Genomic DNA, 1,077,384 nt, shown 5'->3' on the forward strand with positions numbered 1-1,077,384 from the left:
TCTAGAAACTATTATTTTAAAAATTGCATAACTATAGGCGTTGCAACCGATATTATTGCAACCATTATTCTAAAAATTGCATAACTATAGGCGTTGCAACCGAAAGATTTCACGGTCTAATCTTTAACTCTTTATTTTGATTCTGATCACTCGTATTTTCGTTTCATAAACTGCTGCAAGCGAAACAATCTTTTTGGAGTGTCTGATAAATTGATCTTTGTCAGACAATTATTTTACGAGTTTATTTAACAATAATATTTTATGTCAACCTTCAATCAAACATGACATTTTTCATTATATTTAAACGACAGCAACACAAATTTTCCTCCAATCCAATTCATTGTAAATTTATACTGCTTCTGTTCCATCGCCATTCCAGCAACCGGAAACCCAGATTGATGCAGGGAACCACCTCAACATGGATCCCTCATCGGCACCGTTATGTCCTTCATTGAAATGGAAATTCTGAATGTGAGTATTATTTAATAGCCTATCGTACCGTTACAGATATGAAAAACACGACAAAAAATAACATTGGGGACAGTAATGTTTCTGTACCCATCGGAAGCGCTATGAGCGCACCCGTACTGCCTTCGTTTTGTGAGCTTTCAAGACTACACGAAAAAAAAAAACGATTGAAAAGGTTTTGTTTACAGCAGCGCGAAAATGTAGGGGAAAAAAAGCGGTGGAACTCTTTCACTGTCATTATTGGAATTGAATGTCGGATGATGTGTTGCCAAATGCCGCGGGGTAAATTTTTCAGCATCCGTTCCCGAGAACGAAGGTTTGTTGTTGACCCGGAAAGAAGCTTCATGCCGTTGCCTTTCACGACACAGGCACTCAAGATGCGAGGCTCGAAGTGGACAGTGAAGGGGGGAAAGATACTCGTATATGAATGTGGAAGTATAATGCTCTGTACAGTAGGTGACAACGTGCTCCTACGATCGACCTGAAGGTAAACTCCTGCAAACTGTAAACGGAAACTTCCTACGCGCAAAAACTGGAAACCCCGAACCAGAAACCACAATAATCACGGTGAACCAAAGCACAACAACACCAGCAAAGAAAAACGAATGTGAATATGGGGTGTAATGGGAGGCAAAAGGATTTTTGCCCGACTGCATAATTTATGGTGCTTTTGAAGCCACCCTTGGTATTCTTTTAGAACTTGGGAAGCCCGCCACCGTTTTGGGGGCTTTATTTGGGTGGCGCAATCTCTCTGCCTGGCCAAATATGACATAGAAAATTGCACGGAAAACAATTCCTGACGTTGGGATAAAGTTGTTGCAAAACTTTAAACCGCCGGTTCGTTTTGTTCGCTCTGCTGTGGATTAATTATTTAACTACGGCCTAAAGTTTGCAGGTTTAATGCAAGATTATCGTACGTCTTTGGTGAGTTTTTTTTTTTTTGGCCATGCTAGAATACCAAGCTTCGTACTTTGTGCTCATTAAGCCCAATTATATACGGGAAGTTTGTGGCTCACGCGAAACGAGCTGGACAGCAAGGAGGATGCTATTGTACGCACTATTAAGGGTGAATGGGAAGGTTTTTGGTGTTACAGAATATTAAGTTCGGATTAACTTGCCAAGACATTCGATTGCATTAGGGGAAAATGTCCTTTCGGGTGGGTTGTAACGAACCCGGAAATGTGTAAGTGAGTGAGAATGTAGGACGGTAAGGTTTAATGAGGCGTTAATGGGTAATGACGCTTGAGGACTCTTCAAAACCAGATTATAGCACCCCACATTAGCTAGCGTCAAGGTTACAGCCTTACTTACTTTATCAGGTGCTATTTCTCCTTACGTTGTCACTACAACGTCAGGAAGGCTCAGCTTGATAGTTCTGTCTTGTAGTGTAAAAGACTTCGTCTGCCATTTTTGTGATTTTTAAACACCAATTAGCTATGTATAAAACTCACAAATAACTTTTAATTGTCTCTTTTCAGCATAGTTTTCTGAATTTTCCAATGTACCAAATAAACCTGGAAAATTTCCAATAATAGCCCTGAAAATTCCCTAACATGAACAAGGCCATCTTTCAAACTTTCATTTAGTTTCCAATTAAAGCTCCTTTAATGTTTCATTTCATTTATTTATTTATATTGTTATGCTGTTATTTGTTATGCTGGATATCCTGCAATGGATGTCTGTAGAGCAAAGGATTTTGTATCAGACCTTGTATATCGACTTTTGAACAATCTATTGCCAGTGTATCTGGGATAGTGCGGGGATCTGACGTTCACAGGTACTGAACACCCAGAGCTGGTCCCCCCTGGAGGCCAGAGTCTCAAACTTACTATCTCATAGTGCTAAATTTCAAAGGGAACGCCACAACAGAATGCCCAGAGAATGTGCATTAATTGCATACTTTTAGGCGTACTATTATAGCTTTCTAGTTTAATTTGATTCGAAAGCATTGTGAAAGTTTTTTTAAAGAAAAAATACTAAAATCAAAACTATAATCAATTCATCGAGTCAATTTCCTTGATCATATCGCACGTGGACGCTTGAAACATTCAGCTTCGTGATACTGCTTCGGCGAAATTGTACAACATAAACAACTACAACCATACGAAACCGATGTTCCGATTATTTGTTTTTGTTCATTCGACCCGAACTCTGCACTCCACGTTGCAGATGAACACGCAACACCGACCGGCAAGCATGCGCAAATCGTCGTCGACCGCCAATGGAAATGAACCCATTTGTTTACATTCGTGCCACTTGTTCGGTCTGCAAATCCGCACAACAGCACCCAAAGGGACAGTCGCTAGAGTGTGTTCCAACCAGCCGCACGTACACGTCGTGCTCCAATGCACCGAGAATCTTTCGTTTAGCATGGTGCGACCTGCGTTCAGTCGTTTCAAGTGAAGTGTCTAAGTGGTGAGAATTAAGTGCGTGTTAATGCGCCGTCTAGCATGCTTGCTGTTTTATTCACTTCCACTTGTTCCGGTGTTCGAAGCCATGCAGGCTTTCTGCAGTACTATTTCGCTCTGATAAGCGAGCTAAGGTTGGTAAAACGCCAGCAGCCGGATTATTTTGCGCAAAAATTGATAACGAACGACGCACACACTGGGACGAAACGTTTGTTGCGCTTGTCTGCCTGCACACATCAACCACGAAAACGGGACTCCAAACTCCATTCATCGATAACGGTGAAATCACTTCTTCAAATGAATTTGCTGTTAATTTTGCAACCGCTCGATACCGCATAGCAATTAGTGGCGGCATAAATTATTCACCCGTCCGAGCGGGTACTTGCACTAACGTTGTTCTTGGGTTTTGTATCAAATCAACCGTACATCACCTTCACCTTTAAAGCTAAATACCATCCCCGTTCTCTCCATCAACGGAGGACACATTTGTGGTAAGAAACAGTTTGAGAAAAGGAGTATAAATTTCCCCGTGAGACATAAGCAAACGATACGCAAGTGACGGTTGCCGAAAGTCCGTGGTGAGCGGAGAAAACCACAAGTGATGTGACTTATTCTTCATTCTCTCGTACGTCAACCAAGCGCGGGAAAATGGTGTTTTCAAACAAAGCAATCACGGTGAAGCCATAAAAGTATCACAGGCGGTTCCCTTGCTTCAAGGAAGGCCTGCCCGCGCGTGTGCATGTGTGACGAAATTAAAAGCTTGCGATTTAATGATTATTTTTAATTATTTACCTTGTTAAAAAGTGAAATTAACGAACGAGCTTTCGAACAGGGCAGAAAAAAGTGCATCGAGTGCAGAAGAAAAATGCATTGAATGGATTGAACACGGCCCGTGCAAGAGTGCACACATATACCGTCTCATACGTACGATTGAAAAGCGGTTACGCTTAAATCACAACCAAACATCAAACACTGCAAAACAAACCAGTAAAACACATCCGCAAGCACACACACACACACACACACACACACACACAGGGGATCGTGGAAAACCCGGTAGTGTGGAAAATGAATTGGACCCGTAATCGAATCAATTATGTATAGAGTTGCATTGCTGCTTCCGGTGTTGCTGCTGCTGCAGCTACCATCATCCGTCGCACCAGCACTCGGTAAGTGTTAAAGTAGATCGGGGAAGGGAAAAGCTGGGAAGAGAATCATCCGTTTGCACACCAACACACATTACTGTAACGCCATTGCACTTTGGCATTACACCGGCACGGTTTGTGGTTTTACTTTTCTGAAGTTCAACACAAAAAAATGAACAGAAGTACAAAAACAAACACTCTTCAACTGGCAAGTACGAATACACGAAGAAAATAATTAATTTGACATTCATTCGGTACGTTGATGAACATAATTATTTATGGGCCTACGCAGCCCGCGCCACGGTGAAGTCTTGTAATGGCAATTGTAATTAATGCTTTAAAAAAAAAGGTTTTTAAAAAACAAATCCCCGTCAATTACTATCAAATGGCAACTTTTTGTTTTGTATTAAACTCTCTCAAACTCTCTTTATTTCTTGTACGCTTTTGAAACTAACGGTCTCAAGTGAAGAGTTTAATATGTAATTATTGTCCCTTTTCTGAGTGCCTACTGTTGTACTTGACCAACCCAAAGGACACATGCTCATCATGTTGGCTCTTCTTTTGTTTGACTATTATTTTTTGTTTTATTGTTACGGTTTCACACTCTCACACAGTGATGATGAAACAAATGCTTCTATGCTTTGCTCGTCTAGCTATGCAAAAAAAAAACTATTCTGAGGAGAATGATATTAATGCCGTGATGTTGTGACATTTCCCGCAAGGGAATTTAGTGGCATGAACAGAACAAACCTGAAAATGGTAGATAAACACGCAAACTGTAGGCTGCCTGAGTGCGAAAACTAGTATTTGGGCTTTACAGCTGGGTTTCAAACTATTTGCGTATGTTTCTTTGCACAATTTTAATGATGTACAATTGAGTTTGGTTTGTAAATGTTTTAAATGTTTTAAATGTTTTGCAGTCAATTTAACTTCAAAATTATATCCGGAATTTTTGAGCCAGTACTTTGTAAACAAATGTAAATAAATATATGAATGTAAATATAATGTAAGCAGTACTGATCTACGATTTGCCTACTTCGTGGCGTAAATCATCACATTTATTTATGATTGTTTCTGATCATCCAGAATGGACATTTGTGCAAAATGTTTTTAATATAAATTCTACACATTATATGTCACTTTTCATTTTTATTTGAGTGGTCTTTAAAATAAAAATAAATAAATAAATAAATAATAATTTTGTACTATGCCCTAAAATCTAAATCACTTCAACTCTTATTAGAGGATAACAACAAATTCATTTCATTAAGTGTAAAAAAAGGAGTATAAGTGAAAGAAGTGAAAAGAAGAAGAATATAAGAGAAATTTGAGATTGCGAGTCTAGACCCGAAAGCAGTTAGAGACGAATTAAAATCAAAACAAGTATTTTCGATCGTATGACAGCGATTTCCAAGAGTGGTTTGCATACTTTTGGGCGTATATTAAAGACGTTCCACACGAAGCGCAACTCGCAGTGCAACTCTGATTTTGCCACAAAAAATGCTGTGAGTTTGATACGAAAATGTATCAAAAATCGACAGCATTTTGACAGAAAATCCGTGTTGCGCTACGAGTTGTACTTCGTGTGGAACGCCTTTAATAATTTTAAATCATTTTAACGTTGACTGCAATCATATTCTTCTTCTTGAGCTGTGCAGTCCAGCAAAGAGATCTGAGCCTGCCATTGCTAACTTCGTTTCCCGTTTCCCGATTACTGACTTCGTTTTTCCCGTAGCAGGATAATTTGTCCTGCGTATGGCAAAAAGTTTAGGAGGGATTTGAGACCTAGTTCTTCTGTGTGTTCCACGACCGCTGCGGCTTCCTTGGATTGATCACTGACCTAGTATGTAGTTAAATGGTAAATTCTGCGTACAGGTACACATTCGAGCTATGAAGGAACAAAACGTTCTTACGCAAATTAATCTTATATTTCATTACTTTAGAAATTCAAATATGTCATAAAATTACTACAATCTTAACTAGTCCCATGTGCATGCCGTTCTTTTGGAATAATAATAATATAACTTGGAATAATAGTAACTTGTCATACATGCTTGTCACATACTTTTAGGCTAAATAGTTATTTTTTGTTCCTAAATATCTCTCATTCATTTTGAGGTTATTTTTATGAAATTAGAAAAGAAACGACGTACAATACCTCACCTTTTAAGCCCAAAAATGTGAAACAATTTTAATTTGCTAAATAATAATAATAATAAAGCATAATAATCACAATTTTCAGCATTAATATTTGACCGAAGCTCTACAGCGATTATCATTGTTAAAACACAATAACACGTACAAAAGTCAAATTCACCATTCACCTCTTGTCAAGTTAACCCGCGACAACAAGCGCCTCTGATTATCGGTCCAACGGATTTCGAAGTTAAACAGCAAACAAGCACAAACAAACGCCATCACATACCCTTTCGCTGCAGCGAACTGCATGCATGCAGTTAGCAATGACAGCACAACATTGCAGTAAACAAACGACCGTCCTGCCTCGGCTGGCATTGGTTTAACGAAATTTTATTAAAGTGCTCACCAAACCCATAGGCTGCTCGAAATGTAAATTCGCTTGCTAAACTTTTCCCCTTTTCCCGATGCTAACAAGTGCTGTGTGGTGCTGTGCTTTTTGTGCTTACAGTTGCAACTTGCACCCTCGAGAACAGCAGGTTGCATAACCGGCACGGCGTGATTGGATTGGAAGTGGTGGACGAGGTGGAGGTATAAATTTTCTTGCCATGCTTTCCCCACACTTGGCAAGGAAGAAGGGTGTGCAGGTTTGCTCGGCTCGTACAGGTACGAAAAGGCGACAGGAATCGATTCACCCACGGTAGCCGCACACGCGGTAGCGTTTCAAGCTAATTATACTTTTTAGTTTTAATTACATGTTTTATTGCAGTCATAATTAACATCATAAAAGTCGGTCGCGGGCCCGCTGTCATCGAACCGCGTTTCGTGAAAATTGTAACGAGATAGGTCTCTTGTGTGTGTGTATGTATGTGTGCGGTTCGCTGGTTGAAATCTCCTGTCCGTGCTGAATCGGCCGTCAGGTGCAAAACTCAGTATCTGTGGTCGATTTTCGCGCGATTTTCCTGTACGCCGAGGCAAACTTTTAGCACAAAATGCTCTGATTTTGTCTACCGCGTACACTTGAATGGATGGAAATAATTTTTCCCAGCACGCAAACACCCGGTAGGGGCTGTGGGTTTGTGTATTGGGTGTGGCGGGTAATTTTCCTACACTGCCCGGAAAATGCTCGTTATGACAAACCATGAGCAACTAGGCGCCTCCACCAACTCACACCACACCCGGGGCCAAATTCGAAAAGGATGCGTGCTCTGCGTCTGTGGACACCTGGTTCGCTTTAATGTCACACAGGGCAGGTCCGCTTCGCAAAGAAGTGAGGTGTAATACGTGGGGACACATTTTCCTTCTCCCCCCTCATCCCAGCTAACAGCAGCATTCACGGAAAGCGCTTGCTTCATTCGTTCTCTAGGCCGCACTAAATTTTCCGCTCGTTGACAATTTATTTCGGGGTGCTGCGGTCATAAATTTCCACTTCAATTAGCTTACACGGGGATATGAAAACTTGCCTGCCACATTTTCCTTTTACGCCCAAGCCCGTTCACCCGCAGCCTTCAACCCTCTTAACCGACGAGCAGGTTGTATGAAAACTTGCCCAAAGGGCCGATATGCTCCAAGCGTTACCCTTGCTAGTTCTGTTCATATTCGCTCTTTCCCGCGGAAGCCCCTGGAGGGTTTTGATGATTTTCCAATTGTTTAGCGACTGCACAAGCGTGTGTGTGCGTGTGTTTGTGCTACTCTTCCGTGCTTACGGCGGCATACACAAGCGGATCGTGTTTTTGCTGCACGATTTCACGCTTTTAATTTTCAGCACCTAGTAGCACGGGGTCGTTTTAGTGCGTTGTTAGCCCTTTGCAGTATTTTGCAAACACGTACACTCACACAAACTGATTAAACGGTTTATGTATACACTACGTGCTGCAATCGCTACAGTTCGTAGCTTTAGCACTGTATATTAGGCTTACATGTATAATCGATTTTATGGTTTTTCTATTAAATTTCTAAATTAGTTTAAAGTCCTAACATCTTAATTCATCTCTTCAATTGCATACTGCCACGTTGTTCTGCATTCCCACTAAAAAGATCATCGTTGACTCATTTTTTAGCTTGTTAAACGCCTGAAAGTATACAATGTTACTGTTCATGTTTTGCAGTCTCCCTAAAGGGCGTTGGGAAACCATTGTAATTCTTTTAGGCCAAGGACAGTCGACGGCTCTGCCAGCCCCTTTGCTTACATTGAGCTACTGGCGACAGTAGCAAATTTGGTGCATACTTTTAGGCGTTGCACATTCGAGAAACAAACTAGAGTCAAATACAGCGAATATCATAATTAATTAGCACCTTTTAAAAATGTTGCATAAAGTGAAAAAAAGTGCGTTAAAAAACTCCTCTTTATGTATAATTTACATTTAAAAAAATACAATATTACATACCTTTTTATGTTGTTTTTATTTCACAAAACTTTAAATATAGTCAAAAGCTTCTGTAAATTAAATCATAAGCACTTTAGCCACACAAACCCAGCACACACTTAACGGATATAGAGCCAACGATACTTAGAGCGATAAAAATAAGTGCATTCACGTAGGTTGCTTCTCATTACGTCGCTTTTCACGGATCGTTTTTCCGTTTTCTCCATCGTGGAGGTCGTTTTTTTTTTTTGTGCCGTTACACTGTTGGTGTTTGCAACTGTGACAAGCGTACGAAGCCCCACAAAAGTCCCTTGCGGAACACACCAAAGCACACACACACACACACACACACACACACACAAATTTGCAAGTACTAAAGATTAAGCGGTATATGTTAATTTGAATGAATTTATTATCGTACATTTCGCCCCACCGTTCGCATAACATAAGGGAAACCAAAATGAAATGCACTCGGGAGTCGGTACACTGCCGGTGGCAGGCAGTTTCCTCGTGGGCTCATTTTCCTTTCCTGCTTCGTACGCAGGAGGAACGATAATTATTTTTGTTATTCTAATTATGGTATTTTGCAAGTAGCAGCAATAAATACTGCACCTCACCTTTGCTGCCCGCCGGGTTTCGAGGTTTTCCGCTTTGGAGCTGCTCATGGTGATGGTAAAACTGTTGAGCTTTTTTTTCGATCCTTGCCTACATGGTAGCGATCGCACAAGATAAGCGCAAGTGTGAACATGGGTAGTTTCTCGTAATCAAGTAAACTTTACAATTAACACCTTGGAGATGGTGCAAGAGGCGTGCTTTATACGCATTTATGTTTTTAGATTGTTGTTTTTGATTGGAGATTTGAGATGTAAGTTGTCGATTTATTGAGATATCTCGGAGTACTTACTTCGTTTAATTTATTTTATAATTAAATATTTTCTCATTAAGTTATGTTACTGAAATGTACATTCTATGAGGTAAGTCCAATTCGTTTTTTGTAGCAGTAATCAAAGAGTTCAATTGTAGCATAAAATGCTGTAATAATTAACACAGTATTCAATCAATTTACATCGATAATCAACACTGGATTGTGGAAATTGTGTATGCCCGCAATGGAATGGTTGAATAAATACAAACAAATCTAATATTTGCATTCGGTATTGCATTTCATCGAAACTGTGTGTCATTTATTTGCCTCAATTAGCAATCAGTGAGTGAAAAGCTGAAATAATCAATTTTGTTCATCATCACTAAACTTACAACAACAAAAAGACGGTCTAAACTATACTTTATAAAAGGTAAAATACTCAAAAAGGTGGCAATTTGTTCTGCACTATAAACGCCTACATGTATGCAAAATGCAACACATTCCGCAAAGGACATAAAGCGATGTTTCAATGCAGTCAAAAATTGACACTCATTTGACGGCAACATGTTAATGGCTTATTCTCGATCGTCCGTTGATTGAACAATCCGGTCGATTTGTTACCCATAGCCCTTATATTAAGAATCATTTTTATAGGAAGCTTTGTCCTGGGCATAGACAATCTACAGCATAGACAAATGCTAGTTTAGAATCATTTTCCATCTTTGCTGTTCTAAACTTAGATACCAATAATTACTATACAAAAATGGTTTTCTACATCAGCTATCTGAATAGCTTATCTGAATTGATTTTTCAAATGCAAAAACGGAAGAAATTTTTTTTTAAATGCTTGAAAAAATATCATCGAAAATTCTTTAAGTAGACTTCCACTCCCAAATAACCTTCCACAAGAACTATTCTTAAACATTTACTCTCGACCTTGGAATGTGGTCGCTACCACATTCACATTCTAAAACAACGATTCATCCTTGTCTTTTCGTATGAATTTTGGTGACCGAGTTCCCCATCATCAACATCAGCATCATAACATGTTTGCACAACCTAGTTGATGAATGGTAATACCTTAAATCGCTTCTCCTTTCGCCACTATCACCTGACTGCACTACCAGACCACAGCGTGCAACTGCATATGTCCTCGGGATAGGAACGAAAGATCTCATACCTTTCTAGAAAAAAAACACACCCTTCCACAGATTCTCTCGTTTCATTCACAATCTTAAAATCAATGTCAGCATAAAAGAAACGGTAAAGCATCCTCAACATCATCATCATCATCATCAGCCTCATCGTCGTCGTTTGTCGTTGGCTTTCTGCTCCGGAGGCAATGGCAGCAAAAGCGATAATTTAGCATGACCATTATCTTTAGAGGATAATGCTCCTCCACGTGGTGTATGTGTGTGACACCCGGTCGTATCTTTGGCGAATAATTTACCCCTAGCCCTAGATAGTGCTGTCAAGATTCCGACAAGCGAAGCTTGTTGCATGCGGGCGATAATGAGGCTGATTTTTGGCGTCTCCTCCCTGTCGGATAAGCTTCGGCTGCCTCTAACATGTTCTGTTTCCCATTTTCCGAAACGATAACCAACGCGTGTGCAATACGGCAAATCTTTCTTTCGTGAAACAGATCAATTTCGTTCCTTATCTTGTTTGCTGCACACACGAGCACGGTTATCTTGCGGTTTGCAAACATTTTGGGCGAACAAAACGCTTCATCCAAACACGCTCCATTTCACCTGTATCCTGTACCGGTGAGAATCGTTCCGAAACGGATACAACGGCACACCACGACACACCACGGCATATCCTTCGCACCAAACGTAACCCGCTAATCCGCAACCGGTTCGGATTGCAATAATTTAAAGTTTGAATGAAAATTGATACCGTCAGCAGCGCGCTCATCGTACAACATGCTTCAGCATGCCAGCTTTTTCGTTACTAATGCCTGAACGGCAGGTTTCTCTTTTTACTCCGCAAAGTCTCGGTACGATATCTGCAACGATTACCGAAACTATCGGTTATCATTTTCTATCATGATCTACCCACCGTTCGCCCACAATCAAGCTGAAACCTCGGGCTGGAATTATCTGGCGGAACAGATTATTAGTGAGTGTGAGGGAAGGAAAGAGAGAAAGAGAAAAAAGGCGAATGCACCGGGGCATGTGGTGCAACTTCACCAATAAGCCATTTCACTGCGATTTTATTTTGCTGGCCTGGATGGTACACCAAAAAAAAAAATAACCGAAAACGCAAACTGTTGGTGGCATTTACGCTTTGTGCTGTCAGAGTTAACGGTTGGCCATTTCTTGTTCGCGTTCGGTTTGCAGTAAAAGCGGGTGCATTGATTGTAAAATGGGATTTCTGTATTGCTCGTGTTTGTGTGTTTGATGGTCACTGATTTGTTTGTTTTGTTCTTCTCTTGGTTGGGACGCCACGGAACCGGACTGAAGGGTGTGTGTGTGTGTGTGTGCTTACAAACGTTGATTATTTTAAAATCTGATTGTGCATGAAGCGAACGAGAGAGGAAATATTCTTAATAAGTGATGTTTAAATGTTTGTGACATTTTTTTTTAAGCTGTGGCTTTTCAAATAACAAAAGCATCGCTAAGCTATTGTTTGCAATTTTTGTTGTCAGTCATATATTTTGCGTAACCAAAGAACTCAAAAGCATGTTGTCCTGAAAATGTCATGCTATGAAGCTTGTCATGGATTATAACAAAAAGCCTTCTTATGTTTCTTGCTGTATTTTATATCAGATTCCTAACATATTAATTGCAAACATCCTGCCTATCCATAACTGCAGATACAGATTTATGATTATAAATTCGAAGTTTACTTGCTGTATGGTCCTACTCAACAATAAATGCCTAAAAGTATGCAATTTATTAAATTTTCCAAATTATATTTATTACAATCGAAGTATCTTGTTTCTATTATTCGGGCAATTTTTGCAGTATGATAGTGCTAAAAATATGGTCCAATTTTCATTTCTATTCATGATCTCAATACATTTTATGTACATTTTATGTTATTCATGATCTCAATACATTTTATGATCTCAATACATTTTATGTAGACGAAACATCATAGACGAAACCACAGTTGTCATTTTTAAATGTCGTTCCGTATCCTTTAATTCCTTAAAAACTCATTCAAGATTCAAGAACTCATGCAGAAGAGCGTCTTGCATAAAATCACATTTAAAATTTCCAATGAATTTTTATCATTAAGCCTAAAAGTATACAAATTTTAACATATGAACGATGTGTATTGCGATCTTCTTAACAATGCGTTAGTCCTTTTCGAACAATGTATGATGCTTCTAATTGGAACAATTCTGTAATCTACACGTTTATTAATTTAAATTAAATTTCTACTATTACAAAATATTTGGAAATAAAATAGCTTAAATCAGCTGCATCCATTTCAACCCCATGTATACATACAAACCACACACTAAATGGGCTAAAAATAGCTCCAAACCTATCGTTAAGAACATTAAAGAACGTTTAAATGCCTCCACATTGAACCGTTTCGCAGAACAAACCTGTCAAACGCACGGTTCCCCAATCTTATCCCCCCCCCCCCGTACACGTTTCCGGCACCAGCTTTAGCACCCACCCTGTTAGGCAAACCCCCGTGCACGTTCACAATTTCCGTGCGCAACGTGCTCCATAATGATGAGCCTGCCACCGGGAGACATCGTCTGCGCTTACGATTCCGTTTAATGGACTTTGGACCACCACCGGTGGGCTGCAAACGAGCAGGGACCCGCGGTGTACTTCATGCCGTAGGGTGTCCCTGACTGCTGTTCCTGCTCAGTTAGGTTTCGGATCGGATGTCGCTTTTCAGCGAGCTTTCGGCGAAAGTGTACCCGGCACATGGAGTCTGCACGTTGCGAAACTATGGTATGATAATTTCAAACAACCCTCGGGAGGACACCCAGCGCCCATTATGGGAAGCTTTTGTGAATTCCGTTTTTTTTTTTTTGTTCCCTTCCTATTTGTATTTCTTGGAGCGGATCTGGTTATTCCGATGTAAAACTTTTACCAATTTGTCCAGCGGGTGTGCTGGAATATTTTGCGAACCATCGAAAAACAGTTCACTTACCGGAAATGGCCACTCGCGCCACGTATCCATTTCCACCTACGAGTGAGAAACTTTGTGCTCTCGTTGGATTGGGCCTCACGATTGGGAGGCATAATTTTATCGATATTAATTTGCACTAATTTCTGTGCCACTCGTGGTGGGCTTCCTTTTCGTACTGCTTGTCTATCGCATGAGAGTTGAGCCCTGGGGCGCTATCTTTTGTGGTGTATTGGCATACCCAGGAAATGCCCGATGATGAGCCTTTGCTTCATGTCGAGCAGCTTTGGGGGTTGTTCGGTGCAGGTATCCGAGGCGTTGACTGTAAGCGAGCAGGTTTCTGTTGTTGCATAAATAATATTGTCCGATGCTTTCCCCAGGCAGCTGCTCTAACATGGAAGGACACATTCAAATGAAGCTACTGAAACGTTCGTAAACGATGTGTGTGATCTAACGTGTTCAAAAATGTACTGCAAGATGCAGCAGACTTGAAAGAGATGTTCAATTTAAAGGTCAATACATGGAGTGAAATAAATGCGTGCATTTAAATTTTTAATGGCTTGTACTTAAAAACTATTTTGAAGCTTTCTAATGGATTTTACACATAATTTTCGAACGACTTGTACGTAAAGGATAAATTGTATGTGATGTCACACTAATTGCATACACTTAGGCTATTTGCTTATTATTTTCTTAAACGTTTGTTCATAACGATTTCTAACCCAAAAATTTAATTGAGTTAAAGTTTAATATCAACTGTTTTTCGCATGTAAAATCACACTCACAGTGATGAAACTAATTAAAGTGTAAAAAGTTGGCAAATTAATTAACCATCACCTGCAACTGTGCATAGATTGTTCAATAAGCTTCATTCGATAAAGTAACCCATTCCATGAAGTGCACTCCATTCCAAAACACCAAAAGTGTCCACAATGCACCAGCAGTACACACCGACTGTATCCTGGCCAATGTTGGCCGAACCAGTCGGATGAAAGCAATTTAAATAAACAGTCAGCATTAGCTTTAGCAGGGGCAAAGTTTTTGACTTCATTCTGCAGTCAAATGTAAATGAAGTGTGCAAACAACTCCTCTCCATTCCTTTCCGCTACCATATGTTACACCACCCGGGTGCCAGAAGTCAACCACAATTAGTCTGGCACGGAATGTTGTCTCCACTATCTCCACTTTTTGAACATAGCACAGGCAACAGCAGCACGAATTAGCCACCAGGAACATCCCACACACCATGGCGTTAGTTTTAATCGCAACTTTAACAACCATTTTCCACCCGAAACACATATGGGATCGCCCTTCGCTTTTTTCTCGATCTGAATCGTTGGCTCGATGTTAGGGACGATTCTGAGGACTAACGGACTTGTAGTGGAAACCGAAAAAAAAAACTTACACTCCTGTCATGCACCAACGCTATTGCACTTTTGGTCGAATTTTCGTTCGGTCCTGTACCGAGCGGGGCAACTTTTCGCATTGAAAAGTTCGACTACGTACCAGCGCCCTAAACTTTCTGCACACTGAATCACAAAGATTTAAAGGCCTGCTTTCTTTTTTTGCTTTCGTCTGTAGCAAGATTGCCAGCTGTTTAGCGAACGGAATGTAGTTTTGTTACAAAGAGCTAACGGAAACAGATGCGACTGTGATAAAGACTTCGGAGCGGAGTATGCGATGTTGTCTGTGGAGTAAGTTATCGAATAAAAGACAGAATTATCGAAGAGAGAGAGAGAGAAACGCGGCATGTAAGACGAACTGAAAACTGCAACAAAAAATATTCAAAAATACACAAAATTCTTAAGAAATCCTGATCGAAGCATATTCACTGCCTTGTGGTTGAAAGTTTCGCAGCGCCTAACAGTATGCAATCGATATTATTAGCATCAGTTTTAATCCTTCCCGTCTGGCTAGCCAGCAGCACAGAGTTCGAGTTGAAGGCAACCGATCATCAACTTCAAAAGTTTTCAACCTCCTTCCTCACGGTCTCTATCGAGGCAGACTGTTTCAAATATACAAAGCATAGCTCCAGATGTTAAGCACCCAATCCATAAGTCTCGAAATATTCAGTTTATCGAGTTATTGGTTAGCGAAAATTGAAGAAGAATAAGGATGAATCTTTAGCTTCATTATTCGTCAAGTATTACCATTGTTAACTTTGAAAAATGATTTACTTTAAATCGTTCTCTGTTATCTTGATCGATTGTGTTGTATTTTACCAATTTTAATCATTCGCACACGCTTCCTTTTTTAATATTTTATTCCACAGTTAATCTTTCCCCCTTTTTCCACTTAGAATTGAAAGCATCCCAACCGATATCAACCGACCGCTTTCGTTGCGGCTGAGATTTGTGCCCTTATTTTCCATTCTTTTGCTCATGTTTCTCCCAGAACCATTCTCTTGCTTTTAGTTTTCTCCAGTGAAACAAAGAATTCTCCTTACGGTGCTCGGGAAAAGCTCCTGCATAGGGTGGGAAGAAGGGATGTGGGACGGGTCGAATTTAAAACTACTCGCTAACTCTCGGCAAAAACCCATTTCGCATGCCGTATTATTTACAGCCGTCCATGAATTATCGTTCCTGGTGCTAAGTCAACCGGCCCGGTTCAATGCCGCACGGGCCCAGCAGCTGAAGCGAAGCATCGCCGAGCAGATAAGGGAACTGGATCAGGTGAGTAAGCATGGTCTGGCAGTCTGGCGATCTCCCAAGCGTATGCTTCTGGTTCTGCCGTTTTAAAAGATAGTCCGATGGCTCCGAAAATTGTATCAGAAAATTTAATTTAGTTTTATTCTAACTTTCGTACACTTTCTTTTGAATTTTTGCTTTAATTATTCGTCTTAAATTCAATTATAATTTATTGATAGCAATATGGCCTGGCCGTCCTTTATAAATTTATCACATAATTTATTGATAATTTTTTATATTTATTTCTTTAGCAATACGGACATACCTATGTAAGGATTTAAAAAATTCCTTGTTCTATTTCTTTAATCATACGATTCTTTAGTATCATGAATCATGTACTTAAATTTTTTGTTGATTGATTTTGTAGCGCCTCAAAGTATGCAATTCTGCTTACAAAAGCACTTTTACTGTATGCAAACCATTCACAGGCTCAGCTTTAAAGATTCCTTCAGCTCCAACTATGTTATTATAGGTTTAAATTAAGTCTTGTTACAAAATTAATAACTATCTCCACACCACAGTAACAGTATTTGTTTACCAACCTCGTTTGCAGTAAGCAATTGGTCGCAAACGCAAATGCTTATCATGAAATTTGATATTTTAACCACCAAGCGGCCCCAGCGGGCAAATTCACTCGAATCGATTTATTTATTGCATTTCGATCAAAAACATAACCCAATTTGCGATGTGTGCAGCTGTGTGTAGTATGTCCCTGCATAGAAATTCAATATGCTGATTCGTGTTAAAAATATCTCTGTTGGCGCTTAATTGCACAGTTCCGGCTAAAAAAAAAAAGTAACTCCCACTCCAATTTTACCCTGTTAATGGTCAACACATCACCAATTGCATCGGTACCGCAAAAATCAATTGCCCCTTTTTTTTCATCCCAAACCGAATTCCTAATTTGTAACCAAACACACCGACCCATCTCATGGCGCCTAGCGTCCCTTTTGCCGAGATTTATCCACCCCGGATCGCTTAAATCATATACCTGCACCAGTTTCTAACCGGGATCTCTCGGTTCGTTCGCTTGCTGAACTCGTGACCACAATGTTTTCCTCGCACAATTTGTCAACAAAGCGAGGGGCGATTCGCTAACGTAATTTATTCTACCTTACCCATCAGAAAATGGTACGCTTGGGGTAACGTTCATCACGGCCACAAATGAGCATGGGTAACTGAGGTGTTTTTTCATAATTCCTGAACGGAATGGGCTTCTTTTTTGTTTTCGTGTACCGTACAATCCATCCTGTCCCGCAGGACTCGGTTATTTTTGTCCCCGTTATCTCCATTTAGTTTGGGGTTCAATTTATCGCGGATATTCTACCCGCAAGCTTCACGCAGTATTTGGGACACTACACGGGAGAACACAATTGGTAGGGTGGAAGGATGCATTTCACGTTGTTTATAAAATATGCAAAAATTGATTATCCCACCGTTTGGAGGTTTTGGAGCAACGTGTGCGTGTTTTTTTGTTGTGTTCCTTCTTTTATTTATCCCCAAAAATACTGTACGTACTCCAGCGTGAATTTAATACTGCTACACCTTTTGTGTTGTGTGCTACTGCTGCATGTATTCTAAGCCCTCTATTTTTTTCCCCCTTTTCATCTCTTAACCACATCCAACCTGACAGGAAATTGCACCAACACGGCCGGATAGCGTGTTTCTCACGCACGAGCTATTCCCCGAGCAGGAGGGTGCATGGGCGATTACACCGATCCTTGGCCACATCCGGACAGCTATCCTGAAGTCAACGCACCGTACCGCCCGCTGGTTGATCGTGTGCGAGGAGCAGAGCCACGTCAACGTGAGTCTATTAGCGCACCATTTGGCCAACGAGGATTACCGGGAGGTAGGTAGGGAAGATGGGGTGTGCGAGGCAGTGATATGGAGATTCTTTCATTCCGATGGGAGTGTAGAAAACATGCAACACGGGTTGCAAAGTGTTTGTAAGAAAAAGGTTTATTGTTACGGTTAAGAGTAAAACAAAGATTAACGTGCAGGAACCGCCTAAAAGTATGCAATGCTAATAATTTACGTTTTTCTAGATTTTTTACTGTTAGAAGATCACCGTTTAAGACATCGAGTCATTACTTTTTGTGAAGAAAATGTCGGTTTTTATCGAATTAAGAAAATCGAGGGTGAAATCGATCTTTCAAACTCTGAACCAAACACGAATGTGAATTTCAAACATTTAAAAAAATAATTTCACTATTGTTTCCCTCAGTCTTTACATTAATTATTTTACAGACTGATGGTCTCACCCTTCCAATTCTATTACAAAACATCCGTTCAATTTTGATGACCTGAAGCTGAGCAAAGATAATAAGACAGTCGAATTTAGAAGAATTGACGTGATGTTCGTTGGAATATTTCACCGATATTGGATCACATAATCAAAAGGTACTCTCTACTGGTTCAAATGGCTGGCATATGGTTATTGAAAAATAAATATTAAAAACAGATATTATAATGTTTTAAGGTAGTGGTACTCATTCAAAGAAATATTCTTGTATTGTGCAATCACAAAAAGATTAAAGTTAATTGGATTCATAGAATCGGAGAAAGAGTCAACCAAAGTCAGCTTGGCAGAGTAAAAAAAATTAAATTCTCCAAACATAAATTGCATACTAGTAGGCGCTGTTATTGAAAGGATTTGTATCCCATCTTTAAAAAGTTAGCTTGTTTACAGCCCAATAACATTTCATTCTACTCACTTGTCAACCAAAAACACATACTAAACTCAGAAAGGGTGTCTATATACCCGTCACCGCACGGAATGAACGGATACTCGTCCGAGAAGATCACGTCGGTTTCATCAACCAGTACGAGCCTGTTGGCACGTGTTGACTCACATTATACTATTCTAACGGGTTTTTTTTCTCTTCTTTCTCATTCTCTCTCTCTCTCTTTTATGCTCCATCCTACTCTGCAGAAACTTTTCCTCGGCTACCCGCTCTACGATCGGGAAGCGACCATAATTCATCATTTCGCCTTTTTCAAAAACCCATCCAGCTTTCTCTATCCCTATCTGCGTGCCGGTATCGCACTCACGGCCCCACTGGTCGATCACCTGGTCCAGCTGCTAGCTGACGGTGCGGCCCGGCCCGCCCTGTCCGACTTCTTCATCGATGCGGCCCACGAGTTCGCGCTGGCCGTGTGGCAGCATGGTCAGGGACTTCCGTTGCAGCCGCGTCGCTACTTTTGCGCCAAAGCGCTTCCGACCTGTGCGATCCACCCAGGGAGCGTCGCTCGTGTGGAAAAGGATGAGCAGCTGAGTTGTGTGAGTGTTACGAGTTGTCTCGTAAAAGGCCTCCTTTCGGGGCATGCACAAGTACATACCTAATTTAGCTTGAGCTTATTTAATGTCACAATGGAAAGGGATATCCGTACGTACGTGGTTCTCATCGTTTCGAGCGTGATATCCTCCTTTCGAGCGTGATATTTGTATAAACGAGGTTAATTTTTTCTAACTGGCACATAATCTTACACTGAAGTAGACAGGCGACAGGCGACAGGCAACAGGGGACAGATAATGGTACATGGTAATCCGATAAAGTCTTGGCCGAGTCGTTTCTGAGATATGAATTAGGATGAATTCTTATTAGATTCTTAGATATTTATGTTTTCTTTTGTCATTTGTATAGTGCGTCTAGACACATTTATTAAAGATGGAACCTAAGCAAAGAGATTCAAGTGAGCTTTAACTAGCTTGCGTACTGTAATTTTGATGCACGTTTAATCAACCTGGATGTCCATCAGATGGCAACAGCAGCTCAGAATTTATCAAGAACAAGATAACATGAAGATACTGAATTCAAGAAAAACTTTCATAAATCTTATTTTTCTTTCATTTGCGATTACTTCCATGCATTGCCTACCTTTAGGCGTATTTACAAAGCTCCATAAAGAAGGGCCCAAACGTATGTAAAAATTGCTCACTTAAAATCAAATTTCTTGAAATCATCTACCCACCAGACTGACAACCCGACCGATGTCGATCAGATCATGTTTGCGGTAAAAACATGCGGCAAATATCACAAGGATCGTGTTCCCGCATTGAAAAACACTTGGACCAAGTACGTGCAGCATCTGAGGTACTTTAGCGATGTCGACGGTGAGTAAACCCGTTTGTTTCCGTCATATATTTTTTTTTTGCTATCTGTCCCATTTCCTGCACGAATCGTTCTCGTTGTCAAAACCAATTCCACAGATCCTTCGATACCGACCGTCGCTACATCCGTGCCCAACTATAGCGCCGGGCACTGTGCCAAGACGTTGGAAATTTTACAGCTGATCGGGGATGAAATTCGCTACAATGGAAGCCTTCAGGCGATCCGGTGGGTGATGCTGGTGGACGATGATACGATCCTCAGGTAAGGCTTAAGGGCAGCTTTAAATGTGATTTACATATTCAAATGTAATTACAAGTTAATGGGGAGCCGGCGGAGTTTCGGGCTTGGTTTCGTTGGCTTGCCGTTTGAGGAACGGTTCCTCCAGATTGATTTACAAAGTTGTGCTGATCATGAATGCAGATTGGTAGTGGTCCCTGACTTGGGGTGACCACAATTAGTGCACACAAAACCCAGTGTCTTAACAATTACCGAACCGTCCAGCACCAAACAGGAACACACTCTACACTGCCAAGCAATTGAATAGCAAACGAAATCATTACTAAGCAAACTAAGTGTGCTGCAAACAGGTGGAAATGTATGCATACAGTGTCCATCGCGACTGTGTGCCCACTGCTCCGTGGGGGTGATGGTCAATTTATGAAACCATAATTCCTGAAATAGCTCACAAATCCTTGGGCCATTCGGGTTTAGTTTGACCGGCATCTACAGCACTGCTCCACACACCACTCAATCCTTTATCGAAAATCCTTTAAGGCATCAGTAAATTTACCCCGCGTCTGGTTCTTACAACCTTTCTCCTCGTCTCATACTGAAGCTGGAAACGAAACGGTAAGGGAGAACCAATGCGGCACTCATGAAATATTCAACGCGCAATACTCAAACTGACACCTACCGCACACGTTTGCCGGCCGACGGCGGTTGCACGTTTCCGGCGATAATTTTGACCTATTGTCGGTCCGATAGGTTTTGGGTTTCGGAACGGATGGGTGGATAAAATTGACCATAGCATGTTTTGATGGGCGGTGGTGAGTAGTAGTTCTGACTACTGACCCCAGCTCTAGATCGCTGCGAGGATGCGGCATGATGGCAGTTTTGATGTATGGAACCAGCAGCGCAGCATTTCCGGACGTGTGGTCGGTCTGTGTTTTCCATTCCATTTTGTTAGTCCTTGGCGGTTCTTGGCGGTTACGTTCAAGAAGCTCGTAAACGTGCAAAATTGTTGATAAAAAGGAAAAGTCGTACAATTAAACTTTAAAACTATTTTTAAAGTATAAAAAATTAAGAAAAGTAAAACAGGAAAAAGAAAAACCAGTAATCAAACATAAAAAATACTTAAAAATGAATTTAATTATCAAACTTTTCTTATATGTTTCAGTTTATCTTTGAAAACTTTATGCTAGTTTAAAGCTTTATTTAAAAAATTTAGGTAAATTTTATGAGAAATTCTTCAAATATTTCTATATCTTTATCTTTTTTACAGTGTTTAAGAGCATTTGAAACATTTTATTGTTGGTTGAGCAGAAAACATAAGCATTAAATAAATAATCAAAATAAAAAATAAATCATCAATCAAACAAAAGTATCTAACAATGCAAAAAGAATAAGGTTAAAGCTATAGGAAGATGTATAAATATGTAAAAATAAGGAAGTAATCAATAAAAAAACTAATGATACATAAAAAACAATAAATAAATAAATAAGAAAAAAAATTAATATTTACAACATTGCAAAAAAGTGACACAACACAACGAACACAAAAATACTTTTTCTTCTATGTATCTTCTCTTGTTTGATAGTTGCGTTATTTATCTCCAAATACTTCAACCCAATTTTCAAGAATTCTTGCATATTCAAACTGATGTATAGAAAATGGTATTTTTCGAGCAAAACAAGAACATGGTGCTTTAACAAAATTCGTACCACTTAACGCCCGCGTATGGTGCCCTCAAAACCCTGACTTCCGGAAATGGCTCTTTGCGCACAAACAAATTAAGCAACGTGTGTCGGTTGGTACGCAGAATTACCTTCCAAAAACCGGCCGCTGATGCGTATCATAAATTCTGTGTGTTGTCCTGTGTTTGTTTCATTCATTCATGTTTGCCTCTTTGCATTCGTCTCGAATTCTCTCGTCCGCAGTTCATCGTCGTTGGCGCGATTTCTGAGCTGTTACGACCCGAGCCGAGATTTGTACCTTGGCGAACGGTACGGTTATCATCTGATGGGCCCCGCTGGCGGTGGTTACAATTATGTGACCGGTGGCGGTGGCATAGTGCTGAGTGTGGCCATCCTGGACGCATTGCAGCAAACGTGCGAATGCCCATCGGCATCCTCACCGGACGATATGATACTGGCGGCCTGCCTACAGCGACTGGGCATCAGACCGATCCACTCGTCCCTCTTTCATCAGGCCCGCCCATCCGACTACGCACCGGAACTGCTTGACCGGCAGGATACGGTGTCGTTCCACAAGCACTGGCAGATTGATCCGCAGCAGGTGTACAACAGGTGGTTCCGCCAGCAGGATGAACGTTATTCGCAACTACAGGCACGTTCGACCTACTCCTATCCAACGGTCGCGCCGAACGAGGACATCTGCAAACACTCGAACAGTGTCCACAAAAGTGTGGAGTCCGAACCTAACCTGTGCCGGCACAAGGATCATCATCTCGATCCGTACCTGCGTCCGACGCGACCCAACGCCAGCGTTCGCAACGAGAACAACAGCGTACGTGAGCAACGGATAGGACCGACGACGACGAACGAGGACGAAAATAAACGGTCACCTCAACAATCCAACCATAATGACCGTCATCAACATCCGGAACGAGTGTTACGGTTCGGTACGAAAGCGACCAATCGTAATGTGCCCCCGATGGACACACACAACCCTACCAGTGGTGGCGGACCGGCGGTCGACAGTACTGGCCAGCCACCGCCGCCACCACCACCAACACAGCAACATATCCCTCGCAAACATTTGTGCGAAAGTAATGAGCTTCAATCAAACGGCAACGGTCTTTTGCTGAGACGGCAAAACCTCCAAGAGTCGACAAACATAATCAAACACACCGATCTGTAGAGCATGGGGCTCGGTCGAAGGAAGGAACCCATTTGGAGGAGAAATTAAATGTGAAAAACAGGTCTCCCCACCACCACCAGCTCTACCGGCGTGTGACAGTCACGTACAACCGTGCGCAGTGTATGTATGTAGATTTGTAATGAAATGCTAGGTTCCAGTCTTTCAACCTACGAAGGCTCTTCATCGCACGATCTGGGCCTGTAATGTGCTTTATAAATAAAATGGAAATTTAAACAAAACACAACAAAAAATGCATAACATACACCTGGCCATAAGGATACTTACTGTAGGACCACATCAAACGTGGACGTGACTTGCTTATACGTTGGAAATAAAGATTATCATGGGACCGTACCATGCGGTCCAGTACTGTAGCGAGTGGTTGAAAGTGTTTTTTTTTTTTACTTTGGAAGATGATTGGGACTTGAGATGGTTCATCCGAAAAGACATAAAACTTACTTAAATTTACTCGTTTTAATTGTTTTTTTTTTATTAGTAGGATGATTCCTGGAGAGCACATGGGCCACTAACACCTTTCTAAAGAGTCTTCTATAGAACTAAACCACATTTTTCTGTTGAAATGAATACGATTACGTGTTGTAGGATGTTAGCTTTTATCCAAATGCATTTGTATGATTTTAATTAAAATTTTGACTTTACGTTTAAATTTAGAAAACCATTAAAAATCTGATATTGTACCCTTACCTTCTATTCTACTATTTGAAGGTGTCTAATGTTGTCTTCTTTGCAGTCTTAATTAATCTTTAGCGAGTTATGCTGAAATATATGACTACGTAAGATTTTAAAACAGGAAGATGAATATACCAGACAATACGGCACTGGACCGTCATATTCAATTGTAAATAAAATAAATAAATAAAGATGAATATACCTGAAACCCAATTTAACTTAATTTTAGATCAAGCTTGGCTTTAACTTGAAGTTTTCGGGACTATTATTTAGATCTTTAGATTAGAGATGTAGAACTTCTTTTAGATATAACCATAACATAGACGTCATAAGGTGCTGGTGCACACCCTACCTTAGTATACCCTTAAGCAGTGATGGGAAGGTTCCATTTTTTCGAATCGGAATAGAACTAGTTTCTTTTCCGAAAGGAGCGGAACAATCCTGGTAGAATTGAGAGCATTTTTCCAGTATTCGCCGTCGCTTCTGAGACGTGGTTTCTATCCAAAATAAAAGACAAATTCAATCGCATTATAGACACTTTCTTTTTTTTATTAATAATACAGTATTGTTTAAACAATGTTACCACGAAACAAATACAATGTTGTGTGTTTGTGTGTTATGTTTTTTGATTAAATTTTGTCCTAATCAACTTATCGCTCTTCCGCTTCTTTAATTTGCTTACAACCGAAAAAAAAATCAATACCATCCGTTTTACATCCTTGCTTCTTCTCCTTTCCTTTCCTTTGTTTTTGTTCGCGCAATACTAATTCCCTCGTGGTGCTGCTCCTCTCTCGCGGTGAAAGAAAGGTCGCATTCAGGGCTGGATCGCTTAAAACATAATCGCACTCACGAGACCTAGTTGAGAACACGTTCCGTTCGACAGTCTTCCAACTGCTTCATCAGTTCCGCCTGTAGTGCTAGCAGTTCGCGCGTACGCTGATAGATTGGATCCTGCTGCCGCATGCTCGGATTCCACCGACAGTAAAGCCCCTTCCACAGGCGAATATGCCGCATGCTAACGACCGGTCGCAGTACGGTTTGCACTGGCATCGAGCTGAGATAGTTGCTTAACCCACCGTACAGTGGATTGCGGTACTCTTCGTGCGACGAGTTAATGAACGACCACAGCGAGACGGTGCGATTTTTGAGATCTACGAAAAAGAAATAGATTTTTATAAAGGAAAAAAGCACATTTGCTCTCCCAAGAACAACGGTAAGCTTACCGTTCGATACACGCTCTCGTTCGGTGTTGTACAGGAACGTTCCGAACCGACACGAGTACAGATGATCGAGGATCGTGATTAGAAAGTATTCGTTGAATTCTAGCGCATGTGGGAACTGTTTCGATATCTGCCACACACAATCAATAAACTGTAGGAACACTGGCGATCGGTCCGCATCCGAGTGATGATTGTCACCGTGGCCGATGCGCTTTGCAGGAGAGATGAGATAACGACAACGTTTGGTTGAGAGAAGATTAATTATTGGTTTAAAATAAGGGTATTTCAGGGGGAAGAATTAAACCGCAAATGACTATGTACAATCGTTTTATTACTGAACAATTTTTTCGACGAACTGCTCGTTTAATTATTATGTGCTGTGTTTCCTCGTTCACTTTATAGAGCTTATAATGAACCAGTTGTAAAATTCAAATTCATTCTTAATAGTTTTTCGCATTCTGTCCTTAAAAGTTAGATCTTTTTGAGTCTTCAAACATATTTCAGGTTTTTTCCAATAATTTCCATGTTTGTATTCCTTAGAAATGACTAAACACTTCACGTATGAGGTCAGGTACCAGAACGATAAATTCACTTAGTCTTCAGTTTTCCCTCATTAAATTTTTGATCCATTTTACAATCGTACAAATCTGTCGGATAAGCAGGATTTGGAATAATTTATAACCAGTGGGCAGAACAGCTCAGAATCGAATCGGATGGTCACCACTAGTGTTGGGTAAAATAGCTCTGTTTAAAGTGAAGAGAAGCAGCTATATCGTGAGGGAGCTTTTTGAGAGCTCGAAGAGTGTAAAGAGGTACCTCGTGAGGGCGAAAAACAACGTTTTTTAAATAGAAAAGTGCGCTCAGAGTTCTCACTTTATTCAGATGAGGCCTCCTGGTAGCTCTGCTCAACACTGCCCCTGGCCACGACCAGGGGCCTCAACTACAAGGCTTCGGCTACGGAATTCGAGGGCCCCTAAACGAGATCCGAAGATCTGCACAAAGATCATGCGATTCGGCATTACTCACCTGTTCAAACTTGTGTCCAAAGCTAAGCCATTCCTTCTCGATCAGCACCTCGAAACCTTTCAGCGTACGATAATACGGATCGAGCAGCAGCATCGACAATGCCGTCAGCTGTGACGTACGGTCCCACCCGTCCGAACAGTGTACCACCACCGACATTCGCATGTTTTCGATCTAATTTAAGCGGGACATAGAAAAGAAAAAATATAAAGAACATTACTCATTCGTTCGCAATTGGATCACGCTTACTCCCATCCATCATGTGCTTGCTCTGCTGTCGCAATTATGTTAATTCATCATCCCCAAACTCACCCGATCGACAATCCGTACCGCACCGCCCAGTATGCACTTGATGTGTTTGAGCCACAGCGTACTCTCCACCGCCGACAACCATTTGTGGTCATCGTTGGCCGGGAAGCAAATTTCCTTCAACTTGCGCAAACTTTCCCTCATCACGTGTATGTTGTGAATGTCCAGAAACGTTAGTTCCACGTTCTTGTACGCATCTTCCGACTCGTAGCCACCACCCTTCGCTTTGTTTGCGATCGCATTCGCACTCGGTCGCGCATCAATGATCGACAGCTTGTCCGATTGTGCGTTCGCTTCCATGATGAGATTGATGTACGTTTCATCCGCCTCGCTACGCTTACCACCGACACCGACCAGTGGCTGGGAGCAGCGCGTTATGGTTGCGAGAGATTTCGGATGAATCCAGCACAGTACCGGAAGTCGGTTGCGCGATCGAAACGCACCGACCTGCTTTAACAGATCATCCTTTGCCGTCTTCGGTACGGCCCACACCGAGGGGTAGCTGTCACAAATTTCGTACCCTTCGTTAATCCGTGTAATGCGCCACGTATCGTTGTTTGCACTGTTCACACCCATCCGGCGTAATTCGGCCACCGGTTCGTAAACGGTCCACCCATCTTCGGGGAACTTTTCACGATAATTAAACGCAAACAGTTGACCATCGTTGGCACGCGGGAACGCGTACAGCTGGAGTTTCTCGAAAACGGTACGCCGGGAATGATTTTCCTGCTTGTGGGCGAACCGTAAGTTGCGCATATCTTTACAGAAAATGTCTATTCCGTAGGAATTTTCTCCCCGAGAGCTTGCACCACCAACCTTCTCGATGCGGCTAACTGCACCGAGCGGACAGTCGACTACGATGACCGGATCCTTGTCGGATGCAGGTTGTGATCGAAAGTGAAGACGATAATTGGTGATCGTGAGTGTGCCGATTGCGGGCCCACTATATGGGCAGATGTACGATACATCACTCTTCCGGTCCTGCATGTTCTCGCCGGAAAGATACGTAAAGCCGTTCTCGTTTGCCACCTAGAAAGAGAATGAATGGTTTAAATTAGCTTGAACAGTTTCGCTTTAAAGTATGTCCCCTAGTAGTAAATACTATTTTTTCCCGGAGTCGGATTAATTCGACTTCGAGGCATTCCGGAGTTTACTGTGGGCTAACTACGGAATAATTACGGAATCCGGAGTTCTCCGGAGTCAACTGCTGATTTTACTTCCGATTCAAAACCGAAATCGCTGTCGATTTCGGTTTTGAATGCAATGTAAAATCAGCAATCGAATCCGGAGTTATTCAAAGTAAAATGCAATTGATTCCACAATGCACTCCGGAGTATAATCCGGTGGTAATATCGGAGATTACTCCAGATATCTTCGGATTTCTCCATAGTCAACTCCGCATTACTCCGGAACTCCCACCACTAATGCCCACCCCAGATTAAGGCTTACAATCGTGTCCATCCCGTGCTTGGAGTTGAGCGAACTAGACTTTGAATCGGAATCGAGCGAATTGGAGCTACGATGAAAATCCGTACCGTGGTGCTCCATCGTACGGGTGCGCCCTGTAAGGTGTGTGCGTGTTGTCCGTCCGGTGCGAACGAAGCGTATTACTATCGGTGATTTTGGTGTTTTGTTTACCAAATACACCCTATCATCGAAGTAGGCCGAAAACCAGACAGTTCTCCTTTTTTAGTCGCCTATTTGATTTTTTTTTTTTGGTTTCTGCCGGGATGGTTTAGTCACACCCACCACAGTGCACTATCTTCCGGAACCGTACGCGAAAGACGACACTGCGCGTCACACTAATTGGATTTGAATGAAACCACGGCAGTATGGTGTTGCTGTGCGTAGGGGGGAATGGGGAGGTTACTTGCTTATCGCACTGGTTTTCCTCCACGAGACCACTGCACCGCCCAGTCCGGTCCCTGCCATCGGTGAAAATTTCTCGCTTGGAATGTTGGGTGTTTTTTGCTTTTTTTGTGAGCGACACCGAGTGAGATATCGCCAGCACCGTTTGTACGCAACCCGATTCCACCTCACACTCGGTGCGTCGCGCCTTGAAGATGTGAAATGCACTGACGTCAGCCTGTCCCTTACAATCGGATTCGACAATGCGATGCGGGCGGTAGAGATTGGTCTGCGTGAACGAATGCAACGGGATTTCGGGAGCCGGGAAACAGCTGGCAGTGCAGTAAATACGGTAATATCGTTAAAGACAGATTAGCGATAAACACACAAACAGCTGGATGCACTTGACTGGGAATGGGTGCGTTTTGGGGTGCAATTCAGGATGCTATTTGCTTCACTTAACACTTATCGCGTGGATCCTTCTTTGCGGAACAAACAAAGAAGTAAGGCATATTACTAAAGCTAACAAAATACTTTTTATCGGAACATTAACCTAATCTTCCAGCTATTTCACTAGCACTCCCCGAAAGCCTTTGTTATTGTCTGGTTGGTATGTGTCAAACTGAACACGGTAAATTTGAAGCGTTTTTCCGTATTTTGACAACAGAAACGCTTCAGCTGTTTTTTCACCGGGGCACACTTGACAGCTGATTGTTTTGCTTTTGTTGGTGCGCAAATTACAGCACAGCGGTAAGATAAGATTTTATTGCTCCTTTTTTTGTCGATTAATTTACAACTATTTCGCCTGGATGTAATAATCTCTTCAATTTGTAACGTTAATTTTACCAACAGATCCATAAAGAGGCATTCTTTCGTCCTTAAACACACCCAATACACCGAACAAGCAAAATGGCTGCATGGAGAGCTGCCGGATTAAAGTGAGCAGTGAAATCCAACGGTGTTATCACAATCACCTAGCAAACAACTAAACTTGTTTCGCCCTTTCTTTTCTACATTAACTATTCAGCTACATCAACTATTCCAACATTGCCGCACGTTTGCTGCGTAAGGCACTGAAGCCGGAACTTAGAGCGCAAGCTGCCCGACGGGATGATTCGCACATCAAATTTACCAAATGGCAGGGTGGCAAGCCGGAAAGTAAGTAAACATTTCTTCAAAGCGAGGATTCCCTGCGGATTAGTGATCCACCGTGGATAAGCAATAGTGTAATCATATCGCAAACGAGACAAATAATCGAAAAAATCCCCGTTTTTCATCTTGCAAGAGTACCTATATTGCGTCACACATGCCAAGATCCTAGTGACAATGCGCGGTCCATTAGTACAGTGCTTCTCAAACCAATACACGCTTGTGCCGCGTTTAACATTTTTATTTTTTTGCCGGAGTATTACAATGTTTTATTATTTTTGCAGATGAAAAATAAGTTCTCTATCCAGTTCGTAAGTTTTCAACACCTTCAAATCTCGAGTGTTTTTTCCTAGTGTTTGCATTCGGAGTGGCAAATTAACACATCTTGTGTGATTTTATTCGATTCTAACAATGACTTAACAAACTCCCCGTTTTGATGTTTTCCTTCATTAATTTGAATGCGTTTGCTGAATTATATTAAAAAATTTCCAATCGTGTCATACTCCTTAACGTAATAATCCATCCTGTTCTCTTTTGCAGAGGTGATCAGTGAATAAACTGGATAATGCGGCCATCATGCTGGAAGTAAACCAATAAATCTGGTAGTGTAAAAAAAAAAAGTGAGTTTGTAACTTTGCCGATCCACAATCGGATCAACGTTCTGTTCATTTGAAAAGAAAGAAAATATAGCTACTAGCGTTTTTTTATATTTATTTATAGAGGCTTTAAGTCTCGCAGACTACATTCGCCTCTCTAACGTATATATACAATGCTAGTGCGTAAAAAAATAAGGTGGTTCTGACGCAGTTTTCGGGTGAAAGGATTGTCGAGTAATCGGGTTGTCGTGTATCCCTGGCAATCGGTGAGAACGTAGTGGACAGCGATGACAACGCCGCGGAAGTTGCAGAGTAGGGGACTAGATTTATTGATGATGTAGGAATGGGTCACAGCGCGTCTATCCTATTCGCAGGAGGGATAGGACTCGTTGATGGTGTGGAGGTCTAAGTTGTGCCAGGTGGTGTTCCAGTGTTGGGAGATTATGGTACTGGTGCAGCAAATGTCATCATGGCGGGAAAGTATGGTGTCTACTTCTGCTGGACGAAGCCGCCCTCTTTGTTCGAGACTTTCTGGTTTCCGCTGCTTCCGGCATGACCTGAAGTCTACCTGATCACGATTGTCGGGGATGCTGGGCTCGAGTCTTGGAACTGAACGCTTTAAAACTTGTGTCAACTTCTATCAACTAGAATTAATCTTATGGAAATAAGAATATTCCACGTAAGTTACAAAAGAATCTAGAACATTAATTAAAAGACCTTTCGAAACACATTTACAATTCAGAAATTAGTTTTTTGAACACAGTTCGAGGCAGTTTGCGCGAACGAACATGAGCTTGAAGTTTTATCAAAAGAAAGCAATGCCTTATAATCTGTTTTCTAGTTACAATCTCTCTCTCTCTCTCTCTCTCTCTCTCTCTCTCTCTCTCTCTCTCTCTCTGTTTGGCCTAACGACCTTATAAGGTCACGCCGGCCATTGAACATTGGCTTACTAGATACCACGATGGCTTGCTGATACTACCATTGGTTAGTCAGTCCTCACTATGGGGGAACGGTCCGGATGGGATTTGAACCGCGGTCCTGCCATATGACCAGCGCCATTATCGCAACACCAGCCTAGTGACATTTTTATATCAATTCATAAATTTGATGAGTAAATAAGAGGATGAGCAAATATCTAAAATGGCCTTCACGAAAGAAGATTTTCAACTACTAAAACATATCTAAAAAATTCAGAACAATATTTTCATATTAATTTTTTCCTTGAGAAATGCCAAACACTTGGAAAGCGCTGTGCTGTTGCGTAGAAGCGCACTTGAAGATCACATCTCATTCTATACACCTTGCGTGCTACATGTCAAGTGCTGATAAAAGAATAACATTGATGATCATTGTTGGTGCGCGCTGATGGTGATGATGATTGCTTACTAATCCTCCATGAAAGTGCAACACAATACGAAAGTTAAATGTGCGTCCCCGTTTGTGGTGCTGCAATCCCTCCCGACATAGCATCAGACCGTGTGTGGATATATCGACTATCCCGTTCCGTGTTGAGTGTGTTGATAACCCGATAAGCAAACAGGCTCGTTTTTGCACCTAAAATCCGCGAAAGCCCCGATTGATCCCACCGCCATCATGAACTCGTTCCTACGTGGATCGATGAACTATGTCTGGTGTACGACCAGTGTACTGGGCAAGGGTTCGACGGGGGCCGTCTTCCAGGGGGTCAACAAACACAACGGTGAACCGGTGGCGGTCAAAACGTTCAACCAGCTCAGCCACATGCGACCGCAGGACGTGCAGATGCGTGAGTTTGAAGTGCTGCGGAAGGTGAATCACAACAACATCGTCAAGCTGCTGGACATCGAGGATGACCAGGAGGGACGGGGCAAGGTCATTGTGATGGAACTGTGTACGGGTGGCAGTTTGTTTAACATACTGGACGATCCTGAAAACACGTACGGATTGCCACAGAAGGAGTTCCTGCTGGTGCTGGAGCATCTTTCCGCTGGGATGAAACATTTGCGTGATAACAATCTGGTACATCGGGATTTAAAGCCGGGCAACATCATGAAGTACATCTCCGAGGATGGACAAACGGTGTACAAGCTGACGGATTTCGGAGCTGCTCGGGAGTTGGGCGAGAATCAACAGTTTGCTTCCCTGTACGGTACGGAAGAATATCTTCATCCAGATATGTACGAACGTGCCGTACTTCGGAAGTCGATCAATCGTAGCTTCACGGCCAATGTGGATCTGTGGTCGATCGGTGTTACACTGTACCACGTAGCGACGGGCAATCTACCGTTCCGGCCGTACGGTGGACGCAAAAACAAGGAAACGATGTATCATATCACAACCAAGAAAGCTCCGGGTGTTATTTCCGGTACCCAAACGAGCGAAAATGGACCAATCGAATGGTCGAAACATCTACCGGCTCACTGTCAGCTGAAGGAAGGGTTGAAGCAACTCGTCACCCCACTGATGGCCGGACTGCTCGAGGAAAGTCAGGGCCGTATGTGGTCGTTTGATAAGTTTTTTCTCGAGGTGCAAAACATTCTCAACAAAACGGTGCTTCACATATTCTACGTTAATCGGGCGACCTCGATCGAGGTGTACCTGGAACCGGAACAGACGCTTGTCCATCTGCGGGAACATATACTGGCGCAGACCGATGTACCGCAGGCTTCGCAACTGTTGCTGCTAGACAATGAACTGTTTGCTACGAAGGTGGACGCCAACACTAGTGGTAAGTTTGGTGGTTTAGGTCCATTTAATCATTTTTCGCTTCTAATCGATCACTTTGCTCCCTTCGTCAGCACGCGGCTATCCACCGACGGACGCCAGCAATCCGGTGATGCTGTTCAACATCGAAAACTATAACGTTATTCTACCGACTGAATGGGATCTGCCCAAATTCCCTACATTCCCGAACGGCATTTCGGTGGAGAACGATGCGAGCCTGGCGAAGGTGGCCTGTAGCGTGGGGCACGAGTGTAAAAGGCGGGTCGAAAGCTTGTCCCTGCTCGATACACTGATGAACAAATCGGTGCATCAGTTTTCCGGCTTTTTGGCCGGTTTTCTAGTAAAGTTACTTAAGTAAGTTGAGTTGGGTGAGGTCTAAGCCATTTACACGAAGACAGACGAATGAGCAAAAATAGATACAGAATCACCACTGAAAAATAATTATTTATACGCGTGCAATTGACATGAAAAATGAAATTTGATAGGCGGCCTGATTTGTTTCCACGCGCTTCCATAAATATTTTAGGTGATTCTGCATCTATTTTCGTATCGTCTTTTTAATCAGAAATGTGTTAGGTGTTTCTATACAAATAGTTGAGGATTGTCATTACCACTTGCGCTATTTTACAAAGTTGGTGCGCCAAACATTATCATTTTTCATATTGAAAATTGAGGACTTAATTCACTAATTTCCCGCTTCTTCCAGACGAACCCGCCACTTGGAGGATATTGAAGGATTAATCTCGGAACTTGCGAAGATGTTTGAAGTTGCCGCATCCAATGTAATCGATCGATGTTTTTCCTTCCCCTTTTTATCATGCTGATGACTTCATGTTTTTTTTTCTGTTCCCCTTTTACAGCACGAAACATACCAAAAATTAGGCACAACCATATACGCAAGCTACGAAAAGCAAAAGACAGATTTTCAGCGTGTTTCCGAACCGATCCAGCAGCTGTACGGACGCTTCGTTAAGGAAGAATCGCTCGTGCGCGAATGGAACTCGGGCTATCGAGCGTTGCGCACACCGAACAAAAACCGGGACAGTGAAAAGGCTAAATCACTCGTCGATCGGCTACGCGACTCCTGGCAGCATATGTTGCGTGATCGTGCCACACGCTCGCTTACTTACAATGACGAACAGTTCCATGTGTTGGAGAAGGTTAAAATCGCGGAAACGGGTAAACGGCTAAAAACACTCCTGAACGATGGTGTTCGGCAGGCGGTCGAACAGGAAGCTGAATGTTTGGCCGATTGGTACAAAAAAGCGCAAACGATCTTCCTGCAGACCCAGTTCCTCATGAAGGACGTCGGTGCGTACGTGGACGCGCTGTACGATTTGCGCGAACAGTTAAAACAGCACCGGGAAGATTTGAAGGAAGAGATCAGCACGGACGGTGAGGTGTCGAAGACGATCGCGGGCAAATCGATACCACCGACCACGACGTCTACCGCAACGGCAACGATCCCGATCGTGGGTGAGATGGATGGCAGTGAGAAGGGGCTAACGGCGCGCCAGAATCAGCTTAAAGTGATGTGCTTCGTGGTAAGGGAGGGAATTATTATTCGAAAACAAGGAGGATTAAAGTATTCATTATTGATTTTTTTTCCAGAACATGTACAACCAAATCAAAGAGGTAAAGAAAATGCTTCAACAAAACAGTGATATACTGGCGGCAACGCAAGGATTGCTTCCCGACACCGGTGATAGGACTGCAACGTAGAAGCTGGCTCGCTACCTAAGTTCCTGAGTTTGAGTTTTTCAGATATAAGCTTAAAGACCTACCGTCAAAGAATTGTTGTGTATATAATGAAATCCTTTCTTATACAGTGCTACAGTATTCTGCTAGTATGTACTATAACGATTATGACTATTAAGTGTGCCTGAACTGGGTATGAATATATATATGAATATTTTCCAATATTTTATATAATAAATTAGCTGTTTTATTATGTTCAAGAATGTTGAGAAATTCCGGGACGGTGTTGTCCAATAGCTAAGCTAAGCTTATCAGAATCATAAGAAAAGCTGATCCGTTTGCTACGTTTAATAAGTATTCTATAAAACTAATATATTAGCTAGCTTCAGCATAGCTGTTATAAAAAATCATTTTTCACCTGTTTCGAGAAGGTAGCGTTCAATTAGTGCTACTTCTTGACCACAGAATCCTTGCACAAACATTTTTTCTGGTTGAGAAAAAAATGATATTCGTGGATTTTCTATAACAATGTCATAACAATCATGTCCAAGATCCAAGGTAAATCCAAGAACCAAGGTGCGGAATGATGAAGCGAACAAGCTTTTATTTTTTTCTGTCCACGTGCATCAGATTCGGATGCAGACCACAACTTACAAGACTGCCAAATAGTCCCCCACCGGAAATCAGGAAAAGCACATGAGGATCTCTGTGGATGGAGTGAAAAGTATATTATCAGAGTTGGACATTGTATCTAGGATTTTCCCGACAATAGTTCTTAAATCATTAAGATCCAATTGTGACTGCATATCGAACCTCACGGACAACATGGCTCCTTGAACGACAAGTCCCCTCTTGAGCAATGTTTCTTCTTCTTCTTCTTCTTGGGTTAACAACCTCTAAGGTCATTCAGGCCATCGAAAAGGCTTTCTAGATGGTCTAGATAACCACATAGTTGGTTAGTCAGTCCTCACTACGAGGGGACGGTCCGGATGGGATTTGAACCCTGGTCCTGCCGAATTGAAGACCGGCGCCGCTGTCGCCTACACCACCGGGCCGCCCCTAGCAGCAAGCTTCATGTACTGTTAATTGCGATGATCTTGTTGGCTTAACAACCTACTAGATCACGCCAGTCATCGAGGAACGGGTCGAATGGGATTTGAACCCTTCCTATATAGAGGTCATTTCCCATTATTTTAGCAGGTCACAAAGCTCCAGTCTTTGGTAGACCGCCATAGCCGAAGAACTTCCACGACCGTCTTTTTCTTCCTCGTGATCTCTAGGATCATGCCGGATAGTCAGACCTCATTACGGAGAAAAGATTCAGATGGGATTGAATACACGATACTGAGTCACCTCACCGCACCAACACCAAATAATGTGACCTTGGCAATATTTCAAAATCTAGGACACACCTAGCAACTAATTATTTGACTCTACAAGTAATATCAGCGTTTGCCTATAATACCATTGTGGTTGAGTGGCTTCGAAGCAAATCAAATAGATGGACAAGTCTTATGCGATAATCTCACTACTGCCTCCAAACACTTTACTCTCCAGTCTCTCCAGCCAACCCATTGGTTTCGATGCAGGGCGAACTCTCTTTGCTCTAATCCAACCTATACCAATCCAATCACTGTACAGCCCGCGTACAACAGCTGGGAAAAACGTTTAAGATATCGATTTTTTCACACCCCACAGCTTCATGGAGTTTTCCGAACAAACACTCACCCGCCTGTGGGTTTGGTTTTTCTGCTTGATGGTAATCTCGCCGTATAGCAACACTGTTTTTCTCGGACAATTTTATAAGCTTGCAGAGTGCTGTGTACCAAGTAATGTTCACATGTTTCTTGTAAAAGTTTCAACTATTGAAAATAATAATAATGTGGCCAAATTTTTTGCAGTTAAAGCCGCAAAACGGTCTTCAGCTAGATAGATGTAACAAATCGAAGCAACCATGAAATGCTTCCCTGCCTACTTATCTAGCAAAAGCCTGTAAATAAAAACAAACCCATTAGGGCAACATTCTTCCAAAACATATGATGACACATTTCATGCTGCGTTTTTTTTATTATATCCGCTATCGTCACAAGGTTAAAAGGCTCGTACATTTCACCCTACCCACGAAAAACATCTTCTATTCTCGCCAGGACAACAACAAAAAAACAATCCCACCTTTTTCCACCCATCATCAGTCATCACGTGGTATGGGTGTCCTGGGTTTGGTCCGCGCCAGACAGAAATCTTTAGCGAGCCTTTCATCTTCCCCTTTTTTTTTCTTGTTACTACTGTTTTCGACTTTCCGCCTCCCATGCGAAGAAAGGATTTTTGTGTTTGCGGGAAAACGAAAAATCGAAACCAACTAAACCAGACGGGCAAATGGTGGCTTTGGATGGTAAGGTCGCGGTTGCGGGCGACATGCGGTTACTGCACTGAGGAAGAGAGAAAATGCGACGCCCATGGGGCATTATGGGGATACATCACCATACTGATGATGATGGTGGGGTGGGGCGGTGGTCTGTGAAGTAGGGTGTTACAGGATGAAAAAAAGCACAGAAAGGTTTTTCTTGAGGGAAAAAGGATTCACGTGAGAAACACAAAGAGAGTGGAAAAGGTATCACTTTCTCTTTCGGCTGAGAAACGGTAAGGATATGTCTTTTGCTGTGCTTGTATTAAGGGAAGGGTGGTACGGTGGGACAAATTGTTTCTTTGGCAAAACATGAATGTGGCTGAGCTTTTTGTTTCTTTGAAAAGAAACGCTTTTTGTTGTTCGTTTTACTGGAAAGCCTTTCTTTCGGTGCAATGGTTAGCTGCACGTGGCCGAATGATTTAAATTGCGCAAGCGTTACACCAGGTCAGGTAGGGCATGTGCTTCCAGAACAGGTAGCAAAGTAAGGTGGTTTTGTTGTTGTCTATATTGTAGAAGAAAACAAAATAAATGAGGTGAAAGAAAATAGAAAATAAAGCAAAAAATACACATTGTTATGAAGCTATTTTTCTTTCCTTCCAAAAATTAAAAGGACAACATGCAACACTGATGCCGGTTAAAGACTTTTGCTTTGCTCTTGCATTATAGTTTACAAGTGAGAGCAAGAAGAGCAAGAGCAGGAATAAAGAGAGAAAGAGATAAAAAAATACCTTTTTTCCACACGCTTTGTTTTTTTTATCTGTGCATGTGTTTGAGAGAAAGAGAAAATTGCATAGAAATTTGTGTGAATGTGTGCGTATACCCTTTGCCCTTCTTCATTCCCTTCCAATAACACACACTAATGTGAAGCGTGAGGAGCATAAAAACGCTCTCCCGCTACGTGTGTTGTGTGTGTGCGTGCATGGCGTGGAGCAAAGACGCAACCGGCGTATTAAAAATTCAACACAACAAATGCGATAACCTTCACCGTTGTGAAGGGCCTACCCCCAAGTGGCTGTGAGTTCCGGCCGGTAAATTAAAAAGAGCAATAGGAAGAGCGATCTATCAAACCATATCTTTTGGCTGCTGAATTTGATATTTTTTTTTTTTTTTTGGACTGCTGCTTACCACTACCGCCACCAGGGGACAGTGCGCAAGCGGCCGACATTTTGTCGAAGCACGCTCCCCGCGAAAAATTCAATACCGTACCGTTCTGTCTCTTTCTAGCTAAAAGAAAAAATATGGGAGATTGGGGAGAGAAGGGAGCACACTTCACACGCACACGCGTAAAGTGGAGCTTATCCGCAACCGAAATCATATATCCACACGCACAAAAACAGAGAGAGAGAGAGCGAGAAGGAAAGCGAAAGAGGGAATTGGAAGCCGGTGGAGGAAAGGGTTTGAAATAGAGAAAATTCTTCCAAAAACATTTTTTACTGTATAATGCCCTTCTCCGAAATATCTGTTTATGTTCGCTGCCCAGAAAATGACACAATGTCAACAAACGTCCCACAAACGTGTTCAGCCATAGAAAATACGCTGAAACGCCACTTCCTCACACGTACGCAGCCAATTTGCTATCGCTCTCAATCGGACCGTTAATGTGAGCGAGAGTGAGAGATAGTGTGAAGAACGACGCCTTCAAGCGTGGAACTTTTTTATCTCTTGCACAACACACCAACACATACTACCAGTGTTTGTGTGTGTATGTGAAAGGCTGCTCCCTTCTTCTTACTCTCCCTTTTTTCACAATCGCACGCACAGTTGTTTTGTTGTTATACCGCGTCATTCCGCCTCTCCCTCTCACGTGAACCAAGCGAGGCAGAGCACTCGTCATCTTCTCTACCGCTCTAGGAGCGGCGCTGCTGTTGCTGTACTCTTGTGTGTGTGTTTTTTTCGTTGGTTCTATTCCGCCTGGCTGCCTGCCTGCCCCGTTGGCGCTGTTGGGAGTGTGTGTCTGTATACTTGGTGCTGATGTCGATAAAAGTTTTCATTCCACGGGAGACATAATACCCCCGTTAGCCCCCGTCGCAGACGGACAGTGTTCAACAGTGAAGCGGGTAGAGAAGAGCTTCAGCAGCAGCAGCTCCGGCTCCGGCAGCATCAGCAAGCAGGCAAGCAGCAGCAAGCGGTGCAATTGAAATGTGAGTGTTTTGGTTTGTTTTACATCTTTTTTTTATTGTTGCTGCTGCTTTCTTTCTCACTCTCTCTTGTCTATCAATTTTCTTTGGGTGGACTACTTGGTGGCGCGATAGGCTCTAGGAGCCATCGTTTACATATTGAGAGATATACTTGTATATGGAAGGCTTTTTAACGTTAGGATGTTCTCTCTGTTTTCCCTTTTTTGTGTGTTTTAAGTCACTTTTTCCGAAGTACACTTTATATGCTGAAAATGATAGAATTAGTATATCTGGAACATCTGATAAATTCAATTATCCAGCTTCGGACCGTCGTTCCACAAGTAATCTCAAATGCAGCAACAACAGAATAAAAAATGCGCCATAAACATATAGGAAGCAAAACTCCAAAAATCTTTTCCGTCATCGTCATCGCCGCCATTCCGCCTCGCAAGTTCAATTCAGCAGCTCAGCAGAGACGTCCGCGTGTGAAGCGCGCGAGAAAGAGAGAGAAGCGCAGCAGTGTAGTTCTTTTTCGCTCTTTTCGTGCGGGAATAGTGTGTGAGAGAGAGAGAGAGAGAGAGAGAGAGAGAGAGAACGAACGGCGTGCTGTAATGTAGTCAATGTGTGCTCGTGTGCGTGCTAATGCTTGCGATGATGAACGCGTTGCAGGGAAGCGAAAAGGTCGCCATGACACTTTTCTTCGTCTCGCCCGGGAGACGTCCATACGTGTGTGTGTGTGTGTGTATTAATCATAGAGAAGCCACCACTCTTTTTAGGCTGCTGGGGTGTGTACAAACACAAAGCAAACGTACACGAAAAAAAAGGATTTCTTTCATTTTTTATACTACAAGTGAGAAAGAGAGACAGAGAGCGTGTCTGATGGGCGGAAAAGGGGAGCAACATTTTGGCTGAGTCCTTCCCCGTTCGTGCTATTTTTTTTTCTTTTGCTACTTACTCTCCCTGGCTTTGGTCTGGCGTTGGTCCTGGCAGGCGGCGACTCCTTTTTTCGAACCACTCGGTACAATCATCACACCTCGCACATATCCAATCTAGTAGTCGGTGTCGGTCAGCGCGGGTCGGTTCCCCCGGCTAAAAGTAGTGCGGTGCTTCTAACCCAAGGAGTATAAAAGCCAACAAAAAAAAAAAAAGGTTTGGAAAATAGTCATCCTATAGAAACGCGCTCAGCCTTTAAAATACAACACACCGAACCCGGCGAGAGCTTGGGCCTTTGGTTTGTCCCTCTGCACTTTTTTTTATGTCATCGGTCGGTCGGTCGGTCAGGGTTGTTCTCCTATTAGCAAGGTGTCGTCGCGGTAGCAAAAGTATGTTAACCTTTTGTGGCGGTGTACGGGGAGAACACAAATTCACTTTCCGCGGAAGACAAAGAGGTGGCTTTAGAGTTGCTGCACAACAAGCGCGCGCGCACACACACACACATCAACTTCCCACTATAGAGACCGGAAGAAAGTGCAGCACAGCGCGCGTACAGCCGCTGGAAGAAAGGTGGATTTGTTGTCGGTTTGTAAAAGCTGCTGCTGCCTCACAGGTGAAAATATGATTCGGAAAGTATATGGAAAAGCAACACTGTGTGTGAAAGAGTGTGTGGTGTTAGGTGCATAGACGGAGGACACCCACAACAAGCATAATAATAGCGCCCTTGTTTCCCGATGATGTCACAACGTATATCGAAATTGTGTCGGCGTCTACTATGTTCACCGTTTTTCCTTCATCCATCTGACACTGGTGATCGCGCCCTGTATGTTGAGTGTCAGCGGTAACAGCAGAGAGAAGCATTTCATTCAAACCTGTGCCTGCCGGTATATTATTGTTTGTTAATTGTGCGCGCCTTCGTTACCCCAACCCCGAACGTGTGTGCGTATGTGTGTATGTTTCCTCTGTCCGACTAGAGATTTGGTGGGTGTGTTTTATTTATCTTATCAACCGTCTGGCAGCAGTAGTAGCAACCGCCCCGTCCCCACAAAGCAAGACGAGTGCGTAAACAAATTAGCTGCTGTCAAAATTACGGTGCGATTCTTTGTATGTGTGTGTGTGTGTTGATGTGGTAAAGTGCATTAAAATGTTACCCGTCGTGTAAAATTCCTTGACCTTTGTAATAGCGTAGTGTTGTGTTGTGTGGTAACTGTTGTGTTGTGTGGTGACTTTTACTTGGTGGTGCTGGTAAAGAAGCAGTGATGGGAACTGGAATCGGGACTCGGATTCGGATAAGGATTGGTATAAGCGTAACAGGGTTTCGAAGAATCGGGAATGGTTGTGGAACCTCTGCTCAGCTACAAATCGAAGTAGGATATGAATTCGTATTACAATGCAACTGAGTTCTACTTAGTCCAAAACTGTCACAAATTCTTCTTTTTGGCTTAAGGACCTTCTAGGTCACGCCGGCCATCTATTGGCTTGTTAGACTCGCAGATTTCAAATAGGTGGATAGTCAGTCATCACTGTGAAAGAACGGTGCGAATGAGATTTGAACCCCGGTCCTGCCTTGTGAAGACCGGCGCCGTACCACCGGCAAGAAGGATCTAATAGGTCCGAGTCTGTCGCAAATTCTTCTTCTTTGCCTAAGGATCCATCTAATAGTTTATTAAACTTAGATGATCTGATACTACGCAGTTGGATAGTCAATGCTCAGTAGGGGGGAGCCAACGGGTCGCCCCTCTGTCACATCATAAACCTTATAACGGCCCCTCCACTGGTACTTGTGATTCGAATCGGATTCGAAAGATCGATCCCCACCGAGGAACAAGATCGGTCGGATCGAAACCCTCATGGAGAGCGTTTTTACCCAACACTAGTTGGATGAGGAGCCAAAACGGCGCGAATTCCATATGTGTCAGATTATTATCCTTGGAGCAGTTGGATAGGCAGTCCTCAACTACGAAGGAATGGTCCAGTTGAGATCTGATCCCCGATCCTTCCATGTGAAGACACCATTAGGGCGTCCTATGCAGACTATTCACATATTCTTATTACATTCGCTTATGAAAGCTACCTGATGGGGGAAACGGGCCAAGACGATCCAAGTCATCTCATGCCCCCACCCCCGACTGTTCGATAAAGTAATTATCATCTGGAGTGTAAAATTCGCACCAGAGTGTTAGAAAAGCCAGAGATTTCTCCATGGTCATCCAATCCTGGTTTCGCTCGTTTGCAATGCCTATTGCAAACTGCAAAATTTATCTTTTCCAATGTCTTTTTGATGCTAGAGTTATACTAGGGTTCTAGCGAGCTGTAAGATTGCGCCTCAACTGCACGCCCAGCGGCAGTACAGGAGAAAATGTGTGTTAAGTTTTATTTTTGCTTCACATTTTTCGCTCCCTTGTTCCGGTTTTTTCACAGACACACGCGGGGGCGCGTGCGTTCTCCCACTTTGCTAGCGTTTCTTTTTTTTCCTCCGGTTTTTTTTACATTTTTCACGCAACGAGTTGGAAAAGGGAGGGGAGCGGGTAGGTATTTTCTTTCGGAACATGCGCACGACACGCCGAGAGAGTTGAAGTGCAGCAGAGCAAATGCGTGTGCCTTTTTTAGAACAGAGACGCGTTTAGAGAGAGAGAAAAAAGCAAAGAGAGATTGCGAATTTCCACCAAGTTCCGGAAGATGAAAAGTCACTTTTCCACTTCCCAAAAGGTAAAGCTAAAAGCAAACGTTCACTATCGTTGTTTTCTCTTGCACCCGGCGTTTCCTAGTGTGTCCGGGGAGATCTGGTCCTCCCGTCCATAATGGCGACATATTTCGCATTTCGTTATATCTCAGTTGCGTCCCGCCAGTAAAGAAAGGGCGGCTGAGGCTGCTGCTACTACCCTTGCAGTTAGTTTGCCCGCATGCTGCAAATGCGCCTGCGCCCACTTCCTATCCGTGCACCCCAATATCATCTCATGTTTGCATCATCTTTTGGTCTCTCTTTCTCACGCGAAAACGCAACCCGGTGGCTCCTGCGTTGGGACGGTGGGAGCCATCTTCTTTCTAGCGAACCAGCCGTGTGTATGTGTGTGTGTGTGCGTATGTGTCGCGTGTTTCGCGAGAACTTCAGCAGTGAACGATTTGGGCGGTGTAGTGATGATGTACGGCTGCTGCACGGAGTGAAAATTTCATACCTCCTTCCCGGGATGTGTATCTGTGTGTGTGTGTGGTGTCCCCGCGTTTCGTTCGTGTGACTCGTGATGCATTCACGTGTGTTTGTGTGTGTAGTTGAGCAATCGTTGCACCGCCGCCACCAAAGTGATGGACGTATTCGCGATTTACCTCCAAGGAGGCCAGATAGTAAGGCAATGTGCGGTGCTTGAACTGCAATCCGGCGTTTCTCAATGGTAACACAACGGCTTGCTAGATCAGTTACCGGCGAACTTCATGCTTGTGAAGAGAGTAGTCTCTGATGTGCCTAGCACAGAACAGTGTGGCGGTAAAAGTGAAGTTTCTATGCTGATGAACGTAACGATTGAAGCCTAACCAATCACTGTTGATAACGGGTTGTTGTGGACCCAACTATGTCGGATCAGGCTGTCATCAGTGTTTTTAACTAATCCCGGGATTGATGAGCAATCTGGTAATGTTTGATCCAATTTCTACTTTCTGTTCAAGATGAAGTAGACAAAACAACAAGTAGAACTGCGAAGAACAAGGTTTACACACAATGCAAAAATGTGCATAGTGTGGATTGTCATCGAAATAAAAAAAAACGGCGCCGTCTTCACACGGCGGGACCGGGTTTCACATGTTATCCGGATCGTTCCCTCGTAGTGAGCACTGGCTATCTATCCAACTACGTGGTAATAAGATAATCGAAACCAAGACCAAACCAAGAAGAAGCTTGGACAATGATCTTAACGCTTTACAATGTTTTACATTCGTAAGACTACAGCGGGTTACTGACCATGTTATTATGATTGCAACTCCCGGCTTTCGCCGTAAAATCATTTTGAGACACCCAAAAGTGTTACATTACACTATAGATGTTAGAATTAGTCCAGAGAGCATTGTCGACGGGAAGACCATGTGCAGCGTGGTCTTCCCGTCGACACAGCAATGACAGTCATTTTTCTAGGGTACCTTACAGGGGGGATACACGACACACCGAGCCACCTGCCAACTAGACACCGATTACACGACAATTCTATCACCCTTCATCAAAGTTCATCAGAACCGCCTTATTCGATTTTTACGGATCAGTCATTTATATAGAGGAATTTAAGCAATAGTTTTAACTTATCCAATATCATATGCTATAATCGCAATAGTTTTCCATAACATTTAAGCCACACCTGCAATTGTTTTGTATTAGATTATACCACTTACTTGTACAGTAGAGAGACAATTGTAGTCTCTAAGACACAAAGCCTCTTTAAATAAACGATAAAAAAATTCAATTGAACAAATCACTTTTTCCAAAAAAAAAAAAAAAAAAAAGGAATTGACCCGTGTACATTTTTGTGCGATGATTTTTCTCAACTTTCGACGTGGATTATCAACACAAAACTGCTTTGAAGAACTCACATCTGTGTATGGCAATGAAGCATCATTCTATAACGCTGTTAAAAACTGGTATATTGAATTTATTCGCGTCGGCCGACGACGAATTTCGAGAAAGTCGTCCAAAAACGGCCGTTGTGCCTGAAAACATTGATGCCGTAAAAGATCTTCTAATTGCACAAGATCGTCATGTGACACACTGCGATATACAGGCATACTTGGGCATTTCTTCCACCAGCATAAACACTATTTTGGACAAACACCTGGCTGCGCACATATTAAAAAAATGCGTGGTCAACGATTTTTGCCCCCAGAAGATGCTGTTGAACCGTTCAAAAACCACGTTTTGGAGGTATCTCAACCAGAGTGGAAAAAGTACTTCGACAATTGGTTCGAGCGAATGCAAAAGTGTATTAGTCGTGCGGGAGAATACTTTGAATAAAACAATGTTTGATGATAAATAATTGCATTTTCATTATTAGGCCAGAAATACAAAGCCTACGTATAACATAGGACAACATAGTTAGCAAATCCCTTAGGGATTTGTTTTTTCACATGACGCGGTACTGACTATGCTGGTACGGTTTGATTCCTATTCCTAGGACAGGTTTGCCAAAATGTTAGCGACCTCGAGTCCTCTCGTTGGGAGGGTAACGATCAAGGTCAGACAGAATGTCATGGTAGGCTACATACGCGAAAAGCCTCCATGTTTTCTTTGAAGATTCGGATATGTCTGGTGGAGCGGTGAATATTCCAACAGTTGCCATCGACAAATTGGTCAAACACCTGCAGCAAGTCCTTAAACGAAGGCAGCAGGTAGTTTTACGGAGATATATGATTAACACAATTGGCCCAATTTATTCTACGGGCGGGCAGCGGGCTACTACTGTAAAAGGAAAAATAGAGAATTTCAACAGAACCCACCAGTAGTGCAGTAAGCGGCGGATTGTCGGCTTTCATCGATTAGTGATGATTCTTTGTGCGTGCCACCATCATCATCCCCGCTCTCTCTATCTATCTGTGCAGGTGCTGCGTGTGCGTGCACATCTTTTTGGCACCGCTCACACAACCTGGGGTTGGTGCAATTTTATTGCTGCGCGCTGCTTTTTCGTCGACTAGGGGGGCCTTCTTTTCCTAGCCCAAGGACATTTTTCTCTTCCTCAATGTGAATCTGGTTGCGAAGGTTTTTCGTGTTTTGGTGGCTGGTGAGGTATGTGCGCACGCCTCCTAGGATGGTTGTCAGGCTGTCTTTTTCATTCTCGTTGCCTATATCTCGTTCTCTTTCGTTCACTTCTGCGATATGTGTGGAAATTGTGTGTAGCTGTGTGTTTACATTGCCGGGGCAGCTCTCTCTCCCTATGACGATTGTGGCTGGTGGGCTGCTCGAAAAATCCGGTTCCTCTTCGCCTTCATTTCTATGCGGGCGTCTCGGCGACAACATACACACACACATATTCACAGGAGGAAGCGAGAGAGCCTGATGTAATAAAAACCATCACCCACCGAAAACCGCACCATCGAGCGAGAGAGGGTTAATCGCAGCAGGCGCGTCGCCTCGTTGTAAAACGAACTGTCCGTCCCTTCTAGCGGCTGAAAGGCATTACCGCGAAGGGACTGGGAGAAAACGAAGAAGTAATGATTGAACTGTCGCGCTCGTGTGCGTGTGTGTGTGTGTGTGTGTGTGTGTGTGTGTGTGTATCACTGTTTGAACAAGAATGGACGTGTGGTGGTAGGTCGGTTTGCTCTCTGCGACATGGCTGGCTAGCTGGCGACTCTTCAGCTCGCTTTTATTACTGCTGAATAAAGCGATATATGCTAGGGGGGCCAACTCTATTACACGGGACTATACTTCCATCACTTGCAGTTTTTGAAACATAAGCTTTATGCTCTTTGGCGCTTGTTCATGCTTTAGTATCAAAAATAATTTTCTTAATTAACTCATTTTTACGTTGATGCAACGAGAGCGGGAGAGAAGAGCAAATATCTTCGTTTTCCTTTTCGTATTCCTCCGTCGTACTCGGAAGCACGATTTTCATCAACCCACGCAATTCTCAGAAGATTTTGTCTGGTCTGGTAGGTTGTCGGTATGCAAGTGCAACTGCATTTTTGAGACTGTAAAAAAGGGTTGAAACAATGTTGCGCGCTTATGCGCTTTATTACACGCGGTAAAGCGTGTGTCGGGAATTTTATTTTATTCTTGCCCCGAAGGGTTTGGCCAAAACCAGAAAGTGTGCATAAAAATGACACTAAAAAAGAGGGAAGCGAAAAAAACACCCCTAAAAGAATGAAAAAAAAACGACACGGTTGAACGCGGTTGAATGAGCAGAGAAAAATGTGTGCTGAACAGAGAGAGCAAGATGGAAAGAGGGAGAGCGAGTGAGTGAGCAAAAGCAAGGAAAGGAAGAGAGCGTGCGCGCGCGCGCACCGCAGAACCGGTTGCGGACCCACAAAATCTTTGGAATGGCTGGCGCGCACCCTCATACTTTCTGTCTCTCTCCCTTTTATGCGTTGCGCTGTGGTTCTGAAGCGCCGAGAATAGAGTGAGACAGAGAGTGTGCGGGGACGGTGTGAGAGCGCGCGCGCGCATACGCACACCGCTCTTCTTCCACTGAGTGTCAGCGCGAGAGAAGAGCAGAGCGTGCGCGCATTCCTCGTTCGCGTAGAACGGAACCCTGGCGGGCCCATCCGTTGGATGTGGGTTGCGTGTACGTAACAGAGAGGGATGGATCTGAAACTAACAGAGCAAAAGAGAGGAAGGAAGCAAAGAAGCTGTGATGTCAGAGCGTCATCTGGCACTATGGGGAATGTTTGGACAGAAGTATAGTTTGAAGTATTTTGTTAATTGTTGAAGAAAATCATTTTAGAGAACAATTTAATCATTTAATTTATTGTTTAAGCCACTTCTCCATATTGGGGGCGAATTGAATTGTTTCGTAATGTTTTTGTAACTAACTTGTGTGTTTGCTATCCTTTTAAGAAGACTTGACATGAATCAATACAAATTTATTGTTGAAATATTATGGGATCCAGTCCCTGGATGAAAGGATGGTGAACGCCAGGCGATTGTTCGTGGCGGCTCTGCTAAATGACCACGTTAAATGTCCCGTGCTACTCGGCTTTCAATCTCTACGCGCCTGCCCGATTGTTACGAGCACGGTCCTTGGTCTAGTGTATTCCTAGCGTTGTGGTGCGTTCGAACCTGGTATGCCTAACTTCTTATTGTTCTGGACATAACGACCTCTTAGAAATAGAGGTCGTCATAGACCTCTCATAGACCCCAGTATCGAATCACATCCCGACCGTTTCTTTGTAATCAAATCAAGGAGATTAGATATGGCTAGTTAAGTACTCTGAAGGATGTATGGCCATAGATTAAGTAGGTTGTTTTCTGTGTAAATTTAATTAAATTTTTAGAAGTATTGGCAACAAAAATCTTTTGAAGACATGTAAGGGTGCACATATTCGGATCAGCTTTTTTTATAGATATCTAATATATTCCTCCTTGACACTGCGACGTAGAGCCGGCCTACTGAAATACAAATATATTTATTCCTGCCGCAAATCATGAAAGCATCGTTGCCAATCCTTATTTTTCACACTGTGCACCGGTTTCCCCCGATGCGCGTGCCCTCTCTCTTTCGCTCACACGCTCATGTTAGAGGCCATTCGTTCTCCGAAACCCGCTCGCCGTCGTCGCGGCGCTGTCGTCGTCGTCGTTGTGTCGCTCTCAGGTTCGAACCGATCGCGGCGCGGGTTTAGAGAGCAGTTTCTCACCACACTCTGCCGCGCACCGCCGTCTAGGATTTTCGTGTTCTGTGAGTTTCAGATATATATATTGGTGCTGTTGTTGTTATTGTTGCTATTGCTGGTGTTGCCTAGTGTACAATATCTTTGGGCTAGAGCTTGTGCTGCTGCCTGCTGCTTTCTGCTACTTTTACCTATAGAGGAGGGCGTCGCGCACATGACGGCGATGATGGGACCCGCTCCCTGCAGTTCCCTGCTACCCTTAGTGTGCGCGGTGGTGTGTTAAAGATCAGAGGCAAGCGCTCCTTTCGTTTGGTACTGCTGCTGCTGCTGCTGCTTGCCTTCCTACCGCAATTGGTGTGCACAGTAAGGGAGAAGTGAAGTGCGCGTCGCCATTTGCCTTTTTTCCGTTTTTGTACTACCTGTGTGCCCTTTAAGCAATGTGCAGCACTGCAGCGCAGGCGATAATGAAGGTAGAAGAGGCGAAACGAAGTTGACTTTCGATTGTGTGTACCAACACCTACCCTGAGGAAAAGAAGGGAAGGTAATCTAGGTGTGTGTGTGTGTGTGTTTTTTTTTGTAACATGTTACACAGTCTAAATCCACCACACCAACCGCGCATACCTATCTACCTACCGTTACCTTTTTGATTCTGTTTTTTGTTGTTATCGTTCGAATAAGAATAGCTAATCGGTTTCCTACTTTTTGGGACAAAATTTTAGTTCGTTGAGATGCGCTTTTAGGAGGTTGATGTGAGGTAATTGCGTTGTGACCGAGCACACCCCTGTCCCCACTCTCTCTCTCTGTCCCTTGTCGTAGCGCGAGTTTGTATGCGTGTATGTGTGTCAGTGCGCTTGTGAATTTATATCGTACATACATCACACAACCTATCTTCTTGTCTTCTAGTCCTCAGGGAAAAGTGCGTTTACATCATAAACAAAGCTCCCTTCTTCCCTTCGGTTTGCGTTTTTTTACGGCTGGTGGTTTACAGGCAGGCAATGCTGTGTTGCATAGAACACATCGCAAATATAATTGCTCTAGCAGATAAATTTTGTTCCAATTGGCTTGTCTGTTGTGGTTTAGAATAAATTTTCTCGGATTCGAACGATTATTTCTTAAAAGTACAAAAAAAAAACGTTTCCTTTCAAAATCGATTTTAATTTGTCATCTAATTACCCACCGTTCTGGTTTGGTTGACTTTAGAAAAATTCAATTCCTCTCTCCATCTCGCTCTCGCGTGCGTACCCGCTTATTCTCTCTCTCACTCTCTCGTCCGAAGCAGGCGTTTTATTCATTTATGCTCTGGGGATCCGAGCGGAGGAAGAGTGTTTAAAAATAGATTTAGAATTTATATTTTACACCACCACATCCACCTCCCCCCCATATGTACTTACCACCACCTTAACCATCCCTCACCCCCCGTGTTAAAGGGAAACCTGTTTCGATCTCATTTACTCTCGCGTACCTCCTCACCGCTCGCTCTGCATCCCCTATTCCACCGAAAGCGTTACTTGGGGCAAGAAAGAGCGAGAGAGTGAAAGGGAAGCTAGGTGAGAGGAACAGGAGATGTGGTAGAACTTATCGAAACCAAAAATGTACTATTAAAATTGTAATATTGATCCAAAAAGTAGAGCGGGATGAAGTAGTTCATTGTGTGTGGTTTATGAGTTTCAATTGAAATTGGAACCGACGCTGTTTGTCACATAAATTAAAACTTCCTATTAAGGTGCGTGCATTCGTACACACATATGCATGCATGAGGGTTTATGTTTGCGTGTGTGTGTATGTGGAAGGTATGTCAGTCAGTGTTGACTACGATTCTAATTTTATTTTAATGACATTCACCAAACGCAAAAATGCATTTTTGGACTTGACTCTCCCCCAAACTGTGCCAGAGGGGCGCCATTAAAAATGACGGCGGAATAAGAGAAGTGACATTTGGCAGAATTTTTGTGTTTGCATATTTTTTAACTTTTCTCCTATTTTTAATCAGGCTCTTTCTCAAAGCCGTCCTGAGAGGTTGAAAAAATGGGGAGATTTCCATCTTCCACCCACTAATCAACCAGTAGACCCCATCATTACGCACATATGGGAGACATATGGAAGAGTAGGGTACATCGACTTATGGGAAATTTCAACATTTTCGCTTGTGAATGTTTTTAGCTTTGCAAAACTTTTGTCAAATATTTTTAAAAGACTTTTTTTTAATAAGATGTATATGTCCCCTGATGATGGAAGCCATTACGGTAGAGGGAAGCAAAGGGGTGTGTGTGTCTCCGTGCGTGTATGAATGCTGGTTTATACAAGTGCAGTCCGGTTGGGGTGGGGTCCCGGTGTGAGCGCTGTGGTGTTCGTATTTTTCATCCCCCTGAGGGGTGTAGAAAAAGGGAAGCAAGAGAGAGAGCAGTGCGTCACCATCACCACCACTAGCTTCTGCCATGTACACGCACACACACACACATATGCACGGCAATACCCTCGTCCGGGGCTAATCGTCGTCACCAAGCCCGACATGATTATTGGAATCGTAGTAGCCGTGGTCGTCGGGTAAACGGATGCGAAAGGAGAGAAAAGGGAAAAATAAAGAAGATGAGAGGGGTTGGAAAGCAGCGCGGCCCCCATAGAAACAGACACATAAACATAAAATGTGCCACCACCACTACCACTACCACCGTCGCTTTACGTCTCGATCATGAGCAGTACACCGTACAGACTGAGTATACCGGGGGAAGGAGCGCGCTGGCTTGATGCGTGTACAGAACGCGTTTTTCCTTTCTATTGTCTTCTCTTTCTTTTAAGGGCTCTCTCGTTCTCACTCTCGCTTACTCATTTCTCTATAGTTCTGCGGGTGGTTTAGAAGGGGGTGTTTTGTTGCTGTTTAATGCAACCCTCTCTTCTGCACCCGCATCGCATTATCAGCAATATTCAATCGAACCAAGTAAAAAGCAAAAAAAGCATTTTTTTGTGTGTGTTAAACTGCTACTAATTTTTTGTGTGTCTCTTCCTTCTTTCCACAGAATGTACCGCAAAAGCTAGAAACACAAATTCAAACCTGTAGCGCGCGACCAAGTGTGTGCAAGTGCAGTTTTATCTAAAAAATATAGAGGAAAAGTCCCTTCCACACAGCCGCAGCAAAAAAAAAAAAAATTACCACCCCAGTGAAAGTGTGTGCGCGCGAATTGCAAATGCAGTGTGCAGTGAATTAAAAAAAGCGAATTTTCTTTTTTCGTTGGAGTGTGTTTATAGTATTTCCCTTTTTCTCCGCGATTGTTGTACGAGTTTCCGACCGTTTCTGTATTCTCGCCATCATCGCGCGCGTTTGTGTGTGAGTGCGTGGGAAGGAAAAGGGAAGTTTGTGTGTCGGTCGAAGAAAAAAGTGCATCTGCATCCCGCGTATTGTGCGCATCCATCATATCGTGTTCGGGGCGTTTATATCCCTTTTCCCTCGATCGGCTTTTTCGGTCACCATAATTTGGCTATTTTCTTTTCTTGCTAATCACCACTCCGTGAGAAAAAGGGCGCGCGCGCGTTTGTGTGTGAATGTGCGTCGTTTTTTAAATTGATTGTGCGTGTGTTGTGCTGCAAGTGGTTTGGAAGTGAGAAGGGAGGAAGGAGCGAGTGAAAGAAGAAAAAGCGTGAAGTGCAGTGTGTGTATGTGTGTGGGGGAGCATAGCTCCGAAGAAAGTCTTCATCTCGCGCTAAAACCTCTGCTAGAAGGGAAGGGAGGGGAAGAACGGTGTGTTTGGAAGCCGCGGTTCTGTTGCATCTTTTCCCTCAAGAAAATAGCCCATACGACGGCGGAGAGAGACGAGTGTGTTGGAACGTTGTTGTTAGTAGAAGGGTGCAAGAGAGTGCAAGAGGCGGTTAAAAACAATAACACACCCGGTAAGTTGAAAATGCCGCTAGAGTTGTTACACAGTGCTTAAAGGGTTAATTTTTTTTTTTCAATTTAAATTTAAACCTATCAATGACAAACATCGAAAAAAGAGTTTATTTAGTATTTATGCAACAAAAAAAATCTAAATATTCCTGTTTGCCTGCTCTCAGTACGCAGCCTCAACTGCAGCCTAAACGTACGCAGCCTTTTCTTCATATAACCTAAACGCCGCCGCGTGTGCTTTTCCATCTTTTCGATTTTCACTGCCCCCTCGATCGACACACACACACGCGTACACTAAACGCTTGGTTGCGTCCCTCGTTCACCACCACCACCAACCCGCACAGAGTTTATGATTAACGCGGTGAAGCGCGACGCCGCGAGCTCGCACACAGCTCCTTCTCCCACATAGATTTATGAAAAGAGAACGATAGCATCGATGTTGGTGGTAGTGTGTGTGGTGATGGGAAGGGTGCGTTCATGTCGCGTACCACCACCACCACTGCCGCCGCCATCTTTTATTGTTCACCCCGTCACGCACCACACGCACACAGCCATCCATCCATCAAGTGTGCATAGCGGATAGCCGCCCGTACACTAGGGTGGTGGTGGTGATGTTGCGCGGTGGAAACATATCGCGGACGCGAGCGAAATGGCTGCCGCGCGCGCTGCGGTTTCTCTACGCGGGCGGGTTGCGTCTTACCACCAACATCTTGAAGCGAGCGGGCACACCGAGGGAGAGCTATATGGAAGCGTGTGGCTCCGTGCGTTTGTTTTTTGTGAGGAATTTAGTTTTTGTCCACTGCAATTTTGATGTTGCACATTTTTGATGATTATATCGAATTAAGTTGAGTGTGGGCGTAAAGAAGGTGATATATTATTTTAACAGAACCCTAACGGAGGGACGAGGTGGGGTGGGGGGGGGGGGGTTTAGCTTTCAGGGAGGAGAATTTATGTGGGTTGGCTGATGGTGCGCTTCGGTATGAGTTATTTATTTATGCTATTAGCATACAGGCTACCGCGGCGGATAATGTCAATGAACTTTACAATTTTTGCAAATTTTTGTATTCCATTTGAGTTATGGTTTTCCCGTTTAAAATACATAGAATTAATTGCAAGTATTTTAGGTTTTTTTTTTAATTTATTCAAAACTTTAATCACAATAATGTACTTAGAAAAGATTTGAATGGTATGAAGGACCAAATCCCATCCAGACAGTTTGCCCCTAGTGAGCAATGACTACTCTAGTCAGTATTGAACTAGGTGGTATCAACAAGTCTAGTGAGCCATTCGATCACAGAAACCCCCTAAATTCAGGCTCAGACAAAAATGAAAAAATTTGTTACTTTGGTAAAATTTTAAACTGTTTTAATAAATCGTCCTTGTAACTTATCTTAGAAAATGTCTTTATTGTTTAGTTTATGGAGTAAAAGTGTTGGTTCACCCTTAGAGAGTGATTATTCTGATTATCCGCCTAGGGTGGTATCAGTAAGGTGTCCCCTATGCCATTTTAGATGGCAGACATGACGTTAAGCCAAAAAGAAAAACAAGTAAAGTCCAGAAAGTCGCGATGAATTTCTATCCAGTATCCAAATCCGGGACATCATTACATGCATTTGTAAGCCATAATTTTATCTCTCTGATAGAAAGTGAATCTGATTTGAACCTCTTAATAGACGAAATATTTGTAAACCAATTTTGACGACAATTTCTTAAGGACATGATACAGGACATACAGAGATCATCATACAGTTCGTACAGCTCGTTTTTGAAGAACAGTTTATGTTATTAGCTCTTATTTTATACGTAAAAAAGGGTGCCAAAACTTTGATGGAGGCCCAGGACCTGCCATATTTCGGATCTTTTTGGTTCTCCCTGTGTTAGTGGGGCGTATGGAATTTGATACTGATTTCCTCCTGTCAAGATACTCAGCGTGTTTGTGTTAATACATTGAATGAAATCATTGTGAAACTTCTAACTGATACTTCCTCATTATACACTCTCTGCCATAATTTCCCCGAACATTGCTCAGTGCGGATATTTGAAACATTTGTACCGACACACGACTATGTCATTAGTATGAGAAGTCACAGTATGATCCGATAAAAAAACACACAAACAAAGCTTTATGCAAAGAAGCTCCCGAAAAAAGCGTGCCGAAAAGACTGCTTCTGCTCTTCGGGATCTTTAATCCGGAAACCGTGTGATCAAAAAGCCATCTTCTCAACGAGATATTTTCTGAAAAGTCTGTTGTTGTTTCATCGCAGAACAAAAGAGTCAAAATGAAAACATTTGTGTGTGTGTTCCCCCCCCCCCCCCCCCCCCCCCTCATAAAGATTATTCGGATAACGCGCGAACGCACTCTTGTAGCGCGCGGGCAGAATGGATTTACTTCAATGTTGTCTGTCGCCTTGCCACACACCGATGGGGTGGATTCCTTCAAAGTAAGCATCCCAGAAGCACCACAAAGTAGCAAAACGAGCGAATTCGAAAAGAACGCGCTTCTTTAGACGAGAGCCGCCCGCGCACACGCCCTACAGAAGGAGAAACGAAAAGTTCGCGCCGCGCGTATTAGACCGGCATTGTTGTGCATTGTTTCGTATGATGTGCTCCGTTGGTCGAGCTTGATGGAAGGGTTCGGCCCTGATTTAAAGGCAGTGGATTTAGGGGGTGTGAGATTCACCTCTTCCATCCTCTTAAATATACATTGTGTTGAGTGCGTTGGCGGTGTGGCGTTGGTTGTGTTGTGTGTCGGCGTTTTAAATGTTTTTGTTTTGCTTTTGCTATTTGTGTCTGCCTGTTTTTTTTTTTTTAAGAGGACGGCAAACGAAGGTGTATGCTTATATTCAGCTCCTTTCAGTATACATCCTCTACCTCTACATAATGGTCGGATGTTAGGAAGGATGGGAGCTTTTGATGGATTAGCAGTGAAAACAAAGGATATCCCGAATTCCGTGAGAGGTGTTATAGAGGTCACAATGTGTGTGTGTGTTTTAGAAGATGAAATAATACTTTCTCTTCTCGTTTTGTGTTCTATCGGCTGCCGGAATGACTTCTCAACCCCTTTTTCCGCCTGGAGAGGTGTAAAGGACGGTTTTTTTTGGATTACATTGTGGTTTTGGTCTCGTGCGTTTTTAATCTCTTTTCCAACGACTTGCGGGATGGTGCCACGCATGAGATGATCGATGTATTGCAAGTTTTTTTTTTTTGGTATGCTTTACTACACACACTAAAACATGTTCCGGAGGCATTGGAGCGTACAGAGAATCATCGGTTTTTAGGTGATCATCTTTTTATCAAACAAAATTTCTTTTTGCATGTGCAACACACGTTTAAGATTTGTTGCGAGTAGTAGTGATTGGCTGATTGCCATTTTGGTTCGGAATCGATTCCGTGGAGCTCCGAATTTTTTGACACCGTTTCCGGGTTTGGTAGGGTTTGGAATTCTGTACGGAATCGGATACGGAATCAGATTCTGTATCTGAGTTGAAATCGAATTCTAGAAACAGGATCACAAGGATGCTTCCTGTACCTTTCCTGGATGTCTGTACGTTGGACTGAGTAGCCAGCTTCGTAAGGGTAAATTGAGTCAAGGAAGTCAGTTAAGGCAGGCCAAGACCATCAAGGGATGTCGAGCCAGGAATTATAAGATTATAATTATAAGATTAAGAATTCCTGTGAAAATATTTAAATAATAAGAATGCAGGCGCAGCAATACGGCCAGGCCGCTCCCAAAAATTTAAATAAATTAAAATGCATATGTGTCGAATGGCTTAATGTAATCGCGAATTTTTAACTTACTTCTTGGCTTGACGACCTTTTAGGTTACGTCGGCCATGGACTTACTATAAATCCCGGCTCTGCCGCCGGGTGAAGAACGCTGTCGGCACATCACCGGGTTGCTTCAAGGCTCCAAGAATTCCGATCTAAAATGCTTAAACGGTTGCTTCTGAGTGCCCAACACTAGTCGGGAGCATTATCAACAATATGTGTGTGATGCGGGTTTGATGGTAGTTTTTTATTTTTATTATTATGTCCAGTCCTTTTATGGCATATATCCTTTATGCTGTATTCGCTCGGTGGAGCATTAAAAATCCACCTAACATAATACGATATCAATCAATTTAAATGTGTATGCTTCAGTGCAGTAGGGCCCCCAGCCTAACTACAGTCCAATTCATTATACTAACAATGAGGAAACTATTTTATATGTGTGTGAGTAATAAAAAAATCTGTAGATTTTGGGCTCAGAGAGAAGAAACGAAGGAGAGGGGCGACGTCGGCGACGAGGCCTAAAAACAATGGAACAATAAAGTTTTGCGAGAACAATAAGAGTCCCTCCGTCGCAAATGCGAAAACGTCCATAAAATGTATGTAGCTGTGAATGACTGTGGAAGCGAGGAAAGTGTTGTGTGGAAGAAGCAGCGAATTGATGCTGGAACATGTTTTCCAATGTGTTGTGGAATGGGTGAATGAGGGAGAAGAAGGTGAAAGGGGGAGGGAAGGGCATGTCCTTTGGAGCGTAAAGTGTGCGTGTGTGTGTGTGTTCCTCCCCCCCAAAAAAAAGGGCCGAAGCAGCAGAGCCCGCTTCGTGTCGGCTTCTACAGAAAACGAAATAAAATCGTTGTAATGTATTTTACTGCTTTGGTCGAAGGGCGGGCAGAATGAGGGAGCAGCAGAAGGAGGAGGAGCTTCTCTCATGTTTTAAACAACTCCCACCCTCCCTCCCTCCCCGCAATCCAACCACTACCACCTCTTTTTGCGAGTTCTCATGTCCGATGTGGATGACAAAGATGATTCTCTCGCTCTCGCTCTCTTTATATTCCTACGAACGAATTTCTGTATAGGGGCTGAATGTCGCTCCTCAAACCACCAAGCTTCATCCCACTCCAATACCCCTCTCCCTCCCCCCAGTGGGGTGGGTGGGGCTTTTTGTATTTTATTTCCAAGCAGCAGCTCCCCGCTGTGATGAATTGCTTGTGTGAAGGTAAGAGGAAGAGTTGGCAAAGGGGGAGCAGGGTTGGAAGGGGCGTCTGCATCATCCTCTCCCCCTTTTGTCTCTTTATTTGAACATTTATGTCCCGCTGTGCTGTGTATCTCTGTGTGTGTGTTTATGTGCCAGGGGGAGTGAATGAGATGGAAGAACAAATGAGAGAGAGCGAGCGCGGACGCGCTTTGAAATGAAACAAGAGAACACCCCCCACCCACCATTCCCCCGGCGAAGAAGAGCTCACGTTGTGTTTGGTGGGTTGTACAACGTGTGAGGGTTTGGTCGTCGTCCGTCGTGTCAGCTTTTGGGGCTTGGTCCTCATCCCCCCGCCAGCATGTGGGCGGGGTGAGTTGGATGGGGAGTGGATGTGGGCAGGAAATTAAAAAATCTATACCCTGTGTTCCGTCCTCCTCCTCCTCTCTTCCCCACACACCAGGCTTGATTATTGGTGATGCTCCACTGGCTTTGCTCGTTCCTCGTTCTCTCCAACAAAGCGAAAAGACGATTTCGCGGCATTTTTCGATCAGACGAATTTTCGCGCGCACCTTCTTTTCATTTTCTCCATCGTTGTTTTTTTTTTTGTTTTACTTTTTCGCGACTCCCCGCCAGCATCCGAAGTAACATCAGGAGTGGGAAGGTTTGATAAAATCGGCCCCCATCGTACGTCTTACTCTCTTTCGCCCTCAATTTCGTTTGCGAATCGGTAATTGAAATGAAATTGCAAAGCGGTTTTTCATGACTCGTTTTCTTCGATGTTTCCGATGCATGGTTTCCACCACCATCGTCTCATTTTTTTTTTTTTTGGTGCATGATCTCTTTTGACTGCGGTTATCTGGTCTGGTTCGGGGTTTGGTTTTCTCACATCGTTTTGCGAAACTGATGATAACCTATTATTAATTTTTCGCGCTCTTTTTTGACGCGCTTTTCGTTTTGTTCCCTCTGTCCTCTGTGCGCCAACAGGAAAATTTGCATTTCTTGGAGCTTTGCGCGGGAGATTATTTGAGCTACAATTTTTACTTCTTGCAGTACTTCGAGAGCCCCCCGAGGCTGATGTCTTCACACGGCAGGACTGGAATTTAAATCCCATCCTGACCGTTAACCCGTAGTGAGAGGACGGACTATCCAATTACGTGAAATCATCAAATCTAGTAAGCCATTAGATGGCCGGCGTGATCTAGTAGGCCAAGAAGAAGAAGACTTGAAGACTTGAAGAGCCCTTATTATTTTGATGACTTTTCTTTGATGACTGACCTTCCCAGGCCACGCCGGTCATCGAATAGCCAATCCTGATCATATTTATGACAACCGGCTCGCTTAAAATCTTGTTTTTATATCATCCGAACTAGCATTCTTCTATTTTCTTAAACGCCAACTTCAGTCCAGTACAATCTCAATATTAAAAACCTCTTAAACCAGTCTGGCATATACTAGATATCTGTTGATTCGCCCCAACGGTTTGCAGAATGAAGCATCGTCCCTAAAAGTCTTCCGAGTGACATCATCTCGAGCTGCATTCGTTGTTGCACACGTGTGTGTGTGTATAGCGGCAAACGTGCCAAATGCTTCTCCCACTCTCGCTGAACCACCACAAGTCCTCCTACCGTTGGTAGTGCGCCACATATGTTGCTTATTATAATTTAACGCCGCCATATCCCAGAAGGGAGACTTGTGTCTAGGGGTCTATCGGTGCAAACCAAAGCCAATATTGCACCCGGTAAGCACCGAGTTGGTGATGACGGTGTTGCGTGTGCACGTGTTACATTGATTTGGGGGTTATTGAAGTTACGTTATCCCCGTGTAGGATAGAATAAATTATGCTGAATAGAGAAGAAGCGAAAGGTAGAGGAGTTTATTGAGATTTCCGCCCGTCACGACGCGCGAGTTTCAAGACCGCGTGTAGGAAAGAGAAGGAGAGAGAGAGAGAGAGAGAGAAAGAAAGAAAGAAAGCAGAAGCCTCCAAAGGGAGGGAATTAGATGAAATCTTGTTTGTACGCGCAAGCGTTTTTCATCAACCCCCTCCTGCTGCTCTTGGTTTGTAAGCTGAAGAGACTGTAAAGATGGGAGGAGTAAGGGGAGCAGCAGATGTGTGTGTGCGCGCGAGAGAGCGAAAGAGATAAAGCAACCTCCGCCCCCTCCCACTTGATGCGCGCATGCTCTCGCCCTAGCGGTTGAAATTGATCAGCGCAAAGACGGCGACGACGACGACGACGATGGTGGTCCTCCTCAAAATTTGCCCATCCTACCACCCAGACCACCCACCACCCTTAGGAGGAACATTGCGAAGAGAAAGGGGGATGTGGATGAAAGAGTGGGAGGTCTTTGCAAGTGTGTATGTGTGTGCGGTTCGCGTTGTAATGGTGTGTTAGTAGTTCGCGGTTTGGCGCGCACCCTCTCGCTGCTTGTTGGGTGATATTGCAATAATAATCAAGCGCGCTTGTTCGTTCGGTGGCCGGTGTATGTGCGCGCCTTTTTTTCTACCTTCTCTCCATGTTTGGCATCAACCCCCCATCCCTCCCCCCCCCCCCCCCCCTTCAAACCGCCACAGTATCACCGGTCTCACATCCGCTTCTTCAGACTGTATGGGTGTGTGTGTGTGAGGGCGTAGGAGGCGGCTTCTTCTTGTGGATTCAGCGCGAAACGATGACTTCTCGATGGAGCCGGCGTTTTCCATACTCCACCCACACCACCCACTTTTAGAAAGGGATGGTTCTTTGCTCTCTCTCTCTCGGTCTCGCTCGCTTTTGCATCAAGAGTTTCTGTTCGCCAAATGTATAATAGATGGCGCGAAGTTTGGCGCGACTTTTTGGTTTAGCCGGTATACAGCTTATGCAGGTTGAAAGGAAATTGGGTGGAGGATATGATATGCGGAGAGGAGGGTGGGGTAATGATGGTGGTTTTGAAGAGTCATCCACCACCGGACGTCGGACGGTTCCACCGTTGTTGTGTACGGTCGTGTGTGTGTCTGGACAAAGCAGACGGCAGCGATAGGGGTTAAAAATTGGCGCGAAAATTTAGCTTGGATGTGTTCCGTTTTCTCGTGTGCTGCTCTTACTTTAATGCGGACGAGAAAGCTTACGCTGAGTGTTTTGTAAGAGGAGAGAAAAGATTATTAGAAATTTCTTGTGTTTGGTAGGAAGGCAGAAAATATCAAGGATTCTTTTTTGGTTGCTTAGTCTGGATTTATAGTTGTTTAACGATTAAATAATTTAACTGTTTTATTTAAATTACTTGTGGTAGGGATAGGGGCGCTAATCCTTTGCACGGCATGACCGAAATTCGGATCGTTCCCACATTAGTAGGTGGTAATTATTCGCTTAAAAAAGTGCAAAAGTCCAATTATAGTGTTAAAGGAATCCAGTTATGACAGGTCAATACCTCCAACAGGTTCTAGAGCTAGGGCTGGAGATAAAGTAGAAGTTTCTCCTCTTTCCATGCACATATTTCGCTCCGAATTCGCTGTTGTTTCTATTAATGAAGCACAAAAAATCGAACGTAGAAAAAATAATTTCTAATGCATTTTCAACCTTTTTTAACAAATGATTAGGCCTCAAGCTACACATGCAGATTCTCGATCCGTATTTCTTCTTCTTCTTCTTCTTGGCTTAACAACCTCTAAGGTCATGTCGGCCATCGAAATGGCTTACTAGACTGCCGACTACCACGTAGTTGGTTAGTCAGTCCTCAGAACGGGGCTACGGTCCGGATGGGATTTAAACTTCGGTTCTACCGTTTGAAGACCGACGCCGCTGTCGGCTATACCAACGGGCCACCCCAAGAATCTTGCATTATGTTAGGAAATATTTGCCAGCGTTTAGTACTCTCCTGGTTAAGCGAAAATCATGAAAAATCTGAGTCAATATTTCGTCCTCAGCAGCATGTTGTATCATCAAAAAATATAACACAAAAATTAACTGGAAAAGTTCTTTTTACTGCTGCTTCTGTTAGCTTGCAAGCCTGGTTTGCCAAAACTAAAACGATAATGACAGAAAAACGAAGCTCATTTACAGGGTTCCGATCCATCGATTGAAATTATCGAATCACTTAAGGGAATGTATCAAAAGGATAGTGACATTTGTCCCCACTTTCTGTAGCTTTGCCATCACTTCATGGGAAATTTGCAAAGCAACTGTGGAGTTTTGCCACCAGCATTGGTGGGTTTAACTATAAGTGGATTGAGTGGCCGCGTGGGACCCCGAATCCACATAGAACCTTCCCTCCCGGAGCGCTGCCTCGTCTAAGGCAGTACTAGTCCCCCGTGCTCAGTACTAGCTTCACAGGACATCAAAGGGGAACCACATTCTACAATTTGACCGGGTTTTGGACCTAACGCTTGGTAAAAAATCCACAGTTTATTGCCAGGTTCAACAGACGAGTTGCAAAGTTCCCTTTTTTGAAAGCAAGATTCCACTATATGGTTTCAAATGATTCTTTTTAATGTATCGGAAGTGATAATTAATTAAAGTTATTGGAGTTTATTACTAATTTACCAATCTTTTGCCGCTCAGCCGAGGATTCTCCCTAGCTCGGCGATTTTTCGTATATTTTGGCATTAGATTTGTTGGTATAAAAATCTTGCTTTACTGTCGTTGTTGAACATTATAATTTCTGTACAAAACGTTGTTATGCAAAAGCTAGTTTATATTTTTATTTGATCCATTTATTAAGCATATTAAACTTTAACTAATAATCTTCTATTTTATCCACTTCTTTCATTACAGTTCGCTGTTTGATATAATCATCCTGTCGTTGCGTATATTCCCGCGGTAAAGTCTACCAGCAGTGTGCACCAATGAAAGCACTCAAAGTGTTTCGGGTCCACGCGGTATCAGCCATTTTAAGTAAAACGTCAAAAAATCCAATTGCCAGTAGTCAACGGCGGCGGCACACACAGTCGTAGATTCGATTGATGTGATTTATTAGTTTAATTCGCTTATGTTAATATCCCAGGTATGTAGTTGATACTATTCGGACAAGCGTTCGCTTAATAAACTGATGCATCCGTTGTTACTGGCTTTCGCTTTCAGATGATCTCTCTCGACGATTGCAGTGAAGAATCCCACCGGCGACAGTGACAGGTGTATTGTTGCCAGCTAACAGCTAACCTAACCCGTGATAATAGTAGTCATCGGTGTGTTAGAATACACACCTGGACCACATACGCCATCCAGTGTTATCCCTTTCGCGATAAAACGCGCCCATCGAGCGAGGCTAAACGTGGGCCTCGCCGGGAAAAACTTTTCCCCCCAGTTTTATTCGTACGAGCAGGACCGGCGGCGCCGGGCCTCTCGCATTTTTCCGCGGGTAGCTACCCGTGACCTTTTTCCGTTTGGCGCGGCAGTTCCGACACCAGCGGGTGTTGGAACTTAAAAGGCGCCATCATTCCTTCCACAATAGGTAAGCAAACGAAGGGCATATGTAAAAACGAACCTCAGTCTAAACGAACGCTTCCTTTACTGTTTTACAGGGTCGTCACACCTCACCAACCTGTCTGGCCCTGCTGCTACACATAGTAGCAGGGGCAGCACAGGCCATCTTCCTCCACCCCCGGGGTCGCACCTTCAGGTAAGCTTTCATCAGCATGTTTTGAGGTGTTATGGTGCGAAATTGCGTTTGCTAACTCCCACTTCCAACCATTTCTCCAGCAACTCCATGGGTCTGGAGTCCTTACGGATCATACAAAATTACAGTATTTGGGCAACATGCAGGTAAGTGGTGCATAGTGAAGAAAGACCGCATGGCGCACAAACGATCCAAATGACTAAATCTCCACCTCGGGGGTTTTTTTCTTCTTCCTTCTCCAGGTCCATCCTGCACACAGTGGCAGCGGAGGACATCATCCGCCACCACCGCCCACCCAGGGACCGCCCCAGTCCGCCCATCCGCCACCACCGCAACCGATACCGATCGTGAAGCCGGAGTTCAAGGTGCCACCGATACCGGCCCACCTGATGGATGTGCGTGGTCCGGATGGGTCGCTGGTCAAGATTAACATGCCGGAGCATCACGATCCGAGCAAACCGCCGAACAATGTGGAAATGCTGAAGGTGAACATTGAGGATCTCAGCCAGTTTCTGTCATACCACGAGGTGTTCGGCAAGCTGCCCTCCGACATGCTGACGGGCCCGTCCGCTAGTTTAGTGCCATCGTCCTCTACCAACACCGCAACGACCAGTGCGCATAGCAATGGTAAATGTGAGTCACCAATGCCAAACATTCATGATGCCACATCCTGTCTTTCTCCCTGTTTTTTTTTTTTTTTGAATACCAACAAGTAGTGGAGAAGGGTAGAAATTGCGCCCGGCTCTTAAGTTAGAAATTGTTTAAAAAACTTTTCTTCTAAATTTAATTTTACGTCCTTTTTTTAAACATTATTATTGCTCAAGTTAATATCTAATAATTGATTTAAAAATTATGTTCAAATTCGTATCGGAGCGAGCCTATGACTTTCTAGTTCTTCGCACTACTGAATTTTCATCTTTCATTTTAGTATTAATATGTTTTGTTCTGTAGCCTTAAATATATTATATTTTTACAATACGTATTATCTAATCATCATCGTTGTCTGGTGATCAAGATAAACGTCTTTATTAATAGTATTTATCGATCATATTATATTAATCGAAAGGATGAAAGTATCAGCGTGAATCAATTCTTAAAGAGATATCCTTTGGAAGTGATGTTCGTTTAGTTTGATTTGAGCAGAATTTGGTTTTTGAATAGAAATTTAACCAAATTCTACACTCGTTAACATTTTAAGCAAAATTTTAGGATTGGATTTTTTTCAAATTCCAAGATCCTTTAATCTTTTTTTTTTGTTTTAATTTTTGTACAGTAACTAGCTTTTTCCGTAGGTTTCCGTTTTGATATATTGCTGTTGAAAAAAAAAAAACAGTTTATTAGTAGAACTGTTGTTTTAATGAAATTATGGTTGTGTGACATTTTTCTAATTGCGTGTATTCTCTCTCTCTCTCTCTCTGTCTCTCTTTCTCTTCTTTTTCATTGAAACAAAAAAATACAAAAAAAAAAAATCAATTGTGGTACTTCTGTATACGTGAATTACAAATATGGATTTCCGTGTCCGTTTGTCCACGGACGGGATTGTCTTCTTCAAACCCACCTACCGGGCGGTGTGTTTATCCCTTGTCTCCGATTTTCACGTTCGTCTTGTTTTGCACCAAACCACCAATCGTAATCCCGTGCCAATGCAGTAAATCACATCCGTCAGCATACGGGCGAATCTCCGTTCAAGTGTAGCTACTGTGCGAAAAGCTTCACCCGTAAGGAACACCTGACTAACCACGTTCGCCAGCATACCGGTGAATCGCCTTACCGATGTCCGTACTGCGGTAAAACGTTCACCCGAAAGGAACATCTTACGAACCATGTCAGGTGAGTGTTGCCGTTTTGACCAAGATATCCATCAATCCCCGAAAAGAACAAAAAAAAAAGACACCATAAAAACAAATTGTTTTGCTTCCTTATGCGAGTTCTTCCCCCACCCTGTCAACCCTTTAAAAAGACCCTCCCTGCTCTATTCCGTCCTCTCCGCCAAATCTTTCTCTCTATCTCTCTCTCTCTGTGTTTTTTTCTTCCTGATGTTGTTGTTGCGATCATGCTGTGCACAGCACACACGTGTTGTTTTAGCACAGATGATCGCGAAACAACCGTTAGCAAACAACCGAACAACCGCGCGCGTGTGTTGAATAAGGAATGTAATACCTCCTATACAGACACACCTCGCACACGCTGCCCTTTCTTCTTGTCTCTCTGTCTCAGGCTGGTAATCCGAAGTCAGCTCCTACTTTCAACTAGCTATCGTTTAGTTATTGTGCCGGAATGAACGGAAAGATGTGCTCAGTACAATAGACACTTGGCTCATAAACTGTAGATAATCCTCCTCGATTCGACCATCATCTTTATCGGTTCCTACGATGTATTGAGTCTGCTGGGTTCCAAAAGTGGTTCCAACGAAAATTTGAACTAGAATTTTTTCAAAATTGTGTTTTTTTTTTGTATTGCGAAGTGCGTCATTTTCTCCTAAATGCCTGGGTTCTTCCTAAAAGAAAATTAATTCCATTTTAAAGTTACACAATTTACTAATTACGGTCTATCTTACTTCTCTCCATCATATCCTGGATGCTCCGTAATTTGTTCCTTTTTCACTCTTAACTGTACATCTGCTCGGGGTAAGATTTTCGACCAAAAACTGTCGACAATGGTGGAAAGGGGCGAAACAGGATCCGTCGCGTACAATTTTGCCAGCTTCGTATGTCCTTTGCAATTGCCTGCAGAGGCGGCGTCCCAGTTTTCCTTCTTCCGTTTACTCCGTTGTTGCGTTGGTTACGTTTGACAGGCGGACGTAGTAGCAGGCGTTTGACAATTCGCCCTAAATATCTGTCATTTTGAGCGTGCAGTATTCGGTTAATCGCGGCATCGTGAGAGTCGTCCTCTACATCGCTTGAAGTGGTGCCCCTATTAGACGATTTTTTGGGCATCGTTTCGTTGATTTCTTCGAGTTAAAGACACAGTCCAATTATTTCCCTCCGTGTATGTGTGTCACTTCCTTTTTCCACGTCTAATTTAGTGAAGCAAAACACTTGTTGTGATTGTGTGTGGTGTTGGTAAGCTGCAAGTCCCTTTTTTACTTGGAATACACGCATCCTTGGATGACTTTATTCCGCGTGCGAGTTTTAATCGTGTCGTTTGATATGTTTTGTGTATGTGTGTTGGTGTGTTGGCTTATCTCCACGTTTACTCGCTGGATTGCAATTTGATCCGAGAAACAAAAGGGAGATATTGATGGATGCACTCGCTTAACAGCTTAAACCCGGGGAAGCTGCCATTGAATGTATTTTTGTTCTAGCAAACAAATAGCAAAAAAACGAAACCAAATATCCAAGGATATCTTTGATTGATTCACGCTGTTTCTCTCTTTTCCCTTTCTCTCTCTCTCTCTCTCTTTGTATCTTCCTCGAACAGATTGCACACAGGCGAAACACCCTACCAGTGCACATACTGCGGGAAGAAGTTTACGAGAAAAGAACACCTTACCAATCATGTCAGGTGAGAGAATGCTTCCTTTCTTCTTGCTTTAATGATTGATACCCCATTCTCACGATTTTGCGTGCGTGTGTCTTTGTTGTTCGTTTTTTTATTCTACTTCAAACGACCACAACGCACCCACCACCACCCAACAAAACTCTCTCACCCACCATCGTTCCCTCGGGACCGGGTGGGTGTGTCGGGGAGGGAAAAGTTAGCTTTTCCGTTTCCGATCAATCGGAAACATGGATAACAAAGGAGGCGAGTTTGGTTTTTTTCGGCTTAAAAACGCAGGTTTCAAAATTTATTTTTAATACATTTCGCCCATTTATGTGTCGCCGGTGTACCGGCGATAAGGATGATATATCTCGTGTGTCCAATTGGAAAGGGTGGATGGGTGTGTAGGGGGTTCGTTGATCAGAATGTTTTTTCATCGATCATAAAATATGATTCACATGTTGACAACACTGAGAAACTCGCACTCAAAATCTCCAGTGGTCCATAGTGCGTTTCCCTCTTACACAGCCAGAGAATGCTTGCTGTCGTTTTACGTCACATTCAAAGGCAACGGACAGATTCTAATAGATGCAATTTTGTTGTTTTTTTTCTTTTTCTCTCTCTCTCTCTTTTCCATTCTCTTCATTATCCATCTCCTTCCCGATGATGACTGCGTGCTGCTGCCGCCCTACTATACATGAACAAAATGTTTAATTAAATTGTACAAATTTCAAACCTGTCAAACAATAATTTCCTTGTGCTGTCAACGCAAAAAAAAAACTTTTTAAAACAACCAACTCTGTGCATAAATCGCGCAGATTGCATACCGGTGAAACGCCATTTCAGTGCACTTACTGTGAGAAGAAATTCACTCGCAAAGAGCATTTAACCAATCACACAAGGTGAGCGCATTAATAGCCGTGCAAAACATGAACCAACAACATGGACCATGCACATACACGGACGGAGGAAAAAAAAAGAGAGAATATTGATATTTTTAATACATATATCCCCGCAGCGAAACAGGATTAATCGTTAACGTTGTTGCAGATATTTGAGAGTTTCCTTTGCGTCAATATTGATATATATATTGATGTGTCCTGCTACTACTCTCCAGGAAGTGTTCTAATGAACGAACTGTTTTCAGATCATCACTGCCACGCGAAGAGGAGTCCAGAAAGAATACCAGTTGAAATTGATGTGATTTGCGTAAATTTCCCCTTAATCATAGCTTTTCATTTACAGGATATAATTGTGCTACGCATTATTGATGGTTGGATACAGTTAAATGTGTTATTTGCCGTTGACAAAACATTTTTGGGTAGTTTGTTAGGTATTTTCGCCTAAAAGTATGCAATCACGGGACATGGGAATCTAAGAGAAAATTAAGACAAAAAGATTGCATACTTTGAGGGTGTCGTAAACCTAAGAAATAACCCAACAGGTTTGATGATTGTTTTAAAGGTTCAAAAGAGTTTATTGATGTTATTTGATTATGAATTCAACTCTTTAATTTTTCTCATTTCAAATTGGTCGAAAATCTTACGTACCCTGCAAGAGTACGCTGTACAGTTTCGCTTACTGGGGTAAAAAGTTTTCTTGAATTGAAATATCTAATTCAGTCGGTCTCCTTTCTCTCGCGTCCTTGCTGGTTGGTTCATTAAGTCGTCCACCTAAAACTAATCCTTCAACACGAATGTCTTTTCTCCTGTCCACTGTTTGTGGTTGTTCAAATGACAGCGTCCTAGGGGGTGGGATGTTGTATATGAGTTCCTACGATCCTCTCATGTCCAATTGTGTGCGTGTGTCCCGTACAGAAATCTGTCCGTAGCGTGCTTTCGGTAGCGTTTACTAATCCAAAACCAATACCGCTCTTCCATTCTTCTCGACAGGTTGCACACCGGCGAGACTCCTTTTCAATGTTCTTATTGTCAGAAAAAGTTCACTAGGAAAGAACATTTAACGAACCACGTCAGGTGAGCTGCGATCGCTCAAAACACGCAAGACACAGTTTGATCCATTCTTGATCCCGCTTCCATCAATTGTTCTTTCCCTTTACCCTTTATGTCCTAGAAAACAGATTGCGAATCTGTTGAGCATTAAGAAACATGTAACCAATATGCCTCTCTCCCGTAAAACTCCGGAGGATATATGAATGCTCGCTAGCACACTCTTCCTTCTGTGTGGCGCTTGCACCCGAGAGATGTTCGAGACAAAACAGGCGAGTCAGCCGCCAACTGCGTTGCTTCCTCGGATGTGAGGTTTCCGATGTAGGGATGGGATGGGATGGGATATGATGGACCATAAATACGGGGTTCACCTTTGTGACCTAGGTGATACCAGTCCTATCGTTCACAATACAATCTGGAACTGGTCCGTTATGCGTGTGTGTGTGTGCGTGCGCGGTGTTTTTTCTTCATTCATGAGGCAGCGGTGGTTCGGTTTGTTTCGAAAATCCTCGGAGCTATTGTGCTTTCATATATTCCTCAACCACACATCCAGGGGATGATATATTACACTCCCAACATCTCTTGTCGCTTCCTTACATTTAGAAGAGTCTCCCCATCCTTCCTATCCTTTTTTCCCCTGTGTTTTCAATGTGTTTAATGCAAAAAAAAAATACTAAATTGGAGCGAAACGAATGGCGGCCCAGTGGCGGTGTTACTAATGAAAACCATCCTGATCTCCCTTCTTCGACAGGTTGCACACCGGCGAGACACCTTTTCAGTGTTCTTATTGCCAGAAGAAGTTCACTCGCAAAGAACATTTAACGTACCACGTCAGGTGAGCTGCGATCGCTCAAGTGTTTGGCGACCATTTGGGATACTTCAGATGTGTCGCCATCACGATTTGTTGTGTTCCATTTTTCTTACCTCCTTTTTTTGTGTGTGTGTGTATATCAGTTAGCTCTCCTCAAGAGCGCGTACCTCTTTTAAGCTAAAGAAAAAAAAACTAGAAAAGAAAGGCAAACACGTCCTCTTGAAAATATGATCGAACCTTAACGTGATTACGGAACAGAAAATAATTGCTCGGGGGATATGTGTGAGTAGTTCTTCTCGCGAGTACTGTCGGTTTTTTTTTCTTTTTCTTTGCAAGGATAAATTCACGATTGTATTGTTCGTCCAAGTAAAAAGTTTATATGGCGCAAACAGGGAGAGAAACAGGTATTCACAACAGTTCCAGATGACAAATACTGATCGAAGAAGTGTCAACCCTCTACTTTCGAGTTGTGTGGGACTATCATATTTTCAAACGGACGGGTTTGCGCTTTTTATCATCTAGATTTGATTTAATGTCCATAATTAGCGCCCGCCTAAGTAAGAACCAAAGGAACAAACATTCGCTCCCAATCTCACTGCCAAGGACGAATGGTTCAAGATATCTTGTGTCCACAATGGTGGTGTGGTTTGTTCGTTTGCCTTTGGAATTTTTTTTTGTTGACCAAAAAGAAAAGGCGCGGCAACATACTACAGCATCGCTACGAATTGCTGGTGCGCTCTGCCGACACTGGACACTAATCATAACCATATATCCCGCTCTCCCTTCTTTGACAGGTTGCACACCGGCGAGACTCCTTTTCAATGTTCTTACTGTCAGAAAAAGTTCACTAGGAAAGAACACTTAACGAACCACGTCAGGTGAGCTGATCGCGCTTTCACACATTTATCTTCCTTGTCTTGTCTTGACGCACACACACGCACAACCCCAAAGAATGGGGGAAAAATAGTAGAATTGGTTTGTTTTTGCTCTCTTTGCCCCCACACACCGTTCGGTTCCCATCGCTCGCTCACTCTCCGCTGAGCCAGAGATGAGCCTCTAGTAGCGATGGGAACAGGTGACAGGGCCTTTACCGGCCATGTGGCGCGGAACGGGTGTTTTCGTTCTGAACTGAAGAAAATGGCGGGCCAGAATGGAGAATTGGTGCGAAGAGCTAAAAGCGAGCGAAGAAAAGGGAAAGAGGTTAGGGAGATGAAGAGCAAAGAAAAACAGAAGGAGGATATATCCCGATCGAGAGAAGGGAAATAGTAAGGAAGGAAAACGAAAAACCATGAACGATAAGGCGCCTCCATCTCTCTCTCTGTTTGTTTCTGCTGTTGCTGCTGCTGCTGCTGCAAGGAGTATAGTAGGAAAGAGGGGTTTGTTTTGTTTGCTTTTTCAGTGAAGCGCTCATTATTGTTAGATGAACGTGCGCTCTAATAAGGGTTGAATTCGGCTTCTTTTAAACATGTTTACGTTTTGTTACCAACAGGTTTATTAAAACTTTACAGCGAGCTTGGTTTTTTTTTTATTTGAAAGCTCCCCTATCCGAGTTGGATGAACATGCTAATATCAATACAACAACGGAAAACTGCAACAATCCCAATCGATGGTAGATAGGCCGGATCAACGAGAGCTGGGCATGGGAGAAACCACGGCAACAAAAGCAACGAAGTCTTTCACACTTGCTCACTTGCAACAGGCGAGCTGCGGAGGGTCCCGGCTGTCGGGTTTGGGGTGAAAATTGTGTCTTGATCCTTTCCTTGAACGAGAATTTCCTTTTTTTATTTTCTAACCTAGCAGGGCAATACCTCTGCAATGGGCACGTTTTGTAGCTGGAATGGATCCTCCTGTGTGCTTGAAATATCAAAGAATCTGGTACAATGTTAATCCACTTGCAATATTATCCTAAAACGGGTAATCTGTGTGCCTAGATGTGCGAATGATAATTCTCCAACGAAAGGGTGGGTACAATTTTCTCCCAACTCTGATCCCTGGACGTGTGGATACAAACAAGAGAAATAAGGGGCTGATTCCTGTGTGAATGTTTCTCTTTGTCTTTTTTTACTTCTCTGGGTGCGATCGTTGGGATTAAGCAGTTCACACCCATCGTCACAACTGACACAAAGTGAGTGTGTATGCTCTGGGCGATCTGTGTCCGTCGCTTCCAAATTTTGCTTTTCTTTCTTCTTCCTGTTCCTGCCTCTTTGTCTGCTTCCTGTCGTAGAGATTTCTTGTCTTTTGATAATGCTCCATGTTGTCGTTTTGATTCTCACGAAAAAAAAAGACAACAACTTCCAATTCCGCCTCATTTTTGGTCTTGCAAATATTTTTCCGTGGAACGAATACGACAATCCCTTTCGCTGAAGATTGCAAATGCAAATCAGTATTCCACAGCACCATGCACAAAATAGCAAGAGAAAACTGACCTCCAAAGGAAGCGAAGAAGCTCCAGTTTTCCCTACAGTGCATTCTTTGTTGGGTGTTAATGTGGCCCCTGGTGCGTCAGAATGCAATGCTGTGAGCCTAATGTTTAATCGACAAAAACCGTTTTCTTTTTTTTTTTTTTGTTCCCCAACGAAATCCTACTTCCTCATTATTCCCTCTCCATGTCATACATCCACCTTCTCCAACAGGTTGCACACCGGCGAAACTCCTTATCAGTGTACCTATTGCGACAAAAAATTCACTCGCAAAGAGCATTTAACCAACCATGTCAGGTGAGCGCGTGAGAGTCTATGTGTTTGTCCACCCGGTGGTGTGTTTGTTTTCTCGGTTTCAATTTCAACTTTAAGAAGGAGGGTCTCCGCGCATATTATATTGCCTTCCACTTTCCCATGTGACGCTGTGTATTGTCAGTTATCACACACGGTTTGGGAGCGTGTCGATAAAGTTTTTTTTGGTTGCAACTTAAGCAAACGGTGATCATAACACGTTTCGGTGCCTTCCTTTTGTCCTTCCTTGTGTTGTATTTTGAAGGAAAGGAACCTTTTCTAGGCGGGAAAACACTCTTTCTTTCCCATGTTCAGGGTTATGATTGAACTCTCTTTCCACTTTGGTTTGTGTAAAGGTTCCCGAATATTGTTGTACAGGTGGTAAAGGAACAAGTGTACAGAATTGCTTCACCTCTACTTCGTAGCAGCAGATTGGGGATCTTTTAAAAAGGTGTTTGTTCTGACAGAATGCACTAATGTCTTCACAGGTTCACTTGACTCGGCTAAAACAGAATCGCAAAACAAAAAGTTGGTTTTGGGTGGTAAAAACTCACGTAAAACAGAATTGTATGATATTAGTATATTCTGCACAGTATTACTAGATGGTACCGTAGGAAGAAACTATACAATCTTGTGTAGTGTGTGGTGCATCCTTAAGAAAGAAAAACCCTTGATAATGTAATATTTCAAAAGCATTGGGATGAATTTATTTTGCTTGTATATATTTTATGGAATATTTTTATAAAATTTTTGTAAAACATTGTTTGCGAAGAAATGATTTGGGTTTAGTCTTGCTTAAAACTCCACGAAGCTGGTGTGTTTTTCGTTAAAGAACTTTCTTAACGAGAGACTTTAAAAACAAACAAAAAAACTGGTCAAAGAGGCAAGCGACGAACCCTTGTCTGCTTTCACCTATGGCTTTCCCACCAATTTGTATTGCCATTTTTTTTTTATTAAGGGAACCTCTTTCGTAGCTTTTTCTAACCGCTTATCAGTACTACTGTGAAGTCTTCCTCCTCATATGCCCCGAGAACAAGCAAAACAAAGCAAAAGAAAATTAGAAAAAAACTATTTTCCGTAATTTTTCTTAAAAAAAAAAAAGAAGAACAGAACAATCCGTTCGTCTTGTTTTATACCGAATGTTGTTGGTGTGTTTGTTTTTTAATTAATGTTGTGTCCCATTGTTTTTTCTCTCTCTTTTTCTCCCTTCTCGTTCTCTATTTCTTCTCTCTCTCTCTCTCTCTCTCTTTTTCTCTTTTTATTCTATCCTCTTTTTCTTATATCATATATATCATATGAAAATTATATTCTTAACCGTTAATCCGAAACAGAATACACACTGGAGAGACTCCCTATCGGTGCACGTATTGTGAGAAGAAATTTACCCGAAAAGAACGTTTAACGTATCACATAAGGTGAGCGCTTCGGCCAAGGCACACACCGCTTCGATAATTTTATAACAGCAAAACAAGCAAAACAATCAAACCTGCTCTATTTATTTTTATTCGTATTGTACATGCATACTACTACTTCTACTCTATAAATTACTATTGCTTATTAGAAGTGAGTCTTTTGTTAAGAACAAAATTGTGCAAAAACACATTACCAGCTCAAAGTTGTCCTTTGATGGCTGGTGGAGAAGGTGTTTTTTTTTCTTCGAAATGTAGCCAAGAAAAAAAAGCTAAGCAATAGTTAAAATTTCTTAAACGAACGATTCTCTTACTTTCAATGGCAAAACAACACGCTTCATAAAATGGTGGCAATGAACAAAACTGTTTGGCAAATAGTTGTTGTTTCGAACTTCCTTTTTCGATCCTCCCGTAACAACAGTCTCTAAAATAGTTTGACGGACGGAACAATCATATACAAATTTTGGCAGGTTATTTATAATTTAAATTTATATATCGTTTTCAAAAAAATAGAACTAGCTTTATATTTGAATGACGACTATTGAAGCTTTGATATGTGTCGCGTTGCGTTTCTCTCTCTCACACACACACAGCACCCGTATTTGAATCGTGCCCTATATTTGGCAACAAAATTCTATCCTTTGGCAATAAAACGACAAGAGAACTAAATTCTATAAAGGCTCAAGAAAAAAATTATCCGCACTTTATCAACTCTCCGAAGTGTTTGATTTTTGGGAACACAAAATTATATTTAAAAACAAAACCATTTGGCAATTTTTATTGGGATTGTGATGTGCGGTTTTCTCGTGTGCCTTTTTAGAATGTAAATCTTCCAAATTTCCCTTATTCAAAATTTGTAAAACGAGCAAAAAATCTTTTGGGGCAATACATTTTAAACAGACAAACAATGGGAAAATAGAAGCACAACACAACACATTCGGACAGCAACAATTTAAACGAACGTAAACTTTCAAATGGACAAGGAAAACAAAACACTTCCGTGGAGAACAGACGGGGTGTGGTACGCTTGTCTTTCTACAATGATTTTCCACTGTCATTCTTGTGTGGAAAGAGAGTGTTGATCAAAATTCAAAAGTTAAAAACCATCAACTGGCCTCTCTCGGTCGACCCGAGAGCAAAACCCGCTGAATCTTATGATGCGTGTGTTTCTTTATAGTTTGTTTGTTAACGTCTTTGTAAAATTGTGGTTTCCTTTTTGCTTATTTTGTAATTGTTTTCTCCTATCTTCTCATATCGGCAAAGGAAGCAATAATAATTTTCGATTTTGTGTTTTCATTTCTGGTTTTGTTCTGGTGGCTGGTTTAGAAAAAAAGCTATCCATAATACACAAAACAATCACTAAAATTCCTTCTTAGTTTGTATAAAATTTTTATTCGTGTACCAACAACGAAATCACTTACACAAGCTCTAACCACGTCGAGGAGAGGTTCAAAGGCACAACCTCACCGCGGGGGCGGTGTTTCTCGTGTGGTTCGCACGAAAAATTGCGTCCCCATTTGCTCTGCTGTACGCGCGCCTTAATCCCGTTGACCAGTTTGGAGACGAACTGTGTTTAAACCATTTTTAAGAGACAGCTTTATACAACGTGTTTTTCTTTCTTTTTTCTTCTTATTTTCTTCCACCCCGTTTAACCGCTCTTTTTCCATGTGTGCGCCCTCCCATACGTCAATCACATCAACAACGAACATCGAATATCGGATGACCAAATTCGAACGAAAAAACAAACTGAATGATGAAAATGTTTTTCCTTATCCATGGGAAATTCTGCGTGTGGCTGTAACATCTCAACGTCGGTGTGTGGTATCGTTGTTGTGTGTCGTCTACGAATATTATGTGGCTGCGTTTTAAAAATGATTCACACACTCCCACACACATGAATCCCTCAACATAAACATGCTCGCCCCGCCCCACACTATGTCCCTTCCCTTTTAACCTTCATCCTTTCCCCCTTGTTGCATCGAATGGCGGCGGGAAAACACGTGTTCACGTGTAACATCGAAGATGGCACACGGGAGAGACTCCGTACCATTGCACGTACTGCGAGAAAAAGTTCGCCCGCAAAGAGCACCTTACTAATCACGTCAGGTGAGAGTCCCGGACACATACATTCCACATCCACACATACAACACACCTACACACCTATACATACAAAAGAAGGACAGAAGAACAGAATGTTGCGTGGGGAACAACCCACCAGGAAGAATGGGTTGTGTCCCTCCTGCGTATTATGACGTTTGCTTGTTTGTTTGTTTGTTGTTCACAATGATAAGACGAAATGCAAATGGAGCTGCTCATCTCAAGCTGCTCCTCACACAACCGATTTTCCATCTCCACCCCCCCCCCCCCCCTCGCCCCCTTCACACATGACTCCATCACCAGCACCAACCACCCTGTGCTTTCTCGGAAAAAGCCGAGACGACGAGACAGAAGAGAAGAAATCGCGCGTTTGGGCGCAAAAGCAACGAACAATGAAAATTATGTCCCTCCCAAAAGTTACCATTTTTTCACCTATCCGCATCCCCCCACCCCCCCCTTTTTTGGCGGTCATTTACTGCTTCTGTGAATAGTGGAACGAAAGGCTAGTAAAAGGATGTCGGAATGTCGCATGTTCGGGGGTCCTCGAGTAGCTTAGCTGCGTTTTAATATTCATTCAAGCAGGAAAGCATGGCGTGTGGGTCCTGTTCGAAACTATCTTTCGGTTGTCATTGGATTTTTGTTGGGAAGAAATCGCTTTTCCGGCTATTGAAATTTATTGAGAAGAATATTCTCATTGCTCATTTTCTAAGGAAGAATTAGAAAAATGAAAAAATATTCCTCTATTTTATTGTCCATTATCTGCTATGATTTATTCCTCATTTATATGTTTATCTATGTTTTTGGTTTTATTTTTAGTCCCGTTACTTAAGCCTTCTGTTAATTTCTTTTTCATTTACTTTGATTTTGTTTAGTTGAATTTATGTCGGGAATATTTTACATTTTTTTTTATTATTTTAATTGATGTTTTTCGTTTGTAACAGTCGGTTTTCAATTTTAAACTGATTACGGTTTCATTATAAGTTTTAATGCATTTTTGATCGTTTTTTTTTAATTCAAAAAGCGTAAGAAGTTAAAATGGTGTCTGACATATTTTTGGTAGTAGGAAAAACCATTTATTGCTACAATTTCCATGACATCCGAGAGATGTGTTGAACAGCCTCTTTCTTGTGTCGTGTCCGTGTCTCATTTCTTTCCACTTTATCCTCGCATCCCTTCTCAACCCTCCCATCCCCCGGTCCCTTCTCCCCTCCTCGACTCGCCCGTCTCAAGCTCTTCCCCATCGCAGTCTTTCTTTCTCTCTATCAATGATCTTTCTCTTCTACAGATTGCACACAGGAGAGACCCCTTATCAATGCACATATTGTGAAAAGAAATTCAGTAGAAGAGAGCGTTTAACGATTCACACAAGGTGAGCGTTTTGCATTTGATTTAAGTTTTATTTGACCTTGCACCCAAAACAAACAAAAAACAACAACAACGACAACAACAACAAAAACCAAACTGAGAAGATAAGCAATAAGTGAAAAAGCAACAAAGGGGGAAAAAATGACCAAAACTACAACCAAACATTAATAAACGAACATGAAACGGTAAAGGACGATTTTTCGAATGTAGGCAACATGCGTGTTACAATCTCTCTATTGTTTGGTGAAGAAAAGAACCACACAACGTGTTCTTTGTGTTGTGTTCTATTTTTGAATTTTCTTTTTTTAAAACCTTCCCGCCCCCTGGTGTTGTAATCGAGCCTTCTTCTCTATTATAAGCGTGTGTGTGTGTGTTTACTGTACGCACACTGGACTCGTCCTTACACAAGAAAGACTCACCATAAAACCAAGGCGAACCTCTCTTCCCCGAATGTAAATCGTTTAGATTGAGAGCCGTAGCAGACACGCTGTTGCAAATGTTTTTTTTTTATTTATTGTTTAGAGTTTTGTTTTTGCTACGAAAAAGGGACAAATCTGTGGGACAAAATGTGTAGAAGAGAGAGAATATGCTAGGGGGTGGGGTAGGAGGGCATGGAAGGAGGACGAGATCTCATTTGTGCTCTTTTCGCTGTGCTGTTGTTGTGTACCGCTATTACTACTATTGCTAGAATTGTTGTCACATTGCGGCGCATAAGGCAAACGCATATATGCATTGTTCGCTGTGGTTATGAAGGAGCGAAGAGACCTTGACTTTGAGACCAGCTCCTGTATATTGGTTTGCCGGTTTTGCTTCCCCCACAGAGGGGTTGGCTGTCGCTTATGGGTGCTGCTTAGGGTTGATAAGCTATTGAAGCAAGCAAACTTCTAAACTTTCAGGGTTTGTCTATGCAGTTTTTCGTTGTTGAGAGACCTCTGTTGAAGCAACTGCAAACAAGTACGATAAAAACAAAATTTCAATCAAATTAAAATTTTTATAGCGCCACTTCATCAGAGCTTACGTTTTATGTTAGTAATGTTAGCGTTTTTATTGGTTCTATGATTATTTTTTTTACGCAAAAGAATTATGTTTTTTTGTTTTAAAATTCAGTTTATAGATTTTATTTCATATCTTGCTGATATGACTGCTTTTACTTCGAAGAACAACGATCATGTTTTCTTCCATTGCCATAATACAGGGATATATTGCCCTACCACGTTAGCAGCAACTCCAAACAGCAAAAATGTTTAGAAATCAAGTTTAAAGTATAGGAAAATCAGAACGAAAGACTCTTCCACCACTAACCCACCAGTAAACAACCAAAACCAAAAGAAGAAAAAAAAAAGAAGTTAAAATAAGAAGAGCAAAAACTAGAAGAAAACAAAACGCCAAAAACAACAACCAAACAACAACTCATAATTCTTCCTGTTTTTACATCTATAAGTCAAACATTGTTTTAATGCCAACCGTTTTTTTCTCTCTCTCTCTTCTCTCTCTCTTTTTCTTCTGTTAAACAACAACAAAAAAATCACTGTTTTTCTTCATTTTCCAAACCAAACAGAATCCATACCGGAGAGACTCCGTACGCATGCACATATTGTGATAAAAAATTTAGCCGCAAAGAACGATTAACGTATCACATAAGGTGAGCGCCTGTTCCATCAGTCTTATTTTTTTTTCTCCCCCTCTCTCTCTCTCTCTGTCTATCCCCCCATATCCACCACAAACACCACAAATACTCCCGCTCACTCTTATACCAAAACATATATACAGAACCATTCCTCTTAAATTTTATTCATTATTTTAAAGAAAACAAATATTCAAACAGCCTACAGCAGTCACACACATGTATGAGCTATGTTGTGGTGTATGCTCGTATGTGTACTGTTAGGTTTATTTCATTTTACTTAATTTTTATATGAAAATATTAAGTAACAAAATACACATAGTAAACATTATTACACATCACACAACACTCATCACAATTACACACGGATACCCACCTACACACATCTTCCCTTCACAATGTCCTTTTATATTTTAAACCATTTTTTTTTGTTTGTTTTGGAAGCAATTTGTTTCACAACTTTCTGTATGGGGAATATTAAATGAGAATAACAAAAGAGGATACAAAGTCTGCAGCATACAGCCATTTTGTACAGACAACTTTGTGAATAGTTCACTAAGCTAGTTGGAACATTTTTCTCTGCACAATTACTTTACAACTCTGTAAACGAACTTGAATTTGTGTTCCAATTTTGCCTCTTTGCGCTGCAGCATTTGTTTTAAAGCAGATTTAATTTTCTTTTCAAATTCCTCTCATGTTTTACATTCATTGCTTCATATCAACTTACTTATTTATGCACACTTGCCTCCCCCTAGTCCCGATCCACCATCACCCCAAGTGTGTTTCCTTTCCTTTTCCTTAAAAGTTTAATTTTGTCTTGCGCCGATATATTTATATGAAACATTGCCTACATTGTATCGATTATTTAATCACATACCGAAAATGAAATACCCGAATTTGCAGGACAATATTTTAACATTTCCCTCTGCGATACTATTGTTACCGGTATATTTATTATATATACAAACATATTACTCAAATTTGTCTAGCCATCTGACACACCGTGTTGTTGTTGAAAAAGCGTATGATTTTTTTGTTTTTATGTACAAAAAACCATTTTATTATTTTCTTTCTATGTTCTGTTGTTTGTTTTTGGGATAGTAACGATGTATTTATACGTGTGTGTTGTTTACTTTTCTCTTTCTTCTACGATCAAATTGCGCGATATTGGGGGCCGGTTGGCGACCGCACATTCTTTGCGTGTTGTTGCTGCCTTGCTCTAGTTCTAGTCCTTTAAGCGATTTTACCACAGGAAAATATGCTACGGATAGAAATGCTATCTCTTCGGAAGTTGAATTGAGCATTCTACAGTGCTTTATTTATTTAGAGTGTATATGAACAACGAATTAAACAAATTAAACAAGTATAGAACCTGAAACTGGGCAATACGTTTTTCAAACAATTAATTTACTTACTGTGTTTTAAGTGAGTGGGAGGGAAATAATGTCAAATATTCTACTCAAATTCCCATTAAATGCTTATCAATCCGTACTCCTTTATTATCCTATCGTACACAATATCAGTCTCATCAACAAATTGTAATCTTTCCATTTTATTTTATCATGAATGGTTAAAAGGCCTGCAAAATGCTTGACTGTACATGAAAGTTGAAAACCATTGCTTGTGTCTCATTGTTGATTCTTCTTCTACCCGCATATTTCTGTTCGTGACATGGGTTGCGTGATCAAAACCACATTCGATTTCAATATCCAGATTACACACCGGAGAAACTCCCTATCAGTGCACGTATTGCGAGAAGAAATTCACTCGCAAAGAGCACCTTACAAATCACGTCAGGTGAGAATCATCGAACTGTTTACTGTTACTATTTTGTTACCGAATTAATAGAACAATACGTGATGTCAATAATTTTAAGTGCTGCCTTTCTTGTTTCTTTGTTTGGGCGAGCCATTACTTAGTTTAAAATTTGAACTCGAAACAAGTGGAATGTTGACAGAAACATTCGAAATTGCTTCATCAATATGTTATTAGTACAGCTTCTCATTAACAAGAAGCACAGCATCACATACCGGCAAGAATTTAATTCTCCTTTTGTGCAATTGACATCTTAGCGTTTGTTTTATTTCTTCAACGAATGGTGTAATTTTTTTTTGTGAAAATACGTTATCAAATCGTCTTAAATTTTTATGTTTTTGTTTTTATTGTTCTTCTTCGAATATATGATCGTGGGCTCACAAAAAATAACCTCGAAAAATCAGATTGCACACCGGAGAAACTCCCTATCCGTGTACGTACTGTGAAAAGAAGTTCACACGCAAAGAGCATCTTACCAATCATGTCAGGTGAGAGAACCGTTTTCCTCCTATGGGATGAATAAATCGGGGAGGAGTGAATCGAAAATAGGCGCCCAAGACACTGGTATATCCCCATTTTGTTTCCGGGAAAGCGATAATGTTTGTTTATTATAATTTTCGCACAGTTGCTGCGTTTTTCCCAGCTCAAACTGAATATTCTTTGTGATGAATTCTACCGTAATGAATTTTAGTGTTCATGAATATTATTGTATAAATGAATTTTACCATGAATGATCGTTACCGTAAATAAATATTCAGAAAAAGTGATACAAATTGTGTCCAATTTAAACATTTTAATGCATTGTCTGTCCATCCCGGGACATAAAATGGTGTGGCATATTAGTGGTGTATGGTCATCCTTTTTTCGATGAACTCGCCAAGAAAGAAGCCTTTTTCTATAAGGCTTGATAACGAAAACAAAAGTTTATGAACCGGTTACTTATACATAATTTTCCTCTCTTTTTCTCTTTTTTTATGTTTTTTTCCCCACTCTCTCTGTTACATCAAAAATCAACGCTTACATAAAAAAAAAACTCGTCGATCTTCGTGCGATCCTAACAAACATAAAACACCTCCTTGATACAAACTTCCGTTCCTCGTCGTTCCGTGTTTTTCGCGCCAATCCCGCCTTCCCTTCCGCTGTTTCCTGTTTTATTTTCATTTTTGTTTCTGGACAGATTGCACACCGGCGAGACCCCGTATCAGTGCACCTATTGTGACAAGAAATTCACGCGTAAAGAGCATTTGACTAATCATACAAGGTGAGCGTCGTTCGTGTCGCGTTTGTTTTGTAAACGAGTCGCTTTTCCGCAATCAGTCTGAGAAAGTGATTTAAAAAAAAAAACAAACCTCCCTTTTTTAATGTTTATAAAAGTCACACTACTCCCAGATTATCCTCACCCGAATTCATATTAATGAACCTGTTTAAGGAACTGATTAGCGGTCTATTGTAATTTTGTCGAAAAATTTGTTTGCTTAGTTTAGTGGATCGATTTAAAGCGATCAATTTGGTTCGAAAAATGGATATTTAATGTAGAATTTTTTTCTTGTTCTTGTAAAATATAATAATTAATTATTTGTTATCAATTGTTCCATATTTGTGACACGAAATTGGTCGTTTTATTTCGGCAAAAATAATATTATGGCATTAGAGGCATATTAATTTCAACTAACAAATATTTTTGGCAGTTTTTGAAGGCAACGTGTTAAATTTGGAATCGTTTTGTTTTGTAGTAAACGGGATAAATCTTAGTGTCACTTTCCTTTGTTTTGTTGTTTCCTTTTTCCTTACTAAAATTATTACCCACGCATACCATCCCATCCTGTCCCCCATCACCAGTGGATCCTTTTTCCTTGCCCGAAAGGATTCCTCGCTAGAGAGCAAGGAAGCAGTAATCGAGCTAATCAATAGAGCCTAACATCATTCATTTACAAACTCCCACCGGCAACCGGCAAGTGCAACGACAATGAAAAAAGAAAATCATAAAAAGTTTTACTTCTACCGAGCGAGAACAATTCCATCCTTTATTTTGCTCCTAAACTGTTGATGAATAATGTGTACAGCAAATTTGCGTGTGATGCTCTGTGTGACGGTTTACTTTGGAAGGGGGTGTTTGGTCAACTTTTACTGTTTCTCATATATCCTACCGTTTTACCGACAGATTGCACACCGGAGAAACTCCTTATCATTGCACCTATTGCGAGAAGAAATTTATGCGCAAAGAACATTTAAAGAACCATATCAGGTGAGAGGGGGTTTTTGTTGTTGTTTGGTGCGCTGCGCGAGCTATATCCAAACACACACGCACATACACAAGCACATCCACACACAAATCTACTCCACAAACTAGTTTTACTCGTTCTTTTACTATCATTAGAAGGGTTTTCCTATCTTTTATATTTTTGTACTCTATCTTTTGTGCTCAAACACTCCAATAACAACTCATGTTTGTTTTTGTGACAGTTGCTCCTGCTCTGTTTTACTAGTGTTTCATACTATTCAAGCTCTTTCCTTTGTGTTGGGTTCTTTCTTTCACTTTCATTTAAATTTCGTTTCCACTCTCTCTCTCTTAACAAGAGTTAAATATTTTACAAATTTCTCTGGGAGTTCATCTTATCATCGGGAGATGTTGTTGTTTATCATCATGCCTCCATCGCATATCCTTCCATGAACAGAGTTTGTTAGTTGTTAGTCCATGTTTAGACTCCCCCATGTTATAGAAAGGCACCCTTTCAGATGCCCTTTCCACTACTGCTGATTGTGTTGTGTCTGGTCTAGCTCTACTGTTATCGTTTAGCAACTGTTGACTACTGTTAGTTTTTGTGATTTTTCCTTTTTTACCTTGTGTTATAGTAGAAGTGCTCGTGCGCCACACACTTACACCTCACTCTCAACCTTTATCGCTGCTTGTTGTACCGTATTTGTGCAATCGTGTTGTTCATCATCCTTAGTGCATAATTATTCCTCGCTCATTTCCCCAATTTTTTAATTACCCGGGAAGAAAGTTGAACAAAAATTAAACAAAATTTTCATATGTTTTGTTATTGATCGTTTGTTGTGTCAGACAAAATTATTTCTCAAAAAGCTTATAGTGCTTTAATGTGATTGGACGATTGATTTAAAAATTATATTTTGGGAGAACAAAAACAAATACGATAATAACAATTCATATCGGTAGCATTCGCCTGTTAATTGTGTACCAGCCTCATCTAAAACAAATTATGTATGTCACACTTTGTTTGGGGAGGTCTCATCATCAAGCATGAATCGTTGTTACCTAAATTCTCCTTCCTTTCCTAATATCTAACGCCTGCCGCCACTTCACTAGTGTTTAGGTAGTGTGTTTGGGTCGGATATAATCATTACTCCATTACGCGTGCCATGCTTTACTAGATCATCATCATTTTACTGTCATCTGTCAAAAGCCAAACCCCGTTGTTCACACTCTACTAGGCCAATTGGGAAAAATATGTCCGTTTGATGGGAAAAAAAATTGTGTTAGGGACACTTTTTTGGAATTCATTTGATGCAAAATTAATGTATTTGGTAGCAAGCGAAACGCTTCACTACCAACATTTTCAAAATTTAAAAACATTCAAAAGAAAAAAAAAAGCGAGTGTGACCAAAAGAGGTCAATAGTAAAATACTTCTCACACCTTCCACCATTTTCGTGGCTGGGAAGGAGGAAGCGATCGTAGAAGATTTTTATCATTTATTTTTTCATCTTGCTGCTGCATCCTTTACGTTTAGTTTCCTTCAATTATTCCCGTAGGTCCTGTACATTACCATTTATCATGTTTCTTTTTTTTACTATTAGTTCATATTATTTACTCTTTTGTTGCTTTTTTTTTGTAGCGTGAACAAGCATGTCCTTTTTAACATAAACTCATCAACTTCATAAGCCAGTGTGTCTCGTTCCCGTTTGTAAGAATGTCCGTGTAACACGTGTTGAGCTTTTTTTGTTAGTAATAGTTCATACTACTCAACAACAAATAACAACTACTCATTTTGTTAGAGTTATTTCATCAAACCCATGTCCCCTTGTGCCATAAAGAAGTTACGATCGTTGTAAATGATCCGTATTTGCACTGCCGTAACCTTTCATGCCATTTATCGTTGTGTTGTTTCATCATCCGTTCATCGAATTTTTGAGGGCTTTCCATTGGAGTGCGCGATAAAATGAGGGAAATAACGTACGAATAGAGTGTTGAAGATGGGGCACTTCCCTGCATCATTCTTTATCATCTCTACGTTGTTATTTGTTGCATTTTATTCATTGGGCTAGTGAATCCAATCAGTTTTTGCGGCTCTCCTTTAGCTTTTTATAATTTGGTGTTTCGCACAGTTGTATGTTCGCGAGGGTTTTTTTTTTAATGTTATTTTAGTACATTTGCTTCAATGTTTAACAAACCCCAACGATTCCATGCATTTTTTTCCTTACATCTGACCGAACTTCTCTATATCGAACTATTATTCATCGTCATATTCTTGGCAGATTGCATACCGGAGAAACTCCGTACCAATGTACGTACTGCCAGAAGAAATTCACGCGAAAAGAGCATTTAACGAACCACACCAGGTGAGGAAAAAAAAAGCAAAAAGCAAACGAAAAAAAAAAGCCATAAAGAGTGAACAAAAAAAAAAGAAAACATACACCAAACGAAAAAAATAATACTTTCAATCAAAAAAGAAATATCGATTAACGCAAGAATAGAACGAAAGAGCACTTTTGTTTAGTTAAATGTTGTTTCTTTACTGGTTTTGTTATGTCATGTAAGAGACTGTTTTTATTTTCGCGTGCTTTTGCTGAAAACGACAAGAGATTTTCCATAGTTTTTTTGTTACTGTGAATGGGTGTTGTGTTCTCTCCATCGTTTACAAGTGCGCGCGTGTACTAGTGAATGAAGTTAATGAATTTTAAAATATTTATCTGTACTCTTTCTTCCACTTTTATCTTCACTTTATCATCACTACTATCTCCACGGAACTCTACGTACTTGTGTATAAAAAAAAAAACTATTAAAAATACGCACCCACACTACACTACTGTCGAATGATCGTGTACATACACAAAAAAACTACCCCCGGTAGATTGCATACGGGAGAAACACCTTACCAGTGTTCTTACTGTCAGAAGAAGTTCACCCGCAAAGAACATCTCACGAATCACGTCAGGTGAGAATCGTTTCACCCATAACATCCCACCCTTCAATAACCCGTATCACAACAAGAAGAACCCACTTAATTTGCTCTAGCGCGGACGCGCATATGGTGTGCAAAATCGTGCGATTGAGCGAATGTTGATCTCTACCATCCGTGTTGATGTTCATCCTTCGTGCTTCGTACTATATCGACGAAAGGAGGTGTTTAGTACCTGTGTGTCGTTGTTGATGCTATTGTTCAAGGCGAAAGAAAACACTGGGCAACGTATTGAACGTCTCTCTTTGGAAGATTCGCGAGGAGCTTTTTCGAAGGTGGTTTAAAATAGGTCCTTGTGAAGTTCTTCTGTTTGAGGACAACTCTATGCTAAGAATATTTATGGGGAAGGGCTTGCGGGCGATATTTTATAATCTAACTCGGCTAAAAGCACCTGAATCTGACTCCATTTGGAGATGTTTGGTACGCACGATAGTGTCCTTCTCTTGAATCGTGCTGATGCACCGAGCACACCTCCTTTCGTCCTTATCGTCAAAAGAAGAATACTAAAAAAAATTATCATAAACATCGCTTGTCTCTTTGAAGTCCTTTGAAGTCTCTGCAGCATCTAATGATCTTTTTTTTTCTTTTCTTTCTCTCTACCTTCGATGTGTTTCTCCTTGATTACACTTCGAACAATCACGTCACATATTGATCGTAACCGTTGTGTTCAATGCAATGTCCTAATCGTGTGATCATCTATTATTTGTTGGATGTTTTCACCGATCCTCCCACATTTGTGCGTGATGTACGGGAACGATCGCGATCATACAATTCAATCCTGACGACTCTACTACTCTAATCGAACATCGTGATCCTCGCCTCCATCATCGATTGTGTGACCCGCCATTTTGTTTCCTTCCCTAAATTCCTTCCTGGCTCCTTCTTCTCCTATTCTTCTTTGAACAAATAACAAAACCAACCAACGTGTAGGCTGCACACCGGCGAGACTCCCTACACGTGTACCTACTGTCAGAAGAAGTTTACGCGTAAAGAGCATTTGACGAATCACGTCAGGTGAGGGACTATCTTTGTTTTTCTAAATAAATCTCATTACTTTGTTATCATATGTCTCTGTTACCACTACCACCACCGCCGCCCTCTACCACGCATACTATCACCAACTTCCTCAAATCCGTGTTCTGTGTTTTTTTTAAATTCTACTCTCATCAATCTGTTTTACGTGTGTGTATGTTACGTAGAAATCCCCCTCGTTCACATTCGTCCGTACACACAGAATTCTTACTCCTTTTTCCGTGAAAATCCTTCCTGTGGCAATCACGAAATGTTCAGGAAAATAAAGGTGAATTAATACGCACTGCGCGTCAATCTACAGTTCACGGGATTTGCGTAGCAAAATTAAACAAAATAATTAAATTTATATTGTTGTCCAATCATCTGATGTTGTTTTGTTACTGGGTTTCTCTTCTTCATTACCCTTCTGAAGCGTTATGTCTGCGCGCCCTTTTACTTGCCTCTTTTTGAATATTTTATATTCTCTGCCCATTGATATGGTTTTTATATTAGGCAAGAACCCTGGTTTAGAATGTTCTGTTTACTGTACAAATGCTTTTCTATGATCTTTTGTCCGAGTTATTTTTATTGTTTTTTTTTTAGTTTTCTTATTTTTAACGTTCTTCCTCCATCTTGTTTCTGTTTTTTTTTAATTCTCTGTGCAAACAATTTATTGGTCTCTTACTTTTGGAATGAAGTTATAATTTGCTTTTATTTACATTAGTTTTTTTTCTCATTATCTTAAAGATCATACGAGCTGACTACATAGAAATGGGTTCAATTTTCTTCTTAAAGCGCTGGTTTAAGTGCAAAGTAAAGGCTAACTCCCTCAAGAGTCTGTTAAGTCTTTGCCTAGGCATGCCTTAGACATCAAAAACCACTTGGCGGGAAACTTCAAGAAACTATCAACTAATTATTTCAACGCATCCGGTTGACAAACGAATGCACAAGGACTCTTCTCAGTGAAAACCCATCGCCTAATTCTTTCTCCTTTTTGATTGGATGGGAAAAGGTACTTGATGGTGTATGAGAACCGTACAATGCAATCTACCAAGTGGTGAAGTTTAAACGCAAAAAAACTTCCCTTAGCTCCCCCCTAAAGTCCCAACTTGGGAGACGAATACACACGATCATGGGACGCGTAGTTAGAGAGTGGATCCGGAACAACATAACAATCGATAGTAGCGTAAACGCAATTCCCTTCTCGGGTAGACCAAGTTGGTGCACAACCAAGTACAAGGAGTTACGGGTATACTACCATTTTTTAGCGTACCTTTTCGTAAAGATGTAGAGAAGTTGCATAAAAATTAACGTTACGCGGATTGATAGAGAAATGCATGGAAAAGTACAACGACGCAAACAGGAACGGTCACAGACAGCATCATTATTAGTCAGCTCTTGCTCAAAAGTCGAAGGATAATGGAAAGTATCCTCGCTTGCTTTTTGTTGTTCTTTATTTCGTATTTAAATTGTCATTTTTTGTTTTTGTTTTTTATTCGTGTCTTTGGTATCTCTTTTTTAAACAAAACAAAGTGTCAGATGGTTGGATAAAACAATATGATTTTCCTTGTACATTGTAATTGCTTTCCCCCACCCCTGTATGCCTCCACAACACGCTCTCCTTCTTCCCGATCATCCCAGTCCATCACATGCTCCTTATTACATTCCTAAAAGTATTTTTAGCAAATTAGAATTAAATTACATAAAACCTTAATCGATGAACAATAAGATCCCCGGTAAATGGTATTGATTGTGTTGCCGTAGTGTAGATGTGCCAAGTGTGTGTTTTTTTTTTAAATATTCTGATGACAGGCTGCCGCTGTCTTACCTGCACCCTGAGTAATTTAAATAATTTGTAGCGTAACATATCGCACATACAATCCAACGGTAGTTTCTTATCCAGTACAGAATGAACAGCATTTGTTTTGCCTTAGTGTTTTATATAAATATATTGTAAATATGATTTATTATGATAGTTTCTTGATTAGTTCCATGCTATTTTTTCACTTGATCCTTGTGTCCTTGTGATGGCGAAATAAATTATTATCAAACAAACCCTTTCCGGGGTCTTATTTTTCCTCGATCGAAAAACTATTCATTTATAGTTTTTTTTTTCACAATTTCATCCCTTGTTTGTAATTGTACTCTATAGTATAAAATCAAAATCACATTTTGTTGTGCATAAAATGCTAAATATTGTATTTTTCCTTCTTTTTTCCTCCCTCCGCACCGTCACTTCTTCTAATGAAATTTTTGAAATTGATAAAAATTTCGTAAAATTTGCCAACATAAACTGAATAAAACCAAACACCGAACATACACTGTCTCCTCACTCTGCCATCTCGAAAATCTGTCGTCCGTTTGTACGCGGGATCTTTCATCATCTGCCTCGTGTTATTTTTCGTGCCGCCTTTACTACCATGAAAATTATTTCTTCTACTACTACTACTGCTACTACCATCACTACTACTATTCTTCTTCTACTACTACTACTACTCTTCTATCACCACTATCCAACCACCATCACCAACAACCAGATTGCACACTGGCGAGACTCCCTTCCAGTGCACGTATTGCCAGAAGAAATTTACGCGAAAAGAACATTTGACCAACCATACCAGGTGAGGATGTTTACTTTTTCTATCAACCCCCCAACCACATCAATCACCCCCCCCCCCCCCCCCCCCCCCGTACTGTCGCTCCCAAGTACTAGTTTCGGTCCACTACTTTCAGCCCATCCTTACGCCGCTACACTAAGCTCTAACCTCATGCATATCCTCCTCATCGTGATTTTTTATTTGCGCCTTCTTTACATCTTCTCCTTCACTTATCATGCATCTAATGTGAAAATTCCTTAATTCTTTTAGAGAGTATCGCCCGCCTCAAACAGAACACATGCATCATTTCATGTTAAAAAATATTCGGCTAATAACTGAGCGTTACCCCATCTCCTGTTCCACTTACGCTTGATTTGCTCAACCCTCATTTCCCCATTGGAAAGTTTATGCTGCAGCGTGTACAGGCAACAACATTTGACGACTAATTGGATGCAACTAACTAGTTTGCGTACAGAACAATCTTTCCTACCCCTACTAGCCATAACATCCCGCCCTAATCAGTGATTTTGATCACACCCTCCCGTGTTTCTAGCTCTTGCTAGCGTTTGTAATTGGTAAATCAGCAGCAGGCATTGTAATTAAAGTGTAAAATAATATACTATTACTTAACTCCTAATCTACTACCTTAAGATCTGTAATTAAAAGATATTTTGTTGTGTAATTTTATCTAGACATCTGTTTTGTTAAAAAATAGTGTATAAATGAACAGCAGTAGTGGTGATTTTTTTGTAACCAGCAGTTTTAGTCTGAAGACCTCCCTTATTGGAAGGATATTCCTCTTTTAATCTTTTTACGTTAACGATCCTCTACCGTGATATATACTAAAAGTCAAGAGCTGTATGTCAAATACTCTTTCCACAGTTTTATTTTTGTTTGAGTACACGATCGATTCCCCATACACATAATGACACTTCACAATACACTCAACAGTCGGAACTATCCTGCTTTGCAGTACAAAAAATACAAAACAGCAAAAAGATCGCAACAACAGATAGTGCTTACGTTATGCCTATACAATCCTTCAAAGAAAATCCTACTAAAATTATTAAATTCTTGTGACGAGTGCCATGAAAGCAAAAAAGAAGGCTTTTTGATTTTCATCAAAAAAGAAGGAAAATAAACAACAACAATATCCCGCGGTTCAATCTTCTCCTCGGTATTACTTATGTTTAGCTGTGCGCTGTTGTTGCATTGTTGACGTTGCCGCCATAAAATAAATAAATTAGTTACTAGTGAACACACATTAGCGTTACTAACATACTGTACCCTCTTATTGTTTGATTGTTTTATAGTAGTCATTTTGATATCCTTATCCATTCATTCATTCATTCATTGATTCCATCGGTTCATTTCTCACCTGTCATCGTAATATTCATGTTGATCGACCTCATCTCCTGATCGTGCAAATAAAGCATACACACACGTACATCTATCTCTCTTTCTCTCTGTCTTTAATGCTTTTTCTTGCTCTTTCGGTTCCTTTCGTCTTTCATCTCCATCTCGTCCATTTGCTGTGCCCGGACGTGTGTCCTGTGTTTTATCTTCTGTTATGGTTTTTTTTTTCTTCTTCCCCCCAACTAACCAATTTCTACTCAACAGATTACACACCGGTGAGACTCCGTATCATTGCACCTATTGCGAGAAGAAGTTCATGCGAAAAGAACACCTTACGAATCATATCAGGTGAGAGCGATAATGTGTTTTGACACTCTGACAGCGGACAACAGGGCGTGTGTGTTGGTTGTTTATTTCCACCTCCTGTTACATTATTACTCCTGTTCGTTGTTTGTGGAACTCCCCTTTTACTCACCTTCACTTACTCTTATCACTACTACTGCGCCTTTTTTTTTAAGTATCATATCCTCGATAGTTACTTTTCTTGATTTTTATTGATTATTACTACTACTGCTGCTATCATCATCGCTACTAGTTTAGGTCTTGCGCTGTTTATTTTGTTCTTGTTTCATTGTTTTCCCTTTTCCTACGTCATCTTTCCTTGCTCTCCTTTGACAAATTAACCACCTGTCTTAGTTTGGTATGTATTTTGTGTATATTTTATGTTTAAAACGTATGTACATTATTCGAAATGGTTGCAGGGTAGGTTACCGTATATTATGGAAATATTTTTAGATTTTTTATATACTTTCTTATAAAAGGGTGAACTGTTTTTGTATTTTTGAACTAATGAGAGTTTTGCTACGTTTCTTCTCGAGAATTATTGAATATTTTAAAGCTTTATTTTACTAATACGTAGCATACAATTTGAAGTAATATTGTTAAGCAAACTACCAAATACTAACACAATGTACCATCAGTTTTCCTTTTCCCTACCCGGTGTGTGTCCCATTACGATCCTCTCCGAAATAAATAAACAAACAAACAAAACATATCTACAGATACACCAAATCATTCAAATTAAATGCTACACAAGTTTACAACTAAAAAAAAAAAAATGTGCCCGCACAGCGAGCCAATTTCATACCAGCAGCGCGTGTTGCTTGCTATATGCGCTATCGATCTTTTTCGTTTGCTGTTAATCAATCAGCCGCCGAGATGGTCAATCAATCATATTTTTGATCGTTTGGAAATGAAGTAATTTACCAAACAAGACAAACGGTTTCGAGCGAAAAAGAAGGAAAAGGAGTGTGAGGAGAAGATGCAGATGGGAAAAGGGATTGGTTTGATTTTATCACTGCTCCATGAATTATTTATTGATTTTATTATTTTAGTTTCTGTTTTTTTTCTAAATAGTTTTTCTTAAAGCTGGAGAGACCCTTTAACATTCATTTAGTTTATTTTCATAGAGCTCAATTGTTGTATTTCATATTTTATTTCCTTACATTTCCTTCCTTCATATCCCGTTAAATCGTTATGTTTTCTCTTTCTTTATAAAATTTGTTGTGTTTCTCTGTGACAATATTTTTGTAGTGCTTTTTCGTCTCTAATTCTCTTGTTTGTTTGCTCATGCTTGCAAATAAAATATTCATTTCACCTCCAAATTTTCATGTCACACCCTTTTTTATTTTATTTTGTATTATCCATTCCTTTCCTTCATTTCCATTTTATATTATTACTCACTTTATTTACACATTTGTTCCCCTTCCCCTTTGTCTCTAACGATTCGCGTTCCCAAACTTTTACTGATTGTGTTTTTTTTCTTTCTTTTTTGTTTTCTCTTCTGTCTCGTCTTTTGTCTTTCTTATTCTCTGTCTCTCTCTCTCTCTGTCTCTCTATTATTTGTATGTATCTATTCCTTCAAACAGATTGCACACCGGAGAAACTCCCTATCAGTGCACGTATTGCGGGAAGAAATTCACCCGAAAAGAGCATTTAACAAATCATGTCAGGTGAGGGAATAAAAAAAAAAAAAAAACAAAACAAAACAAAAACTCAAAATCTATAAAACTCCATTCCCCCACTTTTTAAGATTACTAACTACTTTATGAAACAATAGAAAATCAAACATCGAATCCCCAACAAACAATGTAAAACAAACTAAAAACCGTTTCGTTTAGTTGACAAGTTATAGAATGTTGTATTAGTTTTGGTTTTCTTTTCCATTTTTAATCTCATTTTCTCCTTACCAAAGTACTATTGTAGACTGTTTTAAAAAGGATATTAATCTCATCAGAGATGTCTTAGCTATGCTCCAAACATTTTTCCTATTTTTTTAAATATTCGATTTTACAACGTGCTCCACAGACTTTTATGTTTATTGCTAACAATTGTTGGCAAATAAAGTGCATATTATTAAACGCAACTTCTCCGACACCTGTAAAATTTCTTTGGGGTGTAGAAAAATACATTTATTTTTATTTTAATACATTATTTTTGATACTTTTTATATCAGAATTTACCAAATCAAAACCGATCATTGGAAATAGTATAAATTTAATGATATTTTTGTTGTTAGCGAAAAAAAAAGAACGGATTTTACCAGCCTCTCAAAGCCATTATCAAAGAACCAGCAAGCGATCTATGTATATGTGTGTGTGTGTGTTTTTGGGTTTTTTTTCTTTGTTAAATTTGTTGTTCTATCAACAGATTGCATACCGGAGAGTCTCCCTATCGGTGTTCGTACTGTAACAAGTCATTCACCAGAAAAGAGCACCTCAAGAATCACGTCAGGTGAGGGCCGGTTTTATTTCCATTCTGTCTCTTTTCTCTCTACCTCTTCTTCGCTCACACACTGTCTCTCCTTCTCTCTGTACCTCTTTCTCTCTGTTACCGTACTCCCTTCATCGTTCTCTTTATCTTGCCATTATCATACCCCTCGCAAACAACAAATCATAATTTCACTCCCTTTCATGCCCCACAACAAAGTACCTGAAGACAATCATTATTGTGTTTGTCTGTGTATCATTTACACAAATGACAGCTTTCATGTGCATCTTAATCTAACAAATGCATCTGGCTTTGTGTGTGTGTTTTGCTTTTTATGTTTCATATACATATTTCATGTGTTTTTTAAAATATTTCCTTTAACAATTGCTTCATTTTTTATAAAATTTTTAAGTTGTATTATTTTTACAAAGTGTCTCCACAATCCTCTCCTTCCATGCACATTGCAAATTCATGTGTCGGGAATTACAAAATCTTTTCTTGTTTGTTCAATAACACTAACGACAGTTCATTTATTTTTTAATATTTATATTTAAAATATTTTCCATTTATTTTCCTCTCATCAATTGTGTTTAATATTATTGAGAATGCTTTCTAAAAATGAGGAAACGAAAAATTATATATTTGTCACTCAAAACCACACACACACACACACACGCTTACCTCACGCGCCCAATTTACCAATGATTCTAATAAAATCATCGATCGAATTAGTTCCAATGAAAAGTGGGATGCGCGCTTGCGTACATTAAATCGAATGTTACGAACAATGTGTTGCTGCTGTTGTACATAGCAGAAGTGATTGGTGTTGGCGAGAACATGATAATGGCGATAATAGCAATAATGAAAGTAATGCTGGAAAATAATTTGTCCATTTTTCCCTTCCCCAATATTCTTATTACAAAGAGAGGGTAGGACAGCATAATCAACATGACACAGAGAGAGAGAGAGAGAGAAAGAGAGAGAAAGAGAGAGAAAGAGAGAGAGAGAAAGAGAGCATACAAGAGAGACAACCGCCACCCATGTCCATTTGCTGTCTTACTGCACACATAAAGTGCAAATTATGCATTCGTTCATTTTTCAATTCATCGTTTCTGTTTTTGTCCATTTTTTTTTTGTTCTGTACAAGTCCCCAAAAAATTGGATTTCCGTGTCCGATGGCAATTTCAGTATCGAATAACGAAATCTAATTAGATTACACTACATCATTAATGATATTGGCCGGTAGTGAAAATTAATTCAATCGATTATTTTCCGGACAGCAGTCGGCGGCGTGTGAGTGACGCCGCCTGTGTGGTGTGTAACGGGCGCGCACCGATCACGGTGTGCCTATAATGAGACGGCTTGTTTGTAGCCGTGTGTGCGGTTTGTAAACGCGGCAACCTCTGTGGACAATTATTTTAAATACATAATAATGTCCGGAAATGCTTTTTCGGAGCAATGTGTTTTAAAATATGGTAACAAAAAGTTTATGGAGAAATCGTTGTAGTTTGAGTACTGTTTTGTAGTTAAAGAAAATAATTTATTTCTTCGAGTATGTAAAAGTATCCTTATGTAAAACAGTTATTGAAATTCCCCATTTACCATATACCATATTTTCTCCCAACTAATCCTCCATTACCTTCACCTCATCATTATTCACAGTTTGAATGGTTTGATATTGATTTTGTGTATAATTATTGCTATTTTATTACCATTGCTGTAGAGATTCAATTTGAACCGCTTATCAGCTTCTATTTCCCCTTGTTAGGTATTGACGTTAATATTCCCATCATCCATTTTTCAGCTTAATTATTCATTCCCAAACTCCTTCCCTAGACTAGATTCCCCACACAAACAAATCAACCAACACCAACATTTTCAATCATACACAAAAATACACGTTGCATTTGCATCACCAAACAACATCAACATAAAACTGCATGCCCCAATTATAATTAAATAGAGGTTGACGTTTTGTTGGTGTCTAGAAGAATATTAACTAAGAAAAAACCAAACGTCAAGCCTTCTATGCAGTTACCTCATTGAAAACCCCTTTTTTATTACCATTTTGAGCAATAATATTTTACACGTACACTATTAACCATTTTATTCTTTTTTATTCTCTTCCAATTTTTCTTATGACTCTCGAAAAAAAAAAAATTCTCGAAACAGATTGCACACGGGCGATTCACCGCACAAATGTGAGTACTGCAACAAAACGTTCACGCGGAAGGAGCATCTCAACAATCACATGCGTCAGCACAGCGGAGACAATCCACACTGCTGCAATGTGTGCAACAAAACGTTCACCCGGAAGGAGCATTTGATCAATCACATGAGGTAAGAATTGTCGGCAAAAAATATGAAAAAGGACACACTATTTCGGTCCCAAATCCCGTACTTTATTTACTATTTTATCTTTTTATTTTACTTTTTAGCCGTTCGCACACGGGTGAGCGACCTTTCCAGTGTGACGAGTGTGGCAAATCGTTCCCACTCAAGGGTAATCTGCTGTTCCACCAGCGGAGCCACACCAAGGGCCAACCGATGGATCGACCGTTCCGGTGTGACATGTGCCCGAAGGATTTCATCTGTAAGGGCCATCTGGTGTCACACCAGCGGTCACACACGGGCGAGAAGAACCATCACTGCCCGCAGTGCAGCAAATCGTACGTCGAGCGGGGCAATATGTTGCGACACATGAAGAAAACGCACCCGGACGCGGTCATTCCGGTGCTACCGAAGTTGCCACACATCAAGGTGGAACCGAAGTCTACCGGTAAGTGAGCGAATGTAGGGTCGAACTTTTCATTAATACCGCAAAAAAATAACGCTCTGTAGTGTGTATATGCCACCCCACCCGCTGGGTAGTGGTGTAGTGGTAGTAAATGTTGCTTTAGCTTGTTGTGTTTTTTTTTCTGTTTTTTCTGGTTTTTGTCTGGTTTTGAAGCTTTAATACCAACCCAATCCTGCCATCGTTTTACATATTTTGTTGTTCGTTTTGTATGAGCTTTTTGTACAGACGATAGGACTCTTGGGCTAAACTATTCTTGTGCTAAAAAGATGCGAGTTAGTGAATAATCAAATTGTATTCAGTGATTTCTAAAATTGCCAAAGAAGAGAAGCCTGTCGTCTGTTTTAAAGCATATGTTTTTTTTTTAATATATTAGCACATGTGTATCTTATTCTGTGATTTGAGCGCATTTATTTAAATTAAACCAAACATCTTGTTGGATTTATTTTTTAAAACTAATCTCCTATCTCCTTCTCTTACAATTAATCGCGATATTGCCGAAATTAGTTCGCATGAATAACATGTTTTATAATTAAAATTTGTTTTTATTATGTCTTAGTTCCTTATTCTGCCGACTGTAGCGTCTCCATTTTTGCTTAGGATATACTTTTTTAACTTAATTTTGCATAGGTGTTGGGATGTGGAAGTGAAACGTTTTCACAATGATTCTCGCTAGTCCAGAAACGATGAACTAGATTTAACAAAAGATTAACAATTAAAAAGAGTTTGTTCACTAATATTAGTTGTTGGTTGTGGATACACAAAAGCATTGAAGGAACTATCTACTCACGTTTCACTGCCTTAATTCCGTCAAGTATTCTACTTTTCCTTAAGTTACTAGGAAAGTAGTAAAGAATTTTCTTTTCCATGCTGTAGTTAGCGCGCATTTTTGTTTTTTGACCACTCTTTGGTTAAAGCAAAAGAAACAACACACATACACACACTAATCGGTTTAATTATCGGTTTGTCCATTCGCGATATAATTAGCTATGAACGGCTGTTGTATCTGCAGTGAAATTACCTTCTTTTTTTTTGCGTGTTACAATACTCTTTACAATGTAGAGAATGCTTAGAGAGTTTAAGTTGTTTGGTAGTGTTTTTTCTTCCTTTATTTTGTGCGCCCTGTTTTCTCTCTCTCTCCTTCTCTTTTTTCTCACACAAATACACATGTTTGTGTGTCTATATTTTTTTCTATTTTTGATTGGTTTTTACTATTTAGTACTTTTAGCTCCTCAGTACAGTTGCGTTTTGATAGTACCTCTTTTCTTTGATTGATTTATGCGTGCTTTAGAAGTTGATTCTTTCTTGTTTTTTTTTCTTACTTACTACTCTTACCTATTTATTGAGTGTTTTTTTAATCGCACGTGCAAACGTGTTCAAAATTACTTTATTAAATTTCCAACTATAAAAAAAAAACAATCATAGCCCCATGTTTCGGTTGAATGTGAATTGAGATAATGCCCCAGCGCCCGCCCCTCCCGCGGACAGACAATGTGTCCCCCAGCATACATTGAAGTTTGGTTGTGTACTCTACTGCATTCGGGAGTCCGGAGCAATGCAGCAAACAAGCGCGAGAAAAACGCATAAACGGAGGGGCGGACAGATTCGATGGAAGAGTATTATTAGGAAGAAAGTCGAAAAGTTAAGAACAAATTAGAAAACAAAAATCCTTGGCCTTGAAAGAGTTGAAGTTGTTGAACCAAGATCACATGAGAGTAGCAAAAACATTTTGCAAAACACTACTACTACAACTTCACCACACACCAACTTTTCGGTCTCTTGTTCCCGGGTTCTCAAGCTTGTATTGTCATTGCTGTTCAATCCACCATCAACACACCACCCCTGTGCGCCAATGACAATCTGTAAAAATTTAGAACTCCCCCACCCAATCTCGTCTCCCAAATACGCCCCCCCCCCAAAGCCACATTTAAACAACACTACAAAGAATATAACCACATCAAAATTAGTACTCGCAAATATAAACACACACACACACACACAATCATTCGAAATTGTGAAAACTTGCTATTGAAGAGTATTGTGTTGATCTTTCTCCAACAAAATCAAAACCAAAATCCAAAAAAAAAACAATAGAAGAGGAGAAGGAGAAGAGGCTCAGTCGGCATGATAGCGATAACACAGAGAGGGAGATAATCCTTTTGATGATATATGTTTTTTCTTAATCCTTGCAACAAAACAAATCGTGAAATTCGTTTAGAGTTTTACCTGTTTTTCCCCCATAGTTATATACAAACACACGAGGAAAGCGCAACTGCATTTTTAAAAGTTTCTCTTTTACTATCACAACGCGTGTGATTTGAAAACAAAATTGTACAAAATGGTGTTTTTTTTACTGTCTTTGTACTGTGCGCTCGCAAAACATAATTTACTCATACACAAACACACACACACACACAGTTTAATGAAAAATAAGCATCCATTCACACATTTTGTGCATCCCCCTTACTGTATCGAGTTCTTCGTGTACATGTACAAAGTATTATTAACCTATAATGATGAACCGAGTTCTTGTCGTTCGAACGAACGATTAACGAACGAGGGATACACGCTGAACAAGCTAATAAAGTTGTTGATCATACGAGAGAAGAGCGCGATCGAAAACATGAGATTGCGATCGAGCGAAGGAAGAGATTGCGAAATTATTAAATTTAGTTAAAAACACTCTGCTTTCCTTGTTCAGGAATTGTTTTTTTTTGTCAATATAAATGGTTCGTTGTTTGTTGAAATGAAAAACACGATTTGGATAAAAGTATGCAAATTGCAATATCTTCCTATATCGGATACGATTGATCCTCTAATTCGCTTCTCGCTCTCATTCTCGATCATCAAAAAAGTACTGTTCACGCTACTATCTCTCTCTCTCTCGCTCTGTCTCTCTCTTTTTGTCTCTGTGTGTGTCTCTCTCTCTCTCTATATCTCTCTCTGTCTCTCTCGTTATGTCAACTCTCTCTCTCTCTCTATTTCCCAACTCAGTATCTCAGCCCGCGTCCGTGGTGACGTCGCCGGCTCAGGCCACGTCAACAATAACGTCGATTATCTCCAACAATACTCACCCATCGCAGCATCACCATCACATTCAACCGAAAATGGAACAGAAATCTCAGATACATCATCTTCCGCTTCCTCATCAGCATCCAGCTCACCAGCTGCACCACCACATCTCGGCGGGCCACCCGCCCCCACCGCCATCGATGCATCTGCCGCCGCCAAATCCGCAGTTGGCAGCGCTCGCCCTCCATCATCAGGTCCAGCAGCAGCATCAGCAGCAGCAGCAACAACAGCAGCAGCAACAGCCGCCGCAATCTTCGCCTTCAACGGTACGAACCCAGCCATCCCCTCGTACATCACATCCGCCGCCGCCGCATCCACAGCAGCAGCAACCGCAGCAGCAGCCGCCGCCGGAAAGCCACCAGCAACAGGGACCGGGCCCAGCTGGACCCCTTCCACCTCAGCACCATACGGTCCCGGTTACTATTATAACCCATGCTGGAAGCATTAATCCCGGCAACATGCCGGTAGTGGATGGTAGCGGCGTTGCCCCACCGAACGGTCGGGTCGGCACGATCCAGATGCATCATCTTGCGGCGGCCCAGCAGCAGGCGCCCGAAGAGCATTCGGTGGTTTATTGAAACAACGGCATCGGTGGCGGTAGTGTTGTCTCTACTGCTACTCCTCCTACAAGCAGCAGAGGAGCAGGCAGTAGAGGAGGAGCAACTGGCAATAATAAGCTATCATCCGGATCGGCGTCTCGCATCGGCAGTATAGAGCTAATAGTTCCAACAATTACCGCCAGAGGTGGTAGTAGTAGTAACAGTGCTACGGCTAATAGTGTCGTAAATCATGTGCCGCTACTCGAAACGCCAACTGTCGCCACCGAACCGCAACAACAGTATCAACATCCAATTGCTCTAATGCCTTTGCTGCAACAGCAGCAGCAGCAGCAGCAGCAGCAACAACATCTTGCGCAACAAGCATCGACACTACTGCAACCGCCGTCACAGCAGCAGCAGCTATTCAAGTCAGAACACAACAAAACACTAACCCAGCTGTAGTAGTAGTAGCAGTAGTGGTGGTGGAAGAAGAAGAACTAGTAATAGAAGTGGTAGCAATCGTTACAAAAGTGAACAGAATGGAAAAATAGCAGCTTGTTTTCTTTTTTTTTTACATACATATTTTTAACTGCGAGTTAGAGTACGTTTTCATTTTTTCTATACACATAGGGAATACAATTTTGTTACAGTAGTGTTTTTTGGCTACCTTAATGCTATGGTAGGAGACTGTACAGTGTGATGAAGAGATAAAAAAGAATAAATGCATTATTTACGATACGGTGTGCACGGATATGCGCATCCATCCTTTTCGAGATACACTCGAAATTTGGGTACGAAAACCAGTGAGTAGCAAGCTATTAGAATGGTTTGTGGTGCAACAAATTATTATTCAGACACAACAAAATGTGTGGAACAATAATACTATGTTATCGAACACAAGTTTCCCTTTTCATTTCCTTTCTATTTTGTTATTAAAAAAAAAAACGATTCCATAAGTAAAAAAAAAACGGAATCATACGCTGCACACACCCACACAAGAAAAGATGAAAGGAAGAAACAAATAACAAAATAGAAGTACAGATATATGCAATTAGTAGTTTTTAACAGTAGCGAAGAGAGGAGCGTAGAGAGAAGAAAATGTATAATTGCTATAAGTTTAAATGATGATGAACACAAATAACACGTAAGCGCGTAGCATAATAACTCACAAGTGAAATAAAATAAAAAAAAGCTATACAAAAACACATGTGCAACGTAAAATAAGCAAACAAACAATACCAGTAAAATGGATGAATGCTAGAAGAAGAAGAAGAAGAAGAAGTACTGTATGGAAGAGTAGAACATGAAAAACAACACAAAAAAAAAGGATGTGAAAGAGTGTAAACAAACAGTAACAAATGTAAAATTATGATGTGTGCGTGTGCGTGTGAGTTGAACGTGTTATATAAGTAACGGTTGGTGAGAACGAGCTGTATAATACATAACAAAAGAGCAACAAGCGAGAGGAACAGAAAGAAGAAAAACACATACGAACAAAAAAAAAAGTCTTGTAGTGTATAGGAGTGATGCGTGAGAGGAAGAAAAAGGAGAGTAGTTTGATATAAAATACAACAGCAGCACACCGGTTGGCCCGGTGTGTGCCAGTTTTGATATGTGACGCAAGAAAAGTAAAAAAAAAAAGCAACATAAGAAATGTAGCATACCGTAGTGAGTAGACATGTGAGTTAAGTACTAAAATTATATACACATATAACTCTATATACCAAGCTCGCCCCCCTATATCTTTATATATATACAAAAGGCAACAACAAACAGACAAACAAAACATACTGATATACCGAAGCGTGTCAGTAAATGCGCAAATGACAGTAATCGCCGCCACCAGCAGTAGCAGCAAACAGGAGCAAGCGAAAAATGATAATAATTAACGAAGAGAAAAAAGGTATCGATATCAAATATCGAAGAAGATAGAGCGTTTTACGTGCAAACAAATAAACGAAATAAATAAAGCGCTATCTCCAATAAGAGAAACACAGATTTCGCGACAACAAAAAGCCCGGAAAAGCACATCCCATCTTCCGGTATGGTTTTGCACCTACCAGGAAGAAGAGATGGTCACAGTATCCCTTGTCTTAGACAGTTTTACACAATTATATTACCCTTTCCATAACAAAAAAAAGCATCCGCCGCTTTGCCGGATCGTCGCAAATCTTAAAATATACATCTTATATATATACGTGTGCGTGCGTGCGACGACAAGTGTGGGTGTGCGAAATCTGGAAAAGAAAGGGAACCATCGTCTCGGAACCATGTTCTGATTTTAACAAACACGAAATTTAGAAATATAAGACTCCTTTTCGGATAAAAGAGAATAAATCGCTATGGTATAAATGCAACCACAACAAGATAAACAAAAAAGCAGAAGCCATCAGGACGAGTCGAGAGATACCGATTTTTTTTTAGTTGATAGAGATATCACCATCACCCAAGGCAAGACAAGTCCCTCATCCACGCTGTGTGAAAAAGGAATAGAAAGGATTAGAGAATCAATCGCGGTGGAAGGAGCGACGAACCCCCCATATACCCTTAATATTGACACAATTGTTGAAATATATGAAATAGTGTGAGAAATAAAACGAAAAGAAAGTAATCTTTACACAAAACAAGCAAAATTGGACCTGCTGTAGTAGAGCTGCGATCCCAAAAAAACACGACGAATAATCCTCGATTAGAAAGAACCTGCGGCAGAAATTTAAAACAAGTAGACGAGACACGCGTTATAAAGCCTCGAGGGTGGTGAGCAAATGTTTCCCCTTGCAGAGATACAAAATGTACTAGATACACACAAACTAGCGTAAATAAATTTTGAAAAAGAAAAAAAAACCCCTGATGGTAATGGGAAATGTTTTACAACCGTTGTTACAAGCTACAACAAACCACCAACCAAAAACACTGATTCAAATGCTGATGTTGCACAAAGCAGCAAAGGAGCGAGTGAGTACACAAGTGCTAGAGGGCCAAAAGCCAGGGCCAGTATTGCAACAAAGCGTGTGTGCGTCTACTTGTCATTGTGTGTGTGTGTACAGAAAAGGATGTCGTTGTCGTGTGTGCGAGTAACAGCAAGCAAACAAAAAGAAGCCCAAAATCCCGGAAACGAGAGCGCATGGAAAGTGGAAGCAAAAACCTCAACATTTCGCGGGTGACACATAGTACAACTTTATTTAAAGTGTTTAAGGTGTAGTAGGACAAACAAAATAGAGGGTACATTTAGCAGAGGAAGAAGAAACTTACTTCTGCTCTGTGTGTGTATGTACAGAAAGTGGGAGTAGTAGCGGCGTGTGTGTTTAGGAATAAAAAATATTAAAAAAAAAATAGATGAAACATGATTTTTAAGGTGATATATGATAAGAAACGAACAAATTGGAAATACACAAACATACAGGCCACAGTTTCTTGGATGAATCTCTTTACTGTTGTCACTGCTGTTTCTTTTTCTGTCCTAGGATGCGTCTCTACTGCGTGGTACAATTTTTTCATTGTCCTGCTGTCTAGCAGGAAGACATACTTTTACACACGAAACACAATCATATTAAGCTTAGTTTCAGTAAACAATAGTCATTCATACATTCATATATCGGTACAGAATACAGCAAACCAGGTCCATTTATAATTAACCTTTATTACCCACACACACGCACACACGGCGCTGTACGCATAGTTTTACGTCTCTCCTCTGAGTGTCCTTTGTCGTGTATTGAAGATAACTTTATTTTATTGCGCCTAACATAACAACACATCAACTAAACACACGAAATAATAGAATGCCGTACTACCTTTTAAATCAAACACCAAGCACCCAGCATACAGCGCGCTGCTTCCGTGTTGGTCGTCGTTGTCTACCAATAGTAGGGGGAGGATAATTTAAAGCAACTCAACTACAATTATATCATATACACATAAATAGCATATAGCCTGTAACTGTAATAGAATTAACAAAGACACACTCTCACCACACGTGCAACGTGCGCTCTTTCTCGATGAGATTTTTTTTTTTCTAAAAAACCATATTAAGTCTCTCGTTTTTAAATACATTTTACAAAATCTTCGTTTTAAATATTTTAAAATGTGTTTGAAATTTGCAGAATATATTTGTCCTATAAGTTTTTGGTGTTTGTAACCTGTAATCAACAACCATTAGTACCGATCTATTCTACCAATCTATTCATACCTAAAATAGTAATGCCGAAGAAGCAAGAGTGTCGTGTGTGTTTGTGTCGTGTGTCTATGTTAACAAACAATCATAAAATGAACACAATTTTTACTATAGTACTACTACTACTACTACTACTACTCATCACAACACAACAGCAGCATCAACATCTCACCTATCTCAACCAAAGCTGATCCTGTCAGCTTTCTTACAATAGAACTACTCCACTTTACAACAGACCGCTCAGTGCGCAATAGATTTCCCGTAAGAATTAACGCATATGGCGCTGACCAATGCGAATCAATAGAGAGATAAACAGGAGTTTATTTTGCATTTTTTGTTTGTATGTGTGTGCTTCACAATCTACACCAAAAGACGACACTAGAGGAGGAGGACACCTTTTTACATTAGCTTACCCCACACACACACACACACCTTTGTGTTGATTTCATTTAAAACTTCCATATTGCGTGTTTTCACTAAAAGTCGTTCCTTCCGTTGTGATAGAGTCCGTTGATAGATGATAGAGAAAACCCTTCAAAATCATCAACGTTTGTCCAACGTTTGTCCAAAAAAGGTAACATCTTTTATACGGCAATCATGTCCCTACTGTTGCGTTGTGGAGTGCAGAAGAAACGGTTGTTAACGATCGTACTACTACTACTACAAGAGTTGGTTTTAATTAGTTTAAAAAGAGGACGAAAAAAAGGATATATAGTTGCTTAAGTAATATGTGTTATGTTAATCGATTATTTGTTTTTCGTGCATAATTATCCTTTACAATTTGAGCGAATCCTCCACATACATATTAGCTAGATTTGTTTTTTGTTTCGTTTCCCGTAACAGTCATGTGCTTTTTTTAGAACTTTTTTTTTTAAATCATAACTTAATGTAAGAATAAATGTGCGTTTGTTGAAACAAAAAAAACATGTGTATTGAGCATTAAGTTAGTTTAAAAATGTGTAATAATACATACAAAATGCACATCATTTCATATAAAAAAAAAAACAATCATAAAGTAGGATTGGTAGCATTATAACAATAGGAAACAAACTCGAGAGATACAAATCAGAAACATATACAATTCATCATAGATGAAGAAAGAAGAGGAAAGTGGGACAGAAAGAGAAAGAGAGTAACGAACAAAGTAATGTGTGCATAACACAAATTAGTACAACAGAAAGAAGAAAAAAAAAGAGTAGTAAAAGGGAACATTGAAAAAAAGGGAATATAAAGCAGAAATACAATTTTCCTTTCTCTTATCGCACAACACAGCAAAAGAATTAATCTCTTTACAACAAAAAAGCTCCGTGTGAATGTGCTTCTCTTCTTGTTGAACAAGCTTACAGAACAGTATGAAAATGTAGAGTCAAAAAATGGAACAAAAGGGTGGGGGAGTGGGGTGAAGGGCGCTCCCCAAAGGATGTTTTCGATATGTTCTCGAACCCATTAATGAAGGATGTGTATGCACACACATACACACACACACACAGATTTAAGTTAAAGATTAAACGTGTAGTCTCTAAACACAAATTCACGCCATATTATACAAATGCAGCTACAAAAAGGAGATGAGTGGGAGATAGAAAAGGATTCGGTAAGGCGAATGATAAAAGGGATAGAACTAACAATAGATAGAGAGAGAGAGAGAGAGAGCGAGAGAAAGATGAGTATATTAAACACCAAGTATGGTACACCTTATAAGTTGTGTTGTTTTTATTTATTTTATTTTATTTTCTTGTTTCGTTATCCATTTTTCTCTTGTTGTAATTTTGTACCAGTTGTCTTTTTATTCGGTTTTTGTTGAAATTTCTTTTCGCTCTGTGGAAGTTTTTCCCTATATATGTATTCCTTCAGTCGTTGACTACTTCGAAAGAAATTCTTTATCTTCTAATTATCAAATCTTTTTAAAATTTCTGCAATTGGCCGCATTCAGCTTCTGATTTTTCTTCTTGGCATTATTCTGCCCTTTCAGGATTTCTAGTTTTATCTTTACCTGCATAATTTGTACTGCATCAAGATTACTTAGTAAACTAGCTCGTAGTATACAATTTCTATTTGATTCCCTTATCGTCCAGGAGGCTTACTCGGACACTTCCAAATTTTAGTTGCAATTTTCACTTCTACTTGATTTTTCTTCTTGTTTTAATAGCAAAACCCAGATGGTCTTAGGAGTGCTCTTTCAAGCTTTCTTCACTTGATTTACCCTTATCCGGATGGTTTGTACTGCATCAGTACTGCGTAGTTATCTTGCTCTTTGTATACACCTTTTCTTCTACTTCTAATTTAATTCTAATTCTGATTTCTACTTCTTCCATCGGTTCTTTTGATATTAATACATTCTTTTCATTATTTTGCTTTTTTTTCAACAAATTCGTTTTTTCTTCCTCATTGATGTCTCTAGCAGATCTCTTATTTCCTCTCACTTCCAATCATTCTTTTAGGGAATTATTAATTTAATGAACTGTTGAGGCAGCTCCCCCTGATCCATGTTTCTACATTTATTGCTGTTTTTTTTTTGTTACAAATTATTTTCATATATTTTTTTAAATTTAATATTGATTAAGGCGGTTGTGTGCCGTAATTTGCACACCGCTTGTGATGACTAAATTAACTTCTTCCTTTTTTCGGTTTAAATTCGGTTTAAAATAATTATTTCAATTAATTTATTTATTTTTAACAAGCAGTTTTCATTTCAGAATCATTAAAAGTAGTACGATCGTCAATGTTTTATTACAACGCTCCGAGAAACGCAACATAAAGGAACGATTGTTAAAGGAACTTGTTTGTACCCGACGTTGGTGCAAAAAACAGTTGATAAAGCCGACTGCAACTGCAGAGAAAGAATTGCAATCTGTTTTCAATCATTAATCCTGGTGTATTTCTATTTATTTAGTTTCGACACTCGATCTTTGCAGAGGACAACGTCAAACCGGCATCTACCAAGGACATGTACAAAATTATTAATAAAAAGAATAAACAGCAGTAAGCAAAATATGTAGAAGAATCGAAAACAAAGACGAAAGATAAACAATTTTAGTTTATCGAAATTGGCAACAAAAAAAAAAATCTATACGAAACAAAACCCGTGAGCGGAAAACAAAACAAATAAAATCATACACTAGATATGTCTATTTTGTTTGTTGTGTAAGAATGTTATAGCCGAATGTAAATAAGTAGAAAAGACCGGCAAAGAGCGAAAAGAAGCCACAGAAAGTAGAAAAGCGAAAAAAGCAACAAACACAAACACGCGCGCATAAAAATGATGATCTGTTAAGCACAAGCAGCAGAAAACAAAATAGACACACCAAAGTAAAACACACTTGAAAGCAATCCGTATCTGTTCAGCATCGATTCAGCAGACTGGAAAGGAAAGATACGCAAAACAGGCTTCTTGGCGTGTTTATTGTCGATTTAATGTTTGCTTTGCTTCATAAGAACGAGAATAATTTAGAAGAAGCATTATTTTCAGACGAGTTGTGTTAAACTACTTCAACTGCTTCGGTTCAGCGGTGTAAACCAATACTAAAACAAAAGTGATATTGAAGAGAATGTAAACGTCGAAAAGAAAGGCAAAAGGATGAACAAAAGGTATGTAAATTAGTAATTAAAGGGAAAATAAAACAAACAAAAAACGGATAATACACGTGTGATCATATTGTACGCTAGTGATTGTGCAACGTGTGCAAAAAAAAAAAGGTGCGCACACGCTGAGAACAGGAAAATCTCGACTGTTAGTAAGGATTGTTTGTGGATAAGTTTTTTTAGGAAGCAAAATAAACCAAATAATACGCGTGTAAGACAGGGAAAGGCGTTTTGCGGGATGGACGAACACGAACACAAATATTAAGGAGACAGAGAGAGAGAGAGAGAGAAATAGAGAGAGAGAGAAGCTTGCTTGTAAATAGGAAGGAAGGAAACAAGGGTAAAGAAAAGCGAAATCCTTTTAGAACAACTACTGTAACACTCTATCAACTGTCTGGGGTGAGGTTGGGTAAGAAAGTAAACCAAAATCGGCACGTTTATTTGTGGCGATGATGTGGCTTTTTTCGTGTTCAAACTCTCATTATACAACTGTTTTATCGGCAAATTTATACAAAAGGGATGCGAAAAAGGAGATTATAAAACACACTTCAATTCAAGTACATTTTATTTTTAACTTTAAAAAGACAATTATTTGCACAACCGAATAGAAAAGTGTTTCTTTTCTTTTAGCATCGAGAGCAAATCAGTATTGCAGAGTTTGGCTATAGCAATAACGAAAGGGAGTGATCGTCGACTAATAATAATTATTATACTAATCTGGAGAACCGGAAACGGAAAAGGCGTGAAAGGGAAAGACAAGCGAAAAGGACAACAAAAGAAAAAAAAAGTCTTGTAAAAGCTTTTAAAATTTAAAAAGCAAAAAATCGTACATACACACACCCACACACAAACACACCCAAAAAACACATAACTGAATACAAATCATGTGCAGCATAGCTGCATTTTATACGAATTTTCTATTTAAAAAGAAACCAAAATTGGACACAGCTCTTGCAAAGCGACAGAAGATTTTTTTTTTTGTAACAAAAAAAATTGTACGGGTTCTTCTATAAGCGGTGCAAAAAAGAAATTTGAACCCGGAACTGGAACTGGAACCGGTGCTGTATGTGTATAGGAAGATATTAAATGGGGAAAAAAAAAAGCAGAAGTGTGATGAAAATGAGGTGAAAAAGGCTTAATTTTTTATTTTTGTAATGTGCTTTTTTTTTGTATAAAAATGTCTTTTAGGTTATATTTTTACTGTCTTTAGGGATTTTTTTTAAATGTTCATATTAAACAACTTCCTTTAAAAAGTTAATTTAAACAATCATTTTTTGTAAATGTTTTAACTAAAAAAAAAAAAATATGTATGTTTCTCGGTAGGCAAAAAAAAAATAGAAAGACAGATAAGCTGGAACAATTATAAGACTCAAAATTGTGTGTAAGGTTAAAAGCAGGAAGGAAAAGGAAAAGAATAAAAAATAAACAAAAAAAGCATGTGTTGTAGTAAAACAAACAAAAAAGCTAACTATTAACCCCTAAATTAGTGGTGATGTCGATTTCGATTAAGAAAGCAGGTCTGGTAATAATAAAAAGGTAATGTGAACGTGATTGATAGGAAAGAAAAGGTGAAATAAGATAGAAGAAAATGAAGGTGGGAAAAAAATGCGGAAAATGCAAATAAGTTTGTAGTGCTAGCAGCGGCAAAAAATGTTATTAAACAATGCTGCAACAAAAGAGATAAAAAAAACATACAAAAAGTTTACACGCTATCCGTAAATGTGAGTAGAAAAGCAGTGAAACATATAAGGGGACAAAATACAAACACACAACGTTCTAGGTACTGGCTCGGAAAGGGAAGGTAACCAAAAAAAAAGTGGATAAAGAATTATAAACATCATTTTTAAATTTTGAATTGTTGCTTCGGTTTGTGTTTAGTTTAATTAAAAGCATTTCCTTTGAATTCGTTTGTTCTCGTAAATAAAAAACTGATCAACGATTTCCTACAGCATCCTTTTGCAAAACAAAAAAAAAAAACATAATACAAAACAAAAAAGTTGCTTGTAAAAAAATACAACAAAACTAAACTGCAAAAGGCTCGTTACTACAAAACAAACAAAAAAACTACAGAAACCCACAAATTCCCGCTGTATACAAGAGAAAAGAGAAGAAAACGGCTGAAAAAGTGCATAAGCAAAATAGTAATTAAAACAGATATAAAAAAAATATTCGCAAACACCAACAAACAACAATAGGATGATACCACAACCACAAACATGTAAAGACAGTGTGATGATGGCTAATGGCTAACAAATATAAAGGGCAATTACCTGGGTATACAATAAAATAACGAAACCTTAATATAGTTACAAGCTAACCCGTACATCCCCTCCCCCAAACGGACAGAGAGAGGTAAATCAGAAGTCACCAAGAAGCAGAAAATGGTTATTTTTCTTCACTTCAATCCCGACAGGGGTTGGAATCGTTTGAAACTCGCTAAAACAACAAATCGCGCCACAAAGGCAACATTCATCCTCATGAAACCGTTGGGATAGAAGTGAACACGAAAATGATTAGTTTCGGCTTCCGGGCGATAAAGAAGCTAATAGCAAACTAGATACCGTACAAGCTGCACCCACTGAGAAAAAAAAAGAAATGAAGAACGCATTGAAAACAATGTGAAAAAACTAACATAAACAAACTAAACAACAAACAAAACACAATAATAGAAATACATATACATCCATCTAGCAAGTATAAGACACAAACACAGAAAATGGAACAGTTTACACACGTAAAGCATGCAACAGACAGCGGTAGAGGAGGAAAAAAACAAGGAAAAGGAAACATAAAATGACGTCGATTTACATGCAAGTCATTTTTCGCATACACACACACACAGACACATCTACATGTATAAAATGGCAGAAAGTGCCGTGGTAAGAAATATGTGCATAAGAGAGGATATAGATATATATATTTTTATTTCCTTTTTTATACGAGCAAAACTGTGCAGCAAAGAGGAAGAAAAGAAAAAAGAAGAATCAGAAGAAATGGTGGAAAAGATAATAAACAATAATATAAACCAAAAAAACCGATGTGGTGAAACAAAAGAAAAGGAAAATCGCAATAAAACGAAGACAACAGAAACACTTAGTATATGGGAAAGGAAGAAAAAAAAACATGACATCAAACTTTTGAACGCGTATCACCGACGATGTGGTAAAACGTTTATCGAAACAGAGAGGACACAAAGTTAAGAACAAATGTTTTGCGTTGTTTTTAAGTGTCTTTTTTCGCTGCATAATTTATCACCGTAAGCAGTGGCATGACTAAAATAGTGTAAAACAAAATGTGGTACAAAGTAAAACACATAGTAGAGATGATAATGACGCTGCAAACACGGCTCTTCTTGAGGAAGGAAGAGAGATAGATGTACATGACGAGAGATTCAGATTCAGGAGGAATAAGGCTAAGTTCGTTCGACTGTGTAACATACAGAGGAGTGGTTCGTTGTTTCTGTTTTGTTAGTTTTTGTACATGTGTTTTATTTAGTCACATATTTTTTTTTTCTTGCTAAACTAAACAGACACACGCATAGAAACAACTTACCCAAAAACAAGCCAATATATACGAACAACGCTAGCAAACAGGAAAATAAAAGAAAGTGTGTGCGTGAAGAAAAAGAGAAAAAATAGCATTTAAAGAAAATATACAAACACACATACACGTACAAATATTAAAGTGTACACACACACACACACAGAACAATGTCCTAGTGGTAGTGAAAAATAAACAGCAAATAATGAAGAAAAATCATCAGTAACACAATATGCAAATAGGAAAGTTAGATGCCGGCGGGCAAAAATGTAAGTAGCAAGAGAAGAATAAAAACAGATAGTGTTGTGCCCCCCCACCGCGTGTGTGAGATGGGCAAATAGTGGGAGAAAAAGAAAAGAAAACCAGTAACAAACAAACAAACAAACAAACCAACAAACAAAATAAAGCAAAGAAATGAGAAGAAGAAGAAAAAAGGTTCAAAAACAATCAAATCGAAAGAGGATAATTGAGTTTTTTGAGCGTCCTCAGTTGTGTTGGGAGTTTTCCCGTGGTTTTATTACGAAGATGTGCTGTGTTTTTCCCCCTCTTTCGCTGAGTTTAAATCGTTTGCGGTTCTGTTAGTTTGATTGTAAAAAACAGTGAAACAAAACAACAAAACAACAGCAACTGGAGCCAGAATAATGTACCCTTAATGTTTCAAACTATGAATTATATGATCAAAATTAATAAATGTTTTGAATACAGGTGGTTTTGGTTGTTCTTCTTTTGTCTTAACCTTTATTTCATTGACCACATCTATCCGGGTATGTTATGCATTTTAATTCTTCATTACATTTGTTACAATGGCGCTATCGACTTGAAACTTTCAGACTGCCTAGAAAAACTTCTTCGGAAAAACTCTTTCAAAAATATACTTTCAATATTCGATTTTTGCATCTTATTTATATTACCAACTACCCGGGGAGGTCATACATTTTTTATGAGAGTATGTAATTTTCCGAATTATAAAGCTAATATATCTTTTCTGCTCGTCGTATTTGCTCGAAATTTTCAAGAGAGGTGAGGCTTTTTGTTGCCTGTCAAATGACATTTATATTAAATCGCTTTGCTGTGCTACTGAACAGACATTTTTTGTAACGGGGATTTCATATTACGGAGTTTGGTGGTTCGGTGGTAAGGCGACAGTGGGGCCGATCTTGTCACGGCTGGACCAGGTCAAATCCAATCCGAAACGTGCACCCGTAGTGAGATCGTGGCTTGGTACGCTACTGTAAGTATTTTACGTTATGAAAGCAATATAAATAAATTGAACAATTTTTTTTAATTCTCAACTAAATATCAATTGAAAATTTAGTGCAAATACGACGAGCAAATAAAAAGATATTAGCTATTTTATCCGGCAAAATACAAACTCACGTAATAGAAGGGTGTATTTTTGGTCATTGAAAGGAAAGTTAACTCAATGTCATAGCTAGTTGGGTTACAATGGTTTGAAGAATCTGTAAAATTATAGAGAAATATAGCAAAGAAAAGCCGTAAATAGTGTTTTTTCAAATGTCGATTTTGAATAAAATTTGCGGGAATCCGGCAAAACCACGTGTTTGGGTAAATTACTGTAGTTTTATTGCAGTTTGCATTTGGCGCGCACTGTAGCATGAATTAAATTAATAAACACGTTGAAATTACTATTTAATTGAACACAACTAATTAACTTAAGCATGAATTTTGTTCTTCATGATTTAAACAGCAATTTTAACAAATATTTAAACGAAAATTGATGTAATTTCAACAGCAATAGAATTACGCATGTGAACTTCTCAACACTCTATTATAAACGTTACTGCCTCTTGCGCAAGGTAAAATGACAGTTGTGCAGAACATTCAATACAAATAAATAGATAAATAAATAAAAACACAAATCGGTGAAAACTTTTGCTAAAATCTTTACCAATCCTTAAGAAAACAGTTGAAATGCTTATCACTTACTAGAGTTCTATCAGATCAAGTGTACAAAATCGTCTCTAAAGTGCAAACAAAGACTAATTGCAAGCATTTTCTTTCCGAGAGTGAAAACTTGACCTACCGGCGAGTTGATTACATCAGCTGTACCTTGTACCGTCTTCAAGTTGCACTAGCACAAGTTCCCCTAGTCCGATGGCATCCAAAACGTCCGATAAAGAGTCGGGTAAAGCGTCTGACACACGATCCCCACCCATCCCAAATGCAGTGATCGATAGGAGCGATCGGGAAGGTAGCGAGAAACAGTGGGGTTACGATCTTTATCCGGAGCGAAGAGGTGAAAAGTATAAGCCCAGCTGGGGCCGGGTTCTGCTCGGTATCGAGGGCACGGAAAATTTGGACAAGATCAAATGCGAACGAAACGTTTACTCCTGCGTGAAGAAAAGTCCCATGGTAAAGTTGATGATGGGAGCGTTGAAGAGTTCTGGATGGTAAGTGGTCAATTACTGAGGCAGGTTGTAATCGAGACGCAATGCTAATGGTTCCTTCTCTACACTTACAGCGAAATCGATATTCGAAGGCACATCGCGTGCGAGGTGTGCGATACATCGGTCAGCGGTGGTTACGATCCGGTGCTGAATCAGGTTGTGGTTTGCCAGAATATTGCCCGCAACGAGGGCATCGTGCAGGGCGTACTGACGCACGAAATGATCCACATGTTCGACTACTGTAACAATAATTTGGATTTTAAAAATATCGATCATTTAGCGTGCACGGAAATTCGTGCAGCCAATCTGACGCACTGTTCCTTTCTGAGTGCGTGCACGCAGGGTGATGCTTCACCGTTCAAAATCAAACAGGCACATGCGGTAAGCGAAGACGAGTGATCTTTATCTGAGTGCAATCCTTATTATTTTATTTAATGTTTGTTAATCTTTACATCCAGGACTGCGTGAAAACCAAAGCCCTTAATTCGGTACTGGCCGTGCGTAAGGTCAGTCCGGAAGAGGCTATCGCTGCAGTGGAACGGGTGTTTCCTAAGTGCTATAACGATCTGGAACCGATCGGTCGCCGAATACGAAGAAATTCGAAGGATATGTACAAAGCATACCTGGAAGGTCCAATGTACGGGTACGATGTGGATTAGCAAGCTCGTTTTTACTGGCATTTTGTTGCAATAAATGGTTGGCGGTAGTAGTAGTGAAATGAAGATAGTATATGTAACAAAAGTAGTACTTATATCCGAACATAATTTGTATTAATCAATCGAAAATGGATCAGTTTCTACTAAAAAAAAAATAGCAGAAACTTTTTTTTATTTATAATTAATTATGACGGTCCAGTGCCGTATTGTCAACACCGCTTGTGTTGAACATTTTGACCTATGGGTGGAACTGTCGGTTGCCATGGACCTAGCCTGCCAGGGGGGCCTCGCCGGCTAGAGAACCTCTTTCGTCTTGGATGGATAAATCCCACCAAACTTCCATCCACGCTAGACCAGTACGAACCTCGTTTATGAAGATCTACAGGGGGCTCGGTACAGTTTATCAATGGTAAGCCTCCGGTCCCCGCCAACAAGCAACAGGTACAGATGGCAGGGTAAAGGTGCATGGCGATAGTTGGTGAATTGTTTTACAACAGTATGCTGGGTTGGATGTGGGCGTGAAGGACATTTTAGGATGTTGATGTCTGGATGATGTTCATGTCTTGCAGCTGAACGGATGTTTCTGTATCTGTAGCCTATTCTTCACGTAGATATCACAGGAAAGTGTACATCCAGGGTGGAAGGGATGTGACGACGAACGTTAACTTGCGCAAACTGATTAAAAGGTACTTTTTACTCTAAATACAGCAGAGACCGCAGACCGCTGACCGAGAATTTTGGATTTAACCTCTGTCGGATGATTTGACCTACCAATTACTTTATTTTATTCGATGCATACTTTATCGCATATAAATATTTTTAATCATTCTTTTTTACCGGAATCTGAAATTGGTTTTGAAATTTTCGGAACGTTCTTCGCCTGTCACGTTGAAGTTTCCAGCACAGTATTTAAATAAACAGAATTTTATTGCTTCACCATGTTAAGGGCATTCAAAACATCATTGATTTATTGAAAAAAAAAAAAAAAACATCAAATACTGTCGGACAATTACACCGTCGTTCTTCGACAACACTAACTTCTAGAACGCCTCATAAGTTGTTGGATGTTATAGTGGTGGACGTTGGATTGTCGTCGTAATTGTAATACTCCTCGTCGATTGGATCGGTGTCTACAACAAACAGAAAACGCATTAATCGATCACTAACTACTTACGGGTTATAATTTTCTCCATTTCTCACTTCCAAAAATGATAGCGGCAATCATTTCACACAAAGCCGGTAAGTATTCACACATTTTACTACTTTACAGGATTTTTGTGAGAAATAATGTTGCACAAATTGCAAAAAAAAAAAACAATCGAATGTATCTTCTACTTTTTACTTGTACACCTTACTGGAGCACTGAACAGAATAATAAGGGTCAACGATGAAAGTTTAACATTTAACCATTCCGAACCAGCTCACCAAACGTTGCGGAACAAATCGTTTAGGTTTATATTTAATGTACACCGGAAACAATCATCTCAACATCTAAATTACCAAATCAGTAATTAATTTTGCAATTACGCGTACTACTGCTGATACGACACTATGAGCTTTATTTTTCCTTTTTTGATGCAAAGCTGTTTGAATGATTTTGCGCACACAAACAACATTCCAATGGCAACCCTTAAATTTGAAAAATTCAAGATCATGACCCCTAAAAAAGGTGGCGTGTCTATCGAGGCCTTGGTATGAACACCTGTTTGATATTTGGAATATCGTGAGAAAGCTTCAAAGTGTGTCAACTACCTGTAGCGTTTTACCTAAAGACCTCATGACCGTTTAAATTTTACACAAACCTGTTGCTATTTATACTCCTTAAACAAATTCCGTTACCATCAATAGAACTTCCGGTATGTGACACGTGGTCGCGTCAGCTGGCGGCGGCAACAAGTGCCGACCACGTGTGTTGTAACATAACTTTACATGCCTAGCAACGTAATCTGTCTGTTGTTAGTAGAAAGTTGTATCCTTGGTTACTAAATATTTATCAAAATCGATCGGTTTAGCCGGTGCTCATCGGAGAAAATCTAGGCAAGCTTTGACTTTAGTTGAACGTTAGCTGCCATCGCGCTCGGTGGCTTTCCAGAAGTAGATTGCAGTGGTCGGATTGTGTCTTTTTGTATGTGTTTTAGTTCTAATCCTAAAAGAATCTAATTTTGTACTAATTTTGCGGTGAAAATAATAATACATAAATGATAAAGTCATTTGATTATTTTCTTTTGCTGAATTGCTAGTAGGTAAGTTGATACTGGGCTCAAGGCAATTTTAAGCACCGATACCATACAAATAAGGTTTTTTTTATATTATGATTAGGCACAAAGGAAAACATTATTTAAAAATTATTTAGATTTTAATTTAAATGATTTTTAAAATTATTTATTTGCAAAAGTTCTTGCTAAATGAGAGGTTTTTAGCTCTCCACATATTGCATTGCAGCAATTGCAGCAATTTTCTTTGAATATCTTTAAATTTTTATTTTGAAACACGAGTAAAGCAATTTCTTTTTTCACTGTTTGAAAATTTTCACCAACGCCTGGTTGTTGTTTTATCAAAATAGCTATGGCAACTTATTTACCATCACCCTACGGTTGCTAACGATTCCTTGACATTGATATTTGGAGCACTTGCAAAGCCTACTACTGTCATTGTACTACCTTCAGCTGTTTCCATTGGGGAATTCTTGGCGCCCCCTCATAATGTTCGAGAGAGGGAGAGGTCATTGAGCTATTGAATATTGATCTTTTTTTCTTCTTGTAGAATGAAACCCAGCACAGAGCGTCGGGCATCGGCCCCGCCAAGGAAGCGGACGCAAGATGGTGCCCGCGAAGCTGGAAGCATGGAAATTCCTGGACCATCCGGACTGCTGCGTATTAATCTACGAGCCCATCCGGAGCACAATACCAAGAAAATCTGGCGGGAACTAAACATGCCAACGGATTGTGATTTTCTAGGATCGAATGTTTTCAGCCTGCCGGAGAAACTTTTGCGCCACAACACAAAGATGCGTCCGTCACCTTTAGCACGCCCAAAGCCGGATCGTAATGCGGATAAAAAGAGTAAGACTTGCGTTAGCCATCAGTGCCATCAGAATTCATACGTTTAATTTATGTTGATCATTTTAGAGATTCGTTCATATACTGCACTGCGCAAGGATCGAGAGGATTTCCGCCGGCGACTGGTGCGTTTGATCGTACGTAAAGAGCACGAAAAGGACGATCCTGAAAATACTTTTCCGAATGTAGAGGAGCGCGAGATGTTGCGATATTATCACTACATTCGCCACGGTATCGACACGGTTCACGTATCTCCTATTGATAAGCGAGTTCTTCAGCGTGTGCTACGCCTAATACCGAAGAATCTGAGTCGTTGGAAGCAGCCACTTCGTGACATTATTGGAGAAATTAAGGAAGATTATTCGTTCGCTGTTCGGAAGGCGGTAGTTGACTTCGTGTTGGGTGACGCGATGACAAAGTATGCCAAAAGGGAAGAAATTACGCCAGGACGTTTGGAGATTAAGGAACTGCGACTCAAGTGGAAGCACCGATACGACGAGAACCAGGCTAGGATTAAGCGGAATCTGTTCTCGATCAATGCCTGTTCGGAGCAGATTCTGGAGCTTTGGGATACTACTTTCAAGAAGATGTTGCTGGTAAACGTTAAGGAATTGGAGGCGAAGGGAGAAGCGTACGATTTGACGGAGTTTACGGTGAGTTGCTCTTTAGAGATATTATGAATTGGTCCATACAGATTTTTTTCCTCTTGGAATAGTCCACCGTGAACCAACAAATCGAAGAAACTAGACTTACACTCTCGGACAAATGGTACGGTGCGATAAAGACGATATTCCAAAAAGGCATCAAGAAGAAACTCATTCCGGATGATTCAAAGCCGAAAATGCTGAAGAAGTTCTTCAACTCTCTGGCCACACTGATGACGAGACAGTTGCAGAATTTGTGCATCAGTAGCATTGAATCGTACACCCATTATATCTGCGATGTTGGGGTAGATATTTTTTGAATATTTAAGCCTATAATAGACCTCATTAACTAATCACGTGTGTACGATTACAGCGCACAAACCAAGGATTTAGACTGACAATTCTGTTGGAAAATCAGGACACTCTATCGTTCATTCCAAGCTTTCCAAGGTTTCAGATAGAGATCCTGAAAATTATCGATAATATTGTAAAGTCGGTTAAAAGCTTCCCACGGATTGAGCGTCAAATTTACCCCGATTTGCAATGTCCGCATGAAACGTTGAGGGTATGTCCTAAGTGATCTTTGCTAGAATTTTGTACCCATTTAATTCGTTCTTTTTTTGTATTTATAGCCTGAAATTCCACCCGAAGTAATCAACGTGTGTAAGGAGAAGATCCACGACGTTCTCGAGGAGCAACGCATAGGACCGGAGCTGCGGATGCAAGATTTCGACAACTATATGACGCTAATAAACGGTTCCGACATCGACGATATAGAGAGGTTCATGGAGAAACGTCCCAGCTTCGAGGAGTACTGCAAGTACATACAGCGATACAAAAAGATGGAGAATGATGTTGCTCGCGAAATCTACGGTGTTGTATCGATGGGTTTCTACGAGTTTCATCGCGAAGGATTAATTGATACGCTCGAAGGACTGGCCAAGTTTATGCAGCAAGAGTTAATTGCAAAAATGACAGCAGATCAGCAAAGTGGTGCTCACCAGTTGGCGATCGAGTATGAGGCGATCTCCACCAAAATTATCACCATACCGAAGGATACGGTGGAGCTGATGACACTGAAAGCGTACGCGATCAAGATGGAAGAGACAACGATCCCGGAGATGGAGGAACGGCTCAAGAAAAACCTGCATCATTTGCTGTATCTTACTGACTACACTATATTTACGCCACTGGAGATCAAGCAAAACAATAACACCTTCCAGTGGTACATGAAGATGCCCACGATCTTCCAAGATCACAAAAACATTATAGCGGAAAAGGTGATTGAGTATCAGGATGCACTGAAGCGGCGTATCGAGAGCTTCCGGCGTGATTTGGAGCTGTTCTGGCACCAGGTGAAGGAGTACGATTCTTGGGGTGACATTAAGAACCTGCAGAAGTACAAGAAGAAGGCTACAGCGCTAGACAACAAACTAGTCGCGGCGATGGACAAGATTGATCACATTAATGAAGAGGAGACGGCATACGGTTGGGAACTGTCGCAGTATCCGACTAGAAAACAGTGCCACGACAAGCTTGCACCGTACAAACAGCTTTACGATGCCGGGCAGGAGTTTATGGACAAGCACGATCTGTGGATGCATTCGCAGGTTGGTTCACACGATCCTGAGCAGATAGACGATACGGTGGGATCGCTCTATCGGACGGTTTACAAGCTCGAGAAGCATTTTTCCGATTCTTATCAAACGCAGCGCTTGGCACATGATGTGAGTATTAATTGGTAGCGATGTGTAAGAGGAGTATCTGATTCTTATGTCTTATGTCTATTTTTACATTTTTCAGATCAAAACTCGAATCGATCAATTTAAAACGCATATGCCGATCGTTCAGACGCTGGGCAATCCAGGCATGAAGGAACGTCACTGGGAGCAAGTGTCTGAAATCATAGGCTTCCCGATACGCATTTCCGCCGAGCTAACGTTGGAGCGTGTGATCGACTATGGACTGGACGACTATATACAGCGCTTCGAAACGATCTCCGAAAGCGCTACGAAGGAAAACAATCTAGAGAAGGCAATGATTAAGATGGTGAACGAGTGGAGTGATATGGCGTTCGTGGTGCTCCCGTACCGCGATACTGGTACCTACATCCTATCCGCAATAGACGACATCCAGGTACTGTTGGACGATCATATCATCAAGACGCAAACGATGAAAAGTTCGCTGTACATTAAACCATTTGAAAAGGATATAATGTAAGTATTTTGGTCGTAAGCTATATATAGAAGAGCGTGATATAATATAATCAATGTCTCACAGAGCGTGGGAAAAGAAGCTGATGCTGCTGCAAGATATACTCGATGATTGGCTGAAGGTGCAGGCGACCTGGATGTACTTGGAGCCGATCTTTTCGAGCCCGGACATTCAATCGCAGATGCCGGAAGAGGGTCGCCGGTTCAGTGCGGTCGACAAGATCTGGAAGGATCTGATGAAGTCGGTACAGGCCGATACAAAGGTTTTGGTGGTGCTGGAAATAGACAAAATGTCGGAGAAATTGAAGAAATCTTACGGCCTGCTGGAAATCATCCAGAAGGGTCTGAACGAATATCTGGAAAAGAAACGGCTTTACTTCCCCCGTTTTTTCTTCCTGTCGAACGACGAGCTGCTTGAGATACTGTCGGAAACGAAAGATCCGACCCGTGTCCAACCGCACCTGAAGAAGTGTTTCGAGGGCATTGCATCGCTCAACTTTACCGAGGCGCTTGACATTACGATTATGCGGTCGAATGAGGGTGAAGAGGTGGATCTAATTGAGGAGGTGTCCACGAGCAAGGCTAAGGGACAGGTGGAAAAGTGGTTGCTCGATTTGGAGCATTCGATGAAGAAGAGCATTCACCTGAAGGTGGGCAAATCGTACGAGGCGTACACGGAGACGGAACGTCACAAGTGGGTGCTGATGTGGCCTGGCCAGTGCATACAGTGCATTTCGTGTGCATTCTGGACGCTCGAGACGACCATGTGCTTCGATAGTGAAGATCCGTTGGAAGCATTGGAGGAATATTTGGAGACTTGCAAGGTGCAAATTTCCTTTATCGTGGACTTGGTCCGCGGCAAGTTGGCGATGCAGAACCGACTTACGCTGGGTGCTTTGGTTGTGTTGGATGTGCACGCGCGTGATGTGCTGCTGGATATGATTGAAAAGAAAACGACTCAGGTGGATGACTTCAATTGGCTGGCGCAATTTCGGTACTACTTCGAGGATCAAAATTTGGCCACCAGGATGATTAATTCGACACTCATGTATGGATATGAATATTTGGGCAATACGGCACGTTTGGTGATTACGCCTCTGACGGATCGCTGCTTTAGAACTCTTTTCGGAGCACTCCATCTCCATCTGGGAGGAGCACCCGAAGGTCCCGCCGGGACAGGTAAAACGGAGACGACGAAAGATTTAGCAAAGGCAGTTGCGAAGCAGTGCGTCGTGTTTAACTGCTCCGATGGGTTGGACTATATTGCGTTGGGGAAATTTTTCAAAGGTCTTGCATCGTGTGGTGCCTGGTCCTGCTTTGATGAGTTTAATCGTATCGATCTGGAAGTGCTCTCCGTGGTGGCTCAGCAAATTTTAACCATCCAGCGTGGTATTAACTCCGGTTCCCCGACGATGGTGTTCGAGGGCACGACACTGAACCTCGATCCGAGCTGTGCCGTGTTCATTACTATGAACCCGGGCTATGCCGGTCGATCTGAGCTTCCGGACAATTTGAAAGCGCTGTTCCGTTCGGTTGCGATGATGGTACCGGACTATGTGCTCATCTCGGAAATTGAACTGTACGCGTACGGATTTTTGAATGCCAAACCGCTTGCGGTAAAGATCGTCGCCACGTATCGGCTATGCTCGGAGCAGCTAAGCTCGCAGCCTCACTACGATTACGGTATGCGGGCGGTGAAATCGGTACTGAAGGCGGCCGGTGCCCTGAAGCTACGCTACCCGGACGAATCGGAAGACATATTGGTTCTGCGGTCGATCAAGGATGTAAATTTAGCCAAATTCCTCAACCAAGATGTGCCCTTATTCCAGGGCATCATATCGGATCTCTTCCCGGGCGTGGTACTTCCGAAGCCGGACTACGCAGTGTTCGATACAGCTGTGCAGAAGGCGTGCGAGAAGCACAACAAGCAGTTTACGCCGTTCTTCCTAGAGAAGGTGCAGCAACTGTACGAGATGATCGTAGTACGACACGGGCTGATGATTGTTGGTCCTCCGCTCGGCGGGAAAACGACCGCTTATCGTATTCTAGCCGAAGCGTTGGCAACTATTGAAGAGTTGGGCGAAATGGGTGAACATCGGGCCCAGTATACGGTGATGAATCCGAAGGCGATTACGATGGGTCAACTATATGGACAGTTTGATCCGATATCGCACGAGTGGAGCGATGGTATATTGGCGGTAAGCTATCGGCATTATGCGCAAAGTACAAGTACTGATCGCAAGTGGCTCATTTTTGATGGTCCGGTCGATGCGATCTGGATTGAGAACATGAACACTGTGCTGGACGATAACAAGAAGCTATGTCTGATGTCTGGCGAAATCATACAGCTCTCGTCTACGACGAACTTGATCTTTGAGGTGATGGATCTGGATGCCGCCTCGCCCGCAACGGTGTCCCGCTGTGGTATGATCTACATGGAACCGTCCTCGTTGGGCTGGGAGCCGGTGTTGGAGTCGTGGAAGAATACGCTTCCACCAGCTCTACACTCGATGAACAAGCAGGTCATTACGCAAATGTTCCACCGCTTCTGTCCGATGTTACTGTGGTTTGTGCGTCGAGGTGGTGGGCTGCGTGAGATGATGCCGACCAGCGACTCGAACCTGGTGTTGTCGGTGATGCATCTGTTCGATTGCTTTATGGACGATTATCGGAACGAGGCGTACATGAAGGCCGTCTCGGAGGTGGACGTGCGGGCGCAGCTAGAGGGTGTGTTCTTCTTTTCCTGCATTTGGGCTATTGGCGGCCCGCTCGAGACCGACAGTCGGGCCAAGTTCAGCGAGCTCTTCCGTGCACTGACCGAGAAAGTGTTTCCACCGGAGCTGAACGAGAAGTTCCGCATACCGGAGCATCTGCAGGTGCAGCCACTTTCGAAGCCATTCATCTTCCAGATCCCGAAGGGCGGAACCGTGTTCGACTATCGCTTCACCAAGGAGGGCAAGGGTAAATGGCGCCCGTGGGCCGAGGAGATCAGCCAGAGCACCAGCATCCAGCGGGACGTGCCGGTGAATCAGGTGATCGTACCCACGATCGAAACGATACGCATCGGTGCACTGCTGGAGTTGCTGGTGCAGCACGGCAAGTGTCTCCTGCTCGTCGGACCTACCGGAACCGGGAAGAGTGTGTACACGATCGACTTTCTGTTGAAGCGCAACGATACCAACATCTTCAAACCGTTGCTGATCAGCTTCTCGGCGCAGACTACCGCAAACCAGGTGCAGGATATCATCATGTCGAAGCTGGACAAACGTCGGAAGGGTGTGTTTGGACCACCGCTAGGAAAGAAGTGTGTCGTGTTTATCGACGACGTGTCGATGCCGCTGAAGGAAACGTACGGTGCGCAGCCACCGATCGAGATTGTGCGCATGTGGCTGGATCACTGTCTGTGGTATGATCGGAAGGACGTGACGGCGATGAAGCTGGTCGATCTGCAGCTGATGTGCGCGATGGGACCGCCGAGCACAGGCAACACGGTATCGCCCCGATTCTCGCAGCACTTCAACTCGATCGCGATGGATGAGTTCGACGATCAGACACTGATCGGCATCTTCAGCAAGATTGTGCTGTGGCATCTTGATACACGGGGTTTCTCGAAAGAGTTTGACCCGTGCATCGATGAGATCGTCCTATCGACGCTCCAGATTTATCGTCAGGCGCGCGCCATCCTGCTACCGACACCGGCCAAATGCCACTATCTGTTTAATTTGCGTGACTTTTCGCGCGTCATACAGGGCGTGCTGTTGTCCGTCCCGGAAGGGACGGAAACGCTGAACAGTATGCGACGACTGTGGGCACACGAGATACTGCGGGTGTATGGAGACCGGCTGGTGGATGATAGTGATCGGGAATGGTTGTTCGAAGAGCTCTGTACCGTGATCCGGGAATACATGAAGGAGGATCCGAAAGATCTGTTTGATCGGTTTGTCGAGGGTAATGAACTTACGGAGACTTCGCTGCGGGCGCTGATGTTTTGTGACTTCACGAATCCCAAAGCGGACACAAAGCTTTACCTGGAGGTGATGGACATCGAGGAGTTGAGCTTCGTCGTGGAATCGTACCTGGTAGAGTACAACAACATGTCGAAGAAACCGATGTCTCTGGTACTGTTCCGGTTTGCGATAGAACATTTGTCACGTATCTGTCGGATAATCAAACAACCTCGCAGTCACGCATTGCTTGTTGGCGTTGGAGGTTCTGGAAGGCAGTCACTGGCCCGTATAGCGTCCCACATTTGTTCGTACGAGCTGTATCAGGTTGAGATATCCCGACAGTACGGTATGACAGAATGGCGTGAAGATATGAAGAATCTGCTGAAGAAAGTATGCGGCTCTGATCAGCACATCTGCTTCCTCTTTACGGACACGCAGATAAAGGAGGAAGGCTTTCTGGAAGATATAAATAACTTGCTGAATTCGGGCGAGATTCCTAATCTCTTTACCAACGAGGAAAAGTCGGAGATTATTGAGAAGATGCGTCAAATGGATCGGCAGAAGGAGAAGAGTCAACAGACCGATGGAAGTTTGGTGGCGCTTTTCAATCTTTTCGTTACGGTGAGTTGATATGGAAGAAAGTTCTCGCTTTGAGGTTCGGTAAAGACGTGATTTTTTTTCTACAGATCATACGTGATCAGCTCCATATTGTGCTGTCGATGTCACCGATTGGGGATGCTTTCCGGAATCGTGTTCGAAAGTTTCCTTCAGTGGTTAACTGCTGCACAATCGATTGGTTCCAACCGTGGCCTAAGGATGCCTTAACAGCAGTAGCGACCAAATTTTTATCCACGGTAGAAATGACGGATATGGAGCGTCAGTGTTGCATCGATATGTGTATGGAGTTTCACACAAGCACCCAGATGCTGTCGGAAGAATTCTTGTTGCGCTTGAAACGCTACAACTACGTTACACCAACTTCCTACCTGGAGATGATTCATACCTTCAAGACTTTGCTTGACAAAAAGCGCACGTAAGTAGCGGAAAATCTGGTTCGCTGTGCATATCCCTTCTTTTGTCTTTCTCTTACTTCCATTGCAGTGAGGTATTGACAGGCAAGAACCGATACCTGACCGGTCTGAAGCAACTCGAGATAGCTGCCCAGCAGATTGGTGTGATGCAGGAACAACTCGAAGCTGTTCAACCACAAATGAAGATCGCTGCCGAAACAGTGGCCCAACAGATGGCGAAAGTTCAGGCTGATAGTGAGGTAGCCGCAGAGCAGAAGCAGATGGTCGAAAAGGATGAAGCTGCCGCTCAGGAACAGGCGGCTGCTGCCAACGCCATCAAGGAGGTTTGTGATGCTAAGCTGGCAGACGCGATGCCTATTTTGGATGCAGCCATGGAAGCCCTGAACACTCTAACACCGGCGGATATAACGATCGTGAAAACAATGAAAAGTCCTCCGATTGGTGTGAAAGTTGTGATGGAAGCAATTTGCATATTGAAGGATCTAAAGCCAGACCGTGTACAGAATCCGTCCGGTATGGGTATGGTGGAGGACTATTGGGGTCCCTCGAAACGTGTCCTGGGTGACATAAAGTTCATGGATGGTTTGTTAAATTTCGAAAAGGATGATATTCCACCGAAAGTGATACAGAAACTGGAAGAGCGTGTCTTTACCAATGAAAACTTCGATCCGGAAAAAGTGAAGCTTGCATCAACGGCAGCTGAAGGATTGTGCAAATGGGTCATAGCAATTGCGAAGTACGACAAAGTGGCGAAGGAGATTGCACCCAAGAAGGCAGCACTGGCGGAAGCTCAAGCTAGTTACAATGTATGATAGAGCATGCTTTCTTACTACACAAGATCTATCCTTTTTTTACTTTCGAGCTTTTTATTTTCTCTTTCTGCTAGTCCGCTATGACGATACTGAATGCAAAGTTGGAGCAATTGCGTATCGTTGAGGAGAATCTCGCAGATCTACAACGCAAACTGGACGAACAGATTGCTCAGCACGCAAAGCTGCAAGCAAACGTAGAGCTATGCATGAAGAAGTTGGAACGTGCGACGGAGATCATTACCGGTCTAGGTGGTGAAAAGGATCGTTGGCAAACGGCAGCAGATACACTGGCTCAAATCTACGACACACTCACCGGCGACGTTCTGATTGCATCCGGTATTGTCGCATATCTGGGACCCTTCACGATGCAGTTCCGGGCACAACAGATTGCCCAGTGGATCGAACGGTGTACGGATCGTGGGATTATCTGTTCCCAGGACTTCCAGCTCGTAAATGTGTTGGGTAATCCGGTGGATATCCGGGCATGGAATATCTTCGGTTTGCCAAGTGATGCTTTTTCGATCGAGAGTGCTATCATCATTCAGTAAGGATGGATCCGGATGAAACTAAGAATTATTATCGTGTTGTATTTAACAACCGTGAATAACAAGTCTAATGCGGACTCTTGTTTCTCTTTTTAGTAACGCCCGCCGTTGGCCTCTTATGATCGATCCACAAGGGCAGGCCAACAAATGGGTACGCAATATGGAGAAAGCCAACCGGATTTGTATTATCCGCCTCACACAGCCTGACTATACACGCGTGCTGGAGAACGCGATACAATTTGGGCTGCCCGTTCTACTGGAGAACGTTGGTGAAGAGATCGAACCTATGCTGGAACCGATTCTGTTGAAACAAATCTTCCGACAAGGTGGTACGATGTGCATCAAGCTGGGCGATTCAATAATTGAGTACAACGATTCCTTCAAATTCTACATCACAACAAAGCTACGCAGTCCTCACTATCTACCAGAGATAGCGGTGAAGGTCACCCTGCTAAACTTTATGATAACCCAGACCGGACTGCAAGATCAGCTACTCTCCATAACGGTCGCTCGCGAAAGGCCCGATCTCGAGACGGAGAAAAACTCGCTCATCATACAGGGTGCGGAGAACAAGCGGCAACTGCAAGAGATCGAAGACAAGATCCTGCAGGTCCTCTCGTCCGAGGGCAACATTCTCGAGGATGAAACCGCTGTATCGGTCCTAAGCTCGTCGAAAACGCTGGCCAACGAGATTAACGAGAAGCAAATCATTGCCGAGGCGACCGAACGTCAGATCGATATGGCCCGTCTGCAGTACACACCGATCGCCGCCCACTCGACGGTGCTGTTTTTCACGATTGCCGACTTGGCCTGCATCGATCCGATGTATCAGTACAGTCTCACCTGGTTCGTAAACCTCTTTACCGCGGCTATCGACAATACCGAGAAGGTGGATGAGGTGCCGGCCCGCTTGGAGGATCTTAGGACCTATTTTACGTACAGCCTGTATGAGAATATCTGCCGCAGTTTGTTCGAGAAGGACAAGATACTGTTTTCGCTGCTGCTGGCCACCAATTTGCAGCAGGACTCTGGACAACTGGGCACTGCCGAGCTGATGTTTTTGCTTACTGGTGGCGTTGGGTTGGATAATCCCGATCCCAATCCGGCAGGAGGATGGTTGCCGGATAAAAACTGGGACGAACTTTGTCGGCTGACGTTATCGTTTGAGGAGTTTGGGCCACTGAAGGAGCACGTGAGCAACAATTTGGAGAGTTGGAAGCAATACTTTGACGACGATACACCCCATGAAGCTACCATACCGGAGCCTTGGAATACGAAGCTTTCGGCGTTTCAGAAGCTGCTAGTACTTCGATGCTTCCGAGCAGATAAGTTAGTTCCTGCGATCGAGTTGTATGTGGCAGGTAGGTTAACAAAATTGAAGGAATCTTTGGTTGGCTACTAGATGCTTCCTCCTTGTTTTACAGAAACAATGGAACCAAAGTACGTAGAACCTCCGGCGTTCAATTTGGCTGCATCGTACGACGAATCGAACTGCTGTGTGCCACTAATATTTGTGCTAACACCCGGTACCGATCCGACGGCAACACTGATCAAATTTGCCGACTCCCAGGGACTGGGAGCGAACCGACTATTTTCCCTGTCACTCGGTCAGGGTCAGGGTCCGATCGCAACCAAAATGATCGACGAGGGTACTAAGTTTGGCAATTGGGTTCTGCTACAAAACTGTCATCTCGCCCAAAGCTGGATGCCAACGCTGGAGAAGATCTGCGAAAGCTTCCAGCCGGACACGACGCATCCCGACTTTCGTCTCTGGCTCACCTCCTACCCGACGGAACACTTCCCGGTGGTGGTGCTGCAGAACGGGATCAAGATTACGAACGAACCGCCGAAGGGTTTGCGGATGAATGTAACGCGATCTTTTATGAGTGATCCGATCTCGAACGTGGAATGGTTTGAGGCTTGCAAACAGCCAGCAAATTTCAAAAAGCTACTGTTTAGCCTTTGCTTCTTCCATGGAATTGTGCAGGAGCGGCGTCAGTTTGGTCCGATCGGTTGGAACATTCCGTACGAGTTTAACGAGACCGATTTGAGCATAAGTTTGACGCAGTTGCGCATGTTTTTGGATGAGTACGAGGAGGTCCCGTATGTAGCACTTCGCTACCTGACGGGCGAGTGTAATTATGGCGGCCGGGTGACGGATGATTGGGATCGTCGTTGTTTGAATACGATACTGGCGAAGTTCTACACGGCGGAGGTGTTGGAGGACGAGAGTTACATCTTTGATGAGGTGGGACTGTATCCGGTTCCGGAGTTGAAGGAGCATGAGGAGTTTGTGGCGTTTATACGGGACTTGCCGGTCATTGCTAGGCCCGGTGTGTTTGGACTGCACGAGAATGCCGACATTATTAAGGATCAAAAGGAAACGGATACACTTTTGGCTAGCGCCTTAAAAACACAGGTATGTTAGTAGGACCCTAGCGCGGTCTTTGCATTAGTAGTTGATAATGTCAATTTATTTTTTGATGCCATACAAAAGGATCGTACGGTAAGTATGCATTTAGTAGTAAGTATAAGATGTTCTACATCAACCGAGAATTCCCATCCTACGGAAAGTGATCCATCTTCTTCTTGGCTTAACGACCTACTAGGTCACGTCTGCCAAATACCGAATAAGTTGGATAGTTATTCTTCATTATGGAAGAACGTTCCGGATAGGTTTTGAACACCGGTGCTACCGTGTGAAGATCGGCGCCGTTGTTGCATCCACTACCAGACCGCCCTCTATGTGTCCACTAACTGATACATGTGTCCTCTAAAATGGATTCTAGTTCATACGTACTATACTGTTATTTCTTTAACCCATTACTATCTTCCTAATATACAACTTCATTAGGATTTGTTGCAAATGAAGGTAATGTATGGTTGTAATGCAATATTGTAGTCTCCAAATGTCCCAAAAATGTAGCAATTAAAGTTAAATTATATTCCATTCCTCTAACGATTGGCAAATCTCACAAAATTGGATTCGGTAGATTCTTGAGGATCTGAAGGTTTGTACAAAATTGGAAAATAATTCGATTTTTATGTTTTCCCATCATGTAAATATCCAAAATTAGTTTTGTTTTTTTGTTGTACTGTTTGCTAACTTGAATGTGGTACATGCTAAAAAGGATATCATATAATAGAGGAATATACTTATTTCATACAGAACACATCAACCGGTGTGTTTAAGGAAACACCTGCCGAGCTTGTGATTCGCGTATCCTCGGACATCTTGAAGCGTCTACCGCCCGAGTTTGATCGGGATGCCGCGCTGGAGAAGTATCCTACCGATTACCACCAGGTAGGTACAGCAGAAAGCAAGATTTGCTTCCAAACTAATATTTAATTATCTCCATTTTCAAAATCTTCAGAGTATGAACACAGTTCTGGTGCAAGAAATGGTACGCTTCAACAATCTACTCACCTGCATCCGGAGCAGCCTGCAAACTGCCCGCAAAGCAATGCAAGGTCTCGTCGCCATGTCCCCAACGGTGGAAGAAGTCGTCGGTGCGGTACTGATCGGCAAGATTCCCTCCGTCTGGGCGAAACGATCCTACCCGAGCCTGAAACCGCTCGGCTCGTACATTGTGGACTTTATCGCTCGATTGGAGTTCCTCCAAAAATGGTACGACGAGGGTCCACCGGCCACATTCTGGGTGTCGGGCTTTTTCTTCACCCAAGCCTTCTTAACCGGTGCACAGCAGAACTACGCCCGCAAGTACGTCATACCGATCGATCTGCTCGTGTTTGATAACGAGGTGTTGCGGGACACGGAAATCACGGAACCACCGGAAGATGGAGTATATGTGTATGGGTTGTTTCTGGAAGGTACACGTTGGGACCGGGAAAAGGGCTATTTGCAGGAATCGATCCCGCGCGTTCTGTTCGATACGGTGCCTTATGTGAGTATAGAGTGTTTGTTGAGAAAAAAAGCCTCTTTATAATTTGGGAATTATTTTCCCTGTTCTAGATTCTACTGAAACCGATGACGAAAGACGAATTTGTACCGAAGCACACGTACCGGTGTCCGGTGTACAAGACGGCCGAACGGCGCGGTACACTTTCGACCACCGGTCACAGCACGAACTTTGTCATTGCGTTGCTGCTGAACTGCGATCCGAACGTGAAACCGGAACACTGGGTTATGCGTGGTGCTGCTATGCTGTGTCAGCTGAGTCACTAACCGGTTTTTTCACGCTCGTTCGCTTACACGGAGCAAGCGGAAACGGAATGTGGATGATGTTTCATTTTTTTAACCTGTTCCAAAGATCCATGACGTACGTATGGGTTTTTTGTTCTTTTGGAAGTGGAATTTCAAAATCGTAAGTGAATATTTATTTTAAAAAATATACAAATCTAACATTTGCATGTTTTGTGGACATACGATATTCGGGAAAGCATATTTCCACTAAAAATTGATCCTAAAAATTATGCAATTTTTGTTGCGGAAGTTTGGGTAAGTGTGCCATAGAAGCAAGTGAGCCAACTAATATTTTTCACTAAAAAAATCCGGCTGGCGACCATTGGTGACATGAGCTGGTTTAGATCACGGAAGTTTCCTAATCTTTAATCCTCCTAACTATTTTATGGTCGTTATGAAACTATTTTTAAATCGCAAAAGAAGCGGAATTGGTGAACCAAATATATCCAATTTTGAACATAATTTTCGATGATTTTATCTAGATGGCCGTCTTGCCCTTGTACTCAAAAAATCACCTTATTTTTAATCATTTTGAAAACTTTCATAAAACGGTTAATTTTTGGATCTTTTTTTCTGTGACTGAATAAGAAGTGAAAAATGACAATGAAAGCATATTCAACTATTAAAAACATATTTAAATAGGATTCAGCATAAATTGCTTAACGTGGCACACTTACCCCAATTTCCGCAACATAAATTACACGTTTCAAGTTAAAATCGTATTCAAAATATGTTTTGTTATAAGGCAAGAAACATTTTTAAGGGAAAAAACTGAAATTAAACTAAATCCAGCACGTGTGAAAGGACACTAGAGTAAAGTGATCATAATATTGGTTTTTTATTCAATGGCTTAAACCATAATATACATGTAATAGATGTGTACCGATCATACGGAGGGATGAATAATATACGATATACATAATACGCGATAAAATATGCTTTGCAAACATACATTGATGGCAGACGTGGTGAATAGGTCATATAGTGGAGGGTAGTAACAACGAATGGAAAATACGTAAACGCGTCACTATCCGATTCTTTCTCTCTCCCGCTCTCTTCTTCTTCTTCTTGTCTCTAACTCTCTACTAACAACGTAAAAATCGTTGATTAAGATTCACTTTCCACATTTTCATTTGTGTGCTTTTGAACACAAAAATTACTTTGGCTATCCGTTTATCTTCCTGAGGTTCTCTCGTCGTGTTTTAACTGATTGGTTTTTGGCTGTGAAACATGCTAAATCTTACTGGAAAACTGTTTAACTTTGTCGTTAGATTTGTGTGTGTGTGGTGTGGTTTTGCAGGCTGTATGTGAGATTTTTAAAAATCCGGCACCGAATGGTCCATCTTGCCCCGCAACCATGAGGTGGACAATTTCTTCATCATCACGTCGTAGATCATCTTCGGTACGATCGTGAGCGTAATAACTTGCTCGGACGCACTGATCAGCTGGCCGATCTCTTTGTCCTTCAGGGCGATCACGTTCTGACCGTTCACTTCTAGCAGTTGCTGATCGATCAGCAGTCCGTTGCGAGCTGCTGAAGAGTCCTTCACGATGGCCGTGATCGTACCGTTGTTGAACTGGAAACCGAAGCTACCGGATGAGTCCTTGTGCAGTGTGATGGCTCGCTCGAAGGGTCTGTTTAATTTTAGAATGATTTTTTTTGTTAATTATAAACTTGTAAAAGAAGGTGCTTAATATAGCTTCACTTACCGATCGCGCACCACAACCGAAATGTTATTCTTATCGCTCTTCTTCAGCAGCTTGTGCACATCGTCCACAGAAAAGCCAGCCACCAGCGTACCATTGATCTGCAGTATCTGATCACCGAAACGCAAACCGGCCAATGCGGCTGGACTATTCTTGACGACCACGCACACAAAAATGCCCTTATTGATCGCCTGCACCCGAAGGCCAACTTTCTTGTCCGCGCCCTTACACATTATAAGCTGTCAATGGGTGGCAGAAAAAGGAAGGCGAAAACAAGTTTAGCAAACTAAGTTACAGTTCAGAGGAACAGTATTCCGGGCTTACCTCACGTATTCCATTAGTCACCTGACCACGCTGCAGCCCGGTAAAGTGACCGGTGACGGGTGCGACCATGTTAGCATTGTTAACGATCGCAACGGCGGACTGTTGCTGCATGATCGCGGTTGAAGCAACGTTTGGCTGTGGCACGTACTGTGGGAGGTTCGCTTGAATCATTTCCTTCGACAGCTCCAGACCCATATACTCGTAAAGGTCGGGATACATTAGTCCAGCGGCACCAGCTGCGGGTGTGGAACGGTTCGCATCCGCAATTCCGGATGTGTTTTCGTTCGTGAAGCTAGGATACAAACCACCGTAAGCATCCTTCGTAGCAGGTGCTGACGGTGGATAAGGCTGATACTGTTGCTGTTGTTGTGCCACGGCTGTTGCAATAGCCGTGTTTTGTGATTGGACCATCTTGTCCACCATCATATCTTCCAGCGACGGATAGAGCGACATTGTGAATGCTGCAAATGAAAAAAAAAAAAAAAAAAACGACAAGATACGTTTTGAATAAGTCTCTGTGGTAAACATAAAAGCCCCGCTGCTGATAAGGATGGAAATGTAACCCTGTCCCGGGCCAGCAGATAAAAGCTTCATATTCCAGGCATCCGGACTGTAACACACGGGTAGCCTACAAAGTAATCTAGTATCATTGCAATATTCAGTTAACTCTTGTTCTTTCTATTAAATTAAATATGATGTCTCAATTCTACGCAATTTTCAAGTTATAAATCTTAAAAATTGGCTTGTTTTTTGTTAAAAAAAATGAAAAAATGAAACACCCTTGAAAAATATTATTTAAGCGCTTTAACATAACTAGACATCAAAATGTTTGTAACTGTTTGTAGAACTAAACATGACAGTTATAATAGGATTTTCCAGAATTTTACTACGAATTTTTATATTTTTAGAATTTTACAGCCTAAGTAAAATTAAAATGCATACCTAACGTTGACGGTTCTTCAGTAACGGTTTTTATTTTAACAAAAATCCCTGTAACTTCTTTTTAGTAGCAGGTAAATTTTGAAAATTTCACATTAGACTTGTGATATAATCGTCTAACAGCTGCGTTTCATGTGAGAGAGTTTCATGTGAAAATTAAGGTTAGGGATGTAGTATGTTTATCAATATAAAGAAGAAAAGTTGATTTAATTCCCATTAGAATATAACACCACAGTTGAACTACGTTTAAAAAAGTTATAAGCCTCCAAAGTTGCTGTCTACACTGGGTAGCTTTTTTGCCTGGGATAGGGGTTAAGAAAAAAGTCTCAAAAAACCGTTTTTACCAATTCAGAAAAACCTAACAAAAAATTACAGATTATAGATGCTGAAATTTGCTCATTTAAAACAAATTTCAAATCAATCGGATTCCAAGTCTCGGAGACGTAACCAGTTGCCTGGAATAGGGTTAAAACGGACGTTTTGATAAGGTTGCGGGTGTTCGCACAGAGAAGAATCAAGTGATTGAAAGTGATTCATTTTGATCGCGAGTTATGACGCTTATATGGAGCAGGTTTATATTATCAAACGGGGAAGAGGAATGGCTGATGCAAGCAAAACTTGTGCTTCAAATGCTAAACGATATTACCGATCGAAGTAACCTTGGCTAGTCTCTATGCAACACACTCGAGGTTTCACTGTAGCAACTAGAATAAAATACACTTTGCCTCCTTTGTTTCAACTCTTTGTTATCCTAAATTTCTCGAGACGAAATAGAAGAACCCGAAACTATCAAAATTAAGAAGAAGCTGCACTTTTATGCGCCCGAGATGGCATTCGTATACACTGCGGCGCATTATGTTCTGGGAAGGGCAAACAAATAGGAGGAAAAAACACACACATACTAGGGCTGCTGTTACTCACTTGGGTTGTAATAGAGTTTAGCTAAAACTTGTAATTAAAGTAGATGGACACCTATTCACTTGCAACGCTTAACACCGAATGAATGGACCGTGTGACTCACGAGCTAACTAAAATCTCTGTGGGGGATATTTAACTTTGGGAGGCTTTAACTGTGCATGCTACTGCTGCCGCTGCTGTTCGCTTCAACCGGAATTATGAATCATCAGTGAAATGTTTACTTTTTCTTGATTTTCTTCTACTCGAGATGCGATACGGCACGACAATGGAATACGATTTTTTTTGCCTTTTTTCTGCTTACCTGGGATTGGGTTTTGAAAATTAAAGGTTCACTACCGAGGATTGTAGCAGAAAATGACTAACAAATAGCGTTAAATGTATGAAAATTAAAGATCTTTATCCACTGTTTGCGAACTACGACTTGTTTTGTAGAGCGGTGCGATTTGTTTTGAAGAGCTCCAGCATGTCAAAGGGTAATTTAAATACCCCTCCAGTACAGGGTAGCCCAAAGGAAATGCATATTTTGATAATATTTAAGGAAATGAGAAGAGAATCGTAGTGAGATATGTATTTTAATTCACATACAAAAACGTATTTTTCGTACTAGTTGGATGCAAAAAAAACAAAATTTTAAATAAATAAATAAATAAATAAATAAACCCCTAAAACTACAATAACCTTTGATTCAAGCGACACAGCTCACACTCTTCTCTATACACCTTGAACGACCATTTGACAGCCGTCTTGAGATCGAAGCGGCTTGCTTCGAGGCGTCTGCCATTTGTTTTTTTCTTCAGTGGTAAAGATTATTGATTTTAGGATATTGCAAATAACTTGACTACAGTGTTTTGTGGAAATGTAAGTAAAAGTTAACTAGAAAGTTTATCGGCAATATAACTCTCACTTCCGGTGGCTTCTTTCATTGTAGGGCACGTTCGAAAAATCGTTCCGATTCAGAGGAATCGGAAAAGGCCGACAAGAAGCAGCGCGGTCGCGAAAAGGAGCGTAAAAAACGTAGCTCCAGCAGTAGCGATAGCAGCGCAAGGTAAGGAACACGATTTTATTGCTTTTTAATAGTTAAATTAATCACTAGCTTGATTCGTTTTGCCTTCAAACAGCTCATCCGGCAGCAGCTCGTCCCGTAGTAGTTCCGGCTCTCGTTCGAGCTCTTCCAGCAGCAGCTCATCATCGTCCAGCTCTTCGTCTTCCTCCAGCAGCGAAGCCGATCGTTCCCGTACCAAGCGTAAAACGAACACCCGCTCTCGTTCGCGCAGCAAGAGTCCCGCGGAACCGGCCCAAAACTGGGATAAACAATCGGCCGCCACTGCAAAGGAACCGGCCGCTGCAAAAGGTACGAGTGTACGCTCGAAGTCGAAGGATCGGTCCGATCGTCGTAGCTCGGAACCGCGCGACAATGACAAAGAAAACAAGCAAGGTCGGGCCGCATCGGTTGATAAATCGAACAAAGATTCACGTAGCCGTCGTTCCCGCTCCGGTTCGTCGAAACGGAAGCGACGCGAACGTTCCGTTACACCGCGCCCGATACGCATCCACATTGGGCGGTTAACGCGCAACGTTAATCGGGATCATATAATGGAAATTTTCAGCTCGTACGGTGAGATACGGCATGTGGATTTTCCGATGAATCGGTTCCAAACGTTTGGCCGTGGGTTCTGCTATGTGGAGTACGTCGATCCGGACGGTGCAGAAAATGCGATGAAAAACATGGACGGTGGACAAATCGATGGGCAAGAAATAACGGCTTCACCGGTGTTGGTGCCGAAAACGCGACCCCCGCCCAGGCGTCCGTCACCGATTATGCGCAACAATCGGCCTATGCCGCGCTGGCGAGCATCGCCGATGCGTTACCGGCGTCGTCCATCGATTCGGCGCAGTCCGAGACGCAGACGTTCCCGTAGTCCGGTGCGAAGACGCCGCGCGAGTAACAGTTCGGACAGTTCGCGTTAGGGGTGAAGCATTCAAGCAAAATTGTGGCGATTTTTCGGTGTAGTTTTTACAATTTTCAATGTCATACCTTACCTTACACACTATGTGCACTCGGCTTGTAAAAGAAGAAAAAGGATAAACTGATCCTTTTCTGATCATATTTTACTGTGTGTGTGTGTGTGGGCGTGTGCATTTTCAAATCAGCAATCCTGATTCATTTCAATTTTCTTTAACGTACAATTACATCATGGTCGAGGCGAGAAGCTTACCCTTTTTTCCATTTGAAAATGGTACTGGGCGGATCAATCCTAACCTCCCCTAACACGGTCAGATTCGGATGGAGAATGTGACATTTATGTTCATTTACACATAAAACCTTGTAGAATAATAAACAATGTATGGATTAAAATAAAATCAATGTCGCAATTTATTCACAAATTCGCAAAATAAAGAGAAACACAAACAGGTAGAGAGAGAGGGGGGAAGAGAATCTTGTGTGTACCATAGACAGGATACGCATCGGAAACACTTCTCTGAGTCCCTCTTGGCACACGACAATATACACACTGTACCACCGGGTCCATTCGTACACCCGCTTCCTTAACTACTGGCTAAAAATCACATTGGTTAGATTGAAAGTGTTTGCTCGTTACCACAATCTGTCTGTCTGATGGTCGGTTTCCCGAATGGACACGCGAACATCCGTATACATGCTTTTGTGCTTACTTGTTTTCATACTCAACGATGTTTCTGCAGAGTGCGGCAAACTTTCGCACATGGTCCTGCACGAGCCGCTTATTAACACGTTCCCTAAAAGCAAAGAAAAAGTAACCGATTTTTATGAAAAAAGAAAACTCTTTAAAAATTTTTATAATATATTGTGCGTGCGACTTACTTTATAACTTTCCTCATAAACTGTTCCTTATCGTTGCCGCTAACGTACGCGGTCGGGAAGTTTGCTATTTCGAGCAGCTTCATCCATTGGATAAATTCCGTCGGATAGCGGAAGTTAAGGGCGAGAAAGATGTCGGCAAATATTTCCACTTGTGTGCGAAGGGCAGTACCACCTGGAGGTCGGGGAAACTCGGAATAATTCAACAAATTCGAGATACTTTTTTCTTCAGGGGAATTCTTACCAATACACAAAAAGGTAGATCGAACGATATTTTCACCCTGCGCTAGTACCACGTTCATCATCACCGGATGATTGGTCGATTCCTTAACGAACATCGTAATGAACGCAACACTCTTCTTCATCGGTCCAGTCTCGGGTAACATCATACACTTGGTGGCTGTAGATAGAAGAAGAAATGGAGCTAGTAATCAGATACATACTTGGCAAGTATGGCCGATGCGGAAAGCTTGGACCTGAACATAAATATCAAAGGGTGTCACATCTGTTTCACACACCAAATACAAGAAAAGAGTCAGTCCCGCAAGGGTTTTTTAGTCGAATAGGCGTCTGTTCTCCATATTAGGGGCGACTGGTGGTCTTTCTGTCCTGACATCATTCTTCTTCATGACTTAACGACGTTCTAGATCTCGCCGGCCATCAAATGGCTTACTATACTTGACGATACCACGTAGTTGGATAGTCATTCCTCACTACGGGGGGACGATCCGAATGGGATTTTCGTCCGGTCCGATTCGTTGGGGGAGCCACCTCCAATATAATTGTAAAGAAAGGACGAGAAAAAAGTCTAATCGGAACAACAGATATCTAGACCTGCGCTATGGAACAAGGATAACGATAGGAAACTCGGAACATGGAACTGAATATCCTCCACAGACAAGGTAAGGGCCAGCGGCTTCGGAGAGAGGAATGAAGAAGAACAACATATTTTTGCAGCACGTCAAAACAGTGTGTGCAGTATGCACGGTGAATGAGTTGGAGAAAGAGAGTGAGAGAGAAAATGGAATTGTAACTGAGCATATAAGCGAAGAGTGTGTGGGTTCAAAAGAATGTTGATCATATGCAGTCGATTCCGGTACGGGTCGGTCGTCACTCCTTGCCATTAATCGTTAGCAAAGTGATTAGTAAAGGTTTGAATACTTACCGAAGTCTACCAGCTTCATACAGTCAACCTGTACCTCACTGTAGCATATTGGAATCTTTTTCGATATCCGCGTATTGAACGCGTAAAACGTTTCGATCAAATCCGCTATCCGGGACAGTTTGCCCAAGTTTTGCTGAAAAAAGGGACCAAAGTGGGTCAACATGACGACGATTTCCAAACGCCTTTCCTTGCAGCAAACTCCTTACCTGCATCTGGTTAAAGTTGTAGTCCATGATAGCGGTAAACAATTGCACCATGAGTTGTCTAGAGTCTTGATCCTTGTAAAACATAAGAATAAACTGAAGAAAAAGTAGATAAAAATTGTGTAAGAATTACCATTTTTACTTTAAAAATCCAATCTTCCACCATACATTGCCCGCAATATCGGCCGCCGACACAACACAGTTGGTGTTAAGGATCGACAGCACCAGACAGCACATCTCAGTAAGCAGCGGTTTGATGTCATCCATCAGATTTGTTAGCGCTTGCTGCAACGCTTTGCAGAGCGTATCGATAACCGTCTCGTCGTGTATCCACAGCTTGCACAGGTCCTTCAGCAGACCCATCGTTTTCTCCAGTATAAGCAAAATTGGCTGTACCGGACCGCCCGGTATCGGTGTGCCTGGGGGGAAAGGTAACTTCTGTCCTCCACCCACCGCACCATCCACCCCCACTAAACAACCCTTGTCCATTAGCATGCCGTCACCTTCGGTTGGTTTCCGGATGTTTAGCGACGAAAACAGCTTCGAGATCATTTCGAGCCGCAATATGACGCGCGCCTTGGTCGATTCGGTTCGGTCGTTGTTCTGTACGTGTATCTGAAGCTCCTCGAAGCAGGGCGAAACCATCGCGTCCAGGTAGACGATAATGTTTTCGTACGAGATCACGCTCAGTATGTTGCCGACGGTGTACATTAGGCGGATCATTTCGGCATTTTTAAGATGACCTTCCTGTAGCGCTGTACGACACGCATCCAGCAGTGGTAGGGCGTACGGTATAACTTCCTTTTGACATTCGGAGGTAAGATCCTTTAGGCCGAGCGTTGCCTGGGAAGCTTTGGTAGAGTTTAGACCCTTCACCAGCAGCGTAATGGCGGACGGAAGATATTTGGGATTGTCACCGATCCATTCGCTGTACGCACCGACTGTTTCCAGTGCCATGCCAAACAACTTGTCGTTGTACTTTTCGTACGGAATTTCGTTCAGTATCTTGAGCAGCTTCACAATCTGCTGATGCTCGGTGTACTCGATCTTTTGCGCGATCGAGCAGAACGCATGGATGGTCGCTTCCAGCAGTGTCCAGCTTTCGGTGGATTGTGGATCGTAGCTGAGGTACATGATCGATTCATCGAGCGCTTCCGACAGTACATCGAGCATGAGATCGTTCAGGACGTCGTGGCAGGAGAGCAGTGTATCACCGATATCCTGTCGGTAACAGCGGAACGCTTCCAGATCGTCATCGTTCCACTTGTGGAGGGATGATTCGGTGGGAAGTTGGGACTTTCTTACCAAAACCTTCACCACGTGCGCGTATACTGGCTTGATTGCTTCGAGGCAGCGCTTCTTGTGCTCACCGTTGTCCATCGAAAGGACCTCCTCCTGTAGCATGTACCAAAACTCCATTGCGTACGTACTGCACGATTCATCAACCGGATAAGTGCCCGGTTTGTCCGTACATTTGATCAACATATCGACCGTCCTCGTGTACACCTTGGACACTTCTTCCGAATCGGTCGAGATACCAGCAAAAATGGCGGACGAAAAGCACTCAAGGGTAGAGATGAACAGAGCGTAGATAATGAGGGCCAAGTTTTCGTTGTCGTTGTTCTCTTTGTACTCGGCGTCAAGAATGGGTACGAGCACGTCAAGGAACAGCTTCATGTAGTTGATGATGGTATAAGAATATTTCGTACTTTGGGTGGCATACGAAGAGATAATGTTCTACAAAGAGAAAAGAGAATATATTATTTATTTATAAACATTACGGGAAAGATAAGGAAGAGAAAGCATGAATACGCCAAGTGAAAAAATGACAACGGGGGACATGATAGTCAAGCAGATTCTGAAAGTTGTTAAAAGCTACTTGTGCTCTAAGATAAGGATCATTCTGTGCATAACGCGGCAGCCTAGTCGGGATGTGAAGTGAAGGTCTCTCACGACGCGAGTTGACGGGAAAGGAGTGTAAAAAGCGATATAGGGAACATAAGGAGTGGAGCATCAATGGAATTGGACAAAAGTTCAAATAAATGAGGATTCGATGTGGAAATGATGGGGTTTACAGAGATTCAGGGTCTAATTAGCGAGAGCGGTTATGGGTAAGAGGGAACAGACATATTGTGGTCATTCGATCGACAAGGATTCGAATCTCAGAATCCGTATCCGAATCTCTGTTTCTTCATTCGCCTCTCCTAGTTTTGTGCAAGGGTAAAAAACATGACTATTCCAACCCTTTTTTGTTGGAGAGTCCTAATTGAATCTCAATCGGGAAGAATCGAACCAGAACGATCATCACTACCGGAGATACATGAGGATACCATCAGAGGGAGAATCATGTAAATGTATTATTCACCTTTTTTTTAATGGCCTTTAGCGGCTCGTGTGACTTACCGCTAACGACTTCAGTGCCGTTTCCGCCAGTTCGTTCTCTTCCGGCATCAAACATCCATCGTCCTTCGGTTCCTTCCAGTAGCAGTAGTGAACGGCTTTCAGCAGCGTTTGTATCATCGCTTCCCGGTCGTTCAGATGGACATTACCGTGCTTAACCCACGTGCCGGTACATTTAGCCGCATTTATCAACCCGTTCATATCGTGCGGTTCGACTGCACTGTGGCTAAGCTTCTCGTTCAGGTACGTTACCACGGTTTGCATGACGAATTCCGCATTCCGATTCAGCTCCTCACAAACGACGGGCCGCGGGATCTGTGTGCGTATTGTTTTGACCTCCTCCGGAATGCCCTCCAACACCGCCATCAATATCTCGATTTGGGTTACCTTCGAAAGATTGCCTAACTGTTCATGCAGGAACATATTCGTGACCTCCTCGATAACCGTCGGATGGCGCAACATGTGCACGATAAAGAGACCAAGCTAGGAAAAAAAGGAAACATCGTATAAGGTATTGGCAAAGTAACCCCCAACGAACCACTGGGTGTGAAATCGGCAGATCTTACTGAGATGCACAGCCTGTTCAGTACGATCTTGGGACCGTTACCGAAGAGTACGATCGTTTCTAGCAACTTCTGCTTCAGCTCGTGATGTGCTTCCTTCGGAACTTCGGCCCAATCACTTCGCAGTTTCGAATTGAGTGTGATTGCACCGAAAAATTGTATCTCGGAAGATTTGTTCAGCTGCATCAGCTCCCAGCAGAACGACCAGGCCTGGGGACTGTTTTGTATCTGCTGGAGCCATTTGTGTGTTTCCTTCTGCTGTTCGGATCCACCACGATAGAAGGATAGGACGGCCGCTTCTATAGTTTGCACTTCATCCATGGTTTCGACACCGTTTTTTTTTTGCTACTCGTGCCGATGCTGCCTACCAGTCTTCCGAGGGTGATTGGTTGTGGCTGTGGTGTTTTTCGTTTCCTAATTTCTATTTCGCAGATAGCAGGATACTTTCATGTACTATCATTTAGCGGCCATTATTATCACTTTTATCACGGAAGGGAATACTGTTTCACGGGGACGGGGGTTTAGAAGAAAATTACAAATAATTTTACACAATCTCAAAAAAGCGATGTTGTTTCGGTTTCCTAGCACTGACAGCCTTGTGTGGGTGGATTGCTGTCACTGAACAAGGTTATGCGTAGAGGGTGTGAGCGGAAGGGATTTAAAAAATATATTTTATATTTAATCTTTTCACATCTGACACACTTTTTGTTAAATATCAAAAACATCCTCAAAGATTCATCTCACTTCATTTCGCTATAGGAGATGGGATACGAGCAAAATAATTTTCTACAGCGTGCATTGCCGATATTTTTGGTTTAATAGGTTATCCATACCTTGGTCATAATCCGCTGACATTTGTCAACTGTCAAAAAAGTGACAGCTCGCGTTTCTTCGTGATTTTTCTTCTCCCATCGGTGCGTTCTTTTCAAAACGAGGCTTTGCCGTGAAACACTGTGTCTGCGCTCGAATCGCGTGTAAATATCGGAAAACACCCTCAACAATGGTCCGTATCAGTGTGCTGGCCGATGCACTGAAGTGTATCAACAATGCGGAAAAGCGTGGCAAGCGCCAGGTGCTGATTCGCCCAAACTCGAAGGTAGTCATCCGCTTCCTCACCGTCATGATGAAGCACGGCTACATTGGCGAGTTCGAAATCGTGGATGATCATCGCAGCGGCAAGGTGGTGGTGAACCTGACCGGGCGCCTCAACAAGGCCGGTATCATTTCGCCCCGGTTCGACACTAAGGTGAACGATCTGGAACGCTGGACCAACAATCTGCTGCCATCGCGTCAATTCGGGTACGTCGTGCTTACCACGAGCGGTGGAATCATGGACCACGAAGAGGCCAGGCGGAAGCATCTGGGAGGAAAGATTCTGGGATACTTCTTCTAAGCCACCGATCGCAATGGCGCTCCACCATATGGACATCGTGGCGGAGATGGTTGCCTTCCTTCATAAACAATCGCCAGTTTGGACAGGATGATCGGTTGACGAACGTCAACAATCGCTCGCCGACAGGGAAAGCCTAGAAGCGAGCTGGGAAAAACTGCGAATGTTAATAAAGGGAAATATCCAAAAACGGATCATACAATGTGTTGTCTTGTGTTTTAGGTCTCTTAGCTAAAAGCGCGTTATCCAAGAAAACGTAAGAAAACAGAGGAATTTCCTTCAAACCCTGCGTTTCGCAAAGGACAGGACGAGTGTTCATTTAGGAGTAGAAATTGTGTATTGTTGGTTCTGTAAGTGTTTTTAATCAATCTTAATGGATTTAATCATCTTTCGAGTAGCAAAGAACAGGTTAAGCTCAATATTATAATCGAAAGAAAGAACAAAACGCTTCCTTTTCATGAAGTTTCCATAACCTAAACAAATTGCCAACAAAGGGAGTTTTCAACACCACATCTTAAACAGCCCTTGTCCGTCTTACGTAGGAAGGAAAACGTAAACAAAATAGACACACGGTGAGTTTCCTCGAGTAAATGTGCCTTCTTTTGCCGGCAATTGATTTCTGATTTGAAAAAGAGTTTTCAAATAAGAGTAACGTCCTATTAATGCTCTTTCAATTTAGTTAGCATAACATCTTTCGTCTGTCTTCTGGCTAGAACTACAGAACCGGCACGCAACGACTGACTCGTGTAGAGCGAGCAGATGGCACAAATTTTAATTCTGGAAGCATTCTACGGCGGATCCCATAAGCAACTGATAGATGTTTTGGCAAAGAGTAAGTTCCTTCCGTAATTTCTTAGCCGTGTTCTAAATCCTCCCTGACTCTTCGTAGATCTCAGTGAGGAAGAGTACGACCTCCTCACTATACCGGCAAAAAAATGGCACTGGTGTGCGCGGATGAGTGCACTGCACTTTGCCGGACACATTTCCACAACCCACCGGTACCAAACCATCTTCTGCAGCTCGGTGCTAAACCTGTCGGAACTGATCGGAATGCGAGCGGATTTGGCCCACTGCAGGAAGATTGTTTACTTTCACGAGAATCAACTTTCTTACCCCGTTAGAGAGAGTAAGCAGCGTGATGTACAGTACGGAATCAATCAGATAACAACGTGCCTTTGTGCTGATCGGGTGCTTTTTAACTCACGGTACAACATGACCTCCTTTCTGGAGCGTATCCCATCGTTTTTGAACATCGTACCGAACATAAGCTTCAAGGGTGTGCGAGACCAAATCGCTCCTAAGTGTGAAGTTTTGTATTTTCCTATTGAATTTGGGAAACTTGAAACGAGATCTGCAAAAACGGAGGACGACAAAGAAAGGTATGTAGCGTAATTTGTGTAACAAAAAATGAAACTTTATTTTAAAAAATTCTTTCTGTATTGGTTTTGCAGTAAACCTCTGCACCTAATTTGGCCTCATCGGTGGGAGCACGATAAAAATCCTGAACAGCTTGTAGAGGCATTGTTATCTCTTCAAGAAAAAGGAGTATATTTCCACATTTCGATACTCGGAGAACGGTTTGAAACCATCCCGAAATGTTTCGAAAAGCTCGAGGAACAACTGCCCGGTAAAGTGGTACAGTTTGGACCTCTCTCTCGGGACGACTACAGGCGCCGGTTGACGGAAGGTGATGTGGTACTTTCTACTGCCTTGCACGAGTTCTACGGAGTAGCAATGTAATGTAAACCTTCATCAGTTATCTTTCAATTGTAATTTATAAAATAATGGTTTTATTTTTTTTTTCTAAGGCTTGAAGCCGTACATAGTGGATGTGTTCCGCTTGCTCCGAATCGGTTAGTTTATCCAGAACTATACGCGAAGGATAAACTTTTCAACACGACAGCACAGTTGGTAAAGCAGTTGTACAATTGGTGTCGTAATCGTGCCCTGTTCGAGAAGCATCGTGATATCTTTTTTGGTCAGATCAATTTGGATGTTTATTCGGCTGAGAAATTGGTTCCACAATTCGTCCGTATAATCCGGAATGTGAGCTCTAAAGCATGAGCGTGGTCTTCTATTTCAAAAAGGTCATTCTTTGCATTCGCGAGGTACTTTCACGCGCTCAACGAGCTCCTCGTCTTCACGAGGTTGCTCTTAGCCAACTTGAAACTGTTCGACCTCACGAGGTAATTCTTCGCATTCTTTGAGCTATTCTCGATCACGAAGTAGCTCTTCGCCTTCACTGTTCGCTTAGCTACCGGTAGGCCTCACCTGTCTCTTGTCTCAGCTGGAGCTGTGCTGTGAGTAGCTGCCCCCTCCTCTTTAAACAGAACTACTTTACACAACGCTGCCCACAACAGTCGTTTAGTTGGAAAGGCCATTCTGTTGATAGAAGTGATAAATTTTCCAAATATTTGTTAGAAGGCTTCTAAAGCATCTGGAAAAGAACATTCTCTTTGTCGCTTCGACTTCAACGGACCTGTATGTCTCTAAAAACATAGCAAAAGGAAAACAGTCCGCTAGCAGAGAAGTTCAAAAGCCTTAAGAAACAAATAGAGCTAGGCTTAAGAAAATATTCGCCTCATTCGTATTCGCCCAACCTCCTTTCGGACGTACGGACAAATGCTATTGGGTGTTTCGGTGTTGATATTTGCCATTTGCTTAACAAAGCGCATAAAGAAGACCTAGTCTCTAGTCCTTGAGCCATTGCCACAATTTTCCACACCTCCATCGAGAAAATGCATCCGAGATAAAGAAGCTTGCCGTTCTTAAATTCGTGATGCTAACATGTCGCATTAAATATCAAGTCGCTGGTCTTGGATGTTTCTCTCGGACATCCTTTTCAAAGAAAAAAAAAGCTTGTTATGCATGAACGGCGTTAGGGTAAATAAACAGAAGAAACCCGAAACCACACGCTTCAAAGATCCGGGAACCCGAAACAGCATTCTGCTTCGGTCAGATTTGTCGGTCACAAAAGTGAAGAAAATGTAGATTGTCGCGCAGTACAGTGTGAGGTTGGATTTATATTTCCATTCACCCCTTTTCTTTTTTTCCTGATTGAGAAGACTTTTTACCCCGCTCGTCTTGCAAGACAGTGTCTTCATCGGCGATAGGCTTTATATTGTTCGACCGTTTATGTTTTAGATCTTGCTATAAGATACTGTAAACCCTTGGAGAACATGGGGAAGATTATATTATGGTTGTTTGTTTGAAGATTTTTAATATAATTCTCGGTAATAGGTTTGATGAATTATTTTATTCGAATTTTACTACTAAGTACTTTATCAGATCACATGCTAAGTGCTTAAGTTGCTCATAGTAAACAATTTTTAGCAGGTTCCTCTGGCGCATTTTGCCATGTTTTTATTTAGAAAATATCTTATAGTTTTCATTAATCCGAATGTTGTTGAAAATGTATTCTCATTTACCTGTCCAATCCCCAAATCGACTAATTCAGCTTCCCAAGCAAGAAGCAGTACCGCACATCAGCATCGCTAACTTCCCTAGAATATATACTCTAAGAAAGATCACATCTTTCGCCATTCGCAGATAGCCTTTTTCTCTGAAGTCTATCGTTCCGACTCGGTGTGCACCGGACCGTACAGCAGCATTCGAATGAATAAGTTCGAATCGAAATTTTCTTCGGACGGTTGGAAAAAAGGCCAGTCGTGTTGGACTCATTATGCTTCGTTTGTCCTTAATGTATGTGTGTCTCCGTGTACGAGAGTGGAAAAGCTACGGTCAATGGCTGGCTGGCTGGCTCGTCTCGGAACGATGCATGCTAATTCCCTTGCCAGCTAGTTCTATTCGAATGGTCAATGCTTGGACTGTGTCATGCGAAAGGAAAGGGAATCCAACAAAACAAAAGCATTGCGTTGACTGGGTTTTAGCTGTTTGGGAAGATTTCATCCGATGTTGGAATGAGTGTTTCACAAATAGATTAGCAAAAGAAGACAAGTTAAAAGATTGGTGAAGATTCCGAACTCTTTCTCACTTTTCTTTTATTTATTTTAAACTGCCTTTCTAGTATCTTGCTCCAATTTTCCTTCAAGATCCAACACACACACACACGTGACGTAGGTTTGCACAGTATCTACGGCACATAGTCTGAGTTCCAACTCTTTTTTTTTGCAAGACTTTCTGATGATATCCGTGTGAAGTGAGCCGTGCCGTTCGGTACAGCTGTTTCGTTAACACTTGAGCTACGCCAGTGTACGGGGAAAGATTTCTCTTCCGACCGCCTTCTTCGAATAGGCACCCATTTCTAGCCGTAAAAGTACAAGAAGCCGTAAGGAACGAAATCAAACATGGATTGTTTATTTGCTTTTTTGGGTCGGTTGTGTGGGGGGTGTTTGTGTGCGTGTGTGTGTGTGTTCGTGTGATACGGCATAGATTCCAACATACCGTTGCTTCAAACAACATTTCAAGGCATGTGTCGAGACGTTTTGGTGTCGTTCGTCCGGGCATGCACGGAAGATGATCTTTCTTATCGAAGAAAGAATCAATTTAAAGAACATAAAACAAACAAACTTGCTATGGCCCCCGTTCGACGTGGTTCGAACGGATCAAAAGCAAGTCGGAAGAATCTTGTACCGCACTGCCATGGTTCGGTGCGCTCCGTGTGAGCGTACATCAATCGTATGCAGATGTGCAGACAGACTGGTCCGTGATTAGGATTTTGGTCTTGAGCTGTGACTAAATTGTACCGTTGATGGATGTGATAAGCGATCTATAATCGTTGGATCAGTTCCATTTTCTGTCTCATAATAATAAATTCACATCTCATAAAGCTTAGCAGCTCTAAATGTTTTTTTTTTCTAAATACGCTAAAAAACTTTCTAATTAGCTGAATAGAATTTCTATAATTTTAAATTTCAATCTCATCTCTATATGCAACAAGTACACTACTGCTAACACGTTTATATAAATATGTCGTTTTAGCAAGAGAAAAATAGAAAAAAACAACACTATACGACAACACTGGCGCCTAAATGGCTGCAATTCGCAGTACATTTGTAATCGCTACTGTAGCACTCTTCCCTGCAATATTTTAACTACTAATTTAACAAACCTAATCACTTCTTATGATTGTTACTCTAACCTTGTACAGCAAAAGAAATGTAAACATGACATTTTATCACCACCGGCATCACACCCGCCTAGGACTTCAAACGGATTTTTACACCCATCTCCTAGGCCACTCCGAAGGCTAGTCCAGCACTTTGATACACTTTTGACGCAGAAGTATCTGGAAAGGATTGCACTTTCAATTAGAAAACTGCCTTTTAAGTTATGTATATTTGTTTGAATGGAAATAACTGTAATGAATGCTAGCGTCGTTTGGGTGCAGTTAAATTTTTCTCTCTAAATTTTCTTTCTAAAATGTATGAAAGTTGTGGCTGAAGAATGATTAAGATGAACAAGCATAAAATACCAACTAAATTGACTGCCGTTCGTACACCGGTACCGTTTCGGGGTAGGGGTAAATATTGAGCAAAAGAAATAATTTGTACTGCAACGATAATACATTCTATTTAAGATAAAATTGAGAGAGCAGCTAATGGGGGGGAGCGGGTAGATGTAAATTTTTGGAAGGTACTATACTCTGGTAGTGTGTAGTTTAATGTTTGAATGGGGAACGTTTTGTTTTGGGCACACTTGCACACGTGTACGAACACGATCACGAACACAGTTTTGTCACTTTAGTTGCATTTTATTGCAATATACATATATTTGTTGTATGAAATGCTAAGAACAGTAGGAACATGTAATGGAAATACTCACATTCATGGTGTGTAGTAGTAGTTGGTTGTGAAATTGTTCTTTCAGAAAAGAATGAGAACATTCAAACCGCGGATTATGTATGTGTGTTCGGTTTTGTAAATGTTTGATATATATATGCTGTTTGATCGGAAGTTTTAAGAAGAAAAAACTGTTTGCGTTTAATGCGCGATTTGACTAATGCTTGTTAACGCTCGATCCGGCGTGCGGCGATGGATTGTTGGTGTATATTGGTTGTATGAATTGGACCACGTCGACCTGAAGGTTTTCGGAATGGAATGGAACGGTAACGGTAGGAATGTTTTAATCATTTTGACTGACCAGTGTGTGGTTGAGTGAGTGAGTGAATGGCAGGCAACAGTAATCTACTGAGCAAGACATCAAGAAGGTGGTTGGTTGTTGTGTCCTTAAAAATAAACCACTTTTTGCAGGTTTTTATTTTGTTTCGAATGCATTGAGTAATGAAAACCACTCAAAATATACCTATAAGCACCGCAATAAATCCAATTTTTATTAGCCTATGTAAAATTATTACAAGTAAAGCAGTTTTTAATCCATTAAGTAATTTTTGAATGAGTTTTTTAAATGAATTTTTACAAAAATTTAACATTATTTTGTGCTTGTTTGCATTACACAAGTCATTCGAAACTTTGGTTAAAAAAAAAATAAGATGAAAATATTAAGAAAGTTCTTTGTTTCACATTTTTCTTCAAGGACATAGCCCAAAATAAGTAATAAAGTATTTAGTAGCATATTTTAAGTATTCTCTCAAACAATCCAAAAATTATATACATATCAATAAAGTTACATACAAAATATGTTATACAAAAAAATAATGAAAGAAAAATTTAAATTAGACAATGGTAGGAAATGTAATAAATATTCCTCATTCTCTTTCTTGGCTTAGCTTAACGCCCAACTAGGTCACGCCAGCCATCAATTTGCATTACTAGACTCATTGCTATCACGTAATTAGATCACGAGGGAACGACCGTCGGATGGAATTTGAACCCCGATCCTGTCGTGTATATGACCGACCCAGTTGTCGCCTCACTAACGAGCCACTCCCGCGTAATATATCTTATAGGACTCAAGTATGTAGTGGCTAGTCTTAAGTAATTGAACTTCTAAAGGAACTATTTGCGTATCATCTATGAGAAAACATTTATATTTCTATCAAACTTTCTAGCAAACTTCAATTGTGTTTAGTTTTTGGATTATTTTAATTTTTACCGTAAATGGGTTTTCGCAATTGTGGTCTACCTGGAACGACCAACCTCTAGACTAGATTCTATTATAACTTTCTTTGGGACTTCTTGTGTCTTTCCAAATTAGAATGATTTTGGTCCTCCTTGAAGGTGCCAATTTCATCAACAAAAACCCAATCAAAGGACAACAAATTGGAGACTGGTTTAGCCATAAATGCAAATGTTCATCATGAGTACTATATTCTCCATTAGCTCTTTTCTTGCAAATCCTTTCCCTTTAGCCAACATTCCAACATCCTGCTGGCTGTACGTGTTCAGCTTCGCAGCAAAAACTTGGTCCAGTGTTCGGCTTCCCGGTTGCTATATGCCACACTGTACCTCTGCCGCTGCTTCTTGGGCGGACCCTTGTTTTGTTTTTAAATTGTAACCGATGCGGTGGCAGAAGTGGTAGTAGTAGTAGTAGTAGTAGTAGTAGTAGTAGTTATCGCAATTAGTTGTGGAAAAAAAAACAAGCGAAGTAAAAGTAGCAGAAGGAAGTAAGGAAGCAAGAAGGCTAGTGGCATGCAAGTTAATGATATGAACAAGCAGATTGAAAAAAAAAGGTCTACAAAAACGAATATAAATCGTGATAGTACGAACGAACATGAACGAGCGAATGGCGTGACGAAAGTGTTATTTTATTGCTGTATCACATCACATTTTACGGTTTAAATTGGCTAGAGGCACTCGAAATCTACTTGCACTACTTGACACTTTTCGGAATAGGGCAGTCAAATGGCTCTCTATATAATGGCGTGGCAGTTTTTTTTCCCAGTTCCAAATAGTTCTACGCTTCTACTGCGCGGTATGGGTTTACGAGAAGGAATTCGAGGATCATATCTAAGATATTCCTCTTTTTTAATGACTTCCGATGTAGCACTACGCACTTATCTAGGGTTACTGAATGAGAGGTCCACTGATGCTGGCACTAAATGGTTATCAACAATCTAGACGACAAAGAACTAATGAAATCGTATGCAAGAGAGCTCAAAAGGCAATGAAACAAGGGCGCACGGCGCTAAAGGCGAGGCTAGAGTTTGAGATGTTTGAAATTGGAAATAACGTTCATACAGTTACATACTTTAAAGGCCTGCCCGGAGAACCAGTCGTATCATCTCCATATCTTACACGTGTTGTCCTTCGACGCGGTAATGATGGCATCGCCGGAATAGTTGAACGAGCAGGAAAACACTTCCCCATCGTGCCCGGAAAGGGTTTGTGTGCAGGTGCCCGTGCCCGAGTTCCAAATGCGGGCCGTCTTGTCGGCCGATGCCGTCAGCAGCAATCCTCCCGGTGGACTGAACGTTACCTTAGACACTTCGTCCGTATGGCCCGCCATTATGGTGACCAGCTCGAAGTTCCCCGTCACGTCCCACACTTTGGCGGTACAGTCCGCACTACCGGTGGCAAGCCGTGTGCCGGTACAGTTGAACGCCACATCCAGTACCTCATCCTTGTGGTTAGCCGTTGCTTGTGCATCGTCCAGCCGCCGTAGATCCCATATCTTGGCAGTGCGATCGAGGGAACTGGTCGCGATTAGATTGCACTGGAAGTTCCACACGGCGTTACTGAGTTCCGCTTCGTGGCCTCGGATAACGATGGCGTGTCTGGAGAGAAACAAAAGTGCGAATTAACCGGACAAATTCCAGATACCTGGACAGTACTTTCTTACTCCTTCGCTCGCATATCCCAAACGGTGGCAGTTTCATCGAACGATGCCGTAAGCAGTAGCGTTCCTTCCTTATTGAACCGTGCCGATATAACTTCCGCCGAATGATCCGCAAACAGATGTACCTCTTGGCCCGTTTCGGAGTGAAACACGCGGGCCGTATTGTCCATACTGCACGTCGCGACCAGCTCACACTGGTGTGGATTAAACTCAGCGCCAACAATTTCCGCCGTATGGCCCCAGAGTGTGTTGATACAGTTGCCCGAGACGGGATTCCATATCTTGGCAGTTTTGTCAAAGGACCCTGTAAGAATTCGGTCGCTGGCGTGGGTTGGAAGAAATGTGTAAGCCTATACATATGTCACTGGAGCATATTGAAGATGAAGCGTACCATCTAGGATAGTTGTAGGCCACAGAAAAGACGACATTTTCGTGTCCTTTCAGTACCTTCTCTTCGTCACCGCTTTCCACGTTCCATATGCGACAGGTACGATCGTACGAACCGGTAATGCATCTACGATCGATTGGGAAGAAAATAGTTCCACTTTAATCGTTTCCTTACCTAGCACAACAGCTGCCAAAGGGTAACCTACTTCTTGCCGGACTTGTCAAAACACACGTTCGTTAGCGGTAGTATGTGAGTTTGCAGTGTTTTGAATAGATAAAACTTTGTCTTCACCGGTTCTTTGAGCTTCTTTTGCAGCTTTTCCAGTATTTCCGTAACCTGGGGGAACACTTCCTGCGTAATGAGCGGTTCGGTGGATGCGATTTGCTTCGTTAGCACTTGGAGATCACAGCTAGAAGTCATGATAAAATGATGGATTGTCTTAGACAATTTGCTTTTGATTGCACTTTGCAGTTGCCTTACCTTGGAGTAAGATCGAACAAATCTATCATTTTCGTTCCTTCGATGCCCTTTTTCTGGTAGTTTAGAGCGATTCCTACGGATATTGTTGTATTTAGCAAAGGTTGTGAAATGCATCACAACGACCCCACACTTACCTGGTGGATAATAGCGAAGGTAAATCTTTATTAATCTCATCTGGAAAGGTGTGGTGAATCGTTTCTTATGCACTCTTTTAGACACTCAATAAAGTGTTCTGGGATGTTGATGAACAGTAAAATAAGGATATGCTGAAAAATCACGAATGTGTAATCGTGTAACAGAAAAATAACATCCAAACCGAGCGAGAACTGTAACTGAACTGAAAAAATTCGATCCCCTCGTTTCGTTCGTTGGATCAATACGGCGAAGGATATCCGTCCTGGGCCACCGTCAAGGCAACGGCTTTTGACGAAACCATTTTTGTAACACGTGTTTACTCGTTGTTGCTATGGCCTTTGGTTCTGTGAAGACACTTGTTGCGGTTCGGGATCGAAATGCATCGGAATGATTGTTTTATGAGGAACTAAGAAGGTATGTAAGCGATAACTTATTCGTCAATGTGCTATTTGCGTTAGATAGTTAACTAGCATGCAAATCGTTGTTCTAGTTGCTAGAAATCAATGGATACGAAGTGTGTGTGTGTGTTTTTGGAGCTTTTAAACAGCATTTATACATTGTAAGATATATTTATTACCAAGAAATTTAACAGGTTAGAACAGCAAAAATATGTTCAAATGTAACTGCCGAATTTTGGAGAAACAAAACACTAACATTAAGCAAAGCTATCATAAGCGTATCATTTTCTAATAAAATTTTAACTCACTCACTCATGATTGACTGCTCTTTTAAAGAGCACGTCGTCGTGACATAGCCCGGTAAACAATAGATTTCCAGGAAACTCGATCCCTGGCTGCAGCTTCCCATCCGTGTAGGCACTCGATCTCCGACAGGTCACCTTTCACCTGATCCAGCCAACGAACTCGCTGTGCTCCCCGACGCCTCGTGCCGAACTGGGGGTCGCTGATGAATACCTTCTTGGCGGGGCATGAGTCCGGTATCCTCATAACATGCACCAGCCATCGTATCCGCACGTCAGGATGTCCGGTTCTCCGTATAGCTCAGCAAGCTCGTGGTTCATCCTTCTTCTCCACACTCCATGCTCGAACACACCACCAAAGAAGGTCCGGAGGATGCGACGCTCAAACACGGCAAGAGCGTGTGCATCCTCCACTCGGATGGTCCAAGATGGCCCGGGCGAATCAGTTTGCGATATATCTCACATTTCGTGCGTTCTTGAAGTCTTCTAGATCTCAGCAGACAGTGAAGGCCGTAGTAGGCACGATTCCCCTGCACAAAGTGCCTCCGGATTTCGCTGCTGACATCGTTATCGGAAGTCACGACAGTCCCAAGATAGCAGAACTCCTCTACTCCCTCGAGGTTGTCGTCGTGGACTAACACGCTGCTTCCCACTCGGGCTCTATCGCGATCAGAGCCTCCGGCAAGCAGGTATTTCGTTTTCGACGCATTGATCGTCAATCCAATTCTTGCTGCTTCACGTTTCAGTCGGGTGTACGCCTCACACACCTTCGCTGTCGTCTTGCCTATCGGTTGGCACATTGCCACATTGGAGGCCGTTTAATCCCCGCACTTAGCATGACACTGTCCAGTGGGATATTCCACAGTAAACAGGAGAACTTCGAAGTCTGTTTTGGAGTTTTGGAGGATTTTTTAAGCTCTTTTTCCATTTTCCACCAAAAACCCATTGACAGAACAGTTACACCCGTGGTTGACAGAACAGTTTTCTGTCAACCACGTTGCCTATTTGAAGGCGCATTAATAGCCTTTTAGTCTGCCATATATGAATTTGTTGCCTGGAGGCGCCCAGTACTTCATTTACAAAATCACTTCAAATAAGTGTTAAAAATAATTTAAAAATAGTTACGAAAATTGTATCCATGGTTTTGAGCTAGATGGATGCTAAACAATCGAAGATGATTCTAAACACTGCTGTCTACTTGGTGAACGGTTCTGAATAGCCAATAAAAAACTGCAATCGCTACTGAGTAGCAACAAAAAGATTTTTTTTAAATATTCCGTTACTGATGAAATCTTTTCAAACATTTCGGTAAACTGAAGACGGAGTCGCCAAGCCCCAGAAAAAGCTAAAAAAGGCAAACAATATTTTTTATGACAACCATTTCTAAGGTTGAACTAATGGTTAACAGGCGGTATTGCTAAATACGTTTATTTAAGCTATGAACATTCTTCCCTAAAAAGCAGCTAAACAGTGTAAGAGATACCTTGCGCTTGGCTGTCCAGGACTTCATCTACTTAAGCAGCTTTGGAATTTTTATTGTTAAATTTTTGTTCTTTTTGCTAATCCTTCCAACATTACTTACCAATAAAAAGACACACAGTTCTAAACGGCAACACATTGACACATGTTGTGCTATGTTAAAGATGGAAAAAATGGTGCAGAATCAAAAAAAAAAAAAAAACCCTCTGCTGAACCTTACCCGGAACGCCACCGGATAGCAGCATCGCCTTACTGCTGCGTGACGGTGTTTGGAAGCTGTGTGATTTTAACCACGTGTTGTGTGTTTTGTTTAACACCGTTCGGAAGGCGTTAAAAAACTCCGATTCCATAACGCTCCGTGTGCGTGTGTGTGTGTGTACGCTGCTGGATGTTCCGGGTGAGTTGAATTAGACGCATCATTCAGCTTGAAAAAGAGGGTCGTTTAGGGTATGTGTGGAGAGGAACCGCATAGGAATTGGGACGAAAAGTTACTACCATTTGGGGAAGTGATATCGAGCCTAGAAGCAAGACAGAAAATATACTTATACAATATTTTAAATAGTTTGTAAGTAAATACTTCTATTGATCGATGTTTTCGGAATTTAATAATTCTATTTCATACACTAACATTCTTTCTTTCCTACTTCTGTGTTAGGTCAGTAACTACTCCAGTCAACCTCCCTCTGCAGGGAACTTCTGACCAAACACTCCTCACCTTTTAGCCGGTAGAGGGCAGCGCAGTATCAACAGCAGTGATGGCGCACACTCGAGTAACATGGGGATTTTCGACAGAAAGCTATTTGTAAGAGGGCTTATCTACAGAAAGCCAATTTTATTTATTTTTCCATCACGTCACGTAGATTTATTGTTTGAGGGCGTCGCGAGTGCAACACACAGAAAGGCGAGTCCTCTCCCGTGTTTTCCCGCTTCCCCGCATCCACCAGGCAAGCACATCCCCCTACACATCAGATGAATGTTGATGATGGCAGGTCCAGACAGTCGTCGTCCTGGTTGGTCCTTTGATCCCGGGCCAGGGGAAGGTTGGCGTAGGCATTATGACATCATTTCATTGTACGATGCGCTCGAATTGTTGCGGATACAGGCTCGACACGGACCGTTGTTTGATAGCTTCCGTGGGAGCCGCAACAAATGGACTGGACGTGCGATGGATGGAATGATCGGGCCCACGACCAAATAATCGACCGATGAGGATGAGAGCACCACCGCTTACAGATGGCTGGTGCTTGACGGAATTGTGATACTTTCGCACACCGTTCGTGTGTCCCGCTGTGCTATGGACGATGGTGGAGATAATTATTCTTTTGGCCCACCTGGTGGTCTATACCGGTGTTCGCAGTTTTTATGAACCTATGAAGCAATGTTGTTTTGTGAACAAATGGAAACCGAATGCCGAACCGGTAGGGGTTTTTTTTCTAAATTGCTTATGAGGTCATATGCGAATGTTCAGTAAAAAACTTTCACCGGATGAGTATAATCTTCCTTGCTGGATGCTGGTTATAGTTTTGCAGCATGCTGGCGCTCTCAGCCATCCTCAATTCCTCTCGGACTTAGTTTGAGTGCAAGGATTTTGGGTTTTTATTTTAATTTGTGCACTTCATTGTTGCCTTCTAGGTTTGCCAAAATGTTGTTGGCGTGCTTTATTTTGTTTCGCCGCGGAACAAACGTTCCCGCAAGCTTCAAAGTTTGAGTCGCACGGCCAAACAATCAAACAAGCGCCGAGCGAAACAGCAGTAGTGCAGGCTGTGTTAATTTTATTTAAATTTCATTAGACTTGGCACACAAATCAAATGAGATCATTCAGTCGGTTTTTACGGAGAGATTTGCGTTCGGAAACATTTTTGGGATGAAAAGGTGGGAAAAGTAGCATAATCTCTGCTAATTTGAGGAGTATTTTTAAATATTTATTTATTTATTTAGTTTTAGTTGATTATTACGGTTCAGTGCCGTATTGTCAACACCGCTTGTGTTGTGTAGATTTTCACATATTGATAAGGCATTTCCTCCTTATTCTTTGCCTTATCCCGGGCATACTCGGTTGAGTATTTTTAAATAGTCATTTAAGAAAAATAAACGAAAGTTAATAAACTATCTCATTATTCATGAAAAAGTTATCCTACTTAGTATGTAAGAATATCCGGATTTACTACCAACAAATTCTCACTTACACACTTCCGCCAGGGAACTAAACTGTTTATTCCTCTGGCGGACGAAATGAAGTTTCACTTGATTTAGTTGTACGCCACGGGCCATAATTCGGTGCATCGGGTGAAGAAATATCCTTAACCTCCGCCGCTCCCAATTCGCTAATTCGTCAGCAGACTAAAAATATCATCTCCTCCCGGCTGTCCCCTTTACATTTATACCGCTAGCATTAGCAGCTGACACGGATTTGACAAAGCTCTGGATTGCAACCGGTTTGTTGCCACCGCTTAATGCAAGATCCCCGCGAGGCACATCAGACACATCAGACAAAAAAAAAAACGAAGATATAAAAACCCCGTTTTGCAGACACGACACAACGATGGATGAAAGTGTCCCTCTGCCCTCGGAGCTTAACCGAGAAGGAGTACGCTCATTAGTGAAAAAATCAAAACACGCCCTGCCTTGGCACGAAACAACAGTTTAGAGGAAACAAAACCAGCAGCAGGAAACTTTTTAAGCGAAAATCCGTGGCGCGCCATGATGGTGGGATAAAAGTGTATTTGCATACATGCATCGTCCGGATTGGGAAGCATTTTTAGCATTGGTGTGTAGCGCTAGTGTTTGTTAGTTGCCCGTCCGCCCCACACAGCGCACCGTGATGGAAAGCTTCTTTCGTCACTTCCACGTCAAACTGCTGACGTGATATTTGCAGTTTGCAGTTCGCCCCCAAACCCCCGGCCAAAGAATACTGTAGTAGCGGGAGCTAATGGGACCTTAAAAAATAATAATAAATTCACTATCACTATGCAGCCGTGGATGCTATCGGGACGCACCCACATACCGGAGTGAAAGCGGCTGACATTGTTTTGCGCGCTCGCTCGAGGGAAGGATGTGATTTGAATAAGTAAGCGACGTGATGAAAAATAATGCGAACTTTGCGTCGTCGACGTAGTTGAGTGTTTTGAGACAAAAAAAAAAAAAAAATGGGAAAAATTTTGTGGAAAAAGGCAAAAACAAAGCTAATGCTGATGACGCTAGTGGAAGGTTGTGCGCTCTTATATGCACTACACCTTTTATTGTTTGATGGAAATTTAACAGAAAGTTTATGGCAATATGTTTATGAAACTCGGTGAGAATCGCTTGAGCATAAACATTAATAGAATTTGATTGCAAAGCAAAATATTTGTCCTTTAATTCATGTTTATTGCATACTTTCAGGGGATACTACGCAAAGTACACAGCTTTTTAAATTATGGATATTCATTTTCTACGTACAACTTGAATTATATTTGATACATTATGATTATTGTTTTATTATAGTTTGATGGACTTATCATCTTTCATCTCTTTTGCACTAAAACTTCGAGACGGCTTGATTTAAAGTCCTGATTTTGTTCGTAGCAATATGGACAAACCTTTATAAAGGGCCGGAGCGAGATTTGATACCATTATCTTAGTGGGGCACTATTTGGGTTTGGGCATATTCTTTATGAGAATTAATCGCTTGTTCTAATATCTACTATGAGTGGCCCAGTGGAATAGGCGACACCGGTGCCGGTTTTCACATGCCAGGACCGGGGTTCAATTTTTTTCCGGAACGCCCTCCCGTGGTGAGGACTGTGGAATGTGGAATGTGGAAAAAATTAAGCTTATCAACCCAGAAACGTTTTTATCTCTTTAGTTAGAGAGAAAGCAAAAAAAAAACGAACTAAATTACATTTTAATTAGAGAAAATAATGCCACATAAAATGCATACATTTAGGCGTTAGTGTAGCTGTAAATTCAAATCGTCTACAGAGCATTGATTGTCCTACAAATTCAAGGTTTCTTTGTATATTTATGATTTAACATCCTTTAACGGGAAAAGGGATTTAATTTGAAATTAGAACTAATTTGTTTATAATAAATTATGACCGATCAATCAACACAATCAATCATCAATACCGCTTGTAATGACAAAATTAGAAAAACCTAGTGATAAGGCATTTCCACCTTATTCTTTGCCTTAACTCGGGCATAATCGGTAATGAAATTACTTAACTAAATAAGATAGTTAAAAGAGCAGATAAAATCCCATCCGGGAGTCGTTCTCCCGTAGTGAAGACTGACTATCCAACTACGTGGTACCGGCAATCTAGTAAGCCAAGCGATGTTCAGCGTGACGTTAGAGGATGGTAAGCCAAGAAGAAGAATTGTTTTATAAATCATAGTTTTCATAAATTATTTCTCAAATCCATATATCTTTGCTTTTTTAAGCCATCGACGTCATATGTGTCAGGTATGCTGTATAGGTGGCTTGCTTCTTGGCTGTTTAGATACTTCAGAGCTACTTCCCTGTCTAACTTTCGATATGTTTTGCATTGGAAGCTTAACATACTGTTTTTAACTGTAACAATGATCCTCTCATTTCGTGTATAAGAATGTTTGATCACTTTTACACTTATTCGATATAAATTTCCGTTTATCTGCCTACCGTTACCGATTTTTTTCCCGCTTTGATTTAACTTAGTATTACCTTCTTTATCATTTTCCTTTTGAGCTTGTGATTTATCTATACTTGATTCGTTAAACCTAATTCCGAGATAATGATATAAGTTATCATTTTGAGTCTTAAAAGCAGATGATTATTAAACGAATACTTTTCCAAATCAATCTTGCCGAAAAAAGTTCACTTCTGTTGGTCCCCTTTTGCTGATTGGCTTATTTGCCTCACTGATGCAAACTCGCAATCAACATCACCGCCTGCACGCCTGTTTTGTGTGTCTAACTTAATTGTCAATTTCGTCTGCTGTTCGGTGGCAATGCCGTGTTTCCTTCTAATGAAGGTGAACCACTACCATTCGAATGCACACGATGCACCTTGCAAAACGGATGGTCCAATTGCTGCGGGTCAGTCCCGATGCTCAACGTCAACGATTCGCGCAGCCAAAAAGAAATGCTCATCCTTCGTGTCTTGAATACAGCGCATTCAGCTCGAAGGTGATGTACAGCTGACTGACTGGATGCTCACCGATGTGCCAAAAAGGATACTTTAATCTGTGCGTTTTCACACCACCGGACAGCAGGAAAAGTGTTTATTCGAAGGGGGTGAACGAAGCACGGATGGGAAGCGGTTTATCGATGGCGCGAGTTTCGTAGAACCGTGTCAAATGTGTCGGGCACACCATTCCGTGCGCCCGTCGATGATAATGGCGAAAGTCAATCAATTAAACCACCGAACCGTGATTCCGATAAGCGACATAATAATAAACATTTTCCCTGTCCTAGCGTCCACATCCAAATTCGCTCGGTGTCCGCATCAAGACAATCAAGATATTTCCCGGTAGGGGTTTGCGTGGAAGCGAGCGGCAATGCAACACCGCAAGTCAGCACATTTTCGGCGAGGGAGATGGATTGCACGGTGAAGCGAAAGCCGAGAAAATGTGGCCCGCGATAATCCGTAATTGGTTTTGCGATTGGAATCCTGGTAGCCGCCAGAGGCTTCCATGCCCTGGGGTCAAGCTAGATCGACCGGTTCGCTGCCGGCTTGAGCAGAGGGATGAGGTTTTCGGGAATGGCCTCGTTCGTTTGATTTGCGGTCACCTGCAGCCGAGGGACGAATGGCTTCCTGAATGTGCTAGCTTCGCGATCAAATGACATCCTATCCGCGGTAAATCAACATTTGCCGTCATAGCAGATGAAGGTGGCGATGATAATGACGATGATGGTGCACGGTGCACGAATGATGAGCGATCGCTGCACGGGTTGGTGATGGTGGATCGTTGGAGTGGTGCCGAGGGTGTATTGTTCATCATATGACGAAGGAAAAGCTAGAAGGAGCTTTCATGTTTCTTATGTGGATTGTGGCATTATTCGGGTTCGATTATTCTCAACGTTGTTTAACTATAGGACTTGTTGTACTATAAATATAAATTTTTTAAGCTGTTTTATCACGCCTTTACTGGCGGCAGAGTAGTACAAAATGTTAGTTATCACCATTCGGTATTTTTCATGAAGAAAGAAGAATAATTACGTTTTATTCATGAACTTCAACTCACACGCGTGCGCCTGAAAGTATGCAAAAAAATGTTATTTTTTCCCCTAGAATTGATTTTGGGCTTCTGGTTAGGGTTAAGTACTGTCAGCACTGTTTACTATTCATCTGAAGAATTTTTTGGTCAGTTCTGTCTATTGTTGAGATTGTAGAACATTATTTCTTACCAAAATAGTTCCTAATTTGATTTTGCCAAAAGCTTTTATAGTAAAAAAAGTTTAACATACGCTTTAAAGTCTTAAGACAACTTTTTAATACAGAGTTTTACTGTAGGAAAATGTGTAGTTATTATATTTCCTATATAAGTGTTTAGTGTCTGCTTGAAGCATATCTTATGAAAAATTCATCGAAAAGGTAATCTAAAAATTTAATTTAGGACTCAAATTTTCAAACAGAACGGACTGGGAACTTTCTAGATAATGGTAATTTACTGGCTTAAATAAATTTAATTTAAATTTTTTTTTTGGTACATTGTGTAGTGCATATCATATTAAAAAATATCACAAAAAAAGATAAAATGCAGTACTAGAATTAGAAACCCAATCACAAAACATCGCGCACATGTGATGCGGGTGAAATTCTAAAATTCCAGCAAACGTTGACAATAAACTGGGCCGCGCCTTCCCATATTGCGTGGTGACGTTGGCAAAATGAAACAATATTTGCCAACCCCGCACTAGCAGTGCACTGCACATGTGTCGGCTCTAGGGTAGATGAAATATTATTTGCGGTATACGACCGCGAAAACAAAATCCGATGACGATGTGCTTTATAGTTGTGAAACATAAGGAAGAAAGGAAGGATTAGACTGAACGTCGGTTGGAGTGCCAGAACGGTGGATGGAAAGGATTTATTTAGCTAAAAACATTCGGATATGTTTTAGGTGATTTTGTTTTTGGTTCCTCCACTACTAATCGTTGCATTGGGCCACCGGGTTAGAGTGTTGAGCTAGTGGTGTTGAACATCATATTGTTTTATGGAAATAAAACCAATACAAACAGAGCAAAGGGGGAGAATATCGGGACGAATAGGGGTGGTTTTTGTTTTAGTGAGGTTAGGTAGCTCATACGAAGCTTTGGTTGGCCATGAATGGTGTAGTTACTGTTGATATTAATTTTGGTTGAATATTTCATATGTTTATTTGATTGAATATGGTTACACGAGCGTAATAATTTTAAATCAACTAAATCTACTACTAATTAGTTCATTCATTTACTTTATTTTCTATTAAAAATGTATAAATTAACAACCAAAAGGCTGCCCCCAAAACGTAGAATTACCGTCGGAACTTTAACCATGCTTCCGATCGCTTTCTATGATGTCTCAGTTATGCTCTCCAACAACAATAAGGCGAGTTTTCGTTAACTCCAGACTCCCTCTTCTCCTGCACACACACACACATACAAAAACCCTTGGATGCTCTGTTTCCTCGATAATCGCTATCAAAAAGCTGACAAAGGCTCATTATTCGCCAACCGACCCGGTGGTGGGTACCCAACGTTGCCAGCATTGACCAGGCCAGTCGATCGGGCGAACGGATCCGAATCGTGCGCGCGTCCGATGACCTCCCATGCTGAGGCGGCCCCCATGCGGAAGCCATTGCTGTAACGCGAAACCATGGGCACAGTATGGCGCACCGGGCTTGTGATTCACCATTTGTGGGCTGCCCCGTATGTAATGTGTACATAGAAACGGTACACGGTTAGTTTGCCAAAAAATCAAGCCCAAAAGTTCATTCCGTCCATCCGCTGGTACGTTTCACCCGGGATGGGAAAAGCCACCATCGTAGGGGCTGGAAAATGGGAAGGGAAGGATCGAAGTGTGCTGTGCCCATGTGCCCATGGTGCAGGGTTTTGGAGGGTTCCGTTCCGTGGATAGTCAATGTGGGCGGAGCCTAGTTCTATCCCTCGGGATGTAGCAAAATCACACCCCGTTGTACATAAGCGTCTCACCGCTTGCTGTGTAACAGTGGAAAGCTGGAACTTTAGCACCAAAATGACATCCCGACGGCAATCGTGTAAGTTCTGGTGGATGCTTTGGCAAAACAAAACAAAGCATGAAAAAACACCTGCGCAGGGCTGGTACGTAGCAGAGAGCATGTGCAGGACCAGCACGGTGTCCAAGGAGATGTCGGGAGAGAGAAAACGCGAGAGAGAGAGAGAGAGAGAGAGAAAGTGGTTGGAAAGCGATGGAAAAGGAGGTTGGACCATCATGGAAATTCGCCTACTCTGATGATTACAGAATGTGTTTGTGTGTGAGAAAGCAATTTTACAACGAAATGTGTTGGAATGTTGTGTCCCCAACAAGCACAGTAGCTACTATATTGACACATCGGAGAACACAAACGACGACGAAGGAGCAGTAGCATGGAGGAGTAGCAGCTAGAGTGAAGTTGGCAATTAAGGATCATGCCTCCATCATCCATCAAGAAGCCGGAACGGCAATATAGCAGCAGCAGCTGCAACTTCTGATACGACGACTGTATTGTCCGAGCCAGCAAAAAGCACGACCCTCCTCCGACCATTGTCCGATTGTAAATTATTCCCTCCGGTCCAGCGAGGTAGCAAGACTTGGCGCAGAAGCTGCCTTTGTCGAATGTCGAGTTGTCGAGGTATTTGTCTGTCAAAATAATACTTTGTAATAGCTTATTCTGTACGGGACTGTACGGGCGATGCCGTGTCCTTTGTCGAGACCACCTGACCTAACCCGGCAACGCTTGTACACGATCCGATATGATGTGTCGATGAAAAATAGCCCTCCTCCTGGGAAGTGGTTTTTCAGTCGACAAAAAGGTAACAGAATGAGGAAAGGATTTAAAATCCATTTTCCACGCCTGTGTTTCTGCAATGCTTAATGCAAAAAGAACTTAAAAGTATGAGTGTCTTGCTCGGTCCGCTCTTCTGATTTGGTGTGCAAGACCCTCCTCGGTCGGAGCTAGGTCAGGCAGTTAGAAAATCATGTTTTTGGCTTAGGTCGAATAGAATTGAGGTCGTGCTGGTCGGACTGGCAGTAACCGCAAGCAACAGAACGAAGCACACAAACAGTGTCAGGCTGTGGTTTTTAAAATCAAATTCTAAAGAGTGATAAGTGTACGTGAGAACGCTTTCCATGTTCTCAGGTGTGGTGAGATGGAAGGAGATATTTCTAAGCTTTAAATTAGTTAGAAATAAAAAGAAAATGTTGAGTAGGATTTTTTTACTATTGGGTTACCTTATACTTGGTACGCATAGCTTACAACGTAAAACGTTACATCGTCAGTGTAATTAATAATAAACTCCTTCTTCTTCTTCTCGGCCTAGTCAGGATTGAGCACGTCACGTAGACATGGTCAGATCACCAATCCGTTCCCAGGAAACTCGGTCTAGGGCTACAGTCCGTCTGTATCAGATCCGATGAAACGGTTGCATCCGATCTCCAACATGTTTGACTCCACTTGATCTAGCCTACGAGCTCGCTGTGCTATTAATAGTTAAATAATATTTAAAAACATAACACCGTAAAACAATGCACGTTTACAAGATAAAAGCGTTCTTTTTATTGGCTTTACGACCTTTTAGGTCTTGCCTGCCATCGAATGGGAATTACAAGGGAATACACTACAAGGGAATGGTTCGGACGGGATTTGAACTGCGGTGCTGTCGTGTTGTCGCCTCTATCACCATTGTTCTTCCGATAGTAGAAAAAAACTTTTATGATACAAATTATTAACTGTGGGGTCCAATTCTTGAGAAAAGATAATTTCAAAATCAAATCACTGTTGGGGCAAAATTAATATTAAATATCCGAGTACTAGCTGGTCAAAAGTCATCACCGAAAACAGCATAGAGACGGAGTTGCGCGCTACGATGCCGGTGGCCTGCCGGTCATTCTACAGCCTAAGGAAACATCTCACCTCAAAAAACCTGTCGCGACGGTCGAAGCTGTCACTATAGCGTACTTCTATAGTCCCAGTACTTACATACACCTGTGAGACATGGACCCCGTCCAAAACAGACGAAGCCCACTTAGCCGCGTTCAAGGGGAAGATGCTCAGAAGGATCGTTGGCCCCGTATGTGTGGAAGGACAATGGAGGAGCCGCTACATCGACGAGCTGTACGAACTGTATGACGACCTCACCCTTGTGCAGCGAATAAGGCTCGCCAGGGTCCGATGGGCTGGCCATGTTATATGTATGGCACCGGACGACCCAGCTCAGAAAGTCCTTTTAGGCCGTCCACACGGACGGAACTGCCCACACGCGTTTTAGGCCGTCCACACGCGTGGAATCAACTGCCATCAAGGCCGGGATAACGGATTGGCGGACGACGGCGCGGGACCGTGAGCGGTCCCAGATTCTGCTGCGGCAGGCCAAGACCGCAAAACGGTTGTAGCACCTGATAATAAAGTAAGTAAGTACTATTGTATTACTGTTGTATTTTCAAGCAGAAACAGCCAGTTGGGCATTGCAAAATCGCTCAGCGTGCCCCTGGAGACGATAATATCCCGAACGTGGCCTTGATAGCGGCGATGAAGGCATTTTCACGCGTCTTCTCGAGAACGTTCCAGCACTATATCAATTCCGGCAATTTGAATGGAAGAAGCAACGGTTGGTGCTGTTCTCTAAGGCCGGGAAACCACCGGGTGAAGCATCGTCGTACCGGCCGATCTGCCTGCTGAGTGTTCTGGGAAAAGTGTTGGAGCGACTGATACAGCGCAGACTTACGGAGCATCTCGATGCGACGGGCGGTCTCGCTGATGCCCAATACGAATTCCGGAAGGGACGCTCTACTATGGATGCCATCAACAGGGTGATCGCCAATGGAAAGGTTGCGCTGGATAAGAAGCGCAAAGGCGACCGACTGTGTACAATGGTGACAATCGACGTGAAGAATGCCTTCAACACGGCCAACTGGACAGCGATTGGAGCAGCTCTGCAGCGAAGAAACACGCCACTGTACCTTCAGGCGTTGCTGCGGAACTACTTCATGAATCGCACGCTCCATTACGAGACGGATGAAGGAATGGTATCGCTACCAGTGACGGCAGGTGTTCCTCAGGGTTCGGTTCTAGGGCCAACACTGTGGAACGTCATGTACGACGACCTTCTACGTCTGGAGCTGTACGGGAAGCGTGCGGACATTATCGGATTTGCTGATGACGTTCACCCTTATCGGGAGGGACCCACAGGAAATCAGCAACCATGCTACGAGGAACCTGGAGATGATCGAGCGTTGGATGGATGGAGTGGGTCTGAAGCTGGCCCATCAAAAGACCGGCTACATGATTTTCTGCATACATCACAATCCGCAAGTAGGTCAACTACAGGGGAACACAAGATCATTTCCACGGAATCGCTCAAGTACCTCGGGGTCGAGCTCTGCCGCAAGCAGCACTACGGCCGGCATTTGGAGAAGATCTGCACCAAGGCAACGCGTATCGCAAATGCCTTGACCGCTCTGATGCCGAACAAGTGTGGCCCCAAAAGCAGCAGAAGGAGAGCCCTGGTTAACGTTGGGAATAGCATTGTTCGTTACGCGGCACCATCGTGGGGACGGACACTTCTACAGAGAGATATCCATCGCACCACCGTTCAGAGAACACACCGCACTAGAGTACTCCGAGTAGCCAGCGCCTTCCAGACGGTTTCCTACGATGCAGTTTGCGTGGTCGCAAGTACTATCCCGCTAGTCTTCCTCCTAGAGGAGGATATTCGCTGCCATCACGACAAGGTAGCGAGGGGATATACTGGACCAGACATACGAAAGCGACGCAGAGAGGAGACCATGGAACGCTGGCAACAACAGTGGACAGCCGGAGCAGAGCAGCAGGGATCGCCGGGGATGAATACGAGGAGACTTATCCCGGACATTATGTCCTGGGTAAATCGTAAGCACGGAGAAATTGATTTTTATCTATCTCAACTCTTTACAGGGCATGGGTTTCTCCGGAGCTACTTCGTCGAGAAAGGCATCCTCGATGGCTCGTTAAACTGCCCGGTGTGTGAACATGACGTGGAAGATGTCGACCATGTAATGTTCCACTGTCCACGATGTTTCGGATCAGGTCGAGGAGTGGTTTAGTTGGGTCACATCGGCTGCCGGGTCCGCTTCACGAGCCCAGCGTCACGATGGATCCCACATACTCCATCTTGAGGATTGGTCTGTAGCCGCAGACCACCTTCCGAGATGGGGACCTTTTGAAGGTTCCCTCCCCGTTAACAAAAAAAGCAGAAACAGCCGTACGGGTTTTGCTTTTCATTAAACACTTTCCAACGAAAACAATAATCCTTACCTATGAAATTACGAACCTTACCGATTGCTCTAGTTTATTTTTTATTTTTTTATTCATTAGGGACGGCCAGGCCAGGTATTGCTGTTGCTCTAGTTTAAAAAGCATAAAAATACGCTACGTCGAAATTTTTAGGTGTTTAATTTTGGAAGAGCCTCCGTGCCAAAAATTTTTTATGCAACGTAAAATAAACTGTCAATAAACACGCTTAGTGACTAACAGGCTCCCAAAATATCTTTTTTTTATCAAATTGATGAAAACATCGATTTATTCTATGATGGGCTCACCTTCATCTGAATAAAAAATAGAAGCTCTGTTCAAGTAAATCAGAATCTTGATGAAATAAGTGAATAAATAGCAATAAGGTCTGGCCGTGCTATATGAGTAAAAACAAGTGAACAAAAAGCTAGCACCATTAGTTAAACTTATTTAATAATACTGTCGTTTAACATAGAGAAACTCATCTAATTTTGGAAAGTATTTTTTTGTTGGTAATAAAGTTGCTTGTTTTGTGCTTCATATGTGCCTGGATGTTATTTCGTGGAAAAAGAGGCGAGTAAAATTTTTGAAAAATCAAACCTGCATAAACATATGAAACAAAAATATATTAATTCGTTGAATAGCTATCAGTTAAGAGAACGAGGCGAATGTTGTCTCAGTGACTCAAAGTTTCTATAAATAAACGAAAAAATGGCATAACTTAGCGCCTTAAAGTTTGCTATTGCAATGCTAATACCGTCTGTAGGGGATTATGGAAGTTTTTGATCGTTAGTTAGAATATTGATGATAATGGAATGATAAATTGTATACGTCTAAGCTCTATAATAGCTTACAAAATTATAGAGACTCAACGTTCATAGGAAGGAAAAACATTATTGAATTATGTAGTTTGTTAAGTATAAACCTATTGCATCCAAACATTGCGTATCATTTTATGTATTAGTTTCAATAGCAAACAATAATTTAGATGGAATAAAATCTTGTAGGCAAAAGTATATTTCTATATCAGTAATAGTGTTCTAAAATTTGTCACACAAGAGTATTGTAATCATACAAAATAAGACCTACTATAATCGGGAGAAAAAACATATTTTCCTAGGATCAGTTTGAGATTTTACAATGGACATGGTTGTTTATCGTCGGATTGCTTATTTCTTCCAGCAATGGAAAAATTATGTTTCTCTTTTGCCGTATGACAAGAAATTCATCCCGCATAGCAGCAGCTGCCTCAACCGTGCATCAACAGTACGTAGTTGTTCTGCACAAGAAAAAGATTTTACCCCCAATCCTTTTGGCAGCAATCCCCTTGGTGGCAAAGAAACATGCGTGCGTGTAGGAGCGTCTCGAAACGACACAATACATCCGCAACCGCAGAACAAAAATAATGTTTGTTGTCCTCTTCCGGTGTGCACAAAGTGTATCGCCCCCCGTTGGAAGTGAAAAGTAGTGTGATGGAGAAAAGAAAAACAAACCCGAAAAAACGACAACCAAACACTGTGAAAAATAGCTCAAGAAGAGCTTGTGTGTGTGTTGGGAAAAGTTTTCCATCACGAGATTCGCACAAGACAGGCGAAAGGAAACCGGACAAGGCTAATGTTTCGGTATTTTGTTTACCGTTTGGTCTGAAAGTCCCTTTGATAAGCTAACGGGCAGACAGCTTGCGCTGGGTATAGTTATGGGAAACTGGGGAAAAAATACCAGCCAACCAAGGCACAGCTCCAACTTCAGCCTCATCCCCATCTTCTGCACTATTAGCGCAACAAGCGTGTGTCCATCACCGTGGTGCGGTAAGCCGATTGTTACAAAATAGCGAAACAAGTTGTAGTGTGGAATGTTTTTCCGGATTTAGGGATCACTGATGTTCCAGGGTGAACGATTGTGAAGCTGTCTTTTTTTTTTTTGCATTTCCATTTTGAAGCATACACAATACATGATGATCCTTTAGAAGCGGCAAAATGTTGGTGGGTGAGGATAAATATTGCACAAACAAACTGATATATAAGCAGAATTTGTGAATTTTCCTGAGTAATTGTAGTATTTTAAGCGCAAATTATGGGCACGATGCTTCTAAATTTGCTTATAAAAATATAACAAGGGGACATGCAAAATGCATAACATATCGTATTATTGTATAAACACGCCTAAAAGTATGCAATCATCAGAACTGAATCAAATTGCAGTGCTTAGAAGTTTTTAATTCAAAGTGCTTTTTAATTTTGATAAACGCTTTTAAAATAAAATTGTTCTCTGAAAAGGCAGCAAAATGCAATAAAAAAATCATAAAAAGCTAGTAGAAATAACTCAGCAACAATAAATTTCTTATTTAGATTATAAAATGGATCGTTTTACATGAGATTTTTAGTCGGTTTTGGATGACATTTTCATGTATAGTTTACAAGCACATTTAATTTTCTTTCTTATACTTACGAAACATAATAGAAAATAACATTTCTTTCCAGATATTCCCGTACATTGACGTTAAAATATGTAGTAACATTCAATTCATTTATGGTTAATTTATAAGTTTAATTACGATTCAAATGTACAACATTTTACAAACCAAAACGATAATCGTTCCTTAGCTAACTTGACTGTCTTGAGGAATGGAGATGTGCAGTAGCGATTTACAACAGAGACTGAAGCGGAATGATGACCACCCTCATCCATTCCATTTTCACTAACTTTCTATGCGCTCAATGTTGGTTGACTTTTACTTATCTTGGCACATTTGAATTTCACCTTGCAAACGTGTGTTTTTAATGTTGAAAGCAAAACAATCATCACTCGTTTCTTCTTACCGAATGGAAGTTGGAGATTTATTTTGCAAATTGAAAAATAACATAATTTCGTCGCAAATTGAGCCGCGGTCAGATGTTCACAGGCTGTAAGCATTGTTTTTCAATGTGTGCTCAAAAATTGTTCACGAACCACACCTTATAAAAATACCACAAAAAAGGTTTTCCTATCGGCCGCTGCAGTGTGCGACACAGATGGCATTTGATGGGGAAAAAAGTATCTGATTTTTGAACGCAACGTTGCCGAGTTCTTTTTTCTGTCTTATTACTGTTGCTTCGAAAAAAGTTGTGAACATGTGAATCACAAGAACTCGCAACACTGAAGACTACAGGGGGCAAAAAAACAAGAATACTGACTACATTCTTCCCACACGAAATAGCGGTACGGAATAAAACTCAAACAGCCGAAGGCGTTGAAAATATACTTTTACCCCAGAAACATGTTGCAACCCGGCGAGCACGATTCTTTTGCGCTCGATGCTTTACCCACAAAACCGGACGGTTTCGGCGGTGTCTTTCTACTGTGTGCGGTGATGTTTTTGGGAAATTAAAAAGCACCAAAAGAATTCCACAATACCGAAGAGAGAGGGTATTGCGGGTGTAACGATGACGATATGGAACGATAAGGACAGAGGGCCAGATTTATGCCTTGGGTGTTATGGCACCGTTTGGCGTTGGTGTGCCTCCCGTTCCTCCCTCGAGGTCGGTGTACTTTTCCATCTGGTACATGTCGATCAGTAGTCGAGAAATAGGGACGGTACCGATCGTTTCCTTGAAGAACAGCGTCTCGATGGTGGTGGATCGGATCGTGCGTAGTAGCGGCAGTAGAAGCAGAAGCCGTCCGAACCGGGTCGGTTGGCGAGGATAGCGGACTCGTACGTGCTCCGAAAGGACACACTGGGCTTGGTCCTGCAGCATCTCAACCGGCTGAACGTCACACAGCTCGGACGTTTCTGTAAAAGGAATTGAGGGATGATGTCATTTCTAGCTTTCTGTTATGATTTTATGTATCGCAAAGCCGTATTTGGCACGAAAGATATGCAATTCGTAAAACAAAGTAACAGAATTTAAGGGAAATCCCCTGCAATTATAGAAATACGCGCCAAAAAGTATGCAAAATGCAGCACAAGTTTAAGCATGTTGCATTGCAGCATTTTTCATTCGATCGTTTTAAAATTCAAAGCGAAACGCTGAGCCATAAAAAAGGAATGTTTTAATCATGTATCTTGTTTATGACGAATAAATAAAAAAAAATTGTACGGTTTATTAACAAACTTCTGTTGCATTTCTATGACAAGAAAAAAAAGACTAAAGTCACTGCAGCAATCTTTACAAATTCCAAATTCAAGAAAACTGTCTTAGAAAACTTTATTCTTTTCTGCCAAACATCGTTAATTCAGTTGTCAAATTGATTTGACAGATGGTAAAATCGATCATTATGTTCATAAGTGGCATTATAGAATTAAAATTAAATACAACAAAAAAGACATATCTTCTAAGAGTTACTTACCCGGTGAGAAGAGGATCACCGCCTTCATACATCCCAACTCACTAAGATCTGGTGAGATCTGTCGAAACCGGCAAAGAATCTCCTGCATCGTCTTCATCTCCAGTTGGGTAGCCGCATCCGGAGGCAAACGATCGCGCACCTGAGGGGAATCGAGAAGACTGCTCAAATCCCACGGTACACTCCATTGAGCAAAGTTGAGCAGAAAGAGTTCCTTCCACGATTCCTGAGAAAAGAGATCATAAGTGAAGAATAGATGAATCCGAATGTTTCAGCTAGTGGCGTGCTGTTGTCTGCTTACCTGCAGAAGTAAGTGTTGGTCATTTTTGGAGAGCGTCTGGAATGGAATTAGGCAGCGCACCCATCGTACGGACATGAACAGCAATCGGGCTGTTGTTTCCTGTGAGAAAGCATAATAATGCTGTGGATCATCCAGGACCGAATCATGTGGATAAGATGGCTTACCTGTAGAATCTCCCAGGTCGGAAGTCGCACAATGGCTGGTCCCTCGGGCGGTAGAGCAGTCAGTGCGATCGGATGCGGGACGAGTGGGGGCGGTGGTGGTGGTGGAGGTGGTGCAGACCCCATCGATGAAGCTGTCGATGACGGCGGTACTGGCACTTGTGGCATATGAGGCGGTGGTGCCGATGTAGGTGTCTGCACAGGGCTCCCCAGCGTGATTCCGCTCGAGGCGCTACTGACGGGTGTAAATGCAGGGAAAGTGATACTGCTATTATGCATCTGGTACTGGATGAACTCTTGGCACTTGTCCGTGCTCATCAGTATGTCAAGCACACCGTTCTGGGACAGTGGCGACGGAAGGCTTAAGCTGGTGGCATTGATTGGTGTTGGACTGAGCACACTGGAACTTCCGTCCACGGTCGAGTGAGGGCTGGTGAGACTTTCGGACGGTGAGTCAACACTTATGGAGCTCTTGGAGTCGGTTGGCGAAGGGGGCATCGGTTCCAGCGACTTGTACATATGCTGCATGTGGCCAGTCGGCGAAAACTCGAACCCACCAACAGACGTCATTTTGCCGTGCTCTATCTTGATCGGTGACAGCATGTTTGCTCCTGGCATTTGTCCACCTCCTCCATCACCACCACGATTGGGTCCTCCGAGTGAGAACTCGAACTTGCTCTGTTCCAGTTTGACCGGGGGCAGTAACGAGGGCCCCATGTGATGGCCGAGTGGAGCGAACGAGAGTGGTTGCGGATGGTGGAGCAGTGTGTTCGAACCGGTCATGGCTGAATGGTGAAGGCTAGGCGGGAAGTGAGACATCGCGTGCCCGTACGATGCACTGTTAACGAACGCCCCGGACAGATGCGGATGTCCCGGGTGGCCTCCGTTTGCTTGTAGATGCTGTAGCTTCGGTTTCCGCGGGCCACGTTCGTGTTGAACCGCTGTAATGAGAACCATAGTGGAAGCTGTATTGGAGGAATAGTGTAAGAAAATTGTTCAACTAATCAACGCAATAATGGAGAGCTCTATTTTGACAGCTTAAGCGAGCTAAATTCGCATCACCTTCATCTGTGAGAAAAAAGATAAGCAAAACGGCGATTCCAAAACGGATTTTCTTCATTTTCCTAGAGGCAATTTTATCCATTTCCGCGAAGCGAGTTTTTTGCGCACCACAGATGAAGTAAATTTTTTTTTACACTTTCCTTTAATTGAACATGCAATCGATTCTTCCATGCACTTGATTGATTGATGGCCTCAAGCAGTTTCGATTTGTTTCAGGCCCTTGTTCTCGGTATTAAGTTTTTATTTTATTTTTATTTTACAAAAAAATACAAAACAATTATCAGACAAGTTTAGTTTCGATTTGTATCTGATTAAATCGATAAAGATCTATATTTTAAAAGGAAGATAGAATTTGCTTTAGTAACATTTTAGAAAACTTAAGACAGAAGAAATATTGGGAAAATAGGAACTTGAAATCCTAATTGAGTAGCGCTAGTACAAACCCAACTCTAACTCTAGTATAAATTCGACATAAAACGTGGTACTATATGTTTTTCAAAAATTCTCCCGAAAATCGTAGTCGTGCAAATAACGCAATTGGGGTCGGTTTGTAATGGAGATTGCTAAGATTTAGTAGTCCTTTTTAAACAAAATTCATTTCCTTAATATGCCTTATGATGATACAAACTTCCCTGTGTATGGATTATACATAATTTTAATAGAACAACCGTGTGATTAAATATCCAAAAATAGCCATCTTCTGGGTGGGTGTTAAGAAATCCATGCCGGTTGAATGTTGAATTCGTCTAGAGGTGTCAATTCTTCATTCAGTCTGTATTTACTTTATGGAAGAATAATGTCTTCCAGGAGCTTGATGATGAAAGAGCAAATTTCAGGATTACTACTTCTGTTAACATTTGGTTTTAAATTCTGTTTCCTGATTGATCTGTTTCCTGTTTTCTGCTCTGTTTTATGTTTGGATATATGTACATATTTACAGACTTCTTGATTAAGAAATCGATGACCATGGATGGTCATCTAGGTTAATCAACTTAAGTCAACTAGCCGTTACTTCAACACACAATAAACATATACAAGCGCTCATTTGAAGGAAATTAAATAATTTCGGATTCATATTTACCAGGCAATATACAAGAGATCGGCTATGAAATTTTTCCCTCTGGATAATGATGGATTGTATAATTGATTTACACCCCCAAATATATGCAAATATTCGGTTTTACAACAATTTAGCTGGCGAAAGTCATACGCCAATAATAACGTTGAGTAATCTCTAAACAAAAACGCAATCTTTAAGAAAATTAGCTTGGTAGAAAATTTTCTTTTACACATTTTAACAGACTATTTAATTCCAAATATTCACAATTTAAATGTTTGTCGCAAGACTCCTTCTGCAATTTTGTACAGGTTCAGAACAGATCACTCAACCTACCAGCAGTCAATTTGGGTTGTGTTCACAAACATTTCTTTACACACCCACCCAAACCACAAGCACAGTTGTTCCACAGTTCATTTACCTAATTGTCATCTAATCTAATTAGGTCATGTGAAAAATACGATCGAATAAACACAATGCTTGCTAAACGATCGGACACAGGCTTTTTCGGGCCCGATTTGCTTCACGAATGCCCAGCCAAGCAAGTCCACACGATGATTTGCGTTTAACACTTGATTGGTTCTGAAAAGGGGACGAAATTTATACGATTACCATCACCGTGGTGGGAGAGCCTTCCTGGGGGGTTAATTGCCACCACGAACGGGATGGAAATCGATTCGGATCGGTCCCGGATCATCATCAAACATCCACAAACATCATCAAAGGTGGAGTTTCGTTCGGAAAGCCTGTGATGCTCAAGGAGGGCGCAGGCGGGACCGAAAAGCGGCTTAGGATACTGTTCCGTTTCCCTGGATTTTTCCACCCGGTTCGCCCTAACTCGCCCTTCTTTGCTCGATGTTGCCGTGCTGTAACATTTTGACACATGACTTAACGCACATGACAGCATACAGAGCCTGGGAAAGGTGTCAGCTGATCAGCCGGATGAGGATTGCGTTTGTGGATGGAATAAAGAGGAAAAATGTTTCCCTTTTATGAAAAATGCTTCTTAGGAGGATGGAGGACCTTCTTACGAGGAGAGAGAGAGAGAGAAAAGACGGACAGAATTAGACCGTTCGCAATGAAGTGCATAATCCTTTCTATCGGGTTTGATCGACATTTAATGTTTGCGAGCGATTTACTTTTAGACTTGAGAATGTCAAGTGTTCCGGATGGTGTGAATGGCGATTTAAAAAAAAGGATCTCTTAGGACGTAGGGTTGGTTTTGTGTCTCTGTCACAGAAGAAGGCGAAATGTATCTCTCTTTGTATTTGTATCTTTCGTAGAGAATCTTAAACTACTGTGAGATTCGAAATTAAAAGACGAAAAGTAATGCTCAAAACCGAAATCCATAGAGGTGCCGTTGGAAGGGAAATGTCTTTTTTGAGGGCAGAGTTTCTCAATTTCTGGAAAGTGATTAAAGTTTCCCAGAAGAAGCATTAAAAGGGGATTCGTTCCATTGGCGTATAACTTTTGACGCCCGAAGGATCTTTTAATCCTTTTTTTTAAAACGACCAAAAAACATGGCAGCATGTAATGAGCCTTTCAGAGGAAAACAGAATCCAAATCGTACCATATACCTTCAGCTCAATTTTGTCGGCTGGGTGGACTAGAATGAAAAAGTTTCCCCCCTTCAAAAAATACCCCAGGACCGAGTATCAAACCGGTTTCAAGTGGTTTCTTGATGTTGCTTAAGACTTTTATGCAAAACTTAAAACCCTGGTTTTCCTTTCCGGGTGCGGAGTTTTGTCTCTCATAAGTGACGTCTCCTTCACAGGCACAGGGACACAAACCATCAGAAACTGGGGTAGAGACCTCAAACTCAAATATTGATCCTGGATCGTTTTCTGTTGTGGTGGTGTACCGTTTTGAAGATGGAAATTTCAAGCCTAGTCCCCCCCCCCCCGCCATTTGCCCGACTTGTGGTACTTTCTTCTCCAAGGGGAGAGTGCGAGTGGTGCTAATGCGATGAGTGTACGTGTCTAAGAAAATAGTCTCCGAATAGGCAAAAGATGCGGGTGCTCGATAGAGGTCGGAAGCGAAATCTTGCCCAACTTTTAGACTCGGATAATGATGCCAGAATATGATGGCGGGGTGGTTACGATGGCTGACGATGTGATTTATTCGCAATTTGGCTAAGCTAACAGGCATGCTGGTATGCTAATCGTGCTTCTAGAAGAAATTGTGGCAAGGCAACACAGGCAACATTTGAGAAGGTAGCTCGGGAAGCGCAAAATCGGGGAAGAACTTGAAAGCTAAAATGACAATAATACGATTTTGTGTGGAGGGAAAGCAGTTTTTGCCGTCTTTCTTTTGATGGAAAGCCCAAGCACTGGTGAGGAACGATTTATGCAAATTTCATTGAAGTGCTTGAAAGTGAATACATCAGCTTAGTAGGTGTAGAAATCGTTAAGTACCTCCGATCAACGTTTTAGTTAATTGATCCTGATAAAGAATTATCCCCAATTTCTTATTATTATCGAGAACTATGCCTTGATTTGATAAAGCCAAAACTAATCAAAGCATACCTTAAACTGACCATATAATTACGGGATCGTATCCGTATCGGTAAAGGGACTCCTGATGGAAGAGGCCACAGCATCGCCGGTCTTTACACGGCAGGACCGGGGTTAAAATTCCATCCATGACGTAGTAAACCATTCTTTCTAACAAAGCAAGCCCATATTTATTACTAAATGTTTCAACATATTTAATTGAAACATTTAGTAAGAACAGTGTTTTAACATCAAGCATAACCCACCGTAAAGCAATCCGGTCCGCCCAGCCTTCACATAAAAACTAAATCAACCATGAGTAAACTAAAGTACTCGTTGAAATCACATTTGCATACTTTAAGGCGTTGAATACCAACCACAATTTTTAAAGGAATTTGTTTCAATTTTTAGCTACTATTTTTCCTGCTTCTTTAGTTCATAAATATTCTCTTGCTTTATAAATACGTCAGCCCACATCCGAACAAAACGTACCCGATAATTCACACTGCATTACCTTGCAGTTTCCATCCCCTTTGTGAACCCCGCCAGTATTACGGCAGTACACCGTTTTTATTTTCAAACAACGCACAAGCCTCAAACGCTTCGCATTGTGAAGCTGACAGATCACTCTTAATGCTCACAATTCAACTTGTTGATGACCATTGTCCGGTGGAAACGAACTCACACACAACAGCTGTATCGAGTTTCCACCATCATCATCATCCCATCGAGATGAAAGGTGTGGCGAAGGCCAAGAAAATCCATCCCAGGTCAATCGATGAAACGCACACACGTAAACGTAACGAATCGCTCTGTAATGAACTGTAAGGTGAAGTGAAGTGCTGTATCCCGTTGACCTCGGCTAATGTTGGTTACACTGTGTGCTCTATCTATCGTTTCACCCTTACCGATGCGTGCTGGAATTGTCACCCACGCGAGCTCAATAGGAAGAATACAAGTAGCGAATCCCTAGGAATCGCCCTCCCCGAGAGAATTGTGTGAGAACACAAAAAAAGGGCACGCATCGTGGAAGCTGCAGGAGTTTTCCAATTTCCGTGGGAACCAGTCTGACTGTTTATGAAGTTTTAATGCTTTCCCCAAAGCCGACACAAGAGTTTTGACCAAAAACAAAATCGTCCGTTTTCCACATGACGCACAGAATACATTGATCATTACGGAGGATGGGATGGATAGTGTAGTCCTACCTGTAGGAGGGTTGCTATGCTATGGAGGTGACGCTAAACCCGGAAATGCATTTCCCCACATGAAACAGATGCGGCAAGCGAGCACCAAAAACGAAAAAAAAAGAAGAATCCCACACCCCCTCCATAACACAAGTTGTGAAAAGTGGGTTTTGTTTTGATCGCGGCACCAAATTAATTATAAATTAGCTAATTTCGCCCTGTTAAGCCACTCGAATGTTTTCCCTTTTCGGAGTTTGCTTAGGTAGGGTGTGTAGGGTGGGTTTTGCTCCGTCATGAAGGCGAACGAAAGGCGAGAACATATGTGTGGGTGGGGTGGGTGCTTATGTGACCATAGCATGTGGGAGGTGTGCATGCAGCATGTAGCAAGTAAATATTTATGTCCCCGCCAAAACACACACACGCACACACACACACACGCAGAAACCGGTGAGCACACAACGCCAAAAAGGATATTCACGCGCGCGTTTTCACTCACCGAGCGCGGCAACACAAGTGTCCCGATTCCCAGCGATGCTTCATGCGGTATTGGCCAGGACCATTTCATCTCCATCCTAATTCTTCACTGCCTCTCCCATCCCTATCCACTCATTAGAAGCCAGCCAGTGTTTCGATTCGTAATGCTCTGGGAAGCGACTATTTGGATGTGTCGGGTCATGAATCTTTTTGATGATGCGAGATATTCACCAACCATTCACCGATTCGTGCGTACAGTTGTTTTTCATCTTAATTCGCACCTTACCCAAAGTGAGGGAGGGAGGAAGGGAGGGGTGAAACAGGATAGGGTGCTAAGTCCGTGGTCGGCTTTTCCACATCGCTGCGTTCCAGAACGGGCGTATTCGGGTTATTCGGGTGGAAAACAACGGCACATATCCTTGCCAAAGTTTCGTTTCCACCACCATCACCTACAGCTCAGGTCGGTGGCATATGATTCCGTTTCATCTCGCACCATCGCCCACCCACCAACATTCACCCCATTTTTTGGGTTGATTTTACCGCGAACTGCGCATTGGCGTGAATACTGTTTCAATGTTGATGACACCGAATTTGTCAGACATTTTAACCGGTTTTCGGATACATGCACCTACGCCTACACCCAACCCTATCTACCCTACCTATCGGTGCTTGTTTTTGTTTCAGCGCAATGAGCATATTAGACGAGGGCGTTGAGCTGCTGAAGCCTACGATATTCACTTGCACCAAGTAGTGCAGCGGGCAGCACTATTTGCAACTGAGTCCGTGGCTTACCGGATTCGCCGGTTCCAATATTTATCCGACAAACGATTTAGTGATCTTTCCCCCTTTTCCACCAATTGTACTTCAAGCTATCCGCGCATCTGTTGGATGTTGTTTAGTGTTTTCTATGTGTGGATTAATGTTTGCAAGTTTATGCAGATTTGTCACATTTGCTGTTGGATGAAAGGTATGGTTCCAGGAGGAGGATAAAATATTATGTTGGGCTATCGATACACAAAATATTCAAATATTTCCACAAACTAAGCAAATGTGCTTTTTTCCGAGAACAAATTTTTCTGACATTGATTGAAATTATAGAAAGGAAAGATTAATACTTTATGCAAAAGAATTGTTATGGAAATCGATTTTAGCATTTAGCTGTGGAATAATGTTTAATACTATGCTTTTTAAAACAGTGCTTATTTTTTATGTAACATAAACGCTATTGCAATACGGCCTGGCTGTTCTACAAGAATTAAAAAAAAAATTATGCAACATAAACAATATTCAATTAGTAATACGGCCAGGCCGTCCCTTCAGAAGTAAAGGGATAGATGCCAAACAAGGAAGCTGAAGCATATCTACAAGCCTAGGAAATACTTTCCTGGTATGACAGTGAGTGATAAGTTGGAGTAAACTGAAGCTGAACGGCTTAAGTACTGCGTTGTGTAAAAGCAGAGAAAGTGTGAAATGTGGCTTACGATTGGCATTTTTTCATCATCTATCAGATATACAGGAAGGGAGACAGACCAGAGTGCAGCAAGTACAGAGGTATTACGGTGTCGAATACCTCCTGCAAGATTTTGCCATTGACTCTACAAAATGCGGCCAATCTTGGAGAAGATGGTGGAGCAGCAGCTTTTCATAGGTTTGAATGCCGCATGTGGAAAACTGTCAAAATCCTTTGCTACAACTAAGGACTTGCGGCAAGTAGATGTACTTCGATCTGACGCTAGAGAGGACTTTCCGAGACGCGGAGGTGAAAACTTCAGGGATCTTCATCTACAAGTCTATCTAGATCCTGAAATACGCTAATTAGATAGACATAATTGATTTGAGGTTCTCCTATGTAGCAGAAGGATCGAACATACTGCACCAAACCTAGAAATGGAGATTAAGGAGGCCAAACCCAATAAAATGGTGGCACCGTTAGTGGCCATGTTAACAGCAATTAATTTACGTAGGGATGATATACCGATAGGATATTGCACATTTTTAGTCGAGCTACGGGTAAGGGTGCCTCCTGCCGGCTCATCATACTATAGTCTGAGGGAACTTCTCCCCTCTTAGGACCCCTTTCAGACATAGACTTTGTCGCTCTTAGCCGCGTTCGAGAAGGAACATGCTCATCGAGAATGCCCTGGGGGGCCACCTAGCTCTTAAAGTATTTTCGAGTGGTCTCAACGGACAGAGGAGATGTGTTAGGTATCACAGGTTCAGATGGAGTGATAGCGTCGATGCGATTGCCAAAACGGAAGGAATATTGGATTGGCACTCGAAAGTGCTAGACGGTGACGGTTGTATCACCTGATAAGTGAGTTACGAGGGAAGTAAGTAAGTAAACTATGTTCCGGAACTACTACAAAATGCTGCATTTTAAATTAATATATCTGTAAAGCCTTGGAGCGCACTATCATCCTACATTTGTGATTTTGTTAGGCAAAAAAAGAACAATGAGTGAGAGTTTTTTTAATAGCCCTAGATATTGTAACATTTGATCAAGCAACGGATGAGACATTGCATAGCTTTTGGCGCACAAACTCAACATGAGATGATCCGGCTAACCACGAACTGAAATACATGAAATTTGTAGCTTTGGATTGTTCATACCTTGAAAACAAAGTTAATTATTGTTCATTGTCTTATTTAGCTTAAAAATCATGCAATAACAAGAATAAACAAAAATAAATCGTTGTAACTGCGAAAGACAAATTTCAAATTTCAAATTATGATGATACTAACACTACAGTAATACCACGAGAAACCGTTCACTTAAATGTGCAACTGAGCAAACAGGAGTGTACCATGTTGATTCTTCATTTTCAATTCGATTCGCTCAATCAACAATCGTACAACCGAACAGAACCAAGGCAGGCGAAAAATGGGAAAAGCAAAAGCTCACCGTCGCACAAAATATGGCTTCACGCTGACAAAATGTGCCCGACCCGACCACATTATCATCGTACTGCCGTACTTCCGCCAAAACCACTAAAAGACGACATTACTGGAAAATATCGCTTTCCGGCGGATTACAGGGATTCCGTTTTTGGTTTTCCATCAAATGCCCGCACTTAGCTCGAGCTCTCGACACTCGACTCTCGTACGCACCCCCCAAACGCTCGCTCCGAGGGATCGTATTTTCCACGCGATGAACAAATTGGTGACAAGCTTCTTAACGCCTGGCGTGACAGAAGAGGATCCTGGGTCGCTGGGAGGTTTCTTGTGCCGTTGTGGCGAAAGGTGGGAAAAAATGGTTCAAACTCAGCATCCGTGAAGCGTGGTTCAAACCCACGCGAACGATGGTGGGAAAATGTAATGGAACGCTTCATTTGATTTGTTTGCCAAGTCGGAAGTACGTGGTGGTGAAAAAAGCGATGCGGAAAATGATGGAAAATGCCGATTACGCCGTTCTGTTACTGTTCCTGTTTCCATGACGGGGGTTTCCCCTGCCCTGAACTCTGGGCCGGAAATCTGCCATCTGTGTTTACAGGCAGCCGTTCATTTTCGTGGATCGTGGTGGAAAATTGTCATCCACCATTTTAGTCGACAGACAGCCGACAATCACCGCATCAAACCGCAACCGTTCGCAGTTGATTAGCGATTCCAGCACGCCATAATCAGTGCTAAACGCGAGCGCGATGCATAATATGGCAAACGATTCGCAAACAAACGTCACACGCCCTTCTTCCCGACACTTCCCGAAGGTGGGAACTTCTTGGCAAGTCTGTACAGTGGCGTCTGTACTTACCGTCCTTGTTCATCGCCGACTGGAAGCACTTGGAAAGCCGACAGGCACGGCACTGGTTACGATGCGTTTTGTCGACCGGGCAGCGACCCTTTAGCTCACCGGCCGCCTTACACGTGTACACCCGGTTTCGATGTATGCTGCGCTTGAAGAACCCGGAACAGCCTGGCCAGGAGATGGAAAAGAAACATTGTAGAGCAATACTTATTCTGGGTCTGAGGCTAGGGGGCTTACCATCGCAACTGTAGATGCCGTAGTGTTTGCCCGAGCTGCGGTCTCCACACACTTTGCACGGTATGTCTAGCAATCTGTCACCTCAATAGGTTAGAGTGAGTGAGCAGGTAAATGGAAGGAAAACACAACGATTATTATAGTGCTTTACATATTGATATTAATGGTTATTACTTCTTGTGAACAAGTATTACATTTATTTATGTTATGTTGCATGTTCAAGTAGCTTAAATAAAGATTTTTATACTTAAGTATCAGCTTCCTTTAAAGCGGCTTCAACTAGATGTTTATATGGTCCGAATAGTACAACATTTCTACATGGATTGCATAACCATAGGCGTTAACTGATATTATTTTTTTTAGCAGGTAGTTCACAAACGAGCTGTCTACGACCAAAGACTTCTAGCTGTGAGGACCAGTAATTGTGGACTTACATCCCACAACAATTGATTGAATCAACTCCTAGCAAATTCAACGCCTTTACGGATAAATGAAAAACAACGTTCCTCGAGTTCCTAAGAAGATTTTTAGAATTTTTTGCATACATTTAGGGATACTGTAGTCAGCGGTCATTGCAGAACACGAAATATTAATTGTTAGCAACATTTAGTGAAAATGTTAGAATGTTTTAAAAAGGTCTAGAAAAGGTCCCAACTTTCTCTGTTTATCTCGAAAGCCTTGCAACATTTTACTTTAACAAAACCTTGAAAAGCAAAGTATAAACTCATCCAAATTAAATTAACACGTTCCCTGAGCTGTATTGATATAGAGAGTGATCCTTTTGGTTATTTCCATCCCTAGAATCAGTGACTAATGAGCTTTCATTGGATGGTTCCGTTTTTGTTATTTATAAACCAAAGTGCTTTATTTTCACCAACCTTTGGCTTGGGAAACCAACTTTGGGGAGTAAAAAAAAAAAGGACTAATTTCTTCTTCTAAACCAACGAAAAAGTGTTGAGTGTGGCAGCACAAATAAAGCAATTATTTAGTCAGTCTACCCTTTTTTTTGGGCTAGCGCTCGCCCTTTAAGAGGATTCACAGTCAACACGCCGTAGTCTGTTTGCCATTTTGCCACGTAAAAAGGGACTTGCTCCACGGTTCGGGAAAGGTGAAAACACTCATTTACTCACGAACGGGAAGTATGTGCTGCTTACATCCTAAGCGTAATGCCATTGTTTTTTTATTACGTCTCATGCTCATTTGCGTGTTTTTTTTGTTGTTGTTGTTCTTGTTACTTTGGTCCTTCTACTGCCCGGTGTGCATTTAATGCTGGCTTTGCTTTTGTTTTGATTTGACGTTTGGTAACACTTCTCACGCAGGGACCGGAAAATGGTACGCTCTTTGAACGAGGAAAGAAAGCAAAAGGTTTCAAGAGCTTTTGGTTTGATACGGAAGTTATTAGGTGTCTTTCAATTTTGAAAGTGGGTTAATCGCCTCGTGGCATAGATAAAATAAAAATCGAATCAAACTTTTATTGTAATTTTTACGGATTTGTATGCATTAAACAGCAATTTTCAATATACTTAAATATAAATGAAAATAAAATATAAACCAAAATCAATAGAATGATCGCTGAATTTCAAGCGTAAGGAAATTTAATTGCTCTACCAAATTAGACATAACTTTTTATGTATAGATTTAATTGGCTGCTTTTAAAACAACCTTATAAGTAAATAAAATAACCTGGTTAATAAAGTAGTAGACACAAACTATTTATCAAACACGTTTATTTGCATACTTTTAGGCGCAGTAATCCCTTCGCAAAGTTTCGTTAGTCAGTAAACTACCGAACAAGTCAAGATGAATTAATTGAAATTGAAAGACAATATTTTTTACAAGCTATCGTTCAAAAGTAAACCATTCTAGAAGCAAAAATCAATAGCAAGCGGCATATTTTATTTATTTTATTCCAATAATCTGATATTGTTTAACTTTTTACCACTCCGAACAATCATCGTGCTTACCACCAATCGCGATTTACATTTGAATCTGTTCACATTCACAAAGCCATGCGATGCCTCAGATGACTGCCAATGTGCCGCCGTGGTCTCTGTGTGCCAACTTTTCGGCTCCGGCCCAAGGAAAATGTTTGCATACTACGGACACGTAGACTTGTGACACCGGCTAGACCGGCGACCGTCACGAATCCGAATCGATCCGGCTAAAATCAAACCAACCGACTTGACCACTGTCTCTACCGTGACCTGTGACATCACATTAGTAGACATTGGCCATGGACGGGGGAAATGGGGGCTTACTCGCCACTGCACATGCCCGATCAAACAGCACGAGCACGTCCAGTGCTCACAATAAATCAATTGCATCCAGTCGAATGGCTCTCCAATGGCGAAAGTCCCGCAGACAAGACCTGGTACGAATTGTGCAAGTGCAACCTGGCGTAACTTTCTGATATCGTGATGTGGCGCCAATTGTGCCACACTGGACTGGACATACTTTTGACAAAATGGCGTCCCGAGAGAAGCGAGAGAAACTCGACCGGCCAGTGAGGTCGTAGATAAACATTCAATAAACAAACTCGTTCGACTCGGTTGGGTGGCGTCCGAGACCAAAAGGACATACACCCGGGAAACGTGTTTATGCCGTGCACAACCAGGGACCAAACGACCAGGGGCACGGCACAAAATCAACATTGAAAAATTAATCAAAATTTTAATTCATGTTTTTCTAACGCCTTCCGGTCGGCTGGTTCGGCTTGCACCGCATCACTCGAATCGATTATCGAGATGGCTTTCACACTCCTGCCTTTTCCTGCCCAGGGGGAGTGGATGAACCCTTTTCCCTGGCCGAGCTGAGGTCGGGGCTTTGTGATTCGTGATTCGTGAGCTAGACAAAGGATGGGCTGGGAACCTATTTGCGTTTCTAATCCTCCGTTCTGTACGGTGACAAACCGGAGCGTGCCTTACGGCCTTTTGAGCCTTTCGAATGCTTGCCGTCGGTACACGGAGCTAGGTTCTGGTTGGGTTTGCCTTTGGTTTTTCCGGTTAGCCTGACCTGGGCTGGAAGTTGACCTCGTTGTGATGAGGCGCCTTATATAACGGGGGAGGAAGTTTGAAAGTTTTTCATATTTTAGAAAAATAAAACTTAAATCCTTTCATTCTCTCTGGTTCTCTGGAAGCAAGCTGCAACAAGGAAGAACAACCGACTTGATGGTTTGGTTTTTTTTTTGTTGTATTCACACCCCTCTTCTCGCAAGCGAGCCAGAAAGGAGCGCTCGATTGTTTTGTTTTAATTTTAAATATTTGTGAAAGGAAAACACTCGTTACGCAGGGATTTTTGAGAGTGTGGGACAGCGAACGATTGGGCAACTCTCGAACGTACCGGACGCCGATAGAAAAACATTCGGAACGTGTTGGTTCCGCCTGGTGCACTTGAAAACAAACGGAAAGGGGGAACCGTTTAACGGGAGGTTGGTGTTTGTTGTGATGTTTGAAGCATTGTAGTATGGTACGGGAAGGTGAAGGAATACTGTCGAGGGAGGTTCGGTCTTAAGTGGAAAGGATAATGTGTAATGTGGTTATAACGTATGTTTCTTTTCATCAGTGTCATTGTGCTAGTTAATTTAAATTTTGGACACTGCGAATGATGGGATTTGGTGTACAAAGTTGGATAATCAACGCCGTTGGCTCCTATTGCAGTTGCCGTATTGGGTTCTTGTGTTTGAGATTGATTACGCCTAGATTTAGACAATGATTCATTTTTAATCTCCTTTGCTACTAAGCTATTCTGTCTAAATTTGGAACAAGAATACAATACATACATTTAGGCATTTAGGTTTTCACTCGTATAGCATAAAATTTACTATCGAAATTTACGTTTCATGCAGCAATTATGATTAGAAAATCTTCAAAAAGTAAAATATAGGATTTTATTTGTAAATTTCCTGAGACAAGTTTTAAGTGGGTAACAGACTCGAGAATGACATCTCCTAGAATAATTTTAGTGCAATACTGAATATTTTCAGTGTGTTTAAAAATTGTTTGATAACAATACGGCCAAAATTGATTGATAATTATAATGTCCATTATTGAATGGACTTTAAAGCGTTCGTAGAAACCGAGTAGAACATGAATTAAAACATGCCTTTTAATAAGTGATATGCTCTCCCAAATGCTCGGCTTTTTTTTCTTAATAATACCGACGGCCACACCACCAACAAAGCTTCCAATGAATATATTTCAAGGGCTTAGGGTACCACATCGGCCGTGTCACTCAACCGTCGGTTGACTGATAATGACCAGCAACATCTTGTCATTAATACGAGTGCTTTTGAGGGGGACCGAGGGGATTCTAAATAAAAAGTTTGCTATTTTTGCTTCCAAATTAGCCAAACCACACTCAAAACACGCAGTGTTGAAGACCAGCGCCCCTGTCGCCTACACCACTGGGCCACCCCACGATCCACAAGTGCTGCTTCGTTTCTGGCTAAACACTTGATAGCTCATAACTCAAATTTATATGTTTGATAACACGTAGTTAGATAGCCAACTGGATTAGAAAGACTACCGGTGACCTTATCAGCTCCACCACCTGACCAACCCTAATATATAATACAATATTACATGCATTTAGGTGTGACACATTATCAGATATTCAATTCAATACATTTACTCCAGTGTTACGCCCAAAGTTATGCAATGATCAATCAATTTGATCGTCAAAGAATGGAAAGAATATAATACTTTGAACGTAAATTGGAATTGAAAGTAAAATTACTACGGTCTACTCTTTTCATTCAGCTATAATCCGTACCTGTTCCCATTCTGCGCGGTTGCCAAATGAGTTTGAAATCCAACGTGAGCCTAAACGCCTGAATGGCTGCACACCGCAACAAAATACCGACACAATGCACTTTTTCGTCGATAAAATTTCAGAAACAAACACTGAAAATTCGAATAAAATCCACAAAACAGAAGTGACTTTGTTGCGGACACGTTCTCTAATGGGCCAAATGTATCCTTGCGAAGCAACGTTGGACACCTTGCACTGAATCGTCGCAAGGATGTTCGTCGGATGACTTTTGTGTGTGTGTGTTTTTTTGTCACAAAAGAATACAAATAAAAAAAGCACTAATTCAAACACACCACCGGACAGATAGAGCACACGAAAAGATTAAATGTCGAACTAGTAATCACATTGCTAGGATGTTCCGATAGCACCGCACTTGTACCATGATTTCTTTTTCTACGGTCACTCGTTTTTTTTGTACCTACGAGAGACACTACGAATTGTTTGCACCTAACCTCAACTCTACAGGAGCACCTTCAGGGCACTCGGAATTAGACACTCGACGTTACACTTTAATTATTCCCGACACAGACGGACACCGATGAGCACTGAGACCGACTACCAAACGCAGGTGTTGGTTATTTGTGTTCCAACGTCAAACCCTTCCCGGATCCGTTGCTCCGTTACTCGTGCTTGGAAACGGACTTTGGCTTCTACAGCTACTGCCTAGCTGGGAACAAAAGAACAAACGGGGCCCCGCGATGCTAACATCCTTTGGCTCTCTTTCTGTCACACTTTGAAATCCGTCCTGGTTTGGGGAGCAACTGTCGATGCCTTTTTCTTATCAAAGCCTACTGACACTGACACCACCGACTGGCTTGCTGCGATGGAAGCTGCGTAACGACTGATATCAAAATTGACTTCATCCTAGTGCACGTTGGCTGTTAGAGGGTTTGCAACCAGATGATGTCTACCGTCACCCGTCACAGGTCCACTCGGCATCGTATTTCCCATCGTTTTCGAAGCTAACCACGGATTCGTCGGTGCCTTTCGTCGTTAGCTTCATGTCCTTCCGGCTCTCGCACACACGTATACCGCGACCCCGGATGTTCGAGTATCCACACAGTCACCCTAAACCGTGTCACCGATGGGTAGAGTGGAACAGGATAGAGTGAGAAGAAGAGAGATAGAGAGCGAGCGACACTGACATCGACGAGTGGCCTTATGTTCAAGCTAGGGGAGAACCCTAGCAGTTGCAGTCATCCCGCCATCGTATGTCAGTTTGTGAGCCCTTTGGTGTAAGGTATACGACTGCTAATGCTCACTACCGAGCATGGAGTTAGGGAGCTTGCTGGGTGGTATCGCAACTGTCAGTAGCGTAAAATCCAACCTGACCGACTGCTGCTGCTGCTGCTGCTGCTGTGTGGTAACCGCAATTGAGTGTACGCCATCCTCACCTCACAAACCTCAGGTCTCTGGGTTACACAAATCTACTCCACTGGCGATGCAACTTTGCAACACCGGGACATGAAATATTCCGGTTACTCTAAAGAAGGTGAACAAGCTATTTACCAAAAGCAATGGACGCCATATCCTTGCGGGAGGCGTGGCCTACCTGATGAGATATTTATTGCTCGCACACCAACACACCGCCACCGGTAAGGGGCGTGGAGTTTGCGTACGAATATCCTTCCGTTCCGGCATGTTACGCTGCACGCCGTACACACGCACACCAGCATACGCTCATTCATTCATTCATACAAACGGCAGCGTGTGTCCTTTCGCATTGTCCCGACGAACGGTGGATCGTTCATTCATCCATCTACGAAAAACAAACTTGATGCACGATAGTGAGAGTGAGAGAGACACTCACACATGGAAACTGCTCGTTTACGCACGGTTTAATCAGGATCGGCAGGACTACTACTTACACACTACTACCACACCCTTGTTCGGGACATTCCGATTACTACACCCTTGTGCTTGCCGGAAAGTCACGGTTGTGAGAAAGCGTGCGAGATTGTTTCACGCAAAGCCACATGCTGCGAGTTTGCTGACCGGCATTGTTTTGCGAATGTGCGGTGACTTTCTTTCTTTTTGAGAGTTCTGAGTTTGAGAGTCTGTTCTTCTTCGTGCCTCCTAACTGACAGGGCGTTGGGAACCTTATAAAGTTTCCAACACTTTTAAAAGTCGCTTATAAATTCATCTCTGAATTAGGCAATGCATTTATTTGGATAAAGTTTCCTCTTCAAATTGATCTAGAAAATTGCGATCGGGCGGTTATAGAGCACTCTTAGGTTGTCCATCGCCCCAAACTCTTACCCAGAATCGCCCCAAACGCTCCTTTTTTCTAGCGCTCACTTCAAGTAGATAACAACACCACTTCGCCATCTTTGTGGTGCTTTTTAAAGCATGTAGCAACTATTGGGAGACTCCTGACTCCCCTAAATCACAATGGTCAATGCCATTCGTGGAGAGAATAAAACGGAATGTGTTATTCCGTCCATCTTTTTAATTGATTGTGATCCGCTATTTCTGTTCAATGTTCCAGGGGCTTACAATGTCCGGATGTCTAGATCCAGGCTCCCACTCGTTCAATTTTCTCTTCTTCCGAAAGGCCAGAATCTTATAGATATTTGCCCGATCGTATCCGGCCAACAGGAAATGCGGCCGACCGACCGGGCCGCCTTTATCTCGGTCACTTTATCTCGTCCTAGCTACTGTAAATTAAGAGATAAAGCTTTCAAATTTTGACATTATGAAGTCAACTAGTAAGCATAGACCACTGACTGGTAGACCAAACACCAGTTGACAGCGTAAGCGTGTAACATTTTTATAATGCATGCGTTATTTAATGCTAATTTTAAACACTACCACCAAAAGCTCTCCAAAAAACCTTAGCGAGAACTGTATAGAACTGAGATTTAGCACTGGAATTAGACAGTCCTGACTAAGGACAGAAATGTTCTGACTCTGAGTTTCTCCGTGGTGAGGCCACGCCGATCATCTAATGGTTTGATACCACACCACATTCCTGGAGTCTGTTTCTGTGGAGTCACATTCCTGATATTCTGAGTCCGACTATTACTAACTTGTACATTGTATGATTTTGAATACGATCTTCTTTGATGAAGTCAGTAATGTTGTGAAAATTGTGATTCAAAGCATATTTGAACGATTTTTGACTATCATCGGGAGCTATTAACTCTGAAGCTCATAACTTAAATGGCTCGTACGAATGGAAGTTGTACTAGCTGCTCTTTGATTTTATTATTTAGTTCTTAGAACTTATTATTTAGTCAAAATCTCATCCGAACCGTCCCCCCGTATTGAGGACTGACTATCCAACTGCGTGGAATCGGCAGTTTAGTAAGCCATTTGATGACCGGCGTGACCTAGAAGGACGTTAAGCCAAGAAGAAAAAATCAGTCCTTTGGGCAGATCACGTTATGAGTGAGAATAAATAACAATCGAGGCATTATAATTATTTTAGGTGATCCACCTAGTGGTGGGTTTGGAACTGGAACTGAGTTACCGCGGGGGAGTCTATTGCCGGGTAAGGTTAGAGACACCGATTTTGAGCTGGTAAGGGGCTCCGAATCCACAAGGAGCTCCGACAGGCTAAACCCGCCACTGGGGAACCCCTCGAACTCACAAAAAATCTTTCCCTCGAAACCCAGATTCAACGTTATAAGAGTCTTAAATTTTCATTCCATTTAGTGCCTCCGAGGAGCTCGAATTCGCCACTGTATGCACAGGAAAGAAGGAGGTCATCTAGGCAGAGTTGGACAAATGAAGGAAAAACTACGTCCTTCCATTATATGGTTGGTTGATTTGTCTTGTTTTATGATAAATATTTTTGATTGGTTTATTTGTTTAGGTGTGTTATAGAGTTTTTAATTGAACGAAACGAATTTATTAAAAGTTTCCCCTAATTTGTGTGCGTGTGTTAGTCTACTACTCATAGTTGAATCAATTAAACAAACCTAAAAACATGATGTGACATAAATTAAATGTAGAACAGCTTTATAAAATCATGACAAAATTGTCCTCTGAACATCCGCACAGCTATCGATACACTTCTGATTTGCTTTTATTTGAATGCAACGTGTCCTTTCACCGAAGCATACGATACACATTGGCCTTTCAGCAATTTCACACGCCTTCACCATTAACGCGGTACTAGGCACTTATTTAGCGAAGGAATAAATCATAAGAGCAGCATCCGCAACACCCGATCCGTGCACGGTTTGTGTCGCTGCACAAGGCAGCAGAAGAAAAAAAAAAACACTGATCGAGAAAGAAAAAAATCAGGACTCTCCAAAGCCGTGAATCCGGATTCGTGACACTGCACTAATTGAGACTGCCGAGCAGTACTTTGCCGGTACGGGTGATGTGTTTTTTTTTCTTCTTTCGTTTGTGCCACCCGTCTTACTTTCTTATTAAATGTATTTTACATTTTATTTCACTCAAACCCCAGCTCCAAACCGTCAATGTGCCACCTTCAGGGTATCTCGGCTCACGGCTAGAGTAGCACTTTCCGTCCCACGGGGTATGCACTTTCTGATGACAAAATTGACGGTAGCACCGGGATACATTAAGTGGATGTGACAATATTTCGTACCCGTGGCACCCGTGCTTGTCTACCGTCATCCGGAGCTGCTTGTGCTCTGTGATGCCTTTGCATATCTCACTTTGCTTCTCCATTTGGGACGATGAGATGATTGATTGATATTGATTCGAAACGGGGCAAAGGTTGGGGCGAAGGTGGGAAAGATAGCAGAAGAGATGAAAAATTGTCACCGAAAGTGATAACAACTCTTTTTGAAAGGGAATGCTTGATTAATAATAGGGGACTAGTGAATATTAATATGGTGTACCGGTGAAAAATGTAGCTATATTGAAAACCAAACAAAAATAGCAAATAAACAAGTGAACATTTTATAAAAAATTTTTACAATTATCAAAAATGTCATAAAAATAAACAGTAAACCAAACTAATGAGTAATAAATAAAAAGTTGTTAATAACAAATGAAAGTAATTAGATGACGTAAACTTAAAAAAAATATTAAAAAATTTTTAAGCGAACAAAAAAAAATCACTAATCATGTAATTCATTAAACCTTAAAAGCATGGAACATTTACATGACTTATGTAGGCGACAGCAGCGCCGGTCTTCATACGCCAGGCGCAGAGTTCAAATAACATCCGAACCGTCCCCCCGTAGGACTAGGTAACCGTCCCCCGTAGGTAAGGACTGACTAACCAACTACGTGGTATCGGCAGTCTAGTAATTCATTTCGATGACCGGCATGACCTTAGAGGTCGTTAAGCCAAGAAGAAGAAGAACAGCTAAGAATAATAATGATAGAAATTTTTATTTTATTTTTTTATTATTTAGCATTAATTTTAATTATTTAAAAATCAAACGAAAAAACATAGAATCAAATTTGAAATCACAAAACCACAGAGACATCATGAGCAAACAAAAATATTGGTTGCCAAAGACCAGATGAAAGACTAGTAACATCATATAACTCTCATTTATTCATATGTAATGTAAGCAAAACCCTTGGCATAATGTAAGTAAAACCTCAAAAAAAGATAAAAATGCTAGAAAGAAATCATTCGAAGTAGCAAAACCGTGGCAATATTGGTCGATTTTAATCGACAAAACAAATGTAATTATTTCTTTCAAAGTTTCTTAAAAGGAATGTGAATAAGTTGTAGCATAAATAGGAAAAAATGAGTCGTAAAGTATTTACGTAGGACATAAAAAAGCTAGAACAAAACGATTGCAAAATATATAATAATAGAAGCGATCTAAACTAAATCAATTTTGATAAACTTTTGTTATAGTTATAAAACTCTCAAATCTACACCAATAAATCAAAAGTACAGTACGGTGCATTTTAAAGGAATAAATAAATGCTTTAAAAGAAAGTAATTATCAAAGAAAATGATAAAAAAACCATGTAAAATTAATTGAAGTAAGACATAAAAAAAATTAATGAATCAAACAAATAATGCTATTTACAAGCATATACTAGAACGAACACGAACATGAACAAATCGAAACACAGACACAATACACACAAAAAGAAAAGAAAAAATGAAAACATAAAGTACCACAAAAAATATCCATTCCGATTGCAACCTTCCCGCACCAGTAGGATTGGCAGGATTTGCCTAATTGAATTTGATTTGATTTGTTTATGCTAATTATGATTTTGGGGTTTGTGTTTGGTTTTTTTCTTCTTCTAAAGGTTAGGTCGATAGTCACCATCATTACCCCAACCGTGTGATTTGTTTGTTGCTTTTTTGCAACGTCCCATTTAATGATGCTTTTAATGTACGACCAGCACACGGCGATGAGCGCGTTACGACGATGAGCTTATGGGGTTATGCTTGCTAACAATCGTGACCAAATCATCCTGGCGTTGATTCCAGCCACCAACGATGATGGCGCTGGAGTGGAGGGGTCTGGGTTGTGTGCCAAACTGAAAACAGAAAAAAAAGCACTACACCCATTCCAGCGTGAGGGGAGGCCACAGCAATCGGCACCGGTTCGGTGCCAAACCCGGTAATGAGATTCTAATCGCACCGAAAAACATCAATTCTCGCCTAATTGAATTTCAGTCCAGCATGAAATGAAAGCAGCAGTCGGAAAAAGACAGAGAAAGCGAGGAGCCAAGCTGGGGGAAAATTATAGCACAAAGAAAAAAAAGGGCAAAAACGAAAATCCTACCACCAACGGGCTAATTAATTCGTAGCATACCTCAAAAACCCGGTTTTACCACCACCATTTGTACTTTCGACCCGCTTTCTCTACTTCACCTACCGTACCGACCGCACCGGGTCCGGATGTGGATTGCCACCAGAAAAGTGTACCAGTGCGGTAAAAGCGAAAAAGGATGTTTAACAATTCATAAGTCCGTCTTCTACGGAGCGAACTCGCAAGCAACGGCAAAGCGGAAGCGTTGAGTGTAATGTTGGCACAAAAAGTTTCCTCATTAGGCGGTTTCCAGGGCAGTACGTGGCGCCCAAGGCCGCTAGGTAAGCCGTGAGGGATAAGAAGCAACACCACCGCACCGTGTTGCGGGTGATCCGAGTTTTCGTGGGGGGGGGGGGTCTGCTGACGATCACCTTCGCAAAACCACCGGAACTGATCCAGATGTTTGCCATTAATCATTTTCACCTTTTGTCGGTGAAACAAACAAACATTATAACTTTTGGAAAATTTTCTAATCTGCGGCCAAGGAGCTAGAGCTGAAGTAGTGAGCGTTCGTAAGCGCTACCGGTGTACGGTTACACGGGCACATTTTTTGGGGGCAGAATGGGACGAGAACTTTTGCTCTATTTGTGCGGGTTCGGTGGCACGGTGGGTGTAGAACGTCTGGGCAAAATTGTAAAGCCACTCTCCTTCTACAGTTTTTAAAATATTTTGTAAAATAATTAACCACAGAATTATTTGTTTCTTCAAGTTAAATAAAAAAACGACAAGTTGCAGTTCTTAGCAGTTGAAAATTATTTGAGCCAATAATAGTTTTAATGCTTTTAGTTTTTTTTTAAATTTACCTTCAGATCCAGCAAATTGAACATTTTACGTCATACATTCAGAAGATTCTGTTAATGGTGCAGCCTCCCACTTTTCGTTTTCAAATAATTTTTTTTTGACAATTATCTAATTTAAAAGATATAAAATAATTTACACCATTGGTAGAAATTTCTGTCTTCGATCTTCATCCTCTTTTTGGCTTAACGTCCTCCGAGGTTATATCAACCAAATAATGGCTTACCAGACTTATTGATACCACGTAGTTAGAAAGTCAGTCCACATAGCGGTGGCGATGGTCCGAATGGGATTTAATCCTCGATCCTGCCTGACAATACCGGCTTCATACCGGCTTTACCTTATTACGGGTCAATTAAGTGTCTAAGGCAGCAAACACTCTCGTTCCGCAACCGAACCGAAGTCATGCAAAATGACCATACCCCTTGGAGAGCAGAACAGAAAGTACAGTAGACGAACACGTCCAACGATCACTCTCTTGATCTTTAGACTTTTGCAGGCTCTTTCTTCCGCTTATAATTTCAGAATTTTAAATGCACTCGTGCTTATAAGTATAATTAAGTGCATCAAATTCTTGCTCTTTCCTTAACGACCTTTAGGATCAAGTCGTCAATTACTCCTGTGATTCGGTGATCAATCACAGGAGTAATTGATCACCGAATCAATTGCTCCCACAGATTAACTCGAATCTTAGGGTTTACTCGAAACGCAGCAGGTCGCTTACGGATAGTTTTGACCCGGTAGGTTCCGGTCGACTCATCTATCACTATCACCGATCGGAAACTAGCTATTTGATAATTGTTTCTATGATTTGATTATTGGTCTACTTCTTTTCCTATTTTAAGTTCTATTAAGCATAAGAATTTCTCATTTAAATTTTCAATTAAATTTTTGTCCCAAATTTCCCCCAATCGTTCCCACCATGCACGCTACCGAGGGAAATCATCATCATGCCTCATCCCACCGTGACCCATCTCGTGAAGATGAGCTCATCTTGTCGCTTTCGTGACCGATGACGACCGTAACGAGCGTCCCGAACCAGAAGAAAGATTGAGGTTGCCTTCACCGCAGCAGCAGCAGCAGCAACATTTCCACTTTATGACGTTCCGTGTGTTCCGTACCACGAGAACGGGGGCTCGTGGGATGATCTGTACGCCTTCCACTCTACTAGAATCAGTAGAACAAGGTGGAAGTAATTTCGCACCTCACTAACCGTCCGCTGTATGTACAGGTCGCTTTTCGACCGACAAGCATTACTCGTCGGTCGTTGTCGGGTCGGGTGTAAGGATCATCTCCGGGACTTTTCCTTTTCAGCCCGGCATTCCGTGGAACCACCGTTGCCAGCAAGGCGAATCGGTTGGAGCCGGTTGGAGGGAAATGATGTGATGCTGATACTTGTAAAACATTATTATTATTGTGAGAACGGTAGCAACTGTTACGGTTTAGGGGTGGACGCGGTCGGTTGGTCGGTAACAGCGCAGGTTAGCCGTCCTTAAGCCCAATGTCCAATGTAGGTAGGACGATGGCTTTCGTGCTGAACAATAGTATTATACAGCCGGTGGAAGCTGATGAGAGATTTTTAATGTAGCCAGTGTGGCCACAGCAGGACCGAAGCATGGCACGTTAGCGGTAGGTTTGTTTGGCACCTGGGGCATTCATTTCCTTGCTCTGGCAGTCGGGATTTTTTTATAAGGAATACAAGGTAGAAAACAAGAATTATGATTGCCACTGGAAAAGGGCAACATTGCATTAATTTTAAGAATACAATTTTATTTCCCGTTGGCTACAAATGAGGATAATAAAGAGGGTTTATTGTAAATCAACTGTAAAGGTAAGTTTTGAATTGGTGTTTACAATGAATTATAATTCAAATTTGATTAAATTTTATCGAATTATGTTCATTGCGCCTGAATGTATGCAATTTCTGTTTGAATTGTCCCCAAAACTCCGAGGAGATAATTTATTATACTGAAAATTTAATATTCCTCAAGCTTTTGTTGAGAATGTAAGAAAAATCTATTATTGGGTACTTTCAGTCGGATTTCGCACTAAAAACAGGATCCATTACCAAATCCAATGCATTTACTGCTAATCAGCATTAAAATAAATTCAATCTCTTTCTAATCTAAACGCAAATGCGTTTCCAAAACAATTCCTCCGATGGAGCGTAATAAAGCCGTGCAAAAATCTCAACTAATTAATCGCCTACAGGTTCTCCATTTCTTCTCCGAATAAAATAACAGATATACACGCTCAAATCGGATGCCGGAAATCCTTATCCCATGAATCAGCACATTTTATTCCTGCGATTCGTAAATAATCAATCTCCGCGCTTTTTCTTTCCTCGGAAGTGTTGTTTCGATCTTATTCAAACGATACCGTTTCAACGATTAGGCGTGAAATACACATTCTCGCTCTCTCTATTACATATCGATTATTTATTTTACATCAATATTTCAATTGAGCCTGGTACCGGCTGTTGTGTATGCCGATGGTCGGGTGCTTTTTTCCGCAATCGGTGGAACACAACACGCGCGAGCTTGCACAATCAATCTCGGGACCGCTAACGGTTGAGTGTGGATTGAATTTTCTGCCAATGTCATTACGGGCTGTTACTCGGTTTGGTTGTTGAATGGTTGTGGATATGGACAATCGTGTTTTGTTGGTGGGGGGGGGGGGGGGGGAAAGGAATGAATAAAATGAGGAACAAAAAGGTACAAACAGTGCCGAGCGTCAGAAGTTGGTATTGCTAGGTGGAACGGTTTTGTGGACGAAATGGGCGATACGAGTACGAAAATGTGTCATTCGATGAGTAAAAGCTTCCGGAGGTAGAACATAAGAAGGAAACTGTATTTCGTGTCGTATCGACCTAGAGCAGATAAAATATTTGCAGGGAAAACTTTGGTGAATAATAAATAAAAAACATGTAAATGGAACACGGATATTTGAATAACAAAAAAGAGGTACAAAAGACAAAAATTAGAAAAAAGTGAGGTAAAACAAATAGAAGACAATCTGCCACATAGTAAGAAAACAATAGATCAAATATCACCTGAATGTTTGCAATTAATATTTTATTTCATAATTTCGGAAATGGATTAAAAAAGGCTTGTTTCAGAATTTATAAAATGAGAATAACGAACTTGTTATGAATAGCAATACTTGCTATGAATATTCTGCATACTTTCAGGCGTTAAACTTTGTATATGTTTGTGGTACTTTTAAATATTACTTTTCCATTTTCCATTTCATCCTTAAACTGAATCCATTGCGTTGTGCGCTTTTCTTTCTCTAGTCTCTATCTGTTATTTTTTTAGTATTTAAAGTATGACGGCTTACGTCGTATTGTCAACACCGCTTGTGATGACTACTTTATAAACAAACTAAAATTTACAAAAATATCAGAAGACATTTCCTCTCTGTCGTTTGCCTTATTCCGTTCATGCTCGGTTGTGGATGAGTGGTGCTGCTGCAGCTACTGATGATGATGGATTGGTAGATTATGTGCATTCTGATGCATCCGGTACTATTGCTGTGGCTATCGTAGTGAAGGTGGTTGGATGCTTACGATTTCTGGCTATTGTTGTGTTGTGACCGTTCTATTGTTGACCTTTGTGGTTTGGTCTGGACAGCCGTTCGTCTGGACTCGTTTTACTAACGCGTCTTTTGAGAGTAGAATTATTATTTTTTCCACCGAACAACTGTAATCCTTTTCTTCTTAACCGAAAATAGTAAAATCCTCTGCTGGAAAAATGAAATATAAGTATAAAAAGACATTCACCCACGAATGTAGGTCCATCCGCTGCCACCATCGTTTCGATACCATTTGGTCGTGCTATTATTGTGTGACCCTTTCCCACAATTTCCACAACATCTAATGACACAGGGCCAGGTTGCGCGACATCAAAGGTAAACAATTTGTCACGTTCGGAGCAAGCGGCATCTGCCCAGGATATTGATGATACCGTGATGTGCCGTGTTACACTCCCAATACTTCCCATCACAATCCAGATGTGGGAAAGGATTTTCCACTCCTCTCCATCTCCTGACTGCTTCCTGTTCATCGTTCGTCATCTAAAGTGGATGAATAAAAAACCTTGCACGGTGACACATACCAAAACCACCAATAATGGAGCCAGTTTGCCGGTGACCTGGGAACCTTAGGAACTGGGCCAAAAGAGTGGTAGAAAGAAACGCAATGTAGCAGCACCGAAGATGTGATAATCGTTAAAAAAGACACATTCTAACAAGGATGGGACGGCTTTCGGGTACAAAGTGAAATCACACTCGATGAATATTCAAAATGGATGAATAGGAAACGCCATTTAGCCTTCTTTTTTTTTTTTTTGTTCGCTCGCTCCATCGGAAGGGAGAAGCACGGCATGGGCAGCAAGTGGGTGTGCAAGGGGTTTTGTGCTAATGGAATTGTCATCTGCCTAGTTCTCGCGCAATTGTACGCGTGTCAGCGATGGGTGGAGCATGGGAGGGCGCCGTTTGCTTTTGCGCTCCCGGTGGCAAAAATGTGTGCGTGGTTAGTCACCAGATAACTCTGGTGACCGGTACCATATTGCTGGTGATTGTGCTAGGGTTCACCATCTTTTTACATTAGCTTTTGAAAACTGTGAGCTTTTTTCATTTACATGCAAAAAGTTACAAAGAAAATGGTATGAAAAAATACACTAAAGCGCCTAAAAGTATGCAATTGACAATTTCTATTTCAAAGCAAATCATTCTACCGATAGAACAAGTCAATTAGCGCGAGAAAATCTCGAGATTTTTTTTTTCTGACATTGAAAAACAGAAAGAAAAACAATAGAAAAACTGTTGAACTCTTTTCAACGGAGGAAAATGGTCTGATTTTTACGCAATTGCCCTAAAGTCGTACCAAATCCTGCACGCGTGATGTTTCGCTCAAACACATACAAACACACACACACCAACTGGTCGCTTCGGATTATGGGACCATTCAAGAGGACAGGCAGCCAGGCAGGCAAACCATTCCATTGCTGTGTGCGTTTGGTGGCACAAAACAAAACAAATTTTTTGGTGCGGGAAACGGACACGTGGCAAGTGCAAATGTTACACTAAATACTTACTGCACGCGCAACGGCACCCAGGAAGGAGGCTTCCTTCGAGTGTTTGCTAGTGGATTCCCGTTGCTTCGCTTCTGCAGTACGAACAAGTAAGCCGAGCTTTGCCAACAATTTTCTAGATTGTCGATTCTACTGGAACCCGTTCAACGTTCGACAAACATCTGCTAAACTAATCAAAAGCCATCAGTCAGATTACTTTGGAGCGGGGCGTGCGATGTGGGACATCGGTCGGCACAAAAAGATGGTGTGAGTGATGACAGTGATATCCGCAGCGACGCTGGCTAGTGGTTGCGGAATGTGTTTTAATAGTTTTTCCAACGCGTCTGCTGCATGCTGAGTTAGTTTATCGTTTATTTGTGTTGCAATGGTATGCTTACGAATAGGGAATGTAGATAAATCATTGGCTGATATAGTAAGAGCTGGAAGCTCAGAGTCAGGAGATGTTGATAGAATTGCATCGATCTATTCAAATGAAAAAGCTCCTATCTAAGAGCGCTCTTATAAAAACATTTAAAAAACTTTCAAAAAATCCATTTTAGACCTGTAAAATGAAGCAAAAATGAGCAAATCCATGGGGGTCAGCTTGTAAAAAAAGAAGAGTTATGATCAATTTACTAAAATCTTCCAAAATCCAATTCAGTAGTACCAATTCTAGCAAGCCATTCGATGGCAGGCGTGATCTAGTAGGTCGTTCAGCCAAGACGAAGAAACCATTCGATACCCGGCGTGAGACCGTTGAAGAAAAGCGAATAAGAATGTATGTACCAAATATGAGTCAACAAGACCCATTTTCAAATTTATCATATTTTCTTGCACTTGCTCATATTTATGTACTTTTAATTAATTGCGTTAGAACGGCCTGTATTTGTATGGACTTCATGTACGCCAAATTTAGCATCAGCTGATAGAAGGAGCTTTTAAGACATCTCAGTTTAGGCCTATCAGTCCTCCCCTAATCATGTAGACGGTCCTATAAAGACTTGACGGGCCTTTCGGTGTTATTTTTCATGACATGTCCATCCCTCCTGACGAAACTGACGTGTTAAATATCGCTGCACGATCGCTGTAAGATCCGTGAAATTGATTATTGTGAAATCTTAAATAATGAAATTAAAAGATGAACTTTAAATGAGTTCCGAAGAATAGCAACATTTTGGGCAGCAGCTCTTTTGATATCATTTTAGAAGTGATAAAATGATCTCCATGCAGCTCTATTTACATTCCAAAAATATTTAAACAAGCTGTCTCAACACGCTAAGCGTGTAAAACCAAGTAATATCTGCCGCTGTTAACTGCATGATCTAAATCTAAACTCTAAGCTACTACAGAAGACAAGAAAATAAAAGAAGCACCAAAAGCTAATAAGCAAAGAAACCACCCCGAAAGATCTCTCTTTCAACACGATTTGCCAATAATTTTGTCCACTAAGCTGTGTGTTTTTCACTTCATGATGCTTCACACCCCTTATCCGATCGTGTCCATTCGTATACCCAACACCACTAGCCAGTAATCGCTTCTCCAGCTACCAGTGAAAGAACAAGCAAGCAAGCGAAGCAATAACTAGAAGTGTACAGGCGGACCTGCATCAGCAATCTAAACGCTTCTTAACGCCCCAGCACTAAAAGCCTGCTGCGCAGCCCGGCTTCCGATCAGTTGGTGATCGTTGTTCGTGGCCTGCAGATCGACCGAGCTCTGGTGCCGTGAAAAGTAGGTTCCGTTTGTTGGGGGAAGTGATTTGATTTTGAACCTCAGTGATTTTCTTCAGTGATAGGATTTGTGAGGATTAACTGAAAAGATTCAAAGTGAAAGAATAAAAACTGCGATCGTATGCAAAAGCTGCTTAGTGTAACCATTTTAAAAATTTTCATCCATTTATCAAAAACGTTCCTGCACACCACGTGGCGTAAATTTGGTCGCTAGCCTAATTATGCTGCTATTTCAGCTGCGGTTGATAAGACGTTCGTTTGGCTAGGGCCTTAGAGGTTCATTCTAGCTCTAATGACGAGAGTTACTGGGCGGCATAGAATAGAGTGATAATTTTGATAAAGTTAAGTGAAGTGAAACAAAACCTACGAAAGTGTGTCCCAGAAAAGGAAACCAGCAAAAAAGAGCATAAGAACAGGAAAAACTAGTTCAGTGGAAGTGACATAGTTTCGTTTGCCTTTTTTTTTTCTGCTGTTCCTATCGTGTTCTATATTTGAATTTTGTGTTTTATTGAAGATTATTTGTTTTTGCTTAATGATGTGATCTACTTAAGCAAGCTAACATGTTCTCTTCTACAATTTTCTATTATCTTCAGTGAAATCATCCGACACCGGAAGTGATAGGGATGTGAAGTGACGAACCACGGAAGGCCAAATTTAATCCAACTGTTTTTCAAATGAATTTAGTATACGCGTGTACGTGTGTATTTGGAGCAACACGAAAGCCAAACGGAAAGAGAAGTGAGTGAGGTCTAAGGATAGGAGTGAGCGCTGCTGGCAAAGAAAACGGCTGCGTGTATGCGCCAGAGGTGGATTTTTCGTTCGCGTTCGAACCGCCAGCGGGCATCATGCAGCAGTTGCATCAGTACGGCGTGTCCTTTCATCGCCCTCGGGGGCGAAGGAAGCGCCACGCAATGGGTAGTCCCTCAACGCCGATGATCGTCGGCGTGGCAATGATCGTTAGTGGGTTGATCATGTACGCAGCTGCCGAACCACGGACGGGTAAGTGGATAAACTGCTTTAACATGTGTGGTTTTGATGCGGTTTAGCATGCTGACGAGCGGCTAGAGACTTGTGGACGATAAGCACTCGGACAAGTGTTTGTGTTAACTAACAGGTTTTATCTTTAGAAATGGATGAAAAAGAAGACAAATTAAACAATTTAGTACTTTTACGTCAACATGTATGCTCATTAATCTACATACTTTCGGCAAAAGGTCAAAGGCACTGGGTCAAAATTTGCTCATGAAAAATATTAATTTTCAAATCCTAAGCAATTTCTGAATGTATCTTTAATTTAAAAGAAAATTTCTATAATTAGTGTAAATGTTGTAACCGAGTATGCCCGGGATAAGGCAAAGAATAAGGAGGAAATGCCTTATCAAGATGATTATAAAATTTACTCAACACAAGCGGTGTTGACAATACGGCACTGGACCGTCATTATTATTTATAAATAAATAAATAAATAGTGTAAATGTTGAAATTGTCGCACTGTTTCAATGTTGATACGTTTTCCTTTATTAATAGCAGTTTGTGAATTATAAATAAGAATTTATGGGGATAAACTTTTATCATTTTCGTTAGAGGGTCTTTGGAGCCAAAATATCTCGATCTAAAGTCCGTACCTAAGAATGCCCAAGGTCTCAAAATGCTACTATGAGCTCGTGGGTTGATCTTTTCTAAGATTGATGGGGCGTCTGTACTACCTTTCAAACGTTGAATGGAAGTATTATTCTAACGCTAAGAATTTCTGCTTCATAAAATATTAAGGTAAGCAGCTCGTTGTCTACTATAATACTTTCATTATTCACTTATAAGCATATCGTAGTGGTTTTGTACGTTCGGAAATGAGCACAAGTTTAATACGTTTCATTCATACCAAAGGAATAACCAGGGCGTAATATCAAAATCTGAATTAATAAACAGGTGCAGCTTTTAAAATAATTTTTCCCTTACAATACAAAATATATTTCACAAAACCTTGTCCCCATAATGGATCACTAGAACTGATATTCCCTTTTTCCGCAAAGGCCATTGGAACAGCATAAATCAGAAAAATGCAAATAAAAACCTTTCGGTGCAAAAATCATGTATCAAGAGGTTAAGCGAGTAAACCCACCCGATTACAGACACCTGCTGGGGTGATTGTGTTATTCCGAAATCCCTTTTCCATGTCGATTTACTTTGCAACTGCAGTAAATGTAAATCGTTGTAATCATAATGATAATCATGCCGCTGAAACATCATAAGCGCATTCCATTTGTTTGTACAGAACGTTTACAGCACAACTCGCCTGTAACGCCATTCTGTTAATCTGCGTAAATACACACCAGCACACGCACGATGGCACAACGTTGCGTTTCGGTCAATGAAGGCTTATGGAAATTTATGGGTTTTAAATCATTGCACTCGTTTCATGTGGCGGGTATGTGATGCACGCGTGAAAGGCTGCAGATGCACAGCAACAATGTTACCGGCGTGCAGGATAGACCGTGCTGTAATTAATCTACATTCAAGTGCGAATGATTCTAGAGGGCCATTTCTATCGACAAGTTTGTTCAAGCGGCATTGCATCCATCACTGTATGTGACATACCGCAGAGTGTCTTAAAATATCTATTATGGAATTATCTATCAAAGCGTTCTTCGTCATATAAAAAGGTTAAATAAAACACATTTTAAACTCCAAGCTGTGGTTAAATATGGATCAGTGCAACAGTTTTTTTTTTGAAATATTGTAAAACACGAATTGAATCTGAAATTTTGAAAGAGCGATTTGTTGAATTCCAATGAATAAATCAATATGTAAGCAAATTATTAATGCATGAAGGAGATCTAATCTGTACTCGCCGTACTAATTCTGTAACGCGGATTTATTTTATTTAGATTTGTTTTTTAAACAATTGCACCATTTATTCTGAACGAGTAGCACAGTACACGTTATCTGCGAATTTTTAATTAATACGCAATGGATGGTAAAATTGCTTCAAAATTCATATGTGCAGACAGTTTTTGATTTGTTTTGTTTATGTGCGAATATTCCGTTCGTTTTGTTATAGAATCAATGGAAAAATTTAGTATGAAATGTAGTGTAATGATTTGCATACATTTAGGAGCGAATTTCAATTGTATTAAATATTCGCCTGAAAGTATGCAAATTAGAATTCTTTTCAATGTTTGAACAAATAAAATGTTTTTCCCAACTTATAATGCAGCAAATAGCACGTGTGTCATGTTATTTGTTTTTAGTAATTTATAAATAGAGAGATTTTAGTTATTACATGGTGATTATGCTTTCTCAACATTATTGCGGATGCTATCATGCCGAGGGTTCAGTGGCAACTGTTTATTCTCTAGTCTAACATGCTAACTTACACTATCTTACTCAAACTAGTCCATCTTTCAGTAATGTTCATCAATGTTCATAGTTCATCTCTTCCTTTTTGCCGTAATGAACATGCCAAGGTTTTTTTTTTACGCTAGCCTATATATTTTTGATCACGTTCCGAGGCTTTTTGACGCGTTTCTGTACATTATAAATCAAACATATATAAGGTCAAAACAAAAAAATTGCGGGACAAGAACAAAAATATATGGTCATGCTTCAAAATAATGCTGAGTAATAATAATGATACCCTGCATATGCTAAAGTGTACCTCTAGACCTTTTCGTATCCAATATATAAGAGATCTGAAGGCTTTTACTGGGTCACTACACTGCAATAGTTGCATAGGTGCAGAGGGGTAGCAAAAGTAATTTTTGAGGTAAATTTTGCACTACAGCCTCGTAATTCTCTGCCATGAAATGAACTAGTGAGAACATACAGAAGGGCTCACGTTCTCTTTTTGTCTAAATATTCAGCTTTGAACATGTTAGATCGCTTTTTTGAGTTTAATCATCAAAGACTTATGTTTAGTTGTCTAAGTTATCGCAGCTTTTACATAGTTTCAGTCCCTAGATACAAATCCTGTAAACCTTTACAGAACATTGTGTAAAGCATGAAGTGTACAGCGTTTACTTGTCTTTTAACTTGTTGAACAGAGAATGAGAAACGTTAATGTGTAGTGCCTCAAAAATCTAAGCAGTTCCCTAAAGTACTGAGCGTAGAATAACGCTGAGACAAACCCAAACTATAATTTTAATATTTTTGCCTACCTTTGGGCGTTTAAAGATTTCTTTCAGAGAAGATTTTTCGCCATTTCTCAATGATTGTGTTTTCTTTGCTTTACAGATGGACTGGTTGACATGATCGACCAGTTCGGTATGCCTAGCTTACCATCCGGCATATCACCTAGCACCGGCATGTGCAATGGTACTCGCAACCAATATCAACCCCATCCGGAACCAGCGTACAACCTCAATCAAGACACAGTGCTTAGCATACCGACGATCACAAGCTTTCCGGCAGGATTTCCAATCGATTTTTCCCTGCTGGTAACGCTGCGCGCTAGTCCAAATCTTGAGCGAGCCCCACTGTTTGCCGTCTACTCGAGCGATTCGGACGAAATACTGATGCTGATGGTGGGACGTGACGTTGCACTGTACTACTACGATGGCAATCCGGAAGATGACGAGCAGGATCAGTATCAGAACATGATCAGCTTCGGCGTGAGCATCGACGATGGACGATGGCATCGGTTGGGATTGAGCATTAAGGGGAACTCGGTAACGCTGATCTTGGACTGTAGTACACAGGTTACGCGTCCACTGAACAGAAGGGATGGTGTGCAGCTGGCGACGGATGGTTTGATCTTGACCGGATTGCAGCTAAACGAGGAGAATGGATTCTTTACGGTATGCTAGACGGTATGGTTGAGAGAGTCAGAGCGTGTTAATTAATCCCTTTTGGTGCTCCTCACAGGGTGATCTTCAACTCTTTATGATTGCAAACACACCGGATGAGGCGTACAACATCTGTACCAGGTACGCACCCGATTGTCCTGGGGGAGGCTCTTCTACCGGTTCAGGAACATCCTCTACAGTAACTCGCACCGTTACGATTCAGAGCACAAGAACTGTGTCCAATGGTACAGCAGCAGGAGGATCTGTCAGTCGTACTCAGACTAGCAACAGCTCTGGCTCGAGTTCTAGTGGAAGAGCGTCATCTCAAGCTGCCGGTGCCAGTATTCGTGACCAAGTGCTGCGTGAGTCGGTTTCTATTGCTGGTGAAGCTAGTGCTGGAAGTTCCCGAGGAAGACAGACAGGTTCGGCTAGCTCTTCCAGCGGTGGAAGAGACTTCGCTGATCTGTATGGTGATGGAGAAGGTTTAGAGGTGATTGGAGATGACGATGACTACTACAATAACTTAGAGTTTGGTGGGGATTTAAGTCGTGTAGCAGCGGGTGGAGAAACCGGACCACCGGCTGGAAGTTCACAAAACCGAACCGAAGTAACGCCAGGAGCTTACGATCAATTGCGTCCCGGAGTTTTGCCTTTGCCTGATCCGGAATATGATGCTTCGGCCGGTGGCGAACCAAGACCGACAGGAGCAGGAGGTCCAACTACGAGACCACGTGTGAATGCTGTGAATCGTACACGAGTGGATCCGGCTGGTGGGTATGGTCCAGAGTTTGAGGAAGAAGAGGATCGTACAGTTGGATTCCCAGCCCAATCCACCGTTACGATCGTTGGTGGTGTGAAAACCATCCGCGGTCCTCGTGGACCACCGGGAGACCCTGGTCCGAAGGGAGAACCTGGTCGTGATGGGCTTAACGGACAGTCGGGACCTTCAGGGCCACCGGGACACGTGTTCATGATGCCACTTACTTCTGCTGGCAATGAAAAGGGACCGGATTCACAGGCGGAAGCATTGAGGCAGATGCTTTCACAGCACATGACAGCGATGCGAGGTGCTGACGGTCCGATGGGACTCACAGGAGTTCCTGGCGCTGTCGGGCCACCCGGACCAGAGGGAACCAAAGGTGAACCGGGAGATGTTGGTGAACCTGTAAGCATTGATTTCTTTCTTGAAAACTGCTTCTCACAAGGCTTTTGAGTAATAAAGTTTCTGTTGATTACAGGGACCTATTGGACCTCGCGGAGGTGTTGGTGCAAAAGGCCGTGAAGGTCGGCGTGGACGATCTGGACGTGATGGAGAGCGAGGAGCAACCGGTTTGCAAGGTGTGAAAGGCGAACAGGGCCCGATTGGATTACCCGGCTTTCCCGGAGAGAAAGGTGAACGTGGGCGGCAGGGATTGGTCGGTGAGAAGGGAACCCAAGGACATGATGGTGTGCAAGGCGAAGACGGTCCACCAGGACTTCCAGGTATCCCGGGTGAACTCGGACCACGCGGATTCTCAGGTCCGCGCGGTTTTCCTGGCCCTTCCGGTAATCCAGGTCTACCCGGATCGGAAGGTATCTCTGGTTCGAAGGGAAATCCTGGACCACAAGGTCAACCGGGAGCTCCTGGTCAAACCGGATCTCCCGGTCCTGTAGGACCACCAGGTCCACAAGGTAATCTTGGGCCACCGGGTATTCCCGGTCCACATGGAAAACCTGGCCTTCCGGGACTCCCGGGTGCAGATGGTCCACCGGGTCGAGACGGAAACCAAGGCATCGTTGGACCGAAAGGTGATGTCGGACCACAAGGTGTTCAGGGCCCAATAGGTTTCCCCGGTAATCGAGGACCTAAGGGAGATGACGGAGAACGAGGTACTGCTGGGGATAAGGGTGAAAAGGGCGAGTTAGGACACGATGGTGATAAAGGTGACATGGGACCACCGGGCGAACGTGGACATCCGGGTGTAACTGGAGCGCCCGGATCAGAAGGACCCGAGGGACCGAAAGGTTTCGAAGGCCCTCGAGGAGAAACGGGCATGATGGGATTGACTGGTGATAAGGGAAAGCAAGGCGTACAGGGTTTCCCGGGCTATCCAGGGCCGCCTGGTGATAAGGGCGAAAAGGGATCATTTGGAATGGCCGGTTTGCAGGGTGAAAAGGGCGAACGTGTAAGTGTAACTGCTGTATTACTGACTGGATTGGAAATTTAGGACAGTTATTGCATTGATTTGCTTTGCAGGGAAATACGGGACTTCAAGGAGAACGTGGTGAAGTTGGTCCTAGAGTAAGTAGATCGGTTAAGAGTTTCGAGGTAAAAATAGCGACCTTTATGATGTCTTTATAAAGGGTTTCCGAGGACCGCGTGGTAGACGAGGAGCAGATGGAACAACTGGGCCGAAAGGTGATACCGGCCAACCAGGATCGCCCGGAGCACAGGGTGAAATTGGCATGCAAGGACCGGAAGGACCTCGTGGTTTTATCGGGCTTCCAGGTCCACAAGGAAACCATGGCAAAGATGGTCCACCGGGAGCTTCGGGCGAACGTGGACCTCCGGTAGGATCGTTTATCTTCTGCAAACAATTAGGATTAGGTTTTAAAATTATTTCTTGCTTCAGGGTGAAAATGGAAATCCAGGACCGATTGGAGCTCCTGGTGTTGTTGGACCACAAGGACCTACGGGCGAACCTGGACCAGTTGGAGAGCCAGGTATTCCAGGTCTCCCGGGACTCCCTGGAGAACCGGGTGTACCAGGCGATACCGGTAAAGAAGGCCAAACTGGTCCTCCAGGACCACCGGGTAAAAACGGACCACAAGGAGGTCAGGGTTTGCCGGGATTCCCAGGTGAGCGTGGCATGATGGGGATGCCTGGATTACCTGGTCTCAAGGGAGAACTCGGATTGCCCGGACTTCCTGGACCAATCGGTGACAAGGGTCAGCCTGGAGAATCAGGAAAAGAAGGACCACCTGGTGCGGAAGGACGTCCTGGCCCACCCGGACCACCGGGTCCATCAGGGGCCAAAGGTGAACGAGGAGAGCAAGGTTTAGGCGGACCAGTTGGACGAGATGGTTTACCCGGACAGCGAGGCCTAGCGGGACCTCCAGGACCAGTAGGACCACCGGGAGAGGATGGCGATAAGGGTGATATGGGACCACCGGGAGAGAAAGGTTTCAAGGGTGCCCAAGGTGAATCGGTATGTATGAGAGCCTTCCGGTTGATGGTGGCAGAAGCTTAATGTCTTTGAAAATTCTACCCAAACTAAGGGACCTGTTGGATCACCTGGATCGCAAGGAAGTCGTGGAGAACCGGGAGCTGTTGGACCACAAGGTGAAAAGGGACCTCCGGGAGAGATTGGCCGTACAGGACCGAAGGGTGAAGATGGACCAACCGGTTTGCCTGGCTCACCTGGACCAGCAGGTCCTCAAGGAATGCCAGGTCCAACGGGAATGAAGGGTGGTCGTGGTGATGATGGTCCACCGGGTTCAATTGGACCTGCTGGACCACCAGGTGAAGCGGGTCGACGTGGACCACGTGGAGCGGAAGGTGGACCCGGTGCACCAGGATCTCCCGGACCGCAAGGAATAGCGGGTGAGCCTGGCACGCAAGGACCACCCGGTCCGATTGGACCCGAGGGCAAGGAAGGTGAAAAGGGTTCCATTGGACCAAAGGGTGAAGAAGGAAAGTCGGGACCACCTGGACCGCCGGGCAAACGAGGACAGCCGGGCTTAGAGGGTCCTAAGGGGGTCGCCGGTCCACCTGGTTTCCCTGGCAATCCTGGTGAGCCGGGACTTGTTGGACCGAAGGGTGATATTGGTAAGGATGGAGACGACGGTAAGCAGGGTGAAGCTGGTCTACCGGGAGAACCGGGACCACCGGGACCTGCGGGTGAGATCGGACCGCCGGGTAAAATTGGTCCAGAAGGACCGGCAGGACTGCAAGGTACGACGGGATTGGCCGGGGAAAAGGGAGATCGTGGATTGCCTGGCCCGCCAGGAAATCAAGGACTCACCGGAGCACAAGGAATGCCGGGTCCACAGGGACCTACTGGATTGCGAGGCTCCCCGGGACCTTCAGTGAGTTGTAGAATTCGGATTCAAGAGAAGAATAAAGAATTCTTAATGTATCTCCATTGTTAATACTTTCAGGGTGAAATCGGCCCCGTAGGTAAACCGGGTGACAGTGGAGCACCGGGCAAGGCGGGAGAAGTGGGCGCCAAGGGTCCAAAAGGTGATCGTGGTCGGCGTGGCTTAAAAGGACATCGCGGTGAGCTTGGTCTGGTTGGTTTGAAGGGCGATTCCGGTGAGAAAGGTGATAAAGGTGTCCGTGGCGTACCTGGACCGGAAGGTACAAAAGGAGAACCAGGTCCAGTAGGACCTTTAGGACTCAAGGGTAATGATGGACCTCAAGGACCTCCTGGAAATGATGGTCCGGTAGGACCAAAGGGCACGGAAGGTGTAGCTGGTCTCCGGGGAGAACCTGGACCACCGGGCCCACCGGGACCACCTGGTCCTCCAGCCGATGCACCGCTTATCCCACCGGAGCTACTGTTCCGCATGAACGAGTTCACCATGACGAAGGGTGAGGATCGACAGAAGCGTGAAGCAGGTGATGGTACGGAGCTGGATGACGAGCTGCTCGAGGTGGACGATTTTGATGAGGAAATCTTGAAGGTGGAACCTCGCAAGAAAACGAAAAAGAAGAAATCCAAGTCAAAACCGTCTGATCTTGGTCCGAAGTTCCTGGACATGTACAGCTCGATCTATTCGATGCGGCAGGAGCTCGATCGCATACGGAAGCCGGTTGGTACGCGGGAAAATCCTGCCCGTACCTGTCGGGATTTGCATCATGGACATCCCCAGTTTAAAGATGGTGAGTGAAGACTTCCATTGAAAGGGTTTCCTTTAGGAAAGGATGATTAATTGAGCTATTCTCATAACAGGCTGGTATTGGATCGATCCCAATCTTGGTATGGGCGATGATGCCGTTTATGTGTTCTGCAACATGACAGCTGCCGGTGAAACTTGCGTATTCCCGGACATTCACAGCTCACAGATGCCAACAATACCATGGCGCAAGGAGAACGATAAAACGGATTGGTACTCAAATCTGCGCGGTGGTTTCAGGGTGAGTGGTACATCCAATGCTTTGGAAGCTCTGGAAGTGAATTTGAGTTTTCTTTCCCGTACTTACAGATATCTTACGAAACAGTCGGCACTGTCCAGATGACTTTCCTGCGGCTTCTATCGCAAGAGGCGTACCAAAACTTCACGTACGCCTGCATGAACAGTGTCGCGTGGTACAGTACGAAGGACGAAAGCTACGACAATGCGATACGCTTCCTGGGCGAGAACGAAATCGATATTGGGTACGAAAATTCCAAGATTAAACCGACCGTCCTGGTGGACGGATGCAAAACGGGTCGTAGCAAGAGCGAAACGGTGTTTGAAGTGAGAACGTCCAAACTTCAATACCTTCCAATAATTGACTTCTATCCGATCGATTACGGACTGCCACAGCAAGCGTTCGGTTTTCAAGTGGGATCAGTTTGCTTTAAATAACAGGCACCCCTTACTTGATGGATCGTTTTCCATTGTTTAACACCATATTGTTATACCTGTATATGATGCTTAAGGTAAACCGAGATTAGCGAGTAGCTTTAATGATTAGTATTTAAACTATAACAGCAAACACACTCTCTCTCACACACACACACGAACATGTTTGCGCGCGAACTAAAAGACGAAGAGGAATAGAGAATTGGTTTAGGATACGTAACATCGAGATATTATTTAGGAATTTAAGAAAGGAAAATGTATCATATCGATCGGACTGAGCACATCGTTAGTCAGAGGAGGAATCGACCGACCGACTAAAGGAGATAAGGCTCACACACTCTTTTCAGCGGTCACTTGTTTGTTGTTTTACCCATTTCCTCATGTAAATAGAATCCCCTCTATCCCTTCCTTTAAACATTAAAATAAAAATCATACACACACACGTACATTAGCGCACGTGCACACGAAAAAAAGGATTGTAGAAGGAAAGGAGCATCATAAAAAACAAAATGCAGGCAAAAAACGAGCTAAGATGCCCTTTACACTGCCAAAGATCGTTTGTTGTTGATGAATAAATTATCAAAAGGAAATGAGACACTATAAGAATTTATTTAAATTTCTTTTCTCTCTTAAAATGGTTAATAAATTGTGAGGAATAAATAACGTAAATTATTGCTAACGAATTAGTTTTACATATGAAATATTTCACAGCATGCTGAAACGTTTCATAAAAAAGAAATATTTGAAATGAAACGCTTGAAGCGACCTCTAGTGCAATTCATTTGTAACTATTCGAAATACGACTGCGCCGAAACTCATTTAAAAATTTAAATTTTTACGTTTTCAACGAATTATTTAGCCATTTTCAATAGCGGGTTTAGCCTTTCGAAGGGAAAAAGCCATCGTTCTGGCCACCCTGGAACACAGTACCTCCAAAGACCCTCACATACAGCTCCTAGACTCCACATTTGCGTCCCCGACAATCGTTCTCTGCTGGATTCCGAATCATTCCGAAATCAACGGTAAAGAGAAAACTGACTGTCTGGTCGACAGAGGTTAGCTTCGGCTTTACCATCACCCTAGTCTCCCAACACTGGAACACCAGCTGACACAACCTAGACCTCCTCAGCAACAACTCCGCTCCATCAAGCACAACACTGCTGCATGAGAAGATATCGAATCCAGCCACCCACAAGCTGTGGTGGATTAACCTATGGGCGAAGCTGGCGGTCACCAGGAGCCTCACCAGCTACAGAGCCCCTTTGGTCTTAGATGAGTAAATCCCACCAAACTTCTATCACCGTCAGAACAGTACGAACCTCGTCTACGAAGATCTACAGTGGGCTCGCTTCAGTTTGTCAATGGCACCCTTCCCGCCTCCGCTAATAAGCAAACAAAAAACATGGAGGAACCAAAACCAAAACTGAACATCGTTTCGTCGATTGTCCGCGGGCTAAGGGGTTGCCTTTTAGACCCCAAACACGCATCCAACGGTATTCTGCACGCCTTGTTCGGAAAAAATGAGCGAGTTATCGGTGATTTTCCGTAGAAAACCCATTTTTCCCGTATTAACTGGACTGAGGGTGGAGGAATCTGGATGAGGTGTTCGACTTAAAGATACGTGACCCAAAGATGCATCCAGCGGTATGCTGTTCGTCTATGTGGTTCGGTTTCGTCTATGTGTTCGGTATCAGCGGTATGCTGATACCGAACACCAGGATCGGATCAATATTGAGCGAGTTATCACCGATTTTCCATGGGAATGCTGCTGTTTTCTACAATAACTCGGCAGGGGGTGGTGGGATCGGGTTGGAGTGTTCGACAAAAAGATGCTCGGCTCCAAGACGCATCCAACGGTATGACGGACGACAACATCGAATTAAAACTGAGCGAGTTATCGACAATTTTCCACGGGAATGCTGATGTTTTCCGCATTATCTCGGCACGGGGTGGAGGGATCAGGTTGAGGTGTTCGGCAAAAAGATGCGCGGCTTCAAGACGAATCCCACGGTATGCCGGACGCCAGGAATCACCGAGCTATCGCCGGTTTTCCATGGGAATGCTGCTGGCGGAATTTCCCGGAAGGGGAAGTTATCGGGGGAAGGCGGAACCCTTAGTTCCCTTACATATTTAAAAACACGTTTTAGAGATCTATTTTAAAGCTATTTTAAGAAACAAATAAAAATAAGACAGAAAAACTTCAAACGGAAAGACTAACTTAATTTCGATCGGAAAAATAATTGGCATGACGGAAAGAAAATAATTTTCTGACCAATTTTAAAATTTCCATTTGCTACCTCTTCGCCTGTTATGCTCTCCTGTTACTCCTGGTCGAATTTTGCCGCATCGAAAACCGACCCATTTTGGCACAAAAATCCGACCAGGAGTAACAGGAGAGCATGCATTCGAGGAGGTAGCTCGGGCCGGACCAAAAATCCCAAATTTAATTTTAATTTTCGAAATCCAAGTTAAAGTTGAGTTGGAAATTTTATGTTTGGAATTCAACTTTTAATTTTGCATCGGGATTTTAAAACTGACTTTGGATTTTAATTTTGAATTTGGTATTTTTGTTCCAGCCCGAGCTACCTCTTCGAATTCATGCTCTCCTGTTACTCCTGGTCGGATTTTTGTGCCAAAATGGGTCGGTTTTCGATGCGGCAAAATTCGACCAGGAGTAACAGGAGAGCATAACAGGCGAAGAGGCAGCAAATGGAAATTTTAAAATTGGTCTAAAAATTATTTTCTTTCCGTCATGACAAATATTTTTCCGATCCATTTTAAGTTTGTCTCTCAATTTTAAGTTTGTCAATCTCATTTTTATTTCCTTCCAGAAATATTGTTTAAAAAGGCCTCCATAATGATTTTTTCAACATTCAAGGGAACTAAGAAGAATTTTCCGACACTATGATGGTGAGGGGGGGGAGGGGGTTCTGCCAGCAGCATTCCCATGGAAAATCGGCGATAAATCGCTGAATATTGATCCGATCCTGGCGCCCGGCATGCTGTTGGATGCGTCTATAAGCCGCGCATCTTTTTGCCGAACACCCCAACCCGATCCCTCCACCCTCGCCTAACTATTGCGGAAAACAACAGCATACCCGTGATAACTCGCTCAGTTTTGGTTTGATCCTGGCGTTCGGTACACCATAAGATGCGTCTTGAGGCCGCGCATCTTTTTGTCGAACACCCCAACTAGATCCCTCCACCCCCCCGCCGAGTTATTGTGGAAAACAACAGCATTCCCATGGAAAACCGGCGATAGCTCGGTGATTCCTGGTCCGATCCTGGCGTCCGGCATACCGTTGGATGCGTCTTGAGGCCGCGCATCTTTTTGCCGAACACTCCAACCCGATGCCTCCACCACCCGCCTAGCTATTGTGGAAAACAGCAGCATTCCCAGGGAAAATCGGCGATAAATCGCTGAATATTGATCCGATCCTGGCGCCCGGCATGCTGTTGGATGCGTCTATAAGCCGCGCATCTTTTTGCCGAACACCCCAACCCGATCCCTCCACCCTCGCCTAACTATTGCGGAAAACAACAGCACACCCGTGATAACTCGCTCAGTTTTGGTTTGATCCTGGCGTTCGTTACACCATAAGATGCGTCTTGAGGCCGCGCATCTTTTTGTCGAACACCCCAACTAGATCCCTCCACCACCCGCCTAGCTGTTGTGGAAAACAGCAGCATTCCCATGGAAAATCGGCGATAAACCGCTGAATATTGATCCGATCCTGGCGCCCGGCATACTGTTGGATGCATCTTTGGGTCACGCATCTTTATGTGGAATACTCCATCACGATCTCTAGCCCCTTTAACCCTTTATTTTACGAAGAAAAGGGTTTTCCGCATAGGCTGTGGGAAATCGGCGATAACTCGCTAAGTTTTGGTCCAATCGGGACGAGCTGCACACCGTTGGATGCATCTTTAAGTCGTGCACTCTTTTACCTCACCCGGCGACCGTATACTCCACCCATAAGTTAATCCGCCATTTTACCCCATTCTACAATAGAAGAATTTCGGATCGGAATTTGCAATCACATTTACCGCAACGATTAAACATTGATTGACGAGCTGTAATATCTATATCATTGAGCCTCCGTAGTGTTCAGATTTGTTGGTTTTGTATATTTTGTTTTTACTTCTTTCGCACCATAATGCCTCTTCACATTACCACCGCACGTGTGGTGGCAGAGGATTTGCCATAAACCGAATATACACATACTCCATTCCGTTATTATTAACACACACACACGCACATCCTTTTGGTTTCCATTATACTCTCTCTCACTGTCACATAAAACGGATGATCGTGTTTATGACTTTGCGCCAGGCAGTGTGCCTGGCTTCATTACGATTCTTTGTAACCTACGATGAAAATCTTTGCCGGGTGAATGTTGGGGACCAATCAAAACTGCACAACAAAACAACGAAAGGTTCGAAAATATTTGTTCTTTATCCGCACTACGATTAACACGATGGAGTAGTTGCTCTAGGTTCAGTGTGCTACCTACACGCACGGTTCAGTTGGCAAACGGTTCCACGCTGTACTAAAAGAAGGGCATCAAATTTTGCTACTAAAATGTATCTTTTAGAGTCGATACGAATTTTGCATTACTTTTTTTTCTCCCTCATCATTCCTATTGGTTTCGATTTTTTGATAATTAGTACTAGTTTTTGAATTTTTCATTTCCTCATGAATTTGTATGGTATTTTTTTGTGGAGTATGAATGTTATCAGACTGATGCTTCTTACAATACGATGCACGAGCCTAAGAGATGCCGCCACACTCACACATCACACGTCTGGAGACTTATAGAGTCATACTTTTCTTGTGGGTTTCCTACTGCATCTTCACACTATTTTTACATTGCTTGTGTTTATTAAGATTTTCCTTTTCAGAGCTTCTATTTTCCGCCCATCATTTCCACGCTTTCTCAACACTGCTGATTGTTGTGATTACTACTAGGTCTACACCAGAATTATTTACACTGCGTATTATCAAGGAATAATAATTCAACCTAACAACCTGTTAACCTGCTTCTGATTAACGAGAGTAAATGGAAAGGAAACCCGGAGAAATTACAGCGCACCAAACGTGACTGAAGAAAACTGTTCTACCTTTAATTACAAAAAGTGCGTAACAAACATCGAAAGAAATTCAAACAATCTCTGACCCTACGGCGAAATGACCTTCTAGGATGTCAAACACACGCACGCACACACACACACAGTCCCATTGCCAAATAGCCAGTAGGATCTCCAGTGCTACCAGGAACATACAGGGTATCTCGAGATTTTTGAACGAGTGCCCATATATTTTTGTTCTTTTTCCGAGGATTTTGAACGCGTTCTTCGATATTTTTGTTCCTGTTCTACAATTTCGTTTGATTTCGTTTTGCTTTTGCTGGAACTTACTGTGTTTTTCTCGTATAAAAGTTTATGAGCCGTCTGAGGAACTCTATGAAGTTGTAAATATAGCTTCTTTGAATGTAAAAATTAACCAGGGCGTAAAAATAAATTCAGTTCCAAGTAATTTTACCAAAAATGTATGACATAAAATTTAACCAACATTTTTTTTTTCGAGTCGATTTGATAAAATAATTGTTCGCGCTTTTGCACTCTGAATAGACCGCGCTCCTTTAAACAAGACAATAAATCGTTGTCCAATTTAATTTTTAATTTATTTTTATCTATTTTAAGTGTGACGGCTAGCGCCATAATGTTAATTGTCCAATTCAAATCATGCTAAAAATAAAGCCAAAAATACATCAACTTTATTTTACTTCTTCTTGGTTTCACGAAGGTCCAGGTCACACCGGCCATCGAATGGCTTGCTAGACTTGCTAATATACCATGTAGTTGGATAGTGAGTCCACACTTCACAGAGGAACGGTCCGGATGTGATTCGAGCAACCAAAAATATATTGGGACAAAAGCAAAAATATTTGACAATATGGCGCAAGCCGTCATACTTGAAATAAAAAAAAACATAAAATGAAGAACAAAAATATATGGAAATGCGTCAAGAAGCCTCGCGACGTGAACAAAAATATATGGCCCAGCTGCAACAAAAAAAAAAAAAAAAACGCAGAAAATACCCTACAAACGCGTGCGTGTGCAGAAGTTATACACGAAAAACCAAATCCAACCCTATAAACACTTTTAAATAGTTATTTGCTGCTATGATCAGGTCTCAAACACGATCCATACTACCGCCGGGAGATAACATATAACGTATTTATATACACAAATCGGTGTAATGTCATTTACATAGGGAAAACATAAAAATATAGTATTTAAAAAAAAACAAAACTCAAAGAAAAAACTTTAAACAAATTTCATTTGCTTTGCTCACAATTTTGCCATTAACTGGAACGAATTATAATAGTAAAAAAGGAAAGAAATAAAGTTAACATTAAACATCATAATACTACCTCCCTTCTATAAACACACTCACACACATGTACAGTTGCTCCTGTCCGGATGCTTCTTCTACGCTTAGCCATACACGCATACAAACGCACACACTCACACTTACATTCGATCTCCTCAAGCGAAGAACGGAAGGATGCTTTCGGTGTGTGTGTGTGTCCTCACACTCATTACTAGTAATGTATCCTACGTATCACTTTCCACCGTGGATTCTTATACAGCGGGTGGCCAGGTGAAGGGGGGGAGGGGGGGGGGAGGGATTCGTTTGTGTTATTGTATTGGTTAATCTTTTCCTTTTCTTTTTGTTTGCTGCTTAAAGCAAAAATTAATTTCCTTTCTTTGCTAACTTTCCTTTTTTTTTTTATTCGCCCGTCCCTTCTTTGTCGAGCTTTTGCTGCATCGTTCTTGCTTGGTGAATTAATTCTTTTATTGTGCCTAGCGGAAACTCTTTGCCCGAAAAAATCGAATTCAAAATTCTTTTCTCACTGTTCTCACGCATCAACGGCATCAATATTGCTACTGCAAGGGAGAAAATGCACCTAACTATAATTTCATCTCTCTCTTTTTTTTATAAAACATACCACCAATGTAGAAGTAGTACTAATATGTAATAGCAGCATTTATACGCTAACGCAGGAGGGTCGTAAGAATAGAACGAAAACTGAAATAATAAAAAAAACACTCTCTGTAACCCGTTAAAGTTTATCACAACGTAATGGCTTAATATGGTATATGTTTCTGCCTTCTCTCGCTTTCTCTCTTTTCCTCCCTCATCTCTTAATCCCGGTACTTCTTGTTTGCGCATGTTTTCTATAGTTTGGTTGTAGTAGTATTCAAGCAAGTGAAATGTGTAGAAAAAAGAGCGAAACAATATGGAAAATCAAAATTCATTTCCGTTTCCCCATTCGGGTAGACAATTTCTTAGGTGAGCGCTAGCCCAAATCAACTTTTTTTCATACGTCGAATTTCCATTTTGTTTAGAGGAACATGGTTGTTTGAAAAATTCCCATTCTCACCCCTCTCACGCTTACTAGTGGAAGCACTTCGGCCAAATATGAGCGTATTTCAAATCGGTTTCTTTAGTAGAGGTAATAGAACGGAAAACATACGGTAAACTGTAACTGTGCTGCTGATAATGTAATACACGAGTTTCGAACGCTAGAAGCCTACCGGTGAATGGACACAATTTGAAATAGAACACTAATAAAATAAAACGACTCACGTACATACGATTCATACATTTCTGGTCTCCATTCGTTCCTTCGTACATACGATGCACACACACACACACACATACATACGCACGCCACGCGGACTCTAAATTCCCAAAACAAAAACAGTCACAAATACCTCTCCTCCACTGTACACAAGCACACCGACCGGATAATTACACTTTTTGTTTGCGCATTGTGCACCGGTACAGCACCGTGCGAATTTTCTTCCCTAGCATAACATCGTACGTATGGCAAAATACAGAAATTTTCGATTTCGACGATAGAACGGCCGATACTGCTGATAATGGACCGGATGCTGGTTTCGTCGGCTGGTAGATAGTTGGTAGTGAGCGTTTGCAACCGCGCGCGAAATTGCTGCCGCTACTGTTGCTACTATCTTGGCGTTTCCATTACGACCTGCTTAAATGCTCCGGCCGGCATGCGCGAATGTACCTCGTGGCTGCCAACCATCGTCGTACCATCGCTGCCAATGTACAGTGCTAGCCCGGTGGGATCTAAAAAGAAAAAAAAAACGATCATCAGTTTATTATCGTTTTTCAGGAAGAAAATTCAGAAAAAGTAATACTCACTTTCGGATTCTTCTAAGTGGTCCAGTTTGGTGTTTTTCAACAGCTCGTCTATGATTAGCCCGGTGTTGACGCGGGTGTCCTCCACGCGCCCGGACAGTGTCGGCGCCATACCGCTGTCCCCGTCGTGCCCGGCGCCCTTTTTCCTTCGCTCGGCTGCCGACTTCATGCGATCGAGTGAACCGGTTTCGCTCATCGGGATCGAACCGGAACTGGGGTTTCTTAACGTTTCATCGTCAGTGTGCACGCCACGCCACGCGTTGGTGTGAGTGAACCGGAAGGCAGTTTTTAGGAGGGGAACGGAAACAATGCACAACGCAAAAACAAAAGGCGGAACACGCAATTGTTTTTATTTTTCAAATGGGAAGATTTTTAAAGGGAAAAGCAAAGAAAAGAAGAGAATAAAAATAATTTATTAGTAATAACATTTAGTTAGCGAATTATTTGTACACTTTTTTGGGAGGTTTTTGTTGGTTTTTGAAACAACAAATAAACGCCAACTGTACCGAACAAGCAAATAACAATAACAGTTTAGTTTCTTTTTTTATTTAACTGCTTTGGAATGTAGTGGGAACCACGCTTCAAACTGGTTGTGGTAGCACAAATGTATTTTAGTACTTAGTGGAAGTGAAGTTGTTAAATCAAACTTTTTTTTTGTAAATAAACAAAATTTACAGAACAAAACGAATTTGAGAGTGGCAGAAGCTTCATTTTTATTTACAGAGCGTGAAAAAATGATAACCAAACTGGAATAAATAAAACCAACATAAAATATTTTATAACAACCCACACACAAACGCACACAGAATCGTTATATAATATGAAAAAACATAGAAACGAACTTAACTAAACAAGTTGCTTCAATGCAAATGTGCACATTTAATAAGATTAACCCAAGCTACTTATATAAAAGTGATTCCCAAATGAAGCATTTTAAACATGCAATAAAACAATTTCTTTTGAGAAAAGTATAAAACGACAGCATTTTTTCACAAATAATAATATTATAAAAAAAATTCGATGCTTTTTCGAACACTGCAACGTTGCCAATCATAAAAATCGCAGCCAATCCAATAGTAGAGAGCAGAATTTGTGTTTTTTTTTAAAACGGCCAATTCACAAACAAAATTAACGATGAAAGGGAAAAAAGAGTAACGATTGTTCAAAGAACGATAACGGTTACAACATGACAACAACCTACCAGAAGGAGCAACAAACAATTGACAAAACAACAGACGACATATAATTATTAGCAAACGACAATAATACACATAAGGAGCAAACAGAGCGACAGAGAAAGAGACACAGACAGAGCGAGTAGTGAAAAGAGATGAAAATAGAGTTTGAAAATAGGTAAGAAGTAAACACAAACATGTTAGCACTGGGACGTCTGAGCGCAAGCGATGATGGTAGATTGAGGGATGATGAGTTGTTAGTGCCATTGTTGAGTGCCATCGACGCATTATCGAACCCGGATGAGGATGATGATGAAGCAACGCACAGAGGCGTCCCCCCGGACGGTCCTCCTCCTCCTCCTCCTCCACCACCGCCGCCACCACCCCCGGACGCCCCGCCTCCTATCGTTCGATCGGTGGACCCACTTCCGCTGCCGGGTGCGGGCAGCGAACCAACCACACCCGATGCCAGCCCGTTGTTGTCCGTACAGTCGGGACCGGGTCCGGCACCAATTCCACCACCACAGCATGCGGCGGCCCCGGTACCGACCGACGTACCGGTCGACGATGGACTGATGGCGCTCGAGCCGGACGAGGATGTGCCGGCGCCGGAAGTAGACGGTGTCGCTAGCGTTAGTGAGGTTAGTTGACGGGTGCTGCCGTCCAGCAAGCGCCGGTGCAAACCACAAATGTTCCTAAGGGGAGTAGGAAGTAGTTGATAAACGGTGTAATTATAGATAGAGGAAATACAAGCGGGCACCCCTGATATGGGGGAGGGTGAAAACGAGTAGAGAAGGGAAGAGGGAGAGAAAGTTAAAAAAAAAGAAGGAAAACTCTAATCTACGGGACAGGAAACTGAAGTAAATAGAGCAGGAAATGAGAAAATGAGGAAAGCGAGATATTGCGCTGGATCGATATCCAGCGGGACGAAAATAGGACTACCAAAAAAAAAATGGAATATTGAGCCCAGTCATGGAGAAGGAAACTGATACGACGATAAGGATTGGACCACGAGCAAAGAAAACGGAAAATGAAAAGGAAACCCAATAATAGATCATGTTAAGGGGTAGAACTTTGACAAAAAAAATTATTAAAAAAATCGTAATTCGATCTATCCGACTTCTGGTTGAATAAAAACGACCAGTGAGATGAGTAGAATTCACAATAACCTCGAAGAATATGCAAAAAGAAGGGCAACCGTTTTATGAGACGTTCGCGATTTTTATTATAATTAAATTCAAGACTATTAGGCCCGAAAGTCAGTGGAAACCCTAATGAGGAGCCGAAGCAATATTGACGTTCAAAAAATCAATATTGAAATGTAATATTTTGCAACTAATTAGTATAAGTGCTTCATAAGAAAGATATGCTGTTCTCACGTTTCTTATCAAGTTTGGTGTGAGTTTCCGTGTTTTTCAAAAATGTATATTACACTAGCATAATTGTTTGACTACTTGTGCGTGAAAAAAAAAACCTCTCCAACAGGACTCCCGCCAGTAATATCGAAATTCGAAAGTTTCTGTGTCGTTGATCGTGTAATTACAAAGCATTCGACAAGGCGTTTTTTGTAATGAAAAAACAAACTCCATCTTGTACAGGGAAAAAATTCTACCAAACCACTCTTCATTATCTACAGCAAGCGAAGGAAGAGGAACAACAATCAGGTGTGACAACGATGCACTTGTCCAATCTGTTCCTGTGTGTGTTCACTCGGTCAGTGTGAGTGTGTGTGTGTGTGTGTGTGTGTGGTGTAACTTATCGCACCTGCGACATATACGTTTGCTCTACGTTCTTACTAAAGGTGTACAAGCACAAACCACGATGGTGTACAGCAAACAAAAAAACACAGTGTAGCTTTATTCTGTTCTTTACTGTGTTTTGCCGCTCGGAATATTCAGAATACGAACAAAGTGGAATGTGGAAACAAACAACGATAAACGACAGCAAAAAACAAACATCGCTCTTAAACAACACTAACACACACGCGCATACACGGGTGAAAGGATAAGTGTCTGTGGGCGTGCGTGTGTGTGTGTGAAAAATCACATTGAACACGTGCTAGCATGGAATTACTAGTCGCTTACTTTAACACCGTCGCACTGGTAGACGAGATGGTGGTAATGGTGGAAGTAGAATTGGGACAACAAGTAGTAGTTGTAGTAGTAGTGGTGGTGGTGGTAGCACTAGTACAAAAGATGGTAGTGGTAGGTGTACTAGTGGCGTTGTTACTACCACCGCCACTATTGGCATTGGTTGCATGGTTGCTGATGGTGGAGCTGCTGCTGGTGGCAGACTTATGGCAATCGTTTGTCGTTTGGTTCGATTGTCCCTTTATGATAAACTTAAGTACTACCCGCACTACTGAGCGGAATCTAAACGACGAGAGAGAGAAAGAAAGAAAAAGAAAGACAATGGTAGCAGAAGATAGAGAGAGAGAGAGAGAGAGAGAGAGAGAGAAAAATAGAGAAACAGAGGAAGAGAGTAAAGAAAGAACAAAAGAAGTAAAATTGTAAAGAAAGTGAATGAAAATCAGCATGGATTCCAATTTTTATTTCATCATGATTGTCACTTTTTCGAAGCTATAATTTGCGTTTAAAGTGAGCATGATTGTTTGTGGACATTTTCAAACACGTTGTATGAAAAGTACGACGACGATAACGGTTTTTCGTACCAAAGAAACCGATGCTAAATGTTTGATGTGTAAGTTTAATAGTTAAAAAATGTTTAAAAAAGTATATTAACACAAAACAAACACTAAATAAAAATATTAAAAACACAAACCAATAAGTTAGCCATAAAAGTGTAGCACAAACAAAAACATTGAACACACATAAACATATTATTAACGAAGGTAGTAAAGGTACAAAAAAGAAATGTAAAAGCGTTCATATTAAATGAAAAATACACGCTTACAATCACATTCTAATGTATGTGAATGATTTCGTGTTTGCGATGATTTCTTGTGTTTGCCTTTGCCTAATAACAGCTATCTCTCAATCTCTCTACATCATTTCTCATGAAAACTAAACAAAAACTAAATCTCCGTTGTAGTTTGAATCACACTATGATCCTGCTATTATACTACAATACACGATGAAAATTGATATTTTTTCTACAACATGTACTAACCATGGAGACGCCTGGTGTCTCACGTCAGAACAAAGAACTGGGCGTCTCCATCAATTCCCATATTCCTGTGAGTTTCATACAAATGCAGGATGAAAAGCACTAATGGATGGTTCGTGTGTGTAATGAATCATAACGAGCAATCAACGAGAGACTGGATTTCTTTTATTCCGTATAGAAATCCTTTCACTACTCGTACTACTTCTAAATGATGTGTATAAAGTCTCGTTCTCGAGCTTGTTTTTGCACCTGGAAACGGTAGGAGTTTGAGTCACCTGAGATGGACATCTGGTCCACTGCCTGTATGAACGGTTCCAATACCATGTACACACGCTATGCAATTGTACAGGAAACAGTCAGCAACAGCACAAGTACGTACAACAGCAACAAGAAACAGAAACAGAGCTATGGATATGAAGAATGGTTGCGAATGTGTGTGTGAGTGTATGTGTGTGCAAAAGTGAAGAAACAGTCTAATGGTTTCCGGTTTCACTTTTTGCAACCCAGTCGTTTTGAGGCTTGATGTGAGGCGATGTAAGACTGCGATGACTAGACGACACTATTCACAAAGTATCACGCTGTATCGCCCTGAGAGCGTGTAGCACGGAGAGTGAGTGAGGAGAAATGTTATTACCTATGGTAGACGCGATTGCCCGCTGTTGCTGCTGTCGTTGTCGTCGGTTGATGGTTGGTTGCAACCACCGACTTCGCACCGACCAAAGGTACAATGCCCTTCGGATCACCGGCTCCTTTCGACAGCTTTTGATGGGGTTGTTGTTGTTGCTGCGGATGTTGCTGAGGCTTTAGACTCAGCGGGAAGTTGTTGTAGGAAGAGCGATGTTTGAGCGACTCCAGATTGGCGGAGGAAGACTTGCCAATCGGATAGTTGCGTACGATGTTGTAGAAGTTGCTGTCGGACTGGCGGAAAAATCCACCTACCTGCTGCAACTGTTGAACGGATCCTGATGAGTTGGAAGTTTTAAGAAGGCCACTGCTTCGCAACCCCGTTGATGCTGGTTCCGGTTGCCCTACAACGACCCCACTAATAGGAGCACTTTTGCGGAAGTTGCGCTCGAACGGATTGTTACCCCGAACGGAGCTGCGTGCAATCACCTTCGCTACTGTACTGGTAGGAGAGGAACCTGTCTTCGATTTGGCTAACCTAATCGGATCAGGATCGTTCTCATCCGGACTGCTCGTTGCACTGTTGTTAGTTGTTGTGTACATAGAAGCGGAAGCAAACCGTTTTCGCCCGATGTTGGGCGTTAGGAAAGGCACATGATTGACACGCTCTGCGGCCAGCACTGTCGGGATCGTGCTGAGCGAGTTAATTTTCGTTAGATTGGTACCGCCAAGCGTTGGACCACCATTGGATGAAGTTGTTGTCGCCGGATCATCATCATTACCGATGTACCGTGTGTAACCTATTCCCGATCGCTTCCGATACACGCCGCTGTGGAATGAGCTGCGCATCTGGAACGGTAGGAAGCGATTCGCAAGCTCAACTCCACCAGCAATGCTAGGAGGGGACAACTGACACGAAGACGGAGGCTTCGATTCATCCGAGGAACTCTTCTCTTCCGCCTCCAGCTGCCGTCGGCGACGCACCAACACATCATCCGATTCATCACCAGCAGTTAGATCGGTTAGGGAGCGCATTTTCGCAAAGCTGAACCTTCGCGTTTCGAAGTCCCGCTTCGACTGTAGCAAATCAACCGGCGTATGACCGAATTCTCGCTCGTATGCCGACAGATTGCCAAGCGATTTCATACGGCTCAGATTCATCCCGGGCGTAAGATGATGCTCATCAATAAGGTCCGGCAGGATGTAACCGTCCGGTTGGTCCATCTCTTCATCCGAGAACATAGCACCCTTCGGGACGGCCAAGTTGTTCATGCTCTTGATCTTGATCAACTTCGCGAGCGGTATCTCGGACGTCGGTGTACCGAACTCCTCCACACCCGACTCCGTACGATCGTCGCTTCCACCGCCCTCATCCTCCGACAGTACCGTCACGTCCGGCGTGACAAACACATCGTCGCCCGAGTCCGAGGTTGGACTCTGCGGTATGCGCAACTTCATGAGCAACCGATTCGCGGTCATCATCTGCTGCTTGGTAGGGTTAAGGATCTTGGGTCGACCGTTGCCGTTGCTCCCATTGCTGACGGTGCTGATCGTGCTGCTGTTGCTGATGCCGCCGCTGGTAAGAAGTTTCTTATTAGCGATCGTTACGAAACGGCTTACGCCACCGTTAACTAAAGAAGCCTGTGCGGTACTACTACTAGTCGTGGTGGTTGTGGAGCTGGTGGCCGGCACCACCGGTAGCACCGTGCCCGGTTTGCCATGGTAAACCGTTGCCGTCGCCGGACGGAACCTTTGTTGTTGTTGTTGTTGCGTTCGTGTTGTATTGTAGTGGCAAGTGGTGTTGTTGTCGGTGGGTGTTTTTAAATTATTGTCCACAGTTTTTTTGTCGATTTAACCCCCCACCCCCCAAAAGACGCATCGAAATGCATCATTATTGGTGTTTAGGTATTTGTGTGTGTATATATGTAAACAGGTTTTTTTTGGAAACCCAACAACCAACAGCAGGGTACGAGTGAAAGATGTACGTTACACACGTGTACATTTTCCACAACATCGCGCGCAATCGGCGCCGCAAACGCAAAAATAAAATAAGAAGAAATGGAACAAAACAGGAACAGGCAGGGAAACAAATTGGGGTAAAAGGGTACCGGGAACAGGGAAAGGAAGAAAAGAAAGAGAGAAAAAAAAAGAAATAAAAAACGGGAACATAGCGCAATGTCTAATAAACAACACAAAACTAAGAACTATATTCTCTATCTCTACGAAAAACGCTTGGCTGATGTTGCTGGGGCGGATGGATTAGAATCAAAAGGACTAGAACTAGAGAATTAAGGAGAGCGCACACACAGAAACGCCTAATGAGGAGCTAGCCAAGCCAAGAAGAGGCGCGAAGAAAGAGAGAGAAAGCGACTCCTGGCCGGGAGGCATCATCTAAAGATGGCGTCTAATACAGATCTATATGACACGTGGTGAGAAGAAAAGTATAGCGAACAAGCGAAAGAGATAGAGAAGAGAAGCTATCAGGAAGTATTACGATAGCTGCCAGAGCGCCTTGCCGCTAATGAAATGAGATATCGACAAGAAGCTGACGGGGCTGGTGAAGGGGTCTTTCTTATAGAAAGGTCCTTGAGATATTTTAATGTAAAAAGGATCGCACACGGACACACTGAAAAACGCGTTTGAAGCGTGTTTCAACCACTCGTACCCCGGGATTAAACACAGAGCTAGAGCGTAAGGATCAGTTATGATGAAAGCTTGGTTAATTTAATGAACGTTCTTTGTGTTTGCTTCTAGTTAATGGCAAGCTTTTGCTTTAAATAGACCAGAAGCACGAGTTACATCTGTTTTGAAGGCAAGCTAACTAAGTTTCGTACAAAAGTGAAACATTATTGGTTCATTCTCATTACACCGAGCAAAGAGCGTGCTATTTGATTCCTTCTTTATAGCATGCTTCTTATTAAATTACTTATTTACAATTTAAATAAATCGGCTTTTTATCGATCGAAGATATTTGTTCTAACATGGCGGAGAAGATGAACACGCTTAATGAGATATGCATTCCCGTAAGCAATATTAAAGTGTGGTTCATTTCACATAAAGTTTCATTCCAAGAGACGTGCGTCTATACTGACCACCGCTCGTAATGCTTGAAGCAATGTGTCTAGCTTTATTTCACAGTTTTGCACACACATAATACACCTTTAAAATTTACCCACATCAAAAGGTGAACGACACGCTCGAAAGCGTACATAATCAAGAGCATGTTCGCCTGAGCTAATCGGCACAAAGACCAATGCTGTGACCGTAACCGAAATCCCCTTAAGCTTATCGGTAAAGATCAAAATTACCATAGCGTGAAGCATTAGCATTAGAAGGAGGGTATAAAAAAAGGAAAAAAGAGGTCATAAATACACTAAAATTGTTCTTTTGGGAACGGTTATGGAGCGATATGCCTTATCAAACCCTTTATTAGTATGTCTTTTAATTTTTGTCTTGGGAGTTATATCTTAAAAGAACCTTCAAGACTTAAGAAATCTACAAAAAGTCTCTAAGATATGGTTGCACAAACAAAAGTAATTTATTTTTGAAGTTTTTTTAACAGGATTCCAAGCAAACAGCAAAAAAAACCTTTCTTTGCAAAGATTCAACCATTAATATGAATAACGATCTCTTATCGGAACGCTTCCCTCTGTCCGGGATTGACCATTAAATTGAAATTCATACTGTGCTTGATTCGGACGACCTGACCCGACTTCGTTTTGCCGTTGGTCCGGGGCGAGCTACACGGTTATCACGATTCTATATTATTTTTATGATTCGGCAGCTCGTTAGAGCTATTTCTTGCGCTTGCATGCTAAGCAGCTAAGCACACGCTTGCAAAAGAGACAACGGATCTGGTGAAAAATCACGCACAGTCCATAAAGTGACCCGGGTTTGGATATTAAATTGCACACCATTTTTTTTTTTGGTTTTTGTATCCTCCTACAAGATAGATATGCAACGAAGGAAGGAAAAATCTGATTGCAGCTGCCACACAACTTATAGAAGAAGGTATAAAAGGAATGGCTTATATTTGATTAAAAGTTGTTCCGAAAAGTTTCCCTTGAACTAATTCGTGGAAAATCGTAGACCAATTAATTTTGAAAAGTTTATAATGAATTCCATTTAACTCACCAAAACAACGGAATTCTTGCCGTGCCTAAAATGGTTTAAATAAATTACAATTGCTTCCATGGAATTATGCTACACTTGTGCCCTAGTATGGCGGCTGCACAGATCCGGTAGACTTATCGAGTTTTAAAAAATCATGCTCTCCGTCTCCTACACTTCCAATGCTCGAATCAATAATTCCGGAGAAAAGAGCCAGATATTCTATAAATAACGCTACATCGCACATCCGTGAACAAGCGCACCGGCAGCATTATTTGGAACTATTCGGGCAGAAATTTCAATGACAGCCCGACAGATTCCCTCATTGCCGCATGACTGCATTTACATATGTACTTCGCAGAATATCGTGGCTGAACAAAAGGTTAGCACAAACACACGTGCATCATTCGAGATAGCTCAGCTGTGATTCGCATGGCATGTCGTGTGAGGTAGGCGTCATGTCGGAAATCCACAAAGATTATTAAAGTTTACACAAACAGCACCGTGGTGTGGTGGTGTGATAATTTGCTTCACTAGCCAGGTTCGATCTCGTGTTAGTCACATTCGCTACTGGGTGGTTTAAATGAGTTGAAATAATAATACATTGTTAGGATTCGGAAAACTATGTGTAAATAGAAACGTTAGTTCAGTTTAATGCAGCCATTTTGTGTTGTTAGTAGGTGAGAGGTAGTGTAAGAGTGGTTAAAGTTACTTGTCGGACAGTCGGAAGGTTTGATAACAGTGGTTGGAATACAACAGATATACAGTCAACGGGAGGGAAAATAGAAAACACCGTCCATCGATTTGAAATTCCGAAAGAAATATGCACAACGAAAACGACTAACGTTTATTGCCATCGAGAAACGAATAATACACACTCAATGATGTTGATGTAGAATTAAATTATTTTAAACATTTTCAAGATCACATAAGAAGCAATGTGGAAAAAAGTAATCAACATCAAATATATTTCATAATCAGAAAAGGTTTCCCAAAAAATATTCAGATCTGGCTCTATAATAAGAGAAAGGGTTTTGTAAAATCGACACAAAGAAATACTTCGTTTCGTTTCGGGTTGAAAATTCAAGTAATTTAAGTTATTTAAAAATGAAAGATAACAAGGTTTCAAAAATATTCTTCCCGTAACAAAAGAAAAAGATCATCAAAAGGGAACGTCATCGTAAGCGGGATTTTAAAAAAGGGAAACTAACACAACTTATGGACGAAGTAAGGCTAACGAAAATAAAAAACCAAATGAGCTACGGACATTATTTTTTTCTTCTAAAGTTCTGATTGCACACCTCGACAACGTAAAAGTGTAAACTACTAACGGTACACATGGAAACCAGAGAAATTAAGTAAACAAATCGTACTGATATATAGTAATTTCAAGGGATTTGAAAAAAATAAAGTTGGAACCGTCGCTTACCTCTGATGACCGGAATCTCCCTCGGAGCTTTGCCTCGAGTGTTGACTGTGGGAGAAGCTGCTGTAACCGGAGCCTTTGGACATCTGGAGAAAAAAGGGTGTTGAAGGTCAATTAATAAACGGCACTCAGAAAACAAAAAGGGAAATATTTAAATCGAACCCCACTTACTTGACTAGTATTGCTCGAGTTGCGCGAATGACCTAATTCGATTGCACCGGGCACGGTACCAACGGTCGGCAACACTTGACTGCCGGGCACATTGCCACTCTGCGGCACACCGACACTGATCGGTAACGATGCGACAAGGGATAGATTCGACTGGAAGTCCAGCAGGGACGATGGCGGTTCGGAAGATTCGGAAATACCGGAATCGGTAATGATAAATGACTGCGGGTCCAGATCGATCGACTGTTGGTGTTCTGAAAGTCAACGGAAAATGAAACATGTTAGTGCATTGTTTCGCTTTAGTTGCATTAGGCTGACTAATGCCAAAAGCTACCTATCGTCGTCGGAAGTCCCTGTGTAGTGGGTTTCTTCTTCTGCAGCGAATCGAACCCGGACGCGACGGATGCGGCGGATGGTTCGTCTTTGGTAGAAACGCGCGTTACGACGGGTGTAACGACGGGACCGACCGTCGCCATTGCCGGATCGGTGGGCTGTAGTCCGAGGTTGTCCTGTGGGAGGGCAGTCTTCGATTTCGGACTGGGAGAAGGACTGGAAGGACAAAAGAGGCAGAAAACACCCCCACCCAATTAGACGCTCGAAGACAGGTAAGGCTGTACCGCGTAATACTTACACTTTAAACAATATATCACCCTGAATCATGTGCATACGTAACGACACGTTCAGCATGGAGTTGTCCTGCCGGTGGCGTGCGTCATATCCCTCCAGTAAACACTTGCGCGACGTTAGACCGGAACCGGCAAACTCGGCCAGGTTCAGATCCGTAAATCCTAGTTTCTGTAACGTTATAGACACAAACACGGCACGGGGACGTTAATAATTAAAATCGAATAGAAACGCAACGTGGCGTTAGACGTACCTGGTAACTCCTGCCACCCTTAATCTCTTTGCGCACCGATATCCGTACGGTGCAGGGGTCAAGCACGCCCGTCGACGCGTTCGACGTCATTTTGCAGGGAAACTCGAACTTTTGACCCCACTTTACGGTGTGGTTTTTCACTTCCTCCCTACGTGGAAAGAGAGGATGGAGAAAAGAGAGCGAGACATTGGATTAGTTTTACAAAATTGGATTAGATTGAGCTTATTTGGTATTTGATAGTCGTCGTGCTGTCAACAGCTTTACACTGGCAAAAAAAAACGATTTGTACAAACATGATCCAGAACAAGTTAGATTGCACGATCGCTAATGGATTTAAATGTTTTCAATTAAATGTTTGTATCTTCTGTCAACAGAGACGTGTCAACAGAGACGTGTTGTTTGATTCTTTTGGTAATTTTCTATTTTTTTAGGTTATAATAACATTGATAAGACCCTTATGTATTTAGTTCTTGTCATGCGTGTTGCCTAAAAATAGGCGCAAATATTCTTAATTCAAAAATATTGATATTTTCAAATTTTAAACAAATATGTTACATTGTAAAGTTGACGGATGTGCAGAATAAGACGCAACAATGTAACAACCCTACATGTACAATAAATTTGCATTAAAAACATTGAAAAGCACTAACTTTTGCCCCGTTTGCAAAAAAACATTGTCCTTCTCGTAGCTGATGTGAATCGAGATAAAGACGACCCACTTCGTGCCGTGGCGTGCAAGGACAAGGTTCTCATTTGCTCTGTCACGTCGTCAACCCACAAGAAGGAAGGAAGTACACGAAATGTTTCTTCCTTTTATCATTTACCATACCAACCTACGCAAAAAAACACAAACAAAACAGTACTGTGAAAACAGGCTGATAACACATCGGCGGCAACTTGACAGGCGGAAACATTACACCCAGTGCTTGCGGTGGGACAAAAATAAACAACAAAAATTTGACCGATAAGATGGACCGGCGCGCTTGGGAAATGTAACACACTTCACCGGTACACCTACTAATGGGGCACACATGCAGTTGATGGAATTTTAGTTCGCTGTTGCTTTGGCGACCTACAGCACACGTGTGACGCACGACTGTCAAGCGTTCGGGCTATTGCACCGAGACACTGGCCTCAATGCAACAAGCCGCTGCAATAACCGTACAACCTTGAACGTGGTGCTGCGCCCGGGACACCTTTTTATCGTTTCGAAACACATTATTGATCGCGTTCGGGAACAATGTGTGTGTGTGTGTGCAAGTGACCATGGCCGAGGGCATGGTATGGTTAGGTTGATATCCAGCAGCACCATGCATTACCAAATGAAATCATCGAATTGAGCGAGAGACACAGAGAGACAGATAGAAAATAAAATAAACTATAAATGGCTAAATTCTATTTCCATCGAATGGCTGTATAAAATGACAAAAAACTTGGGATGTTCGGGGATGGCGAACCATTCACCAAGCCCCCCCTTCCCCCCCCCCCTCCCGCGGCAAAGGGGATGTCAATTGAATGCTCTCCGCGGTTCGCGCACCCGCCGGCGTGTCTGTCTGGACGGTAGCGAGAATGCAATTAGTTTGAACATTATCGAGGTTTGTGCCGCCGTCATGGGAAGCCGAACAAAAGCAATCCACCCGCCCGTGGTACACATTTGCCAGTCAGTCAGTCCAGCCCCCAACTCCCGCAAGCGGTGAGTGTGTTGAACATGGAAGATAATAGTAAATCAGAGTCAAAGCACACAGAACTGTGAGAGGAAATTGCTGCAAATTGTTTAATGCTACTCCGGGTTGATGGTGTACGTGATAATTTAAAATTTTACATTTGATATGGAAATGAAAGAAAAACATGAAATACAGATAATAATTGGATTTTTTAAATTAAAGAAAATATGAAATTTATACTTTAGATTTTTTTAGATAAAAGTAAAATATACAGCAGCAGATATCTCAGTACAAGACCAGTATTTCATCTTTAATTTTGGGGCAAACAATCGGTTTGAGAAAACCATGCTCTGGGGACTTGCAAAGTAGAAAAAGAAAAACAGGTCTGGAAAGGTTTTGTAATATTCTGTGTGGAAACCATCATGTTTAAGTCGCATTACTCGTCATTTGGGACACAAGAGTTGCGTCCGACAGTTGAAACAAAATGAAATAGACAATGGTTGATTAAACTAAACCATGTAATGCGTGAAAAAGCAACCTAAATTTGCAAAATGGCACGAGTTTGTCATGCTTTTGCACCGCAACGCAAGCCTAAAACAAGACCGATAAACTACATCAATTAAGATCAATGTTCAGCGTCCAGACCAAACAAAGGACAAGGAAGAATACGAAAAACACAAACTAATTCGATAGAAGCACTGTCCTAGGATTAGAATGGAAGTAGCTGTCATCAAGGTGGTTAGGAAGCGGAATCGTCGAAAAATGGATCGTTCGAACCGAAATAAAGAACATGGGATACAAACCGTACAAGAAACGCAAGGTTCGCGGAATAACGGAGGCTACAAACCCTGAGGAGGCTGAATAAAATCAGAAAGGTATTGTTGCGATATAAGGACTTCCTTTTTTTTCTGTTGGGAAACTCTTTGTTTTGTTTCTTAGCTTACTGCAAACAAGGGCACAGTGTTCGAATTGATCAGCTGAGTTCTTCGACGTTCTGCAGCATCTTTTCATCCCAAATAAACATTTCGAGGTTCCAGAGGTCCGCATTCACGCGAAGGTTTTTTGCACCGGCATTTTGAGACTACTATGGGAGGGATTGAAAATGTATCGTGCGATCATTTTTCACAACTTTCGACGTGGACTATCAAGACAAGATTACTTTGAAGAACTCAAATCTTTGTATGGCGTAATGAACTGGTGTAATGAATTTAATCAATGACGAATTCCGAGAAAATCGTCCAAAAACGGCCGTTATGCATGAGAACATTGATGCCGTTCGAGATCTAATTGCACAAGATTGTCATGTGACATACGGCGAGATAGAAGCATCTTTGGGCATTTCTTCTACCAGCATAAACATTATTTTGCACAAACACCTGACCGTAAAAAAAATTTGTTGTCGTTGGATCCCGCGCAAGTCGACAATCGCTTAACAAAAAAGGCTCGTGTCGATTGGTGCAAGGAAATATTGCAAAAATACGGTCATGGTGCTTTAAAAGATGTTTATAAGATCGTCACAGGTGACGAATCATGGATCTATGCGTATGAGCCCGAAACAAAACAACAATCGACGGTGAGGGTTTTCAACCTCGAGGCAAATTCAACGAAAGTTATCCGTGGAAGAAGCACTTCGAAGTAAATTGTCGCCTGTTTCTTCGGCAAAACTGATCATGTGACGACTGTCCCACGTGAAGAACGTAAGACGATCAATTAGTGAATGGCACCATAATTCGTTCGCCAGAATTTCTTCGAAGAAATTTGAAAAACGAACCACCATGACCATTACAATGCGAGCTCTCACACATTGGCTATAGCCTTATAGCCCTGTCGATAAAAAAATGCTTGACCTACGATTTTTCCCCCCAGAAGATGCTGTTGAAGCGTTAAAAAACCACGTTTTTGAGGTAACTCAATCACAGTGAAAAAAAGTGTTTCGACAATTGGTTTGAGCACATTCAAAAGTGTATTACCGTGCTGGAGAATACTTTGAAAAATAATAAAACACTTTTTGACGACAAATATTAAATATTTATTATTAGGCCAGAAATATACATAGCAGTGGATAATATAAATCCAACCAACCAAACACAGATAGAACGGTGCATCATTGGCACTTATTTTCGAGGCTTTAATTGATGTTTCTAATTATGATTGCTCTGGATGAAGATATTTAAGCTATTTAACTACACTATTTTAATGTTATTTTGGCAAAATGTTTAACTCAAATTTGACAATACAGGTGTCTACAGCTCATTTCATTTATTTATTATTGAGTACGGCACGCCACCGCATAGTCAGCAGCTAAATTTTAATTATAAAACAATCTCATTTCTTTAATCTATTGTTTGCGGAATGAAATTTCAACAGCTCTATCAATTTGAGCGGTATGGTAGAAACAGTGTTCCTATATTCAGGTGAATGTTGCAATCTTCAACAGGTGCAAATTATTGGTAATCAAAACATGCAGTAAAATTGAACAGAACTTCGTATTATTTACATAGAGCATTATTTAATTTAATGTAAGCCAAACCAACAAAAAAAGTGAGGATTGTTTCGCTCCACTAATTTACGCCGTCTATCAGTAAGAAAGTGAAATTTTCATACCGTACAACTTAATCCTTTTACGCAAAAATAAAACCTCAACCATTCCGGATCATCGGTTCGAAACTCTGCCAACCGTGAACGTGACACGCAAAGCAATTCCGCACGAATCGAGGAAGGGAACGTACGTCAAGTCAAAAAAAGGTTTAGTTATTACTGTTTAACAATTATTTTTACCCTAGCCTAAGCCCCCTTGTCTGTTATCAGCTCTGTAACATCGGAAAAGACGAAAGAAATAACAAAAAAACTAGTGTGCGCGGTCATGTGTGCAGCTATCGTGCGGTAGTATATATTTAATTCCTTTTGATTGACTTACATTTCATCGACTCACCAATGGCCAGAAATGTAATGGTATGCCGGTTGGGTGGCGGAAGGAAATTAGAAATGGAGCGTGCAATACACCAAGTTGCACCCATGCTCCAGTCTACCATTGGCAAAGGTTATGTTGGCCGGGGCGGGCGGGAGAAAAAGAGCTCCGATGTCATAATGGGGCATGCATTAATTAATGTGCAAGGGCACGTGCGTTTATTCATTCATCCGTTTGGCTCAATTTGTCACTTCCGTTTCGATTGTACTGCCGGTCCAGGGCAAGTCTCGGTAGGCGCAAGCGTGTACAAAACAAAACCTCAAACCTTTTCACAACCATCAATCTTCCGTGCCTTGTACCAACCACCCTGAATCGAAATTAGCTTGGAGCAGCAGTGAAAAGCGACAACCTATGACCTTTTGTGTGCGTGTGCGAACGGCAACATTTGTTCACCGGGGGGTCGTGATTTATTTGCAGCCAACATCCCACACGCTTTTCCGTGGAAAAAATGTCGATCTGAAATTGGTGTCATGTAAATACTAATAAACTCCTATCTGCACATTTGTACCATTACCATGGCGCATCCGAACTCATCAAATAATAAATGGTGGAAAAAATACAACATGAACAGCGATGCGAATAAACGACAAACACCTCCATAAATCACCCAGGCATCGAACCAATTCTTACGCGGCAAATGTCATCGAAACGTAGCCTCTAACAATGAGCCGAAAGGACAAACAAAACGTAGAAGGATCTTGCACGCGCACACAAAAGCCCCAACTTATAATTGGCCAACACTATGTCGATATGAAAATCGAATAAATTTTCGTCAACAGCAATCCGGGAGTTGCCCTTGTTTCACTGAGAGAAGCTCAATTTTATGGCATCCAAACGATAAAGGGCAAACAAATAACAAGCTACAGAAAGCAAAACAAAACACCAAAAAAAAAAAAAATAGAGTCGAACAAAAAACACCCCCAACGACCTGTAATAGCGCCCTTCGTGCGCGTCTTTGTTGAACTTTACCACTTGCTACGGTCAGTGACTTTTCCCCCTTTTTTTGTGTGACACGCACACGATCGAATCGGGTGTGGGAGGGGGAGCAGCATAATTTAATACATATGCGTGTTTTGGGGTGGTGATGTCTAATCGTGAGTCCGGTTAAGGTGAGTTTTTCCGAGGTTCGGTGTGAATGTGTTGAATCATTGCTGTAAGTTGACATTTCGTTGAAAAGAAGGTGTGCAGTCAAACAAAACCGGGCCCTTGCCACCGGTGAACGGGATCATCGAGCAGAGTGTGGTAAGTGGTGGCTAAGAATCCGGGGTATAGACACACAAGTCAACAACATTCTCCCAGGACTGGAGTAGCTAAACCACAAAAGCTTACCGAACCGAACAATAATTGGTTCGAACGCTTTAGCGTGTGTTAGAGTGTCACGCAATGTGTTTGTTCGTACATTAGAGCATAAAGCGTGTTCGGGATTACATAAATAAATTTTCATAAGAACGAATTAAAAAAAACTTTTGTAAAGATTTTTCTAAAGTTTGCTTTAGAAAAACTTTTCTAAAGTATTTATCAAATTCGAGCCCTTCGAACACATTTTTTCGTAAGAAGGGATTGGTTCATATTTAAATCACCGGCGAGCTTGTTGATTGGATCAAGTGGAGTCCAACCTGTAGGGGATCGGATGCAGCCATGGATGGAAGAAAGCAGCCTTAGACTGAGTTTCCTGGAAAGAGATTTAATTGCGCCTGGCCATGTCAAACCATGGCCTTATTTTAGGTAACACCGACGCTCCTACTCTCCTATCCTTAGTCCCTTTTTATGCCCTCTCTCGCAACTTTGGAATCTGCGATCCTCAGTGTCTACCACGTCACCATACCCGCTGTGAATACAACCAAAGGCTCTTTACTTTCAAACCTTTACATGATAAGATTTTAATTTGTTTCCGCTGTTTTATTTCGTTATTTAGTCGACACAGATTCTCAAACTTCAAACCTTTTCCCCTTTGAAGCCCACTTTAAGAAAACAAAAAACCGAAAATTAAAACTATTAAGAAATTGGTGGCTATTGAAGAATAAAGAGTATAATTATGTCATAATCTTTTATGACAAAACCGACAGATTGACTGGGTTTTACGTCGAAGATCGTCGTCGAAGATTCGCAGCCATGAAAAAAATTTCCCAACTTAGGTGCTGAACTTGCTACTATTTTTTGTTAGAATTAGTTCTTTTAGTTCAACAATACCATGTATTTATTGTAATAAAAAGCTAAAACTCTAAAAATTTTAATGTACTTCAATAGGATACATTCAAACAATTGTTTTACAAAAGTTTAATACATGAATACATTGCAATTCATTAATAGTCCATCACATTTTAAGACATCCAACATAACCTAACAATAAACGTCCTTCATCTTTGAGCGATTAGGTAAAGTTTTTCTGCCCAACTTAATTAATGTGAAAAGTTAGACTCCCACATTTGGGGATACGTGTACGAAGCAACTCGAAAGTAATAGCAAGTCCCTAACGTGCTATCTCCATCCCCAGCCATGATCCCCCCCTCAGAGAGTGTGATGAAGTTTCGCACGCCATCGATCTCGCAAAAAGAAGAAGTTTTTTGCTAATGAATGACGTCACTAATCGATGTTTTATGGCACTAGCCGAGTCTCTCTAGAGGGATAGGTTTCGCAGGTTTACAACGAACACGACAAAAGCTCAAAATATCATTAAATCATCGTTTAGAATGCATTATTGTGACGGTTTGCTGCCGGAACGTTCTAATAATGTAGGAAAAAATACTAAAAATTCTCCCAAGCACCAGTAGGAAGTGGTGCAATACACGTGAACGGTGGGAAGCTGCTTTATTATTGAAATATAATTCAATTTCGTGCTAATGCATCCCATTCTACCCCTACACAAAACTTTCAAACCTAGCCTCCCACAGATACAAAGGTGCAGCAGCGGCAGCAGCACCAGCCGCGAGCAAATAATTAAATACAGAGGAAACAAACACAGCCATCGAATCGGAAATGTTGGTCCGGAACGTCGCCTAACGATCGGCCAGCAAGCAAACACAGTCACGAGTAGGAGAGCAGTGTCATCGAGTTAAGAAAAGAGTCTTACGCGATTGACGCGGCTTTCTGGTGATGCTAAATGCTTTCGCGCCATCAGGCTTACCAAGTACAGCTTGCCGTTTGTTCCTCAAACTGGTGACTCATCGTAGCTTGCTACTGAAAGATCAGAGGTGATAAGTGCAATTGCGACTGCATACCAGACTCATCTGATGCATCGGAAAGCGAAGAGGAACTCCTTTCTTTTGTGTTTGTTTATCGTGCATTCCGATGGCACTGAGCGGCCTAGAATAAAAATAGATAACAGGAATAGTTGCGTGGCGATGTGGCGCGAGACCTACTACCGAGGATTTCTAGCAGCTCGCCAATGGCAACGATTCAAGAGGCGGCATCATCCCACCGATCAATGACCGATCTTTTGTTGGATCGATTGTGAAGAATAAAGGAATTAAAAGTATTCTTCAAACTTCTTACAGGATTCGAATAACTTTACACTTTCAACTGATTTAGTTATAAATCAAAACCATCACCCAAAGCCCCGGAGTTCAGCACACCAACAGTCCATCGAAGTTCAAGTTGCGCCGTTGACCATCATCCCCACGTGATACATGGTTTCTCATATTTGCATATTTTTTATATTCCTATGCTCCCTGCTTCTTACTCTGTCACGCGACCAAACAACATTGAACTTGGATGCGTGGTGCATTAAGCCTTCCCGGATGTACACGATACTTTTTCAAACTCTCGACTGCATGGTGGGGTACGAACTTGAAACGTTCTTCAAAAATCCGATCCCTCCCCCCTCCCCACACCTTCCGAGGTGCAAAAACTACTCCTGCTCAAAGCTTCGTCCACCGCATCGTCACTGCCATGAAGTTCATCAAATCGACCATCTTAAATGGCTAAACAACGGCCATCTCTTTCGAAACGGTCGCGCGAGGTGCGCTCGCTTAGTGATGCAAAACGGTGTGACTACGAAGGCTGCCAGTAGTATTGTTTCTACCGTTGACCGGAACCGACGGCCTTGTGGTGTTTTGTGGTACTAGGCTAGTTTTAAGCGTAGTTACAGCACCGTAGTAGTTACGATACAACCAAGGGGAAGACCGTGACCAGAGCAGACGCTGACGAGGGTCAAAAGGTACTGCTTGTGTGCTCGTTGCTGGTGGGAGATCGTCGGATTTATCACGTGAATTGGCAGTGGATGTTTTGGAATGAAATCGTGACGACGTTACTGGACTGGAGTCGACTAGTCTATCCGCTGCTCAGAGAGCTCAGGTAACAATAAAATAATTTAGATTTATTTTAGTCATAATTTATTGCATTTCTTGGCTCAACATAGACAGTTGTCCTGTACTGAGAAAATAAAATTAAACAAAAGATTCATAATCAGGTAGAAAAAGAAAATAGTTTTAAAATAAGAGATGTTTGGGGAGTTTCAATCTAGTTGTTTGATATTTCTTTTGAACTAATCTATTAAAACTGTACATAAAAAGTCCTCTAAATTATCCTTCTCAACTGGTCAATCCTATAAGACTTATCATTCTGAAGCCTTTCGGCAATTATCTTTGGAATCGCTTGACATTTGCCAAAAACTTCTGATCTTCAAAACTACTACAGTAGATAACTGTAACTTCAAGGTAGGCACTAATCGCTATGCACAGAGTCAACCAAACAACAACCTTCATCGTGAATACGTAATTTGCATCACGGACGGAAGCAAACCGACGAGCACAATGTCAAGCGGATTAAAAAATCCTTCAACCATCACGGTGACACTTGTTTCGTCCTCGAAGACCAACCTATAGCTGGTAGCAAAAATAGTATGCAAAGTGCAAGATTCCACTTCCCAAGCTGCCCCACTAGAGGTGAGCTCAGGTGGGAATGCACGAATGCAATTTATCACAATCTGCTACCATCGAAAGCGAAGGTTGTTGTGTCGATTGTGTTGCACAACAAGCCATACAGGACGGGACTGAGAGATGGACGTGATGCGTGAAGGTGGTTAAATTAATATCCAGCCGGAAAGATTGCTGTGCTATCACACTAATGTGGCAGCAATGTTCGATTTATGGCACCGAATTCGTACCTTTGCCGGGAGGGCGACAATCTCATGTGGAAATGTTACATTGAACATTGAATTGCGGTTGAATTGTTTCACATCGTGGTGCGAATGGTTTATATCTTTTAAAGCAATGCGATATTTTATGGCAGTTTTCCTGCAGCTGGAATTTGAGCAGGTATTTCACCTGAGGCTATAATAAAGTTGTGTGCAGAAAGCGAATCAAAATACAATAAATTAAGTTGTATTTAAAAAAAAAAGTAAGTCTAATGAAAACCTGAACGCTTTACTTTGAAAATAAAATGCAAGCAGTTGCAAAATGAAATGCAAAATTTAATAAACATCCTGTGCAAATGGGGTGTGCCAATTTTGTATCTTCTTGCTTCTAGGCCGCCTTACCTAAAATGAGAAAAATGAAACAAAATAAAGAATTAGATTTTATATTGAAAAGTATCTGGTTTTTGTTGTTTCATATATTTAATTTATATTTTAATTGGTTTTCTCGATATAATCCCTAGAACATATCATAAACGATTACACATGTTCTATGATTGCTCCTCCAAATGTATGCTCTTGACACGGACCCGGCTTCTTAAAACCGATCATAGCCCCGCAGTCAACCATATGCAAAACACATTTCAATTCTCGCACACCAATCGCACGTACCGGGGGGCTGACGGGGTCTGGTTGGCGGTAGCCGATGGGAAAATTTCCGTTTTGGCGACGCAATAAAACGCAGATGATTTATAGATACGGCGGCTGGTACATGTCACTGACAAGGAATAAAATAAACCATCCGAGGCAATCGGAGCGCCAAGCGAAGAAGCAAAATGGTCATCATGTGCAAACCTAGATTTTCTATAGCGTCTATCGTCTTTTATACACGATTTTGAGAAGAGTCCCCATTAAATATGTTCCATCCGATCGTTTACTGTGCTGTCCCGAGCATAATACACGCACACGGAGCTGTGTAATCGCGAGTGTGTTAGGAATGACGCAGTTGAGGCATTAAACGTGCCTGGGCCTGGCCTGGAGACATGAACGTGTACGGAAGTAACGAAAAAAAGGGGTCAAATTTTCCGCTTCGATTCATGTAATGCAAATTTGTCACAATACACGCATAAGAACAGTCTTAAAAATCATCCAACCACCTTGTGGTCCTCGCCTCCCCTTTCTTAAGCTTGACCTTATCGAGTGCGTTTTGATTTGTCGGATTAGTTACCGAAATGATTCCAATTACAAAAATCAACCTAAACCACCATCACGACGGGATCAATGATGCGGAAAACCAAGACACCGTCGTAAACGGCTCAATCGAACCATTCCCTCCGTTTCGGGGGGGTGGAGAGACTCATGACGTTAAATCACACTTGCTTAGTTGCGATCGAGTGACGCAACCTCATTAGAGATCGAGACACACTGCAGAGACGTAACGTGCTGGTACTGTACCGTTGTGACACCGAGGTTGTGATGAAATCGGGAGTAAAATCGTTGCATCTCGATCTCTCCTTGCGATCGTTCGTCGGGGTTTTTGTTTACCAGTTTAAAGCAGAACATCAAGCTCTTCAATTACTTCTTTTTTATTGAGAATGAACGATCTTTAAACACACTTAAAAGGGTTATTATTTCGCGCCAGTTATACTCATCCCGTTTAACACACACATCAAAAGCCCTTTCACACCACATGTCCGAGAAAAATTGATGAGCGAACTTTATTACAAACAAAAAATCCCCCTCTAAAACACCTCGGCACATTCTCAACGGGCATTGTTTCAAATATGATGGGATCATTCCACATTCCACGATATTTCACTTTCAGCTGCGGAATGTACCATCACTACCCGTTTGATGGCTTTCACAGGCTGGGCCGCAATAGCCGTGCCGAAGCGCACACCAGCGAACAAACGAATTTGGGAAGATAAATATTTAACTAACCCATTTTCAACAGCGATGAAAAACTGCTCGACCAGAATGAACAGGAAAATACTCCAAACACCAAGGGAAAAGGAGTGTGCGTGTGAGAATACAAAGCACACGAGTGGTCTACTGGCTTTCTTAAGAAGCTGCCAAGAATATTAAAGTATGTTTTACTACTGACCCACATTTGGACGACGTCGTGCGAGAAGAGTATGGACACGATCTGGGCGCAGTTTTGATTTTGGCCAGTATGGTAGTAAAACTGTTTTTCCTGCTTTGATCAATCGTAGCTCATTGCAAAAGATGTTTTCTGTATTTTTTCGTAATACAGACCTTTTATATTTTGCGAAAATTTGTTTTTCACGTGTATGATTTAAGTGGTATATTCGAGGAAAGTGTTTCCATCTAATTTCAAATTAATATTTCAATCTTTATAGTATCACCATCGTCGATTTCTTCTTCGCCTTAATTCACTTAAGAAGAAGTACTTCTGTCTACTTGGTGGTCATGCTAATGCCGGCCAGATAGTGGCTTCATTGGAATTATACAACATACCAACGTAGGAGAATAGTCGATCCTATAGGACGGATAGGATTAGGACGGATAGGACCGGATGGGATTCGATACCCGCCGTCCTATCGTGTCGTCCGACGACGTTATCAACAGGAAAATAGACTGCCCTTGATTCATTCATGTAATAAAGTTATATACAATGTAATTAATTCTTGCTTGGTTAAAGAAGAAAATTGATTTTATTTATTTTATTTATTTATTTACAAATAGATTTTATTCGTTACTTATTTATGGCGTATTTTGAAGAGTAATGTCAACTTATCTTTTGATTTACTGGAGAACCTTTTATGGATGGAACCATTTAAAAAAAAAGGATTCTATTCGATTTCCACCCATAAACAAACAGATCAATGTTTTCAGGCGTTTAACAATGCTTCTCACCTATTTGATTTTCATCTTTCCCACCAGTCTTTCCAACGCCTCCTACTACAATTCTTTGATTCGTTCTTTCCATCCGCGTAGTAGTTTTTCCTTTCTGTGTTTTGTTTCTGCAATGCCTAGTTTGAGTGAAGCCTATCAATTGTCGTCCGGTTTAGCCTCTGTGTATTTAGTTTAGTTTAATTTTTAAATTATTTAGCAATTAATTCACCTATATGTAGCCCTAGCGGCAGATATTTCGTTTGAAATAAATAGATAAATAGATGAATAGAAAAAGAAAAAAAATATGGAATTTTCTTTAGAGAAAAAGCTATGATAGCCCATTATTTTAGAAAATAAAAAATTTGCATACAAAAACGAAAACTGTGTACTCAACTAGCTACTTCTATTTATTTGCTTAATTTATCGGTAGATTGAACGGGTCAAAGTTATGGAAATTTTTCATTGGATTGTTGGAAAAATTAAGTGTTCATTAGCTTCCCATTTTCCCATTCCAAATCCTCCACCTAATCTACAAAAACAAAAAGCATTTGGAACTACCTGACAAAACATGAAATCAAAACTGAGGTGCGTCCCTTTCACTACTAGCGAAACCCATGCTCTCCGATCCACTTCTGAATGATTTATGAAAGTGCCCATTTTCCATCCCCCAACACACAACCTACCCAATCATCATCGCCTGCATTGGGCTGCATCAAACATGATGTGCACTTATTTCTAATCGTAGGCCTGGGCGATCCACTCGCATACCACCGGTTGAAGAAGCGAGGTGCGTCGAGGACCGCTCGACTTTTGATTTCACCAGCGCTCTACCATACCGGTAGCAAAAAAAACAAAAAACAAAACTGGCACGCAATGCACCGGTCTTTCCATGTGCTGGCGAGTGCAATCAGGCGATAAAACGTGCTCGCAATTCTAGTTATCTTGCTACCATTGCACCCGCATGCACCACGCCCCGGCGAGCTTTTTGTGCTGGCTTTTATCAACAACACAGAAACCCGAACGTCGCTGATATATTGGCGAGCGTGTCACCTCGATCCGAGCCGGGTCGACGAGAGGAAAGGAAATCCGGAGCCGATTGTTTGCACAACTGCAACTGTTGTTTGATGCAGGAAGACGACACACATAAAAAAAAGCAAGAGTATCGTCCGACAAAATGGGTAAGAGGAATTGACGCGTGCACGCGCTGCTATGTCTGAAGCTCCCGGGATCATGCCCCGTAGACGGACCCACTGATCAACCGCGCTCAATCGTCAATGTTTGTCCCGCGGCTTGGTTCCGCAATATCCGCCCCATAAAAAAAACGACACTTACAGCTGGACAAATGGACAAACACTTTCCATGGAGCCCCACTGTTTAGTGTATCTCTCTGCCCCGTTCCGGGCATGTGACCGTTTCGGAGTGGTAATTGATTTGCCCAATCGCTTTTGGATGCTTCCAAGTAGAGAAGCGTGTCTCGGGCAAGCTCAATATGGTTGGTGAATTGTCCATAAACCTTGGAATAGTGGAAGATCCTGTACTACTACCTTAATGCCCTAAACCAGAACCGGATAGCTTCCATAAACATCTTGAACAGGATGAAAGTCGTAGTAGAAAACTTCCTCCAAAGCAACTAAAAAGTTCGACCCATAAACTCGTGCCGTCCAAGCTTCTCCCAAGCACTGCATCCATACACGTGATGTCGAAGCCACGAACCACACCGGATGTTCAATAAAGCTGGCCACATATTTTCATAACACGGGCGAACGGGCAATGAATTGCATTCCCAATGTGTTTTTTTTAAGTGACAGAACTATCATGTGATAGTAACAGAGGGTGTCTGTGTATGCAGCGGTGTAATTAGCCGACAGGGTAGAAAACGTGTGATTAAACGAGTATCAGTTCAGGTAATGGGAGGCCATTTTTAATAATACCATAAAGCAGTACACGGCAAGTGGAGGTGGAGGATGCGTTTGACACAGTGTAATATTCACCTGGATTGTTGTAAATATTTTCTTAATGGTGTGAGATTTTGAAACGATTCGCGAAGGAATGATGTCGCACGACATCTTTTTCAAATTAACGTTGGAGTGTTTTGCTTGATTTTCATCGTTATTTTGTGTTTCTTTTAATGATCAGTTACTATCTATTTTTGTTGACGTTTTATATAATTTTGTTACGAATAGTTTTTTTAATTCGTCTATTTTTATGGTTTTTGTTCTGTTTTCGTCCAGTTTTTGTAAATAGTTTTCACTTAGCCCATTTGCCTATGCCTATTTATCATTTCTAAAATTTTTATGTTCCATACCTTCTAATTTTCTTCTTTTGGTTGTGTTCCAAATTTTGTAGTGAATATTACATCTGATTTTACTCTACTTATTAGTTCTATTTTGTTTTCAGTTTCTTAGTGTTCTAGTTTTCTCCTTTGAAGATGATTTATAATTTTTCCCATGATCTTTTTACGATCTTTTCGATTGTGTGCACCACAGAAGAAAAAACATAACTTTGAATTAGAATTTCACGTTTCTTAAATAATTTTCTGTAAGTATAACGACTTGCGATGTTTTTAAACGTATTTTTTTTATTTTTATATGACGGCTCTACGCCGTATGGTCAATTGATATGTATTTATTTGCCTATTTTTAATGTACTGATCTGCAAAACTGGATCGACTCCTAACTACATACTTTATTTTATTTTACATATAAATTTGTTTCCTTGTGCTCCGGCCGGCATCATGATTTGACTAAACCAAATGATTCATGTAACCATGTGCGCACAACTACAATCTATGCAAATCTACCACAACAAAAGCATTAATTTTCCCAGACCCTACCACAACGAACGTTAAAGAACCGCACTGAACCTAACAAAACCCAAGCCACGTGAGTGCTTTCGTTTCATTCAACACAAAACCTGGGCCGGAAATCCCGGATCGCGCGGTAAGCAAATCCGATCGGTGAGAGATTCGTCTAACTAATTACATTTGTTTGATGCTCGGTTTTTTCTTCTCCTCGTTTTATCCGCACTAAATTACATTGTGAACTGGTCGGATCACTCGCCGTGGTTGCATGGCAAACTAGAGCAAAGCTCATAACGCCAGCGAACCTTAACCGAGAGCCCTGCTCCGCAACAAGAAGAAAAAAAATGGTAGGGATAAATGCAATACAATTTTCCCTTCCACACACAAATGACCCACGTTCACGATCGGCAAAAGTGCGAAAACGAGGAGAGACACCATTGTGCACACGGCAAAGCTGAAAGGGACAGTGGAATCGTGGAGGAGGCAATCGAAAGCGTACACGCGCGTTCGCACAACAATTAACTTTCGGGCGTAAGAGCCGCACCACAACAACAGCGCTGCTCGCAATTGCGTGAGTAAAAATGTAAAGCAGAACACATTGATTTTTCTCGCCATCTTTCGGAACCGTTTTGGAAGGTTGAATTGTGGAAGAAGAATGCGTGAGAGCTGGCGGGAACAACTGAATGAGCAATAAAAAAAAAGGCTAATCGAACGTTCGTAACTATTCTCTCACGTGCCTTCTCGGGGCACGACTACCTTGAATCAACTGGAACTTCTAATTAAACTTAAACAAGTTTTTAATGTTTAAAAAAAACGACTAAACCGTCACTTGATTCTTGTGGAAAAGCAAAAAAACCAAACACACAAGAAATGACAGTTTAAAAACACTTGAAAGGTCATTTAAGACGTCACTGGAGCGTGCTTAAAAACGGCAACTAAATGGGAAAAAAAAAGATTCCAACGCCTTTTTTTGGCTTTGGAACCATAAATGGAACAGCCAGAAGAAGGGAATTACATAAGACGTCATGTTCGTTTGGAGTGGTGATGATGCTGATGGTGAAAATGGGGTTTTATTTTCCCCGGCTCTCCCAACACTGCCACCAGCAACGTGTGCCGCTCCAAGCATCCCACTTTTTCCGCACCCGGCTGCCGAAAACGGGAACCTTCCATTTCGACCGCAAGAAGCATTACGTCAGCAGTGCACGGAAGCGATGACGTATTTGGAACTTTTATCGGTACTGTTCCGGTTTTTCGCATCCGATGCAACCGACTATTTTCTTCCTGCACTCAACTAAAGCAGAACAGGACGTACCAGGCTGGCAGAAGAAGAAATGCCCGTTTTGATAACGAAATGCAATACTATCCGGTTCAGCTAAATATAAAGCCTGACAAAGCGAGCACGCGATCGACAAAAGCGACATCATGTCGGATCGTGTTGTCAACCGCCAACGGACCTGGAAGGTATGCACAAATGCACAAGCCAAAAAATCGTTCAAACGATGACGCTGGCAGGTTTACCTTGGAGTGGAAACCCGTCTGGCTACTGATGTCCCCATTTTCCGACGCCTTTTTTTTTTTTTTGTGTTATTGTTAGTCTTTCCACGGCTCGAAACAGTTTAATGTTTCGTAATTATGAAGTGCACAGAAAAAAAAGACACGAGATAAGAGCTCCGGGTTGAATTGAACCAACAAGGATAATTACGTAGCGAACGTGTCACGTGCGAACTGTAAATACATTTTTACCTTCTTCGATGCTCGATTTTCTACCCTTAGAACGATGGAAAGTGGAAAGAACTCGAAGCACAAGCAACCAACCAATAACGTTCCAATGCAAACAACCCTTTTGAGTGGCCCATTACGGCACAGCTCACAATAAAAAAGCTCACGAATCACACGGTCGTATCGTAAGCACGCTTCGGTAAGATGTCCACCGGCATTTTTGGAGAGCTTTATCTTTACCTATGAGCACCCGATGACATTCGCCAATGTAGTGTTTTATCTTGTTTTTGTTTTGCGTTGCTTATTAGTTTGATGTCAATGCCAAAAACGAGGTTCTGATTATGCTAAAGGTCGCCTTTGGCCAAGGTCAACCTATCGGAAATGTCTCAATAAAAACATCGGAAAGGCGGTAACTCGAAATGAGTGTTAGAGTGTGTGTGTGTTTTTTCCTGCCTCTTTTTTTGAACTACTGCAAGGCAACACAGGGCCCGAGCATGGAATTTGTTCGATATGCGCCTTATACGGTGCCCGGTGTAGCATGTGATTGATTGACAGGTTTTGTTTGCAAATGGAATTAAAATTGTGCTTTTTGTCCCGCTGCTTGATCTGGGTGAATGGCGATAAATTATACGGCCTAGATAGTCGGTAAGGCTGGGTGAGGCTTCAACGTACTATTTCTGAAGCAGGTAGCAAAACCGATCAACATACAAAGTAAGATAGTTGATTTGAGAGCAGATTCAGTTTTGAATTCTTTAGGTTTACTCATGAAAAGGTCTGTTTCGTAGTGATATAATCCAATCTTTTTGACAATTCAGGATTAATTGAACAATACATTAAATTAGTTTTACCACAAAACCCCCTTATTCCAGAACATTTTTGCAGTATGCTTATTAAGATTTCGTACGTATTATAACACACTGAATTTCTGAAGATTGTTCCACTTTATTTGGACTTTCAGTATTTCAGTAAATTTAAATTGCGTTATGTCTATTAGCTCCTGAATGTATGCAAATTATGGTATTTCAATTTCAGCAAATGATGATTTGTTGACAAATTCAAATATTTGATATGTTAATGAGTGTATACAGTTTTTTTTGTTTGCTTATAGGTGCTTTGATTTAAAGACACAATCATTCTGAATGAAGCTGGAGGATCAAAGCAAGTTTTAGCATTAGAAGACGCATGTCCCAAGTTAAAATTAATTCTTTATTTAATATTGCACAACACAAATAAACAAAAGTTACTTGTAAAACAGTTTATCGGCCCCATTTGTTGCGCACCATTAACTACGACAGCAATGCACGTGAATGCTCATAAATAAACATAATCATTTAATGGCTTTACATCATGTGAATTAGCACATGGATTAAAAAGTTGAGGTTCGCGTTGATGTTTCGTGCTGATCGCAAACACCTGATACCAGCTATTTTCTTTATCGATTTAAATGTCTAATTCAATTTAAGTTTTTTTTTTCTTTTTAAAAAGTTTAATCTAGCTTCGAACGAAATTTCAACCTGTCAAAAGAAGCCATACTGCTAACAACACGCACGTAAAAAACGATAAAATCTATGTCTGTTGCTAATCTAACGCAATTCAATACATTTCGAAGTTAACAACACGGTGTAAAATTCTTGTGACACTCATGAGGGGGGAGCATTACAAAAACCGCAAACCGTCTGTTGCTATCTGGTGCAGAGGTTAAATCACGTCCCAAAGACATCTGCAGCGTCGCCAATCTGCAACGCCGCGTGTATGTTGCAAAAAAAAAAAAAAAAACCCCGTCCGGTTACGACGGGTGCTACCGTATCGGATTACTGCCATCGACATGGGCCAACCTGTCGAATGTGAACCACAGCAAGCACACCAAGGCCAGTCGGGTCCATCGACCGAAAATCACCGGCCGAAGAAGCTCCAGTTTGCAAACCCGATTCCGAGCAAAATAACTGACATCTCCTGACGACCTGTCGGTGAATGACCGTGCGTAAATGATGCTCCCTTAACGAGCAGTGGTAATCTCTTGATGGCTTGCGATAAGAACACGCCAAGAAAGAATGCACTGAAATAGACGTGACAGTCGTCTTGTCTTCTCTATTCCAAACTGCTAACAAACTAACCAAGCAGCTTAAGCATAGAATGTCACGCATACACAGCATTGGAAGCAAAAACCACGAAAATCATTATTCTAAAAGCCACTACACGGTTAGGTCTGCCGAGCACATGAGCATAAATTGTCCAAAAACGAACTAACGGTGAAAAGCCGATCGGCGATTGGTTCAAACCCCCGTCTGCCTTGCGCTCGTGGCTAAGAATAGAGTTCCGCACTTGTCGGCCAGCGAGGCAAGGGACAGGAACTCGCCACACAAGAACTGCCGGGACGCGAACGCCAGGGAATGTCATTAAAAATAAACCATCCATTCCGTCGTGTTCCATTGCCTCGTGGGTCGGGATCCACTTATCCCGCGGTGTGTGGATGAAAATTTCAGTGTCAAATGTGTTGCATAGTTTTGGTGTGTTTGGATTGGTTTAGACAAACACGACACGGCGGCTTCCACATCTACCGAGCAGCGACGGAATTGATTTCAGATTCCACGTTGCGCCACAAACGATTGGAAATGGTTTCGAAAAAGGATTTTTAGCAGAAAAGTGGTGGAGTGTTTTGAAATTCCTAAACAAGGCAACTTGTCCAAATAACGGTTAGCAACAGGAAAGAGGAAAAACATTCTTCGGTGAAATGATTCGATTGCGTACCCATGTTTAAAATCTTGTCAGACGTGCGATTCCAATTTTATGAGTCCATCTATTACATCCTCATACGGACGCGCTCTGTCCAGTTTCCCTCGTTCCTAGGATTTCAAAAACTCGAAAGAATCGACTTAAAACCACCCACATGAGGGCAGGACAGCGAAACATCACCCAGCGACAACATAATTCAGGGGCACCACAATCAACAGTCGCGTTGGAACAGCCAGGTTTGAAAATGCGAAAAGCCGCCAAAGAGTCCAGAGAGTCCGGAAATCTTCGGCACTGTGCGGCGGCTTTCACACGCAATCTTTGTACCGGTGTGGGCTGATGTACGACGGGGGCTAAAAATAGTTCAAGGTTGCGCGTACATGGGCCTGGGATGGATGGAAATTTGGAAATCCGATCGCAAACCCAAACATGGAGGAATGCTATTTATAGGGTTGCCGGCCACAGGTTCATATGCCGTCTTAGGGTTTTTTGAAAAGAATTACGTAAAATAGGGGAGCAGCGAAATTAACGTTCGAGAAAAATCGATACATCTTGCTGAAGAAGCATGATTATAACCGTCTATAATTTTTTAACGTTTTTGATTCGCTTGGTTTAAAGTTCAGAGTTTAAATCGCAATTAAACTTAATATGCAATTTAAACATATGAGCAGTGATTTATTGCTCTACTTTCGGTTGGTGCAAAAAAAAAAACTCCTGAAAGTATACGAACAACATTCTTCTGGACACTTGGGAAGTCTAGAAGTCCTGAAGACTATGTGGGTTATTTTTAAAAAAATATTACAAACATCCAGAAGTGAAAACCAACGGCTTTTACCATATTTTAATTACAAAATATATTATCCATCTTGTTACTATCTTTCACAACTCTAAATGAATCCCTAATGATTTGCAACACAATATTCAAACTACAAATAGCAATGTCCTTGCACGGTGCATCGTTCATTGATAAATTAATTCATTGCACACAACTACAACGCCCTTCCCTTCCTAGGTTACGCCCGCAGACAACCGCGCCAGACCGTTTCCAGCTGAAAGTATCACCCTGTTGTTCAAACCGAACTAGGTCATGTGGTCATTTGCTCACGCCTTATGGACGACGAATGAATGGAAAGCATCGTAGCCCTCGTCACCAACATCTGAATGCCCTCCGACGGGCATCGACTTGTTGTTATTCACTGTACGTTTTAGAGGAAGTGCAATCCGGTCTCCCTTTTTCGTTTGTAAACAACAGTCTAAGATATTCCATTCTTAAACCTTCGACGTAGAATAGCCGCCAGAAAATAGACCCGCCATTAGGAATGGAATATACGATTCCGATTCCATAGTGTGAGCCTTCTCTCTTGTACAAAAGAAGAAAAGAAAAAAAATCATATCCGGCTTAAGCGTTTGATATGTCGCAAGAGCTCACTTATTCTTCTGCACCATAAATATAACTTTATCTTCGCCCAAACATTGATAGCAAACGGAAACCCAAACGGATCGCGGCTGTTCACAGTTCTTACTCTCGCTGGGGATGGCATATTTTCTCCATTTGCGTCTCAGAGGCGCGTCCGCATCCGATCCGAACGATACGCTCGTGCATACCTTTTGCCTATGCAAATGAGTTCAACTTTAGCTAAACACAGAGAGTCGCAGTCGAATCGCTTTTCCCGTCCGGGACCGGTGGCTGTCACGGTTCATTGACACGTGCGTACCTCGCCGCTCGTGTTAGAAGCGGAAAAAAGGCACGTAATCACGGAGCCGTTGATTATAATGGAGCCGCGAGACACGGGGGTTACCGCCGGATGATTGTTAGAGCTTTATTCTGAACCGGTCAAGGGATTTTTTTTCTTCTGTAGCTCTATAAAGTACGCTCGCTGCAACGCTGTTGTGTGTTGTGGTGTGCATATTATTATTAAACACTGCAGGGTCGTTAGAGGAGGTGTTTAGATTGACGATTGCTAGTTCCGTTTTCAAGATTGAAATCAGCCGCGGGGCTGAGAAGGTTCGACCGTGTTGCTTTTGATACAGCTTCATTGAACTATGACTTCAAGTTATTGGATGTTTATAGTAGAATGGCAGAGTCGATTGAAAACAATGTTAGCAAATAATAAACAATCTTATCAAAAAAGATCTGAGGAATCGTTGGGATTTTTATACTGTATGTGTTATGTTTTCCGTTTGAATGAAAAACATTAGTTGATACTTAGAACTTAAGTATTTTTTAAATATTGAACTTCGTGTGTGTGACTACAGATGACAAAACTAATGTACAAAGCTGTAAAATGCACATACAAACAATAAAAAAAAAAACATAAGCACAATAGCAAGAGAACAGAAAGTAAGTAAGACGATACAAAAGATAAACATAAAATTACAAACAAGTGTAAAATACTAAGTAAATAAAATGTGTATATATAAATATCAGAGATAAGGAAAAGAAAATCCGATGTTTAAGTAAAAGTATTCTTAAAAGACACACACACACAGTCATTTAAATTTTACAAATAAAACCTGAAATATTAACAACATTCATGGTACATTGTGACATTCAAATTCACGAACTTCAAAGCATCTTACCACTAAGTTTATTCTACTTATTAGTTATTCCGTTACCCAAACCAAAAAAATTGCTTCCTTCACCATCTGACTGCAACAACAGCAAATATCTACTTCCTTTAGATGACATCTTCTCGCTTCCAGTCTCAAACCCAACCTAACCATGCTGCCAATTTTCTCCGCCATCAAAACAGTTTGGTGTGACCCAGATAAACGGCACATTTTTTGCTCGAAGCACCGTGTCAAAACAACAATCACTAACCGAGCTGGTGCTGGTCTAGTTCTAGACACTTTTACCTTGCGGCTGATACAACGGCAAAAGGACCGGTAACGCATTAGAACGAACATCGTGAGGGCGGGTTCGTCGTTGTTAGCATTAATGTACGGACGACAAACGATATTTTGTTCCACCTACAGCCAAGTATAGCGGTCAATGTTAAACTCCGTGCTGTTGAGTGGAGAATCCAATTCCTGGTGGCCTTATGGTAAGTGACAAACCCAGGAAATGTGTTGCTTATATTCCCGATCCAATCAACTAGGTGGCCTCTATTTCATTCGTTGCGTTGATAGAAAGATCATTTTCATTAATTACAACATCGAACATTCTATGTCGCGCGTATACGATCACATGCAGCTTCCTGGCAGTGATGTGTGTGCGTGTTCTGATCGCAAAAAAAAAACCCGTCGCGGCACACGTCATCTTCGATGAAGTGTACGTGGTGCGTGCGTGTACCATCGCGGATGACATTTCATTGTCGATCGTCAGCAACCAGCTACGGTTTGGGGGGGTTTTGGGTGGCATCGATCGTTGTGGTAGTAGTGTATGCTTCAACAAAACCAAAGCAATGATCATTTGCGACGGTGTTGGTGTGGTCAATTTATTTTTTTACGGTCCAATGCAACACTACTTGATCGTACAGCTGATGAGCGATGTGAGCATGTACATGTTCATTGCTTCTGCTGCTATCATTCGCAGCAGCACGAACAGAACGGGGAAAAATGCATCAATGCATGACACAATCACTGAACAGCAGTTTATAGCGAAAAATGATTGTACAACAGCGCAGATTTATAAGTATGGCGATAGAACATTCTTTTTTCTAGCTGTTTTTGGAATGTTCAAACATGATGTTTAAAATTCGTTTTAATAGTTCAAGGCGATCAAGCGTAATTGAATAATAAAAATTCTGGAAAAAGCCTCAATAGACCAATTCTAAGACGATACTTTCATTATTCTAACAAAACTCTATAAACAAACAAGTTCTCTTTACTGTACTTCGAAGGCATCGAACCTTGAAGGCTGGTTTTTTGTTAGTTCTCTAAACATGTTCAGTACATTTCAGCACGCACTTGTACCGGTTTTTTACGTTTTACCACGTGCAAAAAAATTAATTTCATCAAACATATTAACAACATCGTTTAATAAATGAGATCGCACTAACGCACACCATTGTACGATTTCGTTTTTAGACGCACACCGAACGTCACGGAAAACGGATTCAATATGCTCGCTGTAAACTGGTTTGAATTTTACAATGACGCAAGGTTGCGACCGTTTCAAGGTTGGTTGGTCAGTCTCCTCTTGCCAGCGAGTCTCGTGACGTCCGCTCTTGTGCGGATTTTCTTGTGCGGCGTTCCACCACCACCCGATGCTGACCTGACCCTCTTTCTTCGTAACAACCACAACCATCGACCGCTGGTACACGGGCACGGGCCAAGAGAGCCTTTCACGCGACCTTTTCGATGGGCTTTGGACCACATCAGAGCAGCCGCGAGCTAGGATCGGTCCTACGAAGGACGCCATCATGGAGCAGCTAAATCGGTTCTGAGTTTGGAAGTTTACTTTGTGCCAAATCGTTGAGCTTCTTTTTTTGTTTATTTGAGTTTTGAAGTCGACTTTTCGGCGACAAAGGCCCTAACCTGACGATGGTGCAGAAAAAAAGGTATTGAGGTTCTGGCGTTAGCCGCTTTGGTTTTGGTCGGCAATCCGTGGAACTGAGGATTTACAAACCATTACATCCGTTTTCGCATCGGAATTTTGGCTTTGATTTGTGGTGCTTAAATCCGTTTTTCTCACAATTTAAAAGCACGATGGAATGGTTCGACAGGGTTGGCGATTTAAGCTGAAACTGCTTGATGGCAAATGTCGTCCAAAAATTGCACCACCTTAGGCACTTTTTTTCGTGGATAAAGACATTCCATCTCCATCAGCGCTATAGCTTGCCAGAAACATTCCAGTAGTCAACATCCAATTCACGAGCTGGTGCTAAATAAATGTGACATTTTTTTTTCGCTTAGCACATGCTCGAAATAGTTACCGAAGATTCCGAAGAGTGGTAGGATTTGGAAAAGTAGAGCAATTTATGCTAATATTTAGTTAGCTATTTTATGTTTACAGATTTCCAAAAAAAGAAGGATTAACATGATACTGCAAACTGATTGCCGGTTCCATCTTAAGCATGGATTTGTTTGGACTCTTTTGGTTTTGTAAAGCTAATGAACAAAGTTAACAACACTTTAAATACAAGCTTTAGCTACATTTATAGCTCTTCTACTTTATGTTCAATTGTTAATTAATATTGGTGTTTGACAGAATAAAACCCCTAATTATTTTCTGTAGCGTGCGTCAATGGTTTATTCAATTTTAAACGCCTTAAAGTATGCAATAAAATAATCTTTAATCGTCAGTAACAAGAACGATACGAAATGACTACCAAGTTAAGTCATCTACGAATATAAAAACACACAAATGCCCCAAAGATTCCGCACGGCTTTTTCTGTTATCCATCATTAATTGATTGCAAACATTCAGGTAATGAAAACCTACGACAGAATCTAATGTCTACGCGAAATGTTCCAATTACTATTCCTGGATTAGAAAGATCTATTGCAGGGTTTATCGTCTGAGTTTTTACTGGCTGCTCACATTTTTTGTCTTGTCGCATTCGGTTTTTGACTCACTACCTTCGGTTTTTAACTTGCCGCATTTGGTTTTTGACTGATCGTGTAAATTTTTGAATGCAAGCATCGGATTTTTAATTGGGAGCATTGATTTTCATCCGTCCGATTTAGGACAGCTTGCAAGGCCGTATGATTATCCGAGTATCAATTCCACAAATAAAGGTTTTGTCTCCCTGTATTCACTATTTCAAAAAATATATACAGATCTTATAAAAGATAAACTGACAGGAACCATCCTAAGAACGAATATCATCCAATATATTATCTTATCCACACGTATAAAAATATGACGGTTATATGACTTATTGAGGGATTGAAAACATCTCTATTAAGCTAGAATCGTAATCTGCTTCACACCATGACAGTGGTGCTGACATGCGCCATCAACAAAACGAACAAAACGCACGTGCCAGAACCTACAGCGTGCGCGCATATACATATATGGAGAAAAGGATAACAATTTGCCGACCAAGCGCGGACAGTCGTCTAGAACAGTTGGCGTGCACACCTTTCGCAACGTGTCACCACACACATCTGCTCTGAAGCAGCTGCGCAATGAATATAAAAGAGGACGGGCACTACAGTAATGATGTAAGCAAGTATGTTACAATAATAAACGGACCCCCAACTCCAGTCAACGTGGAGCACTGGAACGTTCCTATTGTAACTCTGTAACCAATCAAACTACAAACACACGGCCATGAAACTTACCTATTGCTGTGCTCCTGAAACGAACCGCCGTCCAGCAGACGGATCTTTGCAAACAGCACCGCATTCAGGAACGGCACCTCCACCAACTCCTCCAGGTGGAGTTCCACCGAGAACTTGTACTTTTTCTTCTTCATCATAAATGCCATTCCTGGGGCGCCGGGCCCTATTAGTGTCATTCACGACGGTGTGGTATTTTATTGTCGGGGTGGGTAGTACAGTGCCACCCGTGAACCGTTGCGCGACCAGACCCCAAACGATGCCGCTTGTACCGCGCGCCAGGAACTTTCGTTCCCTCTTTCTTTCACGGCTGTTACACTATAAGATCTAAGCGGTCAAGCACTTGCTAATAAAATGTTGCACTTAAAAGACAGCCGCACGATCGAGCTATTTAACCTTACATGTAGAATCAACACCAATCAAACCCACTTTCACCGACGAATCACTAATCACTCAACACTTGCTCACGTTCTTTACACGCTATTAGAAATAGATCAGATAAACGATAAATAACAACACATCAACAATGAATTTAATATTTTCCAACGCTTTTTAACGCGGATTTTTCACACGTTACACCGAATGGATACTGATACGAAATAGCACTAACAACGTTTTTCTTAGGGTCTCAGCATAATGACAGAGGCGCAGTTTTAGTAAGCCCCGCGTGTAGCAGCTTCACAGACAGCACAAGAATTCTAAAAAGATAAAATAGATAAAAAAATGACATTAGATAATGCGCGGGATTATAGTTTTAATCGAAATATGTACCTTAAGAGCTGTACTATGTCAGGAATGTATCAAAGGTTAACGGCGTTACGCAAGTAAAAAAAGCGTCCACACCAAAGCACGACGCCACACAATCTACTGACGTTGCGATCCCTTCCCGTTGGTTGGTTCGATTACAAAGGATGAAATGAATTATCACCTACCAATATCGCCGCGATAATCCATCACAAACCCTCAACCAAACCCCGTTGACAGCTCAAATCTCGATGTTGAGCATTTATCAACCCGTTGCAGCAGAAACAAAGCAGCAACTTCGTACCAAATCGCACCGTTACAGAACCGGAATTAAAGCCGGAAAATAACAAGGTAAGTAAACGGTATACCTCCTCCCGCCCACAGAGGTAACACATCCGGTTCAGATAATGAACAAACTTATCTTAGTGGGGACTGCCCCTGAGCGGCACAAGAACGTGCCTTTTTTGGGGGTTATTATTTGCGAACTTCAAACATGCGAAATGACATTCGCTGCGTTTGTTCTTGCGTTTGTACTTCAGCCCGGGTATGGTAACGCCATATAAGTATATTACGTTGATAGTGACGTAACGAAATTGGGTGTGGGTTTATGTTATCGTTGCTATCAAAGGTTTTCCACGATCTTTAGTTTGGTAACACAAATTGTGATTACGAAACTAATTCTGGCAGAAAATGAAAGCTGATAACATCTGGAGGCTTAAAAATGTGTTTTATAGAACAACCGTTATCGTAATTTGAACTAATGTGTGAAAAGGAATTTAATGAGTTCAAAGGTTACGAAAGTGTGAAAAGCAAATACGTAAGAGGAACCTAATTAGCATTACAACATAGAAAAGGTTTACCCTAATTCATAACATAATTTATTAGGGCAAGTACTTACGATAATAAGGAAAAACTTGTTGACAAAATGAGAAAAGTTGAAAAATTAGGAAAAAATAAGTCGAATTTTTGCGCCGGGTGATTAAAGCGAGAATAAAACCCCATTTTCGAATACTCATCCTCCCTTTACGGGCAATGTTTATCAGCATTTTTATCACATATAGTCGTAAATTACACTCGCACCCGTCGCACACCAAAGCCACAGAATACCTGGCAAATGAAGGTGTCTCCCCGGTAGACACCGATAACGCATCAAACCACAGCACAACAGCGACAACGTCGTCTTTATCACACTTTGCTAAGTGCATCGGCAACTCTAAAGAATGAGTCACTGACGCTGTACCTAGCAGTGGGCCATTTTTTGTTTACCAAAAACCGTACTTCCAGATGATTCGGGATAGCTGTATTTGCAATAAAAATTATTGCAGCCAATTGACGCCTGTTTACAGCCCGAAGACGACGCGTTTAACAGATGTTTCTTTCTTTTAAGCGAACATGAACCAAATTCTCCATCATCATTCATCCCAACCAACGCGACACGCCATGCACGATATTCTTTCCCTCGGTGATGTATGCCGTCGTCTAGCCCCGCACCCAGTCACATACACAATCTGCATTCAATTACATCGAATTCTTTCGCAAATCAAGACCACATTCCGGTGCACAAATTGCCCTTCCGCCAGATGGTCAATTGAAAAATGACACAAATGTAGTGCACACCGTACGAACGAGCCATCGTTGTGTAAGTGGTGACATACATCTGATGAGGGTTTTGCTTTCGGGAAGGTGGTGGGACAGGACATGAGCACACACAAAAAAAAAAATCCGACGAACCCTTGCCTGATTTCTCTTTGGCTAGGGGGCTCTTCCTTCCGAATGGGCGGCGGCATGTGCGGTAAGCGAAATTCCTTCTAAATTACCATACTAGGATTAAAATGGCTTGCACGTCTCCATAAAACGCAAGCCGCAGTAGCGTGTCAGCAGCTCGTTTCTCCGTTCGTGTCCTTCCTTTTGCTTCTTTTTAGGCCGGATAACCACACATTTTTCTGCTGCTTGCGCAATATGCGGCATCGAATAAATCATCACGACAAGCGACACAGCGTAGAGGAGGTACTTGTTGCTAAAGTCATTAACGGCCAGGGAGAATTTGTGTTGAAGTCAATAGGTAGCTATAGTGTCTGCAAACGTTATGTCGCAATGTATATTAGATTAAAAAATTAAAAAAAAAAACATGAAAATTCGTGACCTTGAAAGTGCTTTTGAATAAGTTTATTAAGAAGTCGAATTTGTTAAAGCTAGTCGAAAACGTAAACCTGAACAAATGTTCAAATAGGTCATATGAAGCGTGCGATGAAACAACGCCATCCAATAGAAGAGGAAATGAAAATAAACACAACGCTTGTGGATGTGGATATACACATCGGCCTCGACATATGGGAAGTAAATGGGAAATTTTCTGGAAAACGCAGGTTACAACCTTCGCCAGCCTCGTCTAACGGTGCGTGGCGTAACAAAAGGGTTGCGTTACCATGGGCTAACTGTGGCCGCACGTCACACATCTTGGTCAACGTCAATCTTTTACGATGCAAGCACGTTTGAATGACTGCGGTTTCCCGATTTTCACACCGTTTGCCACAAAACACCATCCGGAGTGACCAGCGGAATAAAGCAAACACACAGGCATCTTAGGCGAATATTACAGTGTGTGTTATATTTTTAAGAGTAGTTAAGAAATACATTATAAAGCCGAATGCACTTATAAATGATTTTTGGGCGTATGACAGTATTATCAAATATTTGAATAGTTTTTCTGTTCAATTAACAAATTTATTTTACGGCCAGTCCGTCTCTTTGAAATTAAAAAATAAAAATCGTAAAAATAAATCTTATTTCATCGTTTTCTATAAATTGAGCTTCATTCTAATTCTTCATTTTCTGTACTATATGATCAGACATGGAAAATACAATGCCTTATAGTGGTCAAACTCTTAGCCGAGCATGCCGGGGTAAAGGAATGTAAAAAGGAAGAAATACCTTGAGAAAATTTGTACAAAATCAACTCGAAAAGTGCTTTGAATACAGCACCGAGACATAATATTTAAACTAAAATTTAAAAAAATGGTCAAACTGCGATGAAGTAAAAGGATAGCTAAACCGAAAATAGACTTATTCCTTCAAGACTATGTTTAATCATATGTTGAAGTCGCCCCAATAATCATGCTTATAATTATTCCCCACCGTGCTGGTTCGTAAAATCGCGTATAAACACACTCGGCACAGCGCATCGCAACCGTTAGCAGGGACACACGCTTGGGAAATATGCCAAAACGGAAGCACTCCAATTATCCCAGAAACCTCGACTGCAGTGGGTAAACGTTCTCCAGCACAGGGAGCAAGAGGTCAGTTTTGTGTCTCTTGACATAGCTCCAGCATAAACACGCAGTCCCGTGGGATGAGATACTGGGGCGAGGCCCAGAGGAACATTGTTTACTTGTTTGCCCATATGGTCACGAGCGTGTGTTTAGCTTAGCGAATAGGTTTATATCGTTGGTCTAGTTTTTAGAATTCACTCACACGCAGGCAAATTTTTCCTAGCGCGATAGATAAATAAAGCTTGAGTTTCTTTATGGTCACACGAAAACTAGTGGAATGGTTAGGATCGCACTACAAAGAACGTGAGTTAGAACTTGTTTTTCCCCAACCTGAAGACAAATCGAAACAGACCATATGACGTGACGATAATTACACTAATGCACTAATAAGCCATTCTGACGTGTTGGACCACCGGGCACCACCTGTGATATATCCCTGTACAAATGGATCTGGAACATATCCCGGAAAGTAAATGGAAATGGGCCACGTTATCTTGACGTGTCTCTGCTACGTCAACCACACGCCCCAAAGATAACACGGTACGTTGAGTCTACTAGGCGTCGCATTCTATCTAGCGTACTCGCCGAAGCTTGGTGGGAACGGTACGGCCACCTCTCCGGCCCCGTTGGTAATGACATTCCAGCTTGGACACCTTCACCGCTTTATCAGTTGACCATAATCGGTAATTAAACCTTCACCGTACCCCACTCACACGTGGTAAAACGCTTCTTCCGCCAAACAAAGTGTTGCCCAACGCTTGCGAGGAAATAAAGACGAAAAATCCCACCGATGGGTCGTCTGCCACGCGGCATTAGTTTACGTTGCGTGATACGGAATGTGTGTTTACTTATCAAGTTCAAAGCGTTGAAGGCGTGCTTTGGAAGTGGCCAAGCATGTGTGTGGGCGATAAGGGTTTACTACGGTACAACGACCATTGGGGAAGCCATTATAGCAAGTGCAAATGGACAATGCATCGTACTTCTGGTGCAATCAGAGAACATGTGCTTGATGATGTCCGGGTGTGCAGCAATCTTTCCTGCACCGACTAATGTGTGGAACCAATAAACAATAAGTCCTAATGTTTACAGGTTTATGGACATTTTTTTCTTTGCTTTGTTCCTGCAAAGACTCACCTCGAGTTTCTAGAGTTGTAGCAGTAGTATTATGATTGTTTTGACATTTCGATGACACCTGATTTTAACAGTGCTTCTACAAATATGCCAATTAGTGTACAAGGAAAATGTTTCTCTCAAAAGAAAAAATCATATTACTCTGGAGTATTCAAAAAAATCCAATTATATTCTAAGATGATTCGAGGCACGGAGTCTGAGGTTAAGTATAAACAAACGAATAAAACATTAAAATTGGTAGTGATACAAAATGAACAGATTTATTGAACAAAGGTCAGTGAAGAATTCTGAAAGGTTTGTTTCAATCCTTAATGAATGTGAACGAAAAAAAAAAAAAAAACAGAGTATCATCGCAGAGAACCTGGTGGTTGGACACCAGAATGAGACATTCCAAAACAGTAACAGAACATTATTACTGGAATCAATAGAACCAACTCCAAAGTAGAATCGTAGTAAAATAGGTCAGAAATAGTTGCAAAGTCATCCTACTTCACGATCATGCTCGGTCGCGAATTGTAAGAGCTATGAAAAGAGCACGCTGCTACAGCTTGAATGGGATGTTTTAGCACACCCAGCGCACCGTATTCAAAGGTCCAGATTCCAACCATTGCTGTACGACTTAAGTTTCAACAAGTGAAGAAAGTGTGACTTGAGGAAAGGTTCGTTTTCAAGCTATTTTCAAGAATTTGATGTAAAACGGTGTTTCATAATAATTTCACGATTTTAAACTGCAATTTTAACAGGCGTGGCATTGAGCAAAAAGTTTATTTTGCTAACAACTCAGCTAATAATTCAACAGTAATATCGTATTAGCTCTAAGACATAGTAAAATTATTATTACCTGCTTAACCTAGTTTAAGATAGCTTTCAAATATTGAGCGTTACTTCCGCCTCATTAATCACGTACATGTTTAGATAATTATCGCTCAAAGTGTTTAACTTTAATGGTTTACGCCCCTTTTTGCTGACAGTACGAAACACACAAACTAAAATCTCGTTACGTTCTCGGCAGAAGCATTTCCTTTCCTGCCGACTGGTGTGTTTGTTTGTTTTGCTTTCCAGCCAAGTGTTTGTGCGATCTATCATCCCACCCTTGGCGAATTTATGTGCTGATAGGTGTTGCTGGTGCTTGGTCTAGGAAGTTGGAAATAGTTCTTTGAGAACTGGAAACGAAATAAAATTCGGTGGCTCCGCTTCGTTCCCCTGATCGATCTCCCATTACCACGTTCATGTGTATACAAGCGTGCGTACGAGCAGGAAAACTCTCATGTACACTGCACCCGAAGCAACCCGAAACAGTTCATTCCATTAGACGTCACGTCACGTTCCACCGTCGTAGGTCGTCCGCTGGCCAATATTAAGGAAGGCAACCATCGTATCACACCCCGAAAATGTTGCGAGTTGTGGTTTGAGTTTCATTTTCAGGAATCGTCTTCATTACTCCCTTTCGAGTGGTGCAAACACCCTCGGGTACTATACTTGAGAAAAGTATCCTCCTGGAAAACCAAGGGTGTAGTAGCGTGCCGATTTTGACGCAGAAGAAACCCGATAAATCATAACGCCGAAAAGCACCGAAATATTGCACGTGTTTGCCACTTGAGGCACGCGTGACGTGATGGGGCGAATTTTGGGGCGTAGTTTTGGGCCCGCTGTGCACAACGACGGAACGGTACGATTTCGTGAGCCGTGGCTGAGCTTTTCAAGTGATTTGCTGAGGGCTCGCCATCAGCACGTCTTGCCCAGTCTGGGGCGGATGGGTTTGTGGGGGAGGTGATGGTTCCTATTGAAAAAACGATTTCTCACCATTAACGTCGTTAGCGGATCTTTCCGGTGTTCGTTTGGACTGCAAGAATGATGACACATAAAGTCATTTTTCATCAAAAGGGATTGTGTTTTCGATAAGAAGCAAACAGAAAATATTGCAAAAAACTATAAAAATATGATCAAAAATCAAAACAATCGTTTTTATCATGAAAACTTAAGAATTATTTGACCATACCAGCTGGCGTATTTGCCATAAAAGGGAATGTTTTTGCTATAAAACTACATCACATATTTTGTAAATAAAATTAGCAATAAGAAACATTTTTTTATATTTTCTGCTTAAAGCAGAATAGCATTTCTAGCTTCATTGCTTCCTTCATTCCACCTGCTTTTGTCAACAACACACAGGGTACCAAACACCTCCTTTTTATTGGTTCATAAATTCAAATTCGATTGGCAAATTGCTCGAAGAATCGCGTCAATAAGGTTCACAAAGATCAATTACCATATCAAAGCCAATGAGCATGAAAGGTTCTAACCCTATACAGCAGTACCATGATTCGATGCAGTTTGAAAGACGTAGATTCTGTGGCGGCATTGTGCCACATACAGACGCAGGCACCTCGAAACAGTTGTTATGATTTCATTGTGGCATTTTGCAATTAAATTTACAGACCTGGACAACAACGACTGGAGCGCTTGGGTCAAATGAAATGGAAAGCATTGGTAGACGAACGTGAACATGAAGCAACACATACTGGCATGGGCATGGAATGTGTGCAAAAGTTTAAATCTAAACTAGTAACATAAACATAATCATTAGCGCCACCTACACATCCAACCCGTTTTTGGGGACTGTGTTTATATGAAGGCATTTTATTTTCGTAACCGAAAACTTGCAATGTAAATAGGAGCAAATATTTGGAAATTTTACGCACGCGAACCCATAAACCCCGTCGAGCGATGTTCACGTGAAGCTCAGTGAAGGAGCCTCCACAGCTGTACGATGGAAACATGTATAGCGTTTGATGAGCCAAACATGAACCTGTTCGCGATTTAATTTGTATGGCTTCGGATCGAGCGTTTGTGCCTGATTTGTTGCATTTTGGGCGCGTTTTATTCCACGCTCTGTTTGCTTTGTGTCCAACGTGTGCTTTATGCCTACGGGTTGAGTAATTTTGTCGAGACTAGACAGTATGAACGCGCAATGGTCCATCCATCGTCTCGTAGAAGAGGATCTTGAATGTATCACGAGAAAACATTGTCTCGAAATTCCTTTCTACCTCGTTTTCTCCGAGGGTAAATTCTTCATTCCGAAATGAGGCATGGATCTCCTTCGCTAGATAAAGAGTCCACTTACTGCCTGTTTTGTTTCCCAAGCACACTCGAAACGCCCAAACGCGCTGACCCAGTCTCCTAATACCCCATTGAAGGATCCTTAGCGATCTTATCGTGTGATCTCCGGTTTCCGCTGTGGAATGTAAACGCCAGGCGCTTCAATCCATTACAAGAGGACACAATTACAGTAAGCTTGCCTCCGTACGAAAACTTCTTCCAAACTGGCGCAAGGTCTGAGGGATAGGCCTCAAGCTAAACACAAGTGTCTACACTTGAGCTGAAATGCCGAAAAAACTACTGTTTGCTGTCTGCTGTGGTTGGGTGTTGCGTTATCGTTTTTCGTTTGTTTTTCATTCTTTTGTTAGCGCTCGAGTAGCGGGATTTATGCCGTTCGGTTTTACCCCGGGAGCAGCTCGGTCGCCCTAGTAGGGGCCACCATAATAGAATGAAAAAAAGGGCGCACATGCAGACAGAGTACGCTGGACAATTAAAGACACTAGGGCAGCTAGATGCGAATGGAAGGATATCGCTGGGACTAAGTGTGTCTTGGCTAGCGAATGAAGCTTTAAATCGATAGATTAATCTACACAGTGCGTAGAGCAAAGTACACCACAAGACCATTGGCGAACAAAAAGGGGTGCAGAAATGTTAAATGTTTCTAAGAATTGTTATCATTATGATTATTTTTACCATAAAAAAACAAGTTGTTATTTTTATAATAACTTGTTTTTTGTCTGTTTGTTTTATTTATCTTATGTGCTTTTATTTATGTTTTAGATAATTTGTAAACAAAATTTGTTTTGAATTGTTTTTACTGGTGTGTTCCTCTTATTCCTGCGTAAATAATTTTTTTTTTATTAGCTTAAAGTTTTAACTTTTATGTATTTTCTAAATTGTCTATTTGTCTTTATTTATGTTATGTGCTATTGTCAATGATTAAATTGTTGGCTTTGATGCCTTTTTTTGCTATTTTAATTATCTGTTTTTATGAGCTGTTTTATATTTATAAATTTAATATTATCAACTTTTTATTTTATACAGCTTGAAAACATGATGTTGATTAGATTGATTTTGTTTGACTTTAGAATGTTGTTTTCATCATTCGTTGTCTTTTTTCTATGCTTTTGTTTTCATTGTTTTTTTTTTAATTGAATTTTTCCTTACTTTTCCAGTTTGTATTATTCACAACAATCATTATTTCACAAAACAGAAATAAATAAAAAATGGCATAGAAAAGAGACACATTCCAAAGTTTGTATCTTCACGATATAAACTTCATTGCATAAACTGATACCGACAAACCCACCGCAGCACACAGTCATATTAAAATTGATTAAAAAATAGAACAATTCCACCCTATCGTTTTTATTTTTCGCAAATGAACTGGACAGGCCCCGTTTTGCTGCTCATCAGAAACACAATTTCCTATTTCCGAAACCCTTTTCTGCGCCACAGAGGGAAGCAACAGCAATATAAATACCAATTTACCACCCAGCTGCGGTGGCCTCGTGCCCATTTTCATACTCATTTGTACTAGATTTCGATTAAATAATTACTATCCGAGAACCACCTGTTTGAGCGGGCCCGCCACCGGTTCCCTGGCAGACAAACGCACAAAAGGTAGTAGCGGTTTTAATAGAGAGCTTCTATTTTTCACAAACCACCCCGGGGTAAACAACAATCGAACCCAATCAACGTCTGCTAAGACATCAAAACCCCGACCAATAATCAGTCCAGGTTTGTGTGTTTGTGTTTTTTCCACGCTCCACGCGGGAAATTGTAGGGAAAAGAATAGGGCACAACTACGTCACACACCCCAGGGCACTACGGCGAACCTTCCGTTTGTTTGTTTGATAAATTTAGAGCAACTTCTGCTGTTTTCTATCCATCTTATTAGGCGCTATTCTTTCCCGTTTCACGCACACTACAACACTGAAGATGGCGCTTTAAACTTAAAAAAAAACAGGAAAAAAGGGGGAAAGAAATCATTTAAAGGCCTTTTCACTAGTGCTTCTCGTCGGAACGGTCAATGGCATTGAAGGGCAGCTGGTAGCAGAAAATAAAAGCATTACAACCTTCTCCATGGTAACCTGACCTGGCAACCCACATCAACTTACTGGGTATGGTCGAAAGCAGGAAGGAAGGAAGCGAGGTTTTTCACGCACAAACAGCAAGCTAGCGGGGTCAGAGGGAGCAAACCAGCTCGTCGGCAGTAGTTCCGCCATAATCACAGCTGGGCTTTGTACTTGAACTTCGTTGATCTAAAGATTTGACCGTGCACCGTTTCGGGCTGCTGAAGGAAGCAGCAGCAGGACAGCAAACCTTAGGTAGCGGATCTCGATCTTGAGAGTTATCTTTCGGTCGGAAAGATCGCACGTCTGCCCTGATGAAGAGCGCGTGCGGGTACATGTTACGGTACCGCCGATCGAGAGTTTTTGGCAGATAGATTCCACCAACTGGCAGACACACAATCTCAGTCGAGAAAAGCGCACCGTTAGGCTTATCTACTTCGCTTGTCTGTGTGGTCGGCAAAATCCAACGAAAAAAATAAAAACAGAAGGAACACTAGGTGAACCATGAAGCACAAGCAAAGGAAAACAACTGATAACAACGCGCCGTACGCGCTAATGCTGCTGTGCAAAAGATCAGCCCGATTACACCCGCTGCCACAATACGCGCTGGGCTCTATTTCTGGGTCAATTGTTTTGTCCAATCTTTCTCCACGCCACGCCACAGATTGAGCCTCCCGCGAGCAATTTACTTTCCAAGGTTCGGTGCGAAAACAACAATGTGGTTGTGTGCTTGCAACAAGAATCGGGCAGAGCGCGGGTGGTCTTGCAGAGTCTTGAGATTGAGACGAGAAAGAAAAGTGATAGACTTTCCATCCCCCAGTGTACTAATGCGCATATAACCGGCGCCTAATGTACATCACATCGAACACACCTGCTGATCGTAGATGTGATCAAAAAAGGAAGATCAAGATGGAAGCACGACGTATGGGTTATCTTTACTAACACAATTATAAATAGAATATTTTTAACATGCTGTTCAGATTGAGCTGATCTAGATTAACATTATATTGTATTATGATAAGTTTATAATAAAAGAAGTGGATATTAGGACTTCCAACACTTCATATGAAATTAAACCTTACTAAGCGTTTGGGGCGACCCCGTGGTGAGGGCCACCTTCACAAGGCAGGACTGGGATTCAATTCTCACGCGGATCGTTCCCCCATAATGAGCACTGACTATCCAATTATTTGGTAGCATCATGACATGGCCATTCATTGTCATCATTCGATGGCCGGCATGACCTAGCAGGCCGTTAAGCCGAGAAGAAGAATTTTTTTAAGATTCGGAGTGCTTAAAATGGCATTACGGGAAGGTTTGTCCGGTGTTATGCTCATGACAACTCCACCGGAGCCTGTTGAGTCTGATGCGTTATACTGTGGTGAGCGAATCTTCTCGTTTTTGTCGTCCATTAACCATCTTTACAACATGAGTTTTGTTTTAAAATGTTCTACGTCTAGTAAATTAGCAAAAATAGCTTTTCGTTTTTAGAATCGTCATTATTATCTGAATTGTAACTATTGATTTTATTTATTGATCAAACGATCAATAAAAAGGGCCTTTTTTTAGATTCTTCTTCAATTGAGTAATGGAAAAATGACATCGAGCGTAACAAATGATTAATAATGACAATAAGGCGTAGAGCCGTCATACTCAAATAAAATAAAATGACAAAAGATTGATAATGTTTAGCAGTAAATCTGACCGCAAGTACAGAAATAAAGACTTCAGAAGTTGATCTGCTGAAGCGTAGACTCCAACGGGACAGGTACTCACCCGTCTCCATGGCTCGACCGGACTGATTATCCAACTACGTGGTACCCAACAAGTGTATAAAGCCATTAGTTGGCCAGCGTGTCCTCGAAGGTCGTCAAGCCAAGAAAGAAGAAGCGAAATTGGTCTAAAAACTTTCTTACGCTTCTTAATTTGAAAATTAGAATTTTCCAATAGCAATACTATTCCCTCGTCAATTAATAACGTTATTACATCTCCCGAAAACATTGATATATCTATTTTGGGGTTGGTCAAACCCCGACCATACTTCACTTTTCATCGGCCACCAGGGCAACGGAGCAACGGTAACCATAACCACCCGGAATGGCATAACAACGTAAGGAAAGCCCCGTAACCAACTGCACTGTTGATATTTACAATTCCAAGCCAAACGCATCACACCGCTAACAAGACACGCTAGCTGGTCGTTAGGCAGCTGGCAGCGTACGCCGAAGCCTTTTTTTACGACGGCTTTTTGCTTGATGAATGCAGATGATGAAGCGGTACGCTACTACCACGGCTAGGCTTGACCTTCCTTGCAAGCAAAAAGGAAGCAAAAGTATCCATCAGGACCGTATTTCGTGCGATTCGGGAAGTTTGAGTTTATTGGCAACAGGAAGCACTAAGTCAACCGCGGGATCCTACACCGCACACACACGCACACATCCGTAACACGCGAAAACTCAAACAACTCGCCCACCGATGGTAATTCGATTTCGCGTTGTGGTGCTGCGCTACTGCTGGTTTTCGGACGCATTCAGGGGAGAGATAGGAGAGGTCGCCGTTCAACCGTGGCCTTGCAAAAAGTCACGAAACACAACCGCACACACTCCAGACGAACGTGAGCTTGCACTGCGAACACACACGCACCTGGGGAAGGGTCGGAAGGGAGCCGCTTTACGTAACAACGAAGGTACCAGGGCACCTACCTCGGACATCTGCCTTAGTGGTGATTGTGTTCCGGAGTTCGGGTGGATCACTTATTCCGTGTCCTGAGGCCACTGGGCAATAGACGCACGTTTAACCACTAGGAAACACTTACTGCCCGGAGTCGTAGCCATCGGGCCCATGGCCACTATGTTGAACGGAGAGACCGCGAGTGCTGCTGTCGAGCTGCATGACTGCGAGGCCTGCCGAGAACCGACTGGACACACACTGGAGTTGAATGAAGTACGTCCGTACTGAACCCTTGTATAGCGCGCGCGTTACATAAAGAGAGCAATTTCCTTTTGACGGTCACATGGACGTGAGCACGCGCGTATGTGTGTGTGTCAATCGGGAGAGCATGACGCGCTTTTCCTCAATCAAAGACACATACACACACACAGTCGGACGCTGCACCTGCACATGCGCCACATGCGAATCCCGTCTGGATGCGTCGGGACAAAGAGAGTTTGCCGAGAGAAAGCGAGAGAACAGGAAATGTACAACAGAGCACGGGATCGAAAGAAAGGGTCGACGAATGAAAAAGGGGAGCAGAGATGGCAGGTTCGAACACTGGTCTCCGTGGGCGGTTTTTTTTTTTTTTGAGACGGGAAAACGCTTGGTGAAAGAATCCCTTTTACCCCGATTCTAGCGATTCTTCTCAATGGGGGTAACCTTGAGTCGGCACGAGAGGGAGATGTCCGACAAAGAGGATGTCTTAACATGATTTTCGTGACCTCTTCTCCCGTATCGATGGACATGGAGGAACTACTGACACTCACCAGCGATGGCTTATCGTCAATTAGCTCCACGAGCATGTCCTGCTAAAATCGAAATCGATATTTGCCCCGCGTGGATGTTATCGTCAGGACACTACCGTCGGCGCTAGAGCACGTGTTTCAATGTATACGCCCCCGACAACGCCCTTTGAACCAGAGCGTCAGGGCAAATCCTTTCCAAGAAATGGGGAACCGACGATTTTTTTGTGTTCCCATTTTCACGTCAATCCACGACGCTTGACAGGGATGCAATCACTCAGCGAGGACTCTCCAGGACGACGACTGAGCACATTCAACAGCTACTGACATCCGGCATGACCGGTGGTGGTGGAGCATTTTTCGTCCATTTGCGTAGGTTGCGTCCGCCCGATCGAAACTCATGTGCATGCCATCCACCCACGACAAGGGCAGCGAGCAACTGGGAGCACCCTTGAATGGGTCCCTTGTTGAACGGAAATGGTGAAAGAATGGCGCCAGCATTCATGTTTTGTTTGGTGGGTTTGATGTGATCCTGTGAAATTGATAGGGGGTTTCCACCCACGACGACCGAAACTGTTTCGCTGGCTGTATATATGTAAGGCACTCACATATATGCCGAGTAAGCATTCGTTGATTCAATCGGCTCCGAGAGCCACCACAATAAAGCATAACGAATAATAATGCAAACAACAACTGGCAATGCATTGCTTATGGTTGATTTCATATAAATAAATTAAATTATTTTTGATTGTTTTTTGTACATCCTTTTGTACATGTGCTTTCGTTTATATGATTTTTTGCCAAATTATTATTTTAAAATAATTCAATGAGTTTGTTTTTGGTTTCTTTTCTATAGTATTCTATTTAGAAATTTTTATCATATTTTTTGTATGTGTGTATGTTATCATATTAAATTGTTTATGTTTATTACCGCTTTTATGATTTGTCAACGAAGATTTATTTAAAAAACTTTTGTTAGTTGTTAATAATTAAAAAAATTATAAGAAAGAAGTCGGTAATGTCTTATGCCTTTTTTAAATCTTTTATCGTTTCTGTTTTTATGTATTTACTTTACTTCTGTTTCTATTTGTTTTTACTTCTATTATTATATTCTGATCAGTATGAGATAATTAGTAATTTATATGTAATGCGCAATGTTTTGAGTTCTTATAAGCGGTTTGATTTATATATTTCTTTGCCCGTTTAGATTTTAAATTATTTTATTTAATTCATCGTCTAGAAACGCAATAAAATTCTCTCACAGAAAAGATCATAAAAATGAATTTCTATCACTTTCTTACAACGAGAGATCCTTTTTGGCAGAAGCAAAGAAAAATTCAACGACCATAAATGCTCATTCAAAAGGTAAACCCAAACGAGCAACCGTTAAAAAGGAGTCCGAAATGTAAGTAAACAATGCATTGTATTAACATTCTCCAGCCAGCATTCAGAATCGATTCGCAACTTGCTCTTTCAACGGCAAATCCTTTTTATAGCTTGGTGTGATTCCTGATGTAGTTCCAACTTTTCCAGATGAATTTTCAACATTGCGCCCACCCAAACAATCTGCACCGGTGCTGTGTCTGTCTCTGCCAGTACATACCACAAGCTGGAATTAGCAAACCAAGGCCCGGGCCGTAAACAGATGCCTAAAACCACCGAGTCGAGAGCGGGCAATAAAAAGTACATTAAAAGATTTGTAAACATTCGCCCATACTGCCAGTAGCGTGCGCGCGTTCTGGCCGTTCCGTGTGGGTTGCCGGCTTGGATACTGAGCCGCAATTTTCAATGGTACCACGGCAACCGTACCGACCCTGAAAATGTGATTGAACTTGGCTGGAACACCCGCGGGGAGACACAATTTTAGGTTAGAAACAGGGATTTAAAAAAAGAGAGACTTTTCCAAACAACCCCTCCAAGCCGTGCGATGGATGTGGATGGATGGTCCCCTATTTGGAGCTCCCTGTGGTCAATGAAATTCTTCCCAAAATCGACCGCTAAAAGCACGTGTGCAGCACGGATCATGCTGGTCGATTTGTATCCAAATCTCCCAAACAGAGAACTGACCAGCCAATGTCGATATGGTACGGTGCTTTGTACCGAAATATGTAGGCCAAGCCTACAGCTTTCGAACCAATGGTCAGCACATCATCCATCCACAACACAACAGTCGTGTGCTGCTGCCCGTTTGTCCGATTGGCTTTTGCACTCGTACACAGCGAACAAAGATGAGGTGGCGGGGTGGCTCATGATGCTGATCATGCCGAGCTGTTGCCTCGGATTATCCGCTAGAATGACATTGAACGTGTGGTACCCGCAGGCAGGGGTGAAATCTCGGGCCTACCGAACAACGCCCAACAGAAAATAAACGAATCTTACCGCTGCCGGAAACGGTGAAAATGGTCACCCAATGGTGTGGTGCGGGTGGCATCACATTGATTAGAGGTAAGATTGGGCCGCGAAACGAGGCCAGCTCGTGGTTAGCGTTTTGGGTGGAAAAGAAAGTAGAACACCGGCAAAGTGTGGTTCTGCTGTTGGCGCTCGGCCGACGAGTTTATCGAGCAAGAGGAGGATTGGGCGGCAAATGATCCCATCACGCAGTGACAGCTTTACAAAACACCTGGCTGCTCGTGAGGTGAATCTAATTAAATCGAAATTACAATACAGTTTTCAAAACTTGATCTCTTCTTATTGCACAAATTAGAATTTAAATATTTTGGTTTAAAAAATGGCAAAGTTTTTTTTATTAAGTTTGCTTCATTAAAATTAAATGAAAACTTGGGAATAAATATTTACGAAACGACACAACAGTAATTGATTTGTCCAGAAAGGTTACAATTCTAGCAACATTGCACAAAGCAATCCAAGCATTAATCGCCAGAGTGTGCTGTTACACAATTTAATATAAAGTTAATTCTAATTAATCTTCAAATCATATGCGAAACCTCTTTTTTCCATTTTTTATAATCACTTATACTTTACAAGTTTTTAATATTATTTTAAACACAAATGTGATGTTCGAGCAAGATCAATGTCATGAAAAATATTTTGTAGACAAGATGAAGAATTTGATATTTATTTATTTACATTTTATTATTACGGTCCAGTGCCGTATTGTCAAGAATTTGACATTTGTTCTGTCAAAAAAATGTATAAAAATTTATCTCAACAATTTTAAAGAGCTTTATAATGACATGATCATGTACAACATTTTTCTAGAATGTTAAATTATTTACTTCTCGTAAAAAAGGCGTTTAAAAAAAGAAAGCTTTTGAAGAGGCTTTACAAAATTATTCCTTTCCAAGGAATCGCCCAACCTGAAGGGTCTCCGATAAAATTTCAACCGAAACTCGACCCATCTCCTTTTACCAGTACCAACCACAGTACTGTTCTACCCAGATTTTGCGGGTGTTCATTCACGGAAAAGCTGTGGGTGAACTTGCACCAGGCACGTCTTCACTTCCATTTTTCATCCCACACACACACACACAGAAAGACTCTCGCCGTTCAGCATATGGGGTAGCATCGAAGCTTAACAAATCGATTATGAACCACCAATCCATACCCTCCTCTTGTGCATCGCGCCTCGTCTGCGGGAAAAACATTTCCACCTCAATCACACAGGGACAATTTTCAACCCTCGAAACCCACAGCTTAAACACCCTCCTGCACTTACCGCTTGTTGTGGGCGTTTCTCTGAAGACTCATTCTGCATTCTGTTGCATCATCACCATCACCGTTAGTGGCAGTGAGTTGAAGCCTGCCTGAGAAGCTAACGGCCATTAATAAATTATCTGTACCAGGCGTTTGCCACAAGAAAAACACACAGACACACTAGTCAGTGTCGGGGCATGTTTTACAGACAAGGCTAGGAAGAAGAAATGCCGTAAATAAAAAGAAAAGCCTCAACTACACCCTCACAGTTGCATAAAACAGCGGGGAAGGGAGAAGAGCCAGGAAAAAGGGGGTGTAGGAGTGATTGCCCAAAAGGCGTAAAGTTTAATGAACAAATCTTCCGATTCGTCCCTCGCCCAAAAGGAATCATCACATCACCGCCACCAGTGAATGAAGCATAACAAACGGGAGCATTATGGTTGGCTTTTGAGGGAACGAATGTTGCTTTTCTCTGGCCGATGTAACACAGCAGTCACCTGAACCTTTCGTCTTATGCGCCTCTGCACTAAGCGGTTACGATGTGAGACAAATTTTGGGAATGTATATTTCATACCAGCAGCTTCTCGTCGGCCAGCATTGTGTCCATAAGAATGTGGTGTGGTAATGAATTATTTATGTAACGTTTGCGTTAAATCACGTCAGGAGTTTACAGTCCGCAATATTAGGGCTTTTTTTGCGCATATTTTTTTTTGCCAAAGCTGGCCTCTCGCAAGAGGATTTGCCATTTTATGGGATTTAAATTGGGTATAAATATAGGTTAATGCTTGGGAGCGTGATCACAATTTCCGTAACGCGAATAACCTTTTAAAGAGACATGTGAGAGTTACTATTTATCATAAAAAGATTGATTGGAATTAAAGCACAGATTGATCGAGGAGGGTGTGACGAATTACAGCAAAACCATCATTATTTGACGGAATAACATTTATATCAACCTTTTTCGCATGTCATTTTTTGAAAATATTTCCAAATTTTATTACCCAAAAGATTGAAAATAATGTTTATTATATATAGCATTAATAAAGCATAATTTAAATGAAGAAGATTCATTTTGAAGTCACAATCAGACCACATAAAAAGGTTTCCATTTGATCAACAATAATGACATTAAATAGAGCAACCACTACTCAGTGAACGCATTAATTCAGCTAAATGAAAGATCTGAACAAAACGCATTTTTGAACGCAAAAGACACACTGCCCAGACAACACAACCTTTAATGGCGCTCTGCCATCACTTCTCCCTTTGGAGGGGTTCATCCTATCTCCCCAATTATCTACTTTGTTCACGAGGTACGCTACGCAACGCATCATTATTGACCGGTTTTCGACACTTTTCCAAAGACAGCACACACTCAGAGCCTTTTGGTTGGTTTTGTATGATAGGTGAAATAACAAAAAACTCACTCAGACAGCACGGGCACAAAAAAAAAGAAAACCATAACCGTTTATCGAGATGTGCTTTGGATCACACATATGCTCTATACTGGCTTGACTCAAGGACCATTCTCTCGCTCTTTCTGTGCCCCAAGACGAGAAGGAGAACTTTAGCAATAAAAAGGAAAACAAGCAAAAGACAACGGAGCCATTTTGCAATTTTTGCCACACACACACAACCACTAAACGACAAATTGTTAAAAAAAAAGTCTTTCAAGCGAAACGGCCATGTGGAATGTTTGTATTATCAACCCTCTGGCAGCTGTTGGGGTTTGAAGTTTGAGAATTTGTGAGCGACACAAAAAGGGTTTTTGTTACTTTTACAGATGCGAATAATCGTTCCATAAAGAGGAATATGTGCGATATAAAAAAAAGTCCTGTCTCTTTTTCGGAAGAGTTGATGACGCACTATATTAAATTAAATGATCGTATTTTTTGTCTTCTTTTGCTTGGGACAACAAAAAAAAAACATTTCTTGTGCTACACAGAAGATCTTTTTCTGCTTTTCTCAATAAAAAAAGTATCTTCCAGCAAGCAAATTATGAATTACTTTATTTCATCCAGTGCCTTTTAAAGGCACTTCGGCACACCTTTGTGTCTAAAAATAGCTCCCATGATAAATTACTTTCTCGAAATTGTAGTCAAATCAGGTAGCTCCTCGTAAAACCCCGTAAAATAAGAACGAAAGGCACTAATTAATGAAAAGGAAACAGTGTCCAGGGTACAGCGCTACCGGACACAAACCAGAAGCAAAACGCCAATTTTGTTGATTGAAATAATGTTTTCTTAAGCCAAACAGCAACAAGAGAAAAAAAACCACTCAAAATCTCACCATAAACCCGAAGCATAAGAACTACGGCGAAACGGTGTAAAAGCAGTGAAGCTGCAAATATCTTTTCCAAGCTTAAATGCCCACCCCACTGGGTTAGCCGGAGGAACTGTAACAACAAAACACCCACGACGAAGGGCGCTTGGGTCGGATCCTACCTAGCTCTGCTACTAATTGCTGCGGCCCACGGAGCATTTCGCGTTTGTTTAGCTTCACTTTCTTCGCCTAATTAAAGACGTACGGTACGGTCGATCGGTTTGACGATGTTACTGGTGGGGTACTTTCGTTTTATGATACTAATGGCTGCTAATCGTTCGCGGTATGGATTGCTTGCCGGCCCTAACACCACCATGTGCGATCGCATAACGAATCATATCATACTGATCGGTAGCTATTACTAATTTGCTTATAGGAGAGTACACATACAGAGCGGATAGATTTGAAGGGAGAAAATAGAGATGGTTCTATAAAGTTCAAGTGAGTGTTCAAGTCTCAAATGAAGCAACAAGCTACGGGGCGATCACGTCATGTGAATGATACCGGACAACCCATGTTTCTAAGTTTTTGTAGGCTAAGTTTTGTAATTTATGCGAAGATGGCGTGGGTTTATACAACAATTTCTTATCCTAGGTTAAAAGTTAGTCTAAAAAATAATATTTAAATGCAGTTATTGAGACGTAAAAGTGTCATAGTAGAGCCTGAAGGAACTACTTGACGGTATAGCATTCTATTCTATTCATTCTATTCTAAGGTATGAAATTTGTCCATGAGCGACTGACAAAAGGACTCTTTGTCCAGTTCGAGAAAGCTCAGAAGGATTTTTGGCGTAGTATGTTTGTTAGGAGAATGGAAATTATATGAGTAAAGTAGTAGAGATCTCATCGAGCAGTACAATAACTGTATTTTTATTGCGTTAGTTAGATTCGGCTGGCTATATGAAGGCGAGAAGGCGTTATACGCATCATTGAGTAGGCACATACATAACAGACACCGGGGTCGGAAAGTGGTAGAGGCGACAGCGACACCAGCCTTCGCAAAGTATTAGCAAGTTTAGTAATCCTATCGATGAACGCCGTGACCTAGGAGGTCGATCGGTCGAGAAGAATATGATACCGATTGAGTCCACCTGACACACTGGAATATTGGATTGGAACGCGACTTCTAGCTGAAAAGACTTGTCTCATGTAAGCAACCTAACCTATGAAAGCTATTCTTCACAAGAAAACACCCTTTGGTTACCCTTGAGATACAAATCAGCAATTGTTAGCCACACAAACATATGTCAAAGTTGATTCAAATTAGGAGACACAAAACACTGAACACATTTATTTAAAAAAAAAAAACGAGCTATGTCTGATGTTCTCCGTTTCTAAAGAAAACTAAACTATTTTCTAGGTTCGAACGAGATAAAACATTTGTTTTAACTCCCATTTTGAAGTATCGTTAATTGAATCAAAACAAACGAAGCGGATGTCCCAAAAACAACCAACACAACCGTCGTGTGATCAGTCGTGATTAAAGTTTGGGTTATTTTTTTGCTTCTTTTCTTTCCTCCACAAAACGGTCAGGCATGGAAACCTTGTTCCCTACAGAATACTAAACAGCTCTAATGAAAATCTGCTTGACAGAGCTCCTTCCTTTGAAGAGGATACTCCCCAATATTTTAATTTCACCAGGGAAAAGGCAAGGGTGAGAGAGAGAGATAAAAAGAGGGAGTAAAGACAACTTAAGATATCCTAAGAGAACCTGTGAAGGGTTGCTTTTTTTGGACAGTCTACCTTTTCCTGATGCATTTCCACCGAACGCTTCGACACACACACACACACATGCGCGTAAAATTGACTTTTCCAACCTAATGCCCAAAAAAGCAATCAGCACCAAGTTGCCTCATCGTGTTTTATGAAGTTGACAAGGAGCAAAAAAAAAATGCCAAAAACTGGACACTAAGCGTTCTCTCAACCCCCAAGAGACAAGCAAGAACTCGCCGGCCTTTAAAAACGGAGACCAAAAAGTTAGTCGAACGTCCGCTTGGGTGGTACAAACACACATCGCCCATCACTCCACCAACACAGCACCCCATTTACTCCACATTTGGTGCTAGGTTTTGCTTGTTGCTGTTTCTTGGTTTCCGTTTTGGGGTGATTTCTTTTGCGTTTGGTGCGCTAAATCTAGCTCGAACGTGCATTGCATCATCGCGCAAGATGATCGTTAAAGTCGCGGTCGGTTTTCGATCGCGGACACAAACACACACGCAGACACGCAGAGTGTGTCGAATTTTGTGTCAAATTTGTGACACACACACACACAGGAATGGGTAAGTGTAAGAAGAAGCACAAAAAACCAGACCCCAAAACACACCCCACCGAAGGAACCGGTATTGGCTTCAAGGTATTGCTCAAGAACACGGGAAGCCGGTTAGAAAATTGGAGTTTAACTTCAATTCGCGACTCAGAAACAAATGCGTGTCTGACACAACGTGAAATAGACGTAGCCAATAGCAATTAAAAAAAAGAGAAGTCCGTCACCAACCGAAAAGTCCGGACAAATAGTTGTTGAGGGTTTTTTTGTTTTTGGTCCACGCAAATGTCTTCTACTTGAACCATTTTATTTTACATTTCCGAAACGATCCTCCAGCATTGTACTGTTTGTCGTATAGCAGCGCGTGTTTTTGACACGGCGGACAACAATATGCTCGTCTTGGTTGGGTATGTAGACGACATTAACGACTCGTTCAAGGACTGTTCGAAAGCTGTTCCACGAACCTCTACTACACCTGCCAACCGGGCCGTCGCCATCGTCAGGGTAGGGAACGAGATCCGGCGCATAATGTTTCATGCTGATTGTATGTAATTTAATCTCATTTTTCTTCTGCCATACCAGGGCACAATATCCACAGACCATCATCATATCGGTGGTCATGTACGAAAACACACAGCACAATGTGTGTTGTAACGAGGAAAGCTAATCCCTTTATTGTTGCATTTGCAAAGCAAAAAACCGAATGCTCAGCAGAATGCAGAAAATGTTCCATGTTTCTGCTACGTTATATAGACGAATGAATAAATATGCTGATAGGAGGTAAATGGTATGCTTGAATTATGAAACTATTGGACAAGAAGGTTGGTGCAACAAGTGAAAAGTTTTCGAGTCCTTTGCGGATATATTAAAGTTCTCCCGTTGAATCAAATCGATGACAAACTTGGATATTTTTGCCCAGTTCTAGAAGTAAAATGTCCATTCAATCTAGCGTCGAGAATGCACGACAGAGTCTAGCTCTGACTGTAAATTATAAACTTTATCAAATTCATCACAGTTTAGAAGAAGCTTGGACATTACTAATTCATTACGGAGCTTCCTTGATAATGTACAACAGTAATAGAATATTTTTTTTTTAAATGTGGTAGGTTTTTTTGTTTATTTTATAGAGACTGTAGGTCCTTCAGAAAAATGTGGTAGGTGTTAGTATACCATAGTGCTACTGTGCCCGAAAAATAAAAGGAATTTTTTTTTCCTTAAATGGTTTTTTTTATTAGGCCAAATGAAGGTCCAAATGAATCACCTTGGAAATAATCCCCTTCCGATGCAATGCACCTATTCCTTCTCTTCTCCCACTTCTCGAAGCAGGTGGAAAACGTGGGTGCTGGGATGTCCTTTAGTTCCGCCATCGCTGAGGCTTCTATCTCCTCGATAGTGTCAAAACGGTGTCCGCGGCCGTTTTAGCTTGTTGAACAGTTGCGAACAGTTGTTGCGAAAAACTGCCCCAAAATAATGGCCGTATGGGAGGGCGCATTATCGTCTTTCTTCACCATTTTTCAGGATGTTGTTTGGAATTCCCAACACTTTCCTAAAGGTCTCATATCGTCAACCGACGATTGTTGACCACCAAATCCTTGATTTGGCCGACGTGGGCGTCGTCGGTCGAAGTGGATGGATTCTTGAAATCAAGGTACCATCTGTACACATTTTTCTTCGACATAGAGTCTTTCCCGAAGGCTTTTTGTAACATCCGCAATGTTTCCAAAGCGTTTATTTCATTGCGCAAACAAATTTTGATACATGCGAGCTGCTCCACAAACTTGGACATGACTCAATATGGACAAAAACACTTGGCGCAGCGCCGAAAACAAACTGTCACTCCTAGCCCTAGGGTTGATGTTGTGACTTGAAACGTGGCAGAACTGTCAAAAACATACATATTGACAAACGAAAAATATAAACAAGGTGCTTCTTTTGGCGCGCAAAATGTGACATCCAATGTCTCCTTACTTTCCGGGCAAATAGAACTTTTGCATCATTTATTGGAATTTTTCAAATGGATGGTGGAAATTTGGAACGATATAGTTCGGGGGTGGCCCGGCGTGCAAGGCAGTACCAAGGCGACAACCGCACCGGTTTTCATACGACAGAACCAGGGTTCAAATCCCATCCGGACCCGTCTAGTCTAGTAAACCATTTGATGGTCGGCGTGACCTTAGAGACCGTTAAGCCGAGAAGCGGAAGAAGAAGAAGAAGTACGATCTTACATTCATTGAGGAAATACGTACTAAACGACAGTGGAATTTTTAAACATCAGCTCCGCGTGTTAAATATGGTAAAATGCCGTCCAATAATTTGTTTACATCAGCACGACGCATCGTTCACAGTTGATGGCTTTATGTGAAAAAAAATGGTTTAAAATGAGTTCTAAGTAGTAGGAGTAGGACCTCTTCCTCTAACTATTGCTGAGCTATTGCTCTAACTATTGCTATTCAAACACTTTAACGAAGCATCTCCCTCTTATCTATCAGCATACAAAGCAAGCTGAGCTACCGTGTTAAATTTCCTCCTCGACGCACCACTCACAAGCGAGTGTGAAAAGCTCGTTGCGGCGCCGCGGATCGATTTCCCACGGCGCTTACGACAAAAATCAACCCGTGGCCGGTGGTTTCGAGTTGCTCCGTTAAACGCCTTTTCCCAGAGTGCTATGAACCTTGTGTCGATTGTGTCAAGCGCCTTAGCGCCCGTTTGTGGTGCGTGTGAGTGTGAGTGTCACTTGCACTCCATTTTCTTATGCACTTCCAGACCAAACCCCCGGCATACCGGAATGCAGTTCGAACTCGTCGATAAGAACCGGTGTGGCCGATAGGGAAACAGGCAAACAGGGGCTGACGGTTCGGGAAGAAAGTCGTTTGCCACGCTGGGCAGGCAAAGCAAAACGGCAGAAAGAAAGCGAGAAAAAGAGTGAGAGTTCAACGACTACTAGAGGCAGGAGCCGTTTGGAAGAAGTTGGCTGATAAACCGGTGGTACAACGAACTGGTCCATTCGAATCCGTGGCGCTCTAACGAAGGGAAGAAGATGTTACATTTCGCCCGGTGGACAATTTTTCTCGCTGCCGTACGTTTTGTGCACGGTCGATTTCTCGGTTGGTGCTTTTTTGCCACCAAGTCCGATTTAATTTCCATGGAAATGCTGTTAAGATACACAGTGTGTGTATGTGTGTGTGTGTGTTTCGACTGTACTTTATTGCATTTTTCCCAACACCAGAATGTGTTGAAGGAAGAGGAAAACTGGGTGAAAAACTGTTGATGGGCAGAGGCAAAAAGCAGGTCGAAGAGGATGCATTTTCTCGACGTTCCTTGCCCCTGTTTAAAATCAAATAAACCGTCCAGTAAGTCAAGCTGGAAAGGAAAACGGAAAATCGATTACAGGCGCTTGCATCGCTTACGTTTGAGTCAATTTCCTGCCTTCCCAAACGAAGGGCAAAGAAAAGCAAATCTCTCAGCGAAAATGAAAAGTTCAAATAAATTAAAACCATTTTCCGACCTCACACAGCGCATTTTCTTTTGCTTGTGTGAAACGGTTTTCCTTTTTCCCTCGCTTTGATTGACACGGAAATGCAAACGTTGGGTGTGTTTGTGTGTGTGTGTGCATGTGCATTCCGGAAATGTGCATTCGGTGCGATGATTTGCGCCGTGTGCCATTGGAAACAAAGTTAACTCCCTGCTTAAAACATGCCAACACACGCCACAAGTTGGTGGTTTTTCCGCATAACTTTTAGAACCGTTCAGCTGGCCCCAGAAGCAAAGTCCAGCATTTGCATCAAAAGAAAATCGAAAGGGTAGTGAAGCAGTTTGTTTGATTGTTGCATTCCACTGGTTAATGTTTCGTTAGAGCCACTTGAATGCTTTAATGGAAAATACAAACACACATGGGGCACGGTGGCGGTATAAGTGATTTTATGATGCATTTTTCCGACCGGCAGACACATGCTGATGCAGAGAAGTGCTTTCGTTTGTGTTCAAACATTTGAGATAAATATTTTTAAGAAGAAACACGGAAAATGTACAAGTGGAAATGGCTGGAAACAATCAAACCACCACCGATAAGAATGGAATTTAAGGGTGCTGTTTTATTTTCGTTTCCTGGATATGCTTCAACTTCAAAGAGGAACGTTTAAGCTTTGAGAATATTTCAAAATAGCTTTTGCAGCACCAAAAATACTGAAAATATGATATTTCTGTTTTAAAGATAAAAATATTTAGCTTTGGATGAAGATTGCTAACTCAGATAAAAAATAGATATTTTAGTACTGCACACAAATAATTAATTACTTAATTGTTTAAGATGTACTTGCACAACAATAATAACAGCAATTTTGTATAGTAATGGCTATGAAAATATTATTATATTTTATTGAACTCCGTCTTAATGAAACATGCAAAACACAATATTTGCAACAAGAATGGACCAAAAAATTTGCAGAATTTAATTCAATGATGTCTCTTAGTAAGTCAGTTTGTGATTTTTTTTAATACATATACCATTAGATTGAATGCACTCTATGAATTTGCCATTTAGTTTAAAATGTTATTGCTGAGCATGAAATAGATCGTTAAATCAACATAAGTTTTCCTTAATCAAAAAATACAATTTTCTATAATCCTTTTTATCTATAAACCTTTTCTATTCTATTTTTAGCACTTCAGAAGGTTGATCAGCCATTTTTGCCGCCCTTGACCCAAATTACACTTAAAAGAAAAGTCAGTTAAGCAAAAAGAACTGTTCATTTCGAATTTGGTCTCCCTATCTTATGTATAGTAGAGCCCCCAGTGGTGCTATGTGGAATTTTTTGACACCTATGAGCAAGTATTGGAGCACTCTTCCCTCTGTTTGATTGATTGATTGTTTCAGTTATTATTAACGATGAAACTGCAACGTAGACAATTAATTGTGCACACCCACTTAGAAAATTCAATTTGTTCCGGGAAAAAATAGGAAAATTCCCAAAAAACGTGTCTTCTAATTTTGAAACGGTTTCGGAAACGTAAAAGCGTTGCTAGAATGTCTGAACAAAATCGTCGTACAGCAACAATATCAGCTGAACTGTAAAAATGTTGAGAGTATTACAGCCAAACCTTGGACTCTCGGATGGGGATACGGTGCAACATAAGTACCCTCAGACGAATCGGATTGAGTGCAGACCTACCGCTCTTTTCGTGCCTCAAAGCAACCAAACAGAACTCTAAAGCATAATTACATCGCCAAACCAAGTGGTCCAAAAATTGTTTGACCAGAATTCTACCCAAAAAATTTATGTTGCCACAGCACGGAGCGATGTTCCCAACAAATAACAGTTCGTTTTTGCTGACAAATTTGTCCCTCAAACTCATGGTATGGCAAGCCATCTGCAGCTTTGGGGGTTCAAAACACGGGTTTGGATAACAAATCAATCTATGAACTCGACAGTTTATGTAAACCCGTGCCTGGAAAAGTGTGTTTTGCTCTTTATTAAAACTCATAAAGACCCAATTAAGCTTTGGCCAGATTTGAAATTGCCCAACACGCACGCTATTGGAAAAAAAATTGCTACTGAAGTGGATAAACCAGTTGTGCGGCATGAGAGGTATGAAAAGAAAATTTCTTAAATTCAACCGTACATAAACAAATATAGTTTTTTAAATGTTGTGATAAATTTTGTGATAAAAGAACAATATCCGGCCAGTGGTAGTGGCGATATTGGCGCCAGTTTTTACACGGCAGGAGAGGGATTCTAATCCTATGCGGAACGTTTCCTTCGTAGGGAGGACTGATTATCCAACTACGTAGTAGCAAGTCTAGTAAGCCATTAGCTGGCCGGCATGACCTCGAACCCTCGTCAAGCCAAGAAGAAGATGATAAATTGAACTAACAAGAAATATGTATATTAATGGATAAGGACGTCAACAATTACAATCGATAGTTTTTCGGACCTCATATAGCTCATACTACTATCTTGATTCCAGCATTTTTTCTACTTAAAATTATTGGTCAAATAATTGTTGTATGTAATTGTTATCAGACACTTTAGTAAAGAGATTATATGTGTCGTTATGCTCCGTAAAGGATCAATCCCCGTGAAGGTATTAAGTAGAATGAATGTTGGTGGTCTTTTGGTTTTGCATTGTCGGTTTTGGGCACAGGCTGAGATCGCTGTGGACGATTTTCGTGGTTCTCTACATACTCGAGGGCCTCAGAACCGGCCAACCAGCTTACAGGAAGCTTCGTCTCTGCCGATATTTGTAAGGCCGTTTAACATTTTTTATGAAAAATAGGTTTAATGAGGCTTTTATGTTACGAATAATTACGATTGGTTGTACAGAAGATGGCCAACATATTCTCTAGTTCCACCAGGTTCTGCTTTTTTGCCAATCCAATCCGAACGATCCAATTTACAGTCCTTAAGCGTATAACTTTATCCATGAATAGTTTTTATCTAAGCTCAATTGTGAACACTTATTCTTCCGCCATACAATAAAAGGACAAAAATACCTGCCCCAAAAAAAGCACCACAGAAGACAGCATCACTGATCTTGCTGTCTGTTATTATTAGAAAACACAGACACATTCCACCATACCGCGGAAAACGGTCGTCATTCCGGCTTGTCCTAAGCGTGCGCGAAAAATTCTTACACGACAACCCGAGGTCACTCTACCGTGAACATGTAGACGAAAGATTTTTCCCCAATGGTACGTCATAGTGGAAAAAAAACTGGGACCACTACACTACCACCACCAACACCAGCGCAAAACACACAATGGCGCACCTTTTCATCGCGCAAAAAAAAAAACGACGACGTATTACGTAAAGCGCAAGTGTTGCTGCACTGGCTGGGCTGCAACAGCTGCTTTTCCCCGTGGTGTGCGGCCAACAAGATGTGTTTATGTGTGCGAGCGGGTGTGCGAAATGAATTGTTGCTTTTGTATTGTCTTCTTTTCTGCTGTGTCTGCTCTGCGCGCATCGTTTTTCGCATTTATCCTTTAGTATCTCTTTTTCATCTTTAAGCGCGTCTTTTCCTATGTTGTGTTTTTTTTTTCTAATTTTCTACAACATGCTGCATCTCATCTTTTCTTTTTTCAAATTTTTCCTCTCTTTCGCGTTTCTTTTATCTTTCTCTTTGCAATCTCTTAGGAAAAACGATGCATTTTTGTTAGTTTCTGGGCTGTGTTTGTGCGCTGCACAAATAAAATTACGTTCCAAATCAAAACAGTTATTTAACGCAATAAAAAAGTTTATAATCAGACCTAGTAATAGTACTACATAACGTGCCGAAAAAATTTGCATCCAGCTTTCACTGAAATCAACAACGCCTCAAATGCTGCTGGCCCATCATCATCGCACAACACACATTCATCATCGATATTGTTTACATGACTCGTTAGCGTGTGTAGAGAGGTGATAGTGACTGGTTACAGTTTACACCAGGGCTCAGCAGTCTTGTCGAGGAAAGTACCAGACTGTAAAGAAAAGGATTGAAACTGCGGGTCAGATACCTTGAAGGGATTTAGTATTGATTTGGCGCTTCAAAAGAATCTTTGGTCTGATTAGACCAAAGATTAAACTAAGTGTTGAAAATTATTCAAAAATATGACATTTTTCCCACATAGCAAAATAGGATTTATTGCGAATATTCACGGACCCTCTTAGCCATACAGCGTTCTGATCTGCTGATCTGCCATTTCTGGCCATAGCTCACTGATTTCTCAACTAAGCGTGGTATCAATAAGTCTCGCAAGTCATGAAATTACCAGAGTAACTTAGCAGGACGTTAAACAAAGAAACAGATGAATGCGGAAGTGATACAATCTGGACAATGTCGACAGGAATAAGGATCTGGTGTCTTGAGAACTTCTCCTAAATGTGGTACAACGAATTGAATTATCTTCTGTACTGTACTGGCAGCATGGGACAGCTACGGACCGTTTCTTACTAGTGAGGACTCTCACTATTCAAATACTTAATAAGTCTTCTAGCCCATATGATGGGCGGCGTGACCTTCCAGGATTTCAGGACAAGAAGAACAAGACGTTCCATTGGAAAATGGTCAGCGGGCTTTTTTTGGGTATGTGTAGATATTAAAGGAAGAACAACTTTAAAGATGAGAATGACGCCGGACAGCCCTATCAGTAAAGCCTTGTTTATCCCGTTCACACCGTCATAGGAGGCGTAGTAGTGTCCCTATTTCAAGCAAAATAGCCGGGATAATGAATTGGCGGACGACGGCGCTAAACTGTGACAGGTTTCTAGAATTCCTCCAGCAGGCAAAGACGACAGATCTGAGACTTTGGCGACCCCTGACAAAACAATCTATAAAGCTGACCCGAGCGAGTAGTGGTTTGCCTTGCCCCAGTGGTGCATTGCCTTGCCTTGGTTGCATTTGTTCCCTTGCCTACTATTGCAGCGATAACTGGCGCGATAAATGGTTTACGCGAAATGACGACCGTGTGGAGTTGGTGGATTTTTATGTATGAGAAAAAAAGGGATGACGGTTATGTCTGCTTGTATTTCCACCCACTTTCCGCCCACTCTCTGCGTGATGCACTTACCCTTTCCCTTTCGCCTGCTGTACGATGCCGTTGTTAAGGAAAAGTCAATCGAACTTCGAATTCCCGCACGTTGCTATGGTTACCTACTGGTTGCTCGTTTACGTTCTCTTGCAAGCGGTGCTTCTCGTGCTTCGCTGCAACTTCAATTGATGATAGCGATGAAAGAACCCGGTGGGGGGATAATTTTATTAGACGAGCCTCAATTGATTGCAGCTGATCCGTGCGCGTCGAGATGGTAACGCGAAACGCGCAGTTGTCGAACCGAACTGAACGCCACCGAAAACGCCAAACATTGTGTGTGGGTGTTGGGTTGAGTTGCAAAAGGGGTTTACAACTTTACATTACACAACACACAACCTCGACGAAGAGTAGAGCGAGCAAGTGAGCGTACATTAAACATCGAAAAAACTGTGCAGAAAACACTTTTCACCAAAAATCACAACAACACAACACAGCAACAACAACCACTGCGCTTCTACCAACACACACACACACACACACACACACACACACACACACACTACCTCGCACACGCATTGATGCTCACGCACACGATTTACGCTGGGAGTGCAAGCACGCACACGCGCTCGTAGGCAGGCGGAGGGGAATTTTCTTTATTTTGGTTTGTATTTATTTTATTTTCCTCACCCGTTTCTACACCGACGACTGTCAAAATCCGAACGGGACCTGTTTTGACATTCGCGAACTGATGTGAAAGGAAAAGTATCAAGCACGGACCGAAAAGCGTAATTTTTCACAGACTGCGCACCACCCTACACATCACCCCCAAGCTTCTTCCTCCTCCTAAAGGTGTTCAGAATCAGTGGTAATACCTGGTGTGTACGTGTTTGTGTGTGTGTGGTGCCTAAGATGGTGCTGCTGGTGGTTGCTTTGAACTTTGGAAAATTTTATCGTTCACACTCTTGGAACCTCTTTTTTGCACCAAGCACCCCCCCACAAGGGTGGTTCGTTTTTCTACCACCCTTTGTGCTTTTGCAGACAGTGGTCAAACACACAAACATACACACACACGCACAGATACCTAGACAAACACCTTACGATGAAGAAACGCGCATCCGAAGCACAACAACGGTAAGAACAACACGGAAAATACTAGAACGAGCTTAAAGGAGGAATTTTCCCTTCTCAGCAAAGGTGACCGATCTAGAGGGCTCAATACAAACGCAACAGTATGTTCGGAGTCCCAAACACCAGTGTAATGGGTTGAAAAGTTGTTTTTTGGCCTTCCTTTCTTTGCCCTTCTATAGCGACACAACCCTAGGAAGGAGACACGGACAGAGGGATTCCTTCTTCGCACTAGCTGCTTTTTTATTGTATGACACTGATGAGGTGGAAGCTATTTCGCGACTATTTTACTCACTTCACTTCTGGCCAATTGATGGCAATCTGCAGGAATATGAGGGACAGAATTGCACTTCACTCGAATACACCACACACGGGAAATGAAATACGCGATAATTATGCACGACGGGCAGAAAGAATTCGCTCGTACAGCACGCACAAAACACGTCCACCCTTCTTTTGCACTGGCCGCGAAAACACACAGTGAAGTCAACCGTCGAACGAGCATTTGACGCACGGTGTCGCTTCAACGGAATGAAAGCTTACGGCTCTACTACACTACGCGCGAATGGGGTGAGGATGGCGAAAAAATAGAGAGTCGATTAGATAGATTTTTCATTTAATTTTTGAATTTTTATTAGTAATCAAGCAAAATTATCAATTAATGGTTTATTGAAAATTTTAGTAAGTCCTTCAATTAGCTCAGTAAGTTATTCCATTTTTAGCTATTTCAGGGATTAAATATTGGTTTTGTTTTAGCTCCAAAATTTCTGAACTAGGATTTTTCTGCTTTTGAAAAAGCTAAGAGACTAATAAGCAAACAAAAATTACGTTTAACATAATAATGTTCTGTCATTCAATTTGAATTTAGGTTTAACAAAAAATATCATCATTCTAGAATCTTCGACCCATCACTACATCGAGAATGGCAGTGTTGCCAACCCGAACCCCCAGTGTGCTGTCCTATCCTGTCCTGAAAACGACTAAAAAACTCAACCAACTATACGCGGGATTTAATTGTTTTAAAATGTGAATCAGTTACTTTTTAGTTGTTTTAGGAATCTATTTAGGTAACATTGCACTAAAAGACTACAATTTCTCACTTCCAAAAGCAACTTTTGTCCGCAGCAAAATAGCACACAGTGAGCTGTCAGCGGTCAAGCTGTCAAAACAACCATAAACACACACCACGTCAATGCGGGAAAGCGTTTAATCAGCTGGTAAATTGCGCGAGAATATTCAAACAAAAAAAACCCAAACCTGCAAGTGATAAGGGGCGTACGGGATCGTACAGACACGTACACTGATTTGGTGCATGTGTAAGAAAAAAGAAAATCCTTGTGAAGAAAAACTTTGTCCTGTAGTATGCACCTAGCAGCAGCAGCAGCAGCAACTCCACAACCATGACTTTCGACATCGAACGCAAGCGTTTGGAACTGTGCTATGGCTCGTTCGGTACCAGCGCGAATGGCACCACATCCGCCCCGTCTAAGATAAGCGAACGGAAGCGTAGGAAAAGTTCCACCTCCTCCGAACAACACGCCACCCCGCACAGGCATCGGAAGCGGTCCGTAAGTGAGACGGGAAAGCAAAACCAACCCACACAACGATGGCCGCATCATTTGCTCCAAAGCAAATGCCATGTTATCACCATCTTTGCCAGTGGCGTGCTATTTTCGGTGCTAATGCTTATCCTGCTGGACTTTGGTCCATCATCATCTTACCGACAGTCGAGCACCGGATCGGTACGACGCGTCGGTTCCGAAGGTGGACGGGCACTGTACGCACCACGCCATCTGCCCGATGAATCGCTGCTACGGTTAGCGGATGAAACGCGCGTTATGGAACCGTACCTGCCCGCTCGGAAGTTGCCAAATGCAACACCGTCCGAAGCAAAGCAAGACACACTAACGAACGAACAGGAAGCACTAGGATCACTTAAAATGGCACTGGAAATGAAACAGCTCGGTAAGGACGATAAAGCGTTACGATTGTTTCAGCACGCACTAGCCCTATCTCCGAAACACCCTGAAATACTCACCAAGTACGGTGAATTCTTGGAGCACAATCGACAGGATGTGGTATCGGCCGATCAGTACTACACGCAGGCACTGACCGTTAATCCGTACTACACGGAAGCACTTGCCAACCGGCAGCGAACGGCACAAATCGTGGAACAGATGGATGCGAAACGGTTCGAAGCGTTGGATCGCAAACGGGATGCGTTGAGCTCGGTGCACGCATCCAATATGGCGTTAAAGCGGGCGGAAAAGGAAGCTTACATACAGCACATTTACCATTCGGTCGGCATCGAGGGCAATACGATGAGTTTAGCCCAGACGCGCTCAATTCTGGAGACGCGTATGGCCGTCGATGGGAAGAGTATCGATGAGCATAATGAAATTCTTGGTCTGGATGCGGCCCTGAAGTACATCAACGCAACCCTTGTAAACAAAAATGATTACATTACGCTAAAGGACATCCTGGAAATTCATCGGCGTGTTCTTGGCCACGTGGATCCGATCGAGGGTGGTGAGTTCCGTCGGACGCAGGTCTACGTCGGAGGACATATTCCACCCGGTCCTGGGGATTTAGCGATCCTGATGGGACGGTTCGAGAGTTGGCTCAACTCGGAGCAAGTGTTTTTGATGCATCCGGTCAAGTACGCTGCCATGGCACACTACAAACTCGTACACATACATCCGTTCAGTGATGGAAACGGGCGGACGTCTCGGTTGTTGATGAACACGCTGCTAATGCGTGCAGGTTACCCGCCGGTAATTATACAGAAGCAGCATCGCCACAAGTACTACAACTATTTGCAGCTGGCCAACGAGGGAGATATTCGTCCGTTTGTAAGGTTTATTGCGGATTGTACCGAGCGCACGCTGGATCTGTACCTGTGGGCAACGAGTGAGCTGTCTCATCCTGTACCGCTCTTGGCACAGGAAAGTATGGAAGGAATGCCACTAATTTTCAACAGCGTTACCGAGGAGGGAGCGGAAGTGGGTAGCGGTGCAGGTGATACGATACGGATAGGTGTTATTTGGTGGGTAGAACTCTCTATTGATGAAAGTGATTTATATTTCTAATAGCTCTTATTTTATTCCTCTACAGATATTGGTTGCTAGTGGCACTGGCTGGAACAGTGGCTCCTGGTGCACCGCACCGTCAGGTGGCTTTGGCGTGTGTGTGATACTGTTTGTAAATAGTTTTTGTTATATTGCACACGTATTTTAAATACCGTCTTCTTATACGATAAGCATGTTAATTTATTTTATTGCCTGTTTTTAAATCTCTGTCTTCTTGTTACCTTCTCGTATTACCATCCATTTTACAAAAAAATAGTCCTTGGTGTATGGAGAACGATAGTGTGTGATCAAGTCCGGCAGGAAATCTGCACAACTACCAAAAACAAAACACGCACAACAGAAACGGAACGAAAACAATCGCGTCCGTACAGATTAGTCAATCGAAACAGCAAATGTGAGTCCCTAAACTTGTTTGTGATACTGTGATTATTTTTAGCAATTACGTAGAATTGGTAGAGATTTCCAAAATGTACAATAAACTAGCAAATTTTATTCATCACATGGTGTGATTTTTTTTTCATAAAGGACGGCCAGGCCGTATTGCTACATAGTGTGATTTTCAAATGAATTGATGTTCTGGCGGAAGAGCTGAGATAAGCAAATTCAGGGAGAAACAAAGAAAACTTGCATGCAGGGTTCGTTTATCAACAACTACATCTAGTTTCGAAGGAATTGTGTTGAAAAATGGATTAATCTTGAAGATGTACCTTAGAAAATATGAGATCATATTTGTTCAAATGATAGGCTGCATGAAAACCACGATAGTTTTTGCAATAATTTTTATACAATGATTTTTTAAAATTCTTTTTAAAAGTTAAATGTGAAGAACTAAGCACGGTTATATAAACGCACTTTTTGGCCTAAAAATCCCAGTAGTGGAACATCCCATCTACAATTTTTGTATTTTATTTTGGGAAGTGGTTTAGCCTCTCAAAACTCTTAAAATAAATTTTTTAAACTCAAAACATTAAAAAAATTACTTAAAATATTCTTAAAATGTTGCCAAATTTGTTAAAAATGCGGAAAACAGTTTCAAAAACATACAAAAGAAAGATTTATTTTGTCCCACCTTCAAGCACTGTGCAGCTGTCAGCCAGCCAGATGACAGCTCAACGTCAACGGATTTTTACTGCGTTGTTTTGCGTCGTTTCAGGCAGAAAGGTTTTTGGCTTGTTTTTCCCTTGTGCGGCATAGCGTTGTTGTAATGTTTTCGCCCGGAATGCATCGTACCCGATGCATCGTCGCATTAATGTTGTGAATCTTCGTGTACTACACCGCATCCAGCAAACGATCCAGTGTGTGTGTGTATTGCCGTGAACGATTAGGAGTAGGAAAGGATCTCGCATCCTCGTCGTCGTATCGTTTTGTTTACATCCACGTGCGTTGGTGCACTTGTTTGGCGACGATCTGTGCTGTTTCGGGGAGTTTCGGCGAGCGGTTCATGTTTCTTGGTGGCCGGCAAACATGGGTGCCAGCTCCGCCAGTGCCATCAACATGATGGACACGATGGACGATCACGTTTACTGCAACTCGACCACAACGACGGTAGCCGCTCCGGTGACGGTGACTTCACCGAGTGCCGTTACCACGTCTATCACGGCAACGACGGTGGCGGCTGGGTCGCGCGAACTGCCGAAGCTGGCCTGCGTTGCCCAGGACTCGTCCAATAGCGACGATCAGTTCCACCAGTCGTCCCCATCGCAGTACTCCCCGTCACCGTCATCACCGTTTCCATCGTCACCGCAGCCGGCATCACCGAGACCATCGTCACCGGTACCGTCGTCATCGGTGCCATCCTCACCGGCTCCGTCCTCACCGGCTCCGTCCTCTCCGTTACCTTCGATGGAGGACGAAACGCTCATGATGGAGGATGAAGAGTCGCAGCCGGAACCGTCGTACCCGGTGGAAAAGAACGTACAGATTAAGCAGGAACCGGGTGAGAATGAAGCGGAAGCAGAGTTTGTGAGTGATGTGTACGATTATGGAGCGCACAATGGGAACGAACACGAGCTGATCAATCCGGACGAAAGTGAGTACGAGGAGGAGGAAAGTGAGCAGGATGGTGATGAGGCGGACGATTACTCGAACAATATGGCATCGGACAGCGGGGTACTGACGGACGATCAGCAAGGAGATGACCCGGGGGATGGTAACAATGAGCCCGAGGCAATGGCTGAAGCACTCGTGGCGATGAAGGAAGTGAAGCAGCTGCAATCGATCCTGCTTCTTCATCTCGATCTCATACAGGAGCAAGGTGACCAGATACTAAACAAGGACAAAATGATCAATCGGTTAAAGGATGAGAACGAAGTACTGAAGCACCAGCTCGATCAGGCTAATCGGCGCATTTCGATGATGATGATGCATCTGCAACAGAATGGCCTGGCCCTGCCGGTTGATGACCAGCAGCAACAGTTGCTAATGCAACCGAAACCGGAAGGAACCGTTTCACCGCTTACGATCCGTAGCCAGATGGAAAATGGGCGGCTGAGAACGATCATCATGAAATCATCCGCTTCACCACCTTTCGTGTCGTCGAGTGTGGCGGACGGTGCACTGTACGGACCGTGTTTACCGATTCGCAATCCGGAAGTAAGCAGCACCGTATCGCCGGCAAAGGAGGAAGATCCGGCAGACGAAATAGTGCTGCAGAACGGTGCACTAGAGTCACCGTACTACAACAACGAGGAGGATGATGAGGACGACGATGACGAAGGAGACGATGAGGAGGATGAGGAGCAGGACGGACAGGAAGAATTCCACACAGAAAATAATGAAGTTGATGGGGAAATTTTCCTCAACTATTCCAAATCGGACGACGATGAATCTCTTTCGCTTCGGATGAATGACGACTTTGATGAGCAGCAGGATGAGGAGGATGATGCGGAGGAAGAGGAGGAAGGGGATGATGAGGAGGAAGAGGAAGAAGAGGAGGAGGTAGATCAGGATTTGTATTCCGAGCAGCAGCAGCAGCAGCATCAGCAGTTTGTGTTGCTCCAGCAGCCAGAGCAAATGTACGAGAATTACAACGGAATGCATCAACAATCGGAAGAGATGGATGCGGACGAAGAGGAGGAGGAAGAGGAGGAGGAGGAGGATGGAGAGGGTGGTTACGAGTCAAATGGTGGGATGGGCGGTGAGGAGGATGATGCGATGCAGTACGCTAGTGATGATCAGGGCAATTACGACGATACACCGATGGTGATGATCGATGACGGAGCTGTGGAAGTGACGATGGAAACTGATTCGCCCGCATCACAAGAATCGTCCCAAGATTCTCAAGACACGTCACAAGATACGCAAGACTCGCAAGAATTCCAGAATTTAAATGCGCAGCATGCAACCCACGGCAATGAGCTCGAGGTGAACGTTCCGTTCGTGGAAAGTACGGTTGGAAGTGAAGGTGAGCAGCCAGAGGACGACGATTGTAAGGAGGTGCCCTTGGAAGGAACCGAAATGGCGTCGGAAGGTGATGCAGCTCAATCGACGGAAGTAACAACGGCCAGTAGTGTACAGCAGGACACCCGAAGGATGGAGGAACCATCCGAGAGAAGCGAGCGAAATGATCCGGAGAAGCGTAGCAATGGTCCTGGCGGGTCTTCTTCGCGTCAGTTTAATCCAACGCTTCACTGTCCGTCGGGCAATTCGTCCGATGGAAGTATGGCGGCCAAGAGAAACTGTAAACCATCAGCCGCTTATATGGTCACGCAGAAGGAATACATCTGCTGCAGCTGGAAGGATGACGCCGTTACTGCTGAACTCGAGAAGCTACTCTCGAACGAAGCGGCTGAGCTAGAAATTCCTTCCTGGACAGTTATTGAGGACGATGACGATGAATCACAAGGAGGACGAGATCATCCGCCGGGGCCAGCTGGGGAAGAGGATCCCGTCTCGGCGAGTGAACCTTCCCGTGAAAACATAACCGACGAAGCGTACTCCAAACGACACATTAAGCTCGAAATCGACGAACGCCGCCGAAAGAAATGGGACGTCCAGCGGATACGCGAACAGAAAAACATCGAACGATTGAAGAAGCGACAGCTAAAGGAACAACCGCAGGAACAGGAAATGCAAAAAACGATCACCACCCTCTACCCAACGGTGGACACGCTCAAGTACATCCAGGTGACGGATGACGTACCGGTACAGGCGTTCGGTGAGCTTATTCCACTGCTACCGACCAACGGTAGTTTTTCCCTACCGTGGAATCAGCTTAAAGCGGGTCCTTCGTTTGCAAATCCTCAATCCTCTTCTTATTCTTCCTCCTCCTCGTTACAACATCCACCCCATACGCCATCCCTTCCGGGACCATCCGGGACGAGCGGTATCGGTGGTTTGCTGCTCGAGACGAAAACCAAATTCATACACCGGTTGGCACCGAGTCTGCAGGCGCAAAAGCAACGTTTTACCAAGCGAATTAGGAAGGAACTTTAAGGCAAATCATTCGCAATTTTCTCTCACACACCCACACACACACCCACACACATCTGATAATATTTTCCATCCGCCTTTACTCACGTTTTGATTTTATCTTTTGATTCACTTTGATGATTTGTCGTCTTTGTTTGACTCGAAATGTGTGTCCCTTGAATTTTTGTCACGTTTAGAAGAATTTGAAAATTAGTTTCTTTCCTTTCCCTTGCGTAAGTGTGTGTGTGTATGTGTGGGGGAAAATAATTTGTCGTTGTTGTTTGTTTTATGTGGAATACGTTTTTCTTTGTAAGTTATGTGCTTTCCTTCTCCCTTTTTGTATTTCTTAATCACACTCTCACCCGCCCTGTCATCTCTTGTATGTGCTTTTTCTCACCACCACCATATTTGTCGCGTAGCTTTGTGAACAAGAACAAAAAAAAAGATGGTTTAACGTGTTTAGTCGGAGACACACACTGATGATGTGTGTTTGTGGAGGGAAAGGAGTATAAGGAAGTAGTATGGCTTCAAAGATGATAATACAAGTGGATACAAATTTGATTACTGTAGGCAAGACGAATAAAGCTAACTAGTGTTAGAATGATGTAAAGCCGGTGAGGAGAACTTAATTTTGAAGTGCTTGAAAAATCCGAATTATTTTTGCCGATAGGATTTAACGAAATATATAGTTCGTTTGGTATCACCCATTGGTAAGATCTGGTTCATAAGTAAATCGCTTGCCGCAAACGCTTCTTATAACATATTTAAATTTTAATGTGAATAACCATTTCTGCTGAAAATGGTTATTCACAGCCTAGCGAACTCAATTCTGGATTGAAATTAACATCCCGATCGATTGGACTTGCAATTGAATTAGAGAAACAGATTCGCTTTTTTTTCATTAGCAGTTCAGAAAGAAGCAGGATGGCGTGTGCTTATAAGCAGAATTGGTCCCAAAACAAGGTTGGCCAAGGTTTAGAATGGAATCGGCACTTCGGTGACACGAACCGCTTTAGAACACGAAGTTTCACCGATAACACACGTGAAATGCCAGAACCCCAAGGCGACAAATCCTAAAGCCAGAAAAGAGCTATGTTCCGGTCGTTATGTTTAACGCTTAACGTAGACCCCAACTTAACGTGGACTCCAACTTCCGCCATTAGTCTCATTGACTCCACGTAGTTGCATAGTATGTCCTCACTAAGTGGGTACTATAAAAAAAAAATCATATTCGGTCTTTGTCGTGTCGCCGCCATCAACAAACCTTTTCGTTAAGAAATTAAGAAAGACACCTTTTGACAATTTCTACCAATTTTCTTCTTTTGGTCTAGGGTTGTGATCCTATAAGTGCCCTATTTTTCACTCTGCAGTCTCTCCAGAGTAATGTAATAAGGTGCCGAGCTTTAATACTTAAAATTGCAAATAAACTTGTTTTAATTTTTTTTCTTCGTGGTCAGAATCTTCACCGTCTCCGTTGTGTTGATAAACCGATTATAATTTAGATTGTGATACAACGAAGAACAGTTGAACTCAATTGTGTATAGTTGAATCTGTAAAACACTTAATAAAATTACCGAGACACCAACGACTCAACAATATTTAACCATTTTCTGCTATGCAGAGCGTAATAGAACAACTTACTGTTTGATGCAAGAAACCTATAGGAAAAATCTGATATAAATTTTTTTCAAAATCCTCATTATGTCCAATTTTTCCAATCCAATTAATTTTCAGTCCAATTATGTATATTTTTGTGTTGGGTTTTTGAATTTCACGACGAATTTAAAGCAATCCATATCTCAAAAAGGCATGTTTTTCACTGCATGTAGTTAGCTCCTGTACATTTTATGGGTACTGTACCTGAAGGTAATGTTTGGTAGTTATATATTTAAAAAAATGGCCCCCCATTTTTAAAAAAATGACACCATCCTCCCACCTCAATCTGGGCCTACCACACCTCCATTATCCGTGTGGACGGCCTAAAAGGCCTCTTTTAACACCTCTTTTTTCAACCGAATTTTTAAATGATGATTTACTTAAAAAATAATGGATTTTCTTAAGTTACGATATTTTAATCTTTTTTCAACCCAGTAAAAAATATGTAATAGTGTGCGTAAAAATTTGAAAAAATGCAAGAAAACGTATTGTTTTATCCTCTACAACTTTGCAAAACATCAATTTTACCTATCTCTTCAACTTTTCCTGTTATTCTGAAAAAAGTGGATCTATTGTTCTGTTACGCACTGTACAGTGACGGACAAAAGATAAAGACCACTTTTACATCGAATTTTCAAACTGCTGCTTTCGAAACTCCTACTAGGTATAACCTGTGGCGGATCAAGCTGTTTGAAGGTCTTTCGAAACCCATTGATATCCTGTGAAAACCTGTAGGCGACAATAAGCATCGTTAAATGTAAGCGGCCGCGGGGGGTCCCGAGCTGGTAAGGGCCTCCAAAACCATTAATAACGATTCTTCCCGAACAGCAGATCCATTATGGTATTGTCTCAGTAACAGATCCAGCAGTGGGCAAATTTCGCGGCCGCCTTGAGTCCCAAGAGCTTTGGGACGCCCCATTTAAGGACGCCTAGGGCCCGCTCTAAGCTACATGTACGCTTCACAAAACGATCACAAACAGTCAAAAGGTGTCTTTCTTAATTTCTTAACGAAAAGGTTTGTTGATGGCGGCGACACGCAACACAAACCTGGAAAATTTGCGCTGGATGTGGACTCTTGGTCGATATTCTGTCGATATCTTTGCCGGGTGAGCAAGACTAGTGATATTCCTTTATCACCTTGATAAACCTTAAAACCTTGATAATCTGATGTAGCCTTGGGTTCTTGGGTAAACGGCAAATTTCGTGTTCAAAAATTAAATAAATTGACCAGCAAAGTTGAACCTGAAATAGAATAGATTGTGATATAATACTCAACAATAACTAACAGCAACCCCTCTACAGGAAACTTAACAAAGAATTTATTCTCACAGTTGGTGACACCAAAAACAGAAAACTAACAAACGCTACGATGGAACAACATTACCATCATTACCACACGTGCACTCACACCCTGGGAGAGCATATAAATAAAGCCCGTACATTCGTTTTTTCTGATTATCACCTAAACCTCCCTTCCTGTTTCATTACTCCGTTAACGGTTAGGCATATTAGAGTACGATCGTACGTGTTGGGTCTAAATTTTACTACACCGAACAATACCAGTACCAAATGTTTCGGATCGCTCCTTTTCAATTACGTGTACATCGGAGTATTATTGTTTCACTAGTATTTGGGTTTTTTTCACTCAACTATCTACTATGTCTTGTAACCTTTTTTCCGCCAGCAAAGTAAATGTAAGGTAGAAAAAGAAGGGTATTGTTAAAAAAAATTTCTCGTCACTTAGGATCTACGCGTGAAATTAAGTTAAGTCAACTGATTGTGCCTTCTATAGTGCTAGTAAACCTTCTAAAACATTGAAGTGACTTGAAGGTTGTACACCACACTAACCCATCCCTCGAAAAAAGACACCCCTTTTTACTATTCAAATTAACTATTCGGTCTGATTAACTATTAATTAACTCAAATTAGCTGTTCGGTCTGATCTCCTCTGATGTTTTTTTCTATTGCTTAATCCAGTATTACCAGGTGGTTGTTAGATGTTTTAACTTTTTGTTATAGTTTGTATAAAAGATTTGTCCTTTGCAGTTGCAACTGATTGTTTCTATCCTGTCTGGAGTGTATTGCTGTGTTCCGGATACCAACATAAACTTTTACCGAACCTTTGGCATAGTAGGGAGAGAACACAGAAAGTGTTTTTTGAAAGGATTCCACGATTGTACGATTTATTGACTAGAGGTTTAAAGTGATTGTGTGACGTGCACAGTCAGATACAAACTAAACAGAACACAAATGACAGTGCCAGTGGCATCAAAGCTTCCTTCTTAGTGAAGCGACTAACGTAACGTTAACATTTCCCTTGCTTGATAAAAGATAGCTTTACTGGCTACAATCTACCACCCTTGAAAGTTTTCTAGAGTGACTCTCAAAACACAATTTTCTATAGATTCACTCGGTTTTTTGCATATAAATCTTTTCCATATTCTATTCGCTTGGATGGATGGCAGAAAGGTGGATGGCGTTACGGTGTGAGTGAGTGTCGTTACAGTGTAAAATTGGTTGTACAATAAGAAAGTGTGGCAAGAGGCCTCGTGCGATTTCGCCCAGTTTCGCCCAGATAAGTCTTTGGAAGTGAGTGGTCGAATCTATAGACTACGTCCATTGTGCCAGTTGGTTACATCGTAAGTCTCACAAGTTAACGTGTGTATGTGTGTGTTGCTGCTTCCTTCTTTTCCATACTTAGTAACTTCGATTGTTTTCTTATATAAAAAGTGTCTTCAACCGCGCGCGACTGTGCTTTTGCTATCGTGTGCGTGTAAGTAAGGACAACAGCTTTTTCGGTATTTTTTTCCCAACCCTATCTTCGAAGTTTGTCTGTGTCGAGAGATTCTAGAGCTTTTCATTTTAACTTTGTGTATCGTGAACAGAAAAATCACAAACATCACGCGAGGTGCAGGACACTCGTAGCCGTCTTTAAAGTTTTCGGGTGGTACCAGGGGAAAGGGGAAAGTCTCTAGACTAGAAAAAGGGACGTCGCGGTCTCCTATACGCTCGCACTTGCGGTACAAAATCGGTTCCTAATATTTCTACTATCGAGTCTACATTAAAATTGGATTAGCATTTTGGGCACATCGATATAACAACAGTGATACAATAGTCGTTATCACTACAGTCAGTTGCATTGTTAGGCGGGATCCACTGCCACATTGGGCAACAAGTTCTTCCTGTGAAATGGAGAGAGCAGTAAATCAGAGCTTTGTACAGGAACGTTTCGAAGCAACCCGACTATACTCACATCCGGATGTTCGGTGTAGCACTCCTCCAAGCGTCGGCGGGGAAGGAAGTTTAGTTTGGTCTTTACACAGGGTAACGCTTCCGATTCGTTATGGTAGATCACCTCGGGTTCGGCGGACAACACTACTCGATCCACCTTGTACCCGTTCTCGACGATGATCATCAGCAAGTTGGAGCGTGGAATACGTTTAGCAAAGTACGGCGGGTAAAGAACTCTAGAACAAGGTACAGATGCGTTAATCTCCCAAGTCCGAAACAAATACTCTGGACATTTCTAGATCAACTCACTCCTCCATCGGTGGTGGTGGTGGTTCGTAGAAAAAGCCATCACCCTTGATAAATTTCTCCTGCTGCATCACGTACAGGTTAGACTTTTTATCACACGGTTCGTATACGATCTCTTTCTTAATTTCTTTGGGTCGATTAAAGTACTCCTCTTCCTCGTCGACGTGTATCTTTTTCGGTTTGGATGGGCGCGTATCATCGTAGTCATCGTACTCATCTAAAGACAGTGGGAAGAAACATTTTCTTTTTCAACCATTTAGAGGACGAAATTCGAGGACACTTACGTCCAAAGTAGTCGGGACTTGGGATGCCGTGCACCCAAAAATCGAACCGGGAAAGCATCATAGCAACTTCCGCAACAAACCACTTTAGGCCAAGCATCAGGACTCGCCAAGGCTGCAAGAGAAAACAGATAGGTTTCTTAAGCATGAAAGATGCTCGTACGTAGTCGGGTTTACTCACGTGAAGTAACGCGATGGCATCATTTTCTACTACACGCTCATACTCGCACAAGCCCTGTAGATCGAACACGGTGATCATGTTGAAGATTTCCTTATCTACCATAGATTGCATGATCGCACCTTCGATTTCTCCAAAGAATCGCCCTGTATGGTTGGACGTTTCCGATAGCACCACATACCCATTGTGATCGATCACGTAGCAATCCCGGGCATCCGATGCACACGTTTCGATACAGTCATCACACTAAAATTGAAGAAGACCACCGAGACATTAATGACACGGAATCCAACATCAGAACACGTCCACCTCCCCCTCACCGTTTTCTTGGACGTAATCTCCATAAATCGATCGTACATAAGCGAATGCGTAAACTGAAACCCGGTCACACACCCAGGCGCCTCCAGTCCACCATCCCGCGGAAAAATGGCCATCGTTGCCGTCACCTTCAGCTCACCATCTTCCGGTGGGTCCGATTCGTGCGGTACCGAGTACACGAAACTCTTCGGATCGATCTTGTGCTGCAAGATCGCACTACGGTACCACGTTTCATCAATTGCTTTCTTGTGATAATCACCAAACTCACTGTCGGTGTCCACCTCAACCTCACCGAAGATGAACTGCCAGCGGGTTAGTCCACTCATCGTAGCGACAAACCGCAACGTGGCATTATACATCTCGATAATCTTGCGTTCATTCTCAGTCTCAAACTCCCAGTTGCGGTAACTGTTGTTGGTGACCTTCGCGTCGAAGATTAGCAGCTCTACCAGCTCCTTGTTACAGTAGTACGCATCGTCATCCAACGTTTTGCGTCCACAGTTGGCTATAAGAGGATTAGTTTGATTAGAGTAATGGGTAGTGGATGTCATAGTTCGATATAAAGTTACATACGACCATCGTTATCTGCCTTCTCGTCGGGATCTTCGGGTTCATACTGTTGGGACCACTTCCACGTTGGTTCGTACAATCGGTTCAGAAAATGGCGCAGCTCATCCTCGGGTGTTTTAAATTCGTGTCCTTCCAGATAATGGTACTTGCAGTACACCCTACGAAACAAATAAATCTTATTCTTTTTGTCCATCTCCTTCACCACCTTCATATGGTTGCGTCTACCTACCAATCTGGATGCACCTTCCAGTTATCACCCATAAAGAAATCGGAAATATTCAAACCCATATGCTGGTTGCGTTTAATCTCGTCGCCCACCTTAATCCACGTGCTACCGTAGTCATGCGGCAACACCAAACCCAGCGAGAACGGAGTGTTCTCTAGCGGTGCATAGTAGTAGTCCTGATACTCGAGCGATACTCGTCGCATCTTGTCGTAATGGAATCGCACCGGTAACTTCAACATTTTACCAAACCGCGAATCTACCAAATGTTGACGCAAATCCAATATAAACGGACTCATCTCGCGGCCTGTCATGTCCTCAACCTGGCGCGTAATATTCTCATCATAGATCTGCTCAATTTCAGTCAGATCGATACTGTTGTAGTTTTCCTTAAGTCGTCCATTCGAAACAGGTCTCAGATCTGGATGCATCAGCACGTAACCATTGTTGCTGACGATGAACGAGTAACCATTAACGCCAAGCTTGTACGGTAGCGTCAGCTCATCGAGATCTTCCACCGGAATATCTGTTCCGGCCACTCCCAGCAAACGAGCGGTTCGTGTTTCATTGTAATGATTCGCCTTTCGATCGAATGCGGGCGCACCGACAGCTATCATCAGTCTCGGTGGCTCGTCATCGTCCGCTTCCGTGAGTAGGTTTTCCTGTGGACAAAGAAATCGAAGAGTGTTTAGCTATCAAGGGCTGTCTGGAGTTTCCCGCCAAACCACACTTACTGCGGTGTCGGTGAAGGCATGCGTCCATGTTGGCGGATGTTCCACACCTTGTAGCACTAGCGGAGTTGCGATCACGGTGACGTACTTCAATACTTCCTCTTGTACTTCATCCAACGATTGGATGTGTGAGTAGTAGCCTCGGTTAAGGCACGCCATCCACTGAATTTCACGCACTTTGGTGACTTCGCGACCCAACAGATAGGTGAACACACGCACTGGGATTTTGGTGCCATTCTCGAACCAATTGTATGCCTCGAATACTTCCGTGATGTTGCTTGGAACACCGTCGGTAATGAGCATGATCGCTTGATTGCATCCACTGACGGATTCGTTACATCGACGTATCTCACGGTACTGCAAAGAAAGAGCTCCAGTTTGGTTCACTAAACCCTTTTTCATAGTTTAAAGTATATTTTACCTTCTGGAGAAGCTCAAAGGCAGCCACAAAAGCCTTCTTAACATTCGCGTATCCTTCCGGAAGAAGCTCTCGTACGTATTCGTTAAAGAAACGCATATTTTCCGGAGTCGCTTGTACTAACATATCCTAGAGGAGCAAAACAGATCGATCGTAACTAGTCCAAAATGTTGTACTAAAACTCTCCCAACTTACCTTAAAGCAAGGTACTAATGGTTCCACATCATTCGAGTATTTGTAAATGTTTATAAAATCATTGTTCGAAAACGTGTCCAGTATACTTTTAACCGTCAGCTGGGCGATATAGTTCCGATAGCCCGTCATCGAGCCGGAATTATCCAGCAGTATAACGATGTCTTTCGAGCAAGTGGCCGTTTCAATGTACCACGAACGTTTGCGGCAATCGAACGTGTCCACATGCTCCCGATTCCACTCGAGAGCCGGATAGTGGCGTAGCATTCCCGTGTACGAACCAAAGTACTGCCATGAGAGGGCCGGATCGGAGTTGTAGTTCTGCACAAACACGTCGTCCAACGATTCGGACCATTGCAGTGCCTCCAGCACCCAGGGATAACGGTCGTACACGTTCTGTGGCACGTGTACCGAGCTGTACGAAGTATTGACCGAAATGTTGAAGAAGTGAGTGTCCGGATTGAGTGACATGTTCCGGTACATCCAGGCGTTCTCTAGCAACGTTTCCGGGATTTCCGGTTCGGGTCGTCCATCAATCTGCGATTTTCAGCAATTTAAGCCAATTCTTATTAATTCTACAAAACTAACAGTCTCTAGCAACAACTTACATTGGAGTATTTGCTGGAAAAGTAGGAAAAGTTGTCCGCTAGCGTTTCATTGTACTCGAACTGCTCGGACAGCTCCTCCGCCAGATTGATAATACACTTGATGGCGTCCATCTTGCGGATAAACATACGGCCAACGTTTTCTACGATCGATTGTATCAACGTCGTACCGTTCTTGCGCTCCACGCGGGCATTGTAGGCTTTGTATTTCTAAAATTAAAACCATAGACATACCCCCGACACACTTCGTAAAGAACATGTTGGACCGTGTGAAACAGTGGAGCCTTCCTTCTCTTACCGCCGTAATCTCCATCGCCTTTGTCATCGTTTGTGCCATTTCCCACAGCTCTTCACCGAAGTTATCGGCCCATTTTTCCATGCTGATTGAAGAGGAAGCACATCAGATGAAACGAGATAACGAGAAACATAGAACAAGTAATCAATGGGCGAGTTGTACCGGACAATGTTATAGGGGTACCGGCAACGTATGTGAATAGGTCAGGTTTCGATTATGATAAATGATGATGGGGATGCAAATGGAGAACAAGCGAGCTTAGGACAGAAGCGGAAAGGTATTTTGATTTGTTGTCCAATTGTTGTATATTGCATAATGGTAGCAACCAATGTGACCGAGAGGGTTTCACTTTGAACTGTATGAAAATAATAATATTGGTAAATGATATGTTATATTTTTAACGATATAATTGAATGCGCAATAAGCATTGAAAAAAACATTCTGTGGAAGACTACCGTGAATAAAATCAAACTACTTCCAGGGTGAGGTTATAGTAGATACTGGGCACTGCAGGAAAGGCTGGCGTATTCAAACAACGCAATTTATTTGGAGGTAGATAATTTACAGCGTTTCCTGACCAACTTCTCAAGCCTTGGTCAGCTGTTGCCTCGTTAAGCCAATCAATGGTTGGGTCTTCTGTGGAAATAATTCTTTTGGTCTAATGAACAATTCTTAAGAAATCTATTAGGGTTGGCTGCCTGCAATTTAGATATTCAACTGAAGATGTCGTACCAAAAAGGTAAGATGTATAACAGAAAAAGTCTTGTACAGGATAATATTGAATCATCAATTTGGGCGAATGTACTTATAAGACTTGATTTCTGGGGCCATATTACGGAACGATGAAGCACCTCGGTTCAATGTTTTTCTTCTGAGCGGTATCTCACACATTTTTACTGTCGTGCTGTGGCTATGAGCTGATCCTCCTTTCATCAAATAAAAAAAAAAAAAAGTTTAAAGATTCGTGGACTGAGGTGGGCGGTGATTAACAAGGTCTACAATTTCCTCACTTGAGGAGATAGTTGACAGCATGGTAGAACCTTTAAAATTCATCCGAAATTTTGAAAATAGTTTCTCTAACTCAATTTTGGATCACAAGGATCACATCTATGATAAAAGTCCTTATTGTAGTCTATTATATAATGTATATCTTCTACCTGAGCTGCTACTAGTTGGCTCCATTCGAAATTTAATGGAAATTTTTAGTTAAGTTTTCACTAAAGATATTGTAAAAAACACATAATTTATCGTCTAAAGTATATTTTAAATAAATTTTTCGCTCGTGTTGTTTTCATAAATGCTTTATTTTATTTCCCAACGGGTGACACAACGCAAACAATAGCGATGCTAATCATCTGCATTCGAATTACATCCATTCCAGTGTCAACATAATTAAAATGTCATAAAAAAAAGATTCCTCCCCCAACAATAATGGGGTGCGCACGCTCGGTCGGTAGCACGTGTTTGCGAGAAGGAGCATCGTTAGGATAGAAACCGCTGAACCGGCATATCCGGCAGGGATAGGGTAACTGTTGACAAACAACCGGGTGGCCTTCGCCTTTTTACCGGCTGTACACATAAGTGAAGCAGCCCACGCCACGCGTTTTCTCGCTGTGAGACGCACAACTTTTCCGCGCGTACACGAAAAACACAAAACAAACCGAGAACACGTGCTTGCCGAAATGGCCAAAACATTGCGAAAGAACGAGTAGACTGGTATCGGAAGAGCGAGTGAGATGCGCCCGAGTGTGTGAGAGAGAGCTGGGGGAGGTGAAGCTGAAAATAGCATCCATGTCGGTCGGCTTTCGTTAAGTTTTTCCAACACAACTACATCCTCAATGCTCGTGCGCTCCCGTCTGCTTCCTGCTTGGTAGACGAGAATCCACAGGCTGCTTCGTTTTCATTGTGACAGCGAGGGAATATTTTCATCCCAAGCGAGCTGTCAACACGGAAAAACCACAATCTTCTATGGGGGGTGGGATAAGCGATGGTGCTGTCAAAGTTGGGTGGAAAATTGTGAATTTTCCACCGAAACCGACTTCCAAACGATAAGAGGCGACTATTTTCGCTTGCTTCCAGTACAACTACTTACATTTCGGTCGCAGCTGAAGCGTTGACTGGTTCGTTGGGTAATTTTATCCATAAAAGGAAAACGATGCTGCCGAGCAGAAACTTCCTGCTGGACGTGCCAGCTAAGATGGGAAGTCTCATCCTTGCGAACGCCAAAATTTTCCCTTCACTCTCAGCTTGCTAACACTGCTGACCTGGAGCTAATGCTGCTAGTGCTACGATTTTCCACAACACTTTTTACCACAGCACCCCACATACACACGCACGCACTCACGCCACCCAAATCTAGCTCTACCGAAGCGCACTAGGCAAAGCAAAAATAGTGCTAGCTAGCTGGTGCTGCTGCTGCACCTCATAACGAACGGCACCGTGACGGATCCGTGCTGATGGTCAGCTCGGAAACTGAGCGCACTGGACGGTTATGGTACACACCACACCTGGCACGCACCATACGCTACAGCGAAAAGAAAATGCGTATTTTCACAACCAAAATTCGACACCACAAATCGAGGACGGGTGAGTGACACACTCACGCCTGCCCGTACACGAGCACGTTCTCTTGAGGACTGTGATTCATTCTACGTGCTGTTTTGGGGCTAAGGAAAAGTTAACGAAGAATTTTCCACCTCCCCGAGGATGGTGTAACTGTCAAATTTGGGATGCAGCTCACGGTGAAAGGTAGTTTGTTTGGATGTGTGGCGCATGGCAATTGGAGCGATTTCCCGGTTCAAAGTGTCAGTTTGTTGCGGTTTTTTTTTTCTGTCACAAAAATGGATTCTTATTATAATTTCTATTCGACAGCTTCGTGCAATACAAAAGATGGTAATTGTTTGCTTAAATAAAATATTTAATATTACAAGTTTTTTACCTTTTAAATTGTCAGTTAGAAGGAAATCTACTTACAAGTTAAGCGTGTAGAATCATGAAGACTTTCAACCATTTCTAAGATATTTGAGTAAGTTTTTCAACCGTAATGGCTCTTGGCGAGGTAACATGAGACATACTTTACCGTAAAAAGACATTAGTAACAAAGGCAAAAGGCTCATTTTTTTTGCCAGGGCTTCCAATAATTCAGGCATAGAAACTCTGAAAAATGAAGAAGAACTCTCAATCTGTTCACTCTGTATAATAATTTTTAGACAGTCATTTTATGGTCGACATGGGCCAATGGGTCGCTATGCAAAAAGAAAGAGAAAATATGTATTTGTAAGAGAACATAACAACCACGGTCAATTTCTGCAGCATTTGCTGTATGGACTGAAACACTGATAACTCAGTACCAAAGGGGGTCACAAAAACAAATGTACAATACATGTATTTTAAAGCGGACGAAACAAATTAACAAAAAGTTGATCGCACATCGCGAATACAGTTTAAAAACGCGGTGCGCGATTTGTCTGGATGGTGACGGTAACAAATAACTTTACATAAAAAGGGGGTACAGGTGACAGCGGTATCGGTCTTCGAACGGCAGGGCCGGGGTTCAAATCCCATCCAGGTCGTCCCCGCTTAGTGAGGACTGACTATCGAACTACGTGGTATCGGCAAATCTAGTAAGTCATTTTTGATGGCCGGCATGACCTACGAGGTCGATTATTGAAGAAGAAGAAAAAAGGGTCAGAGGCGCCAAATCGAGTACGACGATTCTCCGAGTCGAGCATCGATCTAGAAGGCAGCGATCTTGGTGGGACGTATAAGCTAGGGCCAGATAGTAGCCTCGGCGATTTTCCAGCAGTTTCGCAACGAACTGCCTCTGGGTGTTTCAATTACACTGAATCAGCTACTCGAGATCTAGCAGCGCGAAGCATTAGACGTAGTTCACTTTCGCCTTTAAGAAACGTAATGCTAACCGGATAAGTTTACGATGGATGGATTCCAACCTGGCCAGCAGAAAATCAACAGAGGGAGATTCCTTCCTTTATTGGTCAAGAGGGACGACCCATCCTGAGCTTTGTTGATAGTATAGTTTTAAAAAAAAAATCAAGGCAGGTAGGCCTTTAAGACTACGACCAAAGAATGCTCTATTGGAGAGAGAGTCCCACACATGTCACTAATTATTTTGCTACCACCCAAAGCAACAACCCAAAAAAACTAAATATGGTTCCAAGAATTTCTGGCGAACTATTGCTAAAGCCAGGAAAAGTCATAAGAAAATTAAAATGTCCGTGAAGATGTATACCTTATAGTTTGATTTCTATATCTATTCCATTAGATAAGCAATTGAAACCAATGTCATAAAGCCAAACGAGTGAGGAACTTACTGGGTATTTTCCTAGATTTGAATTCTTCTTCTTCTTCTTCTTGGCTTAACAATTTTCTAGGTCACGCCTTCCATCTAATGGCTTACAAGACTCTCCAATACCACGTAGTTGGATAGTCAGTCCTCCTTCAGGCCGTTTGAAGATCGGCGCCGCTGTCGCCTACACCACCAGACCGCCCCTGTATACTATATTGTATACTAATTTCCACGATAAAGTTACCCATACATGTCAAATTCTATTAAGAATTTTATTGTCATTGGAGACCTTGAAGTTTCTGTCAAATAACCTTTCATGTATCCAACTCAAGTAATGTTTATAAATACATCTGATCAAAAATTAGATCTATACTAGGAAAAGAATGAATGATTCCACTGTGTGCCAAAGACTCATAAGCATTATTTAACCACTGATGGGAAATTAGGCGCAGGACAATTGCTTTAACCATTTTCTACAAATTTGTTGCACTTGCCATTTATCAGTTCCCATAACTCTGTCAAGACTGGTTAACACTTTCCACCGGTACTAATTTAGAGCGGTAGGAGCTACAAATTATCACACATTCCCTCCTACCGATCCACAGAGCCACGACTGACTCATTGACCTATTCACTATTTTCGCATTGGCAATAGGCTGGTTACGCTGAAACCTAGCCGTAGTCCGCAAGTATGTCACCGAAAGAAAATTGAGTTTGGCCCAATTGATGAGGTGCCATAAATTTAAAATTACAATAAAAATCATCAAACTTTTGCCGAAAACGGCGCCTTGAATTGATTACACACCCGAGACGCCTCCTTTGCAGGATGGGGTGAACGGAACCTTTCTCCTCGGAGGTCATCTGGGGTGTATGAGTTTGCAGTTTGCATCGTTGGTGGGTTTCTTCAACCTTGCACGCATCTTATCCATAAAGCCGATAAAATCTATTAACCGTAAAGGTCTGCTGTACAAATTTGCAAAAAAAAAAACCAATAGGCAATTCGAGGGGGAAATAATAGAACGAGCAGTCGTTGTGTGTGGAGAGAAAATTGAGCGACATAGAGTAGGTTGGTTGGTGAGAAATTTTTGCTCACCAGCCAGCATCCAGCACTGCCATGCGTTGGGGAGACGACCCGGCTGTCGACGGTTTGTCTCCGGCTGCTCCGGATTGGGCCACGCGACAGAATCCGAGCTGTTCGTCACTGTGTGTGTGACCTTCACAAATTAGTTGTCAAAACAGAAACCATGTGACTCATTGTGGGCTTGCCAAAGCTGAAGGTCCTGACTGTCAGCTGGTCGAGGATTTTTGGTCTGGGCTGGTGAGATACTTGCTTTTGCTGTTTGTGTACTCCAAACATCCGCAGATAATGGTTGAATGTTTCTCTATTTCTGAGGAACGTTGATGGAGGAATTGTCGTGTTAGCTGTAATGGCGAATTTAATGCCATGCTGCTTATAAAATTACTTAAAATATTCTTTGATAAGGTTTTACGATATCATATTAAAATTCACCATTCACAACATGGTCCAAAAAAATTTTTAAAATCAGATTTCAACGTCAAATTTATTGATCGCAATACCATTTCTTGCCCAAGGCAGGTAATCAAAAGCTCCAAAAATTTCATCACATCGTTCTTTCGGTCTTTTCATTACTGAAAGGCCCCAAAAACTTCGTCGTTTTATTTATTTGTGCGTGTTCTTTACTAGCATGATGCAAAAGAGAGATCCCATCGGGTGTGTTTTGATTTTTGCTTTTTTTTCCTGCATCTCTCATCTCTCGAAACACCGGAACTGGAGCCTGCATCCATTCTGCTGAGAGTCCCATAAGCCGTTGCGGATTCAAATGGCAAACGACCGAACCGGGCATAAGAGCAATCGCCTTGCAGAGAACTTGCCCACAAACCCAGAGCATGCGGGCAGGCAGGTTTATCGGCTCTAAGAAAAAACCGCTCGTTGCGGGGAGACATTTTTGAGGTTTCCTCCCCGAACAAGGCGAGCCTACAGAAGTAGTGAGCAACATCCGAGCAGCATCTCCAAAACCGGATGCTGCTCCGGCGTTGGCCCAGTGTTATTTAACCGAGAGTGCTCATTGCAGACTGGGTTGGCTGAGATAATGGAAGCATGTTTCCGAGGGCGTCTTTCGTACTGCAGCGGCTCAAGGGAGGCATGCTATAGACACAATAACATAAATCCTTGGCCACAAAAAAAACACTCTTATGGTATAATTTGATAGAGCTTTCATGCTAAATAAGATAGTTGCGATTGCTTTCCAAATCACTAAACCATCTTAAAACAGAACGCATAGTGACCTTTTCAATGTCGCGGTATCACACCATCTCGTTTATCGGGTCCACAGCATATCGCGAGCGTTTGTTAACCCCCCTCATGTCTCGAAGATCGATAAACGATCGATCACGAGCGAATAGTTGCGAAATACACGTTGCGAACAGCGAAAGGGGAAAAGCGAGGTGCCTATACGCGTGTCTGTTTGTGATGGATTTCCGACCCCGGTAGCTCGCTAGCTCTAGTTCCATGCGGTCAAGTGGTCTCCGGAATGGGTCTCAATTACGCTCGTACCGCTCTGCCTAGCGGACTAGCGTTGTATGTTCGATCCAGCGAACCCGAAAGTTAGATCCAAGCGGTGTGAGATGGTGTAATTACCTTCCTCCGGTTTCGACTGGTTAACTTGCAGTGATGTCAAACTTTCGGAGTAGTATTTGTTGGTTCAGAGGGGGTTTTGTTTTGAGCTTTAGAACATTAAAGGGCTATGGAATATCTGTACTAAATTAAGTTATATTTTTGTATGCGAGTTGAACGCCCAGGTCGTACTGCTTAAATATAGTCATATAATTATTTTAATTTATTTTCAGAAAAGTTCTCAAAAGAAGGACGCATCTATTCGCTTCAATTTATGTAAAATTAAGACCCCTCTGATCTTTGGAAGCATTTAGGTACTCTACGTAGTTTTATAATCAAGTTTAGAGAAGTTTTCGATAGAATATCAAACACAAGTGATACTTAAAAGTCTTCTGATTGATCGCCGAATTGTAATTCACATTGCATACCTCCAGGAGTTCACACTCCAGACGCAACAAGGCACACTCTATTGCCTTATTGTATAGGCATTGTGCAGGACTATTGTAGTTGCTTTATCAGGTTTTTTTTATCACTAGCCTGGCAGTTCTACACGAAAAATAGATTTATTTTTTATTTATTATTACGTATGACGGCAAAATGTTGTATCAGATGAAAGCCTTTTTTCCTGGCTTGGTTTTATAGCCATGGTTATTGGTCCAATTTTGATCGACCAGGTTGGCATCGAATTCTAAAATGATCTGCCACTAATAGCCGTTGCCACCCCAGACCAAATCCGCTACTGACGAAGCTTAACTCGGTTTTTAGTTCGGTCTTAATTTTTTTATAACTTTGATCAGAACTTCGGAGTAAGCTCAACATATTGTTAATACATCTGAATTCGGGAAGGAGCTTAGGAAGGAGTGTTTCAAATCTTATCTAATCTGATTAATACTGAATTAGGATCATGCGTCTTCTTCTTCTTCTTCATCTTGACCTGCTTTTCTATTGACATGTCTTATGTTGTATTATAAATCAGGATGTAAAACTTATCGCAGAAAAAGAATATTATTCTTATCCCTATTGTTTCACACCCCTGCTATAGGCTGTGAAGCCCATGTGAAGCATCAAAAAGAAAGCTTATAACGGGCTCAGGTAGTGTGTGCGCGGGTGTATGTTCACACGAGGGATGAACTGTACGTTAGAAACGATGCACCAGCAACTCGCCAAAGTAGGACGGAAGCGAAGAGAACATCATCATCAGGCCAAAAAGAGTAAATGCGTGCGGCTTCTGTAAGGAAAACAATAGAGCAGCGAGAGTAGGTGCGTTGGGTCGAGAAATCGAGAGTCCAAGAGAATGCAATATTTGCAGCTCCGAAAAAAACCAGCCGAACCGAGATCGAGAGAGAGAGAGAGTGAGCGAGAGTCGTTGTTATGTCCCGGTGCTAATGCTGCGGTTCCTTCGATTGCGGAAAAGACCACGCCGCCCCAGAATATTGCTAGCACTGCGTCTGCACGGATAGCCTTTCCGGGCGTGTTTTGTGTAGGGTTCTTGGCCGCGTGGCTCGAGCAGTAGAGGTAGTGTGCCCTAGCAGTGTTCTGCATCCACATCTGCACGATTGTGTGTTTCGCGTGTGTTTGCGTGTGCTGTGTTGGTTGAGCAGTGTGGGCCTCAGTGAAGCGGGGGGAAAAAATCCTCACAAACCCACCATTTGTCAACGGTTCGGAAGGAATCGATCCTTGTGGATCCAACGCACGGGTGGAGTGATTGTGTGTGAGGTCCCTCTGTAATCAGGTGTGTATTTATTGGCTGGGGGTAGGAAAATCCCAGCTGCATTTGACAGCTGCACAGCTAACTTTCCCTAGTGGTTTTTTTTTATACTAACACCACCACAATTGTCCCGGGACGTTCGGTTCGGGACGTACAACGACAAGGATAATAATGCCGGTATGCGTGGTTGTGTTTGTGCTCGCAGTGTAGTTGTGCAAGTGAAAGAGGGATCCTTTTGAAGGAAGTAATACTACCACCGCGCTCTATACGGGGTGGTGCCGCATATCAGGTGATTTTGCCGTGTCGTACGATTTGGAAAGTGTGATTTTCCCATCGTTCCCGTGCACACCGGGTCACCTCACCTTCCAGGCAATACATTTCGTGTCACGGCGGTAAATTCAAGAGTTTAAGAGGCCATCCTCCGACCAGTGTGTGGCATAATTCAATAACAATAACCGTCCCCAATTGAATTAAATCTCTGTCGGGTGATGTGCGTGATAGTGATGTTCTGAACCAAGAGCAGTCATCACAAGAGCCAACGTTTTTTTAAAGATCAAAAGGACCCACCACGCATCAAAGTGACCGACGCGGTTAAGGGAAAAAAAGAAACATTCCAGACTCGTGTACTACACGCCTGTTATGTGTCGGTGTGCGCCTACTACGATTATGTTCGAATTAATCAATTAGCTGTCAAAGGCCGCACGAGAGAGTCGTTGTGTTGTTGTGTGTTGTGTGGTGTATGGTTGGTCTACACCACCAAGCAAACCAAAAAAAAAAAAATAATAAAAAACGTGTAAAATATTACAAAATACTTATCGTACGGATTTGACAACCATAACGAGTTTTTCGAATCCATTTATATCGGTTGAGCAATATGTCCGCTTGCGCTATTACATCGACACGTGTAAAATCTGCTTCATCCCAGCTTTGTTTGTTTTCTTGCACGATTAGCGTTTATTTATTTATTTTTTATACATTTTTCCGTTTTTTTTCTCACCCCCACCCCCCCCATACAAATACACCGGGCGAAACCATGTGCAGTATTGTGCACACGGACAAACCACCTTTACCTCCCTTTCACCTCTTTCTACTGCTGGTATAACCCTTTTCCGCCTCCTTCCCCCCCATAATTAGTGTAGTTGAATTAATTGGCTTTAATTGAGTTCTACGTCAGTGGAACGGTTTCACAGGCCGCGTCGAGTCTATCACGGTGGTAAAAACTTTAATCGATGCAATATAAACCAGCCCGTTTCCCGATTGTGCAATCGGCGGTTTCGGATAGAACCCGGGGGGAGAAAAAAACCGGGAGTAAAAATCGTGATAAATCGAACCGTACCATTTCCGGCAGGAAATGGTTTACAAGAACATTCAAGAGGAGAGAGAGAGAAAGAGAGAGTATATTGAATGTGGAAAAAGTGTAGTATGTGAGTAGAAAGAATGAAAAAGAAAAATGAAATACAGCAAAGAAGAAGGAAAATTATTCTTAAGCACACCGATTATGCTAGGATTAGCTCGTCCTTCAGCATTTAAAATTCAAAGTGCCTTTTTTATGCTTCTGGTGAGGTTCCAAGGCGTTTTTTTTTGTCTTCTTCCGGTTTGGGTGACCCATTGTCAATGTAATCGATCCATAATGGTCTGTTAAATCGTTTAAGTAGACCAGGTTTTTGTATTGTTTCCATGTCCAGCTCAAGCTCTGTGTCTTTCCCCCTATTGCAGTGCCATAATTAGCATTCTTTAATTATCCTTTAATTAATCGGTAGTTTGATGCTATCTCGTGTAGGAGATTAATTTTATACTGTTCATTTTAATTTATCTCACTTTTATCAGCTTTTATCTGTGGTTGCTTTGCTTTCTTGGCTTAATATGACTTACTAGATCACGCTGGCCATCGATTGGCTTATTGGACTTGCTGATATCATGTAGTTGGATAGTCAGAACTTACTGAAGGGAAATAGTTCGAATGGGATTTAAAGCCCGGTCCTGCCGTGTGTCATCTGCGGTTTAAGTTTGACAGTACTTTATCAATATTGCATTTAAATATATGCGATCAGTTTGTTATTTTATAATTTATAGAAAGTAAAACTCTCCCAAAATCGCACTTTCAAAAAACCTTTCATGTCCGGTAGCTCCAGCTAACGACTAGTTCTTGGGAAAGATAAATCAGAATCATCTATAGATTAATACACTCCCTCATTGCAGTGAACTCTGCATCCTGCATACTGTGTGCGCACATACACACATGCCTAGTCATAGTGGGGGTAGTAAAATTCTTCCCTCCTGTCTGCAGCACTGTTTCCGGCATACTACATCCGGCATATCGCGTTTTTGGATGCCTCTCGTGCACTGTATCCGGGGGTATGATTTATGCCACCCTTGCCGATGACTGATGATGATCCGCAACTACCCTACCTAGCTGTGCGAGAGCATATCTCGTCGAAGCGCTTGGTCGATATTTCGAACATAACCCTCCGAGATTCTTGCAGTTTCCGATTACTTTGCCCTACCTTTGGACGGGCGGTAAGGGAGGTTTTCTTCTATGGGAGCTCTTGGAATTTCTGGCCATTTTTTTCCCTTCACTCTTACTTTCTCCATCCCCCTCACTCTTCATCCTTCAACCCCCACATGATCTTTCTAATGGGATTGCACTTCGAACGAAAACTCTCTCGCGCATTCTAATGTTTTCCAAGTATTTACGCCGCCCAGCCGTGGCAGGAGAACGAATTGAAGAGCTGACTGGAAAGCTCAAACCTTTCCTACTGCGGTGATTCAGCATCAGCCAACCGTGTCGAACCTGCGGAACAGCATGTCAGCCAGCTGTTGTCGGAGGCTCTCGACTTGCGGTGCATCGCACACAGTTCGTGCACCTGGCCGGGCCTGACTATGCTTTGACGCATTTCGTTTCGACAGCCGAAACGAATCGGGCTTCGGTGGAGAGAACGGTGGAGAGAACACACCACGGATTGATGTGCCACGAATTAACATTAAGGGAGACTGACCGGGCGCTCCATACAGATGGGGTGGGTGAGAGTGGTGAAGTTTTCCCACGAAATTGCGAAACGCCAACTTGCTGAGTTTTCTTTGCATCTTTCGCTTTTCGAACGGTAGCGCTTGTGTTATTGCGATTTTTTTTCCTGCTCGTGTTTCGTTTTCGTTTTTCTGTGTGCTTTATTTCTCGTTTCTATTTATTTTCTTCTTTTTTTCTTGTTTTTTTTATTTCTTCTAGATTTCGCTTGAAACACCACACCGAACCATAGTTTCGTTTTAGTTAGCATCAGGTACGTATTCATTATTTAGTTTTTATTGCCTGTTTTATGTTATTTAGCCAATTGCTAGTTATTCGCCTTTCAACACACTGCTTTAATTAAAGTTTTGAGAATTCTACCTATACATTTATTTTCATTTTCTCTTGAGTGCTTTTTCTCTCTCTCAAGTTTAACCTATTTTTCACTTTGATTGATTACTTTTGCCTCCTTTTTTTGCCTACTTTTAATTTGTTACTTGTTTCGTTTTTCCCCTTTTTTCGGTATTCTGCCCTCGTTCGGCTCATTCGCTCGCTCTCGTTGAACCCATTTTTAGCGGATCAGTTCATGTATTGTTGTTTCGTCTTGTCGCTTCCCCCCTGCCGAACACACCTTCCGCGGGTAGGGATTAAATTTTCGCAATATGTTGATCTGCCTTTACTGGTGGTGTGGTGGTAGCCAATTTGCGGATTTTCGTCACCCATCCCTGTTGGAAGCGGATGTAGCGTTATGGTGCTGGCAGCCTGCTGGCACAAGCTGCAGATGACGTACGGTGTGCACAATTTTGCACAGAAGTAAAATGTGAGAATTTCGAGCGCATAAAAAAAAAGGGACGGAGAAAAAAAAAACCGATTGCATTCTTCGGGAACAGCTGTGGCGACGACGACGTGCAGTTTTTAGCTCTTGTCCTGATGAAATGCATCGCACTCATTCTCTCGCTGCAATTGCATCCGTGTGTGTGAGTGTGTGAAATGTGTGTGTGAAAAATGTCCAAAATCCGCACGGTCAATAACTGTACCAATTTTCGGGTGCGTTAGATTCGTTCGTGGCGATCCTTTCGAATTCTTTGGCAGCCAGGTTCTGTGGCGACCCGGTAGAAGCTCTCTCCCCTGCTAAGCGCGGACCAAATGGACCGAAAAGGGATACACGATTATGCGATGATACGCCGGGTGGATATAAATCGCTGTTTTTCGCCCGTGCTCGATCGGTACAACTCGGCAACTTGGCGGGGGGTCTACTTAAATACTGAACGGATTGCAATAAAACTTAATAGCGGACGTTAGATCGCATATCAATTGCTTGGTGTTTTTTTGTTCTAACGAAGGACACCACCGGATAATGGAAATATTAGTCCGTTTGTCAAACACAGATCACTTGGCAGTAAATAAACAATAGAGAGCTCGCTTTAGGTGCGATTATATTTTGGCAATAAAAAAAAAAAGGGTTCATATGTGTTGGAATTTCCAATTCTGGGAATAAAAAGGATTTAAGGATGGAAATTGATTTAAGCTGCGCTTAAAGTAGTTGCTCGTTTAGAAGAACACATCGGGACACAATTTGCTTCCAGTTGCTCAGCATTTATTTTTAATGTGAAGTACTTACTTTGCAAAAAGTGCTGTGTGTGTGTGTGTGTGCAGTCTCGGAAGCGGAGAAATAACAGCAGCTCATCTTCGCTACCGGGCTGTCCCACTCGAGGGAACAATGGTAAAGAAACGCTTCAAAGTGCTGCAACCCTTAGCATGCAGAGAGCCTCGGGAGGCTCTTCATCAAAAAGGACACTTCAGAGAGAAAACGAGTGTCTCCCTCACAGGGTTGTATCCTCGCCCCAAAAGCAGGAGAAAAATGATAACACAGCAAACGTAAACTTTGCGCTAAGTGCAGCTTTCCTGTACACCACAGCGGCACAGCGAATGCATTTTAGCGTGTCTTTATCGTTGCACGGATGCGTTTAAAGCTTGCACAAGTCAAGTGGGAGGTGGATGTGCACCAGCCCACACCAGAGGCTGACAATGGAAAATGCGAAAGCAAAAACCGATCGCGAGAATCAGCTTTGGCCATAAATTGAAAATTGAATTCTCTGCCGGAACTTAAAATGCGTGGCTCGCGGCGAGGTAAGGACGTGCCAGGTGGAGATTGTGGAGCCCGTTTTCAACCCGGAAACCATACGATGGTAACCATCCTTCACTCTCCCCCATTGACGGTGGTGTGCTTACCGATGATAGCCCATAAAAATGTCAGCATAAACCTTTTATCGGAAATTTAAGGCTTCCTTATGAACCCCGCGCGACAAAACCGGTGTTTCACCCACACCCGGGTATGGGCTCTAACGCCCAACAACGCTCGGCAGTTGGTGGTGATGCCAATTTCCCCGAAACTGTGCCAAAAAACCTGAACACCTCCCTCCCACCCGGGGCGACAGGCGGGGGCGTCGTATTATGCTCGCTGAATTGACTTTTGTGTGGTTTCCTTAATTAGGGTCGGTAGGGAGATCCGCGCCCCATGGCTGTGCCCGATGGTTTGGAGGGTGAGCGTCAAAGCTTGGGCGTATTCCCTGGTGGGTAGGTGGCACTAGTTTTTCGATCCCAAAAGCTGAACCGGTGTGTCGCGACGGGACTGTTGGGTCCGAAAAGTTCATGAATGGTGTAGGTTTTGGTGATGGATCGCATCGTAATTGCATTACCGTTGCCAATAGCAAAATGCTATTACGGCGAGTTTTTTTTTTTCTAGTGAGACGTAGCTGTAAGGAATCTGGTTCGTGTAGTTTTGCCTGGAATCAATTCAGCAGTTTGACTGTGTTTTGAATGGTAGTTTCTTTTTTGTTTCTTTAGAGTTTTCAAAGGGAGGTTTTCTGATTCGTACGCTTGCTACAAAATAAAGTTTGGAAATAGTTAGGTATACCGAGTATACGGTTGTTGATTTGAATGAGATTTGAAATGTAAATCAAAATGCAAAGTTACAACCATTTTTTAGTTCCATTTTCAGGGAGGCAGAAGGAAAGGTTCGAAAAATTTGATAACGAAAATGAAAACTGTAGAGCGCAGTGGATTTTCGTTAAGTTCGATTCAATCGATTCACGATGTTATGCTCCTTTTTAAGACATCTGCATTGCCTGAATATAAAATTTTATTTGAAATAAAAAAATATAAGCTCTTCCCCTACTTCTAACGTCTTAAGATTGGTAGAATGCTTGTGGTTGCCTTTTGAAAGTAAATTTTATCCATACTGACGAAAGTGTGGCGTTTACTCGCTCTACTTTGATTTTTGTCCGGTGTTTGCACGTTTCAAAATATGCAAATTTAAAATCCTTATTTGCGCAGCGAGTTTTCGAAAACCACCAGAAACGATGTTGGTCCCACAAGAGTTTAACTAATTAAACTTGAATAAAAGAAAATCATACTACAACGGGTAAGAAAGGCTTCTTTTTACAGCTCATTATCCCTAAAATATTGATTGCATACTTTTAGGCATAGCAATGCCAATCTTCCCACAGGAAGTGTGCAAGATTTCTATCAGCTTAACTATTAAATAAAGAATCGTTACGTAAAAAAGCTTTAAATCCAATTATATTGTAGACACTGATTTCAACAGTTAAACCTTTCCACGGTTTTCTTTTTATCGATCAAAACAAACAATGTTCGATACGACGCCACAAAGTATGGCGAACTCCATTTTCTTGTAACGACTAGGTTATGCCTGTCTTGTAATGGCTTTTTAAGCCACACTCTAAAAGGTACATAGTAGGATAACGAATCATCGGTGAAAATGGCCCATCTATGTTAAAGCAAAAGATTATGAATCCGGCCGAAAGAACTTAAAAAATTTCAGCCAGTTGCCGAACTCAAGGAACGCCTTTAAGTGTGAAATTTTTAATCGTCTGTTGTGGATGAGTTTTTGAGGACACTCTGCATCAGTTTTCATATAGTTTGATTTATAAAAAAGGTAGTACTAATATTATAATGTTATAAAAAGTTTCTTATAACGTGTCAATTACTAATCATACAATAACAATTGCATAACTTATGGGGTTAAGATTCCAACGTTGATTGGCGTTGAGTTTTTTTTTCCAAATGATTTTTTTTAATGACTCAACTTTTTATTTATATTTCTTTCGGGAAAAACTTAGTGCGAGACGAAGCAATAGCTAAGAATAATTTCTTGTCCCAAGGTTTTGTATCAACAATATTTTTATTCTTATCTAAATATTATCATATAGCACGATAGATAATACTTGCCCATAAAAAAGGTCTGTAAAAGATTGAATAAACGCTAAAGCAATAAATAGTGCTAAAAATGGTCATAAACGAAATTTGACTTAGTTCCCAAAAACAGTCATTTGATACGCTTTACATGATTGATTTAATAAGAATTTAATGTCACTCGGTGCACTGAAAGGTTTTAGGTATTCACCCGTAATCCCACCCATAACCCACAGAAACCACAACCATACGTGCTTTCGGGCGCTATTTCGTCAAGCGAAACGGAAAATTCATGCACACATCTCATTGTCATTAATTTTCGTAATATTATTGTAGCGTGTTCAACCGGAAACATTCTCCCTCAAAACAAGCACACTTCAAATTGTTCGAGTGTTAAATTCCATTTATCCCCGGTGGCTCTGTGTGTGTGCGCGTGTGCGTGGCGTGTATGAAAATATTTTGGGATATTCAATAAACGTTACTGATGATAAGTCAACACTGGGGTTTATGTTGACATTACACTTTTTTGCACACGGAAACATCGTTTGTTATGGTGGAAGGCAAGACACCACAGCCATTTTACTTGTCGTGCTTATGTTTGCCTGCTGATTTGTCTGGAGTTTGTTATCGTTGGCTGTATTGTTATTATTATACGTATTTTATTTTATTTCCTTTCTGCCGGTTTCATACTAGGCCTGTTTGTGTTACATCAATTCTTATGGTTGTGTTTGCGTTTGCATCCATCCTGTCCCTTTTTTTTTTGCACAACTCCTCTCCTTGCTGGCGCTTTACCATGGGAATGGGCATTTAGAAGTCTGGTGTTAGCTTTCCATTTTCCCGTCAAACGTCGCCAGAGCACACTAAAGCCCTTTTGCAGAAGGTAATGTTTTGGAACAAATGTTTTCACAACATAGGTAAAAACTGGGTGCATCGAGAAGCAAACTCCCGAGTACAGTTGAAGTGAGTGCAATGTAGGCATACTGCAGCGTACGCGGAGGAGTAAAAGCTCCTAGGCGGGTTGGGGTACCCCCTTCACGTGTGCTTGGTATGGTGTGTGTGTGTGTGTGTGTGCCCAGCTACAACAAAAAAAAGGGTGTAACTTCGTGTGAATTGGTGAAGTGTGAAAGTTTTGTGTTTCGTGCGTCAAGGTGAATGTTTGCCAGTGCGAAAGTGTTTTCCTGCTAACGTTCGCCAAACTTGTGCTTTATGCCATAGCGACCCATCCTCCGTGGGGTGGTATGGTGGTGTCAGTGTAGCAGCAAGCAATGTTTGTGTGGCTGTGAAAAACCGTCAAACGCTAACGTCATCGAGGTGGATCTGCATACTTCCATTACGAGAAGAAGCTGCTCGGTACGCCATTTCCGGTTGGGGCGGTTTCCCCCAGTAGCTCACCAGCACCTACCCCATACCGGGTGGTGTGACTCGTGCCGCGGCACCTTTGCCATCATAATTGACTGTACACCGGTAGCCTTCGAAACGCCGCCACATTGGAATATCAGGAGGAGAGTTGTGCGTGTTCGCACAATGTGGAACCGCCGCCACCATCCTGCTGCAGGTAATTTTCCATGTCATTGCTGGTTAGTGAATTTCCCAACCGTACCCCGAATGAGCAAGGGCTAGAATCATCTTCGATTTGCTAGCGGGCATCTTGACGTTTTTTTTTTTTTTCGTTGTTGTTGTGAGTAGTGGTAAAAACATTCCCTCCAACGCTAACATCGCTGTCAGAGCAAGCTATTGCAGAATTCACCATTCTACCATCCTCTCCGCAGTTCTGCCACATTGACTGTAAGCAATGTGAACATTTAGCGATCCTTTTTCGGCTTGTACTAGCATGGCAGTGCACAACGGGCTTTTAGGAACAAATGCAGGGATAAAACTATCGCTCGTGGTGGATTACTTTGGATTTATGTGGAATAATGGCGTGGTATGTTAAGATAATGGTTAATAGAACCACGGTAAGATTTGTCCACTACATCGTAAACTCTGCTGAAAGTCATGATTGTATATGTCCCTATATGTCCCCAATATGGATGCTCAAATCCTTCCACCTTTTATCCGCTCCGGTGGATGTTTTGTTGTTTAAAATCCAAGAGCACTTTTAGCCAACTTGAGAACACAGCTAAGAATTGGATCATCTAGAAATCAAAACTGTAATAATACCTGCCTCAAAGCTTATGCCGGCTTACTAGAAGTAGTTGGATAGTTAGTTCTCACTGTGTCGGTCACCGGTCTTATATTCATGGCTAATATTCGTACAAAGTCATTCGAACATTAAATTAAGCTTCCCTAAGTTATTAACAGCGTTTGCAAAGTAATTTAGGTTATGTATTCTTCAGTAATGAACGGTGCAGGCATTCCTCAGTTGCTTGAATTTCGACGTATAGTACCTGAACCAGGTGAGACTGGTCATGAAAGCCGTGCAAGTCGTGGTTGCACTCACCGGCGAAAAATCCTTAGAAAAACGTTCTACAATCATTTGAATTAGATGCTAAATTTAGAAAGTTACATAAGTTTGCTTACTTTTGATGTTCGATGGAAAAAGGGGGCAGCAGTTCTTAACATCAACTTCTAATTTCGAACAAAATGCTCCAGATAAATCGATGAAAACTTTTAATATTTTAAACCTATACTCCTCTCAAATGCCCATTGTGCGGTGGTTGAAATTATGTGCAGGCTTTTCCACACCGAAGGGCAAAAACAAGCAAATCGTAAAAAAAGAAACCCCAACTACGTTGGACATCAGACATCAGGGAGCTTTGGGAACAACCGAACCACCGAACCGTCGAACCGTTGCGTCCACTACCATCACGTTTCCGCTCTAGCTTTAAAACAAAAAGAAAACGGAGAACCAGCCAAAGGGAATTATTAGGCTCACATACGACCATTTTACCCGGTGGTAGCAAAAGAAATAAAACACAAGAAAAGGAAAATATTAATTTCTCCACAAAATTCTAGTCGGACAGCAGTGGAAAGCCGAAGGGAGAGTTCTCTGCTTAGGTCTGCTGGGATGGTGACATTTTAAGCTTGTCCATACCAAAAAAAAAAGGTCCTTTTTCTCGATGCCCTGTCATCGAAGGGCTGGTTACCCTAAGTGGAAAAAAATGAGAAAATTATGTAGAAAACAAAAATTATACCAAAAATCGTTGGCCTTGGCGCAAGGCTTTGGGTGTGGATGCTGTAAGGCTCTGCAAGCTTTCCGTTCCTAAGCAAGACATCTTAGTCAGTGTTGCGACCAGCTCTTGTCGTTCGTTCGTGCGACGGCCGACAAACCGAACCGGGGCAAACTCATAATGAGCAATGGTGGTGGCCGAATATGAAAACCGAATTGGCAGCCGTTTTTCGTCCGAGACACACCAGATTTCCAGTCGTTTATCGATCGGTGAAGGATTTTCCCACCCCGCGTTGTTTTTTTTTTCTCCTCTCAACCGACTCAATTTTGTCCCGGACCAGGAGCTTTGGGGAAGAATGACAAAAAAAAAACGCACACACAACTACACAAAGTTGGCTTTCCTGTTCAGGCGAAGACACGACTTTCGGGACGGCCTTGCAGAAAACCTGGAACCATTGCACAAACGTCAGAACACAAGGGTGCAGTTGCACGAGCAAGTGTTGAAAACTTTTCATCTATCTCCATCCCTCGGAGTTTTCCGCCTCAGACACGCCGCTGCCTGAAAGTGGTGGAAAGTTTTCGGTCAGTTTGCTGCCAGCGAGCACTACCGAGTGCTCCATATTCCCAGTACCGCCCGTAGTCCTGGCATGGCATGGACACTGTTTGTTCAGTATCGTTTGCAAAGCCTCATCGAATGCAATAGCTCCTTGCAAGGACGAAACACGGGTGGTGGGAGAGTCGAAAATATTTGCCGTAACAAACCTTCCGGTGTGTTTCTGTGCCTTTTGCGCTCGCCCTCTAGTCCGCGTCCCGCGTTTGCAAGGTGCAACTTTTCCTTGTTCGGCACAAATTACTTGATTTGGCTTTCGTAACGTGATAAGGTCTTTTTGCCACCCCTGTTTTGTGCATTTGCATAGGGTGTGTGGGGTAAGCACATTGTGGCGGCCAAGGATATTATTGCTTGTTGTGTGCACCACCTTCAACTATTTCGGGCCCGTCCGGCAGTCCAGGCCTGGCCGGTTACGGCTTACGGTTTAATCTCGGACGGTGTATTTGCTGGGTAAATTTTCGCAAAACTAAGCTGTAACTAAGGGCTGCCCGGGTTGGCTGTTGCAACGGGCGACGGGTGGGAATGGTGGAGGAGGAATTGAAAAACAAGATGTCAGCCACTGCGCCTCGGTACGCTGGTACGGTAACGGGATGGAATTTTGAACGGGTGGTATTTAAACGGATTTTCCAAAGTGGACAATTACCGTAAGTCTTCGACAGTAGCAAGAGCTAAGTGAAGCGAGTTTGCAGTGCAATGTGTATTTGGTGATTTCACATTGCATTTGTAATAGAACATTTTGCTTGCGTTTTAGCTTAAGCATCAAACTGTTTTGTGACATGTAATTTACATTTAAACACGGTTATCAAATGTGTATCTTACATGTCTTATCATGAAATTGGATTGGATATTTTACTACTATTATAATATCTTCAAAAAGGCAGGGAAAAACAATCTTACCAATTAGTTTGTATTCTGAAAACAATTCAAAATTATTATAAATCGTGTATTACAAAGATAGAAGACGAAATTTTAAGACCGTTTAAACAATTTTGAAAAGAACCATGGGTTGATAAAAATTTGCAATAAATTTGCTTATTCAAGGGTATCGTATCTCTTGTAAATTGTTTTAGACATTTGTTGATTTGCGACATTCTGAGGTCGCAGTGGCAACCAAATGGTTTACTAGAATTACCGATACCTCATAGTTGGATATTCAACTAAGGAAGAACGATTCGGATGGGATTGGGAACCCCGGTCCAGCCTTCTGTTCAAAGCCTTAGGCTTTGAAAATGACTAGCAAACTGAAATTTTTTGGCAAATATGATTTGGCGATGCCAATGTCGATGCTATGCCATTTTCTTGCTCCTTTTTTGAAGCTTTCACGAACAAGGTATACCAAACATAAGCAAGATATCGAACATGCCACACAAAAACAAATGGATTTATTAGCTGTTTTGTTCGATTCTATACAGAGTTTAGATTTAGAAAATTGTATTTTAGAAATCTCGGATCCAGAGGGGCGGCCCGATGATATGGGCGACAGCGGCGCTGGTCTTAATACGGCAGGACCGGTGTTCGAATCCCATATCCGGACCGTCTCCCCGTAGTGAGAACTGATTATCCAACTACGTGGCAAGTCTAGTGAGCCTTTTCAATTACCGGCGTGACCTTAAAAGGTCTTAACGTTCAATATCGAATAAGTTGTAGCTAATTCGGAAGATGCAATTATAAACATATTCGCCACATAAATTTGTTTTCTTTATCAGGCTTTTTGGTTTATGACATTCAGTATGTCTTGGGTTAGAGTTCCGAAAAAGGAAAAAAAAAAATAGGAATCCTGAAGAACTTCTTCTTCGGTTCTACTATCTGAACAGGGCTTGGCCTGTCATTATTGACTTTCTTGGCTTAGCTGTTGAGTTGCTTGATATCGGAACAAAATGCACCTCATTCAATACCCGATCCGTATCACCGCGCGAAGATCCTGGCCACTACACCAGTATGCGGTATAGACTTGCAAACTGCAACTCTGTATCACGATTCCTTTATTAGAGTCAGCCGAGTACTTCAATACCTTGCAAGATTTATGAAAGATGCTCCCAGTGGTCTCCACCGTCGGATAACAAATGTTTCTCATTAGTTAAGATTAACGACAGACAACTCGTCTTACTGAATCAGACTTTTTCGTTTCTACTTGAATGCATCTGGGGATTTTCTAGCAAGACGTAATAGTGAAATTAGGTTCCAGTCTGTTATACACACTTTTGTATTGTTGTGCTTTCAAACACCTTGGCATAATGTTCCACTAGTTAATGCACAATGCTAACTCTTAGACTAGACAGTAAAAGTTTTAATAATCTTTAACAACGTACTTAGAAACCACTCTCGGTAGCATAAAATGTTTTGCTATCAAAAATGTAACAATTGAGCTCCAAAAAGCACTTTGATCATACAATCTTTAGTCGTAAATAATACCTCTCTAAATACAGAGCACTTGCCAGTGCCAAAACACACATTTAGCGAAAGGAAGACATCGCGCCAGCGTTTACCCTCGGTTCCTAGACCCACATCTTCAAGCGACGGTTCTTTTGTAAGGCAAATGAATAAATATGATGCTTTTTCGCTGTGTTATTTCGTACACTTGATACGAAGAATTTGTAATCCGCTCAGTTGCCCTATGGAATTTGTGAAACAGAAAATAATGAGAGCCACCCGTAAAGTCCTCCCAGAATTCTCCTCAGAATTCAACTTACTGCTTCCCGGGCCAACCGTTCCATTTCCATGCTTATGTGACGTGAGCTTTGACTGTAGTTCGACGTAATGGCGTTACGTGTGGCTTGTGTTCGTGCCGGGATATATGCGATACAGCATCCCTGATTTCTTGGTCCCGGAAATAGGAGTTTTCCATTCCGTTCACGGATCCAGATATAGCCAACCGTGACATTAAAAAATGAGCATAATTTTAAACAAACATATACGTCCCCGAAGGTGCGCTTCCTGTGTGTGTGTCTGCACTGGTGGAATGTATAATTAAAAGACATACGACATCTTGGCGCTTTTGGGGCGTATAGTGTTTTTCCTGCTCCAAGCGAACAGCCCGTACAACATGGCGTTTGACTTGATTTGCTTGTGTGGGAAACGGTTTTATGTTTGTTATTGCTGTGTGGATCCTGCTAACAAGCTCTCGTTTGCTGCCTCACTGCCTGGTAAGCATTTTACTGTAAAGCAAACGGAAAATAGCCTTTTTGCACTTCCGTGACAGCGGGAACTAGTTCCCTGGGAGGGGTGAAGCAGAGTCTCACGATGGAAAAACACTCTTCTTCAGGTGATGATGAATAATTTCTGCATATACACACCCAAAGAACACATTTCCGAGAACCCGTGTACCAGCATTTCTTAGGTTCGTTTTGCCATTTATTTCGCCGCCGTAGCACGAGAAAACGGCCTTCTTTCGGGGGCAAGCTTGTGTCGCTTTGCGCCGTGTGCAAACTCGCCTCTCCGGGTCATTGGAATCGTGTGAGTGTGAAAAATGAGGCCAAGAAAAACGAACCGAAAGGGATAAAAACCACATAAAACTGCTTCTCTTAGGGAGGTGCTTTTGACGTTTAACCGCAAGATTGGCTCTCGTAAATTTACGTTGAATGTCATGTGGAAAATTTGTTGGATTTTTTCTGCAGCCTTTTTGTTGGACCACTCGACGATTCTTTGCTTTACCGTGCTGGCTGGACCTTTACGAAGAGTGATCCATTCATAGGAATCCTGTTTTTTTTGTTTTTGGGATAGAATTCCACCATCCCAGAGGACCGATGGCGCGGATCAAAGTGCTCTTCACGATCTCTGATCTTGAGGATAGTTGTTCGCTTACCAACAGTTGAAGTTATGGACGTGGCTGCCGAAGGAAATCTCACTAAACTATCATTCCAAGCGAATATCCTCTTTTTTGCTCTATTTGTCACCTCAAACGCTTGAAGCTTTCAATCAAGGTAGAGTGGTGTGTGTGTGTGTGTGTGTGTGTGTGTGTGTGTGTGTGTGTGTGTGTGTGTGTGTGTGGTAAATTTTTGCGGATCGTTTCAGTACGTAGCTGGGGGTGATTGACATTCTCATGTTCGGCTCGAAAAGCCACATGAAGTGCCGGTGTCGGTGAATGACAGCTCAGCCCAGAAGCAGCATAACGTGCCCAGCAGGCCCGCCGTGATTGACAGGATGCAAATTTAACAACGCACGATAATGAAAATTGTCGCACGGGGTTTCTAGCATGACCCGGGCAGTAGCGATCCTTCACTCTACTCTGTACTCTCATGGTGCAGTCCCTCAGTACGGTAGAGTGATCCTTCCACTTTTCAGTACCCACCAGAGCCTACCGAGAGTACTTTGTTGGTTCACAGTTTTGTTTTCTTTTTCGCTTACGTTTGTTCTCGCTTATACTACGTCCCGGATCATTTCAGCCTGCTCGCTAGGGAATGGGCCTTGTGTGGAACTATCTGTCTTTTATCTTGTCAGTGAGTCGGTCTAATCAGGGAACCGTTGGGAGGAAATTAGGTTACCGGACGGCTAGCAGTAGCAGCAGCAGCAGCAGAAGTGCGCCCGCGTGTGCAGTGCACGAAATTCCCGAACGGAATTAAAAAATCATGCAATCACAATTATTTTAGGTTGGTAAATTCTTCTGCTGCGAGCCACCGGTGCACACTAATGGTTTTGGTTTTGGTTGAAAATCTGGAGCATCAAAACAGCTTTCGAGAATTGCTGGTAGCACTAAAAAGGTGAAAACTTTACTTTTCACCTGGTGCTGGTACAGGGAATAAATTTCTAATTGCAAAATTATTTAAACGCTGCTTTAAATTTTTCTGATTTTTCTTTATTTCATTTCTTGGATTTTAAAAGCTTTTTATGGGTAAACATTAAACATGGAATTATTGAAAAATTGAAATATATTTCATGCTTATAGCTTATGTGAACATACATAGAATAAAGTCGCGCCTGCTAATAAAATGGAGAGCTAGAGAAAACCATTCGAGTAACCACTGCAGAATCATCGGGGACCATCTATTGTAAGTCAAGTTTGGAACGTTGGTATACGCAGATGACGTAGACATTATTGGTTTGATGGTGAGGATTTAAGGATGTAGCAGAATTTTTTTAAAATAGCATGGAAGTAAGCTACGGAAATATTTGAGTAGGAGTCAAACGAAACAATACTTGGCTAATAAATGTCGAACGTAGGAATCGTTAGAGTGCGGGCTACCAACCAGTCATAACACATGCTAAGCATTAAGATGTTTAGAAAGATTTTTGGCCTCGAATATGTGAAATAGTAATTGAAGAGTCGCTATTATAAAGAGTTCACTCCGGAGGGCCGGTGATGTCATGAGAATGACATCAGATGATCGCTCGTGGACGAGGAATAGAGGATTCTGTGCAAGATCTATCCACAAAACACTACATCCACGTGAGCACCACATTCTTGAAAATGTGATTGATTTACGGTTTATCCCATTGTTGTTTCGATATTCGTTCGTAGCTACATCAATCAGTGCTGAACAAGTGGAGCGGACGGAGGATACATCGTCTCTTGTGTGAACTGTTCTGTAACATATTCAACACTAAAACTGCCAGACTAGTTATTTTTATGGTCCTTTACTTTATGATTCAACATTTTTGTTTATGTTGATGTATGAGTGAATCATTGGGATGTTCGTTAATATGAATTTTATACAATTAGACACATCTCACATGGATATTTAGTTACGTGTCATGGGCAATTGTAAATTGATCAGTTAGCCTGGTGCTTAATCGAATCATCATTCGAAACTACTTATTTCAGTGTTAGATACTCATAACAAAGATGAGCGTCGATAGCGATTAGACTTATCCGATACTACATAATGTCTATTCCATGATAAAATAATCAAAACATAATCGTTTTGCAGCTGAAATGTTAACCGTCTTTTAAAGAATTGAGAATTTTTAATTGCTGAAAACCAAGAATCATGTTCAAAAGAAATCTATCAATAAGCTGCTCTATCTATCAATAATTAATTCTCGATAGTAGCCTATTTCGCAATGCCAAAGGCCAGAAAAGCAATATTGAAAATCGAAAATAGACCATCCAATTGATTCAAAGACGAAGGACTCAAAGTAAACCGTACATTTAACGTCATTATTATTCACCTGAAAAATCGTTAAACAACCATCAATTTCTTGAAAGCTCATTATTCATTGCCACTTAGTTCCGGCAGGCAGACCATAATTGCATAACATTATTTTGCTATCTCCGCTGATGGGGAAAATTCGCCAAAATTGTATTTGTCACATTGCGCCCGCTGTTTCGTATATCTTGCGACCTGTGTACGAAATGTCCTGGCCCGTTGTTCGATGCAACAGGACACACAAACACTGATGGAGAAAATTGAACTTTTAATTGTTTTCAATTTCAGATGAATTTTATTATTCTCCAAAAAAGTTTATGTTGATGCTGCTGTTGCTGCAATCCAACAAGCTCTCCTACCACAACAGTGCCACTCGCTATTGAATATTATCCTACCGAGAAAGAAGATAAGAGGGTTTATCCTTTAGTGGGAGCCCGGATTTGCGGACTTGCTTTAATTATCACACTTCAACGTCATCCCCAATCGTGTTGGCCGGTCGGATAAAATGAGTTTTACTTATCGTTTTCGGATGGCCCAGTGGTTCGGCGGTTTTGAGTGTGCCATAAAAACAACATCGACTCGGTCGGTGTGGTTTTTCGCTCTGCGTGGTGTGCCGCCTTCTATGAAAGTTTCGGTTCCGATCCGTGGAAAAAGGGGACTTTAAGCGCAGCATAAATTACCGAGTGTGCGGTTACGGGTGAAGTGTTGTCCGCGTCATTAGTGTGTCCTTAAAACTGTCTGCAGATCGATTTAATAATAATATCCAGCTGCTTTTGCACTCGGTATGTGGGAAGCATATTTTGTGGGCATCGACTAAATAACTGAAATTGAATCTTTTGGGCGATAGAAAACAATACGGCAAGCTTTTTCGGCGAAATGAAACTCATTAATTTGTGCGGATGGATGGGGGGGAGAGATACGTTTCTTCGTGACTGCTTTTATACTCCGAAATGGCTCGTTAATGGCAAGAATTGTGAGGCTGTTGACAAAAGGATTCTTTTGTTGACCTTTATATTATTTTACCTTATTCTTTACATACACACACAAGCACTAACTTAGAATAATTTTCATATTTACTGACTTTAAATTGTGAAACCCTTTTTTTGATAATTGCTTTTGTTATTTAAGAATAGCAAACTACGTATAACACATTTTTCTTTTTACGTATTTTAGCCACAGCTGGCTAGCGTAAGATTTGATGCCATCTAGAGAAGCGTGAGACACCAAACACTTACCTTCCTACCACAGGGCAGTCTGTTTCTGTCAACGTTAAAACAGGTTAAAATCAAGCTTCTCCCGGCTTGTAAATATCCAATCAAACACTGATAATTGTGTTGAATAAAAACATACATTTATCATCGTTTCGATTATTCCCACCTTTATTATACACCTACTGCTTGATATTGTGATCGATTCTGTTCAATTACTTTCATTGACACTCGAACCATAAACAACATGCATCCGTTACGTCGAGCCACTGCATCAAAACTTGATCCCGAACGACGAGCACCAGACCTTCAAATGCATCTTCTTTCCCATCACCGAGTTTCTCACAGCGAATATGCGCATAAGGTCAAAACAATGCATCTTCGTACCGTACCGGCTGCAATTTCTTGGCAGCATAGAAATATTGCATCCGCACCGGGTATCTCGTGGCGTGACGCGGCATTCTTCACCGTCAGCATACGGCGGGGTAGGCGAACCGAAAACGCGCCCGAGATGTGTCGACGATCGTGAAACATTGACAACCTTGATGCATGACCAGCCCAAACTTGCGGTAATTGAATTACGCCAATCACGTCCGAATAGTTCACCGGAGTCAATAAGCGGTGGGGCTAGATGTTTCTTCCGCTTTCGCTGGCTGATTGCTGGCTGCATGGTTTCGCTATGCTGCTGCCCCCAAAGTTTGGCCTCGGTAAACGATGAATTGCTCGCTCGCGTCCGCCGTGTGGTTTGATGTGGCGTGAAGACATCAGTTTTGGCATCGATTGTAGCTGGAGCATTTAAACTGCTGCCGCTACTGCTTCACCTCGTGAAGCGAGTTGTTTAGGCACCGTTTCCAGCATTCGGCTGGTCAGCAACTCCACGCAGCATCGCCGGAGAAGTCAGCTAGCGGTGGGAATTGATTTGCATTTTTAATCTCCAGCAGCGAGATGGAGTTTCGCACCATCGTACGCGGTCTGGCTTTGTGTGGCTGACGCGTCATGCTGCGGTTTAACTTGCGGTCAGACCGAAGAAGCACGAGAACGCGCGAGTGTGCCGTTCGCGTTCGAGCATGCGGCAACGTATTGCCCGGGCAAAAGGTGCACCGTTGTTTGCACTATTCCCGTGGCGGGTTGTTATCGATAGTGGTCGTGATTGTGAGCCGTGAATCAACTTTTTGGCTCATTTTTTGGTTGCGTTGGATATTGGGACGGTTTGGAGGAAGAGCAAGAAATTCAAACTTTGACAATCTCAATGTCGGGGGAATGATATAAAAAAAGATTGGATTACGTTTTCTTTTTCTGAAAAGACACTGAAATATTGTGATGAATATTCAGCTTTTTGTACAATCAAGTTTTGCAACATTCCACAACTTGTTTACAAAAAGCGTAACGCGTCATTATACTCTGGATGTATTGTATGCAACTAATTTGTATGATTAAAAATATTCAGTTAGTTTGTCAAGACATATTCACACCAATGCTAGGTTCCGATCGCTGCCAAGGACGATTGTCACAAATTTTAAAATGAATCAATTTTGGTCGCAGCCTCATTTAAAAAACCGCATTTTTATACATCCAGATTTGGTGTTCATAAACATGCGTTGTTTTTAATGCTGGTGTTTTAGATTGGGAAATATTTCGTGGTGTGTGTAACATTTTTTTTAATCTGCAAGTTTTTAAATTCTTAAAAAAGAAGAATTTACTACGAAGTTGCAAGTAAATTCTAGCATTTTCAATCGAATTGCTAAGGAGAATAACTAATGAATTACCATAACTAATATGAACCACTGTGCAGCAAACATACATGCTGCTAATAATCTTCACATAATCTGCTTTCCCTTTTTTTTTCTTTATTGTTATGTAAGTCTCAAAGTCTCCTGTCGCTTTCTTGGAAAACCCCACCATTGGCAGAACAGCAATACGACAAATAAATGGTTCATTTTATCTGACGTGACCAGTTCGTCGCTGGATTTATCCATCGCTCGGGTGAGCAAAGTTTTGCCTGCTCGAAGTTTAGTCGCAAGTGGTAGAATCTGCATGCTGCGTAACTTGGCAAAGAAGTATTGTCACGTGGAAGGAGCGAAGCGAATTTCCAGCTGAGCAATTAATTGCAGCCTTAGGGCCAATCGCGGTACAAGCGTAGCTACAAAACTGGACGAAAATGAACCCTCAAAAAAAGCAACATTGAACTAATGAGCAAAAGAAAACGAAGAGTGAGTACTTTGAGCAGCGCAATGCCAAACTTTTTGACGTCGAGTGTGTGTAAAGCACAGCGTGATTTGTTCATTCGGATGGATAATATTAAGCACTGATGACTGGATGCGTTATTTCATTCGGTGTTGTTGCAGTAAGAATAAAAGTAAAGATATTCACAGTAAATATTTTGAGCCAAGTATTTCAATAACGTACGAGCGGACAAAATTATTTTTGAAATGTCATAAGACTAGTAATAAATACATGCTACATCGAAACCTGCCAAATTTTTAAAATAATTTTTGATGTTATGTGAGAAGTCTGATGAACTTTCGGATGTCTTGCATTTAATTAATATTAAGCAAACAGTAAAAGAGAGATCAATTTCACTAACAATCGATGGAGAGGCGACAGCAACAGTGACGCCAGTCTTTACACTCGTAAGATATTAGATGGCATTACCTGGGAGGTCATTAAGCCAAAAAGAAGATGTTTCTTTAAAAAAAAAAAAACACACATTTATCATAGCTGTAACGAGAAAACTTTTTCTTCTTCTTGGCTTAACGAGCTCTCTAAGGTCTCGCCGGCCATCGATTGGCCTACTAGACTTGCCGATATCATATAGATGAATAGTCATTCCACACTACGTGGGGACGTTCCGGATGAGATTTGAATCCCGATCCTGTTGTTTGAAGACCGAAGCCGATGCTGCATCACCACCAGGCCCCTGTAAAATACATAAATTACATTAATGAAATGTTCTTTTTAGAGTATGCTTTCCCGGCATTATTACTCTTATCTGACAGTTAGTTTGATGATATACATGAACGCTTAATTTGTATTATCAATTTGCACACCATCTGTTATTTTATCATCAAATAATCTCATTACAATAGATTACAAGAGAAAGTGATTATCAATGGAGACGCCTAGTCTATTATAAACCATCGTTGCTAGGCAAAAAGCTAAGAAAAGTGGAAAAAAAACTTTCGTGAAACAGTTCTTAAACAATAATAAAACTTTCAAACGGTTTTCGTGAAATACTATGAAGTTAGAAAAGTATTAATTCAGACATAATTTTACGGTTACAGTTATTAATATTGATACAAAACATTCAAATTTTTTGAAACTAATGTAAACTTGAGTTGAGTAACTTGAAACCTTTTGAAAACAGTACAATTAGTATCCATATATTATAATCAAAGATATTTGTGTAACAATCTTTCGTTAATGGAAATTCAAAGTTGATTATATTTTTTTCCTGGAGTCTACTCCGTGGAGTGGCTCAGTAGTGATTCGACAACGACGTCTGCCTTCATACGACTGGACCGGAGCTCAAATGTCATTCGGACTTATATGTTTATAATTAGTCTAAAAATTTTTTGAAGTTTCAAAGCACAAAAATAAATTTAAAAAAATATTATCCCAATACTAACATGGAAAATTATAATAATCAAGCAACACATAACAAATCAAACCACTTTATACGGAAATTTGTTTAAACTGAGACATTAAGCATTTCATTGTGCAGCCACACTATGCAACTTCAAATAGCTCTCTAACACAACTTCTCGTCATAAAATTTAGAATAATTCAGTATCGCTCAATAAATTCTGCCTTTACCACCATTTTCCTCATTACAATCGCTGCTATCACTTACCGTAGCATCGTTTCTGTGCGCTCCTCTTTGTAGCAACCGATTTAAAATTATTTCATTTAAACACTTACCAAACAGCACTTAAAAAGTTAGCTACCTACCTCCCGGGTGAGTTAAATTTTCGTGTGAACTTTGAAAAATTAAAAAAACGAAAGAACGTTTTAATCGCTGGACCAGAACCGAAAGAAAAGGGGTTTCCCTTTTGGCGTACACAAAATTTGGGCCAGTTAATGAACAGCAGTCTTCCCCATAAACCTATGATTACAAGATGAGCATTTGACTGAATTCCAGAAAACTTTTTGCGGCACACTAACACAGTGCAGCTGAACAGAAGGACTGGGATTTCTGCTAGGTTGAAATGTTTCGTCCGCTGTTTGCACTTTTCACACCATGCTTTTGCCCGGTTCATGGTGTATGCTGGGATTGCTGGGATGGCGCATTACTTGGAAAACGCTTCCGGGAAGTGGAGTGATGAGTTCAGCTTTCCAAGTTGATTTCTTGCTTTACGATGACATTTATTTTCTCACCAGAAGTTGATCCGTCAACGGGCGAGACTAACAAGCAAACAGGGTTGGAAAAAATCAGCCTGAAGCTGACGAAAACTGTACAGACAGGCAGGTATTTGCCGTATCGTCTTTCTACAATGAAACAATTTCATCCCGAAAAATGACATGTGTCTATGTAATGTTTTAACACATAAAAGAGACTGAATTTACTAGCAGTAAAGTGATTTTTTATTAGAAGAAAACTTGCTAATTGTGTGTTGTTTGTTGCCTTTTTTTTGGTGCTTTCAGTAAAAAGAAATAAATGCCAAAATTTAAGAATAAATTCCATTTTCAACGAAACGCTACAATACATCTTTCTTTTGGTGTTTCAATTTCCAGCACAAAAAAAAAATGCCAAAATATTCTTTTGCTGCAGAGCAATTTAACGCTCCTTTTGAAACTGTATCCATACAACCGGCTAAAATCTTCTCTTTAAAAACTGGGCATACCCACCGCGACTTGTGTCTCACCCGGGTGAAAGATACTGGCTGCAAGCATTAAAAGCAGCAAAACGATTCTACGGCACGCTGCCAAATGAAGGCAATCCTTGATGAGTGTACATTCCTGCCCTGGAACATTTCATCTTGTGCCTTTTCATTTTCCATCTTTTGCTGTGTTGAGCTTCCTTTTTTTTTTTTTTAGAAGGTAAAAAACAAGCGGCCCCGGCAACTTGTCCGTGTGCCCGGCGTGACCGTGTGGCCGTAAAAATAAGTGAACACACTTCGGGAAGACGCTATTTCGATGCAATAAGTGCTCCCATTCAGCAGTGTCAAAAGCTCGGTGGTAGACGAAATGAAAGCTTTCGGCTAAAATGTTTCTCCCTTGAGAGGGGCAAAATAATAGTTGCGGGGGGAGAACGGAGCAGAAGGAAGGAAACACGAAGGTACCGTATACATGTCATTAATGTATGCGATTGTACCACAAATAGAAAAATGTGTTCATCAACGTTAGTCTGGGCTGAGCGAGGTACCTGGGCAGTGTGAAGAACCTTGAAGATGAGCTCAGCTGCATCCGGACCAACAGCGAGTGATGCGAATATCTTGATAGTAGCAAGTAGTAACAGAGAAGGGAAGAGATTACACAGCCGGAGGAGGATAGGAGACCATTTCCCGTTAGCACCAGCGGTGACAATGGGCGAACATTTATATCCATGCCTGCCGGGAGGAAAACTCCGGAATCCTTAGCAATCAGGAGTTACATTGAAGTGTGAGACTGTCGAGATTGAGCTTTTGACTATTTTGTGTTCTAACGTTTGTCGTCAGAGCAACCCACAGGAGAACTAGGAAATAAAAAATGTAGGTCGTAAGTGATGCAACAACGATGGGGGTCCAATGGGCAGCTGCAAATGGTAGATGAGATTGTTTGCTGATGTTATGTTAATTAAAATCGACATGCAATAGAAGTAGTAGTGAGCAGTAAGACATTTCGACGGACAATTGTTGTTCGACAGAGGTTTACCGTGTAGACCTTCTGGATGTATTCAGCATCCAATGTGCTCAGTATGATGTACAAATGCAATATAATAACTCTGTAAGCTTAACAAGACAACATGACAACAGAATCAGGATCGAATTCAATTTTTCAAATCAAGTCTATTATGCTTCGGCTGGAATGGTACGTACGCAATTGTCAAGAGGAAAGTAGCATCTAAATTGGGGATTTAGTAGAATGAAGAAATCAATGTAACAAGTCTTGTGTGACGATCAAGAACGAATTCAACAGAAGTAATTAGGATTGAACCTTACAAAACGGACGTGCTGTCATACGAATTGCATATCTTTAGGCGGATATGGCAGTAATGCTTCGAAAGTTAAATCGATATAACTTTTTCCCGTGGTATAGGACATCTTATGCAAAACATAAGAATATAATTTATACAGTTGTATTATTTAACATAAAATAATTCAACATGTTGAGATTATCTTCCTACAAATATAATCTTTTAATTAAATAATAACACATGAAATAATATCATAATCACATGGCATGCGTGGCCACAAACACGGTGAAGAATGATTGGAATTTTATTGAAATCGATCGTTTTACTAGTTTATGGTTTCGATGTTATCCACATACATACACACTGTTGTCGCTTGTAAATGAGGAACATAGACACATTGTTTGTTGCCGTTTTTTTATCACCCACCTATCTCCTACTAACCTATTTGTCGGTTTGAGATTTATGATCGTTTAAAGTTGTCTTTAGCAACCGGAGCGTGATTAATAGTTCCTGTTTGACATTTCATTTGTTAAACTAATTGACCTGCCGCTTCTCATTCTCCAGTTCCCATCTGTCACCTGTCGCAGAAAGGCATTCCATTTCTCGTGTGAAGTTCTTGTCTAGTGAGGTGTGAAAATTGGAAGTGCACTACATACCAAGGTGTAGTCGCTTCAAAGTGTAATGGTTTCGGGTCGTTATTGTTTTATGGTGAGATTTTGTTTCTCTTTTCGTCCTGCTTTCCCGCTTTCAATAAGCATCAACATCAGTTAGCAAACGGTTGGATTAAAAAGTAGAAACTAACAGCTTTTTAACGTGTTGGCATCGTATAAATTCTTATTAGTCTTCGTATAATAGTCCTTTGGCAAAGGAGCTACGTGTCGTTCCATTTTCTTGGTACGGCTACTGCTACCAAGGAACTGAGAGTGCAGAAAGGAGTAGTACCGGGGACGTATTGTTGGGCTGAAGCGCAAGCGAAAGTTACTGCTCCATATTGTGCTTCTTGTCGTGTGTGTGTGTGTGTGTGTGTGTCAATCGAGCGTGTGTATGCTTGTGGTTCCGAAGGAAGGCTTGTGCTTAAGCAATACTTATAGTTTTCGTAAAGTTATAGCCCCCATAGCCTCGAAATGGTAGAGCCATACGCACAAGCACCGTGCACGATTTCTAGAAGGTTCTATCGTGCACGTTTCTATAGAGAGTGCGTAGGACGTAAGCGAGTAAAGACGGTGAATACAGGCCACAGAGGACACTCGTCCTGAATGCTTTTCCCGGCTGGCTGGAGCGTGCACAGTCGGTTAATGTTACGTGGAAGTGAACATGTGCTTCGGTTACACTGCACACAACATAACCACAGCCAAAGCGAGGCCATTCAATGAGGCTGTGGGTACAGTGAGAGCGGCACACTATAAGCTAAATGGCAGCGAAATGGCCATACATGATACATGAGCAGTTTTAAAGTTTGTTGCTTACTTTGGAAATGAGTTGTGTTTAATGTAACAAATAAAATTAATATATTGCCGAAAATTTACTGATATTTGTGAGTACAATCTGTTACAAATATTTTTTTAAACTTCGAAAGCCAGAAAGTATGCATTTTTTTGTTTAAAGAAGCCATTTACTAAAAGATCACAATAAATCATGTATTGCATACTTTCAGGCATTATCTGTATAAGATCCTAAACTTTTTTAAATTAATTAAATCCAAGCTTTATTTTTAAGTATTGTAAGCCGAATTTCAGACAGATAATTTCCACATTTTCAATGCATTCCCGTTAATAGTACAGCCTTATTGTTCTGCAGTTGCGTACGTACCAGTGTCAATTATGTTTCCACTATTCAACTCTCTCGTACAAACCTGTCGGACAAATCCCTATAGTGCAGTGGAGCATAGTGTTGCGATAGTGCTGACAGGCGGGATACGAGTGTAAAAAAGTCACCCAATACACGACCGGTACATCGGGGTACCCACCGGACAACCCCTAAATCATACGGCACCCATCGCATTGTGGTGCGCCCTAGCCCGAGACAAACGTTGTACCACGTGCCAAACTTGGATGTTGGGATTAATGTACACAAGGTGCCAGGCACAAAGGCCATGCTGCTGGTGCCAGCGTGTATGGTGAGGTCAGCTGCTGCACCGGCCACTGTCTGTCATTATGGTGGAATAAGGGTCCAGTTGCCGTACTCTTCTTCCACATCGCCTGAAGGATTATTTGATGCGCCCAGAAAGGAGAGTGAGAGAGGTTTGTTTTTTCACCTCGATGCTTGCACAACACCGGTCTGTACACACACACACACACACTCACGTACGCATGTATATACATCAGCCTATTCGATGGATGCCCTCTGGGCATAAATGTTAAACTTCCCAGCCTGGGCGAACCGTACGGAAACCGGAACGGAATGTTTACGCACGCGTTCCGCACTAAGTATCCGGCACCGGGCTTATTTCCGCATTGCGTGTATGAGTGTGTGTGTGTGCGGTTGAATGAGAAAATAATGAAAGTTTGGTGTTGTTGTTCTTTCGCACGCTGTCCCATGTCTGTCGGCAGTTTTCTGGTTTTCACGGATCAGACGGAGAGGAACCTGACGGACTGAACCATTCCGAATTGATATCCTTGGTGATAGCTAATTATCTGGGGCATTAGGAGGGAATGCAAGCTTTACAGAACGATTGACAGTGGAGTGTTGTCGAAGGTATATTAGAACGATGCCTGGGAAGCAAGGGAGCCCTGGAGCAAAGCAGACTGAATGAATCTAGATATTAGATGTTTCATCTTAACAACGGTTCAAGGCATTAAACATCTATTGTTGTTGGTTCGGGAACTTTGTAGTCGCTGACTGACCCTCGACATTTATCTTCATAGTGAGCTGGTAATAAATATAACATACTTTTGAGCGCTGTTCAGAACAATGTTTGTTGTGTGTCTCTACTCTAGGAAGACTCTAGGATCGATCTCCTAGCCAAAGAAGGTAAATAACAATATTCCATCCATTATTATTCAAGCCTAGTCTAGTTAGCTTGTAAAAAATTTACCCTCTCAGAAGCCTTCCAGGATTTCATAAATTCAACGAGCTGCTCGAGCACCTTCAATGTATGAAAATCTCAATACTAAGCCTTCCATCCCTGCAACCGAAGAAACCAAACACACCTGAGGCGAAATCTTAAATACGAGTATTGCTTGTCAAAAAAAAGGAAGCCTTGTACCGTACCATACGCGCGTTAAGTTATTTGTACGTAAACGTACACGACAGTCACCGCGAAAGTAAATACGATCCTCTTTATCCTCCTTATCCTCTTGCTCTTGGCGTGATCTTATAAAATTACAATGGAAGCCCTTGCTTACCCTTTTCTTCCCAACGAAGCAATTTGAATAAATTACAAACACTGTTATCGAATTAGCAATTTCATCAATCCCGTTCATCATAACAACACAGTTTCTTATCTTGCCTGCTGGGTTTTTGCTGCAAGCATCACACCGGATACGCCCTGGTAAACTTCTTCGTCCAAAGCTCGCCGACAGGCAGCACTGTTTGTTGCGGGCACATAATTTATGAGCCCGCTTCTCGAATGCTTTTACTTTCCCTATCCAGTGCCGCCCGTGTAGCGAGCGTGTTTTCTTTTCATGTTTTTTGTATGTGCCTCTTACGTTCTATTCTGTTTGCACTCACCACCCTCGAAAAGCTCTGCGATTGTATGCGAGTGGGTGTCAGATTTCCCTTTTGTTCCCAGGCCCTCCGCTGCTGGACGACAATTTTTGCCTATTTCCGTACCGATGATGATGAGGATGACGGGTTGTACGGTCTGCGCTACGCGGCTGATGATGGAAGCCTATTTTTAGCCTTTGCACCAACACCAACCACTACCGTGATCGTCGTTCGTGGTCAGGATGCACTTCAAGGACGTACATATTTATGAACCAGTGGTCTGTACCGGTGCTCCCCAGCGGAAGTTGACACTGATTGTAGGGAACGGTGTACGGGTCCGGTGTTGTTTTTCCCGCCCGTAAGAATGCCTTTTGCCTGCCTGCCTGTGTGGGTCACAGCTGTACACTGACCGTTTCGTTGAATAATAAATATAGGAAGGGCGCTACAATAAGGCTGTCGAGTATTTGTAAGCGTTTATCTGTCGTCACCCTTTCCACGGGCGCTATTGTAGATGATTTCCTAGGAAGGAATGATGTTCGCTTTTCCCCTTTCGTGCCGATGATGGATGGCACGGTGGTAGCCATTTACTGTTCTAATGAAAAGTTGCTTCGTATTTTATATTCATGAATTATTTTACAACTTTAGTCAAACTTACTATTCATCATGCCTGTTGAGAACAGCTGACTTAGTAGTTAACAGCTTTCATAGAATTTCTATAGATTCCATGCTTACTAAACTTTGCTCAAAAGTATGCATATTTAAAAAAAGTTGTTAACCATCGTAAAATGACCTTATTGAGGAATTGTTTATCAAATTATTTTTAATAATTTACCCGTTGTCTGTAACAATTTGAACAAATACAAATAATAACTTCTGAAATAATAAATACATGAAATAACTTCTGAACCAAGAACAGTTTATTTTTAATAAGCCACAAAAAAACAACACACATAACAGGTGACACAACGACCACAGCAACTTATTTTCATCTCTCCAAGAATATTACATTTTTCCCCGGCAGCAAAGATCACTGCCGAAAAATACACAAATACCGAGCAACAAATGTCAATTTCGTGCAGCCATACCGATTCACTGCCAGCTACCAGCACTGGCAGCTTATCATCACCCGGGGTTGTACCATTCCAACCGGTAGTACTCTACTCTACTCACCTTCATCTCAATCTTCCAGGGCTGCGTTGTTTGGCTGATTATGGGATTTCCATTGCAGTCCGTAAATGATTGGCACTTGTATTATGCCGGTTCGGTAAACACGTCTTCAAATCGCTTTACACTGGCTAAATCCCTTCAAGCATCATCCTATTTTGTAGCACTCCACTGTGCTCCCAGTCCCGAGCAGATTACGGGGGAAAATGTCCCCACAGAAGGTCGAGAGGGAGCAAGCAAAAAAAAAACGAACATCAACTCACGGGATCGATAAATATTTGTATCCCCAGGTGCTTGTCCTTTTGCGCTGAAGTGTACTTCAATTTTGCACGTGAGTGAGCGAGGGTACACCTCACCGAAACCAAAACTACAGACAGTTGCAGTTGCGTTTCGGACGGAGTATATACACACATCGCATCTGTACCGGTTTCTAAGCGGCCCCGGGAATGTTGGATGTCCTTCATGTTTGTTTTTAGCTGTTTCATCATGGCTCTTTTTGGTTTTCCGTTGGCACAGTGGGCAGTTTCAAGCAAATGTTGGGATACAACAAGCTTTGCTTTGCTCCAGGATAAAAAAATAATGCGGTTTTAGATATTTTTTTGCCAGATTGATAAACTAAATAGTTTAATGTGATGACTGATAGTGTTCGTGGTAATAACGCACAGAAAAGTGCACTGAAATAGCCAAACGAGAACCAGGGTTTTTTTAATAAACAAGCGAATATATGGCCTAGTAAATTATAAAGTATAAAATTATGTCTTCACGAATTTATCAAAGTTATTTCCATAGTAGTCGCCAGGGATATTCATAAAACCGTTTGGTCTAACTTTAGAAATAACACTACAGTAGTACATCGATATCCATAGCTGATTAAAAGCCCAAAACAGGCAAATGAACTCTTTAAAAGTTTTGTCATACAGCGAAATTAGTTATTTAACAATTCTTTTTTTTTACATTTCTTCATAGTTCAACACGAAAAATAAAATAAAGAGGAATATTTAATAACCGAAACAACGAAAACAGAAACAAAAATTATGCTAATTTATTTAAAGCAAATTTTGCTATTATTTAAAGATTTGAGAAGGAACTCTTGTGAAATGGTGAATTCCTTCGATCAATTTAATTAGGAGCGTTAGATTATAATATGTGATATGTAATGGTTCTTGGGACGACCCAGTGGTGTAGGCGACAGCGGCGCCGGTCTTCAAAGTGCAGGACCAGGGTTCAAATCCCATTCGGACCGTTCCCCCGTAGTGAGGACTTGACTATCCAACTACGTGGTATTGGCAAGTTCTGTCAATCATTCGATGGTCGGCGTGACCTAAGAAGATCGTGAAGCCAAGAAGAAGAAAGGTCCTTGGGATTTGTCTAAGTTTTTCGAAATACCTACTGGACATAAATATTTATGAAGATATTTAAGCGTTTTTGGATAATTAAATTGCATTATTTAATTCTAATTTGCTAGTCTAATACATAATACCCGCTTACTCGCACCAGGTACCCATTGTGGTTTCGGTATCATTTTAGCAAACGAATACATGTTTGTATGATACTAGTAACACAAATCCTACCATCCTACCCACCATGTTGTTGTGTGGTCATCAAAAAAAAAAAAAAGGTTCCAGTTATAAATGGTGACACTCTACAGCTAAGGTGGAATCCCTTCATTCCAAGACTCCTCTTTTGACCTTTTGACACGTTTGTGTCTGTGTGCGTTACATGAAACTGTAAGTCGAGGATCAACGTGGGATCTGTCAAACTACACCATTCATGCGCGCGTGCAGATGGAAGCACACTTAGAAAAAAAAACATACCTTCGCTGCACAATTCCCTCCCAACCACCATCAATCTTTGCAGGAATGCTCAATTTTCAGTTCGATCCGACTGTCTATAGAGTACAGATTTCCGGACGTCACCGATCAAATGGATGTAGAAATATGTTCTTGCATATGGTTCACCTTGGTGTGAGAAACGGGTGGGAAAATTTAATCTTTTCTCCATTTTACCAGCACACGCCAAGAGCACCCTTCCAGCAGCTGAGTGGGTTACGAGGCGACAAAACATGGCGGATTTTTTTTGCCAGAAGTTTTGCTTGCTTGGTGACGATATAGATCAGAACCCAGTGGCTCATCGTAAAACGAATTGGATGGATTTCGTTTGAATAAATTTCATATTCTTTTGATACGATTTGCCTGAAAGCGTTGATGTGTGGATGTGTGTCTTTTTTTTTCGTGCTTATTTGTCTGCCGTCCGTGCAGAACCGTCGTTGCGGGCAGAAAGATGGTTCGATTTTCATTTCCGTACGGATGTGGGTATGCATCGTCGCCCTCGTCTTCCTTTTTTCAACTCTCTTACCAACTCTCTTCAGATATACCGACCGCGTTCGACAAACTCGTCAACGTTTCTTTCACGCTTCACTTGGGAGATGTTCTATCGAAGAATTCATACACAAAATGGACGGTACGTCTTACGGCCCTTATGTCGGCTTGGGCTGAGTTCTGGGACACAGCACAGCACCGAGATTAGAGCAAGTTTAATGGCCCACATCCAAGGCGTTATTTGCAGGCACGAATGGTTGTACTCTGTGTGTCTGTGTGTTTATATGATATGATTTCCGGTCATCGGTCATGTGTGCCTTCGGGCTGTCGGTTCTTCCCTCAACTCTTGCTTTCTGGCTATTTTCTTTGCTTGATATCTTGTCATCACAAACGTGGTGTAGCGCAGGGCTTGATGAAGCGGGAAAGTGGTGTGAAAAACTCGTCTAACTTGGGTGAGTGCAAGTGCTGGGTTTTTTTTTGTCGAAAAACTTTCGGAAAAGCTGTTAGTTTCTGTACGTCGTGAACAGACGCTAGTGTGAAAATAAGTTATGATTGAACACCCACTTTCCACCTAAGCTTTTCGCTCCCAAAATGCTGCTTCATGGTTGGTGTATTTTTGATCCGATTTGTTGAGCGAAATGAAAATGTTGACGTTTATTTAGGGGTGTTTTTTTTGCGCAACAAAGTGTCGAATTGGGTGGGCCGTGAGTGACTTTTAAAAGCATATTCGTTCCACTCGACGTTTAGGGTGATGAGTCTTTTGTCGGTTAGAATGTGTCAACACATAATTTTCTACCCAAAACATTTACCCATTTCATATATGTTGCTGGCACGTCTGGTCTACAAATACTTTAAGAAAAAGTTTTCCCATAAAACATTACATTATGTGTCACATTCGAGCTATTTGCTTAATCAGTTAGAAATGCACCAAAAGCTAACTCACTAATTGCATTTGAAGCTTAGCAAAGCGTGATCAAATAAGAGTAGCAAACGCCCTTGAAACTCGTCTACCCATGGCGAGAGAAAACTGTCCTCTTCACTTTTAAAAGCGAGCGCGACAGATAAACGACAGAGCGAAAAGCAGAAATCCATTCCATGGTTAGTCTAATTACCGAGCACAAGCACAAAAGAAGGCAGCGACTTTCGATGGCAATGTAGGCTGGCAATCAACTTCCTCCCCCGAAGGATTTCTTCCTTCCGCAAACTGCTTTTTCCACCGTCAGCGGAAATTGATAAGCGCACACTATTTTCCGTTCGGCATTATCTTTGCTCGTGAAGGTGGAAGTAAAAAATCGCGAAAGAAATGGAAGGTGGAACGCTCTGGGAGGTGGAAATCTTACTACTTACTTACCACCCATTTGCTCTGTTTTGTTTTTTTTCTTCTTCAGTCGACGGGTTTCGTTAGTGGAAAGGAAAGATGGCTTCTGCACTACTGCGCTTGGTGATGGTTTATTCCATTATGGAAATTGTTTTTTTTCCAGTGAATTCGATCCTTGCGTGAGCGTGGTGGTGAGAACTTGGAAGGTGGTGATAAAGTTGTTAGTTCGATCAAGTACAAGTAATGGATAGCTGGCTGAATTGAAGGGAAAACATTTTATGCACGCTTATTAGGGCATTTGTTTTCCAATTTTTGTAAGAAGTTTGCTTACAAACTGTGCGAAGACGATGTGAAGATGATCCTAGATCTATTTATAATATGAAAATACTATCGAAAGTACTTATTATCTGGAGTAAAATACGTACCAGAAAAAAATGTACAGAAAGCTAAATTAAAATTAGTCACACAAAATGATTGTTATAGCAATAAGAACATTAAAATGAATTAAGTTAAAAAGCTGAAATTTTAAGTCAAATTTTGTCAAATATTCATCTGAAAACAGCAAGAAGATATTTGATTTCATATGTTAAATGTTTGACATTGTAGCTAAAGCAACATGAATCTGAATTATTTGCCTATTTCCAGCACTATCGGGGACATAACCCAGTTATTGCTTAGTTGCTACATAATCTTAGATACGAGATATTTGGAGATGGTTTTTTTTATTCCTGTAGAGCGGCCAGACTTTATTGCTATTGGAGAAGATATTCTTCTTAAGAGATTTGCACACATAAAATTATATTGGATACTGCAGGTCTGTTGGTCTGTTGGATGCATCTTAGATCGAGGACTCACTCAACAACGCTAAAATATTTTTTCGCAAGTGCCATCAATTGCTCATTTTGAGTGAATGTCGCAAGAACCGTTTCATCGTAGACATGGACAGTGAGTGAGTTTTGTATAAGAATTTCCTTCATTTTTTAGATTTTTTTCATCGTTTACGCAGAGGATCTAACCCAAGATTTAGTATTTCGACAGAAAGAAAACACCCGACAATAAAGCTTTGATTTCCTCGTACGACACTTAAGGGTTTTTAGAATTTATGGTTGGACGCAGTTCTAATTTGCCATTAAGAAGTGCCTAGCAAATACAGTTTATTGACTTGTATTGAGCATTGCTGATTCAAATGAACAAAAAAAAAATAATCAAAAGACAATTAATGGTCTTGCGAATCACTAGGTCATTGCACCAAAGGTCTTTAAATTCAGTTTTTAAATCAGTATTATTTTTTGAAAAATTCTTGGATGGATGGAACCGATTGAAAATGGTTTTTTAGTACAAAAAACACACTAAATTTATAATTTAATCCAGACTGCGATTGGTAAAGTCCATTTTTTTATACGGAGCTATTTTTTTTTTTTTATTCATGAAGGACGGCCAGGCCGTATTGCTTACAATAAACTTAAAAGTAGTATACTCCTTTCATCTTTGCTGGGAGACATTTCCTTCTCCGAGCCGTGAAAGGGCACCATATCCCGGGTGTGCTCGGTTGTTGCGTATATTCCGTCATCCAAAGCCAAAGTCGTGTTCATAGCGAGGGTCTTATCGTGTGAGGGCACCTTATCCCGGGGTGTGTGTGGGCGTTTCCGTGCTCGTAGTCCTGATGGTAGCGGGGGTCTTGATCGTTTTCCATTTCGAAGGAATCCTTGATTGTGTCCGATCTTGAAGTCTCGTTCATGTCCTTCTTCTCCCTGTCGCTGGATTGTCCATCCATAGCATCGGCCGGTGCAACTTCTTCCATATGGTACCCAACCCTTCACGCATCGTACTCATTCATACATTCATTCATTCATTCATCCATTCATCCATCAACATTCATACAAGCGAGGTACAACATATAATTACAATTTATTTATTAACTAAATTGTTTTTACATCTAAACTAACCTAAACCTAACCTAAAAGAAACCTAATTAATGCAAAATATTCCTCACGAAGTGTACCGCACGAGAGTTGAGAGCAAAGAGAGCGAGCTCGCCCGTTCTGTCGACCTCGAAGGCTGTGAAAGATTCTGGCCGTGTTGCCAGAATCGCTGCTGTAGTGTTTTATAATAATTATTATTATTAGTTATCGTTCACAACGTAATTCCTCCCGGGGGTAAAGGAAGGTCGTCCCCGGCCGTATGATTGTTTTCGAGTTTGTCTATACAGTTTACGAAATCCTCCTTCTGTTGATCTTATTTTTGTGACGTTTGACTTTTCGTGTGTTTTCGAATGTTCTGTCTTTTATGTTATGAGCAGTTGTTCTGATAGCACGTGGGTCCAACTTCTTTCGAATATTGGGTTTAACGTAAACCTCTTCCCCATCATTTATTATTGGAGGATCCTCTTTCTTATGATTACTTCTGGTCTGTGCTTGAAGTGATCTGTTCAGATTTACTTTGACGTTGTTGAAAATGTCCTGTGCTTGCCTATTTATCTCTTCCGGATTCGTTATATTGCATTGGTTAAACACGATCTCATTTGGCGTATAGCCTGTCGAGGAATGTACCGTATTGTTGTATAACGCGATGCATATTGGTATCATATTAACCGTGTTCGTATCGGGAAATTTGTGCTTATTCGTGTTATACATTTCTATTACAGTAGAATGTGTCTTTTCCACTTGTCCGTTGCTCTCGGAAGACGATGCGTATTTAAGCGACGTGCCTAAGTTGCTTAGGAATTGTTTCAGTTGAATAGATCGGAACGTAGTTTCATGATCGGTAATTATTTCTGTCGGTGTTCCGAAATTACTAAAATATTTCGCTAACGCATTTTTGACGTCAATGAGGCTTTTGGATTCTATTGGGACCATTTGTGCGAATTTTGAAAATGCATCCACTAATGACAGAAAACTATTCGAGTTTATGGAGAAAATATCCATGTGGACGCGTTCCATTGGTCGATCTGTTACAGGTCTAGGAGATATTTTGATATTGTAGGGTTTGCGATCGTACTTGTGAGTGTTGCAAATTGTGCAAGTTCTAACTGCTGCTGCGATCTTGTTGTACATTTTCGGGAAGAAATATGCCCTTTTTAGTTGATTTTCTACTTCGGCCACGCCTCTATGAGCTCTTTCGTGTTCTTTCGTAATCAATGAGTCTTGCTGTTCCTCGCTCGGTACATCTTTTACTTGTAAGTGTGTAATTATGAAATATCCGCTACTAGTGAAATACTTTCTGTAAGATTCTTGTATCAAACCTAATATTTCTTCTGGGGCTAAAATAGCTGTCTGTTTTCCATTGTGATATTTTCTGATTGTATGTTCTATTATTTTTTCGTTATAATATTGCCTAGTGACTACTGTTCTTTTATAGTTTTTAAACGGCAATTCTTCGATATCGTTTTCTGATTGTGACACTCGGAAAATAATTTGGTTTTTATAATAATTTATAGGTCTTTCGGTTGATTTGATATAGAAGCTATCTGAAGTGTCTGCTGAGTGTGTTGTTTCTAAGTTTGTGGTGTCGTGGATGTTAATGTCAGCCGTATCATTAGTTTTTCGACTTAGCGCATCTGCTACTACATTTGCTTTGCCTTGTTTGTAATCTACTGTGTATTGAAAGTTTTCGAGTTCTAATCTCCAATGTAATATTCTATTATTTTTGAGAGATGTTTTAATAAACGTGAGAGGTTTATGATCAGTATAAAGCTTAAATTCTCTACCAAATAAATATGGCTTGTATTTTCTGATAGCCCAAATGATTGCTAGTGCCTCCTTTTCAATGGTAGAATAATTTTCCTCTGCTTTGTTGAGTGTTCTGCTTCCAAACGCAATAGGACGCTCTACATTATTTTGGATTTGCGAGAGAACCGCTCCGATTGCATAGTCGCTAGCATCGGTTGTTAATATGAAGGGGATAGTAAAGTCAGGGTAAGCTAATACTTGATCAGATGCTATAATCTGTTTCAATTTAGAAAATGCTTCAACGTACTCTGCGTCGTTTGGGTTTACTTTTTGTCCTTTTTTCAGATATTTTGTGAAAGGTTTAGTGATTCTTGAATAATCTCTAATGAAACGACGGTAATAGCCAGATAGTCCTAGGAATTGTCTTATTTGTTTTTCGTTTTCTGGTAATTTCCAATCCAAAATCTTTTTAACTTTGTCTGGATTTGGTTTTATACCTTCAGGAGAAATTACGTGTCCTAAAAATTCCGTTTCGCGTTTTAGAAATTCACATTTATCTACTTGTATTTTCAGGTTAAAGTCAGAAAGTCGTTTCAGTATTTTGGAAAGATTATCTAAATGATTTTCGAGATTATTCCCAACAATTATGATATCATCAAGATAAACGTAACAGATATTGCCGATGTATTCTGATAAGATATTGTTCATAGCCCGTTGGAAAGTGGCCGGTGCATTTTTGAGCCCGAATGGCATTCTTGTGAATTCAAAGTGGCCTTGATTAGTTGAAAATGCAGTTTTTTCCTGATCTTCCGGATGCATTTCGATCTGGTGGAATCCAGATTTCAGATCCAACGTAGTGAAATAACTTGATTTTCCGAGGCTATCCAAAATGTCTTCAATTTCTGGTATGGGATATTTATCACCTACCGTTTTCTCGTTCAATTTACGGAAATCAATAACTACTCTAACCTTTTGTAAGCCAGATGCATCTTTTCGTTTTGGCACTACCCAAATTGGAGAAGCGTAAGGGCTTTTTGATGGTTTTATAATATTTGCTTCCAGCATTTCTTTTATTTGATCTTCGACGTCTTGTTTGAAGATGTGTGGATATCTATAGCTCTTAGTAAATACTGGCTCATTATCTTTTGTGTTAATTCTGTGTTTTATAATTGTTGTGCTAGTAAGTTTTTCGTTGTTCTTCAGTAGTACGTTATGATGGTCAATAAGAGTTTCAATTAATTTTTCCTTTTCATAAGCTGATAAATGCTCAGTTCGTATAAGTTGTTGAATTAATTCTTTGTTTGGCACAGTATTAGAATCAGCTGGAATTGGTGCCAGAATTTCAAAATTATTGACAATTATATTTAATTTGGGGATTTCAGGAGTAATTTTACTTGTTGTTAATACGTTTATAGTTGATCTATTATTTTGTGATGAGTAAACACCTGGTTCAATTAGCGTATCATTACTTAGGCGCTGGTAGGTTGGGACAAACCAATCTCCACAACGATCAGTTATAACTGTGACAGTATGACAAAAATATTTTCCAGTGTAGTATTTGTGGAATTGTGTTTCAACACCCTGAATAGTGATAGTATTAGCAGCATAATTTATAATGGTGTCGGTTTCAGCCATAAATTTTGATCCTATAAGGCCGTCGAAAAAGTTATGGAAATCAAAAATGTAATAAACTTGCTCCTTAAATGTAGGTCCTAATAGGTTACATTTAATTTTTTTATTAGTTGTTTGTTTACCAAAAATATTTTCAATGTTCGCATTACAACACATTTCGTTATTTGAAATAATGCCTGGCTTAAGTATGTTTTTATTTGCTCCACTGTCAATCAACAAACGTATTGATTTGTCTTTGGAGCTATCATACACGATTAAGTATGGCAAGAAGTCTAACGAATTGATCATGTCGGGTTTTCGGTTGAATTGCCCAGACGAAAATTTGTATTGTTCTCTTTACATGCAGTGATTTCGGTGTTATTGATAGTTCTGTTATTTGAAGTGAATTTACTTCTTTGTGAAGAATCAACTTCCATCGGCGTAGGATATTGTTTATCAGATTTATCCACATTCGTATAACGTATTCGTGAGGAGTTTCCAAAATTTGTTTTACTCTGTTCATTTTTACTATAAGATGGGTTATGATTAATAGGTGGTTGACCATTCATTTTATGTGAATTAAACTCTTGTGCTTTAATTTTGCATAGGAAATTATAAGCATCCTCAATATCTTTTGGCCGTGCTGCTTGCACATAACCGAAATATGGTTTTTTCAAACCAGCTATAAAAGCGGCTAATCCATCCTCATCTATAAACTTACTGATTGCTGTCCAACTATCCCTGTAATCCTGATCTTGTTTTGCAATAGATTTTATATTTTGAATTATTTCCTTAGATTTTTGATAATATTTATGTATGGTCATACCTTCCGTCATTGTATTTTGCCACAATTGGCATTTAAAGGTGGAAAGTTCTCTTCTATCGCCTATGGCGTCGATCAAAATTTCCTTTACTTCATCAAAAGTTTTTGGATTGCCAGCAGCACAAAGAACGTCCTTGGCCTTTCCTTCTATTTTGTTTAAAACTGCGGTTACGTATACATCGTAAAGTTCTCTGTCTACTCTCTCTTTAAATAGGTTCAAAGTACTATCAGCTGTTTCAAGCCACGCTGATAATTGTTTTTTATTACCATCGTACTTTGGTAGCGATTTTATCGGGTCGGGTATCTTAAATAAATCTTCTACCTTGATACCCGTCTTAGATTCCACGTGTTCTTTGATGTCACTTTGAACAATTATTTGTTCTTGTGTAAACTTAATTGCTTGTTCTTGCACATTTAATCTTTCGTTTATGGCCAACAAGCCAGTGCTTAACTGTTTGAGTTGATCCAAAATTTGCGATTCCATTGTATCTGCGTTTACTAAACTCTCCGAAGCCGAATCTGTATGAAAAAGTTGTATTCGAACGCTAGGTGCTGCGTTGATCCAAATTCTCTTTCTCTTTTACACTCTCGCTTGGCAGTAACTCTCAAATTTGATAACAGTATCAACGTCCTATCAACCTATCTGGTAGTGTTGATTGGATGTATGTGTGATGCGTGACTCGATACAAGGTCTCACACCACGTGCTCTCAGTGAAAGTAAAAACACTGCTACGCACTTTTGCTAAAATCGGCCTATCTGGTAGTGTCAATTTAGCGAACGTAAAACTTAATATAAAAAAGTTTTACTTACGTGTGGTAATAGTTTAAGGTTGTGCCGGGGGGTCCTCGAACCAAACAACGGATGTAATCCTTTAGCTGCCGGTGCAAAATGCGGGAACCACTTAAGAATGGATTATTAATCCAAATCTTTTCCACTGTATTTAAGCACTTCCTCAACTGTCTACAGCGCCAATTACAATTTATTTATTAACTAAATTGTTTTTACATCTAAACTAACCTAAACCTAACCTAAAAGAAACCTAATTAATGCAAAATATTCCTCACGAAGTGTACCGCACGAGAGTTGAGAGCAAAGAGAGCGAGCTCGCCCGTTCTGTCGACCTCGAAGGCTGTGAAAGATTCTGGCCGTGTTGCCAGAATCGCTGCTGTAGTGTTTTATAATAATTATTATTATTAGTTATCGTTCACAACGTAATTATATATAAGACAGTAAACGGAACTATTTAAAAGCAAAATAGTTAGTAGCACAAATTTCAGGACTTAGGATTTTAAATATCAAATCAACGAAAATTATTAAAAATTGTCTTAGTTATTTGTATTTTTACTTCTTCAAAACAAGTTTACCACTCACCCTACTCCCTTCCACATGCACAGTCGAACCAACCCGACCTGTCCTGAACTGACCTTACTGAAGCCAATAACCTCACTTAGTGTGTTCCGCCCGGTTGCAGCGTTCCCTTATACACCTTTTGTAGCAGTAATTCTTAACTCTAAAAATTTGATCAAATGTAGAATTTGCCTAGTAAAACCACAAACCGCTTCTTAAACATTGTCCCCATAGTGAATCATTCCGTGAGCCAACTACACCACAAACACGGACAATCAAAATACAATGAACTTCATGGAGCTATGCGAATATGCTTACATTTAGTCATCTGTATGAAATGTCCTGCCTAGCATCAAGCAGGCCATTACACGATTGGCCTAACCAATCCAGTCGACATTTGCCAATGAGCGCCACATAAGTTTCCGCACGACCACCGGAAACTAACGTTCCGGTTCCATCCAGTAACTCGAAGAATAATTGAATTCATTTCTGGGAAAAGTTGGTAACAAAACCACTAACCAGGTTATTGATTGCAGTGACCAAAGAACCGCAGCAACCATCACCATCGATTGCATACGCTGGGCGCACACCGAGCAACGGAGGCTTGCATATGGCGGCCACTGCTAGTGTGCTGGTCAGTAACCACCATCGTACGAAAGATAACCGCACGTGCATTCAATGTCCTTAGGGTGCATTCCGTTCTCTACCAAAGACACCGGGATATGATATTTGACTCAAAAATTGCATAAACCGGACGGTGGCGCTATGGGCGAGATCAGGAGCACATCATACTTGGAAACTCACAATGAAAAGCACACGACCGAGCCGTTCTTTCAGTGTTCTTACGTATAACGAGTCTAAGTTTTCCGTATCTGTATGATAAGGATGAAAAAAAAAATGTACCGTCAAAGCACAAAGAAAAAGAAACTTGTTGCCCGCTGATGCCCATTTGAATTTCAATTTAGCCCGTAGCCGAATGTGACCGGCATGGAATGTTTTTGGTGTTCGTCGGTGTTGTTCAATGCACCGGACGCGTACCATCCCGCTTTTTCGTGACAGCATCGAAACGGGTGACAGTCCTCCGAAGCATGAGCGACAGCTTCAACGTTCTATGGCATGGGGTTTCTCTCTCACTCTCGTTCGATGGAACTATTTTCCGTTTTTGCGCCCTGCAACAGAAAAAAGACGTGATCCGGCCGCAGTTTCGTGGAAAAATGTTTCAATTTACCCCGTTGCACAACTGTGAACCGTACCGAGTGACTTTTATGTGCCAGAGGAATAAGGTTTGATGCGATGGATTCTTTTACGTAACGCCGGCCTCTTCACCATTTATTTTTCAAAGGAAACTTAGCTAGAAGAAGCATACGGGTGTTTGCGACATGCAGGAGAAAATAAAGAGAGCGGAAACTGTTTTCCAACAATGGAGTTTATATGGGGTATCGCTGTTTACCTAGGCCAGTGATGGTAGGCTTCCTGGAAGCAGATGGAACAAAGTTCCGGGACAGCGTGTTGTATGGTTTGGTTGAAAAGGATTTTCTTTATGCCGTGCTGAAAGTGGCCCGAGCTTCGCCACGATTGTTTGTAAAAAATTTTATGGAGAAAACTTTATTTGGAAAGCGATACAATTTACTACAAAAATAGAATCGATATACCTTTTGACGATGGAAGTTTAAGCTCTGGGTCGCAACCATCCGTTGCGTTCGGATTTCTACCTAGCACTATTCAATGTTGATGTGTGGATCTCCTTCTAACAATGTTTGACGGAAAGCTTAAAGCTACACGCGACATTCAGAACTATAAAAGCTACTTACTTCGATTTCAAATGGAATTCAATTCTACTAAAATGCAGGTGAATTTGATCTACATTTTGTTTAGCAAAACTTAACGTAAACTTGACTGCATTGGTGGTAAAATTACTTATTCGCGTTGTTCTGTGATATAAAAAGCCTTGCATTGATGAACAGCACCGTTGGGAACTAGTCTGTCTCATTCGTTTTGAAAGCTTGCTCTAATTGCCAGCTCGTAAAGCTGTACAAATAAGAAACATAAACATGAAAGGTATATTCTGGGAATTGATTGAAACTCTCACTCGTCTCACAAAGATACACTTTGTACTCTAGGTTTGTTGCACAAGATCATAGACTTTGAGGTGATGTTGCTTCATCCGGCTCTGCGCATTATACTGAAGAAAGAAGACATTGTTGGACCTTTATATAAATTCACGACAAACTCGATAAACAGACATAAGCTATCAGATCCGTCAACATGAAGTTCACCTTTGCAATCGTTCTGCTTGCCCTCTTTGCGGTGTTCAGCGTCGCCATGGCCGGTAAAGCTGGAAAAGCCGAGCAACAAGAAACAACAGGAACGCCACAGCCCGGTCCACGTCCGCGTGTGCAACCTAAGCAAGGATATTACTACGCATATGCATAATAAGATTGCATCGCACAACTGACATCACTTCGATTGGATTCAATAAGTAAAATTCGTGTATTAACTCGGTCCTTCAATTTGTAAATTGTGTTTGGTTGGTTTTGTCAATGGTCATAATTATACATTTTCCAACTTATTACTAAATATAGGCCAATAAGTAGCATAAGTAGCAAACGCAGTGGCGGTTTACGAAGGCGTCCGATATGGTCCTTCAAAGAACCTAAGCGGCGTGGAATTTGAGGATTCCTATCACATTGAAACTGCTGATCGGCAGGAAGGTTCCTTGTGAACTGGGAGCCCTTATCAGCCCGAAGGCCTGGTCTTCGGGCTACCCTTTTTATTTTCTTCGTTTATCGAGAAACTTATATCCGAAGACGTTTACACGAAAAAAGAAAAGATAAAAGTACACGCAGTGTTAAAGCGAAAAAAGTTTGAGCAATAATTATTATCAGTTGAAAGTTACACTATCGAAATGCACGTCTACCGTACCATCCTTGAACACGCGGACGTGGATTTGGCTGTGAAGATGTTTCTAGTTCTTTAACTTTTTCGGATGTATCGGCCACGACGATATTAAACATCGCAAAGAGGGCAAGCAGTACGATCGCCTATGCGAGCATCATGTTGTTGGAACTGAAAGCTTATGTCTGGCTGTTGAATTTCTTACGTATTTATATAGCGATTTGACCATGGTTTTTTTTAAGTGTAATGTGTAGGTCCAGATGAAGCAATAGCAGCTGAAAACCTCTATGACCTTAAAAATAAGATCAATTTATTGAGTAGCTTTGTGAGAGGCTTGAGCATTTCAATCAATTCCCAGAATATATCTTCCATGTTTATGTTTATTATTTAAGCAGCTTTACTAACTTTCATTAACAGCAAGTTTTAAAAACGAAATAAAAATAAAAGAAAACCTTAACACAGCCTTGGTTTTTTTATCCGAAAACAAAAACCTATGCTATGGAATTCTTTAAATACAAACTTAAACGATTGATGCGGTTGAAACAGTTTATTTTCCTTTCCCTCAAATTGACGGTAAGACCGACCGTCTGGTCGTGGGTAAACGATAAGGCCTACAACTTGTATGGCTGTCAAAGACGGTAACGGAACCTATATTCAACGGATCCTTGGCTCCGATAATAGAAAATTGGTATGCTTAGGAAAAAGTCGATCTCTTTGCAGTCGAACAAATCAATTGTTCTTAACCATGCATTTAGGTTAAGATCACTTTTCAAGCTTGTCCTTGGTGTCTCGAAAACGCTTCAAGCTTAAATGGACGTCATGACGCCCGTCATGATTCGATCCCCGTATCAGTCACGGAAGTAATCATCTGACAATAACTTGTATAACGTTCTTGAACAATGTATTTATGATTGCATCCGTCAAGTATATGACGCTCTAGACAATTAAATCGTCAAAGTGGGAAGAACGAGTAACGTAGACTTCAAAAACACAAAAGGACACGAAAATCAACACAAACCAAGTTTTACAAAATTCAACCAATTAGTTAATAGAGTCTTTTTATTAGAATGAGAAGGGATCATTCTTCTTATTGGCCTAACGATCTGCTTGATAATGCTGGTTGACCATCAAAAGGCATTTGAATGTTACGCAATAAGATAGTTAGTCCTTACTACGGGACAACGGCTCGGATGGGATTGGAACGTCGGTTCTGTTTTGTGAAGACCAGTGCCGCTGTCGCCTTTCCAACCAGATCACCCCAGAAAAAAGAATAAATACACGAATTTTACTGCGAAAAAAGCTATAGCATTGTTTATTGAATCCAATCGAAGTGATGTCAGTTGTGCGATGCAATCTTATTATGCATATGCGTAGTAATATCCTTGCTTAGGTTGAACACGCGGACGTGGACCGGGCTGTGGCGTTCCTGTTGTTTCTTGTTGCTCGGCTTTTCCAGCTTTACCGGCCACGGCGACGCTGAACACAGCAAATAGGGCAAGCAGAACGATTGCAAAGGTGAACTTCATATTGACGGATCTGATAGCTTATGTCTGGCTATCGAGTTTGTCGCGAATTTATATACCGGTCCAACAATGACTTCTTTCTTCAGTATAATGCGCAGAGCCGGATGAAGCAACATCACCTCAAAGTCTATGATCTTGTGCAGCAAACCTAGAGTACAAAGTGTATCTTTGTGAGACGAGTGAGAGTTTCAATCAATTCCCAGAATATACCTTTCATGTTTATGTTTCTTATTTGTACAGCTTAACTAGCTGGCAATTAGAGCAAGCTTTCAAAATGAATGAGAAAACCTAGTTACTAAGCCTTTCTTATGGGGTTTGACATGATCGAAACCAGTTGTTTTTACTGTATTGGCTTAAGCCGTTTTTGTCAAAACTGATCGATACTTTGAAAAAAAGATAAGTGTTATTGCTTGACACCAGATCAAACATATAAGTCAAACAAATCAAACAATATTACACAAAAATTCACATGTTTCAATACTAATTTTTTATGCTTCTGTATCCGTCTGTATTTAAAATTGATATTTTGCTTTTCCACGTTAATTTATTTCCACTTTCAAAATGCTAATCATTTTCAACCCACATCTCAATAAAACACACCAGAGCATGACATGAAATACACCTCGGAGGACTATTTGCTGGTCAGATCCATTTTAACCCCTGCAGAGAAAAATAGCCTCACATAGAAAAACAATCAAGTTGATTGATGTGTGAAGCTGCATGGACACAACTGCTAAAAGAAAAAAAGCAGAAAAATGGTAGCAACTACTAACAACAAGCTATTTTGGCTCAATGTCATAATTTTCCCACCCAGCATTCCAAATGTTACAAACTCACCTGCCTGCCTGCTGGGCAGCAGTTCGCGAGACACGTGAAATTAATGACACCTGCACGTTTTTTCTTTTTTCCTGCTTTCCTGCGTCAGCATCTCTATCGATGGCTGGACACAGCAATTTGGTAAAAACAAAAACAAATTCCACCACATAGGTTTGTAGAGGTTTTGTCGTATGTCGAGTTGTTTGTTTTTTTTCTGCCCTGTTTTCTGGTTCCACTATCTCAGAATCAATATTGTTTTCCCGTGGCACTCTTCACGTTCGGACTGTAGCTCCCTTCGGGCGATGTAAATGATGAGCCAAAAAAAAAGCATGCACGTGAAATGAAATAAACATAGACATTTGATTGCGGCAGTTGGATTCAAAATTTTACGACCCACATTACGGCTGTTTGGGGCAACACTGCGATAGCGTTTTTGTATCGCAATTTGGTGACGGTTGCTGCTAACAGTTCGATAAAAGTTTCGCGTTTGACATACACGTTTCCGGCTGGACGCGCATCACCCTGTGACCCTCAAGCAGAACAGGTTCGGCATCGGGGTTTTGTCTCTTGCCTGGCAATAATTGTATGTGGACTGCCAATCGAGCTGACATCGATTAGACAGGACCACCGCGTTCAGGAAGTGAAGTGGTTTTCCTTGGCGGTGGTTGTTTGCTTTCTGTTTGCCTGTTTGCATGACATCCCTATCCTAACCTCCATCTTTCCAGCTATATTAACCGATGTTTGCTGGCGAACGCCAGTTTCGAAAGCACACGGAAATGAAAATGCGTGATCGATTTAGTTCCGGTCCCTTTAACCCGGCAGCGTAGGAAGTCACCCTTTTCGCAAGCGAACCTCTTCACTGTCGTCGCTTGCTGACCTTATCCCTCTCAAGGATCGGTTTTGTTTCCTTCCTGGGAAGCTTCTGCAACTCTCCATTCGGTGTGGAAGTTCAGTCACGTTCTGCACAGAGAAGCCGGGCCGGGCGAAGCACTCGAGCGAAACACTATTTCTCGATTACACGCTGGCCGCCATTTTCGATGGCGATTTTAATAATCTGCAATTGACGCCGGCAAGCGTTTTCCGGTCTGATGGGCCTAAAACGGTGGTCCAACGGTGGTGGTATGCTTTTGACGCTCGAGTGAGTTTGCAATCGTTTCCGATACGATCTCCCGCAAAACCAAGCGCACGCTTAGGAGGACAATAATAGTGCAGAGGAAGAAAGAAGAAAACGAAAGCCTTCCACCCACTTCCAATTTCTAACGAGCTCCTTCCGTTGCATCCTAACAGCCCACCTATTGGGTGGGTGTGTGTGTGTGTGTGTGTTATTTGCTGACGATGCGCATTCTACGTGCCGGTCGGTTCAATCGTCTAGCCTTCGACCCTAGCCGGCTTGCGACGGACCCACTCGAGCATGCCAACCGTGGTCGCTAATGAATAGACCGCCGATGTTTAAGATTTCAAGAGTGCTCTCGTCTGTAGTTGCGTCACCCTCCCGAATGCGCTGCTTCGACGACAAGAAGGTGCTCGTCGAAGATGCTGATACCCGCTAACCGTGATACTCTCGCCCTATAATGTCTGTGCCATGGCTAGCAGATTTTCAAGATCGTTCGCATGCTCGCTGGGCGTTTGTTGCCGGTACGAAACCGTGCGATGTTTGCTAATGAGATAAATGGTTCTTAATTCGTGTATTTTCTCTGTTTACTTTGTGCTTTGGCTGAAAGTGATACTGATCGCAAGGAAACTGAAGAAAAACGCTTATCGACAGCATGCGTTTCCGATGGTGGTAAAATTGTAAAACGGTTTGTTACATAATGTGAAGCGGGAAAAGGATCGATATGTTGGAAATTTAAACAATTTTCTAACAACCTTCATTTCTTAAAGTACATTAGTACACATAACAGTGAAACGAACTCAGGGTATAAAAAAATTGAACAAGGCATCGTAAATAATTTGATAGTAAAGTAGATAGTTTAAATATTTTGAGGATAAGTGTTCACAGCAATTCTTGAAATATTCCATCAAAATAAAGATTTGTTATTTGGCAAATTTCTTTTGATTGGTTTGGGGCTGTTTTCTTGAGCAACAAGAGCGATATTAAACTCCCTCCGAAACATTATTTCGATGTACTATCCAGTTACTGATGAATATTATAAGTCAATGAGTACGAATACAGATAAAAAAATTTTTTTTATATACGGTACCGAATATTCTTTTCTAAGTCAATTTTTATTGAAGCAATGAAGTTCACGACGAGCTTGAGATGTCTCTCAAAAGAACTGGAAGCGGCACGCACCTTGGCATCCATCGGTGTCTCATCACAAGAAGAAAAAATCAAGAAGATTAAGGTCCGGGAATCGGGAAGGCCACAAAATCTTATTGGGCAAATCAATCAAAATCTCTCGACTCCGCGCTTGGACGATATTCACTGTGTAAGCCGGTGCACGGTCCTGATGTCGTAATGATCTTTCCGGTATCCTTCCGTGTGATACGCTGCGTTGATTTTCGTGTTTTTCTTGATAAACACCAGTGCTTCCCACGCCTGGATATGGCCCTCAAACCATCATCGAAGGAGGTTTGGGAACCACGGGATGTTTCTGACGGGATGCTGACGAACGTCGGCGCCCACAAAAGAGCATTTCGGACATTGTGTGGCAGTTGCAAGACAAAGAGTTTCTCACCAGCAAACAGGAACTCCTGACTAGCGTACCGCGAAAGTAGCAGCTTGGCTTTGTTCAGCATTTTTTGTTGTAAACTCCGTAACTCTGTAAATCTTGCGTTTCTTGTGCTGCTTGCATCCCATATCCTTCATGTCCGTCATGTTTGTGTGAGCAGTTCCGGATCAAGCGAAACATTTTTTGGTGAACCCGCTCCCTCACCACCTTGACGGCTGTTGGCATCGTCGCCGAATGAGGTCGTGCGGATCTTACGGGGTCCTAGGCTGAGCCCTTCACCCGTTACCGACAGATGGTGGTATAACACCGGATCGCTCAGATCTCGCAAACAACTTTACTACGACGTCGAATTTGTCCTCCCATTAGAATTCTACTACCAATAGTTGCAACTAAACACCCGTTTTGAAAAGGGCTAAAAATGGCCGATGATTCTTGCAAAAGATCGTGCAAAGTCTCTGAGTAAAATCGATTAAATTTTAAAGCAGTCAAAGAAGCGTCTTAAAGCAGCATGTTCAGCCAATATTATGTTGCGCTATGGCAAGCAATCTCCAGGCAAAGTTGTGTTTGGCTAATTATAAACCCTCAAAGCTGTCATGTTTAATGTAGTTTAGAAATTTAAATTTAACACTTGTTCGGACACTTTCGCGTGTTGTGTTTAATAGTTTCTTTGTGGTTCAGCAAGATAATATGCTGAAAATTTAAGTATAGAAGACACAACAACATTCACCCCAAAGGCCTTCGCCAACTTTCGCCATCTCTTACAGCTCGTGTTAAGTGAAATCTAAGATAATCCTTTAAAATCTTCCACTAATCCTATATTCCACTCAGAGACAAAAAAAAATCGACCTACCCCGAGTAAGACCAACTGGAATTTACCGAGTTTTGTTTCCATTAACAAAATCAACTGTCCAACCTGACACGTCTAGGGGGGGTACCTTCTTGGAAAAGCCGGAACACAGTTCCCACCGCTCTTGGGCACCATTTTCGAGCCACGTTGATTACTAACTTTACCACACGCTTTACAAATGCGTTGTCCGCCTTCTCAGCTCACCCACATTTCACCTTACACCTCTCGCACACGCAGAGGAGGGAAAGCGAATTTATACGCTCGAAGCACTTTGACAGCAGGCTTTAGGTTGGTTACTGCTGCATCGGTTACGGTTTTGCAGCGCTGTTACGCCAGCTTGGGATAAACTTTAATTGAACCGTGTTTTGCTTATGCCATGTCTTACCTCTTTCTCTCTCTCTCTCTCTCTCGTTTCCAGAGTCATGGTTACCAAAATATGGAGCAGCTGCATGCCCAAACCGAGCAGCTCACCGAACCGCGTCGAACGGCATCACTTCTATCTGTGTCAGGTAAGTTCTGGGCCCGGCCAATGGGATGCTTTTTTGGAACGAAACTTACAGGTTACAATGGGGCGGGAAAGGGTGGTAGTGGCGCAAAGCAGCAAACCGGTAAAAAAGGATAGCAAGGAAAAAATCCCGATAGACCTATCCCGAATACGGTCTCTCGCCATCCACGAGCTCGTTTTTCCAGCATCAAAAGCTTGCCACAGAAACCCGAGATAACGCCCAGCGGGACACGGCTCTCGCCGGTAACACGGGTCAGGCAAACGAGCTAATAAACAGATTGAGATGCATAAATAAAAACGAAAAAACTCCCTCGAATCCCGGGCCTGATTTCGTTTCCGGTTCCACGCCGAGAAGTGTAGTGTTGGTGCATTGTGGCCGGGCACTCTGTGTGTGTGTGTAGGCGTGATGTGGTTATGTTAGTCCAGTGCTCGGCCGCTACACGCCCGGTAGCTGGCTCGTCAGCGTTGATAAGAGCACTTTTCCAGCACATTCATCCATCGTTGGGGGTGGAAAGCGGCAGTGGAGATGCTCTTGGCGGAACGAAAGAGTCTGATGACATTTCCGCTTTATCTGGTTCATAATTTAAACTGCAAGGAGTGCTAAAGATAAGCCACTCTTGTCGAGCATATCTCACACCAGATGGTGATGGCGTATCTTAGCACGTGAAGGGCTATTTAGTATAGATACTCCCTTCGTGAGTGTTGTTGATGTTGCCTTTATACTCATGCTAGCACTCTGTGTTTAGAAATAGGTCACACATGGTTGCAAAACAAACCAACAATGAGTATAGACGTAAAGGTAGATTGGTGAATACATAATGAAAGCACTTTTTTAAGGAGATGGCGGTTTATAATTCGTATTCGTTTAATTTTTTTTATTTTTAGAATTTATAAACCGCGAAGCTTGCTGACAATACGGCACTGGACCGTTATAATCGGTTGTAAATAAATAAACGCGAAACTTGAATCATTTTGCTCATAAAATTATGTACTTTATGTTCCTCTAATAATTACAATAACTTACGTAATCTTGGTTTAACGTCCTCCAAGGTCATGCCGGCTTAGGCTCTAATCTAATGACCTCACCTTGGGGGAGCGGTCTGAACGGAATGTGAACCTCGGTCCTACCATACTACCTGTAATACAATGTGGGTTTGAGATCACAAAATGAAACAGAATATAACAAAATATATGAAAGCACTACCTTAGTCATCATAGACCCCACAGCGAGACGAACTTTTAAGAATTCAAATGAAAATTCTGGGAATTGATTGAAGCTCTAATTCGTCTCACAAAGATACACATTGTACTCTAGGTTTGCTGCACAAGATCATAGACTTTGAGGTGATGTTGCTTCATCCGGCTCTGCCCATTATACTGAAGAAAGAAGTCATTGTTGGACCGGTATATAAATTCGCGACAAACTCGATAACCAGACATAAGCTATCAGATCCGTCAACATGAAGTTCACCTTTGCAATCGTACTGCTTGCCCTATTTGCGGTGTTCAGCGTCGCCATGGCCGGTAAAGCTGGAAAAGCCGAGCAACAAGAAACAACAGGAACGCCACAGCCCGGTCCACGTCCGCGTGTTCAACCTAAGCAAGGATATTACTACGCATATGCATAATAAGATTGCATCGCACAACTGACATCACTTCGATTGGATTCAATAAATAATGCTATAGCTTTCTTCGCAGTAAAATTCGTGTATTTACTCTTTTTTCTGGGGTGATCTGGTTGGAAAGGCGACAGCGGCGCTGATCTTCACAAAAAATCTTGTCCCGTAGTAAGGACTGACCGTCTTACTGCGTAACATTCAAATGCCTTTTGATGGTCAACCAGCATTATCAAGCAGATCGTTAAGCCAATAAGAAGAATGATCCCTTCTCATTCTAATAAAAAGACTCTATTAACTAATTGGTTGAATTTTGTAAAACTTGGTTTGTGATGATTTTCGTGTCCTTTTGTATTTTTGAAGTCTACGTTACTCGTCCTTCCCACTTTGACGATTTAATTGTCATATACTTGACGGATGCAATCATAAATACATTGTTCAAGAACGTTATACAAGTTATTGTCAGATGATTACTTCCGATTACGGGGATCGAATCGTGACGTTATCCATTTAAGCTTAAAGCGATTTCGAGATACCGATGACAAGCTTGAAAAGTGATCTTAACCATGCATTTAAACAATTGATTTGTTCGACTGCAAAGTGACCGACTTTTTCCTATGCAAACCAATTTTCTATGCTCAGAGACAAGTGTCCGTTGAATATAGGTTCCGTTACCGTCCTGGATCGCCAAATAAGTTGTAGATCAAAACTTTTGCTCACCGGTCATTCGAGGAAGAGTAGGTAACTCCTTTTCGTATGAAATACGAATCACGCTAATGTTAGGATTCGATTACTCTAAGAGCGATCGTATCTATTTGCAAAGACAGTTTTTATAGTTCATTTTTAATTCAATTGATTGTCGCACTTTGAAACAAGAAAAAAACATATTTTACCAAAATCAATCGAGCGTGACTGTAATGAGAGAAATCCGTTGGAGGTTCCATCAAGGATTTGGTATTACAAATTTCTGTAAATTGTTATGTTGGATTCAGTTGGTCGATTGATTCAGTGGTCCAGCAAAGGAAACCAAGAATTAAACTTGTGTCAAACAATGTTGATCGGTTTTGGTAGTACAAGCTTTTAATAAAACATATATGTATGTAACTTCTGGCTCCTGTCATCTCAAACCCCATAGAAAGGCTTAGAAACTAGCCTTTCTCATTCATTTTGAAAGCTTGCTCTAATTGCCAGCTAGTAAAGCTGTACAAATAAGAAACATAAACATGAAAGGTATATTCTGGGAATTGATTGAAACTCTCACTCGTCTCACAAAGAAACACATTGTACACTAGGTTTGCTGCACAAGATCATAGACTTTGAGGTGATGTTGCTTCATCCGGCTCTGCGCATTATACTGAAGAAAGAAGTCATTGTTGGACCGGTATATAAATTCGCGACAAACTCGTTAACCAGACATAAGCTATCAGATCCGTCAACATGAAGTTCACCTTTGCAATCGTTCTGCTTGCCCTCTTTGCGGTGTTCAGCGTCGCCGCGGCCGGTAAAGCTGGAAAAGTCGAGCAACAAGAAACAACAGGAACGCCACAGCCCAGTCCACGTCCGCGTGTTCAACCTAAGCAAGGATATTACTACGCATATGCATAATAAGATTGCATCGCACAACTGACATCACTTCGATTGGATTCAATAAACAATGCTATAGCTTTCTTCGCAGTAAATTTGAATTTTTTCTGTGTTTACTCTCTGCTTCAGTAGTTTATTTATTTTGTTGCGTTGCTAATTATGAATGTGTTTGTTCTTTGTTCGATACTTAATTTAAAGGTATGAGTTCCCAGGAGGTTTATATATTTTGTGGTAAGGAGAAAGTAAACAGTGAATTACGCTTCTTTTTTTTGTGTAACGAAGACAATCCAAAAAAGGAATAATTTTTGAAAAAATGATTTTAGTCTTATTCGACCGCATAAGATAAGTGAAATACTTGCATACCTTCAGGCTTATTAAATATTGTTACTTCATTTGTCAATTGAAGTAGATAACGTTTTTCTTTGGATCATTTTATTCTTTTAGTCATTTTTATTTGCAAATTAATTTCGACAAAGTTCTATGCAAGGCGCCCTTCACCCAAGCCTACTTCTCCTCAATCCATTTTCTTGAAGGTTTCATGTTGTAAAATGGGTTCACTTTCAATACACCTTTGTTTATTATATTTTTAATATATTTCCAGTTTTTAAATGGCCCTTCTCTCGTGGTCCACACTTTATTGCGCTCTCGAAACTTTATCATCCGCGCATCAATTTAAGCAATGTGTCGTTAACCGTCCCGTTGTGATTTGCACCACCATAATGTGCCCGTTACCAATAATGCATATCGCGCTTGTGCTCTTCCGGAACGCGCAACACCAAAGCGTAAACCATAACCACTCATATTACACACGTGACTCGACTCGTCGACATTCGTCGTATGCCGGACTCGAGGACTCGAGTTGGTATGCAACCACCAGGCGTCTCCATGAAATTAAAACACTACCCCGGGACAAGGTTTTTCCCGGTTGCTGTGGACCAGCTGTGAGCTGCCCTTTTGTGTTGTTTGCGTTTATGGGTGTAAACTGAATGGTGGGAAAGCATGTAAGTCACCCCAAAGTAACGCAATGCTCTGTTTGCATGTGTACGTGTACGATAGCTCCGTTTGGTCGGACACAGCAGTCGGCATCGTAAAGCATCATTTACGCAAAACCGTAAATTTGCTGCACTCTCCTCTCTGTGTCTCTTATGTTTGTGTGAGCTCGTTATTTTTTCTTTGATGCTCTCAGATGCTTAAAATACCAGCAGAGAGAGAGAGAGAGAGAGAGAGAAAAAAGAGAGAAAGAGAGATGAAAATAGAATTAAATAAACAAGAGTCCTTGAATGCGCCAAGCGTGTAGCTACCATAAATGCCACGTGCCAACAAGGAAAGGATGCTGCACTTTGAACCGGAAATATTTAAAAAAATAAGAGAGAAAAATGAGCATAAATAAATTAAGCTTTGAAAGCTTATGTTTCTGCGTGCATTAATGTGTGCAAGTAATATAAAAGAAGTGCATTAATAATATAAAACGAGAAAAAAATAATACTCCTGGAACTAATTTCAATGAGAAGTATGGAAAACAGCTCAAAGAAGGCGCCTATCACCCTTGAAACTGTGTTCTCATCTTTGAACCAACTTGAAAGGCCAAGGGCTAAGCCATGCTCGACAATAATCAATAACCCGTAGCATTGTTCGGAAGCGTCATGTCTGCCGAGAAAAGTGAAATAAATATTCGATTGAAAGAAGAAAACATCAAAATAAAGAAAACAAGCATCAACGTGGTAGATGACAATGAAGGAGAGCAGGAATGAAAAGTTGCAGCGCCATAATCACGAATACACACACACACACACGCACCCATACTCTAGCGAACTATGCATACACAAATGCACTGGAATTCGCCAAAATGCGCTCCACCAAACCCGGGAATATTTATTGAAAGCAGCCAAACGGGAATGTAGCACAAAGAGAGGAAAATAAAAAAGCACATCCCAAACACCGAACGAGCCCGAACCATCGTACTTTAGGCTGCATCCTATGAATCATGGGGGGAAAAACCCTCCCATAGCACCATAAAGAACGTGCCACAAAAATCAACTTTTTTCCGGTACGATTGAGTGCAGTTTGGCATGATGCACTTCCCAGCTGGCACCCGTCGCTCCCCTTCCTCCCTCATTTCCAAGAAAACAAACAAAACTCTATCTCCAAAAAATGAACAAAAATCGAATCAGTTCTACTGCACCCAACCTATCATCATCATCATCGGCGTGAAACAAATTGAAAACCACTGCAGTCAAATATTTATGTGTTGTCGCTTTCTGTGCGGACGACGGTTTGCACGTACTTGTGGCTTCAACAATGCTTTAATTAATGCACATAATGCGCAAGCCGATGCCAATGTCGCCGGAGTTTTTGTGAAACTCAAGAAGCATTCAGTCACAATCATAATTGCATTCTTAATTTGTTTGACTATCAGCGGGAACGTTATTTGTTGTTACAATCAATTGTCTTTTTTCTTCGGGACAATTGAGGAGTATCAAATTGGGACAAACAGGGTGGAAGATAACTGCCACATCGGATTGGAAATGAAAAATGGGAAAAGCTTCATTACCAAGCGAGTTTTCTGGTAGCACGTAGCAACGGTAGGATCAATTTACCTTGTGGAGAACGTAAGTTGTATGGAGTACGGATGACTTCTTTAAAATAGCATTGAATAACAGTATGCTGTGTTTATTATTTACACAATTACAAAGCAGCCAATTTGGTTCTGTCCCGCGTCCAACTTGTAAGGGATCTGGGTATCTGGGTACCAGGCGCAGGAAGCAGAGGAGTGCAGAACTACGACAGCCACCATGACGATGACGAGGTATCCCGCCATCCCTGGACGAATTCATCAGTGCCATCAAACAGCTGAAACGAAATAAATCAGCTGGCAGCGATGTACTGGTGGCCGAACTGTTCAAGATGGGTCCGGAGAGGATTTCCGTCACCATGCATCGGTTGATTGTTAACATTTTAGATCAGGAAGCCCGGCAGTTCTTTGTTCGAGGCAAATCGACAACCGACCAAATCTTTACTCTACGGCAGATCCTCTAAAAATGCCGTGAGCACCAGATCCCTACGCACCACCTGTTCATTGACTTCAAGGCGGCCTACAATACCATAGATCGGACCGAACTTTGGAACATGCAGCAGTACGGAATCCCTGGGAAGCTGGTACGGCTGCTAAAGGACACTATGGACGGGGTGCAGTGCAAGGTGAGAGTTTCGAGCATGCTGTCGGAATCGTTAGAATCTCACCGGGGTCTGAAGCAAGGGGACGGACTCACCTGTTTGTTGTTCAGCATCGCTCTGGAGGGCGTCATGCGAAGCGCGGGCTTCGACATCCGGGGCACGATTTTCACCCGATCTCTCCAATTCCTTGGTTTCACGGATTACATCGACATCATCGGACAGAAAAATGCGGTGGTGTGCGAGGCCGACCACTCGACACCCGACTGAAACGCGAGGCCAATAGAATTGAATTGAGCATCAATGCGACGAAAACAAAATACCTGCTTGCCGGAGGCCCTGTCCGTGATAGATCCCGACTCGGAAGCAGAGTATCAGTTGACGGCGACGATCTCGAGGTGGTAGAGGAGTTCTGCTACCTTGGTACGATCGTAACTTCGGACAACAACGTAAGCAGCGAAATCCGAAAGCGCTTTGCTCAGGTGAATCGTGCCTACTACGGACTCCACGACCTCCTGCGATCCTGAAGACTCCAACAACACACGAAATGTACGATTTACCGCACCTTGATACGTCCGGTAGTCCTCTACGGGTACGAGTCTTGGACATTGCCAACGGAAAACGCCAATTCACTCGCCATTTTCGAACGGCGGGTGCTTAGAACTATCTTTAGCAGTGTGTGCGAGCAGGGCGATGAACCATGATGAAAGCTAGCTGAGCTGTTGGACGGTGCTGATATCCTGACGGTAGTCAAAGCCGGAAGGATACGATGACTGGGGCTTCGTGATGAGGATCCCGGACTTATGCCCCACCAAGAAGCAGCTCGTCAGCGACCCGTTCGGCACGTGGCGTAGAGGAGCACCGCGAGCACCGCGAGCCTGGATCAAGTGGAGACTACCGTGTCGATGCAGCTCAGGATAGAGGACTGCAGCCCTGCAGACCAAGTTTCCTGGAAACTTATTGGCGACCTGGCCATGTCTACGTGGCGTGCTCAATCATGAGCAGGCCAAGAAGAAGAAGAAGAAGATCAAAAGCGAACAAGTGTCTAGGTTTGATTCGGCGCCTAGCATCTGAATTCTCTGATCCGGGTTGCTTAAAAGCACTTTACTGTTCAATGGTTAGGTCGATCCTAGAATATGCGTCTATCATTTGGACCTCAATCGCTCGAATCGAACGCATCCGAAAGGCATTGTGATCCCGTTTTGTGATCGGTAAATGCCTACGAATACCATATAATGCTCTTTCGCCTTATTTGAAGCGTTGTCAACTACTAGGTCTGGAAACTCTACTCTCTTTGTAGAAACTCGCTGTACGGCAATAGGTGCCCAAGATCCGTTCTTGCATGCCATTCGTTGCTTCAGCAATAATTATGCTCTGTTCGATTTTAGCCTTTCCCTAACATCTTTCCATTCACGCCTCCGTTTTCCAGCTTCCTCATAAGTGTTTCCCTTCCCTTCCCTTCCCTATCTACCCCCAAACCCCTAAGTTTAGTCTTAAGAACTTTCAATAATGTTAAACTAATGATGGACAATTCTAAATGAACAAAACGAAACAAAACAATACAATTGTATAGCATATAAAAAACGTAAAATTGGTTATGAGTTTAGCGCTCTTCCAACAACTCACCTTTGTATGACAAGCAAGCCCATCGTAAAGGTATAAAAAATTGCCGAATTTGACGATGAACTAAAATAATCGGAAACATGTTGATGACTTCATTATACTGGTGCACACACCTAAAAGTTTAACCTCGCGAACCTCATGGCATGGCAAATTTTATCTTTCCTTGTTTTAATTTCGCTCGTAGCTGGATACTCAGAGTTCTTCGTATGAGGTGACGGTCCGAACGGGATACGATACCCAGTTTCAAAAAATACTAGTTAAAACCGGCACCGCGAACAGTCTCTACCACCAAACCGCCCCAACTTCATCTTATGTACTCGATGTTTTACATTTCCAGTTATTAGTGACCTGTGTTTTTTACAACTTTTTCCACTGACTTATTCATATTCTAGAAATAAATAAATAAATAAATGTTTTAAAATAATAAATATTTAACTAAAAAAATAAATTATAGTCTCATTCGCTGCACAGTGAAAAGCATTACGAGACGTTAGTTTAAGCAGCAAATTGCTGTTTCGTTTGTGTTTTGTAGGGAAGCGGCCTTTTGAAATGGATGATTATTTATAGCACTCAATAAGATTTATTTTATCATGATCCTAGATTAAATACAAAATATCATGCAAGACTTAATAACACCTTCACCATTTATTAATGTATGTAGGAGAAGGTTTTCTAACGGCCATTTCAAACATGCAAATTTAAAAATAATTGAACAGGAAGGATAAAAGGATCATAAAGTCGAGGAGTTTCATTTGAAATTCAGCAGAGAGTACCATTTGCAGCATTGTATCTCATACAGTATTCTACTAAGCACCACTCTATTTGAATTGAGACACTTTCCAATTCTATACGTGCTGATGAGAACAATAGGTTACATATTTTGCTCATTGTCTATTCATCAAAATTGGTGGCTGGAAATTGCAAACGTTTCACTATAAATGTTCATTCCTTGGTCAAATAAAGAGAGGAGTGAGGTCAGTATTCACCACTTTTTTGAATTAGTTTTAGTTGCTCCATTTTTTATGGAATTAAGAATTTCGGTTGTTCAAATAATTGTATTCCTTTATGTTAAGTATCAAGAATCGCAACCAAAACCCTTCTACACAAAGGCTCAACAAATCGTCAACAATTGTAAAATCATAAATGTTGCCACAGACAACTCATCGGCAGCGAAACAGACAATAGTTGCACCAGTAGACGTCTGTGGGCAGTTTTATGTGACATTTATCCAAAAGTCATCCCTCCCACCATCCCGGGCGAGTAATTTAACCCGAAAATGTTCTTCTGGGGTGGAAAAAAGGCAAAATAGAACAACAAACAGACAAAAAACCAAAACACAAAAAGCTCTCTATGCAGCCGTAAATATTTCATCACTTCATTTCTCACAACGATCTGCTGCAGAGTTTCCAACTTTGGTCCACGCGCTAAAATGGGGATGGCCCCAACATGGGGATGGGATGAAAAATTCAAAAAGTACTCTCCCCGTAATCACCCGTTCCAAACGTCGGGCACATTGCTGGTTTGCATATAATCAGCATGATGTAGATTTTGCAAGGAAAAAAGAACAGAAGAAATTTTTGTGTTTGGAAAATTTTGTGACTAGAAAAATGTATGAAATGGTCAGTGAACGAAGAGGTAAAATAAACATTTCCCAATCACAACTTTGTATATGTGTGTGTGTATGTGAATTGGAAGGAAAGACTGGCCGAAGCGACAAATCTGCATTTTTGCAGCTTGCTGCAGGTGATGGCCATTTTTCCGTCGTCCATTTAATCTTGTTCGCACTTTATGTCGTGTCCTGCCGAGTTTGTTACCGTGTTGTTGGTGCAGCACACACAAAAAGTCCTGTTTCTTGTATCGTGTGTTTGAGTTTTTTGTACCGTTTCTTTTGTTGTTTTGCCGAACTAAAAAAGCACACGCTTTAACGCACTTTCTATTCCTTTTTCTACTTGCAGTGGCAAAGCAGCACCCAGGTTGGCATATGCTACCTGCTGTACCGGCTGATAGTGGCCATCGTGTTTCTGGCGATGCTCGTCTGCTCCGTGCTAGACATCGGTCGCTCGGAACCGATGTACGACCATCACTACGAAAAATGGTGGATCTACCTGACACACTGGGCCCTGATAGCGTGCACCGTACAGGCCTGGCTGGCAGCCATCATCGTCACCAAGGGTCTGATGATTGACCGGAATGAGTTCGGTAAGATTGAAACGATGAGATCGATGCGTTCGATCGCGAGGAAAATGTTCATTCTATTACTTCCGTCGATCCTGCTGGATATTGGTCTGTTGTCCACAAAGGACTCAGATTCGCAAAGTTAGATTTTTCGTCATTCCGTCTCTCTCTCTCATGCATCTTGTTTCTCCTTTCGCATCCTCAACAGAGTGGAACATTCATGTCGCAAGGGAAAGCCGACTACATTCAGTGTACTGGATTGCGTACACGATTGCTACCGTCTACTCGTTTATCGTCACCATCGTTTACTGGATGTTCGTGTACGATCCAAGTGAGTATAAGCGTGTTGCTCTGGTTGTCCGCCATGGGAACAGGAGGTGTGACGCACACACCCCGCCAGCACGTGTATCCTTAATTGATATAATATTCTAACGTAAGGCAAGCGTATCCGTACATGCTACACAACGTATCTGAGACCTCCGAACTCAGGTAGACTGAGCAGGAGCAAGATTGAAATCGGAAGGCGGTAGAATGTTTTATGAATATGCATTTCATCATCGTTTATGTCCATCTCGGGAGGGTTTATTCCGATGAGTGACCGAGTTTCGCACACAACAGCATCTTCTCACAACACATCCATCCTCTTCCAAACACACTGTGATAAGCTTTTGACATTGGTTCGAGCATTAAGCCTATAACAAACATTTCCTGGAAAATGGTCTTTTCAACGCTCCGGTAGCAGCAGCAGCAGCAGCAAGTGTAAGCTGTTATCGATTACTAACTTCTTTGTGTACGAGGATAAAATGAGTTGCAAAGTCGTTTCCTGTGATTAAAAGGCAGTTAATCGTTCCTGGAATCGTTCCAGGTTGTGCAGATACTCATCCTTACATTTACCGGTCTGATATTCTTTATTCGATTTCTAGGAAGAAATTTAGGTGAATTTTGTGATGCTCGTGCGAAAGGAGTTGTTGATTATAATCAGCCAATTAACATTCTATTAAATATTTAGTTTATTTATGTTTTAAATTGAAATATCGCAAAATCGGTCATGTAACTTATGCACGAAATGCACTAGCTTATTTTAAATCCTTCTTTTTTCCTTCCAATTCTAAAATCCTAAAAAAAATACCTGCTCCAAGGCTTTCCTTTTTATGTACTTTTCATGTAATCTTTCTTCTCTCAAATCGATGCAATAACTTAGAAATATGCCTCGAAAAATGTCTTTTATTTCCTTTCACACAAGTTTATTTAGTAGATTTTATGCCTAGAAGTATGCAATTATATTTTAACAAAAGATTTTACGTTTTTTACGGGCTCTTAAATTGGGATCCGAATCTTCAAAAATCAACCATATTTTACATTTTTATAAAGGATTTTTCGCATCTTTCATGTCTTCACACTTCTATACACTTCTCTTAGCTTGTAAAAATCGTTTCTATTCTAGGAAAATTAAATGAAACTCGTGTAACAGTTATTGAAAATACAGTCAACTGCCATGAACAACAGATCACTTTTCTCGCAATACATTATTCTTTAAATTATTGAAATGAAATATTGTAATCATAAACACTAAACTCTTGTATAGAGAACAGTTTTACAGCAAAGTAATGACAAAGTTGAAGTTAATAGCATTGGAAACGAAATTCCTTTTTGAAGGCTCCAAACAATATATTGCATAATTTAAGGTACGATTCTCCCATTTGTTTTAGGACGCTTAGAGATGATGTATCGAAGTTTTGCTTTAAAATATATAAATTCATACACTAAAACTTATTTATATATTTTAACTAAACGAAGAACCTTTTTGTGAAGGAGAAGGTTTCAAATTTTCTCAATCTTAGTAACAAATAAAACCCTTCAAAAGTTAAACTCATTCGCTCTTCCATTAAAACATTTATTAAATTTGCATCTCCCTAGCCTGTTCACAAGATGAACTAGCATCTTACAGTTTCTGAATTGCATTTGCAATTAGCATTAAAAACAAAACTATTCTTTCGTGCTACTACCCTTTACCTGGAAGCCGCAACCCTTGCGCCATAGAAACAGTGTTGGTAAAGTCTTAAACACTTCACCATAAACGCCGGAAATGTGGTGTAGCTGTGACGTGGCCAACAATTGCTTTTGCGCCTTTTCTCTCTTGTAACAATTATAAGCATGTAGCACCAGTCTCAGTTGCCGCTTGCCGACCCAAGTACAACCAAATCATTATCCTCAACCGCAAAGTGGTGAAAACCATTGTACCAATTGTTTCCATACTTCTTGCACTTTCCCTACTCCTGAGAACGAACTTGCATTGCCGCTAGTTTCCACAACTCAACAACACTTCCGGTTGTTTCGTCACGGACGCAAAGGTCCACGACGGTTCATGTACCATCAACAACGCTCCTCGCGAGTGACTTAAAATGTTCAGCTCAAACAATCAGCAGATCAGCAGTGTACGTGGGAATTACGTTTTGTATTTTATTTCTACAACCATTTTGTGCTTATCGGAACTGTACCACACTACACAGTATGTCCCCGAAAGAGTGGTTTTTGGACGACGTGCATACAACCGTTCAAGTGTGCACATTAATTTGTGCGATTCACGTTCTGCTTTTGTAAGTAGTTGTATTTTTGTTTTTTTTTATTTAATTTCACACCCAAACAACATGTTCACATAATTTGACAAGAGTTCCTTCTTTGAGTGTGTGTTTGTATGTGTGTGTGCAAGGAAGTGGAAAGATTGCAAATTTCAATCTTCCGCCCGTACACAATCGGTAAACAATAGTGAGCGAGTGCGCCCGCTTACCATACTGTGGCATATCTGCCCAGTTGTTTTACAGATGTATTCATATACAGTTACCATGTGCCCGAGTGTGGGGTTTGTATGTAGAAAAAGGAAAAGATGAAAGAGATTATGTCGGAGAATATTAAAGCTCTCTGTGATGTGTGTGTGTGTGTGTGTACGAAATGAGATGCAGTCAGAGCATGTTAGTGTGTTCGCGTGGAGACGCCTGGTTGCTCATTAGTGACATCAGTGCACTGGCCATGTGGCATTATTGCGACAGCAATATGAACAAGGAATATGTGTAAAAAGGGTATAAGTTTTTTTTTTGTTTTATTATAGCAATGCTGCACTGACACAATTGTGGTGGAATGTAGTAAATAGTCAGCATGATACTATTTTGTTTTATTAATTTCGTTTAGAAACATAATTCAGAAAAACTTCCTCACCTTCAAAACGGTAACTGCAATTTGTAATTAGATCTCTCCTTCTCCCTGTGACATTTGCCACCTTTCACTCTTTTCCCGATTACAGATTCAATTTCCAATTTACTAAATGGACAAATCCTGTCCACTGATACATCTCATAATGCTATCAACCGTCGCACACCAAACATCCAGTGAATGCACTTGACAGCACTGGTTCGAACCAAACCTAATCTGCCAATAAATCGACCAAAAATGAAATTAAACTCCCATTGATTACCTTTTATTTTCTCAACCAAGGTCAGCACCAGGAGATGCTGGGCTTCCTGCTAATAGAAAAGTTTGATCTCTAGCCCTACCGTATTTATACCATTTCCGTTTTTCCCTCTCTCTCTCTCATGAAGGTAAAAACCGTGTCGATGCCGTTAATCTCATGGTGCACGTGCTCAACTCCATCATTATGCTAATTGATCTAACCATCGTCGGACATCCGATCAAGCTCAACCATGCGTACTGGACGACCGGTATGGGAGTGGTCTATGCGCTGTTCTCCATCGTCTATTACTTGGCAGGCGGTACGGACAGGTAAGGACTCACCCGTGGTATGGTTCGCACTAGCTTATCAAAATAAAAGTATTAGAAAGCCTCGCACCATATCGCACCATTTGTGGCGGATTAATTAGACTGTCAATTGCGTTTTGCACATTTTCCTCTTCTCCTGGGATATCTTCACTTGGCTGGTTACCCTGCGAGTGTGTGGACTAGCTTGAATAAATTATGCCATAAAGCAAGTGGTACCAGCATCACTAGTTAGAACTTTCCATCCCCCAACACAACACACACTTTATTGTGCAGCGAACTATATGCGAACAGTGCATTAATATTTTAGCAAAGTTTCACCCATCTTCGGTGGAAAGTCACGTGCTTACAATACGATGCGATGGAGATTAGCAAGAATATGGCTAAAGATATGTGCGCTGCCGTGCACTTTTCGGCACATCAAGGGTGTGTGTGTGTGAGAGAGTGGATATGTACGACGTACAGAATGACGGCGAAAGGCCATTTATTTTGCCTCTCGCATGAAGATGAACGGGAAAATTAATCAAGCTTCCATTATTCCCATGGTGGTGATGATTGTTGCAAACGATTTAGTGCGGTGTATGGTTCTTTTCTTTTTCGAACAAGCTGTTACGAAATTGCTTTTTGTATTTGGGACGTTGACTTGCAGGGCTCAACGGATTGTAGCAGTATATAAATTACATTATGACGGCAACAATCAAATGTGATTAAGAAAAATTGTCATAACAAGTATTGAGCTTTAAGCTAAATCGATTTGATCGGTATAGCTTTAACAAAGTTTTGCCTTTTGAATTTGTTAAGTAGTCGCTACGCTAAGTAGTCAAAGGGAAACAAATATTATTCACCATCTATCAGCATCAGGCAGCACTACCATGACATTCAGATACATCCTCGTGATTTACAACATAAACCGTGCCAGCATACTTTCAATTTCGTAAAGCATCCAAAACAAGAAAATCTTGAGAAAGATGCATCATCTTACATATAATTTTTCAATGAATTTTACATCTTTTATCATCAAAAAACTTTAAAAGAAGATCTAATGCCAGTTGCAAATGCTTTAATGTGAATGAATTCCCAAGCTCTCTTTGGATGGTGATCAAAACACATTTGATTTTAGTTAGCTAGCAGATTTGCAGGCAATATTGGTCTTTTGGCAATTCAGTGGGATCTTAGTGTCAGGGACTGTCACAGAAATAGATGCTTTCATTTCTTCAGATCAATTTCTGGACTTTGATGATTAGTTCATGCACCATCACAGGATCAAAATACTCCATCGGTAAATGCTGAGTTAAATTTAAGAGTCTGCGTCGAGGAAGTGTTATTTGTCGAAATTATAAGTTTCACAGGCGTTGTTATCCCGCTCATTTTGAGTGATTGTCATCTGGGCCTGGATAGCCAGGATTGCCGGGTCCTACCGTGTGACGACAGACACTGCTTCTGCATCGGCTATCCGATCACTTTCAATGGTGTATAACAGTGAGCATCTTATCCTGAATACCCTCGACCATTCAGTCGGATACTTTGATTTATGGATCAACATTTTAAAGGCTCAGGATTCATCCTAAAGTTCTGCAGCATTTTTCACATTTCTACAGTATTCTATAAAATATGATATAAACCTCGTTAGGACATCATATTTCATCGCTCAAAGATAAACTTCATCGTACGAAGACATCTTCGATAAGATATCTTCGACTATTTTGGTCATAGCTCCTACGAATGGGGCGCATCGCATGCAACACAGGGTAATCCAGTTGAAAATAATATTCCAAAATATAGCATTACTTAACTTTCTTCTAAATACGCTTCTTGCAATCCACCAAAACTATTTCTAATTTCATTCCATTTTCTTATGTAAATTTCCAAATTTCTTCGCCCTCCAACCAGACACAACGAGTCCAGCATCTACAAAATGCTCGACTGGACCAAACCGGGCAAATCGATCGTGATCTGTGCGCTCGGCATCTTTGCCGTGTTTCTGATGCACTTCCTCTGCTACTGCCTGTACTGTCTGCGGGTGTGGCTGTACGCGCGCGTCTGCGTCCAGGGCAACAGCAGCAAATCGAGCAGCAACGAGAAGATCACCTCCATCACGCGAACGCTCTCGTCGATGGAGGAAGCGCAGCGAGAAAACTTCCTCAACCCGACCGCCGTAGTCGATCTGAAGTGAGCACAAGTGTGGGCAGTTCGTTTTGTTTTCTCTCTCTCTCTCTCTCTCTCGGTGGGATTAACGCTCGAGCTGAGCCGAATGCACCCAAACGCACCACCAGAGTTTTCCTTTATTTCATTTCCTACACTAAGCATCCTTCATGTTTCCTTCAAGAGTCCCTTGGAATCCTTTCTGCAGGAAGCTCGATAGTTCAAGGTGTGCCGATTACAAAAATCATATATCTCACTCTCTATCTCTCTCTTTCTCTTTCTCTTTTTCCCTCCCATCATAACAAAATACGCACGCCTTTCTCGTGTCATCTACATCTACGCAGAGAGACGCGTCACGATGGACGTGGTGGCTCGCGCCAGGTGGCTTCCCTACGCTAGTCGCACCTTTTGCTCGACCAATATAATTCCAAACACTCACACATACACACACACACACACACACATCCAGAGTTAACAGCGATCCGATCGTGCGGGCATATTATAATATGGTGTGATGATGGTGCTCGTGTGCTTTCGTTCTGTTTGTGGGATTTTGAGTTTGAGTTGTAATTTTGGGGGCAAGTTTTTAATCGAGGTAATTGTGTAAAGGTTTGTCGTAAAGCGCGATTCCTATGTGACAGTTATTGTACTATGAGAGCGTAACGCGTGACATAGAATAACGTGCGGTACCCAGATGTAGACTTCGGCAGACTTCGGAACTTCAACTTTGTCTTGCTGTCCTTATGAAGGACGCGCACGCATTTAGAGGTACGCCAATTGCGCACGTTAGCGTACGGGCGTACGGTAAGTGGATTTCAATACTCGCATTTAAAAGTATTTTCCGTTCAGTTATTGTGTAAGTTTAGGTAGTGAATTAATTTAGCAAAACCCATATCCATAGCACACATTTATGCCAAAAGAGCCGTGCATCGGTCACACATGGAGCATTCCCTTCGTAGGAAACAAAGTAAGCATTTCAAAAGCAAAAAGCAAACACTCTCGTATAGAATGAATTCCTACGTTATATACCTCTCAATATCTCTACACATACTTCAACAAAAAATTGTAACAAAAAAAAACGATTCCTCGCTTTATTTTTTAACTTTACTTTAATTTGCTACTTTCTGTCTCACAACTCACACTCCACTATTCCCGTCCTAGATTTCCGTCGGGTTCGTTCACAGTAGTATCTATTTCCCGTAATCGTATTATAAAAGAAGCAAACACAAACACTCTCAGCAAAAAAGATAAAATCGCAGCAACAACAAAAAAAAATGGAAAAAAAACACACTAAAGTCAAACGAAGACAGAAAACTGAAAAATCAAAAATCACCGAATTGATGAGCGCCTACCGTTCAACCAACTGACATCACTCACGAAATGTTAGATCTAGCGTATAAAGTTACTATTTGCTCACAAAACAAAACAACGTTTTTTGTCGGACGGTGGGACGTGGGTCTGTTCACACATCTTCATGCAAACACAAACTCACCAAAAAACCAGATTATTATAACAATAGCAAAAACGAATATTAAGAACAAAAAGTCACACAAGCAAATTAAACAAAATACAAAAACTGTTGGAATCCATAAGAATGCGTCTTTAAAGTACAGTCGTTGATTCTAGAAATATATTTGAAGACATAAAAACAAAAGTATCATAGCAAAAGCAAAAGCAAAGAGAAAAGAACAAAAAAAATAGAAATTAGATTGTTTGGTATAAGAGTGCCCTAGTGCGAGGAGGAACAAAACAGAAACGACAGAAATGAGTTGGTAAATATAGTAGAATATAGAAGTGGGTGAGAGGTGGGAATGGAGATGGTAGGCAAAATTCGTTAAATAGTCTGCATGGTGAACAACAGCAACCGCAACAGAGAAACAACACTGGTGATAATTCTCAGCTGTGGAGAACATTGAATGTTGCCCCGTTGTGCGTTGATTTTAGCAATAAAAGCGTTTGGCGAGAGCACGATATCACTGGACCTGACACCCGGATCTACATCCTATCCCGGCCTGGTGATGGTCGTGTGTGGTATTGGAATTTGCTAATGTAAAGCGCCTCCATAGGATGCATTTTATTGAGATATTTAAAAAAAATATTGAAACAGACAAGCAAGTAGACAAGAAAGAGAAAACATAAGACGTGTTACAGAAAAAAAACAGACATGCTATGAAAATGGTGCGTGTATGTGTGTCAGTCGCGTGCGTAGAAGGAAACGCGAAAAATCAAACACTAAATTAATGCAAAAGGAAAACCAAAACAAAACATTCCATTTATAAATTTGATTGGTTTGTTTAGAGTGAAGTGAATGCAAAATATATAAAAATCATGTTCAACTGGTTGGAGACGCTGCATCGATCGTTGCTACACTTGAGAAATGTGAGTATGTTGGTGATGAAGGTTATGCTTACAGTGGGGATCTTAGGTAAGTAAATGTTTCGTTCATTTTTATTTCCTCCTGGACACGTTGAACACGCCACGTAGACATGGTCAGATCGCCAATCAGTTTTCAGGAAACTTGGTCTGCAGGGCTGTAGTCCTCTATCCTGAGCTGCATCGACAAGTTAGTCTTCACTTGAGCCAAGCAATGAGCTCGCGGTGCTCCTCTACGACACGTGCCGAACGGGTCGCTGACGAGCTCCTTCTTGGTGGGGCATGAGTCCGGCATCCTCATCACGAAGCCCCAGTCATCGTATCCTTCCGGCTTTGACTACCGTCAGGATATCTGCACCGCCAAACAATTCAACAAACTCGTGGTTAATACTCCTTTGCCACACGCTCTGCTCGCACACACCGCCAAAGATAGTCCTTAGCACCCGCCGCTCGAAAATGGTGTGTGCATTGGCGTTTTCTGTTAGCATTGTCCATGACTCATACTCGTAGAGTACTACCGAACGTATTAGTGCGCTTTATATCGCATTTGGGGCGGCTCGGTGGTGTAGGCGACAGCGGCACCGGTCTTCAAACGGAAGGACCGGGGTTCAAATCCCATCCAGACCGTCGCCCCGTAGTGAGTACTGACTAACTAACTACGTGGTATCGCATTGATCCTCAATCCAATTCTATTGGCCTCGCGTTTCAGTCGTGTGTACGGCTCGCACACCACCACAGTGTTCTGTCCGATGATGTCGATGTCGATCCGCGAAGCCAAACCGTAAATGATCCTCGCAATTACATGATTGGGGTTGATTTGTTGACCGCAGATAATCCTTGAATTACCATTCAAACAAGGATTTCATAACAGAACGTAAATTGATTAAATAAATTTGTTAGCCCATGCAGATGATATATCAGAGAATCAGAGATAATCATATCTTCTCCACGAATACCACGAATTAGACTTAAAAGAAACAACTCCGAACCGGAAAACAGGTAAGTAGCCCTGTATGGCGGAGAACTTGCAAAGGAGGAGCCAACCCAATCATGGATTCTATTATCTGAGGACACAATTGCTCAGCGTAACAGAACCATCGAGCTTTGGTGTAATGTAAATCATGTCGTGAGAATTATACCGTACAATCGAGCGTAAAATTCTACAAGAACATTAGAAAATAATAAAATTGAAGAGTGAATACCCCCGAGGAAATATGACCTGATGGCGGGGAGATGAATTAATGCCATTTGGCACTGTTCAGTCGTCAACATATGAAGAATTTCCAGCGTATATCATGTAAGTAAATAATTGTATCGATATTGTATTAATACAATGAATAAATTATTGAAAAATATTCGCATTTTTGAAGAATGAACACGATAGAAAAAGCCCCACGATTTATGCTTCTTCTTGAAGTGCTGAACCTCGCATACAACATAGTACGCAACGAAGCTTTTAAGTCCATTACAGGGCTACTCAGTCAAATGTTTGTTGAGAAATGAAAAATATTTTCAAAGCGTTGCTATTTATTGTAATTGAATTAGCTAAACCCCATTCTAACTTCACTTATAAACATTGTTCCGCCAAAATAATTCAACTAAAATTCTTATATTTTTTCTCTTTCGCCAAAGTTAATTCTGTTTCGTTCTCAATTTCTCTCTTTACCATTTCATTCGTACAAGTGCGCCAAAGAAAAAAGCTCGTAGCTAATCATCCCCGCCATAATTTGGAACCGGCTCCAGCACGCATTTCCATCGCCGGTAGCCAATGCTGACTCGTCGGTGCTCGTGCCAGTCGCGGTCAATCTACGGCTTGGAACGCATGCGCTTTGCTCGTGCTCGAGACCTCCCAGCAATCAGGCAAGCCACGTTCGAGGTCGGACGCGTCTCACCAAACGGTTAATTTGTTGGTTTGTGTGTGAGTGTTTTTTTCCGGCGCTGGCAAAAATAAAACGTGAAAGGAAACCCAAGTTCAGTGCTCAGCGTTCTACGATAGCGTACCGCAGCAGTGGAGATCAGCCTTGTGCTTTATGAGCCTTGTTTTTTTTTTTGGCGGCGAAGAAGTCTGCATTTACAGCAAAAAGAGTGTAAGTGAGCTTTTGGATTTTTGTAGCGCATCGTGTGATTCTTCACCGAACCGAAAGTTGCAAACCGTTCTAAAGCGAAAGAGAAATCGCATTGACATCAATGTGCTTTGTTTTGTGCGTTAATTTGTGTGGTTCTGTCGATTGTTCTGCTTTGTGTGTAACGTTTGTTTGCCGGTTGACCGGAAGTTGCAGTGAGCATTTAGATCAGCAAGCGGAACGGATTGTGATCGCATCACAGAACGCATCTTTGCGTTCGTAGTTTTTTTGCTGGCGGGTTTAGTGATGTGCATCGAATAAGTGGTGCGATTTATGCGGTATTTATTTTCATATTAAGCAACGTGGAAACAGACTGAATTTATGTGAAATGATGGATAGATTACGGACAGCAATATTGTATTTAAATTATACCACTGCAAAAAAAGTATTTATAGAGCAATTTTGATGAAAAGTGAAGTTAAGTGAGTCGATTGAAATTATTGGGAAGAACATACAACTTACTATATTTTGTTGTAGTGAAATTTTAATTTATTTTAATAATTTGTCAGCATCATAATGTGAAAATAGTTTTGCATGCATTAGTTTATTTTTCAATATAAAATTTAATGTTTTATCTTAAAGTGAGATTCTAATATTTTGCTACCCCAATAGTTATCTTTAAACTCTTCTTCATCGCTTCTGCTTAGAGCGATTATGGATTTTATTGAAGAGCCCTGCTTATTTATTTATTTATTGTTAAGTTTACTCTTAAAAGGCCCCATTAAGCTCTAACGTACAATACAGTTTTCAATCACAGCAGTTTTGTTGGTTATGATATAATGTAATGTAATTTCACACCCACCACCACATTACCCTGAGGTTTACGCGAGATATCAGAATTGCAGACTAAATCTACCCCGAAAACCGCGTACTGGAGCCTGGCTGGTCTGGTCGGTCGAGCGTTACGCCAGCCCAAGAGCATAATTCACGCCATCAGACCAACCAACAACTACCACCGACTGCTAATGGCGATCGCTTTGCCAAACATGTTTCATGTTGTGGTACCGCCTGGTTGGAAAAATAAAAATACACTGCCTGGGGTGCGTACTTGCACCTTTTGTTCGATCGACGTACCCAAGATGGTTCGGGGGGGAGGGGGGGGGGGGGGTAGGTGCCCATGTTTATATGCTCGCTGGCCCATATGGCATGTACGTTCATTTGTCAAGCAACGGTTTTAGAGACGGTAAAGCGGTGTAAAGAAATGGTCGCACACGGTGTTTGTGTGGTGCGAGTATTTAGGTTATGGTGTTATTAATAATCGAACAATTGGTTGATCGCGATGATTCGGTGGCCGGTGGCCGGTCGTTATTACTTCACCGCTGCCAGAGCCGCCCGGCGGCGGCAAACGGTGCAGGTTTTCAATCATTTTCCTGTTGCGGAAGAAAGTGACTTGCTTTGGAATGTGGCCTTGAGCTTTCAATGTTTGGGATGCCAATTTTCCACGGAGCCAAGCTCGAATGGGGTGTTGTTCTATAATTGCTGTGGTGCTATTAGCTGCGAGATAGCTAGTTAAGATAAGTGCCCCGGTGCTTGATACGAATCGATGAAGTAGCGTGATAAGGGGTTTAGGTTACGTTTTACGGTTTTATTAACGCCTTTCTGCCGATGCCGTGATGTAGTGAAGTGATAAAGAAGAAAATGTTCTTAGTGTATCGCATCGTACTCGACCGTAATATCGATTCGATTTTTTATGTGTGTTGACGTTCACAAGTGGAAGTTTGCTTAAACAGTTGAGTAAATACAAAGTGTTTTGAAGACGAAATATTCAGTAAAATTCAAACCGCTTAGAATTCACATGGCATAACGTGTTTCCAAAAGAGTTATTCAATTCACTGCATAAATTTAAGGGCACATAAAGTCGATACGAAGGTCGAGATAATCTTATTATTTTGAAAGCTTGGCCTAACTATAAATCGCTTGATTTGTTTATTACGCAATTTGGCATATTTGCACTCATTACAATTGATTTCAAATTATTTAATTTTTTTTTTTTGCTTGAAGAATAGTTTTCCATATTTAAATGAATAAATCCAGGATTCAAAAAATCAGACTGGTGTTGATTTCAAAAGAAGTTCTTCTGCTTTTTCGCAAAACGACCTTCTAGATTATGCTGGCCATCAAACGGCTCACTACACTTGTTAATATTACAAAGCCAGAGCTCATTAGGGGAAAAAGGTCCAGATTGGATTTGAACCCCAGTCCTACCGTGTGAAATTAGGCGTTTATGTCTCCTCTATCCCGTTTTGATACATTTATTTATTCAATCTGATGGTACTTCGTAAGAGTCAGACAGGCTTGTTGCTAAATGTTTGAGGCTTTGTGGATGCAAAACTTTGTATCAAGCTATGCATATTTTCGCGAGTTTATTCATTGAACCTATTGAAATGAAAAGAGGCACATATAAAATAAATTATTGTGTACAGAAGAAAACGAAGTAAACTTAGTGTAAATAAATACCGTATTAGAACGATCTTTAGATTTTCATCGTCCAGTTCCCGTTTAGAAAAGTTATTACAAAGAACGGTTCTTTCGGGGACCATAATCACGTCACAAGTGTTTATGCTTCGCTCTGGGAGGTTCTTATGTTTATGTTATACCGCAATTCTACAATAAAATCGTAGCCGTTGTTCTTTGTTGACATTATCGGTAGCTCAATGTGAATGTGGTGTCACAATGGTTTTGGGTATTTCGGGTTAGCAACAATTTCAATATTTTGCTTATGATGCGGTTTTATTATATACAATGAGTGTTCGAAAGTCAGGCTGGTGCTCTTTTCGGCTTCGGCTTGAACAATTTGGTTTATGAGGTGTTTTTTGCAAAAAAGACTTTTTCTAGCATAGAACAAAATTCCACTTTCTCCACCTAGTTGTCGGGGATCTTCTATTAATACTACATACAACACAACCATAGCGTGTACAAGTTAAGCTTCGCTCATAAAAATCCTGCCCCTCCAGAAAGGGAAATCAAACTGTTCCACATTGACCATTTGCTCAAGGTTTCCTCAGTTGTCGACTTCATTGACCTTAAACACCCGGCAAAAAGGGTCTCGTACACTCACGTACACTCCACTACACGAGGACTCATGATACTAAAATCCAACCCCAATCTCTCACACTCTTTCACTTGCCTAATGTGTGCCACTGTTTTGCATAATAAAATCATTCTCATCATGAGCCCAGAAATGTAATCCAATTTTAAGGAGACGACGCTGTGTTTTCCACGTGATTGCACACCTCAATACAGTTCTTGGTAGGTTGCCTCGGTTGCGCCCGTTTCAAAAACGACCACCACGATACCGAACCAAACACGTGCTGACCCGTGTACTCGACTTTCGTTACACTTACCATGTTAACACTTCTGCTTCACGTACCAGCATTGGCCTGGTACCGATGGTCGGTGGCCGTACGGGAAACATTATACTCTTCCGCTTGGCGGTTCCGAGTGTAAGTATCACGTATCAGTGCGAGAGCGTGTGTTATTTGGTTTGGTTTTGCATTGTGTGAATGTGCTGTTTGATGTTTGATGCTTAAAATGGGGAATGTTCTTTTGCAGGTTGTGGCGAGTGATGTTTCTTTCACCGTTACTTCACACCGAAAAATGTGGAAGCGAGAAAGAAAAACAAGGAAAATATTTTTTTATTCCCTCAGTATTGAAATTTTAAATTAATGTTCTTGAAGATTGCATACATTTGGGCTTAATTATTGCCCAAAATGGGATCTCCTGCTATTGTGAAAGCTTTGTAACTTTTTTTTTAAATTTTTTATCTAAACATTTTCTTTTATTATATTTTGTGCTGCCTATAATTTTAGAAATTATATCGTCAAAAAGAGAATTTCAAATATTTTTTTATTTATTTTCATTTTGCCTCACGTAAGTTATAAAATAATAATAAAATCGTATTAAAAAATCCACTCAAAGCTTATCACGCTGTCCATCAAGTACATGACCGATAACTAAACGAATTGGTAAGATCCTTTTAAATAAAGGTAGTGTTGTGTAATCGTTCTATCAATAGAAATATGGAATCATTATCTTCACCTGTTAAACCTCGGACGGCTTAATGCTTTCCTTACTTGAATGGTCAGTGCAAATAAAACAACCAATCCAATAAAATGACCTACTGAAAAGAATTTTCGCCAATCGAGAGCACACAAGGGTCGACGACCAGTAACACATAAAAAGCAAACACCTTTAGCTGTAGTTAAGAGCAGGTTCTTTCCTTGAGAGCCACAGACCAACCTATATAAGGGCCCGTTTACCTTGTGTGCTTTTTTGTAGGTCATTCGGTCGTGGAGGTAAAACAACCATCAAGAGGTCTACAAGTATTCCACCTGTTTCGGAATATCATCGTCAAAAGTACGATCATGTATACGCTAAGAATCTTACACTGAAAACACTGGAAGGGTATCTAAATTGCATCCATTAAAAATACCCATCCAGCAAGTGCTTCCTTTGCCCTTGTTCTTGGGACGCATGTTTGACCCTGGGAACGACGGAGAACAGGTTTTATCCTCATCATGATGAGCAAACGATCGCCTTCGGCGACAACGCTGTCAATGGCAAAATTGATCAAATTCAGGTTTTGGCAGGCACATCTTTATTCGTTGCGCTTCAGATCAAGTTCGTCGCTTATCGTTGCGTTGAAGTTCTTCGTTTGTTTTTTTTTCGGGGACCGGATTTTAACATGGGGATCACACCGAACCCCGCACTGAAGTGTTAGATTTCAAGGTTGCCTTTTATCGGCACTGTCGATGCCGATGCGCTGCAGATCGAGTTCGTCGCCTGTCGTGGCGTTGTAGTTCTTCGTTATTCGTTTTACCGAGGACCCGATTTAAGCCCACGAGCTTGCAAATTTGTAATTTTGAAAATCCATTTTAAGCATATTGTTGGAATGTGGGCAGCAAAAGATAGTTGGATTGGCAAATTATAGCTATCGATTTCGTGACACGATGCACATTAGCTTTCATCAGTCTGTTTGTTTGTTTGTGTGTGGGATTTTATCACTAGACCTTGTGAGTGGAATTTTATTGGAAGCAGATTTGGAAGTGTATTTTGCCATCATACGAAGCTTATTTTTGTCGATAATTTTTCAATGATATTTGATTTTGCACAAAGTTTAATTTATATAGAAAACAGAAAATCAACTTGAGGTTTAGTATAAACAGCTGAATATAGCGCTTCCGTTGACGTGTTTTTGATATCAGATAACAAATACACTACTCAGTTCGTGTTGTAATATGTAACAAACCGTGTGTGATTGTATTCAACACGATAAGAAGGTGGAATAAAATCTAGCTACACGTGCACCGCGTGTTCCTGTACTGGTTTCGTAAAGTTTATCGTTCGTTTGTGCTTTGCAATTGTTAACGTGTTGATAAAACAGGCCTCAGCATTCATTACCAACTGTATGAAACCACGTTCAATGCACTCAATGTGCTGTAATACCTATTTCAGATTTGAAACTTAGAAAACATGTTCGTAATTAAGTCTTAATTTGATGTCTGCTGTTTATTATTAATAATAAACATTAATTCAAATCAACCACCCAGCTCGAAGTGCACGAAACAATACAGTTTCTTGCGCGCTTGCCACATCACCAATGGGAGATATTTAATCACTTCTTTCGTTGCGTTACTATCTATGAGGAAGCTTACAAAACACGATACGCAAATGAGTTCTCCCTCTTCAACTTTGGGCATGCAAAAATCTAGAACGTTCCAAACGCACGCCTCAAAACACACTCCATCGGACACAGATGCAATGCTGGGGGGCAGGTGAAACCGGATCAAGCATTGCGCACGGGGGAAAAAAACATATTTGCCCCTTAGCATCATTACGAAAAACCACCATTTACATTTAAACCCACCTCGGTGCGTTCTTTGCCGTGCCGATGCCTCGTCCAGCTCGACTACCGATCCGGTTTTGCATTTCATAACCTCTCCGTGTGGCTTACCCACTGTACCGAGCGATTTGGAAAACGAAAACCAAAACTAACTCAATATTGAATTCCCCTAATTTCTCAATAAACTTTGCGAAAAGCCGGGCGAACTTGCCGATCTAGTGCCCGGTATCATTTCGTATCCGTTTGGATTGATATTGCACATGAGCGTCTGCAATGTGACTGGTCTGTGACTACAACCACTACCACACATCCGTTTGCATGGTGGCTATGCATTGCCGATTGCACGTCACAACTTCGTATGTAACGCATCACCGGCCCAACGGTGCAGTTGAATGCGTTCGACCAGGCACGGCTTGGACACAAAAACCGGCACTGCGTTACCTGGCCGAGCGAATGTCGGACGTGGGGGGTGCCGTGATGGGAACGTGTGGCAAATTGGATTCGTGTTGGATTTTTCCAATTGTTTCGAACGATCGGATGATGCGTTCTCGAAGCTTAGATTTCGACCCCGGGGTGTTCTGGGTTACGAAATTAAAAACATACCTTTTTCCGGATGTTGCGTTAGTAACTTTTTAATTGAAAAAAAAGGTTTAACTGTAAATGAAAAATACAGCGAACATTGCTCGAGCAACTCACGTCGCTTAGAACTAAGTCTTTTTTTTTTTTTTGTAGATATCAACAGGATGGGCTTTTTACTCTTTATGAAAACTGTTGGGAAGCAATTGCTTTCGTTAAATTGGCATTATTATATTTTACTTTCAACTGCTATTTTTCTCCAGTGCTTGAGTAAAAATAGTGAGAATAGTAAAAGTTGGGGGACCTCGAGCTTGGGGGCCCGGATCCACCAAGAACGTTCTCCGGTCAGCAGATTCTATATGATAGGGGCACAGTAGCAGATCTAACAGGGTAGCAGGGCCATCAAAAAGTTTGATTCGCCGCTGTAGAGACTCCCAAATATTCCATTCCGCTTAGGGGTTGAATCGCGCCTCCGACGGGATAAATCCACCACTGGGCGTAATTATGCTTTTACTAATAGACCACTGGGAAGAGGCTCGATTCATTTCCACTTCGGTTGGATAGCTAGCTGTTCAGCTTTAAGAAAAAGGCTGCTGTTGACTCTAACATCTGAAGCTTCGAGCTAAGATGAACGCATAAAAAAATTTGATCTGATATTCTCTCTAGTTGAAGCGTCCACACGATGTAGTGTGGAGAAAGTGGAGTTTTTCCGGTGCCTGAGGCGATGTGAGTGGTTCCGATCTTCACATGGCAGAAACGGGTATCAAAGCCCGTCCGGACAGTCTTCAGGAATTGTCGGGAATGAGTATCTAACAACCCGGAGGCCCGGCGCTGGTCTTCAAACAGCAGGACCGGGGTTCAAATTCCATCTGGACAGTCCCTCCGTAGTGAGAATTGACTATCTACGAGGAAACTACGTAGTTAACAAACTACAGTCGTTAAGCCAAGCAGAAGAGTATCTAACAACAGATGGACGCTTAGTCTTGCTGGTCATCTACCCAAGAAAATTAAGGTCAAGACACTTTTTAGGTTAATGAATAATTCACAGAAGCCTAGACTAATATTACTCTACAAAGTACTTACAATCTGACACAGCAAAAAAGTATTTTGACTTCCTCGATCAACTCAAATATTAAAAAATTCGAACAAAACTTGTTAAAGCTCGTACTTACTTTAAATAAAACTTTATCTGTCGTTTTAAATAGAGCATTACTGGTATCTCGCAGCCGATAGAACAATGTACAATAATATTCCACCTCACACTTATCTGATGCTTTCCAAAAAGCTCCCGTTTTCACCGTGTCATTTTGCATCCCATGCGAACCGCAACAGTAAACAACCATCAATCCACCTGCAAAGCGAAGTATTTCACACCGGCGAACCCAGGACCTGGACGCACAGATTGTGGGCAATTTAATTTAGCCGTTAATCAAAAGTGCGCATCTTTGAACACATGCAGGCGGCGGGGTGGGAAAGAAAAACAAGCTCCCTTTACATAACCGATGCCACCGCTCATTACGCATTACCATTTTCGATTCCATGCACGGTACACCCATAATATACATTACCCCGGGTTCATCTACAACACCATTTTATGTGAACCGCCCATGGATGGCTGGGAACGGTTTTCACTCGGTAAACAATAAAAGGTGGAGGAATTTTTCGGTTTAAAATAATGTGCCTTTAAAACATTAAAGCCGACATGAGTCTCGTCTAGAGATGCATTAGACCGTGCTTTGGTAGGACTTGAAGTCAAACGGTGGGAAGATGTGGGGTTGAAATTTCATCACAACACATATACGCATGATGTATTAGATGGGTAGAAACCGTGGTGAAACCAGATGTGGACTGAATCGAGATGAGGTGAGGGTTAACAGCGCTCCAAGAATGGTTCCATAAACTACGCACCGAGCCCAAAAGCCACCAGCAGTCGTAGCATAGGACGTTCGCGATGGTAATAAATTTCCCCCAAGTAAGCTCCCCGGTCTTTCTCGGTTCGTTGTTGGCGTCAGCAGGTCTTGCGATGCATCGCGGCTAACGCCATCATTATGCTGGGCAAGATATGGCCCCCTCCCTCCCTTCGCCAGGGGGTGGGAGGTTTGCAATAATAATTTTGTTCGTGGCGTACCACGTCAGCGTCATGCATGCCAGGAGAATGCTTTTCTCGAAGCTTCCTTAGCTCGAACGCTTAGCTGGAAATGCAGGCAACGATTAGCTCCGAAGAGGCAGTGCGTACTAAGACAGACCGAAAACGGCCTAAAACAGCCTGCAAATCTCAAGCCTGCAACTGCTTCCGCAATCGAACGGCTGGCCATTGGTGTGCGGTGGGTAAGATAGTCTCATTTAGATGTACTCGATGTTTCTGAGGGCAGCTGTAGCAAGCGGCTGATGCGATTATTACTCAACCCAATTAAAGTCCTAGCCAACCAGCCCTGGGAGCAGCGTATGTATCGCTTTCAAAACCGTTTCACATTTTGACCGCAAAATGAGTGTATCAGTAGGGCCGTGCCGGAGCATAAACTGTCCCAGTCACTGTCTCGTTGCTGTTTTCACTCTGCTGGCGCTTGTCGGGTCGCTTTAAAAAACGGCCAGAGCAGTACGATATGCGAACAATTAAAAGCCATTATTAACCTCACGAGCCGGAGGGTGTTCTGTGCCCAAGCCACGAAGCATGTTCGTTCATCGGGTGGGTTAAAGTTGACCAGGCAAGCAGGCAACAAAACCGAATAAAATCAGCAAAAAAAAAAAAAGAACCAGAAGGTGGTAATTATGTTGGTATGTTCTGCTATCATGTCTATTTTTACCCTTTTGCAGTATGGTGCCTGTTTTATTATCTCCATTATTATGGGAATGTGATGTTGTGCAAATGGTGAGTAGAAGCAAAGGAATAAAAATAAAATTTAAACTCATCCCCTGCCATCATGTTGACGTAATGGGGCCTGACTGCCATAAAATGCGGGCTATCGATGGGCAATTAAAATTATTTTATTATGAAATTTTTCGCTATCAAACTGCGACCGAAAATGTAAAACGAACAGTTTATAATGTTCCAACCACATTCGTTTGTTTTAAATTCAACACCAACGAGTTTAATTCTGCGACGGTGCAATGGAATCCCCCCGCGGCAAAGCCTCTTTCTAGTCATTGCTGATTAATGGCGGCTTATAAAGTGCCCTTCAAGTGTTAGTACGTTAATTGCTCACCGAGGCTCAGTGAAGACCTGAGCTATTTTGCTCCCCGTTGGCGATGGTCGTCACCTGCGAGGCAGACAACCAACTAATCCTTGACACTCAACACCCATCGAGAACTACTTTTGCAGTGATGACCCGACGGTGTCTTTAGTTTGAACGATGAATCAAGACAACGCACGGCTGAGCTAACCTTCGCCACATCTGTTCCCATGAATAAGCGCCACGGAAATTGTCTTTCACACTGAGCAAGAATGAAAAATTGTTTCTTCGACACACGTGCTTTTGTGATGCTCATTACAGTAATAGCGGCAACACTTCCTAAGGTAAAGGGGTGTGTTATGCTTCTTCAAAAGGTGGAACACATCAAAGTGGCTCACTTGTTTCGGTTTAAATGTGTATCCGAAACTACATAAGAATTTACAGAATGATGACCTTCGAATGTGATTTTCTTATGATGAATAAGGTTATCTTATTGAGGTGAGAATCTTTGAATACATTTTGCGAATACACTAAATACAATTTAAAAAATATTCTATGAATTGTTTGCTATTCATCGAAAAATCGACAAAGAAATATAAGCTAAAATAATCAAAATATATATATTTAATATCAAATATCAAAACACAAATTGCATAAAAGTATCTCTATGATATCAATTATTATTGTTGATAAGTTTATGAAAAAAAAACAAACGATTCGAATACCTTGTGGAAAATCCTAGCATGTATTCATCACAATTGCAAATCGTATTTTCATTATCTCAATTGCAATAGAGCTAACAAAAGTATAAAAAATGTTGTGACTAAATATCAGTCAGCTTTTGCAGTTCCTATGGAGTCAGTTCGTAAGGTTTGCAATAGATGGCGCTGCAATTAGATTAGTTTCCTAGTATCCCTTCATTGCAAAGAAGTATAGATACAAAAATATTCTTTAGACACTTTTGGAATCCTGAATACGTCATGAAATTTACAAAAAAATGTTAAATTTTAGGTTGTTTCATTTCTTAAGCTTTCGAAATTATAACTTTAATCATATTTGTTCAACACAAAAATTGGTATATGATTTTTAATTTTCATACTGTTTCCCGAGAATTACTAAACCGCTACATGATTGTAGGTTTCGATTGGTACTAAGCAGTACGCTGTAATGCCACCGCTTCCCGAGGTCTTTTGCTCAATCATCAAAAAATCATTTAAGATATCTAAAACGTTAGATTTTAGTCGTTGGATATCTAAAACGGACATCATCTTTGGTACTAGGACCACAAGGGGTCCTGGACTGCTAAGTTAGCCCATTGATCTGGCCTTGATCTTGGCCAACCGTAGCTGAACAGTTAGTCCACTATACATAGACACGGGGAATCGATACTCAAACTTAGATCATAAAAAGATTGAGATGTAATACACCTGACCAATGAAATCAATTAAAATGGCGGGACCAGATTGCGTACTATGAGCCACTGTAATTCGATATAGCGTACAAATAGCAGATAGGGAAAAATTACATCTTTTGAATTATTTTTCATGATTAGAAGAATATTTCAAGTTGGTACTTAGAACTATCTGAATAATGTTGAATTATTTAACAAGCCATGGATCAATTTCTATCCATTGCCCTTGACAAAGTTCACCACAAGCGTAGGGCAAAAATGGAATGAGGTTTGATAAATTAATTAACATTAATAATCAATCGACAAACCTATTTAACTACAAGTGATCCATTCTTATTAAGGTAACTTCATTCCTTGCACATCATTCATTCTATTCAAACGCTCCTGTTGGAATTGAGCGTTTCAGAATATGGAAATATTATGTTTCAAAGCATATTGACGTACTTCAGTGTTTATTTTTATCCACCAATAATCACCTACGGTGCAACAACACGAAATACATAAAACATATCGCTACACCTCAGCCACAGTCACAGCACATCGGTGCACACACTCGTACCTCATTACCGTAACCGGAACAATCGTTTACAGCAATCGTATCAATCAATCCAATCATATCCATACCATATGGGAGTTCCACGAGTGAAGCTTATTATGGTCGATAAGCAATGATAGCGCGTAGCATGTCATCCGTTTCCATAATCCTTATTACCCGTTCGATAGCGAGTTTAAGGATTCAACTTATTTTCTCTATAGCTCACACGCATCGCGTCATTCCGCTAATGATAGCCCGTTTGTTATCTGTTCGGAAGAATTCATACCGTCCAAGTCTGGTGAGGGTGGACAAGCCAGACCGGGGAGTTGAAATAGCACTGATAATGAGTGATATGAACATTGAGTTGTTGCTAGACTGAGGCCCCGGGGGTACTCTAGTTGATAGAACGCGATTAGTTCCCATTCGTATGCCATCACTGGCAGTAACACAATGCTCACACTGTGTCTCCGTCTTTCTTTTGCAATCGATTAGTGGTTTTCGGAGAAATTGGTACGAACCAGTTAGTGCCACTGGAAGGTTTGCAAACGTTTAGGGAAGCTGCCTGCAGCAAGTCTCCGGAGAAATAGAAAGTGAGAAGATAAACAAGATGCCGAACAAGTTTGTGAGCGCATTCAAAGAGGAACTCGAGGTACGGAACTGCGGTTTTGCCCATCTTCCAGCGGAGGAGTTTGTAAAATCTCAGGTAAGTTTCGGTGGGTGAGCACAATTTCTTAAAGCAAGTTCTAAAGATATAATTCTTCCTCTCCTTCAGTGGCAAACAAGAACCAAGTCAATATGGTTTCTACTCTACCGATTGGCGTTGGCCATCTTCTTTACCGGTGTCGTCATCAACTCGATGGTGGTCTCTGTGGAGCGGAACGAGTTTAGTAAATACTTCATCTATCTAACGCACTGGGGCATTCTGCTGTGCATGGTAACGACCGTTATGGGTGCGGTGCTCGTGATGATCTGGTACTTCCATCCGGAATATTCAGGTAAGTTCCTCAACAACGAAAACCACAGACTTCTCCCATAAGATTCACCTGTTAATGGTTGTTGGTATGCGCTAAAGCAAAACCAGCGATAAAGAATAGTTACCCGATTCTGATGAACCCCTATCTCGGTGGGTTCGTAATTGTTTCGGTAAACATAGACTACGGTAAACATTAGACAGATCTGTGACAGATCTACTTCGTTAGGGTGCGATTCCGGCTGCATCAGCTCAGGCTCGAGGTCAGCAAACGAGCAGACAAAAATGTGTAAAAAGAGTTTTCAAACAGGAAATTTAGGAAATCGGCAACATGCTTTGCATGCAGTGAGGTGTTAGTTGTTGTGGTTTAAAAATCAAAACAGAAAAACATTTGCTCCGATCGTTAAAAGCGCTATGTAAAACAGTCAAGCGAGAGTAGTTTTATCCGGTCGATTTGTTTTAGTAAATGTTTTTGATTCATAATTAGCTGTCTGGCAGGTGTGCTTGTGTTAACAGTTGTGAACAAAACAGGCGTAATTATTTTATTATTTCTTTCTTTGTAAACATTATTGAAGCTTTTTTCACTTCAATCGAAGCTTCAACTTTTAACTTTTGTTACTTTTTAACTTTCCTTTTGATTTTTTTATTTATTTTAATTTGCTTTTCTATTTTTCATTTGTTGTATTTGAACGTGCTCATACATACTTTCTTCAAATTGTCAACATTTCAATGCAAGTTGCATACATTTTAGTGTCATTACCGGATGCAGCACAAAGTTATTGAACGCTACCTTTGCCACGAGTTGTACAAAAAATTTTATAACTTCATTTGCTATCATTTTTACGGCACAATGGACATAAAAGAGTGATAAATCTATAAGAACAATAAGAAAAACCAATTGAATCAAAGTTCAAAGTCCTTCAAAGTTATTTTTTGCGTGCTTCTACATAAACAACACGTTTGAAGTTATTTAGTTGTCTAAAAATCAAAATTTGGCCTACGTTAGTATAATTATTGTAAATTTTAAGGATTTTTAAATGTGCTTTTCAAAGATTATTATAGTATTGTAGTGTGGTATACGACCACAAACGACAATAAGAAAACGACAGTAAAAGTCGTTCTGTATAACTTGAAGTTTTGATCGTATTTTATTCTTTTCTTCGTTGAGGAAAGACCAGGTCAGGACAGGCCAGGCCTTATAAGTGTGATCGTATTTTATGTTCATTATAACAAGAAAACAATAGAGTTTTTGGTATAGCTACGCTACAAGAAATATTTTGGCATTCATTAAACATATGATAGTTTGAATAAAAATATGCTAAATTTAAATTGCAAAACCCTCGTAGTTTGGCCAAGGTTGTAGATTTAAGCTAGTAGATTATTTGCAGTTGTTTTGTCAACCACTATGCTACAGCTACCTACAGTCAACCACAAAGCTACATCGTCTCCATCAAAACAATATTCCCCTCGAGCCAACTTTTGGTTTTATGTTTTGAATGTAAAATTTAAATAATTTATGCCCACTGCTTTCTCCGGATGTATTTAGCAGCTCGTTGCCAATTTCACATGCCATGCCGAAATGTATAAAATCAAAGCAAACATCCCAACCAAAAAAACTAGTTGCCCTTTCGAATCGGCCATCGGTTGCACTGGTAGAAGGTTGTAGGGTTACGATTTTCGGTTGAGAAACGCCACACTAATTGATCGATCCGGTCATGGCCTCTTATCACCCGAAACCTGGCATTAAAAACCGGTCCCGTCTGCATGCAGGCGATATTTTGTTGTGACTTGCTGCTTGCTGCTTGCTTGTTAAGGTTGTCTCCGAGACGTACGCAAAGCCTTTTATTTTTCAAAATGAAGATGTTGATCGATGCTACGCCACGTCGGTGTTTCTTTCAAGTTCAAGTTCAAGAGATGTGTGTGTGTGTGGTAAGTCAAAAACCCCGCCTCGTGCGCCGGAAGGTTACGATTTGCCTTGAACTGTAATACACGACCGTGACGAAGGAGGCAACCACACCGCATCAACAGTCAACACTGGAACTGGATGGAACGACTGCCGGCAAGCGATTGAGGTTAGCTTTTACAGCCATGTCACGTAAAGCCAGAACGGGGAGGAATTTTTCGATTTCGGGGCTCGGGTCGTTAGTGAGGAGGGCGTTTCCTCTTTTCCCACTTTTCCACTAAGCACAGTCCGTCATTCTCATCGATGTACAATTAGCTGCATCCGCGTAATGGTGCGCTATTGTGTGCAGTAATAAACCACTCGGTAATTCCGGCGTTCGATCAGTCACATCCGGGAATGTGCGAAAGCAGTCAAATGGACCCCGTCATGGTTCGGGGACGTTCGTTGGATGTATATGGTCAATAATAACCATTAGAACACTGACGATCAACAGCCACATAAACGGTCTCGTGAGGTGATTAGACGGTTCCGAATAAGGGGTGTATTCTTGTAATGCAGACATGATGGTGGAGGTTTTTTGGAGGTTGATAGATCAGTTGACTTTCAATTAGCTATCAATTTGAAAGGGTGATGATGTGTTGCCTCCCGTAAACTGGATAGTTGATGGCAGTAACCTAAATTCGTGTTTGACATGAAGTGCTAAAGGAGGTAGCGGATGACCGAAGAGTGACTGTAGAGATTTTATTTCAGTGACCTCAATAGTGCTCTTATGCTTAGGGGAACGCGCTTTGTTCGATAGCCAATGTGAATGATTCAGTTAGTGAAAAAAGTTGTTCCGCTTCGTTTGTAATGCACTCACTTGAACTAATATGAGCTGCTATCAATGAAAAGAGTGTGTTGCAGTGCGAGTAGACAATTCACACCAGGAATAACTCTTGGAACATCGAGAAAATGTTCAGCACAGTCGTAATCTATGGTTGCTAAAAGATGTGAAGAATTTCATTGTTTGCGATGGTATGCGTCCATAGTGATTACTTCTGTTGCATTATTTGTCTGAAAGCTTCAACCTTAACTGTTCGAAAGAAGTAAGGAAGACCCTTTAATATCAGTTTCGTGTCCATTTCTTGATGAGCTTTCATCATTAGCAGTTGAGCCTTTAACCAACAATATTGAGTTCAGGTGCTTCTTCTTCCTGGCTTAACGATCTTTAAGGTCACGCCGGTTCAATGGCTTGCCGATACCACGTAGTTAGATAGTCAGTCCTCCCTACGGGGAGTTCAGGAGCTATGGCTACCCAATAAATTTATATTTGAAATCTTCACAAATGCTGGAATATATGCTTGATCCAAAAGTTTCATAGATGTTCTGTAGTGTATAATTTTGGAATGTATAATGAGACGTTTATGATGCCTTCAATTTCTTTCGTACGCTACAACAAGGAATATGTTGGTTATCTATAATTCTTAGTTTTGAATAATTTTTTTTCAAGAACTTGCACAACGAAATTCCTTAGTCAGCTTCAGGTTTAATAAACCTGGTCAATATTAGGACCTTTACGATTGCGCTGCGGGCGTATCTGCCCTGAATTTCAGAGCTACAGCTGTTATTCTTTAGTTGCCAATATTTGAAACATACACCACATTCAACCACACAGACTGTGTGGCACTCACATTAATAAAAATAATTAAATTAACTCAAGATTTTAGCTTAAAATGTTGTCTTCTTATGGGCTAAACGACCATATAACGTCACGCCGGGCATCGAATGGCTTACTAGGCTCATTGCTACCACGAAGTTGGATAGTCAGTCCTCACTACGAGGGCGTTCCCTCGTTTCAGAATTCAGTTGTCCATAATTAACAGTCGTTGAAGAACTTAGGGAATTAATTCAATTCTTCCAATTAAAAATAATCAATTTGTTCCAGATCGACATATCTGAGTTTTAGAGGAGCAATGATTGTTCAATAAATGAGAAAAGCTTAAATGAGGATTTAGATCCTAGTTCTGTCTTGTTGGCAACAGTTATCTGAGAATTCGTTGTCATTCATTCGTAGTCCTTGAGGAGCTTTCCGGATTAACAGATCAACCTAAGTGTCCATGTACTGAGTACTATATGCTGGAGTGGTAGTGATTTTTTTAACGAGTATTGAGGTGATCGGTCATAGTCGTCTTTCGTGCATACTACAGTAAGATACCTTGATACACTTAAAATATCTGGGCCTTATGGATGAAACCCCTTTTTTCAATTTCACCCGTTGAAAGATGCCTATTTATCGGTAAATCATTTATATTCTTTATGCAACATTAAATGAACCATTTGCTACACCATCAAAATCACTTGTTAAGTATGCTGAAGAAGAAAAAGAAAAGCAACTCGCAATCATATTATGAAGAGGCCTCCATTCACATTCCAATCACGTCCAATCGTTTGTCATTAGTTGTGTCTATTCATTTGGAAGAAACAAAGCAAAGAAAAAATGCAACCGAAATGACATCAAATCATATCGTACAAGAAATATCCATTTGCAATAAGCACGTTTGCAAAATGAAGCGAAAGCACAGCGATAAAAGATGAGTTGAGATACGATTCAACGATGGCCATGATAATGATGAGATGGCAGATCGTTCGGTCGCCTCCCAAGGGTGTTATTTTTTTTAATGACCTACACGGAAACACTTGTAGAACATGGATGGAAAACAAAAGACAAACATTTATAAACCACTTTTATTAAAGCTTTTGAGAGAAGAAATACAAGTATATTACTATGCAAAATCCTATCAATCACATATCAATTTTTGCTTCCGGATGATGTCTTTGGTTTGTGTGAAAGAAACTTTTGTCAAAAAAAAAAAACGGAACCATCCATCGACCTCAATTTGTTGTGGCACTTCCTACGGAATTCATAATTGTTCTTTCCCTCTCCCCCTCGTTATCTTCAGTGTCATTCCGCGTGTGCAAAACCGCGAAACGAGCCACGACCGTTACTCCGCCACCAAATCTATGACGCCTGCAATGCGCAATGGTCGAAACAGTAATCGAAAATTCGCCTTCAAGAAATTTTGCTCTACCGATTTGCCATTGGCATCACGTTCACCTTTTTTTGATGTGGCTTGGCAATGGCTTTACCAAATGAGAATGGAAAATAAAAATAACACCAGTACAATAGTTATCGCACTGGTTCTCGTTTGCGTAGATGCGGAAAGATTGCTTCGAGAACATTGCTTACTGCTTCCGTTTGCTGATGTGCTCGTTTTCTTCGTTCTCTTCTGTTGTTGTGCAGCCTCTTCTCGACCGTCAAGAACGCACTTTAAGTCTCGTGTTGCATATGCTTTTTTCTCCGCCTTTGTTTGTTCTTTTTCATTTTCCTTTTTTTTATTTGCACGCACAATTATTTCCGGTTCAATTATTACCATCGTCTGAAAATCGTCTCTTTATACGATCCAGCTGTGCGCGTGCGAATGTAGACGGAGCTTTAAATGAAGCAACACTCCCATTTCAATGTCAACTAACGGGTTGCATATTATTGTGAGCCATCGTTGTTTTATGCATGGTTCAGCAGTCCCGGTTACCATCTGGTCTGAAGGTGGTGAGAATGATTGTTTTTGTTGCTACTTATTTGTTTTTTTTCTGCAAAAGGTTGTACAAGATCTCCACTTTTATCACCACTGACCGCCAAAAGAGCCGTTATGTTAAATGGAATGGCCTCAAGTAGTTACCTTGATTTTTTATTTTTGTTTTTTAGTTGAAAGATTAACAGTTCTGATTATTTTTGATGTACACAATAAAACAAAACAAAATCATGCCTGAAGTATGACAAACACGCAATTTTTTTTACCGACCTTAATAACTTGTAACTTCAAAAAAATCCTTTAAAATGAAGCGAGAAAATCTGTAAGCGCTCGTGTTTGAGTAAATTGCATTAATAAACACCAACAACTTTGGAACTTTGGTCCTCTATTTTTCATGTTGTTTTTTTTTTTGTATTTTTGTTGGTTGTTCTTTCTTCATTATGTGCCCACTTTTTCCGCCAGTTTTTATTTTTTATTTTTACCCTTTTTGTTTTGATTTTATTCACTTGAATGTTCACTTTCGTTCCTCTTGTTTAAATCTTTTGAATCATCTGAAAATAAAGTTGTTTATGTTTTCCAAGTGTAAAAGGATCTTACACTTTCGTTCCGTTGATCTCATTCCAATCTCCAACCATTCCAATGAGATTCCAATCCCATTCGGACCGTTCCCCCGTAGTAACGGCTGACTATCCAACTACGTGATACCAGCAAAATCTAGTAAGCCATTCTAGACATAGATACGATCTAGTAGGTCGATATCCCAAAAAGAGGAATAATATTGCAATGTCTAATCGTAGTTTTGACAATACAAACAATTGTAATTATTTTTCAATTTGAAACCAGTTTTAAAATAAAAAAAGCTTTTAAATAACACATGTAGCACGGCAAATTTAAATATAAAACTGCAAAAGTTGGTAAGATTAGGGAAAATATATACAACCAAAGTACTAAATGTATGTTTAAAGATTTAAGAAAATCGACTTACTGTTCATATTGGTTGATATCAGTTATCATCCACTTTTTTTTCTTCTTTTCATATGTTTTTATTTTCAAAAAACTTGCACCCACGAAAACTTTTTTTAAAGAAATTCTCTCAACTAAAGAAACTGTCCACCCATTAGCAATTGTATCTTAAATTATTTAAATTATTTAAAATTTACCAAGAACTACCTTCTTCTTGTTAACTTAACGACCTGTAAGGTCACGCTGGCCATCAGATGGCTATTATTTATGGCTTTATTAGACCAGCGTCGCTGTCGCCCAAACCATCGGGCCGTCACCAGACATTTCAAATATTTTTTTTTAATTTACTTAAGAATGTAGTATACCAAAAATTACAGTGTGTCAAATAGTCAAAAATAAAATACATATTATAAATAATTTTCTTCAGAAAAAAATTATTTTGTTTTTAAATTTACAAATACATCTCCAATCGAAATCCATCCTATTCAGTGCCATAAATTAATATCTGAATGATTTGTACCTTGTCAAGACTATTTAATACATCATACAAGAACAATCGCTATTGTAATGGCTGTTGATTTATCATGCAATCTGCAATTGTGTACCGGTAAGTGGATTATCACGATCGTTGTCTTCTCACTATCAACTGGACACTGGTTGTAGTTAGTTTATAGTGATTTATTTGAGCTGCTGATATCTACATAAAAGAGTATGTTTTTGACATACAAAAACGCTTCTACAGACCATCATTGCATGACGAACAATATGGGTCATCTTTGTAATGGTGATCCTTAGTCATTAATTCAATACACTGTCCACCATCAATATGTTCGTTGTTGGGTGGTTTTCACGATGAAAAGATTTTTGCATTCAGAATTGGACATCATATTGTTTATCTTTCCAGTTACGGTGTACACGACCCCCGACAGCGTCTACACTTAACGAAACAAACAGTGCCACTGTTGCAAAACAGGACAGCAACAAAGACACTTTTCCCTCCGTGCAAGGGTGCATATTTTTAATCTGTTTTTATAATACAATGTTTATCCACCGACGCAACATCCGATATTGAGACCGTCAACTTACGGTAGACAGTAAATCTTTATCGCGCATTGCATCTCCAACACTTTTGCACTCACTTGAGACAGGGCAAAGGCAAACCATTCGCCAGCAGAACCTCTGATCGGACCAGTACAGTTGCGTAAAAGTGTGCCAAAGTATCTGCTGAATTGAATTGGATTGTGGATTGCATAAGCGCCCTATTGACGCCCCGTTCTGTCTCGCCGGTCAGAGGTGAGAAGGAAACGGTTCGTATGGGAACGAATAGGCCTTTTTTTTAATGGGTTGGAAGGTATTGTTTGGATGGTTCAGCAAAACCTAACCCTTGCTTGTTTAGACGCTTATTCGCATCGGCTCAGCCGGTCAGCATCAGTCGAACAGTGACTTAATTTGCATTTGCGTTTGGGAATAGCTATGGGATGGTGCAATGTAGTGCAGAGAAGGCACGGTACAAAACAATAACGTGCACAAAGGTGCATATTTGCTTTCCGAAAGTCTTTTACGTATTGAACTTTCCGAGGTATGGTTGGATGTGATTTGTGAAACAAACCCAAACAATCGAGGTACATATGCAGATGTATGGTGTTGCGTGCTGAAAAGAAATTTATTGTTTGATTTAATTCTTTGGTATAGATTCTATTTTACAATCCTTTGTATAGACATTGACGAATGTAAAATTTTGAATACTCACTAGAAATCAAAGGGTACATTAATCTTTGATTATAACAAATCAAAATTCCAAAAATCTCAGAAATCAAATCCTAAAATTCGTATAGAATCGAAAATTGATGGATGGGCCCACAAATTTCGTTACTTTTTTCCTACAACAAAATTATTAAATTTAAAAAAAAATTCAAAATGTGTGTCACTATTAGTAATTTCTACATTTTATACCAATACAATAATCAAATCATGATTGAAATCATGCCTTAGATGAGGAAAATTTAGGTATTAAAGATGTCTTAAAAATGTATCAACGCGTAATCAATGTGAAAAGTAGGAAAAGTTTTTTTATGTGGATCAAATCACCTTATAATCGACAAGAACTACGAAAAGGGATAACAATTTAAATAATTACAGGAAAATAGAGATGAGCTAAACCTTAGTCAGATATGAAAATATAGAAATTAAAGCTTTTTAATATTTGGGACAGCTATAAACAACAAGGATCTTAGACCTATTATGCTAATAAAGATTTCTAGTTTCGAAAATGTCTAGTTAGAATGCAACATAACCACGCTAGCAAGAATCCGAACGAAGACACCGGCCACGAGCAGCCACGCCAGCAAGCAGACAGAAGATGACACCGGCCACGAGCAGCCATGCCAACAAGCAGACAGAAGATGACACTGGCCACGCGCAAACACGCCACCGTGGGAACTGCATCGCGCACTTGACGATGCAGCAACTGGACACCGGCGCACGTGGAACTACATCGTGACCAACCGGCCCACCAGAAACTATAAGTAGGGACAGATCAGGGCAGTCGCAAGAGATAGTTACAAGGAGATAGTTACCATGAGATAGTTACAGTTTGGCAATTACAGTTTCAGTTACGGTTAAACTTAGAATTAAGGAAGTCTAACTTTAGCGTTAGACTTGACGAAAAATAAAAAATCTTTTTTTAGCCATTCGGCTAGACAAATGATTTAACTGTCTCTTGGTAAGATAGCCAATTTAACAATTTGAAAGGAAAGCTTGATAAGGAATAGTCCGTCTAATATTACCCTCACCGAACCAGAAGGTAAAACGTTACTGTAAAATTTCACTTCAAATTCAAGGGTCTTCTGTGTAGGTACAAAATCTCCACATGATAGCACACTATGTTTGGATCTTTGATGTGGGATTTCAGGTGTTTAAGCAAGACCTCTTTAATAACTAATCGAATGGGCTTGTTATTATGCAATAAATAGGAACGAATAGGTTTAGATTTCAATCATATTAGTTCCAATGCATGCTCTAAGACTCGTTGTTTTCTACTTCCAGATAAAGTTTGCAATGCCGATGAAATGCCAAACATCTTCAAAATTTACTGGATGTTGCACAACATCACACTAATCCTGTCCGTCTGCATTACCATCATCTATTGGGCGATTCTGCACAATGGTAAGCATTCGAACGTTTTCTTACCATTCTATCACCATAGTTCTTAATGGTTTCCCACCATTTTCCTTCCTCAGAATCGATGCCGGTCGATCCGAACAACATCCTGATCCATGCCTGCAACTGTGTCTTCATGTTTCTCGATCTCATCATCGTAGCCTACCCGGTGCGAATATGGCACGTGGTGCAACCGATCAGCTTCGGGCTAGCGTACTGCATATTCTCGCTCATCTACTATGCGGCTGACGGTACAGATAGGTAAGGGAGAAAGCTCCTGTAAGGGGAATGATCTATATACATACGGTGGGCGGGACGGGAGTGGTCTAATTCAGGTAAAGTGGGTTATTGCTGCTATTACGTGAACTTGCATTGTCCAGCAGACTGGAGCAATGTTATGATGGATCGACTGACCGTTCGATGCAGTGATTAATGATGCTTGGCAGTACTTAACCGATCGTACCGTGCGTTAACGATCTCCTGTGACGGGTAGGGGCTCAAACCGTTCGTGCTTGATTGTTGTTAAATATGTATGCAATTCGCCATGTTGCAAGGATGTTGCGACAAGAGCAAAGTAATGGAGAAAGAAACCCGGTGTTACGCTGGCCAAACATCGAGAACGAAGATGAAACGTTGAGACTTATTTTAAGCTGTGTTTGTACTCGAATGTGCAAAGACCAAGCCTATAAAATGTCGCCAGGCCATTAGTTTCTTTAGGTTTCTGCTTGGTCATCAAGGTGTGACATTTAGAACCCTCTCACCCATCGGGTTCAATATTTGTTTTGCATTATTTGAGCTGCAAGTGCCAGAGAAAAGGCGCTTTGTTGTAGAATAAGTATAAAAAATTGAAAGTGATTTGAAGAATTGACGTCAGTTAGGAGATGTTGACATTCATGGAGGAAAAATGCCATCATGAGAAGAGAATTGTTCGAGAACGTACTGTGGAATTGTTTCTAACTCACATTAGTTTGATGTTGCCTTCATCAACCTTTCACGACGAAACTCTCTAGTTGTTTCTACTGCAACTGCAACTGTTACGTAGTTCAATCGACTACTAGAGCTACTGCGCGACCCACCGTGGTGTTACCTTATGACGGAACCAACCAGCTGCTAATAACAAAGATCACTTGCTCTGCATTTACCACCACGACCTACCTCAAGTTTGCATTAAAATTGCGTAACCCTGATCTATCGCACCGTAGAGATAAGCAGCGTCCCATCGTCGCTTCCAGAAAGCGGTTCACCTCGGTTCGATAAGAGTCACCGGAGTTTTCTGTATTTGCCATTCCTCCAAGCACCGGGCACCCTTTGGACTTCCTTGTAATTTGCCCACATGAGCTGGTCTAGCCGGAGTGTTTGCAGTCATAAGCATCCGATGGTAGAAATGGAAACCTGTTTGACGCTTACGTTGGTTCAAAACCTCCAACTAAGCATCAGCTAGGTTCGAGAAGACAGCACTTGAGCTGCCTTGAAAGCTTGTTCCGAGGAGACGTTCTTCATGTGTTTGAAGCTGTACGAAACTGGATCAGATCCCGGTCTCGCTTGCTCTACTGGCTATTACTTTATCCGTACCAGGGTCACCGTACATTCTTCTCCATGTACGCATATTCATACATCTGCCATGGTTAAAATGAAGGGGAAACCACAACTTTCGGATACTCAATTACGATATACTTATCCAGCCTGTGTACACTAAAAACCTGCCTACCCTGTCCTTGAATGCCGTCTCACTCATTTTTTCCTCTTTCGCCAGATTCGGTCGGCCCTACATTTACAACGTTCTGGACTGGAACGAGCCGGGCAAGGCGATGATCACGGTGGTCGGCACGATCCTGCTGGCAATCATCGTCCACATGCTAATGTTTGCCATCTACAAGCTGCGCGTCAAGATCTATCTCCGGTACTTTAACCACAAACCGATCATCCCAACCAACTCTACGCTCACGCTGCAAACGGGCAAGTGTGACGGCATTTCGATGGTGTACGGAAGCGACAACAAGGCGTTCAGTATCGGAGAGCGATACTGAGACGCGTACTGGATCGGTCTGGGGATGGGGCACCGTGTTTCGGAGATCGATCAGAGCAGCAAACCCATGCACACGGTAGTTTACGTACGGCAGCTAGAGCGCACTTTTAACTAGGATCGGGACACAATTTCCTTTACTAGACTGGGGAAGATTTGTAGATTTGGTAGATTGAAATTGGACAATCTTGATGCACGAAAACGAAAACGAAAAAAGGTATTAGTTTTATTGAGTATTATAATTAAGTATTTGTTTTGTGTTAAGAGCTAAGAGTAAACTGTGATTATGTTAATAAAAGTAATGCTGAAATTTTTAAGAAATGTTTTTCATGGACAACTGTTTTTTGTTTGACAAATTTAGATGGTTCAGTAAATATAATTTCTCATCGATAAAATTGAGAAACTAGAATTTACCTTGAAGCTTATCGAAATTCTTATGGTTCTTATTTTGTCCGAAACTTGAAGAATTAAGTTAACAGCAGTTAACAGCAGAAATTAACATATCGATTTAAAAAGACCTAACTCTCAGGCCACAGGAGATTCCAATTGAAGAATTTTAGGTTATCGTGAAGCGATATTTTAAATCTGTAACCATGTGACTTCAGTGTGGTGAAAAATGGATAAATTAATAAAAAATATTGCCACAATTTTATATTAGAGCCCTTCTCTCCCGTCAAGCTTTAGTTTTAACCTCAGGATGTTATTACACATCCTCGGTTGGATATTTTGGCTGATATGTTGTCCTCAGTCGATGGTATGTATTCTTCCAAAACTTTGTCTAGGGAATAGACGATCACAATTCTTAAGAACAAACCGAACGTTATAGAGCGCAAGTCACTTGTTTGAATGCTTTTTAGGATTCACGTTTCATAGTCTACTCGCTGGGGGCGGCTCTGTGGTATAGGCGACAGCAGCACCGGTCTCCACACGACAGGACCTGGGTTCAAGTCTCATTCGGACCGCCCCCCGTAGTCAGGACATGACTATTCAACAACGTGGTTATCGGCAAATCTAGTGAGCCATTAAATAGCCTCCGTGACCTTAGAAGCTCGTTAGGCCATTAACATGAAGAAGTCTGTTGCATCCAGCAACATAGCTTCTCCTGTTCGCCTTTCGGAGGTCACAGATTTGCCAATTTCACACCAGAATAAATTCCGATATAAAAAAAAAATTCAAATTTACTGTGTACGCTCAGTCCGCTGCGCGTTGAAGAAGGGCTGGTCCTTGCGCGAGCCTGCTTTTTATCTCCTCTCAGCGGTCAGTGCCCTCTGACCGACCCGAACACGATTTCGCCCGTCAGCTCCTTCGGTTCGGATCGGTTTCGCCCTGGTTTCGTTGCGTTGCTGTCCGCAACTGACCTGATCCGCTCCGCTGTCACCTGACGTGGACCGGTGCGTAAGCGATAATGTCTATTAATTAATTTTGACAGTACAATGCCGTATTGACCACACTGAAATCACACTGTCTATCCTTGGCGTCATCTATGACACTTTACATAAATTTAGGCGTTTGGTGATGAACACCCCTAGGAACAATATCCCGCTTCTCTCTATTGTGAGAAGTGAGATTTAGTTCCTACAGAGATTTCGCTGAGGAAAGAGGGGTTTCCTTCTCGAGTCTTTTACCCCGAGATTTACTATCTAAAAAATAGTTCTCTTAGCATAATCAAATTGCTCATTGAAAGTCATACTGAGAAAAACGAAGCTGTCTCACTATGAGCACCCTACTGAGTGAGTGAAACGGATAGTGAACAGCAACTCACTGACGCATAACATCACACAATTTGCTGCATGGGTTTTTATTGCGAAACGGTACTTGGGTGGTTCTTCGAAAATAATTAAAATTGCCGTTTATATCGGGTTTGAAGCACTTTTTAACTTACTGAATAATAGTGTGCAATAAATACAAGCTATAATTTATCGAAACACACGCTCTAAACCATAAACAATGTGGTACAAAACGCTCTTCAAACTTGTTCCGTACACATATCAATTGACAATTCGACCCAACCGCTTCGAAATACGACCTTCCGCTGTGTTGCGCATTTCTGTGCTGTCATTCGTGGTCAAGCGCGGACGAACGAGTAGAAAAAATCGACGTCAATCGAAGCGGACGTGTTTGTCGTACCATCTCTTCCGTCGCGTACAGTCATCGCTGTACAGTTTCATCTCAATCGTACTTTGTGTGGTCGCGTTTGCCTTAAAACCCAAAAAGCCAAAATGGTGTACATGGTGAAAGATTCCGTAAGTATAGCAACTGTGTTGTGTTCCGTGCAAAATAGTGTAAAGTGAACAACCCTCAACAGCACGCCGCGTACACACTCACACACCTAAGCGGGCAAAGTTGCTCCCGGCCGGCTTGACCAAAAAAAATCGTGAAAGCATGGGGACCAGATTTTTTGCTCAACCCCCAGATTCCAATCAGGAATTAATCTTCACATTCCAAAGTATCAATGTTTTCCCTCCCCATCATTGGATTCCCCGGGAGATGTACGAGAGAATTGATTTGTGGAGCTTCGTTTCGATTATTCTTCTTTCTTATATCGTTCGTCATTTTCCTACTACTCTCTCACACTTCGGATGTGGGAAGCGCGTCAACCAACCGCCAAGCAATATAGTAGGCATCGGGCGCCGCTGCATGGGAAGGAATGGTCATCGTCATCGCGGTCAGCAATAGGCTAATTAAGTCGCTCGCTGTATTGGTTTGGGGTTTATGTGTGTGTCTATTCGTGCATTTATGTTCGACCTTCTCTGCACGACCGCCATTTGTTACAAAGCCTCCCTTACACTGAGTGATGGGGAGGGTGTCGTAGGAAATCAATGGGCATTTATGTGGTACGATACGAAAAATTACTCCTCGCAAGCCCCATCGTCCCCCCGCTCTATGGACAGTTGTTTCCAAGGAATGATCTTTGCATGTCTCTAACGGCGGGATGCGATGCGAGATAGAAGGGAAACAACAAGAAACAATTCCAAGAAGCAAACGCATCTTTTCAACAGACGCTATCGTGAGCCATATGTGAATGTGTGTGCGTGCTGGTGGGTGGAGGGAGGGATGTGCGATACTCCCGCGGTTAGATAAGCTTACTTTCGCGGTTACCCCATCTGCGGCACCCTCTCTACTAGGCAACACACATGGGTTGCTGCGATTGTGTGGAGCAAGAATAGGAAGGTTGCTGGCTGCATGACGTGAGCTTTTTGCTATTGCTCTGCTGCCGTCTCATCGTACCAACATCATATCATCCCGTACATACATTGGACTAGTGGTGGGAACTCCGGAGTGGGTTAATTAATTCACTCCAGCTCCAACGTATAAAAATCGGATTCAACACCGTAAAAAATCTGGAGCCAACTCCGGAGCAATCCGGACTTCTCTCCGGAGAAATCCAGATTTTAATACGGAACATGTCGGAGTTTACTCCGGAACAATCCGAACTTTACTCCGTAGTAATTCAGAGTTATCTCCGGAGTGCACTGCGGAATCTTTTGAAGGTTGCTCCAGATTGCTCCGGAGTACGGATTGCTCTAGATTGAAATCGAAATCGCTCTTGAGCTATTCCTGTGTTGCCTCCGCATCCTTCATAGCCAAAAAAGTATGTGTTCTGTAACAAACCCATTGGATGATAATGAGGATTTACCCATCACTACATTGGACCTCCACTAACCGATAGTGGCCATCGGAACAGAGCCTGATGAGATGGCGCGCTGTATTTTTCCCTTTCCAGATCATTCCCCTGTTTGGTAGCAAATACGATTAGCGAAATATTTCACTCGTTTCTGTAAATTGTGATCCACCAACAGGAAGAAGCGTTTCAACCTCTTGTCTCTGTGTGGGCTAGCTTGTGTTTAGATTGCACTTCACGGTGAAGGCTCCCTCTCTGCGCCAAACAAATACACACAGACACTCGATTTAATTAGAAAAACTAACATCAAAACATACACTAGACTCCCGGGGGAACGGGGAGTAGAAAACATGTTGCTGACCAAATTTTCGAGTCATTTGATACCCGCGACCGAGCCGGCGATGTTTGCATTTTCATCGCCTACTCCGATCGAATGGCGATGATGTGTTAAAGGGTGAAACCCGTTTTAATGGATAGTTTCATCACCTCTTTCTCTCGCAGCCTTTGGGAGCGAATTCTTGCTTTTAAAAAGCTTAAAGCAATGTGTAAAAACAATATATTTCTAACACCTCCAACGTACCTGTTGTCCGGTAAGTGAGTCATTTGAAAACTTGGTTACTAATAGCGAGCTTGGCCTTGAGCGTTTAACTTGCAGCTGCAGGTTTGTTAGTCGTCGAACATTCAAGCGGTGCCGGAATCCGATACAACTGTGATCTCGGATTAATTCCATTATTCATCATTTATTACTGTGTACTGCGTTGCTGCAGTGTTTGTCGAAGCTGCCATGCAAAAACAACCTTGACGAGAAATAGTCGCTCGAAAGGCGGCACATCATTTAGACTTAATGGTGTACGAGAAATGACACCATTGGTAGCCATTGGTTGGCTGTCAGTGCGAGCTGTAGAAAAAGCTTTTTTCCCTATCTGCAACAAGCTTTCTTTTGAGTAGTTAAACTAAGCCCAAAGCAATGCTGTAGCAGGAAGTATGAAGTCACCCTGCACTATACAGTAATCAACTGAATATGCGCAACACGTTGGTTCAACAAATTTGTTGCACCAGAGTCAATGTTGATGAAGTTTTTCCAATAACTTCACTTATTCTTCTAACTTCCATTCTTCCAATTGAATAATGGGACAATTTTCGTTCAAAAATGTCCTTCAAAATGCAAAGGTTGTGAATGTTCAATGAAATATGCATCTAAAATATGATGGAGGACTGCCCTTGAGGCGAGTTTCCTGGAAGCGGGACTGGGCGACCTGACCATGTCATCACAACATGCTCTGCTATGAGCAGGTCAATAAAGTGGAGATAATGCATTGAATATGAACATTTCAACTCGATAACAATTCTAAATGTGCATCTAATATCTTAAAAGGTGAACATGTTTTAAAATTCAATAACAGTTATGGAATGGAAACAATGTACAACAAGCATGGTTAACAAATCATGGAGTATATCGTATGAAGAAAGAAAGACCTCTTGAAGTTGTCAAAGAAGAAATTCAGAGATGACAGGCACTATTACTAGATTTGTTGAACACGAATAATTCTTTTTCCTTTGAGGAACGGCCTGGCCGTATTGCTTGACTTATTAATACCACGTAGTGAACATAGTCAGTCCTATCCTAAATTGGAATTAGCCTTAACATGCATATCAAATCGTATACAGAAACTTGCTCATAGAATATAAAGACTTTTTAAAATGCTTTTTCACGCAATAATCCGATGCTCTAGTGACTCACCTGGAGCTAGATTTGTCTAAGAATTGCAATTTAAATCTTTTTGTTCCTGACATCGGCGCTATCTCGAAGCAAAGAAATAGATTTCAAGGGGCAGACACTGATCACCGGTTATAACTGATTTGGGGTTTACACCATCTAATCACTCGTGGAGAAAAAATCCGACGTTAAATGCATTAGAAATTGATAAGGAAACAAACCGAACGCCTGGTATCCTCAACGTTCTTTACTTAGAACATACGCGTTAGAGTATGCGTGAAAATGCCGAAGAAGATCCTAGATAAGATCGGCCGTGTGCTGTACAAAATTTATCTTTGAATTCGCCTATTGGATTATCGTCGATTTCCAACAGAAGCATCTCCTATTTTTTATGAATAAATCCGGAACATAGAATAATAAACGGAGATTTAGCTGATCGCTCCTAGGTCTTGAAGCAGTCTGTTATTTTTTGAAATTCAACTGTATGACATAGTTGCACTATTGTTGTCCAGCACTGTATTTAGAAAATACGATGAGATCATCCTGTCAACCTCCTTCAATGCAATGTAAGCTTTATTGCACTGTGCCGCAGAGCATTGCGATTACTCACGCCTAGTTACAGATATTCCCCCTGCCCCAGCGATGGATGATAGTTTGTAGTAAAAATCTAAAATAAATCACGCGACAAATATGATCGGGGGCCACCTATATACCTTTTAAAAAGTAAACACCCACAAACAAACCAGTCTACTAATTGCATCATTTTCCTGGTTCTCTCGCGGTGCATTCTCGCTCTGATCTCGCCGAATCGCATCCCTGTGTGTAGGATGACTTCAACAACAAGCTCGAAGCGGCCGGCGATCAGCTGGTGGTGGTCGATTTCTTCGCTACCTGGTGCGGACCGTGCAAGGTGATCGCGCCGAAGCTGGAAGAGTTCCAGAACAAGTACGCCGACAAGATCGTCGTGGTGAAGGTGGACGTGGACGAGTGTGAGGAACTGGCGGCCCAGTACAACATTGCCAGCATGCCAACCTTCCTGTTCATCAAGAAGAAGGAAGTGGTCGCCCAATTCTCCGGTGCGAATGCCGAAAAGTTGGAAAACTTCATCCAGCAGCACTCCGGTTGAGAAAGGAGCAGCAGTTAAGCGAAGGACACACACCATTACAATGTAACTGCCCCCAAAAACACAGGTGTTAGTAGGGTTCCAACTTGGGCGGGGAGGATGGCAAACAAAGAATTATGAGCGCATGGCACCGAGAAGAAGAAGGAGAAGGAGCACAATTACATACACACAGCCGAATAGAATACACCAAAACCATACTTTTCAGTAGCCAGCAACCAAAGGATTTACGCTTTCGGTTCGGTTTAAGAGAAGACATTTGCCTTTTTTTTACTAAACACCACACATCACACATCTGTTTACATTTTTATCATTTTACCATCCCATAATACCGTGTGCGTGCTTGCGCCCCGTATTCCTTTGTTTGGCAGAAGATAGGAGTATAAGTGTTTTACACTACAAGAGAAAAGCAAAAAAAAACATAAACGAGCATTAGGATTCGTCATCGCTTCACCATTTGCCTTGTATCGTGTTATTTAAATATAAATGTAATTTGTTGTGCTCTACACTTTGGTTACTGTGTTTGCGATTTTTTAATGTGGAACCATTTGCTGACGCTACTATAAATTAACTTAAATTCCGAAATAATGTTAATCACATTCAGTGATCGCCAATTATATATGATCGCTTTCTAAAAAGCTGATTTTGATACTTCTACTAGGGTTAACCTTACCTAATTTTAGTAGATTGAATATCAACATCTAAACTATCTGCTGCAGAAGTTCTCTAAATCGCTCGCGGTCCAGCGCCGTCGTCTGTCACTCGACACCACATCATCTCAATTTGGGCCTACCACGCACTCTCATGTGTCCATGTGGACGACCTAAAAAGACTTTACGGGCTGAGTCGTCCGGTGTCATTTTAATGACATGACAAGCCTGCGCCTGGCGAGTCTAATGCGCACTCTACGATAGCGAGTTCACGGGGCCAAAAATCCTTCTGAGCATCTTCCTCTCGAACTGGGCTCAGTAGGTTTCGTCAGCTTTCGTTAGAGCCCATGTCTCAGCTTCGATCGTCGCGACAATTGTTTTGAGTAAAACAGTTTCCGAAGTCAGTAGGAAGATCGGTTGGAATCCAGCACCCTAGGGCGTATATAAATGTAAAGATGGGTGGCCCAAAAAACTGTAAAGAGTTTCTTTCTTGATTCATTCAACGATTAGCACGTTTTAGCGAAATGTTCAACTAACTGATATCAAAATAGATTTTGTGGCTCGATACCCAAAACGATTTTCTTTTATTGGATAGTTAGATGAAAAATTTCTTCTTTACCAGTTCCTACACAATATTTATTTATACATTGGACATTTGTTATTTTAACGGAAATAACAGATATGTTCACAAGTAACTTAAGCTTGAAATGCTAAATACCATTTACACCGGTATTTATTTTCCAATTAACCCACCCGGGGATGGTACGGTACATGCAAACTGCATTTTTCTCCCAACGAGAGCCAGCAACAGATGGCAAATCGGTTATCACCACATGGTGGTACTTGAAGCGGCTTTTACTGCTTTCAAACTGCCGATGTCTTGCAATGGGTGTCCTCTTCACCGTCGACATGTGTTGGAGCGTCAACTTCGATTACCTCGGTATCTTCTACTGTTGTTTGCGGTTGATATGATTGTTCCATTGCGCCGCTAGCTGCTTCATTGAGTTGTTCCTGCTTGAGCTCCACGGTAACGTTTGTTGCTCGAACAATTCTTGCTTTTATGTTGAGTGTGTTTGTGATTTTCGATTGGGTTTGTTCACTATTCGAAGGTACCTCATTAGCTGTAGCTGTAGAGGATGTTTCCGTTGATGGCTCAGAACCATTACGAACAGACCGATCGATGAGTTCTGATGGGGAAACTGCTCGTACCACTCTTGCCTTCATATTGCGATTTAGATTCCTATATGGAAGCTCAAGTTCATCCGACGATTTGCTACTTTCGCTTGATTGTGCTTCCTCATTAAAGGATTGAATGTGTCCGTTACGTTGAGAATCGCTTACAGCTTTTTGCACCTTTTCTAACGACTGCCCGGAGTGCGAAGGTGCTGGAGCTTCAGTAGTATTTTGCTTTATTTTACGCTTCCGCACACGATGGCGCTTCGGTTTAGGTAGGTTCAGCAGCGTTGCCTCGATGTCTTCGTAGGTGCTGCTTTCTTGCTGAGCATTCGAAACGCGTCGCTGGCGAGGTTCATCGTCTGACAGGATTTTTTCTGTCACCACGGAGCCTTTGGGCAGTACCCTAAAACAATAACAAAGTGAAGTTATAATACGATATTTTCCACCGCTCATTACATTTCACTTACTTTATGACTTTTTCGTCACATATTAACTCCGCTTGTTCACCTTCCGGATAGAATATTCCTTCCTCGCTGCAGATATACAAGTCCGATTGTATGTTGAACGTGCTGCGTATGGTACCTATTACGGAGGCAACAGTGGTCCATGTAGGCCGGTATCCGATGTAAGCTTTCCGTCGATGGTCCTTAAACAGTTTACTTAAATCTAACAAATATCGTTTCATTATTTAATAAATTTTTCTACATCAAGAAATCAAACACGACACACTTTTTGATTAAAAGAACGGCACTCATCGAACCGGCGCTTTTGGGTACAATCTAAACAGACATTTGACGTTTGAGGTGGAATATTTAAAATGACAGTTTAAAATTACATCGAACCCACTGTGCGTTTCTATTTATATTCTGTTCTACTGGTATGACAGATTATTTTACGGAACATTTTGAAATGACGGTTGGATTGAATCCAAGTTAATTTAAAAAAAAATACAAAGAAAATCGAACATCTCCAAGTGTTTGTTAATTACATGATCAGTTTTATTGAATCCTTTGGAAATGATTTTTCACGTTTCACTGCTACCGTTCCCCTAGTACGGTTACATGCACATTTGTTGGAGTTTCATTTTATTGCGCTACTGATGATACTGCCGGTCACTAAGAAAATTATCGTGTACATGCGCACACACACACACACGCAGGCCCTTTGTGCACCACGGAATTAAGGCATTACAAAGATGCTTGTTTTTACGTTTCTAAGGTGTTAATCACGAAAAGTAATTGCTATGCATATCGTGAATTTAAATAAAATAATTGCTAGAATCACTATTCTCGCCCCAAGGGATCAGCACCTACCCGCTCAAGTTTGGGTGTCTGTTTGCGTTTTTTTAAATTGCAGTTTCAAAAAATGTGCGTTTGGTTTTGCAATCAAATGTAATAAATTTGTGCCATTGCGATATTAACTAAAGTTAAACTACAACCAAAATAGAAATATAACTGCAAACTCCTTCGCCACGGGATCAAACGATCAAACCTGGAAAGCTCACTTTTGAATGGGTTTAGTTGTGAAATTTGCCATAATAGTGAGATAAACAGTCATTGATAAACTTGCACACGGTGTAAATGTATTGTTGCGGATGGCGGATGTAGTGTTTTACGTGTTCGGAACGATCGAAACACACCATACGCACGTCCACACCACAGCTTCGTCTATAGTTGGCAAACTTTTCAATGTCCTGGAAACAGAAAGGAAAGGATTCGTTTGGTGATGACTAGGATAGAAAACAACCAGTGGAAACTAGCAGCGGAACTTACAGTGTAGGGTATCAAAAGATCCTCCTTCGAGTAGAGGAACAGCTGTGGCCATGCATTGCTTTCGTACTTGAGATTGTGCGACGGATTGGTTTGTACTTCGTAGCCCCGGGGCTTGATAAAGTTAAGTACATAATTGAAGGCGTCCTGTTAACAAAATTTTGATTATTATTCCATTCCTCAATACAATAAATTTTGTCCTCACCTCAAATGTCCACAGTAAAATGGCTGCAACCGCCATCAATGCGGACAGCAGTGTGTTACATCGTCGCTCCTTCCCATAGATAGCCGTAATGGCACGGTAAAGCCCCACTATCCGCCGATCACCCGGAGCAGAATCGAAGATCATGCCGCAAATATTTATAGGAGACTTGGACCGTCTCAGTGCGAGCGCGATATGCTGGTACAGGAATGCTCCACCATTGGAAAATACGTGGAATATAAGTGGATGGCTGTCGAAGTTCATGTCGTAGATGAGTTTCAATATTTTCTCCCCAATCTGATGCATCCCGGCACGCTTCCAGAACAGATTTTCCACCGGCGCCGTGTAGCGGATGGTGATGAGACTGTTTATCGCAATAATGTAAACAAGCGTCATTAGCATTCCTTTGCACATATGGCCTTCAAACCCCCGCCCGATCATCTCTCTCAATCCATTATCCCCAAGTACTTACCCGCGATCTTCATAGATTTTGGAGTACTTCATGAGGTACTTGTCCTGACATCCGGCCCATCCAAGCAGCAACACAATGGGAACATTCGTTTCGTTGCACACAAACACATAGTCACTTTCAGCCGTTTGTGTGTCGCTCCGGAAGTTGGGTGAAGGGAACTTGATAAAGTATTCCAGCGTGTCGTCAAGCGGATAGTCCGGTTCCATCCGCGTGCCGTACGTAGCCGACATTTGAGTGTAGTAAAAGCTGCTTTCCTGCGCCCTGAAGATGGAACTGCGAATGTTGCGAAGCTACTCAAGAGCAGAAGCGACGTTTCGAATGCGTGAACTCTTAATCAATCACTATTCTTCAACACCATTTGGGGGAGGAATCTTCTTTTACCTCGCATCAACGGACCAATCCAATCCACACCAGAACGTAGTATATTAGCACATCTTGGAGGAGAGGCTTTTTCCCGGTAGAGCTTTACGTGCCGTGGTCTATGCCAGCTGACTTTTCCAGGGAAGAAAATCGAAAAATTGACTGCATGCTCACTCCCACACGGACACAACTACACGTGCACGCACACACACAGATGACTGATGTCCCGGAAACGCATACAGCGGCAAGCGCTTTTCCATGTGGCGCGCGACCAGCGGCAGCATGTTTCGAAGGTTTCCATGACACGTTTTTCTTCCAGCGTTTGCTCCGAAGCATGCGCAGAGAAGGCCATTTTACCGGCAAAGAGGAAGCTTCAGCTCAAGATAGGAATGGGCGAAGGAAGCGCGCTTTGTTGACGATTCTGGGGTGGGTGATTCCGGAGATTAAATTTTACTAGAAAAATGGTTAAGAAATGTTTAATGAGATCTAAATAATTATGTTATTAGTAAACATCAAACCGGGAATCTTATTTCCGGAAAAAAACCAAACGAAAAAAACCGTTAGAGTTGTGATTTAAATTTGAATCCTCCGATCTGAATATAAACACATCCATCCAACTGTCATACGCCTAGAAAAGTCAAATGCCGCGCGCCTTTTTCGCTACCCGGCATCTGCACGGAAGATCGTCGTAGGCATCGGCACGAAAAATTTGCTCGCTCGTGGTGTAGTTTTCCAGAATCCGGTAGGTGCGGTTTCGGTGCACTGTGATCAAACCTCACATTCCTCCGTACGCTGCGAGTAAATCTCATCCAGAAACAACCAACATTCCAACGCGACACGGTAAAAAATATCCCAATCAGAATCAGTAGCGCTACTGAACACGGAACCTGTCGCCGGATTTGTGACATCCAAGTGTTGATTTGGTGAAAGCTGTAAATAGTCAAGTTCTCGGTAGCCCACCTCGTAGCGTCACTCTTTGTGATGGAAGAAAAGCCAAAAAAGCGCGGCCGTCAACCGAAGGCCGTAAAGGAAGAAATTCCACTACAACCGATTACGGAGAATCCGATCAAGCCGGAACTCGATCTAGCAGTGCCGGTTGAACCACTGAAAGCGAAAGGTGGCAAACGGAAGGTAAATGCTTCGGAAGCGGTCGTCAAAGAAAAGCCACCGCGAAAGCTAGCAACCGGCAAGAAAGTAAAGGCAACGGCGGAGCAAAGCAATGGGGTGGAAAAAAATGTTCCCGTCGAAGAGGAGAAGCCAATGATCGTGACAAAGACTGCACCAGCTAAAAAGGGTCGAACGACGCCGAAGAGCGCAGCAGCACCGGTGGAAACAACAAACGGAGCGGTGGCGGCTGTGACTGAAGACGCTGAAAGCAATGGCTTGCCAGTAGAGACTCCGGCGGTGGAAAAGTCGGAACCGGTAAAGAAGAGTGGACGATCGGTGAAGAAGGCAGCGGTTGTGGAGCAATCCGAAGAAAACACTACCAGCAACACAAGCAGCCCGGTGGTCGAAGAAAAGAAAACGAAAGGCAAGAAAACGGTTGCCAAGGATGCAACTAAGAAGGCAACAAAGGTTGAAAAGGCGGAGCCTGCTGATTTACCGGAAAAACTGGTGGAATCTCCAGTGGTGCCTACTAAACGTGGGAAAGCAAAGTCGAATGCCACGAAGACTGTGGAGCCAGAGGTATCAGCTAGTCCTCCAAAACCAAAAGGTCGTGGAAGAGGCAAAGGTAAATTTGTGTGCGTTAAATAATAGATAAAATTCTTATTTTTGATATGTACCTAGTTTTAGATAAAATGGATGAAACGACTGCTGCCAAAGAAACGGTAGAGGAGGAAAAATCTCAGTCCAAGGCTGAACTTATCACGGCTACTAAGCCGAATGCCAGAGGCCGGAAGAAGGTTGCCTCTGTCGAGGAGATCACTCCAGAAGGTAAGTAGTAAATTCTACCCTTAGTAACGAGTAGTTCAGATGCAATTTCTCCGCATCCTCGAGAATATCCTTTCTTCACTTTTGGTAAATTTTGTGCACTTGCACGCCTACAGTATATGGCTATTAACATGATTTGCTTTTGTATTTACCTAGTGACCACCTCCACATCCGAAGCAAAGGCTGTAGAACCACAGCCAAAGCGCGGCAGAACTCGAAAGGCGATTGTACCGAGCAAGGGTAATTAATTTGTTTACAATCTCACACTTAATAATATCTTTATATATATTAACTTTCATTGACATCTGTTTGCATTATTACATATTAACTAACGAAACATGTATTAGTTGTAGTAATTGCATTTATAGTACAAACCTGTACATTTTCCGTCGAACTATGTCGAACTAAAATGAATTTATGTAAACTAATGCTGCGTTTGAATAATTAACGAAATAACAAACTTTGGTTACATATGTTGGGTTCATTTGTCTTTATTGGCTTAGTTAGTGTACGCTCTGTCATAAACAAATCTGTCTTAACTAGACAGTTTGCCTATATCTAGACAAACATATTTTCTGTTTAAAGAAGTATGAATCTTATTCATGCAGCTGATGGAGAAGCAGAAGCTGGCCCCAGCAAGACCAAGAGAAAAGCAGCTACAGCTGAGGCAAGCAATGGAGGTAAACCTCATTAAGGGTGATTATATAAAGTATACGTTCAGTTGCATTATCAAAATAGGCGAGTTTAAGGTTTTTGTCTATCAGATTTTATAGAACCTTTTAAATTTCTTTTTTTTTCATTCAAAGTTAGACATGGAAAAAATACAGAACCATTAATTTCTCTTCCAACTTATCTCTGTGTTTTATTTGATTGATTGATTATTCTATATTTTATGTATTCTCAAAAAGTATTCGTTAGCGCTTGCATTTTTCGTATCTTCAGCTGTAAAACAATAGTTTCAACTGCTTAGTTTATCAACGTGGTTGCTATCGGACTGCATTTCTAAATATCCTAGTAGTTATTTAGGGTCCTACGACTATTTTTATAAACAAAAAACGCAATTTATATAGACGAATACTTGTTGTCAATTTCAAATAAATTGTTAATGAATGAATTCCGCTATCAAATGTTAAGATGCATTACACTATCCTCATAACTCCTATCAACTGAAACTCGTTCTTTCACAATAAAATATGCAACTAACGTATACTTGAACTCACTGTAAAACACACACATTAGAAGCCAATCACACTCGTATCGTACATTACACAGACATTCCGACCGTAACGCAACGCAAAAGGACCAAAGCACCGGTCGACGAAGAAGAGGAACCTGAAGCGGTCCCAACCAAAGAAAAGAAAGCGAAAGTTGCTGCCGCACCAAAAATGAACAAATGTGCCACCGACTACGGTACCATCAACTTTGCACTGGACGAAACCAAACCATGGAACTATAAAATCTCCAGTTGGAACGTAGCCGGACTACGTGGCTGGATCGGCAAAGGTGGGCTTGAGTTTATCGAACACGAACAACCAGATATATTGTGCGTGCAGGAAACAAAGTGTACCGAGGATCAGCTTCCGGACGAAGCACGTCACATCAAGGGCTACCATCCCTACTGGCTGTGCAAACCGGGTGGATACGCTGGCGTTGCAATCTATTCGAAAAAGATGCCCATCCACGTGGTGTACGGGTTGGGTGATGAGGAACAGGATCAGGACGGTCGACTCCTAACGGCAGAGTACGAAAAGTTTTACCTCGTTTGCGTGTACGTACCGAATGCGGGGAAAAAGTTGGTCACACTGCCGAAGCGGATGAGATGGGATGAAAAGTTTCACAAGTATTTGCGCGAGCTGGACGCTAAAAAGCCGGTTATACTTTGTGGCGATATGAACGTGGCGCACGAAGAGATTGATTTGGCCAACCCTAAGACCAATCGCAAAAATGCGGGCTTCACACAGGAGGAACGTGATGGGATGAGTCATCTGTTGTCGCTTGGGTTTGTCGACACATTCCGGAAGCTGTACCCCGACCGGAAGGATGCGTACACGTTCTGGACCTATATGGGAGGAGCGCGGGCGAAGAATGTCGGATGGCGGCTGGACTATTTCATCACATCCGAGCGGTTGGCGGATAAGGTGACGGATAATGTAATCCGGACGCAGGTGTACGGTAGTGACCATTGTCCCGTGACGTTGTTTTTAAACATTTGAGATGTTCTCTGGTGTCGTCCAGTTGCATCTGTTTTTTTCGAGACTCGGATGCTAATAGCTGAATGTCCGGTGTAGACTTGTGTTGGTCTATTGGATGTCGTTTTGAATGTATCTCTTTTTTATTGTATTTCTTCTTTTAAAAGTATCCATTTTTAACCACTTAGAATCAGCATGCAAGACTTCAGCACATTCGTGAGGATATTAATTTTTTAATGTGTGTGTGTGGCCTAATAAACACGATATTTGTTAGGAATTTAGAAATGTTCTTATTTTTGTGAGAAAATGAATTACTAATTTTATTGAGAATGGTCTGCGCTTCCGAACCAGCCTTTTTTTGTATCTTTCCGGAAGGTAACGCTGGGATGAGACTTTTCTAGGCCTCAAGGAACGCAAAGTTTACATGGACCAAGGATAAAGTGCTGACGAATCTGAAGAAAGTTGGATACTGTTGTTTTTGTAGAATTACAGAAAAAGTTAAAATTACTAGGAAAATAATGCACAATATGGTCACGTAAGCAAAAATGGTCTTAGTTTTTTTGTTATACTAAAGGAAAACAGTAAAACAACAATAACGGCCCGTAGCGAACAATTTGAATCTGTTGGAAAATAACGACTAATTTGGTACACCCTATGTCGTAGAACAAATGTCAAATGCTGCGTAAAATGTAAACAAACAAACATTCTTGTCAAAATACTCGCCAGCAGGAGCCAAAGAAGTAATAAAATTGGCCTGTACAAACGTGCTGTATTCTGTATAAATTGAATGTTATTCTTGTGCGGTAAAAGTGCTCCATTCCTATTACCTTTCGATGGACTATCCACGACCATGCGGCTGCAAGGGCCGTAGAACGTGCCTTAGCTGTGAGGCCGAATTCGGTATCGAGCGCAGTGATTTCCACACCACATTTCAGGTAATGGTGAAATTCACTTTCTTTGTTTCGAATGCCGTGTTTGCGCTCATGGATGCCTCTCACACACGCTTTATGGGCTTTCGTTTCAGAACTCCGATGCATACGTGTTTTGTCCGCTGTGTAACAAAATCTACCCAGGATGGGATTGGAAAAAAGTGATTTCGGAACATGCGGACACACCACAGCACGGTGGCATACAGGGAGAAACCTATCCCGGTGTGTACATTGAGCTCGATTTTCTGTCCACCGCAGAGGAAGTGGATCTGCTGCACGGGCTCGACGAGTTGCCCTGGGACGTTTCGCAGAGCGGTCGACGAAAGCAAAACTTTGGACCGAAAACGAACTTTAAGAAAACGCGCCTAAGACTAGCTCAGTTTGCCGGCTTTCCCCGGGTGAGCGAATTTGTTCAGTGTCGGTTTGAGCAGGTTCCGCTGTTGGCCACCTTTCAAACGATTGAACAATGCTCGTTGGAGTATGCACCAGAGCGCGGTGCATCGATTGATCCGCACATAGACGATTGTTGGATCTGGGGGGAACGGATCGTAACGGTGAACTTGCTGAGCGATTCCGTGCTAACAATGTCCCCGTATCGGTCCATCGAAGGGAAGACTAAGTATAATCTACACTTTTTGGAACAGTATCGAAAAGATCTTCTTGGGGAGTTAATGGATGAGAAAATGATGCTTCGCTTTGAGCACTGTATCGTGCGGATACCGATGCCAAGGTAAATTTGGTGATTTTGGTTCAAAAATAGGAAATATTTGACTGATGTGATGAACTATTTCTTGCCATCTTCCAGGCGTTCCTTGTTAGTACTGTACGGATCTCCACGTTACCAGTGGGAACATTCAGTTTTACGGGAGGACATAACGGATCGCCGGGTATGTCTGGCGTATCGGGAATTTACACCGATGTATCTGCAGGGTGGCAGCGAGTTCAGCCAGAGTGAAGGTATCTTCGAGCGAGCGAAAGAGTTTTGGGACCATCGGTCAGTGTCGGTGGATAGCTAATACTGAAAAGTCAAATGCGGCAGACTGTTCCGAAGCAATAAGGCGTCGAAATATGCTTTACTTTTATACATCGGAAGCATGGTAGCATTATTCAAATGGTTTAAAAATTCTGTAAGATACAGTTCGTGATTTTCGTAATTTACTTTATGAAACTAAACTACACTGGAACATTAATAATGAAAAAACAATTTGTTACATATGTATGATTGAATGAAAGAAGTTTCCATTGAGATAGAATTAAAGCGGACTTAGAGCGAACTGAGACGAGGTTCTCTAGTTTGCCTCATCAGTTATTTTGCTTATTTAAGCTGCGAATATTTGGTTGAATAAATATCCGGCTACACCCACGACAAGGTCACTGTGTGGATCCCAATGCAATGGTATGGGAGGGGTATCGACTGCCAGGGAGGCCTCGTTGCTTAGCGAAACCTTTTAGTCTTAGAATATACCTGGAATAAGGCAAAAAAAAGCCACAACTTGAGGAAACATCTCACCTCAAAAATCTGTCGCGACGGTCGAAGCTGGGACTGTATCGTAACCTTTATAGTCCCAGTACTCACATACGCCTCTAAGATATGGACCCTGTCCAAAACAGACGAAGGCCTCTTAGCCGCGTTCGACAGGAAGATGCTCAGAAGGATCGTTGGCCCCGTATGTGTGGAAGGACAATGGAGGAGCCGCTACAACGACGAGCTGTACGAACTGCATGACGACCTCACCGTCGTGCAGCGAATTAGGCTTTCCAGGATCCACTGGGCTGCCCATGTTATACGCATGGCACTGGATGACTCAGCTCTGAACATCCTTTTAGGCCATCCTTTAGACGGACTGAGGAGGCGTGGTAGGCCCAGATTGAGGTGGAAGGATGGCGTGGAATCATCCGCCATAAAGGCCGGGATAACGGATAACGGATTAGCGGACTACGGCGCGGGACCGTGAGCGGTTCCGCCTGATAAGTAAATAAAGCGGTTGAAGCAAATAAGGCAAAAAAAAAACAAGGAGAAAATGCCTTGCGAAATTTTTACAAAATCAACACAAGAAGGACGAATTTTAACAGCATAATACGAAGAATACAGCGCCGTGTTTAAATACTTAAACTAAATAAAAAATAAAAATCAAATTATGCTTATTAAAAATTTAAAAAATGAAAAAATGATAAAAATGAGCAAAGCAATCAACGACAAAGTGATTAATGAAATCCTAGTATCATTTCAATAATTCGATCTTGTTTGTGATCGGAAAGCGCAGCATCAATTTTACACTCAAATTTGATACAATACAACACAATAGCAAATCGAAAGTTACCACAGTCTACCGAAGCTCTAAAATTGATTGCGAAAAGGGCAGAACTTAGAATTTAAATTTGAATTTTTAATTTCTGAGACACGATACTAGCTACCTCGTCGAAAGGAAGCTCTCCTGTTACTATCAGTCGATCCGGACTCGATTATAGTCGTGGGAAATTAGTGCAACCTGGAGGAAATTCCGATGCAGCAAAATTTGAACTCGGGTAACTGTAGAGCATACCAGGCTAGGAGGTAGCATATTTAAGATTAAAAAGATATCATAAAATAATTTTCTTCCCTTTTTAAAAAATATATTTCTACTTAATATATTCACCAATTTCCGCTGGGGCTCCTCCGAAAGGCTAAATCCACCAACATATTTGTATTCACACGTCATAAGCAACCGATAAACGCATCGATTCCGATTGTAAAGTGTTATTTTATTCATAAAACAAGCCAACGGCCTTGATTGAGGCCGCTGGCATCGGTTGGATACGGATGGCTTTTTTTGCGAACAATCTTTTCGCATTGATTAGCATTAGCTTTTGAATCAGGCTTGAACTGACGAAATTTTAAAATTGTAAATTGTTTGATAAAACTTTATGCTGAAACAACAGTCAAAAGTGGAGTATTTTTGGTCTTGTCTGACTGATGTGGTTAATTTCGTAAGTAGGTTATTCTTCAATGATGAATCAATAAGCATCCTTTGTTTGAAAATGCAAAAAAAAAACTTGCACTTGTAATAGCGGTTTAAGTTTCTTTTTCCCAACAAAGGAACATTCCATCCTTTAATTTCCTGAGACTCTTCAGTAGCATAATCGGAAATGCTAATATCTTCAAATACCATGAAGCAAAACGAATTGCGAAACGACCGACAGGAAGACCTCCTTGGAGCATCAGTGAGAAAGTTTGCAGGCTCAACATGATAATACAAAATTTATCAGTGATTTAAAATCCAAAAATGTTTAGAAATGTTTTTGAGACGAAGCAGATATTATTCATGTCGTGGGATGAAGTTGGTATCAGTCACTACGAGATGGTCAAACCCGAGAAAACTATAGCATGGATTATGGATAAAATGTATTCAGTGTAATCGAAATTCCACTGATCATTATGCTGCAAAGCCGTGAGAAGATGGGAACATATTACACATTGAGCTCTTTAAAAAAATCCGGCCAAGCTTACCAAGGTTATAACAATGGCTAAATGGCCAACATCACCTGTCAGATGGAAACATTCTCAAAGTCATTGGCTATTATCAAAGATCTACGCTACGAGTCCGTCCTCTAGAGGTCAATACAGATCTTGGCATACACTTATGATATAGATGCAGGCATCATGCAGGAAAATCTCAAAGATAAATTCGAGTGAAAGATGCTCGAGACGATTTATGGACTATAAGGGAAGGACCTCAAGCAAGAAATAGAAAGGAGGAGGACCTAAATATAGAGCAGCAAATCAGACGTCTTTTAGAGTCATCCCCATGGGCAGAGGAGATGTGATAGCTACCGGAAGTTCCATCCAAGATGTCCTCTTCCTGCTATCAGGTGTCATCGAATGATCAGCAAATAGTATACACGAATAATTGTAAACACAACTCCATTCTACATTGAAGATTGATTTTACATTTTATTAAGTTAAACAGTTAACACATTAAATAAGAAACAAAATGTATGCATCATGCCGCGCTTATGGTGAATATATTAACATGCTCGGTATTGCTAATTTTGTTTAGAAGCTTATGTATGGTAAAGTTGCCGTTAAATGAGTTGAATAGTAAGTGGTACGGACAAGTGTAACTTTTATTTCGTCCGGAGGATTTCACGGTTGGAGCAGTAAGTAGCAGTAGTAGCAGTATCAGTAGTAGTAATAATAGTAGTATTATGGATAACATGTGCGCTCCAACCTACGTGTATGTGGTGCTCCTACGGCTATTTCCTACAAATTTATCGCAATTTTTACTAGCTTTTTGCTCATGCTTCGCGCAACTTCTTTTTCTTTAAACACACTATAAGCTTGCTTTCATTTTTTTCCAATATGGAACATTGTTTAACATTCTTCAAAGAGCACGATACACACGCTACTAACCGTAAGCGATTTTGTATCACATTCTTTGCGGCGAAGGTTCAGTCTTGTTTTTTCTTCTTCTTCTAAATGATTGTTCTCTAGTTAAGTCGCTTACACTTCTATTGATCGCTTTTTTGTGTTGGAGAATCTTTTACCTACTCCACCTTCGGCATTAAACGATTTAACACAACATATTGACTAGTTTCACGTCTGTCGACACTGTTGAAGGGACCAGCCTTCGGCAAAATGATTCGAGAATGAAATTCGTTCGACACTGGCAAAGTTTCGCCCTTTCGCCCTAAACCCTAAACGTCCGTCGCACACGACTGATTGCGCAACGAGTGGACATTCTGCTGTACCGCTTCCATCGTCCGGATCAGCTCATCGAACCCGTGCAGTAGGCCCTCCTCACAATTGCCCATCTGCCAGCGGCGTCTGTGCGTCACCTTCGTTCCCTGTGGCAGTGGCAGTGATTTGGCAAAGTCGATCAACCACACACCGACCTGATGGTCGTCGTACACGATGAACACACTGCTACCCAACACCTGGTGGCGCTGGAAGAACTCGGACTTTTCGATCAGCGTACGCATCTGGCGCAATCGTTTGAGAATGTCCTTCGCTACACTGCGCCGCCCGTTCACAAAGTGTCCTACCGTCGTGCGTATCTGATGATCGGTCTTGATCGTCTTCAGATCGGTTACGGGCGAGAAGCCACGCATCTTGAGTGCCTCAATTCGGAAACCTTTCTCCTGCGTGGAAGACATGTTTTCGCGGAACTGCATGTACCGCAGCTTGGTGATGGCTTTCTGTGCATGCTCCTCCGCCGTCGGTGCGTTCGGATCGACGGCGATCATCTTTTTGTACAGATCTTCCCGCAGGGCGGTATTGCTTACTTCCGTTTCGGTGAACGTTCGGAAGCCCATCTTGATGTCCATCACGTTCGGCTCGACAAAGCCATGCAGCATGTTGTGTAGCTCGATAAAGTGCTCACCATTGAGCTGGTGTACGCCAAGGAACTTTGGGACGACTTTGATTGCGTGCGGATCCATCATCAGCTGACGGTAGGCGAGCAGCTCTGTATCGTTCGGGCCGGAAATACGCTTTCGCACGATACCGTTGGCCATGGGAGCAATGCTGGAAGGGGATGAAAAACGGGAGAGAAAAATATTAGATTTGGTGGGATATTAAAAAAAAAATTATTATTACTATATTGGAAACGTTCATTTTGATCGAATCTTCAGGCTTGAGTTTGAATCTGCTATCTTCAGTGATTCATGCATGAGGCATTTGAAACAAATTAGTCATCAGTTCACATTGGCAGAACGGATCGTGTGATCTTCTAGGAATCAGCACGATGATTCATTCCCATCTGAAGTTCTTAAAAATTGATTGACTTTAGCACCGGACCGGACATTAGCCTTCGTTAGTTAATAATATGTTGTTAGATCCTTCCAATATTTCTGACGAATTTCTAGTATTCGGATCCGCGCCCTGAGCGCTAAGATGTTGAGGTTATTTTTGGCAACTTTGCAACCGTAGGGTATCAGAGTGATCATATTTTGACGGACAGATACTACGAACAATTTAAAGCTAGCACTCCCAAGAAGATTCTTGGAAGATTCTACTTCAAAATGGGGGAAAGTGATCGAACGCACAGCACATCATTCATTGGAATCTTTAGGCGTCAATAAATTCCTGAATCCTAGCATGCAATTTGGAGGTATTTGACTCGAAGGTGGATAAACGTTCGACAAGACTTCCACCAAAATTCCACCTACGCTATCGCTCCATGAGATTTAAAAAAGTACTACTTCAGCTAGAAGGCAGTAAACCTTATACTTAATACCTTCTCATAACCTTCTCCATTTTTCACATTTGGCTCTAATTTTCCACCGATTGCTAATCATCAGCGATCATGCAACTGTTAACCAACAGAAACCATTTTCTAATAAACAAATGGAACAACATTTGTTTTGCTACTCAAAACCCACCATCAAACCACGGGCAGCGAAATTTAAAACTTGAAACAGAAACATTCATACACACAGTTCGTTCCGCTACTCTGGCAGCATATCTGGCAAATGGGAAACGCTAAATGCGCAAACCGTTCCACATCACGACGACGGCAACGGCTCCGACGCACCGGCTTAAAGTCGTGTTGCGAAATTCCACCACCAAACTTGCCACACCAAACCACGCCTTGACGTCATCGCCGGCAAAGCCACCGAATCCGAATCGGATGGGTGTGGAATGTTACGTATAGAGTCAGAGTTAGCATTTTTGTGACACTTTTGTTATTTGCATTCCACCATCGGACGACTCTGTGATACGTCTTTCCCAAGCAAAGGGGTCCTCCAGAAATGTTGCGCGAGAGAGGCCACAGATGACGTCCGTGTGGATGTGTTTCTAGCACATCTAGCAGCAACGAGTTGTGGCTTCCTTTCGAAGTGATTCGTACGGAGCATTCCCTGTCAAAGCGGTGTGACCTTGCGTGTCTGTGAGTGATGCTGGACGAGAAGCTGGCTATTCCAGCGACTAGACGGCGCCCAAGGCACGTCATAACTTTGCCGTCCCGGCGCATACTTCATCATCGAAGAAGTTATGTCTTTTACGCCCGCGTTCAGAAAGAAGCGAAATGGACACACTAGACCCTGGAGAGGCACACACTCTTTATCAGCTGTTTGTATTTTGCGCAATCTCAAAACAACGTCCACTCGTTTCCGAACGCGCTTGTCCGTGTACCGAGACCGGCGGCACACGGCACGGCCGAATGGTCCTGGGATGCTCTTGGGCGATCGAGGGGTGGATTAAATATAGCATTTCACAATCAATCAATCAAATGTCCAAGGCGCGAATCAAAGGGTGGACGACGTGGATCAACGATCAGATCAAAACTGAGTGTTTGAGAGTCGGCGATTCTTACCTTTTGGGATGGCCGGAAAGTTGCAGCCAGCCGGGAGGAACTGTCGGGGCGTTACATTCTAGCAGGACGGGACTGGCGGGTGCACTGAGCTCGAGAGCGTTCTAAAATGAAACAGATAGGAAAGAATTCTGGTTAGGGGTTTGTTATTGAAGAGGAGTGTTTGGAAGAATTCACCATAGAGGAGTTTCGATTCGAATTAAATTATGTAGCTAGACAGGTGGCGCTCTAGTTCCAACATCGAGTGAACTCAAAATGAATGATCTACCTGTGGGTTGGGTGTGTACTCGGAAATCTCAAACTTTGTCACACGTCAGGCTTTGTGTGATATACCTTAAGATTAGATATGGTGGCTCCTATTACAGCCCCTCCATAAACCTCTATCTTGGGGAGCACCCGATAGCGTCCAAGATGTTTCGTAAACAAATACATACTTTTTTGGGGGCCCAGAAGAATACTCTAAGCTAAGATGGCCTTGCCATGATATCCGGTAACGAAGCACGTGTACTGCTGATCGTTGGGCTGGAACCATCTATCCCGAGATTGAGTTCCCTGGCTGGGTAAACGCATACCACGTGCTGTTTGTTCGGTTCAAGGACAGAAATGTCTGACCAAGGTCCGACATGGAACATCTTGCCATGTACCCCCTTTAATAGACAGCATATTTCACTACTCTGAAGTTCTCTGGAATGCGTTCCTCTACTTATATTTATACAACAGCACACACACGGACGCGAACGCTTCACATCAAAAGAAACGACCATATCCATATGGATCGCATCAGTGTGTAATGGCGCGTATCGAAACTTATTTTCGTGCACGGGGGGGCCACGCTTGTTTGGTCATATTTTTTTCCGGTACCGTCGGATAATCGCACAGGTGGATTCAATTAACCGCTCCGTAACGATCGATACAGTTTATGTGCCGTGTGTTATAAACAAACGATCAACTTTGGGTCCGGAATGGTTCATAATTCCTATATTCAAGGCGGACGGCTAATTGCCACCATTGGTAAACGCGAACCGACCAGGCCCCGTGCGAAGGGAGTTACACACACGCAACTAGCGGTCACTAGCGGTGTGGCCTTTACAGGAAGAAAGTGTACCGCAAACAGCAGAACAGAAAATCTCACAAAAGCTGTTGAAGAGACCCAACAGAATAATTTGCAATCTGCCACCGATGGTTTAATGCGTGCGAGGAATTAAACGAGAGCACGCGAAACTGTAGCGCGCATTCCACGGCCGAACGTCGATTATCTCCGGGCAGAAGGCTCGCCCGGACCGCTACATCATTGACGTCATTGGGTTGGTGGCAGGCTTTGCTGGCCTGCTTGTGTGTGTGTTTGTGTGTGTGTGTGTGGCGGCATGTATCTTGGCCTGGGTCTTGCTTTCGTACAAACCATGTTGCCTTCTGGTGGTATTCACCCCAAACCCAGAGCTTGGCTTAACCCAACCACTACTGATAGGAGTTCAGTGACATGTTCTACTTCCTCGCACACTTCCCAGACGATCTTCTGTGGCCAATCAGTGTCGAACATGGCGACTTCCTTTCCCCAAACCACCGGCTTGACGAGCCTTCCCATGTCAAGTTCTACACTGCATCCACCCTGCACGGTAGAGAACGTCAGGCCACAATTGGTGGGTGCAATCTAACATGTACTTAACATACTGCCTCCCCCTTCTACCACACATCCCGACCTACAACCCTTTTTCCCGGTGGCTTTCGTAGGCCGCCGTCGACCACTACTGGTAAACGAGGGGTTTCGCTTTCCCATTCTTAGGCCCCGGCGGAGTCCGGTGGTGGTATCTCGTGTCTTGCTCTGCCACAAATTCACTCCGCCCGATTCAAGCCGGCGCGGGTCCGCGCGATTGACGTCAAACGGACGTCGTCGGTGTGTATATCGATGGTGGTATATAAAATGTCGTATTCGACGATGGTTAGCATTTTTTTTTGCTGCTGCTACTGCTGCTTACACATACTCCACCAAAGTTCGGCCATCTTTGTTCCTTTCCATTTGTAATAAAGCAAGGAAGGAAATATATTAAGCTTGACAGGCCACCGAAAGGGAGTTAGAGATAGTTGTTAGCATACGAAGGATCACGCACGCGATCGCGTTTAGGGCCGCCTCCAGATAGCAAGACCTTGGAATTTATGGGTGAAATATATCGTACGATCGGCCTGATCATATTCATGGGCTGATATAGCAACAGATAGAAAAAAAAAGGAATGTCCGATTGTTCGTATTGGTTACTTCGGTCTTCAGGCTACTGATGCACAGTGATGTCTCTGCCTCGCTTCGGATATTGTCCTGGGAACATCCGGCAGCCTTGTTTTTGCTTTTCGAACTTCACCACCATAATGAGCTGGTAAGGTAAGCATGATCATTAGGTTTTGAACACGATACACTACAAAAAAAATCATGATCGCCGCTGTTAGCGTGTAAGCGTTCTAATGGAAGTGATTTATCAATCTACTGCTGCTTCCAATGCACGGTAGACGATGTCTTGTTCAGGTGATGAGTGATGCCGAGCCATTTTGCACGGTGGGTATATAAATCACCCACACTAATTGCTCACCACCGAGAGGGTGGGAACCAGAAATTCGACAGCCAACTGCCACTTGTGGTGGGAATGAAGTACGAGCAAGCGAAGCATCAAATGGATCACGGTGATGACTTCAACGGTTAGTTGACTGTTTTGTTTTTATTTCGCCGTTGTTTCATTTGTTTGTCTCTGAGTAATGAATAAGTCGGAGTCCACCAAAAGAAAGATGGTGATGTAAATGAGGTGGTTTTGTCTGTTTGAAGTTACTAAGGTGCGAAATATGATGCTACAAAAAACATGTCCCGTAAGTGCAATCTGTTGTTTTTCCTTGGTGAGACCTGTTCCACATTATGTATTACGAGAGCCGTTGCACTACTACAGAGCCATTAAAAAACAAACCTCAACAGGCAAATTGTGATTACGAAGTAAGTCCTACTTCGCCAGAATTAAAAACAAATTTAAACGTAATCAAATCACTCGCGAACAGAATCGCAGAACCGTTGACTAGCGACGGTGCGAAATAATACTCCAGGGCGGTATGTACGGTCGCTACATATTTTAATAGATAATTTACCTTTTTGTGCTGCAGCCCGGATTCTATGTCCGCCTTGGTCCGGCTCGAAAACCTACACGCCGTCCCGCACTTGGTAACAAACCAAGCACAAGCACCACATTCTAGCTCGATTTGGGCAAAGTGATTTGCGTTCGTCCCGTGGACGTGGACGTGTGGACATGGGCGGGAGGGTCGCAAAATGATTGCATTAGCAAGTTGTTTGTGTCTAAAGCCAAAACCCTCCCTTTTGCAATCCACACTAGGAACTCCGGGCTGTCCGGGATGTGATAAGGTTTGTCTCACGTTTCAGCAGCAGCAATCCCGAAATTGAAAACGGGAGGCACGTACCCCCTCCAAAAGGCTTATGGAGGCATGGCAGCAATTAAACTGGATGCTCTAAAGCATATTATTCGCGCTCAGCAGCTATCCCCTGATAACGGCAGTTTGACGTCACTGACAAGCACTGGTTGACGAGCGTTATTAACGAAACTCTGAATCACAGCCGCTTACTTTTTGCTGATACAGTTGATTATATCCAAACTGCTGTTTGCTGGATGGGTCGGCTACAGTAATCTCAGCCAAGCCACCCACCCAGCTAACCCATCCCCCATTCCCGATTGACTGCTATCAAATGATGCGATCAGATGGCGAGGCTATGCACGAGGCGACTGGGTCAGGGCACCACAACTCCGCCAAGTGCCACTGTTGTTGATGTGTACGAGTTTAAAACGATTTTAACTCACATTAGTGGTTAATTAAATCGCAAAACATTCGCTCTCGCTTGTGACGAGCTGAGAGGGCGATTGATAACTCACCCGTGTCTTGAGCTTGGTCGTTGGTGGCGCTAGATGCTGTTCAAATCAAGGCGTGGAAAACGGACCTGTCCAAGAGCTTTCAAACAACCTTCTCGGCTGAACCAGTTTAAAGTTTTGCTGGAGAACAATATGCAGTTCGTACGCACGTTACGCACTCTCACACGTCAATCCGGATGACGTCTGCGGATGGTTATCCGCATGGGTGCGCGCGCGCGCGCTCGAGCACTCGCGCCCCAGGGTGTAGATGGTAGACGCTGTGAGCTATTTTTAATTAATGCCCTATTGTTAGATGGGCCACTACTGCCAACTACTCTCCTGGGCCCCGCGATAACAATGGTTTGTAATATGTAACGAGTTGGCACCACTTCCCCTGTGTCGTTGGAAACTGGAGAGGAAGTTGCGGTTGTCTCAATGATCGTTTGTTTTGATGATCGTTTTTAGTACTTGTCGTTGTTTTTAATGTGCCTATCACGCTCATGCTCATCCAATCCGAGCGAGGCGTTCGCTTGATCGGAGTCGAACTTCGTTGGGAGAGCCAACTTCACGCCAGTTGATCGACCTTAGAGATCTGAACCGAAGCAGTAGTAACGGCAGGCGCCATTTTCGGAGCCTACAATCACAGCAAGCGACCGTTGCTAACGGCTACCCGTGATCTTATCATGCGTGACGACCGTTCCAACGGTGTAGCTGTTGAAAAGCTCATCAAAATTGTCCGTGTATTTTTTTTACCTCGTCTCTATCTCTCTCTTAAAGTTGCGTTTGCCTACCCTTTTGGGGGTTTTTTTTTGGGCTTGTTTCTAGTCACAAGAAATATAAAGATCTTATTGGATGTTTTGGTGTTCTTGTTTTTTTGGGTCCTCAGGGAATCTCTTGAAGTTGGAGAATCTGTAGAGGCTCTTGGTGGTTGGTCACATCGTCACAAGATCACGGCCACGGCTTTTTGTGAGAACGGAAGTCGTGGACCTACTGGTGAGTGGAGCCATTAATAAGCTTAAGCCTTTTTTTGTGCCACAAATCGTTTGAATATCAGATTTTTTTGTTTTGTTTTGGAAGCAGTCACAAATCGGAGGTTAGAAAGGCCTCAAGGCAGGAAGTTTGATGGAATATCCATCCATAAGAACTCAAAAAAATAATCACGACTCGATGTAAATAGGGTACTAATTTCAAGTCCAACTAAGTCAATCTAAACAAAGGATACTCAGCTGTTGTCAAAATACACCTTCAACAGATGATCATCTCTAGGGGAGATGCATCTACTGGGTGGTCTGTGGTGTCACATGCACTGGACACGCTCCAACGATAGCTTCCCTGATATTATACCCATCCGCACGAGAGGCACCGTGATTACACCACGGGTGGACCACCACGTCAGTATTTCTATTAATTAAATCATAACCGTGCGCAAAGCTGCATTGGCGTTGATTCGCGTGCGCAAACCGTACAACGGTGTCTGGTACAAGCAGGGTGTTCTAACCGACGGGCTCGCGCGCAAACGATCGTCGTCATCGCGACACTCATAAGTGTCACATGTGCAGCAGTAGTATTGCCCATCCTGTCACCGCTCTACCACACCGTTTGGCACTGGAAACAATGCACCGTATGCTAATTGAGGGTAATTCAGATAAATTACAACCGGGAGGGATTAATGCGGGCGAAAAAAGGGTTTTCGCGTCTCACGCGGTCTCGCCGTCTCGGTGTCAATTGGTCGTCGTTCGGACACGCTGGTTGGTTTGGACGCGGCACTGCCGGCATTAATCGCGTGCCTTCGCAGACGCGGGTCCTTATTTTCCGGTTGGGGAAGGTGGCAAAGTGAAAGAGCAATTACGTGACCCCGGCGCGGCACCCGAGAGACGTGTGGCCCTGGTGCGCTGCCCTTCTTGGTCACGTTCCGGTGCAGCTCAGTCAGGGGTAATGGGTTTTTGTGTTTTGTTGTGTGGCTGTGGCTAAAATTATAATCATCATCTACGATAAATGGTATCTGGCCGATCTGTTGGTTAGAATTGCCACCGGGATAACTACGGAAGTCTGTGTGAGCTTCTCGCTTAAGTAGGAGCAAGATTTTATGATCCCTAATGTTTGTAGTGATGAGGCAAATAATATTCTCGCCTCTACTTGTATCTCACCTGTAGAGAGATGTCAAGGGTCCTCAATATACAAACCATCATGCGCCATCCGGTTCTGGCTGGTGATACATGCAATTTGTATCGGTTCCATTCCACTGCCACTAAACGTGACAGACCAGCTGGTGCCAGTCACCGGCCCGGGTAAAAGTTGTTACTTTTTTCCACTGGCAAGAAAGTGGGACAACCAACGTGCCGCGCTCAACGATTTACCTCCCCGGGAATGCGGACGTTCGGCTGATGACGCACCGCAAGAAATCATGCACAGCGTCGACGTGCTTTTGTGTCACTTTTTAAGGTTTTATTTCACTTTCTTTCTCGCAGTCCCATTGAAATGGAAACTACGTTTGCTGCGGGCAAACGTCGTCATCGTGGAGGGAAAAAGAAACTCCCATCCGGTACGGTGCATCCGGATTTGCGGGAAGTGGCGAAAGCATCGAAGCTCGTGATGATCGGAGAGATAAACAGGAGATTGCCTTGCGAGAGAGTGTACATTATAAGATCGCACCCTCGTAATGAACCATTCTCCTTGACGTCAGTGTGCTGCTGTGACCGGACGTGGAAGGGTAGACCGCCGGCAGCAATGAACTCTCCCACCGTCATCGTTACAATCCGATGCTAACGAACTTGCCCCGCGTGTAAGGGATCCCATATGGGTGACGAAAAAAAAAAACGGCAAATCTTTAATAGGCGGCAATGTAATAAAAGCATCCCCAACTCTATCCACGTACACGGAGGAACGTATGGCGTTCGAATCAGCAATAGGGGATAGCAGTAACGGGTGAATAATTAAAGTCCAATGTCTTCGATTGCGTCGGTTGGCATCGGTGACGGTGACCCCGACCACGACCGTGTATGTGTTGACATTCCGGTGTACAAACACATTACGGATGCACCACGTACGCACCACCGTTGTTTTGGCCGCTTCTTCGCTGTTGCGTGAGCCATGTGCACAACGATTGTCGCAACCGTGCGAGAAGATGAATTATTGTATGGACGTCAGATCCACCCAAGCATTATCGGATCGAAGCGATCTTTCCTCTCCATTTCGGCAGCATTGACCATAAACGAGTTCTTTAATGTCTGTGCGCTGTTGTGTGGTGCATGGTTTACTTAAAAGGCCACAAGTGGGCGCACAAGATCATCTGGGGTATCCAGCACATAGCCCAATTTTGGACAGAGCTCTTAGAACAATGGTTACCATTGATCGTCGCACGATCTCCAGAAGCTTCGGAGCGATTCTAAAATCGCTAGCACGTAACATGGAGAAGATCGCGACGGATACTCGCATCAGCTATCGACGTGTCCACAAGGCAAGTGATAAAATGGCACTGGGAACGAGGAACGGGAGGAAACCATCCATGGCATTTCGGACCAACGCTTCCGTGCGGTGCGCCACGCTCGCACACAGTTCGCACAAGTTTTGCGCGGTCCTTCAAAGTTCGATGTCAGGATGTTGCCCGCACGCCTTTACACGCGTTACGCGGGGAAGCTGCCGGAGAAACAATAAATTGCAAAATGTCACTGTATCGACAGCAGAGGTGTACACACACATGAATTTTAATAGTTTCCGTGGCCCTCATACCGCATCGTGCCAGCTGCTAGTCAGTCAGTCAGTCAGTCAGTCAGACACGGTCGAGTTGAATGTCGGGAGAAGACCGAACATGATCCCTGTCACGGCTCAGTCAATGTAGCTCACATACCCTATCTTCTACACAAGGCCACCAGAGGAGGGCACCGAGGCCCTCACCAAGGGAAGAGGGAACTGGAACTGGATTTCAATGTTTCAACTTTGCATGACAGGTGAACAACACCAAACAGGGTGTGAATCATTCGGGATCGGTTGTGGTAGGGTGTAAAACACTTACGATTGCAAGAAAGCTGAGCAGCGATTTGTTGGCATTGGCCGTTGGCACACCCTGGTCGACCAGATACTCCGTCGCTGTGCGTTCTGCTTCGATGTTCTGGAATGGAGAATAGCAGAGGGCAAATGGGGCATTAGTATACTGTGTCATCTAATACACATTGGACGATGGACAACTGTTTCAACAAAAGCACACGAAACTACGCTTTATATAGTACGTGTTTAAGAATTTCTTTCGTACCATAATATTACAACGGGGACACACGCACACACGTACGAGTTACACGATAAGAAGGGAATGCACGACTCTTGATAAACACGCTTTCGCATCAAAACTAGTTCGTGGTTTTGAGAATTCCCTCCTATGAACACAAATCACGACCGATCTGCTAACGAACGATCGAAGATCGTGAAGGAAACGCAAGCTTTGAAGCTTTCCTGCCTTCTACGATGCCTTACAGCGTGGAGTCTATATCTTGCGAGATCTAATTATGACAGCTTCTTGTTTTGATGGACCTTCAAAAATCTCTAGTCTGTGTGTGCTATATCGCTATCCGAGATGGGAAGATTTCACCAAGAAGAACAAAGAGATTGAATGCTGAAGGTGTGTGTGTGCGTTGTAAGATGGTAAGATTCTTCAGTATTATCTTCATAGTAATACAACATCCGCTCGTGTGTGTCATCTGCTAAATGTATCTCAACGCATAGAGAAATGTGTGAGTATTTCTACGCATTATTCGATCGATTACTGTGTCGATCATCTGCATCAGATCTACAGCAAGCAGACACAGAAAAAAGATGTCACATCAGGTTTATACTAGCAGATCGTTCTCAGATCGAACCTCCCAACAACACCCAGGGAGAACCGATCGTTAAACCGAAGAAAGCGAATTGACAGACCGCAGTCACGTCCCTCAACCACGGATCAGTGACGATCTCACCCACTCACTTAGTGGCACCCCGTCCGGGCAACAAAATTAATCGTCGATCATTTATGGGATGTTTCAGGGTGACGACGACGGACGATTTAGCGTGACAAAACCGCAAAAAAACATGATGTAAACTGCGGTACGGGCGATTGCGATTGAGTAATAATAAACTGGAGAGCGTAATCGATGGGAATGGTGCGATTGATGCCCTCCGAGCCGCTGAGAAGGGACATAAAAAAAAAATCCACTATTCCATCACTTAAATCCTGAGTCATCATCGTCATCATCAGCACCATCGATCGCCGTATTGGTTCGATCTAATCCACTATTGCCCAAACACACCAACAGCACTTTAGTTCGTTCTCTAACTAAGCGTTCAAGGACATTGTGCTGTATTCAAATGGAGTTTACGCTGCCATAAGCGCGAAACATATCGATACGACTGTGGACTGGTGGTCTGGTGCCGTATGGCAATTAGCAAACGCGCGGGACTTGGCCGTTGGAGCAACAAACTGCGTCAGGTGGTTGATAATTAGGCCCTGAAGGTGATGATCATTCTGGTTCTTGGCTGTCGGCTATTTGTGCTGTAGATGGATGGATGAATACAGACCGTTTCTCGGTGGACGATTACATTGTCGGAACGACAGAGCGCCAAATGTGGGGCCGGGCTAAAGTTTGTAATGAGGGTGGCTCATGGATACTACTGGATACGCGGATGGCGCCAACTATTAGAGTACGTCACTTAATGGCGATGAAAATTGAAGATGTTCCTACTGAGCTTATCAGGACTCAGTTTCATAGAAGTCATAATATCAACAGTAATTTCCCTGCAATATAAGCTGCAACTCGAACTTCGGTTTGATAGACAACGATCGGCAGAAACGGCTATCAGCGCAGACGGTTAACACTAATTAGCACACCCAGTCGGTAGACACTTCCTGCCAACCTCAGCAAATCGAGGCCATGTTTTGTGATGAGACATGTCGGCTTTCAAAACAACTGCTTTAGTTGATTGTTTAGAGGGCTGTTACACGCGTGTGGACAACAAAACGGTTTTGCTTATTATTGTTACAACCGAGATGCGCACGAGACGTGATTCCACCTGAACAGGCATTTCATTCCCATTTTGTCCCACCAGTCCAATTCGGGTTTGGGGCTTTTGTACAGTTTGCCCTTAATGAAAGACACATCCGGAAGGTAAATTACACCACACAATATCAATGTGGCGTTCCTGATGTGCTTCTGGCGCTGACATGCCCTAGGTCCCGGACGCGCATGTTGTTTTCCAATCACATGCCACACATTTGCTCCCGATGCGCTCCTGCACGTGTGGGCTGACGTCAATTCGTAACCGCCAACTAGCGTACCACTGTCTTATTAACCACACTGCAGAACAGCTGCTAGAGTTGGTAACGTGGCGCAACAAAACTTTGCTTGCAAGAACCAATTCCACACCGATACATTGTTCAGATCAATGACATAGTGCTAACGTCACCTAATCGATACCGTACAGCCGGATCTATCCGGTTTCGCTCTTGATGGCCTGAATGGCGAGATTGGTTTGGCGGTAGCAGCCGACTGTATGTGTGCGCGATACTGGAATCCGGTCCAGCATCATAATCAGATCCATCAATAAGCCCGTGTACAAACCGTTTAGCAGGGTATGAAAAAGCTTTGTGTCCTATAGGGGCCTCCTATGGTGGACAAAAAGGGTTACCTACCAGTGCCTTCACTTGCATCACTTGCCGTAGGAGCAGGATGCGTCGTCCGATTGGCCTAGACTGTATTCTGTAACGAGTTATCAGCCGTGGTCGTTCAGTTCGGAGTGGTCGACGTCGTCACACAGCCATCGTCATCGGGCGCTAATTTTACACCGCGACTCGTTAGCATTCCGCAATGTTAGCATTGGTACAGTGAGGAACACTGCGACGCGACTGTTTGCAGTTACTATTTTAGCGTGAAGCTGTGAATGAATGTACCATCCAGACAGGTTCACGAAGCAATTGCGTTTCAAAAGTTGCGCCTAGCTGCGAGTTTGCCGAAAGGAGAGCGCGAGCAAAGCAGAGAGGAAAAGAAAAGAAAAAAAAGCGTCGACGAACTGCTGTAACCTTAATTACCGTTTTGATGACGTACGGATTTGGAATTTGGAGCATGTCGGTACAATGCACGTGAGCATTCCACCAGCCATTGTTCCAGCTGCGGAAGATAGTATCGGCAGGAGGTAATATCCACCGAGCAAAAGCTTCCCGAATGGGTATTCCAGTACTGGGTCCGTAAACCTCCATCCTTGGGGGAGATGTCGATGGCGAAGTGGCAGAACATTTGCATACTCCTCATAAAACCCTGAACACGACGAATGCTGCTGTGTTTGCTGACGTAAACCGACGTCAAAATGCTATAGTTCAAAAATGACCGTGAAAAGTGTCATTGACAAGCCTGCCTCAGCTGGCCTCCGAAGACCATGTGCCTGTTGCTGCGGCTGTGTGTGGGTCAACATTTGTTTCTCTCAATCGATTGATCGAGAAGAGACGAGCCCATCGGCAGCTGGTATTCGATTACCAGCTACATAATAATGCGGACAGCAACTTAAGACGATCGACGTTCTACGTCACGCTCAAGACACCGATGAGGCAAACGAGCTTCACGGTGGGAAACAAAACATTGGGAAAGTCCAAGGTTGCTGATCCGAAGCCTGGGTAGAGAACTCAATTCGCTTAGCTTGTTATAAAACTCCCCAAGCTAAGCTCATAAAACTCCAAACAGGTGATAACTCGATGACGCACACGGGCGGTGTGCACCAAAAGAAAATGCAGGATCGCTTCCAACATTCCACCAGCAAATGTGTAAATGTTAACTATGCTTAGAAAAATCAAGTGCTTTATTTTGTTTGTTTCGCCATTTGATGGGTATAAATTTGGCACGCCTGAATTGCCCCGAAAGCTGGTGAGTTGTAGCTTTTTTCTTTTTAGGATGGGCATTTTATGACTTCCTTATCAAGTACGCCGGCATACGGTGAGGCTACGGTGTGCGTGTGTGTCCTTCGGTGTAAGCTAGATAAAAAGCGCAAACGATGCGCATCAATGCGTGAAAGGATAGCCTGTTCGGTGTTTTTTTTTTTTTTTATTGGTACTTTGAACCAACTAGAACCAATAGCCACTTTCAAGGTGATTTCTACTACATCAATAATTTATTAGACAAGTGAAGTGACTTGTGTTTGGGTACTTACCGAATTCTTCGTGCCATTGTCTAGTATTAGCATTTTTAGCAGCGTACGTTTGAGGCCATTGTTGTCGATACAGGAGAGACGAAACTTGTCACTAGTCCATCCTGCCATGGTGAGAAATATGGAAGAAGTCATACCGTGCCGTCACACCGGTAATGTGAACTCCTGGGGGTACTGGGTGGTAGACTCGGTAGAAAACCTGCTGCTGCCAACAAGTCGACGACAGCTCAGTGATACGAAAGGGGCACGCGCCCCGAAATGGAGTTGTTTTTGTTTGCACCACTCGGCGTTATGGAATGTGCAAATGGGCGGCAGTTGACCGTGTTCTCGTTGGACCTGTAACCTGCACGGTCTGGGTGAGGGCGCGCGAGATAAGGCGAGAGTCTCGGAATCTGAGTTTGACTTGTCGTGAGGGGAAACTGGTTTCCTTTGGACCTTTTTTCGTTACAACTTGCTGCTGATGTGTGTATCCGGATCTCTCCTTCTTAGTTACGCCGATCTTTCACCGTAGTACCAACGTGAGCAAACAGGAGCAATAAGAGAGGGCTCGGCGTAAAGCAAATCTCTAACCCTTTGCTTGCACTAGGGCACCCGACTTCAAAGTTACCCTACCCGAGTGGGTTTTAGTAGGTGATGATTTATATTTTTGTTGTTCACCAAAACCTGCTGCGCCGACCCTAATGGGAGTGTAAATATTTTCCTCACCACAACAACACCCGCGGCGGGGTCACAACACAACTTCCGATCTGATCGTTGTAATAACGAGGGTGCAATCCTCGAGGTAGCGACGACGATGGCGACACACTACTTCCAAGGTGCAGCATTCATTTGCTTAATTAATATTGATTGTGTAATCAACGACACTATTTGTGTGTGGTGTACATGCCGGGCTAAACGACACTAGTATCCTTTCATTTGCCAGCAAACTATCATCGGCGTACGCAAACAGACTCCCTTTTATTGCCTGCACAAGGGCGTTCCAGGTGGGCCCTGCTAGAGATCACTGCTTCGATGGTTCACCGCGACACATTGGGCGTGGGTGCATCCGCACATTACTTCGCACACATTTGCCACACTCACTGTTACCAGCTCACACTGGACACTTTCACTAGAGCTTTCCTTCTTTGCTGAAGCACGCGACACTGTGTTTCTTTTGCTATTGCTTTAAGGCTCGTGTGTTAACCACTTCACTAGCTTCAAAAACACAATCGTACGGCTCTACTTTAAACGGATTAAAATGCTTGCGAAAACGCTTTCGTTTTCCCGTCACTGCTGTATCGGAACACACAATTTCTCCTCCTTTTTTTTTTTGCTTTTAAATCGCTCTTCACACACGCGCACTCTGCCCAGAGTTGGTTTGGTCTTTACGTTTTCACACTGCCGTTCGCATCAACATAAGCTACCAACAGCGTTCCCATACACCTTGCCCATTTTTTTTATGCGCAACTTCCGATTAATTTTTCCGTTACGGTTCACGAAGCTTTTAAATTACACCAAGTCTTCCTGCACTGTGCGTACGTGCAAGTGAAGATTTAAAACGCGCCACAAAACCTGCACACAGATAATCGCACCGTTACATGTTACACAAACTGTTAGCGAGCGAAAATCGCGAATCGCTATTTTATTGGTTTTTGGCGTGCCGTAGACGGCGACCGAGGAAATTCGTTGATAATAACCGTACAGCGGCGATGTTCTTCGACTGTTACCACATTCTTCTTGTGCTTTTTGTTTAGCTACTTTATTATTCCGCTGTCCTATACGCGACTTAACGGCGACTTAACTAACTCCCCGGGAGCGTCGGACTGGGCGCACACGTCCGTTCGGATCGGCGGAACATAAACGAGTGAAGCTTTTGAGCTGCGAGTTGTGAGACGTGAGCATCGCGCGTTGCGCGTCGGTTTCTCGTTTTCGTTGTGTGAATTAGCGAGTGCCGCGGCACACTAATACCGTGTGTTCGTTGGTGGTGTGATGTGGACAATTTAAAATATTATTGTTTTCAATTTTTAAGATGATTTTAAACTGGAAATATTGCTGCTTAGAAATTGTGAAATCGAAAAAAATTAATAGTTGAATGAACACATTTTCAATTTTTTTTGGTGCGAAAACTTTTCTAAAATTTGTTTGGTTCCTTTGCTATAAATCAACATTGTAAGTGCCTTTGGAGGGCAGCTCCTGAAGGTATGCTATTACTTATTAGGTGGTCTTAAATTAGTTGTTTGGATTGGTCCAGGTTTGAGGCGGTTCAGTAGCCGAGGCGTTAACTAACTTCCTCCCTGTGCACAAGACTGACTATTCTGTTCAATAAAATCAATAAAAGCCAGTCCCTCGAGGTTATAGAAGAAGGAAAAGTACATTCGGATGCGGTAGATGCTCTTTGAAAACTAATGTAGACATAATGAATTCACAATTATTGAGAACAACGTTTAGCTCTCGACACATGAGCTGCTGAAGATTGCAATGTCTGTAAATATTTTTAAGTATGATCAAGACGGAAGTGAAAGCGGGAACTTATGGTTCAACTTGGGGCACACATAACTACATTTGAAATTAAATCAGTAGAGTGTAATCTTTATCTTTAACTATAATCTCTATCTTTAATCTCTATCTTTAATAATAATTTATATTATATGTCCCTCACTCACCCATAGTGTGACCCGTTACGTGTAGATGTGGGTGTGACATGTAAACCAAAAAGCTCCGTTCCGTTGAGCTTCCAATGTAAGTTGATGCAACTGCGTTTGAAAATATGGATTTTCTGAATTTCCGTACATGATGTCAGCCACTGATGTTAAAAGTAGGCAATATTCTTTAGCTTATGCTTAAATAATTTTATTACAAATAAACATTAATAAGGAAGAAAATCGTGTTGGTAATTTTTAAAAAATTGTCTTAAATTAAAATGAAAAATAATATAACAAAGTTTGTGTAGTTTAGTTGTAATATAAAGTGTAAGCTGATATGTACTCGAAAAATTCCTTTATTCAAATTATGCAAAATTATCAAACTATACCATTCAAAAAATGTCCAGTACTCCAGCGATACTGTGGGGGAATGTTTGGTCTAATTACTACGTGACTGTACGGATTTCCCTCTAACAGCAAATAACCGCCCATGAAAGAGCTCTTTCATTTCCCAGAATATTCGAAAAAACCAACTTAATCGTCTCAAACATGTTTGCTACAGAGGCAAAAAGAGTTCACCTGCAGATTTAACTGCATCAGTCCTTTCGCAAAACCTTTTTCAACCAACAGGACTTGGAGTACTGTGAAATTGGATGACGAATAGCGAGAAGACACCGTGAAGAGTGCACAGTCATACAGTCAGTTGTAGCTCTTTTGCAACACTTCTTTATCCGGCTTGGCTAACCGTTTGCTCTAGATCTAGTTTTAACTGGACCTGTCGGTAACCATAACCGGTGTCTCAAACAATCACCCATTGATACATATCAGAAGGTGTTAAATAAACACGTTTGATTTATTGGAGATGTTTGTTTACAAAATTTGACTATCTCCAAGAATGGTGAACGCATTCGGTTATCTCACAAAACCGGAAGCAACGGTTCGGAACTGCGGAGTAAAAGTTCGTCGCAGCTGGCAGTGAAAGGTCTGCCCGAACTGTGTTTGGTCCGACGCTGCACAACACTTAGACGGACACAAGACAAGCGAATGACGTGTGGTTCGTAGCAAAATCGTTCCAAATTGTGGCGCTTTGACGTCATAGCGACCAGAAGCAACCGCAAAAAAAAAGTGAAGAAATAAACTAGGCTAAATAGTTCCATCACATCAGTGTTTGCCACCATGTCTGATTGGGCGCCGGGCGTTGAAACCCGTGGAACCGTGCTCTGTATGATTTGTGTTTGCTTTTACGGGTACGAGGAGGGGAAAAGAAAGCATGAAAAGAGGGCTTGAGTATCGATAAAAGGGTTATCGACACCAGACACTCCGAGCTGTGTGATGGTCTGTAAGTTTGTCTGTCTCAACTTCCATACGACAACTTCAATCTGTTGCTTAACAAATGCTTATTTGTGGCGCACTGCTACTCATATAAGGGTGTTGTTGCATGCCAACCATGCCAAGACCATGCCTGCCGCTGCTGTTTACAATAGCCAGATAAACCACAAGAAATTGAGTGCACAGCACCGGCCGTTTGTCGCAACACGCTCGGTACAATAAAAGACAACATTGGCAAAGACACTCCGATAGGCACACTAGAGGGAGGACCGGTGTGCCATAAAAGAGCAACCATAAAATGAATCTGCATTTTCATGTTACCGGAGCGGAGATTTGTATTTCACGGAACGGGAAAGACGAGGACCGCTGGTCTGGGAAGGGTGGTGCCTAGCCGCACAAAGACAGTATTTACATTTTGAACCTTCAATTATCGGATTCTAGCGCCGATCGGTGTCATTGCTCCGGTTTGTTCCGCGTGCTGCTTGAGCCTGGGCGCCGGTGCAGTGCGCTTTCCATTGTGTTTCAGCTCCATTTCTGGGGGGCTAGGTGATTCCACTGACGCACTGACTTCGGACTACCGGGGCCAGCTGGATTGACGTACGTCCGCTGGAATTGGATTGTTATGGGGTTTTCCTTCATTAACCCTCCAGGTAGCAGAGCATCAACATGCTACTTTCTTTTTACAGATTTGGTAATTCGTTCCATATGTACATACATTCGCACGATTGGAGCTGCAATATTCGGAATATGTTAAGCTAGACACATTACTCAAGACATCCCCGAATTCTAGTTTATCTCAGAACGTGAATTACTTGTTCAGGAAATGTAGACACTGCGAATACGACAATCGAATATTTCAAAGGGCAGAAAACTTGGTACAGATCTTACTATGGACTGAATTTATTTTCGTAAGATAATTAATAATTGCAGACACAGCTAAAGCGAGGGTGAATTTGTTCCCCGAGCAATTGAAAAACTTCCTAACTTCCTTCCTTCCTAAGAGGAAGATGTGATCTCGACCTTTGAAGCCGTCCAATACAAGTCGATACAAACCAATACAAACCGATCCTGTACTAAAGCCTGAGGAAACTTTTTCATTTAAAACACCTGTCGCAACAAACCTGAAGCACGGTCCATATTGAACCTTATACGCTTCTTTGAAATGGGTTTGTGCAAAACTGGCGAAATCCTTTTAGCTGTGTTCGAGAAGAAGATGCCTGTATTTGTTGAAAGACGATAGATGACCTGCTACATTGACGCATTCTACGATCTGTACGGCGGCTTTACCATTATGCAGCAAATTAGGCCCTCAAGGCTTTTATTCGTGGGCAGGTCATGTGATGAGAATGGCACCCGACGATCCACCATGTAAAGTCTTTTTAGGTCGACACAAGAGACGTGGTAGGTCACAGGATGATACGAAAAGATGAGATTGATGTGTCCTCTAGAATAGCCGGGATATTGGATTGGCACAGGACCGCGCTAGATCGTGGGCGTTTGCAAGGAGTTTTGCTGCAGGCCTGGACCGCGAGTCGAGCATGCAAACAACAAATCTAAGGATCAGCTTAAGGAATGGTACCTAAGATTATGTACAGGATCTACCTGTTAATCAGAAGTAATGATATTTCTCGCAAAGAGAGAAGCAATAAGATGTATAAATTAAACGTTCTTTATAATCATTTTTATCATTTAATTATTTATTATATTTCTTTCTATTTATATTGCAAGGATGTATTGTTGGTAATAGAACTGCTGTTCTGACTTCTTGGGCCTGTTATTAGCTAATGTAATGATATGTGGCTAATCTTTGAGTGCCGGATGAATATGACATTTAGATTTCGGTCCTAATTATGTGGGATTACATTTCAACGAATTTGAGCTCACAATCATGTAAATACCAAAGCCTCAAATATCTACCACATTCAAGGGTTAAAAAAGGCCCTGGTTCAAGACAGTAGGGCTCACCGATGAAAATGGAACCTTTGGAAACTACATTTTCCTTACCGATTCCACCCCAAATCCACTATGACGTCAATGGGTATGGGCTGCAAACCTGCAACATTACCCACCTTCCGTGGCCCACGTCAGCAAGCGACCGAACCGGTGATGCGGTGTAGTGTAAATTCGATAATTTAGCAATCTCCCAGCTTCGCACAACCAATCTCCCGATGCTGGACGCTCTTCCACCGGACACCGGGCCCGTGGGTCGGTTTTGCTTCATCGCTCATTTCTTGTGCACGGTTGATTTGAGCCGAATGCGCATGCAGCACACGCACTGCACAGATGGTGGAAGAGGAAGGTGGTGCAGAAGGCGTGCGTGAGCGGGGTATGTTATGCAATTATTTTATTATTTTGAGGTCAATAGCTGGAAATGCGGTGGCACCCCAGTGCCGGCTACTAAACGAGTGGCGTGCGTCATCGTGTGTGCCATTGAAAGCGAAGCATTCGGTGTGGAATCGATGATGCGAAATGGTTAGAGCAACAAGAATCGCTTAATGATCGATCGCGCGATTATTGGTTAAGCTGCAAGCCAGATCCATTTTCCTTGAGACCTACCAGCATGACGGATGGAAGATTTAATTTTCTCACTTTAAGCGTGCAGACTTGTGGTTTGTAATTGGTGTGTATGGTTCTTACGTTCGGAGGTTTTTTGAAGGCTGATAAGTGTTATTTTTACTTAATTTTAGCGATACTAGTAGTGGTGATGGGGTGGTCCGATGGCCGAAACAGTAGTGATGCCGAGATTGGCTATTGAGCTTATGGTATACTAAATTAATGGAAGTTAGTAATGGCAGTCCAAGACCTCTTGCGACTGTGGTGTATGAGATATTCCTTTGACAACGGCTTTGAGGAGGATAGACTCAGAATAAAAACTAGAAAACACAATGAATCGTATGATTACATTCACGGTGCCCAGAATTACACCGACTCCACAATAAACCCTATCCTCGACATATAATCCTACAAAAGGTATACCTTACTGATTTCTAAACCATCATACGCTACGTGACGTTAGTCTACAATACCGATTGCATCACCAAATCACACGTTTCGATGCTTTAGCTTCATTTTCAGACAGCTGATCTAACGGTAGCCCTCTAATCGTGTAAAAACGATCAGATTAAGTAACGCGCGCTATCACTCATCCGAATCAACCGACGCACATAAGATCATAACTTCCCATCTATCTACCGATGCAGATCACATCGGGAACGATGGCTGTTAATGAGTGAGAGAGGTGATGATGGATGGCGACTAGTGAACCTGGGGCGATGGGGAGTTTGCAGAAAGTGGCTCAACTCTGGGGATGTGTGCTGGTCGGTTGTTTGATAATACACCACAGCCCCAGAAGCGATCGGTTGTGTTATTTCTGCGCTCGATTTGCAATATTGACGTCAATGGTGTGGATGAGATTATTTTTTTACCCTTCGCCGCGTCCTTTTGTTTTCACTCGTGTGCTTTCAGATTTCCAAACGGCACTCTATCTGGAGCACCGTGACAACGTTATATCAACAAAAAGCCCAGCGGCATAGCATAAAAAGTAAACACGGGAACTCTAGAGCCGCGCGATTTGCAGCCTATCGCAGGAAGGAGATAGGAAGGAAAGGAGGAGATGACCCGTGCACGAGCCGGTGGGGAAAGACCGTACCCCGATGTGGGTATGTCCCGAGACAATGTCAATGTAATCACATACAGGTTCTGTAAATAGCGCCCTAATCATTTGGGGGATTGTCTCGAACGAGCGAAGGTTAATTATGATGAGCACCGAGTAAACATAGGTCATGATCGTAATGGGGAGTTACAAGTATCACCATGATAGCGGGCTCTGAATAATTGATATGAATTCCCATCAGAGGATTGGATTTGATTGTGCGAGGTTAGCTCTTGGATACATTTCGGAATTGTCACCCCCAAGAGAAAGTTCTTAGCACACACGAAGAAAGTCAAGAATAATGCAGAAAACCACCTTTAAAGGACTAACGCAACGTGTGATCGATAGGAACATAGGGATCTTCAAGATACGCCCACAGCGTGTGGAGTTGAACTTTCGTCGTTGGTTCGGCAAACAGTTGCGGGGACTTTGCGATATTACGGCGCTTCACGGCTACAGTCAGATAGTGCGTGATGGATACAGCATGCTGGAGCGTACCGTTTGGTCCTGTGCCGTTGTGGCATCAACCATCAGTGCCATCACGCTGCTGATGATATCGTGGTCCTGGAGCGTGGAAACACCAACGGTCACGGTAAGTCCTCCGTCAGTACAATAGGTGGAAGTTACCTTCTAATAATAACTAGCCACCATCAAACAGGTTACCGAATCGACGAACTATCCCACCTGGAACCTGCCCTATCCCGCCGTAACGGTGTGCAACTTGAACAAGATCTCCGCAACGGCCGCACTCCAACGCGCTCAGACAATGCGTCGCCCAGGAAACATGACAGCAGCTGAGCTATCGAATATGTTTCGTTTGTTCCTGCACGTGACCGGCTTGGGACAGGCAGATCCAGCACAATACCGACTCTTACACGACATCATGCTTATGAACAATCTGGAAATACCGCAACTAATGGGAGAATTTACGCCACCCTGTGGAACCATGCTAGAACGATGCATGTGGAAAGGAACACAGTGGCGCTGTGACAATCTGTTCCAAGTGATCAACAGTACGGAAGGCTTGTGCTGTTCGTTTAATTACTACGGTTTGCTAAAGGACAACTACCCGAAGAAAATTACCGTCAGCGTTCCGAAAGACCCGAGACGTGTCATGGCTAGCGGTTTCCAGACGGGGCTCTCGATACTCTTACAACCAGACTCGGAGGATTACCACTCCACGGATGTAGGGTCGTACGGGTTTAAGTTGATGATCCACAGCTCTTACGACTATCCCGATAATGATGCGGAGATAAAGATTGTGCTCGCTGGTACGGAGTCGTTCATCACGCTCACACCATCCTCAACGTACGCAACCGAAGATGCTCTCTCGTTCGATCCATCCGTACGGAACTGTTTCGATCGCAACGAACGGGTGTTGAGTGTTTTGCAGCGTTACTCGTACGTTAACTGTATGGTGGAGTGTAGGGCAGCAACGATCTACGGAAAGTGTGGCTGCGTCCCATACCATTTCCCCAACAATGGTTCCTTGCGGAACTGCGAAATGAAGGATATGGAATGTGTGGTACGGTCACGACATCTCTACCAAACCGCTGTACCGGCTATGAATGGTTCGGTTGAACGGATGTCGTACCGATCGATTGCACCGCCGTGTGGATGTCTGCCAGGATGTGATAAAGTCCAGTACCCGTCGCAAATGGTTACGGGAGTGATGAATCGTTCGTTCTCGTTTAACGCTTTGTCGTTTTTGTAAGTTTGCTCACTATTTCAATCCATCGTTGCAATCTTTGTACACAAATGTTTACATTTCACAGCAAAGACATTCAGTTGAAGAATCAAAGCTTGGTGCACATATTCCTTGCCGATTTAACTGCTACACACTTTCGGATGGATATATACCAGGACTCGCTGGGTGTTCTAGGTGAGCATTAGGAGGAAATGTAAGAAGGAAACAATTTAATGGGATTTTTGATACTTTTTTTCTGACAGCTTCTTTCGGTGGAATATTGGGATTATTTCTTGGCTTCAGTATCATAACGGGCTTTGAAGTGGTTTATTTCTTTTCGATTCGTTTGCTGTTCGATGCACTAACGAACAAAAACGGTAACCGAAACGCTTCAATTCAAAATCATGATTGAAGCGTTTACTTTGTAAGACGGGTTGCATACATTTAGGCGTAAACGGTATTTTGCCAAATATTGTTGGTAGTTCTCTTTTCTAACAGCTCGGAAAGAAAATTAGAAACAGACTTATAAATGAAAAAGGTTTTAAAAATAATTTATTATTATAGCTTTACATTTTCAGCGATATAATATCTCCATGCGTTTAGTACTCCACAGTAACACACTTTGTTTTTAGGTACTCGTTTAAAGCTTCTTTGCCTGCAAACGAAGAAAAGAAGCCACACATTAGTTCACACTTCATCATTAGATCATTCAAACTATGCTTACCCAAATCCTTTCCGAATCCACTCTGTTTGAATCCACCGAACGGTGCTGCCACGTCCGTTTTATTGTAAGTGTTCACAAACACCGTACCAGCTTCCACCTTTTCCGCAAACAGTAGAGCCTTCTGGATGTCCTTCGTAAAAACACCGCTGGCCAACCCGTACTCGGTATTGTTAGCACGTGCCACCAGCGCTTCAAAATCACTTGCATGGAACTTTGAAATCACCATAATCGGACCAAACGATTCTTCCCGTGCAATGTACATGTGATCCTCAACGTTCGTAAAGACGGTCGGTTCGAAGAACAGTCCCTCCAGGTTTGGGACACGTTTTCCACCGTACATCAACGAGGCACCTTCCTTCAACCCGATCGCACAATACTCCTGCAGCTTCTCCAGATGGGCCCGATGATTTTGAGGACCGTGGGCAGTGGCTCGATCGAGCGGATCGCCTATCTTCATTGTCTTAATGCCTTTGATCACCTTGCGCACAAACTCGTCGTGGATGCGATCCTCAACAAACAGCCGTCCAGCGGCGATACAGTTTTCACCCTTGTTGAAAAACACTGAAGACATTCCGAGACGTACCGCCTTTTCGAGGTCACAGTCTGCGAAGATGACCAGCGGAGACTTTCCACCCAGCTCCATGGAGCACTTTTTGATGTTAGATTCGGCGCACGATGTCATGATGCGCTTACCGATTGGAGTGGATCCAGTGAAGCCTAGCTTGCGTACCAAAGGATGATCGGCGAGTGCTTGTCCGGCTAGAGATCCTGTACCGGTCAGCACATTGATCACACCCGGGGGAAATCCAGCTCTTATTGTAAGCTCAGCAAACTTAAGAGCTGTTAGTGGACAGACCTGGGCGGGCTTGATCACAACAGTATTGCCAGCTGCAATACATGCGGCCATCTTCCAGGAAAGCATCATCAACGGGTAGTTCCAGGGCGTTATCAAAGCACACACACCGATCGGTTCCTTCTTCGTGAACGTGAGCACATGGTTTGGACGAGCGGGATTTACCGGGATGGTGGTGCCTTCGATTTTATCCGTCCAACCGGCATAATAACGCCACGCATCAATCGACATGCCAACGTGTGTTTTGAGGGCGAGCGTGTAAACGGCTCCCGAATCGATGGATTCAATGGTCGCTAGTTCCTCCTTGTGCTGCTCCATTAGGTCTGCTAGCTTGTACATGAGCTGGCCTCGCTCGCGTGCCGATACCGACGTCCAAACGCCTCGGAATGCTTCATCAGCTGCTTGAACTGCATCATCAACATCTGCTTTAGAGGCACTAGCCACGTCACAGATCACCTGCTCGTTGGTAGGATTAACGATCGGCAGTGTTTTCGCTCCTTCCGCATCGACAAACTGTCCATTTATGAATAGCTGCGTGGGGACGCATATTTTACGTCGATTTGCCGTCAACATTACGTGCTTGCCAAGGTATTCAATGTTTGCACTTCGATCACCAGCACTACCGGCCCGCAACCGAATTATAACCTCCTGCAGGAACTCGCCGTACATCGGTGCCATAAAGAGTGTTTCATTGCTAATCGGTACCTCCAGGGTATCCTTAACTTCCTCCACCAAACGCACCACATCCATCGAACCGGCCCCGCAAGCGAAAAAGTCCGTCTCCGTCTCTATCTCGACCTTCAGGATCGATTTCCAAATGCTGCGGAGTAGCGTGTCCTGCTCTTGTTCCTTTTCGGTTAGCTCCAATGGTTTCGTACTGCTGTTTGCCTGCTCAAACCATTGTCCGGCGGGAATTACTCGATTACCACGCTTGAGACGCTTCACCCGTACCAACACTCCATCGGTTCCGGTGATGAAGATTCCTTCGCGCGTTACAAACGCAGGACCAACGGCACCTTTGAAGCGGATCAGCTTAGCATTTGTCATACTTCTTCTTGCACTGAGTGACGCACCGTACAGTCGAACGGGAGTCTCAGTACCATCATCCATCTCCACCGTTGCAAGTGCACCAGGTACCGAGTCTAAGCCACGGATGAAGTTGAATATCCTCACAGCGGGTTGGTTGAGATTGATGTATTGATTCTCTTCCCGAAACAGTGCAGGATCGTAACTAGCTCCGAACTCGATCTGTGGAATCTTGGGAGCCGTACCGGCGGCGATCAGGTCCACCGCTTCTCCCATTGCGGTCACACCTTCCGGATAGAGGAACCGCTTGTAGAGTGTGTCGAGCGTGTCATCACCGAAAACTGGACACTGTTTCTGAAGCAGAATTGGTCCCGTGTCGAGTCCATCGTCGGCCCAGAAGATAGAGAACCCGGCGCGCTCATCACCCTCAATTAGTGTCCAAGAGATAGCGCTAGCGCCTCGGTGTGCGGGTAAGATTGAAGGATGGTAACAGATGCTGCCGAACGAGGCTCCATCGATCACTTCCATCGGAATGAATTGACTGCAGAACGGGAGCACATTAAGGTTCGCACCTACCGAGCGGTACTGCTCGAGAACCTCCGGTATAGGGACACCTTTCCGACGCCAGGCCGCAAACTTAAACACCGGTATGCGATGTTGGCGTGCTGTTGTGGCCAGTATGTCCTCACGATTTCCTTTGTCGGCGATCGTAAACACACCAACCACCATGTGGTCTCGCTCGAGCAGAAGTTCGAGTACTTCAGCGGCGAAGTTGCTCTGGCCGATAATGGCAATTTTAAGCTCTTCAACATGCTGACCGTTGGTTGTTTTCTAATGAGATTGTACAATTAAAAAAACTCGTCATTGGAATGAAGAATCTTTTACACTTGTTAGGAAATTCATCTTCAACAACCACTCACATGAAACCCGTTTGTTTTTCTGTCACTCTGCACTGTGTCTGCCATTTCTTTCTATCACTTCCGGAGAATCGGATCAATCTTCAACAATGTCTAGCCGGAACCGGAGAAATCCTTTCTGCCAGCAACCACCGTGCTACGATTCGTACTGGTTCGCAGATCACGATCGGGACCCTTATTTATACAACAGTCCGGCCAGGCTCAGCTCCAAGGGTAGCCGAAAAGTCACAATCGCTTATCAACGGGATGCTGCATCATGCCACAAACCGTGCACGCGTATGTCTTTGTAGCAACCAGTGACTCCACGAAGCGCGCGCGCGCGATTAGAGAAGGTGCCAATCATGTCAGGGATCCAGACACGTGGTGAAGAAGGTATGTGTGGCTTGGTGGAGCTCTATGTCACTCAATTTATGCGATAATCAGTCCCCAGTCGGGTCAGTTTGTAAGGAATAAATTGCTGACTGTTGTATTTAAATTAAGCCAAAAGAACGCACGTAACACGAACACAATGAAGCTTTGCAGGTGGCGAGCCCCATATTCTGGTACGATTGTAGATTCTAACAGCCGGTGGTGTCAGTGGATCGGGACGCATATATGCAATCAGGCAAGTCACGGGTCAGGCGGCCATGCTATATTTACTAGCAGCGCCGTATTTACTCCCGTTCATAACCGATTCGAACCAGTTCCCGACACGGAGCCAGAGAAAGTTCAACCTCTAATCACTTGTTATCGATGATACGTCGATCGTAACACTAATCACAGCGCTCGTTGATGATGGAAAGGAGTTCATAGACAGTGCACCACCCTTCTGAATCAGCTGCACTAAGCGTGGCCGGCTCTTTGTGAAGGGTTTATGTTTGCAGTTAGTGGTAAACTGTTGTGTACAGCTTACAGCTGCTTCCCGATTATCTGGCTCGATCCAGTTACGGATCGCCGGCTAGCCGGATTCCGTTTTCTTCGAGAGGTTATGTTTTGTTCGATCGATACGTTCGCGTTTCGACTTGACCCCGTGGTTCGCTGATATGGGATGTACCGGAGGGATGCTGCAACCGGTTATTTGTTGCCCCAGTGGAAAACTACTTCGTGCAGTTCACCACAGCCGCATGCACGCAAATGCGGCTGTGGAGTTGTGAAATTTCAAGAGCATTTGATACGTTTTGGCGGTGATGGCTGACTACCACTGGGAGTTCAAATTTGATAAGTTATCGTTTGTGTTTTATTTTTGGAAATGAAGCGGTGAAGCTGAGAAAACAAGAATTTGATGTTCAATTTGTGAAGTGAAAGTCGACGAAGGCAGATCAAGTGTCAGTGAATGTGAAGGTATGGTAACAAGTGGTATTCGATCGATTTTTCTTGCAATGTTTGCTCGCACAACTGAAACTTTTCTACATTGTGCATCTAGAAGATAAGTCTAGATTAACTTAACTCTAAAGAAACTAAAGTTCACAACATAAATGTAGCCGCTCGTAATTTACTAATGCGACGCTTTTAGTGGCTTTTGTCGTTTCTTTGGCCTTAAGGTCTCAGAGAATTTTTGGTTTTCTTGGATGAATTCATTTGTAGCTGGCTAGTTAGTCTAAGCTTTGGGGAAACAGTTTTAAAGTGAAAGCTCTTCCCAATTCGTGCCATACTTGTACCGATAAGGGTTAAAAAAATTTGGAATGACATTTTTTATATGACAAGTGCGGATGGCGGTGTAAGTACGAAAGTATAAGATGGAGGCAAGGATATTAATTTTTTATAACTTTATTTTTTTTAGTTTAAGTATTACGCCTCGGTGCCGTACTCTCAACTCTTCTTGAGCTGATTTTGTACAAATTTCTCAAGGCATTTTCTCCTTGTTTTTTTGTGCCTTTTTTCGGGAATGATCGGTTTGGGTAAGAACGTTTAATAGATTTTTTTTAAAGCACAGTATGAATATTGTTTATTGATTTTTCAGATGCAAAACAAACAAAAAGGAAATAGGGAAGGTAATTTATGGAGCAAAAATCATTACAAGATATACAGCAGCAAATTCCATAAAAAACGTTAAAATCAATTCAGGATCAAGTGGACCTTCAGAAGGTAGTTTGTGCTTTCCTATCATTCCCTGATTACGATCTAAAACTGCAGACCACGGGTAAGCCGGCATGCAGAACAAATGAATGAACAGTTTACACTACGTAAAGAGCTACAACGAAAGCGAGACGGAATATGGATATGTTTTCAGTTAATAGGATGCTTATTTTACCAATTCCACCAGAGTCATAAAAACGTCTAATTTTTTCTGACACCACCGTATTCTTTTTTTTGTATTTTTTAATGCAGAGGGCAACCTTTGGGAGGTTGCTTGAAGCTTCCTTTTCAATGATTTTGTGCTACATTTTTTATTGTATGCTTCAGGCTCTTAAAACGGTTGGACGGGCAGATCCAGCTCACACCAGATATGGTAAGTTATATCAATATTTGTTTGGGGTATCAATTGTCAAACGATTATCTGTATCGAAATTGCTGTAGCACTAACGAAAATAAGATGATCGCTTAAAGTGAGATCCTTGCTCAGCGCGAAGCATTTATTCTACGCATTCCTCCATGAGACTCATCTGCTTGATAGCCAAACGACTTCCTAAGTCAAGCTGTCTGACGATTACTTCTTAGCCATATCGTCAAAGTGCCAACTAGCTGTAAAACGGCTCATATGGGATTTGATATCTACCTTTTGGCGTACGTTAATTTTTTATCGCTATCTCTACTGACCCTGGGCCATTAGGAATTAGCCCAGTATACTCATCCCATAAGCTGACGAAGTTAGTTCGTTATCTAGGGCTTTATATAAAGCCCAAGCATGCTATTTAAATTTCCCTTCACGTGTCATTAATCGTGTCTCGCGATAGCAAAGATTTAATTCATTAAAAAATCCACAATAATGAAACACACGTGAATTTGTTGAAGACTGTTTGTTCTAGTGATAAAAAAATTTCAAATTTTTTTTTAATAACTTGTTTGATTGTTTTCTAATAAACAAATTTTCTTAATCCTACTGTTAAAACACACTTCCTTCGCCACTTATACAGTACGACATCGGAATCTGAAGTGCTCTTATCACGAATTCCCCAGTAAACTTTCCTTCAAATGTAGCCCACAAGCCTTGAGACGCTTTACGAGTGTTTTTTTTAAATAAATTTATTTCTGTGACATCCAACCATCCGTGTGCGATAAGCTTACCAATACAAGAAGTCTCATTCTGTTTTCTTTTGGAAGTTAGATATCAGACAAATGGATTAAACTCTAATGCAGCAATCCAGGAACTATTAAAAATAATGTCAAAAGGCATAAGTCACAAGTCACACTCTCACGCCCGGTTCCGAGATACACAATGAAGAGCACGAGGACAACTTATTTACCCAGACAATCGATCGGAATTCTTGAGCTTAAGTACCAGATTACCCGGTTCAAGAAGCCCTATTTTAACTTTTCCAATCTTGTTTGCCACTCGATTGGAAAAGTCCTCTCACTTGAGTGTGTGTGTGGCACACTCGCGATTGCTTTTACTGTCTAGAGCTAGAATCCGTTATCCCCGTTCGCGTTCTGCGTCATCAAGGTTGGACACACGTAAAGGAGGGTGATTGAACGCTATAAAAATTAAATTTAACGTCTCGCGTATTTAATTACGATGAACAAAAATGCCTGCCCTGCTAATTAGCATTTCACTACTCCGCACACGGGTTGGATGCTCTTGCACGTGTTTATGTTGTTGTCAGTTCGGGCGGAAATTCTTCTTAAAACTTCGAGCCGGCTTAGGAGGCGTACGCATACCGGATTAAGCCGCGTTCGGTACGTTGTAAGTGCTGCTTGATAACGACAACGGGTTGCGTCCTCTTAGAACGTGCACATTACTTATCGATTATCATCAACCCAGCTCAGCGGTAGCTACTCGAGACAAGGCCGTAAAACCTGCAGGCTTGCTGGCGGGTAAAAAGGTTCCCGCATCGAATTCCCCCGCCGGGTCGAGCGGATATAAAAGGGGCCCTCGAGCAGGAACCAGCCGGTACAGTCGAACGAACGGTCGATTAAACATGGTGTGGAACGGTGTCTTCTCCCGGTGTGCGGTGATGGCCGTGTTGGCCTTCGGTGTGGTAGCGATCCAGGCAGCGGAGGTGGCACGGTACGATAACTACCGGCTATACCGTGTGACACCCCAGAGCGAAGAGCAGCTGAGGGCGGTCGCAGCCATGGAGCAGGCGAGTGACAGTTTAATTTTCCTCGAAACCGCCCGTAAGGTGGGCGATCGGTTAGATATCGTTGTGGCACCGCACAAGCTGGCTGACTTTACGGAAACGCTCGAAGCGGAATACATCCCGCACAATGTGATCGACGAGAATGTGCAGAGTTCGTTCGATCAGGAACGTATCCGGTTGTCGAACAAGCGTGCAAAGGGAACATTCGACTGGAACGACTATCACACGCTGGAGGAGATCCATGCCTGGTTGGATAAGTTGGCGAGTGAGCACAGCGAGGTGGAACTGTTGGACGCTGGTCGATCGTACCAGAACCGTACGTTAAAGGGTGTGAAGTTGTCGTACGGGGAGGGAAGACCGGGCGTGTTCATCGAAGGTGGCATTCACGCACGTGAATGGATCTCACCCGCCACTGTGACGTACATCCTGAACGAGTTGGTCAACAGTGAAGATGCGCAGGTTCGGGCACTGGCCGAAAAGTTCGACTGGTACGTGTTCCCGAGCGTGAATCCGGACGGATATGCGTACACCTTCCAGGTGAACCGTTTGTGGCGCAAGACCCGCAAACCTTACGGTCCATTCTGTTACGGTGCAGATCCGAACCGGAACTGGGACTTCCATTGGGCGGAACAGGGCACCAGCAACAATGCTTGCGCGGATACGTACGCTGGACCGCAAGCATTCTCCGAAGTAGAGACCCGTTCGCTGTCTGCTTTCGTTGAAAAGCTACGTGGAAAGCTCGGTGCTTACATCGCGTTCCATTCCTACTCTCAGTTGCTTCTCTTCCCGTACGGACACACCGGAGAACATTCGCCAAATCATCAGGATTTGAACGAGATCGCAGAAGCCACGGTTAAATCGCTGGCCAAACGGTACGGCACCCAGTACAAGTACGGCAACGTGTACGATGCCATTTATCCGGCCAGTGGATCCAGCGTTGATTGGAGCTACGGTGCACAAGATGTAAAGATCGCGTACACGTACGAGCTACGTCCGGATTCGGATGCCTGGAATGGATTTGTGCTTCCACCGAACCAGATTGTACCAACGGGCGAGGAAACGATGGATTCTCTCGTCACACTGCTGGAAGAATCGTCTGCTAGAGGATATTATGATGCGAAGAATTGAATCTTTTAGCGATTAGAGCTTAGTAGGTGATATGATAAATATGGGGTTAATAAAGATGGGGAATAGACAAACAGTACTCTACCAAGTGTGCATATGCTTTATTAATCTTCAATCTTGGTGACGATAACAACACGTTCTCTACGTACATAATTTGTCGGTGCTAAGGAGAGCTATTCCTAACGCTTGCTATAAAGCAGTCAATGTTTTCAACTCTACTGATGCTCCACAACATCTTCAGATGGATGCTTCATGATCTCTTCTGGTTTCGAAACTGTCTCTTTGGGGTCTTCCGATTTGGGTTCCTCATTATCTTTATGCGAGGTCTTAGAGATCACGACTATGTTCGCATTCATACTAAATTCTGCATTCTTCTTCTCTGGTGTTTCGTGGACTAGCTCTTCCAGTTTCGATCTCACAGTCCTTATCATTGATCTCAGGAATATCTTTAGCCACAACATTCATCGAACAAAGTACGTCCTCTTCAGGTTTAGATTCTTCATCTTCCAACTCTTCCTGCTTCTGTTCCAAACAACCTTTATCAACAATCTCATCGTGCGCTTCCTCCTCAACCTCCGGCACCGGTTCCTCCATCGATTCCTTCAAATCCCAAGCCGTCGTACGCCTGCTGGTGGACGCTCGCAATACATGTCCACCTTCAATTTCGATCAACTCCAACTCCGTTGCACTTGATTCACCACCCGTCGTAGTGGCAATGCTTGCCTTACGACTCAAAATCAGATACTCATCGAACAGATGGTTCGAAAGGCGTCGTTCATATTTGTGGTAAGCGGTCTCGAGCCTTCGGACGTGTGCCTCCGAATCGGTATCGTCTGTGTCGGTACCATGACATTCGATGAAGCGCTTGAAGCGCTGTATGATCGGATGTGCATCCAGATTAAGGTTGCGCCGGAAATCGTCGAGATCGGTAGTTGGGTTCCAGTACTCGTCGACAGCATCGTGAAGCAGCTTCGCCTCGTTTTCCTCTTCCTCCTGCAGCTCACGGGCAGCTTCGTTGAGTGCGTCGAATATCTGATCTTCCGTTAGCTTGTCAATTTCGTACTGAATGTCTATAAACTTGCGATACACCGGATCAGAACCGAACTCTTGCGGAATGGGTTTGCGGGCGTTCGGATTTGTCGGATCCATTAAACCAACTTCAATTCGAGCTGCTGCATGTTCCTTCGTGTCAAACAAATCAAATTCATCGGAGGATATTTGTTCCTCAATTTCGTTCAAAACGTCATCAGAAGTTTCAATGTTCGATTGAACTACGTCCGGTGTTTGTTTTTTTACCATGTTCTCAACAATTTGCTCAGCAATGTTCGTAGATGGTGGAGGCTTTTCTGCATTAGAAGTCTCTCCTCGCTCTTCCTGTCCTACCTCCTCACCAATGTTCTGTATCATATCGTTAACCTTTCGGAGCTTTACACTGATCTGTCCATAATCGTCCATGATGTTTGCGAGCTGATCATGAATGCTATCGATGTGCGCGTTATACTTATCCTTCTGCGCAGTTACGCGATCGATAAGGTTTTGCAGCTTTTCTTGATCCTGTCGGAACACCTCGAGACGATACTCTTTGAAATCGTGTGCCTTGCCACCGATCGATATCATCTGATGTTCGAGGTTCATATCCACCGCATCATGGCCTTTCATTAAACGTTCCAGAACTGCTTCCTTCGCCAGACTTCGATCATCCGCTTCACGCTCTTGACGTACCTGCTCAATCTTTGTCTGGTTGGAGTTCTGCACCATCGTCTTCAGCACACCCTCATACACGATAGGCTCCGTGCGCTGTGACTTTGCGGTCTGAGGGCGCACAATTTTGTGACGATTCTTCAGCACACACTTCGGATCGCGTAAGTCTACCGAGTGAAAGAATCGTTTGTACTCATCGATAAATTCCGTGATCGTGTTCTGACGATCGAGCTTACTGTCCAGCATGCTATCACCTGGTTCATCGAGCTCACTGCTACTGTCACTGCTGCTGAGGGATATCTCCGACCGGATGGCACACGCTAGCTTTCGATGTTTCTTCGGTACGATCTTGTCGAACATATCCTCACTGTCGGAGGTGTCCGATGAACAACCTCGGCTACTATCATGGCTGTTACGTACGCAACTGTCACAGTCCGTTACGAGTGTCGGATCGGAATTGGTATCGGATCCAGTGATGTAATCCACCGAGGCTGTAGAAGCCTTACGTTCTTCTTGCTTCTTACTGTCATGGCGAGCAGTATCGGGAGCTGCTATCAAGTCTATAGAAGTAGTCGAAGGCTTACGCTCAACACCCTGCAAGGTAACTTCCTGGGGAACGGTTGAACAAGACGGTTGCATCGTTATAGATATTTCCTTGGATTGAATGATAACGTTCAGCGTATCATCCTGCTCAGCTGATGCAATTCGAGCTTCTTTTTTGTTGGTGATCTTTGTACCTTCTTCAGAGTGACTTTTATCTGGCTCTATTCCAGAATCAACACTTGTTGACTCTTTCACACCATCCCTTGGAAGGACCGCAACGTTTTCTTCATTTATATCTGTTACTGTTTCCAAAACTTCAGAGTGCTCTTTCATTTCACTTCCTTGTTCTTCAGTGTCATTCTTCGTTCCAGTTATACCTGTATACTCTTCTGCAGTTATCTCTTCAATGAGTGGTTTTTGTTCGGTGTCCTGCTTATGTTGGTCAATATTTGCTCTTCCAGAAGTACTTTCAAAGGCTTGACACATTTGTGTGGATTGATCAGAGAAGTAATCTGGCCCGGATGGCTTAAGAGCCCTCGTGTGCTGGTTAAACAGGTCCTCCATTTCCTTCCAAGCAACATCATTCGATTGGTACTCCACCTCTTGAAGTTCATCTCTTACTGGATGAGAACCACCTTTTTCGCGTTCTTCTTCTTCATCGCTGCTTGTTTTGAGCTTGAGAGATAAAAATGAGATAATTTAGATGGTACAAGACTTTATACTTTTCACACATTTCCTCACCAATTCTGGTTCTCCTTCTCCTCGATGACGTAAACGAAGTGTTGCTAACGTATAAATAAGAAAAGTGAAAATAGAAAAGCGATTTTTTTAAAATACAACACAAAATATAGTCGCCTACCGTTGATGCTTCGACGCATTTTGCGTTGTTCTTCCTTCTTCCAACGCAAATGTTCCTTACGCTCTTCTTCATATCCACCGCGTTTCCTACGCCACAAAAGGATATCAAATTGAGGGTCATTTATGCGCTAAAATAGCTCGTCAAATAGAACTCTTACCAAGCTTCTGCACACGCACGATCCTTATCAAACACTGGTCTGGAGTCCAAATATGTCAGAGATTTCTAGAAAAGATGTCGGTAAAAGAAAAGTTCGCTTTTGGTGATACCGTCTTAAGTGTTAGCTTCAATATAGGCATACTTACACATTCCAAAATAAGGGTTTTTCGATAGGAGGGAATATCGTTTACCACTGGATTTCCTACCATCGTAAGCACTCTTAATCCCTTCATATCTCCAAGGACCTACGAAGAGAAACAAAAAGTGATGTTAGCAAGAAAAATATAAAACACAATAAAAACATTACCTTCACGATCGCAATGTCTTCTATACGGTTGTGTGAAATGTCCAAAACAGACACGAAATCACAATTACGTAGCTCCGCAATGCTTTCGATCGATTTAAGATAGTTGTGTGAGATATTAAGCGTGTTCAGTACCGGTAAGATGTCTGCAAACATAACATTTAAATTGTCATACAATCAAGCCATGTTCTAAAGAATTGCATCCCTTTACACCTTACCACTTCCACAGTTTTCTATCTTTGCGATGTGATTATGGGAAAGGTTGAGTGTGTCCAGTTGTTTGCAATGCTCCAAGTTTTCGATTTTCTACATTAAAACACCAGAAGAAACATGAACAAAAAAACATACACAGATGTCATTCAAACGGGAAATCAATACTTTGAAGCTTAACGCCGTGCACGTGTACGGTACTGACCTTGATAAGGTTGTTGTGCAGATACAGACAACGCAATTGGGCCTGATGGTCCAGACCGGAAATCCCCGAAATGGCATTACATTCCAGCCACAAACATTTTAATCCAACGTACTCCTCCAATCCTTCGATGGCGTTATATCCTGCAGGAACAAAAAAAAGGCGGTCAAAAAGGAAGCAATTGTAAAGCGAAGCTGATTCTAACCTGAATAGTGCAAATATAGGACATCGTTCAGGTGTGGGGTGAGATAGAGTTTGTTTTTGCGGCACGATGCCTGAATCGTCTTTTTAGTCATTCTATAATGGAGGGGAGAAATTAAAACACCATTAGGAATGTTTGATTTGGAACAGCTAAACACTTAAGGACACTAAACTGGAACTCACTTTTTTGGACCAAACTCTTCATCGTACTGGTCGCGCACCATTTTGAAGCAGAGAAAATGAAATGTGATCTATCTTGGTGCGAAGAAAAGCTACAACTGGTTTAGTTTTTCCTGCAATGGATGTAAAATAACAAACAAGGGTTGAAAATAGCAACCGTTGCTCGGTAACGTGGTGAAATGTGTTTTCAAGCAAAAGCCACAGTATATGTGTGAAATGATTGATAGGAAATAAACTGTGGTGCGTGAAATATTTCATCACAAAATTATTTGATCGTAGCCGATTGCAATATTTCGTGCTGAATTCCTTTTCGATTAGCCAGTAAAGAATTTAACGATATTAGGAAAGATTTTTCTTGTGATCAATAAGTCTTTTTCATCCAGGCTACACAATCAATAATGAATCCGTGACACAGTTTTATTTACGAGCAGATCGTACCTATTTGTTTCCTAGCTAGACCTGATCTGGTTCGTCCACAGATGTCGTCATCTGCTACCACACCGTCCGTTACTGTTGTAGCAGCGCTCCTATAATATGAAGTCTTCTTCCGGTCTCTGGGGCAACTTCCGATGCTGGGATGCTGTCGTCAAATTCCACAGTTAAAATATGATTTTCTTGTCTGCGCGACTTCTGTGTGTAATCCAAAAACGGCAACTGTCCCTTTATGCTTACGTGCATCCTGTGTTCATGTAGCTTTAGTGCATGTTAAAATATGTTGTTTCTGTACACTGGAGGAGTCTGTTAGCTCTAAACGATCTAAACGAACGTAGTTTGTTTTCTTTTGTATCAAATATTGTTCATAGCTCTTAATCAACTTGCACTATCCGGCTTCATGGTCACACTCGTTTCAGGAAGTCATTCCGCTTCAGAATATATTTTCATGACAGCGACATAAGGCGAGTTGTATCATGACTCACTGGTCATTCTATTCTGGAATGTGTTGAATTGAGGAAACACAGTTGTATAGTATTATGCAGCATGTCCAGCTGATCAATAGGAATACTAACTAAATTTATTCAAATTGTATCTTGTGTTCTAGTCGATAATTCTCGTGACTCCTCACATTTGTCTTTGTTTAGAGTATGTTTGCTTTTTAGCATCAGCAAAGAGATAAAATTCGTTATTAGATTATATGAAATTTCTTGGGATTTGTGTGCTGTTCTACTCTATTGGACAATAGAGTAGAACCCCTTTACAGTTTTGCCAAATTGTTTACAGAGTGTTTTTGTACTGTTTTGCCCAAGACTGTCTCGAGCAGTTTTGTCCTCTTGTCTTGTGTTTTGTCTTCTTATTCTTGGCTTAACGACCTCTAAATCCATGCAGGCTAACAAATGGCTTACTAGACTTGCCTATTCTTGGCTTAACGACCTCTAAATCCATGCAGGCCAACAAATGGCTTACTAGACTTGCCGATACCACGTAGTTGAGTAGTCAAACCTCACTACGGGGGGACGGTCCGGGTGGGAATTGAACCCCGGCCCTGCCGTTTGAAGAACGGCGCCGTTGTCGCCAATACCACGGCGAGTCTTATTATTACCTTGTAATTTTATAGTCAATCTTCACTATATGAATCTTAGTACTGTCGGTCTAGAATCTGTGTGTCATCCTTTAGGCTAGCTATTATTATCGGAAGTGGCACAATTGTATCGACTTATAAAAGCTGCAAATCTATTCAACTATCATTCTGTTTAATTACTTATCATACAGACGTGCATTGATAGATTAAATATTTCATATCACCCCAAAGAACCGAACAGTTACCGCTCTTGCTTTACGATTGTCGCTAAATTGTTTTCACTTTTCACTGCAAATCGTCCGCCAAAAGGATGTGCAAATGTTTGTCCAGCCCGCAACAGAAATAGGCAGCGCGAGTTGCACCAGACGGTATCGGTATTTTCATGCAATTATAACAACCTTCAAACAATTTAACCGGCCGTACGCGAAACGTGACTTTGTGCGCTTTGGCGGGATAGTGTCGGGATGTGCCTACTGCAAGTGATTCCATTATCGGCCGATGGCGTGCAGATTCATAAGTTTGCGCTAATGATGCAAATGAATTGTGATGCCAGCGTTAAAATGGCAATGTTAATATGACACTTTTGAGGTGAAGTAGACCGAGAGATAGTAAGGTTTAAAAATACATGCTCGTGGAAAGGGCAGGAGCTGAGAATGCAGCACCGTACAATAACAAACTCAAGTGCGTAGTCTCTGCAACAACAGGTGTCAAAAGGGTTATATATTATTTAACGCGGAACTTATTTCGTAATCGAACCGAAGCGTTACTAGCTACGAGAAAAAGTTGGGCTGTTGTTGTGAGTCAAATTTGCATTACTTGATGTGGAAGCGAGTTTTTTTGTCATAGTACAGCTTTCAAAACCAATCCGGACCGTTCCCAAATAAGGCCAGTATCCTATTCGATAATGACCGTAACCTAGTAGGTTCTTAAGCCAAAGAAGAAGAACTTTTAAAAACCTGCAATGGACACTGGGGGTGGAATTGACATGCTGTATTTTAATTATCATCAAATTTGATATTAAAAACATACTTAATATCCAACACCCATCATCGCACACATTATCATTCTGCGCGTGCCAATAATAGACTGCACAAATGCCCGAAACTCCGTGACGCACACACGTCTTGTGACGTCGTGCCACGTGCTAACAACTGTTCGGGGTTGTTTATCTGTCGAACGTCGCGTGGTATCCAAGCCTCGCGTGAGCTCAAATTGAAGCGCCTCCTCTGCAGCACCATGCGGCGTGTCCTTGAAGGAAGAAAATTTATTGTGGATATTGAATTCCCTGCTAATTACCACATTGCGCTAATTGGTCCCGATCGTCTGGAACCGATTCTTCAGGCTGGGAGGTGATAAAAACGACACATAGTGAAGCGCGAGCTGGCTAATCATGTTCGGCAACATAGAGCCTTGTGTGTGTGTGTGGTTGATCGCTAGCTACAATCTTGTGTCTCCTGTCCCCGGATATCACCTATTTCGATCGTTATCGGAAATGATCAATACAAATTTTTGGCGCTCTTTGGGGGGAAACTATATGCTCTCTCTAACAGACGATCTCGAAAACGTGCTAAACATTCGCGAATCGGGCGGAAATTGTGTACCGGACGGTGCACGAGGTGTAATATCCGTGTCGTCATCGAGTCGCCGTTTAGAAGATTGGTAGCTGATGCTGTGCTAATTGATGGAGCATGTGTGTTCGGCTTCGTCTAGCGAATGGTTTACTTTTGTCCGATGATGGTCACGATCGGGAGCTATGACGTTGGTGTCAGGAAAGATGGTTTGTCGTTGCTAACGACGGTCCGTAGTCCGTAGGGGATGGTGAAGTAATCGTCGTGGCGACGCTATCTCAAGTGATGTTCTGTGTTCTGGATGATGCCCGTTTGATGTATTTCCATCGAAAGGTAAATATTAGAGCAACAGGGCACTGTATTTGTAGTGTGTGGGTAAATAAAGCGATAACTCAGTACATTCATGTTACTGCAAATAGTCTACTTTGCTTTAAATAAAAATTGCGAGTCGTTATCAGTGTGCGTATACGTTAAGATGGGATACATGTTCTTCTGCTTTTCTGCAAAAGGAATCGTCATGCCAACCAGATTATAATGTGACTTACTAGACTAATTTATACGGCAGGACCGGAGTTTTAATCCCATACGGACTGTTCTTCTGTAATGAGGTCTGCTGCCGTGACCTAAGTCGTTAATATAAGAAGACGAAGAAGAAAACCTATTCACAGCACGTAGCTTGATAACCAGATTTCACCTATTGAGAACGATCCGGAAGGGAAACGATAGGATTACTTTACCAAATACATTAAAATCTTAAAATAAAAAATTTATGGGAAAAAATCTATTATTCGTTTTTAGTACAAGGAAGACTACTACACTTTATCTTGGTCATTTAGAATAGTTCGTCACTTACATCATGATGATAATTAAACGAGAGAGAGTATCAAATTAGCATTACATATTAGCGATCCATCATTTAAAATAGTTCCACCGGTTTTGACCTTCATTTCAATTATGCGTATGTCATGTTGTTGATAGATTTTTTTAACATCAATTAAATAGGTTTTAATCATCCTACTGAGTGGATTGTGTGGAAAATTTCGGTTGACATTCGTTCGGCTCATTACCGTGGATCGTGGATTGCTTATGCGATTTTAATTTACAAGGTGGTTTGGTGTCTTTCTCTTGACGATGCCAGGTCTGCCCAGGGATATAGTAGGAAGTTTAATAAATGCTCAAGGAAGTGTTATAACTGGAGGTGGTTCAGCAATGAGACGACAACTGTGTCGGTGTTCACAGGACCCGGTAGGACCGGGGTACAAATATCATCCGAGCCTTTCAACCGTAGTTAGGACTGACTGCCTAACTTCGTCGCATTGATAAGTCTTCTTCTTTGATAGATCTTGTACGGCCATTCGATGACAGGCGTCAGCAAACTTTACAACAATGTTAACTTTAAATCGGAATAGTTTAGAGGCCGAAACTCCGTCGTGAGTCGTGAGTGGTTCTTTCATAGCATAAAAAAGTTTCTTTTGTAGCATTCTGTCGTATTTTGCACCGGTTTTTAGACCTTGATGTCAATTTATATCAATCGTTATCTTAATCATCAAATCAAAGCTTAATCTTGGTGCTACATGCTGTGCAGCGAGGTATCAAAAATCAATTTTGATTCTATTAGTATTCGAAACGGCTACACCAAACCACCAAGGTGAGGAGCTTGATATTCTAGGTGTTAAATAGAATTAATTCAAAGCCTCGCTCTTGTTACCAAATGTCTCGAACGAGATTGCGAATCACGACAAGCGACTTGTTAATTATACATTGTACGAACTGCCCTACGAGTTTGTTGGCTAGTTTCCGTGAATTCCAACCCTTAATTTTACCCGTATGAGGAGACTCTTGTCCCATAACGTGCCCCTGGTATACGTTTTTCTATTTGCTTTCCATAGCGCTTCATTCAATTTCCTGTTCACACCTTTCCTGAATACATTAACTCGTGTTCTTGTTTTTTTCTTTTCTATCTCGACCTCTCCCGCCTGATACCCCCTGGCAACTTCCCAACGATGACCTGGAATGGTTTTCCGGCTTTCGTACCGGGTTTCGCAGTGGAATACGAATTTATCGAGCAGTGGATAGCGGGAAGCGTTCGACATTCGTTTTTCGTTCTACCAATCACTAACCAAACCCAACCTGTAACACTTCGTGCCATATAAGGTCAAAGACTAGTTTGCCCTTTGGCGAGTAAAATTTGCTTTTGTGCAGCAACACCGGAAGTGATGACGCTGTCTGTTCGGAGAGCGCCACAAAAAATAAACGATGCTTGAAAAGTAAGGAAATTAACACTCGCCGCCAGTAGAAGAGCAACATGAGTGTGCGAATGTGTGTGTGTGTGTCTGTGTTTGTGGAATGATTACATAATTGCTGCATGATTGACGGAGCCAGTGTAACGTTTTTCGGAGAAAATCGCAACCTGTACTCGAACCAAAATCTGGAAAAATTTCTGTGCAAGCTAAATTCTGAGTGTTGCAGAGTGAAAAGGAAACGAAAGTAAAGATGATTAAGTCATTTTTTCCTACTGCAATAAACATACCACAAAAAACGGTTTCTACCGTCAGCCCTAAGCTAACGGCTTCAAGGACAGAACGAGCCTTCCTGGTAGTGATGGGTGCTAATCCTAGCCGCCGCGAACTGAACTGAACAGTATATGTGCTGCAGAGGAAAACTAATGGCGTAACAGCTGAGGTATGACGTAATGGATTTTGGCCTATAGCAGATCACCACCTCTCTCGTACTTCGTGAAGGAAGGTTTTTTTTCTCCTGGTTAGTTCAACCGTACATTTTCGAAAAGGAGGTGTTCCTCCCAAATACGTCAACCACACATACAAACGCGGTGAGTGCTGCGAATGTAACTCAAACAAAAAAAATGAGTTGAGATCCTTCTCGCGCACTCTCTCGGATGAGTTCCTCGCTCACTCACTTCTCTAGCAAAGGAAATGAGAGGCACATCACACATCGATGGAGGCGCACGGTCGTTCATGGAAAAAGTGGAAGCAACTTCGATGATTACACAATCACTGGCGTCGTACGGTGGAAAGGAGAAAATTAGAGCACAAACCCTTACGAACCTTTGCTCGCTTTTTTCCGGTGGGCACTATTCCTGTGTGAAATAATTTTCCTGGAAAAAATGGGAGCGTGAGTGACTGGCGGACAGAAATGGAACGGGAGAAAGAGAAATGCAAAGCACAATGCTGGTGACACTCACTCGGATGCCATTTCTTCCTCGAGCAGCAATCCTTGGAAGCCGTCGAACAGGCCACTTGCATAGAGTATTCGGTTCTATGTGGTCATAGTAAGAGGTTAGCTTTTTTTGTGCCGTGCCTATCGGTCTGGTGTGGAACTGGGCTTTGGTTTCAGAAACATTTTAGGGCGAATAAGCAAATAGAACTAGTGACATAAAGGACACGTAACGTGAAAAGTGATGCTAAACTGATTTTCCTTTAGTATGGGAAGAAAACGTGCTTTTTAGGACAATCACTATGGTGGGAGGATTACCGAAAAGATCTAGTGTGCTTCGTTTTAAAAGGAGAGAAGAAAGCTTCCCAATTGCCCTGAAAAAAGTTTAGGCGTTAAAGTGGAAAATCAAAGAAAGGACAAGAACATCTTCTCCGCAAGGGAAAAATTATCGATCCCAGTGTCATAATGCCAGTGCCCTGAAGAGGGCCTACTCGGGTGTGCAACTGTGTGTGGCAAAGGGTTAAGACAGGCGTAGAGACATATCGTGCGAGAACACCCTAGCTACGGTTCTGCTGGGGTACAAGGACCTCTTTCCTGTAACGGCACCACAGGCAGAAAACTGGAGCACGTTCGTCAAACACTTTTCCGTTCCTGATTTTGATGGCATTGATCCATAATGGACGAATATCTGGCTCCAGTCCGTCTACAGAACGTGCCTCCCTCGCATACCCTGCCAGCCCGTTTTCGGACCGACTTTTCACCCTTGTCGGTGTCCTCCAAAACTTTTGTCATACGGGGAGTACATCTCGCTATCTCTCTTTCCTTCTTTATCCCCATTTTAATGTATCTTACCTTCTCTATCCCTTCCGATACACCAATACACCTGTCGTGTCCTTGTGTCCGCTGGTGTTGCTGGTGTAGTGTGTATCAGGTCTCTGCAGCGCCGATCGAAAGTGGCAGGCATGCGCACGGCCGGTTTGCGCGATTTATATATATTTTTTTTCGGAAATGATTTTCCTATGCTCTTTCGACTGGACGCAATGTGCTGTGAGCGCAGTGAGCGCTCATTGGAACGGTGGAGCGAAAAACTCTTGCGAGAGTTGCAAAACTACTCCAACAGAGCAGTGGAGCTCACATTCTTCCTGCTGGAGGGAGAGACTCACCTAGCGCGCGAGTACATCGCACAGTAAAAATGGCGAGAATTTTCATGCGAGAGCTGGCGAGAGAGTTGAGATGGCTCCCCTTTTTTTATCGCATCTCTTCGCGAATGGTTGATGGATAAATAACCAAGGCAGTTGGCAGCGTGGTGACTCGTTTTCAGAACCGCGACTGAATCGGTTACAGGCGTATCGTAGCTCTGCTGGTTCGAGCGCGTTTTATTCGAACGCACTCTGAAAAAGGTGCTCTACGCTTTGTGGGTATGTTGTGTTGGGGGTGGTGGTAGTGCTTTGATGTTGCATGGGAAGGGGAGTGGGGAAGAGGGGGAGGAAGTAGTGGGACGACTTGTATTACTACAGGATGTTAAGTGATTGCTTCTTTAAAAGTGAAGTGTGAAGTTGAATTATTTTCAAAAGACAAACTTAGCCCTCGGCAGTGATTTGATGTACAGCTTTAGTTTAATTAAGTGACTGTAGAAAAGAAAACTGATGATATACTTTTGTACATATTTCTGTATGTATGTGTGTCTGTGTGTCCCTTTTTGTGTATATGTGTCGGTGGTGAGTTGTGTGAGAGAAAATTTTCTTCTGGAGCAATTGGAAAACCCTGCAAGGACACAATCGGGAACTAGGAGAGTTTTCACCTTCTAGAGTAAAGATGTGAGAGAGATGTGAAGCAAAAAGAGGCAGTTTTCTGGCGTTTAGTATTCTAAAGAGTTTATTATTAAAAGTAAAAGTGTTATACGACAGGATAGAGCTCAGTTTAACTTTAAGTAAAAATGTTCAAAAGAGAGTTAAGCGACCAATTCCCGCAGGATCCTGCCCACCTTGAGAGACGTTGAAAACTGAGTGCATACACACAGACATACACACACTGCCCCGAGTGTTGGGGAGGGATCTGAGCTGGGGAAAGGAGTCCGAGATGGTGATAGAGTTCTGAGGGGACAAGTATGACACCATAAAGACGTGCGCTCGCGCACATTGCCTTTCGTTCGAAGGTGGTTACATAAAAAAGTCCGTATCGGTACATCCCGGTTTTGGGCTGATGTCCTTGCGTTGGAGTGTTGCAATCCTTTCTGACTAGTACGGTCAGAGCATTTTACAGAGCAGAATTACTAAACCCCAGTTTTTCCTCTAAGGTCCTACCTTACATTCCAAAATAATAATTTTCTATTTATATTTCTCTTTCCTTCCTGTGATTTGTCCTCCAATAATGCTTGTTGGTGATCATCGGACATTTCTGTAACGTCGATCAAACGCACTGCTCCGATCGTCCAGTTTGGGGATCAGAGAGTTCGGGTGCTGGGAACGAGTTTGCTGCTGTGTGCTGTGTGTGTGAGTGTGTGAGCGTTCGCGCGCGTGTTTGTGGATAACCAGAGAAAGCGGAAGCGGAAGAGCGAGAGCGCAGGAGAGCGTCAACGCAAAGAGTGGTTGTTTAGTTGTGGAGAGCATCGCGGAGTGGTGCATCGTATTGCAAACAGGAAAAATAAAAAGCATTGTGTACCGTGCGTGGTGCTCGAAGGATCAAAGATCGATCGATTTTTGACGAGGGCCAGTAACGTGTTCTGCGCGGGGCATAATCGGCCCAACAGCGGGTAGAGACTGCGTCCCAGTTAAAGCGAAGTGACGTGACGTCCGAGCAGGGCAAACCGACCACACTGCCAAACGTGTGTGTGCACAGCATTAGACAGCAGCAGTAACAGCAGCAACCATGGCCGACAAAAAGGTAGCCGAACAGTACTATGCCCCACCGCCCAAGCTGGGCAAATGGGAAGGATTTAGGACGTTCCTGTGGAACAGCGAAACCAGCCAATGCCTTGGCCGTACCGGATCCAGCTGGGGTAAGTGGTAGCCGTAGTAGTAGAGGTAGTAGTAGAAGTATTAGTGCACGTTGCGATACCATCCGTCATCCTGCTCTGTGTCCCTGTGTCGAAATAGGGCGCAGCCATATTGGATTGTGCTCTGCGTTTTCTCCCTTTGGAACGCTTCTGTGACTGTGGGATGTCACGAGCGGCCAGGGGAGAGAAGAGTGCCCGACAAGGGCACTAAGCTACACTCCTGTGTGATGGAAACAGCAGCGCCATCAAGTGTCCTTCCGCGTTACTAAGCGTACGGATAGAAGGAAGTACACTACCCAGTGCGAGCGCTTACCTTGGTGTTGGTGTGTCACCATACTTGGAGAGGAAAAACGCGTGGTGCTCAGAGAGAAAAATTAAAGAGGAAGAAAGTGATCCTCTCACCAGGAGGTTTTCACTCACCTGTTATACTCTCCATCGGCTCGACGTGAGAGCAGTTTGTGGAAAGCTGGTTACATAAATTTTTACTTTTCCAACAGCCGATGGTCGATTGTTCTTTGGCGCATAGTTGGCACGTACAAATCGCCTTATGGAATTATTGTGCTCGGGGAAAAAAATGGTTAAGGCGAAAGCTTAATAGATTACAACTGCTTTACGTACATATGGGGATAGTATTACGATGTAGTATGCAACAGTACTTGAAACCATGGCGGAGGAAAATTGGGAAAAATTCTTGTACAAAAAAACCTCACTAGGGAAATCAGGCCTGTAAGCACACAGCACACCCACGCACATGAGTATGAATAAATTATATTACGTAGAGGGTTGTGATGGATTATCAAACCTTGAAGTAGTTGTTCCTCTTTGATTGTTGCTAGTTTTCCAAACAAACAAACAGGAAACTAGAAGGACAACTAACAGCAGCAAAAGAAGGAACGCTTACGCAATCTTCAAAGGTGTGCCAAGTTTTTTGGAGCACTGCTCGAACGGCTGTCTATGCAGATTGTATACTCTACTGATGACTAAGGAGCCGTCAAATTGGATAGAGCTACACCAATATTTTATAGAATTTTCAAAAAAGATCGCAAAGCAGTTAAACTGTCAAACCTTATTTATTTAAACATGCTCTTCAAAGCTTTCATACGCTGCTGACAGCATACTGTATACACCCGATTGAAGTATTTCTGGACGTATTTTTAAGTGTGCCTGTGTGCCTGTGTGTGTATGTGTGTATGCTTTGAGAACGAAGGCAGTGTTATGTAACCGTCTTCACACACAGTTAGCGGCCGTCCTGACCTCCAGCGTAAAAGCTCGATTCGCATTCAACCGTCATCATCGTCGTCGTCGTGTACGTGCGACGCGCCTTGAAGGATATACGCTGTGTCAACGAGAGAAAACAAAACATCGTCTGTATAATTTTCTGCCAAAGCTTAACAATTATCGTAATACCGTATTTGACCGTGTTCAGTTTTTTTTTTTCGTCCCGATGCGGACAAGTGAAGGCGCTACGATTAGGTCGGAACGCTGGATCATTACATAAGCGGAACCGTGCGAAGTAAAATCGTTGGCAAGCTGAAATGATACCTATACAATTGTGATAATAGTATGGTTTTGATGATTTCATGCGACAGGTTTTTGTTGATGTACTTGAGCGGAGATAATAGCTTGAATGAGCTTGAACGATAATTGGATTAAATTTGGTGAGAAGAGGAAAAAAAACTTACTTTGTATCACGCTCATTAAACAGAGGTATTGTTAGTAGTAAAAAAATGCGAATTATGTAACACATCAAAACCTTCACAAAATCAAAACCTGCTTGTTTGCTCTTCGATCCTCTAACAGCGTCGTAAAAAAGTTCAGTTCTTTTCTGTGCCCTTTATTGCTAATAAAATTTTCATACGATACGACAGTATGTGATGTATGAGTAAGCAATTTAAACCAACGTCACTACACCGTACCAATGTGGTACAATGTGTTGTCGCGTGGTGAATCGCAAACCCATCGATACGAGACACCCCGTGCACCATTCCGTCTGAGACATAGTTATGCACCGCAAACATATTTGTTATTTAAATTGAAGCGAATTGAATTTCAATGCTGCCGAATGGGTTTACCCGACCGGGTATGCGAGGAACGAGACGACATGCGGTCGTCCTCTCGGGGGGAAAATTTTCTCCCCAAGAGCATACAGCATTGATGAGACAATTAAAGACGTGTTAACGTGTGTGCGTATGTATGTCAGCAAGTGCGTCGAGGAATTGGATATGGATGTATGTTGTGTGCTAGTATTGCTACTAGTGACAAAATATGACATGTGATCTTATGACAGTTGAAAGAGGAACTGTCAGAACTCGATACTAATCAATACTCCCAAGCAGCACACATTGGTAACATTAAAAAGAAGCTCTTGGTTGGAACATTTTCAAACTTCCAAAAACACGGCTACTACCTACAATGATTAAGTTACGAATCCTATTAAGTACAACGATCGATAATGGCCAATTCTCCATGCACCGCAGTTCACCTCAGCAAGCAGGTTGTAATGGAGCGTACCGACTGGTTACACAGTGTATGTATGTGTGAACCATCCAAATACCAAATTCTACCGGAGCACGAACAGTGCGCACCATAGTTGCTAAATTTAATACGTTCGTAATACTTGGTCCGATACCCCGGTAGTTCCTCAACAACAACTTGCCTCATTTTCCGCCAACAACTTGCCATGAAGACATGGCGCGGTCTTCATCGGTTCAGACGGTTTTACGACGGCATGACATGATCCCGGTGGGAATGTATGTGTGCCGCATTATGGGGGGTGGGGAGTCGTCCCAGCTTACGGTGGAACCAGGCACGTTCTATACAAAAGGGACGGAAGGGTGTTCCATGCGCCTGCGCTCTACCTATAAATAACCGTACACTTTATTTTTTCCAACAAACGATTTTTTCACCCTGAAGGTCTACGGGAGGGAAGAGTGTTGGGGCGGGTCGGGTGTGTCGTGGAGATGTTCTTGAATCATCTGAGCAAAACGAAGAAAACGTAAAGTCTCAGTTCCATCTATTTCCCCAAAGGTAGCCAAGGTGGGTGATGGATGAATTGTTTCGCAGAAGTTATAGCCCGTGCTACCGGGGTGTAGCGTTTGGTAAGATTTATCAAAGCCTGTGAAGTCTATCCACTTAACCACTCGTATCCAACCGATCGAACCGGTTTAAGGGGTATTTCAGCTCGGGAAAGGCTGAATGAGCGCTAGCCACGTGCTTGTTTACACAGTGCCATTCTACCGCAAAGGGTGGGTGAGGGTGTATCATTACGGCGTGTAGTTTGTTTTCTCCAATTGATCACCACGTTCCAGACTGCAGAAATAGGAAGGGTGAGGAACGATCAGCGATTCTGGCGAAGTCTTACCAATACAGCGGGGCTTTTTTTTTGCATCCTAACCACCCTATCGCCAGGTAATGGTTGGATACTTGGAAGAAAACGGAAAAGAGAATAAAGTCAGGCCTGATCAAACCGAAGCTGGAACCAGTTCTGCAACTCACAGATCCGTACATCTTGGCGAAAGCTTTGAACTGGTTAGCGAATGTTTGTTTGACCTCAAAACAAGTACTTGTCCCCGTACAGTCTCAACCAGACTGTACTATGTGCTATCCACCTCGGTAGAGGATGTTTTCGGGGGATTAAACTCCGACAACCATCGTCGCACACATGACGCCTTGAACCAGTTGTTAATGGTTTCTGCTAAACAAAGTTATAAATATACACATACACACTGTGCCCCTCACTCACCACTGTTTGGTATTCATTTATGCCGATCCAGAGACCTCCAACCAGGCCACAAGTCAACCGAACGTAACGGCTCACCAAAAATCGCAAGATCGCGCACGCATTGCTGACGTTTGCAAGTATGGGTGGCTGATATCCGAGTTCAAGTTGAACGCGACGGTTCACGTTAAGATGTTGAGAAGAGGACGTCCCCAAAAAGGGATAGTGTTACGTTTTTTATCCAGTTTGTTCTATTGAAGTGCACCCCTTCCTTCACTAGCGGGAGGGGTCGAGATTTTGCGAGGGAAGTCTTAATGGTTGTCTTCCTTTCTGGTAGGTTTGTTGACGTTTCGTGTTCGTGAAACAGGATATAGGTCTTATCGAAAAGAGGCATCTTTTCGCTGACATCAGGTATGGTGGGTGGCACGACTACAGGCGACCGGAAACCGGAAGAGGAGTTGTATTTAGTTCCTTTTTTTTCTTCTTTCGGATGGTTTGCAAAAAGGAGTAGGTAGCCCTTTTCACCGATTCATGCGCATTATTGGAATAGAACTCTCGATGACTATGATAAAACCGATGATGATAATGGTTGGCTGATGAGGTGATCGAATATCGGACGATAGCTTACCATCGCAAGCGAGGAAAGCCATTATCAAGATCCAGTCTGTTTGTACAGACAAACAATACACCGCTCCGCATATAGCCACGAGGGGAGGCCATTAGATATTACTCTTCGATATCTCCCTACCCTTGTCGGCCACAAAATGCAAATAGTTTATCCAGCAAAGCGCCCTGCCGGAACCATTTGATACTTCGATCATTGCTCGATAACGTCGTTCCAGAAGCGCAGAACATTTACTGATAAAAAAAAGGGTGGTTTGTCATGTCCGCCCGCTACTGCAGCTATAGACGGCAGCGCGTCAATGAATTCCATGACCTCATTCGATACCGAACCGTTCCACTTCACTTTGATGGTCGAGAGCTTGGCGAAATTTTATCAGTAAAACCCTGTCCGGCCTTAGGCAGTTGCTGTTGCTGTGGTTTCTGTTTCAGCTTTCGGCGCCCAAGCCATAACTTATTGCGGCGATCGCGGCACGCCGAACGTGACGAACGTTCTGAATGATTCTTTTGGCCCGATGATAGTTTGCTGTTGCTTGTTGGAAGTTTAATGTTCTTCGGTTTATCTATATGTGTGTGAATTTATTTTTTTTGCTGTGTAAACAAACACAAACATTGTCTTTTGGTGGGTTGTGTGGTATTGTAAACACAACACAAATTCGTTCGGATGGGAAGAAGCGAACGAACGCGACGTGCTTTGTTGTGAGTAACAGGGTTTTGGTGGAGTTTTTTGCTGCATTATCAAACAGTCTCGTGCACGGGATTCCCATCTCCAATTACTTGCTTGAGTTGAGGTTTTTTTTCTGATGACTGTTGCTAGGTTCAATACAACGCAAAGAGCTTGTTATCATACCCATGTCTAAAATGTTTGTAACATAACAAAAGAATACCAAACAAAAAAAAGTTAAAACATAATGGGGAAAACAAAACCGATCGAGATATTGTATAGACCATTATTTACTGATGACTTCCAAACAATATCTCTTTTCGAACTACCCTACGAAGTATAAGAAAAAAACACAGTAAATTCTATCCATTTTTAAACGAGTAATAGAAAATGTTGATAGCGTACTGTTTTGGGGAACAATCTTCATCGTCGTGCTCTCTGCTAGACATCTCAATTTAGCCTCTCAAATCGACTCTCCAACAACACGCAACATATCAACGGCCCCCAGGACACCAACCGCACGGAGACACACGCAACCACGGAGACAATAAAGCGTTCGGGTTCTCGGTTCAATTAATTCTATGTAGAAACAATCAATAAGCATTAATTTCAATTGATCTCCGGTGCGATATGGACGGCCATGTACTTGTTGGAGCACTTTTCAATAATCGAACCAGTTAAGCCATGCTGCCGAACCCAACCGACCGTCAATCGGTTCTACGTCATCAATCACGGGCAGGTAGAAAGTACTCAGGAACCATTCACGTGCGAACCGGTGAACCATTCAGAATGATTTATGAAGTTGGCAAGTTGATTTTATTGGATTGGAAGTTAATATTTTGTGGCATTTCGACGAGACATTTACTTCCCCGGGTGACTTTGTATCGCTATCGTAGAGAGGTGCAATTATAGGCGAAGAAATCCCTCAACTAATAACGCTTCGAGAAGTAGAGTGACAGGTTTACCTGTCACAGGGGATGTACAGTAGAAAAAAAGCTAAACCCAGACACCTCGGGGAAATTCTGTAAACATCCGGGCTAGTCTCCATATGGAGTACATTATTTCTCGCCAATTTAGTCAGAACCAATGGGAATGATAGCAATTCAAATTCCCCATCGAAGCACGTGCGTGACTTTGACAGTTGTGTTTGCGCTGTTCCTCATGATTTTGAAACCAGACAGACCGATCTACACTGTGAACAGTTCTCTCTTATACTATCACTACGCTTATTAGCACGCTTCATTTGTACACTTGTGTTGCTCAGTACACACAATCAGTCTTCTCACTTTCCCCCTACGATCGACTCGCCCCCACAGATGTCAGTTTTTGTGTGACCTTCTGTTTCTAGCGACGAGATTCCAGCTTCAGACGGCTATATAGCTGCCACATTCACGGGTGTCAAGGCGACCTCAGCCAGTTAACTAACGAGGGTAGGGGCAAAACGCAAACGCAATCGTTAAACAGTCGTCACGAGCGGGCGCCTTCGTGGTGCGCGCGTTCGTGTTAATTGCTGAATAATGATTGACGGTTATATCTTGTTGATGAAAATTGATATTTTTTTGGACAGTGTGTTGGGGAAGAAAAACGCAATGATTGGAACGCAGAACGTTCACAAAAAAGTTGACTTGGTACATGTACCAGGAATGAAACAACAATTTATTCGTTTCTACGTAACAGAGCGTTTCTACGCTGTCAGAGCCTTCACGTACATCCCATGCTTCGCTGTTAATAAGATGCTATCCTGAAGGCAACAGCTTATGCATTCTCGAGAGCCTTTACAGCTTGCTTCCCGCCCGGAGGGGGAAATTCTATTCACAAAACGTCGCGCATTCCCGGTCCCAGTTGAATAGGCTGGGAATGGCAGCGACAGCCATGATTGTGCTGTCATGGTCAGTGTTTGTGAATGCAGCAAACAAGCCTGCAGCTGTCAGGTCATGCATGCTGTACATGGTACACTTCGTTGGACGGATGTATGTGTGCCTCGACTGGATATGGGAGTGTGCGATAGAAATAAGCAACTACAGGCTGGTCCTGGAAACTTCCATTACAACTTTAGTGTCCCGGTGTGCCAAGAATGGCCGCTGGGAGTAATTTTCTTGTGTGGAGTATAAAAATGAAGGCGCACAAAGTGCATAATGGATGAGTCAGCACACCCCTTTCGGGATTAGTCGTGAAGGCTACTATCAATCAGCAGTGTTTTGGATTCAATTACGAACGCTTCTCCTAACGCAGTAGTGCTGTTTCGGAGCATTCGCATCCGATCGCAAGTCTTTGCATACTTTGTCGACACCGGTATGGGTTGCAGATGTTGTTATGATGAACTGTTGCCTTTTTTATGTGTCACACGTGGTATTAGTGACGTAAATGGTGTTAGATAGAATTTCACATGTTTCATCTCTGTCAGCCACATGCACATCCATTGGGCAGCGGTTGTGTACGAACGTTATTTATAGAAATTCACTTAAGCTGATGAAGCACAGGTTGGTGAAGAAAAACGTACGGTGGATTAGCATGACGGGCAAACATGTGCTTGCTCCATAATGCGGGTTGACGATGGTTTTTATTCTGAGCTAAATTTGCATATAATAAATATACATATTAATGTGCGTCATCGGAGAACGCACGAAATGTCAACACTAATGAAGCCTTCATTAATCGTGTGTTTTCTTGTTGATCCTTTGCAGCGAAAATCCTCTTCTTCTACGTGTGCTTCTATGCTGCCCTGATCGGATTCTTTGCCGCGATGCTGGCAGTGTTCTGGCAGACGCTAGACATGCAGATGCCCAAATATCAACTGGACAGTTCGTTGATTGGTTCGAATCCAGGTAACGGATTAGGCCGTTCTATGCCTACGACAAGTATAATGACAAAATGTTGTACTTTATCGCACAGGTCTGGGCTTCCGACCAACACCTCCAGAGTACCAGAATGTGGAGAGTTCGTTAATCTGGTACCGAGCCTCCGACAACGGAAACGTTGGCATCTGGACCAAACTTATCGATGAGTTTTTGGAGCGTAAGTAGTAGCATTTGTACTACTTTGTACAAATTTGTATTAGTAGCACGAACTGGAGCGGAACTAACCTATTCGCCATTGCAGCTTACACACTAGAGGAAGATAACCGCGTTGATTGCTCGTTCGACAATCCGCCACCGGAGGGCAAGGTTTGCAAAGTTCCTATGACTAACTGGTCTCCGTGCGTCAAGGATAACCGATACAACTTTAAGAAGAAGAGCCCGTGCATATTCTTGAAGCTCAACAAGGTAAGGTGAAGCAATGGTTATCGAAAAGATTCTCTACTAATATTGTTTGAATCGCCAATCTGCATAGATCTACAACTGGGTACCGGATATGTACAATACCTCGACCAACTTGCCGGAAAAAATGCCCGACGATCTCAAAGAGCACATCCGTGGTGAGGAAGCTCGAGGAAACAAAAACGTAAGTTACCAGTTGCTTCCATCCGGTTGATGCCATGTTGTTAATTCCTATCGGCCCGCTCTACTTCTCTTGCAGACTAATGTAGTTTGGGTTTCCTGCGCCGGTGAAAACCCTGCCGATAATGAGCACATCGGTGCTATTCAATACATCCCGCGTCGTGGATTCCCCGGATATTTCTTCCCGTACAAGAACGTTGATGGATATCTGCCACCAGTAGTAGCGGTCTATTTCGAAAAACCAAAGAGTAAGTATTTTAATAGCCATTGACGAGACGGAAAAAAGGTTTTTGCTAGCTCAATTTATTTATTCAAAGTCATTAAAGAATAGATTAAAACAAGTGTGTGTAAAACTAGTTTAAAGGCGAAAAGAAAAATGTTCGCGCCATCTTGTAAGCAACCTTAAGTTGATCGGGAATATTGACGGATCGTTTGCCTTTAATGAAAGCCGACAACCCCGGATATGTTTGAGTTGCTCGCATTGGTTTAATCGTGTAACCAAAAGCTGAAAATGTAACATAACTGGCTCTCGTTGTTATTAGCGTATTCGGGGAAGTATCGGTGGTGCGCCCTCTGGTAGTACTGGTACGAACACGTGGCGTGGTAGAAGGGAATGGGGTTATGGTGGGAAAAAGTGTGATTGTTGGTCTCGTTGACCATGTAGTAGACTGTGGCGTTGAGGAGGGCATTGTTGTTCCAGTGGAAGACGACATCGCTACGGTTGATGAGTTATTTGAAATCGGAGGCAATGAAGAAGTAGTTGTGATAGAACTGGATGAAGAAGTTGGTGTTGAGTCAGAAGAAAAATAATTGAAATCTGTGGTCATAGCTAAACTTGTCGAAAATTGTGTGTGAGTTACGGTAGAGCTAGCAGTCGTAGGAACAAGAGTGGTTGTCTCAGTTGTAGATGATGATGACGAAGTAGAAGAAGCCGTTGAAGGACTACTGGTGGTTGCAGGAACAGTAGATGAGACTGTAGTCCACTGAGATGTGGATAATGTCGACAGAGTCACTGGAGCTGTTGTAGAGCTGTCAGAGGAAGGCGTTGAAGCAGTCGCAGTGGTCGACTCAGTTGTGGATGACGTTAACGGAGTAGAAGAAGTTGTTGAAGAGCTGGTAATGGCAGGAGTTGTTGATAAGCTTACTATCACACCAGTTGAAGAAGTTGTCGGCATTATAGTGGAGGTAGGATGAGAGCTGGTGGTAGCAGGAGTTGAAGTAGAATCAGTCGTAGAGCTGGCAGGATTTGTGGCAGTCGTTGAGGTCGTCTCAGTTGTAGATGATGATGACGAAGTAGAAGAAGCCGTTGAAGGACTACTGGTGGTTGCAGGAACAGTAGATGAGACTGTAGTCCACTGAGATGTGGATAATGTCGACAGAGTCACAGGAGCTGTTGTAGAGCTGCCAGAGGAAGGCGTTGAAGCAGTCGTAGTGGTCGATTCAGTTGTGGATGACGTTAACGGAGCAGAAGAAGTTGTTGAAGAGCTGGTAATGTCAGGAGTTGTTGATAAGCTTACTATCACACCAGTTGAAGAAGTTGTCGGCATTATAGTGGAGGTAGGATGAGAGCTGGTGGTAGCAGGAGTTGAAGTAGAATCAGTCGTAGAGCTGGCAGGATTTGTGGCAGTCGTTGAGGTCGTCTCAGTTGTAGATGATGATGACGAAGTAGAAGAAGCCGTTGAAGGACTACTGGTGGTTGCAGGAACAGTAGATGGGACTGTTGTCCACTGAGATGTGGATAATGTCGACAGAGTCACAGGAGCTGTTGTAGAGCTGCCAGAGGAAGGCGTTGAAGCAGTCGTAGTGGTCGATTCAGTTGTGGATGACGTTAACGGAGTAGAAGAAGTTGTTGAAGAGCTGGTAATGGCAGGAGTTGTTGATAAGCTTACTATCACACCAGTTGAAGAAGTTGTCGGCATTATAGTGGAGGTAGGATGAGAGCTGGTGGTAGCAGGAGTTGAAGTAGAATCAGTCGTAGAGCTGGCAGGATTTGTGGCAGTCGTTGAGGTCGTCTCAGTTGTAGATGATGATGACGAAGTAGAAGAAGCCGTTGAAGGACTACTGGTGGTTGCAGGAACAGTAGATGGGACTGTTGTCCACTGAGATGTGGATAATGTCGACAGAGTCACAGGAGCTGTTGTAGAGCTGCCAGAGGAAGGCGTTGAAGCAGTCGTAGTGGTCGATTCAGTTGTGGATGACGTTAACGGAGTAGAAGAAGTTGTTGAAGAGCTGGTAATGGCAGGAGTTGTTGATAAGCTTACTATCACACCAGTTGAAGAAGTTGTCGGCATTATAGTGGAGGTAGGATGAGAGCTGGTGGTAGCAGGAGTTGAAGTAGAATCAGTCGTAGAGCTGGCAGGATTTGTGGCAGTCGTTGAGGTCGTCTCAGTTGTAGATGATGATGACGAAGTAGAAGAAGCCGTTGAAGGACTACTGGTGGTTGCAGGAACAGTAGATGGGACTGTTGTCCACTGAGATGTGGATAATGTCGACAGAGTCACAGGAGCTGTTGTAGAGCTGCCAGAGGAAGGCGTTGAAGCAGTCGTAGTGGTCGATTCAGTTGTGGATGACGTTAACGGAGTAGAAGAAGTTGTTGAAGAGCTGGTAATGGCAGGAGTTGTTGATAAGCTTACTATCACACCAGTTGAAGAAGTTGTCGGCATTATAGTGGAGGTAGGATGAGAGCTGGTGGTAGCAGGAGTTGAAGTAGAATCAGTCGTAGAGCTGGCAGGATTTGTGGCAGTCGTTGAGCTTGTCTCAGTTGTAGATGATGATGACGACGTAGAAGAAGCCGTTGAAGGACTACTGATGGTTGCAGGAACAGTAGATGAGACTGTAGTCCACTGAGATGTGGATAATGTCGACAGAGTCACAGAAGCTGTTGTAGAGCTGCCAGAGGAAGGCGTTGAAGCAGTCGTAGTGGTCGATTCAGTTGTGGATGACGTTAACGGAGTAGAAGAAGTTGTTGAAGAGCTGGTAATGGCAGGAGTTGTTGATAAGCTTACTATCACACCAGTTGAAGAAGTTGTCGGCATTATAGTGGAGGTAGGATGAGAGCTGGTGGTAGCAGGAGTTGAAGTAGAATCAGTCGTAGAGCTAGCAGGATTCGTGGTAGTCGTTGAGGTCGTCTCAGTTGTAGATGATGATGACGACGTAGAAGAAGCCGTTGAAGGACTACTGGTGGTTGCAGGAACAGTAGATGAGACTGTAGTCCATTGAGATGTGGATAATGTCGACAGAGTCACAGGAGCTGTTGTAGAGCTGTCAGAGGAAGGCGATGAAGCAGTCGTAGTGGTCGACTCAGTTGTGGATGACGTTAACGGAGTAGAAGAAGTTGTTGAAGAGCTGGTAATGGCAGGAGTTGTTGATAAGCTTACTATCACACCAGTTGAAGAAGTTGTTGGCATTATAGTGGAGGTAGGATGAGAGCTGGTGGTAGCAGGAGTTGAAGTAGAATCAGTCGTAGAGCTGGAAGGATTTGTGGCAGTCGTTGAGGTCGTCTCAGTTGTAGATGATGATGACGAAGTAGAAGAAGCCGTTGAAGGACTACTGGTGGTTGCAGGAACAGTAGATGGGACTGTTGTCCACTGAGATGTGGATAATGTCGACAGAGTCACAGAAGCTGTTGTAGAGCTGCCAGAGGAAGGCGTTGAAGCAGTCGTAGTGGTCGATTCAGTTATGGATGACGTTAACGGAGTAGAAGAAGTTGTTGAAGAGCTGGTAATGGCAGGAGTTGTTGATAAGCTTACTATCACACCAGTTGAAGAAGTTGTCGGCATTATAGTGGAGGTAGGATGAGAGCTGGTGGTAGCAGGAGTTGAAGTAGAATCAGTCGTAGAGCTGGCAGGATTTGTGGCAGTCGTTGAGCTTGTCTCAGTTGTAGATGATGATGACGACGTAGAAGAAGCCGTTGAAGGACTACTGATGGTTGCAGGAACAGTAGATGAGACTGTAGTCCACTGAGATGTGGATAATGTCGACAGAGTCACAGAAGCTGTTGTAGAGCTGCCAGAGGAAGGCGTTGAAGCAGTCGTAGTGGTCGATTCAGTTGTGGATGACGTTAACGGAGTAGAAGAAGTTGTTGAAGAGCTGGTAATGGCAGGAGTTGTTGATAAGCTTACTATCACACCAGTTGAAGAAGTTGTCGGCATTATAGTGGAGGTAGGATGAGAGCTGGTGGTAGCAGGAGTTGAAGTAGAATCAGTCGTAGAGCTGGCAGGATTCGTGGCAGTCGTTGAGGTCGTCTCAGTTGTAGATGATGATGACGACGTAGAAGAAGCCGTTGAAGGACTACTGGTGGTTGCAGGAACAGTAGATGAGACTGTAGTCCACTGAGATGAAGATAATGTCGACAGAGTCACAGGAGCTGTTGTAGAGCTGCCAGAGGAAGGCGTTGAAGCAGTCGTAGTGATCGATTCAGTTGTGGATGACGTTAACGGAGTAGAAGAAGTTGTTGAAGAGCTGGTAATGGCAGGAGTTGTTGATAAGCTTACTATCACACCAGTTGAAGAAGTTGTCGGCGTTATAGTGGAGGTAGGATGAGAGCTGGTGGTAGCAGGAGTTGAAGTAGAATCAGTCGTAGAGCTGGCAGGATTTGTGGCAGTCGTTGAGGTCGTCTCAGTTGTAGATGATGATGACGAAGTAGAAGAAGCCGTTGAAGGACTACTGGTGGTTGCAGGAACAGTAGATGGGACTGTTGTCCACTGAGATGTGGATAATGTCGACAGAGTCACAGGAGCTGTTGTAGAGCTGCCAGAGGAAGGCGTTGAAGCAGTCGTAGTGGTCGATTCAGTTGTGGATGACGTTAACGGAGTAGAAGAAGTTGTTGAAGAGCTGGTAATGGCAGGAGTTGTTGATAAGCTTACTATCACACCAGTTGAAGAAGTTGTCGGCATTATAGTGGAGGTAGGATGAGAGCTGGTGGTAGCAGGAGTTGAAGTAGAATCAGTCGTAGAGCTGGCAGGATTTGTGGCAGTCGTTGAGCTTGTCTCAGTTGTAGATGATGATGACGACGTAGAAGAAGCCGTTGAAGGACTACTGATGGTTGCAGGAACAGTAGATGAGACTGTAGTCCACTGAGATGTGGATAATGTCGACAGAGTCACAGGAGCTGTTGTAGAGTTGCCAGAGGAAGGCGTTGAAGCAGTCGTAGTGATCGATTCAGTTGTGGATGACGTTAACGGAGTAGAAGAAGTTGTTGAAGAGCTGGTAATGGCAGGAGTTGTTGATAAGCTTACTATCACACCAGTTGAAGAAGTCGTCGGCATTATAGTGGAGGTAGGATGAGAGCTGGTGGTAGCAGGAGTTGAAGTAGAATCAGTCGTAGAGCTGGCAGGATTTGTGGCAGTCGTTGAGGTCGTCTCAGTTGTAGATGATGATGACGAAGTAGAAGAGGTCGTTGAAGGACTACTGGTGGTTGCAGGAACAGTAGATGAGACTGTAGTCCACTGAGATGAAGATAATGTCGACAGAGTCACAGGAGCTGTTGTAGAGCTGCCAGAGGACGGCGTTGAAGCAGTCGTAGTGGTCGATTTAGTTGTGGATGACGTTAACGGAATAGAAGAAGTTGTTGAAGAGCTGGTAATGGCAGGAGTTGTTGATAAGCTTACTATCACACCAGTTGAAGAAGTTGTCGGCATTATAGTGGAGGTAGGATGAGAGCTGGTGGTAGCAGGAGTTGAAGTAGAATCAGTCGTAGAGCTGGCAGGATTCGTGGCAGTCGTTGAGGTCGTCTCAGTTGTAGATGATGATGACGACGTAGAAGAAGCCGTTGAAGGACTACTGGTGGTTGCAGGAACAGTAGATGAGACTGTAGTCCACTGAGATGAAGATAATGTCGACAGAGTCACAGGAGCTGTTGTAGAGCTGTCAGAGGAAGGCGATGAAGCAGTCGTAGTGGTCGACTCAGTTGTGGATGACGTTAACGGAGTAGAAGAAGTTGTTGAAGAGCTGGTAATGGCAGGAGTTGTTGATAAGCTTACTATCACACCAGTTGAAGAAGTTGTTGGCATTATAGTGGAGGTAGGATGAGAGCTGGTGGTAGCAGGAGTTGAAGTAGAATCAGTCGTGGAGCTGGCAGGATTTGTGGCAGTCGTTGAGGTCGTCTCAGTTGTAGATGATGATGACGACGTAGAAGAAGCCGTTGAAGGACTACTGGTGGTTGCAGGAACAGTAGATGAGACTGTAGTCCACTGAGATGAAGATAATGTCGACAGAGTCACTGGAGCTGTTGTAGAGCTGCCAGAGGAAGGCGTTGAAGCAGTCGTAGTGATCGATTCAGTTGTGGATGACGTTAACGGAGTAGAAGAAGTTGTTGAAGAGCTGGTAATGGCAGGAGTTGTTGATAAGCTTACTATCACACCAGTTGAAGAAGTTGTCGGCATTATAGTGGAGGTAGGATGAGAGCTGGTGGTAGCAGGAGTTGAAGTAGAATCAGTCGTAGAGCTGGCAGGATTTGTGGCAGTCGTTGAGGTCGTCTCAGTTGTAGATGATGATGACGAAGTAGAAGAGGTCGTTGAAGGACTACTGGTGGTTGCAGGAACAGTAGATGAGACTGTAGTCCACTGAGATGAAGATAATGTCGACAGAGTCACTGGAGCTGTTGTAGAGCTGCCAGAGGACGGCGTTGAAGCAGTCGTAGTGGTCGATTTAGTTGTGGATGACGTTAACGGAATAGAAGAAGTTGTTGAAGAGCTGGTAATGGCAGGAGTTGTTGATAAGCTTACTATCACACCAGTTGAAGAAGTTGTCGGCATTATAGTGGAGGTAGGATGAGAGCTGGTGGTAGCAGGAGTTGAAGTAGAATCAGTTGTAGAGCTGGCAGGATTTGTGGCAGTCGTTGAGGTCGTCTCAGTTGTAGATGATGATGACGACGTAGAAGAAGCCGTTGAAGGACTACTGGTGGTTGCAGGAACAGTAGATGAGACTGTAGTCCACTGAGATGAAGATAATGTCGACAGAGTCACAGGAGCTGTTGTAGAGCTGTCAGAGGAAGGCGATGAAGCAGTCGTAGTGGTCGACTCAGTTGTGGATGACGTTAACGGAGTAGAAGAAGTTGTTGAAGAGCTGGTAATGGCAGGAGTTGTTGATAAGCTTACTATCACACCAGTTGAAGAACTTGTTGGCATAATGGTTGAGCTACCATGAGAGCTGGTTGGACCAGGCGTTGTTAAGGAATCAGGGGTTGACTTTGTGGAGGGTGATGTTGAAATAGTAGATGAATCAGTTGTAGAGCTGCTTGTAGTAAGAGTTGTAGAAAAAGTACTTGGGGATCCAGTTGCGGATGATGTCGACACAGTAGAAGAAACAGTTGAAGAGCTGCTCGTAGTAGGAGTTGTAGAATGAACAGTGGTCGACTGAGTAGAGGATGATGTTGGCAGTGTTGAAGCACTAGACGTAGACATCGTTGTAGAAGATGCGGTGGTTGACTGCGTTGTTGACTGAGTAGAAGAAGCTGGTGTTGCACTGGTAGTACCAGAATTGGTGGACGATGCAGTTGTCGACGTAATTGCCGGTGTTGTAGGCATAGTTACAGTTGTGGTTGGAGACGGTGAACATTTCACAATAACCTCCACATTACTTCCTACTATAAATGATCTTTTAAGATCCTTGATTTCGATCGTCACATGCAGTTGCCCAATTCCTCCACGTACAAGCTTCACAGCCAACTCCGTATTGTACCTGTGAGGTGGTGCTTCGACTCGAATGTACATTATCTGATTTGGAAGAGGCTGTTAATCGCATGGGAAGGTTTTAACATCATCGTAGGGATTCCATTTTCTATAAGATAATAACTTTGCCAAACTCACATTATCGAACGTAAATACGACCGGATTGCGCAAGCCTTTAAGAATTCGTTTTTTGTAGCATATTTCCTGCTGCACATCGGGCGTCCCGAACGTAACCACATTCGCACTAACACACGTACAGTACACGCACAGCAGGACCGCGGAAGAAAGTAGATACAATTGCATGATCGTTACTTCTTGCCTTGACCGTAACCGACTAAAGACTGAACGACCTCGTTGAAATGGTTTTATCGTTTCGTTCCCCAAAAACTACAACATAACTGTGCAAACCGGTTTTTGCACCACAAAAAAGAACCACACAACTGCAACAGGAATTGCATTCTTGAGCGGATGGAAAGTTATGCACTTTTATGTGGATGCAACTGATACCGTTATGCGAAAGGAACTGTGTTAATGAAACCGGTTTCGGACAATTTTTGGCAACAAAACCGGTTAGTTGGCTTATGAAATACGGCCTTTTACTTTTCAGGGATTTTTAATTTCGCGAGTTCAAGGTTTACGCTCCTACCATGCGATGATTTGAGGTTGGCATGATTTGAGCCATATGCTGTTTACGGGTTTTGTGTTTTCGTTTGAATTCTTCATAACCGTTTTTGGTGAAGAAACACGTGCCACTTCTAGTGCATACATTTAGGCGTAAAGAAGAATTTAATTTGTTTTAAATAAATACTACACGCAAGAATATTCTCTAGCGTATTTTACAACGATAAATATTTTAATTCGTCCTTTCTTTCCTTACCTTGCAGCTGGCGTGCTCATCAACATCGAGTGCAAAGCCTGGGCCCGCAACATCATGTACGATCGGGCTGAGCGAAGAGGGTCCGTTCACTTCGAGCTGATGATCGATTAAATCGGTGGCTCGATCGTAACAGTTTGAAGCAGCGAATACCACCAGCGGGTCATTTCGCGCACATTTCGCCGGGCGCACGTGTTATCATCGTTTTTTTGTAGGGAGCAGAGTAGGGCGCAATCGAACTCCGACCGTCGGTAAGCGCGCGCACCATTGAGAGAGAGAGAGAGAGAGAAAGAGAGAGAGCGAGACAGAGAAGGCAGAAGGCACAAAGCAGGCCTAGAAGTATCGAGTATGAGTTTACGCTAGCGTTAGGACAACCGCCGAACAAGCAGCAGCCGCAGCAGCAGCAGAAGCAGCAACAGCAACATGTAGTACGCAAGCAGTCACATGGTACTGATTTTGTTCGAGAGGACGATCGTCGAAATTAAAGTTGGAGGAAGAGCATACGATAAAAAAAAAGAGTGGAATCCAACTGACGAGCCTCATACAGAAAATTAGCGAGCAGGATGAGAGGGCGCAAAATCAAGAGGGCATAAATATAAACAATGCAAACAGAAAAAAAACCCACATTGTAGTAGTCGAGACGAGTCGAATGTGTGTGGTGGCGTAATCGTTTGAATCATTTGGCTAGGCATTTTATACTTTTCCTTGTACTTCAGCTACTATCGGTTGGTGAAGATTGTTGTATGATTTTGTTATTGCAATAGTATACATAATACCCACGTTAAAGCAAAACAAAAAAGCAAAAAAGAAACTAATAATAAAAAAACGTAAAAGGATTTAAGACCATCGTAATAACTGTAGGTAAGTTGTACAGCTAATTGCAAAAAAAAAGAAACAAACAGAACAAAGCAAAAGCAAACAAATAAAAGAAAACTCTCCCCCCCAACCGGAGGCATTCCGCTCTCTGCTTCAGTAAGGCAGGGGAGGCTTACAGAAAAAAAAACACCCTTAAAAAACCCCTGACCGACACCGATTCTGCGCGTACTGTGCGCGGTAGTGAAGGAGAGCGAATGTGTTCTTTAGGTGCAACAGGCTAGACATAGTGTATAACAGACACACAACTTTCCGTATAACTCTCTCCACCATTTAACATACACTGCTCCCACTTAACACAGCATAGCATGATGATCTCTGGCAAAACAGCAAAACATAGTACTAGGACTAAATGGAATATAGCCAATGGTCAGCGCAAACCGAGAACCGACAGATTATGCGATAGAATTGGGGCTGAGGTTCCGACAATGATTCACCCCGAAGAAAAAAAAAAACAGAAAGGTTTCGGTTCGGCTACTCCATTTGCATCTGTGTCGTGTCGATTCGCTTTTCGAGCCTCTCCGAACAAAAAAATATAGTCTGCAAATTGTAGATCTCTAGTTTGAAGAATTCAGAATTCAACAGGCCCGTCGTACATACAGCAAAATGAGCATCAACCTACCAAATGGAGCAATGTAGTTTGTATCACACACACATGCTAAACTTTCTTCTCGTGCCGTACTCACAAACAAACACACAAACACACATACACATATACACACTGTGCAGTGGTCACAGTGGCCGTAGGGCCACACACTCCCGTTTTTCTCAAAAACACAACATGTACGATTGTACTCACTAGGCAGCAGCTAATGGAGAATAAAATAAATTAATAAAACACACTCAAAAAAAAAAAAAAATCCATAAAACGACAACAAAATGGACGATTTCTTTCCTCTTGATGGCATACTCGTAGTGCTATCGTCAAACTTTGTAAGCGAATGAGCGTAATTACTGCGGCGTGTATTGTAGTAAGTAGCGGTTAAAGGAAAATGGGGAGTAGTTCCGTAATATCGACACTCATGTGCGCTTTGTTTGATTTCGTGCAGCTGTCCGAGCTGGGGTCATGCTGAATCTTGCGGATAAAAGAAAACAAAAACAAAAGGAAAGGTAATAAAAACCAAAAGTATAAATGGGCCTCTTTCTACTCTTATCACTCACTGCCCAACAAACATGAATAAGTTAAAAAGAGAAAAAAAAACGAACGAATGAAATAATAAAACACGAGAACAAAAAACAATGAAATCGAAAACCCTTACATTGATGAAAAAACACACATACACACACACACACACACACAAAACGAAACGTGAATATCGTTGTGTGATGTAAAGTTTATAGAACAAATGAAAATGACAAACTACAAATTACTAACTAAACCGAACAACGGTGCGATGAAGGAATGTTAAACAGCATAGTAAAATCGGAAGGATAGTTTGGAGCGTGGAAACGCCATCAGTTAATTCGTTGTATAAAGAATAAAAAACACACATACACAAACGGAAAGCAAGAACAAAAAAGATCTAAAGCTAGAAATCTGCAGTATGGAAAACAAACCGTAGCAAAAAGAAGTTATTAAAAAACACAACTATAAAGCGCGAAACTAGTGTTACAAAAGGGAGAAAACAAAGAAACAATGATGTCGATGAAAGATGAAGAAAGACGACAATGCTTTAACGTGTTAGTTCAAGATGTGGGGCCTGTTTTGTGTTCGTTGTGGTTGTTATTATAGTCGCCATTTTTTAATGATATAAGTATACTCGACACTCGAACGTGCACTAAGCGCAGTTATGTTTCAGACAAGTGTGGCCATGACAGCTGAACATCATTTGTGATGTTTATCTTCCTAGATTGAAATCTCTTTCACTTCAAGAAAAAAAGGCTTTCGATGTTGGCATGCTCAGCCTTACCCATGGTTCGGTCTAAATGTTTACGGTCCGATTCTGCCACATGTTTGAGCAGCTGTTTTTAGGAAATATCGGGCACGAAAATTGGCCTCTCTGTAGCACAGCGCCGTAGCTTTCTGCCACGCCGAAAATCTTTGCGAATGACGTGTGCGTTTGTGTGTGTGTGTGTGTGATTTGTTGTGTAAATGGCTGCATTGTTTGTCAAGCTTAAGCTGCATCAGCAAGCTAGGTTAGGGTTATGTTTTCACAATAAAACAGTGTAACGAAAGTGTTTAAACGATTATCCCCCGTTGTCAGTTGTTTTGGTGTTTTCTATTCTGCCAGCATAGATAGCTGGATACGGTAGGATGCATAATCTGTTGCTTGCTACTATTTGCAGTTTATAATCGAATATTCGATTCTTCAGAAACGTATAACAATCGAACTATTTATGTTACACAAAAAAGAGATGCAAAGCCAAATGGCTAACATCAAACAAATTCAGAACAAAATAAATTTTGAACAACAATAGCACACAAGCAAAACCATACAGTCCAACACACATACACACATACGCCTAGGAGCACAGCGAAAAGGTGTTGAAGTAAGAGGAGTACTAATAGAACGTAAATACTTTTTTTATTGTGAGCTTGAGGACATCTGTGTAGGACACACTTGAATACGAAAAAAAAAAACAATTTAAACGAGTTATAAGTATTTTTATTATCAAATGTAAAAGTATAACAAATCGATCGATCGAATTGAAGTAAATACACATTGTCACAAGCATTCGCAGGATCACTCACGCACGCGCGTTCTCCCCGTGGAAGCCATTTTATTTTAGGTAGTATAACAGTGAGTAAGCAGCGAAGCGTTCTAAAGCGAATTATTTATTTAGTATAGGCATTTAAATCTCGTGTTTTTGTGTGTGTGTGTGTGTGTGCGCGCACGTGCATTCTTGTTAAGTTTACCGGTGTGACATTTAATGGCCACTAATACACACACACACCCCCCCTGTTTTTCGTCACTCGTGCCCTCGTTGTCGTCGATCGTTCGTGTTTGTACGCGCGGCACACTGCACGCATATACGCATATATAAATATATAGATATTATATGTTTTCACTGCAAAGGAGATGGTTAATAGGTGATTGCATTTCTTTTTTGGGTTTCCATTTTTCTTATGCATCGGCTGCGACTGCGAAACGTAAATCCTTGCATCTGCCCTTCCCTATGATTCTGTGCATTCTAGAAGCCCTATACATGGAGAGCCTGTGTAGCTGTTGCGCGAGAAGTCGTTAAGAGAGAGAAAAAAGAAGAGGCAACAAAAACATACAAAAGAAAACAACATTAAAAAACAGAATATAGCGCTAAATTTTAATTAACATTAACGTTACAAAATGGTAAAAAAAGAATAAGACACAGACGCAAAACCCGCAGGAGGGCTAGAAATCTCTAACTGTAGTGCAAGAGATGCTGAGGCAGAAAAGCAAAATCTATTGTTAGTCGAGAATATTTACTAGGATACCGATGAGTTGATGGCATAAGTGAAGTAAAACAAAACAACCACACAAATATACACAATCTACACAACGCATTCATCCAAGACACAGATGATAATGAATAAAACCTTCTAGAAATAAACAAACAAACAAAAAACATGTCGTTGAATAATAAAAACGTAAAGGTAATAATTAAAAAAAGAAAAACAAACAGAAATCATGCGGTAGTACAGAAGCAAACAGAAAAACACAACAGCTGCGGACATCTTTAATTGCGAAAATACAAATACACAAACACACCCGAGCACACGCCTCAACCGTGTGGCGCACACGACCATTTACTCGCCACATACATATATACACGAGCACTTACACAGAGCCCAAACACGAACAAATTACACACATACATTAGTTTAAATACCTGTCGCGAGGATAGTGTCGCTTTTCGAGATCTGTGGATTAAAGAAAGGGAAAGAGAAAGAAGGTAAAATAATACAAATCATGCAGAACGAGTATGTTCTGCTAAGACAAAAAAAAATAAGACAACAACACCCAATACCACATAACTTAATACTATAAACTATAAAACAAAAGAAAGCCCAATAAATTGCAAGAAGAATGATAAACAAAATAAGAAAGAAACAAAACAAACTGTTAGAAATTCGAGTAACAAACAAAAAAAAACAAAGAGAAAAATAAATAAAAAAAAAGATATGAACATGATCGAAACGCTTTGAGCGAGTGAGCGTTTGTGAGTGCAGCTTTTAGTTTCTTTTCAAACAGACACAACAAAAACACACACTTTAATGGGGAAGCCATGCGTGGAATAGGAAAGATTGAGGAAACTAGTGTGCGACAAGTAGTGGAATAGATAATAAAAGACAGAATGAAAGATAGACAAAAAATATAAAAGAAACTTGCTACTCGAAAGAAGGCTATTGAAGATCTATTTGAGACAGACCACCCACCACATTAATAACACAAGAAGTAATCGAATTCGGGGAAAGATGAAATAGGTAAACGAAGGAAAGCAACAAAAAAAAAACGAAACAAGTATAAACAATTGAGCGAACAAGGTAAAATATTTTTTTCTGTTAGTATGCAACACGCAACACGAGATTGAGCGATTGGAAATGGCCGATGGCTTTGTGCAAGAGCAGATGGTAAGGAATGGTTAGATTAAGAGGGGTCAAGATTCGATCGGAAAAGGTTTGATTTAGGATGTAACGTTTTGGAAGGAGATAGTACGAAAGTGCACGATCAGAAACGTAGTGATGGAGGGGAAAGAAAATCACATCACAGAGTGGTCGCAGTGGTAGTGGGCGGAAGTGGAAGTGGGAGAAGAGCGGGCCGGCTGAAAATGGAATGTAAAGCTATTAAATCTTTTTAATAAACCAATTATTGAAATAAAGAAGAAAAGTCCGTAGCGACACACATCTCTGGATTTTGTACGGCTGTCGATGATTTTCAGGTGATATGGGCAGGGAAGGGATGGACGTTGGGCCGTGTGCTTTTCTTTGTTGAAGAAGTAATTAATTTTTTTTTTCATTTATAAAGGACGGCCAGGCCGTATTGCTATAATAAATAAATTTATCCGAAAAAAACTATTCGAAAGAAATAACATTACGATGTTAACGCTTCCTTAAAATTTCTCATGGTTAATGCAACGTTTATATTTTCTTCAAATTAATCCAACCATGTTTTACCACACTTACAACACTCTGTGCATCCTTTGGCGTTTTCGCACAGTCTCTCTCTCTCTCTCTCACTCTCTCTCTCTCTCTCTCTCTCTCTCTCTCTCTCTCTCCGACACATATTCCAACATTATGTGCCGTGACAGCGGCTATCGGCGTAAACATGATTTGTTCACAACAGGGAGTTATCTAGAGACATTTATTGAAAAAATGTTTATATGGAACGGCGGATAATCTGCGTAATTTAATATAATTTTAAGTTTATGTCACCGTATGCCCAAATATTACTTTAAAAAGTTTCATATTTTAAGGCAATGCTGCATAATTTTTCTTTGTTGAGTCGTTTTTAATCCAATCAACATTAAGTAATTAATTGTTTGTTTAAATTTTAGGAGATATTAAGCTTATGTACTGTTTAAAACGAGAGTATTTAATTTGGTCAAAACTGCGACAACAAATTATTTTTGCTGCATGAAATGTAATTTTGCCGCATGGGAATTTTATACCACGAACCGGTTCTCCCAAGAAACAAACCTTTTATGGATTGTGAAATCGGTTAGAAAACGATTTTTCCGTATCTGCTTGGAATGTTCCGAATGTTACAAAAATGTGATTTTTGTAAAAACTATCGTTATACTTCGATATAAAACCTCCAGTACTGGAACCGTACACCCGTCAAGGATGGAAATGAGTTGGAGGGGAAGGTACAAACTTTTCGAAAAAAAAGTTAATCGATCGACAGGCTGAGGACATGCCTCGTACGGATTTGACGGATTCATTTGCAACCAAAAAAAAAAAAAAAATGCAACACAAATCAGGCACACAAGAAATATTCAACAAGCAATACGAATATGCGTTGGAAGAGGCGCTCATTCATACGTATTTAATTTTCGAGTAACAAATCTGCATTACACAAAGCGAAATCATTAATCTGTCCATTTTATCTGTGATCCACGCAATCAAAGTGGACTCAATCTTCACATTCCGATGCGTTGCTGAGCGAGGATGCCTAAAAATCGGGACTCAGCACAACGTTTATGCTGGAAATCCCCCGAATATTGGCTCCATTGCCACAACGTAACCGTGCCTTCGGATGTTTGCACCAAAGTTTGCGGCAAATGTTGGTCGACAGACTTCCAGACTCCGAAGTGGTTATGGCATCGCCTTCCACGGATTGGTGATGGATTTGGAAAAACGTCACCAGCTATAGGCTTTCATCCGAACAACGCTCGATGCTGTATCTGCTGACCGATTCATGGATACCGATTCATCCTGCTGACAGGATGAATCGGTCTCCTTCAGCCTGCTCAGCCTGAAATTCTGAAGCACAAGTTTGACCCGTGCGCTAGGGTATCTAGTGCTTGGAGCATACTGATGTAGATTATTGAAGCCATCGTCCCAAACCAAAATCTCAACTTCTCTTCCCTCCTCTTGCCTATTTCATGTCCCTGTTGGAAACTTTATAAGGTTCCCAACGCCCTGTCAGTTAGGAGGCACGAATAAGAACAGAAGAGATAAGAAGGATCAGAAAAGGGCAGGACGAGCCTGTCCCGGGATCAGTTAGGGAACGATCGATTGAATCGAAAACTAATCACGAGCGGATAAAGATCGGAAAACTAATATAAGCGCGCGCGAACAGTGACCTAATTTTTTGGCTCTTTATTGTATCTCAAAAGCTTAGTAATAAAAAAAAGTTCAGCTACACTGAAAAGGCAAAAGAAGCCGCTCGTTTTCTAACAAGTCCCATTAACGTAAGTAAGAGGTTTCCCATCCTACATTTGTTTGCAAACTACGTCATTCAAATTATTGGAAACAACAATGCTGTGATTGATGAAAATATCCTTAAATGGTCTTTGTAAAACCTGTACGTCGTCCCTACATGTACCCCACTTTTCTTTTGTAAAGCAGTTTTTTTTTTATTATTCACAAAGAACGGTTGTATTTCTTAGTAAAGAAGTTTTTAAGTTGTATTCAATAAACAATGTTTTAAAATCATCTGTCCATTTTATCATCAAATTTAAAGTTTGATTTCAATAAATAAAAGTAATAATTTTCTACATATTTAAGCAAAGCCTAATAAAACTTCAACGATGTGAAAATCGTAAGGGCTTTTTCTAACTCCTAGCGCATCGTTCAAAATATGACATACATATGATCTTGAAAAAAAAAAAAGAATATGTTTCCATCAGTATGTAATAAGCATAGTTTCAGGAGTTTTGAAGTATGCTGCAGTAAATAAATTTCTCTGGAAGCATGTAATAAATAAATTTAGAACAAATAATGAGGTTTCCTTGCTACATTGCGATAACCATATTGTTTGTCTGTGCTCAGGACTACGCGTTATAATAATAATACAAGTTAAAATAGATCTTCCTTCCTGATTATTTTTAGAAAATAAAATAAGGTAATGACTTACGTTTTCTGCATAACTACTTAGCATAGCTCAAACATCTCGTTGTGCTTAACAATAGTGTTGTTTCTACCTGCAAATAGTACACCAAACGTCCCGCCAAACGAACGAAAAATAAAACGCAGCACACACAAAACCAACAAACGGAGGCAACCTATTAAAATACTCCGTTTCTGAATAAAAACGCCAAAGGAAAAACAAAGCCCTAAGCGTTATCTTTCGCCATTCCCACCCACCGACCCGACATCGTGCAGTCATCTGAACGTTTTCCCCATCGGCAGAACAGCATCCATCCAGGTAGTAATTACCAACATTCTCGCAATGAACGCAATCTTTCGCCCTATCTCCAGCACCATCAAAGACAAACGAACCCCAAACGGTGTCGGAGGGTAGAGAAAAAAAAAGACTCGAGTATTTTCTTTCATTCTGCACTGGTCACTTTTTGCTGTTAGTTTGCTGAGAACCGTGGCGATATGTTTTCATCAACCTTTTGGCCTTTGCTTGCAATCCAGTGGCATGAGTTTGCTGGCTTCCTTGCCGTAAGCAACGAAGACAGGCGGAATCGGCGCAGCATATGCATCGAATGAAATCATTAATATTTTATTGAAAGCATATTTGTACCAATGTTTGTAGGTGCGAGGATGTAAGCGAGAAAGGCACAGGAAGTATGAAAGCTATTGCTAATGTATGCAGTGCTTTAGAGATTTATGCTCGTTGAGCTGCCGCATGTACGATTCGGTTTTGCCGCGTGGCAAAACACGACCATAGGATAAATAGCACAACTCGTAAGTATTTGCTCACCGTCGGCCAGGTAAATACCGCCGATGATTATCTCGTCTGGCAGATGGAGAAATAATCCTTCCTTAGTGTGGTTTTGTGTGTGGTGATGCTCCAGTTTTGTGCTATTTTTTTGCCCAGAACACTCGAGGTGAAATAACTTACCACTAGACTGGACAAAGTGTGTGTTTGTGTGTGCTATGCTATGCGAGAAAGATCTTTCATTTTTACATGCCAACTAAAAAAAATTCTTAGGTTGTTTGTTGGGGTCATTGTTTTAATTTATATTCCATTCGTCATGCCAAATAGTAGCGTTTTTATTTTTAATTTCTATTTCAATTCTAAATGCAGTGGTCATCACGAGTGAAGCCTTTTCAGTGAAGCTTCTTTCCATTCACTGTGAGCTAGAAAAGCAATTCTTTTCATCTGTACCGAGAGATAATATTTGTGTTTTTCTCTGCAAAGTCACCTATGCAATGGGCAGTTTTTCGTAGAAGATCATAAAGAAACTTTTGATCTTTAACGAACATTGAAAAGGATTCTGGTACGGGATTTTTTTTAAATTCTCGTGACAAGATTCATTAAAACATCGTTTATATACGTTTGATTTGTAACGAAAATAATTCTAGATAGGTTTACCTAAAGATTTAATAAATTATCGGTCGAAAAACTAAGCACCCAAAAATAAGGTAATTTAGAACATGATGGTGTTTTACAAAATTGATAACCATAACTAAACACATAATCAAAAAAGGTGTATGAGATATGGCATCCCTCATTTGATCGCTTATTATCGATTATAGATATCATATTCCAGCTTGATCATATCCACTAAAGCTCAGTAACTACGATAAAGCAGTGAGAGTGTGAAATAAAACAGACAAAAAACAACTCTAGAAATAGCACGGTAACTGTGCTAAACCGAGTTCTTAGTTCAATTGAAGAACAAGAATAGATACTTCACAACGACTTGGAACCTCAGTCACCTGATCTTGAAATCATAGTCTTTAGTATGCAACTCACTCACTCACTCATGATTGCTTGCTCTTTTAAAGAGCATGTCGTCGTGACATGACCCAGTCAACAATAGATCTCCAGGGAACTCGCGATCCCTGGCTGCAGCTTCCCATCCGTGTAGGCACCCGATCTCCGACAGGTCTCCCTTCACCTGATCCGGTCAACGAACTCGCTGTGCTCCCCGACGTCTCGTGCCGAACTGGGGGTGGCTGACGAATACCTTCTTGGCGAGACATGAGTCCGGCATTCTCATAACATGCCCCAGCCGTCGTATCCTGCCGGTCTTTGCTACCGTCAGGATGTCCGGTTCTCCGTATAGCTCAGCAAGCTCTAGGTTCATCCTTCTCCTCCACACTCCATGCTCGAACACACCGCCAAAGATGGTCCGGAGGATGCGACGCTCAAACATGCCAAGAGCGTTTGCATCCTCCACTCGGATGGTCCAAGATAGGACAACCGGGCGAATCAGTGTGCGATATATCTCACATTTCGTGCGTTCTTGAAGTCTTCTAGATCTCAGCAGACGGTGATGGCCGTAGTAGGCACGATTCCCCTGCACAATGCGTCTTCGGATTTCGCTGCTGACATCGTTATCCGAAGTCACGACAGTCCCAAGATAGCAGAACTCCTCTACTCTCTCGAGGTTGTCGTCGTGGACTAACACGCTGCTTCCCACTCGGGCTCTATCGCGATCGGAGCCTCCGACAAGCAGGTATTTCGTCTTCGTCGCATTGATCATCGATCCAATTCTTGCTGCTTCACGTTTCAGCCGGGTGTACGCCTAGTATGCAAGTTACCCTTATAGAAAGTTTAGAGAATAAATTTAGACATTCATATTCCATACATTAAGGCTCTGTTAAGGAAATTGGATTTTACTAACGAACGAAGGATTTTACATGTTTCGTTATGTGTGTAAAGCTTCAACGACAAAAAAAAAACTTTCTAATTGGTTTTGAAATTACATTTTTAATATTAAGCATAAGTAAAATCAGTTTAAGGTTTCAGAAACATCATTGCAATCGTGATACAAGAATAAAGACAAATTATTTATTTATTTATTAGTAATTATTACAGTTCAATGCCGGATTTTCACCACCGCTTGTGATGGCTGAAACAATGAACATTATTAATAAGGCATTTCCTCCTTATGCTCTGCCTTATTCCGGGCCTAGAACAAATTGATTACTAATAAAAAATTACTAAAATAATCTAATTGAATCCTTCTTCTTCTTATTCTAAGCTTAACATTTTTCTAAAACTTTAAGAGTTGAGTAAGCAACCCTCCCAATTAAATTCATTCGCTCTACACATAATACGCCTAAATGTATGCAATGCGCGATACATGTCGCCAAGGATGCAAAGTGTATTTTCAGTGTGATCAAAATGTAGCTAAAATTTTGTTCAAAACGCCCTTTCTAAGCGTGTTATTGATCATCCTCGGTTGGCCAACGGTTGAAACAGATCAGCTAATTGTTTTTTTAACCGATGGTTTTGCCAGAATAATAAATAGTAAATAAAAGTCTATGATGCATTGATATTGCACATTAATGATTTCGAGCATCCAACATCTTTGACTAAGTTTACCAAGACGAAAAAATCGATTCGTTCAATTTCTGCCCTACAATCTTATTCTACAATCTCTACAGTCAATTTAGGTGATCTTCTACCGTCTGTCACTGTATGGTAAAATAAAGTAATAGCTTCGTAAACAGTAACATTGATAAATTAAATCTGTTTGAATTTTATATATAATGTTACAACATTGTTCTTCACAAAATTACATTATTAATGTTAACAAAAATCCTCCAATGATGTGGTGTATGGAATAAAAATTTTTTTTATTCCGTTCTGATATATTCTTGCCTTCCTAAAATTCCATTACATAATCAATTCTCGTCCTATGGAACTTTTTTTTATGGAACATCCTATGGAACTTTTTTTACAAAAAAAAAAAGCACCTACCATCTGATACGTAAATGTAGGTTTCCTCGGTTGCGGAACGGAACAGCACAGTAGGTAAAGCAAATAAAAACTCATTTCTCGCCCGACGCCCGATTAGAGACGCCCGCAAAAGTCGCTGTCTATCTTCGTCACCATCAAACACGAACTTCTAAAGACATTCGATGGGTGTGTGCGAGATGGGATGGGAAGGGTAGGATGAGTCCTCGTGTGGTTCTCATTTTACCTCCGTACGTCCCCATTTGCAAAGCTCCACCCGTTGTACGATTGGTACGGGAAGCGATGTGTGAGTACAAAAAGCCTAATTTTCCCATTTCCAACGGATCAAACGTCATTCCCCGGGTTCGGTGAAGAGCATGTGCATCGGGTAGTTGAAGGGAAGGCAAGGGAAGGTGGGCAAATTCACCTGTTTGGGATCGCTTTTCACTCAAGCCTCATGCCTTTGGCGGGAGAAAAAGGGGTAAAAGTGAAGTGCAAAACAAAACTTCCCTCCTTTCTTGCTCCACCACAAAGCTTCAAACATGACACGACGGGGGTCCAAAAGGGTCAAAAAGATGTTCCGAGGATATTCATTAGCTAAGCGTGAACAAGCTCACCTTCTCGTTTGTGCTTGATCTTCAACTCGTTTTTTTTTTTTTTTTTTTACTGCGAGTTTGTCTTTCCTCCCTGCGTCCCATTCAACCCCGGGAAATTGGCAAAAGTACGGCAATGTGTTTACCTAAGACCGCAGTTTGCACCGTACCTTTAACTGTTCTATTTACACAAGATGGAGTGAATGATAATTTATTTCCTCGGTGTGCGTAGGATGGTGTGGTGCGCTGTTTCCAACTTCTGTTTTCCTGTGTGGATTTTTCTACTCTCCTTCTCTCTCTCTCTCTCTCTCTGTTCATTTAAAACCGACTCATTCTGCACTCGGGTTTTCACCCGTTAGTGCAACACCGTTTCGAAGGAACACGGCAAGAACCGGAACGATGTAGATGAGCAGTGTTTGCATACCGGCTTTACCTGAACCATCCTCGGGGAGGGAAATCGAGGAATTGAGTTTTCCTGCCTTCTGTGTTGTGTTATGCATTCCTATCATTGATGCATGTCCGGAGTTTCTTTTTTTTACAGAACGCGAATTGTGTTTTTTTTCTCTTATTCGCTTTTATATTTCTTTTCCAGCTCATTCATAGTCCTGCGCGATTGCAACCGGCACGAGGCACCGGGAAGCTTCTTAATCACTCGAAAAGTGCTTAGATATATCGCGACAGCCAGAGGACCAGAGGATTTCCCATTCATTGTTTCCAGGTTCCCGGTGAATGTGCTCGCATTGGTACATTTCTTCTTTCAAGCCCTTTCAATAACAAACCCGTCAGCATACCGTCACCGACCGAGCGTACCGGGTTGGGAATTCTAATCAAAAAGAACTTTTTAATCAAAGCCTTCTCAATGCAAACGGTGGTGAAGATAGGAGGCTGGCTGATGCAGTGCGCTGCAGTTCCCATCAGCTTTGTGGGATTCGGTGTACTGGTTTGGAATCAATTGCTTCCGATAGGCGCATGGATTGTTTAATTGAGGGAAGGGATCGGGTATTTTTCATCGCTGATTGCAACTTTATGGTTTGTGTGTTAAAGAATATACATTTTTATCGTTCGGTTGTGGGAAATAATAATCGCCTTTCAAACAGCTTTTTTTCTGATTGTTCGAGGCAATTTGCAAATTATTGCAATTGATTGGTATAAGTTATTATGTTAGCAATTATTATAATTGTAAGTATCATATTCGCTAAATAAGTTGAACATTAATGATGGCATGAATTAAAGGAAAGTTAAATTTCTACAAAAAATTTGAAACACAGTAGTTGCTAATTTACAGGAAACAATGTTGGCTTAACAAAAGGAAACTTGAAAAGCTAGTTTCTGTTGAATGGTGTTGGTTGGACGTTTAGAAAATCATTCTTTTTACTGCAGAATTGCTGGTAATTTTTTCAAGTGCTTCCTTGTCCATTTTTCATGTTTTTGCAGCAACAAAAATGTACTGCACTAACCCAGTTACATTTTGTTGTACCAAGAAGCATTTTAGAATGATGTTACACATAATTTAAACGATTTTATGAGATAGTTTCCTGGATTTTTGGAATACACTTGTATTGTATAAAAATTGAAAAAAAAAATTCATGCAAACGAATTTTGAATAATTTGAAAGTACGAATATTTTTATACAATGCCCGGGACCGTTACGTTGGGTTTTCTTTCCATTGCAGTCACGATTTAATAAGTGGTAAAAGAGCTACAATATTTCTTGGAGTTTGTAAATTCAACCAAGTGAAAGGAATTACATTTCATATTTCACAAGAAACACATTTAATTATGGGACACTGTTTTTCATTCATATAATTAATGTTAGGAAATTAACAATAAGATAATTTTATATTTTTCGCCTTTTGCTACTTTTAGGAAGCGATTTTTTCCATAAAGCTACTGCTACTTCATATGCTTCACATTTTTTTATTCATGAATGGTTTTCATCTGAATAATTTATAATGTATAATAAATAGCTTTGTAATGAGTTTTGTGTGCATATTATGCTTGTTGCTTTCGTGGTAAATAAAAATGGAAATTCATTCGACATGAAACATGAAACGAAAATAAGTTACGCAGTACTTGAGGCTTACACTGTTTAATTGTAATTAATACAATTTTCCCTTTAAAGCGACATATTGGTCGATTCCACGAGTAGCAATGCTTTAGGCAGAGGTTTGTATGACGCGATTGATAGAATAGCGTACAGGGGAATTGGTTTGGTTTACTGGCTGAGCCATACAACACACCACAATCACACAAAGTTTGAGGTTTATACTGTTGCACTGTATAAGAACGTTTTCCCCTGCAAGTTATTACCGCGAACGGAAAGGAAAAAAAGTATAACAAAGATTGGGTACACGTGGGAAGTTCAATTGTACGGATTCATTTTTTTTACAATTTGTAGGAGTTGTATAATGTTCTATATTGTCTTTCATACGAATTTTTGAGATAATCCATTTTTACTTTCATCTGAATAAAATCAAATGGGTAAAAAAGACGAATGAACCATCAGCTCATGCGGTTAAACTAAACACATCTCTTCTATACAAGGTATGACAGGTTTGGCCATGCCTTGTGTCCTGTGTACCGCCTTTTTTATCTTATACTCAAACGAATCGTTGACCGATATAATACTGTCAACGAATAGTCAAGTAAAATGCGCTATCGTTTCACTTGAAGACTTAATTATTCTACTATATTTTTTATGCTCTTGTAAATGATATCTTATGCATCTGAACGTGTTGTTATTCAAATTCATTTTAAGTAGGGGAACATAATTTCCATTGCATTGTTTGTTGCAGGGGTTAGCTACATTTTGATTTGCTACTTTCCCCTGCAAGACCGATAGTTCTTCTGGGTAATCATCGCAAGGAAATTATTCCCCTGACACAACGTTTGCTTTCGATCTGTGTGACAATACGGTCATGTTTTGTTCATCCCCTCCGTACCTTGCTGTGATATCGCTAGGGGTTATTCTGTGCATGTGCCGTTTTCTTCTAAATGCAATGAAAATGTGTTTCATTACAATATTTGTTGCAAGGAAGAGCTGGATATGATTAAGAATTTCCTTTACAGAATATCCCTCGAAGAAACATTTGCGCAGAAACACGAGGTATTCTGCCCGTTCATCTGATACGATGGAGTGCAAATGGATATGCTTGACCATACGATGCCCTGTGTATCGCCTTGTTAATCTTATACTCAAATGAATCGTTGGACGATATAATGCTGTCAACGAATAGTCAAGTCGCTATCGTTTCACTGTAAATTATTCACTATATAATTATATTCAGAATTAATTATTCCATCATCTTGTTTTATGCTTTTGAAAATAAAATAATGGTTATGCATCGTCATGTGTTGCTATTAAAATTCATTTTAAGAAGCGGAACATAATATTCATGCATTGTTTGTTGCAGGGGTTATCTACATTTTGATTTGCCACTTTCCCCTGCAAGACTGATGTTTCTTCTGGGTAGTCATCATCGCATAACAAAGGGATATTATTCCCCTAACACAACGTTTGCTGTGATATCACTAGGGGTTATTCTGTAGATGTGGCTATTTTCTCCTCAATGCAATGAAAATGTTTTTTATGACAATATTTGTAGCAAGGAAGAGTCGGCTATGTTTAAGAATTTCCTTCACAGAATAACCCTCGTAGAAACATCTGTATTCTGCTTGTTCATCTGATGCGATGGAGTCCTAAAACTTGTAGTTTGTTACAAGATAAATTCTTCGTTGTGCTACAGTATCCCGTGATGCGATATCCTGTGACATTTTTCTCCTTGCGGTGATATGTTGCTGGTTATCAAACTTCTCTTGTCGAGTTTCACCGCTCGAGGATGTTACAAACCAGATTCTAAGGATGTATGGTAAGATTTTTTTTAAATGAATTATATCCAGATTTTTAAGAAGTCTCTTGCAAATAATTTTATTTTATTGTACATTTTGTAATTTCGACTTTTATGATAAGGTTTTGAGCATTTTTTTAGCATAATCTACTAAACGGGAGGTAATATTATGTTTAATTACATGAAGCTAAATTTTACGTACGAGTGTTATGGATTAAAAAAAATTATTGCTTTAAAAATTCGAGCTGTATGCTAAAGCTATTTTTAAATTTAATAAATTTAATTAATAAATATTGGCTCCACAACATACAATACAGTTAACAGAATGTCCCAAGAAGCGATTTAAACTGTACATTAGACAGTGGTTTTCTTCGTTTTGGCTTTACAACCTGCTAGAAGTCGGGCTGGCCATCTAATGGCTTACGAGACTTATTGATACCACGTAATTGGTTAACTCTTATTATGTGGGAACAGTCAAAATATGCTTTGAACCCCGGTCCTGTCGATTGAAGAACGGTACTGCTGTGGCCTTCATCACAGATCGGTTCCTTCAGTGGTTATTTTTGATTTATAAGCATAATGATAAAAAATGTTGAGTTTATGAAAATTTCACAAAACAATATTATTTAATCCATTAACAAAACAGATTTAAAAAATAACACGAAACGAAAGGATATTGTTCATTTTATTGTAGTGGATGAGCTTCGTTGAAATGTTTCATTTCAACAGTTTACCATCCTTATAACTTTGTCGAGAAAATGAACTTGGTAATTCATGTTTCCCCTGCATAATTCACTCCTTATGCTTTTTCCCCTTCAAAATCTTTATAGCACAGTTCAGTTCCACTGCGAAACATTTCAATACCTTCAATGTACAGGCGAAATTTTCCTTGTACTTCAACGTTTTTCCTTGTATCTCACTGGCTTACCACGTGAACGGAACCCTTCTCATTACGCTCTTCTCACACTCTCACCGCTCTCATCATCTCGAGCAGTGTTACTCACAACTCAAATCGTCCTGCTTTGGCTCTCGTCTATTTTCGCCAACCAACGAAGTGTTGGTCCGCAATCTTCGGTACCACAATCGTGCCTGGACTGCTTTACCGTGTGTCTTTCGCCGATGCGTCCTTTCCAACGGCGCACCGTTTTTGGCCGACTGGCACTACCGAAGCACGGTGGTGATTCGGGTGTCGGTTGCGTACAGGAAAAAACACCCTCAGCATTTTCCTCTCAGTCGCGAACCGATCTCGCTCGACGTTCGACATGTGCCGTGACCGTGTAAAGGTGTCGCGTCGTTATAGTGCGAAAAATCACGCAAAACACCCACTGGTCGATTGGTGGTCGTGGTAAAAGGGGGATTTTTCGGAGAGGTGTGTGTGTGTGTATGTGACACAGTGTGATAAGATGGAATGAAAGGTGAAAGCGTGGTGAAATCCAGCACAGTGAGTGAGTAATCGTGCCACGAAATTAATCGGTGAAGCAAACAATTGCAAGCACACGCACCGCTATAGCGGCTCTTCTTGGGCGTTCGTCCTTAAAGCAGGTGTATTAAAGCAAGTCGGGAGTGTTCAGACCTTGTTTTGAAAATTGTTTCCTCTAACCGTGGTTGATTGGGGGTGCGCGTGTTTTTCTCTGCATTTTCCGTTTCTTTTTTTTTTTTCAAGCCAACAAGCAAGAGAAAAGGCACAGGAAAATACACAGAAGCGAAAAATGTTCAAAACAAACCCCTTCAGGTTCGAACGTGCAGTAAACTTGAATGCCGTCCGTGTACCGTGCGCCGAGAAAACTGAAAAGCCATCCTTTAGCACACGACCACACCACTTTTGGGTAATCTTGGGCCTTCGGCTACGATGTACACCTTCCATCAAATGCGTACACCGAAACGCCGATGCTCCAAATAAACGAAACGTGCGCGCAAAAAAAAGCATCATAAAAATAAAAACTAAACCATCGTCCTTTATTCACCGTTTCTTCGCCGCACCAGGGAACCACCCTCCCCCTGCCCCCCCCCCCCCCCCTTCCCCTCGTGTGAACCTGGAAGTCACGCACGCATATCCTTCCGGTCCCGCCTCTCCCCTGGTGACGACACATTCCGGAGTTCGAGTGTTGATGTGAGAAGGAATGGGAGGATGAAAACGGACGCAAGCTCGTTAATATCGACGAGCAAATGGCAAAGAGAGGAAGAAACCTCGATAGTGTGCTGCTTTCGGCATTTTTCCGTCCTTAACGGAGCCAACTGACTTCAACGTTTCCACCTCACTGCGTCACAGGACGACAGAATTGCGGTACAAAATTGAACCGGAGCGTTGTTGTGCACCCCCACCCACCATCTCGGTATAGTGTTTGTCGTGAAGGAAAACTTACCCTTCCTCCTCCCAATCCTACTCTTTTCCCCCGGTTTTCTTCTATAAAGCAGCATTTTCTTAACATCCTCAACGCTCGCTCCAACTACTTGTCCTTGTGCTTGCTTCTACTTCTCAACAGAAGTGGTTCCGGTTCCGGTACGGTTGTTTTCTTTTTCCCTGGTTAATGTGTATGTGTGCGTGTGTGAAACTGTTGTTCCTGCATGCGCGCGTATGTGTCTACAAGCGTGGGGTTGGTCGTGCAAAGAGCAGCAAACAACAACACAAAAACCATTTAAATGGGGGGGAAATGTATTCCACAGCGACTATGACAGTGGTATGAAAAGTGAGTTTTTCTCGTGTTTTGTTTTGCTTAAAAAAGTAAAACGAAAATTTCTCTACACTTGGAATAGTGTGACTTTAAGCGTCAAGATACCGTGGAAAGGAAACGGGCTCACACATGTATTTTGAATGTGATTAATGATTGACCTGCTTCGTCGAGCGAAAGTTTGTTGCGAAGATTGCAGCCTTTTAGGCGCTAATCCGCCGTGTGTGAATCGGGTGAGAAGAAAACGATTTGCGAAGACGAGACGTAGTGAGAAAGTGAGATGGTTTGTTTTTTTTTTTAAATCTACTTTAAAGGCGTGCATAAAGTTAAGAAGTTGAAGATTCTTTTTCCTTCACAGTACTTGAACAAGAATAAAACAGCACGTTTGCTTCTCTATACAGTGCGTACAATCGCGAGTGAAACGAGGTTTCTTCAAGCAGTTGCATAAATTTAGGCTGAATTCATCGTAAAAGTTAAGTGATTGTCGGGACGGGGAACGTTCTTCTAACGTTCTTCCTTCTTAATTTTGGGTATATAAACATATCAAGAGTAAACACGGACGGCACAACTTCCAGCTCGACGGACGCAGAACAAAACCGGAGGTTAAGTGGGTAAGTTTTGCGTAGCGTCTTTTGCACCATTTCAAGTGTCTGTTTGCACAGCTGGCCTGTTTACTATTATTGGGTAAAGCTGTAAATTATCTTCCTAACGGAAGCTCTCATCGTTGACCCTTTGCTGGGGGAAGGATGGATGGATCCGTTCTAACCGCTTCCCCCAAAAACTCAGGCACAACATTGGACAGGGTCGGGATACTTTGCTTTTGCTGAATGTTAGGTAACCTCGCACACACACATACACTCGCTCGCTCTCTGTGTATATCTGCGAGGAGCATGTTTTAGTTGCGCTGTGGCCCTTACACACTACATTCGATTGCAAAACTTCTTCACGAAAACTTTGAGTAGAGTTTCGGCGAAAGAACTAAGCCCGATTTAGGGGTTAGATTGGATTTTACCACAAACGGAACAGAATCTTCAGTTGCTTTTTTTTTTTTTGTGTGGGAAACGGAATCACTTGAAGCATAGTTTCAAGTTGCGCGAGATCATTTGAATAACGATTGTTTCATGAGAAGCGTGCTAACCCACAAAAGTGTAGGTTACTATGGTTACTACGCAAGTGGATAGGGTAGGCAACATCATGAAAATGTCATCAAGAATGTTATAGGTTTCGGGTGTCTGAACGTTGCCTGAATTTTGGGGCAGAGAAAAATCACAAGAGAAGGAAAAAATGTCGTCCGAATGTATAATGAAAATGAATTTAAAGCAGTGGTGAAAAAATTGTGGGAATAAAAGAAGACAACAAAGCGCAGAAGAAGAAAGACAAGTAGGCGTGAGGCCCCCCGCCCCCCCCCCCTCTTCCATAAATGAAACAGTAAAGAAATGTGAGAAAATTTAAATAAAAATTAGCTCATCGGCGCTCTATCGGTCTGTTCCACCCGGTCCGGCCCGTAGTCGGGATCCGGTGAGTTGACAGTTTTTGGCCAGTGGACGACCTTTTCACACTTTTCCACGGGCTGTGAAGATGGATGTGGATTGTGGACGGGCTTTTAATTGATTCGTGGAATGAATGATGGAAGCGTAGCGAATGGAAACATTAGCAATATCCTTCATCGCAAGTTCTCTCATTTCGTTCAGCTCTCTTAGATGGATGAGGATGGTTCTATAGAAGACTCTGGTGATGAATGATCCTAGGAGGGGTTTTTTTTCGTTCGTTTGCTGTTGCTACTTTGATGAGAAATCTTTGTGGGGATGTTTGTTTATTTGCAATCACTACAATTTAAAGTTTAATCATCAAATTATTTTTAATTAATTATACTGCTTTCCAAAAAAGCGCTAGAGGAAGATAGCTGGTGCTAAATTAGACAAATTTATACTGTGGGTAGCTTCAATCCTTTTCAAACGAAAGCAAAATTTACTCTCTTTAAAATCGAAGTACAGCAATTGCACTGTAGGAATATCTAATCACTTCAATGATTGTAGACGATGGAAGTACTTACGAATGAAATCTACTTCTTCAAAAAAAGTCTTTTTAGAATATAAAACAATTAACCTAGACAATGGGTCATTAGATTTCTGTTGGAATAATGAAATTCAATAACTCCTGAAGCCATTCGAACCATTCGAACAATACATTGCATACTTTCAGGAGGAGGTGGATTATAAAAGAGAATCAAAGGCGTACAATAATTACTTTTTAGTTGATTGCTATTTTAAAGCTTCTGTTATACTTTTGTTCTCTCCCACAAAACACATTAATCATATGCCTAAATGTATACAATTTCTCGATAAGAGCTAGTTTTTAGATTTGAAACCAGGTAGGGGCTTAATGTCTCGCGCCTGGTAAAAAATATGCTTCATGCTATAAGGTCAATCGAAATGTTATAAGTATTCTTTATGCAAAGCATTCAAAACAATAAATCATAAAGCATCAAAAGAAAAAAATGCGTATAAAGGCTTAAAGGTTAAAACGTCACATAACAATCATTTCTGCCCTACAAAGTAAAAAAAACCCCAACTGTGGTACTAAAACCTTTAATTACTACCATTCCGGTCTGTGTCTCAAATCGCAAACCCACGTCACGCCGTAATGAGCGTTCGGTTATTATGTATGAATTCATAAATTCAATTACAGGATTTGCGACATTTACGGCGATTTGATAGGGCACACCAGTTTGATGAATGTTGCTGGCCCGCATACCACCGGATGCGGGATGGTGGTTAAAATCTTGAACCACTGTACCACTTTGAATTAATTGTCATCTCGAGCGTTGTTGGATTTCGTGGCGACCGGTTGGGGACCACCAATCCTGGGGATCCTGTGGATGAAATAATTTATGCACTCGAACGACAATGAAAGCAGAATTTCGTCATCCCGTCCAAAGGTGCGTACTCTGCAGAGGGGTTCCGCTTGTGCCGGGGCTTTTTTCGGGGCACTAAAGCTCCTGGTCTGCAGGCTGCCGTGCGCTGCCAAAGCATTATCGCAAGCTTACAGCCACTAGCATCACCAGCCACCGTCCGGCTATCAGTTAATTAAAATGAAACATTCAACCACAATCGAATAAAAGTTCATGTTTTCTCCATTTGGGAAAAGCAATTTACGATCTTCGTAGTCGGGCGTGTGTTGCAATCTACGGTGTAGAGTCGGATTTTTGGTTGCAATTTGATAAACTAACTTCAACTCCCGAGGTAACGGACGTACACAACAAAACGGTCCAACGGTGTTGCCCGAAAATGCGTCCTCTTGGGGTTGATCGGGAGTCTGCCGGCTGGGATGGGAGAATGTTGAAAACTAGCTCGGTATAGGCATATGGGGTTGGACCTATTTCACGTATGTGTAAGGCTTACGGCCACAAAAAACCGCAAGCCACGCTACAATGGCGCTTCGTCCACGATTGTAGTTTAATGTACACACGCCCTGGCACAGACTTCACTAGCAGCGCGTTACGCGCGTGTAACGATCGGTTGGGTTTTCGCTCCAGAAATTCCTAACCCGAATCGGTGGCAACCCGGCGGTAAAACCCCCAACAAACCAGTGCTAGTTTTACTAGCGCAGGCCTATAAAACCGTTATCGCAATTTAAATAACATTAGCAGAAATCCATATACTCGGCAGCCGGAACAAGCGGGCCCCTCTCGTGTTGCAGGCAGTCCTGTGTGTATGTACGAGTTGAAGTTGTTTAATATTTCGTTGCACGCCCGCTGTACATCCCTGTTCTTTTTTTTTTTTTTTTGTCGGAGCCCTCACATAGGAAAGAATCGTGTAAAATTGCCCTTTCCCGACCTTGCACGTTTGTGCCATTGCCAAACAACTTGTGGTCCACAAACTGGGAGGATTGTTGTGTTTTTCTTCACTCTTCTTGCCCAACTGCCATCTTTTTGGGGTTTTCTTTTTTTTTATGTAGCTTCAACAAAAAATGGCCATACGTGGTGAGCTTGATCCGCGTCGTACCGGCACGGCACGCTTGCGTTTCCTTCCCGTACCCCGAAGAAAAACCTAAACTCTCCTCCCCTAATGTTCCACATCTTCTTCGGTTCCCGCTTCCCGGGAGCCATTAAAAGTGCGAGTTCGGTTATTGCCGTTTGGGGAAGTTTGATGAATTTTTGATGGCGTTCTCTTATGCTCGCTGCCCTTTAACGGCGTACCAAGCAGTAGAATGGAGCGCGGCGTGGCGTGGAGGGAGATTCTTTTTCGGGACGGTCCTTTCGCCTTAAGGTAGCGCTTTATGTTACTGTTGCCCTCGTTGCTCACTAGCCGTTTTTTTTTTTTTTTTTTGTAGAGGCGTTTTGTAGAGGTACCCATGTTCGGCCATAAAGCAGCAGTTTTCTGGCTTTTCTCGGCGTGGCTCGTCAGTAGCAAAGAAAAGAGGCCCGAAAAACATCATCGACATTAGCGTAGCACCAGGGCACGATCAGCAATAGCGTAATTTGTCTCGTATTCACTTTACTCTTACCGTTCCGAGTGTCTCGTTCAGCTTTAAAGTGGCATCATCAACATTGCTTTAGTAGAGCCAGTTGGCAAGATAAAAGGTCCACAGCAAGGACACACATGTGTATGTACGTGTCGGGGAGTCGAGGTTTCCGGGGCGGTTCATTTGGTCACCATTTTTGTAATGTGCTTCTGCACTGCATCTTTATGTTTAACTTCAACTCGTCGAAGTCCTCCCGAAAACATTCCTACCCTTGGAACCTCTCCTGGAACCACAGCCACAAAAACCACCGTAAATTAAAACCTGTGGAATTGAAGCACTCGGCTAGGTGATGCTGCTGCTGCTGCTGCTGCTTGTCCATTTGGTGCGCCCCATGAGCTGTGCAAACAGAACCGATAACCGATGCCTAATGAGACGGTAGGATGGTAAGTGCTTCCCCGAAGGGGAGGTAGGGGGTGTCTGACAATACGCATTATTCAACGCATTAACCTGCATCTCCGGTTCGTACGCGTGATTAACCGATTGGTAGATTTTACTGATGAAACCCTAGACCAAGAACCCCTCGCCAGCACGGCAAATTAATGAGCTCAGGATGCCGAGCACCCTGGCGGTGACCAACGGTGGCACGGCGTTTAATCGGATCTAGGGCACAGGTATAGGGTTCAGGGCACACATCAATAAAATATACCAATTTGTGTAAACACTTCAAGCGGGATTAATGTATGATGAAGGTAGATTACGCACAATGCAAACGATTGATGAATTACAATTGCTTCGGATTTGTAGCGGATTTTTTAAAAGCAGATGCATGACAAATTAACCAAATGTGCCATTACAGAGGGAGGGCAGAAAAAAAAAAGGTGGACAACTACTTTTGAGCGCAGTCGGATGATAATTATCTTTATGTTAAGCGGAATCATAATTACAGGAGATTTAATTATGGGTTAAAGCTTTTCGACCGTTGCTTGGTTTCGATTTTGTTGACAGTATTGAATCCATCTAAATAAGGGTAAAAATTATGTTTATAGAACATCATTGCTAGCACCACTAAGCAATGATGATTTTGTCTCACCAAAAAGTTCAATTTTCTGGTATGAGTAAAATTAATATCTAAGTTTATGCTATACTACAACAAAACTTATGTCAAGCTATACGGAATGGCCGCTCTTCAGTGACTCTAAACAAAAAATAACTCATCTGGTGCAAAAATCCAGTAGACAGCTGAAAACTACAGTTCTCTCTTATCAACAGATTCCTCAGAGGAAATTAAAATCATAACGAATGATCTTCGCCCGATCGTAGTTCCGGGCATGTTCATGAACAAGTAGACCAAATCCTATGTGGAAGGCACTGGCTTCGGTGTTTGTAGTGAGGCCACCGAAGCATTTTTTAAATTGAGGCAGCACTGACGGATTAACCTATAGGCTGGCAGTCACCAGCCAGAGAGCTCCTTTCGTCTTAGATGGGTAATTCCCACCAAACTTCTATCCTCGCCAGAGCAGTACAGATCTCGACGATGAACATCTGCAGTGGAGGATCGGTTCAATTGCAAAAAAAAAAAAAAAATATTAAAATTTTCATTTTGTTTTGCTCCCTCCGATCCGCCAAGTGCTTTAGGTTTAAATTCGAAAATTTTAGGCACATTACCAGCTACACGCACGAATGCATGCACACCTGTTACTACCAGTCGCTCCCAGTAGAAAATTGGCTCAAAACATACCAGGCGACGAGGTACCAAACCAATGCTTGAAAAGGTAACATAATGTAATTTCTTGCCATCATGAAATATTCCATTCCATTTATGCTATTCAGTCTCATTTTGGTTTCGCACATATCTTTGGAAAAGTTCTCCACAACGTGTTTTATAAATGAAACTATGGGGGGGTTTTCCAAAAACTCCCGGAAAATCTGCCAGCAGCATTTTCGTGGAAAATCAACGATAACTCAGTAATTCTTGGAAAATCGCAAAATTTCCGTAGAAAATCGGAAAAAATAATGTTTGGTCCGATCGGGAAGTGCTGCATTCCGTTGCTGCATATCGTAATATACGTTGCGGGAACATTGCGTATGTTACAAAAAGCATTCGGGGAAGAATATATGTCGAAGACAAATGTGTACAAATGGTACAGTGATTTCAAGAATGGCCGTGAGAAGGTCAAAGACGAGGGTCGTCCGGGGAGACCATCCACCTCGACCGACGACACCCACGTCATCCAAATCAAGGATTTGGTGGTCAGCAATCGTCGGTTGACAATTCGAGACCTTTCGGACAGTCCATCCGGCGAAAGCGGCCGGATTGGTGGAAAAACAACAGCTAGTTTTTGCACCACTATGATGCACCCTCCCATACGGCCATCATGTTGAGGGAGTTTTTCGCAACAGTTGGTACCCATATTGTTCCGCAGCCGCCGTATTTGCCCGATTTTGGACCACTTGACTTCTGGCTGTTCAACAATCTTAAAAGGGGCCGCTTCGGGGACACCGTTTTGACACTATCGAGGAGATAGTGTCAAACACCACCTGCTTCGGGAAGTGGGAGAAGAGAAAGGAATAGGTGCATTGCATCGGAAGGGGATTAAAAACGCAGTCACATTTCTTCTAGAGCACAGTAGTATTTTGTTTCGTATTTTAGTAAGTGTAGGAAAAACTATTGAAAAATCCGATTACATCGCTTCCCATGTGTAGCAAAATCGGACACTTTTAAAATTTTGAATTATTGTGAAAAGGGCCCCAATTTCCACTCCGTTTAGAGCTTCCAAATTGCCCAACTTACAACTAGCTAACACATCCTTTGAAGTGAATTGTAAATGGATTAACAGTAATAGCTTTCCTGTTATCTGTTTTTCATTTGAATTCTGATAATTGAATTGAATGAGTGGTTTAATAAAATCATTAATAATTATGGTTGTTCTACAGATTCCGATCGTTTAATCTTTACGGTAATGAGTTTTGCTTCCGCTAATTTAATTAAAAACGAGTTCTGAGAATAATTAGGCACTTTACGCTTCAGCTTACTTGTTTGGATTGTGATTTGTAGTTGATAACAATTAAGAATTGCATGAATGGATGAAGGAATCTGCCATGTTCCCTGACTGTTTGTCCCTGAATGTGGACAGTTTTTGGCTTTTTTTTTTCGAATGCCAGTTTCTTAAGTTTTTTTTATATATATAACGGCTAGACTGTATTGCGTTTTTTGTAGTTTAATAATACAGTTTGGAGAACATTTAAAAAGTAACAATAACTCCCATCCTGAAACGCTAGTAATGAAGTTTTACTTCAAAATTGCATACCTTTAGGCGTAGGCGTAGGTTTTTTGATAAGTAGTACCATGCTAAGATTTAGCTTTGTCTGACTTTTCTGAACTGGAACTTGAACACATTGAAAACCTGCAACTACTAGGTACTGAAACAAAACACAACTAAACTAATAATCATCAATTACATTCGCGATGCAGAAACGCCAACACATCGGTAGCATCAATTTAATGGTTTGCCAGTAAATTCATGTTCCCACCGGAATAAACCTTACAAATCGCAACGCAACGACTAGACAACCGATACGATAATACACCTTTTTGCTATACAAATCAATTAACAAAAAGTACATTCCCATTTCACCTAAAAACCACCCACATGCACACACACACACACACGGACTGAAATTCCTTACCGCTCCACCGTACTGCTCTCTAGAACCATAATCAATCTTCCTTTCCACGAGGCCCAATCGATTTGTGGGGACGTGTTTTACAAATGATTCACTTCTTAATTTCCTGACGGGAGGGATAGAGATAGCGAGACCCAAGATGACATTCATCGCCTATTATCAACGCCCCAGCTGTGGGTGAGTAAGTATTGCAAACGGAGGAGTGCGAAGGTAATGATCAAAGCCTTCCCAAATGCCGTTTTCTAAAACCTGCGCGCTTCAGTCGGTTCAAAATCCCGCAATTAATACCGCATCTGCTCGACATTCGGCACCGAAATGGGAGTGCTGGGACCGGGTGGTCCTGAAACGCAGGATGAACCCACGTTTCACAGAGAGGATGTGAAATAATGCCTCAAATCAAAACAAGCAACCAACCGTGCTGATTAGTTCGTTCGAAATCAAACACCCTCACGCACCACGCACCCGATGTTCGTCGGCGTTGAGGCTTTGGATTCCGACGTCCTTTACGACTGTGGCTGCTGTTTCTTCGTGCGCTTAGTTCGCCTTGTGCTGAAGAATCGGTGGCGCGTGTTGGTGTTGATGGAGTGGTAAACTCGGGTGTCATTCATTCGGAACCACCTGAGCGGGATTGCTGGAATGCTGGACGCCTCTACCCTGTCGTCTGTAGGTTTCTAGCGTGAGGACTGTTTGCGTTGTTAAGAGTTCGTTAAACAATCCATGGCTTCGTGATTGGACTTGACGTGGCAGAGACCCAGTTTGGATGGGAAGACAGTACAAAAGAGTTCGTTGGGTGAAACCATACCCCGGACACCATTGGACACCTCAGCTTCCCGGCATCCGAAGAATGTCGGGAGAAAGCAAAAATCGTAAGTAATTCTCGAATTATCAATCAATTTAATAATTCCTCGCATGTCGCCAGCACAACGGACACGGCCGCACCTAATGGCCTTCGACTGGGTCCTCGTTTGTGTGTGAGCGTTGTTCCCGTGGCGCGCTTTGTTCGGTAAATAGAAAGACATTTTCAAGATTGCACGTACTTCATCTGTGTGGACAACGTTCCAGCAGCGGCATGGATGTGTCCCGTAGTGAAACGAATTGTGCAGGTAGTCAGAGCGCCGTGCTAAATCGGAAAACGTGGCAAACGTGGACCGAAAGGGACACACGGTAACCTCTCTAGAGATACAGCCCGTGTCGCAATGGTAGACCCGACCCGCAAGGCCGGCATCTAGGAATCGGAAGCTGTGTCGTACGCGATAAGCGGCAAGAAAAATATGTCTGCTAGCGTTTGTGTGTTGTGTGTGTGCTCTAGGTCTCCACCAAACCCACATACTAAGCGCACTATAATAAACTGTGCATGTCCGTGATTGCATTTCTTTATGGATGCCATCGGAAGATGTTAGGATCTTTCGGGTTCGGGTCACCCGGGCGCGTCGCAAAGACTCGACTTTCAGGCGGATCTGTCAGCCAACCGGTGACCGGACATCTAAAAAAAAATGTTTGAAAACATTTCCACCCGATGCCTCCCCCCCAGGTACGTGGCTGCTTGTTGAGCTTGACGTTTCAGGTCACAGATACGGCGTGTGTACAGGTTTGCCTTATGTTCGCTGTGCAATAACAACGTTTGCGTTTGGAAGAAGCGAAGCAAAGGGAGTGGAAGATCGGAAGTCTGAAGGAATCATCGAAGTCCCGACCGGATTCCTTCAGGGATGCTGGCAGTCAAACTCAATCCCGTGACCAAGGCCGGATAATGCAATCCGACGGGATGCTCTGTGCACTGAGACTTGGGATTTTTTACTCGAAGAAGCGACAAAAAAAAAGCGACCGAAATTTGAACGTCTATCCTACTACTATCCAAGCGTCGCTAACGCTTCTACTCCCATGCTACACCCGCTGCCATACCCGCACTAACTATTGCATTCGATCGTCTAAACGGACTATCGTAGGCGAATTATGGCAGTGAGCGAAAAATCGCAACGGACGTGGGTCGTGAGCGGAATGACCCGCTGTACGCGACACCAGAGCACGTTCCGCAGCGTGTAGAGCAGGACGGAGCACTATTTGGCAGGTCCATTCCGCTCGCAAGTTCCTCCCCGTACGTCGTTGTTGTTTTTGTGGGATACTCGCTTTAGGACGTCATTCTCACGTACCACGGTCTTTTTTCCTCTCGATCAAACCGAGGACCACGAGGGCACACATCTGGAGGACTTTAAATGGAATCGTTCCCTTCACGATGGCTGAAGATGTTTCCAATGCACAATGGGCAATTGGTGGGATGAAACCTATGCAATGAACCAATTTTTTTGGGTGGGAAAATTAGACGTTTAGGCTGAAAAGTGTATAAGTTTTTCTTTATTTTGAACAAGGCATCAGGTGTTAATATCCAAACTTTAATAATAATAAGGAATCGATTTTCTTCAGCTCTTTTATCTATTTAAAGATCCTTTATCTTCTACAGTTTTCCACTGGCTTTTTATATGTTTATTTAATTATTAAAAAATAAAAGTTATAAAAGATCTTCATACGGCAGGACCTAGATTAAAGTCCCATTTTAACCGTTTCTCCGTAGTGAGGACTGACTTTTCCACTACGTGGCTATCAGCAAGTATTTGTTTGGCCATTGTTTGGCCAATACATATATTGTGGCTGAAATCTAGACATAAAAAATTGCGCTGAACACAATTTATTTGGTTTCTAAATTGATATTTGGATTGTAATTTTTACTTTTTGTAATTGTTTACAACAGTGCAATACGGCCAGCTCGTCCTTCATGAAATAAAAAAACTGTAGATTGACACTGCCATATAATTCATTTTTTCTGCTTTATTATGATAAAGACAGGAGCTGCCATATCGAGTTTCTTTAATCGATCATAATTTTGAAATAAAAAATTAATAAACAAAATTTGAAAAATAAATGTTAGTCAAACAAAGTCCTGCTACGATTCGAAATTTTACTTCTATCTATATTTTGGGGCAAATTTTTGACTTCAAAGAAGCGGTATCAAATCCCGACCGTTTCTTGGTGGAAATTGAAAAACAGAACTAGAAAATTTTATCATCTACATTTTGTTTTAAAAAAATAAGAAATTGTAAAAATGAGTGACTAACTTCAAGAGACGTTTTTCCAGGACTTTAAGTTGAATATTTTTTAACCATTCAACACATAAATCATCACAAGCCATGCACTAGAACAAACCGAACTGCATCATTGCATAACTTTGCAAATAACTTAGACTCTTTTATTCCGAGCATTTCTCCAAAACTACCCACTGTGGTAAGAATTAAAATTTCCTAGAAGCAACTAAAATTTACCAAACAAAATGGAAGACATCGGGCACAACCGCTCTACTGTGTGTGTATGAATGTATGTATGTGTCTGTATGTTTGAATCGGTCAAAATCGACCAAAACAGATCACATCGGTAACTTCTTTTGGGATGCTTTTCCTTCCCATGTGCATTTTTGTGTTGGCTGGGCAGTACGGGTTTGCTCCCTTTCTCCCGAACGTTCGTTTGATCACCGTAACGCTAGAGGGCGCGATGGATGTTTAAAATTTCAATCACGTAATATCGTTTCAAATAGTGTGTTTTCTTTTTTCGGTGTTTTTTTTTCTCCCCTGTCTCTTCATTCTCTCGACCGCTTACCACCGATGTCCTTTAAAACCTTTTGCCCTGAGCCATCCTTAACGAGAGAGTGAGGCCAACCACTGGGTCCATCGTACCCCTTTCGTTCAGGGAGCTTTTTACCCATTTTGGCACGTCCGTGATGCCCAGCCGGTGATGGAGGTGTAGCATATGACGGTGGTTGGGATGGCGTGCCGTTGTGTGGTTTGGGGTCGATCCCACCCACCTTGCCGACATTCGCCGGAAATATTTATTAAACCTTTTCCGAACCAATGGTCCATTAAATATCGAACGAAATTGGTCGAACGGTAAGATTTCGGCCACCGAACTCCGCCGCTGCCGATGGTCCATAAAGCCCGAGCTCGTCTTTGGCCCGGTGCCATGCCAAGGACACCAACGGCACCAAAGTACAGTGAAAATGACCTAACACAACTCAACTGGGCGCGCAGTACGAAGAAGAAACCGGAGAATAGGAGAAAACCGAGCCAGGAAAAACCTTAATCGTAGGATGATGATTTCGAGCGAAAGTAGGTGGAAAATAGCTCCAAACTGCTGTCGACTTGACAGTCGTGAAACTCGTAGTGCCTGGCCCTCGAGAAGCCACAGAAGAAGCTCTGGCACGTGTGTTTGTGTGTGAGTGTTTTTTTTTTTATGATGATTACTTGTGTCGTTATTTGCGGTCTAGAAAAACCCGTGCCCGTGCTCTGATTTGGCAGAATTTGATCGATCATAATAGACGGACCCCGCACACAGATAGCGGCTGCTGGCCGGTGATAACCGTCGACCTGCGGTTTGGCCCGTAACGATGGGAACGGATTGGAAAATCACAACCAAACCAGACAGCTTTTTCCTTTCCGGGCTTGTCTTTCGGTACCGTCTCAATAGAAGGATAGTTAATTAATGATTCAGTCAATCGTGAATTCGTCGTTTTCCGAGCAGCAGATTAGCACGTAGCAAGAGGGTTTTTGGGGTTAAAACAAACCGAATCGAAGAAGGGATTTGATGGATGAATGTTTTATGGCGAAACTTTAAAGTTTTATGTGAGTGAAAGCTGACGATTACAATAAAAAGTAATCAACCGGACTGGAAAACAGATAATTGTACGGACGGACGTAATGTCAAATAAAAATAAACCCACAAAAATAGTCCATTGAGTTCGTAAATTGAGTAAAAAAGATGCAGAACTAATAACAAATTACAGTTCACCAATTAATATTATTTAAACATCATTCCGGTGGGGGTTCCGGTGGCGACAACGGCTGGACCGGGATACAAATTCTCTCCGTACCGGACTCTTGTAGTGAGGACTGACTATCCAAATACGTGGCTATCAGCAACTCTTCAGCAAACCATTCGATGGCCGGCGTGTTTTAGAGGGTCTTCTGGGCGGCACCAGAAGAAAATGAAAGATGATGATTTCACAGATAAAAAATATGAAAAATCATGTGTGAAATAAGATAACTATTTATTTGAGTATTCTGTATTATGATTCTACATCACAAATGATTCTTTAGCCGGGAAGACCCCCTTGGAATGAAGCTCCTCTCTCCCCCCTTTATCGGCGAGGCCCTCCCCAGTCGACGAGGCCTTTGGCAGCCGCCACCTCCATCCATAGGTTAATCCGCGACTCTCGGGCCTTCACTCATGCTTAAACAAGAATTGCATACATTTAGGAGTTAATGTTTTATTCGTATAAAATAAATGTTGGTTATAAAATTGTTTAAACCAAAATTAAACACTGACTATCTTGTGCTATTAATATGCCAGATTTTGGAAATCACTTAGGTAAATCAGTTTTAAATAATAACACATGATGCTGCTCTTTGAAAACTCAGGTTTTGTTTATCTTGTTGAACTGAATCATTGTTAAAACATTAAAATAGAATTATTTTTACTTGGGCGTGCTACAAGAGTAATAATTAAAAAAAATCTTTTTCCTTTTCTTCTCTTTCTTCTTATCTTTCTCCTCAAAACTATTTTGTAATTATAGAGTGCTTCTATGTAAAATTTGAATGTAAAACAAATTTAAATGTTGATAGAGCTGTTTTTCGATACAAATGGAAACAAATTTTTCGATAAAAAATTAAACTTTTAAACTTATAGTCGAATTACAGTCGAATGCCTCGAAACGACACAGATCCTCGCCAAGCAGCGTAAAATTATGGATCGATAAAATCATATCTCTTTCCACCACCACCGCCGCTGCACCGTGACCGTGCTACAACCTTCCCTGTAAAAGATACATTTTTCACCTGTCCCTGCCGAAACGACCGACAGCACCGAATCATTACGCTACCGTTCCGTGTGTTTGTTGTTTCTTTATTTTTATTTCTTTCCAGTTCGTTCCAATTATTATTACGTCCTTCACGCATCGGCGCTAACAAAATGCAAAGTTATAACAATAATACCGCTAATGGTTGCCGACTGCCAAGAGCACCAGGGAACAACTTTCCCTCCATTTTCCACTGCCTTCGTTGCTTACGTGCACGCAAAACGTGGTGGTTTTGGCAAAAATTGATTTTGAAGATTTTATTCTGCGACTGTCACAGAAGAACAAACAGCTTGGTACGTGCACGTGGCTGTTTGGGGCATGGCATTGGAGTGGAAGGAACGAATTGCAAGGGTACGAAGGAAGGTAGAAACATGGATCGCTCGTCGGTTGAACGAAATAAAGAATAGAGCCCTGGGAGAAAGCTTCAGTACGTGAGAATGGTTGGTATTTGCTGGAGGTTGGGTACTGAGAAGTTTAAAAAATAATAACAGAAGTTTTTTACAAATATTTTCCGTTGCACAAATTTATATTTTTACATAATTATTTCGTACAGGTTCGTGAAATAACATAAAAGCATTTCGATATCATTGAGAAGTAAATTTTAAGTTTTAAACTTAAGTTTAACAAGTTGGTACAAAAGCAGTAAGTGAAAAAAGGGTGCATTTTTGAGCCCATTGCACCGTATGCAAAATGACAGCTTATTAACTGAGCCGATTAAGGGATTAGCGTTTGTAAGCTGCAATATTAGCACAGTGCAAAGCGTATTGCGTGCTACCAGGGGCGTTAGCATGCATGCATGCTGCACATCGAAGCTATTTTAAGCGGTACGCTGTTGTACGCTAGGTTCGATTAGCGTCCTAACAGCACTGCCTTCCGAGCTCGAGGTTGAAAAATCACCAACCTAAATAGAACCATAAATAGTACCAAGGAAGCATTTTTTTTTTACAACAGAAATAAAACACATACCAACAACCGTAACATGAATGGTTTTAAAGTTGCGCTCTACAAACGCAACAAACTGTTGATACAAAACGGAATCCGGTAAGCGAACGTGTCGGGAAAAAAGTGGCTCTAATACAATGGATCGAACCGTTTTCGGAGACTAATCTACCAACCGTCCAACGTTCTCCATCGCCCTGCACCACATACCGTGAAGGGCAATAATCGCTGTTCCATGTCCTTTTCGTTCGAGGTGATTGAGGAGAAGGAGGTGGCGAGGGGGGAGGGGCTTGTGTTCGTGTGGAAAGGAAAAAATAAATTACCACCACTTAAGCCAAACTCTCGTCTGGGTGCGTGTGTCGGCTATTTCCGTACATCGATCGATCGAGAAGCGCCTGAGTTTGAATCGTTCCAATCGACTTCAAAGCCGACGTGCTTCGTGGCCACCGAGAGAGGAGCGTAACAGCGCTGGGAGTCAATCAATGACCTGCTCCTCGGTGCAACTCCAACCCAAAGCAGGCGAGGTCTTCACGGGTTCCGAGAACAAGAGCGACGACTGTCTGGGCCGAGCCCGGCTACGGCATAAAAACAGAAACCATGATGAATACTAAGCCGTACGGCGAACTAATCGCCCGTGACGGCACGCAGTCGACCGTCATGCTGTGCCCGTCCGGCAACCCATCCCATGGCCTGGAATCTCCCCAAGTACGGTAATTGATATGCCCGAAGGATGCACTTGCATCGTTCGATTGTAATGGAAATTAATCCCTTTCGCTCACATCCGGAGATTTGCAATTGCAACGCCACAGGAGGTTGTAGATGAACGGTGAACAAAAAGAAGGACGTAGAGACGGTTCTGCATGCCAATATTGTCGCATACAATAGAGGGCGCTATTGAGGCATGAGAGCACCCTGGAGCGCCCTCTGCGGGAAACTTCCTCGCACTACGTTTGACGTTTAGTGAATTGGATTGTTTTGCCTCTCGAGGGATCGAACTCTCTCTAGCGTCATTGTTCTCGTGATGCAGTTTTTTTTTCCTTCTTCATTTTACTTCTTGCTCCCCACACCTGACTCGATTCCTCTGATACAGATGGTCAATTTTCGGACCATGCCAACACGCGGTCACGTAGGTGTGGTTCATTATGATTTACAATTACCACTGTACTGCACTGGTTCTGGCCACTCGCCTCAGGGGTCTCACCAGATCGAAATAACCCGTACCGGCACCGGTACGTGTGCTTCAGAATTGTTCCACTGCAAGCACCAAACCGGGGAGGAAATTAATCTTGGTGTCGGGTAAAGAATGGGTGGCAATTTCCGGATGGACGAGAACTGATGGCAGAAGGTCAGAAGGCTCCCAGTCAGCACCTCGACTTTCATTCTACTCTTGGATAACCTTTTTTTTTTTTTTGGTTTTTGTTACCCCAAAGCTGGTCATTTAAATGTGCTACCTGGTAAATGAAGTCGAGCACGATCGGCTACGAAATAAGGCACAAAGAAAAAGTTAAACGTCCACTGGTTCAACCTCCACTCATTGACCATTATTTGACCAAATGAGTGGACCGCAACGAAGGTGATTAAAGGAATGCATAGCATCAAAACGACAAATGAGTGCCCACAGGTCCGACACATTGTGCCATTTGCAACCGTGTCCAAAAGCATAATTTCACGTTGACCCTGAAGCGAATTATGCTCGCCTAATAGCAGCCAGGCAGGAATCGAATTTTAGTTCTTAGGAAAGTGATTTAATTCGCCTTCGGTTACGTGGGCCATTCTTCATTCTGTGCACCGTGAAACTGTTCTCGTGCGATGTTCGAGCAAACGATCTGTTTTGTTCGAAAGATTCCAATTTCATGCACAAGCAGGAGCTGAATATTTGATGTCAAATGAATGGTTTTCTCGCAAAAGTGTGCAACGCGAGCGTTCGCAAGCCTGCCCGTTTCTTAGAATGTAGCTCGTCAAGCAGCAGACGAGTGGAGTAAAATTACGCGGCAACATTGTTAGAACAAGCGAACAGGCCGTAAAGAAATTGAGATAAAATAATGAATGCCTGGAAGGGCGCAGAAATCGAGTTCATGTTTCAGGGAATATAAATTAAACATTTTGATTCCGATTGAAAGGGACGGTAAACGTGCCACTTCTTGGAAGCTGTCAGATGAAAATAAAAAAAAAACTCCGAGAGAAACGTTTCAAAGTTGCACTAATGTCCGAACAGATTTCCTCCCCAACAGTGGTTTTGACGGCGGCGTACTGGACAGTTTCTAAGGGATTAGTAATTTGTGTGAGTAATGTTTTTTTTTTCGGTTCACGAGAAACATTAGTCATTGGACGGACAGACACTTTTACTATTTATGGACAACTAGTTCAATTTACAAAATGGTTTCTTTGAAGAAAAATCTGTGACTGTGCCGTGGAGTTACGTGGTAGCAGTGGTTTTTGTGCATGTAAATTGTATAAATTTAGGCGTTATTTTAAACTTATGTTTTCAGCCAAAATCTCATTATGAGTAGAACGTTTTACTGATGTAAAATGAATTCCGCTTAATTGACATTTCACAAGCGCATTGGAAGCCAAAAGAATAATTAGAATTTGACTTTAAAATTCAACAAGTAAACAGAATTAGCAGTATCCTTTCTCTTAGGGGGACCTTAGGAAACCTTAAAAATCGAGCATGCTTTTTACAATTTTTTACACGCTTAATGGAAACAATTGGGAATATCGCGAGTTTTCCCAAACTATTTGGATATATTGAAACAGGTTTGAATCTGCTATGAAAATGCTGAAAATAGATGCTAATTTTACGATTTTTGTCGCTCTGATATTGCGTTTTTTATTGAATTATTTTATATTTGATTGTTTATGATTAAAACATCATATCTTTCACCAATACAATCTCTCAGCCTTTCTTTTTGTTAGTAAACTTCTATGTTTTCTATGCAATGTTGGGTCGTCTAGTGCCATTTTCACGACATTACTAATACATCGAAACATGGCGAGTATGACTTGCTCTGTGGAACAGCTCTTCCATTATTTTTCTACCGGTAAAAAGCCTTCTCAGAGTCTTTGCCTCGAAAGCAGTTAAGAGGGTTTTGTACAAAATCCATGTTTCAGAAGCGTATCTAAATACCTTGAGCATTATCTGTATCGTCCTTAGCGCCGGGATTTTTAAGGGCTAGTTAACTATTGACTTTCGACTCCTTATAGGTGTAGTTTTAGATGACTTCAAAGGTCCAATGTAATCTTTTTATAGTTTTCGATTCGTTAATCAGTACCATCAGAAGCTCTGCTACATAGTAGTGGTTTAAATCAAATAATAACTAGGTCAGTAGTTGTAATTTTTTACTAACTATGATTCCAGGCTTTGGTTTGATATACCTTTGATGGTCCCGAAGTATTCTCTTTCTGATTTGAAGACCTCATTCACCTGACATGTGATCTTACACTCCTGCTAAACTGGTCAACTGGGGTTCAAAATTAGCTCTTTACATTATAAAATTGTTTCCTAACTATCCCTTGCGGACTTTTACATATGTAACATTGATGGAGAGATCTGGATTGACTTCTTTAAAAAGCTCTATGCATTGGATAACTTTAGGGTCTTTGAACAGGCAAATGCCGACTATTAAATCATGAAGAAAATAGCAATGCGAACAAATTGCCATTGAAGTATAAAATGTAAAGGTTCAATACTTCAACAACCTTTGAAAAGAGCTTCGTTTTTTCTGTTTTAACACTTAGCACATAACAGCATCCATTTGTAAACGTTCGGAAACGATGCAACAAAATAAAGAAAAACGAATTCAGTGCAAGCAGAACTTTTGACTACTAATTATCGTACCCTTAATATGTCCCACTACAATTAAACTTCCTCTCAAATTTCCGTCCACTTTGCTCAATCATCAAACGATTGAACCCTTGCAAACAGTGCCAAATCATTCGAAACCCTTTCGACGTTTATTTATTTTACAGCACTACTGCTTTCCAGTTTGGCACCACCCTCTGTCTCTCTCTCCATGCGAATAGTTCTAATTGGCGTGTTACAACGCTGTCCATTTGGCTGTTGCTGGTGGGAAAAAAGGGGCAAGCACAACAAAACAGACACAACATCAACAAAAAAAAACTGATGAAACCCATGTCCTCGTCATCAGTATTTACTGTTTTTATTGTCGTTCATTTTAATCAACCCGACAGGGTGACAATGAAAGGACGACGACTGTGCGAGTCGCCCAATCACAATTACCGGCCTCGAAACCGATCAGCGCCCATCCACACATCCACTTCCGTCATATTCTCTACTGTGCGTGTGTCTGTGTGTGTGTGTGTAATGTTCACTATTTGGCTTCCGTTCCAGTTTGTTTCCAGGTCGAATAGGGGGCATTGTGGGAGCGAATTCGATTTGTCCAGCACAGCGCAGCAGTCTCCAGAATCATACACATGGTCGGGTTCGCATAATGAGTAAATTTTCAATTCATGAAAATAATGAAATAATGATTTAATGCGCACCGTACACATAATCAAGCCTTTGTCCATCCATCTCGCAATAGGGGGTGGGGTTTTTTTTTTTTGGAGTTGGTTTGGTTTGGTTGTAAAAAGGGAATCATCCCTGTGTGTTGTTGCTGTCCCGGGTTTTTTGTTGTTGTTGTTTTGTTTCTGTTTGACTTTCAATACGCGAAAGCATCCAGCAATCAGCTTCCGAACATGTAGCTCCTGTCGGGTTGGATCATGGTTTCAATTTTTCTGTAGATTTTTTTTATTATACTCTGTTTTGCCTGATCGGTGAATAGCTTCACCCTACAAATGGCTGATTATTGGTTGTCCATCCAATGCAGCAGGATTGATTTTCTGTTCGTTTTTGTCTGTGTGTGCGGTCCAGCCCGAGTTCCTGCTGGTCTGCAGTACATTATTCGCAATCAAGCATTTGCGAGCAATTGATTTCATGTGCATGTAAATTAGTTTTGGATTAAAATATAATTTCATCCATAAATTGATGAAAAATCTTCCACTAACCACCAACACGACACGTGTCGACGGAGGGCGTCCGCGAGCATGAAACGAACATGGGAAAACCCCAAATGATGTGAGCGTGGTTTGAAATCCAGTGTTTTTTGCTTCCACTGTGTGTTACCTTCAAGAGATACAATTTTTCCAACGCTTCACACACAACTATAATCACCCTTCGATGTACGGTGTTTGCAGGTGAAATTTATTGCAAACCCGATCATTTCTTGGCATCAGCATTGAATTCAAACAAGGAATTTGCATGTTGACCTTGTCGAATCTTCGGTCAGCCTCGGTATCAGGTCTCGGTGGAGAACGAGATGCTTCAAGCAAACCAATATTTACTACCGAAAGATCCTGCAAATATCGATCTGCAACCTTGCCAGACGGTCGGACCGGTCTGGTAGAAGAATAATCGATACTTTTATGAGCTGGCATTGCAAAAACTAGGCACCAGCAAAACCAACGGCCATGAGAGCTTGTGTCAGGAGGTAACGGGAGAGTCTTCGGTATCCTCATAACCGACAGTGTCGATGAGGCCGGCGAGGCTGATACATCACACCGTAATTAGTCCCGTACGATAATGGCTTCGGTAAAATGGGTAGAGGTACTAGAGGCAGTCATGGAGCCATGAAGTAGTGAGTAAAGATCGAGTTTCGTGTCGATTGTGCAAATAGGAAGTGGTGCAAAGAATACAGATGGAAAGGGTCAGTCTTGGATGGGGCAAAACTTGCTCAAGTGTACCGTTTTAATTAACAAGTTCAATTTTTGCTTGCATTAGGATGATAGGAAGGAATTGTTGTGAATCGAAGATCTGGCTGTCTATATGACATGTGTTTCACGACATACAAACACGTCTGTGTTGAGAAATTAATTAGCAATTATGAGTTTCATCATTAAAATGCTTAACCTGAATTGACTTTTGTTGTTTTAAATTAAAAATAAAAATAAATTTTGCCTATCTGAAAAGTGTAAAACTTAGAAAAATAGAATGCTTAAATTTATTAAATCAACATTAAAAAATTAAGTTTATTTTTTCAAAATTTTCTCATATTGAACCATAGCGTCATAATTGAAAACCTTATGTTTTTTAATTTTTTGGGCTATGAATTTTACTTTTTTTATTTTTCCAATTTTCTAGGACGATGACGCCACAAATTTTGTCAATTTAATTTGTTAAATGAAGTAACCAAAAGCATCTTTACGTTTAATTTTGTAATTTTTTCTGTTTTTTTAATATTATAATATTATGGCTTACCGCTGTATTGTCACCACCGTTTATGGTGACTATAACCAAAATATTAACAAGGCATTTCCTCCCTGAAATTTGCCTTATGCCGGGTATGCTCGGTTGTAGCTGAGTTGTAAGAGCGTAGGTGCTGCTGATGCTGATGTACAGGTGATTGTTTTTGGTCCGGTGCTATTGTTGTTACTATTGCTTCTATAATTCCGACTATCGTGGTGTTGTGGCCATTCTATTGTTGACCATTATACTACGGTCTGTACTGCAACAAAACAAAAATATTGTTGCAACAGCACAAGCGTTTATTTGTCATCGTACAGTTCTTCAGAGCGACTTCGCTACACTCGATACTAAACCCGCCAAACACTCCAAACTCCAACGCCAACACATCCAAACTCGTTGTATCAAAGCTGGACTGGCTAGTAGAACACTGTACTGTAGGATATGCCTGCCTTCCTTTTACGGTAGTATAAGAACTGCCCCCGAATGCTGTTGCCCCGTCATCGGATCACCCGTGGGCACTACAAGAAACACTGAAAACCTGGACAACACAACAAGTAACAAAAAAGGAATGGTGGAAAACGAATAAGGATTGGAAGGATTCAATGCTTCGCAGCTCACACAACAGTTGTCTCCATGTTTAAAGAAATCCAAGATATCGGGAGAACGAACAATCCAGACAAGCTACGTCTTATAATTGTTCAAACTAAATACGCCCAATGTTCCAAACATGGAGACACCCGCTCTATGACCTGAGAAACACGGTCACTAGGGACGTGGGATCATAGGACAAGATTGTTGTCTCTGGCAACATTTTTTTAAAATGTTTTTTGTATTTTGATGCATGGAAGGATTGAGATGGAGTGTTCCAGAAAAATATAAGCGACCCATAGGCACATACAACGGTATGCTGCAGGACTCAATTAGACCAAAAGTTATTGGGTTATTGCCGATATTCCACGGGTTATAATGTGGCCTATAATCCCAGAAACGCCCGGAAAATTCCACCATCGGCAATTCTGTTGGATGGGAGAGACGAACATAGTCTCAGAGACACAAAGCCTTTATAAATAAACAAAAAAATAAATCCTTATGGATCGACGATGTAAAAAATCCGATTACACGTGGGTAGCAAAAAACGGTCACTTATCGAACTTAGATTCATCATATAGAGTAAGTACATATTTATGTAAACATTAGTAACAAAGGTACCATTTTATAAAATTAATATGCGTTAATAGATGTATTTGGGTTTTTAACGCGAAATGGACAAGTAATAGTTTCACTGTTTTCAAAAGGAAACCGCTTACATTATCACAACTTCTTCTTCTGCTTACATATTACTTGTTTTTGCTGACTTTAATTTAATCGAAGCTGGATAGTCAGCCCTGCGTACTTTAACTTCCAATACAGCTCTCCTAAATGTAGGCAATTCACTTGTCAAAATCTCTTTCTCATGAATATAACAATTGTTTGAATCAGTTCACGAAAATCTGCAGTGAAGATTATATCTGTCCCCGTCTAAAACTTACTAAATGAAAACTGCAATAGTACTAAACGGAATATAAAACAAGTGCGATCCACAACAAAACTTAATTAAAAGCAAATACACATAAAACACGGCAACCGTTACATGCAAATCGCCATACTGTTGGCTGGAAATTTAATGTAATCTATACGGTACCAGGCAAAAGCCTCAGAGCACATCCATGCGCAACCATTGCAAGAGCGCTCTCGGTTTTTCAATCACATACACCCATACACACCCAACCAACAGCAGCTTTGCCAGTCCCATATGAGGAGTCAGTTATTCTCGTATCGTTGGTGACGCGGTTCGGGCTCTATTGTCAAACGTCGTTATGAATAAATTTCCCAACATGCTCGTATTCGCCGCGTACCCTTGCCAGGCGGATTGCAGCAAAACAGGCAATACACGGGTGCCCATAAGCACGTGGCGGTTTTAATAAAAGCTCCACCCCTGCTTCACCTGCATCCCGGCATCACTTCATCGGGACGCTTTTTGCTGTGAAATGCAACCCGAATGTGCAACTTCAACCGCGACATACATTCCATTAGATGGCACCAAAACCGGTTAGCTGCCACACAATGTAAAGGAAGCTACTGTAAAATCCGGCCCTCCTTGATGCTGCCAAGCTTCAAGTGCAGTGTGCCATTCTTTTCCAGCCAGGACCATTGCACGACCATTTGTAGACGGCACCAACCATCCATCCATCCGTAAGTCGCTACGATATTGTGCATCTTCGTCGTCGTCGTCGTCGTCTGCCCAATTCTGTGTTGTGGCTGACGTCAGTCGTGGTTCGCTCTTTTTCTTTGAGTCGTACCCACACACGGGGAGATGGCTGTTGATTGGGCTTTTCCGACTGCAGTTCATTCCATCGATGCACCACCGACAACGGAGCAATTGAAGATAAAATTCATCGCACGAAGCTTCCATTCGTCTAAAGCGTGTGCACATCCTGTTTCTGGCCAAAGGATACATACTAACCGTGTAACACGTTCGCTCTATCGTTCGCAGGTAACCCGGGCATCAGTCAGTCAGTCTTCACCATCGGTTCACCATCAGTCTTGCGGAAACCAGCAGCAAACGTCAGCCAGCCCATTAAAGCCATCGTACGGGGGCAATCTTTCACTCGCCATCTTCAGCCACTCGCAGCGAAAGTGGTGAGAAAATGGAACAAGCTAACCACCGACCAACCGTCCGGTGGGATATGTTGACGCGTGGAATCATCAGCAAACCACGTCACAGACGTCATTAAATTGAGTATCGACCGGATTCATCGGCTGGCTGAAAAGATTCGTCCGAAGTTCCATCGACTTGCGGCAAACAGCTGCGTCCAAAGGTTTAACCTGCAACAGATGATCACTGCACCCATAGGAAGGCGAAGAAAGAAGTGCGTGCCAAGTGAGGTTACCGGGTGAAGTACATAGAAAAACCCAATAACGATCCAAAGATAACAACCAAACCGGTCCGACAAAAAAATATAACGGAACAAACACAACCAACAAAAGATGAAAACGGACGGTTTCGTAAGCGTTCTGTGGTGGAAATTGGTGCTAATTATAAATTTAATAGATGGAAAATCGATGCACGAAAAGGACAAACACGGTAAGTCAACATGGGAAACCAAGCGAATTTCACAATATTGCGGACATATTGCTCGCACACAAAAAATATATCACCTTTTGTCAGTCGCGCTGGTTGACGGGTAATTGTAATTTCCTTCCGAGAAACGTTATCGTTCGTAGCGCTGGGAAGGACAACAATCAAAAGAAGGGCAAAAATTATTTCATGAATTAAATTTTTGTGTGTGGGAAAAAAAATACAGCATATAATTTGTGGCGGTTGCGTAGATTCATTAGTGATTGTTTACAGACATCACAGCTCGTGATAAGCGGGACAGTGAGACAGAAAAATCTCCACTTGAATAATTATTTTCGAGAAATTTACATTACAACGCCCAAATGTATGCAATGAGGTGTATTCTTTTGACCTTAACAGCGAATCGCCTTTAGACATCCAATTAGTGTAGCAATACGACAATGTTAACAGCTTCTTAAGTATTTGCCCTTTATCAAAACGCCTATTCCATTTCTTTAACAAAGTAAGGTCTTTTAAGCAAAAAATGCTTTCTCAACAACTCAAAAACAAGTCCTGATGGTAATGAAATTTTCAACACAAAATTGCTTAATAAAAAAAAGTAACAGCAGAAAAAAGTACTTGAAGAAATGATCCAATAAAAGGCACAATAATAAGCTTCTGGGCGAAGCGCAAGAACGGAAATCATGCCTGACAGTGTCGGTAGTGACAGGGTCTCCATATGCTTCTTAAGAACCGTCTACTGCTTAAGCACACATTTAACGCCCCAAAAGAACAGTTTCATTGTCTGTCAACGTTTGCCATTCTCTCTTTTTTTAAACGCATAAAAGCGTTCTTTTCTTCTACTTTTGTATGAGCTTTAGTAAATATGCTATGAAAACTTGCCCGAATGTGCGCGTTACGGAGCACCGATTCAACGCTTAATTGGTGTGAAGCTGGCAAAAGGTTGCTTTTGGCTGCCTGTCGTGTTTGGACCGTTCGCTAGCCAGAAGGTCACACACACACAGACAGAAAAAAATATTAGCCCCTCACTAGGGGCTGTTCACGACGAATAACGCAGACTAGAGTTGCTGCTGCTACTTGCCAATGATTATGAGATTATGCTCTTTAGAAAATGTCTTTTCAAGTGGGCACTGGCATCAAGGACTCAACACAATGCAGAACGATGGTTTTGTGTTGCTGTATGCCCTCCTTTTCCCATTTTCCTTCCCCGGAATTGCTAGCTGGAAGTCAACCCAACAAGGAAACGGCAGACGACGACGGCGGCGAGAAGACGAGGCTGACGCTCAGGGCCGAAACCGGTCCTCTGTTGTACACCATAAAGTTGCCAAAATTAATGAACTCCTTGATGAGCTCCGTTCTCGGATGGTTTGCTGCGTGTATCCATTACATATCGGAGCCACCAGCAACATCACCTGGTGCCGGTGTTCGGAAGGTTTCTGTGCGATGGTTTTTGGCACCCGTTCGGTCTAACGGAACCAGGTCGAGGGTTTTACGTCCAAAGTCCAGGTCTGAAGGGAAACTTTCCAAACAATGGGTGGCTTGCTACCTAATTCTGCTAAGAGCCCGCAACCCGCAACATTCCGTACGGCCGTGAGTGAGAGATCAGCAAGTTTTCTGACCTCGCGCGTTGGATGGAGTTACCGAGCCTACAAACGAGAAAGCGTCTAAACTAAATAAAGAATGCCAACCGTGTCTTTTCGTATCACCAAGAAAACTGGCAACTTTCGAAACTCTCACAAGATCTTGTTAGGTTTTTTTTGTTGAACGGATCTTGTGCCTAACTTTCTGTTAGGCAGCCGTGAAGGTACGTCAGCTTGGAAGTCGTCCAGAGATGACTGTGTGTCACATTCAATTCCGGTCACTCGGCTCAATGTGAGTGCTGGAGTCTAGTTGTATTAATCTATCCAACAGTTCTGCAATGACTTCAACAGCTGCTATTGTTCAGCTGTACACTGCTTCAGGTGTTCATGGTCCTACGTCAAACCTTCTCCATACGGATTTTCTCTACCACGTTTCAATTCCACCAGCGTCATTCTGTTGTGGGTTTTGTAACACGATAAATTAAACTTTTAATATCCTCCTCCCTCAAGGTAGCAGCAGATCTGTCCCAGTTGTGGTAGCAATTTCATCATTCCACCATTACGCCATTCCGATTTAATTTCCTCTCACGATTGGTGAAAAGTTCACGTGATTTTCGACATGGGGGAAAATCTTTGACAAAGAATGCTCCATCTCACAAACTCCAAACAACCCACACAGCTCATTTCTTGTACATGTATGTGGGGCATGGTTGCTGCCACCACCAAATGTTACCAGGAAAAGGGTAAGGGAAGGACCTGTAGCAAGATGGTGGTTGTCGTGGTTGATTCCGGATATATCAGCAGCACAATACGCACGCTACGCATAAATCACACATAACGAATTAATCTTTTGTTGTAATCACATCCGCCTCGTAGAAGGTGGGCCAGAGCATGTGAGTGTACGCGGATTTTACTTCCCAAACACACATTCGCCACAAGAGTTCAGAATCTTTATCCTTGCAGCAAGAGTCGAAGGGTGGTTCGGTTGCTATGTTTATACCACCATTAGGCGTAGCTTTTGAGGTCGAGTACAAGCATTACCCTACAGCAGAAGCAACCTTTTCCACTGGGAGAGAAAGCTTCTTACTGGAGACACTGTTGTCGGACAAGAAATGAAGCCGTTATCCTAAACACTTTAGCAATGGCTTAAAACCAATGTAAACTTTCGACAAAAATGGGTGTTAAATTAGCTTGCTGAGATGGTTGGTGTTTTTGTGTGTTTCTTGTGAACGGGACGGAAGACGCTGTTAGTTAGCTGGATTTGCTTGCTGATGATCCCAGGCGACAAAATTGGCTTAAGAATCGCAAACGTAATTATAGAGCGCCTACAGCTGTGCAATTTAATTTTTTAAATATTTATCCTATTTTTGTGAAAGTCTTGCAAGTCGTGTGTTTTTTCTTGAGCAAAATGGTGGCCACCCGGAATCGGTGACGACAACGGCGTCGGTCTTCACAAGACTGGATCGGGGTTTAAACTCCATCCAAATCGTTGCCATGCAATGACCTGGCAGGGCAGGTAACCGAAGAATCAATTTTATTGTTTTTATTTTGTTTCAAAAAGTCCATAAAATAATTACCAAATTGCCGAACCGAATAAAACAGTATTACAGATTGCTTAAAGTTATACACATTATATCAAAGAAATGTTTCGATAACCTTCCTCAAAACAGCTAAAAGGATGCTTTTCCTTTAATTAGTATTTAATATTGACAGCTTTTGTTTCGGAAACTTTTTTTGCACACCACTGTAAACCTCTAATCGTTGGTAGAAATTGTGGCGAAAGGCATTCCTACCTACCTGCCAAGCTTATCCCGCTTTCTCAGGAAACACAACGCAACACCAACCGATCAGTTGGATAGCGCAAGGAAATTGTCGCAACAGGAGGGTGAGAAACCCGGTTGGAAATCCGGATCTTCTTCCGTTCTGCTGCCGTTGCTCTCCACAATAACGACTTCGACGAACTCGCTCCTACGTACGGCCGTGCGGTACAAAAGGATGGGTACGTAACAGCTACCACCGGGTAATGGGTGCTCAAGATAAATAAATTTATCTCAACATTTCCGCTGGAATTTGTCAACCTTTTAGAGGAGCTGGGGCTCGGCTCGGGAAACAAGATCTGGAGAGGGGACGAATTTAAATTTACCAATTGTACCTACAGGGGAGGACCGGTAATTTTTGCGTGCGTGAAAAGCAGCATGAGCCACACATTCGGTACCAGAGCGGGAATGGTTTATGTTCTTCAATTTTTAACTAACATCGCGCTCGATGAAGCAATTGTAACATTCATCATACAGTATATCGTACCATTCTGGTGGGGAATGTTGTTAAAGAGGTGCTTTGTTCATGTAATCTGATTTTGGTTGACTTTGCTTTAAAGAATTCCGATGTAATGCTAGTATGTTTAATGCTGATTGATGAGTTTTAATTTCGAAATCGATTGGTCCTTTCTAAAGCATGATTTTATGTTAAAAGATCCGCGTAAGTATAACTCCCCTCATTGCCTTGAGTTTTGTCTCGTCCGGTGTAGCTGGTTGATTTTTTACATTTACTAATTTATCGGTCTATCAAAAGTTCAACGTAAGGTCATTTAGGGTTTTAAAGAATATATAAAAATGAGGAAAAATAATTTAAGAGCTCAAAACGGTAAATTAAAAAATTTAATCACAAATAACACAAAACAGTCAAACAATCGTGGGATTCAAAAAATTCCCTTCGAAGCATTATCGATTTTTGCTTTTTCGTAAATTCAGCAACATCTTCTCGGAAGATCAAAAATCTTCAAACCATTTCAATCTCCGTCGTTGTATTTTATTTTTCCTCATTTCGTGTATCTTTTCACGATAAATTTGTTCGCTGCTTTGTGTGGAATCCCCACGTTTTGCTCCATTTCGCAGCCGTAACTGAGGCTTTTTCTTCGTGCGCCCTATAATATTCGCGCTCCACAGAAAGCAATAGCAGTATGCTAATCGGCATCATCATTTTCATCGCTAATGTGTTCTTTCCGCGCGTTCGCGATCAATACCGGTCGGTAGGGTGGGTGAACCAGGGATGTCTACCATTTGACATTGAAACAGTACGCGCACATGCACATCAAGAAACAAGTTCGCAAAAGTCATTCAGCGATTCGTGAGCACAAATATCATCATCACACACATACACACACAGCGATGGAAGCATGTAGAAAATATCTTTCTGCCGAAAATTGGATCGAATGTTGCCCGAAAACGCCGAACCAAAAAAAAAAAACCGGCCGCAACGCATATGTGAGCGAAAAGTTTCGTACAAATCGTACTTCAACACAGCCTAATAGTACATGACAAACTTTCCCATTAACCTTCCATCTTCCCGTGGCGAGGCTGCAGCGCGCAAGAGTTGAACAAGAACTTCCATGGCTACGGAGGTCGCGTGCGTTGGTTTGGTGCCGTGATCAGGATTCGTGGTAGGCGTCAGGGAGGTCACCAGCGTGCGCTGTGTTGATGTGTCGCGTGAGCGCCAAACTTTGTGGCAACATTTGCTAGACACGATCCCGAAAACCAGAGTCAGAACTCATTACCACGCTGGAAGGATGAAACAGACATGCCGCAACAGCGAGTGCAACCTGCTACACGTCAGTCCGTGGCAGCAGCGATAACTTCGCTTTCTCTGCTTAAGCAGTCGGTAGAACCTACTCGTTCTTGATGGCGGAGGCCATGCTTAAGAATGATATCTTCATTAGGTAAACAGTTGCCCCCGGGGACCTTCGGTTTTTGGGGGCAACCCGCGAAACAAACGAAGTACCGGATAAAGCTCAGCAAAAGGTGACCTCCAGCCGTCACCCAGTCTGTTCTTCGGCACAACAACCACCAAAGTCTCTACTCTCCCTTGTCTTCTTACCTCACCCAAAGAACTAAAGATAACACCAACCGTCCCGTCAATCGTCTAGCTATTTCTTTTTAAAAGCTCCTGCTAAATTAATGTCTCTGCGCTCTTATGACTTTTCGCAACTTTTCCCAGCCATCATTTTTCATCCCCGGCTCCCCGGCTACCAACTTCGCTCCCAGAACACTACAAGAATTCATTTCCAAGCTTGAACTGAGAGATTGTTCCTGTGCCGGAGCCTACGCTAGAGCGCTTTATCAGAACCTGGGCAAATTTTAATGAAGCACTTCGTTCCGAAAGAAATGGCTCCACACTGCCTTGCTCCCTTCAGCTAGAACTGCTGCCCGTATGAGTTTGGGGAACTTTATGGTGTGTCTGTGCGTGTGCATGTGTGTTTCTGATTGCGTATGTTTGCTTCTTGGTGTTTATGTTTAAGATAACATTTGCACCCCTGAACAGAAACGTTCACAGAGGAGTTCAAGCAGTCGAAGAGGGCAAATATTGCTACGGAAATACCTTTTTTCCCGCTGCATTGTATTTGTATTGGAGCTCTTATATTTTACCAACAAAATATAATTAAAAGTGTGTACGAGTCAGAACTGTTTACTGTTGTACATCCTGCGTCATAGTCGTCCCATTTCAATGAATCGAATGAATCTCATCCATCTCATACTTTCGGAAGCTGAAGATATCAGAGTTCGGGATGGCTAAAAACAACATTTAGAGTTTCCGTTTCCAAGGTAGTGGGAACTTAAAAAGTTTCCGCTTTGATTCTTAGATAATGAATAGCAATAAAACTCGAGACAGACAGGAGAACCTAGGTTCTCCTGTCTGCTCCATCTGGCTTCGAAATACCGCCGGATGAATATGTTTATTTTGACCTTTTTCCGTGCTCGTGTCTTGAGTTGGAATTATTTTAGCAAATTCTATACGTTTGATTACGTCTGGATGCGGTCGAAATCGTATGTTTTATTTTGAGAATTTCATGTTCGAATCATTCATTCTTTGACATTCAAATATTGTTCGAAATGTACATTTTGTTAGATTTGATGGCATAGATACACATCCCACTCGCCTCGAAAGGCGTAGGTAGCCTTGAGTAACGGAAATTTAATGTTACGAAACGCACACAAAAACACACTTTACAGACTGTGGTCTGTTCGATGGAATGAACACCCGTCACTCCCTCTTCAGGATCGATCGATGAGATGCTGTCAAAGTTTTTCACGTACGTACGTACTTTTGAAGCGGTATTCCGGAAATGCAGCAACTCTCAAAGGGACGGACTGCTTTATTTTGAAGTTATAGAGCAAACATATATTCCAAGAGTTTACAAACTGTCAACGATCTGTCATCCTATACCACTGAAAAGATACGTCAAAAATAGCTTCTTTTTTACGTAGGAGAACCACAAAACACATCACTAATGTCTTAATAAACAAAGTGCACTAACGATCAGTAACTTTTTTTTTTGTTGCTGCTGTGTGTATAAACCAGCACATTAAAAACCTATCGTTTACTTTAGCATTAATTAAACCCCTACCCAATTATGTCCCACTAGCGTGAAGTGTTTGCGTTGCTGACGGACGAAAAACTTTCCCGGGCAAGTAGGAAGCTTTTTTGGCGGGATTATTGGCCCATTTCAGCTTAACGCTTTAATAGTTTCCGGTGCCATCATGAACAAATGTTTCATCGATTACCTTCTCAACGAAAAAAAAAAGGGGGGGGGGGAAGAAGCCTTACCCAAACAAATAGATTCCGCTCCTTTTTGGGTCGGGAAAGGTTCCCCCATTGAAGGGTTAAGGTAAAGGTAGATAGCCCAATCTTCTTGGGCAAACATCCGGATGGCACTTTCGGGCTTATAAAAGAGGAGCGTTGAGGTGCCCAGGGTTGAGGGACGTTTGAAAATAGTTTCTATTTCACGCCTAATGAGATTCACCGTAGGTTGGGTGTTCGGTGAAGGAAATGGAATTAGTTTTTCCATTGTCATCGGATCAAGCGGTTAGGAAATTGCTAATTAACTGTTTCTGTTGCAGGGCGTAGCTTAACGTTTTACTTTATTTTGTTTTTGTTTTCCCTCCCTTTTTTTGTTGTTGTTATTGAGCTTGTGTGCTGAAGGTGGTAAGTCCTGACCGTGCTTTTCCGGGCGCCTAATGACTTATGGGTGTGAAAATAATCCACCGTTTCCTTGCGGGTGTTTCGTTCGCATTAAGCAGGATGCCGATATTGATGGAAGTGCAAGAGGAAACACCGGAATCGATTTAACTAAGCCACCATGCAGGAACCCCTGTGGAGGGAGGTTTACATAAACACGGTGGGAGGATATGAAAACAAAGTTAACAGGTAGCGAAAAAGATATCAAAATTGGATACTGTGGTTTTTCGAGGGAGGTAAGCTGTTTAATCGTCCTACATTGCCGTTTCGTTAGGTGATACATTCAACATGGAGCAATGATAAAATTTGAAGGAGATAGAAAAAAGCGTCATTGTATGTAATGCTGTTGGCAATATTGATTGGAATTAAGGTAAGGGGTTTAAAAGAAAGCCACCTCAACATAAAATATTTTAGAAAAACTCGATATTTTTCGAAAAATAAGTCATATCGATATTTCATTCTTCTCCCCGCATCATAATTGATATGTAAATACTCATTAAGATACATCAATACTTGTGAAATATGGTAGTAATGATGTGATAAGTTAAAGTAATCAATGGCTGATTATATAATATTGGTTGATTAGCATACCACAACCCAATCTAAGCAAAAGGATCATTCTCTACGGTTCAATAGTGCTAACTGTGATGTTGTGATTAAATAACGATGTATGAGAAAATTCCAAATGTACTATAAAATCTTACCACAGGAAAAGAGTTACCAAGAACGATCTTATGATGAAAATAAGGACTCCCTGAACACTATTGATAATGAAACCCTATCATCTGTTTCAAGAATTTTTGCCATGGAAACACGATCTAAATTGATTTCTGTCCCATTTATTGAACTTTATTTGGATGTTTGGAGGTAAGGCTATTCGATAAATCAGGGATGCTTCATGGTTTTTCTTCTCCTTCTCTCCTTCTCCCTCTCTCTCTCCTTCTCTCTTCCTCTGTCTCTCTTCTTAGCGTAACGACCTACTACGTCACGTCAGCCATTTAATGGCTTACTAGATGTATTAATTTGCTGAATCAGTTCTCATTACGGGGGAACGATCCTGTTGGTATTTGAACCTCAATCCTGTTAATGTTAACACTATACCAAATTAGTCTTGTATTTTGACTCGGTAAGGAAGTAAATCAAATACCAATCTATCATAAAAATAAACAAAAATTTCTATAGACTGCAAAATCCTCGAAAATTCAAGCATTTTGTAAACTGCGCCGAAAGTCATGCAATACACGTAACACTATTTGCTTTTTAAAAAACTCTTATTTGCTCATGTTTAGAAAACCCAGTTCAAGCACCTCTCGTTGAAACGTTACGACACAACCATGTTATATGCATTCCTTCCTCCTAATGAATTCAATTTCCTCCTCCCAAACCTAGCCAACCGGAGACACAATACTTTACGAGGAATATATTCTTTTACTCTTTAGCCCCAGCTGCACTCAGCCATCAAAGCCCTTTCATATCAATAATTGTTTGTTTTTCCCGTTTTTCTCTCCGTGTTTTGAGGAAAAAGGGAGGAAGAGAGACCATGGGGTAACCGGAAACTGTCCCTCTCCCCGATCAATTCATTCAGCATAATTTTCCACTTCGCTCGTTACCGGTCGATGAGAATTTACAGCACCACCGATAACTGACCAATTCGCGTTATCAAACGCCTTTGATAACGCCTAGCACTATCCGGAACCAGGTTTGGGTTCGGTGCTGGAAGAAAAAAAGCGGAACATAACCTTTAAAAAATTTTATCACCACCACAGTGAAACCCATCAAACATCCATCCCTTCCTCCCAACGCTTACACAACGGATCTAACGGCTCTTGGTGTTTTGTGAGCCGGAATTGATGGTCCGTAGTTATGACAGTAGCCGCAGAATAATTAATGTGGACTCCCGTGGGGCTGGCTACAGACTACGGTCAAACCGCAGCCTCTCGGGTTTCGGAAAATCCGGCTGCAAGCTCATCAAACTCTAATGCTCTAGTGCCGCGTCATTCACCGCGATGCTGTCTTGCTCGGCGCTGGTGTCCATGGTGGATGAGGTGTCTATACACGTACTAGACGAAACAATGACGCTGAACACTGAACACATGCATGCATACGCACCAAAAAACGGAAAGACGACGAAACATGTAAAATCCGATGCACAAACGCAATCGCAACATGGTGGAACGTGGCGAACAGTGCACACAGTAGTCTGACGCGTCCTGCTGCGTCCGGTACAAAGTGGGACCACTTCCGATCGGTGCACACACACATACACACTTTCACACACGGTCGACCGGGCACGTGATGATGATAAATTATCGTCACCACGGAACCCCGGGTGTGTGACACTTCCGCTTATCTCGGAGCCTGGCATCACAGGCTATAGAAATCGAACCACGAACCTCGGGACCAGTACGCGTCGCTCAAATTTGCCAACGGATGATCTGCTCGTTATTATGACTAGTAGCCTCGGGCTAGTCACCGCTGGCGAGACAGGGCAGGGCTACCGGTCTACCGTCAACGGTGGACTTTTACGAGGCAACAATTAATCACTCTGATTTCTCGCTTCATACTCACACTCACACCAAGCCTTGCCGGACGTCTGCATGTGCAGTTTGACGCTAAGCCCAAGGCAATGCTGAGCAGCTGTTCAGCGGAACTTCAGAAGTGTTTGGAAGTTTTCGAGCTGCTGGCTGGCTGGCTCTCAATATTTAGTGCACTCTTATATGTTGACCGTAACGATCGTGTAGAGTGGGGCAGGGTGTATTAATTGAAAATGGTACCAAATTCAACGGTAAGCTGCTGGTTGGCGCAATAAAAACCCGTTACTCACCAATATCCAGGTTCCAGGCTCGAACACAGAGAAGAAAAAAAACCTTCACTTTCTTTCTGTTGGCTTGGTCCACTAATTCCGATTTGAAGTGTGACGCTCATTTGCTAGTACGCAAGTGACAGAGCTTATCGCAGTTATTAATGAACAGAGCACGTTACTTGTTAACGGCTTTGTTGCTAATTCTATTGGAAAACGCTTCTGAGAAATTGTGTGCGTTTTTTTCTTCATCTGTCTTTGCTACTTTGTGCCGGGATTAAGCAGGTTTTGTGTTGGCGGACAATTTTTTCATGGAGATTACTAGTAAGCTCACAATGGATGGAAATGGTTCTTCACGATTGTCCTTAATCCTTAGTTTGTGACAAATGGTACATCACACAGTGTTTGATACACATTTAGTGTCTGTTTCTATTTGTTGAAGTCCTCTTTTAAGAGGAATATTTATAAATTTGTGATGCTTCAGCTCACCTGCTTTTGTTGGTGAAAATTGTAGATTTTGTAAAATTGTTTCATACTAAAAACATATCAATAAAATATGAGGTTATCGCAATTATATTAAACAAAAGATGTCCTACACTTGATGAAATTAATAGCAATCTTATCTATCATCATCATCAATTGAATAAAATAAACCGGAAAATAACAATTCATAGACAATCTGTAAAGACGGGCCTTTCTATTATGGTAACAGAACATGACAAAGCTCTAATTCTTCTAGGAAGCTTATTTTTTCTAGCACGTCACAATTACTACCTGTCAAAGTACTGTCAAATTTGACAGCGTGTACTGTTCTCATCGTTCGTTCGTTTACGGCGACTTAAACTTCCAAAGTTACGGGATTGATGAAATAGAAAAATTTTGAAGCACAAAAAATAGTCCTTTTTGTGGCTCTTTTTTAACAATTCTTGGCACAATTGGCTCGACCGAGCTCGTCAATACTTGTCATCTCATCACCGAGTTTCAACGGGCAGAACCATTTAACACCAGTATGAGATATAATTTTTGATGAGACGGAAAGCCGACTTAAAATTGACAAAAATTGACATACATCGATATAAAACAAGTAAATGAAACGGTGGACCAGAGGACGATTGATTTACTTGTAAAAAAACCTAACAAATTAAACCACTGTAGTCTATGATAGTAATGACAGAGTTCTCAAGACCCACAGTCAGGCTTCAGAGGATAGTTAGAAGGAATGAGCTGGACTCCTCTAACTTTTGAAGCATCTCAGGCCTGAATGTTACCTGTAAGATCATTTGCTGAATACACCTCTTCATATCTTCGTCCATTGCTATAAATTTCGGTAGTCATCTAGCAAGTTTTACTTGAGGACCATGAAGGGACTGAACGAAACTCAAAATTTTGTGACAGTGTCAGCCATCTTTTAGAAAATTGCATATTTTATGGGGCTCATTTTCATCGTTTTTTTTTCTTTTGGGCAATTAGCTAAAAAGTAAAAAAAAATCAAAAAATATTTCAATTCTCGTTTTTTAAACAATAATTTTGTAGATTTATTAGTGTTTGTTACCCGCTGAAACTCTGGTCCATAAACTAGACTTAAGCAATAGCACCAGTGTCAGATTATTTGCTATCGTGCGTCCTTCACAGCTGCTCGACTGCTAAAAATCACTGCTTATATTCAAATGCTGCAGCATATATCATGCGACATAATTTTGTGCATTCTCCCAAATGGTTTCGATTCGATCGCTGCGTCCTGTGTAAACAATAACTGGCGCAACACCGTGCAAAATAATCACGCGTTGCACCCAGTACGCGAATATCGACCACTGAATAAATCATCACGCAAATCAGTACTTGCGCGTGCGTCTGTGTGTCGTTCTACCCGGGACAGGAAGGATGGAAAATTTTAAATCCGATAGTTCACAAAAATAATAACACTCTTAAACTCACACACGCATCGTTATCCTTCTTAGCATTACCTTGCCTAATAAAATCGAAATGTTTATCATTATGGCCAACGACCACGCTGTTTGATTTTCGAGCAATTTTGAACGAAGGATGTGATGGACTATACATATGCATCAATTGCAACACTGCTGTACTGTTGCAACGTCTTCGTAACGCAGCAGCAAAACTCCGTTTGGCCTCGTTTCAGAGCTCGAACCGCTTGGCTGTTTTATTTTTAATTTTATTTCCGTAAGCGTTAATGAATTATTATTGAAATAATACTGTACCGGTGGGGATTACCCGAATCACCCATAAACCAGGCCGCAGCATCGCGATGAAGATGGTGGCGGCGACTTCTCCCGGGCGATGGCGGCGACTCGCTTAATCATTGATCAAAAATTAAAACCTCCCAAAACGATGGTGGCGCTGTGCTTGTGAGATTTTCATTATACACGACGCACACCGCCATCAATGCTATCAACGCCATCATCACGACCATCATCATTCGCATGAGCCTCCTCAGCATAGTTTATCTGGCCCGACATGTATCGGGGAAGAAAAAAAGAAGCGAAAAACCCTTCCACAATAGCCTCCATTTCCAATTTCAATGAATTCAACGCACAATGGGTATTTGCCATCCTTTTGGGGATTTGTCGTAGTCGTCGACGTCGTCGACGTCGTTTTTATCGGTTTCGTTTGCGGATGGTTACGTTGCGGCTTATTGTTTGGCGATTTTTCAACTTTAACATGGTATTCGCACACACTCACACCCCCGTACGGGACTGTGTGTATTGAGCATTTCCGTTATTTTATTGCCATTGCTCGAGCGAATGAAAAATGTATGCAAGTAAAACGCAGTTCGCTTATCGTTTGCGACAGAATCAGATAAAGTTGGGTGCCCAAACCGGGAAGTTTGAATGGCGCTGACAGAACGAAGCGAACAACGAAAGCGATAAACGCGTTGTTGAAAGAATCTTTCTCAATGGAAATGATTTCATTGGCTTTTTGGAAATCTTTGAAGAGTTCCAGCGGTTATATTGAAGATGACTATCACTAGCATTATCTTAGTTGTTATCGTTTTGCATTTTAGGGTGTGTACAATTCTAGATGTAATGGGATTTTTAACAGCTTACTCCTAAATGTATGCAACTGTGAGTAGAATCATTTTCATCAGCTTGTTCTAATCCTAACGACTTGATAGTAGCATATTTTGATAGAAGAATTGCCGATTGAATAAATTGGTTTATGCTTTACTTTCATAAGAGCATAATCTACATAGATCTAAATCTAAATCATCTTAAATTAAATAACAAAACGTTTCTAATAGAACTTTAGAGCAATTATCTCATAATAATTATAATACAAATTAGGTGGTACATGTGACAGCGGCACCGGTCTTCAAACGGCAAAACCGGAGTTCAACCGGAGTTAGCGACTGTGTGTTGTAAAATCAGTGCCTACTATCCAAAGGAACTTCCATTCCAAAATGCCATTCATTGCCATCGGCAACAAGGCATACTTTCAACGTTTCTGTTTGACCTTTAGCGGTGCTTCCACCACAAACTTACTCATCTTATTGTAAAGGATTGCATAAATGTAGGCGACGAAAAGCTAAAAGACAAAATTTAAAATAAAAAATTCTATCTGCGGGTACTATCGCAATGAAAATTAAGCATACTTGAGGCGTATCAGTAAAAGAAGCTCAAAACCATTCAAAAAACAGTTTCCAGAGTAAAATTTGTAAACAATTTTAATTTAATTAGCCTAGCTCACTGTAACTCGAATTATTTTCTAGTAAAGCTAGCCCCTTTTTCAACACACATTCCGTTTGCAAGTGTCCTGTTCAATTGAAGCCGCTTGTATGACATTTGGCCTCCACGCAACACGAGCACTGTGTCTAATACCACCTTGCCCGTTGAATTTCCAACCCATAACATTTAATCCATTTTGGGGTGCCCATACCTAGCTTCTAATATTGATTAAGCAATCTAAGAAATGCTTCTTGCTCTTCCACTCCCCACCGCACAACTCTCGCACTGCGTAGTCCGGAAAATACATTTCATTATCCATTCCCATCCCGGTTCTCACTGGCTGTGTTAAGTCGTTTCGCTTGTTGCTAAGTAGAAAGTTAACAGGTGCACAAACCCATCCATTCAGACGCCATCTGCCGAAGAGGGCGAACAATTCCGACCTGCAAGCAAACAAGTAGAACAGCAGTAAGAAGAAGAAAAATAGCACTAATATTGCAACGGCACGGAAAACCATCTCGGTCCGGTCTTCTGGCGGGCCGCACTACTACTCTCCAGCAATAAATGTAGATTGCAATGTCTTTCTGACAATTTTCCTCCCACCCTACTGCTGTATCAAACACACACTGACACACCCGGTAAGATGCATTATGGAATCCTGTTGCGAAGAGAGTAGCTTCCGCGTGATGGAGCCGCACTTCAATGGAAATTTTACTTTTTAATATTGTAAAGCGCTCGCGCCATTTGTGAAGCCAGGATGGGATTCGCTTATGCACTTTTTGCCCGCTGCACTTGGAAGCTTTTACCCCGTAGTACTTCGACCGTACCGCATCGGACCGGTGACCAGTTGCATCGCGCCAGCTGCTGCCACATACCGTCGGGCTTGGTGTGTATGGAAACGCGAAATGGCAATGGAAGGCGGTGTTTGCCGTGGCTACGAATGCGTATCGAATGCCCGCATCGGTGAGGTTGCCGAGCATGGGCCAAGTGCTGCACGTGCACGATAAGAGGAAGATGGTTTTCACTTGATTATAGTGCATCTTCGTAGCTTGCTGTTTGGGTACGTGTGTTTGTTGGTGAGGTTTTTTTTTCTGGCTGCTTCATTTTTTATTTCATATTTCCCCATGCTTTTCTCGGCCGTTTCTAGCGTACTGTCAACATTGGTTCCTCGCTGAACCGGCGGATTGGTGGAATGCATCCGACGCGCTGCATTCTGCTGTTTTATCCTGTTTGAATGTTGGAGTTTTCCCTTGTTCGATGGTTCTGGTGCTAGGAATGAAACATAAACGAAACAACACACTACAGACCTCACTGGGAAGGTATCATCCGTACCGTTCACAATGGCTTTTCCCTGGAAGAGAAGGACACATAAAACCACATACATACAGATGCACATGCCGAGCTTCGGAAATAGATATCGAGATAGAGCGAGAAAAAATATGTATGACGTACGTATGCCTCGGCTCGTGCACAAGATTGCACAATCCCAGTTTTGGAATTATCAAACACACGGGAAAAGGCGCCGTCCATAACCGAAACTCATTCCATGGTGAGAGCTTCAAACAATAATGCAAACAAGAAGAAGAAAAAACAAGCACTCATTCACACACACACACACACACACACAACAGAAAAACACAGAACCATTCACACCATAAAGACAGCCTTCCCGAGAATCAGCATCAGCGAGCCAGCTCCATGACAATGCCCAAATGCAGCGGTTTGGGGATGAAAAGCAAAAAAAGCAATAGGAAAAGGAGAGGAGGAGGGGGGGAGGGGGGAAAGGGGGCTCTCTGAGGGCGGTTAGTAAAGGATGTGTAGCCTTAAAAATTATCAACCCAAACACAGCTCGGCACATAAATCTTAAGCCCGCATCCAATCACGGCCGCGAACCGCCACGTCGTCGCGTGGCAAGTCGTCATCACCCTTGTGCCCGGCCTTGCCGGTCTGCCTTTCTGCCAGCCAGGATACCAGGTTCACGTCACGGTCACGGTTTTTGTGGCAAGAACCTCCTTTCCTTCTCCTTTTCCCTATCTCTCTCTCTCTCTGTCTCTCCCTCTTTGTGTACGAGAGTGTGTGCGGTTTGTCTTTGCTGACGAGCGCACGTGGAGGAGGCGGATTGTGAGTGCGATTGCCACATGGTAGCAAATTAAAAACTGTCAACGGGTTGAACGCGGGTTGTAAGGCAGAAATAAAACAACTACAATAACGAACTCGATGCGAACTGGTTTAAGTTTGTGTGTGTGTGTGTGTGTGTGTCTGGGTGTGTGTATAGTGCCGCCTGCGTGCATCATCTGTACGGGCGGAGGGTTTGGGTTATCGGTTATGGCCTTTGGAATCTGCCGGAAGGCTCGGGTTTTCCATTATTATTTCTTTCGGTTTGACGTGCCATAAACCACGATCGACACGTCAACGTGAGTCAGGTCAGCGCAGTGACGGGCAATGTGGTTGGTTTTTATTTTTTCCACGCGTTTCTTCAACAAACGTCCTTGAGGGTTTAATTTGCTGTAAGTTTTAAATTGTGATGTTGCTTGGAGAATTTTTCAAATTTCCATTGTACCATTCAAGGATGTTTTATGAATGGTTTAAGGAGAATACATCATAATACATGAAGTGGATGAATTCTTCGAAAATGGTTTAAAAGTACAATTTTAATAGATGCTATTTTAAAAATCTTAGACTCGATTTGTTTCGATACAACAAGATTTAGTAAAACACTTGTCAAGGCCTCCTCTCTCCGACATATTTTGTCACTAAGTGAAAAACGCCTAAATTTATGCGCAGTACATGACGCCCAGGAAGCACAGTGTATTTTCAGTGTGTTCAAAAATTGATTGGATAAGTTGGTAAAACATATTTTATACTAATAACACATTTTACATACCTTCAGGCGTAGAAGTCAAATTCAAAGAAAATTGATTTCATTTATCAAGTTTATATTTACCAAACAGCTTAAACATTTAATTCTAAAACATGAGTAAATTGTTTGAAGGCTGGTTTATGTTTAGGAGTGCATAATCAACTTTTTCCTTATACGCAGCTAACAAAACGTAGCTTTACATCCTATCTATCTTATCTATATCGCAGCTTCATCCCGAAAAAAATAATTGGTCGCGGGAACAGAACACTAGGGCTAATGTTTAAGATGACGAAAGTATTTGACAATCCCGTATGCGTGATAACACGGTTCTGCAGTTTAGAACCGCTTGAAAAACGACAAAAGATCGCGCCGGCCATATTTATAGCAGGTTTAATATTAACGATAATTGATGCACCATCACTACTTAACAAGATCAGCGTTTTAGTCCCTCGCGTTAAACGATCGCTACAATAAAAAATGCTGCACAAAACTGGGTACAACACGCAAAACGGCACAAGCATACAAATCACTTCGACTATAATTTGAACACTATGACGTATAGTAATATGATTTCTCAGATTTAGCACGCTGCAACAGGAAATGTTGTACAAGGTGCTCTCGTTAAGCCTGTACGACGGACGGGAACTTTATTTTTGTAATAAACAATTTAATAAACAATTAGACTCAATAGTTTATATTTCCTCCCTATGTTTGAGTCTCACATCCCGGTCCTTGCCTTTCATACACTTTTAGGCATGAAAATAAATATTGCAGACTTGGCGATTTTTGACTCCGTTTTGGCTATTGTTACGGACTAACAGCTTACATACGAACCAAAGAAGGAATTGGAATTAGACAAGAATCTTGTTGATCCATACACCGATATCAACATGCCAAGCATTGTGGTAACATTGTGTAGGAATTTTAAATGTATAAAAAACTCAAAAATTTAGGCGCAAGAAATTACTTTCGAAATTTTCTCAATTGAGGCAACTAAGCAGCGGGATGAGAGGATGTTTGGTGATCAGTAACATTTTCTTCTTCTTGGCTTTACGACCTTCTAGGTCACGACGACCATCGAATGGCTTACTAGAACTATTGACGTATCACGTAGTTGGATATCTGCTAACAGCATCATTCCTGCCGTGCAAATCAGGAAAAGGAGCTAGAATCATTAAAAGAAACAGAACTAACATAAATTACCGCATACCGATGTAACAATCCAAACATGCAATACGTAGGCCATAAACAAGCGTAACCCAAAAAACCCATGCAAATGCAATAACGCAGCACCAAGATAAAAAACAATTAAGCATAACGCATAACATTTATTGATGACACCAAGACCATAGAAAAAAGAGATACGGAAGAGCCGCACTCTGTAAATAAGGAAAAACACACTGTAAACACAAAATATCCCAAACTCGGAAAACCCCATCAGCTACATATTTGCCAAATACACGATGGACAAATGTTGGCTGACCATCGAAAGAAAGCGTTAAATAAAAGCCGCTCGAAAAGCAAAGGTAGACAGTGCCGAGTTATAGTTCGTTGACGAAGCATGTTGCTGATGCAACTCGAGATTCTAACATCAGTAAAGTAATGTCTAGAGTCTTATTTCAACCCCATAAGTGTTCTCTTGCTAGAAGTAAAGTTCGATCCGGCACCAATCGTTTAGTCCGCCTTCACTAAAATGAGTCACCGCATAGAAGTGCAAGTTTGCACTCTTCAGTGTCGCGCTCCAAACGCATCGCGAAGTAAACCGTTGAAGTAGAACACGTGCCAAGCCGTAAACCGAACCGAACCGTAGTTCACCACACAGGTCCTGATTATGAGGGGATCCAGAAGGAATTTGAATCCCTCTCTCGCCATGTGCAGACGTCCAGCTCCTGACTGCCCCGTTTGGTTATCATCCAATCAGATTCTTCAAAATGAATTTCAAAGCCAGCCCAAACGGGACGTAATGTTTCTCACAAAAACTAGGCTGTACTGTCTACGCTAATCTTACGGTTTTTATGAAACATTAATAACTTGTAGTCGCAAGACAACAATCACATCCGAAATGGCAAGTGCGTTGTAGTTATGGTTTAATTTTGAGTTGTTATGACAATTTTGAATAGTTTAAGTATTTAATGAAAGTAGAATTTCTTGTTCACGAAACACTGGTTCGCAGCAATACGTTCTGGCCGTTCTTCATGAAATAAAATTTTCTAAAATACTGGTCCACAAAGAATACTTTATAAAATTCTGACAACTATCGAGTATTGACAAAAACATTATCCATGGGAGGGAAATGCATGAATGTAATTAAAGATCTCACTAACAAATAAAATTCGTTGGGCTTAGGGTTTGGGTTCAATTTAAAGCATTAATTCATTGAAGGTGTTCCAGTGATACCAAGAGTAGACATTTTACATCAAACAAACAAACAAAAATGTATCGCAATGATTGCTAAAATTGCAGTATAAATTTCACCTTACATATTGGCGAAAATATTCACTGCAATAGACGAGCATAACTGTGCAACCGATCTTGCGTTGCGAGATGCAAAACAGCCCTTTGCAACAAAAAAAAAAACGAAACACCCGTGTCGTAATAATTGAACCCTTGGCACCCTCGGGAGTGAAGTAACCATATTTCATGCTATCATCCTTTCAACTGCAGCCGAAGCACAACCGAAACTGAACAGTGAAACGAGAGGATAAAACATCACAGCGAACCAATGCTGAGTTTTATGTTCTAAAAACCGCTCAATCACTTCCTTCAAACGGCAAGCGGCGATGGAAAAGCTCATACACCCCACAACACACGAACAGCAGAAAAAAGCTCCAAAGCTCGAAACATATTTTCCACACAAATCACAAACAATAGCTAAACGGGGCACAGGGTACCTCCCATTTACAATCCGCACCTGGTTTGGAGTGGTCCGTCCGAAAATGGTTTCACACACACACACACACACACCCGACACAAACAAAAACCCGTAGCGGTGGAGTTGCCCTCATGTGCCGCAAATGTGTTGTGCTTCGTTGTGCTGTCGAAATGGGATTGATTTGAATGTTGGTATGGCAGGGAAATTAGATTACTGTCAGCGCCAAATGCCTTATCTGTTCCATTTTGCACTCGTCCAGTGCACCGGTGGGCACCGGTCGGAACGCTTTTTTGGCACCGCCACTAACCCGCTCAACGCTGAACGGGGCGGGGGAGAAGAAGTGAAACGAGGTGGGGTGGAAAGGAAAAATTGCATCCCATCCGAAATGTTCCGAAACGCATCCCGTACCGGTACGACCGCGTCCGTGCACGCGAATAGTCATTTCATGCGCATCGATGGAACACGTGATTGCTGTTTTCGAGATCATCAAATATCTCATTCGAGGTTTTTAGCTGATCCGGTACTTGGCCCGGTTTGTGTGCGTGCATTTTTACGCCAGTTAAACTAGGGGTGGGAAGGGAGGCGAAGCGGGAGAGGGCGAAGGATGAAGGATGAAGGTCGGTGGAGCACTTGTCTAGTACCGATAAACTGGGTTTCCACACACCGAAAACGAAGCGTTGAACGAACGATTCTGATAGCTTCGAGAGGACGCGAACCGAAAAGGGGGATGGAATTGGGATTTTTTTTCTTCAACCCCCATTTCCCTGGCTCCCAACATCAACCCCAAACTTCCTTTATGCTCTTTCGCTCATGCAGCGTAGTTTTTTTTCTCGCATTCTGGGTTTCAAAACACTTTTACTGGCGTTCGGTTACCTCTTTCCGGATGACAACCGATGAGAAAACGATTTTTCCTCCCACCTGGTGTTTTTCCCTTTTCTTCCAAAACCCCACTAACTGTCTGCGTGGGGCCATGCGACAAACGTGAAACAGCGCCGATGTTCGATTTATCGTTTTCATCATTTCGGTTTGTTTTAATCCCGTTTCCGGTCGATTCCCATTTTTCGCGCTGCATTTTTCTGCCCTTGTTTTTGTTTTTCCTCCATTCAATGGTTACCTACAACCCGTTTGTGGGATGGGGGAGGGGGGAGGGGGTAACGAGAGAGGAGAAGAGACAAAACAGATAAAAGATAGCGGAGAGAGGTTTGTTTGTGTACGTGTGCATACTGCGTGTGCGTATTTATCAAATTCACTCGCCACGATTGCGGTCCCCATCGGGATGCAGTTTTTGATCTACGATGCTGAGGGCAGTAAACCACCCCCACCACCTACCGCCAACAAATTGGGGGAAAGAGGGATTGAAAAACCATGGCAGGGGAAATTGCACACGGACGCTTAGAACGCAGACCACACTAGATTGTGTGCGTGCATCGCTGGCATTGGGAAGCGCGTTAGTGACCGGCATGGAAAAGGCCACTAATTGGATACGCTGATTTTATTTATAGCTTCAAACTTTGAACCCTTTTTGCAATTGTAATCTGGTAGATTTTTTTTTTGTGTGTATTCCGTGTCTGTTCTGTGCATGCGGAACGAGTGTCTGGTTTTGAAAGCGGTGAGTTTGAAGTAATAGCGAGGATAAGTGGCGAGGGAAAAATCCTTTGATGAAGTGTAAGTTGGCGTAAGTTGACGATATTGATTGTATGGGAATTATAAACCAGATCTAGCGACTCTTTGTTTGTGTTAAAAACGGATGCGGAAGAGAGCTTGTCGATCCAAATTTATTTGAGGAAAGATAATTTAATACCTGTTGCTGTACCAGACCGCAGCGATCTAAAATATATTTGATGAATGCGCCTGAAGGTATGCAATGTAATTTATTTCTTTTTCAAAAGTAATGGACCTTTTTAAATAATTTTACAAAATATTTTACGCTATCTAAATTGCTTTTAGCACTATATAACTTAATACTTAGCAAACTTTCAGGAGTATCTTTAGGGACGACTTGATCGTATTGCTATACTTTTAGGTGTTAAGAACATAAGGAATTATTAGGATTTCGCTAGGTTTTATCATACGTTTAAACATTCTTTATTTTTATCCAAAGGCGGGTTAACAAGCCGAAATAAAAGCTTTAATCTTGCAGTAGATAAATCTGTCAACAAATGTTGCCTAAAACTCAAAAGGTTCTTGTTTTAGCGGCCTGGTCTATTCCGGAGGAAGTCGTCCGGTAAAAGAGAACTGGGGCGTTCAGAAGTATGTAATACCAATTGGCACAAAATTTTGTATTTACCACTTGCACCAGTCTTAATTTTATGACTCTTTATTACTCTAACCGTCCTGATTGTCACGCGGCGCGAAGCTGATTTTATGTACTTACTTCTAATTTATTTCTCGCGACCACGTACGAGCCCGGCAATCGATGGCTACGCTTTGGAGCCGGTCGTACAATCGATCGACAAGCGTACGATTGCTTTTTTAGCTCATCTGTTTTCGGTGTTCCTATGGTTGGCCATTTAACCCTATAATGCGCTTATGAAAGGTATTTTTGAGGCGCTTCATTATGATTGAAGGCATACATAAAACGTAGATGAGGCTATGTATTGCATTAAAAAACTGCAGACATTATTAGGCCCTCAGCAATCGCATCTTTTTTTTAAGTACCTCTTGATCTTTTGGAATCATTTTAATGGCTCTAACAAATGCTCTAACAAAGAAATGCTTAACTGTTTTTATGCTATTGATATTATATGATTATGCATCCTTTAATTGGAAATAGCACGACAATACCTCAATGTGAATACCTCATAAATCATAAGAAAAATAGTTCCTTGAAAAATTCCTAACCGTTTACTGAGTGACATGCAAAGCGTACTTTCAGGGGTCACAATTTCAAGTTAGGTTTTAAGTAACTTGCATACATTTCGCCACTACCTTTTTTAAAGCTTCTGGACCAATATATAATTAATAAAAAGCGTACAGTTCTACTAACTCAGGTCAGCAAACGAGTCTTAGTTTGATGTAGGATAGCAAAGTTTTCTCTGTCCGCTCCGCCAGCCGCCGAAATCCTTACCACAGCTATTAAAACACCAACGTCCATAAGAAGTCTTTCACTTCCCGCAAAATGCTAACAAAACTCTCCTAATAGAGCTCCTTGTGCTCGTTGCAGCTTAAAGACTCGTTAACTTAAGAGACCCCCGAAAACCTTTTCAACCAGCAACAGCGACAACTTTCGCGATAGTAATAATAGTAATATAATTCGCAATTTCCCCAACTTCCTTTCCAGATGTGTTCAGCGTCGAAGGTGTCGAGGGACGCAACATCGAGCTGCAGTGTCCCATTACGGTGCCCCTGTCCCAGGTGTACATGGTGCTGTGGTTCAAGGATAATGCCGGCATCCCACTTTACAGGTAAGATGGCACTGTTGATGATGATGGTGCTGATGATGATCATCGTGGAAACATCCTCTTCATCGTACCCGCAGTACATCATACAACCACGATATAACATCTTTTCGTTTGTTTCTTCGTGTTTCTGTTTCCGTACGTGAAAACTCCCGTGTGAATGCCGGTTGTAATGGTCACCGTCGTGAAATGTGCTCTGCCACAAAACGCCGCACAGTGTCGATGTACGTGACAAAATTTCCCGCCAGCCGGCACACTGGTCAGCGCCGGAAGTATTTGGATCACGTGCCAAATTCAATATTGATAAATCACCAGCATCTTTGCTGATAAAGGTAAGTTTTTGGGATAGCTGGACGGGGATAGTACCAAGAGCGTCCTTAGCACATACCATTACAATTTTAATTACGGTCGTGGTTTTGGGAATGGGGTTTCCGCTTTATTATTTAGGGTGTAGTGTAATGCGTGTCAAAGTTTGTGTGTTTATGTGTATGTGTGTGTGTGTGTGTGTTTATTTTTGTATAATGAAAAAGAAGACACGAAATCTCTTACAAGCAACATAATGTTAAGGTACATGCTAAAAAAAGATTTTTGAAACATATTTCGCTTGATTTTGATCATAATTATTGGAATCATATTTACAAAGACTAAAGCTTATGTCTTTTAAGTAATCAAATAGTTTTTTTTAAATATCATTGGGTCTTAAAATGATGATTTTATTTTAAATCGCCATAAAATCTCAGCTTTCGATGCTTATACTAGATAGATAAAATCAGGGGTGGGTGTTCGGCATAATTTTGACAGTCACCTACGGAGAAAGAAAAAAAAATTATGGCAAAATTAATCATGGGGGAATTTTTTTTTTGGTTTAATTATATATAAATAAAAATAAATATTTTTGTTTTAGAAATAGTAGCTTACCACATATTTTAATCATTTTATTCAAAATATCCGCCCTCGGCTTCTATTACGGCCTCCACCCGTCTCCGGAACCGGGAACAAGCCCTGGCGACAGTTTCGCGGGGTAGGGCACGAAAACGGAACTGAGCTCCGCCTTGGTGGTGCTGGAGGTTCTGTTGGTGTCCCGTTCCACCGCGCCCCACACGAAATAATCCATTGGATTAAGATCCGGGGAGCTGGGAGGCCACACATTCGGCGCGGTTAAGTCGTTGAAATTGGTCGCCAACCACTTTATCGTTTTGGAGGCTGTATGACACGGAGCGTAATCCTGCTGGAACACGTACGGTCTGCCGTTGACCACTCTCGTGTTCCAAGACTTTACGACGGTGTCCAGCTTGGAAATGTACCCGCCCGCGTTCAGCCTCTGTCCCTGCTCGAAAAAGAGGGGCGGCATCACGTCCCCTTCCGATGACACGCAGGAAAACACCATCACCGTCTGGGGGAACTTGGTTTGCGGCACCCGTGGCACGTCCGCCGGGCAGTAAGCCAGCCACCGGTTGTTCTGAGTGTTAACCGTGTCGGCGGTTGTCGCGTCCGGCGCGGATCATCTTGATGCATGTGATCCACTTCCACAATGTACACTTTTTTGGCATTTTTTTTATCACGGGATGTTTTCGCTGCTTGTTCCGTACATTTTTAGCTGTCGAATGACGTATTGCTTGTTTTCCTATGCCAACTCCATCACGAGTTATAAACAAAAATGTAACTGTCAAAATTATCCCGAACGCCCCCGTATAGTATAAACAAACTTAGCAGATGCTTTCGGCCCAGACAGGGTTGGATCTTACTACACGTGGCAGTTTGGGCATACGAGCATTTTCCATAAAGAGGGAATATTTTTAGCCCAGAAAGTGAAATCATCATTATTACTCCTTCGAAATAAATCCAGTACCCTTTTGCTTGGGGAATCCTGGTGGCCCATTTTGATTGGATCCTCTGCAGATCTCGATCTGCCACTACATGCTATCTATAAGACGATTATGTAAAATTGGTAAACATCTGTTCCATAATCTCATTAATGCTAGCACAAGTAAAGCTTTTATAAAATAGAGTTGTCTTATTGTTTTGTCCATCTCTCTATTGCGATAGTTCGTTGTGCAGTATTATTTATTTTTTCCATATTTTATCTAACACTTTGAGCAGTGCAAGTAAATTGTATTAAATAGCCAACACACTCAACAATTAATATCTTTATAAAGCATTTTCAACGTTCAGGCTGTTAGTGTGTATGCAAAACTAAGCGCATTTTACAAGGTTAATGACACAAAGCGTTAAATAGTAGGCTGGGTAGAGTTTTGAAGCCACATGTAATTCATATTTCAATTTGCTGGGCCTTTTTAAACTATGTCGATACACATTGCGCCTAAATGCAGGCAATTTAGAGTATTCGATGGCCCCATACAGGTTTGAGCAATATCGGTTTTCTTTCTGATCTGATCTGATCGTCAAAATGAATAAACACTTTTTTTCTATAAGATCTATTTTTTATGCGAATGCCTTACAAAAAAAATTCTTAAACCAAAAATTGCATAACGAAAGCCGCTTAAAGTACAGAAAAATCCAACCCAATTTTAAGGGGAGAAAATAGCGAGAACATCCTATTCGCAATTGCTCGTTATTTTGGCACGAATACTTTATCACAAATAACACACATACCAACCGAACGAACTGTTAATCACCCATCAAACAGCTGCAAACAGGTGCAAATAATTATTCAAACCCGGTGCAAAACATTTGCATCGACAAACGAGTTGCAAAATTCTAACCGCACCTAATACGGCCCCACCACCACGACGCGGGGCGGGTTTACCGTGGAAATCTAACCGTGACGTAAATATTTCAATTAAAAGCACCAGAACTCGAACCTATGCAAGGTACGAGCGCATCCAGGAGCAGTGACGCAAATGGGAATCACATTTGCCATTTTAAAATCACCCTCCCTTTCCCGGCCACATCCCACATCCCTCTTAATCATGCAACGCACCAAACATGCACACTTTTTCAATCAAAAACCGTGTCGGTGTTGAAACTGAACCCATTCGAAAGCATCTAATTTGCACCCCCGAATCCAAACCACCAACCCAGCCAACGCACAAATGAGTGGAGTGGAGTGGACTGTCCGACGTCATCATTCAACCCTAAAACAGGCGTTCGCGCACACCCTTGTATTAGCTTTAATAGGGGCACGCGCACGTTTCTTACACTCGCGTGTATATGGGGAAGGATAATATAAATATCAACCCATAAATGACTCATAAATTCTTGCTACCGTGCGCACCACACTACACGGCAGGTGTATTAACGTATATTTAGGGTGAACGTTTATAACGCCACTTCATGGCGGCGCTTCCGCGTTGCTTATGGGCTGAACAGGCTGCCACTACCTGCATCCAATCGGAACTTCCGCCTGGTACACGGGGTCACGCTCGGCCACCGTGTGGGCTTATGGTCCTTTACAAGACCCAATAATTTGCTACAGATTGCTCACACCAGTTCACAGTTCGATAAAAACAAAAGATTGTCGCGGAAGCAGAAACGCTCCGTGCACCGGAATCTCTAAAGCAACACGAGCCCGCAACACGAAGCCCAAGATGTTGTAAAATTAATGAACGAAAGCAGCAAAAAAAGAAAAAATACAACTCAACCAACCCTTAACGGAAAGCCGAATTCATTACGCGGCCAATGTATATTGAAATTTAATGTCACCCAACCACACACTCACACTGCAGGTGGATGGGATACACACATACACCGTGTTAGTTGAGATTATGCTTCAGCTTTACATCCTCACAGCCCGAGCCTTCCGCTACCCCCTCCCCTTCGTAGGAGGAGTCCCTTTGACGTACATACGTGCTACGTACACGCTTTCACGTACTTATATGCTCACCGTGCCGATGAATGTTTTGGGTAGCGCAGGTAGCCAACCACCGGACTTCGGTGCTCTGAGTGGAGACCTGTGAGATGAGACGAACAACACGAGGAGGTGAAAAAAAAAACACTGGCCGAGACTGGGGTAGTGGACTGAAAAATGGGGAGGGGAATAAAATCAATGTTTAACCAAAGAAAATCGTGTTTGCGGTTGTAACCCATCTGCCAAGTGACTGAGTTCATTTCAACGGGCGTTTTTTTCGCCCTCTTATCCTTTTTTTTTTGCTGTTGTTTTTTTTTTGTTTTTGGTGAGAAGGTAACGAATGTGTTGGTACGGTTATGTTTGTGTTGTGATTTTTTGGTTGTTTCATTTTCTGCCCCTTTTTCATTTCACTCCCGGCACTTCGCATTGCGTATAGCGAAAATCATTAAGCACCGTAGCTGGCGCTCTTGTTGGAATGCGAAAATTCCTAATGGGGATGAAGAGGCCCAGGGTACAGCCGGTTGGAAGGGAGGTTTTTGAACATGCAAGAGAATGTTCGCGTTTCGGTACGTGCGTAATTAGTCCGAGTATTCGATGGTCAAATGATGAGTCGTTTTCGCGTGCTGCACAGACTAGTTTTACTTCTTGGTACTGTCAGTTTGACGCGCTCGAGCGCGCACTCACACACACACACACTTACGAACATCGGGTGATTGGAGCTTGTAAAGTGAAGCTTTGGTACTTAATTAAATTAAAAAAAACACTAATTGCCATAATGATCAGCTATTTTTAGTAACGTGCTTCCTTTCAAACAAGGGGCTGCCCCTGTGCAGTAGGGTGCTGGTTGAAGTTTTCATGGGCATCGCATACTAGAGTTAATTAGTATGTACTAGTGTTAAGAAATGGGGGTGTAGTTTGAACTGGGAAAGGCAGATAAAAATGGCATATGAGTTGCGTCTGGTATTTTTGTCAGAAAACATTGGAATCAGTATTCAATCGGAATCCGAGGATAAAAATGCAGCAGGTGCAGGTTTTTTTCGATCTAAATATCTGGTTCATCACCTCATTGAAAATATATTCGTGTGTAATAAAAATAAAAGCTTTTGTCGAGTTACACAGAAATTTCAGACAGAACAGTGTGAATGTTTGAAACTGTCTGTTTAATGAAACTTTTGGTTGATTTTTAGAATGTCGCCAATCACTAATTGTTACTATTCTACTAAAAAGAAAATAGCACAAAAATCTTCTAGTGCAATCAATTTACTATTAAACAGTCATTCAATCACGACAAAAGTAACAAAGCCAATTAATCTAGCCTATGTTATAAAAAGTTTGAATTAGGCTGTATCTCCGGACCTAGTGAATTCATGCAAATTGCGCCTACAACGTATGCAATAATCGTTTTTTTACTGTTAAAATAAGTTTTGTAAAATTAATTGATAACGCTTCTTCAAACTACGTTCGGTAACATAAGCACATTCAGTAACATAAGCTCTGCAAAATAGTCAAATTTTGAAAAGCTCTATTCGTTTAGTGTCCACGGCACATGACACTCGTTATAACTCGGTTCATTTTAAAATTAGAAAAATGGTTTGAACTTCCATCTCAAAGTTATTTTACTGTGCTTTTTCATTTTTATTTATTTAATAACTTCAAAAGACTAACACTTAAATTGACTTTGAAAAAACTGAAATTGATGGACAAGTTAAACGGAAGCCAATAGGTGACATTGGAAAAAAAAGTCTGCACAATCATTCCTAGTGTAACATAGAAGATTTTTTTAACCACTCACTGTATTATGTACAAAAAACCTTTGTTTCATGCTCAAAACAATTTTTATAAAATGTGAATTTGGTTGCACAGAACGCCTGCATATCTCTTCAGCCTTTAAGCACGATTGGCCTCAATGTAACGCTTTCGATACAACGGAAAATTGAAAACAATTTTCGGAAGAATAAATGTCTAGAGTTATGCAAAATAAATTGAAAAATATTCATTAAAATGAAACCAATTGACAATACGGTGGAGAGCCGTCATACTAACATATAAAATAAAAAATGAAACCAAATAGATTTTACACATTGACCACCACGATTGTGCAGAAAATATCTATTGTTTGCATATCTTGCGGCACCTCAAACATATTTAACAATTATTGTTTACAAAGCCTTTCAACCCGTGTAATTGAGTTCATCATTCATGTTCTATTCTGTTTCTTGTACAGAAGCTTTTTTTTTAATGATCAAAACAAGTACGACACTATGCATAATCAATATGCGCTGTCTAGTGTACAAGTGCCGCAAGCATCAGCATCAGTGAATTCCACAGTAATCTCCAATTTTTCGGATCAATACATCTTCCATCCATCGAATTCCTCCGGATCGATATGGGTGCCATGTAACAGAATAATGCATCATTTATTCACGATCTGTTTTTGTTTCGGTTCCGGGAAAAATGTCTCCCGTGGCTTAGAAAGTTTAAATTTTTAATGATGTATCTCGCTTCACTTCGTTGTCAGTTGGCAGGGTTGCTTCTGCCTCTTTACACGAGCTCACTAAATAACATCAAGACAAAATGTCAGCCGGAAAGATATTTCGTTATCGAGTTTTAAACCCTCTCCGACACACATCATGGACATGTTCTCTACCTAATTGAACCCTCTTCCTTTCCCTGCTTGCAGAACCTGAAGCGACACGATCAGGGCATGTACCGGTGTCGAATCGACTTTCGAACGATACAAACACAAACGTATCGATACAACCTGTCCGTCATAGGTAAGTAACTAGCAGTGCATAGCACGTCCTTCTGTTTAAATTAACGCGAGAGCCGTTAGCATCTGTACATCTTCACGTGCTTTGCGTCTGTAATTAAAAAAAAAAAGCTGCACCCTCTCGAACTCGCGATGAAGCGCTCATGCATGATTGTCCCTCGGGCACTGCGTCAACTCGTGCTCAGCGCAGTCAGTCAAACACAACTCGCGACCGTTTCCACTTCGACAGCTCAGCCAGCCAGACCACTCAGCCAAACCCCCAAGCCAAGCAGCTACTTGATGTAATTGATGCACTTAAAACATGACAATCACTTGTCATTGGCTGCTAATGTGCAATAATGCACCAAAAGGGCGCGAATGGGACTCTCGCACCCGTGCACTTGGGACTACAGCATCTCATTATGTGTCCGTGTGTTGTCTCGTGACGCAATTCCATCACTCTTACCACACGTATCTTTACACATAAATGGGAAATGTGCGCACACACACATTCATACGCACACATCTACCATCAGATAACAGCTTGCAATTCCTTTCATCTGGCAACTGGCACCGTCTGTAGACAGGAAATGGACGGTTTGTGTGTGTGGGGGGGGGGGGGGGGGGGTGTAATGTCTTGGAAACCCTTTCAGACTACTCATGAGCTCGACTGAGATGAAATGAATCGTAAATTCATTCCACTAACTTCCTTATTAACGATGCACACCGGTGCGCACCTACCATCATCAGTTGAATGCCGTTGCGCACTGTGCCGGCCCAGGAGGGCTCTTCTGCCGGTGAGAGATGTTTCAATTTGATGAAAAGCTCGCTTTGACACTTATACACACAAGTACACAAACATAGGTGCGCGTGTATGCATTGAAATATGAGGACGGTGTGAAGTGAATATGTAGTAACTTTGGCTGGTTGTAGTAATTACGATTAGAGATAACAACACCTACCAAATCTCTAGGTGTTCCGTGCGGATTGTAGTTTGTATTGTATTTTTTTTTACATTTGGATAGTTAACAAATGTTCAATTACATATTAAACTATTATCGTATTCCGATTAAATTTAAAAGTGCTTAAACCTGTTGACTTTGTTAGTAAAAGGGCTAGCATGCTTTTTTTTTGCTAATTTCTTATCAAACGTAAAACAAACGGTTCAATTAGTTACACAAATTACATACTTTTTGGTGAATAGTATTGATGATGTTGATTTTTACTCTGAAGAATAAAGAATCTTTTATTTTTTAAACTAATTCTTTTGTCTGATAAACACTATGTAACTTTTCTTAAACACAAATCATACATATTGTGAATTTATGTGATTTAACTGGAAAGATATAAAACATGTACAACAGGACACTTTTATGATCCCATGTGTCCCCATGTACTCGAGTGCTTGTTGTAAATAAAGAATATGAGTAATTTTCCTCAAGATGATACCTTCAGTAACTGATTCGTTTAGTTTAAAGCACTCACAATCGATCCTTTTATCCGAGCATATTTTATTTATACAAACTTGTACAATGGTCATATCCAACTATGAAGTTTCAGAAGAGAAAGAGATCGTTAAATAAGTGACTTTTGCATTCCTATAAGGATGTAGCCAAAAATTTCGTTATAAGATATTAAACACTGAAGGACGAAAATCTGTAGAAATTATTTTTTTACCTCCCACTTACTTCTATAAAAATCTATAATTTATAAAAATTATACGCAAACTCCCTGAGCATAACATTTCTTCCTAATATGGATCTGGGGTGAGTGAGAGCTTTTCCTCGCCTCCAAGGAATACTATTACTTAGCTACAACAAAAAATCTTCCCCTGAACGCTCGGTTGCATAATGAGCAGACCACTGGGCCGACCCGGGGTGCGTAGTAGCCCGGGCGCTTAGCACTACCAGCAGATTAAGACACTACTTACCGCCCCGGACACTAAGCCCTCATTATCTATTTACAGTGCTGCCCGAGCAACCGGTGGTTCTGGATCGCTGGGGTCGCCACATCAACGGTACGAAGCTGGGCCCGAAGGAGGAGGGCGATGACGTCGTTATCACCTGCCGTGTTTCTGGTGGTAAGTTTGTTCAATCACACGTAGACACACACACACACATACATACACTTACAAGCGGGTGGCTAAGCTCACACATCTCGTCGTAAGTCAGCTTTGCGCTCCTCAGCCCCATCAGCACGGGTGTCGCCGGCTTGTCATTAGCTGTCAAACTCACCCTCAACCCCAGGTAAAGGTTCCGGACCGAAGCAAACTTCCCGGTAGCCCGGGCTATGGACGGTCCGGCAACGGGAGTTTTCACAGCGAGCATTTCAAGGCGTCCTTTAAATCCATTAACACCGTGCCGCACGGTTGATGTCTCTTGCTACGCCAGCCATTAAGCAAATATCTACCATTCCCGTAACGTACACAGCGATGACGACGACGACGGCGACGACTAGGGCGACATTCAACCAACCGGGCGTCCTTTGTATGCGTCAAACCTCAATCAAGGATCTAGGGCCTTGCGTCGTTTCAAGTCCGCCTTCCACGCTCTTTTGTGCGCTTCATCAAATTCTACCTGGGCTCGTGATTGTACACGGGAAAGAGAGACCCTGTCATAATAGTCACCTTAAGATGATTCGCTTTAGGAACAAAAAACAAACGAGCAAACATCATCTTGCCTCTCTATCTGAGGCTCGGAACATTGTCCACACATTGCAGTGCACCTCCCTATATCTCTGCTGCTCTGCTAGCTACGCTTGAGATGCATCCTTCTCGGGGTTTCCACGGTTTCCAAACGTCCAGTCCCGGAAGTCAGCTAAAACCGTACTACAGTTCCAGAGTTCCACTTAGAGATGGAATTTTCCATTTCTTCTTTTTTCCTCCATTATTTTCCCGGAGCATCTCTTTCATCGTGCTCGTGTGTTTCCCCTTGCCAACCGGAAGCTAACTTTGTGCTTCAAGCGTCACCACTCATCAAGGAAGTTGTAGCGAAGCGAAAGCGTAAGGAAGGAAAAGCTAATAATCATCACAAGACTACATCAAATATACTTCTGCCGTACTACCACTGTCCCCTTCACTCGTCCACCCGATGGCTCAGCATCCTTTTCCAACCGCCCATAGTTGTAGCGCACCGGAAACACTAAACCGACAACACGCGTCGATGTTTCTGCTGAAGCACCACTACTCCACTTGTCGGTGCCGTTTGAGAACGCAATCGGTTTGAAACGTCAAATGGACGTACCCACCTCGATATTGGGTCTTTTCGCCTGATGATGCCAATCGCTATACGACGATTTGATGTCCTACCGAGCGTGTCACCTTCGCAACTCTACCACCATGGGATTGTACGAGTGTAGTGTGTTGGAAGTTAAATAAAAATGTAACTAAAATACATCCAGAGAGCAAGAGCTCTCTCTCTCTCTCGCCCTCTTCTGAAAGGTCCGCTAGCTACCAACCGCGGATATGATGGGAAATGATAGTTAATTTAAAAAGTTCACAGATATTGGATAAGTTTCGGTACCGTTTTTTGCGGCTTCCGTGGTGCGCTTTCGACTGCACTTCCGGTGAGCCAGTTCACCACGGACCACGGATGTAAGTTCGATTTGTGTAACTTTACACAAGGATGAGAGAGAGAGAGAGAGATAGAGAGGGAACTGTTGCAGGATACACCGAGTTGTGTGACAGTTACCATCCCAGTCTTTTCCCTAACCCCTTTTTTCCTTCCGCCGGCTCGAATGATTGACAGACAGACAGACGCGGATCGAGAAAGTTCGGGTTTTGAGTACGTATTTCGCGCCGCTTTGGACGGGCACAGCCCGCACGTTTACACGTCGGTGAGGGTGTGATGAATTCTTAATGGATTTCACTGCCGGATGTAGCCTGTACATAATTAATTTCAATACAGCTTATCAGCGCGACGGTACGAGGCAAAGAGTTGCGTACGAATGATATCGATACCGATGGTGAAGAGTGTATTAAAACTGTGTTAAGCTTCTGGTTGATGTTTTCGACAGGAAATGGTATGTTTCAGTTTGATTAATATGAAAATAAATAAGACAAACGTAACTTACATCGTTTAGTATTAGCCAAACGATACAAAAATGCTTATAATAAGATAAAGAAGAAATTTGATTTAATAAGTTAAAGTGCAATATAAAGTCCGGTCATGCAAGCCGTTATTTACTGCCAAGTAATTATAACAATATTTTTAAAAAATAGGATATATCCAGTTGTTTATGATAAGTAATTTTTATGATAAGCGATATGGAATAACGGCTGTTCAAGCTCATATTCATTCACTTTTTTTTCTAATAAATACTATTAAGGTCATTTGTTTGTAGGTGATGTGGTAAATTTTTGAATTTACTCTGAACCATGGAGACGCCCAGTACTTAACAGAAATAACGATAATAAATGGTATTTTTACATTTATCAGATGATACAAAAAAAACATCCAAAAAATTATATAAAATCCCAATGAATCGAATCTCCATGTAGGGCATATAATTGTAGGAATATCGTAAATTTAAATTTAAATTTTTTTTTATTAAAAGAATTTTGAAAAAATTGCGTAACGTTTTGTTTCAAGATGGAGGCGCCCAGTACTTAACAGAATCGTGTGAAAATATGCGGTTTTTTGTATGACATTTTGTAAAACATAGACTTTACAGCTGCAAAAATAGAACAAAAAATAAAACAACTTCATTGCAAAATTATTTTAAAGTAAAACAATACAATATCTGCAAAAAATATACTTTCCGAAGTGATTGAAGCGATAATAAAGTATGTTAAACTGCAATTTAATATAAACCTATTTACCATTTATGGCGTTTTTCAAGACAAATTAACGCACCTTGTTTGCGATGCAGATTAAAATGAATTTAATCCAGTTTTGAAATGTTAAAAAATCGTACTATCCTACTCCTACTAAATATAATTGTTTTCTTCTGCCGTAATCACTCTTATTAAAATTCTTTTAGTCATTTTAAATATAGTTAAGATTGCTTCCCATTTATACGTAAATGGTTTGTATTTTACAACAACTATTTTACTCTACTCCAAGCTTTTGTTTTATAAGAAGAATCCTCTTATACAGTTGATTTTTAAAACTCTAACGTACATGAATGAATCTCAAAAAAACAATACCAGAAGCTCAACGAATCCGCTTGAATAAAAAAAAAACACTCAACTCTACGCTGTACATGACAAGTGACGGTATAATTAGTACAAGCAGACGGTTTGCATAGGGATAGAATATCACGAAGCAAAGTAAAAAACACCAACAACAGCAAAAACTGTTAGTAGGTTACTCCATTGTAAGAGGTTTATTGTCGAGATGCGGATGGTACTCGTTGGCGAGAAAATACATACACTCTCATCTCATTTCTCAGGTCTTGCTTGTTTCCACACCTCACACCGCTGGAAAGCGCTGTAGTCGCTGTTTTTTTTAATTCCATTTACCAACTTTGTTGCTGGCTCATTTCCCAACCGACCCCGGAACATTTATTTCAAACCCCAAACCCTAACCTCCGCCGATGGTTTCATCCATGGAACTTCCGTCCTTCTTTTTTGCACAGGACGACCACAGCCCGAGGTGCGGTGGCTTATCAACGGCGTAATCGTGGACGATCAGTACGAGCAAAACTCGGGTGATGTCATCGAGAACCGGCTGCTCTGGCCGACGATACAGCGCAGCGATCTGAATGCCATCTTCACCTGCCAGACGATGAACACGAAGCTGGTCGAGCCAAAGGAGACGAGCTACGTGCTGGACATGCACCGTAAGTACTCGCACTGCGGAACGGGTGATATTTATTGTAAAAATATTTGCAAACCACCCCGGGCAACCCGTACCTCGTACCTTGGGCAAGTACGTTCCCTGGGTACATTGTTAGAAATTTCAAGCCTTTCCTAAATGCGCTCTTTAGAAACGGTACACGACAGTCCGTTCAGGGTGCCCGGGAATGTCCGTCCGCAAGCAACACGAACAGAAAATTGAAGGATATAAAATTTCATCTCACAACACATCCTTCCCATTCACGGAGCATGAGTCCCGCCAGTGTGCATGTGTCTCTACCGGGTATGAGCCGGCATTTACTTACCCTCTTCTCGAACCATTATGCAGTGAAACCACTGACGATAAAGGTGATCAATCCACCGAACACGCTGGTAGCGGACAAGCGCTACGAAATCGTCTGCCAGAGCATGGGCTCACGGCCGAACGCCATCATCACCTGGTACAAGGGCAAGCGGCAGATGCGTCGCACCAAGGACGAAATTCTCGACCACAACACCACCACGTCCACGCTCAGCTTTGCGCCGACCACGGAGGATGACGGCAAGACGCTTACCTGTCGGGCGGAAAACCCCAACGTGAACGGGCTGTTTCTCGAGACGGACTGGAAGATGAATGTTGTCTGTAAGTATGCGGCAAACACACAGCTCTCGTACACACACCCCCATACACTCAAATATCTCTGTACGCCTGCTAATGGATCACTCATGCTCTGCAGATCCGCCGATGGTTACCATCCAGCTGGGACCGACGCTGGTCGTTGACGATATCAAGGAAGGTGACGACGTGTACTTCGAGTGTCACGTACGGGCGAATCCCGACTGGAAGAAGCTGCACTGGTTCCACAACGTAAGTAGTGGGACAGGGACAAGAAGGAGACGGTAGGGTGGCGTGGTGACACAGGAGAAGGTGTCAAACTCATCCACCTCTCGTACGTAACCCTATTCGATCGATCAATCAGCTGATTGTGTGCCATTAGCATCGTTCGATCGGTGATGGGAGCAACCCAACTCCGATTCCGTCGACGGTTGATACGGAGAAACTTTCGAGCTTTTCAGCATGATAAGTAGCACTATTTGGTATGATGTGAGTTCATCTCACGGCTGGTGTGCGGCTAGCCGATTGGATCAAGGCTATTTGTCTATGTCAGTATGTTATCGAATTTAAGTGCTGGAAGATGTGCCTGTATTAATGGGAGTACTTTTGGTGATGTTGAGTGTAGCACGGAAGAAACGTTTGATTAAACCTTTCGCTGATTAAATATCATAAACAAATAGCGATTGTGGTGTTAAATAGAAACATTTAGTTTCGTATTTTTTTCCAATTATTATAGTTTATACCAGAATGCATTGCAAGTGACAGTAGAAGATAGTAAATATATAATTTCTAAGAAAGTCTTAGAATACGGAAAATAAGTGCTATCACAACAACCTTTCTGACAACAGTAAAAGATTTATTTCACTATTCATTCATTATGTTGATTCTGAGGCAAAGTTTTTAACTGTTGGGTGTAGTAACCTTGTACGGTTAAATGTAGAATTTTTAGTTTTGCTATCTCTCAAGGAGTGGCTCAGTAGTACAGCGTACAGTGGCACCGGTCTTCACATGGCAGGGCGAAAGTTCATATCCCATTCGGACCGTTCTCCCGTAGTAAGGACTAATTATTCAACTACGTGGTGTCAGCACGTATTGAAAGCCTTGGTCTGGCTGTATTATTTGCAAATGCAATTTCACTGCTAAAGTTATAATTGCTTAATATAGTACTGTGGATCTTTACGACTTCTGCTAATACATTTATTGATGGACTCATGGTCGTGGAAAAAATATAGCCTAATATTGTTTGCTATAATTGGTACGGAGCAGTCGTTTCATTTCATTTCATTTTTTATAAAAATCTGCATAGTAGCTCAACATACCTATTTAAATTCTAACTTAACATTAGAAACAAACATATGATCACTATGGTGTTTTAAAATTTAGGGTTAGGGATTAAAGGGAATAAGATAGAAATCAAACAGGTGAGACAGGGAGTTTAAAGAAGACAAAGCACGGAGCAGAGGATCATTGCGACCAACTGCGGTACGACGTCTATGAATGATTGAGGGAGGACGGTTGGGAACATAAAAAAGGATCGCGTAGGATAGTGACGGAGCTTCAATTTGATCATATAACAAGGAAGCAATGAAATGGACTTAGGAATGGAAGCGGAGAGTCTCAAGAGTTTCGAATTCAAGCAGATGACACCTAGATTGATAGTCAGGCATAGTGAAACAGGGACCAACAAGAACTCTGCGTACAGCAAACCTGGTGAACGACCTCTGCACTCGCTCGATGCCTTCAGTATGGACTCGAGCCGAGGGTCACCAGATTACAGAGCAATATTCTAGCAAAGATCTGACCAGCGAATAGCAGAGAGCTATCAAACATAAGGGATTGGATATCTCACGGACTATATGTCTTAAAGTACGAAGGGTTTTCCAGGAAACTACGGCGTAAAGGTGAGACATAAACTTGAATCCCTTACCATTGAAACACGGTTGACCAAAACTAGGTCGAGTACGTTATTATAGAGGAAAGGATGATGTGTGAATTCTCCGAATTGTAGAAGCTAACTGTAGTAGGAACATTCGATCGGACAGAGAAGCTACCGGCGAAATACTCTGCAAACTAATAACAGCTGAGACGTCGCCGAGGGAAATGGCGGAAGGAATGGAGACGAACTTGCGCCGTTGTTTAACAAACGCCCACAAGGTTTTAGGATAATAAAGTAGACAAATATTTCATCCACATTTTCCACATTTCACAGGATTTCTGTTAGTATCGAACCTCTTTAAATTATGGAATTTTGAGTTTAATTTATTGTGATGTCTTGTAAGCTGCTTAAATATTCTATTAGAATAACAGATACTTCCAACAAATGTTCTTTAAACGGTTTTAGTAGAGCGATTTTTTAAATGATTTTTTCCTTTAATTTTTTTTCAATACTTTTTCCGAGCATGTCACATTAAATTTATAAAAATCAAAATTTATAAAACAAGTGATTTAACAAACAAAAACAAATGTGACAATTGGGATCTTTGTAAACGGAAAAGTTTTTTTGCTGTATTAAATACTTTGTATGATGATCGCGTAGATCATAACTCATCGCTATATGCTCTCTCCTTTTAAATCAAATTAAATTACATCCTTCAATCAACACCAGCGCTTGTAATCCGCTCACCGTTCGACCACTATCTCTCTCTCTCCAACTCCCCGACAGGATATCCTGCTACAGTACAACGGTTCCGCGCGCATCATCCAAAGCGGCCAGAGCCTCGTGCTGCAGAAAGTGACGAAACAATCGGCCGGATATTACGCTTGCAGTGCAATCAACGCCGAGGGGGAAACCGTCAGCGATCAGCAGTACCTGCGAGTGAAGCGTAAGTGTGAAGTTTAAGACGTTTTGGTTGCTGTAGCATCCGTTTCCTGCACCAGCGTTGTTTCGTCCGACCAACCGTTGCGAATCGCATCTTGACCGCCCGTCCGGACTGACCGCAAACTATTCCACTTACCCCGTTAACCTACCGACTCCCGTTCCACATCCTTAATATGGTCTCCGGGGTGGTAAATCTCACCGGAAATTGATAGTTGATGGATTTTTCTCAATCACGGAGACCCTTTTCAGCGGTTGCGGCATGCCGGACCGATTTCAACCTCTGTATCACATCACCTCCATAGCTCGCCGTAGTTCTGTACCAGGGACTGCACAGGGGGTATCCCACGGCCCCTTTAATCGGTCGCCCGATGGTTGGCCGTTTCTGGCTGACCGATTCCGTTTGCCTCCGGTGGCGGAAATTGATAGTTGATAGAAATGAAATTACATTTAATTGCCGCTTCCCAAACACTTAACCTGGGGCAGGCCGGAAATTTGCGGTGGACACCCAACGATACTCTTGGGAGGGCTCTCGGGGTTTCGAGCTGATTCGAGCCGATTCGTGCTGATACACGCACCGGTTCATCCTTTGGTCGGTTGGAAGGCAAGAGTTGCAGTTTTATTTTTGAGCAATTATTAAATGGCTTCAAAGGGTTGATAAGCATCAGAGGATGACTTTTAAGTAGAATATGTTTTATGGTAAAAGAATCAGTAAAAAGCGCCCTTCAGTATGCAATTTGAAAGCATATTGGTGTTTGATAGCATCTAACCTTTTTTTTAGGTTTTTGTGTATTTTCAATCGCACAATTGCTTACCGATGCTTTATCTAGAGAATGTTGTTCGACCGTGTCCGCACAGGCACATATTATTAAACCAAACAGTTGTCCATGTGTCCAACCACGATTAGTTTGGTCACAATAAGTTAGATACATAAGAAATGTGGCTTATATTGTTTGTTCGGATTGATATTTCATATTCTTAACGGTGTCTCGTCGGTGTCCCGTCCCCCCGTAGTGTGGATTGACTAATCAACTACGTGGTATCGGCAGTCTGGTTAGCCATTTCAATGGCTGGCATGACCTTAGAGGTCGTAAAGCCAAGAAGAAGAAGAAGAACGGTGTCTAGAAACTCACAGTACTGCACATAAAATATTGTACTACGGCCTTCTTGAGCCTTCCAGTAACTTTCAAATGCATTTGCACGAAATACTTAGCTGATCAAGTCAATTAATTTCAACAACTTTTCGTAATACTTGCTATCTATACAGTCATTAAGAATCCAGCTCAATACGGAACATGCATTGTTTATTCACCAATCGATGCTAATTGGCAATTTTTATCTACGAAAAATATAAATTTCTCTTTAATCATTATTCCAAATGAATAGCATCTGTAATAAGTCCTACGCTCATTCTATAACATTCCATGGAAATACTCTAAGTTAAGACTTCCAAAAAATATTTCCGTTACGATTTTTGTTATCCGAGTTCACCCGCAACAGTGCTCCTTTCCTGGAATGCTTAAGATGTAATGGCAACAAAAAAAAAACAATCATTCATACCACAAACAAACCAAAAATGTCTGTGTGTGTACATTCAAATCGCTTACATTCGTCAACATTCGTCCCTCGTCCCTTTCTCAAACAGCAAACCCCCATTATAAGCTCACCGAAACGGCTAAAAACGGTCACAAAACATTTCAAGCATCCCCAAAACGCGCCATACCATAACTAATTCATTAGCAATGCTTCCCTGGCCATTGGGTGATAAGCGTTTTCGTGGCCACCGTTCTTCCGCCAAAGCGCCAAAGACACTACCAACATGGTTTGGAAATATGATTCTACCATACGTTTACACTGGCAAACGGTGTATGTATGTGTGTGTGTACGCGCACGAATGTTTACCACGTCGGTTACGGTTCAGGACCCCCGAGCAAGTATTTCCATCCCAATTACAACACCAACCACTGCCAATGTGGTTGGAAAAAAGGGGTTGAGGAAAAACGCCTCGCAGAACATATAATTTGCGCTGCGGATTTATAATGAAACTAATTATGCATCTGAGAGGCAGGAAGTTGCAGTGTAAAGCTTCATTCGCCATTCGCACGCTGGTTGGAAAAACCATTCCTGCTGGTGGGGCTGGGGAAAAGGAAGGGATGCCAGCGGAGGTTAGATGAAGAAGGTAAAAAAATCCCTAGAGATGACCTACGGTGTGTTTGGTGTGTCGTGGATGAGTCGTGGAAAACAAACACCTCTCGCTCAGACCATTTTCCGTTCATTATCCTCTTGACAGTAGCCATAAGCCTACCGCAGGCTCCCTTCCTCCAGTGCTTCGTGGCCCCTCATTTCTGTCCCTCACGCAGTAAACTTGACTTGATCCGCACCAAACGTACGATAAAATTATTTGTCAAGATAGAAACGACTGCGGCATCGTGGTTGGTACGTATTCCGTGCCATTTCGTGCTTAGAAAATGCTCTGCCGGTGACCTCTGCATGAAGTCACCCCGTTGGAGGGATGGTCCTCGCCTTTATTGCAAGTGTGGTGAAGAATGCCGCCTGGTAACAAATATACCCGGCTGTGTCGGCACACCTAATTTGACCGAATGCTGTTTTTCTCACCACCGTTTTGCAGGGCAACAAAGTGCAACAAATTGCGTAAACTCGCACAATCTGTGACACGCTTCGCCGTACGGGAATGGTTCGCGGAGTTTGAGGTGTCCTAATCAAGCGATGTGAGCTTATGCGATTTTCATGCTCGAATGTTTGGGTGATGTTACACCTCACCGGGAAAGCGGCCTTCGAGTGAAGCAACAGCAACAGAAAGCGGATCATTTCCCTGCGGGAATTTTCGTTAACACCCCGATTTTGGCGCTGTTTTCTTCTTCCCTTTTGCATGTTGCAAAGCTGGCTCATGATGCCGGCTGCTGCAGTACGTCGAAATTCTGACATACACACACATACACACGTACCGGGCAAATATGTATGGTCAACGATGGACCTGTTCCGGTTGTTTGAGATGCTGTTTTGCTGCAATGATGATGGCCGTCGGCTTTTTAGAAGGGGGTTGTCCCCCCAAATGTTGCCGAACTAATATGACGCGTCATGGTTCTGAACTACGCGCCACAGTTTATGTGGCTTTTTGTGGAGCAAAATTTCACAGCAACCAGATGCCACCAATTTCCACACATACAGACGCATACGTCCTGTTTTGCACACTGATCGATCATGCAGTCAAATGCAGTGTGTGTCTATGAGCCACTGTGATTCGCATGCTTGCTTTCCTTTAAGTTCGGAGCTACTTTTTTCCACTGCCTCCCAACAGTATGCATCATAATGCATCACAACCTAAACACAGGAGCCCTTGAGTAGCGTAAATATTTGGCTATTCATTCCGGTACGGTTCGTGTCCCATGCGTTCGCTCCATCAAAAATGTTATGAATGTTTCATATGGATGATACCAAGTAGTACACGGCAGGTAATTATTTTGTCGATCATATTTGAAGTACACTTTGCACAGTATTTCCATTTAGATGGACTACGTTACGGACAGAGTGTGCTTTCGAAAAGTATAAATATTTGGCACAATACTATACTATAGTGTGGTGCTCGAGTGTACTTGAAGTATGATTCCTATTATTATTGAAGAATCATCAAGAATTTCATCTCATCAATTAACTTCATTGAGGTTTGAAAGTTGGTTTTGTGGTAGTAAATTAACCTTTAATTTACAACAAAACGTTCAAGCAAATAATGGCAATCAATGGAAGGGATAAATACAATATTAAGCATTGTTTATTATTTATATGAATTTAATCATAAGCTTTTTCTGCATTACTTGTTACAAAAAACCTGCTTTACTTCTTACAAAAAAGGTCATAGAATGAAATATAAAATTCCTCGATGAGTGTGTTGATATTTGTTTCATATTTTAAACTCATTTCAAACATTATGTATCGAGATGTTAATCAAATCATCAAACGAACGATCATTGGCCCAAGAAAAGTTGCAGATCTGTAAAAATACGTTTTTTAAAACAAATTCATCTGCATTGGTAAAGTTCCATTCCACAATTCACAACAAACGAGTTGGAATACAATAGAGGATTAGAATGAATTCCCCAACTACGTATTTAAATATTTTAAATATTTAAAAACCAAACAGTGAAAAAGTGTGAAATATTCGGCATGATTCTGCATGCCATCGGGTGATTCTTAACACCTGATAATATGCAATCGTATGTGATAATTTACTTACATCGAATCAAAAAGGATGAAATTAGATAATAACAAAGTCAGAAAGACCATAATGTTACCATACTTATTTTTACTTTATTTATTTACAATTGATTATTACGGTCCAGTGCCTTATTGTCAACACCGCTTGCATTGAATAGATTTTCACATATTGATAAGGCATTTGCTCCTTATTCTTTCCCTTATCCCGGGCATACTCGGTTGTGGATGGTGATGGTGATGGTGATGATGATGATGATGATGATGATGATGATGATGATGATGATGATGATGATGATGATGTAGTGGTGGATGTTGTGGGTTTTGATGGTCCGGGACTATTGCTGTGACTATTGTGATGATGGTGGTTGGTTGCTTCCGAATTCCGGCTATAGTGGTGATGCGGCCGCTCTTTTGTTGACCTTTGTGGTTTGGTCTCGACTGTAACAAACAAATAAACATCGTTAAGACAGCATGAACATTTATTTGTCTGCGTACAGTGCTCTCCAGTGCATTCCAGCAATGACATTCCAAGCTCAATCTAGTCAACGTCCAATCAAAGGATGATCGACAAGCTCTATCCCGCAGCAGCGAAAGCGACTTCCGCAAGTACGGAGAGATCGAGAAGAGAAAACGCCCGAGTTCATCCGCCTCCCACATGCTCTGCCAGCGAGACAGGAAAAGTTGCTGTGGAAAACGAAGGAACTCTTGGGCCGAGATAGATCGGTCGTAAAAAGCGCCTTCTTTGACGCCTGTTTTGGCCAGTGAGTCTGCCTACTCATTGCCGGGAATTCCACAATGAGAAGGGACCCAAATTAGCGAGATCCTATTCGCCTTATCGAACATTGAGCCAGGCAGTTCAATGATTTTTAATGGTGAGGAAGTCCTGACTCTTAACAGCATTCGGAGAACCGTAATGTTTACTATCGATAAGAATATTTCTTAGGTAAACGCATTAGCTTACTACATCATGCCAGCCATGGATTGGCTTACTAGACTTATTGAACGGTCCAGATGGGAATTAAACTGCTGTCTTGCCTTATGAAGAAGCCATCACAGATAAGAGTACTGTCGTATATTTTCGATGTACTTCTTATTTTTAGAAATAATCATTCAAATGCCTAAAACAGTTTTTCATTGACAACTGCATAGAAACCAATTGTACTTTTTTGCTATATTTTTGTGTGGCTCTCTACAACTAATGGTTTGAAATCATAAATGTTTTTGTCTATATTATTCACATTCAAGCTTTGATAAGGTATTTTTTAGGGTCCCAGCCAAGCCAACGACCACCAAAAACACCCGAAACCCTATCGAATAAATAAATTTCCTCAAAATAACATTGCATACCTTCCGGCGCATACAACGAAATCTCTACAATGGTGAACTACCACCAGCAAAGATTAATATGTATAAAGAGAAATTTTACATTCTAACAGATTGCAGCTAGTAACGAAAGTTCATTACCATGCACAACAAAAAAAGCACTAGCTTTTACCCTTGCATGGTCCCTTCTGCCCACGGCATACAACCTACCTGTTCATCGTTGAATTACAATTTTTCCTCTTTAGGTGCATGTTTACAAAAAAAAAAACAAAGGGAAATAACGCTATGTATAGCTTGTTCCATTTATACCGGTGAGGCGTACAAAAGCTAATTTTACTGCTCGAGTGTAGTAATGCAAACAATTAGACCTACGCCAATTAACTCATCAAAAGCCCTAGAAACATCCCAGCACGAAAATGATAGGAAATTAAATTAATTAAAATCATTTCCCGAAAAGATCTACCTTTAATCATACAATCCGATTATTTTCGATTTTCCCGCCTTCAACCAACCTACTAGCTTGCTTTGGAATAGTATTTGGTTACAGGTTTGGTACATGCACTGGAATCGAATCGGAAGACCAAAATTGTCCGTAGCGAAAAAAGCTTTGTGTGAGCTCTTGCCTACTTAGCTAAAAGTTAACGCTTTCCGAACAAAGCGCTTTGAAGCGCTGCAACAGATTTTTTCTTCCCATTTTCTATTTTTTCATGTTGATCAATACTGTTTGCTACAAAGTCATATGAAACTTAATTCCCTGCGCGGGGCGTTCTGTAAGCCGTACCACGCTAAATATGCAAATTATATCCTAGGCAACGATTTATTCTATCAAAAGTGATGAAGTGACCACTTGAATACGTTAATTCCATCGGCAAAGGCATGGTCCACCAAGCCCAACCCCGGCACCGTGTTGGTTTGGAGAAAGGAATCGTTTTGAAAAGAAAAAAAACACACGCTCCACCCGCCCATCTCCCTAACCATTCTTCCCTAACCATAGGGAATGGAGCCGGGAATCGTTTCGATTAATTATATTTAGCATATTATTGAAATATGTGCGCCATCCCGTTTGGCCGGGGAAAAGGTGGCCGCCCGTAATCAGATTATTGCAAAATGCGCTTTCGCAATATTGTCATTTATGGGTTGGCGCACATTTAGAGGGCTTACGTGACCGAATCCGGCCAAACCCCGCACTGTTGCGTGTTTAGCTGCACCAAACACGGGCCCGGGCTGCATCACGGCACGAACGGCTAAACAGTTAAAAATGAAACAAAATAATTGCCACCATGGCGTCGGTTGGTAGGCGCGTTATTAGACAGGATACACACACCAACACACATACACACACTCACACTCGAGTGAGAATTGGAGTTTTACCGGCTCTCGCTCGCGTGACCCTCCCCTCGCTAAAACCACCTAACCATGAAAACCAAATTTTCATTCCGATAAACGGCTTTCGCAACCAATATATTGGCTTACAGATGAAAACGAACAATCGCATCCGGTTCCAGGTGTGCGTGTTTCTGTATGCCAATGCCTTTCTTTCGTTTGGTGTTTTATTTTTTGTGGAAGTACCAGGACCAAAAGGTGGCACAGGGACGCAAGTCGGAACCGGAAGCCTAACCAATCACCTCACCAAACGGGAACTAATTCCGCGATTAGTTGGCCACATATGAAACATGCTGCCCAATTTCGGGGTTCTAGGGGTTCGAAACGAGAAACAATTGCAATGCGGTCGTTATGATGATTAAACATGATGCATGCGTGTGTAGGTGGGTCTGTTTTGTGTATGCGTGTATCTGCTGCCTCACAGTCATAGTTAATAGTTCGGAGAATCCGGTCCGGTATGCTGGTGAAGCCTAATGAGCAGACGATTTATTTGTACTGTTGAATTGAAATGATAAAGGATGGAATTTTGTAACAAGTTACTACTCATTCGGATTAGATAGCAGTACACCTTTTTTCATTTTATCAGCAAAATTATTGATTGAACTATGAATTGAGAGGTAAATTAAGCTGCGGATTTTTTAGGAAATGTTTTGAATATTTTTGTTATTCAGATCATACATTATTCTGCATTTTGATGTAGCAAACATTTCGAGTATTCGAGCTATGATTCTAGGAATCAAACCACGGACCAATAATAAATTAACCAGGCGGTGGTGAGCCGACAGCCATTCTTTACACGGCAAGACCGGGGTTCAAATCCCATACTGACCGTCCCCTCGTAGTGAGGAATGACTATCCAATTACTTCTTTTTCTTGGCCTGCTAAGGAGTGAGCACGTCGTGTCGACATGGCCAGGTCTCCAATTAGTTTCCAGGAAACTCGGTCTAGGGCTGCAGTCCTCCATCCACGGCTGCATCCGATCTCCGACAGGTTAGACTCCATTTGATCCACCCAACGAGTCGCTGACGAACACCTTCTTGGTGGGGCATAAGTCTGGCATCCTCATCACGTGCCCCAGCCAACGTATCCTTCCGGCTGTCCCTACCATCAGGATATCAGTACTGCTAAACAGCTCAACAAACTCGTGGTTCATTCAAAGGTAATCCTTAGCACCCGCCGCTTGCAAATGGCGAGAGCATTGGCGTTTTCCGTTAGCATTGTCCATGACTCAAACCCGTAGAGGACTACCGGACGTATCAAGGTGCAGTAAATCGTGCATTTCGTGTGTTGTTGGAGTCTTCTGGATCGCAGGAGTTTGTGGAGTCCGTAGTAGGCACGATTCCCCTGAACAATGCGCCTTCAGATTTCGCTACTTACGTTGTTTTCCGAAGTTATGATCGTACCAAGGTAGCAGAACTCCTCTACCACCTCGAGATCGTACTAGAAGAACTAGGACTGTATAGATAAATAAACTCCAATTTTTTATTGTTAAAGAAGAATATTATTCCTTTATTTCAAGAGTGTAGGTAACATAGGTTGCCATCTTTCCCAGGAAGGTAAAACATTGTTGAACTTAAACCTGAAAAGAAATGCTTCAAACTATCGCTTGTTTTGTCTTTGTTTCGATGAAGATCCAGCTATTTTTTTTTCCATTTCTCAAGGAACGGCCTGGCCATTTTGTTTATCAAGCTGCTTGTTTGCAGCAATGGCACCATACATGACCAGAATATTGAATTCGTTATTGAATAAATACTACGAATTCGTATTAGCGACATGTTTCCTGTATCCAAACGAAAAGCAAATTGCATACTTTACGGCGTATTTTGCATGAAAGCATTACAAATATAAAATCGATCAGGAAATACTAAGTATCGTTTTGTTACCACGAATCCTGAGGCAACATAAACATGAAATCTATTCGTGTAAACGTGACAGATTTTCCAACCTTTCATCAATAATTAAGTCTATAATATCTGTCAATTCAAAACGCTCATCATCGCTCATTCTATAAATTGAAAGGAGTTAAATCATTTTTTTTTGCGATTGAGAAACTTACTCAATGCATAAATAACAACAAAAAAATTATGTTTTTGGAATGTTTCATAAATTTCCCAACATAAAAATATAATTTTATTAGTGAATTATTATTCAATGGGTTTGCAAACAATCGGAAATAGAAATTAATAAATGACTCTGCAATTTGTTAAAAAATACACCTGGCTTCAAATGAAACATCTGTTCTGAAAAAAACTTACATCCAATAACTTTGAAAGTACTGTATATTAAAAACATTTTGTTTTGTTATTCCGTTAGGATGGCCTGGGAATATTGCTGGAAACAAAATTTTAATACATGATATTCTGACGATTTTTGACGCATTTCCATGGCTTATTCTCGATGATTCAATATGTTTGATCTCCCGAGTATTATTTTTTACACTTTTCCATACATGTTAGGCTAAGCTGCGCAGTTTTTTTTTCCTGTATATTTTGAGCTTTGTTTCGCAACTTTTTTACGGTTTCCCAGCTTATTTTGACCTAAAATATTTGTTTGAAAATACTTGTTTTCTTTTCATCTTGGGTTTGCACAGTTAGTTGCGCATAAGCTTAATTACAGTTTTCTAAATACTTGAGCGAAGTTATGCTACAAGCATACATTTTCTGCCTTCTAAAAATCACATTGAAACTGTAAATTATGTAATTTCGTCCTTTTTTAAATTACTCGAACACCACTTTTAACCATCTCCTGAAGTTTTTCTGTTATTGTTAATTGGAACCGGAAGTTTTAATAAAAATATGCCAAAAACATTTCAGCAATCCTCATGAAGCTTTGAGAGTAACTCAAAAAAAAGCATTGGAACGCTTCAAAACAATGCGTCTCTACTATCTATGGACAAAACTCATGGCGGCTCTCAACAATGCATACCATTGCGTTTTAAAACAGTGTCTTAATGTTGCGCTCATTCCCTAGACGCCCCTAGAGATGTTTGCCACCTTTTTGCCCGATGCTAATCGCATGTCACGTTTCAACGACTCGTCCATTAGCAGTCATCATGGCTTTCCCACTATCAAGGATTCATAATCACCTTATCTTGCAGCAAGACAGCAAAAAACTCACATTCCCCATTACGAGATCCACATTTTGTCCTCATGTCTAACAGTGCTTTCGTCCCATACACAGTCGCACACTCACTGTTGAATGTTGAAAGTTGCTTGCGTTGAAGTTGCCACCAACAGAACGTTCATTTAATGTGTTGAGTAGACCAAAAAACACACCCTAATTCACACACGTATTTCAAACAGTCGTCGCTTCCAAAAACATGCCGTGGTGAAAATGTGACAAACACAACATCTACGTAGTGCGAGCACACTGGGTCACATCCGTGTGCATCGATACGCCCTAGAGAACCGATTTATTTGAGGTCCTCCAGCTGCCCAACCTCGAGCTCCCACACTTCCAACAGCCACAATCACAGGTACAGCTGAAATGATTTTTTGATTTCATTGCGGTTCATAACTGACCCCGATGTGAGTCCTCCCAACATCATGGAGCTCGGGAAGCGGGAGCACAAAGCAACAGAGTGAAAGGTTTTTTGGGTCCTTTAATCGCTGCCAATGCACTTTGGGGTGTTGGGAAACGGGTTGCATGTGTGTGTGGGTGTATGTGTGTGTGTGTATGTATCCACATGCCAGGGACGCAAAACCACGTGTACGATACGAGACGCGTGTTGATGAAAGTAATTAACGGACTCTCCTCCCTCGTCTCGCCTCGTGCCACCCGTGCTGCGTTACGGTTGCTGCACTCTTATTACAGATGTTCCCGTCTGTGCCACGGAAAAGCTGGTTGGAAGCGTGCCCGGCAATGGGAGCGAACCGTCCGGAGGAGCGAACCGGAATGCCATACTAATTGGCGCGTCCCGGAACGAGAATGTGGAAATTCCGTGCCACATTTTCGCCGACCCACCGGCCAGGTAAGTGCATTTTATTTTCAACCCGTTTTTTTTTTTTTGTCCCGGTTTTTTTTTATTGCGTCACGAACCACTGCCAGCTGTGTACTTGAGGCGAAAATGTACCGGGAAGGTTGATGAAGTTTGAAAACCCGGAGGTGGGAATGCACGTAGGATTTTCTTTTGCAGTTTTTGTTTTAATTTTTATTTATCCTTCTTGGGAAATGGAATATTTATCGTGGTACCTCGCACCGAGTGCATCAAATATCACCCTGCTCGAAACATTCTTCATCACTTCACCACCGTACAACGGAATGCTTACGTGCATGATGTAAACGCACGACGCACGAGGTGGGTTTCGCTCCGTTGGTAAAACCATACCCGCGAACCCACACTCATTCGCCTTAGCTGCCAACGTCAAGACACACCGGAACTATTGCATCCTACGGAGCACTTTAGGCGAAATGATTTCTCAAGGTAAATCAACCCACTCTCACACGGTCTCGGTATTATTCGAAATAGCTCACCTGCTTGCCAGGTACGCCTTTGAGCCTACATCAACCGTCCGTTGCACGCAATGCGTCGGTCGCTATGAAGTGGAAGAGAATTTCATTACATTATTGAGGAAATGATTTAATTATGGTAAGCCTTATCGTGAATACCCGTGGGTTTGCCTGCCTGCCTGCCTACGCCTGCACCTGGATTGAAAGTTTTATCACCTCACAAAAGGCAGTTAACGTAAGCAGACACCTGTAGCAGACTGCAATTGTAGTAATTGATCACAATTCTAGAGAAGCGCATATTAAGGATGGAAACGATTATTAACGCAGTGATGCATGTTGGATGTTTAATTCTTAATTGATTTAATTGAATTTATTATTATGTGCTACGTCTTCTTATATGTGGTTAAATAATATAAATTATAAAATTCTATTCACAAAAATAATAATCGTAGTTAGGTGAAGAACGCTTCCGACCAAGATATTGATGAAGCACAAAATGACTACGAATTCCAAGGGTCTACCTATTTTTTATTCGTAACATGAATGTTCGGAAAGTATAGTAAAACAACTACTCTTTTGAAATAGCGCCACTGCCATCTCCAGCTTGGCCCTGCTAAAACGCGCCCTGCCTCCGTGTTGCAACAATGTATCTCCATCTGCTCCGGTTTACGTTCCTTGCTGGGAAACTGGCATGAAATGATCTTGAGAATGAATCATGCATCATAGCTTAAGCATCGTTTTAGGACGAGTTGGCCCCGATCGGGTTTCATTGTCATTGTCACGATCCCAGGCGAGTTGAAGACGGCCACTGTCATAGCTTTCGTCACTGTCCAAATAGCTAGGGTTGTCGGATCACGCTGTAGACTGGCGGGAGGTTGTTGTCCTCCTTTGATCTTGTTTCCATTCCATCGTTCTGGCCCCCCATAGACTGCTTCAGTTGCAAAGGATTCCCAACGTAGAAAACCGGGGTTGAATTCCTCGTTTTTCGGTTGGCAAACTGCTATGCGCGTTATAGACGTGCAATATTCATTTCTTAACCTTGATGTGAAACTCTCGCTGTTTACTTGCTTTTATTGACTTACTCACCTACTTATTCACGGAAGAAATCCTCGAATCCACTTAGAGTCTACCACCGTCGTCTATCAATCCAATATCCCGGGTGTTCCGAATAATATCCATGCGAACGTAGGCATAACACGTCTCCTCTGTCATAAAGACTTTAATATTCTCTAAGGCTCTATAACAAGCCCCCTGGAAAATTGTTTCTGGCAAGTTTAATCCACTGTGCGATGTAACGATCATCGTACAACTCGTTCTGCTCATCTTGTAGCTCGCAGTAGCACCTCAATCGTCCTACCACGTATACGGGATCACAATTCCTCATTTTTAAACAAAGCTCAACATCTCAACTCATCTCAACTCAACTCAAGCAACGTAACTCAACATCTATGTTGTTGTCGCTGTTAATTTTTAATTCCAGATAGGTGCAGTTTTGAACGAGTTCAAAGGTGCGATCACCTTTCTGAACATCATGTCTGCGTAAATCAGTGTTTGCTTCAGACCGTTAATGCTGCCAACATCATTGTCATCATTATTATCGCTCGAGGATTTGTTGCGCTAGCTCAATCCTGTGATAAGTTTCTGCTACATTTCAGAGCATAAAACCAATGATGTCAAACCGTATACCAGGATTCAAAGAATTGATGTACAGAAGATGATTCTCGAAATATCCATTGAATTTTAAGAAAAATATTCACATGAGAACAGAAACCAAACTAAAAGCCTAACCAAAATGGTAAAAGTGCACAAGGATAAGCTTCTGACTGATTTAAAATTATCGTATTAGTACTTCAAGCGTTACAGTAAACCCCGTAAGCAACAACACAAACATTCGAAACATTCCTGCATCATCAAATCGTCTACACAAAAACACAATCTATTAGCACAAGCAAACTAGTTGTAAAATTTCCAAACAATGGTAAGCTCATGGCTCGTCGCTACAAAACAATCTACCCAACCCTAGTCACACATATACACACACACAAACGTATATTTACTTCATTCACTAAGTAAAACTTTCATTCATCGACTTGTGTCTTGGGCGACTACAAGTGTGCTACATGTGAACCAAACCATTAGGCTAAAGCTTAACGAAAGTATCAAAACCGGCCGACTGCCCATACTCATGCTCGTGAACAGGCAGCAAAAATAAATAAACAACAAGCATCATAATCAACCACCCGAATCATTATGAGCTCCACAAAACTATACACGCGTGTTCTGTATGTGTGTGTGTGTGTGTATATGTGCAAAGGGAGATGCTGCTTTTTGCGCTGTTTGATTTTGAGTTCCACTTGCGAAACAAAACTTGCTCTTGTAATGCGCCCGCAAAAAGAATAAACACCACAGGGAAGGAACCCCATCGCACCAGTTTGTATGAAAAACTGTCCCGGCTGCATTAATACGTGCGCTGATTACGGGCAACTCTCGGTCGGTTTTGGTGCAATGGCACGAGACACAACTTTCAAAAAACAAGCAAATAATCAAACATCCCCTAAAAAAAATGGCAACAAAACAAATACTCCACCCCGGAGGTCCCGGAGAAACCTTTGGGAAAACAGATCGGATAGAGGATTTTATACAAAAGCACACACATGCACATGTAGACATGGCTGCTTGTAGCAGAAAACTAAAAAACCACCGTGGGAACCACCTTCACCTTCACGAGTGAAACTCAATGTGGGCAGCTTGAAGATGCTTGGATGGAACGCGAGCGCCAGCCAAAAGTTTTACCATTTTTGCCCGCCACAACTTCAGCACACACGGCGTGCGGTTGTATGAGAACCACGGCAGACGCGCTCCGGTGCAAGGAATCGGGTGCATGTTTACTTATTAAAAAGTTGCCACATTACGAACACGCGGAACAGCAAAGGGCTAACGCCGAATGACGGGAGCATCTAACCAAGGCAAGGGCAGGCAAACAGGCAGACAGGCATGGTAATTTCGTTTACAATGGTCTCGTTATTTTATTAACATTCATTTTGTTTTCCATTTTTTGTTGTTGCTGTTTTGTTCGCGTCTTACCTTTCGGGCCGTCGTCGGCTAACAAGGCGAGCTGGAATTTGGCTCAGCGGCACCTGTTGGGTGGGATGCGCGGTTGGGACAGTCTTTTCCAAGAACTATTTAATTATTGACCGTACCTAAATCGGTCAGGTGGCTAAAGCCGGTGTCCCAAAACCTGGCTAGGACACTTGGTACTACAACTGTGGTAAAGAAAATTTCAATTCACTTCAGTTTTGTTTGTTTGCTGCATGTCTCGCCAAGAAAATGGTCCCCGAAATATCCTTCTGCGAATGAAACTTTGTACTTAAGACACTCACCTTACATTATACCCTTCGCTAATGCTCGCTTAAAAGTGTTTTAATAGCTCGCCGAAAAAGAGTTTTTAATTGCGTTCCATTTTGTCAGCACGTTGTGAACTCTCACAACTCCAAGGGATCCACGGGCCAGATGTTACCGGATGCGAAAGAAATCTCCCAAAAAGCAAGAAGCAAACAAGAACACCTTTCCCTGCGAATGCCAATGACTCGTCCTAACAACCACCAAACTTGTCAAACAACGCGATTGATTGAGTGCTCCCCTCCCCCTTACACGAGTTTCTTTTGTTTTCTCCCTTGTCGATCCAGATCGTTTCACTGGCGATTCAACAATTCGGCCGAAATTCTTCAGGTCGATGCACATCGCTACACCAGCCAGGGCAACATCAGCATACTGAACTACGCACCGGTGACGGATCAGGTAAGCGAACAGGGACAGGGTCGATTAATGTTTCACGTCGAATTTTGCACATAAAGCGTAGGCCGGCCAAACCATCACACAGCGCAACCCGCTCGTGACAGATTCGATTACAGACTCTGTTGAAAGTAGGTGAACACATGTGTGTGATTTTAAGGTTGGTAGAAAATCGATTGTTGGACAACCTTGACAAGGGCCAATGATTGGAGCTACAGAGGATGGGTGTTATGGGTGTGATCTTATTTCCACATCTTGTGGTGCTTTATCTTGTTTAAAGGAGTAACGTGGTAATGCAAAGTATGCATTAATTTTTCAAAGGATAGAAGAGAGCGCAAAATGAAAAGGAAGATGTATTATTAGATTGGTTTGGAATGAATTATTTTTGAATTGCCTTACAAAATACTAAATAATGCATTATTAACAGCAAACTATGTGTTATCAAATTAAATAGTCAAGCTTGTGCAGGGGTTGAAAGATAATTATGAGGCAATAAAAATATTATAAACAACTTTATAATACAACGGCTGAATTTGTGTTCAGCAGGCTGCCAGTTTCCAGCTAATAAAAGTAACGTTTCTAGTTAATAATATAAAAGAGACACACAATTTCTTGTAATCAATATAACCTGGAAAATGGGAAATGAATTAACTTATGTAGCACCAACGAAAACTTAGTTCGGCCTCAGTGGTGTAGGTGGCACTGGTGATCTTAGAGGTCGCTCAGCCAAGAAGAAGAAGAAATTTGGAGGGCAGTTCGGTTGTAGAGGCGACACTGAAGCCGTTATTCCCACGGCAGAAGCGGTGCTCAAATCCCATTCGAACTTATTGTCCGCAGTAAGGATTGACTTTCTTATTAGATTAGTAATTACTCTATTCCGAAACGTCTCTATCACTCTGTCATGAAAATTAATTAAGTTTTCTTTGGTTTTTGTATCACAAGCCTCTTGAAGATTCATGTCAAGATGTCAAGACTCATGTCTTTAAGGAACCTTCATATCATGCGACGGTTTTTTTTACCAGAACACCTTCAACAGTTTTATTTAATATTTCCATAACAAAAATCCAGTTTTCATCTAAAAGATTTTATGAACCTTGGCGTGAGGCCTTCTTATTTGTTTTACTTGAGACCAGCAAATTATTTTTTCTCATATTAAATCATTCCGATTGGCCCAGTAGATAAAAAGCTACACGAGGTACCAGGCGCCTCCACCATGCATCTCCATCTGGGAAACAACAAGTGGAAAATTTTCCAATTAACCTTCCAAATTTTCCAAGAAATTCAGTTTGTTCTATAAGAAACCATGTGTGCAAATAGGATTTTATGAAATTATTTTCCTAACGTATCAGATAGCTTTTGTGGAACTCATTGAAATTTATCCATTATAAGCATAAATAAAAGTCAACTGATATTAAGAACAAGCCAGTCCGGTCGTTCTTTATGAATAAGAAAATTTAAGTACATAAATAAAAACCGATTTGTATTTATTAAAAATCAGCCACTCGAAACAAAAAGCAGCTCTTAAACATAAAATTCAACAATTTTCTCCAAACAATAAGACTAAACCCATCTTTGAATCAATCATACAAGAAGTTAATTTGCAGCTACCAAAAAGTAATATACTAGTGTGCTCATCTTATAATTTTTGAGCACATTTTTGTGCTATTGATTTTTTGTAGACTTTTTTCTAGAACAGTTAATAGTGAAGTCATTATTAGTAAGCCCTATAAGAGTTCAACTCTCACAAAAATTTTTTGAGTATCATTTTATGCAGTTCAATAGCATTGCTTTCTTTTCTAAGGTATCAATCTTTCCGCTTCAATTTACCAAACATCTTGTTAATTTTTGCGTCACCAATTTAATGAAAACCGACATAAAATCACCTCGTTACATACGCCCAATTTACCAGACGCTCTCGTTGCTCACAGTCACTGTCACTTAACAGCGGTTTGAGCTCATTTCACTTTCACTCTCTTTCTCGGCAACCACTTCGACGCCAATCTCGTCAATCAGTGGTGGTTCATGCTGTCACAATAATGCTTCGTAGCTCTAGCACCAACACCACCACTCGGAAGGATTACGAAGCCCTAGCAAGTGCCAACCTTGCCTTTAAATTGCCCGTTGGGTGTCTCTTTTCTATTTGATTTTATTTATTTTTTTGCCGGCATCTTTTATGCGTGTGAAAAATGGCTTACAATGTATGGGGAAAAGCAACACAAAAAAAAAACAATACACTACACAAGACAGAACAAAACACCGTCTAAAGCCTGAAGCTGTCGGCTTTCGAAAGCTTGCCGGTATCCCTCGGGTGGTTCATGTGTGAGTGTGCGTGTGCTTTTCGCAGCATTTTAAAGCAAGGCTTAAGCATTATCCACCAGCAAAGTGGCTCCAAGACAGTGCGCTTTCTTTTCAACTCCACCCTGAACCGTTAGACGTCTCCACCTGGTTTTATGTGGCAAACACGAGAACCGCGTTTGAAAGGCTACACCCAGCGAAAACGGCGATTCATTTCCCGATCCACCGTGTGCTGTAAATGTTCGTAAAATTGGTTTATGATGTACGGTTGGCATCGAATTATGCATAAAAGTGAACCGATTGCTCTGCGGTGTGTGCCCGTGCTTAAGCAGTCGGGGAGGGAAGTGTCTGGTCCCATCATTGTCATCATCATCGTCGAAGCTTTACGGATGGTACACGATCTGTCACTTACTTCCGCTTGCTTCCGCGCTACGTAATGGGACAGAGCAATTTACGGATCCGAGGTATAAAATATATCCACTTTTTACAATGTAGCAGCAGCATCAATTTCTGCTGGCTACGGTTTTGATAGCAACATACATTAACGTAAAATCTTAATTTACAAACCATCCGGTTTGGGTTTGATGGAAAGTTCTGTAAGGTGTTAAATCGTGTGCATCGTGCAATTAAAAGCCAGTACTAAATTAAAAATTATGTCTGAAGGTTTGTAAATATCAGCAGCCAATATTGAGGTATATGCTAAAAAAAGCCGTTTTTTTATGTTTCGCCGATGAAATGCGGCATGCTTTCCTCACAAACTAACAGCCAACACTATCATGCGCCATTTAGCATTGGACACAAAATATAGAATCGAGCTGACACTCGGAAATTCGTTTATTTTTGAAAATTTGATCGTTAATTCGTTATGTAACCTTATGCTCATTTAAATTAAAGTTTTAGCACTAATTTTTGAAAAAAATGTTTTAATTTTACTATGCGATTATGTACCAGTCTGTCAAAATGGTATGTAAAATGACAAATGCTTTAGGATGAATTTACCTTGCAAAAATTACTCAAATTCGACATCGTACACCCGACTGAAACGTGAAGCAGCAAGAATTTAATTGATGATCAATACGAATGCGAAGACGAAATACCTGCATGCCGGAGGCTCTGATCGTGATAGAGCCCGAATTGAAAAGCAGCGTGTTAGTCGACGGTGACAACTTTGAGGTGGTAAAGGAGTTCTGCTATCTTGGGACTGTCGTAACTTCGGATAACGATGTCACCAGCGAAATCTGGAGACGCATTGTGCAGGAAAATCGTGCCTACTATGGCCTTCACCGTCTGCTGAGATCCAGAAGACTTCGATATTTGAGTGGTCCTATATCGCCACGAGTCTTGGACCATCCGAGTAGCGGATGCAAACGTTCTTGGCGTGTTTGAGGGTCGCATCCTAAGGACCATCTTTGGTGGTGTGTTTGAGCATGGAGTGTGGAGGAGAAGAATGAATGAATCAGTAAAATCTAAAGCTCTTACATGTTTCTAATATTTTCCCTTCTTCTGAAGCAGTCACATTGGCCCAGTAGAATAAAAGTCACACGAGGTACCAGGCGCCTCCATGTGCAACACCATGCGATTCACTCTGCAAGAAGGAAAATTTTACCAAAATAAAATTCAGTTTGTTTTGTGGAAAACCTCGTTTACAAACGAGACTGTATGAAATTATTTTCTTTGCGTAACACAACGGTAGAATATGAACTGTATTCTTGGAAAAGATCCCAAAAGCAAATTGCAAGATAAATTATTCACATACAATTTCCCCCATACGTATAGCGTGTGTAATTCATCGCACAAATATAGAGTTTAAAATCCAAAACTGGTACCTTTCGATTCTAAATTTAAAGTGTTGACTCTTCTCGAAACTTTCCAAAAAGCCGAGTTACAGTTTAAAGTCATTGTGATAGCGTTTTAATTAAGCAGCAACAGTAGCACCATGACACTCTAACGTAATCTGTAATCAAATGTACGGTAGGGGGGATATCAAAGAACGAGGGGGGAGGAAGTATGGGTTCAAAGCCTTAACAAAGCATATCCTCTTACAATATTCATAGCCTAGTGCTCCTGTTGCCCAAAATCTCCAACCACCGAACTGTGAATGTTTGCAAAACGTGGCAACTGTAAAGAAAGGCTTCGGCCTGTCATCGATTTGTCATCTTCACTTTGTTCTAGTTCATGTAGATTGTAGCGTCAGCATACTTTACGGCCGTACACTAACCTATCTCTTTTGTTTTTTCTTTCCTTTCTTCTCTTTTTGTGTCTCCACTCTTATTATTTATTCTATCTTTGCAGGACTACGGTACACTAACCTGCTGGGCCGTTAACGAAGTTGGCCCTCAAAGTCAACCGTGCACGTTTCAGCTCGTCCTGGCAGGTAATGGTTGTTTTTTTTTTTTTCTAGGACAAAGGTTCTTCTTTTTTTTGGCCGGGGAGCGAGGAAGGGGTTTGCAAAATCAATATCATCCCGGCACTCCAAAACCTAACCTAGATTGTGGATTCTCTCGTACACACTCGGTCTCCATTTCTACCTACCATACTTTCGACCTAAAAAAGTCCCACAAGTCCCTAACCGACCAGCTTGTGCCAATCGAACATTTCACACACATACACATATCGACCTAGAGGCGACAGACAACCGTCCATGTGTGTATGTGTGTGTGTATGTATGGTGATGGGGCGGTAGTTTCGTTTGACCGCATCAACATCATGTGCTTCTCCTTCATCAGTGCGCCATCGAGTTCCGTGGTAGGTTCGACATCGGCTGTCAAATGCAGCTACGCAATGACGCTGCTGCGGTAGCGTGGAAATGGATCGTGAATCGTGAACGGATTAAATGGGAAACAAAAATAACACCCAGCCAACCTCCCTTCTTCCCAACCTGCAAAACCCTCACCGCTACTCCATCCCCTTACTAGGACCTCATCAACCTTCCAGTCGATTTCGATCTATTTTGCTCCGCACATGTCCCGACCGCAACGCAAACGCTGGCTTGCAAAAACAAATAAGCAACCTCCATGTTTTGCCGGCACTTGCTGCTATCCCTCTACCCTCAACCATAACACCTCCACTCCGCTGTTAGGCCTATGGGCCGTACTGCGAATTGAAGCCCCAATAACAAATCATCCACACCGTGTGTCATCTCTAATACTTCGTCCAGATACGTACACGTCTCCGGCTAGATCCTTAGAGCTTTTCGACCTTGTTTGTGTGGCTCAGTGTGGGATAGGGTAGCGTGTGTTTGTAAATGTATGCGAGTGTTTGCACACATGTGATAGTGACAGTATTCCATCTACCGTTCCGATCCGACAGCACCGTGGGCATCAATCATTTTGTACATCAGCCTTTTTTGTTTTTTATTCTTCATTTTCCCCATCTCCGTTGTCACCAATTCTCGTCTCACTTCTCGCTCGTCCAAGGACTTTCGTCCAAATCGGACTATTCGGTCCTTGCGCTTGATACTGGTGACATTGGAAACTGTCAGGACTCTACTTTCTATCCAAAAAGCTCTTTTCGCACACGCTCTCTCTTTCTTTCTCGCTTATTTGGATTTCTTTTCTGGTCCCATCTAACCGGTGTCCTTCTTTTTGCCACCAGTTCGAATTTCATCCACTCCGATTCGGTCATTATCCTTTCCGCTGCCGGCCGCTGAACCGGGTTTGCGTGCAATGCGACAGAAGCGACCAAAGTGGAACGTGTTTTTTGGGGCTTTGCGTTTTCTTTTCCCTCGTGCGCCAAACAAAACCCAAAAAAAACTTCCCTTAAAGGCTCACGCAAACGAGTCTATTATCGTGAGCAGCGCCATCTGTCGTTCGGTGCAGGAAACTTTTTAAGAGTATGCTTGATGCTCTCTCGCTCTGTTCGTCCTTTTCAATGTTTTTGAGCAACCGTTTGGGCATTTGTTAATGCGGCCGAAATCCTTCTTACCCAGTACCCGAAGCATCCTGATGGACCCGGGTAGAAACGGCAAAAAAACGAACCGTGAATTCACACGAAAAAAAAATCGTTTCTATTTCCAATTCCAATCATCGCATTTAATCCGAAAAAGAATATCCGTTCCGCACGCAACGCCTGTCCAACGTTTGCCGACTGGGGTTGGCTCAACCGGTGTCCAACGAAAACCCAGCCCACACTCACCAACCCTCTCTCTGTCTCTCACCAATCTTCCCTCCCTCCTTGCACACCAAAACACACAACAAAAACTCTCGACAAATCCCATCAGCATCCTCGATATCGTCCTCCCCTGGGTAATGTCGTGTATCAAAACACGCACCTGATACTAACGGTTTGTTTCGCTTCTGTTTGGATTTTTCCTACCTGTGCATGCTTCGTACGCATCCTGCTGACTGACATTCAACTTCCGGTGCGCCGATGTCAGATCTACCGTCACCGGTAAGTAATTGCAGTCTGCCGAACCGGACGCAACAGTTTGCGGAAATCCAGTGCACACCCGGCTACGACGGCGGCTTACCGCAAGTGTTTGTGCTTGAGCTTATATCGAAAAGGACCGGAACCCGACGGTAAGACTCTATATATAATTTTTTTTTGTCGGGTGATTTTCTTCTCCTTTTTTTCCTGGGGAGCTGGGGATGCTTTTGCGTATTCAAGTATTTGTGTTTTATCGGGTCTCGATGGTGCGAAGGTGCCATCGAGCATACAGATAGCAACAAGCTTCCATCATTCGATTGGAACTGGATAGTGTCTCACAAGAAATAGGAAACACACACTGGGGTGCTTTGAATGCAAACAAGCGTGAAGCCGTGTATGCGAACGATACACACTTTGTAACCTTCGCACAATTATGCGGTTTGAATTGATCCGATGTTTTCTTATTAGATTCAGTAATTTAGATGAGAATTGATTTATCCACACTGAGACAATCAATTTTACTTAAAAGAAGCTTATTTCAAACGTGGCTACGGCTTCTAATGCTTTGAGTATTTTATTACGTACGTATAAAGGTTCAAAAGCAATAACTTTGCAGTAATAATTCAGAGTCATAAGGCACAGCCTGGTCGTTTTCCTTGAAACTAAGTTACAAATAATACAAAATACAACTAATACAAAACTCCTTTCATTTTGGTTGGTTGGGAGACAGTTCTTTCTTCGAGCAGGGAAAGGGCAACTTGTCCTGGGTGATCTTGGTTAATGCGAGTGAAAGTAATTAGTGCTGGCAGATTCGGTATTCGGAAGATTCGGATTCCATCCCAATTGACGATTTCGATTCGATACGATACAGATTCAATTGGGATTTGATTCAATCATATTTGTTTATTTGTTTATTTGCTCTATCCTAATTATTATTATGCATTAAATACCTTCTCCTCTCCAAATAGCCCAAGAAAGTCGCTTTAAGTTTGGCATATTTGAGCTGCACGGGAATCGCCAGTTGCTTTTTTTCGAGTACTCGCTTTGAGTCAATTTCGCCAAATTTCTGGTACTTTTTAATCCATGAGATGCTTATGGAAGAAACCTCATATTATAAATCGCAATAAATTATAAATCAAACACACATATTAATATATCCGCATTGGACACTGCAAAATGACAACATAATTATTCTTTTATTTAAATCTTCAAAAATGTAGCTGATGATACAAAGCCAGATGGATTTAATCAATCGATTTTACACACCTGTCCCACTAGGTTTAATTTTTCCAACAAAAACGAACCGTTTTTCATCCTCGAACGGTTGGAGAAGTTAAGCGCACTGATGACACTGGAGAACAATTCACTGTCCTGCGTGGTGTACGCAATCAATCAGAAGGGCCGCAGCACACCTCTACTAATACAGGACTTTGAAATTGGTCGAATCCAGCCGTATCGTGCCGGTAAGTGCCACCAACCATGCCGCACCATCACAATCGAAACCAAATCGATCACTTTAACTCAAATTTTTCCCACCCTTATCTCCCTCCACTGCACCGAAAACTCGCAGTAACCGAACGTCAAACGGACAGTGTCGAGTGGCTTCCGATAGCCGTTGGCATTTTGCTCACCGTCATAATATTGGCTCTATCAATTTCCACCAAAACATACCTGAACCGATGCTTCGCGTCCGATGCTGGTGGCTGGTGTTGCCGCGGTCTGTCGTCCAAGCGTGGCGATACGAGCGATAAAAGTGAGCAGCAACAAACAAAGAACGTACTGCTGCCAGACGAGTACGAATGTGGTGCGCACTGTTTGAAGGTAGGTTTTCAAGAGGACACAACACACAAGCACACACGCTGGCACTCATCCAACAGGGATCGTTTGAAGATCAGCTCAAACATACTCACCACGTTCGAGGATGCGCACCAATTGCGGCCCTCGCTCGTTAATTGCAATCGTGCGCTTGACCTTTTCATCTCGCACCCTGGATCAGTGCTGTCAAAACGTACCCGCCGACAACCTGCCATTTTACATCGCAATCGGCAATCAATTGAAACGCAACTAATTCATTACCATGTTTTTGTGCTCTTTCTTGCCCTTCTTTTCTGCAGCTAAAAAATGTACAAATGTTACGAAGGCACAGTTCGCGCAAGAAAAATTGCTCCAAGGACTCGAACGATGACGAGCCGGAACCGGACGTCATACCGGCACAGTTTAACATGGGTAAGTGCGTCACCGTTTGCACCGCGTGTTTACGAAAAAAAAAGAGAGAAAATACCATATTTTCAGCGGAACTGAGCCATGAATACGCAAATCGGGATTGGTATTGTAGATGAAACCATTTGATGCTTGAAGGAGAGCTTTAAAATAATGCTTTTTCTAAAGAAATCGGTAAACATTGCAGTTGATTTTTCATTCCTTGAAGCGCCAGTATTTTATATCAAACTTGAAATGATTTGATTGATATTTACAAAGAAAATCAATTCAAATCAAGGAAAGTCTTGTGTCATGGAAAAAATGAGTATTTTTTTTAAGACACAATTTTTGGCATAGTGTGGCACTTTGTGGTAGCCGATTAAAAATCCTTTAAGTTTTTAAACAATATTTAAACAAGGTATTTGAACATTTAGACACAAGGCAGAGAAAGTCTTCTTGATAATATAATAGTAAACAGATTCCAACCACCCAACAGTATGCAAATCCAAAAGAAATTGTAGATGATAATCTAGGCGCTTTCAGCTGGACACTTTAACCTTGAGAAACTGGAACCCAAGTGTCAGAGACTCAGATCAAGTGGTGAAAATTATCATGGAAAAGTTCGTTCTGAGAGAAAGTCATCCTTCTGTGATAAGGATACTTCAGATCGATATTTTATTGTTGGTGAGCTCGTCGTCAATGACCAATAGAATGTTTGTAAAATTGGATATTTGGTTCAGTTTTCTAAGCCCGAGTCTGATATCGTATCTGGGATGGATTAGCAGGTCGTTTAAAAAAATTTATCGGAGGAGCTTATTAATCAATTTTGTATCCAAAACGTGGATGCAACAGTTAAACTCTAGGAAACTGTGGCGGATTTAACCCGTTGGAGGTCCTAAGCGTGGAAGTAGGGAGCCGATTGTGGATCAAGTCTTTTAATCCTTTGGCCCTAGACAGAATCGTTGCTGGATCATTCAAATCAAAAGTGTCTTAAGAGTAGGCAATAAGAACCCAGCAGATCTGATCATGTAACCGGCGAGGAGGGGGAAAAGGGTTGGTTGCCCAAATCTTTCCTTCTCTTTTACGGAGCCCCTACATGTACGTCCAGGGTCTTTTATCAAGGACCCTGATAACGCGGAATCGCATCAGCGCAGGGCGCGCGTTAAGATCAGAATAGAAATTAGGATCCCCTGCCACATCGAATCTACTGACCGGGGAGTTAATTCTTCCGACCCTCACGGAGCCTCACGCAACAGTTCACTTCCGCTTACCGTTAACTAAGCCACAGCCACTGCCATTCAAGATCAGGGGGATTTTGTGATATTTGTAAAATACTTCTTCTACGTAAAATTCGACCCACAGTGATACCTATCGGTTGTAGTTTTCTCTTCTTTAAACTCCAAAGTTTGCAACATCTTTACATCAATTCGCGAAATCAATGCCCTTCATTTATGTTTTCTCATAAAATTTCGAATTCCTTTCCTTTCAGTGTCCTGCACACCGTTAATAGCAACTCCTCAACACAGTGATGCAGCTGCCCGCGAAAAGGTATAACTCGTATTTAATTATTCCCGCTCGTGCTTCACACGTTCCTCTAATAATCAATTGCTCCTCCGCCATTTCACAGGACGCTCAGCGGTACGGTGGCTTCGGATCTAACCCAGCAACATATCAGATGGCCAACACCGACCATCCGAACATTGCGCCTACCGCGCAGCAGGACACACTCGAGTATCGAACGCACGGTAGCATCGTCGGAATACTGCCCTCCTCGAAAGCCGGACTACCGGGGTCCGGCGGTGGCTCCGAGCTCGATATCAACGTGATCAAGGACCGGCTGCTGACGACACGCGTACCCGAAAGCTGCGTCTGACGTGCAGCGGCAATGCAACGCCGGTAAAATTTGTTGTTCCATTCAGCACAATACAGTAGCCGATAATGGTGATGCCCACGGCCAGCGCACCACTTGAGTCTGGAGCGTGCTCTAAGCGTTCCAAGCGTACCAGGGCTGCCATTGCCGCCCTGTGTGTGTGGTGGTGGTAGTGACGCGCTGCGGCAGGCTCTTCGAAAGTCGAGAGTCACCATCAAACGAGTGGCACACCCTTACACTTGATCCACACAACCGAACGTCGGCGTGATGTGATGCGACTAAACCTCCTTCTCCTGTATGTGTGTATTATGTGGGTTATTTTTAATGCTATTCTATTGAAACTGGAGCAGTCAAACAAAAGTTAGGAAACTAAGCGAAGCTTAAAAGGAAAACCAAACTGATGAACAAATGTGAAACTAATGTGCATATCTCTGAATTGTCTTCGAAGGCGCACACGCGAGAGTATTATAATGCAAGTTAAGGTGAAGTTTGAAGAACTTATGAACCAGATCTTAATAAACAAAACGATTAAAATAAAAACTGAAACGTTTTTAAATAATTGAAGGTTTTGAAGCGTTGTTACTGTTGGATGGTGGATTTGCTCTTGAATTCACCGGACTTTACAAAACAATATTTTCCTACGTCTTTTGTTAATCGATTTCTTCTTAATCTTCTTCTTCTTGGCTTAACGACCGTCTAGGTCACGTTTCTTTAATAGCTTCGTTCTAAAACAAACCTAAATTATTCGACCAAAATTAAGTAATTTTTCTTAACCAGTACAAGTTTATTAATAATTAATACTTCCGCAAGCTCATATCACCTTACACTACGATACACTATGGTAAAATCCTTAACGACGCATCCTGCTTTTGTCCTATTTGATGGCTTTTTACAACCTTTTACCGGTCTTTGTTTTTCCTTCCCTAAAGTTTGTCCTTCAGTGACTGGAGCTTGAACTGGAACTACTACAAGTTACTTTTTCGCATTTTCCCTGCTGGTTCCCGGCAAACTATCACACTTGAGCTGCTCGTAGCACTCCATCCACGAATCCATCGTTTCAAAGTCACTCGCACCGTTCGGAAACGGGATCGTTTTTTGATGATGCTGCTGCAAAAGATAGTTTATCGCAGTCCGTAATAGTGCAACGTGCTGCATGATGGTGCGGTTCGCATCGATACCTTCCTGCAGTTCGTCCCCTTTTGCTTCGGCTTCCGATGGAGTCGTTTCGAGTATAGCCGGTTCCTCAAACGTCATGTCAGCATTGTCCAGCCGTACGTGTTGACTTTTCCTTCGATTGATTCGGCCTTTCGCTGCTGTGTTCGTTGGCACCGATGGTGGCGGTGGTGAGGGTGATGGTGGTGCCTTGATAACTACGTGCATCGGTAGTTCTGATTGAATCTTTTCCTCCAAAACGAAATCCTCATCGTCCGGTGGCTCGGCTTCTGCATCCTCCATGTCGATCACTAGCTCTTTCTCACTGCCCGAAGAATCATCATCGAACGCTTCGGCGGCTTCTGCCTGCTGCAGGGTGTAGCTGGTTGTCGGAACATTCTCGTTTATCGATCGTACGTCCAGTATTTGAAATGGAGAAACTTTGTTATGCTCTATAAGCCCCGGTAAACGTTTCTTTTGGTCCATGGTTACGGCGTTTTGTTTATGTTTGGAAGCAACTTGCTGCGGTTGTCGAGAATGAGAGCGAGTAGGAAGATGTGTTCTGAAAGAAGATGCAAATATCAGCTGTCAATGTAACAGCTCGCTGTGAACTTTTCAACTACGAAACTTAAACGTGCACAAGGTGTGAAATATTTCACATTTGCTTTGAAAATGCAACATTTCGCTAAAATTACAACAGTTACATGATTAGTGTAAAAATAAATAAAATAAAGATTTTCGGAGAAAAAATTTAAACAGTTTTTTTCTTCTCTTAATATTCTAATGCTAATTGGCTTTAAAAGTTGCTCTACTAACTGATTGAAAGTGTGGAGGAAAGGACATAAGAAGCAAATAAACCGAGAGGGGGAGGAGGAAAACGAGAGGTGGTAGTCAAAAAGATGGGCCGAGGAATTACAGCAGACGTGGATCCCACTGCTGTGTGGCGAGGTGGTATGAAAATTAGAGAACGTGAGCGAAGGAGCCGGCTGTATAGGATACAGTGATGCCGGTCTTCAAACGGCAGGACCACATAACGAATCAATCCAGATCCAGACCAGATCGGTGAATCAATCAGCTTAGGAGTTGCGTATTGCAAATCTGGTGAAGGACCATTAACATCTCTCGATACGATCAACGTGAGTCCTGGCGGTTGGCGACCAGATCACTGATCCATACTCCAACAGTGGTCTGACCAAGGTGCAAAATAAGGGTTATAAATAAGTGCTACACGCTTCACAATAAAAAAGTTCTACGAGCCCTAGGCACTAAATGGTCCATATGGTGGATAAATGTGAGACCCGTGTCTAGAAAAAAACACCCATATTATTTACCACAGAAACACGACTAGCACACGGTTCAAGGTATAAGAGAAAATATTTTCAGATCTTCGGTATAACATAGGAAACATTCATGAGATAACACAGGTCTAATATCATTTATAAACAGGATAAATAGAAGGGGGCTCAGAACAGTGCCCTGCGACGGCATCGACTTGCGATGCCGTCTCGAGATCGAATTGTTGCAGAATAATGATGAGTCAGGTGAAGTGGCGGAGATAGGAGTGTACAATGGACTCAAATACCTTCGATATTGCACACAGAAATGTAATACCGCGGTAAATACTGACACATGAGTGACTGCCTTTCTTGTGCATAGGGACTAGCCAGGCTTGTACCTTGTTTGCCCAAACAAAAACCAGAGTATCAACAAGAGGCATCTTGGAGTTAAATTAAATAACATAAAAATATAAACCTTGCAAAGTTCATCAATATTACATCAGTGGTATCGTGCGGATGGCCGGACCGAAGGTGCACAAAAATTGATGCCAGAGATGTGATATTTCGCCAATGCACAAAAACCTTGCTTCGTTTTTATTTAATTTATTTGTCACTTATTCACTGTACGACTTTATTTAATAATAGTTAGTGTTTCTGTTTTGTGTCACTCTCTTTCTCTTGATTCTTTTCATTGTTTTTTTTCAGTTTGTTTTCCTTCTTATTCTTCGCACGCTTACAATGTTTCTGTTCTTGTGTGTCTCTTCCATTCATTAACGAGATGCATCAACGTTTTAACACCTCTTCTCTTATCCCCGCACTTTCTAGCCCTTCTTGCCCTACAGCATAAAACATTATCCATGCTTTTACCGTTGGTTGGTTTCCACTTATGTTACAACTTAACCAACAACCTTATCACCTTCCCCATCCCTGGATTCGCAATATTTGATCGTGCTATCGACTAAAGCACGAAAACTTAGCTCCCACGTACGAGTGCTCCAGTACGGGTTGTGATTGATTTCATTTTTTGGTATCGTCCTTGTGTGCGGATGGTTGATCTGGCCGATGAATGTGTTTTAAAGTGTGTTAGTGTGTGCTATAGTTTTGATAATGTTTTTTTCTGTTTGTTTTATTTTCGGTTGTACATTTAAATGTTTCCAAATATGTTTGGTTTTTTTCTCGGTTTTCATGTTGTTGCTCAAATGTAATTTTTCACCATCCAACGTAAGGGTGTGACGCTGTTTCGCTACTTTTATGTCTAGCCTCCCTATCGTTCAACATTCTTTTTAAGACAGTGTGCAGAACATAACATTTCATACGGTCGTAATTCCAGGTGGTTTTTTCTTTGCTCTTCACTGTGCCTGCATTGCTGCTAAAAAGAAATCCATTTTTTTTTTTAAATGTCTCCAACTAAAAGAAAACTTGGATCCTGCTTTCCAAAAACTCATAACTGCTCAAACAGTTTTACCGCAATACAAGAAAAATACAGATTTGAAATGTGTTGATTCCTGATATGTGATGTGGTTTACAATCGGGTGGTTTTTTTTGTGGAAAAGCAGTTTAAAACGCACCTTCAACTTAACGTACAAAATACATACAACCTGACCAACTGATATGCCAGTTTCAAGTAATTGCTCCGCAGATGATATTATAACGTTGAACCGTGCCATTCACACACAACCTCAGTAAAGACTAGAACTGAAAATTTGGATCCGATACACAGTTTATTTTGAGGTTTCTGGTTAGAAAAGATGTTTCTCCAGTTAGTAAGAATGCCATGCGGATTGCATCATTTTAGGCGCTTCAATGCGCCTGAAATGCTGCAATTTTCTTTACACATCAAGGTTTCAATGTACCAGGCAAGTATTCTGCTGTATTCATCACCCCTTTTTATTGTTTAAATGGTTCATCGGGAATGTTTTCGTTTTTCTACTCCTGTGTTCCCTTCCCGCTACTCTGTGTGTCTGTGTGTGTGTATGTTTATAAGTTTTTAATGTTTGTTTTTATTTGAAGTTATTTACAAATGTTTTTCTTCGAGTTCGAGCTTCAGCCACTCAACCAACTTCATTACAAAGTGTGTGTTTTTCTATTTTGTGTTTATGTGTATGTGTGTTTTTCCTTTTTCTGCTGTTGCTTTTTTCGTCTGTTTTATGGATCGTTTTCATACTGCATGAAATTTCGTATAGTTTAATGTCTGATGGTTTTACTTATTTTTATTCATGTTCTGTGTTTTTTTTCGCTCTCTGTTTCTTCTGCTTCCCTCTTGTATTTTAAGTGCAATTACAATATCGAACTATCTAATTATTTTCACTTCAGTTTTGTTCGCCTGTACTTTCTTGTCTCGCTTGTGTTTTTTTTTCCTGTTTCTTTCTCTCTCTTGTCTTTTACTTGCGCTTCTGTTTTCACATTTTCTGTGTGCTTTTCAAAGCGAAAGGAAACTGCTTCTTCGCTGCTTTTCGTTTTATTTCCAGAAAAAGAACTCGCTTTTCCTTGTAAACACAAAATCTTACTCGAATTTAACAAATTCAAAACAAACTTTTGAAACACATAAGCAAAACAATTCACGTTTTAATGAAAAAAAAAATAATCCATTAGTTACACATAATTTCATCGCAATGAATGGATTTTGATTTTTATCTCGCTTTTCCCCTTTTTTGCGATTAAGGGAAAAGTTTTTTTTTTTAATCTGTTCATCTCTTCGTTCGTGCCAGTACAGAGAGTCAGCTATGGTTCCATTTAAAATATTGTAGATACCTTAATAGCTAGCTAGAGTGTGAGTGTGTTTTCTTTTCGTGAGTGTTTCTGTTTTTGTAATTAGATTTCTATACTGTTTTATGTATATATATATGTATATATATAATTTCTTCAAATAAACAAACACCGTTCCGTTGTTTTGTCAATTTGGAGTTCTAGATAGATTTCAACCTACTCCAGCTAGAATCGCACCCGCAAACGAGAAACCAGCAGGACCATCTTCTACATCGCCACAAATCGGCTTATGCCGCCGTGGCGTTGTAGAAGATCGTCCTCGGTAACCGTCTGCGTAGAGCCGTGTACTTGTGTAGTTTATAACTATGTGTTGCTTACTCTGCATTACATTACAGTACTATATGGAAGACATTATATAAAATTATTATTCCGGCTTTTCAACCACCATTTTGCTCACCTTTCGATTGCGTTAGTTTTTGGGGATCGGTACGATTCGATCTTTACCTTTATCCTTTTTTAAGTGTTTTCTTATCTTTTCCTCCTCTGCTGCGTTTTCGTAGTGCAACTTCTTCTTCTTCTTTCCTCTTTTCAGCTCACCTCGTAGCTACTAAACTCCTGCACTTACACCTGCACTGTGATGATTCCCATTTGAAATATAGTCGATTGTGGAACAGAGTATGAAAGAGCAATGAGAGCATGAACCTGGCATGGGAAAAAGCTTCATTGTGAATGAGTGAGTGATTGAGTGAGTGAGCGTGTAAGTGACTCCGCTTCCCGTACGGCTGCTATACATACTAGCCTCGGGACTAGTGTCAGCTCATAATCGTTCGTATAGATGCTTAGTAAGTGAAAACTGTACAAGCTTTGTGGTACACATGTGCGATAAATGGTAGTGCAGTGTTGTGTATCGAAAGAGAGAGCTATACAGCGTGTATCAAGAAAAAAAGCGAACATCAAACCTTTAAAAACCTATTCCCTTAATCAACAACAAGAATTATTTTTCTGAGTACAGTTATGCACGTCATGCGTCTTTGAGAAAATAATTGACGTGTACAGAGGCAAAATATTTTATTTAATGTAGCCCTTCGACACCAAATGTTGCGTTCAACATACGCCCCACGCTGAGAAGTTCAGCGCGTTAAGATCGAGATTATCAACCACACTTATTTTGGTAGAAAACTGCATGTAACATCCTACTAACGGACAAAGTTTTTATCTTCAAGGTGAGTATCCTACGTCCAGGGAAGCACCAGGCTATTGCCAAGAAAAACTTCATCAGCCGAAGTCTTGGTTTGAAACATTTTAATCTCCTTCTCGGGAAAATTTTCGGGTTTGTCTGGTAAAAGAAGCGATCGATGATGGATTATCAACTGATACTTCAAAAAATCTGTTACTATCAGTTATAGTACTTCTAGGCTTTCTTGGGAATTTTCTAGAAGATTTGTTGTGGATAGCAAAAAAATGTAGAAGACAAATACGCATGGTCCTTGGATCTCCCCTTTACAGCATTAATATTTGAGGATTATTTGGGAGAAATATATTCATATGATAAACCTTGACCGAATGATATTCATCTCACCAGAAGAAATCATCAAATCATTACCAAAGATTTGATGTTGTCCCTTTTTTTCCTGCCACACCCTGCAATTTGTATGGATGATATTTGTGAAACATCGTACACTAATCGTTTTGTTACATTTCCTTTTGTCATAGCAAAAAAAGGCTTCCTCGTGTTAGGGGCTTGGCATGTTCCTAAAATGGAAAGAAAAATAATAAGGAAATAACTCTGGTATACTACAATCGTCCACCCCATTCCTGCCTTTTACCACATTATATTGTTTTAATTATTTCTCTTCTTTACTCAAAGCAAATACTAATAATGCATCGTTACGATCGTTGCTCAGATCTACGTTTCGCTTATTGCTGCTCGTTCATTTGTATCGTGTGGTTTCATTTTGAAAGTCTTCATAATTTCTGTATTCAACATGTTCTTATAATCGCTTTGTTAAAGTAACAAAATCTTTGGCTCAAATTGTTTTGTTGAAATTTTAAATTTAAATTCTGCTCACTTGAGGGGAAAAAACGTTTAACCTTTCCCCAAATCATGTCCTATAATGTTTTAGCTTCTATATAACGTAAGTAACGATTCCGATCTAATTGTAATTAAAGGCAAACACGAACTTAAACAGGCACTAATTTGCTAATTTTTAAACTTACGACCAAATTTCTTGTTGATGAACTTCATCACTTCCATGAATTAGAGTTATTTTGCTCCTTTTTTTTTGGATAATGCAAACGATAAACAAAACAATTAAATTTGAACTTGACACTTACTGACTGCTGTCATTTGTTTGTATGGTTTACCTCTCTTTTTTCTCTATTTGTTTTAATTTTTTGCTTTATAATAACGACAAACACAAATAGAAGTACCCAAACTAAGCTCGTTACATTTCACACATCGTTCAGGTCATAGAATTATTCAACTAGCGCAAGCCAAGACACAAGTGAAAATATAATTTTACTAATCGCTCTTCTCTTTTTCTTTCTCTCTCTCTCTCTCTTTCTCTCTCTCTCTCTCTCGCTCTGTCTCTATCATCTCTGGCTTTCTATCGCCAGTGACAGATGTCAAAGGAGACTACCAACTGACAGCAATGGAACGGAGTTGTATTGGCTAAGTGTGTATGTTTTATATGTGGGATCTTGTTTTGATTTTTCTCTTACACAATTCAAAGCATTGACGCACGCTTGAAAACCCAAAACTTCACATGCCTGCCCAGTGCTTTTTTGTTGGTGTATCTTAACAGAACAATCACAAACTAACATTTCGCTAAGCCCTCGTACACGTAAAATACCATATACACACGCTAATTTCTCCCACTGGGTGAACTAAACCTAACACTAACCATCGTACCGGGGTGTTTTGGGTGATGTCTGCTACAACTACAACTGCTGCTGCATTCTGCTATCTGTATCGGTGCAATTTACATTTAGCTACAATTAGCTACAAACACAAGAAAAAAAAATCTGCTTGCCAAATAGGCCGTTTTTTAATGTAACCGGAACTAGTAGTAGTAGTAATAGTAGTAGTAACTGCTTTTAGTACAACCCCTATCCGTCTCGGTTTGTGTTGTGTAGTGTAGTAAATTTTTGTTAATGTTGCAGTGCCCTCGTCTTCGTTCGTGTACATGATTAGATGAGACTCTGATAGCTTCATTTTTATTCTTTTCTCTCCCCGCTTTTCCCCACTAGCATGAATATGAGAAGTTGAATCTAGTAACTTGCCTAAAGATGAATTAAAGTGATGAACTGCAATAACCGGGTGTGATGTCCACGCACTGGACTCCGCCCCCTTTATACGGTTCCATCGCATATGATGATGTCTAATGTTGATTTGCTTATTTTCGTATTGTCCAGAAGTTGTTTTGCTTGCCACAATTTTACCCCAAATACACACACACACACTCGGTGAGAGTGGTAATAAGGGATTGTTTTAGTATTTTTTAAATCAATTTTTTATGACGATAATCACATCGAAACCATCCCTTTGGTTCCCGTTGGGAGGGTGCATAGAACGCATTCGATGGTGCGCAAAATGTGTGTTTTTGTTGTTGCTGTTTGCTTTGCATTCGCTGTAATACCATCTATTTACTTATCTCCGTGAGTATTATTATTACTGGTATGTACAAGTAAAATGTTGGAATGTATCTTACAGTTTTCACTTTTCCCTTACGCTTCGCTCTATTCGTTTTGGCCGTATTTTTTGTGTTGCTGTTTTTTTTTTATTTACCTCTCCCGCATGATCTTTTGGTCAAATTTTATGATAGACGACGAAAGTTTTTTGAAATCAATACACTAGCACGTCAGATTTCTTACTGACTTCTGTTACAAAAATAATAAAAAAGCTTAAGAACTCTAAAACCAAACATGGATTCATAACAGGTAAGCTTAACGCTCTGTGCTTCAAAACGGATATTATTCCCCCAGGAAGCTTCCAAGCCACATCACAATCAACAATTGTGCACAAACAATACCCATCGTCTATCATTTACCAACTAGTTTTACAATTTGTTTTACTAACTCTTAAGAATAAGAATCCTCTTTTTTCTCTTTTCGATTTTAGTACTGTAGCATGCATCGCGCTTAACAGAAGAATGATAGCGCTGCCATCATTTTCTTCGTTCGTCCACCAAACGCACCAAGTAGGGCGTAGTAGCGTTTTAGTACTACTCTGCACACTCAAACACTTCACTGAAACGCTTGACGGAGGTTTGCCCATGCAATTTAATGTACAAAAATCATCCGATACATCCGGATCTAGTGATACATCCGGAACGAAAACACATGTATTCGCTTACAGTTTCTTACACACGATGCTCACATTACACCTCGCACACCCGGCCAGTGAAGTGGGGTTAATTTGGGGTTTACCAGCTAGGATGGTGTAAGCGATCTCTGATGGATCGGAGGCTTTCCTCTTTAACGACTTTTTTATCAGGCCTTGACCGGGCCGAACTGTATACATTTATAACGGGGTTTGTCCTTAGCATAGCAATAGTAGATTTTAGTTTCTTCTTTATAGAGTCCGGCTGACTACTGATACGTCCCCCCAGAACACGTTCTTAACGTCATCTTTAGCTGAGGCTTGCTACCTCGATATCTCGTACAGCAATCACAAAACACACCAAACTTAGCGCAACAAACGGAAGCATTAACACAAAACGTAACCATCTTTCTAGCATTCTAACGTATCGCACGTGGCACGTGTTATCGCTATTCTTTGCCGACATTGTTGTACCTCCCGTGATGGTACCGTGCACACTGTCACACTTTAAAATCTCACTGCAACGAGCGCTTCCTATCACGCGCTGGCCAACACCCATATCACAATAAAGGTAGCTATCGTCGAGTACAGCGACGCGCGGAACAGTGACGTCGCCGTGCCACACTGTTTAATTTCGATCTCCTCCGGATGGTAGCTAATGCACTTGCCCGGACGCTTTCTGAGCATTTTCTCTTTGGCCATACGACGCACACCGCATGCACCTACGATGGAAAAATGGTGATTATAAGTAGAAGTCTGCGAGTAAACCCTTAAGTGATAATACTTACCCGCTCCACCAACGACCTCTTGCGGCTCTATGTCTAATTGTTTGGAGCCGCAAGGACATAGTACATCGACTACTAGCAGGATAAGATTACTGTTCGGTATCTTCTGCACACTAAATGGACGCTCACATCCCGACGAATGACAGTTGGTCAGCTTGCCCTATGTAAACAAATCCGGTAAGTAAACATGGTTTGACAGGTGTTGTACTAATACTTGTACTAAAACCTACCTTTAGTGGATTGTTTTGACCACTCGAATTCAAACGTTCCGGTTGCAGTACGTACAAATCCGTCTTGAGATCACACGGCCGTGCGTGTGCTGGATCCGGTGCAACACGTGGTCCCGCTTGCGTGTGCGAACGTTGTGGCGTCGGTGTAGATCGTTGATCGTAGTCCGGTGTTGTCACGTCACTATGCTCCGGTGGTAGCTCGTAATCCGGCTGTTCGTAATCGTACGTATCTTCCTCTTCCAGATCATCTGTACCGTCGTAGTTGTAGTTAGAGTTTTGCCATGCACCAATCGGTGTAGGCAGTACAGACAACCAGTACGTTGCGAACGACACAAAGTACTTCAACAACCACGACATCGGTCGTACCGGTTTCAACGGTTCACTCGCACCCGTGTACGGATTGTCTCGATCGGAACAGATACCTTGATAGTCCATCAACGGTACCCGCCGATAGATACGATCCTGTACCAACGAATCCATGATCGTACCATCGATCTGACCGAAGAACTTGCCCGTATGTTCACTCCGCTCGGATAGTATTACGAACCCATTGTCATCTAGCAGATAGCAATCTAGCTCGTCCGACGCACAGTTCTTCTTGCAAGTCGTCGAAGCGGTACACTGGAAGGGATAAATAGCCGACGAGATGATGAGTTAGGCTAACTATGATAAAAGTCTGATGGTGTTACCTTTGACGTAATGTTGATAAAGTGCTTGAACAGTGACTCGTGCAAAAACTGTAATCCTACTACGGCAGCCGGTGCCTTGTGGCCACGATGATCAATGAAGATGGCGTGACTTGCAGTTACCAGCGTGGAGCTATTCTTGCCCGAATATCTACAAGCAGAAGAGAAGAAGCTCTATTTAGTACAAGAAAAATCTACCCCAGAAATCCTGAACCAAAAAAAAAAAAGAGAACCAACTCATCATACCCAGAATTAAAAGGAACACTAAACACGAATCCTTCCGGTTCGGTGGCGTACAGATCAACCGCTCGCTTGTACCAGCTCATATCCATTGCTCTTGCGTTCGTTTCGCTAAAGTGTCTGCAAAGAGGTAAACACACCATTATTAGCAACGCAACTGGAGCCTTGAAACTAGCATTTCTTCACACTCCACACTTACGGTTCCGACGAGTCCTCCGAATGTGGCAAATGATCAATCCAACGCAACAGTCCCGATCGGGTTGCAACGAACGTTGTCTTCACGCTGAACATACTGAATCCAAGCCGACTGTTGGGTCGTAATACCAAACCGAAGTGTCCCATGTGAAGTGATGCGTGTTGTTTGGCACGGTTCCAGCCAACGGAAAATAGAAGGGTGAAAAAAATAAAGGAAGAAACAACCAGTTAACTTACTTGTTGAACACGCGTCAGTGAACAATATTCCCATCGGCACGGTTTGCCATTATTGGATTATCTTTCGGCGACAATCTTTACCAAAATGCGAGCAGCTGGCTCTCCTCTCTCTCTCTCTCTCTCTCATTGGCTTGGTCTCACTCGAGAAGCAAACAACATCCCCTTACATCTGATTTTCGGTGCTGTTATTGAATTCGGCGCGAGGAAAACGGCCGTAGACTACCCCCATACTGTTGTTGCCTACCGAGAAGGAACCCTCCGATATCTGACCGCTAGCCAATTAAATATGCATGCGTTCTACACTTCATATCGCCCGCTACCACTCGATTCGCTTCCAATGAAACCAACAACAAAAAAGAACACAGACCCGAGAAAAACCTTACCGGTCGTAAAAAGTGTAGCGCTCCGGTACTTGGGCTCATCGGCTCACTGCCAATTCATTATCCCGTCCGGCTTGACTAATGATTACGGTCCCCTTTTTGGCCCGGTGGCCAAATCACAAGAACACATCGCTGGAGCCAACGGAGCCGTTTAAAGATTCAAGCATCCGGACGCCCAGGCTGCTCTAGCTATGGAGACCACCCCGAGTAGATACATCCCCATCGCCCCGGGGACCGGAGGTTGTTTTAATGGGTGAAAAATTTAAATTAATTTGCCCACCACACCACTTCATTTGCCCGGCGCTCATAATGATCATGATTAGTAACCATCAACCGGAGGGAGTCCTCGCAAAAGGTGCGGCCCAAGTGCGGTGGGATGAGGAAGGAGGCGCAGACAGTGCGGTAGAAAAGCAGGATAAGCTTCATTACGGTGTGTACTGTTCGCGTGTACTTGGGAAAATCCCGTCCATTTTGGTTGGCTGGAAGGAGGGTACAAACCCCACGGTTTGTAATGGACAATGGTACGGTGTGCTGAACTGGAAGCCGTGTAAGGGTTTCCCGGCACATCGTTAAAAGCCGGACCGGCTACAGTCGAGCGATTTGACCTGATCTGTTGTTTTCTCACGACGGATCTCATGTTCTGCACATTAGTCAGTGGTTTTGTATCGCAAGTGCTTTAACCTTTTTGGCACAATAAAAGTTACTTATTTTTTGTTGTTTTAAACTCTTACACGTTAGTTTCGGGCAAAGCACAAATTCAATTTGTACCAATTTAAAGATTTTTATATTTTAACCAATTTTTATCAGTTTATTAGTACCTATAGTACCAACTCAATTAGTACCTGTAAAAAGATTGGTTTTAGCAAAATCTGTTTTTTTTTAAATTAAATTATGTGAACTTTAAATGAAAACGCCTGAATCTTTTTATATTTTGATAGTCACTGGTCCCTCAATTAGTATTCCAGGATTTCTGTAGAGTAATATATTACCTCAAAATTAATAGTTCAAATATGCAATAGAAATTGCATACTTTTAGGCGTATCATGTCATCAATATGTTTGAGTGACGATAGCTATTTTAAATCGTACAAATTCAATCTTCCCGCTTTATAACGACCATACTTATCCTGTAACGCAGTGCTAAATTTAAGCAACTTTACAACAGTACAACAACACAATCCACTCCCTCATTAAAAACTTGGCCAACACAGACGTGAAGCAAAGTGTAAGACAAAAAGAAACGAAATGGTTGACTATGTTTGATGTGAACACTCAAGATTACCTGTGCAGCAATGCCATCAACGTGGCTATGGGGCTATAAAGTGGTGAATAGAAATCAAATGTGTTGTTTTTTTTTTGCATATAAAAAGGAGAATAAAGAGAGGACGAAAAAAGATACAAAAAAGACACGAAGAGACAGACACACACACACACAATAACGCAGGTAGGGTTGCAGTGCAAAAAAGAAGATGGTGCATTATTAGTAGATGGCTATTCGTCCGTACTGTGGTGCGTGCTTTGATAGATGTTATAAGGTGAGCATGAATTATATGAAAAATGTGTGCGATATAGTGAGACGCTTCCCGCTACTCAGCACATACACACACACACGCGCGCGGTTTTGTATGGTAAATTGAAGCATATGTTTAAAACCCTTCGCTACCTACCTTCGGTCTTCCTTCCGCGATTGACTTGACGCACGATCTAGTCCATCGGTTACGATCGCATCCCGTACGAGGCTCTGGACGAGGGTACGGTCGCAATAGTACGGTTCCGCTTTACGTGAACCTTGCAAGCTGAAATGGTGCTGAGCATAGTGCCCAACGGCAATGCCACCGTGTCCATGGTGTGGTTGTGGCGATCGTGGACGTAACTAGAGAGTGGTTAGAAGAGAATAGTAGAATTGGATAGTATGAGAGAGCGATGGAAACGAAGGCAGGCTTGTGGCCGCATGCAGAGTGCTTCGTCCTACGCCATTGCTTACCGACATCCACTTCCAACCGGGCCTGCCGACACGGGCCAAAAAGTGGAGCACCTGTTCCTCGGGCGTGTCGAAACTTTCGTCCTTATCCCGGTAGGTGGTCTCCTCCGTACCCTCACCATTGCCGTCCGCATCCTTTAGACTGTTGTACTCACAGTACACCCAATCGGGATGCACCTTCCAATTGTTGCCCTTAAAATGTTCAGTTACTGTACGGAGGTGAAGCAGAAGCAATCGGAAGGACATATTTAGTATGAAATTACATTCACTTTTCAAAGAATAGTGAGAAGTATGCAATTTCCAGATTGGAAAAGTGAAATTCCACATCGGAAACGTTTCCCTCCAGGTCCGAACCACTAATGCCTTAAAATATGCAATGATAATGGCACTTTCGAAATACTCATTGCATACTTTCAGGCGTTACAAAATACAACGCACCGTATGATAAGAACTACGGTAGGAATTCTAACTTACCATTTATATGAGAATGCCTAATCTCCTGCTGGGCATTCAGCTCATGAACACCGTACGAATCGGGCAGGGCAATTCCCAACGAGAAAGGTGTACCATCGATCGGGCCATAAAAGTATCTGCAAACAAAGGGGACCAGTTCCAGTTATCGGTTAATTCTACGAAAATGAACCGGGTATTACTTACTTCTGAAAGCGCAAGGACACACGCTTCATCGTGTCCAGGTGCGTCAGTACAGTGAGTTCGTTCTCGCCTTCCTTCTGCAGAACCATCTCATTGCGTAGCTAGAATAAATATACGTATTAACGTTAGTTGCATTCTATCGGCGATGTATATGCTTCTGCGCATCTCGTCCTTACCTCCTGAAGCGTGTTAACGTAGCGCTGGTCGTGCCGCTCGTTTATAGTATTACTCGGATTGTCCACCTCCGGCAGCTCGACCTCAGTCAAATCGACCGAATTGTACTTATGCTTCAGGGTCGCACTATACTGATCGTTATCGCTCAGCGGCCTCAGATCCGGATGACACAGCACCCGCCCATTGTTGTCCACTATGAACGCATACCCGTTCACACCCAGCTTGTGCTGGGGAATCATTTTCTGGATCTCCTCTATCGGGACATCCGTACCGACAACACCGAGCAAATTGGCCGCCCTGGTCGAATGGTTTCTTCGATCAAACACGGGCGTCGACACGGTTGTAACTAGCTTGCGGCGATTTTCACTCTCTCGCCCCAGGATTCCGCTACGACCGCCCATAAATACTGGACTCCAGTGCACGGGATGGTCCGCCTGGTACAGTACCATCGGGCGTGCCATAACTAGCGCATATTCAACAACCTTCTTGCGTGCCTCTTCCGCACTGTTTACCTGCACAAAGTAACCTGAGCATACAAAAGCGAATAAAAAAAACACACACACACCGTGGTGTTAGTGTGTCAGTAAAAAGCATCTATTACTGTGTACATAATTTCTGAAAAATCCTTAAAAGATCTACACTCTTTAAACTTCATCATCCGCTGCTTCCGGGCGCTTCTAGAACGCTGCGAGACCACTTCAATTTATTATCGGCTTAATAATATAGCTCCGCATCGTTTGTTCGCAGCAAAACAAGCTAATCCTCTAGCCGGATGGAAGCTCACATCTTCCCATCCATCCAGGGAAGCCACACTTACCTTTATTTTCGCACGCCATTTTATAGAGATTTTTACCGCCGCTCTTGTCCGTCCCGATCAGGTAGGTGAAAATGCGTACCGGCATATGCGGATGGTTGTAATGCTTGATCACTTCCATGAACGTATCGCTTGGCCCATCGGTAATTAGCATAATGGCCTGATTGCACTGGCTGCCCTGCGAGCTTTGGTTGTACTGTAGCGAAACGAGGAAGCGGAAGGGAACCGCGTGAGGCAAGCTGTCGGATTACCGAGCATCGAAGGAGTGAGATGAGTCATGGTACTTACCTTACGCAGCAGCTCAAAAGCCGTCTCAAGGGCAGCCGAAAAATTGGCTGTATTTTCACACTCCACCGCATTGATGGCCGTTTTCACTTCCTTCACGTTGTCCGGGGTAGCTCGTACCTGTACGAAAGCAAAGAGAGCACGTAGAGCAAGAAAATTGAAGGTTGGTTTTTGTCTATCCCTTTGCCTATCCCAAACCAACTTACCATTTTGTCCTGAAAGCAGGGCACAATCACTCGTGCTTGATCCGAGAATGAGATCAAATTGAAAAAATCATCGTCGCCGAGTGTGTCCAAGATGGCGCTGGCAGTTGCTACCGCTAGCTGGTACTCCTTGCCACTCATCGAACCGGATGAATCGAGAAGAATGATCTACACACACGCACACGCAGAAAGGGGGAAGGTTAGAATTTAAGCATTGAGATTTCGCAACGACTTTCTCTTACCACGTCCTTCGGCGAGGAGGCCGCCTGTATGAACCAATCCTCCGAACGAAAGTCGTTGATCTCCTTGCTACCGTACGACGTTTCCGGAGGCCAAGCCGTCCCCGGGAACCGTCTCAAGAACCCAGTGCTACTGCCAAAGTACTGCCACGACAGGGCCGAGTCACGCTCAATGTTATTCGCAAACAGTGGATCCAGATGGGACGACCACTTGATGGCGCTCTGTGTCTCCGGATCATCCAAACTAACACCCGCCGGCAGCAGTACCGAACTAAGACTTATATTGACCGGATAGCCCTCGAACCGGCGCATATGTCGTAGCAACATCTGCCGCGAGCCCTCCGCTAACCGGCCGTCCGACTGATACTCATTAATACGCCTTGCGTCGTAGAATCCGCTTGGGTGTGATTTGGAAGTAGCAGACTCTGGGTCCGACTCCGACAGGGCGGCTTGCTCTGCTGAATCCATTATTCGCTGTGAATGAAAGAAGAAAAAGAATTGCAAAAAAAAAAACACATTAAACATAAGCTTCTTGTCATGTCCACGAAGATTATTGTTCAATAAAACTCCGAACGCCATCTTCGCTCAGAGGACGCATTAAGCTGCTAGCTAATCCCAAACTCTCTTTCTCCTTCTTCTGTTCATTTTTATGTCATCCATAGCTTGACTGCCGACAAATATGAATCAAAGAATACTCTATGAAATGTCCATCATTGCAGCATCTATGCAATGGAAGGGGAAAAAAAACAACCAATCTTCAAACTCTCCCGACAATCATCAAACATTACTAATGGACGGAAATAACCCGATCGAAAGTGTTTTCCGTTCATCGTTCACACAAGCGAAGCCAATCCTAGCCAACGAAAGAAGCTGTCCATCAACAACCAATTTCAAAGATCTCCTTTTTTTGTAAACCTCGCATGTCCCTTATTACTTTCTGTTACCCCCAGGATCTGGCAAACATATCGCTCTGTCGGACAGAGGACCAACATCCTACACCAGCTCGTGTACTCGAGTACTCTCTGTAAACGTACACACTTACCGGGCTGAAAATTGATACGCTGTGCAGCAAAAGTGGCCGGTGCCTGACAAAGCCTTCAGCTTCAACAGTCTCCATCCGTACAATGAACCTTTACTACGAGGCTAATGGAGGTTTCAATGTTGGCATGTTTGTTGCCAAAAAAATGGGTTTTGTACTTTGAAGTAGACAATCCTCCGGGGGCAAAAATACTTACGGCCACGGAGCTGATGTGTTCTAGAATAATCGATTTACTGATACGAACTAAAAGCTTCATCTTCATCTTAAAGTAAAACTCATGTTGAGTGCGGTTAAAACTGGAAAGCTCTCAGCTGGAGCAATGTAAAATATTTATTATCATGTCTAAAACCATCTCAAAACAGAGATGAGCATATTTTTCCAGAACTCTTTTGTTGCAAAGAGCGTTAAATTAAGCTTTGAATAACGGGAAACACGTAAACATGTAATAGTAAATGCCTGAAAGTATGCAATATATATACAAATTTGTCCACAAATCTTCAACTAGAATCCTTGAGGCAACCAGCTTACATCTGGTAACAAATTTCAGTATTCTTTAGTTCGTTCAGATAGTTTAAAGTACGCTTGAATGGTGTCATGGTATGAGGAATAAATAACAACAGCATGACCTCATGACTAACAAAACATGGAAAATATGGAATTTAATTGCATTACTTATTCTCAAAGTCTATGGTTCAATGTTTGTTTATGTTTATTTTAGAATTACAAATATTATGGCATCATTCGATCGAAGCCTTTATGAAAAATAGAAAAAAAAACCGAACAAAAGGAAATCTGCTGAAAAATGCCTGAAAGTATGCAATTTATAAAAACCTATCGAATACAATATTCGACCATTGTAATCACTATTTAAATTGCAAACCACGCTTGCCGTTTCTTCAGTCAAACTTCATAAATACATCCATTTTCTAATGCTCTCGCTTTTCATTAATGTTCAACCCCTTAAAAATAAAACCATTCCTCACACGTTTCTCCGTAAGCAATTAAATATTTGCAAATCGTACTCATTACAACCATGTTTAAATTGCGCCCATTCCGATTCCATACCAGCTTCGACGCGTGCAGACGCTCTGTACAAACTACACTGTTGCACATAGAACCCCATAACACTGTTTGTAAGTCGTACAAATTAATCGAATCGGAGTTAAGCAAATTTTACAAGCGTACGAGCATCCATCGTTGCACAACGACGATGCCTCCGTAATGCCACTATTCCCACATACACACACGCTTGCCATGTGCATGTGCGCTGGACCCAAATCGGATATCTCGCCCGCGTCCTGTGCGCCTCCTTAATAGATAACGTGAGCGGAATAACTATTATCATTTTGTGCTCGGCGCATGTTTGGGATGCATGGCTGTGTGTACCCGTGTATCTATATCGCACCAGGCAGCGGAATCCTTTTCTTGCTTCACATTTGAGACGCTTCCGGCCGACCGACGATGCTAGGCGACCGGTTTCCATATCCATACCATACGCCTGGGCACAACTTTTGGTAACAATGGTAAAAGGATTTCCACTCCCTTTCCACAACACGCAACCACACACTTTGCACCACACTCGTAGCCCCAACGACCAGCGGTTTTGCTACCAATGCCGGTGCTCTGTCTGCATTCTGGAGAAGGAAGTATCGGTGCTGTTGCTTCTTTCCGTGCGATACCATTATTTCCATCGCTCCGGTACCGGTTGCTTCTTGGTCGACACTTCTTGTGCGGCACATTTTTTTTGTTTTGTTTGTGCCTCAACTGGAAGAAACTGTATCCATGTGTGTACATATAAACTATATTTTCCATTTTAATTTAATAGAGAACATCGTTCTCCAGCACCCGGACCGGGTAGGAACAACCTCAAGGAAACCCCATTCTGGCCAGCCACATCTTGGACGGTGTCGTACGCTCAAAAGTCAGCCCCAGCATTATATTGGCCTTCACGTGCAGGCCTGTGTGCTCGCTGTAGCCATTTTCTTCTGCCTTTCTTACCACAACCGTCCTCAGAAGACATATTACGCGCCAAGCGCCTCCGTAGGAGCAGCAGAAACCGAATGGAAAAAAAAGGCAGCAAGGCAACCCCAACCGGCTCGCGATGTTGTCCTACCCAACGTGACCGTGATGGTGATGGTGGTGGCAGCAAACACGAGGACAATAAAAATATCGAAATTAAAGCGTATAACTTACATGCCAAGGACGTTTCTGATATTACGCTTGACTTCGAAATAAATTTCTAAATATGTTTCCACAGGCCCACCATTCAAGCCGGTTTTCGCTCGATTGCCTGTGCATGGGCCTTATTTTATCTCAAGCCCGCTAGAACAATTCGAACGTTTCGCTCGATCGCACAGCCTATTTGTTACGGTGAGGCTATTAGGGTTGCAATTTAGGATAATAATTAGTATTTCAAGTTCTACTTTGAGACGCCTAAATCTTGTTTAGTTTTCATTTGAAACTATGTAAATATTATTGTAACCGATCAAAGTTTAAACCAAGGCTAGGGTCTGAATGCCGCAGCACTCGGTAAAAATATTATTGAGAATTATTCGGCGTCCCTTTCGCTGCTGCGGGATAGAGCTTGTCGATCATCCTTTGATTGGACGTTGACTAGATTTAGCTTGGAATGTCATTGCTGGAATGCACTGGAGAGCACTGTACGCAGACAAATAAATGTTCGTGCTGTCTTAACGATGTTTATTTGTTCGTTACAGTCCAGACCATAGCAAAAAGGTCAACAATAGAACGGCGACAACACCACAATAGCCGGAACTCGGATGTAGCCAACCACCATCAAAACAATAGCCACAACAATAGTCCCGGACCATTAAAACTAACAACATCCACCAATACATCATCATCATCATCACCATCACCACAACCATCCACAACCGAGTATGCCCGGGATAAGCCAAAGAATAAGGAGGAAATGCCTTATCAATATGTGAAAATCTACTCAACACAAGCAGTGTTGACAATACGGCACTGGACCGTAATAATCAAATGTAAATAAATCAATAATTAAATAAATTATTCGGCGTCCTTGTTATTATTGGAAGAAGAAACTTTCAAAACGATCAAAAAGAGCCCAAAAAGACATCTCGAGAAAAAAAACTACTGACGGTTAAAGATGGTTTTAAAATGCTTGTCAGATTGTTCAGTGGAAATGAATCTAATTTTTTTGCATTTTCAATGCATATTGCATACTTTTAGGTAATTTTGTCAGCGATCTACAGTAAAAACACCAACAATTATACCAGCCTCGTAACAAACGTACATTAATTTTAATCATCTTCCACTTTTCGCAATAGAACCACAAGAGCTGTTGGCCGATCATTTTTGACTTACATCGCGATCTACAAAATCAACTCCTTTTGTTATGCACAATAGATCTCAAATATATAACAAACATTTGTTCAATGCATAACGCAAGGTCACGACGGATATCGAATGGCTTACTAGACTTGCCGATACCACGTATTTGGATAGTCAGTCCTCACTACGGGGAACGGTCCGAGTGCGATTTGAACCCCGGTCCTGCCGTTTTAAGTCCGGCGCGCCTCTGTCGCCTACACCACCGGCCAGCTCCAATTTAGCAGATCATACAACTCGTTATCCATTATCTATAATAGATCCATTATTCTGTAATAGATTATTTTTCATCCCACTCTCTCAACTGGAAAACCAAAGCCCTTTAAAACGATTTTCGTTTTTCAATCCATTTCTTTACTACACATTAACTACATTGAGTGACGATTCAATCTAACCGCCTGTACGTTATGTCCTATTTATCCTTCTGCTTCAAAATCGTGCCCAACTCAATCCCAATGCTCTCAACCCCAGCCCGGCATAAACCCCTTTCAACGTAAGTCGCCTAAATCCAATGGCTCCCATTAATCAATAGCGGTACCGTGTATCGTCGTTACCCGCCCCGCAGCTGTATAACATGTTGCCGAATTCTTCAACTGCATTTGCCCCATTTACCCGTGGCAACGTCTTGCGGTGCGCGTGCAAACAGAAAGAATAAACACCATACCTGACGAACGGCACACCCAACCATTGGAGTAAGCGGCTCCGGCACAAGTACAAAACCAGAAGCACTACGGTGTACGCGAAACACAAAACCTGTCCACCCAGAATGCGAGAACGTTGTTAGCATTAGCAATTTCGATACACGTTTGCACACCTAACCACCTAGCAACGCGCAGCAACAACATTTTACCAACCCGGCTGCCGGTTGAACAACCGTACCTCAAGAGCAATTCATTCCACAGGACTCCAGCAGTGAGCAGGTTCGGGCGAAAAGCATTGGCAGAAAAACTGTTTGCCAAATCTTGTTTTTTTTCGTCTGCTCTCTTGCTTTTCCTTTTCCTTTTCATCCCTTTTCACCTGTTTGTACATTTGCTGCATCGTCAAAAGTAACATGGCGTGGAGGGTAGAAAAGTTTCTCCACCAAACACCAAAACCGGGTGGCCTGGTGCACCGAACGGAACACCATCGGCCACCCCGATTCCCACACAACGTTTGTTTGCAACGTCGCCCCGGAACAACGGAACATGGTGGCCAATTTCACAAAACATACGACAACTTCCGTCCACAGCACTCCAACAGCTCTTCGCTGGGTGGAGAACCGTTGGGCAGGTTGAATGGCAGAAAGAATTCGTGCGAAATCTTCAAACTATGAAGCAAAACCAGGGACCACTTATGCCGAGTTTGCTTTTGTTTGCAGTTGTATGCCACCACCAGGCTGGGGATTCAAATCGTTTTAACGAAAACCTCTAAAGATGATGTCCCTCGTGCAGAAAGAAAGGAACAAAACAGAAGCAGTTTTAGAATAAGCAGGATAAGAAGTGTAAGCAAGCACCGGTGGGATAAAAGGTGCTATTTTGTCATCTAAAAAAGTTGGAATCAAGCGTTCAATTAAGTTTTGCCGAATTTGTGATAGAAGCACTAGAATTAGAAATTAATTTAGTGCAGAGGAACGAAATACCGCATTTTGTGAAGCAAATTGCATACTTCTTTGGGTGAATTAACGAAACGAATGATTTAATATGGTAATACAATAAACAATCGATTAACACTTCAAACTCATGCCATCTGCGAAGCTGGCCCTCGTCCCAATAACTATGATGAAAGTGTCAACATTCCATATACATGTGGGGTTATTTCATTCAAATCGTTCAGAATTACTAATCCACTACAATAATACCAGTGAATCGTTTCAAATTCATAAGTCAACGAGATACGAGAAACCTTTCGCTACTGATGCTCACAACACTCTTTATTGTTTTATATCCTTTCAACCACAGCCACGCAACTCTGAAGTCCCAGCATGAACAGCTAAACCCACGCAACCCACTTTAACTGCTTTATTTCAAACGTTAACTTGCCGGTGGCAAACGTTAAGGTTCGTTTGGATATTTCAAAAGGGATAGCCACAAAGCACTTATGAAGCTGTGCGCTAGTAGCTGTAGCATGCCAGTTGGTTCTCAATGCTCTCCAATATTTCTATTCAATCCAGCCCACATCCGCAACCCACCCACCCACACACACACACACACTTTGAGCAATTCTTAAATTCTACCACCCACATAGCTATCGTGTACAAAATCCTCACTGCCAGGATTCTAATCGAACAATATGCCATTGACCTTTTGCGAAAGTTAACCTCAATCAGTTGACCCAATAATATTGAGCTCTGTTGTACTACATCCGGAGATGGGTTCCAGCGTAGGAACGAACACTTGTACAATGCCCAATTCTTAACTCGTTTTTGTCTGGGGACTAAATGATTATTTATCTCTTTGTGTACATGGGAGCCCACGCTCAGGGGAGGCCCACACGGGAAATTCGATTTCGGTGAGCTAGTCCCAAGTAAATCAGTGCAATCTATTAGTTTCTTCGGAAGGAGAACTGAGTTAGAGTTCGAATGTTTTATATATTTTGTACTTTTATAACTAAAACTTCCTAACTCTGAAAAGATAAACTTCTCCTCTTCAAACAGATGTTGAAACGAAATTGATCAGCCAACTACCATAACTCTACAACACTTTCTTCCTTTATACCCTCTCGTTGTATACTTCAATCACGTTTACAAAACCAAAAGACAGGCGTGAAACTTGCGCCGAAACAAAGCGAACCACGATTCGGAAGACAAAAATTTAGATGAAAAATCGGGCAAACTTTTCGCTTCCCTTTCCAGCTCCACAAAGACACCGGACTGTCAGTGCGTAGCGATGTTATGCCCGCCTTACCCATCACGTCAACCACATCGATCATCCCGATGGCGCGCTAAAGCACACACAAGCCAACACCAAATCCTCATTAAATCCCGGAGCCCGGATCGAATAAAAATCGCTGACGCACTATCATAATTCACGGCCCACACTGGGAGGCCCACCTAGCCTTCTCCCCACGTACCCCACAGTACGGTGGCACATGGCGTGTACAGAAGACAGAACAGACAAAACAAAAAAAACAACACTCCACCCAACAGCAACAACAACAGGACAGGGCCATTAGTTCACACTCGCAGCGGGTGAGCAGGGCAGGTCCGGAAGGAATCGATGCCGATCCGATCGATCGCACACGTTCTCCGCCAATGACGGTGAACGCGATGTGGCACTGGAGCCATTTTAGTTTCGAACCACTTTGGTAAGAACAGTTGCGCCTCCGGCCCCAAAAAACCGGAGATAGGTTTCACGTTCGGTTCGAATTACTGAGGAGCGAGGTGGTAGGAGGGCGACGAACGTTACTGCGAGATGCGACTATAGGCTGTCATCCTCACGTCAGGTTCGCGCGTTGGATCAATAGACTCATGACGCGCGCTAGACTTTTGGAGGGATAGACAGCATTCTAGGCTCACCAACAACCAGCTTTGACGACTGCTAGAGTCAGCAAATATTTTATTATTGCCGTAATATTGGCTTTTATTACTGGCAGATAATAATTCTTCACGGGACGGTTACCGTAGACAGGCTGGATGTTTCCTCGTATTCTAGAACCGAGGATAGCACGCTCACTCACTGAAAAAAAATACACTCTTTTCGTCTCTCGCATTTCTACTTCTACTACTTCCGAACCCGGAACGCAAACACACAAAACGCAGTGGAAAGACATTATGGCGCATCTCGTTGTGAAAACAAAAACATCGAAAGCGTACGACCATATTGTGCGCACGTTCGCTTAAAGAGCACCCCCTAGAAGCGACGTCATTTCGCATATGCCCCACTAACACGGCTCACGAGCTTATACCATCAGTCATCCTATCTGTCACTCAACGGAACCATCTGAACAAACCCATAAAATGACCTCAAAGCGACACCAACTCACAAACACACACACACATACTCCTAACCACGCTTCTTTCTGCAGTCGTGCCGATACTGAGCTGCGGTGACTCTAAACGACACCATTTAACACCAAACGCACACACACACACACAAAGGAGCAAGAAGAATGTGGTACAAAAAAAAACGAACCCAAAATTTGGAGCCTGTCAACACTGTTGAAAAGCGAGAACTTTTGGAGCACCATCTAATCGTCCCTTTCGTTTCTGACCCTGAACCGATGCAACCTGAATTAGAGCGGCTTTATAAGAAGAGGAACAGGCACAAAAAATGCGTTCCTAATAAACGACTTCTTGTGCGCACACTGGCTTACTACTGCTGGCTACTAACACAACTACCTCGAATGGCGCGAACTTCGTTTTACAATCAATTAATCATAATCTGTCACGCAAAATGGCAAATCTTTAATTTTCCTCCATTTTTTTCGGAAAAATCATTCCCGCTTTCTCTCCCTTTTTGCCTGCACTGACACGGCCCAGTGCACATTACTCCGTCTCTTGCAGTCAAAGGCACAGATCATTAAAAGAAGCTGCTCTGCCGTCCAAAATTCAACTCAACCCCCAAGAACAAGACCTACTGTGGTGTGTATGTCTGGTCGCGATGTTTCGCCTCCCCTGTCCTGTACGATTCTCCATCGTCTCGTCAGCAAAAAAAAGGGCCCAGCGAAGCATTAGAGAAATGTCACATCTTCCGCTGTGTCCTTTGTCAAACTAACGTGGAAAGCTGCGTTTCTCGTACTTCGCCAAAGAACTTTCTCTTGGGGATGAAGGATTCATCCTTCGGGGGCACCAGCAAACAGAAGACAGAAGAAAAAATCTTCACCCCAAAACCCGAATGTCGTGAGGATGTCCTGACGTCCTTTTAGCTTCTCCCTTTATCTGCACACCCTCAAATGAAGCGTCCCCCGGACGTAATCGCAACCGAACGAACCGAACTCTGCGAAGACAAGAAATTCAGTACATCATCCTTCACCGGGCTGCTCAACCCGAAACAAGGGAAGAAAACAGGCGGTTCCACTCGAAGGAAACCCTAGCTCACTTTCCCCATCTTTGTGCAGAGGAAGAACCCGGGACGTTGTGATGGAACGGCACAACACAACTGACATGATGAATAATCGTCAAGATTCCAGGCTAATGTCTGGGAAAATCATTGCCACCGTTCCGTTCCGTTCCATTTCATTTCGCAACCGTCTCCTTTCGTTCCAAAAAGGGAAAGACTTCTCCGCAGACAACGCTACACACCGGAAGCTGCCGAAGGCCTTCCCTAATGCCTTCTGAACCTTTCCGTTTCTGACACCTTCACACACAACACGCGCACAAGCTTCACCGAATGGTTGATAGTCCGATTGAATTTGCGCCGTCGAGGACAGAGAACTGTCACTTCGCCGAATATGGAACTGCCACGGGAACTGTGCGAACTTGCCTACGTACTACACACCCTGCCGTGCTACGCCTTCCGTCTTGCGGTAAGGCTGAAAAGTAAATGTTAATGCGAAAAAGCTCCTTCCTGCTTCTCCTTTCCGATCTGCTTCTCCACAAAAAAAACGCAAATCGATGAGACACGTCGGGCGCACTAAGATGAAGCCCAGTCTTAGAGGTCCCGCGGCCTGTGTGTTTCTAAGTTTGTGTTTATTTGTCCTGTCACAAATGTGCACCAATTTGCTAGACGCTCAGGCGCAAAAAAAAAACAGTGGAGGGATAATAATTGAAACATTTGTCTACTTTCACCACCTTCCGGTAGCGGGATTAAGGATCCATCTTGCTACCAGGAAACATGACGCGAATGTGCCCTGTGTCCCTGTGAGCCTTCCTGCTCACAGTCGTATCCGTTCGAGTTGGTTTATTTTCATTTGCTTTTTTGTTCATTCTTATTATACGTTCTATTTAGCCACTGTCCTACCCCAGCTATCCTCAACCAATCGGTTGCAGAACAAAACGAATCCGTGTACTAGCCGTGTTAGTGTGCAAAAGCTTTTCCAATCTGGTGTTGATTTGCGGCTACAATCACATCATACTCACCCACCCAATCAAACACCCCCTAATGGAAATGGGTGGAAATATTAAATTAGAGCCAAATTTAGCTATTTCGTTTGTTTTGCTGAAGGTGGATTTTGTGCTCTCGTTTGTTGCGCTTTGCATATTTTGATGAATTTGGAAAAATCAACTTGGATGATCCTTTGTATAGGTACAGCAGGTAGTTTTGATTTGAGAATGGATGTTACATTTCATTTGATGGAAAGCTCATCTACTCGGGGTTACCATTCTCCTGTAAAAAAAAAGATTTTTAAAATAATTCTGCTTTTGGATAACATATTTGACTGCATTCTATAAATTTTCACTGAATTCTTGACCATCAGTATGTAATCTGCCGAACAAACTGGCGTATAAATGGTATGTTTTGTGGTACTAAATGGCAAATAATACAGAATTAATAAAATACGGCTGTGAAAATCACTTGAAAAATGAATTTTCAAGCCCTTTTATTTGGATTGGTTAGTCTCATGGAGTAAATCAGTAAATAAATAAAATTTTATCATGGAGTAAATCTGAAAACAAAGGCCAATAGATGCAGGAACCATCCCCTGGGTTCTACCAGGTTTTTATTGGCTAAATTCTCCATAAGCCTCCAGTTTACCAGCTAGGGCATTACTTCAAAAATGTAAGGCATAGACGTTTTAACTCCCAAAGGAAACGTCTCGGCGCCACGCTATAACTCTTTGGTTTGGTTAGTCTGGCGTCTTATGTGTACAATCACCGTTGGTAACTTAATGAGCTATTGAGACCCCTTCAGTACTCAACAGCGATCTACTGCCTGAGGCGATAGCACGCTCCTTCCTAGAAGTACTAGCTATCGCTACAGGATGAAGCCGGAGTTACCGCTAATGAAATGGCTTCCCCCTTTGACATCTGATTGAGCACCTGGACCGGTCCCAGTGTGTACCCTGCCCCTCTCGATTCTTGCTCGCCTTCGTTGCAGGTGAGACAAGATCGCTCATATCGTTTCGGCAATCATGACCCAGCTACTGGGGCTGGAACATTGCCTACTTCTTTGTTCATGCGATAACGGGCGGCAGCAAACCTCGAGCATACCAGCAAGACATGTTCAGGTGTCTGCCTGACGTTCGTGCATTTCAGGCAGTGTGCCTACAGCAGCTACAGCTTCTCAAAATGGCCTTGGAAGCATCCGTGCCCCGTTAGCATTAGAGTGATGTGGAACTCCACCTCCCCAAAACGACGTGCAACCCAACAGGACACCCGCGGAATGAGTTGATGTGTCCAAGCACTATGTGTGAGATGCATCCCATTCCTGTTGCCACGTTTGGAGTGAAAGCTCTCGCTCGATCTTTCTAGCACTTTGATAATCACTGACAGCTTCGTGACACCGAATAAAACATCGAGCATCTTCTGCGATCAAAATATGCAGTGGAATCATACCTGACATCATGACGTACGAAATGCACTGGACACGCGTCGAGCCAACTTCCTAAAGAACGCCTTCAGTGTCTGGCGATGCACAGCGGAGTCAACTAGGTGCGCGAACAATGGCTGCGCCATATCGAACCTGTACGGCAACTACGGAGGGTACCGCCTTCCTACTGCTGGCTAGAGGACCAACGTGGTTTGGCATCATACGCACGAGTACATTCATCATCTGCGTTCCCCTTCCGACTGCGTAGTTTCAATCAAATGATTTACTACACTTGCTGAAACCACGTAGTTGTGTAGTCAACCCTCACTACAGGAAAACGACCCGGATGGGATTTGAACCTCGGTACTGTCATGTGAATCCTGGTGCCGTTGTCCCCTCTACCACCTAGCCACTCCTGGGGAATTAATACAGTGCAGAGAAGTCATATTACTACTATCACGGCTCAGTGCCGTTAGTACTTGCAGTATTACGGCTCAATGACGTTTTCTATAAATTTGAACTAGTTACGCAATTTCGAAAGGATGTATAGATTCTTTATCTTTAGAATTTCCTAAAGTCATCGGTCAAATTAGGAGTCCAAGCTATTGAGCTGCAAATTGGAGACGCCAGGCTCCGATTCGCTGATCTATGAGATTAGCGCCGGACAACCTAGCCAGTAAAGTATTTGACAACTTATATTTATGCAAGGACCTTGCTCGATAAATGTAAAGTTTAAACTGTAAATATCGTACCAAAATCCCATGAAAACGGTTGATAATCACCGCTATTGAGAGCGTATGACCCACAAAAAACAACCCTCAGCTCTTTGCGTGCCCCACAACGGGTAGAAATTATTTTATTCAAATTCAACGACCCCCAAACCCTCGGTCAAGGACGAGGCTTGATCCTCAATGCATTACCCCTCGAAGAGCTGTTGTTATCTCCACAAAAAAAAACAATACCAACCAGCGCTATTCAATTTGTACCACTTATCTGGTGTACTTCACCAGTATCGACAGAAGCAGTGGCAGCAGCATCTGAAGTATCAGTCCTATCAGCCATCAAAACAAACAAAAAAAAAGGAAAGCATACATCCACTCTGTCCTTTGAAGTACTTGCTTTTACAAGATTTAATAGCACGTTTTCCTTTGCGTAACTTTGCACACGGGTGCGTCGAACAAAGTACCGAACAAAAACCGAGCATCGTGAAGAACTTCGCGCTTCGTCAAATCAGCAGAGCTTCGTCCCTTGTACTGAGTGAGCTTTTCTCTGATGCTTTTCTCTGATTCTTGCTGAAATAAGCATCGCTTCATCATGCAACAATCGCTGGAGGAAATAGCAGGAACAAACAATCACACGCACAGGCACTCAGTATCGAGGAAGCAAATAGAAAAATTATTTCCATGGACAGTGAAGTGAAGGGATCGCTGCAAAGGGTGCCATGTTGCTCATGCAGCAACATTGATGCAATGTTATAGCAAAGCACTATAATATGAAAACCAAAATCATCGTTCATGCCAATTTTATACAAAAACAAAACTAAAATATCGCATAAAAATTAATTGGAAAAAATAAAAATCTCATAAGTGGCTTCCGCTTCGCATTTAAGAAATATATAATTAATATGTAAATATATACATATAAAAAAATATTAATAAAAAATATAAACATAATAAATGAATACAAAAATATATAAAAAAGTAAAAAGAAACATTAATGTATTTTTTTATATTGAGATGCAGTCATATAAACATGCTGATCAAAATAGTTCCATACTGTTCAATTTATATTTTAAAATCGATCAACAAAACTGCTGCAGATGCTTTATAAAGAAACAAGACTTCAAACATTTCTAGGGTCACATTATCATCTCTTATCAAAAAAAGTTTTCAACAAGAATACGCTTTTTTTTTTGTTTAACTTATGCAAAAGATTCTAAAACTTCCTTCCTTAGCTTTGCCAAAGAAGCCCCCGCTTACAACGAGACAATTTCAACAACGTGATTCAAAAGAAGTAAAACTTGAGATTGTACAATAAAGAAGAAAGCACCAGCAGCAGCAAAAAAAAAAAAACAAACTAGAAACGAAACTCTAATTGCTATAGATGATTACTTATAATAAAACTTTCATCATTAAGAAACTGCAGGGAGAAAAAAGGAGACAAGAAAAAAGAAGCTGTAACAAGAATAGGGTAAAAAAATACAATCCCAACAAGAAGTAAACGACACTGCCACAACCAAGGAAACAGAATCTGATCAATGCAGGGCAACCAGAATCACAAGCCATGCCGTCCTTTTTTTTTTTTTTTTGCTTTTTCGTGCCCATCTCCGATGCTCAGAATAGTTGCAGTTCATCCCGGGTCTGAAACGTTCGCTCGTTCCTTGCTGGGAAATAGTGACCGGAAGTGACGGAGAACCACGAGCAACCACCCCTCCCCAATGGCCAACGAACCGGTGAAAATTATAACGAAATCAACCAACGGCAATGATAGCCAAACGCTATTCCCAACATTCCATTCCCCCGTCCCGTTGTTTGCCTTGTTGCCAGTGCCCGGACGGGAAACTTGAAACTAAAGTATTCTTTACCATCCTTTTATATCTAGTTTTCTTCGTCTCGTTTCCAGCCCAATTTTCCCTCTTTAAAGGGAAACGTCTTTCCCCAGGACATGGGCCCATCTTTATTTTCTTCTTCCGGGGTTTTTATTCTCCCTCCCTGCCCCTTCTTTTTTTTGTCTAGTTTGCCTTCCGTACCGAAGCCTTTCAAAGCCGAGCCCGTAGAAAGTTGCTTCCGGAAGATCTGAAGAACAAAAAAAAAGGCTCCAGATCGACCAGCGCTGGCCGATTTCCCAAGCAAAGCACTAGTTTTCCAACATCCACTGACGGCCATCTCATCATCTTCGGCTTTGCGGGTCCGGTTGGTAATTGCATCAAATTGAAAGTAGGAATGAAACTCTGGGCTTCCAACGTTGGCTAACGAAAGAAAGCCAAATCGCTAGGGGTCCTTGTGCAAAATGCTTCACAAACGCACCAGCTCTGGATGTGATGTGTACCATCCAAACCAAGTGGAGGAAAATATTCGCAAGAAAAGAGCATCAGAGAGACAGAGAGAGAGGCAGAGAGAGAGAGAGAGAGAGAGAGAGAGAGAGAGAGAGAAAAGAGCAGAACAAAAAGGCATAAAAAAGTTTCCAACTTTTACAGATGTATGCCAGCAAATTGGTGTCAAAGTGATTTTAATGCACAGATAAGTTATAGCGAAAGTTTACCACCCGCCAGTTTTGCCTGCCCATTCCGCCCGGTACGCAATCAAACGCGGCCAAAAGAAATCTCATCCCCACTCCCTCTCCCCGACCCTGTCTCACCCAATGGGCAAACGTCTATGGGCAAGTTCCCATCATAATTGGATCGTGTCTGTTTATGGAAACATTAGGAAATTAGAAACACGATAAAGACGATACGGGCACGTCGAACGGACGTTGTGTGAAACGCTCTATAACGCCACACTGCAACTTGACGCTATTTTAACAACACAAACACACGCTCGAACGCACACACACACGTACACACAAATACACCTATACGGCTAGGAGGAAAAAAGAAAAAAGGACAACAAAAAGCGTTGGAAAAGTTGTGCACTTGCGCATTTGGGGTCACATGTAACCGTTGCTCCCGTTGCTTCGCACACGCCACGCCATGACGTGCATGACCAAAAAGCCGAAGCCCCGAATGGTTGGTGCCAGGTTGGTGGTTGTAAAATGTGCAAAGTTTCCGTGCAGCTTGTAATTAATTAAAGTAATCACGCCGAGAGTGTTTTGGAAACCAGTGTAGCGGATTATTGACGTAACGAAATTATTTTAATCGTACAGAGGCAAACCACGCTTTAAAAGTGTGTCCTTTTGCACTCGACAGAGTGCAGTGTCGAGGTGTGTTCGTTTGGAGAACAATCCTTTTTTCTATTTGGTTTTAGAGAAAAGAAGAACCCAACACTGCAATCTTTTGTTCTAGGGCGATGAACGGATGAAAGCTGGGGAAAAAGTTTGTTTTGCCGTATTTGTTGGATGGTTTTGCCGCAGCAAACTATTAGAAGCCAAGGTACTCTTTATCACAAAAGTCCATTTGAAATTGTTCCCGTAGCTGTCTGTAAGCTGTGAGGTTAGACAGATGAATCAGAAGGCAAAAGAGTCTTTTTGACACAGTTTGGACCAAACACAACGTGTTGGTTGTCTGAGAGTGAAGTCTGCAAGTATAGACTTTTTGTTTTTGGAACCTATTAGGGATAATGAATGAAGAATTTTGGGTTTTGCTAGGTAGCTTTTCGTCCTTACTCGGGCTCATATAAGGTTTTGCACGAATTTAGCAAAACGTTTGCGTCGAGCTCACAATCTTTCATACATATTAACGGAAGGATCAAAACGATGGATACGGGTAGGATCAAAACGATAAATTTAATAAGATAGAATCATAAAAATTAACATGGTTTTACACTTCAATCGCTCACTGATCTAATGTGATTACATGAGCCAGCTACCTTATTCTCTGTATTGAATAAATGATGAAAAACAAGACATATGTATAATCAAACCAGATAAATTAAACCTTTTGTAATAACCTTTTTAAGTGCTTTGAGCCATCTTTTTTTATATTCTGATGCCATGACCAGGATAATCCTTTGTACATCCACATTTGATTAAATAATGATAAGCTCGTATGGATGTTCGTTTATTTATCTTCTTCAAAAGTTATTCCAATGAAAGAATACAGAAAATCCTTAGAACTAGTATAAATAAATCATCTATTCCGATAGCTTAAGTTTAGGCTACAAAACAGACTCTCATAGCAAGCTAAAGAAAACAAGCTATGCAGCTAATCCAACACACTTTTACTATGCAAATGAAACGGCCTCCCCTTATCCTTGCACTAATGTTAACCGCGAAGAACAATTAATTCTATCTTAATAATATTGTTAAACGAGTCATTAAACTCTACACACATTTCTCACTGCTGATGCTGCTGCCGGAAGCATCGGCCGTGCCACGGCGCACTTGTTGAGCAGCACACAGCATAAAATACAAAAGAAACACTCCGCACAAACCGCACACAAAACCAGCCATCTCCCATCTTTCCACCGGTTGAAGTGATTCTGCCCTGTCAAAGCTCACTCATCAGTATAAAACATTCATTTTAAAGACCAACACTTACAGCGGCGCCATCGTATTTCACGAAAGAGTTGCGCGACTGATAAAGCAATCCGTGCGGCTCGCTGTGGGTGGACAGAGGGGCGACAGTTGGCAAAAAAACGGTTGGTGGAAACAAAGTGTGGCTCGTTTTCCGCGCGCAACCTAAGTGGAAAATAATTGTTCACGCTACAAATAAATTAACCTCTTCTTAATCATCTAATCTGCTTCCTGGCGTGGCTGCAAACGGCGTGCGCTTACTGTGGCAACACTTCCGCTACAAACACATTTACATATCATGCGAGCCAAACTCAAGAGCGGGTGCTTATGGTGGCATGGAACGATGACGAGGGAGGGTATGACGAAGGGGAGAAAGTTGTAGGACGACAAAGAAAAAAAGGCGCCGAGAGTGAAAAGAAAAAAAAACAAACTTTCCGACCCAGGCCAGCCATTCGTCCTGACGCCCTGATACTTTGGTGCCAGCCCAAAGTAAATAAACAACCAAAACCCAGCCGTACTGGGATGGGAGATGGGCAGGAAAGCTTTAACCACCCCATCCCACCACCAAAATGGGAGACAATAAATTCCACGATAATTTTACGATTTGTTCTTCGTCTGCCTGTGTTGTACTGTTGCTTTGTGAGCTGGTGGTGGCGTTGCTTTGGACCATTTTATTCCATCACATTCACCCGTCTCCCGCATTTTAAGGGGCGTCGGAAAACCCTTCCTCTCCCGCCCGCTGTTGCCGAAATCTTGTTCCCGGAAGAATCCGTTTGCCGCCTGCGATAACAGCCACCATTCGTCACCGTTCGTCATTCGTCATCGCGAATGGTTCGTGAAAATGCGATGGAAATGCGGGCCGTGCAAACAGTCTCTCTCGTCGCTTCTCCACCTAACCCTCCGCTCCTCGCCCTTTATCAAAAGCCCATTAAAAGGAACTGCCAAATATCGACATCAAATGTGTGCAAAAACGGTAACACGAAGCTGCTGCTGTACTTATGAGAATGCTGGTTGAAAGCGACCACCAGCCGGAAAAACCTTCAATTCAACAAAACCCCATTCTCTGCCCTCCCATTCGACAGGCTGGCCCTTTTATTTAGTGGCTCCCAGAAAGCACCACCAGCGGGGTTACACGGGGTCGGCACGCCGATGGCTTTAAGCAGCGCTTAATGAGTAATTTCTGTGCCAAACGATGAAAAGTTTCCCGTTCATCAATTGCCCGCTGACTTTGGGCGCCTCCGTTTTTGCGTTCTTAGACGTTCTCTCCCCCCTCAAGAGTGAAGCCAAACGAACAATCAACATAGTCACACACACACACACACGTGGATGGTTCCGCTTAGAATGCTCGTTAGTAAAGTTTTTCGTCTAACGATGTCGAATTTGATGTTCGAAGTAATCTAAAGATTCTCTTCACGCGCAATCCGTACCTGCCATCTTGACTGTGTGAGACATTGGATTCCGATATGATTTTCATAAAAGAATCGAACCGTAAATTTACAAACCATATATTACAAAGGATATCAAAATGATAAAGCATTTTCTTTACGATAAGTTTAGACACTAGTAAACCTATTTGAATAAAACATTGGTAATTTAATGCTTGATAAAATTAAAACATTGTTGTAAACATAAAATTCTTATAAAAATGTAATAAGAAATTAATATCCCCTCATCTAATAAAGGATTTGCGCATATGACAGTTTATTGACAAGGATTCTGGATTGGACAAGCGTAAAATCGATGTCCCCAAGTTAAACAATATTAAGATACGATACTAAAACTATTTATACAGTAAACTCAACCAAACACCCCCGTTTAAACAACTGGAGCAAACAGAAGAGATTTAACACTTCTCACTGTGCTGGCGTGAAGTCATTCTTGTGACCCAGTTCTTAATAATTCTCCAAAGACGACACCCAACACCAACCAGGACAGCAAAAAAAAAATATAGGCAAGAAACACCACACGGGTAACACACATCTGGCGAACAGCTTTGCAGCGAAAGAGCTGTGAATGCCAGTTAATTTATCTTACATCCATGGCACACACAACGTTTTAGCATCGTCCGACGGTTGACTATGAGATACGATAGATTGGTTTGATGATGAGCCCTACCCCCTTCACCGGTCCGTCGGCATACGGAAGCATATGGTAGTTGAATTAATTTCTCCCATTTTTGTATGCCAATGTCAGCGTGGTACGGAGAACCTTCGCAACGGACTTCAGCTAATCGTAACCGATCAGTTGGTGTTTAGATTTGATCTAGAGTGGATCTCTCGTGTCTTGAAGCTGGTTGGGTTTGAAGTTCTGTGCTGTGAAGCATGTAAATGTGAACAAAGATATAACAGTGATTTATGTCTGTTTGAAAATGATTCGTATTTCTATAGTAAGGTGTGTGCCGGATGCCTTTGCAGGCGTTACTGTTTCGAAATTAAGTGTCAAGAACATGGTTCTGGGAGGTGAATTTCTAGAAAGTGCTAATTTCATCATATCTTTTATCGTTCACATATTCATAATAACCGCAAATAGGCTGTGCATGCTTTTAATATGTCTGCCAGGCCTAGTGAAGTCGCGTAAGTTTGTGAATGAACCACAATGCGCAAGATTAATCCAATCTAACATCAACCACCCGTTTTAATGTTCCACGACAATATCGAACAGAAATCGAAGAAGAGGAAGAAGATTATGAGGAGGGCCCTTGCGGACGCTGGAGGCCCGGTGATGTGGATCTGCGATCATTCGATTTGATCAGAGAATTCCGGCTAGATCAAATTGAAGCGAGCAGCAAGCACATGCATCGTCTCCAGGGTACCAACGAGTATCAAACTGCCTATCGCTTCGAGAAGGAAGCCAACCTGACAATGCGCTCGGGTGACGCTTTTCCACTCGGTTTGCCGCACCAATTTTCCTTCGAATGTACGTACCGCATTGAGGATGAAGGTGATTCCTCCTGGCACCTGTTTGAGGTGACGAACGAGGTGCAGGAAAGTCAGCTAGCAATTACGCTGAACCCTGGCCGACAAATACTACAGATCGGTTTACCAGCGTCGGAGGGTGAGCAGCAAATTGTGGAGTACCATCACACTTCGGTAAGCTCATCTCCAGACTGTCGATTGCTCAAAGCCACTTATCCTCTAACTGGACAATATTTGGTAATTCTAGCTGTTTGACCACAACTGGCACAAGATTATGCTTGGGGTGACCAACGATTATCTCAATCTATGGGTCGATTGTCGGCCGGTGCGCGATACCGATGGACACCTGAACGTACCGCTCGAACCTCGAGACCGCTTTGACATATCGGATGGGTATGTTTCAATTTCTAGGTTTGCAGAGACTTCTGTCTTTGAGCCTGAATCGCCAGTGATTGATCTGCAGTGGATGGTGATGAACTGTGATCCAACCCGACCGGCTCGTGGTAATTGTGATGAACTGCCTGTATATGACGTGGCATCCTTGACGGCGAACCTCCCGGAAGGGCCCACGCCCAAACCAGACTGTAATGCCGTTTGTCCTCCGGGATACACCGGAACGGATGTGAGTTATTAGTGCGGTTAGATTCGAATCGAAACATTGCAATAAATAATATTGTTGTTTCAGGGTCCCCCAGGACCAGCAGGTCCTCCTGGTTTACCAGGCCTCAAGGGAGAAGCTGGCGCTTTCGGCAGACGGGTAAGCGCTAGTAAACTACATCTTCGTGTTCATAAGATACATTTCTCGATATTTTCAGGGACCTCCTGGACCACGTGGGTTAGAAGGACCTCCGGGTATTCCTGGAATCGGACAAAAAGGTGAGAAAGGAGAGATCGGAGTAGGCATTACTGGACTGAAAGGTCAAAAAGGAGAACCAGGAACAGCGGCGGTAGCAGGATCGGCAGTGGCTGGCCCGGTTGGACCGAGAGGACTACCTGGTCCACAGGGTCCTCCCGGCATAGGCTTGAGGGGTGAAAAAGGTGATACCGGAGCTCCAGGACGTGATGGGCAATCCATAACTGGACCTCGGGGCTTGATTGGTCCTCCCGGAGCGTCAGGACTTCCAGGTGCTGATGGATTACCTGGATCTGCAGGTCAAAAGGTAAGCTCTTACAATCACTTCCAAAGGAAGTGTCTCATGTTTTCATTTGAATTTTTACACAGGGAGAACGCGGTGCACCAGGCCCGAGAGGAGAAGATGGTGTAGGGTACCCTGGAGAACCTGGTCCTAGAGGACCGAAAGGTGAACCTGGGGACGCTAGAGCAGCTGCCGGAGTGGCAGGACCACCAGGCTTACCTGGGCAGCGAGGAAATGATGGATCAAAAGGAGAGAAAGGAGAATCAGGTAACAGGGGACTTCCTGGTACTCAAGGACTGCCCGGTATTCCAGGTGCGCCAGGCCTTCCCGGACCACCAGGGCCTCCCGGTGAAGGTTCCATCGAAAAAGGTGGTGGTGGTGGTGGTGGACGATATTTTGAAAACTTCATGTCGTACGGACATCGAGGACCAACTGGATACACAGGGTTGCCCGGCGAACGTGGCGCTGGTGGTCTCCGTGGTCCGGAAGGTGCACCAGGTGTACCAGGTGCACCGGGCGTTGATGGAGCTCCTGGACCACAAGGTATTCCTGGCCTACCGGGACAAACCGGTCCGCCAGGTGTTCCCGGTGTTCCTGGCCGAAGTTATACCGAGGCAGAGGTAAGCGACATTTGTCGCGCAGTTCTGAGAGATCACATTGCCGAGCTTACGGAGGGATTGATTGGACCTCCGGGACCTCCGGGAGTTTCGCGGCCCGGTAAACCTGGCACTCCTGGGCGACCAGGTGAGAAGGGCGAGCGTGGATTCCCAGGATTTACCGGTGATCGAGGTATACCGGGAGAACCTGGAGCACCAGGTGTTGCAGGACCGGCTGGTGAACGCGGCGAACCGGGTATGCCTGGCGAGAATGGACGTGACGGTGTGGGTTACGTTGGTCCTCAAGGACCAGTCGGTCCACCTGGTCTGCCAGGTGATTCCGTCATAGGTCCTCCAGGCCGTGCAGGCGAACGTGGTGAACCTGGCAAAGCGGGTAAGTTCGAAATCATTGCTTCTCGAGATTTGTATGATATCACTATTATTTTACACCATCTCCAACAGGTCACCCTGGCGTTCGAGGAGCACCTGGTATTCCTGGCGTTTGTCCGAACGATTGCTACATGGCGGCAGCTGCTGCGGCTCAGAATTTCCGTGCCAACCAACAAACCAAGGGACCAAACTATTAGCCTACACGGCGTTCAGGGATTTGGTAGCCACACTAATGAAGTTAAAACCAATAAAGTCTTCTCTGCATTTCAAGCTGTTCTGTAAACTTCAAGGACTTCATTCAAAACTAAATAGTAACGACAATTTGTGAGCTATTAACTGTATTCCGCTTAGTAGTTGTTGTTGATTATATTGCTTATAGAGACTTCGTTCCCTAAGGGAGTCTTTCGTCTTGTTTAAAAGCGGCTACAAATCTAAACCTCTGCCATATTTTGTCATGCAGATTGCATACATTAAAGCTCACAGAGTACTAAAACTAATTCAATTACCGTTCTACAAATCAGTCCACACTGCAACACGTTTACACACCATTTTACGAGCAAGAGAGTAAATAGGGATAACTTAACCTTCTACTTACACATCACAAAACCAATAAACTAACACACTAATCGATCCTTAATGAATACTCCCGGCAGCATTATAATTCACGTGCTTTCACACTATGATGCATGCCACCGCTCTAATGCACGTGCCTGTCTGTCAATGAGCCATATGATAATGGCGGGTAAAGCAGCATAATTATTCATTCAACACTTTCAACACAACCCCGTCATTACATTCCATCAAACTAATGTCGTAATACACACATACACACACATCGTGATTGCTGGGGACGTGAAAGCACAGAAAAAAGCTCGTTTTTTTACTACACCGACCATCAATTCCCCTTTTTTTCCACAGCCACAGTGTTTACCATACACACGTGCGCACTCTCACGCTCACATCCACACACACAACCCAGCAATGCCCGCAAACGGCACATTACATGGCGGAGGGGTGGGATATTACAAGGCACGAGCTTGAGCAGAGTCAAACAATCGCGAAGTTTATCTCGCCATTTTCCTTATGTTTTCCGCTCAGGAAGTGAAATGTTTTTCACTTTTCTGACCTCCACCGCACCACGCTTGTTCCTTGCCATCATTGCTGGAGGTTTTCCAAAGTATTCGTTTTTGTTGTTTTTTTTTCTTACACCACAAAAGCTGAGTTCTGTGCTGTTGCGTTCTCACTCCTATCTATCTCTCTTTTGCCTGAGCCTACCCATTATTATACAAAAATCCTCCCATGTGTCACACCCTCCATCAGCAGGCCTGGCTTACACCGTGCAGGCAAGACAACGACGACAACATGGACCGTACTGCAGCAGATGCTATGACTTGACTGTCTTTTGCATCGACTTTAACTTGAACACTCCTTTATCCTTGTCGCATCTTCGGGGCTACGCTGGTGTGCCGCTCGGTGGGACTTACGATTTTCTTTTTATCCCAACCTCCTTCTTTCTCCTGTCTCTGTGCCTCTGTGTGTGTCTGTTTTCCCTTTACTGCGCCATCCAAAAAACCGTCATTGAAGATCGTTCCGTTCTGCGCCTACTACAATCATACCAGTATTCTCTGCTGGTATCGTTCACTTACATGGCATTCTCCATTTGCATTATTTCTTTACATTTTCCCTCCACCAGTAACACCATACACCTTGCCCTTTCTTCCCCGCCAACCACCGGACAGTGACTTTTCCTCTCTGTGTACTCCAGTAATGTGTGTCCCTCCACAGTAACAGACCCGTACCCTTATAAAGGCGACTGTTTTTAGCGTTTCACTTTTATCTGGCAAACGGTTCCCATTTTCCGGATGAACCATTTACGCTTGTCGGGGTAGAGCCAATGAGCAGAACGGAGAGGCATCCATGGAAAGGATACGAACTTACAATGTAGGTGTCGTAGAAGGTTTTGCACACACACACAAAAAACAACCTTCGCAGTAAAATACTCGTCGCCAAATTATGCTCGATATGCACAAGTGTGTATGTGTGTGTGTGTTTGTGTATGTGTGGTGAGCTCAGGGAACCGACACCATTAGGACTGACTGCACCACCACTAACACCTCGCAATAGATGCAATAAACAATAAATATTACAGTCTCATTTCATGCTAATGCCATGTGGAATAAGAGTTTCGCTTTTTGGATTTCTTATGGTTCTTGGAAAATGAAAACTGATAAAGATATGCGATGAGCTACCTTGGATGTAAATATACCATTCTGAGAATGTTGGGAAATGCTGCTAAAATTTTTTTGTAGGTCAAGAGAATGGAAAAAAAAACTTATATTACCTGGTGAAAAAATATATATTTAGACCACTATCTTGAAATGGAAATTATACTCTTCATAACTTATGAAAGAGTTATGTGTAAATCCCTTAAAAATATTTGCAAATCAATTGAGTTGGATCGTATACACTCAAATAAATCCATGGCTAGTAATATACGCCCAAATGTATGCAATTGGTGTAACAAAATGGTTTTTTTTTTCATTTTATAGAAGTCACCAGGCCGTGTTGTTATGCTCATGCATCATTTTGCAGTAACAGATAGAAAATAATTTTCATTAAGCTTACCCATCTTTATTTTTATTCATTTTTTTCATAATGGACGGCTTGTCTATATTGCTACCTATCTTTATGTTCATGGTACAGTATACAATAACAAAATAAAAAATTTCAATCCTTTTTTCAGTGGATCTGTTGACTTATCTCATAGAATATCAGTGATTTTGAGCTTATAAAACAGCTGATTCTTTTCATCTACACGCGTTGAGTTATGCCTTCGAATTAGCAAAATACATTAGTTTGAGTCTCTCGTTGAAAAATTAAGTTGCTATTAATAACTGCAACAAAGTTTTTAATGATCAATCGATGCTTGTAATATAATCGGTATAAAAAAAAAAGAAAACCGATATTAAGTACTTGAATTTACGTCTAAATAGTTACATTTGTCAGATTTCTTCCAACGGACAAGACAAATGATTAATCAGGACTTCAGGACTTTTGTACTTCAGAACCCTCGTTTCACACATTTCCTTAATAACGCACAATGAATAATTGACAAGCGAAGCCAATTAAAAGTGTTCTTCAAAGTTATCATAATACAAACAAAATGTTCAATACCTAAAAGCTATCTAGCACAAGCTACCGAAGACACCCATGCCCCAATATTCCAAATTGAATAATTAAACACCATCGGTGGTTTCGTGCATGGTTGTCGATTATACTCTACCGGCCTGGCCCTTTCACGTGTATCGTGCGTCCGATTTTTGTGTCCTAAAAATAATTTTCTCCATTATATCGAAACGTCCGATCCGAGCAACGGGCGTGTTAGACCCTATCCTTGCCACGTACCTGATTAAATTCATCAATTTTTACACTGTAAACTCTCAAACCCCTGGCTGTCGGCTTCGCGCGTCACATTAATTCATAAACGGGACCCTTCATCAATAAGTCATGGGCGAAAAAAGGGTTCGTTTTCCTCCGCTCTGCTGGCCGATCGATTGGCCGAAAATTCGGACCCGCCCCATTTCGACACGTTAGGGTTTGTCAAAAAAGAAACCGACCGAATGGAACCGAAATGGTTTGCACGTGCCGGGGCAACAATTTTCACCGCTTACCTTCTTCAATCACCGTCACATAAAATATTCTATTAAAAATCAAACGCTTGCAGATCCTGACCATGACCACCCTTGCGTTGCTCAATGCCATCCCGCGGACTGCTACTGTACTGTTGCTTGCTGCGTCAGCAAACCGTCATTCGAAGCTGAGGGTTTGTCTTTAAAATAAAAAAACAAAACTTTTGCACTCCTTTTCAAGCGCTTTCCTCTAAGAAAAACACGTTTAATCCACAAACTATGGCCTGTGCCCTTTTTCCCAACGAAATCGCTACTGGTTGGGGGGTGCCCTCGTCAATGAGTCACTGCAAAATATGAAACCATAAATAAGTCAAAGCCCATAATTCATGACCTGTGGGACAGTGGGGGAAAGCTTCGGTTCGCCCCTCGCCGAGGTCACTTTGAAAACGAGTGTCAGAAAATCTCAGCATATGCATGTGAATTTCTATGTGTGTGTGTGTGTGTGTGTGTGTGTGTGTGTGTGTGTGTGTGTGTGTGTGTGTGTGTGTGTGTGTGTGTGTGTGTGTGTGTGTGTGTGTGTGTGTGTGTGTGTGTGTGTGTGTGTGTGTGTGTGTGTGTGTGTATGCGTCCACCTACCCAACCACTATCGCCCTAACTCGATCTCTTCAGCATTGTTTAGCAGATAGACGACAAAAATTATCGATTATCGTTCCTCATTGGTATGCGGTACGTCGCAGCAAGGATAAATTCTGCCAGAGAGTTTAAAACGGTAGAAAATCCTCCATCATACCTCCTTCCCCGTGACGATAACCCCGCCCGGATCCGATCATCGACCGGGCAAAGTTTTCATCCTCTATAAAACGCTTTCCTCCAGCATGTGTCCAACAAACTGTGGCCGATTTCTAGCGATACATAAAACCCAATCCACCAAGGGAAATGAACCGTTGGGCTGGAGCACCAAAGCAACAGCAAGTAAAAAAAATCCTTCAACAAAACAACCACCATTGTCAAAGGTCGGCGTGAACGGCGTGTCTGCCGTTTGGACGTCATCGCACGTAAGGCAACCGGTCCCCTAATCTAATGTGGCTAAATTTTACAAGCTTAGCTCTCGTCACCACAAAATTCAATCTTCCTGTCCATATTGTACGCCCGGTACGCCACCGTGACAGAACGCATCAGCTGAGTTCGTCAACGTGCCGATTTGCTGCTTTCCGCACATACTGTCGACGGTGACAACGATGCCGTCACTAAGGTATTCGCACGCATTCGTGCGCTTGCGAGTAACATGTATGAACAAATGTTGGCCAGCTCTTTGTTTTTTTTTTTTTTTTGTTACAAACGGAACGATCCATTAAAGGGACCGAAAGTGTCACACTTTTGGTTGGTTGGTTTAATAGTGTTGATTCTTTTATTTTTAAATTAAATGGGGTTTTGCTTTTATGAAACTTTTACGGTACGAAAACAAGTTGACAAGGCTAAAAAACAAGGTTTTAAGTAAGTTCAGTCATAAAATATCATACCATTTTCACGCTGGAAGATCAAGAGCCGGAATGATTTCATACAAATTCTAAAGTTAAAATTGCACGTACACAAATAAATATTAGTAAAATCTGTACAACAATATTTTTCGTCAGAAACAATTAAAAGACAAACCTGAACAAAGTAATATTAGCACAGTTTTTTTGGCTTTTTTGCTGTAAACAAGAGCATTCTACAAGCCAGTAGAGCCCGAAAATTTGCATCATCTGTAATTTAGTTTTTTTTTTTCAAACAATAAATAAATAGCAGGGCAATTAACTAAAACCAGAAACGGCCTTACCGTATTGGTAAATAATAACACTATACTATTCACAAACTTGTTGGTCAGGCATTAAAGCTAAATCAATTTTCCTTCACTTCTTCTAAGCTGAAATACCTAATAACTCACGCCGGTCATCGTATGGCTTACTAGACTTGTTTATACCACGGAGTTGGATAGTCAGTCGTCACTACAGGGAAGTGGTTCGAATAAGATTCGATCAAGATCCTGTAAGCGGAACAAAAAAGTATAAATAATGTGCAAATCCTTTCCTTAATAGTATTTCCTACGATAACGCCGAAAAGTATGCAATTTACAAGGCAATAATTACATTGGTAAAAGAAATATCGAATAAACCCGCATCAAATTTGAAAAACTTTTCTTAATGATTTCGTGAGACTACACAAACACAAGAGCTTGTCTCATTTTCAATGTTTCTGAAACCATTTTCATACAGCCCACCTACATCAATAACAGGTACAAAGCAAAATGATCCTACAACAGACCGTGCACCGAAAAACAATGATCAAATAAAATCTTCCACAGCGCCCTTTTAGCGACACTTTTCGCCACAAAACCCCCACCCAGCTTTAAATGTGCTAACAAAACGAAATCGTTGTGTGTACAATGTAGAGCACACGGGCAAATGGACAACGCTTAATGAGTGGACGCACGCTGTGTTTCGTCATGTTTGGGAAGCACGTTTTTCGCCCCAAAAATACAACCGAACCGAACCGAACCGTCCGAAAACCTACCCCATCATTACCAACATTTACAGCATCATCTTGCCCGAAACGAGTTAAAGTAGGACTATCTCGTCCTGCACAATACACAACATCAACACCCATCGACGGACTACGGTGCGTCGATGTATCCCACCCTTTCGCACGCATTCTGCCTGCCACCCGACACGAGTAGACAGGGTTTTATGATGCCGGGGTGGTTGGGAATTTTTACGCGCATACACAATGAGTGCAAACGTGGAGTGGAATTTTTAATTGAATTGGCCAAACCAACGAGAGCTTTCGCTCCACACGGTAGCTAAAGTTTTGTGTGGAATGTGGAAACACATTACCAACAACTAGCAGGCAATAGACAGATCAGGCACCGTTTGTTGGAGCTTTATCCCCAGCGTTTTATGTGTTCTCTCCAAAAAAAATGCTCAGAATAACAAGAAACATTACTTTTAACCGAGCTTTAGACCGAAAGACAAAGAAATTAGAAATCATTGCTACTCAGGACGAACTCAGGATAAGCACGTCATCTTCAGGCACAGGAAAAGGATCACCCTTTCTACGGTATCCCACTAGCTCCAACAGCAACTAGCTCCACATTAACGCACGGACGAACGATTGATTTTATATTCTCATCATGACACTCGATATTACGCACTAATGCGTTCGCTCGCCGAAGCAGATTTTATCGTGCCAATTTACGAATTCATCATTCGCTGAATGATTATTATTAGCATTGTAGTAGGGGGTTTTAGTTGGATTTGGAATTGATGCGTATCGATGCGATGCCCAAACACACACACATTCACATCCCGTCGGGTGCGTCCATCCCCAGCACGACGACACGGCGACAGTTTCACGAAACTGGTGCTTGTTAATTATTATCGCTATACGATACAACGATAAATTTTGCTCACACTACTGACCGGAAATTGATTGTTGAGGATTGCTGCGGAAGCTTAACCAGACAAGCAACCATCGGGAGCGAACCGGTGCGGAACGTGGTATTGACGAGCAAAAGGACGTTCCGTTTTGTTTTTTTTTATTTCCACAACTCACCCTTACCCGCACCGCTATGCTTCGTTCGCGGGACTTGTGGGACGCTATTGAATAATAATGGCACCATTAGCGTCTCAACAATGGTGGCCGGCCTAAAATGTGCTTTATTATGCAGAAGCAATCAATACGCGGCGCGCGGCGACATACCAACTTTTTTTTTTAAGCTAGGCGAAAATCAATAGAATTTTCATAACCCTATTTGGTGCAATTAAATTACCATACGAATCGCTTTCCCGTCATTTACTATTTCAATCAGCATATTTATTGGGGATATGCGAGTTGTAGAGGAGGCAGAAATATGATATTTCAAAATTATTGAAGTACTGCTTCAACAAGAGGCGTCGAAAATTGTCTATATTTTGTTGGATTAGAATCATTTATTCTATTTTTTCGAACTATCTTCAAATTCAGCACCTTACGAACATTCCTTCATCCCCGACAGTTCCTCCAAAAACCAACGTTCCATAAAGCGCCATACCGTTTCATGCACCCACGTGATTCACCACTACATCCTCGAAAAACCCAGACCTAAACTCTGCAGCTTCTGTGGCGTTGACATCACCACCGTCTGCCACATCAATAGTTTGTATATCTTACTAGCCAAAATCGCAATAGTTTAGCCATATTAGCAACATTTTGTATTAGTATAAACCGCTTTTTATTAGACAGTAGGGAGGCAAATGTGATCCCAGAGACTCAATGCTGCTATAAATAAATTTTAAAAATTAATCTGCCACGATTCAGTTGCCCCAGTGTCAAAACATTGTGACCCATGCTTTAGAACTCAGGGAAAAGGAACAACAAGAAAAAATTTGATATTCTAATCCTTTCTTGTTGAATGGTGGTTTAATGTATTAATATATGTCTTCTTCTGCTGCTGCAAGCCTACTACCGTCGTACCGTCGTATCGTCTTGAAAGAACTTGCAGCCATCCTTTACTTTTCTATACACATCTATCCTAAATTCTCAGGAACTGATGGGATTCATGTTCTGGTCCTAGCTTGGATGGACTACAAGAGCAATTCAATTCAAAACAACGAAAATTAAATACCTTTGAAACATTAAAACGCTACCCAAGCTTAAACTATAACAGATATGCAGCCTATTGAATCAATAACTCAAAGAGATATTTTAAAATAAAACAATAATCACTAATGTACTAAATACTCAACTAATAATACATTTAATTATTTATTATACATAAAAATAAATAAAAATAAAAATAGATAAATATCAGTAATATAGTAAAAGTGAACTAATGAGACACGGGAAACGATCAACGAAAAGAATAGAAAAAGGGAATTAAAAGACATAAATCAACCAAAACAGTCTCAAAAGCTGAATGAGTTTTCTTACGTAGATAAGCAGGGATCTGTTTTCCAGAGTAATCCTTCTATACAGTAAATAGAAACCCGAAATAGAGAGTCGATAGGAAATACAATCAATTAACTTAGAATATGTGATACAACAAGGTAAAATTACTAAACATGACTGTGTCAAACCCTTAATATGGCTAATTGTGTAAATATATGAGTTGTAAAGAAACAGTATTTACACCGACCACCGCCGTCTCTTCGGTTTCCAATGTCAACATTTTGGTGTTGATCTTGGCATTATATCGAGACGATTAGAAGCGTAGTGAGTTTAGGTTTGCGCTCTTTTGGTAGAAAACCGGCAATTTATAAAGACACTATTTTTTTTTTTGTTTCGCTGTAGCGTCCCTAACAAACTCTTAAAAAAGCCGCGTTTTTCTACAATATGAATTAAAGGGCAAAACACACTCATTCGGTAAATCTTCTTCCTTTCTCTCTCTCTCTCCGTCTTCACTCTTTTCTCTTCATTAGTTTCCCTCTTTCTTATTTGCAACATTTAATAAAACCTCTTACAACTATGTCAATTGTACTGAAAAGACACTATCTAAACATTCCCATCCGTGACAGGTTCTATGTTTCGACGTTTTCTTAAACAACCTCGATACGATTTCGTGCGGCTCATTGTGTAACGATGAATGCGGAAGAAAGGAAACAAAACTACTCACAAAATACGGAAAATTTATTAGCTCTTCGCCCGTTCCTATCCTTATCACTCTCTCTTTTGTCGTTCTACCTTTACCCCCAAAAAAAAAACTCCGTGGGAGGATAAGCAACGTAAGAAGAGTTTGGCTTCTTTTTTCCCATTTTCCCACGGTGGAATGTGTGCCAAGTTCATCCCGGGAACAGTACCTTGGCCGTAGCGGTAAGTGCGGTTACCAGAATATGAACACATACACACACATACTTCAAATATACTTTCATTTCACCCCCGCACTGAAAAGAAAGAAAGCGAATCCCAAGCTCGCCGTCAGCTTAGGTCGTGAATTTTTGTTTTCCTTTTTTTTTTTTGTCGACCTTTCAGAGACACTCCGTTTTGATTATTGTGGTAGTGGCTACGGTAGTAGTCGTTGGACATTCTAAATCCTACTTACACAACAAGCCCATATGGTTCAAAAAAAAAAGTACCATTCAAAGATGGACCGTACCGAAAAAAAAAAACAGCAGAGGATGAAAAACGCTCCCTACGCTAAAGTTATTTCCCGAGTAAGCGATTTACTTTTGATGTTTTGCATCGGTTTGGGTTCATTTTTATTCTTGCCATTTTTAAACATGCTTCATCCTACCTCGCCACTACTGAATGACCAATTTTTCAAAGGTTTCCTTTTTCTGCTTGTCCACATCGGCTGCCGGTGCCACCTGTTTCGGAAGCGTAAGGGGATGAAAATTTCGGTGCGAAAAAAGGGATCAGCGAACGAGCGAATCGTACCAGAGTCAACGACGTGCCAGCCAAAAAAGGTGTACAGATTGAGGTGGATGAATTAAAAATTATGTTCCCCGGGATGGAACTCACTCTGGAAATTCTCACTCGCAATAACGCGGTCTAGTTCCGGGCAGAACTGACCTGATGCCAGGTAGCGTAAGGCGTTAAGCCACCGGAAATGAAGCTAACTGCGTGGGAAAGAGTTTTTTTTTCCTTTTTTTTTTTTTTTGCCTGATTCCAAGTTCTGCTCCAGGTCCATCAAATGCCCATTCCCTATGCACAGACACTTACAGAAAATTTCGTTTAGTATGTTTTTTTTCGATTAGTTTTTTTCTCTCTTTATTCCAGAGAAAAGGCATAGAAAAAGAAATTCTCATAAAGCAGCAAAAAGTCACAAAAAACAAAAGTTGAGCTTTTATACGTGTGCAAATTCTGCCGAATGCTTTTATGCGTTGTTTTACATAATAAAGGGTTGCTTTTTTTTTCGCTGCTTCAATTTCATTTTTATTTTCTTGTGAAATGAATCAAAGGACTTTTGGTTTGGTTTCCATTTCGGTGTATTTAATTATATAAAGTTTACAAAGAAATGCAAAAAGGAAAACATAAAAATTACATTGGGCGAACCCAGGGGATTAAGCCACTTTAAATCAGTGTTGGTTCAAGTTAATTTATCACACAACGGTTCCCAACAATATTTGTCTAATTTGCAACCTAATCCGTTTAATCCAATAAAACTCACAATCATTTTTAAAAGTTAACATATAAAGGCAATTTGGTTTGAATTTGAATGATTTAATACACTTCTAGTGTGAGTGATATCAAGCTAAATAATGAATTATTTAATTAAACTCTTCACAAATAATGTTTACAACACTTTTAAGAGTTGATTTATAATTAAACTCACTTTGAAATAGTTGTTGGTCGTAAGAGCGATTCAAATCGCTGAGAGTTTGTACAGCTCTTCTGTGATTCGAACTGCAGAGGGTTTTTAAAGCTCTTTTTGAAGTCGCTACTCTCTACGATTTGAATCACAAAAGAGCTGTTAAAACGATCTGCGATTCGAATCACATAAGAGTTGTATAAATATTTTGCGATTGGAGTCTCTATGGCCACTATCAACTCTTTCAGAGTGAGTTAATTTACAAAAGCTCCCTAAAAAGCTATTCATAATTGAATCCCAACAGGAAAAGACTAAGAGTGAATTGATATCTTGAAAAGACTGGTTATTCTCATCTCTAATTAAACACAAGAGAAAAAGCTCAATTTTTCATACAGCTGACGATAATTGTAGCAGACACAATGCTGATGATCTCTAACCTAATAACAGCACGAGTTGATTTGGATTAAGCTCACAAGAGGAAAACCGGGACGACTCCAATCTTCGTCCAAGTACGTTAGGCTTGAATGGATTGCTCCAGTGGACTCCTAACTTCACTCGGCTGATCAAGACGGAAATAATACATTAATCCGTAGCATCGAAGTAATAAAATATTATATTAAGAATATTAAACCTAGCTTTTTTAGTTAGCATTCCGTATATTAAGGAGTTTATTTTCATCTTTTGGAAAAAATATAATTTAATGCAGTCTGATACTGATCTTATCTAATACGGCGAAGAGGATTATAGCAATCCGTATATTAAGGAGTTTATTTTCATCTTTTGGAAAACATATAATTTAATGCAGTCTGAAACTGATCTGATCTGATACGGCGAAGAGGAAAGGCTACAACAACAAACTTCGTTTACAATTTGGTTCATTAAACTGTCACTGCGTACCTTAGCGATTTAATTGAAATGTCATCAGTAGCCCTCTTCCATCGCTTCAACCCCACAGCTCGCCCCCACAGTTCGCCCGATTTAAACCATTAAGTACTCCCGATCCCGTATGGATCGAAATAAGCTCTACCGCCAAGGGACCAATAATCAAATAAGCTTCACCAAACCGATTGACTGTAGGAGAAAAATTGATCCGATGTTTTTGTGCTCCTTTGCTCCTTGCTGCTCCGTTTTCCTCTGTACACTTTGGGCGAAAGCTGGGCAGCCTTCATCAACAATTGGTCCCTCTGCTATGAACCAGCCGACGATTGCATGGTTAAAGCCAAAACATCTCCAGAAAACAGCACACAAGCAAAACAAGTTTAGAGCGCAGTGGTATCGCTTTTACCAGCAATACGGTCAGACCAATCTACCGGAAAAAAAATCTCTCTCTTTTTCCTTCTCCCAGCGCCGATGGGTGAATTCGGCCTTAAGAGATCCTTCCACGCCGACCTCATTTATCATGTTTTCCCGTACGGTGTCGTAAGGAAACAAACAACAACAAAAAAAAAGAAAAACATGATTCCTACCCCAAAACCGTAAAGTGTGTTCCTGTATTTTCTTCTTCTTCCTTCGTTGCCCCACTAAAATGCAATACTCACACAAACCTTTAGGCTTCAGGCGATTTGTATTTCACTTTCCTTCCTGAACTTCTTTTCCTCTGTTCAAAATCCTTCAAAGCTTCTTGTTCGATAAGCTTTCCAGAAAACCCCCATTACCATCCTTTCAAACTGCACGGTAGCAGCAGCAACAAAACGGGAAAGGAAAATGGTGGTGGAGCGTGGTGGGAGGTGGCCCGATAGCCTTAAGGCTAAATCCAATTTACGGAGAAATTTCCGTTCGAAAGGTAATCAAACGTTAATCTGACGGTGAAACGAAGAAGAAAGCCCCATTGCCAAATCAGTCCTCCGAGATCTGCACTGCACCGTCTTCCCAATAGTTCCGGTCTTGGGATAGGGTGGATGCCTTTTTTTTCGTCTTCTTGTTTTCCCCTTTTTAACGCTTCTTTTTTTTTCTTCTTCAAACAGCTCAAAACAAGCATTGCTGAGTAGTTTCTTGCGTTTGTTCCGCACCTACGCCTGCTTAAGGTAGGTAGGAAGCAAATGCTACCCCCTAACGTGTGTGTTAGAGCATCTTAGACAACACCCGAAGCAGGCCGTGCAGAAGCTGCTGCCGAACCGGGGTGAGGGTGAAAGAAAATGCTGAGAAACACGGGCACGGAAAACATTCGGCACACGTACGGTAAAAGAACAAACGTATCTCTCAGAAAACGGGACGCATTGCGCTACTCACCATTACGGCGTTCATTTTGAAATCCATAAAGTTCTTCACTTCCGCTGCCAGCTCGCGCAGCAGCAGAATGCCATCCTTCCTGGTCACGTCCACGTCCGAGTCCTTGAAGCGCTGCAAGTACAGAAAATAAAGCACACGGAAAAGTAAGCAAACCGAGCGATGGTAATCGGAGCATCGGGTTGTGCAACGGGGTAACACCATTTTAAGACGTCATCATCCGAATCGCTAAAAACGATGATTGGCTAGAAATCGTTGGGGCCAACGATTCCGAAAAGGGTGATTGCTATGAATTTATTGCATTTAGAGAGTGGAGGGCGCTGTTTTTTTTTTTTTTTGGTTTACGTTTGTGTGTCCGATGCTGCATTGATGTACAAATACCCGCTAATGCAATTCCATTTTCCACCATTAGCACTATTAAGATGCAACGTCATCCACAGCAGATGGGAATTAAAGTGATGGTTAAAGTACGCTTTAGCCTTCACTAGCTATTAGTGAACGCTTTCAACAATTCAAAAGTTGCTGGATTAGTTGGCAATTGTTTTGATTGAGCAGCAGCAAAACAAGCATGATGATTTTCAAATTAAAAGGTTGCTACCCTTAGTAATAGAGATTGCAAGATAATAAGACAACAATAAATAAAAATTGATGGAGATTGCTGCCGTACTACTGCGATTGCTGAGAAATTACTCAAGATAGCTTTGACAATAAAAAAAATCTTTAATGCTCTCCCTCTGTGCATTGAACTGACTATACAGCTATAAGTAAATTTAAATAAAGAAACAATCAACAGCACAACAACGCATTTAAAAACTTGTGGAGTAAAAAAAGGAAAAGAAAAAGAAACAGTTTACTTAAAGCAGATTAGGCTTGGTGTGCATGCGTTTCGACGTTTAGGTTAATTTTCACACAAAATGACCAATCAAAACTAGATTTTCGAGATTCGAATGCTAGCTATCAACAATTGAGATTGCTAAATTGGAAACCCAATCAGTAAATTACTAAACATGTGATTCATTAAAACTATTTATCAATTAAAGCGATAATTATATAAAATTAAGTTAAATCAATATTAAAACATCACGATCAATACATTCTACAAACATGCATCGCTTTAAAATTTTTAGCGATTTCCTGTGGTTGTGTCGTTTAATTTATACTTTTTCCTTCCATTCCTTCCATTGATTATTTGAATATTTCAACAACATCAACATTAAATTGCAGTTTTTTAGCAATTATCATATGCCATTTCCATTTTATATTGAATTCTAACATTCTAACATTCTGAAATAATGTAAAGTAACGGTTTTGGTTTACCCACGGCAGGACCGTGTATCGAATCCCTGTCCGTGTGGACGGCCTAAAAGGACTTTCTGAGCTGGGTCGTCCGGTGCCATGCGTATAACATGGCTTTAATTCGCTGCACGACGGTAAGGTCGTCATACAGTTCGTACAACTCGTCGTTTTAGCGGCTTCTCCACTGTCTTTCCACACATACGAGGCCAACAATCCTTCTGAGCATCTTTCTCTCGAACGCGGCTGAGATTGCTTCATCTGTTTTGGACGGGGTTCATGTCTCACAGGCGTATGTGAGTAGTAGGACTAGAAAGGTACGATACAGTCCTAGCTTCGACCGTCGCGACAGGTTTTTTTTTTGAGGTTCTTTTTTTTGACCCGAGATAGGTGAAATTTTGGACGACTTCAAATTTGCGGTCACCTATCCGTACATCACCCCCACGTAGTTCCGGATTTCTTAGTAAGACTAGTAAGATCAGATTTGCTACGGTTTACGCGAAAGTCTCTTAAAGCTATCGAAAGCTATAGTTGGCTATGTTTTGTTGAGCTAAATATTGGGGTAGGTTGAACAATTCAGAGTAAATCCTGGCAAAGGTACTCAACTGAAAAAGATCAAGGACAAATACTTTCTCACCACTGTGCGATTTCTTCCGTTTGGTATATTCACTTATACAAACATGTTACAAAACGTTAAAATCATGTTCTTCCGAATAAAACACTAACACATTTAGCACTACAAAAGTTCGATGGTAATCATTTAAAGCCTCAGCATCACAACGTTGCAGCAAAAACAACCTCATCATCGTCGTCACGAGCTGTGTACCATTTTCCCGCAGAGCTACAACCGTACGCTACCGTCATGTACGAATATGAATTGTAAAACGAATTAGTATCGAATGACATATTAATCTAATTATCAATCATATTTTATCGCTTATCCGTTATCAATCAAGGTAATTCGGAAATCATGTTTCCACGATCCCTGCGAACCGTAACCGTTCCGGTTCGTTAGCAGCCATCGCGTCAAATCGATACCCACTTCCTTCTCAAACTCCCCGTGCCGGCCCACCAATCCATCGCATATCACATCCATTCCATTTCGCAGGACATCTTTCCCACTGACATACCGTTTAACCGGTTCAAAATGGGAAACCGAAGCACAGACACGCATGTGGGATTGCTTCGCACCATGTGTGCGTAACGGAAACAATCACGTGCCATCTACACTGAGCACGTGTGGGCAAAAGAACGAGACCCAGAGAACCCCGGGATGTGTTTGTTCTACCGCAAATTACGTATCGGGAAAGGAAACTCATTACAGCTTTTGTTCGATTTCGAAAAGGGGTCGGTCAAAAGACGGTTAAAGGCGATGGCGCTAATCGATCCATTGCCTTTTGGTTAAGGACAGAACGGTGGATCGCAGGCAGGGATACCGTTCCTGCCTGCGTGGATGCATACGTAAATGCGTTCAAACTCGTAACCATATGCATGTGAGATGGTGCCATGCCGGGAGAACTATCCTTCCTGTCCTGCGATGCTCGTCGAATCGAATTGGAATGAGGTTTCGGCTGTGGCCTATTAACACTTGGACCGCTCCGTTCGCTCGTTAGAGAATCTGCTGATGGTGAATGTCTGGAATTTGTGTTATTATGTCAAGTTACGGCGTCCATCGTCCGAGTGATTTCCTCTTAACCGTTCTACCATTGTAGCACAATTGCACAGAACTGTTAACTAGGACAATGAGCCCGACAGAGAGCATCAATAATGGGTGATAAACATATTGATAATTGTTTAAACTATTAAACGGCTTTCGTGTGACAGTATCGATTTCAATTATCATTAAAATGGTATATTGTGGTCGATAAGGAATGAGGGAAACATAATATGAGACTCATTTATTTCACACCGATTGTTCGCCACTACTTTGTTGCTTGAGTACGGTAGTTTAAAGGTATGCAATATTTTGCATAGATCGTCATGTCTATGTAAAAATTGTATTTACAACTCAAGATCATGTTTCATGATTTGATACATAAAATCCATCTGACTTTTCATTAAAACAATGCCACTAAAACAACTTGAACTGCGTCCAACTGTGCTACTGTGTTACTCCGTTCAAAAGTAACATAATTTTCGCGTCAATTTTAGTCCTAGTGTCGTAATCGGGACACTTTTATATTTTAGGAATTTGAATTGTTTCTTTCAATACTAATTTGAATGTATCCTTACATGAAACAACTCAATACTACAATACTCTATTCCTAGAAAGCTTCGATATTGACGAACACTTCAGCAACTAATTATTTGCAGCTTATCAAGTAATCGGTATTACAAACCATTCGCTTGACCCTTAACCTTACACGAGAAACAATTTTTAATATTTTCTCCAGAATTATGCTGTATTATCCACTTTTATTTTCTCCAGAATTATGCTGTATTATCCACCACCCTCCCAATACAGCACATCCGATGCCAGATTGTCGATTCCTGTAAAAGATACGGCCGTCGTTCCGTTTAATTAGATCCTGCCGGGAAACGCAAATTGGGTGCATACTTTTCGATCCGTCATCGTTGCTGGCCCTGGCCCATCATCATCCGTCACCGGTGACAGCGCGCGATTAACGCTGACACCTGCCAATAAACCGTCCGCTTCAGCAAATTAATCCCAACACATTTCAATGCTCCAGCACCAATCCATAACGGTTGGACGCACCGCGTGGTGCAGTAGGGTTGTGCTGCAAAAGATTTTCCCCGCTTTCCCTTTTGCTTTCCCGAGAAATGCTTCGCCTCTTAGTGTGTATGTGCGTGTGAAGAAGAAGTAGCATTCATTCAAAAACGAAAAACATCCGCCCAAAAAGAATACGAACGACTCGTCTGACCGGATGGAGATGGAGGACGCGAAACGCTAATAACAATTATCCATTCAATTTGAATTTTAATGCCATAGAAATGATTTCACGGAAAATCTGCTCGCTAAATTTCGTGCGTCTTGCAGCCCTTTTTCCTTCCAAAAATCTTCGTCTCCGTACCGCACAACCTCCCTTGGTAACCCCTTTTGGGTTACCATGGCACAAACGTAAAAAAACCCCGAGAGAACAATACAAAACCCTCCAAGATGACCCATCCTTTCATCCTTAACGGGGAAACCGCAGCTCAAAACGTTTTCGCGTTTATTTCAACTGGCACGTACACACATACACACAAAAACACACCGTTCGTGGAAATGAACGATGTGGACGTGAAAAAGTGAGTAAATGACCTAACAGGGAAGGTGTACGGGAAGGACTCGGCTGGTTGGATAAACAACAGCTCTCCCGATCCGCGGTGAATGGATTGGGTCGCCTTATGAAATGAAATACTCCCGGTTCCCTCTCTCTCTCTCTCTCCCCATTCACCCGTTGCCCTTAGCGTGCTTTCTTTGCCACCCAGTTCCAGGAATTTACTCGCTGAACCCTGACGACGAAATGGACGGCGAATCAAGAGCGAGGCAATTAAAACCTACTCCAACTGTCATCTCCTGCCATACTTCCTCTACCTCCACACCCTGCCAAACACACTCACAGTAAGCACCGAGGGGGAGACTCCACCAATAATACCGTGAGGGTTTGTCAATGATGAACGGAAGGAAAATGAAGCGCTGAGAAATTTTCCTTTCGATTTACCTGTGCACATCCGTTTCGGTTCCGTTCCGGTAAAATGGCAACGTGATCGGTGTTTCTGGCACGTTGGTGCGTTAAAAGGGTGTATCGCTGAGAGGGATGGAGAGGAGCGAGCGAAGGGTAAAACACACCTTTTTGCTGCCAGACAACTGCTTTACCCTTGGCACTGGAGCACTTCAAAGCACAGTGAAAACACTCACCGACAGAACTCCGCCCGACCGAAACCGCCGATGGGCGAACGAAAATGGCGCGCTTAAAGCGCTGCCACGGTTTTTTGAAGAGTTTTGCTAATGACGTGCCTGTGCGGGTGAAATTCAATTTAAATGGTGAACGTAAGGGGGTACCTGAGCTGTTGAGTGAACCTTTTAATTATGAAAATAATAATTTTGGCGCACTGGCCAAAACAAACGGTAAAGGTCATAGGATGGAAATTTTAAATTTCAATCCTGGTCACCAGGCACCAGGATGATAATATTTTTGATGAAGTATGTATGATATCAATGACGACAACAGTAACAGGCTGGCGCACGGAAAACTGAGAAACTATCATCTGGGGAAGAAAGCCAAGTTAAATCCTGGTCATGGCACCAACACAATATTAAATTAAGAGTAATATTCTTCGTGGATAATTTTTCCAAAAACTAAGACAACACTAAATATGAAATCTATGCTTTTCAAAATAATATAATATCGCTAAAACCAGTTGGCTAAAACCAACCAATCACTTTGAACGAGCTCATTTATGAGCCACAATAGTTAATTTCAAAAATCGTTTTCATTTTCCTCTCCTTTGCAAAATTTCATTCCAGACTTCAATCCACTGCATCTTAACAGAACTTATTTCGCGTTAAACTGCTCATACGTGTCTCACAACATAACACCCACACCCCCAAAAGCACTATTATACTACTTGGAATGCGAATCTCGGCACTGCAATTGTCTGTCGCAAACACACTTGTTAGCGTGTTATTTCAATCCGGCACACTCTCGTACACCCACCGAACGAAGCGAAGTGTTGTGCTGCAATTGATAAAATTGTTTAAATTGCAACCATCAACAAATCACCCGTGGTCCAAGGTTTTCGTTGCACTCACCGCACAAAGCAGAGATTTAAGAAAAAAAAGGGTCCTTTACCAACATTCTCACACGAAGATAACCATCGTTGAAATCAACCAACTACGCTGGTTGAAGCCAGCTCTCAACTTACTCCATAATGGACATCTTTCCACGCGACTGGCACGAGTTTCCAGGGAGTTACGATTACAGAGAGGTTTTATCTAATATACCAAAAGTCCTGCCGCTTTGCGATTCGGAGGGACGGGAGTACATCCGTTGCACCGTCTCGTAGAATTCACCTCGAGCACCGTGCCGTTCGAGTCACACGCGAACGAAAGAAAAACCACTGCCCAATGAGACTTAATTTAGTGATTTGCCAGCATGCCCGCCGACCATTTCACCAGCCACGAGTTATGTAGTGGCAGCAGTGGCTCTGCTACATCGCCCGAGCGCTGCCCGTAGCCAGCATGCGAATGTGAAGCTGGATGGTGAAGCTTACTTCTGCACACGGATCACGTATCACCGGGACAATCGTCGTTTCTAGCTGTAATGGGCGATCGCTAGCCCGGCAGCAGTTCCCTCAAGCTCCCGTTACGTAAGCTTTTCCCATTTTTTTCCCATCTCCCACACGGCAACTTGACATAACTGTCTGTAGTGTGCAGATTTTATGGCAAAAAAACAGACATACAAACCTACACACACACACACACACACACACACACACACACACACACACACACACACACACACACACACACACAAATACCAACAGAATTTGTATACATGTTTCCCCTTTCCGACCAGGCCAACACTATGCAAAGACATCACGCCATTACCAAAGGGATAGCAAAACTGAAGGGGCGGGAAAACACGATCGACAGGCACGAGCCACCATTAATCTACGTCCCGGGGTGGATAAAATATTCAATATATATTCGTTTTGCTAAGTGCCGGAGCGTGGCAAATATTTTATGCCATGATGCTGAAGAGCGCTCACAGCCAGGGTGGGTTGAAAAGCGCACATAACCTGTTAACCTACTCCATTTCATCCGAAATAAAACACTTCAAAAAATGGGTGCTAAAAGATTGCCGAGATTTGGTTTCGCCACCCGGGTAAAAGGATGCTGATTCGTGTCTGGTTGCTTTATATTTTTGTTCGTATCAGTATGCATCAGGAAAGGGACCTAAGTTACTTTGTACGGAAGGCAGAATTACTTCTAGGTTTATTGCAGTAATTGTCAATGATTTGTTGTTGTTTTCGGGAAGATGTATTTTTACCAGAACATGTTAAACGGATTCAACTCAATTCACTCCATACGAAGCGATTATAGAACCAATTTAACAGCATGCTTTTTTACTTCATTTTACGACATTTTGGAAGGCTTAATTACGTTCTTTATCAACTTTGAATTTCTTCTTCTTGGCTTTCCAGGCTGCCAGGCTTTCTTTCTAAAGTTTCGCCGGCCATCGAATGCTTTACTAATCTTGCAGATACCATGTAGTTTTGAAGTCAGTTCTAACTGCAGGGGAACGGTCCGGATGAGAATTGAGCACTGAACTCGACGGTAGACTACGGCTACTTAAGCGAGAGAATCGATTGCTTCAAAACGGTCGTCCAGCAGAAGATATGTAGTATGTGAGTATGGTGCGAAATAAAGATAAACGGAAATTTAAAACGGCGCCGGCCGAATCGAAACATCCCAAAATCTAAAAAATAAATAAATTCCCAAATTTATGCAGCCCGCACCAAATTCAAACGTCTCACGAACTCAAAAATGCTTTTGCTGAAGACAACGACGAAAGATAAAATTCTATTATTTGTTCCATCCATTTTTTCTCTTTTAATTTCGCTTAGGATGTGATACATACCACAGCAGGACAAATATCATCATCATCATCATGTTGTTCTGCTCTTTTAAAGAGCATGTCGTCGTGACATGGCCCAGTCAACAATAGATCTCCAGGGAACTCGCGATCCCTGGCTGCAGCTTCCCATCCGTGTAGGCACCCGATCTCCGACAGGCCTCCCTTCACCTGATCCGGCCAACGAACTCGCTGTGCTCCCCGACGCCTCGTGTTGAACTGGGGGTCGCTGACGAATACCTTCTTGGCGAGACATGAGTCCGGCATCCTCATAACATGCCCCAGCCATCGTATCCTGCCGGTCTTTGCTACCCTCAGGATGCCCGGTTTTCCGTATAGCTCAGCAAGCTCGTGGTTCATCCTTCTACTCCACACTCCATGCTCGAACACACCGCCAAAGATGGTCCGAAGGATGCGACGCTCAAACATGCCAAGAGCGTTTGCATCCTCCACTCGGATGGTCCAAGATAGGACAACCGGGCGAATCAGTGTGCGATATATCTCACATTTCGTGCGGCCTTGAAGTCTTCTGGATCTCAGCAGACGGTGAAGGCCGTAGTAGGCTCGATTCTCCTGCACAATGCGTTTCCGGATTTCGCTGCTGACATCGTTATCCGAAGTTACGACAGTCCCAAGATAGCAGAACTCCTCTACCACCTCGAGGTTGTCGAAGTCGACTAACACGCTGCTTTCCAGTCGGGCTCTGTCACGATCACAGCCTCCGGCAAGCAGGTATTTCGTCTTCGTCGCATTGATCATCGATCCAATTCTTGCTGCTTCACGGGGATCGGGTCGGGTGTACGCCTCACACACCTTCGCTGTCGTCTTGCCAACGATATCAATGTCATCCGCGAAGCCGAGAAATTTTAGAGACCGGTAGAGAATCGTGCCACGGAAGTCATCGTCTAGCCCCGTGCTTCATATGACACCTTCCAAGGCTATATTGAACAGTACACAGGAGAGCCCGTCCCCTTGCCTCAGACCCCTGTGAGATCCGAATCAGCTTTCCAGGAAAGTGGAGCCGCTGCATTATGTTCCATAGCTCATTTCGATTTATGGTATCGTAGGCCGCCTTATACGGTTCTGTTGTCAGTGTTTGTAGCAATACCGCACTGATACAGGTATGGTCCGACACCTCCTGAAGGTTAATATAGGATCTCTATATCCTACTCCGACTCAATACGTCCACGGCGTACAGAACGGTAACATAACATATCTCCAAATATCTGAGCTTGGGTATACAGGGAAACCCAAGTCCTCATCATATTTTTTCCTGCTTTTTCGTACTTTAGTTCCCTACATAAACCTATTTCTCTAGCTACAAAAAAAAACCTACTACATCATAATCTTTCTTATGATATACCTTATCCCGAGCTGGTTGCACCCTATCACGCTCTGTTTACCATCGGAAATGTTAATAATAAATCTTTCCGCTATCCAACACCTACTGATAAACTCCTCAAGGCGCTCAACGCGCTGAATGCACAAGATGTTAATGCACTGTTTTAATCCACCTCTATTCACCGACGAACGTGTTTTTTTTTGTAGTGCAGAAAAAAAACACACATAAACACACACTCACATAGAAAAAAATAGACCTTCTCTGGTCAACGTTCGACGTGCGAAAGCCAACGTATCTAACGATGTGTAAGCAGAGGTAAACACCGAACACGATACATTAACCGTCTTCTAGCACGGCACGACCGCCAGACCAGCTGGGCAATGCAAATGCACGAACCATGCACACACAAGACACACAATGTAGGTACGCTGTTGCACCTCTTCCGCTCACAGCATCAATGAGTGGTTAGCGAGTGTATGAGCGTAGGATGAAATGCAAAAAAAAAACAACAACAATCACCCTTCAGTTTGAGAAACTGGGCCGGTACCGGTACCGTACCAGGACGCTGTGTAACACGCGCAAAGTGCACTGGGCTACACTACAATCAACATTTAACTCGAACACCTCATGAACACGTTAAAAATCATTGTTTTCTAGACTTTACTCTTATCTTCCATCGTTCCGTAACGGTGCGAATGCAGGTGTTGAGGCAGGAAATTGTGGCATACACGATTGCATGTCGACGTGTGAAACCGTGGGAAACAATAGCTGACAAGAGTTGGTGCTTTATATGCAAAGTTAAACATGTTTATCGTACTTAATTTTTTTTCTTCGAATCTAGTACAACTACATGCATGCCAGTTAAATGGGAAAAAAGATAGTCCGTGGGTAATTCACAAAATTTTATGCATGAAGAATGCTGTTAATGGAGACGCCTGGTTGTTTTTATGAGCACGAAATAAACTTAAGCCATTTGTACATCTTTTTTTTGTCATTGCACATCTTTTCAAAAACAATATACACAGCACAGACCATAAATAAACCTCAACGAATCCTTGAAATAGTTACGGAAACGGATTTTCAGAATAAGCAACACAAACTTCCATCCAATGGAGACGCCTGGTGCTTTACTGCTTCATGGAGACGCATGGTGTGTTATGGCTAATTATTCGATTAAACAATATAAGGTTATAAGAAAAAATCGGTTCAGTAAAAATATCCTTAAAACGGCATTCTTATCTTGTTCAAAACATATTACACAAAAATACAATAAAAATGATGCCTTTTTTAAACTACTCTTTCCCTGCAAGCTATCTTTATACAATTTTTTACTCTTGATCTTGCCATAAAATAAGCTTTACGCAATGTACGTTGCGTGTGCTTACCAAACAGAATAATCCAGAAAAAAAAGAACAAAACGCAATGTGCAGAAACTCATCGATCTCAATGCCATCGTAACCGCGCTCCCAATCCACAGGAAACTTTCTCGTTGAAAATTGGCTTCACAACGTTGCATTCACATTCCCGGCCTCATCATCTCGTCGACACCGTGCAGTGGAGGCTCGTTTTCGTCGGGAACTAATTTCAAGCTAACTCTTCATCCTGTCCACCATCGGCGGTAGCATACGGTAAGCACACACCTGAGACATTCTGCAGCGAAACTGACGGTAACTGACGGAACGAGTTCGTACCAAGTTCGAAAGCAGGTACGTTTTTCACCTTCTGCGCTTGGGTCGATACATAGCATCGTCTTCAAGGTTTTTCATCGCTTTAAAACCACCGGCTGCCGCAGGTGGTCCACCCGCTTCGTGCCTTTTCCTTTACACGAATATTTTCTCGAATCCATCAAATTGCAGCACACCGAGCACAAGGGGAAGCCACCATACGAAGCCGCCGCACACACCGAAAATCATGCCCGGAAAAAGCTCCCCGGTGGACATAAAATCGATTCCTATGGGCCGTGAAAATCTGTGGCAGGCAGCGGCGTTCAGGTAACTCGACAACGAACAAGTAACGAGCCGTTTCCTCTAGCGGGAAGCCTTTTCTTCCCTCAGCTCAACCGATTATGCCGAAGGTTTGCGCTACAAAACGCTCTGTCAATGTATAGTAGCGAAAGCACCTGACAGCCCACACATGCTCCTCCTCCGTATCTTCCCCTCCCCCTCCCCACATCTCTTCATTGGTATGTGCAGAAGGGAAGCGAAAAGGCGGTGCGCTTTTCCAAACGCCTTTGGTAGGTGGCACAGTGGCTGGTGGAAAAGTAAAAACTTTCAGCACATATCATCCGAGCCCAACAACCTCCTAGATGCCTCAGGCATTTTGTCCCCTTTTTCTGTATGTATGTGTGTGTCTGTGCGCAACTTGTACGCGAGATATCTTTACTTTGGTTGAAATTTTCCACAAAGCTTCACTCCAGAAACCATGGAAGGTGTATGAAGATGGGTTTGCCCCAAAAATACACTCACCGTTACCAGTGCTGCCACATAGAACTACACATACACACACACACAAACTGTTACACGTGTACAACATCTCACACACGAGCCTCACAACAGGACAATGGAGCAACCTAACTTCGGAGAGTGAAAAAGCGGGCGGGCGGAAAACCGTTGGGCGAAAATGCGGGCTGGAAGCTTTCTCGCAGAACTACGAAATCTGTTACATACACCACCAGTCGGCCAGCAAACCAACCAACCAGCCAGGACTAGAAATCTCTGCGAAACCCTTTTTCCTATTTCCCGCACAACAACCACCCCACCGGCCACGGGGAAAAACCGAAGGATTTCGGGTCCCTCCGTTTCCCTTTAATGCGCTTGACTAATCTTGACCCGTTTTCCTTTCCAGCCCGTCTCCCCTCCCACGATATCAATGGCAGCTTTACCAGGGAAAGGATGCTACACATTATTGGGTCTCTTCAGGTAAATGTCTGCAAATGCTTTGTTGGCTTACAGCGCACAAACCGCATAGCAGAATCATTTAAAAGACCGTCTCGTTGAGTAGAAACGCCCTAGCAAAGGTAAAACACCCGACCCCGGCAGAACCGGAACAACAGCATCCGAAAAATTGGTGGGCCAATCAATGGGCTGGTACGACAAAACTACTACAACTCTGCTAATCCGGTTCGTCGGTGGTAAAGTAAGTCAAACGTAGGATGTCCTTAAAAATTACCGCCAGAATATCCGCCCTTTTTCCACTATCCACCAAGCAGCGTTGGTACAATGGGCAAAAGCACTCCTACACAGTGCTCTCACGCACACAAAATTAATCCTTTTTCACTTGCGGTACTGAGAAAGTTTGCTGCTGTGAAAGAAAAAAAAATGCGAAAAAACGGATGAACACGATACTTACATTTCTGATGTCGTTCACTTTGGTAAACTGTCGTCCAAACTCCCACAGATCGACACCGAAACGGATGGCCCAGTTTCGCACTCTGCAACAAGAAAGAGAAGATAAGAAAATAAGAAAATGGAGTTGAAAAAAAGCACTCTAAGTGAAATCACGCCTCGTCACAGTGAGCAGATGAGAGCGTCGCTTAGGTAAAGATTGAATATTACACTGGGGCTTACTATAGTTTAGTCTATTTATTGTGTGAGTTTTTTAAACATTTGTTAGTCAACATGCAACACGCTTTTTGCGCAAACAGACCAGCCAAACTGGATTTCTAAACCATTATTAATATTATTTATTTTATTTATAATCGATTATGACGGTACAATGCCGTATTGTCTATGATAATTTTATTATTCCTGATAAATAGACATATTATAGACCGAACATATTCCTATCGTAAATAAGATTTTTTGTTGGAATGTTTAGCTACGATATGTTTTCTACAGTTTGAATTAACATTTCCGAGATGCAACAAGGAAGACGGAGTTTAAATCAAAAACTGCCCTTAAGCTTAAGCACAGACTATCATTTTTGATACACTTATTTAATCTTTTTCAAAGCTAATTTTGTCTAGATTCCAGCATTCATCCAGACCTGAGGACAATTTGGAGGGTTGATCTGCTTGATAATTTCCTCCCTGCTGGCTCTGTACAAGAAAACTGTATTCTTCGTGTAGTCAAATTTTACCGAATTCGGTCAAAACATTACTGTATTATGAGCCACAGGTTGCAAGCATTCCCGAAACGCAAGCATCGTCTGTCATCATATCGATTGGAAGAAATGGATTCGAAAGCGTTCTTCAGTCACAAATAGCTGGCCAAACCTTTGTCTCTTGAAATGTTTTTTTTATTTAAGTAAACTTAATGGCATTTTAAATGTTTTATCTAGTGCTACAAGGACTGGTCTAAAACAAATTTATTTTTTAATAACATTTCATGTAAGAAACATTAAACATTTGCACTGGCACTTGAAGCACATAAATAAGACAAAGTTTTATAATTTTATTTAATTACAGCTTTTTTCTGCAAAGTTATGGTTTTTTGCATAATCTTAAATTAAGTTGACTCAACGTCTTTAAAAAATGTGTCTCAAATTTTCTTTGTCACCTGCTATCCTCTAAACGGAAGTTGAAAAGTATAGAAAAAACTTTTGGCCGTGTAGTTTCCGATCACCTCTCAAAAATCAAATGCCCAATGTGCGCGTAACTCATGCTGCATATTTCCCAAGGACGATCGACGAGATGATAGTGCGAGCCGAGAAAATCGTATATCCTTCCTCACTTTGCAGAATACTCCGCGCATGTGTATGTGTGTGTGAAGGTGAAATTTATCATGTCCATTATCGATAAAATGATTGCCACCTTCAACCGTGAGCACCATTTTCCACGACGGAAACATTCCCCTGGCGCGGTATCGCGAGGTTGAAGCTGGAAGCTGCGCCACGGATATGATTGGCCGGGGTGGGATAAAATTTCTCCTAAGGACAGCGGGTGGCTGTGGGAAAATCCGGAGTGGTGCGACAAACCAGCGATGTAATATCTGTCAATATACTGCAGTGCCAAATAGCACCCAACTCCGGACAGTGGCCCGAGGGCTAAAAGACAGAAGCTCGAACACACTGACACACACAACGCTGGCAGCGAACGGACGGAGCATTCCTTTCTATTCAAATTCCTACATAAATTTTCCCGAACCTTCTTCTCCCCATTGGGGCCTGGTTGTGGTGGTTCGGATGGATGGAAACGCATTTTCGCGCTATATGAGAGGCTCTTTGCAATTCACACCCTAACATACACACACACACCCGTAGACACGCATACATGTTAAAGCGGGTGCTGTTGTCGCACCGGATGGCGCACACTATTCCGTTGAATTGGAAGGTACAAGAACTACCATAACCTCAACAACCGCCTCCGTGCAATGGGAAGTGTTCACATGCACAGACGAAAAAAAAAAAAAACAAATCTCCACAGGATGCAAAATGTATCGATGGTGGAAAAGTTGTGAAAGATTTTGGTATTCGAATTTTTTCCATCCAATTTTCCCATGATTGGAAGGTAGGAAAAGGAACCGGCTAAGGGGAAAACACATTTCACACCATACCGCACGAAACACGTCCCTACCACACAGCGTGAGGGACACAGACACTCACACACATCGGTTTTCGATACGGTGGCAAGATTTATTGAAAATTCTTTTCACTCAAAAGCTCCGGCTGTCAGCCGCACGTAATCGGAAGTCTAGGCAACTGCCGTTTCCCTTCCCTTGCCCTTTCACAAATGCACAACATCCGGTTAGCCGGCATCCGGGTGTTCTGTACGCCAGCTCGAAAAAAGGGTGGCCTCCAACGATGTAGTACTTGCTTGTGAGATGCAGCACTGTGTACCACTGTGTGCCGCTGGTGAGGAATGATGGTTTGGCATTCAATTCCGACCACAGAGCACTGCTTACCGGCTGTGTTAAATCACTGCCTAACTCACCCTACCGATCGTGAAGTGGATTGATTGAATCCGGACGTTGATGAAAATCTGGGGTCTTGTTTTTTTTTTAAGCTTTAGTGTATTTAAGTGGGCCATAGAAGTGGCAGCATGTGTTTCTTATAATATAACGCTCTTTAGCAAATCAACTGTGAAGAAATCGACTAGAACAGGGCAGCTTTAAGAAGGTTTTAATTAAGACTTTAAATTGAAGATGATAAGCGGCTATAATAATGCATAAAAAAACATATCCTGATAGCTAACTTGCTTACTTGCTCTACAACCAACCAGCGTTTTGATAGCTTTACGGTGGCCTAAATGCTTGCTGGGAGAGCTGCTAGATGCTAACATGATCGAAACAAGTCATGGAAGCCAGCAATGTCCACTGTTGGACTGTGTGAAACTCATGCGCCTTTTTAAGCGTGCTTCGCGACGAGTCAATCAACGGGAGACCGCGAAACGCGAGGCCAGTAGGATTGAAATGAGGATCAGTGTGACGAGTACAAAAACACCTGCTTGACCGAGGGCTCTAATGGCAACGTTCTTGAGGTGGTAGAGTAGTTCTGCTACCCTGGTATGATTGGTACGATCGAACAGCAACGTAAGCAATGAAATTCGAAGGCGCATTTTTAGGGGAAATCGTGCCTACTACGGGCCTTACAATCTTCTGTGATCCAGAAGACACTAACAACTAACGAAATGCACGATACATCGTACACTGATGCATCCAGTAGTCTTCTACGGGTATGACTCCTAGCTTGTGCTGACAATGGACTCTAATGCTCTAGCTATATTTGGAAGCGGAGTGCTAAGGACTATCTTGGGTGGTGTATGCGAGTATGGCGAAAGAGGATTAGCTAGCTGAGCTGGATCAAGTAGAGTCAAACATGTCGGAAATCGTATGCAGACGTGGATGGAGGACTGCAGCCGTGTTACATGGCGTATGTCATCTAGACATACTCAACCCTGAGCTGGAAAATAAGAAAAATAAGAATGAGAATACGATACGAAAAACCATAAGCATTTTAACGGGAAACCAATTCTGAAATTTGCGTTTCGTTTAGACCAGCTTTAAGACATACTCCCAGCACGAACCCACAAAACAAACATCCGTTACCTAGCGTTTCGATTATGTCTTAAGAGTAATCATATGCTGGGGATTGCATACTTTTAGGCTCTCGGTTAATCCTTCGGTCAAGTTAAATTAGCGCAAATTACAATAGATAATCGAGTATGCCCGGGATAAGACAAGGAATAAGGAGGAAATGCCTTATAAATATGGTTATAGAATTTCCTCAACACAAGCGGTGTTGACAATACGGCAAAGGACCGTCATAATTAATTAAAAATAAATAAATAAATAAATTACAATAGATTACAATAATACAAGAAAGAGGAGCAACATGCTGATAGTGAAATAAAGTTTCTTTTAAAAATATTGCAATGGACTAACATATAAAATTCAATGATAAAAATACCCACTAAATCTAGCCTCAAATTTTTTCAGTTCAAATCTTGAGCACACGTGTTTCACCTTTAACACCAACTTTAACTGCACTCTCTTTCGTTCCCCATTCACCATTCATTCACAATGCGGCACCCCACTTTCCCCATAGCTTCCCTTTTCATCCTAATCGATCTCTTTGGCTCTCATATTTTTTTCCACCTTAAAAAGCGATAAAACGCTTTGCCAAAAAGTTATGACCGTTACGACTGTGAAAATTCATTTCCTTCTGGGCGGTATTTTCTTTGTTTTTGTGCTCGTGCTGAAAGCAAACCCATAAACGAAAGAAAAAAGCTGCAAAACATGAACTAATATTAACGTTATAACCCAATAAAAACAAAACAAGCAACAACCAACGGTGTCTTACGGTTTTGTTTTCTTTTATTGCCTGCACGCCCCATCAATCTTACCATCGGTTTGGCTCACTTTTGCCGCTGGCTTCACCGGCGAAACTCGATTCGCGCAAAAGATGCAAGTGACGTTTTCATTTTGGACGGGGAGCGAATAGTCAGCCGGCGCAGGATGGGCGAGGAAATCAATCGCATTCGTGTTACGCAACATAAAACTAATGCGTGTGTGCTTGTGTGTGTGTGTGTGGGAATGCTCTTAAAGAGCTTTTTTCTTAGGTTTTTTATCCACTTGTGAAGAAACCAGAGCGATCCTTAGCTTAGTAGAATAATGATGAAATATAGAGGAGTTAATTCTTGGAAAGATTTCAGACCAAGAAAAGTGCACCGTACAATGTGGCAATCAGTGGAAGCATCGCTGCAACCGAAACCGTCAATGCCGTCCACTTATCTAACGCTAGATTGCACGCGTGTTCTTTAAATACCACTCGTTGGAGGAGACTCGTTACTTTATGAGCCGTCTTTCTCCTATTGGGTGAGGTTTTATGATGTTATATAAGCGAGCTTTTCGCTCATAGTAGTGCATCATAATATGGAAGAGGCTTTAGAGAGCTGCATTCACACATCGACATGACAGTTGAGCGAACTAAAACCAAGTGTAATCAGTTTTAGAAAGCAAAGAAATGCGTGATATAAGTAAATAATTCAAAAATAATATTCATGCAATGAACTGTAACACAACCATGGCTTGGAGGATGTTAAGTTCACAACTAATTCGCCCCACACTTAGTAGCTCACTTAAAAGAAGACTGATATGGATAATTGCATACTTTTAAGAGCCGTAAAAACGAATCTGTTCATTGAGGGCAGGAGATCCCGTAGTGGGGCTCATAATTTATTCTCAGTCACCTACAAAACTATTGACAAACTTCTCGCAGACATTGATTTTCCAACCTCACGGTTTTGAAGGATACAAAACCTCGAGAATGACATCCGGTGGTCGGTGAAGAATGCGAAACTCCTGCTAAATCACAAACTATTGTACTTGCTAGCGAAATACGGCTTTAAACTACAACCAAACCGTACCACCACCACGACCACAACTACCATTACCAAGGGCAAACATCTCACAGAATCTAACGTAAGAATGCAGAAACCTCACCCTCAACCCAAAGACAACACTTCCCTCGAGGTGATTATGTATTTTTTCATGAATAAATATAAATCTGCACGGAGCCGAGCCTGCTGCATCCTACGAACGCTTTGCAGCGCTTGTTCTATCATCTCACACAAAACTCTCTGCACTTTTGTCGAGATAATTTAAACAATTTAAACTTTTCCACGCAATCCCGCAGCGCTTCCCCCGTGGGAAGGAAAACGGGAACCGAGCTGCACAATGCAGTTTCTGCACACGGAACAACGCCCAACAACGCCAGTTTTGCAGAGGAAGAAAGGGCAGTGTACGGCTACGTGCCGGAACCCTCGAAAAATGGTGGTGCATGGAAACTGATAAACCCTTACGGGGGAAAGGAATTGCAAAAGGATTTGAGTAGCAGCAACTATGCTTCTGAGTGGAATGAAACAAGGCGCAGACAAGCCCCCGTTGAGTCAGTAGTGGGTAAAGTAGACTCTTCCGTTGTGACTCTACACGGCAGTGACGGGAATCCTGAAAGAACGCAAGAAAGCGCGGACAATGATAGTTGCAAACCTTCCGTATCGATTGATTGTGCTCCAGGGAATGGCAGTGGGATGCAACAATAAAAACTCCCAGTTATAATAAAATCAATTGCTTTCAAGTGAAGGATCAACTGGGTATGCAAAGCACTCAGCTATGTACATTGGCAGCAGACAACGTCTTCATGAGGAAGATTTTATTCATGCTGATGCAACAGTTGACTTGATGCAAATATTTTTGACCCTCCCATCGGTGCTTGCTGTACAAACTACTTACAAACTGGAATGTTTTAACAATGTCTTAAAAGATACTTTTTTTTTGTGAATGTATTCTTTAAAGTATCAATGAGCAATTACTTTTAACTCATAGCAATCCGCCTCAGGCCGTTTCAATAAAATTTGAAGAAATTTTAACTTATGTAAAACAAATTCTTTGATCATACTCAATATTACCCAAAGCATTATAAATTATTAAAATTAATACAGAAGATCTTTCACGTAGCAGGACGGAGCATCGAATCCCATCCGTGATCTTCGTCCCTTACAAAGTATTGACTATTCATCTAAGGGTAAATCGAGTCAAGGAAGCCAAAAATGACAACTCTTGAAGAACAAAGTTGATTTCTAGTAATTATTATATTTTATTTAACAACTGATTTAAGAAGGTTTTCATTTGTCTTTTGAGTATCATCATTTATTAGGCAGACATTAACTCATACCAGCCATAAATACTATTTTTCTTTCTTCTTCTTGGCTTAACGACCTGTAAGGTCACGACGGCCATCAGATGGCTTACTAGACTAGCTGATAGCACGTAGTTGGAAAGTCAGTCCTCACTACGGGGAGACGGTCCGGATGGGATTTGAACCCCTGTCCTGCCGTTTGAAGACCGGCGCCGCTGTCGCCTGTACCACCGAACAGCCTCTTTATTTTTCTTTAGGGCTCGCAAATAAACATTGCATCATTATGAAATTAAATGCTCCTTAAAAATCTCTAAAATTTGCGATAGAAAATACATTGTGATAATATATCCACCTTTTTAACGCTTGATAAATTTCCTTTAAATTCAAATTTCGAAATGATCAGATGACATATTTGTAACGTTGCTATTTGAAACCCCACAACAAATGCCTGGCCAAGAAATTCTTCAAAAGTTGAGGATTTATTTCTACTTAGAAAAGAGTCTTATCATTAGTCCTTCACGTCAACTGAGTATGCCCGGAATAACCCAAAGAATGAGGAGCCTTATCATTATGTTTATATAATTCGGTCATCACAAGCGGCGTTGACAATGCGGCATTGTACGGTCATAATTCATTATAAATAAAAACGAAAGAAAATTAGTCCTTCATGTTAAAAAGAAACTTTTTCTTAAATTAATTACACTGCACCTATCTTTTACATGAGATTCAATTGAAATAATCTGTTGTAATGTGTAACTTCTATAAGCAGTAACAAGATAAAAAATAGACCCCAAAATATACGCCAGTAAAATGTCCTTTTATGGATTCCTAAACCTCGCACAACATGTATAGCATCATATTATCCTTTGCTCTTGAACATTCTTTCCCCTTCCCCGTTACTACTTACTCATTGTGCGGTATATCCTCGTCCGGGTCGGCACTGACTGGTGCAGGATCGAGCGCTAACAACAAACAAACCAACACCAATAACGATCCCGTCAACAAATGGCGCCGTCTCCAGCGCCACCACCTACTCTGGGGCAGCTCCATCACGCTTCCGACCACTGCCGATCGGGGATCGGGACACACCGTGCTCGGATGTCTCGATCGATGTCACTGTTTCAAATTTTCCCTTCTGTAACACTCGAACACACTACACACATACAAACACGCGCGAGCACAATCACAAGAACACACTGGCTGGGGTGTTCCTTCTTTTACCGGAGGACACGCGTCGTAAGGTTCGGGATGAGCTGATTCTTCGGCGGGGGCCAATTTAAGACTACCCTACTGGTTTATGGTTTATTTATCTTGCTTTACGACCGCCAAGGCCAGAACGCGCCTTTAAATCCACGCACGGACACACACACACATACACTAGTAAATGCATTCACCTTACGGCGTTGAAATCGGCAAACCACATGTCCACAGGAGGACACATCCACCCATAACGTGACACTGCAATAATATTAAATCTACACGATTTCGGAGAAGAGACAAATAGAAAAAAAAAGAATAGAAAACCCATGAAGACACACATTGGTGTTTATCAATAAAACATACAATTTAAATATAAATTACACCATCTCACGAACACGCACAGCTTTGGCGTAGCGAAATTGGAACACATAACATTTTATGGTACCTTAGTTGGCTTGTCGTAACCATAGGTTACACATACGGTGCTACTTTGACGGTTCAGGATTTTTTGGTGAACGGATTGAGAAGACGAGCGAGAGAAAGAGAGAGAAAGAAAGAAAGAGAGACTGCTTAAAAGATGATGCACATGAGCTTAATAGGCTTTCGCTTCTTCCGGTCAGGGCTGCAAAGTGCATCTCTCCACTATTCCACACACGCACCAGCAACTGCAGTCACACACAAGAGCACATCATAAACTATCACTAGAATGTTGCTGTAGACTAGTGCCTCTACACTCACAAGAAATTCACACACACACACATACACGTGTAGTATCGAAATGGTTACGGCTATTCGCCCACACCGCCCGTCCACGGTCCGGAAGTGCAGCGTAAGAGCACGTGGTACGTGGTCCTGGCGTCTCGTGGTGCGTAGGATGCGGGAAATACGACGACACTCTCACTCGCAGGCTGATGTCTGTATGGCATCGATTCAGTGGGGAGGGTTTTTTTAGTATTTCTTCTCACTATTTGCTACACACATACGCATGACCTTGTGCAGATGAACTGTGTGGTGGGGTGGTGAGTTGCATTTGAGAGCGTAATGCATTTTGCACCCGAAACGCAATTATTTTCACCAATTGAGTCGTAGTTGTAATTTTGACAAATTTTATAAAACAAAAGAAAAAATCCTAAGAGTTAAAGAAAAATTCGCAAATGAATCGAAAAATAATGAAGAAACAGGAATAAAGCAAAAAATAGTAAAGAAGTAAAACAAAAACGAAAAACAAGATTTGATAACTAACTAGATCAAATCACAAAAAGAACAACACACTTAGATGATGTTTCTTTAGTGCACTTTTTTTGCTATATCTTTTCTTCTTTATCAAACCGTTCAATCCAGTTCCACACAAAACTGGACCATCTCAACACTAACCCGAAGCCATCGGAGTTTGATTAATACTTCTCACTGGCGATTTTGCTGATGGCTCACCCGCCTTCTACACACACACACAAACACACAGACACAGCCAGTGTGTCTTTTCTATTTTTCCACAGATGAAACACAATGTGTACCACAGTTTCTCTTCTACTGCTCACATTACTCTCACTCTATTGCTCTCGCTCTCTCGCTTTGAGGCCATCTCCGTGCAAAATCTTCATCCTTGTTCAAAGGATGAGAGGGTTTGAGGAGATTCTATGTTTTTTCTCGCTTCTTCTTATTCTTTTTCCTTTTTTTTGCTGTCAAGCAAATGCAGCTCTTGTACTATAAGAGCATAATATCGGCACAGCATCTGCTAGCTACAAACTCACTGATTTACACACTCCAATACACACACACCTATACGCTTATAATGGCCACTGAGAGCTTGAAGTAGTATCTTCTTCTTATTTAACACTACTACAACCCTCGTAAGCCTACACGGGGAGGAAGCTGGTTCGGACGGGATTCAATATCCGTGTCCTGACATGCGAAGACCGGCGCCTCTACTACCTCGACCACCAATCGGCCCCAAGTTGTATCGCGTCCGAGTAGTATCCTTTCCCTGTCACAACTAGCTACTCCAACCTTAATCTTATAGTAGTGCTTCTGTACTATAGTATTTCACACATTTAACGGACATACGTGCACACACACAAGAAGAAATATTCTCTATAAGCTTGGAAGCTCTAAAGACACTTCCCTCCAATAATCTCTCGCAGCACACACACCAAAAAAGCAGCAAACTCAGCTTCAGAATTAAATAGCTTCAGAAAAATATCACCCAAAAGTCACATGCTTCCAAGCGAGTCAAGCACAACCGCACTGCACTGCACTAGTTCTTGAAGTGGGGGGTTCCCCCTTCACACCAGATGCATATCAGCTTCACTTGCATTTGCTACAGTCTGCTCCACCAGTGGGGAAGTTTTTGAGAAAACTCGTAATCTTGTAGTTCATCAGTTTTAACGCCAAAAAAAATCGAAATCCCCAAATCCAAACGCCTCGACTTGGGTGGGGTGAGGTAGGCAAGCCTCACACTTACATCTGCTCCACCACATGAAGGATGCTTTCCTTCCGCTTTCGGGCGAACTCTCGTAGACTCACAAAGGGCGGACGTTTTCTTGCGGGTTGTGCTATGTCTCTTTTGCTCCATCGTACGATTCTTCCCCCTCCTACCGACTCGCCCTCCACCCCTTCCACCCGGCAAAAAGAAAAGCACATGATCACAGGCACGCACGCGTGCAATAACGGGAAGAAGTCCGCTTCTTTTGTGCTCCGATAGCGCAAGAGAGAAAACGGACGAGCAGTGGGACAGTGGGAAACGTCACTTCGGCACCGTCGTCTAACATCCGTCTAATCGAGTTAGTATAATCACCACCGATCGGAGGCACCAGCGAAATGGAAACGATTTTTCGGTTCAGCTACCATCGTTGAAGCCCGCGTTATTTATCCACGGGTGTCCACGGGGGTTGAGGAGGGGTGAGTGGTATGGTGGTAGAGGGTAGCTCTCCATCTCCCGTCAACAGAAAAAGAAGCACCGTTGGAAGGCGTTTTTCCTTCAGCACTCTGATTTGCGGGTTTACTGGTTGCGTTACGTCGCGAAGCGTTACGTTCGGGTAGCGTTACGCGACTTTACTTCGCAAACGATGGACGAATCGTAAGGTCCTGGTATGGATATAAATTTACACAACCACCCACCCAGACCAATCACTGCCGAATTTTGACCACAAACACACACACGCACGTACAAACATTTATACATTCACTCAGACACATACACACTCACATTAAAAAGGGACTCTCCACTGTAAGCCTTCGAAAATGTTGCTAAAAAAGGGTGTCCTTCGCCAAAACCGCATTTGTCCTTTCGGGGTGTTACGTTTTCAATTTTCACCACAAAATCCACTGGGTGCGTTTTCCGTTTTTTGAAGTTAGTAATTGAATCCAGTCCTCCCGCACCTTAAAAAAGGGCCTCTCCCCCATACCATCCCCCTACCAGTAATCCAAACTCAGTGGTGCGGGATTAGGGCAGGTGTGAAAGCGTCCTACACACCAACACACCGCTGTTTTTGCCCGAGACCGTCGGTTGACACGGAACACGCTGGACACGAGAGTGCACGATCCGTACGCGCGTACGCTAGCCGATACTACTGAGACCGATTTGGGAAACGCGCGTATTCACTTGCAACCGTGAGAATTTTCCTCCCTCGTTGCTATATCCCCGCCACGCATACACACGCGTAGGTTTCCCCCCTTTTGGAAGACGCGGTGTTTCGTCTTTTTGCGCGAGTCACAGACTGGATGCGCACGCGCTGGAAAACTCACGAGAGATTTTGTGAGAAAGAGAGTAGAGAGGAAGCTCCACCCGGACCTTCCACCTCCCCCCAACAGAGAGAGAAAAAAAGGATGAAAAACTGTTAAAAAAACAGCTACCCAACCCAAACCGTAGGACTACAGAAGCTGTCGCTTTGATATGATTCTGTTGGACACACTTTTTCTTTTCACACCTTTTTAGTCACGCCGTTTTGGCGGATAAGTAACACACGGCACGCGGATCACAAGAACTGATTGAGAGGATGGCGCTTGCAGAAGGAAAACACACCTTCTGGGAGGCATTCGACGAGTAACTCCAGGAACGCCGCCACCGTCAAGCACTGTTCGTCCTTACTGTGCTGAAATTGGGGGAAAATCTCATCTGACAGGTACTGGGATCGATAGATGCGTCCGAACGTGTCCGTTTGCTTTGACAGGATGGAGAAAATCCGTCGGAAAAGCCTTTTCAAGCGCTTTTCCAACCAACATTGGTGAGCCCAACGGACAAAGCAATGACTTGGTAAGCAAAACCGAACTGGTGAATTCTTGTAGTATAGTAGTTACTATCAGAAAGTTGGAGTTTAAAATGAACTTCAGGCCTGATCCTCATATTCTACAGGTTTATTTAAGCTCAAGCTTTCGTTCGTATGGCATTCAAATTCCGGTCAAGTTCTAGTAGAATATCTAGTATCTAAGTTACATCATTACAATCTAAGTAGATTTCTTATCTGGGGTTGCTGTCTTCACACGGCAGAACCGTATACCGAATCCCGTCCGAACTGTTTCCTTGTACACAGGACTGATTATGCAGCTAAAGGTTTACATAGTCAATGAAACCAGCAATGGCAGGAAAACCTTGGCTAGTTCTCGAGCTTAACAAAAAGAGAAGTACTAAAAAAATGTTACGCCACTTTGAAGATAAAGTGGACACAATACAGCGACTCCATCCTTCTTTCCCCTTAACTCAATTTATGATCGACTCCAAGGAGGAAGTAATTTTCATTTTTGTGAACATGGGTGTCGGCAACATGTCTTCACAGGACCTCCAATGTATCCCCCACCCCACCCGTTCAACACTTTAGATACTGATGGTGATGGACCCAGATATCCTCACAACGGTGATGATGCTGTAACGAAGATTTCAACATAATCTTTCGCTTAACCCATGTTTGCCACGACTGTGACAAATCAACCGACCATATCTACAAATCCTCAAACCATACACCAGGTTACATTGTCCAATTAAGCTTTATTAATTATTTATTTATCATTCTCTTTACGCAGTCTCCCACCACTCCTCCCATCTCTCGCCATTCATTCCTAAACCCTTACAAGTAAAGTGACGCAGCAAACACGATATCACGCTTCAGCAACCGGATCGCTTCGGAGAACTTATTCTCTAGATCCGTGTTACCGATCGTTTTCGATGCCTGTACCATCTGCCGCAGCAGTTCCTCCAGCCGACGCATACACCGAATAATAGACCCCTCGAAAATGTCCGTCATCTTGCAGAGTTGCGCAAACGAGGCACCCTTACACCAGCACAACACCACATCCATCAAGAACGGTTTAAAAGAATCGACGTACCGTTCCTCGTCCACCTCCACCTTACACTCGTTCGACACCTTCGCTATCCGGCGTGCTAAATCCTGCATTTGACGCAACGGCCCAGACAGTTCCTGCGTTGCCGCCGGCATTTCACTGCTCTTTTCGTCGCACACGAAACAGCTTAGCAATGCGCACGATTGGGCCGGCGTTAGGTCCGTAAACGTACCATTAAACACCATCTCCGTGATGAGTAGCTCGTCCGCGCAGCTTAGCTCGCAAGCTACTCGACCCTTAAACTCAATCACATCGGCTGTGGTGCAGTACCCGAGACGGCGAAGTACACGCTTCCGGTGCTTCAACTCACTCATCTGCAATAGACTGCGTGCTTCGCGAAGTGCGTTCTTCTCGTTCCGTAGTTCCTTTTCCAACTCTAGCTTGTTCATGTACTGAGAGTACAATCGTTCAAGACCGGACGATTCGTGCAGCGGGTGAGCAAACAGACGCTTCTCAAACTTGTCGATCATCTCGACGATTCCTTGGAATTCTTTCTCCTGAATGTGCATATCGGTGATCGGGTTTAGCAGTGGAGGGCCCTGCGGAAATCGCTTCTTCACTTCCTCGATCGTCTTCAGCACCGATCGACGATTATCCGCCGGACGCAGATCATTCGGGTAGTAAACACGCAGCGAGCTGATGCGTGATACAAGCTTATGCAGCACGGGAACTACCTCTACCGATCCACGCTTTCCCGCTGGACATGGTTTCGGGATGCCTTCCTTCTCGAATCCATCCGCCACGTGGAGCAACACATCGATCACTACCTTCTGCTCGGTTTTAAGTGGATTTTGCTTCGAGTCTGCATTTTCCTTCTTGAAGTTCACTATGATGCCCCACTCGAACTCTCCCGCATCCGATTGGATCTTTATCATGCGACCCGGCTGCAGGAAAGGGACCAAATAAACGGGTCGCGTCATATACTCCCGGAACTCCTGGCCAAGTCGATCCAACTGTTCGCGAATGTGATGGTACGAAACGATCGACTGTTCGTCCTTAATTTCTACCGCCAGCAGTTGCTTTTGTTTCCGCTGGACACGCTTATAAATCTCCGGTATGGAGGATTGGTTCTGAAACTGGAAGAACGATCGTTCCAGCATGTACTCCGGATTGATCTCTTCGACACGCAGCAAGTTCAGCACCATATTGTACGTCAGGTGAAATGCGGAATTGATCGGATCTGGTCTCCCCTGCACGATGTCCTTGCCAACCATCGGTGAGACGGCTTCATCGATCATCAGGATAACGATACCTTTGTCGTCTAAACCACGCCGACCGGCACGTCCCGACATTTGAATGTATTCACCGGACGTTACCCAACGGAAGTCTTTGCCGTCGAACTTTCGCGGACTGGTGAAGAGTACCGTACGGGCCGGCATGTTTAGTCCCATCGCAAACGTTTCCGTCGCAAACAGCGCCTTAATCAAACCTTCCCCGAATAGGATCTCGATCGTTTCCTTGAGAATGGGTAGCAATCCACCATGATGAATGCCGATTCCACGCCGCAATAGAGGTAGCACGTTCTCGACCTGCGGTAGCTGACGATCCTCTTCCGTTAGCACATCCATCGCATTATTAAACACTTCATCGACCAGTTTCTTCTCCATCGTAGAATTAAAGTCCAACTTTGCCATCTGCATCGCGTAAACCTCACAGTCCTTCTTGCTGAACGAGAATATAATGACCGGCGCAAAGTTCCGCTCCATGATCATCTTTACAATCTTGAAAATGTTCGTCTCACCCTGGTTGGACGCTTTCAGGCCACCCTTCCGACCCTTCTGATCACCTTTAGCCGCCTCTCCAGCCGTCTGCAGCACGTTCATTGCCGTGTTAAAATTATCCTCCTTAAACTGGCCCCGTTCATCCACCACCAGATGAATGCCATCACCACCAGCAGGGAACAGATAGTGCTGCAACGGTGTTGGTCGATAATCCGTATACACCACATGGCACGGTTGTTTGTGCAGATGGCAAACCCATTCCGCAAACTGACGCGCATTAGGAATCGTCGCCGACAGGAACACGTAGTGCACGTTGTCCGGCAGCAGGATAAGCGTTTCTTCCCACACCACACCACGCTCCTTATCGCGCATGTAGTGAATCTCGTCAAATACAACCCAACCGACCTCACGCATAATCTCCGACCCTCGGTACAGCATGTTGCGCAGAATTTCCGTCGTCATAATCAGACAGGATGCGCTCGGATTGATCGTCACATCACCCGTCACCAACCCGACATCTTTAAACTCTTCGTGAAATTCACGATACTTCTGGTTCGAGAGCGCTTTAATCGGTGTGGTGTAGATGACTCGCTGCTTGTCCGCTAACGATTTCGCGATGGCATATTCCGCCACCACGGTCTTACCGGCGGACGTATGCGCGGACACCAGCACGGATTGACTGTTTTCGATGCATAGGATTGCCTCCTTCTGGAACGGATCCAATACGAATGCGTACTCTTTGGCCGGTTTGCCGGTAGCGGGTTTAAGTGGCATGTACTTCTGGTCCGGATAGACGGCCACCTCGTGCGTACACGCTTCCGGCGACTGTATCGTGTGCACCTTGATGCGACTCTCAATGTTGTCCAGACTGGGAGGGGGGGGGGGGGGGGGAATAAAAAAAAGAAAAAATAGAGTTGTGTGAAGTTGAATATCAAATCATCATTCTACTTACTTTATATCGTCCAGTATCGATTCCACCTTGGGCTTTTTCGGAGTTTGTTCCTCGTCGCTTAACATTTCTACCACCTCCAGGTCGCGCTTGTTACGTCCAGCAGCAGGCTCCCTACAAACAAAGCCAATTTCCATTAAAATATTACCCGTATCTAACACAATCAACATGATGCTACAAACCCCTTGTCATTGTTATCATCTTTTTTCGATTTATTTACGGTCGGGGCTACGGTGGGTGCTTGTTCGGCCAGCACTACCGGCACGGGCCCATTGTCATCGTTCTCCTGCTCGAACACACTAAACAAATCGTCCACATTCGACATCTTGCGCTTTCTTTTCCTTACTGTGCGCAGCTAAATGGGGGAACGGGCTTTCGCACTACGTTAACGATAAAGATTCTTTTTCACTATTTTATAAGATTCGCGGCTTTTAGCGTTCCGTGTAGCTTCTCTCGCACGTGCGTTGGTTGTTGATGTTCGATTTGTTTTGCAATATCGCATCGAAAATGACAGATGACGACAGCTGTGGTAGAAATCGAACGCATTCAAATACACCCGCGTGGATGACAACACTCGCTTTGTTCATCACATCGCAAATTTAGTCGCACCAACGCGCTTCTTTCGTGCAACAATCAACTGCAAAAAATAACAATCTTAATCTGATCTGATAACGGCCAGGCAAAATTTTAGTAAAACACTGCCGTTCTCACCTTCATTCTAATCGCGCCCAACTGCATCGAATCCCAACCGTCTTCCATCGTAATTGACATATTGGTCCGGTATGTCAAACCTCGTACCAATTTGTTTGTTTGTTTTGTTTAAAATTTCACCCATTTTTTCGTTTATTTATAGAGTCTTTGAGTCTTAGAGACTACATTTGCCTCATTTTACCAAGTAAAGTTACGATCGTTATGCGGTAAATTCACTTGAAAATAGCAATTTTCCCTTGATTTCACCAATATCCTTTATGCTTTTTAGTAACATGAAACCACTTAAAACCAGCAAACACACGACGAACGCTGAACGCGAAAAAGTTGTGCGTGCCTACGAAAAAGGATACAACATGAAGGAGATAGCCGGTATGTTACACATGAAGCGCAGCACCGTGCATGGAGTTATTAAAAGATTTCGCGAAACGGGACAGACGCCAAAGGAGCGTAATTCGTCATATGTGAGAATAATAAACTCACAACACGTTCAGCTGATCAAGGAGTGGATAGAGGCGGATCACAGGATTACGCTGAAACAGATTGTTACAAAACTGAAAGAGGAACACGGAATCGATGTATCGAAATCGACGGTATCGAGAACAACTAAAAGTTTACAAGACACTTTAAAAACTCCTCGCAACATTCGACTGATGGCACGCAAATCTGTAATTATTTTAGTTCATTATTTTAAGATATTGTTAAGGTCTATCCTAATGACTTTGGTTTAATTCTAGCTACTGCTCGAGTCATCAAATTCGGCTCAAGCTATCCTACCACCTATTGACCAAGAGTCCTTAGAGGCAAATGCATCACCTAGCCTATCACAAACGGTCTCAAACACATCGTCATCAGGATCGTCTCGAGCGCTAACTCCGCCACCAGGAACATCCCGTGCAGTAACACAATCACCGGAAGCTTCCATAACTGATGCATCTTTCAAGCCGGAACCGTCTCGAGGCGAAGAAACACCACCGCCGAGTCCGCCTCGAATCGTTTCGTCCCATCAGCGTACACTTGCCGTAAACCGTCATCGGGAAGAAATTAACCACACCCACAACCAAATCATTTTAAACACGCTGGAAACAGTTTCTGCAGCAACGAACCGTTTGATGGAAGAAAGTCGTCCACAAACGGATGAAGCGATTTTTGGTGCGTGGGTTGGTGGCCTGCTGTCGGAATGGTCACCACCAAGGCGATGCACGATGAAGGTGGCCATCCGGAAAATGATGCTCGAGGCACGGGGTTAGATATTAATAGTGTAGTTAAAACGGAAATCGAATTTGAGCAGCGCGAAATAGAAATTGAATATTTATTTAGGATAATAAACTAATACGATTCTGATTACAACACAGCCAATCAATGTGAATCATTTGTAAGTAATTTGTTTCTATTTTCTATCCCTTTTTCAGTGAATATCGATACCTCATTGATCTGATCAGCGGACTCGAGTTCGAACCAAGCATTGAAATTACGGAAACAAACTAGCAGTGGATCGTTTGAGCCAAATACTGTGCAGCGTTCAGGAATCATTAAAGGTGGACGAGGACGAAGGGATCGTGAGGGGATAAAAAAAGGAATAACAGAAAGGAGGGATGGCGCGTCGGAAACTCTAAGAATAAATCCTACGTCTCGATTCCAATGAGGTCCAGAATATGACACCGAGTTGAGCAGGGTGGTAATGCAAGGAGGGAGCGACCAAGAAAGCGCCTAATCGCAGAGAGAGCAAACAATTTTTGTACCCTCTCAACTCGGGATTCTAAAGCACTGACTCGGAGTACGGAGTCAGTGCTGTAGGAGTGGTCCGAGCACTCCGAGGATAGTCTTCGGATAAGTCCAAGTGTCTGATAAGCCGAATTGAACTGAGCAGTTTGAGCATTTTCCTGAAGGAGTTCATCAGTTTTGGGCAGAGCTCATATCTTCCATATTGTATCACAGTAATGGTATTGTATAGGGAAATTAACCTTACTTTGAAATGACGTGATATCAAACAGGTCGTTAAGCGAGGAATAAGAGGGAAAAATTAAATTAAATTAAATCAAACCAACTTAACACTAACAATTTCTCAAAAACACTCACACGCACCCTTCCCAACACAGTTGAAATAAAACACAGTTTGATTTTGTTTGTATGACTATTACACAACTCCTATCGCAAGTTTGAGTTGCGGGGATCGCTTTTGCAATTTCTGTACTGAAATCATTTCTTAAACTCACTTTATTATTATTATTATTATTATTATTATTTTTTGTAATAGTAGTAGTAGTAGTAGCAATAGTAATGGTACTATCATACTCAAAAAGATGCTAATTTTTGTTTGCAATTCTATTTTGTTGCTTATCTCGTGCAGTTCGCAATTTTACAGCGACTTTCTTCTTCCTTTACCGATTCATTCAATGCATTAGTTTGTCAGCATTGATGTTTTGTTTTATCATTACACACTGTGTTGTTGTGACTCTTTTGTAGTTTTTTTTAATCGCTTACTGTGTTCTTTTTTTTAGTTTCTCTTTTTTTCGTGTTCTTGTTTCTTTTGTTTTCTTTTTTTCTGTAGTGGATTGTTTCTTTTTTTCACAGTTCGTTCTTTTCTTTCTTTTGTTGTTGTTGTTTTTTTCTTCTTTTCGTTATCATTACTGCCAAATCGTGTTGCCCAGCCAGGGTGGTGTTATCTTTTTTTTTTCTTTTTTTTTTCGTTTGGCTTCGACTTACGAGCTACTCATACAAATCATTTTCTGGTATACGTGTATCATTGACCAAGTGCGTTACGACCAAACCCAGTTTGTGACTCGTGATGGTGTGCCATCGTACAAATGAACGCAAAACATCGCAGCAAATCCGTATGCCCTTTCTATAGAAGCACAGACCATTTTTACTGCTACGAGTATACCTTTCGAGGCGTAAATTCGTGCGATGGCTAATCGAGCATGGGCGTGGGCACGCAGTTGATCTTACAAACGCTCTTTACACTGTAACATGATCATCCATCTACTAACAACAAATCGCACACATGATACTTTTGTCGTATTAAAAAACGCTTGCTGTATATCGTTTCACTACTAAACAAAGTACAAAACGCTTGTTTCTGTATCTGTTGTTTTTGTTTGTTTTTTTTTTTTACATACTCCTACTTCTAGCTATCGCTTTCACGAGCATAGAAATTGCTCGCACACGGTTTATAGGGCTGGTCGATGGACCCCAAAACAACATTGATTCGTCGGGTTTCGTCTAGCATTTGGAACGCGATTTTTGCTGCGTTTTTTTTTTTGCAAAGCATTCAAATTAAAGTGAAATAGCAGCAAAAAAAAGCACAGAAAAGAATGAGAACTCGCAACATCGTGAATGAAAATTAAAAACATAAAATCACGCTCGCTAGAATTGTAAAAGTACTACCAAACGTGGCTTACGCGAAGCGCAACTTCCAGCGCAAACTTAACTTTCTGTCAAAATACTGTCTATTTTTAGACAGCAAACCAAAACTCACAGTCGATTTTGCGAAAAACGAATGCTGTTAGTTTTGTGTGGAAATGTATCAAAAATCGACAGCATTTTTAAAGAAAATCAAGTATTCGCTACAACTTGCGCTTCGTGTAGACTGCGTTTTAGAACAAAAACACGCACACGCGAGAGTTTCAAGAGCGCAGTATATGGACAAAATCCTATTTTTCATTTTAAAAAAACAAAACGGGTATTAAAATTAATCTTTATAATTCCTGGGTATCGACTTTGTTATTAGTTTTTCCATCAATCCAAATCCTTCTTCCTAACGGATCCATATGCGTGGAGAGGCATATATATGCACGCTTACTAATTTGCTAACATAACTTAACCTTCGCAAGTATTCTTCGCGACAAATTTACCTTCTCAAATAATATAATAACAAGAAAAAAAAAGCTTCTCCACTTCTCTTACGTAGAGAGAGGTGACCGGATTGAAAGGGAGTGAAATTTCATCAAATTTTAAAATAATAGCTTTAAACACACGCACACACACACACACAAACGGACACACGCATGCACGCAGTTCTTCTACTAATTACTAACCGAAAATGAAAATGAAAAACAATAACGAAGTCTAACTGCTCGTCGAGAGGCGCAGGTGCGCACGCTTTAAAAATGGCGAACTTCTAGGTGACTACAAAAAAAAAATAGTTGGCGCTAAAAAGACTTCCAAATCCTAACGACGCCACGATCGTTCCCCTTCCATGTCGTCATCGTCTTCCTCCTCCTCCACCATGAGCGGCATGTCGATCAGCTCGTCCGTCTCGGTTAGCGTTTCCAGCGAGGATGAATTGATGTCGGCACCACCACTACCACCGCCCCTCGTGCGCACCATCCGATCCACACTCGATTCATCAAGGTCTTCCTCCTCTTCCTCTTCCAGCAGCTTCCTCGACGTTAGTCCATCATCCCGACCGCTACTCGAATGTATCAGCGCATGGTCGCCGCCATCTTTACCAACTTCTGCCGGTGTTGCCCCTGCTGGCACCGGATTCGCACCGGTTGGTGCTGCCGGCGCAATCGCTGCCGTCGTCTGCTGCTGCCAAACAATCGAAAGCATCTTTTTGTTAAACTGCTTACCACGTGCCAGTGCTTTCTCCGCCACTGGGCGTGTACTGAAGCTGATCTGCAGTGAAGGCTCGGTTTTGTCGAGCTGATGTTTCGTCACTTCACCGAATTGTTTGAAATGTTCGAGAAGGGATTCTGCTTCTTCTTCCAAAAAGCCAGTTATCAAGATGGTGGTTGGCCGTCGATCGACACTGGTCGTACCGGGTGGTGCTACCCGTACGACTGCACCAGCCTTACGCGTACCGTAAGGTTTTACCGATTGGGTTGGTGGTCCTCCAATCGGTGCTCCATCCGGTGCACGGAACGTTCGCTGTTCCTGAGCAATCTGTTCCAGCTCCGCATCGAGCTGTTCCCGTTCGTGCTGAGCTTTCGTCTTGTGCTTTGGAGCGTTCGGACCTCGGATGACCGTGTTCGCCTTCAGGAGTTGCTGATCCTGCTCGATCTCTTTCTTCAGATTGTTTATTTTGGACTGCAACTCATCGAGCGATTCCTTTAACTTTGGCCGACGAGGATCGTTCGCTTCGTACGTTACGATCAGTTCGAGCAATTTCCGCTGCTCCTTAAGATAACCGTTCAGGAGAAGGTATTTGCGCTCGTTGATGACTTTTTTCACCTGTTCTTGCTTCTTGCGCAGCTCATTCTGTGCCCGGGCAGCCGTCTTACCACCCGGAACACCAACTACCCCCGGTGCACCCGTACTGATGTATTTGTTAGCATTGTTACCTTTCGGACCCGGTCCAGCCACTTGCTGCTGTTGCGGTGCAAGATTCTCGTTTCCGTTCGCTACCACCATCACCACCTGACTACCATTCCCATCGTCTTTCGTTTGCTGAAGCGTTTTGCCACCTGCAACGGTTGGACCAGTTTGCGTCGTACCTGTTGCACCCGCCGAGCTTAGATTGTTGTTAATGCTGTACTGATTCGGGTACGATCTTCGCAGCGAATGTTCCGTTTTGGCCGGTGCTGTAATGGCGGGCTGCTCACCACCGGCAGTTGGTATGTGCCAAAACACCTTAATAAAGCGATTGTTCAGCACCGCCTCAGTACTCCGGTACGCCACATTAGCTTCCGCGTGCGTCGTAAACGTAACAATGGCCGCCTCCGGATCATTATCGTACCGGATCTGTATGTTCGTGATTTTACCAAACTTTGAAAAATGATCATTCAGGTGCGAAATCTCATTCAATCCGCGTGGGATTTTGCGCAGCTCAAGCGAACAGTTGTGCTGCGGGTTCATCATCATCGAGCCAGGTCCGCCGGGTCCACCAACACCGCCATGCCCACCACCCATCGCACGTGGTCCATGTCTATTGTTCATGGGCATCTTACGCTTACCACCGCCACCACCACCCATCACCACCATCGGTCCGTCAGCAATGGCAACGGCATCTTCTGGCTCGAACCGGTTTCCACGATGATCCGCAGATACATCGCCACCCTTATTCGCATCCACAACCGGCACGGATATCAGCTCACGTTGTAGTGGAGTAGCACCGATCGGAGCACCGGCAAAGCCTTGCATTGGAAACACTGGAGAAACACCGCGGAACGTCAAACCCATACCGACTGGTCCTCCGCGTGGTAGAAATCCACCGATGCCACCACCGACACGTTGTGCCGGTCGGATAGCCGGCACACCACCAATGGGCCCGCCCGGTATCCCGGACGGTTTGTTCCACAGCTCCGGTGCATCGGGACTGTACTCGGGCACAATCGTACCGCGCATTTGTGCGATCATCGCCGGATCACTGAGCCCATCCAGTACGACCGGATCGACACCATGATCCCAGGGGCATGTTTCACCGCGCATACAGTAACCTTTTTCGTCGAAATCACGGCAACGCTGCCGCTTGGAAGATCCGGGAACGGCCGATGCAGCTCCACCTTCACCGCCCGTCGCATTCAGGGCACGATCGAGCGATCCAACCGATGGTGGAGGTACGGGAGTAATCGTTGGAGCTACCGTTGCACCACCGACCGGAATAAGTGGAACACCACCCGTTACTGGAGGAACCAGCGTCGTGACAGGATTTACTATTGCGCCATCACCTGGCACTGCTGCTGCTGATGCAGCGGTCACTCCCGATCGGACCGGTGTCATTGAGCGGGCAATCTTCCTCCGATCCGAGTTTGGTGACGGTGAACGGCTGCGGGAATGCGAACGAATCCGCTGGGAACGGGTACTTCCAATGCCATTACCACCGGAATTTGAAACAGTAGTGCCGGTGGTAGCAGGCCCCGTCGTACCGCCAGCATTGTTGGGACCATTGTTGCGTCGATCATTGTTGTATCCCTTGCGATCGTAGCGCCGGAACGAATCGTTGCTACGTAACGGTGACTTGTTGCGATACGATCCACGTCCACCAGACTTGGAATCAATCCCACTTCCGCCACCACCGCCCGTACCACTGTTTCCACCACTACCACCACCACCGGTACCTCCACCGCGCGTACGTTGCTGAAGTTCGCGGGAGCGGGATCGACGGGTATCACGCGTACGTTCGTACGACCGTGACCGGGACCGGGAACGGCTGCGAGAACGATTCTGCATACGGCGGCTGCGGCGCGTGCTGCTGCTATTGCTCTGAAAGAAGAAAAACGAAAAGAGAGAGAGAGAGGAGATACAAATGAGTAAAACAGATTGCGTAAAAAAAATAGTAAAACAGATTGGAATTTAGATTAGTTTGCTCTTGGTGCATTTGTCACCAGCCCGACTGACTCGTTCGTCTGCAAAAGCGGACTCCTTCCTATGCAACACACATCACAACCAACCCACTCGTAGCAGCTGCAGCTCGGATCCTTGAGAAAGGAATCGAAGCAACTGCACTCATCGCCCATCGCCGCTGTGGGCTCTATTCAAGTCTCGATAACAATGCCATAAAGTTCCCTAATCATACTTCCATCTTCACTGCCGAAGCAATAGCCATCCAACTAGCCGCCGACGAAGGTCGATTACCTGCCTCCTCGATAATCGATTTCTTCTGGGTTCCGGATCATTCCGGACTAGATACGCGACAATCCTATCACCCGACAAACCGCATCGAAACCGCCTAATTAAATTTTTACGCATCAACAATTTATGCAGAGAAATTCCAGCAATAGTTTTAACACTTTAGTAGCCATAATCCCAATAGTTTTGTATTAATATTATTTACTTTTTGAATACGGTAGAGAGGCGTATGTAGTCTCAGAGACTCAAAGCCTCTATAAATAAATGAAAAAAAACGTAAAACAGATTTAACGATCGTTGTTGTAAGTGATCAAATTCCGGATCCCATCACAGATCATCGGAGGCTTTAAAAATATTCGTATGTACCAATGAACTTTACCCATTTCCATAACGCACTGTAAGTGTACGAAGTAAATAAATAAATAATAGGCCAATCTCATGCATCCAATAGGGTCACAAACAGCCAGTATCAACAAACAGAACTAATCTCCGTGCGGCCACGATTTCCCCCTGTTTGGTACACTACGTAATACAGAAGTGGCCATACACGCACGCTTGGCAAGTCAGGTTTGAACAAGTTTGTACACGCTCTACGGACTCGCGTTAGAAACGAGATGCGCGCGCAGTCATCATCAGTGAGCCATCCGTCCCCGGGGCCTATGTGAGGCATAGGGGGAAAGACCCCGGCCAGACCAAACTGAGTAATGGGTTGCCCACGTAAATAGGATGATTGCATCGGTTGTACGTGTACAGGGTTTACTTCAATCGTAGTGTAGTAATCAACCTTTTTTTTCGAGTACTTTTCGAAATCCACATCCTTTCCGTGATTAAAATTGTGTTGAGCAAATAATTAAAAATCATTAGATGAAAATGTAATTATTGCATCAAATTAAATTGTTGTTTTTACAGGGTTTACCGTGTTACAAAAATGCTTCTGTAAATCTAGAAAAATGACATATGCAAGATGTAGCACCGTTTATGACACAAATCCCACAATTCTAGCGGCACTGTTCGCATGAACAAAGGAATTCCTGTTCTTTATTATAAATTTGGATTATAACAATTCAGCACAATTTTTTTTATTTGATATTGCTAATTGTGCTAATGAAGTTTGCTAATATTTTTACTGTGTATTTTACGTTGTGAAGGTACACATCGCATAAGGAGTTTTTTCCGTTCCATTTGTCTTAATCTTTGTTCAAAATAATTAAGTTTTCTTCTTGCCGAAAAGGAATAAATAAAATTAAATTTTTAGCAATACCGGAAAATGTACTGAAAATTAAAAAAAAACAAGCTAAAAAATTAAACTAAATTCAAATTCAATATAGAAATGAGAAAAAGTAACTTGTCTCGTACGATTCATTAAATTCTCTTCCTTTCTTTCATGTCTAACCGTCGTCCGGTTGTGATTTTGATGAACATAGAAGGAAAACTCTGTTGTGAACCCCTTTAGGATTATTTTTCATCTCGCCCGAATACAAACGAGATTTTACTTGATTTATAAAGGTAAAAACAACAACCCAAATGCTAAAACCCAAATGCTTGCCATGCACGGATATACTTCGGCGGATATACTTTGAATTGTACCGATTAACTGATTATGCGAAAAACTAAAATGGATCTTCGTTGAAGAGAAGATTGACTTGATATAAATTTTAAAGTATTTTTTACCCCGCAGCATGGCCTTTAAAAGTGTGAAAGTGAACACAATTGATAGAATATATTTAAAGATGAAATTTTTGCAAGCTAAACTACGAAAATTGATTGAAGAAAGTGGACAATTTTGTCAAAAAAAAAAGATGTATTGTTAGTGAAAGTCGATCAGTCCACCAGAAGGATCGTTTTCCAACATGGAAATCCCTGTAACATTTACCAAAAAACTACATTTCATGTCTTGTAAAGACACTGAACTATCCATCGATCTTAACACATCGCACAATAAGCTAGAAAAGAAAATCTAATCATGTGTAAACTATCAACAAAAATTACATGAATGGCAAAATTAGATGCCCTATCGAATAAAAAAAACATTGGCAAAAAAAAACAACCCGGCACAAAAAATATGTTTCACAGCGAGTTCCAGGCCCCAATTACGCACGCACACTCGGCAGGAAGGAGAATTGAAAGTGCCTTTTGTTGTTGATCATAATGCTGATGGTGATGATGATGATGATGAATGCATCATTCTTGTTCCATCCTGCACTCGCTGGCACGTAGAACATGCTTCAGCCATATTTGCATATTAGCTAGAGATCATTCTGTGAATAGCAAGAGCAACATTTGCTTGATTGTTTTTCATTTTCAACACCAGCTTAATTGGAGTTTGGAATAGTGCTGAACTGGATCGTCGATGTATCTCCATTAAAATACCAATCAATTTTCTTTTTATAGTATAACAATAATGGTATCTCCCAAAACAAACACACACACAAGCCCAATGCTTGTCGTTGTACGCAAATAGCTTAATCAGAGGCGTTTAATGCGTGTAGCAGCAGCAGCAACCACGGGAGTGTTGTCGAATTGTCAAATCGACTGAGAAGGAGGTCAAGGATAGCCATTCTCGAAACCGCCCTGTGGTGGTACAGGACATTCCCTTTCGCTCGCTCGCGATCAACGCACCGCTGTACTAGCCGGATGCTGTGCCACGTTCTGTACACGTTTAATGTCACTTGTGTTGTACAAGCTGTTGTCGCTGTAAAAAATGATCCAGCATTTCTATAACGCCAACACATAAAAATCGACAAAAAAGCAAAATGCTCCATTTAAAAACTTGAAAATGTTTTGAAAATAAAACGCACCAAAACCAACGTGTAACAAGGAGAGGGTTATCACGAGTACTCATTTGTCTTCCTTTGTATCTTTTTATTATTGTTTTGATTCTCTAGCACGTGGCAATAATACGGAAGCTCTACATCTGGACATACTTTGTATTACTACTTTTTTGTTAAAGTTTCTTAACCCAAAATATATCTCCAAAAACTTAAACCTTGGCATTTGAAGCTCATTAATACTGAGCTATTTTAGCGTTTGTATTTTTCAATGGATTTTGGGTGTAAATGCTTAGAAAATACAAAATCGTTTTAGGTATTGTTTCGAACCATATAGAAATAGATAGAAATTCACTAAATCTTTTAATCATAAAAAAGGATATCGTATTATCATATCATAAAATTAATCTAGATCAAACGTTAGGCATACTACAAACATCTGATAGAGCCAAGACGAAGTGATCTACAATAAATACGTAAATTAAGCAGGCTCGACCTAGAACCGCTTCGCGATCTAGGCATGAAATACACACCGCATAAATTGGACCCGCCACGTCTCCTCTGCCCTGCTTAAAGGAGAGTACTAGCTAGGTTGTCCGGTGTCATTCTCATGAGCATACTGTACTCTATGGGTCGTTGTGAGCTACCTCTATTCTCCGTTATAAGCTAGACCAGCGGTCGATCAAGTACGGATCTTTGTCACCTTCAGTGTGATTTTTTTCCAAAATGAACCATCACACCTCGCTGTCCGTATTGCTCCTGGATTGGAACACACAAGACACGTAGTATTGAACATTATCGAATCCCAAATGTTTTTTTTTTCCAGAAGGATAGTAGAATGTCGATGTTGGCCTGTCTTTCGTAAAGTACTTAACACATAAAGCACTAGTATTGCTCCATAGCTAAATACTCATTGCCTGTAGAGCTGCCCGAGTCGTAAAAAAATGACACAAAATAAAATTTCATCTAAACTCCCTTTTTCAAATCTTTCCTCTGGGATCCTGTGCCCAGTCCTAACAAAATAAAAGGTTGCCTCCTACATGAACGCACGCATGATGATTTTAAAAACCGTACAGAGACACTCGGCTCAGCGTGCCATAGAACACCCCATGCGCTTCCCAAGCCGGCGCACAGCCAATGGGGTGTGCGCCGAACGAAGACCGTACCATTTTCATTTGCTGTTAATAATATTTATAGTCAGCCCGTAACCGTGCGGGATAAATTTAGCACCCAACACATCTCGTGCCGAGCTATGGGAGGTGACCACATAGAACGCGCACTCATCGCACGCATCGTGCACCAGGGGAACAACACTTACATGATCATCCTTGCCGCTGGAACCTTTGATTGGCGAATGCTGATGATGGGTGGAGGTGGACGTCTTTTGGTTGCTGGCGCTCGCCACAGTTCCTGCACCCGGACCACCCACCACACCGCTACTACTGCTGCTGACCGAGGACGAGGAATTATGCGTACCACCGGAAGAGGTCTTCTCCGAGCGCTGTTCGCTGTGATGATGGTGATGGTGTGATGATGAGTTGGAGGATCGTTCCGATACGGAAGATCCGCCGCTCACCGATACACCACCGGCCACAACCGATGATGCACTACTGCCACCCGCTGACGATCCGGGGTAGTAGATCGAACCGGCAGCACTACTGGACTGTGAGTCTTTGCTGGATCGGGCGCTAGATTCCTGCTGCAGGGGTGGCGTAAATTCGCGTTTTATCCTCATGCGCGAGCTGCTGCTCACCTCTTCGGCATGGTGATGGTTCGCGGTGGACGATGAGGAAGCGGATGGAGCCGGTAGCGATACGGCGGGCGTCACTGGTGCCGTAGCTGGCTGGGCGCTGGCACTACCACTGGTGGTCGAGGAAGCTACGGCCGACGCTGCACCATTGCTAGGTCCGGTCGGTGCCGGAGCAGGCGCACACTTCAGATACTCCTCGCTCTTGATCACCTTGAACAGCCGCTCGAGAAAGGGTTGCGTTTCCTCGGACAGGAACACGTCCAACTGTTCCTTCATCGATACGATCAGATCCTTCTCCGGTTTGTCCTTCTTCAGCAGGGCGAGCACGTACCGGGCCAGGGCGGCCGGATCGGCATCGCACAGCGGTTCCAGAACCGCCGTCAACCATATCTTTAACGCATCCGTGTTGTTGATGTACATGGCTTTGGTGCTGCCGTTGGCAACGTGTATCAGATGAACGTTCTTCCTCACTATCTATAGCACCTTCCTAACGAACGCGCCTACTTTGCTCGTTTTTTGTTGCACTGGGATCACAACTTTACTTTCGTCTGTGGAACAAACCACAACGACCCGCGCACACACACACACACACACTTGCGCGCTTGTTTTTGCAATACGCGTGCACTTGCTTGCGCCCTTTTTCGTCTTTGAACAACACGGCCACGACGACGACGACTTCACTGTTTCGGTCGGTTGTGTAATAATTTGTCCCGCGTGTTGTTGTCTACCACGGATCCCCCACTCCTTTCACACTGCACTTTTCTCACTGCGTTGCTGTACGGTAAACTTTTCTCGGTGTACAGCTACTCCCAACACCTCCGCGCACACGTACCGATCGAGTTCCGAGAATTTGATGGCAACTTTTCGGCTGAAAACGGTGGAAAGAAAATTAGATCCTATCGCTTCACGAATTCGCCGCCATGACAGGGGAAATCTTGTGGCGTGAACCGACCGTGAGGTTCCCGTGTGCGTGTCCGCGCGTGTATATGTGTCAGTGTGGCAGATAGCGAACTGATGATGTGTGGACACACTGTCGTCGCTGTATCACCTATTCCCGCGTACGTTTTGCACTAAAAGCGTTAAATTAAAAGTTCTGTCCACAATTTCCGCCAATAAAGCTTTCATCCACAATACACAATCTCTCTCTTCCGTCGATTAAAACTTCTTCCAAAAGTGAATTATGTTTGCTCTACACACTCTACGGGTACGAGCTGCTCTATTTTGGGCCTTTGCTTTTCTGCACTTTCCAGAAGAAAAAACACTTTCCACGGGGAAAACTTAGCAAAGGTAACGGTGCTCAGCTGAGCTGCATCTGTAGTGTTGTAAACATAGACGGATCACGCGCGTTGATTCGAAAACAAGATAGTTAGAGGTGAAATCGTTCCGTACAGGAGAGATTTTTCTCAATTCTTTGCATTGTATTTTATTGCAATATTGAAAAAAATCATTTGAAATATTTTTTTCACTTATTGTAATGTTTTCATCCATTATGCCTACCCATAAATGCAGGAAAAATGGAAAAAAACTTTTGTTCTTCATTATCGCACACCTTGGTCAAGTAGCAACCCTGTTGTTTTTTCGAACATGACCAGCTGTCAAAATGATGTGTTGTATGTTGCTTTTGCTTTTTATTTTCTTTCCTTCGCTATACGAAATTTGACAACCCTCGGTGCAGAACGAATTAGGCTGCAAGGAAATCTTCGCTGATCGCGGTTTTATTTTGTTTCCGCACCGAATCGGAGATCTACAACGCCACAGCAATGGCTTCATCCGAAACCGGAGGCGTTAAGCCGATGTCCATTACGGGCCGTATGGTCCGTGAGCGAGAGCGGCTGCTGGGCATGAGCCCTGAAGAACGTGCCTGGAGAGCGCAGTGGCTGAAGGATCAGCATCTATCCCCGAACGAACCGAAGTACGTGCCGGAGTACTGGAAGGAACGATACAATCCCATTCGCCGTGCCTACCGTGCCCCACTCAATATGGTCCAGAACGTGCTTACGCCGGTTATTGTAGGTTTTTGTTACGGAAGGCTACACCAGATCCAGTGTGTCCGGCTGTGTCGAGAGTTATGTAATGGTTGTTCAAAAAACACTTTTTCCCCTCTTTTATTGTAGGGTCTTGAATGGGCACACGCTGTTCGTTTCTGGACGGGCAAGATTGCATTGAGTGCGTTCGTTGTTCTCTCGACTGCTTACTACTTCAAGTACAACCAGAATGTGAGTATGGCGGACACACTCGGCTCGACGCGGTTGAACCGGGGTGATGTTTTGTTTACATCTGCCAGCTGTATGGTCCGCAAACATTTTTTTACTATTCTCCTTTCCATTTGCAGGATTGGACTCGTAAGGGCGGTTGGCGTGTGATTCATTCGCGTGAAGCTGTTGTACCAGGAGATCCAGGTTATCCGAACTTCCCGAAGCGCGATTCTCCGGCCGACTATGCTGCCAGAGGCTTCAAACAGTCGCCCATCTAAATGTTTACGGATTGCAACGAATTAAGTGGTTGATTTGCATGTAGATACTAAATAATAAAAACGGCACGATGCTAATGAAGCATTCACTCGATTATGGTTGGTTATGCTAAACTGAACATTCATGGTTGATATATTTAATGACCCAAACGTGGCTAAACTTCACGGAACTATTAAATTTTCCAAACATTTTTTTCTAATTGTACTTAAGTGCAGGTCCTACAAAAGAGCGCAGCTTAAACTGTCCTTAATTTATTATTATAATAAACAAATAAATCTCCCATCTCAATATCGTAACCTCATGAACAAGATCAATACAACGTCAGAACTGACAGCTGAATCAAACCACTTTTGACAGCCGTTTTTTCACCGCGATACGTTTGTTTGCAAAACAAATTAGTTCTATTTTGTTATTAAAAGCAGAAAATTTACTAATTCACCTCTATTTTGACGCCTAAATCACCCTCCTATTTCAATCCCAAGGGCAATACATCTTCCCAGCCCATACTGAGCCGCCTAAATGTGGTGAAGTAAACAGCTGACCGTGAAAAGCAATATGGAAAACACTGAACCATGCTCGTTCACCCACCATTATCATCATTTGTGTTGTGACCGCGCGGGCGGAAACATGTCGCTGTTTTGTTTCGAACCGAACTGAGCGACACGTCCAACAGTTCAACGTTCTTCTCACACACTCACCACCAGCAACTGAAAGTGTCTAAGCAAATATATAGTTGTGCTCATTTTGTTGTGTGCTTTCCGTGGTGTCGTTGGGTAAAGTTTAATGTACTGCTGCTGTCGAAATCGGAACCGAAATTGTGTCACGCACAAAGGCCAAACCACGATGGCCAGTGCCAGTGGACAGTATGTGCTTATCATTAACCTGAGAAAAAGCTTTCTGATAGAAGGTTGCTAAAACAGGTTTAATCTCCCGCTCGGTCGTGTGTTCCGGTTTAGAAAAGTTTTCCATTTCTTCGGTGTGTTGGTGTGTGTGTTTACATAAGTTTTCCTGTTTGTCCTCATTTCGAAACGTCCTTCCTTCAGTGCACGCACCAACTTTTGTAATGCGCCCATTTAGCTGCGAATGGTTATTTGGAAGTTTGGATTCCAGTTGATATTGTAACATCGTACAGTAATCATTTTCAAAACCGCACCACCATCATCATCAGCAGCGTGAAAGCGCTGCCAAAGGTTGCTGGCCTAATCACACAAGCGCCACCAGTCTGCATGGTTAAGCGCGATCAATGCGTTGCAATAGAAAATTATGTAATACAGTGTTAATGCAAGTCGCGACTACGCACTTTCTACTACCGTACTACGATACGACCACCACTACTACTACTAGCGCCACTATACGTTCACAAACACAGGCACCACATTCTCCATGACAACGTGACAGCCGGCACCTTTGTGGTATGCTGGTCAAGTAAACCCTTTTTTGCCTATTTGGTTGTATCACACGGCTGTCTGGCGCAGCTCGAAAAACATAAACAAAAAACATCACTTTCCGGCGCCGGCATCCGTTCGGTCCTGTTGTGAGGAAGGACCGGATAAAATAGAAGATGACGAGTGGTAACAGATGATTCTTGGCGACGCAAAACATTGACCAAAGAAAAGAGCAACGATTACACACAGCACATTAGAATTGGAATTTGTCGATCGGAAGCATAAAACATCCCATCGTACAGTCAAATCGCTTCTGCATCACTTCCTCGATATTCCTGGCCGATCCCGCACCGAATGCACCATCTGTGGGAAGGATTTTCGCGCCGCCCCTTAATCCATTTTAACGACTGCACCGGACCAGTTCCGATCGCACCACTAGCAGTAAGTATCCGTAAACTCTTTCATTAACCGATACACAAAATCCTAGATATAGTTTTTAAGCAAACTTCTTCTTTTGCTTGGCTTAACTACCTTCTAAGTCACGCCGGCCATCTAATGGCTTGCTAGAGATGCTGATTGCACGTAGTTAGATAGTCAATCCTCACTACGGGTGGACGGTCCGGATGGGATTTGTTTTCCGGTCCTGCCATGTGAAGACTGACGCCGTTGTCGCCTCACCCCCATCCCCCTTTTTAGGCAAAGAGGGAAACCTAAAAATGAAGAAAAGCATAAAAAATGCAGGATATGGGATTAACTGCTCCTAGATAGAGCTTAAACCGCAATCAAACCCCCTTCCCAATTGAATTGTTGGCTTCCGACCCACAGGATATGCAGTGTAGGGTTTTAACAAATGCCCCAGACCATTGGGCGCATCCGGTTCGCTTACCTTTTTTTCTCTTTTGCTTTACTTTTCCTTCACCGGCAATTTTGGCGACGTACCGCCTATTTATAAACGACCACCCGAACACAATTCTGTTCGCGAACGAGTCGTTTGCCATCGTCCCAAGTCATCACCAGGCGCCCTTAAGCGAGAAGATTGCTTAGATGCAATTTTGTGGGTATGCAATCTGCCCGAACAAGGGTTGCCAAGTACGGTTCGGAGCGCACAGTAGGCGTCGTAGCCGAAGTTGGCTTTTCTTGTGCACATCCCACACACAGAGCGGTGCTTACGGACAGAAGAACAGTAGTCGATCGTGGAACAACAACCGGCAATGAACCACGCGAGAATGGACGCGCCACGGTGAAAAGCGAGACAGAAACGGATATAAAGTGATAACAGATAATTTGATTGTTGTAACCCTCAGCACGGGAAGTAAGTGAATCTGTCTCACACGGTGTGTAACTACAAAAGGAGTCGGTTGGGAACAGCATGGTGGCAAATGATGGCAGTAAGTTAGTTTCCGAACTCAGTCAGCAGTTTATTTGAATACATGTGCCTTTCTTCAAAGCGTTTAAGATTGTTCATGCGGTCCAATAACGCTAACGAAACGATGTACCGGTGCCTTCAATATTGGTGACTGTACTATTCATGAAAACAAATCGATTTAATGCTGCCTCTCTTGGTATCCCCGAATGGACAGTTGGATCGGATTCAAACGGGTTACCGTTATGGTAATGCGATTCGGAAAATCGGTACCGTTCCGTTCGTTTGGTGTTTGTCATCGCAGAAAAATCCAGTGACTCACACACTATTTGCATGGAAGATTTTTTTCAAAAGAAAATAGAGCAAAAGTGAAAAAATGGAATATTTTGTGTGCTCTATGGTAAGAATGTAAGGCCATTAATAGTTGAGTTTTTTCCTTCCTTTCCCGTATCAAACATATAACCAAACCCAGCGAAGCTATCAGCCGTGTATTGCTGAAGGGTTTTTTTTAAAGCAAATTGCCCTTCAAAATTAGCACGTGTGCATCCGCTTACCTAACCGAGTACTTAATCCCAACCGTTGGCATCTAAAATTAAAACCCAAAACAAATCATTAACCTGCTGTCATTCGCCTAGCGTTACACGCCATCACTACGAGCAAGACGCAGATCGAATGAGATTCTTCTGAGATTGGTTCACGATCACCGGACACGATCTACCTCAAGGAAGTGAACTGCTTCAGTTAGGATCATTACTATGTTTCTCGCTGATCCGCGCCATCTCACAAAGACGGCACAAGGGACACGCATACAAAATATTGCGAGTTCAATGTGTTTAACTGTTGAAGGACACATTCTACTCTTTGTCGTTGTCTGTCTTTTAACTGTCTTATCAAAGTCGAGAATAAAAAACCTGTCAATGTCTAGAATAAAAAATCCAAAAGAAAATAAAATAAAACCAAAAGTGCGAAACAAGCCCCGTTTTAGAATGAAGTAGACATTAAAAAAGAATCAATCGGCGTCACACACCCAACTAAGGCACAAGCCTGGTTGGCCGTCTCTGTGTGTGCCGTTTGTTTATTTTTGGCGATAGAAAACACCATCATATTGTAGGGCTTGGCTTTTTGCGTTGCTGCCCGAGCCAAACCCTCGCCAGATTTTTCGATTGGGATGTGTTATGGCATGATACTTTTCGGTATAATGTTTTCGGACGCTTAAATGGAAATGCTATCACTATTTTGATTAACAACACCATCGCTCTTCTGCAGAACGTGTTCTTCCTGGCAAAGGTAAAACATTTCCTAAGGACACATTGATTTATGAGAACACAAAGAAACACATGTAACGTCGATTTCGTTTAAAAACACAATCGCTGGTTCGCACGCCCGTTGTATGAGGCCAGGCGGGCAGGTAGGCTTGTACACTCTGCGCACTTTTGGAGCGACAAAAAAGAAACGGCGGTTGTTAGGCTTTTGCGTCATCCGCGGTTTTCGGTTCGTTGGGGTCACCCCTGCACGAGGCAGTGAACTTGAATTTTAAATTCACCTCAGAATGTGCCCGCTTACCATAGCCATCATCATTATACTCAGCTGATGAATATATATGGCAGCAGAAATAATGCTACCGGGTACCGAACGATGTTGTACATGCTTAAATGATAAGATAATCGATGAAAACGTCATGAAATGAGGTCGCACGCTACAACGGATGAGTGGAAGGTAATTGGTGCAATTTGAATGTTTCGCTGATTGAAATAAGCTCATACTGAACCATAAATCGATACCTTTTTTTAGCAAAAAAAAAGAAGGTTAATCTGACTGTCAATTACGAAAAAGATATACGTCAGCAAAGGACAAAAATACGATCGATCCTGTAAAGAGCAGCGTAAAATGTAAAATTATTTATAATCTCTTCGCCATTGATAAGCAAAATTACACATTTTCTACCATGTAGTAAAAATCAAGAACCTGATTCATTCAACTGATAAGCCGGTTACTACTTTCACGGAGCTCGATGGGCAATCTGCCACCAGCAGGTACCACCATGTCACACGCCAGTATCATTATCTCATCGCAATCTGCGTATTAATGCGAACTGAAGCATCAACATTTTTGCAACACAGTTCTTATCTTGCCGCTTGCCGAACAAAACTATGTATACCTTTCCGTTATCAATGTAGGCTTATCACTTATGGCAGTGAACGGCAAAGCTGTTTAAAGTAGTTTCTTTCTAATGTAATATTCTAGCATTCGCAGCATAGGCAAGACAGCTCAAATATATTTTCGTTTATTAGAGAACTTTTTCTTCTTCATGGAATGGCTTACTAGTCTAGTTGATATCACGTTGTTGGATAATCAGTTCTCACGGACTACGGAGGAACCATTCTGACGAGATAAGAGCCCCGACCCTTTCATGTAAAGACTGGCACCATTATTGCCACTGCCAACCCGCCTATGCAGAATTGATTATGAAGCTGTTCTCAGTGCTGACTGATACCTAAACCCGCAGAAAATCTTCCCACCCGATCAGCCATAATGCCATATTTTATCACCTGTCCATAAGACTTGGCCGTTCCTTATGAGGCCTAGCCGTTCTTACTGAATAAAACAAAAAAAAAAAAATCATGCCTAAACCTGGGATAAATATCGTTTCTATACCTTCATTGTCATTTTGAAAACGATCTTAAACTCTTGGTAACTTTGCTAAGGACTGTAAACCTTTGCTACAACAAATCTTCATTGAATTATTGACATTACAAATCGTTTTATCCTGCATAGTCAACAAATTCTTCCTCCTATTTGCAAATGACTACTGAATAAATCGAATAAATTGACTTAAAGTGTCTGCCAAGTTATTCTTTGCCTACCCCTGACATGTGGCGCTAACATCCCTACAATCTGCAATAGCTAGGTGGAAGGGACGTGTATAGAATTGGCAAACGATCATAACAACAAACATTAACATCCCTATGATACACATACTACGGCACACCAGTTATCACCGTTCCGGGGCACGCGGAATAGCGTCTAAGAACATTCGTACGGGCTCACTTAACACAAATCTGCCCCAGACGTAAGTGGACAACACACAGCTAAAGGTGCGTGCGTGTTTGTTTGTTTGGCCGATTGACTGGTGGGGTCCAATTTATGACTGCCAATTTCGGGGGGCACGACGGCTCAGTTTTGATAATGAGCCGGCTGCGCGAGGTTCGCAAAAATTAGAGGCTTCGTTGTGATTTGTTAATTTGTTTTTCTCGATTTAAAGTATTACACTCTTATTTACTAGACTAGTTTATTGTTGTAATTCTGATTTTTAATTTTTTTTTTTTTATTTTAGAACCTTCGCCATTGGCATCAGTTTCCGGCGAGGCAACAACTACCGACAGCGATACAATGCAGCAAACGGCAGCTACCGGCCGGACGGAGATGCGTCCGGTCAAGTATCATTACGCCGACTCGTTTTGGTGCACCTATCTGGTGTCGGTGTTTGCGGCCAGCATCGCCGAAACGGTAACCTACCCGCTGGATCTTACGAAAACACGCCTCCAGATACAGGGTGAAACGGCTGCAGTTGATGCGGAAGGTGCTGTCAAGAAGGTACGATCCAAAAAGGGAAGGTGTGTGGATGTCGCGTGCACTTATCTTATCTGGTACAGCCGCTTGTCCTATTTTTTTTTATCGGACATAAGCGTTTAAGATGAAGTGACCATAAAATTGGCAGAAGAGATAATTATTATTGGAAACTGTGGGATAGTCAGTCGCAGTATACAAAGTGTTGCCGATGAAGGGTTTGTTGTAGATTTATGGAGTACATGTAACTATTTATTCGGTCAATTCACGCAATTGTCGTAACTGCAAAGTAAAGATAGCGTTGCGAGGAATGACGTTATCGCAAATGTTTTGAATGAAGTGAGCAAGGGGATTAGGGATTAGGTTAGTACAATGTCACGAATTCCGCTATTGAGCGATCCTAAAGCTCTTTTTTGATCAAAACTATTCAAGAGTTACTTATAAAGGGAAATAAGATAAATTCTTCTTCCCATTTACTGTAAAGTGTAAAAACCGTTGCCATCGGATCGCCTTAGACAGTAATATATTAGTATATTTATAAAGTTATTATTAATAAAACATTTCTGCCTTATATTCTGAAATTTTAGCTTAAATACCGTGGCATGTTCGCCACCGCAACCGGTATCATCCGCGAGGAAGGTGCTCTAAAGCTGTGGCAAGGAATCACGCCCGCCCTATACCGACATCTAGTCTACAGGTAAGAAAAAAATTGCGATAAAATATTAACCCAAAAAAACTTTAACCCCCCCAACCGAGTATGCCCGGGATAAGGCAAAGAATAAGGAGGAAATGCCTTATCAATATGTGAAAATATACTCAACACAAGCGGTGTTGACAATACGGCACTGGAACGTAATAATCAAATGTAAAATAAAATATAAAAAATTAATTTTTTCTGCTCCTCTTCTTTTTTAGTGGAGTTCGTATCGTAACCTACGACGCACTACGCAAAAAGCTTCGCAACGGCAGGGAACATTTTTCTCTCTGGCAATCGGCCCTATCCGGTGTCGGTGCCGGTGCGCTGGCACAGTGGCTCGCCTCACCAGCCGATCTGGTGAAGGTACACATCCAGATGGAGGGTAAGCGCCGTTTGCTCGGTCTCGAACCACGCGTACACAGTGCGGCACACGCGTTCCGTGAAATAGTTAGCCGTGGTGGTGTGTTTGGACTGTGGAAGGGTAGCGTTCCGAATGTGCAGCGTGCGGCACTAGTTAATCTGGGCGATCTGACCACGTACGATACGGTGAAGCACTTCATTATGCACAAAACGGGTCTGCCCGATTGCCATCTGGTGCACATTATGTCGTCGATCTGTGCGGGCCTGGTGGCGGCTACCATGGGCACACCGGCGGACGTAGTTAAGACGCGCATTATGAATCAACCGACCGATGCTACTGGGCGGTAAGTTTTCTGAAAACTCCTCACTTTCTTTATACTAAACTGAAACCGTTCTTTATTATAGAGGACTACTGTACAAGGGTTCAATCGATTGTTTACAGCAAACGATCGGGAAGGAAGGATTTTTCGCACTGTACAAGGGTTTCCTGCCCGTCTGGATACGGATGGCACCGTGGTCGCTTACGTTTTGGCTTTCGTTTGAGCAGATTCGGGCCAGCCTTGGTGCTAGTGGATATTAGACTTTACGTTACAAAAGCAAAGCGACAAAAAAGTGCACAACAGTTTTAGGACTCTCTTAATCCTTTAAGTCATACTTATCGTTGCTAGTTCATTTGCTCGCAGGAATAAGCAGAATATTCCCGTCTATCTTCTAACCTGTGCCATTTCTGTGCACTTTGTTTTTTGTCAAAATGTTCGGTAGGCAGCCATTTTGTTCTATCTGTTGTAAATATTATTACCAAAAACGTGTCTCATATCAAACCATGCAGCTTCCTCTTTCGTTGGGACTCTTGTTCAGTTCAGTTGTGCTTTCTTATTTGAAACTGTGATTTAGAGTAGTTCTGTAGCAAAACAAAGCCTTAGAAGTGGGCACATCCAGCTGTATGTGCCTGTGTTTTAGATGTAGCTGTTTCGATCTTTGTCAGGCGGGAGTCGTACAACTTGGTCCCAATTAGTGTTATGTTAATTGTAGTTTGGATTGAAGTATTAGTTGCCCCGTGCGGACCTCATTCTTAAAGTGACGGTTGGTGCCGTTTATCATCATCTCACCCCTCTCCCGTCACGCATCTTTACACTACTCAGGGAGTTCATTAAAAATCTGGTGTTTTTAGAGTATGGGAAGAAGCAAGACTCAAGATCACAATCTCCTTTTGCCAGAACACTATGCCCTAAATGTTCCTTAAGCCATCACCCCACATGCGGTGTGTGAAAGCTCCCTCATCCCTCACTCTCAACCAACGACGACAATACCAAATTTTTGTACGATAAGAATATGACGCACGGTGTAGAACACGCGGATCTTGGCACAAACGCTGTGTAAAATCCCTGTAATGGGCGTTACTGGTCAGCATCCATAGCAATATCAACGAGTAGAGAGACTAGAGCGACAACCTTTATTACAGTCGATTATAGAACAAGCAAATTTGCCACCGTGTTTTTCTTTTTCTCTAATGATACGATAACGAAAAGGAAATAATTCTACCTTAATTATCACTATCAACACACACATATTCACCACAAACTAGTTTTGTGTGATAAAAAATACAAACAAAAGCAAATATAGACATATACCTAACTAGCCCGATATTGAATCTTCTCGAAACTATTGTAAATTGTACATAATATAGGGTAGGGTTAGCGAAAAGGAAAAACGCTACGATAATATTACGTTTAGTCAACACTATTAGAGCACGGGTGATAGCGGGATTTAAGCGTTATGAAATGTTACGTCTAGAGGATGGCAAAATTGTGCGACGAAATAAAAGAAAAATGTTAGAAAGTTGGGCATTTTTTTCGCACAGATCAGCAAGAAGAAATATCACAAGTTTTTTTTTATTTTTATTTTCCTTGTCATTAATATAATTTTAATTTGCATTTCTTAACAATTGCTATTTTACAGTAACGTAGAATAATTACTCTTTTTTAACTTTCATTCTGCTGGGTGTTTTAGTGCCTTAAAGGCAACAGTAATATAATTGTCGGAGTGTCAACTTCGTGGCGTGATCAGCAGCACCCAGATGCCTCATACAACGTGAGTTGTAAGTAATAATCTAGTCTAGATCGTCTGGATTTAGAACACAGATCGTAGCATTACTATTCCTGGACTACCTTGAAATTTATTCACATATGAAATTCGATTTTTTCGCTTCTAGGTCTAGGATTGTTCAACAATTTTGTTTACAAAAAATGCAATGCAATCCTGGGTACGATACGGAAATGTATAAAATTGCACAAAAATCCTAGCTTCACCAAGTATACTTTAAAATTGGGAAAGGTCCTACAATTGAGCTATCCTATTAATTTACTGTACTGATCTCATCTGTAGAGGGTCCAGAGTCTCTTCTATCGACGATTTTCAGTGTCAAGGTTTATGTAATTGATTGTTACTGCTTTGATGTAGCCGGTATCTATTTGTGGTATGGCTTACGAGATAGTTTTTGATGCCACGTAGTTGGATAAGCATTAGACACTACAGAGAAACGATCCGAATGGGATTTGAGCTCCAATTTTGTTCTGTGTAGACGGGCGAAACCGAGGGATTGCAGTAACTAAAATTTGTTCCAAGATCTACTCCATCATTTGGAAGGACACTCTGATGATTGGACTCAAGGTGCACGCCAATAAAGCCTGCTGATTTTTCCCTGCAATCCTATGCCAAATGTTAATGTATTTTGAGTCTGGTGTTCAAGATTTGACCCTCAATAATTCAGGAAAAATAAACTATTATAACAGGCCGCGTTGTCAGGATCTTCTAATTCTTAGTGATTGGATGGAACTTTTAGTACGATTAAAGCTTGAAATGCAGTTTCATAAATTTTTCGGCAATAGAAGCTACAAATCATGAATTGAATTCATGAATGCTAAAAAATGCCGAAAATTAATTCAAATTTTGACTGCAGATAAAATAAACATGATACAACTTACAGTGGATGTTGCGAGATTATTTTTTTAAAAGCAGACTTTATGAATTTATAAATAGATCTAAACAGGTTCTAAAGGTTCCATGTTTTACTATTCATATTAACAGCAATACATAGAAAAGCAACAATTTGATACAACACTGTAAGGTAACGGCACAGAGCCCGAAACTGCTGAGAGACAACGACGCAACATTCCGAGTCTTTCCGTTCGAACTGTTGTAGAAAATGAGAGAGAGAGAGAGGTTTTGTTGACCTGAATCGCCAATTTCGTTGTTCCGTAATACGTAGAACAATGGACAAAAATATATAATTATTTATTGAAAGATATTTTCAGTTAGCATAGTTTCCTGTTAGTCATGTAAAAGGTGACCAAATACAAAACATTATATATTTACTTTCTCAAGATCCCTTCCTAATCAATTTTATTTGCTTTTTCTTCGGGCAGGTTTGAGGATTTTTAGCCATCACTCGGTACACCGTAAGACCATTGTGTCACCGGGACCGGTTCGAACCCGCGAAATACAACCACCGCATCTACACCTAATGTAACGGACATTACGACTGTGGCACTCCCGAGCGCGTCAAAAGTTTCGTACGCTTCAACCAAGCCGGTCGGTATTCTCCTAGTTTCGTGTGTTTCGTTGTTGTGTGGATTACTTTAGAAGGTCACGCTTCACCCCGTGCACAAATATGGCTAACATTGGTAAGTAGAAGAATAAACTTCCATTTAGAGGGTTATTGCTCATGTATCTAACAGTAACGATCGCACGTCAATTGTATTAAAGTAAAGATAAAATACGATCAATCACGTTGTACCAGTGTTTGCCACTAAGTGTCCGGAAGAAGGTTTTCCACTTGCAAAGTGTGAAAAACTCAAACATAAGTGAGTTTCCATCTCAAGGTGTATCTTCTTGCTCGATTCTTGATACCCGGCATGTTTGGTGAAAGCAGCAGCTTGAGTAGCGCACCATCAGAAAAAAAATCGGAAGACAACAGTCGGAATTTCTAAAAATAAAACGGTTAAAAATTGGTTTTCACTTCGAAGTGTGAGTCAGGCAAGTGCAGCCACAGCAAGCATGGATTTGGTAAATAAAATACAATTTTTGTTGTTGTGGATTTTGTTTTTCCCGCAAGACGCTAGTCGCCAATCGATTGGAACGCAGTCACCATCATTTCTCTGGTCGCCCTTTAGCTTTATACTTTGTATGCTGGGCTTATGTGGATGGCGGCGTGGAACGGGTCATCGTGGCACATTTTTTTGTTTAACGATGTTGATGAGGTCAGCAGTTGAATTTAATCAACACAGGCGTTCACTGCACATCCCACCTCTTATCGTCCGCTGCACACGGTGGTGGAACATTCCGACGCTGAACATGTACGGTGATGATCGTCGAATGAATGTCGTACGATCAAATCTCAATCCTACTCGCACGATGCTCTAGGCCTGATGATGATGATGATGTCACTCGGTCTTTTACCATGAGTTTTGAAAGCCGCGGCAGCAGTCAACAGTCATCAACGGTTTGCAACTAAAGCCGAATAGCATACGTTGTTTCCACTCGCTTCCTCAAACCGCTCACGTCTCCATATGCTAATAAAATGCGGTTGATATTGGAGAACCTTTCCGGAGCTGGGAAAGGTTGGAATGACGCTATACTACGCGTTACCTTGTCTGGACACACAGGTGGGGTCTGTTAAACGCTCATCACCTTACTACAGCTACACCATCGGTTTCGATTAAAGCTAAATTGTTTACGTATTCCTTTGGTGTTGGCTCAAATTGAAGAAGCCGGTTGGTCCGATTCCGCACCTGCTGTATACCAAAAATGCATTTCTAGAGAAAGGTTGGAATACCTAAAATACCGACGCTAAAATCAATACTGAAAGAAGATTAAAGAAGAGTGCAAGACGCGTAAAATGTGTTGCTGGTGCTTTAGCTGGAAAAATCGATCCATTTTTGGCCACCGGCACCATCTCTCGTTGATGATGCAATGCGACGGATTTGGAAGTGAACTTGCTGTTTTTGGGATGCTTATCGATTTTTTTCTCGAAGGAAAAAAAAGCCGGCATTTTGATCCCTTTTGTCGTAAAATATAGAGAGAAGGTGACTCAAAATATGTCAAGAAACTATAACAAAAATGGCAAAACGCCGAACAGAAAGCTATGTAGAAGAATGCAATCTTGTTCTACTTCAGCTGTGGCCAACGAAGCGTATCAGTGTGCCATTTTTAACTTCTCATAAACAAGGTAAGGTTGTACATGGTTCATTGTTGTTCCTACTTGCTACCTTCACTCTCTTGTGATATTTTTTTTAAAATAAACAACATACCTTTGGCTAGAAAGTTAGAATAACAATACAATTACAGGTGTTACAATTTACAGATTTGCTTACGAGAGAGAGAGAGCCTGTAACCTGCGCACTTGCTAATAGGCGACTCATGTCTCGCATACAACAGCATGTTGAAGAAACGGTCAATTAGCACCTTCGTTTTGTTCATAAAGTACAAACACTCAGATAGGACCAGAAATTGATTGCTGCATGTAGAATGGGGTTTGTTAGAAATGTTTTGTATTATAAAATGTTAGAAATGTATGTTAAAATGTTGATAGAAAAAAAATAATGAAATGATTAGTATCTCGTTAAGGCATGAGTCTTAGTAGCAACCAAATTTCCAAACTAATTGAATCGGCATACTGAGCTGTCCTATCTAAAATGGGACATCTAGAAATTAAGGGACTTCTCATTGTTTTATGCATACAGTAACGGTGAATTTTTGCCAACATTCTGAGCAGCTACTAGAACTTACTTAATTACTTAATTGCTGACATATCTGACAATCGGTGTACGGCCTTGGTATTGTTCAAGAGTTCTTGACGCATCAACGATATTGCTCCATTTCAATTTTTAACCACGTGGTTGGGCTTTGGAGAAACCGTCCAGATAGGTTTCAATACAGACTATCACTCCAAAGTTCCTCACAATATAGGGTATTTTCATATTTAAAAAAAATTAACTCTTCATGAATTCTAACTTACAACTGAAAAGCTTTTACGGATAAGTAGCTAAAACTATTGGGCATTAAATTCCAAGACCACCCTATTTGGAATATTTTTCGAACCATTTTCCACAAGTTCAATGCTCTTTTCTGATTTTCAAATTTCGTCACGTTCTTAAATGTAACCGACTAGTTCTTGTATTTGAAATACTTAGAGTTGGGGAAGGTATCACTTTTACTGATGGTCCCGACAAGTCCCATTTTCGATTAGAGTCACTGTATGCTTTGTATCAAAATTTCCAAATTTACTAACGGTTACACGTTTTGTGCGTCCTATCATCTTCATACGCATTTCATGTGCTTACTCAACACGTTCATGTACTCCATGTCCGTTTCACGTGACTAATACTGCACGGACACTACATCAGACTCCGGTGCGCATCGTAGAATCAAGGAGAAAAAGTCTTTTGGTACTAACCATCAAGCTGCAGCAACCGATGGCCACAACGACGCTGAACAGAGCGTAGTCTTGGAGGAAGAGAAAGTGACAAGTACTAGTACAAATAGTAGTTCTAATACTGCTGAGAATATTAGTACCATTTCCAGTAGTAGTACACCCTTCGCACGACGCGAACCGATCGGTAAGTAGATCGCGTGTACGTTCGTACGATACATCTTCCAGCTGGAGGGTAGTAAATGGCGAACGAGGTTACTTCTAGCCCACGTGCAGAAGGTGGTAACGTGATGTGGCGTGTTAAATATAGAATATTTACGACCTGCGACAGCGTTCGGATTCGTTGTACACAAGCCAGATTGTGATGTGGGACCGGTTCCAACGGCATACTCCATTAGTCACAAACACGAATGTTTATCGTTTCCGTTTTGCTTCGTTTGTTCTGTTTCGTTCCATCTTTGCTGAACTGCGAAACTACCTAGAGCTGGAAACGGAGGACAAGCTGGAGTACCGCTTCGTGCCGGCCGGTAACGGAGTGGTCAACTTTAAGGTTCGTGCACCGAACGATGCACACATCGCCCTTACCACCAACCCGGAGGAGGCGGATCCCATGCTGGAGGTGTTTATCGGTGGGTGGAAGAACACGAAATCGGTCATTCGCAAGAACCGCACCAAGCCGGACGTTGCGGAGGTGGAAACGCCCGACATTCTGAATGCTGGAGAGTTCCGTGGCTTTTGGATCCGATGGCACGACAATGTAGGCCCGCTAAATGTTGGAAGCTGTCGTGAAAGGAACTCCTTAATAACCTTTTTTTTTCTTCGCATCCTCCCTCTTTTCAGGTGATTACGGTTGGTAATGAAGGATCGGCCGCCGCCTTTCTATCGTACGAAAATCCGGAACCCTTCCCGATCAATTGTGTCGGATTCTGCACTGGTTGGGGCGCTACCGGTTCGTGGCTTATCGAACCACCATCAGAACAGGCCAGCCCATCCGCACCGACAGCTGCTGCGTTGCGCAGTGGTGGTGGTGCTGCCTGTTGGGTAGCGGCCGCCAACGGTGAAATTCCTCCGAACGCTGTTGTCGGCGGTACCGATGGAGAAGACATGTACATTGGGCGTGCCCAGCACGAGGGTGGCATTATACCGGGCAAGGTGGTAGCATCGCACGGTGTGTGCTACATTGCGTGGGGCGGTGTCGAAAACCCTAAAGCAGAGTACGAAGTGTTGTGTGATTTCAACGGAGAGTTTGTACCGGCCACCGGTGGAGACATTCCGCCGACCGCTCTGCCGGCGGGCGAATCTGAGGATGGGGAGCCACTGTTCATTGGGCGTGTTACGCACGAGGGCTCTGTGACGGTGGGCAAGGTACAGCCGTCGCATGGCGTTTGCTACATTCCGTACGGTGGCCAGGAGCTCGCCTTTGCCGAGTATGAGATCTACGTCAATCCGTAGGACGCTAAATGGGACGGAGAAGGTTGAATTTAAGTTAACGCTCCTCAAGCACATACACACACCTACTCACAAACAAACACACGCACAACCACGCATATAAAAGCACGCAAAGGCAAACAGTCAAACCGTCGAGCTTACTTTAAAAAAGCATGCTTGCAAATTGTTAAAACTATATATATAGCTCCTAAATATATTTATAATACCCCAAAAAGATTAACAGTATGAAAAAAGAAGCAACAAAAATGTTCGAATAAAGTAAATTATCTAAAGTAACAAATGCACAATTAAATATTGTGGGATTACGTGGAATGGAAGTTGTTGCGTCGACGTAACGGTAAGTTCAAATATCGTTCATTACCCAATCGCCGCCGCGTGCTGACTGCTCACTAGTAGTGAGATCGATTCTTTCTCATTTTTTCACAACTCGTCGCTGGATGAAATATATTCAATACAATGTTTCTAGTAATATCTCATGAACAAAATGCTCCCGTTAAGTAATTTGGTAAACTTGAAGGCATCATTTGTGGAATAATAGCGAGCTCAATGCGATAATTTGGCTACAAACCTGTTGCACCGTTCGTGAGCAAAGGGGCTCACTTAATCGATTTATGCTCACATTCCTTGGAACAACATATTGTTTCTCACTATAGTGAACAGTCACTTCTCAGATAGTGAGATGTGACATTTTGCTACTGGGGGTGCATCTCATTTGTTGTGACATGAAGTGCTCATCACTGCGGATCACCAAACAAATCCAGCCGTTGACAAACAAGCATTTCCGTGGTACTGGTTAGCCTCAAAAATGGCGATGCAGAGTGGTGTTACTGAGAATTAAGCTAACGAAAAGTGTACTGAAGATACCCGAAAACTTTCCAGAAAACAAACTCCTTCCCAATATGGTAAATTACTGTAAGTTCATTTGGGTGTATGAAACATCACCAGCCGACCTGATGACTCATAGCAAAGGCATTTTGTATTCGTTTCCAGCATTAAGCCCGGAAAATCTCCACTTTTACCACATGGACGAAGATCGCTACCCGCGGCTATCAAGAAAGCAGCAGCTGCACCGATGGGACACACTGTACAGCATGGAATGGATATCGTCCCATCACCACAACATCGTACCGCCGAGTGCGGTAGAATGTGGTACCAGCGGTACCACCACGAAGCTTTACCTAGGCCGTGCCGAACACGCCGGTTCCATTACGCCCGGGTTCGTCGATCCGTCTAAGAAGATTTGCACCATACCGTGGGGCGGACAGGCACACGAGAAAAGTGTGTACGAGATACTGGCCACATCGGGTGAGTTTGTACCGTGCCAAGATACGAACACACTGCTCCGTGCGACACCGGCCGGTGTGTCGGAACAGGGTGAACCGCTGTACTTTGGACGGGTAAAGGTGGATGGAAAGCTGATCTGTGGTAAGGTGCAACGGTCCCACAACGTTTGTTACGTACCGCACAAAAGCAAAGAGAAAGCTGTCCAAAACTTTGAGGTGTTTATAAAATCATAAACATAGGTTCACTTTTTTTTGGTTCATTAATAGACGAATTAAATAGCAATACGGCCTGGCCGTCCATTATGAACAAAAAAAAATTGACGAATCAAACGCTTAACCCTACTGTCAATGACCGCCTGCATGGGTAAGTTTTGTACTTTAACTCCTTAGCATCTTTTGATAGGGAAGGCGTACTCACCTGAAATTTATACAACGCCTAGACCAATTTATTTTTCGCCTTTTCGTACGGAAAGCAAAATTTTGAATTGGCTTTAAATATTTTTTCGATTGATAACCCTTACATCTACGAACGCGTACCCGGGCAGACCATACGTTATGTGTATGAATAAGCAATTTTTCGGATTGTAAAGCTTATATCTTATATCGTATTCGCTTGAAATTTTCAAGAAAGGTAGCTAGGGTGTTGGTTTTCTAACGAATTACATGTAGGAGAACATCCTAATATTTCTTTTTCTTTTCAATTTTTGCTTCAAAAGCTGAAAAATCCTTACATCTACGAATCCAATTGATCTCTAACGAGAGTTTTTCTTTGAAAATTGACTAAGTGTACCTTTTTTCATGTTTTTTTTTTTGTATAGTTTAGTGAAACAAGCCTATGATTTCAAATATCTCATATTCAACATAATCATCGAATTTTTGCAGAAACACTCAATTTTTTATTTACCTATTCCTTAAATTCCTTATTCGTGCTCTGTTTTGCACTGCAGCTGAATACTCATTTTTTTGTAACGGGAGACAGTGTTTGAATATATTCGATACACGACCCGCATACGGATACGGACAAACATATATTTTGCCAGTCTTCAGTTACATGTGCTACTGTAGTTGGTTGTATTATTTATAAGTAAGTAATAAACAGAAAAACTGTTTGCATGACCCGACACTAATTAATCTACCTTTTTATTGACCATAAATAATAGAGTTATCTGGTTTTACTTTGTCAGAATAGTAAAATTAGTATGATGATGTATATTAACTGAATTATTTACTTTTCTACCTTAAGATAAGCCCAACTAGAGGTTCTACAAAACGGAAAATGCAAACTAATTGTAAATTTTCAGAAAACAAATAGCCTAATCTTTTTTAAAAATATCACGCAAATAATACGAGCAGATCAAAAGATATTAGCTTTCATTTCCGGGAACTTTCATACATTTTGTGTGACCTACCCGGTTTGGCTGTTGTAGAACAACGTGAATTGGTCATGGACATTACGGTTAAGGAGGGTGGTACACTTAATTGGCTGTGCAACATGCAACATGACTAGTTAGATAGGGCCGATCGAAAAGAAAGATCGATTTTAGCGTAAGGAGTGGAAATAGAAGAGGAACCGGTTAGAATGAGGAATGAAACAATAAATTAATTATATATAACACCAGTACACCGTAAGCGTCCAAACTATCCAAGTTTGGAATGATGAAAAAAGCATCCGATACCATTCGTTTGCATTAAATGCAAATTACAATTTATTCCATTGCTTTAAAGGATAGTAGTAGCAGCACACGTTTTTAAGCAACCCGTTGCGAATCCGTTACACACCTTCACACACCGTTCGTCACGGTGAATCCAATCGTCCGTTTTGTCCGGCCACGGAAACATAAATGTCGTACTCGCGAAACGATCTCTCCATACCGTCGACCGCAACGTAGCAGCACGAATGTTCCGGCTGTACCTTCCCAACGAGGGTCGTTAGGCCAAACCGTACCAATCCAATGTAGAGCGGTGTGCCGTACTCGGACACACCGGCCCGCAACGCAACGGGCGGGATGTAACTATTGCAAATGCGTACGAATGCTCCTTCGTATCCGCACAGCACCTGATAGTCTTGCTTCTTATGCTCCTTGCCACCCCACACGATGAAGCAACCGCCCTTCGATGGTATAACCCGCCCGGGTACAATCGATCCACGATGCTTTGCCCGTCCGATGAACGTTGGCTCACCTTCGTATCCACCGACCACGGCATCGGGCGGGATCAATCCTTCGGCTGCCTGTACCCAGCGTGCACTGTCCCACTGGAAGCTTTCGTTGTAGCCGGGTGAGGGTAGATTGTGATTAACGTGAAAAGACCACGCTTTTTGACTCATGGTTATTGTGTGGTGTGTTTTTTTTAACTATTCTTAACAATCACACTGCACTGCTTTATGGAACAGACCCTAATATGCACCCCCCGGGAGTATGTTTCTTGACTGAGTGCAAATTTTATGTATTCTTCCCTTGTATTCCGCAACAAAAATATTTCACACATACAAACAAACGTCCCAAAAAATTAATGCTGAGGCACTTAATTTAGCGTTGGAAAGTTTGTTTTTTTTTTAAGTCGGATTACGCACACAAACAACGGTTATAAAAAGAGTGGGTGCTTAAGCTAAAGTAAGCTAAAGTTGTGATGTGCAAGACACTTGTGACCTGAGACGGATTTTTGAAATAAAATTCAATATTTTCCCGACAAAAAAAGGAATTCTTTAGAATACTCTAATTTCCTTTCCACTAAATGTTGAATGATATTTAAGTCTCTTTTCCAGTGTCCACCTTCCTCGAGAGAGCTTCATTTACGACGGATAAGGATATTCCTCTTGGGACACAAATATCTCATACTCTTTGAACACCTTCTCATAACCATCCACCACCGCGTAGCAGCAAAAATCTTCCGGCACTATTCGACCAACAACCAACGACTGTCCCAATCGTACCAACCCGATGTACATCGGTTTTCCGTTCTTTGTAACACCACCCTGCACGGCCCCGGGCGGTACGTATGCACCCGTGGTTTGGACGAATTTTCCCTCGTAATCACACAACACCTGATAGTCGTGCTTGGCGTGCTCGCCACCATCGGAACCGATCATGCAAGCCTTTTTCGAGGGTATTACCCGTCCCGGTACGATCGCTTTATGATGCTTCGCTCGACCGATATAGGTCGTTTCACCTTCGTACCCTGCAACGACCGCTAGGGGAGGTATAACGCCTTCCGCTGCCTGTACCCAGCGGGCACCGTTCCAGTGGTAGCAATCGGTGTAACCATACGCAGGATATTGCTGTGGTGGCTGATCGTATCCTTCCACACGCTGTCCACCCCACATTGCCCGATCAAAGGTAACCGTGTGCGGGACGAGTTCGAACCGTTTTTCTTCGCACTACCGCGATTCGCACCAACCGACTGTCAGTGTGTAATGGCGCCGTCGTGTCGCGGATTCTTTTTTTGGTTTGTTTTCATCCAGTCAATTCATATTACGCACACAGCGCCGAAAAATAAAGACGCACCACCCTCCCTTAAACTTTGTATGCTTTTGCATGTTGCGTATGAGCATGATTCGTGCCGTTGCTTCGATCGATACCGCACAATGGTTTATATTCACGCAACACGTGGTCATGTGCGTGGAGCACGTGCAAATTTTCAAAAAAAGCGTTTGAATTTTCCAAGCGGTTTTGTTGTGTGCATCAATAATTCATCTCTTTATGTACGAATATCCCTACAGAGGTTTATTAATGCGGGCAGCTCCCATGGGGCCGCCACGTTGACCTTGTCTATCAAGAGACCTTGGCGTTCAGCGACCCTTGCTGCTTTACCTTCAAAAGCGCTAAATTAGAGTTTGCCGCCAAAAGAGCAGCATCTACGTATAGAACTTGCGCCGAAGGATCCTCCAAGAGCGTCGAAAAATCCTCCAAAAGAGGTGCTTCGAAGGATCAGAAAGCTTATATTCTCAGAAGACTCATCATACCCGGCGCGATGTCGGCGTCCAATGGCAAGAACTTACAAGAGCCTTTATCTTTCAAAAGACTTCGTTGTCCAAGAGAACTCGTCGTCCACGGTAGGGGCGGATTGAATGGTACGCGGACTGAGCTGAGCCCGAAAAACCACCCTCCGGTCAGCAGATTCAATGTGATAGAGGTCTTCAACTTGCACTTCGCTTAGAACTTCAGAGGGACTAAATCTGCCACTGGTCCAAGGGTTCTCCTCTACCTCATTTATCAAGAAGACTTTGCAGTCAAAAAATCATCATTTACCAATAGAGCTAATAGTAGAAGAAGTCTCGCCACCACAGGGGTTATATTACCAGAAAAACATATCTTCAAAGGATGCTCGACTTCCAAGAGTTGTTGTCCTCTCATGAGCCTAAACGTCCAGAGGCATTTTTTCTTTGCAGTTATCGTCCAAGGGCTCTACTCGGTCAAAGATCGCCTACTCGCCCACCTAAGAAAACTCCACCGTCTAGAGGGACAGCCGTATTCTATAGGATGTATTCTCCCAAAAGACGTCGTAGACGAAAGAGCCTAATCTATCAACAGAACTTATAGTCCTAGCAATCTTATCATCGAAATGGGGATCATCGTCCAAAGTGTCTTCTCGTAAAAAGGATCTTATGGTCGGATCTCAAATGATTTCAACAGTGATGCTTAGAACACTTCCCCCATAAACCTCCTAAAGTTTGAATCACCAAAATTAGACAAATTAACATAAAGTTGTAGTAATTTTACCTCTCAATTCTCTCAAAAATCACTTTGAGGCGGTGTTTTAATAATCTTTTTTGGCAATTTTTTTTCATTGAAACATTTATTTTTCCCCATCAGCGTACTAACAAAAGCTGGCTAAACGCATTATTCTCATCAATAAACTCGCCCTCATCACTCTCCTCCGTATCGTTCTTTGTTTCCCAATCATTGCTGGGCGTTACTTGCTGCTCAAGTATTCGCTTCACTTCTCCTGACACATTTTCCGTTTTCTTTCTCTTGGATGCTGCAATTTTCGCACGTTTTCTATCCTTCAGCTCGGGTACGAACGTTTGAACAAATTCCATCATTACACGCACCGCCGTGAGCAGGGCCGGCGAATGCGCAAACATAGACGTTCGTTCAAATTCAAACAGATCACCACGTGCCTTTATCCATTCGTACACGTTGTATACGTACAGATTGTTGTAAAGTTCGTGCATGTGCAGATTATCGAACGGGTAGCCCAACAGTGGTATTAAGCCGTAAAGATTGTAACAAACTGCCTGGAAGTTGGCCAGCGTATGCATCGTATTGGGAGCAATCGCTGATTTACGACTGCCGACCGTAGTATTTTCATTCACCGAAAAATGTTGTATTAACTCGTCGTACGCTAGCATCAGTTCTGCGCGCGATGTTCCACTTGTTAGCTTGTTGTAAAACGTTCGATTAAACTCGGTCGCAGATGATGGTGCTGCTGTGTCATTCTTTTCCGTACTGGGACCATTGGTTCTTTTGCTTGCTTTTCGCTGCTGTTCCAAGTACGATCGATTCTGATGCCGAAATTGATCTACATCGCGGTACAAGCTTTTTAACGATTTATCAATAATTTGCAGCTGTAAAAGGCAGATAATCAGTGCGTGCACGTGTGCCGCATTTACCAATCTACAGTTTTTCGCCCAATAAATTATCGCCAAAAAGTATAACCGTAGATTGCTCGGAACGCTTTTAATTGCTCGAAATAATTCTTGCCACTTCTCGATACCGGACTGTTGATAGAGTTTCGAGAGTATGGACACATTTGGCAATTTGGATGGGTCGTAACTAGTGCCTGGAGGTAAGCAAGCGTCACGGAAAATCATCGTTCTTACTCCGGCCCTTCCAACCCTTCGCGTGAGGTACTTAAAGTCCGTCGTTTTTACGCTGAATGCCGTTTTAAGGATGGCAAAAATGGTTCGCAAAATAGGATAGGCTGGTGTGTTACTATCTGGCCGTTGGAGGTCTTCTATTTGGGGATAGTTTATGTAGCAATTGGAGTGTAAAAGATCTGCCAAAAAACGTGGAACTTTCCCGGCACGGTACAGCTCTTTGAACCATTCGGGCCAATTGCGGTCGGTGTATTTGTTTTTGCGAGCTGGTTCTTCCTCATCCGGTGCCGTATCGGGATCGTCGTTGATTTTGTCCTCCGAATTGGATTCTTCGTGATCGGAAGCAGATGCTTTTTCTTCCTCGTCTTTAACGCTCTCTTCTTCAGCACAAGAATCATCGTCATTGTCACTTCCCGATATCGCTTCTTGATCCTGATCTTGTTCGTGCTCTTGCCCCTGATCGTTACCCTCATTATCAATCATAATTTCTACATCGAAATCTTCCATCATTAGTCCATCTCCTCCATCCTCATCCACCTCGCCTACCCGTGCCTCTAATTCCTTCTCGATTTCTTCATCTTCCAAAGGTTCGCTTACCTGGACAACCTCCTCTAAACCAAAGTAATGTAAAGCGGTGCAATCCTCACAATTGTATCCACGCATCGCGGTCAAAATCTGCCGATAGACTCGCTTCTTGTTTGCTTGCTTTATACATCGCATTATAGCCCGCGTAGCCGATTCTAGCGTATGTTTCTGTAGCCACTTAAGAAATAACTTTAATCGACGCTCGTGTCGGAAAAAATTACTATTCATATTACCTAACTGCATTGCCTCGAAGAAGGGTTTCAGCACACTTCGTCCGATGTAATCGTTCCCGAGCAGTACCGCAAACAGTGGTACCATCTCTTTGCCCAGCCGCTCATGCGGTTCGATCAGATTGTCGATCGTGTACAGGCAACAGTCGAGATAGGAGTACGCTTCCGCTTCTTCACCTTCCAGCACCGACTCATCCCCATACTGGGCTACATACCTAACAGCCTCCGTCCGATCTTGTGCCTTTTTCGATTGCTTCCGTTGCACAATCCCTATCTTAAAGTTGTTCCCTTCCCTGTCGGACACCTGGTGGAACACCTTGTTCGACAGCGTCACGTACGGTATATACTGCACGTCGTGTATGTAAAAGTCCGAATCGTAGCTCAACAGCGGGCAGTTCAGTTTTCGCGCCAAAATAGCCACCTCATCGTCCGCCTCAAACGGACAGCGCATGAAGGGCACTCCGGCTACACGCAGCGCATCGACAAACACCTCACGCAACATCGGTGGTGGTGTGCCACCGATTGCCGCAAGGTGGAATCCCTTCATTTTCTCCACCTTCTGCATCAACCGGTACCGGACGGTGGACATTTTACGCTTCTCGTACCCACCGTCCAGCAGTACGTACGGTGTAACGTTGGCCAGCTGCAGCTTCTCGAAAAAGTCTATCACAATCCGAAAGTACACGTCGTAGTTACCGCCCAGTGCGACCGTGTTGATGAGAGATTTGCGGAACAGCTGCAGACACAGATTGTCACCGTCGATGATAAGTTTTGTATCGTGCAATTCGTGCGGTTTTAGATAAACGGATGCATTTGCTGCGATAAATGTAGTTAAACCACGAACTCCCATTTTTGTATTGGGAAGTAAGCTAGTACCGGACAACGAATTGAAACTATTTTGTTGTTGTTCTCACACGTGCGATTTGTTTACAAATGAGCAATTTGATTTAACCGTATTGCAGGCAACCGGGCTATCCGGGGTAGCCACACCGGTTTTAATTGCTTTTTTCTCCGGTTCTAGGAATCCGATTGACTTGAAATTTATTTTGTGTGAGCAAATTACCAATATCTCTATCTGGAAATTTTCTTAAATTTTTTTGTAACCTAACACCTCGGCAGGTTTATGATGCATAGTTAAAGGCATAATGTTACAAACTTTTAATCGGGGCTCTTTTCTAGACTATCCCCTCCATTAATAATAATGAAAACGGAATTTACAATTGAGTTTAACGTTGAAAAATTGTTATAAACGAAATCTTGGCCTTTTATAAAGTTTTCTTTCCTAATTTCATTCCATCCGCCGAAAAAAAACCGTGAGAACTTTTGCAACCACTTAAGCAATGAACTGTCAAACGGTTGTTGATGTTTATTGTTCGGCGCCTCATTTGCAAAAACAGTTCAGTAGCGAAATCCGGAATAACTTACTCCGTTTTCCATAAAAGAAAACTAGTTTTAGTGCATTTAGTGAAAGTATTACTAAACACAGCATGTATCTACACGACTATTTAAACAAAATAATGCGCGTATGGAACGCGTACGAGGGCCAAGCAGTGGCCCGCTTCCTATCGCTCCAAGATTTTCACGTAAACGATCCCAACCTGTACAAAGAAAACCCGGACGCTGCCGTTAGCCGACAGTTACCCTCGCCGCTGGATGAAATCGTGTCCGCCCATCTAAAAGCCGTCTACCATCTGATGAACTCCAACGCTCCCAACTACACCGAAGCGTACCGTCACCAAACGAGCTGCATACAGGCGGTGGTAAAGCTGTTGCAGCAAATGAAGGAAGAAAATTGGATACTTCCAATCATGTACGTCGTTTCGATCGATCTGCGCCTACTGGCGACCAAGTGTGAGCAACAAACGAAAAGCTCGAAATGTGGAGAAATCCTCGAAAAAGCTGCCGAAAGCCTGATGTCCTGTTTTCGCGTGTGTGCCGGTGACACTCGTTCGTCGGACGAAGATACAAAGCGGCTCGGTATGCTGAATCTCGTCAATCAGCTGCTGAAGGTGTACTTCCGCATCAACAAGCTGCACCTGTGCAAACCACTGATCCGTGCGATTGACAGCTCCAACTTTAAGGACAGCTTTAGCCTGGCGCAACGCATCACGTACAAATACTTTGCCGGCCGGAAGGCGATGTACGATTCGGATTTTAAAAATGCGGAAGAGTATCTTAGCTTCGCTTTCGACAACTGTCCCCGCCGTTTCACGAAAAACAAGCGACTTATACTGATCTATCTGACGCCGGTGAAGATGCTGCTTGGGTATATGCCCCGAAAGGAAGTGCTGGAGCGATACAACGTGCTACAGTTTCATGATCTTGCGTCCGCTGTGAAGGAAGGCAATGTGCGACGGTTTGACGAAGCAATCCGTCGGCATGAGATGTTTTTCATCAATGCGGGCGTTTATTTGATTGTGGAAAAGATGAAGATACTCACGTACCGGAATCTGTTCAAGAAGGTGCACCAAGCGCTGCAAACGCATCAGATCGATATGAACGCGTTTCAGACGGCACTGCAGTTTTCCGGGGTGGAGGATGTTTCCATGGACGAAACGCACTGTATCGTTGCTAACTTGATCTACGAAGGTCGTATAAAGGGATATATTAGCTATCAGCACAATAAGCTCGTTATATCGAAGCAAAATGCATTCCCGAGTGTGGTGGCCGCCTGATCCAGTGAGGAGGAGGGATTTGTGGGAGAGTTGGGGAACGAAAGCCACGTTTAAAAGCATTTTAATAATATACGAAGAATCATTACCGCTCGTAAACGTTCATATGTGGAGCAGATTTATTAATATGGGTTTTGATTATTATCCCTTCTGAATTGGTTCGATATAGCGGAAGTTGGGGCAAGTGAGCCACCTGATATTTTTTCAGTAAAAAATCAGTTCGGCGACCAAGTGAGCATGCAGAGTACCTGTGACTAGAAAGAGTATACCAAATCTCTTTAATAATAGTTCATTTTTCTCATTTTTATCTTTTTTTTCTGCTGATCGACAATGTTGAGTGTAATCTTATAATGTTTCACCGAGTTCAAATAAGCTCTCAGCACACAAAGAAAGAAAATATGAAACTGCAAATTACATGACAAAGTTGAGACAAAAAGACGTCGGATCAAGACAGCTCAAAAACAACTATTTTCCAAATTTAAAAATAAAAATTCTTCTGGAACAACAGAAGCACCACTGTTAGGGGCAAGAGTGTTGCACAATGTTCGCTAATTTTAATAAGAATTCAGCTATAAAAAAACTTAAAAATTGTTGTTCACAAACACGATATCTCAGTTCGGGAATGGAATGAACGTCCCGATCGATCCTTCTTGGTGTTGAATCCCAGAATCAGATTCATTTTTTTATTTATTAGTAGTTCAGAGAGAAGCTGGGGCTAGAATGGAATTGGCAGTGATATCCGAGACCGAAAGGAGCACTTCTGCTGTACGAACCGTTGTACAACACTCCTTAGTTTCACCGATAAGAAAAAGCCAAAGAAAGAAGAATTGGTGAACCAAATTTACCCCTAGCGTAGAATAATGGAACGCCTGATCTGATATTCCATTTTAAATCATTTGCGATTGTTTTTTCTAGATGGCCGTTTTGCCTCCATATGGATGGGGCCACAATACTAAAAAATCACCACATATATAACCATTTTTAAAACTTTCATATAACGATTATTTTTTGATAGAATTTCTGTTGAGACTGAATAACATGTAAAAAATGTGTGCAAAATGACAATGAAAGCAAATTTAGCTTTAGAAAAAACATGTTTAAGTAGTTTACAGCAGATATTGCTTAACGTGACACACTTGCCCCAATTTCCGCTACTTGTACAGTTTTTCAACAAGATTTCTTTTGTTTTCCAACGTCTTCAAGTCGCTGTTTTATAACACTAAAACCTCCCATGCCTGATACCGCTAGAGAGAAATACATAGCCAATCACGAAGAACTGTTCCTTCCGCTTAGGTGAAATTGCAATTTTAATTTAATTTATATTTTAATCATCCTTTTTCCTCTCTCGAGCGTTCGCCAAAAACAGATATCGTGCAGCGCGCGCGCTTTTGACAAACGGAGCGAAGCAGCATTAAGTGGGAAAACACGGTCGAAGCAAGCATTGTGGTATCCATGAGCAACAGCCATTTTTTCTTCATCAGTATTTTGGCAGCCAGATGGTGCCTTCTTCAAGTGAGAAAGCTTGCATTAATGTGTATCAAAGGTTCGATTATCTCAATCTCTATCGTGCTGTGTGTGCTGTCCGACTGCTGGTGCTGCTGCTAGGCTATAATCTCGAACTCTTCATCCGAATCATCCAGCGTGCGTGGTTCAACCTCTTCAAATTCTAAAAAAATAGGGTTGTTTTTTTTATAAAGAAAGGTTCTTTTTACAGTGACCGCCAATAATATAAGACCACTTTCATGCCCATTGTTCAAACAACTGATTTCGATACGTCTACTAGGTAAAGCTTTATCAAATTTTAGAATGTATCATTAGCAATTGATAACATCTTTGTTTTTGTCCAATAGTTGATCAATCAAAAAAACCTGTAATTTTCATCCAATGGCAATCCAATTCATCCAATGGGAACGTATTCCAAAAATTTTCAACTATCTTTTACAAAAACAAATATGAGGTAAATAAGTTGAAAATTGGCTTCACAATTTCGTTTTTACCTGTGTGGTGTCATTTTATTGGCGATCACCGTAGAAGACATAAAAGCAGCTTACCTTCGTTCGGTATTTCCGTCGCTGATATCACATTGAAGGCCTCGGTTGGTCCACTGTTCTTACGCGACGAGCCAGACGATGCCGTCGTCGGTGTCCACGGTGCTTGACGCGTTTTTACCACCTCAAACAGTGCCTGACTGGTGCCACCGTTCAAACTATCGTTAAAACGCGCCACAAGCACATCAAACTGCTGCCTACTAGCACACAGAAAGCAGACGGCCAGCGAAGGATCCATCGAGGAGAAACTGATCCGATTAGCGTACCGTTGGTGAAACGTTTCATCTAGCTCCTGCTCGGCCGGTTCTCGCTTGCTACCGATCGTTCCTACCCTTTGGACCGTGTGCGGATCGAGATAGAGTGCTTCCTCGCCGACGTACCCGATGAAGTAAAGGGCTTGATTGGGACGGCCACCGATCATGCCGCAGCTACCCGGTAGCTGGAAACACTTTTTCAGACCTTCGATGTAGATCGGGTTCACTTCGCTAAGGCCCAACCGTAGTGGAACAATCAGCAGGAGCGGTTTCCATGCATCGAGATCTTTTTTATCTGCACATAATTCCACTGGAAAAAAAGTAAGAAGTACGTGATTACTACCTGGTTACTGCTTTTGTTACCTTTTAAAAATACGAACCTATTTCATCCGTTACTACCGTATTGTCCAGGGCTACATGAATGACTAGCCGACACCAATCGTCAAACTTTACTAGCTTTCTGTATGAGGAAACAATTATTTAATAATTAATTAAATTGCGCAAAACTTCCATCATTATTTCTCAGGGTTGTTTCCCACATACTTCAACACCTGTGCGACTGTATTCGGACCGAACCACTCGCCGATCCGTTTCTCTTCCGATGAGTCACCCATCAGGGCGATCTGGTGCAGCGAAAACGGTGCCTGTTTGCAGTCCTCGAATCGATTCACAATGTTAAGATAAATTTCATCCCTCGTTTCTGGCTCCCACGCCCAATCCCGGCCAAGGTGAAGGTGTACCAGTGCCTGTGCCAGTACCATCTGCCCACAGCGCAACATGCAGCCCCATCCTTTGTCCGTGGTTAGTTGTGTGTTGCCGATTGGAACGAATCCTTTCCGATAGGTACACCACAATCGAGATTGCACATCCTGTCGTATGATTTCGAGATCTAGAGAAAAGAAGAATAGGAAGTGTTTAAGGTGACCCAATTGTAAAGGTTCCGGACCGCGGGATATTTCAAACTGATTACAGCTGTAACTCAACAGCCCCGTGTAAGTTGTTGTGGCAGGTCCTCAAAGCGAGATTTGAGATTGAAGTATTTCGTGTCCCGCGGCTACAAATTCTAGACAAACTTACCATCGGTAGCATTGTATTGCTTTCCTAGTATCCACACGGTCTCATTCGTCTTGGGAATGTCATCCGGTTCGATGGCACCGCTCAGATCATACCCAACATATGCGTCCAGCATTTTTGGTGAGGAGTATGCGTTATTTATGTGATGTTATCGCTTGTTCGTTTCCAAGCGAGTTGGGTGATAACATTGGCCTACTTCTATCCCAACTACACAGCCCCACACACACACACAAACAATGATGGGTGGGGATGATTTAATAGAGCAGGATGACGGTACAAGAGCCTTCCTTGGATTACAGTGTCCACGGTTTGGTACACGCACTATGAACGAATTATACTACGTCGCGTCACTGTTTGGTAGCGGGCACAAAAAAGCCCCACACATGCACGATATTCCTGATTACAGATTAAAAGTCTGAAGCAGAACAACACACATCTCACACAGCACAGCTCAGCACAAATCCTACGGGTGCAACATTTGTTGCATTTTTCATGGATCTACGTATGTGTGTTCCCGTAAACTGCAGCCAATATTGACAAAGAAGAAGTCGTGTACACAGCACGCACGACGAATCAAAGAGAAAACGACGACGACGACGAAGGGCAGTGAGTGAAACTTCTTTTGTTTGCGTTTGTTATTATTTTCATCCCCATCCCTCCCACTTTTTTGACATTTATGCGTCGCGCGTCTATGTATGCTGAGCGCACAGTGGAAGCGATTGATGGTGGTCAAAATTGGAACGCATAATATCGACCACACACACGATCGATTCGCGGTGGTGCATCCGGGGCGCATTTGGTGATCATTTTATGCTGAATGATAAGCATTGTCCTAACAGTTAGTTTTTAATCCGATTTAGAATTAATTATGTTCAGTGAATTACTCCCGGTGTGTGGGCCAGCTACCAAGAGGGTCGAAGTTGCATTTTCTTCGTGGGATAAACCACTCGGATGTTTTATGAAACGAATTGCATTTGTGAACATTCTAAAAATATTCATTTTATAAATATCATTTCCCACACACAAACACTAACTCCATCTCGTTGCAGAATAGAAAAAAAATGTTATTTAACTTGTATTTTCTACCTTCAAACACGCATTTGACACGTACTATAATGGAGTGCTTTATCGTACTATTACATTTTCTTACAAGCTATAACCGTTCCGAAAAAAAAATGTTTAGCATCGTCTCATACTTAACATCGTGTTAATCTCCCATATCGTGAGCCGTATTTTGTCTATAATTTCCCGCAACTGTTTGTTCTTTAGCTGCACCATCGCCACCAGCTCACGATTTTCCTGCAGCGCTTTCTTGTACTCCTCCGTGTGTACCGGTTCGGTCCGTTCGATTTCACCCTTCAGCGGTATCAAACTTTCCACATGCGTATACTCCATCCCCTGCTGGCAATTATCGTTACACTTGTCGTACAGCAGCCGCAACCGTTTAAACAGCAGCCGAATCGTACGGAACTGTTCCTGTACCTTCGCTTTCTTATCATTGCTCGACAGCTGACCCTGGTTCGTACCGTTCGGTGGTTGTATCGAGCGCAATATGCCAAACACTTCCTGAAATCGGCTCACAATATCTTGCACTGTTTCCTGCCCAATGCGGCACAGCGAAAGTAGATTAAATTCGGCTTTCTGTTGCTGCTGTACGGTTGTTCCTCCACCACCACCACCACCACCGCCCGGTTGATTCGGTGGAACGGATTGGTTCTGCGATTGTGGGTTGTTCATTACGTTACCGGGTCCGACATTACCACCCGGTTGCATACCCATCTGAGCCGTTGGTTGGCTGGCTTGATGGGAAGCGTTCTGGCCGACCATTTGATTTTGTCCTTGCTGGTGCTGGTTCGACGGTACCTGTTGGGGGTTGGTTTGCATGCCTTGTGCGGCTTGCTGCTGTTGTTGTGCATTTTGCTGCATCATACCGGGATTTAGACCCATGTCCTGATTGCCCTGCCCGGGTACGCCTTGCATTTGTGGACTGTTCATAACGTTGTTTTGGTTGAAACCTGAACAAAGGTTGTAAACATTAAGGGATGCAATGGAAATCGGGGAAGCATCAGCCGGACACTTCTTCTACATACCCATCATACCCATTTGGTTGGGAACGTTCATTTGATTTAGATGTTGCTGAATTATCGGGCTATTGTAATTTCCCCGATGCCCACTAGGGCTCTGGTAACCTCCCGGAAACTGGCCAGACATGTTTAATGCACAAAATATCGTACTTTTTACCACCTTTTCCGACAAATTCTTTCGCTTGGTTTATTTTTCCGATGCGGCAAACTTTGCATTTGTTGTTTTGACAGTAGAGCACGCAAAATCATCTTTCTCACCAATGTATACATTGATGGTGCAGATGCGCATCTGCTCACTATAGTGAGAAGCATGATTTTGCTCGCATGGTTTGTTCCTGAGGAGCTGTCAAACAAAAGAACCGTTTTCAACCGGTACTCACAAACCGGTGCGATACACACCCTGTGGACCGAATGACAGTCAGATGCTTTTTGTTTTGCTTTGTGCGCTGCACTATTTTCCGTGATTTCATTTCAAACACGCCGCGTTGCATCGGACAAAGTTCACCTCATTCAATACCCGCGTCGTCCGCAGCGATACCGAGTGCAGTGAAGCATACATACATACATACATACACACACAGAGCTACAAAAGGCTGAGCCTAACTGTACAAAAAGTTACTGTTGTTTGCATTAGTCAGCATTTCCTCCAGTGCCTAAACGATTAGGCATTTTGCGTGCCAAACAAAAAAAAGGACCAACCATTGAACACAAGGACAGCAAGATGGCAAAACGTGCGGCCGGCTTTCTCATATTTCGTCGGCTGCGCGAACGTATCGAGTATCTAATGCTGCAAGCGTCGTACGGCCAGCATCACTGGTCGCCACCGAAAGGGCACGTCGATCCGGGAGAAGATGATTACGCGACAGCCCTGCGAGAAACGACTGAGGAAGCCGGGTAATGTTTGTGCTACACCGCCGACAAGGTCAAATTCTGTGTTCCGTCAACTGTTTTGCTGACTTTTTTTCCCCCTTCTTCTTCTTCTGTTCGGTTTTTTAGCTACACCGAAAGTGACCTAAATGTGCATCGGAAGCAATCGTGCACACTCGAGTACAAAGTGAAGGGACATGATAAGGTGGTCGTGTACTGGCTGGCGGAACTGCGCAATCCTTCGCAGGAAGCGAAGCTGTCCGACGAGCACCAGGACATGAAGTGGCTGGACTGTGATGCAGCGATCCAGATTGCGGGCTACGAAGATTTCGCAAAGATGGTACGCCAATTTGATGCTAAAATTAAGGCAAACGAGCTGTGAATCGAAGGTGATGATGATGTGGTGATGCTGTTGTGTGTGGCGTTTTCGAGTACAAGTCATTTATCCGTCTCGTCTTGCACCAGTTTTTTTGTCGCGCTTTGCCGTTTTACACTTATATATCTCTATATATAATATCTATATACATCCACACACAAGTATATAGATTGAAACACACATACACAGACGCGCGCGCGCCAAACGCTTTCTCTAATTGGATAATATGAAAATTATCGATTGTTCTCTACGATGATGACTACCATTGTAACTTTACGCCTCGATTATATGATCTATGAGCAAGTGAGAAATGTTTCACTTTAAACTAACTAAAAAATAAATCAGTCATGTTATGACGACAGTTTAGGCCCTTTATTTATCAACACAGTTTTTTGTGTTTTCATTACTGTTCTTTCTGCTACTCGAACATGTGTTTTTTTTTGCTAATAGGGTAAATGTAGTAGAATTCGGCAGGCAATTGCAGCCGTTTACCGAAAATTTGAAAACTGTAATCAATATCAATTATTTTGGTAGAAAGTGATACTATATTGGTTGTTAAACTATCGAAGAATGTTTCTATATACTTAGTTAAGGGGTTCAACCCAATTTTGAAGAAATATTCGTAAAAATGAAAACATGGATTTTGCTCCTATTTTCGACATTGCGAATACAGCTTTAAAAACACTATAAAAAGTATAATTGAATAGATTAAATGTTTAAAACTCGTTTTAACTCTTACTTTGCTCTAATTTTTCTTTATCAAAATTTCTGGCTAAATATTTAATTTTATGTCGCTCATTTTATTTTCAACCTTAATACAGGCAATCGGGCTACCCAGGGTTGCCGGCATCTTTGTAGGCTAATAACTTTTTTACACTTTATTCAATTGTGGTTTCTATATTAAAATGAAAATTAAATTAACACTTCTTCTTTCTATTGAAATACAAACGACACTTCTACACTTAGACGTTTTGAAGTTATGGTTATTCAAAGATAACATGTTTTTTTTCTACATAAATTGAAAAACCCTACACGCACTACCGTAAACGCACATTCAATGCCTACTACGAACGTGTCTTTACCGACCCTTCTTCCGATACGCATTTCTACCAACGTTACTTTCCAATTCTTCTTCCGGATCAAACTCATCGTCCTCCCCATACTCCAGCTCATCCTCCTGGCAGAGTTCACGCCGGTACAGCTCCTGAAACACTTCATACTCTTCCAGCGTAACGTAGGCCACTTTCACCGCAAACCGCTTATCGCTCGTATCAGTAATCTGATGGACCGGTGGATTACCGGTCGGTGTACTTTTATCCGCCTTCAGCGAACGTGGCTTAAACAATCCCAACCGCTCCAGAAACGTATGCCGACAGCGCAAATGTTCCAGGTCATGGGCGAAGGCACACGATTTAACGACCTCCAGCACATCGTGCCGCATCGTCTCCATCAGATAGACAATCTTCGCTTCCGTTGTGTGCTGATCATCCACCACTAGGTTCGGAGCGTTCAGAAACAAGCGATACACATTTTTGCGTGTCTCAAAGTGCGAATGAAGAAATGCGACTCGCTGTGCCAGCTGACTGTGGTTGGTGTAATCCAGCAAGTATGGGTGAGCCGACACAAGCACCTTCATGTTTGCATCACCAAATTGGCACGATCGCCAACAGTGCAGACTTTCGGCGATCTTTTCCACCGGGCGTACCAGTATGCTCGGGTGGCCACCGATAATGGTAAGCATTTTTTCCTGCTCCAATCCTTCCGTGCTGAGAAGGCGCACTGTACGATGCCATTGCTCGGGAGTGTATTTTGTAAGCTCGGGAACGGTAGCGAGCAGTGTGGCAATGTTCGCTTTATTCACCCCTTCGATGGATGAGGCAATCGTTTCGGCCTGGGGAAAGCAAATACGTTGTGGTTGTGGTTGCGGTTTGTTACTGTGGATATAAATCCGGGAGTCCGTTCGATAGTTACCAATTTCGATGAGTTGTTTGTGGTGCTGTACCTTCGCAGCAAAAATGCTGCTGTACATCTAGTAAGCATGGCGGTTTACTTTTTCGATCACAATTATCACGCAAATACGCACGAGGGGTGTGCGAAATCAAAACAATACGAAAACAGTACGTTAAAGACGAAGGGGGACAAATTAAGCTCGCGCTGTAAGGCGCTGCAAAAACGCGCTGTATGCTGGATTAGTTTTGGAGCAGACAGGGAATAAAATTGAAAGGAAATAATTTTCTAACATAAATACTGTTCCACTTTGCTGATATATTGCTATTTGTATTGCTGGATGCTATACAAAAATGTTGGTGTCCTATATAGTGTTTGTACCACTGTACGCTTTGACAGCTGCAGTTTGCCGGTAAATAAACCCTTGAGTGTTCTACAAAAGTTTTCCTTTTTGTTCGGAAAATTCAAATTGCATCGTCTCCAACGGTGAATCTCGTTATTTAAATGAACGGCGAACTGTTTTTTTTTAAATTCTTTTAATATGAAAGATATTTGTTTTTTTTTTTTAATAACTAAGCGATAAACTTCCTCAAGTTCGTTCAAATTTACCCACGATCTATCGAATAGTGATGAGCGGGTCGGCCCGAACCTACCGGGTCGAAGCCATCCGTAAGCAGATCGAGGAGCGGTTCGGATCGTATTCCCAATTCCAGCGAGTTCGGATCCGTGTCCGTGGGTGAAGCAAAACTGATATTTATCAGTCAATCAAACATCATAAACCTCAATTATTAATTTAGTGTATTTATTTTTCCATTGTAGGGTGTGTAGTATGTTCGTAGCTCAATTATTATACAGCAGGAATCATTCGCTCCGACTGAGTACATCTTTGCATCCTCAACATCGCTCGCACCGGTCCTTTTTTTAAACCATGGACTTAACAAACACTTCCCCAAAATCCCCTGACCCTCCGCCAGCCCCACATCTTGTGTTAGCTACCGAACGACCGCGGTTGTTTCTCCCCTGCTCAATGCTATCGCGTATATAAATACATATCCTACTTTATATATTCACCTTTTCTTTTTTTAACGCTAAATCCTAGTCGTTTTTTTGTGTAGATTCTGCGAATGTTCAAAAAATAAGCCCTTACAACATGCGTCGCTATTAACACTTCCGAACAACACCCAGTATCCCCCTTCTCTTCCTCCCGTATCCGTAGTAGTAAATCACACTCGGGCCTCAATTCTTCTATACTGTTTCGTAAAACGTAATTTGCTTTAGCATTACAGGGTTTTCAAGGTTATAACAAACAAGATCGTCGAGATATTGATTAGTCCAGGTATATTAATGATTCAATCTGCTGAGGTATAGAATTGCTCGGGTGTTGTCATCAGCATGTCCCGCAGGATTGTAGAGTCACTCTTTTTCCATCCTAGTATCCATAGCTCAGGCAACTGTTCAAGTCGCCTAGACATTTTACAGCACGGCGCGACGCGTAACGTAAAAACGCGTGAGTCTAGTAAAATATCGAAAAACATCTCAGCAGATTGAATCAATAATATACCAGAGCAAATCAATATGTAACTCGCTCATTAGAACCACGAAAACCTTGTATCATTATTAGATTATTAGGATTATTATTGCTAGCGAAACAAACGGGATTCTTTTTTAATGCACAATCCAATGCAATTGTGAAGTAAGAGGTAAGAAAGTTTACTTTTTAGAAGACAAAACAAAAATGGTATCCCCCTGCGAGCAGACTTGAGGACTTTTTCGTTTTCTTTTTACTTCTTTTAAATCGGGATGGAATATCATATAAAAAGACAGCACAACACAAAAGGCGCTACGTGGCCCCTATTATGGCTCAGATTAGATTAGTTTAACAAACAAAAAATTAGCGCTAATCGACTCTCCGCGAAAAGCCCCCCAATCGCATTCAGCAGCTTCAAAATTGGTCAATATTTCTGGTGTAGGAAGTATCGTCAAGCGAAGCTTACCGCTGCTGCTGATAGATGGGAATGTTTTGCGGTCCCTGGTGATGGTGGTGGTTAGTGTTGATCGACAACGGTCCACCACCGACGACACCAGGTCCACCGGGTGGAAACATGTTCATTGGACCACCGCCCATCATTGGGCCAAAATTTCCCATCGGCGGTGGTGGACCCATCTGAGGCATGAATTGTGGCGGTTGTTGCTGTTGTTGTTGCTGCGGTTGTTGCTGCTGTTGTGGTCCAGAAGTGGGTGGGAAGTGTGCAGGCGGCATATTCATCGATAAATGTTGACTTGGATGAGGATGTTGGTTCAGGTTCGGTTGGACTGGTTGAGTGGACGTTGGTGGTGGTCCACCAGAAACGGGCAACGTTGTTTGTTGTCCCGGCTGAGATACGGCCGGTTGTTGCTGCTGCGGTTGAGGAACGTAGCTCGGATAACTGACCGGTGGCTGCTGTACAGATGGTCGCATTTGCGGTAGCGTATTTGGGTTTGGTGGAGCTTGATGCTGCATTTGATGATGAGACGACGGACCGACAGACATACCGGGAACTGGTGGAGGCGACGTTGGATTCGCGTACCCTTGCGGCATTGCACCATGCTGCTGCTGCTGCTGCTGCTGAGACATCGGTGGACCGCTCATATTTGGCATCGTCGTCTGTGGTGCAACGGTCGCGCTGGACTGTTGATTACTTACACCGGACATCGAAGTAGTCGGCCCAACCTGGGAAAGCATCCCATTACTGGTGGGCCCGTTTTGAAGGCCTGGCAACGCATGAGACTGATGGTGATGAGGGTGCGGATGAGGTTGTTGGGCTGGTGTCGGGAACTGTGGCATCGTACCACCAACATTCATTTGTGTGATATCGTGTCGAAGATGGGCCATATTATACCCTGGGGGCAACGATGGTGGTCCACCTGCCATCGGATACATTCCAACACCCGGAAGGCTCTGGTACATGGCCGGCATACCACCGTACATCGGATTCATCGAACCGCCCGCATAGCCACCGGGTGGAGGAGCAGCAGCCACATATCCGCCAGCTGGGCCACCACCACCCATCGACATCGACATCATTCCCGATCGGTCCGGTTCGCGCATCAGATTGTGGTACAAATTAATTGCATCCACCAAATCACTACTCAACTGCGTTAGCTGTGCATGTTTTCGATCGACCCGCTCCAACTCCGCATCAATCATCGGTCCCATCTGATTGACGAGCTGCTCGAGCTGCAACATCTCGTCCGTATCCTGGGACGGATCTTCCGGGTCCGCTTCGTGTATCAGATGCAGCAAACGGTCAATCTTTTCCTCATTGATTTCAACCGCAGCCGACTGCAGTATCTGCTTCTGTTGACCCTCCTTGTCATTGCCACTTTCGAGCTTTTGTTCATCCGAAAATTGGACACTCTTTTTCGTACCCTTTGCCGTCGTAAGGGATTCGGGCTCCACGGATAAATCCGCCGTGACAAAGTTCGAAGGGAAAAGTCCTTCGCCACGTTGATTCTGACCCTTCCACCAGTTTGGGTCGGAATCGTCTAGGACCATGATGATTTCACCTGCCTGGAACGTTAATTCGTTATCCTCTGCCGCTTCAAAATCGTATAGTGCGCGAACCTGTTTGATGATTTGAAAAAGAACGTTTGTAATTACTTCATTCATAATTAATTGCAGGGTTTTTGACCATATAATAAAATTCAGTGCAATCAGTTTGGAGTACTTTGCAAATAACTTATGGATAAGTTAAGCATTGTTTTATATATTTTTCGTTTTTGGCGCATTTATTGTTATTTTTCAAACGCACCTCAAATTTTTCATTAGTTTTGTTTTTACTCTGTTTAAAAATCAATTCGTTCGTTCAATTCACTTGGTCAAAAGTTTAAGCGACAAGTTTGTAGCTTTCGAATCTACAAACTTTTTGACGTCAAATTTGCGCATAAAATTGTTTGATTTTATGCTTCGTGAACCGTGGGTTTTGTTTTTGTAATTAAAGCTGTACTAGAATAAAGTTCCCCAGATTAACATAGGGCGATTTAGTGGTTGGTCATTTGAAAACTCTGTAGATTGCTAAACACAGCCTACTTGAGAGATTCCGCTCACACTTTCCAACACTACCCGTACCGATTGCACTGTAATTCCTTTTAGATGGTTAAAACCCACGTTAAAATTTAAAATTTTCCTTACCTTCCTTGGTTCTGCCACAGGTGCAGTGGATAGCAAAGCGGAAGGATACAGTGACGAAGCGGTCTGAAAAGGACAAGACAAAAAACACATTATTGTTTTGTTGCAATCCAATTCCGCTGCATTCCTATTGCAAATACTGATATCTTACCGCACCGGACGATGATGATGACATCATCTTCGGCGATTGCGTGTTTTTGACTTCCTTCAGCGAAAGTTCGATCGCTTTCGCAATGTCATCTTCCTCCTGCTGACTAGACACGACGTTCGGATCTTTGCTGAGCGTCGTTTCACGCTTTGGTGTTGCCGATGGGTCGCTAAAATCGTGCCCCTCCTCTCGTAGCTTTTTGTACAGCGAAGGTATCAGATCGAGCTGCGGATCGGACTTGAACACATCCTCCGCCCAGCGTTTAAGGGTAAGCTTTAGCTTCTGTGAGTCGGGAAAAGTACAACAATGTGTTAAAGTAATAGGATTATTTTTTTTCATGTCCATTCATATTCCTTTGTTTCTTACCGTTGTCACTTTTGGTTGACTTTTCTGCAAAAGCTTCTTAAACTCGGTTTCAAACTCCCGGGAAGCAACTTCCAGGTGGAACTGTTTGCCACAGTTATTAACGCACGCATCGAGAAGCTGAAATGTAATAAAACAAATGTTTATTAATTGGTTTACTACATTTATCTTTATTTTTAAATTAGCATACCGTTATTGCTTTCATCACCACATGCGGGTTGGGTGAGTTTAGTCGTTTTATTATACATTTTAGACAATCCTTAGCTGTCGCCGTACCATTGTTAACACGGTCACAGATGTCCAGTATTAGACCCCAATTTTCCGTCGTATTATTTTCGCTGGTCGTTTTCTCTGCAAAAAAAAAGAAAAGAAAAATTGAATATTTAATAGTTCATGTAGTTCATGGCTAACTAAAGGAATTTTAGAATTTTTTGTTGAAGAATTTACTATGGACTCAGAGAAGCGAAGATATACTTCCTCTATAAAAAATGGCCAAAATCTTACAAGATGAAAATAGTTCATTTAAATTTCAATTGACATGAAATGCATGTCTGTTCCCTCTTTAAGCAATTACTGTTTAATCTGAAACATTACTATTATCAATACGTTTTTTTGCTACCATAAAAACAAACAACAGATGCATTTGCGGTTGAGGATGAACTTGTATTGCCGAGGGTCATATTTCATAGTAATCATGAGTGCGTGGCTGTGTGCAAACCCCGTATCATTTATCGCCAACAATAATCAGTGTTAAAATAAAAACGCAATGACGAATGAATAGTTGGGACGGTTGGGCGTAAATCTTGCAGCGAATCCGTACAAATGACTCATACATTCTCGATGCAAGGAAAGGCATGATCTGGTTTTTTCGGGTCCAGAATAAGGTTCCAAAAACGAAACACTCATGTTAGTGATAATTTAATGTTGGGTAAGAGAAACAACAATGTTGAGTGTGTTTTGTAATCTGCTCACAGACAGTAAGTTTTGCTACAATCATACGAAAAAAAAAAAACATTCTGAAACCGGAGCGGCCAAACGTTCAATTAGAACTTGTACGGTTTCCGGAGGTCGCTTTACGGGCTACCTAGAGATAAGCTTGTCTACGCAATTTGGTGCGCTGCTGGTGTATTAGTCAGCGTCTTGAGCTGCGTGTTTGTTTTGTCAGAGGTTCTCGTTGCCCCCTACTTTTCAACACACACGGAAGCTGTACAGCCTTCAGCCTGTTTGAGAACAAAAGAAGCGTTAAAGAACATGTAAATAAACAAGTGCACAACGGTGATCTGTTGTGCCAATTCCCCTTAAGGCTAAATAAAGAGCGCTCTGGAAATCGTGAACAAGGGCGATCGTTGAACGTCCAGCCGTATCATGGAACCGGATGGTTCCCCCCGGTTACTCAGCAGCACAGTTTGGAAGCCAAAGTAGGCTACGATTTTAAAGTTCCATTGCTTCCTGCAGAGTCCCCACGAGAGTGTATTGATTTTCCTGCGTTCGTTAACAAAGTGTAAACTTTGCCTGTAAGTTGGGTCGCCCCTTATCAACGTAGGGTGCAGTGTCACGTCACACTTTACCTAACACGGTTGACCTTTACCGCCGGGCGAAATTCTCATTCATCTCACCCATTTGCTGCGGCCCACCGTGACGCTCTAACCCGACACCAACCAGCGGCACATCCTAATTTAATTAATAAACATCAAATGCAGAAATGCGTCGCGATATTGGTGCGTTTGGATGCGCGCTGGGAATGCGCCACCTTTACTTGCGGGTGGTTTAAGACTTATTATTGTGTCGTCACATGGGTTTGCGTGAAGTTGTTGTCCTTCGTAAAACACCGAGGTGTCACGAGTTCCATCTCTCCCCGCCCCATACCAACCTATATCCGCGTTGAGTGAAGATGACGTTCCAAACAGACTCATTTTTGCTACGGTGATCCGGCTGTGGATGCTACGATGGGACGACTCTTGCTGCCTTTATTGCCTGGATGCTAATGGATCCTTTTGTACAGCGCCACGTACATGCACAAACAGATCCCGGAGCCGTGTTTCCCAGGGTGTGGATTGTAGTGCCCCGCGTCCCGTCGTTATCAGTCAGCCTCTTTATCCACCAGCGTCGGGGAGACAGGGGAAGGATTCCTGTTTTGGGGTTTCTGCAAGGGCTGCACACTTTCACCCTCTATATGCACACACACATGCACGCACGCACACACGATATTCACACCTCCTACTAGGGATCAATTCGGTTTGTGTTGGGGATGTGATTTTTTCTTTTGCTTTTCTTCGAATTTGCACCCTCTCTTTTGTTTCCACCAAATTGACGTTTTGGCACGTACTACGGCGATGCAATACTAATTTTGTTTGAACCGATATAATTTACACCTCTATTTTTCACTATTTCAACACTTTTCCTGTGGGGATGAACGACACACAACACACTACACTATACTACGGTGCATAATTTTTCGGGGGAAATTTGGGTTTGGCGATGGTGTGTTCCAAAAGATTTTGTACTTTTGCTCTCTCTGTGTGTTGAAGAAGGCGATGATGAATCAAATCGACAAAAGATGACAGATTGTTCTTCGCTTACTTCTTCTTGTTCTTGTTTTTCGTAGCAAGAGGTTTTTTTTATTTATCAGCTGTCATAATATGCACACTGGGAAAAAGCTATACTGTGAAGAGGTCAGCTCTACAATTTTAAAACTCATTATTTTTCATTAAAAAATTTAAATTGCGCTCAACTGTTACAAAAAATAAAATGATTTTTTTTCAAATTTTCATTAAATTGCGCAAATGAATACTCTTTCCCGCAAAACAGAACAATTCGAAAAACAAATTAAACCTATTTTTTGATCCTTCATTTACAGAATACACAACCTGATGAAGTGACAGTACAGCTGGTGCGTATACGCGTATAGCTGCGGAGACTCGCGTACTGCGTGTGTGTTGGGGGACTAAATTTGAATTGCTCTTGCGCGAGACGGCGCATCTGCTGTTGTATTTTGTCGGCTTTGTAGAAGTAGATTCGCACTGTCAAAAGTCGGTACGGGAAAAGGGTGATTAGGTACGGTCGTGCGATAATTCCTTCCTCAAATCGATGAAATTGTGAATAGAGCCGTGTGCTTTCGATGATGGTTCCGAAGCATAATTACGCGATGATGGTTGAGGTGTATTGCTGCAGTGTTTTCGTCATTCCGTAGTATTGTGTTCTGTTGTAGTTTACGGTACAAAGAAGATTGCTGCGGGACGCACTGGCCGGAGGGTGTACCCACGGTTGGAAGTGAAGTTTGTGGTTTGTGTTTTTTGTTGTGTGTTGCCGTGATTGTGAAAGTGTTTTTACTGTGGCTACAAGAGCGAGGTCAGCCTTTTATCAATTACTCAACACCGCATCAGTGTAAGCCAATTACCTACCAGGGCCAAGGTGGGGAGGAGTCACTTTTGCCTACAATGGCTTTCGTCAAAGATCCCTGCGGTATTGTTTGTGTGCTGGTCACCTATATGGCCGTCCTGTACGCGGACTATGTGGTAACGCATTGGATAATACTGCAAACAATGCCCAACAGGTAGGACCCCCTCGGATGTCCCCACCTGTAGCGATGATAACAATTATCATCATGATACAGCACTCATCGGCCCATTAATCTAATCATATTTATTCCGATATTTTAGTCTTTGGGCACCGTTTCATGTGGTTGCGTTCAATACGATCGTTTTCCTGCTAGCGATGGCTCATCTGAAGGCGGTCCTGCTAGATCCGGGTACGGTACCGTTGCCCCAAATTCGTATCGACTTTTCCGACCTTCATTCGGAGAAAAACTACGGACACGAGCGGGAAGAGTGGACAATGTGCACACGGTGCGAAACGTACCGTCCTCCAAGGGCACACCATTGCCGTATCTGTAAAAGGTGCATCCGGCGCATGGATCATCACTGTCCGTGGATTAACAACTGTGTCGGCGAACGTAACCAGAAGTATTTCCTCCAGTTCCTGATGTACGTCTGTGCACTTGCCGTTTACTCAGTCGTGCTGATCGTCATCTCGTGGCTGTATCCTTGTGAGGATTGTCACACAGATGTGTCCCAAGCGCAGAGCCGCATGATGCATAGCGTTTTGTTGCTGCTAGAATCGGCCCTCTTTGGGCTGTTCGTAATAGCGATCATGGTCGATCAGATGCATGCGATCCTGTACGATGAGACGGCCGTCGAAGCGGTACAGCAGAAGGGACCGTACCGAATCCATCGACCGAAGATGGCCCTACTGGCGGAGGTTTGTGGCCGGGGACATCCAATGCTGTGGATGCTGCCCTGTACGAGCCTTAACCGGAAGCATCACGATGTGCCGTTGCTGAGCCACGATGTGTAAGAAAAAAAAAATGGCAGACCTCGCTATATAATTGTAGAGTAGAAAAATGGAAGGAATTGACCGCAGCGGGAAGAGACGGGAGAGGGAAATCGTGCAAAACACGAGAGGAAGCAACTTGGGAAACACAAATTTTCTAACCGATGGGCTCGACTCCCTCACCAAGACAGACAGGCACAATTAGCGGCAAACGGGCATTTGTGAGCCACATTTGCATTATCTTGCATTTATGATCGTACGCGTGTACACTTGGCTAATTGCTTTATGTTTCTCGCTCCCTCCACATTACGGGATGTGTTTGTGTGGAATGCGTTCCCATGGCGCAAATTCCTTCGCGTGACCAAAGACTCGAGGAAAAAACAGGGTCGTGTTGTGCTGAGACTTGATGAGCGGCAATCGTCTAGAGGGCTCGCTTTGGTATGTTAATTTATTTGCTTCATTTTTTGTTTCGGAAAGCAGGAGTTTAGAAATCCCATCCCGATTAGAGAGAGAGAAAGAAAGAATTGTCCAAGCAATAGCCCTATAGTTGACCCTAAAGGAGTTATTACACGGGAGATAATTCTGTCGGCTGATTTTGGATTTTATTTGTCATAAAGGGACTTTGGCAGAAAAATGCCGTAAACGCGTGTGATAGCAAATTTGTCAGATTTCTTTACCAGCTTTGAACATTTGACAAGCAAAATAGTTTTTCGTGTATATGCACGCATAAAAATTCGCTTTTTGCTATTTGCCTATAAGAAGAAAAAAAAGAAAAGAAAGAATTATTTAAGCCTATTTGATGGATGCCGAAACCGATGTCGTCGCTTTCCACCGTGTAATAACACCTTTGAGAAGAAGGTCGCGTGAAATTCAATCGAACAAGTTAAGAATTGTATGGGAATTGAATGTTAAAATCATGTGTACCAAAGTGTTGGACTGAACCTTACAGAACAGATGATACCGCGGAATCAACAACCTACTACTAATCAACTCGGTCAGGGTGTATTTTTGTAAACCTTTTTCAGTACTAAATCGAGCCTGATATTACAGTTACCTTATCAAGCTAAACCTAGTATTTTGTAAATTTGCAACAATAGCCACACCAACAAACTCAGTAAGGTTCAGTTCTGTATAGTTAGATTTAATTATGTTTGTACACTTTCCGGTACACTTTTTTTGCTAGTTGTTAGGTAAAGTTCGATTGTTCCGTACTACTGCTTGTGTTTAAAATAGCTAACAAGACCAAATCTGACCAACCGTGGGTTTCCTATTAAAAGACAACTCTTTGACCTCGTATCGAACAAAAACAATACAATCACGAAACATTAGCGCGCATAACACGCACATCCCCATCCCGCGATAAGCAGTAGTTTGCACAGGCCACGCATGATGGTGTTTAACGGTCGAAATTATTGGCATCCGTTCGATTCGCTGTATCCCGAGCTTAAGCATTTCCTATTGTTGATTACTTTCTAGAATTCTTTTTTTGTGTTAATTGTGCTCAAATTAGTCAGTTAAATAACTTCTTTTTACCGGTATTAATTCCGGTAGTGTACATACGGTTTATAGTATTACAAACAAAAAATAAGCGGATTGTGTAACACCGATTTGTATTATACCGCTTACCGATTTAGCATTAGTTTACGGGTATGTTGGTTGTGTTTGGCTAATTTTTCTCTTGTGTTTTGTATTCAAATATTTAATTTCTAAAGCACACCTGGGTGTGCGTTTATGTCTCGAACACAATTTTGCAAAGCAGACCGATAGATTAAAATGTGTGTATGTTTATGTGTAGGAAAAAGCAATAGCGACAACAAAATCCCACTGTCTAGAGTGGGTGCCTCCCCGACCGACACCGAGATAAACCTCTAGTGCTCGTACGGTGCTGTAAATACTTCATCCAAAACTGAAGATTAAACCACATCATTTTGAAATATAGAACTCGGCATCGTGGTTGTAGCTTTTTTAACAAAAACGAACAAAACCTAGTAAATGTCAAGTGGCCACTACTCCAAACAGTACCTCTGTTTGGAGTAGTGCATTGTGCAAATGGAATTTGTTTTTTGTAATACATTCGTTTTACACAGCGTCAGCCGTTTCAGACACAGATCACATGTGGAGCAGGAAACTTATACAAATGTAGGTCCAGGAATGCATTTTATTCTCCGATGTATTCTGCGAGACAGGGAGTAGACATAAGTATATACCGTGTACGTTTCAACGGTTTTGTGAAAGGACAAACTGGGGAAAAAGTAACTACTACCACTGCATCAATATTAAATTATATATTTTGTGATCCGCAAATAAATGTATCAACCTGATGTGCAATTTAATGTGCTTTCATACGATCTTGTTCTTGTTCATTGTGGTAACATTTCTTTTGAGAAAGTAAGATCATTTTAATTGATTTTAATTGATTGAAGCTTTGTAAAGTCATTTAATAATGTGATCCAAATCGTTATTTCATAAATGCATAAAGAAAATTAAAAAAAAATATAATTGAGTTCTTTTTGTTGGGAAGTGCTTAAATAACTGAATGCCTAAATAAGTGACTTAAGAAGCTGTTGAGAAACTGAAACTGCATTATTTCAATTGATCTTAATATTGGCCTCCATGAGCTTCCTTCTAGTAGTATGTTCCAAGAGAACTTTCTCGCAGGAACTCCTCCTATCCGCAGGACCTATTTCCAAGGGATTTTTCCAGCGGTCCTCATTTAATCGGTCTCTCCCAAGAGTTCAACTAAGGGAGCTACACCATGGCAAATCTCCCAAAGGGCCTCGTCATCGTGTTTCGCCTTCGAAAAATTCTCGTTCAATGGCTCTCATAGAATAGGATTTAGTCGATGTGAAGATTTCGTCGTTCAACGAGTGCAATATCTGGGAAACCTCTTTGCGTTGCTCTCGTAATAGACAAGCAAAGCATTAGCACCGAAGGTGACGATCTAGAGGTGTAAATGGATCTACATGGTGGCGAACTAGAAGAATGCTCCACTAGTAAGGCATGTGGCATAGAGCAGCAGGAACTCCCGTGACCTCCTTTTGTAGATCTTGGGCAGTTGAACCTGTCGTAAATTTGTCGAAAGTGGAGGAATAAGAGATTCCTGTGAATGCCTCTAATTGGTAAAATCCTATTAATAAACAGACAAAACGAAGAGAAATACTTGAACGGGCTGAAACCTTCCAGTAACAAACATTTTAAAAGAATCCCACTGTGCGCGTGTCCAAAATTCAAATAAAATCTCCCCTATGCCACTTGGGCACAAAAATGCATCATTTTGACAGCTACAAAATGTCGTATGCATTTGTTTACCAGGAATCACGTTTGTTTTGGTAAAGATAGGTGGTGCCGCACAGGACCGCATGCAAGCGTTTGTAAAAGTTGTGTAATGTTGCGAAAAATAAAAATACTTGCACCGCTCCAGCTCAAATGGACTCCACCACTAACCAGCTTTCTGGCCCGGTATGGCACATTCTCACCACGTGAGTTTCAGTACGAAACATCGGATGGCGAAAGTGGCACACTGATGCACCGGTTCTCCCGGCACATGTCCCTAACGAAACGTGATTTCACCGACAAAACAAAGTACGGTTTTAAGGTGTCCCATTTCTATCCCCTGCCGGATGTGAACAGCTATAGGCAGCAGATACGTGACCTCGGGACTACCGATTTGGCAAAGCTGATTACCTTCACGACGGATTTTCGCAGTAAAACAGATTTCCGATCGTACACCGAGATCGTTAATGCACTTGACGAGGAATGTGTGCGAAGGGTGCCGAATGCTACAATGTACGAACTGCTGGAAATGTTGCACTGTTTCATGTACCTGTTGTCGAACAAAATTGCTCAGCTGAAATCGTATCAAACGACCATACCGAAGCTAATACAGTTGTTTGGAGAGTCGGAAAATGAGCGTGACTTCATGTCGATCGTATTCTTTCTCGGTTTGTGGAAGCGCAACAAAACGGGCACGATACTGATGAAGGAATTTCTTCACCAATATCTGGACCGATACCTAACGCCGGATATGACACGGATGGATTTCATCGTACTGGCAAATGCAACATACAAAACGAGCATTCGAATGGTGGACGAATCAGATGCTTTTAGGAATAGATTAACGCAAGAAATCGTCGAGTTCAGTAACGAGGATGATTCGGCGCTGCTAGTTACGCTGATAAAGTGTGCTCGGATGAACCGGCTCGCGTCCGGTGAGATCATGGATAAAATTCACTCGTACACCGAATCGAACATTACCCGTAAAGAGCTAGACTTCCGAGGCCTTTCACATCTATTCGCGTACGTAGCAGACAATCGGGTGAAGGATGACGCCTTGACAGGCCTTTTCGTCGAAGGATGCTGGACACGATTCGAGACGGAAGTTCGTACGCACGGGTTTGAAACACAGTCACAATCCTGCCGACCAAAGGATATTGCAACCTTCCTGTGGAGCTGTGCCACACTAGGCGTACCACTGGAAACTTATAGCGAAGTTAATTTAAACATGATTGAGAAAGCAATCCGGCTGAAAGTTGACGCCGGTGAGTATCGTTATACCCCGGACGTGCTTGTCGATACGATCCTTTCGCTGTGGATCTGTGATCGCAAGTCAATTGGATTATTTCGACTACTGTTCAAAGATCGTGCTCTGGTGCAAAATCTCCGCAAGGAACGTACGAAGCTTGAATCGAGAAAAGAGCTTCTGCTTAGTTGTGCAGAAATTGATCTGCCCGATGCGATGGATATGATGAAATCGATCAGAAAATCGACCGGAGATGCATTTGTGATAAATCGCCTATCGCAGGAGTTTTTGCTCCGACCGGGACTAAAGAGAGTGGCCGAATGTTTGGAACTTTTAAAGGAATCGAAACAGATTCCCATATCAAGCGTTAGCTTTAATTTGCCAGTGAAGCATTTAAATATTGCTGGCATTTTGGTGAAATTGACTACGGGTGGTGTGCAGAATTTGGATGTTTTGGATGCAAAACATTGCCTGAGCGATGGGGAATCACCTGTAGGACTTATGAAGCTAAAAACACGGATATTGAAAGATAAAGCAGTGGACCATGCAATGGTAAGAAACGGCAGTGTGGATGTCATAGAAAGAGACTGAAAATATTTACTCGATTTTTTCTTTCAGGTTAATGTATGTAGGTTCGATACACCGGATGCTTTAGAGGAGGAATTGAAGCGTATTTTGCTAGAACCAAAGTAGTAAAACAATCGCGTGTAGTGCAAACTAGCAGAACAATAAAGCTTTCAAAGCATAAATGGAACATTACTTCGGATGATGGAAGAAACCCACATCAGTGCTACTGTTTGGATTTGTTCAATCGAGCTCGGTCATGCTTCTGTATTTACCGATTTAATTTTATCAACTTACAACATCTAAATGCATCCACAATGCAGCTCATCGCCACTGGGATTTCCTTTATCCAATGAAGTTGAACACAACCAGGTGAAGAATTATGTGAGCGAACACAAAATCTGCGAATCCACGCTCGGGCGAGATTCCAAGGAACTGTTCCTTGTTCTGTGGGTTAGACTGGAGGCGCAGGCAGACTGGCGGAGGAAAAGAATTCTGGTTAGCAACAGCCAGAAGGTGAGGTACCTTTTTTACAGTATTCATTACGTACCACCCAGCACGAAGCAGCTCACCGTGCTGATAAACCCAGCCAGGAACGAATTGAACGGGAATGTTCCAACGAGGCAGCAGTAAACAAACTGCGTGATGCCGGTCAGCAGAATGTACAGCAAGTAGGCGTCGACGATTTTCAGCTTCTTGGGCGTTTTGTGCGCGTACTCATCGTAGAACTTATACAGCACTTCCGTGAGGTTTTTCATTGTGTTTAGTGTTGGTGGGTGTTTTAGTTTTAATGAATTGAATCTAGAAAATGCACTGTTTCTAGATCTTCTGATTATGGGGAGACTTTCAGCTATTTGTTGTATTTATGTGACGTGTGCCTTTTGGCTATTGGCAGCTGGAAAAGGCAGCTTTGAATATGTTTATGCTGTTAAATTGAGAGCTCGTTTTTAGTCAAGGAAAAATTCTCACAAAGTTTAATTTTTTTGTCGTGAATTGCTGATCTGATTATGATTCTCAGTAATGAATAAATTAAAAATTATCAAATAGAAAAAAAGCCATAATAAACTGTTTTAGTATTTTATAATTAATTTTTCTTTCCTTGCTCGGTTGCCTTTGAATAGACCACCACCCAACCAACTGCGAAGGCCATTTCCATCTGTCAATGTTGTGAGTTGGGGAGGGTCAGTCGCACACAGAACGCCAACGAAACGGGGAAAAACATAGCACAAGAAAATAAAGTGTTTATTTTCCCAATCCCAGTGGGTCCGGAGATTGGCCAAGAAACATTCCCTTTCGAGCGCTGGTAGCACCACAACACACAGGATAATATACCCGTGGAAAGAAGCATAAATCTTTGTTCTGTTAAGTTTGTGTAACAACAATCTCAGTGTGTGTCCATTTGTTTGTGTTGTTCCTCTTCGTGTGGTCTCCTTTGTTGCTCACATCATAGGGCAGTTTCGTGTACACCTGGCGTGATTCAACCACCCTCAGCATACATTATTAGCTGGCCTTTGATAGTGATTTGTTTTCATTCTATTTATTCACATCGCCAAGTGTTTGTGTACCAAAAAATGGTTGTGTTGTGCTGTTAAAAGAGTTTGTGCGCCGTTTGTTAATCTTCTGCTACGGAAACGGATTGTACTGCGGTGACCCAAAAGCTTGCAACGTGCGTAGTTTGAGAAGAAAGAAATAGTTTTGCAGTGTATTTTGTTAGTTCGTTAACTATCCCGGCCCTATTCACAATGGAAGACTTTACACCGCTGATCAATCTACAGGTAGGATTCTAAATTTCTGCTCCCCACCAGATGCTATCGATTTTATCAATTTTCCGCTAACAAGAGTAGGCGGCGACATTCCAACACAGGAGCATAACATTAGCGAGCCAGCTTGTGTTGTTAGCTACTTGTGCCCTTTGATACCTGCTGTTACTACGATGGTGTGATTACCACCACTAGAGGGCATCGCCCTTTTGTTGCGTTAGAAGAGATGGTAACGAAAAGGAAAGCAGAAAACCGGACCAAAGCTACACAGAGAAACCCCGGAAAAGCTGATAAAAATTATATAATACACGTGCGCTTCGTTTTTTTCCATCATGGATAGGAATTATTTAATGTTTCTGTTTTATTTATGTGTTTCGTTTTTATTTTTATCTTTTTAGTTTAACAATTAAAACAATTTATCATCGTCGTTCTTCGGTGAAAAACTGTACCTAGTGTGTACAAACGACGAGACAAAAATTGCAGTTGCAGAAACCGACAAACAGAACGAAACTGCAGATAACTGCGAGGGCAACATTACGTGCAACCTCTTCTCCCACTGCCCATGATAACGAGCCCCTGCGGAATCGCCTGTTGACTCACAGACTCCGGAATTGTTGCACACAAAAAGAAAAGTTTTACCATACAATCTACTACTACTACAACCTCCTGGCAAGGAGTTTGAGATATAGAACAAAAAAAAAGGTGCCATTGCAACACACAAGTCCGTCGTTTCTATCCCGGAACGCCCGGAAAAGGAATTTCGACCGAGAGAAAGAGAGCGACGAGGGGGTATTGAGTGCAAGTACCAAACAGGAAGGGCAACGAGCGTGCGCGCATACAAAAGAGCGGGCAGCAGATAAACCCGCATAATTGTTTGTTCCACCCGGCAAAAACGCGAGGCAGGATTTAATTGTTTGTAAGTTTTTTTTCCTCTAAATATTTTGTTACCATTTTCTATTTCATTTTGCACTTGTTTTGCAGTATCGTTTGTTGTTTCATTTAGATGGGTGTGTAGCCAGGTTTGCTTGAAAACACCATTTTAAATAGGAAGTTATTGCACTTTTCCAAAAGCTGCACTTTATTGCACTTAGTGCACATTGTATAAAACCTCTAGACAATCTTATAAGTGAACTATTTATTGAAAGCACCAATTTATAAGGAAAAGGAACTAGAAATTGATGCCCCTGTGTTACACTCACACGAACTTGTTGTAATCCGCAGTATTCAAAGTTAATTTATACGTCTGGTTCACCCGGTATGATACGGGCAACCCGGTACGATACGGGCAACCCGGTGGCGAGTGAAAGCCTCGCAAGCAACAGTGTGACTGCGATAAGACCATTTACTGCTAGGTGGCCTGAATTAGCGGGCACACAAGCAATACAGATGATGTCATAATCGTTTTAAGGCAATCGGAATCATTTTGGTTCTCTTTTATCGCGTCAAATTAATTAATAAAATATTCGCCCATGATTGTATGTATGTGTGGGAATTGTTGTAAAATGTTGGAACCCCATTTTCGAAATGCGAAATTATTTATCTTTCCCATTCGTCGATCGAAAAAGAGTCCTTTTGCTTAGAGGTGAGAATATATCCCCGGAAGGATGTTTGGGGAGCTGGATAGATTTGGACCGGAAGGACGGCCAGTTTACGAAGGTGGTGAAAGAACCTAACCTCTTCAATCTCATCGTATGCTTTGGAAAAGTCAGATGCGCTATATTAAATGACTAGGATCCTTTCGGGCAGGCATGTCAAACCTACTGCCCGCAAAGATATGTTGGGACAAACGACTATTGTGATATAAAGTGTTTTCTAAAGGTATATGTGCTCAATTACATTTTAAACTTTATTGTCACAGAGTTTTTCTTATTACCGTGTTTTTGTTTATAGCATCTTACTCACAAAAATCGTCCTATCGAAGGGACAGTGATGTACAAAAATTTGAAATTTTAAAATATCGGTTTGTCGAAGTTTGGTCGACTACACAAAATAATAATTTTGTTTTTGTCAACTGGATTTTTTCAATAGCGTATGATCGCGCTAATCCGGAACGATCACGTCAAGATTATTTCAAATAAGATTTTGTAATTTAACTCCACTAGAATTTTTATTCTGGGACAGATATAGTAGGTAAACGAGTATAAAATTCCATCCAGACCGTGTCTCCATATGGCGATCAGGCGATGAGGACTAAACTGTTTCTTGTTCGATTATTTTCTAGTCGCAGGTCAAAACCTATTAAACGGCAAACCATCGATGCCCTTATAGCCTACGAATACAATCAACATTTGACTTGAATTATGTGCCAAAGTAATAAAAATCAAATACTTTCTGCGTGTCGTGTAGGATATAAAACTTATCTCATTCCTGGAGCGGCGGCGGCGCCAATATTCACATGGTAGAACCGTGTATCAAATTCCATCCGTTCGCCCATCGTCAAGGCTTGGTATCAGTAAGTCTCGGAAGCCATTGGATGGCTGGCATGCCTTAGTAACAGGTCATTAATTCAAAGCGTAGAAAATATCCCTCATTTCTGGGAAGTCTCATACAGGTTATAGTTTGTTATTCAGTACCCAGTGAATAGCTTCGTGGATTTTTTTATTCAGATTTCCTTATATAGTGAACAGCAACATAATATTTTTTGTTAATATCTCACTTATAGTTTCATTGAGTCTAAAAATATGAAATACTGCTAGTTTGACATCACTGACCCGCAGACCAAAAGGTTAAAGGTTTGAAACAACTCCCCCCACAAGCTCATTTCTTCCTCTGCACGATGATATGCTATATGAATACAAATGAGAAGCTTAGCACAGCCACAGTAGTGGCGAATGATTCGTGGATGGACGCTGCACAGTTCCGTCAGCATCCAATCCTTCCTTCATTCCATCCACACGGATGAACACTAACAAGGCCGCACTGGGATGATAAATAGAGGGAACGTGTTGTTAACAGCACAGCAGTATTAATTGGGTGGTTGGATGCTCTCGTGTGTTATTAGTAGTGTTAAGTAATTCGATCCTTGTTGCGAGGAAGAACAAAACCATCGGGCCACAAAAAATAACCATCGGACGCTAAACATAGCAAAAATCCATAAAACCGAGCAAGCAGTCTCTATTTTCTGCAAACCACCTAATGATTCATTAGTTTGTATTTGTGTTTGATTTAGCGTTTCTGCGGAAAACAGTGCAAACATTAAGTTAGCCAAGGGTGTTTTCGGTACGAAATTTCTCAAACATGCGGTGTCATTAGTTATTGTTTCTTTGTTACATGAACACAGTCGGAGTTTCAATTTTATAAAACAAAGAAATCGTGTCAACACGTGGTCTGCACAAGCTAAAGAAAAGAGAGGCAAGAAGAAATACACATGATGCCCAGTCACGCTTATCAGGTTAGCAAAAGGGCGTATAGAACCGTTCGTTATTCGCTCTACATTCCGTTCCGTTTCTGGAAACGTTTACACACAAGCAGCGTACTTTAAAAAGATGTCTTTTTTATTTCTTTGGCCAGCAACACAATTACACACGCTGAATCTGGCGATTGATTGGTTCGGTGAACTTTATTGGTCAAACCAAGCACTGCGTGTCACATCAGCTGTTTGCGATAAGCCAAAAATCTAGTGCTAATTGAACCGTGTAAACATTCATTTCTTGCTTTTGCCTGCACATAGTCGGTGATCCGGTCCAGAGCGCATACCACAATTAGCTGAGGTTCAATGAAATCCTTGGAATGCGTTAGTAATTATTTAAGAAAAAGATTCTTGTCTTTAAGATTAATTTTAAATTTCAAATCGTTGAAGTCGTTCTGCTGCCGTGGGTGTCTACTACAGTAAGCGCGTCCTCAACTACAATATTTGTACTCTACCACTTGTTGCAAAGTTTTGGGTAGTAAATTGAGCCAGGCTTTAGTAATAGTAAGAGCAAGCAGCGGAAAGATCTCCATGCAAGTACATCAATGGTATTAGACGACTGTTAAATGGTAGAATACTCCACGTCCAGCTTCCCCACTGCAAGTGGGGAAATATTTCTCCATTAGTGTTGCTTGTTGTAGATGAGAGCAAAACTGTCGTCTGCTTATGTGGGTGAGACAGTAGTACAGCTTTTTTGGCATGGCAACACAAGGTGCGAACGTGTACCATTTTCTCACACTCCGGTCAACTATAAGAGGCTTTTGTTGGACGATGAGGGAACATTCATTCGGTAGAAAACATGTCAAAAAGAATATTTGATTGGGCGTGCGTGTGTGTCGTATTCGTAGAATGGACAGAATCTTATTTTATGTGACACATCCTCGGGATTTTGGGACGTTAGTTCGTTGGAGATAGTGTGAGACGTCATCTCAATCATCGCATTGGAATTGTTGGTCTTATTTTTTTCATCCTTGATACCAATTTAAAATGTGTTTTATCCCGATACAGTACTGGACAAAATAAATCAAACGCTTTTATCATTTGTGTATAATGTTTAATATTTCAAATAATAAAATACTTACAACGAAACTTTCTTTAGAAAAGTTATTGCCCTATTGTACGACAAAAAATATAATCTCTGAATATGGGGAAATTATGCATACATTTTCCGATACACATAATCTTTTTAGTAAAGAGAATGTTTCTAAATAGACAAAATAAATCATGTATCAAGTTTCTTGTTCAGAAATCATGTTTATATCAACTTTCGCATTATATTTTGCAACTATCAGTATTAAGTGTGACCACCATTTGCCTTCAGCACCACTTTCAATCACTGGTGCATACTTTCAGCTCGTTTTTCTATATATCCAGGATCGATATTCTCCTACGCTGTATTCAAAAATATAAAAAAGACGGTTTTTGTTGGAGAGCGATCCGAAGATTGAAGAGACTGTTCGAACAACTTAAATTGGTCAGATATTAAAATACAAATGGTTTTTCGCTGAAGATTTTAAACGTTGTACGACTAAAAAACTTTATTCATTTCTAGGTGTGTTACCAAGGTAAACTTCCTAGTTTTCATTCAAAAAGTCAATATACAGATGTGAACACCAAGCTTCCAATATTCGACTCAAATGATGCCCATACCGTCACGTTTCCTCATCAATCCATCCATTTTAGTGCGTCAAGGGAGCTGCGAAAAATCCTGGATTGATGTTTCGCTCCGAACTGCTCATATTAGCTTCCATCATGTCACAAAATTATTTCCAATTATTATTTATTTTTCTGCGCACATCCCGCCACACTTTTTGGTGAATTCTAACATTTTTAGTTTGTTACGCTTGCCGATGAAATGACTCTTCGATACCAAACTTCAAAGCTTTTTGGTTGAATCTTGGTTGGCATATGGTACGACGATCGGTATTTAAATTCATTCCTTAATTTTTCGTTGTTAAAAAATTTGATTTTAGCTTAGCTATCCTAATGATTCTCACGCTATTGCGTAGGGTTCGTCACACAATGCCGTCACCGTCCAGATAAAATGCGCAATATTATTTGGGGTATATATATATGCACACAAGACACAGAAGACTTTTTGCCAACGCAAATCACCGGATTTCTCATGCCGAAATTGAGAAAGTTGCTTTCCTGAACTCTTAAAGTTTGAAAATAACGGAAAATATATACATACAGTGATAAATACGCCTTCCAACACTAGACTGTTCAGCGGAAACGGAACGGATTGTTGAAAGACGGTCTCGTTGGAACGATAAAAAATTTAAAATTTCAATTTTATGATTTATTTTTTCTACGTCTTAAGTATACAATGTCGCATAACATAATTTATTGAACGAATATGATGACATTTTTAGAATTTTCCACTTAATTACAAAAAGCATTATGGAAAATACTAAAACTTTTGTGAATATAACATTGCATGAATTTAAACATAATGAAAATGGAAACCAAAAAGCATATTTGATGTGCGTGTTTGATTTATATTGTTCAGCACTGTATATACACTGTATACTTCCTACGATTTTGGAGTCTATCGTTCTACATGCAACAAAAAAATGAATTTACACTCTTAAAACCCGGAAAATGTTTCTTCTTTGGCGGTGAGAGTAGATATAAGCCAAGAAAACCACCATTGTTACTCGGCATTCCAACTGTCGGGCACCACAAATGTTGTAGGAATTTGAAAGATTTTTTATTCTACTTCCTGCAAAGCCTCTCGGAATGGATGGTCTCTGTCTGAAGTTGGTTTGGTCGAGCAGAATGTAATTTTTACCATTTGAATTTGTTGGCATTTTGTGGCACAGTAGTGGCACGGTAACTTGCCTACCGGTGAAACCATTTCTAACTCACATAGAAAGTGGTAGGATTCAGTAGTATCGATTTTATTTTTTAAAGTGGAAAAATTCAATTTAGTTTTGAATTTAAATTTCATGGATGCATTAAATGCCACTGTATGATTAAAGCAAGATTCTAAATGATTTTAAACATTTCAAGGCTGTTGTTTTTGTTTTCAATCCCAGCCTTTTCGGTAGGCTCTGTTTGCTTAGTACACACACCTTCCGGCTGTTTGCTTAGTACCCACCAAATTCTCTCCCTCTTATCAGCGGACAACAGTGGACTGTGGTGGTGGTTCTATCTGAAAAAGGCCCTCCAGCAAAACAACGCTGCCTGTAAACTCTTCCTGCCGCCATCATGCCGCACCCGGTTGACGCTCTTATCGATGGCATTTACTGTTGAAGAGTGAGTCCGTTGTTGTGCAGCATTGTGTTTATGTAGGACAAATAGAGAATCGCACCAGAAGGAAAAGCTCGCAGCCATGGCGGGAAAAATGCTCTACCTGATCCAACAAATCCTCAAACAACAGCGAATAGGCGGCAACAACAAGCGTCTGTCTAATCGGGGTGGAAAATTTTCATTCCCCAGGAATGTCTGGTTCGGGAGATAGTAGAAATTTCCTTGACCCCTCTGTATCCCACACCATCCCCTCTCCCGGTTCCTCAAAGATAATAAACGGTATTTGTTTGAATAGAATCGTTTAAAGTAATTAGAAATGTTCGCTGTATGCTAATTGTGATTGTGATGCTGACGGTTGGGGTTGTTGCTTCCGTTAGGGTGGACGAAAGCAAGCAAGATTTTACTTACAAAGAGTAAGGGAGAAGCGGGGAAAGTACTGGGAAAGCTGCAAGTTTACATACAAAACAGCACATTGCCTTCAGCTCTTTGAGGACCTTGGAATATCAGGATGGAATGGATGGAAAGGAGTGGATGGAAAACTCCCAACCAAACATATTTTGTTTTGACCAAAAATTATCGATTTATCTATTGTTTGCTTATCTTAGCGGCTGGTAGAGATCTCCGGCATCTCAGTAGAGAACGCTGGCATTATCTTCTATGCACCATCGTTCCTTCATCCACCATTCGAAAATTGTTATTAGGTGGCGTTCAGTTGTGGCGTTCAGTTCATAGAACCAGAGTGGAGCATCGCTTGCAAACAGTTGGAAAAATCTTCCTTAAAATGAAACGTTCGGTTTAGTTGTGAATCAACCAAGTGCGGAGAGAAGTCGCAAAACCGGATGCGATAGGAGTGCATAAAATAAAGGAAAACGTGTGAGTTCCCGAAATCCCTTCAGTTAATAGTTAGTGGTAGAACTATTTTGCGTCTTATCGATGCAAACGGGTTTAGTAGCAAGGTCGTACGGAAACGACCTTTCTATCGTGAGGCTGAAAAAACTCAAATGGCATAAATTTGCTAGGGAGCATGCTGATAAGCCTCTTATAAAATAGTTCTTTTTTCAGTATGCGATTCACAATTCGAACTCTTCAAGCGAAAAAGCTAAGATCGTTTGTGGGGTAGGGGGCTGTATAAAGGAGTCAAGGAATGGAAAGCCAGGACAAAACCTATGAAATTATGACAAGTGGTGCTGCATATCATTGTACTGCATGAAAATATGGATGAATCTCTTATGAAATGATGGATCTCAGATCTCAATCTAATCAAGAATTTGTGAACTATTCTCGATACAAGGATTGACAAAATTGGCGTTGGCAATAAACATAATTTGGCGAAACGGAGCATTGAAAATGTAGTGTATATTATGCCAAAGAACTTGCAACCGACCATTATTTTTTATTTATTTCCAATACCACGGCTTTTTGCCGTACGGTCAACACCGCATGTGTTGACAAATTACAAATTCCACCAGGCATTTCCTCCTTGGATTTTGTCTTGGATTTTGGATTTTTCAATTTGCCTGGGCATACTCGGTTATTTCGAGCAATTTATAAGTACAGATTTTGTTAACATAATTTAATAGCTATTAAAGAAATGCGTTTCTATAAGCTTGTAAATTGGGCATTCTTTAACTATTAAAATTTAAAGAAATGAAAAAAAAATTAATGAAAATATGATGTATATTAGACTTTAACTATTTTTGCTGCAAATATAATCCGTATTTGATCAAGTTTGTAATATGTAACAGAATGTTAGCATCTTATAATAAATTTCCAAGGAACATATTCGAATCCATAACTTGCATCAGCTCTACAATATAAAGTCTGGCCAAAATTTTTGAAGCCATATGTTATTTTATTTACAATTAATTATGACGGAAACCGAAACCATATAAGGCATTAAGAATTGATTGATAGAAGCTTCTAGCAGGAAGTCTAATGACGCAAGTAACAAATCTCTTGTACAATCTATAAATAAAAAATGTTGTACCTTTTCGTTAATTTTTCAAAAACATTATGAAGATAATTTAATCATCTTGGTCTGTCATAATCAATTGTAAATAAGAATTTAATCAGCACTAAGGTCGGAAGATGTTGTTGAGAAAACTTTATAATTGATCTGCTTTAGTATTGATTTTGAACAATAGTTGTAATTGTTGTATAACTGTAAAATAAGTTAAAATTGAAGTTAAAGCGCTGGTTAGTGTATATGCCTACATCAGCATCCTTTAACTTACTGTATTTATCCGCTGAATATACTTGCTATATTTCGGTTGACGGGATAAAATGGTTCAGTGGCAAATATAAAACCTTAAGTTATGCATTGGGAACAGAAGTTAGTTGTCTAGTCTCTTAAATCTTGATAAGACATTGTTGGTGCTACGGAGTTGTGTTAGGTTTATTTAAAAACATATATCATCGTTTTTCCTTCAGGGTTCGAAGTAGTTGAGGATTGGATAAAGTTATCTTAATTAGATATTCTTCTCTGATCTTGATAAGATATTCTTGGTTGTACGTAGTTCTTCTAAGCTGATTTAACAACATATCTCCCCGCTTTTTCTCCAGCAACTCAAATAGTTGAGGACTAGACAAATTCATCAAAAGATCCTACATTCACAGAATCATTTTAATTCTGTTCACAAAAGACATTCACAACAGAATCATTGCAATTCTGTTTATTACAAAGAGGCAAATTGAATTTCAATAACAAAAGATAAAAATCGTGCTGATAGCTTATTTGTGATGCAGTGTTATACGATTTCCTCCCGTCGATATCTGAATTCTCGTGTATATTTGCATCTAATAACATCTTGAGATGTTATTAGACCGTGGCGGCCCGGTGGTGTACTATAAGCATTTATCAAATGTAATATTCCTCTGAAGCACATGCGCAAATTATATTCCCACAGTAAAATACCATGAATTTTTCATCCATTTCGAAAATTTTAACTAATAACGCCCTTTCCCTTTTACAATCAAACAGGGTGCTCGCAAGATGAAAAATGAACGTGAACCATTACTGGGCAATGCAGCCGACGGTGTTAGCAATGGATCCGGGCTGGATCCTGCCGAACATCAGCGACTGCTGGCCCGTCCCGATTTACGCAGCTCACCAGAAAACATGATCGTCGACGCATCGAACGATACGGACAGTTTGATGGCGAAGGAAGATCCAACGTACGGTTCATCGTCGGGTGAGCCATACGAACCATCGATGCACCGCACACTGGAACATCCTACCACCAATCTCGACACAATGATTCACCTGCTGAAGGGTAACATCGGTACCGGCATTCTAGCGATGCCAGATGCATTCAAGCACGCCGGTCTGTACGTCGGGCTGTTCGGGACCCTGTTTATGGGTGCAATCTGTACGCACTGTATGCACATGCTGGTGAACTGTTCGCATGAACTTTGCCGACGGTTGCAGGTGCCCTCGTTAAGCTTTGCCGATGTTTGCCAGCGTGCGTTCGAGTCTGGTCCGATTGGATTGCGGCGGTACTCGAAGCTGGCAACGAATTTGATCAACATGTTTCTGGTAATTACGCAACTTGGATTCTGTTGCGTGTACTTTGTGTTTGTTGCGGCTAATCTGAGGGAAGTCATTGCACATTATTTCTTCGATCTGCACACGCGAGTATATCTGCTGCTGCTGCTTATTCCGATGGTGCTGCTTAATTTGGTGAAGAATCTAAAGTATCTTACACCGATCTCGCTAATCGCGGCGCTACTTACGGTTACGGGTGAGTTATAATGTTGGCAGATTTAATTCCTAAGAAGATTCGATTTAAATTCTATTGCGACACGTTCTGATTAGGATTCACTATCTTCCATGACAATTAAATCACTCTTCGCAACGAACCAAATCTCACTTCTCTCTATAGTGAGAAGGGCCTGTCCACCATAGTGAGGAGTGAGATTTTGTTGCCTGGATTCTCACTATAATGAGCAATCATTTTGCACTACAATGAGAAGTGAGATTTTGTCCGTTTTGTTATTTACATTATTCCGCAATGGCAAAATTTCACGTCTCACTATAGTGAGAAGTGATTGTTCACTATAGTGAAAAGCAACGTTTTGTTCATATGATTTGACTTATGGTTTTAAAAAAGTACCCAATATAAAATTGTTTTCTTTTTGTATTTTTGTAGGACTTTCCTGTACCTTCTACTATATGCTGCAAGATCTGCCCAACACGCATACAGTCAAGCCATATGCCACCTGGGCCCAGCTACCGCTGTATTTCGGTACAGCGATCTATGCGTTTGAAGGAATTGGAATGGTACTACCGCTAGAGAACAACATGAAAACACCGGAAGATTTTGGTGGCTGGTCGGGTGTACTTAACACCGGCATGGTAATTGTTGCCTGCCTCTATACCGCCGTCGGTTTCTTCGGATATCTTAAGTACGGTGATTCGGTTAAGGGTAGCATTACGCTTAACCTTCCCGGTGAAGAATTGTAAGTAAGAGAGTTGTAATAGAGATTTCTAAAATGTCGTTAGGATATTAATGATCTTCTTTCGTCTTTTTTACAGCATTGCACAACTCGTTCGCATCATGATGGCACTTGCAATCTTTTTCTCCTACTCGCTTCAATTCTTCGTTCCGATGTCGATACTGAGTGTGCATATCCGGCGAAGGCTGCACACGGAACAGTCGCGACTTATCGGTGAATATCTTACGCGGGTGTCGCTCGTCGTGTTTACCTTCATACTGGCCGCAATGATACCGAACCTTGGGGCTGTTATTTCACTCGTCGGTGCGGTTAGCAGTTCTACGCTGGCCCTCATTTTCCCGCCACTGATTGAAATCGTTACCTTCTGGCCGGATCGGTTGGGAAGGCATTACTGGATACTGTGGAAGGATGTGGCTATTATGGTGTTTGGTATATTGGGCTTTATCTTCGGCACGTACACCAGTGTGGCACAAATATTGAACCCGGATTTGGTTTAAAGTTCGATAAGAAAACAGTTTAGAAGGATGATGATCACATACACAGGGATATTGGAGGAAATCGTGTACATTGAGGTATATGTATCTGTATAGGTGTATTTTGTTTCTGTTTCGTTCGCTATATTTCATGTTTAGGTTTTTTTCTCTAGTGCTTATGCGAATTAAAAAAGGAATCGTACAATCGTTCCACAGCGATAGAAAAAACAAGTTTTGCTTTAAATTAACCAATGAATTGTGGTGGTATTTGAAGATTCTGAATAGATTTCTCTCTTACTGAATAATTTCACATTGGAATGATCCACCAGTGTATCACAAGCCAAATGCTTCCAATCTTATACCAACGTGCGCCCGAAAAGTCTAAGATATATGTGTACTCGGTACTGACTAAACATAAAATTGATAATAATCATATTGCACCTGAAGCTGCAACTAGAATGGAATACCGAGAGAAATGTGATGATTGCAAAAAATCATTCAAAAGTGATGGATCCCAAAAAGCGCATGACAATAATATTTACTCGTATAGTGCGTGCATGATGGAAATGGAAAAAAAACACAACATCTATTGATGGTGATAATACTGTAAAAAAGAAATATTGAACAATAACTAAGTTTAGCGTTGATATTACCAAACCTTTGTAGCATTTAGATGTGTGCGTGAGTGGGGGGAGGGGATTTTTTGTTTTGTGTTTCGATCACAGACTTGTGCTAAAGTTGAGCTAGGTTGCATACCCAAAGCGTCTACAGCGTACAGTAGCAAACAAAAAAAAAAAGCGCTCCAAAATGTCCTCATCTGACTAATCCTTAGCAGTGCTAGTATCCGTAATACGAAAAGGCTGTTTGTACACAATGTGTTTGTTTTGTTCGTTGTGTTCTTTGATGTAAGCATTATAGGGACGGGTTCGACTAACCGAGCCAATAATACAGTAATAAGTGCAGCATTATTAATTCGTAAGCGCACTGAGTACATGAGTAGAGGACGAAAAAAAAACAAACATATTTCTCTAGTGGGAGTGGAAACCTATTTAAAGAAGGAAGCTAATCTAATCATCTTTAAACTCTGTTAACTGTGCACTGTTCTATACTATTTGTTCTGTTACTAGAAAATTTGAATTAGTGGAACGTTTGAAGGATATCGCCCGATCCTTCGGGATGAAATGAACGAATTTAGCAACGAAGAAACGAACGAAAATTGTGATTCAAATTTTGAGATGTTCAGTTTTTTATTTATTATGAAGCTGTGTGTGAGCTATTCTCTTCCATTGGTTAGACAATTTCAATTGTACTAGACAATAACGGTGTTGAATTTTCGCATCAAACTTCTTCTACCATTACTTTCCATTTTTTCTTTACTGCTATCCTGTCCTGTACTTCTGATCCCCACTCCATAAGCTTAAGCCAAATCGATATAATTAGTAAGTACATAACGTAACGTCCCTAGCCCCGCATTGCATATTACATAGCTCTTACCGAAAAACAAAAGCATATGAAAAGACAAAGTAGCCCTTATGTTGTGTATTTTGCTTTTTATTTGCACAGTCAAAGGCAAGTGGGCAATAATAATATGGAATATAAATAAACTGAGAATGCACGATGTTGTCTAACGTATGGATTAAAGAAAATAGACAGTTAGTGGATTACATTTTGTTCGACGTTTCTTGCGTTTGGGAAGGAATTTTTCAAAAATATTGACTCCAGGGATTCGAGAGTATTCCGACCTATACTCGTGCTGAGAATAAATATTTTTCTACTCCGTCATAGAACCATTTGCTTTGCGAAAAAGTCTATTAGTTGCCGCAGAGAATAGTAGAGACTTTCGTCGACTTTACTATTATCTTAGAGACTTTAACGACGCGTTCACCACTGTACATGGACAGCTTCTTTTGGATAACAAAATCCTTCTTGTTTGTAGGACATTTTCCCTCGTCTAGAAGAATGCTTTGAAGTTTCTCTCTCTCTTTTTTGCCGTTGGCCTGCTTATTATAGAGCACGTTGTCGTGGGGGTCACAGGGTCATCACATGTAAAATCATTAAAATTAGTCTACTTATTTGTAATCCATGCGTTAGATGATATTGATTGATTGATGATAAAACGTTCCCTCCTTACAAGTACGATCATCCATTCAGTCGTTGCCGGAGTCGTGCAAAGTGCAGCTACCAGCACACATCCTTATCCGATATCAACGTGTTCAGTGTTTTTTGTGTTACTATCCTATTTAGCCAAGGAAAAGAGGAAAAAGAAAGAGAAAGATTGAACAATTGTAAACAAAAACAAAAAATCATAATGGATATTTGTTTAAGCATTTTTATGGTGTCCAGTATCCTTACGATATTACACATGGACAACGGAAAACAAGAATCCGACAACTAAATAATTGCAAGCAAAAATGTGTAACCGATGATAATAAAATATACAATTTTAACTAACTATTTTATTAATTAATTCAACTGTATCCCATGCATTCGTTTACTTACCGCATGATGTGCGTCGGTATGGCTGACGTGTACAGCACACAAAGAACGTTGCTTCCCTCTATCAGAGCATGACATTTGTGATAGTCGGAACACCAGTACTGTTCGAAGTTTATCACCCGATCGCCTTCCCGCAGCGTGTCCTCCATCACGTCGACCGACTGATGGAAGAACGATCTAAGAATGTCCAACCGATGATGACCAGAAGACGCACCGCTAGACATCATTGTCCCTGAACGTGATTTTCCACCCGGATTATTGTTGAGGGATTGTGCAACGCCTCGTGACATGACGTACTTCGCATGTTCACGATTTAGCAACAAAAAGCCTAAAATGTGTGCGTCTAGCTCAACACCAGTCGGGAAGCTTTTTGGATACTTTTGCTCGGCGGCTATCAACATGTCGAGCTCACTCATCCAGAACTGTTGGCTTAACCCCTGCAGCACATCATACTTTGGTTCTGCGCCACATAGCGCACAGATGCTGACTCCCTGCGTCAGTGGAATGCTTATGAAGCGATACGCTATGCTGGGTGATTTTTTCGGCAAATAAACCGGCACATCTTGCTGGATCGTGCTGGAAGCGTTCAATAGCAGCATTAGCAGTTTCCGATCGATCACATCCAAATCCCACCATCCTTCGGTACCGCAAGCGATCCTCTGGCGGACCAGAATGGCACAAAACGGTGATCCAATCTGGACGCTAAATTCGTTCAACTTGGTCAGCATTCCCATACTTTCCGAGCACAGCACACAATCGACGTATCGGAAGAGATCACTCTCAACCACCTCGAGCAGCTGATCGATCAGTGGGTAATAGTTCTTTAGCTCTCGCTTAAAACGATCGATATTTTTAATCTTCTTAATCGAATGTATGCCAACGCAAAACACCATCGCTTGGTAGGAGTAATCCAGCAGATGACGTAGCGTCTTCTCCGTAATATCTCGCGCAATGCCGATCATCACGATCGTACCCTCGAACTCTTTCCACATGATCATACTATCCTCCAGGTAGGTGATGGGAAGATCAACACCCTGCGATTTGCAAAACATGTGCACACCATTCAGTGAAGCGATCGTTGAAAAGGGAAGCTGTAAAATAGTAAGGAACGGCGGTATTTGGGCGTGCGATCATGTATATCGGTAGTAGATCGTAAAACGGGGTTCTAGTTACATTTTCACTGTCGCCTCTTTTCTTCGAGTAAATCGGTACACCACCATCAGAGGTAAGGCACATCAGGTGTATGGACATGCTGTTTTGTGTGAACTTTTTACGATAAACGGTTCGCAAATGGTAGTAAAGTAATGAAAAACAAACGGTAAACTGTAAATAAAACCAAATTCGTAAACAAAACAGGTTGCAACAGGTTATGTCATGATCGGCAAACAGACAAACTTGGTTCTTTGACAATGCAAAACGTAAAACGCAAAATGGCCGGCTGTTCATTTGATAAGAATGTGTAGGAAGATAAGGAAGATAAGAATTCGTAATAAGATCGTGTGCTGAATTTAACAAAAAAGGAGATTAATTTTCTATCACTCGTGCCAGCCAAGAAATTCATAACCGTTATTTTTAAAATCGCAGTTTAAACTGAATGCCTCCAGGAAATGAACTGGTGGGTTTAAAAGAAATTTCATTCCGTTTTTTTGAACAACACTTTCTAAAAGGATCTTTTAAGCTTTTTCTTTTAACCGAAAAATAATACCAAATGTTCTGTTTAATTTTATGTTGCGTACAGCTATTTTTAGACCACGGACCAAGCACTAAGCATGCAACTGTCAAACGTTTTCTTCTGAGCGGGAGAATACTTCGAATGAGAGAGAGAGAGTTAGCGTGCCAGAATCTTGCAAGCGCTGAGAAAGAGTGAGAAAATCGCCGTGTATAGACCGAGAGCGGTGCAAGCGTCTTTTTCCACTTTAGTTCGAAACGTCGAGGTGTACGGATGTGCCCGTTCTTTTCAGCGCTTGATTTCGGTACGCGTTCAAGCGTCTCTTCTGGTGCGATGGTAGTGTGTTAGTGAACAATAGAGAGAGAATTTCTTATTGTGAAAAGCGATCGTTAGCGAATGTGATTGTTGTATGATTATAAAACCAGTGAAAACGGGTTTGTTTTGTGCCGTTTTTGTATAAAGCAGCCGCGAATAACCCCACATACACACATACACGCGCAACGTCCGGTTGTGCTGAAGCATTCCAGCAGAGTGAAAAGCAACAAGTTATGACGGTGCAGTAAGAAGAGGAGAAGAAAGAAGAAGAAAGAAGTGGCTCAGAGAACGCGAGGATAGCTGTGGTGCGAAAAGCGTCCTATATTCGGTTCGGAAAGAAAAGCAATAGTGTGGAGTTTATATGACGAATAATGTTTAAGCGAATGTGATCCTACATACAGTGTTCTTTTGTGTGTTAGTATTTTACGTTGTGCAAAGTGTTTCAACACCGATCTTTTTCGCCTTTTCGCACGCGGTTTGTGAAGGTGGTTCTGGAAGAAGGTTTAGTGTTTTTTTTTCTTCGCTGTGTACACGCACCCATAACACATATACAAGCGAAATAAGAAAAAAAAAAGTGCCCCTTTACAGAAGCATATGCGAAAGTGCAAGCAATCCGTATGCAACTATCAAACGACGACAACGGCACAACGAGCGAGAATAAGCGACGAAAGTGCAGCAAGCGTGTGCAGCCAATAAGAGTGGAAGCCGTGAAAGAGGAAGAAAAGAGTGAAAAAGAATATTGCATCCCCTGTCGCAGGCGGAATTGTGCATTAGAAAAGCAGTGTGCGTGCAAATACATACGATCTAGCTAGATTTTTTTTTTTTTGGAGCCAGAGTAACGAAGGGCAAGAATCCGTGTCCCAACGAATCGCAACGCTGTTGGGCTGTTGGCTGATAAAATATCCCGGATATAATAAAGTTGGCCGCGATCCATTCTCCCTTCCTTCATTGTTTGCGCGAAGGTTAGAAGAGGACAGCAAATCTGGCTCTGTTCTGTGTTCCGGTAAAGCAGCGCTTATCATCGGATTCTTCGGATGTTGTGAATGTGAGTATTTGCAGTCAAGCCTTTAGAATGATCTGACGAGTAGAATGTTTAATTGAAATGGAGAGGAAGGGAATAAAGTCATCCCTGAGTGGTTGCTAATCAGGATTGCGATTCAAGAGGCGATGTACAAGGCATACTACGATGACGTCTTGAATATTTTGGAATCGTTGATCGGAGAAGCCTGAGCATCATAGCAGATTATTCCAAAAAAGCTAATTGATCGATTGATTTTATGTACGTGTCCAACAACAAGACACAGTTGGATGACGGGCAGGGTCTCTCTCTCTTCCCTTTACCCTTCTTCTTCTTGGCTTAACGACCATTTTATGGTCAAAGCCGGCTATCAAATGGTTTACTAGACTTGTTGATACCATGTAGTTGGATAGTCATGTTCAGCCCTCAACTTCCGGAGGCGATACACATTGGATTTGAACTCGGTGCTACCGTGTGAAAACCGGCGCCGCTAAATTAACTTGTGGATGGATCGATCTTATAGCAAAACGTAAAGCGATATAGAGGATTGACTATCCAAATTAAACGACGATATCAGTAAATCTAAGTAGTAAATCCATTAGATTGCCGGCATGACCTAGAAGGGTTGTATTAGGGCCAAGAAAAAGAACCTGACCCTAGTACATATAACGGTCACATCAACAAAAACCTTTCCATCTGGGTCCCAACAAGATTTGAAGTTATGCTTTGCCTGATGATATCTATCTTTTTACAACCGCTCCAAAGCATCGCAAATCAATTGCGGTTGAATATTAGCAACTTCCTAAAGACGACAGCGAAAGAGATAAGGATCGCCTTAAAAAAAGGCGCACACACCCCTACCTGACGAGTAAATGATTGACCCATGAGATCATCTTCCGTTAGCATGGATTTTGGGAATGACGATTGTTTTTTTTTCCTATGGTGACGTGTGGTTTAGAGCTCGACTTTGCAGCGTTTGAACGGGAGGAATTCCACCTGGCTGCATCATCGTCACTCGAGCTCGGGCACCATGAAGGTGTAGGAGTGTTTGGATGTGTTTTTTCTGTAGAGGAATTTTACATATTTGTTTATTCGCAGTTTTTAGACGTCCGTTAGCGTTTGAATTCATTTCAAAAGACGCGATCCATTACGATCTCCACTTCCTGACGCCTCGCAAGAAGCGTTAGAATGCCTTGAATTTTGGATAGGTTTTTAATTTAAAATTTAAAACATATTACATGGACAGCGCACGTCATCGTGATCCATTTTCGATCTATTCTTCTTCTTCTGCTTCTTAACACTCATACACAAACGCATCGCACATTAATTAAGCAATGTGGAGGTATTAATGGGATCCATCCAAACTACCTAAGATCATCATCACGACGATCATACATATGCTAATAATGAAACCAAAAGTAACCATTTTGTTCGGAGCCTCTCATCGCGAAAGCTTGAAGGTTTTTTTTTCCTTCTCTTCCTTTTTTCACCGGCAGTTTGACTGATTGAATATAGTTATTTGCCTCGAAGTTGCACCGAATTAAGTGTGTAAGATTCGGCAATTTTAAATCAGGTCCACCATAATGATGAGGAAGCATCATCGAGCGTGGTAATTTGTAGGAGCGCTGGAGAAGGAGTGGACTGACTGCTTTTATTTGTCCAGGTGACTTGGCGTACGGGGCTCTTCCAAGTGCCTCTGCTCGGCGCTCTTCGTGGCATATTAGCGAAACAGAGGTTATGATGTGTGTAATTAATGTAACTCACCGCGTGTCCGTGCTGGCCAATGCTATGGGTGATGATGGTGCTCTATTTTCGCAATCGGCACTATTCGACGCATAACGATGCATAACGACGCACTAGTGCCGAGCGTCTTTTGCTGTGGATCTGTGGAGCTACATTCGGAAGCGCCCGTACCGAATGCGATCGATAATAAGAATAGTGTTACCGGTTAAAATTATGAAGTAACACTCGGGGGTGTGTTTGGATTTTCTCTCTCTGTATGTGGTGTAAGATGGTCTTGATTTGGTGGAACGCACAATTCGATCAATTTCGATTTCTGTACAAAAAGGGCAATGTATTATAATTTCTATTCGTGCATTACTGATTTCATAGTTGAGGGGAATCTATCCCTGTTCTTTAGGAGAACAGTAGTTGCGTTAAATTTTACAACAATAACGAAATCATGTTCGTTGTTCTGCCCTTTTTTGTTGTAAGGGGATCGGATGTTTGCTACGCATGATTATGTTATCGGCTCTGTTTTGTTCCCTTTCAAATGGTTTTTGTGTCTGTAGCATCGTAACTCTTTTACCCGAGATTGGAAGTTAAGCACGTAATGTGAAATTGATGATGAGAGTACGAAAAGAAAACTAAAAGCATTACTAAACTGGGTCTAATTGTTCCTTTCAGTTTCGCCTAAGCTAAAGTCAATACCGAAACATTGTGGGCATGGTTCAGAAAGGGGTTTAAAGTGCTTCAAGCTGTACTGAACAAAGCGCTTGCGGTTGGAAACAAAAAGAAACAGATCGGCCACATCGTTTTTAGCCGTACATGTGTGGATATTCTAATCGAATACACACATTACTCAGTAAAGTGTTTTTCCTGACACGTCTTGACCGTGTAGGCCCTTAAAAGAGCCGTACAGACACAAAAGCAGTATGACGAATGTCGTGTCTCGAGAGCTTCAATTTTCCTTCCAATCAACCCTTCGGTTCTGTGATGTTTGAGAACGCACGCCGCAGAAGGCCAATACACTTTCCTGACCATCGTGCCATGTGAACGAAAATTTGTGACCCAGAGCCATTTTGCGGTTGTCGCCGTCGTCATACACTCGCGTTGCCGCATTTCGACCAGATGAGGCGGCAGTTGTGCAAACTCTGGTCCGAATGTTCTTGCGTGCACATAATGCAACCAAAGTGTTTTGGGGGAATGGTTGGGAGCATAAATCGCCACCTCTCTGTGTGTTTGTGTGCTTCGCTGCTGGTGGGAAACAGCGAGGTTATGTTGACGCACTAAAGTGCTCCCCATCGAAAGGGAGAAGGAAAATGACCTCGCCAGTATACGCCGAGTGCGCGTGTGTAGGAAAGATTTCCGTCACGATAGTATTGTAGTTTGTCGTATTTTTTTGTGGACGGTTGATAGGCCATCCGGCTCAGTTACATTGAGGGGATGATGGGATGACTGTTTTTGGTTTTTTCTTTCGGGAAACGAGGTCATCCGTTTGCTATTGAAATTGACTCCACTGCTTTAAGATGCCGTTTTTTTGTTTTTGTTGTAATGCTTCCTTCCCGATCGTTGCCGGGTAATTCATCTTCAGATCACCAGTTTAATGGATGATGGACAGAGCTCTGTTTAGGTCACCTTTTTTTTCGTTGGTTGACAGCGGTAAATAAAGATTAAGCGCCATCAAGATTGGCTGAATGGTTTAGAAAGAAATGGCTTCATTAAAGAAGCATCGGGCCGAGCAAGGAGAGGTGGATTAGTTAGGATGATGTTCGGTTCATTAAGCTGCTGTAATAGGACCGTAATCAAGGCGTGGTTTTGGAATGTGGAACGGAAAATCTTTTTCGGAAAACTCCGGGTTCAGGTGACACAACTTCGCGAAATGAAATCGTGTCTACTGCGGAAGTGTCATCGTCTCGTAGTTGGAGTTGAGTGCTACTTCCCGTATTCGTTTCTAGAGAGAGGCAAGTCGCTGACATGGTTCGAATAGCATAGGAAAAAGTTGTTCTACCCTCACCAAAAGTTTCACCCTCAGCTAGTTGCGAGAAATGTAGGGATTGAAAAGAACTGTCACTACTATCTCAGGTCGATAGTGTCACATCTCAACTCGTGAGAAGAAGAACAAAAATGTCACTGAGGGACAGGGTGACAGCCTGTTGAAGATGGGAAAAACTTTCACCCTTTATCGATATCCAACACTACTCACTCTGGATGTTTAATAGGAAGTTTAAAGTGATGTATTTTCGCTATCACACAACACACACACACACAGGGCCCTTCCGTGACGGGCGTCTAGTGCAAAGGGTCCACTCACTTCTGCAAGTCAGCGGATGTCTAGCGCTACATATCCGTCAAGCAGTGCCTCGGTGTGGACACGTCTAGCGTGTCGAGTGTGATCACAAACTCTCCCAGCGTAAAGGAGAGAAAGTGAATAAAGTTTCCTTCCAACAGCCCCGCTTCGCTGAGGGTGAGTCCATCAAAACCGTGGATAAACGATAGGCAGGCAGTTTGATGAGCGAAGCGGCGCGGCATGTGTACTTCATCCGTCATTAACCAGCACTTTGCTTTTGACATTTATCATACCTCATTCCGCGTTTTCGATCCGGAGAATCGGTGGCAAGTGTGAAGATGCAGCTCTGCGCTTCACAGACACTGGCGATGACGTGCCGAAAGACACTGGGAAACATTCCAGATCGGAAACGTCCTTAAACCGGCTTACCGGCGCCACCTATTTTAGTTCCGTGTCCCCGCGTTGCGTCTAAGCGAAATGCACATTCCTCCGAAACTGTTCCAGTTTTTGTGCTTCCCAAACACACCGGCGCAACCGAAGCATGTGGGACATGTGTTTACCCTTGTATGGCGACTTCTTCTCCCCTGGACAACGCCATTTTACGGTTATGATTGCCGCAGATAATTGCTGTTTTCGATAGAGGCCGCTTTGGGACCGGAATTCTTTCACTCTCCATTTTATCGATCTTTTTGTTGCTTTATGGTGACCTGATTGTGCCTGCTTGTCTAGCGAGCTCTCCGCCAGTCCTCTGCAGGCCGTGTGATAAGCGCCCAAGAGCTGCGTGTTTGTGTGGCTTATCGGTGTGAAAAACGTGATCGATCCAGTGTTATTGTTGCAGGTTGCTGCTGTTTCTGACCCGAATTCCAATGGCGGGGAAAAACATCAAATTTAGTGTTTGCTGTTTTGGGGTGTAAAAACAAGAAACCAGTTCATTCATGCTTGTTGTCTCAGTGTGTGATACGAAAAATCCTAGGCCGGTGACTAAACGATTTTTTGAACTAAAATGAAGTTGACAATACAGCTGCTCTGCTTGTGTTGAATGTGCAACACATTTCGAGCTGATATGGGTCTTGTATCGCCCTTTTCGTACAGCTGTTTCTTCACGGAGCTGTTAAACATTTAAGTGCATTTCGTTTCATATTTCTGCACAATGCTTTTATGTTATTGTTTTAATTGCTGGTCTGTCACTGTAGCGTTGCGTAAAGCGGTAATCGGCACAACTGTGTCAATTTAGTTGTCATTTACGTTTTCAAGCGTGTAGTCAAGTGTTTGCAGGGTTTTTGTATCATTTGTTTTGTTTTAGATAAAACGTTAAATTATTTTTAGTTTCGTTTGAAAGTGTGTAAGAGAAAATAATGTTTTCCGGACTGTTGCAATCATAACTTTGTGACGTTTAAGCGATGCCGATTTTAGTAAAATCGTTTTGAGCAATCAATAATTTGAATAAAACTTCAAAATTATTTCGTTTTATAATCCCAAAATTCCGATTTACGTATTTCTTTTTGCATTTCAATGAAACTTTTTTTATTCATAAAGGACGGCCAGGCCGTATTGCTTACAATTAAATTAACAGTAAGATACTCCTTTCGTCTTAGCAGGGAGACATTTCCTTCTCCGAGTCGTGAAAGGGCGCAATATCCCGGGTAGTGTTCGGTAGTTCCGTTGCGTATATTTCGTCATCCAAAGCCAAAGCCGTGTTCATAGTGAGGGTCTTATCGTGTGAGGATTGTAGCGATGGTAGCGGGGGTCTTGATCGTTTTCCATTTCGAAGGTTCCTGGTTGTGTCCGATCTTGAAGTTTCGTTTGTGTCCTTCTTCTCCCTTTCGCTGGTTTGTCCGTCCATAGCATCGGTCGGTGCAACTTCTTCCATGTGGTACCCAACCATTACCATATCGTATTCATTCATGCATTCTTTCATACAAATGTATAAGACGGACAAAAAGTGTGATTAGAGAGGGAGGGAGGACGGAGGAACCTTTTTTGATTAAGATGATGCATAAGATGAAAGCAGGAGTGTATCTTACACACGGGTGGCACTATTATCAGAACGCAAAAAAAAATAAGTTAACAGTCTTCTTAGTTCTTGGTTCACTTCGGGAAGAGGATCCGGATTCCTATAAGGATGGACACAGGCATAATAGTGGTTTGAAAGATCCGGATAGGTCAGATCGTCCTCGCACAGCGTATTGCAATGGATTTCGTATTTTTAATACATTACCCGTTGTAAAACAGTTTACAGTTTTATTCCTGAAAACAAGGCTGGATCTTGCTACTGGCTAATATCACTAGTTTGCGGACGATTAGATTGCGGTTTGCGCTGGGTTTTCAATGCATCCTTTATCGTCGATAAATTTCAAACCTTATATAGGAAAACCCTGCATTGAACAATCACGCTTGATGGCTTCAAAGGATTTTGAGGAATGTGCATCGTAGTGGAAAAATAATAGCGCTCACCACTTCAGAACGCCAAAAGGCACGACAAATAATTAGAACCAACTGATTTGTTCTTTTCTCACCTGTGCTGTGGCGTCCTTTTCGTTGCCAAAGAGCAGAAAAAAACCCTAGACATAATTTAAGACAAAGTACGAGCTGCCCTTTTAATAAGGCACCGACTGCTTATTACTCTCCAGGTTACGTTTGCTGCTCAAGCAAGAAAACGGCGCTTTGTTTGCGTTCATTGTAGTAGCCGCGCTCGGTCGAGAGGCTTTTTGCATCATTTTCCCTGCTCGGGAATGCTAAGAAAACCGTGCTGCTTGTTGGACATTGTGGTAAGACAAGACACACATACAGGCAGCAGTTATTTGAGTGGGAACAACCAACAGCACCCAACTAGCTATGCAACACTAATTGGTCACCCACCAAGCAACAGCAAAACTACACGCCGCCTCGGGGATGGTAATGTGTGAGCATGTTTCTGTGAACCGTGAGCCACCCATTCTGGCCTGTTCTCCGGTGAGTTTGTGCACATATGGGTCGGGTGTTTTACTTTACCATTGCGAATGGTGCACGCCAGTGACGTCCACATGGTTTTAATTACGTGAAACAAGTGGCCCAAAATCAACAATGTACTTTACCTAACCTTTGATTGTTCTTATCGGGTTGAGTTCCAGCAGTTGGTGACCCATGTCGAAGGGGAGAGGAGGAATGGTAAAGGCCACAGAGCGAGGGAGGAGAAATCCACGTGACCGATAAATCGAACCGGATTACACAGTTCGTCGTGGTTCGGTTCGGAAAGCCGCCTCACAACACAACAATAAAAAGGCGGAAGGATTTATGCGCGTGTAGTTAGAACGTACCCAACTTCACCAGCAGGTTTCACCTTACATTTCGTGCCTGATAGGTTGGGGTCTAGGTTGCCACAACGTGATTAAATTCAGCCAGCCCCTTTATTGCCCATTTGTTGTATGCTCTACCATATGACCGACGAAGAAAGAAACAATGGAACATTTTTCGGTTTGTTAAGTTAAAATTGTGATGTGTGTTGTAGAGGTTTGGTTGTCTTGTTTTAAGCCACTTCTCACAACACTTCGACAACGCGCATCACAATGGTACAATTGCATTTGCGGAGTTTGTGGTGTGCCGATGAAGATGGTGTAATGTTTTTTGGAAGGTGCGTCACTCTGTGGTACTGTGGCTTGTTGCCGCGCGTGTGTTAATTATGACATTTCGGCGTGAAAACATTGTGTGTTCGTTTAAGCTGTGAAAGGTTTTTCGAAAAGAAACACAAACGAGATATTTAATGTTTTCATTCATGGTTGTTTGGAAGCTTTCTCGAGTGTATTGCGTTTAATTCCCTTTGTTTCGTCATTAGTGTTTAGATTTTGGGAGCAAATTGAAGGAGAATTGACTATAAAAAGGGTATCGAAATTATCATTTTTAATTTAGCTTAATAGCATTTCTTGAGTTAGTTTGCTCTCATATGGAATAACACCAACAGCAGTTGTGCTTTTATTCAAATGTTCAACAGCTGTTGTATGCATTGTGTGCAGAAGCCAGAGTGTTTCGAACAGCAGCAGTACGTAAAATGGTTCACCTCCCACCGGGTAAGAACGACCAAACAACACGTTGGAATACTTTCAGTTCTCCCCAGGGGTTGGCGAAGTCGGTGCCGGGCACATGAATTCATTTTCCTTTTTGCTACTGGAGCTCTAGTAGCTCCAAGCTTAGAACGTACGAACGGGACGGATGTGTGAAGCAAGTGACACACGCATATTCGCACATATATGGCAATGCATAATTAGCCGCAAATGGTTCGAGAGTTATGGCGCTCCCCGAGGGGGAAATGCTAGGCGTAGTAAAGCATAACGCACATTTGCGTTGAAGGAAAAGGGGTGCTTAAACGCTTCTAACGGGACTTGGTTCTAATTCTGCACAACATTAGCTAAAAGAGGTAGAGAGCGAGGGAGCCATAATTCCAGAAAGGAGTGGCAGTTATGTGAGTGAAATATTGAACAACACGCGTTAAACTAAAATAGGATTGAGAGGTTTGAATCATTTTTGCCTCTAAATAATCGTCGTTTCGTTAATTTTAATGTGGAAGGGGTGGAAGTTTTTTTTTTTGCACTATGGACTTGACCTTGAGAAGTCTTCGTAGATCAAGACAAGACCTTGGTTCAAAAATCCCGTCCGAACCGCTTTCCCGTAGTGACGACTGGCAATACAAGTACATGGTATCAATAAGTATCGTAAAGCCATTAGAAGGCCGGAATTATCCTACTTACTTACTTACTTATCAGGCGCTACAACCGCTTTGCGGTCTTGGCCTGTCGCAGCAGAATCCGGAATCGCCCACGGTCCCGCGCCGTCGTCCGCTAATCCGTTATCACGGCCTTGATGGCGGATGACGCCTCCTTTGTCCGTGTGGACGGCCTAAAAGGACTTTCTGAGCTGGGTCGTCCGGTGCCATCGGTCGGTGTATCGGTCGCCATACTGTTAGTACAGCTCGTCGTTGTAGCGGCTTCTCCATTGTCCTTCCACACATACGGAGCCAACGATCCTTTTGAGCATCTTCCTCTCGAACGCGGCTAAGAGGGCTTCGTCTGTTTTGGACAGGGTCCATGTCTCAGAGACGTATGTGAGTACTGGGACTATGAAGGTACGATACAGTCCCAGATAACGTCGCGACAGGTTTTTTGAGGTAAGATGTTTCCTCAGGCTGTAGAATGACAGGTTGACTGTCAGCATCCTAGTGCGTAACCCCGTCTCTATGCTGTTTTCGGTGCTGATTTTTGACCCGAGATAGGTGAAGTTTTGGACTAATTTTATCGTACAAAACTAGGAGGTTCGAATGCGTTTTGAAATCAGTACTTTTGGTTTAATTACTGGAATCGCTAGCGCTGTACTATATCATCGTCCAATAACGCCTGATGCTTGTACTCAATCTTTAGCGTCTTACCACTGTGTATCATAGCTTTCCGAAGCAATCAGAATAGTTTTGCAGATATTCTACATTGTTAGTAAAAATAGTATCCATTACGCGTGTAATAATCATGCAATCTATTGTGCCAATGCTGCTGCCATATCATTTCACTAACTGTCCATTCGATCGATTTGAACTTGCAATAATAATTATGCTTTTTATGGTGTTCCATGACCTCAATGATAAAAATATTGAAAACCTCCAAAACCTTGTAAATATTGTAAAAACAACAATTGTAACGTTCCGATCCTGTTTCTGATAAGCCATCAAGAGCAACAGATTTTATTGCTGCGATTATTCGTATCCAAACGCCGTAGTGACGATTCCATCGATCTCCACTCATCAAGGGTGAGAGACAAATGGTGAGTAACGCGTAAAACACGCGAGTTCGCATAAAACGTCACGGAATATCACTCAAACACGCCACTAAAAACGCGTACGGCTCGAAACCGGCAAGGTTGGTCAGTCATTTCGCCTTCTTCCTGTCGCCTTCCCGGCACCATGTCCCAACCGCCTTCTGCTCAAAGGTCCAGCATCGGTATGCGCTCAAGGCGCGCACAATCTCTTAAAGACGCGGTTTATTTCTGGATATTTGCATAAGTGGGGTACTCTACTGCTAACTCTCCCAATCAGTCAGTCAGTCTGTAGTCGACGACGACCCTTTTGGTTCATCGAAGTTGCGTGTGTATTAGTTTAAGCTCCCATTACGATGCACGGGTGTTAGTATGTATGTATGGTTGTGCTGTGATAAAGTAAATGTAAGTGGCTTGGGCACGTTCAATACTGCGCCCGAGAAAGGGTTTTTGGTTTGTTGATGTGCTGATGTATGTGTGCAGGGCAATGAAGCCGGTGTGTTCTGTTGTAGGGTTTCATTTAATTTTTCATACCACCTAGCCCTTACCTATGAAGTGCAGTTGCTGCTGGGGTTGATAGAATTGCCTTAAAAATGCGCCTGCAGACAACTGTGAGTACAAATGTGCATGCATGAGGTTAGCGTATGATTATTTAACAGCTCCATCGTGTCCTGCTTCGTGGGAACACGCACTCTGTTGCATGTGCTTGGTTGTGTCACTTAAAGTAACTTGAAAGGGTTTTTTGTTTGTGTGTGAAGGAATGAATATATTAATCCTATTAAAATAAAATCTCCTTCGAAACCTCAAAAAAGATATGAACAATGGAGTAAATATTAACACGTCCAGTGGTGCGATCCTTTATGCTTTGTTTGCTTGCGGCAAAGATATGCACGCTAAAACATGCTCGAAAGAGTAGCTGTTTGCAACCGTTTGACTGTTTTATAAAAATAACAAGAGAAAAACAAGCCAAACTAGTCGATTATTAATTCGGCACCATTCGGGTTTAAAACGTGATGTGATTTTAGTTTTGTTTGACATCCTCGTTGGGCGGCTGGCCCAATGAACAGTAGCGTCATATCACTGTGGTTTGGTGTGGTGCGGTTTGTCGCATGCCGCAAAGATATAGACTGTCGGCACCGGTCGTAATCTCACGTTTTCTCTGGTGGACAAAATATTCCCTTACTAGTTGGTCGTTTATTTGGCGATTGTCGCAACTATTTGCTTTTTTTCCTCCTATTTTCCGCACAAGAGCAGTGTTGTGTGTAAGAATTATGAAAAGTTTGTGTTTCCTTTTCATCGGCATCACGTTCTTGTCACGTCTTGTGACTTTGTTTTTTGATTTTTCGTATCGTTTGGATACGAAAATCTATTCTCCCTTTGCGCTTCAGTGTGGGTACGGGCGGTGCATATTAATCGTCCATCTTCTCCGGTGAAACCCGCATGCAATGGCTCGGGGAAAGGATAAAGTTGGGCTAAATAATATTCTTCTCTGACAGCTGGTTCTTATTTGAGGTGAGCGTAATCCGATGCCGGCCGATGAAAAAATTGGCACCACTAGTTCTCGACGATCTCTTGAGAAAATCGTGTGTAAACATGTGTTTATTAAAAGTGTTATATGAAGGTAGTGCGTTATTATGGAAGTTTTACAATTTGCTTTTAGTTTTGAAGTTATATTAGTTAGTGTAGTTCCAATCAAAATATGAGTATTTTATTTAGAAAGCCAGTGATGCCACTGCCACGGGAGAAAAAATATCGTCAGGCATCTTGTTGCTCATTTGGTTCCATTTCTGATTAAATGTTTTTGGTCGGCAACTTTTCTTCCAAAATATTTAACACTTGGTAAATGCCACGAAGAAAGTTGGTTGAGCAATTGCTATATTGAAATCTTTCCCGGTTCCATTTTGGTAACTCCCCTCCGCAAGATAACATCGAAAGAATCGATCATACTATGAAGCAGCCGACGCTGTTTAGAAAGAACTTCCGTTCTTTCATCTTCACTACTGCTAGCATTTGAAAAATCATTTTGATATCAAAATATCAGTTACAACACAAAATATCTTCTCAAGAAGAACATTTGTTTACACTTTTGGTTTTGTTTTTGTTGGTTTCATCACTTTGACCGATTGATTTTGAAGATTTAACGAAAAAAATGCTTAACGAAACTTGTCTGTCACAAGAACGGTTTCGTAACGCGCATTTGTTTCCGTTTGTATTAACAAGCTTGTTTTGAGTCTTTTCCGTTTGTAAGAGATGATCAGGCCTTGTATTAATCAATGTGAACCCTAGTGTAGTGTTGTACAATAATTTTGATTTTTTTTATGTTTGGTAGTAAATTTGTTATTAACTATTTTATAGTACAGTTCTTCATCTTGTCATCGTACCTAAAGTTTTACTATAGGAAATAGTTAAGCAAAAAAACCCCTTTAGATCTCCCATGCGCACATGCCTGATTGCAAATGCAGTCTGCATATTAATGATGAATGAAGCAGAAACATACCCGTACGTGATAAGTCTATGATGAAACTTCTCACATATTGTCCACAGTTGTGTTACTCCGTTTGTGTGACAGCTATCAACTTCACCCAACCAACAGATGTCGGAAGGGATAACTCATTCTGGTCCCTGTTTCCCGGTTTCCATCTTGTTTTTACCATTTCTTTTTTTGTTGCCAATTCTACCCAAGTGCAACATTACCACATGCGAGACACGATGTTCAGTGCAGAAAAACTTCAATGATCCTTTTTTCGTATTTCTCTTCTGCTATCAGCTTCTTTTGCGCGCAGGGCGAAATGCTGCGCCACATAGAACACGACGCCGTCTTCTGTGCGGTATCGTAAAACCGACCGAGAAGGGAACGAGTAATAATGGTGGCTATAAAATTCTTGCCCATGTCAACGGCAAGAACGGAAAAAAACGATTGGGTGCTGGTTCGATGCTTTTCATTGTGTTCCTGGCAAATGAAAATATTCATCCACCCGTTCGTTTTTAAGGGATATTGTAAAAGTTTAATCGACAAAATGCGTTGCGGAACAGAACGCATAAACCCTTCGGATGAAATGCGCATTAAGGGTGCTGTAGGAATGAGTAGTTTTAATTTCTTAGCTTGGTCGGAATCAAGGAAAACGAGGAATTTGCTAGGTTTTAATTTTAAAAATTGGTCCATAATAAGATCTCGGTTTTTTTTTGTTCTACCAAGCCAAGACACATGTGTTTTTAATATACCCAGCATTCAACGGCATGTTCTTATGTTCAATATCCTACCACCAACGAATTTACCTCCAAGCTCTCTTTCATTGTCGATCTTCAGCATCTTTCTTGGGCTGGCAAATGGTACCTCGGTAGAGATTAAGAATTGCGACCGTATGACGCATCGCTCTTGCGTTTCTCGAGATGCGGCAATTAACCGGAAAAAGGGAACAAAGGTAACATGAAGGCTTTTACGGCATTCACGGCATAACTGTTAGATGCGTACATGAATGGGAATGTCTCTCTATCTGTAGCGTATCCATTCGATTTTTTTTTATTACTTAAAAAGCGGCAAAGCCTCGTTGAGCGAGAAATTTGATTCTTTCTCGGATCGATTCTGAAAATATCCGTTTCTTAAGAAGAGGTCCTTTTGTGAAATGTGTTGAAGCGAGTGGATGAAATGTTTTCCATTGCTGGCATTGTTCTTTGAAATTCTTTTAAGGATGTGTAGCTTTTTTTGCACGTCTTCGTTTTTGTCAAAAGAATTTCAGTACTTTCAATCATTTTTATTTTATTTTGAGTAGAATTTATTGCCCTTGAAGTGTGTTACATCTTTTCGATGTTTGTATGGTTGTTTGCGCAACACATCAGCGATTGAACTTTTCTAGCTTAAAATCGTACGATTCGCCACAAGTGACGAACCCTCTCGTTTTTTTTGTACTTGCCTTACCAATTCGCACCCAGTTTCGTACCTGACATTGGAATTCTTGAGCACATTTCGCGCACACGACAGCATTAAACCAATTGCGCAAACATAACAGTATGCGTGTGCAGCTGATGTTGCTGGCAAACAAAAAAAAAAAATAATATTTTCCTTCTTGATAACAGGCGACGAAGCTCCATCTCCACTAAGCGCTACCCTTTTAGTGCGTGACGTGACCTGCAAAAAAAAAGAAAGCACGCTTCCCTTCTCGGAAAGAAAGCCCAAAATTTAACCCGTTGAGAAGGTTTTGTGGACAGGTGCGTGCGTGTGTGTGTCTGCGACGCGGCAGCTAGTTTGCAATGGGTTTGCAGCTTTTCGAGCCTCCGGCGTTTCGTGTCGGTGCGTTGTTCCGGTTTTTTGCTGAGCTTGCATTCCGATTGTGTATTATTTTCTGTTTTTCTTCGTTTTTCGATTGTGTTTTCCCCCGCACAAGCAGCGAGCAAGAGCATTATTAGTAACAGTTGCGCGTCGGTTGATGGAGGACAGCCTTTCGCGAACGACCTTCGGGGTGCGCTTTACAACCCAAAAATTGAATGTTTCCCTGTTTGGGGATTGTTGGTTTTTTTTTGGATAGGCTTTATGGTTTTGGTCTCTTCCTCCCCAACCGGGCTGCTCAACAGGTGAAGGTGTTTATTCACTCCCTCCTTTTTGTTTCGTTGGTGGTTTATGGCTTTGTTTTGTCTGGTTGGTTAATTTTCTTACGCGGTTTTGATGGCTCCAGCTTTTACTCTTCTTCAGCTTTCGTTTAATTTTTGTTTCTTAATCTGTCGTGCTGTGAGGTTCGGCGAAGGAAGGAAAGTTTAATCAAACTTTTCGCATATGTTGGGGCAAAATACAATAAAGAAACTATCCGTATATGGCACTGTAGAGTTGAGCCTTGGTAAAGGTTACACTTTCGTCGTAAAGGTTGAGCATCGTACCGTAGTACTTGCATCGCAAGCAATTGGACGATGTCTGATCACGAGAGGCGCAATAAAAAGGGAGTGGTACGTACGGTGCAGGCTTATTGCGAGGCCGACCATAAATCTCCAAACGCCACTCAACGTAAATGGGGATGAATTGTCAGGGAATGGTTCCAGCCAGAGAGTGAGGATGTAACAAGGGATCGGCATTGTAAAATGACGCACTGCTGAGAGGTCTTTCGAGCTGTGCTATTAGGGATTGGGAAATTGAACGGAAAATGTCTCTGAGTCTTTTTTTCTAGTGGCGGTATTTCCCTTCGACGGTTAAACTCTGCCAGATGTGTTATCATGTCCTTGGATGGATGCAAGTCTAGTACAATGGTGGTAAACCTAGTGGAAAATACCAATGTTAAAAACGATACCTAGGGATATTAAGAAATAATCGAATTTTGTTCTCATTCGAGCAGGCAACACCCCAAGCTCGAATAGGAAATTGACTTTGAGGATGCTCAATTTGCCCATTAAATTCTAGCGCATCGAAATGATCTACACGTGTCGCTATTTACATTTTTCGTTCTTAATAAGGGGTGGATTGTTGTCCTGCGGCTATTTTATGTCCGGAAATGACCGGTAAAGAAGGACGAAGGCAGAGTCGCCTATTCTTATTATCGGCTCGAATTTTGTTATTCTCTTCCCATCAAAATGGTGAACAAGGAGGGCGCTTTCGGACGTAACGTCAGTGGGTAAGAGCGATAGCGCAATGTAAACATCGTTTTTACGCGCTTCCCTTGCATTGAAGTTTCCTCTCTAACTTCACCAAGAATTGAGGGTGGAAATTGCTATCAGCGAGGGCGATAAACGATCTCGAAAGGTTAGGGGTATGTTTAGCTATTTGCCAAATAAATACATTGTCGGTGTGCTGATGGGATTTGATTAGGAACCCACAGTACAGAATTTCGAAAGGATACATAGTATTCCCTTAAAGGTAATTAATGGAAGTTAAACGTTGTTACTCAATTATCCTAGAAAGTTCTCTTAATTTAGAGCAAGGATGAAAATCGTTATCCATCTCGCTACGATGTTTTTTTGTCAGCCTATCTTTATCAAGATAAGTTACTGTCCAAAAAAGGATAATTGCGTTTCTCCCGTTAAGGGGTTTCCAATATCGTCTTATTTGAATTTTAAATCAATTCACTATCTCTCTAAGCCGTGTGTGTTCATGCAGGCGCTCCATCAGGCGCTCCATCCCCCTGATATAGAATCCGGTTAGGATATTATGCGTTATCTGGCGCCCCACGAACCTTCATCACAGGCGTTCAACGTGTCCAAAATATGCGACACCTTATGATTTGACGTCTGGGAGGATTTTTTTTTCGTCGACCTCTCCTCTCTCTCGAAGCAAAAAAAAAACGATTGATCACTGATTCCAATTGCAATCAATCATGCACAATCAATAACCTTCCAAATCGAATGATACCACTTGAACGCTTTGGGTGTTGTACCATAACCGGGTGCAATGTAGTTTTCGCAAGGCCCTTGACACGGTGATGTCCATTTAGCGCACCATCCGAAGGCTTGATTGGTACACCGAGCGGGCTTGGAAAGAGAGTAGAAATATGGGTAAAATCGTTTAAAGTGTACACTTCATTTGGCGATAGCAAGTCTCAAGCAGGCTGGTGGTGTGACAAACGACAATTAGCTATTGAGGTACTGTTTGAGTAAAAGCAAGCTTTTTTTTTCACTTCAAGTTTTTGAACACTTTTCCTTATCGATAATAGGTTCTTCAAGTGTGTACCATCGTCAATGCCATAACCTAGACGATACGGTTTGTGTATCTCTTAGTCTCCCATCATATCAGCACCAATGCCCGATAGAGTCGTTTGTGCAATATTGACCCCCGTAGCGAAATGTGTGTTGGACCCTAAAATTTCTGCACCTGCTTCCTTCCGCTTTTGTTTTATCGCATCAAACAGTTCCAAACACCAGATGTGTTTGGTGGCATATTTTTTTTAAAGAGTTTTATCCACAGTTGTACTGTTTAGTTAGGTCCTAACTCTTCCGAAGTAGGCAAATTGAGAAAAAGAATCCTTTGGCAATATTTGGTAAGGATTTATCTAAATCAGTGTATGGGTTGGACTTCCAGTGTTTATTTGCGTTTGCCCAGCGTCAATTTAGTTCCTCCCTTTTTTTTTGTCAACCTCGCACCGGTCGAAAGTTGTCACGAAAATAAACACCGGGTTTGCATTGGGAAAGGAAGGAGATGGTCAACATCTGTTTTCGTAATCGTAAACAAATAAGGACTGAGGAGAAAAAGGTGATGCTCGATAAGCAAGTGCCAGATGCTGAAAACGTGTTGGGTTTGTAAGCTTTAATATATTTGTTTTATGGGTATATAGTGCCACCGATGAAAGAAGCAAAGAATTCTGAATTGAGGCCACGGTAACTAATTCGAAAGTTGATTTACTGATTTACAAGCTGGGCAAAAATCATAAATTACGAGTTTAATTTGGCATATGGAATTAGCTGGTGCGTTCCGGTAGATGATGCGAAAGCGGCGCCAGTCTTCGCATCCCAGGACCGAGGATGAAATTCAAATCTTGGCGCATCCCCGCAGTGAGGACTCACTATCCAACTACAAGGAATCAATCAGTGTAGCAATTCATTAGACGGGTGGCATGATTTAACAGGTCGTTGAGTCAAGAAGGACTTAGAATTCGCAATTGTTTAAGTTAATCAACATCCAGATTTGATGTTGAAGAGTCCTCACACGAAATACAATTGATTGACTAATGAGTCATTAAATACCTCGTATCTTTAGCTTAAATATTGGTGAAAATTCTCGGATGCGTATTAACTCGCATTGTACATACTCAATCGGAGGTTTTGTCTCAAATCTCATCATATGGTCTTTATTATATTTAAACTGTCGGCTACTCAGTCATCGGCTTTTTTTCTCGTTTATTTATAGAAGCTTTGAGTCTTAAAGACTACATTCACCTCGATAGTCATCTGCTTTGAAGTCTTCACTTCTCTTACGATAGACACCAACATTAATAGAAAGATTTTAATTCCCACTTTCTGTATGGGGCTCCCATTTCTTCATAACGTTTTAGCTACTATTTGTGTGTGCGTTAAATTACCTATTTGTCTTCACAATTGAACTGGATCACCATTTTTCCGCGTATTCTGTAACCGTAAACCGTTTTCGGTATGGCACCTCGCGCTGTTACACAAACTTTATTATTTCTCCCACAACTAACGACCGCATGGGCGTGGGGGGGGGGGGGGGGTTTGTGGCACGGGATGACGTGATGCCGCAGATATCTTGCTCGCGCACACGCTGATGAGGCTGGTGATGATAATGCAAATCGATTCGCTACCGCCCAGAATGCTCCATTAACCGACAGTCGGTCAACATGGGAGTTGTGATGAGATGATGTTGATGAGGCTGCGACCCAAGCGCTGCTTGCACTCGCATAGTTCCGCGTGTCGCCATTATGCAACGGCGCTGCTGCCGCAGTTTTTTTTTGTGCAATTAAGTCTCTTCTCCAGCTGTTTGTATGTGTTTTACCGCGCCTTGTGGGGTGACACGCTGTTGAGGCGAGCCGTCGCAGCCGGCAAACTCATTTTACGGTTGTTTGTTGCTTATCGACGAGTGTGCTACTTGGCGTTTTAAGTTTTGGAGCGTTGTAATGTCGCACGACCGGTGTGTCTTTCTGCCAACGGGCTTGCTCATGCAAACATCATTCATCCATCAATTCCTGTAGTGTGAGGGGCGAGTGCTTGGAGTCTGCAGGAAAAATGTGATTAACGCGCAAATGTTATCCATGGAACCAAGGGAAGAAACGTGAAGTAACAGTGGTGCACCGGTGCAAATAATTATATACTGTGGTAGCAGCAGCATAAGGTGGCACCCTCAGGAAGGGGCGGAGGTTTGTTGTACGCCGCCTTGCACATAATATATTGCGCAGCTCCGAAAAAGGGAACTTTACAATGGACGTTTGTGTAACCGTGTTTGCCACTGTTGTTGGTGTTGCCTAGGCGTTGTCATATTTTGTAGTTTTACATCGTTATCTGACAAATTACGCGCAATTTCCCGTTAACAATCGCTTTTGGGTGTATCGGGAACGATCGGTGCTGCGGAACGATAAAATGGCATGACGCGTCGTCATTCAGAGGGAGTTCCTGCGGTGATGAAGGCGTAACTGTGGCATGAAATATTTCTTTTTCAAAAATATCCTTCTGGTTTAGTGGATTGTACTGTAAATAAATGATGTAAAACAAACATAATTGAACAAGAATATCTTATAATGGATGCAAATATAGTGTCATCCAAGAATTATTCCAACACAAAAGCATTTGGTAAACTTCTTATCCTCGATTTTCACTCCAGTGGATTGTAAACAAAACATAAAATTCAAATTAATCTTAATAACGTCATCCTTTTCCGCTTACCAACTGTTAGCCCGGTGCTTCGAACTGCAATAATAAAATTCAAATATTTGATTGCTTTAGCCACCCAGGTCGATTTCATGCTTCATTAGACGCCGTAGCAAAAATTAGATGCCAGTTTAGCTTACTTGGGAACGCGTTCGAAATTTGTTTCCTTCCATTTCTAGTTCCACTGCAGATCGTGGAACGATCAGAGCAATAAAATATACCGCTTCAAGTGCAACCTTTTACCATCCATGTGCCTGTCGTCTGTTACCGATGTTGCCGGTTTTTTTTTCAATTTCATTCTCCTTTTCCGCATGATTGAGCTCGCTTGGTGACTGCTGGACCTGCTCGAACCACCACACCATGCACACAGGTGCATTCGGAACGTATGCTGCCGGTGCTGCTGCTGCTGTTGCATATGCCGGAATTCAAATAGCACTGCAGAACACTGCCGAAAGTCGTTCTTTGCTGTGCATTAATGGTTCCCGCGAGAGAATGACAGCCAAACACGGACCCCGTCGCTGCTGGTGATATGAAAATAAACCATGCTCACATGCGGTGTTATGCTATCGTAAAAAAGAGGCTACGAATTGTGTGTTTTTGTGTGTGTAGGAGAACAATGCACATTTTTCGATTGTGACTGTGCATGTGTGTTTCGGATGTAACCAGAAATAACATGTTTTTTTTTTGTACATATCTGTTTTTGCTTGTGAGCATATGATCCTGATGGCAATTTGTGTTTAACCTTTACTTGTTTTCGTTCTTACGGCTTTTATTGTACTTTTTTCTTACATTGACTTATGGTTATTTTATTTGCTTTTCTCTTTTTATTACAGGTAAGTCGCCAGTACACTTTGCATGTATCATAGAACCAGAGCTTCCTCCGTCCATTATCCGATCGCTAAGAAGACCAAGGTAAAGTGTTTTGTTTTTTTTTGTGTGTCTTTGCTTGCGAGATTTATCTGTCTCTGTTTCTATGTTTGTGGTTTGATTGGTCTTTTTATTGTTACTGGTTTTATCTGTTTCTGTATTCTTCTTTTGTGTTTGGATGTTTTTTTTTTGTAAGTTTTCCGACTTGTTTTGCTATTGTTTACCACGATTTGTTGTATCATTTAGTTTTACTTCTATTTAGTTTTTTTCTGTATTTTCTAGTTTTACTTAACGATTATTATTATTTTATAGTTTTTAGTTTTATGTTTTTATTTTATGTTCGTAATCTTCGCTTTATGTTAGTCATCATGCTTTGTTTTGATTTTCTTATTACTTACTTACTTACTTACTTACTTACTTACTTACTTACTTACTTACTTATCAGGCGCTACAACCGCTTTGCGGTCTTGGCGCCTTCGTCCGCCAATCGTTATCTGTATGATTCCACGCCATCCTCCAACCTCAATCTGGGACTACTATGTCTCCTCTGTCTGTGTGGACGGCCTAAAAGGACTTTCTGAGCTGGGTTCTGATCTTGGTTGACTTATAGAAGAGCGTTCCCGAAGTCTCCACCTCCGAGTCACGGATGGCCCTCTCTAGCGCCAAGTTGAATAGGAAAAAGGCGAGCCCATCTCCCTGACGCAGGTCTTTGGTGGTAGCAAAGGTCCCTGAGAGTTTTCCATCCACCTTCACCTGGCATGTGACGTTGGTCATGGTCATTTTAACGAGCCTGTTCCTAAAAGAGCTCATGGCCTCGTAGAGTTATACCCTGGCTATGCTATCATATGTGGGCTTGAAATCTATGACGAGATGGTACTTGTTCATCTGCTGTTCAGCCATCTTCTCCAAGATTTGTCGCATGGTGAAGATCTGGTCAATGGTAGATTTTCCTTTTCGGAATCCTATTTGATAGTTTTCAACTATCTGTACAACGAATGGGACAAGCTTATCCTGTAGGATTAGGGAGAATATTTTGCAGGCGGTATTCAACACCGTAATACCCCTGTAGTTGTTGCAGTCCAACATATATCTCTTGTTGTATATGGGATAGATGATGCCGAGATTTCAATCACAAGGCATCGATTCGCTATTCCATACCTCAGTAACAAGTTGATGAACCTTCTTTTCTAGTAAGACACCCCTCTTTTTGACCAGTTTTGGGCTACGATTCCGTCAGTTCCGGGTGTCTTATTGTTCTTTAATCGATGGATAGCTTTGCGCGTATCCTCGATGTCAGGTGTCAACGATACATCGGGACCATCTGCTAGTGGAGCCTCTAGCTGTTCATTGAACTGGTCGTTAAGTAGTTCATGAAAGTACTGAGTCCATCGCGAGAGGACCTCTGGTTGGTTACTGACCAGATCACCATCTTTGTTGCGATAGCAGGTCGCCTTAGGTATGAAGTTGTTTCGGCGGCCTGCTATTGCTTGGTAAAACTTTCGGGTGGGGCCGTACGCCTTTCTGATCTGTTCGAGTTCCCGCATTCCCTGCTCTTCCCAGGTGTGTCTTTTGGTGAACTCGTTTGATTTTGTTCTTCCTCTTTAAATATTGAATACAGACAGGAAACTGCTTTACTTAACTCTATCAAACTGAATAAATTACAAATTAGCACAAGGAACTCAACACATCGAAATATTAGCTGATAATGCTTCTTCGTAAGCTGTGTACAGCGATAACGCACCCAACCTTTATGTGCATCTGTTTCCGTTTAATGTTTTCAAGTGCAAACAAAAAGTGAACGAGCATTGAGTGCTCAATCCTTATCTGTTTGTTGATGCTTTTTTTTCTACCGGAAATTATTTTCAAACAAAATTTCCAATTTGTTAACGGAATGTATTGTACCTCCGTGATACACACACAGGGCACGGATGCAAAACTCTGTTTGGCGTTTGTCAAATTCCGAAATCGCACTAATTTGAAGTTCGTGACCTTTCGTTTGCGTTGCTTGATGCTTTCGTTCGGTATGAGCATTTACGAATTGCCGCCGAGAGTTTGGATGATGCTTTTTTTGGTCCCTAGATGCTGTAGAATTCTCTACTAACAAGCAAATGTTTAAAAATTGCCACCGCTACCGTATTAGAAAGCGTTCACTTTATTTCTTTGTTTAAACACCGGATTCTACTTCGGGGGAAAGTAAATGCGAAAAATGCTTTCCTACATTCCGGAGTGGTAAATGGGCGCGCATATGACAAATTTTCTGTGTGTTTTTGTTGGAGAGTGGTGGAATTCAGTGTACCGCGTAAGATTTGCCCGGCATTTCCGGTTCGGTACATTTCCTGAACACAGAAGTAGAAAACTACTTGTCGAGATGGATAATCGGAAGAACAAGAAAAGCGAAGCAGAAAGACGGCAAACTATAAACTTCCTTTTTCTGCTTCATCTCGAACCACAAACAGCTTCCTATGGAAACCGCACACGGTCGGTTGCATTCCGTAACCCTTTCGCGCGTAGTCTTTGGCAAAAAAGCAAAATGAAACAACAAAGCTATTTTTTGCACTGCAATGAGACATATCCCGCCATGGTCGGAGTTTGACAATTTTATGGGCGACGACTCGCTACTCTATTGGTGGAATTTTTCTTTTAAATCTCCCCTCTGGGGTGTTGGAGCCCGGCGCGAAAGTGTAAATCGACCGTCTGAGATTGTTATGCGCAAAAGAAAAAATATGCCGGCATTCAATCTGTAGGCACGATTAAAAGATGCGGGCCCTTTTTTTAGTAGTTCGGGTCGGTAAAGATCAACCGCGCGAACTTGTAGAGTTTGTGCGTTCTGTGAAGCAACAGGAATCGCCGGACCGGATGATGCATCTTCTCTTGGGTTTCACCTAACTTAAGGCTGTTTGGGGTGTGTTTATGTTTGTGTTAAAGAAAATAAAAATCCAGCATCAGTCCGACCCGGTTCGATCGACTGTGTTTATATCCCGGTGCTGGTGTTCTGATGCGCTTTGCGGTTTAATGCCGTGCTCTGGTTGCTCTCTCGCTTTTAGTTGCAAAGTGCGTTTCACTTTCGCAATCAAAATCCATCCACCGGATGTGTGTATGTGTTGATGTGTGGTATCCATGCTTTATAGACGGGAGGAGTTTATTGGTGTGTGGGCCTTCTTTGCCTTTCGGGGAGGAGAGAGCCGCCAAGTCATCGTTATTATTTTAATGATCGCAATCGAAAACGAAGCCTTTACCGATTCTGAATCAGTTGTTCTTTCCGGTGTTAAAAATCATGGCCTCTGGGGGAGGTGAATTGTTGTTTGTGCAGTATCCGGGTGGTGTTTAAACGGGATGAGAGAGTGTGCGCTTCTTGCTAAAGCCATAAATCAAATGAGTGGATTTCGCTTCAGTCATGCAGAACTAAACGAGAATAGCTCCATTTTGTTGTGGAAATAATAAATAACTATTAATGTGGTTTTTGCTCATTAAATTCTCGCTAGAAAATAAGTGTCGTTTTTACAGCCATTTTGTGTCAATGATTTTCTTTTGATAATGAAGAGTTCGCAATGTTTTGGACACTTCATTGGTGATGTTTGGTTTTTTACATGTTCTGTCGCTATGCATGACAACTTTTGCTTATCAAGGAATAAATTAACCGGGAAGATCAATCAAGAATTGGAATGATGCATCATTGCAGTCTTTATGTGATGTGTTTAATTATCAACGAAGTTGTTTTGAGAACTGTCATGTTGGATGAAATGTTTTGCCATGAATCACGAGGGATTTGTTTTAGCACCAATTCGGTTTTATAGATGCGTTGCTGCAGAGTTTCGGGAGGAATTAATAAATTGCTTCTTCCGGACTCTATCCAAGATGACAAATAGTTTCAGCAAAGACATTTGTATAATATTTTTAAAACAATCTAAACCATGACAGGAACATCATATATCAGTCCGGTCCAGTCCAGGGTTCTAACGATTCTGTACTTCAACTTAAAAAGAGTTCAGCTACTCAACTGAGATTAAACAAAGACTTCAGTTTCATTTGAAACTGTTCCACTGTAACATAGATTGAGTTTAGAATTTCCAGGTAATGCCAAAAACTCTTTAGTTATAACTTGAGAAGCTAAAATGCATGTCTGACATTGTTTTGAAATATTTTCGCTCATGGATTATCTTATTCTTTCACAGATTTTTCATTCAGAGTTCTGTGTCTCAAGTTGTCCAAGTACCGAGCTACACTTAGCTAAGACAGAACTTTGAGCTGTTAAATTGCTTTTGATGCTTTTTCATCATCTCTAAAGAGTCGTTGTCTTCGCAGGACGACAGCAATACTTAAGTTTCTTGTCGTCGTCCTCGAGAAACGATGCTTCTCCGACGACCGGTGACGAAAAACGTCACGTAATAACGTTTGCATCCTGTGTGTCTAAAACGACTTCTTCCAACGACCGGATCTGGCGTTTAATTTCGCCTCACTTTTGAACAACCGTTCCAGAAATGCAGCACCGAGCCGTCTTTTCCGTACTGTCCCTTTTTATTCCGGGTTGCTTTTCATCCAACTTTCGACACGTTTTCCTACCGACCGGCCGACGTACACACCTAACTGACGCTGGCTGGACGAGGATGATGAACTTAACCATCCGGTCTCTTTCGCTCGGTAGATGCGTGCGTGTAGCAAAGGAGTAGAACTTTGCCCTCCGGGAATTGGCTGGTTGGATAGCAGAGCAGACACCCAACCGGACCTCGAGTTAAACTGCATTCGCAGTTTAATGGCCGTTGCCGGCTAATTACGGGAATGCGAAAATTCTCACGTTCCGGTGCTGTTGATGTGTGTATGTGTGTCGGATGCAGGATCTGGAGCTTTGTTTTTTTTGTTGCTTTCTTTAAACTTCTTCTGTTGGGTGAGATGCTCCAATGCAGCACGATCGTTGCAGCGAGACAGCAGAAATATCATTAGTAGATGTTGCTGACATCCTGCAAGAACAGCAAGAGAGGTATCGAGGAGACACCGTTGCTGGTAAACGGTGGCAAACTTTAGGACTTTTAGTTATCTTCCTTTCCCTGTTCTCGTTTCCCGGTTGCGGTTTAAAATTTTACGAGGCTGAGGCGAGTTATTTTTTACGCTTTTTTTTGCAATGGTCTCGCTCTGTGTTCAAAGTATATTATCTTATGAATGGTTGAGCAGACTGTGAATGAAGGGAATAAAAGTTCGGTTGAATTTTGGCGCTTCTCCAAAAATTATAGTTCTGGGGGAAGAACCGTTTGCTGCTACCGGTGAGGTAAAGCGATGTCTGCTGCAGAAAACAGAATGTGTTCTGGTTCATGCTACAATCCGTTATTATGAAGCTGAACAGCAAAAGTTGTAGGAGACACCTCTTCGAAAGTTTCTACTAATCCTTTCGAAATTGAAAAAAGGAATAAGATTGGTTTAAAGCTTTGCCAAAAGTTTCCAATTAAAATTTTTCGTCGGCGCTGATCGTCGGATGGATGACTCATAACCTTGGCATGTGTTTCAGCAGAAAGGATCTATCACTCTGAGGGAGATTTTTAGCGAGGTCTGAACAGATGAACAGATAAGCATAACAAAATATTGAGGAATGGTAAGCCGATTAAATTGAATAAAGAACCGGAAACAGTTTCAGAGTTTTTTCAATCATAAGCTTTTTTCTTTCTCACATGTTAAATGTTTCTTCGATTGAGATTCGAACTTTCGACGGTTTTTGTTATAAACCAACCATTTAAAGAGTGTTCTATTTAACTGTCCTCTGATGTTGATGCTATTATGCTATGAAGCTGAATTCCTGTGACGTATTCTATGCTCTCGGCAGCTCACAAGTTCACTCTTGAGCTTTGACACATATCACGCAGCAAATAAAACTTGCATCTTATTTTTTATGCGTTCCTATTACGTCTTAATAATCAATTCCGATGCACTGATAACTTTGCAAACACAAACATTAATCAGCTTCACCGCCAGTCACTCTTTATTTTGCCCTTGACAGTAAGATAAGATTAATCGGCTGTAATGTTGAACGAATGCAGTCCGTTTTGTTAACACAAAGATGGTTTCATTCATTATCTGTGAGTTATGCTGCACTGTTAAGCGAAACAGAGACGCGAGGAACGAAACCCTGAAATGGCTAATTGTTTTAAATTTATTTAACCCCTTCTGAAAAGGAGGTAAGTTGCTGATGTGGTGTGGACCCTAGTCGGATGATGATACTTTTGATGATTTGTTTGATTTAGATGCAGCACCGTCAGACGGCGGGTGCATTTCTCGCCACATACAGTAGCTGATGTAGTTGTGGGGCGATGTTTTTTTCCGTAGGTCCACAACAACGCACGTACGGGCTCTTCTTATCTTTTGAGCTCATTAGAGATGGGGTTAACCATCATGTTTCATGTTTTATGAGTTATGTGTGTGAAGGAAAGGGAAATTATTCAACTGTCGTCGTCGAGTGATTTGTGCCTGTGCTGATATTCTCTAGGTCCGACGACTCCACGGCGATACAAAATTTCTCATACAACGGGATAGTTGATGGGAAAAACTCCCTACGAAGAACACGGGTGCCGTGGCGGTGAATGGAATCAAAACCCCCAACAACCGTATTAAATACGTATTTTATCAGAAGAAAAGTAAAACAATCCCTCATCCCGATTGTTGGGTGGCTAAAGCCCGTCATCATCAAAAGCCTGCCCTATCGCAAAGCAATCGCAGCGCAGACCACAGTCTCGATTGGCGCGACACGAAATTGCCACTCGCTCTGCTGGCTCTGGTGGAATTAATTGAAACCGGAAATGCTTAATTTAAAGCTGACTGCGTTCGTTCAACATTTTGCGATCTCTTTTCTTTCATTCAGCTCGTGTCACTCAATAGTGGCGTTTTCGGGCGACTCCTCGTCGTGTTTCAATTTCTGATGATGACGAATTTTCAACCAATGCGACCCCCCGCCAAACGCTTCACTCTTTCTCTCGCCCTTTTTCTCGTGCCACTGAGCAGTTCGAAAGGAAATTTTAATAAAGCGAAAACTGCAACAGATTTCATTGATGGTCATCATGTGCCCTCGCTGGGGTCGAAGATGCGTGGCAGAGCTTGAGTTGAGAAAGAGAAAGAAGAAGAAGAAGTGACTGGCACCTTTGGAGGGTGGTTGCATCGCATAAAACTGTTGTGATTGATTTATGAGCCCACAGTTTGTGATTTTTAATTGCTCCAGCTTGCCACCCTTGATGCTCGGAAGCCCTCGGCCATCTAATGCATGCAGTTTCAGAGCTCAAGATGGAGATGTGGTAGCTTAACAGATTGAAAAATGGTCACGGGCGGGGCAGGGCTCTCCGCGCGCGCGCCCGCCTCTCTTGATGGGCGAGTGTGTAGCGTAGGTTTCGTTTTCGCATTTCGAAGTATAATTTTAATTGTTTCCAACTTTATAACCTAATGATGTTCGCAAACGCCAAGGGTGGTTGGGTTGATGGTGAAGAAATACTTCGGAAAACGAAAAGCACTTTTCCGCTTCGCTGGGCAGCCGGATTACAAATCATAGTTTTTGATGATGATTGTTGGGAAATGGCGGCACAAATTTGAATTTAACTGCTGCGTGCGTAGATTTATTATAGCACATTTATTCAAAAAGTCGAATAATGTTTAATATTTAGTCCATCGTACTTGGAAGGGCATAAATAACATTCATAAAAGGATATGTTTAATGCTTCAAATATGCTGTCAGGATCTACTGCATCTTTAATGCATTAATGTCTGTACACATAAAATAAACAGCACGGGGAGCAATGAACTCGTCGCACTCTCCATGTCAAACCGACGGCCAACAAATACGTCTGATATTGCTGCAAAACTGCTCGTCGAAAAATGGGGCCACCCGGAATAGAATTGGACACAGACGAGAACCACATAATTTTCGTTGACAGAACAAAATGAAACCGGGTAAAAAGGCCGAACAATGTCAGAACGTGTGTTTCTGCACAAAAACGTTGACAGGCGCGAGTGCTGCTGGATCGTAGCCAAAAAGGTGTGACTGCTGCTGTCGTGTGTGGATGATTTGGGGGAGGTTCGAAATGAGCAGCAGAATTAAATAGACAGGCATGTGTACAAAATTTATGGCACCTGGGTAAACTATTCGCTGATTTGAAGCGCTGTGCTGCTGGTTCAGTTCATTTCATTAGCCGCAAATAATTCGACGGTTTCGGAACTGCCGACTAGCGGCTCCAACGGGTCCGGAAGGCTCCAAATGGCTCCAAATAGCACCAAATAGCTCCAAATAGCTCCAATGTCTCCGGCTGCCGACCAACGGCTTCGGTCGGCTCGGACGATTCCGGACGGTTCCGAAATCGGAGTTTTGCACCTACCTTCCGGAGTCGCTTCCGGTGGGGTCATTCGGAAGCGATTCCGTTTTTTTTTTGTCAAATTTACCCATCACCTAGTGCCTTCTATGTTCTTGTTTATAGCTCTATGCATTGTTTACCGTACCCATGCTGCACGCTTAACATTAAACATGCTAGTCTTGTTGATTGTGAAGTCGTTTAAAAAATATTATTTCAATCGTTTCATTTGACCTGCTCCGCGCGAATTTGTTGTGTTCATCTTTTTGGACACGACTATACGCGCTATACCTTTGGTTTTTTTCTGCAATAGAATATGAAACTATAGCAGCAAACACACACACATACAACGTTATGACAACAGCACTAACAAACCGCTACAATAGCCCCCTGTTGATGACGGGATGAAATGACGCGTGTGCGCTGACTCGTGACCACGAAAAGTGAATCGAAGCGTGTTGCAAAGGCACATAATGCGTGATTTACGTTGCGCGGTTGGTTGTATTAATTACGCTGGTTGGGGTTTGCTAGCATTTTTCTTCTTCTCATTTATCTCTCTTCTTTTAATTGTTCCATGTCAATCATCCATTGTGCAGGATGTTCGGTACAACATATCCATAATGCGGCGAAGCTAATTTTCATATGTTTGTTGTTTTGATTTGTAGCGTTCATGTTTTTAAATTCGTTTTTATTTTATTGCATGTGTTAAAAATTATTTTATGGTTGTATTTTTTTTGTATTAATTGTTGACATTTTTATTATTTGTTTTCGATTTTTGTTGTTGTGTTATTTGTACGGTGGTCAGAACATTAATCATAATATCGGACAAGCTATGTGAGGTTTATATTGGTAGTCACGTGCAAAAAATGTAGAAAAGGAAATGTAACTTTGGCATTTTAGAAAGTGGTTTTAATTAGCACAGCTGAAACAACAGCAACGACACTGCATAGAACGAAAAGAAAATTAGATCGATTGACAAAATCAACACACATCTGTTTAGTTAACAAACAACGTTAATCCTATCCGCTAGACGGTGTTATTTAAACAAGACAAGAGCTCAATCTTTTGCTGAGGTGCAAAAAACGAGTTACACGTGCAAGTTTCCTTTCCATCTACATTTCTCTTCGATTCGTACGGCTTCAGATAAATCGATTCGATTGTAGTTTTGTAGGTAAGATAAAAGGGTGGAGGATGTTGGGGGGAAGTGCTTTATTCGTCGAAACGAGAGGAATGTACACCACCCACTTCAATGGTGGGTGAGCTGAATTCATTAATAGAAATTGAGAGCGAAATGAAAGTGGTACTGGTCTGTAACGACTGGTGTGTGTGCATTTGACGGTTCGTTTGTTTCTCTCTACTTTAGTTGTCTTTTTGGCAATAAAAGTAAACTACTTTTCCTTTTGTTTCTTTTGTTTCTGTTTCTTTTAGCTTCATCAATGAAATTTTACGTTGATAAGTGTGTATTTCTCAGAGGTTGAATTTTTAAACGAAATTGTACTTTTCTTGTATTTAAAATTTTAAACACTCTCTTTCGCTTCAATATTGAATGATTCTGTAGTCATGATGCATCACAGATTGGGCTACTTTATTCGTGTTCTTCCTGTACAAAAAAGGACATTTTATAATTATATTGTTTACCTTGTTCCGCAGACAGTTTTCTCGTAACACTAAGATGGTATTGTATGCAGGATTAAATTGTCTCCAAGAGAAGTACACGGTGACATTCAAAAGCAGCCGGTACGCGACAGTCGATCAAGATAGCAATTAGAGACGATCGCGCCGGGGTTGACTCGGTGGTCCATCGTCGCCCACACGGTGGACTATATTTTCTTCCTTCCAAAGCGGCTTAAGCTCAAATGATGTTGAAGACGAATGCAAGTTTATTTTTACAACGCTACTCGCATCTTATTTTTTTTTGGGGGGGACGTATAAATCTCCCCATGTCACCATGATTCATCCGCATTCGCGCGTTCACGTTTGCGTTAAATTTATTCCGATTGTGTCGTTTTGTGGTGATGAATTAAAGCACCGAAACATAGCATCAGCGTTAGCAACAATGGGCTTCCACCCAAAAGGGTGTACGGATAGTGATCGGGCGATGAGGATGATGTGTTTCTTGGCAGAATAATAAACCTTTCCGTTCTTGTTGTGCGAAGCAAACCAACGAAGTGTTATTTTAACGCCCATAAAAACGGAAGAGAAATCAAATTCAAACACGATTGAAAAGCGTAAGCACAAATGTGACGAAAGTGAACATCTGGTTATTAGGGAAAATCCATATGCGTAGTTTACAGAAGAGGTCCCACGTTGAGGTCCAGGGGTTGAAAATGTAAATAACCTGAAAACCCCAAACCCAATCGAGAGTTTGGGAAAGCATATGTGTTTAAAAAGAGGTTCTTTTCGTTCGGTATTTCGGCTATCAGCTACTGAAGCGTTTCGTGCGGCACATAAAACACTGCAAGCGCCTCCTCTGCACACACACACGCACTAGAGGAGAAGCGTTAATTTGCATAAAAATTCCAAAAACAAGCCTCAAATAAATGTTTTATTAGGACGAGTCGCTTTAACGCCCGAAAGCTGATAGTTTCGTCCGTGTACAGGGGATAGGAAAGGTGTGTTTTTTATTTGCCTTTTTAAATTCAACTGCTACTTCAACCCAACGATATTGATTTACCCGAAAGTCTCGGTGGGTTTTACAAGTTTAGTTACACCAACCACGGGTGGAATCTACCGCCGCATGTGGTACTGAATTAATTTGGCTCATCGCATAAGCTTAACGGGAAGCTTTCATTTTAATCATTCGTCTACGAAAACTAATCCTTCAAAATTCTTACCCTAGCGCACACGAACTTAAATTTGTACTCCGTTAATTGCGTCGTGCGTGAGTGCGCGTGTGAATGCGTTTGGTTCACATTCGGCGGGATGAGGGAGCGTAACGAATTAGATATGTATCTCTTCACATCTATCCATTAGACATATTTTGGGTCTTTCATCAGCAAACACCGTTGGTCACTTCGCTTTCATTTCATGCAATTGTATGAAGCTCATCATCGAGAAACAATGGAAACACAGCGGAAATGGTATAAAAGTGCTTGGAGGAAAAAAATTATGCTGGTCAGTTAAGCAAAGATGCAATTTATCTTGAAATTTTTTTTTGAACAACGCACGTCGTGGAAAACGACGGGAAAAATATTAAAATCATTTGCGTATCGTGTTTTTTCTGTGGTCAAGTTTCGCAAGGTATCCTCTCTAATGACTGTGTTGCTGTTAAAAAAATCATGCTGGTTTGAATGTTGCATTAAAAAATGGGTGTAAAATGAAAAGTTAGTTCCAAGTGCCATTCAGTCGCGCAGCGAAATAAAATGTGGTACAGATGTAAAGGAAATTAACAAAGCTCGCTGACATAAAAATAAATGTTCGAAGATGTTTTGTTGGTTCATCGTCAGCTACTTAGGCGTCTTCCCACCGAGATATGAACCATTCGTGCGGGTGGCTGATGAGCGATTTCATAATCGCTGTCGTCGCTCCAGACTAGTTCTTCATTTGCACTAATTTACGCGCCAAGATTAACGATCGTGTGCGTTGCTGGTCCTCTTGAGTTAAGTGGAGAATGATTAGCCTAATCTTTTCATGATAGCCAGCGACAAGTCAGTGGGCAGAGCGGAAATGCAATGCAGTTTTAATTGCATGATAGAAGAGGGAGAAAGACGCATATTCCAAGGGAGTTTTACTGGTAGCATCGTTTAGTAAACTTGTCGCCGGCCATCATCGGTCAACGGGTAGAGATTTCATCGCCCGCTGGTAAATATACTGTAATAAAGGGAATAGCGCAGAGCTAGCAGCAGCCAAGTGTGTGGGGAAACGTTACAATGAAATAAAGTTTCACAACATTAATCCGTTCGCCCTAACTGATAATCTTGAAAGAAGGTCGTAGATGATCTACACGGTGCATCGTTCGTGTTATCACTAATTATGTAAAGTTGGTAATGGTAGAGTCAGCCACTTGTTATTTGTGGGGGACTGCCTTAGCGAGTCTATAAGGCGATGGAGCAATTAATCGCTAGCAAGGCGGTAGGAGTATTACTGTTGTATAATAGTAGTAATTTGAATCATTTAATTAAAAGGATTTGCTTGAAAAATTAAGATCATAGCTAGAACTTATAATTTGATTAGTAATCTATTGGAATTTACATCAGTATCAGGAGGTTTTACACGGTAGCTGGCAGGCGCAGCGGTTAGTGCATTTAGTGACATGTTATGAGTTCAGAAAGTTTTCGTTGGAATTTTTCGAATAGTAAAGTGTGTAGCTTTTGTTAGGACATCCTAAATCACCGTGTAACATTATGTTCCACATACAATCTTTTCAGTTATCAGTTGTATATTATGGACCGGAATACGAGGCGCTATTGTGTAAAAGTTAATTTAAAGTTAAAGGATTAAAATAAATAATTCCACCATGATTCTGCTTCCATGAACACATCGTCTCCAATTTGAACGTGTGAAATTAACATAAATCGTGATTAAAATTAAAAGAATTCGAATATCAACAACAATAGAGCGCCTCAGGTTTCTCTTGAAATCTTCTAATGTACCGTGTTTCGCGTTTTTAAAGTGGATTTTCTTTCATTTCATGGCAAACATAATTTGCCTTATCTTAGCGTGCTCTTCCAAAATAATAATCGCTTGCACGTAGCAGTAAATCTTCGTTCACCTGTTCCCAAATTTATCGAAGATTGATTTGGGCAGCAATAAAGTGTTACGATTCAGTATTCCTGGTGCGCTACTATTCAAACATTTTGCTGAACACACGCTCCAAGATTTACATAGCGCGTGGGGAGGCCTTTTTTCAAAGAAATTTTATTAATATTTGTTGACACAATCATGCGTGTAAAATGCTAATTAGTCCATAGGAAATGACTTCACGCCGCGAAACATCATGCATGTGTGTGTGTGTGTGTGTGCTACGTGGGCCTGATTGGTGTCGCAGCCACCATAAAAATGTCATCCCATAAAACGTGACCAGTTCGCCCTTAGAGCGTCGATTGCCGCGCTCCCTCCAGGCAACTCCGTGTTGTATTTCGCCTCCGGAGCACTCTAATGCCCAGATCGTATCGAACGGAAAGGGAATAATACGCGCAATGTGGGTGAGCGTATTTAGTGAACATATAGTGTCGTGAATCATCCAGAGAGTTCGTACGGAATAGCGAGACACGATGATCGCGTCAAGTGGTAGCGTTTTGGAAAACCAAATGAAGCGTCATAAATATTACATTTAAATTTCTGCGTTACCTTGTGCAGCCGCGTGTTGTATGGGGTGAATCACGATAATCTAAGAGGATCAATTGAGAACTGACATCATTTTGAAAGTGATTCGGGTTGAGTGACGTTTTTAAAGAAGAGGTTTAGATTCTTGAAGCATAGCATACTCGGGTTTGATGTTAAAGGTCACCCCGGCTCAAGATCACTTGTAAATTGTTAACTCTGCATAAGTGTACATGCACACAAGAGAGAAGTTGATCGCTTCATTTGCAATTCGTCTCGGTAATTTTGGTTTCCTCGCGTGTAGTGCCTCATAACGAACTGGTTGAATAGTTTTACGACCGAGGGAAATTGAAACGGACAAAAAAAAACATGTCGTAAATTCCATTATCAGCTGTATTTAGAATGATATGTGAAGTTTTTACGTCTTGTATTTATATAACATTGACGTAATGCACTATTCGTCTAGGGCGAGCTGTGAGAATATGTTTATACATTTATGCAATATTAATTGAAGCAATAATAGCGTTCGTTATCAAAATTGTGCGCTTTATTTGTCATTCTTAACTCTAGACATAATCAATTCTATAACTGGAGCAACAAAACTAAATAAATTCATTCCCTCCAGGTATGAAATGTAGTAACTCCTTATATTTTAAACATAAATAAACAAGCCTATAGCTGTTTCCATCACTCTAACGCCCTGTGCCAATTTCATGGATTATTTGTTTTACGCCCTCAAGCTATCTGGTTTCGCATTTCGGTGCAGTAATCTTCCACTTAGTATGTCAATGTCAGAACAGCGCGCGGCACAGACACAACTGTGGCCAAAGGAATCGAGCTCGATCGCCATGGAAATAAAAACCTAACGGTTTGATTGCATCATGTGGAGTAACGAAGCAAAAAAAAAGCCTCGAGAAAAGAAGAACTTTCAATCGCGAAGGGTTTGGCCTCGAGCCGTCCGTCAATGAGGAGTCAATGACTTGGTGGAAGCAGAAAGGAAACTTACTATCCTGAGAAAACCGAAATTCGGGCTGCACGAAACCACCATCATGATGCTGATCAACCGTTGTGGAGGATCATCTCATCCTTTCACGAGAGCCGTTTTAGGTGTTATTGGATAATTATCATTATTTCGAAATGTTTCATCTTTTTCCGGTGTTGGATGTGTTTATGGTTGATTTTGTGGGATTCTTTTTTTTCCTGCTGCGTACTCCTTTCGCTTTCAGCGCCGAGAAAGCTAAAAAATTAAAGGGACGGCTCAAATGCTTCCACGCTATTGGATTTTACATATAGTTTTCTGTTTTCGTGTTTTAATTTGAAACGTGGGGTTTCCCATGAATGATGTTTCGTTTGCGTTGGTTTGTATTTCTTCTGATTATGGTTAACTTTTTACAATAACTTTTATTTTCCTTTCTTTGTTTAGTGTATTTGTATAGTATTTGTTGTGTTTGTAAATTTTTTATTTATTTATAGTTAATTATGACGGTCCAGTGCCGTATTGTTTTATTAAATTTTAATTTGGCTTAAATTTTGCTATGTTTATCATATTGTTTTTACTTTGGTTTTATATGAATTCATCCTTGCTTAGATTTATAAATATTTTATTAGGCTGTGACTCTTCTAATTATGTCGTTTTAAACTTCATCACTGTTTTGTTTGTTTTTCTTTATTTTCATTTTTATTATGCTAGTCGTATTAGTTTCTACTTCATACCGCTAGAACGGCCTGTACCGGCCGTATTAATTAATTTTATTTGATTGATTTTGGCAAATTTGTCTTTTTTATTTTTCGCTATTATGTTCATTGTTTCTTGTTTTGTTGTGTAATGTTTAGTAATAATGAATGTGTGGTCTTATATCCTTTTTGCATATTTTCTTCATTTTTCATTGTTTTACTATTTGTTTCTTTTCTGTGAATGTTGATTATTGTGCCATTTTTCCTAATACGGTGTTTTGTTTCTCTTTTCAGGTAAGCTCCACATGACTACTGTTTAAAGATTGAAATCAGCTGGAAGGTATTTAAAAAAAAAAGTTATTAAATTGCATTCAACTCATATATCTCTGCCAGAAAAATGTCAGAAATAGCTTTACTGACAGTGAAAAATTAAATGGCTTTCTCTCGATTTCGATCCGCTCTAGCGTATAATATGATTTCGATAAGTGCAGCAATTGTAACTCGTTGCAACCGCATCCAACACCGCTCCACTTTCCAAGAAAATGCACAATAAAATTGTATCAAAAATGCAATCATCCAGCGCCTACATGAAACAGTTAGGCCGCTAAACAGTCACTGTACGTGAAGATTAAATGCTTTTCCTATGTACACAGTCCGCCGCCGCAGTATACAACCACCATAATCGGGTATGCACAGCGAGAAGCGTTTTAAAATTTCTTTTCTCCAGAAATTAGCGCATCAGGAAAGGATCAGCAGGAAGCTTTTTTTTTGCACAAAATCTCGTGCTACTTGAAGCGTGTTGCAATAGAGTCGTCACCGGCACCGATTTTGTGGATGATCAGAGGCCTTTTCGGTGCCCGTCTTCTTCACGGTAAAGTGGCGTTTTGTTTTGAGTGGTATCGAATCGTGCGTTTTAAAGCCCAGACAAAGGGAGGCGAAGATCATTGCAATTGCGAATTCCTCCTATCATCGTGATCATCATCATGACCGACTAACCGTGACCACTTTGAACGGATTATTGTGATGGGTATTGGGGCACACTGTCTTGGTAAAATGCGTGAAGGTACGCTTCCCCAACTTCTTTGTATGATAGTGAACTGCACTGGAGAACAGAGTGGCATTACAAAAGAAAGTGAATTCCCTGTTCCAATTTGTGCATTTTTGCATTTCTGCTTACACATCGTTGAATTAAGAATTTTATTTTTTTCCATCAAGCAAATAAAAACGCTTGCGAAGTGACCGAAAATGAAAGTACGATATAGGGAATTTCCCTTCCTTATTTTTTATAGCTTGTATACCAAAACTAACCAGCCCACTTTAAAACGTCCTAACAAGCTTTGATTTAAGAGCCATCGAATCCGTCGTTACCGTAACGACGAGAGGTGAGAAATGCTCGAGAAACGGTCATCCGAATCGAAGCGCAAATCAAATCAAGCGGCTCAAACGAGCACCACGCGTTAATAGCTGCGCGATGTGTCCGTGGGTGTGTGTGTGTGTGTGTCTGCTTTTCGAGGCCTCGGGGTGGCGTTAGCAATCCGTGGCTTTCCAATGTTGCGCGACACGCCTCGCGGCGTCCGCGAAAAACAGCTTTCCTCGTGCTCGGCATTTTTACCTTGTGCGCAAACGCAAGAAAAAAAAAACGCACACACTTTGCGATCCATTTGGAGGTCCTCCACTGCTGGCCGTCGGCGTCGATGACCCAGTTTTGGGGGGCTAAAGTTTTGTTTTCTTTTGCATTTCCATTTCTCCTCCGAGCGGGGCGTATGTGTATGCGTATGGGTGTTTGGTGAATTCATGCACCCCATTTCACCGTGCGGCGTCACGCATTGAAAAACATGCGGCTGGATAAAGCGAGAGAAATAGAAGAAAAAACAGTGAACAGCATGGTATGCTCACACGCAGAGAATCAATTCGCGGGGTATTTTTTTTTCTTTTGCTCGTATGTTTTGTGTGCCTTGCCAAGGCGCATGTACATGCCAATGTTTCATCGTTCTGGCATTTAAATGTTCTGTTGTGGGTAGCTTGGGTGTTTTTTTTGTGCTCTCGCTTCTTTCAACCGGCGTAGTACATGTACTATGGACGTAATAACGCATGCACTAAGCGTCAAATTATGCAGCAAATACTACCCCCCCACTGTACTCTCCGCCATTTTTGAAGAGTGTGGTGGGTTGTGCGTTTGGTGTGGAATGCTGGCCGTGCGTAACGCCGAACGCGCTCCGCGTGGCATATTGTGTACGCATAAATAAATGATTCAATGGTTCAACTTTCGCACTGCTGGAGTGACTCGGGTGCGTGCGCGTGTGTGTGTGATAATGTTTTTTTTCATCTTTAGTTTCTTAAATAAATTGTGCACGCGACCACCCAGTGGGGGCAATTTGTTGTAGGGGGGCGCACTCACATGCCGGTGGAAGGCACTCTGCAATGCAGTTTTCGAACCAATTCTCTAATATTTTTGCTTAATTGCTTAACGATGCTTATTTGGTTTTTGGATTGTTTTAGTGTATGTCTTAGTTTAAATTAATTAACGATTTTTCCTGCTATGCAAAGGGTTTTTAAGGAGGCTTGTAAAGTGTCCGACTATCGAGTAAGGTTCGATGGTTAGGTGACAGCGGTGCCAATTTTCATACGGGATTTTTTCTATCCGCTGGAGATCTGCTTTTTGCTCTGTTCTGTTATGCTCGAATTCATATCCGGGCCGTTGAAGAAGATTGTCTCTTAAACTGTTCTGCTTAAGTCATTAAGCCAAGGAGGAGAATCGAATCCAAGACCATTTTTGTGAAAATGAGATTATAATGCCAAAATTCAACAATTCATTTTTTTCTAGTTGTAAAATTTTTGTAAAAATCATGAAAAATTGATGATATTATTGAATCAACAGGATAATCCTTTCAAACTTCCTTTTTCCGAATTTATCTAATTATTTACCGATAATCGGTCATTGTTATTTGATTTTGGCTTATGTGCTCACCATATTTTACATGATTTTACGTTTTAATCTTGACTGGCTGCACAGATTTTCGACGTGCCAAACTCAATTTCTTGTTAGCGGCATACATTCTTAAATGCATGTGCGCTGCGTTAAGTTTCGTTTGAGAGCATTTATTTTCTTGCGGTGTTCAAGCGGCAAGACCGCGTTTCAAATCCCATCCGGACCGTTCCCCCGGTAGTGAGGACTGACTATCGAACTTCGTGGTACCAGCAAAGTCCAGTAAGCAATTCGATGGCCAGCGTGATCTAAAAAGTCGTTATTCACTGAACTTCCTGCTCCTGACAGTTCTCCGTCAAGCCAAGACACATTTGGCTTGACAGATTGCTTTTTTATTAACCATTGGTTTGATTTAAATTTTATTTTCCTCTAAGGGTAATTGTGACTTTTTTTAATGACAGCCCTTTAAAAGCACTCCCAGTAAATCGTTCATTTTCTTATTTTATTACACCTTCCACTGCACGAATTGTGTGCGCTAGGTGGGGGACGAAGCGTATCGAAAAAATTAATAAATCGTAACGCAGACAATTTCTCACCGAAAATATCTGGAGCATCCCTAATGGTTTGGCAGCGCGACGCAGACAGCGTGGGAAGATGCAATCAGTACCGGACCTAGCGGTACTTTCTGTCGCCAAGAACAACGAAACGGTCGCTATTTATCCAGTAGACGATGCCGGTCAGGCCACCCTTGCGTTTCCCGGGGGTTTTTTTTACGTCGTAGTCTGCTAAAAAACGCTCCAATGGTCGTACGGAAGGGTCTCTTAGTTTCATTAGTCCCTAAAATGTGTAAGGTACGGTGCACGGTGGCAACCCAGCGAACTTAAGATGGATTGGTGGGTGAACGACGACACACCTCCCTGAATCGAATGATTTCGTTAATAACGATGTTCGGCAGTCTTTTTTTTTACCAGGTGTAGGATGTAGCCAAAAGGATTCAAAGAAGAGAGGAAAAGCACTTTTCGACACTTCTTGAGTGCGTACCAACTGGCCACATCTATCGCGCCCCGTCTTGTGCTGCTTACTTTCAGCGCCACAGCAAGAGATGTATAATTTTGAACCTTCTCGGCACACGCAAATATGTGTGTTGCCCCCGATTGGTTCGCGATGTAGGTAGCAAGGGATGAAATATTCTTTCGAACCCTTTCCGAAGCTTCCCGAATCCCGTTTTGCGTTCCAATGGACACGCTTGCGGTAGATAATGATCATGTGCATCGGAAGACGCTCTGCCAACGCCGCATGAATCGCACCGTTTATTTGTGTGCGTTCGGGAGTCTGCTTCCTGCTTTCTGCAACTTGTGCCCGAGTTTTCTGGGCACACTGCGCAAGATGTGGTGCTTTTTTCGGCATATGACACGACACCACACCGAGCCAAAATTCGATGGAAGAAAGCATTGGGGTGACAGCTCGAGGTGGATGCTGTCCAGCTGCTTCTCGCGTACCGGTTGTTTTTCGTTTGTGTTTTGTGCATCCCAAGTTCAAGCTGCGGTACGCTTGGCGATGGACACGATACGGTCGTGACCGGTTTTGTTTCGCGAGAAAGCATACTTCAAAACATGAAATGAACTTCATCGCTCGCTTGTGGATGATCGGCGAAACCTGTTAGTGAAAATGGCCGGTTGGTTTGCCGGTACGGTGGACATGGGAAGCTGCTGCTGGTGTCGCCTCTGCTTTGAAACAGTAAATTTTGTGTGCGTAGTTTTTGCTCAGCTACCGATGGTGGGTAGGTTTATGTTCACCTGTTTCCTTGTTGGTGATAAAAAAAAAAAACATGATTGCCTTTGTTATTTTTATGTTATCAATATTTGCAGGGGCTTTCGGTTGCAAAATGTTTTCTTTTGCATAATTTTAATTTATAATTCAGCTGGATAAGTTGATGATAGGATGCCATATGGATGATTGCCGTGAAATAACCTCGAATCTGTCAAATGTAATTTATTCCGGCAAGCATGACTTTGACAAACAATTAATTTTTCGAGCATGAAGCAAACAGATGCTCGAAAAATTAATTGTTTTGGTAATTTGTTGCCAGTTAATTGTTTGACAAGGTCAGGACATGTCGTCGATGTCGTTTGTAGAACACAAATGAAAATACTTTTTTTAAATACCTATCTATTCCCTATTGTCTTTGAAATCTTCAAAAATCCGCTAGCTAAGGGGTTACTAAGACAAATTTGTATTGAACAAACCCTCAGTAGTGGTTAATAAGTCAATTTTGTCAATTGGATTGATATCTATACATCGATCATACCACTTCGAAATGAATTTAATGCATTTTTATAGCTGTATGCTATTATTTCGTTAGCTTAGCGACCAATACTTCAAAATGGTATGTCGGCTGTTAAGCGCATCGAAATGAGTTTAGCTGTTTTGATTTAATTACTACTCTCTTCATACTTTTTTACTGAAGATATTAAAATGGCACATTTTCTAGTCGATCTCATTACGGATCCCATCAGTTTGTGCTGCACTCTCTTGGCAATAAATCAATATTATTGCTGTCACAAAACAAGCTCCCCGAACCCTGCATTTGTCGCGATGTTTTCGTTACCGGTTAAAAGAAGGTGTGTTTTCACTTCTTGTTTTTCCACTTTTTAAAAGTTTTTCGAACGTTTTTTGTACCTTTTTTAGCCTCTTACGCAACCCACGAGATGACAACACTGGCTGATGTGCGGTGGAATTATTATGAATTATAATTAAAACGCATCCGGCCACTACTGGCGATCGAACACGAGCGTAAATTAAACCGCCGCAAGCGAATGAAGAGGAAGGCCAAAGAAAAATGGCAACAAAACTTCTGTTTGAAGTTGAAGTAAGCACCTTTTGTTGCCCCTTGAGGAACACGTGGTGCTGTTGATACACTTTTTGAGGTGTGTGTGTGTGTGTGTGTGTGTGTGTGTGTGTGTGTGTGTGTGTGTGTGTGTGTGTGTGTGTGTGTGTGTTGTCGCAATTTTCTCGAAATGAAATAGTTGTTAAATAACTACCTCTAAAGTGAAGAGAGTCATCATAGATAGACGGCACATTGATGTGTGATTGAGACGTCTGCTGCTGTCAACATCATCATTTTCACTAATAAATGTTTCATTGACGTTTGATTTATGGTTTTGATGAAATGATGTACTGTTTCTCCTTTATTTTTGGCAATCGATTTTTGCTTTTTACCTCCGTCTCTTTACGATTGAAAAAGGCTTAAAAGCTTTATTTTGAAAGTTTCACTCTCAACCCCGCTTTTACAGTTAGCCGCGCTGGATGGATGGTAAACAGGAAACTGCGACAGTTTGACTTTGGTGTTTGCTCTTTTAGTTCAACCAACCGCCCGCCTAGCTAACCTTTCCGCCTCGTTACGCTCGTCTGGACGCAGCAGCGCGTATGTCAGTGCAATCGCGCGACGAATTGTTGCGAATGTGTGTCTGCTGTGTAAGGACGCGGAGCGTGGTGAAGCCAACACTCTGAATGCGGCGAAGCATATCGGTGGCATAGGGGTATCGTATATGAGAGGTACGACAAAAAACAAAAAACCTGTCACTTTGTTCCTCCGGGGGCCCAGTTCCGAAGGGCGAGATCCGGCAGAGATAGGTACGGGTTGTCGTAGTTTTTTGTTGTTGTTTCGTTGTGTTCTGTTCCATCCCTTTCCGGTATGTACCTACAACAATGCTGGATCTGTGATTGCTGTGACTGTGAGAATCTAGCACTCGCCAGAACCTAATGAATCCGGGAGTGTTGCATGAAGCTAGAGCGCGAGAGTATCCGTCATCCTAGAACAATGGCATTTCCATCACCAATGGTGATTGCTGCAGTCGCTTCTTCAGTATGTACGCAATCTCCACGTACCAGTTAGGGTCAACGGTCTTTCGGGAAACGGTTTCCTATGCGCCAGCGAGACAACGGGAAAGGTAACTAGAACACTAACGCGTGTGGGTTATTTTGAAGCTATCCAAGTTGTTCGTTTAATTTGCTTTATCATTCACACTACTCCCAACCCGTCAAAAAGCGTTTGCCGAAAAGTGAGCATTCCCGCCAACAATCGGTCAACACTTCCCAGGATGATGGACTGATTTTGGCGTCTTCGTCGGGGGGAGAGACCCAATCAATGTGACGTCCTTCGCTGCTTCCGTTATTGTTAATCGTGCGAACTAACGTGCGCTGCTATATTTCGATGGTCGCGGCTGGAAAAACCGAAACCACCGTGCGGTGGTGTGGTTGCTTTATTATTTTGAGCTGACCCCGAAATGAAAAGCTTATTCTTTTTCGGTCGACCGAAAGAGCAATGTGCCAGTGTGTAGTGAGTGTAAATAATTAATTCTTAAACAAGCTATTATGCTGCTTCCTGTGGTTGACTTTGAGATTCCATCAGTTGTTGCTGCAAATGGTTCGTTAGAAGAGGCAGCAGCTTTTCCGTTCTAATAACGGATTTTCTTGACGAATGGTATGGAAAGAAAAATTAAAAGCCTCATTAAAAAGGTAACACCCCGAAGCAGATCGGGTGGTTGGTCGACAAAATTCATATATTTTTTTATTATTGAAACTCGACGAATTAGTAAAATGGTGAGTGAAATGAAAAAAAAAAGAGGAAAAATAGCGTTTAAGCTGCATTAAGCGGTTGTTTCAAGTTGAAGGATGTAGCCAAGTCTGGTGGAAACGAAAATACATATTCCGTCCGATTTATTGGATGAGTCCAATAGCGTTTAAATAGCTTTCGTTGGTGTGGTGGTGCGGGTGTGTTTGCGTGTTCGGGAAAGTACCGATGCTGCCATCCAGCGTACCGTAACGGCTATGTGCTATGGGATGCATCCTCGATCGGTGTGAGAATTATATGCACTTCAATAATGCGATGCTTTTCTATTTGCCGCCGCTCCAAAAGAGCACAGCTGTCCGGCGAGAGATTTACAACCGGTAATGGTCCATGCAAAGGTAGAGGGGAACGATGACGGAGGGAAGACAAAAGGGTTAAGAAAAGGGTTTTCCCTTTTTGAAAAGAATGTAGGTCAATTAGATGGAGCGGAGGAATAGTAAAAACCTGAAAAATGCTCTTTACATTTGCGTGCGATCAAGCTGCCGTATCGCGCGGTGCAGAACCGTAATTAGTAAATATAAACTAAACAATTCGTTTGTACAAAATGGAACTGGATTTTTCCCCTCTTCCTTCCTATTCACGTATAGATCGCTACAGTAACAATTCCCAAAAACGTGAAAATCCCCCTGCACGAATAATCAAAAGACTCTTGCATACGAGTGATACAACAAGCGACGAACCCGGCGCTCAAATCATTTGTATGGGGAGTGTGAGCGGTGTTACATGGGCGTGAACAGATCGTTAGCCGATCGACGATTGACGAAAATTAAGTTTTTCGTTTGCTCTGCGCAACATAAATTCATCTGTATCTTGATCGATTCAGCCAGTAGGTCAAGACGGACACACCGGTGGCCCAATCGATTCGTGCAATACTTATTGTATTGTTTGTTTGTCCTTGTGGATCAAGCAGCGACAGGGTTCCGTTTCAATGATTTGAAGGCACACAAAGTGTGGTTTAAAAATAAAAATTAGTCAAACGAATTGGTTCAGTGCGCAAAATGTGATATTGATAAGATAATTCCAGCAATAGCGCGGCGGATGTGCGAAATTCAAGGACATCTGATAAATGAACCTCGGTCTGGTTTTTTGGATGAAGTATCAACAATGAAAGATATTTATCGAAACGAATGTCTAGTTCAAATGTATCTGCCTTTCGTTGCTAATTTCCTTTCATAATTTTTTTTAATTGCTGCTTTTAGCCACTCGTAAACTAGCATTCGACGCGATAATATGCCTTTGAGGCATTTTAAGGTATGATCGTTACTGTTAATTCAAACACAAATAATTTTATTGTAGTGTACTTGCTTCTGATGGGGTAGTGAGACACAATTGCACCTTTTTAAGTATTTCGAGGTGAAGTAATAAGATGTTTGATGTTTAAGGAATAGAAACAAAGCCAAATAAAACATTTTTGCTGTTATCTGTGTGAAGATCACAATTTAGTAGTCTATAACGAGTGTTCTTGTAGTAAAACGATAGCGGCGCCTGTCTTTACACGGCAGGACCGTGGCTCAAATCTTATCAAGAAGTCTAATAAGCTATTCGATGGCCGACGAATGTATTATTTATTTTCCTCATCAGTCAGACAAGCCTTTTTTCAAAACTTGTTTGCAAAGTTTTTGACCAAAAGTTCTTATGGAACCACGTGTAAACGCTGTCGTTCAGCCCGCGTAACGTTAAATCGGCCATAGTACCTTCAAAGCGAAATCAACACATATACAGCTAGGGTTGTCACTACTTAATGTATACTAAAGCTTGACGAAAGATTGGCTTGTCTGACTCTAAGCCATATTGCCGATTTTTTAGATATTCGATCAGACAATGTTTGTTTGAGAATTTGCTGAGGGAACCGCATTCACCACTTACACATATTATTACATATATTTGCAATACAATATACAAAATAATCCACATGATCCAAAAGAAAAGATACCACATGATCTGTATTTTGCATTGCCTACATCTGTGTTACATCCCACGTCTCTACGTGCATCGTAAATAATGTTGTTTCAGTCGGATATTGCGATACGGTAGAAGAGCAATATGTTACGATCAAGAGCATTAAAAAAAGGGAAAACGTGACATACACACTGGCACACAACAACTCACAGCATTGTTGTACATTGTTGTTGTGGGAGGTCAATTCACCCGATGGCGAGGCATCGTGAAGCGAGAACTTCCTTCTTAATGGAACATAAACGGTTTTACGCACTGCTCAAGGCTACTGTTTGTCTTGTTAGGAAGTTTCGGAAGTCTCACACGGGAGCCCCACATGCTAATTGCTGTCTGTCCAGTATTGAGCGAGGTTTAATGTGGCTTTCATGATGTGTTTTTGATGATTTAATTTCTTCCTCAGATTGTATGTGAGTATGGCGCAGTTTTTTCTTCACTTCTTGTAATACTCTTTTGCTTATTGTTGTGGTAACAAGAGAGCTGCCACTGATTTGGCTAAAATCCAAAACCGATCGGATAATAATAGAGAGGAAGAAGCATTTAGTTCGATACACTCCCTCGACACAGCACAGCCGATAGGAAAAACTTTGAATTGGCTTTATCTCATCGGCGAAGAGTTTTGAGGGAAAAAATTGAAGGAGGAATAGCATGATTCCTTTTTTTTCTTTTTCTTCCCTTCTTTATGTTGCCATATCATCGTTTCCCTACATGAAGACGAAGACAAAAAGAGCATTGTTTGGTTTTCTCGCACCCCTAAGTACACCGAAGAGGAGGTCCCGGAAATGGTTTCTTTGTTTTGATTGAAGGAAATTGTATGATTTACATGGTTCGTGTGTGTGTGTGTGTATTGGGAGGCGATTTTTTGGTGCTTTATTTTCTGCCGATTCAATTGTTTCATTGTGGTAGCTCTTCATGTGCGTATCTGCATAAAGTGAGGCTGCTAATGTGAAGGAAGGCGGCGTTCGGCATGGTGTGTTCGAGTGGGCTTGCTGATGAAGGAACCCGACGGGATGTACTTCCGGGGGTGGAATGTAAAGTAGAGTGGTATATGTAATTAATAGTTGGACGATTCGAATCTACCAAGTGTAGGATTTCGTATGCTTCGTTGGAGTACTTTACAACATAGACTCTCCAAAAGAAATGCGCCGTATTATCGATTCGATTCGTGTCAAAAACTCCTAATCAATTTGCATCTGCGTGGCGGCGTGTGGCGTAAACGCCATTCGATTTTCAATTTAAAGAGGGCACGTGAGGGCAACGAAACGCGTCCAATTTTCTCCCTACGGAACACGTTATCAATCTCGGCCTTTCACCTTCAGACACCGATAACGAATTTGCCCCCCGGGTGCTGTAATATGCATTTGTTTATTTATTTACCTTTGATAGCCTGCGCTGCTTTCGTAAAAATGTTTCCATTTTCCCGACGCTCCTCTGGACGGTAAGTTTGTTTTCGAAAGGGGTTTGTGTCCTCTTATCGTATCTGTATCTATTTCTAACAGTTCTCTCCATCAGCGCGAGCACGTCAACGGTGCTGTCGCCCGGATGCCCGTGTCGCGTTATCAGTGACGGGTGGCTCTAATAAAAGCGTTTTAGCGTCATACTGTCCACCGAGGTTTTACCTTGGATGGGGATTGTTTTTTTTTTTGTTATCAGGAGAGCGATAGGAGCATTACTTACTTTTTTCAATCAGGAAATGTAACTCTTTTATCATTACTTTGCACCCTCACTTTTTAATACACCACCGAGTGTGTGTGTGTGTAAACATTGATTTGATGTGTTGTTTACTCCCAGCGGTGGATCGAGGTTTGATTGAGTATGGAGCTGATTGGAGCTCTGGTTTGTTTTGACCTCGAGTCTGTGAGTTACAGCTGCCACTGCAAAACACTGTCGAATGAATTTGTGCTTTTAAAAGAAAAGAATCCGTGTGGATCGCAATGTAGCTATTTAAATGGAAGGATAAGTTTCACGATCGCCAGACGGTCAAGTCAAGTCAGTAAACTCGCACAACGGTACAGCTAACTGGGCCCCTATTAGCCCACAATTGAGCAGCACCACGCAAACAAAAGGGAACAAATACGATGCATCCTACTGACTTTCTGGAGCAACAGACTCGCTCTCGGAAATGTGCTGTTCGAAGGCGGTACATAGTAAGATAGATGATTAATGGGAGATGATTCCTTTGGTAGTAAACACTGCTTCTCAACGTATGTTATTTTATACGATTGGACAAACCTACACAAATCGATTTTATGATGTGTCACACGATTATCCTCCTCGATTTGAATTATGGATCCAAAATTTCTGCTACAGGATGGAGGAACTGCTTTGATGCTTTGCGTGCCTCACATGTTATAAATCCCTCCTTTTGCGCCTACTACCACCAAGATAAAAGCCCTTGATCTCTGCAATAGTGGAACGGGAATATCAGAAACTCGCGTGGCTCCAGTTTCTAGTGGTTTCATTGACGGAGAGCCAAATAGCGCTGTAAGGCATATGCCTGTTAGGGAGTGTCACTATATGGTGGTCGAACGATCCGGCACAGAACACTATTCTGCCATGCAAAGTTCCTCGCGGCACGTTGAGTGTGTGCTTTTCAGCTTCTAATTATTCAACTGCTATTGCGCGTGCATCGATCGGTGGTTGTGGTGGTCGTCCGTCTCTTTGAGAAGTGGCGATCGGAGTGAAGTAAAATAAATATATCCGCTTCATGCTTCTGCGTCCGTTGGTACCCCGTTCCCAACAACTAACTGCGAGGTGTGTTCAGCTGTTTAGAAGGCGCCCCACAGTCGGTGAGGGTGCTTAGAAAATAGTAGAATTAACTGACATTTGCTAGTTTTCGTCGAACGAGCAGAACGCGAGTCCGGGTTGGTCTGGTCGGCTTTGTTGTTGCTAGAGGAGAGGGTTGGCCACCGTTTGTTTCGTTGCTGTTGGGGCTGAGAGGGAGAGCGTGTGTTTGAGCGCTGATGAATGGCTTTTTTCAAATGAAGTTCAATTTGTCCGAAGGTGTTAATTGAGGAGCGACTCGTTAGACTACTGACATATTCTGAAGGTGTAGAGTTGTGTACCAAAACACATGAAATAATGCATATTTGGAGCTTAAGCAATCGCTTGGAAAATTGTTTGTTATTTACTTTTTCATGTAAAATTTGCTAAATAAAAATATTCCTGAACGACACTAGGTTAAACGTTCAGATGTATCAAGATTTAAGAAAAGGAATATTGAACAAACGAATCATCTCAGGTCCGGCCCGGTCTTCATTCGGCAGGACCGCGGTTCAAATCCCTTCCGAACCGTCCCCTAGTTGTGAGGACTGACTATCCTCACTACGTGGTATTAACAAGTCAAAGCAATACGGCCAGGTCGTTCCTCTAAGAACAAAAAAGTCATATTGTCACTCTAGAGAATTCCAAGAGAGGGTCCAATGTATTTACCAGGAGCACTAGGATCTCTGTAACACCGGAGCGTACTCCAGGATTATGAGCTGACGTGTATGGGATATAGGAGTACGACGAGTTAAGTTTACTCGTGCCAGAAGGCTACTCCAATGTTTGAAAAAACAACGACTAAAAATTTCAGTACTTCAACTCAAGCCATTATAGACACTGATGATAAAAACGTGTATTAAAAACTTCTCACGATGCGCTTCACAACGCTATTCAATGTATCCGGTTTCTCCAATCTCTATTATGATGCTGTAGTTTCACGTCTTTTGCGTCACTATATTATATTAGTCATCATCAAGATTCCCTCAAGCTCGGAAGATGATGAGATTGACGACGCCTGCTGACACACTTTCTAAACTATTGCGTCGTAGGATTGCATCAATTGCATTACCGGACGATGTCGGGAGGCATCAGCCAACCAAAGTGGGACTACAATTACTAGGTCGATCACAGGTGCATCGCGATGCATCGACAAGTTACCGATCGTTTTCGGATATCACATGTGGGATGATGTGAATGCTCATCGGAATATGATGTGCCGTCGTCACCCACGGGTACGATTGCACCACGGCTCAATGTATTTTAAAGCTTCAACTCTAGTTGCCATTTAAGAAAGATTAGTTCAAATTCTTGATCCCAAAATGAAACGTACACAAGGAGAGATCTCGTCAATGGGTCGATGATTCATACAGCATCGCGGGTGCGCGCACGCTCGCGCTACCGGTTGGACTTGAAACCGAGTGCGCTTTTTGACGTCTTGTTTGTTGTGCTGCCATTGGATTTTACCGCCATTTGCTACATTGCCGTTATTGAACTTCTGGAACCGCACGCTGATGCTTTGGTGTTGGTGTGACTCATGGCGTCGCCGTCTCGTGCTCCGAGACGTTGCTAACTCTGACCGGTTCCCGTTGTTTGTTCGTTAGCCGAACCAAACGGGGAAAGGGATTTCGGCTTGATAATCGTCTCGCCAATCGGTGTGTTATGCTGGAGTACAGCTTGGAGTAGCAGCACCAAGCAAAAAAAAAACTATAGAAAGAGCCTGTTGTGGGCTCATGAACTCTCATCGAGAACGTGCTGTGCTTCGGCACAGCGGAAAGTAAGTCGATCAACTTTTCCTCCTCACACGAGATTGGCAAACTGGTTTTTCTGGAGCGTGGTTTTTTTTTCATGCGTGTGTTTGTGTGTTCCGAGTGGTCATAGGATGATGATGATGGTTCCTGTTTTCCAAGTTGCAAGCATTTTGATTTGCATGAGCGATTTCATAATTTGGTCTCAAAATCGTATCAAGCGATGGAAGTAGCAGTCCTTTCGAAATGCTTTTCTCTACGTCAGTAGCATATGCATACCAACAATGTTCATGAGCATCGTTCTGTTTAAACAGGAAAGAGAGAGAAAAAAAAACAAACTCTGAAGCTGTCATCTCCGTGTACGATCGCGTGCATTGACTTTATGGTGCATGGTTTCGAAGAATGCTAGTATTGGTGCATTATGCCGTGTGGCGTAAAATGTAGAGCAACCTATAAAGTACAACGCCACCACCAGCCACGAACGGTAAATGACGTTTGATGGACAATTTGCGAATAGAATGCACAAAATGATCGTACTAGAAAGGCAATCGGGGGAGAGAAAAAAAGTGCAATCTTTTCAACCCTGAATGCTGTTCCGAAAAAAGTATTTACTTGCCCTAACTAACCACCCCTGGTACTGTTACTTTCCTTCCTTTTTTCGGGATGGTTGACGAGTAGTGTAGCGTAACTGAATTCCTTTCGCTTTTTACTTTTAATTATATCTTCATTCATTTAACTCATCAGCATCTGGGAGGAAAAGAGGAAACAGAGAGAGAGAGAGAGAGAGAGAGAGGGAGAGGGAGAGAGAGAGAGGGAGAGAGAGAGAGGGAGAGAGAGAGATCTTTTGCAGAGCTGTTGAAACGTGTGTTTAGTTAGCTGTCCATCCGAAGCCCGCTGAAAGCTTTCGTCTTTGGACAGCCTATTTTTTTATTCTATTTATTCGATTTTTTCGCAATGAAACAGCTCCCGGATGTGGTGGAAAATAGGGCAGAAAATTTGCAGCCGATTTTTGGGTGATCTTTTCTGTTGATCTTTAGTGCTTTTTTATCAATTGATCTTTGTCCCCTTTTTAGAGCTGCAAGTTTAAATGAACTGAATGTGATGGATGTAAAATTTATAGGCTGCTCTCCTTGAGAAAGTGTCAAATCTTTATTTTGACTTTAAAAAGTGTATTAAATTTCAATTTCGTGTACGAAAACACGTTAATCTCCTTGTGGCATTCGTTATCGTAAACGACGTTCTGCAGCAGGGTGCCTTCCTTTCTTTTAAAGCATTTTTTCGTTGATTCACTTCATATACGCCGAACATCACAACTTTCAACGCTTTTACGCGATTTAATTCAAAAACTTTAAACGATCAGTTAAGCGACGAACCTAGCTTTGATTAGAAGAAGAAAAAAAACGACAAAAAATACAAAACGAAACGATTTAAAGAAAAACGCGCTCCCGGGTAGTTATTGTGTGTGCGGTTCAGCGTGAAGAAAAAGTTAGTTTTCACTTTTAATGCTTTCCGCATGCTTTCATTATCGGTGCGCACACGTTAGGTATTTGTGTGGTGTGCAGCACTCGCAACTCTGTGTGAGCTACTAGACTTGAGCGGTCGGGGGGGGGGAAAGACTTTCTTCCCATCGGGAAGTGACCGAACGGTGATTTACTTTGCCCGCTTGTGTTTGATGATTGTCTTGTCTTGTAGCGTGAATGCTTTCGCTTTCCAGCTTTTGTGACGATGCGACTCGTCGTGCGACTGCTCCAATCCCGGTAAAGATCGTATGTATGCAAATTAATTGTCTTTCGCAAGATGCACACCTTTCCTTGGAACAGTAGTGTGGACCTGCTGTTTGACATGTGATTTTTGGATAAGATTGTTTACCAAACCTACCCCTCAACTTGCGATATGCTGCCACGTTGAGTTGGTAGCGAAAGAGTGCGTGCAGATTGCATTGAAACCAATTGTGAGATCTTTCTTGTAGTTTTACCGACGAAAAACAGCCTCAAAGGCTCTACTATCGAAGGCATCAGTGTGTGATGAAGGGTGCAATACGACAGGAACACGGTAGACACAACACAACAACAAAGCTTCGATACGATTGTATGGTAATTTTCTAATAACAGCTAATCATGATGGGCAGACCGGTAGCGGGCAAAACATGAGTTTTGCCGCGAAGAACCCAAACAAAAGGCAGGGTAAAAACGCACATTTCTTCCCCTCGTTTTTTTTGTAGCTGTTGTTTTTGGGGGAGATGATGCACTTTTTTTCCTTAATGCATGTGCAGAGATGCATGATGATGATGATGCACCCCACTGTTGCAACAGGTCGATGCAGAACATGGCAAATCTCTCTCGGCAACAACCGTCTCCTTTCAGTCGGAACGAGATCGATGACTTTTCCTTCCAACTCGTCGCAAAGTTGTGCAGATTTCAGCAGAGAAAAACTGGAGGAGAGTTGGTTTTGTTGCGATTGAGGGGACTAGAGGGCGGGAGAAGTTTTTTTTTGCTGGTTTGTTTGTTGTAGTTTTTTTTTCTTAAAGTACAAAAAAAGCCAAGAAAAGACAAAACAAAAAACCGCGTACAAAACCTTACTGCACTGGGATCCGACTCGATGCAAGTAAAGGGAGAGAAGAAAAAAAAAAACGCCCACTTCACCCCCCGCACAGTACACAATTTCGCGGGTGTGCAGCGAACCGATGCACAATTTATTATCAACTGATTTCCGGTGCTGGTGCGCTGCTGCGGGCGCCTTGTTTCGTTGGCTTGCCTAGCGATTGTCTTTTGGGAACGAATTGGCGCGCGAGCTGTGTAGTTGCAGCAGCAGAACGGAAATGCAATTGGCTTGAGAGAAGGAAGCAGTACATAAATTTATGTTTGCTTTATTGCGCAACACAAAACGACTCGTTCTGGTTCTTCGGCAAATAGTTATTGTTAACGTTAAAGAGAAAAAAGAAATCTGAAAATAGAGGAAAATAATGTTGGATACGGTTTCCTTTATCTATTACTGTACATAGCCTTTGCTTTATGGAAAATGATGTAAACTCAATACAAATCATACTCCACAGATCACATCATCGGAAATCGTGGCACGATAGTACAATACAATTTATACAAACAGATATTTAAAGAATTTTTATTGTCTTTATACTAATTTCGTGTTTCTTTTTCGTCTCATTTTAGGTAAGCAGTTCTCGAATACCCAAAAACAATATCAGTTCCGGGAGTTAATAGAATCAAATGACAAATGGTAGCATTGGAGGCCGTGGGGGAAGCTCATAAAAGCAACAAGTAATCAACATTCTTGAGTGTAAAACGATAATGATGTATCTCTGGGACTTTGATCGTTAAAATTCCAGCCAAAATTATGTTTTTTTTTTCGGATTGGTTGGAATTACTTCGTAGACGAACCAGGTTCTCACTATTGTAAGCTAATTTAAGGCAAGCGAACTATGTATAGCGCAATATATAAGATATGTAGGTAGAGCCTTCCCTAGCTGCCAAAAGTTGAAAAATCAATTATCTGATTAAGCTTCTAGATTACTGTTCCGCCTAATTTGAGCGATTAACCTTCATCTGACGAACGGAAACAGAAGCAAGACATGCTGCGAAAAGGTTGCTATTGCGACAGAATGATACAAATTTTTTGTGAAATGTAACAATCGCATCCACATGATGATAATCATGACCAACACTAGTTTTGCCGAGGATAAAACATGAACTTCTAACCTCGAAAAATGACGAAACGACCTCCCAACCAATGACCCAAACACAGGAAAATAAAATTTTCATCTCATCAGGCTCTCATAATCCACAAACGAGCGGTGGAATATTTGTTGAAGGGTGTAATGCTTTATGGGGCACCACTAAAGGGACGTGACATTTGACGTTTTGTGTAACGAAATACGTCCATTATGAAAATGCGATACACGCCTAATTACTAGGTGCTGATGAATGCTCACTGAAGAAACAAGTGCATGTCTTTTTTGGAGCTTGATTAGGGTGCGCGGTATATTTCCTATCCCTTTTGATGGTGGGCATGAGAGCAGCAGCATGTTTTGATTGCATTGCACCGCCATTTTGAATCCAAGAAGCCGAGAAGGAAACTGGCTATTGTGACACTGTGCGTAGTATGTGAAGCTACTCGTCTGAAGCAGATCGTCTTACAATACGAACAATAACGATCACCCGCTACTTTGACATTCCCGGCGTAACGTCATCATTAACAACTCATCCGCATCACAGAGGTCTCAATTAAGTTACGGAAAACGGCTTTTTGGTACTGGGTGAAGAGCAGACAAACGTAGGAAGAAGCGATTGTTTCATTTCAGCGACACATTACTGAGCTTTTTTTTTGCTTCGTTTTCTAAAGTCATACGACTTGCAATATGTGTCGCTAGTGTGCTGCATCGGGTATAGAAGAGTGCGTAATTCGCTTCGGTTGGTTGACGCACCGCTTAGCGTAAGACACTCATTGTTAGAGCAATTGTGTGACACAATCGACGTGTACTATCAAAACCTTCGCTAGGGTAAAGTGCACTAAGGAACCACTCAGAGCCAAACGGCTTGGTAAGCTTCGAAATGTGGTGCGGGGCGCACATTTAACTCGTCAAAGAGCGCATTAACGCTCAATCGAGCATTGAGACTCGCACGCGTATTAGCGACGTTCGTAGCGTTGGATGGATTTTTGGTTGATGGCGAACGTCATTGTTTGCAACATTGCTGCTTCACGAATTCGGTAAGTGACTTCTGTTGCGCCCTATCTAATCGGATGTTTTGTGAATTGTCTTTTATTCGCGGTGAGTTGGTTTTTGTTTGTTTGCTCGCTATCTTACCCTCCCCTACCAGGAACTTTTATCGGTTCCGGAGCGAAGGAGTTGTATCAGAGTTACGTCTGATGGTTTATGAATTAAAGCAAAATTTAAATCGCCAAACGCACGCGCGCAACAGTCCACCAACCAACCAAAACTGAAGGATGACGTTTTAATGGACGCAAGCCATTAGTCGGCGGAAAACCGCCTGCGGAAGATTGGCTGGACTAGAAAAAAAAAAAAACGACGACAAAAGTGAATGGTTCATTGAAAACGTTAAACGAAAACCGCACAATTGAATGGTGGAAATAATGTTGTCAAAAAATAAATCTAAATGGCACCTCGCCTCCACGTTCGGCCAGTCAGTCTTCCGATTGCATGATGGACGAGGTAGTGGTTTTGTTTCAAGTGCATCAGTGGTGGGTGGCTACTGCCTCACCATTTTGTTTTTCCAAAGCCCCTCGGCCAAGATGGAGGAAGATGTTACTAACGAAGCGTCTCCTAATGCGCAACAAAAGTGTGAATCTAATGGTTGCTTCCGGTGTGGTTCTTTTGTTTTAAAACACTCCGAAAGTTGATGTGCAGCGAGTGCCTCCATAACAGTGTGACAGCAAGCACTAAATGACCTGTTGAATGGGCTGCTGGAAAACGACGGGGCAAATTGCGTAACCGACACTCGTTACCACCCACCTTCCGAGGTTCCTCCAAAATGTATCCGACCGATGTTTGGCAGATGGCTAATGGATTGTAGAATTGGTGGAAAATGGCATAAAAGTCAAGGGGAAAAAAGCAACTCGACAACAAAACATCCATGCATAATTGTTTGTCGCATTGGCGCGATTTTCGGAATTTATGTAGCTTAGGGTTTTTTGTTGGAGTTGCGAGACGATCGCGAATTAATGCAGCGCTGATAAGCGGTCCGAGTTGAACCTTGATTTAATTAGTGTGCTGGAGTGGCGGCAGATGTTGTGCCTATAAGATGGAAAACCGAGCCCCAGCTACGCGTCTGTCCTCCTAACCTTGCAACAGGAAGTGACAGGTTGTTGGTGCTGAGCAATGGATGAGCTTCTAAAATTGGGATGCGCATTTCCTTGACTCGCTGTAGATTGGATGGTTTATTTTGTTTTAATTTTTTAGGAAACAAAAGTAAAAGGGACATCACACTGCGTGGTGTGGTAAATGCGTAAAACAATCGTTTTAACACCCCATGAAACTTCCTTCCCCCCCCCCCCCCCCTCCAGGCCCGGCGATGTTGCGGGTGACGATAATGAGCTTGTGAAGTAACGTTTTTCTGACCCACAACGTATCAGCCTGATCATCTTTGCCCGCGATTGTTAGACCGCGGACGGATATTTAAACGATCTTTATTTGTAAACAATGGAGATCCGCTAAAAGTGTGCTTTAATCATACTATCCGTTTCGGTGGAGATAACTTGTTGACGATGAGACGAAAATGGCGCGTGTTGAGCATCCATCCAGGGGCAAGGAGCCCCGGGGTAGCAAAAATCGCAAAGTGAGAGGGATTAGTGAAGTCGTTTTTTGAAAAATGAGCTACACACAACCAGTGATTCATATTTCGACACATTTTCCTTTGCCACTTGGGCTGAAACGGTTCAGCATGGTGCTTGTTGTTGCGCGCTGCTGCTGTGTGTTTTGTCGCGTACGACAGGGAGTCCCCAAGAAGATGGACCAAACGTAAACAATCGATTAATCTTGTTGTTCTCGTGATCTCCAAATAAGTGCGCTCGCTCTCGTGTGTGTGTCATCGAATAAGTGGAACATAATTTTTGGAGCAATTTATTTAAACTAGCTTTTCGTTTTCCTCTTTTGAAAAAAACAGATAAGGAGGTGAAGGTGTGAAGTGCGACCTAGACAGTGAATTTTCGAGTCTCCAAAAATAGATCCAGCTAGAGTTCGTTTATTTGGGCGAGTGTTGTAAAAGGGAGGATCTACTTTTATAGTCCAACTGTGGCGTGGGTTCGCTGTGAATCTGTTAAGTGTGCTGGTGTGTTTGATTACCATTATCTTCACATGCTCATCGATCAGCAATAATTCTCGCACGCACCGTAGGAAACTTCGTACGACAGTGATGGAGTTTATGGTACACTACTCTCTTTTTAAGGTAATCATAAATTAATTTATTCCTCCGTCAGCAACGAAAACCGTCCATATCGTCCAACGGTTGTGTGTAGAGCTTCTCGAAGAAGGCAGCACGTGCGCGCACATTTTGGGAACTGTAAAACGCGAACCTTGCGATCGATCGAGCTAACCTCAATTCGGTCAGAGTTTGTAGACGCCGAGCTTCCTCCAAACGTTCGAGCAGCGTTCTCTTGCGTCGTCGTTTGCGTTTGTTTGGGACATTTAAATATGGCGTAGTAGCAACAACAACGTGAGCAGAAAAAAAGGGTTGGAAGATTCTTTTCATGTTTCGTGCTTACCCATAGATTTGATGTCAGAAAGGGAGAACAAGCTTGTTATAGTAGTAAAATCTTCCGGGCGGTGGGCGATGATCTGGAAAGAAGAAACAGGGACGGAAGAATCAAAAGGCATACAAAAATAGGAGCTCCACCAAGACCTCCACCGAAACCCTGCTTAGGGGGTGCAAAGCGCACGGATGCGGTGGTGTGTGCTGTGGCTTCTTGCAGAAAAGAGGTTTTGTGCTCCTTCTTGATCGCCGCAGCACGTCACAACATAAGAAACGAGAAACGACCGGGGTAAGAGCCGGTGAGAAGACCGAAACCGGTTTCGGTCTACTCCAGAACAACGATCGATGCCTAAGAGGAAACCCGTAGGGACACGACGCCAACCACACCACTCCGTACCGGACCGTGACCCAGCCACCACCACCGCCACCAGGTCCAGGTGTATGGTTTTTATGTTGTCTTTCTCTGTGCCGAATACACGCGGATCAAAAGAGGTCTTTCTCCTTCCGAGCGAGAAAAGGTTTCCCGGTTTTGTGTACTGTGGGTTCGGGTGTGTTTGTGACAATCATGATCGAGATCGGCAGACCAATACCATCACAGGCGTAGCTCTTGGATCTCTGGTGAAGCTGCTGAAGAATCGAGAAACGAGCAAGCAAGGCGGACAAGAAATTGTGTGGACCTAGAAGAAAGGTAGCGGTGTAAAAGCGGACACTGTTTAGGTGTCCCAGTGGCGATGGAAAGAAAGTCTTTTGGGACTCCATTTGACCGCGTGGAGTAGAAATGATGGCAGTGTCTCGGGGGGCGTTTGCGAAATCCGTTTGACCATGAATGAGGTTTTTTAATTTGTGATCCATGGTCAAATTTGTGGTTGTGATTTGATATTTGTGTCTGCTATGATGTCAGCAATGAAAAAAGCAGTAATCATGACTTCTAAAATCGCGAAGATCGTTTTAATGTTTAGCTCTTCAGAAGCTACCCGCACAAAACTCCAAACCTTTAAAGTACTATCAAGTTCTGGGATATACAAGAAGCTAAAACAAGCATTGCTCACAACATCCCGGTGTAGGCCCGCTTGCGTTCTTCATGTTGATCTTATTCTAAATAGTGGCAAAAATACGCCTCATCAAGAAAACTGTTTGCGGAGGACAACTTTCCAACCTCGAAAAGTATCATCCCGAAAGCTACCGGGTGTGTGAGTATTGAGTTTTTGTGATCTGAAGGAAAGAGAAGAACCGAGAGAACCCACCATCACACACAGGATATTACCAAGATGTTGGCAAGCCTCACCATCCAGGTACTTTGCTCAGAGAACCAGAAGATGCGGGCCAGAATGGGATGAAACCTTTTTTTTCTTACCTTACTCAACGTTTTCGTCATCATGATCATGGTTTATTCTCTGTCCAGAAAACAAGCTACAAAAATGGTTGTCCACGGAACACGGAGGACTTGACACGAATGCTGCAGGACGAGTGCGAGAGACACGTCGAGAAACATCGGTTATCGATTTCAAGTAGTAATGTGGTCTTTTTTTTTATCTCTTCAATTCTTGCTTCCCTCTCGAATGGTTTGAAGGGATTCGGTGCGTGTGTATGTGAGATGTTTTTCTTCTTCTGTTTAATTCATCAACAGCACGATGGGTTCTGATGCGTTTGTGGTGTATACACCAGGGACAGGGAGTGTGCTTCTGTATCAGGAAGCGGAGTAAAAAACCGCTGCAAGAGGATTTTTTTTTCGAACGAGAGTTTTTTAAAAGAAACTTGATGCTACACGAGAGAGGGACAACGTTGAAAAAGAATAGCAGAAAGTAGCATCACTTGCGGCAACGAGAAGAAACTTCATTGAAAACTGAACCCTGGCAGGAAAGTTTATTACCACCGTGATTAAAACTCCTGGTGGATCTTTCCTGCTGTGAGGAAGAGTAACTGCGGTTGCTGGTGTAGAAAACCTGTCCAAAAGCCGGCATATTCGGGAGCCTTTTCCCGGTTTGCCGCTTCCTGTCAAGATGCAAACCACGAACTGGAGCACCGAAGACGCCGCGTCTTGTGACGCACATTTTGGATATTCATTTTGGCTTTTTTCTGAATCAGAATACAGTTGGAGCATTTTGTTGCTGTTTTATTTGCCATCAAATTTGCAAACCGGAAGTGAAAGGCAAGGAAACCAAAGGAAGCTGAGAACTGTGGGTAATAAATTATGAAGATGAGGTTTAGAAGTGAAAGATGTCTTTGGGGCTTACAATAAAAAAGAAGACATAAACTTACTGCCGATGGCGATGGCGATGATGATGATGATGATAGGCCCTTTAAATTGTAGCACTCACTCACATGGATTAAGGTAGTATTAAACGTCACACTTTATAAAGCTATCAGCAGCAGACTGGCGTTTAAGAATGCACATAACAGTTAACAATTGGGCTTGTATTGTTTCGTCATAAATTATACGTTTGACACTGCGCACACCTTCTGACTGACATAAGCTTTTAATGTCCAAAGTTATGTGTTGCGCAGTAAAAGGTGTGCGCCTTTTCGGTTCGTCCATTTTAATTTTCTACCGGTCGTATAACTGAGGTAGTACAAAATTGTCCCAGGCATATTAGTGCTTGTAGTAAATAATAATCCATTCATACTTTGTCAAAATGTCAGAATGAGGTATTAAATATTTACGGAGTTGAGATGTGGCGCAAAGATACTCAAATGTGTCTCCACCATCATCATATTCTCGTTCTACGTTACGCTAGCTTTTTGCTGCGCTTATGTGGCGGCCAGATTACCCAATTGAAACCTTCAACAAGACAAAGAAAAATTCAACCGCAACAAAACCAAAGGTCATGCCCTCTCCAATGCTCAGCTCTTACGTGAGCCTAAGCGCAATATATTCCAGGCCCCATTCTAAATTCCCATTCTTCAGCCCTTCCTTCTCCAGAAACCTTTCCAAAAGCTCGGCTATCTTTACGCGAGCTTCTTTATGTGTGCCACAACCGTGAAGCAGTAGTAACTCCGTCGTGGGGCAACACAATCCGCACAGAGTAGCTACGGTGGCGGAAACGCAGCGAAAAGCGAATGAAATTAAAATGCGTAAACGATGAAATACATTTACACAAAATTAAAACAACAGAAAAACTACAACTGCCCTGCTGCTTGGTTCGGGAGAAGATTGACGGCTTCATCCGCCTGGCGGGAGCCGTATCTGAACCTCGGCGAACCCGACGAGAACTTCAGGGCCAGTAGACTACAGCTAGTTTCCCGAGTCCCGCGCTCAGTCCCGCGGGACGGGACGTTTTACTCGTTCTGCCGGCGATCGAAAATATAAAAGCGGAAGGCACAGACATTAAACTAATGTAGGCCCCGGCGGAGGCCCAGAGCTCACTCTATTTCGCTGGCGAATCTAGAATACATTCTGACCAGAACGGAAACCGGTAGGGAGGGAATATGCGAAGGGAAAGCGGCAAGGTAAGGGAAGGAAAAGCGAGAACATTATTTTTCCACCGCACCAACAGACTTGGCGAGTATGTTTCCTGGGAGTGAAGTTAAACGCCACTCACGAATGTTGTCTGACATTTGATCCAAAGATCACCTTATGTCTCACATTCTGTACTCCGTAAGTCTTGGAGGTTTGGAGAGTTCCTTCAAACACACTGCTTTTTAGGGTTGAGTTCGATTTGGCAATGAGCATAATATTCCACAATTGCCATATTCAGCCGTCCGGTTGGTTGTGCACACATCGATTTTACTTAGCATATTATCTTCCCGCGCAAAAGCTTTCCTTTCCAACGACTTTGCGAGTCGTGCTCCAGTATTTCGTTTTTGCATTTGCGCATTTCGTAGTCGCGATCCATCCATCGGGCGCACATCACGGAATGGTGTGGTTTGCATTGAAAGCAAAGAAGACTTGGGGAAAAAGTAGAATTTAGTACCGTTTAAAACATTTTATTTAAAGCCCATTTGCGGTGGTTGCGAAATTGGGCTCACTTAAGTATGTTACTCGATCTCCCGTCGTTTGGTTGAGGGATCTCAGCCGTGGCTTGATGCTTTAGTCATGCCGTCACGAAACCATAGCACCCCTGAAGCTTTCAAGAGCGTATGTCCCTAAGGTGATGGAAGATTTTTAGCCATTTGATTGGGAATCGTGAGTTCTCTTTCGGAACCGGGGTGAGTAGTTGTCCGGGAGTGCCCGGGAGGAAAAGTGTCCAAAGGCGAAGACAAACACAAACTTCATTTAAAAAGACACGCGCACTGGGTTTGCTTTTTTTTTTGTGGTTCTTTTCCTCTTTCTCTTTCCCTGTTTTCGTGCTGCAAAATGCCTTCCGGTGTGAATTCGTTTAAATCCGGCCAGCGCTGAAGGAATGCAGGTAAAATGCTTTAAAATACGTATTGCAGCTTGCACAGTGGCCCATTACAAGCAATCGAAGTTCGGTATTAAGGATTGCTTAAGGGTGAGGTAGAAGTTATGGCATATTTACCCTCCGATCCGTTCCTTGGCAAGACCGAATTCATGTTGAGGAGTCAATCAAGTCGTGATTGAAGTTGAACGTTTGCTGGCGAAGTTTTTGAACTAATTGTGCGTTCATGTCGTTCCTCAAACCTCCTAACGGTAAGAATCATTTAGTGATACTTGAACGCGTCATCCGGAAAATACTGTACTGCCCTTCGTTTTTTTCCCGTACAGCGAGGCAATTAAAATGAATGACAAGTTATCCACCTCGAGCTGGAGGAACAGACAGTAGAGCGGTGGGAAATCTACAATGGCGAAGGTACACCTGCGCCTCCATCAACTAATTGGTTCCTTTTTTGGTTGATTTGTGAAGGTACAAATCATCATCCATTGAAAACGAACGAAAAATTGACAAACAAAGACACTGACCGTGGAGTAATTATTTCTTAAAACTAATAAACTAATCATCGCCTCAGCAAAGCTTGACTACCGATAATTACAACCTGATGGGACACTGAGAAGGTTTCCTCGGTCACGACGAATCATCTATTAACTTTATGATGAGACATCACTGTTTTACATCGCTGTATGGTAGAATGATAGTCGTCGAGAGCTTCCCGTATAGCTACGATATTATGTCACACGATCAATTTCAGCGGCCATGGTATGACAACGTGTCGATCTCCAGGTGACTCACTGTAACTCGTTCCATATGGCGGCACGTGTCTTCTAATAGCCGTGTTTATTTAATAACAAGTGGTAATAGATGTTATCTATAATATTCTTCTCGGTGTTTCATATCATTGTTTAACCTAGGCCTCGAACGTATATTATTTAGGGTCGAAGCAGCAGTCAGATTCGTTTTGCGATTGTGCTCGATACAATCGATCACTTACGAGTTGCTCAGCTAACAGTTGTTTTCGGCCGCGCAGAATCCGTAAGGTTGTATGCGGTTGCTCGGGAGTTCAAGTTCCCACCCCTTGGGGCGGGATATATCGGATAATTTAATCTTTCCGGTCTGTGGCGGTGTTTGGTCGGATGAATGATCGGTGAATCGAACTCGAACAGAACGAGTTAATTAGGCATCGATTTCCTGGGAGGTTACGAAAAAAGAGATAGAATTGGGAAGCTCAGAGAAGCACACAGTGAGCATGAGGCACAATTATTGGGCTAAGCTGGGGGAAAAGATTGTAAAGGGAGCGCAGTAGTAGCGTTGGTAGGTAGAAGTCGCTACCTCGTAACCGTACAGCATCCAACACCGCCGTCTTGAGATGATACGAAAGGGAAATTGATTCTTTCCGCTGTTTTCTGTTTGTAGCTCTACCTCAAGTTCTTGAGGTATCGCGCCCGTGACGAATGCGATTATTTTTTTTTTCGCCCCTATAGAAGGCCTGCTCTGTCTGTCTGGTCCGATTTATAAACGCGTCTTAAAGACGCCGTGGAGTGGCGTACAAGTGGGTTTTTGTTCCGCAATCGAAATGTAGATTTTTCAAGAATTTTTATGTTCTCTTCCTGCTTCTCCCTTCATCTTTCAAGCAGTTTCTGCGCTGTTCTTAACAGGTGAAAATTGGCTAATGGGCGATGTGGTTCGTGCCATGGCAAATTTCGGAAAAAGCCTCTCCAGAGGAAAACCAGATAAACAAACAGAATTAACAATCGTTTGAAGAGGAGTAAATTTACGCATTACAGAGGGGAAGGAACCCCGATAGACAAACAAACAGACCAAATTATGTGCGCTCTGATGCTTAGGTTTAAATTGTGCTAAAGCGCTGGGAATATTTTCCGGACATTGAAATGAACGCCAAACAAAAATCCACTCTTGTTGACTAGTTCTTGCGTGTGTAAAGAGAGGTATATGCACTATATTCGGGAAGCAGTGAGTACTGTCAGTATTGTTCCCCTTGGCGTTACGAATAGGCTCACGATCGCGAGCTGTGCTATTGGTCTGAAATTATGGATTCTAGACCGAGCGCAGAAAAGGAAGTGCCCGATCATTAGGGAAGCAAATTTAGGCGCTGAATGTTTGCGCATATTCTTCCTACTGCTTCATCCAAAAAGAAGGTTTTATCCGGGTGAAAGGAATAGAAAACGCATTAATAATCAAATTAGACTTGAGTGATCTTGCTGTTGGAGTCTTAGAGTTTACCTAATACAGTTAGCTCGAATTGCTGGATCTACCTTGGGAAACAAGAAGCCTAGCTATTCTAATAGCACTCCGGACAATGACAGACTTAAGCTTGTCGAAGTTCCCATCAAGTTTGTAGTGATTCTGTGAAGTCATCTCCGAAACGGTGTATGCAAGTATGGCTTCGGGAACAGTTGCTTGATCTTGGACGACCTAACACTTGAGTAAACACAAGGCTAAGCATGTTTTTTTTTATGGGATGGAATTCATGTTTGTCCTGTCTGTCAACGGGGTTCATTCATAAGCGGAGCATCATTAGATGATTTCTCGTACTGGAGTTTCTTTCTTCCAGTGTCACTGGTCGCCGGGAAAGAAACAGGTTCCCATCCGTGTGGTACCGTGGGCGTATCCGCTGCCATTAAAGTCGTATAAGTTCTGATAAGACTAATTTAATAACCTCTTCAAGATGCCGGCTATTCTGTTCCTCCTGTTCCGATAGAATGTGGGGCACCTTTTTTTCGTTTTGTTGTATCAGTAAAACTTAAAAATAATGAAATTAAATTATGTTGATCCAATATCTGGTTGTGTAGAACGTTGGAGGGATGTTCACAGCGATAGAGTGTCCATTTTAATTTAAAGGGTCTCTTTAATTTTGTTTCCACATCATGTTCGAGCAAGACATTGGGTAAGGATAAAACAAATCTCGAATAGAGGTTAGGATATAGCTGCGGGAAGGCAGAACAGAGAGGTACATTAGAACTTGATCTAGTTTTTTGTTGTTGTTGTTTACGTTCCTCTTTGAAAACTGTCTGGTGAAGAAGTGAAGTTTCCTTTTTTATTTGCCTGCCTTCCATCCCAGGACGCACAACACACTCATCAGGGATCCGGGACCTGCTCTTTCTTTACCGCATGCGTGAGACGATCGTAAATTATGATCGGCGACCTTTTTTGTGTTTCGTTTTTTTTTATCCTTCCAAGAGTAAGTGTGTTAGACGTTGCCTACATAGAAATCGATCTGATACAGAATTAAGGTTGGGCAGTAGAATAAAATGAAGTAAAATAAAATGTGCCGACCCACGCGACCCGATAATGACCCCGTCGGAGTTTGTGTGTGCGAAGGTCGTGGTTTGCGACGCGTTTCCGGGGCGGCATTCTTGGCTGGGCGGCTGCTGTTTAGTCCAGGTCAGGGTTTTATTCTGTTGTCTTGCTCGCTTTCTGTTAGTCTCTCAGAGGACCGTGTGAGTTGTGCAATGTAAATTATCGCCCTGTTATTGCTTCCACTTCTCACCCTTAAAGACGACGAGACCGGTGATTTGACCGATTGGGGAAGATTTTCTTTTGTGTAAAGAATGATCGGGAAATGATGGGATGGTCGACGCCTACTCTCCAAACTTGGAAGGCCTAATAACAAATCGATCTGGTTGAGAACAGAATGCTTTAAAGTGTTGTTGATGCGAAGAAAAGTTTGATCATCCACTGAGGGTAATGGACGAATCAGTCACTCTTAAATGTCACGACTCGAGCGCATTTGACAATTTGATTAAGTTAGGGAGAATTGGAACTAGATGCCGTAGGAGACGGAGACAGCGATGTGTAAATTGAATATCTCAATTTGGTTTGACAGTGAGAAATCTTCCACCAATTGACTGCAATTGACATCAATTGCGCTTGCGGATCTCCGTTCGCCCCGGTACTGTGAAGATCCAGAAATTCTAGGTCTAGCAGGAAGAGACATTCGCATACTAGAGTCATTCGCGCACAGCGATTCAGAAGTATGTCCAAAGGGCGAGAAAGCACTGTGTTTTGTGCTACAGCTGGTTGCGAGTTGATGAGTTCCAGCATATAACACAGAAATTACTTGACGTTTTCAGCAAAAATAAACACTCAGCACGCGTCATCTGAGCCCAGACATCAAGGTCTGGTCGTTACAGTCACGATCATTAGCAGCCAGGGGGCACATGCATGTACGTCTTCGTATCACGTACGTTTCGATTTGATGATCAAGCGAACACTTTGCTTCCTGTAGCCCTATTTGGTAAATGTTCTTCGACCTGGAATAATGGCGCACGCGGAAAGTTCAGTTGCAGGTTTTATTCGATAAAGCGTACTCGAGTTTTGATTGTGTCTCACGTCCAGGAAGATTAACTCGGGCATAAAGCAAGAGGTTCCTTTGTTTCTTTGGAATCGATTATCTTGGGTTTTTCCTGAGGTGTTAGTTACCGTCGTAATGTTCTATCGTTCTAGCTTTCTATATACACCTCATCATACATAAATCATCTCATCTTTCGCCCGAGACACAATAACCATAACCATAAAATGACTCATAATTCAATCACTTAGATGTGGTTCGTGTAGGTGGTTGCGATGCTGTTCAGAATGGTGAAAGAATCACACAGCCAAAACATTCATCAATATCTGTAAAATCGTTTAAAAGCGTAAAAAAGTGGGCTGTTAAACATCACCATAAGGTGTCGATATGATCGTCTTTGTCAAAATGTTAGAGAATTGCCCGCAAATGGAAAGCACTGTTGCGGTACAGTGAGTAATGGCTTTCGTTTAAAATTGAACCAGAGGCAAGAGATGGACAGCAGATTTTCGTTCCAACACTTAAAACTCCACAATCGGAATTCATTCTTGACTGGAGGAGTTCTGTCTTCATTTTATGGTTAGGAAGAAGTGAAAACAACAACCACACACTGGAGACAACTGAAGAACATTCTTCATATGCGTGGTGGCCACCAGAGATCACTTGAGGAACACATTCCTTTTCGCCAGCTCTACTGGGTCTCGCGCTTCCAAAACAATCGACTCATTATGTCGACACTTGGATGAATTATTCAAACGCTTTCGTCACGCGGTCTCGCGTTCCTGCCTCGCCGCTGCTGGCGATGTTTCACAGACAATCTTCCTTCCACGCTTGTTCACATTATTCTTTTCCTCCAGAACTGATTGAAACCGAGTCTGATATTTGCATACGAAATGGGGATTACGAGAAGGAGACAGTGGAGAAAACCCCCTCGGGACGTGACTCTCGGAGATTATCAAACCTTGGTTCATGCTTAGCTGCGTTTGCCTCAGTGGTCAAGGGAAGGAATGCGTTCTAGGAAACCCCTTCAGCATATGGCTGACTGAAACAGTGTTTCGAAATATTAAATTGCATTCCTGTTGCGAAAAAGCCTTGTTAAGATCTCCCGGACAGAGCATGCTACCCGTGTCTGCGAGTTCCGGTCTACCACTGTTGCTTGTCTGTGGGGCGGGCAGCAAATTAAATGACAGCGTAAATCCACCCGTACTACATGACACGCAACGCTGCAATATTGCGCTCTGAACCATGACGCGCTTCTTTCTGCTGATGATCGGCAGACTCACCCCGAACACCACGAAGTCCACGATGACACTCGAGACGCGCTTCAGGTGGCAAAATCTGTACGCCAATAACTTCTACGTCTTCCGCTGTCGAGAATCACCGGCGACAGGTGGAACATTCCAACACTATCCCGGCGATATGGAGACACAATGGTGAGCGTTGGGTGGGTTGAAGCGGCCGTTTCTCTATTTTATTGCCCTCGCCTCGTTTGGGGTTGGGCGCGCCCGCTTTTGATCGTCCTTATTGAGCGTTGCGTAAGCTTCTGTACACGGTGACGGTCCAACGGCTTGACCTGTGCATGATATCCAATTTCGAAACCTGCTCGATTCTGTGTTCCGGTCTGTACCGTAATGTTTTGGTAGGCAGGGAATAGCAGCACACACACACAAACATACACATTCCATTTTGCAACATTACTCTTTTTCTAATTGTCTTAGTCAACAGCTTAAACATAGTTCGCGTTAGTAGGGGATAGCGCTAGCGTGTGATGTTTCGAAGCGCAGCAAACAAAGCACGGTTTATGTAGGAGGGAGAGTAATACCGTTATCGAGAGTTACTGTCGCCCTGTGTCAATTAATGTTCCAAGTCAAATGGTTTGCGTCATTCCCAAGGCGTCAGGGTAACTCACCAATGTCTCTAGGTAATCAACGGTGAGAAGAATGCAAAGAATGTACACTATTGAAGCGAGTTTTTTGTATTCTACTCGTAAACGACTATTGACATTCTTTCGATCTTTTGAGTCGTTCGATTCGTCCGCAATTTCCGATCGTGTCAATAGTGAATGCTTTGTTTGTTGAGACCGCAATGCTCTAGGTCTCATAAGTCTTCCGCATCGTTTTGTCCGTGCCGAGCATTTCATGTGAGTGTGATGCCTCTAAAGAAGGGACAAATTGCTCACAAATAAAGATGTACGATTCCGGTTCGTTGTTATGTGCCACCGCCGTAGCAGTTTAATATTTGAATTGCTTCAATGAGGAGTTGAACTGTTTGTGCGAGGTTGTTTATGTGTGAAGCCTTCCATCAGCCGCTAATGGAAAAAAGCAAGTTAGAATGTAAACACGGCGTCGCTCTCATTCTCGACCTAAGTGACTACGTGTAATGCACTGCGTCTGATGAAAGTAATATGGTAGCTGATCTTTCTCGTGTAGTTCTCGTTCATCTATGTGCTTTGTTCTGCATGCATATGGGGTCAGGGCGCAATTATTAAGAGTTGGCCGATTCGCGATCATCGCCACCACTAGAGTGCGCGGTTGGAGAGATATTAATGGGACGGCTACTGACGGCGACGCCTACATAAGACTTAGGAGACTTTGGGTTGGTAAGGTCGTTGTCCTTATATTTGTACGCGGTGTTTTTTTTCGCAAAACAACACACACAAAAACTAGCGTTGGCGCCAGACACTAAGCTCCGGCAGAAAATGAAGAAATTCTGGAACAGTGGTCTTTCTGGAGCACACAACTCTTTGGAAGCGGGTTCCGTTTTGAAGTGGGACCGGTTGGAATGGTGAGTTGTTTATTCGCTTTCCAGTGATGATCGTGTGTGTGTCTAGATCGGTTTGAGATGAAGAATTTATCTTTTGCTCGGCAAAATATCACAAAGAAACAGGATTGTTTTTGAGGAATCAACATCACTCAGTAATTTCTCGATGTTTAAAGGTAGGAGAACAAGCGGCAGGGCTTTCATATGGTGCTGCTCACTACTCGCTAGAAACGGTAATTAAAATTAAGCGGTGACCATGTCAACGGCTTAGTTCCTCTTCCCTTGAGGTAACGCCAACACATCGCCAAAGTCGGCAACGGTTAGAATACAAAGATGGCCGCCGTTTAGATCGGGGGACAACTCCCCACTTCCAAAACGTGGGGGACAACTGGACATCGTATAAATACCCACCGACGCAAATCGCATTCGCGCGTTGTGGCTGATCAGCTGAAACGCCCCGGGAACTGGGAACTAGGCCACAGGGATAACTTACAAACACTACACAGCCAAGCCGGGAATTAACTTGCATCTTTTTGGCTAAATTCTACCCCGAGGCTAGCCGCAACGTTCTCACACCCCGGTGGCGTAGGTTGACGGGTGACTATTTTTAATTTTATTTGAAGGCAAACCGAAACCGTGACGCTACCATAATGAGATTATTCAATTCCACCCCGATATGGGTTGTTGCATGTGGTGTTGCGGTAGCCACTAAAAAAAAAAAGGGGGAACCTATATAACGTGGTGTGCCTGCTATACGGTAATTTATACCTGTTTTCCTTTTGCTGCAGCACTGGGTAGAACGATGTCATAAAATTCTCGTTGCTGCACACAGCAGCGTTTTTGTTTTGCAATTCTTGTGTGCGGTTTTTTTACAAACAGATAGAGAGAAAGAGAGAAGGAGACGGTACAATGTACAAGCTGAGCTGCAGTGAGTGGTTGCATATTTATGAAGTGCACAAGTGCGCCATGTGCGCACTCCTAACCCCGGTTGCAACACTATCTAGAACATCTCGGAAGCACTGTGCCATGATGTGTGTCTGACTTGCTCAGAGCTCTGGTAACTGATACTATTGCAGTTGTGCGCGCGCGAGAGATGCACTGGATGGCAGGTTTCGTTCCACCATACCATACACGTCACTGAACACAGAACAGACCACTTGTGTTCTATTCTCATCCGCTCGCGCATCTGAACACTGCTCTGATACGGTTCCGATACACACCACCACACATGTTCCCTGACAGAAACCCGTCTATCGGAATGAGGGATCAGACATCGTTCACACCGGGAGGTGAAGATATCCGTTGGAGAGCAAAGGGGACGATGGGTCCGGAGTGTGTGTGACTTTATTTATTTACTGCTCCACTGAGGTATGAGAGTGGGATGCATGAGAAGTGTGATTCGTTACTTCATGATATGCATTACATTATGCTGATCTTTGAACAGACTCCGCCGCCTAGTTATCCGTCCGGGAAGTTTTGGGAAGTCACTGCTCACTCTAGCCGTGTGTGATGCAGCCGTGTCTATCTACTGTTTGAGATTCTTCACCCAAAGAGGGACATAATATTATCATATCACAAATTACTCTCCATTATACACATGAGACCACCCGTATGTAGAGATATAAGAAGGAAAGAGTGAGAGCAATCGTAGAATGGATAAGAGTAACGATGATCCGTCCATGATGCAGGCACATGGACATCGAGCGACCACACACTGATGGATGAAGGAAGTCTTCAAGATGTAAACATAATCAGTACCATTTCCGTAGTAGATGTTTTTTTTCTTCTTTTGAGATCGTTCTTACACAATAGTGGCAATTGTGGCACAGATCGTCTATTTGCCTTTTTTAGCCCGTTAGTGTCACTTGTGGAGATGATCTCTTTGAGGGATCATGAAGATCTCTGTGGACGTTCGGGAAGACTGTTTGCTGCGCACTCACTACTTGCCAACTTGTTTACCGCCATAGGGATCATTGGTGATAAGTAACGCAGTTCCTTTTTTACGTCGGGTTTTGTATAAATAAAGTTGATGAATTCTTCCGGGAAGGATTAACTTCCTGTGTGCAATCTAGGCTGGAGTGCAAAACGGTACCTCATACAACTTGATATGCTTTATTTATCATTAAGGCTCACCAATATGGTCAATCCGCTTTGTTTGCAACTGCAAAAATGGAGATCTTGCTTGAGCATAATGGAGGAATCCATTCTACGTAGGAATGGTTACACAGTTACACACCGAGCTGGGCTAATGATCGTAAATCGTTTCATCGACGATTAAATCAGACCGATTATGTACCGGCTCTCTGATAAGGCAAAAGGTCTCAACTCCGAGAAACGTATGGTTTTCCAACATCAGTCATATGGTTTCAGGGTAAACCACATGCACACAATGACTGACCAACCGTACACGAACATGGCCATCATCATATCGTGGTGGATCCATACGCACATGATATGATGCCATAAACGGCTCGTAATTGTTGTCGATGGTCTGTGTCGAAGGGTTTAAGGAAGACTAAAGAGGCAGTACGAAGGGTTACACGCAATATGAAACATGTTGCTCGTCTCCACATGTAGCAAAAGAGGTTGGCTATGGCGTAAGAGAGATGAAGCTAACCACATACGCTGGTCGTGTATTGCAAACAACAACATATCGTGTCGTTGAAGGATGGTGTTTCTAGGAAGGTAGGCTGAAGCTGCCGGCAATGCTCGAAGCTCCAAAGAAGGGACAAACAGAGTGTGTTGTGCAAATTCATAAGAAGCAGGAAGAAAAAAGTGCGTGCTGCAGTGCGTTGTGGTGATAGAGCTGATGATACAATATTCCCAAATGGAGGTGGTGGTGAAGAGTCGGCTTTTCATATTAGTGGTTACCACAGTACGTCAGTATAGAGGCCTTTTGTCATCACAAGCCTTCTAGCATTTGTCCACCGGTGTATGCACCATAACCGTTCGGGGAAGAAGACGGTTTGTTTACGTTTTTTTTTTCTCTTCATCAAACCATGGAACCAAAGTTCCATAATAAGAGAGGCAATGGCTCGAAAGATCGTGTGGTAGTGTTAGTCGCCTATGCATTTGTAATGCAAGTTGGGATGCACCACGATGGGGTTGGCAAAGAACCGGTTGATGGATAGGTTGTCTTACAGACCTTACAAAGATCATCGTCAACGCACACGTTGCTCGTGCTCGGCTCGTCCAACTTGCTCTGGACCGCAATAAGTCTTGCCGGAGAGCAGGCAAGACACTTTTTGGCGCGTTCTGTCCCGGTGTATTTACGCGCGAGTTAAACACGTTTTCCTACTTTCGTCTTCGCACCATCACCTCCCGTGTTGAAGAAGTTGACTTTCTGGTAAGCCGGTTTTCTTCTCCATGGGGCGGCTTGTTTGCTGACCCGTTTATGTACTCGCGTACCACCAAGTTTAAGGTCTCTTTGTTTGTGTGTACTGTACAGACATACATACACCACCGGCGGGATGCAACTCGTGGCCTGCCAGACGAAGTAAGTCAAAAAAAAAAAAAACGGTATCGGTGTGTTGTGGTTCTATGTACACTTCGGATAAGGTTTATGCTTTAAAAGAAGAAGCCCCGTTACACACGTTTCTAGCTGCAGAGCATAGAACTAACTGCAACGATAGGCCGCCCGTTTCCGGACGTTTATTTGTGACTGTACGTGATTGACACGAGAACCAGCAACGAAGAACTTTCCGGTTGGAACAAGAGCAATATTTGAACCGCGATTGAAACCCGAGGACACAAAAGCTATTGGGAATTGCACTTAATTCTTCAATGTAGTCCAAAGAATTAACTCTATCGTTCACTTAGTGATTGACCATAGATCGACAGTTTAATTGGTAAATTCGATCGAGTAATTGCACCAACTCACAAAGAAACCATACGCGCATACACCTTGAAACACAGAAATTCTGATTCTGATGTCTCGGAAGTGAAAAAACAAAAGGATCTTGACTCCAGCTTGGTAAGCATCGATCGTAGTCCCGTCGAAGGGAAAGCGTCGTCGTCTTAACCAGAAAACAGGAAAAAATCCCCAGACACCACATCAAATCGATTGATCGTGTATCGATTTGTGTATGTTTGGGTGTAGTTTACTTCCACGGCAAGTTTCTATTTCTCTTCATGCACTTCCCTTCTAACATGGCGGCGCACGTGATGCAGCTGTTGCATGCCGGGAAAAGAATCAAAAGGATCACACAAATCTTCAACGCTGTGAGGGCTATTCTCGTCTGTTATAAAGTCGCTCGCCCCTTGTGTGCTGCACCTTAACTCGCGTGTGCAGCACAAGAATAGACAGAAAGAGCATGATTGAAGAGAAGAAAAATAAAACAAAAAAGTTAGATCCATCACAAATAGACATGATTGAGTCCAATTGCAGCATTGTGTTTTTTTTGTCTCGAGAAGGCGACGATGGACGATTCTCCTATGGTTCCCTTTATGGTTCCCTTGCTCGAAGAACTTTCCAAAGAATCAACGAAACCAAGCAAACATGATGCTGTGCAGCCAGTGGTGAAGAAGAATTCAATGGCGGGAGTTTCGGAAATTGGAAGTAGAACCTTTATAATCATCATCCTGCCTTCATGATTGATGCTCGTTCGAATTCTGGCATCGAGCCGGTGGCGGGCCCGATTTCGATGCTCAGCGCTTCATTAGCGATGAATGGGATGTCTGAAATGAAGTGTTAATGCGCTATAAAATTAGATTAGATTACAGACGACGCAGCGAGTGCACTGGTGCTCTTTGGGGTCGACACGATCATGATCGTAAAGTTTCACCAGACGAGTATATTGGGGATAAGTTTGTACCTTTTTATATCCCTAAAATGTCTAGATAGAAGTAAATGTTTTAAAATAAACCACTTTTAGTGATAAATGATAAAAAATGAAGACGATTTTTTTTACACGATCACAGTTTTTTTAAAGATAATCGGCGACTCTCTCTCGTCGATAATGATACGTAACGAAACTTCCCAGCATGACAAACTTTCTCCACGAAAAATATTTATACATCATCAAACACATGTGAAGCACAGATAACGTCGCAGATTCGCTACTCAAAAAAAAAACATCCCATCAAAAGCTGAAGCTGTTTAGGTACGATTTGTTCCACGGGCTAAACTTCCGGGTCACGCACTAACGAATGACACACCACCTCCACCACCGGTGGGTGATCACTGTAGCCTCCGGAAATTAAACCTTCAAACCTTCCATCCCTCAATGGTGATGAAGCTCATTTTGTAATGAGTGTAAGCGTAACGTTGTTCTTTTTTTTGTTGGTTCATCTACCGGTTTGTTGATACTTTTGGAACGTGCAAGTGAATGGGTTGTACACGCTTTCAAGAGCCTTTTAATTTGAGGTTAAGCTTTTCGGGTGCGCGATTTTTGGTGGATCGCAGCAACGTGTACATCATTCCCCGAAGCGTTTTATACGGGTCACACTTTTACGTCCTGCTTCCGTACTGCTTCCTCGGCAATATTTCGTCGGATGCGCCCTGAAAGACTCAAAAACAATTGCCCAATAATTAGGCCAACCGTTCAAAGCGTCCATTTACTCGCGTTTGAAGTTTTTCGTGGTGTTGATTGATCGATCCCGCTTATAGCTTTCTATCTGATCATGCACAAAGTTTATAAGAGCCTTTATAAAGAGATTTTGAGGCAAATGGAGATCACACAATATCATTTTGAAATTTTTGAAATTAGCGCACATTTAAATTTGTGATCATTTTGTACTAACATACTATTTTTCTGTTCTTTCCTATCTTTCTCCAGGACTCTAGCAATGGGATGATAAATCTGGCGGAGGTCGGAGGTCCACCACCTCACATTAACGGCGGGCCAGCGGCAGGCTTGCCACACATGATGCCAACACCGGTAGTTGCCGGTGCCGGTATCGCCATGATGGGTCAACATCATCAACAACAACAGCAACAGCAGCAACAGTCTCATCCACAACAGCGTCTGGTTGGTGGGGCTCCCCATCAATTGCCCCCATCGGGCATGCATCATCCTCATGGGCCACCTCCACCACCACCAGGGGTCGGAATGGGTGGGCCACCACCGCCACATCATCTAGCACCGGGTGTCGGTGGTACTGGTGCACCCCAGAATCGTACTTCGGCACGCGAACGGACCATGCATGCCGTTGAGTACTACAAAAGTAACGTTCGACGGGCGCGTGTTGAGGCGGGTCTGGCACGGAATTCGCTTCACGAGCGATACTCCTACGTCCAGCGACAGATGGCAACGATGGGCAATGGGAATGGTGTGATCGGGACCAAACTTTCCCCTCACGGACACACCGATCATCTCTATCGAAGCAATTCGAGCCTGGAGCTAATACACGACCACAGTAGTGCTGGTGGCATACCGGATCACCTTCATCCAGGCGGGGGAACGAATCTAAGGCGCGAGTACGGTAGCCACGGTTCAATCGATGTGATCTCATCCGACCGGCATCCACATCACCATCATCACCATCCGGGTCAGGGTGCAACTCCGAGTGCAGGTGAAAGCTTCCTTACGATGCTACAAGAGTACCAACCGTTTGGGCTGGATGGGTCCTCACTACTGTACTCGCTAAACAAACATCACACAGGGCATGGACATGCCAATGGAGGAACGGCTGGAGCTACGAATCCAATCACCCTTACCGGTGATGATGTGGTCGATCGAGGCGGCAACTCAAGTCCAAAGTTGAGAAATAAGTTCCACCGGCTATGGGGTTCAAGTAACGGAGCTGGTGCGGCGGGAAGTAATGGTTCTGCCAATGGAAAACAATCGCGACAAGGGACAAATGGAGGTCCTGCCACCACAACTGCCTCACTCGATGATAGCCAGCTGTGTGCTGCATTGAACGCGAGTACGACCTCTACCACAACAACGGTATCTTCGGCGGATATTGAGGAACGACAGAGACGACGAGCTTTTGCTCATTTTGACTGTCGTTCGTTGACGGCGAATTTGGGATATGCGGCGAAATTGCGAGGTTTTCTTTTGGAGCGCCGCCGTAATACTACTACAGGAGCTTCAGCAGCGGCAACGTATGGAACACGGTCATCTACACCCGATGGAGAGAGTGTAGACGAAGACTATGGTGATGGTCAACAGAACGAACTGTTGGAGAACTGTCCCTTCTTCCGAAATGAGATTGGCGGCGAGGAGGAGCGTGAAGTTAGCCTAACAAGAATGGCATCTTCAACGACGACAACCTCCGGTGGAGCTGGAAGCGGACAGCAACGGCGAGCTATTCACCGACCAGCACTTGCGTACGGTGTGTCTGTGTTGGAATGTGGCGCTAACGATACTTTGTGGAAAGGCTACACCTGCCCGTACCAGAAAGGACCTCGTCCAATCGAACAGATAGATAACGGTGCACTCTACTACCGACAGCACTTCTTCGGTCAAGATCACCAAAACTGGTTCGGTATGGACGAGCATCTCGGGCCGGTGGCAATCTCGATCAAGAAAGAAAAGATCAACCCAACGCCAGTGCAAACACTCGCACTACACGGCTCAGACGTAGCGCCAACGACGACGCATCCAGCCGAACAGTACCTGTACCGGTTGATTGTGCGCACCTCGGAGCTGCTAACGTTGCGCGGTTCGGTTATCGAGGACTCGATCCCGAATGCACGCGGTGCCGGTAAGCACGCCAATACCAAAGAGATTCTGGAGTACGTTGCGCCGGAAGTACAAATAGGATGCTTGCGATTGGCCGTCAGCACGCCCCAGTGTGAGCAACAGTTGTTGAAGCTGGACGAGCAAGGACTCACCAACAAGTACAAGGTGGGCATCCTGTACTGCCGGGCTGGGCAATCCTCCGAGGAGGATATGTACAACAACGAGGAGGCAGGTCCGGCGTTTAACGAGTTCCTCGATACCATCGGACGGCGGGTGCGGTTGAAAGGCTTCGAGCACTATAAGGCTGGGTTGGACAATAAGACGGACTCGACAGGGACGCATTCGCTGTATGCGACACATCAAGACTGTGAGGTGATGTTTCACGTGTCGACGATGCTACCATTCACTCCGAACAATCGGCAACAGTTGCTCCGCAAGCGTCACATCGGTAATGACATCGTAACGATCGTGTTCCAGGAACCGGGCGCACTTCCGTTCACACCGAAAAACATCCGCAGCCAGTTCCAGCACGTGTTTGTGATTGTGCGTGCGGTTAATCCTTGCAGCGATCATACCCAGTACCGGGTGGCAGTATCACGCTCGAAGGATGTGCCGGTGTTTGGTCCGCCTGTGAAGGCTGGTTCGCATTACCCGCGTGGAAAGCAGTTTGCTGACTTTTTGCTTTCGAAGGTGATTAATGCAGAAAATGCGGCACATCGATCGGTAAAGTTTGCAATGATGGCAATTCGAACGCGCCAAGAGTACCTTAAAGATTTGGCTACCAACTACAGCACGGCAACGGTGGTTGAAACGGGGCAACGGTTTTCAATCTTCCCGAGCAAAAAACGCGAACGTCCAACAAAGCCACGCTTCTCTGGCGATCTTTCACAACGGGGTGCTTTCTGTTGGCAGGTGGTACTGCATGATAGTGGCCAATCGACACATGTGGATTGTTTCTTGGGCATCTCAGCGGAAACTTTCGTACTGATTGAGGAGTGTACGCGACAAATTATCTTTGTAACGCCGTGCCGTGCCATTCTCGGATGGTCGACGAGCCAGAATGCACTGCGTGTATACTACCATCAGGGTGAGTGTGTGACGCTTAATATGCGCGATACGGGCGATCGCGACGAGCAGCTAGAGGTGATCGAACGGTTGCGTGCCGTGACGAATGGGTGTGGTGCGCTTGAGCTTAGCCTGCGACGAAATCCGATGGGACAGCTAGGATTCCACGTGCAGCCGGACGGTGTAGTGACGCAGGTGGAAATTTCGGGCCAAGCATGGGCCGCTGGACTGCGACAGGGATATCGTTTGGTGGAAATATGCAAGGTTGCTGTAGCCACGCTGTCACACGATCAGATGGTTGATCTGCTGAAGACTTCCGCACAGGTTACGGTGACGGTGATTGAGTCGTTTGCAGACTTTACTCCGAGACGTGGATGTACGCTGCAGAACTGTCGCTTTAATTCGATCAACTACGAAAGCGAATACGACAATATGCTACTGGATGGTGGCAGTAATAAGAATGCTACTAGCGGACAAAGTGGGGGCAACAATAGTACCAGCAGCAGCAAGAAAGTGATCCCAGGTGGTCAACTTCAATCGTCTGCCAGTCATCGACGTCGCTATGAGCGCAACTTTTCTCCACCGCGATCGAGCAATAGTTCGGGATATGGAACGGGAAGTAGTAGTCGATCGTTTACGGCAGCAGTCGGTGCTACTGGTCAGCAGGTAGCTGCAGTAGCTCAGCCGAACGGGCCTGATATGGGCACACTGACGTCATCTTCCAGTGGACACTCGTCGAACGATGAGCGTTGGTACGATGTGCTTGATCCACCGCAAGAAGCATCCACCATAATGGTGGGTCCTTCTTCGGTCGCTTCCGATCCGAGTGTTAACTACCATCATCCAAAGCTGACCGCTTCGAGCAATTCGCTTCCACTGGCTGGGTCCAGTCCACGGCCACTTTCTCTGCACAATGACAGTAGTGGACAGTCACCGTCACGCAGCAACGGAGGCGGAGGTCAAGCATCGTCGGGTCAATCGGTAGGACGCGATAATTCAGCCAACATTGCGATGTTGAAGCGGCTCATCATAGCTGATTCGGCGAATGGAGCTGTAGAAGGAAACGGAGCACTACAACAGCAACATAACCATGCGGAACCTTTGTATAGTAGTTCGTTGAAGAATCTTTCCAATCATCACCTGCTGATGACTGCCGGTGCTGGTAGTAATCACACGGAAGAGGATGATCTTTCGCGACACAACTCACCACAGTTACGCCGTTCAGCTACGACAACAAATATATATGGAATCAATGGCAAGAAAGCGAACGGTGGTGTAGCAACTTGCTCGGGTAGTAGTGCATCGAGCAGCCGGAACAATAGTCCACGTCCGAATGGAACTGGAGAAACGGCAAAGCTACGCAGTGGAGCTGCATTGAAAGGTGGAGCACAACATCATCCGCAGCGGAATAGTGTAAACTACACGACCGGAAGTACACTGCAGGAAGATCTGATGAAGTTGATTAATCCGGACTATATTGCAAACGATGATAACTTCAACTCGGGCGGCATGGAGCGTATGCAGAAAGGACATCACAATAGTCATAGTCTTGGGAACATTGCCAGTCTGGCTGGTGGATTGAAACCGATACCGCAGAAGAGTCGCTCACGGGAGGGCGTTAATCTTGGCTCTAATCAGCAGCTTTCGGCCGCAAATGGAAACGGACTTAAGTTGGCTAATGGCGGTGGTGGAGGAGGCGGTGGTTCGAACAGTCCAAGTAATGGTGGTGGTGAGGAAGATGTCATCTTTACAACCGCTCGTCCAGCGACGGTCATTTCGTCGACTACATCCAATAGCTCCAGTCCGGCTAGTGAGCTGCTTGGAAAGCATCATATGAATGAGGATCATTTGAAGATGTCACCTAGCAGGAAGCAGCAACAGCAGCAGTTTGTTAATGGCGGTATCTTGAAGAATGGTGGAGGGAAAATTCCACTGCCGGACATGAAGGAGATGGATTGGAGCAGTCTGGTGGACACCGCAACCAAAGCAATGACACAAGTGAGTAATGTGGTGCATGCTTTGTTGTTTTTTTTTTTTTGGTTGAATGAATACTAACTTTTTTATTTTGTTTCATTGTAGTTATCGGAGTCTGTGGCCAAATCGCAACATCCAGGAAGCAATGTGTATTATGATGATATCAGCCAGGTGTTGAACGGAGTGCATAATCAGCATCAACTGCAGCAGCAGCAACAGCAGCAAACAGCCCACAATGGCACCATGAATGGTGGTGGTGGTCCAGTTAATGGAGGTGCTGGTGGATGTAGCAGTGTTAGCGGTACCGGTAGCAGCATTGGCAGTGGAGCGGATCTATCCTCCTCAACACCGAGTTCGGCTTCTCCAGTTTCCACCGGTAGTAGTAATGCCGCCCAGCAGCAAGTTCTAATGGCCCTGCAGAACAGTTCTAGCTTGCCGGAGCTTCAATCCCAGGTGACGCAGCTTTCCGATCGAGTACTGCGCGAACAACGGCGCCGACGTTCGCTCGAACATGCCGTACGACGATTGACGGAAGAAAACAGACGTCTGCAGGATGAAAGCCAGGCAGCGGTGCAGCAGTTGCGTCGGTTTACTGAATGGTTTTTCCAAACGATCGATCGACAATCGTAAATGTGGGATACAACTCTCCCAAAAACGTGACACATACATACCTGTCGTGTCTTCCAAAGCGTGATCATCTTATAAAGGGAAGGATGCTAAATTAAGGAAGAGAAACAATGACATTCGTTTTTTTTTATAAATGACCAAAAATTATGTACATAAAGCGTGTTGTTAGTGTGCGCAAACAAATGTAACATTCATATATATTAAAGCACAGATACACACATCCCTTAATCTATGTTACTTAGGACAGGTTAGAGTGATAAATTGAACACCAGTAGGAAAAAGAAAAAAAGTTTAACATTCTTAAAACACACACATTTATACAGCACTATTACTTGGGAGAAGCTTTTTTGCTCTGCAAGAGAAAAAATCGATACATGGGTTGTAAAAGAAGAAATGCCGCTTTATAGGACTTTTTGTAAGGGAATGTAATATGTGACCAAGTGGAGGAAACCGTGTTTTTCTTCTTGCGATTACAACAGCAAACACCAATTATACATGCTAGGAATTAGTAGTTATCGTTATACAAAACCTCTCTTTATACATATATATTCAGACATGGACATGCAAGCGATGGGAAGTAGCTGGTGAAGTGCACTATAAATCGCCAAGCGTGTGTTTTTTGTATTATTCGGCGTAGCGATTTTCGTAAATATAGGTTGGTTGGTGCACATACGCGCTCATACATGATGCAGCAAGCGGATAAGGACAAATAATATGCCAAAAATGCCTCTTCTTAATAGTACTGCTATTAATAATTCTTCTATTACTATTTCTACTTCTATTATGCTAACGGTTTTTTTTCGCATCGATATGATATATGGTATTTTGTATGAATTGTGTTATTGTATAGAACTTAGAAAGCTAGCGATTCGATCCTAATTTATAATGACACTTTCTCTCTCTTTTGAACTTTGGGTATTAAACCTATAACAAGCACATATAATTCTGCATTAAAAGAAAGCGAAAGCCGAACCAGTGTTGTTTGCATGTTAAACATATCCATTTTCATCCGGTGCTCCTTGGCTAGGCACTCTTCTTGTGTTATGATAATATTTAAGCTTTGTTTTCCCATAAAAAAAGCAATCGTGCACCAAACAAAAGTAAGAATAATTCATGTATACTTGTAACCTAATTCGTTTTCTCCTTTTATAGACTGAAAAAGAAAAAAATCAAGTTAAGCTTGTTTGACAATTGAAATTTCTTACTTTGGGTATTCTTTCGAATGAAATAATAGGAAACAACTCTGTGGTGTGTAACATGAACATTGTAAAGAACAGTTTGTTAGTATCTCTTAATTTATCGGTAAATGCTATCACTTTACTCTCTTGATTACATATATATAGCTAGATCGTATAAGGCGCGCCATTGCGCAAATCCAATGAAGCAAAATGAAATAAAATGTTACAGAACACTGAAACTAAGGTTTTCTTTTTGAGGCTTTTCATTCGAAAATGATATTTCATGTGTATTTTACTGATATCTATCAGAATACGGATTGTGTAAATTAAAATTCCCCGCTATATTTCGCTTCCAGCGTTAGCAAAACGAGTCATAGCGCCATTAGGATGGTGCGGTCGCTAGCAGAACTAAACATAAAATTGTGTGTTTACAAAACGGCGGTTGAATTCTGCGGTGTCATTCAAACTGAACATGCACTTCCCAGTGTGCGTATTGGTTTGTTTACGTTGTAACTCGTGCTCCCCGGCGTGGTGTGTTCGGTCGCCGTAATGTGCATGTAAAACTCGATTATTAAAGTGAAAATCTGGCGGTGAATGGCGTTTAACATAACTTTTCTGCGTGTTTATCGAGTGTACTAACAAACCGTGCTAAAAGTGGCCCTTTCCAACAGCAATTGGTTCGATTTTTCCTCGGGGATAGAACTCGCAAATTACGCAGCTTCCTCGTGTTGTGAGCGTGCGATTGGTTGCGAGTGTGTCCTAAAGCTGCGGTGTCCCTTTTTATCAGTGCATTCTATAGTAAACTTCAGTGTCCCATCGGTTTAAAGTTTCATTGTACCTCGCTTTATTATCACTACCGCGTGTACGGGCAGTTGCTTTGTTGTGTTGTTGATATCCGACGAATTAGGCATAGTGTTTGTGTGCAGAGCAGCGACCGCTTGTGTCCGAGCTTGCGTACAGTGAGATTTGAACTTGACGGACACACGAGGTGAGTAACGTATTTTTCAATTTTAAAAAAAACTTTTAAACAGTATAACATATGCTCGTTTTCGCATGCTACAGGACTTCTTAGTGTCCTTCATGTCCCAGGGGACATCATCTGCGTGCGTGCTTTTACTAACTGTATTAGCTTTAAAAATAATTCGATATTTTTTGCTTTTCTTTGTACAAAAAATAATTTATTTTGTATTTTTGAAATATTCTGTCACATATTATAATCAACACAATCGGTTATCAACCGCATCTGTCCATGCCTCACATTCGCCGACTTCCTAATCAGTGGCATTGAAGTGATTCAATCAACTTTGTTTAAACAAAAACGATGATGACATGACGACATGACCAACAAAAAACAAACCTCAAGTACCGGTGTTGCGCCCGTTATCGATTACATGCATATTTTGAGGCGTTGATTGTTGGTCACTTTCGGAAGAAAATCACACGACCGAGCCCACACGATACGAGATATCGATTATTTAACGCATTACATCAAGTGATGGTAGCGGCGTGACCGTCAGTGAAGGCCAACGTTTCCGCCGAGGGCTAAATGGAAGGAAACGAAGATTTTTTGAATTCATTATATTATGTGTATTTCTTTTTTTTCTATACGTTTATAAAACGTAGTCACATGCGCGAACGTATCCTCCTAGTCGAAAAAGGTTTCTGTTAGTTCCTGACACTTCCGCAAGTCATCCGCCTGATTTGTGACGATCTCACACAGATGATTGAGCAGACAATCCTCCGTACAATCGTTGGCAAGCGATGCATCCGCCAGCTTCACCTTATATTCCCAATAGCGGCGCAGTTCGTCCCGTCCGGCGGGTGTTCCCAACCGTTGAATCAGCTCATCAACACCGGCTGGACTGAGATCGGATAGTCCGTACTCCTCCTGGAACGAGTACATGCGGAACCAATCGGGACGCTCGTCCGGTGTCAAGTTTGCGGACGTAAGATTGTACGCGTACGATTCAAAGTCGGTCACCTCCTGTTAGAGCCCAAAAAAGGAAAGACTTATTAGCTATAATGCAGCAAAGGCGTCCGATTTCAAACAGATAACTCACATAAGTCTCCGGATTGACGTAATACACAACGTAGTTAGGGTTAACGTTCGTGTGCGACGTACCGCTACCTCCGTTCCATGCCACACCGACCGCATATTCAGGGTTTTCGCTCGCATAAAACACATTAAACTCGTCCTTGTGTGTATGTCCATGGAACTGAGCGCTAATCGTATCACGGAAGCGTTCCAAAATTCGTCGATACTCACGCTGCCACACACTGAAACAATCGGACGAGATGGGAAGATGGGCTAGGATGTGTACCTTTTCACCTGCCCGTTCTGCCTGCAGCAGCACATCGTGCAACCACTGGAGCTGTCCCTTGAGTGCGTCCGGTTGGTAAAGGATCCACCAGTTAAAGGTATAGCAATCGTTATTGTTGAGTGCGATCAGTCGGAATCCGGGACGTACAAGGGCGGTATAATATCCACCAAGACGGATCGTTTGCTCCGCGGCACGTGGCAACCAGTGGCTCCAAAGATCGGCCGACAAATGGTACAGCCAGTTGGTAGAAAAATCCGGTCGGCTTACCTCGCCGAGCTCGTACACATTCGTCGGATGTGCCTCGTGGTTGCCGAGAATGTTGTACACCGGCGTCTCAGGGAACGTGTCCCGCAGCTTGTTAATGACTCGATTAATCGAGCGTACATTGTATCCGATCGAGGTTTCCCAGATACCGTGATCGATAATGTCACCAGTGTGATAGACAAAGTCCGCATCGGAATGTTCTTCCGCTACGCGATCAATCAAATCTTCGACCGCATTCCACGGTGTGTCGCAGTTACGATAATCACCCCAATGTCCAGCGCCTGCTTCAACATCTTCCGGTACGCCCTGGGACTCACGGCAGCAGGCAGGTGCACCGCATACCGCATTATATCCTGGCCGATAGTTCGGGTCGAAGTGAAGGTCAGTGATCTGGACGATCTTCAAATCATTTGGACCACGTTGGGGAGTGCCAGTCTTGGAAGCGGTCACGGGAGTCCCATTCGGATCGACATCCACCTCCCACTCGGTAAAGGTAGGATCGTCCAGCACGCATGCCCCGGATTGGAAGACAACCGCGCACAACGAAGCTGACGTTAGATCCGGCCGATTATCCACAATGTACAGGATCGTGTCAATGTTTAGCTCGATAAGTCCACGGCAGATGGATTCCTCCTGCAGATTGAGCATGGTGCAAAGTTCCACCGTTGTGTTGTACACTTCCTCACGCGAGGCACCTTCCCGACGGAACTCTAGCACCGATCCACCAAATCCACGGCAGATCGTACACAGTGGACCTTCGCGAGCCGTTGGTAGTTCGCGAATTTCCTGAGCCCGTTCATTCTTGTTAATAGCAGACGCTTGGATCAGCTGTCGGAAGTGCTGCGACATGGTGCCTTCCTCCTTCCAGCGACGGAATTCCCGCGAAACTTTGTCCTCAAACTGAACTGTAAAAACAAACCATTTTCGATAAATTGCTGCATTAATCCGATTTTATGGCACAAGCACCCGATAATGAGCCGACCCCCGTGAAGAGGAACGTGCTGTAGTGTGTGGGACGATAAGATTAGAAAGCGTAGGATTGCCCGATTAAGGCACACTTCTAATTAGAAACTTTGTGCGTCACAAAAACAGGCCAAACAGGCCATCTTCGGTTCGGTACACACTTACCGTAAAACTTTTGGAGCTTTGCGACCGTGTCTCGATAGCCTTTCGGTTGCAACCGGTCACCCTGCGCGGTGGGTGTCTGCAGCACCACCAAGAGCGCCAGGGACAGCAGCATCACCGGCACGTTACGCTTCATTTTGCACTGTTCACTTTGACTGTGGCCGTGTCCTCCAGGTGTCCAGCACACTATAGAGTGCTATCGCCTGGTTGCGGGGAGTTTTTATAGCAATCGGCAGGGCAGCGAAACCATGCCATGCCCGATACCCATGATAAGGGAGACGTCTAATGCGTCTCAATCACAATCGTACCAGCGTTCGATTGGCTGACGGAGAGACGGTTGGAAACGCGGCGTTGGAATTCGCGTGCACAAAGCTACACCAGCTTGATTGCTTGAAAGTTGGCCACTTCAGAAGCCACTGCTACTGTAAATCGGGTTCTTCAGGTGAGATGAGCCTCTACGCGATAAGTGACGATTTGCCGTGTGAGCTTATGATCGTGTTAGGGATCATTTGGCTTACGGGCGGGTCTGTAGAAAAATTGGGCGGTATCTGGGGGTGGTTGTAAACAGGTAGTAAACACTGCATGATCACGCGATGAGGATTGTCGGTATTGAACCGATGGGTGTGGTGAACCCGAGATGGAATTTGACCCATATCTTTTGTTTATGAGCGAAAGAATCGTAATGATTTGGATGCACGATCGCTTGAAGCTGGGACTCGTTCATACAGCTTGAACGATAATTTATCAATTATTGTCTGAAACTTTCACTTGAATACAATTTGTTGATGTTATTTTTTACTCGAGCTTGAGCAATTCTTTGAGTTATATTCTGCTGATTTAAATGTTCATGTTTACGCTACGAGTTTGAAGCTTCTTTTGGTAACAGCCGTCGTTAATACAAAAGGACTGTGACTCAAAGTTGTAGTCCGAGGGAAGATACAGCTAATCATCTCTCTACAAGTCTGTTTTTAATATTACTGATTAACAGAAAATTTTTTGAGCATCGTGCATCCAGATACTTGCATTGACTCTGGACCACCGAGTAGCTTCTCTTCACACGGCAGGGCCGGGCTTTAAATCTCATTCGGACCGTTCCCTCGTAATGAAGTCAGTCCTCTACTACGTTGAATCATTGACTCTAGTAAGCCATTCGATGGCCGGTGTGACCTAGAAGGCCATTAAACCACGAAGAAGCAGAAAGCTTGCATAGACTTGCATTAATTAGAGCAATTTGTTAGGCAATTTTGAGCTTAAAGTGATCCTTTAGTAAATCATTATAAGACTCTCCTTGGGAGGGATCCGTCGGGAAACTGAATATCTCGGTGAGGTAGTGTAAAACGGACTATTTTTTACTGTAAAGGACTCTGCTCATCGAAAAAAATATCGCTTCGGCGCGATCGCTTCGGTGTTCCTCTCGCATCTCTCAGCTTTGAGGCCATAGCGATAATGGAACCAGCGTATCCATCTGCGAGGTAATTTTTGTTGTGCTTGCGATGAACGCCTCCCCCGGGACTCTTTCGCCCATGACAGCACTTCCAAGCACCTACTCAAGACGCTGTGTAATTACCCCATTTTTATGTTCTAAACTTCTTCTTCTAAATTTGATTGCCTACGAAGAACAGTTTTCGATGGCATCTGTACGACCTGCTGACACTTCTCCGTTTGGCACTGCCATAATATTGTCGGCTGTTATGGATTGTTCATCTAAAGAAAGTTGAAGAAATCGCAGCGATGATCGATCGAACTGTTCGTGTGACGACTCGAAGCTAATAGCTATCTCCACCCATTCGACACAAATGTGATAAAAGTTGGCTCGGCTTTTGGTCGCCAAATAAGGCACCGAATAATAAGATGGTTACCCTCTCATTTTCCGAGTGCTTCAAATGATCACAATGATCACGGAAGGCTTCAAGCCTTCGGATTGCCTTCGTATTGCACATGGTTTGTCGAGTTTAACCGCGTCCATGCAAAAAGTTACCGCAACACACACGCGAACCACGTCTACTGCGTCGAACGGTGGGCACCACATTCGTGAAACCGACACCGCAATCTCCTGTCCTTCTTCCTTGCCATCGACGGGTCGAATAGTCATGTTCAGGTGTCCAAAAAACTGTTAGAATCACGTCAGGGTCACCAATTTGGGAGATTACTTTCGAATTAATATTTCGGATGATCCTACTATTACAAAGCATTAGCTTCGATTGGTTTCGTCTTTTCAAACGACAGATCAAACGTCTTTTTCAACAAAAATGTTGCTAAATAAAAGTAGATAATTGTTTAACAGCTCCCCTACTTGAGAGTCCTCCAAGTCGAATCGTTTATTGGCAATCGCTGAGTGGCTTATCAGAAGGGCTGTTGCTCCTAATCGGTAGTTTTTTTCTATTCTTAAGGTGATCTGAATAAAAGATTTAAGGATCCACCTGTAAATTGTCTGCCTGCCTTGCAAACCATCGTGAAAAGGAAAGCTATCAGCTATCAAAACAATATCATGTTCTTATAGCAAAAACAAAAAAAATCATTTCTGTTTTGAACAGTTAATCTAAATTCAAATAATACTCCCTCGGTTAAAAGGTGAAATTCCAATGTCAATTCGTCCAGATCACGATCAAGATGTAGTTTATTGTGCCTCTGCCACCACTGCGCGGGTTCGTGCTCGTTGGCCGTTTAATTCCGCTTTTTCCGCACTTCACAGGTCGAGCGAAAAGTACCACGAAGAAATACGCCTTTCAACGCACGTAAAATGCTGGTTGTAATGCCATACCGGCTGCTGTCTAATGCTTCGGGCACGGTTTGCAGTGCTGCGGAAGCGATTAAAATAGCACTGTTAAAAGGAACAACCATTTCTCTTGGTACGCTAGAAGTTTTTATTCGAACGCAAGGTGCAATTCTCACTAGCAGTTTTTATCAATAATTTCCTTTCGACCAGACAGAAGCTAAACACACGTACGTTCGTAAAGAGTACAGCAAACCAGTAACCACTTGAGAATACACGGACTACGCCTTCCTACGCTGGCGAATCTACCGATTGCTGCTGCTGCATTTCAACAGCCTGGTCGATGGTTTCCTACCCACATCTTGGTGGGTTCTTCTCGATAGAACCTGTCCCCGGGAGTGCTGCACTCATCGAATCAATAGCTCTTCGGGTGAAAAGAAAAATTAAATATGCATCGTTTGCCATCATCATCATCGCCATAACCGTTCCCGGGTCTTTGGTTCCGGTTCCGCAAATATGCATGCAAAAAGGGCATGTGGAAAATTGTCTTTTTATTTCATTTCCTCGTTACGTTTGATAGTTGCGAACCTAAACGAAGGGAAAAATAATTCACACTTTTGTTCCCATAACGAATTAGGACCACTTGTGGTTTCACTCGTGAAGTGGGGGACTTTTAAAAAGGCTTCTTACTCAATGCGAACGAGTGGCTTAATTCTTTGAGTCAGTTGTTCAGCAACTAACTGAAAGTAAAGGAATGGTTTGTGTGTTTAAAGCGCTAAATTTATGCTTCTCTGCTCGCACAAACCTCGTACAGCTACTTACAGCTCCTGTTAAACACACCGAACATCAATAATTCATGCTGAACAGAACACGGTGGTAACACGTGCCGCCGTGCAACATCGTTCATCGCGGATAATCTTTTCTATCGTCTTATCGTCCTGATAGTGGTGGTATTGATTTGCCCGTCGTATCCTCGCAATTAAAGATTAATAGACGGAAGCTGTTGCCATCGTATCGCCGACCGCCTACCCCAACGGGTAAATAAATTGTGGGAACAGGTTGGATGGTTCGCCTTTGCAACCTTTCAGCTTGACGGCCAACTTCACTCGAAAAGCAATCCGTCATTCATCGACGAAATTATTTATATCTAACGCCTTTATTCGTGATCGTGGGTACCCTTTTTCAGGACCAACGCTCACAAGTCACTGGGTGACGGCACGTGGCTCTGTGGCTTCATCGGGGCGAACGGAAGCGATGCGGTGTTTGCGATGGTCAAAAGGAATAAACCAAACAACCGAACGTCAAAAACCATTCCGTTGCTTTGGCAAAAAAAAAATGGCCTGGGCGGGGAAAGAAGGGTAACTGAGGCAAACATCCCTCAACGGGGATAGTTTCTCTTGCGGTTTTTTTTTTTGGTTGCTCCCGAGGAGACATGAGACGAGACGTAAGGATCTATTTATTCGTCTGCCAAATCCAAAGACTCTCCCTGGTTGGATGATTTATTGGCGCTGATCGATGAGGAGAAGACGCAAACTAAATGTAGGAATTCCTGCGAAGCGAGGGATGAGGCAGAATCTGCTGCTGTTGGTGAAAGGATGAATTGAAGGTTTTTGGTTTCTTTTTCCTTTTGGATCCTTCAAGTTGCTTGTTTTTCCCCCTTTTCTTCAGCCCCACTTCATAGTAGATTATTGGGGTCGTCCAGCATCGCAGTGCCTTAGTGTGTTTGTGTTAGTTTTATTGCTTGTTTGTTTGATGCCCTTTCGTTCGTCGATCGTTTTCAATTTATTTCTGCCAGGCACACACACACACACATAAACCCATACCCATACACATGCTTAGCTTTTCAGGATTTTTCGCTCACTAGATGGCGTACAAAGATGGCTACAGGTTTCTAGCGGTTGCTATGCTACTGTGAGTATGTTTTTTTTTCTGACGTGGAAAAGAAGACGATGCGAAATGAAGTGTATTTAACAGCTCCGAAACGAGGCGGCAGCTACACATGCTACTATGATCGATCACCATCAATTTACTTTCACCGCACCTGGATTGATTGAGTGGAAATCGTTTGGCGTGGCGAGCATTTTTAGTTGTTTTTGTGTAAGAAAAATATTTAAAAATGATGCTAATTGATGTAGATTATTATTTTTGCAGGATTTGTTTTTAGAAAGGATGAAATGTTTTCGATAATCATACAAAATAATGCTTTTAACGATCTATTTCCTTATCAATTACAAAAAATACTAATTTTGTTATGCGTATTGCATACCTTTAGGCGCTCAGTTATATATATATAACAAACAGGAAGTCTAATGTATTTAAAAACGTGCATCTTGCGTTTCGAATTAGAATCTTAAAGAAGAACATTTGTACTTTTATGCGTAATAAAAACTTGCATTTAAAATGTATTCAACACAACATGCGCAACACTGGTAGATTAATTCTAAACTTATCTGCTTTTCTACAGCTACAGCGGAAAGAATCCTTTATGCTGTACTTTTTTAACTGGGCATGAAAAAACCGCTGTCGTTTGTTGCCGGCTATTGTGCCAACCTTACTTCTTAACAGATCCAAACAGTGCTTTAACTTGAGAACTTTGTATCATGGTGTATTCCTCGTTCGGCTCTAACCGGAAGCAAACTAAATAAACAGAATGAACATTTTTTAACATTTAGGTGAGGGAAGAGACCAAATTGTCAAAGTTTCGTCATTCGAGACCACCATCTGACAACGATTAAGCTTAATCCGGTACGAACAAGGACGATAAACATAATCCCAGGTTCGTCATTTTTGGTGCGGAAGGAAGAAAGCATCACCACCAGCCGGACCAGACTTAGTCCATCATTTCCACTCGCACCAACTCAATTAATGGCCATTTTTCATTCGATGGATTATTTACTTTACTCGCCGAAAACGTATTTACATATTCCTTGTCCTGGTGTTGTTGGGTTTTCTGGTGGTAGGATGGAATGGAAAATTGTTGCTATTTGCTTGACTGAGTAGACCTGCTCATCATTTGATCCTAGAGTCATATTAAGCGCTGTTTGCTGTTTTCTTGCTGTTTGATTGACAAATTAAACCCATTAAAGACTTAAGTTGCTTCACTTTATATTCAGTGCAATTTTTAAAAAAATATTTATATTGTAGATTCTATTTAACAATATTGATAATTTTCTTAATGCGCGCCTACATGTAGGCAATATTTGTGATACTATGTTCTTGTTGGACTTGTGCTCAAATCTAAGCTTTAGACAAATGTGTAAAAGGAGACCAGAAAGCGCCTGAAATCCTACGAAATGCATGAACCAGCTAGTGTTTATATTATAATTTCGAGAGGGACGACCTGGCCATATTGCTTATTTTTTATATTACGATATGCATAAAATGCATCCTCTTTTGCACTGTGCTGCCATGAAAATCACCATCCAATATCTAATTTTCCATCACCAAACAAGATGATAAATTTGCTTCCTCTCGCTCGATTTAATCTCCCTATGGGGTGGTTGTTTTTTATTTTTCTTAAAGTAGCCAAATGGATTTCGAATTAACTATGCCGGGTCCAGTGTCCCCGGTAGTGTATCTTCTTAACCCAGCGAGACAAATCTCGCTTGATGGATCGAAGCAAAAACGGCAACAAAACAATATGATAATTTAATGTATTTTGAACGCGAGTCATCGTGACGCGCAGACATATCGGACACACGACGACGGGACAATACGGTCATGCAAATAAGGGACCGCGGGTTGTGACCGCGTGGCTATACGTGCAGGGGTTGTGTTTCTTCCTTTCTTTATTTTTATTACTTTGCATGCATAAATCGTACGACCGGAAGCTGGTTGGTACCCAGGCCCCAGGGCGTACGGTATGGACCGACTGATGGATAAATCTCTTCGCTCTTCCGCTTCGGTACGTGGAGCGTGGACCGTCCGATTTGTGGCGATGATGACGTTCTGCTTGGACAGGAATGGTTTATATATCTCCCCCCTTCAAGCAGTAACTTTCCAGTTTAGAGAAGGTGTCACGAAAGTGGTTTCCTGACCGCTGGATCTGGTGACTACACAAAAGAAATTGCAAGAAAAAACAACGAGAAAAATCCCGCTTGACGTGGAAAAGTGTATAAAAGTAATATAAACGAGCGGGAACGGAAAGGGGAATGGTAAAAATATTAACCTCCATGTCCCCCTGTGCCCTGTCCAATCGTTCAAAATATTCAAACACAATCAAAACGACACTGTGTTTGTCCTTTTTGCAGTGCATTGTTTTATGTTTATGCTCTATGCGCCCCGTTCAAGTGGTGGACAGAGTCGTGAGCGTGAATATTTAAGAAATGAAAAAAAAATCACTCTCGGTCAGCCAGTTGGTGCGTAGCTTTAATTTTCAGCCATTTGTTTTCCCATTGAAAATATATTTCCCATCCGACGGATGTACACAGACGCACTCGGCTTGTATGAAGAAAAAAAAAAAGGCGGAAATAGAAATTCGCCGGAAAAGGCATGATAAATGTACTAAAAATTCGTTTGAATATTTTCTTTCTTTCCAACTTTACTACCAGACCGTATTTGGCGCAGCGTGTGTGTGTGTGTGTGTGTGTGTGTGTGTGTGTTTGTGTATGACCGCAGTTGGAAAATTGGAAACGCAAAGCTGTTGTTTTATAGCAATATTAAACCCCGTCACTCGTCGAGCAAGCAGAGATACAACAGATGGAAAGTGGAACGAGTTTGTCTCCGGGGGGGTTTTTTTTTTTGTGCAGGGAGAATCACATGGAGATGGAGAAAGAAAAATTAAGCCGGAAAAGCCTCCCAAAGCTGAGGGAGTGTGAGGGGGCGTCGTTTGCGAATTTTCGAAACCCGATTTGCGCCGACATAAACATAAAAGTTAATATGACGACCTTCTGGCTCGTCTGTACGCACTTTCGCTCGCCGCTGCTCTCCCATCCGACTGCTGCTGTTGTTGCCTTTCACACATACGCTTTTATGTTGATGTTGTGATAAAGCCATGGGATTCGATTTGTGATGTTAAAATAAGGAAGAAAACCACGCACGACTCCCCACAAATTAGGAATTGCGGCGGAAACGTGTGTGCGGGTGGGTTGTGTTGCTTTTTTCACAAAATTCTACATAAACATAGCTGCGGCCGTTAAAAGTCTGCACGGTCGCTAGAATTCGTTCAATGCATAGGGGAAGCGAAAGATATTTATATGATCTTTTCCTACGTGTTGGTGGTTGAGTTGAAGCGATGTGTGTGTCTTGTCGATTCCATTTGCTATTGCTGGTTCCAGACAAGAGAGTGCAACTGTGTGCCATCAGGCAAGAATTAGCGAATGAGGTTTTGCTTTCGATAGCGATTAACAATTCAAATTCTATTGCTTTATCTGTAAAAGTTTCGTTTCGGGTTTATGTTAGTTGGAAGGTGGATTTATGTCTTTATTTTGATTGTCTTGAAAAAGTGCTAACAGTATGGTTTCATTCTTTTGCTATGTTTTGTGTTATAGTTCTTTTTTTGTGGGAAAAGGAATTAATTGAGATGCACAGCTCCGTTTGATTTTAGTTCTTTGCGTACGTTCTCCAGGTTAACAAACGCCTAAAGGTATGCAATTATTTTTACTCCGACACTCAGCCATTTTTATGATATTCAATTTAAGCATGAGTGTTAGTTTTCATATCACTCAACATGATTTTAGCTGGCAATATTCTTTTTAAGTTGAAGTAAAATTGTTTGATAATGATAATTTTAAATAAAGCTTTACCCTGTAGTTTCCTCTGTAGGTCTTTCCAGGGAAAAATACGCCGAAAAGGATTGAATTCTGTGTTTGTTACACTTACGCTTGTGCAAATTGAGCTTATTAAGTTGAATTAAAGTTGGTTTTTACATACTTTTAGGCGCTAATTCATACTATCAGAGTGTCAGAAAGATATAAAAGTAGATCTACATCTACATGAGCCACGTATAATGTATCTGGGATTGTCTTGTAGATTAAAGTCTCAGAGATCGCTCAGAGTTCTTTGAGACAGGTATGATGACTGTGACGTTGATCCACGGTTGTAGAACAAAGCCTTGAGAATTTTCTCTTTTTTATCTAGCTTCATTTGGTACTTATGTATGGCACACACTCGCCTAAAGTGGATTAAGAAGCTTTAAATATACCGTACTTATTTTAAGAATACCACAAGCGCGCTTGTTATGCTTAATACAAAAGTCGAAATGCGCTTTGTGTAGGCAACAGGAACATAAACGTAACTATTCAACACATCGCATTTCCATTTCAAGAATTCCCATTCCGTCACGTTACGTAGCTCATTCTTCTAGGCGTACATTTGTTTTTATTTTTCACTTCCATTATCCTGCTTTATTTTTAGCTTTCTCATCGTTTATTTTTGTCCCTTTTTCCTGAATGAATAATAGTTTTAACGAAGGGCGTAGAACGGTTACCAAGATGGGGAGCCATCAATCGATTAGAAGGAACAGGAAACCTAGAGAAACAGTACGTGACTACGATACGTAGAGTCATACGTTGAGTGTGTGACGTCAGGCATAGAAATGAAGGCCTGTCGAATAGTGCGACACAAAACGCTTCCCATATTTGCGCCTAAAGGTATGCTCAGCGAAAGAACGAGTATGGTAGTGAACTAAAAGACACGAAAAACGGAAGATTTGGTAGCGGGCCTAATGTTCGCTGCTTTTGTACGTGGAAAATATCGCTAAGATCCTTACGAACCCGGTTCTAATCAGTTACCTACCTTATGGTGTTAACTGGCACTGGCTATTGCAGCACTGGGCCGGCCCGGAATGACTGTTTTGGGGTTTGTGGATGGGAGCGAGTACTCCTTTGGGTGTGAGTTACCGCTAACGCTTTTGTCGTTGTTTAGGATTTACGTAAAATTTCTTACCCTCGCCAGACGGCTGTTGACGCCGTGGGGCAAAGGGCCCTCGTATTCAAACAAGCAATATGGTTTGTTTACGTTCGCCAACAAGGAAACGGACATGCGCTGTTGTTCCGCAGCGCTTTGAAGTTGTCTTGAGGTATGCTTCAATTTTCAGCCAGTGGAAAACAGGTTTAAGTATTCCTTCTGGTGCAGAAAGTCATTTTAATCATCGTTAGCAATAATTTAATTGCAATTTCGAAAAAAGGGACTGAATTGCTTACCAAATGATAGCTTTAATTTAAATACTATCAACCGGCTTTTGCCGCTCGATACTCAATCTTCGAATCACCCTCCATAAACGGTTCGCTTCCCCTCTCAATATTGATAAAACTTCGTACCGAATGGAGGCGCGCGTGCTGGCATTTTCGGTCCGTCTGTGTTTCCGCCGCGTTCGGGTTTTTGTATCCTTGTGCAACGCATCGTGCTCGCTCGGTCCACCAGCAATGGTAGTGGTAGTAGTAGTAGTTGAACCGTGCAGCAAATCGGTTGTCCGGGGTCTGTCAGTCAGTCAGTTAGTCAGTCTGTCTGGTTGCGTTTGGTAGACAACAGCAACAAAACTGCATCCGGTTCGCGTGCCCACGCACACACAGACACACCCGATTTATCCGCCCGCCGTATCCTGCTTGGCCTACTACTACTGTAAATGTGTGTGAGACTTTGTGAAACGTTCCAGACGGAGTGAGCCGTTGTAGGCGATTCATCGTTTAGTAGTTAGTGGATCAAGTCATCATTGTTGGAAACGCTTGTTTTAGTATTTTTAGAACGAGTTCTCTATAAACAAGGCAACCAAGTTCCTTAAATTAGACTGTACAGCAGCATATACAAACCGCGCTGCGAATAGCGCGAGTGAGTGAGTGTGAAACGGTTCCGAACATCTTTCTTCCCGCCTGAACTGCCTGTTCTAGAATACTGCTTGTGAGTGCGTGTAGAAGTGGGTTCGGTTACTATGGCTTTCTGAATGACACGACAAAAACGGAAATATCCTTCCGTACAGCGCACCGCGTGCGTACGTAATCAACCCGTATTATCCACCAACGGTGATGGTAATGGTGGCAGGCTGAAAAAAACGAGGACGTGGAAAATTGTGCCCATTTCTTACTGTACCCACCCGGCCCCATCCAGCCACCGATCTGGAAAGTGATACGATAGCATAAAGCGACAGCGGCTTCGGGTTTCGTTTCCTTGTGTAAGCGTGTGCTTTTGTGTGTCTCGAACCCAGTGGATGAAAGCACAATTTTTGCCTACAGTAGGACTAGCAGGGCCAGCAACGTTTGGCCTTTAGCGAAGGGTCTGCCGTGCCGTGTACTACTACTATCGAATCGAGGAGACCTTCGATTTTTTTCGCAACTCCACAACAACCCCGACAAACCGGAGGAACCGTCAGCTTTTCGGGCACCAAATGCTTCACGTTCGCGTAGAGACAATGAGTTGCAGGACTACTATTGGAAGCGTTACGAGCAATAGACACGCCGTGGTACTGCGGTGAATGGCTACTACACCTTCAACTATGTGAAACGGTGTCCGAAAAACGGGAACACAACTGTGGCGCTTTCTGTCCCTTCCATCTGTGTCCTTTTTCTCGCTACTTTATTTGCCCCTGATCTCTGTGTGTCTTATTTTCCTCTTGGAACTTCTCGCGAGCAACAGGACCGCGTGCTGGAATTATAGATTACACGATGCCGCTTATGTAATTTCTGTGCTCCATCCCGCGTGTGTGTATATTACCGTAACATAGAGGCGTAACACCGGTTTGTATGTGTATCTTTTTGTCAGTGTGTGATAACGAGCCAACACTGGTTGTGTAACGTTCGGCAGTGCTGCTTCCCATCGGATGTTCGGTTCGGAAACATTGGCCACCGAAAGAGGCGACTTACAAAGCCTCGTTGTGGTGGCGGTGGCTCACGAAGCTGTCGAAGGTGGTTTGATTGTGAAAGTCTGGTTGCCCCTAGTAACGCATCGTTTCTCCTGACTGGGAAGCTTTCGCACGTGAAACAGTGTCACTCAACTAAGCCGGTGAAGATGCTGGATATAGTGTTACAAGAAGCTGAAAAAGCTGGCGAAAAACGAATTTTATCGTTTTTCTTTGTGAGCGTTTAGAATCGATTGTTTACATTTGCACTAGGCCAGGCAAAAGTGTGCCGAAGAGTGTCGCGTGTGGCGTTTCGTTTATGTCCCTCCCCAACCCGTAGTTGCACGTAGCAAGCACACGACGTAACGGATCTTATGAAACCTTCGGCCGGCGACGCACGCGATAGGATGCCCTTGTCCGGTACCCCTAACGACGTTGCTACCCTTCGCCGATCCTGGACCGAGTATCATGCTCACAGAGTCTATCGTCGAGCGTGCGACGCCCCACAAAAGTCACCGACCAGCACCACAACCAGGAATCAGCAGAACGAACTTCGGGAGAAGCAATCGTATTGCCGCAGCACCGGATCCAGAAAATACCAGCAAAGCGTACTCTTTCACCACCGCGACGACTTCCTTTCTTCAGCGACATCGTGAACAGTTTACCAATTGGGCGCGTAAGCTAACGCGCAATCGGTTCTGCTCCTCGCAGGATAATCTTGGTGCATCGGAGTATCGGAAGGATCGTCGTATACACGGGCTCCAGTTACCGTTGCATCCACTGCAACTTCTCGGTTGGTTTGCGTTAGTTCTGTTTGGCTACTCCACGTTCGGTGTGTTAATCCCGGCACTAGAACCATCGTTACAACCTCCACTGTACATTGCTCTTACCGTGCTGTACGTGTTTCATCTTGCTACCCATCTAACCGCACTGCTACTTGACCCAGCCGATCCAGAGTTACGTCGTTTAGGGCCGGCCAGCAAAACCGTGGTGCCCGAGTTCGATCGTACCCGGCATTCGCACGTGATCGAGAACGGTCGGTGCCATCTGTGCAACATCCGTACGACCAGCGTCCGTACCAAACACTGCAGCGTGTGCAACAAGTGCGTCGGTACCTTCGACCATCACTGCAAATGGTTGAACCATTGCGTCGGTGGACGGAACTATGTCGCCTTTCTGATGTGTGTGGTGAGTGCGGTCATAGCGGCGCTGGTCATCCTGGCCGCAGCCATCGTCGAGATCGTGCTGTACCATGTGCAGCCGGTTGGTTGGCTTAATTTGGCATGGTTCGGGCTGCTGGACGTTGGTGATCAGACACCGTCCGATGAGGGTGTTGAGCTTGAGCTGACTACTGTTAGCACCAGTTCGGTCGGGACATCACTAGCGGACGATACGAGCACGGCAGGTGGACTGTTGTTTGAGAACCTCACCACCTCTGCCCAGGACATCCTACTCAATGGGACTGTTGGTGGAATTTTCGGTGGTGGAGATACAGGGAACAGTTCCGGAACTGTGGTCGGTTCGACGAACACGACGACGCAATCGAATACAACGGCTACTGTAGCTGCGGCTGCTGCCGAAGGTATAGCACTACATCACACAGTGTTCCTGGTATTTGTTGCATCGCTCGGAATTTTGGCAGCTATAGCTGCGGGATTACTGTTGCATCTGTGCTTCTTTCATGTGTACATCTCTTTTCTGGGTCTTACAACGTACGAGTATATACGTAACAATCGACAGGCAGCGGGTGCGCAACAAAACCGAGCAAATGGTAGAGAACATGGGGCACACCTTTCGAATGGACCACCGCAGCTCGGTGGAGATGTTGAAAATGCACCATCAAAGTTTTCGCTCTTCTCCAACTGTACCCATGCAGGGTCGCGCAAATTCCCCGAGGTGTACATCTGTTCCTCGATCAATCAAAAGACTTCCGCTACGATCAACGGTCCACCGACAGGAGTGTCTTTGCTGGGTCGGCGAGGAAGTTCTAGCATGCCAAATTCTCCCGCTATAATTCTCCCTGGTCAGCTAAACGATCTTAACCGGGTGAGACCTCGTACACTGCATTGCTGTGATAGTAGCAGCACAGAATGCCGAAACAACATCACAGCTGCTGGGTTGCGGACTGTGACAGCAAACGTTGCATCCAGCTCGTCCAGCACCGTAACGACATCGACGAACGGTAATGGGGACGAACCGCAGCACCAACATCTTCAGCAGCAGCAACATCATCACCATCAGAAGGCTACCTTCTATCTCTGTTCGATGTTAGAAGATGATCCACATGAGGATCCTTCCGAAGGGAAGAATTCCGGCAATTGCCAAGGTACGCGGACGTTTCACTGCTGTTCTCAGTACAGTCGCCAGATGGCTGCAGCACACACCTCCTCAACCATGACCACTAACAATAACAATCACCACCGCCAGCATCATCATCATGGGAACGATTTTCTTGCTGCTGCAACGGCAGCCACCCTGCTCGCCACTACCATGACCACGTTGACGACAACGACAACGACTTCCGAGGAGGCATACATCCAATACACGGAGCGTTGTTCTTGCTGCAGCTTCCAAATGCAGAAACCTGTGATGCAACCGTCAGCCGATGGGACAGCAACGACAGCACGGAGGCATCCTCTCCACTCGTACGATTTGCATCCGTTTCGGAGAGGTTCCGATAAGGTTCCTGCACTAGTGGAGCATCAGCAACCACAGCACCAGCAGCAAGGTGGACGACGGCTGTGCTGTGCGAGCGAATCCCTTGCCGCAGTAAAGTCGCACCACCGATGGAAAAGGAAATGGAACTGTTGCTCGAGCGTGCCAGATAGTCCGGACATTCCGGTTGATATGAGAACCATCTCCGGTACGGTGTCCGTTTCCGGCAGTCGCACCGTAATGAGTGCTCAGATTGATACCGCGACCCAACCCGACTTACCGACGATCAGGAACGTTACGGAGCAGCAACAGCAACATACGACATCGATTGAGCGTCACTCACACGGCGCACCAGAACTGACATGTAATGAAAACTGTGCCAACAATAACTGTAGTAGCGTTAGTGTTAGTAGTAGCTCCCGTGCGATGGCCGTTCGAGCTGTGAAGGAGGATGAAACGACCGTCATCGAACCAGCCACGACGGTGTCCACTTCTGCTTCATCTTCTTCTTCTTCTTCTTCTGCGATAGAAATTCTAAACTCCGATGCCAACGGGAACGAGCTGGCGCACGAACGAGATGCAAGTACGACTTCGCCGGCCAGTGTTTCCCCCGTGCCGAAACGTCCCCGAGCGAGACTCGTCCGTCCGTGGCCGGTGGTCCGCTTGCGACACATGATGCGTATGATTGATCGCTACCGGAGACCTCGCTGTCGTGCGAATCTTGCCGGCACTACTAGTGGCAGCAGTGTGACGGTATCGGCAGTGGGAAGTGGTAGTTCTGGAGGTATTGGCAGTGGGAGCTCTATCCGGCAGAACCAGGTACGTCCACTATCGTCCAGTGAGTTTGCGAGCGCTCTGCTTACGGTACCTGGGTTTGGTGCGTCGGCACTGGCAGCGGCAGCTGCTGCGGCTGCTGCAGCATCCTCTTCCTCCTCGGCTTCAGCTGTTTCACCTTCCGGTTCGACATCCGATGGACCAGGATCTCCGTCCGTGCATCTTCGCTCGCCAACGATGCGTGGATCGTCCGAGTCTTCGTCATCGATCACGATGCCGGTTTTGCCACCGCCGGCTCGGCGACGATTAAAAGGCGGTGGTGCGGGTTGCGTGGAACAGTTGCCGGAGTTGATTGGAGACATCACCACACCGTCCTCTACGTCGGGATCATCCGTCCGAGGTCCGGTTCATCCGCCGATGAACTACAGGCGAAGCCGCCGTAAGAATATTATTCGCAACCGTAGCCCAACACTATCGCCGATACACGAGTCCGGCCTATCGAATCCGACTTCTCCACAGCCCTGTCGGCACGTTTATCCCATTTGCTCGTCCAGCACGAACTCGGGGGTGATTCCACTCGTAACGACGACTGGGTATACGGATCAATCACCCTAAGATGGGGTGAAGTTGTATCGAAAGCAAAAAAAAATGTAGTTAGAACAATGTTGTCGGGTGTGCAATCACGTCTAGTGATCCAGTACTATCTACTCTGTCGATACTGGGACAAGTAACCAGTGCACCGTATCTCCGATTCTAGTAAACGTAGTCACCTGCCAGTGTGGAGAGGCGAACTTGCAACAGGTCCTTTGGTCACCACCCATTCGGTGCCTACCACAGAGAACAAGACTAGACTGTCGTTGTGTTTGTGTAGTTCGAAAATGAATCGTTACCTAGGTGTACAGTGGAAGCACGTGAAACAAAATGAAACGAATACCGTTGCGTTTTTTTAAGAGACTTAGATCCAAATTGATCCCCCCCGTTTTGAGGCTGACACGTAATTTCACAACGCATAAACGGAAGCAAACCGGTGTCGGCCACCGGAAGAAGAAGTAATATGCGATACAACGAAAATATTGGCAAGATAGCGGGAAACATAAATCAAAATTTGTGCGTGTGGGGCACGGTTTGGGAAAGTGTGTTTGTGTGTTTGTTTGTATATGCATTATTCCGGCCAGAAGATGCTTCAGATACAGCATGTAGCGCGAAACAAAAAGGGATTGTAGTGTAGATAATCAATTTTTTTGTATATCAAACACGAGGTGTGTTGAGGAGTTAATGCTTGGATGCTGGAGGGTGGAAAAAGGGATAACGAAATCCTTTTTTTAGCATTATAAAACAGTACTGTTTGTTTAGAGATCGTACTGTACCGATAAAGTGAGGTTGTTGCCGTCGTACCTATACGCTGGAGTATTCGTTTCAACAAAGAGTTGTATCGATGGAAAAAAGGGATAAATAAAACAGGAACGCTTTTTCACGTTGTTTGTTAGAGGTGCCTGTAGGTTTCGGCAATGTTTGTGAGGTAGTGAGTATGAGTCAAATGTAGCCGCTACCCAGCCAGCCTGTCTTGATGTAGACACTTGTGTGTGTGTGCAATGTTTGTGTGATGGGCGTCCGTGTGTCGCGTGCGCGCTTGTGTGTGTGTGATTGCCTCTATGTTCGCTTTTAAACTTCTAAATAATTCAAGTAACGTATTGCCAACCATTTCTGCTCGGATTTTCCTTTCACTTTATCCGGGTTTTCCCAATCTTAAGGAAGATGCTCTATCACCAATCACAGGCGAGTTTTTCCTCCTGATTTGAATTTCATATGCATCCGTCAATACGTCTCTGTGTGCGCGCGCGTTTGCTGAGTGGCTTTTTGTAAAAAAGCATCACTGAATGGTGTGTAGTGCGTAGTGGTTGGCATACGGGTGAGATTGATCAACTCTTCAATGCCAATAAATAACTGTCTGAAATGAACGGAAAGAAGTAAAAAGGTAAAAAAGGATGAAAGGATGAAAGGGAGGTAGAAAATATCGCAACCAACTAAATGCAAAAATCTATATCCAAGGCAAAATAGACTTTTAACAGGTAATATAACACTACACGTACACCGGAAATATCCCCTTTATCCCCGTGATAGTATGGAAAGTTGATTAATAACGAGCAGTGGCTGCGAATGAATGCGAGCAGGGCGGTGTGCGAATGAAGCATTTGTAAAGCAACGAAATGATAGCGGATAATGTACGCATGCACGTAAAAAGAGCAAAATCCCGACTTTATTATGGAATAAAACGATAGGAGAGTGCACCCCGAGAAGACTTAGAACGAGCAAACGGTGAAAATGCGCATTTTTTTAGGGGAACTATGAACTATTTTTTTATGTCGCTTTTCCTGATCGTAAAGCAGATCCGTAAAGCATGTGGCGAAATGTATAAAAAGAGACATAAAACACCCACACAAAGAGTTAGTAATTTCGACGAAAAACTGCATAAATGCGTTACAAACGTTGCAAAGAAGCGCGTTTGGATGTATGTTTGTATGTGTAACCCGGAGCACGGAGTGAAAACCGTTCCAGACGAGTGTGATGTTGGGAAAAAGATATATTATATATATATATATACATAGTAATAAATAATTGTTTATTTGAAAACATAACATAACAAAAGTGAACAAATGGCAATGTGAAAGGATCGAATATTTTACTTGTTGATGACAGAAAGTTAAGTGTAAAAGTAAGTCTACGCTTGGAAGGACCAACACTTTTTTTTATTACTTTAGATCTATCATACCGATATGCCTGGACTTCGCCTCTTTATTGATCTAGATATCAAATGAAAATTAAGGTTTTATGTTGAATTTTTGTTTAACATAAGTGCGAGTGTTTTATAAGTTTAAATTGCTTTAAAATATCCTTAAAATTGATATTGCATACTTGTACGCATTGCAGTGCTTAACATGCAGTGCCCATGTTAGTTGGGTTCTCTTTGTTTGTTAGTCTGATCTTCTGGACAAGTGATGGGAAAGCTTTTTTTTCGGAACGGAACGGGACTAATTGATTTCCAGAAAGGAGTGAAATGAACCTGATAGGTTCTTCGAATCTTTGTTTAATTTATTTTAAGTTTGATGGCTTGCGCCGTATTGTCAAGGTCTTTGAATCTACTTCAAAAAAAATTAAAAGCGTCACAGTGCCTCTCTGTGCCTCCTCCTACAGTCTAGCCAAAGACCTTCAAGGACCTTCCTTCTTCAGAAAGGACCGCAAGCTCGACAAAAAAAGTTTCCTCATTTCTTTTTCTTGGCTTAATGACCTACTAGGTCATGCTGGCCATTGAATGGTTTACTAGACTTGCTGATACCACGTAGTTGGATATTCAATCCTCACTACGGTGGAATGGTTCCGGGATTGACCTGATATTACAAAACTCAGATAGAACAAGCGTTAACACTGCTTTGCTACTTTTAACGTTGCTTTCGATGTAATATAATGAAGCTTTGTACGAAAAAAAGGATTATAGAGCACGTTTAAGCATTCCATTTCAGTAAAGGAAAAATGCAGGAAAATGTAGGTGCAACAAAAAATTACTTTGCGATTTTATCGCTCCATTGAAGAAACAGAACGAACCTAATAGCTTCCCCAGAAGCAAAATGTGACATCTCACTATAGTGAGAAGTGTATGTTCACTATAGTGAGAAGATAGCCAGATTTTATTTGTAGGTTGCTAACGAAATCCTCATCATTACTCTGGACTCAATGGTTGTTTCATGACCCTTATGCTAATTATTGAATTATTTGTTGGGATTGCATACATATAAGATATACATATGAGCATGCAAATTAAATAACGCATCGTTGGTCACTTGGCACCATGCCATTCCATCACATTCCTAGTACACCGTTACAACAATTAATTTGATTTTAAGAGACTAATGCATGGTTCATTTAACAGAGCGTTCATAGTTATTTAAACCACTCACGCAGAGTTTCTTCAGATTTTTGTTATATTGTCACTACGTTTTTGGTTTTAAAACAAATGATTTATCTGACTATGACACGGTATTTTTTTGCTTAGTTAAAACAATATCAAAGATATTCCTCCGCATTTGATATTAAACCTTCTTCAAGCTTGATCCCGCTTCAAACGCGTCAGTAAAAAGGTCCTTTACACGTTCAGCTTCTAGCTGGACACGAACGGACTGGGCGGTGCATTATGGCGGTCCGTTTCATTTCTCGACCCGGCCGATTTGCTTAAAGCTGCCAATCCTTTAAAACCCTGACCGGCCCGGCAAATGCCAAAAGTCGGCCGTTCCTACCCGAGCTGGGATGTAGAAATTCGGATTTTATTGATTCACAATCCACCGGCCATGGTGGTTACGGAAGGCAGCTGCTGCTGCTGCAGCAAACATTTCGTACCTTTCGTGCCAGGCCCCAATCGTAGGCCCCTTTTCTGTTTTCCACTCACACACATACACACCACGAAGGGAGGATCGCACATTTTCCACGCACCATCGGTGAAATATCTTCGTTTCATCTTGTAAGAAAATGCGCCATCGGGCACACCCGTCTCTACGCGCTTTATAGTATGGAATGGATTGAGTTTTGAAAAAGAATTTTCCGATAGTGTGTGTGTGTGTGTGTGTCTATGTCGCTTTCGGGGAAAATGGCCTCGGTGTGCGTCCGTGACCAGGGTTCTGCCTGTACCTTTTGCGCTTTCTTCTTCTACTGAATTTACACAGCAGCAGAAGAAGGTTTCTTGTAATTTCGTTCGTTATCCGATTTATGGGTTTTATGCTTGTGGGCGAATATTTTTTTGAAAAAGTAAGAACACATGGCGATGGAAAGAAGACAAGCTTTAATGTTGCGGTCGTATTCACTTCGATGCGAATCGAAGAAGCTTTGGCTTGTTAGTGTGCCGGAGGCTTACGGGGGATAAGTTGTCTTTTGATTGCATTCGGATTTCGGATAATTGTGTGCGATTGCTTGTAATAGCTTGTTCCTGTGAAGTGGAGGATTTGGTACTATTCTTACACGATTGAATAGTAGTGACATTTTTTGAGGATTTGTTGACGATTTTTTTTTTCAAAAAAATGTTTTACGCCGAGAAGATGAAAGCCATCTGTTAATGTTCGTCATCCGGTTGAAAGCATATTTTTCTTGGCAGCAACACATTTTCTCTCGTCTCATCACGCGTACTTTTAGTGGAAAATCATAGCAAAAGCTTCGTCCGCAGTGCTGCGACACAATCATGGTTGATGTACCGATGTGAGCAAAATTTATTCGCATCATATTCTTTTCGATCAGTTTTTTTTTTGTGGCCTCTTGTTACCGACATTGAGTGTGTTCACTTGATAAATAGGTACAGAAAAATGAATTCACGCATGGCACCAGCGCCAACGTCACGCAAACCTCCCCTCCATCCCGTACGAGAAGGATGGGAGTTTTTGTTCTGCCTTGTGCTGCGTATTTTTTCCTTTACCGCGCCTGAAGTTTCCTTTCTGGTTTGCTGGTAAAAAGCTGTTAAATAATTCATGGCCAACGACAACAGCGTAACAGCAGAACGAGAGCGGCATCGGAAGGTGTGCCCGCGTGCGGCACTGACAGGACGCTCAACGTCAACGGCATCCACATCCAATGGGTAGAACATATCACCTCCATTCCCTGTATGTGGTGCTTCGTGTCGCATTGGATTGGATGTGTCATCTTCACCGGCTTCGACAGCCGGTTGGTTGGTGGACGGTTGAGAAATTGAATAAAGTCCTGAGGTCTGTGACGGTGTTTCGTCTCTGCATACGTACATGACAGTACTGGGTACTGGCGATGGTTGGCACATGTGTTCAATGTAGAACCACTGATTGGACCCGTTGGCTCTTCTTTCGGTGTAGTGTAAATGTAGTCCTTGGGTGGTGTGAGAATACACTTTTTCTAGGTTGCTCAGTATTCTTTTGAGCACACACTCTTCTCGGTGGTACGCTCAAAACTGCCAAACTATACATTAATTCATTTTTTGGGGGTCTTCATTAAGGAGGGAGTGAGTATATGGGTGTGATATGAAAATTTGTGCGGCATTGTGTCGTATGTTGAGCTACATGTAACACACTGCAGAAGAGTCTCTAACGAAGGTTTCCATCGTTGATGTAAACGACTAACAAAGAAGTTAGAAACGACTTTGGTAGGTATGTTTTTGCAGATTGCACACATTCAGGCAAGTTTATTAAAAACCCACCCAGAGGAAAGTAACGCCTAAAGCTATGCAATACGCTTTACAATATTTCCTAGTATTTCAGGATACTTTAACTAACCTGTCAGATTAGGGAAATGCTTTTCTTGCTCTTTTCTGCAAGGCAAATTTTAATTAGATTCGCCTTAAATGGATTCCATAATATTGTCAAAGGATTTGCATCGGAAATGTATTGCTTTCAACTGGCTTGACATTTTAATTACTCGGTTATCAGGCACTATAATCGCTTTGTGGTTTAGGTTCCTCGCTACAGGAGCATCAGAAACCTTTCAGAGTTGTGCATTGTCGTCCTTTTATACGGTTTATTTCAGTCTTGTTTTCAGCCATACAATTCATCCTTCTCGGCGTTCTATTTACGTAGCTGGGTTCTCTAGACTTCCGTAAGAAGCCATGAAGACACCTAGAGCATTAGAGATATTTTTCTAATTCCATTCCTGGTGTGACGTGAGGGACACAATGCTGAAGCTTAAATAAAGACTGATAATTCTGTTACACACGGATTTGCTACATTTTCATAGAACCAGTATCACATCTTGGACCTAATATTGAATAGATAAAATAATACACGGAAGGTGCATTCCTAGACCTGCTTCAAAATATTTTCAAACAGATTTTAAATAAGTTTTACAGATTTTCTATGCTAATATTCAACATATTGCCTTGGATGCTATCCGATAACATAAGAGGGATGTTTTTATCGTCATTCATAATGATGACGTGTCCTAACCAACCCATCAACTTAAAAATTTCTACATTCAAGAAAATTTACTGTGAAGAACAAGTCATGCACAAGCCAAGATTGCTCAGCAAATAACCAATTCTTCGACAAGCACTCAACATCATTTTCTTGCTTCAAAATAGTATCACCGATACACTTAAATCACGTTTGATAATCACACTGTCATTAAGCTACTACGCTAATAACTGCTTCCATTTATGTCTCCATGTACCAAGAATTCAGCCAAGTACTGTAAAATGATGCAACATTACGATGAGCCAATAACGTTGAGCAAAATAAACGTTACACTAATGTTGTTGGTATCGTGCCGTGAAAGATCTTATCACCAGGGTCAGCTAGAGGACTTCACCAGCTTCTCCACTACTTTCGTTAGGTGATCGTCTATTTTCGACGTATACGTTGTATCGGCTCCCCGTATTCCAGGTGTACCTTTATCGTGCAAGATAATTAGTTTTCATTACCCTTTCCATGTAGAACATTCCACCTATCGACCACCTTATCCCCATTGGCGAACAACTCTCGGTTTATGTTGGAAACGGAACCGAATGGCGATTCCTTTCCGTATCTCCGGCAAGGTGTAAATCTAAACCAACTCCATATCCTGCACGTATGTACGATAGGGCCTTTCCGATTTCGTTGCGTACACGCTTCACAACGCACGAATCACGGGACCCATTCATCGTGAAGATACCAGCGGGTACATTAAGCATTCACGGTTCACCGTTCATTAGGCTAATGAACATAAATATGGTACCGGGACACCTATTGCCTCACCGGGATATGGACCTCACCGGGAAGCCTCTTCAAGGTTTGCAGAAAACTACACCAGCGACCGGCAAGGGAGTGATTCTTCTCCTGCTCTGTTCCTTTACTTGGCCCGTATTGCTTCCCGATCGATTTACGAAACTGTGACATAAAGGCGTTGTGGATTGGCCGGAGTAAGTTGGAAAAGTCATAGGCCGCGCGATGTACGTGCGTGGCATCGATGATATGGGCCACCACCATCACCACCACTACCATCAGCATCATCTTCGACCACCCGTCGACATGAAAATGAGCTGGTGATGGCGGAATAGGGTGACACAATTGAAACGCAAACGCGATACCCTAACGTGGAATGACGTTTCCGGGCCGCTTTTCACCCTTATCCCTGTGTTGCTGTGTCGTTTCGGTTCGCGTCCATGTACATCCGTGGCGTTGTCATTTGATGCGGTCGATAACGCACCGAGCACTGGAGCCATTGTTTATCGACTTAAATGTCAAACCGCAACTCAGTCACACATTTCCGTGCCTTACGCTCTCGTCCCCAACGTACATACCGCAGCCAACCGAATGCCGAATGCAACTAAAATGGTGCTTGCGCTGAGCGAGAAGCTATTTTAAAAGCCTGTCGCTTTTGTGATGATAAATGCGTCGAACGGCGTTCCATTTTAATGAAGCAAATGATACACTTCACCGGTAATCATGCTGTGTATGACGAAGGAGTGGAGCTTTTCTCTTTGCGATGTTTGTGTACCTGGTGTATTGTTGCCAAGTTGCCCACAACCCTTTACGCATCATGCCTGCAGGGATCGGGGATAATGTGGGAAACATTAACCTTGTGTGTGGCGTACATGTTAGCTTGTACGTTGTAAAGTAAAAATGTGGAAACTGTGTAGCACAAATGACACATGATGAGTTTGTTCGTTTCGCATCAGTTAATGCTCTTTACATAAACGATGTTGGTGAGTTGTGCTTAAATCCGATTACAACACCAATTGAAAGTTGGGTTTATTTTTAAAAGAGTTGCAGGCCGGCTGCTGCCTGTTTTCAATTCAATTAAGAATCAACGAACCAATTAAAGCAGTTTCATTTGTGTGCGATTCGTGGAAATTGTGGTTTCAAGTTTGCAACGTGTCGTTACTTTGGTTAATCAAACCGATTGTAAAACACAAATCAGTTACGCTTGAAGCTTTTAAAATGATTTAACATTGTTAAATTAAATCGCACCATGAATATCTTTTGGTGAAAGTGATTGCTGAGATGATTTAGCGGAAAATATGCTACATTGCAAACTTACATCGTAAATGTAAGCCTGACAATGATAATTCTATATTTTCTAGCTGAGCTCCGTTCAAAAACTTTATTTTGTTTGCTGGCAAAAGTGTCAGGACGCTCCTCAGTAGAATGAAATCTAGTTTAAGAGCTGTGGTTAAAATAGTTTAAAAGACCACAAGAGTTTAGTGTGATACTTAATTAAGGCAACAGCGCATTTTATACTCAAATGTGGTCATGCATCGTGAGCTCTACAGAAAAGCCCTGTTAATAAATATTCAGGAACTTGAGGAACATGGTTGGGGCGATGTTCGTTACTAATAGGCCAGCGATCAGATATAAACGAACTTTTAGATGCCTTCCGTTAAGCAAAGCCAATTATGTCCAGAAACTATGCCTGGGAGTAAGATGCGAAACGTTTGAGCTTTCTTGGTCAGACTTTGTACCGTAAATCAGCCGTGCAGAATTGTTGCTTTGGGACACGAATTAAGCGTAATGATTCAAATGAACGTTATCAATTTTCTCAAGAGACTGGTAGCTGGTCTGAAAGAGCTTCATGATCGTCTATTTCTTCCATCGATGATCATCATCATCATGTTGGCCTGCTCTTTTAAAGAGTACACGTCGTCTGGACATGAAACGGTCAACAATAGATCTCCAGGAAACTCGATCCCTGGCTGCAGCTTCCCATCCATGTAGGCACCCGATCTCCGACAGATCTCCCTTCATCTGATCCAGCCAACGAACTCGCTGTGACGCCTCGTGACGAACTGCGGGTCGCTGACGAATACCTTCTTGGCGGGACATGAGTCCGGCATCCTCATAACATACCCCAGCCATCGAATCCTGCCAGTCTTTGCCAACGTCGGGATGTCCGGTTCTTCGTATAGCTCAGCAAGCTCGTGGTTCATCCTTCTCCTCCACACTCCATGCTCGAACACACCGCCAAATATGGTCCGGATGGTTCGATCGGTTCTATCGTGTTCATTTCGATCTACAGACTCAGATGATTTGCTTCTTCTTGGATTAATGACCTGCTAGGTCATGTCGATCATCCGATCGGTTTACGAAACTTATTGATCGATCGATCCAGATTGGAATTTTACCCTGTTCCTACCGCGTAAAGAACCGGAACCAACAACCGCCGAAAAACCTTCAGAGGCCTCAGAGGGATCACAGATTTCGATTCACAGCTTTCAGAGACTTCACTTATCATTTGTTGCTTTACTTAGCTTTATATTGACAAGTCTATTTTTGTAGTATTGCCTAGTGGAATAAAAAAATAAATAAAACACAAAAGCAAGTCGTCATGTAGGAGTAAAATAAAAAATAATAATAAAAACAGAAACAAACTTTTTCCCTCTTTTGAACCACTTCAAACATCTTCATACCGGAGCAATACGTAAATAATAATAACAAACTTGAAAGTAGCTTCACACCTGCCCTCAATCGAAAAAGGAAAACATTAACAAAGAATTATTTTCAGCATGAAGTCGCTAGCAGAGAACCACACAATTTAAACTGATATTCCTGCGTGACAAGAAGGATGCTGGTAAAAAGCCGCAGCATGGAAGTTGTTTTTCTTTATTCCTGTGTATGTGGATGTTTGTGTGTGTGTGTGTCGAAGGGAAAAGTTTTTCGAGTGAAATCGAATTTATCCACCAACACAACTCACCGACCCTCTCCATAGCCTTACGGGTTTTCTTACCATCCCTGCACCCTGTTGGGTTTCGGCTCAAACACTGGAGAGCTTCCTTTCCACTGGTGACGGAAAAAGGCGATCCGCCACGTGGCGTGTGCGGTGGGTGGAAAGCGTCACCGTAAGAAAAACACAAAGCATCAAACACTGGTGTTATGTTGTCGGTTGGTTAACCTAGCGTTGTTGTTACACTGTCGTCTGGTTTTTCGAAAGTCAAGTCAAGGAACTTTAGGCATCGGAGGGTGAGCTTGCGCGTATGGTAGGTAGAGGTGGAAGGCGTCTTTGCGAACGCACCCTTCCCAAAAAAAGGGCATTTTGGCTGTGTTGGCAATAGACAAAAATATAAAATGACTAAACACGACAGTAAGTGGATGGATGACATTCGGATGGCAGATATTGAAGTGAAAATTTGCACACTTCATGGCTGATGCGAAGCCATGGGAAGGAGATGGACTGAGAACTTTTTGACGCTTCTTTCCAAGCACAATGCCGTTGTTGTGGTTGAGCGAGATAAATAGATTGCCTGAGTGAAAGCAAACAGAATTATTTTATGTTAATATTTTGGTTCGATTGTATTCTTTTAATAAGTTTTTCACTTTGTACAGCAAAGCAACAACAAGACTTGTAAAAAAATAAATGTAATATCACTTAGCTCTCAACCAGTCGTGGCTTTCTGTGTAATCCATCCAATCTGAGCTGGATGGAAAACTTCTCGATTGTCTACATGATATTCATTTCACTGTATTAAAATCGATTGCGGTTCTCGAACAACTGCCGTCGGGGGGAAAAAACTTTTAAAGTGCAATTCCCGTTAAATACCTGCTAGAAATAAAGAGTCGGGAGTAGTAAGAGAAAACCGAACTTAATCTGCTTGCTGGGTAGTATGGGTAGTTTTTTTGTGCAAATTTTCTTAACTGCTTTTCTATTTCCCGGAAGTACAGGCTAGGAACGCGCGAAGGCCGTTTCACGTTGCCGCTGACTTCCTGTCGCCGCTAGTAGCACGTTGATGTGTCGTTGTACGCTCGTTGTATGCAGTACTACGGACTACTACTCCAAAAAATCCATTTCCGTGCGCGATTTTTACGCTTACTCTTGTAGAGCAAAGCAAGAAATAGAGGATAAAAAAAAACTCCCAACCAAAGAATCCCGGAACGAATCAGATGCAAATGAATGCATACAGTTGGTGTTCAGTAGCGCGGAGGACAATTTCGCTGTCCTAGTTTTTCGTCCTAGCTCTTCTTTTCTGCTTTTCATCCCTTTGGCCTTGTCATTCACACATGTGTATGTGTATTTGCTTTTCCACGCGGTTCGTTTGTACTTCCACCAAGCTTCCTTACCCCGTCGGATACCGGATTTGATTTCTTGCGGGCCATTTTTTCCGAGCGTTTCGCTTCCTCTCGTTCTCTGCGCCTTGTTGCACTATCCACCGACCACCATTTGCAGCGTTCTTCAGACGAGGATGTGTGAAAACAGTTCGAAAATAGGCAAAACCACCATCACCAACGTACCTAAGCACCACCTCCTGTTTGGCGGTACGAGAAGCAATCAAGCTCGTGCGCTTCCTTTTCACCCGTAGGATTTGTCCGAAGTGTCCCGGAATTTGCCTCACTGGAGGAAATAAATTCCCTGCCGGAAGCGACCGGCGGCCAGAAATCCGGTCGTGACCGAGTGTGTCCCCTTGTGTCTCTGCTCTGTCTCCGATGGCCGTTGCGGAATGGGTGAAGGAGAGGTGTTTAGTCGGTCGGATGGCAGGGTTTCGATCTAGTGTTTTGAACGTTGCACGGTACCACGAAACGTTCTCAAATTAAGTTTTACGAAGGGAATGTATGGGAAGCTGAAGACAAAATAACCCCTTAAAGGATGTTAAAGAACTTTGTGTAGTATAATGGGTAGTATAGAAACTACTCTACACATTTGGCTGCTGTATTTCATGTATCGTATTTACCGAACAAAGTTTAAACAAAAATACATTGCAGTAAAAATTAATGTAATTTTTTTAACCGTACAAATTGTAAAATGAATTGAATGGCTTGTAGTTTATAATTTTCTACGTGAATTTTTGCTAGAGTGCTAATGTTATTCGTACTCGAACCAAATACATGCTTGTTGAAGCAAAATATAAATATAAAAATTACTTAATTTATACTTTAAGCTTCCCCTTATGCTTGACGCTGGCTATACAGATAGAGCTGTAGGTAAAATGACGCGGAAGTCAACACCTTCCAAGGTTGTGGAAAAGATAAGCTTTAGATAATATTATTTCTTAGTAGCTGTTATATTAAAATTGCCCAGTTCTGGTTCATTAGTATTGAGCGTTTCCCCTGTATGGCGTCGCGTATGAGGAAAAATTAGTTAAAGGCTCATTGCAGGATTTTTTTTTTGGAACAATAAAAGTGGCGAAAAATTTGAACTAGCTATCATCATACATTGATGTTAAAAATGTGCCCTCCCAGGGGTCAAATAGACCGGAAATCGTGTCGTTGCTCTGTTTTTAAAACCCATTACGCTAAAAGGATGTTTATCATTTGACATTATTTCCTTAAATATATTGAAAGTTTGGAGCCCGATGCAGAAATACTATGAATATTTCATCCGAACGTTTCGATGGTACAAAGGACTGACTTGATAGAATCAAAATAGTCAATAAGAAGTCAAATATTCCAATAAGTTTAAAACCATCTTGACGTTATAAAGTGAAAGATAAGGTTAGAAACTGCAAATTTCCGAATTATTTGGTGTTCTAAAGTGTATCACTCTTGTAATTTAAATTGTTATTGTGGTAGAGCTCAGACGGTTTATTTTCTTGATTTCATTATTCTGAACTTCATTGCAATTTCAATAGTTAGCTTTAACTGCTTTAAAACAATCTGTTCCAGCGTTCCTTTAGCCCCATCCTCCCCTATTAAATAAATCGTAGTTTCTTGTCCAAGCTTAGCAGTGGAATGTGTTTAGGCAGAAAATTAAATTTCTTCGTCCCTCTTAAAACCGCTAACGAACGAAATTGTGCTCAATTTTCGTTCGGTTTACTCCTTCGAAGGTTTCTCGGTGGGCCCGTCCCAAATAATAATCAAACCGATGAAAAAACATCGAGCGTGATAATTTGTTTTTACTCATTTATCCCTATTTGCTGGTAAGATGGAAGGCAGACAGCTGCCATCGAGTCGTCACACTTGCAGGAGAAGAAAAATGTAGTCAAATTATGTCCAAATTGAACATTGTTGAGCATTCTTCGCGGTGTACATGGGCCGCGTCCTTAGACACTTTTTTTCCCACAGTACAACAAAGGCAACTAAAGTTTTGCTCCACTAACACGTTCGCCATCGTATTGATCGTAAAGTACACGGAAAAAGGGACTGGACCGGGCTGGTTTTACTTTATATTTCCACACTGTTCAATGTTATGTGTTTCCTACGTGCGCGAGAAAGAAAAGCAAAAGGAATTTTAGTACCGAAAACCTCTCGGCTGCTCGCTGCATGTAAGTTAATGGTACGAAAATTTGATACCTCCGGAAGGTTGTGGCTCGCTTTATGGTGTGAAAAAGTCGGCTCTATAATGGCAACGCGATTTGCCAAAAATAATAGACCCAATGGGGTCTGTGTCCCTTTTTTGTGTGTTGCTTTGTTCCGGTAAGTGTGCCCTAAGTCATGCCCGGTAAAATTACGTTACTCGTTTTTATGCATAACGACATTTGAAAAATAAAACCAAACCCAACGATGAAAGTTTACATCCCAGGAGAGGCAAAGGTTCCTTGCAGTCTGCGGGAAGGTTGCAAAAAAAATCTCTCGAATGCCACGTTTTACGCTGGAGGGTCAAAATGTTGGCCCATTCAGTAATGGATTGTAGCTTTTAGTTTCGTTTCCTTTCCTATTTACCCGTGCCGGTGCGTTGTGCGTATGGTGGCGTGTGTCGAAACGGGGCCTTTAAGTTAGCGATAAAAGTACAAAACTGTTTGTATGTATTTTTTTATTAATTCAAATTTTTATTACAGTTTAATCTGGATGCTTGCATATGATCGTTTTGAGTAAAAGTTTAGTACGACGAAATTTCCAAGCCACTTAGCAGCATATGTGCTTTTATGGGTATCATTCGCTCGAACCCTAACTACAAAAAGGACATCTTCGCCGTAATGATATGCTTCTTAGTAGATTTTTTTCTTTGTTTCTTTATCGCTATTATGTTTGCTACCTACAACGGTTAATAACATGCCGTACATACACACACACACACAACTCAAAATCGTGCGCTAATATAATAAAGTAGATAAGAAAGAGATCACCATTGGGAAAACCCCAGAATTGCTTCGACTCGTTTCGACTCGCACAAGCAGCAGCACCAGTAAAACTGTGCCACACATTTTTGCCTAGGCCCTAAAAATGTATCTCGCCAGGTCAGGTAAAGTAACGGTGGTTCAATACCCGGAGGGCTTACGCGACACGACCGAAACTCGCCGGCATCACCACTTTATTTGCCATCGCCATCCAAAAATTCATATGAAAAATCACGTTTTCCTAATCTCGTTTAATCGTGCGCACGTTGAATGTTGGGACCTCTGCTCTGCTTTTCACGCTGCGTAGAGTTAATTCAAAAGCAACGAAAAAAAAAGAAAAAACCAATGAAAATGGCACTTTATTTGTGGTGGTATAAAAAGGAAAGTCAAATCGCGGTACAAGAGCAGACGAAAAAAAGGTGGAACAGAGGATTCGCGATTGTGGTACTCAATGGTTCCTATCGCAAACGGATAATCTTCAAAATGTTTCCCCCGCACAAAAACGCGCTAAGAGGGATGGGTTGGGGGTGGTGCGAAGCAAAAACATCATAATCATAATCGGTTGAGATTAATGGTCCTCCCAACCGGAGGCCCGATTTGACAATGGTGAAAGGTCAGCCACCTTTTGATAAATATAATCGCTTTTTTGTGTTTGTTATCAATGGGTTTCCATCGTTTTGAATTGTTGAGCTATTTTTGTATTAAATAGTTGTAGATTGTAGGATTATTAAAAATGATTTGAGTGTATCTGCATTTTGCTTATTACATTTTATATTTTTTAGATTTAATAAGTTCAAATTTATTCAATTTAGAATTTAATTGGTAAAGCAATACTTTATGAATAAAAAAAAAGAATTTAATTGGTAAGCTACAGTGGACATAAGAAAGCTTCATGACTTTGTAGCACTACTAGGTTGTTTGAATTATTCGTAGAGCTTATCCAGTTTTGCGGTTAGTTTCCAAGTCACAAGCCATTAATAAAAGGCTAGAATAAAATGTAAGTATCGATGTAAAACGACGTTTTAAGGCATAAGAAACTTTTGTAGTCAATAGTGTTTCAAGAGATGATCCAAGAGAATCCAACCGCCTTAAGTGTCCTTTTTGTATCATTTTTTTTTAAATTAAATGCTACATTTTGTGCGTTATCAGTTATTTTGAAGAATTAAAGATTGTGTGGTACGTCCTGGACACTTATCATAGCCAATGCGCCGTTTACTACTGCTTCTGGAATTCTGGAACAGACCGAAACGATCGAATAGGAACAGTAACAAGAGCACGGTGATATGGAAAATGTAAAAAACACGGATAATTGATTAAAATTCTGAAGCGCCTGGCGGATTATTCGTTTTGCACCTCGAACACCAAAGTTCAATTCTCAGAGCAATGACTAAGACAAAATAAAGATTTTTGACAAAATCTGGTCGATCTGGCTCGATTACAAAACTGTGACGTATGATTAGAAATCTTCCTTATACATTAATAAAATAGAATTTATTATGAGACTGTAGACTGTTCGCGAACCTTATTCAAACGTCCTACACAGTGGTGACGGCCCGGTGGTCTTCAAACGGCAGGGCCGGGGATCAAATCCTATTCGGACCGTCCCCCCGTAATGAGGATTGTCTATCCAACTACGTGGTATTGGCAGTCTAGAAAGCCATTTCGATGGCCGGCATGACCTTAGAGATCCAAGCCAAGAAGAGTTAAGCCAAGAAGAAGAAAACACAGTGGTGGATTAATCTATGGGTGGAGTTGGCATCCGCCTGGTGCCTCACCGGTCAGGATATCTCTTCGGTCAGAGATCTCCTCGTCTCCCGGTCAACACTTTTGATCATGATGGGCCATGATGGGCCTCGATATCCATTCCGCGTAGGGCTCCTAGCTACTGGTTCTACAATCAAGGCGAAGTAGCAATGGAATGGAATTTTAAAGAGCTGTCCAGAGTTGTTTTTATTTTATTTATTTCAAGTATGACGGTTTACGTCGTGTTGTCAAACAAAGTAGTTTGTGCCAAAGTAGTAGTGCCAAAAACTAAAATGAAGAAAATTTGTGAAGCCTTAAGGTGTACAAAAGTGATATTAACCGTGCTGTTGAAAACTACTGATTAAGATGTATCCTTCTTGTTTCACTTTTAAAACATTTTACAATTGAATATGACGGTCCAGTGCCGTATTGTCAACTTTTAAAACATCATGTTTTTTATTTATATAATCCAGTTAAATGGGAAAATAAATTCCATATTTAAATATTAAATGTTTAGTGTAAGTTGAATATCAAACCCATTTTTCCGCAACTTATAACTCAACACAAATTTCGCCAGAGCGCAAAGTTGCTGAAATGCATTATTAAAATTATAAAAAAGCACCTCCACCTCCATTAACCTAACCTACCTCCAGCCTTAAATCTATTTTTTCCTTATCGCTTTTGCACCGAGATTAGAATTTCAAGCATGAGTCTCGGCCGACATGACGTACTCGTACTGCTTCCGCAAATAAATTGCTACCATTTATTCGCCGGCGCACTGCTATCCACCATAGGCAAAGGTGTCGACAGCACCTGTTAAACGAAATTGTTCTTGATTACATTTGGCCCCAAGTAGGGTGGAGTTTTTTTTTTTTTTGTACTCACACTTCACAACCACTTTTGCACGTGCCTGATTGTTCCAGACGCTCACCCGGGGAGAGTCAGCATCGGCACATGCAAAGCATGTGATAATAAGGCACTTTTATGCCGGATCTTCCATGCCCACCCAGGGCACATCCATCCCGCTTCCGCTACAATTACTAATCAGCTTGCTCTTTTATGCGTTACCACCGGCAGTGCCACTTCAACGGATAATAACTGTTTTGTCGCTAATGAGATGATACACGTATGCCGCTTTCGTCAATTGCTTAAACCTATCCAAACCCTTAGCGGTTAGGGACCAAACCCAAACCGTACCTCCGAAACATGTTCCACGAAGCTAACGGACAACCATGCCGCTTAAGCCGCAAGTTCTCGCAATCATGTCTGATTACTGCCGGCGCCACCAAAGGCACGTTGCCACACCGTCTCCGAAGATTAATCCTGTCAGGATTTTCCAGCATTCTTCCACCAGCTTATACTGCGATCTCCCGCTGGGTTACGGTGTATGCCGCAACAACGGATCCTATCTATTGCCCTAACTGCGTATAGAGAAAGGAAGGCTACGAGTAGGGAAAAGTTGGCCGGAAAAGTTTTCAATATGCGCTAGACAAAGAGCCGGTAGGAAAGGGTTTTTCGGGTGTGAATATGAATAATGTTAAATTTGTTAGCTTTCACTTCGAACTGGCATACGGGGGTGTACGCAACACTTACCGGGTAGTATAATATAGGCAAGAAAAGGGATTGTTGATGTTGCAAAAAGTAGTATAGAGGTCGTTTTTTTTAGGGCGTGCTATTTTTATTCAGCACAACCCGCTCTTGCTGTTGTAAAGTTTTCCCGTTTGCATAATTTCATTCGAACTCGAACGCAGACAGCACGATTATGATGGTGTTTTAATTGAAGAAACTATAAACAATCTGTGGAGGGAGCAAATATTTATGCTTTACAAACCATCAAAATTTTGTAGCTGGTATGTAATAACATTTGCCTTTTATTGTTATTTAAAAAAAAAAAAACATTCTACACCGAATTCATCCGAAGGCAGCTTTATTGAAGAAGGTTTGCCCAGAGATTTGCCTCTCAATTAACGCACTTTATACCATTCCATTCAACTTTTTTTATTGCACTTCCCTAAACCCGAACTGTCTGTTGGAAGCTGATCGGGAATCCTTTTACCGTTTTAGGGGTGCAAATACTATTTATGAAACAATTCTGCGGTCGTTGGTGTCTTGTGATATGTGTGCTTTACTCCCTTTGGAATCCCTTTTGTTCTCTGAAGCACCCTTATAGGCTACAGTAACAATACTGCAACCAGAACAGGACACGTTACGACGTGCAGGAGCAACAGCATCGGTGAAACGGAGAGTGTGTTTTTCTCTAATGGGTAAGCGTACCAACGCACCTGATTGATAGAGCACTACGCCCTTCGCGATCGAAGAGAACCTCTGCAAAAGGTAGACAACACAGCTTCTCTACAAGCTTTCGGAGTCTGCACGCTGCGTACTACATAACCGTTGTGTACCGCTGATCGAGGTGCTAACGTAGGAGGGCACCACTTTATGTTCCATTTCACACGAGGCAGGTAGAACGGGTGTAAAATAACATTAGCATAACACATTGACCTCTTGAAGACGGATACGCATGTGTACCCTGCGATGCTAGGCATAGGAAGTTAGCTACCTAGATGCTTACCGGGTGTCCCGGAGACCAAGCTGCACGATCGAACTCGTTTCGTACTCCTTGCTGTACCTTTCTGCAATGTTTGCGATCGTGTTGGTACGGTAACGCCCTCTGTTTTACTCTCTGCACAGCATCCAGCATTACCTTTGGAAGGATGTTGCTCTCGAACACCTAAAGGTAGACCAGCTGGTGTAGCAGGTCAACAAGAAGGAACGGATTGGACATGCTGTTACGGGTGGTCCTAACACAGGTCGGGTCCTCAAATTTCTCTCAGTATTTAATCTTCGCTTACCGGTATGTCTGGTATCATTCGTCTTCTGAACGTACAGCAGTAAACAACTTGGTGTGATCTTCATCTCGTGTGCCTTGAATAGCAAGTGTTGTGTCACTTCGAGTGCGATTATCTTCTGTGACCTATTTCGTACTATCAATCAAACATCATGTGCAGCTACGCCGAACATAGTGGAAATCAACGTGACAACGTGTGCTGGTGCTTCGAAGAAATTAGCCTAATGCTGCTAGTTCAACGGATTCTGATGTATCTGTGGTATCGGCTACTGCTGAAGATGTTTCCACGATTGAGTGTACTGCCGAACTGTCACGAATGCTCGCCTCGGCGCAGTCTGCCGTGTGGTCATTTAGCCGACGAATACTGGAAGGCATCATACTTCACACGCACCCTGCAACAAACGCAAGGTCATCTGTACGATAACAAACTTCAGCAAGCTTTCCCTACGGCTGGGTTCTGGTAAGTTTGCAGCATATTATTCTGTTTCCCGTTTCATGTTTAATAAACGTATTGATTTTCTTTTGCAGTAAACGCTTCCCATCGGAACCGCCAGCCTACGAAGAAGCGATCATGCCGTTCGAGGAGGATCTCGAGGAGGAAAACTTTAACTTTAACTGCAGCGATATAAGCCACATGTACCAGAGCACCTTTCTGGACGAGCACGACGAGTGTTTGCTGGCGGAAGCGGATATTGCTTGGGATATGCCAGTGCCAGAGGTGAAACCGACGGACCAATGTCAGCTGAATGAGGAAATTTCTCTTCTCCTGAACGATTACTACATCGACGACGATTTGGACGATCATTTACAAATGGCAGCGTACGAGACGGCGATCGGGAACAGTTTTTTCGGTGAATCGTTTATTGAACCATTGTGATATGTGATACAGTTCCTTAAGTTAAAAGAGTTCCAATTGTACATACGTGGTTAGGTTAGAGAGTTATAATAAGGTTATTAGTTAGTCATGATAGGTTTTAAATTTATCATTTACGATCTTTTAAATATAATTGACGGAGTTGAAATTGAAATTTGTGTCGGTTTGCGGTTAGCTTTTTTTAGTGCTTTTATTTTTAAGATTTTAGGATTTAGGTTCATGTGTTACTATACCGTTTTTGCGCTTACCTCTTTATCCTTTTACTCGTACAAAAGCGACCCTAAGCCTTTTATTGTTTGTTACGATGTTTTGTCGGTAGGAAGCATCTATTTGTCATTTGTATGATAATTTTCTAAAGAGCTATAAACTAATCTCTTCTGTCCATTCTGTTCACTTTAAGCTTGAATGAATTTGAATGAAGGCTTCAGGTATGTCTCTGTGCATTTTTAAATAGTAGAAATATGCATATGCATATTTTGGGTCGCGTTTCCTTTTCTGTGTTTTGTTTTATACATACCACAAGTCCTGACAATGGCATTTCATTTCCTCAAATAAATCACTGCTTATTTGTAAAAATAAAAAATAAAAATTTACTGACTGCAGAACGCAAAATATGATTCAATCCCAACAGTATTCCAACGTTTGAGGTTTGGTGCTTTTCAAAACAACGCGTGCCACTGCCAGTCCACGAAAGCAAAAACAATACCAAAACGTTTAGAAAACAGGTCAGAGTGCAACATTGCATCGGGTAAAAACGGGGGTTTTTCTTTCCTTTTTTGTACGAGAGCTTATAACTGCTTCCATCGCGTGTAACACTTGTACGCTCCCTAAAGCCAGCTGGCAAAGTGTACTCACTGACTGTTGGCCTTTGCCGGACGATGCGGTCGATGCACGGTTCCAGCAAAAGGAACCCATCCGCTTTCCGGTCCCTGGAAAAAGCACCCTACTGCCCTGAAACAAGCCAGATTAGTTCTGGGCCACCGACATTTACGCTTTTCGTTGGGTCCGATTCTTTACGACGCGCGCGTTGTGGTTTCGATTCCACTTTCCTCTGTCCAGCTCGCCGCGCCGTAACCTTCACGGTTGTCAACCATTTCTCCGGGGTTTGAAACGGGGTATAACTAGCGCTACACTGTTCGCTGCTGATCGATATCACACATTTGGCCTGCACTTGTGCACAAGACCAACCATCAAAGGCGCGCCCCATCGTTGTAAAATTGGGGCAGTAGTTTGATTTTCTGCTTCAACCACAGGATTTACTTGGTGCTTTGTGCACTGGACAGCACTTGGTTGGCTAAGTTTTAATGGACTTGAAGCGTTTTTTTTTGTATGTACGTGTGTGTGTGTTCTGTCCCCAGTACATGTAAGCGTGCAACGACATGCACATGAACAAACATGGATAAATAAGTAGAATCGAAGCAATTACAGAACCGTCCCGTCCTACAGAGAGAATTCTTGATTGGTGATACTACTTTTCAATCAAGAGTTAGGACGGGAGAAACACAAAAAAATACTACCATGTGACCGCTAATTTGTTGTGGCCAGCGTTTGTGCTGTGCTCGATTGGAAAAGTGAAAATTATAACCTCACATTTAACCACTGAGTAATGATATTTGTTGAACACCGAATGGGTTGCCACATATGTTATTGTATGGGTTGGGGTTTTTGTGTATTGCACAAATGGAGCATGCAACAGTGGTGTTGTGGTTTGCGTGTATGGGGTTGAATTTTTTATGTTTTCAATGTATTGTTACTTTTTAAAGAGCAAACTTTGGTGCTTTTCTATCCAATTTTATTCCTGTGTCAACATGTCGATTCTTCCTGTTGAAGTTCGCTTTCGAAGTAAAGAGAATTTCTGTCCTATAAGGAAGATAACGACGAGCTCCGTAATTTAGTTAACAGCTCCACTGTCACCAGCAAACAATATCAACGGTAAGAAACGAAACCCATATGCTGTGAAAGTTGTGGCATTTTCTGTCCACTGGCGCTAATTTGCAGCCATTTCGTGCAACAGATTCGTTTATCCCTATTAAGACGCACCAAACGGATGGGCTTATACTTCAGAGCACATTATCGGATTTGGTGCGTATGTTTGGGTTCCTTCACCCCCCCGTCACCTTGCTTCACGCGAGCACGGAATAGTGTTGTCATGAATCGGACGAAAGACCAAAGATCTGCTATCTGCAAGAGGGAAGTAATCCTACTGCTGCTAAACTTATCATGCGATATAAATTAGCTAACGGTCCGGTTCGGTTTTCGCTTGTGCCTTTTTTTTTCGGTGCCCAATTTTCGGATTTTGGCTAATAGGTTCTCGCTAGGGTCATGGAGATGCCACTCCCACAAAAGTTTCAGCAGCATTGTGTTGCGATTTGGTATACCGTTCTACCGTACCGACCCACCGATACTGATTCAAACTGACAATGCCTGCCTGTTCGAGTGGCGCTCTTTCCACGCGTTTCTGATGGAAGTTTGTTATGTTCCAAAGGGACAGGCTAAAGACAGCAATGTCCATAGGCCTTAGCCCGTTCAAAGCGAAACTCATGGGACACTTCTGCTTCCGTTGTGGATATATTTACGCTTGGTCAGTCTCAATCACGTCGACCTCTTTAAACACCCGAACGCCTTTTGTTCCGTAGTGACGTATTCATCCCTACGAAATGACGTACGAAGCTCTCAGGATGTGACGCCGGTATTTGTCCTTGTGGGGAGTGTTCACGAATCGTTCCAGCAACCGGATGTAAACGATACACCGAATTCATTTCCAAACACACATCAGCAGAGACTAGAGAAACCCGTATTTCGGTCTTCCGGAGATGTGCTCCGGATGGACTGTGCACAGAACGTGTTTCGACCTTTGGACACACCCGAAGGAGTGTCGGACACTAAGAACTAAAGTCTGATCCCGTGTCCCGAGAGGCAGTTTGATCCATTTTTTTTTGCCTTAAAGCGACAGGCAGAATGGATTGGTTGCTGACGCTAGAGCCATTTTCGCCCTTTACTTCTTCCGCTGCGCGAATGTATGTTTGCTACAACCGCAGGGTGACCACTACGTCGCACTTTTGACATGCCGGGGGCACAAATGCAGCGTTAAACTATCCGGAACGACGAGACTGAAATGTGTTTTCCCAGGGGGATGTTCCTTTGCACTGTGGTGGGACGACTTTTTATTCCTTTCCACCAATAGTAGTCGGCAGGGTCGTTTCCAGTGTCAGTGGAAATGATCCGCGAAATATCTTCCATCCGGAGCAGAATCTCCACTGCACGGATTTTGCCCGTTTCCGTCGGGAGTTCGAGAGTTGCTGGATCGAGATTTTAATGATGTCGACGACCATCACCATCGCCGTGATGTTAATGGTGATTACTTACTCTCGACGAACGAACTGCAGGTCCTTCGGTCGGTTTGCTGTTCGGCAGGAGTTCATAGGAACTGTGTGGTGTGGTACCACTGTCCGTCCGGATGGTGTGTTATCTCGTGTTTTAACCTCTCCTTTGGCTAGCATGTTTTAGAACAAATTGGAACTTTGATTTTAATGCACCTCACGAAAGTTCTTTCGGGTGTGTGCCGCCAGAACACCACACTCTTATTCAGGAAGATGTTGGAAGGGTTGCAGTGGGAAGATGGGAGTGTATTAAGCAATTTGCTTAATGAACAATATCCGCGCCAAATTGCTTTTCAGTTTCAACGTTGCATTATGAGGTTAATTAGTTTTGATGAAACGAAAGCAGAAATTTTATACAATATTTTTATTTGGAAATTAATCGTCGAAATTTCAATACTAGCGGTATTATCTACTAATGAATAGATAATGGTCACGGCACCATTTACTATTTAAAATGGAAAATATTCTCTCATGAACAATGCTTAATATCTGTGTTATCAGCTTTTAATTTTGGATTACAAATTGTACAAAATAAATAAAATAATACTGGGTTATAGGGATTTAAAATTTTCCATAAAACATCTTCTTAAGCCTTTCTATACTTTTTTTAAAGCCTTTTTTAGTACCTTCTTTCTAAAAACTAAACAGACGATTACGTTGGCGTAAAGCATTGCCGTCTCGGCCATCGAAAACAAGCAGGTCATGATGCCAATGTGAAGTTGGCAGCACAAACAATTTTTTGTCCAAGCATCACACATCTCTTGTACATATTAAAAAAGTCTTTCGAACTATTTTCTACTCCGTCTTGATAAGCTGGCAAAGAATGCAGCGTGCAGCAGGATCTGCGCTGCAGTGAGCAGCTGGAAAGAGCTGCCGTTTCTTGCACGAACGCATCATTTTGCTGCAACAGCATAGGAAAAAGTTGATCCCTCTGAGCTCATTTTATGGCTTTCTGGTTTTTGGTCTGCGTATGTATGTGTTTGTTGTGAGTGCACTCTCGTCATAGAATCCGGTGCCACGTCTTACTTCCGTGCGTGGTCGTATCACAGGAAGTTTTCCACAACAAATTTGAGATGAAGTTATCGTTTTTCACCATTTTCCTTGACCCTAATCCATGCTGGCGTTTGGCCGAATCGATGAAATCTTGCAAGCGCACAGCCAAGAAGAATTTGCTCTGATTGCAAATAATAGTGCGCTACCAGTGCTAGCGGCAGCGTACAAAGAAACAAGTCAAGAAGAAAGACCGCAGGAAAGCAAACAAGACGGTACGGAACTTTCTTATGTGTTTCTCGTCTGCTCGCTAGCAAAATGGTGCGATGCTTGGCAGTAAATGAGATGATTCGCTTCTCTCTCGGTAATGTTGAACGTACGGATGCAGCAACTTTTCCACCGATTGTTTGTCCGGTTAAGCTGGGAGCTAAAATATTTTACTTGGAAGATGATCCCGTTAAGTCCGGCTACCGCAACCACCTCGAGCGGTCAGCATTAGAGCAAATACTTCCTATTTGCTTGAAATCTAACTCGTTCTCTCTTAACACCGAGCTGAAGGAAATGGTGATCGACAGCAAAAAATCCACTTTCAAAGATAAATGGATAATTTTGTTAAATTGAACTATTATATGCATACAAACTCCTTTCGCCACCACTTACACCTCAAGGAATGAAAATCAAAGTTGCTCCACCTTATCGTTCTAATCTGCCCCCAAAAGTTGTGTAAATCAAAATCCCATAAAAAAGTGGCACTTCGCAACAGCTTGTAATTTCCCAAACAAAAAAATAACCTCGCGCCCCTTTTATCGCAGACACGATAATACTTGTACCCGGGAGGAGATCTTGAGCGGCCTCTTAATCATCAGCATCAAGTGCGTCCTTCAAATGAAGCCAACAAGAACCGTCGTCGTTTAGAAGATTCACTCCCTCGTTTTCCCTTTTCGTACCCGTTCTCAACACCTCAACACCGAGAGACACAAGCGAGAGTTTCGGTTTTGCTACACGTACCGATTTACGCCCGAGCGAAGTGACAAGAGCGTGACAGCGTTCAAGCACCCTTCAACTTATGAGCGTTCGCCCTCGATTGTCGTTGAACGAGAGAGAGAGAGAGAGAGAGAGAGAGAGAGAGAGAGAGAGAGAGAGAGAGAGAGAGAGAGAGAAGGGGCTACAATAAAAATTAAAGAGTCAGTTTTTCTTTTATTTTCACCCACTACAAGAAGCAGCTTGTGCTTGCCTATTGAATGGAGTTAAACAAATTCCCCAAACTGGAATTGAGAAGGATTCGATTCGGCGTCATTGATGGGATAAGAAAAACTGTAGACATGTACCAAATAACAGAGTAAAAAATAAAAGAGGTGAAGAAAAGCTTTCTTTTATGATGCGCTGCAGGGAAAATGAAAAAAAAAAAAACAAATTGTTTTTCTTTTTCCACACACATCAGGGCGAAGGGCAAAAATGTGCTGCTAAGATATTTCAAAGTCTTGAAAAATTGGACAAAAAGGTTGCCAAATCGGAAATTCATCTCTTTTTAAAAGCACCAGCATTAGAAAATGAAAACATAATATTTTTTCCTTGTTCGGGTATAGTGTGCAAAAAGTTCTCAACTAGACTTTGGAGATTCTCCCGTTAAAGTGTCTTCTGCTTTGGCCAGCAATTGAGCCCAGAGGTAAGGCTAATGCGGATGAAAGAAGAAATAACAGTAAATCCTCCTTTTTTGGCTAGCCGGGGGATTAAAAGATAGGCGTAAGGAGCATTTATAATGGATCATTTATTTTTATTTACGGCATTTGTAGACTGGTGCTTCTCTAGGAAGATTAAGAAAGACCCGGACTTTAAAATATTCAATCCGACTTAGAATGAGCGTATGCTGATGTCCAGAGAGCCTAAACTCTGGTATACTCTAGTCAGAAGTACATATATTTAATTTCTTGGATGAGATATTAACAGCATTTTGTTTCTATTTAAAATGCATTTACAATTTTAAATATCATAATTTCTTCTTCAATAATTTGTACTTTTGAATGAACTAAATTCTTTATGTATGTACATCTCGACGCTTGTATGTATGCAGTATTTTAGAAAAAGGATTTACTGTAGAGATTTAGATCCCATGGGAATAGTACCTCGGCAGACTCGTTTGGTGATACAGCTATGTTGTGTTGAGTTAATTGAAAGGCGTTAAAAGTAAGGTTTAGATTGCAAAATAATATGATTTTCTAACATATTGTACCTGTAACTACCAGCTATAGCTGTAAAGAATCCCATTTTGAGTGTTTTTATTTTGAGAATTTATTTTTTTAAATACAAACTATACACGTACTGTTTCTAAACTTGTGTTAGAAACATCATCATCAAACATCGCACAAATCCTTTTTATATGTGCAGTTATTTTTATTTATTTATAATTAATTATGATGACAATACGGCACTGGACCGTAATAATCAATTATAAATAAAAATAATTAGATATGACGGTCCAGAGCCGTATTGTCGACACCGGTTGTGTTGAATAAATTTTATATTTTTATATATTGATAAGGCATTTCCTCCTTATTCTTTGCCTTATCCCGGGCATACTCGGTTATTTACTTATTTTACTAGCTACATGTGGAAAGGGTTGCAGATATAAACTGGTGTCAACCTAGCCCTGTCCTCTCTTGCATACATTTAAACACCCGGTGTTGGAACATATTTGTCATGCTACAAAATTCAAAATGAGTTCGGTAATTAAACATAATGCGTCTTAAAAACTAAAATTTTATTAACCCACAAGCTCCGAACAAACCAACGAAGCAAGCACACACGTCAAACTTACTACTCATGCTCAACGCTACGAGTTGAAAGATTTTCACCAAAATTTGCATTTTCCAGAGCTAAACGTGTACGGTGTTTGGGTGCAAAACTTTTCGCTAAAACTATTATCATTAGCCACAGAGTTAGCAGTGTCGCAGTACGGTGTTTTCTGTATATTAACTATCTCCATGGTGTAGTTGTAGTGCTGTGACAATGCTAAACGGGAATCCCGAAGCAGCAACGGGTGGCGTGGTATTAGCGTGAAACTTTGTTCCGCGTTCGGTGCTCCTCAAACTATGATAAGGAAGGTGCCAAGGTTTCAACCACATCAAACCCTCTTTCTCTAGCGCTATACCTTTGGTTAGCATAAACCGTGTGCAGGTTGATTTTCCAGCCACACAGAGAAGAAACGTCCATTTCTTTTCGAAGAGTTAAGAGCACCTTCATGTGGTGTGGCACCTTTTCTGCTGTAAAGTAAGGTTTCGAGCGCTGTAAACTAATTTATGTTAAATCTGTTGTACAACACCGAGTACTGTAGGATCGTGTGCTGCAAAGGAAAAGGAATTATTTATCTTTTTCTCTCTTTGCTTCAGAACAGAACAGAACACACACACACACACCATACAGACGATACTCTTTCCTTTCGACGGATGCTTTTGATAGCAATTTGCATCATTTTCATCCTACCGTTGTATTCGAGACCTGTTTCCGGTGGCACCGGTTGTTCCCGTTCCAACACCGGATGGCAAGTGGCTTTTCTCATTTTGGTCCATTTCCTCCACAAACCAATAAAGTCGAAATGTGGATAAGCTCGGGAGCGCAAAGATTAGCAAAAGGCATGGCAAGCACTTGTGCACTTCTTATGCGTAGAACCCTTCTCGGTCTCTCCCCGGCATGTTGATGATGCAATTTAATGTCTTTATGCTGCTGTATTCTCGTAATCCTTGCAAATATCCAACACTTTATGTTCAACACAAACAAAGTTGCTCGACGTAAAGCTAGATGAGATGGTGCTGGAAACAAAATGGGTGGGATTTTCCCCAGGCCACACCGACGCTGGGGAGAATGGAAACAATTAAAATTGTTTTAATGCTCGGTCGTGTGTGGAAGGCTAGCCGTCAGGGAATGGAGGTTTGATGAAATTGTTCAACGCACAGTCGTCCCAATGAGGCAATATTTATTCGTACTGCCGTACAGACACAACAAGGGGAAGGTGGCATAGCGTTCTTCCATAAATTTTTACCACCCAACCAATCCCGCAAAAGAAACACACACTAAGTATGTGGTGGTGGTGGATATAAGCCAAGCGAGATGGGGATGGAGGAAAAACACAAATCGCCTGTACTGGCTGACTGCCGCTTCTTCCTCATCTCCCAGAGGCTAACCGTGGACAGAAGGTCATAAATAAAGTCATAAATTTCATTTTATACCAAACATAATTTTACCAGCGGCTCGTATCCGCTGTTTCGGCATCCATTCGCGCTTCCTTTCCGGTGATGCTGACTGACTTTTCTGGCAACGGCAAAGGAAAACATCATAATATAATCATTCCCGACATGATGCCAGCTCTCGTGGGCTGGAAGAAGGCCACCTTGTGAGCTTTCGGTACCGTGAGATAAAGCGAGGGATGTGAAAACTTCTGCGAAGGAGTTTTTACTCCACCAAAGGATTGGATTTGGAGTTAAAGAATCGATTTTTCTACACCCCAAGCCTGTGAGACACTGAACTGCTTCAACACTGCCTTATGCACAAAATAAAGAAGAACAAAAATCCGGCGGTACCGCCCAGCAGCAGTAGCAGCGCATGTACAGCGGAAGTGGGTTTGTCTGGGATTTGATTATTGTGGTAAGCTGTCTTTCCTCTGTTGCTTTTGCCTGATTGTCGCTGTATGTTTGGAGTGACTCCCGGGTCTTGCATGTCGTGCCGAATGTTGCCTGTTGGCAACGTGGAAAATCAATTTTCCATAAGCAGCAGCATCAGCAATACGCTTGTGTTGATTGCAATCTGTTGCAGAGAAGACCTCTGTTTCCCCGGACGGTCGGCCAGTTGATCCGGGAGCTCGAAATAAAGATGATGGGTTAGATCGTATAAGTTGCATCGTAAAGCCATCCGTGCATGGTAATACTGGTGGTGTGTGCCTTTCCATCGCCATGTGTATTGCTATGACGTTTTGGAGTGGTGATCAGCGCTCAGGAAGAAAGGAATAAAAATAAACACGTTAAGATGGGTATAAGGTGTCGTTGGAGTGCAATCGTCAAATAGTTTAGGGATGTTGGATTAAGTATCTCTTACGCTAAGTGCTTTAAAGTGAGTTAATATTTTTATCTACGAGTTTACGCGTCAGTCTCTATCGTACACATTTAAATTACTCATTTTGTGGGGAATTCATTATCCTGATTATTATCACATTAATGACGGGCGGGCGGATTGATATATTAATATATTGATTTATTTTAATTTTATAAATCGCAATTATGTTGTCAACAAACTTTCAGCCTCATAAACCATAAAAAAAAACATATCCAGATGGATGGGAGAACACATTTTTTCCTTTCCTTTGCTTCTGAATTGCAACGGAGTGGGCAATCTCACACATTAATTTATCTGTAGGTGGGCAATCTGTGTTACAAAATTAGCTCTTTTAGTCCCACAAATATCGTAGAAATAAGGCTTGCAAACACTCTGCAATTCCATCGAAATTCAACATTTCATATCAATCGCATGTTCTGCAATTTATCACCCTAAAGTTAATGTATTATCAATTGCAGGTGCTATCACTCCACAGGGCAAAAGGCCTCATAATTAGCAACACAAAGTGCGATTTATTGCATCATCAGCCAGTTTTACGAATAGAAATAAAAACAAACAAAAAATCTGCCCCCATTTTAGTGGTTGAAAGCGGTCAACTACCTCGCAATCAGCGTTAATTAAAACTTGTGTCCGGAAAACAACTGTTATAGGCAAACAAAATCATAACCGCATACACCTTCCTGCCCGTAACACTCGCGTCCGATAGAAAAACCTCATTAAGCGAAACCACTACTCGGAACTCAATTTAACGGGGGTTTTTGGTAAACGTGCCCACTATGGCACACGGTGTTGTGTGCGAGTGTGTGGTACATTTTGGCACATAGAAGCTGTTGGTCCGACAATGCACGTAAATTGGATTGAAGTATAATCCCAACCTCAAACATACTCCATTTACCAGCTACACAGAGTAAACGAAAGAAGCAAACGGGATAGAGCCGAAAGAGGGTGATTTAACGTCTATAAGTGTCCATTTTCGCGAGTTCGCTTGTGTCCGGTTCGGTTGGGATTGCTCCCAACAATTATCGACGGTGTTTTTGGACGAGCTCCAAACGTCAACCGACAGAAAAGCACCCGAAAAGGCTAAAGGTTTCCGATTTAATGGCGAGAAGGGATTATTATTACTATGCTCACCGCGCTTCTGCAACCCGTTTCGTCTTAATGATGATAACCGTTTGGGTCCTCATTCCGTTGCGGGATGACACCGAACGGGGAACAAACAAAATAGCTTAAACGTTTGCTTTAAATGGTGACGGATATAAAAAGGTAGAAAAAAAAACCTTCACAGGTACATAATTTTAGACGACGATACTGTGTTGAATATACACAAATGAGCAAAATCAACAACACTGTGGGAAGCATTTTCGATCGGGACAAGAAGAGGGCGTCTTTTAAGGGATTGTGGAAAATCGTAGAAAATGTCATAAACGAAATGCTATACGAAAAGAAACCACAAATGGAAGCCACAAAGGAAAGAAGCAACTCAAACAAATCGAAATAAAATGCACATCTTCTCACCGCGATCTATCCCGTCGAGAATTGCACGGCTAGAACCGTGTCCTTTTCCTTTTTTTTGTTGCTTCCTTTTCCATGGGCACATGGCACTTCCTTTGCAGCTCTCAGATATTCGGTCGTTCTAGAGTGTCCTGCGGGTGCGGGAACAGGTTGGTTACACGATTCAACCCACCCGCGGTATCCAATAACCGTCCATTTGATGGCTATATTTAGCCGCACATTTACTGGGACCGGATTGGAATGGAAGCGCATCATCATGATCAGCATTTAGTGCTTCACAGAGTAGGTAGAAGAGCGAAGGAAGGAAGCTTCACATCAAGGACTTTTGTGTATGTGTGCTAGTTTTTTTTTCTTATCTTTTCTTCCCCATTTCGATACGACTTCTCGGTCAAGTGTCGGAGTAAATGGTGAGAAAAGGGCACACCTGTTTTTATTCTTCCATTTTGCTTCTTTTTTTCTCTCTTTCGATCACATAAGATTGAGGTTAGAGGGTTTAAGGATAAGTGTTGAAGAATGTCTTCTCCACTTTTTAACCCCCAACACCCCCCCCACCCCCCCCCCCCCCCCCCCAACTGACAGATATAGATTGTCACAGATTTTTTCAACCACAAAAAATGATGTCCATAGCATTCTTTATCGGTTGATTAAATATTTACATCTGTTCCAGCCAGTTTTTTCGTGTGTGTGTGTGTGTGTGTTTCTGTACATGAGTGAGAGAGACTTTGTTGAGGGCCTTACGGTCCTCACTCCCAAAACATTCCATGGGTGTACGTTTAATCGCGTCATCAGTGTGTCATCATGCAGTTCGTCCTGTCATGTTCGTCCTGTCGCTCGTACTGTATTGCTGATGTTTATTGATTTTTCTTTTATTACGATTTTCTTTACAGGTCTCTTACGTGTACCACACACACACACACACACACATCAAACACAGGAACCATATTGTCCGCAGCGTGTGATTGATATACATTTTTCCCACCGGTAAGTGTTTGCCCTCCTGTTCACTATTTATTCATCGCTTTCGAAGGGATAAATTCACTCCACTTCAGTGATGGAGACGCCCAGTAGTTCACGATGGGTAGCGAAAAATAGAAAAGCTTACGAGACACGTTTTATTGCTAGCATATGGTTTTTGTCGTTTTATTTTCTCTCTCTCTCTCTCTCTCTCTCTCTCTCTCTCTTTCACTCATCCTCCGTTGAACATAGTTTACCCATTCATTTACAATTACAGCACCATTTTCTGTGTTCCCGTGTTCAAAAGGCCATAAAGAAACAAAAACGCAACAGCGTGAAAACCAGCTGGCCAGATGATAATAACAAAATTAACAACCGCCCCCCTCCCCTCCCTCCAGCTGCTTGTTTTTTCGTGTCGCAGCTTTTACGTTGTTCTGTGTTTGATGCCACCACGGTGCTGAAAAGCAAACTGTGCTATGTCACCAATAAAAATTCACTGAAACGTATTGCATCACACAGCCCAGGCCCCGGCGGTAATGCAATTGATGAAAGCGAGACGAAGAAAATCAAATAATTTCCACTTCGACCTTGTGCGTAGCGGAGTGCGAGCCTGTTGTGTTGGGGTTCGCTTGATTCTGTTTTATGCTTTTCGATCTCAAAGAAATAAAAAATAGGAGGCAAAATGCGCTATTTTTTCTTCTGATGTTTGATTGCCCCAGGAGCTTTTCCAAGCTTTTTCCTTTTCAAAAAAAAAATGTGTTTCGTTTGCATGCAGGTTTTCGTGCTCTTCTGCTGGTTTGATTTCCTGAGATAATTAAATTAGTATCCTTTATTAAATGATAAAATTTGAACCCATTCTTATCATACTTTTTTTTTTGTTCATTGCGAATCAGCACTTTACATCGGAGAAGGTAAATAATATCAAAATATCTTCCCATCATTACGATGTTTTAACCAGAAACCCGATTTATTTATAATGGATTTATTTATGATTATTGGACAGCAAAATACCGCCATAAAGATTTTTCCATCGTACCGCCTCAGCAATGGATTGCTTTTTTCCGTGTTTCCATTTTATTTTTCCTTTTCTCATATTCGTATCCCACCGAAGCTCCGAACCACACTATTTCCAATTCAAGTTTATAACGGTACGATATCTGTTGATTCAATTTTGATGCCGGTTTGAATTGTCGTGGTTGAAAATTGCATTTTCCTGGATATTGGAAAATTCATCATCGCAATGGCGGATTCAAGAAAAAAAAAAAGAAATCCCTCCCTCTCCGAGCGTAATGTTTTATCGCGAACTATAAAACCGATAAGTGTAAACAAACGCAACCACACGCTTGTGATTGCATTTTCCCGTAACAGTGCACGCAGAGAATCGGACGTTTGTAAAACAAAAATATTGGATCAGTTTAATATCGAAGTGATCGAATTTTCCAGCCTTCAGCACGGGCTTATAATAAATCGATTAAAATATTTACTACAGTCCAATTCCATTTCCGATGTCATCAGCACGACGGTGCTAAAGACGGTAAAAATCATTCGGAGCCGTATTTTGTTCCGTTTTACGTGTTTGTGCACTGATCATTGTAAATCCCAGAGGGACAAATTGAATAAAATCATTTAAAACGATTGGCCCAGGGAAATTAAATACTCTGGTTGATAGCTGTTTTTAATTAAACTTGTTGTAAAAAAAAACGATAAATAGGGGATAGGACTATTACCAACTCCGTGGGGGCCGATTTTTTGTGCAATAAAACACATTATATTTGTGAATTTTACTGATACAGCTACATTGTTGGTAAATGCATGTCCTTATTATCGTGTAAATGGAACAAGATAGCAAACGTACTGTATGTTGTCGCTCCGTCAATGTGCTACTTCAGGTTTAATTTTGTCTCTTTAATTGATTGAAATACTTTTCTCACAGAAAGAAGACAGATACATAAATTCTCACCTCATATTCACTCACGACAGGTTAAACAACTTATTCGCAACACTCACAACACTGCCGATAAAGCTTGACAGATGAGTTTGCTGCCCACTGACACCGGACATCAAGTCATAAGCGGCGTTCCATTTATCATTCGCCACACCGTTATCGCATGGCGGTTCTTCTCGTTCGCCTTGGGAAATATTTAAATTCCCACCAGCAGAACCCATCGGGTGTAGGTAGGGATTGTTTCTCCATTGGGGATTACGAAGCTGCACCGTTCGTATGTCCACTTCATCAAGCTCTTGTTGAAGGCTTTTGTCTCAATCACACTCGCGCGCACACATGTACGGCGTTCCTCAGGGTAAAAGATTAAAATGTTTCAACCATTACACATTGATATCATCCATGATCCTCGTATAAAAAAGTCGAAAGCGTAAGCGTCCAAAGAAGGTCGATAGGATGCACATGATCGTTTTCATTTTTCATCCTTTGTTGAAGAGCTATCCTATGGTATCCTATGGTATCCTTTGGTTTTGTTTTTGAATTTTGGCAAAAGCGGATACACTATTATTAGGGCGAGAGAAAACATTATTTAACCTTTTGAGCAGATAATACGGGAACTCGCGGAGTCCGCCGTAAGTGGAGCGCCATGAGTAATGATTTAATTATAAATTAACAACAGTGTGTGCGCTGCTCTCCAAAATTAGCCCCAGGTTGATTTATGAAGCGGAAAGCAACGCACTCCAGTTAAAACGATTGTTTGGAATGTCGCGAAATGAGGATGGTTTTGAAGAGTTACCCGGCAGTATGGGTAGTTGTAGAAGTAATAGCACCTCCGCTCTGCTACGTTCCAGATACTGTGTCCCCCGAATCCTGTTCCGGCTCCGGATGGTGTTTAATTCCCTGAAAGTATCATAAATTTTCTCGCCGAACGGCTCTTTATTCGCCCGCAAACCAGAGCATAAAAGAATTTCACAGCAAAAGCATCCCACGGTTGAGGAAAAGGATCAAGAGGATGTGAGGATAGCAGGAGCGGTGTGACGCTTTTCATATGGTGACGTTTCGCGATAAGGAAAAGCTTTTGGTGCGGGTGTGAGTGCATGATTAAAAGCGATTTAAACGCACGTTACCCCCACTAACACACACGCACACCGTCCCAACCATTTCCATAGTCCATTGTTGTGGAAAGCCTGGTGAACCTGGTGGCATCGCGTTCCGGTTCGTCCGGCAGCGTATTCCGTATAGAGCAGCCCACTGGACGAAGCTTTTCCAGTAATTGGTCACACAATTTATTCGCTCGCGTTAGCGCCATATAATAAATCTCCCACCCAAACACCCCACAAACCTGTCGCAACACGTGTTGGTCTTATTTTTCATCATAAATCCTTGGCCCGGGCATACAACGCTGTGTGTGTGTGTGTGCGTGTATTGTCCGGTGGCCGGATTGGGGCTTTCGCAAATTGCATGCCCTAATCGCAAATCGTGATGAAGTGCTCGCTTGCGCGAACGGGTCAAACTAGTGTCCTTGGAGCGGGGGCGATAAACGGTCGTGGTGGCGTAAGGCCAGCTGCCTGGGGGAGGAAAGTCCTTGTTTAATTAAATCGTTTTCTAACCGCTGGTAGGGGTGTTTCGCATCGCACACTGGGGTACGGCACCATCGATCGTGTGTTTCTGGGTGAAACAATTCGCTCACATTCCACCATCTTTGTCTGGGAGAAATGATCAATCATGTTGCGATTGTTTCCTAGGTTTGTGCTGGGATAGTTCAGCTACTCCCGTGCTACTGCTAGGAAGAGATTGAACCGGAAAGGATGTGGTTTTTGAGTTGTAAAATTTGGAAAACATCTATGCATGAAGCGAGCGCTGTCTGAGCGTGTACCGAATGACGACCGTCATTTTCGTCACCGTCACAGTGATTGAACATGATCCCTAGCGGTGGGCGTTGATGATGGTAGGGGTTTTTTGGTTCATCCCATCCCTTCACCGCGGATGTGTGAGTTAGGTCATGATTGAATCAAACTGTTACCGTGACGCAACAGGAGGCAACATTGTGGTGCACTCATCCGCAAAAACCTTTTTGCCGTGGTCGTTTTTCCGTTACCAATTGATCACAGACATGCTGCATGCTGTGTGAAAACGTGAGCTTTCTGGTCAAAATTTGTAGATTACGATGTCAATACGAGTTGAGAAATTAAGAGCAACAGGTCTTCGACCAATAAATTATTGGTTAAAATTAAATAAACCCCACGTAGTGTGCAATCTGACGTGCATAATTATTTATTTAAAATTAAGTTCAATAAACAATTACACGATATTACTCTTATTATTCGCCAAGTTTTCGTAATGAATCAAAATTTAAAATTTAAAAATATTATTTGATGTTTACGACTTCACAAAAATATTGTGTCCTACACTCCGATTTACCTCGTACCATTGTTCCAAACTAAAAAGTGGTATGATTTTGAGTTTGAAGTTGCAGTCCAGCTACACAAAAGTCTTCTTCGCTTGTAACTCAACGCCAACAAAAAGGGGGTGACCTCTGGAGGCCTATTATCCACACCACCGCGCGATGGATGACTGATGTTGCACGAAAAAGAACAACCATCCGATGCTAGGATGCGGATGTGCGTTCACTGTACGGTCTTTTAAACACATTCACGTGTGCAGCAAACTGGCCAGCATGGATCGATAAATGCACGATAGAGTACTAGCGAAGGGTACACGGCAAAGTGTGTGTGTATGTATGTCCGGTAGAAAATTGCATGGCGTATCTTGCTGCCTACGACTATAGCGCAACGCGAGCATAATGCAGACAGTGCAGTTCATAATTCAAACAACGGCCAATTTCCGGCCGTGGTCTAGTTGAAAGCGACCGACGCATCCTTTTGTAAGTCTGGCAGTGGCGCACGGTGACTCAACTTACCCATCGAACCATCGATTGGCCCCACGCGTACACATCACACACGGTGACTCTACGCGCGAACCCGAACGTAAAACGTGCACCATAGCAGCTATAAAATTAAAACGCTTCACGCATTACTTACGAACTCCTGGTGGCGCATGGAAACATTTTCTAAATCGATAGCGCTTCGCGTGCAGTAGGGCAAAACGTAGCTAGGTGAATGTTTAATTAAAAGGGACATGCTAGCTACCACCACCGCTTATTTGTACCGCGTTTTCGCGTGATACATCCAGGATAAGTAGGCAAACTTTTGTGTCACTTGTGTTCCATCTGGGTTTGTAACAACTGTTTATAATTTTTCGTGAAAGTTTAACGGACACTAGAAGGACAATTTTAAATGCTTGCTCATTCCTTTTGGATCAAATGATCAGAATGCTTAGAATGCTACTCTTCTGTAGAACTTAACAATTAATGTTCGTTTCTACAGGAAAAGTCACGCGAACATCCTGTCAGCTTTGATAATGTTTTTGAATTGAATCAAGAGCAATAATAGCATTTTACAACATAGAGTAGAATGCCCTTTTTTGTATAGCCTTTTTATGTTTTTAACATATGCTTTAAGGGGTATCTTTTGATCTTCTTCCTTTGGAAGTTTTGACTAAAATAAAACCGTTTATTCGTGTTTCTCAGGATGGGTGGGGTTATGGGGATAACTCTGCTGTTGATTTCAAAAATGCCATTTTATACTTGCGGGCCCCAAAACTAGATGGATTGTTTAAAGTTTATAATCTGCTGGTAGTTAATCCGCTGAATCTTTATCCAAATAATAACATATTTTATCTAATATTATCCACCCTTAAGCCTCTTACATATCCAATCGATTATCATTTGACTTAAATCTGATCCATCATCTCGAGACTCACCATTTACAATATGAAACTATACCTAAACAACTAAACTATCGATCGTCTCTTAGTGCAGGGATTATTTTACAAAATACCACTCATTATCTAAAATGTCTGGCTTGTCTCAGCTCATAATCCCACCATCGATACACCTATCCTTTCCCGATTTCGATTACTCCATCATCGATTCCATCGCCTGTCGCAATATTTACCGGTCTTACGTTTACGGTAGATTATTTGCACTTCGTGACTATGGCGCAAATGGCCAACGTGTTTCACAACACAGTTCAAACAACACGAAATATTTCATCTTCTACGAGGCGATGGATGGGTCTGGAGACCGCTTCTCGTCCGATCGATCGAACATCCTTAACGCCAGTCGTGGAAAGCTTTTCGTTGCGACCTTTTTGGGGCAGATCGATTCCACCGATAGCGTGCGCTTGAATGGTGGAACAATAACCGTAACTTTTACATCGGATTAACATAACTTTCAACCCGAACGATTTCGATTCTGCCTGGCTGTGCAAGGTATGGCAGCAAACCGGCTCTATACCGTGGATGTTCACCCGTCCATGAAATGCACAAAGACTCTAATTGCAGTAGTACGATAGAATTGGTGATTATTGTACCGTTTTTTTTTTTTTTGTAAAGCATTCTCTCCTAGTACTTGCTACCGTTTCTCGATGTCAATGCAGCGGAAAGGGCATGAATTCGACCCAACTCACCCAACCTGAAGTGTCCGTTAATGTCCGTTTTGTCGTTCGCGTACCATTTTGCACTCTTTTTCCCTTTCGGTAACGCTTTGCAGCCCTACAAAGTATGGCATGCTGCTTGCCTTTAGTAGCGCTGATGCTGGCCAAGAAGCGTACTGCTCTAAATGGGTTAGCATGGTGTACGGCTGTTGCAGCAAACGATCTTCCCGACAATGGACACGGTCCAGTTATAGCTATTTGTACCTATTTTATCGCATCCTGCACGGAGCGTTTTCTGTGTTTGTGGAAGCAAATGTGTTATTTCAGGCAACGGTCGTACCATTTGTTAGCCCAATGTCGTAAATGAGCGGACATTACTGTTGAAGTAAGAAAACATGTAATGCTACCGTGTGGGGCATCGATTGGAAATCATGACAGTTGTCATTAAAGTAAACCGAGGATTACATTAACTGGAAAGGAAGAGAATCACCTTTTTTTTTCAAATTTATTTGTTTAATTCAAATACAATTATTTTTCTATTCTGCTCATTCAATCGAATATTTATTCCCTACAACTCCGTAAATTGTTCTCAGTAAATGTGGTACCGCTCCATTAAATCCTATTGTGTTGGTACCTTTTTTTATTTCACTGTATTTAACCACCAGCTCTCAGTATTTTCACCGAGCGGAGTATAATAATAAAGAATGTCACAATGTCGACCCTTTTTGTCACAATTCTTTTGTACGACAGATAAGCCGTGGAACAAACAGAAAGGAAAGCGAATAGCGACTGAGTATGGAGGTCGTAGAAGAATTAAAAGGTCAGTTAGCTTGTCGGAAAATGTTTGCTTCCCTCTGCAACCCTTTCTGCAGCAATCCGTACTGAACCATATGTGGCCAAATGTTATTCATTCGTTGTTAACCTAAACCTCCTTACAGTTAGCCACTTTTGTGTTTCAAATTTCACTTGGACTCAATGCTATTTTATCACGAGTTAAACAAACTTTTCCACCATTTGACTCAACATGCAGCCTGATACAGACAAACTTCGAAACAAATGAGAACGTAGCCTCCCTTGGAGAACAAAAATATGAAGCACTTACCCACAAAAAACAGCATTTTATTTACGCATTATCCGCACTATTTTTCCTTCAAAGGAAGAAAAAACAAAACATCCCTTCACATTGTTGAACGGCACCCAGGGAATTCTATCCCTACAATGTTGTACACAAATACACAAATCGCGTGTCATTGTGCCGGGGGTCCATCTAGTGCCCCCGCCCCTTACCCTTCTGTTGCCGCTTGCTTCTCATCAACGTGGTTTACAGCTAGCTGCTGAGCTGAAGCTTTATGTTTCGTGCAAAAGCATGGCGCTTTGATTTGAACGGTGGGATTGGTTAATTGTGCAAGCAAAACAAAACCAAACCAGAAGTGAGAATGATTTACACCCTCGGCATCGTTTTACAACGCTGAGGCTTACAAAGTTCAGTGTCGGTGTGGTGAAAAATCGTTGTTTTGTGTGTGTGTGTGTACTTTTTTGTGCTCAGTTTTCGTTCCAACAATTACATCCTTGGCGTGGCTTTATTTGTAACCATATTTGCTTTGGTATGTGTATGCGTGGGAACTTGTATATACCTTTTTCATATAGAATCATAGCTGAAAGCAAACGAATGCGTGCAAGAGTGATGAATTCGCAATAGAGAGGAACAATTTGCTTCGCATCATAAAACACCAGGCGTCTCCATTGTTCGACAAACATTTTTTCTCAAAGCTTTCCAAGCCATTTCTATACATGTGCTCCTGAAAGTGATGTGCTGACTATAAGGTAGGTGGAGACATAATAGTTTTTTTAATAGAAAAGCACGCTTTTTATTGTATACAAAACATTCTACAAAATAAAACCCATAAAGGTCATGACAATGCATGACAAAATATGATTAAGTTTTCTTCATTATCAGCCTATTTTACCTTGGTGTATCTTATTAAGCACTGAAAAATATGTCAGGAATCAAGAATCAATTTTTGCTAATAGTTTAATCGCTTTCAATTTACCAGAACTTCATTAAAATCCTCCTCGTAATGCCAACCTCCTTGAGTGTGGTTTAAATCTTAAGCCTCACAAGAAACAACCTCCAATTACTTTAGCCATATCGCTAACGCCACAAGACACTTGCTAGATGCATAAATCAACTTATTCCGCTTGTCAGCCATTTTCTTATGCTTGCTTTCGCAAGCGAAAAACGCAACGTATGCACAAGATCGTGTGCGCACACACACACACACACACACACACAGACAAAAAACAACAGTGACCCACCAAAAGCCAACCAGTAAAGTGAGCCACAAGAAGTTACGCCTGCTGCCGCGTAGGGTGTAAAATAATGCAGAAATTGGCCATGAAAGATACGCTTCTTTCATACACGTGGCATGGACAAACTGTACCGTTCATGCATTTTCCCGAACCGCGCAACAAGAGACTCGGAAAGGAATGGAAAGAAACAACAAAGGGTTTGCCGTGCTCTTCGACTATTATTCTGCATAAACGAGCAAACAAAGCACGACGGTGCAGACGGTGGTTACGGTGGGCTGCACTAAAGCTCGCTCGCACTGAACCCGGACCGAGGAAAGGTAATTGAACTTTACCCGAGCACCACGCCATTGTTCTTGCTGTGAAGAATCCAGTGCTTCCCGTGCTTTAGTTTCATATCTGTTCGTTTCCTTTTGTCTTCGGCTGGGGAAGGAAGTCTTCAGCACTTCGTGCCTTGAACGGCTCTCGTAACGCAAACGCATTACAAAAACAGCAAAAAAAAAAACAGGCAGGATACTTATAAATTTATAATGGGGCTCGTTTATGTCGTTATCATTGCAAATGTTTGTAAAGAGGTACAATAAATGTGTGGCCTCTGTGTGGAGCGCTCGCGTGGTTATGATGCTACAATGGTGTGTGTGTGTCGTCATTTGTGGTACTCTGACCAATTGTTGTTCGAAGCTCAACGAAGAGTTTTGTGAAATTAATTCATTGTCAACCAATTTTGTTTACCATAAGCACACGCATGGCTAGATTTGTGTTTGCAGTGGTGTTTGTTTTTCTATTTTTAATTATATTAATGTTGAGTTCGCTGACCGAACGTTTCATTATTTGCTATATTTAACGGCTTCACTGATAGCAGATCTTTAGCGTTGTTTTAAATTTATTTCCTATATTAAAGCAAATAACGACTCAGAAATGATGTGACGAATAACAGCTCAAATAAATGCTATCAAACGCTCAGAAGTGGTAATAGTTTACTTCTTTTCTTTCACTTGACAACTCTGGCCATCGAATGTAAGACTTGTTGATACCACATAGTTCCATAATCAGTCTTCACTGCGGGCGAACGGTTCGGATGGCATTAGAAACACGTTTCTAGACCGTGATCCACGGTATGAATACCGCTCGGATGGCAATAGTATCGTAACTAAAGATACCTAACTACAAATAAAACCTCTCCTACATAAAATCCCCAAATTAGTAATTTAATAAATGCAAAGAAAGCTTGTACGCAATTTATCCCTATTTTATCCCTAAAATGTTTTCCACGCTCCGTTCATTTTGGCAACATGAATCCATTTTACGGCATATGAAGCGTGTTGCCCTGTACTGCCTTTTCTAAAACTCATGTTACGCATTGTTTGCGATTTTAGTTTATCATCACCCAAGCCTTAAGCCATGCAGCGCCCCGGTATGAATAAATATTTTCATCCCTAAAATTATCATATATTGCGTTCATAAATTTACACTTTCCGGAAAAAGAAAGTAAGTAAAACTTTTCCTCATTACGCCTTCCGGCTGACCTGGCGTTGTTTTTCACTGTTTCGGAGAAAATCACTCTCTCTCGCACTCTTCCCCAAAGTGCTTGGTGTTGTTTGTGTCCGGAAGGGTCACAATAAATTTTGTGCCCGTTCCACCGCCACACAGCCGATGTGATAGTTTTGCTCTCGTGTTCGTACGCTTGCTGCGCCCCTATAACGCTTGTTTGTTTGAATATTCATAAGAGCACTTTAACCTTTCTTTCGTTCGTTGTGATTTTTCCCGAAAAGGTCAATAATGGGAAAACTGTGCTCAATTTATTTATTACATACGTATTGCTTTCTAGCGTGAGTGTGTAATCCACGCGCTGCCGGATGGGAACGCGATTTTCCACACAACCAAGCACACACGTAAACACAGCTCACGCGTACAGCTTTTCACACCAGGTAGGTCATACAGCGGGCCCAGGAAAGGGGTTTAGTTTTAGGTGCCAATTCTGATTGTGCATGCATAACATCGAGTCGACCGACGTGTTGATGGCAACAACAACAGAACGCAAAGCACTAATTACAACGGTCCGAAGCTTTCCGGCCCAACTCGCCCCTTGTGTTTGTGTATGTGTACGTGGAATTTAGGGTACCTCGAAGTTCAAGGATATCCTGAAAATAGTGCTTTTTCTCGCCCCAAATAAAGGTAGGGAAGAAATTGGATGGGGAAATGTAGAATTTTAACCTCAACCTTTCTTTTTCCAACGACCAAACTCATTCAACGCCACAAAAACGGTGTTAACGCCGGGAAAGTGTTGGTAACGGGGCAGGCAAGGTTTCAAAATACTCGACATGCCATGACACATCCCCACCGGGGGAATGATTTATTTGAGCCGCTCACCACTTTCCCGTGTGATGATGTTACCCTAACCCGCTCACAGCCCTTGTCCGGGAGATGATGATGGTCCCTTCCAACAAACTAAATGGCAAACGGAGCAGCAAATGAAGTCCCTTGCCACACAACGCTGTCCATCGGGATCAGGTAGCAGGTGGGCATTGAGGGAGGACGATTAGTGCAAACTGTTGCTCGCAACCACACGCATACACGACCAACGGAGCGACAGCGCAGCAAAACCATAATTCCTTGGTGAGCTCTCGGTACATGTGGTGCGAGTTCCGTAGAAAAAAAGGGAGACGCACGAGCAAAGAAGGGGATAGCATCCCTGTCATCGTTGTTTTGATGGGTCATTGCGATCTCGAGAGGTCTGTGTGACGTTGTACGTAGCCCGGTGTCACCGTTCGAGGCTGTTGAAGCTGTTCTAGCTATGCTATGCTAGAATGGGGTTTTTCTCCATTTTATTATGATGGATAGAACTTGCGGGTATTTTGTGTTTCCCCATGGAGAAGTAAATCAATTTAATAAATCTCATTAATTTATGTAACTGTTGTTTTGCGGTGCACAAATTTCATAAAAGTATTAGAGGAACATATTTTTTTTTTTTATTCATAAGGGACGGCCAGGCCGTATTGCTAGAGGAACATATTCAAACATTAACATATTTAATTATATTAGAGGAATATATTCAGTTAAGCTTTTTTTTAGTTTCTGGACTAAAATCTGTACATTCGCATTATTTCAAACAAATGTGTAGTGTAAATTGCATACTTTTGGGCGTATAATTTTCCGAAAGAAAGGAACAATTTATCTGCATTGCTTTCAAACCACTAGTATACATAATTTGTATAAGCCACATTTCATCATAATTCTAAGAATTATGATGTTTCCGATTCTAAAACTAAACCAAATAGCACAAAAAGCTCCGAAATTGAGCACAGCTCTTTTCATCGTGCAGAAATAAGCGACACCTCATAAAAGAAGCACTTCTGATGGAAATAAAAAAAAAGGTTTCGCTGACAAAAACCGAATAAGAAACACCTTACCATACACTGCTGCAATCAACCCGGCCGAACGAACAAGTGTCGCGCACTATACACGTAACGATGGTGTTTGTTATTGACGATGGAAGAAAAACTGCCCGCTTTTGGGTAGAGTGCCGCAAGGTACTGGCACATCTTCTAAGCTTCTGCAAAATACGGCACAATCGTTGCCGATCTTTGGCACGGTACGATACTGCAAACGCTAGACTTGATTCGATAGACTGTGTCGTATGGCTGCAGGCGCATCACAAGCGCCTCCAGCGTTAGTGCATTATTTTGCAAACCAGTTTCAACCAGTCTTATCCTCACACCCGTGAGGATAACTCCTGTGAAGGTGGAGATCTTTTGCCGTCTTTATAACAACGATATATCCCGCGGCCCAGGAGCAAAAAGCGCAACCTGCAGTGCTTTTGATGATTTCGATTTCAGTGGCCTGTGTGTATGTGTTTAGAGGCTGAGTGTAGTGTATCGCCGCAGCTTTACCTTGCAGAAGAAGGATTCGTTTTGGCACCACGCTGTTGCAACTGCATGCAATGAAATGAAACTATTCGAAAATGTCCTCATTTTCGTGTCCCGGCCATTTTTTCGTCTTCTTTCGCTGGCTTTTTAGAATCAACTACATTTCAAGGTGTTCTGTTGTGGGATGCTATCCCAAATTCGCTTCTATAGACAGCGACGATACATTTTTTAACAGCATCCAATCATTTTCTGCTCTATGAAATCTAACTTTGCGGGAAGGGATCTCAAAAACATCCTTACGGTTGAAAGATGGCCCCCGTAAGAACACCAGTTTCGTTTGTTACTGTTTTTTTGTGCGCATCGCCCAAAACCATCATCGTCATCATTTTGTTTCTTGTCGAGGTAGTCGCTCTCCATCGTAAACGTTTCGGGCATCTCGTTAAGGAACGGCGAATGGAAGAGGTGTTGCTGTTTGCATTTAAATATCGTTTTCACGGCCAGCAAACAGCGAAAAGATTGCTTCGAGCGTTGTTGTTTTTTTTTTTCTTTGGGAATGATATAAAAAAAGCACAAGCGAATCTCTGTTATGGAGCGAAATAGAATGCTCAATTTTAACCGCCTTTTTACAACGTGTGTCACTGTTCGCTGACCGTTCGGCGGAAGTATGCTGATGCTCTTGTTAGCGCTATGTCGTACACATTTTGTAGAAAAACAGGGCATTAGGCTCTGTTTTCATCTCTGTCTATATAATGGGATGAAAATTGCTTGTATTATCAACTGATGATTTACAAGCAGACTTCCTCCTTTCAATCAAAAATCTTAATTGACTCATTGACAAATTTGTATTTGACCATCTGAATCATACAATATAGTAGAGAAGAGATAAATTGCACAGGTTTGTCTAGATTTTTACTTATTTATTTTATTTTTTCTTATTTCTCACCACTTTGGACATTGTGTTTTATAACTTATTTGAAATAGACATAAATCTATTTGCACGTTGATCACTATTTTTTATTTATTTATCTTAAGTATGACGGTATTGTCAGGTGATCACCCTTAACCCTAGTCTTTTATAGGAGATCAGGTGGTGGAATAGTTATTTTTTGCAATCGCCATCCTCAGAGTTGTTATCGCCATCCTCAGAGGACTTATGTCAAATCAGAAAATGTCAAATTGCTCTGTAATCCACCACCTGGTCTCCTAAAATAGCCTAGCCCTTAGCCCCAAATTGCAATTGATTCTAATAGATGCCGGAGAAAGCAATGTTGTTAATCGCATTACCTAAATTTATGGATTTTTTTATTTAACGAAATTCTGGAATAATTGATACGTGCTGGCCAATAACCAAATTTTAAATGATGAAATAATGAATTATGCCGAAAAAATTTGTAACGTTCATAGTAAGAAATAACAGTTTTACTAATCGTGATTTTTCAGAATAAATTTAACTTGAACGATGTTTTCAGATTCGTTACCCATTTCTGTACAAACGATCGAGGAAAAAACTGTTCATGGTTACTGTAATAATTAACGTCATCAAAACAATTCCACTGCGGTGTTTCACTATACAAAAGCAGGTGATGTGAGAATCTAATCCTAATTCAACCGTCACAAAGCTATCTATTTCACCTTTGACGTCAATTCGATTTGACGTCTTCTGATCACGCATGATTTACGGTGACGCAAAATGGTGTGATTCTTGTCACAACTTCACCCACACCCACAACGCCCCGTGTCCTCAGCTCCCCATTGCACACGCACAAGATCGCAAACCGTAAGTGATATTAAATTTAATCAACAATGTCGTGGCCCCCGGTAAGCTTGCCGCTCAACAATAAAATACTACGCGCTTCACATGCAGCTGCTTTAAATCGTTAATCTTTGCTACTGGCCCAGCCTGCCGTGCCGTATGGAGCGGCTGCCGTCCATACTCACAAGAAGAATCCCATTAGCTCGCGATTTGGTAGTAAAACGGCGAAAAGGCAAAATGTTGCAAAAGCCATTTAGCCCATTTGGCAATCGCAATTCGGATCCGTCGTCGTCCTTGGCTCTATTGCTCGGCTTGCCATCAATTATCGGATGGGATGGGAACGAAACGCGAAACGATCCATTGTCGAAATGGATCGTGCGAGTTAAAAAAAAAAAGGACCACACTCCCAAAGAACACAAAAACGTGAATTGGAGAACAATTTCGATCGCTACAATTGCTGTACATTTCACCAATCAACCGGAAGCACAGTTTATAGAGTGCTGTTGAAGGCTAGTGAAGTAATGGAGAACGAAAAACAAACGAAGAAAAAAGAAAGGGGCAACCCCTAGAATAAGAGTAAGGCTAAATGGAACGAATCCCCCAATCAGTCTGTAGTAGTGGCCATTTAGTTTTGTAGTGTTATCGATTGAACGCCAGCGGCACGAGTACAGTGCTTGTCGATTTTCATCCAGACAAACAGTTCATTTGAACGATCAAACATGCTTGATATGATTTATTGTTTTGATTAACGAATTTAATGGTTTTGTTTTCAATTTCATTGAACTCGATTACCGGATTTAATAGAAAAAAACAGGCAACAGCAACGTTTGTCACACACTGTGCCCTAATTCTCTAGCGCGCTAGAGGAGCCTTCAGTGCAGGAAAGTAGTTGAACATTAAACCAACTCGGTGGCCATCGTTTGGACGAGTGATAAAATTCGATTGCTTACGCAAAAGCTAAAAAAAAATCAAACCTAGCTGTTGCAGCACCGAACAGATGCAGCCTGCAGAGGAAGGAAAGATGAGAACAAGAATAAAAAAAGAAAAACATGGCACAGTGGACCAGAAATACCGCCATTTTGCGTCGAATAACTTTTGATGAGAATTTTCCTACGTTATTTGGAATAGTTTTTCTTCTTCCGCATCCGTCCGAGCGTTTCGTGGGGGCGGGATGGCTGATGTGTGCCATCTGGTTTAGAGATCATTTAACAATTTCTAGTTGGAAATCGAGTGTTCCAGATGGGGTTGGTTTCCCAGCCAGCGTACCACTGAGATTCCAGACCACAACTTGAAAAAAGAAACGTTGGAACGGTGTCCCGAGCGTATTTCGAGTTTCGAATTTTGATTACCCACTGGTTTCGACCCGGAGAGTTTTGATCGAATTCGATTGGATTTTATATTTTATTGTTGTTTGCTTTCGGTCTCCTTCCACGACTGATTGTGTTAGCTTCCGGGGATAGAATCGTTTTTCTGTATTAGATTTATGTTACGATACATTTTCCTTTTGAAGAAGTGTTGAACTAGTTCTTGCATTCCTAATGCTGAGAATCATTAAATTATTACAAAATCGGATGCCCAACTGTTCAATTTATCCGTCACTACTATAAAACCGCTGCTACTAAACTACTTTAATGCTGGATCTATTATGATTGGGCAAATCCTTTCGCTGCCAGTTTTCAGCAAAGCGATGGTGATGCTAATTGCTGTTTCAACGTTTCCACAACAGATGATACATCTGGTTTGCTAGCGGTGAAAATTAGCTCCATTTTGTCAGGTGTGCCTAAGGTGGTGTACATTAGATTACCTCCGTGTGCTGAGTTTCGCCGGTGTCGGACAAACGATACGAAATGCTGTCGGATCAATGATAATTCCCTCTCATTCCTGTGCAGCTGCCTCCATCCACCGTCAAATTTGTTGTACAAGCATTTGTTTGCCACTAATTAGCAGCGGCTGCAGATACAATTACTCGTGGAATAATGCAGCATGAAATGGAGGAATTTCCAATTTTTCCAACCCACTCAACATCCTGGATTGATGGGTGTGTATGGTCAGCCAACGGTGATCGTGTTTTGCGTGGGAAGAGAGATGCTGGTCGATGCAGAATTTATTATTGACGCATTATCAAAATCCAAGGCTCCGTATTTCATTGGTAGAGATTAGTTTCTGGTTTAAAATCGATAATCCATACGATATGACTTTTTGCATGGAGAGTTATCAGATTAGCTAGATATTGTAGATTAACTGAAAGACGTGTTATTTAAACACATTTCACAATTAAATAAATTGTTCGTGATCGGCCCAATGTTGTGATATGTGAAATGTGCCGCAGAGTAAAATGTATTCCCGGTTTTCTGTGTCCGTTTACGGATTTACGCGTCTATATTTGCTAAGTTATTGTGCAAAATAAAAATTGTCTGATTTTTGCACGACGAAACCGACAGTGACACCAGCTCAAGTCTAAAATCTATACCCTGCGAGTTCTAAAGATAATATCAAAAATATGTACGCTCGTAGATAATATCAAAATATGAGTTCCATAGCAAAAACCTTGTATAGAGGCCCATGCTCGTGGTGAGGGATTACCATGATGGACAATTACGGGGCCCTCGACACTACCCCAAACTCAACCCCATGCAGCAAATTTAAAGGAAACCCAACATCTTTTCCCCGCAGGGACAATTGTACGAAATTTCACAATTTGAGGCTCAAATTACGTGATCCGCTAATCCACTCTTGCTGCTTGACTAGGTTTGTGATTTTAGAATGCCAGTTTTATTTCTAGATACCATACAGACAGAGCATTATATTACTTCCAAAAAAGGACTGTTATTTATAAAACAAAATAAGTTCCTGAGATATCTTGCTTACGAGTTTCATTTGCCGGAACGATTTCTTTTCCTCTGATTTGGTCAAAGAATTCAAATCAACACACAATCATAACATTCCTTCACCGTGCCCGACGCAATCAATTAGAACATTTTCCGCCATTCTCCCCAGCAGTGGTCGTTTGCGATAAGTTTCAGGTTCTACTAGCAAAAGAGTCACTCCCAGTCGCCCAGTCTCGCCTTAAAGAAACCAATTACGGTTGGCCACTGTTTCACACTTTGCTCCCCTTTCCTTCACCGGTACAAAGCTTCAATTTCTCATCCAATCCTCCCCTTTCCGGTGGTGCCATGGCACAAGGGGAACGGAATGTTCGTTAGTTAGTAAGTTTGTGTGCGTGAAAGGTAAAAGTTCACCGTAGGCGGAGAGTTTCATGGCGTACCTCGCTCCTCCTTTCACATGCCTCAATCCAACCGTGCAAATGAATGTGATGGGTTGGCGTGGATTTTCTACACTTCAAATTGAGCTGAAGAGGGCAGTAATTTTTGCCCATTGAATACATCTTTTCGGGCACGAAAGCGAAGGGCAAAAGGTTCGAAATACAAGATTGTCTATTTTACTACTGTACGTTCGTCCCAGCAAAACTCCAAACGGTACATTAAGGGAGCTGGAAGGAGCTAGACTACGGGAGCAAATCCTTCACTATCTACCACCGCTTCTTAACGGAGCAGCTTTAGTAGATTGTCTGGTTATTGTTATGTAAATGGTATGTTCTTCCACTGCTGGCGGAATTCAATCATCTGCTTTTCGGTACGGGTGTAATGTTCGTTGCCAGCGTCCTTGTCTTCCCTTTTTTCGGCTCCTTTTGCTTTCTTTACCCTCTTATAGTGATATTTTCCCAAACGGAACTGCCCGGAACTCAAAATCTTGTGGATCGTGTGTGGTGAAATAGAATACTCAACCTTACTTCACAGCCAGGATTTCAGCAGCTTGCAAGCTGAATTGAAACTAGAATTTTAAAACCCAAAATAGACGGTAGAAGTGTAGACCGCATAGATTCCATTTAAGAGTTCTCGTACCAAACCGGACATTTTTGGGGGGAAGTGCATGTCTATGACCATGAATCTCCGGACAGCAGGAAAGCACACAATCCGGCAGAGTAGTCCGAGCTGCTGAGCAGGAATTTAATCTGTGTCTGCGTAAGAGTAACAACACAAAGCAGAAAAAGAAAAGCCCTGAAGCCAGTACCACTTTATCCTCGTTAATTTCTACCGGAAACAAGAAGTTTGTCGTTAGCTTCATGGTTCGGCAAAGGCTGCACTTACTGCCGAACTGCGTTTGTGGTAGGAAAAGTTTCATGCACCATATTTGTTCCCAGCTCCGGATGTGTAAGAATTTTGCCTAGTTCGACCATTGCTTGGTACTGCTGCACGTCCTGGTCGTGCAACATCCTGCACAATTCACAGCTCTAGTACCCAGGAGACAGATTTTGTGATAAAATTACAGAAAAGTCATTATAAATAACTTAACAAAAATATTTCATAATACGCATCGCATACTTTTCGAGGCTCGTTTTAAATTATCACTAAAACAGCTATAAACACATCCATACGCAGCTTGCAATATCCTCACTGTTCCCTGTTAACAAGGTTCCAGGCCTGGGTTCTCTAGCCTGGATTCACAAATACCCAGAAGAAGGGAGTAAAAGTTTGGAATAAAAGTTTGGGCAAGAAAACAAAAACCAAGTAGCACCGATAATCTGGCCTCCGACGCACATGCTATGCACGCCTTGTAAGTCCCGATATGGTTTGCCACTGCCAATATGCATCGAATTGAACGCTGGGAAGAGTTCGTATGACCTAACCTCTCATGTATGCGACCAGGCCCGTAACCAGGCGCAACAGCTGTCGACAAATTGGTTGGTCGAGTGGTCGGTGGAAAAATTTACTGCCCATAAGTGCGTTTTATGGCGCTACCGCAACCGTTATCGCACACTCCGGCCCCGGTAGCAATCGGCACAAAATCCGAAAGTTCTTCCATAGGGTAGTAGATACCGAAAATTTGCGGGATACTATGCTAAATCTATGCCGTCTATTTCGTACCCGGTTTGTATGCTGTGCTTTCGGTTTTGGTTTTGTGCTGAGCTTGAGACTGCGACATCCTCCAGCTCAGCATGAAGTGTGAAATTAATTGCTGCGGCACGCGCATACACACGACCTTGCTTTACTGGCAGAATTGGCTAGGAGAATGCTGGATCAACTCAATTGGATTTTGCTGCTGGACCGAATGGCACCGAATGGCACCCTTTTGCAAACTCTAAAGCGATCAATTTTGTGCGGTCTATTTCTTGTGATGCTGCCGATTTTGGTTTCTGGCGCCTAAAAGTATGCAACGTGTGTGTACTGCGGCTCTAGCAATTAATTTACCGCTGTCGCGATCTTAATCGGGATGACCTACGATCTATCGTGAAAAGAACAAGAGAAATTTAAGACTTATCAGAAGTACTATGTATGAGATACTTCTGAAGTGATATGATTTTTTTTTTCAAATGTACACAATTTTGGGTAAGTGGAAATTTTACCACGAAACAATTTTATTAAACCACTCGGGACCGTTTTTTAATAAATTTCCATCAGCTTCAGACCAATGACTTGTAGATCCCTAACCAAGCACTCATCATTTTGAGCATAATTTCCAAGAACCTATCCGAACAAATGACGGCATTTGGTGGTGTCTGAGCAAAAGTGCAATCACTTGAAAACCATCGTCGCCAAAATTGATGACGATGGATTGATTGATGGATCGGGATCGAGTGAATCCAATTACCGATGCGGTACCGGTGGCTTCTGAAAATAACGGCAAACCACACTCCAATCTCGGCGACGGAAAAACCTCCCCACCTCGCCGATCCGACGACAAGTGTGTGTGTGTGTGTCAGTTGGCAATTGAGAAAAAGCGTTTGTCCCATGTTCAATCTCCCTTCCGACTACAACCCAATTCCCTCTACCATTCCTCTGTTTCGTGAAGTGTGAAGGCAGCCAGAAAGCCACAAATTTGTTACATGCCGCGAGGAAACAATAGAACCGTCGGATGGTCGCCTGTCATCGGGCATCATTTATACCGAGCGGCTTCAACGATGGGTACGGGTAGCTAAGCCAAGACACGCGTCATTGGTTCGCATTATTAATGATCCAGCTGTCGATAGTGTGTGTCCCGCGTGTGCAATACCATATCCCGTGTAGTAGTCGATATATTTTTGGGACGAATTATGCAAATGCTAATTAATACGATCAATACTGGAAGCGCGCGTGATACTTAAATTTCATGTTTGTGAATCTCATTTTCGATGTCCACTTTTGAGAGGCATTTGTGGTGCAGATACATTCCTTTGTTCAACAAACTGATGATTCTAGATATTGTAACTTTAATCTACCAGTAGCATATTTTGATTGAATAAATAACAAAACAATTGCTTTAGACAGCCAAATTTAATATTGGTACATTTCTAAACTCGCGGAACACGGCAGGACCGGCGATTAAATCCCATCATTCCCCGCTGTTTGGACTAGCTATCCAATTAATAAAAGTTGTAAACCATAATATGACATTATAAGAGGTCAAACCGTTACTTATCCGCCAACGGAGGGCATCATTATTCTACAACGAGAAAAATAATTCATAAGACTCAACGTCTCTATAAACTAGCACAACATCCAAATACCATCGTTCATCTGTATGCTTATTTAATTTTAACGCCGGAATTTAGGCAATTATTTTGGATATTTGGATTATTCAACCTCCCGAAGCGTTTAGTTGTTTTTCAAAACAATTCTAGTGCATTTTATTTGAAGTGAATAACAAACTATCACTTTCGAACAGCTTTGAAGTCACTTATTGGCTTAACGATTAGGCCTATTAGGTCAAACCGGCGATCGAATGGCTTATTAGACTCGTTGACACCACGTAGTTTGATAGTTAGGGGAACAGTCCGGACGCGATTTGAACCCCGGTCCTGCGGTCCTCAAAGCAAGTTCAGTTACTTCACTACATCACTGATCCTCAACTGATGGATAAATATGTAATTTATTTCAATTTATGTCATTTTCGTTTCCTTACAGATATTTAAAGTAATGAAAAATAATTATCCACTTTTTTGTTATACCTTACTAAGCTCCTTTAGGCATGTAACCATGCCTAAGTTGTTGTAGTTGTTTTGTCCATGCTTCCAACTGCTCTTATTATTTCCACTACAGCAATCACTATTCCATCCCACGTTTCAATCAGTTTCAATTTCTGCTCGATTTCACTTACCAACGGAGTCCTACCGGCGTTCCCAGAGACCATTTGCCTGTACCATCCCATTTCCAAGCACGTAGTAAATACGAACACACCGTAACATGACAGAGCAACCACCAGCGCTCGAGCGCTTGCTGCTCATTTATGATCGCTTCCGTACGCACGGTCTCTTGGGGGAAAAATATTTTCCTTGCTGTCGGTTTTTATCCTTTCCCTCTTACTTTTTGCATAGCGGCAACGCAGATTCATCAATGGCTCATTCATCATATTTTTTATGGATTCACGGTACAGTACACTCTAGTCCCGTTTGTGCACGAAAGTGTAACAAAGAAAAATCCAACCCACCAACAATCCTACAATCGGTATTATTCCGTTCCCTCCCGGAGTTATATCCCTCTGCTGAGTGGGTCAAGCAGTTTGGATGCTGCTTTAGCTACTGGAAATATTAAAGTATGTTTGTCTGTTTGTATTAGTTAACATTTCAAGGAATTGAGGCACAAATCTGCCTTTGCCGGTCTGTCTCGCTGCATGGATACCGGGACTAAAGCGGCCAACATTAGAAATCTCTCCCTACACTTACCTTATTCCTTTCCCGAGGGCAACAACTATCGACTGCTCACAAAAAGAAGATCGTTCTGCCTCTTACAGTTCGTAAAAGCAAGGAAAGAAAGGCTTATGATGGATTTATTTCACCGCTGCTCCGCTTGCGACGACCCTCCACGTCGCTCAAGTTCGGTCCAATGAATCGAACATTCGACCAACGTCTTCATCTTTTCCGTCTTCTGTTGCGTATCTCGTTTACTCCGCAGGTTCAGCTTGTGACGAAATTTATTTATTCGTTATTTGAAACTTACCGAAAGCCGTTCGCTCCTGCCGCAGAAGCAGCAGCAGCAACACAACAACATGCGCCAAATTCCATAGAAAAGTGTACGGTGCGATGGCCCAAGGCATCATTGAACTACCGGATCGTTTCTTGAGTTTTTCGCACGATAAAAGTATGATTTATTGGCGTTCCATTAGTTAGCCGGTTGGGGCGGTTAGGTCGGCCCTTCCTTTGCCCGAACAGTCCCGAGACACTACTTTTTGCCATTCCGCCCGGGCCTTGTCTGCAAGAAAATGATTATTTAAAACTTGTTGTCGGTTGTGTCAGGTTCAAAATCAATAACACATCACGACTGGGTAACCAATTATGGGGGCGCGTTAAATTGTTTTTGTGAAATATGGAGACACTGATTTATTTTTAAAGCTTCGCGCAGTGGGGTGTTTTTTTGGTTCAGAAACAATTAGTTTACTTACGAGAGCCGTGTTTTATTTTAGTATTCTCGATTTGTCTGCCAACACCAATATTGCTGACAGAAAAAATTTAAGAAAAAATGTTGCAATGTAGAATTATTATGAATTTATCAGTAGAAAACGACGCACTGACTTAACTATTCAACTACGTAGTATCGGTCGGTCTAGTAAGCCGTTCAATGGCCGGCATGACCTACTAGATTGTATAGCCAAGAGGAAGAATTACCTCCAACCACCGTAAAGCTTTGACATGACCTGCATGCCCCTGCAAGTATGCAACACATGTTTTAAATAGCCGATAAGATTTCACAAACAAAACCAAAATATTCTTATAAAATGAACAGCTTTGTCGAGTAGGTAAGGAGTCGAGTGGGAATTACTTTGAGAGAGATTGAATTTCATTACTGGCTTCCTTTGATTAGATTATCATGTTGATAGTCTGTCCTGTGTACGTGGAGACGATTAGTACGGGACCAAGTCTTGTCGTGTGAAAACCAGCAACGCTCTGCCACGCTTACATCAAAACTTACCTGCGTGATGCTATGGGGCACAGTTCAAACAGAAAATCAACCCTGCTGCTTGTCCTGTGTTGTTTAGCTAATTCAACAATTTCAAACCCACTTCCCGCCCCTTGTACCAGATCAAAACTTTTGAACACTCTTTTGTGTTTTAGCCCGAAACAAAAATATGTACTAGTTCCCTTGAAAAACGATCCCATCGGGGATGGTTTGTGAGCGTAAATCACACGCTCAGATCAAAAAGAATAATACAGGATAAAAAAAAACTTTCCCTGTTAAAGATTTTCCATTCATGTTTCACGTTGATGAACTAACTTTTTCTCGCTCATCAACAAAAGCCACCGGAAACACGTGCGGAGACAAGTTTTTTTCTTCTTCCTCTTTATTTTCTTCTCCCTTATCGTGTGAGAGTGTCCTCTCGAGCCGAGCCGCTTTTTTGTATTGTCCGACATGAAAAGCCACTTCCGGTTAGGCCCGCCTGTGAACCTTTCTCTCCTGTCCAAGTGACTGACCCGAAGGCACAGCCGTGGTATATAGTATTTCCAGTTTTTTTTTTATCCATCGCCGACAAGGTTCTCGGCTCGCATTTCATGTGTTGCAGAAAATCCCACAACCCGCATTCACAGTCCCCCATGCCGCAGCACAGGGTAGGTGGTCTTTTCGACGGATTGGTGCGCGTTTGTCATCCAAAAAGATCATCAGGGAATGGTTGCGAAAATGGGGCAGGAAGAAGGGAGGCTATTGTTAGTTTGATGTCCGGAAAACTAACGCAACCGTGTGATAAGCTTTATCGCGGGAGTGGGAAAGAGCGAAAAAAAGAACGCCATTGAACGCTTGACAAGGGGACCAAAAGCAGCTGGACCGTGAAATGAAGACTCGGCTGTAGGGATAGAATATCTGAAAAATCAGTCGAAAGAGCTTTGCTTGTTATTTATTGTAACGTTCCGTGATTTGCTCCCTCACAAGTGTTGTGTTGTTTGGCACATTCATCGTTTCGATTTTTGCCTATATTCAACAGACTTTTCTTTGACAGGATTCCGTCCAGGAACTGTCAGGGTTTTTTTCTTAGATCTATCATCGAAATAACTGCACTGCTTAAGATAAGCTTCTTCCGGGTATCGAAATTGAAAATCTCACTTGGCAAAATAAATGTCAATCAGTCTGCGGGACCTATAAATGTGCCGTGTACTGTGTCAGACATAACGATATCAAATCTACCTAATTTTCATCCATCAAACAAATCGCACGGTCACTACTCAATGAACAGTACCAATCGAAAAGAAATCAAGAGCAAAAAGAGAAAACAAGCGCTTGACGAAATAAAGTTGATGAATAAGTTTTTTTTTCCTGGCTGTGTTGTATGTCCTCTTTTCCGTCCTCGTGTTTCACCAACATTGACATTTCCCTCAAACACTGGTCTGGTCATATGTGTGTCGGTCATCGGGAAATGTTTTCTCTCTGTGTATGTGTGGGTGGGTGTGAGGACTCCCGGCCTCCCAACTCTGCCCTTTTGCAACATCCACATTTGTTGACGAGACACACCCACCCACATACAGGACACACCATTAGAAAATGTCAACCAGCGTGTACCGCTACTCTGGGTTCTTGTGATTGGTAACTTCCGGTGTTGTCGGAACGGTTTGATGCTGGCGGTTGCGGTTGCTTTTTCGAATGCTCCCTGCTCCACTCTATGCAGCAGAGAGACGGTAAAGTTCGCCACAGCTGAACAAAGTTTGCTCTCTGGAAGTGATTTTATTTCCGATTTATTGACACTTTTTGTCAAGAAGACGATAGCCTTGTCTTCTCCGCCGTATGTTTTACTGCTTTTGTACTGTAGCTCCGCGTCTCCGACGTTTGGTTTGGGTGACATTTTGAAAATTGTTCACGCTCATCAACCTTTCGAGTTAATCATATTAGTTGTGAAGGCTTTCGGTACGTAATGAGAAATTTTTGCGATGAAAACTAACCTCCACCAAGCGAAGTCAATTATGATTCCAATTATGAATAAAACACAAGAAATCGAAATTTCTTTTTCAAACATTAAACGCTGCATGCAAGCAGTGTGTAAAGTTAAAGCCTAGTTATTTTACTTGACTACCTGTTTGTCGCTTGTCAGGAGATCAATTGGTTCTTTCATATTGAAACCGTGTTTTGCAATCTTTATGGACGTCAAAATGTATATTTGGTTTGAGGTTTAAACCTTAATTTTTAAGCTCCGGAAGCTGTTCTCTGAACCTCAGGAGAAACTTTCGATAGCCTACGGTATGTTAACGATTTGTTTCGTGTAGTGTTTGATGATCAATCGACGACGTTCGGGAGGCTTCTACTTCAACTCCGAAGGTATCGGAACAAAGCTGATGATTAACTAGAGGTATTTACTTTATATATTTAGAAGAATTTTGTTGACTATCCTAAAGATATCCAAGACTATCCCCTAGGAACTAGAATTATACCCGAGTGTCTTTTTTCCATGCAGATTCTAAATTCTCAGTACCTTTAATTCATTTTCTAGAAGGACTCATATTCAACAACTTTCAAAAATTTAATTGTTCAATTTCATACAATTTTTATGCTTTGAAATTTCACGAATACTTTAAGTTTGTTGCCTCATTTGCTTATCCATTGCATCAGCTTTAACTAAAACTGTAATGCTTCAAACTATGGAATCTTGTTGTTTTTCCGCCTTGTCTAATCACAAAGCAGCATTTTAGCTATCCAAACTTCTCCATTAACTGTTCGAGAAGCCAAAAAATACCATCGTCCGGAACCATTTTTCATCATGCGCCTAATCTATAGCGACGGAACAGCATCGGAGTTTTAGAGTGCTTTGCGTCCTATTAAAAACTTCTCCAAAAATTAACTTTTACTCTAGGCAGAATTTCATTTTATCTTGCTTATTTTCGGACGCTCGGTTTTTATTTTCCCTTCCGCTGTGTGTGTGTGTGTGTGTGTGCTTCATCAATTTTGTTCAATTATTAAGAGCTACCGCTAGCAATTGGAGTATTATCCTGATGTGTTGCACTATACATAATGATAGTTTGACCTTCCGTTTCATGGAATCTTTTAATTAGTTTAATTAATTGCTTTCATTCTAGAAAATCGATACCATTTTTTCCTTTCATGCTGTCATTTTTCATGTCAAACCTGTTTGACATTGTTCTTTCGCATAATACCCGCGAGACAGTGGAAGAAGGAAAATAGAATGCAAGCGTTTCATCAAGTCGCGAAAATTAGATCTCGCAAGCTTCTGATTGTTCAGGCGATTTGTGAGTAAACTTTTCCGTCTGAAGCTCTTTACCATTACTTCGTTTTTTTTTTTTTTGCTTCTTATCAACACGCCTCCCAATGATGACTTTCATGATCACTTTCTCTCTCGTTTGGTTTTATTTACCGCTCCTCGAGCAAATCGCTGGCTTTGGTGTGGGTTGTGAAATCAGTTTCACAATCTGCAAAAAAAAAAGAAAACTTTCACCCATTGGGTGGGCTGTGTGATTTCTTATACTTATCAGTCTGTTTACGTGTTTGTGCAGCCCTTTTAATGGGCTATTTTTGGACGTTTCGTCTGGTTGAAGTGGTGGCATTTTTTTCGCTTTATTGTTCACTGCGTATTGAATATCCTTGCCGTTTGCCTGGAGCGTTAGAATAAAAAACGAAAGAAAAAAGCAAATTATCGTCCAGCATCAGCGTCTGGTACTGGACAGAATTTCCGTCAGTAGCACACGCCATTTCCGGTACATCAGTGTTTTGGATTATTATTATATGCCAGTTATAGAAAATTTATCTACATGTTCTGCCACCAAGCACGTTGCTTTGGAGAAGAAAATGGAATGATAATATTGTGCAAAGTGTTACAACACAAAAAGTGGTTCAAATTTCGCCACGAAAAATGATCAATTGTATTTGTAACAGAACATCACGTAGATGATTGGAACAGACAAAATTAAAGCGAAAAATCTCGCCATCATTCCGGCACTTCAGTACGCTCGTGAACTTGGCTCATTTGCTTATGTTTAAGCGCTAAAGCTAGTGAATTGCCTGGGGCAGAACAAAACAAGCAACTGTCTCATCGTTTGCCATCAGAGATCGATTGTCCATGCTAAGGTTTCGTCAATAAACCGCTAGTGCAATACATCGCATAGGACCTAAACAATTGCCCGTCGTCACGGCGGCGCAAAGCAACAAATAGCGACTGTGCTTGTCCGAAAAATCATCGGATAGCAAAAACGGATGCGATAGCAAATTCATTCCGACGCACAGTGAGCTAAATGAATGCCAACAAATTCTTCGACCACACGCCTGAAAGTATACAATATATGGCTGAACCATCCATTTTCAGGCAAAAACGGAGGAAACCCAAGTTCAGCAGAGATCTATAAGTTTATGATACATAAATGTACAGTGTTATTACTTAATATATAACACTATTCACCTATCAAAATGTTGTAAAAAATCTTGATAATTTAATAACACTCCTTACTCTTTTCACTCTTTCTAAAATCCTTTTAAAAAATTAATAGTTTTTTCAATAGATTATCTACTTTGAGATTGAATTAATACTTTGAGTTAATGATTGACGATTTTGCATTATTTTTCCTTTTAATTAAATAAAGAAAAATGTGAAAAATTGTTTCATGAAAAATATTTTTTTCAGTTTTGATTATTATTCAAAGTTTTATCCTACGACTTCCCTAATTGCCCAGCGTGCATCATTGACCCAAGGCAAGCAACAATCGGACGATTGGGTAAAAACACTCCGACAAAGCACTGCATACGATCCTTTCCCGTTCACGTGAAATGTTTGACCGTTTTTTGATGATACATAAACATCACTATAGTTTCCGAACTCGGCCAAAAACCACCAAAGTGTTCTCGGAGGTTTGATTGCACCTTGGCACATTTTTTCTCTTTCAAATCACAGACTATTTCATCTGCTTTATTGTCATCGAAGGTGTTATTGTGAAACGCCAATAGGCGTTTTTCCATTCAAAATTCGTCACCAACACTCCACTCCTGATGAAACCCAAACAAAACTTAACCTCATCAGAATAACTGCTGCAAAGAAACTAAAACACCAAAAACACAGAAAATGCGTGATGAGTGCCCACAATCATCGTCGACATTCTCACCCTGCAGCAGCACATCATCATAATTCTTCGCTTAGAGCTTTTTATTCGCCAAACGAGTAGGGAAAGTTCAGCGGGTAAAGATTTCCCTCGAGAGTTCTCAACGCGGCACCTCGGGGCGCTGCGGTGTACCGATGCCGTAGGCTGGCAAAGAAATAATGCTGCTGCTGCTGGACGTACCTTCATTTAGCATTCCAAACGACAATCGGCTCGTCCCTAATGTCGTTCGTTCCTCCGTTTGATCTTACGTGGCTGGTGTGGAGATGCGAAAATACATGGAACGGCACGCAAAATAAAATGCCCATCAGTATGTCGTACGTCGTGCAGCGGCTTGGCTAACGCAGAGGAAAGTTGCGTCATAATTTGTATTCATTCCAAATTTCTCATCGGGCTTTTTTTTGGGAAGTCGTATGACCGTTGTCGATCAGCGGGAAGAATTTTAGTGGGCGCTAGGAATCATACTTAACGAACTTTCGTGTTGAACACGTGTGCTATAATAGGAAAAAAAAATTTCCAAGGTCAAGAGAGTCTTTAAATGTTTTTGAAAGTTTTTATGGGAAAAAATTTTCTTTAAAACAATCTTGAAAAGTTAAATATAGAACAGACACAGAAAAAATACGTTTTGACAAAAGCTAAAATGTTTTAACAAAATTAGGTGCAACTTTTAGCATTATAAAATTATCCTCGAAAAAAAAAACATGCAAAAGACTCTCTTTTGAAAAATTCCTGCCATTATTCAAAGTTCAAACGAAGCAGCAATGAGGCTCATAAAGTGCAATAATCATCAGAAAGTGTGCTGATCTTTGCTCCTCTTTTGAAGTGCAGAAAAAGAGCTAAAATTCGCATCTGCTAATGATTTACTCAGTGTGGAGCTCTTCGATCTTCGTCGCTTTATGCAATTCTTCTCCCATTTCCAAAATCAAAAAGTTTGTGCCGCCGTCACCCATCAAAGAGGTGTGCAAAAATTAAGGTAATAAATCCTTATACCGACAGTAAAATAACACGAACGCTACTTCTCGTGTCTGTGCATCTAAACTTTTTCCTTTTCCACGCAAAAACAAACAAACACATGAATTGTAGTTTGTTTTTTTTTCTTCTTCTGATGGCTCGCGATGCTGCAGACAATTTAGTAACGAACAATGATTTAAGAACCGTTTGGAATGGTTTCAAAGCATTCAAATGCTTCTTTGGTCGTACGGAAACATGTGCGGTTTATGGTTATGGTATGCCCCATTCGTTTCCTGCAAAACATTTCCTACTCGGTGGAGAAACATTTTACGCACATGTCGCGCTGTCCATGTGTGTACTTGTATTTCATTTCCCAATTTTGCGGCACGTTTGCAGTTAGTGTCCCAAGGAGTGGCATACTGCAGCATCGTATCGAATGACGTGAACACACAGACGCTAATGAATGCTGCATAGAGAGATGGGAAGAACGGTAGTGACCTCGACCGCTGGTAAATTCAAACTTGTTGGCAAACTTCCAGTCATTCGATGGCCAAATTAAGGCACCCTGGCAGAGGTGCCTGATAGTACTTCGATACGGCTTCGACCTTTTGAGTTGCGACAACGAAAAACAAAGTATGCAAACTACAACACAGTCGAGGCCTTAGGATCAAAAGAAACGTTTCAAAGAAGTGTTGCCAGCTGGACCAGGTAGAAGCGCAAGTAGAGTTTAAATTAGTTTAGGAAATCATTTTAGTGTCGCATTAGTTTTTGGCCAAAAGGACAATTCGTCGGTCGGCAAAGTTTAACATGAAAGCGGCAATATTAGACACACATGAAGAGATTGAAATAACAAACAGATCGGCATAAGCTGAATTTGTCAAGCGCATTGCAGCATTTACGGCGTCTTGTAGGATTAATTAGTAGCCAAAGATGAAAGAAGCAGAAATTTTCCTTTGCATACCTCTACCCTTTTTTTACCGAAGCTAAACCTTAGGGATGACAGCTTTTCTTTTGCATAAATTTAAAAACTACTTATCAAGTAGCATCAGCAATAGGAATAGTTACAGTATGAATATAACAGCTTTTTATAACATATATAGATTTATAACAGTACAAGAAACCTTATCACAAATGTCTAAGTACTCGACATGAAAATACTGCACACTAACTGTATTATAATTAGCGTTTTCGAGTCACGTAATTAGTAAAGGTGGATTGTGTCAAACAAAAACAGAGAGAGAGAGAATATTGCAGCAGGATCGTTAGCCGTCGTTCATAATGACCGCTTTTCGCTTACCAGCAAACTCCGCCACTTACGTCAATTTAAATGTAAATCCATTATTCAAAAATTATCTCCATTAGCCCAAGTTCATCCTTCCACCCGGAGAGATGGAGCAAAGATAATCCAGTGCTAGTTGCTGGAGACTCGAGGTTCGATCATAATTCATTCAGTATGCTCATAATACCTCACGCGAAATGCGTCGTTTGCCAGAGTTTTGCTCGTAACAGATTCGTCTGCTCCAACGGTGGTGAACAGATCTTTTGAGGGTTAAAGAAAAAGAAAAGCCACGCCATAGAAAACATTTCCTGCTCGAACGCCCTGCCAGTAAAAGCTGGGGTAGATTAATTTATCCCTTTTTTTTTTTTTTTGCTTTCGCCGAACTCAAACCGGACATTGTATTCGTCCGAAACCATTTCCACTGTCGATCAATGCTGCTGAAGTTGGAAAGCAGAAACCAAATCTTTTCCGCAACGCAGTGGGATGTCAGTGAAGCGGTGAAGGTTGGGAACGCGACGAAAGACATCCGACCGGATGGATAGAAGAAACCGAGCATTTCAAACACCATGGGTCTAGATGATCCAGATAAACCTGACACCTTCGGTGTAGCCATCCACACGCCCGCCAAGCTTCGGCCGGCAGGCCAACAGCAAACCCATCCTTTTACCGATGTTGCGGCAATGTGATGCGATGAAAGGATGTAATTTCTTAGCTCCAAACTCAACACAATAGCGCACCGACCTACCGACCGACGCATAAACATAGTCCCAGCTAACGCTTCCATCTGGATCCGGATCTCGCACTGATACAGTCAACCACAAGGACGCGCACCACACAGCTTCCAAGACCTTCAGTTTTATGCCCGATGGTGCGACGGTGAGGTAAAGGCCAAAGAAAATAATCTCATCCTACGGCAGTAAGGCGATAGTGTTGGAACAGAGATTATGTCGCTTGAGGCGACGGACACGTACCAGAAAATGGCTGAACCTTGCGTGCGTGAAAAGAAAGCGTATCCTTACACCGGCCACCGGCCGGTACAGTTTCGTTCGATGACCTCACAAGCACCGTTTACTTCTAGCGATAAGAAACGATATCCACCCATACGTGACACTAGCAAGATGCTAAAAGTGTTCTCCTCAAAACTCGCTTCAGATTTTTTCAACCCGAACGAAGAAACCCTTCCGATTGATTTGCCCGAATTAATGGCATTGTTGGGAATTGAGGGTTAAAAATTAGTTATTGTAAGCTCCGGAGCTCGTCCGCGCAACTGGACCGAAACTCCTAAAGTGGAATGTCCAGAGAGGCGTACGGAAGAAGCTTTTACCCATTTTAACAGAGAAACACGCCCATTCATCATCAGTCAGTTTTAATTAAACCCTCATCATGCAGAAATACGCTTTTTCTAAAGGCGCCAACATTTTAATGAAGCTTTCATTTTTTTGTCTTCTACTTTTAGATTATTTCTCACCTCTTTCGACACCACAAATCCTCCCACCCTGTTCGCTCAATCTAACGGGCCCACGGTATCCTCGTCAATAAGGACCGTCCGGAAGAATTAGTCGTCTAACATCCGCGCGGTGTACGTAAACGGCTTAAAAATAGCAAAATAACCGAAACGATGGTAACGGGTAACGACAATAACGTAGTTACACCGGCAGAACCAGCCACCAGCCAGGACCAATCAACCACTGACGCCGCGATGGACACAACTAAACCAACCACCAGCCTTACCGGAGCGGTTCAACCGTGCCGAAAGTTGGGTGGGTTTGAATTTTACGAGAAAATTCTACACTCTCCACGGTACGTGGTGGCACCGATGGTGGACGCGAGTGAGTTGGCCTGGCGTTTGCTTAGCCGACGACACGGTGCACAGCTCTGCTATTCGCCCATGTTCCACAGTAGCTGCTTCACGAAGGATCCCAAGTATCGGAAAGATTCATTGCAAACCTGCCCAGAAGACCGGCCACTGATTATTCAGGTACGCGCGACTGGGGCAAAAGAATCGGAGACGGCCAGAGTCGGCAAAAAATGAGCATTGTGTTTTGGTTCCTTGTGATGCGGAAGGAGAAGCTTTGTCGCGCACGGTTAATTAAAACGTTGACATTTAATTACATGCACCAGTACGTGTTCACACAGAAACGCATTGCATATCTCTCTCCCTCTGGCTGTAACGTTTCCGACTTCGATTGTTTAGAATTTTTGTATATTTACTGACTGTTATTTTCTGCTTTTTCTTCTTTTAGTTCTGCGGTAACGATCCGAAGGTGATGCTGGAAGCGGGTCTGCTTGCCCAGGATCACTGTGACGCAATCGATATTAACCTTGGCTGTCCGCAGGCTATCGCTAAGCGGGGTCATTATGGTGCCTTTTTGCAGGATGAATGGGAGCTGCTGCGTGAGATCGGTATGAGTTTCAGCGAGGGAATCTGTGGGATTTGATCTTGTTGTGTGACGTGGTATAACGTAGCAGTACATGATCAGCAGGGGCATAAATATAGTAGTAGGTCAGTGGACGGCATGGTGGTAGATCGATAACGGCGCCGGTCTTCACACGGCAGGGATTCAATTGCCCTGCGGACAGTTCCTCCGTAGTGAGGACAGACTATCCAACTACGTGTTATCAGTAAGCCTTGAGATGGCCGACGTGAAATAAACGGTCGTTAAGCCAAGAAGAATTACGACACGCATCGGATTTTGGTGATCAAGGGAGATTTTTCTCACAATATTAATGTTAACCAAATACCATGACGCATCATAACGCTCTTGTTACACAAAAGCAGCTGATTGTTTTGTAAAGGGATCGTACTACTCGCTTTAAATCTCTGCTTCTTTTTGTCGCCGTCGAAAGTATGCAATATTTTGTTAAATTGAGAACATCCATCGGTATTTTCATAGTTACCGAATTTTTCAGTCAGCATAGAAAATCAAGTGTTTTACAAGCATCTCATAGAAATCCCCCAGACATGTACTACACGCATAAAAGATTGTCTAACAACTGTATTTACAAAGACATATAGGCACACAGGTTCGAGCGAGACTCGAAATTGGAGGGAAGTTTTTCGTAGAGAAGAATTATGCTGGTAATTAATTCCAAAATCCAAAGATCGAATCATAATAGATTTCTGTTTTTCCCATTAACATCTGGAAATACTCATTCGTCGACCGCCTCAACCAAGACTTCCAAGGCTTCATTCTACCGGACGAAGACTTCCATAGACTGACTTAATAGACTTATTCTGTTCTTCTGTATGTCTACCAAATCAGTCACAGACTTTCTGTTGATGCAACCGAGCATAAGATCAGTCTGGGATGTCAGAAACGTAATCGTACATGCGAAGCCATTTAAAAAGGGCGTACAACGAAACGTTCTGAAGTAGACTCTTTTGTAGTGTTAATTATCTATAGAGAATTCTTAGAAACGAACCTTAATCTGTCCCATTTATTCTATGTGGCAAAAATGACTAATGCATTCTACGGAAAATGTGGCTGAAAATGAGCATGAAATGAAGATGGGAAATTCACATTGTGTCCTAACAACACTTGTTGCGACTAAACAGTACAGTAGAGCTGCAGCTGGTTAGAATAGGTATGGGAACTAGTTTTTAATTATTCCCTTTACGTACATGTTGTCCCTTTTGCTGCCAAGTAACGTGCATCGTACCGTTTAACTTTTAATTCCACTTCTTTTAACAAGAATCATATATGTATGTTGCAGACGCAGCGGTACACTTACAAAGAGAGACTGAAAGTTCTTGCTTGCAGTTTTTTTTTGTCAGTTAAAGAGTTATTCGTTCCAACTTTTTCTTAGTTATTTGTTGAAATGTGAGGAACAGTTGTTCCAATAAATTTCCTTGTGCGCTTCTGAGTACTACCCACCATTCGTCACACAACGAGGCAAGGATAAAGCCTAATAGCTCTTTCAATAGTGTCGTACGTTCGTGTTCATCAATTTCCGCAAATAGGAAACATTGTTGAACACACCCACCTCCGTGATAAAGTAAAGCTTCTCGCCTCCTCCCTCTTATCCATAACGATTGTTTGATTTTCATTACGCAATTTTGCACCCCTACCGGGCCACACAAACGGACGTACGGATAGTACGGATTTTTCTGTTTATTCCTTCCTCCTCCACGGAAACCGATTACTGGTGAGAATGAATATTCCAGCCCAGTTCGGACCATTATTTATCAACTTAAACCCGAAATAATATTCTCCCCCTTTTTTCCTCGGGCTGGGTAAATAAATGTCCACTCTGGGTGAGTTTTTTTTTTTGGTCCCGTAAAAATAGCCTAGAAGCGATAAAAGCGAAACACCCGGAAAACCCGGGCCACAATTCACATTCCGGGTGGGTTGTGTTTTATTATTTGTTGCTTCTTCCTTTGTTTGGGAGGGGGCGCGAATAAAAAAATGAAGGGAAAAGGTAAAAGGCCAGTAAATATTACTCTCACAGCAAGCTGGATTGAAGATGTGGGCAGTGGTCGATGATGAATCCATTGGCTCTTTCTTTTGGGAAGAATTTTTGAGGACGGAAGGTCCGTCCTTTGGCTCATTAAGGCCGGGAAGAAAATGGAAAAGATGTCCTTGACGCTAGTGCGTGCTACTTTTGCCTTCATTTGCAAGGATAAGCGCTAGGAAAGGGGAGAACAATCCTTGTTTGTTGTACGAAAGTGGTCCTGGTCTCTTCGGTACACAGCAAACAAGGGAGTAGTAATTACTGTGTGAGGCATAAATTGGGGCTACCCGCAGAAATTTCCATGTTTTACCACCGCCGCCAACGCCTTGAAGGACGTGTCCGCTAGCATATCCGGTAGCAATTAAAATTATGTATAACCGTATCGTTTTGCTTTCTCTCTCTCTCTCTCTCTCTCTCCCCTGCTTGACTCTGCTGCAGTAAGCACTCTGCATCGTAATCTGGCCATCCCGGTCACGTGCAAGATACGCATCTTCGAGGATATGGCGAAAACGATTCGATACGCCCGAATGCTGCAGGACGCCGGTGCCCAGATACTGACCGTGCACGGCCGAACGCGCGAACAGAAGGGTCCACTGACGGGGTTAGCCGACTGGAAGTACGTGAGCGTGCTGCGGCAGCAGTTAAACATACCCATCTTTTCGAACGGTAACATCATGTCGGTGCACGATGTTGAGCGATGCATCGAGGAGACGGGTGTGAATGGGGTGATGACGGCCGAGGGTAATCTGCACAATCCCGCCCTGTTCGAGGGTGTGAATCCGACGTCTTGGAGTATGGCGCACGAGTATCTCGATCTGGTGGAACAGTATCCGGCACCGATTTCCTACATACGGGGGCACCTTTTTAAGATGTTTCATCATCTGTAAGTAAACCCAATGCTTTAACAGTTATTACTTTTCGTTTAAATTGCTTTAATAGTACTTTTCGTTTAAATTGTCCGTCAGGGTTTTCGTTACTGCTTAATTATATTTTTCATGTATTCTATTACTGTTTCGAATTAATTCATGTCATTCTTCGGAATTTGTATCAATTCACGTTGTTATTCAAACAGTTCTTTGATTTATTGAGACTTAATTGTGACAGTTTATGGATGTTTTTTGTTAGTATTTTTTTCCTATGTATATAAAAGTGCTACGAGATATTTTCTCCTTGTGTGTTGCACTATACCGACCATATTCGGTTACTTGGTACTTTGGTTTTGATGGTTTAGTCAATTTAGTATGTAAAGTTAAGTTACATTCTTTTCTTACGGATACACTAGTTATTGCAATCTAGCTTCTTTTGTATTATTTCATCTCATTTTTTACTCTATTCAATTATTGATTAAAGCCATGATTTTCTATGATTTTTCCCTCTTTATTAAAATTATTAAAATCAGATAAGAAAACGTTACGAAAAAATTCATAATTTTTGGCGTACCGATGTTTGCATTCAACGCACCGCTGTACAAACAGAACCTTGCAGTGCACTGTTGTAAGGTTCTAGTTCGAGAGCCGAACAAATGACAGCTGTCTTCGCAACGAAGCATGTGGAATGACGTACCCAAAACGAATCATGTTGCCGGGTGGACAAAGGAATAAAAAGTGCTTTTTACCAGTTCCTTTTACTGGAATTGTGATTCCGTGAAATGAGACGATCCGCCTAACGCCGTGCACAGTGATGTTCGAGACCGAAAGGAAAAATAACGCCGTGAAATAGATGAAACACAAGAGCAACATGAGTTCGCTCATGACCCACGCACGCATTGTTTGGTTGAGAATGTTGTGCGTGCACGACACTGCTGACAGAAAGGTGGTCGAAGGGCGCGCTGTGCATCGCTAGCGGAGCAGTGCGTGGTTGAGTGCGGTGGTCAGTTTGGCGGTAGTGCAAGTTATCGCTTCTCGGCCTAAAGGCTAAGATCAAAGTGTAGTATCTGTTCTTATCAGCTTAACATCTGATAGATCTCCCATCGGGAGACAACAAATGTTAAACTGATTTTTGGCAAAGGGAGGAAAGTTCGGGGCTTGCTCCACTTCTTCCAAGGGTTGGCCCGGTATTGCAGTACCGCCGGGATCGGCCCACGTTATCTTAATAAAATTCATTTAATTGTCAATCTGTGTCGGAGATTTGAATTTAGATAGAAAATATTGATTTTAGTTATTAGTAAATTAAAATTACTATAGGCCACGCACATCTATATTAACTTAGTTTTATGGTTCTTATTACCTACTCGGGTACATTAGAATTATTCTCTGTTTGCTTAATAATTTTCCGATTTAAAAATCCTTTTCAGGGAGCTTAAAATAAATCATTATTTATTTCTAGTCTTCTATTATCCTTTTCCCTCAAGAATGCACCTAAAATCGAACGCCGTCCTACGAGAGAAGCTGGCCGGTAGCCATTCGGTGGCCGAATTCCGCACTGTCGTAGTCCAGCTGGAGCAAAAGTATCTGCCCTACCACGAGGGTGAACAACTATGGACGGGAGAGGACGAAAACGACGATGAAGAGCAACACGATCATCCGAAAGAAGAAACCGTCAAGCAGGATCAAAATCTGCACCTTCCACCGTGGCTCTGTCAACCGTACATGCGTGCCCCACCGGAAGTGCACCGTCAAAAGCTCGAAGAAGCACACCGCCTAGCGAACGATCCTACCCGCGAAAAGCGACAGTTCTTCGACGCCCACGGTAATGAAATTTCACGCAAACGTATGAAAAAGATGCGCCGTGTACAGCGTCGACCGAAGAACAAGCACCGGGCGTTGCAGCGTGCTTTAAACAGTGGCGCACCGGGAACTAAGCAGGATAATGAGAGTGATGATGGCGAGGACGAAGACAATGAAGCAGGACAGCAGGAGGAGGAGAATGCTTCGAACGAGATTCAGAATATTGTCCGGATGAACATATCGATTGCCGACACGAGCGGCCGACGGAGAAGGTTCGATGAGCTGTGCAAGAATGACGCACCGGATTGTACAAACCCAATGGTAACTGCAATGCCTCAAAGGACATTTCAAAACGGGGGCTGACATAAATACAACTTGCTTCTATTTTTCAGGGTATGAAATGTGAACATCGGCTCTGTCGGACGTGCTGCAAAGGCAAATGCTATCGAGAGAATCGGGATTGTGTTGGGCATAAGATTCGCATCAAATCGAGACGTGAGAAAGCGATCGCACTGACACTAGCTGAACAAGAAGCGAAAAAGGCAATCGAAATGGCGGAACAACAACCATCGGTGAACGTTGAAACGGTACTGGACAATCAAGTTATTATCACTGATGAGCAAAGTTGATCTGCTACACCGGGAACAAAAGAAACGTGCGATTTTTTTGGGTGCAAACAGACGTAAGTAAGTAAACGAATGGGTTCTATTGATTGTTGTTGATGGGGAAATAAATAATACCCTTGGTTGAATTTGATTGCAAAACCCTTTTGCAGGTGCCAAAAAGAATGAACTCTAACCTTTTTGTGAAGTTTAAATCATATTGAAAGAACTGTTTTAAGAGTAAAGTTTATTGCTTGCCTTTACTTAATTATATTGTTGTAGAAAAAGGCACTTTATTAATTATTTTTGTATATATCTAGGGTTAGCTTATAAAATCTATAACTCTATAATAATCTATTAGCTCTGCAGCAGTAGCTTAAGGTAAGTAAGGGTCTTGTTAGTGGCGGATTAACCTATGGGCAGAGCCGACTAGAGAACCCCATTCTCCCTAGACCGGTAAATCCCACCAAACTTCCATTCCCGCCAGAGCAATACGAACCTCGTCTATAAAGATCTACAGAGGGGCCCGGTTCAGTTTGTCAATGGGTCTCCTCCTGCCCCCGCCGACAATCAAACAAAAAAATCATGAAGGAAATGCCTTGAGAAATATGTACATAATCAGCACAGAAAGGGATGGAAATAAGGCGCTGATTCGAAACACTTGATCTAATTTGGTGATTAATCAACTTCTTGTATCATCGTCTATACTTTGATTAATATCTACAAAGGAAGAAAAAAGAACATTTAAATTGGATTTATTACTTTAAAAAATAATCAGAAATAAAATCATTATAATTTGCATTTCGTTTGGCAGCTCTCTCTCCGAACGGATCCGATTCTTTCTCTCCGAACGGATCCGAGGGATCCGAAAATATCCGAGGAAAATATGAGAAAACAATGAACGCCAGGATCGGACCAAAAATGAGCGACTTGTCGCCTATTTTCCACGGGAATATTTGTGTTTACCGCAATAAAAGGGCAAGGGTTTGAGGGATCGGGTTGAGGTGATGGGCATAAAGATGCGCGGCTGCAAGACGCATCCAATGGTATGCCGGACGCCAGGATCGGACCAAAACTGAGCGAGTTATCGCCTAATTTCTGCACCAATTTTCGATATCATGTAACAGGAGAGCATGCATTCGCGGAGGTAGCACTGAGAATTTTTTTTGGGACCAAAATAAATTTCTTTCCGTGCGAAAAAATATTTTCCGCCGAACTTTAAGGCAAGATCGGAAATTTTTGGAAAGTACCAGCTACCTCCTCGCATGCATGCTCTCCTGTTACTACCAACTCGTTCCAGCACCAAAATCCGGTCCAGAAAACTGACAAATTTTTGCACCAAAATTCGATCCCAGGTAACAGGAGAGCATGCATTCGAGAAGGTAGCACTGAGAAAATTTTTTGGGACCAAAATTAATTTCTTTCCGTGAGGAAAAATATTTTTGCTGGACAAAATAAATTTCTTTCCGTGCGAAAAAATATTTTCCGCCGAACTTTAAGGGAAAAATCGGAAATTTTTGGAAATTACCAGCTACCTCCTCGCATGCATGCTCTCCTGTTACTACCAACTCGTTCCAGCACCAAAATCCGGTCCAGAAAACTGACAAGTTTTTGCACCAAAATTCGATCCCAGGTAACAGGAGAGCATGCATTCGAGAAGGTAGCACTGAGAAAATTTTTTGGGACCAAAATTAATTTCTTTCCGTGAGGAAAAATATTTTTGCTGGACAAAATAAATTTCTTTCCGTGCGAAAAAATATTTTCCGCCGAACTTTAAGGGAAAAATCGGAAATTTTTGGAAATTACCAGCTACCTCCTCGCATGCATGCTCTCCTGTTACTACCAACTCGTTCCAGCACCAAAATCCGGTCCAGAAAACTGACAAATTTTTGCACCAAAATTCGATCCCAGGTAACAGGAGAGCATGCATTCGAGAAGGTAGCACTGAGAAAATTTTTTGGGACCAAAATTAATTTCTTTCCGTCAAGAAAAATATTTTTCCGTTCCGTTTAAGTGTGTTTTTCAATTTCATGTTTTTTATTCTCATTTTTATTTATTTCTTTACAAATTTTTAAAAATACTTCCCCACCATATTTTTTAATACTAAAGGAAACAACGGAGGATTATCCAACAATTTCCCGGAAAATTCTGCCAGCAGCATTCCCTTGGAAAATAGGCGATATCTCGGTCATTCCTGTTCCGATCGGGACGTTCCGCATACCGTTGGATGCGTCTTGAAGCCGCGCATCTTTTTGCCGAACACCCCAACCCGATCCCTCCAACCCCCGTCCCAGTTATTGCGGAAAGCAACATTCCCGTGGAAAATAAGCGATAATTCGCTCAGTATTCGTCCGATCCTGGCGTCCGGCATACCATTGGATGCGTCTTGAAGCCGCGCATCTTTTTGCCGAACACCTCAACCCGATCCCTCCAACCCTTGCCCAGTTATTGTGGAAAACGACATTCCCGTGGAAAATAGGCAATAACTCGCTTAGTTTTGGTCCGATATTAGCATCCGGCATACCATTGGATGCGTCTTGAAACCGCGCATCTTTTTGCCGAGCACATCAACCCGATCCCTCCACCCTCCGTCCCAGTTATTTCGGAAAACAATAACTTTCCCGTGGAAAATAGGCGATAACTCGCTCAGTTTTGGTCCGATCCTGGCATCCGGCATACCATTGGATGCGTCTTGCAGCCGCGCATCTTTATGCCCATCACCTCAACCCGTTCCCTCCAACCACCGTTCCAATTGTGGCGGAAAATAATATTCCCGTGGGAAATGGGCGATAACTCGCTTAGTTTTAGTTTGCATGGGACGTGCTCCACGGAGTGAAAATTAATATTGATTACGAATTCAGTCGTGATAGTTGATAGTAATCCTCCACGATGTGAGCGGAATTATTTTCGGTGTTATTATAAATGAGACGTGGGCCGATCCCGGCGGTACTGCAATACCGGGCCAACCCTTGGAAGAAGTGGAGCAAGCCCCGAACTTTCCTCCCTTTGCCAAAAATCAGTTTAACATTTGTTGTCTCCCGATGGGAGATCTATCAGATGTTAAGCTGATAAGAACAGATACTACACTTTGATCTTAGCCTTTAGGCCGAGAAGCGATAACTTGCACTACCGCCAAACTGACCACCGCACTCAACCACGCACTGCTCCGCTAGCGATGCACAGCGCGCCCTCCGACCCTCCGACAACATTCTCAACCAAACAATGCGTGCGTGGGTCATGAGCGAACTCATATTGCCCGTATGTTTCATCTATTTCACTGCATTATTTTTCCTTTCGGCCTCGAACATCACTGTGCACGGCGTTAGGCGGATCGTCTCATTTCACGGAATCACAATTCCAGTAAAAGGCACTGGTAAAAAGTCTTGTCTAGGCGGCAGCATTCTTTTTCCTTCTGTGCGACCCGTTTCGCTTGCTTCGATGAGCGCAACAGCTGTCATTCGGTGTTGCCTCTCATAATGAAACCCTACAACATTACTGCACTTGTAAAGTTCCGAAGGGCCGAAGTTTGACATTCGCTTCGGCTTCGACAAATATTTACAATTCTCTTTTCACAAAAAGAACGCATTCGCATCCAAAGACGCGCGTCCTTTTTGATTAAACTTTTCTAAACAAAAAAAGAACCACAGAATCTCCAATAAGCCAGCTTTGTGTGGAGTGAAAATGACGAAACGGAACGCCTGGTCAAAAGTGGAAACACTCGAGCTGCTTGACATACTGCGAATGTGCTGCATCCCGTTCCTGGACGGTACCATCAACAACCGCAAAGGTCAAATGTATCGCCAGATCGAGCATGAGATGCAACGGCGCGGAAACACAAACCTGCGGGACGCACGGCAGATCGAGCACAAGTGGAAAAACCTTAAGTTTGCGTACGACCGATACAGGGAGGAGCTGGTGCAGCGTGAAAACAACAATGGGAAAGCGTGGGTCACGGAACCGAAGCCTTGCGAATTCTACACGGAGCTGGAGGAACTGTTTTGTATCGTTGAGCAGCGTGCGCCTCTCATCATCGAGAGTCAGCCAGCGGAGGAAATGATTGTTGCGACGTACTACGGTTGGTTCCCGGTTTTTTTTTCTATCGAGATAGCTCAATCGTAATAGCTTGTTTTTGCTTATTTTGATTGTAGATGAAGAGTTTGTTACAGATGAAACGCAAGAACTTGCCGTGGATGATGATACGGTTGTGATTGAGGAGATTGTCTACGATTCACAGGATGCAATTGAGTTTGGTAAGCTGGCTGTATGCGCCACACGAGGTTATCGCTTGTCTCATACTTCCTATTTTCTCTTTTGTAGAGGAAGCTGCAGCAGCGGTGGCGGCAACAGCGACTGCCAGCACTTCCAAAACACAACAAGCCCCGGCAGCAGCAACAGCAGCACAAACAACCGCGCCGCCACCACCACCACCCGCTTCATCTCAACCTGCCCCCAAACGTAAAAAACTAACAGTAGCAAATATGGACGAACTGTTGTTTAGAATCTGCAATCTACAGCAGGACCACAACGAATCGTTCAATCGCAGCCAGATGGAGTTTATCGAGAACGAGTTTGAATCGTTCCGCGAGAAGGAACGGGAACATTTGCTCCAGCTGAAGCTCGATCTGGAGGTGCTGAAGCAAAAGTTTCTGGCCCGAATACAGAAGGTAGCGAGCGGGGAAGGGATGGGTGAGGCGGGCGACGAAACGATGGCAAATGATACGAAGCGGCGCCGGGTTGGTGGTGTTGTAAGACGGAAATAGTGTGAAAGCAACGGCTCTACGGCTACTGTCCAAAGTAGGCTGTGCTTGTGTTTGTAAAGAAAATGTAACAAACCAGAAAACAAAACAAAATGAAGGTAAGTAGGCACCGAACTACCTTCCAATTTTGGTGCTGCTAAGGGCGACAGCCAAGCCCAAGGAAGAGTTTTATTCTATTTAGAATTAAAATTAGAATCTTAAACCTAATTACAGTTTACACCATTAAGTTCTTTTTGTGATTTACGTGTCTGTTCAAAATAAATATATGTTTTCATTTACATCAAAATGCAATCGAAATCCATGTACTAAGATTAGCAATTAGCAATAGCAATCTAAGAATTTCGGAATATTTCGCTTCATTTCAATGCGAACTTTGAAAGAATTCACTCCATGCACCAGGATTGTGGTAACATCCTGGTTATTCAAGATTGAAATTTCATGTGTCAAATTAAAAAAAATTCACGCCGCCTTCTAAGATTCGGGATACCTTCTGGTTTGGGTGCTCTCTAGATACCCGAGGATGGTAATTAAGCGCAACGCAGGCTGTTAGGAAGGAAAATGACAGTTGGGGAACTGACGTACGAGGGACAGCTGTCAGAACAATGGTTGGGACAGGTAGCTGTCAAAGATGGGTCAACCCGGCAGTAGCGAGATAAACGGGGAATAGGTGGCACCGTTTTAAAGTTTTGGACAAAATAAATAACTAAAACCATCACCAAGTATTCTCCGTGCTATTCACTTGGAAGTTGTGACAACATAAAAGCCTTTAAAACGGTAAAAAGGTGAAATGGAAGTGGATCGGAAGGATTGCTGCCAGGCTTGCAGTGATCAAGTGGACGATGCAACTTTTGTGGCGTGTGATAGTTGCGACTCATGGTGGCATTTTTCGTGCGTCGGTATAACGGAATCGCCGGAAGCCGTGGAAAAGCGGAAGTGGTTGTGCGTCGCGTGCACGGGCAGAGAGCGTTCTGGAGCGGTAAAAAGGACGCCGATCAAGCACGTGGCGGCACCAACAGGTCCAGCAACACATAACCTCAAACGGGTTGAGGTTATGATGCCCACGGTAGAAAGCGTCTATCTTTCTCCGCGTGAAACAAGCGACGGCGTGTTGGAAAATCCTAACCTCAAGTTGGTTGAGGTTACGAAACGCTTGGCGGAAGGCTTCAACCTGCACTCACGGAATACAACCGACAGCGTGGCGGCAAATTCTAACCTCACTCTTGCTAAGGGATCCGACAGTATGGTAAACAAGCTAGCCATAATGAAGCGACGGCAAGAAGCGGAGAGGAAACGGGTGGAACTGGAGTTGCAGCTGCGGTTCGTGAAGGAAGAGGAGCAGATTTTGGCTGAGGAACTGGGCGTGCAAGTGACCGCTGAGACATCGACAGTGATACCATCCTGTGCGGAGGGTGGTTCGATGGAACGTGTGAGACGTGAGGAGCGCGGTTATGCCCAGCAGGAGGTGAATGTGCATCGCAACATACCAACCGAATTACCCGTGTTTGCCGGGGACCCGGCGGACTGGCCAATATTCATCGCGCATTATGAGTATACTACGGACAAATTCGGCTTTTCCAACTGGGAAAATATGTTGCGTTTGCAAAAGGCGCTGAAGGGTCCCGCTCTAGAGGCAGTGCGTAGCCGTTTACTTTTGCCGGAAGTGGTACCGCAAGTGATAGCAACGCTGCGCTCACGTTATGGTCGGCCAACGCATCTCATCTCGGCGTTAATCGAGAAAGTGCGTAGGATGGCTGCACCCTGCATGGAGAAGCCCGACACCATCGTGGCGTTCGGTGAAGCGGTGCAAAGCATGGTGGACCATATGAAGGCCGCTGGACGAGAGGCGCATCTGACTAACCCGTTGCTGCTACAGGAGATCGTGGACAAGCTACCGATGACCGAGAAATATAATTGGGTGCGATTTGTACGGCACATCGACGAACCAGACCTCCGGATGTTTGCAGAGTACATGGCCGAGTTGCAGAGCGCTGCGGAGACGTTAACCAACCGGGAGTTACCATCGTGGAAGGCGGCGGAAGGGAAGAAGCCCAGCACCAAGGCTTATGTGCACGCACATGTCGATCATCAGGAATCAACAACATCTGGGAATAACTCAACGCAGGTAGGGAAATCATTGCGTTGTTTTATTTGCGATAAAAGGGGACACGATGTGGGAAAATGTTTTGAGTTTGTAGCAATGTCGGTTAAGGAACGGTGGAATAAGGCTCGTGCACATTCCTTGTGCTTCGGCTGCCTGGGCAAGCACAACTGGCGGACGTGCCGCAACAGGCCAGTGTGTGGCAAAGAAGGGTGTACGTACCGACATCATGCGTTGCTGCACGGAGTGGAGGAGTCTCGGCGTGTCAGCAATGAGATCGGCGCTTCGGAACCCGGGGTTGGAAGGAACAATGGTGGTGCTATTGCGGAAAGCAACCATCATCAGTACGCATCGTCTTCGTCGAAGGCACTCTTCCGGATTGTGCCTGTCACCGTGTATGGTCCGGCTGGAGCGGTGGCAACGTTTGCCTTTTTGGATGAAGGTTCATCCATGACGTTGGTTGACGAGGATTTGGCAGAGAAATTAGGTGTCAAGGGTGTGGTGGAGCCTCTTTGCATTCGTTGGACCGGCAATACAACAAGGGTCGAGGCTGGGTCCAGACGCGTAAATCTCGAGGTGGGTCCGATTGGTTCTACAAGGCGTTTTGCGGTCAATTCGGTACGTACGGTTCCAGCCATGAACCTACCGCGGCAATCCTTCGTACAGGACGAAGGGAGGTGGGAACATCTGAAGCAGCTGCCGATACAGGAATATAAGGATGCGGAACCCAAGATGCTTATTGGGTTAGACAACCTGAGGCTGACGGTTCCCCTCAGGACGGTAGAGGGCGGAGATGGTGATCCAATCGCAGTCAAAACGCGTTTAGGATGGTGTATCTACGGGAAGCCGACGAACCAGGGGGGTGATAGACTACTGCACATCTGCGAGTGCAATAGCCCAAACAATCTTCACGACGCGATTGGCAAATTCTACGAACTGGAGCAAATGGGGGTGGCGTACACACACGTTCAGGATGACCCGGATACCCAACGTGCTCAACATCTATTGGAGGTTACCACGGTTCGTGTTGGAAGACGTTTCGAGTCGGGTTTATTGTGGAAGGTGGATCATTCAGAGCTTCCTTCAAGCCTCGCTATGGCGAAACGTAGGTTCGATTGTTTGGAGAAAAGGATGGAACGAGATGGTCAGCTCAAGCTGCAGGTACACCGTCAGATTCGCGAGCTGCTGGACAAACAGTATGTGCACAAGGCAACGAAACAGGAACTGTCGGAGGCTAACCCGAAACGAATTTGGTATTTACCAATAGGAGTGGTTACTAACCCAAACAAACCTGGAAAGGTGCGTTTGATTTGGGACGCTGCAGCTAAGGCACATGGCACATCACTTAACGACATGCTGCTTAAGGGTCCTGACGAGGTTATGTCGTTACTTGGAGTACTATTCCGTTTTCGTCTGTATGCAGTGGCGGTGTGTGCAGACGTAAAGGAGATGTTTCTACAGATAAGAGTGCGGAGAGAGGACAAGCATGCACAGCGCTTCTTATGGCGGTACAATCCTTCGGACGAGCTGGATACCTACATCGTGGACGTTGTGACATTTGGCTCTACATGTTCACCCGCGACAGCGCAGTATGTCAAGAACCGGAACGCGAAAGAGCATGCCGAGAAATTCCCACGTGCGGTTGAGGGAATCGTTGAGAGCACATATGTGGACGATTTCTTAGACAGCTTTGGGACGACGGAGGAGGCGTGTCGAGTGTCTAACGAGGTCCGGAAAGTATTCAGCAATGGCGGATTCGAGCTAAGGAATTGGAGCTCGAATAGTGCAGAGGTAATTAAACACCTCGGTGAGCAGAACAGCGGAAACATCAAATATTTATCAACCATGGGGGATGATATCGAACGCGTATTAGGAATGCGTTGGCATCCTGCATCCGATACATTGGGATTCTGCACACGGGCGTGTACGGTGATAGCTGACTTCCTAAAGGCAGAGCGGATTCCAACGAAGAGAGAGGTATTACGATGTGTGATGTCATTGTATGATCCTCTTGGGTTGTTGGCGATATTCGTGATTCACGGCAAAATCCTGATACAAGATCTATGGCGAACCGGCACGCAGTGGGATGAAGAAATAAATGGCATCCAATACAGCGAATGGCGCAGATGGATAGAACTTCTCCCAACGATTGGCGACATACGCATTCCGCGTTGTTACTTTACCGAAGCATCGAAGAAAACGTACGAGAATGCCGAATGGCATGTGTTCGTCGATGCCAGCCAGCACGCATATGCATGCGCTCTTTATCTTCGCACGATCGATGAGTCCGGTGAACCGCAGTGCACCCTGGTTGGAGGAAAGGCTAAGGTGGCGCCATTAAAGCCCCTTACGATACCGAAGCTAGAACTCCAAGGTTGCGTGTTAGGCGCACGGTTCTTGCGCTACACGCAGGAACACCATCCAATTCGTGTGACACGACGAGTGCTCTGGACTGATAGCACGGTCGCTCTGTCATGGATAAGAGCGGATCCCCGAAACTACAAACCCTTCGTTGCCCATAGAGTAGTCGAGATTCTGGAGAGCACGGCAGTGGATGAGTGGCGATGGGTGCCGACAGACCACAACCCAGCGGATGAGGCAACGAAGTGGAAGGGTAGGCCGAACTTCGACTACGACGGAATCTGGTTTAAAGGGCCGGAATTCTTGCTGAACGGAGAGGACGACTGGCCGCAACAAAGATCGACCGACACAGGCACGGGAGAAGAAATACGGCGGGTAAATCTTCACACCGAGGGCCCTGATACCAGACTGTTACTCATACCTTATGAACGGTTTAGCAGGCTGGAGAGACTGCAACGGACAATTGGGTGGCTTGTGCGTTATGTAGGCAACCTGGACAAGAAGAGGAGAAGCGAGTCAGTTCTGGGAGGAGTTCTCAGCCACGAGGAACTCTATAAGGCTAACATCATCTTGTGGAAACAGACCCAGTGGACATTCTACTCGGAGGAAATTCGTGTCCTGAGCACCCAAAATGGCGATGAAGTACCCCGCGGGACGGTAGCTAAACAAAGCCGTATATACAAGCTATTGCCATTTCTGGATGAAGAAGGCGTTTTACGGATGCGAGGAAGAATAGGAGAAGCGGCGGAAGTACCCTATTCCGCAAAGTATCCAGTAATTCTACCGGGGAACTCTAAATTGGCTGAGCTAATAGTGGAGCGTTATCATCGAGTCTATCGCCACGCCAATAACGAAACAGTAGTGAACGAGGTACGACAACAGTTCCAGATCCCGAGGCTGCGAGCGTTGGTTGCGAAAACGGTGAGGAATTGTGTGTTCTGTGCAATCCGGCGGGCACTACCACAAGTACCACCAATGGCACCGCTACCAAAGGAGAGACTGGCACCGTTCGTCCGGGCGTTTACCTTCGTTGGACTCGACTACTTTGGCCCGGTATTGGTAAAGAGAGGAAGGTCGAATGAAAAGAGATGGGTTGCCGTATTCACCTGTTTGACCATACGAGCGATCCATTTGGAGGTAGTGCATAGCCTAGCGACAGAATCATGCATAATGGCGGTCAGGCGATTCGTGGCGAGGCGAGGTGCACCGATAGAAATCTTCAGTGACAACGGGACCAACTTCGTGGGCGCTAGCAGACAACTTCGGAAAGAAATCGAGCAGCGTAATGAAATCCTGGCAACGACTTTCACCAATGAACACACCCGTTGGAACTTCAACCCGCCTGGTGCTCCCCATATGGGAGGCGCATGGGAGCGTATGGTGCGCTCAGTGAAGGCTGCGATCAGCACGGTAATGGAGGTGAGGAATTTACCGAATGACGAGACATTCGAGACCATATTGTACGATGCTGAGGCCATGATCAACTCTAGACCGTTGACGTACGTACCGTTAGATCCGGAGAACCGAGAGGCGATTACACCAAATCACTTCCTGTTGGGAAGTTCTTCGGGAGTTAAACAACGGCCGGTACTACCCACTAACTATAGAGACAGCCTAAGGGGGAATTGGAAGTTAGCGCAACATATCCTAGATAGGATGTGGAGAAGGTGGATTAAGGAGTACCTTCCAGTAATCACGCGTCGATGTAAGTGGTTTGAAAATGTCCGAGAGGTAAGGACAGGGGATTTGGTACTGATAGTAGAAGGGACAATTAGGAACAACTGGAAGAGGGGTATGGTAGAAGGAGTTATTACAGGAGTTGATGGGCATGTGCGACAAGCGTGGGTTCGCACCACCACAGGAACGCTAAGAAGACCGGTAGCGAAACTAGCATTACTCGACATAAATACAGGGTGACCATACATAGTTGGTCACGGGCTGGGGGAATGTTAGGAAGGAAAATGACAGTTGGGGAACTGACGTACGAGGGACAGCTGTCAGAACAATGGTTGGGACAGGTAGCTGTCAAAGATGGGTCAACCCGGCAGTAGCGAGATAAACGGGGAATAGGTGGCACCGTTTTAAAGTTTTGGACAAAATAAATAACTAAAACCATCACCAAGTATTCTCCGTGCTATTCACTTGGAAGTTGTGACAACACAGGCTTTATCAGCTTTTGGTACAAACAACAAATAAATGGTACGGAAAAATAAAATTTTAAAACAGACTTTACTCACTACAATTTTTCTTTCTTTCTTATAAAATAAAGTAGTAATGCACAAAACGCTATAAATAGTCACATTTTCGATCAGATTTATTATCACTTTTCTTCTTCAAACCAAACAATCGTCATACAAGCGCGAGTGTGAATGGTGGTGTGTGTGATGGTGTGGGGTTTACCTTGTTGGCAAGCACACCCTTCACCCTTTTCCTCCTACCCCATCACTCATCTTACCTTTCTTGTTTCCTCTCTTCTTCTCCCCTTCCTCATTCCGTCCCTGTGTTACTTTTCTACTGCTGTTGTCCTTTTTTTTTGGGGCTTTTCTTCTTCTTTTTTATCTTGATTTGTTTTTGCATTTGAATAAAGAGTAAGGTTGTTATTAGAGGTTTTTTCTGTTTCTGTTCGTATGTGTGTGTGTTCTTCTTGTTCTTTTTTTCAATCTCTCTAATCTGTTTACTACAGTTACAGTTTTTTCTTCAAATTTTCCTTCACACACACAGCACAATGATCGACCTTTGTTTACTTGCTTTTGTTTGTTTGTTTTTAAGTCTTAATAAAAACGTCGTAAAGTTGCTTGTATTTCTTTTGTTTTTCCTATTAGTTTATAACTTTCCCTTCCCGCTCCCCGCCCTTCGATCTCTTTTTCCATTTCCCCCTCCCTCAAGTCCTAAACCGGGTTCCACAGCGGGGTTTGACAGTCCCAATTTGTGCTGTCAAAACCCGCGAGGATAATGAGGATGAGATTAAGAGAGTGTGTCTCAGGTATGTGTAATTTTCTATGTACAAAAACGGATCCCGCCTACTTGCTTTCCCTTTCCTCTGCATCATCACAAGAGCATAGACGCTTTTCCCCTTTTTCGCCTACTATGTAAGCAGCAGCAGCAACCACCAGCAGATGGGGTAAAAAGCAATTCATGTGTAAGTGTGTGCATGGGTACTCTTTCCTCTCACTCTCTCTCTTTCTCTCTCTATCTCTCTCTCTCTCTCTCGTTCTCGACATCTCTATTCCTCTCGCTATCCCAACTAAACCAACTGTAAGTCCCCATCTAACTATCGGTGACTATTTTATATATATATTTATAAGTATTATGTATATATATATATACTACACTAATCGGATAATGAGTCTATTAAAAACAGAATAATTTCAAAAATAAATAATTATTATTATTTAAATCGTTCCCTTTTTTTGTTTCGTATGCTTCGACACGCCATCGATTTAGATTGGAGAAAAAAAATTAAAAAAAAACAGAAAAACTAATATTTTCCTGCTAATACCGCACTACTTTCTATTGAATTCGTAGTAAGTGGCTTTTGTTTTCTTTAGCTTTCTCTTTTTTTGCACTACTACCTTCCCACGGGTTTGTGAGTGTGTTTGTTGTGTTGCTATGGTTTTACACTTTACTAAACGGCTCTCTCTCTCTCTTTCTCTTCCTTTTCTTTCTTTCTTTCTCTCTCTCTCTCTAGCGCTATAGCTTTGATTATACATACGACACACCACGCACAACACACCGCTCCTAGTAGCTTTCTTGCTTTTTCTTTTCTGTTAGTGTGTGTGTGTGTGCCTGCGTTGTTTGTTTATATTTTTCTATTGTACACGTGCGATTTGTTTTAATTCTTTGTTTTCTTTTTTTTGTTTTACATCAGTTCTATTTCCTGTAAATTTTAGTCAAACCGTTTAAACCACATCCGCACTATGTATATGCGTCGTCAAGTCTTCTTACCGTTTTTTTTATTTTGATCCTATTTTCTGGTTTGTTTGTTGTGTTAATACAGTAGAACATATTGAATGTGTGTTTCAATGTAGACAATTCTCTACTTTTCTGTTACCTCCAAAAAGCAAGTTCTTAGAACGTTCCAAAATTTTCCCATTTATATATAATTATGGTCCGTCACGAATGACATAGATGAGCGCGATATCCCACAAGAAAAGGTCGCTCACACAACAAAAAAGTATGTGTGTGTGTTTCTGCAAACCTATATCTATACCACACCGTCGACCGTCATTCGCTGGAGCATAAAAATGCACGTTTCGCACAAAACACCGTTCCTTCCGCCCACAAAATGGAAGGAACGGGTGGATCCTTCAAGACCGCACACCGTTGTCGAATATGATCAACACACAAACACACGATACAATATAAGCTCTATTGATTACACGAAACACACACACACACTCGTGCGTTTTAAACGCACTAGAATTTTCTAATTTTCCACTTTTGGAAATCTCATCTTGAGCGTCTTGTGTCTTAGGACCTTAGATGTGGTAGTTGTGGTGGTTCGTAATATCGGTACGTCGTGTCGTATCCCTCGCTCTGCCTTGAAAACTCACTGCTGTGTTGCTTAATAAACTAATTTCTACATCTATTACTCATCTATTCTTTTACACATCTCTCTTCTTTCTCCCTCTCTCCCTCTCTCTCTTCTTCTCTCTCTCTCTCTCTCTCTCTCGCGAGCTCTCTAGAAGTTTACTCCAGAGTTCCGTCCCTCGACTACTACACTCTCTTCAGCGTCTCTCAGTACTACAACTACATTTATAAGCGTCATTTATTCATTTTTAGTCAAATCGGTTGATCGTCCTTATCGGAGTCGTGCTGCTGGTGCTGTTGATCCTTGGACAGGTTTAACGACCCGGTACTACTACCGTCCGAGAACGCTGCTGCAGCTGCGGCCGCTGCGGCCGCTTTCGCTTCCGCTGCCATTCGTGCCGCAGCTGCCGCCGCTTGTCGTCCAGCGCTCGAACGCAACTCACGCTTACGTTCCGGCACACCGAGCGCCGACTCTAGATCCTCCCCACTACGGGGCCGTTTGCTGCGTGTCGTTCTACGCCCACCGGACGGTGTGTTGGCAGACGAAGCTGCCGCCAATGAGGACCCTGTCAACTCACTGCCACTCAAATTGGCCGCATCCGTACTCGAGCGGGTTGATTTCCTTGCCGAAGATGTTTCCGGGAGGGATTTTTCCGACTCTGAACGGTTTGCTTCATCTTCCGCGCCCGAGATGCCGCCACTACCATCCATCAGCTGGTTGTGGTGTGAGGATGAGGATGACGACTGATGACGACGTGAAGTTCGACGCCGATCATCATCGTGATGGTGATGGGAGGAGGATGCTCCTCCACCCAACCCGGCTAGCTCGTGATCGGACTCGGAAGTTCCTGCAGTTGATTTTAGCATCATATCATGATCCTCATAGGACGATCCTGCTGCAGTTGCTAATGAAGCTACATCAGAGTGATGATGATGATGATGGTGATCCGCCATATTACTCGCGCTTGAAGGTGATCTTTCTTCTCGAGTCCGTTTTGTGAGCTCGTCTTGAGACAGATCCGGTACTTCCTTATCCACATTCTCATCTGCTATCCTTTCGTGACTTTCTTCCCGGCGCCGCTTCACCGTGTGACGTTCCTCCTCTTCCTTACCGGAGGAACTTCCAGCAGCTGATGTTGTATGATCCGCTGGATCATCGCTGTTGTGGTGTTTCGTTGCTGCAGCTGCTGCTGCAGCGGCAGCAGCGGAGGCCAAAATACGTTGCTGCTCAATCAATCGTTGTGCTTCCTGGGCTTCGTGTACCTTCTTGAGGTGTTCCTGCTGTAGCAGCTTTTGCTTTTGCTTAAGCAGCATGATTTGCTTCTGTGGATCAACTTCCTCGTCGTTCAGTACACCGCCGCTCGACTTCGAGAGCTTCGAGGGAGCGATCAAATCTTCCAGATCCATATCGTGGCCTCCACCGCCACCACCTCCTCCTCCGCTACCACCACTTGGCGTGCCGCCACCACTTGTTGCACCTTCTCCTGTAGGAGGTACGCTAGCGGCAGCACCACTGCTCGTCGCGGAGGTAGAGGATAGATTCTGAGGACTTCCGCTGGCTGCCAGTGCCGAGAGAGACAGTGTTGTGCCAAGTGAGACAGAAGATCCTGCCGATGATCCGGCACTACCACCTGGTGGCGTTGCGAGCGAAACGGATAGTCCAGCAGCAGCCGCGCGGCTAAGATCGGCCGCAATGCTGCTACTGTCCACCGACGAGCGTAAACTTCGTTCGGCGGATCGTTCTAACCGTTCGGCGGCCATTGCTGCCGCAGCTGCCGCTACCGCCCGTTCATCTCGCTCTCGACGCTCTAATCGCTCCAATCGGTCACGCTCGTGTCGCTCGTGACGTTCGCTGCGTTCCCGTTCCCGTTCCCGTTCCCGTTCGCGATGATGATGATCTCGTTCGCGTTGTTCCGACGAGGATGACGAGCTCGAAAGAGCCGGACTCTTTGAGCTGAGGTTAAGCGACGAGGATGATGATCCTGCTCCTCCTCCTCCTGGGAGTGGAGACGGTGCCAAAGAAATGGTCGTTTGTGAGGGAAGCGAAGCAGCAATACTAGCCGCAGCAACCGGTGTTAAGGTAACCTTGTCCAATCCTAACAGTGCCGCTGCCGACGATTCCGCACTAGAGCCTCCACCGCCTACTGCCGAACTGGAAGATCGGCTCGAACGAGATGAGGATTTCAACTCATCTTGCCCCATCAGCAATGCTTTCGCGTCAAGCTTGGCAAGGTGATGTTGCAGCTGTGCCGCTTCCTGTCGCGCCCGCTTCGATTCCGACACGGACGAGGTGGACGGGGAGGAAGATGAGGACGTCGGGATGAGCGAAATGGCTGGCCCAACACCAAGACTGCGAGCAAGCAACTCAATCGGATTCTTGCTCAACTGCTCGAACGCATCCTTCAGATCTTGCTGCTGATGATCGCGCGCTTTCTTAGCCGCCGACGGTGATGACGATCGGCCACTCCCACTCGAGCCTCCTGCTCCACCACCACCACCGCTATTTCCACCAGCCGACGCGGAGAGTGCGTGCGCAGCCATGCCGGCAAACAATGCCTGGCTAAATTCGGGCGGTATCGGTAGCTGCATGTCTTTGGATGACATGGCCGCCATCGCTGCTGCCGCTGCGGCTGCCTGTGCTGAAGCTGAACTGCTGCTGCTACTGCCAGCACCCTTGGACGAAGACGAATGTGAAGGCATCTTGCCGGTCGCACTAAATGCCGCCTGCATTGCTGCCAAATCTGCCGGGAATCCCCCAGCCGTTAGCGTTTCGAGGATTTTGCGCCGTTCGCGTTCTAGCTTTTCTAGCGCTTGCTTGTTGGCCTGTTGTGCTGCAGCACTTTCACGTGCTCGCTGCTTTTCCGATGCACTTGAAGAGCCTCCGCCACGACTATTTCCACTGCTTCCCTGGCCTGCGGCGGCCGCTGCAGCCGCTGCGGCAGCGGCAGCTGATATGTCCAGTCCGGCGGATCTTGTGAGCGATTCCAACAGATGAGTATCGTGTGGTAGAAGAAGTTGTTGTAGCTGCGCTGCTTCACGGGCAGCTTGCTGATGTACTGCGGCAACTGCAGCTGCTTGCTGTTGCTGGGTTAACCCGGATGAACCACGGCCTCCCTTCCCGCTACCACCACCCGGCGAAGAAGCCGACTGAGACGAACCACCTCCGGATCCCATACCGCGCGAATTCTGCTTGTTCGATTGGGATTGTCGTGAGGTAGTTGTTGAAGAGGACGTACCTGTAGTTGTACCACTCACGCCAGGCAGTCCGTACGGGTTGAGTCCTCCCAGCCCTAGCGGCGTGTACAGCAAACTCGGATTGGGGAAGAAGAACGGGAACTGACTATTGGCGGCCGCTGCTGCAGCAGCCGCGGCGGCTGCCTGTTGCTGCTGCTGTTGCTGATTCTTCGACGAAGATCCGCCGCTTCCTTGCTGTCCTGAACCGGAACCGGAAGAAGACGTTCCAGCACCATCATTGACAGCGGACGATTGTTGTGAAGAGGACGATTTACCGCGAGATTTGCTTCCAGTGTTACCTCCCTTAGTAGGAGTTCCACCAGCTGCTGCGGCTGCTGCTGCTGCTGCCGCCGCCGCACCAAGTGCAGCCGTAGGGTCAAGTCCAGCAGCAGCCATCATGGCCGCCAAACTTTGTGCGTCCATTCCACCACCGGCCGCACCGGACAGTCCACCACCACCAAGCCCGGCCAGATTCGAGAAGAGATTCATGTTGCCCAAATTGCCAAGCCCACCAAGTCCGGCTAGTCCCGGCATTCCACCGAACGGCATCAGTAGTGGATTGTTTTTTGGATCGAAACTACCCAAACCTGGAATGCTTGACAGCAGGTTGGCGTTGAGGCCGGCAAGTCCAGGGAATTGCATGCTGGCGGCTGCTGCAGCAGCTGCTGCCGCAGCAGCATTACTACTCTGGGAGTGTTTCTTCGAGGATGAAGATGATCCGGAACCGGAAGCGGATTGTTGACCTCCACCGCCAGCGTTTGAAGAACCGTACTGGTTTGAGGCGGCGTTTGCTGCAGCCCGCATTTGCTTCGATGTTGAGCCTCCTCCTTCGGAACTCTTGGCAGGTGCAATTGTTGCTGGACCACCGGGAAGCGTTATCGATTCGGCCCACTTTGGGTCGATCTCGTACGCCGGATTGTCAGCTAGCCATTGTGTGAGCCGTTTTAGCTGAGGTGCTTTATTGCCCGTCAAGCGTTTGCCGTTGATTTTGTTAATAACGGCAACGTACTCATCGCCGGTTAGATTCTTCCAATTGAAAGCCATTGGATTGCTGTCCGCTTGCTGTTGTTGTTGCTGTTGTTGCTGATGTTGTTGCTGCTGTTGTTGTTGGTGATGGTGTTGTTGTTGTTGCTGCTGCTGCTGTTGCTGTTGTTGCTGTTGCAGACTATTAGCGGAGCCTCGTGTCGAACGCGAACTCGATCCTCCCTGAGGTGAATTTTGAGCCGACGACGAACCACCTCTCGATCGTGACCGGGACAAATAATCCATGCCCATCGCTTGCTCCGTTAGAGCGGCCGTTTGTTCTGCGAGCCATTTGTTGACCTTCGCATCGTGCGCACTACCGTACTGACCAAGCTTTGAGCTCAATTCCGCTGCCTGTTTCATTTCAGCAAACATCGCTTCGTACGCTTTACGCTGTGGCGAATTTGCCGGTAGCGATTGAATCAATTTCTGTTGCTGCTTCAGGAACGACTGTTGCTCCACCTGAGCTGCTTGAGCAAACAGCGCATTAAGGCTGTCCTTTGTCGACATGGCGCTACCCATCCCCGACATACCTTGCAGCGCTGCCTGCATATTGGCTGCTGCCGCGGCCGCACTATTTCCACTGCTCGTCGACGAACCACCAACAACGCCGGCGGACGATCCCTGACTGCCGCCTTTCGGATTGCCCGGAACGCTCGTCACGGTAATGGTGAACGGTTTCTGAGGCGGCTGTTGACTAGCTGACGTTGGTGCACTGGCTGGTGTTACCGAAACCGACGGTGGTATTTGCGGCTTCTTCATCGAGCTACCCGAGAAGCTTCCTCCCGGTGGTGTCGGATCGCCGAAAATCGTTTTGTGCTCCTTCGCTGCCGAAAGACCGAGCACAATTTCGTCCAACTTTCGTCGCTTCTTTTCCTTGCCGAGTGGTGGTTCTTCGATCGGTACGCTAACGTTGTTTTTCTTCATCAGCTTTGATAACATATCGTTCAATTTACCCTTACCGGCAGCAGCAGCGGCGGCTACCGCAGCCGAAGGTGATTGCTGATGCTGCTGCTGATGGTGATGACCCAACATCATGCTAGATGCTGGTCCGCTAGCGCTGGTTATGCTAATACCGCTAGGTAGCTGATTATTGGAGGATTTTTTGTTTTTGCCGATGGAAAAGTCCTGTACCTCGCTGAGATCCATTGGGCCGCCGCTACCACCTCCGCCCATGCCGCTGCTGCTTTTTATCATATCCGCAATATTGACCTTTGGTAGGCTGTAACTGCAATGAAAAATAAATAATTCATCAGCGATTTTAAGCCCGGTCGTCGCTTTCTATTACTACTTACCTCGAGGACAGATCGATCGGTGTTAGTGTGCTGGAAGTGCCGGGAATGAGTTGTGGTTTGGGATACGACATCTGGTTCCGTGGGCCGTGCTGATGCGCAGGCGGTGGTTGTAATACGTTCGAGTTTGCACTTGTCGATCCACCGCCTCGTGCATTAGCTCTGCTGCTGACCACTTCCTGCACGTCATCGTCATTCCACTGGTGGCCACTGCCAGCACCGCTGTTCGATGTTGATGTGTGCGATGGCTGCGCTTTTCCAGTTGGTACTGCAACAAATCAAACAAATACAAATTAATTACAATATTAGTCACTAATATGTTGGTAGGTAGAAATCAGACATTTGGTAAATAATCATTTTTTGCATTAATTATTTTAAGCCTTAAGCTTAATAGCTTTCCCTGTGTTAGACTGTTTTTTCGATTTTTATTTTTTTATTTTTTTGCAACAAATTAGTCATTATACACGAACAAAATTACTATAAAAAGTGAAGATGCTGGTGACCATTATACCAAAACTTTGATTAAATTATACTTAGTACAAGAATTAGAAGCAGCCGTTAGAAAATCGATTGTAAAAGAAATCTTCATCTATTTGTCCGTCGCTGCATTTGTATGTGATAAATGTGATATGTGATGTGATGATGGTATGTGATAACATCAATATCAATGAAAAGCCTCAGAAGAGATCTTAAACTCTTAATTAATAAGATAAGAATTAAATTTATATTAATAAAGGTTATTGAACTTTTTGTCGAAATGCTGCATTATTCTGCCTTAAACTGGTACAAATATCCTAGTTTTTGGTTTAATCCAAAAGAAAGGACGCGAGACGCGAGGCTAAATATCTCGGACAAAGCAGTGCAAAAATACATTTTATGCCCGAGATAGTCTCCGACAAAACTATAAGTTAAGTTTATATAAAGAATCAAATATGAAATAAAAATAGTCTATCTTCGACTCCTCATTGCTTCTTTAAAAACTTGATTTGAAATACGACCAACAATCAACTTTCAGCATGTAGTTTCGAAACACAATGCTTAGTTTAAACAGTTATACTTTTTGACGAAACATTCATCCGTCCTAATGTCAACGACCGACCGACAATAGCAACATTCGACACAAGCAATGGGATTATTTAGGCGCCTAACAGCAATATTAAATCAATATGCATATTAAAATTTGTGATCTCTATATTAAATATTCTGTATGAACCGGTTGGAATTGTTAGAGCAATGGTTACAATTATTTTAATAAGACAGGGAACAAAACAAAGACGATGCAAAACTACGCACAAAACGAGAAATACAATCATTACCTGGGCTCTGTGTATTATTCAGCAGCGCATGCAATTTCGCTCGCTCGGTTTCAACATCGATAGCAATGTGGCGTTTGCGTTTCTTACTTGCAGGCGGTACCGTCACGCCAGCAGCTGCAGCCGCCGCTGCCGCATGAGCTGCAGCGGCATGTGCTGCCGCCGCCACCGTCATCGACTGATGATTCATCGCCGCCGAGGACGATGCCGCGTTCGCTCCGAGAACCCCACCACCGCTACTGCTTGCTGCACTCATGCTTCCGCCTGCCGAACCAATACCACCAACCCCAGCGGCACCAGATTGCTGCTGGATAGCCGCAGCCTGATTGCTGATCTGTTTCGCATTCTGATGATCAGTAGTGATCGTAATTACATCCGGTGTGCTCGATGCTGACCGACGTACATCATCGTTTACCGGGATGATGCGCTTGATCGTCTCGTACAGTGGAATGTCCAGGTCGATGCCGAGACAGCCCGTATAGGCTGAATACGATTTACCTACCGGCCATTCTCCATGCTCAACACAGTAAATAATGTGACCGACGCGACGTTCCAGTGCGAAATCTCGGAACCATTTTACGATCATCGATGTATCGATCATACTGGCGAACTTGCTCATATCTAGAGAGAAGGTAACAAATAAAAAAAGGGGTAAGACAATATTTAAAATAGTACGATCTTCCAATACATACTTTTCAAATCCTCCTTCGTAAGACTGTTATCCAGCTGCTTCAGCTTCATCAGCGGCTGGAACACCTCCAGATCGGGGAAGCGTGCCTTCAGGGCAGCGGTTTGCTGCGAGCACCGTTCCTCATCGGTCAGATTAACGATCGCTTTCACTTCGATCGGTTTCTTTTCCTCCACGATGATAACGTCTGGTGATGGCGAACGAGCGACAGGTTGTTTTGGTGGTTCTTCCGTCTTGGTATCCGCCGCGGGGGCAACCACTACAACATCGCTACTCTTTTCTGCAACAGCAGCGTCAGTTGTTACTTCTGCTTCTTGCTTAACTGGTTTTTCAGCGATATTTTCAGTAGTCTTTTCAGTTTCAGCTACAGAATCCTTGGCTGTTTCCTTCTCAGATTCTACTTCCGATGCCTTCCTCTCTTGGTCGCTGTTAACCGAGATCGGTTCGTCATCTTTCATTTCCTTAACCGGCGATAAACGAGCAACCGTTTCTGCTTCTGTCGGTACGTCCTTTGTGTCCGGCTTAGAAGGAGAATCAGTAACCTTGTCAGCTTCTTCTACCACTGCTTTTTCCTTTTCGAGGACCGTTTCTTCTTGTGTAGGTTCCTTCACCACATCCATTGCTTCGCTAACAACCTCGGTCCTGTTTTCTTTCACTGGCTCAACAACACTCTCTTCCTTGCCCTTACTATCTTCTACCACCTTTGACGAATCTTCTTCCGCTTTTGATTTCGGAGACAGTGCCGGGGCAATAACTTCAGATTTCTTTTCATCATCCGTTTTGTTGGAATCACCACCGGGGGAACTTGGTTCGATTAGTGTTGATTCGTCTACCGATTGCTTAATGATGTTCTCCTCTTCTTTTTGCGCTTCCGGGTTTGGCGACTTTTCGGCAGTTTTCTCGTCTTGTGTTTCAGCAACCACCGTTGACTGTTCCTCAACTTCCATAGCTTCAACAGCTTCTTTTACCGGGACCACGGCAACAGTGTCGGATTCTTTCTTGCCCAATCCATCACCACCATCAGCTGAAGTTTCAGTCGTCTCCATCATTTCGACTTCTTTCTCCTTAGAATCCGGATCTTCCTTTTCCGAATCCTTGTTGCTGGTCTCAACAAATTCTTCATTTTTCGTCTCAGCGACATCTTCTACAACAGGTTCCTTTGTTTCAGCTTCCTTAGACGATACTTCTTTTGTTTCCTTGTCCTTAGAATCAACAGCGTCGACGTCCATTTTCTCATCGTCACCAGTGATACCAGCTTCCTCCTGTAGCTTAACGTTGACGTTTTCTTCGACCGATACTGCTAATTCCTTTTCAGTTTCCACCGGAATGTCGTTGTCGGTCTTTTCAGCCTGTTCCTCATTCTTTTCGGCGGTTTCCACAGCACTAGTTTCATCTGCTTTCTTCTCCTCAAGAGGTTTATCTACAGAATCGGTAGCTACTGTGAGTGGTTCCTTAACGGCTTCTTCATCAACCTTTGCATCTTGCTTCATTTCAGAATCGTTTTCCACCTTGGCAGGAGAACTAGCAGATGGAGCAGCCAGTTCGTTGACGGTTTCCTTCTCAGGAGCCGTTTCAACTGCCGCATCAACCGCGACGTCCTTCTCTACCGATTCGGCTTCCGACACCTTGGGTGTACAATCTTTTCCGGTAGTTTCGGTCTCGGTATCCATCTTTTGTTCTTTGGACGGCTCCAAGTTTTCCTGCAATACGGACCCGGCCTTCGGACTTTCTGCAATTGTCGACGTTTCCTTTTCAGGACTTGTAACAGATGCAGCAGATGTTTCCGCCAACGGTTTAACACTCGCAGAATCAACTGCTTCAGGGACTTCTTCAGCCTCAACCTTGACGGGTGAGGCAGGTGCAACCACCAACTCCACCTTCGGTAAAGCATCCGAAACAACGGTCTTCTTCTCTCCATCAACCTCCATTGAAGCAGCAGCAGAAACGATGGCATCCTTTTCCTGCTTGACGGCCAAATCAGCATTTGCCGCCTTCTCAGCCGCCACAACAGCCACTGCCGGTGCATTAGCAGCAACTGCATCAGCCTTGGCCGCAGCTGCAGCCTCCGCTTGCATCTTTAGTAACTGTTGATTTTGCAGCTGAATTTGCATCTCAAGCTGCTGCAGATACTTCTTAGCTGCTTCATAGAAGGGAAATTCGGAATCCGCCAGAATCAACTGTTCCGAGCGATATATACCATACTTCAGGACAGCTCGTAGCAGTTCCCGATCGTGACGTCCCGGTATCCACCAGTCCGGCGTGTCCAGATTATTTTCGCACAGACGAATGTTTTCCTCCAGCTTGGGATGTTTCACTATCTGGCGTGCTTTCGACAGCAATTCCAACCGATCGAGGATCAGCTTGGCATGATCTTCTGTCACATCGTCCACCAATCCTTCGAGGCCCTTTTCGTCATCGCTTAGCTTTACGCCCGCCTGCCGTTTGCACATTGCAATGAACACCTTGTAAAAATCGCTCAAATTTTCGTCCGTTTTCTTATCCAACTTGGCGAACACTTTGAAGCTGGGGAAATACAAGAAAGAAGGAACACAAATATTTGAATGGTGCCAAAAATCACAAAGCATAAAGTGGAAGAAAAAAAATACTTACCGACTCCAATCAGGAGTAGGGACGGTCGTGTTGGTTTGCAAATCGATACCATAACCCGTAAGGACACGAATGAATTCGTTTTCCTCACGACGCGTCCATCTCTTCGGTATCTGTTCCAACCGCACACGTTCGCGTTCACGCATAACCTGTTCGTTTTTTTCACGTCGTTCCATTTTCTATAAAATATAAATTTTACATTAATGTACTATTTTCTGAAGGAAGTCTCTTACAAGTAATTGTACAATTGTCGACCCAAAATACTTTCCTCTACAAATCTACAACAATAAATCAACTATCCTTAGCTAATGACACACTCTAATTGTGTTTCTCAAACAAAAAACAAATGGTAAACAATACTGCCCACGACCAAAACTATAACATATCTACGCAAAACAATCAAGATAAATGATTAAGAATGAAGAAATATAGCTGTTAATCGCAATGCCTGAGCTGAAATTAAACCTCATCATAAGTTTCCCATTTTTATTCTCCTCTCCTCTTGCTCCTCAACAACCAAAACAGCGCGAAAAGAAGAATAGATTGAAGCGAAAAAGAAACACTTTAGAATATGCTCAATACTAACCAAATACATTGCTAGTTTCTGAAGATCTATGTTCGCCAGCTGATTCGGATCGGCCGGATTCAGTCCGAGGCCCAGGCTAAGCATCAGACTAAAGTCAGCCGCTGTCGGCATACCAGCCGTAGGTGCTTGCAGACCGCCGGAACCACTGTTACCGCTAGTTGACGGTAGTGGCTGTTGTTGCTGTACACCTCCTGCTTTACCCTGTGGACCTCCGGTGGACCCTAGTCCAAGACCACCGGCATTTACACCGGCAGCGCCACCACCTAGAGCACCCGTCGCTGAAGGATGGTTTAAGCCAACCACCATTGCCGAACCACCGGGACCAACAATCTGACCGGCGATCTGTTGCTGTTGTTGCTGCTGCAACGCTGTCAGTTGTCCTTGCTGTCCCTGTTGCTGTGGTGGCGTGATGATCATAGGACCAGGCGTTGTCGAGGGTGTTGAAGGTGAAGAAGAGGTTTGGCCGGAAAGGTTTGGCGTGCCAGGTGGGGGTACAATCGTCTGTAGCTGCATGCAATTGGTAGATAGCGTTGGTGGTTGTGAGATTTAGATAATTTTGAAAAACGTGAGTTTTTGGCCAATTGTACCACACAATCGTTGCGGACAAAATAAATACGATTGAAGTCCGATTGATGGTGTATCCGAAGGAAAGTGTTTGTGTGTGTGTGTGTGTGTGTGTGTGTGGTTCGTGTGTTTGAAGGGGAGAAATATACATAAAATAATGTATGTAATACAGTTAAAATCATTTGCTTTTGATGAAACACAAAGCAATAGTATCATCTATTGCTACGTACGCGTATAGTACGAGGATTATAATGATTGTGAGATGCATGAAATCGAGAGGAACAATAATCCGTATATGTGAAAGCAAACACAGAAAAAAACTTCATAAATGGGTGAAATGGGTGCGAGAAATTGATAAAACGTTCGCAGAAATTATAAATGATAATTCAGAGCGTATAAACACTTGAGAGAAGATGACTGCTGCCGATAAGGATACCAAATAAGATGAATGAAAAGTATCTCAAATCCCAAACTAACATGTTCAGCATTGCGTTTCAATTTTTATCCTCGAAATGTCGCGTTTTATGTTTTATAAATCAATTTATAAATAAAATTTAAAAAATACAAATATATGACTTCTATCAATTTCTACTGTACTGAGTGTGTCTCGATGAGAAATTAAATACGTATGACAAAACAATACAAATTTTTTTTTGTAAATAATGACACCATAACACTCCTGTTTCTTGTTCATGTACAATAAAGAAATACAACATGTTCACAGTAAAAAAAAACACAAATTACATGGCTACCGTAACAAAACATAATAAAAATGAAACTCGGGAAAAATGATATAAAATATGATAAAAACAAAACAAGGACATTTTGCGTAATTTTATATATAAACAGAACGAATGTGTGAATCGTTTTTTCATGCAGAATGTAATACACTAGATGGTTACACTACGTACTAAAACAAAAAAAGGTGAATAGATCGAAGTAAAATGATGATGGTGAAAATGTGTGTCAGAGCGGCCACGGAACAACTCTAAGTACAAAATATATATCTCAACACAATTGGTCTTACCTTCGCCTTTTGCTGCTGTTTCAGCTCTTCCTTCTTGTAGTTGCGCTGGTACGACGTGATGACACGCCGTAATCGAGTGTTTAGATCCTGCATCGATGGCCAGGCCAGCTCGGGATTCACGTCCGATGGGGCGGGTGTCGGTGCTGCACTAGCCGTTCCAACTGTGGATTCTTCATCATCTAGATTAGTATTTATTATAACGAAAGGGGGCAATTGTTAGGATAAATCAAATCTACTGTCTAATAACACTTGCTGGTTTATCTTGCTACGTAATGAAGATGCGATATATGCAGATGTGATTGTGATAGATGAATGACGATGGAGTTCGCGTTTATTTACAATATGAAATGCATAATTACGTTTTGTTTTGTTTTTTTATGAATTAAGGATGTTTTGTTCAATGTAAACATTTTAAGTTATAATATTTTAAAAAGTTTGGCTTCGCGGCCATCCACAAAATAATCTATTATGCATGATTTCTTTTCATTCGAATAGTACTTCTGCCAATTGCAATGTCAAAGAATAGCAGAAATAATGGATAGATACAGCAAAAAATAAGGTTTTCAAAGGAAAAAATACCTAAATCACAGAACCAGTGTCTTTTGTCGGTAAGTCATACAGTTGGAACGAATCTATTAACTGACAAGCGCAGCAAGAACTAAATTGTGCGAAAAATAACAAAAGCTAATAAATGTGCAATCAAAATTCGCTAAATTGCATTCTAAATAAGAAAAAAAACATTTTTTACGCCAAAAACCAAAACATTAATATGCACAGAACAAATGTTTAAAGAATCGAAACAATAAGAAAAGAAACTGTACAAATAAAATAAAACTTCTTTAAAGAATCTATACACAGAAACCAAAATCTCAAAGGTACAATTTCTAAATACGACATTTCAAAACTGGGATGTGTAAATTGATATCGGGGAGGGAATGAAACTATGTATATGCATGACGTTCTGGCGAACACGAACACTTACCATCCTTTGACTCGATACCGACCGAGGCCGATCGGGTGGTTTCCGATGGAACACCATCCTCCGGGTCTTCCTCATTGTCACCCAGCTTGGAGTTTGCATCATCATCGTTTCTGTGGATAGCAAAATTGGGTAGGCAATTAGTACATAATTCATGGATTGATTATTATTGTTACGGTTGTTTCACAAAATTATTATAGCACCACCTTCGAAATTATGAACACGGCAAGAGTAATGAAAGTACAACATAAGGGATACGATTCATGGTCATACGCATATAAAGCTTCCCAGTGAATGTGTGAAAAAGGAGTATAATTGAATTGATATTGCTATGAAAGATGCGCTTGCTGGCTGTGAGAAGGATGTGATGTGTTGATTGATTGGCATTGGATGTATTTTAAATGCTTGTTTTTAATTATTGAAACTGAATTGTTGAATGTATTGTTGGGTTTTGTTATATTGATGGAACACAACCTTTCAAACACCTGGGTCAGAGGGAATTTGTGAAATAGTGAACATATGTATATAGAAGCGACAGGATTTTATTTATTTCATATAGATGCGGGGAAAAAATACATGTAACAACTTGACGAGAACAAATTAATTAAACCACTTTCATTTCAATCGTCGCTGGAACCGTGTGGATGTATCAGTAAAAATACATTTTTTTTGTTTTACATCGAAACAAATACCCTTCTCGCAAAGGATATGTTTGCGAACACAAATGATCGATTATCTCGTGCCGTAAGAAAAGTGTGTAAACACACACAATAAACACTATAGAGAAACTAGTATAGAGGAGAAAATTACATTATAGAAGGAAACATACATGTCACATATAGAAAAAGGAAGCTTTACATTGAAAATTGAAAAAAGAATGCGTAGCAAACGGTACAATTTTCACCAAGTAAAAATGTTCCGACAACACTTTAAATGCACAAAAGACTAGTAACGCTTAATAGAGAGAAGAAGAGAAGAAAAATCAGCATGTAGCTGCACATTTAGATAAGGGTCAGATAAAGTATAAAACGCACGCAGCTTTTAGAAATTGGTCAATAACTTGAATGGAACCGTATCGAATTAGAAACTTAAGAAAAAAAATATTTAAAGATGAAAATATATATACCAGTACAATAAATTGTACTTTTTTTTTTGTTGAGCAAAATGAAAGAAAAATACACGCAAATATACTAACATAAAAAAAGGGGAGAAAGAGAGAATAAGAGAGAACAGGATAAGAAAATAGTAACGAGCACTTACTCTTTGACAATCGTCGCCTCTTCGATGGTGCCATCACCGGGACCGCAGTGGCTCTGGAAGCAGAGCATCGGATCCGCCCGCATCCCACGGTAGTTTTCGCAGCCATGTTTGTACGTTCCCACCAACAAACTTCGATCGCAACAATTTGGATTCCACCATGAGCACGGCAGCTGATCGGGCGTAGGCGGTGGCCGAATTGGGAGATCGCTACACACACGGTAACACAATATCGGATAGTAGGGACGTCGTAGCACAGATACGCGCACGCACATCCACACACACACACACAACGCACCACGTCCACGAAAAACAGTGTGGCCAATGTGTGGATTGTTGTTGTTGGAGGGCGGGGCGGGTTGGCGAAAGTTTGCAACGTAAGAAAAAACGTAAATAATTTGCTCAGTAATTACGCGGGCAGGGTAGTAATAATCGGGGGAGGAAAAACAAACAAATAAGGGCGAAGGACGTTGCAGAATGCTTCCATCTGGGTATATTGAAGAAGATAAGAGGAAATGGGAGAGCAGAGATCGCAGACGCGATCGATTCGATTGTATTTGGGGGAGCGAAAGGAAAAAGGACAAACTATTGAAACGTATTTGCAAGAAAAAATAAGCAAAAGGACATTATGTGTAACAAAAACTGCTAGCACAAAACGAACAATCGTCAATTTTGACGATTTATTGCACAACTTAACTAATAAAATACATATCAAACGGAACAGTGCATTTTGTTTTTCATAAAGAAAACTGATTTCAAATCAATCAACATTAACTTGCTTTTTAAATAGTTAACTGTGTCGAGACATCCTCCTTGGAAAGTTTTTTGTAGCAAATTTGTTTTTCTTTTATGGTTTTAAAAATTTTTGTAGCCTTTTCATTTTCACGCCACGATTTGCCTTCTCCGTTTGCTCAATAGTGGGGTTCTTTTTTTTCGATTATCGATTTTTTTAATGGTTTGTTTAATAAATGGCTGGCTTGATTTATATTGACACCTAATTACTATCTATTATCACACAGGCACGTACATATACATATAGGTAGATAGATCAAGGAAAGTAGTCTACATTAAGACATATGTCAATTGAGAGGGAGAGAGTGAACTGAACAGTACCCTTAAGTAGGGAACAACGAGAACAAAAATGCTCAGTTCCATAGTAAAATTGAGCGAAGTAACGAATATTCGATCAAGATTGATCAATTCAAATAGTGAGTTAAGGTTTTTTACAGACGATAGACTTTTTCGCACAGATTATTCAATTGCTTTTATGTCATGTATGTATACAATTTAAGCTATATTTATATGCCACTGCTTCAAAGTAAAAAGCAGATCGAAAACAATAAATTAAATAATGTCATATGTTATACACACTAAAACTTCAATCATTGTTTTATTCACGTGAACAGTGTTGCTAGGTATTGTGACTTGTCTGAAGATTGTAGATTATTGTGTTTCTTGAATTTCTCAAACAATATAAAGCTGGCGACATCCGTAGTCGACGTCTTGAGGAAATACAAAGCTCGAACGTTATAGTACAACACGATTGCTGGAAATTCCCAAACCAATCAGAGTAAAAGCTTAAAAATGCGACGCAGCTATCATTCTGTACAAAACCTATCTCCAAGTAATAGAGAAAAGAGGAAACATAGATGAAGGTTGAAAAACCTCCAAATTTAAATCCATCCGGTAACATCAAATAGTAACAATCAACACTTAGATTTGATAAAAAGTTCGTTTGAAGAAAAAAACAACAATGTGAAAGATTATATTGCAAAATTTCAACAAAATGCAATTCCCTTGAAAAAACCAAAATAACAACTTTAAATTACGAAACATTCGAAACACAGTAGAATGAGGAAATGACAAAATGTATAATTCATTTCACACTCAAATAACACACTTTGTAAAATACAAAGAAATTAGAAAAAGAAAACTTTCAAAAAGTCGAATGACACACTTACAAAAAATAAAAAGTTAAGGGTTGAAGTGAAAAGGTGACATTTTGACATGACAAATGACAAATGAAGATGACAAAAGTTTGGGCAAGACACCACACTTGTGCATGGGACGACAGTAATACATACGGGGTGGGGTGTAAGAAAATGGATGAGTAAAGATTAAGTAAGATGTTATTTACTTTCGTGATGATGATGATGTATTAGCAAAGAACAAACATGTAACAGAGTAAGTTTATTAGCTAGTTTTGTTTAATTTATGTAGCAGCTGCCGTTCGCGGTAATGCAAATGAAATGAGATTTACGCAGTACAAACATAAAAACATGTATTTTTTATAGAATACGCGTAAGTGTGACTATGGAAAAAATATATAGAACTTTGCAGTTTTGTAGAGTTCATCAATAAAACCGCTTGAATGCACCGTGTTAGCAAAACAGTACAACAGAAGGATCATCGCAGGCAATGTGTGAAAAGGTGTGTTAAAGGGAAGATGAGTTTAAAACTGACTGAGGAAAGTAGAGGAAATAAGAGAGTCGGGAAGAGAAAGCACCAAAAACGATCGCCCCTTGACAAGAGAAAAAAGAGATAAAACAAATATACCTGGCATTGGCACCTTCGTTGATTTGATTGACCAAATCGCCGAGCACCTCGTGCTTGATGTAGTACAACATACGAACGCGCAGCAACACTCTGTCAAAAATGGAGAGCAGAAAAAAGAAAGAAGGGAAATAAAACAGAAACGTATTAGTGAAATGGGGTTTTAGTCCTCCTTTTGTGTCATCCCCGCGTGTGTTTTGTGTGTGTTTTGTTATCATCTTGAACCCCATCGCCGTTACAGTACAATAATGGTATTAAGAGCGAAACGGAGCAAACAGGCGACAGAACGGATGAAGATGACAAGCCAACCCAATGGAGATGCACCCTTTTGCGCTACCGCGAGCGCTTTTAACTGTCTCTTCACACTCTCTCTCTCTCACTTGTTTGCATGTCTGGTAAGATGCTTCTTGTAGTTGATGTCGAGCAGCGTCTCTGTGTCGTATTTTTCGTCCTTGCTCCAGTGGTGTGGATCGGATACGGGTGTTGTTGTGCCGCCAGTGTCCGAGCCGGATTTGGCTGATTTTTCCGCCTTTGTACCGGATGAGTTGGAGGATGCATCTTCGTTCGCGTCGGCTGTACCACTGCATTGGGGGGCGGGTGTGGTTGATCCAGCAGCTGGTTGCGATACTACTGGCGAGCCGCCACCACCATTGCTTCCCGTAGCAGTGGAATTTGACGATTCACGCTTCGGTGTCGTACATGCTGAAGATGACTTACGTCCTGAGAAAGAGATGAACAAAAAAAAAAGAGTCGATAAGTCTAATGGTTTATTTTTCTTCAACAACCAGCATCGCTTCTTCTTACCTTTCGCATTGCGTCCTCTAGGCACCAAATTGTGTAATCCACTGTGATTGCGTGCTATTTCGCGCTGTTCGCCACCTTCGTTCGGCGTAATCAAGTCCCAGATGAAGTTCTTGATTTTCTCATCGCCCTGATAGCGCTCCAAGCAGTAAAGCAGCTGTATAAAGTAGAAAGGAGACAGAGAAAATATTGTTTTATCAATCGTTTAAAATTCTTTAAAAACATATCTTTCTTTTTTCTCCTGGACTTTGCTCGATCCTTTATTTTAAAATTCAGTTATAATTGTGAGAAGTTCAATTGTGTTTTACTCAGCGAAAACCTAAAGTTTCCTCAATATTAGCATAGCAGTCATCATTATAATCGAGCAAAGGATGTTCTTCGACAATGAACCAAGAAAAGACTAATTTTATGTTGGAGAAAAACATAACACTTACAATCACACGAGCACAATCCTCCACGTCTTGCTCTCGCCAGCCACGCTTGAACTGTCCCTGTTCGAGAATTTCCGTCCAACGAGCCCAACTGTAAATGGAAGAGAAATTAGAACATCGTACGGGGTCAAATCATCCTCCCCGATGATACATACCCATGCGACAGCAATCCCTTCTCAACCTTGAAACACTCCGACCTTGCCCAATTGCCGTACGAAACTTCGTCCGCACCAAGCACTGCAAGCGTTTCCCTATCACGTGGCACATAATCGTCGTGCTGCATCTGTTGCTGTAGCTTCTTACGCTCCTTAGCCCCGCGCGTCCGTTTGCTGCGAGTTTTCAGCCCGATACCACCCTCCTCTCCATCGCTACCCTGTTCACCGGACGATTCGTCCGAAATGTCCATCACACCATCATCGTGCCCGTAACGCTTAATTTGCGTACGACGACGCGGTTCCGCAATTACCAAATCTTCTGTTTCGTCCTTCTCGCATGCGGTTGGATCAATTTCCGCCTTTTTGGCCCATTTGTTCCAAAAGTCCGGATCGTCTATGTTGATATCACTACGATTTGCCGAAGCAGCAAACGATGCCTTCGAGAAAGTTGAACCCTTTTCACTTTCCATCGTAATGACCTGCGTACGACGTAGCAGGATCGAATCGATGTCCTCCTCGCAGAACTTATCGCCTGCATCGTCATCCATCACGGCACCGTACGCACCCTTCTTCAGCAGGTCTTCAATTTCCTTCTTCGACAGCTGACGCTGTGTACCGTCCTTGTTTTGGCCCGTGTTCATACTCTGCAGGACCGCTTTATCCAGACCGAGCTTGAGCGAAGCTTTATCAAACATCTCCCGCTCGTACGTGTTGCGACACAACAACCGGTAGATCTTTACCATTTTTTGCTGTCCAATACGATGACAACGAGCCTGCGCTTGCAGATCATTCTGCGGATTCCAGTCACTGTCGTAGATGATGACCGTGTCGGCTGCGGTTAAATTAATACCCAAACCACCCGCTTTTGTACAAAGCAAAAACACAAAACGATCCGAATCCGGTTTCGAGTAGCGATCGATGGCAGCCTGTCGGAGATTGCCACGAATGCGTCCGTCAATTCGTTCGAACGGATACTTCTTGTACATCAGATAATCCTCCAGTATGTCCAGACAACGCACCATCTGGCTGAAAATTAACACCCTGTGTCCATTGGCGCGCAGCTTCGGCAGCAGCTTATCGATCAGCACCATCTTACCGGATGAAACGATCAGATTTTTGTAATATGATTCCGCATCCTCACCGTGCTGCTGCCGGTAATCGTACTGAATCTGATCTTCCGCACCATTGAGCAGATATGGATGGATGCAACATTTGCGCAACTCCATCATCGTGTTCATCAGGTTCGGAATGTTTGCCGACGTTGTACCCTTCATGAGGAAGGAGAAGTTTTGCTCCAGTATGCCTCGGTAGTACTTTTTCTGAATGTTTGTCAGCTCGACCTCTACGATCGTTTCCTCCTTCGGGGCCAGAGACTTCTCCACATCATCCTTCAAACGGCGCAACATCATCGGCTTCAGAAGGGCCTGCAACTTTAGCACCTCACTCTCCGTCTTGAGACTTCCGAACTCACGCAAAAACTCTTCACTACAAGCAAACTGACTCGGTTCGAGGAAGTTAAGCAGCGAGAACAGTTCGTTTACGTTGTTCTGTAGCGGTGTGCCGGAAAGCAACACACGATGTTCTAGATTGAGCTGTCGTAGTCCTTCCAGTAGCTTACAGTTTCGGTTCTTCAAACGATGCGCTTCATCAATCACACAAGCACGCCATGTAAAGTTCTTCAGATCCTGATAATCCGTGACGATCATTTCGAACGTTGTGATGAGCACGTTGAACTTGGTAATGTCCCGGATAAGCTTTCCCGTCTCCGTTCGATAGTACACCTCGTAGTCCTGTATCATTTGCCGACTCGTCGCCGATCCATGGTACACGATCACATTCATCTCCGTCCATCCTTCGAACTCACGCTGCCAGTTCGGAATGGTCGAAAGTGGTGCAATCACCAAAAACGGCCCCCGTATTCCATACTCGTATACGGAATTAACAAATGTTAAACTCTGGATTGTCTTACCGAGACCCATCTCATCGGCCAGTATACAGTTGTTGCCCTTGTACCATGAGTACCGCAACCAGTTTAAACCTTCCAGCTGATATGGCCGCAACTTGTTGCCACCCTTATACGTGGGTGATTCCGGCAGCGCCTTCCACTGGTCCGGATGTGGTCGTTTCTTCGTTTTCCACTCACTCTTCGGTGGAATTTTGTTAAACTTATAGTACTGCTCAATCTTCAGCTGATCGACATCATCTTCCAGCTCCCAAGTGCTGTCTTCGTACGGTAAGCTCTTCCACTTCACTAGATAGTGTTTCACCGTTTTGCCCTCATCATCCACCAGCTCCGACACATCCAGCACCCGATCGACCTCAACAAAGTCCGGATTAAACGGTTCTTCGTCCAGACTCTCGAAAATGTTTAGCTGCTGCTGTTGCTTCATCAAGAAACGCTTGATTTTATTGCCAACGCGTTTATCACCCTTCAGCAGCTCATCCTCGGTACGCCAATCGCAGTGCAGGTAAGAGAAGTTGCGATACTTCACGAAGTACTCTTCTACGTCGATGTACACTGGTTCGGGTTTCTTTTCCTCTTCCGTTGCTACACTTTCATCTTCCTCTTTCTTGACGATTTCGGTGCTCTTCGCTTCGGTGTTGGCTTCAGCTGCATCAGATGTTTCTTCCTTCTTGACAACTTCAGTGGAACTATCGCCCAGTTTGCTTTCAGTGACTGCGGATGGAACTTCATCCACTTCCATCTTTTCTGCATCGCTTGCAGGTTTTTCCTCGGTCGACTGTTTTTTAGCCTCACCTTGGACATCAGCGAAGGGTTGTTCTTGCGATGTTTCTCCGTCATTTGGTTTGTCGGATGAAGCTTTTTCTTCCACTTTATCGGTATCTTCTAATGCAACTTTAGTAGTTTCTTCTTCGCCAGTCTCCGCGCTTTCCTTCGGTACATCCGTAGGCTCATTATCTTGTGGCTCAGTTTCTGCTGCAGCCGGTTTATCTTCAGCACCTTCGGATGAACTGTTCTTTTCAGTTTCCTGCTGTTCATCCGTTTCCATCTTTTCTTCGGTTTTGGAGATCTCAGCAGCAGTTAATTCGTTTTCGGAGCTCTTGTCAGCCGTTATGGCATTAACGGAGGTCTTTTCTGCATTAGAAGTGGTTTCTACATCCGTGTCCATCGGAACTGCGTCACAAGCCGTAGATGTATCTTCCATATTTTCGCTTTTGTGATCAACCGCACCATCACCTTTGGAGTCAACCGCTGGTTCCTTTTCCTTCTCTTTGTCACTCTCTGCAAGGTCTTCATTTTCTTCCTTCACCACCGCATCTGTTGTAGTGGCAGCGGCTTCATTACTTTCACCATTTACAGTATCCTCCGCTCCATCCTTCGGTTCGGTTTTTACTGCATCTCCTGAAGCTCCCTCAACGGGTTCGGGAGTTTTCTCCTTTGGTGGAGGTGGAGGAGGGTCTGGTTTAAGCTCTCGCCGTCCTTTGCGGACTGCCAGCACATACTGTACCACCTGCAAAAGAAAACAAAAAAAAATTGTTAATAACACTCACACATACGAACCGATATTTTTTGGAGTTAAATCCGATTTTATGCGTCGGAGTCGGAGTGGATTCATGAATCCACTCCAGAAAACTCATCACCAGTAAAAGGGAATTATAAAATTTTACATACTTCAAAACTACGACAAGCTCTAAGCTCTTAACAATTTTAAAATGGAAACAGTAATTTTCACTTCTCTACACTTACCATCGAATCTTCCTCCGATGTGTTGACATACACATAATTCGCATTAGGTTTCGATGCATCATCCAATGGCTTCCCATCGGGACCAAGCTCTGCCGTTGCTCCCGGTGCCAATTTAGCTGCCTCAGATGTGCTCACTTTGTTTTCATCCGTCGCAAGCTCACCTCCGGCTCCAGCTGCAGCGCCGCTTCCTGCATCACCACTGGCACCAGTTACCGATCCATCCGGAGCTGCTACACCTGCTTCGCCACTAGCACCACTAGCAAGCGAAGCATCCGTCAGTGCCACACCTTCCTTACGGTCCGAACCACCATCGGAACGGCGATCCTTACGACTGCCGGTGGGTGTTGGTGAAATAATTCCTGACTCATCATCAGAAAAGCGTAACATCACATCGTCAACGTACTTCTTGCGCTGTGTGTTACGGGCCGATCGTCGCTTCGAACTGTCCGCTTCCGTATCCGGTGGAGGTGATGGTGGCGGCGTGCTTAGCAAATCATCACCTTCACCATCCGACTCGGTCACGATCATGCGACTTCGACGTGATCTACTCTTCGATCCTCCACCGCTCGATTTACTGCCACCGCTGCGACGCGACGAAGAACTACCACCACCGCTCGGGCGACTACGATTTCGACTACTGCTGCTGCTACCACCTTCCGAATTGCCAGGTTCTTTGCTCTTTTTACTACTCTTCTTGCTTTTGCTTTTGGTCGGAGTTTCCGGTTCCGCTTCGACTGCTGCAGCACCTTCTTCGGGAGCGTCCTTCTTCTTTTCCTGGTCCTCATCCTTCGTCAATTCGCTTTTGCTTATCTTCGACACGGGGATATCGTCAAAGTCCGTTACTTCATCGATTGGGACCGCATTACTACCACCTTCATTTGCTTCAGTCGTGGTAGTGATTGCACCCTTCGGTGACTGTTCTTCTCCATCATCAACTGCACCTTCTCCTTCCTGTTCCTCCTTTTTGGAGGCCATTTTCTCAACTTCCTTTTCTTCACCATCAACAGCCACGTTGGATGATGTCGCATCGCCATCTTCCCTTCCGGTTGACTCAACTACGCTGCTTGCCGTTACGGAATCCTTACCCTCTTCCATACCACTCTCACCGGTCGTCGCACTGCTCGGAGCCGCAGCATTAGCGTCATTCGAGTTCTGTGCATTCATCAACGATGCCAACGATTGATTCTCGTCCGTTTCGCTCGTGTTCGTACCAGATTTGGAATGTTCCAGCTCAGCAGTAATCCCACCGTCCGGAAGTTCATCCTCCATCGACAGCGAATTATCTCCATCGCTCGAAGCCACACTCTTCTTCTTCTTTTTCTTGCTTTCCTTCGATTCTTTCTTTTTGCTTTCCTTTTTCGGTGTGGCCGATTCCTTCACCCCGTCACCCTTGGCCGGTTTCTTCGGCTCGCGTGGCTTTCGTGGTTTCTTGATCTTTTTACCACTGGCATCGGTCGATGTGTCCAGATCACCGGTACCACTGCAGGATAGATTGTCCTGCGAGATATCACCACCGGTAGCTCCGATTCCACCACCGCCACCACTGCTCTCCAGAGACATTAGCTCGTGGAAACTGCTTCCATCGGGACTGGCTTCCGGCAGCCCTGTTCCAGCTGTAACGGAGTCTTCCGATACGGGTAGCAGAGTTGTTGGAGTGGGTGTTGTGATGCCTGTGACTGCAGCAGCAGCTGTCGTCGAAAACAACGGTGCAACCACATTCGATTGCGATGTTTCATCGCCCGACGTAATCAATCCCGTCTGTCCTACCACGGTTGCTGTTGCGGCTGCTGCCGCTTCTTGTTGGCCGCCCTGCTGTTTATCACCTTTCTTGGCCCGTGGCTTACGTGGTTTGCTTGAGGGCGTTCGACCTCGTCCGCGCCCTGTTGTGCTCGTCACCTGTGGACTATCGATCATCGCTGCTGCAGCAGCTGCTGCGGCTGATGTCATCGTAGGTGCGACCGGATATAGCTGGTGGTGTGGTGGTTGCATCAGCAGACAGGGTTGTGGACCAAGACCCTGGCAACCGTCTGCTGCTTCGTGCTGTTGCAACATTGCAAGCCGCTCTTGTAGGCGCATCATCTTCTCCTGATTGTCCGCCATCGGAAGTTTGTACATGTCCTGCATCTGCTGCTTGATTGCGGCCCGTTCCTGGCTGTGCGACATCATTGGTGGTGTTTGATAGGGTGGCGGTGGCGGTGGAACCATCATGTCACCTCCCGCTGTTGGTACTGGTGGTACGCCTTGTAGCTGTTGTTGTTGCTGCTGCTGTTGCAACATCGTTCCACCGACCTGATGCATTCCATACATTGTCGAGCCAGGTGGTGCTGCAGTACCAGCCATTGTTTGTGGCATCTGACCACTCAACGTTTGCGCATAGGTAGCCGCCGCCGACGAACCAGTAACAGTCGTTGGTTGTCCACCAACACCAGGCATGAGTCCGCCGCTACCGCTGCTCGTCGAGATGATTGGTTCTCCGCCGGGTGATATCGTACTATCACTCACGGCAGTTGTGGTGGATGTCGGCACGAGCGGCTCATTAGGACTCTTGGTTGCAGTCGTCACTTCCGGCGCCTGTAGATCCGTTAATCCTGCCGGAGCTACCACATCGGACGCCACTGAGTCAAGCAACATTTGCTGCTGATCCATTACAGATGTTTCCGTGTTCCCACTCGGTTGGAGCATACTTCCATCAGAATGGTATCCACCGAGCGTATCCTCACCCGCTTGCTTTGCCGAATCCAACAATGACGAACCGTCTCCCATGGCGGAGGATGAATCCTTCATAGAATCATCCAACACACCACCACCACCTCCTTGCAGATTATCCTGACCAAGACCAAGCATTCCTGCTGTGCCAGAGTTTTGCTGCTGCTGCTGCTGGTGGTGATGGAGCGCCTCAAAGTCCGTACCGGACATGAGCGAGTTCGAATTAGACGACTTCGATTCGTCCGTGTTTGATTCGGCCGGTGCAGGCACGATACTGTCGCGAGATTCTTCATTACTGCTGCTACTTCCAGTCGTTGCCTGTTCGGCCGAAAGTGAGTTTTGCTGGTGTTGCTGATGGGACTGCTGTTGCTGGCGGGTGTCAATCACCTCGGCACCACTCGGTACCAGTGGAGTAAGCGTAGCGTCATGCGCATACACCGAAGAAGGTCCAGTGCCGCCACTATTACTCAACATCGAAGGCCCTAGACTGGTGGGAGCTTCATTCGCATTGCTCGAAGCTAAGCTATCGATGAGGCTGAAATCCGACGATGGAGGTACGGATACTTGCTGGTGGTGTTGTTGTTGTTGTTGCTGATGGTGATGTTGCATCTGCTGTTGCTGCTGCTGCTGCTGCTGCTGTTGCTGCTGCTGAGACTGTTGCTGAGACTGCTGTTGTTGCTGTTGGTGATGATGATGCTGTTGCTGATCTGCAACGGGATCCACCATTCCAGCTGACTGTTGATGATGTTGCGCCTGAGACTGATGTTGTTGTTGCTGCTGTTGTTGTTGTTGTTGTTGCTGTTGATGATGATGATGTTGATGATGCTGTTGCTGCTGGTGTTGCTGTTGTTGCTGTTGCTGATGCTGATGATGGTGGTGTAAATGATGATGATGCATATGATGCTGCTGCTGTTGCTGATCTGTAATCGAAGATATCGGCGGCAGCTCAACAACTCCCTGCTGATGCGGATGCCCATGTTGTTGATGAGAATGGCCATGCTGCATCGAGGGTAGATCGTTCAGTGAAGAACCACCAGCACCACCTTGCTGCTGATTCGCTTGCTGTTTTGACTGTTGTTGCATTTGTTGAGATTGTTGTTGTTGCTGCTGCGACATACTATTGTTCACACTCTGTAAATGCTGATTTGGGCCGCTTGGCGACATCAGCATCTCGTCATTAAATGACGGCGAGTGAAGCTGCTGCGAGATCGAATGCGACAAACTTCCGCCGCCATGTCCGCTGGCCGGTTGCATCGCTGCCAGTGTGCTGTGATGCATCGTAGGTTGCTGCTGGTGTTGTTGCTGCTGCGGACCACCGCCACCGGGACCATGATGTTGACCCGCCGATGGTGGAGGAAGATGTGATCCCGGTTGGAGTTGGGTTAGCATCTGCTGCTGTTGCATTTGCTGCTGCATGGCGGACATTTGGGTGTTTGGTTGTTGAGGTGCTTGTGCCCCGGTCGAAAGGTGCGGCTGATGCAGACTATGTACCGGCTGTTGTTGCTGCTGCTGCTGCTGCTGAACGTTTGCTACCGAGGTAGCGACATCTACACCACCAACAACGCCATGCTGTCCTTTATCGTCTAAACTGCCATAAGCCTGCGGACCTGGCGGTCCTGTTGCTGAGGGTGGTGGCGGTATCACAGGCATGCTGGTTTGCGACACTGGCGGTATTAGGCTGGAAATGTCGTTCAGCTGACTAATCTGCTGTTGCTGAGCATGCGATGGAGGCGGCCCATGTGCGCCCGGATGTAAGTGGGGTGGCGCATGGGGTGCATGCATCGGTGGCATATGACTGCCCGGTGGTGCAATAGAGCCTGCCATTCCGTGATGTGCGCTACCATTGATGCCACCACTACCAGGACGCTGCTGCTGTTGAACGGCGGCCATCGGAGGCCACTGCTGGTGTTGCTGCTGGTGCTGGTGCTGATGCTGGGGTGACATCGGTAGCCGCGGGCCAAGCGGTGACAGTGGATTGTTTGCGCCCATCTGTTGCTGCTGTTGATGTGTCGGTGGACCACCTCGATAGGCAGCTGCCGCGGCTGCTGCTGCTGCCGCTGCCGCCGCTGCTTGCGCATACTCCATACCCGTCGCACCGGACGGTGGCATTACCATCTGTTCCAGCGCTTGCAGTGTCGTGTTTACACCAGCACCAGGACCACTTACTACGCTACCACCCGAGCTAGACGCTGTCAGCTTCGTACCGGACTGTGGTCGAGGACTCTGCATACCACCACTGCCGGCCACTATCCCCGCACCGAGATGGGGCGAATGGGTGGAAGTTATCGTGGCCTGGGGTGACTGCGATGTGACGACCGGCGGTCCACCACCCGGTGGCTTCGCTGGCGACATTACCGGACGCGGTGACATCTGCGTGTGGGGAGACATTTGCGGTGGACGAGGTGACATTTGGGGGGAGAGCTGAGGAAACGGGGCCCGATACTGGGGGCTTCCACCGTGCTGGGTTGGCTGTTGTTTCGACGCAGCGTTCGGCAGGTACGATTGTTGCTGCGGTGCACTTGCACCGTATCCACCACCACCCGGTCCGCCTGCTCCACCACCTCCTCCTCCGGGAACACCTGGCATGCCGGCACCGTGCGACATCGGATGCTGTTGTTGCTGCTGCGGTACCCCGAGCGGTCCACCAAGCCCATGCAGTCCGGCACCGGGTGCATTTGGCTGCTGGGCTCCCGGGTGTACCATACCCGGATGCTGACCCTGTTGCTGCTGAGATGATTGTGGACCACCGCCCAGATTCGACAGCCCCGGATGCTGCTGCTGCTGATTGTTGTGGCCTTGATGGAGCTGCTGTTGCTGCTGGGATTGCGGTGGCAGATGGGAGGGTTGCTGCGACGGATGCGTCGGAGCTAGTCCTCCCGGTACGACACCACCACCACCGGGCGGTTGCTGTTGAGGCGCACCGAGTTGATGCAGGCTTGTGGGTACCTGACCACCACTGACGAGATGCTGCCCGTAGCCACCGCTCGGGTCCAGCTGATGCTGGTTGTAAACGTGTTGGGCGGAACGTGCCGCGTGCTGCTGCATGGCCGCTGCAGCAGGACCGTACGCACCGTACGCGGACTGTGCCGCGGACGGTGCGCCCGGGTACATGGAGTGGCCCGGCTGAGGATAGTGTTGCGAAACGCGCTGCTGAGCCTGCTGCTGCTGTTGTTGCTGCTGGGGCTGCTGTTGCTGGGGAGGTTGTTGTTGCTGCTGTTGTTGCTGCTGCTGCTGCTGCTGGGGTTGACCCAAGGAGCCGTAACCCTGCTGAGGTGGCATCATACCGCCCATCATCGATTGCTGCGTGGGATATTGCAGCTTTTGTGGGTCCTGTTGCGGGTATCCTCCCATGTGCTGCCGGTATCTGTTTCGAACAAATGAAGAGAAAAAAAAAGTGCGATTAGCAAGAACTTTTCATTGAATATTAACAAAATAAACATTTTGATTGCAGAAACAAAGGCATAATTACCCAGTAGGCGTTTGGCGTTGCGCTGGTCCCTGCGGTGGTCCTTGTGGGAGACCGTAGCCCATCGGGGACGCATACGGATTGGCTTGCGGTGGCGGTGGAGGCTGTGCCCCCCAAACCACGTCACCCATTCCGGCCATACCGGCGGCACTGTGGTCCGGCATCGAGTACATCGAATCGGTACCAGCAGGCTGATGGTAGGAGGGATACTGCGACTGCGGTGGCGGTTGCTGCTGCTGCATCGGGTGTGGGGCTCGATGCCGCGCATACGGTCCACCGGCATTACTACCCGGTGGGCCCATCCCCCGAGGGGCAGTCGGATCGTATCGGTAGTAGGCATCCCTGCAATAAAGCCAATAAAATGATAAAAAATGTTAATAAGTCTATTTCGCTAATTTACTGACACGTGAAGATATCCTTATCCGTATTACTTACATTTTAAATTCGCATATAAAAAATAGATCGGTGGACCCTTCGCTCTATCGTTGTATGATTACACGTACTACTGCTGCTGCTGCTGCTGCTGCTGCTGCTGCTGCTGCTACTACTTGTCATATATGTATCCCCACACAGCCGTGCTTGTTTCGTCATACGGAGAGCTTACAGGCGCCCTTATCCTACTAACTATACACATACAAACACACACACGCACACATACGCGCGCGTGCACACACATACATACACACACACACACTCAATATTGTGCTTTTTTAGCGTTTGCTTATCAGTCGCGTATGCTTGTCCGTTTCAGTTCTGCCACTTTCGTCCCCGGAGAGCGCGCTCGTCGTCGTCGTCGTACCGTTGCTCTGTACGTTCTTCATGAGGACAGGATATTTTCTCGCACTGGGAGGTTCGGGAGTAGTGTGGCAGAAAACCGACCCCTACCGATGCTGTAGGGAGGTTGTGTGATGGAAGCGTGTATGTTAGTGTGTGTGCGTGTTCTATTGCGGTTTCGCGCACTTTGAGAGACCTCTCCACAAGCTTTTTAAAACTGTTGGGAGAGCTTGTTGCTGATTTTTAACTTGTGTTACTACTTAACAGTACGGAAAAGAGACAGAGGTGCTGATGGATGTTAAAAGCTAGCAAATCACAAAAAAACGGCTGCTTTCTCTTCCAGTACCGCTCTTTTACGTTTACGGTCTTTTTTTTTTCTTTTTCTTCTCTCACTGTCTTCAGTCGGGGACAAAAACAAAACAAACGGAACGAAAAGCAAATTTCTTTTTTATATACTTTTGCTAAGCTATTTTTTGTTTTCCTTTTTTTTTTACATTAAAATGCTACTTCTTCTGTCCGTGGTTCGGGGTTTCACTAGTGTCCGCTGTTCGGTTCTTCATTTATACTTGTTTCACGGTGTTTCCCTTTCTGGAGATAAAGATAAAAAGGCTTTAGTCGACATTAGAAACAAAACAAAAAATAGACTATAACCAGAAATAACAACTAAACACTATCATTTTAAATGTAAAGAGCGTTGGAATCGTTTGGTTGCTCTTTACAAATAAAATGTCCTTGAATGCAAAGCTTGTGGTCGCACATGTTTTCAGTATTTTTTTTTTTCATCACTGGAGCACTGCCGCACCGAAAGATTGCTGAAAATCTGTAAAAGAAGAGAGAAAAAATGGCATAAGTGTGATGGCTAAAATAATTCAGGCTTTTGAGGTAAATATTATTGTTTGTTTAAACAAATTTTGAAATAAAAAATCGTAACAAAAACCACTTTTCAGTATGGAACGATATTCTGCTATATAATGATCATCTTCTTCCATCTCTTAAAAAAGATCCAATCAAGCGCCATATTTTGAAAACATAACGTTTTTAATTTATTTCGACAAAAAAATTCTTTTCGTTCGTAAGCATTGTTCGCATACATCCATACCCAAGAGTCGCCATTTCGTCAGTCAAAAACCACACAACGAATCTTTTTAAGGATGTGAAAAAGCACATACAATTCTTTCAAGCTTCCCCAAATGACATAAGGTTTTATGCTGCTGATGCATGCAGATGTAGCCTGGAGACGGCATTTTTTTTTTTTTTGTTTTGCAAGAGTAAATGGAGTTGCTAAAGTTAAGCAACTGGGATAATGAAATCCTCATTACCGGATTTTTGTATAGTGTAAAGATATGATCTAAAGGGAGTTTTTTTTGGCGTATTTTATAATGCTTTACCGTGCAGATGTTAGCAAATACGGTTAGGCCGTTTTACCAAGAAAAGAAAAAGTTTATGCCTCACATTTTTCTTTGAATTTGCTGCGATGTAGGGTTCCCCCTTCAAATGCAATCGAGCAATTTAATGTTTGGTAACGTCATAACAAATGACAATACGGCACTGGACCGTCATATTCAATTGTAAATAAATAACGTCATAACAAATGTAAACCTCCATAAAAATATAATAGAATGTGCAAGACAAAAGATTTTACTACATTCAACGAAGCTTAAATAAGAATACAGGATTTAACAGCCCATAGAGCAAGCATTAGAATAGTACAAACAATGCGGAATTCGAAACACATAACATTTGCCGACTGGAACACACATCACATCATTTTAGTTACGCTGTTCCAATTGATAACACAATATCCGATTATTTTAAAACATCGTCAGACACTTTTTCATACAATAGTTTATCATACAAAAGTGAATTCTTGAATTAGATTTTTCAGTATCAGGTCAGTTCAGATATTTCAGTTTCAGATCAGTATATGATGTAGGAAACAATCTAAGCGTCGCGAGAAATTAATCTTAAATGCTAAACGGAACATCTGAACCGTTTCGAATCCAAACCAATGATACTAAGGTACAGAGAAAGAGTCGCAAAAATAATCGCAAGTTGTGTTATCGATTGAAACGGCGTTGCTTAACCGTCAAGTCGGAAAATGTTATGCATCTGGAATTCTGAATTGTTCAAGCTTTTCTTATGCTTGTTCTATGGGCTAGTAAACCCTGTAACGAAGCAGTAATACGGTAATTTATTATAGAAATGTTTACTTTAATGCCGAATACGTTGCATGCCTAGTTTAACATATTTTATAATACTTTACTGACGTCTTCCGTTGAAAATTTCTTCAAGAATAGCGAACCAAGACCAAAAATAAGGAGTAATAAATTAATAATTAAAATTCTTTACTTCAACGGTTTTTTTTTTGGCAAAGCAAGCATTGCCTTGCCGTTTGCATACTTTTAGGCACAAAGTACTATGAAGGAATACTTTTTGTGTTTTGACGGTGTTAACGATTTGATAGGAAAGGAAAGCAGCATTCACTTTCCTTTAATACAATTTTCAGAAGCTTTGCATTCTCATCTACCGATTACAACTTATAAACTTCCTTCATGCGTGAATCATACGTAGGTTCGATAGCATACACGAACGAACGAAATTATTGATTTAAGAATCAGTCAAAGAATAGCAGAGGCACAAAAAAAAGGAACATTAAAATAGGGGGCACACAGCTGGAGAATATTTGCCTCGGCCTGTCGTTACGCGAACTCTCTCCAACAGTGGGTTGGATGCAAGGCGTCGAAAAATTTATTTAGACATTTTATGTTCGTCCGAGAAAGAGAGTGTGGTGGAGAGAAATTTATCGTGCAATTCGATGATGCATCATGACGGTAAAAGTGTACGAAGTGCACGCGAATGGAATGCGGAATCTTGTCAGGAGAAATATAAGGGATTTTTAAAAAATGTTCCTGTTGCCAAATGCAGAACTACAACTAGAGAGATGCTCCAATTTTGTACCAATCACTACAATACTTCCACTTGGCAGAAGGGAAAACGGTTTAACCACTTATAATAATCTGTAGCTGCGCTGCAGAGTGATGGAAAACGGAGTGTTGCCGTCCTCGATTATCGATTTTTTGCCTCGGTAGTGACATTTCGTCGATCCGAAATTCGAAATGAGATTTTGTCCATTCGGCTTACTCAACACAACGTACAGGCAACCAGCGAGGAGAGAGTGTTCGGATCCAACACGTACAGTAGACCGTCTAAATTTAATACCCTACCATGGCACGGTGCACCCTCTCATATTCTGAAGTGATGATAGGCTGGGTGTAAGTTTTGACGTATCTGTACCTATTCGGTTTAAGCACCGTTTACAGAAGCCATGAAAAAAACAACATTTATATTAAAGTTTGCACGTAACGAACGCTAAATGGGAAAAGCTATACGCTTATGGATATTTTTAGCACATAGAGCGCACAGCATCCCCCGTTCAGAATCCGTCGATTCTCGGGACGGCGAGTCGCAGAACCACCTTCCTTTCCACGGTGTATTACTGTTTTGCCATCTAATTGCCTACCATATCGATACACCTTTCCGCCTAGGTCTGGCTACTACACATCTTGGGGCTACCAAATCGATGCCCATTAAGAAGATGTCCGTTGTTCATTTTCCCAGTGGGTGCTTTTTTTTGGACCGAACACAACACATACACCACCAACAAGCAAAGATAGAATTGTAGAATTAAATTATGAGCAGCGCCACAGTCCCCGTAGTTCTTCCATGAGTTTTAATGCTGTTAAGCAGTGTTAGTGGTGAATAATTTCGCATTGGTTCTCCACAATCAAACACAAACCCATTTGCAATCACAAGGCGTCGTCGTTGTCGTACCGGAAACATTTAATTTAATGATAATTTGACAAAAAGAGGGTGAGAGGTGTTTATTTGCATTAAGTCTGAATCTAGCTCATGTATCATTTATTTAATTGTGGATAATAGTTCCATTCATACAGAACCGCCAAATTCGTTCACAAACATCTTCGACGCGCAGGGACGCGCGCGTTTAGAATGATCCGCCATTTTTGTCAGGTGTGAGTTTTCCTGTTGAGAGAGAATTTTCATTGCAGTAATACATCCACGGTTTATTTTAATTCTGTTTCTTGTCTTCATTCTAGCCTTCCGTTCTCTATCCTTGCACGTCTCTTCTTCTGTCTGTGTCACGACGACTTCCCACCGTGCGCTGTTGCTGACACATGATTTCCGTTCCACATATCCATAAGATCCACACACACACACACATTATCGACCAGATCCTGTCCAGCCCGTGAGGACTCTACATACAAACACACATACAAATACATCACATCCTTTTAGAATAACCGCCAAAAGCAACACAACGCACGGTGGTCACATAATTCCAACGTAAAAGACTGTTTCGTTTAATCATTTCACTCGCGCTGCTGCTTCTGCTGCTGCTGTGTGAGAAGGGTTTATGCTCTTTTTGCTGTTCTATTTTGCCATTAGAGTGTCCCACCTCCGGGTTTCTAATCCTTTTTACTGTGCTTTGGAAACTTCCTCTTTACTTTTTGGTCGAACGCAATGTTACTATGCGGAGTGGGAACACATTGCGGGTCCTCTCTCTCTGTCTCTCTCTCTCTCTCGTTGTTGCATTTCAAATATACCAATACAAATACAATTAAAATGAATCGTTTTTTTATGTTCTTTAAGGTTTCTTTTTTTCACAAATGCTTCTACGCCACCAATACTCGACAGAGTTTGTGCTCTTCTCAAGGACATGTTGTGATGCCGTGTGTCGATTTTCCCGTTCATTGTCGCCAAGCTAAGGGGTTTGCCATCAGTATTACACAATAAAAGAACTCATTTCCAATGATAATAATTAAAACCTTTTTTTCTTCGTTCATAGGTAAACGTAAAGACAAGGTTTGAAAAAAATAATCCAAATATTCCAGAAATATGTTAAGTATTTCTTGACATAGTGTAAAAAGACATTTTTTTAATATTAAGTATGACGGCACGTTGTCGTAATTGTAAATATAAAAAGACACATTATAATTATTCTGTTGAAAATTCACATTGATGGACAATAAATTAAAACCACTTTGCTTGTTTGCTCTAAAGTAATCTAAAACAAGCTAACTTTTCTATAATCAGCCAAATTTATCGTTGAAAAAAGTAGAAAAGAGAGGGCCAAAACTGAAGAATAGTCTTATTTTATGGCTTTATGTGCTTTGGCCATAATTCCGCCACAATGAAAATAGAGATTTACGAATCGATTTAATAATTTATCTAAGTATGAGAACGTTTCCATAAAATGTTCAAAAAATTTTATCAACTTGCTGAAAGTTGGCTCCACAATTTCATTTTTACGTTATGCACAACAGCAGGTGGTCTGCAACTGTTGTCCGTTATTGTACAATTAATTGCCAAAGCATGGAAATAGAACAATATTGTGACCAGGATCGATCATTATTCTAACAAAAAACCAAAGTTTTAACGAAAAATGAGAATTCTCTGTCAGGTCATTAAACAATTGGTTTCATTTAAAAATTAAACACACTAACGATCGCTTGTAAAATAATGTAAAAAAAAGGTGATTTAAAAAATCATTTCCAGAATGGATTTTATCATCCCGTTTAGCAGCCTCTTTTGCCCTGTTCGATTGACTTCAACACATGAAGAATTAAAAAAAACACACAACCTCCACATACATTCTTCTTAGCACACAGGAAGATGCATTTGAAGCAAAATTACCTTAAGTGGTTAGCGCGCGCGCGCTCGCTCGTTCGCTCGCCTACTTGTGTGTAAAAAAAAGCCCCCCAAATAGATAGATCGAAACCAGGAAGTTTCTATCTGAGTGTCCATGTTTTCGAACAGGGCGGCAGTTAGTTCAATAAGAAAGCATCAAGAGTGGAAGAAGTCTTTCTTGGTGTGTCTTTCAGCAGGAGGAGGAGGAGGAGGAGGCACACATCATACAGCCAGCCGCGTAAAGAGCACGCAACAGCACACAACACAGCATAAGAATATCAACAGAAAACAAAGCCAGCAAATGAAGTAATAGGACGCGCTGCGGTGCCATGCAAAGGGTGAACGGTACGAGGATTTCCGAACGAAGGCGCTCTGAATAAGGGTGTAGAGGTAAGAGAAGAGACCGATTCGAACTCACCCAATCTGAATATTGAGAATAAGCCAAAGAGGTATCTTCCTCTGGGAAAGAAAGTGTCCAAAGGGCAGTGTATGTGTATGCGAGGTGGACAACTTTTCTCTGATTCTGAAGTGCGACGCTACACACGTTTGTAGGAACGATTTCGTAATATGACTTAATGACAAGCAAGCAAAAATGTATATTATGCCTTCCACTCTACAAGCAAATTCCAGTAGGGTTCTTACACCCAGAAGTTCGCTATAACTTCTCATCAGCACAGGGCTGGCTTACCCGCTAGGCTCAATTATACGTCCGCCATATTTGATAATTACATGTGCCACGGGCATCTCATGAGAAGAGTGAGACAGAGAGATATTTTTAGATACGGATTCATTAGTTTCGTAGGCATTATTAATTTTCAAGCATCTCATTCTATTCGATTCGTCTTGTGGAGAGATTCATCGAATTAACAGGTTTTATACAGCCGCATTCGAAATACGATGAATCGAACACGCCATCATGTTTTATGTCTCCCCACAAGCCAAACACCCCTAACCACATTTTCGTATTATGCTGATGCTTTCTCCGGTGTGTTTGTGTTGTCCACTGCGCACTGCCATCTGTCATTTGGCACGCAGTAGAACCATGGTGGTGGTGGTGGAGTGTGTCATTACAAATCCAAATCGGTAGTTCTCTCTTCTCTAGCTCATAACTAATTTCAAAATTCTTATTCTACTCAAACCGCTATATAGCTCAGACTAGACGCTTGTAGTCTTCAATTTAAATTTTCCAATAAGTCGCTACCCGAAGCCACCCCCTCAGATCTATGGTGGAGCCATATAATATCACACATAACAAACCACTTGAAGTGCGCCCATCGTTGCAATTAGGATGAGTCTCATTTAGGTCACAGCAGCGCATCTGAAACAACCCTACAATAGTTTCTATTGTACCTGATTGCGAATCGATCGCGCTGGGTGTTTGTGTTTGTGAGATGACGCCGCCGTCCAGCCGTGTGAAGCAGCGAGCACGACGGGGTTGTGTGTATATCGTCGTACAATTGTCAAAGGGAGTTGAACTTTGCGAGGCCACCTTCGTCTTGCAACGCGAACGGGAGCAAAGCATCAGCCGAACGTCTTAAAAATGGATGAGAGAGCAAGAGCGACCAAAGGCCAACACAAAACATAGAGTAGAAACAACAACAAAAAAAAAAACCGCACTCTAAGCACGTTTAGGCGCCTATACTTTTACGGGAAGCAACCAACTCGCGTACACCTTTTTCGCTCTTTTCCTTTTAGCATCCAGTTTAGGTGAGCGCACTTTTATTTCACCAAAATCTCCATCTCTAAACGCACTGCAATAATCTTCGGTTACCTTCGTAACCCGTGGGGGTACGAGCAATAACAGCGAAAAAAAAGCCGCGTTTCCTTTAATACTAACAGCAGCGCCGCAGAAGGGCAGGCGGCAGCGGCGCTCTACCCATAATCCATCTTCTCTTTGTGGCTCTTTACTCCCATTTTGGCCCTAACAAACAATTGACGACCGGCCGGCACAACTCGCACACTCACACACGCACAGAAACAACGCCAAGCCTGACCAGATTTTGACAGCGCAAATAGACGCGAGAGCACGCGGAACTGTGATGGCACTACACAAGAAGATCCAAGAAGCGTCGTCCACACTTTAGTCATCTTGCCATTCCACCACCCCATCGGTTGGCGCGGCCACCCTCTTTAACAGCCAGGGGGTGTGGGGGTGAATAAACTTTTCCACCCGCTGGTGTGAAAGAGAAAGAAACGGCTGCGCGCAACACACATACCAACATCTCCAGCTCAATACATATCTGTCAAACGAATCTAAAACCATAGCGTGAGAGGAAAGCTAAAACGTAGCGCGCATTGTTAAAACATTAGCAAACTCGGTAGTAGTGCTAACACGAGGGAGGAGAGTAAAGAAAATGTAGCAAAACTGTTTAAATGCCACAACTAAACAAAAAATTACGAAGACGATTGGCAAACGGCAAGCGAAAGGTATTCAGATAGGGAAAGGTTAGCAGGGAGGAATGCTGCCATCGCTGCTTTTTTTTTACAGTCAACTATGCACAACTATGTTTTAGTGGAGCTTGGCAGGCTTCCTCCACAGCTTGGAGTACGGCTAACTAAGACTTGAAACCGGAAACTCCCATAACGGTGTGCATTTATCATTTCGGCTGTCAAACTCTGCATGCGAAATTTGTGATCAAATGGACAATCTCAACCCTGTGGAAGTCATTTTTTTTAAATCTTTCTAACCTTTTAATCTTTACTATTTTCCCTTCTTGATGGTGCATATATTATGTTTCCTGGTTTCCGGCACCAAAGAGGATATTTAGCTTAGAAAGCTGTTGCTTAGAGCAACATTCAAGCAAGTTCTCCACATTGAAGAAGTTCTTTCATAAATTTTCTCAGCTCTGGCACACGGTTGGAAGGTGATGAACTGGAATTTCCTCGTCTAAATAAATCTTAACTACCTCCGAGGTCATTCCGATCATCGAATGGCTTGACAAACTTTGTTGATACCCCTCAGTATCAACAAAGACAGTCAGTCCTCATTGCGGGGTAACTGTCTGAAAGGAACTTGAATTTTGGTCCTGACTGTGTGAAGACTAACCAAGCCGTCCCCAAAGCAACAAATGAATTTGAATGAATGAACCAAAATTAGTCGCTTTATATAATAATTCAAACGATTTTTTGCTAAAATTTAGCGACTGATTATGAAATCCGCTCAACCTAGCTCATAATTTATATTATGTCTATATGACTATAAAGATGGCATGGCCTTTACTTATTATTACTCAAAAAACAAGGTACAAAACAAAAGCACTTCTCAATTACTTCCCGAATAAACTCGAAATAATTCAACCGATGATAGCAAAAAATCCCCCAAGCAAATCGTCCACTGAATCCATGCGCTGAGGGTAGATTTTATTTATCCAAACATTGCTCCTCTTCACCAAGGTACGGAGTAGTACCTTCATTATTGCCGATTTCATCCTACTATAGGGCGTTCCCATTAGCGAGCGGGTGGATTTGGAGACTTCGTTCCCTTACCATCATCCATATCGAACCAAATACATATCACGCTGTCCATTTCACTTGCAATGGAAACGGAAATAGCTCATCTTCTTTAAGAAAAACCATCATCCACCCTCCTACCCTCCTTGTTAGGGAAAGTATTGCGCAAAAAGAGAGGGCTGCTTCCAGAATTTTCATCCTTAATATGCTAAAAACCCTATGCGGAATCATGTACTTTTTCTCATTTGCTCGGTAGCAGAAGAAGACCACCACTCGCCACAAGAACAATTTCCCCTTCTGTCGTGGAATGGCTTGAGACGGGAAAAAACAAATAATCTTCCACCCTTCCGACACAACCGACCGCTGGTGTGGCGCGTCCCCCCGTGCCATAAGAATCCTTCAAAAGTATTTCCTCCTTTCTTCCCTCAAACGCGTTTGTTTGAGTTGTTGCTATATAAAAAAAACGAGAATCAAACAAACACATTCACACACGCCTAACGCACACAATCACACGATACAGGGAAATGTGTGTATATCGAAGGCAAATTGTAAACCCAACAGCATTTCTTTCTCGCATTTCTGGTGTTTCCGCGCACCTGCCTACAATAGGGCATCGATGCAAAAGGAAGGGACGACACATACAAATGTAAAACGGAACTCCTGCTTGAGGTATAGGATACGAAGGCTAAGGCGAAAATCATTAACCAAACAATCGATGGTAAGATCCCTGTGATTTCCCCTGTACGCCGATGGTCCAGAACGTTTCCGATGCGATAAGGAAGAATGAAAATAATCGATTTTTGCATTACAAAAACATAAAACACATCTCGGTGTGTTGAAATGAAACTTAAACATAGCTAACCCCTTTTGCCTGCAAAAAGATTGGAAAATTGAAGTGAAAATGTGTGTCAAGTGAATATTTTTCTTTTTGCGCCCAACAAAGACAAAGCATGAGGATGACGCACAACACAACGAACGGCTCTCGGCGCGTACAAAGGTGATGACCCCAGCCACGGAAAAGCTTCCACACCACTTTGTGACCAACGCTCGCGAAAAGCCATTTCACCATTCGAAAAAAGGCATCTCCCCTGTGTTGGTTCTATGCGCATGCTTAAAAATTAACAAAACAATAATTTATCCTCCTCCTCCTCCTCCTTCTTTTCTTCTCATTCGTTTTGAACCACCCCCAGAAGCTCCTATTTGTGCTTTTTCACAGCATTTTTCTCATCCTGCCCAGTGTGGGGCATTTTTCTTTTTTCCGTCTCCAATTCACGTCTTTTTCTCCTGACCGTACACAGCAGTACATACAGAACTACTGCAAAATACACTACACTCTACTGGTTTGTGATCTTTCTTTGCGAGACTGCAAGCAACCACACACATACCAATACAAATCACGGAAAGGATTCGTGTGGTTTAAATGGTACTGGAATTTTCATTACCTTTCATCAAAAACAAACAGCAATTTAGAGTGTTTCTTTACTGAAACGAATCAATATGCTTCTTTAATAGCAAAAATTCTTCGATGCTGCTAATTCAAAGCATTCCTCTTCAAGTGTGCGGATGCTTCCCAGAGCCTAACTGGTGGCGGAAGCTGATACCATCACAAACACATCTTCCCATTTCGAACATCCCGTTTCCAATCATCTTTGCTACAACGGCTTCATTGCCACCGCATTTCCCGTGCTAAAGGAGTGGAACGATACTAGACGTTTCTCGAAAGATCTTCGTTTGGATATCATTCATAGGACCCCACCAAAAAAGGCACATGTAATTGGTTTGGAGTTTTACATGACAAACGTTTTTCGTTCAAACTAGGAGATCGGTCTGTTTTCTCGTATCACAACATCAAGTAATTAAGCCAGAGCCAGACAGGCCTCTAGAAGAAGTGCGTCACCATCTTTAGGGTGAAGATTTTTTGCGGAAATTAATAGTTCATTCAACTGAATAAATGGTAAGAAAATTATGTCCAAATGTGATTTATCTGCATGCAGTATCAGCTAAGTATGGCATCGACATAATCTCAACTCCTGTAAAAACATTTCCTAGCCATTTTAGCTTCCTCCAAACGGTGTCACGTGAGACGGTTCCTCCAAAAAAAAAATGGAGCAACATGCCTCAAACGAAACAACGCTGAAAACGCTAAACTGCACCGGAAAAAGGAGGAAATTCAGATTCGCCTTTGGTTCATCATATGCATTTTGCAGTGAAGCTTTTTAAGATTGAGAATTAATAATATCGCATTGCAATAAATATAAAGAAGTCACTCACGAAATTGGTACTTGGATGTTATGGTTATCAGCTCTTGTTTGTTGATAATTACCTGTAATTGAAAAGATGAAATTATGTTAGACTTCAGCTAATAGTTTGTAATATTTTAAACGTTATACTATTATAATATCATAAAACTAATCATCTTACAAAGATAGATAAATATGCAACAAGCAAATCGATATCTTAAGCATTAACTAAATAAAAGCATATTTTTAAACGAACCGTTGCTCGGTGATTAAAATTAAAAAAATAAGTATCCATACAACCAATCACAAATGATGAAATAATTTCCCTGTTCTGGATGTTTCCCTAAATAGACAAATCGTATCGATTGCTGCTGCCTCTGCAATGTACTCGTACACATCGCATTACAAATACATGCGACCGTAGCTGCTACTTCACGAGGGAGGAAATGTTGCCATGTGCCATGTGTCAAAAAGAGAAAACCGCACTCGAAGTTCAAAAATGGCGGTCAGTCAATCCTAACCACTCTCTCACCCCTGAACCTGGATACAATCGACGCATATAAAAACGGACACCAATACACACACACGCACATGTGCACTCGAAGGAAGTACGCTACCAATTATCGATGGTAATAAATGCAAATATGACAGAATCTTAGTCGATTCTGCTGCTCCACCTATCTTAACAAAGAAAAGGATAAATTTGCTTTGCGGTAGTAGAGCGGCAGGTTGGGGTGATAGGGGATTTGATTTCCCGTGGTGGAAGATATAGCAAGAGGAATGCACAAGAGTACTGTACATTTTTGTCGGAAATGGTGAGAGCAAGAGAATGCCGGCACTGTTGGTATCGCACCGAGAATGCCATCACACAAATGAAGACTGGCCCCCATTTTCCCAAACTTGCGACTCGCGACAACTTGCGCATGTTCCAACGAAGCGATGCCACACAGAAGAGCAAACATGAGACACCAAACCCTCCGCTGTGTGTCTTGTGTATGTTTGTGTGTGAAGCCATCCGGTCGATGCAGCAATGTACACGTTTTCTTCCAGTTGCCTATAGAGTGTTGGATTTTTCTTAAGCCTCAATTACACCATGCTTTCTAGCTACTTTGTACTAATTTCCCAACCTCAAAAAGACATTGAAGGGGTATAGAGACGAGAAAGATTCATACAACGAAAACTTAAGTAGTGAGACGTCTTGATAATTAGTACACCACAACGTCAATCTTTGCTGTATACTTATAACTGCCATTAATGTCACCCTCAAGTCATAGGAAGATATTCTAGCAACTCTCAGCTGTCACCATGGACATCTGTTTACATGCAATAGGTGTCAAATTTATTCCGATCTCCCGTCATTGATAAGCATGCCGCCGTCATAAAAAATCACTCTATTAAAAATGATCATTTCACACTTTGCCAACCATAAACAACACACACCTCTAACGTTATACGTCATACAGCCACTTAGTGACGCCATCATACTAAACGATGACATCCCGCTCTCATCCTGAGTTCGGCGCGCGTTCTCGTGTCACACACCGTACCTCCTCCGCCTCTCTCTTTTGCAAAATGACGATCACACGTTTTGCGCCAGCTGTTCTGTGTTGTGTGTATTTCCACCACTCACCACCCATTCCAATTCATCCCCTAACGTTTCCAAGCCAACCATACCGCCCCCCGAACCCCACTAACTTCCACACTTCCACAACCAGCCCGCTTCTACTGCAAAATCAGCAACAGTTTCCAACCGACCAAGCCATCGCGCGCGCTCTTGTGTGTTCTTTTTCCTTTAGCACACTCTAGCGTGTCACGCACATACAAAAGCTACCAACACTAGGCACGAGGAACGAGGGCTCGGCTGCCTGTCTGCATACCCTGCCTGCCTCTGTGTATCTGCTATTCATTCAACGTCCTTGCCACCATCTACTTCCCTACCAGCCCCCCTTTCCTCTACACACACACACACACACACACACTTGCCTCACCAACCGACAAGAAACACACAGACAGCAGACAGCACACACTCGCACGCGTACGCCAGACCAGGGTGAAGGTTTGTTTTTGTTTTGTTTCTACACTACACAGCAAAAAAAAAAGCGACCCACACAAACACATAGTACAGCTATACACACGTGTGGTGTTCCGTCGTTCATCTCGTGAAACTGTGTTTTTATGGTAACTGAATGGTAGCAGCAATAGGGCCTGCCTGCACACATTTTCACGCTGTATTTCGCATGATAGGGGTGTGCTTTTGCGATACAAAAAGTAGCTTCCGTCAACATGTGTTTTCTTTTAGAAACCGCGACAAAGAAAATCTCGAAAAAGCCACAAAAACTTCGAACCCATAACGCCATCATACACAGCTGATCGGTGAAGAGCGCTAGGCAAGCGAGAAAACAACGCACCACAACAACAACAAGCGAAATGTGACACATTCATTTTCGATAAACACGAAACATTTGGATGACAGTGGGTGGGACGTGCAGCGCTAAGGACACGCGCTCTTGACAGCTGCTCCTCTTAGTGGTAGGTAGAGTAAGCAGCGACGCACGCGAATGATCGCTAGGATGCAAAATGTCATCCAATTCGCTAGTTTACGATTATATAGCATTTCGTGAATGTCATCTGATCGAATTATACATGACAGTTTACTTCGGATGTAGAACTGCGGGTTAGTGTTGTTCCTTGCGTGTTTTGAATTCGAAATATGCTCACATTTAAAGCTATTGCGGGCTATATTTTCTCTTCTCGTTTTGGATCACTTTTAGTGGTGCCGCCAGTAACGAAATCTCTAGCGATACAGAGTATGAGAGCTATACCAGACGATGAGATGTTACCTCTCCCAGTTTATGTGTTTCTGCTATTTTTTTTATACACTAGACATATGTAGACACCTCGCTCTTTACCGTTTCCCGTACTCGCGACAGTAGGACACTTCCGCACCATGTTACGTCAAAACAGCGGGATCCGTGTACAATACACCACCACAGCACAAGTGGTGATTTTATGCTGACGACAACACAGAGCTTAACAGAGGATGCTGCGGAGGGATCGAAGACGTGCTTCGACAACACAGTGAGGAAGAACACGCAGTCTCTGGTGCTCTGCTACTCTTCTTCTAGTCCACATTTCCCTTCATCTATATTGAACCTCTCCCTCTAACGGGCGTTCCACGTTCCATTACGAATGGAATTCCCGGCATTTGATGAGCCTGCCACAGTCGCAAGTACGCGCGAGACACTCTCTCTACACCACAGGACCCATATCTTCCGGTTTCCCATTGCATCGAAAAGAGCAATCGGGGGGATTCACAGGAAGCGGAGTCAGTTTATACAGAAAATACATAGTTATCCCAGCATCGTACGTTGGAGGCAAGGGCAGGCTCAAGCAAGCTGAAAATAAAAAAAACGAATCCTTTCTCGCTTTTTGCGCTTCTCTGCTCTATTTTATACAGCAAACCCACCCAAATAAATGCTGGTGGTGTTTGGATCAGTTTTTTGGACCTGGGACTAAAAACCAAAGAAACTTTTCATGGCCTCATGCGGATGCCTATACAACCCTCCACTTTTCCTTCCCTTTCTTCGCTGTTTCCAAGCCGCTTGTAAGGAGTACGCAGACTGAATGCGTTACAGCATGACTGGGCCGCCGAGTTTCCTCTTCTGGGGTCCTTTTCGTTCAACCCAAAGCCCCTTATATCTTGCCTCTCCATCAGACACAGTCTCTCACTTTCTCTCTCTCTCTCTTTTACTCTTCTTTTTCGTTAAGATACACACACACAAACCATTCTTACACGAAACGAAGTGAGGTCAAGGTCGTTTCAGGTCGATCCCCTTTCTGTCAGCCACAAGCGGTGCTGGTAGCCGTTGATGTGCTTCGTCGTCGTGTGGGTGGGTGGGGCCGTTGCAGTGGGATACGTTTAGCTGCCAATTTTATGTTACTCATGTATTCCCCCTGCAGAGTTAAGGCTTGTGCGTGTGCTAACACACGAACAGGGCCCGATTTCAACGCGAGCAAGCACGTCTCCTGTGAAAACAATTTAAAAACGCATTCACCACAAACCACAAACACACGATTTGATGCCACTCACCACATTTACTTAGGTGGTAATGCATGTGGTGGTCCAGAAAGAGATATCAATATTTGAATTCAATCGAGTGTAACAGAGCTAACCAGGCGCACTCCAACTGATACGCAGTGTGGATCTTCAACATAACTCTTTCGTCGTATATTTATTCTAATTTTATTGTTGTCTTCAAGGCATAAAACTGAGCAAAAAAAATACCAAGTTTCGATGAGAACACTTATGGCAACGAGTCACTTAACATGAGATATTTTTAAGGAGCCAAATACTCACATCCTTTCTTTACAGTGGAACATCAGATTAGGGCACACATTGTCATTCGTCAAATTAGACGTCTAGTAGGCAGGCGCAATAGAAGAGCGAGCTTTTGCCATCTCACCAACGCGACACACACACACACACACGCGCAATTCGGTCAGGTGTGTGGGATGTGGTAGTGATGTGTTGGCACTTTTAGAAAATAGAAGAAAACCAAACCAGCAACAATGCGGCTCCATCATCCCACCATTGCTAACACGAACACACACACACACACACACACACAAGGGTAAAATCAACCCTCGGCGCGTCATGATGATGATCATAAAACTCTCTTTTACCAGTGAAAAATAATTGAAATGGTGGAAACGAAATCTGTCTCTGGCTTCTTGACGAATCGACGCCAAAAGCCCAAGTTTTTTTTTTATAATGCTCTCACTCTATAATGGATACTTACTCTCTTCCTCGAAGAGCTATTTGGTCAACTCTTCTCCCACGCACTGTACTGCAATAAGGCAGGTTATTACATTCTACAAAATGGAGATTCAATGCTAAACACATGCGGCGAAGAATATTCTACTTCAAACTTTAAAAATCCGCTATTGAAAGCATAGCTAGTGCTACGAAAAAATGAAGGCTCGGATGGCATTTAATGTCATTTCCTTCGTATGAATACCAACAAGGACCAGTAGTCTCTCCTATACATATCAAGGATTTTTAAGGGGAAATTAAATGAAAATCTGTGAGCAGCATCCTTAAAAATGCATAAATTATGTTACTAAAGTTCAGGACGATCAAATACATCAAAATTACGCAAGTAAAGCTGACTGTTATAGCTGTTTGGTATCTGCTTTGATAGTTGATAGGCACCTGAACCAGGAATGGCTTTCGCTTCAGCCTGGTCGTTGTTTGCAGCAGGTCACCCACCACTACAATAAGAATAAATTTAGATGTTTGGGACTCCATTTGTATATCACAACTGTAGAACGTTTGTTAGATTTTCCTTTGTATCTTTACAAACGTTAAAAATGCTAAAGCGCCGATAAAGTGTTTCACAAAAAGAGATCAACACGACGAAAACGTAAACAAAATTGGTCCAAAAGTGATTTCCTACGGCACAGATTGTCCATCATTTACACTGTACGCGACTACCTTCCATCCTATTACGTAGGTTGCTATTTATATTTCTGGCCTTATAGTTAAATGCAATTATTTATCATCAAAAATTATTTTATTCTTTTCCGGAGTGCTCTTCAGCATGATTCATACACTTTTGCATGAGCCTCCAACCAATTGTCGAAGCACTTTTTTTACTCTGATTGCGATACAGCTGCAACAACATCTTCTGGGGACAAAAATCGTTGATCAAGCATTTTTTTCTTGATGTGCGCAAATGAAAGGAAGTCATTGGGTGTCAAAAGTCAGGGCTATAGGGCGGATAACCCATCAATTCGGCCGTTTTTTCCGGTCCAGTAAGCGATGGTTTGAACCAATGTGTGAGAGCTCGCATCGCTCGCGGTGAAGAATGATCCGTTTTCTGTTCTTCAAATTTCTCCAAAGACTTCTGGCAACTACTTTCTTCCTACGTTCTTCAAGCAGAACCGCGCTACTTGATCAGTTTTGCCGAAGAAACAGGCGACCATTTGCTTCGAAGTGCTCCTTCCACGGCTAACTTTCGTTGAATTTGGCTGGAGGTTGAAGACGAGGTTTTGTTTCGGGCTCATACGCGTAGAACCATGATTCGTCATCTGTGACGATCTTATCAACATCTTTTGTAGCACCATGATCGTATTTTTTCAACATTTCCTTGCACCAACGGAAACGACCCCTTTTTTGTTGAGCGATTGTCAACATGAGCGGGATCTAATGACAACAATTTTTGTTTAAGGCCAGGTGTTTGTGCAAAATAGTGTTTATGCTGGTGGAAGAAATGCCCAAAGATGCCTTTATCTTGCAGTATGTCACATGACGGTTTTGTTGCAATTAGATCTTTAACGGCATCAATGTTCACAGCGCCTGAGCCGTTGAGCCACGATTAAATTCATTATACCAGTTTTTAACAGTGCTCTAGGATGGTGTTCGAGTCAATGTAAACATCACAAATGATGGACGTACGTCAAAACGTTGTGAGTGTGATTATGCTCCAAAATGACAAACTTTCGAATAAAAATATCATATTGCATCTGGCAACACTTCTTATGGCGTCCGGGATTCAAATCCCATCCGAACCATCCCCTCGTAATGAGGACTGACTATCCAACTACGTGAGGTATCAGCAAAGTCTAGTAAGCCATTTAAAGGCCTTTGTGACCTAGAAAGTCGTTACGCCAAGAAGAAAAATACTTTTACTGCTAAGTGAACGCTTTTTTATTGTAGCAAAAACCACATAAATTGACAAGGCTTTATATTTTTGATCATATTCGTGAAAACTTTGACAAAATAAGAGTAGCTATTTAAGTCAACAGTTTAAAAAACAGATGAACAGCAGGACTTGTTTGCATATTTGCTGGGTTGGTGCTGGTTATAAACTAAAGCGAAACGCATAACAATTATCGAGCCGAGTAGAAAACGACGTAAATCATTTATCTTGCTCACCAACACAAACACGCACCCGGACACACAAATAAATGGGACCGAGGTGGTATAAGATCAAGCGCGCTCGACAATAAAACTGCCCCAATTGATGTGCGTAGAGGAATTGGCTTTCGTAATCGCCTATTAGTTTGATTCATTAGTACGTTGTTGGTGTAGGGTTTTGCCACAATGATGATGATATCGATAAAAACCAAGCAGAAATTAACGCAGAACGGAAGTCAGGAAAGTAGACTAAATTGTTGAGTTAAGCATTATTCGACTCTTTGGCATATGCGTTTGATTCGTAAGGTCCATGTATCCGGTTTCATCCGGTAACCCAAAACATTCTGTACTGTTGCTGCATCGCAACACGATATACACAACCAGCCGTAATAATAAACACAGATCTCGTCGCCGCACACCGGGGACGACACACGGGAGCAGTGTTTTGTGTGAGACGTTTGTGAAGCAAACAAAACAAAATGGCCGCACGTTGTCGAATAGAGAGGAAGAAGATACACAATTCACCTCTCACTGAGCCAAAAGGCAGGCAAAAAAAAAAGCGACACACAAGCAAAGCAATCCATAATTTCTCACCGCCTAGGTAACCACCGCCGATGCTGTTCCAATGATGCGCGAATGTGTAGTGCGCGCTCGGGTGGGGCTCGGTTCGGTGAATGAGCGCGCAGAGCAGCAGCAGCAGCAGCAGCAGTAGTGCTGCTGCTGACCACCAAGCCAGTTAGCCAGCCAGCCGACCAACCAATTTCATATGCCTTTCTTCTCCTTCCTCACCAAACCAGCCTCCCCCGCCCATTCCCTACTACCCCATCCACATACGGCTGTTCCTGGGAGCTGAGAGCTCGCGCGCTATCATATTTTTCTCTTTCGAGCGCACAACAAAAACGACATACACCAGAATTGTAAAAGGCACAGGCAAATGTGCGCTACCCATCTCACAGAGGAGGTGGTGTCAGAAAACGAAGAGAATGTAATGTGGCGTGGTGCGTCGCGTGTCGCCAGGGTTTACGGGGGGACGGGGGGGGGGGGGGGGTATTTCTTCAGCGCGTCTTATCTGTGTCTCTGCTGCTTATTGCACCAATACCAGCGCACATTACGCGTGACAATAAAAGTGATACATAAGGGGGAGGGGGTACACGGCTAAAGTTACATGTTGTTTCGCCAAATTGTGTGTCCTTATGTGAAGTCACTAATTTCAATACACAGATGAATGGCTATTTCATCCTCGACTGTAACACGTGGCTCAGGTAACTTACTGAAAAATAAGATTTTGCACGCACAAAACATGATTAATTTATATGCAAATTGAGCAACACTTAAAATGTGTAGTTGTTGGAGAGTTGTTAAAGTATAAGTGTGATTGATATCTCTCGGTCGTTCTGAATCATAAGATGGGGGAGCTTAACAGCACACCCATAATCATTATTCTCGCTGGAAACATTAAACATCCACGAACACACACACACACACATGCGAATTTGTTCATCCGTCATCCAATTACCAGTTGGTGGTTATGTCTAAAGCATTTTATTTATTTTGAACATCAAGATAAATGTACTGTTTGAAAATTTGCTCAAATTTGCATTTGCTACGCAATTATTCGCCCCGGCAGCCAAACATCTTTTCCCTTCATTCGTATTTTATTGCATTACAATTACTTACAAAATGTGGATAGTGGATCTTGACACTTGAAAACTCACCTCGACGACGTCTAGGCAACGGAACGACGTTAAACTATTCAATTTTTGTAGTAGTAACATTCTATCAATCAGAATTTAACAAATCTTCCAGAGCAAAACGACAGATACAATCATAAAAAGTTATAATCAAATTTGGTGCTTTGCGATGTTTGAATCGGTAGCGGTGCACGTTAGAATCGCTTCTCCCCACGCAGAGGACTGAGTATCCTAAGTGTAATCAAGCCAAAGACGCAGAAATGGCATACTCAAGATCTCTTAAGGTTTATTTAATAGCCAAAGAATAAGTTATGAGTGTCGTAATATAATTTCTCCAAAATATACGAACTCTTAAGGAAATCCTTTTCAAAATAATGTTTTACTGTTGTTGTCCTGCTGTGCTAACTATTCTGCTATTCAACTATGGCCGGTTAGTGGCTCGATTGTTAGGCCAAGAGAAGCAGGAGAAGCAGCATTTCATTCTTCACTTTGTTTTCCCTCGACTGGCAGCCCTTGGTCGAACTAAGAATTTTAAAACCAAGCTTTTTTCGTTCTATAAATTCAGTTATTTCTATGAGATATTAGATGGGGACACTGATGATGGAGATCTTCGTGAAATTCTTTGTCTACCTTTGTCTCCTTTACTTGGTTGTGTGTACCGACAGCAATTCCAGCGTTCCGGTTCCGGGAAGCGATTTTTACGGGATTCAAGCTCCGATTTAGTCATGTGAAAACCAGCACCGCTATCCCTTCGGCCACCGGACGATTAAAATACAGTTTACATGATTATAGGCATTTTGCATGAGCTCACAACGTAAAATAACGCTAGCGGGCGGGTTTGGACAGACACAGGACATTAGGCCTGATTATCACACACACACAAATTGTAAAGACAAGTTGTCAAAAACGGAATATTCGAATTATGACAGCCGTTTGTGTTGTCTGTTGGAAAAAAAACGCAACGAAAAGCAAATTTACAAGCACATTGTAAAGAATTTGTATTCTCTCACACAAACGGAGACTCGGATTTGCCAAACTGTTTTTCGTCACCTTTAAATTAAGTCCTTAAACAAATAAAAATAAATAAGGATATTTCGGAAGAGAAGGACGGGAAAAAACGTTTTTTTCCAAAATATTTAAACACTTCGTAAATGCCACGGAGAAAGTTGGTTGATGAATTGCTATATTCAAATCTTTCCTGGTTCCAACTGGTAACTTTTGGCGTGAGTCCTTTTTAACCTTACAGGCAGATACTTTGGCTCAATCTTATTAAGAATATCGAGGAAAATTTCCTTCGATCGAGAAGCTTATCATAAAGGTTTTAAAGGGTGCCCCCGAGCACAATGAAAAAAAGTAGAAAAAAAATCTGTTCCAGAAACTAAATGTTTATCTGATAAACAGTGTTTTAAGCGTGTTAGAGACTATTTCTAAAAAAAAATTTTTTTTTTAATCGTTTGCTAATAATCGCACTTTTCATCTCACGCCTCCCCATCAGGTGCAGCACAGACTTGTCCCGAACGATTTTCGACACTCTCTTCCAGTCGATGTTTTCCGCAGCTTTTTTTAAAATGCTTTCTCAAGTGTGCCTTAGTTAGCGCCCAAAACAACTCAATCGGTCTGGGTTCAGGGCAGTTCAGGGGGATTCATTTCTTTCGACACGTACCGTACACCTTCATGTTCTTCATACCATGCGATCGTGTCTTTGGCACAGCGAACAGAGGCCAAATCCGACCAAAACAACACTGGACTAGCATGTTTTCGTAGGGCAGCAAACGTCGATTCAAACACTCCCGGATGTAGCTATCGGTCCTTCTTGTCTCCGTTGTCACAAACGGTTCGGACAACATCCCGCATTCACAAATAGCTTGCCACACCATAGCCATTTTTCCGAATTTTTCGAGAAATCATCCATTCGAATTTTTCGTGCCCGGTGTAGTATTGACTACCCGGAAGAGTTTTGTAGTCAAAATTTACGTACGACTCATCGTCCATCACACGATGCAGGAGGATTGGCGACACAGCAGCTTGTCCGTACAGCTTCCGGGACCGATATTTAACGCATGCGGCTTATAAAAATATTATTTTTTATTTCATATTCACGCGCAGAAAATAGGTAATTTCATAAAATAGTAATGTAAAAAAGTTTGTTTACATTTTCAACAGGCTAGTATACATTTTCCATATAAATCGCACCGACTTCCGTATCTATTTGTTAGGATTTTGTGTCTATTTATACTGATTCGCTTAAGTATTGGGGGTGTTTATATCAGTGGTCGAAGATTTCATAAACGCTTGCGATATTCGCTAAAGGTGGCCCACCGCACGCTATCATTTGCATTTCCCTGCATGTACGTTATCAAATTCAATCTTGCCTTGGCACGTTGGATGTTACTTTTTCGATGTACCCAGTTTTTGAGCCGCGATTGCGAACGGAACTTTCATTTCTTTGCTTGAACGCTTTTGCTATTTCCCCGGTCCAACTGTTGATCGACAGGACCAGGATTTCGGACACCAGGTTCGTACGGCTCCCAATACTCACACCTTCCGATTTCGCTAATTGTCTTAGCGAAATATGTTAGGAGTCGAGCACAGCATTTGCGCACAATGATTTTGCGCTTTTCGACGGAAATGTCTCGCATTTCGCAACGGACGCTATTGAATAAAATAGTTTCAATGAACTAGCTATTAGCTTTGAATGTAAACAGTCAAGCAAATCAAGAATCAGCTGTTTTACGTCATCCGTTTGTTAGAAACGTCATTTTGAAATCGTGCTTATACTTTCTGGGCCACCCTCTACACAGAAGTTTCACAGGTAAAACTCACGCTTGATTAGTAAATTCCAAAGGATCGAACATACTACGAAGCAGCCGACGTTGTTTAGTAAGATCTTCCGTTTTTTCATCATCACTACTGCTATCATCGCTCACATAATTTGAAAAAAAAAACATTTTGATATTCTAAATATCAGCTCTTCTCAACAAGAACAGTTATTAACACGTTTGATTTTATTTTTATTAATTTCATCACTTTGACCGATTGATTTTGAAGATGATCTTCTAGAAAAGCAATAAGAAACTACCGTCTTCTGTTCTCGTAAAAAGAGTGAAGCAGAGGAACGATCGTCAAGGATTATTCTGGTGACCAAGCTCGTGAAGGATCTCTACACCTGTACTTGTTCGGACTGATTATCCAACTACGTGGAATCAACAATTCTAGTAAGCCTAAGATCGATGGGAATTTTGGTCAACAGGAACCTGGATTACTGAGCAATACTCCCCCACAATGACAAGAGGTTGATAGTAGATAGTAAATGATGTTTCGTAACCGTGTAAACACATTTTGATCTTACCGATTTAAAAGTCGATTTCATCCCTTTTTGCACGATGCATTCTTTTCTCATCTCATTTGATGTATTATTATGGTGGAATTATTTGCAGATAGCGTTGATTGTAGATCTTATTCCAGAAACACAACATTATTCGGATCACATTTCATTCGTTCGTTGCTTTATCGATTCATCGATTTATGTCACTCATACACACACACACTCCACCATATCGAAATTCAATTCTTCTAATTTCCCCTTTTCTAATGCTCCAAAAAAGGGCACCACCGTGGACAAATGACACCCGAATGCCGAACCCCAATGGAGGGTTTATGTACTGTGTTTTCGCGTTTTCCCAAAACCACTAGGAGCACACACACATGTATACCAAAGCACTATCGATCTTATCTCCTGACTGACTCATCGTTCTAATTAGACTTTTGCCAACAACCCTCCCGCGCATGTTGCCGCAATGTTAGTTTGAACTCGATAGCATATAGCTCGATTTCCGTCCTAACCCTTTACCTCCTCCAACTTGCCTGTCGGAATGTTCCTTCTCCTACACGACCATTCTGCATGACCGGGATTCAGACGACTCAAACGATTCAAACACGCACAGCAAATCGATTTTTCACAACCCCCATTCTTGATGCCGTAGTACGGGCGAAACGGCTGACACAGGACGAATACATACAATGTTCGTTTCAGTCCGATCATCATCCATCTATATGCTGCTGTTGTTGGCTCGAATTAACACAAACAATCCCATTCGCTCGGCCGTTTGCATCACATTCCTAAGCGTGGTTTGGTGTCGGTTGTCGTCTCTCCCGATGTTGAGTCGACGACTGATTTCACCCAAAAATTGATTGCGTTTACAAAAATGTAAGACCCACCCCGCGCTCGAGAAACAACCTATCAAACTCTCTCGCTCTCTCTCTCTATCTCCCTCTCTTTTCGCAGTTTATGCTTAAACAAGCGTACTTACAGATCATGTGTACCAATCATGTACTTCAAACAGCAAACGCTAAAATACGCTTATAAAGAGCGACTCAAAGAAAATTGGTATCGGGAGGGGGTGGCGTTTTGCCCAAAAGAGAAATCGTATGTGGTACACACATATCTGCAAAGCGAAAATTCGATTATTTTCTCAGGTGCTCAATTAAAATGCGCACGTCATTTGCAAAGAAATTGGAAATTTGTTTTCGAAATGAACATCAAAAAGCTTGTAGTGATTGATTTTTGGAAGGAAACCGAAGGTAAGTTCCATTTTTTTTTGTACTCTTAGGACTACTCCTTGTAGCATATTTTTTCCTGTTATTTTAACGACCTTATTACAATGTACTTCTAAGTGTTCATATACCGCAAAGTTCCTAGGTTTGCTGCCGAAAGTCAGTCAGTCACAGTCAGTCATCAAGTCAAATGCATTACTACACACTCCCCACTACGAGGCGCGTACGGTCCCCGGATGGGATTTGAACACCCCCGGTCCTGCCTTGTGAAGACCGACGATGTTGTCGCTCCACCACCGAGGGCCACCCGAAACACTATTGTTATCTTTCCATAAAAACAAACCAAACCAGCCTGCGGTGGGTGTTGCCGTCAAGAAGGTTCGTTCTGATGAAGGCAGTCCTAAGTTCTAGGATTTTATTTGTCCCCCCAAGTGACGGAAATTCACCAATGACGTTCCAATACCATCATCATCACTAGATGAACCCTTCATCACACAAGCGCGCAGGCATCACAAATATATAAACGTGTACGGGGAACAACATCAAATACAAACGGTAACATAGTCAATACACAACTACTTCGGCGCACTTTTATTGCGAGCAAGGGGCAATGAGCACAGCAAAGCAAAAAAAAAGGGTGCCCATCAATTAATTTCGACTGACTTGCTTACGAGTAATGGAAGTGTTTTTTGAAGATGTATGGATGGAGACCAACAAAAACTGCTTAATTGCAAACTGTGGTTTATTGTTATTATTCTACACTAAATTCAAAGCTCAGTGGTTTCAAACGGCAGTGCAGGTTAACAGTATACAAGGCGAATTTCTTCTTCCTAAAAACCAAGAAACGCACTATCATATACACACATACACACCAGGAGAATGGGTGCAAAGAGACACAGGCGCAACAATGAACAAATAATAAAAAAAAAGGAGAGAACACACACCGGGAGAGCCGCCGTACGTAAATGAACTTATTTAGCTTCTGCTTTCGCGAAGGTGATTACACGACTACAAACGTGTTTTCGTAAGCGCAGCCAGTAAGCGCACTTTGCAAGTAATTCTGTTCTCACGCACATACATACACACACACACTCCCAGTGTGAGACCATCGCACATTAGGAGCACACACACACACGCTCTGTGTGTATGAAGGGAGCATTTTCTTTTCACTAATTTTGGGACATCAATTTTCGATTGATTTTGCACCAGACTTACGGACGCACACATTGTCACTTAGAGCACACGTTTTAATAAAAACAAGTGCACATATAACAACGTATGAGAAGCAAAAGACAATAAGGCTTATTGTTTCTGCCGCAATTACACACTATAAGCAATAAATTACACCACATAAAACTGATTTTCGAACCAAATACACACACACACGCGCGCGCGCACACACACACACAATCGGTTTCTTTTTAAAACATCCCTCCCACCCACAGAGGGATATACCAAACACTCTCATACACACACACATTTTCTATTTTTTAATTTCATTTGCACTTCTCAACCGCCAACAAAAGGAGTAAAAATAATAAAAAAAAAACACAAAAAACACCTATTTTTCACTTTGCAAAACCAACGACCTTTAAAGTGAAGTGCACCGAATTCCATTCCCTTTGGAGGTTTGGAAGGGCAGAGGAGAAAATGGAGCAATAATATAATTGCTTTTCAGCTCTGGAAACAGGCTAAACTGTCGCCCCCAACCAACCAACACACACACACTAATTTCAACAAACGCACAAAACGACGACGGTAACCCCGTGCAAACACACAACGAACGGCCGCTACTACTGCGACGCCATTATCGTGTGTGTCGTTACCACCCCGGGATTTTGTTTTGTCATTTCACAAAGCAAGCGGTGATACCATCGACCATTCATCTCTAAATTCACCAACTCCTTGACCATCGATGGTTTTCTGGTTTTACAAAAAAAAACCAACACACACACACACAACACGCTGATAAACACTTACTTTGCGCACTATAGACCACCGGAATGATATTACGGATAAGTTTTTCTATTACACAATGGTAATGCAGCATTGGTAGAAAAGCTCATTTTGCGATGCGATTTCGTTTCCGCGATTTTTTCTCGCATGCGTCTGTCAAACCCGTTTTCAAAGGACTAAAAACCCTCTTCACTGCTGTGCGGCGAACGACCAGCAGAAGCAGCAGCAGCGAAAAATCTCTCTCGCTCTCTCGTGCACATGAAAAAAACTGACATTACACGCATACAGCTTGCAAGGGCTGGAATTCAACGCGCGCACACACACACACACACACACACATACACATGACTGTAGTGGTGGTGACGCGCGGAACTATTTCCACACACCAACACAGCACACAAACATCGCGCCTCATTCTATTTTATCCGAACTGTCGGGGCGCCGTGTTTAGGATACTGGGTTGAGGTTTGAGAATAAATATTAAAACAACCACTAAAATTCCGACTGCCGAATTGAAAGACAATGTTTACAGTAAAAACGCATCGCGTTTTGTGCGTTTTCTCTGTGTTGGTGCACACAATTCTACACCACTCTCGCTTCACCGTTATCTTTCATACGAAGCCGGTACAACAAATCGTCAAAAATCTACCCCTTAATACATACACACACACACACCATCGAACACGTATAGTGACAGCATAAGGCGTCGCGCGCGTCTGCTTGTTTAGGTAACTCTGTAGCTGTGTACACGTGTGTTGGTACGATTTGCTTCACATTTCACTCTTTCACATGGTGTGCAAAAGAGATGGAAGCATTAAAACTCTCCTACACACACACAGCCACACACCGGACGCGTTGTTGTGTGCGCTGCTGTACAATTGCTGCGCTACACCAACACATGCGCACAGCGCATACGTACCGACCATTCACCCGTCGCCGGCGATTTTCTTATTGTCTCTCGCTTTGAATGACCGGGCGGTGTGGGTTTTGTGTTGTACACACGATGATATTCAACATAGATTTTCCGCTTCTCTCCATTTTAATGCTTCTTCTTTCTCCCTTTTCTAAATACAACGTTTTGGCACACGCATCAAATTTCGAGCCCATAACGAACGCGCGTTGCGTCTAAAGATGGAAAGGTAAAAAGCAGTCTTTTAGAAGCTACCTCTCTCGTTACCTTTTCCTTTAAGATGAATACACACATACAAACACACGCATGCCAATTCGTCTGGGGGGAGGTAGAGTATGGTAGGGCAGCGCACCGTAATTAGAGAATTGGAATAAGTGCTTTCAGCAGAACATCGAACATCAATTGGGAAAAAAACGCGTTCCGGGAGCAGCAAAACTGAGAGTCCGTCGCAAATTCATTCTCTCACGCCGTTCTTATGGGTTTAGATTGCGCTCTACATACACAATTCTGAAGAGTTGGCAAAATGTCGAATGTGGCAGGCAACAACGTGTGTGAAGTTGACAACCTCGGTCATCTCTACTTCGTACTTTACACAAAAAAAAAAACACATACAGCAAACGCACTATTGAATTCATTCTCGACATTTATATCACCACCGCCGCATCACAGGAACCCAATCGATTCAATCACGGGGCATCTGCTTACGAATATTTCGCTTCAACACAGGAAGACGTTTTCTTCCTTTATAGCTTTTCTGAGCACAGCCGGACAACTCCATACTTTAGAGGCAATTATTCAAGCTCCTGTGTTTTGCCTACCCGTCCAACATACACCCGGGGTGATACTCATGGCAGCCAACATGACGAAAAAGGTGAATAGAAAAATCAACCGCGACGGCACGGCTACACACGCCTCTCCCCGGTGGCGGTTGTGGTGTGTAAACTGTCTTCGTTTGCAAGGCACAGCCGGTAATGTGGAAGCAGGCAGATGGCCTTGCAATTTATGCCGCCCTTTCGACCGTTTCTTCGATCGGCCATCTTTTTCTCGTGCTTAGCTTTTTACATCATTTTCCAATGGCACATGTGCCAGAGACAGGGATCATCTGAAATCCGATACTTCAAGTTTCTTTTTATCGTTACTTGAAATATGGCCCATTGGCAGCCGCTTCTTGAGAAATGCTGTTTGAAATCAATATAGTGGACATCATCCTCAACTACTGATTCCTGCTAGTAGGTTTTCGATCTCCAATTTGAGTACCATAGAATACAGGCATTAATTTCATGGTAGCTGACCAAACAATAGACCATCTCCTAGATTATACTTGATGTCTAAGTTGTTCTTCATGAGATCTTCTTGTACACTGCTTTAGGACCTGCCGGCCGGGAGCCCTGCTCGACGTATCTGTACTATTTGTGGTCGGCTTAACACGGTCGGCCAGCAATTAATGCAAGACTAAAATATGCAAGCATTCGGGACGTTCCGGTACCGGCACCGGTATCCACATGGCAGGACCGGGGTTCATAATAGATTCTACAGCTACTGGACGATTAATCCTTGATTTGATTAGCTACTTTAGTGACTCTTGTTCCTCATTAACTAAGGCTTTTCTCTATACTCGACAGAAAGTACTGATACACATAACTTTACAAAGTCATTGTAGCATACGCTAGCGATTTTCAGTCAGTCTGGCGTTTTCTTATAGTTCAGCAGTCTGAAGATAGTTTCAACTACTTCACCACATACAGGCTGTTTCGTTCCTGCTCTTCAAGTCCGAAACAGATGTATTTCTTTCAAAACTTACGAAATTGCTGATGTTCACTATTGTGTATTACATACATGGCCCCCGGTAATCATATTTCTATATTTACCCAATGCGTACTGCTTTTCTCCAGTACCTGAAGCGGCACAATCCAACCCTCGAGATTTCTGTACATCTCTTGCAAGTGCATCTGTATAGGTGTGATCTTTACTCGCGTGCGGGTCGAGCCGCTGCTCATCACATGGCACGCGCGCATGCTTTGCGGTTATGCTAACCATTCTTCTCTATTTATATGTGTTTGTACGAGATTGGCTGTTGTTGTATGTGTGTTTTGGCAAATTAAAAAGAAAACTGCCACTGTTCATCGTTTTTTTTTGTTATGTTGTACACTGTTTTTTTTTTTTGCCTGATTCTGGTCTGCTTTCGCACGTCACATATTCGTATGGTACTAGTTCGCTAGCAACCAAAATTCCAACTACAAACGCAATATTCACATAATGTATAATCAGACACATCTTGTTCCTCACGGTGATTTGCAGACAACGAACCCAACCCAACTAATGATTACAGGAAGCATCTAGAAAAAGTAGTTCGACGGAGTTCTTCCTCCCAACTGTCCCGCAACAAGACAATCCCCTAATGAAAAACTGGGCAAAAACCACGTAGTGCGCTTGACCTGTCGCTGCTGCTGTGAGCACAGCAGCACAGGAAGGAAACAACAGAACACAAATAAGACACGGCAAAGAGGTTAAAGCAAACCAGTGGAGAAGCGAATGAATATGAGCGCGAGAACGTGGAGACATAAATGTGGGCACACACAATACCAAGGAATCGGAATCCAGTGGACAGATGATGTTGCATTAACATGAGCGTAAGCGGGAGATAAAACCGAATACGAGTACGCGCGCTCTGCCGCTACAGCTCTTTATACGGGGGAAAGGATGAGGCTTGTGTCTAAAGAACAGGGCAAGAAAGAAAAAAAATAACGAGGGTGAGAGAGAACCAAATAGAAACGGCAAATGTATGGCCGACGTTGCCGCGCACAGCAGCGCTACACAACAGTCATACACCAAAAAGGCATATCGACGTACACACACACACAGCACCACACAACTCGAAATCGAAGCACCGAACGAATTTACCATATCGGCCATTAATGAATAGCCCCTCTTTCTGTTTGCGCTAGGGAGACGACGCAGTGGTTTTCAATCGCGCAAAGTAAACGTCAACCATATTGTTTTGGAGAGGTGAAAAGAAACGGTCACATCGAGCTTGGTAATCAATTTTCTTGTTCTATCGTGCAGTCGTGAAGACAGCATTCAACTGAATTAGGCGATTTATCACTAAAATTGCCAATTTTCTAAATACAGGATCTTAGTTTTAACTGGCTAGCCATATTTTATTGACTTGCCGCATTCGGTTTTTGAAGCGAAGCATTGATTTTCATCTGCCCGATTTACGACAGCTTGTAAGCTAACTTACTTATCTATCAAGCGCTAAAACTGCTTTGCTTTCTTGGCCTGCCACAGCAGAGTCCGGAACCGCTCATGGCTCATCCCGGCCTTGATGGCGGATGATTCCACCTCAATCTGGGCTAAGAGGGCTTCGTCTGTTTTGGACAGGGTCCAAGTCTCAGAGGAGTATGTGTGTACTGGGACTATAAAGGAACGATACAGTCCCTAGCTTCGACCGTCGCGACAGTTTTTTGGACGTGAGATGTTTCCTCATGCTGTAGAAAGACCGGTTGACCGCAAGCATCCTAGCGCGCAACTCCGTCCTCTATGCTGTTTTCGGTGCTGACTTTTGACCCGAGATAAGTGAAGTTTTGGACGACTTCTAATTTGCGATCACCTATCCGTACATCACCCCTACGTGGTTTCAGATTTCTTAGTACAACAGCTGATGGTGCCACCATCAATTTGGTCTTTGCCTCGTTAATCTGCAACCCGAGCTTAAATTTTTCAAAAGCAGAAGCTGTTCAAAATTTGTCAGAATTTCAGGATTAAGTCATCATAGACCACAGCAGTGATGGAAATTAGGTACCGGGGCTACCTGTTTCTTCTGACTCCCTGTTCCAAATTGGTGCTCCGATTCCGATTCCGTTTGCGGAGCCAATTCTGTTCTCAGAACAGGATCCAAAACCGATGTCAGAATCTGAAACCTATACCGACGAATCCGACTTCGGCACCGATTTCAGAAGAGATTTTGGAATCGAAATGCCTCATTAGATTTTGACTCAGATTCCGGAATCGTCCGGATGCGATAGAACTCTTGTCAAATTGGAACAGTCATGGCGTCACCCCAAATTGATTCCCATTCCGAAACCGATTTCGTTTCCAATATATTACTGCACAAATTGTTCAACAATGAAACATTTCTAAAAATGAGCTTACCTTTCGAGTAGCAGCTGCTCGAATAATTGAATAGCAGGTACCAGGCACATCCTTCTGCACACATCTGAAGTCCCCACACACCCTTAATTCGTGCCCGTTTCGTTACACATATACGTTTACTAACTCACTTCATAAAAAAAAGCGCTGAGACGTGGCCAACACCACACAAAAACACTGACGAAGAAGAACACCGAAATGCGAAATCATCCAACTAGATGGCAATCCCTTCCCATCACCACACCACTTTGCTTCGTTTCTTGTAACATGTCATTCGATTTTGTCACTCACAACTTTTGCTTATTGCTTTGCGTTGCTCCGCAAATATGGAGATGTTTGTCAGGGCGTCGTCTTTGCTTTTTTTTTCTTTTGTTTTTCTATACCGCATCACATGCACCACCATCATCACCACTCACCGTCTGCACAAAACCCTTTTCATTAGGCTATTTCAACTTTATGCTCGAGTTTGTGGCAGCGCAGCAGTGACAGCAGCACAATTGATCGTTGATTCTCCACGCACTCTCTCTCTCTCTTTCTTTCGCTCGCTCACACGCGCTTTTGTTCGTTATTGATATTCATTCTCTTGCATCGTTTTCGAACGTCACCATCATCATTATCATCATCAGCGTCAGCATCGTCGTGTAATTGTCGCGTTACCTTTGAATGCTATTACTTTGTGGCAAGGATCGAAGTAATCTCATTATTTGAATAGAGAGGATCGGGCGCGTTTGAAGATTCGGACATTGAAAATAAACTTTCCAATAATAATTTCGTATGAGTCCTACCAAACTACCAGGTCAAGCCGGTCATTCAATGACTTATTATTTGACCTCCAGTCCTACTGTGCGAAGGCCAGCGCGGTTGTCGCCTTTACCACCAGACCAGCCCTAATAAATTGTAACAAAAATTCTCCCTCTTCACCACAAGATGACCGTGTTTCAGAGCAATAAAATACATCTCAAAAGTGGAAAACGAAGAAAAAATGTAGGACTTAGGTTAGGATATATAATCTTAACCTTGCTTAACTATGCACACTCCATCCAATCATTTTTCGTTGTCTCTCTTCCATCTTTTTACTACATATTCGAACAAAAACGAACAATAAAAAAGTACAAGTAGAAACAACAAAACCGGTATGCGGCGCGCGTTCATCAAGCCGAAGCGTGCCAATACACGCAGGTGGAACACGCGGGGTTGATGTAACACTACTGCCTCGAGAGGAGATCCACGTCTTTACATTAAAGTCTTCAGAGCTCACAAAACGATAAATAAAAAGTATCAATTCGATCGGTTCTAAAAAGAATGATTGCGTTATGCACACAGAAGCGGAACAGAGCGCCTTTTTCCTCCTTTATTTTTTGTTCTACTATCTTTGCCAAATCATTTAATTCGCTCATTCACCACAGCGCGTCGCCATAAGGCCATACGCCGGTACAGAACAAGAGTATGCGCGTGTGTGCGTGCATCAGAGCGTGAGCGTTAGTGAGTTCGAACATGAGCAAAATGCACGTGAGACAGATAAGAAAAATCTCGTCTCATCTCACAAACAACTAGCACAAGAGTGTGAGCGGTGAGACGAGCACTATTCAGGCTGTAAAGTAAAAGAGATGAGAGAAAAACAACAGATGCAAATTTAAACTTTTGCAATATGTTTGGCATTGAAGTAATGTTCTTATTTATCTGAAAGCTAAATCTTAACGAATTCAAAGATAAAAGAGGCCTAGACCATGACGATTTACTGCTAAAAATATAGTCGAAATTCTGAATCTTTTTAAAAAATTTTTTTTCGAGATTCCGTCAGGAATTTTCTTCCTTAAGCAGGAATATAATATCCATCTATAGACAGTGGTAAGACAAGCTACTTCGACATCCTGATCGCGAAGGATGGTGAGGTTCCTAATTCATAACGGTGATCTGGTTACTTCAAGAGGTCCATTTCCTTTTTCGTTCGATACCGTGTAACTGGGGGATGGTTATCAAATTTTCTCCTTTCTCGGGGCACCTTTAGACGAGGTCACAAAACACGAAACCCCTAACACTCTAGGCACTCTATTTCCCTCTTTAGTAGTTTAGTGCCGCTTAAACGAAGTAGCGCCAGGGCAGATTAAGCAAAGGAAGCCAGAAAGCTTGCCATAGTGCCAAGGAAGGAGATAAAAATACCATTCACTCCTAGGCAGTTATAGCAAAAGGATACGAATAAAGTTTAGCGATTTTAACTTATTAATTTGCTGCTCCTTTTTTTAAACACGTATTCTACTCCTCGCCTCGCCTCCTCCTCGCCGATCAATATTATTTTTCCTGTGACTCAACACGAAGTCTCCAACTAAGTAATTTACTAACCTTTACACGGAACACGGAGGTTCCTTTCTATAATACTTTATGAAATCTTTATGAATCTGTTCCAAACCGAGGCAGCATGCAAAATGACGCTTCGTTGAATGGAGTGTTGCTAAAAGTATTTTGACTTTTTTGAGTAATAAATTTCAAGCGGCCATCTCATTAAGAGCGCGAAGGGTGAATAGTAAAACAAAAGTTTACCCTAAGCGAGAGAATATCTGACAATGAAGGCAATATTAAGACAAATTTGTATTGAAAAAAAAAACTCTTGGAAATGATAATTAAGGGAATTTTGTCATTAGAGTCTAATACCTTTTGAAAATTTCGTTGAAGTACACTAATTAAACCACCGAACCACGATCATTCGTGCGAGTTCGAAATATGTGAATAATGGCACATTTGTATCCCCTTTCGAATCCGACGATGACATCTCTTGATCGAAATCATTCGACCTTTTCGAAGAACAACACAACTCGTTAATAGCTCCATCTCAGTTTTGCTCATTGTCAACTCTCTTCTTGCTTACGCGATTGGTTTGCTTATTTATAATCCTCTCCTTTTCCTTCCACAACACAGCATAACCGGAGCCAGAGAGCGCACCTTTTAGTTCTTCTGCATTTTTGTTGTTGGTTGATTTGTGCCCCCCCCCTCCCCCCCCCCTCATCCTCACACACTTGGGGCAGTGCGATGATGATGCTTTCTTTTCGGTCACCTTTTGCTGCTTTTCTGATGCTGACGCTTTTCAAACCTTCTATTATACGCTATAATATTACATCCCCGATGTTGTGATCTCTCTCTAGACGTGGTTCGGTAAGTTCGGGCTAGTAGTCCAAACTACACAACATCGCTTTCCGGTTCTTTTCGCGCAATGCGGGTGCAACACAGGGAGAGGCAAGGGGGACAAGAAGGGATGGGAGAAGTTGGATGATGGCGACCCTTTCTAGAGCATTAACGCTACCGCCACCACCACCACCACCAACACACTCTTAATTGCAATTGAAGCGAAAAGGTTCATATTCCGCATACATTCGAAAGCGATGCGGAAAATCCTCCATCTTTGATGCGCCAGCAACACACATCCGCTGCTAGTTGTTGCTGGAAACATGGATTGAAGAAAATAATAGGTGATATCCAGAAAAAGACATTTCGCACTTTTTGCTGAGAATGAGTTCTTCGATTAATAAAAATCTTCAGTTCTATGGGATCAACGACGGATCATTCTCCATTGGAGCTCTTCAAATTCTAGAGATCTGGACGTATCTATTACTGGCTTTTATGATTATCGGTGCCGGAGTACTGGGAGAACCGGTCTGAATGAGAATCAAACCCCGAGTTTGCCATGTAAAAAACCGGAGCCTATCGTGTCAACCACCAGACCAAGCCCCCCATAGCCGGCATAACGTGCATAATGTTATTGTTTTAAGATTTTCATTAGCCTGTTAATAAACCTATCAACTTTTTCATACACCAACCAACACACGCACGCAGCTATGCACGAGTCCACAAACTTAACTTCTTTGCTGCGATTGCTACGCGGCAAGAATTCATTAATGAAGAGTTAGGAAAGGTTAGAAAATTGCCCGCAGAGTGTTCACACGATGAGGGGGAATCGAAAATCACAATCACACCGAAACAGTGGTCCGCGAGATGATGATATAGGGAAGACGACGACGTTGACTGCAACAACGCGACAAAGATGAGGTCGAAAAACCAACATAATCATGACTGGGTCGTTCGAGTACACACTCACGCACAACACACACTTTTGTTTGCTCCATTCCGAGGTTCAGAGACGCCAGGAAATCATTTTTCATTGTAATAATTTGTAAACTATTTTACAAAAACAATTGCAAACGCACACGGGGTAATTTTTCACACACTTTTTTCCCCCTTCGGTAAGAAGAAGAAAACCACAGCCACCGACATAGATGGCGTTGGCGTGTGCGGTCTCTGCCTGCTAGACACACCAATTCGACAAAATCCCGTAACTAACCAATCACGCCAAAGAAGGATCAAGCGCAAAAAAAAATCACAATATTACTTCTCACATGTCGCGCACCGCCCTTTTTGCTTCGTCTGTCGCGTGAAAATCACATTTTTCGTCCTACACTACACTATAATATTCACACGGAATAGCTTCTGTGGTTGGTTCGGTGACCGCGCGCACCGGGTGAAAGCGAAATAAGACAAAAACTAAACCCACTTTTCACGAACGAAATGTGTGTGCGTTTGCGTTTTTTCTTCCTCATATCACATTCGCACACTGCACAGCCTACTTTAACTTCCAGCACGCCGGTGTTCTCCAAACATTTTCCCACTTGCACGCACCGTGCAAAAAAAAGACAACGACCAAAATCCTCACCATTAAAAAAACACCTCCATTTTGTTTCTTCTCATCGATACGATTTTTATCTACGACGGCCCTCTCTCGCCGCTACGTTTCTCACACACTGTGTGGCGCTGCTGTGCTGCTGCCCGCTACAGCTTCTTCCTGGTGTGTGTGATTGTGTGCGTGTGGTCTCTCTCTCTTTCTCACTGCGTCCGCGTCCGTCACACGAAGCAGGCGAGAACGAGCGAGCGAGATGCGTCTTCTTTGTGTAGATGTGTGCGTGTGCATTGAATGGACGGTCGTTCTCTTCTTTTTCTTCGTCACGAATTTTACAAGTTCACACTAAATTTATCACTTTTTACCATTGTAAATTGAGCACTTTTTCTTTAACAATCACCTTCAAAGAGAGTAAACTATGCAGTAACACCACTTGAACAGTAAATGTACCGCAAAATACACACCGCCGACACTGAATTCAACGACGACTTTTTTCCTTTCTCCTCCACACACACATACCCTACCAACAACTATGCTGCTAGGAATTTTCACATAACCCCAGAACACAAACTCACCATCAGGCTGGGCTGTTCAACAATATTGTTCGCCTCGCTCGAAAAAAGGGTGGAATTATGCCGCTTTTCCAAAATAGACACACACCGATGAGAAAGCTTGTGCAGAAAAAACTGCCCTGCTACCGGACGTTAGCGTTCACCTCATCCGGAGCGTGAACCGACGACTAGTGAAGAATGATGATGATGTGTGCGTCGCGAAAACTGCTTGCCCGTTTTTCGTTTGCACGCTGCGATGTATGCGTGTGCGCGCACGTTATGTACTTGGCAAGTGAGCGCCGGTTAATCGAATTCTAGCATCGAACTCGCCGTTATATACACACACACACACACACAAACACCATGTTTTCACATTTCAAACAGAACGTTAAATGCATTTCGGTAGAATTTTATGTATTTAAATTATTTTTCCAGTTTGACCATTTTTTTCGGGGGTTGTACTTTCTCCATATCTTCCTCTTCTTCCTCTTCTGCCGTGTCATTGCCTTCCTCCATGTCCGACTCGTCTTCTTCATTTTCATCGTCACTGATATCCTCTTCCAGCTCTGTATCGGAATAATCGTCACTGTCCTCCGTTGTTTTGGGGCGACGAGCGATCACAACACCAGCCTTGCCGTATCGTCGACCTTCGGCGGATAGCAGTATCCGATTTGGGACACCCCGGATCGATTCTTTCGACTGTTCTTCACTTAGTCCAAAGATAAGACCGCTGCAAAGAAAACAGTCCAATTATTCAATTTTCTCGTTTTTAACCAAAAAATAAACAGCATTAAAGCTTACAGGTTTGCTATATCGTAAGGACTCCTGAGCTGGAACGGGCTTCTTGCACCGCTGGAGATGATCACATTTTTCGACTTTCCATACGAATGATAGCGATGTGCACGGCTAATCGTTCCTTTCCGATCGTTTGAGCTGACAATTGCCGGAGCGTATTTAAGCTCGAACGCAATGTTACGATCTACCGCAAGGTAGTAAAATTTGCGAACTGTCCGCAAACGAATGGTGTTGCTGTTGTAAGTTACAATATCACAAGCCATCGTTTGGCAAGCGTACTGGAAGCTGTTTTCGGTGGTTGGTAGAGCCGCTATTAGGTTGTAGCTTCGTATATTATTCGATCGATTTAACGCCAACGATACGGACGTTTCCGAGAAGATAATGGTTAACCGGTTGAGAAGCTGGATTTGTCCCCCGAAGGTAGCCTGCGAAGAGCAACACTCGTCAACAGTGGTTTCTCGAATGGGGGTTTCGCATTCCTCTTACCTTTAAATCTGACAAACTGTAAGGTTTCGGAACCACGTCGTTTTTGTTTGAAGCACCTTCACCTTTCGTTACGTCGAGCACCTGTTCGATGGCAACATTGTGGTATCCTACTGTGTATACAAGTACACAAAGCGCAGGTAATGGTTAAACAAGAAAAGACATAAAGAGAATAGTTCTTCAAACTTACACTCAATCGCTTCACGTATGATTGCTTCTAGCTCGGTTGGATTAGCTTCAGGAATACACAAATCTGTAAAACCGGTAAAATTGTTCATCGTGCGAGAAAACGAACCTGTTTACCGTCCGTGTTTCGATGTATGTAAACAAATAACTTTACAGGACGCACGTGGATCAGAAGCAGCTCGAATGTCAACATGGGTGGCAGCTGCGTTCGAGCTGTGCTTTATCAAACATTCGAGCAGTTGCTATAAGATTTAAGTTTTAACAGTCGGCTGTAATTGTAATAAGCTGGCATGAACTATTACATTAGTAATTTTTATTTGTTTTATATTTATTGTAAAATAAAGTTCTTACATTTTAATGTTAAAGTTCAGACTTCCGAATGATTAATTGTATAGTTAGTTAACAGGTAACGAACAATGCAAAATAAAATTTAAAAAATACCAAATGTTGTTCATAATTACCACATGTTGTTCCATTAAAATACCAAAATTGGTTATATAATTCTTTAATAAGTTTTGTGATTTGGTCATCAATGAACTGTTGTACACACTATTGTAGCGCTATTTCTAAACAGCTACCAAATCCTCATTGTTCTTTCTTTAATGTCTTCAAGGTAAAAGCTTCTAAGGAATCATGGTTTATTGCAGACACGTGCATCAATTTTAAAGATGAGCAATATTGGAAAGCTTATGCCAATTACACTGTTGAATAGAGAACGCAAAAAAAGTTGTTTTATCTGAAAGGACACTGCAAATTAAAATGATTGACCATGAAAACTTGAGTATAAAAATGGCAAACTAGCGACAACCACGTTACATTCCACTCAATACAACGTGCAGAAACAACTCGCTGTAGACACTTTCAAGGCACAATGAAGGTAACCTTTCTGGAAAAAGTTGGAACACCCAGCATATTTGATTTTTTGTCATTTGTTATTATAGTACATCATCGCGATCGCCGTCCTGGCTCTGGCCGCTGTCTCCTACGGATCATACCTGCCAGCAGTGCAGTCGGTTCTACCATACTCCTACAACTCAGGACTGTACGGCCTGAACGGTTATGACGGTCTTGGTCATTACTCTGGACTTACTGGACTGGGATACTCTTCGGTGCTGGGTCATGGACTGTCCTATCCGTACTCGGCCGCTTTCCCGTACTCTGACTACAACAACGGTCTGTATGGAGGATACTACGGCGCAAAGGTCGCTCCTACTGTGGTCCAGGCCAACGTCAACACACTGAAGTCGGTTAGTCCTCTGGGTCTGTACGGAGGGTACTACGGCGCCAAGGTCGCTCCTACTGTGGTTCAGGCCAACGTCAACACTCTGGGTCTGTACGGAGGATACGGTGTGGAACACGGATATGGTCTTGGTCATGGATACGGTTTTGGTCACGGATACGGCTACGGATACAACAACTACCTCCCAGTCCAGGCTCATGCTGCGAAGTACGTTGCTGCCAACCCGGGAGCCGTCCATGTGGCTCCTCTCCCAGGACATCTGGTCAACCAGAAGTCGATTGTTGCGTAAATGAAAGTGATAATGATCAATGGATAAATAGCATGTGTAAATAAACAGAGATTTTCATTCAAAATTATATTATGTTATCGGAAATTAATTTTTCAGAATATGAAACAGAGTTGTATAAGCAGAAAGTATCACCTTATTCTGGCTCATTGCGCAAGCTTGTTTCCTTTCTATTGTTGATTTTTTTAGCAATCCGGTCAGACCGTCCGTATTCATTAATGAGAAAATGTTAAATTTACTTGGAAACGGTGAGAACTATTTACCTTTTCTAAAACTACCTTTTCTACTGTTCGAGGCTAAGGATAAGGATTCAGAATTATCAAACATTCGTGTGTGATGGCCCAAGTTGCATATCAAAGTCTATTTCATGGAAGGACCTCACAGGAATGCGTTATGTTGACTTGTGAATATCGAAGGTCAGTGAAACATAATCGACGATTCAAGATTTATGAATTGCCAACGAAACAATACAAAAGTTGAATAGGCAAATAAGCAAACATTAAATGATGCATTTAGTGAATCTTTCACCAACGAAGATTTATAGAAAATTAAATAACTACAGGACTATTGGTCCTGTTCGATCCCTATGGGTCATTAAGGGAATACTATTAACTTTAAAGGAAAAATAGACACTCGACATGGTTATTCTTTGCTGATTTATATATTTAAAATAAAACATGGTTAATGGCCTACAATGAGCTTCATTGCTTATGGGACAGATCGCGAGATAGGTTAGTTCTTAAAGAACATATTTGGCAACTGGAGCGGCCGACAGGTACTTGTTGTATCCCAGCCCGTAACTGCCATAGTTCGACAGGCCATTATCGACGACTTTGGTGGCGACGACTGGGGCGATCAGCTTGTTGTATCCGAGACCGTATCCGCTGGAAAGTACCGGAGACACCAGCTTGTTGTATCCCAGTCCGTAGCTGTTATCAACGACCTTGGTGGTGACGACTGGTGCGACCAGCTTGTTGTATCCTAGTCCGTAGCTGTTATCAATGACCTTGGTGTATCCCAGTCCGTAGCTGTTATCGACGACCTTAGTGGCCAGCACCGGAGCTACCGACGGATATTCGACCACACTCTTCACGGCCGGATAGGAACTGTAATACGATGGATAGGAGTACTTGTCCACAGCTGCTGGCAGACCGTACCCGTACGAAGAGCCTACGACTACCTTCGAGAGAGGAAGTCCATAACCATAGCCCTGGTAGGACAAATCGTCACCGTACGGCAGGTAAGATGCCTCAGATGCAGCGACGAACGCTACAGCCATGATTGCAATGAAGAACTAGAAAGCACGAGACGATTATTAGCACACAGTTGACCAAATCGAAATGAATTTCCAAAGGAGCTTACCTTCATGTTGGTTGATGTAGTGTTAGAATGTGTTCTTAGAAGCGTTGTGCGAATACTGATGCCACTAACATCGATGGTCGCATCTTTTATAACGCCACCTACCGGAAGAGTACAACGAAAGGAAAACTCCATCTGCAAGGTCGTAATTTGGGGCGGAAAACGTGTCACTGTGGTTTCGTTATAAAAGCAGACGATAGTTGGGTCAAACGATCACAGTTCACTTGCAACGTTTTCGCGATCGAATCCAATCAATCGGAGCACTCATCTGTAAACATGAAGGTGAGTTTTGATAGACCATTTGTCGTGTTTATTGATATCGATAACCAGGGAATGGATTTGCTCAATTGTCCAGGGATTCATCACGATCGCCGTCCTGGCTCTAGCCGCTGTCTCCAAAGGATCATACCTGCCAGCAGTGCAGTCGGTTCTACCGTACTCCTACAACTCAGGACTGTACGGCCTGAACGGTTATGACGGTCTTGGTCATTACTCTGGACTTACTGGACTGGGATACTCCTCGGAGCTGGGTCATGGACTGTCCTACCCGTACTCGGCCGCTTTCCCGTACTTTGACTACAACAATGGTCTATATGGAGGATACTACGGCGCCAAGGTCGCTCCTACTGTGGTCCAGGCCAACGTCAACACACTGAAGTCGGTTAGTCCTCTGGGTCTGTACGGAGGATACTACGGCGCCAAGGTCGCTCCTACTGTGGTTCAGGCCAACGTCAACACTCTGGGTCTGTATGGAGGATACGGTGTGGAGCACGGATATGGTGTCGGTCACGGATACGGCTACGGATACAACAACTACCTCCCAGTCCAGGCTCATCCTGCGAAGTACGTTGCTGCCAACCCGGGAGCCGTCCATGTGGCTCCTCTCCCAGGACATCTGGTGAACCAGAAGTCGATTGTTGCGTAAATGAAAGTGATAATGATCAATGGATAAATAGCATGTGTAAATAAACAGTGATTTTCATTCAAAATTATATTATTTTATCGGAAAATTATTTCAAAAATACGAAACTGAGTTGTATAAGCAAAAAGTATCACCTTATTCTGGCTCATTGCGCAAGCTTGTTTCCTTTCTATTGTTGATTTTTTTAGCAATCCGGTCAGACCGTCCATTAATGAGAAAATGTTAAATTTACTTGGAAACGGTGAGAACTATTTACCTTTTCTACTGTTCGAGGCTAAGGATAAGGATTCAAAGTTATCAAACATTCGGGTGTTATGGTCCAAGTTGCATATCAAAGTCTATTTCATGGAAGGACCTCACAGGAATGCGTTATGTTGACTTGTGAATATCGAAGGTCAGTGAAACATAATCGACGATTCAAGATTTATGAATTGCCAACGAAACAATACAAAAGTTGAATAAGCAAATAAGCAAACATTAAATGATGCATTTAGTGATTCTTTCACCAACGAAGATTTATAGAAAATTAAATAACTACAGGACTATTGGTCCTGTTCGATCCCTATGGGTCCTTAAGGGAATGCTATTAACTTTAAAGGAAATATAGACACTCGACATGGTTATTCTTTGCTGATTTATATATTTAAAATAAAACATGGTTCATGGCCTACAATGAGCTTCATTGCTTATGGGAGAGATCGCGAGATAGGTTAGTTCTTAAAGAACATATTTGGCAACTGGAGCGGCCGACAGGTACTTGTTGTATCCCAGCCCGTAACTGCCAAAGTTCCACAGACCATTATCAACGACTTTGGTGGTGACGACTGGGGCGACCAGCTTGTTGTATCCGAGACCGTATCCGCTGGAAAGTACCGGAGACACCAGCTTGTTGTATCCCAGTCCGTAGCTGTTATCAACGACCTTGGTGGTGACGACTGGTGCGACCAGCTTGTTGTATCCTAGTCCGTAGCTGTTATCAACAACCTTGGTGTATCCCAGTCCGTAGCTGTTATCGACGACCTTAGTGGCCAGCACCGGAGCTACCGACGGATATTCGACCACACTCTTCACGGCCGGATAGGAACTGTAATACGATGGGTAGGAGTACTTTTCCACAGCTGCTGGCAGACCGTACCCGTATGAAGAGCCCACGACTACCTTGGACAGAGGAAGTCCATAGCCATATCCCTGGTAGGACAAATCGTCACCGTACGGCAGGTAAGATGCCTCCGATGCAGCGACGAACGCTACAGCCATGATTGCAATGAAGAACTAGAAAGCACGAGGCGGTCGTTAGAACACAGTTGACCAAATCGAAATGAATTTCCAAAGGAGCTTACCTTCATGTTGGTTGATGTAGTGTTAGAATGTGTTGTTAGAAGCGTTGTGCGAATACTGATGCCACTAACATCGATGGTCGCATCTTTTATAACGCCACCTACCGGAAGAGTACAACGAAAGGAAAACTCCATCTGCAAGGTCGTAATTTGGGGCGGAAAACGTGTCACTGTGGTTTCGTTATAAAAGCAGACGATAGTTGGGTCAAACGATCACAGTTCACTTGCAACGTTTTCGCGATCGAATCCAATCAATCGGAGCACTCATCTGTAAACATGAAGGTGAGTTTTGATAGACCATTTGTCGTGTTTATTGATATCGATAACCAGGGAATGGATTTGCTCAATTGTCCAGGGATTCATCACGATCGCCGTCCTGGCTCTAGCCGCTGTCTCCAAAGGATCATACCTGCCAGCAGTGCAGTCGGTTCTACCGTACTCCTACAACTCAGGACTGTACGGCCTGAACGGTTATGACGGTCTTGGTCATTACTCTGGACTTACTGGACTGGGATACTCCTCGGAGCTGGGTCATGGACTGTCCTACCCGTACTCGGCCGCTTTCCCGTACTTTGACTACAACAATGGTCTATATGGAGGATACTACGGCGCCAAGGTCGCTCCTACTGTGGTCCAGGCCAACGTCAACACACTGAAGTCGGTTAGTCCTCTGGGTCTGTACGGAGGATACTACGGCGCCAAGGTCGCTCCTACTGTGGTTCAGGCCAACGTCAACACTCTGGGTCTGTATGGAGGATACGGTGTGGAGCACGGATATGGTGTCGGTCACGGATACGGCTACGGATACAACAACTACCTCCCAGTCCAGGCTCATCCTGCGAAGTACGTTGCTGCCAACCCGGGAGCCGTCCATGTGGCTCCTCTCCCAGGACATCTGGTGAACCAGAAGTCGATTGTTGCGTAAATGAAAGTGATAATGATCAATGGATAAATAGCATGTGTAAATAAACAGTGATTTTCATTCAAAATTATATTATTTTATCGGAAAATTATTTCAAAAATACGAAACTGAGTTGTATAAGCAAAAAGTATCACCTTATTCTGGCTCATTGCGCAAGCTTGTTTCCTTTCTATTGTTGATTTTTTTAGCAATCCGGTCAGACCGTCCATTAATGAGAAAATGTTAAATTTACTTGGAAACGGTGAGAACTATTTACCTTTTCTACTGTTCGAGGCTAAGGATAAGGATTCAAAGTTATCAAACATTCGGGTGTTATGGTCCAAGTTGCATATCAAAGTCTATTTCATGGAAGGACCTCACAGGAATGCGTTATGTTGACTTGTGAATATCGAAAGTCAGTGAAACATAATCGACGATTCAAGATTTATGAATTGCCAACGAAACAATACAAAAGTTGAATAAGCAAATAAGCAAACATTAAATGATGCATTTAGTGATTCTTTCACCAACGAAGATTTATAGAAAATTAAATAACTACAGGACTATTGGTCCTGTTCGATCCCTATGGGTCCTTAAGGGAATGCTATTAACTTTAAAGGAAATATAGACACTCGACATGGTTATTCTTTGCTGATTTATATATTTAAAATAAAACATGGTTCATGGCCTACAATGAGCTTCATTGCTTATGGGAGAGATCGCGAGATAGGTTAGTTCTTAAAGAACATATTTGGCAACTGGAGCGGCCGACAGGTACTTGTTGTATCCCAGCCCGTAACTGCCATAGTTCCACAGACCATTATCAACGACTTTGGTGGTGACGACTGGGGCGATCAGCTTGTTGTATCCGAGACCGTATCCGCTGGAAAGTACCGGAGACACCAGCTTGTTGTATCCGAGACCGTATCCGCTGGAAAGCACCGGAGACACCAGCTTGTTGTATCCCAGTTCGTAGCTGTTATCAACAACCTTGGTGTATCCCAGTCCGTAGCTGTTATCAACGACCTTGGTGGCGAGCACCGGAGCTACCGACGGATATTCGACCACATTCTGCACGGCCGGATAGGAACTGTAATACGATGGGTAGGAGTACTTTTCCACAGCTGCTGGCAGACCGTACCCGTACGAAGAGCCCACGACTACCTTCGAGAGAGGATGTCCATAACCATAGCCCTGGTAGGACAAATCGTCACCGTATGGCTGGTAAGATGCCTCCGATGCAGCGACGAACGCTACAGCCATGATTGCAATGAAGAACTAGAAAGCACGAGACGATCGTTAGAACACAGTAGACCAAATCGAAATGAATTTCCCAAGGAGCTCACCTTCATGTTGATTGATGTAGTTTTAGAATGTGTTCTTAGAAGCGTTGTGCGAATACTGATGCCACTAACATCGATGGTCGCATCTTTTATAACGCCACCTACCGGAAGAGTAAAACGAAAGGAAAACTCCATCAGCAAGGTCGTAATTTGGGGCGAAAATGTTTCACCGTGGGTTCGTTATAAAAGCAGACGATAGTTGGGTCAAACGATCATAGTTCACTTGCAACGTTTTCGCGATCCAATCCAATCAATCGGAGCACTCAACTGTAAACATGAAGGTGAGTTTTGATAGACCATTTGTTGTGTTTATTGATTACGATAACCAGGAAATGGATTTGTTCAATCGTCCAGGGATTCATCGCGATCGCCGTCCTAGCTCTGGCCGCTGTCTCCAACGGATCATACCTGCCAGCAGTGCAGTCGGTTCTACCGTACTCCTACAACTCAGGACTGTACGGCCTGAACGGTTATGACGGTCTTGGTCATTACTCTGGACTTACTGGACTGGGATACTCCTCGGAGCTGGGTCATGGACTGTCCTACCCGTACTCGGCCGCTCTTCCATACTCTGTCTACAACAACGGTCTGTATGGAGGATACTACGGCGCAAAGGTCGCTCCAACTGTGGTCCAGGCCAACGTCAACACACTGAAGTCGGTTAGTCCTCTGGGTCTGTACGGAGGATACTACGGCGCAAAGGTCGCTCCTACTGTGGTTCAGGCCAACGTCAACTCTCTGGGTCTGTATGGAGGATATGGTGTGGAGCACGGATATGGTGTCGGTCACGGATACGGCTACGGATACAACAACTACCTCCCAGTTCAGGCTCATGCTGCGAAGTATGTTGCTGCAAACCCAGGAGCCGTGCATGTGGCTCCTCTCCCAGGACATCTAGTTAACCAGAAGTCGATTGTGGCGTAAATGAATGTGATAATGAGCGACGGGAGATGGAAGTGTAGATAAACAAAGCTTTTGGTTAACTAATTGTGGTGTAATATTTGGTGTATTAATTTCCCTTATTATCTAATATTCTTATCTATCAACTCTTCTTATTGACAACAATGATAACTCTAGTTTACTAGTTTCCACTAGTACCAGTGTAGACTTGTTGTTTCATTATATGTATTGTTTTTTATTCTGAAGGATTGCCGTATTATTTTTATCGAATTTTAGTTCAATTAAAACCATCGACGATTTTAAATGCTGGCGTAGACTTTAGCAGAAATAATTAGTAAAATTAATCAATGATTGAATATTGTTAAGCATTATTATATTTAAAAAATTATTTATCCAATTGAGATTGTATAATCATGACAGTTCCACAACATAAAAGGTTCAAAACTTATAACTTGTTCAATTTTTAAGTTCTTACGCTGAACTATAAATGTTCTGTGAAAATGCCGTAGTAAATTGAAAGACAATCTTGCATAAATCATTTGGTTGTTACATGTTTTATCTTTTTTATTTGTTTTAAACCAACTTGAATCTATAGTCATAATTCTCAGACTATAGTCATAGTCTGAAAAGAAACCCGTAGTTAACAAATAAATGTGGACTTAGGGGGTTCGAAGTAAAGTACAAGCATTAAGTTCAAGATTCAAGATTTAAAGAACCAATTTTTTTCATCGTGTATACTTTATAAACATTAAATGAAATAAAACTGAAATCAGCAATATTATGCAAAATTGATTTGAAGCACTGAACTAAATTCCGCCTGACTCATTGCACAATCACACAAAAAAATTAGGATTCTGGAAATGGAATTTCAAACACAAAAATTCAGTTTTGCCTTTATTTACATCTTCATTGCGTAGAATGATCTTCTATTTACGCAACAATCGACTTCTGGTTGACCAGATGTCCTGGGAGAGGAGCCACATGGACGGCTCCCGGGTTGGCAGCAACGTACTTCGCAGCATGAGCCTGGACTGGGAGGTAGTTGTTATATCCGTAGCCGTATCCGTGACCGACACCGTATCCTCCATACAGGCCCAGAGTGTTGACGTTGGCCTGAACCACAGTAGGAGCGACCTTGGCGCCGTAGTATCCTCCGTACAGGCCTAGAGGACTAACCGACTTCAGTGTGTTGACGTTGGCCTGGACCACAGTTGGAGCGACCTTTGCGCCGTAGTATCCTCCATACAGACCGTTGTTGTAGGCAGAGTACGGAAGAGAGGTCGAATACGGGTAGGACAGTCCATGACCCAGCACCGAGGAGTATCCCAGTCCAGTAAGTCCAGAGTAATGACCAAGACCGTCATAACCGTTCAGGCCGTACAGTCCTGAGTTGTAGGAGTACGGTAGAACCGATTGCACTGCTGGCAGGTATGATCCGTTGGAGACAGCGGCTAGAGCTAGGACGGCGATCGCGATGAATCCCTGGACGATTGAACAAATCCATTTCCTGGTTATCGTAATCAATAAACACAACAAATGGTCTATCAAAACTCACCTTCATGTTTACAGTTGAGTGCTCCGATTGATTGGATTGGATCGCGAAAACGTTGCAAGTGAACTATGATCGTTTGACCCAACTATCGTCTGCTTTTATAACGAACCCACGGTGAAACATTTTCGCCCCAAATTACGACCTTGCTGATGGAGTTTTCCTTTCGTTTTACTCTTCCGGTAGGTGGCGTTATAAAAGATGCGACCATCGATGTTAGTGGCATCAGTATTCGCACAACGCTTCTAAGAACACATTCTAAAACTACATCAATCAACATGAAGGTGAGCTCCTTGGGAAATTCATTTCGATTTGGTCTACTGTGTTCTAACGATCGTCTCGTGCTTCTAGTTCTAGTTCTTCATTGCAATCATGGCTGTAGCGTTCGTCGCTGCATCGGAGGCATCTTACCAGCCATACGGTGACGATTTGTCCTACCAGGGCTATGGTTATGGACATCCTCTCTCGAAGGTAGTCGTGGGCTCTTCGTACGGGTACGGTCTGCCAGCAGCTGTGGAAAAGTACTCCTACCCATCGTATTACAGTTCCTATCCGGCCGTGCAGAATGTGGTCGAATATCCGTCGGTAGCTCCGGTGCTCGCCACCAAGGTCGTTGATAACAGCTACGGACTGGGATACACCAAGGTTGTTGATAACAGCTACGAACTGGGATACAACAAGCTGGTGTCTCCGGTGCTTTCCAGCGGATACGGTCTCGGATACAACAAGCTGGTGTCTCCGGTACTTTCCAGCGGATACGGTCTCGGATACAACAAGCTGATCGCCCCAGTCGTCACCACCAAAGTCGTTGATAATGGTCTGTGGAACTATGGCAGTTACGGGCTGGGATACAACAAGTACCTGTCGGCCGCTCCAGTTGCCAAATATGTTCTTTAAGAACTAACCTATCTCGCGATCTCTCCCATAAGCAATGAAGCTCATTGTAGGCCATGAACCATGTTTTATTTTAAATATATAAATCAGCAAAGAATAACCATGTCGAGTGTCTATATTTCCTTTAAAGTTAATAGCATTCCCTTAAGGACCCATAGGGATCGAACAGGACCAATAGTCCTGTAGTTATTTAATTTTCTATAAATCTTCGTTGGTGAAAGAATCACTAAATGCATCATTTAATGTTTGCTTATTTGCTTATTCAACTTTTGTATTGTTTCGTTGGCAATTCATAAATCTTGAATCGTCGATTATGTTTCACTGACTTTCGATATTCACAAGTCAACATAACGCATTCCTGTGAGGTCCTTCCATGAAATAGACTTTGATATGCAACTTGGACCATAACACCCGAATGTTTGATAACTTTGAATCCTTATCCTTAGCCTCGAACAGTAGAAAAGGTAAATAGTTCTCACCGTTTCCAAGTAAATTTAACATTTTCTCATTAATGGACGGTCTGACCGGATTGCTAAAAAAATCAACAATAGAAAGGAAACAAGCTTGCGCAATGAGCCAGAATAAGGTGATACTTTTTGCTTATACAACTCAGTTTCGTATTTTTGAAATAATTTTCCGATAAAATAATATAATTTTGAATGAAAATCACTGTTTATTTACACATGCTATTTATCCATTGATCATTATCACTTTCATTTACGCAACAATCGACTTCTGGTTCACCAGATGTCCTGGGAGAGGAGCCACATGGACGGCTCCCGGGTTGGCAGCAACGTACTTCGCAGGATGAGCCTGGACTGGGAGGTAGTTGTTGTATCCGTAGCCGTATCCGTGACCGACACCATATCCGTGCTCCACACCGTATCCTCCATACAGACCCAGAGTGTTGACGTTGGCCTGAACCACAGTAGGAGCGACCTTGGCGCCGTAGTATCCTCCGTACAGACCCAGAGGACTAACCGACTTCAGTGTGTTGACGTTGGCCTGGACCACAGTAGGAGCGACCTTGGCGCCGTAGTATCCTCCATATAGACCATTGTTGTAGTCAAAGTACGGGAAAGCGGCCGAGTACGGGTAGGACAGTCCATGACCCAGCTCCGAGGAGTATCCCAGTCCAGTAAGTCCAGAGTAATGACCAAGACCGTCATAACCGTTCAGGCCGTACAGTCCTGAGTTGTAGGAGTACGGTAGAACCGACTGCACTGCTGGCAGGTATGATCCTTTGGAGACAGCGGCTAGAGCCAGGACGGCGATCGTGATGAATCCCTGGACAATTGAGCAAATCCATTCCCTGGTTATCGATATCAATAAACACGACAAATGGTCTATCAAAACTCACCTTCATGTTTACAGATGAGTGCTCCGATTGATTGGATTCGATCGCGAAAACGTTGCAAGTGAACTGTGATCGTTTGACCTAACTATCGTCTGCTTTTATAACGAAACCACAGTGACACGTTTTCCGCCCCAAATTACGACCTTGCAGATGGAGTTTTCCTTTCGTTGTACTCTTCCGGTAGGTGGCGTTATAAAAGATGCGACCATCGATGTTAGTGGCATCAGTATTCGCACAACGCTTCTAACAACACATTCTAACACTACATCAACCAACATGAAGGTAAGCTCCTTTGGAAATTCATTTCGATTTGGTCAACTGTGTTCTAACGACCGCCTCGTGCTTTCTAGTTCTTCATTGCAATCATGGCTGTAGCGTTCGTCGCTGCATCGGAGGCATCTTACCTGCCGTACGGTGACGATTTGTCCTACCAGGGATATGGCTATGGACTTCCTCTGTCCAAGGTAGTCGTGGGCTCTTCATACGGGTACGGTCTGCCAGCAGCTGTGGAAAAGTACTCCTACCCATCGTATTACAGTTCCTATCCGGCCGTGAAGAGTGTGGTCGAATATCCGTCGGTAGCTCCGGTGCTGGCCACTAAGGTCGTCGATAACAGCTACGGACTGGGATACACCAAGGTTGTTGATAACAGCTACGGACTAGGATACAACAAGCTGGTCGCACCAGTCGTCACCACCAAGGTCGTTGATAACAGCTACGGACTGGGATACAACAAGCTGGTGTCTCCGGTACTTTCCAGCGGATACGGTCTCGGATACAACAAGCTGGTCGCCCCAGTCGTCACCACCAAAGTCGTTGATAATGGTCTGTGGAACTTTGGCAGTTACGGGCTGGGATACAACAAGTACCTGTCGGCCGCTCCAGTTGCCAAATATGTTCTTTAAGAACTAACCTATCTCGCGATCTCTCCCATAAGCAATGAAGCTCATTGTAGGCCATGAACCATGTTTTATTTTAAATATATAAATCAGCAAAGAATAACCATGTCGAGTGTCTATATTTCCTTTAAAGTTAATAGCATTCCCTTAAGGACCCATAGGGATCGAACAGGACCAATAGTCCTGTAGTTATTTAATTTTCTATAAATCTTCGTTGGTGAAAGAATCACTAAATGCATCATTTAATGTTTGCTTATTTGCTTATTCAACTTTTGTATTGTTTCGTTGGCAATTCATAAATCTTGAATCGTCGATTATGTTTCACTGACTTTCGATATTCACAAGTCAACATAACGCATTCCTGTGAGGTCCTTCCATGAAATAGACTTTGATATGCAACTTGGACCATAACACCCGAATGTTTGATAACTTTGAATCCTTATCCTTAGCCTCGAACAGTAGAAAAGGTAAATAGTTCTCACCGTTTCCAAGTAAATTTAACATTTTCTCATTAATGGACGGTCTGACCGGATTGCTAAAAAAATCAACAATAGAAAGGAAACAAGCTTGCGCAATGAGCCAGAATAAGGTGATACTTTTTGCTTATACAACTCAGTTTCGTATTTTTGAAATAATTTTCCGATAAAATAATATAATTTTGAATGAAAATCACTGTTTATTTACACATGCTATTTATCCATTGATCATTATCACTTTCATTTACGCAACAATCGACTTCTGGTTGACCAGATGTCCTGGGAGAGGAGCCACATGGACGGCTCCCGGGTTGGCAGCAACGTACTTCGCAGCATGAGCCTGGACTGGGAGGTAGTTGTTGTATCCGTAGCCGTATCCGTGACCAAAACCGTATCCATGACCAAGACCATATCCGTGTTCCACACCGTATCCTCCGTACAGACCCAGAGTGTTGACGTTTGCCTGAACTACAGTAGGAGCGACCTTGGCGCCGTAGTATCCTCCGTACAGACCCAGAGGACTAACCGACTTCAGTGTGTTGACGTTGGCCTGGACCACAGTAGGAGCGACCTTGGCACCGTAGTATCCTCCATAAAGACCGTTGTTGTAGTCAGAGTACGGGAAAGCGGCCGAGTACGGATAGGACAGTCCATGACCCAGCACCGAGGAGTATCCCAGTCCAGTAAGTCCAGAGTAATGATCAAGACCGTCATAACCGTTCAGGCCGTACAGTCCTGAGTTGTAGGAGTACGGTAGAACCGACTGCACTGCTGGCAGGTATGATCCGTAGGAGACAGCGGCCAGAGCCAGGACGGCGATCGTGATGAATCCCTAGACAATTGAGCAAATCCATTCCCTGGTTATCGATATCAATAAACACAACAAGTGCTCTATCAAAACTCACCTTCATGTTTACAGATGAGTGCTCCGATTGATTGGATTCGATCGCGAAAACGTTGCAAGTGAACTGTGATCGTTTGACCCAACTATCGTCTGCTTTTATAACGAAACCACAGTGACACGTTTTCCGCCCCAAATTACGACCTTGCAGATGGAGTTTTCCTTTCGTTGTACTCTTCCGGTAGGTGGCGTTATAAAAGATGCGACCATCGATGTTAGTGGCATCAGTATTCGCACAACGCTTCTAACAACACATTCTAACACTACATCAACCAACATGAAGGTAAGCTCCTTGGGAAATTCATTTCGATTTGGTCAACTGTGTGCTAACGATCGTCTCGTGCTTTCTAGTTCTTCATTGCAATCATGGCTGTAGCGTTCGTCGCTGCATCTGAGGCATCTTACCTGCCGTACGGTGACGATTTGTCCTACCAGGGCTACGGTTATGGACATCCTCTCTCAAAGGTTGTCGTGGGCTCTTCGTACGGGTACGGTCTGCCAGCAGCTGTGGACAAGTACTCCTATCCATCGTATTACAGTTCCTATCCGGCCGTGAAGAACGTGGTCGAATATCCGTCGGTAGCTCCGGTGCTGGCCACTAAGGTTGTCGATAACAGCTACGGACTAGGATACAACAAGCTGGTCGCCCCGGTCGTGGCTACCAAAGTAGTTGATAACAGCTACAACAAGCTGGTGTCTCCGGTACTTTCCAGCGGATACGGTCTCGGATACAACAAGCTGATCGCCCCAGTCGTCGCCACCAAAGTCGTCGATAATGGCCTGTCGAACTATGGCAGTTACAGGCTGGGATACAACAAGTACCTGTCGGCCGCTCCAGTTGCCAAATATGTTCTTTAAGAACTAACCTATCTCGCGATCTCTCCCATGAGCAATGAAGCTCATTGTAGGCCATGAACCATGTTTTATTTTAAATATATAAATCAGCAAAGAATAACCATGTCGAGTGTCTATTTTTCCTTTAAAGTTAATAGTATTCCCTTAAGGACCCATAGGGATCGAACAGGACCAATAGTCCTGTAGTTATTTAATTTTCTATAAATCTTCGTTGGTGAAAGAATCACTAAATGCATCATTTAATGTTTGCTTATTTGCCTATTCAACTTTTGTATTGTTTCGTTGGCAATTCATAAATCTTGAATCGTCGATTATGTTTCACTGACCTTCGATATTCACAAGTCAACATAACGCATTCCTGTGAGGTCCTTCCATGAAATAGACTTTGATATGCAACTTGGACCATCACACACGAATGTTTGATAACTCTGATAATGTCCTTATCCTTAGCCTCGAACAGTAGAAAAGGTAGTTTTAGAAAAGGTAAATAGTTCTCACCGTTTCCAAGTAAATTTAACATTTTCTCATTAATGGATACGGACGGTCTGACCGGATTGCTAAAAAAATCAACAATAGAAAGGAAACAAGCTTGCGCAATGAGCCAGAATAAGGTGATACTTTTAGCTTATACAACTCAGTTTCGTATTTTTGAAATAATTTTCCGATAAAATAATATAATTTTGAATGAAAATCACTGTTTATTTACACATGCTATTTACCCATTGATCATTATCACTTTCATTTACGCCACAATCGACTTCTGGTTCACCAGATGTCCTGGGAGAGGAGCCACATGGACGGCTCCCGGGTTGGCAGCAACGTACTTCGCAGCATGAGCCTGGACTGGGAGGTAGTTCTTGTATCCGTAGCCGTATCCGTGACCAAAACCGTATCCGTGACCGAGACCGTATCCGTGGTCCACACCGTATCCTCCGTACAGACCCAGAGTGTTGACGTTGGCCTGAACAACAGTAGGAGCGACCTTGGCGCCGTAGTATCCTCCGTACAGACCCAGAGGACTAACCGACTTCAGTGTGTTGACGTTGGCCTGGACCACAGTAGGAGCGACCTTGGCGCCGTAGTATCCTCCATATAGACCATTGTTGTAGTCAAAGTACGGGAAAGCGGCCGAGTACGGGTAGGACAGTCCATGACCCAGCACCGAGGAGTATCCCAGTCCAGTAAGTCCAGAGTAATGACCAAGACCGTCATAACCGTTCAGGCCGTACAGTCCTGAGTTGTAGGAGTACGGTAGAACCGATTGCACTGCTGGCAGGTATGATCCGTTGGAGACAGCGGCTAGAGCCAGGACGGCGATCGCGATGAATCCCTAGACAAAAGAACAAATACATTCCCTGGTTATCGTAATCAATAAACACAACAAATGCTCTATCAAAACTCACCTTCATGTTTACAGATGAGTGCTCCGATTGATTGGATTCGATCGCGAAAACGTTGCAAGTAAACTGTGATTGTTTGACCCAACTATCGTCTGCTTTTATAACGAAACCAAAGTGACACGTTTTCCGCCCCAAATTACGACCTTGCAGATGGAGTTTTCCTTTCGTTGTACTCTTCCGGTAGGTGGCGTTATAAAAGATGCGACCATCAATGCAAGTGGCATCAGTATTCGCACAACGCTTCTAACAACACATTCTAACACTACATCAATCAACATGAAGGTGAGCTCCTTGGGAAATTCATTTCGATTTGGTCTACTGTGTTCTAACGATCGTCTCGTGCTTTCTAGTTCTTCATTGCAATCATGGCTGTAGCGTTCGTCGCTGCATCGGAGGCATCTTACCTGCCGTACGGTGACGATTTGTCCTACCAGGGCTATGGTTATGGACATCCTCTCTCAAAGGTTGTCGTGGGCTCTTCGTACGGGTACGGTCTGCCAGCAGCTGTGGACAAGTACTCCTATCCATCGTATTACAGTTCCTATCCGGCCGTGAAGAACGTGGTCGAATATCCGTCGGTAGCTCCGGTGCTGGCCACTAAGGTCGTCGATAACAGCTACGGACTAGGATACAACAAGCTGGTCGCCCCGGTCGTGGCTACCAAAGTAGTTGATAACAGCTACGGACTGGGATACAACAAGCTGGTGTCTCCGGTACTTTCCAGCGGATACGGTCTTGGGTACAACAAGCTGGTCGCCCCAGTCGTCACCACCAAAGTCGTTGATAATGGTCTGTGGAACTATGGCAGTTACGGGCTAGGATACAACAAGTACCTGTCGGCCGCTCCAGTTGCCAAATATGTTCTTTAAGAACTAACCAATCTCGCGATCTCTCCCACAAGCAATGAAGCTCATGTCATGAATCATGTTTTATTTTAAATATATATATTTATATCAAATTTTTCCCCAAAAACTAATGGTTTTCATATTATGCTCTTGAATGTCTGTTCATGTTATTTTCTACCGTTTAAGATGGCCCGTGAGCCTCCTCAATTTACCGCCACCCTATCTTTGGTGGCTTTGGTTCATCGATCATGTTTCATGTATCAACGGATGATGGGAGGCTTGAGCAGGGCTCATGCATAATGGATGTTGGGGCTACCACATTGAACCAGGAAATCCCTGGCTTCTGATCCAGCGTGGCGTAGGAAAATGTTTCGCAACCGTGAGGAAAAATGGAGAGGCTCCCGTTATCGAGAATTATTTCTAAATCATCGATGAACAATGCTAAAAAAAACAGCTCGAGGCCTTCTTAATGTCCAATACTCCTACAACAACTACTTATTCGGCTCTACCGGCCCCGACCATATGCTAAGTTTGATTGATTCATCATCCTCCCTTTACTGCATTCAATATTCCAAAGGGGAGATCCGGGATCCGGAACTGTGAACTATACAAAGCTAAATTTCATTTGTTTCTCATTTTACGCACATTTTTTTTTGATAATTTGATTCCGGGAGCCAGGTTCCGGATTCGTGTATCCACTTGTTTAGTAATCTATGCTAAATCTGCGCTACAACGAGCTACATGACACCGATGTGACAACTCACAGGAAGTAGTTGTTATGAACGTTCGACACCAGACGCTCAGTCAGCGGAATTTTCAGCTCAACAGCTCCCACGGTTTGTTGTACATCCGGAGTACACAGTTCGAAAAGAATGTTTCATGCATCCGGAAGATAGAGTGGATTGAACATTGCGTATTTGTGTCGACCTTTGGCCTTGGAATATTCGACACACCGGCAGCAAGTAGAGTGCAAGCTAGGGAAGAACAAGTTATGTTTTTCATTAAGACAGGTCTGGTTCAAAACGATCACACAAGGCGTTGAATACGCGGAACATGACGAGGAACGGATCAGTGGCGCCAAAACTAGTACGACGTTCCCCTACGTCAAGAAGTGATCTAGCACGGAGCGATCTAGTCGGGGCGTAAATGTTGATTGCCGAAAGCAGTGCCAGCAAGTCGATGCGATTGTCAAGCAGAGCTGCGACAAAAAGTCTCTGCACGTTACAATTCCGCAGTTTCGGCGACTCCAGGCCAAGTAACGCGCAACGTCCATCGTAGTCCGCCTATACACTCCAGCCACGCAGCGCAAACCGTGTAAATTTACGCTGGATGGATTCCAGGCGAGCCAACGAGCGTGCCGATAAGGGCCAGCTCACTATGGATGAGTATTCCACCACAGACCGAACTAAGGAGCAGTACTGCATTTTAACGACAATCGGGTCCGTATGATCGCACGCAAGCTTCTTCAAAATGCCAACTAGCTGATTGCCCTTAGCGACGATGTGATCTAGCTGATCATGGAAGCTCTACTTATCGTAAAGGAGCACTCGTATATCCTAGATTTTAGTAAAAAAAAAATCCAGTGCGTCGCCCACATAAATGTATCATAGTCTTCTTGCTCTTCTCTTCTTGACTTAACGACCTAGTTGTTCACACATGCAATATAATGGCTTACAAGAATTTTTGATACCTCTTATAGACCGATAGTAAGTCCTCACTATTTCATTGGACCGCAATTTTACAGTTGCATCTTGAGTTCAACGTTATATTACCACATTGTCTTCTCCTACTTGGCCTGCTCAGGTTTGAGCACGTCTAGATGACATGGACAGTAGAGAACTATCGGAAGCATCAGTGAACGATATATTCGTGCATTTCATGTATTGTTAGAGTTTTCTGAATATTAATAATCATCGTACCAAGGTAGCATTCAACTGATACTCTGCTTCCGACTCGGGATCTATAATGATCAACGCCTTCGGCAGCAGGTATTTTGTCTTCGTCGCATCGGTCCTCAATCCAAGCCTATTGGTCTCGCATTCATGACCAATATCATTATTTATTTTAGCATAAACATAGCGGACAAGACAATACCTCGCACACCATTGTCGACCCGGTAGATGTGTTCGGTTCTCTATCGCCCTCGCTGTTACGATCACCAGCAAATATCAACTACGATCACTCGTACCAGTCGTCCGATAGTGAACACACTACACCAAACATTGACCAAATTTGGAAGTCAAATACAATCTGTCCAGCGCATTGCAGCAGTCAGTCAGCTCGGAAGGAGAATTCATTTAGCAGCATTAGCAAAGACGAATCGAACGGATGACGCAGTTTGTTCACGATAGGAAAATGATTATGATGAGTTTCGGAGAATAACCACCGTACCATCATTATGCCATTAGCTACCAATTGTTCAGCAACACATCTCCAATACATTTCTTTCAGTGTTTGCCATCTCAAAACACACAAAAGCCTCAAACAAACCCTCGTGTTACCACATATATCGGTTTTACATGATTTATTCTCTTCAATCTGTTTAGCGAAACTTCATTCTGTTTGCCCGTCTGTGCATCACTGCTGGTTGCTCCGTCCCCTTCCAAGTCCGTCGGGTGGGTGCGCTATCCGTTGCCGGCACGTCCCGTTTCCACACCCTTGGGACATGGATGCCATCTTTCGATAAGTTTATATATGTGTAGGAGAGTTTGTTGCTGGTTTTATCATCATCTTTCATTGCTCTCGAACTCTTTCTTATCATCTCATTCCAAGCCACGGAATTGAGCCGGTAAAAGCTCGCTTCCTTCTTCATTGTACATATCCCAATACATTCCATTTCTTTTTTTGTTTTGTTTTGTTTTGCTGTAGAGTTGCTTGTTATTACAATTGCACACCAAGCGCAATATATAATGTGTTGTTTCTTTCTCTTGTTTTTTTTTGTTCCTAGAGTGTTTTGTTTCCTCTTGAGTTTTTTTCCCTTTTTGTTTTGTGTTGTTTGCTTATTTTTTGTTTGTTTTGTTTTGTTTCCGTTTTCTCACAATCGTTACTAATTACTAAATATTCTTAAATGTCGTTACTGCTTCCCTCTGCTTTCATGTTGTGTATGTGTGTTTGTTTTTTTGCCACATTTTTTTACCATCCTTTTTCATACTATCCTATCTTTTCTTTTCTCTCCTCCTCTCTGTGGCCTTTTCCTTTCCTTCTTCCCATTCCTATATTACGGTACGGTAAACCACATTCATTCATCACGCGCATGCAGAAAACCCATCAAATTGCACATACACCCGTTCCCAATCGTTCCTGTGTGAGTGTTTTTTTTTTTGTATGCTGTTTTATGTGTTTCTGTGTTTATTTCCTTGTTTCTTACTTCTGTTTCCCATCCATCACAAACCCTTCTTACTTCTTTGTATTTCTTTTTCTCTCTCGGGCGCTTGTGTGGGGCTGCCTCTTTCCAGTTTTCCTTACTTAGTAACTTCACTTGCCATCTGCTTTAGCCCACTCACATATCTTCCATTTTTGTTTAAATCTACTCCATTTTCCTCTGTTTCTCGCACACGCACACACACACAAATAGCATATTTTTTTTTAAAGTTTTCTTTTATATTTCCCAGTTGGTCTACTTAAACTTAGCTTATCAAACGACGTCTGTATCTGTGTGTGTGTTGTTTTTTTTTAATTTGTTTAGGTTTTACTTAAACGCTTAGAGGTTCGTACTTCCTCCAGCAAAAACACAGTATTTAATTCTCTTCGTTGCATCATCATCATCATTATGCTTCTTTATGCTACCATAATACACATGTATAATGTATAAGTGTGTTTTTGTATGTGTATTTCGTAGTTGTAAATTGTGATCTTGCTGGTTCCGGATGTTTCGGGGGCGGGTGGCAAAACTGTAATCCGATACACCGAGTGGTTCTTTTCGTTAGTTAGTAGTAGTAGTAGTAGTAGTAGTAGTTGTTGTTGTTGTTGCTGTAGTATTAGATATTCAGTACTGTCCTAGATTAAACGCTAGAGCGGGGGATATTACGTTAGTTTAATTTCATTATCCTTTTTTGTTTTGTTATCAATGCTTTCTTTATACAGTGTTCATATTACACTACGGCTGGTGTGTGTATATAGTACTGTTTGCTTTACTTTAGTTTCCGGCATTCATTCAACTGGCTCGTACACATTAGATGAAGGAAAAAATGGAACCATTTTCTTTATCATAAACAGTGTTTCTTATCTTTTGTTTTTCCCAGTGAAGAACGTGAGCAAATTCCTTCTTTTTTCCTTTCCGCTTCTTCACAATTCTTATACTTTAATATTTTATTTTCGAGAAACAGAGAGAGAGAGAGAGAGGGAAAGGGGTTCGCGTTTGTTTAAGAGTTAGTCGATTTTTATTAGACGCACAGGCTGGAACCACTACTATTTACCTTTTATCCACTTATCACTTCTTTCGCGCATCATTGTATGTCCCTTTCTGTACTGCTAGTTCAAACTTTCCATTTCCTGCTGGCCATTTTCTTCATTCTCCACCATCTTCGCTAACCTAAACCTCTCTCCTCTCCCTCTTTCTTGTTTGTCATATATATATCATCAGTATAAACCTCGGCTGCTTCTACTGCTGCTTGGCGCGCAGGTAGGCAAAAGGTTGGCTTTCTAAATTCATTTAAACATTACTATTACCCCTTTGTTTAACGTTTATCTAAACTGTGTCGTCGTCATCTACACCATCCATCCGTCCTCCTTATAAATCTCCGATGCCGATAAAGCATTTTCGCACTCTTTTCCCGCCTCGTAAGCAACTTTTAAAAAGCGCTCTTTCAATAAGCCTGTTTCGCAACTAATTCCTGGTTTGTCCTGGGCCTCTACAAGACCTCGAGAGCCGAAATCAAAATAACGAAACACATCTGGCAGCAGCTTTACAATTTTTACGTCTGAGGTGTTGTGGCTTTTTTTCTCGTCTTTTTCACCGATTTTCTTCCTCTTTTAGCCACCATCACCACTATGTTCGAGCCTCGCAAGCAAGGTTCATTTCCAATTTTCTTCAGTAGTACTATTCTAAAAAAAAGGAATCAAAAACGCAGGTTTAGTAGCAAACATAATTCCTTTACATTACACGTTACATGATACATATATTTATATTTTTTTTACAGAATTGAGGCGCAAATTCGAACCAGTGAAAGCGAACACGAGGAAGTGCCCGCAGCCAGGATAAGGAAAATAGAATGTGAAAAGTATCTCTCCTTTTCTTGGTTGCTTTGCCAATTATTTCAAAAGTAGAAAACAAAAATACATAACAAAATGTAGTTGGGTATGATTTAAGGGTTTTTTTTCACAAATGATGCTTCTTACTGCAGTTTCTCTTCTGCAGTGCTGTAAGCACAGTATCTCCAACAGCATTTGGAGGGAACCTCTATACCACCCAAGCTTGTATCAGTCGACATGTGGCAACACAGTCACTTTGTCTACTAGAACCACCAATTCTTATAGCGTTTCTTCCTTTCATACACACACCCAGACACCACACACGCACAGAGACTTCTTCGGTACATCGTCCTACTTTCCCTGGGAAGCTCATTACATCATTTGTTGTCTCAAGTTGCCTTTTCTAACTGTTGTTGTGTCATGTGTGTATGTGTGTCTCGCTTCTTCTAAAGACAAAACAGAGCAGAAATGCTCTATCTGCTTCCGGTTTCCTTTTCGTACTTTCTTTTAATGCAAAAGAGGAGATATCGAATTTAGATAACTCTGATTCTGCATACGGTTCGATCATACTAAGAAGCAAGCACGGATTCTTAAAAAAAATAGACCATTAGATAGAATTCTTTGTGGTAGAGAATGAAGTTTTACCCATTACAGTGTTGTCGAGGATATAGTGAATAAGTTTGCAGAGATATTGATTTCTAGCATGTTGTCGTCGGATCATTCAGCAGAATTGTAGAATCACAACATTTTCTATCCTAGTATCCATAGCTCAAGCAACTGTTCAGGTCACCTATACATTTTACTTGTTCATGATATCTTCAAATATACTGTATCTCGGCGAACTTGTTCATTATATCCTCGATAACCATGTATTAGCATAAATAAACAGCTCTCTCCCTCTTTCTCTCAATCTTTCTATTTCGTTTTTGGGGTACAGAAAATTCAAAACATACTATAATATGTGTCCGCATCTAGAGAACCACCTTCCTCTACACTTCTACTAATGCGTTAACGAGATTTGGAAGTTAATGTTTTTTGTGTGTATCTGTGTGCTTGTGTGACTGGGTGTGAATATGAGTATGCTACCCCGCCAAAAAAAGACAGGAACACACACATACCCTCCACCCGCGGCAGAAGGAAGAAACGGTTTAAAGAAAAATTTAATATTATTCCGCATTTCTTGCATCCAAATTTTGCCCACGCAGACGAATCGACGAGCGGCGTTCGGGTGTTTCGTGCCGGGAGAAGGAAGCTGCCACTACGGCCGTTGTCGCATCGACCGGATCGTTTCCCCCGCCAACGACGCCACTGTTATTGTTGATGCTGTTACTGTGCGCCGACGGTTGTCCACTGCCCATCACCAGACCACCGGACTGTTGCTGTACACTTCCACCGGCAACACCACCACCGGGTGGCTGACCTTTCTGCAGCTCCGTCCGTATGAAATGTTGCAGCAGATGGCGCGTCTGGGGTGACATTTCCTTGCTTTTGTCTGCGGCAGCGGCAGCCGCAACGGCCACAGCCGTCGCCGCACTATTTCCGACCACACCGCCGGACGTTGGGTGGTTGCTTACGATAGCAGTACCACCGCCGACACTGCTACTGTTGTTGGCATTGTTGACATTACCGCCGGCTACTCCGACCACGCCACCGCTGGCACCTTTGGACGGTGTCGTTACTGAGGTGGTGTTGGTGATTTGTTTCTGCTGCTGTTGTTGCTGCTGCTGCTGTTGTTGTTGTTCATTCTGGGTGGCACTCGGTGTTCGGCTTTGGCCACGCTTCATGCTCGTATACGCGTTCACATTTGGCCGGCCAAACTTGAGCATATTCCAATCGAACACATAATCGTACACGAAACCCTGCCGGTGGAACAGCGTGCGGAACAGCTTGCGCAGATAGCAATAGTCGGGTCGCTGGATGAAATCCATATGGCGACAGTACGCCAGATACAGGCTAAACTCTCGCGGGAACCCTTTGCATAGCTCCTCGACCGGCGTCGACAGCTTCTTCTCCGAGATCCGCTCGTACTTCTGGCGCTTGTTGGCCGCCTTCAGCCCCTGCCACGGTAGCGTACCGAGATTGAAGTACATCAGTACGTACCCGAGCGATTCGAGATCGTCCCGACGCGACTGCTCAATCCCGAGATGGGTGTTGATCGAGGCGTACCGGGCGGTGCCGGTTAGATTTTTGTTCTCCCGGTACGGTATGTGGGACATGCTGCGCGAATCCTTGTACTTTTTCGCCAGCCCGAAATCGATAATGTACACCAGATTGCCCTTCTTTCCGAGACCCATCAGGAAGTTGTCCGGCTTTATGTCCCGATGGATGAAGCTGCGCGAGTGTATAAAATCGATGCGCGAAATCATCTGATCCGCAAGCAGCAGTACCGTTTTCAGTGTGAAACGGCGCGAACAAAAGTTAAACAAATCTTCCAACGATGGACCGAGCAGTTCCATTACCATCACGTTGTAATCACCTTCCGAGCCGCACCACTTGATCGTGGGTATGCCGACCGCACCCTGGAGCATTTTGTAGAACTTGCTTTCGATGTGCAGCTGCGGATGTTTGGTCTTGATGCATTCAAGCTTGATGGCGACCTCCTCACCGGTGGAAATATTCGTACCGAGATAGATGTCACCGAATGAGCCAGAACCGATTTTTCGGCCCAGCCGGTATTTGTTACCCACACGCAGTTCCATCGTTTCTTTGACACAATTTTGTTTGTAGTTGACTCCGCAGTATCTGTCGTGTACGTGTGCACGTGCCTTTTTTTACTTTAGCTATTGGACGCTCTCGATACCCAGTGGTGCTTTGTCCTCGCCGTCGTCGTTCTATTAGGGATTGCCAGCAGGAACTCCTGTCAGCCTTCTTTTTCCACGTGTGGTGGCTTTTCTGCGCTTTCTTCTTCTGCTTCTGTCCAGCCGTTCTGTCTCACAGACAACAAGATGGACGGTTCACGGCTGCCGTTCGTAGTTCGTAGTCATGCCAAAAGAGAAAGAGAAGACAAAGTTAGTTACAGATTGTCATAGGCTGCTAGGATGATGATAGAATTTCTTGAACTAAGTAAATTACTATTGATCGTCCAACATCGCATTGGGCTTTTTAATTGTTGTCACAGGAAAGTAGAAAATAAAACTACATATTTTCTATTTTCTGGTTATATTTGGTGACTGAAGCGAATTAAACTCTATTTTTTAACCATTAGTTGTGGGTACTCCTCAATTCATTTTTTTTTTCAATTTTTTTAACTTTTCCTTTTTTTTCAATAACGTTAATACCTGTAGCTGGATAGCCAGTTCTGCCAACGGGCAGTGTATGTGGACAAGATTCGATGCAATACTCAAACTAAAAATGTTCCAAAGTTGAAGACTACACTTGTTCGTGAAAGCAACTCAACACACAGCAAAGGCTCCTACAGATCTACGCTATATGTAAATAGTGTTCACTCCTCTTACTATCAGAAAGGTTCCAACGGTTACTTGTCTTTTACACTAAATGCATCGACCTGGTATCCCCTGCACACCAGCTTTGCGATGCCGGAACGGTTTTGCGTACGGTTTTTGAGAACTGCGAAGTACAAAATACCATTCAATACCATGTGTGCTATCCCCCCCCCCTCCCTCCCCCAAAGAACCTCCCCAGGTGATCATCATTTTTCGCGTTGTGCTGATGGTGGTCATGTACACACGCATACGATTTGCTACATGCATCGGCATTTTACATCGTCGACACGTGCAGAAATATCATCACATTTCAAGACTCCAGCATCGGTAGCTTATTTCGCCTAGAGGAGAAGCGGCGCAACATTTGCGACACGAGAATCAAATGATACACCCACCCTTTTAACTCCACCCCCCCTCCCCGGGTAGCTGAGACAACCCACCTAGGCCAGATCTTGGTTACTTTGTGCACCAAGATGTGTATCCACCCTCCGTCCCATCGTTCCTCTCTTCAACTCCCTGATTTGAGGCTATATCTCATCACCCCCGGTTGTTGGTGAGATTTCATTTGTCCTCCACTAGCGCGGCTTTGGCATGTGCTCTTTTTCTGCAGCATTAGTGCAAAAGAGTGTAAGGGTAACCTAGAGAGGTGAATAAAATCGTCTGCATTTTCTCGAGTAGCGTTTCCTCCCATACGACAAGGGGCTGCAGCTGCAGCACACACCGGAGACGAAACAATAACAACGCAGACAGGGTCAGCGTGTGTATCTCTCTCAAGGAAACGGTAAGATTTCACACACTGCTCTGCAATGGGGAGTTATGAGTCTTTATTTATGTGTGTGTGGGTTGTTGTTGTTCATATGGTGCAACAAATAATAAAGGAAATATGCAAAAGGTGCGTACGAACGCGGGTAGAGAATTACGGTGCGAACTGGACTGTTTCGTCGTCTCTGCCCCGACTGTTGATGATTCTGGTCTCTTCAGGACTATGTACTAAGATTTTTGTATGATTGATGTAAAAACAAACATAAAACAGGCTCTGTAGAGCAAAGTCATTGGTAATTTATCACTAAACAACATACTATATAGTACTGACTATTCTTCTTTGATTATTTCTACAATAAACAGTGGACCAATATCCTTCATTACTAGAAGAAAATATAAGCCATATGCAATCTTATATGAAGGAGAGAAATAACTGATTAAAATTGGAGTGGCTTGGATCCACGTTTAAACAATGTTTGCAAGGTGAGAGTGTCGCGCATATTGTCAAAATCGTTCGAATCTCAATAGACGACAATAGGACACCGGAATCATGTCTCACCAGGAGGATACTCATCAATAATCCGTTCGGCAAGTGGCGTAGAGAAGCACAGCGAGCTCGCTGACTGGATCAGGTGGAAACGATCGGATCGGATTTCTTGGAATATTAGGTCTATAATAATACACTATTTCCAAGATATTGTTCAACTGGTAATCTCTTCTCTATTTTTGGAAATCTGATCTCTTTTTTAGTAATAAAAACATATAAAACGAGTTATTCTGTAGTTGGTATCAATACTAACAGATTGTTGTAGCAATACATTTCTAGAGTTCATGTGTTCTGAGTCACGCACTAAACAAAACTAGCTAAAAATGATTTTTAAAAGTGGCCTCATCATACTGTCGTACTGTTCGCCATTAGACAGTGCCATACTGCAAGTGAAGTGAAGCAAAATAAATAAGGAATCATTCCTTTCCCGAACAAGATTAACCCTTGTCTCTCTGTTACTTATCACCCACTTCTGTCTCATTACTGACTATGATGAAATACGATGACACAGTATGTAATGACAGGAGGGGGGACATAATATCGCACAAAAAAAAGTGCGCTCACAGATTGCACGGGCCGCCAAGGTGCTCAGAATGACGACGAATCAATATGGAGATGGTGAGGCTTTCCGTTTTATTCCACGACAAACGGTTCGATCCCGAATAAATGAAGTGTAGAGAAGAGGAGTGTACACACAACTGGGTGGAGAGAAAATCTGGCCAACCACCTACCAGAGAACCATAGTGTGCGTTGTTATTGCTCTACGTTACGGTTCAGAGAAAGCAATTGATATGCCATATTTCTGCTTCACAGCACCTTTTTTCCCAAACCGGGGATGGCTTCTTCTTGGGCTGTCCCGCATACGGGTTGCATCTCACCGTCCAGCCAAACCGAAAAAAAAAAAAACAAGTAAACGATTCTCATCTTTTCTGGATAGCCGGCCCCCGGGGCACTTGTTTGTATTTTCCTCTGTCGGTGCCTTTTATAGCAACTTCGTGGAATCTTCGTGGTTTCCTTCCCTTGACAGGGGTGCGTGTGCCTTACCGTGTGGGTAAGGCCCCTATCCCCCAGCCATTTTCCTGCAGCTACTGGAGCAGATTTTTGCCGGAAACAAGAAAAAGGTTAGGCTTCCTTTTGTGTGTGTGTGGTGGAAAACTAAACACCACAGCAAAAATGCAAGAAAAAAAACGATTTCATTAAACAAAAGACTCAGTACAGTAGCAGTAGTACTCAACTACACCCAAAGAGTGGACAGGAGGTTGGGGTTAGATTTTAAAGCAAATGGTTTGCGTTTGCGACCCAATAGAACGAACTGTGTGTGGATGATGATGACGATGATGATGTCCAACAAGTGCAGAAAGGGCACGGCAGCAGCCAAACCAACATCTCCCCATTCCGAAGCACACCGTTGCTAAAGGGATTTCTTTGCGTGATTCATAGCCTGCTTCCTGGAAACGCAATTCGGGAGTTGCTCTTTTGGACATTTACATCGTCATTGCGAGGAACTTTTATCACGCTGTCCACCTATTCTTCACACACACACACAAACTGGATTGTAGATGAATTGCCTTCCGCAATGGCACGACGAATAACACAAATTTAAACCACATTTTTCACAAAATCAAGCACAAAGCGAAGGCGAGCGAATTGCACTTGTTCATACATGTTGTTTGGGTTGTCATTTTATGTGATTTTGTTTCTGTCATTCTGGGGTTCGCGTTGTTAACGGAACCACCATCATCCCACACACATTCACGCTTCTCCCCGTACTAATTCACCTTACACTGCGTTCTATTCTTCACCTTTAAGCAAACTGCCCCACACTCTCTCTCCCAATCGGTAACTTGAGGTGTTCCTTACCAACCCACACTGTCACCAGCAGCGGTCACAGTAGCTGTAGCAACCGTAGCAGCAGCAACAGCAGTTCCGACTCACAAGGTTGGCAGCGGCAACCACCATCTTTTCCTTTTTCACACAGTTGGAGCCACGCATAAGAAACACACACCAAGTGGCAAATAAAAGAGAACCCCCGAAAAAAAAATCCGGGACGAAAAAACGTGCGCCCGCGTGTTATGGCTGGCTGATGCGATGTGACTGGTGTTGTGTGTTGGGGTCAGTTCCGTCAGGCTACGATCGCCTACCTGGTGGTGCTGGTTCTTTTCGCTTCCCTCAGTACTTCTTCCACCGATACCGCTTTCACACATACACCCTCACAGCGTGCTCCCAGGGTTATGCGAAGTGTATTAATGTGTGTGTGCGTGCGTGCGTTTCTAAGCTCGTTCCTTTTTCCACGCACGCACAAAGCAGCTTGCTTCTCTTTTCACACACTCAGTTTTTGTTCCGTTCAATTTACACACACACTGTTATTTTACGACATTCGTTCGAATGACAGGTACTGATTCATGGCAAACTAACCTTGGCAACACTGCCACACCAGCTCGCAATATGTAACACCAATTGCAGGCAGCACTGCCAAATAGGTGTGCGCGCGTTCGCGTGTGTGCGCACACGAGTGTTGTGTATTGTAAAAACCTTCGTCCATCGTTTTCGACCTCGTGCACACGCACACCACTACCATCACGCTTGTTCTGATTGCTGATTGCGTGTATTTTACACTATATTATCGCTCGGAAAACACCAACACACACACAAACCCACGTCTCTTCGCTACGTAAATCGGGCTCCAGGCCAAACGCGAACTTCCTTTGTTGTGTGTCAAAAATCGGTCCTTTTAAGCACACTTTCTCATTTAAAGGACCAATCCCGTGTCCACACACACGGAAACGCGCCTTCAGTAACGCAAACTTTAAACACGATACGCACCATTAAATGAAAAATGACCCCCTCGCATTATACTGACCACCAAAAATTATTTCCATGATTATGATGATGATGATGATGGCGGACGGCGACGAGCGAACGTAATGTGCTCGTTTGTGTGTATGGGTGAGCTATTGGCTGTTTCGTCGAGACCAGAGCACTAACTAATGATGGCTGCTGCTGCTGCTACTTTTGCTGACTTTTCTCCGTCTCTCTGTGAAGGATTTTCCGTGGCGCCTCTCTTTCGCAGACACAAATCACCCAATTTGACGTCTTTATAATACAGGCACTCGAATATGTGGCGGAATTACGACATTCTTTTACACCATCTTTCATATTTGCCCGTTGTACCTACTCCACATCCAACCTCGGTTCAATATGTATAACCTCAACGCACGCACACACACCTTCGAACCCTTCTTCCCTCGTACGCAAACACACATTCCCGTACAGGACAGATACAACAGGGCTATTTTCAGAGGAACTTAAAACGAAGAAAAAAGGAATCATTTTAACTCACGTTAAACTACCGATTCGGGATGGTAGCATCGAGTTGGCCGACTCCGGGGTCCATGTAGGACACGATTTACGCGGTCCGGTGGCGGGGCGGCGACGCGCGCGCGTGCAACCCAGCAGTGGCAAAAAAACGTGGAAATGCACAAACTGTGGCACTCAGCAGTGACGACGACGGTGCGGATGACTGGCGCCCGGGGTCATCGATTCCGATTTGCTTGGTAGCGCCACCACCAGCACGCACCTTTTCTCACACCCGTCGTGGTACGGCGCGAGGTCGAGAGTAGGGAATCAAAAAACTAACTAAAGAAGCCTTTGAAAATGCGATTTTTGCAGAGACGAAACTACGAAACGAAACACGACCTACGCGCACAACACGGCTGGTGGATGTGTGTGCGTTTTTTTCTCGCTTTTCGCTGCCTTCCCTGCTGTTTGCTGCCCGTGCTTGTTTCGCTCTCTTCTCGTTGTGACTGGAAACGTCCCCACAGAAACGGCCGCAGCTACACGGGGAAACACGAGCTCGGGAAGCACACAGTTACGAATACAATCGAGCGCGCGCGTCTGGACACACATACGTGTAGCGACGTAGTGTTGAACGAATGTTTCCCATGCAACAAAAAATACCGATTTTAATCGTCAACTCTACAACCGTTTACTCCGGTTATGATTTTGATTTTCAACCTTCGGCAAATATGCAGATTAGACTTTTATGAAACTTATCTCGAATATTAAACTAAAAGTATACTTTTGGGATTCCTTTCTTCGAAAGAGGTATAATTGTTTTAGTTGTGAGATTTAGTGCATATTGATGAAACATGTTGAGCACAATATACCAAGAAAAAGGCTGATAAACGATAAAGGGAATTATAAAACGACTTAAGGCTGCGTGCCACGGGAGGTTTCAAAACGAGAATTTCAGGTTGTCACGAGCGATTGAGGAATTTTTGTCGCTCTGGGATCGCTTTTCGAGAACCTGGCGCATGGATAAGCTACCTACACAGGGTAATGGAGGAATAGCGTTTCCTATTACTGCAATTACTTATTTTTTTGAATTTTCAAAGAACCAGCATCAAAGTACTGACTGTAGTTGCATCGTATAAATATACACTAATGTTGACATGTGACGTTGCTGTCAAAACGCTTGACATTCATGACAGCATCATAAAAGGGGTGTTTAACAAAAAAAAAAAAAAAATTGCCGTATCAACAACTCAGCAGTAGACAAGAAAATACAACCCGAAAACTAATTCGCTAGGAATAATGGAAGCTCTGTACAGTTTACCATTCTTTCTGTTCGAAGTGCCGAACTTGAAACTAAAGCGGCCCTCCTGGTTCCAGCAACCCTCAGCAATGACGGTTTTCTCATTCGTACTGCTCTCTTACTTCCTGGTCACCGGAGGTTTGTATGTCGGGTCGTGTGTATTCTGCAGACTTGTGGGTTTTACTAAAATTAGTCCTTATTTACTTTTTTCGAAGGTATAATTTACGATGTGATCGTTGAGCCACCGAGCGTAGGATCGACCACAGACGAGCACGGCCATTCACGGCCTGTAGCGTTCATGCCGTACCGTGTGAACGGTCAGTACATTATGGAAGGACTGGCCAGCAGCTTCCTGTTCACGATCGGTGGCCTTGGATTTATCATTATGGATCAAACGCACACACCCGGCAAACCGAAGCTGAACAAAATTCTGCTGATCGCCATGGGCTTCATCTTTATCGTCGTGTCGTTCATTACGACGTGGATTTTCATGCGAATGAAGCTGCCGGGATACCTGCAGCCTTAGAGCCACGCTTCTACACCATTTTACGGCTTCGAGTAATAGGCGTTTAAGCGTACCTCTATTCAAAACGATACAAATACAATTTTATTATGAAATTGTGCGTTTACATATACTTAAATTACATCACGAGTTGCACTATATGTTTCGCGCTAGTAGTACATTCGAACATTTGTTTGAGTAATGTGCGTGCTTGTGCTGGAAGGAAGTATTGTAGCGACAGGTTACAGTCGAATACGGAAGGAGCTGAAAGAAGCAACAATATTTGATCTGAAGAACAAGAAACGGCAGTCAAAACAGCGTCATATACTCACTTTATGAAATCAGACGATTTGTCGATAATGTGCTCAAATTCAGCAAACGACAGTGCACCATCATCATCTAAATCAGCTTCTTCGAGGATGTTCTAAAACGAATTGGGTATGATTAGTGAACAGGAAACACTTCAGGAACACCTCATCTCTTACATTGATGAGCTGATCAATATCGCTATGCCCAAGATCGGAATTGTAATCCACCAGTCGTTGAATGACTTGCTTCAGATCGTTCCTACCGATCATATCGTCTCCATCAAAATCTGCAACGAACGAACGCCTTGTTTTAATCATCGTAACCATCACCAGTCGCAAAACCCTCTTTACCATAGATGCGGAAGGCGTGCTCAGCCTTCACCGATTTCGGTGCAGCATCCGAAAACACGGACATCATGTCAAGAAAATCTTCGAACGTTATATCGCCGTCGTTGCTCGAGCTAAACACCTTGCAGATTCTGTCTCCGAAGGGATTGGCCTTCAGTTCTGGATACTCCAGAACTTTGCTCATCGATAGCTTCGCATTCTTGTTGTGTCCCACTTTCTCAGGGGCGAGATTCTTAAACTTCTTGTGTGCGCTAGTAGAAATGATAGAAATAGATGTTAATAGAGGGAAGAAATTATATGATTTTGTAGAAGAAGGGGTGGATACTTACTACAAAATTTCTTTCTTCGTAAAGTATGTCAAATCTTCATAATCCTGAAGCTCATCTTCACTAAACTGACTCTTTACCTGTCCCATTGCTATATTGATGAACTGATAAAGGATGCGAAAAGTTGGAACGAACGTGGGCTAGAATTTGTACAAAGAAATTATTGTTACGAACCAAAGTTTGCACAAGAGAAAATATTTGTGTTTATTAAAATGACAAACAAAAGGCCAGGGAACGGCAACCGTTTTTTGACATTTGAAATTTTGTGTGTTGGGCCGTTTATAAAACAACATTCAATTCCTACGTTGAAAATAGATTTATTTGTTGAATCTTTTTACTGCTTCTTAATACTATTTTCAAATTATGCTCTTTACAATGCAAAATTTAATTTTCTCTAGTACATTTTTATGCAAACATTCCACGCAAAAATGGTCCCACAAACAACCATTTGAATTTGTCAGCAACCGACAAACTGAACTGTCATTTTGAGCAAACCGAACCGAAAGAGATAGCGAGAGAAGTTCGGCAACAAAAAAAAAAACACGACCCGCGCGCAGAGAGACAAATGTTCTCCCCACGACTCGATGACAGTTTGCATTTTTATAGAAAAGAAGAGTTTACTTCGGTGTGTTTCTTTGCTCTAGTAAATGCCTAGTGTTAATGTTTAATTTCCTCCCCCAATCGGATGCCAAGCGGTGTATAAATCTCGATCGAAACCAGAGCCCAACAACAGTAGCGAAGAATGCTTTACACCCTGTGTGAATACGTGAATTAATGTGTGCGGAATTGCGTGTTGTGTCGGGGGGTGCTGTGTGAGAAAGTGTGATTTGTTGGGAAATTTGTTTGTACGACGACAAATTTCCACATCAAAAAAAGGAAAAGCATTAGTGTGCTTTTGTGTGTCCCTTTCGAACCCACATCCAGTGCGTAGTGTCCTAAAAGTGGGCGCCGAGTAGGGCTTAGGTTTGTGTATGTGTGTGCGTGTCTGTGCGTGGTTTTCTTTACCTTTTTCCGCACGCCAATAGTTTGTCGATGTGTTCTAGGATAGTAGAATAATGAAACCTAGCTTATGCTACACCTACTGCACGCTGTTACTGGTATCGCTCGTGTCCAGGTAAGTTCCGTTTCCGGCGAGAGTCAATGGCCTTCGCGTCCTTTGATACTACACGGTGGTGTCGGGCTTATGATGCAATCGTCAGCGGAAAGAACGCTCCCACACGTACGGGGTTTGTTCCCTACCGCGCCGGTTGCCATGGCAGCCACGATAAGTGTACGGATGATCGTATTAATTTTTTTTTTTATTGTCCTGTCCACTTTACAGTTGCACGCTGTTCATCATAGTGGCCTCAGAGACGCTGAAGCCAACTGGTGACGATCAGCTGCAGCAGCACGGTGTCAGATCGCACGAAGCGGCTCCCCATGGTCAACATCACCCGGTACAGTCCGGTACAGTTGGTTCCAATACGCCTCCAAACGGTGCAGACAAAGGTTCGAATGTGGCTTCCTACAAGCGAGTAATATCCAGCGGGATCGAACCATCATCCAGCCATTTAAGGACTAAAACCAGTTCACCTGAGCATGGAATCGATCCGACAGGTGCACAAGGGCATACACTTAAGGTGCGACCGCTTAAAAAGCCATCCCGAGGTAAAACGGGTAAAAATACGCTTAAGAAAGATATCTTGACGGAGAAGCCAACCCATCAGCAGCAGCAGCAGGAGGAACCACCCGATCTTAAGGATGTGATATTTTTAGACACCATCTCCAAAAATGTTGGCGTCACCAACAGTGGGTAAGTGTAAATTGACTCCCATTCTCTATTTTGACTTGTTTTAGAGCATTAAAGACAATCGTACATCCGGCTGTGCATTGCCTTTTAGATGATAAGACACGCTTTGTCAGACGTCTGATAAGGCTGGGAAGGGCTGTAACAAACAAGTGAGAAGATGTTCGATTGATGCGCAGAGTGTCGCATCTCAATTAGATGGCAAATGATCAACCTACATACGATTTTTTTTGGTTCAAATGGTTTACCTTTTCAAATGCCAAAGAAAGACACGATCGAATGGATCGAGACTAGTAATGGGCACTCGCAATCGGTTCTGATTGCGATTCCGATTTTGGAATCATTTGGATTCTGAAACCAATACCGGAACCGATTACGGAACCAATTTCGTACACTTACATATATCGAAACCGATTCCTAAAATAATTCCAAAATCTAATTCGGAATCAACTCAAGAACATAATACGATGCGTTGAATTTGTTCCGTTTCTTAGAGTTGTTTGAAATTTCTAGAATTAATTTCATAACCGATTCCAATTCCGAAGCGACTTCTGATTCCCTATCCAATTCATATTCCGGAGCTAATTCAGATTTCAGAATCAATTTTGGGATCCAATTCCCAACCGACTATCTCTAGTCTAAACAGCATTTTGTCCTTTTCTAATCGAGACGATACATCAATTACTTGCGCTATTTCAAACCACTTCATCTCTGGTGTACTTTCTTCTGTTAAAATGTCAAAAATTCATAATTCTTCACGTGAAGGTCAGCTGGCACGGTTTCTCTTTTCTACACACGTGCCATTACACACGTGTTGCAATATTAGTTTTATGAATAACCTTGCGCGCAATCACGTGGTCTTAACATGTACGGTGTGGTGGTCTATGCGTTGCCACTTTACGACGCTTTTCCTTCGAAGGAATAATACCACACAAGTGTGGCTTCTTGTGGCTCGCCTTGTAAAGGCATTAGCCGTTTTCTTGTGATAAGAAACCTAGTCTCTTTGTGGAATATTGTACCACAAGGTTGTTTGTAAAGCTAGTGGAAAATTGTGCTATCGGAAGTAATTAAAAAAAGGCTTTTTCCGCTTGATGGAACGTATACAAATTGCACAAACTTACATTAACGCTCTTCACATCATCACAAATCTCGATCGGTGAAAGTGTAATGTTAAAGTATAACAACAAAAGCGCCTCCACTGGCAGAGGTGCATTTCATGGTGCACTGAACGCAGCGTACAAGCTGTGCGGGAAGAGGATCGAAACCGAACCGACCTTGGCATGCAACACGGGTGTTACGTACGGTTGTTGTTACATTCCAAATCGTTAAATGACACCGTTAAAAGAAAAAGAAAATGGAATGTCTTTACTTCACCACACGATCAGCAGCAAATAAATAGAGAGAGACGATCGTGAAGAAGTCGATTGACGGCAAAATACGAAACGCCTACGTATTAATTATTTAAGACTGGTTGTGTGTTTACTCTAGCTCCTTCTATCTTCCTCTATTCTCCGCTTGTAATACGTTTTGCAATTTCAAATTTTATTTACACGCGCCTAAAATAAATTCACATTTGGTGTTAAACTTTGTTGGAGTTGCAATTTGGATGGATCATAAATTTTTATAATGAACGGAGAGGTAGACGTACCAGGGTAAAGAGATAGCTCGATTTATGTAATAATCGTTTGTTAGTGTTTGCTGGAGTGTAGAAGGAAAGTGCTTTTGGTAATGTTTTTTTTTGCTCCAATAATTTTGTGCATTAAATAATCTAATCTTACTAACATTTGTTTGAAAGAAGAGAGCGATATTTTTCAAGTAGTAGTAAGTAGAATATGTACAAAATGCTCACTAAGCGCAGCAACTTTCCTGTTTTAAATATTTTGCCTAATAAAGGGTGACACCTTTTTTAAGCCAAGGTCGTTGCCAAGTGGCTTAAAACTGGAGCAGAAATAAACATCCAAACGTTCAGCAAGGGAGTGTAAATACATGCCATTCTTTTTATCGCACCTTGACAAAAACCGTGCCATCATTTTATGCAACGTTTCCAGCGGGAGTATCTTTATCGTGCAAACCGTGACGTTGCACATGTGACGCTTCCGCGTGATGGTGGTCCGTTGTTTGCAGTGTTTTGCATTTTAGAGGTTACCGGTGCCCGGGAAGGTTAACGGACGCGAGTCACTACTGTTCGTTACAGGTAAGTTTTTTGAGGTGGCGACAGGTTTGGACAAAGCAGGGCTGAGTTGTGACGTCTTGTGCGAAATGAGGCGACGGTCGGCTGGTTAGTCCCCTCTTTCTTTATGATTGGTGCGAAGGCATGGGGTAGGCATCGAATATCTGACGTTTATCGTCGCGTGACGAACTATAGTTCAGTTGATTAGGTGGCAAAAGAGAGGGAGTGACGAAAATGAGGCACGGATAATGTTGATGTATGATTGAATATGTTTTATTTTAACTACTACGAAAACTGTTTTTGTAAACGAAAAACTTTCATCCCTCTTACTGCTTGCGAAGGGACGCGCGGCCCAAGTGAGACTCGAATCCAAGATCCAAGTCTTCTTTTTCTTCTTCTTGGCCTGCTCAGGATTGAGCACGTCGCGTCGACATGGTCAGGTCTCCAATCAGTTTGCAGGAAACTCGGTGCGGTCCACGGCTGCATCCGATCTCCGACAGGTTATACTCCACTGGATCCAGCCAACGAGGTCGCTGTGCTCCTCTACGCCTCATGCCGAACGGGGCGCTGACTAACACCTTCTTGATGGGGCATGAGTCCGGCATCCTCATCACGTGCCCCAGCCAACGTATCCTTCCGGCTTTGACTACGGTCAGGATATCAGCACCGCCAAACAGCTCAGCTAGCTTGTGGTTCATTCTCCTTCGCCACACGCCCTGCTCGCACACACCGCCAAAGATAGTCCTTAGCACTCGCCGTTCGAAAATGGCGTGTGAAATGGCTTTCTCCATCAGCATAGTCCAAGACTCGTACCCGTAGAGGATTACCGGACGTATCAAGTTGCGGAAAATCGTGCATTTCGTGTGTTGTTGAAGTCTTAAAACTCGCAGGAGTTTGTGGAGTCCGTAGTAGATACGATTCCCCTGAACAATGCGCCTTCGGATTTCGCTGCTTACGTTGTTGTCCGAAGTTACGATCGTACCAAGGTAGCAGAACTCTTCTACCACCTCGAGATCGTCGCCGTCAACTGATACTCTGCTTCCGAGTTGGGCTCTATCACGGTCAGAGCCTCCGGCAAGCAGGTATTTTGTCTTCGTCGCATTGATCCTCAATCCATCCTTCTATTGGCCTCGCGTTTCAGTTGGGTGTACGCCTCGCACTCCGCCGCAGTTGTCCGTCCGATGATGTCGAAGCCTGCGCTTTGCATGACACCCTCCAGAGCGATGTTGAACAACAAACAGGAGAGTCCGTTTCCTTGCCTCAGACCCCGGTGAGATTCAAACGATTCCGACAGATTCTCACCTTGCACTGCACCTCGTCCATAGCGGCCTTTAGCAGCCGTACCAGCTTCCCAGAGAATCCGTACTGCTGCAGGTGTTCCATAATTCGGTCCGATCCGATACTGCAATATTTTGCCATGCTTAAGGTATAGCATAATCTTCACAATTGATCATCCAATGACTCTTCTGTCCTAATGATCCACACAACTACGCGTCATCTTTTATACGGTATATTTTCAAAAAGGTTATATTTTAGAGTTATTTATCAATGATTTGAAGCTCTAACGATTGAGCTGTAATGGACAAAACAATTGAAGGATTGCAACAGAAGATATATTCGTACTTTAAGTTTTATTCTTACGCGAAACTGTTGGAAAATAGTAGGACACATCCTACCAATCTGTTAAAATCGCTTTACAGAATCCTATTCTTCATGCTTTATCGATGTAATTTCATACCTCTAAAACAATGATCCAAAAGGGTCAGATCCAAGGATCTACGATAGTGACTAACTAGTCGATTTTGGGAATCACTTCGAAAAATGGCTGTCAAATGGAGAGATATGTTGCGTACCGGAAGGCACACCAAACATACCTCAGCATAATCAGCATTTTGTATCCAACGGTGAGTAGCGACTGTATGTCCAGGTGTAGCAGTAGTAGGATTAGTTGCTTATTGCGGATTTACAATATTGTAACAATGGTTTTGGAGTAGAATTTCCTTGCAGTGGGTTCGCAACGTTTGCACTCCTCATTAATTTCCAGGTCCAGTTCCAATACGCAGGTGTAGAAAGAATTGAACAATTCACAGCAGAACATTTATTTTCACTGAAATCTTTGCCACGTTGGCAGCTAATTACTGAAGGCCCGGTTAAGCAAGGGTGACAGTATTGTTGATAAATACTTCTTGTTGGTAAGAGTCGAACAAATTTGTAGTTATTTGTAGCGATTATTACACTGTAACTATTATTTTCACTATTATTCGATGGATTTGAATAGACTATCATTTTCTGACTCAATTTTCTGTTTTATTTTAATTACCAATTAATTTCTTAGTCTGAATTGTTAGTATGACTTTGTTGTACCAAAACTTGACTATTTCTTTAAACATGTACGGTGTTTGACCTGTGTACTGAGCGGCTATGATTTAAACAGCTGGAACATGTAAGAACCTCCATCTACTGGTAGCCTTCACAGAAACACCAAATAGGGTACTTCCTCTCAGCGAACCGGTTGTATCGCCATAACCGCAGCTAAATACTTCCTTCGCATGTGCGTAGGCACAACAAACCTTCCCTCTGAACTGCAGCGTTGAGACCATATTCGTCCACGTCACTTTTTTTTAAAGAGAGAGAGAGAAAGAGAAGCCGAGAGAACCTCTAATGCTATACCTTGTATATGAGCAACTTACAACTCACAAAAATGTTCACAAGAAATGCATCGACCCTAATTGCAGCGTAAGTTAGCATAACTGTTTCATGTTCAATCGGTGCGGGACAAAACTCCAGCGAAAGGGGTTTATATTTTTTCTAAACCGTGAGCAATGAGCAGATCAACCGAGAGAGCAAAATGATGACGTTTGCAACACAAGCATCCGCAGCGTACATCTCCATACCCGGTCCTCCATGTCGGAGCGTCAAGTGTACTCGGTTGCTGTTGGCTCTTTTGGGTGTCGCACGGACGACGTCGACGACCACGACGACTATGAAACTTTAGCCGGGCGCCATCGTCGGCATGATTAGCAAAGGGAAAGGAAATCAACAAGCGGGGTAGGCATGTGCAGCAGGCGCTCTCGCACCCTTCATGGTCGTCGTCCAATTTTCCGTTGGCGCGCTGTTGCGGTTTTACTGACGCTGGTGGTTCGTTCAGTGTCAATTGAGTTGTTCATTCGTTCGGTTTCGTGAGGTTTCGGTGTTGCGCTGCTCGTGCTTGTGGAGGAATACTACATATTTGTCCTCACCGCCTTATCAAAGGTCTGCGGGGGACGGCGAAGAGATAGTTTGCTCTTGCTTGCTACCCTTTCATATTCGAAAATGTCGCTAAAAGTGGAGTAAAATTGCCAAGTCTCGGACAGCAATTCTGCATCCCAAAAAGGTGGTGCGGGATACTGTGGGGCAGTTTGCGAATAAATGCCGGGTCGATATTATGTCACACAGTACCGGTGTTTGGGTGCGAACCAAAGAAACCGAGTGGTGGTGTCCAATCCAACCAGATACATAACCCAGCATCATCGACATTGACCGTGATGTTTCGCAGCTGCATTCCACACCATTTAAAAAGAAAAGCATTGTGAAGTGTTGCGGTGGTTGCTTCTTATGCTGTGGCATAGCATAAAATGCATTCATTCTTGGTGATTCATTCCAATGCTCCGTAAGCAAGAACCCGCTCTAGGGGAGCGATCTGTTGTAGTGCATTTTCTGTAGTGCTGATGTGTCTGTATCGGTGCCCAAGTGGCTCAATCTAGCATAAATGTCGGGATAACTGTTCCTCGAGTGAGGTTCTTTACGGGAACCAGTTTCTAGTGCATCGTAGTGTAAAAAAGGCATCTAATCTGCTAAAGAGTGTGTGAACACAAGTTAATTATGTACAAAGAAGTGTCTACAAGGGTTGTGGAGCGAGATATCTTACTGTGGTTTCATTCACTTTAAATCATCATCGCAGGCAATTGAGTGGAATAAAGACTTGTCACTCGTCAGATCACGGTGTTTGTGTGTGTTGGCAAGAATGCTGCGGCAATGTGTGAGAGTAAATTGTTTGGATGACTTCACGGATGGCAACGTGGAGCCCTAGCCCAAGATGAAGATTATTTTCAATGGTGAGGCGACAGCGGTGCCTTCACACGGCAGGGCCTGGTTTCAAATTCTATCCAAACCCTTCCCTCGTAGTGAGGACTGACACCATCCAACTACGTGGTAACAGAAAGTCTAGCAAGCCATTCGATGACCAGCGTGACCTAGTAGGTCGTTAAGCCAAGAATGATGGAATTCTCCTAATATAGATTGACTTTTTACAGAATAGCTTAAACACTTTTTTATCTCACAATTCTGGGCCAATAGACGTCTACATTCTTCCAGTTGTTGGATGATGTGTGGCGCATTAGCAACACTTTTGCCTGCAATGTGCAAACTGGATGTCCACATATTTTGCGAAAAGTGTTGATTTGCAACCAGACTGCTCCACACCACTTAGCATCCATCCATCGCAATTCGTGCGTGAAGTTTCGTCAACCACGCTGTGATAGCAGAGAAATAGAAGGGAACATGTGCGACGAGAAAAGGTTCTGGCGCCGCGTCCTGCTGTTATTTTAATCTCCCCGGTTTGACCATACGAAATGGAAGTTTCATGTTGGCCTCAATGCTTCTTATTGCTAAACACACACACATTACATTAGTGGTCGTAGTGTGAAAGAGTGTAATCACTATGCGAGGGCGTCGGAAGCAATCGGATGCCAGACACTGAATGGAAATAATGAAAACAAGTGGTGTGATGTGTTTTATTTACTCTCTGGTGTGCTTGGTCATTGCTCCAGTGGGAGGTTATGGTTTGTTTGGGGGTCCTTTCCTGCTGTGTTGAAATTTGATATAATGGGGTTTGACATCACATTAAGTCACCATGGAGCTAAATTAGGATAGTTTGGAAAGTAGAAAAGATTTAATTTATTTCTAACCGCCTTATCACTCTTTCTTCATTATGATACGCTTTTAAGTAATAGTTCGTCGTAGGCTACGACTCTCCAACCGCTTTTATTCAACCGTTCAAATTAAAGTATCTTTCGCAGATTAGTTTTGCGGTGTTCCGGCATTTTGCAACCCCAGGAGAAAGCATTCAATGGGTGCGCTCCAGTTTTAAAAAGAAAAAGACATTCCTTTTCCAGTTCGCGTAATCTCCAGCTGCACCACACGTGGAGCCGGCACTGGAACGTGTTTTGACTCGTGCATACTTCACGTCTCCATCACGAACGGTTTCACCAGATTTTCTGACGCAATGCGACGTTCGATACGGCTCACAGGCCGGGTCCAGATCCCAGGTTCGGACGCACGCAGAAAACGAAAAAACCCCAAAAAAGGCAGCATCCATTTTTATGCCTCGGTTAATGCTCAGTGCTCCAGTTAGCCAATTAGCTGCACTTTTTTGTTTTCGGTAATAGAAACAGAGAAAACGCACCCAGGGAAAGTGAAAGCATGCTTGTTGAGGTCTTGTAGAAAGATGACAAAATTGTGTTGCGACTTGGGAGTTTTCGTTTTCGTGGCAGCAGGAGGAGCGTTTTGCCGCTGGAGCTATTGAGTAATCGAGCTCGATGCAGCAATCGGACGAGCTAGAGTTTTGGGGTGGTTTGCAATGTAAATTTTTACCCTCGATTCGCGCTCTGGAAGGCTTCGTGACCTCTGGAATGCAAAATTCAGTAAAAGGCAAGCTATCGTTGAGAGCGCGCATTCAAAACCGGTCCTTTGGACATTGTTGGCAGGTGTTTGTTCACTGTTACACACTTGGTGACATTTTCTTGGGTGACTTTAGAAGTCTGCTGCGTTCGGGACTTGGTAGAACATTCACCATATGCCTGGTTTTGCTCGTTGGAACATGCTGAAGGTAGAGTAAAAGGTATCGAGCTGTTTGATATGGACAGAGAAGTACGTTCATTTTGGATTAAAAAATGTGTTTAATTCTTGGTGTGTTGGACTAGCCTTGAGGAATGAGCTTTATTTATTGAAGTTTTGATAGCTGCTCCAAGAAAGTGTTGATATAAAGATAGACTATTTGCGTTAATGAATTGCGATTTTATTTTGATAAAACTAGAGCAGTCGTCCCGATCTAAAGGCAACGTGTTGTGCACATCCATGAGATGATGGACATTGTACAATTATCTAGACATACGTTCCACTGTTCCCTCTGTCACTTCGCTGGCAACGCTGACAATACAAAAACCCTTTTAATAGCCCTCTAATCTACAAAGTGTGCTTCGCAACTACTGCTTTTGCATATTTAATGTGCCCAAAGGGTGGTTGTTCCGCAGGCCATTTGAGTGTCTATTTTCTACCCTATCTACGCTTGCATTGTACACCCTTCTCAGCACTTGTGACCCTTTTTGCTCTTGGCATTGAATCCGACGGAACTAATCGATCCTATATATCGATCGTGGTGGAGACCATAGTAGACGAGACGAATAACAAAGCGGGACGGACTTTGCAGCGTACGGCTGGCTCCACAATGGCGACCGACCGAGGTACGGATGGCCCTGAAGATCACCGAATGGCGTCGCAAATGTATTGCTTGAAATTTTGAGCCAACAATCTAAGCGAGTTTCGATGGTTTTGTAGAAGAGACTTGCGTTCGGTTTGGCTTTAGTTTTGGAAGTGTAATCAAAGCGGACAGGGTTTCCTCGTCTCCGTGTGTGGAATTCTAATGAAATCTCGCAAATGAAGTTCGTATACAGAGCTGCTGATAAGAACTGTATTTTAATGTTTGCAGCTTTAGTTCGCCCTGGGTGAATGAGGATGCTTCTAGACGAAGATGACGTCGACTGGGTGGTTCTTCCCCTTTCCTTACAAGGCAACTATCAATAACCATCAAGTTCGATTATTCAATTCGCGATCTCGATGACGATTTTCGTGTTTGTAAATTTAAATCTTGGCACGGACTAACAAAACGAAGTACAAGATCTGTGCAATTCTTATCAAATCTTCAAAGAAATTGCCCCGACTCAGGCAAATTTGTACGCCATACCCCGTTAGGTATGTCCCCGCATCATTGTACGACCCATCCCCCTCGGTTATCAGCTTTGTACGCGAGGAATTTAAACCTTCACACTGGCAATTCACGTCTCTGACGATGATTTACAGTTCTCGCAACTCGGTCACACTGAACTGTGCAACGCCATACGACCGGAATTGCTGTGGCTGTGTCTGTGCTGTAAGTTTCAGCTGATTGTGTGGTGTGTGGGCTGTTGGTTGGTAGAGTCGCTTTCCAACCCTACCATTCTCTCTCTCCCCACCCTTGTAGTATACGGTGGCGCTTACGGTAAACAACAGATGACGTGGACAAATCGGGATGCGCTTCGTAGACGCTCGCTATTTCGATTATCGCAATCGGGGTTTCGTTTTGTTTGGTGTTTGTTATGTGGGGTGCTTGCAATAGTAGTAATTGCTCGCTAGGAAATTGAAGATATTCGTTATCAGAATAGTAACTGAGAGAAGGTCATTTTATTACCATTTTGTACCTGCAATAAATCGATGTTTCAATGTTCTAGAAAAATCTGTTAAAGGTTGGGATGAAGCAGTACAGGTCTAAAAGCAGTATAATAAATTCATTCATGCTGTCACCACTTATTCTTTGTTTTGTTACTACTCAACATCAAAATCTACAAAATCTTGGCATCAGATTTGAGATGACTTGAACTGATCTAATCACAACAGAAATAATAGTTGCACAGTTGCTCATTTGCCAACTGTGTTTTTGTGAATGGCGTGCCTCATTGAGTTTGAAAATGAGATACCAACACAAAGCGCTTCATATGATACACATGTCTCTACAAGATATATACAAGGAAACAATTAATTCATTTTGTTCTAAACGAGTGACCGAATCATGCTGACCGTGGGAAGAATATGATCAGAAAGATATGTGTTAGCAGCGGCCATGTTGGATGCTTATGATCGGGGTTGGGTGTGCAAAAAAGTTTGAATTGTTTACACTCTTATGCTGCGTTTTAGATCTTGCCTTTTTTGTCACATGTTTTTTTTTTGTGTTTGCAAGTTAAAAATTACCTCGGGGTATAAAAAAATATTACGTTTTTTTTCTTTGAGGCCTGGCTGTATTGCTAAAATAACACGTCTTTACGATAATTACCATAAATAATAGCACAATTTTAGATTTGATTTACTCAGTAGAAGTTAGTATACTCTGGGTGCTGCTCTAGGAATACCACGTAGTTGGACAGTCAATCTTCACTATTATTAAGGAATGGTTCAGATGAGATTTTACCTCCGATAATGCCGTCTGAAGACCGGTAACGCTTTCGTCTCGGTCACCGGACACCGCATCAATACCTTCTATTGGTCCTAAATTTGTTCTGATGGGATTTAAACTTACTTACTTACTTATCAGGCGCTACAACCGCTTTGCCGGTCTTGGCCTGTCGCAGCAGAATCCCGCGCCGTCGTCCGCCAATCCATTATTCAGGCATTGATGGCGGATGATTCCACGCCATCATCTCACCTCAATCTGGGCCTACCACACCTCCTCTGTCCGTGTGGACGGCCTAAAATGATTCTCTGAGCTGGGTCTTCCGGTGCCATGCGTATAACATGACCAGCTCATCGGAGCCTGGCGAGCCTAATCCGCCGCACGACGGTGAGGTCGTAATACAGCTCGTACAGCTCGTCGTTGCAGCGGCTCCACCATTGTCCTCAAGCAACATTGTTCTAAGCATCTTCCTCTAGAACGTGGCTAAGAGGATTTCGTTTGTTTTGGAGAGGGTCCATGTCTCAGAGACGTATGTGAGTACTGGGACTATAAAGGTACGATACACTCCCAGCTTCGACTGTCGCGACAGGTTTTTTGAGGTGAGATGTTTCCTCAGGCTTTAGGCCAGCATCCTAGCGCACAACTCTGTCTCTATGCTGTTTTCGGTGCTGACTTTTGACCAGAGATAGATGAAGTTTTGGACGACTTCAAACTTGGAGTCACCTATCCGAACATCAACCTCACGTATTCCGTATCATTAGTTGGGCCACCACCAATTCGGTCTTTGCCTTGTTAATCTGCAACCCGAGGTTTTCTGCCGCCTGCTCGATCCTTTGGTAGGCCTCTGCTACCTGGGAGACCCGCAGACCAATGATGTCTATATCATCAGCGTATGCCAGTAGCTGGGTTGACTTATAAAAGCTGGTTCCCGAAGTCACCACCCCGGAGTCACGTATGGAACTCTCTAGCGCCATGCTTAATAGGAGACAGGCGAGCCCATCTCCCTGACGCAGGCCTTTGGTGGTAGCAAAGGACCCTGAGAGTTTTGATGGGATGGTATTTGCACAGCTTGGCAAATTTTGATCTGAAAAGAAATAGCTGTTTAGCCTTTAAGTCAACATATATATCAGAACTTTTTATTTGTTTGGGATGGTTTTTTAAAGTTGGGATATAATAAATGAGTTAGTTTAGACAAGTAAGCAGACGTATAGGCACAAAACTTCGGATGGAATTTGAACCCCGGATCTGGCGTGTGAAGACCAGTACCACTGTCGCTACTCACCACCGGACTGCCCGCAATTTCGTAATAATTTCTTTTTGATTCAAAATTTTAAGTATTTTAAATACTGTTTCCACTTTTTAATAAACCCAATCATCTGCACAATTCTGCCTGCAAATAATATTTACAATTAGCGTTCTTTGAAACTCGATCCTCACTGCGCTTCAAGTTATCATAAAACCAAACCCAAAAAATGTGTCGAAAATCTGTCCCATTGTGACAGACGTGTAATAAAATATCTTTGCAATTGTATCACATTAAGTGTGAGCGATATTTCCGCCTTTTTTGTAGTGTGGTTAACAGCAAAGCATCATGTTGCGGCGGCATTGTGCATCTCAACAGCACGCTTAGCAAACACTTTTGAAAGTGTGTTCCGCTCATTAAAATCCGCGGACCTTGAAAGCGATCCTACGGAGATACGGAAAAATGGTTCCGGAGCGATTTAAAGATACGGATGAAAGCCGTGAACGTGTGGGCCGCCGTGTGAGTGTGAGGAGATGTACCGTTCGCGAGGTTATTGTCGTGATGTATTTCACCCAGTTCACGTGTAGCACGCCCACGTTGTATTCAAAATTGCACCCCCAGCACGGAGAGTGGTTGTACAAAATTTCCAGTAAAAATTGCTTATCGCATTTATAAAACGTTCGCTGCCATCAGAGGACGTTATCGGGTGTTAAATGTTGCGCAAATATTCTGGTCGGGTTTTTTTAATAGTCGTTTGTATCAGTACGGTTGTCAGTCGACGTTGTACAATACGCGCAATTTATGCAAACAATTTGGTCCCATTTAACGAAATATTGGCATGCATTCTGCCGCTAGTTAGCACACTGCCCGGGTTTCAGAAACCCAACTGTGTCTGTCGTGTGACAAATCGTGGTTCATTTGCCCCTCAGTTCCACATGGATAATGACCAACCATTGTGCGTTATTTGTCTGTTTAAAAATTCAGTTCCAGTAAAAGTGCCTGACAACGACAACGGTGACAACGCCTTTTTTGTTCTTGTTTGATAAAACCCAACATTCAGTGCCAGTTCCGTAACAGTGGTTGGCTGCGTCAGCAGCTTCAGTTCCTCCCCGACGTTCGATCGTAAATAGTGCACGTTCTTTATCAATCCGTAACACTTTTCGCGGTTTAGCATCGCTCGAAATCGTGATCCTCGTATCATCATCGGCGTAGACGAGACTTCTTTAACCCTTTTTTTGTAGGAAAGAAAGTCTCATGACTGTGATCGGTGGTGATCGGTGGTTATGTATCGCACCAGCACACGAACAGCAAAGTGGAACGGAACGTTAGTAGCTGGTGGCATTGGTTCTCCGTGCTCTGGGTCGTCGGATGCTTCTGGAACCATTATCGATCGATGTTTACATGGTGGTGAATCTGTATCTGGTTGCGTTCTGCTACGTCAAATGGCAGCTTTCGATGTGGCTGGTCGGTGCGATTGCGGAACGGGCCGGAAGAATGCGTAAGCTTACCGTGCTGGTGACCTTCTGCTGGGTTGCACTGATCTCACAGATTGTGGCCATCTCGAACCTCTACCACGATGGGTAAGTGCTGATGGGAGAGTGGAAATGAGCTAAGACAATTGAAGCTAAATAGGCTATATTAAGGGTTTTTTTTTATGTAGCTGTGTAATACTCCTACTCAAATCGTCGTGATGTGTATCGTTGTGATGATATTTTATAGACTGTTCTTTGATAAGTGAAAGTAAACACTAGTGATGAAAGAGTATCATTTTATCGGAACGGAACGGAACTCGTTTACTTTCAGAAAGGAACAGAACGAACCTTACGCTATGTAGTTTCTGTGAACCTAAATCAACAAAAAATGAAAAGCATCACAGTGTCTGTGAAGGAGTTGCCAGTCTAGTCTTCTCGTCCACTCAACAATATCATGTCTTAAAGAACTTCTTTCCTTTACAGAGGTTCACTAGCCTTATTGATAACACGTAGTTGTATACTCAATCCTCACTACGGTGTAACGATCCTGATGGGATTGTCCTGATTTTACAAATTCCAGATAGAAGAAGCGTTAACAATGCCTTTTGTTGCTACTTTTAATGTAGCTTTCATTGTAATATTATGTAGCTTTACACACGGATAAGGATAAGAATGTACGTTTTAACATTATAATGGACAGGAAAATGTTGGTGTAAAACATCTACTGGGTTTTCAATATATTCGAATACACTTTAAAATGAGCTTAAATAATGTAATCAGAAGATATTATTTTGCGAGCAATTTTTTCTTAAAGCCATGTTTATTTACTATCTTTTTGGCATATTAGGTGGAAGGAATCATCCCCCCCCCCCCCCCCCCCCCCCTTTGTACTTTATCACGAGCTTCAAACGTTTCGCAAGCGAATTACGGCATTTCGTCCCAGATACTTGCTTTGCTTGGCCAGCATGTATGACCATGCATTGTAATTAAGATGGTTCAGATCTGGGGAACTGGGAGGCCATGACATCTTATCTAGAAACGCCGTCAAATTCTCCTGATACCAAGCTTGGAAGATATTCGCGATGTGGGCCGGACGCCGGCGCCTTGTTGGAAAATGTAAGGATCCTTCCTGCAGAGATCCTCGTTTTTGTAGTACGCGGCGTTAATTTTGACGTTTTTCTCGATAAAACCCAGTGGGACCTTGCCACGCCTACATAGATACGGCCCCTCAAAACTATCACCGATGCGGCATTCTGGAACCGTGGGATGTTTATTTGGGGCGGTGGGATGCTGGCCAACGTCGGCGAACACAGTCGATTGATCATGTACGGTCATTTGGTCAAGTCCGTTTCCCGGTACCGGTGGAAGGTAGTATAAATAAAATTCCGCTTCATTCCGTGAGATTTCAACCGCCGGAATATGTCGCTGGGTTGCTCACCTCCCACAAACAATTTTACTATAAGATCGCGATACTCTTTCATCGTGCACAGTGTTTACAAAGTAAGTGACAGTTAGTCGACACCACATGCAACGGTTAGTCTATCGACTATGGCTACAAATCTATGAAAAGTTGTATTCGAACTTATTGAACACCCTGTGATTTTATTTGAACCGAGGTTCGATCTATCTATTGAAAAAAAAAAAATGGGAACGAGCCTTAATGGGTTCGGAACGAAATTCTCATCACTAGGAAATATTTTACCTTCAGGAAGATACAGAAATGAGTTAATAATTTTACAAATATGATAGAGAAAGCGTTAAAATGGAACTCTCCGGAGGCTATCACACACACAGAAAATACTGATTTCTCAGATGATCAAAGGTGATATTGGGTGATATTATTTTAATTAAGATGGAAAATCTTATTGATTTGTGGCGAAAAATTATAAAATTTCATTTCACTTTGACGACACAATATACTGGTAAAATATGGCGGAGATCCGTCATACATATATAAGTCGTCGTCATACCGTCGTAAATAAATTTTCAAATAAAAAAAAAAATAAATCACTACGTACTTGTTTGAACACCTAAGAAAGCCATGTTACAAAGTTTGAACTAAATTAAACATTCTTATAATTTAATCATGGTTTGAAGGAATTTCATACTTGTGTTTGTAAATATGTTTCTGACCTTTTAAAGCATTTATTTTGCTGCTAAATGCCGGGTTTAAAACACGTACAAAAGTTGCAAATAAATAGAAACGTGATGTTTTAGAGATATAAATTTATTTAGTTATTTTATACGAAAAAGTAGGCTCCTGTACAGTTCATGCTTTTTTATTGCATTCATTTAAGGCCACCAACAGCAGTGATAAGACTGGACCAAATTCAATGTCCATAATCAAACAATTTGTTATGCAAGTTTGTAATCTTGAAGATGCTAACACTGTAAACATTAATTCCCAAAATATTTGTGTCGTAAAAATGCGCCATACAGTGCAACATCTAAATATCATCAGTTTGGTGTCATGTCTGCCTGATGGATGTTGACTTCCCTGGCATGTCTGCAATTGCGTAAACCATTCATTTTTCACTCCAACAATAGTAATTATGGTAGAAGGAAGTTTTCGTTCGTTTGCTGACGAAGTTAAAAATAGTTTTCTTCCAAACAACGTTCTACTCGAGGCGGGTTAACGAGTGGACAGTAAACTTTGCACAAGCATCTTACACGATTGGTAGTGTCATCTTGTACGTGTTTCGATGCCCGATTCTCCTATGGTGGTGTACTTGGAACCGAGAATAGTCAAGGTTAGGTGCATGCCATATTTGAGAAGGATATCGTTGTAACCGCCTGTAAACAACAACAAAATCGTCACAACCACGCTTGGTGGGGGCGACAAGAGCAGATTGTCAACTCTCTACCCATATTCGTTTCGCTTATCACGTGTCATCTCTCATGTTTACAGACTGGGCGATCTTTGCATGGTGTGTGCATCACAGCAGGCAGCAGCTTTCTGTTTCGTTTGATTTGTTTTGCTCTTGGTGCATGGTTGAGCACCAAGTGGTGGGCATGTCTCTGGCTCCCTCAAGCTGAAATTTGTTGAGGTACGCCACCTATTGACGAACGGAGCCGAGATTATCGTACGATGGCATTGAAATCTGCTGAACAGTCGATTACCGTTAGAAATGCGTGATAGAGAAACAGTCGGAATGAAGTCTTCGATCAGTATGAGATCAGTGTAACGATCAACCTTCCTGAAGTCAGTAAAGATTATTTTCTTCTTGAAAATGATCTTCTACAATTTGTTTGATATTCTAATTATAATAAGACTGTTAGTATTTATTTCTTCTGACTCTTGGCATTTAGTCTAATACGTTTCCTTTACGTTTCATTTTAGGTTACAAGACATTCCAGGACCACCATCGATAATCACCCTGGTGGACAATCAGCACAATGAGCTGAACAATATCGAGAGCAAGTTGGAGGAAAACTTGGAGGCAACACTAAAGAATCTGTCGCACAACAATATACACACTGTGCAAACAACCGTTCCACTACGCGATGCTGATCACCATCAGCAGTTGGTTGATGTTTCGGCTGCAGTTGACGAGGATCCAAATAATGGTACGGTCGAAGAACTCCCGGTTGAACAGGCTAAAGAGAACGAACAGCCGTTACTGGTGATGATCCCAACGAAGGATCCGGCTGAAGATTCAACAGAATCGACACTTGAACAGCCGTCGCCGGGTGATTCTTCGGCGGCACAAGACGTACCGGCTGAAGCACACCCCGCAGCGTCCGATACAGTAGCCGTTGTGCCACCAAAGCAGCTCGAGGTGAACCTAACCGAAGAAAACCCGATGCCAGTGTTTAGCGAGTGGGCACAAAAACAAATGGCCGAAGCGGAGAAAAAGTTGGGCGAGGTCGTGAATGCCTCCGCCATGAAGAAAGGCACAAAACCGGCCGGTAGTAAGGCGGGCGGTGGCGCAATGAAGCTACGGGCGAAGAATTATGCTGCACCGGAGTGTGGGGCAAAGATTATAGCATCTAATCCGGAAGCGCAAAGTACGGGCTCGGTACTTACTGCTCCGAAGGATGAATATCTGCTAAATCCGTGTACGAGTAAGATTTGGTTCGTGGTGGAACTGTGCGAACCGGTACAGGCGGAACGGATTGAGCTGGCAAATTTTGAACTGTTTTCATCGTCACCTAAAGAATTCAGCGTTTCGGTGAGCAATCGATTTCCGACACGTGATTGGGCCAACGTGGGACAGTTTACGGCGAAGGATGAAAGAGATGTGCAGAGCTTTCAGCTACATCCGCATCTGTTTGGGAAGTTTGTGCGGGTAGAGATATTGTCGCACTACAATCAGGAACATTTCTGTCCGGTATCGCTATTTCGCGTTTATGGTACGTCGGAGTTTGAAGCGTTTGAAACCGACAACACACCGTTGCAGCCGGAAGATGACGATGATGACGAGGAGCTGGTTGGATTGGGAAACGGTGTAGTGAGTAAAAATCTGTTGCAGACGGGTAAAGGAGGCATCAATGAAGAAGGAGGAAGAGTCATTACAGAGGAAAACTCTATAGCATCTCAAGGAGGCAAGCTGTTTGAAGACGGATCTTTGGAGAAACTTGGGCATGATGGCTCGATCGGTCGAAAGGGTGGTAAGAACCCGAACAATATCCTAAAATCTGCCGGTGAGGTGGTAATGAATATGGTTAAGAAAGCCGCCGAAGCCCTCGGTAAGAGTGGGAACGATAGTAACGATTCGGTGATTGGAGGCACCCCAACGCAACGGGCACCGTCAAGAGAAGGAAGCATTTCGGTCACAAGTGTACCGACGAACCTGCCAGCAGCATCATCAACATCTTCATCATCATCACCCTGTGTTACACTAGCTTATACGTTACGTTGCGTTAACTGCACCGACCATTTTCGGGCTCGGCTTGAGTCCTTGATGAATTGCAAACACAATCTTCTCACTAGTCTACTAGGAGTGGCGCGCATCGAACGGTCGTTCGATTCCGCCCAGCATTTTCTATGTGCCAACGTGTTAGGATTTAACTTACCGCGATCGAAACAGGGCGAGGGTGGTTACGGTGGCCAGAGCGAGATGCTGTCACCAACGGTTTGCCTAAATATGCGCTACAGTGTGCTTAATCTGTTGCCGGATGAGCTGGTGGCCGGGCTGTGCAATATTGTGGCATTTGATCTGAAACTCATAACGAAGTCACAGCACGATGGGATCGAAAAGGAGCAGAGAATAATGGAAGGAACGGATGTAAAAATGAATGAAAATGGTAATTCATTTGAAAATGCGCGTGATGATGATGGTGCCAAAAATCTAGCTAATCAGCAACACGAGGAACAAGCATCTACGCCAGGAAAATTAGCCGTCGATGTTAATATTACACCAAAAACCAATGAAAATGAACGAACATTAGAACAACTTGGGCAAGATACGGAAAATGATGGTAAAGAAACTGTGGTAACTGCTTCAGACGGTGAAAGTGAGCCAACTTTGTCCGAAAATGATTCCAAAGAGGATGTGAACATGTTCAACATTGCTACCGAACCGCCGGCATCTACTGCTACTACTGCACCGGAAACAACAGAACGTGATGAAGCACCACCAACAGTAGAAGGAACTAAAGAGCATGATCACCAACAAGAGCATCGCGAAAAAGAAGACTACGCCAACAATCACCATTGGGAAACGATTGACGATGGACTGCCGTCGGAAATGGCCGGAACGGGTCCTTCTGGGAGTGGCGGATTTACAACAGGCCCGACTGCTGCTGCTACTGCGCCATCCGGATTTGCTGTCGGACATCAGAAGGTCCAGCCGGAAAGTGTTTTTCTGCGATTATCCAACCGAATAAAGGTAAGGAAAGCGTGCACACATATCATTTACTATTATGTGTCACAACGACAATTTAGTCGATTAGATGAAGATGTTTTGTAAAACAATAACTGTCAATTTGGAACTCTTTGTTCATGCGTTAATATCTTTCTATGCCTTTGTTGTAACTTTACTTTATTTCCGCATGTGTGAGAGCTGATACAGGTTTTTCTTCCATTCAATGGAATCTTTGTATCACTCAGTGTAATAATTTTAAGGGATTGTGGATTTTTGCACTTCCACTGGAAGCATGCAATAATGCGCAATAATGTTCGAATTGAAATATTCCTCCGGATGATTCAAATGTTCCGTTGTATGGATCGATGCCCTATAATAATCCATCTATTAATTGTCCTACCTCTCTCTCTTTTTTAGGCACTAGAGCGAAATATGAGCCTGTCGGGCCAGTATCTGGAAGAGCTGAGCCGTCGCTATCGGAAACAGGTAGAAGAGTTGCAGCATTCCTACGCCAAAACACTGCACGAAATCCAAGAGCAGAACCTCCGCATGTCCGACAGCGAAACAAAGCTGCGGGAAGTGAACGAACGCTTACGGCAGGATCTGGAGAACTTTCAGGCCACCGCTACCGATTGGCGCAACATAGCTCTGGCGATGTTGGTGTTTATCGTATTAACACTCTTCATTCTGATCGCGATGGTCCGGTCGGTTGCGAACAGCGTTCATCAGCTCTCGAATGGACACAAATTGGACAAGCAACCTGCTCCGCTACCACAGTGCGTCATTGATCGGGAGCTGGCACAGGTCGGGTCGGATGCAAAACCAATCCGTGGCCGTATGTTGCGAAGAAAATCGATCGATGGTATGCCGACGGGAGGTGGTACTGTTGTAGATGTGAGCGGAGGTACGGTGAGTAGTGCTTCGGGGATCATTATTGGTACTGCAGAATCTTCAACGATCGCTACAAGCATGTCACCGGCACGGTTACGTAAAAAGAGACCAAGTGAGGAGGCACTCAATATAAGTGGAACGTACGTAAACCTGCTGATCGATGATGGGGAACCGATGCCAGCGCAACCGATTGCTTTGGAGAGGAAAAAATCAAAACAAAAGCACCGCAAAGTGTCCGCACCTTCGATGATAGGTGGGAGCAGTCACGAACCGGCAAGGCGATCCATATCCATGATTGAACCACAGGAGCAGCAACATCGTTGGAGAATGGGGATGATAAATGGCGAGCGCCAGAGAACGCCCGAGAAGGAAAATAGTGGTCGTATCGATGAGTTGCCGTATCTGGAGGATAATGATGAGTTTATCATTCCGACGGCAAGCGATCTATCGTACGATGAGTATATGCCTGGCTCGAACACTTCCATGGGGGTGGAGGCTGGAATAACGCCGAACGCGGATATGGAGCGGATGGTAAATGGGACACCCAGTAGAAACGGTAGTGTGCCACCGCAGTTACTAGCGAGCGCTGGTGACACAACGGATGGGTTGGAATCGAAACCGGCCCAAACCAGCAAATCTTCGCGCCGTCTATCGTCGCCAGCATTTTTTAAAAGTTCCCTGTTACGATCAAGTTTAGGATCGAAGCGGCGTTCATCTAAGAAATCTATCAATGGTAACAATAGTAGTAATAATAGCAGTAAAAATAACACTAGCAGTAATAGCAGCAGTAGTTCGAACAGTTCCGCACTGAGAGAGCTCGGTGCGGGAGATGCGGCCGGTTTAAGTGAAAGTAGTGGACGAAATGTGCAAGACAGTTGGTACCGTTGGTGGTCCTCGGAGCAAAGCAAAGTGCTTTCCTCCTCAACGCCCTCATCTAGTCAGGAGGTTGCTGCTTTATCATCGGACAGCAAACAGCGCCAAAGGGTAGGGAAAGCCAAATCAGCCAGCCCAACCGATGGTTCAAAGCAGCCAGCCGTGGAACAGGAACCGGTGAAGCTATCCGTTTCCTTTAATGGTGATCTGCCCGTAAATGGTATTGCTGCTGGTGAAAATGGTTCACTGGAACGAAAGTCAAGCCGGGGCAGTATACGCCGATTGTTCCGGAAGGTGTTCTAGGGAAAAATAATTAATCTTACGCTCGATATTTTACACATAAAAATGAATTCAAAAATAGACTGACGCTAAAGCCTTTCCATGCTATTTTGGAGGAGGTGAAATGTTAAAAAAAACAAGAAAAATGCCACCCATCACGAAGAGAAACGGCCAAACGGGAATAGTGGAGGAACGTATTTGGATCGATAGGGCTGCGGCTTTTTTTAAATATTTTTTTTCTACTGTTTCCTTCGAGCGGTCAAGATAGTCAGTAGATTACATGAAAAATGGTTCCTTATATCTCTCAACACTCTGTACACCCACGTATTTTTGTTTTTTTTGTTGTTTCCCTTATTTATGTTTTGATGTCTGTTTATAAATGTGTATCCGTTGCAAGTGGTAGTTTGCAACCAACGCTAGCTTTACTGTTAGGAATAATCCGCAAAGAAAACGCTACACTGAGCAAAATACGAATGACACCAACGTTTTTTATATATCTTCAAAATTTATGAATCGATTCTGATATTCTGAATTTTGGAATGATAGTTCAATCTATGTCGAACCGTTTTTGCATCATTGTGTGGACATTTTGTTCGACATTGTGCTACATTTAAGCCGATAAATTCATGAAAAAGGGTGAGAAGAAAAACAAAGTAGCACCACCGTGACTCTTGTTCTACAGATGGATAAATTACAACAAAAAATCAAATTAAGCTGCATTTTCCAGACATTTGGAGTGAATATACGTGGTTTTCTTTCGAACGATCACGATAAGTAGTGATTTTGTGACCAATTTTGTTGTTTTCCAATGGTAATTCCATAAGTTCCTTCGAGGGAATATATTTTTCAGCAAAAATGGAGGACGTTATGTGAACAGAATTTGCAGTGCAATATCTTGTGCTCACTGGGCATTGCAATCCTGCTCGAATTTAGAATGCTGTTCTGGTTCTGGTTCACTAATATTCTACGACAATTAATTAATATCGCACCGTATTTTAGGTACGTCTTCCACGTAAAGATTTGTGGCCGTAATTATTCTAATTTTTCACTGTAACTGCACGGCTTTCTTTAGTGTCTGGAAGCTATTCTGACCGTTTTCACTTGAAAAGAAGCCTGCATTTTTGTTTATTTTTGTATTTACCTTTCTCATAACTTACGATGCTACACTCGGTCTATGAATGCTTCTTTATGAGCGATAATACAGGTTTGTTTCGCGACTTTTTGTTTGAAACTTTACCTCCAGTGAGAATTTATTTCGATTGAATCAAACCTTAAACCAATAGATGACAACAATTGAGCAGGATGTTTTGATAGCAAGGTGGTGCTATTTTTGGCACCCTTTTTCATGAATTTATCGGTTTAAATAAATATAGTTCACTACAAATGTCTATACAATGATGCAAACGGTTCAACATAAATTGAACTAACATTCTGAACTTTAAAAAATCAGAATCGGTTCATAAATTTGGAAGATATTGTCAAACAACATGGTGGCGCTATTCTTATTTCGCTCCGTGTATAATAATACAAGTAGATTTTAGTGCTTAAAACGTAGTGTCCATTCAACGGCATATATCTAACCCTTTCCTTATCGCTCTTGCCATGTTAGGAGAAAACAAAAAAAAAAGTTATTCGTTTTCTTTTTGTAATTTGAAAGCTAAACAAAAAAGACCCCTCTTTGAATTTGTGTCTTGTTGTTGGCCTTAGGTGTGTACCGTTTCCGCAATTGACGTTAAAGTGAACATTACATGTGTTAAAATTTATTGTTGCAATAAGGGCCAGTATGGTAAGGTTGGACAGGAGAAAGAAAAAAGGAAACACTATTGTGTAGCATTTGTATTTTTAAATTCGTTTCTTTCGAGCAACCAAAAATTAGAATAATCAATTCCGGTAAGAGATTTAAACAAATTAAACCAAAATTAAAGCAGAGGTAGCATAAAACATAAACTCACAACTACACTCTCGGGTCTAGAACGGTTTCGGACCACACCATAAAGACTTATTGCTGCACATTAAACCCGATACCATCTGTAGGCTTTATATATGTGGGTCAAAGCGACACGTCAAAGCGTTGGTAAAGCGTTTATATACCCATAAGACACGAAATGCACACGTAGCTTTACTTTGCCTCTGTTCATATGCAACATGTAATACGGATAGCGTTTCATCGTTTCATCAGCTGACAATGGCGGTGAAAATGCTAAGGTTAGATGAATCACTGTCGTTCGAAACGTTCATGTAGAAACAGGAAATAAATTATTTTGTTATCAATAGTAGCTACTGCCCGAGTTGTGGAATTGGTGATCGATGTTGGAGGCTTTTGAAAGAAAAAAAAAAAAAAACAACGCGGAAGGTGATTATTGTTACCCGTGGAAGTCCTTACCTTTTTCTATATAGTATAACTATTCCAAATTAAAGGGCTTAAAGATCAATCAACGTTCAATGCAAAGACGTCTTGTCCTGCCATACCTGGTGTTGCTGACGAGAACAAACCGGATGCAAGCATCTGTTGTTGGTGATCGATCCCGACCAATGACCAATCCCGAATCTTCTCGCAGTTCCTTGCAACGTCGTTAGATTTACTAAGATCAAACAGATGGCTTTTTCTTGAGTCGACCAGGACAAATATCTGCTGACGGCGAGTCGGAACGACGGGTGTCTGGACTGATCTAACCAGGAGAAGTACTTAAGACAAAGGCAAAACTTCTCCTGAATCTGAAAGAGACCCTCCCAAAGACTTGACACCTGGCTTCCTTGACTTATTTTCCTCGTGTTCGGTATTGTCGTATGAAGACAGACACCGCTAGCGTTTTGAGCCCGCCAAGGATGATCGGCAAATTATGGATCATCATCATCGGATGTACATCTGGTGTGAGGTAAGGTCATTTGAATTGTCCATTGTATTAAGGGATACAACGTACCAAATACGTTTGGTGGGCATGAGTGCGAGAAGGGCTTATCTGTTAAGGGAAAAAACAAGCTTTTCTTAAATTTCAACGTAAAACAAATATTTTATTGCACCTAGATTTTAAGCGCAGCGATAAAATCACTCAAATCAACCAACTCCCGCTCCATCGTTAGCTTTTCCTTCCGTGCCAGTTGGTTGACATCGTCAGCCGCCTTTCGTAACAGCTCCTGCCAGTTTGTAACCTCTTTCAATCGCTCATTGTCCGTACAGTAGAAAATTTCATTCACATCCTCCTCCAGCTGATACGAAAGCACGTAACGGAACGTTTGCTTTAGCGATTCAACCGTCGTTTCCCGGAGACTTTCGTTACGACACACAAGGTTCAGCACAAACAGTCCCATTTCGCCAATAATTTTACGCACATTGGCCAGTACAGTCGGTTCGAGAAATGCTGCCGGTGGACAGCTCATGCCTACGCTCGGATCCTTACTATCGACATCGAACAGTAGAGCGGAATAGTGCGCGCCACGTGCCGCCTCGTCCTCAAGAAATTGGATTCCATCGGCAATAACTACCCGCAGACGTTGGTCGACCGTTAGGCCGAAATATTTCACAGCAATCTGTTCAATTTCCGGATCGATTTCGATTGCCGTTAGGGTGGTGTTTTTGAGACACTCACGAATGAACGTACAGAGACCGCCACCGCCGAGTCCAACAACGGCTACCGGGCAGTTTTTGTTTGAGGCATTGTTGGTCATGTTTGCTGCTAGCTGTACACCGACCGTCATGAACAGATGATGCTGACAGGCAAGATATCCCGGATCGACAACCTTCTGTGGCGCACGGATTCCACGCACACGTGCCATTTTGAGGGCCGCATCCGACTGGATGACGGATTGATTTGAGAGGAATATAAGCCGTCTGAAAAGCCGACCATTATCACCGGCAATCTCCTCTACTACGTACTCTCCTGAGAGTTCACTATGACCAGTGTGGATCGTTTCCCGGCGACCAACTTCAGCACCTATGGAAAGATACGGTATCGAGGCACCTTGAAGGCCATTCGGTGCGAGTGATTTTACGCTTTCCCCTAGTTCCACTTTCACAGCTTCCAGATCGCTATAAACGTGCCCCCGATGGAGGGTAACGATTGCAAGACGATCAAATTTGGCCGATTCCTGCAATTTCCTACGACCGGCCGGTGTTGCAAAGAGCCATTCCGTTTCCCGACCCTGCGGAACAATGAAGGCAGCATACTTTCCATTTCCGCGCTTTGGTGACTGATCCAGCACGTGGATTGTATAGCGTGGTTGTTGCTTCTCGGTCGGAGCAAACAGATCCAGTGACACTTCCGACATACCGGCAATGCTACCACGTGCCAATCCGTTACAAACCATGGCCGCTTTCTGTGCAGCAGCTACACCGGCCAAAAGATCCTCGGGCCGCTGGACACGCTCGATGTGATTGCCGGCCAGCCCAAGCTCAAGGATACGCATCGGGATGTTTTTCAACTTGGTTGCCACAATTGCAAAAACCACCAATGAGGAACTGTCCGCGTTAGGTGTGTCTTTTGTAGCACTTCCTTTACCTGCTTCCGGGCAGCGTACGATTCGTAACATAAAGTGTGCGGATGGAAAATGATCTACCACCTTGCGCAGGATGTGTTCCTGGAGAAGCGATATGCAAACGTACCGACCGGCCGGACGAAGTACACGACCAATTTCGGTAAAGTATTGCTGCACCACGCTCATCACCTCGGACGATTCATCGGTGAACAGTGCATCGAGTGTACCCTTGTCCAGCACGACGGAGAACGTTTCGTCCGGGAAAGTCATAGCGGTAGCGTCCATCTGGTTCCATGTCATTTCGGGACGGGTGGTACGGTTTGCTTCCTGCATCTGTTTGATGACTACCGGCGATATGTCGATGTTGGTGATTTTTCTACAAAGACGAGGAAAATTAAGTAGTTGTAAGCCAAGAAAACGTTTTGGCATGAAAAATGTTACACTCACTTGAAACCAACATCGTACAGGTCCATGCTTAGCTTCGAGTTACCGCAACCGACCACAAGGATTTCATCCTTCACCTTGATGTACTGGTGCAATTGATCGCACAGCTCCGGATATTCACCGTACCATTCAAATGCTTGCTTTCCACGCTTGCGGAAAAAGCTGTTCCAGTACTCGGTCGAACCAAAGTCGGCCGTACTTTTGGGCAGAAGGTTCATTGTGTGATGCGAAGAAATTCAAGTAAGTTCTTTTATAAGAAGTTTAGCCGGTTTTGGAAGTTGTTTTGTTATGACAGTTTGGTGGAGCGACACTGTTTATATCACGACGTTCAATACTAAAATCATTGGCTCATGCACACTTGTCATTTTGCTGATGTACAACATGTAATTTTTTGGTTGAAATGTATTAAAATCAGTTAGTTTTACTTCAGATTCATGGAAAATCTGTGAAAGCTACAATGTTTGTGATACTACTGTACGTACAACGAAATATTGTGCAATACATCTAGTTCCAAGTACATGTGCCGGCTATATGCGCCTGAATGTAGGCGACTGATATTTTTTTGTAACTTTTTATCATACTGGATAGCATATAACACCAATAAGTAAATCTCTAACCTCTAGCTGTGTATCTTACAGAAAAATTAAATTAATTGCATACATTTGGGCATACTCCCTGGGGAATACAACCGGACTAGTAAAGTATCGCATGCTTCACAGTTTTGCCCGAGACACAGTGGCGGATTTAGCCATTTCAAAGGCGCTAAACGGAGTGGAAATTGGGGGGGGGGGGGACCCATTTTGGGACATTGAATTTAAGTACGGCAAGTGCTCGATGTTTGGTACCCATGCGAAGCCTCGTAATCGGATTTTTAGCTAACTTTCTCTACACTCATTAGATTATTGATCGTCATTGATCTAAATAAGACAACAATAGTATATGGACTGTAGAAACTGTTTGACGATAAGCCAAAGACGTTAAAATAAAATGATTTAAGAATATGTTTACTATCACAAAGGTTGGAAATTAGTACACACCAAAAACATTATTAAAGTGCATGTAAAACTTGTACACAAATGTTCAACATGTGTGTTTTATGTGGTGGTGTTGAAGGTTTTCCAAAGACGCATTCAACGGTATACTGCACGCCTCGATCGGATAAAAAATGAGCGATATATCGCTGATTTGCCACGGGTTTATAGCTCGGTACCCCGTGATAGTCCGTGAAAAATCGGGACTCGCGGAAAACACCTTTTTCATACATCCTACGGTTTAATGCACGACCAAAATGCGGACCAAAAATGAGCGAGTTATCGTTGATTTTCCACGGAAATGCTGCTGTCTAAATTTTCTGAGAGTGTTTGGGACCCCCTCAACTCGTGGAAAATGAGGTGGTTAATTATTCTAAGATTAAAGGTTCTTCAGCCGGCGAGGATCTTCTGCCCGGCGAAGCTACCGTATCTTGGCGGCCGCTAACTCCGTCCATAGGATAATCCGTCACCTTTTTGGCCTTTTTGGCAAATCGATGAAACTGTTAAAATAAAATTAAACAAACCTTGACATTCAACCTTATTTCTTTCCAAATTATAGTAATGAGCAACACCAAATGTATGGTTTAAATCACTTGCAAATGAAAAATAAAAAATATTTTATTTCATGTAAAAAAAAATCATCTTCCTTTGCAAATGCGTGTCAGCGGCACCATACGGGACCTTGGGTGGTTTGTCCTACTGCTGCT

The 1,077,384-nt window shown here is 42.6% G+C and overlaps 77 protein-coding genes and 2 non-coding genes across 135 annotated transcripts; 44 read left to right on the top strand and 35 right to left on the bottom strand.

Annotated features, from left to right (window-relative positions):
* The first annotated feature begins 3,915 nt into the window (after nucleotides 1-3,915).
* LOC126565836 (beta-1,3-glucosyltransferase) lies at nucleotides 3,916-23,391 on the top strand. Its single transcript, XM_050223046.1, has 7 exons — nucleotides 3,916-4,045; nucleotides 16,052-16,161; nucleotides 17,810-18,028; nucleotides 19,112-19,459; nucleotides 20,155-20,293; nucleotides 20,390-20,552; nucleotides 22,449-23,391. Exons 1-7 carry the CDS (start codon nucleotides 3,973-3,975, stop codon nucleotides 23,389-23,391), a joined length of 1,995 nt encoding a protein of 664 aa, XP_050079003.1. The 5' UTR covers nucleotides 3,916-3,972.
* Nucleotides 23,392-24,936: 1,545 nt separating this feature from the next.
* Nucleotides 24,937-28,218, bottom strand: LOC126564378 (myotubularin-related protein 2). The gene is made up of 5 exons (XM_050221410.1): nucleotides 28,083-28,218; nucleotides 26,637-27,662; nucleotides 26,328-26,498; nucleotides 25,305-25,512; nucleotides 24,937-25,232 (listed from the first exon to the last, which is right to left on the bottom strand). Exons 1-5 carry the CDS (start codon nucleotides 28,179-28,181, stop codon nucleotides 24,937-24,939), a joined length of 1,800 nt encoding a protein of 599 aa, XP_050077367.1. The 5' UTR covers nucleotides 28,182-28,218.
* Nucleotides 28,219-29,390: 1,172 nt separating this feature from the next.
* On the top strand, nucleotides 29,391-29,651 carry LOC126560499 (protein stunted-like). The gene is made up of 2 exons (XM_050216457.1): nucleotides 29,391-29,419; nucleotides 29,500-29,651. Exons 1-2 carry the CDS (start codon nucleotides 29,391-29,393, stop codon nucleotides 29,645-29,647), a joined length of 177 nt encoding a protein of 58 aa, XP_050072414.1. The 3' UTR covers nucleotides 29,648-29,651.
* Nucleotides 29,652-31,819: 2,168 nt separating this feature from the next.
* LOC126560500 (inhibitor of nuclear factor kappa-B kinase subunit epsilon) lies at nucleotides 31,820-34,651 on the top strand. Its single transcript, XM_050216458.1, has 5 exons — nucleotides 31,820-32,933; nucleotides 33,004-33,283; nucleotides 33,636-33,711; nucleotides 33,790-34,473; nucleotides 34,541-34,651. Exons 1-5 carry the CDS (start codon nucleotides 31,820-31,822, stop codon nucleotides 34,649-34,651), a joined length of 2,265 nt encoding a protein of 754 aa, XP_050072415.1.
* Nucleotides 34,652-62,481: 27,830 nt separating this feature from the next.
* LOC126563926 (zinc finger protein 271) lies at nucleotides 62,482-115,651 on the top strand. 50 transcript variants are annotated; one of them, XM_050220733.1, is made up of 30 exons: nucleotides 62,482-62,637; nucleotides 62,708-62,805; nucleotides 62,886-62,948; nucleotides 63,045-63,435; nucleotides 64,452-64,632; nucleotides 66,223-66,306; nucleotides 67,101-67,184; nucleotides 68,175-68,258; nucleotides 68,983-69,066; nucleotides 69,837-69,920; nucleotides 71,676-71,759; nucleotides 73,085-73,168; nucleotides 75,185-75,268; nucleotides 76,546-76,629; nucleotides 78,184-78,267; nucleotides 79,963-80,046; nucleotides 80,469-80,552; nucleotides 81,242-81,325; nucleotides 82,226-82,309; nucleotides 84,560-84,643; nucleotides 85,156-85,239; nucleotides 86,194-86,277; nucleotides 88,812-88,895; nucleotides 90,492-90,575; nucleotides 92,156-92,239; nucleotides 92,937-93,020; nucleotides 95,169-95,336; nucleotides 95,435-95,775; nucleotides 98,785-99,462; nucleotides 115,642-115,651. In XM_050220733.1, exons 3-29 carry the CDS (start codon nucleotides 62,943-62,945, stop codon nucleotides 99,438-99,440), a joined length of 3,507 nt encoding a protein of 1,168 aa, XP_050076690.1. In that variant the 5' UTR covers nucleotides 62,482-62,637; nucleotides 62,708-62,805; nucleotides 62,886-62,942; the 3' UTR covers nucleotides 99,441-99,462; nucleotides 115,642-115,651. The 50 variants fall into 50 exon arrangements, with proteins under 50 accessions (XP_050076690.1, XP_050076694.1, XP_050076693.1 ...); XM_050220737.1 differs by having other exon boundaries at nucleotides 63,045-63,429; XM_050220736.1 differs by having other exon boundaries at nucleotides 62,931-62,948.
* On the top strand, nucleotides 112,811-113,823 carry LOC126565241 (mitochondrial inner membrane protease ATP23 homolog). Its single transcript, XM_050222400.1, has 3 exons — nucleotides 112,811-113,108; nucleotides 113,180-113,486; nucleotides 113,564-113,823. Exons 1-3 carry the CDS (start codon nucleotides 112,813-112,815, stop codon nucleotides 113,762-113,764), a joined length of 804 nt encoding a protein of 267 aa, XP_050078357.1. The 5' UTR covers nucleotides 112,811-112,812; the 3' UTR covers nucleotides 113,765-113,823.
* Nucleotides 115,652-116,525: 874 nt separating the features above from the next.
* On the top strand, nucleotides 116,526-130,200 carry LOC126560501 (dynein axonemal heavy chain 7). The gene is made up of 15 exons (XM_050216460.1): nucleotides 116,526-116,823; nucleotides 116,890-117,473; nucleotides 117,536-117,769; nucleotides 117,838-118,029; nucleotides 118,097-119,191; nucleotides 119,268-119,680; nucleotides 119,745-124,245; nucleotides 124,311-124,657; nucleotides 124,726-125,461; nucleotides 125,542-126,011; nucleotides 126,109-127,373; nucleotides 127,437-128,431; nucleotides 129,182-129,316; nucleotides 129,387-129,917; nucleotides 129,986-130,200. The coding sequence occupies exons 1-15, from the start codon at nucleotides 116,526-116,528 to the stop codon at nucleotides 130,196-130,198; spliced, it is 12,009 nt and encodes a 4,002-aa protein (XP_050072417.1). The 3' UTR covers nucleotides 130,199-130,200.
* LOC126565670 (thioredoxin-2-like) lies at nucleotides 127,960-414,736 on the top strand. Of its 2 annotated transcripts, none has more exons than XM_050222870.1 (3): nucleotides 127,960-127,965; nucleotides 410,439-410,467; nucleotides 414,390-414,736. In XM_050222870.1, exons 2-3 carry the CDS (start codon nucleotides 410,444-410,446, stop codon nucleotides 414,687-414,689), a joined length of 324 nt encoding a protein of 107 aa, XP_050078827.1. In that variant the 5' UTR covers nucleotides 127,960-127,965; nucleotides 410,439-410,443; the 3' UTR covers nucleotides 414,690-414,736. The 2 variants fall into 2 exon arrangements, with proteins under 2 accessions (XP_050078827.1, XP_050078826.1); XM_050222869.1 differs by lacking the exon at nucleotides 127,960-127,965 and adding an exon at nucleotides 331,370-331,374.
* On the bottom strand, nucleotides 131,526-132,728 carry LOC126564999 (syntenin-1-like). Its single transcript, XM_050222134.1, has 3 exons — nucleotides 132,248-132,728; nucleotides 131,927-132,162; nucleotides 131,526-131,851 (listed from the first exon to the last, which is right to left on the bottom strand). The coding sequence occupies exons 1-3, from the start codon at nucleotides 132,698-132,700 to the stop codon at nucleotides 131,533-131,535; spliced, it is 1,008 nt and encodes a 335-aa protein (XP_050078091.1). The 5' UTR covers nucleotides 132,701-132,728; the 3' UTR covers nucleotides 131,526-131,532.
* Nucleotides 134,857-136,072, top strand: LOC126565051 (RNA-binding protein with serine-rich domain 1). Its single transcript, XM_050222191.1, has 3 exons — nucleotides 134,857-134,962; nucleotides 135,033-135,149; nucleotides 135,223-136,072. Coding segments are annotated over exons 1-3 (969 nt in total). The 5' UTR covers nucleotides 134,857-134,960.
* On the bottom strand, nucleotides 136,767-141,613 carry LOC126563999 (importin-13). Its single transcript, XM_050220894.1, has 8 exons — nucleotides 141,278-141,613; nucleotides 140,715-141,194; nucleotides 138,480-140,048; nucleotides 138,315-138,407; nucleotides 138,109-138,241; nucleotides 137,188-137,343; nucleotides 136,947-137,118; nucleotides 136,767-136,861 (listed from the first exon to the last, which is right to left on the bottom strand). The coding sequence occupies exons 1-8, from the start codon at nucleotides 141,593-141,595 to the stop codon at nucleotides 136,774-136,776; spliced, it is 3,009 nt and encodes a 1,002-aa protein (XP_050076851.1). The 5' UTR covers nucleotides 141,596-141,613; the 3' UTR covers nucleotides 136,767-136,773.
* Nucleotides 142,176-142,679, top strand: LOC126565605 (40S ribosomal protein S15Aa). Its single transcript, XM_050222799.1, has one exon. It carries the CDS (start codon nucleotides 142,275-142,277, stop codon nucleotides 142,665-142,667), a length of 393 nt encoding a protein of 130 aa, XP_050078756.1. The 5' UTR covers nucleotides 142,176-142,274; the 3' UTR covers nucleotides 142,668-142,679.
* Nucleotides 143,423-144,728, top strand: LOC126560502 (glycosyltransferase-like domain-containing protein 1-like). Its single transcript, XM_050216461.1, has 4 exons — nucleotides 143,423-143,496; nucleotides 143,554-144,043; nucleotides 144,116-144,400; nucleotides 144,473-144,728. Exons 1-4 carry the CDS (start codon nucleotides 143,424-143,426, stop codon nucleotides 144,726-144,728), a joined length of 1,104 nt encoding a protein of 367 aa, XP_050072418.1. The 5' UTR covers nucleotide 143,423.
* Nucleotides 150,713-152,258, bottom strand: LOC126565876 (dynein assembly factor with WDR repeat domains 1-like). Its single transcript, XM_050223086.1, is given in 5 exon segments — nucleotides 150,713-151,299; nucleotides 151,365-151,682; nucleotides 151,753-151,875; nucleotides 151,955-152,162; nucleotides 152,165-152,258. Coding segments are annotated over 5 exon segments (1,239 nt in total). The 3' UTR covers nucleotides 150,713-150,803.
* Nucleotides 170,445-186,878, bottom strand: LOC126565840 (protein dissatisfaction). Its single transcript, XM_050223049.1, has 7 exons — nucleotides 186,787-186,878; nucleotides 182,020-182,100; nucleotides 181,789-181,950; nucleotides 171,775-172,712; nucleotides 171,611-171,709; nucleotides 171,313-171,535; nucleotides 170,445-170,755 (listed from the first exon to the last, which is right to left on the bottom strand). The coding sequence occupies exons 1-7, from the start codon at nucleotides 186,794-186,796 to the stop codon at nucleotides 170,445-170,447; spliced, it is 1,824 nt and encodes a 607-aa protein (XP_050079006.1). The 5' UTR covers nucleotides 186,797-186,878.
* Nucleotides 201,981-211,540, top strand: LOC126565774 (collagen alpha-1(XI) chain-like). Its single transcript, XM_050222981.1, has 11 exons — nucleotides 201,981-202,134; nucleotides 205,366-205,928; nucleotides 205,996-207,081; nucleotides 207,155-208,081; nucleotides 208,153-208,197; nucleotides 208,260-208,466; nucleotides 208,529-209,104; nucleotides 209,175-209,984; nucleotides 210,057-210,780; nucleotides 210,851-211,035; nucleotides 211,104-211,540. The coding sequence occupies exons 1-11, from the start codon at nucleotides 201,981-201,983 to the stop codon at nucleotides 211,467-211,469; spliced, it is 5,643 nt and encodes a 1,880-aa protein (XP_050078938.1). The 3' UTR covers nucleotides 211,470-211,540.
* On the bottom strand, nucleotides 219,491-257,500 carry LOC126563944 (mucin-5AC). Of its 4 annotated transcripts, none has more exons than XM_050220807.1 (10): nucleotides 257,248-257,500; nucleotides 231,209-231,356; nucleotides 230,963-231,126; nucleotides 230,666-230,880; nucleotides 230,335-230,585; nucleotides 230,167-230,249; nucleotides 224,638-226,377; nucleotides 222,962-223,249; nucleotides 219,706-219,914; nucleotides 219,491-219,630 (listed from the first exon to the last, which is right to left on the bottom strand). In XM_050220807.1, the coding sequence occupies exons 1-10, from the start codon at nucleotides 257,421-257,423 to the stop codon at nucleotides 219,509-219,511; spliced, it is 3,396 nt and encodes a 1,131-aa protein (XP_050076764.1). In that variant the 5' UTR covers nucleotides 257,424-257,500; the 3' UTR covers nucleotides 219,491-219,508. The 4 variants fall into 4 exon arrangements, with proteins under 4 accessions (XP_050076764.1, XP_050076763.1, XP_050076766.1 ...); XM_050220806.1 differs by having other exon boundaries at nucleotides 219,706-219,923; XM_050220809.1 differs by lacking the exon at nucleotides 222,962-223,249.
* Nucleotides 290,274-292,046, top strand: LOC126564458 (protein adenylyltransferase Fic). The gene is made up of 2 exons (XM_050221520.1): nucleotides 290,274-291,932; nucleotides 292,001-292,046. Coding segments are annotated over exons 1-2 (1,647 nt in total). The 5' UTR covers nucleotides 290,274-290,286; the 3' UTR covers nucleotides 292,002-292,046.
* On the top strand, nucleotides 293,341-296,409 carry LOC126564007 (midasin-like). The gene has a single exon (XM_050220905.1). It carries the CDS (start codon nucleotides 293,440-293,442, stop codon nucleotides 296,407-296,409), a length of 2,970 nt encoding a protein of 989 aa, XP_050076862.1. The 5' UTR covers nucleotides 293,341-293,439.
* Nucleotides 301,009-307,642, bottom strand: LOC126563906 (voltage-dependent calcium channel subunit alpha-2/delta-3). The gene is made up of 14 exons (XM_050220697.1): nucleotides 307,482-307,642; nucleotides 305,393-305,474; nucleotides 305,098-305,304; nucleotides 304,493-305,026; nucleotides 304,301-304,426; nucleotides 303,883-304,236; nucleotides 303,155-303,810; nucleotides 302,929-303,083; nucleotides 302,358-302,860; nucleotides 302,041-302,283; nucleotides 301,863-301,974; nucleotides 301,582-301,795; nucleotides 301,295-301,508; nucleotides 301,009-301,223 (listed from the first exon to the last, which is right to left on the bottom strand). The coding sequence occupies exons 1-14, from the start codon at nucleotides 307,598-307,600 to the stop codon at nucleotides 301,098-301,100; spliced, it is 3,645 nt and encodes a 1,214-aa protein (XP_050076654.1). The 5' UTR covers nucleotides 307,601-307,642; the 3' UTR covers nucleotides 301,009-301,097.
* LOC126565049 (protein rolling stone) lies at nucleotides 317,273-380,136 on the top strand. 2 transcript variants are annotated; one of them, XM_050222189.1, is made up of 7 exons: nucleotides 317,273-317,312; nucleotides 363,442-363,532; nucleotides 373,478-373,721; nucleotides 373,906-374,028; nucleotides 377,291-377,471; nucleotides 379,356-379,634; nucleotides 379,952-380,136. In XM_050222189.1, the coding sequence occupies exons 2-7, from the start codon at nucleotides 363,446-363,448 to the stop codon at nucleotides 380,004-380,006; spliced, it is 969 nt and encodes a 322-aa protein (XP_050078146.1). In that variant the 5' UTR covers nucleotides 317,273-317,312; nucleotides 363,442-363,445; the 3' UTR covers nucleotides 380,007-380,136. The 2 variants fall into 2 exon arrangements, with proteins under 2 accessions (XP_050078146.1, XP_050078145.1); XM_050222188.1 differs by lacking the exon at nucleotides 317,273-317,312 and adding an exon at nucleotides 322,675-322,808.
* Nucleotides 353,453-711,519, top strand: LOC126565133 (uncharacterized). Its single transcript, XM_050222278.1, has 4 exons — nucleotides 353,453-353,456; nucleotides 707,264-707,304; nucleotides 710,534-710,808; nucleotides 710,892-711,519. Exons 2-4 carry the CDS (start codon nucleotides 707,292-707,294, stop codon nucleotides 711,501-711,503), a joined length of 900 nt encoding a protein of 299 aa, XP_050078235.1. The 5' UTR covers nucleotides 353,453-353,456; nucleotides 707,264-707,291; the 3' UTR covers nucleotides 711,504-711,519.
* Nucleotides 396,245-408,344, top strand: LOC126565146 (protein rolling stone-like). The gene is made up of 5 exons (XM_050222293.1): nucleotides 396,245-396,340; nucleotides 396,410-396,632; nucleotides 406,088-406,207; nucleotides 406,282-406,462; nucleotides 407,955-408,344. Exons 1-5 carry the CDS (start codon nucleotides 396,245-396,247, stop codon nucleotides 408,226-408,228), a joined length of 894 nt encoding a protein of 297 aa, XP_050078250.1. The 3' UTR covers nucleotides 408,229-408,344.
* LOC126560503 (uncharacterized) lies at nucleotides 416,198-417,217 on the bottom strand. The gene is made up of 2 exons (XM_050216462.1): nucleotides 416,977-417,217; nucleotides 416,198-416,912 (listed from the first exon to the last, which is right to left on the bottom strand). Exons 1-2 carry the CDS (start codon nucleotides 417,192-417,194, stop codon nucleotides 416,198-416,200), a joined length of 933 nt encoding a protein of 310 aa, XP_050072419.1. The 5' UTR covers nucleotides 417,195-417,217.
* On the bottom strand, nucleotides 418,026-419,199 carry LOC126565114 (transmembrane protein 53-B). The gene is made up of 4 exons (XM_050222256.1): nucleotides 418,953-419,199; nucleotides 418,484-418,844; nucleotides 418,282-418,425; nucleotides 418,026-418,202 (listed from the first exon to the last, which is right to left on the bottom strand). Exons 1-4 carry the CDS (start codon nucleotides 419,180-419,182, stop codon nucleotides 418,026-418,028), a joined length of 912 nt encoding a protein of 303 aa, XP_050078213.1. The 5' UTR covers nucleotides 419,183-419,199.
* LOC126564304 (recombination repair protein 1) lies at nucleotides 420,294-423,457 on the top strand. Its single transcript, XM_050221306.1, has 5 exons — nucleotides 420,294-421,044; nucleotides 421,107-421,247; nucleotides 421,401-421,484; nucleotides 421,853-421,924; nucleotides 422,517-423,457. The coding sequence occupies exons 1-5, from the start codon at nucleotides 420,294-420,296 to the stop codon at nucleotides 423,455-423,457; spliced, it is 1,989 nt and encodes a 662-aa protein (XP_050077263.1).
* Nucleotides 424,249-425,417, top strand: LOC126565641 (alpha-ketoglutarate-dependent dioxygenase alkB homolog 4). Its single transcript, XM_050222837.1, has 3 exons — nucleotides 424,249-424,368; nucleotides 424,458-425,092; nucleotides 425,168-425,417. The coding sequence occupies exons 1-3, from the start codon at nucleotides 424,267-424,269 to the stop codon at nucleotides 425,376-425,378; spliced, it is 948 nt and encodes a 315-aa protein (XP_050078794.1). The 5' UTR covers nucleotides 424,249-424,266; the 3' UTR covers nucleotides 425,379-425,417.
* Nucleotides 428,991-443,862, bottom strand: LOC126564846 (inositol-trisphosphate 3-kinase A). The gene is made up of 4 exons (XM_050221966.1): nucleotides 443,702-443,862; nucleotides 439,551-439,646; nucleotides 431,655-431,755; nucleotides 428,991-429,865 (listed from the first exon to the last, which is right to left on the bottom strand). Exons 1-4 carry the CDS (start codon nucleotides 443,831-443,833, stop codon nucleotides 429,037-429,039), a joined length of 1,158 nt encoding a protein of 385 aa, XP_050077923.1. The 5' UTR covers nucleotides 443,834-443,862; the 3' UTR covers nucleotides 428,991-429,036.
* LOC126564526 (sodium channel protein Nach-like) lies at nucleotides 451,602-453,399 on the top strand. The gene is made up of 4 exons (XM_050221596.1): nucleotides 451,602-451,892; nucleotides 451,959-453,010; nucleotides 453,076-453,182; nucleotides 453,251-453,399. The coding sequence occupies exons 1-4, from the start codon at nucleotides 451,602-451,604 to the stop codon at nucleotides 453,397-453,399; spliced, it is 1,599 nt and encodes a 532-aa protein (XP_050077553.1).
* LOC126560504 (cytosolic 10-formyltetrahydrofolate dehydrogenase) lies at nucleotides 453,587-456,578 on the bottom strand. The gene is made up of 2 exons (XM_050216463.1): nucleotides 456,511-456,578; nucleotides 453,587-456,421 (listed from the first exon to the last, which is right to left on the bottom strand). Exons 1-2 carry the CDS (start codon nucleotides 456,553-456,555, stop codon nucleotides 453,587-453,589), a joined length of 2,880 nt encoding a protein of 959 aa, XP_050072420.1. The 5' UTR covers nucleotides 456,556-456,578.
* On the top strand, nucleotides 460,519-461,866 carry LOC126564727 (zinc carboxypeptidase A 1). Its single transcript, XM_050221821.1, has one exon. The coding sequence runs from the start codon at nucleotides 460,563-460,565 to the stop codon at nucleotides 461,850-461,852; it is 1,290 nt and encodes a 429-aa protein (XP_050077778.1). The 5' UTR covers nucleotides 460,519-460,562; the 3' UTR covers nucleotides 461,853-461,866.
* Nucleotides 462,065-466,249, bottom strand: LOC126560505 (dynein axonemal assembly factor 1 homolog). Its single transcript, XM_050216464.1, is given in 11 exon segments — nucleotides 462,065-462,263; nucleotides 462,265-464,768; nucleotides 464,835-464,878; nucleotides 464,953-465,038; nucleotides 465,110-465,174; nucleotides 465,255-465,353; nucleotides 465,416-465,558; nucleotides 465,631-465,718; nucleotides 465,828-465,967; nucleotides 466,030-466,121; nucleotides 466,209-466,249. Coding segments are annotated over 11 exon segments (3,501 nt in total).
* LOC126565085 (sodium/potassium-transporting ATPase subunit beta-2) lies at nucleotides 475,288-492,585 on the top strand. Its single transcript, XM_050222223.1, has 7 exons — nucleotides 475,288-475,461; nucleotides 483,146-483,286; nucleotides 483,354-483,476; nucleotides 483,561-483,724; nucleotides 483,792-483,902; nucleotides 483,978-484,146; nucleotides 492,453-492,585. The coding sequence occupies exons 1-7, from the start codon at nucleotides 475,332-475,334 to the stop codon at nucleotides 492,554-492,556; spliced, it is 942 nt and encodes a 313-aa protein (XP_050078180.1). The 5' UTR covers nucleotides 475,288-475,331; the 3' UTR covers nucleotides 492,557-492,585.
* LOC126564067 (nephrin-like) lies at nucleotides 535,889-600,912 on the top strand. Its single transcript, XM_050220980.1, has 18 exons — nucleotides 535,889-535,995; nucleotides 559,074-559,197; nucleotides 559,409-559,523; nucleotides 565,680-565,773; nucleotides 567,715-567,828; nucleotides 571,326-571,529; nucleotides 571,874-572,167; nucleotides 572,262-572,392; nucleotides 574,803-574,962; nucleotides 585,708-585,864; nucleotides 590,030-590,141; nucleotides 594,723-594,804; nucleotides 596,806-596,947; nucleotides 598,074-598,258; nucleotides 598,366-598,616; nucleotides 598,910-599,021; nucleotides 600,484-600,542; nucleotides 600,622-600,912. Exons 1-18 carry the CDS (start codon nucleotides 535,899-535,901, stop codon nucleotides 600,865-600,867), a joined length of 2,679 nt encoding a protein of 892 aa, XP_050076937.1. The 5' UTR covers nucleotides 535,889-535,898; the 3' UTR covers nucleotides 600,868-600,912.
* LOC126565355 (uncharacterized) lies at nucleotides 601,837-602,520 on the bottom strand. Its single transcript, XM_050222529.1, has one exon. The coding sequence runs from the start codon at nucleotides 602,500-602,502 to the stop codon at nucleotides 601,837-601,839; it is 666 nt and encodes a 221-aa protein (XP_050078486.1). The 5' UTR covers nucleotides 602,503-602,520.
* LOC126563887 (voltage-dependent calcium channel subunit alpha-2/delta-4) lies at nucleotides 610,814-672,953 on the bottom strand. 2 transcript variants are annotated; one of them, XM_050220674.1, is made up of 19 exons: nucleotides 672,744-672,953; nucleotides 665,111-665,192; nucleotides 652,550-652,660; nucleotides 617,426-617,896; nucleotides 617,187-617,351; nucleotides 616,984-617,100; nucleotides 616,699-616,891; nucleotides 615,884-616,407; nucleotides 615,711-615,808; nucleotides 615,528-615,643; nucleotides 615,057-615,262; nucleotides 614,740-614,945; nucleotides 614,355-614,387; nucleotides 612,461-612,568; nucleotides 612,268-612,381; nucleotides 612,025-612,172; nucleotides 611,336-611,956; nucleotides 611,109-611,265; nucleotides 610,814-611,042 (listed from the first exon to the last, which is right to left on the bottom strand). In XM_050220674.1, the coding sequence occupies exons 1-19, from the start codon at nucleotides 672,884-672,886 to the stop codon at nucleotides 610,858-610,860; spliced, it is 3,798 nt and encodes a 1,265-aa protein (XP_050076631.1). In that variant the 5' UTR covers nucleotides 672,887-672,953; the 3' UTR covers nucleotides 610,814-610,857. The 2 variants fall into 2 exon arrangements, with proteins under 2 accessions (XP_050076631.1, XP_050076632.1); XM_050220675.1 differs by lacking the exon at nucleotides 614,355-614,387.
* On the bottom strand, nucleotides 678,094-681,146 carry LOC126564017 (exosome RNA helicase MTR4). The gene is made up of 2 exons (XM_050220918.1): nucleotides 681,044-681,146; nucleotides 678,094-680,959 (listed from the first exon to the last, which is right to left on the bottom strand). The coding sequence occupies exons 1-2, from the start codon at nucleotides 681,106-681,108 to the stop codon at nucleotides 678,097-678,099; spliced, it is 2,928 nt and encodes a 975-aa protein (XP_050076875.1). The 5' UTR covers nucleotides 681,109-681,146; the 3' UTR covers nucleotides 678,094-678,096.
* Nucleotides 682,024-682,998, top strand: LOC126565152 (uncharacterized). Its single transcript, XM_050222300.1, has 2 exons — nucleotides 682,024-682,416; nucleotides 682,486-682,998. The coding sequence occupies exons 1-2, from the start codon at nucleotides 682,024-682,026 to the stop codon at nucleotides 682,996-682,998; spliced, it is 906 nt and encodes a 301-aa protein (XP_050078257.1).
* On the bottom strand, nucleotides 685,919-694,227 carry LOC126563883 (zinc finger protein swm). The gene is made up of 2 exons (XM_050220670.1): nucleotides 693,347-694,227; nucleotides 685,919-688,894 (listed from the first exon to the last, which is right to left on the bottom strand). Exons 1-2 carry the CDS (start codon nucleotides 694,196-694,198, stop codon nucleotides 685,919-685,921), a joined length of 3,828 nt encoding a protein of 1,275 aa, XP_050076627.1. The 5' UTR covers nucleotides 694,199-694,227.
* On the top strand, nucleotides 695,539-696,326 carry LOC126565527 (uncharacterized). The gene is made up of 3 exons (XM_050222712.1): nucleotides 695,539-695,787; nucleotides 695,893-695,994; nucleotides 696,111-696,326. Exons 1-3 carry the CDS (start codon nucleotides 695,539-695,541, stop codon nucleotides 696,249-696,251), a joined length of 492 nt encoding a protein of 163 aa, XP_050078669.1. The 3' UTR covers nucleotides 696,252-696,326.
* LOC126560506 (mitochondrial uncoupling protein 4) lies at nucleotides 701,009-704,215 on the top strand. The gene is made up of 5 exons (XM_050216465.1): nucleotides 701,009-701,030; nucleotides 702,332-702,591; nucleotides 703,152-703,261; nucleotides 703,480-703,965; nucleotides 704,027-704,215. The coding sequence occupies exons 1-5, from the start codon at nucleotides 701,009-701,011 to the stop codon at nucleotides 704,199-704,201; spliced, it is 1,053 nt and encodes a 350-aa protein (XP_050072422.1). The 3' UTR covers nucleotides 704,202-704,215.
* Nucleotides 711,520-712,399: 880 nt separating the features above from the next.
* On the top strand, nucleotides 712,400-713,017 carry LOC126560508 (uncharacterized). The gene is made up of 2 exons (XM_050216466.1): nucleotides 712,400-712,412; nucleotides 712,491-713,017. The coding sequence occupies exons 1-2, from the start codon at nucleotides 712,400-712,402 to the stop codon at nucleotides 713,015-713,017; spliced, it is 540 nt and encodes a 179-aa protein (XP_050072423.1).
* A 1,561-nt stretch (nucleotides 713,018-714,578) lies between these two features.
* LOC126560509 (uncharacterized) lies at nucleotides 714,579-716,109 on the bottom strand. Its single transcript, XM_050216467.1, has 3 exons — nucleotides 715,579-716,109; nucleotides 715,425-715,431; nucleotides 714,579-715,136 (listed from the first exon to the last, which is right to left on the bottom strand). Exons 1-3 carry the CDS (start codon nucleotides 716,103-716,105, stop codon nucleotides 714,579-714,581), a joined length of 1,092 nt encoding a protein of 363 aa, XP_050072424.1. The 5' UTR covers nucleotides 716,106-716,109.
* Nucleotides 716,110-717,585: 1,476 nt separating this feature from the next.
* LOC126564068 (protein asteroid) lies at nucleotides 717,586-720,266 on the bottom strand. Its single transcript, XM_050220981.1, has one exon. It carries the CDS (start codon nucleotides 720,264-720,266, stop codon nucleotides 717,591-717,593), a length of 2,676 nt encoding a protein of 891 aa, XP_050076938.1. The 3' UTR covers nucleotides 717,586-717,590.
* Nucleotides 720,267-720,903: 637 nt separating this feature from the next.
* LOC126564812 (PCI domain-containing protein 2 homolog) lies at nucleotides 720,904-722,101 on the top strand. Its single transcript, XM_050221925.1, has one exon. It carries the CDS (start codon nucleotides 720,904-720,906, stop codon nucleotides 722,089-722,091), a length of 1,188 nt encoding a protein of 395 aa, XP_050077882.1. The 3' UTR covers nucleotides 722,092-722,101.
* A 1,500-nt stretch (nucleotides 722,102-723,601) lies between these two features.
* Nucleotides 723,602-725,602, bottom strand: LOC126564837 (cysteine protease ATG4B). Its single transcript, XM_050221954.1, has 5 exons — nucleotides 725,468-725,602; nucleotides 724,934-725,279; nucleotides 724,771-724,850; nucleotides 724,140-724,700; nucleotides 723,602-723,754 (listed from the first exon to the last, which is right to left on the bottom strand). The coding sequence occupies exons 1-5, from the start codon at nucleotides 725,577-725,579 to the stop codon at nucleotides 723,690-723,692; spliced, it is 1,164 nt and encodes a 387-aa protein (XP_050077911.1). The 5' UTR covers nucleotides 725,580-725,602; the 3' UTR covers nucleotides 723,602-723,689.
* Nucleotides 725,603-726,643: 1,041 nt separating this feature from the next.
* On the bottom strand, nucleotides 726,644-727,715 carry LOC126565069 (mediator of RNA polymerase II transcription subunit 30). The gene is made up of 2 exons (XM_050222207.1): nucleotides 727,555-727,715; nucleotides 726,644-727,479 (listed from the first exon to the last, which is right to left on the bottom strand). Exons 1-2 carry the CDS (start codon nucleotides 727,673-727,675, stop codon nucleotides 726,644-726,646), a joined length of 957 nt encoding a protein of 318 aa, XP_050078164.1. The 5' UTR covers nucleotides 727,676-727,715.
* Nucleotides 727,716-727,959: 244 nt separating this feature from the next.
* Nucleotides 727,960-728,806, top strand: LOC126560510 (bis(5'-nucleosyl)-tetraphosphatase [asymmetrical]). Its single transcript, XM_050216468.1, has 3 exons — nucleotides 727,960-727,965; nucleotides 728,183-728,442; nucleotides 728,545-728,806. The coding sequence occupies exons 1-3, from the start codon at nucleotides 727,960-727,962 to the stop codon at nucleotides 728,795-728,797; spliced, it is 519 nt and encodes a 172-aa protein (XP_050072425.1). The 3' UTR covers nucleotides 728,798-728,806.
* A 1,063-nt stretch (nucleotides 728,807-729,869) lies between these two features.
* LOC126565154 (uncharacterized) lies at nucleotides 729,870-730,831 on the bottom strand. Its single transcript, XM_050222302.1, has 2 exons — nucleotides 730,763-730,831; nucleotides 729,870-730,682 (listed from the first exon to the last, which is right to left on the bottom strand). Exons 1-2 carry the CDS (start codon nucleotides 730,829-730,831, stop codon nucleotides 729,870-729,872), a joined length of 882 nt encoding a protein of 293 aa, XP_050078259.1.
* A 1,897-nt stretch (nucleotides 730,832-732,728) lies between these two features.
* Nucleotides 732,729-737,372, bottom strand: LOC126565817 (signal transducing adapter molecule 1). Its single transcript, XM_050223026.1, has 6 exons — nucleotides 737,288-737,372; nucleotides 735,608-735,768; nucleotides 735,421-735,537; nucleotides 735,058-735,336; nucleotides 734,910-734,972; nucleotides 732,729-734,342 (listed from the first exon to the last, which is right to left on the bottom strand). The coding sequence occupies exons 1-6, from the start codon at nucleotides 737,328-737,330 to the stop codon at nucleotides 732,729-732,731; spliced, it is 2,277 nt and encodes a 758-aa protein (XP_050078983.1). The 5' UTR covers nucleotides 737,331-737,372.
* A 1,482-nt stretch (nucleotides 737,373-738,854) lies between these two features.
* LOC126565232 (palmitoyltransferase ZDHHC3-A) lies at nucleotides 738,855-739,770 on the top strand. Its single transcript, XM_050222389.1, has 2 exons — nucleotides 738,855-738,970; nucleotides 739,077-739,770. Exons 1-2 carry the CDS (start codon nucleotides 738,855-738,857, stop codon nucleotides 739,768-739,770), a joined length of 810 nt encoding a protein of 269 aa, XP_050078346.1.
* Nucleotides 739,771-743,131: 3,361 nt separating this feature from the next.
* LOC126564405 (uncharacterized) lies at nucleotides 743,132-745,004 on the top strand. The gene is made up of 2 exons (XM_050221445.1): nucleotides 743,132-744,817; nucleotides 744,884-745,004. The coding sequence occupies exons 1-2, from the start codon at nucleotides 743,132-743,134 to the stop codon at nucleotides 744,956-744,958; spliced, it is 1,761 nt and encodes a 586-aa protein (XP_050077402.1). The 3' UTR covers nucleotides 744,959-745,004.
* An 86-nt stretch (nucleotides 745,005-745,090) lies between these two features.
* On the bottom strand, nucleotides 745,091-745,588 carry LOC126565664 (dolichyl-diphosphooligosaccharide--protein glycosyltransferase subunit DAD1). The gene is made up of 2 exons (XM_050222863.1): nucleotides 745,380-745,588; nucleotides 745,091-745,305 (listed from the first exon to the last, which is right to left on the bottom strand). The coding sequence occupies exons 1-2, from the start codon at nucleotides 745,585-745,587 to the stop codon at nucleotides 745,175-745,177; spliced, it is 339 nt and encodes a 112-aa protein (XP_050078820.1). The 5' UTR covers nucleotide 745,588; the 3' UTR covers nucleotides 745,091-745,174.
* Nucleotides 745,589-746,571: 983 nt separating this feature from the next.
* Nucleotides 746,572-819,895, top strand: LOC126560511 (proton-coupled amino acid transporter-like protein CG1139). The gene is made up of 5 exons (XM_050216470.1): nucleotides 746,572-746,604; nucleotides 756,234-756,993; nucleotides 757,402-757,711; nucleotides 757,788-758,206; nucleotides 819,886-819,895. The coding sequence occupies exons 1-4, from the start codon at nucleotides 746,572-746,574 to the stop codon at nucleotides 758,203-758,205; spliced, it is 1,521 nt and encodes a 506-aa protein (XP_050072427.1). The 3' UTR covers nucleotide 758,206; nucleotides 819,886-819,895.
* Nucleotides 760,360-761,949, bottom strand: LOC126564782 (protein fuzzy homolog). Its single transcript, XM_050221889.1, has 3 exons — nucleotides 761,851-761,949; nucleotides 760,681-761,768; nucleotides 760,360-760,417 (listed from the first exon to the last, which is right to left on the bottom strand). Exons 1-3 carry the CDS (start codon nucleotides 761,926-761,928, stop codon nucleotides 760,360-760,362), a joined length of 1,224 nt encoding a protein of 407 aa, XP_050077846.1. The 5' UTR covers nucleotides 761,929-761,949.
* On the top strand, nucleotides 763,564-842,803 carry LOC126563769 (signal-induced proliferation-associated 1-like protein 1). 2 transcript variants are annotated; one of them, XM_050220494.1, is made up of 4 exons: nucleotides 763,564-763,706; nucleotides 783,585-783,663; nucleotides 837,284-842,197; nucleotides 842,279-842,803. In XM_050220494.1, the coding sequence occupies exons 2-4, from the start codon at nucleotides 783,607-783,609 to the stop codon at nucleotides 842,801-842,803; spliced, it is 5,496 nt and encodes a 1,831-aa protein (XP_050076451.1). In that variant the 5' UTR covers nucleotides 763,564-763,706; nucleotides 783,585-783,606. The 2 variants fall into 2 exon arrangements, with proteins under 2 accessions (XP_050076451.1, XP_050076453.1); XM_050220496.1 differs by lacking the exon at nucleotides 783,585-783,663.
* A 2,818-nt stretch (nucleotides 842,804-845,621) lies between these two features.
* Nucleotides 845,622-847,824, bottom strand: LOC126564316 (sphingomyelin phosphodiesterase-like). Its single transcript, XM_050221318.1, has 3 exons — nucleotides 847,692-847,824; nucleotides 846,039-847,468; nucleotides 845,622-845,962 (listed from the first exon to the last, which is right to left on the bottom strand). The coding sequence occupies exons 1-3, from the start codon at nucleotides 847,822-847,824 to the stop codon at nucleotides 845,624-845,626; spliced, it is 1,902 nt and encodes a 633-aa protein (XP_050077275.1). The 3' UTR covers nucleotides 845,622-845,623.
* Nucleotides 847,825-859,510: 11,686 nt separating this feature from the next.
* Nucleotides 859,511-863,217, top strand: LOC126563918 (uncharacterized). The gene has a single exon (XM_050220718.1). The coding sequence runs from the start codon at nucleotides 859,640-859,642 to the stop codon at nucleotides 863,213-863,215; it is 3,576 nt and encodes a 1,191-aa protein (XP_050076675.1). The 5' UTR covers nucleotides 859,511-859,639; the 3' UTR covers nucleotides 863,216-863,217.
* Nucleotides 863,218-882,277: 19,060 nt separating this feature from the next.
* On the top strand, nucleotides 882,278-883,046 carry LOC126565361 (uncharacterized). The gene is made up of 2 exons (XM_050222534.1): nucleotides 882,278-882,604; nucleotides 882,673-883,046. The coding sequence occupies exons 1-2, from the start codon at nucleotides 882,297-882,299 to the stop codon at nucleotides 883,019-883,021; spliced, it is 657 nt and encodes a 218-aa protein (XP_050078491.1). The 5' UTR covers nucleotides 882,278-882,296; the 3' UTR covers nucleotides 883,022-883,046.
* Nucleotides 883,047-927,216: 44,170 nt separating this feature from the next.
* Nucleotides 927,217-933,348, top strand: LOC126564352 (tRNA-dihydrouridine(16/17) synthase [NAD(P)(+)]-like). Its single transcript, XM_050221373.1, has 5 exons — nucleotides 927,217-927,579; nucleotides 927,845-928,004; nucleotides 930,492-930,936; nucleotides 932,404-933,040; nucleotides 933,112-933,348. The coding sequence occupies exons 1-5, from the start codon at nucleotides 927,220-927,222 to the stop codon at nucleotides 933,346-933,348; spliced, it is 1,839 nt and encodes a 612-aa protein (XP_050077330.1). The 5' UTR covers nucleotides 927,217-927,219.
* Nucleotides 931,947-932,140, top strand: LOC126566278 (U2 spliceosomal RNA). Its single transcript, XR_007607338.1, has one exon. It is a non-coding gene; the product is annotated as a U2 spliceosomal RNA (small nuclear RNA).
* A 2,897-nt stretch (nucleotides 933,349-936,245) lies between the features above and the next one.
* On the bottom strand, nucleotides 936,246-936,439 carry LOC126566280 (U2 spliceosomal RNA). Its single transcript, XR_007607339.1, has one exon. It is a non-coding gene; the product is annotated as a U2 spliceosomal RNA (small nuclear RNA).
* Nucleotides 936,440-937,002: 563 nt separating this feature from the next.
* Nucleotides 937,003-938,081, top strand: LOC126565896 (uncharacterized). The gene is made up of 3 exons (XM_050223105.1): nucleotides 937,003-937,396; nucleotides 937,470-937,571; nucleotides 937,639-938,081. The coding sequence occupies exons 1-3, from the start codon at nucleotides 937,003-937,005 to the stop codon at nucleotides 938,079-938,081; spliced, it is 939 nt and encodes a 312-aa protein (XP_050079062.1).
* A 9,206-nt stretch (nucleotides 938,082-947,287) lies between these two features.
* On the bottom strand, nucleotides 947,288-976,147 carry LOC126563707 (uncharacterized). Its single transcript, XM_050220348.1, has 17 exons — nucleotides 975,894-976,147; nucleotides 975,462-975,800; nucleotides 969,287-975,356; nucleotides 965,578-969,050; nucleotides 965,426-965,513; nucleotides 964,995-965,148; nucleotides 964,571-964,910; nucleotides 964,194-964,283; nucleotides 961,641-961,847; nucleotides 960,384-960,493; nucleotides 959,402-959,580; nucleotides 957,811-958,317; nucleotides 957,228-957,403; nucleotides 954,622-957,140; nucleotides 953,933-954,550; nucleotides 952,620-952,884; nucleotides 947,288-952,552 (listed from the first exon to the last, which is right to left on the bottom strand). Coding segments are annotated over exons 1-17 (20,370 nt in total). The 5' UTR covers nucleotides 975,896-976,147; the 3' UTR covers nucleotides 947,288-947,319.
* Nucleotides 976,148-1,013,444: 37,297 nt separating this feature from the next.
* Nucleotides 1,013,445-1,014,585, bottom strand: LOC126565125 (ribonuclease P protein subunit p30). Its single transcript, XM_050222266.1, has 4 exons — nucleotides 1,014,490-1,014,585; nucleotides 1,014,303-1,014,412; nucleotides 1,013,823-1,014,241; nucleotides 1,013,445-1,013,751 (listed from the first exon to the last, which is right to left on the bottom strand). The coding sequence occupies exons 1-4, from the start codon at nucleotides 1,014,575-1,014,577 to the stop codon at nucleotides 1,013,445-1,013,447; spliced, it is 924 nt and encodes a 307-aa protein (XP_050078223.1). The 5' UTR covers nucleotides 1,014,578-1,014,585.
* Nucleotides 1,014,586-1,015,356: 771 nt separating this feature from the next.
* On the top strand, nucleotides 1,015,357-1,022,797 carry LOC126560512 (uncharacterized). Its single transcript, XM_050216471.1, has 7 exons — nucleotides 1,015,357-1,015,362; nucleotides 1,015,427-1,015,932; nucleotides 1,017,701-1,018,291; nucleotides 1,018,481-1,018,533; nucleotides 1,019,926-1,020,414; nucleotides 1,021,046-1,021,104; nucleotides 1,022,399-1,022,797. The coding sequence occupies exons 1-7, from the start codon at nucleotides 1,015,357-1,015,359 to the stop codon at nucleotides 1,022,795-1,022,797; spliced, it is 2,103 nt and encodes a 700-aa protein (XP_050072428.1).
* LOC126565754 (uncharacterized) lies at nucleotides 1,016,751-1,017,301 on the bottom strand. The gene is made up of 2 exons (XM_050222960.1): nucleotides 1,017,054-1,017,301; nucleotides 1,016,751-1,016,954 (listed from the first exon to the last, which is right to left on the bottom strand). Exons 1-2 carry the CDS (start codon nucleotides 1,017,288-1,017,290, stop codon nucleotides 1,016,751-1,016,753), a joined length of 441 nt encoding a protein of 146 aa, XP_050078917.1. The 5' UTR covers nucleotides 1,017,291-1,017,301.
* LOC126565350 (uncharacterized) lies at nucleotides 1,019,010-1,019,858 on the bottom strand. Its single transcript, XM_050222523.1, has 2 exons — nucleotides 1,019,633-1,019,858; nucleotides 1,019,010-1,019,564 (listed from the first exon to the last, which is right to left on the bottom strand). Exons 1-2 carry the CDS (start codon nucleotides 1,019,762-1,019,764, stop codon nucleotides 1,019,010-1,019,012), a joined length of 687 nt encoding a protein of 228 aa, XP_050078480.1. The 5' UTR covers nucleotides 1,019,765-1,019,858.
* On the bottom strand, nucleotides 1,021,269-1,022,149 carry LOC126565902 (uncharacterized). The gene is made up of 2 exons (XM_050223112.1): nucleotides 1,021,877-1,022,149; nucleotides 1,021,269-1,021,808 (listed from the first exon to the last, which is right to left on the bottom strand). The coding sequence occupies exons 1-2, from the start codon at nucleotides 1,022,006-1,022,008 to the stop codon at nucleotides 1,021,269-1,021,271; spliced, it is 672 nt and encodes a 223-aa protein (XP_050079069.1). The 5' UTR covers nucleotides 1,022,009-1,022,149.
* An 897-nt stretch (nucleotides 1,022,798-1,023,694) lies between the features above and the next one.
* On the bottom strand, nucleotides 1,023,695-1,031,359 carry LOC126560513 (uncharacterized). Its single transcript, XM_050216472.1, is given in 7 exon segments — nucleotides 1,023,695-1,024,194; nucleotides 1,026,098-1,026,503; nucleotides 1,026,577-1,026,654; nucleotides 1,028,202-1,028,780; nucleotides 1,030,424-1,030,481; nucleotides 1,030,529-1,031,034; nucleotides 1,031,108-1,031,359. Coding segments are annotated over 7 exon segments (2,370 nt in total). The 3' UTR covers nucleotides 1,023,695-1,023,703.
* Nucleotides 1,024,334-1,025,219, top strand: LOC126565373 (uncharacterized). The gene is made up of 2 exons (XM_050222542.1): nucleotides 1,024,334-1,024,606; nucleotides 1,024,680-1,025,219. Exons 1-2 carry the CDS (start codon nucleotides 1,024,475-1,024,477, stop codon nucleotides 1,025,217-1,025,219), a joined length of 672 nt encoding a protein of 223 aa, XP_050078499.1. The 5' UTR covers nucleotides 1,024,334-1,024,474.
* Nucleotides 1,026,724-1,027,478, top strand: LOC126565352 (uncharacterized). Its single transcript, XM_050222525.1, has 2 exons — nucleotides 1,026,724-1,026,855; nucleotides 1,026,924-1,027,478. The coding sequence occupies exons 1-2, from the start codon at nucleotides 1,026,724-1,026,726 to the stop codon at nucleotides 1,027,476-1,027,478; spliced, it is 687 nt and encodes a 228-aa protein (XP_050078482.1).
* On the top strand, nucleotides 1,028,862-1,029,707 carry LOC126565417 (uncharacterized). The gene is made up of 2 exons (XM_050222593.1): nucleotides 1,028,862-1,029,132; nucleotides 1,029,201-1,029,707. The coding sequence occupies exons 1-2, from the start codon at nucleotides 1,029,001-1,029,003 to the stop codon at nucleotides 1,029,705-1,029,707; spliced, it is 639 nt and encodes a 212-aa protein (XP_050078550.1). The 5' UTR covers nucleotides 1,028,862-1,029,000.
* Nucleotides 1,031,360-1,031,460: 101 nt separating the features above from the next.
* LOC126565755 (uncharacterized) lies at nucleotides 1,031,461-1,031,973 on the top strand. The gene is made up of 2 exons (XM_050222961.1): nucleotides 1,031,461-1,031,754; nucleotides 1,031,806-1,031,973. The coding sequence occupies exons 1-2, from the start codon at nucleotides 1,031,470-1,031,472 to the stop codon at nucleotides 1,031,971-1,031,973; spliced, it is 453 nt and encodes a 150-aa protein (XP_050078918.1). The 5' UTR covers nucleotides 1,031,461-1,031,469.
* Nucleotides 1,031,974-1,038,280: 6,307 nt separating this feature from the next.
* On the bottom strand, nucleotides 1,038,281-1,039,850 carry LOC126565082 (casein kinase I). The gene has a single exon (XM_050222220.1). The coding sequence runs from the start codon at nucleotides 1,039,836-1,039,838 to the stop codon at nucleotides 1,038,306-1,038,308; it is 1,533 nt and encodes a 510-aa protein (XP_050078177.1). The 5' UTR covers nucleotides 1,039,839-1,039,850; the 3' UTR covers nucleotides 1,038,281-1,038,305.
* Nucleotides 1,039,851-1,046,457: 6,607 nt separating this feature from the next.
* On the top strand, nucleotides 1,046,458-1,047,129 carry LOC126565564 (putative oligosaccharyltransferase complex subunit CG9662). The gene is made up of 2 exons (XM_050222755.1): nucleotides 1,046,458-1,046,623; nucleotides 1,046,701-1,047,129. The coding sequence occupies exons 1-2, from the start codon at nucleotides 1,046,485-1,046,487 to the stop codon at nucleotides 1,047,009-1,047,011; spliced, it is 450 nt and encodes a 149-aa protein (XP_050078712.1). The 5' UTR covers nucleotides 1,046,458-1,046,484; the 3' UTR covers nucleotides 1,047,012-1,047,129.
* Nucleotides 1,047,130-1,047,143: 14 nt separating this feature from the next.
* LOC126560514 (calcium and integrin-binding protein 1-like) lies at nucleotides 1,047,144-1,048,058 on the bottom strand. The gene is given in 5 exon segments (XM_050216473.1): nucleotides 1,047,144-1,047,203; nucleotides 1,047,316-1,047,411; nucleotides 1,047,473-1,047,582; nucleotides 1,047,647-1,047,894; nucleotides 1,047,973-1,048,058. Coding segments are annotated over 5 exon segments (600 nt in total).
* An 894-nt stretch (nucleotides 1,048,059-1,048,952) lies between these two features.
* On the top strand, nucleotides 1,048,953-1,070,753 carry LOC126563809 (uncharacterized). The gene is made up of 4 exons (XM_050220557.1): nucleotides 1,048,953-1,049,083; nucleotides 1,049,291-1,049,761; nucleotides 1,066,220-1,068,710; nucleotides 1,069,104-1,070,753. The coding sequence occupies exons 1-4, from the start codon at nucleotides 1,049,025-1,049,027 to the stop codon at nucleotides 1,070,751-1,070,753; spliced, it is 4,671 nt and encodes a 1,556-aa protein (XP_050076514.1). The 5' UTR covers nucleotides 1,048,953-1,049,024.
* A 2,978-nt stretch (nucleotides 1,070,754-1,073,731) lies between these two features.
* Nucleotides 1,073,732-1,075,869, bottom strand: LOC126564245 (eEF1A lysine and N-terminal methyltransferase homolog). Its single transcript, XM_050221234.1, has 2 exons — nucleotides 1,075,650-1,075,869; nucleotides 1,073,732-1,075,578 (listed from the first exon to the last, which is right to left on the bottom strand). Exons 1-2 carry the CDS (start codon nucleotides 1,075,862-1,075,864, stop codon nucleotides 1,073,751-1,073,753), a joined length of 2,043 nt encoding a protein of 680 aa, XP_050077191.1. The 5' UTR covers nucleotides 1,075,865-1,075,869; the 3' UTR covers nucleotides 1,073,732-1,073,750.
* Between the last annotated feature and the right edge of the window lie 1,515 nt (nucleotides 1,075,870-1,077,384).

This window comes from Anopheles maculipalpis, chromosome 3RL (assembly GCF_943734695.1).
Source record: "Anopheles maculipalpis chromosome 3RL, idAnoMacuDA_375_x, whole genome shotgun sequence".
Lineage (NCBI taxonomy): Eukaryota > Metazoa > Arthropoda > Insecta > Diptera > Culicidae > Anopheles > Anopheles maculipalpis.

What these genes read in the sequence shown, in the direction of transcription:
- LOC126565836 (XM_050223046.1), top strand. Translation starts at nt 3,973, where the DNA reads ATGTATAGAGTTGCATTGCTGCTTCCGGTGTTGCTGCTGCTGCAGCTA. An exon ending in ATCCGTCGCACCAGCACTCG is followed by an intron (nt 4,046 to 16,051) that starts GTAAGTGTTAAA and finishes TATTATTTACAG; the next exon opens with CCGTCCATGAATTATCGTTC. An exon ending in GACGATGATACGATCCTCAG is followed by an intron (nt 20,553 to 22,448) that starts GTAAGGCTTAAG and finishes TCTCGTCCGCAG; the next exon opens with TTCATCGTCGTTGGCGCGAT.
- LOC126564378 (XM_050221410.1), bottom strand. Translation starts at nt 28,181, where the DNA reads ATGGAGCACCACGGTACGGATTTTCATCGTAGCTCCAATTCGCTCGAT. An exon ending in AGCACGGGATGGACACGATT is followed by an intron (nt 27,663 to 28,082) that starts GTAAGCCTTAAT and finishes TTCTCTTTCTAG; the next exon opens with GTGGCAAACGAGAACGGCTT. An exon ending in CGGTACGGATTGTCGATCGG is followed by an intron (nt 26,499 to 26,636) that starts GTGAGTTTGGGG and finishes CGCTTAAATTAG; the next exon opens with ATCGAAAACATGCGAATGTC.
- LOC126560499 (XM_050216457.1), top strand. Translation starts at nt 29,391, where the DNA reads ATGGCTGCATGGAGAGCTGCCGGATTAAA. An exon ending in TGGAGAGCTGCCGGATTAAA is followed by an intron (nt 29,420 to 29,499) that starts GTGAGCAGTGAA and finishes TTTTCTACATTA; the next exon opens with ACTATTCAGCTACATCAACT.
- LOC126560500 (XM_050216458.1), top strand. Translation starts at nt 31,820, where the DNA reads ATGAACTCGTTCCTACGTGGATCGATGAACTATGTCTGGTGTACGACC. An exon ending in TTGAAGTTGCCGCATCCAAT is followed by an intron (nt 33,712 to 33,789) that starts GTAATCGATCGA and finishes CCCCTTTTACAG; the next exon opens with CACGAAACATACCAAAAATT. An exon ending in TTAAAGTGATGTGCTTCGTG is followed by an intron (nt 34,474 to 34,540) that starts GTAAGGGAGGGA and finishes TTTTTTTTCCAG; the next exon opens with AACATGTACAACCAAATCAA.
- LOC126563926 (XM_050220733.1), top strand. An exon ending in TGCGCATAGCAATGGTAAAT is followed by an intron (nt 63,436 to 64,451) that starts GTGAGTCACCAA and finishes GTGCCAATGCAG; the next exon opens with TAAATCACATCCGTCAGCAT. An exon ending in CACCTTACCAATCATGTCAG is followed by an intron (nt 66,307 to 67,100) that starts GTGAGAGAATGC and finishes TAAATCGCGCAG; the next exon opens with ATTGCATACCGGTGAAACGC.
- LOC126565241 (XM_050222400.1), top strand. Translation starts at nt 112,813, where the DNA reads ATGGCATCCAAAACGTCCGATAAAGAGTCGGGTAAAGCGTCTGACACA. An exon ending in GCGTTGAAGAGTTCTGGATG is followed by an intron (nt 113,109 to 113,179) that starts GTAAGTGGTCAA and finishes CTACACTTACAG; the next exon opens with CGAAATCGATATTCGAAGGC. An exon ending in AAATCAAACAGGCACATGCG is followed by an intron (nt 113,487 to 113,563) that starts GTAAGCGAAGAC and finishes CTTTACATCCAG; the next exon opens with GACTGCGTGAAAACCAAAGC.
- LOC126560501 (XM_050216460.1), top strand. Translation starts at nt 116,526, where the DNA reads ATGAAACCCAGCACAGAGCGTCGGGCATCGGCCCCGCCAAGGAAGCGG. An exon ending in CCATTTGAAAAGGATATAAT is followed by an intron (nt 119,681 to 119,744) that starts GTAAGTATTTTG and finishes AATGTCTCACAG; the next exon opens with AGCGTGGGAAAAGAAGCTGA. An exon ending in TTGCTTGACAAAAAGCGCAC is followed by an intron (nt 124,658 to 124,725) that starts GTAAGTAGCGGA and finishes CTTCCATTGCAG; the next exon opens with TGAGGTATTGACAGGCAAGA.
- LOC126564999 (XM_050222134.1), bottom strand. Translation starts at nt 132,700, where the DNA reads ATGTCGCTCTATCCGTCGCTGGAAGATATGATGGTGGACAAGATGGTC. An exon ending in TGACTAATGGAATACGTGAG is followed by an intron (nt 132,163 to 132,247) that starts GTAAGCCCGGAA and finishes ACCCATTGACAG; the next exon opens with CTTATAATGTGTAAGGGCGC. An exon ending in TCGGTTGTGGTGCGCGATCG is followed by an intron (nt 131,852 to 131,926) that starts GTAAGTGAAGCT and finishes AAAATTAAACAG; the next exon opens with ACCCTTCGAGCGAGCCATCA.
- LOC126565051 (XM_050222191.1), top strand. An exon ending in AGTAGCGATAGCAGCGCAAG is followed by an intron (nt 135,150 to 135,222) that starts GTAAGGAACACG and finishes GCCTTCAAACAG; the next exon opens with CTCATCCGGCAGCAGCTCGT.
- LOC126563999 (XM_050220894.1), bottom strand. Translation starts at nt 141,595, where the DNA reads ATGGATGAAGTGCAAACTATAGAAGCGGCCGTCCTATCCTTCTATCGT. An exon ending in CGGCACTGAAGTCGTTAGCG is followed by an intron (nt 140,049 to 140,714) that starts GTAAGTCACACG and finishes TTCTCTTTGTAG; the next exon opens with AACATTATCTCTTCGTATGC. An exon ending in TTTATGAGGAAAGTTATAAA is followed by an intron (nt 136,862 to 136,946) that starts GTAAGTCGCACG and finishes CTTTGCTTTTAG; the next exon opens with GGAACGTGTTAATAAGCGGC.
- LOC126565605 (XM_050222799.1), top strand. Translation starts at nt 142,275, where the DNA reads ATGGTCCGTATCAGTGTGCTGGCCGATGCACTGAAGTGTATCAACAAT.
- LOC126560502 (XM_050216461.1), top strand. Translation starts at nt 143,424, where the DNA reads ATGGCACAAATTTTAATTCTGGAAGCATTCTACGGCGGATCCCATAAG. An exon ending in ACGGAGGACGACAAAGAAAG is followed by an intron (nt 144,044 to 144,115) that starts GTATGTAGCGTA and finishes TTGGTTTTGCAG; the next exon opens with TAAACCTCTGCACCTAATTT. An exon ending in GAGTTCTACGGAGTAGCAAT is followed by an intron (nt 144,401 to 144,472) that starts GTAATGTAAACC and finishes TTTTTTTCTAAG; the next exon opens with GCTTGAAGCCGTACATAGTG.
- LOC126565840 (XM_050223049.1), bottom strand. An exon ending in GTCGGCGATGAACAAGGACG is followed by an intron (nt 172,713 to 181,788) that starts GTAAGTACAGAC and finishes TTCTCATTACAG; the next exon opens with CGGTTCAACACGAACGTGGC. An exon ending in ACCAACACTTACTTCTGCAG is followed by an intron (nt 171,536 to 171,610) that starts GTAAGCAGACAA and finishes CTCTTTTCTCAG; the next exon opens with GAATCGTGGAAGGAACTCTT.
- LOC126565774 (XM_050222981.1), top strand. Translation starts at nt 201,981, where the DNA reads ATGCAGCAGTTGCATCAGTACGGCGTGTCCTTTCATCGCCCTCGGGGG. An exon ending in CGGGAGATGTTGGTGAACCT is followed by an intron (nt 207,082 to 207,154) that starts GTAAGCATTGAT and finishes TGTTGATTACAG; the next exon opens with GGACCTATTGGACCTCGCGG. An exon ending in AGGGTGCCCAAGGTGAATCG is followed by an intron (nt 209,105 to 209,174) that starts GTATGTATGAGA and finishes ACCCAAACTAAG; the next exon opens with GGACCTGTTGGATCACCTGG.
- LOC126563944 (XM_050220806.1), bottom strand. Translation starts at nt 257,423, where the DNA reads ATGACACTAATAGGGCCCGGCGCCCCAGGAATGGCATTTATGATGAAG. An exon ending in ACTCGAGCAATACTAGTCAA is followed by an intron (nt 230,250 to 230,334) that starts GTAAGTGGGGTT and finishes TTTTTTCTCCAG; the next exon opens with ATGTCCAAAGGCTCCGGTTA. An exon ending in CCACTTAGAAGAATCCGAAA is followed by an intron (nt 219,631 to 219,705) that starts GTGAGTATTACT and finishes TTTTCTTTTTAG; the next exon opens with ATCCCACCGGGCTAGCACTG.
- LOC126564458 (XM_050221520.1), top strand. Translation starts at nt 290,287, where the DNA reads ATGACTTTCGACATCGAACGCAAGCGTTTGGAACTGTGCTATGGCTCG.
- LOC126564007 (XM_050220905.1), top strand. Translation starts at nt 293,440, where the DNA reads ATGGGTGCCAGCTCCGCCAGTGCCATCAACATGATGGACACGATGGAC.
- LOC126563906 (XM_050220697.1), bottom strand. Translation starts at nt 307,600, where the DNA reads ATGAGACTTCCCATCTTAGCTGGCACGTCCAGCAGGAAGTTTCTGCTC. An exon ending in TTTCCAGCAAATACTCCAAT is followed by an intron (nt 305,027 to 305,097) that starts GTAAGTTGTTGC and finishes TGAAAATCGCAG; the next exon opens with ATTGATGGACGACCCGAACC. An exon ending in CCACCACCACCGATGGAGGA is followed by an intron (nt 301,509 to 301,581) that starts GTGAGTTGATCT and finishes ACCTTGTTCTAG; the next exon opens with AGTTCTTTACCCGCCGTACT.
- LOC126565049 (XM_050222189.1), top strand. Translation starts at nt 363,446, where the DNA reads ATGGTTACCAAAATATGGAGCAGCTGCATGCCCAAACCGAGCAGCTCA. An exon ending in TTGGCAGGCGGTACGGACAG is followed by an intron (nt 377,472 to 379,355) that starts GTAAGGACTCAC and finishes CCCTCCAACCAG; the next exon opens with ACACAACGAGTCCAGCATCT. An exon ending in ACCGCCGTAGTCGATCTGAA is followed by an intron (nt 379,635 to 379,951) that starts GTGAGCACAAGT and finishes ACATCTACGCAG; the next exon opens with AGAGACGCGTCACGATGGAC.
- LOC126565146 (XM_050222293.1), top strand. Translation starts at nt 396,245, where the DNA reads ATGCCGAACAAGTTTGTGAGCGCATTCAAAGAGGAACTCGAGGTACGG. An exon ending in AGGAGTTTGTAAAATCTCAG is followed by an intron (nt 396,341 to 396,409) that starts GTAAGTTTCGGT and finishes CCTCTCCTTCAG; the next exon opens with TGGCAAACAAGAACCAAGTC. An exon ending in TTGGGCGATTCTGCACAATG is followed by an intron (nt 406,208 to 406,281) that starts GTAAGCATTCGA and finishes TTCCTTCCTCAG; the next exon opens with AATCGATGCCGGTCGATCCG.
- LOC126565670 (XM_050222870.1), top strand. Translation starts at nt 410,444, where the DNA reads ATGGTGTACATGGTGAAAGATTCC. An exon ending in TGTACATGGTGAAAGATTCC is followed by an intron (nt 410,468 to 414,389) that starts GTAAGTATAGCA and finishes CCCTGTGTGTAG; the next exon opens with GATGACTTCAACAACAAGCT.
- LOC126560503 (XM_050216462.1), bottom strand. Translation starts at nt 417,194, where the DNA reads ATGAAACGATATTTGTTAGATTTAAGTAAACTGTTTAAGGACCATCGA. An exon ending in TGTGACGAAAAAGTCATAAA is followed by an intron (nt 416,913 to 416,976) that starts GTAAGTGAAATG and finishes TTATTGTTTTAG; the next exon opens with GGTACTGCCCAAAGGCTCCG.
- LOC126565114 (XM_050222256.1), bottom strand. Translation starts at nt 419,182, where the DNA reads ATGTCGGCTACGTACGGCACGCGGATGGAACCGGACTATCCGCTTGAC. An exon ending in TTTTACTGTGGACATTTGAG is followed by an intron (nt 418,426 to 418,483) that starts GTGAGGACAAAA and finishes TTTTGTTAACAG; the next exon opens with GACGCCTTCAATTATGTACT. An exon ending in ATCTTTTGATACCCTACACT is followed by an intron (nt 418,203 to 418,281) that starts GTAAGTTCCGCT and finishes TTCTGTTTCCAG; the next exon opens with GACATTGAAAAGTTTGCCAA.
- LOC126564304 (XM_050221306.1), top strand. Translation starts at nt 420,294, where the DNA reads ATGGAAGAAAAGCCAAAAAAGCGCGGCCGTCAACCGAAGGCCGTAAAG. An exon ending in AGGTCGTGGAAGAGGCAAAG is followed by an intron (nt 421,045 to 421,106) that starts GTAAATTTGTGT and finishes ACCTAGTTTTAG; the next exon opens with ATAAAATGGATGAAACGACT. An exon ending in CGAGGAGATCACTCCAGAAG is followed by an intron (nt 421,248 to 421,400) that starts GTAAGTAGTAAA and finishes GTATTTACCTAG; the next exon opens with TGACCACCTCCACATCCGAA.
- LOC126565641 (XM_050222837.1), top strand. Translation starts at nt 424,267, where the DNA reads ATGGACTATCCACGACCATGCGGCTGCAAGGGCCGTAGAACGTGCCTT. An exon ending in ATTTCCACACCACATTTCAG is followed by an intron (nt 424,369 to 424,457) that starts GTAATGGTGAAA and finishes CTTTCGTTTCAG; the next exon opens with AACTCCGATGCATACGTGTT. An exon ending in GTGCGGATACCGATGCCAAG is followed by an intron (nt 425,093 to 425,167) that starts GTAAATTTGGTG and finishes GCCATCTTCCAG; the next exon opens with GCGTTCCTTGTTAGTACTGT.
- LOC126564846 (XM_050221966.1), bottom strand. Translation starts at nt 443,833, where the DNA reads ATGACTTCTTCCATATTTCTCACCATGGCAGGATGGACTAGTGACAAG. An exon ending in ACAATGGCACGAAGAATTCG is followed by an intron (nt 439,647 to 443,701) that starts GTAAGTACCCAA and finishes TCTCCATTCCAG; the next exon opens with AACATCGAAGCAGAACGCAC. An exon ending in CTTTCCGGCCATCCCAAAAG is followed by an intron (nt 429,866 to 431,654) that starts GTAAGAATCGCC and finishes ATCCCCTTCCAG; the next exon opens with CATTGCTCCCATGGCCAACG.
- LOC126564526 (XM_050221596.1), top strand. Translation starts at nt 451,602, where the DNA reads ATGCAGAAAACCACCTTTAAAGGACTAACGCAACGTGTGATCGATAGG. An exon ending in TGGAAACACCAACGGTCACG is followed by an intron (nt 451,893 to 451,958) that starts GTAAGTCCTCCG and finishes ACCATCAAACAG; the next exon opens with GTTACCGAATCGACGAACTA. An exon ending in GGACTCGCTGGGTGTTCTAG is followed by an intron (nt 453,183 to 453,250) that starts GTGAGCATTAGG and finishes TTTTTCTGACAG; the next exon opens with CTTCTTTCGGTGGAATATTG.
- LOC126560504 (XM_050216463.1), bottom strand. Translation starts at nt 456,555, where the DNA reads ATGGCAGACACAGTGCAGAGTGACAGAAAAACAAACGGGTTTCAT. An exon ending in GAAAAACAAACGGGTTTCAT is followed by an intron (nt 456,422 to 456,510) that starts GTGAGTGGTTGT and finishes CAATCTCATTAG; the next exon opens with AAAACAACCAACGGTCAGCA.
- LOC126564727 (XM_050221821.1), top strand. Translation starts at nt 460,563, where the DNA reads ATGGTGTGGAACGGTGTCTTCTCCCGGTGTGCGGTGATGGCCGTGTTG.
- LOC126565085 (XM_050222223.1), top strand. Translation starts at nt 475,332, where the DNA reads ATGGCCGACAAAAAGGTAGCCGAACAGTACTATGCCCCACCGCCCAAG. An exon ending in GTTGATTGGTTCGAATCCAG is followed by an intron (nt 483,287 to 483,353) that starts GTAACGGATTAG and finishes TTTATCGCACAG; the next exon opens with GTCTGGGCTTCCGACCAACA. An exon ending in AAGCTCGAGGAAACAAAAAC is followed by an intron (nt 483,903 to 483,977) that starts GTAAGTTACCAG and finishes CTTCTCTTGCAG; the next exon opens with ACTAATGTAGTTTGGGTTTC.
- LOC126564067 (XM_050220980.1), top strand. Translation starts at nt 535,899, where the DNA reads ATGAAAACGGACGGTTTCGTAAGCGTTCTGTGGTGGAAATTGGTGCTA. An exon ending in CACCTGCCGTGTTTCTGGTG is followed by an intron (nt 567,829 to 571,325) that starts GTAAGTTTGTTC and finishes TTTTTTGCACAG; the next exon opens with GACGACCACAGCCCGAGGTG. An exon ending in GTTTCAGCTCGTCCTGGCAG is followed by an intron (nt 594,805 to 596,805) that starts GTAATGGTTGTT and finishes CGCCGATGTCAG; the next exon opens with ATCTACCGTCACCGGTAAGT.
- LOC126565355 (XM_050222529.1), bottom strand. Translation starts at nt 602,502, where the DNA reads ATGGACCAAAAGAAACGTTTACCGGGGCTTATAGAGCATAACAAAGTT.
- LOC126563887 (XM_050220674.1), bottom strand. Translation starts at nt 672,886, where the DNA reads ATGGAGCTGCCCCAGAGTAGGTGGTGGCGCTGGAGACGGCGCCATTTG. An exon ending in CTTTTGAGCTGCTGCGTAAG is followed by an intron (nt 616,892 to 616,983) that starts GTAAGTACCATG and finishes GTTTCGCTACAG; the next exon opens with TACAACCAAAGCTCGCAGGG. An exon ending in CCGGTTGGAAGTGGATGTCG is followed by an intron (nt 614,946 to 615,056) that starts GTAAGCAATGGC and finishes ACCACTCTCTAG; the next exon opens with TTACGTCCACGATCGCCACA.
- LOC126564017 (XM_050220918.1), bottom strand. Translation starts at nt 681,108, where the DNA reads ATGTTAAGCGACGAGGAACAAACTCCGAAAAAGCCCAAGGTGGAATCG. An exon ending in TCGATACTGGACGATATAAA is followed by an intron (nt 680,960 to 681,043) that starts GTAAGTAGAATG and finishes CCCCCCTCCCAG; the next exon opens with TCTGGACAACATTGAGAGTC.
- LOC126565152 (XM_050222300.1), top strand. Translation starts at nt 682,024, where the DNA reads ATGAAACCACTTAAAACCAGCAAACACACGACGAACGCTGAACGCGAA. An exon ending in GACTGATGGCACGCAAATCT is followed by an intron (nt 682,417 to 682,485) that starts GTAATTATTTTA and finishes GTTTAATTCTAG; the next exon opens with CTACTGCTCGAGTCATCAAA.
- LOC126563883 (XM_050220670.1), bottom strand. Translation starts at nt 694,198, where the DNA reads ATGTACATCAACAACACGGATGCGTTAAAGATATGGTTGACGGCGGTT. An exon ending in CCAGCGGCAAGGATGATCAT is followed by an intron (nt 688,895 to 693,346) that starts GTAAGTGTTGTT and finishes TTCTTCTTTCAG; the next exon opens with AGCAATAGCAGCAGCACGCG.
- LOC126565527 (XM_050222712.1), top strand. Translation starts at nt 695,539, where the DNA reads ATGGCTTCATCCGAAACCGGAGGCGTTAAGCCGATGTCCATTACGGGC. An exon ending in ACGTGCTTACGCCGGTTATT is followed by an intron (nt 695,788 to 695,892) that starts GTAGGTTTTTGT and finishes CTTTTATTGTAG; the next exon opens with GGTCTTGAATGGGCACACGC. An exon ending in ACTTCAAGTACAACCAGAAT is followed by an intron (nt 695,995 to 696,110) that starts GTGAGTATGGCG and finishes TTCCATTTGCAG; the next exon opens with GATTGGACTCGTAAGGGCGG.
- LOC126560506 (XM_050216465.1), top strand. Translation starts at nt 701,009, where the DNA reads ATGGGCAATCTGCCACCAGCAG. An exon ending in TACCGACATCTAGTCTACAG is followed by an intron (nt 703,262 to 703,479) that starts GTAAGAAAAAAA and finishes CTTCTTTTTTAG; the next exon opens with TGGAGTTCGTATCGTAACCT. An exon ending in CCGACCGATGCTACTGGGCG is followed by an intron (nt 703,966 to 704,026) that starts GTAAGTTTTCTG and finishes TCTTTATTATAG; the next exon opens with AGGACTACTGTACAAGGGTT.
- LOC126565133 (XM_050222278.1), top strand. An exon ending in GGATCCGATGGCACGACAAT is followed by an intron (nt 710,809 to 710,891) that starts GTAGGCCCGCTA and finishes CCCTCTTTTCAG; the next exon opens with GTGATTACGGTTGGTAATGA.
- LOC126560509 (XM_050216467.1), bottom strand. Translation starts at nt 716,105, where the DNA reads ATGTGGGGTGGACAGCGTGTGGAAGGATACGATCAGCCACCACAGCAA.
- LOC126564068 (XM_050220981.1), bottom strand. Translation starts at nt 720,266, where the DNA reads ATGGGAGTTCGTGGTTTAACTACATTTATCGCAGCAAATGCATCCGTT.
- LOC126564812 (XM_050221925.1), top strand. Translation starts at nt 720,904, where the DNA reads ATGTATCTACACGACTATTTAAACAAAATAATGCGCGTATGGAACGCG.
- LOC126564837 (XM_050221954.1), bottom strand. Translation starts at nt 725,579, where the DNA reads ATGCTGGACGCATATGTTGGGTATGATCTGAGCGGTGCCATCGAACCG. An exon ending in GGTAGTAACGGATGAAATAG is followed by an intron (nt 724,701 to 724,770) that starts GTTCGTATTTTT and finishes CTTTTTTTCCAG; the next exon opens with TGGAATTATGTGCAGATAAA. An exon ending in GACGGAAATACCGAACGAAG is followed by an intron (nt 723,755 to 724,139) that starts GTAAGCTGCTTT and finishes CTATTTTTTTAG; the next exon opens with AATTTGAAGAGGTTGAACCA.
- LOC126565069 (XM_050222207.1), bottom strand. Translation starts at nt 727,675, where the DNA reads ATGTCTGGCCAGTTTCCGGGAGGTTACCAGAGCCCTAGTGGGCATCGG. An exon ending in CAACCAAATGGGTATGATGG is followed by an intron (nt 727,480 to 727,554) that starts GTATGTAGAAGA and finishes ACCTTTGTTCAG; the next exon opens with GTTTCAACCAAAACAACGTT.
- LOC126560510 (XM_050216468.1), top strand. An exon ending in GAAACGACTGAGGAAGCCGG is followed by an intron (nt 728,443 to 728,544) that starts GTAATGTTTGTG and finishes TCGGTTTTTTAG; the next exon opens with CTACACCGAAAGTGACCTAA.
- LOC126565154 (XM_050222302.1), bottom strand. Translation starts at nt 730,831, where the DNA reads ATGCTTACTAGATGTACAGCAGCATTTTTGCTGCGAAGGTACAGCACC. An exon ending in CAAACAACTCATCGAAATTG is followed by an intron (nt 730,683 to 730,762) that starts GTAACTATCGAA and finishes TGCTTTCCCCAG; the next exon opens with GCCGAAACGATTGCCTCATC.
- LOC126565817 (XM_050223026.1), bottom strand. Translation starts at nt 737,330, where the DNA reads ATGAGTCTGTTTGGAACGTCATCTTCACTCAACGCGGATATAG. An exon ending in TTCACTCAACGCGGATATAG is followed by an intron (nt 735,769 to 737,287) that starts GTTGGTATGGGG and finishes TTTTTTTTGCAG; the next exon opens with AGAAAACGACCAGCGAAAAT. An exon ending in CATCATCATCGTCCGGTGCG is followed by an intron (nt 734,973 to 735,057) that starts GTAAGATATCAG and finishes TGTCCTTTTCAG; the next exon opens with ACCGCTTCGTCACTGTATCC.
- LOC126565232 (XM_050222389.1), top strand. Translation starts at nt 738,855, where the DNA reads ATGGCTTTCGTCAAAGATCCCTGCGGTATTGTTTGTGTGCTGGTCACC. An exon ending in CTGCAAACAATGCCCAACAG is followed by an intron (nt 738,971 to 739,076) that starts GTAGGACCCCCT and finishes CCGATATTTTAG; the next exon opens with TCTTTGGGCACCGTTTCATG.
- LOC126564405 (XM_050221445.1), top strand. Translation starts at nt 743,132, where the DNA reads ATGTTGCGAAAAATAAAAATACTTGCACCGCTCCAGCTCAAATGGACT. An exon ending in AAGCAGTGGACCATGCAATG is followed by an intron (nt 744,818 to 744,883) that starts GTAAGAAACGGC and finishes TTTTTCTTTCAG; the next exon opens with GTTAATGTATGTAGGTTCGA.
- LOC126565664 (XM_050222863.1), bottom strand. Translation starts at nt 745,587, where the DNA reads ATGAAAAACCTCACGGAAGTGCTGTATAAGTTCTACGATGAGTACGCG. An exon ending in GAGCTGCTTCGTGCTGGGTG is followed by an intron (nt 745,306 to 745,379) that starts GTACGTAATGAA and finishes TTCCTCCGCCAG; the next exon opens with TCTGCCTGCGCCTCCAGTCT.
- LOC126560511 (XM_050216470.1), top strand. Translation starts at nt 746,572, where the DNA reads ATGGAAGACTTTACACCGCTGATCAATCTACAG. An exon ending in GGCGCTACTTACGGTTACGG is followed by an intron (nt 756,994 to 757,401) that starts GTGAGTTATAAT and finishes GTATTTTTGTAG; the next exon opens with GACTTTCCTGTACCTTCTAC. An exon ending in AACCTTCCCGGTGAAGAATT is followed by an intron (nt 757,712 to 757,787) that starts GTAAGTAAGAGA and finishes TCTTTTTTACAG; the next exon opens with CATTGCACAACTCGTTCGCA.
- LOC126564782 (XM_050221889.1), bottom strand. Translation starts at nt 761,928, where the DNA reads ATGTCCATACACCTGATGTGCCTTACCTCTGATGGTGGTGTACCGATT. An exon ending in AAAGAGGCGACAGTGAAAAT is followed by an intron (nt 761,769 to 761,850) that starts GTAACTAGAACC and finishes ACTATTTTACAG; the next exon opens with CTTCCCTTTTCAACGATCGC. An exon ending in ATACCGACGCACATCATGCG is followed by an intron (nt 760,418 to 760,680) that starts GTAAGTAAACGA and finishes TTGGCTAAATAG; the next exon opens with GATAGTAACACAAAAAACAC.
- LOC126563769 (XM_050220494.1), top strand. Translation starts at nt 783,607, where the DNA reads ATGTATCATAGAACCAGAGCTTCCTCCGTCCATTATCCGATCGCTAAG. An exon ending in CGATCGCTAAGAAGACCAAG is followed by an intron (nt 783,664 to 837,283) that starts GTAAAGTGTTTT and finishes ATCTTTCTCCAG; the next exon opens with GACTCTAGCAATGGGATGAT. An exon ending in CAACCAAAGCAATGACACAA is followed by an intron (nt 842,198 to 842,278) that starts GTGAGTAATGTG and finishes GTTTCATTGTAG; the next exon opens with TTATCGGAGTCTGTGGCCAA.
- LOC126564316 (XM_050221318.1), bottom strand. Translation starts at nt 847,824, where the DNA reads ATGAAGCGTAACGTGCCGGTGATGCTGCTGTCCCTGGCGCTCTTGGTG. An exon ending in AAAGCTCCAAAAGTTTTACG is followed by an intron (nt 847,469 to 847,691) that starts GTAAGTGTGTAC and finishes TTGTTTTTACAG; the next exon opens with TTCAGTTTGAGGACAAAGTT. An exon ending in ACGTCAATCCGGAGACTTAT is followed by an intron (nt 845,963 to 846,038) that starts GTGAGTTATCTG and finishes GGGCTCTAACAG; the next exon opens with GAGGTGACCGACTTTGAATC.
- LOC126563918 (XM_050220718.1), top strand. Translation starts at nt 859,640, where the DNA reads ATGCTCACAGAGTCTATCGTCGAGCGTGCGACGCCCCACAAAAGTCAC.
- LOC126565361 (XM_050222534.1), top strand. Translation starts at nt 882,297, where the DNA reads ATGTGCAGCTACGCCGAACATAGTGGAAATCAACGTGACAACGTGTGC. An exon ending in TTCCCTACGGCTGGGTTCTG is followed by an intron (nt 882,605 to 882,672) that starts GTAAGTTTGCAG and finishes TTTCTTTTGCAG; the next exon opens with TAAACGCTTCCCATCGGAAC.
- LOC126564352 (XM_050221373.1), top strand. Translation starts at nt 927,220, where the DNA reads ATGGTAACGGGTAACGACAATAACGTAGTTACACCGGCAGAACCAGCC. An exon ending in GGAGCTGCTGCGTGAGATCG is followed by an intron (nt 928,005 to 930,491) that starts GTATGAGTTTCA and finishes ACTCTGCTGCAG; the next exon opens with TAAGCACTCTGCATCGTAAT. An exon ending in TTTAAGATGTTTCATCATCT is followed by an intron (nt 930,937 to 932,403) that starts GTAAGTAAACCC and finishes TTTTCCCTCAAG; the next exon opens with AATGCACCTAAAATCGAACG.
- LOC126565896 (XM_050223105.1), top strand. Translation starts at nt 937,003, where the DNA reads ATGACGAAACGGAACGCCTGGTCAAAAGTGGAAACACTCGAGCTGCTT. An exon ending in GATTGTTGCGACGTACTACG is followed by an intron (nt 937,397 to 937,469) that starts GTTGGTTCCCGG and finishes TTTTGATTGTAG; the next exon opens with ATGAAGAGTTTGTTACAGAT. An exon ending in ACAGGATGCAATTGAGTTTG is followed by an intron (nt 937,572 to 937,638) that starts GTAAGCTGGCTG and finishes TCTCTTTTGTAG; the next exon opens with AGGAAGCTGCAGCAGCGGTG.
- LOC126563707 (XM_050220348.1), bottom strand. An exon ending in AACAGCAGCAAAAGGCGAAG is followed by an intron (nt 958,318 to 959,401) that starts GTAAGACCAATT and finishes AATTGCATGCAG; the next exon opens with CTACAGACGATTGTACCCCC. An exon ending in CCTACTCCTGATTGGAGTCG is followed by an intron (nt 957,141 to 957,227) that starts GTAAGTATTTTT and finishes GTATTTCCCCAG; the next exon opens with CTTCAAAGTGTTCGCCAAGT.
- LOC126565125 (XM_050222266.1), bottom strand. Translation starts at nt 1,014,577, where the DNA reads ATGAACAATTTTACCGGTTTTACAGATTTGTGTATTCCTGAAGCTAAT. An exon ending in CATACGTGAAGCGATTGAGT is followed by an intron (nt 1,014,413 to 1,014,489) that starts GTAAGTTTGAAG and finishes TTGTATACACAG; the next exon opens with TAGGATACCACAATGTTGCC. An exon ending in CCTTACGATATAGCAAACCT is followed by an intron (nt 1,013,752 to 1,013,822) that starts GTAAGCTTTAAT and finishes TTTTCTTTGCAG; the next exon opens with CGGTCTTATCTTTGGACTAA.
- LOC126560512 (XM_050216471.1), top strand. An exon ending in GTCCAGGCTCATGCTGCGAA is followed by an intron (nt 1,015,933 to 1,017,700) that starts GTACGTTGCTGC and finishes ATCGATAACCAG; the next exon opens with GGAATGGATTTGCTCAATTG. An exon ending in AACCAGAAGTCGATTGTTGC is followed by an intron (nt 1,018,292 to 1,018,480) that starts GTAAATGAAAGT and finishes TGATTTTTTTAG; the next exon opens with CAATCCGGTCAGACCGTCCA.
- LOC126565754 (XM_050222960.1), bottom strand. Translation starts at nt 1,017,290, where the DNA reads ATGGCTGTAGCGTTCGTCGCTGCATCTGAGGCATCTTACCTGCCGTAC. An exon ending in CTCCGGTGCTGGCCACTAAG is followed by an intron (nt 1,016,955 to 1,017,053) that starts GTCGTCGATAAC and finishes GTCACCACCAAG; the next exon opens with GTCGTTGATAACAGCTACGG.
- LOC126565350 (XM_050222523.1), bottom strand. Translation starts at nt 1,019,764, where the DNA reads ATGGAGTTTTCCTTTCGTTGTACTCTTCCGGTAGGTGGCGTTATAAAA. An exon ending in CTACATCAACCAACATGAAG is followed by an intron (nt 1,019,565 to 1,019,632) that starts GTAAGCTCCTTT and finishes CGTGCTTTCTAG; the next exon opens with TTCTTCATTGCAATCATGGC.
- LOC126565902 (XM_050223112.1), bottom strand. Translation starts at nt 1,022,008, where the DNA reads ATGGAGTTTTCCTTTCGTTTTACTCTTCCGGTAGGTGGCGTTATAAAA. An exon ending in CTACATCAATCAACATGAAG is followed by an intron (nt 1,021,809 to 1,021,876) that starts GTGAGCTCCTTG and finishes CGTGCTTTCTAG; the next exon opens with TTCTTCATTGCAATCATGGC.
- LOC126565373 (XM_050222542.1), top strand. Translation starts at nt 1,024,475, where the DNA reads ATGGAGTTTTCCTTTCGTTTTACTCTTCCGGTAGGTGGCGTTATAAAA. An exon ending in CTACATCAATCAACATGAAG is followed by an intron (nt 1,024,607 to 1,024,679) that starts GTGAGCTCCTTG and finishes TTCTAGTTCTAG; the next exon opens with TTCTTCATTGCAATCATGGC.
- LOC126565352 (XM_050222525.1), top strand. Translation starts at nt 1,026,724, where the DNA reads ATGGAGTTTTCCTTTCGTTGTACTCTTCCGGTAGGTGGCGTTATAAAA. An exon ending in CTACATCAACCAACATGAAG is followed by an intron (nt 1,026,856 to 1,026,923) that starts GTAAGCTCCTTT and finishes CGTGCTTTCTAG; the next exon opens with TTCTTCATTGCAATCATGGC.
- LOC126565417 (XM_050222593.1), top strand. Translation starts at nt 1,029,001, where the DNA reads ATGGAGTTTTCCTTTCGTTGTACTCTTCCGGTAGGTGGCGTTATAAAA. An exon ending in CTACATCAACCAACATGAAG is followed by an intron (nt 1,029,133 to 1,029,200) that starts GTAAGCTCCTTG and finishes CGTGCTTTCTAG; the next exon opens with TTCTTCATTGCAATCATGGC.
- LOC126565755 (XM_050222961.1), top strand. Translation starts at nt 1,031,470, where the DNA reads ATGGCTGTAGCGTTCGTCGCTGCATCGGAGGCATCTTACCTGCCGTAC. An exon ending in ACAACAAGCTGGTCGCCCCG is followed by an intron (nt 1,031,755 to 1,031,805) that starts GTCGTGGCTACC and finishes GGATACAACAAG; the next exon opens with CTGGTGTCTCCGGTACTTTC.
- LOC126565082 (XM_050222220.1), bottom strand. Translation starts at nt 1,039,838, where the DNA reads ATGGAACTGCGTGTGGGTAACAAATACCGGCTGGGCCGAAAAATCGGT.
- LOC126565564 (XM_050222755.1), top strand. Translation starts at nt 1,046,485, where the DNA reads ATGGAAGCTCTGTACAGTTTACCATTCTTTCTGTTCGAAGTGCCGAAC. An exon ending in TTACTTCCTGGTCACCGGAG is followed by an intron (nt 1,046,624 to 1,046,700) that starts GTTTGTATGTCG and finishes CTTTTTTCGAAG; the next exon opens with GTATAATTTACGATGTGATC.
- LOC126563809 (XM_050220557.1), top strand. Translation starts at nt 1,049,025, where the DNA reads ATGAAACCTAGCTTATGCTACACCTACTGCACGCTGTTACTGGTATCG. An exon ending in CTGGTATCGCTCGTGTCCAG is followed by an intron (nt 1,049,084 to 1,049,290) that starts GTAAGTTCCGTT and finishes TCCACTTTACAG; the next exon opens with TTGCACGCTGTTCATCATAG. An exon ending in GTTGGCGTCACCAACAGTGG is followed by an intron (nt 1,049,762 to 1,066,219) that starts GTAAGTGTAAAT and finishes GTTTCATTTTAG; the next exon opens with GTTACAAGACATTCCAGGAC.
- LOC126564245 (XM_050221234.1), bottom strand. Translation starts at nt 1,075,864, where the DNA reads ATGAACCTTCTGCCCAAAAGTACGGCCGACTTTGGTTCGACCGAGTAC. An exon ending in CTGTACGATGTTGGTTTCAA is followed by an intron (nt 1,075,579 to 1,075,649) that starts GTGAGTGTAACA and finishes TCGTCTTTGTAG; the next exon opens with AAAAATCACCAACATCGACA.